Here is a 1153433-nt window from a genome sequence, read left to right on the forward strand (position 1 = left end):
TGTAAATGCTGTGCTATTTCTTATGATTAAACTCAACTGTACATAAAAATGTAGTTTTAGATATAAATAATTTTAAGGTGGCTTAAGATAAAAATAAAAAATTTTAGATTAGCTTAAGAATTAATTAAAAAAAAAGACTTTTGATGATTGTTTTGGTCATGAAAATATGCAAAGGAAGCGAAGTCCTAGAAGATTGTATTTTCCAATCCCAGTTTTCTAGAGCCAATCCATGAAATTAATGAAAAATCATGACAATGATGAAAAATTAATCATAAAATTAATGGAAAAGGTCAAATGTTTCAAGTTTATCTTAGTTCATTTAAATATATAGTCTAGTTTTCTTCAGACCTATTAAAAAATTTATTGTGATTTTCTGATTGTAACAGTCTTATGTTTTTAGTAGAAAATTTGGGATAATGCAGAAAGTTATGGAGAAGACAAATTTAAATTATTTCTAATTTCACCTGTTTCCTGCCCCTCAATAATCTCTTAACATTGTGATATTTTCTATAATATAAGCATACACGAAGGTGTGTGTGTGTGTGGGGGGTGTGTGTGTGTGTGTGTGTGTGTGTGTGTGTGTTCTGGACTAGGTTAATTAGGAGACAGGAAAATTATTCTTCTAGTTACTATTCTTTTATATTTGGTAATGGTGTAGCTTAGTAAGAAGAGGACAGTATTTAAACTGAGCAATGAATTGCTTAACCTCTGAGCTGTTTCACCTATTTTTCAATTCCAGTTCCTTTGTTCATTGGCATGTAACCTTGGGAAAATTTATTTACCATCAAAAACATCTGTTTCTTGATCTATAAAATGGGGACAATAATACCTATTGCATATATAGGAGGATTAAACGAGATAACCTATGTAAAATAAGTAAAAATATTTTACTGGGGAAAAATAAATAGGGATAATGAATAGCTGTAGGAGTTGGTTGGGATAGAGTGGGTCAACATGCATGACATCTCAGAGGAGGTCTTGAAGATGAGAAGGGAATTGCCATGGGAAGGGAAGGGGGGACAGGGTATTCCAGACAAAAGACACAGCAGGTTCAAAGGCCCAAGACAGGAAAGAGCTTGATGTGTTTGAGAAACCAAGCTTAGACAAGTGAGGCTCCAGCACAGAGACAGAGAGACAGAGGTTGGTGATATAAGTAGGGTTGATTTCATGCAGGGCTTAATAGCCATGGTGAGGAGTTTTCATTTTATTCTAAATGCAATGGAAATTCATTTCAGCATATAAGTCTTATATTATTTATATTCTATTTTTTTAAAATGAGGAATGGATTGGAGTGAAGAAAAATATGGATATGGCTAAGGCTGTGGAACTAGTCCAAGTAAGAGAAGGCAGTTTTCTTGACTAGGTCAGTGGCAATGAAGACAGAGAATGAGATGGATTTGAGTTACATTATGTAGTAGAATTAATAGGACTTTCTATTAGAGCTATACAGTGTGGGTGTAAGACAAAAAGAGAAATCAAGGATAGCATCCTGTGTTTCTGGCTGAAAAGTCATTTCAATGAATGATGATATCAGATATCATTAACTACTTACGGAGAAGGGGTTAGGGGTGTTCCACCTCTGAGAGTACTATATGGCACACATTAAGCTTGAGATAGCCTGTGGCTGGTTGGGTAAGAGTTTGGAGTTCCTAGTACAGGGAGCATGGGCTGGAGATGTACGTTTAGGAGTCATCAGGATAAAAGTGGAATGTAAAGCCTGGGAACTGATTTAAATTGTATGTGAAAAGGGAGAGAATGTGGAGGGAAAGAAAAGGAAGGAAACTAACTGGAAGGGACAAAATGGCTCCAGAAATGCAGCTGCTGCCCATTCCATTATCTCTCAGAGCCCTGCAGGGAGAAAGAGCTCTTGAAATTAATCCTGCTGTCTCTTTCCTGGGTTAATTTGGCGGAGAAGGGAGGAGACAGTAGAGACATACATGAAAGCCTTAAATAGAAGCAGCTGCTGACTCTTCTGGGTAGTAATTTGATGACTATTTATTTAGCTTCAGTGGAACAATTTTGTTGAGTAGATGAAACAGTATAAAATATTTTATGTTGACATGTATATACCTGTAAGTCTCACCAATATGCTTTTTAAAAAAAAAAAAAAATGGATGGGTAGATTTAGAAAGCAATCTTTTCAGGTAGAACTGAGATCATTTGAGGGTTTAGTGAACTTGGATACTATATATGCTTAGTTTGAGATTCTCAAGTACTATGAACCTATTAGTGATGAATAATCATTTCTATTAGTGCCTTATATATTGTTATTAAACAAAGTAAAATTATATTCACAGTTTACATATCTTATATTTGTGGTGGTGATTTTTGGTTGGTATTTTCCAGAAAGCAATGATTTAATAAGCCAATGATAGCTTAAAATGGTTATCTTATGAACTAAGAAACTTTTCTTCCTTCTCCTTACTCAGCCCATAAACTTGGGAACTTTTGTTTTTTCATTCTTATTTTTTTTCCCTAAGGAATGAAAAAGATGAGAATCTAAAGCATCCCTGTTATGGTCAGCACTGAGGTTACTAAGTTAAAAAACAAGTTCAGCGAGTTTTAAAGAAAAGACCTGTTAGTTAAGAAGAAAGCAAATATTTTCATTAGTGCTGAGTGGGAAGGAGAAAGTTTCATGTGACACACCAGTGTTCCATCATTTCTCACCTGAAGCACTTTTAACTCAGAGAAGAGGGAAAGAACAAAGTAATGAATTTGAAATGAGGAGGCATTTGAGTTCACATCAGCAAAATATATTTTTTCTCACAAAATGCAGAAAGTAGAGATGATACTATTTTGTTCAGCACTTCTGTACTTTTTTCATGTAAAATATAAATTCAGGTAGTTATTTTGGATGTGGTTTTGATTATGGTGGAACCATTGAATATAATAACTAAAAAGAAGATGTTGAATGTAGTAAGGAAGAGTCAGAAAGGAAGTACATTCTTGTAGCCAGATCTGTTGTGGGTATGTGGCAGAGAGCAAATCTTTTCATCTCCTGAACATCACCTCTTACCTAGATGGCACCCCTGAAGGCTGTATTTACCTCCTGGAAGAGATGTGATGTCTGGACATGTTGGAACAGAAATAAGGCATTTGGGATGAACTTCTAGAGTAGAAAGGAATTTCAGCAGTTTTTCTGGTCCCCAGGGAACTCATCTTGAAGAGGGAGGAGTAAAGGAGTTCAATTTTAGACCTGTGAAAGTAATTATTGGTGAGGAGAGATGATTTCTTCTAGTTGTGGTACCTCCAAATAAAGGCAAAGGAAGCTTGTCCCAGGAAACTACAGGAAGAACTCATATCAAAAGTTTGTAATGGTAAAGTATAGGAAAAAACTGGGAGATCAAATACCCTGATCATGAACCTATTATAAGAACTGTTACCCTGACTGGAAGAGAAGTTCCTTATCTCTATACATACACATCCTTCTTTCTCATCAATGGAGAGGGAATGGAAACATCTGTGGGGAGAAAGGGGGAGCCATGACAGTGAAATGAAGTAATGGTTTGGCTAATTGCCAGGAGTCCAAGAGTGAAAATGGAAGTCGAGTTCCTATACTGGCACCTGTGTCTGTAGAATAAAGCACTAATAATGCCCAGAGTCTGAGTGAGGTAAGCTGGGGCCTTGCTGGAGGAATGGGAGTGTATAAAAGCTTACAGTTCAAAAAAAAAAAAAAAAGAATGTAATTCTATTATTCCTTCCCTCCTGCAATCATATTCTCTCATGTTGGTGAAAACTGTGCCAGCCCATATTCCATTCAGAGGTTATATTAGGTTGTATTAAACATATTTAATGTCATTATGGTACAAGCACTGACCAATTAGAATGGATATATTTGCCAAAAGCTTGAAAGAGATACTGGAGAGCATTTGCTGCTCCAGCATTAATGCTTCATTTTCTAGATATTGTGAAGGTTTGGGGAGAGGTGACAGTGTGGAGAGGGAGGCAAGAGAACTGAGAGAAGCAGCTATTTACCAACTAGTTCATTCAATATTCTAATGATCAGCATGGCCACATCAATGCTTGCCAGAAGAATATAAGCTCTGATGAAATTAGAAACTGTTCCCAAATGTTCCTTCTTGAAAACTTAGGTCAGTGTTGTGCTGCATATTTTTTATATTTTAGTTCAGTCATTGTATCAGAGCATGCTTCCTTGATAATTCATCAAGCATTTGCTTTCTGTGCCAGTTTGAATGTATTGTGTCCCCCAAATGCCATTATCTTTGATGTAGTCTTGTGGGGCAGACTCTTTGGTGCTGATTAGATTTGTTTGGAATGTGCCCCACCGAGCTGTGGGTGATGACTCTGATGAGATAGTCCCATGGAGGCGTGGCCCCACCCATTCAGGATGGGCCTTGATCAGTGGAGCCATATAAATGAGCTGACTTAAAGAGAAGGAACTCAGTGCAGCTGTGAGTGATGTTTTGAAGAGGAGCAAGCTTGCTAGAGAGGAACGTCCTGGGAGAAAGCCATTTGGAAACCAGAACTTTGGAGCAGACGCCAGCCACGTGCCTTCCCAGCTAACAGAGGTTTTCTGGAAGCCATTGGCCATCCTCCAGTGAAGGTACCGATTACTTATGTGTTACCTTGGACACTTTATGGCCTTAACACTGTAACTGTGTAGCCAAATAAATCCCCTTTTTATAAAAGCCAATCCATCTCTGGTGTTTTACATTCTGCAGCATTAGCAAACTAGAACACTTTCCTAAACATTAATTTTGTTGGTAGAAAATATTTTGGAACTACTTCTTTGGAAATTTTCTTTACTCCTTGGATCTATAGTCAAAACTGAATCATTATAAAATGGCTTTTATAGATCAAAATCAAGCTCTCATGAGTGTACTGAAATAACATTTTAATGTGTGTGTATATATATATAGACAATTGAAATTTATCAGGACCATTATACATAAAGCCTGGAATACTTGTAAAAAGTAATCAAGATAGTAAATAAGCTCTGCTGATCATAAATTATAAAAAATTAGTAATGCAAACAACTGATTATTATTATTATTATTTGCCATTGATGTGAAGAGGAAGAAGAAATAAAATTGGATGCACAGGTTCCTGAGTTGAACCTCATTTACGGTTCCTGTCAGCATGTCCAGAATGAGTAGATGTCCTGACCACCTGAAATAGGGCATGCACACTAAGTTGTTTTCCAGCACCGAAGTGGAGTTCATTCCAACCCTCCTACCAGCCCCCTGGTGACCAAGGGCCATATTTTTCAGGGGCAGCAAGGGTTTGTGAACACAGGAAACAAGACTGACTCTTCTAGTCCAATTGAGTGGTCCAAAGCTTCCTTGGTTACTAAAGGAAGGGAAACAATTACTGAGGAATTGGAGAATTTTCTTTTCTTTAGAATCATAAGCAAAATTTAGTCCTCTCTCTTGAGGGTTCTTCCCTAGATATGGAAGGATTATTTAAAAAGAAAAAAACTTTCACTAATTTTATGTATATATACACACATACACATACAAATAATCCTCCCTAGATATAGAAGCATTATTTGAAAAAACTTTAATTAATTTTATGTATGTATACATACATACACATACATATATATGTATGTATTTTTTACGTTGTAGCTGTCCCACCCCCCAGAAGGTCTGTATTCATGAGAGTTGAGTGCCTCCTCCTTTTTAAGGTAATAATATTGAGTGCCCAGGTTTGGATAACCAATGAATGACGTGAGTGCAAAACTATCTTTCAGCATCCGCTTGCTTGCTTTTCTCAGTTATAACCAATCCATTAACTCTCCTTTCCAATTCCTCTTTCTTCTTTATTTCCATCTCCTCTCCTGTTCTCTCCACCTCTCCCACCCCTTACCTCCCTCCCTTCCGGGCCTGTCTCCTCTCCCTCCTACCCTTCCTTTCTCTCTGCTCTAACTCCAGTCATACAATACTTTCTTAATCCTTTCCCTCCCCTTTTAATGGTTTCAGCCCATAGAATAGAGCACAATGTTGGAAATTTTTCTGGGAGAGTTTGTGTGGAGAAAGGAGCTCAGGGTGTATAAGAAAGGTTTAATGGTGTGGATAATATAAAAAGATTTAAAATATTAAAATAGATTTTCTATAGTTAAGATCATTAAAAATTTATATATATGCATATATATATATATATATATATATATATATATATATAGTACAGATTAAACTAAATATGCCTTAATGCTGCTAACCAAAATAAGTGAACACTCATGATTTGTTTTACCATTTTTTCATTAAGGAAATTTCTCAAATGGAGGATAGTTACAGCAAAAGCCTAATTAGTTGCTAACAGACCATACTCTTCTGTTCTGATGCATTAATAATTTCTTTTGTGTTGAAATTGTCATTTTCATCAGGGTATGTTAAATGTTTCTTCTGCAGTATTCAGGTGGAGGAATGGGGAATGTATCTGTAAAGAATAAGCAAGCTATTTGAAATCAGTTTGATATGTCTAGCCCAATTCATTGCAGTTTTATTAACAGCATTACAAAAATTTCTAAAACATCTGGCACTACTGTTTGTTTTAGCAGAAAACATGTCTTTTGAAAATCACATTTTCCCGCAGTCTATTCAATTGAGATGCCCAAGAGTACTTGTACTAAGCTATAATTGATTACTGATGTACTAATTATTTTGTGATGACTGTCAAGTCATAAAAATCATTTGATTGTATATTTTTTTACCCAGTAAATGAAAGACGAGTTTAAATACACCATGATTTATGGGCTTGAGTTCTGAATTAAGAGAGAAATTATCAGGTACCAGTTAGCATAGATTTATAAAGTAAAATTGTTCCTAAGATGAATGTTCGATGTACAAAAAAATTACTGGGCTAAGTGTGAATGTGGAAACATAATACAGTTGAACATTTGAATCACAACCACCTTCAAACTCAAAAGACCCAAGAAGAAGAAAGAGAGCAAATTCAACACTTAAAATTTAACCCAGAAAAGACATGAATATTTGATATGGAACACTGGGACCATTTCTAAAGTTTTCTCACAGACACAACAAGTTGGTGTCAGGTTTTTTTTGTTTTTGTTATTTTTTTTTTGCCAAAAGTAACATGCAAAATTAATATGGTCACTCTAACTTTGAACTTTAAAAATTATGATGTGATTTGTCATTACCAAAACAATGAACTATTGGTTCAATTCTATTGATAGCATTGACTATTATAGGCACTTAGTGATGTTTACATTTTTTTTTAAAAGGATATTGGGCCATGAATATTTTTCTTTTAAAAATTGCTATGGGTAACGATTTTTGTCAGAACTACAAACAATTTTAAATAAGTGATCTGATTGCTGAGAGTTGGAACTATCATATTAAATTTAAAGCAGTTAACAGAATATTAGGGCTGAAGAGTTCTTTCTTATCCCTCCTAAGTGACTCTACATTTCCTTGCTCAGGGAAAAGCTGGAATTAGAACCTCAGTTATCTCCTCCCCAGTTTGTTGGTTAGTTTACTCACTATATAGGTTTAAAGTATCTCAAATACAAAATTAGAATTGGAAATACTATGATCTGCTAAAAGTAAAATTCCCTTCAAATATTCTCTCTGAGTCTTTTTTCAAAAGACTTTCATGACAGGAAGCCATTTGTCATACAACCTTTACTATCCAGAACATAGATAAGTAAACACACACACACTCTTTAAATTAAATCCTTTTGCAAAATCAGGCATCACAAAATCCTTACACTGAAGCTCATGAACATTTCTAGACTCTCTGTAGACTCTATTTCCTCTAATGTTGAGTTCCAGTCTATCATCTTGATTCTCCTGATTTTCTATCCTCAGTAGATTTGAGGATCTATTTCTTTGCTTTTGATAGGACAGAGAGCAGGGGACAGGGTAGGGGAGAGCTATTTAGCTTGTAGGAAGCGCACTATGACCATCACAAAATAACAAAAAATCTAGCAAAAACCACCCTGACGGAAGAAACAGGAAGTTATATTATAAATTCATTCAGTAGAGAAGCTAGTAACCTGCTTACTCCATCAACTGTGAAATCAACACTGAAAAGAAAGTTTAATACATTCTCTGTTAAAACTCAGGCAAGTTTGGGAGGGGGAGGGGTGATTAAAAAAACAAACAAACCAAACAATGCACAAAAACCATGCTGAGTCCCACAGGTCCATATAGGAAAGGGCAGAAGAAGGTGCCCCAGCTCTAGGGGTTGAGCTACAATGCCTGAAGGGTCCGGGCAGACCCAGAAGTGCTTCTGGCAGATTTTAATATCCAAGGAGGTCCAGCTGTTTGTGTGTGTTGGAGGGTGGTCATGGTTGTAGGGGCTGATGATGCACAATATCAACAAACTTCGAAGTTGATGAGATTGTAACACTGTGGTATACAAGAGTCCATTCTCAACAAGCTGCAGCAAAGTAAGAAAGCAACTGAAATACAGGGCATAAGATCTAGTCTCCCAAGGAGAAACTAGGAAAAACAGTATTGAGGCCTAGCCAAGCTGCAGGGATTTGAGGAAAGATTTCTGATTCTAAATAGGTTTTTAAATTGGAATATTAGGCAGGGAAAGCAGAGGCAGGAGTCCAGTTATTAGTGCTGGGCCAACAGAGTAGGGCTGATAGGGACAGGGTGCAAACTGGAGGATGAAGAGTTCTAGGATTCCCTGGCAGCAAGTAGGCTGTCCTTGCCATTATCCCTTCTGTGCTGGTTTGTACCCCAGGAAAGACTATGTTCTTTTAATCCAATCTTGTGGGAGTAGACATATTGTGGGTAGGACCTTCTGATTAGGTTGTTTCCATGGAGATGTGAACCTGCCCATTCAAGGTGGGTCTTAATCAACAGAAATGTCCCGGGAGAAACAGAGTACCAAAAGCAGCTAAACCATGTAATCCAGAGTTGCCCCTGGGAGAAGCTAAGAGAGACAGAAGCCCAGAGACATCTTGGAGAAAGCCGTTTTGAAACCAGAATCCAGGAGAAGGACTAGCAGACTTCACCATGTACCTCCCCATGTGACAAAGGAACCCTGGATGCAATCGGCCTTTCTTCAGAGAAAGATGGAGATGACTTAATTTAGACATTTTCATGGCCTTAGAGCTGTGAATTTGCAAGCTACTAAATCCCCATTGTTAAAAGCCAACCCATTTCTGGTATATTGCATTTTGGCAGCTTTAGCAAACCGAAACACCATCTGCAATGTCAGGGCTCTTTCAGGACCAAAGCAGGGATGAACCTGCAGAGAAGATGCATCAGAAGCTTAGCAAGTGACTGCTAAGGAAGAAAGGGGCTAGTATCACTATCTTTGATGAGGCAGGGACAGAGATAATCACTTTCTAAAATTTTTTTAAATGACTCATATTAATAAGAAGCATAGCAATGTTTTTCTTTTGGTAGAATAATGACAATGTTAGTATTGCTAAGGTGACATTTTGTTTAGTACCATAAAAGATTAAATTACTCAAATATTGCCTTTTATAATAATGATTCAATTAGCAGCTATATACTGACCATCTATTGGGTTCTCATTATTGTTCTGGAGAGAGAGAGAGAGAAGGAGAGAGAGAGAGAGAGAGAGAGAGAGGAGAATGAATATATTTCTTTTACTCAAGGACTTTAAAATCTGACTCATAAAACACATACAATACAATGTTTACCTTGTCCACCATTGTATATTCAGCACTTAGACTAAATTCTATAAGAACTTGGAGGATATGATATTTCATGTTCTTGTTGCAGAAATGGCCTGATAGACTAGGAAAAGCTTAGGCTGAACCTTGATGGATTTCTAGGAGATGCCTGGGAAGAGGAAGAAGAAAGAACATTCCAGAAAAGGAGAATAACATAAGCTAAATGATGTGCATTGTCCTGACTGATTTCTGACCCCCAGTAGTAGAATAATTCTGAGGTGGAACTGCTACTCTCTCATCTGTATGCCTATGCCTGCTTTAAATTTTGGGTTCAGTTCTATTCCTGGTTAGGAAAATCAAGGAGTCTTAGATTAGTATCTCATATGACAGTTTTTAGCCACATTCTTTGCTAATTTTGTATGAATTTGATGCTCTGATTCTAGCATCCAGACTGAAACTTTTGAAATCCTGGCAATGGAGAGGGGAGGAGAGTGGGGTTCAAAACAACTCACCGTTAGTGAAGTACTACTGACCGCAGCAGTCCTGAAAAGCACCCTGGAAAGAAGGAAGAGAAACCTGATAGGATGTCAGTACAACGGTAGGAAAAGCAGTCATGGGAAGACAGAGAACAACATTTTGTTACATTTTGTTTTATAATTACTTTTACTTTTTCCCAGGCATCTAAGCCACTGGGGAAACTTTTTTTTTTAAAAGAAGGAATCTGTTGGGGAAAGGCAGCATTTGGCCACTGACAGCCCTAGAAATCCTCCTCCCTCCCTATTCCCTTCCTTTTTACTGCTTCTGACATTTGTGAAACTCCTCTTAAGCCCGGTGAAGATGGGCTTTTTATGAGATCTTTAGCCTTGCCAAAGTAAGAGTAATGTTTATTATGTATTTTTCTCTCTTAGTTAAATCTCCTTCTAGAATCTTCCAAATACTCTTGCAAATAGAGTGTATTTCCCTGGGTGTGCTGCTTTACTCTATGTGTCTGTGTCACAGGAGCTGCTAGAGTGAGTCTGACCAGATACCCTGTGGGATAGTGCTGGGGAGTGCTGAGCTGGGAGGGTCCTGGGGATGGACTAAACTGGGAAAGATGGTCAATAAACACAATGAGGAGAAAAATAGAGCTTGAAGTTAGGGAAATCACCTAGTGTCAACTCTAAAGCTCAAAATGAGGATGGAAAAGAAGGACAAATAACAAAAACTGAGGCAGAGAAACTGGCAGTTGAATAATATCAGATGTCAAGACTGGCTGCAAAAATGCTACAGAACAAATGCAAGACTGTGGTGGAATGCTTATTTTTCTTCAAGTTTGTGATGGAATGTAGAAATGAGAAGAGTGGTTTAAAGTAGATATGGTTTATACAGGCTTTGATAATAAACATCAAAACTTCCAAATGAATGACCCTTGACTCGGGTGGGGCCCCCGTAGCCCCATTTTTCTGTATTTTTGCTCTTCACATTATGTAGCTCCCAAGTCCTTTAAAATGGTTTAGCATTTCTCTATAGTGATTGGTATTTCTCAAAGTATGTCAGTTGAATATTAGTTCTATGCACTGTTAATAAATGTCTCTCTCTCCCTCTATCTCATACACATACACCCACAGATTACTTGATCAAATATACTGAAGAAGTGCTGAGTTATACAAAGTAAAAGAAAATTTCCTCCTGTAAGAGTTCTTGGAATAGCTAAAATGCTGATGAGATTGCAAACCCTCTAGAAGTTAAATATAAGTTAGTATTTCCTAAACGCATTTGCCCATAGAACACTCAAAAGATCAGTGTTCCACGGAATATTCTTTGCTAAATATTGCCCAATAATGACTCTTTACTGGTCTCCCCTGACTCCAGACCATCCTACATACTGCTATCAGAATTGGCTTCCTAATGTTCACACAACCATTTATTTCTAGGCACTGTGTTCAGTGTTTTTAGCTACTGTCAGACTCTGGAGCCAGAATATCCAGTATGAAATTTTGGCTCTGTCTCTGACTAGCTACATGACCTGTCTCAGTTTTCTCTTCTGCAAATGGGTTGTTTTGAGGATTAAATTATTAATACTTGTATAGCATTCATAGTAGTTTCTGGAATAGAACAAGCACTATAAAAGTATTTGTCAAATTAAAAAAATAAACATGCATCAGAATTTCTCTTAGGGAGGGAATTGTGTGAAAACTGAGAACTCCTGGACATGGTCTAGAGGAAGACTGTAAAGCAAAAAAAAGTCACACATGGGAAGTTACCAGGCATTTGGAGTTAAGGTGTAAACAGTGAGAGAGAACAGAGAAAGGGGACAGTCAACATGGAGACCACAAAGAAAGGCTAATGGGAAGAAATATGTAGTACTACAGCAGCCAGAGAATGATTTCCATGTTTTTTTTTTGTTGTTGGTGGTTGTGTTTTTTGTTTTGTTTTGTTTTGTTTTGAGTTGAGTTGTAAGCAGTGCTGTTACAAAGATCCCTTAAAATTCCCTGACACTTCAGTCAAAGGCAGCTAGAAACACAGTATCATGCTGTCAATACTCTGAGATGGAAGTAATCTTTCCCTAAGTCTGTCTCCCTTCAGAGAAAAGAATAGCATGCATATGATGACAAAATGATCTATAAACAGATGTAAATCAGAATTGTAGATGTATTCTCTCTTCTTTCCCCATCCCAAGAATTCTCACAGAGATTACAAGGGGAAAATATGTTTACCCACAACTTGTGGGAAGGATGCTCAGCCTATTCTATTTAAACCTCTGAGGAGAGTGTGACCACTGCTAAATTTAGGTCATTCACATATTATCTAATACTCGTGATCATTTTAGGAGTTAGGTATACAGGTCAGGAAACTGAGGCTTATGGAGATGAGGTCATTTGCTCACGATCACATTACTAGCAAGTGACAAAGCCAGCATTCAAATCCAGGTCTGACTTCAAAACTCCTGCTTTCGGTCATTATGTTATTTTCTGCTCATGTCAATATCCATTGTTGGCTGCCATTGTTTCTGAATAAAGGGCAAACTGCTCAGTCTAGCTCTTAAGACCATATTTCATCTGCAAACCACAGACTTTTCTAACCTTAACAGTTACAATTCTTGAAATTATGGTCTGGAGGAATTCCCTGGGAACTGCAGTTCTGTTTTGTTCTTGAAGCTTGCTTTTCTAGGGATCAGAGTTCATGTCTGTGGATCAGCCTTCCAGTCTGGGTCTCGGCAAAGAGGGTCTTTCCTTGTCTGCATGAATCTTTTCATGTTTTCTGGTTCCCAACTCTTGTGCCATGGAGTTCTGTGTCTTTGCCAGGACACCTGCCTGTTACTCTTTGCTGGGCCTCTCTGATGCTGTCATCTGTCTTCCTGCTGAGATTTCCACCTAGTGCTTGCCAACACATTCTCTTCATACTTGGTTCCGCTCGACTGCCTGAATTTACATTGCCTTTTGATGGGTCTTCACTCAAGTTCCAGTCACACCCTAATTGATTGGTCTAGTTTTTAGACTCTGGCCATCCGTGCACGCTCCCATAACAGAATGAGACACGTTTGTGAAACCTTGGGTGGGTAGCAAACGTGACAAGTTCATGGGATAGTTGGGAAGACTGACCTGAATAGAGTGAAGGTTGTGGAGGAGAGGGGGAAGGGGAAATGATTTATAATTTCATTTGTGTACTTGCATGTTGGTGACAGTAAAAGGAAGACAAGATTGAGAAAAAGAGTAAATTTAAGTAGCATAAGGTTTCAGCTGCTATATTCTCAGTTTTTATGTCTGATCTGAGGAATGGCTGCTGGGATCTAGTTAATTAAGCCAACACACTGTCAGCCTTATTGCCCAAGCTAACTACTGCCACTTTTTAGGCCACTTGCCCAAAGTGAGAAGAAGCTCCTCTCCACATGGACAGAGTTAGAAAGACTCTTTTCGGTGTTAAGGTGACAATGCTAGGGGGCTAGAGTGACCATGACTCATAAAACACCATCATACAGAATGCACACGAGAAAAAACCATGTATTTGAATTCCTACCATTCATTTTGGAAAATGTGTGCTAAGTTTCCTAAATCAGACATATTACAGACCAAGTCCTTTGTCTAGTTAGTTACAGTGAATAATATTTCTGATAAAGTCAGGAAATGTATTGAAATAATAGAGATGCTTGTAAGTTATTAAACTGTATGAGTGACATATGTATGCTGTGTCTCTGACATATTTCTTCCCTTATTACTGTGAATAGTAATCAGTTAATATTGCTTTCTGTGAAAGCAAACTGGTAATACAAAGATACTAGGACATATTGCAGTGGTTAGAAATGATAGTTATTTGCCATGAAGATAAAAGCAATGCCATTGCTAAAAGATATCCAGGTCCCTAAATTTCAATCATTTGTGCATTCACACTACTAGAAATGAAAAGTCATGGCATCTCTAGTTTACCTTACATAGTTATGGCTGATAGTCACGTACATAAATAATAACATAGGAATAGAAAGTCTAAATTTCAATGATAAAGTTTTCATAAAGGTTTCATTATTATAAAAATCACAATTGTGTTTGTTACATAAAATAGTTGGTTTATGCTTGGTAGGCTGAAGACTCTTGTGAAGTGAGTTTGCTTTAGCTAACTAAATATAATTTTAAAAATTAAATGTTTTATCTAGTTTATATAAGTAGATGTTTTATTTAGCACAGTGTTAGAGCAATCTGAGAGTTTCAACATAGCAAAGGAATTGAAGGGGCAGCAGATGAAGACAAATGCCTAATATTCTGGTAACTATTTGTTTATCTTTCCCCTACTTGTCGTATTGTGGGCATGTCAAGAAGCTGATGCAGTGTATAATGGAATAATTCCTCAGGGACCTTTCTAAGAAAAGTAGGGTTTGGCAGCTGTTTATAAATGGAGACTGTACTCTTTTCTTTTCTTTGCAGTTTGTTTCAAAGAACTGTAAACTAAGACTTCTTATAAAGGGAAAAGTTTTGTAAGTTTCGCTTTCTTAAGAGAGAGTATGCTAATGAGGTTAAATGATCTTTGAGAGTCAAAATTATGTCCTAGCATAATTCTGAGTTTGTAGTAAGAATTCAATAAATATTTATTGAATAGGGTTGGATTGTTGTACTAAAATCAGCTGGTGAAATGAGTCCAAATCTCTGAACTATGGATGAGGGCTGGGTTTGAATAAATTTTAAGAGGAAAGACTTCCAGAGGTTTGCATGAGGGAAATCCTTTAATCAATAGGATGGTGTGGTGTACAGATGCAAATATGGGTGCATAATGTAAACTTATTGCATGGATTGGAAATAATGTGATCTGAATTTCCTTAGGGTCCTTCCTATTGCCTGCAGGTTCCTGCTTCAGGGGTTCTATCAGCAAACAGGTGTTGCCACAAAATATGTTGGCAGGGAGTTAGGTTGTTTTAGTGGTGAATAGGAGAGAGGATGGTAGCATCAGTCCCTTTCTCTATCCCTTATAATTCAAAGAAAAATCTGACTGTGTGCAGTATCTGCCCTCTTCTAGTTGGCCATGTGCTTCCGGGAGGGCAGGCTCTATGCACAGGGAATGTATCCTGACTGATTTAAACCAGATGTGGAGCTCCGTACTCCTTGCTAATAGCTGATTCATACATGGGTATGTGATGAGTCCAGTCAATGAATCATATGGGGATAGTCTGCTGCAAAACTCCTGGGAGAGTTTCCTTGCTCCCAAGAGGCCCACAGGAAGACGTGGTTTCTTCCTTTCCTGGATGTAGTACTAACTGGATGTGAGGCCTGGATTTTCACAGCCATCTTGTGATCATTAGGGGAGCTAGTCCAAGAACACTAGCTGATACATTGTGGATGTCAGAAGAGTAAGGGAGAAGAAGAACTGAATCTTTGATATCATTACTGAGTGAACGAATCACTATTTTTGGACTTATGTGAAACAGTACGCTTACTTATTTTACCTATTGCTGTGGCACTTTGAGTTGAATTTTCTAGTTTTCGTATGTTTGCCATATTTAGCAAATTAAAATATAGTTTAATTTGAATTTAAGATAATGAATAATTTTTTTTGTTAATTTCTTTTTTTTTATTAAATTCAGTTTTATTGAAATACATTCACACACCATACAATCATCCATGATATATAATCCACTGTCCACAGTATGATAACATAGTTATGTGTTCATCACCACAATCTGTCTCTGAACATTTTCCTTACATCAGAAAGAACCAGAACAAGAATAAAAAATAAAAGTGAAAAAAAACACCCAAATCATCCCCCCATCCCACCCCATTTGTCCTTTAGTTTTTATCCCCATTCCTCCACTCATCCATACACTAGATAAAGGGGGTGTGATCCACAAGGTCTTCACAATCACACTGTCACCCCTTGTAATCTACATTATTATATAATTGTCTAATGAATAATTTTTAGTATAAGTATGTTCAATGAGATATATGTTCCATGCAATATTTGGGATATGCTTATACCTAAAAAATCACTCGTTTATCTGAAATTCAAATTTAACCATGCTTCCTGTATTTTACCTGGCAACCCTAAGCTTGCGGTTGACAGCAAGTGATGAAAGACTTTTCTCAGGCACTATTTGGTAAAAAGGGAAAGTAGATCTGCTTAGTTGATTGTCCAAAAATAGTTTGCATATACATATTTGCAATGCAACGTCATAGTCTCAAGAACGATAAAAAATAACTAGATTATTTTTCTTTCTGAAGCTTATCAATGAATTCCCATTCAGAATTGAAATTTTCTTGTAATGCAGATTAGCAATGGAAAAAGTCAGACTCACCTTAGTTAGAATCTTTGCTTCTTTACTTACTCACTGCATGGCTCTGGACAAATTAACTATTTGAATCTCAGTATATCACTGTGCAATTATAAGGAATTAATAAAATACATTATGTAAAGCACTTACTATGTCAGGCAAGTATTACTTGCTTAGTATATATCAAGTCGCTTTCTTGACTGATCATGAAGGATTGTCCTAGGTATAATGGTAAGTGTCCTAACTAAGAAACAATAGAATCTCATTCATCCAACTGAACTCCTGTTTTTTCCCTACCCATCCATGCTCTGTGCAGAATTAATGGAAAAAGATATGGACAAATGAGGTGACTTGTGGAGTGAGGAACTTGTATAAACTTACTGAATAGCTAAGGATTTTCTACTAACTCTGGGACTGACGCAAATGAGATTGCTCAGTAAATGCTAGCTATTATTATTATTGACGTTATTGTTATTGTTATTATTATCATCATCATCTGAACAGAAAATGATATGCCTTTCCTTAGAGGGCAGGGACCCATCTTGTTCTTAGGATTTTCAACATCTGGCACAGTGGATGCCACACTGTTGGGAATTGAATTAGTATCCCAGAAAAATGTATTCTTAATCTTAATCTGTTCCTGTGGGTGTGAACCTGTCATAAATAGGACCTTTTGAAGATGTTATTTTTAGTTAAGGTGTGGCCAGTTGAATCAGTTTGGGCTTTAATCTAGATAATTGGAGTCCTTTATAAGCAGAAAAAAATTCAGACACACAGGAAAAAGCGATGGAAAGAAGCCAGAAGTCAATGGAACCTGGAGGAGAAAAGAGAAAAACCATGTGCATTTCCATGTGACAGAAAAGTCAAGGAAGCCCAAAGATTGCCAGCATGCCAGGAGATACTAACTTGGGGAGGAAGCAATCCTTCTTGCCTCTGAAACTGTAGCCAATAAATTCCTGTTGTTAAGCCAACCCATATTATGGTATTTGTTTTAGAAGCTAGAAAATAGTTTTTGGTATTGAAAAGTGGGGTGCTACTATTGCAAATGCCTAAAAAATGTGGAAAAGACTTTGGAATTGGATAATGGGTAGAGGCTGGAAGAATTGTGAGGTGCCTGATAGAAAAAAAACTAGATTTCTTTGAAGAGACTGTTGGTAGAAAAATGGGAATTAAAAATACTTCCGATGAGGCCTTAGAAGGAAATGATGAATGTGTTTTTGGAAACTAGATGAAAGGCGATCTTGTTATAAAGTGAGAGGGAACTTGGTGAAATTCTGTTCTGATGTAAAATGGTAGGCAGAACTTCTAAGCAATGATCTGGGATATTTAACTGAGGAGAATTCCAAACTAAGTATAGAAGGTACAGCTTTGTTTCTTCTTGCAGATTATAGCACAATGTGAGAGGAAAGGGATAAGCTGAGAATTAGACTCCTATGCACATAGAAACTAGAATTTGATGATTTGGAAAATTCTAGCCTATTGACGTAGTATGCTCTGACACTCAGGGACTTCCCTGAGCTTCTGGGAAGTGAGCCTTCAGAGATCATGGTTCTGTGCAAAGGTTTAGCTGAATACCTTCTGCTAAGAAGAACAGATGTATAATTCATGGATCCAGTCAGCCATTACAGTGGAAGTCAGGACTGGAAATGCAGCTATCCAAGAAAAATCTGTGGAAAGTCCTTCTGTTTTATGGTTTGGACTCCCATGTACTGCACAAAAGCCAACAAGTTTTTTTTTGCAAAATATCTATGAACAAAGAAGCACTGCCATCCTAGACTGAAAGAGACAGAGAAAGGATGAAATGAAAAAAGAATGAGTTCCAGGGCAGAAACATGGAAGCAGAGGTCTGGGTCAAAAAGATCTCCTCAGGCAAAGAGTGGGCTCACACACATGTGTGGAAATGGCAGGTCTGCTTCTGGGCTTGAGGGGGTGGCCTTGTGCTCTGATATTCAGAAAGAATGCCGCTATTCCAATGCTCGGAGAGGATGGGGCCTGGGCACCAGCATTCTCTGAGAGCCTGGCAGCCATCCGGATGCTTAGAGAGGGTGTGGCCTTCATCCCAGGGTTCCTTTGGGGAAAGCATGGCCATTGCATAAGTGTTTGGAAGGGGTGGGGCAGCTGCTCCATGAGGCTTGAAGGACAAAGCATCAATCCACAGATGACTCTCAGAACTTGAGATCTAATGGAGTTTTCCCCATTGGGTTTTGGATTTGTTTGGGACACAAGTCAATTTCTCCCTTCCAATTTCTCCCATCTGGAATAGAAATTTTTATCCTATGCCTGTCCCACCATTGTATATTGGAAACAGGTAACTTATTTTGTAGCTTTCACAGGTCCATCAGAAAGGAATTTTGCCCCAGGATGCACCATACTCATAACTGATTTTGATGAGACTTTGTACTGAGCATTGTTATGAAAATGACTAAGGCTTCTGGGATTTCACATATGGGAAGAGTATATATTTTGCGGGTCCAGAGGATGGACTGTTGAGGATTGATTATGTACCCTGGAACAACATGTTCTTAATATTAATCCATTCCTGTTGATGTGCACCTATTATAAATAGGAACTTTGTTATTTTTAGTTAAGATGTGGGCTTTAATCTGGATTACTGGAGTCCTTTATAAGCTGAATGAAATTCAGACAAATAAAGAAAAACCCATGGAAAGAAGCGAGGAGTTAACAGGACCCAGAGGAGAAAGTAGACATCACCTTGTATTGCCACGTGACAAAAAAGCCAAGGAACGAGGACCACCAGCAGCCAGTCCCAGAGTACCACAATTTCTGGGAGAAAGCAGAGCCTTGCTGAAGTCTCAGTTTTGCACTTCTTGCTTAAAACAGTGAACCAATGAATTCTCATTGTTTAAGACAGCCTATTATGTGGTATTTTCAGCAGTCAGGAAACTAAGACACCCATATTCAAAAGGTATGTAATGAATATATGTTCCAAAGAATTGGCTTCCTGCCTCATGGGCAATGAATAGACCACACAGTCTTTCTAATGTTTTACTCCACATTCAAATTATCATGCCCATATCATACCTATTTTGTGTTCCCAAAAGTTGTCACAGAGAAAAATACAGAGCACACAGAATGACAGCTATGAAGTCAGGTCTTCCTGTGATTTTGTATTCCTGGAGAAAAGAATTCGTGAGAGTGAATGGCAGCTGCTCCCATGGAGTTGAAGGGCTGTCAGATGGGAAAGGTGCGTGCTCATGCTATGGACTCTGAAGGGCAGAACTAGGGAAAGGGGTTGAAGTTAAAGGGAGGTATAGTCAGGCTTAAATAATCAAAACAGCCAGTACTGCAATGCCTTAAATGTGATGAGGTCACTGCTGAAAGGGTTGACTCACAGATTCTGATGACAATGTATCAGCAATATGATAGCAGCAATGCAGCTATATTTTCCTCTTAACTTGTAAAATGGGATTTTAATCCCAATTCCTCATCTCATAGGTGAGGGGTTTGATCCAGCTAAACCGAAGAGACTGCTCTGCTAGTTTTCAGGCAGCTGTAAAGAGCTAGACGTAGTTTTTAAATTTTCCTTCAGATTAGAGCTTTGAAAAATCCTGATGCCTAGGCCCTACCTGCAGAGATTCTGATTCAGTTGGTGTGGGGTGCAGAGTGAGCATTAGGATTGTTTTCTAAGTTCCCCAAGTGATTCTAACGTGCAGCAATGTTGAGAACCACTGAGCTAGAGTGCTAGTTTGAGAGTCATGATTCTGGATTCTAGTTTGGAATCTGATTAACTAAAGATGTAATATTGAGCAATTACATTAGCTTCTCTTGGTCTCATATTCCTTATTTATTAAAAAGAGGGAGACATACATACTTCTAAGTTACCTTTCTCTAAGTATTGCTATCCCTCAAAGGTTTATGAATTGAGAAAGGGGCAGCTGACTGCCTCCTAGAAATATAAGAGGATCTCTGTTCAGAGGCATGGGTAGGGTCGGGGTGGGGGAGGGTGGTGGTATTATTTGCACACTGTAGATTTTTTTTTTTTTTGGTCAGTTTTAGTGGCAGTTATAGTTCCCCCTAAATGTAGGAATGTGAGGAAAGTGGCACCAACAGCACTCAGACAGCCGGTTGTTTCAGAGATCCTCTGCTTAAACAGGCTTATCCTCCAATTTGAGAAGAAACTCATAGACAATAAAAGAAAGTGGGTTTCGTCCCTCTTTCCCATGATTCCAGAAATGTGTTGTTGCCAAAATTGGAGTCATCTGATGGATGACCGAACCTTTTTCCTGGTGTTATTTGTGGATGGCTATACTTGTTTATACTCTTTTCGGCTTGCTTCCTTACATACTACTTAATGTCTTAGCTTACGAAGAACTTTCCTAGTCTAACAGCACACTCAGGTTCTCTTTTAGTCATAACTTTACTTCTACCCAACAGACATGCTATCTCATTGACACTCTGGTCATGCATCAAGTGACCTTGGACAGACTATGACAGATCAGGACTCCAATTTTCTTTTTTCCCCAAGGAAATTTAAAAAGAACTTCCATTTATAGGTTTTCTCAAAATGATGTTTGTATTTCAGGTAATTCTTATTTATTGGTGAAGTTTTATATGCCACATGATATACAAAAATAATCATAGAAATGTGGGATATTATGAAAGAGAAAACTTCAAAATTTTATATGGAGAACATGATGCAGTGATTTTATTTTAAGTGAGTTACTTCTTACTTTCAAAAGGGGAGATAATTTCCAAAGGATGGTCTCCTATTATTATTTTAACACTTAGCAAATTTCTAGTTTAAAACAGTGCCGTTTTCAAAGACCCACTAGTATGTACACACTTCAAGATAAATAACCTGGCTAAAACAATCTTATTTGGAGAAACTGTGAAAACTTTGGATTATTTGTGCAAGAGTTAAAAATGTTCTTTCTTCCACTTCTGGATGTCAGATTTGGACACCACTACTCTTTGATGCTTGTGCAAATACTATTAGTGCACTATGGATATGGGAAAGAACTGTTTTTATAAATCAGGGAGCGGAACAAAGCAATAAGTATCATAGAGCACAATGTCAGTGACAAATCACAGGAGGTGGTTCCACAAAGGTCGTGAAAACTAGTTCCTCATTGCAGGAATTGGGCTGGGCCACTCCTTCACCCCCCTTCTCAAACACAAATATTTTCATATAATAAAAGCCTGTTTCCCTATGGTTATAACCCAGCCTCCCCTCCTCCGACACCACCATTTTAAAGGGGTTTACTGCGCAGACTTTTCCAAGGTTCCTAGGCTGTACCTCTTTCTGGACCGTGTCTTGTGGAGGTGAGGCGTCGCTTTGGGGGCTCATGCCGGTAAGGGGACAAGAAACACCCGCTAGGACCCAACCCAGGCGGCCAGCGTCGGAGCATGCGCTGAGAGTTTGTGCAGCTGGCCCCGGCTGCCGGCTGGCGACGCTGCCTCGTCCGGACTTGGCGAGGACTTGGGAGGGACAGCCGCGTTGGGAAGTGGCTTAGCGGAGACTTTCCAGCAACCGCTGCCCGGGACTCTTTCCCTCCCACCCCTCGTCCCCCTTTTCCCAGGAGGCGGCGACGGCGGCGGCGGGGGTAGAGGAAGAGAAGGAAGCCTCCAGCTTGAGCCAGTGCAGCCCGTTGGCTCTCTGGGAGGAGCGTCCCTGCCCCGATAAGCCCCCGCCGTGCGTCCCCGACCGTCCCCCGGCGGGAGTTGGGCACCCAGCCCAGCCCCGAGGGTGAGTGGCCCAGCGTCTCCCGTCCTGCTTGCCCGCTGTCCCGCCAGCCCGCCGGCGGCTGCCCTCCGCGCTGTGTGCTAAACTACTTAAAGGCTGGCTTCGGAGCTCCCCGCCGCGGGCGCTTCCCCCCTGCGCCCTGCCGGGGGCGCGCGGACGCAGCGGCTGGGCCGGCAGTCGCGCTGGGCTTTGTGCTCCGCGGGCTGCTGGGACGCGGGGTCTCGGCCACGGCCGGGGGCCGGGGGTGGGGGGGAGTGTGTGTGAATGAGTAACTCCGCGTCTGCACAGCTGCACCGGCCCTAATTCCCCGGCGCCCCCTCCCCGCCTCCCGCCCCAGGCTAATCCATCATTCTGGGGCCGAGAACTTTAATTTCTCACGTTCTCCTAAAGAAACCCAAGTCGCCGGGCGGAATCCCAGCTCGGCGCTGCGTCCCCGCGGGTCCCCTGTGTTCACACCCTGGCTGCGGGACGGGGTGGGGGAGGCGGGGTTTGGGGGCCCGGGAACTGTCCTATTGAGAAGGGCACTGGCGTTCTCGGACTCGCCGGCGGCGCCTGTGACGTCTCCGGGGCGGGGAGGGGGAGCAGTCTGGTTTCTAACCTTTGGGACAGTTCCGAGCAGAGCTGTCCCCGAGGACGGGCGTAGATTGAGGGAGGTTTTCAAGAGCGTCCCATCAGAATGCAGAGGGCATTGCCGCGTGTCCCCTGAGAACGGGAGTTCACTGTGTGCCTTTATTCATCCGGGGGAGCCGATCTTTTCTCTTCCCAGCAGGTGTTATCTGGGGCCAGTTTGGAACTTTGGAGAGTTTAGGTTACTATTTTGGCTTTAACAAATGAGTTTTGATGAAGAGATGTCTCAAATGAACTAGACAGCGGACCCTCTGGACTCAGCTGAGGGCTGGCACAGGAGGAGGGATGGGCTGGGGGTGAGGAGCGAGGTGGTAAGAGGCCCCGTGTTTTCCCCCGCCCCCTGCAGATCGCTCCTGCTTTGCCGGTAGGGATAGGATGTGGTGAAAGAATGGGGCTTCTCCCTCCCGGGGCTCACAATGGCCAGAGAAGATTCCGTGAAGTGCCTGCGTTGTCTGCTCTACGCGCTCAATTTGCTGTTTTGGGTAAGTCAAACAGTTACACCGCACCAACAGGTGGGAACGGCTGGATCCGTTTTTCTTCAGTCGCCAGATAATGAGCCAGAGGGCATGGCTAAGTATTAATTAATTACATGGGATCACCTCTACTGTTTTTCAGAGGACTAAATTTTGACCTTGTTAAAATGCCTTTGATCTAGATCAAGTTCCATTTGTAATTAGAAAAAAGAAATCCACTGCTGGATGCTGGTGGTAGTAAAATTAGACTTGAATTAATCTAGGGATATAAATAAATGCACGTGCTAGTGTTTAATGATAAAATTATGACATACTGCTTAGGGAAACGCTTGTTTTCAGGAATTTCAGATAACCGTGCAAGCCAGAAATTGTTTCCATACGTCACCCTAGCCTGTAAAATCTGATTGGGGCAAGCAGTCTTAAAATGTTTTTGTAGGGATTCATACCCAAATATCCTGTCAGAAGACTGAGTAGATTTTTTTTTTTTTTAGCGTTCCATACAGTCTGAAAAGGTGGTTTTCATGTAACTATTACCAAGTTAGAAAAGTTTAAGGAATTTTCTGTATGCTTTTGGAAAATCTCATAACCATTTAAGGACATAAAATACATAAAATTTAACAAGCTCATGGAAATCTTTATGCCCTATGAGCTAGTGACTTTTTATGCTTTGTGCCCAGGTATAAATTTTCGTAAACTGCTATTAATAATTGCATTAATATTTATAAAATTTATGAAAAAAATATAAAAAGTAAAACTTTGAAAGTTGCTTCAGGAAGCTGTCATACTTGAATGTGTAAATTTTTCGGCCATTTTTTGCCTTTTATTAATAATTCTTATTCTGATTTTTCCATTAGGAATTTTGATGAGTAATTTATTTGGTTGGCTGAATGGCATTGGCCAGCTTTTTTTCAGATGGCTATTACATGTGGTCTTTTGAGGATGACACTTTGGTTGAGCTTCTCCTTGTGCATGGCACCATGTTAGAGTGGTTTCACTAAGCCTTCCTTCAGGGAGTAAGCTGAAAGATATGTACAACCTCAGAATTTTTTCTCAATGTGAAAATTCACCATTTGGAAATGTAAAATCACTACGTATTCTTATTGTAATTTTTATTTCTTAAAAGGTACATTTTTAAGTGGATCATTAAATTACCTGCTTAACTGTAAGGTTATTTTGAACTCTGTTTCTTTGAAATGTGTAACAAATATCACTCCTATTTCTGGTTTATCACTTTTTCTACATTACATGTTCGAATTGTAGAATCATTACATTTTACAAATGAAAATGACTTTAAAGATGACCTATTTGAACTTTCTTACTTTGTGGATGAGGAAACTAAATGAAATAGCCTAATTAACAACTCCAGGAATAGAAGTCAGCTTTCTTGCCCCTAGACTTGTAGCCTTACCGAGTTTCATGTCTTGGAATTACTAAGATATTTTTGGTCAACAGAGAATAATGCTTTGGAACATTTCTTAATAATCTCTGTTATGTTGGGGGTGGGGACTCCAAATTGTTTAACACAGTATTGCTCTTCTGAGAAATGAAATTTACTTAACACCTACTCCTTAAAACCCTCCAGGGCCCTTTGCATCCCCAGAGAATTTAAAGTCCTCTATCTTTGCTGTTATCCTGTATCCTGTATTTCATTGTGTGTCTATGTTCCATTACTCATTTATTTTAATTGCTTCTCCCTCTTCCCAGTCCTCTCCTCTGAATATTACCTGTCCTCCGACAAAGTAATCCATGTAAATAGCCTACTATGTATCCCTCTGTATTTTACCTTGTTTCATAAAAAGATATATTTATTCATCCCTGTCCATATATATCCATTCATAAACATGTACAGTCCACATTTTTGTTAAATTGCTTTTGTCATTTGGGTTAGCTTTCCGGGAGTGGGATTACTATGTCAAAGGTAGATAATGACAACAATAATAATAGCAGCAACCACATAGCTAAATTATATAGTTTTTTTTTACGTTTGCCAGGCACTTTTAGTTTCCTGTTCTTTTCCTCTTTTTAAGAAGTTTTTGTGAGGATTAAATGAGTTAATATATGCAAAGCGCTGAGAAGAATGGCACAAAATAAGGGCTATCTGTGTAGTCGTAGATACAGTGATGATGACAATGCTCAGGTAGATTACCAGGAGGTGGATCTCAGAGTCCAAGGAATCGTTGTAGTAGAAATAGTAGTAATTGTCATTGTAATGGTTAATACTGGTATTACTACTACCACTACTACAACTCTGTTGACCCCCAATCTTGTCCTGGAAATCTATACCCTAAAAGTAAAAGCACCAATACATCCCATTATGTGTACATAGATATCTGTTGCCAACTTTTGGTGTTATGACACATTTTAATTTTTGCCAATCTGAAGGGTTTAGAGTGTTATCACATTGTTACTTTATTTTGTACCTCCCTCATTATCAGTGAGCATAAGCATCATTTTGTATGTATATATATACACATTTCGGTTTGCCCTATTGTTTGCTTTCATATATGATTTTTGTTGCTATACAATAGGTAAATTTTTCTTTATATAGTTTAAATACATCCTATTCTTCTTTTAAAGCACCTGCATTTCTTCTCTTGGTTAAGGTTTCATTTTCCATATGGACTTTAAGATTATTTTTATAATCAAATGTATCTATTGGGATTTTTATTGGAATTATATGGAAAGCATTTGGTAATTTTGAGAAAATTGGCATTATTCCTTCAAAATTAAAGCAATGTTTGCAGATCCTGTATTTGCTGATTTGGAAGTGCTTTTTAGCCTTGTGCTATGTACATTCCTGAGCTCCCTTGTACTACCCTCTCATCTAGTTCTCATGATATAAAATAGCCTTTTTTTAAACTCCTGTTTTATAGGTAAAGCAATTGGTACCAAGAGAAGTTCAATACCTTGTTAGTAAGTAGCAGACAGAGCAGAGATTCAAAGTCCAGTTTTTATTTTCCTCCAAATGCTGTAGAAACATTTATTTGTGGCAGAAGATTTACTACAAACATTTATTTGTAGCAGAGAAGTAATATAAACATCCCCAGTAGGAAGGAATTAGCTGTGCAACTTCTCTATAACAGTGCTTCTCAAACCTTGATGTGCGTAGTAAACACCTGGGCATCTTGTTAACATGCAGATTCTGATTCAGTTAGGTCTACCTTGGGGCGTAAGAATCTGCATTTTGATAATGCTCCTCCATGAGTAATTTTCAGATCACTATCCCCTTCAGATTGGCTGATGCTGCCGGTTCAAGTGCCACACCTCGAGGAGCAAGGCTTTACTATTTGCTTTTGGTTCTCATTGGAATTCGAAGTGGAACAAACGAGTGTGGCATATGAATCCCACTTTCCAAACCAGACTTCACATCCTGGATATGGAGGGAGATTGTTCTTCCCTCTGGTTTTATAAGATTGAAAAACCTGCCCACATTACCAGAGGCCCACATTACCTCTGGGGTGAAAAGCTACAGCCTTTTTCTCACCACTTAGCATATTAAATAGGCTTATTTCTGTCTTTCTACTGTATTAATACCCTTTTTCATTTGTATGCCACAAAGATTTTAAGGAAAAGAAAAGTAATTCTTAATTGGAAAAGCACTGAGAACCCATGGTATTTTGCTTTGCTATTCTAGAAGTTGAAAATCAAACCAAGTGATTTTTTTTTTAAAGTAAATAGTACATCTTAAATATGTAATTTTTTTAAATGTGAAGCATAGACATGTCTAAGAGAAAATCCACAGCACATTCAAGATCACAAGTGCACCATTTTCTCTTCATTGCTGTGGGTCAAGGCGTCTAGAGTTGTCGTCTGTGGAGTTACGAAGAAGCATGATCCTGGTCCAGTTGTTATGTGCTGGCAGTAAGATGGTGGGCCTTCAGCATTTGTCATGAGCGTTGTGGGTTTGTGATGGGAGAGGGTCACAGGACACAGTGCATGAGGGTAAACTGCCCCTAGAGCTCTTTTGAGACTGATGTGTCCTCAGTGGAGTGAGGAAATGTGTTCTCTTTACTTCAAAGTGTGCAAACTTGTACTACTTAAGTGGTGTTTAGTTTCCTAGGCTTCTCAAGCAAATCCCATTAAATTGTTCTGCTTAAATAATGAGAATTTATTTACTCATGGTTTTGAGGTTGGGAAAATGTTCAAATCAAGGCATCGTCAAGGAGATGCTTTCTCCCTGAAGACTGTGGCCTTCTGGGATTGGCTGCTGGTGATCCTTGGTTTCTCTGTCACATGACAAGGCACATGGCAGCATCTCCTGGTCTCTTCATTCTCTTCTAGGTTTCCTTTCAGCTTCTTGCCTCCTGTGGTTTTTCTCTCTGTCTGAATTTCAAAGTACTCCAGTAATAGGATTATGACCCATTCTGTTTGAGGTGGGACACGCCTTAACTGAAGTAGTCTTATCTAAAGGTCCTACTTACAATGGGTTCACACCCACAGGAATGGATTATATTTTTTAGGGTGCATACAGCTTCAAAACACCACAGATGCATGCCATTTGAATCAATGAAAGCTCTCTATCTTATGTGGCTTTAATATATTAGTGTTCTTCATTCTTAGGTGGTAATTTTCTGCAATTACAAATACGGAAAAGGGTTCTCTTTGAAAATTTTTGAAATTCGTGAATATCTCTATTCGTGTGTATCTCTATTATTTTCTAAAAGTATAATAGTTTTTAAAGGTATAATTTGTTAACACTTAACATTAATCAAATGTATGTATCTCTATTATTTTCTAAAAGTATAACTCCCATTTCTCACCATTGGATAAGAGCCCTTCCTTTTCACTTACTGTTACTAAAGATAGTAGCAATAGGAAGGAACTACCCTGATTAACTATGAAAAGAAATATAACCTGAAAAGTAGACCAGAAATCTAGTTCACACTTTTGGGGGATATGTAAAGCAGATGAAACAGCAATGGGTTCAGTGTGCTGCTATTTTATTTTTTTCCTCTGGCCACTTGTAGTGAACATAGGTGTTTGACCCACACAGACCCTAAAGAGCTAGATACCAGAATTCTTGGCAAGTGGAAGTTTGTATTCCATGGCATTTATATAGTCATATAAAAATGCTACTTTTTAAATTGATAAATGTAAATTGATAAAATGTAGAACTCTACATTATGAATGGAATACAATTTTCTTTATCCCAAAGGAATAGTGGAGAGTCCTCCAACAAATGTTTGCACTCTTTAAAAATAACTGCATTCTAAGGGAAATTTTGATGTCACCATCAAGACCTGATTTTTAACCATGATAAATTCCTTTAGTCTCAGGAGCAGAGCTGATGTACTTTTTTTATCAGTGGAGGGAAGACTTGAGCCACTATATGTTTCTTAAGGAATGTTTTTTGAGAAGTCCATGGAGGATTCTTTGGAGCACATCCTTTCTTTAGACTGGAACAGTAGGCTTCTCACTTCTCTGTCCTCACTCAGAGAATAATCACAAGCTGGGGTGTTGGGGAAGTGAAAGTTATTGAATTAGAATGCACAGAAACTGTGGTGTAGAATATGACATTTTACCATTCTTTATCTGTAGGGTCTGTAGGATGATCATATAACTTATCATGGAAAACAGGACAATGTTTAGAGTGAAGTGAAAGGGATGTTTTTACTAATAATTACTCCAAGACATCTGAGGCTTAAAGTGAGACTGTCCTGGTCAGACCAGGATGTGTGGCCACCCTATCTATGAGGCAACATGATTATCTATGAAAACTGTCAAAACAGCTAATGAGTTAGTTCCAGGGTGCTATTGATTTATTCAGCTCTAATTAATAGCTGTTCACACCTAAATGATACTCACAGGTAATCTCTAGACCTCATTTCAGCCTTCATTTACACTGCCTGTTCTTTCACAGCATTAGCAAATAGTGGTGTTATCTGTTTTCTCTGTTTTCTCTAATGTCTACTGCCCATCCCTTAGTGGAAGTGAAGCTGGTAATGCACCAGGGACATGAAGCAGAACCTTTACTAGGCAAATTTTACATTGGGCTGCCAGCTTCCAAAGAAGCAAGAATCCATCTTACCTTTCATTTCAATAGATCAGTTTAAATCTTGCTTTGTTTTGTATTTTAAACAAGAAATGGAATTTCAAAAGCTCTTACTACAATGTCTCCATTTAAAGATTTGGAAGTTTGAATTACTTGTCCAAATTCTCTTTGTGAAAATAGAACTGTAACTAAGATCCAGCTCTCTCTTCTATGTTCTGCTTTTGCTAACAGATTTGACATAAAAAGGAAAGTTCAGGTAAATGCTTTTAGACATCTGTCATCCCTGAGCAGAAATTATTTGTGACCCTGTTACCTTATGTGAGTGTATATTATGTATGTTAGACTTTTGAAGAATTAAAAAACTTGGTTTTTGATTGTGTTCATACTATTTTGTAGAAACTATAGGTATACATTTCATAGTAAATTTAGGGAATTTGCATACACATACAACTCTGATTTAGGGGATACTTTGATTCAAGACTTGATTTTGCATTATTAGACTCAAACAAAACTAGAATATGGCCCCCAGACAGCATCCCATATTTCTAAATATTTATTGAGGACTAGCATTTTCTAAGTGTTTTGAAAGATAGAATGAAGCAAATTTCCTGCTAAGTAGTATATTGAATATATATTAAATATATTTCTGTAAAATAATACTTGTGTTATTTTTTGTAAATAGTTTCTTGAACTTAAAGTAATATTTTAATATTGGAGTAAAATTTAAGGACTGAGAGCCTAGTTACTTATGATAACTACAATGTTCCTAAAAATTTAGTCATCATGAGTCACAGTTGAAGAATTATTTTAGTAACTAATTTGGAAAATTAGCAGAAAATATCCTTATTTGTAGGGAATCCTGAATTGCTCATGTAAGTTGGGCTTCTAGATTTAATAATGGCAGGATTAGTTATTAAAGTGACTTAGTCTCATTCTAGTTTAGTTTTTGGCTAAAGGTATACACTATATTTGTTATTACCGTAATCATTTTCTCAATCCCAGGGAGTAAAACCACTCTTTGCAAAAGATACTATTCTCAGATATTTAATACTGCTGGAATTAATGCCATAAGAAAAAGCAGTTTGTTCTCAGAGTTGCTTGTTTATGGTAAGATACGACTTCATGTTGATATTATTTATTTTGATTAATATTCTGTGCCCAGCTGTGATACTTGGGTATACTCCTGTGGGGAAACAACAACAACAAAAACCAGAAGAGCAGAGTAGAATCTAAAATTTGTAGTTAAAGGACTTTGGAGAGATATTAGCCAGCTACTGAACTGATACATAAATCTTTGATCTTATCATTTAGAAGGCACCTCTCTACTGGAACCCTTCCAATGATAGAAAGCTAAAATCTTGTTAAAGCTTTTCCTGATTTTGTTAAAGCTCTCTAATAGCTTATCTAGTAAGTGGAAATCATGTTCCCTTAATTTGATTATTCTTCCATTCATTCATTTCATTTGTTTTAAGTCCCACTACCTGGCCAGGTGCTATGCTGTGTGATGGGGATATAGAGATGAGTAAGCAATGGTCTGTGTCCTCTAGTGGGGTGATATGAGTGGGTAGAAATAGGAAACAATATGATGACTGTTGTGTGAGAGCTGTTTAAAGGGCATTGGAAAGGGAGGGAGTCTGTGGGTAAAGAAGGAGTAGGAAAATGTCTTTACAATATAGCTAATGTTTGAACTGGATAAGTCGAGATTGCTTGACTGACACAGGTTGGAAAGCTGGGGCAGGATGGCATCCCAGGCAGAGAGAGCCATATGAGTGAAGACAGGGATGCACTGGGAGAGCTGCGTGATGCATTTTGGAGAAGTGCAAGAGTTGGTTGTGGTCTCAGTACAGAATGTGTGTGCTAAGGATTTAACAGGATACAGGGTTGAAGAGGTAGGTTAAAGGGTAACTGAAAGCAGCCTTGTGTGCCCTGCTAAAGAGTTTAAATTTTATTATTTAGGAGGGAGTTGAAGGAAGAGGGAGTGAGAATTGGGCAGGAGTGATAAAGAGAAGCTATCATAATTTATCTGATCTATAAGCAGAATCCCTTGATCTGTTTTACAAAGCTAATTGAAGTGTGAGTTCGAGGTGGAATCTGTGTGATGGTGATTTCTCTTATAAGGTGACTGGAAGTGCCTGTCAGGAGAGGATGAGGGCCTGAACTAGCCAGGAGTGGCAGGAAAGGGGGAGGAATTCACCAGAGACACATTACAGGAACCATTGGTTAGGGCTTAAAAATTAGATGTAGGGCTGAGGAAGAGGGAGAGTTTCGGCTGCCTGCCAGCTTGCAGATCATGTGACTTAGGGGTTGATTATGCCATTTACTGAGATAGGAAAAACAGTGTGAGGGAGATACACAGGCTTTGAGGAGAGTGGAGATAAGTTCAGTTTTAGAGATGTTGATACTAAGAATGAGCATGGTGGTTCAGTAGGTAGCTGCATAACAGAGCTTGATCCCTTTTCTGTTTGGTAGACCTTCAAATATCTAAAGATGCCATTTCTGAACTGATTTAGGAGTAGTGCAGTCTCTACTGACTGAGAAAGTTTAGGAGAAAGCCCTTAGGTCAAACTTTGAACTCTATTGTAAACAATAGACTATAGTTAATAATACAATTATAAAAGTGTTCTTTCGTGAACTGTAACACATGTACTGCACTAATGCAAGGTGTTAATAATAGGGTGGTATATGGGAACTCTGGATTTTATGCATGGTTTTTCTGTAAACCTACAACTTCTCTAATTAAAAAAAAAAAAGGAAAAAAGTGACCTGCAACAATAATACATAAATCATATGACTGTTTTTTAATCATATAAGTCCTCTATGAAGTAGGAATTGCTGTTATAACATTATGTAGGTGAGGAAACTGAAGTTAGGAAAGATTAAATGGCACACCCAAAGTCAAATAGCCAAAAAGAAGCAGAGCTGGTGTTCAAACCTGGGTTCCCTTTGTCATCATGATCAAGACCATGCCCCTTAAAATGATCTCTAAGTCTCTGTGTGATCTGGGCCCTGCTTGCCTTTCCATTCTCATCACATGCCACTTTCCCTTCCTTGAACATGTCGTGCTGCCTTCCACCTGTTCAATCTGGCCAGTGAAATAGTTCAGACAACGACAGACTTTTCTTCACACCCCTCCTTTTTTTCCTTTTTTTTTTTTTTTTTTAACAGAAATGCTGCATGCTGTGAAAATTAGGCACCTCACTGTCTGTGGAGCATATGATATTCGTTTCTAAACTGGGAGGCAATTAGTGACCAAGCCTGGAACACCAAAGCCCTACTGCCCAGATTTGAATCCTGGCTCTGCCACTTAGTGTCTGTGGAACCTTGAACAGTTTACTTCACCTTTATGTGCTTCATGGCACTTTTCACAATCTGTAATTACCTTGTTTATATATTTATTGCCTGTTTCCTCCAATTGGCTCCACAAAGGCTGCGATCTTGTCTCTCTTATTCATTGTTGAGTCTTTGAGTCTAGTCCAAAGCAGATAGTGGGTGTTGAGTAAATATTTATGAATTCACTAGTTGATTTTCCAAGCAGGTAGCCATACGGACCTGTGCTAGAGGTCACAGAGCTCTAATTGTTGGGCTTACCCTGGAGCCTTTATCCAGAAAGCATGTTTCATGGCCACTGCTTGAGTTAGTATGGATTCATTCCTATCTTGTATATTCTTTATGTCAGTATTTAAAGCTAAATCTGTAGCACATAATGGTTTGTTACGATTGCAACATTATTAAAATCAGGGTGAGTTTCACCTAGTGTTTAAGAAGGTAAGTATAAGGTACATTTTAGAAAGGTTTTCATCAAAATAAAAAGACCTTCAGAATTTAGGGATTAACCTTCAGCTTTCTGAAAAGCTTCCCAGGAAGACTCATTTTCAACATATACTAGATTATTGCTTTTTAAAAATTTTTGAATTATGGATAATTTTACATATATACTAAAGTAAAAAGCACGGTATAATTACTCCTCAATCACCTATGACCTAGTTTCAGCAATTATCAGTATACCTGCCACTTCCTGCCTAACACCCATCATGATTATTTTTTTAAACCATATCCCAGTCATCAATATAATTCATTTATAATTACTTTGGTATATATTGCTAAAAGATAAAAACTCTTTAAAAAAAATAACCTTAATATTATCATATCTAAAATAGTAAACTGTGATTTCTTAATATTTTCAAATGTCCTGTCAGAGTTAAAATTTCCCCAGTTTCTCATAAATGTCTCTGCAATTGGTTTGTTCAAATCAGTCCAAACCAGGTCAAAATATTTTATTAGGCTATTCTTAAATCTCTTTAAACTACAATAGTTTCTCCTTTCCTATTTTTTTTCCTGATGACAATTTTTTTTATTGAAGAAACAAAATAATTTGCCCATATTCTGTATTTTGCTGATTACATCCCCATGGTGATATTTAACAAGTTTAAATCAACTCCCAGTATTTCTTTTAAACTGATAGTTAGAGCTGGAGGCTTGATCAGATTCAGATTTGAAATTTTCGCGGAAATACTCCATAGTTATTTCTTTGTACTTCCAATTGCATCACACTGGTGACACATTATGTCTGGTTGTCCTTTTTGTAATATTAAGATTGATCAGCCAGTTCCAATATTGTCATGCTGATCCCTCATTCAGGCTGGTCCTCAACAGGCTTTCACCTAAGGCAGTGATTCTCTACCCTGACTTCACATTAGAACATCTGTGGGGCCTTTACAAATTCCTGATGCCCAGGCTCCATCTCCAACAAATGATCTATGGTATACCTGGGCTCAGTATTTCTTTTTTAAAGAGCCCCTAGATGACCCTCTGTTATGGACAGAATTGAGACCCACTAACCAGATAATTTTGGCAGCCACTGGGGACTTTTGCCTAGAGATGAAGTAGGGTTATTAAATGATGATACTATTAAATGAAATTCTTTTATAAAATCTTTCTCTCGTTAAGTCTTTGATTCTCTCTTTGGTTTATTTAGAAAAGGTAGGATAATGACTTGGATAGTTTAAATGCAGGAAAACTACTGGACTAATTTCCTGAATAATGTGTTGAGTATCCAACATCTTATAAAGTTGATGAATGAGTTTTGTTTAAGTATTAGTGTGAGTTCATGGATTTTATCATATTTGATACATTTTATACTATTGCAGTAATTATTATTACTATTTTGATGTTCATACTATTGCAGTAATTATTATTATTATTATTATTATTATTATTATTTTGATGTTCAAATTGTTCAATCTTTAGCCAGCAGAAGCCCTTTCTAGTTAGCTCCTTTGACTTTTTGACAACTTCAGTAGTGTTTGATTGCTTCCTTGCTTTCGAGTATGACAACATGTTCTAGCCTCACCTTATGCATTTGATAATTTCTTTGCTCTGTGGCTCCCTCATCTTGGGCACTTCCTGTCCTGAACCTGGAACCAGCCATATAATAGTTTGGCTTTTCTGAATCCTATTTTATTGCATTCTATTTAGTGGCTATGACATGACTACAAAACAGAATGGTAGATACTGATTTATAGTAATAGTAAATTTTAAGAGGTGGTAAATGGTACTTAGGAAAAAGTGTAAAGATTACATAATGAAAATCATTACGTTTTTTTTTATCATTAATGCTGCAGTGAATGTTGCATAAATCCTTGGTAACCAGTTTATATATATATTTTTCTTCACAGTTAATGTCCATCAGTGTGTTGGCAGTTTCTGCTTGGATGAGGGACTACCTGAATAATGTTCTGACTTTAACTGCAGAAACAAGGTGGGCTTTATAATTAATGATTAATTCCCTTCATCAGGTTTCCTCAGAGGCTGGCTTTTAAGTAACTTTGCCCTCAGCTGTTTAGGTGCTGGAGCATACCATTCCATGATCATTTGGAAAGTTTTTCGTGTACCTTTCTTGCAGAAGCTTGCATTTTTAACATTCTGTTAAGGTGTGCCACTGGTCCTAGGAGGAATCAGTGGAAGAATATTTATATGGTCATTTCTGATTATTGGTAACGCCAGGTACCTGCCGTCTTGGCTATCAGTTATGCCATATTTGTCCATAAAGGACAGTGTGTTTCTCCTACTTTTTCCTGAAAAAATCACCATCAACTTCTTACTTTCTTACCCCTGAGCTAATATTAGAAAGCCAAACTCCACAATGCCGTTTTCTTCTCACATTTCAAGGGTTGATCAATTAGCATTACTAGCAGCAAATTACAGTTGTAAGAGAGAAGGTTTACACGTGGGGTCCCACATCAGAGAGGAGGGATATTCCTCCTAGCTGGGAAATCGCAAAGGGTCACTTGTGGTTTACTCAGGCTAAGACTTTAGAGTTAATAATAGAAACACTTCTTATTAAGGACCCCTATCTTATGTTCTAAAAGAGTTGGAATAGGAATGCTAGCATGAAAAAAAATTAAGCAAGCAAATTTAAAAAACCAAATAGCACAGTAATTTTGGAAATAGCAATACAGTTACCAGCTCTGAAGCTTGGTGATCTTTTATTAGTAAAAATCACTATTTTTTCTTGTGCTATGTCTTGAACATACTTTGGTTTTGTTTTAATTATAATATGATATTTTCTTTTCAGGGTAGAGGAAGCTGTCATCTTGACTTACTTTCCTGTGGTTCATCCGGTCATGATTGCTGTTTGCTGTTTCCTTATCATTGTGGGGATGTTGGGATATTGTGGCACGGTGAAAAGAAATTTGTTGCTTCTTGCATGGGTATGGTGTTTATATCTTCCCTTTATTATGGCTCAAATGACCAACCAGTAATGCATTATTTTGTTAATCAGCCCACAAAATTACAGCTTCAGGATCTGTGATAGTACGCTAATCTGTTGTAATTGTTCAGCATCCTGTGAGAAAGGAAGCATTCTTTTCATGAAAGATGATTTCAGTACTATGATATGGAAATGTGTGCATTATTTAATCACTGCAGTCTGGCTATGTGTTAAGATTTCCGTTTGTAAGTATGAGCTCTTTTGTGTCTCATGGACTTTATGACCGCTTAAAAGACCCCTGAGTACTAGAATTGAGAAGTCACAATGGGACTTTCCTTCTTTCTTTCTTTTTTTAAACAAACTTTATAAACATATGGAAATTCAGGTGATGAGGTAGCAGACATAGATTATAATCCTGGCACTGCGTTTCCACAGTTTAGTGGACATAAGTGAATCTTAGTTTCTATAATCTTAGTATTTTTTTTTTTTTTTCTGTTTTTTAGTTCTGAAAGAGTTGGACCAGCTTTCTTCTTAAATTCCCTTCAGAACTTAAATTCTGATTCTACAATCAGAATAAAATTCAAATTGACTTTTAATTTAAAAATTGATAAACTATTTAATATTAAGAACATGAGTTAATTAAAAATAAAACTTTTATAGAGGTTTTTAGAAGTGCATTGATTGTATAAACTATTGCGTGCTAATGGCAACGCATAGGGAGGCTGCTAACATGCAGACACATAAAACTCCTGAAAAATGAATCACTAAATACATTCCTTTCTTTGAAGTAGTTCTCTTGTACGTATTAATTTTATGTAGGGAACTTAAAAAAGAATTCAGTGGTATGCTGGTAAGCTGGGTCTCTGGGGAGGAAAAAGCATTTGAGGATTTCCGATGTGATGTCACTGATTGCAAAGTTGGGAAGAGATGAGCACAGATCTGCTCTCAGGAACCAGATACCACATACCAGTGCTTTCTGGCTCACACCCTCACACCACAAGCCAATTAAAACATGATCTTAGTGTGAGGCTGAATTAAAGTTTTGAATTTAACAGGAATAACCTTTTCTTGATATATTACATGGCTTCTTGGAAGATAACTCTTCAGGTCTATGCTTATAAAATAGTAAATGTTATAGAAAATAATCCATGCTCACTACCTTTTTCTCTTCCCAGTGTAAAGTATGAAGGAGAATGGTAGAAGTGTTTGGAATCTAATTGTGCAATTTAAGACACTGGGACAATAATTGAAATAACAAGTTCATGTACTCTATATGGAACTTCTATAATTTGAGAGAAGAATAATGTATTTAAAATTTTAAAAAATTTGCAGGCTCCTTTTAAAAAATTACAATCTTATGATGTCCAATTTACACCACCAATTTATGTGTGGCTGCTATTCTTCTCCCTCCTCCCAACTTGTACCAATCTGGATGGACCCTGGGCTCCCTGGGGGCAGAGGGGTGGGACTAATATTTCATGGAACCCTGAAGGCTTTTAGGAAGACATTTTGAAAACCATGTATGTATTCTTTTTGACTATTTAAATGCCAAGTTGAGAAGTAAAGCAATTTGTTCTGCTCCTTGAGGCAGTATAAATCATAGAGACCTGTGAATGAGAGTCTAGTTTATGATCCTGGGAAGACCCTTATGATATAAAGGTGACATGAAGTACTGAGGTTCTGAAGGCCACTAACTTGCTCATGCATTAATTCTTCAAACACTTAGCGAGCACATATGCACTGCTAGTTTTTGATATGCAGCCCTTTCCACCGTTTTCTGATAAGACCTGTAATTTGGGTTACATGGAGTGCTGTGAGGCCAGAGAGGAGGAGCTCCTAGCTTAGACCCCCAGGATTTAGCACCTGCCTCTGGGAGGATGCTGAGCATAGATTGACACCGCCTTTTCTGATCTCTCCCTTTGATTGTTACAACTACTCGTTTTCATAAAACAGCTCTTTATTCAATGGTGTTCTGGGGGTCCATGTCTGCCATCTACATCTGGATTGCTCCTTCCTATTGGTCATCTGTGACAGGGCATTTCCCATTCCAATTTATCTGCCTCCCTTCTCATGGCAAGTTTGTAGACCTTATGAGTCTAGACCCAGCACAACTTCCCCATTGCTATAGAATAATCTGTGGCCTCAACTCCCGATTATCTATGACAACCAGTATTTGTCTGGTCTGCTTCTCAGGCTTTTAAACAGTTGCCAAGTCCTGTAGGTTCTGATTCTACAGTCTTGGGAAGCTGTGCCTTCTTTGCTATTCTTGCTTGGAATGCCAAAGTTTAGGCTCTCCTGATGTCTTGCTCAGACAGGTGTAGAGCCCCCTGACTAATCTTCCTGCCTCCATTGACTCCCTCCAGTTCACCCAAAACCAATGCTATTTGGTTAATTTAATGCAACCATGATCACTTTACTCCTCTGTTCTAAGACCTTGAATGATGACTTATTGGGAAATGAAGTTTTTATGGGCACCTCAACTTTGTATCAAGCCCTACTGTCATAAATCCTTGGTCCGCCTTTTTTTTTTTTTTTAAAGTCTTCATACCTACTTCATTATTCTCTGCTCAGTTGTATTTTATGATCCTTGAACAAGTTTTTCTTGCCCCTTCCCTGCTTTTATTCTTGTTAGCCCTCAGCTAGCAATTTCTTCTTGATTCTTTTTTTTTACTACTACTAGCCCATCAAGACTTGTCTGAAATGCTACCACCTGAAAAAACAGTGATGATAAAAATAGTTAACATTTCTCAGGTGCTTACTGTGTGCCAGAAACTGTTCTAAGAGCTTTACATTAATTAACCAATTTTACCCTCTCCACAATTCTGATAAGTAGGCTCTATTATTATTCCCATAATACAGATGAGGAAATGAGGCAAGGAGAGATTAGGGACTAACCTACGTTTGCATAGCTGGTAAACCAAGGATCTGAAATTCAGACTATGATAGTCCCGTTCCAGACAACATTTTTGTAACAACTTCACTATTTTGCCTCTATAATTGCTGCCTTTTCCCTAAGTGCCTATAGATGTCTTGGCTTGTATGAAACATTGCACATATGATCTTTCATTTTAAGCCTGACAACAATCCTCTGAGATAGATAATTATAAGTGAGGCTCTGAGAGGTTCATTAACTTGTCCAAGATCACTCAGCAATAAGGGGTAGAGCTTGGATTCAGACCTCAGTGTTTCTGCCAAGCCCATGCTCCTTGAGCCTTTACCAGTGTCTCTAACAGACTCTTCTTAAACTTTGAATCCCATCATACTGCCCTTATTATAAATTTTCTCCTTTTATAATCAACCCAAGCTACCAGACTGTAAATAATGCGATAAAATGAATCATTTACCTTGCTCGTTGCATTAATACATTTTATTCAATTGAATAAAGGACAGGAAATTGGAGCAGTGAGAGGAGGAGTGATCATCAAGTCTAGCTGAGGATGGTTCTTGGAAGGCATCGAAGAGAGTAAGATTTTAAAGGAGGAGGCTGGCTGTTAGATAGGTTTAGATAAAAAGGCAATGGCTTATTAAAGGGAGGGAAACTAATGCAAAATGTGACATGCTGTTAGATCTTCAGCAAATATTTGCAAGGCAACTTGTATGGCTTTTTTCCATTGTGCCTTTTATCCTGATTTTTAATTAGGAAGTTCCTTACTTCTCTTTTGGATGTAAATATTTAAACAAGAAGAATGCATTCAATCCTATTTCTTTATTTCCCTGTACTCAAGTCTTGTTTTACTTTCAAAACCTGTAAACCGGATTAGCATGAGGAAGCTGTATATATATGTATAAGTATATATATACATTTTAAGACAATCATATCTCTGAGAGCCTCCATGTCTCTTGACCTATTACCAAAAAGAAGAGCTTGCAGCTAAGCCCTGTTACTGTTCAAGCAAAAGTCAAAATGCCAGTATTCACCATGCTGGTCAAGAAAAAGTGAGAGAATCTGAAAACATCTTTCTACCCCATCCCATCTCTACCCTCAAAAATTTGCAAGCTGAGAGGCTACCTTTTGGAAAACATTTCTAGTGAACCATGGTCATGAATTTGACCCTTCTGTTATCTGATAGATGCAAGTCTTTAAAACACCCTAATTTAGGGTTCCCAAGTAAAATACAAGATGCCCAATTACATTCAAATTTCAGATAAATAATGAATAATGTTTTATATAAGTATGTTCTATGCAACGTTTAGGACATACTTTACTAAAACATTATTTGTTGTTTATCTGAAATTCAGATTTAATTGGGCATCCTGTATTTTTTGTTTGCTAAATCTGGCAACCCTACTTCAATTAGTAAGTAAATGTGAAACTGTTATGGAAAAGAAACTTTAATATATTTATTTTGAGGAGATTAAGAAGAATTAATTTTAATTCTATTAAGAAACAAGCTAAAAATATTTAGGAAATAAAACTTGAATTTGCCATGACTTTCAAAGTAATTTCAGTAGCAGAACTTTCTTCTCTCTTTAAAAGAGAAATTGAAGCTAAACAGAAAATTTTTTAGCCTTAGATGGTTATTTTCAAAGGCTTTTAGCTGTAGACTAAATGAAATTCATTTGTTATTGCAATTCTACCTTGCTCTTAAGACCAGCATTAGGGAAACAGTGCCAGCTCAGGGGGAATGTAAACAGATTGAACAGACATGTTTGCACTGTCGGCAGCAGCTGAATGTCACCATCAGGAGATCATCATTTGTCAGATTGTGATGCTGATACATGCGCAACTGCCTGCAAACCACAAGTAGTCAAGTGCTAGTCAGAAGCTAAGTTGGAAGCACCTGTCCATGTTTAAGATCAGTACGTTACATTTAAAGGGAAAGATTTTCTTTTCAATTCTATTCTTTCAGAGAATTTGCATATGGCTATTGATTGTGTGTAAGCATTTTTAAAGCTGTCTTAAGATATTGAGTGATTGGACCAGATAAAAAAAATGATTTTTTAATGGAAATCAAGTAAATGCTTATGGCCATTGAGAAATTTCCCCTTCTTAGTGTTTTGCTTCTTAAAATCATAACACAAAGCCAGAATATATTTAAATAGTAATTAACTTTTTACAGACTCTGTACTTAAGGTCTGCTCTTATGTAGTTATAAATATTTATACTTTATAGCTAGTCATAAGTCATTAAGTTAAAATTCAGCTAAGTTTAATATCTTTATTATTTTCTGTTTTTTTTGTTTATAGTCTAGAAATTTAATTTCTAAATTGAGATCCATCATATCATTTGCCACGTGTTCAGCATCCATCCACAGTGTTTCACCATTGTTTTCTCAGAAAATAATTTTAGCGACTATATGTAGTTAAGCTTATTTTACAGATGAGGTAAAGTAGTATGTCCAAAGCCGTGTAATTCATTTTCTTCATTAGGGTTCAAATGCAGGCTATGCTCAAAGCCCATACATATTTCACTACACCATACTACTATTATAATATATTTAAGTAATTCTTGGTGTTATTTCCGTAAGACCTAAATATGTTTTATTTATTACTTTGAGGCATTCGGTAGTCAACTTTTAAAATTATAATCTTTTAGTAACCTTGTTATAAAAGAAACTTCAAAAATTCTACCATATTTGTCATTCTTTCTTAAAAATTTTATCAGGCATTATACTGTCAAAGAAGCAAGGAGCTTTTCCTTCCTTCCTTTCTCCCTTCTTGTCTTTCTGTTCCCTTTTTCTTTCCTTTTTCTCCTTAAACATTTATTGAGTACTCTGTCAGTGATAAGACACTTGAAATGCAAAGAAGAAAGGGGAGAGTAGACGGAAAATAACAAAGTAAAATAGAGAATTAAAGTTATAATAAATTACTCTGTGGGAACACAGAATAAGGAGTGATTGGACACTTCCATAGGTTTCAACGGTGCGTATTCATTTGAACTGGATATTGAAAATGTGAAAGATTTCAGGTGGAGAGTGGAGGGAAGGGGATTCAGAGTAGCATGGAGAGTGTATGCAGAGACACAGAGAGATGAGGGACATGGCAAGTTTAGACAAAGCATAGAAGTTCAGTGTGGCTGTGGTGCTGGGTGCCCAGTGGAGGAGGATGAAGTGGAACCCGTTGGGAATTTCTTCCTGTGCAAGTCTGATAATATCCCCTGGGCTGTGGAGAGGCAGTGAATGTTTCAAATGTGGGATGAAGTGATGATTAACTTTTAAGGCTGGAATCACTGGGAGGCCCAGTTAGTGATTGCACTATAATGTTCAGAAGCCCATGATGGAGTCTGAACTAAGACATCGGAGGCCGGAGCAGAGGGCTGAATTCAGTAGACCTTGTTGACGTAGAATTAAGTATAAATATTTGTAGATGATAGTACTGTTTCTATTACTTGGCATCAGGGAGTGAGGTACTATTCCACATGCATTTGTACATTTTTCATATAATAGAATATTCCTTCAATAGATACATTTTATTTTTATGTGTAAAATTGCATTCTTTAAAAGCTATAGTTTTAAACTTAGTTGCTAAATTCATTAAATCTCAAACAGAGAAAACTAAATAAGACCAGCATTTTGATGTAGAGGTTCTGTTTGCACGTCTAGTTTTTGTGTGTGCTAGAATTCATAACAGAGTTCAGTGACCGCTTCTGTTTCTTAGTGATGTTGGTTTGACTGCACATAAGCTTTTTATTAAAGATGTCTTTAAAAGTAAATGCTGTGTCAGAGCTTATGGTCCGGAACAGTGGTGTGATATTCATAGCCTTAGGGCTGAGGCTTTGTGACAGGTAGTTTGGGTGCTCACTAGACTTTTTGCTTACTTCAGGATTTGGAGTATGAACGGTTCAAGTTTTTGTATTTATCTTTTTGTAATCAATTAGGTATACAATATCATAGTTAGCATTTAGGCTCTGTTATTTTTTTTTCTCAATGTGTACATCTGAGATAACTTTAGCTAAATATAAGCCATACAAATCGATCCATTGATTGGGCAAGCGTCCTTATTATGGGTAAAGTTCAAAGCCAGATGCTCCTCTGGCAGCACATGCTGTTGAAAGGGCTGCCTGAGCCGTGAATGCTCCTCCCCAGTCCAGCAAGTGCTGCCTTGAGGTGAATTCAGCATTTGTGTGGTGTTCTCACCCTTTCATCTGTTTCCATGTTGTTTGTCTTTTTCCTTTGGCAAGCGAAAAAATAGCAGACATTCATTTAAAATTACATAGCTGTCTAGATGATTCAGGAAGTGTCCCTAATTGTATAGAGAGTTAAAGCAAGAGAAAGACAAAGACACTTAAAAGATGAGAGAATTAAGTCATTTATACCAATGAGGAAACTTGCTTTCAGATAAACTTTTTAGAAAAATGATGTTTAATGTTTATTTTATGTGAGATGTCTGACGAAACTGAAAGCTAAATAACAGATTATGAATTAGTAACCTTTTTTCATGAAATTCCATAAATTAAAAAAATTACTTTTTCAAAATTGTGATCCACATATCTTTCCTCTATTTCAGATAAAGGATGATAACAAGGTCCTGGTTACAAGCTCAGATTAAGATGAATCTTCTCAGATGGCAGAAACAATAATTTATATTTTATTTAAAATATATAAATACTATAGATGTACCATTAGTATTTCCATTAAGTAGTAAATTTGAGTTATTCTAAAATAAGTGGTTCTTCTTGAATTTTCTTTAGTTAACCATTATTTTAGTTCTAAAGTTTTAACATTTGGAAATTACACGTATCCTCAAAATGATTACAATATAAAGACGATTTAGAAACATTGTCTTTAAGATGACATGAATTTTATTAGATGATTAAATTATTAATTGTTTCAGTATCTCTTCTATTAAACAAGCATTTTAAATATTTTAAAATTTCAGGTTCTGCATAACTAAGTTGAAGACAGACTAATTTTTAATGAGAAGTTAACGAGACAATGAGAGGTTTGCTTTTTGTAATTAAAATATTTTAATTCTAAAATTTTTCCTTCGAATTCTTTTAAACTACCTTTAATAACACAAAGGGAAAATAGCCTTGTTCTACTGAGAACGTTTAATAAAAAGAACATCAGGAAGTGTTGCTGAGCTGAGATCTAATGGGGGAAGGCAAAGGGCAGGTGGGTGGGAAATAGAGGCAGGGATAAAGCAATGGCAGATGGAAAGTCACTTGCTTGGGAAGCAAGGCACTTCTGAAGAACTGAAAGGCTAGTGGAGGGAGCAATTGCAATAAGACTGGGAAGTTTAGGGTGTGTTTGGAGAAGGGCATGCTGATGTCATAGGATGGATGTGTGCCAGAGATGGCGGGCCTAGAGTTGGGCTGTGTGAGCTGAGACCGGTGATGGAGGAGGCTCTTGAATGCTGTGCTCTGCAGTTTGAAGTTTTGTGAGCTGAAATATGACATGATTGGATCTATCTTTTGCTATATAGCCCTGCTGGCAGTGTCTATTGTTGGTGGCTTCTGAGCCTTTTACTTACTTACCTGGGAGAAAATAGCTACTGGCTCTTGTCACTCCTGGCTAAGGGGGCTTCACATTTACAGAACTGTTTTTAATGATACAGAAGAGAGAATGACTTTTATACTAACAATGTGCCTTTACTGATGAACGAATAAAGGTGGGGAAGACCAATTAAATGTGTATCTGAAAGAAATTAAATTTTTTTTCAGATGTACATTATTAATAAAATTGTGTTTAGATGTCTTAAGTTCATATTTGATAGCAAAAGTATAGTCAGCAGCTTTACTAGACACAAGGAAACTTGGTGCCGAGCTAAAGTGTCACTAGGGAGACAAACCAGTTACCAGGACCCTTGTTAAAGGATTGAGACAGCAGTTCTTCGAAATTCTGCAGCAATTTTCCAGCTTCAAGGAAAGAAAAGTTCCATAAATAAATGACTAGTATCAGAGGATTGTGGTAGAACTGCTTTACTTGTTTGAGAACAATTTTTTCAAGCATGTTAGAAGCAAAATGTTATCTATAGATAATGGATATGCTCCTTTCAAATCATCAAGATCTGTTTATAAAAGGCAGTCTTCAAGGATCTCTAATTTTCAATATTATTGTAGTTCAAGTATTTGTTATAGCTAAAATGCATTTTGTTGAAATTGTTTTTAAATCATGCTATTTATTTCAAACTGATCATTCTATATATCATACTGAATCACTGATGTGAGAATTTAATGATTTTAACATTTTTCACACATGGCTTTCTTTCCTTGAACCTTGAGCATGCTTGTGAATCAGGTGGTAACACATTTCAAAAATAGTAGTGTCCTTATACTTTCCTTTTTAAGGAAGGACATATAATTTTGGTTCTGGAAGAAACAGTGTTTTTGCTTCAGTAGATTTATCAAACACACACACACACGCACACACACACCTCTTTACTTGTAACAGATATTTCTGTGTGGATTTATAAAATTTAAAGGGAACATTTTTCCTTTAATACTCTTTTTATAACAAAAAGATTTGTGGTTATTTTGGAGAATATACAAAAAAGTTAAAGTGCATATTTTGACTCTGAAAATAAAGGTAAAACAATTAAAAGAATGTGATTTGAAAGAAAGGGCTTTCACAGACATCAGAATTATAGATAGGTTCAAAATTATTGGCAGATATTTAAGTATGAGTTCTCTTTCTGCTTGATCAAACACCATCTTTTTAAATTTCCAGCTTCCCAACCTATTGTCTTATAAAAGTGTTATAAAGGTAACTGTGATAATGAACTCATGTCCTTGTATTTGGGAGGGATGTGACCACATTTGGTTGGGTCTGTGTGGGAGGCATGAGCTGCGCAGAATGGAGTCTGATATTATTTTGGCAGTGTGTTCAAGGTATGTCTAAGACTCTTTGCTACTTAAACCTTCATGTTTGGGTTTGGGTAATGAAGCCCCTTGTCTTATGTTCTGAGGAATGGCCCAATAATATGCAGAGACAACCTCTTCAGAGACCTCTAACACCCTCTAAATCTTTTGAGATGGAGCTGAACACGCAGACTTGAGCTGACCCAGCTTACAAAACAACAGAAGCTGTGTACACAGTGACCTCTCCAGCGTGTCTGGCTATTTTATTGCCTTGGCCTTAATGCTTTACTTCTCTCGATATAGATCATTTACACTTGGAACATGTAGCCCTCAGCTAGTCCCTTGGATCCTGGAATAATACATTTCTCTGTCAAGCAGTTTAAATAACACATTAAGTAAAAACCTACTAAGCTGAACTTCACCAACATCTTTGATGAAAAAATTAGTTAAGCAATCACCAGTTAAAATAAATTGAAACAGGGAGTTTTTAAGATAATGTGTTCTTTAAATTATTAGAAATATTTGTGCATAACTGTGAACAAAGGATCATAGATTCCCAATGTTTCCTTACCTTAGTTTGAATTTCTACATGTACTCACGTGTTACAAGACCTTTTTCTTCAAAGACTGGTCTGTTTCCAGCATTTTTCTAAATTAGGCTTTTATTCCCAAGTACAAAATTTAAAAGAAAGCATATTTATTATTGCCTTTTCTTTGATAAATTTGTAGGCAGACATTGATTATGGTGAATGATTGACCTTTAAAAAGTACCAAGCCTGTGTCTGCTATTACACCTTTTTGAGAATAGCGTAAAACAGAAGCTCTGTGTGTGTGTGTGTGTGTGTGTGTGTGTATGTGTGTGTGTTAAGCAGCATGTACTCTTGTACTGTTAGTATTTTAGCCCTAGTGGATTCTCAACAGAATATCGGCTGTTCCATTATCTTGTACAAATATTTGGCACTGGAATTCCCTTATTTACTAACTATAAGTAATAAAATATTTTTAAACCTCCAATCACTGGGAAAGGAAAAATAAACAACTGACATAGAGATACTTAGGACTGAAAGCTTGCAGAGTTTAGCATTTGACAGGATAGAGACTGGAGTTTATCATTTATCATTTAGTGAACAGAGGCCTTTAATCAAAACTTTTGTTTATTAAAGTGTTTTATGTAGCATAAAACATAGCATGTAGATAGAAGTCCAAAGGCCCTCTGTATTTAAAATAATAAAATGTCTAGGAAAATGTATTATATTTTGAAATAGTGTTTACTTTGGGGTAGGTGAATCCCTCTAATTTTCCAGGATGAGAAAATCCGAATTTTCTGTTTTCAAATCATGTTGAACATTACTTATGAAAAAAGAAAAACTGAGTTTTCAGGTATAAATTAAGAGAGAAGTAGGTTAAAATAAATTTTATATTGTTCATAATTTTTAGTTTTCTCTTAATGAAATAAATTCTAACTGAATGTTTTCTGTGTTACTTGATTGCCTGCCTGCACAAAGAAACTTAAGCACAACTGTTAAGGAAAACGTGAAAAATTCATTTTTATATAAAAATTCTTTTCCAATTGGCATTTGTATAGGAAAGCAGTTTGGAAAATAACTGCCTTGTCTATTAGTCTTTGTGGTGAGTTGCACATAGGTTTTTTAATTTCCTCTCTCCATAAACCTAGAAAGAATGACAATGTTGTTTTACATTTATAAAATATATTTTCTCTAAAAATGCTCTTAGTTATTGAAAGTATTTCCTCCCACATTTCACAAATGCTTACTAAATTTGATACCCTCCAAACAGTGTATGCTCAACAAATTGATAGTCTTTTTATTAGGACAGATATCTTTTTTTCCCCAGTAGACTGAAATTTAAAAACAAATCTCTTTCTCCAAAAGTGAAATATTAAAAATCATTAGAAATGTTTTCCACAAATGCCAATACCTTATGTTTAGAAATTTTATTAATGTCAATTATTAACATTGGAGAAGTAAAAGATATAAAAAGAAAGAAATCATTTTCATTTATTAGTGCTGTTATAAAAGTTCAATTTAATGAAAGTTAAAGCACTGTCTGGCTAACATAGCCAGACATTATAAAAATTGTAAAATTTGAAAAAGAACAAAAGTTACTTTTACTATTGGAAACAAGATGGTCTCTTTGAAGTAATTTAAGTTCAAAACTAAAAAAAGAGAAGATGGAATTCTTGTCTATTATAATTTGGCATGGATTTTGACATGGCAATTAAAGCAGCATTTGTGCCTTAACTGGTCATAGCAGGTGGAAGGAAAAAAGAATTTTTTTTTTCTGCCAGCCTTAAAATTTTGATGTATTGGTAGTCTTTTTTTCTCAACTGGAACTCTGATTATTATAGTCAACAGACGGAACATAGGGATTTAGGTAGGTTTTTTCCTCCCTATTTCAAAGACAGGAAGGATTTTGTACGTGCATGCATGTGAGTTCTGTGTCCAGAAGATGGGATCTGTGGATGATGGATCATGATGTATTCTTAACAAGAATAACAGAAACAATAGTAGCTATATTACTAAGATAACTCATGCTGTGTGCCAGAGACTATTTTATGTGCTTTATATGTATCAACTAATTAAACCCTGCCAACTATACTATGAGGTGGGCGCTATTGCTATCTTTATTTTATCAATGAGGACACTGAGGCATGGGGAGATTAAGGGATTTGTCCAGCTATTAAGTGGTAGAGCTGGGATGTGAATCCAGGAAGCCTGGTTCCAGAGCCTGTGCTCTGAAAACATAGTGCTCCATCACCTCTCAATATTGATGAAGTGTGCCTTGCTCTATTTTCTCTTTTTTAAAAATAGAGATACTATTACTTTGTAATATTTTTTGAGGAGTAAATGATATGTTTGTAAATTTCTATCCGAGCGAGTGATTTGTGGGTAGATATGTATATATACCTTTAAGTATACTTGATATTTTATATCCATTTTATCTACGTTTCTATGCTTGGTATTTTATATACTCAATACTTGATTATGCACCTGCACATAGATGCCTCATCAGGAAATAAATTAAATACAAGTCTTCCTCATTGAATAAAATTGCTGGTAAGAAAGACTGCTCAGCTCCGTAACTTGGTGACCAAAGTGAACTATTGTGGAAAATAATCAACTCACACTGATTAAAGCCAATTCTAGGTATGGCTTTACTGATCAGTACTGTGGGAGAGACCCACATTTCCATGCAGGAAAGAGGTAAAAGAGGCTTATGCATGAGATCTATAAATTACATGTATATACCCTTTTTATATTTTGTTACAGCATTCTTATTTTGAGCTACCGAAGGTGCCTTTAGCAAAAGGAGAAAGGCAATTAACTATTTAGAAAGTTTCCGATTGCTACGCATCTTCTTAGCTTAAATGACCCTGAAATATAATTGGACTACTTATAATTTTCAGCTTTATCAAATTATTTTTCTATATAAAAGATTTAAAATCCTCCAACTACTAAGTTATTTTCCTTTGGTGTCAAGGTTTCAGGGGGGGCTATTGTTTATTTTTATTTTGTTTTATCAGAGTGTTTCATAAACATAATTTAAGGAGTTAATGTAGTTCTTAAAGGCTTATTATAAAAAATTTTTAAAAAAGTAAAAAAAGTAAAAACCAACAGTCCTTCACCTCTACCTGTTTCCCAATCCCAGGAGGCAACCACTTTGAATTTTGTTTTCCTGGTTCCTTTGATATTTACTTCCATATCTCTAAGAATTACATGTCTATGTAACTCTCTTTATTCTTTTAGTTTTAGGCATTGACTTCCCTTTACAGAAGATGAGTAGCCACCCTCCTCCCCTGGCAGCACCCCTGATACACACACACATACTTCCCATCTTGCTTCAACACAAACATACCATAATTTTGGTCCTGTCATTCGTCGGTGTTTACATGATTATGACTATGTAATTGCTATTCACGGCTGGGCCAGGTACAGTACTGGCTTTACTTTTTCTGGAAACTCAGAATTAGTAATTCTCGTTTGTTTAATTTTCTATGTATTTATTTCTAATTCATCTCTAAACTGGCTCTGGTGTAAGTTTCCTCTATGTATTTAAATACATTGGGCATTCTATTGATGATCTTTTTTTGGAAGAAATCTCTTTCAGAATCTTCTAGACCTACCCATTCTAGGCCTGCTAAAGATATTGCCCCCGGGGGATATCCCTTCACTACCATTCCATTTCCTCTCACTTGTGTTGGATACTCTGTTTCCTGGATTCCAAGCCATTGTTTTTCTCCATTTATTCTCTCATTTTAGGGACCACATCTTCTGGTAGCTTCCTGAAAAAGCATAGATGGGACATACATTTTTAAACAACTGCATGCCTGAAAATGACTTTGTATATTCTTACATGGTAATTTTGATGACTGTAGAATCATAGGTTGGAAACCATTTTTCCTCCAGATTTTGAAGGCAGAATTCCACTGTCCTTGAGTTTCCAATGTTATGTTGAGAAATCCAGTGCTATTTTCAGTGGTTTGAGTTTTGAACCTTTGTAGGAAAGGTATGTAAATTTGAACTTCAGTTACCTGTTTCAGGTATTGTACTTTATCCTCTGCTGTACCTAGTGTCCTCCAGTCCTGAAACTCTTTAGTTTAGTGTCTCCAAAGATAAAACTTGGACCCTCTATATTGGTGGGGGTGGAGTAGTTACCCAGCTGCATAGTGTGGGGAGGGGACCTGAAGGTCTAGCTTCTTAAACAGATTTTCAGTGATTCCCCCTTTTTAGCCCCACCTTCATTCACTTCCAGAGGTATCCAGAGTTGCCAGTTTCTGAGCCTTGGGGAGTGGGTGTTAGAGGGACACTGGGATGTGAAACAAGTTGTTTCCCAGCTTTCCCTACTACTGACTTAGCAGTCACCCTATGGAGGACTGCTGAGTTATTTGCTACTCTTCCATCTGCTTTGCACCTTCCAAAATGTTCTTGCTGTTCTCTTCTTTTCCTTTTTCTCATGGGTTTATGCTTTAAAAATATCCCTTCACTGTTGTGAAGTTTAAAGAGGGAGAAGGATAAGTGCATGTGTTTAATCCACTTTCTTTAAAGGGGTGGTGATGTCAGGGAACCAGATCATTTTTATAAATAAACATTTCTTTAAAAAATGGACCTCTCTGGGGTTTTGCTATTTGTTCTCTACACATAAAATGAGGTGAAATAACCTGTAACTGCAGGGTATGATCCCCTTAGTTTCTAGTGGGGCATGCATTTACCCTCAAGTCACCAACAGCTTAAATAGGAAGGTGGGATTTCATGCCTTTCCCTTCTTCCTCAATTACTTCCAGTGGACAAAGTGACCAGTAATCTATGACATTCTTGGCCCAATTTTAGTTATTTTCAAATAAAAGACCAATTGGTTGTTGTCATTTCAAAAAGAAGTTGGGTTCCCCACCCTCCACATCCTTTCTGCTTTAGTTTCCTAATAAAGGTATTTTGAAAAATGCCAGCTGTATTCTCACTGGGCAGGTATTTCACCAAACATTTAACAGATAGCACGTGGGATTAGATGTCCTTTAGCAGGGGTGACATTGATGGTCTCAGGAGGATGAACAATTTTACTCACCGTCATCCTCTGTTGTAAATACTTCTTGTTCAGGTAACATGTATTGGTATCTACAAGTGCAAAGCAGTATGTTAATTATTAAAAACCTAGTGATACTTTCTGTCTTCATGGAGTTTACATTCTAATAGATAATATAATACAGTTAATAATGGTTACTGATTCAGTGCTTACAAAGCTACAGTGCTATGCTTTTAGCACTTCACCTGCAAGACTTAGTGGTTTGCCCAGGGACATCAGGTTGGTAGGGAAGGAGCTGGAATCTGAAGCCATGTCTATTTTATTTCAAAGTCCATATTCTCCCATTTGTATAGCTTAAAAAAAGTCAATAGAGCATTTCCACACTTGTTTTATCTTATCTTTTCAACAACTCATTTTTAAAAAAATTTTTTTATTGTAGAATATAACATTTATACATAAAAGTGATAACTTTCCAAGTGCAATTTAACAAGCAGTTAGAGAGCAAATTTCAAAGAATATTATAGGCTGCAGTTCCACATTTTCAGTTATTTCCTTAATGTGAAATATAACATATATACAAAAAGGTAATATCTTTCAAAGTATGATTTAACAAGTAGTTATATAGGAAATTTCCAAAGTTGTTATGAGTTTAGATACCATACTTTCTGTTATTTCCTTATTGTGAAATATAAAATATATACAAAAAGGTGATAGATTTCAAATTACAATATAACAAGGAGCTATAGAACAAATTTCAAAGGATGCTATGTATTAAAGTTCTACCATTTCGATTCTTTCCTTCTAGTTATTCTAATACCCTAGGAACTAAGAAAAAGAAAATTTTATAAAAATTCAATATTCATAATCCTTTTTAAGTTCCTTCTTGTCTATTGCTATCCCTTCCTTTAGTTTAATCACTGTCCGGTCTTTAGAGATGTCTAGGCAGGGACCACCGTAACTTGTTCATGTTGAAAAGGGGTGTCAACTTTTTGAGGAAAGGGGACACATCTCGTTGATGTTCTCGAAGAAGCTATTGCCTCTGAGTTTTGGGACGTAGCTGGCATAGGAGTTCTCTGAAGGATTTAAGTTTCTGAAGAATAAACTTAGTGAGTGAAACTTTATTATAGAGTCTCAGATAGGGATCTGAGTATTCTTTAAGGTTTTCGGGACTACTGTTGACTTTGGCTTATCATATTGTGTCATTTGACATATCTAGGTAAAGCTAGCATAGGAGTAACCTCCAGGACAGCCTCTTAACTCTATTTGAAATCTTTTAGCCCCTGAAACCTTATTTTGTTGCCTTTCTTTTCCCAATTTTGGTCAGAAAGGCACTCTCAATTCCTTGATGCCAGGGCCAGACTCATTTTTGGAATCCATGTCCCACATCACCAGGAAGACTGAAAGATGATTATTTCCAGCTAGAGAGGTTGGGTGAAAAACACTAATTAATTAATTTTGATGGTGTTTCCTATTATCTCTGTTCCTTACTTGATGCAGTTTTTTTCATTATCATATGTTTAGGATATAAAATATATTTGTAGAACACAAAATTTTATTAGAGTACCGGAACTTAGCTATTTTAAGACTGTATCAAATAATATTTAACACTAATAAAATAGTTTATAGTGCAAATAATTACATTCAGAATTTCTTCTATAAACACACATTTTCCCATTCTTCTTTTGGTTAAAGTGTTTAATTGATAATAGGTGAAGAGAGATGAGGAGTGTCTGCTTATTGTTCTTTTTATTTAATTATATAAAGTGTCTTAAATGGTTAAAGACCGTGGATTATCATAGGATGAGCCACAAAAATACACATAGCAAAACATAATATTTTAAACAATTAATTTGTAGGCAGAAATTAAGGAGAGTTGAATGTTAACAAGAAGCTCAGGGTTCAAATTAGTCAGAAAAACCCAAGGAAGTTCTGGAATTGGTCTTTTTAATGGGTAAACTGATCATTAATTCCACCGACATTTACTGAATACCTGCTGTGTGACAGGTACTGCTAAGTACTGGGGGTGCAATAATGTTTAAGAACAAGATTCCTGTCAGCCAGAACTGGCAGTTAAAGGGAGCACCGTGACTTGTTGCTAAAGCAGCCAAGTGGTTAAAAAAGCCAAAACCTCTGAGGCCTGAAATAGAGCAGATGGGGACATCCTGATACATGGAGGGAAGGAGAAAAATAAAATTGTAAAGAACAAGAGGTGAAATACTGGAAAAAAATAATGAGGCACAAACTGTGGCAGATTACAGGGAATGAAGGTCATGCACATAAGGGAAAGAAGAGTCAATATATTTCACAGACTAGAACAGAATAGCATTTGTATAATGGTTTATGTTTTCCAGAACACTTTCATGTGTATCAAATCAATCTTGACAACAATTGTAAAGAAAGCTTTTAAAAAAATCTTCATTATACAGATCAACAAACTGAAGCCAGGGCAGTTAAATGATTTACCAAAGATCACAAAGTGTTTATCCAAGCTGTGTTTGAACTTAAATTTTCTGACTCCAAATTCAGAGCTCTCCCCACCATTCTAGAAGGAAAGCACACGAGCAGAAGAGTGGGGTGAGTTTCTCTATACTAGTACAGTACATCTTATCAAACCATGTGGGGGTGTGTGTAAGAAGCACGAAAGACACATGTTGACACCACCAAGGGATTTATCAGAGTTTCTTTTAGATCTGGTAACACCTCAGAAGAGCAGCTAGATGTCGACCTGCAAGCTGAATTTTTATTTGCAACATCTAAAAATTACCTATTCCTAGAGAATGATGGAGGCTGAGAACCTGTCTAGGGGTCCAACTACCAGGCATATCTGGCCTTCTGAGCCCCCAAGTGTCTGTTCACTACTGATATATATATATATATATATATATATATATATATATAGTCAGAGAATTTGTAGGTTTAGAAAAATCATGCATCAAATACAGGGTTCCCATGTACCACCCCATTATTAATAGTTTGCATTGGTGAGGTACATTTATTACAATGATGAAAGCACATTTTTATAATTGTACTATTAACTATAGTCCATAGTGTGCCTTAGGATTCACTGTTGTGCAGTTCCATGAATTCTTTTTCAAAAAATTTTATTCTAGTCTCATATATGTATGTGTGTATATATATATATATATATATATATATATAAACCTAAAATTTCCCCTTTAGCCACATTCAAATATATATTTCAGTGCTGTTAACCATGTTCACAATTTGTGCTATCATCACCACCATCCATTACCAAAACTTTCCCATCGTCCCAAATAGAAACTCTACCTTTTAACTCTAATTCCCTATTCCCTACACCCACCCAGTCCCCTGGTAACCTATATTCTAGATTCTGACTCTATGAGTTTGCTTATTCTACATCAGTGAGATCAGTGAGATCATACAATATTTGTCTTTTTGTGTCTGGTTTATTTCACTCAACATGTTTTCTTCAGGGTTCATCCATGTTGTCGCATATATCAGAGTTCATTCCTTTTTACAGCTGAATAATATTCCATTGTGTCAGTTGGGATTTAAAAAGATATAAAATCAGTCCAGAACAACTTCACTACATGGTCATCCCCAAGGCCAAGTCAGGGAATCTCCTATTCTCTTTCTACCAACAGTCCACATATATATCATCCAAGTCCATGTTTTCCTTTAGAGATATCTTTTCAGGGTTACTTCAGGTTTCATTGTAACCTGACAACAATTTTGAAAAGAATTTAGGTTAGGGGTCTGTGACTGTAAAGGTAACCCACATTTTTCTCCTGAGTGTCACTGTCTCCTAGGGTCATTTCTGATCTTATCAAAGATAAGAAAAGTGATCTAGCTTATAGTTACAGATCTTTGCTTTCTTTAAACATAAGATGCAGTTTTAATATTATTTATGTCAAGAAATCTTTTAAGTAGAGCATCAAAGAGAGTTTGTAGAAAAATTGATGTGGAGTACTATATTCACAAAATTTCTTCTAATTATCATGTCAAGGCTGAAATCTTTAAAATGAGGCCTAGAAATAATAATATTTGGACATCAGATCTGGATTGAAGCTGACCATGAATATTATGTGTGCCAAAAATAAAAGTAACTTATAGATGGGATCCACTTAAGAAGATACTACTTTATCTTTTGAGCCAAGTATTATTGTTAAGCCATGTTATTTTCTAAGAGATTATGCAGTTATAAATTCTTTATTTTTATGTGAAAGAAGCAAATGAAAACTACCAGCAGTAATTTGTGTTTTTAAATCATAAGGGATATACCATGGAAGTAGTAGAAAATCAGCCCAATTTCATATATTTTCTGTCCTCTTCCTGCCTTTTGTTTTTTTTGTAAAAATTGTAAGCAAAGAAACCCAAAGCTCAAGTCCTGATGACTAAATCAGTCCACTTTTTTTCCATTTTCCTGGTGCCATTCTAGTTCAGCAATCTTTTATTTAGGCACCCTGATCACACATGCTTTTTTACAGGTTGTTTTTCACAACGCAGCCAGAATTATGTTTTTATATTGTGCATCAGATCATCTTATCTGCCAATGGATTTCCATTACGCTTAGAATAAAATCCTAAATCCTTCCCATGGCCTACAAGCCCTTGCGTGATATGGCCCCCATACCTCTCAGTGTCATCTACCTGTACCCTCTCTACCATCCCACCCGCTTCTGTGCTTCAGCTACCACTGGAGTTCTTAACTAGCTTGCCTGTAATAAATCAACATTACACTTGATATTTCTCTTCCTGGATTGCTTTTCCACAAATCTGAATGGGACTGTCTCCTCCTTGCCATTACTGACTCATTTTAAATAATGCTTCTGCTCTGAGGCCTTTCCTGACCACCCAGTCACTTCCTATCATATCACTTTGCTTTGTTTCCATTCATTTCTTCATGTAACAGGTATTTATTGAGCACCCCGTATGTGATGAAGAGCACAATAGTGTACCTGTCCTATGGAGCTTGTATTCCAGTGAAGAGAGAATGGATACTTATCACTGCCTGCCCTAAACTCTGAAAGCACATCCTAAATGGAGTGGAAGATTCCTGAAAGCAGGGACATTGTTTTTTAACTGCTAGAATTAGTGAGGAGAACTTTCAGAGAGCCCATTATTTCTCACATTTTTACTACTTGGCATCAATAACTGGGGAGGTGGCAAAGGCATAGCATATAGAGCAGTGCCGCAGTAATCTGATGCTCCAAAATTTACTATTCACATTTTTGAGCAAATCGTATTGCTTCCTTTTTGCAAATTGGATGATGTGAGGTGAAGAAGTTCAATGCTCTGCCTACAAGCAGATTGTAACTCATCATTCTAGGCATTCTTGCCTTCTTTGCATTCTTAGAAAACATACAATATAGAGGAAAATTTCAACTACTAATCACTTTAAAATATATAGTAAGTTCTTATTATGTGGAATGCACTTAGGATATATAAGTCCTATACATTTCAAAATGATCTTTAATAAATTAATGGCTAAATTGCTTACTAATAATAAAGCACTATCCATTTTTTTGTTAGTAATATTATAATTTCCATTTCCATCCCAGGTCTACATTTCTAATAGTTTAATAAACATTTCTATATTTATCAAATAAAACATACCTAAAATGAATTTCTTCATCTTCCCACAGGACTAATCTCTATTCTCAATTTCTCTTTTTTGGTCAAATGCATTTTTCTCCTGAGTTCCTAGATCCAATCCATCAAAATGACTTACTTGTTTTTCTTTTGTTTTATCTCTTGAACCACTACTTTCCCACCTATTTGCAAGGCCACCACCTAGGTTCAAGTCCTGTCCACTTTGCTGCCTCCTAAGGGAGCTCCTGCCCCCTCTGGCATTTTCCTTTCAGTTCATTTAGAACTCTATCATTATTTAATCTGCCCAAGTGTTTGTTTTTCATATCTTTCCCCTATTATGGAAATTTCAAAAGATGCTACCTTGTTGCTTATATGATAGATTTAAAGTTCATTAGTTTATTATTTCAAGTTTGTCATAATTTGGCTGCAATCTGTGTTTCAAATTTGATCTCTTTCATAACCATTCTGCTCCAAAAAGATCTTCATGGATCTATTTCCTGCTCCATGAACATTTATTTTACTTCCAGCACACTTGTTCATGTTTTTTCCATTTTCTTAGAATTCTCCCTTCTTTTCTCTGTTCAAATCTTTCTCATCTTTTGGAGCTCTTTACAAATCTCTGACTATTTCCTGGAAATCCTCTGAATTTTTGTCTTCATTTCTGTTTTCGACAGTGTGTGTAACCTTATGTTATTTCATTACTTATGTATGCCTTATCAGGATTTCTTATTCTCTTTTATATATCCTAAGTGCATTCCACATAATAAGAACTTACGATATATTTTAAAATGATTAGTAGTTGAAATTTTCCTCTATATTGTATGTTTTCTAAGAATGCAAAGAAGGCAAGAATGCCTAGAATGATGAGTTACAATCTGCTTGTAGGCAGAGCATTGAACTTCTTCACCTCACATCATCCAATTTGCATGAAATTAGATCTGGTTTCTCACCCACCCTTTGGAGAACTTGATTAGTTTATCAAACTTTAACATGCAATTTCCAATTTAACCTAATCAACGTATTGGCATTCATAAAAGATTTGTATGAGATGATCTATAAACAGTAACCCACTTAGGTGAGTATTGTATGCTGTCTGCACATGTCTCTAGATTTACTGGAAATTTCCCCATCTGCTCCTGAGGGAGCTTCATGAAGATGTGCCTCTGCTTTCTTTTTCATTAGGTAAATATAACACTGAAGAATATGTAGCTTGTGTCTGATGACCATCTTTTACCTTGATCTGTGCTAACAGTGTAATTTTCTATTCTTTTACAGTACTTTGGAAGTTTACTTGTCATTTTCTGTGTAGAACTGGCTTGCGGTGTTTGGACATATGAGCAGGAAATTATGGTGAGTTCAAAATAGGACCTAATCACAATCTAAAAAAATATCCAGTTCAGCCTTTTAAATCCATTGTGGAGTAATTTAGGCAACAGTTATTAATTTGAATGTTTATGCTACATGTTAACAATGAATATCCCCAATACTTCTGATAAATAACCTTTTCTTTTCTGTTTTTATTCTACCTAAATCACATTTCAAACCATTGTATGTAATATTTATGTCATATACTGTATGATACATCCCTGTAATTCTACAGATTGCTTAAACATGTAGATAGTGTAAAGCATGTAATAGAGTAAAAATAATAGGTGTTTTAAAATAAATTTTACCAACTACTGAGTGTATAGTAGAAAGATTCACATTTGCAGCAGGATTTGTTTAATAACAATTCTCAAAAAGTTACATGACAGCACATAAAATGCTGACTGCAGCAGAAAATCCATGAGTAGGAAGCATGCATCTCCTGTTTGCAACAAGCTGAACTGTCTCCCACTTTAGGAAGTGTGTTTGAAGAGTTGCTGTGTGTATACTCCACTCTAGACTCATTCTCACAGTTTAAGACTTGGCTACTTGAAAACAGCTCTTCATTCTTTTTTTTCTCTTTTATTTTAGCAATTGAAACTTTGGGAACAACTTTTATAGGTGTTTAGAAGGAATGAAGATAAGAGGATAAGAGTTTCTTAATCTTGAGATTTTACCAGTCTTGTTTGGGTTAGCACTTGCACTTCACCATTGTGTGCACCTGATATCATTTCTGTTTTTTATGTTTGCTAATTTCACTGGTGAAAATTGACGCATTTATCACCCATGAGGTCAAACATCTTTGTAAGATTGTAAATGCTGGCTATTTTCGTGGAGGTGGGGCAGATTTTCCCAGTGTAAACAGCATTGGAATACTTTTGTTTCAGTAGGATAGCATTTTTTTTAAACATGTGGTCCTTGGACCAACTACATCAAGAGTCACCCAGGATGAGTCTTAAAAATGTGCATTACAGGGCTCCAGCCAAGATCTGCTAAATCAGAATGGAGGGATATTAATGTAAAGGAGGAAGGGGTAGAGACTGTGCATTTGCATTTGTGACAAGTTCCCCAGATGATTATTAGACACTTTAAAATTTGAGAACTATTAAGAGAAAGTGATTGTTTTGTATTGGTTTCAGAGAGAAGAGAGGCATTTTGGCAGTTGTGTAATAAAATTGAAGTTGCATCTAGTACTGATTCATTTATTAAAAGATTCTTTGGTGAATCTCCTACTCTACTGTGAGACTGTTTTGAATGCTAAATGATAATTACAGACTAATGGATAATCTGCATACTCCAATTTACATGTAAACGATTCTTAGTACCTCCTGACATCTGAGCCCCACTACATGACAACTTTCAGTGATAAGAATTTATGATTTTTTTCTCTATTAAAAAAATGAAAAGTCAATAGGTTCTAACTAGTTTAATATGAAATTAAGACCTTTCTTCAAAACTAAATTTCTCATTAAAATAGAAATTTTACTGATGTCTTTGAGATCATATTTCCACTTCATTCCTAGAAACCTTATATGTTTAGGGGAATGAAGAAGCAGTTGGTTTAGGAACACAATTTCTATATGTTTTATTGGCAAATTTTCTCATTACTGTTTCTTTTCCAAATAATATGTTTATGTCATTGAAGCAATAGAAAATAAATTTCATAATTAATTCTTGATTCCCTTACCTCAGCTTTGATTATTTTCTTTTTGGTAATTAAAAGAAATAATTCTTTGTTTCCTGAAATGAGCTTGCTTTTGGTGAATTTTTAAAATGGATTGTTTAGTGTATATGTAATAAATCTCTTAATTTATAAGAAGTTTAACATGAATTAGGATGTTTGAAAGGAAATGTTTTGATTCTAATATAATTCTAAGAAACATAAGACTGAGAGGAATTTATACTTTTTTTAGACACTTTCTTCTTTTCTGTTAAGGGGTGATCTGCAAATATCTTCTTAGTATACCAGAGGTACTAAATGGATGCATACTACCATTTCAGTTGTGAGCATACATCACTGTTTTGTCTGTGTAAATCCTTTCCATTATGTCACCAGGATAGAGCACGGGTTGTTTAAAAGTGAAATGTAGAAATAGTCCTTTAGAAAAAAAAAGATTTTTTATTGCTTTTACACTAACAGCAGTGTGAATAAAAAGTGCAATTAAAGTTTATTATCTGCCAAATTTTGCAGAACCCAGACTTTACATAGAATGGGCTTTGTGCTTTTAGCTGTTTCATGTAAGAAACCAGTAAATGTATGTTCTGCTTTATGGCCAGATCCCAGTATTTTGTGCCAGAGCCTCAATGGTCTCCTTGTTTCTTGCCCTGTTTGGTCTCAGATCAGTTGTGGTTACAATGAAGAAACAACCTATATTTTATTTTAGAAAGTAAACTAAAAAAAAAAGAAACTTTTAATAACAAAATCAAGAGATTTGAAATCAAGCATTCAGTTTCCCCTCTATTTCTGTTGTTGTCTTTACATGTTCACCTCCTATTCTTTATTCCTTCACTAGATAAAATCTGTCAATAATATTATTTCAGATTAAAATTACTACAGAATTTATTTTATTTCCATTTATTTTATGCCCAAAAGGATATGAGATACCAATAATTTATAGTGAGTGACCTGAATTTTGGTTAATTCCACAAACTTTGTTAAAGTAATATGAACACAGTGTATATCCAGTCAGTTCATAATTTGGGAAACAAAATGGTGGGACCGAGTTTAGGTATTTTCTATTGTATTGTATGTTTCCAAGTCATAAAAAAGAAAATGAGCAGAGGAAAAAAGTAAAGAATTTCTGTGGTCAGGCATTTTAAAACTACTTCTATTGATATTCCTATCTTTGTATAAGAACTGAAAACAGTCATAATCTTGAGTTCTATTGGGGACCTCTGTAGTCACCTCTCTCCTTCCTCTTTTTTTTCCAGTTGATCTTTACTTTATTTATTGAGTGCCAAGTTTACTTCATTAGGTCAGGTCCTTATTATTCCATGCAGCAGATGGAACCTGTATGTCCAGGTTTTCAAGAGTTGCTTTAATAGCATATGAATGGTGAGCCTAGGATTTGGTACCTCAATTTGTCCTGTCCCCGTAGATAAAGCACTGTGTGATATGCTAACCAGATTTGTGGCCAACTGCTGTGTTGCCTACCTGATAGTTTGTCCTGATTATATAATTTCTTAATGAATGTGGTGCTAGGTGACTTAAGAATAGAAGCATAAAAACTCTTCAATTTGAGAACTGGCTCTTTCTAAAATTCTAGCATACCTCCTAAATCCAATTTTTGGAAAGATATTTACAAAATTATTCCAGAATGAGTTCAGCATCAGCTGAGCTCTTTCCCTTCTTAATTTCTCTCCTTTTATTTTAGTACCCATTGTCTACAGTCACTAAAGAACAACAACTTCATAGCATTATGAAATCACATCAAAGGCCTTTTCTTGGCAAGTATCATTTGTTACGAGTAGTTCTTCAGGTGTATCTGTAGGATATATAGGTATCTACTTGTTTTATAATTTTCTTGAGCTTGATATTAGCATTACAATGATTTCTCATTATTTGGCTTAGTACAAAGTACATCCTCATTTAGTGTAACTTTACATGCAGAGACTGTTCAGTAAGTATTTAGTAACACTGAGCATGGTTTAAGTCACAAACAAATATAGATTTAAAATAGTATTTGGCAATTACGATACAGTCCAAGAATATGTGTTTGTGTGTGAGTGTGTTTGCGTGTGAGTGTATGTGTGTGTGTGTTAAAGTTGTTGATATTTTGTTTTGTATTTCCAGGTTCCAGTACAGTGGTCGGATATGGTCACTTTGAAAGCCAGAATGACAAATTATGGCTTACCTAGATACCGGTGGCTTACTCATGCTTGGAATTTTTTTCAGAGAGAGGTAAGTGCTACGGTTTCTGAGGTAGAGAGTATTTAAAGTGGCATACTTTTAAAATAAATGTCTAAAGCTTTGGCTTTGGCAGTTTTCTCTGTGCTGAAAAGTTCAGTCTATGATTCTATTACCACAGGTGCAATCTTTATTGAAAAATACATCAAATAGCATCAAGCCCTATTTTTCTTCCTAAGTTTATAGTTTCCCTTTCATTTCACATGGTTCATTTACATCTCAGAATTTTTTGAAAGCCATTTGGGTAAACTGCTGTGAAGTTTCCTTTTTACAGGACGTACTTAATAAATATCCAAGTTTTTTTGATAGATAATATTCATGACTTTTAGAGCTATCTTTAATTAAAAAATCATTGTAATTTTTTTTAATGACGGTTCTTATTTGAGAATTAGGAGCCAGTTTACTATTAATGGCATGTAATTTCTAGTCAAAAAGATCTTGGTTCAAATTCTGGTTCTACTGCTTTCTGTTAAGTGAGCTTCTATAATTTACTTAGTCTCTCTCAGCCTCGGTTTCCTCATCTGTAAAATTAGGTTAGTAATAGTTCCTACTTCTTTGGGTTGTTGAGAAGATTAAATGAGATCTCAAATTTGATCTTATTTAAATTGTGATTATTAACACTAACATTACAAAGAATAGGCACATTTAGCTTTTTCTTACTTAACTACCATATAGCACAGCAACTATTTTCTCAAATGGGGACTATCTTTAGATGTTTAAAAACGGGTGACTTGAACTTAATCATTGGTATGGCAGCCTCTGCTCCTAAGCAGTGGATGGGGTGACATTCCTAGATGACCAAGTATATCAGTTTCCTTTATTTTCTCTTAGAGCTAGACCACAAAGCATTTAAGAATCAGTACACTGGACAACAGATATCCAGCTCTCTGCTCAGCTATTCTGTTTTAAATATGGGCAGAGGTTCAAGTCCAGGACAATCTCCAAATCTGGCTCTTTGTGTCGTGGTTGTTGAGATGGTGAAAATTATCACTGTAACACAGATTTCCTGTTTATTTCAATGCTTCCTGACTTTGTTTGTTTACTGTGCATTTGTACTAAAAACAACATGAAGAGAAAATCAGTAAAGCATTAGGGAATTTATATTAAGCTGCATTCGGCTACTGCCCTGTGTAGGAGGCCCTGAGCTGTTTATTTTCTCTGATAATGCAAGTTAAAATACAAAATGATACTTTTTTTTTTTAAAATGGGGGCTCCATTTAGATGAACAATGTTCAAATACCACACCTGATAGAACACTTATTTTTAGATTTGTCACATGATCGGTTCACACCTTAGAACTAATTCACTCAAAAGTAAGCGGTAAGACCTCTTGGCTTCCTGGAAAAGTTTTTAAAACCACTCTTCCAAAATTGTGACGTTCTTGAGATCAAAACGACCTTGTCCAGCAGGCCCCAGTTTTCCTGACTCCTGATTAAGCGCTGTTCTATGCATTACTCAACATCGTGGACTCTTGCTTAAGCCCTGGTGATGTTTATTTTTACTTTTAAAAAAACAAACTTTTAAAAAACCTTTCTTTTAAACAAGGAAAAAGGTAAAGGTAAATATGTAAAGAAAAAGTATTTAGTAAATTATTAAAATAAAAAAAATGCTTCGGCACGGAATGTGATATGCTTCCGTTATTAGGGAAAGTCACTTACATGGAATGCCTCATTTCCTGACTAGGCCACATAAATGGGCTGTTCCCTTGTGTATGGATTTGTAGTCTTCCAAGAACTTTCCTTCTGTCATCAACATAGAAAGAACACGTATCATTAGGAAATGAGAGAAGTTGGTTTTCTCTAAGTGCAGTGTTTTCAACAAACTGACTCAAATGTAGTTGTTTTATGATTTTTCACATAAAGTCTTTTTACTACCTAAGTTTTCGTGGATACTCAATGAAGTATGTAAAATATATATGATGCCAAATTGTATTTTTTTTAAATTGGTGATGCTTATGGTATAGTCATAGCTTTTAGAACAAGTATTTTTTAAAAAAGGAAATACTAAAAATTGATAAGAAAATTCATCAGAAAATTCTATTATTGTTCAGAGCTTTCAGTAATTCATCATTTATAATACTTTTAAGATGATTTTTTTTCTTTTTTATTAAAATAAATATTTAGGAAAATGAAAAAATGCTGAATAATTCATAGGATTTTCCTCATTTTGTTTTGGTTGACAAGTTCAGAATTGCCCAAAGTTGATTTTAGTTAAATTTTGAAATGACAGTGGGTTGTGATACCTTGTGATACAGTTAATCCTAAAGACAGATCTGTTGAACTGCATGATTTTCAGAGCCAGTCCCTCTTGGCAGAGTTCTACTCAGTGAATGCCCATATTCCTTGCTTTTGACTATCTGGAGGGGTACTAACCCTCTCATCAAGGGCAGAAAATTGTTCATTATAGTTAATTGTTCAGAATCTAATATACATATGCCCTTAACCAGTATTTCTAAACACTGACCAGAGAGACTTTTTCCTAATTCTTGGTGAAATGAGAAGCAAACAGAATAAAACATAATCCAGTTTTTCTTAAATACAACTTTATTCAAGCTAAAGGCACATTATTTCTTATGATGAGATTATGGTGATAAAATATGGTAGTTTATTTTAAGAATCTTACTTGGCTGAATAAAAATTAGTTAGCCAAACCTATGTTTTATATTTCATATTTTTTGAAATTTTACCTGTTAATGAATCCAAGTTTCTGGTAATCTTTATGATGTGGGCTCTGGTGAACAAATCTTCCTACAGAGACTATGGATAATTTCAATATAATATTTGAATGTATTGAGTAATTAAACAAGTAACTAGGAGTTATGCAAGGAGATTGATCAATTTCTCTTTAGTGGCTAGAGATTTAATGATAAAGCTATGATTGCATCTATTTGTTTTGTTAGTCTGTATGTTAAATCTCTTGCTATGTGGTCACTTGTACAGGTTCCTACACTTAGGAAGTAAAATTAGTCTTGCCTTATCTGTTTTTATGTGTTATGGGCATTATTGTTCAGAATTGTTCTGTTATGGAGTGGTCAGTCATGGGGTTCGTTTACCATTTTCTATCATCAGCATGGAATGTACACATATCATTAGGTGATGACAGAAGTAGGTAGCTCTGTGTATAAAAAACGTAAAAAACCTAACCTTTGAATCTCCAGAAGAAAATATTTTTGCCATGTCTGAGCCTGACCAGGCATTCTTTTGCAGTTTAAGTGCTGCGGAGTGGTGTATTTCACCGACTGGTTGGAAATGACTGAGATGGACTGGCCCCCAGATTCCTGCTGTGTTAGGGAATTCCCAGGATGTTCTAAACAGGCCAACCAGGAAGATCTCAGTGACCTTTATCAAGAGGTAAGGCCATCTGGAGTTAAGTTGTCATGAATAAAAGTTTCTTATAATAACTTTTAAGTAAAGAATCAAGAAAAATGCCAATGAAATTTTCCTTTTCCACAAAGGCCCTTAAAATTATTCTCTAATGTGTGACAAAACAGGATAAAGCTAAAACCCAATATAAAAATTGGAACACTAATCACATTTTAGCAAAGGAAAGTGGGGAAGACAAGGTTTTAGAAGTGAATAGCTTACTAATTGGATTTTAAACTCTATTGTCTAGAACCAAACCCTACTGCCACTTCCTAAGGATCCTTTGAAAACAGACACATTCAGAATATGTAACTAAACATGGGTATTTAGGAAGGCAGGATTTAGAAGTCCTGGGCAGAGATATTTTAGGCCTCCACAGCGCTTCAAAGGTAGATGGGAAAAAAAATCCTACTCTCCAGAGAAAATGCTGTCGTGCTACTCACCAGTTCCCCCTGCTGGCTAATGGTTAGCGATGTTAGTCTTTCAGTGGGCACATTTTTAAAAGAAGTTTTGTACTCATTTGGATTAAAATCAGAAGTCAAGTACCCAAGAAACTTGCATATTTGTGTTTTCTGGATCATAATCATTAGTATTCCTTTGTTAGCAGAAGTTTCCCTATTTCTTTATCTTAGTGGTAATTTTCAAACTTTTTTAGCAGTAAAATCCTACCTTCAGTATGTCCAGTATGTAGCCAGTAGAAGCATTAAGCTATTTTAATTGAAATTAAATTAAATTAAATTAAAATTTTAGCTTCTCAGATGCACAAGCCACATTTCAGTTGCTCAAAAGCTACTTATTAGTGGCTCCTGTAACGGAGAGTGCAGATACAGAACATTTCCATCATCACAGGAAGTTTTATTGAGCAGTGCTGATGTAGAATGGAAGTTCAAAATTTAAATCAGATAGAGAGGATGCTTCTGATATTATTCCCCCAAAACATCTCCAGTGAAATAGCTGGGTCCCACAAAGCACTGTTGAAAATCTCTGCCTTAACATTAAGTTAAGAACTTATACTATTCATAGTAAAACTCATGTGTATAGTGTGGTCATAGAGAACTTAAACTTTGAAACAAAGCCAGGATTTATAAAATACACATTTTTATATAGTTCAAGATAGTTATCTTGGAAGTTGTACATTTTTCCTCCAAAGTATGTTATTGTTCAAACCATCTTTTGGACTGTCTTCCAAAGTCAATTGTAGAGATGTAAAAAAAAATCAGTTTCATTAATTTATAGAGCAAATTAATTTTAACATGAAAAAGAAAGCTATCTTACCTACACAAATTATCTGTCTTACTCTTGTTTAAGATGTAACTTTTGGCTGTTAAATTTCAGCTCAAAGGACAAGAATATGCCATATTTAAGGATATTCAAAATAAAGAGCTTTAGGCTCCAGGAGCATGCCTCAAAGAAGAGTACCAAAATATTTTTCAGAATTATTGAAACAACTGAATAATTCAGGTTGTTTATTTTAAAAGGTAGCATAATACTTTTAGTTGTGCCTGACACTGCTTGGAAGCATTGTGTTTAGATGTTATCATTTTAAACATAGTATGTTTAGAAACATATGGTTTAGAATGAAAAGGATGGATAAGGTATAGATTATTGAACAAAGGATTTTTGGGTCAGTGATTTTTGGTTCCTCAGTGATTATGCTACATCTTTTCTTCTGAGTGAAAGCTGAACATTGCCTTGTGTCTCTAGTAGGGATGGTCAACACAAATAAAACACAGTCCTGTTCACACTTCTGTGTGAAGGATATTTAGAAGTTATTTGGGTAAGACTTCATTGCATAAGACAGAAAGCAGTACTTAATATTTCTAAGATAGTATTAAATGTAAACATACTCATGAATATTAAAACATAATTGGCCATTAGGTGTTGAAGGACAGATAATGCAGTATAGATGTAAGTGAAGACATGTGAGTTGAAACCTGTCAGCTTTCCTAGTATGAATTTAATCCATTTGTTGATCCTTGGTAGTAGCAAGTCAATATGGGAAACTACCAGGCTACAACACCAGAGTCTAATACTTTCTTCTTGTTTTAGTGATTAATACTGATCATATGATTATATTGATCACAGTGTTGAACATGAAAATGGTAAAACATGAGCACTTTACCAGATCTTCCCACAAAGTCTGAATATGGTTGAATTTTACTTTTTTTTAAATAGTTGTAAAGTGTTCAATTTAACATTTAACATAACTTTCTTATAAAAATGCAATTCTTTTTTTACTAATTTGTCTTAGATCATCTTCAGCTTGTAAAGTTTCTGATTCACTAAATAGCCCTTTATAATGAGATGCTTTGTTTTCAGAATGTTTCTGATTACTTGTTCGTGAATTTTAAGATTGAAAGAAGTCACACTATTGTTCATATGAAAATCGATGGCTTGGGTTATTTTAAGTTTTCCATATTTACATCAAAATACCTTCCAAAATCAAGCTGGCATTGCCACTTACAGGATGTTCTTTAGACATAAATTTCCAGTTGAGATGGAGTTTCATTATATCAAAGTAATCTGTTTTTGCATTTTACAATTAATAACAGATGCTGGTATTGGTAATGATATAGTGCATAATTATATGCATAGTTGATTTACAAATGTGGATCATTTACTAGCTTCATGGCACAAGTACAATTAAATGCATAATTAAAAATAAGACTCAATTCCACATTGCCCTGGAGAACATGTCTCCTAATTGCAGTGGTTCCAAAGATTATCCACTAGGAAGATGAGAAGTCTAGAAGACAAGATGAGTAAGAAACAGCTAAAGGTATTTGGTATGTTATTCTGAAATAGAGAAAACTAAGGGGAGGTATTTTAGATGTCTCCAAATATTTGAAAGTTCATAATTCAGAACAAGGACTAGACTTATCCTTTGTTGCTTCAAGGGCCAGAAATTACAGGAAGGAAATTTGGAATCAACAGAAGGAAGACCTTGCTTATCAAAATCTGTCCAATTGTGAGACAGGTTATCTTGTAAAATAGTGAGTGTCTCATCACTAAAATATTAAAGTCAAGGTCAGCTAACCATGTCATTGGTGGTGTAGAATGGAGTTTTAAATTAAAAATGAATCTGGACTAGATGAACTTCAAGGCCTCTTTTATCTTTCATATTCTGTAAGCTCAGAGATAAGAACTGGCTTTCTTCCTGCAATCTTTCTTTAGTAGTCTGAAATCAAGGAAATAAATCATTCTCTACCATCTGGTGGCCAGCATGGTCCCTGAACCAATAATATTTTATGACACATTTTGAAACCTGTGACAAATGATAGAGGAGAAATACAGTAACAATTGCACATTCAAGAAGAATTCCCATTAGAGATGTGGTTAGACTTGACACACAGCTCCTTAAAATATCCATAATAAGTTGCACACTTGTATGAAAGTATAGGTTTAAAAGTCATACCTAAAATATCTCTGACCATCAGTCAGATTTGTTCTATCACATTCATTCATTCAAAATGTTTTCTGAGTGTCTGCTGGTTCCAGGCTCTGTTCTAAATAGTAGGGATACATTGGAGAACATTGCAGACAACAATCTCTCCTCTCATATATATATAACTTATATTCTAGTCAGGGATTGCAAACATGCAATAAGAAAACAGGAAACAAAACAATAGAAAATAATTTCTGGTGGTGGTAAGTACATTGAAGACTCTGAACTAGGTAATATGCTAGAGAATGGTTTTGTTGGAAGGGATGTACTTAATATAGGATGGTTAGGAATATCCTCTTTTAAGAGGTGACATTTGAGCTGAGACCAATTGATGAGAAGGAGCCAGCCATGCAAAGATCTGGGGAAGAATGTTCTTGGCCCAGGGAACTGCAAGCGCAAAAAGGCCCACCCTCAGGTTGCCAGGGTCAGAGATTACTGACTGCCTGCTACAGTGCTCTTCATTGGAATTGCCCACATAACCACACTCTCTAAATACTAGATTCTGTGGCTCGGCCTCAGCAGAACAGCAGACATAGAGTTTAATTTGATAAACTACAGGTCTCTTCCTTAACTCATGGTGTTTTATGTCAGTTACTAAAGTGCTTTGTCTAGATTTGATCAGGAAAAGGAAAGACAGAAAGAACAATTAAAAATAAGCAATTAAGAAAAGACAGAAAGAACAATTAAAAAGAGAAGAAGTCTTTATAGAGCAGGGACTCCCAGCCTTTCCAAAATGGTTTTCCAAATCTTATATGCATTTTTCAATGAATAAGAAGCATAGCTTCCTGGGAATCCATGTCTAAAAGTATGAAGAACTACAGCTTGGAGGATAGTCACAGTGCTCACCATCTCAGATGGGAAATGAAGCTTAAACAACTCCTCAAGGGGACTAAGATGCCATTCTGTTTCGCTGCATGCTGCCTCAAGAAAAGTAAAGTGGAAGGAAACAGGTTTACTACAGGTCCCACTTCAAATGTACCAACTCAAAAAGTAAAATGTACCTCCCAAGACACATTTTTTTGTTTTGTGTTTAGAGGAAAGACTGCTGTTAAAATATATTGACTCTTTCTCAGGAAAAAAGTAGTATTTCCAGAGGTACATGTTAGGGCTGGATGGGTTGTGTTCTCCATGCAGCTGTTTGCCTCTGGGACACTTTTCCTTTAGACCCTGGATCTTGTATGTTGTATGTGTTGGGTTCGAATTTCAAATGCTCTCAATAATTTCTTTTGTAACAGGAAATTTTGCACAAAGCCATTTATGCTTCTTTAGATGTTTGCTTATTCTCCTTACACCAGAAAACAGCTACAAATAAAGGAGGTAGGGAAGGTGTGGATGTGAGAGTGCTGACTTTTCTCTCTTGAGTCTTGGCATGCAGGACAGAGAACCCTGCTGAGATGGGAATAAGTGTTTCTCTAGTGCTCACAGGAGGTAATAGGCTTGCAGGGATGCTTGTCCAAGTAGAAGGGTAGAGGCAGCTCATGGTGCTTCTGTGGGAGCAGACTCTTTGAGATTTTTATCCTCTTAATTGTGTGTTTTCTGATATTTGAACTGAGAGCCAGAAATTCATACTTTCCATTCTTACCCACGTTGGTGGTCCTGCCCTCACTCGTCTCCTTTTTTAACTTTGTGGCCCTTGACAAATGGCGTTTGTCTTATAAACTGTGTACATTCTTTTCTGGGCACTATCTCAGCCCTCAAAACATTTTTTAACATTCCTCTCCTGTTAACGTATTTGACCAGTCAGAAAGGTGATTCGATATATGTGTATTTGTTTTGACTAATAGAGGCAACTTTTATTTTGTAAGTTTCACGTTTAACATTCTATACCAATAAATGATATTTCCTCAGCACTTCTGAATCGGAGGTGGAGTCATTATAAAGTGTTGTGGGTACAGAAGGCCATGGTGGGGAGTAAGAGTGTGGCCTTCTAGCAAGCTGAAGATTTTCTTCATATCTCTTCTCTACTAAGTTATAGATAGAGGGTTGATTCTTTTTCTCCATGGTAACCCTATTCTTAGGTTAATCATGGGATTCTTCTAAATTGCCACCTCCTCCCAAAACAAAACAGAGCAGAACTAGGGGCAGGTGTTTAAGAGATGGCTAAGGCAGTAAGTGAGAAATAAAAAGCTCAGGCCCTGGGCCAAGTGTTGACCAGTTGCACCAATGTGAAGTAGTTCAAATCTGCGTAGAACTGAGCCACATTAGTGGCTGGAATAAAAATTAGGGAGTAAGACCATCTTGAAGCGTGCACAGGAGAGAACCTGAGTTGAATAGGTGATCCTTAATTAATTGCCATTGTTTTTATGATTGAGGTAAGTAATGGGAGCACATCACAGTAGTAACTCACTGGGGCTTCCTAAAAACTCTGATGAATTTTAAAGGATAAGTAGTGTCAGGCAGGGGCAGAAAATATTTTGGTGGCATGGGACTGTAAAGGGTATTTGGAAAAGAAGCACTGGTGCAAAGTTAGAGCAGGAAGCAAGAGAGTAGAGTTGGAGCATGAGGTGTGGGGAGAGGGATGTTGACAGGGCTGGACCAGGAAGGGGCTGGATTACAAAGGGCCTTGTATGTCTTGCTAAGGCACTAGGATTCATAGTGAAGTCTGTGAGTAGTTGCCGAATAAAGAGTCAAACATGTTCACAAATTTGAGGCATTATTATGAAGGGAAGGCTTTCATAGTTATATAACATACCTTATTAGGAAAGGTAGGCATGGGATTCTGATATAAATCTGGCAAAAATTAATAATGAAATCTCTATTCTCAGATAAACACACATTAAAGCCTCCTGCCCAGATAGTAAACGCCAGATAGCTTTCAGGCTCAGTGTTTATTTAGATGGAATATCCCCAAGAAGTTCCATTCTCAGGGTCCTTTTATTTAGTCAAAGACACTCCCTCTTGCCTCCCTGATTACTTCATTATCTCCTCAGCAACTTGTGGTTAGATCAGGTTGACTCTGACTTGGGGTGATGTCTGTTTTACCAGTCAAAGCCCTGCAGGAATAGTTTGGGCTTTCATCTTCAGGATTGTCTTGATCTAATCAGTCCTTGAACTACTCTGCCAGTTTTGCTTTGGGTATACAAGTGTGGTCTTTTCTTTCACTTTCTTTCATTTGCCTGTAGAATTTACCAATGTGAAAGCCATTAGAATATTTTGATCTGAAAAATTACCTCGGAAAGAAATAATTTTAGATTTGTGCTTAAAAATAATTACATTGGTAGTTGATAATGAGTTGAGGTGGGAGATCAAGGTAAGGATAGGGTCCTGAGGCAGGAAAATCAGGTGGGAAACTAGCACGTAATTCACATAAATGATTCTAAGGACTAGAATTCAGGCTGTGGCACTGAGGATGGAGAGAAGGGAATGAATGTGAAAGAGGTTAGGATCGACAAGACTAGGTGATGAATTCACTATGATGAGTGGGTGACATGGAACCAGCTTGACAGGGCTTTGACTTGGGCCCTGGATAGATGGAGAAGTTGTTTATTGAGGGGAGAGGTTGGCTATGATTAGTTCAGTTTTGGAATTGCTGAGATGAAGGTACTTGTCAGGCACTCTATGTGCAAAAGCCCAGTAGACAGTAGGGAACTCGGGAGACAGAACTCAACGGTCTGAGTTTTTAGCTGATTTTGTGAGGATTCATTAGAGACAGGGCTAATCCCAAATTATTTAAGGATCACCTATTCAAGCTCAGAGAACAGATATGGCTTGGATAAAGTAGGTGCTTATTACTGTTTTCCAGACTAGGCAGCTGGTCCAAACTGCCAGGAAGCTCTGCTACAGAAGTTCATCTAGGGGCCCAGGATGGTGAGGCACCTTGGTCTTTTTTATACTTGTCTTCCATAGTTGATCCTGTTTGTATCCAGTTCCAGCCAGTGATGGGAAGGAGTGAGGAGGAGCACATCCAGGGCTTTAAGGCCTACACTTATCACCTCCACCCGTAGTCCATTGGTGAGGACTTACATGGTTTTTACTTAGCTTCAAGGGAGACCAAAAATGTAGTCTCTGGCTGGGAGGCTATGTTCTCATATACAAGGTTATTACAGTGGATGAAGGGGAGAATGGATGGGAGTGGGGGAGGGAATAGTTTACAAAGGTGTCATCGGTGTATATGTGGCAAATGAAGGCAGCCAAGGACAGACGTCTGGAGAATGCCAACACTTAAGGAGAGAGGATGAGACACCATATTCGAGGCAGAGATGAAAGGGAAAGGGGTGTGTTGGGATTTAAGGGAGGAGAGATTTTTAGGAATGAGGTTTCCATGGTGAGGTGGCACCGTTCCAATGCTAAGAAGATTCTGAAGCCAGAATCTGGATTCAAACCTTGGATCTGCTCCTTTACCAGCTGTGTGTCTTTGGGAAAGTTTTTAACTTCTCTGTGCTTCAATTTTCTCATCTGTAAAATGGGAATAACCAGAGTGCCATCTCATAGAATTGTTTGCAGAGTTAAATGAATTACCATACATAGTCTTCAGAACAGAGTCTGTTTGCAGCTTCAATACTGCAGTAATATCTGAGAGTGAAAGAACATCACAATTGAAAACTCCACATAGGGTTTTTTAAATAAGATTGTGTGTGTGTATGTGTGTGTGTGTGTAATATTTGAGCAAGTATTTTACATGAATTACCTCATTTAAACCCTAACAGAGTCCGATGAAGACAAGACTGTATCACTGTCTCCATTTTACAGATGATAAAAGGGAGGCACAAAAGCCTAAGGGACTTGCCCAATATCACAGAGCTAGTCAGTGGCTTAGCTCAGATCTACTGGATTCCAAAGCCCATACTTTTGTACATTAAAATTTTGAGATGTCATATGGTAAGAAGCTGTGTATTTGTAGAATTTTTTCACTTCTAAACTTTAATTTCATTATCAAAATGAGAGGATAATAGTACCTATCTCATTGTAGTACACAAAGATAAACTGAGGTACTACCTGAGAAACCCTTAGCATACTACCTGGCACATATTGAACACAAATCTTCAGTGAACTGTATTTGCTAACGATAATAATGGCAATAATAACAGTAATTTATTAAGGCATTTAATAAAGTAAATAGGAAAATTAGTGATCTATAATTGGATTTTTAGATTAGCTAAATTGCCACTTATTTTACTTGTGATGACAGGAAAGTATGCATCTTCCAGTTTGGGGGATTGGGTTCTGTTTCTCACTCTGCTTTTTTTTTTTTAGTTTTATCACTTTTCCTTTTCAACTTCCTGTAGACAAACTTTTAGGGTGGGCAAATCTAATTCTGTTCAGGCAGGGAGGCAAAGCCTACTACTGCTGGAATGGGACTTGCAAGGAGAGCGGCACCTTCTGGGTTGTCTAACTACCTTCTGTTCGTAACCACATTTTCTGGTAAAAGTTGAAAATGTGCAGTAAGTACAGTCTTTTAAATTTTGACACTCTGCCTATCTAATGGGTATATTGTGAGGATTAAATGAGAAATAAGAACTTGTCATATGGTAAAAGATAAGATGTTTTCTTTTGAATTTCCTAGATATGGCTTTAGTTAATTTCACTCTTAAGAGAACAGAAAGTCTTGTAGTGAATTTTATTGCTTGCTTTTTTTTTTTTTTTAAGAAAGTGTTTGTTTCCTCCAGAGAGAACTTTTATCATTGAAGAATATTTGGTCTAACCCAGTTTAAAGCTTATGAATTCAGAAACTGCTATGATTCCATTTGTTTCTAGAAGACATAGGACTGAAGATTATATATTTGTACCTGATAATTGATGCAGCCATTTCAAACTAGAAAGTCAGGTTTATTATAAAAAAAAAAAAAAAACTCAGAAAAATTGTTAAAAGTATCAATAATGGCATGTATTAGTACCTAGGTTTTATTTGTACTTTTTAAGTACATTAAAAGGCTGCTTAAGGTTTGCTGTGGCCTATGAATATTTTGTACTAAAAAACCAGGAGTGTTCTTCCAATTTTAGAAACCCCTTTTTGGAAATAGATCAGAGAGTAATTTCAAGTGTATAATTTCCTCCAGTGAAATAAGGCATCCTGACATACCTTCAAATTGATTCTCAGAAATGTAGGGGTTGGTGCTCTTTCTCTGATAGAAGTGGAGTTATTATTTACAGTAAGAGTTGACCAGAATTTTAATATTGTAACAAGTAAAGTAGGTTAGCCATCATGTCTTATTTGTAACTTTGAATTATCTCAGGTTATTAACATAGGGCTAACATAGCTTTCTTTCAGGTGGAAAACATTCAAGTAAAATCAACTCAGAGTATTTTATTTTAAGAAAAGCAATTCAATTCTTTCCCATTTAGATGAAAACACTCCTTGTGAAATGGAATATAGATTTGAACTCTAACATTTCTGTTTTCTTCTTTGACTCATTCAACAGAAATGTTTGTTTATACAACTAAATGTCTAGGAAGAGTACAATAGATTATATACACACTCATTTATATTTTTTTCTTCTTTAGAACTGGTGTCTTACTTTTCAGCAAAAGTGTCCAAGTTTACACTGAAAAGTGTAAACCTTATGCGTGATTACTTGACTGGCTCAAAATAAGCTAAGACCCTGTGCTCAGATTGAATAACTTTAATAAAGATGATGCAGAATGGACAGTAAACCTGGAGCTATTTCTATGAAGAATTTAGGAAGTGGCTGAGGGGAACAATTATCTTATATACGGAAAGATGGAGAAACACTTGGAGAACAATGATCTTATATAAGGAAACATGGAGAAATACTGTCTCAAGAAAAGGAACATTCTTTTGGAAATTTAATCCTTAAATTTAAATACTTGCTTGATGCCCGATAAGCTGCAAGTTTCTATAATGCCTTCTGAGTCATCGAAGAAATATTAAATTGTATGCCATATAGAGACTTTTATACATTTATTTATATATTTACACCCTGTATCTATTTTTAATAAAGGATTTAATGTAGCATGCAACAAAAAGATACAATGAATTGATAATAAAATATAAATAGAAAATAGAATTGGGAAGTTAGGGTCAAGGGAAAGAATAAGCAGACATGTTTACTATGAAGGTAAACGAGCAATGAGGTTGCTATAGTTGAAATTCTTATGTATCTCTGAGCTCTCTGACAGCCCAGGTGAAAACAGGGTCAAGATCATCTGCATAATTCTAATGTTTGGACAGCAAACATTAGAATTAAATTTTTAAACAAAGAAAAAGTCTAAAAATTTCTTTCAGGTGCGATTTTATACCTAGAACTCTACATTATATAGGGCAGTATCTTCATTATTGTTTTTAAAGGAACTGAGTTCTCAAATTTCATATAGCAATTTCTTATGCTGATCCTCAATTTATATCATTAGAATCCACCTCAGTGGAGAACAATATGCAATGTCAATAGGTAAATATATTCCAAGTTGGTACATTTTGTTGATCTCATTTGATGCCTGGATGTAATTTAATGTACCTAGGTTGTCAATCAATTTCATTTCTTTGAAGTAATCTGTAGATAAAACCAACAAATTGAGGAGCCTAACTAGGATCTTTGGTTTGAATAAACAATCCCACCCATGTCTACACAGAGATAATCTTCGGGGCACAGTAGTCTGGAAGGAGACCAGGCCCCAAGTACGTTTCATACTAATACAAATCCTGTGTCCTCTCTTCTGGCAGACCCAAAAAGCTTTCACTGAGATCCAGACCCATTCATAGTAGCCTTGATTGCTACTTCATTATATTTGCTAGTTTTATATAGTTATAAATCAGTGTTTCAAAGAAACATTGAAAAAATATCAGAATCCAGCAAAAGATCATCAGGATGATGAAGTGCCTGTATTTGGGAAGATTGAAAGAACTAGGGATATTTAGCCTAGAGAAGAGAATGGTTAAAGGGAAAGTGATGCCACTTTGGAAATGACTCTCTACTGTATAGAAAAGGGATTGGACTGAAAGGAGAACTAGAACCAGTGCATCCTTGTTAAGGAGGCAAGTTCCAAAACAGAAATGCTTGTTAAGAATTAGTATTGTTCAGGCATGGACAGGGCTGCCTAATGAGGCAGAAGCTCCTCTCATAGAAGTCCTTTTTCTTGGATGGCTTTTTTTTCCCTGTCAGTGGACCATACGTCCTTGTTTCCTTGCATGTCTTATAATTTTTTGTTAAGAACTGGGCATTTCAAATAATATAAGTGGAAACTCTGTGTATTAGAATCTCCCCTCTACCCAAAGATTGTTGTTATTGTTACTAGTTTATTTGTTTAGTGACTTTTCTGATCTAATTCTGTAACATCTAAATTCTTTGTCACATGTGGCCACTGAAGACTGTGCTCATTTAGCTTAGTGATCACCTAACGATTGAACCCAGAGAGCCTTAGATGCCTGGAACCAATAAGAATCCCAAGAGGCACTGTGTGTGTGTGTTGGGGCACACCTCAGCACTCAGCCAGGCAGCTGACATTGCCTTAGCCTTCACTTCCTGCTTGTACAGAACGTCAAGGTTGGCCAGAGGTGAGATCTTAGGGCCGTCTCAGGTCTTTCCTGAGCATGTGCACAGCCCTAGGTGTGAGCACAGCCCTACATATATGTTTGAACTTCTAGATTCCCAATTATTTGTCAGAGCTTTGCCAAGCCCCCTGTATTAGCTTCCTAGGGCTGCTATAACTAAGTACCTGTAACTTAGTGGCTTAAAATAGTAGAAATTTATTGTCTTACAGTTCTGGAGGCTAAATATCCAAAATAAAGCTATCAGCAGTGCTACACTTCCTAAGAAACCTATAGGGGAGAATCTGTCCTTACCTCTTCCACCTTCTGGTGTTTGCCAACAATCCTTGGTGTTTCTTAGCCTGTAGATGCATCACTTAAATCTGTGCCTCTGTTGTTTCATGGCTTTTTCCCTTTGTCTCTCCTCCTCTTATAAGGTATGGTAAAATTATGTACCCCAGTTATATTGAATTATGTACCCCAACATAGACATGTTCTTAGTCTTAATTTGTATTCTAGTGGGTGTGAACCCATTATAAAATGACCTCTTGAAGATGTTATTTTTAGTTAAGGCATGCCCAAGTGAATGAGGGTGGACCTTAACCCTTATTACTGGAAGCTTTATAAAGAAAAGATACAAGAGGCCTGGAGTTAAAGAAGGCCACACAGGCAGAAGCTGAAAGTCAGTGGAAACTGGAAGAGCTGTCATAAGGAGAGAGAGCTCACCGTTAATGGGAGACAGAGATGTAAGCCAAGGAAACTCCAGGATTGCAGCAATCCAGCACCACAGTGCTACTGATTTGGGAAAGAAAGCATTGCCTTGCAACACCTTGATTTTGGACTTGTAGCTTTCCAAACCATGAGCCAATAAATTCCTGTTGTTTAAGTGAGTCCATTGTGTAGTATTTGTCATAGCAGTCTGGCAACTAAGATATAAAGACACTACTCATATTGAATTAGGGACCTTCCTAATTTAGTATGACCTATTATAATTGAATAATGTCTTCATAGACCTTATTCCCAAATAAGATTACATTCAAAGGTGGGGGAAGTGGTTGGAACTTCAACATCTTTTTAGGCGACACAATTCAACTCATGATACCCCTATGGACATCTCATACCCCAGCTTTTCCTTATAAGATTTTAGGATAGCCTATTGTTTGCAACTGTTATCTACTGCCTAAGGCAGTCTTGGTGTTCAATTGCCTCTGATTGCTTTCAACAAACACTCTAGGGTAAAAGTCTATTTGTACAGGTAGAGCTCCAAGTCAGGTTGACTGAAGACAGCCTCACAAGCGTGGTCATCCAGGGAACCACTAGAATTGTCAAATAATGACATTCTCTGGCATTGAGCTTTGAGGGAGCTCCAAACCCATTCTGACCCTGTGGGGGCTGCCTCTGCCTCTTCTGGTGGCTTCCAGGCTTGTGGTTTTCATCATGATTATGGGCTGTTGGTTTTCAAGGCTACCTTGTAGCTGTGGATGAGAAATGGGAACAGCGCAAAATAAATGCCCCAAAACTCACTGTTCTTACTAAGATTCAGACACTTTTCTTGAATAAATACTACTCATATTGCTGCAGGCCTTTAGTTAACCTCCGGTGTTCTGAAAATGTTGATTCTGATGATATTTGCCAGTACTTAATGCTTCTATGAGGAGAGAATTTTCAGAGGTCCTACACCACCATTTTTGCTGATGTCATGCTGGAAGGGCTTTTCAGTCATGTTTGTAAAAGATGAAAAGTTGAACTGAGTGACTTTCAAGCTCTGCTCCCACTCTAGTGCATTCAATATTAACTAGTATATCTCATGCTTATATCATCCCTAATGATATAATTTACTTTACCTTTTAATGAATCTGATTATTTAAAATGAAATTAAAACAGAGTTTATGCAGTGCCAAAATATGAAACACAATAGACTAGTAACTTAGTTATCAATTTCTACTTTGTTTTATTTGCAGATTTAAAAAAGAAATAGTGCATTTCCTTCACAGTTTTTCAGCTTAGAATGAATTAGACTATAAGGGTGGAAGATCTTAGATGAATAAGAAGAAATATATAGATAAAGTTTAAGCCCCAGAGACTACTGACAGGATAAAAATCTTATGACAGTTGTCGTATAGAATTTCACAGGGTTGGATCATCAGCATATACATTTCTTGAATGGTTTACCTTTAATTATAAAATTTATTGTACTTATTATTATTATAATATATGCCCTTGCTATTTCTTTATTCATTAAATAATCTATAATGAGAATATAGGCAAGGAATCAACTAAACATAATCCGAGGCCTTTTTATATAAATTTCAGATATGTGGATGTGGTGCCACATTACGTGACAAGGTATTAAATGAAGTAACCATATAAATTAATTTTCCAAATGTCTGAAGCTAAAGATTTTTAACTTAATTCTTTTTGAGTTGACTCCAAACTAGGCTAAATAATTCTCTGCTTAATCAGGAAGCTAATGATCTAATGTCTCAGTGGCAAATAATTATCCTGGATAGTTTCTTCACTGTCTTGAGAAACAGTGATGCCACCTTGGCTCTTGGGGGAAAGGACAGTCATACCAATATTCAGTGGTAACACAATACTGTGCTTTTGGTGCTTTCATACTCTTTTTTTCTTTTTTTTTCTTTTTTTTTTACTTTGTGTCGGGTTTCTTTCACTTAGCCTAATATTTTTTAAAAATTATTATTATTATTACTTTTTAATTAGAGAAGTTGTAGGTTTACAGAAAAGTCATATAAAAACACAATGTTCCCATATACCCACCTATTGTTGACACTTTACATTAGTGTGGTACCTTTGTTACAATTGATGAAAGAATATTGAAATAATACCATTAACTATAGTCCATAGTTTACATTAGGTGTATTTTCCCCCAGATACCATTCTGTTATTAACACCTTGTATTTGTGCCATTCATTTGCTGTAATTCATGAAAGAATATTCTTATACTTGTACTATTAACCCCAGTCTGTTGTTCAGAAAAGGGTTCACTGTTTTTTACAGTCCCATATTTTATCTTTTAACTTTCCTTCTAGTAACATACACAACCCCAAACTTCCCCTTTCAACCACATTCATATCTGTAATTTAGAGCTATTAATTACACTCTCAATAATGTGCTACCATCACCACTATCCTTTTCCAAACCTCTACAAATTAAACATCAGTTGACCAGGTTACCTATGTTTATAGATTCTAACTCTATGAGATTGCTTATTATAATTTGTACATATCAGTGAGGTCACACAATATGTGTCCTTTTGTGTCTGACTTATTTCACTTGGCATAATATTCTCAAGATTCTTCCATGTTGTCATATGCATCAGGATTCCATTTCATTTTACAGCTGAATAATATTCCATCATATGTATGTACCACATTTTATCCATTCATTAATTGAGGGACACGTGGTTGCTTCCATCTTTTGGCAATTATGAATAATGCTGCTAGGAACATCAGTATGCAAATATCTGTTCAAGCCCCTGCTTTCAAGTCTCTTGGGTATGTAACTAGTAGCGGGATTGCTGGGTCAAAAGGTAATTCTATGTTCACCTTCCTATGGAACTGTCTTCCACAGCAGCTGCACTGTTTTATATTCCCACCAGCAGTGAAAGAATGTTCCTGTTTCTCAGCGTCTCCTCTCCAACACTTGTAATTTTCTGTTTCTTTTTTTTTTTTCAGTAGTAGCCATTTTGGTGGGTGTGCAATGATATCTCACTGTGGTTTTGATTTCAATTTCCCTAATAGCTAATGATGTTGAGCATCTTTTTCACCTGCTTTTTAGCCATTTGTATGTCCTCTTTGGAGAAATGTCTATGCAAATATTTTGCCCATTTTTTAATTGGGTTGTTTGTCTTTTTATTGAGTTGTGGGATTTCTTATTTACTCTGGAGGATAAACCCTTGTCAGATATGTGGTTTCCAAATATTCTTTCCCATTGAGTAGGTTGTCTTTTCACTTTCATGACAAAGTCTTTGATGCACTATATTTTTTAATTTTGAAGAGGTCCCATTTATCTATTTTATATTTGATTCTTTTTTCTTGATTTCCTGCTCAGCATGCTCATTACTACTATATAGAAACATTACTGATTTTTGATCTTTTACCCCACCACTTTGCTGAATTTATTAGCTCTAGTACCTTTGTTGTTGAGTTTTTGGGACTTTCTGTATATAGAATTGTGTCACCTGCAAATACGCAGGGTTTTAACTCTTCCTTTCCAATTTGGATCCCTTTTATTTCTTTTTCTTGCCTTATTGCTCTGAAATTCCAGTACAGTATTGCATAACAGTGGTGATATTGGGCATCCTTGTCTTGTTCCAGATCTTAGAGCTAAAGCTGTCACCACTGTGTATGATGTTAGCTGTGGGTTTTTCATATATGCCCTATATCATGTTGAGGAAGATTCCTGCGATTCCTATTTTTCTGAGTGCTTTTATCAAGAAATGATGCTGAACTTAGTCAAATACCTTTCTTGAATCAGTAGAGATAATCATGTGGCTTTTCCCCTTCATTTTGTTGATGTGATGTATTGTATTATTCAATTTTCTTATATTGAGCCACCCTTACATACTTGGGATAAAATCCACTTGATCATGATGTGCTGTTGGATTCTATTTGCAAGTATTTTGTTGATGATGTTTGCATCTATATTCATAAGAAAAATTGGTCTATAATTTTCTTTTCTTGTAGTATCTTTTTTTGGCTTTGGAATGGGGGTAATGTTGGCCGTATAGAATGAATTAGGTATTTTTCTTTTTTCTCCAATTTTTTGTAAGAGTGTGAGCAGAATTGGTATTAATTCTTCTTAGAATGATTGGTAGAATTCACCTGTGAAGCCGTCTGGTCCTGAGCTTTACTTTGTTGGGTGATTTTTGATGATTGATGCCATCTCTTTGCTAGTATTTGGTCTGTTGAGTTCTTCTGTTTCTTGTAGAGTAAGCATAGGTTGTTTGTGTATTTCTAGGAATTTGTCCATTTCATCTAGGTTATCTAATTTATTTGCCTACAGTTGTTCATAGTATCCTCTCATGATTCTGTATTAATATCCTCCTCATTTCTGATTTTATTTATTTTCATCTACTCTCTTTTTGATCTTTGTCAGCCTAGCTAAGTGTTTGTTAATTTTAATGATCTTTTCATAGAACCAACTTTTGGTTTTTTAATTCTCTCCTTTATTTTTTATTCTCGATTTCATTTATCTCTGCTCTAATCTTCGTTATTTCTTTCCTTCTGCTTTCTTTGGGGTTAATTTGCTATTCTTTTTCTAATTCTTCCTGGTGTGCAGTTAGGTCTTTGATTTTAGCTCTTTCTTCTTTTTTTTTTTTAAATTCAGTTTTATTGAGATTGTTCACATACCATACAGTCATTCAAAGTGTACAATCAGTTGTTCATGGTAACATTATATAGTTGTGCATTCATTACTGCAATTAATTTTTTTTCCAATTTTTAGAACATTTTCATTACTCCAGAAAAGAAATAAAAATAAAACAGAAAACTCAAATCCTCCCATACTCCTAACCACCGCCCATCATTATTGACTCATAGTGTTGGTATAATACATTGTTACCGTTGATGAAAGAATGTCAAAATACTATTAGCTGTAGTACATAGTTTGCAATTTGTATATATTTTTCCCTATTTACCCCTCTATTATTAACTTCTAGGTATAGTGTCATTCATTGGTTCTAATTCATGAAAGAGATTTCTGATATTTGTACAGTTAATCACAGACATTGTCCACCACAAGATTCACTGTTTTATGCATTCCCATCTTTTAACCTCCAACTTTCCTTCTGGTGACATATGTGACTCTAAGCTTCCCCTTTCCACCACATTTGTACAACATTCAGCACTGTTAGTTATTCTCACAATAATGTGCTACCGTTACCTCTGTCCATTTCCAAACACTTAAGTTCAATGTAGCTAAACATTCTCCTCATAAAAAGCAACCACCTTCCATTCTTTAGCCTCATTCTATATCCTGGTAATCTATATTTCATATCTATGAGTTTACATATTATAATTAGTTCATATCAGTGAGACAATACAATATTTGCCCCTTGTGTCTGACTCATTTCACTCATTATAATGCCCTCAAGTTTTCTTCATTGACCCATTTTTTTTTAAAGATGGTTTTGTTCACCCACCATACTTTCCATCCTAAGTAAACAATCAGTGGTTCCCTGCGTAATCACGTATTTATGCATTCACCACCATCATCACTATCTATGTAAGAACATTTCCATTTTTTCCACAAAGAGAGTCAAAGAAGGTAGAGAGACAAAAGAGAAAGAAAAAGAAAAAAAAAAAAAAGATGACAGCTAAAAAGCAACAAAAGGAAAGGCAGAATTAAAATAAAGTTAATAAAAGAGTCAGACAACATTGCCAATGCCAAGAGTCACACACCCCTCCCTTATATCCCCCTCTCACAGGCATCCAGCTTTGGTACATTGTCCCTGTCACATCAAAGGAAGCATAATACAATGTTTCTGCCAACTATAGTCTCTAGTCTCTAGTTTGCATTGATTGTATTTTTTCCCCACTACCACCCCATTTTTAACACCTTGCAAGGTTGACATTCATTTGTTCTCCCTCATGTAAAAACATATAAACATATTTGTACAGGTGAGCACAATTGTTGAGCACTCTAGATTTCACTAAGCCCCAGTCTTTATTTTCCCTTTTTCATTCTCATGTCCACATGCCCCTAACCTTCCTCTTTCAACCATATTCACAGTCATCTTTGTTCAGTGTACTTACATTGTTGTGCTACCATCACCCAAAATTGTGTTCCAAACCTCTCACTCCTGTCTTTCCTATTGGTCTGTAGTCCTCCCTTTAGTATTTCCTGTAGAGCAGGTATCTTGTTCACAAACTCTGCCATTGTTTGTCAGACAATATTTTGAACTCCTTCATATTTGAAGGACAGCTTTGCTGGATATAGGATTCTTGACTGGTGGTTTTTCTCTTTCAGTATCTTAAATATATCACACTGCTTCCTTCTTGCCTTCATGGTTTCTACTGAGAAATCTGCACATAGTCTTATCAGGCTTCCTTTGCATGTGATGGATCACTTTTCTCTTGCTGCTTTCAGGATTCTCTCTTTGTCATTTGATAATCTGATTATTAAGGTCTATTCAGATCTCTTCTGCTTGGGGTATGCTGTGCTTCTTGGATCTGTAATTTTATGTATTTCATAAGATATGGGGAATTCTCAGTGACTGTTTCCTCTTTTATTGCTTCTGCCCTCTTTCCCTTCTCTTCTCTTCTGGGATACCCATGACATGTACATTCATGCACTCCATGTTGTCATTCAGTTCTCTGAGCTGTTGCTCATATTTTTCCATTCTTTTCCCTGTTTTTTTTTTTGTGTGTAGGATTTCAGGTGTCTTGTTCTCCTGTTCCTGAATGTTTTCTTCTGCCTCTTGAGATCTGCTGTTGTATGTCTCCATTGTGTTTTTCATCTCTTATGTTGTACCTTTCATTTCCATAGATTCTACCAGTTGTTTTTTCAAACTTTCGATTTCTACCTTCTGTTTGCTCAGTGTTTTCTTTATATCCTTCAACTCTTTTGCCATATCTTCCCTAAACTTGACTTGATTTTTGAATTGATTTAATATATTTATTTCAAAATCTTTAATTGGTTGTTTCATTAAAGTGAAACAGTATCTCAACTGTATCTCATTTGAGGTGTAAGTTTGTTCCTTTGGGCCATATCTTCATTTTTCCTAGTGTGATTTGTAGTTTTCTGTTGTCTAAGCATCTGGTTTCCTTGATTACCCAAGTCAGATTTTCCCAGGCCAGAACGGGCTCAGCTCTCAGAAGGGGCCTATATTCAGTATCAGGTTTCCCTGAGGGTGTGTCAGAAGATTGACAGACTTTCCTGTGGGACCTTTAGCCACTGTGCTTTTCCTAATCTGCCCAGTAGGTGGTGCCTGTTAGCTGGTCACTCCCAAGTGGTGTAAAGCGGTGTGGTCTAAGTCTCACTTTAAGTTGTTTCTGTTTTGACTGTTTCCCCCCAGGCCCTGGGGTCTGAGTTCTGAAGGGAAGGAAAACACTAAAGCTGGACCCTTCTCCTTCCTCTTAGGGAAGATACACCCCCTAGGGACTTATCTTCTGCACTTGAATTACTCCTTTGTCTCTCTAACTCTGTTAACTCCACCCCTGTCTGTGTCAAAGTGCTGGGAAATGAAAATTGTGGGGGCTTTCTCCACTAAGCCACTCAGGTTGAGAGAGAGAAAAAGGGAAGAAAAGCCCCTTTTCAGAGCTAATCCATGGCTCCCCAGTTTTACCCATCCGCCAGAGATAGCACCTGGTCTTCTGGTCTCCCCTTCCTGGGACACAGGCATTTTCTGACTCTCTAAGGTTAGCTGTCTCTAAAAGTCTCTGTATTTTTTTTTAAATTAAATTTAACATTTTTTTCCATCAGCCCCATCTCCTCTCCACTGGGAGTGACCTCAGGGTACTTTGCTGCTTGTTAGGGGTTTGTCTGTGTTTGTAGCTTGTTTCAGCAGTCCACATTTGTTAATTAAAACCCCCATGGAGCTAGGCTGAGCTATATTCTCTTGCTCTGGAAATGCTGCTTTCTCCCATAGTGAAGTCTTGCAGCTCAGCCTGCCATGGGGGCGGGGGCTCCTGGCATGGTTCTGCAGTTTTTACTTACAACTTTTATGCTGTCATCTCAGCCATTCCCCCCAATCCAGGTTGGTGTACAATGTGTGGACAGTCATGGTTGTCACCCAGCAGTTGTTCCAGATTATTTACTGGTTGTTCCTGTTTGTTCTTTATTTGCTCCAGGGTACTAACTAAATTCCAAACCTCTCTATGCTGCCATCTTGCCCCTCCCCACAAAACCCCTTTCTTCTTTTTTAATGTAAGCATTTAGTGCTATAAATCTCTGTTTCAGAACTGCCCATGTTACATCCCATTACTTTTGATATGTTTTGTTCTCATTTTCATTTGTCTCAAGATATATACTGATTTCCCTTGCAATTTCTTCTTTGACCCACTGATTGTTTAATAGAGTGTTATTTAAAATGCATATATTTGTGGATTTTCCAGTTCTCCACCTGTTATCAATTTCCAACTTCATTCCATTATGGTCAGAGATTGATAAATCTTTATCAATTTATTGAGACTTGTTTTGTGACCCAACAGGTGATCTATCCTGGAGAATGATCCATATGCACTTGAGAAGAATGTATATCCTCTGTTTTGTACATCTGGGGTGTGGTGTTCTGTATATGTATATTAGGCCTAGTTCATTTATCATGTTATTCAAGTTCTGTGTTTCCTTATTGTTCTTCTGTCTAGATGTTCTGTCTGTTGATAACGGTGTATTGAAGTCTTCAACTATGATTGTAGAGACATTTATTTCTCCCTTTAGTTTTTTCACGTATTTTGGGGCCCATGGTTACGTGCATAAATATGATTGTTATTTCTTCTTGGTGGATTGACCCTTTTATTTATAGTGTTCTTCTTTCTCTCTTATAACAGCTTTTGATTTAGTCTATTTTGTTCAATAGTAGCTGTTCCAGTTTGCTAATGCTGCTATAATGCAAAATACCAGAAATCGATAGGCTATTATAAAGGGTGTTTATTTGGTTACAAATTTACAGTCTGAGGGTCATAAAAATGTCCAAATTAAGGCATCGACATGAGTATACCTTCACGAAAGGAAGGCATATGGTGTCCGGAAAACCTCTGTTAGCTGGAAAGGCTTGTGGCTGGATCTTCTGATTCTGGGTTGTATTCCAGCTGTTCTCTCAGCTCCTGTGCATTCTTCAAAATGTTGCTTTTGGGGCATTTTGTCCTCTCCTAGATTCTCCAGAGCAAACACTGGGTTAGCATCTCCAAAGTGTCAGCAAAAGTCTGCTTTCAGCGGCCATCTCCAAAATGTCTCTCTTAGCTGCTCTGAGGTCCTTCTGTCTGTGATCTCTTTTATAGGACTCTATTGATTTAATCAAGAATCACCCTGAATGAGCAGGGTCCATATCTCCATGAAAATAATCCCTTTAAACATTTGCTCACAGTTGATTGAGTCACATCTCCATGGAAACAATCAAAGGATTCCAACCTTATCAACACTAATACATCTGCCCCCACAAGATTGCGTTAAAGAACATGGCATTTTGGAGGACATAATACATCGAAATTGGCACCGTAGCTACCCAAGTTCTTTTTTGGTTACTATTTGCTTGGAATATCTTTTTCCATCCTTTCCCTTTCAACCTATTTATGTCTTTGGGTCTAAGTTGAGTCTCCTGTAAATAACATATTGTTGGATCATGCTATTTTATCCATTCTGCCAAACTGTGTCTTTTGATTGGGGAATTTAATCCATTAACATTCATTGTTATTACTGTAAAGGCAGTAATTCATCCATTTTGTCCATTAGTTTTCATATGTTATTTTTTTGGTCTCTCTTTTCCTTTATTGCACCTTCCTTTTCTGTGTGGTTGCTCTTTTGTGATGTATATGACTGATCCTTTCTTGTTTCTGTTTCTGTATATTTTTAAAATGCTTTCTTTGTGGTTACTCTGGAGTGTATATTATGCAACCTACATCTATAACCTACTAATTTAAAAAGATAGCAACTTAGCTTCAGTAGCATACATGTTCTCTGCTCCCATATCCCTATGTTTCCCCTCCTTATATTGTTTTGTCCCACTTTACCACTGTTTATCTTGCATGTCTGTTATCAGGAAATATGCCTTTTTCCTGCTCAATTGCATCCTGATTCTTATATTAATTAAAGAGTAGAATTATATATTGAGGATACAGTGCTATTAGTTTTGCTTTACCCATTTAGTTACCCTTACTAGCGATCGTCAGTTCTTCACACTACTCCAAACCACTTTCTCCTGTACTTTCCTTTCAACCTGCAGAATTCACTCTAGTAATTCCTGGAGGACAGGTTTCTTATTGATGAAATCTCTCAGTTTCTGTTTATTTGTGAATATTTTAAACTTTCCCTCATTTTTGAAGGACAGTTTTGTAGGGTAAAGATTTTTTGGCTGGCAGTTTTTCTCCTTCAGTACCTTAAATGTATCATACCACTACCGTCTCACCTCCATGGTTTCTGATGAGAAATTGGCACTTAGTCTTATTGAGGATGCCTTATTTGTGATGAAGTGCTTTTCTCTGTCTGCTTCCAGGATTCTCTCTTTATCTTTGGTATTTGATATTCTGATTAGTATGTGTCTTGGAGTAGGTCTATTAGGATTTATTCTGTTTGGAGTAGGTTGTGCTTCTTGGACACCTTTCATAAGGTTGGGAAATTTTGTGCCATTATTTCCTCATATTTTCTTTCTACCTCTTTTCCCTTCTCTTCTCTTCCTCGGACACCTATGATGCATATGTTTGTGTACTTCATACTGTCTCTCAAATCCCTGAGACACTACTCAATTTTTTTATCCTTTTCTCTGTTCTTTGACTGTATGATTTTAATTGTTCTGTCTTCTAATTCACTGATTCTTTCTTCTGCCTATACAAATCTGCTGTTGTATGCCCTAGTATATTTTTAATCTCTACCATGTGCCTTTTATCACACAATTTCTGTTATGTTTTTTATTACTTTCAAATTCTTCTTCATGCTCACACGTTGTTTTCTTAGTGTCCTTTATCTCTTTGTGCATATTTTCCTTCAACTCCTTGAATTGATTTAGGAGATTTGTTTGAACATTTTTGATAATTGTTCCAACTTCTGAGTCTCCTCTGAAGCTTTAGTTTTTTTCCCTTGGCAGAGCCATATCTTCCTGTTTTTTGGTATCGCTTGTAATTTTTGCTGATAATGTCTAGGCATCTGATTATCTTGATGAGTTAACTCTAAAGGTCCATTTCTCCCTCTTGTCTAAGGTTTTATTGATGTCTTTGCCAATCTTTTGCTGTTAATTTTCATTACATAGTGCATTAAGGAAAGAGAGTGTCTATGACTAGTTGTACATGACTTTATTTCTTGAGCATAATGCCTTTAGTTGAGTACTCAAAATCTAAGAATTAAGCCTTGTTTATTTCTTCCCTCTGCTCCCCCAATATAGAGCACAAATTATCAGTTCATTCAGTACTATGGTTTCCCTTGGTTTAGGTAAGTTTTATGGAATCTAGAGAGGAAAACAAGTGGCAGTTATTTAAATAATTATGAATTTCTTTTTGTTCAAGTAGCTGCCTGTGTACGATAAGCACTGAGTCACTTTTATCCCAAACTCAGAATAAAAGAGCTTAGACAAATCTTAGTTCTGTTGTTTGAAGATAATTATCCATGGGTCTTTCACATTTTCGTATGTCTTGTGAGCAAAGCAGAGGCACTAGGTGCCTTTGTTCCAGACTATCTTTTAAAGGATGTTTGTTTAACAAACAAGTCTTGGAAGATAGAAACAGTGTCTTCCTTCAGAGAAAAGGGTAAGTTTTCTCTTTGTACCTTCTATATAGAGAATGTCTCTCTCCAGGGCAAAGGGAAAGCATGCTTACTGCCCTTCATAAAAGATTTGGGTTGCCTAAGATTGGAGTTTCTCTTCCATAATACAACCCACTGCATTTGCAAGCATCGTCTTTCCTTTGTGCTGCCCTGTGGGAATTCTGCCAGCATCCAGGAAACTGTAGCAGGCTCATTTGTTTGCAAGTAGGGTAAAATCTCAGAATTTTCAAAGTTCTTGAAAATTGGTATATTTATAAATATATTTCCTAGATTTTCACACTAATTTAGCATTAACTTCCCTTTGGAGGAGTGAATTATCATTTTGTTGCTGTAGTTTCACTAGAGACAAGGCAGGTAGCATGTGCTTTGCTCACCTGAGAAGGTGACTTATGACAATTATTAGTCATACTTTACTAATTTTTCTTTGCTGTTTGCTCCATTTCCCCCATCCCCTTTTCTCTTGGTCCTGATTTTCTTTCTCTTACTGTCTTTTCTGTCTCCTCTCCTCTTCCAGAATTCTCTTCTGTATCTGCCATAGGCACTCCTTAGCCTTTTGCATTTAAATCACAAACAAAAAAAAAACTTGATAATTGTTCTTAAGTCATATATTTCTAGTATTGTAGGAGAGCTAATGATACCTTTTAAACCCTTAACTGGTAGAACTAGAAGTTGGAGTCATGCCAATAATTCCCCCATGTTTATTTCTGCTAAAAGTAGTGGACAGACATGTGTGCATGGGGGGCATGAGTGGGGAGGGATTGGTGGTATAGGTTGATTTCCACCCACTAGTCCTGTCCTTAGGGAAAAGACTCTGATCAAATGAGCCATAACCAAACAGTGATGACAAGTAATAATAATAATAATAACTTTGTTTTTGACAATTTTGGAGCAGTCTAGATCAGGGGACAGCAATCCATGACCTGTGGGTGAAATCTAGCTTACTCCCTACTTTTGTACATGAAGTTTTATTGGAACATAGCCAGATCCATTCATTTACATATTGTCTATGACTGCTTTCATGTTGCAGTGGCAGAGATGAGTAGTTGCAAAAGAAATTTTAAGTTAAAAAAAAAAAAGCTTAAAATATTAATATGTGGCTCTTTACAGAAAATGTTTGCTGAACCCTGGTCTAGATATTGCGTTGTTCTTTCCCAGTGGTTCTCAGTTTCAAGTTGTTGGGAAGAGAAGAAGGAAAAGGCCCATTAGAATCACATGGGCAGCCTTTTAAAAAGCTAGGCACCTTTGTCTCCCTTCCAGCTTCTCATATTTTCCTGTTGAGTATTTGATTCCATTAACTGATATAGATTGTTTATTTGCACTATGTATAGTTTTTGACGTGAAGTGATATTGACTGTGTTATTTGGTTTACAGGGCTGTGGGAAGAAAATGTATTCATTTTTGAGAGGAACCAAACAACTGCAGGTGCTAAGGTTCCTGGGAATCTCCATTGGAGTGACACAAATCCTGGCCATGATTCTCACTATTACTCTGCTCTGGGCTCTCTATTATGACAGAAGGGAGCCAGGGACAGACCAAATGATGTCCTTGAAGAATGACACCTCTCAGCACTTGTCATGTCACTCAGTAGAGCTGTTAAAACCTAGCCTGTCTAGGATCTTTGAACACACATCCATGGCCAACAGCTTTAATACACACTTTGAGATGGAGGAATTATGAAGAATGTCAAAGAAGGAAACCAGAAACTTGTTTTACTGGACTTGTGAATTTTTGAGCACATACTTATCTGTTTCGGAAATGTATAGAAATAAAAGTGTCCCGTAAAGGAATGCCTAAGCATATGATTTTCTACCCTTTAAAATGAAGAGGGAAAGGTTTCATATTATGAGTTACCACCTGGACATACAGTTGATACCTTTTATCATGTTGAGGGCAATCTAATACCACTTTATATCTTGCATAAGATTTTTACGGAGCATAGTTATGCTTTGAGGTGGCATGGTTTCACCAGCATTTCTACATCCATGTAAATTGGACATGCTGTGGTGTGATTGGAACTGCAGTAAATTTTGATTTACTTCCACAAGCTTGTTAATATATGTGAAGTACAAATTAACTGCTAACAGTACTAATGATTTTTATTATATTCTTTTGAGGGTAAATGGTTTCTATATTAAAAAACTCTGAAGATTGGTGACTACCTAAATGTTGCTTTTGCCACTTGAAAGAGCAAACTCATACATTGTCTTAAACTGATCAGGGATCTATATGTATATGAGCCTGTGTTGTCTGTATAATTTAGTAGATTTCATTCGGATAAATGTTAAGAGTAACAATTGTGGAAAACATAAATTTGTCTGTATAGCACCATAATTTTTAGCCCTTCCTGACATTAGAGCTTTAAAATTCTGTGGGGTTTATATTATTTACATAACTGTTAATTTAAATACTTAACCACTAATTTTGAAAAATTACCAGTGTGATAAATACATTATTCAGAATGTAGTCTGGACTCTAGGAAGTATCAACAAGAAAGTTTCCACGTAACTTAGTTCATTCTGTAAAGACTTGGATGCTATTTTTTCCTAAACTAAGACCCTTTTTGACACTGAATGATTTTTAAAGGAGCTTATCTTTGCCTTTCCCAGGCAAGAAGTAACACTCTTCAAGTCTGAATTTCACAGAATAATGTTCCTTTTCTCCAGTAAAATGATGTGAGACCCATTAAAATAAGTGTTTTTGCTTTATTTCACTGATTAAGATTCTTTAGTGAATTACAGATTATGAAATTTTTACAAGATTTAAAATATATTTATTTGAAATGGGAAAAGTGCATTTTACTGTATTTTGTGTATTAGGTTTATTTCTCAGAATATTGAAAGATAAAACAAGTGTCAATAAATATTTTCTAGAGAGTAATAGTTTGTGTCTAATTTTTATACATTACACTTTTCACCACTTAAGGAGATTAGCATGGGGAGAAAACTATAAGAAGAAATGATTCAATAAAATATTAATATCTATTTCCAAACTCTGGAACTAATCTATGAGAGTATATGTCTTCACTGAGAAAAGATACCCACTTATTTTTCAAGTCTGTGTTTGAACTAAATGATAAATAACATAATTGTTTAATATAATATAAAAATCTGCCCACTTATGTCAATTTATCTTCTCCGGTGTTTTCATATTCCAATTTTTATAGCTATTATTAATTTTTAAAAGACAGTGGGTCTAAGGAATACAATTTTGAAAGTACCTGCCAGACTTCAATCTTCTGTGGATTTAAATGAACATTGAATAAATTGCTTGCTCAATCAGAACCAAAAGCATCCTTTTTATAATTTCCTCAACTCCCTAACACCTTATCATTTTACCTAAAATACCAACCTAATTGAGACAGCTATTACTCTTATTTGAATTATTTGGATAATGGTCAGTTTCTCGTTTGATGTGTCTCACAGTCCCAGAAAGAACAAGTATATATTGTGTTAAGCTTGGTTAAAAAAAGGATCCTCAAATTATAAAATAAAAGTTGATGGCTGCAGTTTTACGCTTCAGATATTTTGATATGTTACCTGATTTAGTACTTTCTGGAATAGTCAACATAGATTTAGACAGTGACATTATATATAACACCCTTGGCTTAATGGTAATAAATGACATTTATAGCAGTGGTCCACAAAGGCCTCTTATGGTAGCCGTGCACCTGGAATAATAAAACTGTGAGGAACTTTAAAATGTGTACTTAATGAAGTAGAGCTGAGGGAGTTCACTGTTTGAGTATACTGCAAATAAAATTAACTGTTTCTCTGGGAATTTGTAAAAGCTTTCGCTTTAAAAATCACCATTTTTTTTTTTTGAAGTAGAAATTCAAGAGGATTATTTCTGCATCGGTTAACCGTCAATCATAAGTGCCTTGGAGATTCAGGGATGGCAATAAGATATGCATAGCTTGTCTCCAAACACTATAAAATCTGGGTGGGTTTTATAGTGGGGGCTAACCACAGCTAAATAAATGCAGGCCTGTGCAGTGAGTTGGACCATTAGGAATCAGACGAGGAGAGTAGACTCAAGGCTGCTACAGTGAGAGGATGGCCTTCGAGCTGGGTCAGGAAGGATGAGTAGAACTTAGCTCATGGAAGACATCTCACGAGCAACTCCTCGGAAATTAAAACTGTGTACTTTATCATTGGGGCATGGCCCGTGGTTCAGTGTTGCTAAACAAAACATGGATTGATTGAAGAGATATTTTGGGAATGGAAAGGTGTGAAATTTTGGATTTTAGGCTTCATTCTGTAGGGTCAATGGAAGTCAGGTTCCTGTTACATAACTTCCGTGGGTGGGACATCATTTACAAAGTAGTCTAGGTAAATAGTTCACTCCGGAGTTGTAGGGTATTGGTGACTTTGGAGGGAAATTGGCTGGATTAGTATTCTGTGGTCCAGGAGAGACAAAATGATCCTCACCAGGACAATGGAAGTAAAACAAAAACAAAAACAAATGCAAAAGCTAAACAGTGTGTAAAACAGATTGCATACAACAGGGCACATCCACAAAAATTGGCAGCAGATTGACCTTGAGGTGTGTGGTACACGAAATAAAAGAACTACAATGTCTAGATTTTATACCTGGTAAAACAGCAATGGCATTAACCTAGACAGAAGGCTCTGGAGGAGGAATGGTTGTGTGGGAGGGTAATTAATTTGGTTTGGGACATACTGAGCTGGAGATGCCTGTAGGACATGCAGATGGAGATATCTACAGGCAGCTGTAAATTTCAGTCAGGAGCTCTGGAGAGTTCACTGCCGTGCCTAAGAATTTTTATGCATTGCTTTCCAATCTCAGGAAGCCTGACAGAAAATGGGCACAGAACCAAATCTTATATGAGGAGAATCTTAAGCAGGATGCTATGAGAGGTTCCTTTTGTCTAAACTCCCACTCCTGCAGATGAACCAAAGGAGGTAAAAATGAGAAATGAATACAAAACTGAATCTTACGTGGTAAAAGGAGTTGCCCCCCTTAAAAAACAAACAAACAAACAAACACTGGCAACTGCAATGTTGCTTCACCCAAGCCTCCTTCCTAATCAACCTGTGGTTTCTAAGTGGATTCATATTTCCTATAAACTGAACTCTTTTTTCTTTACATCCAAGCATATCCTAGAAATATGTGTGGGAGAATCTTTGATGTCATCTTAAAAGCTCATTTATTTTCTATTATAACACAAGAATGATTGCAATAATTTTTTTTTTCTCATGCATTCATGGGGGCCTATTGTGTGCTGCGAAAACAGTGCTAGGTGTTTTCTCTGCCCTTCATAATTCTTTTGCTATCGGTAGGCATCACTGTTCCTATTTTACAGATGGGGAGGAGGGACTCAGAGACTGAGTAAATTTATTTACATGGTAAGTTGGCAGCATCTATGTTCCTCCCTCTCCATTTTGTGACATGCATCTCCTTCAGCCTGTGGTGAATCTCAGACACTTCGTTATATAGGAAAAGTAAATTATTAAGCAATATCCTCCAGGCCACATTGGTCTCCAAACTCTGTTACTTCCCCTTTCAAAATGGCTCTTTTTCTATCTCATTTCATTCTTCTTACTATTTCCCCAGAATAAGTCCAAAATATCTAATGCTTTGATTAAAGCCATAAATTGCTCTCTCTCTCTCCTCTCCACCTCGTCTTCTCCCATTGATCCATCTTGCACACATATGACCATATGTTAGAAACAAGCATTATACCTTAAAAACACTCACCCGGTTGTGGAGGGGAAAAGAATTTATTCATGATCTTGCAAGAACTGACACAGCCAGACACACGGCAGGCGTGCCAAAAAAAGAAAATGGTGATAGTTATATCCTACCCTGTTTCCCCATTGGCTGGGTACTCCAGAGGTTACAGCCTATCCGAGAGAGCTAACTAGCCCGCCTTTGAGATTTTGAATTGTACGGCCTATCAGAGAGTTAACTAGTTTAAATTTCCCCCTGAGAGTTCCCACCTTTGATTATACCACGTATCCCTTTACATTCCAGTAACCCTGGTTATTTTTCCCATATAAGGAGCTGGCGCTGATTCTAGGCTTTACACCATGGCTTTCTCTCTCTCCTTCCCTTTACCACGGAGTCTGTTTAAGCCAGTTCTGCTGCCATTTTCCCTGCTGATATTCTTGGTTAGGATGGTTTCAATGAGTCTCTGAACTAACCCCTGGGTACACAGGATAATGTAAGACCCAACTGCTGTGAACACTCCAGCTAAAATGATAAGGGAAGTTAAAACAGACGTTGCAATTTCTTTCCATTTCCCGCCCATGAGTGGGTTGTAACCAGTGGAGCAGTCGGAACTGACCAGCTCTCCAATTGCCCGGGGCATGGACTGATCCCACTGAATCCCCAGGCTTCAGCGATTCCTTCCCCAGTGGGGGAGGGGAAACAAGGCAGGGGAATGCTTATCCCAGGTTTTAGTTTCTAAAGATTCTGGGATTTTAAATTTTATGGGATAAAAACTGGTCTCCTTTCCCTGCAGCCAGCACATGGCATAGTCAGATTCCTCCTTGGAAAAAAGTTTCTTTTCCTTAACATAATGCACGAAGTTGGCACAGAGCAACCCTTATCTGTCCCGTATTTTGACCAGAACACATCCTGCAGCAAAATGCTTTCTTTTGTCTAAATGTAACAACAATATTTAATCATTTTTCTTTTATCTTTTCCCTTTGTCTGATCACTTTTGGCCCAATGTTTCAACATGTTCCCCAATGGACTATTTAGAGGAATGTTCCTGGGGAACCCTACGGGTACCCCCTTCCCTTTATTCCTAGCCAGCTGACTGCCTCTATTCTCCATTCTGAGTCTTGCCTGCGCATCTTTCCCTCAGGATCAGCTTCAGGCTCATCAGAATATCCCCATTCTGAGTCTTGTCTGAGCATCTTTCCCTCATCAGAATGTTCCAACCACCAAGGTAATATTTAACAGTCCTTTTTTTTCTTACCTTGGTCTATGCACAGAGTTACCTGGTTGTTAGGAAGTGTGTTTTTCCTTCCCCTTTTCTTGTCCACAGTTGGCAGACCTAAGCATCTGATCATGGGTCTCACCAGCAGTCAGAGGCGGGCCCCCAGCCATGGAGTCTGAGACCACTCAAACAGTGGGGCGTGCCTTCCCTTCTTCTGTCCCAGGGGTCCCCCTCAATCCTTCAGATCCCGGACGAGCCCCCAAGTTGTTAGAAACAAGCATTATACCTTAAAAACATTCACCCAGTTGTGGAAGAGAAAATAATTTATCCATGATCTTGCAAGGACTGACACAGCCAGACACACGGCAGGTGTGCTAAAAAAAGAAAATGGCGATAGTTATATCCTACCCCAGATAGGCAGGTCCCTCCCCTGTTTCCCCATTGGCTGGGTACTCCAGAGGTTACAGCCCATCCAAGAGAGCTAACTAGCCTGCCTTTGAGAGTTTGAATTGTACAGCCTATCAGAGAGAGTTAACTAGTTTAAATTTCCCCCTGAGAGTTCCCGCCTTTGATTATACCCCATATCCCTTTACATTCCAGTGACCTTGGTTATTTTTCCCATATAAGGAGCTGGTGCTGATTCTAGGCTTGTGTCATGGCTTTCTCTCTCTCCTTCCCTTTACTACGGAGCCTGTTTAAGCCAGTTCTGCTGCCATTTTCCCTATTCCATGTTGCCTTTATGTGAAAGCTAAACTTAACGCTTTCTTATACATACACACACAGACAAATCAATTTCTTTAATCAATTTTATTGAAACATAATATATATACAGAATAAATGCACCCATTTTAAGTGTACTTTTCAATCAGTTTTGGTAATTATGTATATTTGTGTAACTATCACCACAGTCAAGTTATGTGTGGTGGTTTGAAACTGTATGTAATCCATTCCTGTAGGTGTGGACACTTTGTTAAGTAGGATCTTTTGCTGAGGCTACTTAAGGTATGACTTACTTCATTCAGAATTGGTCTTAATCTTCTTACTGGAGTCCTTTATAAATGGGATGAATACAGAGAGAGAGAGAGAGAGGGAACGCCATGGAAACAGGAAGCTGAAAGCAATGAAACCCAGAAGAGAAGGGAGAGATCAGCAGATGTCACAATTTGGACATTTTTCTCAGCCTCAAAACTGTGACGTATAGATTCCCAACCCATTTCATGGTATATCTGCTTTAAGCTGCCTAGGAAACTAAAACAATATAGAACATTTCTATCACCCCAAAATACTCTCTCATGCCCTTCTCTGTAAGTCCCACAACCTCTATTATTGACCCCAGGCAACACTGGTTTGCTAAATGTCTCAAATTAATATTTGTAAAACACAATTTTTATGATGTTACTTTCTTACTCAAACACTTCTAGGGATTCCCTGTTTAAAGTAAGACAGAGCTTCCTAATCTGTTGGTGTGCATGCATGTCATGGCTCTCACGGAAAATGTCATTTGTATGGCATATTGGGGTAAATGAAGGTCAGAGGTGGCTGAACATCTTGGGCTTTACCTGGCCACCTTGAGGATGACAGGGAAGCAATAGCTTAGTGCACACGTTTGGCTGCTTGTTAGAGACCCCCAAATAAAAGTGCATTAAATAAAATAGAAGCTAATTTATATTTTACAATATATGCATATATATGAGTAGCCCAAGATATGGCTGCCCAAGGGTCTGAGAGACCTAGGATCCTTCTTTCTTGCTATTCTGCCATTCTCTGCTGTTGCTCTAGTCCACCTGGTCCCAAAGGGCTCATTTCTATATCCACATTTCAGGTAGCAAGATGGAGAAAGGAGAAAGTTGAAAGGGAGAGCATGCCTCTTCCCTTTAAGGATATACCTGGAAGTTGCACACATCCTTCCATTCACATCTCAGCTGTAAGAGAGCCTGGGAAATACAATCTTTGTTCAGAACACCCATGTATCCAGTTAAAACAGGTAGTTCTATGACCACAGAAGGAGGGGAAAATGGATACTGGTGTCAACTAGCAGTCTCTGCCACATTCCTCTATACCTGCAGAATAAAATCTTCCACTTGAACCTATTTTCCAAACCAATTCTGAATACTCTCCCATGTGTTACTCTATACCAGCCAAACATGGGCCAAACATGGTCCACTCATCCTGGGTAGCCTAAGCCTCCTTGATTTTGCTCATGTACCCTTATTTCCACACAATCAGCTTGTACTCAACCATTAAGTCCTAGGTCTTGAGCCATCTCTTACCTGAAGATTCTCCTGACCACTCCAGCCCACAGCAATTATTCCTACACTGAGCTAAGCCTTTAGTTGTTGCCATGATATCTAGTTTGGTACTTGTATTTCTACTTTACAATATTATTTTTCATTTATATTATTTCCTTTTTCTTTGCGTGTCTGATCTTAAGAACAAATATTATCTATTTTGTATCGCACTCAGCAGTTTGCATAGACCTAGGCAGTGTTACTTATGTATCAGTTACATATCTATTCACTATGTGTATGAATTAATGAATACATGAATTATGAGTCTGTCAAATGGATCAAAAGCCATTGTCCAATATGATCCCAAGAAAGAGAACTTACTTTAATGGAGATCATCTGTTTTCCTTGACTAGGATAGAGGACACTGGGTTATCATGGGCTAAGTACCCATTAAGCTATAAATGGATGTAGATTGGATCAGCAGAATGTGTTAAGAGCCCAGTCAAGTCTTACAAATGTCTGAATGAACAATCAAATTATACTTGTGGTCAAATAATTTAATAGTGCCTTATAAAATGCCTTTACTTCTAATACCAAATTCTTTAACTTTTAAATCTACACTTGTTTAACTGTGAGTGTACAGAGTAAAAGCCAGAGAATTGGAGCAGATGACCTTCAACCTTGCAATTTCTAGATAATTCAAGAAAATTACTTTTTAAAAATCTGTCGCCTCAAAGTCTTCTGTGCTGAATGCATTAAACACTGTGTTTCACGTACTCATCTTATAAGCCCAATGAGGTCAGTTTCAAAATAATAAATTACTAATTGTAGCAATATTAAGGAATGTACTCCAAGTTACATAGCAAGTAAGTGATATTTCTTGGATTTTAACCAAGTTTCTCTAAATTCAAACTCCACACTCTGAACCACTTCACTAGAGGTTACTTTATTAACAGATTTCCTCAATTAAATTATCCTTAATTTCTTGGTCATGGTATGTTGTTATTTTAATATATTGCTGCATTTTGATGACTAGTATTTTGTTAATAATTTTATGTGTATATTCAAAAGAAATATTTATTTTTGTGCATGCATGTGTGCATGAATAAATTTATCCTTGATAGATATTGTTTAACTATAAGCTAGATTCTGTTAATATAGTTTTTATTTTATTCTAAGAATTCAGAAGGTATACATCCTGTCTTAAATTCTATAAGATAAAATACTCTTGTATCTTTCTCTTTCTAATTATTAGCATTAAGAATGGCATATAGGACTTCTGCTTCAGTCCAAGATGGAACAAAAGGGATCAGATGCACCCTCCTGCCTGAAACAACCATAAAAAGACAAAATATTTGAAACAACAGTTTTTAAGATTCTGGACACCAGGTAATAAATGACTGTGATCTCTGAGACAGGAAACATATATAGTGAGCTCTATTATCTCCCCAGCTTATTGCCTTGATAGAGCTTCCTGGCTGTAGTAGTGGAATCTGCACATCTCCATAAGTTGAAGAGGTGGAACTAAGAATGCAGAAAAACCATGAAAGTTGGAGTGTGGAGGGCACAGTCATGAAGACGACTTGACAGATCTGGAGAGTATCCCCTTGAGCACTCAGGAGAGTATTGATCCACACATCCAAAAGGATTAGAGGAAACAGTTCCTGGTTCTCACACAAGGCTGGGACTGTTCTTATCATCCGGACTGGAAAAACCTTATAATTAATGGGGTATTGGGTAAAGTACTCAGAAGGGTCTTGCCACAGTGGTGGGGAATAATTACCCCTACCTAAACATGACTCTTTTGGAATTTTAAAAATCATAAAAGCAAGACCCTAAATTATCATACTGTTTCGAAGAATTTAGTTGCATCCCAGAACAAAGAAATACAGAAATATGAAGCATGCAACAAGGGAAAATTCACAATGTCTGAAATCTAATCAAAGATGACCAGGCATGCTAAAAAGCAGGAAACTATGGCCTGTAATGAGGAGAAAATCATCAATTGAAACAAAACAAAGTTGTTAAAATTAGCAGGCAAAGATATTAAAACAGTAATTATAGCAGCATTCTATACGTTATAAAAGTTAAGTTGAGACTTTATACCCAAAGCACAAACAACAACAACAAAAATAGATAAATGGGATCTCATCAAAATTAAAAACTTTTGTGCCTCAAAGGGCTTTATCATCAAAGTAAAATGACAACCTGCACAATGTGAGAAAATATTTTGGAAACCACATAACTGATAAGGGTTTAATAACCAGAAAATATAAAGAAATCCTTCAACTCAAAAACAAAAAGACAAACAACCCAATTTAAAAATGGGCAAAAGACTTGAAAAGACATTTCTCCAGAGAAGATACACAAATGACCAAAGAGCACATGAAAAGATACTCAACATGGTTAGCCATCAGGGAAACTCAAATCAAAACCACAATGAGTTACCATTTCATACCTACTAGAATGGCTATACTATTCAAAATATGGAAAATTACCTCTGTTGGAGAGGATATGGAGAAAAAGGAACACTCATTTCTCACTGGTGGGAATGTAATATGATACAGCTGCTGTGAAAGACAGTCTGACAGTTTTGTTTTTTTTTTTTTTAAATAAGTATGGAATTGCTATATGAACCAGCAACCCCACTTCTAGGTATATACCCCAAAGAATTGAAAGCAGGAGCTCAAAAAGATACCTGCACACTGGTGCTCATAAAGGCATTGTTCACAATTGTCAAAAGATGGAAGTACCCCAAGTGTTCATCAGCTAATGAATGGATAAACAAAATGTGGTATATACATACAATGGAATATTATTCAAACATAAACAGGAATGAAGTTCTGATACATGCACCAACATGGATGAACCCTAAAGACGTCATTGTGAATGAAATAAGCCAGACACAAAAGGACAAATATTGTATGATCTCACTGATTTGAAATAATTAGAATAAGCAAACTCATAGAGTTAGAATCTAGAATATAGGTTCCCAGGGGATGGAGTGGAGGTAGAGAATAGGGAATTAATGGTTAAAATGTATAGTTTTTGTTTTGGGTCACAGTAAAGTTTTGGTAATGGAAGGTGGTGATGGGAACACAGTGTTGTGAATGTAATTAACAACACTGAATTACATATATGAATGTGGTTGCAAGGAGAAATTTTAGGGTGTATATAAGGTGCTAGAATAAAATAAAAAAAAATCCATGGACATGCACAACAAAAACTGCGAACCCTAGTTTAAACCATAGACTATAGTTAGTATTGCAGTTATAAAAATCTGCTCTCATAAATTGTAACAAATGTACCACAGCAATGCAAGGTGTTAATTATAGAGTGGTATATGGTAGAGATGAAAACTGCAATATCTTACAAGATATGTACTGGATAGAATTAACAGCAGATTAGCCATTGCAAAATAAAAGACTAATGAACTTTAACACACAGCAATATAAATTATACAGAAGGAAATCAGATACAGAAAAGCTAAATTAAAACAATGGAAAAAAAAACCCCATATAAGTGAGGTGTGACAACTTCAAGCAGTCTAATAAACATGTAATTGAAGTCCTTCAGGGAGAGGGGCAGAAGAAAAGATTTGAAGAAATAATGTTAGAAAAATTTCCAGGTTTGATTGAAAATATAAGACTCATATCCAAGAATATCAAAGGACCCCAACCACAATAAATATGAAGAAAACTACAATATAATCAAACACAATATAATCAATTTGCTTAAAACCAATGAAAAATAGAAAATCTTAAAAGCAGTCAGAAGAAAAAAGTGTTTTTTCCTACAGAGGAACAAACATAAGATGGCAACCAATTTCTTGTCAAAGCAGTTTATCTGCTGTGAGAGTGGAATATCATTCAGGTATGAAAAGAAAAAGACATTGTCAAACGTGAATTGTCTATCTTTCAAAATTAAAATAAGGACTTTTTCAGATGTACAAAAGTTGAAAAAATTCATCACCAGCAGCCCACACTATCAGAAATGTTAAAGTCTATTCTTAAGGCAAAAGGAAAATGATATATGGAAATATGGAGCTACAAAAAGGAATGAAGAGCACTTAAAATGATAACTGCATGAGTAAATATATAAAACTTTTTTTCTTATTATGCCAGGCAAGAAAAAGAAATAAAAGTCATCCAGAATGTCTTCATTTCCAGACACCAGGTGTTTATATAGAAAATCCAACAGAATCTACAAAAGTGCTACTAGAACTAAGAAGTGAATTTAGCAAGGATAGAAAGTACAAGGTCAATATGCAGCCCTTCTCCTATGTCTCAGGGATTCCCTTCCCCTCCAATCTGCAGCATCTCCACTATGCTATCAGGACGTATTTCTTCTTATTCTTAAAAGAAGTTTTAAAAAAATAGACCTACAAATAATGGCCTTTGATTGATTCAATAGGAAAGACAGAAAACATGTTACTGAGTGGGACAGGAGAAAGTTTCCTCTGTTTTATAATTCATTGTTCATGTTTTTGTCAGAGGGCAGGATCCTGTAGCTACGAGAGTTAAAAGAAAAAAAAAGATGCATTTTCCAGAATACAAAATTATAAAATTGGATTAAATATGTACAAATTTAACCACCCTGGTGTTGCTAAGTTCTCTACACATGCATAGCTTAAAAAATCTATTTCCCTCTGGAAAGCTATACTCTGACAAAACTTGGAAAAGAAAATTACTATGGTGAAGGTACAATGTACTATTACTCACCCTGAGGTTCAATAGGAATCACTATGACAATCAGATGTCTAATGATGGTTCCCAGTTCCCTTTTATTCTCTTCTAGTTTTCCTTAGAATTCATATTTATTTATTTTCTCTTGTCAAGTAAGAGGCCAATTCAATTAAATTTAATAAGATCCATTGAGCATCTCCCATGTAATATAAGTTGGGCTGGACACTCTGAAGATCAGGCATTCCCTGCCTCAAGGAATTTGCAGTTTAATTGGGGCACTGGACGAATGGACATGGAATAGTAAAGTAGTGCCTGGTACAGTTTCTGGCACCCTGGAGGTACTCATTAAAGTGTGAATTGAATTAAACAACAGTGAAAAATGGTTTAAGGCTAAATGCAAAAGAGAGCAGTACAGACAGAAGATTTCAGAGAAAGCAAAGCTGCAAAGCAGGCTAAAGTTCTGACATGGATGATGGAAAGATTGTACTTGAGATGGAGCAGATTTTGAAAAGAAAATATGAAAATACAATTTCAGATTATGGTAATTATAAACAAATCAAATAGGTATGCATTAGCATAATGACTGTCTATTGTAGGTTGGAGACTGGTCTGACAGAAGAAGGTAAGATAAAAGCGTATAGGTAGGTTGGGATTAGATAATGGAGAGCCTTATAAGAATTTGGGACTTCATTCTGAGGAGATGGAGAACCCTACATAGGCTTTTATTAGCAGAGACATGTTTTATGAAATCTACATGTTATAGCTTGCAGGATAGGCTGAAAGGAAGATATTCTGATGCCAAGGAGCACTGAATGTAGAAAAGTCAGAAATGAATAAGGCAACCCAAAGTATTAAAATTGCCATGTGGTTGAGAAGGAACTAAAAATGAGGGAAATTAGAAAACAATGGGATTTTCAGATTATGAACATGAATGAAGAGGAAATAAAATTTGACTCCATGATTTAAGAGTCAAAGACTCAGTAGAATATAGACCCTGTGGCTGAAGAGGAAATCAGAAGTCAAACAGGTTGAAAGATTTTGTTTTGGATTTGAGTTTGAGATTATTGTGGAAAAGTCCTGATGGTACAGTTTCTGAGAGGTTCAAATTAGAGATGGATATTTTCACAGAGGTGAATTTAGATGGTTGAAAAAAACTGGCTCATCTTTTGTCAACTCTGCAGGACCCCTGCCCCTTTACTTATTCCTCCATGCTTCATAGGAGAGAAGCCTGGAAGTAATTCCTCAGAAGTTCTTTCCTGTGTATTTTCAGGATAGATTATTCCAATGAGAAGCACTTGTATGAGGTTTAGAAGGCTCAGGCCCCACTTTTTTTCTGTGGTAGCTGTACTCCAGCAGCTGAGATCATTGATGGCCATGCTTTTGGGAGCTCTCACTTCTAGATTTCCTGATGTCTTCTACTTTTGCTTTCTCCTGCCCTGAGATTGTGGAAGCTTCTAATTCCCTTTACTAAATCCTTTCTATTTAAAATTCCTAGATTAGAGTCCACTTTGCTTATGAATCCTGAGACAAAAACAAATTCAGTTTGAAAGAAGATCTAAGCTGGCAGCATAGAGAGGAGTGGAAGCTTGTTAGTCCCCCTGGAACAACTAATAAACAACCAGGAACAACCAGTAAATAATCCAGAATAACAGTGGGGGCACAACATGACCATCCACTCATATACCAACATGAATTGGGAGGAATGCCTGAGATCACAGCATAAAATCTGTAAGTAAAAACTGTGGACACAAGCCGGGAGCCCCCCCCCCCCCCATGGCCTGAGGTGCAAAGCCTCATGGTGCTAGTGAGCAGCCTTCTTCAAGTAAGTAAATACAGCTCAGCTGAGCTCCAACTGGGGCTTTAATCAACAAACATGGACTGCATGATACAAGCTATGAATCCCCAACAAGCAGACAGAGGCTTTGGGTGACGACTGACCTTGGAGAGCTGGAGGGTGGCTGTGGAATGGCCCTGAAGGGGGCTTTCTGTCCCTGTTTCAGCTCAGTGCAGAAAGCCTCAGCCATTTTCAGTTCCAAGCGCTCTGACCCAGACAAGGGTGGAGATAGCACAGGCAGAGAGAGACCATTCAAATGCTAATAACTTCTCCTTAGGAGGTCTGTCTTCCCTAATAGGAAAGAGGTGGGGCCCAGCTCTACTACCTGCCTTCCATTCAGAACCAGACCCCAGAGCCCGGGGAAAAACAGCCACAGGCCACACTTCCTTACACCACTCTGGAGTTACAGGCTGGCAGGTAACTCATAGGGTGTACCAATTTTCTAAGACATATCCTCAGGGAAACTTGGTAGTGAATAGTTCTTCCTTATGGGGACAGAGACCATTTTGGTCTGGGAAAACCTGATTGGGGTAACCAAGGAAACCGTGCCTAGACAACAGAAAACTACAACCTACACCAAGAAAAATGAAGTTATGGCCCAGTCAAAGGAACAAACTTACACTTCAACTGAGATACAAGAATTTAAACAACTAATACTAAGTCAATTCAAAAAGTTTAGGAAAGATATGATGAAAGAGATGAACCATGTAATGAAAACACTGGGCGTACATAAGGTAGAAATTGAAAGTTCAAAAAGAACAACTGGCAGAATCTATGGAAATGAAAGGCACAACACAAAAGATGAAAGACACAATGGAAACATACAATAGCAGATCTCAAGATGCAGAAGAAAACACTCAGGAACTGGAGACCAAGGAGAAGAGAAGGGAAAAGGGACAGAAGCAATAATAGAGGAAGTAATCAATGAAAATTCCCATCTTTTATAAAAGACATAAAATTACAGATCCAAGAAGTGCAGCATACCCCAAACAGAATAGATCTGAATAGGCCTATGCCAAGATACTTAATAATCTGATTATCAAATGTCAAATGTCAAAGATAAAGAGAGAACCCTGAAAGCAGCAAGAGAAAAGCAATCTATCACATACAAAGGAAGCTTGATAATACTGTGTGGATTTCTCAGTAGAAACCATGGTGGCAAGAAGGAAGTGGTGTGATATATTTAAGATACTGAAAGAGAAAACCACCAACCAAGAATCCTATATCCAGCAAAACTATCCTTCAAATATGAGGGAGAGCGTAAAATATTCTCTGACAAACTGACAATGACAGTTTGTGAACAAGATACCTGCTCTACAGGAAACACTAAAGGAAGTACTGCAGACAGAAAGGAAAAGACAGGAGTGAGAGGTTTGGAAAACAATTTTGGGTGATGGTAGCACAGCAATGTAAGTAGACTGAGCAAAGATGACTGTGAGTATGGTTGAAAGAGGAAGGTTGGGACCATGTGGCACACCAGAACAAAAGACGAAGGGTAAAGACTGGGACTGTGTAACTCAGGGAAACCTAGGGTGCTCAACGACTGTAATAAAAGGTACAAATGTGTCTTTACATGAGAGGTAGAACAAACAAATGTCAACATTGCAAAGTGTTAAAAATAGGGTGGGATTGTGGGGAAAATACAATCAATACAAACTAGAAACTATAATTAATGGAAACATTGTATTATGCTTCCTTTAACGTAAGAAAGGCAATATACCAAAGCTAAATGCATATGGGGCCGGGGGAATAGGGGAAGGGTATGGTACTCCTGGCTTTGGTGATGTTGTCTGACTATTCTACTTTAGATTAATGCTATCGTTCCTTTTGTTGCTTTCTAGCTGTCATTTTTTTGTTTTTTTTTTCTATCTTTTCTTTTTCTTTCATCTCTCTGCCTTCTTTGACTTCCTCCTTCTTTGTGGAAGAAATGGAGATGTCCTTATATAGATAGTGGTGATGGTGGTGAACACATAAATATGTGACTATACAGGGAACCAACGATTGTTTTCTTAGGATAGAATGTATGGTGTGTAAAAAAAAAACATCTTAAAAGAAATGGGTTGATGAAGAAAACTTGAGGGCACTATATTGACTGAAATAAGACAGACACATAAAGGCAAATATTGCAGGGTCTCACGGATATGAACTATTTATAATATGTAAACTCATAGACATGAAATATAAATTACCAGGATATAGAATGAGGCTAAAGAATGGGGAGTGGTTGCTTATTATAAGCAGAATGCTCAACTATGGTGAACTTAAATGTTTGGAAATGGACAGGGGTGATGGTAGCACATTGTGAGAATAACTAACAGTGCTGAAAGGTGTATGAAGGAGGTGGAAGGTGTAAGCTCAGAGTCATGCATGTCACCAGAAGGAAAGTTGGAGGTTAAAAGATGGGAATGTATAAAACAGTGAAACTTGTGGTGGACAATGTTCATGATTAACTATACAAATTTTAGAAATCTCTCTCACAAACTGGAACAAATGTACGGCACTATAACTAGAAGTTAATAATAGAGAGGAGTATAGGGAAAAAATATATACCTATTGCAAACAATATACTATAGTTAGTAATATTTTGACATTCTTTCACCAACAGTAACATATGTATGATACCAAAACTATGAATGACTAGTGGAGGGGGTGGGTTGGTTAGGGGTATGGGAGGATTTGAGTTTCCTTTCTTTGTCTTTATTTCTTTTCTGGAGTAATGAAAATGTTCTAAAAATTCAAAAAAAAAAAATAATTGTGGTGATGGATACACAGCTGTATGATGGTACCAGGGCAACTAATTGTACACTTTGGATCTTTGGTTAGTTGTATGGTATGTGAACTATCTCATTAAAAATATATATATATATGTTAAAAAATATATTAAAAAACAAATTCCATGTAAAACAATGACTAATGACTGAGATTCAGGCTCTTATGTGTGTGTATGTGTGTGTGTGTGTGTGTGTGTGTGTGTTGGAGAAGAAATAGAACCAGTGAAATCCAAACAGAAGGAATGGTCAGAAAATTAAAAAGAAAATGAGTACACCAAGCAATAGAAGCAAAATGAGGGAAAATATGTGAGGAGGGAGACGGTTTTTATCAGGTAAATGGACAAAAGAAGGAAAAGGAGACTGCATGCTGAGAAAAACACACAGTGTTTGTCAAGGTGAAGGACAACTTGTGGGAATTCAGTTTCAGCACAGTGGGTCCCCACACATTTAATACTGGTCCAATTAGCATGATGTTATCAAAATAGTGGATCAACATAATGTTTGGTGGGTGGGATGGTAAAATGATCAAGATTCCTAGATTAGGCTATAACAGCCAGTCAGACAGTTGACAAACCACAGAGACTCTACAGTACTGTCCCTGCCACATAAAAGAAAATTGCTTCTATGGTCTTTACAAATTGATCTAGAGAAAAAGAATTTTCTAATTTGTTAGTGACATACTATGTTTCCAGTAGGAGAACACAAGTTTTTATTAGAGAGGTTGTAGGTTTACAGAAAAATCATGAAGAAAGACAATCTCCATATATCCATCTCTTCCTACAGTTTTGGATTAGTGTGGTACCTTTGTTGCAATTGATGAAACAATATTATTATAATTATAATGAACTATAGTCCACAGTTTATGTGCAGTCCTATGGATTAAATTTTTTTTATCTCCAGTATCTTATATATAGCCTAAATGTTCTTTAACCACATTCAAATATATAATATATATAATTCAGTGTTATTAATTGCATTCACGTTTTTTGCTACATTACCACCATCCAAAGTTTTTCCAACACCCCAAGCAGAAACTCTATACCAATTAGCATTAAGTCCCCATTCCCTGCTCCAACCCCAGCTCCCACTAACTTGTATTCTCGTTTCTTATTTGCTTATTTTAATTATTTCATATCTGTGAGGTCATACAATATTTGTCCTTCTGTGTCTGACTTATTTCACTCAGCATAATGCCTTCAAGGCTCGTCCATGTGGTCACATGTATCACAACTTCATACTTTTTTACAGCTGAATATTTCATTATATTTATATACTACGTTTTGTTTATCCATTCATTGGTTGACGGACATGGGTTATGTTTTGGTTTGAAAAAGCTGACAATATGCAATATATCAGAAATGGACTGGCTTTTAACAATGGGAATTTATTAGCTTACAAATTTACAGTTCTAAGGCTGTGAAAATGCCTCAATTAGGGCATCAACAGGACGATACTTTCTCTGAACACAGGCTGCCGTCATCTGGGTCACTTCTGTCGTAGGGGAAGACACGTGGCTGGCATCTGCTCATCCTTCTCTTGGGTTTCATTGCTTTCAGCTTCTGGCTTCCATGGCTTCCTCTGTGTTTTCTGTTGGTCCTCTCTCAGATATTCCAGGGTTTTTCTCTACTATTCTTTTAATTTCATCTCTTGGCTTCAGTATCTGTTTTATCCTGTTATAAAGTACCCCAGTGAGAAGATTAAGACCCACCTTGAATGTGGTGGGTCACATTTCAATTGAAATAACCTACTCAAAAAGTCCTACCTACAATAGGTCTACCCCACAGGAATGGATTCAAACTACCACATTACTTCCATCTTTTGGCATTTGTGAATAGCCTTTATGAACATCAGTGCACAAATAACTGTTTGAGCACCTGATTTCAATTCTTTTGAGTATGTATCTAAAAGTGGGATTGCTGGGTCATATGGTACTTCTATACTTAAACTTTGTGAGGAACTGCCGAGCTATTTTCACAGTGGCTGCACCACAATACATTCTAATGAACAATGAACGTGCATTCCTATTATTCCACAGTTATTTTCCGCTTTTAGAAGAATAGTCATCCTAGTGAGTGTGAAATGATAACTCATTGTGATTTTGATTTGCATTCCCTATCTTTTAAGAATCTTTTCATATACTTTTTGGTCATTTGCATATCTTCCTGGAGAAATGTCTACTCAAACTTTTTGCTCATTTTTAAATTGGGTTACTTCGTTTTTTGTTGTTGAGTTGTAAGATTTCTTTATATAGTCTGGAAATTAAATGCTTATCAGAATTGTGGTTTCCAGATATTTTCTCCTATTCTCTAGTTGTCTTTTTACTTTCATGATGAAGTCCTTGGATGCACAAAAGTTTTTAATTCTGATGTGGTCTATTTATCTGTTTTGTCTTTTGATGCTCTTGCTTTGATGAATAGTCTAAGAAACCGTTGCCTAATATAAGGTCCTGAAGATGATTCCTATGTTTTCTTCTAGGGGTTTTATAGTTTTGGTTCTTATATATAGGTCTTTGATCCATTTTGAGTTAATTTTTGGTATATAGTATGAGGTAGGGGTCCATCATCATTCTTTTGCCTATGGATGTTCATTTTCCCAGCACCATTTGTTGAAGAGAATGTTCTTTGCCCATTGAGTGGACTTGATAAAAATCAATTGGCCATAGGCTTTCTAAATTATCTATATTTGTTCTGGGATACCATATTCAATTAGGTAATACTGATGATTTCTGTGGGTCAATCTAGTGTGATTACTGCTTTGATCCCACTTCTATTTTGGCAACCTCCACCTCCCACTGTCCCTTAAGATTGTGAATCAGGTTGCCCATTTCAGTAGTAGCATCTTTCAACATCATCACTGGCCTGAAGCACACTGAGCATTTCTAGGCTGTTGAGCTTCTCTTCACCAATGTATTTCTGAAAGTTCAAGTAAAGGGAGGGTTCTCTGTACTCTCTTGGGACAGAGTTAGTGGATAGACAAGTGGTTCTATGATAAATTCACTTCACAGTCCACGTTTCCTTAAGTCTTTGAATTCCTTCATTTACAATATATGAAAGCTATTCCAGCATTTCAACATCGTTTAGTTTGCATACTTACATATGTAGAAAAATATTAAAACATGACTTAACAATATAACATATGAATTTCAGGAGGAGATTGAAAACTGGGGCACTTCACCTGTAACTGTAATTCTTCATTTCTTAAAAATATTAGAAATATCTGGAACAAGGAAAAATATGAACATTTGTTAGATCTTAGTGGTGTAAACACAGGTGTTTGTTTATTGTATCTACTTTTCAATATTTTCAAAATACTTCATATTATTTTAAAAACCTTAAACAATTGAGATGAAGCTACCAGTTATAACTAAATATAAGTGGACAGATCACATTCCAAACTATTTGCTGAAGTTCAAAGAAATGATTTTAAAACTAAAGCCACTAAAAACAATTGATTAAAAAAATTGACTTCTAGGAATTCAAAGATAAAAAGGGGTGCATTACTGAAATTCTGCAATTTTTTTTTAATGAAGAGATGCTAATTCTGCATATTGCTTTGACTAGTTAGGTGAGTTAATCATGTCACCATGATAGCTTTATTCATTCATTCCTGGAGACAGCAGCTTCCGTGCCAGATGCCTGTCTGGTGCCATAGCTATCTCAATATCAAACTACAAGCAATATTATTTTGTTAATAGACTTTTCATTTTAAGGTAGTTCTCAAAGCATGTGTTTTATGTGAGAATGTCACCTTTAATTTGATCATCTGCTTAAAATTGACTATGATGATTAGTATTGTTCTTTTTGATGATTTCAATAGACAGAAATAGAGTAGAAATGGATGAAAATGCTATCTAACCTGACTCTCATCCTACAGATATTCCCTGAGATTTTCTGTGTCTTTAATGCAGATCAAAGAGGTCATACCACGAATTTTTAAAGAGGAGAAAGAACAAGCTCTTAATAATTAGAAAAATGAAATATAAGATATGTGCCTTAGAATACAATGTGCTGCGGTCATACAATATGTGAGCAACTTGAAGAGACATATCCAGGGTTGTCTTAGTAAACGTATTCTATTCTGTACCCGAACCACTGATCTCTGTCCACTTTTTCCCATCAACATACCAATAGCAGAGTGAGTAGATAGACAGGGAAAGGCTGTGTGATAACTTAGAAGCGCTTCTTGCATGCTTTATTCTATTTAACTTTCCATCCATGTGTGAAGTGGGCAGACAGAGGTGCAGAAACCGAGGCTCAAAAAGCTGACCTGTAACTGTGTACTCTTGTTCTTGGCCTTACAATTTCAGGCAGATTGGAGAGGGTTTAAAGTAACAGCCCCTAGTGTTTTAGCACTGACCTCTAGGGGTCAAACTTCATTATCAGAAATACAAATCAAGGTGGGTAGTGCTTTGACTAAAATATCTGAAGGTAAACGATGTTACCCACACATGTATTCAAGCTACAAGATCTCATTTCTGTGTGGAGAAAAGATAATATCAATTTCAGTCTCTCCAAATCACTTTTACCAGATCTGATTTTCTTCTCTTAGAAGTAAAGCAAAACAAACAGGGAAAAAACATATTGTACATAATTACATAGCATTTTCTGTTTCTATTATGCTGCTTTATTACTTATCTATTACTTCCTTGTATTTACCTGTGATGTTTAATTTAATGTGTCAACTTGGCTAGTTATGGTATACCATTGTTCGATCAAGCACTGGCCTGCTTATTACTGTGAGGGTATTTAACAGATGTTTGTATCTATGATCAACAAAGGAGGTTACTCTCAGCAATGTGGGGAGTCTCCCTACCCAATCAGTTGGAGGTCTTAAAAGCCAGAAGTGAGGATGTCAGAGGTTAGAAGAATTTCTGCTTCAACTTCAACGTTGGCTCTTGCTGGAATTTGCAACCAGCTGACTTCCCCTGGGGAATTTGGACTAAGGACTTCAGCATCACATTTATCAGTTTCCAGCCTGTGTGTCCTGCCCTGCCGAGTTTGGACTTGCCAGACCCCACAGTCGCATGAGCCAATTCTTTATATTAGAACCCTATTACATTACCTATAAATTTAGTGGCTTTAACCAACAAGCACTTTCAGATGCAGTTTCTGAAAGACACTTAGCTTGGGTGGTTCTGGCTCAGGGTCATTAACGAAGTCGCAGGCAAGATGTTGGATGAGGCTGCAGTCATGTGGAGGGCTGACGGGCTGAACAATTTCCTAGGCTGTTCCCTCACTGACTGGTGTGTTGATGCTGGCTGTTGGCCAAAGCTCTGCTTCTTTTCACATGGGCCACCTCGCTATATGGCAGCAAGCTTATCCCAGAGCAAGTGGTCCAAAACAGCGGGAGAAAGAGCAAGAGGGAGAACCTAAGGTGGAAGCTGAAGTATTTCATAACTGAGTCTTAAAGTGACATCCCATCACTACTGCCGGATTCAAATCATTAGAAGTGAGTCACTAAGTTCGGCCCACACTCAAGAGGAGGGGAATTAAGCTCCACCTCTTGAATGCAGGAGTATTGAAGAATTTGGGGGTATATCTTTAAAATCATCACAATATCTCACCCAAATTCTTAGCTTCTGTAGGAGAAAGCACATAAAACAGATTTGCTCATTTTCAGCTGGTTTGCATACTGATAAAACTGATAAAAGCCCCCCTGCTGTTTCTCTTCCTTCAATCCTTCACCTATAATTTCTTCCATTTTCTTTTCTGCCCCCAGCTCCTCTGTTCACCTTAGAATGTTAGCAGGCCCCAAGATGCCCTGGGTCTCTTCTTTATCTATGTTCTCACCTTACTACCTTCACTCAATCCTATGGCTTTATATATCATCTCTATTCTCATAATTCTTACATCTCTATCTGCAGCACTAACCTTTCCTTGGAGTTCCAGTTCCATATATTCAGCTGCCTCCATGACCTCTCCACATGGATCACGTGATTTTATAATATGCCATGGCTAAAAGAGAACTCTTAAGTCCCATTGCTTCTCCCCCAGTCTTCTTAGTAAATCAACCTAGTTGTTTAAACTCTCTCTTATATCCCACGTCTGATCTCTCAGCAAGTCATGTCCGTACATCTTTCCTGAATCCTATCTGAATCTACCAACCTTTCTCTACCGTCCACTTCAACCTACCTCCTATTTCTCACCTGGACCCCTTCAGTAGCTTCCCAACAGGTCTCCTTATTTTTCCTCTGTCTCTATAAATATTCCCCATATTGCAGCTATTGGGTGTTTTCAAAATGAAATCAACTCACGTCAGTCCTCCATTTAAACACTTTAATGGCTCTCTATCTCACTTAGAATAATAAACACCAAGTCTTGGCTTTGACTTAGAGTATATTACATAATGTTGTCCTTCTTACTTCCCAGTCAAGTTGGTCTTTACCCAGCCTGTGCTTACCTCAGGGCCTTTGAAGGACGTTCCCTTTGCCTGGGAGGCTACCCTTCTCTCTGAGAGCTAGTTCCCTCTATCGGGGATGTCAGCTAAACAGCTCCTCTTCAGAGAAACCTCCTCTGACCACTCCTCTGAAATGGCCACCCAGGCACTTTCCATCACATTATCTTGCTTTAATTTGCCACATACCGCTTATCACAGTATGACATTTTTCTTGTTCAATAGTGGACACCTAGTCTATTTTTTTCACTGCTCCCTCCCTGTGGCCTAGGACAGTGTCTGCCCTATAGCAGACTCTTTTATGAATAATTGTTGAATGAATTAATGAATGAGGAGAAAAATGTTTCCTTATGTACAAAAAAGGGTTAAAGATTCCAAAAGGATAGACACAATTTTAGTACAATATTTGAGCTCCTATAGGTCCAAACATGATACTTGGGTATATTAATACAAACTGTGCATGTGCATATCTGTGTCTGTGTGCAAGATTTTGCATGTGCAGATAATATGTGTGTCTGGTCTGAATATATGTACGTGTGTCTCTGTGAGTGTGCCTGTGTGTGTATTTGGTATGTGTTTGTGAATACAGGGTCACTCTGATTGATGGGGAGATTAGGCAGAATAGACAGGTCCCTTAAGAATACTAAGGGACCACAAATATCTTCAATTTTAATATTTCTCTAGAGATTCATTAAGATTTAGTGGTCTCTTTTCCATTGTGAATATCTTGGGAGTTGTATCAGTCATCTGATGCAGTGGTATCTTTCTGTGAGTTATTAAAATTAGATTGTTTTCCTTTTAGCACTTGCTAATATCATCCAGAGATAAGAAATGAGTGGAAAGTTCTCAGAAAAGGAAACCTGGGAAAATGTGGGTCACTGGTAGATAGGTTGCTGGTAGAAGTGACGTCTCCTGGATTATTTCCCTTGATCATAAAGATTTCCCCTCATACACTGGGTTGGGCAACACTGGGAATGAGAGGAGAGTACAGAGAAGAAAGTTAGAGGAAACCAATGAAAAAAGTCACTTGTCCCCAAATTTTCTGGATATCATACACACCTGGTATGGTTTGGTGCTTCAGGTGTTTGCAGATGCTCTGTAGAGCTAGAATCATTCCTCCTTTTATTCAGAACAGGGAGAAGTACATATTTGTTCCCAGTAGTCAAAATTACCCCTCAGTGAACACAAGTAGGGGACATCAAGGGAGAACATTCAATGACTATTTCATGCCCTGTGACATATAACCATGCACGGAAGCTTTCAGAGAGGAGCCTGCATGTGCCACAGAGAAGGTGGCCCTCCACCCATCCATGACCTCTTCCCTCTCATGCCCTCCAATTCTGTGCCCTCCCTTTCACAGACTTCCTTCCTGATACTCTGTCTTTCCTGCAACTTCGTCGTTTCCTCCCCCATTAGACCTTTCTTACCAAGATTTGAAAATGCCATATTATCTCTCATTAAATTAAGAAAAAAAAATACACCTCCTTTTATCTCATCTGCTCCTTTGAGACTTCATCTTTGAGCTGTACTTCTAGCCAAGCAGCTCAAGATCTTCTCCACTCATCGTCTCTAATCCAGTGTGGATTTTGTGCCCATGCCATCACATCATCTGCTTTTGCCCAGTTAAACAATGACCATTCTGGTGCCAAATCCCTCAGATATGTTCAGTTCATACCTTACTAGACATTTCAGCAGCATTCAAAGCACTGACCTTTACCTTCTTGGAACTCACCCAACCCTCTCCTGACCATCCTCCTGCCTCTCTGGCTACTCTTTCTGACTTCTTTGCAACTTCTCTTGGATTATTCTAGGGATCCTTCTCTTCTCATTCTCTATTTCTTCCATTCCCTTGGATTTAAATACCTCTCCTATGCTGCTGGTACTCAAATGGATAACTCTTCAATCCTCTACTGTGTTGTGCAATCCTATATCTAACTGCCTTTTTAAAGAGGAGACGGGAGTGCCTGAGATAGTTAAGCTCTCAAGCTTTGGAGTCAGTGTCAAAAACCTGGTTTTGATGCCAATCTGAAACTTACTTTCCATATAACACCATGTAAGTTATGTCTGACATATATGCACCTCATTTCTTTATTTATAAATCAGACAAGCTAGTGGTATATACTTTATAGAGATTTTGTGATGATAAATGAATTAGTACAATGTAAAGCCCTAAAAACTGTACCTGCCAAAGGGTAAGCATTTAAGTATTTACTAATTCTTCTTATTGCTATTATTTGACTCCTCCACTTGGATGCTTCACGAGAGTGTCAAAAGCAGAATTCCTGTTCATCTCAACAAATGACACTTTATTCCACTCAGCTACTTAAATCAGAAACTGGCAACTTTCCTAGATATCTCTCACTCTGTTTCCACTCATTACCAAATCTATTCAACTTCACCTCCAAAATGTCCCTTCAATCATCTCTCTCTGTTAGCCCCCCTAGACCAGCTGTCCCTTGTCTCTCACTTAAGTCGCTGTAATGGTTTCCTAACTGATCTCCCTGCTTCCTCCTCTGACCTTTTTCCAACTCATTCTTCAGCAACTAGAGAGATCTTTTAAAAGTATAAATTACACCATGTCATTCTTCTGCTGGAAATTCTTCCTGGTTTCCCACTATACTGAGGACAGTCCAAAATCCTTTTGCTTAGCAATAAGTCCATCTAGGTCTTCTACGCCATGCATTCTCCAGTCTTCAGCCACTCCTCCTCTCACTCACTGGCTCAACCGCACAATGCCTTCCAACAGTTTTTCAAATATTGCAAGAATTCTCTATCTTGTTGATTACAATTTTGTCTCTAGTGTTGGCCTGGAATGTTTTTCACCTTATTTGGCTAATTCTTACTTCTCCTTTGGGCCCTAGGATATCACTTTCTCAAAGAAAACTTCTCTAAACCATGAAACTTAGAACCCTTCTGTTTATTCCTTCGGTAGTGCCCTATTATTTTCCATTATGGCACTTACCACAATTTGCAGTTATATATTATTTGTGTGTTCAATTGCTCAATGATAATCCTTCCAACTAGATGCAAACTCTTTTAATGGCAGTATCAGATCTGCTTTGTTCATCATTGTATTTCAAGTATCCAGCAAAGGATCTGGCACATATAAGGTGTGTAATAAATATTTGTTGAATTAATAAAGTGAATGAATGAGATATGGCTGATATAAATATGTTAATCATTTCAGTGATGAAAACCCAATTAGTTCTATAATTTAAACATAGCAAGTCATAAGATGTTCTTACAGTTTATGCTTTTAAGTGACAAAATCCAGAATTGTATGTGTACACAGTTTTAATACTATTTCATTTTATTGGCAAGAAAATAAGCTACCATGTCAGCGTGGGAAGTGTATGTGTTTTGCAGTCAGACTTGTTTTAATCCTATTTTGATCATTTACCAGTGGCATGACCTTGCTTTACTTCCTTAGGCATCGATTCCCTTGCCTGGAAAATAGTAGTCTTAATGGCAGTTCTGCAAGGTTATTGCAGAGAATTGAAAGGAATGGCTCATATTAGTTGATTAATGAATAAATGTTAGCTGTCAATTTCATTGAAAGACCTTTATTTTGGCACTTAGACTGTGAAAGGGAAAGGAGTAGGAATCACAAATGACAAGCTGTTGATTTCTCTAAAATGTCCAGAAAAATTTGACCAGAAATTCCTATAAAGGCCTGAAATAATGGTAATTGGAGGGAAAAATTAGAACAAATGAATTTTACTGAAATAAGCAGATTGATTATTTACACTTCCCAGGGTAAATATATGAGTTGCTCCCTAGGCCTGAAATGCTATTTATTTGGCTGTGTCTCTCTCCAGGTCCATTTCTTCCTCCATGTCTCGATTTAAATGTCTTTTTCCTAGAGGCTTTTCTTTCAGTACCATGTAAGCACATACACACACACACATCTCTCCCTGTGCACACACACACACACACACACACACACACACTTTATTGCCAACCCAAGCACTCTCTAGATTTTTTTACTAGACCACATCTCACTCCGAAAGTACTTTGCTTAATTATACTTCCAACTATTTTTGGCCCAAGTCAACAAGCAGACTATCAATACCAATGAAGGAAAGTAAGGTCTTGCTGTTGTTTCATCCCTAGCACAATGCCTGGAATGTAAAATGTGCTTACAAAGAAAATGAATGAAAAAATTGGCTACTTACATAGCCTGGATTTCATTTTACCTCTTTCGAGTACAAGTTCAGTCATGGCTGAAATATAATGCAAGAGTCATTCCTTGATAACACCTCTTCATTGTTATAAAATCTCTTAAAATTTACAGGCAGGCTTTACACTGTCTACTGAGAGAAATTAAAACAACTTTCTTGAATTGCATTTCACACTGCTTACTATTCAGGATGCACTGCCTCCTTCCTTTCAGTGTGTCTCCAGTTCTCAGCATAGTGTCATAAACTAGGATTGACATTGGCTGGGGGAGGTGGGCACATGCATGCTTCTATCATCTTATAAATTACACTGCCTGAAGAAAGTGGCACAGTCACCTGGAAAGCAGGGAGAATTGGGCTGAAGCTCATAGATGCATTTGAGACTGGGAAATTCAAAGTGCTTGTGTCCTCTTTAATTTCATCATGATGAAACAGAACAGTTTGCCTTTGACAATTTACTATCAGATAAACCTTAAAGTTAAAAAAAAACTTTGTCTAAGAAACTCAGAATTAAAAATTTTTTAAACTATACTTCTGTACTTCAAAAGCAACTTAAAAAGGCACAGATTCTCAATATATTTCTAAGTTAGCAATGAGTTTCTCTTTTTCATGTGTGCACTCTAAATTACTGCTATCTTATTTCTTCACTATACTAGTTTATGCAGATTAAGGCATTCTAAAGCATTTACACTTTTGAAGAAAAATAATGCTGTTTGGCAATCCTAAAAAATGCCACTTTTGATTGTTTCTTTTAGGAACATTGATTTAAAAGCCTAGATATTGCTACGTTATAATTTTCTATAATCAGCAAAGGACAAAAACAGAAGATTTTAATGATTACTGGAAAGAAAAAATTCTTTTCCACACTTCATTAAAATCCTATTTTCATCAGGTGGTAAAATAACTGGAACTCCACATTCTGCCTCTCTTAATGTGTGCGTGTGTGTGTGTGTGTGTGTGTGTGTGTGTCTATGTCTATGTGTTCACCACTCCCCCTAACCTTTTTTCCTCCTGAGTTTTATCTGAGACATGAGGAAGATTTAATAACAACACATATACATAAATTATGTGGTTGACCTATGATTAAAAATAGAAATGTATATAAGAAATTTCCTAAGACCTGACATTTTTATTTTATTACTTTACATATTTTTATTACGGGGAAGGCACTGGATACTTAAGTTAACTTGTTTGGCGTCCTTTAAATTGTGAAGAATCATTTTTTGAGGCTATGCTTTTATGATTATGATACATTATGATACATTTTGATCTCAGTTATGAAAATAAATGAAGAAATACCTCTAATTAAAAATCAATAGTCATCCTAAAGTTCGTTTAAATTTATATTTGACTACAGTTCAAGATAATTAAAGACACATTTTAAATCAGTAATGGAGACACTCAGACACATAAACCAGGGCACTGATATCCTCACTTTTTGACTTATGTCCCTAATCTTATTCTAAGTTGAGTTTATTGTAAAATTCACTTTAGCATTCAGTCTAAATTTAAGTTAAGGTGGTTATTATAATTTGAGGACACAGGTGATGGGGAGAATGTCTTGAATTAATTTCAGGTAATCCTACAAAATGATAATCTGTATCTGGTATTAAGTAATTGCAGAAAAATCTTACTAAATTCTCAGAATCTTTGCCAATGAACCGAATTCTCAGTAAGATAGCCAAAGAAACAAACATGATGTTGTGTTCATCTGGTCTTCCAAATTCTGTGTCTTTCAAATATATCAGACCCCCATTCCTCCAATCACTCACTGTTCCATTTCTCACATTAGCCCTGAACATTAGGCTATTCCACACTTGGATGAATAAATGCATTTCAGTTTAGAGCTAGTGAGGCTGCCTCCTTTTCAATCTGTAGTTTGATTTTATGTTAAGATTTATTTGCTGTATATTCCTACTTTGTAAAAAACCGAAACGAAATTCTTTATCTTTCTGTAAAACAATTCAATTCATTACAATAAGAAACATAAATTTCATTATTTCATCGAGGCAAATTTTTAGAATTTATCATCACCTTTAATAGGAATTGGTAATGATAAACAATACATAATATTAATTTTCCATGTAAAATTAATCATAATTGCATCTTAATTTTTCAAGTATCAGAACTTTTGGCCCCAACATGTATACTTATGATGAATAACACATTTACCTTTTGTGAAGCTGGAAAGATTGAAGTGGATGGTAAAGAGAAAATATTAATAGGCCAGTGTTATTTTGGAACATAAAACAAGCAGCGATGAAAATCAAAGAGGTTTACGGCAAGTAGTTATATCCCAAGTACCATTTTAAAAGGTATGTTAAATTTTCTACAGTTCTACATAAATCAAATGTCTGTGTTTACATTTTTATTGAGGCTTTCTATTTTATTAGGGTTGAATAAAAAATATCAATGATGATGGAAAATTTTTTGAACTCCTTGTAAGGATGGAAAAATCCAAGATTATTTTTATTGTATCATTAATTTGGGATATTGCACTCTGCAGTTATTTTTCCTATCTGAATCTGTCTGCATCATATTTTACATTTGATATTAAATGCCAATAGGCACTTTACTGTCGTCCCCTGAAATTTTTGCCTGCAAGAATTTGAAGATACAAAAGATAATGAAGAATGGGAATTGTGGTTATTGACATTAATTCCAAAATATTTCTGTTCAGTTTTTATCAGCCCCCAGGACTTGAACTGTGGGCCAGTTAGATGCTGCAAGCTATAATGTCAACCCTGATTAATACACTTGAAAATTTTGGCAGGCCTTTTTCAAAAAGGGGAGCAAGTAGAGATAGTAGATACTCCAACACATAATTCTCTTCATTACTGGAAAACTGACTCCTTCTATATACTGTACTGATAGGAACTTGTTTGGAAAGGCTTTGTCAGTCAGAATAGCAATATATTTCCCAGCTCTCTTCCATTTTTCCATTTTCAAAAGTCAATTGGAAGTAGCTGTTAGTGGCACACTTTTAAAAATAAAAAATTATTAGACCAAAAAAATTGGGAAGAAAGATTGATCATCTTTGATAATGGCATTGCAGCCAATAGAGCATAGATAGAACCAAGCTCCCCCCTCCAGACTCACCCCAATTTTTTAAATTTCTGTTTTTCTTAAAAGAAGAAAAAGCACCCACAGTTCTACAAAATAGAGCTCTATCACAGAAACACATGATTTGATTTAAAAATTTACATTATCTAAACTAGAAAATCTAGACCCATCATTTTTCAGTGTTAAAGTTTTCTCAACAGATATGTAGCTACTTAAAAAAAACTGATGAATTGATACATGTAAAGGGGTTAGCACAGTGCCAGGTGTATAGCTAGGGCCCAATAAATGTTGGTTATTATTGTTGTTGTTCCTATCATTGTTATCATTTTATGGTTCTTATCAACATTTAATACTCACTATGAATCTATCAAAGAAAGAAACTGTATATTAAAAAGGAAGCATTAGTATTTACTTCTGTAGTTTGTAAGTTGGTTTCTTATCAGGTTGTCTGGGAATAAAACTAATATCCAGATTGAGTATTACGTATGATTGTGATGTGAGTGACATTTTTGCTTTTGAAAGTTTTAAATCCAGTGCCTCTGACTGGAAAATTTAATAGATTCACCTACCAAGGCAAAGATACATGTTTCGACTCTTTGAACTCCACTTTCCATTTCTCAATACCAGTTCCTTATTCTGCTCTTTCAGGGTTCTGCTCTCTGTGGTATAAGGAGCCTAGCACATATATGATGAATTTATTGTGCTTGATTGCTAAAAAATGATATCCTTTGGTGTTGTAATTTATGACTCTAACAGAGGAATTAATTTGATCTATATCAAACCCACCAAGACTGGATTGTCAATTATATTCAAAGCCCAGGGATGTGTCTCCACCCCTTGGCAGCCTTTGCCAACCCCGGACCGCAGTCTTCCAGGGTTCCTCCAAATCTCTCTCTGCATCTTTGGTACACAGCCCTCAGTGTCCTTCCTCAGTCCAGCCGTATGCTTTGCAACTGACATGCAACATTTGGGCTCACCCTTTTGGTAAGTGCCTCTGATTACAGGTTTACCTTTCTTTCTAGACTTTACTGCTTTGTTGTCCCATTCTCTCAAATATTTCAGTGGGGTTAATCAGATGAGCTACTCTGAGCTGTGGTGTTAGGATTCACAGCAGCATTGTAGGACAGCCATCTTGCAAAACTATTTAACAGTGTTCTTCCCATTCTCCAAAACTGTGGCAGGAAAGATAAGAGTGGATATTTGGGGGGAAATGCTAGCTTTTTTCCATGCTCAAATAATAAACCTGAAGTTTTGTCTCCTTTTTGCTTTGTTATTATCTGCTGAAGAAATGTCTTCAGGGGCTTAAAGTAGAAAAATGCCTGTCAATATGACAAAAAGGAGAATACCTAAAGAATAAGAGTATGAATAGCAGTGTGAGGTGGAGAATACTTTGACCTATTTTCAACTATATGACCCCTTGAGGAGAACTTGATCTGGATTCTCAGTCTCTACTTCTCTAGAGCCTATTACAGTGTCTGGCCCATACTATGTACTCAACAAATTGAGTTATGTGTAGAATGAATGACAGTTCTCTAATGGAATTCCATAGAAATCCAGGGGAAAATAATGATTAAGAAAAGCTGAAGAATAATCTGCTAAAAGAATGACTAGTGCTTGAAGAGAAAAGAGGTAAAATGCAATGGGGGGTACTAACAAGCAATGGATTAGAAGGTAAAATAAGGATCTAATATATTTTTAACAATAAACTTTTTGCAATATGTATATTTTATAATTGTCTTAAATAATCTTTCTATTAACAAACAATAATTTCTTATAAAAAATAAACTCTTTTGGAAATGTTTTATTCTCCTAAGTATAACCACTGAGGTAGCTACAATTTAAACTGATATATATATATATATATATATATAGTGCCTAAAATCATGTTGATGTCTATAAAATGTTGAAGAAGTTTACATAATGAAGACCAATAACAATTCTTGTACCTGTGAGTTAATAAAACAAACACCTGAATAATGCTCTAGGGCAGAGGAGATGTCTTTCTTATGAAACTCTGAGGACTCATCTGTTTGATGTCAGGAACCCTTATTTTTTTCTTTTCAGCAATGTTGCTGGCAGACGTTGATATAACTCCCTAGGGGCTATTTTCAAGCACATTTTGTGACTAAGTTGAAGGAATCGTTAGGTATGTTGAACCTTTTTAATGCAGAATTGGCACCTCAATAAATCAAAGGCAATGAAGGCAAACAATTAACAAGAAAAAAATAGAGGCTATCTGCCAAGAGGATCATATATATCACTAGTTAACATCACTCTGTGTATTAAAAGGCTTACTTTGCCTCTTTCCTTCTTCTAATAATCTCTTACATTTCCTAGCTTTTGTTCTCTCTAGGATATTGAGGAGAAGCCATTAGTATGTGCATATTTCTAAAATGTATATATATATATATATGTGTGTGTATATATAAATAAACACATATATTTATATATAATATATATAAATATGTGTATATATAATATATAAATATGTATATATATATAAATAAATATACACACAAACATAGCTAGAAAAATAAATCACCCTATTTTCCTAGACAGAAAAGAGCATTTGTTTAAGAATTTAATTGAAATCTATGAAAGCTTTTACTTCAGAGATTCTCTTTGTTTAAGGCAGAGTGACCATTAAGAAGTACAGGGCTCAGGGATGGACCCTTACTTCTCCCTGTACCACACTGTGCATGAGACAAGCTGCATGTAGACTAATAAATTGTGAGCCACACAACACAAAGAGCACTCTATTTGAAAGTAGCACTTACTAAAAACAACTGATTTCAGTAATGCTACTTCAAAAAAAAAGACCAATGAAACCTCGCAGTGCATTTACATTAAATTAAATTTAGTTAGTATCTAAAGAGTTTTAGTTGCCAAGATAGTTCCAAAAAATGACCATTTAAAGAGGTAGCCTCTTTTGTCTTTAAATACTACTAATTGTTAAAGCCTTGACCTAAATTCATATTTTCAGAAGGAAGCTACTGTCTCCACCAGTTTAAACTAGTTTTAAGTGTTACTCATGTTCTCTGAGTTTGTATGTTACAGGTGCTCTGAAATATCTATTATGATTGTGGCACTTTCTTGATGCTAAAGTTCTTGCTCTTGTATTTTGGAAAGGAAGGAAGTCTAAGAAAAAAGGACAGCATACAGCCAATCATTTTGTCCTGTTCAAGCATGCACATGTTTTATTTAATTATTCTCCAAAGGTCTATTTTTTCCCAGCATAATGCTATCCTTTGAAATAAGATATATGAATTTCAAACAAAATTGTCAGAAACAATGACCTTGGTTACTCCATATGGTACACAGAAATAATTACATTTCACTTACAATACATATGCACTTAACAGAGTCATCAATAGTCATTCACCACCAACACAGTATATTTTTAAATCACCTAAAACACCAAAAAGATTTTTTTTTCAAAATTCTAAAGAAATTAATAGTTTTGGATAAATGATAAGCTGAAAGAGGAGGCAGAATTGTCAATTCAAAATCTAACTGCATTTTCTTTTATGTAATATTAAGAACATGAAAATAAAACTTCTCATTGGAAATCAAAATACCTAAGTATTCCTGCATTGTGGTTTCCTTAGCCTACTTTTTAAAAAACTTTTTGATAAATGCCGTCAAAGAAGTTTCACTATGCATTTGCTCTAGAAGCATAAAGTGACATGAGGCAGGTGTTAATAATTGTTAATATTCACACTGCTGGAAGATTAGTAACTTTTAAAAAGACATACTAGGAATAAAGCCAGTTCTTCCCAAGGGATAGATGAGTTTATCTTGCTTTCGCTCAGCAGATGTTTATCGAGCATCTACTGTGTGCACAGCACTGTTCTAGAAGCTATTCTAGAAGTGGGAAGCAAGGAGAAATCTGGCTTTGTTTCAAAATGGTTTGATTAATTCTTTTTTCATGATAAGCATTTTAAAATCTCTATAATAGAGGGGTAATTATTAACTTTTCGTGTACAGAAGCTAAACTTTATTATTTCTTATAGAGGTGGCTTGGAATGAACAAGACTTTTCATTTGACATTAAACTTTTTACACTGTCACGTGCAGACATGTCTGCTGATGTATTTTTAAAGGTGAAAAGGTATACAGACTTTTCACTCAAATGCACATAGAGATCCACTTTGCATCATCAAAATCCTGACTTCCTGATTCAGTAGAGAAATTGCTCCTTGCAACATATAGGAACCTTTCTGAGATAAATTTGTTCTGCCTTCTGAATGGTGTAGAAAGCATGCTTTCATCAAGTATTGCTACATAAAGCACTCCAGTTTATTTCTGCATTTCAATTCACATTAGTTATTCTCAAAATGTATTCAAGATCTAAAGCAAAATAAATAATACATCAAGTAAATTCTGGGATCATTGATCCTGTGATATTAGTCCCAGCCAACTCTTTTCATGAAACATCTAGTGATATGTCCACTGGGCTTTTCCATATCAGCAAAGAGGTTAGAGATAATTCATAGATGTCAACTCCTTTTTTTTTTTCTTAATTTTTGACAAGGAGATTGATGACAATAGTCTACTTACAGGATTATTTGTTCTGAAATACAAAAGTAGGAAAGTCATTTGAACTACAAAAGGTTTATCCAGATGATGAGGATAAACCCAATAGAAAGGTGTTATAGAAATACAGGAACAGATGATGCACTGTGTCATGGGAATACAGTGGACCAAAGGATATTACTGAAAAACATTTATGGCACAATAGATTTTGTTTAAAAAGTTACCTAAAATCTGGCCACACCAGAAGTTTTTCTATGAATGTGGCTCTTATTGTATCTATGAAGATCTGGAAAGAACAACAACAAAAAAATCCTGATTCCTGATACAACAGGTATACAATGAATTATTGCAGTTGTAACAGTATCTAGGTACAAGGTGAAACAATAATTAATACTGAACTATCTGAACACTCTAGCTTTACTAATGAGCATCCCCGTGAGAAATACTGCAGTTCTAAAAGGAGTTTATTTGCACAGCCCACCATGGAACATGAACAGTCAGCTTGTTGTAAGTGCACAGAAATCCCTTCTTTCTACAGTTATAGTTTATCATGCCTATTCTGAAGACAACATAAGGAAACTGAGATCACTGCTCCAAAGAATTCTAGCATGCATTATGATGGTATTTCCTTCAGTCAATACAAATGTGTTGTATGAGTTACTTTTTTTTAATACATGTAATAATCTTCATCATGGCCATTGTTCATGGTTTTAACAGGAAAAATTTATCAAAATGTTTTCCATATTTTTCTCTTTTGCATTCAACTGGAACATTATGTTCAAAGATTTATTTTATTAAAAAAGAGTTCTGATCATAAGAAGCATCAATAGGTGGCATTTCATTGTGCTCATTCACAAAGTCAAAGGGCCACAGAATATTCCACTGTATAACAGGTCAAACCCTGTCTAGAAATGCCATTCGGTGGTCTTATTGACATCCTCAAGTTGGGAGCTATGTTTTTGTTTCACTACCAACCTTCTTGCATTGCCAATTTAATCTGCAAAAGTCTTTATTGTTTCTTCTTTCTTCCTTATTAGGATTCTTTTCACAGCCAGGGCTCAAATTCTCTTAGACTTTGTTCCAATTGTCTTACAAAGCAGACACTCGGACGATATTTCCTCCTGAGTACTCAGGAGATTCCGGCCTATCATCTCCTTCTGGTGTGGTTACTGGAGGTGTTGGGATGCTTATTATTGCTGTAGTCACATAAGGTTGTTCACAGTTTAGTTTAACACACTCTTCCATTTTGGCATTTAAGCTGGATCGGCTGATGAGAAAAAAAAACAGATTTAAGAAAGTAAGTGGTTTATTAAAAAATTTTGTTTCGTACAACTCACTCAATTATACATGTCTTCATGTTTATAAGTAATATTTTAAAAGTCTACTATTTTAAAAAATATAAGAACAATGGCCATGAATTTAAAAAAAATCAAAAAAAAAGAAACAAAAAACACTCCAAACAGTATACATTAAGGTAAACATCAGTTAGGTCATTAACATCGAATAGATGTCTAAAAGACAATTGATTTGTTCAATCAGTGTTCTTCAAACAAAGTGTATTTTATGCAAATGCAAGAAAAGGGATCATGTAAGTGTTGTAAACCGGGATTGAATCAAGTAGAGTTTTCTTTAAGACAGAACCTCTGAGAGGTTTGAGAAAACATTATGAAATGGACACAATATGGAGATTGCTCAATTCCTTTGACCACATAATCTTTTTATTATCTTGTCTTTTCAGTGACTCCTGCTCTACAGGATATCTGTAAAACTCTCAGATGAATGATAGCCACATATTAAGAACTTAAAACAGTTAGCTATTACTATCTTTTTTTTTTAAAGCTTTATTAATCAAAAAATTAAAAAACAAAGAAAAAAAATTTCAAACAAAACAAAACAAAGGAATATGAAAAACAAATAACCTAAAATAGCTATATTGCTTCCAACATGTTCCTACCATACTGCAAGAAAATTAAAAAACCATAGTCATTCCTGAGAATTCCCATAACATTAAGATTGCCCTCCATAACTTATCTGTTCTTACTAGATTAGCTGTTACTATCTAATACTTCAAGGTTTTCCCAACTGGTATTCTTGAACAAGTTTTATACTCCATGTGGGAAGATGGGGAAAAAAGGGAAAGGGCAAAGAGGGTATAAACAGGATGATTTAAATTTAAATTAACCCACTTTGATTTTCATAGAAAAGTTAATTCAAATGTTTGTGTCCTAAGATTGCCTTTCTAAACAGTTCTCCATTTTCTCCTGTTTTTTGCAACAGATGTAAACAACTCAGAGACAGCATATCTTAGAGACAGACATCTTCCATGGCTCCAAATTTTAATATTCTGGTCCCAGAGACATCTTCTCTATGTAAATCAGTGGAGCCTGAATTCTGAATCTCATCCAGGTTTCCATCAAAGATTGTTGAATGTCAACAAAAAATTAGGACTGTATTAATGTGTTGTTAATCTAAAAATATAAGCTATTTCATTTGAAGAAAAAGATAAAATTATTTGGCAGAGATTGATCTTTTTAATGACTTGCATATGTTTGTGATAATAAAACAAATAGTAAATAAAGAAAGTGAAAAAATAAATATAACATATTCATTTATGTTGTCCATTAACTTCCCAGAGATGAATAGTTTTAGCATTTCACTCACGTTTTTTTTTTTTTTTTTTTTTTTTTTATTAGATTGATTTTGTGTTTGATGTGACCAAAAAATCCTTTACGGACAAAATTGAATATTGATTCAAGAGATTTGTGAAGGCATAGTTTTAATTTTCAGTGTTACAATGAATGCGCTGATATATTTTAAGTGCTGTTGAATCATTTTCAATCATATCAACACCCACTTTATCTTTTACTGGTGTTGATTATGATTTCAAGCTGGCTGAGTTTAAATAAGGGACTCTTGAGTATATAGGTCCTTGGTCAAATAAGCAAATGATGTGTAGTAGAAAAGATAGAAACACGTTAGTGTGTGCCTGACCATTTTGTTTCCTTTCTAGTCTTTTAATATTGAGACAACTGCTTCTTTTTACCCTTAATAAATGAATCAGTAGATTTGTTTTCCTACTTGTTACAGTTTCAGTTTTGTCTCATTCTAAACTCTAGGAGCTACAATTTAGATGGCACAGAGATAGCAGAAGGAAGGATGCAGGAGCCAGTATGGGTGTGTGTGTACACAACACAGATTAATTTCAAACAGGTACCTGTTAGACAGTGGTGTTCTCTCCACACACCTGATCTGAATTGTACTGAGTTCTTGCACACTGCCTCGGTGGCTCCCTGATACGTTAGCATTTGGGATGCGGAAAGTTTCTTTGTGTCGTCGTGAACAGCAAGTGCTGGTGATTCCTTGTTGTGAGGAGAGCGAGGGACTGTGACTTGAAGGACGATTGACAGTTGCAACTTCCATGCAGCTTTCTTCAAAGACTTGCTCATCCACAAACTCATGATTCTGTTCCATATTTGTAAGAATATGTGAGGAAAGCACAGAAACAGGTTTTGTTTTTTTTTTTTTTGCAATAAAAAAGGAAATGCATACTTTCATTTTTAAAACTTAATTCTGCCACATGCAGTTAGATTCTATCCAGTGGGTAACTAATACCATTTTCATAAAGATCAGAAGATCAAAGCTGTTTCTTTTTGGCATTTGTGTGAATGTAAAATCTCTCCAGTTAGATCTCAAGACAGATACACTCAGGCTGATTTAGTACCCATTTATAGATGAACTTTTTCTTGAAATATCATTTTTTTAATTTAAAAATAAAATCTAGACAGTAAAAATTAAAACAAATGTCCTTAGTTGGATTGTCTGTTACATATTAGCCCATATCTTCAAGTGGAATTGAAAACATTATTTACTAGAAAATGAGATATCTAAGACACTTCCCATTTCTTTAGTTCTCCTCTTAAATCCCCAGCATATAGAAAAATATGATTTATCACTAAGTAAGTAAAATATATTTATCTGCAAAATGTGGTACTTTATCTTTGACCTGGAAGGAGTTAGCACTGAACTTTTGTGGCCTTATTTCTTATCTCTGTGATACATCCATGGCTGTAAGCATAATCTCTGCCGGCATTCAGAGTTTTTTCACTCAACATCCCTGAATTCCAAGCCAGAAACAAACAGTGATCATCATTTCATAGGCCATGTTTTATTATATATAGCAGTCTAAATATGCTTTCAGCATATTTATAAAGAAATATCTCTTAAAATGCCTATGCAAGAATTTTAACTAAGAAATATAAAGGAAACATTTTTGGTCTCAACTATTCAAGAATGACTTCCATCTACTACTTTTTCTTTGTGTTGGAGGGTATCATCCAATAATAGAGGGCTCTATACACACTGAATTCCACTTAACCAACTTTCCTAAAATATTAGTAAAATAACTGAAGAAATTCCCTGGCTAATAAGAATCCTTGTTTTAGGTAATCTCTTTGCCATTTACTTGCAGAGAAAAGCATTTTGAAATATATGAAATATCACATTCTACTGTTCAAAGTGAAGAGAATAATATAATCAGATAAGAGAATTTCATGTTGCATATTAAATTTTAGAGAAGGAATATAGAGCACAAAGGATTCACAATCTGTTTTTTTCCTCTTACAATGGACATTCACAATATAATAGGTTATAATATATGAGATTCTAGTATCTCTCATCAGGGATTGGAAGTGAAGAAGTCATTCTGTTACCAGTCACCATAATATTTTTATAGGTAGCTTAATTTAAACTTTATAAATTTGTGTTAAATAAATTTCTAATTAAAAAAAAAAAAAACCCTACATGGTAAAATAGGGGAGAGAAGGCTTGTTTGGAGAAAAAAGCCCTAAATGGTAAAAATAGTGAAAAAAGAAAAATAAAAGGAAAAAAATAGGGATAAAAGCATTCTGTTATTAGATTTAATTTTGAAATACTTTATGTTATAGACACAATAATAAAATAAATATAAAATAATAAATAATAAACATCTTTATTTAAAAACACAAACATAGCATGTAACTACCCTGTTTAAAACCCTTAAATAATTTTCCATTCATCATGAAATAAAGACCAACTTCCTTCACGTGGCCTTTGAGGCCTGGAATTACCTGGCCAATGCCTTTCTCTTGGCCTTCTTTTGCACCATGCTACTTGATACTCTCTCCTTCTGGTCAAATCTTTCACTTCCTTATAGGCCAATTCTTGCTCTCCTCTGGTGCTTCTATCACCCAGGCTTCTCCATTTCTTTGCCTAACAAATTCCTAGTTATCCTTTAGTTCTCAAGTTCCCCAGGAAGCCTTGCTTGATCCTGTATTCTCATGTCTCCACCACCTTTGACCCACCCTACTGTGGACCCATCGCTCCTTCCACTGCTCACTGCCCTTCTCCAGTAACATCAGGGCTTTGTCCCATACTTGGGGGCTTGGTGGGGGAAGAGGATAACCCTGACTTCACAGTGCATCCCAGGTCTAGCTCACTGTCTGGCACATAGTAGGCAAGTAATACATATTTGTCGAATACCTCATTTGTTGAATGACTCTGTAGGTAAATGAATAACTGGATGGACAATAGAGTGGAATTGAGAATGCAAATACGCATCTTTGGTGAGTGAGTGAGCCCACCTGATTCAAATATGCTTAAAGTCTTTGTTCTGCTCTGTAGTCAGAACTGTGACCCCTGTTGAACAACTAGCTGAGAATGGGTGCCTTTGCTGACAAGGAGGTCTGAGAGTTTATAAGTGGAGAAACGCAAACTCAGTCTTCATCCTTGAGGAACATACAAGTTCGTTTTTGATATGAGAACAGATACATTTTTATTATCTATCTCTATTCATCACAGCTGGATAAGAAATGTTTATGTTCAGATGTTCTCTAGCTTTTTGTTAATGCTATTCATAGTCTCTTTATCCAGATGTCAGGAACATTTGAACTACATTATTTTTTTCTGTTTAATCAGAATTTTAAGAATCGGGGAAAATGATATCGTAGAGGACTTGCAGTCAGCTATTGGAAGACAACTTTCCATTGCATTTGACTGATATCTTAGAATAGAGTTTCAAAAACCACTCAGAATAATAACACCCTAAATAAGTATCTAAAATACTTTCCAAGTTGAAATGTCACTGCAGTCTTTCAAAGTAATTTCAAATATTGTTTTTTTTTTTTCCAGTACATTTTTTCCAGTGATGAAAGTGAAATCACACTTGGAAGCATTAAGTATTCATAAAAGCAAATGGGATCACTGTCATACTACGGGGTAGGCAGTCATGCAGTTTCCTTACCGTGGTTTTTTCCAGGCAGTGAAGCAGGTGGTGGTGCTGAGTTTCAAAGCTGGAGCCAGATTTGCTAACAAAGGCCTGCTCGTCCTCCGAGGACTGTCAATACAAAGACAGAGGTGCTTTCTATTTCATTGGCAAACAATGGGAACTTCAGCTATACATTGTCATAGAGAGATCTGGCCTATTTTCTGAGATTACATGGCAGCATCTTATTTTAACCAAAAAGAGACAAATGTGCAGTTGTTTTTAAGTTTGATGATTAGCCTCTAAAATTTGGCCACATTAGTGGCCTGGTCTTTCAGACATGCCTCCCTGAATTGAACATTTAAATCTTTTATTATCTTTTATTCATTCAACTACCTTTGTAAACCTCAGAGCGTTATCATTGGATAATGAAATTTATTTATTTATTTAATAATGAAATTTATTCCTAAATTTATTTAGGAATCCTAAATACTAAAAGAAAGTTTTGAGGTAGAAGTAAAGTTTCTCAAATTGTGTTTCATCCAGTGAACCTTTTAATTCTGAGAGGTATTCCCTCTCCATTAAGCAGTAAAACAAAGCATCATGTTTCCACTCCTGCCTTCCACCCCCACCCCAACCCCATCCTGCCTCCCCGCAAAAGAACTTTAAGGAACGGAAGTACTTTTGAAATAAAAAAGAAATAAGTATTTGTGTTCCTGGAAATGTGTTAACCTTTTCCATGTTAACATGAGGCAATGCAGAAATATGGCCTGATAATGAATGAGAATCATGACTTTACTGTCAATACATCATTGCCCAGTTTCTAACCTGCTAGAGCCAATTGGAATATACACGATGAAATTATTTAAAAATGACACTTTTGTTGTTCCAGTAGCTATTTTCACAATTACTCACAATGAAATTAAATAGCTAAGTAGAACTAAATCAGTATTCCATCAAGAAATTGAACATTTACAAAACTGAAGTGCTTGACGGTACCTGTAGCTGATTGCTGAGTAAACCATTCCGTTTGCTTTGCATGTAAGCATTTGCACTTCCACTTTTGGCTGCCCGGATCCTAGCAAGTCTAGCTTTCTATAGGAGAAGAAAAAGCATTGTCTCATTAATATTTACATATTGCTTTTTTAAAACAGCTAACACAATCTTGTGTAAATCTTAAAGTTAGTGTACACATTTTAAAAAGTACGTTAGCGTCTCACATGTAACTACTGAAAATTAACTTTTCCGTACTTTGAGTAACTTATTTTCATTAGCATTTGTCAGTAAAATCACCTAACTACCTTAGAGTTAGTTGAATTATGCATTTAAGAATTTTAATTAAATCTTTACAGTAAGATCAAGTTATTTCCTTATTGCTTCTGTCAATTGTGTTAAGAGAAATTGATTGGTATTTTTGTACATATTCACTTACTCCCATCTGAGTAACCTAATGAAATGAAGATCAGTAGCCTAGCAAGCCGGCTGCTAATTACTCCCTTTCATTTAAATTAATGTTCTTTTTAAAAAATAGTAACAAAGTTCTCAGAACCAATTTTTTTTTTAAATAACTTATCATTTAGCTATACCTGCACCTTCTAATGTAAAATTTTATTTTTGCAATTATCCTGCTAGATTGGCCAAGGTAGACTTCACACTGAGCAATATGGGCTCACTACAAAAATCCCTAAATTTATCCACTTTGACTATATATATATAGGTTCACACAATAGCATGTTCATCTGATCTCTCCTTCTCTCTGGAATTTGCTGAAATGAAGAACATAGTTTTAGCCTATCCAAAGAGATTTAAAGCATTATTATTATCATTTAAAGCATTTTTACATATAGAGAATGCCCTTCAATTTAGAGTTTAGGGTGATAGCTTTAACTGGTCAGTTACAGTGAAATTGCCAAAGTGATATTACTGAGTAAACTGAGTCTTTAGCCAGACTTTTGCTATTCCATTCCACTTTATAACTGCTGTTGTATATTGGCCTTCGCCTGTTATGGAAGGAGTTTGGTCTTCACTTTCCTGGAAAGGATTTTTTTGGCAACCATCTTGTTTGTATGATATATCTCTAGTGAGTGTGTATATACAAATAACCGGATGGCTTAGATAAGAGCTTTCTTGTAAACTTACCCTACAAATCCTCCTTCTCTTTTCCTTTCTAAAGAACTCAGATAAATACCAATTTCAGTCTCTAGCCCTGGAATGTTCTTCTCAAATAATATTTTAAAAAAATTATCAACATGTTAAAACTGGAAAATGAATACAAGCTGTGCCAGTTTGAAGCTGTTACAGACTCCAGAAGAGCCATGATTTTTTAATCCAATTTCATTGGGTGGAAACTTTTGATTGAATGTTTCCATGGAGATGGAACCCCACCCAATCAGGGTGGGTCTTAATTAGATCACTGAAGTCCTTTAAGAGAGCTCACAGAGAGAAGGAGCTCAGAAAAGCTGAGAGAGACATTTTGGAGAGAAGCTAAGAGCCAACACAGACCCAGACGCTTGCAGATGCAGACAGAAGGATGTTTGGAAATGCTAAGCTAAGATTCTGCCTTGGAGAAGCTAAGAGAGGACTCCCAGACTCTTAGAGAGAAATGCCCCAGGAGAACCAAGCAGAGAGCTGAGAGAAGCTAAGAGAGACAGAAGCCCAGAGACATTTTGGAGAAAGCCATTTTGAAATGCAGCCAGGGAGCAAACAAGCAGATACCAGCCACATGGCTTCCCAGCAGACAGAGGTGTTCCGGATGCCAATGGCCTTCCTTGTTGATGCCTTAATTTGGATACTTTTATGGCCTTAAAACTGTAAATTTTTAACCTAAGAAATCCCCTTTATAAAAGCCAATCCATTTCTGGTATTTTGCATAACAGCAGCATTAGCAAACCAGAATGCATGCATGTGACAAACATTTAATAGTAGAAAAGTACATGCAACATACGTATAATCTTTCTAGACCTGGAGCTCCCCTACTCCTATGCCTTAGGACCAACCACTGGTAAGATTTCTAGGGAATCCTGCCAGAAATCATCTAGGTATACATAAGCAAATATAAATATATATTCATGTGTATATACATGCCTATTTTTAACCCAGCTGGGAGAATACTCTTCACACTCTTCTGCAATTAGCTCTTTTCATTTGATAAATATCATATCTTCCATATCCTACAAGTATGGATCCACCTCAGTTGCTTACAGATGCATTTATACCAGTATATGGATGAAGCATCATTTGTTTAGCCAGCCAACTACCAATTAAAATGTATTTTGTTTTAGCGTCTTTGCTACTACAAGCAATGCTGCCTGCTTGGAACATCATGGCTAACTCACCTGCAAGATAAATTTTTGGAAGCAGAATTATTCAAGGACCAAAGTATATGTGTGTTTTGCTTTGTTTTGTTTTGTTTTTTCATTTTGACACATTTTTACCAAATTTCCTTCCAAAGTTATCATAACAAGATGCCCTTCCACCCATGGCATTTAAGATGGCAGGGAGATGTTCAAAGCTCTCAAAATAGCATCAAGGTACCATCTGGCTTCAACTCAGCTCTTCACCCTTCCTCCCTAAGTTTATTCTTCTGCTTGCTATTTCTAAGTTAAAAGGAATCTTTGCCCAAGGGTTATATTTGTAAATGATGGGAAAGATAGACAACATTCACTTGAGAATACTACAGAATGAAGTTGGAGGTAAAATATTTTTAGTTTCAAAGGCTATGTTGCAGAGCTTGGATTTCAGGCCAGACTCAATAAAACAATGATAAGTGACTATAACACTTGGAAATGACATTGCATTGACCTAATAATTCTAACTTACATATACATGTATTTCCAGAAAGGGGTTTTTGTTGAAATTACAGTCCTAAAGTCTCTTTGGTCTCCTGGAACATTCATTGCTCTTTCTTTTCTTTTCATTTTTTTTTCAATGACTGCACATAATTATATTACCTATATCATAGTTCTTAGTCTCAACTATGTCATTCTCCAAGCATTTAGCAGCAGTAGCACTGGGAAACATTACTTTCTTTAATTAAAAAGGTATATCTATTAACCAAAAATATGGTCCAGTAAAGGAAAATGATATATATTTCTCATAATTAAAAGCCTACAGATTGTGGTAGTCACTGCTATAGAAATAGTTCTAAGCTTAGGAAAAGAGAAGCAGTTATTTTAGAGTCAGAAGAATAGCCATTTTTGCTCAGTCATGTACTATATTAGCAAAAGAACCTTCCATCTCAATTTCAATCATGACTTTTCTTTCCATTTATTATAATAGTATGTGAGTTAATTGGTTTAATTGGACCTGTGGGGCACCACACAAAATATCTGTGGAATGCTTTCAAGATCTGTGATTACAAGTTTGGTTCCAGCAGGTAATCGAGGAAAATTATTTTACAAAGATATTTTAGAAAATTACTGTACTCCTGAACCACTCAGTGTGACAAGCTTGGCAATTCTGGCTGTGCAATTGGAAGGTGAAAAGAAAACCATCTACTGGTAAAAGGAAATGTACTCCTTTCCATGGGCCCCTACCCACCGGAAAATATAACTTCTTAGTATGGCAAAGAATCTGCAAATATTATGGAAATTAGAATTAGGTTTTAGTAAATACTTTACCAATGCAGGGAGGCTTCCAAAGATTTAACTGATTAAAAGGTCTATATTGTCAGGATAAAAACAAAACATAGCATTGAAATTATGGTTGATTCTCTTTATTTGCAGTAGTTATGTTCTCTAAAGTTGTAAACTCTGCATTAGTGAATACTGAACCATTGCCCCTGGGGGAAATATAGGATGAGTTTCCTTCAAGCCTTGGGTCACAGCCTTTCCTCAATGATCAATATATAACCTTGTTTTATGTATGTTTCTATTTAAAGACACCTTATATTTTTCCATACAGTAATTCTCCAGGAAGTTCTTTGTTTTACCAGCCTTTTAAAGACTGTCCGTATTTAATCCCATCTGCAAACGCACCATTGCCTTCAAAACATTTTAGAGCCATATTTAAGCAAAGCCTCTGAACTTAAATTTAGTCAATTTTAATCATAAATTGCAGTGGGGGGGCAGGAAATTGGAACTCATTAAATAACATGTTGATTCATTAACACTGACCTCACAACCAGCATTACTTATCAAAGTTGAGCCAATGTGTATTTTCTCCATAAGGCACATCAAAATCTTCTTGCACCAAGAAACACTAGACAACACTTTAGCAATACTCTTGGGGGTCATTTTGAATAGCAAAATCACCAACAAAAAGCACAAAAATAAGAAAAACATGGCATTAACTACCCTTGTTTATAGGATGGTAGCTAAAACAAGGCAGAGCACCACCTTATTCAACTTTGGCGGGGAATGTATGCAACTGGTGATTCAAATTTTGGAGTGACTCAATTTTTTTTGTGGTTTGTGCATGTCCATGTGTGACTGCAAAAGCATCACAAGTATTGGTTTTGGGATTACAAATTAATTTTAGGTAGTAAGAGAATTTACATATATAGAATCCATAAATATTGAATATCAACTGTATCTTCAGATTATTTCTCTGTCTTGAGAAATACTGATGGTGTTTGGGGAAGTCTGTTATCTTCTAAGCACATTCTTCCTTTGCATCCCAACTTCATAAATTCATATTTCCTAATCTTCTGAACTTAGCATTGTTTTTCAAAGTTGGTTCTACGAGGCTAGTGTTATGGGTAAAACCCAAACTAACCAATTCAAATTAATAGTAACTAATTCTATGGTCAAGATAAGTTTGAGAAATGTTGAGAGGTTAAACAGGTTTCTTTGCTGCTGGATTCCTCACAGCATTTCATATGCAGATGTTCACTGTGAAGATAAAAAGGGTATAGAGCATGTAATTTTTCTCAAATGAATTTGCCATTTTTATTTTGAAGCATTCAGAGGCTAGTATGCAATGGAACACAAAAGGTTTTAGCAAGGTAGGTTTTTTTTTTTTTTTTTTTTTTTTTAGCAACACAAAACTGCATTATATAAACTTTACAATATATTCTCTAGACTTGAGAACAGAAGCTGGGGGGGCCAATCAAAGAATGATCTTTAACCAAATACTATTGAGATAGTGATTTCCTTCAATGTGTGTCCATCTTCTAAATGAAGTATGGAGTAGATTGAGGGGCTGTTTTGTTACCATATCCCAAAATATTTTCAACACTTTTGAAAATTAAAGATTCTTGGGCAGTCTTAAAAGTGAGATAGAGAAGACCCCATTTCTTTATAAATATCAGCCCCCCATATTCCCTGTGGCATTTTTTCTGGAAATTTTTATCAGCTTTTACAAATTTAAGTTTATGGAGTTCTTCCATTTGCTAAGGAAAATAGCTTCTTGAGAAATGAGACAAGTTAGTTCCAAACATTATACTAAACAGAAAAATCGTGTCAGTGGGAGATGGTACAAAGATTCTCAGCTACAGAGTTTGGTTGATTCTGGAGATGGCAGGGCTGGGCAGAAACAGTGCTGGAAACTGAGGCAGTAGAAGGCAGTATGCAACGAGAGGGCAAGAGGAGTCTAAGTGGAGAGGAGGTGAGAACTGAAAGAGGATGTAGGAGGGTACCAGAGACAAATCCATGCTTCCCAATATTGATTTCTCCTGGTCCTAGAAATGTCCACCATATTCTATAGTGGAGGACACTGCCAACATCAACAAGACTTTGCCATTTGTGCTCTTCTTTCACTCATTATACAAATATTAAGTACCTATTTTATGCCAGGCACTGAGCTTAGTACAGTGGAGGAGAGAGATAATATAGTATAATATATGCTAATAGATTCTGCATAATGTGGGAGAAGAGAATAAGGAAGTACTAATATTGCCTGTACTAATCAGAAAAATTGTCACAGAAGGGGTAATATTTAAGCTTATTCTCAAACACTGAGTAGGAGTTTGCCAGTTGGTTACACTGGGTAGTTTGGGGATGGAGTGGAGACTTAAGAGCAGAGGTAAGTAATTCAAAAAGGTTGAAACAAAGCATAGATTTCAAGAAGCACGTAATCACCCCATTCCTATATATGTTGATAATATGGGTTTATTAAAACATAAATAAATGAAAAACTAGGTTGTCCACAGTGGTTTGGGGTAGGGACTGGTAATTTTCTTTTAAAATAGCAAATAATCTAACAGACATCATGTTCAAGCTCTAGTAAAGACTTACTTTTTGCCTTTTTATTGTTCTATAATGCTATAAAAAGAACCTTTTTTGAACATTGCTGAATGTACTAGGCAATGGTTCTCACAGTGTAGTTCCCAAACCAGTAGTATTTGCATCACTCGGGAACTTGCTAGAAATGCACATTCTTAGGCTTTAATACAAACCTACTGAATCAGAATCTCTGGGGTAGAGAGCAGCAATATGTGTTTTAATAAGTTCTCTAGATGATTCAGTTGAATCAAGTTAGGGAACCACCATAAGAGGATGTGAAAAGACAGACTGAATATTAGTAACATCTTTCTGGGTCAATGAAAAAAATCTTTATGTAAAAAGTAAAAAAATTTACTCACACTCTATATTGGCTTATTGATTCTAAACTTCTCACTGCATTTAGAATTATATTCAGGAAAATTCTTATGGAATCTAGTAATGCCAAGGTTTTCCTGACTTGCAAGTTGATTGTGAAGATAGAATGGGTGGTTGTTGTTGCTATTTGTCTTATTAAATTACTATTACTATCTATCAAGCTAATTACTTACAGAGTAGCCTTGTGAGTATACAGATGATTACATGGTGTGACTTGTATTTTGCAGCAGGCTCCCCACTTCAAAACATCACTCCTACCACCTTTCATTGTACTACTTGAAATTTGTTTTGGTAAATGCATTCTACTCAGTAAAGCATCATTAAATGAGTGAATAAAAAATCTATTAAAATGCAATTAACAATGTGGAGTGGGGGAGAGGTATCAGTTTAACCCTATATTCACCCACATCCCAGTGTTTAAGATTTTGTCAAATATTGATAGGAATGTGTTGGGTTAGAGAAGGAAAGCAGGATGAGCACCTGCTATGGGGAAGAGCCTAGAAGAAGGAAAGTATCCCTGAGAGTAATAATGGGAATGTTATCAAAGGCATATTTTGTATATTGTATATTTCATGTTTTTGCTTGAGCCTGGAGCTGGCAATGGTTTAAAATATCTAGTTTAAAAAGCCATTTTTTAATATGACTGATATTTCTACAGAATGGGCTTGTTAGTGTGACAGAATTAGCTGGTTATTTTTGCACAACTTCGATATGTGTTAAATCTCCCAGTCCCAGATACATCTAAACAATCTTAGACTAACTGATGTTGATTCTGTTTTTTAAAAAATTCCCCTGGGAAGGAAAATAGGAAATATACTTTGGTAACTTATTTAGTTTCATCTTCACTGTTTTTTCTTAGATGCTTATGTTCAACTTTTGATCATAGACTATATTTTACAACAGGTTATTACATTCAGTTTTACTAAGCACACTTTTCAAGTGGTCATGATATGCAAAATATATTACATTATGGCAGAAATTTAGAAAATAACAGATGTTTTAAAGACAACAAAAAGCATTGCAAGATATATTTTGCAATTTAGTGTACTTTTACAACATCTCATTTATTTAGTTTTGCATTCTAAATTTATTTAGGCAAAAAAGCTTCTAAAATATCCTAAGATTGTCTATAATGATTTGTTTGCTATAAATGATAAGAGTTTGAAAAAAATACAGATATTTTTGGGATAAGTTTAGTTAACAATCAGATTTGTACTTATTGTTTTCAAATAGGTAGCTTAGAAATTCTAGAACAGAGATGGATGGGAGGTGGAAACTAAGCATTTTTTGTAGGATTTCTGTTATTTTAAACAATGTAAGTGTGTGTCCAATAGAAGGACTGTAGCTTGTGCACAGTTGTGGTACATGAGTGCCCAGGCTGGGGGGCCAGCCATGGCTGAAATCCTTCCAGCTCTATTTGCTCAGTTGTGTGCCCTGTTTGAGACTGTGACTGCCCAGAGGTGCAGTATTCTAACCCTCCTTGATTGTTGGATTTTCAGTTCTATGTAATCATTTTAACTAGACTATTGTGACTATTCTGTACAATAACTAAAGACTAAGTATTCATCCAAAGGTGGAGGTTCTGTAAAGCAAACAGCTACAAAGCTCTGACAACCAGCGTTCTCTGGACAATACACGGCATTACAATATAATATATGAGCTGTAAAAAAGTCAATGTTCACATATCTGAACAACTGTGCACTTAAAAGAATTACTTTATGAAATGTTATAGTTTACTAAAGAGGCTGCTATAGGTCAAAAAGATATTTAAAATCCTGTACTGGAATTACCTACAAAGCCAGTTATGAACTGCACAAAAATATGACATGATGATAGTGATTTAAAGTGGTGGGTTCTCTGGCTGATGCACTCAAATGACCAGTTCCTGGGACACCAGAGATTCAAAGAGAGTTTATTGAGAATCTGTCTCCCTGAACTGCATGAACTCTGATAGTTTATAGTATCAAAAGATGGGCAGGTTTTAGGCTAATGAGTACAATGGCTCTAGATGACAGAGATGATCTAATTATTGCACATGCACAGATTGATTACATGCTTAGTCACAGAACATATGTAAGAAAATGGTGGCTTTAATAGGATAATAGTCATGATTTTTAGTATTATAATGAGGTATAGGCCACTTACAGTTAACGGTTAAGCTACTGCACATGTCAGGTGGGCCAATTTTGTTTAGATCCAACTATGTCTAGCAAGATAGTTTAGGAATTGGAATGGGTTAGTTCCGGGCTGACTGAACTTCCTTCATTAATAAACATTAGGGGCTGTCTTTTGTGATCATAAGTCTCTAATGATGGAAGACAGGATTGGAGGTACAAATGGGGGCCAGCCACAAAGTTTTTATAGTCACAAGATAAAGGCTATATGGTTATACAATCATTATCAACGATCAAGGCAGCTAGGTTACAGTTCAGTAATTTCATGTATTTCTCTCTGGCTAGTCTACTACACAAGAAAGTAAAAAGAAATATTTATATAATGATTCAGTAATCATGATCATTTATTAAATCCTAACTTCTAGGTTACAGTGATAGTTTATAGTTATACCATATTACCTAGTTGAGTGCCATTTCTAGGAATGGTTTGAGGATTTTTTTTTTTTTTAAAGAATCTAGGCTTCTGATAGCATAAGAAGGTGGTGTAAGATGCTTCAGGGTACCATTCAACCACAAAATTTTTGAACAGCTGGTAAAAACGGGCAGAGCAATCTTCCTCAAAACTTCTGGAAATAGTTCAAGGGTTATAGTAATTGGATGGGAGCTGAATAAAGAAAATGCAGCTTTAAAAATGGTAGGAGAAGCTTGTGGTGCCCTTGTTGGCTCTTCTCCCAATCCCTCTGGACATGGTATGGGACCAGCCTGCACTCCCACTGTGCATTCTCAGCCATGTTCCAGTGGGAGCAGAGTAACCCCTAAGTGGATACTAGGGTGCCTGCCTATCAGTGACAGTCTATCAGGTGACAGCCAGAAAGAATGAGCCAGGAAACATTTCTGTCTCACCTTCCCAGAATTTGCCCTGCAGGCAAAAACAGCTTGTTGACAGGTAAAGCAATTAAACTGTCAAAGTGGCCTGGAGCAAAGTATTACCTGCTTTAAGAAAAACAATAGAACAACCTGGGCAGGGGAAAGTCTATTTAACTGGAGTAGAAGGAGCCTTGGAATCCTGTAAGTGGATGAATTCCTAAGGCTACAAGTATGCACAAGGCCAGGACAGGAAGCAGGCTCAGAAAAGACAGAGAGGACTCTGTATTTCCCTTTCACCTTGGGCTGATCTTCTTGATAGGAGGACCAGACTCTGAAGGAGAGCACCAGCCAATACAGAACCAATTTGCAAAGACTGAAAAGTCTTTTTGCATTGGTTTGTTTCTCTTATCTCTGGGCATTCAAGAGAATTTCTGTCATATCACTAGCTGGTTAGGAACAAAATCTCAGAGATAACAATCTAAAATATTAAAATTTATAGTGTGTGACAAAAATTACAAGACCACACCAAAAAAAAAAAAAAAAAAGAAAGAAAGAAAGAAAGAAAAAAAGTAAAGAAAGAAACAAGAAATAATGGTCTGTAAAGAAAGAAACAAGAAATAATGGTCTGTCCAAAAGAGCAAGACAAAAATCCAGAAATCAAAATGAAGACAAGATGTTGGAAATATCAGACAAAGATTTTAAACAATGATACTCATATACTCAAGGAGATAAAGGAAAACACAGAGAAAGAATTAAAGGATATCAGAAAAACAATGAATGAACTTTTTGAGATTCTCAAAAGGGATAGAATTTTTAAAGAAAGGAAACAAACAGACATCCTAGAGGTGAAGAACACAGTAACTGAAAAGAAAAACTTCCTAGAGGGCTTCAATAGCAGATTGGAGTATGCAGAAGAAAGAATCAATGATGTTGAAGAGAAGACAGTTGAAATGATTCAGGTTGAGGAGCAGAAAGCAAAAAAAAAAAAAAAAAAATATACAGACCCTAAGAAATCTTTTGGACACCATCAAGCACATAAACATACACATTATGGGAGTCTCAGAAGGAGAAAGAGAAAGGAGCAGAAAGAATATTCAAAGAAATAATGACAGAAAGAAAATCTTGAAAAAGAACAAAGTCAGAGGGCTCACACTTTCTGAGATGAAAGCTCATTAAAAAGCCACAATGGTAAAAATGGCATGTGTTGGCACAAGGATAGAAATATTGGCCAATGGAATAAAATTGAAAGTTCAGAAACAGACTGGTGCATCTACTGCCAATTGATTTTTGACAAGTTTACGCATTCACTCAATGGGCAAAGAATAGTCTCTTCAACAAATGGTGCTGGATATCCATATGCAAAAGAATGAAAGAGGACCTGTATCTCACATCATATCAAAAAATTTACTCAAAAGTAATCAAGACCTAAATATAAGAACCAGGGCTATAAAACTCCTGGAAGAAAATGTAGGGAAGCATTTTCAGGATCTTGTGTTAGCCAACAATTTCTTAGACTTTACAGCCAAAACATAAGGAACAAAATAAAAAAATAGATAAATGAGATTTTGTCAAAATTAAAGACTTTTGTTTACCAAAGGACTTGATCATGAAAGTGCAAAGACAACCTACTCAATGGGAGAAAATACTCAGACACCAAATATCCAATAAGGGTTTAATATTCAGAATAAATAAATCCTACAACTCAACAATAAAAAGACAAACAACCTGTTCCAGTTTGCTAATGCTGCCATTTGCAAAACACCAGAAATGGATCTGCTTTTATAAAGGGGGTTTATTTGGTTACACAGTTATAATCTTAAGGCCATAAATTGTCCAAGGTAAGTCATCAACAATCCGGTACCTTCACTGGAGGATGGCCAATGGTGTCCGGAAAACCTCTGTTAGCTGGGAAGGCACGTGGCTGGCATCTGCTTGCCCCAGGTTGCATTTCAAAATGACTTTCTCCAAAATGTCAGTGTCAGCTTCCAAAAGCCGTCTTCAAAATGTCTCTCTCTGCTGCAGCTAGTGTGCTCCTTCTGTCTGAGCTTATATAGTGATCCAGTAAACTAATCAAGGCCCACACTGAAAGGGCAGGGCCACACCTCCAAGGAAATTATCTAATCAGAGTCATCACCTGCATTTGGGGGGTCATATCTCCATGGAAACACTCAATCAAAGAATTACAACCTAATCAACACTAATACTTCTGCCCACACAAGATTGCATCAAAGACAGTGGCATTTTGGAGGACATAATACATTCAAACTGGCACACAACCCAATTAAAAAATGGCCAAAAACTTGAATAGACATTTCTCCAAACAGAAAATTACAAGTTTTGGAGAGGATGTGGAGAAATAGGAACACTCATTCATTGCTGGTGGGAACATACAATGGTACAACTGCTTTAGAAGACAGTTTGGCAGCTTCTCAAAAAAGCTAAGTATAAAATTACCATATGACCTGTCAATCCCACTACTAGATGTATACCCAAAAGAACTGAAAGTAGGAACTCAAACAGATATTTACATACTGATGTTCATAGCAGCATTGTTCACAATTGCCCAAAGATGGAAGTGACCCAAGTGTCCATCAAACAATGAATGGATAAACAAAATGTGATATATACATACAATGGAATATTATTTAGCCATAAAAAAGGAATGAAGATCTCATACATGTGACAACAAGGACATTATGTAGAGTGAAATAAAACAGAAGCAAAAGGACAAATTTTGTATGATCTCATTATAAGAAATAGTTCAAGAAGGCAAACTCATAGAGTTAGAATCTAGAATATTGGTTACCAAGGGCTGGGTTGAGGGTAGAGAATGGAGAGTTAATGCTTAATTTGTAAAGAATTTCTATTTAAGTTGATTGTAAAGTTTTGGAAATGATTGGTGGTGATGATGGCACATTATTGCATATGTAATTAACAGCACTGAGTTATATTTGTGAACATGGTTAAAGGAGGAACTTTTAGGTTGTAATATGTTCCTAAATGTTCCAGTTTGCTAAAGCTGCCATTATGCAAAATACCAGAAATGGTTTGGCTTTTATAAAAGGGGTTTATTTGGTTACAAATTAAGAGTTCTGTGGCCATAGAAGTGTCCAAACTTAGGCATCAACAAGAGGATATCTTCACTGAAGAAAGGCCAATGGCATTTGGAACTCCTCTGTTAGCTGTGAAAGCATGTGGCTGGCGTCTGCTCATTCTTTGCTCCTGGGTTCTGGTTTCAAAATGGCTTTCTACAAAATGTCTCTGAGCTTGACTCTCTTAGCTTCTTCAGCTCCTGTGCATCTAAGCATCTGGAGGTCCTCTCTTATCTTCTCTGGAGCAAATTCTGGAATAACGTCTCCAAACATCTCCAAGCATCTGGGTTTGTGTCAGCTCTTAGCTTCTCTTAAAAGACTCCAGTGACCTGATCAAGATCCACCCTGAATGGGCAGGGCAACACTTACATGGAAATGATCTAGTCAAAAGATCTCTCCCACAGTTGCGTGACTCACATCTCCATGGAAACACTCATTCAAAAGTCACACCCTAATCAAGACTAATAAGCCTGGACCCACAGTATTGCATTAAAGAACATGGATTTTCTGGGGGACATAATATATCCAAACTGGCATACTAGAATAAAAATCAAAAGACAAAGGAGTGCAAAGAAAAAAGAAAAGAAAAAAGAAATAGTGGCAGAATTTCTCAAATTTAGCAAAAGACCTGAATATGAACCCAAAACATGATAAATTCAAAGAGAACCATGCCCAGAAACATAGTAACCAAACTGTTCTATGCCAAGGACAAGAAAGGAGTCCTGAAAGCTGCAAGGGAAAAGCAAGAAGACATATATATATAAGGAAATCCCAACATGATTTAATGCTGATTTCCCATCAGAAACCATGGAAGCAAGGAGGCAGTGGGACAAAATATTGAAAGTGCTGAAAGGAAACAATTGTCAACCTAGTATTTTATATCTGGTGAGACTTTCTTTCAAAAATGAAGGAGAGTGGCAGGCAGTGGGCGACTGAAGAGCCATTGGAGATATCTGTTTGTGAGGCAGAGGTGTCTACAAAACTATGAATGATACAAGAACTTTACTCAAAATTAAAGAGTATCCTGATAATGAAGTAAAGAAAAACCAAATACTAACTCTGGAAGACTGGCAAGAAAAGTGGGTGAGCTGCAACATTGCATTTCATCAAGAACAAGGACATCACTTACTAAAGAAGCATTTGGATACTTTTCTTAATAGCAAGAGTGGACACAGGATATTTTTTCCTCTTTGTGGAAAAGAAGTTGAGATGAGATGGTTTGCAGACCTGAGACACAGCGTAGCTGGTGTGGAGATCAGTGAACTTGGGATTCGAGAATTTTTTACAGAGCAGAATCTTCCTTACTCAGAAGAACCAATTGCTGAAATTCCTGGAGTCAAAGTATTTAAGAGTTTTTCAGAGAACATTTCATTGTACTGTTACAGCATTTTTGATCTTTCCAGAGTAAATATTGGCAAATTTGACAGGATTTGGGATAGAGGAGCCTTAGTTGCTATTAATCCAGGTGATTGAGAACACTATGTTGATAGAATGTTGTCACTAACAAGAAAAGGGTTCCACTACCTCGCATCTGTTGTTCCTTATGATCCAGTTAAACATGCAGGCCCACCATCTGATATTCCAGACACTGAAATTAACAGATTGTTTGGCACAAAATGTGATATTAATTGCCTTGAGAAGGTTGATGCTTTTGAAGAACCACATAAAAGTTGGGGAATTGACTACATATTTGAAAAGTTGTATCTATTTACAGACAAAATCTAGCACATCAACTTGTTTTTGAGCAACTGGAAGATTATGCTGAGGCATGAAAATATAATGAATAACTCAAAAAATCATTCACAATCACATCACAGATCTTTGTTAAAAAATGCATATAACTTTTTAGAGACAAGCACATTCTAAAATGTTAAAGTGACTACCTTTGGAGAGGAGAGTGTAATTAGGCGTTAAAGTAGACTCTCTTTTTTACTTACAGATTGTAAAAATTTTTACCATCAGCATGTATTACTTGTATAATTAACATTTCAAAGATAAGGGCAATGCATAACAAAGAAATATAAGAGATGTAGAAAAATTGACATTGAGTATAATACTTTAATAAGGTGCAAGATAAAAAGAAAGTAATCTAAGAAGATATATAAAATAATAATTTTACTATAAACACCCCTCATGGACCCCATTTCACATTTTGTCTCCTTATATAATAATTTTATATGTAAGAGAAACAAATTTAAAAGTTTAGTTAAATGCACTAACTTATATGGAACCAAGTGTTTTTCCTAAATTGTAAAAACTTCACAAATTTTAAAACTAAGTTTTTTTCCTGAGTTTGGAAGTTTTTGTTTCCTCTAGGTTGATCTTGTTTAAATGATAGACTTACAAGACATACAGTGAATCCAGATTCATGAATTTTCATTACGAAAGTTTAGATTAGAATCTGTTTTTCATTAATGCTCATTTTATTGAATCAAATATTCCCCTCTACCTGCACTACCTAATATCTAAAAGGTTTAGATTGTTTAGCTCATGTTAAAAACATGGTGTATTTTATTAAAAATAAGTTATTTGTGAAAAAAAATGAAGAAAAGTGTAATTCAATCCCAAATTAAAAAAAAAAAAAAAAGCTGAGGGACTTCATCACTACTAGACCTGCTCTACAAGCAATGCTAATGGAAGTTCTTCAGTCTGAAAGGAAAAGACACTAAACAGTGGATCAAAGCAGCATAAAGAAATAAAAACTTCCAGAAAAGGTAACCATATGGGTAATTATAAATGTCAGTAACTATTGTATTGGTTTTTTGTTTTTTGTTTTTTTCTCTCTTGGTGTTAATTCCACTTTTTGCTTTGTACTGATTCTAAAAAAAAAGAAAAAAAAATCAATTGTATAAAAAGTAATTATAAATCTATGGTTTTGGACACAATATATACAGATATAATTTGTAATAAGTACAACAGAAAGGTTGGGGGAACAAACAGTCTATATATATACATATATATATATATTTGATTGCAGCTAAGTTGGTATCAAATCAAACATGATTGTTATAAATTTATGATGTTAAATTTTAGCCCCATGGTAGCCACAAAAAATAAAAGAAAATTATAAACAGAAAGAAACAGGAAGGAACTAAAAATGGTGCAATACAAAAATCAAATAAATGTGCCAGTAGGCATTAATGGAAGAATTGAGTGGCAAAAAAACATATAAGACTTGCAAAGACAAAATGGCAAAATAGCAGAAGAAAATCCTGCATTACCAGTAGTTACTTTAAATGTAAATGGACTAAAATCTCTAGTCCAAAGGCAGAGATTGGCAGAATACATAAAAATGTATAATTATATGCTATTTATAAGAGACTCACCTTAAATTAAAAGAAACAAAGAGGTGGAAAGTGAAAGGATGGAAAAATGCATATCACGCAAATAGTAACCAGAAGAAAGCAGGGTAGCTGTATCAGATGAAATAGACTTTAAGTCAAAATTTGTTACAAGGGACAAATAAGGTCACTATATAATGATACAGGGGTCAATTCAACAAGAAAACACAACCATTATAAATATATATGTATCTAATGGTAGAGCTTCAAAATATATAAAGTAAAGATTGATGTATTTGAAGGGAAAAATAGATGCTTCTACATTAATAGCAGGAGACACCAATATACCACTTTCAGTAGTGGATAAAACATCTAGACAGAAGATTAATAAGAAAATAGAAGACTTGAAAAATATTATAAACCAACTAGAACTAACAGACATATATAGAACACTTTGCCCAACAGCAGCAGAAAACATATTCTTCTCTAGTTCACATGGATCATTACCTAGGAGAGACCTTATGCTAGGTCACAAAACAAGTCTCAATAAATTAAAAAATATTGAAATCACACAATGTATCTTCTCTGGCCACAATGGAGTGAAGCTAGAAATTTGTATCAGAGGGAGAACTAGAAAATCCACAAATATGTGGAAATTAAACCCCCTCTTAAACAACCAATGGGTCAAAGAGGAAATCACAAGGGAAATTAGGGAATATCTTTAGGCAAAAGAAAATGAAAATATAACATAGAAAACTTTTTGGATAGGGAAATTTTTAGCTCTAAATGCGTACATTGAAAAAGAAGAAAGAACTGAAATCAGAGACCTAACTTCAGAACTGAAGGAGCTATAAAAAGATGAACAAACTAAACCCGAAGTGAGTAGAAGGAAGGACTGTAAAAGGGGGCTGTATTTGGTCACAAAGTTACCAGAACAGGGGGTAAATGAAATAGAGAATTAAAAAGCAATAGAAAGAAACAGTGAAAACAAAAGATGGTTCTTGGATAACATGAATAAAACCAACAAACCTTTACCTAGAATGACAAAGAAAAAAAGGAGAGAAGATGTGAATAACTAAATAAAAAATGAAACGGGGTATTATTACCAATTCCATAGAATAAAAAGGATTATAAGAGGATACTATGAACAGTGGTACACCAACAAATTAGATAGCCTGGATGAAATGGATAAATTCCTAGAAACACACGAACTACCTACCTTGACTCAAGAAGAAATAGAAGATCTCAATAGACCAATAATAAGTAGCGATATTGAGTTAGTAAATAAAAACCTCCTAACAGAGAGAAGCCCAGTTCCAGACTGCTTTACTGAGTAAGTTTTATCAAACATTCCTAGAAGAATTAAGACCAATCCTGCTCAGACTCTTCTGAACAATAGAAAAGGTGGGAACACTTCTTAACTTATCCTATGAGGCCAACATCATACTCATACCAAAGTCAAATAAAGATACCACAATAAAGAAAAATACAGACTAATTTCCTTATGAATATATATGCAAAAATGCTCAAAAAATACTAGCAAATCAAATCCAACAGGACATTAAAAGAAGCATACACCATGATCAAGTGGGGTTTATCTCAGGTATTCAAGGATGGTTAACAAAACAATCAATTAATGTAATACACCACATTAATAGAATGAAGGAAAAAAAACCATGTGATCATCTCAATTGACTCAGAAAAAGGCATTTGACAAAATCCAGCAGCCCTTCTTGATAAAAACAACTAGAAAACTAGGAATAGAAGCAAAGTTCTTCAACACAATAAGGGGCATATATGAAAAACCCACAGATAACATCATATTCAATAGTGAAAGGCTTAAAGCTCTCCCTCTAAGTTCAGGAACAACTCAAGGATACCTACTGTCACCACTGTTATTCAACATTGTATTGGAAGTTCTAATGTGAGCAATTAGGCAAAAAAGAAATAAAAGGTATCCAAATTAGAAAGGAAGAAGTAAAACTTTCCTTCTTTGCAGATTACATGATCCTATATATAGCAAATCCTGAAAATTCCAAAAAAATTTTCTAGAGGTAATAAACAAATCAGCAAATAAGTGGTGTATAAGGTCCACAGGTAAAAATCAGTGTTTCAATACACTGCTAATGAACAATCAGAAGAAGAATTCAAGAAAAAATTCCATTTACAATAGCAACTATAAGAATCAAATATCTAGGAATAAATTTAACCAAGGACTTAAAGGGCTTGTATGTGAAAACTAGAAAACACTGCTAAAAGAAATCAAAGTCCTAAATAAATTGAAATGCATTCGTATTCATAAATTATAAGAATAGATATTGTTAAGATGTCAATTCTACCCAAAGTGATTTACAGATTGAATACAATCTCAAACAAAATTCCCAAAGCTTTTGGTACAGAAGTGGAAAAATCAACCATCAAATTTGTATGGAAAGATAAGGGGCCCCACATAGCCAAAATCATATTGAAAAAGAAGAGCGTTACAGGACTCACTTTCCCCAATTTTTATACTTATTACAAAGTGACAGTAATCAGAACAGCATGGTACTGGTGCAAGGACAGAAACATAGACCAATGGAATAGATTAGCTCAGAAATAAACCCTCAGGTATCAAGTGGATACAATGGGTAAAGAATAGTTTCTTCAACAATGTCACAGTGAAACCTGGCTATCCATATGCAAAACAATGAAGGTGGATCTAACTCACGCCATCTACAAAAATTAACTCAAAATGGAACACAGTCCTAAATATAAGGACCAAACATACAACTACTAGAAGAAAACATTGAGAAGTGTCTTCAGGATCTTGTGTTAGGCAACGACTTCCTAGAGTTTATACCAAAAGCACAAGCAATAAAGGACAAAACAGATAAGTGGGACTTCATCAAAATAAAAACTTTTGTGCATCCAAGGACTTCATTATGAAAGTAAAAACACAATCTACATAATGGTAGAAAATATTTGGAAACCAAATATCTGATAAAGGTTTAATAGCCAGAATACATACAAAAATCCTACAACAACAAAGACAAGCAACCCACTTAAAACACTGGCAAAAGTCTTAAGCAGACCTATCTCCAAAGAAGATACACAAATGACCAAAAAGCACATGATAAAATGCTCAACACCATTAGCTATTAAGGAATGCAAATCAAAACCATAACACGATACCATTTCATAGCCACTAGAAAGGCTATTATTTAAAAACGGAAAATATCAACTGTTGGAATGGTTGTGGACATACAGGAACATACATTCATCTTTTATTTTGGGAATTTATAGTACTGCAGCCGCTGTGGAAAACAGTTTGGCGATTTCTCGATAGTTAAGTATAGAATTACCTTCACTTCTAGATATATACTCAAAAGAATTGAAAGCAGGAACTCGAAAAGATGTCTGCATGTCAGTGCTCAGAACGGCATTATTCACAATTGCCAAAAGATGGAAGCCCCCAAGTGTCCATCAACTAATGAACAGATAAACAAAATGTGGTATATACATACAAGGAAATATCATTCAGTTCTAAAAAGGAATGACATTTTGATACAATCAACAGCATGGGATAAACCCTGAAGAAATCATGCTGAGTGAAATAAGCCAGACAGAAAAAAACAAATTTTGCATGATCTCATTGATAGGCATTAATTAGCATAAGCAAATTCATAGAATCAGAAACTAGAATACAGGTTGCCAAGTGCTGAAGTGGGGGTTGGGAATGTGGTGTTAATGCTTAATTGGGGTAAAGTTTCTGTTTAGGATAATGGAAAAACTCTGGTAATGGATGGAGGTGAAGGTAGTACAACATTGTGAATGCAATTAACAGCAGTGAATTATACATTTGAATGTAATTGAAAGGGGAAATTTTAGGGTTTACGCATGTTATTAGAATAAAAATAAAAGGAACCAAAACATAATACCATATAATACAGTGAACCCTCACATAAATTATGGACTAGAGTTAATAGTAAAATTATAATAATATTATTTTATGAATTGTAACAAAGGCTCTACTTTAAGGCAAAGTGTTAATAATAGGGAAATCTGCATGTGTGGAGGGTAAATGGGAACTCTGTATTTTCTGCATGATTTTTCTGTAAACCGGTAACTTCTCTAATAGAAGAAAAAGGAATTCATCTTTAAAGGACAAAGATGTAGTGACCATGAAGACTACTGGGAATATTGCCTCATAAACTTTAGAAAACTACAATAAAGATTTCCAAAATTAGATCTAAGGAACAAGTGCCTTGCTTCTCAAGGTGGTTATTTTGACAAAGAATGGGGAAGGAAAGTGTGCTAATAAATCGTGTGTGTTTCAGAGAGTCAGCCTGTCATAATGTGTAAATGTGTGAACCTAGGAGCCAGACTGGCTTGGCTGAACAATAGTTTTTCTACTTGGGGCTATGTAGGCTTATAATTGCTCAATTTCTGATTATCTTAGGATTCACATTCATAAAATGGGAGTAATAATGGTAACTAATTCCTTGAGCTGTTGTGAAGAATATATGAATTATTTTGGAAAATGTTAGATCAATGTCTGGAACATAGTAAGCTATGATTAAGTATTAAATATTGTCAATATTATGCATCAGGCTCTATTCTTGAGGAATTAATATAGACATATATTTGCATTTAATCTTAGTCTTTACTGTGAGGTAGGTATTCTTTTCCCCATTTTACAGATGTTTGTTTTAATTAACTGGTTAGAGTTCAGAGAAACAGTGGATTCCTGGGCCAGGAGTAAAATTCAGCTACAAACAATCTGACTTCTCCTACTTCCTGTGTCACCTATGTAAAATATCTGAGACACATTTTAGCGCCCTCCAACAGTCCTCATTGACTAGAAACACCTTGACCCCTGATGGACATAGGCAAAATAAATCAGATCTAGAAACATGATTCTAATGAAACTTGCCAAGAATCTATTTTTGATTTTACTACTGTTATTAGTGCTGTTCACCAAATGTTTCTCACTTTATGCTTCTGGCCACATAGTAGGATTCCCCCCTTTGAAGTCAGACCTGGCCATATGACCTCCTTAGTCTAATGCAACTGAGATCAAAATGACTTGGGCCACTTTCAGGAGGAAGCTTCAATGTCCTTCTACCACAACTTGAATGAGGGCAGAAGTAGGTTTAGAAGATGGAGCGTCTATCACAGGAACAGTAATGGACCTATAGCATGATTAGGAAATATTCCTTGTTGTTTTAGGCCACTGAGAATTTAAGACATATTTTTGCTGTAGTATACTCACTTTGTTCTGACTGATATAACTACCAACTAAAGCAGAATCACTAAAGTAGGTATTGTCAGAAAGGGGTTGTGCAGAGTTGAATACATACCTTTTGGGCCCTCCGTTTGTCTGCTCGTTGATTTTGGTGGTAGATCCGACTGAAGTTGGACACGATCACTGGTACAGGTAGAGCAATGACCAAGACCCCACTCAGTGAACAGATGGAACCAAAAATCTTCCCAGCTATGGTTTTTGGTACCATGTCACCATACCTGGCACAGAGAGAAAAAAATATATATATTATTCTAAGTCACAGAAAGATATTTCTACCTGTTAACAATAATTTCTTTTCTTTTCTTTCTTTCTTTTTTTTGCTTTAAGTTAACTAATTTTTTGAACATATCTATTTACCTTTATGACAACAATATACACGACTTCAAATTTTAATAAGTCAGACATTACAATGATCTGAATATAAAAATTATCTTTCAACCTTGCAGAAATTAACATTTAGAAATCCCTTTGATTGGAAAATATTTTAAGCCACATGGCACAGTATAGCTCTTCAATATGTACTTTACATGACCTGGCATGGCTCTTCATATTTATTTACTAGTCATTATTTCCATGCTGTATTTAATAGTCTAGCTAACACACTCCCATGTAATTTTTTTAAACACTGGATTGGTTACAAAATTTAAGTAGAGAAAGTAGTACATCACATTTCTCTCACCAGAATAAAATCACTTATAAAATAAACTTATCAATGTCCCATTTACCTGCACTTATGAAATCCAATGGCCACTTCTCCATGATAATCTTAATCTTTCATTTGCATTTGACTGATTGACTGCTCTCTCCTTGAAACACTTTCTGCTCTTGACTTCAGTACAGTGTTGGCAAATTCCCTTAATGGTTCTCCTACCTCATTGGCTATTTCTTGTCCACCTTTTCTGTCTTCTTTGACCTTATCTGATTTCTAAATTTTGGAGTAATTTAGGGCTCAGTCTTGAGTCCTTTTATCTTCTCCATGTAAAAACTCTCCTTAGGTGATTTCATCCAATCCCATAGCTTTAAATTATTTGTAACCTGCAGATTTCCTAATTGATATTGGCAGCTCTGATGTCTTTTTTGAAAATCAGACTCATATCTCCAATGGTCTGGTCTAATTATCCCTATACTTGGATATTTAAGAGCCAATTAAAACTTAAATTAGCCAAAATGGAGTTCTTTTTTCCTTAGCCTCCTCTGCCCCCCACCAAATGTATTTTTCCCACAGTGTGCCACCTCCAATTAAATTGAACTAAAAACCACCCCGTTACTCATATCAAAAATCAAAGTTTCACCCTACTCTCCAGTCATCCCATCTCTTGGCTAGTCTTGTCTCTGACCAAATTATATCCTACATGGGTCTCTTTCCTCTATCTTCATTCTACCACAATACTCCAAGTCATCATCTTCTCTTGCCAGAGCCAAGCATATAACTTCTTACCCGAACTCTCTTTTCCACATCTACTTCTCTACCATTCATGCCACACAGAAGTCTGAGTCATTGTTTTAAAAACAGAGATCAGGCAGTCACTACCTTGCCAAAATCCTTTAATGGCCTTGAAACTAAAATAAACCCCAAACCCTCATTTTTGCCTAGAAAGGCTTACATCATTTATTTCCTACCTATATTTCACACAACCTCTGCCAAACTCTTGGTCCTCTGGCCTCAATGGCCATCCTTCCTGTTCTTGCATCTGTTGAGCACACTTCCCCCATATCATCACTATTCAGGTTGTGTTGTCTCCTTTTCTGGCCACATTAACAACTGTGGTCTTATTTTCTCCCCCAGTCATTCTCTGTAACATTATTCCATTTGAACACATTCTCATGGTGCTAATTAACCTGTGAAATTATCGTATTTGTTTATTTTTTGACTCATAAAGTATGGCCAACATTAGAATCTAGATGGACCTGTTCTATTTTGTGTCTCACTAGCACAAAGTACAGTCTTAACACATATATACTGAATAAACATTTTCTCTTCTTTACTGATCAAGAGTTCTTCTAAGAGTTCATTCCTGGTGGGGCTTGAGGGAGGAAGAGGTCTTTCGATAACAATACTGCAGAAGTTACCCAGTAGTCGTATAGCTCCAACTACTCGCTGCTCATCTTAGGTCTCTGGGGTGCTCAATGTTCTGAGGATTTAGCCCATAGAAACAGGACTCAGAGGAGCTCAGGTATTGGAATCCAGATTTAAGGAGAGTTAGAAGAACAACTTGAGGCTACATTATGTCTTGAGGGGTGGCCTAGGAAATGAGAACTCTAATATTGTGCTCATGGGAAAATATACACATCTCAACATGGAGAGGGAAGTTGCAGATGAATTGACCAAGGAAAGGGCAGTGAGAGTGACGGGAGACAGGATATACAGATGAGTGTACAGTTGGTGGCCCCATTCCAGGCCCCGGTCTTTTTTTAAGTGCCCAGTTACTCATTATTTGTAGTGTTTGTGAGTGGTCAGCACTTTAGCCAATTCACTGTAATTAAAATTCCTACAATGTTTGGCACCAGAATTACACTATTAATTTAAACTTAAAAAAATAATATCACAAAAATTGGAATGCACTTCCACATGAAACAGGGCCTCTTTCTGTAGTTTTCCCCACCCGGGAAGCCTAAATCATAGTCTGAAGATTATGTCAGTGAGGAAATAGTCAAAGCTAATGCATCTTAAAAGAAACTGAAAAAGGCTTGAGGACTATCTTACTATAGGGATATGTCAGTAGGTTTGGAAGATCAGTTCCTTTTTATACAATGATTAATGCACATGGGCCAATTTCTGTATCTGCCAGAGCTCACATTGAGTGCACAGCCATATTTAATAAATATCTTCTTTTCCTTTACAATCCAGTAGGTACTGGAGAAGGTTAACACACACACACACACACAACACAAACACATAGAGGGGATTTGATTTTATGCCATGAGATAAAGGAGATGACAGACACATGTAGTTAGTTTAATGTCAGAAAGCTATGCCAATCTGCATAAAATAAAATTATGTTAATTTTTCACCTCCACTGTATTAGTTTTATAATCCAAAATTCCTTCACACTTGAGAAAGCATAGCTAAGGCCTGAGGTGACTGTGGACAATACTACAATGATTATGGTAGGGAGAGGAAGAGGCAAAGAGGTGCTCCTTGCTGGGGGCATGGCCAGAGAGAGTGTTTCCATGTTCCAGCAAATTTGGATGGTCCCCAAGGCTCTGCTGTTATGCAGAGAGATCAGAAGGAGATGGTGAGAGAATACAAGGGGGGCAGGTCAGCCAGGGGTGCTAAGGTTCTCCAGGTTGCTCCTGTGATTAGGCTGAGTCCTTGACTGATTCCTGATGAGCATCAGCCACCTCTTTCCACATCCCTTGCTCCTGTATATCTTCCCCTTTTGGCTTTCCTTCCTGCTCTGTCTTTTTTAAGATCAGGCATCTGCTGATATTTGCAATATCTTAAGCACATTTCAGTGGTTTGAATATGTTGGAGAATAAGGAAAAATACACAGTGTGATTTGTATCTGGTCTTACATTATCCATTTTCATGTCATTTCTCATTTAAGGGTGGCCTTGAGAAATGGAAATGGAAATTTTATCTGCAAACTTGGAATTGGGCACAAAACCTGCTGGGGATGGGAAATATCTCTCTAGTAAAACCAGCTGCTTTTCTTTGTTTAACAAAGGATCTTTCCCTAGTATTCAAACTCATAGCAAGAAGTAAAATCACATTATATACCTCAGTAATCCAATCTCTTTGAAACTAACTCAGTGGAGGAAAACCGCAGAATATAAAGCTTTATAATGAGAAGTGACATTATAAATAGTGGCTAAATTATCATTTAAAGTTTAACTATTGCCTACAATACTGCCATCTTTTAATTATTATTTCTATCATAGCAGATTTGTTTTGTTTACTTGCTGGTATTTTATTCTTTATATTTCATATAAAAATATACCTCAATTTTTCTAACTCCTTATTCTTAAATTGATGCTAAGCCAAATAGTATTATATATTCCATTCTTTCTGTTTTTCTTCAGAATTTAATACAATGTCTGCAGTCTTCAAAAATCCGTTTCCCCAAAAGAGTTACACTACAACATTGCAGAGATGTGGTTTTATTTTCATACCGAGAGTCTTCTATATTTAATGAGATCGTTTAAAAGACAACATAGACCTTGTAAGGTCAAATAAAATAAATGCTGAATTCTTAAAAAGTAAAAGAAAACAGAGGAGAGTATAGAATAATATGAGAGAACAGCTATCATACTAGTTTTACATACTAGACATGAGCAGATGAGATTTGAGTGAAAGGAAGCTTTGCTTTTCCCCGCAATTTCTTCTTTTTACTTCCCCCCACTTCTCCTAAGTTTTCCCTTTTTCCCTCACATTCACCGTGTTGTCAGTGGAGCCACTCCATTTTCCTTCTGCTCCTTATTCACCCTGGACATCTGCCAAACCTTACTTGCTCCCCTTTCTCCTCACATTGGTTAAACAGGTATAATATGGAGGTGCCATTCACATAAAAGTGTTAATTCTAAATTGGCACAATTGCCTGAAAATGCTTGCTTAAGCTTCACCAGAGCAAGCCCCAATATCGAGGGCTTGACTTATAAAGTAGGAGGTTCCTAAGTTCACACAGCATATGTTGTATCCATGATAATCCATCCATATCTCACATCATCATCACTTACTGTACAATCCTCAGCACTCTCCATTTTAAACAATTCTCATGACCCAAAACACCACGTAGTTCTTTTCAGCCCTTAATTATTTGACCCTTGTATTTTTGTGGTACTAGTATGGTATTCCTATTAATTATGGTTCCTTGTATGCGAAAGGTAGATTTTCCCCATATACCATTCTCTTGTCAACTCTCTGTACCAGTGTCATACCTTAGAAGTATATCATGCAAGCACCTGTCTACATTTATAGTGCTGATCTGTGGGATGCATGCCTTTAAACAACCCCTTCCAATTCTATTTGCCTTCTACACAGCTCTGATACTTATAATCCCATTAACAAACAATCTTCATCCCTGTCCATTCCTATACCTTTGAATTCAACATCATTAACATATATGAACATATTAGATTATCATTCCCTCTCACCGGCTTCTATCACTAGGTCCCCAATATTCTACATTATAAGACATTGATTTTACATTGTTCAGGGAGTTCATAGAAGTGGTAACATACAATATCTCTCCTTTTGTGTCTGACTTATTTCGCTCAACATTATATCTTCAAGGTTCATCCATGTTGCCATATGTTTCAGGACCTCGTTCCTTCTTACTGCTGCATAGTATTCCATCATATGTATATACTACATTTTGTTTACCCACTTGTCTGTTGAAGTACACTTTGAAAGTTATCATCTTTTTGTATATATGTTATATTTCACAATAAGGAAATACCTGAAACTATGGCGTTGTAACCCAACATTTTTGGAAATTTCCTATATAACGACTTGTGAAATCACACTTTGAAAGATACTACCTTTTTTGTATATATGTTATATTTCACAATGGGGAAATAACTGAAACTGTGGAACTGTAACCCGTAACATTTTTTGAAATTTGCTTTCTAACTACTTGTTAAATTACACTTGGAAAGTTATCATTTCTATGTATATGTGTTATATTGTACAATTAAATATATGGCAAAAAATACTTGCTTAAAATTACATCTTTTGCCATATGTTAAAGATCACATTGGGTAGAAGACCAATTCCTCAGAAAAGATTCAACTTTTGGTTCTTGAAGATTTGAATCTACAATATTATCCAAAAGTTTCATGCAAAATTTTGAAGTCTGGCATGCGCTCTGTTTAATCAATGCCCAAACTGTAGTTAAACTGGTAAATTCAGACAAACAACTGGAATGTGTGTGTGTGTGTGTATGTGTGGGTGAATTCTCAACCAATTCCCAATTTATTAAATAAAACTAGAATGGGTTGGAAAGCATGAATAATTTTTAAATGTAATGTATTGTAAACCAAATTTTATTAATATCTACTTAGCTTTTCCCTACTTGACATTTCTCAGAAATCATATGGCTAGAATGTGACTGTCTTTAGATTTCAAATGGAGAAATACTTCCTTGAATTTTCTTACACAGTCTTTGAACAAATCCTATTAGCTTCCCAGCCTTATTAAACAGTTTCTATTTTTGATTCTGTTTAAATTTGAAAAGTGTAAATGTAGGCTCATTTGATAAAAGAGAAATGTTATATAAGGCAAACCTCACCAGCTAAGCCATGATTTTCCACTTATGAAGCTATTTCCCATGGATGCTAAGAGAGAAAACAAAAAAACATATATTTTATCAATAATCATGAAGGTAGAAGAGATATCTGTACAACAGGAAGGAAATGCTGATTTAAAAATAAACCTTGATGCTTAATGTAACTCAATCTCTTTCTCTTTTTTTTCCTTTTCACAATGAAAAGTTTTAAATTGCTAGGTATAAGGAATAGAGTGAATGGATCCTGAGCAGCTGCCTAGAATTTCAGAAGCATCCTGCCCATTGGACAGGGCAGGTGCTGGTTCAGTAAGTACTTTATTTCAATGATTATAATAGTTATAAAACAAAACAATAAAACAAAAAAAAACTTAATATGGGACATTACTCAGTATTGAGAGGTGTAGGCATTTGAAAAATAGCTACCCTTAAAAACAGTTAGATGAAAGTAAGTAGATGTATAAAAGATCCTGGTGAAAGTCCCTAGCTGATTGTGTATGTGTGTGTGTAGGGGGCATACACATGTATTTTAACTATTGAAGTTGTGTTTAAATTTTTCTCTTAGGCCTAAGCACTAGCCAGAGAGGTCCAAGGAACAGTATCTTCTGACATGCAATCTTGGGTCACTTCTCAAGAAATAATTTTACCTTTTAGGGTCTTGGAACTATGTTACTCATGGATTTCTTGCCACTGGCTTAGTATTCTGGAAAGATCACAATTTGATGGAGAATTTTTATAGTAGCTGCAATGTTTGCAAATAGCAAATGGACTTTTTTTTGAATGTTTCTATATAACACCTGCTTGTGGTGCAGAACTTGCTTGACAGAGGCACCCTGGAATTACTTTGGCAATAGAAAGATTTCTCTTTGACATTAAAATCATTATTTGCCTAACAAGATGCCTTGATTTTGTCTCCACGGTTCTATCTTGCCTGTAGGACCAACCACTGTCCTATAGTAGCCTTGTTGGAAAACTTGAGAATTCATTTGGTCTCTCTCACATGCATACTTATTTAAAGTTTCTGTGTTCTTTCCTGTCTCTTTTAATCTAAGCCAAATTATGAGCTACAGTTCTTTTGAAAGTGTAGAGGTATTATTTTTCCCATTTTTCATGACTTTAATAATCTTAGCATCTACTAGATGACAGGGGAAGCCAGAGTCTTCCCTACTCAAATGAGAGGCCCTTAGCCAGGGCTCCAAGGACTCTTAGTGAAGATGGTTCAGAGAACTCCACGACAGTATATGTTTCCATATAAATTTTTCAGAATTTTTTTTCTGTAAAAAGAGTTTTCACAGATTTTATTAAATTATCAATGAATTTGAAAATTATAATTTTTATATTTAAGGTAATATTAATGTCATATATTGTCAATGCATATAGTCTGAACAAATTGCACAAAGGAAGGGCTATAAAAACATCACCATTCCTTAACTTAACAAATGCAGAAATACCAAGTAGCCACTAGGGGGCATAAAAACCTAAATGAAAGTTTAGGAAACAATTCAGGATCCTTCTCCTTTTCACAAAATGAGAAGGGGGAAAGTGTTTCCAGTAAATTGCCTGCATAGATTCCTTATCTTTGCCTTCACACATTCAATATTTAGGATATATTTTGGGTATCTTATTCCTCTGGAAACAGTTGAACAGGAAACAAAATCTCACCAATTTTGTAGATTGCCTATGCTCAATGTGTTTCCAAAAAGATGCAAAACAATTCTGACAGCATGTTGCGATTCTTTCAGAAAAATAACTAATTTCCTGTAATGTGAGATCTCACTAAAGCATAATTTTAAACACAAAGCCCTTTAACCATATCCCTTAGTGTATAAATTGAAGGGAAATTAGAGGATTGGATTTGTTTATAGAAAGGAGAGGTAACTAGGGAAGGCCTAAGATGCTTTTAGCACATCTAGTGACATTTATACAATCAGTTCTCATCATTAGATTTCAATAGGGCTTACTGACTATGTCTTTTAGCTTGTGCCTTTAAAAAAAAAACAAATTCTTTCTGTCTGCTATTATTTTCTCATGTGTTTAGCTTTTTATATAATAGAATGAGGGCTTTAACAGTTATAAATGCAATATTTGATTGTGACCTAAGAGCCTAATAAAATGTTTTGCCTAAATGAATACACCAGAGAAAGTCTTTATATTATAGTCTCTTTTAAAGAAAGTTTTCTTATTTTCAAATTCTGCTTTTCAGAGTCCATGTTTCTAACACTCATTTTAGTCTTCATTTTTAAACAGTTATGCAAATATATGGACAATTGATTATTGTGAGTCACACATTGAAAAAGCACTGTTGTCCCAGCTGTGGGACCACCGGAAATATTTTCCTCTCTCCTGCTTGGTTTCCTAGTCTTGGTTGCCTGGGTGTCTTTTCACCCTCACAGATCTTTCAGTCTGAGTATGTCATTTCCCTGTACAAAAGCCTTCATTGTCTCTCCATCACCTGCAGGAAAAAGCCCTAGCTCCTTAGCATGATATACACATCTCTTCATGAACTGACCATCTTATACTGCACTGCTTACCTATACATACCCTATGTTCTAATGGAACAAATAACTTTCTATTACTGGAATATATTATGTCCTTGCATTCCTCCATGCCTTTGTGTATGTGCTTCTGTCTAGAATATTCCCCTTTCCACTCCCGCTGCATAAATCCTCTGGGTGAACTACTAATTTCCATTGATTCAGCTCAAGCATCAGGTTTTTTTTTTGAAGAATTTCATGACTATTTTATCTCTATCTGATAACAAGAATGTTCTCCTTCTTCTATGCTTCCATGCCCCTTGCAACTAATAGAATGCCATCCGTTTCTTACAGGTTTATCTTCTCCCAGTACATTGTGAAGTCCACGAGGTCAAGGATCATGTCATCATTAGAGACCCAAGACTAGCACGGACTTGTCCAGTGCTGAGCAAATAGTTGGAACTCTATAAATGTTTATTGCTTAAATAAATCCTCCAGGGAGAGCCCTGATGATAAACTATAAATATGGGAAGGAGCAAAGGGGTATACATGTCTACTCTCTTCTATTTCTCTTAACCAGTCTTCCTATTACTTCTCCAGACCCAGCACCATCTCATCTCCTCATTTTTGCTCATCTCCATTTTGTTTCTTCAGTAGAGAATAAATTCCTCTCTGGAAAATTCAAAGAAATGCCCAGAATAACCTGCTTCTACATTATCAATGAATCTTTGTTCTTATACACAGATAAATCACTGTTAACCTAAATGATTCTAAATGAAAAGAGAGATGGGGAGAGACTCAATGCTTTTCCAGTTCTTATCTGTTTTTGGGTGCTTAATACACCTGTATCTGGCCAGAATTTTGAAATACAAATTCCCCCAAATTTGACAGAATGTACAATATTCAACTGACCAAAAATCTGAATGAATAACTACTCCTTGTTTTATCAATGTCACATATCATTTTGGGAAATGGCTGTGTCCTCCACATACCCCTCTGTTCTCCGTGCTGCTAATCTTTGAACACTAACAACTCCGAAAATCCCATCACTTGGCATCCATTTTTCTTAGCAAGATCCTCTCTGGTAAGACCTGGGACTCACTGGAAGCAGTATGCTTCAATTCCATCTGAAGAAAATTTGTCCATCAAGTAAACCAAGGTCCTAGCATATACCTGGTGATTTTGGCCTTGGGCTGATGGCACTGGCTTTCACAGGAGGCCTATTTAAGTTTTGCCTCCCGAAGGGTTTCATCTTCAACACTGTCAGAGCTGGTATCACACTGGGGCTTTCTTCAGTTACCTGCTGCTGTTGCTTCCGTCTCTTCCTGTCCTTTGAAAAGAAGCTCTGTTCCATGGAGCGCCCCATTGTGCATGGTTCCAAGTCACTGCTGCTGTCCTGCAGGCTCTCACCCGAGGAGACAAATCCCTATGCCATTTAACAGTTCTGCTCATAAATTGGTTTTCTTACAACCAGCCACCTCTCTCACTTGCTGACACCAGTGAAATTGTTCATTGCTTGTGATCTATTCAAAGACATATATGTGCTTTTGCCATGGGAAGAAGAAGGAGCTGGTGTCCAGGGTTATGCCTGCAGTGCCAGCCTTAGAGGATACTGTCAGGCACCTTAAAAGCAAGAAGTAGAGATATTTATTGTGAATATTTTCATTTTTTCTCACCTGAGTTTACACAGTTTAAAACCCATGAGCTAGGAGAGGCCTCAGGACACTTTAAAAATGACTTATTTTTTGACTGTACTTTTAAAATTACTTATGGATTATCCAATAATAACCTAACACTTTTTTTTTTTGCATCCAATTCTGCCCAGGAAGGCCCAATAACTTTGCCACCTATGATCTGCTTCTTAAGTAATATAGAAAAGACATCACAAAACTCTACTGCACCAGAGACAGAAACTTGACTCTGTTGGGGCAGAGAAGTAGGCTCTGTCTTGGCAGAGCAGCGTCTGACTAAGACGATGGTGCTGCAAGGGCAAGTTGTGTCACTCTTGGCAAATGCGGTCATGTTCACACTACTCCTATTCCTAATACCTGAAGTAATCTAACAGCAATTCCATGAAAGACCTAGAGCCCCTCACTCAGCCGATGGCCCCAGATCAGTCCTGCGTCCCTCGTGTCCTGTGGTAGAGACTTGGGTTGTTTGGAGTTCAGCACCACGGAGCAGTTTCCACTGGTTATACATCCAGTCTCCTGCCTGCCTTGCTCCTTCCTCATCTACGCATCACTCTGCCTAGTCACTGACCAGGGATTTCTTCCCTGCTAAAAATCCCCAAATTCTTGAAACATAAATAATTTAATATGATTAGGCTTCATGTAAATAGTCACAGCTGTTTAAATACAAAAATAGGGAGATTAGAGAAGCTGTGATTTAACCTTCCAAAGACAGCCAGACATTTCTGCTAAAATTCTAGTCTTCAGTACAACCTAGAAAGTTTCCATAGTCTTAAACAAACTGTATTTGAAAAGAATCCAAGTGTCTGTATTTACCTTAGAGATGATTTAGAACAATTTTATTCTGATCAATGTAAGACGAAGTTATCTCCTAAAACTAAATGAAGATAGTATATTCATTTTATGTACATAGATTATTTTGCTTCTTGTAGGAGGTTAAAGCATTGATAGAATGGTTATTCTTTCTATTAACCGTGTAAATTAGGGTTTATTCAGAAAAATAGAAATGGAGTCTTTGATAAATTCATGGCTTTACTTTTATGGTTTTAATTAGTCAGATTTCTGTATGAAAATGCTGATTATACTTAGGACAAAACAAAAAAATGAAAAAAAAAAAGTCTACCTCCTTAAAAAATAAACCAACTAAAAAGAATCTTCTGTCAAAAAAACTTACTTTACCCATGTTTTGCTTCAAGGAGAAAGAGGAAACAAATGATATGAAAATAAGTTGACACTAAAAATTACGTGAACTATCTGTAGTGAACTATCACAAGCAAATCATCCTTCCTACCTTAAGGACTAAGGGAAAGTTGGACCTTCTTGCAGGGCAAACTTGAGGTTTTTCAAAGACGTGCTTTTCAATCCAATGTAAATTGAAAATGAGTGAAAACCCCCAAAATATTAGTTTCGACAGAGTAAGAAAAAAATGCCACACATGAAGCAACATTACAAAGATGTCAAATTAGATATGATGATTGTAAAGTTTTCTACTGGTATGAAATGGGCATAATGTGTCACAAAAGACGGTCTCTGGGACTTCCAAGCCATGTGGGGACAAAGTGCTTACAAGAGGCTCTTAATTAGAATAAATCATTTCAGAGTTGTATCCTTCAGATCACTGAAAATGCTACTTAGCACTAAATTACAATCATATTTTAAGGACAGGTGAGTAGATGTAAAACCAAGTTGCCTTTGAAAATGAATGTGATTCCACAATTAGTCCAGTTGCTCATGAGCCTTTTTGTTGCAGGAGTTTTTGCTTTTGTTGTTGCTTTTAATTATAGTAATAAAAATAGAAAGTCAATAGCTTAACATTCCAGAGTTTGGCTGTTAGTTATAAATTTAAACGAAGAAAAAATTCTTATGTTCACAGGAAATACAAGATTGTCGATGAAGGTTTTGGCAATAAAATAAAATATATGATGTGTGGTTTAAATTAAAAAAAGAAAAACTACAGCAATTCCATTATAGATGACATTAACATGAATAGCTAGAATATTCTTTTCTTGATGCTTCTACTGTAGATGATGGTTTATATTAATGGTTTATTTAGAGTTGTAGGGTGAAGCCTTTGGGGACTTCACCTCACAGTCTTGTGCCTTTACCTCTGACAGCAGGCACCATGTGCTCAATTGGTGGTAGATTTTCACAGTGTGTAAAGGAAGCTTAAACTTGAAACAACACAAATACATAATGTGAAATATTTGCTAGTGCCCGCAAAAATACAAATAAAATTGTCTGCTGAGAAAAAAGACTGACATTAATGAACTTCCACAAATAAAAAAGGAAAAATAAATTTAAAGCAAATGATAAAAGCTTAAAGTAAATATTCCTTTTAAATACATATTTCTTCCATCTCTTCTCTCACCTTTCCTTCCTCAAAAATTTATCTAGTTCCTATGGTGAGTTGGGCACTGTGATAGTGGCAATAAATTGAATAATTGGTTCACTTTTTTCAAAGCTTCTCAAAGCTAAGGAAGAAAGTTAGAGTAATAAACAAACAATTGAACTCTCATTATCTTGGATTTCTATTTTTTTTCCCTACCACCTCAAAGATGCTTTAGGTTGTTATCTGAATTTCTGGCTCTGTTTGGTGGAACTTCTAGAACTTCTACTGGACACAACTGTTAATTATGTCATTTACACTTCCTGCTACTCACCCCAAGTAGGAATGCCCCAATGGCTTACTCTCTTTAAGCTTAAGCAAATCTCCCTTTTTCATTCTCAATTATCTCTGAACTGTTTTTTAAACGAATTGCAAATAATGTCACTAGGTTGCTTATGTTGTTCCTAATATATTCATTTAGAGCAGTTTTTCTAAAAAGGGCAAGATGTTAAATGTTTTAGCTTTGCAGGTCATACTGTTTCTGTGTCAAGGACTCAGCTCCCTCTTATAGCTCAAAAGCAGCCACAGACAATTCAGATACAAATGAGGGTGATAGTAATCCAATAAAAATTTATTTGTGGACATGAGATTTGAATTTCACATAATCGTGCATGTCATGAATTATTATTATTCTTTTGTATTTTCCCAAACCATTTAGTGAAAACTCCACATAGCAGTACATGATAGGTTGAGGGCTGGATTTAACTTGCTGGCCATTGTTTTCCAACCCCTGTTTTAGAGGGGCTATTCTTTGAGGAATCAATTCACTTTGGGAAGGTTAAGGGTTAGTTTTCTTCAGTAGCATTTGTAATCATTTGCCAATATGTTGCTATGTTGCTTGAGCACCATTAAACATATTTCTTCCAACATTTCATGATTTCTTGACTTTAGGAGATGCACCTTCTGGGGAAAGAGAGTTGTCACCTCTGTATCCTGGCCCATCTGACCCTTTCTGGTTACTGCCCTCTCCACTGTACTGGATGCCTCCTGCATACGCTTATAGTAGATAAAAGGGAGAATGAGCTTATTGTCCTGGTTGCTAGCTACCATTTATGAAGAATTGGGGTGATGGAAAGAAGGGAAGACAAGGAGAAGCTAGTATGTCCCAAACACTGTGCTAAGTGTGGGAAGACAGAGATTAAAGCTGCAGTCCTGGCTCTTAGTGACTTCGAAAAGGGAGAAGCCAACATTGGAAGTAAATATTAAGTGCAATAACTACTATAATAGAGATGATCATGATACTCTTTGTGAATTGAGAGTACTTGGAAAATGCTTCTAAGAGGAGGCAAGATTTGAACTGAATCTAGAAGAATAAAAAGGAGTTAGCCAGGCAATAAATTTCACAATTAGGAATCATTAATTGTGCCTAATAATTTTTGACTTTGCTAAAATACAAGTATTCCTGAGAGTGGTAACTCATTAAGCCTTTGAACTCATGTGCAACTCTTTGGGATTGAGTTTATCTACCAAACTGCTTCTGGAAGATGGTTTTAAATGGGTAGAGAGGTTGGAGAGAAATCACATCCAAAGAAGGCAGAAGGACCCAGAAATGAAGTGTGGGTGCTGAAACCCAGGCTTGGACTACTTAAAAGTTTTACCCAGGGATGCTTGTGCCTAGAAAACGCTTTTTTTTTTTTTTTTTTTTTTTTTTTTCCCGTGAACTGACTTTTAAAAGGGTGTTTGTTTGTCTAGCAAGAATGAATGGAGCCAGCCATTCTGCCTTAGAGACCCTGTATTGATCTTCACAGACAAATCAGTAAATAGGACTTGACTGCTACACAATGGAGGATTAATTCTCCCTTCCTCATTAGCCTGCAGTGGGCATGTCAATATACATTTATGAAACCTCCCTCTGTGCTGCAAAGAAGGCATGGAACCTAGTAAACAAATTAATGTAGGGAAGTCAAAAAGGGAATGTGACAAAAAATGTTTTTTTCTTAAGTTAAACTCTATTACATGAAGTCAGAAAAGAACAAAATTTTATGTAGCTTCCTAACTTTATTCATGTTTTTACTATTTACAAATGGTAGGATGATGGAACAAAATGTGAAAAAAAAAAGTTTTTTTATTTCTTATTTATAGTGAGGTTCTTTGTTAAAACATCCCAAAAGACTATGGAAAATTTGAAGTAAGAGTGACCCTAGGTAATTACGAGCTTTTAGTAGCCTAGAAACATGACCCTTGAGTAGAATTTTGCTAGATTACTATGTCAGTGGAAGAGTAAGAAAGTTCTGTTAGCTAATTATCTGAGTGAGTGCGAACAAATTTCACAGTTCTAAAAAATGATGTGATTGTTTTCTTAATTCAATGGATCAGGTACAGATAAAAGTTTAGCTCTCTAATTTGTAGTAAATGATAGATGTTAAATGAATCTGCAGGTGGTTCTCAGGAAAGAGAGAGGGTAGAGAACCCACATGGAAAGCTACAATATCAAGCCAGAAAATATTTTGGCTCCTTATGAAGACTCATCACTGTATACCTACTGAAGTACAAGACCATGGATGCTGGACAGTGGTGGTATATACTAATTTTAAGCTCTAAGATCTTTTTCATGAAACATGCAATGTGCTCTTTTAACCACCTCCCAGTTTTCCTACTCAAAAATAAAAGCAATCTTGCAGTAACTCTAAGGTCCTAGTAATTCTAGGTTCCTTCCATAATAAGTGACTTTGAGAATAAAGTTACTGAGGTTGTTTTAGAGCTGTCTCCACATCTTTGTATGTAGAACATCCACCCTTCACAAGGTAGCAGCAATATCACACTCTCAGGGAGTAATGGGTGCAGTTAAGAAGAGCTGCCAGCAGTTAAGGTTGTTAACTAGAAGCAACAGGTGAGTGGTGCAGTATTTTTCTCATCTTTCACAAATTGAGTATTTGAAGTTTGTATAGTTTTAGTGGGGTGGAACCACTTCTGAACAATTTCTTATTTTATATGGTTACAATTTCTCTGTTGTTTTTTTTTCCCCCAAAATTAATGGTAAAATAAAGAAAGCAAATGAAAAGGAATGTTGGGGACAAAAGAAACAATCTTATTGTAAACACCCTGCCAAATCTCTGCCATGTGCAAGCAAAGAGACAGGAGTCCTCCACAGTAAGTGCCTCTACCAGCTCAAAGCCTCTTTAATCAGCCAGTTTTCATCAGTAAAAGCTGGGTTCTCTCCAATGCGCCAAAAAGGGAATGCTGAAGGAAAGCCAGAGAAACGAGCAAGAGCTATAAATTTGGTCTGTACTATCTTTAGGCTGTAAGTTTTTGATTCCCAATTATCAATTTCTGGTATCCCAATATGCCTTTAACTATCTCAAGAGCTATTTAAAATACTGACTAGTTTTTCATGCTTTAAATTTTATTTAATTCACTTGAAAAGTATATATGACACTCTGTTCTCTAATTAAAAATGGATGGATGTTGTGTCATCACAACAAGAAACAAAGGATGTCTCAATTTCCAAAGGTTAGAAATGGTTACTATAATGAGATTTTTCACTTTTATGTTCTATTTCATTGCTGTGGTCACCTCAGGAGAAGGTAGAAGCTGTAAATATGAAATGTGAGCAAACAGAATGATACAGAAAAAACAGACAAAATGTATCTAAATCTTGCTACTTGCTTTTGACTACAAATTAATATAAAGTTGTTGGGAACAAGAACTCAAAGATCAGAAATAACAACTGATAAGCTGTATCAATGTGATTCATTGTTGCTATGGATAAATCCTGAAGTACAATGTTTCTTCATGTTGTGTTGTACTACAAACAAATTTATAATTACAGATGAACACTTTTTATATATTACTTGCATTGCTTTCTATAACCAGCAAATGTGTTAACTTACACAATCAGATAAAAATAATAATTAGTTTCTTTTTTTCAAAACTTAGTTATCATCTAAAAAAAGTTTTATCTAATCAACTTAAATAGCTGGTAGATTAAAATTCTCAGTAATTGAACATATTGGCACCATTCTCAATGGAAGTATGTAGGAAGGAAATAACCTTTTCAGGAAGGAAATGAATAAAAAACAAGAGAGCTTTTTTTAAGGAAACTGAAGGCAGCGTAATTCTGTAGGACTTAGAATTATATAGCAAATGTTTGATTTATTTGTATTAATTCAATATCTATTATCATTAGAAATTAAACAATAATAAATGTGCTCCAGAGAGCACTGTCTAAGATATACTGTCCTCTAGCTATGAACAAAAGCTATTTTATCAGTCATTAGGTCTCTAGGAATAAGCTATTGCAAAGAGGAAGATGCTTGTCATCAAGCCAGTACTATTACTGGGATTGTTTGTATTTGCTATGCCTGGATTTGCTTCTGTTATTGCATGCAAACCAAACCAAACCAAAACAAGAAATGGTACCTCACCACAGTCTAGACCTTCCAAATTCTTACCCTCATGTATAAGACGAGGCAGCTCATCTAACTAACACCATTATAGCACCAACCGCCAATGACAATGAGTCCTGCAAGTCCCAGCTGTCACTTTAGTCCTTTTTAGGTAAAATATGATGTGACTAAATTTCATGTTAGCCAGAGATAAAATAATAACTTGAATCAGGCTTTTACCTGGGGGCGCTTGTCACTATCCATGTCTATCTCTATGGCACATTGGCCCATCCTTGCATCTTGCAGAGATTTTACTCAAAAACAGCCAATTGTTACTGATTGCCAAGCACTAGAATTTTATGCTCCTTGCTACTGTTTCCCGGTGATGCCAATTTACTTGAAGTAATGGGACTGTGAGTTATTTTACTTTAATCTTGGCAAGACTTGAAGTTGGAAGACCTGTGGTCAAGCTCAGCGCTGTCGCTCACTAGCCATGTGACCTTGAGTAAATAATCTAAGTTTTCTGAGACTCTTTCCTTATTGGTAATATGTGGGGATAAGAATATGCACTCTTTCTACTTCCCAGTTTGTGATTAAGGTTATTAATCCAAACTGTAAAGTCTTATCTGGAGAGACGGATTCTTTGTCCTTGGAAGTTTTGTTGGTGCATGGAGACTGAGTCTACACTCCAGGGAGCTTCTCTCACGAAGAGAAAAGCTTCAGTGCTGCTGGAGAGTTTTAGTCTACCCTGGATAAACAATAAATAATTGTTATTTGGCACTGTGCTGAGAACTTTATATGTGAAAACATATTTATAAAAACGTCACTATTATTATATTATATATATTATTATATTATATATTATATAATAGACACTATTATTATCTTTATTTTATAGGTAAGAGAAAGGAAGCTTGGAGTGGCTAAGTGCCTGTAGGGATGACCAGAGAAAGGCTAGGTGGCCCTGGCCAAACATTTTTAAGGGCACATACATTTAGACTTTCAACGCTATTTATACATGAGGCTGTGCATACATTGTGTTTGTTCCTCAGCAGCAGAGTTGGAATCTGAACCTAAACATTCTGGACCCTGTAGATGAAAGGAAAGTCTTTCAAGAAGCAAACTGGGATAGATTCTGAATCTATTCAAGATATTTAGGATCAGGCATCACTCCAGGGATCTGTAGCTGGTTTTTGAACTTCCAGTTTAAGGTTACTGTTTCTTTTCATTTCCTTTTATTTTTAAAATCACATAAAATTATTTTCTTTAGTGGAAATGTTTTATACTTTTCATAATCTCCTTTTGTTTGCTCTCCTTATCTAACATTCTTTTATTCATTTATATTCTTCTTAGGCACTGAAGATAAGTTAAAAATACATTTTATAAATCCAAAATTAAAGGAAAAACCACACAAGTGAAGTTTTTAAAAATTTAATGGCTCCTCAGATACAAGTACAAATTAGACCACCCATGCCAAAAATAAATAGGTTTCTTATCTCAGTCTTTTTGGGGTACATGTTGACAAAGAGTAGAGCAAGAAGCACTACTTCAGCCAGATCATATCAGCTTCTTTTAAGCTTTTAAATTGGGAGGAAGCATATGCTCTTAGAATGTCTTAATTTTCCTTAAAAAACACTGTCTTTGTTATGCAATAAACTCTGTTACTGACCACTTAAGCTCGTGTATTTTGACTTGTTCATCCATTGACTTGCCTGATTAAAATAGGTATCCAAATAAACTAAACCGTGATCCTAACTATAACTATGGGATTGGAGAGCTCTCCCATTAAAATGATCCACAGTAAAAAGTGACCTCACGCCGACAAATCACTTACGGATTGCTTTTGCTCAAAAACTAAACCCCCAAGAAATATAATCAGAATATTTTCTGAACTAAATCTGAACAGCACTTCTATCAAACACAAAACACAAAAAATAAAGTCTACTTACTCCCCCAAAATACAAAGAATTTATGTCAAATCCTCATTGAATCAGAGAAGCTATTTCCTTATGCAATCTCACATAGGGAGCTCTACGGGTTCTTTTTCCTGGCATGTCACCCTCCACAGCCTATATGGCTGTAGTTGTTTTCATAAGAGAATTCAATTTCTTTTAATGTGGGCCTTTGGTACTTCTAAATTAAATTTGGAAAAGGACATCTTCATAACTACCAGATGTTCAAATGATTCATTGCAAAACAATGTTGAATTCATTGCTTTGCCTATACTTTCTGTTTTAATGAACAAATAATAAATTTTATATATAAAAGTATATGGAATATAAACTTAGATCTAAATATGCATGCCCAATAATGATGAAATCAGTATCTTTGAATCTTTGATCTAATGCTAAAATCAGTGTTTTGATGACAATTCACAACTTTATTTCTATTTAATCATTTGTAAATTTTATAAAAATTTATAAATATGTAAAGTTTATAACATGCTATATAATATACATTAAGTTTTATATAAATGAATACAAATTCAGTTTTATATATAAATATATATAAATTCATACACATATATATATCTCTTAATGACAAATGAGAGGGTTTAGTTCTAAATTTTCTCATTGTAGAAATGTAGTTTAGGGAACTATACTTGTGTATTTATTTCACCAGATAAATAATAACACAGAAGTAAAAACATACATGAGAAATAGTGTAAATGGGGTAAAAATGTGTCCCCAGATACACAGGAATATGTTAGGCAGACCTAACTGATTAACATAAAAGTTTTTAAAAATCAGATATTATCTGTAAGTTTTGTCTCAGCGGAAAAAATGTACACTAGCTCTAATTTGGTAAAAGCATAAGATATCAATATTAAAATATTTCTGGCTTTCATGAGCTTTTTGAGAGTGGCTTGGTATGCCTGTTTGGATGTATTATGTCCCCCAAAATGCCATGTTCTTTGGTGCAATCTTGTGGGTGCAGATGTATTAATGTTGATTAGGTTGTAAACTTTTGATTGAGAGTTTCCACGGAGATGTGACCCACCAACTGTTAGTGACACCTTTGATTAGGGTGTGACCTCTTGATTGAATGTTTCCATGGAAATGTGGCCCTGCCCATTTGGCGTGGGTCTTTGATTTAATCACTGGAGTCCTTTATAAGAGCTCAGACAGAAGGAGCTTGCAGCTTCAGCTTAGAGAGACATATTGGAGAGCACCATTTTGAAATGCAACTTAGGAGCAAGCAGATGCCAGCCACGTGCCTTCCCAGCTAATGAGGTTTTCCAGACACTATTGGGGTTCTTCAGTGAAGGTACCCTATTGTTGCTGCCTTTCTTTGGACATTTGCATGGCCATAAGACTGTAAGTTTATAACCAAATAAACCCCTTTATAAAAGCTAATCCATTTCCAGTATTTTGCATAATGGCAGCATTAACAAACTAGAACACTTGGGTAAGAATGAATGCTCTACCAGACCTGAGGGCAAATCCTATCCCTGCCATCTAATAGCACCGTGAATTATATAACCTTTATGGGGCTCCGTTTTCTCACCTGTAAAACTGATCCCCAAACCTCAGTTTGTTAATTTTCTTGATATGATCTAAGTATGAATCTTAGGATGACTCCTTAGGCCAAGATGGTCCCACGCTATGAGAGTGAATAAGTAAAATTTGCCTTTGGTGTGGGTGCTAGGCCATATGTCCTCAGAACTGGGGACTGGGACAGGAGAAAATGGGGGAAAAAAGTGCAAAATCAACCCAAAGAACCATGAAGATAGTTGACTTTTGTGGCAGATTGCATTATGTACCCCAGAAAAACATGTTCTTAGACTTAATCCATTCCTGTGGGTGTGAGCTCATTGTAAATAGGACCTTTCGAGGATATTATTTTTAGTTAACGTGTGGCCAAATGAATCAGGGTAGGTCTTAAACCTATTACTGGATATCTAATACAGAGAAAGCCATGGGGAGGAGCGACAAGCCAGAAGTAGAAGAGAAAAGAGAAGACATCACCATGTAATGGGAAAGCCAGAGTACTACTGACCCTGGAAGCAGTAAGCCTTCTAGCCAAAGATAGACTTGGACTTCTGATCTCTGAAACCATGAACCAATAACTTCCCATTGTTTAAACCAAAACCAGTTTGTGGTATTTGTGATAGTAGCCAAACAAAACTAAGACAACCTTGTTTATGATAGCCCCTGTCCTCAAAAGAGGCTGAAGATTTTAATGTCCCCCAGGCTAAAATGTTTGCAATTGTATTTTCACAGAATTAACTTTTTCTTTCTATTTCAGTAGTGATGCAGGGGAGAAATATCACTGCACCTAATTACCTCCTCCCTGATCATATTTGAATATTTAATAGCTCAGTCAAAGGCAAAGCAATTATAAATGTCTGCAAATAAAAGTAAGTCCTTATTCCTGGTGTGCAAGCATATGTATCTGCCTCTGTTAGCAGTTAGAATAGAAGTTGGAAAAGAGACTTGGGAACTATTTGTCACCCTTGATTATTCTCACAATGTACTGAAATCAGGTATCTTTGTCACATTATAATATGATTCATTACTATAGGAGTTGGATATAGTGTAATCAGGTAGACAGCAACTACAAACAGTTGATAAAGATGGTATCTGGGCTAGCTTCATAGAAACATGAGCTGCACAGTTGCACAGAACCCTGCACTCACAAAGCCCTGCATTTGCTTTACTGCTCTGCCATTGCTGTCTTGAAATTCTTAATTTTTACTTTGACCTTGTATTTTGTAAGTGAAGTCTGGTGGGACAATGGAGTGTGTACATAAGCAGAGGAGATACATGCAGTGTGCTTCTTGGCCATTCTTTAACACCCCATTCACATATAGCACTCATGATGTTCCATGAACACAGAATTCTGGTGGGCCCATGATGCATGAATGTTCAGCAAGACTCAAAGAGAGTACAAGGTAAGTGTGTTACATTTACACCTTAGTAAGTGTGGGGAGGGAGTTGGTGTTGTGTGTTGGGGGAGTTGTGGGTACTGAGAGACCAAAGGCCATACTTCCTTTCAAATCAGAATTTTCTTCAAACATAGAAAGAAAAGACATTCTAAGAAACACAAAAACCAAGGAACCCCATCACAGCCTTTCTTATGCCTGTTACTCCCCACTATTAGCTAACCACTTTTGCTAAAAATAATGACATAGTAGGAAAGGCAAAGATAGAGCAACTAATAGATCCTTTTATTTTTAGTCCTTCCCTGCTCAAGAAGAAGCCAAAGGTAGAAAATGTGGGTAGAGCATGAGCATATCAAGAAGTGAAATAAAAACAACTGAATTAGTTTTATGAAGTTCTGATAAGAACAAAGTATATATGCATGTACAAGCAACAAAATATGAAGAAGGCTGTTGGACTTCTGGGATTTTACAAGCCAATAGAGCTACTTGGCTGTGAGCTTGTGTTATCCTTCAAGAAAAGGAAAGGGAAACTTCGAGGGTAACTTGAGGCACTGGGGTTGCGACTATCTCTCCAGGCCCAGAGCGTGGAGGTCCAAGGGCCAGGGCCATGGCCATTTTGGTTCCAAGGACCAAGGCCTTGGGCCCAAAAGCACAGCCACTGTTTGGGCTGAAAGCCCTGAAATCTGATGGAATTTGCCCTGCTGGACTTAAAACTTGTAATATATTGCTCAGTGATCTTTTTTTTTTTCTTCTTTGAATGGGTATGCCTATCCTATGCCTGTCCCACCATTGTATTTGGGAAGCAGATAGCTTGTTTTCTAGGTTTTATAGGTCCACAGAAGGAAAGGGAGCCTTCTCCAGGATGGACCTTACCCAGAGTCTCACCAAAACCTGATTCAGAAGATTCAGATGATGCAATTTGGGAATTGTTGAGCTGCTGATGCTTAGATGAGATTTCGGACTTGGAGTTGATGCTGGGATGGGTTAATATTTTGGAGATGTTGAGATGGGATGAATGTATTGTGCACATGGGAAAGACATGAATTTTAGGGGGCTGGAGGGCAAATTGCTACATGTTGAATGGTGTCCACAGAAAATATATGCTTAAGTCCTAACCCCCAGTACTGGTAAATGTGACCTTATTTAGATATAGGGTCTTTGAAGATGTAATTAAGTTAAGATGAAATCATACTGAATTAAGGTGTGCCCTCCTCCAGTATAACTGATTTCCTTATAAGAAGAGGAGGAGAGAGACACACACAGAAATTGAGAGAATACCATGTGAAGATAGAGACACCTAGAGGGAAGACAGTATCTGAAGATGCTGGAAGAGACAGGAGTTAGGCTGCCTCAAGCGAAGAGACACCTGGGCTGCAAGACGCAATGGAGGAATTTTCCCTAGAGCCTTGTATAGTTACCAAGTCTGCTCAAGCAAATACCTTGAAATGTGCTGGCTTAAACAATGGGAATTTATTAGTTTAGAGTTTTGAGGCCAAAAGTGTCATCAAGGTGATGCTGGCGAACCTTGGTCCTCTGTTGCATGGCAAGGCACATGGTGGCATCTCCTGGTTTCTCCTTTCTCTTCCAAGTTCTGTTGATTTCAGCTTCTGGCTGCTTCCCCTGTGGCTTTGTCTTTCTCTGTCTGTATTTCATTCTGCTTATGGAGGACTCCAGTCATAGGATTCAACCCATTCTGATTGAGGTGGGACACAGCTTAACTGAAGTAACCTCATCAGAAGTCCTACTTAGGAGGGGTGCACACACACAGGAATTTAAGAATATGTTTTTCTAGGGTACATACAGCTTCAAACCTACCACAAGCCTTACGAGAGACCACGCCCTGTCAAATCCTTGATTTCATACTTATTGTATCCAGAACTGTGACAGAATAAATTTCTATTATTTTAAGCCACCAAGTTTGTGTTAATTTGTTATGGCAGTCCTAGGAAATTAATACAGAGTTCCTTCCATTATTTTACCTATCCTGATAGTGTGACAGAATCCCAGACATAGCCAAATACTGTTTCTGCTAGAACAGAAACTGTTTGCCTTTGATAAATTCACATCTAATAATGCACATTTTTTTTTATTCTAAAGGAAAGTATTAATACGCAATATTAAATATTCCTTAAAAAGAGGTTTAAATTTTATTCCACATGTTCATTCATTTTGAAGGAATTATTCTTTATATTACTTAGTTTATTTAAAATGGGAAAATTACAATAATACTTGCTATCACTTATCAAGCATCTGCTGGGTCTTATATACATTATTTTCCAATCCATACACAATACAGTGGGGACAACGAAACCTAGAAAAATTAAGTAACTCACGCAAAGTCGCTCAAATCAAAGGGTAAGAAAGAATTTCAACCCAGAGCTGTTGACTACAAATAGCAGGAATTTTACCAATTTTGTTGAAATTAACATATATAAAATTTTAAATATGGGCATTTAAACATGGCTTATGTTATGTCCTTGTTGTTTTGTGTTTCTTTTCTTACTATCTATGGAATAATTATGGCTTGTCATTGAAATCAACAATCTGGTCAATAGCTTTTAAATGTCCCTTGAACAGAAACCTTGGTACATAAATACTCAGGGACTGTGAATTTTCTCATTCAGCAGAAATAGCCTTTCTATAAGAGAGACTGGGAGCCTCCCTACACAGCCCTGCAGCCCAGAACTGCCCTGGGGGGATCGCACTCACCTGTGACATAGCACAGTGATCCCTCAACAGAGGACCTGGGGGTGCACGGCCTGGAAGAGGGACCCACTTGCAAGTCCCAGGGGCCATACGTCAATATCAAGGACTTGTGGGTCAGTGGCAGAGACAAACTGTGGCAGGACTGAACTGAAGGATTAGACTATTGCAGCAGCTTTAAAACTCCAGGAACACCAGGGAGATTTGATTGTTAGAACCGCTCCCCCTCCCTGACCGCCCAGACACACGCCCCATATATAGGGCGGGCAACACCAAATACACACACAAGCTTGGTACACCAACTGGACCCCACAAGACTCACTCACCCACTCATTAGAAAGGCAAAGTGGGGGGGACTGGCTTGAGGGGAACAGGTGGCTCGTGGACGCCACCTGCTGGTTAGTTAGAGAAAGTGTACTCCATGAAGCTGTAGATCTGACAAATTAGAGATGAGGATTTCAATTGGTCTACAAATCCTAAAAGAACCCTATCAAGTTAAGCAAATGCCAAGAGGCCAAAAACAACAGAAAATTTTAAAGTATATGAAAATACCAGATGATATGGATAACCCAAGCCCAAGCACCCAAATCAAAAGATCAGAGGAGACACAGTATCTGGAGCAACTAATCAAAAAACTAAAGATGAATGATGAGACCATGGCACGGGATATAAAGGACATGAAGAAGAGCATGGCACAGGATATAAAGGTCATCAAGAAGACCATAGAAGAGCATAAAGAAGACATTGCAAGACTAAATAAAAAAAATAGATGATTTTATGGAAATTAAAGAAACTGTTGACCAAATTAAAAAGATTCTGGATACTCATAGTACAAGACTAGAGGAAGTTGAACAACGAATCAGTGACCTGGAAGGTGACAGAACGGAAAATGAAAGCACAAAAGAAAGAATGGGGAAAAAAATTGAAAAAATCGAAATGGACCTCAGGGATATGATACATGAATATAAAATGTCCAAATATAAGACTCATTGGTGTTCCAGAAGGGGAAGAAAAGGGTAAAGGTCTAGGAAGAGTATTCAAAGAAATTGTTGGGGAAAACTTCCCAAATCTTCTAAACACCATAAATGCACAAATCATAAATGCCCAGCAAACTCCAAATACAATAAATCCAATAAACCCACTCCAAGACATATTCTGAGCACACTGTCAAATACGGAAGAGAAGGAGCAAGTTCTGAAAGCAGCAAGAGAAAAGCAATTCACCACATACACAGGAAACAGCATAAGTCTAAGTAGTGACTACTCAGCAGCCACCATGGAATTGAGAAGGCAGTGGCACGACATATTTCAAATTCTGAGTGAGAAAAGCTTCCAACCAAGGATACTTTATCCAGCAAAGTTCTCCTTCAAATTTGAGGGAGAGCTTAAATTTTTCACAGACAAACAAATGCTGAGAGAATTTGCTAAAAAGAGACCTGCCCCACTTCAGATACTAAGAGACCTGCCCCACTTCAGATACTAAAGGGAGCCCTACAGACAGAGAAACAGAGAAAGGAGAAGAGACTTGGAGAAAGGTTCAGTACTAAAGAGATTCGGTATGGGTACATTAAAGAATATTAAGAGAGAGAGGGGAAAAATATATATGACAAACATAAACCAAAGGATAAGATGACTGATTCAAGAAATGCCTTCATGGTTATAATGTTGAATACAAATGGATTAAACTCCCCAATTAAAAGATATAGATTCGCAGAATGGATAAAAAAAAAATGAACCATCAATATGTTGCATACAAGAGACTCATCTTAGACACAGGGACACAAAGAAATTGAAAGTGAAAGGATGGAAAAAAGTATTTCATGCAAGCTACAGCCAAAAGAAAGCAGGTGTAGCAATATTAATCTCAGATAAAGTAGACTTTAAATGCAGGGATGTTTTGAGAGACAAAGAAGGCCACTACATACTAATAAAAGGGGTAATTCAACAGGAAGAAATAACAATCATAAATGTTTATGCACCCAATCAAGCTGCCACAAAATAAATGAGAGAAACACTGGCAAAACTAAAGGAAGCAATTGATGTTTCCAGAATAATTGTGGGAGACTTCAACACACCACTCTCTCCTATAGATAGATCAACCAGACAGAAGAACAATAAGGAAATTGAAAACCTAAACAATCTAATAAATGAATTGGATTTAACAGACATATATAGAACATTACATCCCAAATCACCAGGATACACATTCTTCTCTAGTGTTCACGGAACTTTCTCCAGAATAGATCATATGCTGGGACATAAAACAAGGCTCAATAAATTTAAAAAGATTGAAATTATTCAAAGCACATTCTCTGACCACAATGGAATATAATTAGAAGTCAATAACCATCAGAGACTTAGAAAATTCACAAATACCTGGAGGTTAAACAACACACTCCTAAACAATCAGTGAGTTAAAGAAGAAATAGGAAGGGAAATTGCTAAATATATAGAGACAAATGAAAATGAGAACACAACATACCAAAACCTATGGGATGCAGCAAAAGCAGTACTGAGGGGGAAATTTATAGCACTAAACACATATATTAAAAAGGAAGAAAGAGCCAAAATCAAAGAACTAATGGATCAACTGAAGAAGCTAGAAAATGAACAGCAAACCAATCCTAAACCAAGTAGAAGAAAAGAAATAACAAGGATTAAAGCAGAAATAAATGACATAGAGAACAAAAAAACAATAGAGAGGATAAATAACACCAAAAGTTGTTTCTTTGAGAAGATTAACAAGATTGACAATCCCCTAGCTAGAGTGACAAAATCAAAAAGAGAGAAGACCCATATAAACAAAATAATGATTGAGAAAGGTGACATTACTGCAGATCCCGAAGAAATTTAAAAAATTATAAGAGGATACTATGAACTACTGTATGGCAACAAACTGGATAATGTAGAGGAAATGGACAATTTCCTGGAAACATATGAACAACCTAGACTGACCAGAGAAGAAACAGAAGACCTCAACCAACCCATCACAAGCAAAGAGATCCCATCAGTCATCAAAAAGCTTCCCACAAATAAATGCCCAGAGCCAGATGGCTTCACAGGGCAATTCTACCAAACTTTCCAAAAAGAACTGACAACAATCTTACTTAAGCTCTTTCAAAACATTGAAGAAAATGGAACACTACCTAACTCATTTTATGAAGCTAACATCAATCTAATACCAAAACCAGGCAAAGATGCTACAAAAAAGGAAAACTACTGGCCAATCTCCCTAATGAATATAGATGCAAAAATCCTCAACAAAATACTTGCAAATCGAATCAAAAGACACATTAAAAAAAATCATACACTATGACCAAGTGGGTTTCATTCCAGTCATGCAAGGATGGTTCAACATAAGAAATTCAATCAATGTATTACAACACATTAATAAATCAAAAGGAAAAAATCAAATGATCATCTCAATAGATGCTGAAAAAGCATTTGACAAAATCCAACATCCCTTTTTGATAAAAACACTTCAAAAGGTAGGAATTGAAGGAAACTTCCTCAATATGATAAAGAGCATATATGAAAAATCCACAGCCAGCATAGTACTCAATGGTGAGAGACTGAAAGCCTTCCCTCTAAGATCAGGAACAAGACAAGGATGCCCGCTGTCACCACTGTTATTCAACATTGTGCTGGAAGGGCTAGCCAGGGCAATCTGGCAAGACGAAGAAATAAAAGGCATCCAAATTGGAAAGGAAGAAGTAAAACTGTCATTGTTTGCAGATGATATGATCTTATATCTGGAAAACCCCAAGAAATCGATGATACAGCTACTAGAGCTAATAAACAAATTTAGCAAAGTAGCGGGATACAAGATTAATGCACATAAGTAAGTAATGTTTCTATATGCTAGAAATGAATTAATTGAAGAGACACTCAAGAGAAAGATACCATTTTCAATAGCAACTGAAAACATGAAGTACCTAGGAATAAACTTAACCAAAGATGTAAAAGACCTATACAAAGAAAACTACATAACTCTACTAAAAGAAATAGAAGGGGACCTTAAAAGATGGAAAAATATTCCATGTTCATGGGTAGGAAGGCTAAATGTCATTAAGATGTCAATTCTACCCAAACTCATCTACAGATTCAGTGCAATCCCAATCAAAATTCTAACAACCTACTTTGCAGACTTGGAAAAGCTAGTTACCAAATTTATTTGGAAAGGGAAGATGCCTCGAATTGCTAAAGACACTCTAAAAAAGAAAAACAAAGTGGAGGACTTACACTCCCTGACTTTGAAGCTTATTATAAAGCCACAGCTGTCAAAACAGCATGGTACTGGCACAAAGATAGACATATAGATCAATGGAATCGAATTGAGAATTTGGAGATAGACCCCCAGATCTATGGCTGACTGATCTTTGATAAGGCCCCCAAAGTCACTGAACTGGGTCATAATGGTCTTTTCAACAAATGGGGCTGGGAGAGTTGGATATCCATATCCAAAGGAATGAAAGAGGACCCCTACCTCACACCCTACACAAAAATTAACTCAAAATGGACCAAACATCTCAATATAAAAGAAACTACCATAAAACTTCTAGAAGATAATGTAGGAAAACATCTTCAAGACCTTGTATTAGGCGGCCACTTCCTAGACTTTACACCCAAAGCACAAGCAACAAAAGAAAAAATAGATAAATGGGAACTCCTCAAGCTTAGAACTTTTGGTACCTCAAAGGAATTTGTCAAAAAGGTGAAGAGGCAGCCAACTCAATGGGAAAAAATTTTTGGAAACCATGTATCTGACAAAAGACTGATATCTTACATATATAAAGAAATCCTACAACTCAATGACAATAGTACAGACAGCCCAATTATAAAATGGGCAAAAGATATGAAAAGAGAGTTCTCTAAAGAGGAAATACAAATGGCCAAGAAACACATGAACATAGCTATTAGAGAGATGCAAATTAAGACCACAATGAGATACCATCTCACACCAATTAGAATGGCTGCCATTAAACAAACAGGAAACTACAAATGCTGGAGGGGATGTGGAGAAATTAGAACTCTTATTCATTGTTGGCGGGACTGTATAATGGTTCAGCCACTCTGGAAGTCAGTCTGGCAGTTCCTTAGAAAACTAGATATAGAGTTACCATTTGATCCAGCGATTGCACTTCTCGGTATATACCCAGAAGATTGGAAAGCAGTGACATGAACAGATATCTGCATGCCAATGTTCATAGCAGCATTATTCACAATTGCCAAGAGATGGAAACAACTCAAATGTCCTTCAACAGATGAGTGGATAAATAAAATGTGGTATATACACACGATGGAATACTACACGGCAGTAAAAAGGAACGATGTTGTGAAACATATGACAACATGGATGAACCTTGAAGACATAATGCACAAAAAGATAAATATTATATGCTGCCACTAATGTGAACTTTGAAAAATGTAAAACAAATGGTTTATAATGTAGAATGTAGGGGAACTAGCGATAGAGCGCAATTAAGGAAGGGGGAACAATAATCCAAGAAGAACAGATAAGCTATCATGGGTAAATTTAATGTTCTGGGAATGCCCAGGAATGACTATGGTCTGTTCATTTCTGATGGGTATAGTAGGAACAAGTTCACAGAAATGTTGCTATATTAGGTTACTTTCTTGGGGTAGAGTAGGAACATGTTGGAAGTAAAGTAGTTATCTTAGGTTAGTTGTCTCTTTCTTACTCCCTTGTTATGGCCTCTTTGAAATGTTCTTTTATTGTATGTTTTTTTAAATTTTTTTTATCTTTTTTATTTTTCATACAGTTGATTTTAAAAAAAGAGAGATATACGAAAAACAACTCAGATGACCAGAGCTTTACAATTTAAGAATTGCTTTTGTATTTTAAACTGAATTTCAACAATTTAGAAGATTTACTTAAGCCTCCGGAAAAAATATCCTGGAAATTTGACTATCTTGAATAATGCATCATCCAAAAATAAACCAGAATTTATAATGAAATTCTGATATTTTAGAAATGTATCTAAAAATTGCTTCTTGACTATGTTATGGTTGATTACACTGATACTGATTTTTGTTCTTCTTGAATAAACAGAAGTTATGAAAGGTAATATTCTTTATCTAGACTTTCCCACTTAGGATTTTATTAGAAGGAAAATAGCCAGGACTAGATGATATTTGCATGATAGCCATTATTATGTGAGGTAAAATGAATATAAATTTAGCAAACTTCCTGGCATACAGTAAAATCTCAATAAATGTTAGCTAATGATATTATTGCTATGGGTCCTAGAAAGATGCCAGGGAAACAATCAGAAATGTGGATGATTTCCTAAAATGAACATAGCGTTTTGTCAAGTGTTTCCTGAGACATTCGATCACGCTAGGCTGCTGGAGAAATAAAGCAGCTATATGTAGCTACAAAATGGAATTAGGTTCACATCTGGCTTCATGCCAGCCATGTCAGAGCCTTGCCGATTACGGTGGAAGTTTGATCTGACCTGCTGATGAGACACTGCTGACACCACAGTGTGGCCAGTGCTGCCTGCAATGTATCAGCAGTTTTCCTCTTGTAAGCACCACACACCTCTAATAAATAACCAATTTCTCACTCTGGAGATGCATTTTCTTTCCTCCTCTTCTTGAACTTAGGGTCCCAAAGGCTCTACGGCTGTTTGATAACTATTTTTCCGAATGTTAGAGCAGATGAATGGGCTCACACTATATTCCATATGTAGGTATCTAAAAGGAGAAATTGGCAGCCAAACACTCTGCCTACATAGCTATATTGCTTCCTATTATTATGACTATAAAGGGTGAAAAAAATCAGTTCAATATCCAGCCATTCAGCCAAAAGGCTATATATCCCAGCTCCCTTTGCATCTAAGTATGGCTATATTATAAAGTTCTGACCTGTGAGAAATAAGCAGAAATGTTAGGAAGAACTTTGGGGAGCTCTCCGAAAAAGTGTAAGGAAGCACCCTTACTTTTCCCCTTTCTACCATCTACAGCCTGGGACATGAGTATAGTAACTGGAACACTAGCAGCCCTCCTCAGCCATGAAGACAAAGGACTTACCCTAAGGATGGGGTAATAGTGAGCTGGAAGGAGCTTGGGTTCCTGAACAAATTTGTGAAGTCACCATACAATTCTTTTACTTGCTACCTTATTCTCTTTCTAAGTGAGAGCCAAATATACTTCTATCTCACCTAAGCTACACCCAAAATTAATCTTGGTACAGATCATAATGAAATTTGTGGAAGGTTTCTTTTTAACCTTACATTTATTAGCTATTGTCTTCCCCTTCATAATTCTACAGGGACCTATGTACATTTGAATTCAACAAATATTCATCTAACAAATAAATCTTAACCATCTAAGGATAACTTTTTGCTACATCAAGAAAACTGAAAAACTTGATTGAAACATTTGTTTTCTTCATTAAGGATCTTGCCAAGCTGATTAAAATTGTTGTCTCACTTTTAACATAATCAATTTTTCTATTTTTTAAGTGTTCAAAATTTTGCATGATGAGAGGGACATCATATAATAATCATAATAATGTGTTAATTATTATGATTTATGTCATGGTTATAAGATCATATCTATATCATGTCAAATGGAATATTCACTTAAAACTAAGAAAAAAAATGAGAGCTAACCTATTCATTATGTCATAGTCTCAAATGGTAGCTGTAAATTAAAATGTGGCTTTGGAAATTGAAAAAGCTATCATTCAATTTGGGATACGGTCCCATATATGCTTTAATAAGGTATGGAACTACCAGGGGAGCAGAGTTAGTGTGGATACAGATAATTCCACAAGTTTTCATTCTGTTTTTTAAATAAGTGAAATTGGCCATGTGCAACCTCTTCCTTTCTACTGGCTGGTCATTTGCAGTATGTACAATGTGATCAAAATAGTTCCATTTAAAAAAGCAACTCTTTCACCACTTATAATATTCATATATTTTACTGTCACAGTTCTCTCCTTTCCTATAGAGATTAACTTCCTGATGCTTGTCTGATCTAAATTTTCTTTACCAATCCATGGCATTTGCCACTGTTCTCAATATCCCTGAAGCTCTCTTCACTCAGCTTGATGACTTTTCCTGGTCTGGCCCTTCTCTCTACTTAGTGTCTGCTCCTCATCTCCTTCACTGGTGTCTTTTCTTCTACCATGTCTGAAATATTGTATTTCTGCTTGAGCTCTCTCCCTTTCTCACTTTCATATGTATGCCAAGCAGCACCTTTTTTCTGATGACTCATAATCTTATATTCTGTTTCAGCATTGTATTTATAATTTTTTTTTTTTTTAATCCACAGATCTAAGATGGAACTCATCCACCTGAAATGTCAAGCTGCTGTCTCCTCCTCTTTCTCCAACGGAATTTTCTCATTCGGGTGGTGGCATTACCATTTCCCTTCTTTCTCTCTCTTTGCCTTGGAAAACTCATTCTTCCTTTAAGATTAATTTAATGTCCCACCTCCACTGGGAAATGTTCCTGAACCATCTTAGGGATTCTTTCTTTCTACTTTCTTACTCTTTGTTTCTGTAACACCCAATGTCATACATCTGTGTAGTATTTTCACCCTATATTGTTATTAATAACTTAATTATATAACATCCTCATCACCTGTTAGTTCCCTTTAAGCACGGCCTCTGATTTGCTTATCTCGGGGTCTTAGGGCCTAGCACAGTGACTAATACAATTTGGGAGCTCAAGAAATGTTTCTTTGAATAAATGAATGAATGTTTCCTCAACCCTTTGCATATTAAGCGGTAATTTATATCTGTTTTTCATTGGTCTTACCTCATTTTCATTTTCTTACCTTGAATCATCTCTTATTTCAAGTAGCTCTTCTGTTTTCATAAATTAAATTCCTATTTTTAACATTTTTTACCATAAAAGAAATACCTAAGTATGTAGAAAGTAATTCCACAAAAATCATAATAGTATTTTCTTATTTCTCCATCTTATGAACCCAAAGAAGTCCACTGTTTTCTTTGTGCTGAGGGAGAAACATGTCAGAACCAAATACCAAGCTCCTTTTATAGGTGATTGCAATTGGAAACCTGGTCTACCTACTGAGTCTGACATTAAGATTTTCTCTAAAGTCTAATCAGTTAATGATACAACCTGATACCAGCGGGTACTAACTAAATATTTGTTGAATGATTTTTATGCCTGAATGATTTCATATGTTATTTCTAGTTGAGACAGTGTGAGAACTAGCTCATAAATCATAGTAATCATGAGTGGCTAACATTTACTGAGAGCATAATGTGTGCCAGGTTCTGCTTCTAACCGTTTTATATATATCATGGCATTTGACCCTGTAACAACCTTATAAGGTAGCTATATTATTATTTTCATTTAAATAATTTGGAACCTGATTCAGAGAGAGGTTTAGTAACTTATCTGAAATCTTATCCCTAGCAAGGAACAGAGCTGAAATTTGAACCCTGGTAGTCTGGCTCCTGCCTGCATGTTCATAACTGCTCTGCAAAAGACAAGGGGACTTCAAATAATTCTAATAATAAGAGTTCATTTAGGCTTTCCTAAAATGTAAGGGTTATGGGCAACATAAATAATCATTCTTTGACATTTTTTTCAGGATATAAATATCAAGCTATTTGAAAAAACATGGTCACATTTGGATAAACTACAAATAAAGGCTCTTTATAATTTTCTAAAATGTCCAGATATTTTATTTGAGAACAGTTGATAAATGATAAAAATAATTCTTCATTAGTTTAGTAAAAAATTAAAGTGTCTAACATTTCCAAGAGTCATCCAGTGTGTGGAGGAATGCTTGCTCTGATATACCACCCATGGGCATACAAATTGGAGAGCCATTGGCAGTAAGTAGAGAGGATGAAGATAGGATGCATATAACTTTTCAACTCAGCATTTCCACTTACAGATATACACCCTAAAATCTCTAGCTTATATAAACCATGAGAAATGTGGAAGATTTCCTGAGTTATTGTTTATAATAAAGAATAATAGAAACATTTAAATGACAATCAATGAATAAATTGTAGTATATTCATGCAACATACACTCTTCAGTAATTATGATTTAACTAGAATCACATATAGCAATAAAGATCTCAAGATAATAATGATGCATGAGAAAGCATGTTGCAGAACATGTACCATGTATATGATATACCAATATACTTTATATGATATATGTGAAATTTGAAAACATGCAAAATTATTGTTCATGGTTACAGATATAAGTACTGATACTATAAAAACATGCATGTGGATGATAAATACTGATTTCAGGTAACTCAAAACCTCTGAGGAGGAAGGAGGGGTAATATAATTAGAGTGGGGTCAAAGGAGATATCTTATTTGAAATGCTTTTTTCTTTAAAAATGTCATGAAGCAAATATGGAAAATGGTTAAGATGTGATAACATCGATTGATAGATACACAGGTATTCATGTGTCAGTATCTTTAAAAAAATAATTCTTCAATCTTAGGGCCCCGTTAAATATATTTTATGGTTAGTAGAAGGCTACTTCCATTTTAACTGTATTTCATGGCTTTGCAAATTGTTCTTGCGATTATCCTGTTATTAGATCTTCAGCTTCTACCTTTCACTCTCTTCCTGTTGGTCCATTGGGATAAACCTACTGCTTCCTTATTCTTTTGCATTTTACTTGCTCTCAGTTTTTATGAAACCTCTCTGAAGGATAATCTGTATATCACCACATGCATGACTTTCATATTAGAGTTTATGGTAAAAATTTATATCCTGCAAAAACTGTTAAAACCTGTTTAGCATATCAGCTAGGGACTCTTTATTATGAGGTATCTTGCTGTTCTTTTAAAATATCCTTGAACTCTACTTTAGCTTCTAAAACAAATAATTATAATAAAATATTCCTCACACACCCAGATATCAATCTAAAAGGAAATTACTTTATACATCTAGGCAGAAAAATATTAACATTTTAGAAGTTAGCATTTGAGACATCAACACTGGAAATATGCTTAGTTAAGTAATGCAAAAATTATCGGTTGCGGTATAAAAAGTTATTCTCTGATTACTTTACCTCATAGTAATCTCATTTGAAAGGAGAAAGTACATAAACCATAACTGTAATTAGAATGCAAACTCACTCATTTATCAGTGCTTAGGGAAGATTGATCTCCCCAACACACTCTCTTCCTGGGTGAAAGATTTTAAAACTCTCTGATTCAGCAGTTTAAAAGTGGGGTAAAATAGAATGTTCTCAAGATACATTTTTAAAAAAGGTAATGTCATTATTTGCAAATGTATATAGCTCTAGGTTTTTCAAATATTTAAGTAACTGTATTTGCTTGATAATCTATAACCATTTTATTTACTGATGAGGCAATAAAAGGTAGAGTTGAGGTTCAGCCCATAGCACTTTGTAACATGACCAAGTTTAATATGGAAATATGCCCCCAGAGGTCACAGTATGCTTCCAGCAAAGGTATACTTATTGGGTGGGGTCTTTACAGGCCCTTCCCAATTAGTGGCGGGAATGGCTAAATTAAATTTAGTCCTGGGACTCTTGCAAAAATGCTAATTTAGCCTTCTGTTCAGCCATTTCTTTTTTCCTGCTGAAAAACAAATAGGACATTTTAATTTACTGAAATGATTTCCTTTTACCCATTCAATACCAGCAAAAAAAAAAAAAAAAAAAAAAAGGTTGTCATGAAACCGATATAGAAAGTGACATCATATTGGTTTGTACAGGAAAAATAAAACCAGATTTTTCTAAAAATAAATTACTGTCTCAGTCAGGTAGCTTTATGCAATAGAAATGTTGCCTGGGATAATGACATTTCTGGCTGGTTGCCTTGTTTGATGCTCCCAGAAGTGGTTTCCATTGAGACTATGAAATAAGAAGACTCATGTAATATGGAACTTGAGTCAGTCGTGCCCCTTGTATGAGGATTAGTTGACTCTTTGATTTATTTTGGCATTTCATTTTACACCTCTTTTTGAAATCAGCTCACGGCAGTGTGGTCAATCAACCTCCATCTAAAAACTATTCAGCATAGTTCTACTTTGAGACACTTTACATGTATTCTCATTAGTTTTATATCATCACACTTTACTAAAAAATAAATTAATCAAGGGCTTTAAAGACAAAGGGGATGAAGTGCCATGCTCTGTGGATAAGCAGAGGAAAGCAAAATGCATTTCTATTATCACTGTCATCATTGTCACAAAATATTATATATTTTAGGTTCACTTTGCACCTGCCATTTTCTGCTTTTCCTTCAATATACTCTCACTTGAAAGCATCTTTACATGTGAGAATTATTAAAAACATACAAATTTAAATCTAGCCTAATGCCTGCCCTACTTAAAAAGCAGCAGATTGTATGGTAGACTACCAGCTTATGTGATAATTCACTGGGACTCTCTCACAAAATGTGTGTGATGTAAAGTGGGAAATCTCATAGTCTCATCAACAGAGATAATAATAAACATTAAACATTAAATTTAACATAGTTCCCATTGTCAAATAATCCCATCTATTTTATATATATATATATATATATATATATATATATATATATATATACACACACATACATATATATATACACATATACATACATAATTTTTTTTTTTTCCTGCTGGGAGAAACATACTTTTTCTAAATATGGTTGTTTCTGAAAATGAAATTGGACCAATAAGCCAGAAAACTTCTGGGATATATGTGGTTTGAACTGGTCTATTTATTTTCTGTTTCAATTGTTTTCATAAACAAATTGGAGCTTCATCTGTTCAGCATTATGGATTACTCCATAATAGGATAAGAACCAAATCCCTGAGAAACCTGCAAACTTTTGAGCCAAACAAGAATCTAGCTATCAATCTAGTTTACAATAAATGCTAACATGTGGGGTGGAGAACAAAAGTGTTATAGAAATTCAGTGGGAGGATATCAGGTTTAAACTGGATCTGGAAGGTTAGGTAAGGCTGAGAGAGGTGATAAGGATATGAAATGTAGACATGTTCAAGTCTTAATCTGTGCTCATGTGGGTGTGAACCCATTTGTAACCAGGACCTTTGAAGATGTTATTATGAATTAAGGTGTGTACTCATTTGTGAATAGGACCTTTGCCAATCCTATTTAAATGATATCAAATTGAATCAGGCTGGGCCTTAATCCATATAAATGGAGGCCTTGTAAGGCAGCGGTAATTCAGACAAATCAGAAGAATCCCAAAAGTCAGCAGAAGGCAGAGAGAACAATAGCCATGCATCAGAGGACTGCCATAAACTGAACACTAATGACTTTAGAGAAAGCATGGCCTTGCTGATGTTCTGATATCGGACTTCTAGCCTCCAAAACTGTGGGCCAATTAATTCCTGTTGTTTAAGACATCCTGTGTGTGGTATTTGTCATAGCAGTTCTGGAAAACTGAGGCACCTATTGCAGTCTGGAGGAAAATCTTGAGCAAAAGTGGAGAACATGGGTGGATTGGTGTAATTATACAGTCAGGTGGTAGGTTTGGGGAATAGTGAGGCTCTATTTTAGAGAGATTTCATTAATTGGAACATCAAGTTACATAACTTCTAAGTATGACCAAGGCTGAGGATGAACTTCACAGTAGTGAATTAGCCAGCACAGAGCAAGAGCGAAAATTGCAGAGCTCTGTATGTATCATCATGGTGGACAGTATTATCAGTACAAAATGGAAATGTGGTGATCCTTCTGGCTTGTTTTAGATTTAATCTTCTACATCTCATAATTAAAGGTGGTATAACATTATTATAGGAAAAGTATTGATAGTTCCACTAGAACAAGTTCACTGGGCTTGTCACTATATATGACCTGGCTCACATAGCAAGGGGTAATTGCCTTCCAACTTTGGTCTGTATCTAGCCCTTTCCAATGGAAGAAAGGAGAGCTAAGTCATATTTAATTATTTATGGATTGTGCCCAGCTTAAATAAATCCAGCTCCAGACTGTGTGGTCTATATATACGTGACCATACTATGTGAAGACTACCTGTGAGGACTGTATTTAGGAAAGGTGCCCAATATGAAGGATTGTTTCCTAAAATATCAGGCTGGAGTGGGTTGCACCACCAAAGTGTAGAGATGAGACAAGATGATAGGAAACAGAACCAAAGTTTATCTGTAGGAAATAGCCAATTATTGCACCAACCTGGAGGGGTTGGGCAAAAATGGGCCTGGAAAAGGAGACATTGACATGGGTTGCCAAGAATTGGTTCTAAGTCCAATTCCTAGAAAATAGACAGAAATGACCAGTTTTTGTCTATTTTCAAATGTTTACATTTTTTGTCTACTTTTTGGACTTTCCATTGCCATATTGATAATTCCTTTTTTCAGTATAGTATAAAGAAAGAGACAGATGGACTGGAGAGTTAGATAGCAATGGTCCTCTGGCTGCAACTTACCAGCTGTGTAACCTTAACCTCACTCACTGGGTCTCAGTTTTTTTCTTCTATTACATGGAAATGATGATTTTTACTTTTTCTTTTTTTTTAAATGATGCTGAACCAAGATAACACATCAAAAAATAGCTAGTACAGAGCTGTGTAATGTCATAAAGAAATTATATTTGGTGTGTCATCAACTTGCCTAACCTAGTGACAAGTTCCCCTTTTGTGCATATACCCTAGCTTGCCCTACCCTGGGTGTAACCCTGACCAGCAAGGCCTGCATCTCTATATAGCTTGGCTGATAAGAAGCTGCCCTCAGCTACTCCAAATGGCCCCTACTGCTTCTGCTTTGCAGATCTTACAGTTTGAAATGTCCAATCTCTAGAATTTGTGGAAAAGTCCTAACCCACTCCTCTGGGTCACAATAAAGGCAAGAGTGTGGAATCCATATGTGCTTCCTGCCCCAACCTGTCCACAGACCCTTGCAGCCCTAGGTAGTTCCAGTGACCCTGTAACCTACTCCAGGGCCTTTGATCTAACAAAGCTGTCTGTTCGTGCACTTAGCTGGTTGACTATCTGTGCTTGCCCCTCATCACCCAAAGAACTTCCCCTTAACATCCGAAACAAGCTGGATACTTATTGGAAGGCATTTTCTCTCCTTTTCTTTCTTCTCTTCTCCCAATCCTACTTTATCTCTCCTTCTCTGTATTCTTCCTTTGTTCACCTCCTTTCTCTCATTCTTTATTCTTTATCTAAAAATATTCTGACCACTTTCCACTTGTCAAGTCCAGTGTTTGGCACAGAGGATAAATTGGTGGTCTGAGGGGGGAAATGATCCCTGCCCTCATCAGCTTGCTCTTTAATAGGCAGAAGAACATTAATCAAAGTAAGACATAAATGAACGTGAAAGATTGCAACTGTTAGGTATAAAGCTGAAGTACATGGTGCTATAAGACTGAATAATAAGTTGTGTTAATCTATTTTTCCTTTTAGACTTTCTTTAAACATAAAAATAGATGAATATGCTGGAGAAGAACGCAGAAAATTAATAGGGAAAACAGTTTAAGGGTTGTTGGATTGGGCTTGAAAATGTATGAATGTTGGTACTTATTTTGAGATTCTTGGAATCTGGAAGTTAAGAAACATCATAACCTAACATATTTCTATTTCATATTTCTATTTTATACTCCTTTTGTCTACTTTTTTTTATGAGTAGTTGTTTTAGTAGACTGTCATAGGTTTAGTCTTCCTTTGAGTAAAAGAATAGGAATTCTTTGTTCCTTTGGTAAAAAATATTTGAAGTTCAAAACAGTGGGTTGCCCAGAAACTCTAAGTTTAATTGTGTTACAATCACTCGATAGAAAATACAGCTTGTTTCCTCATAGGCAATTCATCAAAAAGAATAGAGCTGAGGCAGCTGCATGGTATGGAATCCCCCAGGGGGGCTGAAACCTCTCCTTTGCCCTGTGGCTTGGGGAGAAGAGAGAACTCAAAGTCTCCATCTGCCTAAGAACTTGTGTTGTCAAGAGACAGAAGTTAGCAGTCCCAAACAGCAAGACACTCTCTTATTGGATAATAATTCTCCTCTTGTTAATTGTAGAAAGGATGGGTTCATTTTAGGGACCTTGGAGACTGGGACAAGATTAATTTGTTATTAAAGGACCGTGCCTGGGAAGCATGTTTTTCTCCCCTGCCCTTTCTTCCAAGGATGGGTTATTTCGGTCCTGGTGGTGTGTTTATGTCACATAAACATAATCTAGGTTAACATATTTTCTTTCATTATAGTAAGTGACTATTTTATGGACAAATCTGGGAAGATTAAAATAAAGACAGCTACCAAAATATGTAATGGAGAATTTGGAGTTAACTAATCTACAAAACACCATAGTCAAGGACCATGGTTTTGGAAGTCACCCTTTGTACAGATTATTTGGCTATAGTGATCTTTGTTACGCTAGATTGACCTTCATGTAATATACCATATGATCAACACATTATTTCTGCTCCCACTACCCATCACCAACCAAACAAAAACCCTCTCTTGACCCATTTCCCTTGCCAACCACTTCCTCATTTCTTTCCTTCCCCTTACAGCAACTTCCCTCAAAAGACTAGTAGTCCTCACTTGGTCTCCTTTCATTCTCTCTCGATCCCATTCCAATCAGACATTCTTCACCCAAACTGCTCTTTTGAAGGTCTTCTAAGTTCTAAATCTGAATGAGTTTTGCTAGATCTGTATGAATGGAACCACTGCCAGCCCAGACTAAAATGGAGAGAAAGGGGACAGATGGAAGGAAAAATTACTTCAAAGGCAGAACCATGGAAGGTGAGATCTGGAGGGAAGCCGTCTTCTCATGCAAAGACAGCAGACACACCCTTGTATGTGGAAAGGGTGTCCCAGAGCTTGCAGAGGGCAGGACTTCCGTCCCTTTGTTCATGAAGACTGCTGCTGCCACAGTCTTGAGAGAGGGTGGAGCACATTCCCCAGAGATCAGGGAGAGTCTGGCCACCACCCCACTGTTCTGAGGGGGTTGAGTCTATGCCTGAAGATTGTGCAGATTCCAGCTGCCACCACAGTGCTCAAGGAAGTTGGGGCCTAGAATTTGACCATCACCTCAATGCTTAGAGATGTTGGAGTCTTCACCCCAGGGTTTGGGAAGAGCAGGGCCGGTGCACAAGCCCTTGGAAAGGGTGGGGCTGCTTCTATTATCAAGTCCTGAGGAAAAACTATCATTCTATAGCTGACTCTCAGACCTTGAAATCTAAGGGAGTATGCCCTGCAGGTTTTCAGAACTGTTTGTTACCTGTGACCCTTGTTTTCCTTCCAGTTTTTCTCTACAGCAATGGGAACATTTTATTCTGCGACTGTTCCTCCTCTGTATATTGGAAACAGATAACTTGTTCTAAGTTTCACAAGTATACATCTGGTGGAGAATTTTGCCTTAAGACAGACCACACCTGTAATTGATTTTTATGAGACTATGTACATACAGGCTATGAGACTATGTATATACAGAAGCTGAGAAAGAAAGCAACAGACAGAGAAGCCAGAAGCTGAGAGCAACAGAACCAGAACAGAAGGGAGAAACCAGCAGATCTGGCATGTGCCTTGCCATGTGACAGAGGAGTCCTGGACTGCCAGCAGCCTGTTTCCAGAGTCCAAGTATTGTCTTGATGATGCCTTGATTTGGACATTTTCATAGCTTCAGAAATGTACGTTTGTAAATTAATAAATCCTCATTGTAAAAGCCAATCCATTTCTGGTACATTACATTTTGGCAACTTTAGCAAACTAAAATGCTTGGCTTTCACTGGCTTCTCCTTGTCAGTCTCCATTGCTTGTTCCTTGCATTTCTTCAACCCCTTTTGCACTGGAGTGACTCAGGGCTAAGAACCAACACCACTTCTCTTTCTATTCATACTCATCCCCATATTGATCATATCCACTCACTGGCTTTGTAACATTTGTACTGTGATGATGCCCAAATTTGTATTTCCTGGCTAGACCTCTTACTTGGATTCCAGACTCACATATTCAACTGCCTATTTGTCACCTCCTCTTGATAGCTAATTGGCATCTCAAAATCAACATGCCCAAAACCCTGCTCCTAATCCTCCCCTCCAATTCTGTTTCTCCCTGTAGCTCCAGTTTAAAGTTAACACCGCCCCTCAAGTTGCTCAGGCCTAAAATCTCAGCATCTTCCTATACTTCCTTTTCTTATACCCACTTATACCCACTGTTCAGTCTGTCAGAAAACCTTGTCAGCTCACTTTCAAAATACACGTACTGCCCAATTTCTTTCTCCCTTTACTCTGCCACCATCTTTTCTTTCTTCAGTTATTATAATAGACTCCTGACTCGTCTCCTGGCTTCTGCTTTTGCCCCTCACAGCCCAATTTTAACACAGTAGCCAGAAGGATCCTATCAAAGCAGAAGTTAGAAAGCCCTCCAAAGGCTTAAAACCCTCCAAAGGCTTCAAGTCTCACTGTGGGAAAACAAGGCTTTGCAGTGGTCCATAAGGCCACACACTGTTCACTCCCCAGTTAACTTCCTGACCTCATTCCATATCAGTTACATTCATTGACCTCCTTTCTCATGCCTTGGGGCCTTTGCATTTGCCTGGAATTCTCTTCCCCCTACATATCCAAGGCTCAGCTCCATCACCCCCACGCCCCACCCCCCACACTTCCTTTACAGTTTTACCTTAAATTCATCTTCTCTGCTGGATTTTCCTATTCACATAATTTAGCATTTTAACTTCCATCCCTCGCTCCGATACTCCCTAGCCTCTTTCCTGACTTGTTTTACTCTATACCCTACATCAACCTTTAATGCACTACATATTACACTTAGTTGTTTTGCCTATAATTTACTTTGCCCCCTGCCACAAGAATATAAACTCACTGAGGGAAAAGCATTTTGTCTGTTTTATCCACTGCTATATTCCCAAGGCTTAGAACAGTGCTTAGCACACAGAAGGTAGGTCAATAAATATCTCAATTAGATGAACATGACTGTGCCAGTTTGAATATATTGTGTCCCCCAAACACTATTATCTTTGATGTAATCTTGTGTGGGTAGACCTTATCAGTGTTGATTAGATTGTAACTCTTTGAGTGTTTCTTTGGAATGTGCCCCACCCAGCTGTGGGTGATGACTCTGATTGGATAATTTCCATGGAGGTGTTGCTCCGCCCTTTCGGGGTGGGTCTAAGTTGATCAGTGGAGCCATATAAATGAGCTGACATAACAGAAGGAACTCAGTGCAGCTGTGAGTGATATTTTGAAGAGGAGCTACAGCCAAGAGGGACACTTTGAAGAATGCACTGGAACTGAGAGAGGAGCTTCAGCTTACAGAGACATTTTGGAGACGGGCTTTGAATGCAGACTTTTGCTCTGGAGAAGCTAAGAGAGGATGAAATCCCCAAGAGCAACTGAGAGTGACATTTTGGAGAGAAGCTGAAGCCTAGACAGGAATGTCCTGCGAGAAAGCCATTTTGAAACCAGAACTTTGGAGCAGACGCCAGCCATGTGCCTTCCCAGCTGACAGAGGTTTTCCGGACACCATTAGCCATCCTCCAGTGAAGGTACCCGATTACTGATGTGTTACCTTGGACACTTTATGGCCTTAAGACTGTAACTGTGTAACCAAATAAACCCCCTTTTATAAAAGCCAGTCCATCTCTGGTATTTTGCATTCTGGCATCATTAACAAACTAGAACAATGACTGTCAGAAATAAATAAAAGTTCTTACTTGTAACTCTAAAACGCATCCCTATTCTGCTTGATGTGCTTCTACTTTGCTATCTGCTTCTGTTGCACCATTCCTGTATGTTGGCCTTTACCTGGGTGGGTGGGCAAGGATGTTGGTGTCAGAGATGCAGTCATGCAAACAGGATTACATGTCTGGCTGGGGCTGTAGCTCACCAAGTCTGTGCAAGCACATGATTCTACCACTACTCAGTGATACCTGGAAACCACTAAATTCTGAGCATACCTTTCTAGGAGTTGTGGGTTTTCCTTTATTTAGAAGAAATATGGCATAAAAGGCCAATGGAACCATATTTGTGGGTCTAAATGCTTTTATTAAACCACTTAATAAAGTAAATTTAAAGAACATTCTTTAAAAGTTGTTTTTCTGAATACCTTACACTTGCATTGTATATCAGCTCTTCATGGACAAGTGCAATGGCATATAATAAACTGAATGCCAGTCATTGAAAATAAATAATATTTTCATTTTCTGATAAGAATTATTATTGAAAAAGAAATACTTTCTAATACCAGCATCACATACAAAGATTTGTGCTGTAATTTACAAAGTTGATTTGTAACTTTGTTTATTTGACTGGAACTTCTACATGCCCCTCTGCAGATGGTTAAAAACGCTTAAGAGATGGGAACTAGTAAATGTTCTTTAAGCTTCTCTACTTTATAACATTGCTCCAGAGGATCAAGAGTCCTATTGCTTAGTGAAAGGATGCTATGAGAATTAATGGATACTATTCCTAAGACAGCAAGTTATTTAAGTTCTTACTGTCATTTTATCTGCCTCTTCGGTAGGCATGATGACCTCTCTCAGAAAGAAGAGAAAAACATCAAAATGTAAAATGAACTTGACTTACACAAATTCCATGCAACAAAGAAACACATTATTGCACAGTTTGGATACATTATCCAAGTATTTCTAGAAAGCATAGTGATGAATTTTGACTAAGCTTTCATATAAATAATAATTACCAAACCAGAATATTGGTACAAAAATAAAAGACAACTTCCATCATAAATTTTATGATTTGGGGGTTATCATGCATTTTCAAGTAAATGTTAAGTCAAAAGTATATAGATGGTGAGTTTAGACTCACACCCTTTATAAACAAAAACATAGCAAATTATTAATACAGACTATTGAGCTGGAAACATTTCAGTTCAAAGACATTAAACTCCTATTTCAATGTATGAACCTAAGGCATAAAACTTTTAAAAAAGAAAAATTAAAATTTAATGCAGTATTATTCACTGTGGTTCAAAGTTGGTGACAAGCAAAAAGAACATAATGGTTCCTGGTTTCTGTATTGTGCTTACTGAATAGTTTTTATGCTGTGTCCTGTTGTGGTGGTTTGAAGCTACATACTCTGGAAAAATGTGTTCTTAAACTTAATCTGTTCCTATGGGTATGAACCCTTGCAAATAGGACCTTCTGATGAGGTTACTTCAGTAAGGTGTAGCCCAGGATGAGTCTTACTTAATCCCATCACTGAAGGCCTCATAGAGAAGGTCACACAGAGAGAAAAAGTCAGAGGGAGCAGCCAGAAGCTGAAAGTCAAGGGAACCTGGAAGTGAAGGGAGAGGCCGGGAGAGGCCTCCATGCACACTGCCATGTGACACAGGAGCCAAGGACCAAGATCACAGGCAGCCAGCTCCCAGAATGCCAGTCTTCTGGAAGAAAACATCTCCATGATGACACCTTGATTTGATCTTCCACTAGCTGAAAACCATGAGCCAACAAATTCCCATGGTTTGAGCCAACCCATTGCATGATATTTGCTTTAGCAATAAGGAAACTAAAACTCCTTTGTTGCATTTTTCTTGTCCAGAAAGAGAAAAAGTGGTATTGCAAGTGAATACCTGAATTGGTCCTACTAGTGTGTATTTTTCATTTCATGGCCTCATTTCCTGTAATACTCTAATACAATGATACTATGTGGTTATTAAAACCATGATGAGGTTCTCTAGAGCATCTGGAGGAATGATAAAGCAGAGGCAACACCAATTGGAAGAGAGGACTGAGTATGCAGAGTCTGCTTTGGAATCCATCACTAAGTAGTTATCCCATCTGCATAAAAAACTTTTTTCTTTTTCCCCAGAGCCTGGTTGGTATAGATGAGATAAAACTTCCCTTCCTCATGTTCAATCATACAAAAGATTTTTTTTTTGAGAACACCAGGAAAAAGAGACAAAAATCTATTTTCAGAGTGGTACAGGTATCTCTATTTTTGTAATTAAAAGCAGACCCAAGTCATGTTCTTTTAACATATTTTATTTGTGTGTTATGATATAGAATAAAAATGGACTCTTGAAATAAAGACCACAGATAACAGATAAAAGAAGAGATTTTTCTCCCAGCCCAGCAGACAAGACTATAGTACTCTACACAAACAAGTCAGAGGTATCTTCATTTGTCTTGCAGAGTCCAAAGAAGGTGAGGACAATGAATAACTCATGATTATATGCAGAGCCTCCAGTCCTGGGAAGACTGTGTATAGAGCAGTGTTCAGTAAAGTATGGCCTGTACAGTTTGCAAGCTAAGAATGTGTTTAAAGTTTTAAATGACTAAAAAAAAAATCAAAGGAAGAATAAAATTTCATGGCATGTGAAAATGATAGGAAATTCACATTTTGGTGTCCATAAATAAAGTTTCATGGGCAGTAGGTTCCGTTCATTCCTTTTTGTTTTGTCTGTGGCTACTTTTGCACTACAACAGCAGAGCCAAGTAGTTAGTTGAGGCAAAGAATTCTATGCCTACAAAGCTGAAAATATTTATTATCTCTTCCTTTATGGTAAAAGAGTAGTTTTCACAATGCTTCCCAAAAATCGATATTTAGGTCATTTGCAATTTTTTATATTAGATATAAACTCGGTGAGAAATATTTTGTACATAGCATCGTTTTAGTTTTGCAGCCCTAGCTTTTTAAGAAGGCCACATTCACCCATGGGTTTGACTGAAGCTGCTAGTCAGGAATGCAGGAAGTTTACTTAGGAATACCAGGAGGAAGCTGCATAGTCTGAACTAGACCCTGAATGTTTTACATACTTCACATAGTTGCAATATTGAATTTACCTATTCCTATTTTACTAAAAAGTATGATTAAATAGCTGAACTTCAATAAAAAAAGAGACACTTTTCAAAGACAGTTCTGCTTAAAAAGGCATATTTCAATCCTTAGTTCAGGATTGTCTATTTACGTGACACTAATCTTATGAAAACACTTTGATTAGAATATAGCTTATTATGATTTATCATTTAATCTCAATTTAGAATCCAGGTATTCTTAGGTGAGCCTCCAGAAATACAAACATGTTCAATGTAAAGATTCTCTTGGCTATGTTCCTCAGGGGCTGATGTGTTGACCTTTGCTAGAGAGAAAGTTCTATAAGTGCTTTTTGCTTAGTGTAACAGGAATTGGGGGAGGAGTAGTTAACAATTTAAGTCTCTTGAATATGCTCTCTGAGTTCTGAAAATTCTTGCTTCTTTTCTCTCTAATGGTCTTAGAGGAAAGGCAGAAATAGATTTTAACAGAACAACCCTGCTACCAGAGGGGGCAAGGGAGAAAGAGGTTCTCTTCCCTCAGCACAGTATCACTTTCCACATTTTCTTATTAGGAGAGAATTGTTAACTAATTGCTTGTTCAGAATGTTCCTCAGAAACTGCTTTTTCACAGAACTTCCTCCTTTATGTAGAACAAAGTTTATTTTTTAATCGAGATTTAAATAAAGCTGTGGGGTAGAAATTTAACTGCTTTGGTGACAGCAGATATTGAATTTATACTGCCATGATGAATGAAACAGATTCCACAGTTTTAGAGCAGGTGCTGACTGCACGGTGCCATCTGAAACCATCATATCACCATCCTAGTGCAGGACTGCTTTGCTTGCATTGTCAGATGGAGGCCCCTATGGATCTAATTCGATGAGAAGGGAATGTTTGTGAGAACCTGCACAGACTCATGCATCAGTGTATATATTAACTTTGACAGGCCTAATGACCCTAGAGAATCTTTAGAGCCTACATGATCTTAGTGCTTAGGTAACTGTCCAATTTATAATAACCAAATCAGTAAGAGTGATAATCCCAGCAGTGCAGGGAGGGAGGGACACACACAGAGACTCCGATTTCATCTATGTTGCTACCTCTGGGCCTTGCTGTAAACTGCTTCTGAATCCCAGTTAAGGTCTACACAGAGGATGTAAATTCCTGAGTGATTTAAAGTTGACTTGTATTGAGAAATTCTCTGTCTTTCTAAAAGGAAAGGTGGTAGGGATAAGATGGAAAATATTGACCCTTCTGCTATAGTTATCATCATCTAAGAATTAAATACATGTACTCTCATATATTTCCAGGAGTGCTTCCAGTAATGTTTCCATTTGACACATATTTGTCTTGAAAATAACTTCTACTTATTTGTAGTTGCTTAAGCTATAAGGCCTAAGGCAATGAAATGCAGTGTGCTAACTTGAACTTCATGAGACATATTTTAGCAAAGATGAACTTGCTATATCTGAAGGCCTCAGGTGTTAGGCTACTCCACACTAGCATGCACACAGAGTTCAATCCTTTGTACAGAATTAGATCTTGTCATGATAGAGGCTTTCTAGTTAATCAGCAGTATCCCTTTTGCTTTCAGGTGATGATGAAGTATTCCATTTTCTTATTACAACTATTTTACTAAATAAAGGCTCTATTTGGAGATGGCCTCTATTATCCCAATAGCTGAAGTAGAAAGACAGAGCATTATCTAAAAAAAAAAAAAGAACAAGACTGTTCCAATGGAATCATCTGTTTACTCCATTGTTCCTACCACGACTCCATCCACATTTAAATGCTAAGACCTGAAGTCCTTTGAATCTCTTAAATGGTATTTTCATTTCTAATTTCTTTTACTCTTCATTCCAGTTTGCTAATGCTGCCATAATGCAAAACACCAGAAATGGAATGACTTTTATAAAGGGGTTTATTTGGTTACAAGGTTACAGGCTGAAGGCCATGAGAATGTCCAAATGAAGGCATCAACACAAGTATATCTTCACCGATGGAAGGCCAATGGCATCTGGAAAACCTGTTAGCTGTGAAGGCATGTGGTTGGCATCTGCTGATCCCAGGTTGTGTTCCAGATCCAGTCTCAGCTCTTGTGCATTCTTCAAAGTGTCCCTGTTGCCTGCAGCATCTCCTTCTGTCTGTGAACACTTTCATAGGGCTCCCATGATTCAATTAAGACCCACTCTGAATGGGTTGGATAACACTTCCATGGAAATTATCCAATCAAAGGTCTCACCCAGTTGATTGAGTCACATCACCATGGAAACACTCAATCAAAGGATTCCAATCTGATCAAAACTAATACATCTGCCCCCACAAGATTGCATTAAAGAACATGGCGTTTTGGGGAACATGATACATCCAAACTGGTACACTCTTAAAACAAAAATAAAAGAGATTTAACTCTTTCAATTACTCAGAGTTTATAGGGGATTCTCATCTTTTATTTTTCTAAAGTTTCTGTATTATAATTTGCTTTAGTTACAACTATGCTAATCTGATCTAGTCATTGATTGCAGAGCTATCCTGAAATTTCCATGCTCCTTAAGCATCTTTTCTCTCTGAGTATGGCATTTCCAAATTTTGTTATACATATTCAAATTTACATACATTAAATACCGGTTATAATATTATACAAACACTGTAATTAAACAATTATTCACTTCGCCAAATTTCTCAGAAACTTTGTATCATATAGGGTTTCTAGGACACCTATTACGTGTATACGTTCTCTTGTTGATTTATTTAAGAAATGTGAACCAGTAAGTCAATAACACAGACTGGAGTATATTCTCTACCTCAATTTGCAATGTTAAGAAAATGAATCCACAAATGTAGGACTTCTTCATTAATTCATCACATATGCATTGAGTGGCAGGCACTATCCTGGATACATCCTATAAAATGTTACTCAAATTGCTATGAGGAGGGAGTGATTTCTTCAGTTATCCTCTCTGCTTTCAGGGCTAGTTAACTCAGAATTTTATTGGATTTTTTAGGTAAAATTTTCAATCATACTCAGTGTTTGTGGCAGATCAGTATTTGCTTTTCCCGTCAGACTCCAAAGAAGTTCAATTTTGGGAAGGTTCTTTCCCAAAGAAGTTCAGTTTTGCTCAGGCATTGGCTAGTATTATTCTCAGAAAAAGTGGACTCCAACCAGTGTTTCATAAAATAAGCCAAAATATTGTGTAAGTCAGTCATGGCAATCCCATTTATCTTTTCTAATGATTGGTTTAGGGATGGTTAAGCTAAGCAGTTTTGGCCAACAGGGTCCATGAGGAATCTGCTGCAAGTCCTTGACACATGGGAAGACTGCCCAATCTTTACTCATCTGGAAGTCCTTACGCAAGATAGGAAGCTTATAGCTGCTGTAATCATCTTAAAACCCTGAGTAGTGCTATCAGCAACACACCAAATGTGGAAGAGCAGAAAAGTGGAACAAACATGACTTTTAATGGACATTATTAAGCAGCTGAGTTAACCATGGAACTGCCTAACTCTGGAGTTCTTGTTAAGAAAGACAATAAATGACTTTCTTCCTTAAAATATTTTTAGTTGGGCATGGTGTTACAGATAACTAAAAAATATTAACTGATATTTGTTGCAACCATGCTCCCTATCCAAATAATCCCAAGTCATTGCTTAATTTCTGCCATCTTTTCTCAATTTTAGCTGTACAATGTTGCCGTAAAAGAAAGAGTGCTGCGTCTTTCATTAATCATTAAAATGACTGAATTAAAGTGTCTGATCAGTAGGACCTGTTTTATATTATTAGTGGAAAGCTGGAGAGTAGTTTTTGGCTAGGACAATGGAGTTTTTCCACTTTTGCATATATATATATAGGTGTCTTATGGGAAAAAAAAAACAAACAGCAAGCCATAGGAATCTTAACACATTTTAGATTATATTTCGATTCCCAGCCCTGGCTTTTAATCCACTCTGTAATCTATTAGTTAGGAAATGTGACCATTACTGAAAATGTATCTAAAAAGATTGCTAATTTTTAAGTGTCCTGATAATATAACTTATTATTTCAGCAACACATATATTATTTCTATCATATTTATTAATGTTATATTTTATTTCTCTACACATATCTGGAGAAAATAATTGATGCAATGAAAACAACCTTAGCTCAGAGAAGACATACAGAATCTCACAGAATTTTGTGTTCCTTAACTTAGAAAAAAAAATGAGGGGATGTTACTACTGCATGATGAAATGAATTGTTTGAAGTTATAATAACTTATGTTATAGCAGAGTTTGAGATTAAGGTTTTGAAATTAAGACAATAAACCACAAATAAGGTTACTTTATATTCATTGCATTATGTAGGATTTTATTATTTGCTTTTAAACACTATCTTTTTAATTGTACTATCATCTACTTAAGGTTTAACTATGCCTCTTTGGGAGCTTCATTTAATTATCTCCAAGTCAGTATTAGCTGCTTAGTTAGGCTAATTATGTTATCATGAAATGGAAATATACTTTCATATGGACATTTAGCATAGGATATTTCCATGTCTGGTATTTTAAAAATTCTCAATTTCTGATATTAAAACCAGCATTCTTTGTACTCCAATTTTTTTCTTAGCTATTTTGCTGATAAAAAGGCTTCTTGACATTCAGCAATGAAAATGTGAATAGTTATGACCAAGGGATAAAGGGAAATTATGACGCCCCAAACTCATTTATGTACATATGATCATTTGATAAAAATTGAGTAGAAAGAACTTTGTTTGGAACTATCTATTAAAATCATAATGCCTATTCCTTCATTTTACAGAGATGGATATAGATTTTATTTATTTGTTATTGAGCCATTTCAAATATTTCTGGGAGAAATATCACAAGATGTCAGTGCCAGTAAAGAATTGTGCTTACAAAGTAAATGTATTTGGTTAGAGCATCATCATCCTGCATTTCCCCTTCATACTCTCCATTCTGACTACCAAAATCTTTCTCACTGACAATAACATATTCTAGAAGCTTATAGATGAAATGGATTTTATATCTATGCCACTACTACCCTCCCACCCCTATTTCAGTGAGGAAGAAATACAGACACTAAGAAATCTAAGTCTCCTCAATTTTTTAGTAGCAGCAGAGTTCCTGGAAGTCCTGATTTCAGTCCACCACTCTGAAATGAACATTCCTGGGCAGTCTCAACTCTTTAGGGGCCATGCATCCTCTCAGAATGCCAGTTTGAAATAAGTCACCTTTGGAGAACTGCTTGCTCATAGAGCACGAGAGGCACTGTGCATGAGGTTGTCCAGAAGCTAAAAATAACCTCAGCCCTTGGATGTGGATTATAAGATTTCACCCTAAAGCACTAACCAGCATGATCTTACTGATAGTCCAACACCTACACCAATGAGTATATTATGTGTTAGCATATGAGCTAGGGGCCTCAAAACCATAGGTAACCTACTCTTTTCTATCTAGCATTTGGGTGTAAATTAAATAGCTCTAGATGATTTGTGAGTGCCTTAAATCTAAATTGTTGAAAAACATACTAATCACTATTCACTACAAATGTATTGCTTTGTTTTTTTATTCAAAAGGTATTTGAGTGCAGCTCTGTGTCAGGCAGTGCTTTTAAATATCAGGGTTTTCACAGAAGGAGCTTATATACTATATGAGGTCAGACTGAAATAAATTCATACATAATGTGATAAAAGGCAGCAATAAGGACTTTGTAAATGAAGGAGAGTGAGTAGTTAGAGAGTTGGTGAGTGGGGGGATGACAGGGTAGCCATAGATGGCCTCTCTAATAACATTTGATCAAAGACCTCATTCATGTGATCCTAGCCTGCACTGTTTTGCCTTGTGATTCATTCAAGAAATATCTGTTATGTTCCCTATGTTGTAAGGTCCAGTGCCTGGTATACCAGGATGAAATAGTAACAAGTTGTTGCCCTCATGGGGCTCATAGTCTAGTATCCAAGATGTAACCTGTGTATGTAGTAATAACTGGAAACACAAGGCAAATGGTGAAAAGCACAGGAGAGAAATATTGGTAAAGAGCCAGGGAGTTCAGAAGATGCAGTGAAAATGAAGAGAATAGGATTATGTATTAGTAGCATGTATAATTCTTCCCAGTCAGATAGTAAGGAGGCAAGGAATATACATTTTCCCTCTTTGTATTGCAATATCCCAGCACAGTGCCTTCTCTCTTTATGCCATATTTGGACTATAAAAGTTTGTTGTTGTAGATGAAGACTATTCTTTGGCATTGTTTCTTCTTTTAGTACTGTTCTCTTTAACTTGTCCTGTAGGAGACAACTATTCTCATCAAAATTAATTATGTCTAAAACCAAAAGAAGCTTCCCCCCAAAATTAACTGTCTTACTGATGTCTACACAAGTGTAAACCTTCTCTGACTTCTTCCTCTGCCTTATTCCATCAGCACCATATTATGAAGAGGAGACTTTATTCCTGTTGGCAACAAATGCAGGTAGGAGGGGCACATGCTCAATGTATGTTTAAAGGAGCAAATCAATAATTGAAAGGAGCCCTTTCTGTGCACTGAATTTACATTATTTAATTCAGTTATGAAAAAAGGGTTTTTCATGACTATAGGTAACAGAGAAATGGAGAAACTTTTAAGTTTAAAAAGAAGCTTTTAAAAGTAATGTACAGTTTGGAATCTGTGGTTATTATTATGGAGCAATAGAACTCACTCCTAGTGCTTGGTTAGGCAGCTGTTTTTAGCAGGTAAAAAAAAATAATAATTAAAAAAGTTAAAATAACTATGTGCATAAGCATGCTGTCTGCATTTAAATAGATGCAGGGTTGTCTTCTTTTGTGATTCTTTTCAAATCCCACGTGTCTCATTTTAAATGGAGTCATTTGGCTCTCTCTGTCAGTCAAAAGATTAAACCATTTTAATTTTCTGAGGGAAGAAACCTCCAAAGCCACATACTAGTTTTTAATCCTACCCTAATATAAGCTGAATTCTCCAAAATGCCTGCCTCTGAGGTAAACAGAATCCATTAAAACATAGTTATTAAGCCCTGTGAACAGAAAACAATATTAGAAGCCTAAAAATGATAGCTCTGGGGCAATGAAACTCATTGAAGTAGAGTTTAGAAGCAAGAACAGAAAAGGGAGAGTGATCCTTTAGTTTATAAAAAAGATTATGATGAAAAATATAACTAATTAGCATTTTCATTGTTTCTTTCGATAAAAATTTCCAGAAACTTTACAGGGCAAGCAGGGTGATAAAAAGAAGCCTCAGGGTAGGCTACCAGATGGAATAATGTATATCTGATGAAAATATATACAAATATGGAAACTTAACTTTTTATGCAAGCTGTGTAACTGCCTAATCGTGTTGTCTGGACATATTCTGTACCACATTTAATGCTTTCCAAGAAAGTAATCTTTAAAAGCAATATACATTTTTTAAGAAAGTATCATTGCCTTACAAGTATAACTCTGAAGTCAAGTACAATTGAGTCAAGTTTCAGAAGTTATTTTGGGAACTAAAACACACACACACACACACACAAACACACACCCCCAAACTGGTCTTCTGTATTCACAATATTCCCTTGTTGAGAGGGTATAGAAATAGAGCTCTAGGGAATAAAAACCATGCATGCATTTTTATAGTACCAAGTGTCATGAAAATCAATAATTGAAAGGAGCCCTTTCTGTGCATTGAATTTACATTATTTTAGCTGCCGGTATAAATGTAAGCGACGTTCTTGCTAAGGTCAGATCCCCCTAACCATCTTAGAGTTAAATTCAAGAATCAAAATGAAGTTTAAATATAACTCATGCTAATACAATGCATGTGTTCTGTTCAGATAAGACTTATTTTCAATAAATGAAGTGAAGGATCAGTCTCAGTTTCAATTCATTAAAGCCATCTATTGCAATGACAATTCAACAAAATGGCCCACAAATGCATGATTATGTTCCCAGTAAAGGATATAGTTGGACACCTGATTCAACTATATGGACTACTGTGCCGGTTTGAATGTATTGTGTCCCCCAAATGCCATTATCTTTGTGGTCTTGTGGGACAGACGCTTTGGTGCTGGTTAGGTTTGCATGGAGATATGCCCCACCCAGATGTGGGAGGTGACTGTGGTGGGATACTCCCATGGAGGTGTGGCCCCACCCATTCGAGGTGGGCCTTGATCAGTGGAGCCATATAAAACATGCTGACTCAAAGAGACTGAACGCAGTGCAGCTGTGAGTGACGTTTTGAAGAAGAGCAAGCTTGCTAGAGAGGAATGTCCTGGGAGAAAGCCATTTTGAAACCAGAACTTTGGAGCAGATGCCAGCCATGTGCCTTCCCAGCTAACAGAGGTTTTCCGGACGCCATTTGCCATCCTCCAGTGAAGGTACTTGATTACTGATGTGTTGCCTTGGACACTTTATGGCCTTAAGACTGTAACTGTATAGCCAAATAAACCCCCTTTTTATAAAAGCCAGTCCATCTCTGGTGTTTTGCATTCTGCAGCATTAGCAAACTAAAACAACTACTGATCAGTTTCATGAATCCTAAAATTACACTTGTTACACATATTCTTACTGCCTACATATGAGCTTGAATCCCCTTTTAACACACAAGCCTATGTTAGTCAACTTGGGAATTGAAGAACTCATTCATATTATAATCTTTTCCCACAGAAGTCTTTGGAGTATCTTAGCATTTTGGAAGCAAATCTGACAGTATTAACACCATATATAACCCAAATAGATGATCATCCAAAGACTGATACACCTCATCTAATTTGAATTCTTGATAGTCTCCTGAAGTTGGATTTCTTATCTGATGTCTCCTGGATATTCAGATTTCTGTAATTCAAAGTTAATGTTTAGATCAGCATTAGATCTTTTATATATCCTTGAGTTCTTATAGCCAATTACAGGTGGTCATGGAAACTCATCTCAGCAGCAGACACCTCTTTCCTTAGCTATTTTACAAACACTAACTGGATATGGAGACTTGGGTCACATAGGTGGTCTGTTCTTCATCCTATTTTCATTGCTCTTCACTGGTTCTCATAGTTTTCCAGCTTATTGGCTTCCTCTTCCCTGGAACCCTGGTTCCTTCCAAGGTGATTACCTACTCACAGACTCTCTGATGTCAGTCATGAGAATGTTTCATATTTCTATTTACTCACAGATGTCCTCCTGGTAGCACTAACTCTTTTGCCATTAAATATCAATCTTTTAAAAAAATTTCCATCAAGCTCTCAACCTGTGATTCCTGCCTTCATTTCTGGAATTCATTCTTTGTTCATAAATCCTGACAACTTTGTGACTGTCAAGGTTTCCAAGATAAAAGAGCAGTTTTAAATTACTGTGATCATACACTTGCTTGATTTTTCTGCAGTGATTACCCCTTGGATTAATAAATGTTCATTCAGTCAGGACCCAACCTTACCAGTTATCATTTCATGATTTCAGGCTTCTGCCCTTCAACAAAATAACGAATCTGATTACTTCAGATAAGTCCTTTAAAAGAAGGTAAGTTTCTTATTTCTTACGAAGATTGTAGCAACCCAGACTCCTCTCCTTTCTATCCTGCATCATCAAATGGTTGGAATTGTGAACATCTTAGTTGTATTTTGAAACAATGAGAGAAACAAGGGGAGGAAAAGTTATAAGAAAACTAGAAAATAAGCCTGATTACCATGGCAAATATATGTATAGTTTTTCCTAGGGGAGATGTAAATCATTGATCAGTATTTTTGCTCACTTCTTAACTCATCTTTGATAACTTTAAAGTATATCTATTTTAAAATGAATCAGATTAGAATATTTAATATATTATTAAAGAAATACTAGTTTGTGGCCAATATGGAATTCTTACCTGCTAAAATGAATGAATATAATGTTAAGTTAGAGGGAGAAAATAGAAGGTAACTCTACAACCTAGGAAGACTAACAATCCATACAATTCAAAGATACCCCAGAACTAAAGTCTTTGCAGTTAAATTCAATGGTGCAGACCAGAGCACAGTGGTAATAAGTGATGCCTAAACTGCAATTAAACTTAGTGAAATGCATCCAAAATAGGCTTTCAGATAACGATAAAATTCAATTTAATTGCAAAAACAAAAAGGAAGCATTTAAAGCAAGGCTCCACAAAAAAAATCAAAGAAAATTCTTTCAGCATTGGCAAGAGAAAAGCAGCTGGCCAAAACAATTCAATACAACAGCAATTTACTGAGCATCTATAAATGCTAGGCTGTTTTAGGTGCTGAGACTAGAAAACTGAGTAAGAAGACACTATACTCAGCTTATAAACTAGTCAGGGGGACAAATAGCTATATAGCCCATTATCATACTGTGATAAATGAATTAGCAAAGTGTTATGAGATCACAATAATCTCTAAGGTCATTCTCATTCCTGACATCTACATCTCTAGCTGTGTGCACATAGGCCTGAGATGGAAATAGGTAGGTGGCAGATGGGAAGTCTCTCTACAATTCATTCTTTTACATATTCTAGAGACTCAGGCATATGCTGCACATAAGCATGCATTCACCATTGAAAAACAGTAGAAAGTCAATAGAGACACATGAAGTTAAAAATCCAAGGAGTTAGCAAACTGCAGTAATGTGAATAGAGCTGAGCAATTTGTATCGATTCTGATAGATGTGAAAGTTGCAGGATTTGACGAGCAACATGAAAGAAAAGTGATAGGGAAAGTAAGTAAAATTACTTAAAAAAAGAAAAAGCTGCAGGTAAGTGAATTGTGCTTTTATTTGCTTTATTTTATGTTCTTCTGTTCCTATTTTTTTTTCTTTTTTGGTATGTTGAAAGCTATTCAAGGCTGCAATAATACAAAAATTTAGTAAACAGTAATCATAAGAATTCTGTGAAAATCAAGGAATTGCTTTTAAAATTGTGTACACTAACAGTATCTTTGTTTTAAAATCAATTTATGTATTATAAAGGCATACTTTACTATTTACCCTTTTGAAGCCACTCCTCCACCACCTGGTGGAATATAAGTAAAATGGAGTGATATCAAGTTTATGGGCCTTAGGGCATTGCAGTCCCATATGTTTGACCAAAAACTAGGAGAAGATTTTGAATCTCTGAAGATCCAGGATAATAAGTCAATAAATTACATTGAGAATGTGGCTGTATCTTTAAATAGGGATATTAAAATTTAATAACTGGAGGTATTAAGGTATTTATCTGAAAACATTCAACTAAGAAAATTCTCAGACTCATAGAATATAACCGTATCTACTAATGGCCTATCCCTCAATAAATTCTATATAGAATTTAACATACCTGTTCCGGTTTGCTAGTGCTGCAGTTATGCAAAATACCTGAAATGGATTGGCTTTTATAAAGGGGGTTTATTTGGTTACAAAGTTAGTCTTAAGGCCATAAAAGTGTCCAAGCTAAGGCATCAACAATAGGGTACCTTCACTGAAGAACACTGTTGGCGCCCGGAAAACCTCTGTTAGCTGGGAAGGCACAAGCATGTGGCTGGCGTCTGCTCCAGGGTTCTGGTTTCAAAAGGGCTTTCTCCCAGGACGTTCCTTTCTGGGCATCCAGGGGTGTTCTCTTAGTTTCTCCCAGGCAAGCTCTAGGCTAGCAAAAGTCCACCTTCAACGGCTGTCTCCAAAATGTCTCTCTTGACTTCAGCGCCAAGTTCCTTCTGTCTGAGCAATTATAGGTCTCTAGTGATTTAATTAAAACTCACACTGAATGGGGGGGGCACACCTCCATGGAAATAATCTAATCAAAGGTACTACCCAGAGTTGGGTGGGTCACACCTCCATGGAAACAACCTAATCCAAAGACTCCAACCTAATCAACATTAATATATCTGCCCCACAAGATTGCATTAAAGAACATGGCATTTTGGGGGACATAGTACATCCACACCAGCACAATACCTAAACACATACTCATATATATATTCATTTCTTCTTCCATCAACTTACATTTTTGTACCCATATCAGAACCTCAGGTTATAAAGACAAGGGTTTTCAATCTAGTGTCTCACAGGTAAAGAGTTAGGTAAAGATATAAGAAAAGAAAATTACAGACCAATGTCCCTAGTGATTAGAGATGCAAAAATTCTCAACAAAATACTACCAAACCAAATCCAAAAGCACATTAAAAGACCTATGCACCATAGGGTTTATCCCAGCTATGCAAGAGTGGTTCGACATAAGACTATCAATTAATATAATACACTGCACTAATAGAATAAGGAAAAAAAACCAAATGATCATCTCAAGTGATGCAGAAAAGGCAGCTGATGAAACCCAGCACTGCTTCTTAATAAAATTACTTTAAAAACTCAGAATTGAAGCAAATTTCCTCAGTACAATAAATATAGATAAGATGTCGATTCTACCCAAAACATTCAACTCCAATCAAAATTCCCACAGCCTTCTTTGAAGAAATGGAAAAACCAACCATCAAATTTATAGGGAAGAGTAAGGGGCTGTGAATAGCTGAAGCCACCTTGAAAAAGGAAAATGAAGTGGAAGGACTCACAATTACCCATCTTAAAACTTATTACAAAGCCACAGTAATCAAACAACATGGTAGTAGTACAAGAACAGACATGTAAACCAATGGAATCAAACTGAGAGTTCAGGAATACACCATCACAGCTATGATTTTTGACAAGGGTGCCAAGTGTACTACTCAATTGGGAAAGAATAGTCTTTTCAACAAATGGTGCTAGATAAACTGGATGGCCATATGAAAAAGAATGAAGGTGGACCCCTACCTCACACAACATACAAAAATCAACTCAAAATTAATCACATACCTAAACATAAGAACCAAAACTATACAACCCCTAGAAGAAAACAGGGACGTATTTTCAGAACCTTGTGTTAGGCAATGATTTCTTAGAAATTACATCCAAAGCATGAAAAATAGATAGATGGGACTCATAAAAATTAAACAAACAAACTTTTGTGCATCAAAGGACTTTATCGTGAAAGTAAAATGATAACCTACACAATGGGAGAAAATATTTGGAAACCACATATCTGATTCAGGTTTAATATCCAGAATATATAAAGAAACTATACAACTCAACAACAAAAACACAAACAACCCAGTTAAAAAATGGGCATAAGACTTTTCTCCAAAGAAGATATACAAATGATGAAAAAGCACATGAAAATATGCTTAACATTATTAGCCATTAGGGAAATGCAAATCAAAACCACAATTTCATACTCACTAGAATGATTTCTATTAAAAAAAATAGGAAATTACAAGTGCTGGAGAGGATGTGGAGAAATAGGAACACTCATTCAATATTGGTGGGAATGTAAAATGATGCAGCCACTGTAAAAGCCAGTTTGACAATTCATGGGAAAGTTAGGTATAAGAGAACAGGTATAGATTAGCTTTGAATCAGATGAGAGACTGCTCTTTGTAGATAGGAAGAAGGAAGTTGAAAGTCAAGAGAAGGTCTACATACAGATAAATTTTCATTTGGGGGGCCAGAAGTTGGGAAGATTTTAGCAAATTATTTTGGAGAATGGGAAGGAGAATCAACTGAATCTTGAAATCACAGCTGTGTGATTATTTTTTCTGTCCATGCTCAGTGGAATTGAAATGGAGAAGGAACATGTTACAACAATCCAGGTTTCAGGGTTTTAAGGAAAGCAATCAGCTCAAAGGGTGTAAAATGCTGCCAACATAATGGTAGAAAGGGTGCAAGATTGGACCTAATTTGGATAGGAGTAAAAGTGAGGCTTTGATGGGACCTTAGAGAAAAGGGTGAATCAAAGGACTGGAGAAATTGAAGAGGTCAAGGCAGAGGTTTAGAAAGGAGAGTGAGATAGCTAGAGAGATGGATGGTTTTGATTAGAGATTAACAAATGCGAATTTCAGGTATTTCCAACTGATAAAGTCCAAGTAGAGGATATGTTAGTGAATGTCTGTAGAAGAGTAGAAGAAATGGCTGTTGGAAACCAGGAAGTCAACCTGTTTTGAGGTTAAAATATTGAATGGTTCAGAGGATGGATATCAAAGTCCTCTGGAATAACAGTAAGTCTTGGTTTATAGAGGGAGATGTCCCAAGCCAAAGGGGTAGCGCTGAGATGGAACAATGTTCATGGTTGAATGCCGTAGTTGTCTGGTAGGGGTTTTGGTTGATATTGTACAGTGAATCAGAATGTTGATTTAATGCAAGAAATATTTCTTGAATGGCTCCTGTGCCTAGATCTGTGGCATGCTTTGGCATTTGTGGCAGATTCCATGTCCAGCACACTTGGTAAATTAAAATCAAAAGGAAACTATCCCTATCACATTAAAAATGAATAAATGTGCACACGCAAACATATAAAGAAGTGTAGGAAGTTAGAATGGGGGAAGTATATGTAATTGGAAGATAGATGAAAGTCTGGACATAATTATAGTATTGCACGGGGATTAGCAATCTTTCAGAAGTGACAAAGCAATGTTCTATAAACAACCCTTCTAGAAAGTCAGGCCATAGGGAAGCTACTGGGAGGATAGGGGGGGTAGCTTGTTTTCTTGTGAATTTTTAATTACACAAGGGGGTACACTGAAGATTCTGCAAAGCACCATTGGTAACTTTTGACAGGGTCAAGAATGAGACTGTAGGTAGCAACAAACCAAAGGGTCTACAACAGGTTGCAAACTCACTTCTTCTCTATCTTTAGAAGGGTGTCAATATCTGATTTAGTATTATCCAATGATTGATAAATAATATTAAAAATAACAATTAGCAAAAAATATGAATGGTAAGTATTAGTACATATTTAACAGCTTTATATTTGACTCTCAGGATTGACCTGGAAAATGAAACCTGGGGAACTTCCTATTATGAAAAATAATACACTGATCTGAGTGGAAGAGTGTGTTGGAGAAATTTTTAAGGCAAAATTTAATATTATCTGTGACTTTCTAATCTCAAGGGCACTATGGCCCTGCTGAAAGCCTTATATATTATGGACATATCTTTATTTTTAAAGGGCATAGAGTCATCTTTTAGAACAGATTCCATTAGGACTGGGTGTGAAATTTTCCCTTTCCTTTTATTACTGTTGCTATTATTACATGTGTCAGCGTATGTGAATTCAATGCTGTAAAATGTACCAGGTTGATCACTATTGAAAAAGCAGACTCATATGAGCTTCAGAAAGGGTTAGAGCTTAAAGGTTTCTCTCAGCTTCTTCCTACTGCCTCAGACTTCACAATTCATGGAAACCATGAGTAAAATAGCTTTTCTTCTGGAAGCTGTTATTTTTATGTTCTACAACTAGAGAGGCTCAGGGTTTGGGAAAAATTACATTTTTTCTTTTTCTTTTCAAATTGGGGCAAGCAATTGCAGACAGCCTTCCAGTGGGATATTCTTGGGGGCAAGTCTGGTAGCAGATACATAATTAAATATCATCTGTTTTCTAATATCCAGAGCACCTAGTCAGCAAATGGTAGAAAAAATTTTACTTTATTCATTATTTCTCATCTAGTTCTATGAATTTATTTAAATTCCATCAGTGATAATATTGCAGTATATTAAAAACATTGTAGGATTACTTCAGAAGACAATAAATTTAAGATCTGTATCACTGTATGATAATTTGGGTGATCTTGGAGAAAGGCATGGATGAAATTTAAGAGATTTATGTGTACCCTATATAGACTTCTATTCAGACAATTTGTTAATGCTCTGTTCTAGTTTGCTAATGCTGCTGGAATGCAAAACACCAGAAATGGACTGGCTTTTATAAAAGGGTGTTTACTTGGTTACACAGTTAGAGTCTTAAGGCCACAAGGTGTCCGAGGTAACACATCAGCAATCGGGTACTTTCACTGGAGGATGGCCAATGGTGTCCAGGAAACCTCTGTTAGCTGAGAAGGCACGTGGCTGGCATCTGCTCCGAAGTTCTGGTTTCAAAATGGCTTTCTCCCAGGACGTTCCTCTCTAGGCTGCAGTTCCTCAAAAATGTCACTCTTAGTTGCACTTGGGATATTTGTCCTCTCTCAGCTTCTCTGGAGCAAGAGTCTGCCTTCAACAGCCATCTTCAAACTGTCTCTCATCTGCAGCTCATGTGCCTTCTTCAAAGTGTCCCTCTTGGCTGTAGCTCCTCTTCAAAACATCACTCACAGCTGCACTGAGTTCCCTCTGCCCGTCCACTCATTTATATGGCTCCACTGATCAAGGCCCACCCTGAATGGGTGGGGCCAAGCCTCCATGCAAATATCTCATCAGAGTTATCACCTACAGTTGGGTGGGGTGCATTTCCATGCAAATCTAATCAGCACCAAAATGTCTGCCCCACAAGACTGAGTCAAAAAATATGGCTTTTTCTGGGGGATGTAATACATTCAAACTGGCACATGCTCAAACCTCAGTTTCACACATATGAGATAATAAGGCTAGTATATCATTATGTTTTTTCTTCTAGAAAAACAAAAGCTAACTTTGTTTATTAAATCCTATTTACTTGGTTCTTGTGAGATTCATTTTGAAGTCTTGATATTTTACAATTTTCCTACCTTTCCTAAAAAGAATGAGGTTTAACAATCCATTTAAACATAAAATTGGAAAGAATGGACTGTTAAAGCTCATCCCTGAGAAGAGCTGTTGTGAAACAATCATTTGTAAAACACTTTTAAAAGGCAATGATCAAATTTTGCAACGTCTTAGATAACAAAAAATGCCAATGTAGTGAAAGATAAAAATGAAGTGATTTGGTAGCTCTATCATCATAAATATCAATGCACTATAATTTTAATGTTGCTGAAATTGGCACTAGGGTATTATTGATTTTCTGTATCTAATGGTTTCCTGCAAATATCTTCTATAAAAGTGCATTATATGTCTTCTTAATAATCTTTTCTTGAGTCATATACCATCAAATCCTGCAGAGTTCTATTCATTCAGCAGTAAAAGTTAAAGTCATTAAACATATTTCTATTAAAATTTTATTAGACTTGAACTAATATCCTGAAACTGGTGCAATGTAATTTTACTATTCAACCAACCATCTTGATTGATTCATGTGAAGAAATGTTTTAACAATCAGAAAAACTTTCTGAAAGGACGATTAGAATTTATGATAATTTTATTTTTTGACATTTTAAAAATGTAGGGACAATTATTTTAATGGCCTGTTGTTGTAATGACTTTCCTTTCTCAAGGACCCCTTCCTCTTTTTTCCCCGGTGCTTTTCACTTAGACAATAAGGATAATCTCAGCACATGGCCTATGTGAAATATTAATTTTGTTCAATTCCCAGCTGCTTTACATCTTGTCATAGAAGAATTACTGCATCACATATTATTAGAAAGATGTAAGATAGTTACTGAACTTCGTGTGTGAATATTTTCAAGAAAGAAAATCCACTCATTTTGATAATCTAGGCACACTGGTTAAATGTAACACCATATCCCATAAAAATTTATCCTTAACACCTTTATCTGGTAAACCATTATTGGAGAGTGCTTCAGTGAATTTTGATTTTATTTAGGATTCACCACACATATTTTAATGTGTGCATGTTTCTACTGGGTCACACAGATATAGTAACAAACCTTTTAGTAGCTGAAATATTTACAAGTACTTTTTGGTTTTGCTTCTATGTGGGACTAATCAGTATACAATGAGTTTGCTTTGGTATTATATGCCATGTTTACCTTCTCACACCTGAGAAGAGAAACTGTGTTTCTTGTGAGGAAAAGAAGCTGAGGTTGGAGTAGAGGGATGTGTTTGGCCCAGTTGTCTCTTCACTACCTTTTCATTTCCACTTTCTCCTTTGTTGAAGCTCAACAAGAGACAAGTTTGGGCACATTCATGTCTGCTGAGTTGAGACAGAAACTGGATTATTAAAAAGGAGATTAGATATCGTTGTTTGAACAACTCCAGTATTTCAAGACAGGAAGAGAATCTTGGGGTATTTTTCATGCTCTCCAAGTTTTTTAAGACCACCCTTAAGACTATGGGGCTAGAAGCTCGTTAATCTCATCTGGTCTGGTGTTTCTTGGATTCTTATGACATACACTCATTAATTGGACCCAGAATGCACCTTCTTAGATTTTTATATACATATAGAGTTCCTTTTTTTCTCTGTTTACTGTAATTAATTGGAGATGCAGATAAGATAGAGACAAGGTGGACTGCTTTGAAGTTGTAAGCAAAAACCTGTTTTTATGTATGTGCAGATGTAGTTTTCTGGAGAGACCTCAAGTTTTTATTAGAATCCTAAATGTCTCCTCCCCTCCCTCAAAGTTGAGATTCACTACAAATAGACCATATGGCTCTCACTAACAACCATTCTCAGTTTTTCTTACTACACCTGAAATGAGAAAAGAAAGCCTTTGACCTTTGCTTTATGAAGAGTCCTATCCCACCAGGGGAAAAAGAGACTGAGCTTAAAATTAGTCTGCTTCTCTTTGCCTATGAAGCAGGTTGTTCAAGTTCACCTTGTGATACATTTTCTCCTTGTGAAGAACTTACATTTGCCTAATGTACAAAGTCTTCTCTTTCTTTTTCTGTCTCTCTCTCCTCCCACCCTTTCCTCAGTTGCTCCCCTCTCTCCCTCTGTGTAGCAAAAAGGAATGAATTAAAGAATTGAGATTTATTGAATAAATTTGTTCCTAACTTTCATTACTCTTAATTTCTTAAGTATTTAAGTTCACACCCTCCCTCCCCACCTCTCCTTGAATTACCTAGAGAACTGCATATGAGTGGGAAGGTGGTGTAAAAATTAAATACGAAGCTTCCAAGAGTGAATTAAGGTATCACTTATATTCTGTGGCCTTGTTCTATCAGAACTGTGTTTTTTCCCTACTAGACTGTATATTCTTAAGTAAAATAACTGCATCTTTTATATTAGTATCTTCAGATACTGGTTGCATACCTGGCACATAGTAGGTAAGAAAACTGAAGGACTACGTTCCTCATTCCTTAGTACTAGATATTTGCTGTTTATTACAAGCAAAATTATTCAGATAACAAATGGAAAAATCATCCATAAGCACACACACTCAATCAAGTATAAATCCGTAGTTGCTCCATTAGTAATTACAGATAATATTTCAAATGTAGTCCATATTTTTGCAAATAATATACTAAATATCTTGTTCTCTTTGCAAACTGTGGTGATTATGTTCATTGTTGATCTTCAATACCATCGATACAAAGTTTTTTAAACTTCAAACATTTTCTCCCCAAAATGGCATTCTTAGAATTATGGCTAACCATTAGCCAGATGGTTCCAAGATTAAAAATATTGTGTCATTAAATGCTGGGCTGGCATGTTGCAGTCACATGTGAATAATTGTCAAAACTGCTTGAAGTTTCAAAACAAGATGCTTTCAACTTTCTGAGAGACTTGTACACAATAATAGTTTTCTTAATATTTCTGTCCTCCTCCCTAAAGTATTTTCTGGTTGGTTTGAAATTTTACTTGTCAAATCAAGAACATAATATTTAGTGTTTAAGTTATTTGCAAAAATATGGACCACATTTGAAATATTATCTGTAATTACTAATGGAGCAACTACGGATTTATACTTGATTGAGTGTGCGTGCTTATGGATGATTTTCCCATTTGTTATTTGAATAATTTTGCTTGTAATAAACAGAGACAACCGTGGAAAGATTCAATCTCATCTGATCATTGCAGAACTATTTGAAGAAAAAGAGATGGGTTGTGTGAGTCAATTATCATAAAGAGAATGGAAAGTAAATGACTCCAGCAATTTCTTTTAGATTAGTAAAAGCAACACAGAAAATCTCCCTACTTCCTCCTTAACTAATTTTATGTTGGCTTTATTGCTAGCAAGTTCTCAGGCATACACAACACCTTTTCTTCAGTACCCTGAAGGAATAAAAGCTGTTGACAATATTTGGAAGAAAATAAAGGACTTGAGTCTGTTTTTGTGCTCTACAGGCATGCAACTCAGTAAAATAAAACTAGTTAATGAGGAATTAGCTCAGTTTAAGATAATGAAAATTGCATTGATACATCAAGTTAAGTTGTACATGTAAAACAAATTGAGCTTGAGTATTGCCTAGGAGAGAGGTAGCTACGTCACATTCACCTTAAATAGCTGGTGTATTTTTATATGCGGAACTGTAGAAAGACACAAATACTCATCAAAAATCTAATTTCCCAGGGTTTGTGTCTAAAAAACACATAAATTCAGATTATTTCAACAGATACTCAATAGTTGGTTTTATTATGAAGATTCAGAAAGGTTATTTCCCTCCACATCATCAGCTACCTCAGATCCTCTAGCTTGCACTATCACCTGAATGGACAAAAGTAGTTAGTTTTATGAGTTGGAGTGACACTGCCATCTACACAAAATGTAACCCTACTAGAAGGATTATCAGCATTTTGCATCCCTGGGTTTTAAAATCTGGTTAATTAAATCACGGACTCATGGATCTTATAAAATAAAAGCATTAAGCCAGAGCAATTTATAAGTAAATATAACACTGAATATCTCTGGAGACAGATAGCCTTATATTTTATTTTTCAGGGTTGGGACTTGGGGAATTGGTAAATACTCTGCTATTATTTGGTTTGAAAGTCATGACAGAGTTTACCTGACTCCAAAAATCTCTTCTACAAATTTCCCTAAGTTAGATTAATTGCCATACCACTAATATAATAGCCAAGGTGTCTGGAAAGCTACAGCTTATTTCAAGTAAGAAAACCAGGGGTTCATAAGAACTGTTATTCCTCAACCCTGGCACATGGTGATTGTGCTTTTGCTTAAAAAATCTACAGGGACAAAGAACTTACCATCCCACAATAGGGGCAGCAACATCCAGTGCCAAGATATTATCTTTTAAATAATTATTGTCTTTGAAATTTTGATGCCATATAGCTTCTACCTTCCTTTTTCTCATTCATTCTTTCCCCTGCCTTCTTCCATCAGTCCATCCCTCCCTCCCTCCCTCCATCCTTCCCTTCCTTCTTACCTTCCTTCCTATTCAGTAAGTTATTAAAATTTTGCCATGGGTGTAGCAGAGTATTAAATTCAAAATATAAAGATACAAATATGAATTAGTCTGGTGAAGATTATAAGGCATATGTATAATGACTATATTCAAAGTTGTTGATGGTATGTTTAATGAAGTAAATAAATAAGTGGATGTGATGGATAAGCAAAAGTAATTGTTTCTGAAGCAGAAGACTTCATGATGGTAAGAGGACTGAACAATGAACAACAACAACAACAACAGCAACATCTTAGAAACTAATGGTTACAGTAGAAATTGTGTAAAATTAAGAAACTGAAATTAAGCACCCCGGATTGAAAATATGTGTGTGAGTGTTGGTGTACTTGTACGCTTGCACATGAGTTCTTGTATTAGAATCGGGGTTTGATGTTGGAGGGAAGGTCACATCAAAGGTCATGGGGACATTAAGGCATTAACTCACATACTTAGAATCTGTTCTCCTATGCAAATACCCCAGAAATATAATTGGATCACTGATAACAAGTGCATTAAACTATTCTAAAAGTTTGTATTGTAGTATATAATAGCAGGGAAGCTAATTTATAACCACTGAAAGAATGGGGAAGCAGCTGAACTTGATGGTTAAGAGATTTTGCCAGGTGTGTGTTTTCATCATAATCTATATCTTGGCCATGGTAGCCTGGAATTTTATCCATGACATAGTATTAAGTGAGAAGTATGTGCCATATTACAGAAAACCATGTATGTACTTTTAATCATATATGTATGTAAAAACATTTGTAAGAGCATAGACAAAAATGGGAAGATATAAATACAGTAGTTACATCAGGTAGAAGAAATTAGAACAGAATGATGGAGGTAAATTATTAAATTTTGTTCTTTATACATTGTATTTTTTTTATTGTGGAATATAACATATTTACATAGAAGTGATAGCTTTCCAAGTGCAATTTAACAAGTAGTTAGAAAGAAAATTTCTAAGAATGTTGTGGGTTACAGTTTCACAGTTTCAGTTATTTCCTTATTGTGAAATATAACATATATGCAAAAAGGTGATAACTTTCAAAGTGCAATTCAACAAGCAGTTATATAGGAAATTTCAAAGAATGTTGTTTCACTACTATAGTTTCAGTTATTTCCTTATTGTGAAATATAACATGTATACAAAAAGGTGATAACTTTCAAGACAGAATTTAACAAAGGGTTATACATTGTATTTTTATACTTATATCCAGCTGATTTTACTTTTATTATTCAAAAATTTAGCATATTAAAAGTGAAAAAAATTTGCAGTTCTTAAAGTTTTCTTTATCATAGATTAGCCAAATCATTGAAGGACTGCCACTGCATGGTCATCTTTTAAGTCCCAGTATTTCATAAAATTAAAAAAAAAAGTTTAAAGATCAAACAAGTGTTGAGGACATAAAATCACTTTATGAAAATTCACTGTATTATTTTTATTTTGCTTTTTTTGTTGCCGAATGGTGAAATTTTATTATAAACTGACCTCATTAGTAACCTCTCCTTTGTGTTAATCTGGTGACTCAATGTGGAGTCAAAGTGGATTCCAGTAGTTAAAAAAGAAATGTGATCATTTCTCTAAGAGAAGTACTTGGAAAGTGCTCCAGGAAATCAGAAGAGAAGGAAATTAAATTACTTCCAACTTACCATCTACCATAACATGTTACAAAAACTGGTCTAGAGGCAACTGCTCTTTCACAGGTGATTTATTAGTAAAATAGTTCTAGTTCTATACCTGGACTGTCATTTTTATAAACAAACAAAGTGGGGCATCTGTTAAAACTTCTTCCCAGCCTGCAGGCAGATCAGTTTATTGTTGGCAGTCATTTAGTGAGTTAGAACTCTTTCAAAGCATTGAAGAAAAGGTGTCAGAAATCGGCTCAGGTACAAATCTTTATTCCACCCTTACTTTCTGGTTTTGCACCTCTTTATGTGGTTCTTTTATTTTGGTGGATGATTTAGTGCATGAAGTGCATTTTATTTCAATGGTGGTGTTATTTCAAATAAGAAAGATTAAGAGAATTTGAAGGACAGTTTCATTTTCATTTAGGAGCAAAAGAAAATGAAGTATAAATTTAATTTCTATTTGATAGGTAAGCTCAGTTTGCCTCCCCTCACGCATCATAAATAGCACACAAATTTTGTTTTCTTTGTAAAGCATGGCTATTACAGGAACAAGAAATAGTGAAAGCCATCATAGAGGATAGTGCTGTATAGAATGGAGTTTAATCAGATTATTGAAGCATTGTTTATTTGGGATATCTGCTGGGATATCGTTATAGCTTAGTTATATAGAACTGTCTGATAATCAAATGCTAATTGCTGCAAGGATTTTTCTCTGATTATAAACAACAATATTTTCAATGCTCTGAGACATTTAGAAGAAGACTACAATGCTCATTCAATTACAATTTACATGAAGTCTATGGAGTGTCTACCAACGTCCTCTATGGCCAACACTATGTAATAACACACAGATAAACATTATATAGACACTGCCCTAACAAGCTTAAAGTCCAGTAGTAGACTGTGTTGTCATTAAGGAATCCTTCATTATGTTGTTTCATTTTTTTCAGGTATCTGTTTAGTGTAATGATTTGACGTGTCATCCACTGAAAGCTTGGGTAGATCTCAAAGATCTGCTTCTCTCCTTTATTCTTTTACTGCTCTGTATTAATCCCTCTAAGCTTGTGTAGTCTGTGGTCATAAGTATCATTACTAACAATACAAGAGAAAAATTTTGTGCTTTTAAAAAAATAGCAGCTAAAGTGCTTCTTTGCTACAAATTTTTAGGTAAAGATAGATTTTTGTCTCAGCTTCCAGGAGCAATGCATTTTGGGGATTCAAAAGAGTCAGCCCTCTGCACCACTCACCCCCAACTTTGTTAATTAGGTTCAGATATTTTGAGCCCTCTCATCTTTAGAAAATAAAGATTAAAAAGCCTCATCTAAACATTATTTGAGAAAGTTTCCTATATAAGATAGAATTTAGACAATGATACACATTAACTTGCCCCCACTCCCAATTTCTTGAAAGAGGCTTGGTAGATGCTTGCTTTTCAATTGCTGGGGAAAAAAGGGAAAAATATAGGGATATATTTTTAGAAATAAATCCTGAAAACAAATCCAAGAGCATCTTAGTCCCTGATTGGAAACTACAGAGTATGCTACAACACAAGATAATCTTAAAAATCTTAAATGACTGTATACTGATATCATTGATGCTTTTATATGCAAGCAAACCTCAGTTGACATCATAATGATCTGTAAATTTGCATATTTGCATATAATGGCTTTCAAGGCCATGCTGGCTGCCCTATCCTAAACAATAATAATGGCTCAGTTTATGTTTTTATAGCAAATTAAGGCTAAAAAAAAACAACATAAAAGTTATTTCTATTGAAATCCAACCAACTGGAAATAAATAGGAGGTCTTAATATATAGGGAAATGAATGATCTGTTCTAAATCAAAGATTCCTTTTCACATTTACTTTTGTTTTATTTAGGAAAAAGACATTTCCTTGATTAGGAAACTTTATTCACAAGATCGGTCATTATTTCCCTTTTAAAAATTAACAAAAAGGGATGAATGGATTTTAGTCAGAAAACTAAGTGTACAATGGTCACTGCTTTTAGTTGGAAGAAACATCTGAGAACCGATAATAAGAATCAAGACTTGGTTTCCTCTTGGACATCAGATACCAAGTTTAAAAAAATCTGAACGATCTATTTAAAGGTACCAGCATGTCTTTCCCATGTGTTGCAGTAGAAGGAAAGTGTCTATAACAGTTTATTATGTTTCTTGGAACATATCAGGCATGACCACCCATAATATCCCATCCATAGCAACCAACTGGATCTCTGGGGCTGAGGGGACAGAGGGTGAGATTTTCTCTATTGGACTCTGCAGCAACTAGCAAATCTGAAAATAATCTTTCATGCTATATTTGCCTGATGGAAATTAGTTTTCTGTTTAAGTATATATGACTCATTGGTTTGACATACAAGGACAGCTGCAAATTCACTTACTACTTTCTCCTCATGGTATGCAATCAACAGTACAACATCTTAATCAAAGAAAATTTCAGAGTAGCAATGTAAATGTATTAGCCATCCATGCATTTGCCAGTTATTTTCCACCACTGTACATACAGAATTTAAATATGTCACACAATTCCACATGTAAATACTCCATTCCAGGTGTTATCTCTGATATGGCCATGTTTGCTGAATTAAGGTCTCTGATTTAGATAGACCACACTGTTGTATTATTTGCAGCAGTGATTGTGAGTCAAAGTCAAGGTCAATAAGGAGTTTGGAAGAGGTAGCTCTTCCCTATCAGCTCTATCAAGACACATGGTAGCCAGGATCCTTTCATCCTAGAGGTAGAGCCCAAAGCCATACTGTCTACATATTTTTTTTTGCACAGATGAAGACATGCCAGCAACAGAGACAAACCATGAAGTCTCCCAAACTTGAATGATCATTTCTCTCTGCTTCCTTTCCTCCCTTGGTGCCATATTTGCTTCTGTCTCTTTCTACCTGCTATCCCTGAATTTTAGGCATCCAGGACCTTCCTGTTTTCCAAATCTCTAATGCCTGCAGACATCACTCATTCAGTTAGTCAGATATTGAGGATTATTTCATACAAGACAGAAAGGTTCCTATCCCTGTATATTCTTTTCCTCTTTTACAGATGTTTAAGGATGAAGGAAGAGTTCAATTTTGTTTGTTGTATTTCCTTAGTGCTCAATACAGACCTTCTGCCTCAGCCCTGTCCCACAATGTCTAAAGGGGTGCTTCCTAATTGTTGAATGAATGTGTAAGTGTGTAAGGAGCACACCTTCAGTTAAAGTATTTTAGTAACTTGTAATGGGGTATTTTAATATAAGTCAATAAGATAATTATGATGATTGAGAGTTTGACTACTGGGGCAAAGGAAGAAGCATTCTTTGGCATGTGGAGGCTAAGGGCCTGTTATGTGATCCCTGCTTGTTTGGTAATAAAAGAATCAGGATCTTTTCCCTTTAAGGTTTGAATATCAGAGCGTATAATGGGGCTGATAATGTGGATAATGACCTGGTGTTCACATAAAATCATGGAAACAACCAAGATTGAAAATAAACACCATAAAACTGACTGAGTGAAGGGAGACACAAAAAATCTGATTTGGTAATTTTAAATAATTCTAATATCAATTACATGTTTCATTTGCTTACTCTTCAGGCCTAAATCCCATGGCAACTAGTAGACATTATGTGTGTCATAAGTACTTGCCAGTTTAATTTCGGTTGATTAAAACAATAAAATAATCCATCATCTTTCACGTTTTTGGGGCTCATTCTGTACAGTGGTCTGCATCTAACACAAGGATTGTTCTAGATGTAGGAGATATAGCTGGAACAAGACTCAGGCCCAGTTCCTTGCTTGCTTGGAGCTTACAGCTGTCACTAAAAATAACTCTTCCTCTCAGAAAAAAAATTTTTACCTCTTTTCTAAAATATCTTGAACCCATGTGCAGTTTTCTTCATATCAGCCTGATTAGGTATACTGATCAAATTCTGGTGGAAATTGTGATTAGGCACAAGTTTAGCCAGTATCCCAGGGGTGTTAGCTTCTCTTAATTCCATAACAACAGGCTTAAGCATCAATACTAGCAAAATCCTTCAGATGTGTTTTATTGGTTAAAAGAAAACCCAAGTAAATAAGTCTGCATAAATTTTTCACCACTATTGAAAACTAGCCACAAGGCAAAACACAAGCCTAAAGAACATAAATTAGGAGTATAATCTTCCTATTTACCGGGAGCCAGCTATTGACTCAAATGGAGGCTGATACCATAATAGGAGAGAAAAATTGATATATGTGTTTGTCAATGTCTTTTTACACATCTGCTCAAACTATTCTTTTCCTTTTCAGACAGGAGCCTATCCAATTTTCTAAATTGGCCTTTGTATATTAGAAATGAACAATCTTTCCAGATTTAATGGTAAGAATGAATGGACCTGACCTCCATGTCTATGCATTATCCGTTCCATTAAAAATACCTCCTCTTATCACACGCCTATAGCTCTTTATTTCTCCTAAACAAAAAACTGCCAGAAAACAGACTGATTTTTCTTTTTTCCCTATTTGAGAGTGTTCTTTTAAAGAGCTATTTTCTCCCACCTGTTTGGCAAAAAGAAGTTATCTTGGGATGTGAGTTTGCCGCATCTGCATGTGTGGCCCAGAGGCCTTGTACAGCCTCAGCTGGATAGGTCCCTTGGAAAGGGAAATAGCTAACATATCACATTTTATGATGAGGCTGCCAGATTGTTGTTCCCCTTTATACACCTCCTAGTCGTTCTGCATGAGGGACTCCCTAGGGTGAATGGGAGAGATAAATGAGGTGTTAAGGGGAATCATAATTCTGCACAAGGTGGAAGGATAAAGGAAAAGTGAAAAATATTCCTTCTTAGCCACAGGATAAGTCATATTAATTAGTCTGCGCATGACACAACTCCACAAGTGGAATTGAAATTTATGAAAAGATGAGGTGTATCCATAAAATGGATACACCTCATAGATAAATATCACTTGAATGCTACACTTCACAGCTTTCCACATTGTATAAAATTACTTCACAATTCATGACCTTATTAAAACCTGTAATAGACACACTTGGATATGAATTCTAAATGCTTAATCTCAAAATGCTCTCTGTGTTTAAAAATATAATGAAAGATCCATTTCTACCATTTCAGATTTAGATATTTGCTTTACAGTGACAAATTATGAAAGGAAATAGTCTTCTCTGGTTCATTTGGTAAAATATCCATGTGTCAAGTGTAGTCCACAGTAATGTAAAGAGGCAGTAGTGTGCATAATCTAAAAAGCAAGAGCTTTTATTTGACTACAGAATATATCCTCAATAATTTTATTCATGTCCACCTTCTAAATTTTTTTTGGCTTAGGATATGAACAAAATTTGTATTTAAAAGTATTCTCCAACAGATAACAGGGAAAACCAGGCCAGTCAGGGAAAGAGATACAATGTGAGTATGGAACTCCACTTAGGGTTAAATATATAATATTCCATAAAAGGATAATCCATGAATAAATACAGAAGAGTTGATAGAATTTGAAAAGTTTTGCCCATTTATTAAAATACTCCTGTACCTGAAAAAGCATAAACTATATATAGCTTTAAACTGATGGTAAAATTAGGAAAGTTTGTGGTTTGAGTATATGCAATCAAGTAACAGACTTTTTCTTTATCTTGATCTATATAATTAGATTAGATCAGATAGATGAGATAGATAGGTAGGTAGCTACATAGACAGATAGGTAGGTAGGTAGATAGATAGATAATCTCAGTTATGATGTCAGACAAATAATTGTGCTTGTATATCACACTTTTTATAACTAGAATGTAGATAATTATGAAAATTAAAGAAACATTTTCTTCCCCCCTTTTCTTTCTTCCCAAACCTCCATTAGTTTTTTTTTTTTTATTAAATTCAGTTTTATTGAAATACATTCACACACCATACAATCATCCATGATATACAATCCACTGTCCACAGTATGATAACATAGTTATGCGTTCATCACCACAATCTATCTCTGAACATTTTCCTTACATCAGAAAGAACCAGAACAAGAATAAAAAATAAAAGTGAAAAAAAAACACCCAAATCATCCCCCCATCCCACCCCATTTGTCTTTTAGTTTTTATCCCCATTCCTCCACTCATCCATACACTAGATAAAGGGGGTGTGATCCACAAGGTCTTCACAATCACACTGTCACCCCTTGTAATCTACATTATTATATAATTGTCTTCAGGAGTCCAGACTGCTGGGTTAGAGTTTGGTAGTTTCAGGTATTTACTTCTAGCTATTCCAATACATTAAAGCCTAAGAGGTGTAATCTACATAGTGCATAAGAATGTCCACCACAGTGACCTCTTGACTCCATTTGGAATCTCTCAGCCACTGAAACTATTTCGTCTCATTTTGCGTCCCCCTTTTGGTCAAGAAGATACTCTCAGTCCCACGATGCCGGGTCCACATTCATCCCCGGGAGTCATATTCTGCGTTCCCAGGGAGATTTACACCCCTGGGAGTCGGGTCCCACGTAGGGGGGAGGGCAGCGAGTTCACCTGTCGAGATGGCTCAGTTAGAGAGAGAGAGGGCTCAAGCCTCCCTTAGTTTTTAAAGATGCTTTAATGAATGTCTGTGAGAAAGCTAGTAAGTCATGAACCATCTCAAATCTAATTTTAAATTGACACTGTTCATACGCACTTTTCTAGAAATATTTGAGCACGAGCATTTGCTAAAGAGCTCATGTTCTATTCAGATATGTGTTCCTTCTTAAAATATTGGATATAAACCATTTGATCAACAAACTAGCATTGTATTTCTTTAAGATATGCCTATATCAGCAATGTTTCTCTACTGTGATGAAAGGAGTAATCACTACAGTATAATAACTATCTTTTTTTTTTCCCCCAAGGAGTAATTAGGAACGCAACCCTGAATAAGTAACGGTGTATAAATTACTGCCGACATCCCAAGGATCCAGTAGCTCACATATTCTTCTTTTCGAAAGTTTTTCTTTGATTATTATGCCTGATTTATGCTATCAAATAAAGGATTCATTCCTTTTTTTATATCTGATGCTGACTGTATTGGAATAAAGTAATTGAAGTGTATTGACTTCCTGGGGTTAAAAGTAGTTTAAAATTTTTATAAAATATTCTCCTTCTAGAAAAAATTCAAACTTTTCCCTACATAAATATGAAAATGGATTCTCACTTGTGAATTCACAGAGAAATTTTCACCAAGTCAACTTTTACAAATATGGTTGGGAAAGACATTAATTGTTTTTAGTATTTCTTTTGTTAATTCATTTAAAGTATTTTTGAATAGGTTCTACATACACATAACACCACATTCAAAAAGAACTAAAGTATATATAATCATAAATGAATATTTCTATTTTATTTTCTTTCCCAATAACCATTGTGACTAATTTTTGTGTATCCTTCTAAGGATAGTTTATTCCTACACAAGATTATATGAATGTATATGTGTGTATCCATATCCATATATATATCTAAATTATATCCATATATCTATATGTATCTCCCACTACTTGTATACTACACACACAATTGTGCACTTTGCTGTTTCACTGGACATTATATCAACAAACTTTGTGCTGTCTTAACCATTGCATAGTACTCTATTGTGTGTAACCTTTTAAACATACATTATATACAATATATAAAATCTATCTAATAATTCAATAACCCAGTCCCTTATTGTGTTAAACATTTAGGTGGTTTCTAATCTTTTCTGACTGTAACTACTGAAATAAATATCCTCATGCATAAGTTATTTCACAAATGACCAATATGTCTGCAGAAAGCATACCTAGAATTAGTATTGCTGAGTCAAAAAATCTGTGAATTATAAATGAGGACTGATATTTCCAATTTGCTCTCCATAGACATGGCACCATTGAACTTGTCAACCAACAAAGGAAACAGGGTCTGTTACTCCTCACATTCATAAAAGGTGTTGAAGGCTGAAAGTACTATTTCTCTCCAGTTATACTCGTGCTTAATTAAATATGAATATGATATTTGACATTCTGTAAAAAAATGCTATTTTTCTCACTGACAATATAAAATATTCTGCATTCTTTGAGACATCCAAGATTTAAAGAAAGAAGCAAGGGTAACTTGCTATTAAAACTAACTGAAGAGCTGTGTGAGAGATTTCAACCACTCCTGCCTTTACTGTAATAGAACAATAAAACTTAATGGAAAAGGGCATTATCATAATTACTGCTAATAATCATTTATTAAGCACTAACAATATTTGATGCACTGTAGAGAGAACACAGAGTTGGACATGGTCTGAATGAATTTAGGCCACAATTTAAATTCGGGTAGAGAGAATACTCACAAAAACACACCTTCAGTTTTCCCTGTAGGGAAACAAGCCTGCTGCTTGTTAACTTCTCAAGCAAAGTTAAGGTCTCCCTTCTCCATCCTCCCATTGTGCTCTGTTTATGTTGTACCCCTTCTCACTGTGCATTGTGCTTATCCACAGATTGCTCAGCAAACCCTCTGGACTGTGAGTCCTTGAGGTCAGGGACTCAAGACTATGTGCATGCTCAGTATTTGGCATAACTTCTGTCATGTGATAGGTGTTTATTGTTTGTGTTTATTAACAAATGGATGCTGAACAACATCTGTTTTTATCCCCACAATAAACCTATGATATAAATAATATTGTTCCTCCTTTATAAATGAGCTAACTGACATATATAAAGGATAACTTGTGATAGGTTATATAGCAAGTTAGTTGCAGAGGCAGGATGTGTGTCCTTAAAACCTTCTGACACCCAACCCAAGCTCTGGTAGAAAGTTCTCCCTGTCTCTGTCTCTGTCTCTCTCTGTCTCTGTCTGTCTCTGTCTCTGTCTTTCTCCCTCTCTCTCTGTGTGTGTGTGTGTGTGTCTGTGTCTGTCTTCTTTTGTCTCTCTGTTGCTCTCTGTCTTCAATGAAAAGAATTTTAGTTTTGACTACATTATATCCAACAATAAAAATTGACTTTTGAAAAATACAGTTTACAATGATTTTGTAGTATTACTAAGAAATACAAGTTAAATTATAAGAAACACAGTGGCTATATATAAGAAGTGCTGCTTGACTTGGTTATATGGGTGAGCTATGTTTTTGGTTTGCTGTAGTGGATTGTATAGTACACACACACACATATAAAATCACTACTTTCAGGCCTACCAATCTATGTGGACTTTTGTTTTAGTCATTTAAAAATGCTTAAGGAAAATATCAAATTTGAAACTTAAAATCAAACAGAAGTCATTAATAAACACTAGAGACACAGAGTTAACACAGTGCCACAGTTCCTTCCCTCTCATATTGCAATGCTTTTCATTTTTGTGCCCTATAAATTCCTCTCTGCTTAAGCCTGCTCGCCTGTGCTACTGGGCTGTCTCTGCTCCTTTCAGGGCCCCTCTTCTTTCTCTCTTCATCTTGCTATGACTGTGCTCTTGCTTTTTACCTTCTTGCCTGTTTTCTCACATTCTTCTCTGTTTTGATGTCCTTTTATTAATATATACATTGTAATGTATGCATGAAATATTCCTTCATTTTATTCTCCTTTCTTTACACCACTACTCTGCATTCATTTTTACCCCTATCTCCATGGCTCCCTGCAGTTTGAGCTCTTATTTCTGTTAATAATTTTCTTAGGTCCTCTTCTGTCTTCCTTTCTTGACCTGCACTATACAAACTCATGCATCCCAAACTGTGATTATCTTCACCTTTACTAATTCATTCTTTTAATCATAAATGTTTATTGTGCCCCATACTGTGTGCTGCCAGGCTTTTCTGTCTCTCTTCACAGGAACAAAACATTAGACAGAAATACAATTTTGACTGAATTTGTTTAAGGGAGAATAAAAAGAGATTTTTATCATATTGCTTGATGGAAGTATGAAATCATTTTTCTACTTATTCAATCAATTAAAAAAAACTACCTGGCATTGCTAAAATTACTTGACTTAGACATGCATATACCAAAGAACCATATCTTTAGTGATACGCATACTTTAATCTACAAATTTGTATAGAAATAAAAGTTACAGCTTCTGGTCATTGCTACCACTAATGTTGTTAAAATTTGTGAGTAAATTCCCAAGTTAAGTCAGCATAAAACTATAAATACCTTATAGTAGACACACACATACAGAGTTGAATGTTAAAACAAGTGAAAATTTACAACTAATCAATCTAACAAATATTTAGTGAAGTAAATTTACAGTATTGTACTGAAAAGTAATTAGGCATAAATGGCAAGCCATTCATGTAAATGAAAATAATTTGCCTTTTTTTCCACAGCCAAATTTGTCAGCAACCTCTAGCCTTCTCAACATGTAAAGAAACAAGAAGAGCTTTATTTTCAGTATGCTAAAAAACTATTTAAGTGGATTACTTTCCTAATGCTGCACTAATGTGTTTGTAAAGGGAAAGAAGCAGGTGAGAGGAATCTTGGAGTGTAGGATACATGGAAGACAAGCAGTTTGATTAGCTGTAAAATAAAAAAGACAGAATGAAATCCATGGGTTGTCATGGAAGAGAAGTATAGGCAGGGATAGCTTTTGGTGGTCTCCCCCCAATTTTCCTAAAATCCATGGGAGTTGTGATTTAATTCTCTGAGCTGGGTTCAAGGACGGACAGACAGCCTAAATTTGGTACAGTGAAAGTGAACTCTATACTTTGGAGATTGATATGTGTGTTTCAATGTAATGCAAATTATGATCATAGGCCCTTGTATTCAGAGATTTTCTATCAATGGAGGTAGTCACTATACACATGGATAGAACTGAATAGATAAGCTTACATCATACTGGAAGAAAATTGAGTCCTGGTAGTATAGAAAATAAATACCTCGAGATGTTTCAGGTGAAATAAATACTTCTCAACTTAATATAATTTTCAGTGAGCTTCTTGTCATTTAGGCCAAATTGTGCAAGACACTGCATATCTGAGAAATGGGTCTTAAATTTTAAGGGAAAAATGGCTCACTGAGTTGTCTTTCCGTAAATTCAAATACTTTTGAGTAAATAAAATCAAGAGGGAAGTTCCAAAAACCAAAGTGAGCTTTATATTTTGATTAGAAGGAAATGGACTTTTCTTATTGTTGCCTTTCTAACATATACAGTTTATGCTAATTCAGTGTCAAATCTCTTTGCCAGGAGGAAAACACAATTATTTCATTCTTTCCTCACTGGTGTGATAGGGGTAAATTCTCTTGCATTTGGCTTTAAATAGCTTCTTCATTTAGAAACTGATCTTGATGTTTATTTTTCTTCCTTTTTTTTTTTTTCATAATTCTTTGTTAAATTCCATCTTGTCTGTTGCTACTCCTTCCTGTAGTTTAATCACTTAATTATTCTTCCTTTTCTTCAGTAAAATGGAAGCCACGAGAACATTAATATAATCCTGAAGTGAGAAAGGCCTTTCACTGTATGTTGACATGAAAAAAACTGCAATAAGAAGTATGGTGAGAGATCTGAGTACATACAAAACATGTAAATATGAGAGTTCAGACAGAAAATAAATCGCAATAAGTAAAGCTGAAAGACCAATATCTAATTTAAAATAAATTACAATAAATATTATTAATAGAAAAATTAATTTAAAAGCTATGTCTTTGGGCATGATTACATCTAGGAGTTGTGACAAGTCTCAGGTGCTGGGGGATGGGAAAGGAGCAGTGTGGAGGTGGGGAACTAGGAAGGAGGCAGGACAATGCTATAGAAGGTTGTTGTGGAGGTGAATTTTTTTCCAATTTACCTCTTTTGCTCATTCAGAAACAGTCACTTACTGAGCTGTGTTAAATAGGTCATGTATGGTTGTGCGAAGAAAACTTTGGGGCAGATTGTCATGTGTAATGTCAGAGTTGCAAAATAATTTAAGTAGAACTCAGTTTAATTTCTTAGGGCCACATTTTTATCCTTCTGAAGTGAAGTGACCTCATGGGCCAGATCTGCACAACAAATAAAAAAAAACAATAGTTGTAACCTGGTGGTGGATCCATATATGGTGGGTAAATTTTCTCACTTATTTTGAGAGGTTTTCCAGTTCTTCCTTAAAAATAGGGAAAATAAGCTTGTTCGGTGTCCACTGAGTTTAAGGCCTTATCCAAATGACTGTTAAGCTGTCTTGCCATTGGGCACTTAACTTTATATTAGTAAGTCATTTATTGCATGGCCGGCTGAGAGGCAAGCTTTTATAGCATGGGGCCTAGGAGTATGGTAATGTTCAACCTCTTCATTTAGTTGTGAGGACTGGAACTATTTTGCAACTCATATCTGTTTTACTAAACCAATTTCCTGAGTCATTTAACAAGACGTAACAAATGCCCTCCGAATGCAGATCATTACAGTAGGTGCAGAGAAAGACTAAATGAAGATACAGGGCATTAAAAAAAGTCTACACAGAAGCAGGAGAGAACAAAAAAATAAGTAGACACCACCTATAATATAATAAACAATTGTGGATCCTTTCAACAAATATTCATTGTCTATTATGTTCCAGATACCATGTGGACAACTCTGTATACAAATGTGATCAAAGAGAGAGTTCTTATGAACTCTGATTATAGCCTGTACACTCAGGCAGGACCAAATCTCAGCCAGCAACTATGTCACATATAAGGATTTAGAAGAATTAATAGAAGTTATTTTGTTTCCAGGATTTATTAGAAAAAGGAATAAATATTAGATTCACAAATAACTTCTGTAGAAAGCTTTGAACTTAAATAAGCAAAAATGTTCTTAATTAATTTCAAAGATAAGGTGTGGCTTCTGATAGTAATGAGCATTTATCAGTTAACAGAGCCTAAAGCCATCCTGAAATTATTAAGTGACTTTTTGTGATCAACACATCTCTATAATTTTGGGAAAGACAAGAATTTCCTGCCTGCAAGATACATTTAATCTAGTTGAAGAGACAAGATCTGATGTTATTATCTTGACCAGAAACAAAACCTTTGCTCGTGATCTCTTTGCTTTGATATATTTTATGCTGGTATTACTCAGTATTATAGAAATTAAATATGGCCATTTCTTGGTACTTTGTTCTTTTCTAAGGGTATGAAAATTGTTTTTAAATCATTTAGCCTAGCAGTATCCTTAGTAAAGTGAGCATGTCTATCATTTATAGTATCCTACTTTTCTAGAGTTGTCAGCTTTTATTTGGGAGTATAGTCTGACTGGAATCCATGGGCCTCAGGAATGTATCTGAGTTCTAATATGTAGCTTAAAAGTTTTCTGGTAGAGTTCAAAATAGGAATGTCCCTGAGATAGAAGGCTCTTTGTGTATGATGGTCATCTGACAATCCAATCATATTCTCCTTTGTCCTATATAATGTTCTGTTATTGTTGTTCTAGCCTTTAAATATTACTCCAAATTCTCAAACTTGGGAGGTTGTGTCCCTGTAGAGATTTCATTTAATTTCTTATGATCTAGTCTATAAATTAGCTAAGCTTTACACATAGCTCACTTAAAAATATATATATGTATATACATGTATATATAAGCATATTTTATGTATATATAAGCATATATATATATATATATACTTTAACTAAGTTCATTTTAAGATGGTTTTTGGTCAGGTAGCATGAGGTAATAAGCCTGGGTCACTCATATTTTCCTAATAATATGCCCTGAAGGCAGCTAATAATAATAATGGTACATAAAATTAATAGTATTATATTAACATTTTAATATGAAATAAAAATAATTTTAATTATAGGATGACTTGAATTTCCATAACTGAAAAATGAATATGTCATATAAACAGTTTCTTTTTTGGTAGTAGGCAGCAATTAATTTCCTGGTTCTCTCATAGTTAAAATACTTTAACTTCTGTAAGGCATTCTTATACAATTAATTATTTTTCAGCGCTGTTGTTTACATACTACACAAAATGGGAAGTATATTTAAAATAAATTTTCAAAAAAGTCATCACGATCCTTATTTATCAGTTGTTGAAGCAATGATTAGTCTTTGGAAGGACTCTGGCTTCTAATACATTGAAATGATTTCTTCAAAGTATGAAAAATGTGAATCATTTATTTTCCTAAAATCCCTTGTAGACATTTAAAGTGAAAAACTATATACTTTAAGATTTGAAACCCATTGCTTTGATCAAATCATATACACCTGTGGCAACAGAGCTTCTTTTTTGCAATTCGGAATTGTTTATTTCTAGATTAATCATTACGAGAAATACATGAAAGTTTTCAGTATTGTATGATAAAGTTAACTTTACAAATTTGAGTATTTCTTATTCCATGTCTACATTCAGAAACTATAACCTATCATCTGAAACCTACATTCTATTCTTAATTAAGTTAATGTCACTCATGAGATTAAGACTGCATTTTCCAAGGCTAATATTCTTAGTTCCTTTCTTAGGCACAAAGATACACTAATGTTTGGAATGCTGAATGACTGTAGAACACAGTATCATATTCTGTAAAAGATTTCAGAATATTCTACTCTGAAATTTCATTCAGAATTTTTTTTTTCACACTTAGTACGCACAGAATTCTGTGAAGTTGCACCTGGAAAGATTTTTGTGATGAATCCCATGGATTAACATGTTCTGGAAGCAGGAAGAGTGCCCTAAATATAAGTTATTATAGAGTTGGAAAATTTATTACACAAAATTCAGATAAAGATTATGGAAAAAAAATGTTGTTTTGGTAGCATAAAAATTGTTCAAGTCCTACTCATTTTGTTTTTTAGCTGTAAAATCTTTGCAAAATACTTAACCTGATTGAGACCAAGTTTTTCCATTTGCAATATCGCTTCATGAGAGATAGTAATAAATGTATGTGAAAATGCATTGTAAACTCTAAGTAGCTTATAAATGTTCATTCTTATTATAAAACATTATTTCTGACCTAAAGAGTTAAAATATCTAACAGAAGAGACAGAGAGAAAGAGAGAGAGAGAGGATCCTAAATAATTATACTGCATCATCTTTCTTTCTCAAGGTATTTAATTAAATCCACATAGATTATTTTATTTAATGAAAAATCATTGTGCACGTTGAATGTAATGAGGACAGATTTGGATGTGGATGCTTCTTTGAGAACAAGATTTATACCTTGATCCTGACATGTATTTGTGATACAAATAGGAAAAGAGTAAAAAGATCGGACAATAGTTAGCTCCCATGAGCATATGGAAACAAATAAAGCATTTTAAAAAGGTGATCTCAACAGCAAACATTCATAGATATTTTAATTAGATTCTGATTGAATGAAATTTTTGTTATATGAACTTCAACTAAGCACCAATATCCCAGCAACCACAAGGACAAGGAAGTTCTGAGAGCTCTAATCTTGTTAGGTAATGACAATGCCTGGTTTTTCAGGCTACATGTTAGTAGGTGGATATGAGAATTCTGTGCTTTTCTTTCCTTTGTTTCATTATCGTTTATGCTTCATAACACAGAAATGGGTTATTCTTTCCAGGAAGTTTTTATAACTGGATTATTAAGTATCAAATGTGAAAAAAAAAATTGGAATGCTATGAAAAGTTTTAATAAGATTCTTACTTTAAAAAGAATATCCAGTGTTTCAGTGCACGATTTTGTGACGTACTAATGTCATTAGTAGTGTCTGTATGATATTGCATGGATATAAAGCACTGATGCTTTGAAGTTTTATCCATTAGCCCACTCCATCTGGGGAACATTTCTCCTGGGCTGCTTTTCCAAGTCCACATGAGGAAGTCCAATTAAAGTCAGTGGGAGCTAGGCACCCAGAGGGAAAGAGAGGCAGCTACTTGGAAAAAAATGTCCGTTATCAATGTGAGGTCACAGAGTAGTTTGGTCTCTAAAAGCACGTCTGGTAACGGGAAAGCTTTGCTGGGAAGGTTTTTGCCTGCCAGTCTCCAGGGAATCAAGAGGGCGTGGGGCTTTTTGGAGCAGCCACTCCAGAAAGGCCATGACGTTTTATTTTCCCCATGTGTTCTACTTGGGTTCAACATAATAGAATTAGCTGGGAGCTGCCAAGATGACAGCCCCTGAATGAGCTGATGCCAGATCTCCAGAGTCCAGGTAATTGGATCTCTTGGGTTAACTAAGCAACAGGCCTAAACCAAAGCTCTAAGGACTTCAATCCAGATTCAATTTTAATTCTCTGGATAATTAGATATCCCAGGTTGGTTGCAGTAATAGCATACCTCAGCTAGCTCTCTTTTTCTTATCTCCATTCTACAATCTTCCCATGAGAAATGCATCCCATATAAGCAAAAAATTCAAATCATGTCACCAACATGGTCCCCAGCAAGGTGTCTACAATGGCTGGGCAGTATCTTTCAGAGCAAGAAGCCCAATGAGCGATTGACACCAAAAGCTGTTAGTAACCAATTCACAAATGAACAAATGTGAAACTTTTCCTTTTATAAGATATCTTAAAGGAATCTGCCTTAGAACATTAGCCTGTTCTCTATGGAAATATGCATTTGCACAAATATAAATCATTTAAATACATGGAAACATATAATGTTGATAAATAGAATTTACAATGCTTCTTATGTTTATGATGTAGTTTCATGCAACACAGCCATTTAAAGAAAGGGTTCAAGAAGCCTATTGACATTTACTTTTTTTCTTACCATTTATTTAATAAACCCGAACATAACATTCACATTAACATCAAACACACGTAAAATATGAAATTGCTGGAGAGGAATGATGACATATTTTAGTACATTGATGGTGGTGCCAACATTTCATTTAGGATATTTATATGTGTCATCTAAAAGGGACAATAAATTTCAGTGAAAGCTCAATATATTACAAGACTTTTCATCAACACTCTCCACAGGGTAGGCTAAAACCACAGAGAGAAGGAAGAAATACTGCTGAGTAATCAATCTTTGAAAGCATTCAACATTATTAAAAAAGCTACATTTAAGATATCCATAAGTCTTAAGAAATGAATGTGTCGGAAGTGGTGTGAGGCATATGTGTAGATGTGAGAGTTATATGGAACATTTACCTCTCCTTTTATTTTTCAGCATTAAGATTATTAAGTAAACAAAAATATTAAAAAAAAAAAGTTGCATATGAGTGATTGCGAGGGCTTTGACACAAACCCACTGCAGGAAGGTAGAAAAATCCCTTTGTGTGAAGCTTGTGTTAGTTTCCAGCCACTGCACTTGCTAACTGGCAGAGAATAAATCCCCACACATCCCCAACACATAACAAGCCAAGGCCAATAAACTTGTCAGTTCTAAGGATGGGTAAGCTGAGTTAGATAAATTCATCTGTTAGCGAAGATTGGAATGTGGTTTTGCTTATATTTCCCCTATCCTAAGTTTGAATTGACCTTATGTGTTTAATAGCTCAGAATGATAAACAAAGTATTCATATGAACATATCAAAAATCATTATGCCCAGGCTGTAGTAAGTAACCAACAGTGATGGGAAGAGTGGAGGGAAACACTGCTTTTATCCCCAGGGGATGGAGTGGCTCTGCTCCCTGCCCGAGCTGCGAGTACCGTATTTTAAAATTAAGGGACAGAGGTCCATGGTTGTGCACCTCCTATCTTTTGGAAAGAATAATTTTACTCACAATAAAAGATCAGGAGTACTGTTTTTTTAAGCTTTGTTCTCTGGTATTAAAAAAAAAATGTATCATACTGAAAGGAGAAATTTCCTAAGATCCCACTGTAAAAGAAGTCCTCCTGATTCAGTGCTGTTCCAGAGTCATTCTTTTTCACTTTCATTTGCTCTGTGAATAAAGGCAGAGAAAATTATAGAATTTTCTATTTTCTATTGCTGAAAAGGAGAACTCTTCCCCAAAGCAATGTCATCAAAGCTGAGGTAGTATCTCTTTCTCCAGGCTTTATTCAGTAATACCATAGTGTGTGGACGCCAGCATGTGAAGTTCTTTCAGGTCTGTGTATATATGTGGCACCAAAGGAAAATCAATCTATAAAATTTGAAAAAACTCTGGGAAAATGTGCTTTGATGCACTCTAAGGAGAATATCATTAAAGAGGAATTTGGCAAACCGACAACCTGTATATCTTCTTGTTTTTCATTTTTATAGGTCTCTCCTCACATACACACATGCACACACAACAAGCCCCTCTCTTTCAGTGATAGTATGACTTTAAATTCTTAATGTTTTAATGGTCTCTTTCATTCCCATACAAGCCCAAAATCTTTATTAAGCACCTGCTGGGTGCAGGTATTGTTTTTGTTTCCAGAGAAAACTTTCCATCTTGAAGTAGAGATGGAAGGATTTTCCAAGGCCTTCAGTATGTAAGTATGTAAGTACTGTTTACAAATGGGATCTATTGTTATCAAAATCTAAGGGAGGAAATTATTTGTCAACCAACTGAGAGCTATACATATAGCATCTCTTACCCTCTCTTGAGGGATATGATACTCTGTCTAAGGGACTGCTTTAGGATCCACATGAAATGTAATCCTTGAGAGAATAAATTTTGAAAGTTGGTAAAGCAAATATATAGTTACAGTTAGGCAGAGAATCCAATTCCTTTCCCAAATGGCAGAGGGAAATCTCCTTTTTGCAAATTCATTTCCTACTACTGGCCTCGTCTCCAGAGGTGCATTTGGAAGTTATCTTAAACTTACAATACCAAACACAACTGTCTGTGTGGGCTTGTGGTTCCATGTATTTTTCAGATAGTCAGATCTGAAATGCTGATCAAGAAGAGTCCATGTTTGAGAAATTTTGCAACTCTGCATACTTTGTTTTAGACTTCAAAGAGGCAGTCAAATGGGAGAGAGAAAAAACAGTTCATGATCACTTAGGAAAGTTCTTCTTTACCATCACACCTTTAAGAAATTCTGAGGGAAGATCTTAATCCAAAATTACCCATCAAACTTCTTACTCTGACCTTGACCTTACTGCAGCTACTTTATTTCCCCTCTACCATAAGCTAATATCATCTAAGATCTCAATTTCAATTCACTTGTTTCTGATCTGTCTTTACAGTTTCCTGAATCAGTTGTGCTTGTGGGTTTCTCAGAACGGTTTCCTCCAGCATCTGTTTCTTTTTGTTTTACTTTAGCTTTGAGGCAGGGATTCTGTTGGAGGTTCTTTATTCTCAAATTCTCAGCCAAAACCAGATAGGAGCTAATCTCTTAGAAACAAGGTCCTAGAATTCTGTGATGGTTATCACAATCTCCAGACTATTGAAGGGGAATGAACTCTTAAATCATCTAAAAATATTTGAAGAACTTACTTCCCAAATCTGACTTAGTAAAAATTCACCATGGAAGGATTTCTTCTTCACTTATATAGTGATTGAATCTAGTTATTCTACTTGTTCATATACAAAATGGGCACTGGCATGGTTTGAAAAATTGTGGGCTCAGTAAGGATTATATAAAAAATGGATAGATATATAATCTTCTCTGTTTTTACTACACAAGTTTGTCTAATGCTGATGTCCAATCAAAGAATTACATTACAGTTTCTAACTCTTTAATGGATGATAGGCTTGATATAGTTGAGAAAATGTACATTTTCTAAAGGAAAAAAAATGGGAATAAGAACAATACCCCTCAAATCCATTTTCAGTTTTGAATCTGGTTACTAATTGGCAGGCCAGAGATTTGTATCATCCACATATTTCAGACTCAAAGAAATTTTGGATTTAACCAGTAAACAAGAAGCAGAGTAGCCACCTGAATTTAGATCTTCAGACGTAATGCCTACACTCTTTTTACTATCCTCACTAGTTTCTTATTTAATTCTACTATTCTTTATAGTCTGTGAAAAAAAAATTCTACATTCCAGGTTAAGGAGAGTCAATTTGAGAACTCCTGAGACTTATCAAAATTTAGCAAATTTATTGGCACTTATTATGTGTTTTGAAACACAATGACCCCAAGTCAAGTCCAATTACCCACTTAGTCTAGACTGCATGTTCTTCAGTGGCAGACACCACTGCTTACTCATCTTGGGTTCAGAGTGGAGCACAGCACTGGCACAACGCAGGTAAACAATGAATGCCTCTTGAATTAAATTTATTTGGTGGACCTCGAGTCTGGATGAGGTGCCTTCTCTCTCCAGTTTTTCTACATAATGGAGTCATACAGTTGGAATTTATATATGCCAGTTTTCCTGCTCATATTCGTCTACATCCCTAAGTGTAAAGTATTTGGTTGTCGATTTGTGAGAGGAGGGTGTAGAGGAATAGTGTAAAAGAGTTAGAGAGCTATGAGAGAGATTATTTGGTAGATTAAAGAGGAGTAAGTTGCTAATTTAGGTATCTTGCAAAAATGCTTATTCTTCAATATTTTTTAACCTAAATGGTGTTAGTAGTTTATGCTACAGATCTTCACTGGCAGCCCTTCAGTGCATACTTCCATGTCATTGAAGTATTTTGCTTTGACTCATCTGGTTCTATTATTCTATAAGCAAAGCCTCATTATGTGGGAACTCAATCTCTCCATAGTAGAAAAAGTACAGCTTCATTTGGTAAAAAGGAGTATACTGGCAAACAAAGTAAAAAAAATTCTAGTTAATCACAAATTTTAACCACTATTTAGTTGACGTGTGCCTGCTGTGCTAATTGTTTCATTACTTAATTACGCAAAAAATAATAGCATCCTCAGCAAACATAGCCAATGAAGCATTATTAAAATACAAAGAAACATGCTCTAGACTCTTTAGTACCAACATAAATATTTCATAATGAGGAACAGCACTTATTATATAATAGTAATGAGGATTTTGCTGCTAGCATGAATTCTTCCTTTGTGCAAACCTCCGCAATGCTCTTAGGCACCATGAGATCTGCTGTCTGTGGTTATAGTCATAAATCTTGCCTTGACTTATACCTCACAATGTATGTTCTTCTATGAAATTGTTATATATTCATTCTCTAACACATTATTTCTAATCACTGTGTATTTGTTACATAGAAGAGTAAATGAAAAAGCAAATGAATAAATGAGTGAATAAATAAACCCATCAATCTGAGAAACAGTTGTGGAATCAGAAGTGAGTCTCAGGAATCTCTTTATTCAGAACCAAGATAGTACCCTCTAGAGCAGGAAGACCAGAGCCATGTCCTAACACTCAGCAATAGCTGCTGTGGCCCAAGGATTGATTTGTAAATAAACCTTCCAAGCTCTGGGCAAGAAATGGAGCATTGTCATTTGAAGTCCTCCTATTCCATTACTTTAAATATTTTTGAAGTTCTTTAAGAAGGGTTTTGGAGAGTTTAATATTCATCCAAGAAATCCAATTTTATTATTTTTTTACTTTTTCTCAAACTCAAAACCAGTGTTTTGTCCCTACAGTTATCCTCACTATATGTATCTCTTAAATTTAGATGTTTTAAAAATGTAAAGTTATATTTGAGGGTTAAATATTTGCAATCTCTGAAGATATTTCAAATAAAGTTTTTACAACTCTGAATATAATTGAGAAAGACGACTCCTCCAATATCATGGGAGATACAAGCATCCTTGGACAAATACATGGTGTTCCAGGGTGACTATTCTGAAGGAGGCAACACTCATATAGTTACATAATCTCTGTTTTATTTTCAATCTTTCACATTTAAAAAAAAAACCATCTTACTCTTTCCCTTATACTTACTAATGTTTGTCTAGTTCTTGCCATGTTCTCAGCATTTTACTGAGAACAAGATAGAGAGAAGAAAATGAAGACTGTCTCTGCACTCAAATGTTATATGCACCAATAACATAATTGACAGCCATAGCCAATATTTAGTTCTCCCAATGGGTCTCAAGAGGGAACACTAAGTTGATTCCTATCCTAGCCAATGGAATGTGCAGTATTTTTATTTCATTCATTGATTTATTCATTAGTTTAGTCAGTCAGATTTTGAATATTTATATATATTTATGAGTGACCTACTACCTAACAGGCACCTTACAAGGCACCAGGGCTTCAGCTGTGAACAAGACAGACAAGCTAGTAAAAGAAGTATTGTAAGTATAGTGTAATATGAATGTTACATAATATTATGTAACGTATTATAAAATATAAATATGTAACATAAATGTAAGTATTATGCCTGTTTTCAGAAGGAAAATTAGATTCTCACCAGCAGGCCGATCTAATCTGGTTCAAGGCACTGGAAAAGTCCTTGCTGATAAAATGTTTAGTACCCATAGATTTGAAGGATCAGTAGGAATCACATGAGTGACAAGAATATTCCAGAAAAGAGAACAGCATAATAGCAGTAGAGAATGAGGAAGAGGAGGTAAGAGACAGGACTGCAGCAATTTCAAGGTTGCTGACACCTAGAAAATGAGGTGGGGGAGTAACCTGAGGTGAGGATGGAGTGGGGAGTAGGGCAGAGCCATGGGGGCCTCGTCATGACTTTGGAATTTACCCTAAGGCTATGGGACTTTATTACAGGGTTTTAGGTCTGAAGATAACATAGTCAGTTTTGTAATTTTAAAATTTCAATTTGGAGAATAAAAAGGAGGCAGGTGAGAGAAAATGTGAGGGGTCTATTGGGAGTTACTGTAGGTGTCAGATGAGAAATGCTGGTTACCGTAGATATACAGAGAACTGGGTATCTCTCAGAGCTAACTGGATAGGCTGTGACAAATGAGTCGAGGGAGGTCACAGTATAGCTCCTATGGTTTAGAATGGAGTATCGAGTGTATGGTAGTACCAGTTCTTGTGCTGGGTACATGGTGATTGGAGCTGTTCAGTGTTGGACCTATTAAATTTGAAATGCATTTGAAACATTTGAGTGGAGATGCCAACTAAGCTATTGTTAAGAGTCCCTGGAATTGTCAATTAATACTATCTAATCCTGCTATAGAATTTCTCAATTAAAACTATGCTTTCTCCTTTAAAACTATGAATTAAAGTTTATTGTAAGAAGGCATTATAATAAGTATCATTATCCGTAAATATTTGTTGCTTGTTGAATATCCCCGTTTTATCAATTAAACAACTGAGTTTCAAAGAGTTGAAGTCTGTTTCTTGTCTAATGTTGGGATACAAACTTAGAATTTATAACTCCAAATTTTATCTCTACTGATTAGAACAATATCACATGGTCTAAAATGAGATGATTCCACAAATGCCTAAACGATCATGGTGATGTTAGATAGTATTCAGTACTTCTGCCCTTATTGTCATGACTGTATCTTTCATGTACTCCACAAATTCGGTTTTCCTTATACTCAAATAGCTTCAAAATACTTGCGAGATCCTCAGATTTGAGATTCCTGTCTAATTTTAAACTTGATTTATTTTCTAACCATAAAGTCCTTGTCTGCTTTCTGATTCATAAGTTTTCTTAACTGTAATACAAAAGCTGTCATACTGTAAGAAGCATGAGTTACTACCAAGTTTTCTCATTTATATACCATGTGATGGAGTCAGAGTAGCAAAATGGTTGAGAGCATGAACCACAGAACTGGATTTTCTGGGCTCCAAACTTGGGTCCACAGTTTGCAAATAATTTTGACAAAGTACCTAAACTTGCTTAACTCCAGCTTTCTCATCGATAAAATGAGAAATATAACATTTTTTCATGTTTTTTGAGGGGAAAACTACATGACATAATCCTAATAAACATGTGCTTACTAAAGGTGGGCTCTCATAACTACCTGCATAGACCAGCATTGACTGTACTTTATTGTCATAGGAAAGGCATGTCTTTTTCTTCCAAATGCCTATAACTCCTTCTTCAACATCTACTGCGTGCAGCTTTAGGCTTGGTTTCCCATCCCTACAAATACGCTGGAGGTTCAGGTTGTGCCTCAATATTGTGGTCCATCTTCAAAAGTGATTTTCTCCACATTGAAAAATAGCATTCCCAAATGGACCAATCTCTTTGGATCTACTTGCCAAGTTTACCTAAACAGAAACATTATACCCAGTTGTATTGTTCTTCTTTAATCAACCCAATGAAAGGACAACCAGCAGGGAACAAACTGACTATTAATTTCTAAAAGAAAGAGAGGCAAACTGAGCCCTATCTTCTCTCTATTCCCCCTTCCCCTGAGAAGGAAAAGAAGCATTTCTCTCAATAAATGAAATGATAAAAATTTAGGGTTTTAAAATGTGATTTATGACAGGTTATCAAGTCTGTAACTGTCCTTTTAGCAATGGAATTCTTTTTCCTACAGCTTGACCAACAGGGTAGGATCTACTGTAGGTTTTAAAGCCTCTCCCTATGCCAATGTTGGGGATTCACCCTAATGCGTTGTTCAGTCCTGGGAGATTCTTTGTCTCTGCAAAGAGATTCCAGACAGCTACCAAGATAGCCTGTCTGATACTGAGTCCTTCTATGACTTGGAGGTTGCCGAGCAGGATCTTTAATCCTTCTTCATGAAATCTTGGGCAAGCTGCCTAACCTTTCCATTCTCATTTCCTCACTTGTGAAACGGTAAATAACAGCTCATGATGTTGCAAGCACGTGTGTGGTATATAAAGGACAACCCATAAATCATGGCTATCTTTATTCTCTTGTAAATTCAACGAATAAAATGAAACAGACATGGTGTGGGAGACATTGTCTATATATATATATGTATATATATATATATATATTTTTTTCCTCATAGTGAAAGGGAAAGATTTCCACATACCATTCATAAAAGACACATTCAGAATGTTCTTCTCATTCTTCAAATAACTCTGGAGAGAGCCATTTTCTTGTACTGTATGTTGTATACTTCACCGTTCCAAAGAAAGTAGTAACTGTAATTTACAGGTTGTTGTCTCTAGCTTTAAAAATTCATTTCCTTTAACTACTTTCAATTCCTTAGAAGCAAGGTGTATACAACTGCAAGACAGGATTATTTATTTTCTAGAAGTATGCCCTTGTTTCCCACTCTTCAGCGTGTGTGCATACATACTGCTGAAATTACTTCCTAATGATAGCAAATTGCAGAATTATGAGATATTCTGTACCATCTTTTTTTTTTTTTAGAAATATAAAATTGTGAGAGTTTAATAGCAAATGCTGCAGTATGAATACAATTTACTGGAATTGCTCTTCTCTAATCATATAGAAACCATGTTATGTCCCAGAAAGGTTATAAAAATATATAGAAATCCATTTATCCTCCAAGGAAATTGAGGTCTTAGTTAGAGTAATGACAAGAACCTGAAATCGAGTTGGGAGGCCTGACATCACAAATTGAGACAGTATCCTAATGATTTCATTTTGTGAAGCCACAACATACTGAATACATGAAAAAAATGAGGACAATGCTTACCACATGGGATACCTTTCATTTTAATCTTGCTCTGCTATTCTTTAGTAAGAACTTTTCAAAATGGAGTTTGTGTATATGTATAATGAAGAGTTTATAATCACTATTTCTGGGTTAAATTGAAAGCAATGAACTCTTTGTAATTGGTACTCTTATTATGAGCTGATAAAATAAATTAAGCATATGTGAAATTACTTTTCCATATTTTCTATTTATAGATAGAAAAACCAATCTGTTCAATGGAATATACAGTGTAAATAGTCATTCTTTCTCAATACCCTCCAGAACCCTAACTTCATAAAATAGTTAAGTATGCTGTTTTAGAAGGCAGTGCACCAAGTAGAATATTCAATTTTATTTCCCACCACAGGAAAGCTCTAATATTGATTTCTCTACATATCTTCCTAAAAAGTGAAAAATGCTTATATCAGGCTTGTGTTTTTAATATGGTATCTTGCATTGCATTATTTTAAGAAGTGTAATGAGTTTCAATAACTTTAGATAGGATTTTTATTTTTATAAATCACTGGGCCTCAATTTGAAATGCTGTAATTATCTGAATGCTGGGCTACTATCATGTAGTGTATTCAAGAAAAGAGGTAATGTTTTAATTCTAAACAAATACAATGGCATCTCAGAAAAGGAGTTAGATAGATAATGACCCAGCAGATAAAGATTATAAGAATATTATTTAAACTTGCAAAAGTAGTATTTTATGATATCCTAAGTTTGATTTAATGCCATCGGAGTGAAAGAGTACCATAATATTACTTTGATAAAATTTTCAGATGTCCTTCAAGTTAATAGGTGTTCATTTCCCTTTATATAAACAGCTTTGGAAGCAGTTGTTAGCAATACATCTAATCTCTTTTAAACTGCAGTTTCTTAAGGCTGATGTGATCACTAAACCAAAGATTTTCTAATTTACAGATTTTGTTAACAGATGCAGTTAGCACTATTCTCATAACATTAAGAGGCACATATACCTAATTTCAATTTCTCCCTTAAAAGATTGTTGCAGTCTGCTTCTGGCAAGAATAATTTTCATATTAAGACAACAACAAATGAAAATGCAAAACTTTAACCTAGATATTTTTAAAATCATTGGATTTATCCTAGAAAACCATATAGTGAAAAGTTTAGGACTTAAAAGCTTTTAAGTAAGATACCACAAGTCTCTCATTCTTCCAACAGTTTGGGAAGTCCTTCATGATATACACAATAGGAAGAAATTTTACTGGTATTCTATGGATACTTTTATTTACTATGTTTTCCTAATAGTTCTTTTATAAAAATATTTCTAACAAGTTGTTATGAAATAAAGTTATTTTAGTGTAACAGCTTCCCTACAATTCAAGCTTGCAGGAACAGATTTGGTTGAATCACAAAAGGATATTTCTATAACTAAAGCAATGGAAATTGACATCTAAAATTTACAACGCAGATTGTCTCACATTTCTTTAAGATATTACAGTGTCTTGATCATTTCGCAAAACTAAATGAATCTGAATTGGCCCCAAGGTAACTGCCTCAGTGTCTTTGGAGCCAGTGCTGCTTGGTTTGTCTGCCACATCATGATGAAAGTGTCTTTGTAATTGCCTATCTAGATATGGTTCAGTGCTAAACACTGCAAGGCACCCGGTTTACTGTCTTTCAAGAGCTGACCTTACCCATTAATGAGAGAAATGCCAAGTTTGTATGCTCATTTTCTCTTTCCTAAATCTCAGCCCTGGGACTTCTTTTCTTTGGGGCACTCGCCCCAGGACTTTCATTATGACCTCTATACTGATGACTCCCAAATTTATAACTCCAGTCTCAACTTCTCTCCTGAACTCCAGATTCATATATCCAACTGCTTACTTAACAGCTCCATTTAGATGGTTTACTGGCATCTCCACTTTTATATGTTCAAAACCAAACTTTTAATTTCTACTCACCTCTTCCACCCCATCTCCTACCACAGTCATTCCCACTGCAGGAAATTAACAATTTCATCCTTCCAGTTGTTTAAACTAAAATCTTTGGAATAATCCCTTAGTCACTTTCTCTTACATATCACAGACAATTCAGTGACTTCCAAATACATCCAGAATGTTATCATGTCTAACTACTCTATCACGTCAAAGTAAGCCAATTTGGCACTCACCTGTACTATTCCAACAGACTTCATCTAATCTTGCAGCTTCCACCTTGACCTGTCGCATTCTGTGCAGCAGGCAGAGCGGTTTGTTTGAAATCTAAGTCTAATCAGTCAATTCACACAGCACTCATATCCCACACTTCATTTCCCTTGTACCCCACTCCCCAGTTCATCCTGCTCTCCCTCATCTCAGCCCAGCAGCCCCCCCTGCCCCAACCCCACTCCCAGCTTTCCTTCTGATTCTCAAATAGGGGAGCAGTTTCTCTGCTGGGGCCATTGAACCTATTCTTTCAACTTTGAAAACCCTTCCCTCTTACATGTGCACGGTTCTTTCTTTCAGTTCCTTTAATTACTGAAATAATACCTTATCAGAGAACTTTTTATTCCATAAATCTCTGCATCACTCGCTTCCTTACCCTGCTCATTTTTTTCATTTCATTTGTCATATTATTTATTCATTTATTTATTGTCTTTATCCCCTGACAACAATGTAAGACCCTGAGATTAGTGACTTTCTTTTGTTTGTTTTTCTGCTGTGGTTTCATCAGCATGTAAGAATAGTACCTGGAGAAAAGTAGGAACACAATCAAAATGTATAGAATTAATTCAGAAGAGCTGCATGAAATATTGAAGTAGAGATTGTGGTAAATATGGATTTAATTATGGAAGCTTTCTTGGGTGCTACTCATTTATGTGGTGGCTAGAAATGGGAACTTGAGCTTAAGGAATATGCTCTATTTATAGCCTCTGGAATTCCTAGGCACATATGGGAAATTTTTTTCTCCTTAGGGACATGGCTAGTTTTTATTTCATTAACATATTCTTATATATGACGGATATATATCAAAGAAACTATCACTCCTAGTCCCTTTAGTTACAATCTGCACATGCACCTCATCTCAAATCATGACTTTTTCACCAGGAGAAGCAATCATTAAAAATGTAGAATGACCTTAGAGGCAATTTCCTGCTTCTAAGGAGAGTCAGTCGGTTGGTGGCATGTAGCTAATTTTGCTCCATGGTCTGATAATGTACACATTGCCTTGATCCTTGGACTTTGGAATGTCTATACGGTTTTCCCACTGCACCTGTGTGATGCAGTAACCATACCTGAGATTGTCCTCTAAATGACCCACCTGATTGCTCAGAAAGCCATCTGGATTTGGTTTGTTTGATTTTGCACCTTTAACATTCTATTCATTGTGTGGGCTCACCAGAAGAGATTGATTTGAAAACTCTGTCTTAGTTATTTGGCTCTTTGTTTATTTCTTTATAATATATCAATGTCTTATAATCTGTTTTTTCTCTGTCCCTGTTCCATATCCTTTCACATTCTCTGGTCATCAGTTCTTCTTAATTTACACACACACACACACACACACACACACACACACACACACACACACACACGTAATTCCTAATTATATATATATCATGGTGTTATATTTCCTCAGAGCCAAAGGTTCCAGGAACCAGCATGTACATTTTCTATATCAAATTTTCTGACCTAATAGCTTTTTTTTTTCAGTTTTATTGAGAAATATTCATCCATGGTGTACAATCAACTTTTCACAGTACCATCATATAATTGTGCATTCATCACCCCAGTCTATTTTTTGAACATTTTCCTTATACCAGAAAAAGTGAAAATAAGAAAAAAAAAAATAAAAGTAAAAAAGAACACCTAAATCATTCCCTCACCCACCCTATTTTTCATTTAGTTTTTGTCCCCATTTTTCTACTCATCCATCATACACTGGATAAAGGGAGTGTGATCCACAGGTTTTCACAATCATACTGTCACTCTTTGTAAGCTACATGGCTATACAATCGTCCTCAAAAGTAAAGGCTACCGGGTTGGAGTTTGACAGTTTCAGGTATTTACTTCTAGCTATTCCAGTGCATTAAAACCTAAAGAGGGTTATCTATATAGTGCATAAGAATGCCCACCAGGGTGACCTCTTGATTCCATTTGGAATCTCTCAGTCAGTGAAACTTTATTTTCTTTAATTTTGAATCCCCTTTTTGTCTAACCTAGTAGTTTTTCCTTTATCTCTCAAATTACTATTTACTGCAGCTTAATTGAATTCTTAAACTTGGGTTCCTCAAGGCCTTCCCAGCAAAGGTAATGGCAACAGCGTTAGTTATAATGTTTGCGAATACATCAGTGGTTTCCTCACCTATTTATAATAATGTAAAAGGTGGTTTTTAATGTTATATACATTCTATTATAAATTAATCTGCATGGTAATTATATACAATTCTGTAAGAAAGAAAATCTTTGATTAAATTGTTTGGGTCACTGCTATAATCTTCTTACCTTAAACTGTAGTATAGACCAAAACATGTCACTGTAATTCAATATAAGGAGCAAGCTCATCAAAAGGTTTATAAATTTTCCTGCTGGAAAGACTTTGACAAGTGAATCTGATTAATTCTTCTAGTGCTGAAATAAACTATAGTGGGCATGGTGGATTGAAGTATGTCCCCCACAAGGACATGTCAAGTCCTAAACCCTGGTCCTGAGGGTGTGAACTCATTTATAAATGGAAGCTTTGAAGATCCTAGATGAGGCCCAACTGAAACAGGGTGGGCCTTAATCCATTATTATTGGAGTTTTTATAAGTAAAGGAAATTTGGACATGGAAGTAGGAGCCACAGGAGGAGACTAAGGGAGACAGATTGCCAGCAAGCCACCACCAGAATGCCATAGACTTTGGAGGAAGAATGGCCTGTTGATATCTTGATTTGGACTTTTCCTTCCAAAATGTGAGCCAATAACTTCCAGGTCTTTAATCCAACCAGTCTGTGGTATTTCATAGCAGCTCTGACAAACAAAGACTGGGTAACATTTTAAAAAGAAGTTTATGTGAAAAATTGCACATAAATTAATATTTTTAAAGGAATAACATAATTGTTGACTTCTTTGGATGAATCATATGGTAACCTTTTAAATCAAACATATTTATTAAAATAAACATTTCTCATTTATATGTTTTAAAAATAATCATATTTAAAGTAGGGTATTATATGTTCATTTGTCTGCTTCTTCAACTAGATGAAATCTCCTAGAAAGAGTAACTCACCCCTCTCGGTGTTTCTGTGACAAGACCAATACTGGAAACATGGCATGTGTTTAGTAAGGGTTTGTGGAAATAACAAATTCATTTTCCAGTTCCATACAGCTTCCTGTTGACTAAGTGCTCACTTGAAGTTACTTGCCTTGTGGTTTACAGTGAAAATCATATTATACACAAATGGAAGTCGATATTATTTAGATAAAATATTAAACCAACTCAACATGACCAAGACTTGTGTGACTTGTGTGAGGGCATATCTTAGTACTGGAAGGGAACTTAGGGGCTCATGAGAAAATAGGCATGAAGGAGTTCTTTCTTAAGCATATATTTCTTTAGAGTACTCACTTTTCAAAGCATATTTACTCTGAGCTTCATTTGAACTTCCAAGTAACATAATGAATTGGATAGGGCAGAAAGTATTATCTCACTTTTTAAAATGGGAAGAAAATCCTGTAAAGAGAAGGATAATGATTTGCCAAGGTTACATACAGTGAATCAATTTTTAAATCTTGGGTAGAATTCTATCTTAATATACAGTACAGAATACTGTAATGCTTATTTTCTAAATAAGCTCCAATAATCCAGAAGAGATTTGTGTCATGAATTATGAACTGATTTATAGATGTGTCATTTTTTATAATTATTAGTGGAATCAACTATGTTGATTTATTATGGTACTTATACTACAACTACCCATCCTTGTCCTGATGCAAAACTCACCAACCTCTGGAATCAACTTGATTAGTACCATCCAACTATGGTAATTCCCTTTACACATATTTCATTAGAATAATACATACAAATATACAGTACAACAACTGGCATTAACTTTTATGAATCCTTATTATACCTTAAATGATTACTTGATACTTGAGAAAAGAAGCCATGACTTCTTTTTATACATATTCTCTACTATAATGTTTAGTGGCAATGTGGGTTTTCAATAAATATTTTTATTGAATATCTAGAACATTAACTTACTACTCTTACAGTCTTATTTTCTCTGTATAAACAACAATGGACCAGGAAAATTTACAAACTATTTAAGAAAAAATAAAACAGAAAATGGAAGAAAAGTAAATGATTGCATAGTAATGCAGACCACACATTCTTAATAGTCACATTAAGTCTAAAAAAAAAGCCATAGCAAATATAAACATTGTTAAGTCATTGTAAATAGATTCTTGTTTTAGATTGTAAAATGCTCCCAAATTTAAAGTGTACCATTGTGTTTTTATATGTTCTTACTTATCTATCTACATTTAATATTATATCCTCCCAAAGCAATTTTATAAAGAAGTTTAAAATTTTTCAGTTTGCAAATTTAGGACAAAATATTGAGGATTTATCATGATCAATGATAATAAACTGCTAGTCTGGAATCACCTGTGGTAGATTGAATAATGTCCCTTACAATGACATGTTCAAGTCCTAACCTCTGGTGCTTGGAAGACCCTATTTAGATGAGACCATACTGAATCGGCGTGGGCCTTACTGTGGCTTGACCAGAGCCCTTATAAGCAAAGGAAATTTGGCACTGAGTTTCAAGCCACAGGATGAGACAGAAAGAAATAGGCTGCCGTGTGACAGAGGCAGAGACTGACTGCCAACAAGCCATCACCAGAACCCTACAGACTTCAGAGAAGGCACTGCAGGCTGATATCTTAATTTTTTACTTCTGGCCTCCAAATTGTGAACCAATAAACTCCTGCTGTTGAAGCCAACCAGTTTGTAATCTTGTTATAAGGGTCTTGTCAAACTAAGACATCGACAATGAATCCAAGATTTTCTTACATGTGTTCTTTATTTTTTTCTGACATATCCCTAATTCCCTCAACTTTCTTATAGGAAAGTTGTTTTTATGAAATTTTCATTCAGATTTCACAGTTTAAAAAGTTGAGATACAATTCTGAATGTGCTTTATTCTAATAATCTTTTGAATTTCCAGGCAATTATTATTGCATTTTAGACAAGTAAAATTTTTCTTCCGCATATATAGTATGAATATATATATATATAGTATGAATTAATGGAACCTTGCCTTGGGACTATTCTATTTGAATTAAATAAATTACTATCTCTCAGATAAGAAAAGAGGAGGACAAGCAACTAATTGAAATAATTGATACTGTATATGGAGCACTACAACATGAGTTGAAACCTGTAATAAAGATCTAAATATATTCTCATTTTACATTTGAATTAAAGTTATGTGATAGTAGATAATATTTTGTAAGACAGAAAAAGCTAGGAATGTGAAAATTGGAATGAAGACTACAAATAATGTCTTTAATGAGATAATTAACATTTTTTCATTAACGGCAGTTGCCATGGTTTTCTATTTTACTATGTTTTTAATTTTTTTTCTGCCAATTACTTAATCTGCCTCATTGGTTATAAGTGATGCAGGATACTAAATTACTTGATCTTAGACATCACTTATGAGGGCTTCTCTTGGGTAGATTTTATGGAAGCTATATATTATGGTTAGATGCTAACACCATTAAACATGGGAAGAGTTTCATTCTATTTCATACCTGGAAATTAATAACACAGTAGACAAAACTTCAATTATATTCTCTGAGATATACATTAGTGAGTGATTTTCTCAGATGTGAACTTCTGAGTAAAATTTGAGTTGACTAAGTGCCCATTAACTGACGAGTGGATAAATAAAATGGAGTATATATATGCAATAGACTATTAATTAGCCATAAAAAGGAACAAAATCCTGATACATGCAACAATGTAGATGAACCTAGAAGACACCATGTTGAGTGAAATTAGCTAGAAGCTAAAGGACAGATATTGTATGATCTCACTGTTATGAAACAATTAGAAAAAGAAAACTCATAAATTAGAATGTAGAATATAGGTTATCAGGGGAAAGAATGAGGATATGGAATGGTAAGTTATGGCCTTGGTAATGGATGGTTGTGATGGTAGCAGAACATTGTGAAGGAAATTAACAGCACTGGAAAAAATATGTATGTATGAATGTGATTAAAGGGGGGAAATGTTAGATTGTATAAATAGTAATAGAATAAAACTTAAAAGAAAAAAAAATCCATGGACATACAGTACATGGTGAACCATAAGTTAAACCATGTACTTTAGTTAATAGTACAGTTATAAAAATGTGCTCTCAACAATTGTAACAAATGTTTCACACCACTGCAGTGTTGGTAGTCGGGTGGTATAAGGGAATCCTATGCATGATTGTTCTGTAAACCCACAACTTCTCTAATAAAAAACAAACTTGTATTGACTCTTTTACAATATAATCCAAACTTTTTTCCAAAAATATGATTCTCTATTTGCTCCATTTATCATTAAACATATTATTAGCAATTTCATAATCTATTTTTAAAATTTTAACTCTTTTGTTAATGATTAATGCAGCATTAACTGTTTAGTTGTAATATTATTGAATATAAGTAAGTAATGAAAATATGTCCTAAATATGAGTCTCCCCATAGAAAGCGATAGGTTAGTTTAGTTGTTTTTGTCTCTGAAATGTTGCTAAAAAATTCAGGAAAGCTGTACCATATTAAAATGTTCAATGTTTAGAAAGATCCATGAACATACTTATCCAGGGACTGAAAAAACATTGATACTCCTGTTCAATTGTTTCCAGGCTTAGTTAGAATGTGACTTAACATAGCTAAGGGAGGAATATATATGGATGTCTATTTCTTGCTATCAAATTTACATTCTGGAAGCTTAATTGAATTTTCCTTTAGAAGCTAAAATTAGGGCCTCAATGAACCTCCCATCTTCCGTTTTCTCTTCACCAATATCTACACATCACTGCAGGGTTATTTTCCTCATTCGTTGCCAGACCGATATTTGTGTCAACCAACATTTCCAAATTTATTTTTAACCTAATGTAAAGCTTATGTTTTAGGCATATTGCCTGTACTGATCCTTGAACATTCCTTGTGTTTTGCTCCCTCCATAATTTAGCCCTTGCTCTTCCACAAGCTTAATACCTCTTTCCCTCCACTCTGAATACTGACATTTCTGTAATTCTTCAGGAGTCAGGTAAATTCTTACCTACTCCACAAAGCCTCTGTAACGCCTCCCTCAAAACATCTTAATTTAACAATTTTAATCCTGTATTCCATACAATGTTTTTAATTCAAGCAATATTACTGAATAACTCGCATATGCAAGGCCATGCACTAAGTTCTGTAAGGCCCTTGTACTCAAAATGTCTCTGAGAGCCAACAGCATGGCTGAAAATGATCATGTTATTTCCTTAGGGATCCTGATTAAACCTACCGAGCCTGAATTGGATCTCCTTCAAGTTAACAAGATCCTTAGGTGATTAAATTGAAGAAACACTACTTGGGAGGGTACCACCATAAGCAGATCATTGTACATGCTCTCGTCTGGGTCACCAAATAGTAGCAGAGCTTTCAATGATCAAGGCAGAGTAAAAGCAAGGGTTATGAGAGAAGTGAAAACAATATCTGGGGGCTGGGAGAATCTTAAAGGCAGTACCATTAATAATAAATACGAGTTGTTTGCTGACTTTAGTGTATGAACTTGGCCCAAAGATTGGCATTTAACAAACCTTGTTTTCAATCCCTATAGGGGTCATGTTATTTAGTTTTTAGTATCCTTATTTCACTGTGAAAAAAAATTAGTATTCAGAAAGGTTAAATGCTAGCCAGCTAGTGTTTGGGACAGAATTAAAACCTATGTTTATTTTCTGTTTTTTGACCTTTTTGATACTTTCTTCCTAAACTTTCATTTGTATCCTTAACCCATATATTAATTTTTCCACTGACTATGTGTTCTTTCTCCCAAACTTGACTGCAAAGACTGAAAACAGCAGCTCTGCTTTATGCTCCTTTGATTCTCCTACAGAACTGATTGAAAGACACTCAATAAATATTTCTTTGATATCTGAAAATTAACATTTCTCCAAAGGAAGGAAAACATATTTGTTTTGAATTTTGGTAGTATGGGGCACATGCTTGTTTGGTTTAGCCACAAAAGTCTAGATATAAAGGAAATGTGTATGTGTGTGCGTGTGTATGTGTAAGGTAAAGGAATAGTTATTTCAAAACTTGGTAGAATATAGTAATGATGTTAGTTTAAGTGTTCCATAATTCTGTTATAATTCCTTGAATATGGTGGCAAGTTGCCTGTTAACAGAAAGGTTATGACTATTTATAAAATAATTCTGCATGGAGTTTTAATTATTACTTACTTATTTAATAATCCCTTCATAAATAATCTTTAGGTAAAAACTCTCATTCACTGGTCCCATAGAAAACATAGGGTCTCTTTTGAAGTAGCACCAGGCTCTTTCTTTTTTAAAAAAGAATCCTATACATGCTAACACATTTGTCATCATGCATTTCTGAATGTTGAAGTTGTCTTAATAATTAAACCAGTCTCTTAGAGAGAGAGAGGTTTAACATATGTTGAGTTCCTTTAAAACACACTCAGATACATCCTTTCTAGGTTGTTTAAATCTGATATAACATGGAAATGAACTATTTGCTTAGTATAGGATTATGTATTTTAGAAAAAGTAGCATTTTATTTTTTATGTAATCTAGTATAAAGTGTATATGGTCTATTGTAAGACTTTCCACCATTATTTGGTCAGGGCACAATTAATTAATGAAAAAAGGAGGCTTTGAAGAACAAGTCTAGTTTCACTCAAAAAAAAATACATCCTTAATTTTTTATATAGTTGAATGTCCTTTTTCGCCAGATATATTAAGGATGGCTGGACTCTTTCAACAAAGATGAACAAAAGAAGAAGGATCCCCATTCATACCATCTCTTAGACTTTCTGCCTTCATCATTCAATTGCAGTTATAAATTGAGGTATTGAGATTTACTCCTTTAATCTTCTTGCAGTAAGCCATCCAAAGTTTTCTATTTTCCTCTTTTTATGCCATCTCAGAATGAGTATTTTTCTATTACCCACCATCTACCTGTTGTGAATTATTTTTATTTTGGTGACAATAAAGTGTATCAACCTTGTTTTTTGTTAGAAAAAACAGCCTAACATTTAATATCACCAGTAATTGATAAAGAATATTTTATAATAAAGAGCAGATCTTAAAAGTGAAAAGAATGTAATGGAAAGCTGAGTTAATTGTTCATATTGTTTAAATTTGCCCCCATAATAACTAAAATATTTATCAGACTTCAGAGTGCATTGGCCTGTATTTGAGAACCTCTGGGTTAAATAATAAAAGTCAGTGCATAGACCCCAGAATGCAGTATAGACTAGGCACTTCATCTTTCAATGGGCTTAATACAAGTGCAAATGGAAAATTATGGGGTGGCAGAACGGAAGAGAGGTCCAAGAAAACATGATACCTCAGGAGCATTTTAAAAATCACCTTGCTATTTTTCTGAAGATGAGTCTGGATTTGTCCAGGATCCAGACCTTTGCAAACCAGGATTTTTACTTGCCCAATACCATCCAACTTATTTGGATCAAGATATTAAGATTTAGCATGCCAATTCTCCCTCCTCTTCTCAGTGGAGAGGGGTAGCCTACTTCTTAAAATCATGGATTTTTTCCAAATTATTTGACAATAAATTGATGAAAATTTACTTTGTTTTCCCAATAAATCAAAAAACTTTTGTATAAGGACATATCAGGGAAAATGTCTGGTAGGAAACTTTTTTTGTATTAAATAACAAACAACAATAATATCATATTTAGTTTCTATGGACTTAGTTTTGTTCCTTCACTTATTTGAAATATATTAACCAAACTTCTATTACATGCCAGGTGCTATGCTAGAAATCTAGCATTTAAAAGATAAATACAGTTCCTGCCCTTAATGTTTACTCTGAACTCTGAATTACATTTTTTCATGGACTAAATGAATTATAAGTGAATTAAAATGGTTTAGTGCTCCTTAAGAGTAAAAGTTTTTTTTTTTTTTTTTTTTCCCAGTTAGAATTCTGACAATTTTTCATGAGAGAATGAGTGGCAACACTAAAATGAGTAACTCATGATAGCATGTTGCAAAAATTACTTAATGGAGATTATTTATTTTTCATAATTAATAGACATTTCTGTATTTATTGTAAAATTATTCTCAAGAACCTCAACATTTGAGGTAATATAAAATAACTTTTTCATGCACTTGGACAGAAAGTATTTACTTTTAAGACATTAGAAGAAGGACACTGGCATTGTCTAAATATTAGTTTTGTGGATAAAGCAACTACTTGAATATTTTTATTTTTCAAAACAAACCCTTTTCAGCCTTCTCTTTCCCCACATAATACCTTGAATAGGGCTGGTATGAGCTGTGCTTTCTTATTTCTGCTTCACAAATTCATAATTTGAGGTCCAATTTTCAAAAAGATTGTCATGACAATAGAAAAATAAAATTAGGGCTGCACTAATGCTCTTTAAGGAACCGTATCATGTGACCATATTCTGCTTGTTTAGTTTCTGTTACCATTGTTACAAATTCTATTTCAAGCCTGTAAATGTTATTTTCTAAGTTTGCATTCACAAAAGTACTCTTTATATTAGTGACTGGTTTTCTGGTTTCTTAAATTCATGCATAAACAGCTAGCTACTACATTTTGACTAATCACATGGTATTTAGGAAGTTACGAATCTCGAACATTATGTTTTAAAGCTTATAAAAGATGTTTATCCTTATGAAATATCCATATATCCTCAGAGGGAAGGCCAGGTAATATTAGAGAAAAGAGTTTAATCACGTTTCCATTTCTAATGTAAGTTACCAATTTCATTCTTCAGTCGACAAACATTTAAGATAAGCCAACATATGAGGTATAGATTAGTGGAGAACTTCCAAATTTTCCTAGGAAGGAAAAGTAAACAAATAATGACTTTCAGCTTCTATGATTCTTTAGTTAAATCTTCATAGAAGTTCTAATGTGAGAACACAGGACATCAACAGTAAATAATTCAAATGTTTGTTTGGACTGAGTTCTCTAGACTGAAATACAGCAAAACGTTTCTGACTGAAGTTATTTTAAATTAAATTAAACTGTAACTGAAAAGGCCTTTCTTAGTTCTGTGATAATTAAAGAAAATATACAGTAGGAAGGAGACAATAAAAGCTTACATTTTTTTCTAAAATAACTTTTGCTTGTGAAAGTCTTTAAAAAGCATTAAATGTTAATTATATTAATGATTAAAAAATCTATAATAAAAAGACATTTTTGTAATTAAGGACAATAAAGTTAATGTAGCTGTAATTCAGTTTAGAGACTCAGTAAGAAACTATCTCTTTTGAAGAGGCATTGGTTTAGGAAGAAGATAATTGGATTGATGGTCACGGGGGTAGAGAGTTTAGGTGATGTACACATTATCTACAGATTTTTTAAGCTCTTGTGAACACAGAATTCAAATAAAAAATTTATATGTAGGTATGGAATTATGTATTATAAGAGTGTCACTTGTCTTGTTTGACTCATATTTAGATTCCAGTCTCAAGTTAAATGGGTGGATAAATTGGCTTAAATCAGTTTCACTACAAAAATCTGGAACACACATTCATTACAATTTAATTATAAGGCATCATGCCATAGCACAAAGTTTGGCAAAGAACTGTTATTCATTCAGGATGGTATTCAGAAGAACTTAATTACTAGAAGCATCTTATTATTCCTGTTTCATGTATAACACACTCAGGTCAAAGCCTAAGGACATTATGAGAGTGAAACCCTGGGATAACTCATGTGGCATGGCTGAAATTTGCATGCATGTATCTTGTCTTCTGGACATGACGTTTATGTGTTTCTGCTGGGGTTGATACACAATGATTAATGTGATTACTTCGGTTAGTTAATCTATATTTTCTATGACAATGACCTCCACATTCAATTGTATGTGCAAATATGGCTGCCATGCTTTGGAGTGTTTTGAGATCAAGCAAACAGGGTGGAACTACAAACAGGGCAGAAGGGCAAAAAGATGATGAGGCACTTGAATCTGAAGGATGCTCAAGTGTGAGCCTTCTTGAAAAGCATGTTACATTATAACTATTGTGCATTCACACACACACACACACACACCACTGAAACAAGGTTTCAAAAAACCCTTAACTTTTATTTACCCTAATGAAATGAGACGCAAGATGCATTCTATTTTCTCTTCTATTCTCTTTCACTAAAAATATTACTGCTCTTTAATAAGGTTGATTGCAAATGTTTTGAAATGGATAGAGGTGATGGTAGCACATTACTTTAAGTATAATTTACAGCACTGATTATGGTTGAAAGGGGAAGTTTAGGGTCATGTATGTCCCTGGAAGGAAAGCTAGAGGATAAAACATGGGACTGTATAACACAGTGAACCGTATTGTCAATGAGACTGTGGTTAATTGTACAAATAAAGAATGTTCTTATACGAACTAGAACAAACGTATGTCACTATTTCAAGGTGTCAATAATAGGGTAATATATGGGAAAAATATAACTAATGCAAACTGTAGATGACAGTTAACAGTAATACTGTAATATTATTTTATCAATTGTAAAACAAGGTACTATACCAATACTAAGGGTCGATAATAGGGAGGTATAAGGGGTATGGGATTTTTCTTTTTTGGAGCAATGAGAATGTTGACATATTGATTGTGGTGATGAATGCACAACTCTATGATTACACTGAAAGTCACTGATTGTACACTTTGGATGGATTGAATGGTGTGTGAATAAAACTGTTTAAAAAATACTGCTGCTGTATTCATGAATGGATCATGATCTGTATCTTGGAAAAGACTAGCTGGATTTAATGAGGGGTTCTTAATATGGAATACATAGATGAGTTTCAAGAGCTTGTTAATGCCATGAAATTATCTGAGAAGATAATCCATTTCCATCAGATTCCCAAATGGATTCAGGATATATCCTCAAGATAGTAAAAGCAAAAATATAGAGCTGCTTACAGTTTGAATGTATATGTGTAGTATACTAACATCTTTGTATGTTATCTCATTTAACCCTCATAATAGCCTTCTTAGGTTGGTACAAATCTTATCCCATATTTCTAGTTTTTCCAGTTTAGGAAATTGATGCTCGATGGTGGAAAGTTATTTTTCTTTAGATCACTCAGTAAGTGGCAAGTGGAGTTTTGATACAGGCAGAGGCTAGAACTTGTGTTTTTAAGCCTGTGAAACTCAGCCAACTCTCATTCTCTCTTTTCTTTCTCTTCTATTCCCCCCACCCCCAATTTATGGTTGGACTTACTCTGCCATGTACTAAGAATATAAAAGAAACTAAAACAGCCCTGATATTCTTCAATGTGTAGTACAGGATAAATAGAAGAAAGCAATGCTGAGATATTTCAGAACCATGAGAAGAATCAGAAAAACAGAAATATACATAAGTTTTCCATGAAATTAAGGCAACTCCTTCCTTAGCCAAGAAATCTTTAATGTCTCATGATAGAGCAAGAAACTGCTAGATTTTGACAGGTTCAAAATTTGTAATGCAGGAGTCTGTCACACCTTGCCCATGTTAAAATTCTTGATATTAGGTGCACTGCAATTGGGTCACCCTGGAGGGAGATGTCCTTCCTTGAAAGTTTACATGCTAGCTCTGGGTCTTTATTTTCAGATGAAATTCTGGTTATGTGGCCCATACTGAGATTTGCACAGTCACTGGTAGTATCTTTTATGGAAAAAGGCTCAGGTGGTGTGAGGCTAGAATTCTTTATAATGAAAACAATTTTAGCAAAGGTTAGCTTCTCCAGATCTGAGTGTAGGTCATGAAATTTGCATTGTGCCTGCCAACTTCTATGACAATGTGTATAATAAAGATTCAGAATTACAGCAAAACAGAGAACTCTTTATTCAGTGTCACTCAATGTTAAAATGCTTATTATGATAGGTGATGGAATTCAACCTATCAGGCTAAAAGCTTACTCCATTTCACATAAATTTCAATAGAAACATATTTACAATAGATGGTTGCTAACGGCAGTTTTAATTTTTAGGAACATGTAGAACGTAGGTGAAGAATCTCATAGTAATTGATTCAAATTAATGTTATGTGCTAAAATGTTTAGTGTGATTTTAAACTTTAAGGCTTAAACAAATGTCAAACTCATGTAGAAATTGAGTCAATATGAAACAACTGGTTTCAATGACTCTGTAATTCTTCTTCAGGAATTGTCTTTACAGCCAGCTATAAACCAGATGGAAAATATGTCTACTCAATTTATAATCTCTATAAGTTTGTCTAATTTTGATCCCCCAATTTATACACCAGATATTGCTTACTTGATATTTGATTGTTTCTGAAAATTAATTCATCCTTTGTAAAGAAAACTTACCATCATTTCAAAATATCTTACAAGCTCTGAGGCAATTCCGAAGGAAAGTTCCAGAAACATTGTCACCAAAACTAGCATTTCTGGAGAAAATATGCAGCCTCAAAAATGATTGCTTTGAAGCAGTTGTTAGGATGTATAAGTTTTGATTGTGTTGTTAAAATTTCTACCACAGCAGCATTACACTTCAACTACAACAATAACTAAAGGAAAAAAACAAAAACAAAAACTTTCACATCCATTGAGACATATACCCCATGCTGCTGTAATATGCCTTCTTAGCATAGTTGATTTACCTTGTCAAAGAGGGTCTAAATATCCTATGGTTCCCCAAGTCAACTTCTATCATACTATTCAAAGGAACTATTCAAACATAGATTTGGATGAGGCTGTACCATTTCAGAGATTGGGATATTTTCTGGTCCCTTGGTTTTCCCCATATCAGTGGTGTTGCTTCTCTCATCCCATGGATTTTTCTGGATATCTCAAGTTTATTATGGGAAAAATATTATTATAATTGGTTTTCCTTCTTAAACATGTCCTTCCCATTCTTTTCATTCTCAATAAATATCTCCAGTTATTGAAACCAGAAACCTGAGATTATTCCTTTTTAAACAACACAACTATGAATCATCACAATTTACCTACAAAATAAATCTCAAATCCAGCAATTTCTTTTCATGCTTATTGCTATGATCCTACTTCAATTTATTCCATCACTTTTCCCTTAACCTATTTCTCCTTTTCTACTTCCCTTTTAGCAACCATTGTTTATACAGAAGTTAAAGATACCCTCTTAACAGGTTAATAGAAGCAAGAGATACCTTACAATGATCCCTTCAACTGCAGTCTATTTCACTTAGAATAAAATCTAAACTTTTTGCCACCCAATATGGTCTTGAATGATTCCCACCTCCCCTCTACCCTCACTCCCTTTCCTTCCCTTGTTTTTCTCTCCAACCTTATCTCATTCCTTGCTTTCTGAGCATGACTGGCACTGGTCCTCGCTCAGTTCTTGGAACAAGCAAAGCTTTTTCTCATTCCCCTGAATGTGCTCTACTCATTGGTTGTGTTGAAATTCTCACTCTTCACATTTGCTGAAATGTCACCTTCTTGGACATTCTTCATCACTCTGTTTAAATTATGTTCCCCTAGGTTTCCATTTATCTTGTTTTATTTTCTTCCTAGCATTTGCTAGATTTTTTTTTTTAATCTAGCTCCCAACACTAGAAAATAAATTACATGAGGACAAGTGTCATATCCTCTTTATCCAATTTTATCATCACATAATCAAAATAGAATCTGGCACATTTTAAGAACAAAAATACATTTCATTTTCTCTTATCTAAATTATTGTAAAGGCTAACTGTTCCCCTGTTCCTGGTGCCTTTGTTGCCTCCCAATCCTTTTTCTGTTACCAGAATAATCTCCATAAAACCCACTAGAGCATGCCATTACTTTGGTTTCCCCGAACTATTTGTTTCCCCTAACGTGTAGAATAAAGTCAGAGGTACTTAGATGAGGTTGGCATCCAAGCTACCCTAAAATTGCACAGACTTACCTCCACTGTATTATACCACTTTTACAATCATGCACCCCATGTTCTAGCCATATTAATCTACTCAACTGACTTGCTATCAAATATAATTGTATTTCAGATATGTCTCACCATTGGCCCTAAAAGTGTGTTTATGTCAACTCAGTGAAAAACTCAACCTACCCAATCAACATAGGACTAAACTCCAGGATGTAAGAACTCCCTGAACTTCTCTAGTAGGTGCAATTCTATCCAATTTAACATTGCTAAACATCATGTAGCTTCAAGGCATAGGATTTAGCTATGAGGGTGAGAAATGTTTCCTTTAGAACAGGAGCTCATATAGTTTGACACAGTTTCAGATCATGACATTGAACTATAATACTAGGAGACCAAACCCTGAAGAAGCAATTTTTGCTACATTTTACTCTCTTCTATTTTCTACTACAATAGCAGGAATGTTAAGATGGTGATTTATAGAAGACTGAATTATGGTAAGCAGGATTTACAAGAGAATTGCTAAAGAAAACAGCATAAAATAAAGTGAAGACCTGGGCCACTGGGAGAAAACAGCAGTTCTTTGGATCATTCTGACACCTGTCAGTCTGACATGGAGTCTTCGTTAATCAAGAGATAAGGAGAGCTAGAACAATTATCAGCTTCCAGGGTATGGATGGAAGACAGTAGGCATATTCTCTTGGATGGGAATTCCTTTTATGTTATTTTTTTGTCCCTTAAAAAAGCAATGCCTTGAGCTTCCTCGTGAATATTATCTTCTGAGACTAATCTAGGGAAAGCTTTATACATAAGAAGATTTTAGAATTAGGTCATTTGGCCTACAGAAACTGAACCACTTTCAGTGGGATTTACAAAGTGTCTGCCAACCCAAATTTTGTTCTTAAATGGTTTTGGAGACAGGATCCAGCAAAACCTATCAGTGGCAATGCCACTGTTTAGACAGATGATTCTGGTAAGTCCTCCTTGTGTTCACAGTTTTCTGTGACAAACAAATATTTCCATGAAGCATTATGGTGTAGTTGAAAGAACCAGAATATGAGTCAGGGTTATGAGTTCTCATCTTGTTATTGCAACTATAACAAGATGAGATCTTGGTTAAAAAGCCCCAAAGACTCAATTTCTCCAACTATGGATGAAGGCTGATGTACGTTATCTTACATGTCCCTTCTTACTTTAAATTCTTTGAATCTATGATAATGCATTTCAATTGTTAGCATGTATTTGAAAAGTTCATGGTATAACACAGAAAGCCTGGTATGTATCAAGCTTTTCCACTAAGTTTTCCCCTACACAAATTTCTTGGAAATTTCTTTGAAGTCTTTTGTTCTATCTTAAAATTATGCAAAATGTGCGCTTTGCTCTATAAAGGATCCTTGTTCATTTTAATACAAAAATGATATTTTACAGTACTGAACATTAGAAAAAATATCAATACAAAAACATGTGCACTGTACTTGTGATGTTGAATATCTCCTAGCACACAGCACTTAAGTAAATGAAGTTTTAATCCAATGCTCACTGCATTTTAATTAGGTTTAGCTAGGGAACATATAAATATAAGTGGGGAAGATGGGTGCTTGGGGAGGGAATGTTGGGTGGTGAAATACAGAAGATTGCTGACAAAGGAATGGCATAAAACAGCCAAGTTCTACAACTGCAAAGAAAGTGAGGTGAGGTAGGTTTTTAGTTCTATAGACTTTATTGTTGCTGGAGGGGAGTTGAGGCCATATCAAACAAACTTCAAAAAAATTCTCCACTGGAGCTCTTTCTGCCAAGGGTTTAAAACATTGAGCTTTGAGGTTAATCTTTTTTAAGTTGATCAACCAAGGTTAAAAATGCTTTGTTGGAGAGTAGTGTATCTAAAAACAGCTTTAAAGTAAAAATACATTTCATTGTTTCCTCAAAACTATCTCTAGGGTTCTGGCAAAAAAAAAAAAAAGTTAATATGTAAATATAAACATATTGGGATATGAAATGTGGTATTAAACTTTGGTTAGTATCTTTGTAGGGAAGTATGATCTGTCTTTTAGGAATTTTACCAATCAAGAAAATACAGAGAGGACTGTAATTTTACTTCTGAAAATGACAGCAAATCTCATAAGGTAAGCGAAGGAAAAATAGGTCCCAGAATTTCCTCCCTACATTGAAGATGAGTTACAGGATGGCATAATGTGAGGAACAATTCAAGGAATAGAGATTTGTTGATTCTGGGGGTAAAAAAAAACAAAAGCTGAATTAATAACTGTCTTTAATTGTGTAACTAGTTACAATCATCTCTTGAAGCTTTAGTTATTGATCTGTGTGCAGGCAGGCAGTTAAGCTAAATGACTTTTACTCAGTTTCTGTAGTACGCTGTCTCCATGAAGCACAGTGTAATAGCTGGTAGATTTACCCTACTCCACGATAATCCCAGAGGAAAAAAGAATTTAAATTAAGCTAAGCATCCAGTTTGCTACTGGATGAAGTACTACTGAATACCTCTCTCAACTTCTGTGCACTTTGTGTCTTTCCTGGATTCATATACACACTATTCTCTAATGCAATTCATTTGGAATAAATTTGATTTTGAAATTTAATTTTATAAAAGGATTTATGAAACAAGGTCTGGGGATAAAATGCAACCCAATTTCAACTAATAAATAGAAATTCAATTATTCTAACATCTTTCTTCAATGGGCTAAATAGGTAACTGGATGAGAACCATGTTATAGTACTCATGAGTTTATCAAGTTATTCTGGTTTGCTAAAGCTGCTGGAATGCAGTATACCAAAGACGGGTTGGCTTTTTATAATGGGAATTTATTAGTTTACAAATTTACAATTCTAAGGACATGATAGTGTTCAAATTAAGGCATCAAGAGGAAGAAATCTTATCTGAGGAAAGACAGCTAGCATTTCGGATCCCTCTGTCACATGGGAAGGCAATGGTGATGTGTGCTGATATCCCAGCTTCTGGTTTCAAAATGGCTCTCTCAGCTCCTGTGGGTCTGCTTTGCTTCTCCCGGGGGCAAACTTTGGCTTACTTATCTTAGCTTCTCTGAGCTCTCTCCAAAATGTCTTTTCCTTTTATCCTTCATAGAGGATTTCAGCAAGGGGATTAAGACGCACCTTGAATGGGTGGGGTCACATCTCCATGGAAACCACCTCATCAAAAGTTCCCACTCACAATAGGTCTGCCCCAACAAAATTGGATTCAAGGAACATGGCTTTTCTGGGTACATAAAAGATTGAAACCAGCACACAAGTTTCTTAGTATACTGAGAAATTGTAAGGCTTAATACCCAGATATCAGTAAGTATACAATAAGAACTGTCCCAATTTTTTAGAACTAACCTCCACAAATGAAATGCACATTTCTTTCACTTGCAGTTTACCACTGTATTATAGATGCATGAGGTCTTAGTGTGTGCATACAGTGAATAGTTTAAACACTCTATGCAAATGAATATTGAATATATATATAATAAAATATAAAAGGGGAAATTATTTTTAAACTAATGTGGAAGAGCTTGCAAAACAAATATGCATGGCTCATATGGAATATGGTAAAATAAGTGGATATTTTACCTTTCAATATATTCCTTCATAATTTATTTAGAACCTTAGTAGTATACCTTCCATATTACTTTCTTCACTGCTGAATGATTCTTAACTACTTTATATAATGGGAACCACTGCTTTACATAAAATGAAAGTGTTGTGAGGAGACAGAACTATGGAACCAAATTGCACCATTAGCTCTTTATGTCATGAACTGTAAGTTTAAGGGTTTGGACATAGGAGATTTGGAAGATGGGATATGGTGTTTATTCTGATATAGTTGCTTGTTTGAATTCAGCCTGGGATGTTTATCAGCCCTCTATATACAAATTCTGGGACAAATTAGCAATGGTGCAATGCTCTCTATCAACTCATTAGTAGTAAGCAATTCATAGAAGTGATATCTTGAAGTAAAGGGAGCTATTGGGTAAATGTTCTATAAGGTGGATTAGGAAGCTGTGAGAACCAAGTCCCTGCATTCATTGTAGATGAGGTACATTTCAAAATTGTAATTAAACACATTTTTTTCTGAGAACAGAAAATTTAACAGAGGTATTATTCCTGAGTAATTCCCATGGAGTCTAAACACCTTGGGCCAAAGATTTCTTCCTACAAAACATCCTTTTGTCTTCTGACCTCTGTTATTGGTTTTCCCAGAGAAGCACAGGCAAGAGGCTATGATGATACCAAGGTTTTGTAACCTTTGATGATATTTTAAAAAATCATTAAAAGGAAAACTTAAAAGGTCATTTCATCAGGAGACTCACCTTGGAACTAAGACCATTTTTCACTTTATTGTGTGGAACAGAAAATGAAATATTTTATATTGGTATCTCTTGGGTTTTAGTCTCTGTATTGTTATTCTTTTCTTATAGTCCTTCAACTCAATCATGGCTTGCTGGTCATATATTATAGTTTTAAGAACAATTCTCTTCACTCTCCCTTTTGTATCCCTCACATCATTCTAACCAAATAAAAATCACACAACCTGCTCACATCCTTTATAGAAAAATTTCCTTTCTATGGGGACCTATACTCCTGAAAACATAGGGCACAAAATCAGAAATCTTGCATGGTTGGGCCAAAAGCAGTCTGTGAAGTGCTGCAAATTACCTTGAAAGGTCATGTTCAATTCCCTGAATTCTCTGCAAGGTTCAGTTTCTTAATACAAAGTTTTGAATTTATAACAAATGTGTTTGTGGATTCACATTTTGGATAAGTCCAAAAGGATGTGATGACAAATGATACGTGCAATACTGAAAAAAAAAAATCTACAAGTATGAGATGGATATCTACAACTCTACTGGAGTTTATTAAATAAGAAAGCATAGAGGATCCCAGATATCAGTCATCAACGTAGTCTTGTCTGTTACTAACTTTTACTTAATGGCACAGTTCAGTACTTGAAGAGGGATCATATAGGCTGTAGGACCTTGTCTTCAGTAGGCAATTATCCTCTCCTAGCAACAGAAGTAAAACATAGGTGATTCGTGATTTCTTTGAAATAGGTGGATGGGCATTTTCAGAATTGATGTGGGAAATGGCTTTTAGTAGATGTGAGGTTGGAGTTGTTCTAAGCCCATGGCTGAGTGGGTGAAGAGAATAAAAGGGCAGGCTGCATTCAGAATCCTGAAAGCACATGTTTATCTGCATAAACTAGCAATAAAAACAAGGTAAGCAGATGAGCAGCATCATGCTAATGTTCCCCTTCAGTAAGAAGACAATGCATTTTTTAAAGAGAGAATCCAGCGTCTTAAAAAATGATGTAACAGTGTAATGACTATTCTAAGCTATGAAAGTAATTAGTTTCTTCATGAATAGTAATTGCATAGTATATGCATTCTGTGTTTATTTCAGGGCAGGTGACAGATTTGCATCCTCCAGAGCCTTGCCTCACAAGCGTAGACCACAGAATTGCACAGCATTTCATGAAAGCTTGTTGGAAATTCAGAATCTCAGGCCCCGAATCAGATTGAAATCAGAATTTTTATTTTATTAAGATTCCCTGGGTGATTCACTTGCCCATTAATGTGTGATAAGTATGGGTCCAGGAGACTCATACTTCATTTTGGAATGGGTGTGATTAAATCCACCTGCCCTGAACAAACCCTCAGTTCTGATATGGTGCATACATTTCAGTTATTGAAGAGGGATCTAGTTTTAATTCTTAAAATGTTTCAAAGATGATTACTTAATTCTCAAGGGAGCTGAAGAATTATGGCCAGTTCAACTAATAGACATTACAGAGGTCCACCTCATCTGCTGTTTCATCCTTTCCTAAGCTACAAGCTAAGGGCAATATAGTCAAACATTTTCTGTGATTTTGCTCATATGGCATCGAGTATTTGGGTTTTTGTACACTGCATATATAATAATATATAAAGAAGCACTCGGCATATAGTAAATACTCAAATAGATATTAATTATTTGTGGGGTAATTGCTACACTCTTTCAAAACTTGTAAAATAGCATCATATGTTTATAGACTCAGTATTTCTGCTTGTGCAAGCAGGATGAGGCTTAATAAGTCCAAAGTGGCTGACTTTCATGCTGTTCTCTTCATCTAGAGTTAAGGGGTACATGGAAGTACGGCCACTTCATGGGTGTGCTTAGAATGGCCCTACCCTTGATTTAATGCTCAGATGTCACTAGCTTGAAATTTTTAACAATCTTTGTACAAGGGGCCCTGAATTTTCATTTGGCAAATTATGTAGTCGGACTTGCATGGAAGGCATCTCGCAATATGCAGAGCAAGCTCCCTAAACTCCCACCAGGAATTCTGTCCTTAAGTTCTCTCATTGCAAACATTTCAGCTGGGAACATTCTTCAGAAATGGCTTTTGCATTACAAAATCAGCTGTATCTTCAAGTTTCAAAATTTCAAAAAACCCAAATGCAATCATCTTTGTAGCACAGCAGTTAAAAGAAAACGGTAATATCAGGATATCCAGACTATATGCATTAGCCTTCCCCAATGTTAGTTTGTCCACATCAGAGGATCAGCTTCTGGAAAAGTATCAATAACTCTGATCACCAAGAGATATTTAGCAAGTTCCCAAGGCTACTCCAAAATAGTGTGAGCAGTTTTGTCAGGGTTGATTTAACCCTCTCCCTTCTCAACAATGAAGTGAGCAATGTGGGCTAATGATTCCAGTCAATCTATGCTCAAAGATATAGGGGGAATGTAAGTTTTTATGTGAATAATATGATCTTAGTCTTCCTCAGCTTAATAGGCAATGCATATTATCAAAGTCCTCAAGACAGAGTATAATTGTATTCTTAACAGTACAGGAAAAAACATATCCAGAATATTATGAACTGTTCTGCGCGACCAATATAATACTGTGGGAGATGATTAACCTGCTGAAGACCAGTCATATCCTAAGCTAAATAGGGAAATAATCCCAGTCAGATTGTTTTGTGTTACAGACAACTGGATGAATTAATGAGTCATTAGCGGGCACATCATCTAACTGGTCAGTGACTATTTTTTTTTTTTTTTTTTTGAAGAAGGCAATTAAATCATGAAAGCCAACATGACCTTTTGAAAGTCTGTCAGATTGACTGTGCTACATCAGCCTCCGGTCTAAACTGAAGGAATTTTTCAACTTGAAGTTTTTGGAGGAGCTGGTGGCCATAATTAACTTGAAGAATCAGGGATTACTAGTCTTTCTAATGCTGTGGTTGGGTGTATAAGGCCCAGGAAACATGCAACTATGTAGGGTTCAGACTAAATGACAGATGACTGTGGGAAATCCAAGCAGCTGAAGTGGGAAGGTAAAGGAAAAAAAAAGACTTCAAAGATTCTACTAGAGCTTAGCATTGGACATGTGGAAGCAAAAAGTAGGACACATGCTAATCTGTGTGCTGCCATCAGAGGTAGTTTCTAGTGGTCTGTGGATTAGGCAGGAATACTTGGAGGAAGGGGCCATTACCAAGGCACCCTGCAAACAGGTGGTGACACCATTAGAAATCTTTCTACATCCTTGAAAATGGAAGGAATGCCTGGATAATTTTAGCTCTGCTTGGATTCCTGTTGCCTTGGACTTTCATTTGTGTTTACATCTAATGCAAGATTATTGATTCTAAGAGCCTATGAAAATTCTGTAAATTTAAAACAAATGAGTCAAAGTGATCAAGAGGCTGGTGCCCTCATCACTTTATCATCCTGCATTCTATGCTAGTTTGATTTTTAATTCATAATTTTCCATATTTCCATAAGGCTATCTTTTATCTTGATGCTGGACTACATTTTATTATGGTACATGATTCATTTAAAATATCTTGAATATTTGTACATATATGAAGAGTAATTTTTCTGAAGTGTAGACCTCATCATGTCATCTTCAATGACTTTTTACTTCCTACAGAAAATCCCACAAATTCCTTGGACTGGCACTGAATGCACTCTGGTCTAGGCTTAATCTTTATTTAAATCTTATTTGTTACTACTTTTTTTTTTTTTTTTTTTTCAGATTACTATGCTATAACCAAATAAAGCTACTACCCTTTTCCTGTTAGGACCACTATTGTCTTAATGCCCATGGCCTTGTTTCTGCTGTTCCCTTTGTCTGAAATGTTCTTCTGCCACCTTGTCTATTCCTATATGTCCACTAAGAGCCTCTGGGTAGCCTTAACTATTTACTCATCCAGGAAAGAGCAGGGTGGCACCCCACCTTTTTTGAAATCTTATTATCTGTATCCCTTTTCTGATATTTATCATGTTTAACTTGTATTTTGGTTATATGCATGTTTTATTTATCAAATTAGTAATAATGTGTATTTATTTATTTTGTATACACTTAAAAGTCTATCATAATGCCTTCAGCATAGGAGTCACTCATTAAGTATTTGATGAATTAGAGAATGATAAAATAAATATAATGAATGAATATTTAGATGGGGATGCAGGGTAAATAGGACTATGAATTATAAAAGAGTGGATAGAAGCAGAATTAAAATAGTGAGTTTGCAGGTTTCTTGCACTACAGATGCTTTCAATGCATTTTAAATACAGAAATATTTTCAACTGTCCTTAAAATTGCATCCTTAAGATTGCTGTCAGTGGAAATAGCAGAGTAGGAATTCTGAAAATCCTTTTCTCCTTAAAAGCAATGATAACAATGACAAAACTTGTCAAAATCAACTTTTTGGAAAAGGACTGCCCCAACCTGGAAGTATTTATATAATTTTAAAAATGCTGAATATCTGTAGGAAAAATGAGTTTTATGATTTTTTAACTTGACTTATTTGCATTTCCTTCTCTCCAGCTCCATGGGAAACTTAAAAACCAAAAGTAGTCTGGTAATCACTAGTGGAAGTAAAACAGCTCCTCCACAGCTCTGTTCCCATATAATTGTCAATATTTGATCTGGTTGGCAGTTACCTGGAAAACCCAATTTGCAGGACTTGTCTTTATTTGACCTTCTTCAGAACTCACCCAGTGTGAACAGCTTTTTCCCCAGGGATGTTTTTCAAAACCAATCAGTGGCAATTGTTTAACATTGCAGCTGCCTGGGGTGGTGATACTAGTTTGGGCAAACAACAAGCTGGTCAAAAACCTAAAAAGTAAAAACTGCAGAATGAGACATCCAGAGAGAGATTTTATAAGTTTGGACATATTTCTGGGACTCTAGAAGGCCATGAACATGCATAGGGCTATGCATATTCCCAGGGCTATGTATATGCCCAGGGAAAAACTGAAAAGGCCCTAAGCTCTCACCATTGGTTGACTGTGATGCTCTGCACAAGCAAAGGGAAAGCTAAGGCAGAGTGGTAAATGGTCTGCCTGATCATCGTAAGTATGCCACAAAACACAGAAAGAGCCTTTGGCAAAGACCAGGGGACTTATTGGGGCCAGGCATTTAAGGCAATCTCCCCCAGGCATATACCCAAGAGTACTGAAAACATGTTAATGCAAAAATGTGTATATGAATGTTCATAGAGGCATTCTTTATAATAGCCCAAGGTGGATACAACCCAAACATCCACCAATTGATGAATGGATAGAGAAATATGGTATAGCCAAACAATGGAGTATTACTCTACCATAAAAAATAATGATGTACTGATATATGGAAAAACATATATGGACCTTGAAGACACTATCCTATGTCAAAGAAGTTAGATACAAAGGGACACATATGATATGATTCCTTTTACATGAAATGTCAGAATAGGCAATTCCATAGAGATGAAAAGTAGATTAGTAGTTGCCAGGGGCTTGGGAGAGGACAGAATGGGGAGAAACTGTTAGTGATATGGGGTTTCTTTTTGAAGTTAGAAGATATTCTGGACTTAGATAGTGGTGAAGGTTGTGCAACTTTGTGAATATTCCCAAACCCACTGAACGGTAAACTTTAAAAGGGTGAATTTCATGGTATGTGAACTATATCTCAATTTAAAAATCTACTATACGATGAAAGACATAAAGTTAAAAATACAACAGCATATTGTGAAATATTTGCCATATATAAAATAAACAAAGGATTAATATCTAGACTATAGAAAGAATTACAAATCAAAAGGTAAAAAATAGAAAGGAAGGAGCAAATGATAGAGGCAGATGATCCACAGTTGAAAAGTTGTTCAACCTCACTAATAGGCAAGAAAATACAAAATAAATAATCACTGTATTTTGCTCATTTAATTAGACAAATATTTAAGATGGTGAGAATGTGAGGAAATAGGTATTCTCATAGTTGGTTGCTGGGAGTGTAATTTGATACAACCCTTTTGAATGGCAATTTGGCAATACCCATCAACATTTAAAAGTGTCACCTTTGTCCTAACCATTCCAGTCGGAGGAATTAATCCTACAAAAATACCCACACAAAAGCCCAAAGAAGGCATATTCTAGAATGTTTATTGCTGCCTTATTTGTTATATATAAAAAAAGGGAACACACTAAGTGCTCAACAATAGGAGAATAAACGGTAGATAAGGCATTTATGGAATACTGTACCACAGTAAAAAGAGTGATTTAGACCAAGGTTTCTCAACCTCAGATCTTTTGACATTTTGTTGGGTCATCTTGTGCCTTGTAGGATATTCAGCAGGGTCCTCCTAGATGCCAGTAGCAACCTCTGAGTTGTGACAATCAAATGTCTCCAGACATTACCAAATGCTGTTTGGGGGTTGGGGAAGGCAAAATTGTCCCCAGTTGGGAACTACTGGTGTCAACCTATATGTACTAATGTGGAGAGATCTTAAAAAGATGTATTATTAAATAGAAATAAAAACAAGATGCAGAATAATGAAAAAATGCATTAGTGTTCATTTCAAAGATAGTTTGCAGTTGAGATCAGGAAATTACAATCAGATAGAGTAGGAATAATCTGCAACATAATTTTCTTTTATGAATAATAGGTAGTAATATTCTACTCATAGCAAAGGTGTGCTAGAATGATTAAGAGGTCACTTTTTTTCTTTTTATAATTTTTCGATGAAAGATGATGCATCATAAAAAGATATTTTTCTGGTTACATTCTGTATTTAACACAGCACTGAAAAATATTCAGCCTGTTTTCCACAATGATTAAAGCATAATTATATAAATAAAAATAAATCAAACTTCTGCATATTCAAGACAAGAGAATGCAAGGAGCACCTGTTTCCACTTTAATTGCTAGTGAGAACTCTGAATCTAAATTGGATTCTCTAAAAGGAGACACCACCTTAGTTTAAAAATACCAAGGCAAAAAGATAGGAAAGATAGGGCTCTCTTATGAAGGCATCACTTACAGAATTATAGCAATTGCTAACACTCAATGTATTAAATATACCAGGCCCTTCACTGCCTATCTTAAATTTTACTTAATTTCCACATGATACTATCAGGTAAGGTGCATGGTATCTTTCCCGTTTTATAGCTAAGGGAAAAGGAAACTGAAGTTTAATAAGTTCCAAGACACACAGGTAATAAGTGATGAGTCTAGAGCTTGCATCTGGGCCTGTTTAATTACAAAACTCATATACTACGCCACCATCCCATTAAATTTAAAACCACAAAAAAATTCTTAATTTTAAGAACCAGTGTGGGGCAAAACATCTGACTTGGATTGCATTTCTTATTACATAGAGCTATTACATATTTACCAATAGAGATAAAAATCACTGTGTTGAGCATCTTAATAATATGACTTCACATGACAGGGACCGATAGAAACTGTCAACACTGGAATCTGTGGTGTATCTGGAAGAAGACCATGATACAATGTCTTGTTATCCAAAGAGAAAGGGGAAGAGAGCAAAGACAGAGGAGCTTAACGAGTGTGTAGTCAAGATTTGAACCCAGCTTACCTCACTGCTGAGTCCTGTTCATCTATAGCACAATACTGCTTCTCAAAATACTGCAAAACACTGTAGTATATATCAAACATAGGGCTCGGCTCAGCGCTGGCCCCAGACCCTTACTATATACTGCACGGTTGTAGGACTCAGGACTGTCTCTGCCCAGTGCTCAGAAAAGCTGAAAGCCCGAGTCCTGATACCATCTGTGCCACACACATGCAGCCCACGTGGGAGGTCTGAGGTATTCTTCCTTAGATGAAAGCACCTGCCACAGATTCCTTCTAGGCTGAGGAGATGCAAAAGGTTCCTCCACATTTATTACCATATTTGGACTTCATAGCAATCCATGAAATAGTTAGCCAGGTTCTATTATAATTTACTTTTATACATGAAGATATAAGGATTCAGAGAATTTAAGTAACTTCTATTAGGTCATATGTCAGTAAGTGTGAAAACACAGGCATTTAAATTCCATATGTAGTGTTCTTTCCATATGTCCACATCAATATATAGTGTTCATACCAGGCTCTATCTGGTATGAATCACAGAATTTTTCCAGGAAATTTTGTGCTATATTAAAATATTTCTGTCTTGTTTAATAATAATTCAATCTCTCCTATAATTTGCATTGAGTTCCTTCTTCTTTTGCCTCAGGAGTAGAAGGGAATATTTCAATAGATTTCTAAGAGCAATATTTACTCTCACAAACTGCTTTCATATATGAATCTCAATTTATACTTTCTCTGCTTTATTTCAATAATTCCTTTAAAATGCTTCCATAGAAACAACTGGAGAAGAAAATGATGAGCTATGTAACATCTCAGTGAATGTTGTTCTGAATTTTGGACATTCATTCCTCAAGAGATTTGAGGCAGCTGTTTTTTGAAGGCAGAATAAATTTCTAAAGGGGATTCTATTCACATTTCTCTTGAATGTTTTGGGTTAAAGTCATATACTCTATAATTTTAACAAAAAATTCCAAAGACTATAAAACATTCTAGTTTTATTATTGTAGCTAAAAGGTACAGCTCTGTTACCTGTATAAGCCCATGTCTTTGTTCACCATCTCAAATTCCTAATGTCAAGGTTGGGTTACAGACACATTGGAAACCACATAGTTCTGCCCAGGCATAGTGGACAGATGATTATCGGAAGCTCATGCAGCTAGAGTGTGATAACAGAGAGGAGAACAACAATAAAACATACACTGAAACAGATGGATTAATCCCAACACTGGAAAGTTTGCCATGCTTAGATGATCACTGAAGCCCAATATTTTTCCATACTAACACTTTTAACACCCATGGATTCTCTACAACGAGGAAATATGATAAACATAAAGGATGTTGAAATGTTTGCTTATCACTATTTACATGACTTTATTATTTACATCTGTACCACAAAAGCTTGAAGTGGAGGCAATAATTCGGTAAGTAGGTATGGGGCTCTGCAGCTTTTGTTCAGTGTGTAGGAAAGAGCAATAACTAATGCTGTCTGTTGCTTTAAGGCCTAAATTATATGGTCTTATCTTCAATGGACAATTTTATATTAAGATTTCTCTTATCCAACTCTTCAGGCTGATCAGATTGTGAACATCACTGAATGGAATCTGTATTAGCCCCACACGTGCGCAGGGGGGCCTATAAATTAGCTAAATGAGAAGGGGTTATGTATTCCAAGGGATACTGTTCAACATTGGTGAGAATTTTTGATGCTTTTGGTAATGGGCTATTGCAGGGACTTGTTTTGTGGGGAAAGATGGAAGAATTGTTCAGGGTGGGTTTGAAGTATTAAAGAAATACTGCAATGCAGAAGTCTTGAATTATATGTTGCTAGCTTAATATGGTATATGCTGTATAATATAACATAGTTAGGCTTCTTTAGCTGTCACCTGCTTCTTCTATAAAGAAGTAAACCCTAAGCAGGAAGGGTAAATCTCTATTCCTTGTCCACATATTAGCTCTTTTTATTGATACCCAATATCTGCAATCATTGTCATATATGGTAGGGTAGGCTGTGTCTTAGAAACCCCTTTAACCAGCACTAAACGTTTACTTATGGCATTCTACTTTGTATGCTCCTCCTTAATTTTCCCCACCTTTGGGATTCAGTTCAAATTATATCTCCTTTGGACACATCCCACTGGTTACACTTGGTGAATGACTTCTCTGCTTCCCCTCAGTATTTTTTCCAGAGTTGCTACTGCAGTATCAGCCACATAAGTGAATGCTATGATGCAAACATCATTTTAACATGCTGGGCACAAGTATGAGTAAATGCAACATAGTCTCTATGCTGAAAGGATTTATGATATTATAACTCTTATTCATACATTTGATTTACCCACTAGAATAGAATATAAACTCCAGTAAGGTAGACACTATTTCATTTATCTTTATATTCTAAGGTTCTAACACAAGGGTTTACACTGAAAAAAAAATGCTTAAAGTACTTATTGATTGAAGATACGACACTGAAACTTAGATCTGATTTATCAAAGATTAATCCTCATGAAAATATACAAATACAAAAACCTAAATATAATTGGACTAAAATTAAAGACTTAAACATAATGCATAATGCAGTAATTACATTTTCTCCATAAAAATTACACATGACTCACTGATTCATTCATTCCTTTTTGGATTCATTCATTTGTTCATTTAGCAAAATTCTTTGAGCTAATAAATAAATCACATTAAGGTATTTTCTATTCTTGAATATTTTCCTAAAATTTAAAAATTACATATAAAGTTATTTCGAAATAGAGACAACAGCAAATTCATAATCAGTTGTCCTAAATCTCAAATAAATGATGGCAAATGCTATCTTACCATAAGCAATGATGCTTGTCTGGTAATTGTATGTATCACTGTTAACCTCCCTCTATTTTGAAAAATCAATTTGCAATTTACTTTCACAGTCTTCTGGTTTTCTTATGAATGAACACTTAGTAGATTATCTGAAATTAAAAGCTAATGAAGTTGGATCCATTTGGAATTGTTGGCATTTAAACATACCTAATACTCTGTCTACGGAAGTTGGATTTCAGTAGGAGTCATTCCCATGAGATCTATTTGAATATTTTACATATCTAAGAACTCTAAAAAAGTGGTGGGGCTGTGTTTAATTTTATGTGTTCCAAATTTTGAACTTGAAAGATAACTGAATTATTAAAAAATTAACATTTGGATGTATTTCTTTATGGTGTCTGTCTGCTCAGTGAATACAGAGGTAGAGTGGCACTGGATTATTGACGTTTAACTGCATCTGTAAATATGCACTGTGTAAACTTCTAAAAAAAGGCTCTACCCTCTGGCACAAAGCTCTCCTTCTATGATTACCTAATATGGATTTTTGTAAAGTGAAAAAATCCAGTTTCAATAGATTAAAGATGAAAACCATATAACTACCTCATTAGATGCAGGAAAAAAAATGACAAATTCAAAATCCATTCATGACAAAAACTCTTAGCAATTCATAGAAAGGGATTTCCTCAACTTAAAAAAGGGCATTTACAAAAAACCTAGAGCTTGCATTACACTTAATTGTGAAAGAATAAAGGCATTTCTCTTATGATTAGAAAGGAGAAAGGATGGTTGCTCTGACCACTTCTATTCACTGTAAGGGAAGTCAGTACAATAAGGCAGGAAAAAAAAAGCATACAGATGGGAAATGAAGAAAGAAAATTGTCTCTATTCATGTGAATTGTGATTGTGTACATAGAAAATGTAAAAAAAGTACCTAAAAGCTACCAGAACTAATAAATGAGGTTATCAAGCTGGCAGGATGCAAGGTCAATATACGAAATTTAATTTCTATATGGTAGCCATGAATAATTGGAAATTTTAAATGTACCATTTAAAATAGCATTGAAAACATGAAACATGTAGGTGTAAATATAGCAAAATTAAAAGATTTTCATGCTAAAAACTACAGTGATAAAAGAAATCAAAGAAAACCTAAATAAATGGAGAGATATACCGAGTTAAAGAATTGGAAGACACATTGTTAAAATGTCAATTCTCCCCAAACTTGTCTAGAGATTCAGTGTAATCTCAATTAATAGCTCAGTAGAATGTTTTTGTAGAAATAAATAAGTTTATTCCAAAATATATTTGGGTGGACAAAGAATCCAGAATAGCCAACTAATTTAAAGAAGAGCCAAGTTGAAGGATCCAATGTCTGATTTCAAATGCAATGAAAATACAGCGACCAAGACAGTGTGGTGTTATCAAAAGCACAGATACATATATCAATCGAATCAAATAAAGGTTTCAGAAATAGATCCAGGTATATATGGTCAATTAATTGTACAAAGGTGAAAAGGTAATTTAATTAAGAAATTACAATCTTTTCAACAAATGGTGCTGGAAAAGTTGGACATCTGAAAAACAATCCTCAATCCATACCTCACACCATATTCAAAAATTAATTCAAATTTAGAATCAGAGTCCTAAATGCAAAATCTAAAACTATAAAACTTGTAGAACAAAACATAGGGAAACTCTTCATAACCTTGGGTTAGGCAGAAATTTCATAAATCTCTAAAAGCAAGATCCTTAGTCGAAAAAAACTTAATTGGTGTTTGTAAAACTTAAAACTTCTGCTCTTTAAAAATTTTGGTTAAGAAAATGAAAAGGTAAAAATATTTACAGAACAATAAAGAAATTGTATCCAGTACTGACAACACTACTACACCTAAGTTAAGCGATTATTCATACTGAAATATGAACAGGCTCAATGTAACTATCTGCAAAAACAGTTACACAACAGAATATTGTCTTTTTTCAGGAAATGATTTCAAAAGAGCATTGTTTTGCACATTATTTGCCAACAAAGTACAGGGAGATGACCCTTAATATGATATAGATTAATCACATATATATTAATCATCATATATTTCCCGCAAACCTATTTGCAATATAAAGGAGAGCTACATAAATCACATTTCTTCACTGTAGGAAATGGTAATCTAACAATAAAAATATGGGGCTGCTACCTAAGTGCATTAAAATTATTTGTCCATGAGATATTTCCATAATTCAATGATGAAAAGAACTTCCTCTTAGGATTAGAGCTAGTACTCCCACTATTGTTCCAGATTTCTTAAATTATAAAATGATTAATATTCAACCTAAGGGAAAAAGGAGAGATTAACTTTTTCTCAAGGGAAAAGCTCAATTTAGATAGTTGCTGAAGGACAAGGGAAAAAAAAAGCCTTTTACCTGCAGAACTAGCAGTGCAATGCAATGCTTTGGGGATTGAGGCATTCACTCCTGGAGGAAAATGCCAATACTGTTCAGAAAAGGCTAAATGTTTTCGTGGAAGCAGTTTTTAGCATCTGCAAACAACTCTCCTACTCCAAACCCAGACAAGCCTTTTGATTTAGAATTCCCTAGGGACAGAAGGCTGCTGATTCCATACCTAAGTCAGAGGTCCTGGCAATTTAGCACAGGTTGTCTTTGAAGAAAACAAATCAGCTCAAGAAAGAAGAATGGCCAGGGTCTGAATTTTCTGAAATATAAAAGTATTTGCACTTCCAAAATGGAATTCTTCAGCATCAAAATTAAAAATAACTCCCAAATGATTAGATTTGGAGACACTGTCCAAGGATCTTTAGTCTAGAAATCATTTATCTTACTTTCCCAAAAGATGATTCCCAGGTCTTCTTTGTCAGACATAGTGCAACTAGAATTGCAAAGCCCTTTAAGGTCCAGTATGTTCTGCAAGCCCCAAGGATGTCTGACTCCAGTGAGAACTAGTAAGTGGATGTGGAAGATCTTGGGAACCAGTCTTCCTAGCCTTTTAAGTTCCACCAAAGCACTCTAATTAGGGTGATGTAGAGCTTCATTAAGGGAAACTAAACAATGTTTGTGTTCCTCCATACGTAATGGCTACCAATTTATCAGTTGACTTTCCCACTCAGTATGTCTTTTGGGCTATTTTTATTCTTGAGTCTTAGCTGATTAGAAATCTTATTACATCCATGAAATCTATCTTCCTTTATTTAAACTAGACATGTCAAACATTAAACCCATTTCTTCTCCCCACAAATCTCTCTCAATACTATATTTTCTATTTTAGTTAAGGGCATACCATCACTTTATTTGGGCTAGAACCCTTTGACTCCTCCATGATTCTTATCAATACCCCTCCTTGCCTCCTCTGCATCTAATCAGGCATCAAGTGCTCTTATTTCTACCTTTCAAGTGTCTTTTGTCATATTTCTTTCCAATTCTACTGCCACCATTCTAGTTCAGGTCCTTATCATCTTTCCTGTGGATTACTGCAATAACCTAACTGATCTCCCTTATTTCAGTATCTCCTTCACTTTCTACATAGAATAGTTATTAAGTGTAAGAGTGCCAGAAATAGACTGTCTGGGTTTGAACATCAGTCTGGTTTAAGTTACTTACCCTCTCTATTTCTCAGTATTCTGAGTTTCTTGTGAGGTTAATTTAGAGTACTCAGTACAGTGCCTGACATGTACAATTGCTACACAGATGTTAACTATGATCATTTACCTCCCTCTCAGTTCTTATCACAATGTAATATAATCATCTGTGCACCTGTTTTCTCCTTCTAAAGAGTCCATGAATTTGTTTGGGGCAGACACTGGATCTTACTGGTTTTTGAGTACCCAGCAACTACATAGGATTAGCATAGCATGGCAAACATAGTGGGATGCAATAAACACTCATTGCATAGTATTATATTGATTTTATTTACAGATTATCTGAGATTAGTCTTTTCAATCCTGATACTCCTAATAAGATTTGTTTGGAAAAAGTATAAACTTTGAAGTCAAAATCTGGCACTGGCATTTTAGACAACTGGTGGGACCTTATTCAGATTCAGAACCTTTCTGATCCTCCTTCCTTTACCTGCAAACTTGGCCTAGCAATCTCTTTGACATAGCATGACAATTCCTATGACATGGCTTTTTGCAGTTCTTAGTATTGGAAAATGTTAGTTTCTCCCTTAACATTCAACCCCCTACTGGTGGGCAGCAATTCAAAGGTAGTGGCGGCAATGGTCACTGGAGCATCTGAGCAGAGGGACAGCACTTAGATGATGTGTGAGAAAACGTCCCTGTCTCCCTCCTACCCCAGGCACTCCTGGGGGAATAACTGGGTTGAGGGGCCAGATTGCAGGCAAAAGGCTTGGTTTCCTTCTAATTAAGTGGGTGAGGAATCAGAGAACAAACATTTGCTCTCTGTCGTGCCACATTTGTACTTAGAGTGAGAGTAAGGGTCTGGATCTACCTTTTGCTTATTTATGCATTTGTATATACTCCAGTGTCCTTCTCTTTTGGGAATCAATAGAATCTATTGCTATAGAACATCTTTAATAAGGTCCCTGCTAAAAGGATCTCACATTGCTAAAATTGTTTGGATGCGTTTTTTTCTTACCTGGTCATTGGCAAATAGGTTTGTAGCAAGGATGTGAAGTTTCTATAACAATCAACAGCTTTGGTCTGATATTAATAACAGTGGGAAGTGAAAGGGTGTTTATAATTGAAAAGATTCTTTATATTTTCTTCCAATATATAAATGGACACTGCTTGAAGGTCTCATCTGGTAGGGGAATTTACTTAGCTGCTTGCTTGTGCATTTTAAAATCAATTATTTTGGTGAGTCAATCAGGACTTTATTCTATTCCAAATCAAGTATTACCTAGGAACAACAAAAAGATAAATTAGTGTGTGATTGTATCAGTTATTGTGTTTGGAATCTTATTTGTGATCCAATGCCTGCTCTGGGGAGGAATATTTGATAGTTAGGGGCTTTTTGTACGTTTCATCTCAGTGCTTAGCTAAACCAAAGAAGATTTTCACAGAATGCATTCAAAACAACTTTGTATTTGTTCTTATGTAGTCGATTTGGTTTTGTTGGTATTTGAAGTGTTCTATGAACATTTTAACAATGACTGTGATTGCTTATAATATTTGACATTTCTCAGACAATATTAACAACAGTTATCTTGCTATTCTTGCAGTAAATATGAGCATCAAAAGTGTTTACCAGGATCATGTTGTGACCACTAGATATTGCCTTTGACTTTTAAAGTTCTTAAATAGCTCCATAAAATACATTTATAAAAATCAATACCAATGAAGTAATTTTGAGCAGCACTATGAGTCTGTAATGACTGTGCATTTTCATTCTCTTCAGGTCAAAATGAACAAATTTTTACTAGAACAAAATTGTCTAGTCTTCACAACTTGTACAAACGTTTTCAGCTGGATGAAATGTGTAATAAAGATATTTGTGAATAAAGGCTGGGGTTATGCATAAAAGTGCATGATTTTACAAAAGTATTTTTTTTACCTTTGCAAGAAATTTCATCCATTTTTTCCAAAATTGTGTATCTAATTATGACTATCACAGAGTAATTGAGCATTCCGATCCATTTGCTTCTTTTTAAGAAGAAGGCGGTGACTCTGTCATTGCAGGATTTGGTTTTGTCAGAGCTGTTGCACATAGCTGGATCGTGTGCTTGGTGACTAAACACCACTGACAGCACAATCACTTTAGCAGCTGCTTCATTAAATGCTCTGGACTATACTCACGGCTATTAAACTAAAATTGGGTGGCTAAGGTATTCTGAACAGCAATTTTAAATTAAAACTTTTTTCATTAAATTTTAATCAGTGCCTAAAATCTCATGAATTATTATTTATTAAATCTTGCAGGCACCAGTTGTTATTATATGAAACCATTGGCACTTAGTGTATATATTTTGGCTTAATGAAATGGGCTGTCATTTTGCAATGCCTATTCACTTTAAAGCCAAGGTCAATAAATTACATGTTAATAATAATGGCTAAGATTTATTGAACTTCACACACATGCAGTGGCCCTGGGGTTTTACTGGCATTCTCATTTATTCTTCTTTTGTGAGACACTGGTCCCTGAGAGAAGACTGAGGGAAGGACAGGTACAGAAACTTGCCCAAGATCATATAACTAATAGGTAGCAGAGGGAAACTGAATAAAGACTGAATACGTTTTTATTGACTGAGAGCTCTTTAACCACAAGTTAAAATTATAAGAATGAGTTTGGTTATGGTCTATTTTAAGCAAGGCAGTTAGGTGAATCTATTTCTTCAAATTATGGGTTATATCAATTCTTTATTTTTTCTATGGTGCTTTTCAGAGTGCTTTCCACTGTATTATTTTATTTATCCTAACACAATCTTGTGAGGTATAAAGGTGTGCTAGTATCATTCTTTTCTACATGTGGAAAGGTTAAACACCTGCCTGATGCTGCAGATCCTAGAACTAGAACCCATTTTCTAACTTCAAGAGTAGGTAGGGCACTTTCTATTTTCGTTTCTTAGGCTTCTCCAGAAAATACCATGAAATGGGTGGGCTTAAACAATGGGACTTTATTAGCTTACAATTTTGAGGCCAGGAGAATGTTCAAATCAAGGCATGTTCTAAGGAGACACTTTCTCCCCAAGACTGTGGCATTCTGGGAATGGCTGCTGGTGACCTTTGGTCCTTAATTTATCGCCTGGTTCTGCACAAGGTGGCATCTCTTGGTCTCTTCCTTCTCTTCTGGGTTCCATTTCAACTTTTTGCTTCCTGTGGCTCTCTCTCTCTCTGTCTGAATTTCAGTTCCTCATAAAGAACCCCAGTAATGGCATTAAGACCCATCCTGATTGAAGTGGGACACACCTTTACAATAAACCCATCAAGAGGTCCAACTTACAATGGGTTTACACCCACAGGAATGGATCAACTTTAAGAACATGTTTTTCTGAGGTACATACAGTTCCAAACCATCACACTTTCTATTGAGTCACACTGACTCTCTCTGCAGGCAATGCATTCTTCTTTTTTTAAGACTAATCATTTTCTTACACTTTATTTTTTATTGAGGTGAAATCACATAACATAAAATTGACCATTTTAAAGTGAATAATTCAGTGGCATTTAGTCCATTCACAATGTTGTACAACCACACCTCTATCTAGTTCCAAAACATTCCATCACCCCAAAACCCTGTACTCATTAAACAGTTACACCCCATTCTTCCCCACCCCATGAAAAGCACCAATCTGCTCTCTGTCTCTATAGATTTACCTATTCTGGATATTTCATATAAATGGAATCAAACAGTATGTGACCTTTTGTGTCTGGCTTCTTTCACATAGCATTATGTTTTCAAAGTTCATCCAGGTTGTAGAATATATGTGAACTTCATTCTTTCTTATGGCTGAATAGTATTCCATTGTATTTACATACCACAAGTTTGTTTATCCGTTTACCTGCTCATGGACACTTACATTGTTTCCACCTTCTGGAAATTGTGATAGTGCTGCTATGAACATTTGTGTACAAGTATTTGTTTGAGTACCTGCTTTAGATATAGTCTGGTATATATTCAGGAGTGGAATTAGTGGGTCATATGGTATTTCTATATTTACCTTTTTGGGGAATTGCCAAACCGTTTTCCACAGCAGCTAAACAATTTTACATTCCCACCAGGAATACACAAGGGTTCCAATTTCTCCACATCCTTGCCCACACTCAACACTTGTTATTTTCCTTTTTATTATACACACACACAAATACAAACACACACAGAGATTTGTATATTTGATTATAGCCATTCTAGCCGGTGCGAAGTGGTATCTCATTGTGGTTTTGATTTGCATCTCCGTAATGACTAAGGATGTTGAGCATCTTTTCATGTGCTCTTGGCCATTTGTATATCTTCTCTGGAGAAATGCCTATTCAAGTCCTTTGTCCATTTTTAAATTTGTTGTTTGTCTTTTTGCTGTTGACTTGTAGATTAATTCTTTTAAAGCTAAAATAAAAGAAAGTTCTACCTGCCAGTACCTAAATATATTTTAGAGCCTATAAGCAGTAAGCTAAAATTCAGACCTATACATAGGAATACATAAAAAGCCTGAAGAAATCAAATACAATGAAGTTGATACATTTAAAAAGTTAGAATCAATGGCTGTAGGATCTCACAAGTGTCTTGTCGTCTCATTTTGGTGGGGATGAATAACATTTGAAGCACTTTCTTTGTCTCAGGTCCTATGCTTAGCATTCCGAGGAATGCCTGCCATGACCCAATGGGCCAGGTCCAGTTATTACCCCCATTTTGCAGATGAAGAAACTCCAGGCCTGATACATAGTTCGTCCAAAGCCAGCCGATGACAAGTGGGTAGACCAGGATTTCCACCAAGGCGGCCTGATTCCAGACTACTCTGATGCTACAAATGAGGAGCTAGAATGGGAGTATTTGCCTGGTTTCTTCCTGGATGGGGTAATTATGAATGACTTTTTAAACATCAGCTTTATTGAGGTCTAATATATGTACAGTAAAATTCACCAATTTTAAGTGCACCATTAGATGTGTCTTGAGGCCAACACATTCTTTTGCTAACTATGATATTTAGGGAACAATGAATCAAGCTGTGTAAAAGTACATTTCAATTTTGCTACATGCTATTTTAACCCCAAATCTCCAATTATCTCATAAGCAGTCACCAAATTTGGAAAGGAATGCTTCATTGGAAATCCTAGTTATGTAAGTGGAAAGTTGAGGCTTAACTTTACTGAAAGACATTGAATGGGTGGTAGCATATAATGGGGAAACAACTACTCATTTTTGTCTCATCCAAAGAAAATTTGTGGAAAATCAAGATGAAGCAAATAACGGTAAGAAAATAATCAATCCAGAATAGGTTTAAAGAAACACCCAGAATAGGTTTCCTAGCAGCCCAAGAAAAAAATATTCACCTGCCTACAAGGAAAAAAAAATAAAGACAGCATTTTAGAACTTTTCCTGACACAGAGACATATTGAAAAAAATTCTCTTAACAAGTCCTTATAACAAGATTATTGTTAAGGTTATCTTAGAGAAAGACCTGCATAATAACTTCAAATGAAACTAGATGATAATGGCATAACTCCAAAGTAAAAGGCTGCAAAAAATTCTATAAAAGACCAAACAAATACAGTCCACATATATAATTTTCTGATGGCCTTGGATCAAACAAGGGTAAAATTAGAATACTCAGATCTCAAACACTTTAGAGCCAGTCATTTTTAGGTGTCAGATGAAAGCTGTGATTGCAACTTCTCCCTCCAAAACACAGACACAAACTTACAATTACAATTTAAAAATTTGGTGTTAAACTGAAGATCCAGTGGCATTCCTCACTCCCAGAAGCTCATCACTCACACCCAGAATCCTGCTAATAAAGGACAGGAGGCTCTTAATGTCCCATTAATACAATTTGCCACAGCCAGGCTTTTGTTAAGGAGTAATAGCAAGGAACTGAAGCCTGCAATCTGTGATAAAACTTGCATTTTTTGTGTCTGATCAAGATGAGATACTTTTGCTCTGATAATCCACTGTGAAATGGGTGGAGTTAAGGGTCTTTTTGAAAATTAAGGGCATGAATTTTAGAGGTTTGTCTCTGCCAAGAAGTGATATAAAATGGCAATAATAATAATATTAACAGAAATGCTAACTAGCATTTATTAAGTATTTATATATTCCTATTCAGGTTCTCATGCTACTTTACGAAATGAGTATATCATTATTCCTATTTTACATGTGAGTAAACTGAGGCATAGTGCAGTTAAGTAACTTGCCCAAAATCTGACTCCAGATATGACACTCTAATAATCAATAGAATTCACTGAAAGGAAGATTTAAGTTCTCCACTTAAAAAAAAATTGGCATTATTTTTCTTAGATAATATATTATTTAAAAACAAATCAAAGTATAAAAGACAAACTTTTTATATTTAAAATGGATGCGTTTAAAAAAAAGTAAAGATCATAAAATTAATTTTAGTGCCTGCAGCCTTGTCCTAGCATTTAAGGATTTTAGGCTGAGTGAGCTGGAAAACACTCCAGTAGTGACTCTACTCATTTAGAGTAAATGGTTGTCAAATGTTTTTGATCCTAAGGTTTTAAAAAAAAATCTATAACCTCATACCACAGAGTAGTCTACCATATACTTCAAAATATTTATATTAGATTACATTTTCGTGAGAGAGTGGTAAAATTAAATTTTAAAGACAAAATTTCTACCCTTGGACCTTGATGCACACCCATCATTTACTTTGGATATTTATTTCGCACCATGAATTTATCATGTTCCAGTACATACTTACAATCCTATTAACCATTATTTATGTTAACTTAAATTCTAGCTTTAGAAAGTAAGATTTTCTACCTATTGCATGACTGAGTTCTGCTTTGTAAAAATAAACATTGATTACACACGTGTGCTAGCTCCTAATCTTATGGTTAAATAATATTAGTCAGCTTTGACCTGTGTCCTCAGAAGAATGCTTCTGGGATGGTGTATGAGAAGGTGTTTTTTGATTAATGTTTTATTGCCTAGCTTTATGACAACACACATTTCAAAGGTAGAGAATAATTTTAGTGTTTTAATCTTAGCACAAGAGATAATACTCTGACACCCTAAGACATTGCTACATAAAGCATTATTGAATAAAATGCAGTCAGACAGACAAGTGGCTAATTATGTCCCCAAACCTAAAGAAATCCGATAAGGCAAATTTAAAAATACGCATTAGGCAACAGCATAAATTAATTCAGTCCTCTTCCTGTTCCTGTCTACTTTACTCTTCCTTCCTCCACCCCCTTTTAAAGTTTTCATTGTAATTGTTGAACTGATGTAGTTTTCTCCACAAGCTTGTGTTCCTTTAGCCCACAGATGTCAGGAGGAGGTGGGAGTGAATGCAGCTGTGTAACAGAATCAAGTTCCATCCTCCCCGATAAATAGTGGGGTAAATAGTGCTCTGTTCTGCTGTCTATAAGCGGCTTCCTAGAATTTAAATTCACAAGATTATGGGTGGCAAACTGGGTGGTCTCTAAGACTCTGATCCTAGATTCTAGTTTGGGGACCACTCAGGAAAAACATGCTCCTCACTGTTTCTACGAAGTCTTGAGATATTTTAGAACTAAACTGGCCCCTGTGGGCTTCTGCTCCTAGCAGTGAAGTCCAGTCTCTTGCCAGATTGCTTCTTCTGTCTGAACCACTCAATTTGATCATGCTTGATATATATCTATTTATTTTACATAATTCCCTCCATCCACTATTATTCCTTGCTGCAATAAAAGCCAAAGATTACTACTGTATATGCCTCACTAAGGGACAAAATATCATTCATAACATTATTATGCTGGTATTTAGTATTACAGGATGTGAGTTACAATGAGATAGGGACTTTTAAATTACCTTCAACTTACCTGTTAGAATATAAATAGAAACAATAGGAAAAGCACTTAAAACCAGTATGCCATTGATTCCTCGCTTTTACTTGGATAAAAGTCCCATGAAATATAGCGCAAATTTTTATTACATAAGGACCACATAATCATGTCCTACAAATTAGAGCTGTATAAACATTTGGCTGAGGAGAGGAGGGCATATGTTAAAATGAACACTTGTAGTTCTGTTATTTACTGGACGAATACAGTGTCCTTTCTCTGACTGACCTTTCAGTGTTCATGAATAAACATGGGCATAAACATATTTTGAAAGCATATGCAAAATGCACTTGGTTTCTAAATATAGGTCCCAGCCTTTCTGGGATCTTAGAGACTACCAAGATATCTTTAATGTTGTCTATAGATTTGGATTTGTGGATGCTATTAAATTACTTTTCCTAACATTTGAAACACTAAAAAATTAAAAAAAAAACAGCACATGAATCAATGCAATAGCACACAGTGGGAGGTGTAGCACAGACCATATATACTATTATAAAGTCAGTAATACTTTCTGAAAATGGGAATTTGTGATGCTAGGAGCTTTTAAAAACTGAAAGGGGTTGTTTTTCATCATTATATGGGGAAAGCAGAATGACTGATGTTTCAAAAGATGTGTTGAAAGAGAAAGGTCATCTCATCTCTGATTCACTTGATCTTTTTTTTTTTTTCTGAAAGACATATCTGTTAGGAAATCTATTCACCTGGAAAAAAAAATCCTGTAAGTCATTAGGAGATGCATTCCCCTGTCACTTATAACCATATGAATAAACCATTCTTGTTGATTGAGAAACAGTTCAAGAATAGTATATCACTGCCTTCAGGCAAACATTTTGAAAAATTATGACACCATTCAAGAAATGAGTATTCTTGGTGTCTGTTTGGCTGGATTAGAAATGGAATTTGGGGAAGATTTTTGAATCTCTGACTCAATATGTTTCTCTGCTGGATTTGGTGCATTTTGAAGAAACATTACTGGCCTGAATTAGAGAACCTGAAAGCTTTATGGAAAAACATAACATGCGCATCACTAGTCTTTTAGAACATGTTTAACTGAAATTGCAAAAAAAATGATACCAATATACATGAGCATCCTGCTTGCCTTCCTGGCTAATTTTTACAGCTTTCAGGCATCATTTTTCTAAGTGCTTGATTCTTTTAAATTCTTTAAATATATATATTCAGAGAGTATTTACTTCTTCTCCTCCTAAGAAAAAAAAACTAACAAAAAAAATCCATGTTTTGATTTCAAATAGAAGTTTAAAATTAATTTAGTAGTGTGGTATAATATTGAATCTACTGCAAAAATCAAGGAAATAATTCATATAGTTATTTTGAGACCTTTTTAGGAAGTTGTGCTTTATCTTTTAATGAAAACAAAGTGTTACTTCACCATGATCAAGATCTTTAAGACACTTGAAAAGCAAGGGTAGTCCTGGTCTAAATGAAACCATTCAAACAGGGTTATGAATGCGTCTTTGGCAGAGATTTATAACATCTATTTAAAATGCTACCATAGTAGGAAATGAGAAGAAGAAAAATCCTCTGAAAGTCAGGAAACCACTGCAAAAGCTGTGCAACACCTTAAAAATGAAGTGTTACAAATCACTAATAATAAATCTTTGGCTATTTGACAATTAGTTTAAAAAATGCACAACAGTTATTCAGACAGATACAGTGTAGAAAAGGGTGAATTAATTGTTTCAAAGTGACAACTTATGGTAATTTTGATAATAACACCCTGTCTTACAACTTTAATTATTAAAAAAAAAAAAAGTTTGGTGCACATTAAGTGTGACTGAAGATCTCTTTGTTTTCCTTTGGCAAGACCAGTGTTTACCAAAAAAAAAAAAAAAAGTTGATGAGTAGTTCAGAATTTAAATAAAGAAAATGAGAATTGAGAAGCCCTCAGTTTAAAAGAAAAAAGTAAAATAAGGGATGAACATTACTAGTTTAACTTAAGAGCATACAGGTGTGATTTTCATTGAATGAAGGTACAGTGTCATTACTTTGTAACTGCCTGGCCTTTTGTATGTGTGAGAGTGTTTATAGCTATTGCCTGTTTTATGTTGTATGATATCCAAGATCTTTAGGAATCAGATCACGTAATCCTTATGCAGGAGAAAAAAAAAACTCAGACGGAAATCAAGGAGGGTGGCCTTTAGCATTTTCTTGAGAAAGGATTGTGGAAGTGAGTTCAGAACTTATAGATGGAGGAACATTGAGACATACGACTATTGAAGGAACATTCTTAAAAAGCTGCCTATCCTCCAGAGTGAAACCTGAGAATTTTTTCTCATGAATTGGGATTCAATGAATAGCCAGTTCGTAGACACCTGGAAAGATCATCTAATTTACTAGAGTTGAACATTTAGGGCATTAGGATTCATTACCATTGCCGTCAGATACTACTTTCAGTCTGGGTCCCTCCCTTGGACAGCTGAGCACTGAGATTGTCTCACTGACCATGTTTTGTCCTTAGTCCCCTGTCCAGGTTCCTGAGTCCCTGCCCTGCTTCCTGGAGTTCACTCTTTACCTGCTCATACCCATGGACTAGTCCTACACTTGTTCCCTTGGTGCTTAATGTGTCACCTCTGACCTCCTTAATATACGGTACAAACCACTTCTCTTTCTGTTTACCTGAATTTCATACTGGCTTCCTTTACACAGCCCTGATCCAATACTTTTCTCTGCACTCTTTCCTCCATTTATTCCCTCTGCCCAGAGAGAGAATTCACAACCTTCTCCTCTTCCATATGTTTTAATTTAAGAATTTCGAATCAAACCTTTGTTACCTAGGATGACTTTCTTTACCTCCATTATCACTTATTGTTGCCCCTTTCTCTGCCTACATTCTTTTACCCATGCTTCCTTAAGACTCTCTAGAGGGACAGATACTGGTTCGCTGAGGTGAATTACATTCTAATGTAATGTTTAGCAGCACGGCTTTACTTCTGTCCCAAAACTCTTCATATGCACAAAAAAATAAACGTAAGTAATATTATTTATTACACTTGGGGATTCACAAGAAGGGAAGGCACATTTAAATGTGTACCAGGAACTGTGAAGTACATAAGTAGTTTGAAAAATCCCTGCTTAATCTAGACAATTCTCATATAACCCCACCCTCAAGGGAGTATTCATTTCTAGGTGGGAAAAAAAAAAAAATCAGTACTCTTATCCAAATATATAAAAAAAAATCCTGTCTCACTACGGTTTTATTCTTTATCATTGCATTTATTTTTCATTTCAATGCCAGTCATGAGAATTATTGTTATTCTTTCTTACAAGCCCAATACAATTGAACTTTTTCAGCTTTTTTTTTTTAATCCACTGCTTCATCTACCATCCAAAGTATGTGTGTGTATATGTGCAGGTGGGTGTGCATTTGCACAATCTCCTGCAGAATGTCACTGTGCTGGATTGTATATATTATGTCCCCCAGAAAAAAGCCATGTTCTTTGGTGCAATCTTGTGGGGGCAGACATATTAGTGTTAAATTGGAATCTTTGGATTAGGTTGTGTCCATGGAGATGTGACCCACCCAACTGTAGGTGATAACTCTGATTAGATAATTTCCATGGAGGCGTGGCCCTTCCCATTCAGCGTGGGCCTTGATTAGTTCACTGGAGCTTTATAAAAGCTCAGACAGAAGGAGCTCACACCAGCTGTAGCTGAGACAGACATTTTGAAGGCAGCCCTTGGAAGCTGATGTAGACATTTTGGAGAAAGCCATTTTGAAACACAACCTGGGAGCAAGCAGACACCAGCCATGTGCTCTCCCAGCTAATAGAGGTTTCCTGGACATCATTGGCCATCCTCCAGTGAGGGTACCCGATTGTTGATGTGTTACCTTGGACACTTTATGGCCTTTAGACTGTAACTGTGTAACCAAATAAACCCCCTTTTATAAAAGCCAATCCATTTTTGGTGTTTTGCATTCTAGTGGCATTAGGTAACCAGAACAGTCACACAGAGAGGTTTTGAAGAAAGTGGGTCCATATATTTAGTATTAGTACTAGGAATTAGGTATGCCAAGAATTACGCTATGTTTCTGTGACAGTTCAGGGGGAACTGGAGTAAATCCTGCTCACATGAGGATGTTCTGCAGGCAGCTAATTCCTAACTGGGTCCCTTTATATTGATCCCAATGTTCTTGTTTCAAACACTAACATGTACAGTTTTTTTTTTCACAATAGTCTAGAATAGCACTAAACATTAATTCCATTTTAGCTCAGTGAATGCGCTTCCTCTTACTGTTAAGAGAGTCAGTATGGAAAATTACAACATGAGTCACTTAAGAAGTAACAGCAGGGACACCAGCAAGGAAACTTTAAACTGTTCTGAAAGAGTCACATAAACGTAAGTCTAAAAATGATCAGAAAAAGCCATGACTAGACATAATCAATAAATAACCCAGATCTAGGGACAGTTTCGGAAAATGGATCTGAATGGACAGCTAAACTGTCTATCCAAAAGGGCAGCATATGTACTATGAGGTAATTTAAAATGTAACTTATGCACCCGAGGAGGGTAAAAAGCTTATTTATATTGTTAAAGCATGCACTCCATATGTCTCTGTCAGCCGTGCATTCCAGATATTTACTTAAATTCCTGAGAATTTCTCAAGGGAATAAAAATTGGTATGATTAACACCCTCTGAAATTCCACTGGATGTATTAGCTAGTTCCTTTTCCATACTGAAACAACACTGTTGAATCCTGTGACCTCCCTGATGTCTTGTGTTTCACATCTTCCCAGCTGAATCCTTCAGACATGGGTTGGATGATTGATTACATTTTTGTGTGGTTCTTTTTCCTTCCTCAAATTTTAATGTTTTATCTTTTCATAGTTTCTTATTTTTGCAAAATTATTTTTTATTGGAATACAGCAGATTGAGTATATATGTGTTTGGATACAAATTTTGAAAAATAATTTAAAGTGAAGAACAACAAGAATTAGAGAAAATCTTGGTAAACACGGAGTGGTTTCTGTTGTGGTCAGCATACTGGTCAGAGTAGGGATGTGAAGTAATGGAAAAGTCTACCCTATATTCCTTATTAATGTTTTCTACTGTGACTGAGTTCTCATCAATTATCATCATGATTATAAATGTCTACTGAATATTAACTGTGAGTAATACACTATGCTAGGACTATAGGTTACACTGCAGTTATACAATATTCTTTTCTGCCCCCCGGGAGCTTAAAGTGGAATTTAGTAAAGAAGATAGGCACACATAACATACACACACACACTGCAGTGAAAGCCAAATAGGATGAAAGACTACTAAGTGTTGAAAGGTAAGGACACTTTAGGAAGCCATTTTAAAAGTCCTGTGGATTATATAAGAGTTTAAAGTGAGCATGAACCAGAAGGAAAGGAAATACATGATATGAAAGATAAAACACTTAGATTGTTTCCCTGCTGGGCTAGGATTGGGGCCAAGGATAAGATAAAGTTGACCAAGAGATGAAGAGATGGCTTCAGGGGGAAAAGCTTTGCTTATTTATTTATATTTTTAAGATTTTCCAAAGATGTGCTGGCACGTTGAGTTAAGCCTTGTCCTCGGGAGTGGATAAGATCTCCGAGGACAAAGATGTAAAGAAAAAAATGAGATCAAATGTTGCTATCTTGAGGGAAAAGCCTGCTTTTTGGAACAAAACGATGGAGAAATAAGCGCAAAAGACAGAGGACAAGTAGCCAGTGTGTTTGGAAGAGACCCAAGAAGCGGCAACGTGACAGAATCCAAGGAGTGGGAGGAGTGGAGAGTAGCCAATAACTCAAAATGCAGTGGAGGTGAGGGAAAGCACAGGCTAATTGATGAGCAGAGGGTCACTCCTGTCCTTCAAATAAAACCAGGGCAGAATTTGAATGAAGACTATTAAGAATGAGGAGGTAATGGTATGATGGCAAAAAAAAAAGAGAGAAAATTATAGATTTGCTAGAAAGGAAAAATATAGAATAGGAGCTAGTCAGACGAGGGTCAAGTGATTTTTTTTTCTTTTTTTAGATGAAGAGGTGTGTGGCTATTTGAAGGGCAATGGGGAGGGAATGACTGCCATTGATGCAGAATTGGGACTAGGAGAGATCACGGGCCAAGGTTTTGAAAAATCTAATGGGAAAATTAAGGACCAATTACATTTCATTTTCTAAATGAAAAGGATATATATATATATCACTTTAATACATAATAATCTTTAAATATTAACAGGATTGAGGGCATTCTTTTTCTTTATAGTTTGATAAATTCTTAAAAATCTTCCAATTTTTGGATTACAGGCAAATATCTTCCTGCTTGTTGATCTGGCTGAATCCTATTTGAGCAGAATACAAAGGCTATATAAATGGCATTTTTCTTCTGTAAGGAAAAACATAGGCCGAGAGCTGCTTCTCTCCAAACAGAGAGAAGCTCAATCGTTGCTATTCTGTTCATTATTGTTACATTTTATTCCTCCTTTACAATCTAATTAGGTCTGCAGCAGAATTTACTTTTCACTTTTCAGGGAGAGATACAACATTCTAAAATAAGATTGGATAAGGATGTTCTGTCCTAGTATATTCAGAAATTCAATTCTATAATGTAGTACCTACTGGGTACAAGACACTGTGCTAAAGAATGTCTTTCAATATAAAACTTTACTAAACTCAGAAACTAAATATTTCTCATAAGGGTTATATAGGCAGGGGAGAAACAAATCATTAATTTGCTTTTAGAAACAGAGACATTCAACTGGTTTTAAAAACTATAATCTGTTGACACTGGTCACACTTAGTAAATGTATTCAGGATAGAATGGGTAAGCTTAGAGAACTCTGCCTAGCTAGGTATCCTTCATTACTACATCTAGTATAATTTAATCTTGAGTTTTCACAATTTTGCTTTCAAATTCCACTTTAGCAGAATTAGAGTATGTATTTTACTGTAGATCACTAAATAATTTTGGAAATAGGTGCCACATATGAATTCTTGGAGTTGAAAGAAAATGGAGAAATTATTTGGTCCAGTCTTCTACTGAATTCAGGAATCCATGTTTAACTATCCTTACAAGAGGGTCGTTTGGACTTCCTTTGCTCATAAAGATAGAGATCTCACTACCTTTTTGAGTTGATCACTGTGTCATAATAAAGAAAAAAGCCAACATACCAGTTACTAAAGTTATTTTTCAGTCTGTTGCACATTATGAAGTAGAAAGTGTAAGATACTAGTTTGTCTGACTAAAAATTGGCTTCTTGTGATATAAAAGAAAAGCATGTCTTTCTTATCAACAGAATGCTAGTTATAGGAAAAGGTAAAATGTAAATGTGTTCAAGAATCAAAAGAGAATATTAGAGATTTGGAACAGGGGCAGATGTTTGTAAGCAACACAAGACTGTCTGAATAATTATCACTTAGTGGATGCAGTGCCCTGGTTCTGCTAAATGGGTCTGTTGGTTCCAGGTTTCAGGCCTACTTTGTTGATGGTTTGCTTCTGGAGCAGAAGGGATGGGGGCAGAGGAAGGAAAGGAGGAGGGGGAAGTGGACAAGTGGAGGAGTAGGAGAGGGAGAAGGGGGAGGGAGAGTTTCACTTAACTTCTGTACTATCCCATACTCTTCTTTTCCTTCTCCTTTAAGGTTTAAATGCCTTGCCATACTGTGAATGGGGTTATTCTCTACTGATACCCAAACTCGTACGTTAATAGTACAACTGATTAATATCTGTTTGCAGTGGAATGGAGACTGCAGGATTTTCATGCATGAGTATAACCAAGGGACTCTCATGTATCTGAGGCTTAGTCCTCAACCACAAACTTCTCAGTGACCAAAATGGAATTAGGATATCCAGCCTTAGACCTCTAAGGCATCCCCAGATTCTGCCAGTGTATTCCACTAGCTCCACTCTGCCATTCTCTCAATTCTTACCCTTCCTTTGGCTGTAGCATACATGGCAAAAAGGAAAATTGCTGAATTTTTTACTATACCCTTACTATAGTCTATTTCTGGTTTATTGTGATTAAAATAAATGCTCTTTATTTAATTCTAAGTTAAATTAGAAATACATGGATTCTGTATGTCTTTAGAAAAGCATCTTTATTCAAATGCTCTTTTTTAAGTGGGTCTCTAGGAGTAGTTCTCATTTTATAAGAGGAAAAATGTAGACTGTATACACGTTACTTCTTGTGTCTTGTGTGATACTTTCACCTTGTGGAGGAGAGTAAGTGATTAAAAAGCAATCGTTGGCTAATGATAGACTTATGAAGCAACAGTAAGTGTTAAGGTTTAATGTACTAGATTAGCATTTTTAATAGCAGAATAAAATGAACTAAAATGTATATTTTGTGTTTCATGCTTTGCAATAGGATTTTTTTAATGAATAAAAACTTAGTCACACTGATTTTCCTTAAAAATACTCGTAAGTTTTTCTTCTCAGTCCAGAAAAGCATTATTGGTTTCATGTCAACACAGGACGAAATGGCAGGCAAGTAGCTCTTCATTCTTATCCCTGTAGCCATGAGGAAGTCATTTAACAGAATTGTAGAAATGGTGTATGCTCCAGGAAAGACATATTTTGAAATTGGTACATTAATATGAAGTTATAGATGAAAAAAACTTGTATAAATCAAAAGAGAAAAATCAAAATGACCTGTCCATACTATTTTTGCTCTTTTCTATCTTCTCACCCTTTTCATTTAGTTCTTAAAACATGAAATTGATAATTTAAAATCTCTCAATGTGAAAACCTTAAAAACTAATTATTGTACATTTATATATTCTTGGTAAGGACCTTGGGACCTACATCCTTTTTTAATAGTTAAACCATTACATGATGAGCATAATAGTCTTTATCAGGCTTTAATCATCAATGGATTCTTCTTACCTTCTGCCATTGACCTAAGGTTGGAGTATAAGGTTTCTTAAAACAATGAGGAAATTGGGCTTAGAAGAAAATTCTTCATTCACTTATACAAGTAAGAAAAAAAAAAGCTACTGAATTTTGGCGAGAGTGTGGTGTCTGGGTGTCTTTTACATTCTGCTAGAGGTAAGTTTAAATTTATAAAAAAAAAAAAAAAGAAAAGAAAAAGAAAAAAGAAAGCCAATTTAGTAATGTGAATAAAGAACTTCAAAAATGTTCATGCTCGGAAGCTGCAATTCCATAGAATCTAGCTCAAGGAAATGATTAAAGGAAATCGAAGGCACATACAAGTTGTTCCTTGTAACATTATGTATAAATACAAAATATCGGAAGTCACCTAAATGTTTAACTGTAGGGTAAGGGCTAAATAAATTTGTAGGATGGAATATTGTGCAGCAATTAAAACTTTATATTGGAAAATGTTTTTGTTTAAAACATTAAAAAAGAAAGAAATTTTCCAAAATATTTAATTTCAGGTGGTAGGATTATTGGTGATATTTACTGATTCATTCTAATTTTCTTATTTATCCAACTTTGCTATTCTGAACATTATTAGTTTTCTACCTACAACGTAGATGTATATACCACATAGATAACTCTTGGGAAAGTGATGAGGAAAGAATATACCGAAACATTAGATGGTGAGACTAGCATGAACATTGGCTTTCCTTTATAACTTCCTCTATTTTTCACAATATGCATGATGCTTTCACAATCAGCCATAATATACAGTTGTGAGAGAATTAAGATAAAAATCTTGGTAGACACCATGATCCAAGTTTTTAGCAGAGCAATTTGTATTTATATATACATATATAAAGGAAAATAAACTAAGAAACGAGAAAAATGAAGTATACAATCTGGGAATTTGAAGGAACTTTAGGCATGAGATTGTCAAATTCATTTATTTTAGAAATGAGGAAGCTGAGTTGCAGAGATGGAAAGAGTTTTTCCAAGAAATGTGAGTTTGAGTGTGCTTCACCACACAACATAACCAGAATAACCCAGCTTGCTTCTGGTCCAACCAAGCACAGCCGAATGAGAGAGTCAGAGCTGAATAAGAACATACATTCTTGAATTGTTATTAAGTCCACAAACCTTAAACCAGCCACTTAAGCAAACTGTTTTTGAATATTGTACAGCCAGGAGTACAGACTTTGGGTAGCAAGTGTCATATTTAGGGAGACACTGCATGAGGAGCTTTATTTCTATCTGTCTGTCTGTCTATCTATCTAATCTATCTATATCTCACAGAATCCAAATCTCTAAGGCTTAGCTTAGTTTATAAATAAGGAAATTTTAGACACTTCAAAGAAAACAAGTTAAGAAAAATAGCTACTGAAAACTATAATATATAGTCACCCCAAAATCAAACTGTAGAAATTTTTTTGTTGAAGTTGCATTTTTTTGTTGCTGTTGTTAAAGTTGCAAAAGCCAATTGAAAAGAGAGAAGAAAAGTCAGCTTGGAAAAGTGGTATTTAGCCCTGGCTGCAGATTTGAATTACATGGAAAGCTTTAGAAATCTCAGTGTCCTAGCTGCATCCCAGTCCAGTAAAAACAATGTCTGAGAGTAGTACTCAGGCATGGCTATTTTTAATTGCCCCCAGGTGATTTCAAACTGCAGCCAAGCTTGAGAAACATCCATCTAAAAGTTTATGGTTAATTTATTTTAGTTTCTTGATACTTTGTCCATTGCAATAGCTTCTTACTAAATTTCAGTTTCTCTCTCTATTTTAAATTCATGGATCCTTTTTCAGATACAGTATCCAAAGACATTATTGGGCCCATTTACTGCTATTTTTGCTTTCTTTTGCACCTTCTCAAATACTGTCATTGCTATTTCTGTCTTTCATTTTTATTTACAAATATAATATGTGAAATTTGACAGTTGGCAAGTTTTTTTTTACATTACACTTGAAAGTGATGAGTTTAAGCTACCATGGTCAGTTTACACCTAGAATCAACTCATTTAAGACGCTATTAAAAGAGTCCTTTAGTTTTTTAAACTGAAAATATTTAACTGCATTATAAACAACTCTCAGCAATGTCATTTTTGCTCACATTCTAGTTTAAATTGTATGATGGAAAAATATAAATATGTCCTCTGCCTATGTAGTGAAGGAACAAGGAAAAGCCAGACACCTTATGCTTTACATTTTCCTAGGATTAATTTAATTTAATTTAATTTAATTTGTTCTCATTCTAAAATGATTTCAGTTTAGTCTTTTTTTAAGTGTTTAATATTAGCCGAGGTACAAAAGGCAGAGATTTAGTATGTCATTAAAATGACCTACAGGTATTTTTAAGCCAAAATTTAAGTTCTTTAAAGATGAGAATGGTATGCAGATAAGCTAAGACAGGATTTGTCAAAGGATTCAATATTTTCTTTTCTTGTTTTAAATTCAGAATAACTTCTCAACTGTAATTTATCAAAGTGGGTTATTGTAGAATTGATGTATTGCTCAATTTCCAGTATCTTGCTTGAATACATATTAAAGTTTTAGGACCCTGTGACTGTATCTGGCATTCTTTCTGACAGAGATATTCACACTTGCAGGCTACTTGTGTTTACCAAACTCTCAAATTGGTAGCATCAAATAATCTTTATTCAAGAATGATATTTCCCTCCAAATGCCAACTGAATATGCATTTCCTAACCTCTTTACTTTCATTTGTTATGAAACAAGTCTTTAGGTGAACTATTAGGAGAAGCAGCTTAAGGTTACTTAAATAGAGGGCAGTAGCTGTCAAATAAGCTCAAGGGGGAAAAATGCAAGTGGGAGAAGAGTTGTTTACTAGAAGCTTCATTTCTTTTTGCAGTCTTAAGGGAACTTCAGACAGGCTATTTTTATTTCTTTAAATTTCTTAAATTTTCTTTAATTTTTTTCCTCTTGCATTTCTGGTAGGGAGTTTAAAAGTTTAGTCAAATCATATTTGCTGCTAGTTTCCAACGTGCATTTTACAACTGCATCTGAAGTCTGATTTATAATGTGCAATCTAAAATTAAAAAGGGCGAAAGTGTAGCATTGCAACACAAATGACATAATTATTTTGCTTCTGTGTGCAAAGTTAAGTGCTGCAGGGGATGAAGATATTCAAATCTTGCTGCTTTATCAGGATTTTTAAAGACAGAATTTAAAGAACTATAATGGAGGAAAAAAAAAACTCATAATATTCCAAATAGGTAGTGTGGTCTTATTTTGAGGCTCTCATAATCTGAAAAAGATTCTTACAGTGTAAATGGCAAGCGATATCTCAACAAACCCAAAAAGCATTTCAGGTTAACATCTAAATGTTTCATAAAGGAAGTGTTATAGTTCTAAAAAGGAAAAGATCATGGGGATTTTTGAGTGTTTGTGTTTGTGTATGTGTGTGTGCATAATTACTAATTTATGTCTACTTAGTTCTCATTTCAAACTATTTTATTAGCTTGGTTATGTAGATTATGTTCACACTTTCCCAAACTGGCAAACTTTAATAAATCATCACAGTCTATCACAGTGAGTAAGGCAACACATTGCCTGATGAGTGCATAAGGCATTTCTATAAGTAAGAAACCATATAAAAATCATATTAGTAGAAACCATAAAATTCTAAATTTTTTTTTCAAACAGTGCTAACATAGAATGAATTGCCTTTTGAATCCACTCTAACTTAATACCGAAATCTATACACCTACACATCTACTATCACACTAATATAGGAACATATTTTTGAACATGTAAGCTTTGCACATTTTTTAATAACCAGTGGACTGTATTTTACTTGAAAAAAAATAGTCACTGTTCTGGTGGGACTAATCAAACACTAGCTCCATCTTGGGCTTCTGCCTAAGTCTATGTAGTAAAAAGTAGGAAAATCATTTTTATTTAGCTAGTTGATACACAGATGAAAGTAAATCACATAAACAACACAAATAAGGAATTGGTCACAAAGATAAAGCTGGAGAAATCGCAGTTAGAAGGTGTTTTAGTTTACCAGCAGCTAAAATAAATACCATACAATGGGTTGGCTTAACAACAGGAATTTATTGGCAATCCTTGGGGTTCCTTGGCTTTTCTGTCACATGACAATGCACATGGTGTGTCTTCCCCTTTCTCTTCTGGGTTCTGTAAAATTCCAGCTTCTGGCTGCTCTCCATGGCTTCTTTTATTGTGTCCAGTTTCCTTTCGTTATAAGGACTTCAACCATATTAAATTAAGGTTCACTCTCATTCCATTTTGGCACACCTTAACTAACAGCATCTTTAAAGGTCCTGTTTACAAATGGGTTCACACCCACAGGACTAGGGGTTGGCACCTGAACATACCTTTTGTGGGGGCATGACTCAATCCACAACAGGAAACTAAGCATTTCTGTTTAATATGGTTCCTCTTTCCATCACTATTCCCTAGTTCTGCTACTCTAATCTGGTTTTTGAGACTAGAGATTAAATAATAGTGAAATGGAATTATAGAAAAGAAAGAGGAAAATATTCTAGGTGATGAATGCAACCAGGAAATCCACACAATTGGCATTTTCAAGACTTTGAGGAAGACTAAACTAGTTGATCATATGGTTGGCAAATCCTGGGCTATTTTTAATAGTATATTGTTAATAGTATAAATGGATTTACTTAGCCAGAAGTTTAGGTTGTTATACTGTGGAATATGGTTTACAGAGAAAGAATTAGTAGTTTTTAAAGAGGAGAAAGATGTTGAACATGTGAGGGACCCTGTGATGGTTTGAAGCTATATGAACCCAGAAAAGATCAAGTTCTTTTAAGCTCCTTTCCTGTGAGTGCGGACTTGTCGTGGGTAGGTTATTTTAGTTGAGGAATCCCTCAATGTAGGTCTTAATCCTCTTACTGGAGTCCTTTATAAGAGGATAAAAGACAGAAGACAGAAATAAAGCCCCAGAGTCACTAAGACAGGACACACAGGAATAGGAAGCCACTGAAGTCAGAAACTGAAGCAGTGAAACCCAATAGATAAGTAGCTGCTGGCCCTGTGCAATGCCATGTGACAGAGGAGTCCAAATACTGTCTGATGATGCCTTGATTTGGACATTCTCAGGCTTCAGAACTGTAAACTTGTAAGTTAATAAATCACCACTGTGAAAGCCAACCCGTTTCTGGTATACTGCATTTCATCAGCCTTAGCAAACTAAAACAGACCCTAAGGAATAGTTTCTTGCCATGATGCTTTATTTAAAATAAAATCCTACGTTATTTCCTGGACATGTTTTTCTAGGGAGGAGGGAGAGAGTCATGGAAAGCCCACCTGTACTCAATCCAAAAGCTAATTCCAAGAAGATCTAGGCTTTCTTCTGCCATTTTCTTTCTTTCTCTCCCTTCCTTCCACTAACTCAAACTAAATAACTGCTTAAAGAACCAAGGCCAGATTGGAACAAGCTTCCCTCCATATTACTTTTTCTAAATTCAGTTTTAATTGATTCACTTAAACCTAATAATGTTTTGTCTCTATCTTGTTCTCTCTTTTATTCACATTTCAGCTTCTCTCTTTAAATCAGAACTTTAAATCTAGATATATTCATTAGTCACACACACAAAAAAAGGCTAACTACAGTGAATGCTGAACAAGGAAGAGATGTTTGGGGGCACGTATTCCATATATCAAACCAGATCATAAATATCAAGACATAAGCAGCAGTGAGGAACTCCTAAGATCTGTTGGTAAAACTAATAGGTGGGATGAAGGCTGTGGGCTGGAGGAAATGGTGGATATTACAGTCACACAAATGGTAAATATGTAGAGGTATGAGCAGTGTGGTGAAGTTGCTAGAAAAGACAAAGTTGTATTTCTATCACAGTGGCACTTTTATTTTTAAAACTTTTTTAACATTACCAACATAAGTCATATAAAAAATACAAACTGTATATACCACTTTGAATATTAACCACAAAAAGAAAGGGCACAATTAGTTTTAAGAACAGGGCTGATGCTGTTCTAGTTGTGAAGAAAATACTACTTGATGGTTGGAATTTTAAGAAATCTGAAGATGAAGGTCACATTATGAGAAACTATAAAAGAAATAAAACTATACTTAAAAAGTAAGGAGGACAGTATGTAAAGGACATGAAGAAGACCTTAGAAAAGCATAAAGAAGAAACTGCAAGAGTAAATAAAAAAACAGATGATCTTATGGAAATAAAAGAAACTGTTGACCAAATTAAACAGATTCTGCATACTCATAGTACAAGATTAGAGGAAGCTGAACAGCAAATCAGTGACCTAGAGGATGACAGAATGGAAAACAAAAGAATAAAAGAATGGGGAAAAAATCAAAAAATCAAAATGGACCTCAGGGATATGATAGATAATATAAAATGTCCAAATATAAGACTCATTGGTGTCCCAGTAGGGGAAGAGAAGGGTAAAGTTCTAGGAAGATTATTCAAAGAAATTGTTGGGGAAAACTTCCCAAATCTTCTAAACACCATAAATACACAAAGCATAAATGCCCAGCAGACTCCAAATAGAATAAATCCAAATAAACCCACTCTGAGATATATTCTTATCAAACTGTAAAATACTGAAGAGAAGGAGCAAGTTCTGAAAGCAGCAAGAGAAAAGCAATTCACCACATACAAAGAAAACAACATAAGACTAAGTAGTGACTACTCAGCAGCCACCATGGAGGTGAGAAGGCAGTGGCATGACATATTCAAAATTCTGAGAGAGAAAAACTGCCAACCAAGAATTCTTTATCCAGCAAAGCTCTCCTTTAAATTTGAGGGAGAGCTTAAATTTTTCACAGACAAACAAATTCTGAGAGAATTTGCTAACAAGAGACCTGCCCTACTTGAAATACTAAAGGAAGCCCTGCTGACAGAGAAACAAAGATATGGAGAAAGGTTCAGTACTAAAGAGATTCAGTATGGGTACGTTAAAGGACATTAAGAGATAGAGGGAAAAATATATCTGACAAAACATAAACCAAAGGATAAGATGGCTGATTCAAGAAATGCTTTCACAGTAACAACATTGAATGTAAAATGGATTAAACTCCCCAATCAAAAGATATATATTGGCAGAATGGATAAAAAAATGAACCATCAATATTCTGCATACAAGAGACTCATCTTAGACACAGGGACACAAAGAAATTGAAAGTGAAAGGATGGAAAAAAATATTTCATGCAAGCTACAGCCAAAAGAAAGCAGGAGTAGCAATTAATCTCAGACAAAATAGACCTTAAATGCAAGGATGTTATGAGAGACAAAGAAGGCCACTACATACTAATAAAAGGGGCAATTCAATAAGAAGAATTAACAATCATAAATGTGTATGGACCCAATCAAGGTGCTACAAAATACATGAGACAAACACTGGCAAAAATAAAGGAAGCAATTGATGTTTCCACAATAATTGTGGAAGACTTCAACACATCACTCTCTCCTATAGATAGATCAACCAGACAGAAGACCAATAAGGAAATTGAAAACCTAAACAATCTGATAAATGAATTGGATTTAACAGACATATATATAAAATTACATCCCACTTCACCAGGATACACATTTTTCTTCAGTGCTCACGGAACTTTCTCCAGAATAGAGCTATGCTGGAACATAAAACAAGCCTCAATAAATTTTAAAAAATTGAAATTGTTCAAAGCACATTCTCTAACCACAATGGAATACAATTAGAAGTCAATAACCATCAGAGACTTAGAAAATTCACAAATACCTGGAGTTTAAACAACACACTCCTAAACAATCAGTGGGTTAAAGAAGAAATAGCAAGAGAAATTGCTAAATATATAGAGACAAATGAAAATGAGAACACAACATACCAAAACCTATAGGATGCAGCAAAAGCAGTACTGAGGGGGAAATTTATAGCAGTAAACACATACATTAAAAAGGAAGAAAGAGCTAAAATCGAAGAACTAATGGATCAACTGAAGAAGCTAAAAAATGAACAGCAAACCAATCCTAAACCAAGTAGAAGAAAAGAAATAAGAAGAATTAAAGCAGAAATAAATGACATAGAGAACAAAAAACAATAGAGAGAACAAATAACAGCAAAAGTTGGTTCTTTGATAAGATCAACAAGATTGACAAGCCCCTAGCTAGACTGACAAAATCAAAAAGAGAGAAGGCCCATATAAACAAAATAATGAATGAGAAAGGTGACATTACTGCAGATCCCAAAGAAATTTAAAAAATTATAAGAGGATACTACGAACAACTGTATGCCAACAAACTGGATAACACAGAGGAAATGGACAATTTCCTGGAAATATATGAACAACCTAGACTGACCAGAGAAGAAATAGAAGACCTCAGCAAACCAATCACAAGCAAAGAGATCCAATCAGTTATCAAAAAGCTTCCAACAAATAAATGCCCAGGGCTAGATGGCTTCACAGGGGAATTCTACCAAACTTTCCAAAAAGAACTGACACCAATCTTACTTAAACTCTTTCAAAACATTGAAGAAAATGGACACTACCTAACTCATTTTATGAAGCTAACATCAATCTAATACTAAAACCAGGTAAAGATGCTACAAAAAAGTAAAACTACAGGCCTATCTCCCTAATGAATATACATGCAAAAATTCCCAACAAAATACTTGCAAATCGAATCCAAAGACACATAGAAAAGATCATACACCATGACCAACTGGGGTTCATTCCAGTCATGCAAGGATGATTCAACATAAGAAAATCAATCAGTGTATTACAACACATTAACAAATCAAAAGAGAAAAATCAAATGATCATCTCAATAGATGCTGAAAAAGCATTCGACAAAACCCAACATCGCTTTTTGGATCCTACTTCAAAAGGTAGGAATTGAAGGAAACTTCCTCAATATGATAAATAGCATATATGAAAAACCCACAACCAGCATAGTACTCAACGGTGAGAGACTGAAAGCCTTCCAAGATCAGGAACAAGACAAGGATGCCCGCTGTCACCACTGTTATTCAACATTGTGCTGGAAGTGCTAGCCAGGGCAATCCAGCAAGACAAAGAAATAAAAGGCATCCAAATTGGAAAGGAAGAAGTAAAACTGTCATTGTTTGCAGATGATATGATCTTATATCTGGAAAACCCTGAGAAATCAACAATACAGCTACTAGAGCTAATAAATTTAGCAAGGTAGTGGGATACAAGATTAATGCACATAAGTCAATAATGTTTATATATGCTAGAAATGAACTGAGTGAAGAGACACTCAAGAAAAAGATAACATTTTCAATAGCAACTAAAAAAATCAAGTACCTGGGAATAAACTTAACCAAAGATGTAAAAGACCTATACAAAGAAAACTACATAACTCTACTAAAAGAAATAGAAGGGGACCTTAAAAGATGGAAAAATATTCCATGTTCATGGGTAGGAAGGCTAAATGTCATTAAGATGTCAATTCTACCCAAACTCATCTACAGATCATTGCAATTACAATCAAAATTCCAACAACATACTTTGCAGACTTGGAAAAGCTAGTTATCAAATTTATTTGGAAAGAGAAGATGCCTCAAATTGCTAAAAACACTCTAAAAAAGAAAAATGAATTGGGAGGACTTACACTCCCTGACTTTGAAGCTTATTATAAGGCTACAGTTGTCAAAACAGCATGGTACTGGCACAAAGGTAGACACAATGGTCAATGGAATCTAACTGAGAATTAGGAGATAGATCCCCAGATCTATGGCCAACTGATCTTCGATAAGGCCCCCAAAGCCACTGAACTGGGACATAACAGTCTTTTCAACAAATGGAGCTGGGGAGAGTTGGATATCCATATCCAAAAGAATGAAAGATGACCTCTACCTCACACGCTGCATAAAAATTAACTCAAAGTGGATCAAAGATCTCAATATAAAAGACAGTACCATTAAACTCCTAGAAGATAATGTAGGGAAACATGTTCAAGACCTTGTATTAGGCAGTCACTTCCTAGACTTTACACCCAAAGGTCTAGCAACAAAAGAAAAAATAGATAAATGGGAACTCCTCAAGCTTAGAAGTTTCTGTACCTCAAAGGAATTTGTCAAAAAGGTGAAGAGGCAGCCAACTCAATGGGAAAAAATTGTTGGAAACCATGTATCTGATAAAAGACTGATATCTTGCATATATAAAGAAATCCTACAACTCAATGACAATAGTACAGACAGCCCAAGTATAAAATGGGCAAAAGATATGAAAAGACAGTTCTCTGAAGAGGAAATACAGATGGCCAAGAAACACATGAAAAAATGTTCAGCTTCACTAGCTATTAGAGAGATGCAAATTAAGACCACAATGAGATACCATCTCACACCAATAGAATGGCTGCCATTAAACAAACAGGAAACTACAAATGCTGGAGAGGATGTGGAGAAATTGAAACTCTTATTCATTGTTGGCAGGACTGTATAATGGTTCAGCCACTCTGGAAGTCAGTCTGGCACTTCCTTAGAAAACTAGACATAGTGTTATACCCTTCGATCCAGCAATTGCACTTCTCGGTATATACCCGGAAGATCTGAAAGCAGTGACGCAAACAGGTATCTGCACGCCAGTGTTCATAGAAGCATTATTCACAATTGCCAAGAGATGGAAACAACCCAAATGTCCTTCAACAGGTGAGTGGATATATAAAAAATGTGGTATATACACACAATGGAATACTACACGGCCATAACAAGGAACGAAGTCGTGAAACATATGACAATATGGATGAACCTTGAAGACATAATGCTGAGCGAAATAAGCCAGGCACAAAAAGAGAAATATTATATGCTACCACTAATGTGAACATTGAAAAATGTAAAATCAACGGTTTATAATGTAGAATGTAGCAGAACCAGCAATAGAGAGCAATTAAGGAAGGGGGAATGATAACTCAGCAAGAACAGATAAGCTATCATGGGTAAGTTTAATGTTCTGGGAATGCCCAGGAATGACTATGGTCTGTTAATTTCTGATGGGTATGGTGGGAACAAGTTCGCAGAAATGTTGCTATATTAGGTTATTTTCTTGGGGTAGAGTAGGAACTTGTTGGAAGTAAAATAGTTATCTTAGGTTAGTTGTCTTTTCCTTATTCCCTTATTATGGTTTGTTTGAAATGTTTTTTTTTTATCGTATGTTTTTTTATTTTTTTTGATATAGTTGATTTAAAAAAAAAAGTTAATTAAAAAAATGAAAAAAATATGCAGAGCCCCCTTGAGGAGCTGGTGGAGAATGCAGGGATGTTGGGCTCCCCCACCTCGATGGTTGCTAATGTGCTCACAGACATAGGGGACTGGCGGTTTGATGGGCTGAGCCCTCTACCACAGGACTTGCCCTTGGGAAGACTGTTGCTGCAAAGGAGAGGCTAGGCCTCCCTATAATTGTGCCTAAAAGCCTCCTCCCGAATGCCTCTTTGTTGCTCAGATGTGGCCCTCTCTCTCTAGCTAAGCCAACTTGGCAGGTGAAATCACTGCCCTCCCCCTTACGTGGGATCTGACATCCAGGGGAGTGAATCTCCCCGGCAACATGGAATATGACTCCCGGGGAGGAATCTAGACCTGGCATCCAAACGCAGGATGGAGAACATCTTCTTGACAGAAAGGGGGATGTGAAAGGAAATGAAATAAGCTTCAGTGGCAGAGAGATTCCAAAAAGAGCTGAGAGGTCACCCTGGTGGGCACTCTTAATGCACAATATAGACAACCCTTTTTAGTTTCTAATGAATTGGAATAGCTAGCAGTAAATAGCTGAAACTATCAAACTACAACCCAGAACCCTTGAATCTTGAAGACTATTGTATAAAAATATAGCTTATGAGGGGTGACAATGTGATTGGGAAAGCCAGACAGACCACACTCTGCTTTGTCTAGTTTATGGATGGATGAGTTGAAAAATGGGGGAAGAAAAAAAAACAGAAAAAGAAAAAGGCACCCAGTGTTCTTTTTTTACTTTAATTGTTCTTTTTCATTTTCATTTTTATTATATTATTTTTGTGTGTGTGGTAATGAAGATGTCAAAAATTAATTTTGGTGATGAATGCACAACTATGTAATGGTACTATAAACAACTGAATGTATGCTTTGTTTTTTATGACTGCATGGTATGTGAATATATCTCAATAAAAATGAATAAAAAAAAAAAGTAAGGGAATGGTTGAATCCTTAACTGAGAAGCATCCTTGGCTTGAAAGGCAATATGTTTTTTATACATGGATATGATATCCAATTGCTAACATCCAAACATCAAACTTATTTATATTATGCATATATTCTGATATGTTTTAATAAACACAAATTATTTATAAAATTTTAAGAGGTAGGAGGCACATCAATTAAAACAAGTATTTACACAGAAAAGAAGACTGACACATCTCAAATATCCTAATAGAGATAGTACTTGGAGTATTTCAGTTATCTTTTTTCAACCATCATTAGCATTTGTCAAATAAAGATCAACTCTCATGTGAAAGGTCCCTTGTCTCCATTACAGCTCAATCAACCTGTCACTCTTGTGCTCCTGTGCAGGCTGCAATACAAATACAAATCAACCTCAACTGTCCTCTACTTCAGAATCTCAATTTATAAGCAGAGTTTACAAAATCATGTTAGAGAGATATTATACAGTCTTTTATTGGAAAGATAATTTAAGTGGAAAATGTTTGTTTGTTTGTTTTCTATTCTGCAAACCAGATTTTCTCTAAGAAACACCTGCTAGATATATAATTGGGAAACATAAGGTAATTTTCCTTTGTGACTATTTTGCATTTATTGATTCAAAGTCAGTTTTGTTTTTTAAAGTATTGATTGTATTTGTTATTGGTGTTGTAGGGAGCTGTGGTGGGGGGGGCAAGGAGGTAGGCAGACAGATTTGTAAATATGCAGGAGGCTAAAGGTTTCTTTACACCTATCTGCATTCCTAATTTTGACTTACTCCTCACTCCCAAAAGTGAGATAAATATTTTGGGGCATTAAGTTTTATTCATAAATAAGGAATCAGGAAATAAATCAGAAAATAATTAGATAAATAATTTTTAAAGACAGCAATTAATAATTAATAGAGATCAAGAATATAGTACTGCAGAGTATTTTGCTTCTCTTATCATTAATCAAGAAAGTCTAGAATTAGACCATAAACTTATTTGTAAAGATTTTTTAGTAACACTGTGGTTAAAGAAAATACCAATTAAACAATGTGGTCACCTCCAAAACGGCTAATTATAGAAGGCACAGTATAGGTAAATTTCAAAATAAAGGTACTTATTGTTGCAAACTTAAGCCTGGATTAACTAGAAATCAGAAGTATTCCCAGAGTTAATATTTTACTTTTTATTCTTTCATTGCTTGCTTACCCTTTCCATCTGCTGGTGGTGATAGTGAGAAATAGGACTACTAGAAGTAAAAGATGCTTTTACTCATTCAGCAAAAATTATTGAGCATCTATCCTAGGAAGCATCAAGAGAAACAAAAATAAGAAAGATAGACATGTCCTGGTTCTTGTGGAGTTAACAATCTAAAGGTGATTGATTAAGCCCTAAAGTCCTCAAAGTAGATGAATAATCAATTCCAAAATACCAAATAATTAATAATGATCCCTATCATCTGCATCATAGCAAACACTTATATTGCAGTTACTTAATTCACTAATTATATCCTCACAATAACCCTGTGAGGTAGGTACTCTTATCACCTCAATTTTATTGATAAGGGAACTGAGACACAGAGGGGTTTATTAACTTGCTTAAGGTAATATAATTCGAGAAACAGTAGAGACCAGGCAGCCTGGTCCCAGAATCGACGTGCTGGCCTACCTAACTTGGGGTGTTCTAATCCTGACTGTTAATGATATCTTAAGGCAGTATTTCTGTGAGATTGGAACATTTGCCACCTGTCTTCAATAACTTTTTGGGGAGTCCTAGGGTTTGATTTTAATAAAATCTTTGCCCTCAAGCAAGGTTCAAATGTACTTTGAAGGAAAAATGTAACCCTTAATCTGTCATTGCTTTAGAGCCATTTCAATTATTTGAAGTTCAAGAAGAAATTTTTTCTCCATTTGTCTTTTATCCTAACAATGGGAATGCACATTTTGCTAAGTATAAATAGGAATCACTGGAACATGCTCAGTCTCATTAGAAATCCAGTAGCTCTAGAGGCAAATGATTTTTAATTTATCACAAAATACTTATGGAACTTTTGACCTGAGAATCTTAGTTTAAGATACAGCAGTTCATGTAACCCCACTGAATTTACTATAATATTAATCTTGAGGGTTGGAAAAGGGTTAATTTGCTGCCTGCCTCAAAGTCATTAAACCTAGTTCCTCCATTTTCTTTGAGAAGAGGCTTATGTAAATGCGACAAGGTATTTTTTGCAACTCTTTAAATTGGAAGCTGATCTATGTCAACCATTTTCTCTTGTATGCCTATTACGAAGAACTTACATAGGGAAGGGCTAAATTAACCCTTTAAGCATGTATTGGTTAAATTCAAAAACATTACATGCATCATTGATGCAAAGTATATACTTGGAGAGAGAAAAATAAAAAGAATCCAGTGCTAACCCCGTTTGATGCTACAGATTGTGATCCTCTCTCCACACATCTAATTTTAATCTCTAAGCCTTGGTTGTCTTACTGGGATGATGGCACCTATGATGCTGATGTGCAAGATTTAAAATCTCTATCCAGTTTTGCAGGCAAAAATAGAAATCAAAATGAAAATATTATACTGCATAATTATCAGGTCAGGAAGAAACTACAAGCTATACTTTATATTGGGAGGAGAGAAGCATTTGCTTACTTGAGATATTTGTGTTTCTCTGAAAACACATATAAAGACAAGTGTTTGCAAAATTTTGTGGGATGTTCTCACCTTGATAAATGAAATTCTGAAAATGCTCTACCACATTGCTTTTTGGAATAGAGACCTGCAACTCAAGGTTTGTAGTAAGTCTACCTGAAAGAAAATCAACTCTGAGTTCTAAATTATGAAAAAATTATTTTACTCTCAGATCCTGGACTATTTTTCAGATAACAGATATGTGCATTTCAAAACAATGAATACACCTGAAGCAGTCATTTGTATCAAATGGAAGGAAATGATGTAAGATATATAAACTGAATATCATTTTTATTGAAATTTTGAATTACTAGGAAATTATATTAAGTATGTTCAATTGCATATGGCTGTCCACAGACTAGGTAGCTCGAGCAGAGACAGTAATATTTATTATAGAGGTTTTTAAAGGAGAGCATTCAAATTCCCATGCAAAAGCACAGCAATCATTTCAATTGCTGAGGAGATAATAAAAGGTTGTTTCAAATGATCTTTGAACACAGATAAGCCCAACAGGAGCACGAGGATTCTTTCATGAGTTTTTATTTTCCTTCAGTGAAATGAGTCTGATAATAGATGTTAGGGAAAACAATTTCCATTTCTAAAAATGTAAGACAGTTTCATAAACAAAATGCATGATGTTTTTCAATGCACTTATTAATAAAGCATAATCATAAACTTCAAGAGTGGGCAAGTGACTTAACCTATTTCTGTAAATACATTCAAATTTCTTCATATAAAGCTGTCCATGAAAATCATATGTGAAAAAAAGATGAATAACTTAAACATTATGAAGAAGCAATGTCTTAACAACAACAAACTATAATGAAAATAAGATTTGGAGAAAAATATATATAGACATGCTGTCTGTTCTGTCATGTTTGATTTCTCTGAGCCTCAGTGACTAATAAAAGTAGTAACACAAACTCTTGCTAAAATGGTGAAACCTGTTTTAAAAATGTATTATTATTTAGATTATTTTATCTCAAGTAATTTGGAATGGTGAGGAAAGCAATGTCCCTTTTCCCAAATACATCTTCCCCTTTCCCCCAATCCATGTACAACTCTGCTTTTTCCAGAAGGAATTATGCAAATTGCAAAGTGGCATGCTCTGAGTCAACCTACTTCTGTCCCAGAAGTTCCCGGGGGCCCTTCTTGCCCATGACAGTCATCAGCTGTCCCTTGAAGAGAGTTGTGTGGTATGAGAGTTCTCAATATTAAGTCCTTGAAAGTTTGGATTGGTGAATGGGAAGCCTCAGGGATTACAGAATAATTGTGCAATCCTTGTTTTATATTTCAGGAAAACTGGCTAATTATTCTCATCTTGACAGAACTTCTGAAACTTGAAACATTTGTCAACAATTCAGATTTTGATTCCTATGTCTAGAACAGTAGTAGAGTCTTGAAAATCCTTTCTCAGGCCTTCTGCAAGGATATGAAATTATATTCTTATCATTAAAGAATATTTCAGGAGCAGAATTCTCAATGCTCTCTTTCTCCTGACCTTATGTGTAGACACTTCATTTTAGATCATGGAGTCTCAGGAACACGTGTTCTTATCCAGAGAATGGTCAGAATGATTCTTATATAAAGAATTCCTCAAATCAACTGTGTTTGCACTTAATGGATCCTTGTTAGGTTTTTCACAGAAAACCTGTTAACATAACCAAATTACTGACTGATAATTTTATCTAATAGATAAATAGCTGATAAGTTCTTGCCATCATTCCCTTTACTGCTGATGCAGTAGGAGGCTGCTACAGTCCTTGAAAGACTATTTTTTTTTTTCCTAACAGTCTCATTCCTTCTTTTCCATCATGGGTGGAAATATATAAGTTATACAATGCAGTGCTGCCTTTGAAACTATTCCATACTTCCTGTTTAAATTCATATTAGCACAAATAAAGTCAGACGTGAGAAATTTGTTTTTAGAAATTGAAACGATTTAACATTCATGGGACTCCCATAGCTTTCAAGCTGGAAAGCACCACAAAGAGTATTGAGTACAATCTCCCTTCATAGATATGGACCTTGAGGTCCACAGCCGTGAGGTTCCTTGCCCAAGGCCATAGAAGTAGTGGCAGAGATCTCTTCATGTCCACTTCAGGTCTTTCTGCTCCCCCTTCTAATGCAATGCCAGTAAATGTAGAAGAGTCACATGAAAACAATTTTATTTCTCCATGTTCTGCAGGACCTATTCCTAACATAGGGTCCTACTTAACAAAGAGAAATATAATATTGAATTTACTGGAACTTAAGTATGAGTGAATACAATTTCTGAAAATGAGAAAGCCTCCCCTATAAGAATCAACATACGTTATTCTACAGGAGCAGGCATGTTCATCAAATATGTTAAGAATGATGAAAAATACAGTGTCTTTTGTAAGTAAATAGGAAGCTGAGGAGGATACATTTCATAAGGAGGATTCTAAAGGACAAACATTAAAATATCCATCAAAATCATTTGGTGCTCTCATTAAATTGCAAATTCTTCAACCTCGAATCAGAATACTGAATCAGAATTTTCAGCAGTAGGAACATGAGTTGTATATATTTAAAAATAAATCCTAGGTGATTATTAGGTACAGAAAAATTGACAATCAGATGTTTGAGGCTTTTATAACTATGTAAGTACTAATGGAGATCATTCTTGATATGTTCATATTTTATTAAAAAAATTTGTTCCCTTGATGTTATATACTTTTCATAGAACGCAAATAAAACATCCTAAACTAACATTTTCAACCTACAATAATTATATGCTGACATCCCCAAAGAGTTAAATTTATTCTGAGATTAGGTCTAATTCTATTATATTCTATCATAAGGAATTATATTACAGAAGAGTTTATGTTTATATTCTTGCTGAGTAACATCTTTATTAATCAAATGGCTCTAATCTATTGAAGTAAACTCTTGGTAACCAGTCATTAATTCATGGATAACTACTGTGGTTTTATCCAGGGAATCCTTTGACTGATGAACTCTGTCAAAATGTGGATGGGAAAGCCCAGATCTGCAATATGGTGTTCTGCAGAAGAAGAAGATCATGCTGCTGCCTCAAGCTGCTTGTAAAACCAACTATATCCATAGCATCAGTTTCACAAGGAATCATTAAGAATAGCAAAAATTGCAATGATATAGCATGCATTAAATTATATATTTGCTTTATTGCTATCCATGGATTTTAGCTTAACTATCTCTTTTGATCTTTTTCAGTAATCCTGTGCTTTAATGGATGAAAAAATGGAGGCTTTCAAAAAGTTATTTGTCCCAATTTATTGGTATATTGAATAGAGAACTGAACTTTCGTCATTCATTAATTCATTTTTTCTGCTGGGATATACTTAAAGTAAAGAAAAAAACACTCTTTGTCCTTAAGGAGTTTCAAGTAGAAACAAAGATATGTAAACAGACTGTTTCAATGTAGCTTTGTAAATGTTCTGGCAGGTAAATACAGGCCTGCAGAGGTGCTTATAGTAGAGACATCTAACTCACATGTTGGACATTCAGGAAGATTCCAGGATGGAGACCTCTATGTGGACAAATGAAGGAGGAATAGGAATTAACCAGGTAAAGAAGGCGGAAAGATGGGGGTTCCAGTTTCTGCAAAGGCTGGGGATGTATGAATGTGCCTGGAGTATTTTGAAACACTATAGAGAGCTCAGTTTGGCTTGAATATAGAGGAAGAAGAAAACATAGGATGAATCATTAATGGTTTTGTACATCATGATAAGGAATTTGGACTTCATCCTGTTAGTGTTTGCAAGAGTTTGAAGATACAACATTTGTGTTTTAGAATGATCTCTATATGTGGGGAGAATGGATTGGAAGAAGCAGAAGTGAAGGCAGTGTGACTAGTTAGAACCTTAAAGATTTGCTAACCCAAATTGACAAGAGGGACAGTGGAGTTGCAGACAATCCAACAGGCTTAACATATAGAAAGGTAGTAAAATTGAAAGGACTTAATGATTGATGTGGTTGATAGGGAGTGCAGAATGGTATCTTATATGCTAGGCAATTAAGTGAAGGGTGGCACAATCTGAGAAGGGAAACATAGGAGGAGGGGTTTTTATGGGTTAAAGAAAAGCCCTTTATAACTTCAACATTTTTCTTCTAAATTGTTCTTTAATAGAGTGAATATTCTTTGTACTAATGGAAAGGGGGCACATATTCAATTATATTTCTAAGGGTGAGCTGGCTGTAACATGCCATAGCATTCTTCAAAAAGCTCTTGATAGAGCTCATGCAGCTAGGCAGGCACTCTTATTTCTTTCTCATCATGCCTTGTTTCCTCACAGAATTTTCAACTTCAAGAGACAACCTTTCCTTCAATTACTAGGGGAAATAATTATATGGAGTTTTCCTTTAATGGATATGTCATGATTCTAGTTTAGAAGAAACATTTGTAATATTGGTATCCCCAATTACGGTAAGCAATAAATGGCTTGATTAGAGTCTAAGATAGAACAAGAATACACAAATCTCATATTGCATGACATTTCAAATTCAAAATTGCTTGCATTGCAGATAGGCTAAAGGTTTTCCTGAATATTATAGCTTCTGAATGCCTTTTGACAAGACATTTATCTCATAGGATCTATTGAAGGCAAATAGTATCTTTCATTATTTGTAGTAATCTGACATATTTACTTTTGTACACCAAAGATTCATTTCTGATTATGTCTGTATTTGCTCAATACTGATCTTTAGTGCCAAGCACTTTAACTGGTAGTATGTATGTTTACTAGCGTATCTGAATTTTATTTTATGGAATTAAACACAAATTTGTAGCATATTTTTCTATGTTTCAAATGATGGCAAATACTTAACCTCTAAGATACTATTTCATTTTTAAATAACACTGTCTGTCATTTAAAAGTGTATGATCAACTTGTATAAGTCTATTTTTTATAAAAATTGAGATATAATTACTTGAAAAAACATCCTTTTTTGCTCCTCCCAACCCTATTTCTCTACATCACAACAAAGTTCTTAAAGAAGGAATCTATCTCATCACGAACTCCTGACCACCTCAAATTCATGCTCTAATGTACCACTGAATGGCTTTTAAATCTATCAATCAAATAATCTCCTTGCCAATTTCAGTGAATACTTTTTAGTCCTCTTCCTTGACTCCTCTTTGAAGCTGATACCATGAGCTCATTCTTGAAATTTTCTTAATACCATGTCATCATGTTTTATTCTGTTTCCTTTTTTAATTTTCTCTCTCAATCACTTTTGTTGGTTTCTTTTTTGCTGTTTCCCTAAATCATGGTGTCCCTTTCACTCAAAATACTCTCTGAGCAAACATGGCCACATGAATATTTTCAACTGCTACTTCTGTTCCAATAACTGCTAAAGGATGTCTGCAGCCATGACCAATAAGTAAAAAAGGCTTGACTTCCTCATAGGTACCTTGAATTTGTCCAAATAAAGAAACTGGTCATCCCTCTCCTTTCCTCATAAACCTATTTCTACTTCTTCATGCTCCATCTACGTTAGAAATACTGCCATCTCCTTAGGCACTCAAAAATAGTATGGCTTTGTGGTTTAAATTCCTCTCTTTTTTCCCTCCATGCTTATCCTAATGCATAGTAACGTAAAATATTTTATTTAGAGTACATATATTTTCTTCCCAATTTAAATTTTTGACAACTAACATGTTAACCAGGAAAAATATAACAAAGATAAAAAAATTAAAAAAGAAAATATGGACTTAACTAGGTACAAAATGATAACAGGGTAGCTTCTAGAGTAGGTCTTATCTTTAAGGGTGATGGCTAGTATTCAGCCCTGAGTCTCTGCTCTTCCACTTTCTACCTGCATGATCTTGAGAAAGTTCTCAAACCTGCCCATGCCTTTGTGCTCTGATCTATAAAACAGGAATTCCTGACTACTCTTCAAAAATAGTGCTGAGCACTTGGGATTGTTTGGAAGGTCAAATATGGCATGGTGTGTATGTGCACAGTGCCTGCCAAATAGAAAGTACTCAGTTAAATCTAGCTAGTAGTAGTAGTAGTAGTAGTAGTGTGGTTATTACCATGAAATTGGATTTAAAAATTATTAGAAAACACATAATTTTGCTTATGGTAGCAGCAGATTATCACTTCATCAAAGAATAAACGGTTGTACTTAGAGCTAATCATATTCTCATAAAATGTGATTCAAAATTCTGAGAGATGTATTCACATTTCTGATTTTTTAGCCAGTAGTTTATTTCTACATGTCAGTAATGAAAAAAAAAATGTGCTCACTCTGTGAACTCTTGCTATATCACTTACTAATCATTCACCTAGTCAGATAATTTATAAACCAAAATGCCTTGGTGTGATTTTCTGGACTACCTACCTCCACTTAAAATATTGTGCCCTGTGGAATATAATGATGTCCTAGATATTTGAGTTTACTTCCTACCAGACTAGGTTGAGTCTGCATAGGCAAAGGGAGTAGATAATTCAAGGGAACAGACAACTGTAAAAAAAGTACAGGAATTTAAGGCCTAAATTATCCTGCCTCTAAAGGACAAATTCATCAGCTCATCACTTGAAAAGCTCAGACAACAGCTGACTCAATCTGTTTCACCATAGGACACAGACCATTATTTTCAATGGAAAGTATCATTCAAGGAAAGATATTATAAGAAACCATGTGGTAAATTAGTTGTTCAAACATAGCCTACAGATCTCATATAGCACTTCCTAGAATCCTGAGTTATGCATAGATAGATAAAATTAATGTAATACTGAACTGGAAACAACATGGTATGTCCTCCATCTCCATTTCTGGAGGTGAAAAGTAAGGGTGAATATAAGTCTGCGTGTGGGAGGAATAGATCTTTAGAGCTGCTTGTGTCATCAAGAATGCTATAATTTAAGGGTGTTATGGTTGTCCCTCTCTGTGTCATCGTGTACCTATGATTGCAATGCCTCTCCTTTTGTGATTCATCAGGGCCATTTATATTCTCTTCCTTGCAGAGTTTTCTAGTTACTTTATTATTTAAGCCTGACATAAAATCTTATCTTAAAAGAATCAGGTCATAATTTGTTGAAGGTATATCTCTTTGTTAATAAGTTCCAAACTATATGAAAATATAATGAAACATGGCATGAAAACTTGGATAATAATAGTCTAAAGGTCCCTGGAAAATTGAAAGAATATAAAAATGTTAATAATTAAGACTTCATTGGTAAACAATAGTAAAATTTAAGAGGTCTATATTGTAATTTTCTCAGAAAGGTGGCTGAAAGTTAGCCAATTAGGACAACTGGGTATATTCAGGAGTTTGGTATTTGAAAACCACAATACAATAACTGTTTTTTTTAAATTGCTTGTTATTTCTTCAGTGCCTCTACAATGACCAGACAAACTATGATTAGACTAAGTGTTCTGCATTAAATTTAATGCAAAAGAGAGTTACTGAGCATTCATTAAGTGTTAACATTCTGTTAGCTGGATTTCAAGAATAATAGAAGACAAAGTTATGAAAGTTCTGAAATTCTCAAGGAGCTAAGAGTGTACTTAGCTCCCTGAGAGAGAGAAATGTAAAACAGTTTAAAACACACATATAATTTAGTGTGAAAATTCTTGCCATGAATAACAAGTACATTAATAGTCACAGAAAAAGGAAAAATACAGGTGTTGAGAAGTTAGGGAGTACTTCTTGGCAAAAGTGGTCCTTGACTTTATACCAAAAGGGGAAAATGAAAGGATATTTCAAGTGGGGCCAACAGCATGATTAAGACAGGGAAGCAAAACCAATATATTACTTATGCAAGTTGTTTTACACCATCATTTTGTATAGGATTAAAAAAAAAATCAATATAAAATATTTTTAAAAGAACCACAAAAAGTATCCTGGAAAATGAATTTCACTGATAAGAGCAAATGATGTGCTATCATAGAAAGGAAAAATTAAAGACTAGCAGTCAGCCTTTAAAGTTCAGAAATATAATCCTGGATTGAAAAATTAACAAGTTGAGAAGTTAAAATTAACACACCTGTTGATTTAAAAACATGCACGGTAACACTAGCTAAATATTAATGAATAATATTGAAACATTTTCCGTTGGGATGAAGATAATAGAGAGACAGATCTCTATGCAAGGTAACTCTGCTTCATGTGTTGTTAATATGCCACAAATTCCTTCCTGTGGTTTATATTTCATGTTACAGGTATATTTCATTATACAGGTAAATCTGTTTTATTAATATTTTAAGTCTAGGTTGTTTGCTGGCGCATATTTTTTTCAGGTAATACTGTTTCAATGTGAATGTGTGCAATAAATCCTCTCACTTCAAAAATCCGTGTTAGTAGCAAATCCTCATTCTTCATCCCAATAAAGTAAAATGTCCTATTGAATAAAGCACTATAGTCACATATCTGATGAGATCTTAAGGAAACTGCCAGAAAAAGTCTTTGAAAGAGTGATAAAGAGAAGCAAATTCCTGGCTAGTGATCTATCCATTCTGAAGGGGAAATCCTTAAATGTTGAAACAGTGTCCACACATTCCAGCATGTCTGGTCTCTCTGAGCAGACTTTTCAGGTACTCCTTGAGGGAAGGCTCCTTGTTGAGTTCTGTTCTCTTCTTTCTATCTGTACAAACAGAGTAGCTGGCTCACCTTTGATCTGGTCAAAAAATCAGAGGTTCTCTGTATGTGAACTCTTGGACACCTAGAAGAACTGTGGTTTAACTGCTTTCTTCCTGAGATTCAGTTAACACTTGAGGCAAAGATTATTTATTCATTGTGATGAATATTCTTACTCTATGGCTCACCAGGAGAATTTATTCATTTTACTGTTCTCTATATGCTTTACTTTGGTGGCATTGAGGGATGAGAGGGCAACAAATAATGTTGGAGGCATTTTTGATACTACTTTTCACTTAATATTGAGCTCTTTGAAATCATATACAAGATGATGATATAAAGAGTTTACATAAGTAATCAATGTTCAAATGTAACTTAATTGAGTGTATAATTCAAGTTTGGATGTTTGGCAAGGGACATGCAGGGAAGACGGTGGAGTAGGGAGCTCCAGGACACAGTCCTTCCACCAAAACAACTATTAAACAGGTAGGAATTGTCTGAACAACTATTTTGAAACTCCAGAGGCCAGAAGAACACTGTATAGCACCCAGGGAAGAACAGGATGAAGAGGCTGATAAATTATGGTAAAGAACTGTAAATTGCAGTTTTTGCATGGTAGTTACTAGTGCCCATCCCCCACTCTTGTGGCAGGCTGCTATGGGGTCCAGTCTCTGGCTAGCTGCTGAGGACAGAATGGGACATAAAACCCTCTTCCCCATGAATAGGAGTAGGCATGGCTGATTGTTGATCATAACTTTTGATTAGCTGGGTCCAGCTCTGGGTTTCTGCCCTCAGACACCCAGGGCAGTTTCAACCTGCTCTGGACAAAGGCAGCTGAAGCCATTGTTTGAGTGGAGATTAAAGATGCAGTGCTTCCCCGGGCTACAGGAGAGTTAGCTGAAGGGCTGCATTTGCCGGGCAGGCCAGGAAGCTCAGCTTTGGGAAGCCAACAGAGCAGTTTTTGGCACTCTTCCTGACTGCTTCCACAAGGCACTTTGGAATGAGTCTATGCCCTGTTTGTGGCCCATGGCCCTGTTTTGGCTGGGAAAGACTGACTTGGGAAACTCCTCCCCGGCTGACACTCCTTCCAGAATTTGCTCTCCAGGCAAAAGCAGCACGAGACAATGAAATGTGTATGAAAAACTATAGAGATGGACAGTCTGGAACAAAGACCTGCTGCTTCAAATACATGGAAGAGGGAGGTTTTCCCATGGGAAACAGATGGGACAGGAAACTCCTCTAAAAAGGAGAACTACTCTATAACTAAGAAGCAAAAGCACAGGACAAGAAAGAATCCCAGAAAGACAGGAAAAACCCTGCCTATTGAAATTGCATTTGGCAGACCTTCCTGATAGTAGGGCTGAAGCTCAAGACAATCTCTGTCTTATCACCAGTTGGTTACAAAATCAACAAACAAACATCCCAGGGAGTGCCTCCCAGAGTTAACTTTGTAAAATATTAAAATGTACAGTATGCAACAAAAGAGTGCAAGACAAACAAAGAAACAGGAAATGATGGCCCATCCAAAAGAAGAGGATAAAAATATAGAAATTGCCAATGAAGATGAGAATGTGGACATACCAAACAAAGTCTTTAAAAAAAAAATGATCTTAAAAATGCTCAAGGAGATGAAGGAAAGTACAGAGAAAGAATTAAGGATATCAGGAAAACAATGAATGAACAATAAGTGGGTCTAAGTAAAGAGACAGAAATTTGAAAAATGAGCCAAACAGAACTAGTGGAGTTGAAGACCACAGTAGCTGAAGTGAAAAATGTCCAGGAGTGTTTCAAGAGCAGACTGGAGCTGAAAGAAGAAAGAATCAGTGAACTTGAAGACAAGACACTTGAAATGAGTCAGGTTGAGGAGCAGAAAGAAAAAAGAATTATTAGAAGTGAAAATAGCCTAAGACAGGTATGGGACACCATCAATCACACAAATATATGCATTATGGGAGTCCAAGAAGGAGAAGAAAGAGAGAAAGGGGCAGAAGGAACAGTCAAAAATAATGACTGAGAACTTCCCAAATTTAGCAAAAGACATGAGTATGCACATCAAAGAAGCTCAGAAAATACCAAACAGTATAAACATGAAGAAAAATACACCCTGTCATATACTGATTACACTATCAAATGCAAAGGACAAGGAGAAAGTTCTGAAAGATGCAAGAGAAAAGCAATGTGTTGCATACAAAGGAGTCCTAATTAGACTGAGTGCTAACTTCTCATCAGAAACTATGGAGGCAAGAAGGCAGTGGGCTGAAATACTTACAGTGCTGAAGGAAAACAACTGCCAGCCAAGAATTTTATTTCTGGTGAAACTCTTCAAAAATGAAGGAGAGATTAAGACATTCTCAGATAAACAAAAGCTGAGTGAGTTCATCACCAGTAGACCTTCCTCCAAGCAATGCTAAAGGGAGTTCTTCAGACAGAAAAAAAAAAAAAAAACCACAAGACAGAAGTTCTAAGCAGCATAAAGGAATAAAAACCTTTGGTAAAGGTAACCATTTGAGAAATTACAAATTCCAGTTTTATTGTATTGTACTGATTTGATTGTAACTTCATTTCTTACTTCCTATATGTGCTAAAATTCAAATGCATAAGAAATAATGATAATCTTGTTTTTTGACATATAAAGCACAAAGATATAAATGGTAACAATTACAAAAAATATGGTGGATGGAGAGATGTTAGGTTGGTATCAAACCAAATATAATTATTATATATTTAGAATAAAGAATGTTTAATTTTAACCCCATGATAATCACAAGGGAAATACATGAAAAATATATGGGATAGAAATGAGAAGGCAGTCACTGAGGTACAACACAAGAAAACAAATAAATATAAAAATAGGTTTCAACAGAAGTGAAGGACAAAAAAGGTCTATGAATAAAGTCTAAATGACAAAATAGCAGAAGAAAGTCCTGTATTATCAGTAGTGATTTTTAATGTCAAATTAATGTCAAAAGGCAGAGATTGGCAAAATGAATAAAAAGTATGATCCAAATATATGCTATCTACAAGAAACTCACCTGAAAGTCAAAGATACAAGTAGATTGAGGGTAAAAGGATTGGAAAAATATAAACTATGCAAGTAGTAACAGAAGAGAGCTAGGTGACTATAGCAATATTGGGTAAAAGAGATGTTAAATCAAAAAGCAGTTATGAGGGACAAAGATTGTCATTACATACTGATAAAGGGGACAACTCAAAGGAAAATGTGTCAATTATAAATATATATGCACCTCAGCAGAGCCCCCAAAATATATGAAGAAAATACTGACAGATTTGAATTCTGTATTAATAGTAAGAGAGTTTAACACACTGCTCTCCATAATGGATAGAACATCTAGTCAGAATATCAATAAGGAAGTACAGGACTTGAATGATACACTAAAACAAGTAGACCTAACAGACATATATAGAAGACTGCACCCACTCAAAACAGAATACACATTCTTCTCTAGTGAACATGAATCATTCTCCAAGATAGACAATATATTGGATCACAAAATAAGTGAATAAATTAAAAAATATTGAAATCATACAATGAGTATTTTTTAACCACAGCAGAATGAAGCTAGAATCAATAACAAATGGAGAAAGGGAAAATTCACAAATATGTGAATCTCTTAAAAACCATCTTTTAAAAACCAATGGGTTAAAGAGGAAAATAGAAGTGAAATTAGGAAATATCTTGAGGCAAATGAAAATGACAATACAACATACCAAAAATTATGGGATGCAGCAAAGGCTGTAGTGCTACTGTTTACATTAAAAAAAAGAAGAAAGACTTCAATTCAGAGACCTAACCTCAAAACTGGAAAAGCTAGAAAAAGAAGAGCAAACTAAACCCCATGTGAGCAGAAGGATGGAAATAACAAAAGATTAAAGCAGAGATAAGTGAAATAGAAAAAAAAGCAATAAAGAGAACACAATTAAAAGCTGGCTCTTTGAAAAGATCAATAAAATTGACAAATCTTTAGCTAGACTGATGAAGAAAAAAAGAGAGGATACAAATAAAAATAAGAAAACTACTGCCCATTGCAATAGAAAAGACTATGTGCGGATACCATGAACAACTGTATGCCAATAAATTATATAACCTTGATGAAATGGACAAATTCTTAGGAGCACACAAACTACTGACATTGACTCAAGAAGAAATAGAAGAACTCAACAAAATTATTACTAGTAAAAATATTGAATCAGTAATCAAAGATTTCCCAACATTGAAAAGCCCAGGACCAGATGGCTTCACAGGGAAATTATACCAAATATTCCAAGAAGATTTGACTCCAATTCTGCTCAAACTCTTCCAAAAAATTGTAGAGTAGGGAACACTCCATAACACATTCTATAAGGCCAATGTCACCCTCATACCAAAGCTGGATAAAGATACCACAAGAAAAGAAAACTACAGACCAATACCTCTTATGAATATAGATGCAAAAATCCTCAACAAAATACTAGCCAAACAAATCCAATAGCATCTTGAAAGAATTATACACCATTATAAAGTGGGATTTATCCCTGGTATGCAAGGTTGGTTCAACATAAGAAAAATAATTAATATAATGCACCATATTGACAGAAAGAAGGAAAAAGTACATGATCATCTCAATCAATGAAGAAAAGGTATCTGACGGAACACAAGACCCTTTTTTGATTAAAACACTTTTAAAACTAGGAATAGAAGGAAAACTTCCTCCACATGATAAAGGGCATACATGAAAAGCCCACAGCTAACATTCTACTTAATAGTGAAAGACTGAAAGCTTTCCCTCTGAGATCAGGAACAAGACAAGGATGCCCATGTCACCACTGTTATTCGACATTGTGCAAGTAGTTATTGCCAGAGCAGTTAGGCAAGAACAAAGAAATAAAAGGCATCCAAGTTGGAAAAGAAGTAGTAAAACTTTCCCTTTTTTTGCAGATGATATGATCCTATAGACAAAATATTGAAAAATCCACAACAAAGCTTCTAGAGCTCATACGAATTCAGCAAAGTGGTGGGGTACAAGATCAGTACCCAAAAATCAGTAGTGTTTCTATACCAAAGCAATGAACAATCAGAAGAAGGAATGAAGAAAAATATTGCACTCACAGTAGCATCTAAAATAATCAAATATCTAGGAATAAATCTAACCAAGCACGCAAAGGACTTGTACACAGAAAATTACAAAGCACTGCTAAAGGAAATTTAAAAAGATCCTCCAAAATGGAAGGACGCTTCATGTTTATGGATTGGAAGACTAAATATTTTTAAGGCATCAGTAATACCAAGGAAAATTTATATATTCAATGTAGTATCAATCAAAATTCCAACAACCTTCTTTGCAGAAAGGGAAAAGCCAATCATCAAATTTATATGGAAGGTAAAGGTGTCCTGAATAGCTAATGCCATCTTAAAGAAGAAAAATGAAGTTGGAGGATTCACACTTTCTGATCTTAAAACGTATTACAAAGCAACAGTAATCATAAGAGCATGGTACTGGCGCAAGGACAGACATATAGAATAATGAAATAGAATTGAGAACTCAGAAATCAGTTCTCATATTTATGGCCAATTGTTTTTTGACAAGGTGGAAAAGACCTCTCAATATGGAAAGAATAGTCTCTTCAACAAATGATGCTGGGAAAACTGGATCTCCATACCCTCATCATGTACTAAAATGAACTCAAAATGTACCAAAGACCTACATATAAGAGCTAGTACTATCAAATACCTAGTAGAAAATGTAGGGGAGCATATTCAGGACCTTGTGTGAGTCAATGGTTTCTTAGACTTTACCCCCCTAGCACATGCAACAAAATAAAAAATAGAGAAATGGGAACTCATCAAAATTAAAACTTTATTCCTCAAAGGACATTACCATGTAAATAAAAGGACAACCTACACAATGGGAGAAAATATTGGGAAACCACATATCTGATAAAGGATTGATAACCAATATATATAATGAAATCTTTCAACTTAACAATAAAAAGACAAACAACCCAATTTAAAAAATGGGGAAAATCTTGAACAGAAATCTCACCAAAGAAGATATACAAATGGCCAGAAGCACATGAAAAGATATTCAACATCATCAGCCATCAGAGAAATGCAAATCAAAACCGCAATGAAATATCATTTCACACCCATTAGAATGGGTACTATTAAAAAAAAAAAAGGAAAACAACAAGTGCTGGAGAGGATATGGAGAAACAGGAAACTCATCATTTGCTAGTGTCAATGTAAAATGGTGCAGCCACTGTGGAAGACAGTTTGGTGCTTCCTCAGAAAGCTAAGTATAGAACTACCAAATGACCTGGGAATCCCACTACTAGGTATATAACCAAAAGAAATGAAAGCAAGGACTTAAACATATATTTGAACGCCAATGTTCATAATGGCATTATTCACAGTTGTGAAAAGATGGAAGCAACCCAACTGTTCTTCAACTGACTCATGGATAAATAAAATGTGATGTCGATAAGAGAATATTATTCAGCCATGTAAAGGAATGAAATCCTGGTAAGTGTGACATATGGATGAACCTTGAAGACATCACATTGAATGAAATAAACAAGACATAAAAGGACAAATATCATTTGATATTACTGATTTGAAACAATTTGAAATAGCGAACTCAGAGAGTCAGAATCTAGAATACTGTTTACTGAGGAGGGAATGGGGTGGAGTAGGGAATGGGGAGTTAATGCTAAAAATATGCAGAGTTTCTGTTTGGGATGATGTAAAAGTTTTGGTAAGGGGTGGTGGTGATGATAGCACAACATTGCAAACACAATTAACAGCACTGAAATATAAATCTTGAATATGATTAAAAGGGGAAATGTTAGATTATACATATGGTAACAGAATAAAAATTTAAAAAATCCATGGAACTACACTACACAAACAGTGAAACCTAAGTTAAAATATGGACTTTATTGAATAGTACAATTATAAAAACATGCTATCATCAATTATAACAAATCTTCCACACCAATCCAAGGTGTTGTTGGTGGGGTGGTATATGGGAATCCTGTGTTCTATGCATGATTGTTGTGTAAACCTACAAATTCTGTAATAAAGAAAAAAAGGGAATTCAAGTTTGCCTTTGATTCAAAATTTGCCAAGGTGCCAGTGTTTTCTAATGTTGTTCTTTTCAATTTTAAACTCTCCCTTGTTTTAAACTCTTAAATTATGATTTTTAATGCAAAAAAATAGTATATTTAATGCATTTCAAGCTGTTTTCTTTGAATCATTTTTGTTCATGAGCTAAAAAAAAAGCTTTGAATTTTGTTTATGGGTTTACTTATTTCATGACTATCAACTGTACTAAAGCCAGTAAATTTTCTGGCAGATCTCTTCATATTCAGGGATATTGAGCAGCTTAATTGGAAACTTAAGCTGACTTAAATGTTCCCTGAAATGACTGTCATTATCTTCACATTTGATTTACATTGCTTACCTATTTAAATATGCCTTTAAATTGCATTTCTTTGGAACCACACAAAGTCTCCTTTACACCAAGATTTTAATCCCTACAGTTATATGAAACTAAATCCTGAATAATCAGTTGAATTTTGTAGAGAATTCACTGTCCTGAATTTGTAAGAATTTAACTTGACAATTTGATTTCCATGGAGTTGGAAGGCTTTGCCAATAATTGTTACTTTCTACTTGGAAAATACAAAACAGAAAACAAAACTGAATATATCCAAATTCTCCTCGCTTTCCCCAAACTGAATATGATCATCAATATTGTGACTTATTCACTATTCCCACCCCCCAAACTGAACTCCTCTTCTAGTTTACAGTTTGTAAAAATTAGTCTAGGAGTAAGAGAGGGTATCAACAGCCACTAGGGGTCAGCAGACACCAGGAATATGAGGCACTGTTGCCCCTAAGAGGGAATCAGAAAATAAAGGACCCACAGATTTCTGGGTGGAGTATAGAGCAACATTGTTCCCTAGCACATACTTAAATTACATTCAGACTCCAGTGAAAACAGAGTACCACACAGCTGAGTGTGGGATCAATCAGGAATTTAAAGATTCTAGATACCTCACTCTTAGATCCACTGCTTTTGAGTATGGGAATGGAAGAAGGGGATTAGGAGAAATTGAGAAAACTGACAACTGCAAGGATAGGTGGAATCTGTTATAAATGAAAAGCGGCACCTAGCTAGGTTTCATTTCTGTGGCTAACTTCACAGATCCATGAAGCCTTCTTTCTCCAGTCCAGTGTTTCTCAATGTGTGGCCCCCAGACAGGAAACATCATCACCTCCTGGGAATCTGTTAGAAACACAAATTCTTGGGCTTCACCCCAGAACTACTAAATAAGACATTCTTGGTGTGGATCCTAGCAATCTCTGTTTAAAAAGCACATCTGGTGATTCTGATGCAAGTTGATGACTGAGAATCACTGTTCTAACCTGTATGATGTGAAGCTGACCAAGAGTGGAAGGAAGGGCACTATTGTATTTACTCTAAGAGAGTTAATTGAGTTAATTTTCTTAATTACTACATGAGTGACTGCCTCTTGCGTCCTATGGCTCCCTTTTAACATCTGGAGCATACATTTGGCCCAATCTTATATTTGAATTCTTTTCCAGCTCAACAGGAATGTAGGCTAACCCTGATAACAAAACTCTAGTAATTCCCATGAGAAGCACATTAAATGCATAAGCCCATGAGGGCAAGAGTTGTGTACCAAGGTCAATAAATTACAGGATGAGATGATTCCCAGAAGACCACCAAGCTTTTGCCTGAGCAATCTGCAAAACAAACATTTTCTCGGGGGAGAAGGAAGTTAGCAATGCCCAGGGTGAAAACCTGAACTCACACCAGTATCTGATCAGGGTATAAAGAGTTGCTAGAAATCTCCTTTTATCCTGTACGTAATCCCAGTTCATCTCAAAAATCTCCCTTCAGCCAATAAATATTATGAGAAATGTTTTAGCTTGCTGAGTGATTTAATCTATGTGTTCACAGAATGGCCTAAAATCATCCTCATAAATGCAGGTCTTTCTTCCATGTACAGAGGGTCTGGGATGATATTTTATCAATCTTACTGACAGCTTTCACAGTAAGAAAGAGCATACTGAATACCCAGTGTATTCGATATATTGTAACTGGTAATCCATGTTAGATGGACAAAGTCAAGGGCCCGACAACTTCATTGTAAAAATGAAGTAGTGCTTCAAAAAAACATTGAGACAAAGGCTGAGGTGTTCAAAGGAGTGGTAAATGGCAGCAAAAGGGAGTATGAATTTGTAAAAAGCATGAATTTTAGAAATCTTTTCTCAAAATTAGTTATTTTCTACATCCACCTAATAAACTCAATGCCCATTCTCTTAAAACAATAGAAAGTAACCTTTGTGAATTCTTTTGGTGCAGTACAATTGAAATTTAAATACACTATAATCTCAATATTATTCACATATATGAATTATAAGAAACCATTCAATTCTAGGATTTGCATATGCATATATGACACTTTTATTTCTTTTGGGAGTACTCATCTATTAAAATCTGTTTCCTCATAGCTAGTCATTATATTTCCCATTTCGTTTCTTATAACCCCTGTCAAACTGGGCTGTCATGATCCTTGAAAAATGTAGAATAGAATTGCATAGTAACGGAGTGCTAGTATTCTCTCTCCTGGTGATTTGATGACCACCAGGAAGTGCTATAAATCCAGGCTTCATGAGGACAAGGGTTTGTTTCTTTCATCTTCATTTCTTCCGCACCTTAGCACAGTAAGTGCCTGGCACATCATAACCATTCATTAGATGAATGAATGACTGGGTATACAGATTACAAGCTGCAGCTCTCATCATTGCTCTACTTTATAGAGTAGACACAGTTTGATAGGAAGAAAAGTAAGAATGCATTAGCAAACCCAAACCTCTTATAGTTTAGCTAATGAGGAATCATGTGGCTTCTACAATATTATTCTCTGATAACTTTTTTAAAAGTTTGAAAGCTAACTTTCAGTGAAGCAAGTGTGACAGCATGTATTTTGGGACATGGGAAAAATTTGATGAATTCTATCCAGTGAAAACTCCGGCTTACAAGTACAATGTTATCACTGGGATCTAATACAATTTCAAATTTTCTTCATTCATTTTGCATTATTCAACTTTATATCTGCAATGCCTAGTACAGTGCCTGGCACAAAGTAGGTGCACAATAAATGTTGATGGATGAATGGGTAAATATATATGAGCAAATAAAGGGAACTTGTGAAACATGTAGCCTTATGTTAAACTTTTCATTACTGGGGGCCCTTACAAACCTGGTTTTAATAACTAGCAATGGTTTATAATTGTACAGCAATTTATGTAAGCAGAAATTTCTTACATGCCTAAAGATGTTGGAAATCATTTTTTCTTAAATTTTAAAAATATTTCCAAGTAACTGTTCTACTCCCTTTCTTTATTAGAGTCTATTTCTTGAACATAATATCAAGATAAACTATATCAGAGTCCCTGCAAGTTTATTAAAAATTCTGAATGAATAGAAAATAAACTTATGAAGTTTTATTGTACTGGAATACTGATTGGCATTTTTCATTCTTTGGTTCTCTGCAGCAAATAATTGTGAATTCTCCTTATTCTTTACACCTCTTTAGATGTGGGCTCCCAACATAACACAATTCTCTCCTCAGAGTTTGTCTACTGCTGATCATTGTCCCCCAGTTTAATCTTTCAAAACGAGATATTTCCATTTGAGAACTGCTATTTCAAGGTTGCTTTCCCAACTCCATTCACATTTATTTGAATGGAAAAGTCCATATGAAAATGACTTATTACTTTGCCTCTTTCCTTAGAATTTTTTCTCTCCAAACTGATAGGAAGATTCCACAAACATAAAGGCAAATTGTTCTTATTCTAGAGGCAGGGAGTTATGAAGGCATGTTTTATCCTGAAATGGCTCCCTGGAGATCTTGAAGAGCATGTGTGAATACAAACAGTGTGAGTCTCCTGTGGTTGCCTCCAAAGTGCTTGGTTGCAAAACCATTTCCTATTTCTTAACATGAAATGGAAGCAAGCACCGTTTGGAAAATCTGCAGATACATTGGACAATGTGATCTGACATACTGAAATTAATTCTGCATTTTATATTTTGGTCACACTTTGTAGGCTTCTTTATTTTAGGAAAAATATGAAATTGTGTGAAAAGGCAACTCTAACCATTTTATTCTGATGACTAGGCTAGGAGATAATAATCTCTGGTCAGGTTTTGACATGCTGTTGAATCTTTTGTTACCTCAATTTATTCATTTGTAAGATGGGAATAATAACCAAATTCAATTCATACCTCACCAAACCATCTTGATAATACAATATATGTTGCTTTTTAGGGACACTTAAACTTTAACAAAGACAAGAAAATTAACTCTAATTTGAAAAGGAAAAAAAAGGAAGGGATAATAGAGCAAGCCAAACCTGTGAGTTTTGGTGATGGGAGTGAGAAGATGGGTGCTGAGCAAACCTCAAATCCTTCTACACAGTCAGCTTCTAATTCCTGTTATGTGTTAGTGATCAGGCCCCTAGAGAATGCTAAGTTATCTGTGCTTTGATCAATTCTTCACAGCATCTTTTATCTTTAAGATTTTATTATAATCATTTTTGATATTGCCATTCTTATTCCATTTTTCCCAATACCATTAAAAAAACTGGCAATCCAAAAAATGATGACACTTATAATTGCTTAGTTGTTAAGGAAAGAATTCTCCCTGAAATAAAGCATTTCCTAAAAAAGCATCCTGAGAAGATGATATTTCCACTACTTCATAGAGTACTTGTTCAGGCAACTCCCATTAGTGCTAATGGGAGCTAATCGGTGAGAGAATAAACACCTTATAACACATTACATTTAAAACTCAGCATGAATTGAAAAACAGCTATTTTACTCAGTTAGCAGGATGGATGCTTTTGGAGTAAAGGGAAAACCTACTGCTGAGTTCACAATTCCTCTAGGTATAAAGAAAAGAAATTATTTTAAATGTTATTTATATCTGTAACCCACTATAGTGCTCTCACTATAATTTGCAGCAACGCTAATAAGTAATAACAGATGGATCTATAACCTTGTTAATCAATGCACCAACACTGGTTGTGCAAAGACTGAAGTTTGGCAGGAGAATTATTTCTCATAATTCCATGTATAATACTTGGTACTTTACTTTCAATAATAATTGTTTTGATTCCAGTGCTTATGGAAAATCATTCTCTTCTCCATCCTGTACTCCTCTCTCTGCTTTCTCTTACTTTCTCCTTCCATTTAACTTTTCTGTATAATTTGCCTTTGTCCATCCTAGAAAACGTCTGTAAGTCATGATTACTGATTTACAGAGAAGAAAGGGATGTTTTATTAAATCTGATGACAGGATAGGGGTCCCCTTTAAAATAGAACTCTTTATAATTTCCCACGTTGCTCAATTAAAACATGGTTTGTATATGCCTCCTTTCAGAGTCTCCATGTCTAAAGCTGATGTGCTACTTCTGCTTTCACATCAAAGGGTCAACCCTTGTTTCTCTGGCTTCTGACATCTTAATGGATGTCAGATATCAACCTTATTAAAATTCAGTTCCTGCAACAGAGTGCTTCTTTTGAGTCAAAAGTCTAGTAAAAATATTGCATCTAAATGAGTCATCCAAATACACAACCAAACAAAAACAAATAAATCACTGAAAGCAAATTTTACCACAGAGTCAAGGAGCTAGACCATCCTTGGACCGTTCCTCTAAGGTGCTTCCCTAGCCAGGTTTTCTGGCCCAGCCCTTTCCACAGTCCACCTCAGCAACGGTAGCCATGGAACTTGTACCCGTAATAGTCCACTGTTTCTTCCCCCATTCATTGCAAGGTAACTCTTCCATACAACATCTCTTTTGTCAGACTCTGGTAAGATGACTGAATCTGATAAGTTACTTTCTAAGGGAAAGCAACACAAGTCCCTTTTCTTTCATTTTTTAAAATTAATTAATTCAACACATATTTAAAGAGCAGGCACTGTGAAGGTACTGTTCTGGTAACTTCCTTGCCCACTGAGAGCTTTTCAGAAGTAAGACCTTCCCTGGATTGGTTCGGAAGAATCCACCTGTTTGGGGATTTGGGGCTGGCCTGGAGGGCAAAGACAGGCTGGAGAGGAAGCCATTTTTGAGGAGGTAGGGCTTTCAGATTTTTAAGTCTGAAAAGTGATACCATTTAAACTAAGGAAGAATCCTACATTACTGCCTAGTGGTAGAAGAAGGAGGAGAAGGACATGGGTTCAAACAGTGCTTGTTATTAATTCACTTAGTCAGAAATATGATTATCTAACTCCTCCCTCCCTTCTCCTTTACTCAACACCATCAGTTTCACTCTGTCACAAAATAAGCTAGGCCAGGGAGTTCCACAGAAGTGGGAGAAATTGCCTATTTTGAATGATTTTCCAGGAACGCCTCCTAGGGCTCCTGCAGTGATTCTTGAGTATGCACATGAATGTGTGCCGTCTTGCAAAAGCTACCCACACTTCCTTCATGCAGTTATTTGGTGCACAGGGTTACCGGCTAGAGAACGCTTTATAGAATCGGGAAAACTGGAAGACTCTTTCAAGGCCATGTAGTCAACACAGCTGCTTCAATAAAGAGATGAGGAAGCCGTGTCCCCAGGATTTTAGGTCTCTTGGCTACTGTCACACAACATATTTGTAACAGAGTCTGAATCCAGTGCTCTGAAATGCTGCTGCTTTTTCCATTTTGAAAAGAGCTGAATCTAGAAATCTCTAGGACACATAAAGGTGACACATACTTAATATATTACTCAAGTCACAAGTCAGTGTTAATGTACCATCAATCATGTGATGACATTCTATATTACTGATGATACAAAGAACATCCAGGAAGCAGCAGTCTTTTTTTGCACTTAAAATTAAACAAAGAAGAAAAGTGTAATTCTTAGTTGCCTAGAGTTATTTTAAGTAAAGCTCTTTTTTAAGATGAGTGAATAATTTATCCATGTTCTCAGACTGACTGTGAAATCCATATCACCCCTAGATGTGTAGGACTCTTCAATAGCAACAACAGAGAAAAAAAGCAGAGACAACAGAATTTAATAGCTTCAATGGGACTGCAACAACTCCCATCACGAGTCTTTGCTTGTCATTTTGGCAGAGCAACAGGGGTCATCAAGATTATTTCACAGTAACAACCAAAAGGAAAATGGAGGCTCAGGGATATCATGAACCACAAAACCCCACTCTCCTAGAAAGTGAAATCAGAGACAGTACTTCTTCAGGTAAAGTTAGAGGAGCATGGAGTAGGATTACAGTCACTGAAATCCCACTAAAGTTCTTGATGGAAGCGAAGCCCAAGGAATTTAGGTCAAGTAACTCCAAGACCGGCTAAATTTGATTCATTCACAATTTGCTTCTCTATTTTTGACCTTCTATGACTCATTTTAATTTAAAAGAAAGAAGACATATTTAAAATATACAATTAACTACAGAAAGATCAGATGGATTTCTCATAATTCCACATATAATACTTGGTACTTTACTTTCAATAATAATTGTTTTGATTCCAGTGCCAGTGCTTGTGATTTATAATTACCAAAGAATGTTATAAGATGGCTGTTAGCATTTCTGCTTTTGATAACAGAATCCAAATCTCATGGGAAGAACAAAATAGAGGAGAAAAATAGGAAAAAAATGAATATTTTATCTTTACTGGGAATCTATAATATGAGAGTACAATTTTTTTAAGTCAGAATATCTGTATTTGAGATTACATTATAGACAGCGTGAAGTACATACTACATAGATAATAATGTGTAAAATAAATAATTTCTCTCATGTGCTAAAGATAACTTAAAATCTGTATTATGTTTTGCATTCCTAACCATGTGGACAATTATTTTATAAGTGCTTGGTGGATTATTTATTGTCCAATAGATTATTAACTCAAATCTCTAACCTATAATTTGGATACAGCTGGGGCACACTTGTTAGAAGAGATGGTTTCCAGAAGACAAAGGAATTTAAAAGAAAAGCACCTGTACCTGTATAGCTCTGCATCTGCATTAATGAAACTACTAAGTTTTGAGATCTTGGGGAAGATCACTTAAATGTGTTGAATCTTGGACTTCTAACTTCAAAAAAAGTAGTTAAATCTTTCCTCACTTAATTCACAGGGTTATTAAGAGGACCTTGTGAAATAATGGGTAGGAATCACTTTGAAAATTGAACATAACATGATTTTTCTCACATTATTAAGTATTTTTCTTCTCTGAAATTAAAGGAAAGAACAGCATTCTGTGGATGTCCCTGTTCCACCCATCTCTTCCTTCCTACCCAGTATACACTGCACATTAACAAGGATAGAAACTGTGTACAATCAACACATATTGAGACCCACTAATAAATTTGATTTTCAAAAGCTGAGAATGGCATTACTTTCCTGAAATGTTGAATCCTATTGAGAGTCAGAGACAGAGTTCAGATAGCAGCCATTTGATACTTATCTTATCAAAATATTGGTAAGAAAATTAAACTTTTATATATATTGTGGAGAAGTTATTTTCTACTTTTTGTATTTTTTCAGTTAAATTTCTCCAGCAAATTTCATTTTGGACTGTCATTTTTTTGTTCCTCATCTAAGCATATTTCTTCGTATATGGTCACTGAGAGTCAAAAAGCTAACCCTGGATTCTGAAATCAATCCCTTTGAACTCTAATGGCTTGCTATTAGAAGGAAGATTTAGTTCAAATTTGATTTTTGGGGGGTAACAACCATTGTTGTATGAGAGGTTAGGAACATGTTCTTCATTTATTTTCAGAATGTTTTCCTGTAACAACAAGTAATTTTTTTCAAACTGCTTCAACACCAATAGCTTCAATCTTGTTTTCAAAGTTCTGCTTGCCAAACTCTAGATTTCATTTCCTAGTGTATCTGTCCCATGATGGCTGACCTGTTAATTTCAACAAAAGGAGCAAAGAGATGCCACATAGGTTAAACCTGTACTTTAAATCACATCGATAAGAAAAATTAAAAGTGGAAAATATATTTGTTTGGGGCTAATTTATCACAGAAATTGTTGCGATTCTTTCCCTTTGTTATTTCACTGCTGACTTGGGATACAGTTCATCTTAAAGGGTAAAGCTTTGCAGAATCAGAACAGGAAGTCTTACACATTTAATTTACATAATGAAAAATCTTTCCTCAGATATTTAATCCCATTTCTTTGTTTCTGTAACACCTGTAAAACATATCTTAATACTCAAATGTTTAAATAATTCCATATCAGTTTAGGCTCTCCAGTCTTTTCTGTGGGGCCTGGTTTAACTTCAGTGGGGCAGATAAGTAAGGAGAATATCTGCCTCGCTCTTCAATTGTACTGTCTAAGTCTCAGTGCCTGTCTACTGCAGTGACGGTCACTTAGAAATGCAGAGATCGAAGGGTGGGAAATAGAAGTAATTTCTGCACACAGTGACAGCATGAATCAATCTACTTTCACAAAGCATTTTTCCTTTGAAGGAAGTGTTTTTTTGGCTTAGAATCTAAATATTTACACCTACGGTCATATTCAGTTGGACACATAAGGGAGGAAAAGAGGAAAAGGAGTTTATAGAAATATGAAAATATTTCTAAAGTTTTTAGTACCATGGAGGAACTATAGTATTGAATATTGTCAGACACTTTTTAAAAGTAGGAGTTATTTCCATTTTTTGATATTCAGACTTGCTCTTACCTCCAATTTGACTTAAAGGAATTTTCCACAGACTTAGACCTAGTAACTCTTATCATCTCTATTACTTGACTTCCAAAAAAACCAGATGATTTTGAACTTGAATTTTGCTTAATGAATTAGATTTTTCAGTCACCAAAGGATTAAGAAAAGAGCAAAATATCTTGAGAATGAGTTTGCAGGAAAATGAGTAATTATTACCAAAGACAGTAAATTCAGGAAAGCAAAATTTGCCCTGAGAAGTTGATCCTGGCAATGTTGAATTATTGCTGCAGATGAACCATCTCACAGATTTTGAAGGATCAACCAAATGCAAGGCCAAGGTCAAGAGAACTCTGCTAACTTTCAGTTGATTTTAATCCTTTGTGATTCAATAGTGATTTTTATGAATGGTTATGAATTTCAAATCCTTTCCTTAGATAAATTTCAATTAGAAATAAAACAAATTGATTTTAATGGATATAATACTTTTATAATCCCATCATAGGGAAAAAAATCTTAAAGCACAGATCTAAATTAAATGACAGTCTTGCTTACAAGGTGTAGAAGACATAGTTGTTTCTCAAATTGAATGCAAACACGAGCCATTCCTAGGAATTTCTGTTAATCCTCCCAGCAGAATATTCTTGCTTTCCTGTTTCCTAGTGCTCCTAACCTATGATAATATCCCTTTTAAGAAGTTTATTTTCCACAATATAATCATGCCTCAATCACTTTATTCATAGACAGTTCAGAGAGGAATAAGCATTTCCATATGAATTCTAACAATTTTAGTTGTCAAAACAATTCAAACTGGTCATCAGTATTTGCTTTCTCAGGAGTAGAGTAGTTGTCAAAACCCACAATTCAAACTGGTCATCAATATTTGCTTTCTCAGGAGTAGAGTGTTCATCACCTCCAGACCCCTTCTATATCAGTTTTTCAGATACGGTGGTTAGAATGGTGGTCCATTCTGACTACACACACAGTCAAAAGGCTAGTAGATGATGACAACTTTGAAGGAGACAATAATTGCCTAAAATGCAGGTTCTTATCAGAAATAAATAAGAGGCAGTTTCCAACAATACGTATAATTCGGAATGTAGCTGGGCTGAATAGAAATCTCTATCTGCCTTTGAAAATTAGACATTTGGGTGTGTAATGCAACCCTGGCTCAAAAGAAAGATAAAAGTGACAGAGTTTGAGAATCATTTGGGGATTAAGATAAAGATATATCCTATATATATAAGACAACAGTCTTGTGTTTTCAAAGCTCGTGGATTTATATATAATTTCTACCACAGGACAGTGCTACACGGTAGAAAACACAGGTCTTGGGAATCTAAACATCTTAATTAAATTCTTAAAATACTTTATGATAAATTCGCTAGTTAAGTAGCTGAACAAACTACTTCACCTGAGATAGCCTTGTTTTGAACCACATTTTTCTCATCTGTCAAATGGGATATGACAGAGAAGTGATGGAGGCAATAATTTTAAAATACAAGGTTTTGCAGTCTCTCCTCCTCCAATCTCCTAAGAAGGAAATTGTTCTTTGTTTATATTTCTAACATAGGGTTTTGTGGAACTGAAAAGTATGTAATTAGGGGACAAATGGAGAAGTCAAAGGAGGCTTGCTCTATCTGAGAAAAATGAAGAAACTCTGAAGCTGCAGTGAGGAAAGGGCCTGAGAATTTGCTAGAGATGGGAGTGGATAGAAAGGAGCAAAATCAGAGGAAGTGAAGACGGGAGAAGATACAGCTTCGATTTTGAGATCTTTTATGACACATCTGATGGAACCTGTATCTATACTCTCCAAGAAAACTTTAGCAGATGTTTATAATATTTCTCAACACTTTTGAAGACAGATTGTGAGTGTATGTGTGCATGTGTATGTGTTACCTTTTTTCTGATGCAAAACTATCAAGCTTGACATTTTTCAAGAACAATTATGGTCAAAACAGCACAGTTAACAGGGATAGTCTCTAATTTGTTGGACCACTGTATCAGTTAGAATTATTTATTACATTTCCTGATGCACAGTCAGAGAGTAATAGCTATTTTCTACATCTTAATGTGAGGAGTTGTTGTAAGAGATATGATTTCAATATTAGCCATGCCTCCCAAACCATGACATGTGCTTAGGCTTCCAAATTGCATCAGATGCTATCCACAGCACACTGGCATAAAATCTATCTTTATTATTTTAGGAATGAAAGCTTTCCACTGGCTCCCTGAAGGACCAGATACTGACAGGACACGTTTCACAATAAAAGCGAAAGCTGAAGTGAACTGAACAGAATATGGAGGAATGGGTGGGACATTTCAACTAGAGCTCCTTTCGTTTTAGGTCTCATTGACTTAATGTTGTTTCTGTCCTAGAAGTTGAGAGACTTATAAGGGTAATTTTCTTATCTTACTTGCATCTATGCAGGATCAATATATTAGAAATCCTGTACTATGTGGGGAGAAATCAGATGAGTCCACTTATTTTAAAACTAATTTGCCCTAAGAGGAGAACATGATAATTAGTCAAGTAAATAGTGTTGTGTTATGACCATTTTTTTCCAAAGCCAGTCATAAAACTGATTTTAAAACACTTAGAAGGTTTTGAAACTTGCAAATCAAATGAAATTACCCAATGTATAGGCAGTGCTTACTGCAAGGACTCTGAAACTAATCCAATATATTGATATTATTGTTGGACAGCTGACCATCTTTGATTTATTGTCTTTCAAACACCAAGGAATGAGTCCTGAGGATCTGAAGTTTCAAGTTTTATTTCTCACTCATCAATTCACCAAGTCATATTAAGCAAACACTTGACCCTTGTGCCTGATACCAAAGCATTTTTAAGTATTTAATAAAATAGGTCATAGAAACATCACATTAAACCAATAAATGACTATAATATGATATACGCATTTATGGTAAACATTCAAAAGTTTATAATGGTGTGTTTCTTAATCATAAAGTTGCTGAATAGAAGAACAAATATGAAAGTTTCTAAAATACATTCAAATGATTCCCCTGGATGCCTGAGAATTATTATACAAATCTACGCATGTACGTATAATTTTGATGAATAATAACATAATATGGTCTGTTTCTCTTTTCTACTGACTGGAAGAGTCCCCACTCCCTGCTTATGTAAACCACTGAGGCTAAGAACTTCCTGCTCTCAGATCATCTGGTACCTCCAGTTATGTGGCCAAAGACAGTTGGAAAGTAAGCTGACCAAGGCGTCTCCTGGTGGCAGCCAAGTGAAGGGCCTTAAGTGCATAGAGCATGCAAGCCTCATGCATGAGCTCAAAAATTCCTCCTCCAGGCTGAGAATTCTGAAATATGGACTCTTACACTCTCTGATCTTTCCATCTTTCATTAGGTACTGTGTAGCTACTTTTAGTGTGGCCTTTGCAAAGGTAGAGGATGCTCTCCACACTCTGGTTTATATGAGAATGCCTCTCTTTCATAAAGAAACCCCAGTGGGTGTTCTGATGATTAGCCAGAGCTGGGAATAATGAATAGAATAGTCTATAGCACTGGCACTCAAAAGAGGTTCCCTCCCCATCATTTAATTTGAGATAAGGACAGAAATTGGGAGCAGAGGTTTAAAAGCTTCTACAGAAATCTAATAAGTAATTTTATGATTTTTGAATCTAGCAACAAATTGAATTTTATATGTCTTTTATCTTATTTTCTTAGTAATTTTTTCACTATATTTTAGAAATCATTGGGAGGGGTTTAAAATGAAAAGAGAACATGCTGGGGTGGGGAAGAGGATAACTAAGCAACTTTATTCTAATGTCCCTGAATCTTTTTTTTTAATGAAGAGAATAAAATAATGTCCAATGAATTAAAGGGAAAATAAATGAGAATAGTTGAGTCAGTTCAAAACCATCAAGTCAGTAAGTTAACCAGTTTTGTCTTACAGAATATTTTTGAGTTATGTGGATAGGAACAAAACAGCTCACTTATTTAAATCAATGAAAATTGTTTTCATTTTTTTTTTTTTTTTAGTGAAATAGAGATATCCTATTCAAGGAAATCAGTCAATATAATCAGTATATTATTTTGACTGATTTGATTGTTATTTTGATTAACTTAGCTATCTAGTGGTTGAGAGTTGCCCATGTCAAAGGCTGTCCTCCTAGGAGCCAGCTTCTTTGGGCACAACTTCTCTTGGAGTTAACCTGCCCTGAGACGCATGCAAAATTTGAACATGACTCTTTGCATGAATATTTATCTAAGCCTTTGGCATTATCCACATGTCTGAGGCTCTAATTAAGAAAAATTGTAATGTCACTCCTAAATTTTGACATGTTTTAAAAACACAGTCAAAGCTAGTATGTCAACAAGATATGACAAAAACTTGCTATATATGGGTCCTCTCAAACCAGCTGGAGAATATTTAAGTAATTATATTGGGGTATGAATATTAAAGCCTATGTGAAAAATATATGATACATATACAGATATACCAAAGTCTATATACTATATCAAAATAGGGCAGTTCAGGGAGACAGCCCCAAAATACTTTGGCAACTCTATATCATAAGGTTAGCTTAAGTAGTGTTTTACTTGTTATATAAATCCTCCTGCTGAAAATTTTAACAAGTGCATTTTATTTCATTTGATCTCTTAGCTGTTTCATTTTGTAACTCCTATCCTATTGGGTTCATAATAGTGGAGGTTTGTCCTTCTTATAGAAGAAAAATATCTTCACAAAAGAAGCAAGCCCCTGCCTTTCCTTATTTTTGGCCCTTCCTCATCTCTACAGTGTCACACATCATTTATTTGTGATATTAAGACTTCAGAGATAGCAGGGCTGCCTAGCTGTTCTAGATGTTAAGACTTAACAGCCAAGAGGTTGTTTTTGTGCCTTCATGGATGGGCTCCATTTTGTGTATTTCTAGAGTTACGTGCTCAGAAATGACATGGGGTATACCAGTGAGTGCTACTAAGAGCTTCATTTTCCAATATTTCTTCCATGGCTTTGCTACCCTGTGCTTACTGTTGGTTCACTGATATGCTCAGACAAGCTCCCTGCTTTCCTAAAAAAAAAAAAAGCATTGAAAAAATTGATAGATCTGAAAGAAATCAGGAACTGATCATAATCCCCTAAACCCTCTGCAGAGGTGAAATTGTTTCCATGAAGTTGGAGGCATCTGGCAACCAAGTCCAATGGGCTACTGTATACTTCCCTGAACTCTCAAGGCAAATATGCAAGTCAACTGAAACACATAGAGATGCTATAATTTAGCTGTTTATAAAAGAGTATAAAGATAAAGCTACATGTACATGTAGTGTCTATCTATCTATCTATCTATCTATTTATCTATCTATCCTATCAATTGTCTATCTATCTACTTTTTGGATATAATCTTCCTTTTCTGTCTTTGCCTATTATGTATAGTATATATGCATGTATTTACCTGCCTGGATTATATATAATTGATATATATTACTTATAATCAATATCTATTTTGTAATTAATATATTATAGAATTATGTTCTGTTTCAAAAATAATTTAAATAGATGACTAGCTTAACAAGTGGCCATGCAACACAGGGTTTCCTAGCATGTGAAGTAAATAAAAGACAAAAGTTAGTGGGCTGTGTTTTCTTTTCAATTCTTATGCAGCTGTTCCATCCAAACACACAAAGACAAAATGAAACCATCCACATTGTGGACCACACTGAAGGATCTTCCAGGGACTATGGACTATCTCCAGCTGTATCCCTTTATTTGCTATGGATAGCCTATTCATTTATAACCTATTCTCAGCCACAAATGACATCAGGTACAGTTTGTTTTTAAAATGGTTGCCTCATCTCTTAAAAGCATTAATATTAACTAGTTGTTGCTGTTGAATTATGAGAACAAGTAATTTAAATAGTCTTATTAAGATCCTAGACATTGGGGAAATACCTATTGTAAATGCTATTTTGTGAGAAGGGTATTAGAGCACGGCAATAGGAGTCAAATTTTCAATACCTGCTTTGCAATTAGGTATGATTTACCCTTCTCTGTTTCAGTTTCTTCCCTTGCAACACAAAGATGCTGAGGTAAGTGAACTCTCTGCTACCTTCCAGCTAGAAAATAAACTTTATAAGAAATAAATGACATGTTCTTATCTAAATATTTGCACAAAATGTCTATTAAATAAGTGTCTGTAGGGCAGTCTACCAGTATTTTTGCCGCAGATATCAGAAACTTTCATGGAACTGTATAAGGGAAATAATGTTAAACCATTTATGACTGAATGTGTATAAATTAGCAGAAATAAACTTGCATTTTTGAACTATGTATGTCAGATGACAAAAGCACACAGAACATGTATGTTGTTATGGGTGAGAGGGAATAATGACTGAAGTGCATCATGCTTTAGGCATAGCAGAATGAAGTTATCTGAAGAATATAGAACAACCCATAATTCTCAAGATTATGATAACAGTAAGTTTTTCTTGGGTTTCATCCACTTTCCCTTTTATTTATTGAGATGTGTATTTCAGCTATATTTGTAGCAATTTTGACTCTTTCAAACCAAAGACTATACATAAAAAACAATCTTGCCAGAATGATAGAATGACTTTTCAAAATACGCTCTTCTTTTAACCATTACACTGTTCCTTTTAAAGAATATTCAATATCAAAAATTAAAAATTATTTATCACTCTACTTGATGTAGCTTGTGGACTATTTCCTATAAACATTAAATAGTCCTTTATAGTGGACAGAATGAAAGACATTTCTAAATATAAACAGCTTTTTTAATTATAAATAGATACAGATTTGCCAAAAAGTTACAAAGATAGAATAGAAAGTTCCTGTATACCTCTCACATAGTAATGTAGGTACATTACTACAACTGAGGGACCAACTTTGTTTTATTATTTACTATCTAAAGTCTACACTTTATTCATATTTCACAAGTTTTCCCTAATGTTCTTTTTCTGTTCCAGGATCCCACCTTAGCTACTACATTAAGTTGAGTTGTCATGTCCCCTTAGGCTTCTCTATATAGTGGTAGCTTTACAGACTTGCCTTGTTTAGATGACTTTGATAGTTTTGAGTACTGATCAGGTATGTTACAGAATGTCCCTCAATTAAAGGTTGTCTGATGTTTCTCTTAAGGTTAAACTGGGGTTATGGGTTTCGAGGAAGAAGACCACAGAGGTAATGTACCATTCTTATCTCAGCATACAATGTGGAAACTTATCAACATGACTTATCTTTGATGATGTTAATTGTCATCACATGGCTGAGGCAGTGTTTGTCACTACTGTGAAGTTATTTTTCTCCTTTTCCATATTCTACTCTCTGGAAGCAAGTCCCACCTCCTTGAATGGGAAGTATCTACATAAATTATTTGTGATTCTTCTGTACAGAATTGTATAAGAGTCATTTTTAATATGCATTTTCTGTAGTATCAAAAAATGATGTCAAATAAAGGTAAGATTTAAAAATAACCTTTGAGGTTTGGACTATATGGTAGTACATCAGAGAGTTGGAGAATTTTTCTTGTCCTTATCATTCCATATCTATGGCTAGGATAACAGTCAATTCTTTAAATTGTTCACATTCAAAAGGAGACTATTACTCATTATGCATCACTTATTATTTAACTAGGGTTATATAACTGATATGCAAGCTATTGAACTTCCCTTTCTCATGGTGTCTACAGTCCCACAAAAAGAGGTCTGTGTAAACATCTATTCATCAAAATGGAGAGGACCATGGAAAGATATGGACAAGACGATGCAAGAGAGTAAAGTGAGATGTTGTAGCTCTCCTTATCCAATTAATATGACCTATGCTACTTTGAAATAAAACCATCATATTTAATAGTTATCTGAGATTAAACATATACATGTCTTGGTTTATGAAAATTATTTTCAAATATTGATAATGGACTCAAGATAGTTCTCCTACATGTCATATTATTAAGAACAATATTAATATTTTTAAGGACCTTTGTAGATAGAGCTACATGCAGAGGATTTAATCTATTTCTTTAAACATAACCCTTATAATGGGATGTATAATTACTGAAATAAATAACTAGCCAGAAATCTTGTGTCAAGTGCCAGATAATAGTATAGAAGATGCTATGGAGAATTTATGGAGAGAACACTCTCTAATGTCTATGATGATCTTAAAGGCTTCACAGAGGAAATACAATGTGAGCTGGGCCTTGAAGGCATTGCAGGTTTGACTAAAAGTGAGAATGTGCACAGTGTCTAGAGATCAGAGGTAGAATTTTTGGTTGGATAGGTTATCATGTGATAGAGATGTCAGAAGAATGACTGAAAAGGTAGGAAGTAGAGCAGACTTTGGAAGTCCTTGAATTTGAGGTGAAAGAATTCGTAAATGGGTTAACACTGAAGGTTTTATAGATGTGCAGTGGTTTATTCAAATAATGAATTGACATTAACCTTTTCCTACGTTAAAATAAAGAAAACTTATTGATGAAACTATTAAACACACAGAAGAGAAGAGAGTAAATTGTCAACTTTCAGCTAGAGAACTACTATAAACATTTACTTTATATCCTTCCAGAGGAGTGTGTGTGTTTTGTGCATGTTTACATATGCATTCATTCTTTTTAACATATTAAGATAAAATATTTAATATCTTATCCTAGTTCTTCATTTTATATTACCCTGTGAGCACTTTCCTGTGATATAATGATTCATTTTTCAGTGTTAATTTGTCTTAGATATGGCTTATGTAAACAGAATATAGTTTTTTAATTTGATATTTTATTCCATTTAAGGTTATTTTCATAAATGATATACATTCCTTTACTTTTCATCATGGTTTTCCTATTATTTTATGCTTCTTTTCTCTATCATTCACCCTCTAAATTTTAGTTATCTAGATTATCTTTTGTTTCTATAGTGATTTGGTAGTAATTTATTGATTTTTTATTTCACCTACTGGTGCACTTCATTTTTTTTTTTCTTTTTTTAGTACTTGATCCTGATATCCTCAAATTATATCTGTCACAACTGGCTTTGTGATACATGGACTTTTGTTAAAAAAATACAGGGTTTTAGACCCAATATATTATAACAATTTTAATGTTATGTCATCAATTTAATTAGGATAATAACTTAACTGTTTAAGCTTAGGTTAAACTGATTTTGGGGTCCAATAACCTACAACTTGTCTATATGTCAGTTTGTTTGATTTATTGCTCTGTAGTCATATTACATGTTTACATGTATTAATGTTTAACATATTTTAAAAAATAACATGGATTTTTTTAATGTAAAATAAATGACAATGCATTGAAATCATAGAGAAAATTTCAGTTATAATATAATGGACATTGGCATAATCACTGTAAAGATCTGGCAAGAGTCACCTTTCTCCTCGATTTACTTCAGGTTTTAAAAAAAATAGGAATATAAAATTTAAAACATGACTCATTCCCCAAATCCACTGTATCGAGATGTGTGACATGCCTATTAGACAATGAAATGGCACTCAGAGTGGAATTTGAAGCTGGAGGCCTGAAAGTATGGATGATATTTAAAGCGATGAGGCAGGAAAACATCACCCAGATAATAAGAGTAGATTCAAAAGACAGGAGATTCATGGTCAGAAAACTGCAGAATTATATCATTTCTTAAAGAGGGGAAGAGGAACCAATAAATTAAGCTAAAGAAGTCATCAGTCAAATAGGAAAAAAAACAGAAAGTGTGGTGGTATGGAAGCCAAACATACAACATCTCTTATAAAGGAGGTGGTAATGAACTGTAACAAATGGAGCTGAAATATCAAATGAGATGAAGTCTGAGAATTGACCACTAGAGTCAGCAACACTGTTGTGACTAGAGAACCAGAAAAGTGAACTTTCAATAGAAGCGTGGGCTTGAAAGCCTGGCTGTGAAATTAAAGAGAATTCGGAGGAGTTTTTCTAAAAATGGTGGTAGCTGGAAAGAGATATTTGATCAAGGGAGATTTTTATCTAAGATAGAGAGTATTTCAAAATGTTTGTATGCTGATGAGAATGATCAGTTGCCCCAGGAAAAATATGGAATAATTGCAAGAGCAAGGTCTTTGAACACATGAGAAGGGATAGGAGATAGCCTTAAGATGCTGCTTTTCAATAGCATGGGGGACAGTTTATTTGTTTAAACAGGAGTAAAGAGAAATGTGTGGGTAAAGGTGAAGGCAGGTAGGTAGATTTGGTGTTGGAAGAATCAGAAAGTTTTCATTTGATAATTTTTTAAAAAAGGATATAAAAATAAGATAATCAACTAAGAGGAATGGGGAGGGAATGCTTGGGGTTTGAGAATAGAAAATATAAAATAGTTAACACAGAGTATAGCAATGTGAATTCACTGGGGAAGTCCAGTAGGATTTCTGGGCAGTGCTGAACCACAAACCTGTGGCCATACATTTAACATCATTCAGCACAAGTGTTGGTTTTCTCCAACCATGTTCTACTGCCCAGATGCAGACTAGCAGTAGGAGGAAAGCTGGAGTTAACCAGCTGAGGTTTGACAGATAACTTTGATGAGGGAGGAAAACAGGCAAAGAATATGAAGAAGTATGCAAGGGAGTAATAATTATAATGATGAGCCTTGTAACCAGAGCTATGTAAAAGGGCAGCGAGTAAGGTTAGTGGAGTGCAGTAAAAAATTGGTAGTGTCAATCAATTACGTATCCGTGGTTAGAATCTGGCTAATAGAGGAAGTGACATGGAGAGATAATAAGTGGTTGTCAGAGAACGGAATATTTGAAATTGAGATTTTGGAGATGTTGTCTATAATGCTTGGTATTGAACATTACTTGAGAAGAGATGCATGAAGTTAATGGAAAACCCAACTCCTTAGAAGGGTTGACCAAGGATCTGAATGTTAGAGAGAAGTTCTTCATAGACTCACCGAGAATGATGACAGAGCAGGGTTGGTATTAAGTTTCAATAAATGATGTTCTGGGGAGTAAAGACGATGGTAGATCTCCACTACAAAGAAAGATGGTGGATATAATAAATAGAATCCATATGCTTTGGATAAGTGTTTCAGAAGAGGAAAGAATGGGCTTCTTATAGAAGTCGAAATAATTGGGGATGTACGGCATGATGGCTTTAGTCCTGATCATCTCTTAGGAGAATATGAATAGCCTTCTTTTTGAAGCTAGTCTCTGGCATTTTGTAATGGTGAAGCCAGTAGTGTTGGTCATATTGGGAGGACAATAAGTGAGCTCCCTAAGTATGACTGTGGACTGTGCTCAGTTCAAGGAGATGGGTGGTTTGTTTAAACTGAATTTCAACTTGAGTTGAACAATAGAAAGCCTACTCACAAGGAAATGACTGCACTTATTAAAACTGACTATGAAATAACCCTGATGGCAGGATGTCTTTTCTCATATTTGGGGTCAGTCATCTATTTATATAGGAAAGGCACTTTTGCTGCTAACTTGATTTGCTCTTTGGGATTTTACTGACACAGTTGAAATTTAGCCAAGGTAATAGAGCATTTTGAATTCAACTGGAAGAAAAGCAGTTGGAGTGCTGCCAAGAAAAGCTTTCTAGAAGAGAACAGGGTGGAGGTAAAATGGCCCAAGTACATCTGAAATCCTGGCATCATCTACATTCCAATAATTCAGAATACTCAGTTTCATTGCTGAATAAGTTACTAGGAGAACATTTCACCTAAGCTCAAACTGAGACACTGTGTAATCTCAAAACCTCAATACTGAAACTTTGGGAACCTAAGACAGTGGCAAGAAAGGAGACAGAAAGCATGCCCTGGACTTAGTTTTCAAATAGGTCAATGTGCCCCAGTTAAGCGATTACTATGCAAATCTGCTGTACAGGAAACAAATTAAGGAAACATATTAGACAACAAATTTACCCAAATAATTTTTAGGAGACAAACATCAATTCATAACATCCACCTTTCCAGCATTAAATTATGTACTAATTGCTAGTAGAAAACATAATTTTTGGAAGCAATCAGCTATAGATGTTTATAAACATGTTTGTCAAACTGGAGGGCCCCCAAATCCCATAGCTTCACTGTCTCATGTGCTCATATGTTAATGCATTGCAGTGAGACAGTGAAGCAGAGAACAGTAATCAAATTGGAGCAGTGGTTGTATTTACGTATTGCCAGGAAAGAGCTGACTCCAATATGGAAGTAAAAAAAAATTATAATACTATAGCTATGGTTACATAGAAGAGAAAAATAATTACAGAGATTTTATAACATATTTGTGTTTCATCTACGTGTTACGGGTGATCTCTGTCAGATTAGCCAATTTCTACGAAATGTCTTGAAGGTGCTAGCTAGTCTGAGTATATCGAATACAATAAAAGATACCGAATTTCTTTCTCAATTTAGTTTTATTTAAATGACACATAATACCCTGCATGACCAAGAATTAACATTTTTTTCCTAAATTGTATATTTAATTAGATTGATCCAAAAGTCTCATTGCTAAGAGACTTTCTAAAATGTGTCCATTTGCCTTTTATAATTAATCACCTTAAAAACCTCTTCTACATATGTAACAAGTTCCTTTCCTTCCCAATCTAACCTCTAAGTCGATTATTCTTCACAGTTAGCAAAAACTGAAAATTTAATTTGATATTGCAATTGAGAGCCTAAATTCTGTAACTACTGTTACTTTAGAAGAAGCTTTTCTGATCCAATTTGAAGAGCAGTGTTTGTATAAACTACTGTGAAAATCATTCTTCCTTCCCTGAGGGTCTGAAAGTATTGGAACAATGTTTATCTTTGTAGTTGAAAAGTAATAAAATTACAAAGAAAAGTAAGTATATGTGAATTGTTGTAATACTCTATTGTGTAGCACAATAACAAAAATCACAAGTATATTTTAAAAACATTTAGTTTATCACTTTCCACAATTAGGTCACAGGAACTCTTTGTGTTCAAGAAGGACGGAGAAACATGTCTGCTCAACAAATTTGTCTGCACCTTAAGATCTATTACCCTATTTCAGACCGATATGCATACATTTATCAGCTTATCTATGTAGTAAATATTTCCTTATAATTCCTGTGAGTGTGCCTGTCTAAATAAAGATGAATTAGTTTTGATCTTTATTTAACCAAGGGTCCAATGTGGAAGAAAGACACATATACATGTAATCGCAAAACAATGCAGAGTGTAATAAATGCTGTGTTAGAAGCTCAAGCAAAGAAGTACGGGAACACAAAGAAAGATGTGACCAGGGGAAGATTACAAATGCTTTTGGGAGGATGTGGCAACTGGGTTGGACCCTGAAAATCACAGAGATTTTTAAAATTCCAATAGCTTATATTTATTACAAAGGTGATACAAGACACTGGTTTGAGATGGCTGATTGAATATCTTCCTCTCAAAATTATTTGAAGTGGCAGAAAAATTTAAAAATAAGTCTGTAGAAGGATTGCTATAATTTCTTTCTATTGGGTTAGCCAATTTCTTCCCAATTTCTGTTAGGGTTGGGAGGCTGTGCCGTCGAAAGAAACAGAACTGTGAGCGGTTTCTGGAAGTTATTATGCAAGTGGAAACATACTGACTCTAAAATCCATCAGAGTTGAGGAACCTACAACTTCACACAGCAGAAAGACGTTGAGTTCCCCTGTAAAAATCTAAGTAATCCAAGTTCACAGGTAAGGAGTGGGGAGGAGAAGGGAAAAGACCATGGGTTGTTATGAATTATTAATTAGAATGAGGTGGAACACTGAACTAGTCTATTACAAAGGCAAAGTAATTGCATATAGAAAAGTATGAAGTCTGGCTACTAAAAAACATAAATTCAAAAGAATAATCTATAAATATGCCAGAAAAATATAAGGGAAGCTTTCTATAATTGTGGGGTTGAAAAATAACCAAATTATTCACCAAAAAGTGTTAAATAAATTATATTCTAGGCTATAAAATGGGCTTTTATAAAGCATGTGGTTGTATAATTTTAAGTTAAAATATTACCATATGAATAACACAATGTGTGATATGAAAAATACATAGAATACATGCATATATATATTCTTTGCATGTATGTTAACAGAAAAAATTCTATAAGAATACATAATAAACTATAAATAGCAATTACCAGAAAGGTCAGTAGTAGAATTGAAAGAAAAGGGGATGGCAGTGGCAGTGAAGAAAGAGATTATACCTGCATGTTTGCATTAAAATGTGCAAAAATTTATTTACTTTGTAATGATAATTACATGCAAAGTATTTTGTAATGACAGTTGGAATAGTTGAAAAAACACATAGATGTATAAAGAGGAAATAGAAACCTATGATACATTCCCACAGTTCTGAAAGAGAAGCAGTTATCTGGATAGATAAAATATGAACAAAAACAATTTCTGGTTAAGAAAACTTTGGGTATTCAAGGAAAAGAAAGATCTTCCTGAGTTTTACCTTTCTGCATGCATTTCTTACCAATCTTCTGTTAAATTCGCACATCACTTGCTGTAACTCTTTCTCGGGCCCCATTCCATATATAGCAATGAAGCATGCCTAGCAACATCGTTAGAGGTACAGAGGACCTCAAGTCAGGGGTCCTCAGGTGTTTGGCAGTTTTAGCGATGCCCTTGAGTTGAGTCCAACTAATATAGAAAAAGAAGTCATAAGCACATGACCCTTGAAATATTGTCACTGATTGCATGGAATGAGGTCCCATAATGACCACTATTCTCTGCTCGCAATATGTTTTATAGATGTTTTTAGTAAAGTTGATTTAATTTCGCTTAGTTCACGTGTTCTTGCTAACTGAATAATTTCCCTCAGTTCCCAGAAGATCATAAAATAGAGAATCTATTATATAATACGTAACACTATACATTAGGGAAAATAAACTGACAGCTCATTGTGCAGATCTGATAAAGTACATCATAATTACTCAATGAATCTGATGCACTTCATTATTCTATCACAAGTATTATTGCTATGAAAGTTAAAATGATCCATTGTTGTTGTAACTGAAATTAAAGTCAAACATTTTATGTGCTCTCAGATATAGGAAAGATGCATTACCTTCTTCTCAAAATTAATTCTGGATGCTTATTTGGTGGTTCAGCTTATTGTCCAGCTAATGAATGAAATAGAAATGGAAGGAATGGAAAAATTCAGCGTCCCCATTGTGGAAAAGAGAGATCTGTCTAGCCTAATATCATTGGTACTTAAAAATAAGGAATAACAATTATAAATTTAGATAAATATTTTTTCTATAATGGATAATTATCATAACTTGACATTTAAGAATTAAATTAAATCTTTCCCCCAACGCTAATTTTTTTTTTCCTAGTCAGTTCATTGGTTTATTGTACACCTGATCTACTAAAAAAGAAATAAATTCACAAAATACCAGGCTGCTTTTTGTCAAATTTCTCAAACTCATGCAATATATTTCCTTTGATGGTACACGGGGTGCTTAGCCCTATATTTGAATATAAGGAGACAACCTGGGGAAAGTTTAATGAGATAATTTTTTCCCCAAAGCCATGTAAATTTTATAGTTGGGATTTATTCCAAACTTTTTGATTTAAGATCCATTTCTCTGACATTCTGCCAATTTTTCTGAAATGCACAATCAATATTGATTAACTGAATTTTGAATTGATTCAGAAAGAGAAGGTAATGTCTGGTGAATTGTACATAAAAATTCCTAAAAGAGAATATGTAGATTACCCTCATATGTCAGAAGGTAGGGGGCATGATGTGTTGAGAATGCACTGGGCCAAGATAAAAGGCAGTGATTTCCCTTCTCCTGCTGGGAAGGCTTTAGAAATTGTGAGAAACCCCATGCTTATTGGAGTTGATGATCAGTTTTCAAGGGAAAAGGAAGGATGTAGAACAGCAAGCAAACATGCCTGGCCGGCAAGGGTAGTGGAAAAACACATAAACACAGTTAGGTTACAATGAAGTTATTCACATGGGAAGATTGAAAGCATTTCCGAAAGAGAATTAGGATAGTCCCAGTTTGCCTTACCGAGGTAATACAGGTCAAATGGGCATTTATGTTGGCTTTTTTTTTTTCATTCATTCATTTAGGAAATAATAATTGCATGAATCAATGTCATTACACTATGCATGCAGTCTTTGCTTGCATTAGTGAGTAAAAAAAAATGTATGATGTTAATGTTGGAGAGTTATGTGAAGGGTACAGAGACATGTGTGAGTTAATTCAAGCCTTGCAAAGGCATAAATTCACCAAGTGTGTGGCTACCTGGGGAAAAGGCAAGGCCTTCCTGCCAGACACTTAATTGTGCACTCAGAATTGTAAGCAGGAATTTTGAATTTATTTCACTTCCACCAGTTTCTATTATGCTGATTTAAGACTATATATTCATAGTATTCTGAATACAAGTTAGTGCCCTGAAATAAAATAAGAACATTCCCAGAAAGTAAGGAAAGAATTCAGAAACTAATTAAAATTCCAAAGGCCCAATGGAGGTAAGTTCTTGGTACTCTTTATGACTCAGGCTCAGAATCTAAAATTCTCAGTTTCCATTCTGAGGCTCTAAACTTAAATTTGCACAGAACAGCAAACAAACATTTGGGGAAGGAATTAGGGATCACAGACTCTAGGATTTTACTTTCTCCCATCCAACACACTGACAGTAACACTGACTAATCATAGGTAGAAGTTATTTAGCCTAAGACATAGTTCAAGATGAATTATAATACCTCACTAATTCAGAGTGATTGAAAGACACCAAGTCTGAATCAGGAATAAACAAAGATTAAATTTTCAAAAAAGAATATAAGTTACAAGTAACATCGAACTGTGTATGTTTGGTCTTTAAAGACAGATATAGTGTACAACAGCTTTGCTCCCCCAATGCTGAATACACTCCCAAGAAAGTGAACCTTATTAATTATTCCTTAGAATAACTTAGCATCCTAAGCTAGTTAACCCAAGAAATGTGTTGACAAGAAAAGTATCACTTGCTAGTATTTTAACTTTCATAGAATGTGCATTAGTATTTACTAGTACTAGTATTATCAGAATAATTAAAAGCTAAGCTAAAGTTGTCAAAATAAATGAATAAAGTATATACTAAGATAAAATATCCGTGACTTTTATTATATTTGTTCACATACTTGGTAATTTGCAAAATCCAGCAATTGTGTCCCTCTCATTAGTATGAATTAACAAGCCTCCATGGTAATAGCTGTTATGATGGTAATTATGGAAAATGAAATTACATTACTAAACAAATGAAAATTATGCTCATATTTACTGCTGCCTGAAGACTAAATGTCAAAGAAAAAGCAATGAAGGATAGATTTTAAAAGCTAGCATGGAATCAAAACAAAAACTTATAAAAGCAATTTAATAGTTGCAAGTTTTATTTTGCTATCAAGCTTTCCTCAATTCCTGTTAACTTATTATTATTACCACATTTCTTTAGTTCTCTCTCACTGATCTTTTTGAGAAATTAGCAGACTGTCTACTTTCTGTTTCTGAAAAAAAAAAGTGATTTTAAAAAGTTTTCTTTTAAATTTCCCACACTTTTTCATATTTCCATCCTCTTGATTCAATTCCTCTTGCCCAGTGGAAATAATACAGTCACAAGATACTTTACCACAACTTAAATGGGATAGGCTCAATTTAAAGGACTTTCCACAGGGAAAAATAATAATAAATTCTTCCAGGTAGTGACCTTCTATAAGTATTTCAGTGCCCTTCTTTTAATAAACTATCCAACATTATTGATGAGTCGGGGTATAAAGATCATGCATTGGCCACTTTTGAGAAATAAAATTTGAAGTCAAGTTTGATGCCATGTAATTGTATATTCTAATTTCAGTGTTTAGCCCAGAAGGTAATATTTGGGTACAGTTTGGATTATAATTCATTTTTAAATGACTCTATCACTAGCACCACAATTAATTATGCACTTAAAATAAGCCAAAATCTCTGTTGGGGATGGAATAAACAAAGATGATTAGAGCCTGAACACTGTCCTGCAAGGCTGACAGTAAAGTAGGGGTGGACAGATCTTTATAAAATGGATTATAATAATCCATGATTAATAGGGTAACTTTGCTTTGCTCTCTGAGAGTTGAAGAAGGGATTATGGAGAACTGCCAATTCAGCTGAGTCTTATGTAGAGATTTCTACCTGAGAGAGAGCATCACACATGTGAGGCATTGCAAATATCTTAGCATGACTATAGCTCAGTGTGTGTACTAAGTCATGATGGGAATGAGCCTGGAAAACATGCCAATGGTCAAATTATGAAAAATCCCATGTGAGTGCAGTAATCACATATCCTAGTGTGCCCAGGAGAGTTCCAGCTTATGCTTATTGCCATGAGTGTTATTAATTAACAGGGCCTCATTTCACTCTCAAAGGTGAGAAAAACGCTATATCTGCTCTATGCAGAAGCTGTAGTAAGGATTTGATTGTTATCCTATTTGTAGTAGGAAGCAAAATTCTGGTTCCTATAAAGAGACAGAAATGAACATATCATAGCATTGCTCTTTTATAAATTTGTGGACTAGTGGAAGAAATAAGACATGCATACAATAGTTTAAGAGGAGATGGGAAATATTTTGGTCCATAGAAAATATATTGCAGTTCCAGGGAAACCATTTATCTCCCCTGGAAGAATCAGGGAAGGCTCTAGGGGAGGTCTGGCATTTGAGGTGACCTTGAATGAGAGTTAGGGTTTGGACTTACATAAGGTAACTTCTTAATCTACTTGGTTACTTATTATAAATGACTAAAAATCAGTATGGAATTAGGAAACACAAAATAAATTGTATCTTTAAAGCTTTAAGAGCTTAAAATAAATATTAAATGAGACTAAAGCTACAGTTTACATCACAGTATTCTTAATTAGACAGTCAGATTTTTGAAATCCATATATACTCAAGTCCCCTTCTAATTCAAGACTTAGAAAAGTGCAGCTGTGCAGGCAGGGGAAATAAATTAGCATAAATGACTAGGTTTATGATTCTCCCAACCATGCTAGCAAAGAGGGGAGAACCAGATGGTAACAAACCTTCTGAACTGTGTATCTGTTGCAAGATTTACAAGTTTTCTATCTTCCCCAGAGAAATCAGAGTTGTCCTCCACTCCTGAAAATATCCCTGAGTGATAAATTATTTTTTCAGAGTCCAGTTGATACACTGATTTGTAAAAATTTTCCAAGTTTATTGATGGTTTGTAGCACCTTGTCTCTATCTAAGCCTTGCCAGTTTAGTGGAGAGAGTATTTGACATTCCTCAGCTTTGCATGAAGCTGTATGTTCTAAGTCCATTTATGCACACAGCCTGTATTAAAAAGGTATTTCTTGGCACTATCAAATTAGATGAATTGGAGACCTCTTTTCTCTCCTCATCTGTATGGTTCCTCAACACACTCTCTGCATTTTGCATCTTTGATTGCTTCAGTTTTGGCACAATCTGGCAATGAATAATACAAAGTCAGAATAAGGACAAAAGGACAGGTTTGCCTAAGTAATGAAGAAGAGAAGTGTTATCAAAATTGGTAAAATATAAGAAATCCTTGTATTATTTAGTAATTCCATAAAACTAGCACTTTACAGAGGATTGCTTTATTTTATTCATGAAGCCAATGATAAATTTACCACATTTTAGAGACATAGAACCTGAGATTCACAACTAAGTGATTTGCCTAAGGTCATAATGCAGCTCTATCAAATTGGGAATTTAGAACAAAAAGAATCTGAATATTCATGACTTTCATTTACTCTTTTTGGTCCATTAGGGATGATTCTTAGTATTGTCATTATAACTCAGGCTGGATAATCTTTTTTTCTCCATTTTTTAGCAGTGCTCGAAATTGAACGACTTACATGACAATCATGACAAAGCACAATAGAGTGACTCATTTCTAAAGGCAAGGAGAGGATGCAAAGAAATCAGATTTAGCCTTCCTCTTCCTTCCAAAGACCACTTTACATATATTATCCCATTGATCTTTCAATATCTCTATCTTGGATTGAGTAGCTAAGGTAATTCCCTTAGCTAAAGCCCAATGAGATTAAGTGATTCATTCAGGGTCATACCGTAAGTCCTTGGTTAAGAAGTGTTTGTGCATTTTGTTCTAATATTGAACCTTGTGTGCCCAACTGGGGTAAATGAATTCAGATCTTGAATAGTGCTTACTCAAGCCCTTTTCTAAAAAGCCTAAGTGAAACCTAATACAGAGGACCACAGCAGAAAATAATTTCACTTCTAAACAAAAGACCAAGGACAAAAAGGGCAAATGGAGGCTGATTATGAAAAGTCCCAGGGAAAACCACAAATGGAGGTCCAGAACAAAAGCAGAAAAAGTTGAAAGTGGAAGCTGAGACCATGAGGAGTGAGTTGCGAATTTGCGTGTGAAAACAATTCCCTATCATTATGATCTCACTTTTTCATGGACTAGAAGTGGATAAAACTCTGGGAGATCATTGGGTCCTGAGAGACAATTGCTTTTTGGTAACTAAATAGCTGATGACAGGGGGCAGTGGGATGTTAAACCTCTCATTTCAGAAAACTTGGCCTTTCCTCCAATTTATTGATAGATTATTCTGTTATGCTCTGCTACATGTGCATATGTGTACATATTCATACAAACCACACACAAACAAGCCCGTATAAAAATGATTTTCACAGAACATAGTTGGGAGAAAAAGACTGTCATAAAGACCTTCTTGCTTCAGTGTAATAGAATAGATTTCCCAGTCTGCATTGCAACCAGGCTTGGTCCTGTAACTAGCTCCCACCAATGGAATATGTACAGATTGTTTACTAAGCAGGTGTGCCTTTTCCATTTTCTTATTAGCTACCTAAATGCAGATGATTCTGGGGCATTGGTGATGGTGGAGTCAAAAGATGAATGGAACTTCGGTTACTCAATCACCATAAGAAAGCCACCTACCTTGACATGTGAGTTCTAAATAAACTTCTGTTATGTTTAGACATTGAAAACCTGGAGAGTATTTGTAGTGGCAGCCAGGGTTATCTTAACTAATGCATGCAGCCGTTCTTCCATTTTTTAAGAAGGATGCTCCGAATTCCAAATTTTAAATTGGCATTAAGTTGCTAGCAAATGAAGGAAAATCATTTGCTAGCAAATGAAGGAAAATCATTTGCTAGCAACTTAATGCCAATTAAAAAATTAACTGTATCATTAGTTTAGCTAATCACATAACTAATATAATAATTTTTTTCCTTCACGTTAGAGAATGTCACAAAATCTAGTTACTATCACACTTCTACACACAGTCTATTCATCTGTCAACATTAAATATTCTTTATTGTTTTCAGAAGCAACATTGAGCACCCATGCTGTTTCCATCCCCCCACCTTCTCCTTTTTCCCATTCCTTTATTTCACTCATTCTCATGACTTCTGGAGGTCAGGGGCTACTTCCTCTTTATTTCTCTATCTCATTCAAGGAATACTTATTAAATGAAAATACCTTACTATTCTCACACATGTATGTACAGAGTTCTTTTCTCTCCTCCTCAGATTACTAAAATTCAATATTCTTTTAATACCATGTACTCAGGTAACTCATATTAGGCCTAAATGACTGACAAAAACATTTGAAGAAGGATTTTTCTTCCATGATGTAATTATTTTATTCCTAAATTTTATGACTGTTATTACTTATTCATTATAAAGTACTATTGTTAATATATTCATTGTGAAAGTGTACTCACCAAATTAATGAGAACAACCATTATTTCTGAAGAAATACTTTCTCCATGCAAATATTATGATCTTTAATAATTATGATAATTTGTAATTTATATTCAGGGCTTACCTGATAAAATCATTATATATCTTAACATTAACTTTGATTGCATAAATATTACATTAACTGCAATCACATAAGAGTTTTAGAAACACTACTTTAAATAAATATGAAAGTAACAGATCAGGCTTGAGTGCAAAGATCCCAACTATTATAAGAATAGATTTTATTTTGCTTCAAAAGTTTTGTTTTGTCTATTGGAAAGCATCCTTTAACTTCTGATGGCTTTGTTCATGAAATTACATTTGTATGTAAAAGAGAATTCAGGAAAAAATATGTTAGCTTTCTACTGCTGCTGTAACAAATAACCACAAATTTAGTGACTTCAAACAACATGGATTTGTGATCTCACTATTCTGTATGTCAGAAGTCCAAGGGGGAGTGGCTGGTTCCTCTGCTAGTGGTTTCACAAAGCTGAACTCAATGTGTCAATCAACCTGGGCTCTATGTGGAGATTCTAGGGGACAATCTATTTCCGGGCTCATTCAAGTTGTTGACAGAATTCAGTTCCTGGTGGTTGCAGGTCTAAGAGCTCTGTTTTCTTGCTAGCTATCAGCTGACAGCCACTCTCAGCAACTCAAGACCCCCTGTATTTGTTGCCACATTGCCTTTTCCATTTCCAAATCAGTGACAGCATGTCCAGTCCTCCTCCTGTTCAGCTCTCACTATCTTCCCTTTCTGTGGCATCTCTTCTTCCATCCAGGGAAATTTGTGAGCTTTTAGATTGGGCACACCAGCATAGTTCAAGATAATCTCCCTATTTTAAAGTCCCTAATCTTATTTGTATCTACAAAATCCTTTAAAGTAATATATGCATGTTCCAGGGAGTAGGGGGTGAACAACTTTGAGGAGGCATTATTTTCCCTGTTGCAAAATGTTGTTGCATAGCAACAAATTGTTTCAATCTCTTCCACTTATTTTACTTACACTCCCCATTTTTTTTTTACCTATATAGCAAACATAATGAAATCTCAATTCTAACAATATTTTCAACATCATACCCAAATGTTTATAAGATAAATGGAATCAATATAACTTCACATAACTTCATTACAGTAGATGGTTTAGTATTTTGAACAGTTTTAGGAAAAAACTAATGAATTAAAGTGAAGTGAAGAATTACGGCATTTTTTCAGGTAATTCAAAGGGGAAAATTATAGGACCTTATTGAGTTAACATTTTATCCGTTGATACTTGAGCCATTTGTTTTGACAGTTTTTTCATTATAAAATAAATTTTTAAATAAATTTGAAGATTTACTTCAATGCCTCAATTAATTTTTTAAATATAATTTATTTTTAGAGCAGTTTTAGTATGCAGAAAACTTGTGTAAGGAGTACAGAGATTTCCTATACTTTCCCTCCACTCAATAGTTTCCCCTAACATTGGCATCTTGCTTTACTGTGGCACATTTGTAATACTGATAAACCAATATTGATACATTATTATTGATTGAAGTCCATAGTTTACATTAGAGGTCACTCCTTGTATTGTACTGTTCTATGAGATTGACAAATGCACAATGTCATTTTTCCACCATTACAGTATCATACAGAATAGTTTCCTTCCCTAAAAATGCCGTGTGCTTTACCTGTTTATCCCTCTTCACTCCCACTTCAAGCCCATGCTAACCACTGGTCTTTCTACTGTCTATGTGGTTTGTCTTTTCCAGAATGTCAAATAGTTGGAATCATACAGTATGCAGCCTTTTCACAGTGGCTTCTTTCACTTAGAATATGAATTAAGATTGTTCCATGTCTTTTTGTGGCTTGAGAGCTTAATTTTTTTTTATAGTGGAATAATATCCCATTGTATGGCTGTGTCACATTTTGTTTATCTAGTCACATATTGAAGGAAATCTTGGTTGCTTCCAATTTTTGGCATTTATGAATAAAGCTGCTATGAACATTCAAGAACAGATTTTTGTGTGGACATCGGTTTTCAATTCATTTGGATAAATACCCAGAAGAGTGATTGCTGGATAGTATGGTGAGCCTGCATTTAGCTTTCTAAGAAGCTGCCAAACTATCTTCAAACATGGCTCTGCTATTTTGCACTCCCACCAGCAATGAATAAAAGAGTAACTATTGTTTCACATTCTCGCCAACATTTGATGTTGTCAGTGTTTTGGATATTAGCCATTAAAATATGTATGTACTGGCATCTCATTTTAATTTGCAGTTCCCTAATGAAATATGATGTTAGGCATCAATTTGTATTTTAAAAATTTCATAATGAAAATTATTGTTACCTGGTACTATGTGGTCAGTCAATTTTCTCTTGCTGGGAAAGTGCTTCAAAATGGAGACAGCAGTACAGATTTGCCTTAGAAAAAATGTTATAGCAGAATAATAAATCCTAATCATGAGATAACATATGTAAAAGGTCTAATACAATGCTACATAAGTGCTATTTCCTGTTCATTTTTAGAAAATTTCCCAGACCTCATGTTCATCTTTATTAGAGACATGGTCACAGGCATCTATTTAATAAAATCTTTCATCAAGCACTGCATACCCCTGAGCATATGGAGACTACAGAACACACTACTTACAAATGACTGAAAGAATGGCCCAGAGATTAGAACTGTGTAGGGGATGCAGGGAACAAAATGCATGCTTGAGATTTTATGAAGACACATAGCATATGCTAACATAACATTTTTTAAATGTGCTATTTTAGCAACACATCAAGGTTTCAAAGAACAAAAGTTGTATAGTATAAGATGAATACTGGTTATGAAATGCAAGCAGCTTTACATCTACATGCACTCATGAAATTAAAATCTAATGATCTACATATTATCTAATAATAATATATATCTGATGTATATCAATAAAATACAGATAAAAATGGTTAAACTTGACAATAACAGTATAATCATAATAGTCTCCCTTTATTGAAATATGTTCTAAATACCAGACCTATTAATCTTTTTAAATCTGCATAACAGATATAAAAGATGAATATTGGTCTGCTTATTTTGTACATGGAGAGGTTCAGATAAATTAATTTATCTAAGGTCATATAGGTCATATATATTATAAGTGAAGGAAAATATATTTAACCCAAATCTTGTTTGTTTTTTTTTTTAACCTTTCTGCTCTACTGCTTCTTTTATAAATCAGACAATAAGGAATGATTTTGCTGACACTTCAAAGCTTACTGATATTAATTATAATTTGAACCTCAGCTATGGATAATATTTGTGACCAACAGTTACAGAAATAGTTACAGAAGATGAATCTGACTGAACAATTGTACTGAGAATAACATTTTCTTTATTTTCTCCAAAAAGGATACTGACTATATCATTAATAAAGGTTAACTTACCTCAGTTTTAACTATGATTGTGCCTCATGCAATGCAGATAACTACATGAAAAAAATCATTAAATGTAAAATTGTGTATAAACCCAATGTTGATAAATGGAATTGTGTATTTAATATACAACAGGGTGGAGGAGATAAGACGGCGGCATAGAGAGGAGTGGAAGACTGTTAGTCCCCCCCCTGGAACAATCCATAAATGACCAAAAAACTAGTAAATAACCTGGAATAACTGCAGGGAGACAAACGTGACTGTCCACTCATCATCCACCACCCTGAATTGGGAGGAATGCCCAAGATTGAAGCATAAAATCTGTAAGTAAAACTACGGACCCATGCTGAGAGCTGAGAACCAAGAGCCCCTCCCTCACGGAAGCCTCATGGTGCTAGAGAGCAGCACTCTCTCAGCCCAGCTCCAAATGGGGTTTTAATGCTAACTGCTCAATACAGACAGCGAATCCTCAACAAGCAGACAGAAGCTTCTGGTGACAGTTGACCTAGGGAGAGTCGGGAGACATATCTGTCTCAGGACAGGGAGCCCAGAGGATCGGGTGCTATCTCTGGCTAACAGGTGAACCTGGGAGCTTTTCTGTCCCTTTCTCTCTCTGTGGAGAAAACCTTAGCCATTTTCAGCCTGCAGGGCTTTGCAGTAAAGACAGCCTCAGTCTTTTTAAAATCAAAACACTTTGATCAGCAGAGTCAGAGAAACAAAGAACTTACTGATATGCAGGTGACCTCTCTGGAGGGGGCATAGCTTCCCAAGAGGAAAGGGAGGGGCCCAGCTCTACTGCCTGCCTTTCCGGAACCAGACCCCAAAGCCTGGGGGAGGAGAGCCACAGGCCACATCCTCTTACACCAGCCAGTGACAGGCTGACAGGTACACCTGCCAGGCAGAAAGGCATAGGTGTATCAATCCTCTAAGAAAAACCATCAGGGATGCCAGATACTGAATATTTCCTTCTTCTATGACCTAAGCCTGTTCTCATCTGGGAAAACCTGATTGGGGTGGCCTAGGAGGTCAGATGCCTAGACAACAGAAAGCTACAACCTACACTAAGAAAAACGAAGCTATGGCCCAGTCAAAGGAACAAACATACACTTCAACTGAGATACAGGAATTTAAGCAACTAATGCTAAATCAATTCAAAAAGTTTAGAGAATATTTCACAAAAGAGATAGAGGCTGTAAAGAAAACACTGGGCATACATAAGGCAGAATTCGAGAGTTCAAAAAAACAACTAGTAGAATCTATGGAAATGAAAGGCACAACACAAGAGATGAAAGACACAATGGAAACATACAACAGCAGATCTCAAGGGGCAGAAGAAAACACTCAAGAACTGGAGAACAAAACACCTGAAAGCCTACACGCAAAGGAGCAGATGAAGAAAAGAATGAAAAAATACAAGCAACGTATCTGGGAACTTAAGGATGAAACAAAGTACAAAAATGTACGTATCACTGGTGTCCCAAAAGGAGAAGAGAAGGCAAAAGGGGCAGAGGCAATAATAGAGGAAATAATCAATGAAAATTCCCATCTCTTATGAAAGCCATAAAATTACAGATCTAAGAAGCACAACATACTTCAAACAGAATAGATCTGAATAGGCCTACACCAAGACACTTAATAATCAGATTATCAAATGTCAAAGACAAAGAGAGAATCCTGAAAGCAGCAAGAAAAAAGCAATCCATCATGTACAAAGGAAGCTTAATAAGACTATGTGCAGATCTCTCAGCAGACACCATGAAGGCAAGAAGGAAGTGGTGTGATATATTTAAGATACTGAAAGAGAAAAACCGCCAACCAAGAATCCTATATCCAGCAAAGTTGTCCTTTAAATACAAGGGAGAGCTCAAAATATTTTCCGTCAAACAGACAATGAGAGACTTTGTGATCAAGACATCCACCCTACAGGAAATACTAAAGGGAGCACTACAGAGTGATAGGAGAAGACAGGAAAGCGTGGTTTGGAACACAATTTTGGGAGATGGTAGCACAGCAATGTAAGTACACTGAACAAAGATATGAATATGGTTGGGAGAGGAAGGTGGGGAGCATGTGAGACTCCAGAAGAAAGGAGGAAAGATAAAGAATGGGACTGTGTAACTTGGTGAAATCTAGAGTGTTCAGCAATTGTGATAAAATGTACAAATATGTTCTTTTACTAGGGAGAACAAGCAAATGTTAACCTTGCAAGGTGTTAAAAATGGGGAGGCATTGGGGAGGGATGCAATCAATATAAACTAGAGACTGTAACTAACAGAATCATTGTAGTATGCTTCCTTTAAGCATAATTGGCCCAGTCAAAGGAACAAACGTATACTTCAACTGAGATACAGGAATTTAAACAAAGGTGATATACCGAGGTAAATGCAGATAAGAGGGGGGGAAAGGGAAGGCATGTTAGACACTTGACATTGGTGGTGTTGTCTGACTCTTTACTCTACTTTGATTTAAGGTTATTTTACCTTTTGCTATTTCCTAGCTGTCATTTTTTTTCCTCTTTCTTTTGCCTCTCTACCTTCTTTGACTCTCTCTCCTGCCTTGTGGAAGAAATGTAGATGCCCTGATATAGATAGTGGTGAAGGTGGTGAACACATAAATATGTGACCATACAGAGAACCATTGATTGTTTACTTAGGATGGAATGTATGGTGTGTGAACAAAACCATCTTGAAAAAAAATGAGTTGATGACAAAACCTCAAGGGCAATATACTGCGTGAAATAAGCCAGACACATAAGGACAAATATTGCAGGTCTCACTGATAAGAACTAATTATAATATGTAAACTGATAGACATGAAATACAAGGTACCAAAGTACAGGACAAGGCTTAAGAATGGGGAGCTGTTGCTTGGTATGAGCAGAATGTTCAACTAGGATGAACTTAAATGTTTGGAAATGAACAGAGGTGTCGGTAGCAAGATGTGAGAATAACTAACAGTGCTGAATGGTGCATGAATGAGGTAGAAAGGGGAAGCTCAGAGTCATATATGTCACCAGAAGGAAATCTGGAGGTCAAAAGATGGGAATCTATAAAACTGAATCCTATGGTGGGCAATGTCCATGATTAACTGTTCAAATATTAGAAAACTCTTCCATGAACCAGAACAAATGTATGACAGTACAATTAGAAGTTAATAATAGAGGGGCATATAGGGAAGAAATATATACCTATTGCAAACTATATACTACAGTTAGTAGTGTTTCAACATTTTTTCATAAACAGTAACAAATGTACTATACCAACACTATGAATCAACAATTGAAGAGGGTTGGTTAGGGATATGGGAGGATTTGAGTTTCCTTTTCTTCTTTTATTTATTTTTTTCTTTTTTCATCTTTCACTTTATTTCTTGTCTGGAGTAATGACAAGTTTCTAAAAATTGAACAAAAATTAAGTGTGGTGATGGATGCACAGCTGTATGAGGTACCAGGGGCAACTGATTGTACACTTTGGATCTTTGGATAATTGTATGGTATCTCAACAATCCCAATAAAAATTAAAAAGAAAATATATATATATACACACAATGGGGTCACTTTAATAAAAATAATTGTACAATCAATCATTTGTAAAATGAACATCCAATTCATAGTTTACTATTGTTTTATGGATAGAAACTGACATGCTTTAAGTCAAATTATTTCACTAGAACAAGTGGTTTCCTTTGGAGCAAATGAGATATAGGCAACGAAGTATAATGCTGATTTCATACTTCTAAGAACAAACTCAGGACCTCCACAGTTTTTTGTTCATATCCACAAGCACGTGCACACATTAAACATATATACTGGAGACTTTTTAATTAAAAAATCTTAAAGCAATTTTTCATGTTCTAAGTCATGTTTAAATTAGTTGCTATAGAAGGACCGCATTGCAAAATCTTTCCATTCATTAAATGGTCTTATTCTTGGCTCCTGAATCTCTGAAGTGTTTGAGTCTACATGTTGCATTTTCATGTATGTGGATATGTTAGTGTTGCTCAACAGAGAAGTTCCTGTCTTCTGTCAAATTAAATTCAGACTATTTACATTAAAGGAGTTCAGTTGATTGACCCCCATGTGACCAACTTACAACACTGAAAGAGTCATGCACTGTATATGCAAACTGTGACGTAAGTCCTTTTTGGATATGAATAGTATAAAGATCTTCATTTTGACCCTCAGTTTCATCTCCAGCGTTCTCATACCTCTAGCCCTAACCTACACTGCTTCTTCCTTTGACGGACTCAGCTTTGGAACACCATCATGGTCTCTTTCTGGGATTCTGCTGGGAGAAAAAAGTCAAGCTGAACTGAGAAACAATAAATCTTTTGAGAAATTGGTGCAATATTTGTATAATTATGTAGATTCCTGAACTATTAATTAAAAAAACACTCATGTATTTCTTTGGATACATGTATTATAATAAGCATCTCAATATAACCCTGAAAATTATTTGAAGTGTCAAATAAAAGAAAAAAATTAATCTTCTAGTGATCTTTCTTTGTAATAAAACATTCAGTACTTAAAATAGAAAAGGAAAGGCCTTTGATTTGAGGGGATTCACATATTCACTTATTTAAGAATATTAATTGAAATTTTGAGGATCAAAATATAAATCATATGCAGATATTACCCCCCAGGATATTAGATACGGATAGAAGAGAAGAGAGCATAGAACAAAAAGTGCTAAGTACCTGAAGAGAGGTATAATTCAAGTGCTATGATGCTGATTATTATTATCTCCCTGTGCCAAGCCCACTCTTCAGTGCTCTGTTTTACCGTGCTGGAGCTGGTTTCTCTTGGCCAACTGGCTCCCTGTTAGTTTTCTCCAATCAACAGATTAGTTGGCTGCATGAGAGAGAAGACATATGCCTCTTTACAGTTTTCCTTCCTGCTCCTGTTAACATCACCCTAGCAATGGCTCGTTACCTTCTCAGCATGAATTAGTTCTATTTTTCATTTTCCCTCTCATTCTCCAATACAAATACAAGCTCCAGCCAGTGGGATGACTCATTCTCAGTGTTCCAAGCCCCACTTCTGTGGGGGCCTTCTCTGAGTTCCAGAAGCGTCCCCTCCTAAACGTTTGGGCCCCAGCTCCATAGAGACCTTTCCCTCAGCTTCTTGTTTTTAATATTTTCAACCTCTTCTTTCTGTTCCCCCAGTCCTAGGGCGGCTAGCTCCTTCCCGCAATTACTATCTCTTCATAACCTCAGTGCTCCCCCCTTACCTTTTCTCCCTCCAGTCCCTGTTTAAATATTTTCTTATGTTAAATTCTGTCTTAAAACAATTGGTGTGGTTTTCGATTTTCTGACTGGATGCTAACTGACAGAGCTACGAAAGTCAGAGAAAAGAATAATCCCTTCAAGATGGAGAGAGCAGGGAAGGCTTCACAACGAACACGCATTTCCACTGGGTTAGGAACAATAACCTGCTATGAGGTAAGGATGAAGGTCGGGAAAAGGGAAGAGGAAGCTGAGGAGGCAGCAAAGACATGGGGACAAAGAGTAGGTCAATCATGTTGAAGCAAGGGTAAACGAACAGGATTATTGAGAACAAATCAGAACCATTAGTCTTTTTTTGGTGTGCAAAAATGCAAAGTAATACTTTGAAACCTTTGATCCTCTGAAAGTGAAGAATATTTTTAAATGTTACAAATCAAAAATGCTATTTTAAGTGAGAGTGAACTTCCTGACTTCAATAACCCATCTAGAATACACATTCAATTGCAACACACTATATTTGTTACAATTAAAATAAACCACGACTTATAAATACATAAAACTAACTTTATATGATTGGGTGCCAGAATGCATATCTAAACGTACTTATAAATACTTATATTAGAGATATAAATTATAATTGGCAATCCATAAGTATCTTGGGCTTAGTGGGACATTTATTTGTGGGGGGGGCTTGTAGCTTGTACATTAGCAATTTTTATAGTAACTTGAGATGACTGGACCATGACTTCTGCTTCACAACCAATTTCATGTACTTTTGATGTTTTCTCGTATTTTTGACAGATACAAAGCATTCTTCGCCCTCTGGGGTTTTAGTCTGGAGAGGTAAGAAAAGGAGCGGGTCATTGGTCATGAACAAAAGCTTCAATCCTACCAAGTTTTGAATGTGAAAATCAGATTTTAATTTACATTATTTAGATTTGCAACATTTTTTTCCCAGGAATTTACTTATAATGTACTCATATGAGTATGATATAGATAAAAAACAAAAAAACAAACAAAACAAAACAAAACAAAAAAACCTTTGTATCAATTGCCTAATTCTAACATGTGTCCCACTGACTTCAATAGAAGCAATATGTGTGCATCCAAGGTTAGAATTTGTGAACATTATTGTTAATGAATTTACATTTAAAAGCTCATTAGTGGGTTTAAATTGTCAGTGATAACACATTGATTGTGGCCTGTGTGTTTTGTTAGAATGGTGGCATAGTTTAAATCAAATGGTCTTCAAAATAATTTCTGAAGTATACTAGTTTTAATTTATAAGACCTTTGGATAAATATTATAAATCACCTTATTGGTTCCTTTTTTTTTAAAAAAAGAAAGGTAGAAGGGAACTTAACTGCTTATTTATACACTAAATGAAATTTTTGTCTTGATGCATTCTGCTATATTTATATGTGAAAAATTAAAAAACAAACCAAACAACAAAGGATTAGCAATTAAAGGGGGGGGATCCTAATAGCTATTACTATTTAAAATAGAAGAAAATTTTTCCATGGCCTTATATTCATCTACTTAGATTGTTTGTATCTATCTAGAGCAAAATAACTGCTTGATTCAGTTAAGTTTTTGAAATAGCAGTGTTGCAGTAAAATAAGTCAGTCTAATAATTTATTTTTAAAAACGGAATATCTGAGTCTATAAAAATATTAAATTCTATACTCTTATATTGATAAAACCTAAATCCATATCATAAGAGGCAAAGAGAAAAAGCTAAATGAACTAAGATAATTTAAAATTAAGCTTTTTTGTGTGTGAGAAGTAAAATAGTGATATAATGTCACTATTAATTGCTTGTATTGGTTGGCCTCAAAGACCTGCAAGATTAAAACATTTCGGATGTGCTTTTGTCAAACACTTCAAAATGTGTGTGCATAGTTATTAGAATCTGTGAGCCACTCAGGTTAATAGGTTAGGATACACAAATTTGGTTTTCATCAGAAAATTGCTCCATTCTTCATTCACTTTATCTATTACGTCACCTTTCAAAGGCATCTCCAAACCATAACTCTTGCTTTGTCTAGACAGATACTATGCTCTCTGCCTTTAGAAAAGGGAGAAAAAAAAAACTTCACTAATTTGTTATAATTGATCCTAACATGCATGCATCCTCTACAAATAACCTTATCAACATTCAGAAAAGATTACCTAGATGAACTTGTCTACATATTGCTCCTTATAATGAGCCTCCACAAGACTAATGACTTATTAGTGCCATAGGCAATGAATGATTAATTAGTTGATTCTAAAGTGAATTGTTAAGAGTATAATTGCTACCTTTTCCTCATTTCTGAAGGTTACAGGAAGTTAATGTGACGCTAATATAGCCCAATAGATTCAGTGAAATTTTTTGTTTACTAACACCTTTTTGAAAATGATTTGGAGAACCTGACCATAGCATATATTAAGAGTTTGGATGCTTATATTTAATTCATGCTTAATATTTAATATATGCAATAAAATAAGCACACACATATTCAAAATAAGCATATATGTATGTTCACAAATAATTTCTTACTTACCATCCTATCATATTGTTCTTTTTAAGTCTATATGATTTCATTAATACTATTGCCAAATTTCAATATAGACAAATTTTGCACTTGCATTGTGTTTTTGAAATGCATTAATTCTTCTTTATTCTTTTATAGTTTGGTGAGTTCTCTGCTCTTAAAAGTGAACTGAATCATGGGATTGTTGATCTTCTTAAACACAATCAACTCTCAATTATTCAATGTCAATGAAGGGAGGCATTTTATGAATAATTAATACTAGTTGGTATTGCACACATCTGGGTTAGGGCAAAGGCAATTTATCTCAGGTTGTTCCAATCATCTCAATGAAAAAGTAGCATAGCAGGAGAAATTCCATTTTGCCAGTTTGAGAAGGGGTGACTTATCACAAAAAAACAAATGTGCTGGCCTAGAATCCTAATCAATAAGTGATATAAATGCTCTCAATGATGAACAGCTGTATATTAGCCTGGAATTTTCATTTACCTCTAATTTAATATGTCCTAGTACATTCTGCTTACTGAAATATGCAAGGTAGTTGTTATTGTCCCAATATTAAAGTTGAAAAAACAGTCTCAAAGGCTTTGAAAATAACTCATTACCCCACCAGTAACACAGAATTTGAATCCACATCTCTCTGCAGTTAAGAAAATGAGATAGCAGTAATTTACTGTATTCAAATAATGTAGGTAATATTCTTGAGATGTGTATAATCCATCAAGGAAGAAAAGAAATATTATTAAAAAGTGTACCCCATTATGCACTGCATAAGTTACACAGGGATTTTTAAATTCATTAATTAATTTACTCATTCAATGAATATCTTTTGAATTCCTACTATGGGCCAGGTGCTGAAGATAAATAGTACACAAACTAGTTTATATCCTCAAGAAGATCACTATCTTTGGGGAAGGGACAGGAAAAATGCAAATAAATAATTACATGTATAACAATGTTCTATGGTGATGAGTTTCTTTGGGGGAAAGAAAGCATTGTGAGAAGCCTCTATGTGGATAAATAAGGAAAGATGTGGAATGGTCTCCTTGATAAGGTGATCTTTTGAACAGAGACATGCAGGATGGGGGAGTGTGACTTAGAACTTCTTAGATGAGGAAAAATGCTCCAGGGGAAGGAACAGTAAAGCTTTGGTTTGTAGTGTTCTTGACATGTTCAAGAAATAGCAAGGAGATTAGGGTGCCTGGTAAGGCTTGTGCAAGGGAGTCAGTGGTTGACAGGGGCTCCAAAAAGTTTGTGTGTGCATGGATATGTGTGTGTGTGTATGCATGTTGGGGGAGGAGTGTGAAACCATGTGAGGCTTAACAGGCTTTTAGGATTTCAGTTTTACTCTGTAAAGGGAAGCCATTGCTGGGTTGGAGCACCGGGGTGACCTAGGTTTTCAAAGACTCCCTGGCTTGTGTGTGGAAAATTAATATAGGGGAGGCAAAGGCTGCAGAGCAAGCATTGGTTAGGATGATGTGCCAGTTTGAAACTGCTATGTACCTCAGAAAAGCCATGCTCTTTTAATCCAATGTCGTGGGTGCAGACTTACTGTGGGTGGGATCTTTTGGTTAGGTTGTTTCCATGGAGATGTGACTTGCCTAACTGTGGGTGGGACCTTTTGATTAAGTTATTTGTATTAAGATGTGACCCTGCCCATTCAAGGTAGGTCTTAATCAGTTTACTGGAGTCCTTAAGAGAGCTCAGGGAAGAGAGAGAGAGTTCAGAGCTGACACAAACCCAGTTGCTTGGAGATGCAGACAAAAAGACATTTGGAGATGACTAAGCTAAGAGGTGAAGCCCAGAGTTTGCCCCAGAGAAGCTAAGTGAGAACCCACTGGAAATAGAAGCTGGAAGCAACACAACCTGAGAGCAAAGGACCAGCAGATGCCAGCCACATGTCGTCTCAGCTGATACAGGAGTTCTGGATGCCATTGACTTTTCTTCAGTGAAGGTATCCTCTTGTTGATGCCTTAGTTTGGACACTTTTATGGCCTTAGAACTGTAGATTTGTAACCTAATATATCTTCTTTATAAAATCCAATCCATTTCTCATATATTGCATTCCAGCAACTCTAGCAAACTGGAACAGATGCCTAAATTTGTAATTTGTGAAAGGTATGCCTGGCATCTTAAAATGTTCTAGAAATCAATGTATTAAAAGCTACAGTAGTTAAATAATTTCAAAATGTGGAAATAATTTACTACTCAAAAGGCAGAGAATGTTTAAGATCTATAGAAGCTGATTAAAAGATACGATGTCAAATACCCACCTACCTCTAGCCACACTTAGGAAAAACTGTTATCTAGTAAAAATATATAAATTTATTAATTATTATATAAGGTCAATTGAGATGAAGTGATTTGAGGACTTATAGCTAGGTTGGACTTGAATTTACCTCTTTAAGCCCCTTAAGCAATGCTCCTTCCTCCATATTTGAGCAGAGACATACAGGATGGGGGACTGAGACTTAGAACTTATGCACTGACAAGATTCTATGCGGCAGTGTGTGAAGTGAATTTGAAGACAGAATACCTGGGTTCAAAATTTGACTCTACCACTTACTAGTTGGTGATCTTGGGCAAGTCATTGAAAATTCTGGTTTCAGATTCCTCTTTAAAATGAAGCTAATAATAGCACCAACTTTAAAGAGCTTATGAAGCATGAACTTTAATACATGTAGAATGCTTAGAATAGTATCTGGTTACCATCAAGTTATTTCACCGACAATGGATCTTTGGAGTTAACAAAGACTCAAGACCTCTCAGCTGAAGCATTAGTACAAGTGGCATTTACCAGAGGATTTTAGCATCATTGGAAAGGACAAAGGCTAAAGTTCAAATATGAAAGCAGGAGAACTGATAGTGGAGGAAGGAGTCAGCTTATTGCAACATTCAAGGTTTTATGACTATCCAGATGCCTCAATGGAGGAGCAAAAGTATTCTCACCACAACAGCTGTCCCACAGCCTTTGCCATTAGGCAAGTGCTCGAGTTAGAAGAATCAAAGCTTATCTTAAATGGTGTCAAAACATAGCATCCTATGTTTTGTATACCATATGGAAGGAATTGTGGGAATTATTTCCTCAATAAGAGGCAAAATTCATTTTAAGTATATGGATATAAGGTGGCAAATTTTACAAATGGGAATTGTTTTTTGCATTGCATCAGAGTAAACAACATAAAACTAATACCATTGCAACAACTTATTACTATGTTAGCACATATCCACTATGCCATGGACAAATATCCAAGCAAACAAAAAATAAGATGTCATTTGATTGCTAATAAGCCATACAATCCTTCTGGTATATTGCAAAAAGAAACAAAATTTTGGATCTTTGTGGAGCTTGCAAATTGAAGTGACAATTCAACCTTGGATAAGAGGTTAATTTTGAATACCTATCTCTGGATAACATACTATTTTAATGTATTTTTTAAAATACACTTTTCATTTTAGAACAGTTTTAGATTTTCAGAAAAATTACAAAGATAATACAAAGTGTTCTCATATTCCTCATACCTTATTTCCCCTATTATTAACATCTTACATCATATGGTACATTTGTTATGCTTAGTGAACCAAAATTGATATTTTAACTAAGCACATTCTTTTTCAGATTTCCTTAGTTTTTAACCTAATGTCTTTTTTTCTCTTCTAGGATGAGAGCCACATTATATTTAGTAGTCATTTATTCTGCATCTTCTCTTGGCTGTGACAGTTACCATAATATTGTTACATTATAAAAGTTATTAAATGTAAAGTCAAAATTTTAATTGCTGTGTTCCTAATGCTAATTAAGAAACTTCTTTGCAGAAACAGCACTTTCAGGTTTTGCCAGTTTATGTCACATGCATATTCACAAATAAATGTTGCTTCTAATGTTTTAATCAGTTCAAGTCCCTGGGAATAGTGAGACTGGGGGCAAAGCACAATCTGTTCACCACTACTTTTTTCAAAAGGTACAGTTGAAGAAAAAGATAAATCACAGAAGGTAACTTCCAATCTGAAGAGTCTGTATTTGGAGGAGGATAAAAGTGGATTCATCTGTTTTGCCTTGGTGACAACATTGGTGGATGCCATAATGTTGGCAGAAAAGGTATTTAAAGACATTTTAGAAGATATCTTTAGAACAAACTATCTATAGCTCAGAGAACATGATTTTACTCATCCTTTGGATCAACTGTTTACGTAATTACAGAATCTTGGAAACAATTAAAATAAGCATTTTTGAAACTTGAGACATTTGTGTTTTTCCACATTGATTTTGACTTTGGTTTCTTTTTAAGGCCATCAGTGAAAGGCACTAGAGCAATCATATTGGAAGTTATAATTTAATTATTAAAAAATTACTTGTTCAAAATCAAACTCACTTTTTTTCTTTTCACTTATTATGAATAAGTACCATGTTGTAGCCAGAGAGCAGAATGAATGGGAGAATTAAAGTCCTAGCTACCTTTTCTTTAAATCATCTCTCTATCAACCTCTCTGAGGATTAAACCTTCAAAATCTATCAGCTCATTTTTTAATGCTATAAAAAATAGTCCCCTTCCTCTGTAACATAGCAGCATAAGACATCGTTCTTGTTTGGAGAATAAGAAAAGATTAAACAACCATTTCTGACTGGATATGTCAGCTCCTCTGATAACATAAATTTAACTGATGACAAAAACAAAACTTTCTAATAGAATGTAAAACTACGGAGCTCAGCAAAGGCCCTGATATCCATAATAATGGATAATACGTTCAAAAAGAAGAAAAAGTAACAGCTAATTCCTTTTACAGATATGACTGTTTTTGTTTCTCAATAGAACACCAACTAAAATCTTGTAAATATGCCCTAGTTTGCATGGTAGATAATAAAGAAACAAAACTCTAAAGTTCATTAAAATAATCAAAATAGCAAAATGGACCCTCAATACCTCTTACCTCTAATGAGAACAAGTTTGTCATTAAATTAATCAAAATATAGCTTATTCAAAATGAACTTTCCAACTATTCGATATTTACCTTCAGTGAGTTTATGTTTATGAAATGCTCCAATGAAAAATCAACTTAAGTATATTTTGTAATATTGCCAAGTTATGTCAAAATGCTTTTCCTATACATCGCTTAATTATGATTAGTATTAAACGCAAGTAACAAAAAAATTAAAATCAGAGTGGCTTAAATAACACAAAAATGTATTTCTTTTTTCACACGAAAGTCTATAAATAGGAGATACAGTTCTAGTAGGAGCCCCATGATGTCAACAATCCAGACACATGATATCTTGGTCCTCCATGATATGAAGTTCTCCTCATGTTCCATGAATGACTGTTGTAGTGTTAGTCACCAGATCTGCATTCCAGCCAGCAGGGTTGGGCAAGCCCCCATCTATAATGGAAATTTCCTGTAAGGTGTAGACTCATGACTTTTACTAACATCCCTTTGGCCAGAACTTCATCTCTTGGCCACACCCAACTGTGAAGAAGGCTGAAAAATGTAGTCTTCATTCCATGTGGCCATACGTCCAGCTGAAAATTGGTGACAGTATTATTATGATGAAGGGGAGGACAGATATTGAGGATAACCAGAAGTTTCTGTCACATATGTTAGTACAGAAAAATCAACAGATGTCCTCATTCTTCACAAATTGGTACAGAATTATGAATCTTATTCATAAACATTTTATTATTGTATCCAATATCTCCATCCTGCTCTCCTTTTTGACTCTTTGCTCTCAAAGGAAAACTCTCTAGTCTCCTAGAATGTTTAATATAATGGATTATAAGATGAAGAATATGATCAATGATGATGTGTGTTTTTTCTAAGTGCTGTCAAATAACCAGTTGGGATAAATGTTTAACTGTACTGATTAAATCAACTGGTTTATTTCTCATTATATAGACACAGTCTATGAAATTTAGTCAGAAATACCATCCTTAGTTCCTTTGTGTTTATGTCTACTTTGGAAAATGAACAAAGAAAATGGTTATTATGATTCTTATACCAATTAAAGATTTAAGTAAATAAGAGAAAAATTAGAGGATCCTGAAAATTCTACTGTGGAATGGACAGTTTGGCAACAACTAAGAAATCTGTCTGTTCTGTAAATTATTGTTTTTGTATATTTATGTTACCCTAAATGTAAATTTTATATTTAAAGCTTGTTTTCTAACAAATGAATTAAGGAATTGTTAAATTTATTTACTCTATTAAAACCATTTAAAAGTTTTAAATATTTTCCAGGTTACCAAATTAACCAGTACATTTTGGTTTCAGTGTGTTTCATAGACTAAAACAGAAATACATTTTTGCATGTTTGAATAGTTTTATGAATTATGGTCTCACAAAGCCTTTTCTGTTATCTTTCACTGAGTTTCTATACTCTCTCTGTTTTTGCTGTATGCTATTTCAAATTATTTTTGGAAAAAGATACAGTACAAATGCACAAACCCAAGAAAGTATCTAATCTGTATGCAATCAATGACCATAGAACAAAAATGAGTTAATTGGCCCATAAGTGGAATCTATGATCTTGACATCATTTAGTGTGGTGCGCTAACCCAATTAACCAGCCACTGCCCTCCTCTATCTGCTTCTTCTGGTCAGGGGTTTTATTTATCTGCATGTACCCAGCATCTAGCACACTTCTTAGCAGACAGATTGAACTAAATATATTTTAAATAGAACTAAAATCCAAAATATTCACTTTTTTAAAGATCTCTCTTTATAGATTTCCTCTTACCATAAAAGTTTTAGTAGAAAAAAACAAATTTTAAAAATACCTTATACTTTTAAAAGAGAAGACAAGATTGCCAGTTTTTTTTTAGAGTTTTCCAAATCAATAATCAGTTCACTATTGGAAGCAAATTAACATGGAAATTACTTTTTAAGTGCTTTGATTAATCTTTAAGAATTAATACATTAAAATCATTTATGTATTTACTTCTTTGATAAGAATATATATGTCAATTTCAATTGTGCTTTTTTCATACAAGGTCAAATGCTGGGTTAGATGGAATAAGGGGCAAGTAGCATCCAGACACTTATATTGGGTCAAATTAGACAGGAGTAAGCAGGCCAAGCCTATAACCCTTTATAACCCTACTGGTCTCCAGCAGTAACTTTCTCTTATTTACCTGTTGTATAGATTCTGAGAATAGAATTTTTGCCAATATACCATCTATTCATAGACTATTCTAGACTATTCTAGTATCTATCTGCATTTAGAGGCCGAGGGGTAACCGTAGAGACTAAGCTCACCTAGGCCCCTTAACAAAGGACCCTTGAAACTTTGATTTTTGATTGACATGATAAAATTAGATTTTAGAAAAACAAAAATATGTTTTTGTGTTATTTGATTACAACCACAGAGTTTCTGTATATTTTCTAAATGTTACTACACAAGAACGTAGCTGTAGTATGACAGTAAAATGAAGGGAAAGAAATCATTGAGTTCTTCAGTATTATTTGCAGCTGACTGCTCTAGCTCAACAGACTCAAGTTCTGCTTTTCTTTTCTTTTTTTTTTTTTTTAACACTCTGCCCTGAGATTTGTTTTTGAAGATTCCTAAAATAAGTATCAAGGCAGAGAAGGAGAGGAAGGAGACATCTATTATTTCAAAAGGCTCCATAGTGTTATCTCTGGCTAGCTCATGATAGTCTTCATCTGACATGTTTTTACTGAGTTGTAAAAGTAAAATCTCTTTTAATGATATTATTCAATAGTAGTTAACAAAGGAGTTGTTTTATAAACTGTGAGAATCAATTTATGGCTTAAATGCTGCCTCATCATTTTTACTATTTTTTAAATTGGGTAAAATGCTATCTTTAACAAAAGAAAACATTAACGAGGGTTTGGTCTCTTTATTAAAAAGCAAAAGGGCCCTATATATTTTGTAATGGGACAATGGTTTCTTGATGTCTTATCTACTATCCAGATGCTAGAAATATTTACCCACCTACTCATCTGCTAAAAAAGAGCATATCAATATTCATGAGTGATCCAGAATTCTACAGCAGAAGCGGCATTCATCACAGTCTTACCACAGGTACAATATGTGCATCTGTTTATTATAATCATATTTGGAAACTCGGCCTTTGGCTGAACTCAAACTTTAGTAACACTCTGCAGAGCTTTCTGTAATTTATAGAACCACCCCCTAATCCTTAATTCAAACATGTATACTAATATTTTTCTAATTTTAATGACAATTGTATCACATGGTCTTTAGTATGGCAGGCTGCCTAGAAACTGTTTCAGTAAATTATACACCAAGATGATCTACTCTTTGGATTGTCTCCAGAACAAAGACTATGATGTATAATTAAAACCAACTAACAATTAACTGCCATCAAATATAACAAGAGGGACAAGCATTGTAAATTTAGTTATTTACAATAAGAAGCAATATAAAGGCTTTTTTTTTCAATGAATAATAAAATAAAATAAAAATAGATTCATATCCTTGAGGTTATCAAGTTTATGTAAAATAATCATGAAACAAAAGAAAGCTAACATGTTCCACGTATCACTTTGTTAAAATAATAATGTTAGCATAATAAGGAACTGTCTAAGAACTCAAAAATTATTCTATTTATCACATGTTTTGAACTAAGGAATTATTTTAAAAGACATAGTAACATTACTTTGGCATCATTATTAGTTATGTAAGTGTGAGGGTGTTGAATGAGCCAAAATTATGTTTTTGTACACTATAATATATTTGCACATACCAAAAAGAGTTACTTAATTACCGTGATGTAGCTTTTATATTTAACACCCACTTGAGGATCAGATCTTGAAGATCTGAACTAACAAGTTTCTTTCATTATTTATTCTTATGTAACCTTAGTGAAAGACACAGGGAAGCATCTATCTAATTATGACTGTTTTAGAAGGATAGAAGAAAGGAGCAAAAGATTTTTCAAGGCTTTTTACATATGGATGCAGAGGCGGATTTGCTGTGAAGCTTATGAAGCTGCAGGGCCCCTGGCTTGCAAAGGTCCTTTCAAGGCCCTGAACTTAACTTTATATTCATTATTTTGTATTCTATTACTTAATGAGGACTCCCCCAAGTTGTAAAAGACTCAAGCTTCATAAAAAGTGTGAGCCTACCAATGTGAATGTAGGAACATCTGGATGCCTTCCTAGTTTGAAATAGCTGGGGCCCTAGGATGAAAAGGGACTCAATCCAGGGAACAAATTATAGGGGATCCTGAGAACCTATGAGTAGAACTGTAGGTGAGTTTTCATCATCTGCAGAAATAAATGATGAAAAGGAGCAAAAGACCAAGTATAGAAGGGTAGAAGAAGGAAGGGAAGGTAGCTGGAGAAATGGAAGAGAGTATGAGGAGGGAGGAAGGTAGAGAGAACAGAAGGCTTGAAAGATTATGTTAAAAAGAATTTGTCTCAGAAAATGGCCAACAAGGAGCACATACATGTAACACCATTTTCTCCATGTTCTCTTGGAGCAATTTAGAAGTTAATTTTGCAACTCAAGTTTTAAAATGTAAACTGAAATATTAGCATGGGTTATTATTATTATTATACCGCATGTGGCAATTAATGCCAGCTTTAAATGTCATTTAATTTTTATTTCATAGATAAAGCATGATTTGGTGAAAAACACATAATATGCTTTCAATACATGAACTTCTTCTTTCTGTCTTTCTCTTTGAATTTTACCCATTTTGGAATTGCTAAGTGGATAAAGTGCAGTAGATTACATTTACTTTAACAAGATGTTAAAATGGATGTTTTAGCCTAGACCCCAAGGAAATAAGATAATGGAAGAGTAAGATGTGAAGCTAATGAAGCTGCAGGGCCCCTGGCTTGCAAAGGTCCCTTTCAAGGCCCTGAACTTAACTTTATATTCATTGTTTTCAAAGTAGATAAAAACTGAAAAAATCACTTTCCCCTCACCAACTTCAAGCATAAACTTGAGAGAGTAGATATGAGGAGACTGATTTGCAGAGAAGATTTCCTGGACAGAGTTGTACTGTGAGCCCTACTACCCCTACCAAGGCAGCAGGGAGCGTGTCTCCCACTTTATCCCATGTCAGGAGAGATGACAGTCAATGAGATCTCTTGGAAAACCTTTATATGTGTCTTCTGTAGTTGGAGAATTCAAGAATTAGAGTCTGATACCCACCCATTCGGGCTCAAAACTCAATAAGTGCTTTCGTGCTAGAGTGTTCAGCTGCTATGTTGCAATTAGCTTCTATGCCCATGGTTTGTTCAAGAAAAGGAACATTTCACAGGGCCACCTAAAGGGGCAGTGGGACCTCAGCAGAACAAGGTTGGAAGTGGACTGGTAAATTCCTAGGAGCTGCTGGAGCTGTAGGCAACCAACTGGAATAGAGAAACTTTCATCCGGACCAAGAGAACATTAGCTGACAGAAATTTAAGTGGCCTGTGAGAGAGGAATCAGCTTAAATACCTGCCAGGCCCAGGGAAGAGAAGCCATCATTATCAGTCAAGTAAGAATGCTGCCCTTCCACGCTCTTTCCTCTCCTTTCTCCATTCTTTTTAAACCCTGGTGGTGTTGGAAATCTCAGTTAAAAGATGGTGGAAGAGGGGGTGAAAGCTTGGGATCAGGGATGGAGAGAAGAAAGGCCCTTGGGAAGGCAAAGTAAATAAATAAATAAATAAATAAATAAATAAATAAATAAATAAATAAATAAATTAAATACACTTAAATCAGGATTTTGATTGTTATGTGGGACTGAGTTTCCTTTTTAAACGGAAGTAGAAACGTTAGGGGCTTCCCACCTTTCATCCCTGGGCTGGAGAACTCCTTTCACTGAGTACATATTAAAAGAGCAGTAGGACAAAATAAACAAAGTTGCTCTATGGTTACATCTTATTTGTCTTGTTTATTCAACTGCTTACAAACACTATGCTTTTTATATATTGTTTCACTGTGGATATGCTTTGTTTCATTGATTAGACGAAACCGTTTTGCAGCATCTGTTCCTCCAAAACTTTAACTTAGTTGAGACATTTTTCTTTTAGTCACCTAAAGTAAATATTTAATGGGAAATTAAATTTTAAAAGTGAATATTTTTAAATATATGAAGCACCCAGAGCAATTAAAAGGAAATGCAGGTTCTTGCAGAGAAAAAGTTGGAATTCTACAAACAAAAGAGTAGTCAGTAAAGGCTATGTGATTTTCTGAGAAGGCATATACCAATTTTATATTTTGGGTGTCTATGCTTGTCTGCAATTCTCAGACTGGAAACATTTTAGAAAAAATGTTGAGTTTAGAAAATAATGCAAGTAGATTTTGGTTTTAATTATATTTTTCACTATTTCAAATACTTTTCAGGTGTTTTACAAAATTATAAATATTTTCTTACTAACATGACAAAAATAAAAGAGGCATCTTGAAAGAGCAGAGGACATTTATTTAAGTGTCACTTGTTGCCACTGCATTGGCAAATGTGCAGTTTTTAGACTGGCATGGAAGAAATATGATAATTAAGAGCATTGCTCAAGAAGCTGAGTCACAACTCTTTTTTTTCTGTATGCAGTTATTCTCTCCTAAAATGTACAAAACCTTAAGGGACCTGTCAAATAAATATTTCTAAAGATCAGTCAATACCTGAAGCATTGTCATCCATCATTGCTGAACAAGTTCCTTTTATACAGTAATCACATAAATCGAGTTAAAAGAGATTATAATTCTTTAAGACACACCTCTTGGTCCTTGGGAAGGTCATTACTGCACTGTGAGTCTGTTCCTCAAGATGACATATGTCAAAATATAAAGACTGGTGCAACTAAGAAAGAAAGAACACGAGCCTTTAAGAGATTCTGGAGTAAGCAATCTTACTTAAAAACTGAAAATACCCAAAACATTGCTTTAGGGTTTAAGCTAACACTTGATGAATTTTTATGAAGCTTAGTGAATCTAGGATTGTAATTTTTATACGAAAAGAACAAATTCTAGCCAGCAGTCAAATACAAGATTAGGCCTTTATTTGCGGTATAACAGAATGAAAAGTGAACACAAAGTCGTATTATTTGTTCACAGACTTTGACATTATAAATAGAATATTCTCAGTAATGATACTTAAAGCCAAAAAATATAAAGTTTATTTATGAAATGAGACAAAATATCAGGTTATTTAATTTGTCTAAATTCTGCTTTTCCTTTGGAAAGTTGGATAATTTAAATACAGTTTTAGTTTTGTTGTTTGTTGGATTGTTTTGTTTTGTTTTTTTCCAACTGAACTAACTCTGTATACTTAAAGTTTTTTAACATCTTGTCCAGTCAGTGTTTCTTTGGAAGAATTCCGAAGAAGTGCAAACATCTGGACATTTCTAATATCAGAAATGGTGATGATCCCCATGGATTTTGCAAGAATGCGTAGTATCAAGTTAAGTGGCTCCCTAAAACACACTGTACTTAAGTCACTTCTCTGATAGGAGAAAAAAGAATAAGCACTATTAAAATAGTGATGGAAATGCAACACGCCTATGGGAAAACAACATTTACTTATGTTAAATTAAAGACAATTGGTGAATATATTGGGTCAATAGAGAGGTTATAACTATCTTTGCCCTTCATTGCTGGAGTTTGATGAACCACAAAATAATCAATACCTTCCTATCTCTGGTCAGTAGTGTTGTTCCAAATAAATCCTTCTTAACTTACACTCAAATTTAGTAACGTGATTATAAGGGAACAGCCTGAGCATGCTGAATCTTTGGAATTTACAAAACACACATACAAAGCATACCTTTATGAAAATACAAATATGATCCAGTATTTATTTAAGTGTTGTATTTTTTTGCATCTACTACTATTGCAGTTTTTGAGCCTCTAATCTGTGCTTGGTACCCTGTGTTGGGTGGAGGCGGTATAAAAATTGACCGGATATGGATTTTGTGCTCAAGACACTGAGTCATTTAATAGGAGAGATAAGATGAAGACAAAGTACCATAGCAAAAAAGAAATATGTGATATATGATTAGATCAGATAAGTACACTTGAAGTACAGAAGAAGCAGGGATGGCTTCCAAGTGGGTACAGTTTGAAATGTGTTGATGACAGAATGTCAGACAGGTCTTGAAGTTAAGTAGGATTTGCTTTTAGGGAAGTCTGTGTTGGGCGTGGAACAGAGGCAGAGGGCATTGGAGAAAACTGTAAGGCAGCGTTTAGGCAAAGAGAAAAATATGAGCAAAAGTTCCATATTACACATAAGAATTTCCATGATGCAAATAGTTAGTTTAAATTGACTTTAAGTTTTTGATAAATACAGGCTATATGTTTTAATATCTTTTGTGTCAATCCCCCAAACAGCATAAAATGTCTTTTTGTAGTGATGTTAAAAATAAGGTAAATACATATATGGTTTTCTCCTTTATTTTGGATCTTTATATATAAAATAAAATTATGGACTAATATAAATTATTCATTATTTGCTTTTTAAAATTAAGTCATAATTTATTTACAATGACATACACTAACATATTGTTGAGCACTCATTGATTTTGGAAGTCTGTAGAACTGGCTTTGTAAAATTTCTCTTATCAGACAATCCATTTAAATACAGCTCAGTATATAACGAGGTTTTCTTCCCCTTGCTTCAGCTGAATATTTAGCAGTATAGAAACTTGACAGGTTAGGCAATTAGAATGTAATTTATGATACAAGGCTCTTGTGGATGAACTGCTTCTTGCCCATAATTTTGAATGTAAGTCAAATCACAGATTTCTTATGCTAGCCCAAAAGAAAAAATTTCCTGTGAACTGAATAGTAACATATATTAATAATTGTATTTATATCTTCAAGTGATCATGATGGAAAATACTGTCTAGTGCAATTCATTTAACAACTTTAGTAGTGATAAAACAAAACAGAAAAACTTTATACATTGGTCAGCCTAACCCTCCTGGACAACTTTTATTTCCCTTGGGTATACATTAATATGTTCAGGTTTCCACAGTGCTTTTAGTATATTGCTGTAATTTTCTTTATTAAATGCTCATTTTTATAGCCCTTGGGAGCTACTGTGCCTTAGAATATGCCTATCTCAATGAAAGTGTTGCTTGATACTTAAAAAATGTTGGTAAGTAGATTTCTTTTTGAAATACTATTAAATAAGGACCAGTATGGCAAATCGCTAAAATTATTAAGACCGGTTGCTTTCTCTACTCTTGTTTAGTTAACTTATTCCTCTAAATTGCTTTTCTGTTTTGAATTTGTACCCTTTCGTGGCAGAGGCTGCTACGTGTCCTCTAATATCCATACTCCTCTTCTTCCACAATAATAAAATGTGGGAGTGTTACCTGAGTAAATATATCCATTTATAGTAAAGCTACTTTCCAAGGCTTTTTTTTTTTTTTTTTTTTTGTGCTAAGTGTGAACATGTCATCAATTTTAGTCTACAAAAAGTGTATTCGGAAATGTCCTGTGCCAGCTGCTAGTGCTCCTCCTTTTGCCACTTTTCCCATTCTCCCATCCTCTGTACTGGTGCCTGGATCTTCAACGTGATGGCTGGAGCTACATCTGCCATTTTGAAACTTGAAAGCAAGGGCTACACCCAAGGATGCCCAAGTGGAGAACTGGAATATGCTTGGGTTTCTGAAGACTTTGTGGAATAGAGACACACTTACCTCCTGACTTTTGTATGATTGAAATAGTTTGTCTTTTAAAAGTCTATTAATTCAATAATAACTTAAATGAACAGGTGAATGAAACCTTAACCAACACAGTTTGTTAACTCTTATCTTTCATATCTAACAGAGCTCCATTTTTAAGCATTCTGAGGACTCACCTCCCCCAGAAGATGTTCCAAGGCTAAGCAATACCACTTTCATGCCCTTATGAATATTTCATTTTCCAGTTGTGGCCATACAGACCCTCCAAAGGGTTTGTAAAGGCAAGATGATCTCTTAAAACATACAACACATACAAAAGACCTTGAGAGTTTGTTGGCAGTTAATAACAACTCAATTAAAGACCTCATTATAGCATTGGGTGCTCTTATATGCTTATTATTTTATCTCTAAATGTTAGCAGTATCCTTTACTTCACTTTTCAGTCTAGTTAACAAAGAGAATGATTAATCAGTATTTTTACATTTTACACATAGCACTTAGCAGAGAAAGGATATTATTACAGACTCAGATATATGACAGTTCTTACAAATTGTCTTTATTTTAAAAACAACCTAGGAAAATTCAAATGCCGTCATCATCATCGTTAAGCCAGATTAATATCTTTTCATGGGGGCTGAATATAAGAGAAGAATTCTATTCACCTCAACAATTCATTGTGATAGGTATTACAGGATGTCATTACAAATTATCCTCCCTTGAGGTGGTTAGCATCTTACAGGGAAGACAAGAAAAAAAATAATTATAACACAAAGCAGAAAAGGATACACACCACAAAGTACAATAGAGAATTGTAGAAGAGAAAGTTCAGGGAGAACAGGGATTTTAAAAAGCTTTAGGAAGCAGGTGGCAGTGGTACATAATATAACTCCCCGTCATCTTAAAATATGTGACCTCATCTGACACTAAAGGCCTCACTAGACCAAGGGTGACACACAGAAAGTAATCAGAGATTGGTTCACATCTACCAAGTAAGTATAAAGCTTAAAGCTCCAAATCCTCCAACCTCAGAATCTATCAAGGCAACTTCAGGGAGAATATGCCAGGTTAAAGGACAGCTTTTGCCCAAAGACATCTCTGAATTAGACAGATCCCTCTACCTCCTCTTATTAAACTACTTCTTCAAACAATCAAAGGTTGATTTCAGCAACCTTTGTTAATAATCCATCTTCCTTTTATTAATTCCAAAGCTAGCTCTATATTGACCTGTTCTTTATTCAGTTCTGCCTGTTTCTTGTGTTAACCCAATCCCCTTCTGCCAGTAGTCACATGCCTACTGTCTGTTTCAGATATACAGCCTGTTAACAATATGGTACATGAACATTTTACTTCTTCAGAGCCTGAGAAATTCATATACTTCCTGCTGCCTTAAAGATAGAATATTTTTGAGACCTTGCTTTTGCCTTAGTTTGGGCAGACACCGACCCTCAGGTATGGGAATAGACTATTTTGAACTTTTATCTGCATTATTCTTTCCAGTAATCCACCTCTCAATCTTGGCCTCAGCCAAAATAAGTGAATGACATTCCATGAGTGGCTGTGAAAGTCAGGAATAAGACTCTTTACAGAAGATCTACCCATGACAAATAAAAAATTGTAACTTTCTACATTTTCTTTTCCTTTATAGGGATGGAGAAAAGCTAATAACATTAAAATGCATTAGGGTGATCAGCCATTATGCGAATGCACAATCTGCATAGTTCTGGGTCAGTAACATCACAGCCCCAACTTTCCCATTGAAGGGCACACAGAGACCTGGGCAAATTGGTTTGGCAGGTTTGTTTCTCATTTCACAGTGTAAAGCAGGTCTCATCTAAGAGCCAGATCATATTGAATTGGATTTTAAATGTTGTCATTCCATCCTTCTTTAAAATATCCAAGAGGGGTTTCTAAAACTTTTGTTTGTTTGATGGAATGGCTGACTTCATTAATTAATTTAAAAAAAAATACTTTGCTTAAAAACTACCCAAATAATCTGCTTGTAGGATACGCTTAAACATAAGCTTTTATAGACCAGAAACACAAAATATTTCCAGGTTAGTATGGCTAGGGAGAAAAAAAAATTAAAATTAACATGTTTCAAAGATTTGATTATATTTCCAAAGCATCTACTTATTTCAGTAGCTTTATTACTACTAATGCACGATTTCAGGGGAGTAAAGAGAAGCTGAATTTAAATAACTGCTTGTGGCAGCACAGCACCAATTATACTCTCCATGGGTATTTATGTCCTCTGGTGATCAACCAGCAGTAGGAAGTAAAATTGACAACACACTGGTGCAATCACAATTATGGGTCAGACTTCAAGAAGCCTGTTTAAATGGTGCCATTAGGTCCTACTTGAAATACTGATTGACATATATTTTCAGACATATTATCCATTTTAATATGCAATGATACAATTTCTCATAAGGATGCATTCATCTAAAGCATGGATAAATAAAGCAGCATGCCATGCACACACATTTCTGCAGATTTTAAATTGCATCAAAATATACCCCCAACATTATTTTCGATTAAAAGTATCACTTTGATTCTACAGCAGGGCTATTTAATAGGGAATTTGAATCTTTTCAGAATTGTTTAAATGGGCTTTTCCTTAGGGCATTAATGTATTTTTAAAGTAAATAAAAACTGTGTCCATGAGGTATCATGTGCTTGCCTAAACTGACCCTTGCCTTATCTAATTTTGTCTTTTATGTAAGTCCTACCTAAATATACATTTTTCAGGTGATTTCTCTCTCCACTACTATCACACCACCTCTGTAATGCTTTACAAATATTTCCCTTTTAGTCACATAGTTTCACATGATATAAATGCCTCATTTAAACTATTTCATTTTAAACATGATATAATAATATACATAGAAAAGGACACATGTAATGCATATTAGATTATAGGGCATAATAATACAATATCCACCAAAAACCCATCTAGAAATTAATGCTACTTGAAGCTGCTTGATCTTGCCTTCTGAATCCCATTTTCAGTCTTCCCCACTGGAAGAAACAGCAACACTAAGCTTTGTTGTTCTTATCATCTTATTGCTTTCAAATACAGGTTTTTATCCACATGTACAATTCCTTAAACAAGATATTGTCCAATTTTTTCTTAATTCTGAACTTTCTAAAAATATTCCATATGTGGTCAAATGACACGTTTTAATTTATTTATGCTTTTGCTATTTCTAATACTAATTCATGTTGAGTAATTAGTTGTAAGTCAGAAGTTTTACTGTTTACTTAACATTCCATTGCATAAATATATTGTGATTTATTTACCCATTAGATATTTGAGATGTTTCTAGTTTAAAGCTATTTTGGACTAAACTGCAATTATCTCTTTTGGTCATGTCTCCTGATACAAATATGTGAGTTTCCATAAAATAAAGATGTAGGATAAGATTTCTGGGTGGTAGCATATGTGCATGCACAACTCTGCAAGATAATGTCAAACTGCTTCCAAACATGGTGATACCAATTTCCACTCCTGTTCTAGTTTGCTGATGCTGACAGAATGCAAAACACCAGAGATGGATTGGCTTTTATAAAAGGGGGTTTATTTGGTTACAAAGTTACAGTCATAAGGCCATAAAGTGTCCAAGGTAACACATCAGCAATCAGGTACCTTAACTGGAGGATGGCCAATGGCATATGGAAAACCTCTGTTAGCTGGGAAGGCATGTGGCTGGCATCTGTTACAAAGTTCTGGTTTCAAAATGGCTTTATCCCAGGACATTCCTCTCTAGGCTGCAGTTCCTCAAAAATGTCAGTCTTTTTTGCACTTGGGGTGTTTATCCTCTCTCAGCTTCTCTGGAGCAAGAGTCTACTTTCAACTGCCATCTTCAAACTGTCTCTCATCTGCAGCTACTCTCTCAGTGTCTGTGCATTCTTCAAAGTGTCCCTCTTGGCTGTAGCAAGCTTGCTCCTTCTGTCTGAGGTTATATAGTGCTCCAGTAAACTAATCAAGGCCCATGTTGAATGGGCAGGACCACACCTCCATAGAAATTATCCAATGAAAGATCTTGCCCTCAATTGAGTGATCACATCTCCATGGAAACATCCAATCAGAAGTCTCCAACCCAATCAATACCAATATGTTTCCTGCCCACACAAGACTGCATCAAAGATAATGGCATTTGGGGGGACATAATACATCCAAACCAGCGCAACTCCCATGAGCATATACGAGTTTCTATCATTCCACATCTGCACTAACAATTTGCATTGTCAAATTTCTTAATCCTTGCAAATCCAGTTAGTGTGAAATGTTGTCCAGTTTAGGTCTTGTACCAGTTTGTATATATTATGTCCCCCAGAAAAAGCCATGTTCTTTGATGCAATCTTGTGGGGGCAGACATATTAGTGGGGATTAAGTTGGAAAGTTTGGATTAGGTTGTTTCCATGGAAATGCACCCCACCATCTGTGGGTGATGACTCTAATTGGATAGTTTCCATGGAGGGATGGCCCCACCCATTCAGCATGGGCCTTGATTAGTTCACTGGAGCACTATATAACCTCAGACTGAAGGAGTGAGCTTGCTACAGCCAAGAGAGACACTTTGGAGAATGCACAGAAGCTGAGAGAGTTGCTGCAGATGAGAGACAGTTTGAAGACAGCTGTTGAAAGCAGACTCTTGCTCCAGAGAAGCTAAGAGAGGACAAAACACCCCAAGAGCAACTGAGAGTGACATTTTGAAAAGGAGCTGTGGCCTAGAGAGGATTGTCCTAGGAGAAAGCCATTTTGAAACCAGAACTTCGGAGCAGATGCCAGCCATGTGCCTTTCCAGCTAACAGAGGTTTTCCAGACGCCACTGGCCACCCTCCAGTGAAGGTACCCAATTGCTGATGTGCTATCTTGGACACTTTATGGCCTTAAGACTGTAACTGTGTAACCAAATAAACCCTCTTTATAAAAGCCAATCCATTTCTGGTGTTTTGCATTACAGCAGCATTAGCAAACTAGAACAGATCTTAATTTTTCTTTTTCTTAGAATTGATAATATTGATCATCTTGTAATAGGTTTCTGGTGTTTTTGTATATGTTTCTCTGTGAAAAGGAAATGTATGCTTAGTCCTTTTTCAATGTTTCTATTAGGTTTTCTGTTTTTTTGTTTTTTTTTTTTTTTTTGTGCATATTTTTAAGACTTCCCTACGAAATCATTTCTACTTCTTCACATGTGTTTCTTCTCCCTATTAAGCATTAAGTTTCTTAAGGGTAAGGATTGTGTCTTTATTGTTATATTCCTAATGACCTGTATCATGATTCAATAATTACTTAGTTCTTTCTTTTGCAGATAGTAGTGTGGTCCTTTTGCTAAAATTTCTTATAAGAGCATCAAGGAAAAGTTGGAAATATTGATCACTACTCTACAGTATGCTTATAGAATGAAGGAGTAGAGAAGAGTTGTGGGAAAGGTACAGAAGCTTCAAGATGAGAACTGTCTGCTCAGCATTTTGGGGAATTTTGCCCAAGTTTCCCTATTTTTTAGTGCATACAAACCTCTCCATCATCACCCTCATTCCCTTTTCATCATCCACTAACTCTTGATTTGGACTTTTTTCTAACCTCAAAACCATGTACAAATAAATTACCATTGTTTAAGCCAAACCATTTCATGGTATTTTCTTGAGCAGTCAAGGAAACTAAAACAATACCTTAATTAAAAAATATTTTATTGCTAAAAAATACTAACCATCAACTGAGCCTTCAGTGAGTCATAGTCTTTTTGCTGGTGGAGGGTCTTGCTTCGATGTTGATGGTTGCTAACTGATCAGGGTGGTGGTTGCTGAAGGTTGGGGTGGCTGTGGAAACTTTTTCAAATAAGACAGCATCAGTTGATTTCTTCCTTTCAGGAAACATTTCTCTAGCATGCAATGCTGCTTGAAAGCATGTTATCCACAGATGAATTTCTTTCCCACTGGAGTCAATTCTCTCAAACTCGACCTCTTCATAAAATAGTTGATGAACAACTAAATTTATGTCATATTCTAAATCATTTGTTGTCATTTCCACAACATTTACAACATCTTCACAAGGAGGAGATTCTATCTCAAGAAACCACTTTCTTTGCTAATCCATAAAAACAACTAATCATCCATCCAAGTTTTACCATTAGATTGCGGCAATTCAGTTACATCATCAGGCTCCACTTCTAGTTCTCTTGTTATTTCCACCACATCTGTGGTTACTTCCACCACAGTAGTCATGAACTCCTCAAAGCCATCCATGAGTGTTGGAATCGCCTTCTTCCAAACTCCTATTAATGTTGATATTTGACCTCTTCCCATCATACTTTTAAATAGCAAATGCTTTCCAGAAAGTTTCCAATTGACTTTGCCCATATCCATCAGAGAAGTCAATATCTATGGCAGCTCTGGCCTTGCAAAATATATTTATTAAATAATTACTCCTTGGTCTATGGGCTACAAAATGGATGTCATGTTAGCAGATATGAAAGGAACATTAATCTTATTGAACATCTCCATCAGAGCTCTTGGGTGACAAGGTGCATTGTCAACAAACAGTAATATTTTGAACCATTTTTTCTGAGCAGTAGGTCTCAACAGTGGGCTTAAGATATTCAGTGAACCATGTTATAACAGATGTGCTATCATTCAGGCTTTGTTGTTCCATTTATGGAGCACTGGCAAAGTAGACACAGCATAATTTTTAAGATCTTTAGTATTCTTGGCACAGCAAAGGAGCACTGACTTCAACTTACAGTCACCAGCTGCATTAGTCTCTAGCAGGAGAGTTAACCTGTCCTTTGAAGCACTGAAGCCACGCACTGACATTTCGTCTCTAGCTATGAAAGTTCTAGATGGCATCTTCTTCCAATACAAGGTTGTTTCATCTACACTGAAAATCTGTTGTTTTAGTGTCACCACCTTCATCAATTATCTTAGCTAGATATTCTGGATAGCTTGCTGTATCTTCTAGATGAGTACTAGCTGCTTCATCTTGCACTTTTATGTTAAGGAGATGACTTTTTTTCCTTAAACCACTTGAACCAACATCTGTTGGCTTCGAACTTTTGTTCTGCAGCTTCCTCACCTCTCTCAGCCTTAACAGAATTGAAGAGTTAGAACCTTGCTTTGGATTTGGTTTTGGCTTAAGGGAAGGCTGTGGGTGTTTAGGTCTTCTATCCAGACCACTAAACTTCCTCCAAATCAGCAGTAAGCCTGTTTCATTTTCTTATCATTCATGTATTCTGGAGTAGCTCTTTTAATTTCCTTCAAAAATTTTTCCTTTGCATTCACAACTTGGCTATCTGTTTGGCACGAGAGGACTAGATCTTGGGCTATCTCAGCTTTTGATATCCCTTCCTCATTAAGCTTTATAATTTCTAGATTTTTATATAAGTGAGAGACGTGAGAATCTTCTATTCACTTGGACACTTGGGGCTATTAACTGGCCTAATTTCAATATTGTTGTGTCTCAGGGAATAGGAAGGCCTAAGGAGAGGGAGAGAGACAGGGGAATGCCAGTTGGAGTAATCAGAACAAAAACATCTATCAATTAAGTTTGCTTATACAGGTGTGGCTCGTGATGCCCCAAAACAATTTAAAAAGTAATATCAAAATATCATTGATCACCCATTCACCAAATATAATGATAATGAAACTTTGAAATATTGGGAGAATTACCATAATGTGACCCAGAGACAAAAAGTGACCACCAGATGTTAGAAAAACAGTGCCAATAGACTTGCTTGATGCAGGGTTGCCACAGACCTTTAAGTTGTGAAAAATGCAATATCTGAAAGGTGCAATGAAACAAGGTATGCTCGTGGAACTGCAGCAATGACATGAGAGACTTAGCTGCTTTATCAGGAGTTTTGCACCATATGCTAATTACTAATGCTGAAAATGGAGAGTAATATTCTTTCCTGACCTATCTATATTAGTTTTATGTAAATAATTCTTTCACCCAATCACTCCAAGTCCCTTTGTGGATATTACCACTTTTGCAATTTCCTAGGGAATGCTTAAAATATAGACTAGAGATAAACAAGTATGATACAAAAATCACTTTATAACTTAGGTTTTAAATGATGCCATATTTCTTTGTCCATTTTGGGCTGCATTCCAAACATCTCAACTATTTATGTGCCATGGACTCCTTTGGTATTGTGGTGAAGAGTATGGTTTCCTTCTCTGAATAGGGTTTTAAAATCCATAAAATAAAATGCACAGGATTACAGATTACAGATACCAATAATACTGAATTTCAGTTACACATTTCCTAAAAACCAAAATTGTGACATGCTTCTTTATCAACAAATTATACAACAATATCTACAATTGGGTCTAATAACTAACTAGATCACAAAGTAATGATGGGTTTACATGATATTTTGAAATATTTGCAATGATCATAATACAGTAGGATACTATGACTTTGTAGTCTAGTGGTATTACTGTGTAGGTTGCTTATAATCATGATCAAAGGGAATGGTAATTATTACTGAGAAGGTGGGGAAACTGAAGTTGTACTTTTGTTTCCACTTAAGTTCATAGACTACAGAATACTACTATCTCCATTTTTTCTGAGTATATGATCCAGGCCAGATTGCCCTCTGGTCCAGGATGACAGTAGACAGAGTCATTCAGGTGTCCCTTCCAGGGTTCAGGGTCTCAGGACACTCTAGAAAAGTCTAGGTTTTGAGCCTAGTTTAATAAGGAGGCTTCTTTGCTTACAAAGACATTCCAGAGTGACACAATGACTCTCTGTCCTCCATTTTCTCTATGGCGTCTAGGGGTAGTGTTAGACAAAGTTACCACTTAACATGTTTACAGAAATTCTCCTTGTTTATGCCAGAATTATCATTTAGGAAAGGTAATCTTTGCTGCTTTCTGAAAATTACAGTATCCACAGTATTATTACAAACCTCAGATATTCCTTCAACAGCCCTTAGGATAGAATGGAGCATGGCATCTAGTACGTTTTTAAATACATAAAATATATAAAATGCCACCACTTCAAGGTTAATGCTGCTTTTGATAAGGGTGTGAATGAGTGAATAATACTAAATGAAATGAAAGCATTTCCACTTCTACTGGAATTTCTGTATATGCAACATGGAAAAATAAATTCATAGACTCTGCTTCCTTCAGCAAGTTGAATGATCCATCAGGAATAGAGGGAGAAGTCTTTTAGTGGATGTGAAATTTCTGTGAAAGTTATTTATTTAGGGCATATTATTATTACTTTTATTTCTTTTTGGAGGCTTATGGCTTAACTTGTGTAACTGTATCAATTGCAATGAATGCCTGTATTTCAAAAGTAGAGAAAAACAAAAGAAATTCACTAATCAAGTAGAACTAATTTTCTATTAGAGTTATTAATCTTTATTTTGCATACTGAATATGTCTGATATAATTATATGTATAAATTATATGCAGTTTACATGATATATAATTCATACACACATGGGAGCTAATAACAATAGCAGAATGATCTACAAATATGTAAATCATTTGTACTATATGTGAATTTATTCTTATGCTAAATGTTTTAGATGTGATGCATTAGTTACACAAATATAAACTGTCTTGATGGGAATATAGGATTTTGCTGGTCTGTGTTTAATACACAGAATATTAAAATATATGCAAAGAGACTGAATTTATTTCTAGCAAAGTGGTAATTTTAATCAGGATACTTGTTAACATTTAGCTGCAATTGTTGATTTATCTTAATGATCTAACATTCTATACTTTCAAATGATAGGGGAAAATTGGACAGATTTCTTAGAACTTACTGGATATGTGCTTAATTTTTTAAAAGTCTGACAAGATACTTGGGTTCAATCAACATGCTAGATGCCCAAAATAAGCCATGTTGATCATGTCTGTTTTCCTATCATTACTGATTCTATTTATAGGATGTTAAAAGTCTTTAATTTTTTTTTTTTGCAAATACACATAAATGGACCAAAAACAAAAATTCATAAAAGGAGAAACAGAATTAGTAAATAAACAGTGAAATAATGTAAAATGAAATTAAATTGTAAATTATTTAAAAATAATTTTAGATACTTTTGAAATACAATGTAATCTTGTACAAATACTTAAACAGTAAGATATACAATTAACCATTCTACCAAAATAAAACTACCATCACTACTTTCCGGATTTTTTATTATTGAATATTTTATATGGGTGTTTTTATAATTAATATACAGTTTTGAATAAATTTTCTACTTGTTAGGTAAAACCTGCAGCTCCATTTTCATATTATTTGAAATAAAACTTCAGCTAAAGTACAGTCTGGGTAGTGGGGTGAAGGTGTGATTTCAGTATTTCATCAACTGACACTTCCAGAAATATCAGGCATAGTAATGGTGATGCTGTCCAATTACAGAAATAGTCTTCCCACAGGACCCACAGTCTGCAGTGGGAGGGGAAGTGCTCAGACACCACACTGTCCTTAGACCTCTTGTTTAGGTGTGGAGACAGACAGGAGCAGGACAAAACCTAGGAGAGCTCACCCATCCTCAAGATGCTATTGATCCTGATACAAGGAAGGCACAGGAAGCTTGTGGCTCTATGGACTTGAGTTGTATTGGATATATGTTTGTGACATTCTGTGTCTGTGTGTCTGCTTGCCTGTTTCTCTCTTTTATTACCCTCATCTCTTGTACTTCCTTCAGTTTTCCTGATATTCTATTTAAAAAATTTTTCATTCTCTCCTTTCTTGTGCTTTGGTGCTTAGTTGTACCCACAAGAATAATTTAGCTTAGTTTCTGATATTGAGAGCTAAATTGTTGCTTGCCATAATATTAAGGGTATCTTTCTTTTCTTCCTTTGCTTAAAGAACATCCCTTATCTGTAGTAAGAGCTATAGGACTATTTGGCAAGAAAGCCAAATCTGCTGAAATTTAGTTTATGGAATGTGGGTGCCAGACTTAGGTGGGAGCCAGCCTGGATCACTAGAGCACTTCTGCACTATGCTTCTCACACTGGCTTCCAATAGCTTAGGATATTGATTTTACAATTTATGGCTTTCAAAGCCATTTGCAGCCTTGATCCTTCTTATAGTTCCAATTTCCTTATGTCAGTCATGACCACTGAAATTGTTCTGCGGCAGCATGTTTCCCTCGTAGCTCTGATTTGTTAACAGTTTAATTCATTTAAATTGGCATTGAAAGTTAACATTGATTTTTCTTTTTAATTTCTAACATTCCTCAAGTTTTAGTCCCGTGTATTCTGGGCTTATAATACAGATGTTTAGAAGGACAGCTTTGTTAGTAGTGGTATTTTACACATTCCCCTTGTATTGTTCCACTTATATAACTGACTCAGATAATTTGGTGAGTTATCCAAAATAGGGTAAAGAGAATAAATACGGAGCCAGGAGGGAAAGTTGCCTGGGATTTCTCACTATTCAGAAATTTTTCTCATTCCCTTTGTTTTCATTATGATGTTCTGTCTGTGTCTGGAATCCCTGAGTCTACAGACTTTCTGATTCAACCTCTGTGGAAAGTAAATCTTTGGTCCTCTTTCCAGCAGTCTGATAGCTGAAATAGGCACAGAAGATAGGCTAGCTGACTGATTTCTATATTAACTTCCACACAATTCTCCTCACTTCACCCTTCCACCTCCAGAGGAATTTGGTTCCTGTAATTCTTTAGTTTTTCTAGGGTTCTGAAGCATGAGTTATCTTATATTCTCTTGGTTCCCATCTCCTGCTGGCTTAGGTTTCATCATTTTCTGGTCTGCTGGGTCAGTTACCAAACACCTATTGGCTCCTGCCCTTCCAAAAGTTCCATGGTATCTTTCATTATTTCTTCTCCTATTTTCTTTGACCTTCTTGACTTCAGGCTTTCTTTTATTTATGTTACTCCAACTTTGGTGGCACTTCAGGATGGAGTGGAGCTAAACATCTCTCTTCAATTATACAAAAGCATCTTAAAGAGATATGTGGTTGGAAGAAGATGTTGGCATAGAGAGGAGTGGAAGCTAGTTTGTCCCCCTGGAACAACTAATAAACAACCAGGAACAACTAGTAAATAATCCGGAATAAGTGCTGGGGGACAAATGTGACTGTCCACATATCATACACCAACTTGGATTGGGAGGAATGCCCAAGATCACAGCATAAAATCTGTAGGTAAAAACTGCTGACCTGAGCTGAAAGCCCCTCCCCCACAGCAGCCTGAACTGCAAAACCTCGCAGTACTAGAGAGCAGCACTCTCTGAATAAGTGAATATACCTCAGCCCAGCTCCAACTTAGGTTTTAATTAACAAATGCTGACTGCTCAATACAAGCTATGAATCCCCAATAGGCAGACAGAGGCTTTTGGTGATGACTGACCTTGGACAGCTGGAGGACCTCTCTGGGAGGGAGGGGGAGCCCAGAGGACCAGGTGCCTTCTCTGGCCAATGGATGAAACTGAGGGTGGCCATGGACTGGCCCTGAAAGGAGGCTTTCTGTCCCTTTTATGGCTCAGTTGAGAAAGCCTCAGCTATTTTCAGTTCCAGAGCTCTGGCCCAGACAAGGGTGGAGATAGAAGAGTCAGAGATACTATTCGAATGCAAATGATATCTCCCCACAGGTGTATCTTTCCTAAGAGGAAAGAGGTGATGCCAAGCTCTACTACTTGCCTTCCATCCGAACCAGACCCCAGAGCCTGGGGGAAAACAGCCACGGGCCACACCTCCTTACACCAGTCTGGAGTGACTGGCTGGCAGGTGCCATCTGCTGGGCAGAAAAGCACAGTGGCTTGAGGCCTCACAGGATGTATCAGTCTTCTAAGACACACCCTCAGGGAGATGTGATACTATTGCATCCTTCTGAAACCTGAGCCTGTTCTGGTCTGGGAAAACATGATTGGGGTAACCAAGGAAACCAGATGCCTAGACAACAGGAAACTGCAACTTACACTAAGAAAAACAAAGTTATGGCCCAGTCAAAGGAACAAACTTACACTTCAACTGAGATACAGGAATTGAAACAACTAATGCTAAATCAATTCACAAAGTTTAGGGAAGATATGGCAAAAGAGATGAAGTGTATAATGAAAACACTGGGTGTACATAAGGTAGAAATTGAAAGTTCAAAAAAACAACTGGCAGAATCTATGGAAATGAAAGGCACAACACAAGAGATGAAAGACACAATGGAGACATACAACAGCAGATCTCAAGAGGCAGAAGAAAACACTCAGGAACTTAAGAACAAGATACCTGAAATCTTACACACGAAAGAACAGATAGAGAAAAGAATGGTAAAATATGAGCCATGTTTCAGGGAAGTGAATGACAACATGAAATGCAGAAATGTACATATCATGGGTGTCCGAGAAGGAGAAGAGAAAGGAAAAGGGGCAGAAGCAATAATAGAGGAAATAATCAATGAAAATTTCCCATCTCTTATGAAAGACATAAAATTACAGATCCAAGAAGTGCAGTGTACCCCAAACAGAATAGATCTGAATAGGCCTATGCCAAGACACTTAATAATCAGATTATCAAATGTCAAAGATAGAATCCTGAAAGCAGCAAGAAAAAAGTGACCCATCACATACAAAGGAAACTTGATAAGACTATATGCAGATTTCTCAATAGAAGCCATGGAGGCAAGAAGGAAGTGGGATGATATATTTAAGATACTGAAAGAGAAAAACCACCAACCAAGAATCCTATATCCAGCAAAACTCTCCTTCAAATATGAGGGAGAGCTTAAAATATTCTCTGACAAACAAGGACAGAGTTTGTGAACAAGATACCTGCTCTACAGCAAACACTAAAGGGAGCACTACAGACAGAAAGGAAAAGACAGGAGTAAGACGTTTGGACACAATTTTGGGTGATGGTAACACAGCAATGTAAGTACACTGAACAAAGATGACTGTAAGTATGGTCAAAACAGGAAAGGTAGGGGCATGTGGGACATCAGAAGGAAAGAAGAAAGATAAAGACTAGACTGTATAACTCAGTAAAACCTAGGGTGCTCAACGATTGTGATAAAAGGTTCAAACATGTTTTCACATGAGGGAAAACAAATGAATGTCAGCCTTGCAAGGCGTTAAAAATAGGGTGGGATTGGGGGAAAAACACAATCAATGCAAACTAAAGACTATAATTAACAGAAAAAATCATCTAGTGCTCATTTTTCATATAATTTGTGCCCCAGAAACATACCACAAAAGTTGTGGGTACAGTGTCCAAATATATTATATACAGTTTTCGTCATCAAATAGCTTATATATAAAAGCCTGTCACAAATTATAACATACATATGTATATATATATATTACATTAACTTTTTGGTGAATCAAATGTAATAGATGAGATCTGTTCATTAATTCAATTAAGCATCAAAAAATTTACTGAATGCCTTCTTTATGCTAGCTGCTGGCAATATAGCAGTGAACACCATTAACAAGGTCCTTTCATGTAGCTTCTTTGTAAGAGAGATGGAAAATAGAAAAACAAAGAAACATGTAATATGTCACGTGGTAATAAATGCTAGGAAGAATAATAAAACATGATAAGTGGTCTGCAAGTTACTGTTTTAGAAAGAATAGTCAGGATTTTCCTTTTCTTTTTTCCCTTGACAAATATTTCTCTAATGCCAACCCCATGAATAGTACACATCCCCTGTTGATAGAGAATCCAGGAGAGGAAGGGCTTTTGTGCAACATCTCAAACTTGTCTTTCTGTCTAAGGTGTGAAAAGGAAATCAGCAACTGTTTCCCTCTTTTCCGCTTTTTGAAAAACTATAGTAATATGTCAGTGTCCAATTATCTGGAGAAGAATAGCCACTGTCTAATTCCATTCTTACACTGTGATGTTTCATGCTGCCTTGGAGTCAGCTCCTTCTCAGCTTTATTTGAGATGACAAAGGAGATTTTCCTGCTCCAAAATAATAAATTCTGGGCATGTTGAGATTTGATATTTAAGTGAGAGTACTATAAATTGAGGAAATTCTGTCCAGACTATAGTCTCAATAATTTCATCAATATAATGCTAAACTTACCAGTTATTGTAACAAGAAGTTAATGACTACAAAAATTATGTTAAATGAAAGATAATTTCCTAGCTTATCTAAAATTAAAATTAAAAGCATCAACATTGATAATAGTTTACATAGTGTTTATTAAATTGCAAAAATCTGTTTTTACATTTTTTTCTGGATTATTTCCCAATTTATTTTTCTTCCATTGAAAGGAAAACATACATAAGATAAATAATACATACACAAACACAATGCATGTAGGCCTAGGTCTTAGAAATTGTGTGTGTAATATATAATTCCATTTCCCATTGTAAGAAACGAAGATCTACAGTATGTCTGTAGCTTTTTAAACACTAAAACTTTGACAAATGTGAAAAATAAATTGAGGGGTCACAGATATGGCAAATTCCATCTCTTAGCTGGAAGCTCTATGAGACCTTTGTATTACAACATTCAATATGTTATATAAAAATAAAAAAAAAATGAAAGCACTTAAAGCAGAAAAAGTAGCAAAGGCATGATAAGCAAATTTAAAAGGGATATTGAAAACGACTTTTTCAATCTCATAAAAAAAAAACCTTTTGTTCATTGAAATAAGTTCCATCCTTGTTGCTTATGGGGTGGAGTTGATGGTTGATGTTTTTCCTCATATGTAATGAAACAGACTCCAAATCCGAGTAAAAGAAAATAGATATAAAGCCTTTATGGTAGCATAGAAAATAATTCCACAATTGGTGACAGCAAGAATACAGAAGACAACTTGCCCACCTCTCTAAAATCTTAGGATAGCTTTTAGTCCTTTCTAAATGTAGAAGTAAAATTTAAGCATTAGATGATGATAAAAGTATTCAAAAGGAAATAGATTCATAACAGACACATTAGCATGGCCTTTGTCCTCACTTGTCTTTCCCTCATTTCCTATCTCCAAATGAGTATTGCCTTCTCATTTCTAAAGCTAATCTCTCTAGCTGTTAAGCGAAGCTTTCTTTTCCTGTGTCTTCCAGGACGTTGCTCCTCATTTTTATGTGTCTTTTATTTATCTTTACATTCATAGTTTTGATCACCTTTGCTTTAGTTTCCTAGGCGGCTCAAGCACTACCATGAAATACGTCGGGTTGAACAATGGAAATTTATTCATTCATGGTTTAAGGCTGAAATAAAGTCCAAATCAGGGGATCATCAAGGTGATGCTTTCTTCCCAAAGACTGGTGTTCTGGGGCTGGCTGCTGGTTGATTCTTGGTCTTTAGTTTGTCACATGGCAGGGCACATGGTGGCATCTGCTGGTCTTTCCTTTCTCTTCCCAGATTCTGATGACATTCATCTTGTAGCTGCTTCCTCTGGCCTTCTCTCTTTCCGTCTGAATTTCACTGTTTATAAAGGACTCCAATAATGGAATTAAGACCCATCCTGATTGTTCTGGGCCACACTTCATCAAAAGTTCCTACTTACAACGGGTTCGCACCCACAGGAAAGGATTAGATTTAAGAACATGTTTTTCTGGGGAACATACAGCTTCAAACCACCACAACTTCTCTTTTACTCTTCATATTTTCAAATTTCTCTATGCTAAAATAAATATTAAAAAGTAAAACAATGCTAACAAAATAATGTCTGGATTTTTCATTCCATTCAGATACCTGCTCTTAGACATTACTCCCTCTCCTATCAAACATGTGAAAAGAATATCATACACTTGGTGGGTCTAATTCTTCACATTGTATTGTTAATCAGTCCAAAATAATCAATATTTCATTTTATTATTTGACAGAAATTTCTTTCTTCTAGGTTACCAGTATGCTTTTAATTTTTAAGGTTTGAAGTGCTGCCCTATTGAAAGCATCTTTAATATTTTCAACTACTGTTTCTTTATTCAACTCTTTAAACTATTGGTTACTTTGACACTGCACACTCCGGATTTTCCTCTTCTCACTTGGATGAATCATCTCAGTCGCCAGTGCTGCATTTCCTATTTCAATCTGTATCTAAATGCAGATAATTTTAAGACTCCTTCACCAGTCTTACTTTCTAACTTTCTAATTCTCTCTTTAGACAATCTGAGATATTTCTACTGTTTTACCTATCACTTCTATGCAAATAACTCACAGATCTATATATCTAGCTCTAACCTTTTAAAAAGCCAAGGATCCAGATTCACATTCCAGTTTTTTGTTGAGCATTTCCTCATGATTGTCATTCTGCCATCTCAAACTCAACATGTGAAAACTAAATCATCATGTTTCAATTTTTGTGTGTTTCTCTCCTCACCATCCCCCTGCTGAAAGCCACCAACCTTTCAGGACTCTGTGTAAATGCCACATGCTTCTTAAAGTTTCTGATAGTGTCATTAGAAAAAAAAAAAAAAAAAAGGTTAGTGAAAGTTTTAAAAATGCAATCCTTAATAAATGAAATATAAAGCCTTCAGATCACAAGATTCTACACCACAGTGGTTCAGGACCTAAGCTAAGAAGTCAAGAAGTTCTGGATTTGAATCCCAGCCTATGCTTCTTAGTAACTTTGTGAACTTTCTCAAGTCACCTAACCTTGCCAAGCGCTGGTTTCCTTACCTGTACAATGAAAATATTAACAGTACCTAATTTATAAGGTCATGAATAATAAATGACACAATTAAGCATAAGCAATTTATCACTTGTTAGAACATAAATACTCAAAAAGTTCTAGCAATAATTATTATTAAAAATAAAATAATTTTAGTATAGTATAGTATAGTACAATCTAGAATAGCATAGTATAGTGTATGGTACAAAATTGCAGTTTGAGCTGGAGATATGATGAGCATCATTAGAGCAGCAGGAAGATAATAAGGAGACAGGCAACTTCCTTTATGAATACTTCTTAGCAGTAGCCTAACACTCACTGTTCAAAGCATAGCTGCAAGGGAGCCTGTGAAATGTGTCTTTCAGTGGGGTGCAAGGCTTTTGTAAAGAAGGTGAGGAGAAAAGAGAATAACTGTTTGGATAAGCAAAGTATGTTCTCTAACACAGGGCTATTGAATTATCAAGTTTAGCAATATTAACCAATTAGAGTTAATTACATCAGATGTGGCTTAATTAAAACAATTTATCCAGTGATTATCTCAAGTGGTAAAGTATTTATAGATAAGTTTAGAAAGACACTTGGTGAAATATGACAAGAGTCTGAATTCAAACTTCCCTAGATTCCTGTTTAGAACCAATCAGAGTACTACATGGAGTGTAAAGCTGAGGCTGTGTAGAATTGGGAATGTATGTGAATGTGAAGAAACAACAACAATTTATCCTTTAAAAGTAAAAAGAAAAGACTTTGGCTTATAGATTTGTAAGAGTTTCCCAGACACCATATTTCAGGCACCTATAATACATCACAAAAAGTTTATTTTAGCAACCAGAAAGACCTATTTTCCCCATATAATTCTAAAACTATGATTGTTATAAATTACCACAGAGATAAGAAAATTAAATCTGATTTCAAATTATTATAAATCCCCGAATATTACCAACTTGCAGATCTTAAGATTTTTTTAAATGATATTCAATCATTAATTGAAAAACAATGTATTTTTACTGTCTCCTAGAACTTGGCAGTATATGTCAAAAATTTCAAATGATACCTTTGTCAAAAGGGAAGAATTATTTTCATTTACAAATTCTTTGTAATCTCTATCATGTTGTTGTTTCCTGTATTGCAGATATCTGCAGATCTTAGTTATTAAAGAGCCTTCATTACTGTGGAAGAACAATTTAGCGTATGTACTGACCTAATTACAATTAATATTCAAATTATTCATTTAATCACCACATGAAAGCTGATCTTTATGGTCCAAGAATAATTTATTCTACCTCATGGCAACCTTATCAGTTTAAATATTAATGACTGCCTTATAAGTAAAATTCTTCATAACTGAGCACAGAGCCTTAAGTTTTGGGCAGGTATCGGCACTCATCACCATCCCACAGCTACCGTGTAACAATGGCTTGCATAATCTTTCTATATTTGAGTATTCTGATTATTTCTCATTTCAGATGAGTATTTATTCAAATCAAATAGAAAATTCATGCTGAGAATTATCAGAATAAACATTTTAGGGATCTCTGAAAAAAACACCAGAATATATTTTTAAAAAGTTTGTCGAAATTCCTCTCTCCTACAAAGCAATTATTTTTGAAAATAACAAAATATACTTTGAGGTTATAGTTTCATTTTAAGGCATAATAATTTCTTTGTAGTTAAATAAATTTAATTATTTACTTCCTTTGTGACTTTATCTGCTTATCCTTTTCCTTGTTTTTTGCAGTTCACCAACTCACTAAATGTAAAAGTATTTCAAAACCAAACAAAGAAATCTACCATTTCATTTCTGTGAGTTAATAGAAAGCCAGAGATTTGGATGTTTGATAATAAAACCCATTTTAAAAATATCAGGCTAACTTACAAATATATATTTTTATTATACAAGAAAGCTGACATTTTTATAAACATCCTGTATATTTACCACCTTAACATCATTGCTATGTACATATGTATGATCAATATTCTACTTGAGTACACAGCTTGGTCAAATTTTAATAGAGATAACAATGATCTACTAAATTTGCAAATAAAATGGAAATATTTCTCTCTTTTTTAGTCTGGAAGTATGTTCTGTATTTGAAACGAAAAGACAAAGGAATCTGTGGCATGTATTCATATTTTTCTAATAAACACACACCAACATATCAGTGTATTAAAAGGATACATTTTCAACTTCTTGGAGAAAAAGTTACGAGTTATTGCTTTTCCTTTGTTTCTAGTTGATGAAATTGTATCCATGAAGCCTTACAACACACCTGCAACACTACAACCTTGAATTTTAAGTTGCTATTGCCTGTAGTCAAGTGTGAGTCATGAATTTCAATACATTTGTTTCAATTGTTCCCTACAGCAAAGATGCAGAAAATACTTATTTCCCTGGATAGTATCCAATTCAAATGAATTTTATCATATGAACCAAAGAAAAAACTCTAAGGTACTATCCTTCCTATAAAAATGCATAACAAGGGAGAAAATATTAATGGTTTAGTACATTATTAAATTAGAGAGGACTAATTTTCCTTCTATTTTATTTGATTATAATTATAAAATCTCCAGCACAGTTATTCTTTCAGCTTGTTGAAGAAAGAGATAAAAGAGCCTGTCTCTCAAGTCTGATAGAAAACATTATAGCCTGAGGCCAGTACAAGAAATTGTTATAGAGTTAGAGGTATGAAGTGTTTGTAGGGCTTTTTCCCAATTCATTTTTTTTCCTTACAGTGACATTATTCAAAAATGCTTATTATGCACATCTCACCCTGATCATCTGATATTTTAAATTTTGTTTAAATTTCTTTATTGTTTATCCTAAATAAGGAAAGTAAGTTTTATATCATGATTCATTATTTAAGTTGAAGATAAATTAATTTCCACTTTTTCCAAGGACCTCTGACATAAAGAAAAGATGAAGATAGTAGCAGGACTTGATTCCAGTCACAGCCTTACAGTAAGGTGAAAATGCTACTTCCTTGACAAGTTTTGTAATCAAAATTTGGCAGTAATTATTATTGATATTGATAGGGTAGCTTGTAAGACTAAGTGATCTTTTATGGATGATGTAAGGTCAATTTAAATGCATGATATAAGTAAAAATTTATGGGTGATAAAAGGGCAATTGAAAAGTGCCATATAGCATACGACAATACCATATTTTTATGTTTGTAGTATGCTTTAACTCGTGCAAATGTTTTGGGACCTATTTATCATTTTGTCTAGCTTTAAAGACAATCCTTAGAATAGGAAAATAAAAAAGAAAAATTAAATAAAGACAATCCTTAAAGCTAGCATGGAGACTATAAATGTAATTTGCTTCATAAAGTCTATTTCTTTTTATTTTTGCTCCAGATTGTTTTTGACTTAGATGAATGAAAGATGAGCAGAACTCTATTTTTATTATTTATACTGCTATATTGTTGCTATTCATAAGAAAGGCATAGAATCCACTCTGAGCATTTTGAAGGGAAAAGCAGGAGCAGGTGATAGATAAATTGAGAGACTTGTGATCAGTATGTTGAAAAATAAAGCAATTCATCAGTTTTGACTCCAATTTGTGTGTCTTACAATAATTGTAGATACTCTTTCTCATCTCACCTTACAAGTAATGGGTCCAAATGGGCAATATCCATGAAATATTGCTGAATTATTCAGGTGGCCCTGTATTACACCAATTTACTCAACTCTTGAGTTCAGTGCCTTACCAAGACCTACTGCCTTAGACAGTAAACAATTTTGTGTGATTCTTTTTTTGCTCTATATCTTAAAACTAAATTTTAGTGCAAAATGTTAATAATAATATATATGTAATATATATAATATATGTAATATATATAATTTATATAATAATAACAATAACATAACATTACTGCAAAATGTTAATAATAAGGAAAACTGTGTGTGAGAGAAGGAGGTATATGGGAACTTTGTATATACTGCAAAAGTTGCTCTGTAAACCTAAAACTGCTCCAACAAATTTTTTTAAATTAAATTTTAGTGCTTTGCTATTCAGAATGCCACTCAAAGCTACTTAGTATATACTAAGCTAGTTAGCATATAGTAAGCTACTTAGTATACAGTAAACTAGTAGTATATAGAAAGAGCACTTCTATACAAAGTCAAGCTATTGCACTGCTCTCATGCATTTGGCACTTAAACCTTCATAAGGTGATGCTAGGCCATCAGGAGAAATATGCTGGAGTTGGGGAATAAATCCAACTACTTCTTAAAAATGTCCTGTGGTAATGGCTACCTTATTTACCACTTTAGTTATAATATGAGGGTCAGCCCTGCTGTTTTGCATTAGGAAATGTTGAGGATCAATTTCCATTTGTGATGCTCAAACACAGTAAATATCCTAAATGGTTTAGATATTTCTTCCATTTACTTTCATTGTTTGAAATGTTCAGTTTCTATTTTATTGGGTAGTGTTGTCCTCTAACATCAGTCAACACAAATCTCTTTTGGAAAGCAATAGGGTTTAATGGATATTTTGAAAGGGGGAGTTGGGTTTAAGTTAGTGAGATTATGGATAAAAAAGATATTACTCAACTTTCTTTTCTTCCCCCTATATACACATTTGTAGATGTACAATATAGTGGGAGAAAAACCTTAATAAGAATGAGGACAGGTCAAGTATAAAATATTAATTGATTGGGAGGTATCCTGGTCAGAATAGATAGGGTAGGCTGGTTAGTTCCACATTCTCAACTTGACCAATTTGTTAAAAAATAAACATTTATTTAATTAACACATATTTGCAAGTGCCTTACTAAGGCAAGTACTATATAGATACTGGAATTACAATAGTGAAGAAAACAAAGAGTTGTTCTTTCAGGAGTTTGCACTCCAATGATAGCCAAAAATTGTTGGCTCTGTGTATTGATTAAGTTGGTTTACATAACAGGCCCTAAAGCAACTCCATCAGATAGGTACTATACATACAGATGAAGAAACAGAGATATTGGAAGGTTAGGTGACTTGCCTGAGGTCATGCAATTTGGGAATGGAGGCACTGAGATTTGAAACCAGTTAATTTCTTCCAAGGTTCTGTGCACCCAACCATGTCCATCTGTGGTCTCGTGGAAGCTTTAAAATGGAAAATGTTTACAAAGCAACTACTCTCCAAAAACTGGTACATCATTTTCTGATGGAACTGAGAAACATTTTTTAGGGTTGGTTGTATTCACCTTTGGAACTTGCTGCACTTCCCATCCTCCCATAACTGTGATAATTGTCAGTACATGATTTAAGGCACAGGGATTTGGTTTTGTAGGGACTTGGTCCTATTCTGTTTCCACTGTCTTTATTTATAACCAATTTAATTGAATAGTTTACTCTTGCAGATGAGAATGTGAATGCTGTCTAAATATGTGGGCTGCTTAGTCAGATGTGTGCTAAGAGTAATATTCAGCAGTGTTATATAGCCACAACATTGCACAATTTATAAGTGGGCACACTAAATTTTTTATTACTTACTATAATGCTATACTACCATATAATTGTTAACAGAAGGACGCTTGGAAGAGATATCCCTTACATAGATTCTACTTATAGCTCCACCATGTTCTGTTCCTGACATTGGTGCCAGTCACATTAGCTCTAAACCTCAGAATCCACTTCTGAAACAGAGAGGTACTAATGGCTTTGCTCCATAGTAAGAGAATTGGTGTGAAGGTCTCATATGGAAAACGTAAATAAAAAGACTTTGACATTTTATAAATCTACTCAAATTTTAAATTGTGGCAAGCATTATGCAAGACAGTTATAAAGGTTCTTATTTAAGGGAAGAGGAAATGAAATGATGAGTAGAAGAATCAAATGCATATCAGTCACTCAAAAAATGTTAATTTTCTCTACCTTTTCCTCTGATACATATACACTAGAATATATTCCTATGCATTTATGTGCCACTTTATTAGTCAAAGTAAAGAAAATAGGAATATAAGTACCTCTTGTTTTTCAAGGGCATAATGTTTAAAAATCAATTAACTTCTTTTTCTTTCTTTAACATAGGACTTTCAAATAAAAATATCTGAAGGGATCAGGACTTCTTATAGAGACAATTAAAGGAGAGCAAAATGTGCAAGGTTCAATTTTGGCATCCAAAACCAAGCCCTTAAGAGTCAAAAATGAAGACCTTGAGATGAGCTTATGTTTGAGATCATACCTTTGCAAACACTGGGATATGTAGAGAAGCTAATGACCTTCACCTCCTCCCTTCCTTCCCTAGAGACATTAAATGAAGGCTATCTGTGCTTAGGTGGGAAATGGTGTCTAGGAGATGTTAGACAAGTAGAGGAAACAGCAAGGGCAGAGAACACTCTTGCTTCTGCTCCTCATTTAAGACCAGCAGAATCACACCAGATGACCTTCCGTGCACCCCTGATGCCCTCACATGAACTTGGCTGAGCAGAATGACCAGGAAGAGGGAGACCTGAGGTTCCTATGTGGCGTCCCAAGCTCCCACCCAGAAGTTGCAACCAGAAAATTTGCTGGAAGAAGTTACCAAAGAGAGATGGGAAGAGGCGGCGTTTGTAGAAAGGGCTGTGCACCACCCAAGCTGGACTGAAAAGGATGCACACACAGTAACTCCGCAGAGGGCCATGGTGAAGTGAGTGCTAGGGTGTTGCTGGGGAAGTCACTGACAAGCCCTCGCCTCGCCCCCTTTCTTTGTGTGCAGTTGTTTCAATATGTCTCCATTCTGCAGCAGCGCAAGGGGAAATGGTCTGACCTTACCTTGAACCCCAAACCCGGAGCAAGGGGTTCAAGCTGCTTCTCACGGGTGAGGATTCTTAATGGCAGGAGGCCCCTCCCCTGGGGTGTATAAATAAACCCCTTGCCCTCTGGCAGCACAGGTTTGCCTCTTCTCTGAGCAGGAGGAGCTGCCGTCCACTGACCCTGACCTGAGCAGCTGACCTCCCTGGGGGACTGGCCACAATGGGATCTCTTCCCTGCTCTTTTGGATCCTTTTTAAACAGCAGTCATTTGCTGTAAGTCTATCCTGTGCCTGAGCCTGGGTTCCCTTGATGAACCTTGTAGCAACTCGTTCCACAATCATGGCGGGACAGAAGTAAGGAGCATTAGACCACATCACAAGTTACATGACTACAGACTTCAACTGAGAGTGACGACAGGACTGGCAGCAGCTGGTTGGATAAAGAATATTACTCCAAAGTCCTAGGAGCCGAGGACTCATGCCAGGGATCCTGAGTCTCCTGCCACTTGGGGACCAGAAAGCTGGCTCCCCACTCCACTATACCCAGTCATTAGCTTAGGGAAGTGAAGAAGGGTTTAAGCACTGTTAAGTCATTAGATTACATATTACCCAGTGCCACTTTGATTCACATACCACAAACCACCAGCAGAATCACAAGCTACATGCTTACCTCTCACAGGCTACCTCCTAATCATGGTTTGATCCATTCTTTCATGGTGTACCCAAGTCTCAGCATTGCTTCCACACCTAAATCTGGGGTTGTTCTCTGGCCCTTTGCAGGCTCCAGGGGTTAGTCACGGCTGGAAGGCTCCACATTCTAGCCATCCTTGCTATCAGTGCCCTCCTAACCACCCTTGCCTATATTTTGACAGATGAACTTCATTTGGATTTTTCTTTCTGAGACTTTATTAACTGTTCACCATACTTTGTAGCCCCTTCCTTCACTACTACTTGTGGAATTTAGCCTCATGCTGATTCCCAGGTCCATGGCTGGAGCTGCTGTCCCCCGGTCACTTAGTGACAGTATAACATCAAGCAAATTATATAACTTTCTTGACCCGTTTCCCTTATTTCTAAAATGGAGATAATAATAACAATAGTAGTAGTTGTAGTCAGCATTAACTGAAGTAATAGATGATATAAAATACGTTTGTTCTTTTAATTTAGTTGTTTATTTGTTATTGGTTAGATGTTTTTTTTTGTGATTTTTACCATTGATGATCCCTACACTTTCTAAATGAATGCCATTCCTTTTCTAACATTTTCCATTAATGAATATTGCTCTATTATTGCAGCTTATTGCAAAATTTCTCATTACTCAATATCAAAAAAGTACTGGAAAGAATATTTGAAGTTCACTCTAATATTTTCTAATTGAGAGTAGAATTCAGTATCCTGTCTAATATGGTCAGTTTTCAGAGGAATGATGTTATCTTGTCATCATTAGTCTCCTCATGACATAGACCTTGAGGACAGTGATCATGAGGTGATAGTAAATTAAAGTCTTAGAGAGATTAAATAACTTGACTGTGAGTGAGGCAGACAGACAGTAAAGGGCTCAAATTTCTGGACATTCATTATTTGAATGCCAAGTCAAAAAAAAAATACTAGGCATTACCAAATGTAAATGATTCTAGATCTGTAATGCTAATATTTCACACATATATTTTCTATGTGCAGATAATTTGGAGATATTTTTAAAAGAATCTTTTCCTCTAATTACACAATTCATATTCCAGTGAGGCCAAAAATAAGTTGCTGCTATTTGTACATCTGCTATAGTGAATTATTTTTATTTTAGGATCAACATCTAATAAATAATTAATGATATCTTGAGTTTGAGGACAGGTAGATGGCAAATACAATAAATTAAGTTTTCAGCTCATTCTAAAACTAAATCCCATTAGTGGTTAAAAGTACTAATGGGAAAGAAGAAATGTAGTCTTTCCTATGATAATAAAATGTGGTAACCTACTCTAAAATTTCCTTATATGGTATTAGATGACTTTGAAAAGACAATTTCACTTATTTAAAATGTATATAATAATTGTGGAGAGTATGCCTATAATTTGGTGTAACACCAGATTATATGGAATTTTTATTATTACTTTTACAATATCTAATGCTTTATCATTTTTCTTTCTTCCACTCACACACACACATACACATTAACACATTTTTCTTTTTTCTTATTTAAGTTAATGTAATGTATATGGGAGTTATAAGTTCTATGACTAACACACCCTCTGGCTTAATCATGAGATATTGTTAAGAACATTAATTCAATCCATAAATGAAGACTGGGATACATTTTACCTACATTACATATTATGTAAATTCATATATAAGTTACATACATAATATTGTAACAAAAGGATTGAGTTACCACGACATCCATCCCTTTCTCTTCTCCCTTGTCTACTATGATAGTTTCCCTCCCATACCTCTTCTGGATCAGTTATTAATTCTTATAGAATTATAAATACTATGCTTTGGAAAGAAAATTAAGTCACTTAGTCCCTTCTTAATTTCTCTTTACCATTATCTCTGGAAGCTTGTGGAGAAAAAAACAAACAGAAAAACATATCCTCTAGTTTAAAAGTTTATGAAAACTTGGATGAGGAACTGTGGGAGGAGGACAGTTAGCAAGGGAAGAAATATTCTTTGCATGTTAAGCTAGAAAAAAAATCTTATTAAGTTAGATAAAAGAAATGAAATGTAGGACGTAAAATTTTACAATCTGAATAAAATACAAAGTTGACATTAGCTCACTTAGAGGAGAGATAAATAGGCAGGGCACACACAATGCACATATGTTAAAGTGCTTGATAGTAGAGTGGAAAAGTAAGTGGCAGCCAGTGGGAATAAACATCCCAGATGCATGACTAGCTGGCTAAATAACAGTGCACAACCCAGTTGTGGTGGTTGTGGTGAATGGTGCTGTGTGAGATCTGTTTTATTAATTTGTTAAGTCCATGAGCGTTTCTTAGGACAAGGGGCACCATGTGCACCACTTTTCATATGCAAGTATGGAAGAAATTTTAATCTTACTATCATTCAAAGGAAGACAATTTCAGATGCTATGTCACTCTAGAAAACTATGCCTACCACAAAGTAAATAAAACAATGAAGTGAGTTTTTACTACATTCCTCCCACATCAGAGATAAATTACAAGCCATTAATCTCAACCAATGATCCAACATGCCAAGTGTTAACACATATTTATGCTACCAATAGGAATTACAACTTCAGTTTTCTCATTTTTCCTTTCTTCATAAACTAGAAGATAGATTTTTAGCCTTTTATCTTAATAACACTGATAGTCATATCATGCAGTTTGTTTGGTAGTTTTCAATTGAACAGACTCCTTTCAGATTTATAATTATTTAAATTAGGAAAACACTCACAATTGGTCTACCTTGGAAGACAGGAGACATCTGTGCTGTTCTATTTCACTCTACTTCATGGCCACAGCCCAGGGATGTTAATTTGTTTTTTGACTTCTGTAATATCCCATGGAACTTTTCTGGGGAAATATCTTATGCATCTGGCAAATAAAAACAGAAACGGAACTCGGACTTGAGCAACCAGTTCCTTACTACTGAAATAGAGCATGGACTTATAATGATTCCTCTAACAACATTAGTGCCGTTACACTCTCCCGTATACTTTTGTTAAGGATTTCTGGCACTGGAGATCTAAGAATGAACACACAGGACATACTTAGTGCTAGAAAGCTATGCATCCACTAAAGACATTTACAATTCCAGCATGAAATTATATGTAGCACTTAACCATGAACAGAATTTAAATATGCCACTCATGGACAAAATCATGAAATCCATTTTACTTTCAAATGCACGTTATTACAAAATTATATTCTGCAAATAACTAAACCTATTTCGTTACAGAGGTATGACAAAGATGAAGTGCTGAGCTTCACAAATGAGAGGATCCATTTCATCTATGTTTTGTGAATTACTCATGCTTGACATTTGAAGAATTTATACTAATAAAATGCATAATGGGTCAAAACTTAATAAGTTTTCAATTTAATTTTCAAATATAGAGACTCAAAGTGGGGGGAGTGTTACCTTGAAGAAGAGGGGCACTGTGTGTGTGTGTGTCTGTGTGTGTCTGTGTATCTATGTATCTTTTTATCGCTCAGGGGCCATGTTGCCTAAATAAGTTCTAATATGGAAACGAGGGATTTCATGTCAGCTGTGTCCTGCTTCCAGTCAAGGATCAATGAATAATAAGCCGGAAGCTGGGCTTCTATTCTGTGCAATCTCATTATGACAGGTTTCTAGGAAATCAATCTGTCTGCTGTTTATTGCACATTTCTCAGATAGATCACATTGAAATTCAGCCTTAAAGTTCAGCTTTCATTCCACAGAAAACAGCAACAGTGGAACCAATTCACTGTTAAACATACAAATATGTAAATAAAATCATAGCATGTAAATAGGCTTGTTGTTGTTGCCATGGCCTTTTAAATCTCTGTAAAAGAATGTAATTTTCTAAAAATATCCCATGAAAATGAAGTTTCCAGTTAGAAATGGCTTGCATTTTTTTCGAAAGGGAATACTCCAGGTATAAATTTGGGAGGTTTTGGGCAAGTTAACAGTAGAAAGAACCATTACTACAATACTATCTGGGGGAATGCACAGGTCTGCAACATAGATAAAATAATGACATGAAGAAGAACACCCCTTATGACGAAATTCAGATGATGCCATCCTCACTTCCTGATCTGCTTTAGAGAAAACCACATTACAGCAGAGGGCCTCCACTTATTTACTTTAAACTTGCAAATCAATTACTAATTTTCTTTCTCTTAGTCCTCTATCTGTGAAATGACGATGTAAGAATGAATTAGCTAAAGTACATAGTTAATACTTCTGAGGGATTTAAATGGGAAAAAAGAGAGAACAGTTTTAATAGATAAATCTGTTTTCAACACTTATATGGAATTGAAAATTTTCACATCCCATTTACTAAACCAGCTGCAAGCATTCTCTCAGAGATCATTTAGCTTACAATACACTTGTTCTTTAACAGAGGCTCAAAACTTCCAGAGCCTACCTTGATGAATGCAAGTTTGTGTATCTATATAAGTGTCATATATATATGATTGTCATCTATCAACACTAATGTTAGCAGTGAACTTCATTAAGTTGCCATTAAAAATTCTCAGTAAAGCCTGATTTTTCACTGCAAAAATACTACAAAAGTACCTTTAAGGATTTATGTTCCAGATGGTGGGACCATATGGGAGCTAACTTTCATTTTTCTAATGGTTTCTTGCTACATTTACATGTATTAGGCATCAACACCCACTTCTAGTTATGATTGTTTTCATTGCTGCTTGAGTGCTTAGTACAATATGTTGTGTATAGGTTATTATGAATATGATCTCAGATGACAAAAAGGAGTAAATAGGCTGCACATTTCACAGGGCTAATAACAGAATGCACAAGAATAAAACGACCTCTGTCGACAATTTTCAGATGTGAGATCAGTATCATTTCTGCCTAACCTGACACTATATGGCATGAACTGTGTACGCCAAACAGGTTGGGTCTGCCACTCCATTCCCTTGTGAACGTAGACTTGCAGATGGTCCTGATGAAACTTGATTTTCTTGAGGGGCTGCATTTACTGAACACCTGATGGCTTCCAAATGCACCAGAAATTAAACTGCTGCATTTTCTAGTAGATTGACAGAAGTGAGAATGAAATAGGATAAACAGCAACTTCTACAGCATTTTAGCCTTCTCTTATGGCACTGATCTTATGGTTGGTTTTGTGAATCAAGGAGTTGATGGTTAAGCAAGTCTCTTTCATTCTACATATCAAGACCAAAGTTTGACTTATTTTCAATCAAAATATCTCCCAGCGGTAATGTAATTCTTAATCTTCAATCCCATGTATCTCAACTATATCATTATCATCAAAGTGTGATAGACTTCCGTTTACCATACAGTGCTAGGATTAACAATGGCCCTTCAAAGATGTCCATGTCCTAATCTTCAGAACCTCTACAAATACTCTCTTACATTTTCCTGGATTATCCAGGTGGAGGCAAAGAGGTCAAAGTCAGACTAAGGAGCTGGGATGACTGAAGCAGAGGCTGGAATAATGCAATTTGAAGATGGAGAAGGGTCTACAAGCCAAGGAATGTAGATGGCTTCTAGAAGGTGGAAAAGACAAGGAAACAGCTTTTCTTCCCCTCAAGCCTCCAGAAGGTTTGTAGCCCTGTTAGATACCTTGATTTTAGCCAAACATCTGACCCCAAGAACTGTGAGACAGTAATTCTGTGCTGTTTTAAGCACTAAGTTTCAGGTAATTTGTTACAGCAGATATAGAAAGCTAACATATGTATCATTAGTGTCTGTGGACTCGCATGTGGTTTTCACAGGATCCTCAATTTATTAATGAGGGAAGATAAAGGGATGTTGCTGGAGCAATGACCTTGAGAAGGTGAGAACAGCCTGGATTTGGGGCACAAGTGGAAAGATCATCTTCAGCTATGTACAGATCTCTAATCGCTTAGTTTCTTGATCTTTAATGATACAAATATCATTAGCTGTGCTATGACTGGTTTCCAACCTCTCTTAGTTTTCTTCCCAACCCTTTGAGCAATGTTATCTTCTATCTTTTCCTAGGTTTCTTTCCTCTGTCTTTCAATGATCCTATTTCAGTGATCCTATCAAAAGATTGCTTCTCTTTCCCCCTTGGACCTCTCAATACTCAGTCTTACCCTCTTTTAATTATTTGCAGAGAAATCTTTATGGATTATCTACTTAAAATAAAAGTCCCCTAGAGCAGTCATGTTTTTGACGTGCAGGAGATATCCAGCAAAGAGGGAGAACGTGCTACTGGCACTAGTAGTTGAGGTCAACATGACTACTAAACATTTTATAATGCACAGAACAGTTCCTCACCACAAAAATGATACAACCAAAATATTAATAGTGCTTCTCTTGGCTGTTGAGAAAACCTGTTCTAGAAGGTACATCCTTCTTTAACTAATTTTATCATGCTCCTTTCCCTCTAAGTCAAGATTCATGAAAGTATAGTCTCCACCCATATTTTCTAGTCTCTTTATTTCCCATTTACTCCGCCCATATTTTCTACTCTCTTTACTTCCCATTCTCTATACTACAGCAAGCTGGTTTCCATTGCTAAATCCCTATGCTCTCCTTGGGATAACTCTTTCAAACCCATGACTTTAAATTCCACAAAGATACAAGTGATGCTCACATCTTTATATTTAGCCAATTCTACCTCCAAAGTTTCAGAAAGGTTTAAGAGATTGCTGGGCATCTCCACTTCATTGTTTCAAACCCCTTAAATTGAACATACACAAACTAAACTCATTGGTTTATCACTGAAACATGCTCTTCCCCCTGCATTTGCCAAATTCTTTCTTTCTAAAGTATTGAAGTCCTGGCTTTTTTGTTTTTCTCTTTCTGCTCCATTATTGCACCCATTCACATGCCTGGCAAATATGCCTGCTCTTTAAAATTCAGTTCAAGTTTCTTCATAGAAACCTCTCCTGATACCTCCAACTTCTAAGGGCTGTATTGGATGCTCTCCCTCAGTACTCATTCTCAATGGTTCTGAAACATCCTCTGATACATCATTTACACAGCTTTCCATGTGGTATTAACTCTTAATTACACAGAAATGAAAGTTTATGAAATTGGAGAGCATTTGCTGATAAGTACCCACGATGGGTATCACTTGCGTGCTTTGGTCAGATTCTTATATCATAATGTCCTCACATAGTAACAGTGGACCATGGATCTCATTTTATGTATAGTGTAGGCATGTATGTATATGAATACAAATATATATAATATACATACACACACACGTTTATACATGCACACACAATTTCCCTCTAAGTGGCATTTTATTTCTGTCTGTAGTTGTGTGTGTGTGTGTTTTTTTCAAATCAGTTTACTATTCTTTCATTTGTATTATATATAGATACTTCAAAATACATATCTGTTCACATAACACCTCAGCTTAAACATCTTCCAGGACTTTCCATTCCCCACAGAAGAGCACAAATTCCTTTGTTAGAATTCAAAACCTTTTATAATGTCGCCACATTCTAAATTATTTGCCACTCATTCCATTCATCCTCAGACCTGTTCCAGCTGAAGATTTTGACACAACCACAGTGGACTTTCCAGACTTCCTTTAAAATATGACAGGAACTTTCATGCTCTACTGTCTCTGTCTTTTCTCTCCAAAATGCTGGGATAAAACCTTACTTCCATAAAATACTCTTCCCTGGCTAACTGTAAGAGGCAGAATTCTAAAATGTCCCCCATAATATTTGTTCCATGGCAAAGGTGATTGCGTTATATTACATGGCAAGAAGGAAACTGCTGTTATAATTATTATTACTAATGAGATGAGTAAATACAGATTATCTGTGGGGACCTAACCTAATCACATGAGACCTATAAAAGCTAAGTATTTTCTCTAGCTGGTAGCAGAAGGAGAAGTCAGAGAGATTTGGAGCATGAGGATTCCTATGCCGTTGCTGGCTTTGAAGATGGAGGTATTCACATGAGAAGGAATGCCAGTGACTTTTAGGAGCAGAGAGTGGCTCCCTGGCTCATAGTCAGCAGGAAACCATGACCTCAAACCTGTAGGCATCAAGAACTGGATTCTGCCAATAACCTGAATGAGTTTAGAAGCAGATTCTTTGTTAGAGCTTCTGGATAAGAGCCCAACTTGCTTGATGTCTTGGTTTCAGCCTTGTGAAACCCAGAGCAGAGAGCCCAATCAAGCCCACTAGAACTTTTGACCTAGAGAACTGAACAATAATAAACGAGTGTTATTTTACTCTGCTAATTTTGGGATAAATGTAATGCAGAAACAAAACACTAAAAAAAAATGAAAACCTAATACATGAAGCAGGCCTCAATTCTCACTCCATCTCAACAAATGAAACTCTTTTTCCTATTCTATAGTTCAAACAGCTATCATGATTTTTATATGCATCTGCTTCTTCAACCACTAACTTCTAAGTTAGGTATTATGCATTATTCAAATAGTATCTCAGGAATAAATAAACAAATGAGTTAAACCACATGATAAATAATTAGTCATACTATTGGTTTGACTCTCTGGAAATGAATGCGTTGTAACCTTCACCAGTCAAATCAAGCTTTTCTGACTAGTTTGCAAGGATGGACTCAGTCAGAGGTGGGACCCCTGACATTGCAATTTGATATAGTAGTATAGTTTAATTGACAGCTAGGGGAAAATCAGGCTCTTTTGTGGCTTGTATGGGATGGTTCAGTACATGTTTTTCTTGAAAGAAAAAGGTCCAAGTGCAAAAGAAAGAAATAAGAAATACTGGCCATATCCAATATATTCAGTCAGAGTATTCTACCACAATACACATTTATCAATTCTTATCCTTCAAAACAGACATGCATTGTGCTTTTGTATCCAAAGTTTTCCTTTATATGGTAAAAAGCTCAACCCACGACCAGAAGTCCTTTTCTAGTTCCAGATATGATCTAGACAATCAGCAATGTCACCTTCAATATCTGATAAGCCAAGATATAAATGGTAAAAGATGTGGCAATCTAAGGTGGCTCCTTTGTTCATTTCTGCAAATCAAATACTGTGGCTGTTAGTAAAATTAAATCTATAATCTACAATCCAAAAGCAGAGAGACTGAAAACTGAATGATTTTGGTTTAACTATACAGATTAGGCACTTGATTTTAAAAGAATGCATCTTTCTTTTTAGATTAAGTAATATCAAAATAGCTAGGGAAAGAATTAGAAACAGTGACCTAAATTTATAGAAGACTGCTTAACACAAAATATTACTTATAATACTTTGTAACAAAAAGTAATTTACAAAAGAAAAATGAAAGTTTAATGGGAGGGAAGGAAAGTACTTTAAGATATTTAATTATCATATTTTCTAGACTATATCATTAAAATTAAAAAAGAATGACACAAATTCCACTGAGTCTGAAAGGATAAAATGTGTGTGCCAAAGTATAAAATCAAGTCACGATTTATCTTGGCCTGTAAAGGAAAAACATTACATTAAATATGTGGATGTTAGAACAAACTAGTAAAATAAATATTACCTTCAACAAACTTTACAGGACTTCACAATAGAATAAATAATCTTATGTTGTGCCAGCCATCAGATTGTGTGATTTTATTTGTTACTGCAACATGGCATGGCCTAGCTTGACATACAAATGGTAAGGAAGTCAGTTAGGGTGAATAGATATATGGAAAGCAGAATTAGAGCAGAGCAAAAAAGACTAGTGGTCTCAGGTTTTGTTTTTATATTTAATACTTGAATACTTCAATGAAAGTATGAAAATCAATTACAGTGGTATGGTTTTATCTGTTCTTAACTGAAAGTTTGTTTTTTCACCTCTTGTACCTGTTGGCAGTTATATTCTTCCTCTATTTCTTTTCATAGAAAGGACCTGTAAGATCTATGGTAAAACAGATTATTACCACTTAATGAGGGGTAAAGTAACAAGGTATATGACTATTTTAGCCAGTGAGGCAAAGGGCTTGGAGCAGAGAATATATGTGATTTCAGTTTATATATTGGTATATTTTTAAAAGTATGTTGGAGGTTAGATAATAGTGCTATTCTATTAAAAGAACATTATTAGACATAGATTCCTTTCTGGCTAGAGACCCAGTACAGTTATGTTTTTGCTGTTTATGCTCTTTAAAATGTTCACTGTTACCTGAAACTTTATTCTCGATGAGGCACAATTGAATGAATCTCAGAATCTAGGTTTTGTACAAAACAGTGGTAAGAATTCATGTTGGACTTTTCTCTTTCAAAAGGACAATACTCCAATTGTATCAATTTTTTTTTTTCCATTTTTGGAGACCTTGCTTGTAAGATTCCACTTCAGATATCAAAATTTACGTATCTGTAGAAGGTGTTAACTTTCTAGACCATTGCATACCAAAAAATATACTTTTTTCTCATATGTTTTTGGGGAAGATACTTTGAAGTATGCTAAGGAAGTAACACTAATGAAATTATTCGTACAGGGAGTATCAACACTAAAAATCTGTTAGTACCTTTTTCTTATGTATTCCATGGCGCTGTGAGAAGAATTTAATCTTATAATTTTATCTCTGCTACTTCCTATATCTAAATGCCTTAATTTCCATCCAAACTGACAAAATAATTTTATTTTCATTATTTATAAAGAGGAATGGATGTAAGGATCCAACTTTCTTGAGCATATTTTTAAATATCTTAAATTTACTAAGCATAACCACTGAGTTAGATCTGCAGTGGAAAACTACAAGTACAAGAGTGGGAAGATTATGATTTTAGAAAGGTGACAAAAGCAGAATTAAGTGGGGGCAGAAATTTGAGAAATCTTTTTTTAAACAAAAATAACAGAATTTCCATTAATCTACATGCATATTTATAGTCTTTTAAAAAAACATCCTGCACCTCTTAGAAAACCCTGACAGTTAGTAAAAATCTCTGTCAATTATATAACATCAAATAGCAGCTCAAATATTTAGCAGCCTCCCCCAAAGTACACACATGGTGAAAAATAACATGAATGAAAAAGAAACTAAAAAACCAATATAGCCATGTAGGTTTGAACAGGGCATTGATGTAAGATCCACGTGTCTTAAAAATTAAACAGGACTGGGAGGGAGTGAAATATCTGAAGCACCAATTGTATCTGGCCGCTTGAAGACACAGTAATGATGGTATAAATATTTTCTTTATTGGGGAAAAAAAAGTAATTATACTTTGCTCTAGGAACATAGTGAAAAGTGCCTGTTCTTGTGGATATATTCCACAAAGAGGACAGAATTGGAGTGGCTTCAGTGGCAGACGAGAAGCCACCAAGGTCAATTAGTTGCTATCCTATCAATAGGTATGAATCATTTAGCTTCTGGGGACTGTCACAGGAACCTCTTTAAGCTGCCTGCTTGGGGCAGAAAGCACCATCAACACCGCAGCTACAAACAAGGAAGCCTTTAGAAAGCGTATTGTTTCATGTGAATTTTGCCTTCCAGTGACATTGCATTGTGGGGTGACGGCAGAATAAAAAGTCAAACACTAGGTGGAATAATAAAGCATGAAAGAAGGAACACATTTTTCCTTTTCTCCAAGTAATACATTAAAGCAGCAAAAATGGCCCCCTTAATTATCTGGGGAAGGTATTAATTTTTTCTAATGGTCTAGAAGAAAAAGAATTACTTTTCTTGGTGAATTTGTAAAGGAGAGTCTCAAATATCTTAAATCATTTTGTCTTGTATGTATTTCCTTTTGTTTAGATTGTAAGAAAGTGGTCAGGGGCAGGATGAAACCTCAAATTAGTGTGACTGCTTCTAGTTTCTCTTTATCTAGCAAAATAAAATCAGCATCAGTATGCAAATGCACCTAATAATTCCACAAGCTTTTTTAAGACTTTTTTGTAAAGTACCTCCCTACACTTCTTTAAGGTGAATAATTGTTTCCATGGTTTACACTCTAGATTGTGGTTTCAAATGCTAAAAAAGAAAAAAACAAAACAAAACAAAAAAACACAACAATCACATACAAACAACAACAACAAATGGTCTTGGTGATAAAATGAATTCTCTTAAGCCTCTTATTAACCTGAGGATGCCTTTGGGGGCTGAGAATTAAACTGGAATGATGAAAGAGGAGACACAATGCATGAAGAGATATTTGCAACCAGCATGTAGGAAAGTGGAAAAAGAACCACTAGACATCTGACCTTGGGCATATGTCCAACTTCAGTTTTCTAAACGGTAATATGAGGTAATCATTTATACCTATAATATTGTTGCTTGAATTAAGTTACATTACAGATTTGAAAGCTCCTAAAGAGTGCCTGGTCTATAGCATGCATTTAATAAAATTCTCTAAGGGTAACTCAATCAAGTTTATACAGAGATAATGTTATGGTTAGTTATAGAGGAAATCGGTGGCTTAAGACACACCTAAGAAAAGAATTTCTCTTTTTCTAAGTCTGGACAAGTAAAACATTTCCTTCTACTTGGAAGCATTTGTATTTCAGCCTAGATTAAATTCTAAAATGGGAATCATTAGGAGAAAGAAACAAAAGAAACGAGGCACTGGGAAAAAAAAGTCAAAGATGCAGCCCCAGTTTACTAATTACTCTGTTTCCTTGTTCTTTTCTCTTTGATATTTTGGAGGAAAAGAAAAATGTTTTTATTCTGGCGTTTACTTTGGGAAGAAGAGGATTACTGTACCATGAGTTCACAGAGTTGAAGATGATAATATGGCATTCAACTAATAAATACTAAAATTAATAGGGAAATAAATTCTGAGGCACAAGGAGAAAAAATAAGGCACAGAGAGAAATCTACTTGAATTGGAGTCTGCTCACATAACTGGTAGATATTTATTATTTAATCATTTATGAGACAAATATTTATTTACTGTGTGCTTAAAATATGACAGGAACTTATGTTTTAAGAACTGCAGAAACTGCACTAACAAGACAGACAAAAATCCTTGCTTTCATGGAGCTTACATTCTGGGGAAGATGTGAAACGAACAGCACACAAAATGATTACGAAAATGATTTTTAAAAAAACACAAAGCACTAGAAAGCCATAAAAGCTACGGAAAAAAAACGTAAATTGAGGAAATGATATGCGGAGTGCTATGCTGGGGGTAGGGGTAGCCACTGAAATTTTAAGGTTTTCAAGAAAAGGCTCACTAACAAAGTATAATTGAGTAAAGACTCAAGGAGGTGAAGGAAATAGCTGTGGATATAATTGGGGGAAGATCATTCTCCACAGAGGGAACACATAAGAACAAAAAAAGAAGCAGCACCCTAAGGCAGGAAGGCACCTTCTATTTTGGGAGAGCAGCGAGGAGGAGGCAAGTATAAACAGAGAACAGGGAATGAGGGATGAGGTGGCCAAAGTAGAAGTGGTGGAGGTAACCAAAGCCATATTTTGTAGGGAATTGTAGTCACTCTAAGAATTTGGGCTTTTATTCTGGAGGAGAGTAAGAGCCATCAGCAAGTTCTAAGGGACATGCTCTGACTTCCATTTTAATCAGTTCATTTCAGCCACTTTGTTGTAGAAAGACAGCAAGAAACAAGTCAGGAAGTAGTAGTAGTAGAAGCAGCAGCAGCAGCAGTAGTAGTAGTAGTAGTAGTAGTAGTAGTAGTAGTAGTAGTAGAAGTAGTAGTAGTAGTGATAATTTTCTGTATACAGACAGAAGGAAAATTCAACAGGATTTGCTGATGAGTCAAATGTGAGACTGTGAGAGAGGAGTCAAGGATGATGTGGATATGCAGGGAAAATTCACCATTTATTTTCTTGATTTAAGGTTAACAACTGGATACTTCTCAAGTAATTCTGCCATAAATTTTCATCTTCCCAATCTGGGGTTCTCTTTTTATGTTCCCATAGCTCCTATCATGTAAGACTCAAAATCTTCCTTTAACCACCACCCTAACTAGATTTTTTTCTCCTCTTGAAAACATCCATTTTCATGTTCTCAGGGCTTATTATAGGAGTTGACACACAGTGTGTGGTTTTGGTGGGCACAGAGTGGGAGCTACTTGTATTCATTTTGGCTGTCTAGGGTCCATCACATTCTAGATTTAAGAACTCTCTCACCTAATGAATTTTGGTGGATAACAGACTGTTTCATTTAAAAAGGGTAATAAATATTAAGTATTTGCTTCTCCAGCCTTCCATATTTTTTGGACATAGATTGTGATCTAGGGTCTTCCTTGTAGAGATATCCACAAAGAACACAGCCTGGTGTGTTGGTACACAAGATGCAGTGAAAATTAGCATTTCCTTCTCTCTCTTGTGAAAGATGCACCTTATCAGGTTAGTTCTGAGGCATGGCTTTCAGTATTTTTCTTGGCAGATTAACTAGGTCCATGCCTGTTTCTCCAACCCACAAAACTATTCCATGAATTACCCAATATCTTTTCATAAACTCCCTTTCTGTGTAAATAAGCCATGGTTGGCTTTTATTTACTTTGAATAGAGAACCCTTACTGATTTAGTACTCAATTAATAAATAAAAGAATGAATATGGAAACCCACTCTTAAAAATGTATATACACCTCGCCATGAGGTGGAACAGAAGTTATATCTTCATATTTATCAACTGCAAAATGTGGAGGAGCATTACTGAAAGGGAAGAACACAGGTCAGGTGGGATTTAATAAGAAGCAGATGAGAGATAAGAGAAATGGTTTCTGATTTTTGGGTCACTGACAATTTGAGATTGGATAAACAGTACTGCAATAAGCGAAAGCACAGACTTTTTTCCCATGAAATTTTAATGCTATCAAATGCTTCGGCATCTTCTCTCTTTGAAAACACTTTGTATAGTTTACAATAACACATTCTAAGAGGTGAAACAGTATACTAAAGCTAGTCTTGACTGTGCAGCTTTACACGTTATTAACGTAACTATGATTTCAAATTTGTAGTTGATACAATAATTGGTTTCATATAATAAAATTGCATTTACTTGTGATATTCCAAGAGAGAAAATAATTCAGGAAAATAGAAATAAATAGTTGAATTTCTTGAGGTGTTATATTGATATAAATATATTCATATTCTAAAAACTCAATGATTAGTGAAAATGAATTAATTTTTGAAATGTTAATCAATGCTAAATAATTAAGATAAACCAAAAAATAAATTTTTGAGAGCTGAACAGATTATTAAAGATCATACAAAACTAATGCCATTATATTTATAGCAATGGGTTAGGAGTAGTAGAGAAATTAAGTAAATTGTCCAAAGTCAGCCATCTAGTAATTAATTCTCAGAGGTGTGTTCTTTCATTAAATCAGTCATTTCAAAGAAGAAAGTATCATACCACTTTTTCTTCAAATGGAACCTTATAGTCAAACTGAAGCATGTGGAATAGATAAAAGCAGAGAGGAAGAGGAAGATATTGAAGAGCTTACAGCCCTTCTCCGTGAGGAGCACAGTTTGAAAGGTTCTGCGCTGTATCACATATGCCTTTCAGTATCAACGTGCACTAATAGGAAATGATAATTCCCTCTATATATTTGTGGGCCTCATGCTAAGCGCTTTCATATATATTATTTCCCTCGATCTTTCCACCAACTTATGCAATGGGTATTTATTATTAGCTCAATTTTACAGGTCAAGAAATTGAGAAGTAGAGGGGTTAAGTAACTTGCCCAAGGAAATAGAGATGAGAAAGAGCCAGGACTTCCAGAGCTGTTTGACACAAAAGCCTATGCTCAGCAGTCCTTGAATTTTAAAACTTCACATCGTTTAATAGACTTTGTTTCCTTATGTTCTGTTTTAAATTCACATATTACTTCCTCTTTTAGTCTGTAAATATCAGCTCCCAATCAGAAAGGAAACTATCAAATAAAAAATATTTTTTCAGGAAAATATTTTATTGATTTCTGTTTGTCATTTGAATAATCACAAACTTAGATACCGTGCAAACAATTTACACATCAGGAAGAATACTAAAGAGTAATATCTTGACTCATCAATACATGCAGGCTTGGCACTCTGACTTGATAACTGGAAAACTCTTCTAAGTTACTGAAATTTCTATAATTTTCAGTGACATCTAAGAGGAGCACATCAAAACTGATACATTCTGGGGTATCAGTTATGATAGTACCAGAATGGCCAATAGATTTCATCTCTCTGGGCCAATGCAGATTGACTGGTAGTGATTTGTTGTGTCATGACTGATTACCAAGTGTGATGGGGACATGGAATGGGAGGCGGCATCACAAGAGCCATGTGTTTACCTATAGTATGCATGAGACCTTCTAATGCCACTCACTGAGCTTGACAGTCTATAGCAAAAATTGAGTCATTATTTAGCAATGTGTTTGTACCTTGTAATTTGAAGTGTTTGAAATAATTTGTATAGTGTGTAATGTATAGTACTGTGCCTGATATAATATATATTCAATTAGTGATGGCTATTATTATTTTTATTATTTATAAGAAACATCTAAATAAACCACAAGGCTCTAATGGTTTCTTACTTCTTCTGCACAGAATTATATAGCAAAAGTATTGTCATTTTGTCCACAAAGGAGTTGTTCCAAAATTATTTTTTTCCTCCTGTACAAACCAATCAATTACTAGAAGACACAATGTGTCACATACTCTAGAACAGTATTGATTTGTTACTGGGTAGTGCAACAAGTCAAAACTAAGGCATTCCACCTCAAACCCGAAGTGGGCCCTGTCTGTGGAAAAGTTCGGCTGGAGCCACAGGCAGGCAGGCAGTAAAAGAAGGGAAAATTCTTGGTTTGAAGAAGAGAGAGATGACAGGAGAGCAGAGAGATGAAAAGAGAGAGATAGTAGAGAAGGGAGGAGAGTGAGAATAAGAGTGGGAATAAGGGTGGGAATTATAGATGACTGCTTTTCACTTCAGTCCAAGGAACTCCACCACTCCTTGGGGCATGGCCCAGTGGATGGATGGCAGGTTAACAATCTCACCAATGGGTAAATCCACTGTCCTCCTTAGGGAAGGGCTGAATCAGAGAGGTGCTAGAAACATTCAAATTAATATTGTTCTGTCCTAGGCAGAAGTCTCATTTCCATTATGGAAATGTGAGATAAGGGAAATAGGCTCTGTTCCTAATAAGGCACATAAAAAACTACTTTTCATAGTTATGCCAAGCCAAATTGTATTATCTTTGTCTTGTTTTCCTAGTACCTCTAAATGTGATCATAAGTATGGACTTTAGAATGTACACTGCAGGGGAATACAGAGTTCCAGTTTGCATTCTCAGGTAGTTGTTTAGTGCCCTTCCCATATCACAAAAGGCTGAAACTGGCACTTTGCTGTTATAGATTCAGATTTGGGATTGGTTAAGCAAGTTCTAGTGTTACGTACTTTGACATCCCAGGTAGCCAGGCACTGCAGGCAAATTATAGAGTGAGTGGCAGGGATAGCTGGGGGATTTTTGTTGTCATTATTATTGTTTTGGGGAGAGGGCTCACTTTATTTGAAACTCTCAGTAATGATTTTCTTTTCGTGATGGTTTAGAAATTATGTTTTTGTGTCTATTAATATTAATTAATCTAAGTATTTGCATCTAATCCTATCACAACGCATTAAACACTTTTGGCTTTAAATTAGGACGGATTTTTCGAGTATTATAAATGTTTAGATCCTAATAAATCACTGTGTTATAAAAACAAACAAATTAAACAAACTAGGAACATATTGCCTTTTCCTACCAAGAACCTAAACTCTCTTTAAGTGGTTTCAATTCTTATCTCATCTGCTGAGGGAAAAGCCAGTAAAGCAAAGAAGGTAGGTATGGAGTTGTCTGAAGACAAAGTCTTTTAAAAGGACACATTTATATTTCCTTGTGTGATAGTTTGTCTGTTTAGGTATGAGGTAGCTGCTTAAGTCCATATGACTGAGACTGACTTACTAATATAAGTTTAAGTTAACTTCAAAGTACAAGTAGGGAGATGACACTACTTTGAAACTGAAATTTTCTTCCATTTGCGTAACCAATTATTATATGATATGAAATGATCAACTAATTCAAGTGGATTCACATAAAAAATCAAGGTGTACTTTGTCAAATTTGTCAATGCAATTTAGAACATGTGTCAAAACTAATGATTCATAAATCAAGGTGGTGACATGTCTTAAAATAATTAGCAAAAAATGAACATGAAAAATAGAATCATTGAATTTATTTCTTATCTGGCAAAAAGTAGGTGCTTAGAACCAAAAAATAAAAAATAAATAAAAAAAAATAAAACAGTGTTACAAATACAATTAGATCCATAGGAAAATCTTAAAAAATTTAAGATGGAAATGCTACTTTTGTTAATTGGAAGAATTAAATGTTATATTGGATTGTAAGATCGGAGAGGTGAAGAGGTCTTAGACACTAGCAATTCATATTTACTTTTGTTAGGAGGGTTTGAGCTGCAGGTAATAATACTTGACAAACAGTAGCTCAAGCAATAAAAATTATTATTCTTACGATACAACACATTCATAAGAAAGGAGGTGCAGGTTTATCCAGAAGCTTAAAAATGTAAACCCTGTGAGTCATTTCTTCTGTGATTCTTGTGGCCTACTTTTCATTGTGGCAAGATGGTTACCAGAGCTCTAAGCATCACATCCTCACACATCAATGTCCAAAATTAGGGGAAAAAAAAAAACAAAAAATAACTGGGCTTCTTTAAATAGAAGTTTCTATTTTTTTGCAGAGTAGAAAATTAAAACCTCAATAGACATTTCTTCAAATCCCATTGACCAGAACTAGGTTACATGGCCTTCCTTGCCTTTAGGGAGACTAGGAAAGTGAGCCTTAAGACAGATGGGCTCTCAGAAAGGAAGCTGGTGGCAGGGTCTCCTATGTAGGCAACGAGCCATGTCTGCCAGCGGTTTGGTAGGGGAGTTAAGACTGTAGGCTTTGGGGCCAAACTTCCCAGGTTCAACTTCTGGCTCATCCATTTCTAATCTGTGTGATCTTTAGTAATCATTGAATCCCTTGGTAGGTCCATTTTCTTATCTATAAAATGGAGATAATAATGGTGTCTCCTTCAATTAATGAGCTATTTTTATTAAGAAATATTTGGTTACAATTTATATAGTAAAGCATTGTTTGATTCACTTTGTACCGAAACTTTTAATTTCTTTAAGTGATTCTTTAGAGATTTAGAATCAGCCATACTGATTTTTCAGAAATGCAAAATGCCATGTTAGAATGGTGAATGAAATTATATTTACTGCATCTTAATGGTTTCTATAAGTTATTAATAACTGTTAGACTCAAGACAAACTCAAATGTATTTGTTCTGCCATTCCTTCTTACTCCACGCAAGAGAAATAATACAGAGCCAACTGACTTAATCTCCACTTGACATGAGTATAAGGAAAGTATGCACCCACAAAGTATCCCAACCCTCTAACCACCTGATATAGGGATGTGTACATGCATACATATGCAATATTATTCAATAATATGCAATATTGCAAATCTTCCTTTAAAGTTGGAAACATTATATGCCAACACTGCAACAAATAGAGAATAATTCAAGTAGATTCAAGTAGAGAGATTACCTTGACAGGTAAAAGGATCAACTGTGAGATGTTACAAAGAAGCGTAAAATCTGTCTCTGCCCTTAAGATGCATATGCTCTAAATGAAGAGTCAACATTAAAATACATCTAAATCAATGTAGTGCCAAACTCTATTGCACTGACTTGGGTTAAGAGAAGTTTTGAGGAGGCAGGAATTAGTCTGAACTGGAAGCACTATACAGGATTCAGGAGCTCATGGAGCTCAAACAGTTCCTCAGATGGTCAAGATAAAAAAGCAAAGACCCAGGACATGATTAAGGATGGGTTGGTGCATTGGGTGGATGAAGACATGTGCATTGACTAGATGAAGATATGAAGACAGCATAGAATACTGGTTTTAAAGAATAACGGATTAAACAAATATATACTTAGTTTCTACCATGTGCCAAGCCAGTGTTAGGTGACAAAATTGCAGAATTCAGAAAGAGTCCCTGTTCTGAAGCAACTAGACTGAATAACTATGGAGAGAGTGTATAGGGCTGGAGAAGAGAAAGGAAATAGAACCTTTTATACAGATTAGTGAATAGGTCCCATTCTTGATTATTTAATAATTATGAATCAAGTACCCCAAAATAATTATACAACCTAAGTATTAAGTTCATATACATTTCCTTAATATACAATAAAATATAATAATCATGTCAAAATATTCTGAAAAAGCTTAATAGTAAAACCAGAGTGAGAATTGCTGATATGCTTTGTGTTACCTTCAGTAAGATATCTATTATATTTATAATATGGATGATGATATTGACAATTAACATTTACTTTGCATTCACCATTTGCTATGAACTCTTAAACATGTTTTAAATTTATTAACTCATTTTAACATCACAAGAATTTTACAAAGTAAGAACTCCAGTATTTTCAATAGATCAATAAGGAAACAGAGACCCAGCAATGTTATGTAAGTTGCCTAAGATGAGAGAACTAGTTACCGGTAGAATCAAGATATGAATAGTCTGGTTCCAGAGCCAGTCCTGTTAGTCACTGTTCTGTATTTGACCTATGAAAATTCAAATGAACAAAGAGCCCAAGTATTCAATCTTTTCCAATTTCTACATAGTTCACCCTGAAATTTTAGAGGAATATAAATAGCAGAATATTATATTCTACAATAATGGCTTTTTTGTTTAATAAATGTATTTTAAAATTTCACATTTCTACTAAGATGTTTTATAACTATGACTATAATTTGTGTCCAAATTCATGTCTCCAAGGTGAGTATGTATTAAAGCATAATGCAGTTTTTTGCCTTTACTTGGTGATATCAAGGAAAGAGAATCAATTTTACTGTAAATACACTGTGTGAAGAAAGATGTTCAACATCAATGCTCTACTCACTCAGCCTGACATTTCTTTGTGAAGTGGACAGAAAATTAAATTTCCTCAAATTAGAAGAGAAAATCACTCACCATGAAAAATAACATGTTCAATGACAGTTGAGGCTATGCTTCCACTGGGGTATGTGTGAATTTTACCACAGGAGTTTCATTGATGTTAATGGGAATTATGCAGTTTCTTTTCTTTATGTGCTGTGAATCATTACACCTTAACAACCTCAAAATACCAAACTTTTCCTTGCACTTTATCTTAGTTTTATGGTATGACATAAGTATTTGTTGGGAAAGTTGAAGTCAATTTCATTAAGTAACTTTAGTTCTAATTTTTAAAGTCATTCCTGCCTCCACTATCTCCTTGCCCAATATTCTGATATTCTAAATGTTAACTCTTTTGAACTGAGTTTTAAATAAACACTTAAAATTGGAGCATATTTATTTTTTCAGTCTCCAGCTTTAATCAGCAAACATTTTGCGAGGCCTACTTGGTGCAGTGCACCCTGCTTGGGTCTGTAGGAATTCAAAAGACAAATCAGATGTAGATGTTTACTTTAAGGATCTACTGGTTGGGTACAGAAGATGAAAAAAGGAAATGACAAGTCTGGGCAGTAAGTAGAAAATCATCTTTATGAAAATTAGTAAAAGGGGACTCATACCTAGAGTAAAAAGAACCAAAGATTCTAGGTCTAATAAGTTTGGTGGCCTGAATTTCAATTTCAACTTGTCCTCTGGTAGGAGGATTTAGATGGCCCTTGTGAAGTGAATGAGTTTCAATAGCAGTCAAAAGAATAAGGAAGCACAATGTTAACTAGAAATAATCCATATAAAGCACCTAATATGTCTGCCTCGCATGTGGTAGGCACTTAGTGAATATTAATTGCCTTGGGAGTTCAGGAGAAAGGAGAAATATCTCTGAAGGAGGGATCAAGTAAACTGCATTAAGGGATCATAGGATTAGGGTATGAAGATATGAAAGAGAGAAATTTGAGGCCAAAGAAGCAGCATGAACAAAGACTAAAGACAGGAAAGCAAGTGAACTTTGAGACCAGATCTTGAAAGGGAGATAAAACACTCTCATTGGGTTTTTGAAAATGGGTGGGGCCTTTCTGGCTGTCACAGCGACTGAAGGGTGGTATTGGCATTTGCTGCCCTTATGCTAAAGATGTCAATAATTCTGTAACTCAGTGCCACACACCAAAATACTGTGCCTCCCTAAATGCCAAGAGCATGCCAGTTGTTGAAAAAACTGAAGTATATAGCTGTGACAGATTGAGTTGTGTACCCTACAAAATGTTCTTAATCTAAATCCACATTCCTGTGGGTGTGAACCCATTGTAAATAGAACCTTTTGAAGACGTCACTTTTGGTTAAGATATGGCCCAAATGAATGAGGGTGGGACTTAATCTGGATTGCTGGAGGCCTTACAAAGAGAACCAGGAAGTCATAGAAGCTGGGAAGGAGAGGATGTCACCATGTGACAGAAGGCCAAGGTAACCCAAGTATCAGCAGCAGCCAGCACCAGAATATTACAGACTCTGGGAGATACATTGTCTTGCTGACACCTTGATTTGGACTTCTCCTAATCTCAAAACAGTCAGCCAGTAAATCATCATTGTTTAAGTATTTGTATGGTATTTGTCATATACTCTGCATAATGATTTGCCTTCCCTGCACACACTGTTTCTTTCAAAACTGCTATCTGTGGACTTACAGAATGACTTTTGACCATCTAGATATTCCACACTGCATTGTTCTGATGAAAGAACTCACTTCACAGCTAAAGAAATGTGGCAGTGGGCTTATACCCATGAAATTCACTGGTTTTACCATGTTCCCCATCATCCTGAAATAGCTGGATTGATGGAATGGCAGAAGACCCAATTACGGTGCCAACTGGGTAGCAAAGCCTTGCAGGGCTGGGGCAATGTTCTCCAGGAGGCTGAATGTGCTCTAAATCAGCATCCAATCTACTATGCTGTTTCTCCCACAGCCAGGATTCACAAGTCCATGAATCAAGGGGTGGAAATGGGAGTGACACCACTCACTATTTAACTCCTAATGATTCACTACAAAAATGTTTGCTTCCTGTCCGCACCACCTGATGCTCTGCTGTCCTAGAGGTCTTAATTCCAAAGGGAGGAATGCTTCCACCAGGAGACACAATGGTGAATCCACTGAACTGGAAGTGAAGACTGCCACCCAACCACTTTGGGCTCCTTGTATCTCTGACTCAACAGACAAAGAAAGGAGTTACTGGTTTGGGTGATTGATCCTGATTATAAAGAGAAAATAGAACTTTATTTTCTATTTTGGAGGTAAAGAAGAGTTTGCCTGGAATACAGGAGATCCCTCAGAGTGTCTCTTAGTATTACCATGCCCTGTGATGAAAATCAATGGAAAACTGCAATAATTCAATCCAGGTAGGACTACCAATGGCCCAGAACCTTCAGGAATGAAGGTTTGGGTCACCCCACCAGGTAAAGAACCATGGCTAGCTGTAGTGCTTGCTGAGGGGAAAGAGAATTATGTGACGGGTAGTAGAAGAAGGTAGTTATAAATACCAGCTACAACTATGTGACTAATTGCAGAAATAAGGACTGCAATGGTTACAAGTATTTCTTCCTAATTTTGTTATGAATATTTTTGTGTCTATATACATAAAAATATGTTTCTTTTCCTCTTTTATCCCCTTATCATATAACAAAAGTTGAAAGAACTTTAAGTCATAGTATTTAAGTTACAGGATATTGATGATAAAACTGAGTATCACCCAGGGACTTGCATCATCTTCAGGGGAGAGGGCTAGTTTGTTTTAAGTTATACATAGAACAATTGAATTTTGTTAGGTGAAAGTATGACTATGCTATTGTCTTTATTTGGAGATTATGTTTTAAGGAGATGTATATCTGTGCCAAGTTGAGAAGTTGTGGACTGTGATTGTTAAGTTCATATGTGGTCTTGTTTAAGTTATGGTGTCCAGTTGTTTGGGCAAGCAAGCTCTAGACTGATTGACTGTTAACTATGAGGGTATTTCTTATGTGGATTTGCATGCTCAGTAAGTTTATTGCATCTATGGCTAATTGCATCTACAGTCAATAAAGGTGACTGCCCTGAGCAATGAGAAGGAGTTTTCTTATCCAATCAGTTGGAGGTCTTAAAGTGAGAACTGAGGATTTCAAAAGTCAGATAGAATTTCTGCCTCTTCATTCTGCTGGCTCCTCCTAGAAGCCAAAGGCGAAAACAACTTCACCTTCATCAAAGTCTCCAGCTTGGGGCCTGCCAGATTTCAGAATCACGTTTTTTGAAGATTCATCTTGCAGTCTGCTCTAAAGAATTTGAATTTGCCATTCACCATGATAAATGAGCCAATTCCTACAATCCCTATAATCTCTCTCTCTTTCTCATATATATCTCAGTTCTGTTTTTCTGGAAAACCCTGACTAATACAACAGGTTTTGAAAGGATGTAGGGAGAAATAAAGTTGGAAAAACAGGCTCCAATATCACAACAGGATATCAAATGCCATGCAAATAAGTGTGGCTTTATTTAGCAAGCAATAGAGAGTCTTTGAAAGTTTGGAAATGATATGCTTCAAGATAATGAATTTGATATTCCTAGGCAAGGTGGTTGACTTGGGGAAAACTGGCAATGGGGAGATCAGTCATGCAGGGTTCATAGGCAGTGAGAATGAACAGAAGGGAAATGATGGCAATAGAAAGCAGAAGAGAACCTCTCCAATATCTTTTTTTACTCTTATTCTTTTCTTGGTAGGAAGACTAATTTTTTTTAAGATTGTTAACCAAACTTTCAATTTTTTCTAAGTGCTTACAACCTGAAAATGGGGAGAAAATCCTATCTAATCTTTCAAAGTCAGAACATCCTCCACTACTCTACTCTTTATTCTGTCACAATAACGTTGCCTTGAGGGACATAGTGGGAAAGCAAGCATCAGAACTGCAATTTCAGCAGCACAGCTCTCCCTGAATAGCTGCAAAAATTAAGTGCACGAAGCTGCTGCTCTGGGGCTACACCTGAGGTAGTCTGTCAATACTGACACTGCTCCAGTTCTTCATGACCAAAAGCCACTGGCCCAGAAATACTTGGAAGTGATAGAGTGTGTGAAACACCCACATGCATGCACACACACACCTTCATACCTGCACACATGTGCTCGCACACTCTTGTGTCCTCTTTCTTCCAACAAAATTAAGCAATGCAATTACTGATACTAACCACATTATAGAACTTAAATTTTTTCTTTTAATTTATTTTTAACTAAAATTTCAAATAGTTTAAGACAAATTCTTCCACCCTGAATTTGCCTTAAAGCAAGGGCTGGAAATGACAGACATACGTGGCCAATTACCCTGGTAAGCTTCATACAAAGGGCATTCATGGCAATGTAGAGTGGGTTGTTGGATCCAGTCAAAAACCCATTTTGCGCTATTGAAAATGTTCTTGTGCAATTTCTCAGATGGGTGTCTATAAAAATTGTTTTATGTGCTATGTTAAACACACCCAGCAATTAATTGCTCTCCAACTATGTAAAACATGATGTTCAATAGGTTAATTATACATTGCTTTAAACAGGATTTGCTATTTTCTTTTTCCACTCTGTCGACTTGGAGGTTCCCACTTACACTTGCATGCCACTTTCTATTTTAGGGAATTCTGTAAAGCCTCTACTTACTATTTTTCTTCTCAATTAAAGAAGGGTTCTCTACTTCAGGCATTGCAAACTCAAACCCCCAAATTTAAGGTAGTAGGATGCAGGGCGGTTATGGTAAAGTAGGCAGAGCATGCCTCACTGAAGACATTCACATTCAATGTTCTTAAAAATCATGAGGATGGACACACCAAACATATGTGCTGGCTGCATTTTACCGATGGATTGATCCCCGGCCACAAAGCTTCCTTCAATACTTTCTTAAAGGGTGGTTCCACATAGGGTTGCCCATGGGGAGATTGTCTTTGTTGGTTAAGAATTAAGTAGTGTCCCCTAATATCCTTAATATGGAAGCTTCTGAACTTCCTCTATGGAAAAGAATTGTGGTGATGTGTTCTCTAAATAGGAAGGAAGCATATACCAGTGTCCCTGGTGCTTTTGAATAAGAACAGGGCTTTGCTTTTATTTCTGGGCTATTGGTTAACCAAAGGGAAAAGGTAAAGGCTGGAGACCAGAGAGACCTTTCTTGGATATCAACTGGCTGTCAGCTTGCTGGTTGTTTACAGTAGGCCCACAACAATAGTACAGGTGTCAGAAAGAAATTTGCAGTCATGAACCGAGTATGGTAGCCATAAATCTTGAGCATATATATTATTTTCTGACTACAACTGATGACAAACTTATTCCCTGAAGCCCAATGATACTTCCCTAATTAATTTTAGTTCCATAACCAGCCATTTGTTAAACTCACTCAGCAATTAATTGTTGTCTAAATAGGTATAGAGGAATCTTCTACAGGTTAATTACATGTTGTTTAAAAAGAGAATTTTCATTGACCAATTTTTCACTGGGTTGTCTGTTAGATACCCTTTATTTTTACAAGTCATTTATTATTTTATAGACTACTAAAAAGCTTAAACTCATTATTTATATAATGGAAAAGTAAACAACGCCCACCCTGTCATTCTTTCCCAGTGTACAAGTCAGGGTTCTCCAAAGAACAGAACCAATAGGATAGATAAAGATGTAAGGCCATCAACTGATTGAATGAATCCCACCTACATTATCCAGGAAATAATCTCTTCTACTTAAAGTCAACTTATTGTAGATGTTAATCATATCTAAAAATACCTTCACAGCAACATCTAGACTAGTGTTTGACGAAACAATTGTGTACCATAAAATTAGTCATCACTTCCAGCTTTAAAAATTATCTCTGAGTTTGGTAAAGGAGTTTCAAAATCAAAGAACTACTTCCTGAAGAGTCAAATGAATAGGATTGTGCCTACATGATGCTGTAACAAATAAAGGGAATATATATATTTAAGTCCTACTATGTATTAAGTATTCATACAACTCTCACAAATTTCACACTAATTTAATTCTCCTAACTACCTTTACTTGCATTTAATAGTAAAGATGAGCAAACTGTATAACAAAGAAGTTAAATAACTTGCATAATCTCACACAACTAGAAAATAGAAGAGACAGAATTCAAATACAGGTCCCTCTGGTTCTACAGAACATTTCTCAATTTCAAATTATCTATAAAATTTTCCATTTCTGAAGCCAGACAATTTGTTTAATTTACTTTGTCTTCCATGAAATTGCCAGATTTAATGGAATGCAATGTGAGATGCTCTTGTGCTGCTTTATTTTCATGTAGCCATTTGAAATCCAAAATAATAGCAATAAGGTTCTGACTACTGCTCACTCAATTTAGGGATTATTACAGATCAAAAAAAGGTAACTTCCTCCATATTGGGCATTTTTGGTTAATTGTTTATTAAAATAATAGCCCTTGAGTTTAAAAAGATTGCACTGCAAGGATAGAATCAGAATAGATATCTTCAGAGAAGGAAAATCCCAGAACAACATAAATCAGAAATATATACAAGCTTACTAGGATCATAGAAACATTGGGATGCAGAAAACTTACAAGCTCATTTAAGGAGGTGGCATATACGAGCAAATTTCAAAGTGTCAAAAGTTCAGGTAGGGGGCTATTTTAAAATAAGAAGCACTAGTAGTGCGTCTCTAAGTGAGGTATGACTGGAAATAAATGAGATACAGAAGTTCTAAATATACAGTTTGGGCCAGTGAGGCTTTTTTTAAAACAATTTGTTAGTATCTCATTATCTTCTTTCATTTCCTCAGGCAATTTCTGTACAGCAAAGTGAATTCAATCATTTACAGATATCTCAAGAAAACCATGCTTTCTTTCTAGATGAAGACATTGAAATAGATTTGTATCTGTTTTAAAATTGTTCATCATTCCTCATCTGAAAATGCTAGCCATCTGTTTTAATTTTGTAAAGTCTCATATAAAAAGCAAAGGTAAAACTGTATTTTATTCCTCTTCCCTCCCCAGAACATGAATATAAAATCAGATATTTGTTTTCAACAATTCCTTAAGGAGGGTTAACTAAGGTCATAGAACTAGTTTAAGAATTTCTTTTTTCTACACCGAGTTCTGATAAATATAATTCTATAATAAAAGTGAGCATAATTCAAGGAGTCCTCAAATGGAATTATAATTAGGTATGGGTTATTATATAATATATCAAATGGAACTCCTCATTATCTAACACTCAGTACATCTACAGGAGATTGAAAAGCAATGTTTCATAATGATGAAGGCATCACTATAAAATCCTCTGTTGTCTTCTGAATCTTCAAAGACTGAATTATATTTAAAATATTTTGAATTATGAATGTTGTTTATGGCCTTTTAGCTCCTGGTTTAAGTAGAAATTCCAAGAAGTAAATAAAAATACCTCCAAATGCACATATACAACATGCCTTTTTGGCAATGCATCACACAAGAAACATGAAAGAGGTTACTATTTCAGAACAAAGTAAATTTAAATCTTACCAAGTCTGTATTTCTCTTAAGTAGCTACTGTATAGTGACTATATGAAGAACCAATGATGAAGTAAATATTTATGGCATAATATCAGGCTGTGGGAAATACATATCTACATATACACCAAGAGTACACGTTCTGAAGTGAAGGCCTTGTCATTTCAGTTTACTGCTGTATCCAGACCTAGCATCATGACTACTCAGAACAGGGATTCAGTTGATAATTTTAATTTAATGTTGATGAATAGATGTTTGAACAACTGATGCTGGGCAATGGGAATTCAAGTATTTCTGAGTTTTATTAATATACTTCTGAACAGCCAAGACTCATCTGTGTTTGGGATTCAATAATTACTCCTAACATAAATATTTTGATTAATTATTGCAAATCAAATACAACACCAGATGAAGATCCTTTAACATAGAAACAACTACAATCCAATTCTAATCAGCAGGCTCTAGATCTTGAAAACAAACAAATAATCCATTTCAATTAATCCCTCAAAAATGTTGTCTGAAATATATACCTGAAGCATAGTATATCCAAAGTCCCAATGAAAGTAAATTCAAAGTTGAATCTATTTCAAAACTTAATGACTGCTTTCTTAATAAAGGGTTGAGCCTCTGCGCTCAATATTTCACATACAGAGCAAAAGTGCTTCAGGCATGAATCTTCCACTGTTGACTCTCTTGAACTAAGATCCAGCCATGCTGAACAAGATTTAAGAATCTAGAATATGGTTCTATGAAAAGGAAGTTTAATAAATATTTGTGAATTGAGTAATGCAGGAATATTATGGAAAAGACTAAAACAATATAAGCTATCATTTCTCAACCACATATAAATGAATTGAAAATGAACAGAAACAAGCTATGAGTCAGACTGAATGAACACATTAAATCTGATTTTTAATGCCACAAGAATCAAGGCAGGCAGGGTGATAACCTGGCAAATCACTTACCCTCCCTACAATATATATATTTTTAATGTATACCTTTATGATTTTAAATCATTTTAGATTTAAGTAAAGTGTAGGAGTTCTTGTAATGTACATCATATGGTTTTATTATTATTTATTATAATGCCTATCATACCTTCCAGAAAGTATAAATCTGTATCTATACCTATATCTATCAATATATACATAATGTACTATAAATAGTGTATCTAAATAGTACATCATTATAAATATATGAATAAATCTATTATAAATAGATGCATCTTTGGAAAGCATCATTTAAATTTACCTATATGAAATAATTCCATTTAAGGCCAAATAAAGTGAGTGCATTGTTAACTTTCAAGTGGATACACTAAGAGCCTTTCCAATGAGTATAAAATAATCCAAGAGTGTATCATGAAATTGTTTCATCACTATGGCCTGATAACATCTGCACTGAATTTCTCTCAATTACTCCCATTACCTATGATGTAAGTTACTGGGGACTAAATTAAGCACTTGGCTATACGCTGCCACAAATCCAAAGTTGCTTCCTGAAGAAACTGCTGAGACATCTATGGGCACCTTTGGTTGGAGGTGCTGGTCCTTGGTAAAGTCTTAGAAGTTTCACAGTAGCTTGCTAAACATGATAGCTGCCCATCTGATTTCAAAAGCATATGACTTAACTTCTACAGGCAAAATGAAAGCCAAACTTCCAGGCTTTCAACATGTAGCACAGCCCAACATATCTGCTTTTCAAACTCTAATTTTTCAGGTCAGAGGAAGGATTTTTAGGAGCATTATCTAAGAGACATGCATTCCCATAGGCACTCCAAAATTTACTACTCAATAACATTGGATCGCATTTGTTTAGCCATTCAAACTTTAATAGAAAGAGTTGTTTTCTAAAGTGATGCCTTCAGTTTCTTTTCAATTTTTACTATGATTTAAAAAAAAAAAAGTTTCAGACCTAGAACTACATCTGTTATATATTTTAGTATCCCATATGGAAATAGGTAAACACATCACTATATTGTTCAGTATCATACATGTATATACATAATACAAGTTTAATTAATTTTATCCTAGTTGCTTGAAAATGATCTCTAGGGGATTAATACATAATTACATTTTCAAAGTAACTTCTGTTCTTGATATTTCCTTTTATCCTGTAACGCTTTGCCTAATTCAGATAGCATCTGGAATCTTCTATGCTCACTGTTTCAAATAGTAGCTAACATAACTGAACAAAAAAAAAAAACAACTTAAGATTTAGCTAAAAGATAAATGTATTTGTAAAAACTGGAAGAATGCATAGTGAGTTGTTCCTTTCAATCTCAGGGCAAAATTCCATAGGCTGGAAAGCCCCTCAGATGACCTGGGTCTCTCTAAAATCAAGTTTCATTAGGCATGTGGACTAAGAGCAGCTCAGTTTTCCTTAGCCTAGAAGAGTAGAGAAAAAGTGAAATGTCCCATGAAAACTGCACAAAGAGCCAGCAGGCCTAATATGTCCTTGGAATGAGGATGAGGAGGCTGCAGTGGCAACCTGCAAGGACCAGTGACCACAGACCAGCCTAGAAGGACATGTCTCAGTGGCTGTCAGCAGGGATAGCTGATGACATTGAGGCCAGATGGACCCCCACCTGGCATTTCGTAAGTACAGTCCTGGAGGACAGTCAGTTAGGGCTGATTGAGATTGAGTTTCTGCAACCTGCTGGAACTGGGGCCCAGAATACAAATTAAGTTTCATTAGAGAAAAATACAGAAAACTGTGTTGCCTGCATGCTTGAACATCTGAGCTTATGCACTGAGCTTTCTCTCTGCTACAAGTCTATAAATGACATATAGGATAACTCTTATTAATCAAATATGACACCTTAATTATTTTATTTACATAATATAATCATTTTATTTGCCTACTATTCCTTATTTCCTAACTATTTAAACTTCTGTATCATAATTATTTTGTTTACAGATTATCTTTCATTCCTTAATCATGGCATATATTAAAGTCTTTTGTGAGAATATGTATCTACTCCATCATGCATTTCCCTTTTTTTTCCTTTTACTAAAATTGTCAACAAGGGTGATGGCTAGTGTTTTTACTAGAATGAATATATATCTTTTTATATAAGACAGTAACTACAATTTATCAACCTCAAAAGCAAACTAAAATTTATTGTTTTCCCTTCTCTTACTGTTTGCGTGTCTATTTTGGTTTCAAGCACTGTAATTCTCAAGTTTGTAGTCCTGTTGTAATTGAGCAGGGTCAGTGTTTTGACCTTCACACTCTAATTTTAGAGCAATTCTTAAATCTCCATCTGGTTAGACCAGGTAGCACATTAGGCTATATAAATTCTGGGCAATAATTTTCGTCAATATGGTGCACCATGCCTTACGAGTGCAGTAAACTCTGCTGGGCACCTTAGGGAACACATCCATTATCAAAATACTCAAACTGACTAAATTCACTGGAATGGGAAACTGGGACAGGGCATAGAAGGTAGGTGCCCCTGAGGCTAGCTATACACGTGTACATTGGTTTCACACGCCAGGAGGAATTATAGTTCAGATTAGTGGATTAAACTTCATTTCAATTATGGTTATTTTTCTTACTATTGTTGTTCATGTCCAATCTAACTAAGGTTTTATTGATTCTAAATTGTATGAATGCATAATTAATTTTATAATAAGATTCTTCCTTTGTTATAAGCACCATACATTATGATTTATAACATTCTTTACAAAATCTGATTATCTTATTCCATAATTAGTCATTTTTAAACTTTAAGAAACATTGGCTTTATAAAAAAATATAAAGACGGTAACTAGTATAAAATTTATTTTTTCAATATTCTGTATATGAATTTTTAAATTTGCAAGACAAATTATTCATGTTCCCCCTCTACATGTAGAAGTAAATAGTATTCTCAATCAAATAAGTCACATTCCTTTTATAAAAAGTCTACCAGTCCTGTGAGTCTTGGATAGAAGACAGTGTGTCCTCTGACATCTGCTAACAGACAATGATCACAGAGTGGTGCAGGTGGGAAATGCTATTTCAGGGTAACAGCTCACACCTGGAAAGGTCTATTTTTTCTCTAGGATCTTTTTACACAGCAGTGAAAATAAGCTAATTAGGTCAAAGCATCACATTGGGGCCCATGAGCTATGACAGTCTCTCGGTTGTATACTCACAAGACGCCACTGTCCAAAGGCAAACAAGCATTAAACTCCGATGAACTCTTGATTTAGCCACATCTCCTTTCCGTACAGCTGCTACTGTGCTTCATTGAACTTGAATTCATGCAATGTTCACAGGGAGAAAATTGATATACAGGGAAGAAGGGGAAGTAAGAAAGGACAGGAAAGAGAAACAAGGGAGAAATTGGCTTCTCTGGAACCATAGCCTCTGCTCAGATCTGAGTATCTTGAGGCTCTGCTTGGAGGGAGGGTGTTCACAGACAAAGGTCATGAGTTCCATTCTCCAGCTGCCTTGGGCATCTATGAATCCCCACACGGAAGCAACCAGAGATAAGAAAACTGCAGACATGGGCACATCTGCTTTTATTCCTTTGATAATTTCACCCTTAACACTAAAGGGAAAAAAAAGTTAAAAAGAAAACCAACAAAACCACCATCTTTCCCCCATAGACATCTCTCATGGTTAGTCAAACTCTCCCAGAAGGATTTGCCTCACAAGGGCCTTTAGTTTACAGATTGGGTTATCTGAAATAGTAAGACATCAAACATTTTGGATCCATTTCTACTTGTATCACCATTGCTTCTTAATTCAGTGAAGCAAGTTTGACTTTGACTTGTTGAGGTTTGCAGTGGTTTGGAATTGGATGCAACCCAGAAAATCATGTTTGTAAAGCTAATCGTTCCTTTAGGTATAAACCTATTGTACGTAGGTTTTCATGAGGTTAGTTCAGTTAAGGCGTGGACCAGGATGGGTCTTATCTTCGATTGGGTCCTTTATAAATGGGATAGAGAGAGAGAGAGCAAGAATGAATGCCACAGAAGCAAGATGCTGAAAGCTATGAAACCCAGAAGAGAAGGGAGAGACCAGTAGACACCACCGTGTGCTTTGACACGTTGGTAGAGGAATCCAGGATCTCTGGTATCCAGTCTTCAGGAAGGAAGCAACATCTTGATGATGCCTTGATTTGGACATTTTCATGGCCTCAAAACTATAAGCTTGTAAGCTAATAAATTCCCATTGTTAAAAGCCAACCCATTTCTTGATACATTGTTTTCAGCAGCCTATCGAACTAAAACAGATTTCGGTACCAGAAGAATGGGGTCCTGCTCTTGCAAATACCAAAAAAATGTGGAAAAGCTTTATAAATGGATAATGAGCACAGGAGGGAAGAATTGTGAGGTATTTGATAGAAAAGGCCTAAATTGTTTTAAAGAGACTAAAATATGGATGCTAAAGGTACTTCCAATGAGGCCTTAGACAGAAATGATGAATGTGTCACTGTAAATTGGGAGAAAGGTGACCCTTGTTTTGAAGTGGTAAGAACTTGGCAAATTTGTATCCTAATGTCAGGTGGAAGGCAGAATTTGAAAGTGATGAGCTTGGATATTTAGCTGAGGGGATTACCACACTAAATGTAGAAAGTAAAGCCTGGCTTTTCCTTGCAGCTTATAGCAAAATGCAAGAGGAAAGGGATAAGCTGAGAACTGAACTCTGGGGCACAAAGAAACCAGAAATTGATGGTTTGGAAAATTCTGAGCTTCTGAAAAATGAGTCCTGACAGAATAGTGCTCCATGTAAGGCTTTAACTGAACATGGAACCAGTCAGCCATTTCAGTACCAGTCAGGACTGGAGATGTAGTTATCCAGAAAGAATCTGCGGAAAGTTCTTTTGTATGATGGTTTGGACCCCGTGGTTATTACATGTGAAGCCAACAAGTTTTTTGTGAGACCTGTATGAGCGGAACCACTACCAGCCTGGACTAAAAGGGACAAAGAAGGGACAAATTGAAGGAAAAATGACTTCAAAGGCAGAACCATGGAAGCTGAGGTCTGGACTGAAGACATCTTCTCTGCTCAAAAAAGAAAGTCCATTCCCCACCTCAGGGGTTGCTTATGTGCCCACAGACATAGGGGACTGGTGGTTTGAAGGGCTGAGCCCTCTACTATGGGACATGTCCTTGGCAAGACTGCTGCAAAGGAGAGGCTAGGCCTGCCTATAATTGTGCCTAAGAGCCTCCTCCCAAATGCCTCTTTGTTGCTCAGATGTGGCCCTCTCTCTCTAGCTAAGCCAACTTGCCAGGAGAAATCACTGCCCTCCCCCCTACATGGGATCTGACACCCAGGGGAGTGAATCCCCCTTACAATGTGGAATATGACTCCCAGCAAGTAATCTAGACCCAGCATCGTGGGATGGAGAACATCTTCTTGACCAAAAGGGGAATGTGAAAGGAAATGAAATAAGCTTCAGTGGCAGAGAGATTCCAAAAGGAGCTGAGAGGTCACTCTGGAGGGCACTCTTATGCATAATATAGACAACCCTTTTTAGGTTCTAATGAATTGGAATAGCTAGCAGTAAATACCTGAAACTATCAACTGCAACCCAGAACCCCTGAATCTTGAAGACGATTGTATAAAAATGTAGCTTATGAGGGATGACAACGTGATTGGGAAAGCCATTGTCCAGTGTAGAAGAATAGGGGCGAAAAAAAAGGAAAAGCCCAACCATGTGTGTGGAAAGGGTAAGTGTGTCCCAGGGCTTAGAGGGTGGAACTTCCACCCCATTGCTCAGGAAGAGTGTTACCTCCCCAGTTTTCTCAGATGTCTGGGGAATTGAGGAGAGCTTGGCCACCACCCCGATGTTTGGTGAGGGTGGAGCCTAAAGTCTGGCCACCGCCACCATGATGCTTGATGAAAGTGGAAACTTTACGCCTGTATTCAGGGAGAACAACAGCCCAGTATTGGGTGAGAGCACAGCCATTGCACAAGCACTTGCAAAGTGTGGGAATGCTGCTCCATTAGGCCCAGAGGAGGAAACATCATTCCATAGATGACTCTCAGACCTTAAAATCTAATGGAGCATCATGCCCTGCTGGGTTTTGGAACTGTTTGGGACCTTTGATCCCCGTTTTCCTTCCAATTTCTCCCTATGGAAATGGGAATGTTTATCCTAGGGCTCTCCCTCCTTTGTATATTGGAAGCAGATAGCTTGCTCTTTAGACTTTCACAGGTTCACAGACTGAAGGGAATTGTGCCCTAGGATAGACTACACCTATAATCTCTTTTGATGAGACTTTGTATTAAACATTGCTTCTGAAATGACTTAAGGTTTTGGGGATATTGTGATGGAATGAACATATTTTGCATATGGAAAGAACAAGTCTTTGGTGGAGGGTAGTGATTTGGAACCCTGTACTCCAGAGAATCACATTCTTAAAGCTAATCCATTCCAGTAGGTGTAAACCTATTGTAAGTAGGTTTTCATGATGTTACATCAGTTAAGGAGTGGCCCAGTATGGATCTTAATCTTATTATTGGAGTCCTTTATGAATGGGATGAATAAAGAGAGGGAGAGAAAGCCCGTAGAAGCAAGAAGCTGAAAGCAATGAAACCCGGAAAAGAAGGGAGAGACCAACAAACCCTGCCATGTGCCTTCCATGTGACAGAGGAGTCCAGGATCTCTGGCAGCTGATCTTCAGGGGGAAAGAATAGTCTTGATGATGCCTTTATTTGGACATTTTCATGGCCTCAAAACTGTAAGCTTGTAAGCTAATAGATTCCCACTGTTTAAAAGTCAACCCTTTTCTTGATATATTGCTTTCAGCAGTCTAGCAAATTAAAATGAAGTTCATTAACAAATATTTTCTGGCTATCAACACTTTTACATATCATTCTGGGAACTCACATTTTTCATTCATTTAACAGATGGTTATTTATCATTTATAACACACATTGAGCAAAATGTAGGGAGATGCAAAGATTTAAGATACCCCCAACCCTCAATAGTAAATGAATAATATGACACATATTTAAATGTATTTAGTGCAAGTTTAAAAATGCATTTATTTTTAAAATATTAAGAAAAATTAGCATGATTTTGAATTAGAAAAAGAATCACAATTCCATCACCCTAACACTTCATTTCTTTCATGTTTCTTTACATGTCTTGTCTATTTAAGTAGTGTCTATATGTTTTAAGCTTGTTGTTGAACTATAAGTACTATTACATATTTTGTCATGTTCTTAATACTGAGCTTTATTTTGATGGCTGCAAAATATAATCATTCAACAATTGTTGACTATTAGATTTTTTTGTCACTAATATATAATGTACAACAATAATATATTTCTTCTGTCAACAAATTCATTGAATACTCCTTTACTAAGCGTCACCTACATGCCAGGCAATAGCACTGATTGTTAGGGAGACGATATGTTTTCTACATTAAGAGGTGATAGTCTAAATGAAAGACAAAGTCATAAAGAAAGGACTAAATTGCACTCAGATGTGTGCTCACAGACTTGCTGAGAGATTGAAAAATATTCCATTGATTTTCTTGAAGTCAAAAATGGCCAGGTAATAGTCGTATGATATGGTTCAGCTTAACATGTGCTACAGAACTGCTGATGATAAGCAACATGGAGGGCTTCAGAGAAGAGGTAATATGTGAGTAGAATTTTGAAGGAAGGATTGTATTTCATTCAGCACACAGGTAGGGGAGAGCAGTGGTGTTCTGCCTCTTACCTATGCCAATACAGCTAAGGGACATCACAGCTTCACAATACTAACAATGACCCATCATTGCAGTCATGCTCAACGAGGATGATCAGCACCTATGGTGGGGGGATGTGAACATCTCTAAGAAGAGAGGGACAAATGCAGTTTGAAAAGCCTCTAGATGATACTGATTATTACTTCCTTCTCATCCTCCCCAAATACCATTCCCGCTATCTCTAAAAAGTCACAACTAGAGATAAAAGACCTTCCCATTCTTTGCGATTAAAACAGGGAGGAGGAGATGGAGAGTGGAAGAAGAAGAAGCTGGAAACACAGATAGGATCCAAATTGTGAGAGGCCATGAAAGTCAGATTAAGGAGTTTAGGTTTGTCTTGCAATTGATGGGCAACAATGATTAGTTTTGAAATAGAGCAGTGAAATGATTATATTTGACAATCAGAATGGTAGGTTTGAGTAATGTAGAGGACAGAATGACAAGGAAGGGACGGCAAATAAGAAGAATAAACTTGCAAAGGAGAGACAATGAGTGTCCAAGTTAAGGCAACTGCAGGGGGATTTTCCATTTTAAAAAACTACTTTATGAAATTACTTTCTAAAAATGGGGTGTGTGTGTGTGTGTGTGTGCATGTGTATTTAACATTAGTGTGTGAATAGTATCCCATTTTACTGCAGGGTCTCCAAAACTGAGCATTATCTATACCAAGCTAACCAAATAAATATACACTGACAGGATGCTTTCAAGAAGCCCAATAGTCCCAACATACATATACTCTTTCCATCATACCTGAAAACACCACATGCAATTCTGGGCTATCCTTACATAAAATGCACTAGGATATGTCTCCTGAAGAGAGCAACCAGGTTGGATACAAGTAATGAAAATCTTATCATATGAGAACTTCTTGAAAAAATGGTGATATTTATATTGGGGTACAAAATACTAGAGGAACGAGTAATGACTGTTTTCTAATATTTAGAGGTTTGTGATAATGAAAATATTAATGTTTTAATTGATTCAGAAGACAGATCTTAAAATGAAAGGGTCTAAATTTAAAGGGGCTAAATGTAGATTCAATCTGAGATTTTTTAGGAATTAGAAATAATCAATGATGCTATTACAGGAAGTAATAATCCTCCTACCACCGCACATATCCAGCCTCTCAAGAGCAGCAGGGAATGGAGGACTGTGTGTTTGTGTGTGGGTGTGAGGGGGGGAGGGGGAGAGGAAGAAAGAGAGAGGGAGAGGGAGAGGGAGGGGGAGTAAGAAGCAAGGAAAGGGAGAGGGAGGGAGGGGAAGAGGGAGAGAAGATGTAAATGCATATAAAGGATGGTTAAAGTCAGAGGTCTTTGACGTGTGTCAGCAGATTCAATTCAAGTGTGGTGTCAGATAATGTCAAAGCACAAGTCCTAGCTATTCATAATAAATATAAAACCGAGGGTTATGGGCAACAAAAAAATAATGATGAGGCTGAGTAACCTAAGTTCTGTATGATTCAGATCATTTCTCATCTGAGCAGAGGAATGAAACATGACTAGTTCCCTGAACTCTGAAGAAGCAGAAGCTATATGTATCTTGCACTCACACCCAACTTAATGCAATCCACTGACTCGACTCTCAACCAGCTTGCCATACCTAACCTCCTTGGTGCTTACAGAGAATACTTTTCTGTCCTTAACTAATTGAATTCCCTGCAGTAACTGAAACTGACCACTCCCTCCTTGAAATTGGTTTTCCTGGCCCTTTAAGACTAAGTGTTTTCCCACTTTCTCCACTCATAAGCTCAGCTGAAGGCATGGGACACATTTGTTTTGTTTATTTCTATGTACCTACAGCTCAGCAGTACCTAATACAGAGTAAGTTCTCCTCGTCACTCTTCTTTGATAGATCCTTCACCTTATCCTAGCCTTTAAATACAGATGTTCCTTAGGATTCTTTATCTGTTACTGATTTTTTACGAAGTTGATATATTTCCTCATACTAAATCAAAAATTCCCATGTTTAAATAGATCCCTGATCTCATCAAGAAAGTCTTTATTAGATGTCAAACTTACGTTGCAGATACTAGCTTCCCAACTTTCTGATTTTTGCCTGAAAGCTTGTATTTTATCATTGGCAACAAATACTGTCAGTGGTTTTCCTTGAAGTCTAACAGGCTGATTTTATTCAATTTTGATGTGTCTGACAAATACTCAAATCAGTCAGTTTGTCTGTCTGTTGTTCTTTCAGGGAAAAATGCTGTTTCATGAAAAAAAAAAAAACCAGCTACTTCAGCTCACAACTGAGCAATTTACACTAGTATTTCTTTTTTTTCTGTTGTTTTGTTTTGTTCCCCTTCCCACCCCTCTACCCACCCATCCCCCACCCCCCCACCCCCAGACAACGTGTATAGAGCACAAGTACTTTATGCATACTTCCCCCTCGGTCACAAGATTATTAAAAAGATGGGAACCAAGGGTCACAATTTAATAAAATTAATAAGTTACTGCTTTGCCAAAGACATTGTAAGTGAACTGGCTCTCCTCTTCTGCAAATGACAACCACAATGACTATAAATACAGAATGGTGCTAATGTTTTGTTTACTGCTAACCTGCCAAGAGTTTTATCCTCCACTGCTTTTGCACCATCAGTGAAAAGATCAACACAGTGGAAAAATGAAAAATCACACCTTAATAATATTATGAAAATATATTTGACCTTGTGTATCACCTGAAACATCTGGAGACCCCAGGGGTCTGTAGAACCCACCTTGAATTTGGCTCTTCTATGGAAACCTAATATTCAGATTTCCAACACTGAACTCATTTCCTTCCATCTATGACTTAGGCTCTCTCCTTTTGCCATCTCATCAGTAGATACCACCATCCACTTACTGCCTTAAGGCTGAAACCTGATATCATCTTCAATTACCTGCTTTTTTTCTCACACCACAATATGTCTAGTTGTGACAACATAAAAGTTATTAATGTGGATTGCCAGGCCTTTCCCCTCCTCCATACCAGTAAAGTGGATTCTGGATTGGGTCACTCAGTCTCTTCTGTTTTCCACTAGGAGTGCCCATACTTTCCAGTCTTGTTCTTCAGCTTTTATGATGGAGAATCGTGAGGAATGCAGAATAACAGTGAAAGAAGTAAAACCGAGTATTTTAAATAAATAGTTCAGGTTCTGTGTATCTTACACAAAGTTCAGAATTAAAGGAAATAAACTGAGAAAGTTTTTAATTAATTTTGAGTTTGTTTTCTTTTGATTGAAAAGCCATTATCACTGCTCTCACCTAGTTGAGAAAACATTATCTCTCAGCTAGATTAATTCAATAACTGTCTAAGTGTTATGGACTGCAACCAGTCTTGCCTCCCTCCTACAGCCAGAGTTACATTTACTTACCCTTCTTTAGCAGCTCTCCATTGCCTCAGGATAAAGCCCAAATACCTCAGCATGGCTTAAGGCCTTCTAACACGACCTAAAGTAATTAACTCTTCAGTCCTTTGTCATTTATCACACCTACATCAAACTTTGTAATACAGTCAAATAAAATCTCAGTTTCTTAAATATGATCTCTCTCTCCAGAGTCTTAATCAATTACATATGCTGTCCCCTCTGAGTGGAACATTCTTTTCTCCTGCTACTCATTTCCTTTACCTGCTTTCCTTCACACTATGATTTTGCCTTTCGCAAAACTTCATCATCTTCCAGTTCTGGGTTAGGTGTCCTGCATCTGTGCTTCCATAAACATCTGTGCTTCTTTTATCATAGCATTTATTATGCCGTATTGAAAACGATTGTTCCCTTGTATGTGGTCCCTGTTAGCTCTTTAGCACCATGACAAGTTTTGTTAGTAGTCATCTCACAATGAAATAAGGTAGTTACTAGATGACTTGGTTTTAGAAAATTAATTGCTAGGTAGATGTTTAAAGAATGGGCTGACAGCCATTTTATAAAATCTCAAGTTTATTATGACAAATGTATTTTGTTTTACTGCCCTATGTTCAGACATTTATAATTTTCAAATTGAAAACTATGGCTTTGAGAATTTAATAGGAGTTGTTTTGTATTCGTACTATATCCATTCTAAAAACTTCAAATGAGATGTAAACCAATCAGAATACCCAAGGCAGATTTACCGTACAACATAGCCCATTCATATACAAAATGGATACAGGCAATTTTATGAACATACAGAAGGATACCATTGCTACCAAAATAAAGTCTTGAAAGAGACTAAAAGGAAAGAAAGATCGAGATAAGACTCTTTCCCAATGATTAGTTAACTGTGGTTATCTCTATTGAGAAAAGAGTTGCAACAGCAATAGAGTGAAAAATCATCTAAGTAGCAAACTGTACAAGAATCCTATTTTGTTTTATGTTTTAAACATCATTAATATTTTTATACTAGAGTTAACAAATTCCTTGATATAAAGTATTTTATGAACATGGGTAAACATCTCTTCATATATTTTTTGCAGTCTTAGATTTCTACACTTGTTTCCCGTGCTTAAAAAAATGCACATTTGCTGTCAGCTTTTAATAGTCCATTCACAACTCACCATACTTGATACCAGAGCTTTGGTATTGTTACACTGGTGGTTGAAATGCTGATAAACCCTGCTAAGCCTTTCTCATTGGTGGATGGTGCAGGTCTGAAAAGCTTTCTCATGTGGAGAGTGTTTAGTCCAAGATTCATGCTAAATTTCATCAAGATGTCCGAATCAGCTGAATTATGCTCGAGTGGTGCAATGCTGCTTCATGGGGCATACTGCCTGAACAATAGCAAAGGATGGAGAAAAGAGCAGGGAAAATGAGCTATTTTCTGTGTTCCACAAAACTGGGGTCCTTATATGTCATTTAAAATTGACAGGTGCTGGTTTATGGTCAAAAATCAAAAAAGTAAAATTACACCAATGACATTAAACAAATTGTTAAAAAGGCACCATAGAATTAAATCAGGAGAGCTGCACAGTTCTATATCAAAGCCAACTTTAGGAGCTTAAAGCACCAATCTGGTTTTCTTCTGTATCCAGCAGGTGCACTTGGCAATGAAGACATTTCCCTTGGGGATTTTTCCACTGACCGGAAGTAGTACTATAAATGGGAGAGAGAATTGCAAATAAGGAGTAGAAATCCCCTTAAAATATTTTCTAAAGAGCAATGAATTTTAAGGTGCCAGGGGATATTCTTAAAATATTTTATTTTAACTTTGTTATTTAATTTTCAAGAGCCAAACCAAGCAATAAATCTCTTCACTATCCCGGCAACTGAAAAATGTAAATCATTTTCCAAAGTTAGATGACTTTTTTGGAACATGGAGAAATTCTTAATTCATTCTTCCATTTGTTCTCTATTAATTGGAACCCCCTTTAGTAGAGACATAGACTTATGAAAATTAAGTTTGGATATCATTTTCTATCTTTGGGAGTTTAAAATTTTAAAAATGTATTTTAGTTTAAGGAAACATTATATATCAGAAATAGGGTTTATTTTTATTTTATTTCTTATTTCCACTTAGTGAAGCATTGGAACTGCATGAAAATTTGATCATAAGCTCTTCCCAATTCAGACCTGAAAGACATATTCTAATTCATTTTCTTAAATGTGATCAATTATTGGTACACCTTTAAGATAATTTTTATATACACAGAGAACTTAACAAGTGCTATTTTTAGGACATACTTCTAAAACAAAATTAGCAAGTTCTAAAAAATAGAGGACAAGATTGTGGAAAGAATGTAGGGGAGAAAGGAAAGTGGAAGAAAACTGCTGAGATATAGGAAGGATTTTTTTTTTTTTTTAAGGTGTAGCAGTTGAAGTGATTGGAAGGTCATTTGCTTACTCCCTGCAAGCCAGGTAGAGACTTATATAGAGAATGGAAATAGTGCCAGGATTAATGTAATTATGGTGCATCTATGGAAAGAATAAGACTACTTTAGTGAATGGTGCAGTCTAGAATCAGAGCATGTGAGTTTGTAGCACAGCCACAGCATGTTGAGTGGCAATGGGAGAATTTCAATCAAATTGGTGAAAAGTGAAAAAAAGTGAAAACCCTGCAACAGTTTCAAAAGAGGGGTATGAAGGAAAATTTCAGTACAACACTAGCTCAATGTTCAGCAGTGGTAGCTACACATTAAATAGGTTGATGTTGGCAGGAGGATCATAAGGAGGGCAGTACTCATGTTTATTTCAACTATTTTATCAATGTATACCATATTCCTTAACATAATTCCTCAAAATTAATTCCTCAAGTTTTGTTCAACTGGATTGAATGAAAGTTGAAAAACATTACCTCAAGCAAGCATCACATATCTGAGGCTTTCTTTGGCAGTGGTATATAAAAGTGTGTGTGCGTGTGTGTGTGTGTGTGTGTGTGCATGTGTGTGTGTGTGTTAAACTATATACTCCTTCCAATCTCCCTTTGCTTGGTGGCAAAACATTCTGTGAAACAGGAATGGGTAGGGCAGGCTGTATTTCTAGTAATATAAATGGAAGGAGTGACCCAAGAAATTGTGGTTTATTGCTCTATTTTTCACTATATTATATGCTAAGTTAATACCTGTTACATGAATACAAACATAGAAGAGAAGACCATAAGGAAGAGGAAAAAGAATATCCAAATACGCAATACAAAGAAAACTAATTACGTACACCTTGGAAAAAGAGCAGGGAGAGAGAAAGGATTCTGAAGTTTCACTATAAAAATGGAATCAATTTGTTCCCCCTTTTAGTAAACTCTCCCTTGAAATATTTCTTCAGGCCAAATCTATGATAGCTGCAGATATTAACTGTGGAAATAAACTAGCAAAATGCATGTCACACTAAAATACAAATACAGTTTTCTCTGCCTTAAAGCTGTGGGGAAAAATGTACTTCACTAATTTGCCTTTAGATTAAGGGGTATATTAAACTTGACTTCAAATCTTGTGTCAAGTAAGCTGGCAATTTATTTGTAACTTCATTTACTTTTATGCCTCCTATTATATCTCTAGCAGTTAGCTTCAAATTTCATACATTGGGCTGATTTGTGGACTCCACTTATAAAGTGGAAAATGAGGTGAAATTCAGTTTGCAGGAAGCATTGCTTATTAAGCCACAGATCTATTTCAAGGGACACTAAGAAACTGTAGGAGCTACAGATCACATACGTCTTTCTTCCTCTGGAATCTGTCCTTGGCCTCCTGATTGATTTAATATCATCATCTTAATTATTTGCTGCAAATTGTACCTAACAAACAATTAGATAGTATATTAGCTCTTTCCATAGAAGTCTTATGCTGAACCAGATTCTTTACGTACCTTATTTCATTTAGTCTTAATTCAGTTCAGCCAAGGAATGGATATTATTTGCATTTCGGAGTTGGTAGTCTTAGAGGCATTATTAATGTGTCCAAGATCATGGACCTAACTGTAGGAATATGGGGACTTCAATCTCAGTGATCTGATTCCAAGGCTTCTGTTTGTCACCAAGCTGCCCATCCATCTGATAGTCAACTTTATGTTGAAATAGATATAATCTTTGTCATCAATATTAATACAAGCAATAAGAGTTTGTCAATGACATTATTATAGCCAGGATTTAGAGAATTTTACATGGTAATCAGCCATTTGCTGGGTGGCCTATAGGATAACCTACATGTTTAATATTTTTATCAAGTGAGAAGAATTAGGGAGAGCACCTTAAAATTAAACCTAATGTGAAATAAGTCAGTTTACTTTTAGAGATTGTGAGAATTTATATAAACAAAATGGCCATATCTTATTTTGTTTAACTTGGTTAAAATGTTTTCATAGAAAATAAAGACGAAAACCTCTAAAAGAAGCAGTTTTGTTCTGAAAGAAATCCAAATTTTAAAATTTCACCAGTGTACACCAGAAAAGGTTTAGTAAACAAGGCAATAAAATGTATCATTTTATTACAAGAACCAGTAATGCAGTATGAGTGTAATGGATTCTTCCAGAGAGGAAGTATTTCTTGCCTGTCCTACAGGGTAAAGGAAGACAAGTTAGTCCAGTTTCGTCAGTGCTCTATTTTAAATTCTTATATTCAGACCTCACAGAGACTCTGTAGGCAATGCTGTGGGAGAAAAATAAACCCACGTATCAAGCAAGTTCACACCTATGCTCTTATTTTCTAAGGTAAGTTGAAGGTTTGGCCTGATAATTTATTTCTGATCTCTCCAAAGTACACCCCACTCTCAGTTTCTTGCATGAAGTCTAATACAAAAGAAAAACCTTTTGGATAGTATTTAATTGATAAATAAATCTTACTCCCCTATCATACTTTTCAGTGTCATGCTCCAAGTCAGGAAAAAGGGCAAGTGCTACTTGAAGATGAGGCAGTGAGATTGACAGGGAGAATTTCATAATATGGAAAGGTAAAGTAAGTGAATACACTTCTGGTCTATGGAAGGTAGGTGGGGCAAAGAAGAAGAGAAGAGTTCAGAACCAAGGTCCTGGCTCTCATTTGGAATTCACACAATGAGGCGGTAAAAATTGACCAGGTAAGTTTGGGAAAGCCCTAAAATAGAAGGTTTACCACTTTCTTCTCAAGGTATAATCCATTATGATCACAAACTGATGAGAGAAGTCCGTATTCAGCAAGACTCTCATGCTACACGGCAGCAGTTTAGAATATATGATGGAAGTATCAATGCAGAAAGAGGGATAGAAGAGACTGCTCTCTTGCAAACATGGAGCATCCCAAGAAGAAGGAAATAGCAGTGTGGTGAATTTACTCTGAGACACAACTTTGACACCTAGGGTAGAAGAAATTCCTTAAACTCTGCAGGCTCCCCATGGAAACAGGGAAAAAGTTGAGTTGAGGGCTAGAGGGTGCCACAGAATTACTTTTACAGAGAATGGAATCACTGCATTGCCAAAGAGGTGGGCTCAGGAGCCCAAGGTTGGTAGTACCCAAGAGAGAAGAGGTAGAGTCCAGAAAACCGGGTTAGAGGGATGGGAACAACATGGTTCTCACCAGTGGATGGTTCAGCACCCCAGGCTGTTAGCAGAGAACATACAAGAAGGAAGCAGGGTCAATTATGCCTCAGCAGACATCAATGTCAGATGGCCACAGAGAGGTGAGAGCAACTACGGCACATGAGGGTGAGTCCAGCATGAACCCAGAAGATAGCCCAAGGAAAAGATACCCTTCCCAATCTCATGATGATAACTGCCTTGGTGAAGGAGAAAGAAAAGGGGGAAACGGCCCGAAGAGGAATTTGTATTTGAATTAATCACATCTTTTCTTCAGATTCTTTTGAACTGGAACAACAAAAAAACAAAAACAAAAAGCTCTAAACAAAAAAGTGTGAGAACTCTATGTTCATTTTTTACCATCCAGAATGGTAAAGCTCATGAGGATGTTTGTAGCACTCATAGAAAATAAAGAGGGCACAGATTTTGACACATGTATGTTAAAGTGTGTAATATTTCAACCTTGATGAGAGGATCCACCCCTTCACTTAGCATTTCATGGACTTCGTGATTTTCCTAAAGATTTTATAAGGAAGATGTATCGAATATCTTTCTATCCTTCTGCCATCCTGCTGGATCCCACACTGACATAGCCATGCAACGTGGTGATGATGCCTTAATCTGAATGTTTTCTCAGTCACAAACCTGTAAGCTAATACATTTCCATTGTTCAAGCTGAACCATTTCATGGTATTTACATTAAGCAGCCCAGGAAACTAAAACAGTGCCTTTCTGATTTAATGAGATATGCTAGTTATCTGAATCTGGACTCATGAAATTCCTGGGAAACTGCTCTTTCAAGAGGCTTCATCACCTGGGCTCCTCCTTTCTCCTTCCCCTCCTATCAATATCTATTTTCATTAATTCTGACAATGATGCAGGGGTCCCTGTTTATAAGTTCCTTGTTTCTCTCTGTTTTGTAGTTTTTAAACTCTGAGTAGATGTAAAAAGAAGACCAATATTTAAGTCCTGCTCATAAAAATGTCTTTTTTATGGTGTAATATCAATTGTTAATAATTATAGATAATTTTCCTATGCTAGGCCCTAAGTAAAGGCTTTGTATAAATTAATCTTACATAGTTCTCATAACAACACTAATGCAGATCTCTTGGTCATAATTTTTTAAAAGGAATCTGAGGCTTAGAGAGATTGGGAAATTGCCTAAGATCAAACTGTAAGGAACTGGCAAAGCCAGGACTCAAACTCAGAGGCTGTAGTTTTAACCATTATGCAAAACTGGATGGCTACTCAGTTTTTCTGGTAGAATAAATTTTGGTTCTCCACCCAGTGTCCAGTTACTAGCAGAACAGGGAGGAAACAAAGTATCTTTCTACATTTTTTTTCCTGGCAGTGAAGGGCAGTGAGGAAGAAGTTTATTTAGGCCAGCATTTTTTATTTTTCTTAATCTGGTTTCAAAAGCCTGGGAAGTAGTGGAAATAATCAGATTCCGACTATAGGGTTGTTGTCATCAGTTTTTGACGGTGTTTGGGTTTTTATCATTTTCTGTGTCCTCACTCATTTGGGCTACTAGCCACTGAGATTTTATATGTCTCCCACCCCCACATTGTCAGTTGAGGTTCTCCAGTTCTGGACCCAATTTGGATGGACTTCAAGAGAGGCTTCATATTGGATCCTTCTGCTTAGCAAATTGGGTTAAAGGGAGATTCCTTTGTACGTATGGATTCCTGTAACACATTGCCAAGATAAAGGAGATTGACTATGTTCTAAATTTATTTAAATTTCATGTACATCCCTTACAAATAAAGCATTTTCTTTGACCAATCATTTTAATTCTGTGCCTTAAAAATACAGAAGCAATGGGAAATTCATCTGTTTCCCTTTAGTAATGCATAGCAGATGGGAATTTGAAGCTTTTAAAGATGCAAGAGAATAATGCTGCCCCTCCCTAGCAGTAGACCTTTTATTTCAGGATAGACAGTGATCCAGGTTTAAAAATGACTTGTGGTTGATATATATAGGAAGTACAATATGTTCCAATTTCACAACAGGAACAGTACTCTTTTGGAAGAAAATATAAATGCAGGGATTCACTCATATTCAATTATATAGTTTTTAAAAGGCTGAGGGATTCAGTGGTGCGGTGATAGATTACTTCACCAACAGAAAATTTGGGGAAGGGCTATCTGACTGAATATTCAGCAGAGACCAAGTGCCAGTTTAACCAAACAAGTGGTTTTTTTGTTTTTGTTGAATTTTATACCTATTTGAAAAAACATAAGGCTTTATTTTAGCGATGGTTAGCATACTAAGGCAAGGGATCAGTTTGATGGAACAGTTTAGTGAAGAAAAAAAAAAAAAGAATAAAACCAGCTCTAGGGAGGTGAGGGCGAGGGGCGAAATGGCATCCTGCAAGTGAGCTTCAGATGCTCTAAGCTGTTTCTTTAACACAAATGCTTCTCCTGACTTAATCAATAAAATGGTGAGTGGGGGTCAATCATCTGGGCAGCGGTTCTTTAGCCTGGATTAGTATAATCATCACCTGGCAATTAATCAAAAAATAATCACGCCAGGACCCCACCCCAGATCAATTTCATAAGAATCTCTGCACGAGAGGCTTCTGAGGCATAGATATCTCAAAAAGCCTCCTTTCTCCAGGGCGGTTCTATCAGTCATTTGAGTTGACATCTATTGGTGTACTGGATACCTGTATGTACAGTTCAAGGTGAACCCAGATAGTGGAAAGAAGACTGTCCTTGAAATACATTTTTTTTTTTTAAATCACAAAACAATTTCTTAAGTTTTCTTGCTTATCAGGTTGGGAAGATAATGCATGATGCTTCAAAATCCCCAAACTCTCCATTTTGTGAAATCATAACGTATGGGCCCCTTTCTGATTATCGCAAAGAAGAGTGTAACTGCTCTGAAAAGCAGACATTCTTGATTATATCTAGATAAATGCTTGCTGAGAACTTGGCATTAAGATGATAAAGTTAAGCTTCTACTCTCTCTTAATAGGATTTAGGAAGAAATGGAGAGATTAACATCACAACTGAGGTAGAAAGTAGAATTGACCTTTAGTATTAAATGAAGGACAATCTAAAAAAAGTTGTTCTATCTTAAATGAGTAAAATGCTTCATGATACAACCAAAATATTTTTTCTCGGATCAGCGTTTACTAAGTGGCTGTTTAGTGATTTCTTTTAAGTGAATATTTTATCAGATTTCTGAAATTTATAAAGGGTCATTTAAAAAGTCTAGAATGCCCAGAGTTACATCTACACAACAGGGCTTAGACACCTGGTTCAAAGAAATTAAATTTATATCCATCATAAGCCAGATCCTTTTCTCTCTTTGAACTCTTGGTTCTGTTTTGTGCTGCTCCCACTGACACTATAAATTAAAGGCTAAAATGGTGAGTTTCTATGGTGCTTCCCATAATGATGCATTCTTAGCTGAGCTTAGGTAAGAAATTTGAATGTTTCAAAAAATCAGACTGCTTTCTTTCCTGCCTCAGGGACCAAACCAGCACAACACAGATTATATATCATTCCAAAAAATTTATACTTGCTTACAGTATTAGATTTTGTTTTAGCCTTTTATTTCTCCTCAACAGATTTTTCACAGCCACAATACTGGAGGCTGTTTCTGAAAACTGCTAATTTTTAAAAATAGACCAGTGAACCAAATTAGCAGGATGACTGAGGGAGAACTTTATTAGGGAGTGAACAGCCAGCCGTAAGGTCTCAATAAATCTTTTCAGTCATCTGAAAAATGAAAAGCTTGGAGGGAAGAGGGGGTGGGGCATGATTAGCTCAGCTTATTCTAACCACCAAGCAAAGCAAATGTACAATTTTGTATAAGGCCCTTTGAAGTTTTATTTCCACAGACTTAAACTTTTTCTTGGGTACCACCATTTTCTGTGATAATACAGGTTTAGAAATGAGACGTCCTATCTATTTAAGGAGATTTATTTTAAAATACTTACCAGGCCTGCTCCAAACTTTCCCTCACCAGCCAACTTTCTACATACATGTAACATAGATAATTCATTAAATTATAATTTTTAAAAATGTATCTGTTTTTCCTGCTTTTCCATGTGTACCTCCAAGGCAGGGCTTATGTCTTTCCTTTGTGCCTGTCACACACTAGGTACTTGATAAACGTTCACTCAACTGAAATAAGGATGGCATTTTTCTTTGAATGAGTAATTTTTGTTTTGTTTTGTTTTGTTTTAATGTAGCTGACTTTAATAGACTGTGAGATTTTCAAGAGCCAAGACTGGTGTGGCACACAGTAGGCACTCACTAACTGTTTGTTGAATTGAACTGATTATTTCTTATGAAATTCTATCACTGGGTGTTAGGCCAGCTTTTATGGAAAACATTTATGGAATGCAGAGAAAGAAAATTACAGGGAGACCAATCTTATCTGAAATATCAAGGAACATTCCCAGATATCAATGAAGTGACATCTGAGCCATAATCTTAAAAATGAGTAGGTAAGGGTTGTGGGGGGAGAGTGTTGACTTGTGGTAGCTGCAAGAGTATGTGCGAAGTCTCTGAGGTAGATAAGCAGTTGGCACTTTAGAGAAACCAAGGAAAGCCACCGTTTCCATCACACAAGTGGGGCAGAAAAGCTTTAAGCAAAAGTAATAATATTTGCCATCCCAAAATCTCTCTTTCTGTCACGTGAAAAACAGAGAACCATAAGAGAAGATATGGACAGGCTATAAAGGACACTATTGAAGCAGTCTAAGCAAGAGTAGATGGTGGATTGTACTAGTATGTGATGATGTGAAAATGTGGTGAAGTAGAGTGACTGAAAGATATTTAGAAGCAAAATCTACAAGATTTGGATTAAGGATGAAAGAAACAAATACGTCCAGAATTTGTGGATTTTTGGCATTTGTGAACAGGTGTATAGTAGTCCCTTTCACCAAGCAATGGAACACTGGCAGAAGGTAGGTGTGCAATATTGAGTGATGTGTTTGCAGGGCTTCTGAACATCTGAGTGGAGATATTAGCTGACATACTCTTCTGGAGGTCAGGAAAGGGCTGAGCTGGTGATACAACCCAGAATCACTGGTATGAATGGCTGGTTCTGAGCTAAAGTCATTCACTGGGTAAGTTGGATGGGATGGAATATAGGATAGGAAGTGAAGGAAGCCTTAGACTCAGCCTGAAAGATCCCAATATTTAGCAGATAAGCAGAGGAGAATGAACAAGCAAAGTACCTTAAGAATGTGGGTGAAAAGAGGAAGGAGGAAAGCAAAAAATATACGCTAGTATGGAAACAGCAACAACAATGACAACAAAAACAGTGTTGCACAAATAAAAGAGTGGTCAAGTAAGCAGAAGATCCAAAAAATAGTATTTAATAACAAAGAGATAAAGAGAAGATGGTGCAGATGCAGGTGGGGTATAGGTCTGATATCAAGACTTTGAGAAAGTTGCTATTGAATAGCCATATTACTATTTATTTCTCTGTCTTTCATAGCAAATCAAAAGCTTTTATAAGAAAGAGGGTTGTTATCATTTTGTTGTTTTCTTGTTTAGGTGAGGTTATCTACAGAAAATGAGGGGAGAAATAGGAAAGTTGGAAGTTTGCATAGAATAGAGCAGGGTGGAAATAATCTTTTCACAGGGTAAGAGAGATAAAACTTAGTAGGATTACATGGTGTGCTGGTTTGGATATAATATGTCTCCCCAAAAGCCATATTCTTTAATGAAATCTTGTGGGGGCAGATTCATCAATCTTTCATAATCTTTTTGATTAGGGTGTGACCTCTTACTTGAATATTTCCATGAAATTTGGCCCCACTCACTAAGGATAGGGCCTGATTAGTTTACTGGAGTCCCTTAAAGGGAGCTCACACAGACAGCAGAGAGATGAAAATGCCCCGAGACATGTTAAGCCTTGAAGCCATGAGACCCAGATGCTTGCTGATGCTTGGAAATGCTTGGAGATGCAGACAAAAGGATGTCTGGAGATGCTAAGCTAAGAGATGAAGCCCAGAGTTTGCCCTGGATAAGCTAAGAGATACAGAAGGCCAGAGACATTTTGGAGAATGCCATTTGAAATGCAACTAGGAAGCAAAGGAACAGTAGATGCCAGCCACATGCCTTCCCGGCTGACAGAGGTGTTCCGGACGCCATCGGCCACTCTTCAGTAAAGGTATCCTCTTGTTGATGCTTTAGTTTGGACACTTTTATGGCCTTAGAACTGTAAATTTGTAAGCAAATAAACCACCTTTATAAAAGCCAATCCATTTCTGGTATTTTGATTAACGGCAGCATTAGCAAATCAGAGCGCATGGCGATGTTAATGATCTAGCATAACTTATTTATAGTGGTCCTGGTTTGCTCTACACTGTTATATTGTCTCCAGCTGAGCTCAGCTGCACAGATGCAGGCCAGAGGAAGGAGATAGTTGTCTGCATCTGGGGTTGACCATTTTCCTGACTGGAAGGTCAAAGACAGCAGGGAAAGGGAATCTGGGGTATTGACATAAACTTATTGACATGATGAGCCACACACTCTAAGCTCGTTAAGAAGGGAGATGAAGACAGAAGAAAAGCATGGGGGCCTTGAGGGTTGGTGAGGGTGGTGGCGGCTAATGAATAAGGGGAGGCCTATGATGATAGCGGTATCAAGGCACTTGAGGTCAGGATGAAGTGGGAGAATGATCACATGGAGGATGCTTCAACAATCAAGCTGATGAACAGGAGAAGCCAATGATAGTGGCATCAAGGAATTAGAGGTGACAATGAAGTGGAAAAATGATCATATGATGGTACTTCACAAATAAGTTTATGCTCCCAAACTAGGATTCTTAAATTACTGAATTTTGAGGGTAACAAGATTTGGGAGGAAAAGTATAGAATGTGGCTGTGAAACTGATGGCCTTAAGAGTAGCACAGAAGTTTATGAGATGAGGAGGCCAAGAAACTGAAATATCAGGCCCTACTAACTAGCATATCCCAAGAGTCATCTAGTGAGCATGCACCATGATCATGGTAGGAACTGGGTTGCAGAGGAAGACAGGAATAAATGTACCAAATAAATGTTAATTAAACGATCCACACTAACAAAATAGTTAAATGGGAGTAACAGGAATTGGAAAACTGGTAATTATTTTGTGACTGTTGGTTTGAAATTTCCTGGAGCAAATGTAAATGGATTTTGGTCTAGGTGAAAAATAGAATAATCCATTTAAACTATTTTCAAATATAATGTCAGCTTTTATTTTTGCTTCTAAAGCCATATTTTCCAAATAAAGTTTTAGAGTGAGTCTTTTTGTTATTACTACTTTTAAAGCACAGCACAATTAGACAGTTTTCAACGTGAAATAAAAAACATCAATAGTGATAAAGGGTGAAGAAGATTTCCATAAACAGAGCATTTTATTCTGTTGTTTTTTTCTGTTTCTGCTAGCAGAAGAGAATTATAACCTCCTCAACAGATTTAGCACAAGAGGAAAAAAATTGAACTTCAGTCTAATAGATTAACTTACTGTACATGTTCTGAAAAAAAAAAGGAAATTGCTTTAGGAAATATCTGAAACATAATAAATCAGTTTAAGGAATAAAACAGTACCATATATCATAATGCCAAAAACCATCCGGAAAACATTGATTCATCTGAGCCTTCCAAAGAAAAAAAATTCCCAGCTAACCAATGTTAATCACCTAAAATGAAGCATTTACTTAAAATATTCAGATAGGAAGTGCCAACTTGAATTTTTCTTTGCTAATCAACTAGGAGATTGTGTGTATGTGTGTGTGTGTGTGTTTATTATAAACAGTGGTAAAATCTGTTTCAGAATTTCAAAGATATTTTGCAGGAACAGAGTTCAAATTGCTACTCAAATATAACACAGAATGCAGAATCTGTATGGTTATTGAAATGTGGTATAATGAATAGTCTGAAATTATTTTTCTCTCTGTATGTGCATGTATATGTATGTATGTGGATGTGGATATACATATTTTGGATAATGGAACAATATTATATATCAAAGAAATTTCAAAAATTAATGACACATTTTTCTTTAATAATAAGTTAGCCCAGTAGAAATTATGGTTTACTTAGTGATGTATGACTCAGGTATTATCAGTTACTTTCCAGTTATAAAAAAATTTATAAAAATGAAAATTAATGTTTGATGCTCTATCATATCCTAACCATAACCCTCCCCAAATTTTAAAAGTTTTATTATGCTGAAATAAAAATTTACAATTTCTGTTAATTAGCCACTGTCAATTTCATCAATGCTATGAATGATGAATTTCTTTTAAATATCCTACTTCTCTTACATAAACCTTCTTTATAATTATTGTATGGCAAGGGTGGTGCTAGTAGTTAGTTTATACTCTACCCGTACTGTATCAACCTTCTACTGCAAGCAATTATCATGATTTTTTAGTGTTTGGGATTTCAATAGAAGTAACCAAATGTGGGTAATTCGCATCAACCATGTGAAAGCAGAACACATAATCTGGTGTGAAGGCATACTGGCAAAGCTTCCATTGAAGTCGAAGATTTCAAAGGACTGCTTCTTCAGTGTGGATAGAAGAATTTTTAAATGGAAATATTAGTAGGTTGAGTTAGTATTCCAGGACAACATTTTGCCAGAATTTAAAGCTGATGGAGTTTCCAGAAGAAAACTAATGGCTCTCAAACAATTTTTGGTGAAATTCTGGAATATATTTCAAACAATTCAGCTTCAATGAATGCATAGCCTTAGTGAAGGCTAGCAATATAAAAGGCTTGATGACCACACAGACTAAAAAGGTATTTTCAGGTTTTTAGGAGAAAAACAGAAGCTATTAAAAAGGAAACTATATAGGAAATCAAGAGTAGTGATGCCATGCATATAAGTAAGTAAATATGAAAAAGGTTTAAGCAAAGAGGAAATAATGGAAGTGAGTTCAAACAAAGAAGTAAAGCCTTGGTAACTGACTAACTGAAAACAGTGGGATACTAGAGCTCTCTCTGCAACACATACGAAAAGGAAACGGCATAACAAGTCTTAAACAACATGAGACCAGGCGTGAGAATATCCAATCGTAAGACAAATATTATTGATTTCCAAGAGAGACCTACTGTTAAAACAAAACTCATGCCAATTCAGTACTTCCCAATTTAGTTTTTTTCTGTCTGTTGCTTTTTAATGTGTAACTTCTCAGGGATACAATTATAAAGTTTAGCCTCAATGGGATTAAATTATTGTGAATCAATCTGTTTTTCTTTATCACATAATTGAACAATCCTAGTGAAGCATTCTTGTAAGATCCTTTTGGAAAAGGTAGAATATTAAAAAAATAAAATGTAGTATGTTATTGTTTGAAGTAAATATACATTAATCCAGGTTTATCTCCTGACCATCTCGCTGCCGACTTGTGCTCATCTACCTCTTGAAAGATGCAGTTAGTTACATCAGTTGCACAAATCCTGTTCAGGTAACTTGAGAGGGAACAGGTAAAATCAGAAAAGCAAGGATTCATAAGTCCCAAATATTTATACATCCTCTCTTCCTTACTATTTCCAGAATATTGGGAAGAGCACTATATTTCCACCCCTCAATTTCTTCATCTGTAAAATAGTAAGTAATATAGCCTGTACAATACATTATACTCAAGAAGGTTCTGTGAAAAATCTGAAGTAGAAAACAAATATGATGTATTATTTTTCTTGCTAGTATTTTCATATGCTTACAGGATCTTTTTTTCTATATTTACCTTTTTTTTTTTCACCCATGCACATAGTCACACTCAAAGTGTGTATTTGTATCTGAGGTCCCCTGGGATTGAGCTATCACTACTTATATCTAATTAATTCATCCTCCTAACTTGATAGATAACTGCAGTTAAGACAGAAATCTTTCTCTTTTCAACTTAACTTTTAAACATGCCTGAATTTGAACTGAACAGAATGTAGTACAAATTTAATGTAATTAATATTTAGGTCTAAGGTAAAGTTCTTGAAAAAAAGTGATACCAAGAAGACAACTTAAGCTGAGTACCATATAGCTAGATATCAGAGAAAGAGAGAAAGAGTGGTTCCATGGGAAACATCTCAATAGTCTTCAGGGGTAATGGACAATTGAGAATTTTAATTAAAAGTAGCATTTATAGTAGCATAGTAAAACATGAAATGCACAGGGATAAATTTATCAAAATATACTCAAGATCTTTACATTGAAAAATACACAATATTGCTGCGAAAACTAAAGAATACATAAATACACATAGAAATATACCATGTTCATGGATGAAAGAACACAACATTGTTAAGAAGGACATATTTTCCAAATTGACAGATTTAATGCAATCTCAATCAACATCCCAGTAGGAATATTTGTAGAAAATGAAAGAATGATTCTAAAATTTTATGGAATTACAAAGGCTATTATAATAGCCAAGAATTTGAAATAAGAAGAGCATAGTTGGAGTAATTACATTACATTATTTAATATAATGATACAGTTTATAAGAGAGTACGATATTAGTTTAACGAGAGGCATATATATCAATGGAATAGACCCATACGTATTTAAGTCACTCGATTTCAACAAAAGGCAAAAGCAAGTTAATGAGGAAAGAATGGTCTTTTCAACAAACAAACAGTGTTGGAACAACTGGATATACACATGAAACAAACAAATAAAATACAACTAATGAACCTTGAGTCTTTATTTCACTCCATATAAAAATAATGTGAAATACACTATAAACCTAAACATAAGAGCCTAATGCATAAAACTAAGGAGAATATATTAGTAAATATTTGACTTTGGATTAAGCAAATATTTCTAAGGCAGGACAAAAATAAAAATCTTAAAAAAATGATAAATTAGGGTTCATCAAAATTTTAAAATTCTACTCTTAGAAAGACAGCGTTAAGAAGATGAAAAGGCAAGCCACAGACCGGGAGAAAATATTTGTGGTATATGTATTGATTAAAGAGTTTGCATCTAGAATATATAAAGAACTCTTATGGGAATTATAAGAATAATTATAAGAATGACTGGAGAGGTGGGGCAAGATGGTGGAGTGGTGAGGAGCAGAATTTTGTCTCTCCCCTAGAGCAGCTGGCAATTACCCAAGAACTATATGAAACAGTGTTTTCGGGGTCTCCAGTAACCAGTCACACATTGGACACAAGTTTGGAATTGGAGGAAAAGCTGAGATCGCAGCGAACATTGCTTCAGTCAGCCACGCCCCCGACAGGATCAGAGTCACCAGGAGAACTAAAGGCTCCACACCTCCTTACACTGGTGGGGGAGCTGCGGGCTGGCCAGCGCCACCTGCTGGACAGGAGAGGAAAAGCACCAATTCTAAAGGCCTCATAGGAGGGTCTCATTCTCAGGAAAACTCCATACCCACCCACTGAGACCTGGGCCTCACTAGACTGGGAAAATCTGACGAGGGTCAACCATATCTGAGGAGACCCAATCACAAAAAGGTTACATAGAGGCAGAGCAAGAAACAGAAAAAACAAGAGGGGAAAAATTCTGATCAACTAAATAGAACCTAAGTTAGAGGTCTAGAATAAGCTGAACTGAATAACAGAGGCCAGAAAACAAAGCCAACCAACAAGAAAACCACTAGGTAAAAGACAGAAAACAAGCTCCAAAATAAACTAATCAAGAGAATCAGATGCCTAGACAACTTAAGATAACAAGCCATACCAGGAAACACGAAAACATGGACCAGCCAAAGGAACAAACTAATAGCTCAGCTGAGACACAGGAGTGGAGGCAACTAATGCTAAATAAATTTGATGAAATGAAGGAAGATATAGCAAAAGAGCTGAAGGATATAAAGAAGACACTGGCTGACCATAAAGAAGAATTCATAAACTTAAAAAAACAAATGGCAGAACTCATGGGAATGAAGGCCACAATGGAGGAGATGAAAAACACAATGAAGGGACACAACAGTAGATTTGAACAGGCAGAAGAAAGGATCAGTGAACTGGAAGACAGGTCATTCGAATTCATACACACAAAAGAACAGATGGTGAAAAAAATGGAAAAATATGAGCAGGGTCTTAGGGAGCTGAGTGACAACATGAAACGCACAAATATACGTGTTATGGGTATCCCAGAAGGAGAAGAGAGGGGAAAAGGGGCAGAAAGAGTAATAGCAGACATATTCACTGAAAATTTCCCAACTCTTATAAAAGCCAGAAAATTAGAGATTCAAGAAGTACAACGTACCCCAAATAGAATAGATCCCAATAGACCTACTCCAAGACACTTACTGGTCAGATTGTCCAATGTCAAAGACAAAGAGAGGATTCTGAAAGCAGCAAGAGAAAAGCAATCCATCACATACAAGGGAAAGTCAATAAGACTATGTACAGATTTCTCTGCAGAAACCATGGAGGCAAGAAGACAGTGGCATGATATATTTAAGATACTGAAAGAGAAAAACTGCCAACCAAGAATTCTATACCCAGCAAAACTTTCCTTCAAAAATGAGGGAGAGATTAAAACATTTTCAGACAAACAGACACTGAGAGAGTTTGTGAATAAGAGACCAGCACTACAAGAAATACTAAAGGGAGCGCTACAGGCTGATAGGAAAAGACAGGAGAGAGAAAGTTGGAGAAGAGTGCAGAAATGAAGATTATCAGGAAAGGTAAAAGGAGAGGAAAAAATAAGATATGACATATAAATTCCAAAAAACAAAATGGTAGTAGAAAGTACTGCCCTTACAGTAATAACACTAAATGTAAATGGATTAAACTCCCCAATAAAAAGACACAGACTGGCAGAATGGATTAAAAAACAGGACCCATCTATATGCTGTCTACAAGAAACTCACTTTAGACACAAGGACAAACATAGACTGAAAGTGAAAGGTTGGAAAAAGATATTTCATGCAAACAACAACCAGAAAAAAGCGGGAGTAGCTATATTAATATCAGACAAGTTAGACTTCAAAAGCGAAACAATTAAAAGAGACAAAGAAGGACACTATATATTAATAAAAGGGTCAATTCATCAAGAAAACATAACAGTCATAAATATTTATGCACCAAACCAGAATGCCCCAAAATTCATGAGGCAAACACTGCGATCACTGAAAGGAGAAATAGATACCTCTACAATAATAGTTGGAGACTTCAATACACCACTCTCACCAATGGATAGAACATCTAGACAGAGGATCACTAAAGAAACAGAGATGTTGAATTGTATGATAAATGAACTAGACTTGACAGACATTTATAGAACACTACATCCAACAACAGCAGGATACACTTTTTTCTCAAGTGCTCATGGAACATTCTCTAGGATAGACCACATGTTGGGTCACAAAGCAAGTCTCAACAAATTTAAAAATATTGATATTATACAAAACACTTTCTCAGACCAGAATGGAATGAAGTTGGAAATAAATAAAAGGCAGAAGGTCATAAAATTCACAAACATATGGAGGCTAAACAACACCCTCTTAGAAAACCAGTGGGTAAAGGAAGAAATTACAAGAGAAATTAGTAAATACCTCGAGGCAAATGACAATGAAAACACAACTTATCAAAACTTATGGGATGCAGCAAAGGTGGTGCTGAGAGGGAAATTTATTGCCCTAAATGCATATATTAAAAGAGAAGAGAGAGCAAAAATTGAAGAGTTAACTGCTCACCTGGAGGAATTAGAGAAAGAACAGCAAACTAACCCCAAAGCAAGCAGAAGGGAAGAAATAACAAAGATTAGAGCAGAAATAAATGCAATTGAGAACAGGAAAACAATAGAGAGAATCAACAAAACCAGAAGTTGGTTCTTTGAGAAAATCAATAAAATCGATGGACCGCTGGCTAGGCTAACAAAAAAAAAGAGAGAGCAGATGCAAATAAATGCAATCAGAAATGGGAAAGGAAATATAACTACCGACCCTGCAGAAATTAAGGAGATAATGAGAAGATACTATGAGCAACTATATGGTAATAAACTAGACAACTTAGATGAAATGGACAACTTCCTAGAAAAGCATAAACAACCAACATTAACTCAAGAAGAAATAGATGACCTCAACAAACCAATCACAAGTAAAGAGATTGAGTCAGTCATCAAAAAGCTCCCAAAAAGGAAAAGCCCAGGACCAGATGGTTTCACATGTGAATTCTACCAAGCATTCAAGAACAAGAAAAAGCTACCTAACTTTTTCTATGAAGCCATCATCACCCTAATACCAAAACCAGGCAAAGATACTACAAAAAAAGAAAATTATAGACCAATTTCTTTAATGAATATAGACGCAAAAATCCTCAACAAAATACTCACAAATCGAATCCAGCAGCACATTAAAAGAATTATACACCACGACCAGGTGGGATTTATTCCAGGTATGCAAGGCTGGTTCAACACAAGAAAATCAATTAATGTAATACACCACATCAATAAATCAAAGCAGAAGAACCACATGATCATCTCGATTGATGCAGAAAAGGCATTTGACAAAATTCAACATCCTTTCCTGATGAAAACACTTCAAAGGATAGGAATAGAAGGGAACTTTTTTAATATGATAAAGGCAATATATAAAAAACCCACAGCTAACATCACACTCAATGGGGAGAGACTGAAAGCTTTTCCTCTAAGATCAGGAACAAGACAGGGATGCCCACTATCACCATTGCTATTCAACGGTGTGCTGGAAGTTCTAGCTAGAGCAATTAGGCAAGAAAAGGAAATAAAAGGCATCCAAATTGGAGAGGAAGAAGTAAAATTTTCACTGTTTGCAGATGACATGATTCTATACGCAGGAAATTCAGAAAAATCTACCAAAAAGCTATTAGAGCTAATCAATGAATAGAGCAAAGTGACAGGCTACAAGATCAACATGCAAAAATCTGTAGTGTTCCTATACACAAGCAATGTGCAACAAGAGGAGGAAATCAAGAAAAAAATCCCATTTACAATAGCAACCAAAAGAATCAAGTATTTAGGAATAAACTTAACCAAGGACACAAAAGACCTTTACATAGAAAACTATAAGAAACTGCAAAAAGAAATTGAACAAGACCTGAAAAAATGGAAGAACAGACCATGTTCATGGATTGGAAGACTAAATATAGTTAAGACGGCAATTTTACCTAAACTGATTTACAGATTCAATGCAATACCAATTCAAATCCTAACAACTTACTTTACAGAAATAGAAAAACCAATAACTAAATTTATTTGGAAGGGTAAGGTGCCCCAAATAGCCAAAAATGTCTTGAGAAAGAGGAGTGAAGTGGGAGGTCTCACACTACCTGACTTTGAAGCATATTACAAAGCTACAGTGCTCAAAACAGCATGGTACTGGCATAAGGACAGATATACTGATCAATGGAATCGAATTGAGTGTTCAGAAGTAGACCCTCACATCTATGGACAACGGATCTTTGATAAGGCAGTGAAGCCGAAGCAACTGGGAAAGAGCAGCCTGTTCAATAAATGGTGCTTGGAGAACTGGATATCCATTTCCAAAAGAATGAAAGAGGATATCCATCTCACACCTTATACCAAAATTAACTCAAAGTGGATCAAAGACCTAAACATTAGCACCAAGACCATAAAACTCTTAGAAGAAAATGTAGGGCAATATCTTAAATATCTTGTTTAAGGAGATGGTTTCTTAGACCTCACACCCAAGGCACGAGCAACCAAAGAACAAATAGACAAATGGGATCTCCTCAAAATTAAACACTTTTGTACATCAAAGGACTTTGTCAGAAAAGTAAAAAGGCAACCTACACAATGGGAGATGATATTTGGAAACCACATATCAGATAAGGGTTTAATATTCCGAATATATAAAGGAATCCTGCATCTCAATAACAGAAAGACAAACAATCCAATTAAAAAATGGGCAAAAGACATGAGCAGACATTTTTCTGAAGAGGAAATACAAATGGCTCAAAAGCATATGAAAAAATGCTCAACTTCACTGGCTATTAAGGAAATGCAAATCAAAACCACAATGAGATATCATCTCACACCTACCAGAATGGCCATTATCCAAAAAACAGAAAATGACAAGTGCTAGAGAGGATGTGGAGAAAGAGGAACACTTATTCATTGTTGGTGGGAATGCAGAATGGTGCAACCACTCTGGAAGACAGTATGGAGGTTCCTCAGGAAGCTAAATATAGATTTGCCATATGACCCAGCTATTCCATTGCTGGGTATATACTCAGAGGAACTGAAACTTAAGACACAAACAGACATTTGTAAACCAATGTTTATTGCAGCATTATTCACAATTGCCAAGAGATGGAAACAGCCCAAATGTCCATCAAAGGACAAGTGGATAAACAAACTGTGGTATATACACATGATGGAATATTATGCAGCTGGAAGACAGAACAAAGACATGGATCATGTAATAATGTGGATGAACCTTGAGGACATTATGTTGAGTGAAGTTAGCCAGAAACAAAAGGACAGATTCTGTATGGTCTCACTAATATGAACAGACATTAATGAACAAACTTTGGGAGTTAAAAGCTGACAACACAGGCGACCAGGAGATAGAAAGAGGGCAGAGATCAGCCATTTGATGCTGAAGTACTACAGAATGTTTAGGATTGATTGCATAGATCCAGAAATAGACAGGATAATACTGTGTGATGGTAGCATGGTATTGTAAGTACACTGAACAAAGATGTCTGTGAGTAAAGCTGAAAGAGGTGGGATAGGAGAATGTATGACACCAGAGGTAAAGATAGATGATACAAGACTGGGACTGTATAACGTGGCAAAAACTGGAGTGGCCAATGACTGTTACTAAATATACAAATATAAAAATGTTTTTGCATGTGGGAAAGCAAATGAATGTCAACCATGTAGAAATTTGAAAAAGGGATGGTATTCAGGAAAAAACATAATCAAAGCAAACTGGAGTCTATGGTCAACAGTAACATTGTAATATACCTCCATTAAATGTAACAAAGGCAATATGCCAATGCTAAATGTATATGAGAAGGGGATATAGGGGAGTAATATGGGATTCTTGGTAGTGGTGTTATTTGCTGTCCTTAGTAGTATATTGTATTGTATGACATGTTATTTTTCTTTTTATCATTTTTTCTTATTGCTAAAAAAAAAAAACAAAAAACAAAAAAAAACAATTTTTCTTGTAGTAATAAGTATGTTCAAATGCTGACTGTGGTGATAAGTGTACAACTTTATGATGATACCATGAACAACTGATTGTACACTGTGGATAAATGTATGGTATGTGAATATAACTCTATAAAATTGTAGGAAAAAATATATATAGGAGTAAAAGTGTTGGAGAAAACATAGTGAGAGGGATGATGCCTCACCAATATGGACTAACTACAATGTGTAAACTCAGAATTGAATCTTAGAACATAGCCTAACGTGGACACAATAATTGTAATAGTCCCTAGATTGTAAGCTCTTACAGCAGTTAACTCTATCCCTGAAGTGTAAGGCCTATCTCTAAACTTTGAGATGCTGATCCCCTAGCATATGTTGTCACAAACATTGGGACTGGCGGTTTGATGTGCTGAGCCCTCGAGCATCGGACTTGCCCTTATGAAGCTCATTACCACAAAGGAGAGTCTAAACTTGTATGTAATGGTGCCTAAGAGTCTCCCCCTGAGTACCTCTTTGTTGCTCAGATGTGGCCCTCTCTCTCTCTAACTGAGCCATCTCGACAGGTGAACTCGCTGCCCTCCCCCCTACGTGGGACCCGACTCCCAGGGGTGTAAATCTCCCTGGCAACGCAGAGTATGATTCCCAGGGATGAATGTGGACCCGGCATCGTGGGACTGAGAGTATCTTCTTGACCAAAAGGGGGATGCAAAATAAGATGAAATAGTTTCAGTGGCTGAGAGATTCCAAATGGAGTCGAGAGGTCACTCTGGTGGACATTCTTATGCACTATATAGATAACACCTCTTAGGCTTTAATGTATTGGAATAGCTAGAAGTAAATACCTGAAACTACCAAACTCCAACCCAGCAGTCTGGACTCCTGAAGACAATTATATAATAATGTAGATTACAGGGGGTGACAGTGTGATTGTGAAGACCTTGTGGATCACACCCCCTTTATCTAGTGTATGGATGAGTGGAGGAATGGGGATAAAAACTAAAGGACAAATGGGGTGGGATGGGGGGATGATTTGGGTGTTTTTTTTCACTTTTATTTTTTATTCTTGTTCTGGTTCTTTCTGATGTAAGGAAAATGTTCAGAGACAGATTGTGGTGATGAACACATAACTATGTTATCATACTGTGGACAGTGTGTGAATGTATTTCAATAAAACTGAATTTAATAAAAAAAAAAGAAATTTAAAAAAAAAAATAAATAAATAAAAGAATGACTGGAAGCCAAGCAACCAGTCAAATTAATGGGCAAAGTATTTGAACCCATACTTCAAAAAGTACATGAAAACATGTGCAAAATGACTACTCAATAGAGAAATGAAAATTAAAAGCAAAATGAAACACAACTATGCAACCACTAGCACAGTTTAAATTATGAAAGTTGACAAAAAAAAGTTTGGGCAAGGATGTTATAGCAACTGAAATACTCATAAAATTGCTAGTAAAAATGCATAATTGGACAAACACTTTGGAAAGCAGTTTGGTAGTTTCATAAAAGTTAAGCATACACAACCCAGCAATTCCAATCCTATATATTTTCCAAAGAGAAATGAAAATATATATTCACACAAAATGAGTTTACAGATATTCACAGCAGTTTATTACTGATAGCCAAACAGCTACTGACTAGCGAATGGATTAAACAAATTGTGGTATATCCATACAATGGAAATGAACTACTGACAAATAACAACACTGTGTCAGTTTGGATATACTGTGTCCCCCAAAAAGCCATATTCTTTAATGCAATCTTGTGGGGGCAGACTGATTAGTCTGTTGATTAGGGTGGAAACATTTGATTAAATTATTTCCATGGAGATGTGGACTCCACCCATTCAGGGTGGACCTTAATTGCATCACTGGAGTCCTATAAGAGACACAGACAGAAGGGGCTCAGAGCAGCTGAGAGAGACTTTTGGAGAGATGCTTGGGAGCTGACACTAGAGATGCTTGGAGTTGCAGACAGAAGGAAATTTGGAGATACTAAGTAATAGATGAAACACAGAATTTTCTCTGGAGAAGTTCAGATGGCAGCCACAAGCCTTCCCAGCTGACAGAGGTGTTCCAGATACCATCAACCATCCTTCAGTGACAGTATCCTTTTGTTGATGCTTTAGGTTGGAAACTTTTATGGCCTTAGGACTGTAAATTTGTAACTTAATAAGTCCCCTTTATAAAAGCCAATCCATTTCTGGTATTTTGCATAATTGCAGCATTAGCAAATCAGAATAAACACAGATGAACCTCAACAACATTATGCTAAATCAAAGAAGCCAACCACAAACGACTACATACTGTCTGATTCCATTCATATAAAATTCTAGAAAAGGCAAAACTATAATGATAGAAAGTTGATCAGTGGTAAACTAGGTTTGGGGTTGGTGGAAGGAGCACAAGAGACCTTACGTGACACATTCTCTCTATTGTGACTGTGATGGTTATAGGACTGTTTACATTTGTCAAAACTCAGCACATTTTGCACATAAAATTAGTGAATTTTGTTGCATGTAAGTTATACATTAAGGAATCTACAGGCAGTGTTGGGAACTAGCACAGGATAATTAATTCTAAAGTTTGGCTTTCAGCCACCGAAGCACACCATGACAGGCATTCGTGTAAAACGTGTTAGACTGAAAATGAGGGAAATTATATTTATTGAGTATCAAGTGTATGCCAATACTGTACTATTTGTGCTATAATAACATTTTTAATTGTCCCTTTTGGCTTGTGTAATTGTGTTTTTTCACTTTTATATGTAATGGTACACAGAGAAAATAATTATATTTGTATCTTCTGATGGGGTAAGTGGGCAAGACTTCTCAAACTGCTGGTGGCTTGTGGGCTGTAGCCATGTCAGGTACCATGTGGACTTGTTCAAGGGCTTAGACATTCCTACTTCAGCCCATCAGTACACATTACCACCACACACTGGTTAGACAACTATTGTTTAATCATAATATTTCATGGATTGTTCTAGGCTTGTTGCCCTTGCCCTTCAGTAATCATAATTAACCCATGAATTAGGTATTATTTTGTACCAACTTGCAAATGAAGAGGTTAAATACCTTATCTACATACTTTACCAAGAATGGGGCCAGTGCTATAAATCCAACTTGGATCTCTCTGACTCAAGTGCCCCATTCCACCATGCCACACTCTCTCTCAACAGCTGACTGTCTTCCAAATTGGAGTACGTCAGGTATTTCAGCATGGTCTTAATTGAACCATGTAGTAATAATTCTCAGAAGAACATCAAAAGGGGGCATATGAGTTTGCTCTGGGCTGGACTCTCTGTCTCTCTCCTTCTTAGGGAACATGTACCAAGAACCTCTAGATATATTACTATTGTCTCCCTTTTCTAATATCTTTTTCTAATACTTTTCTAATACTCGAGTGTTTGTTCTTTGGCCATGTGATTTTAAAAATCCACATACTGCAAATTGAAGGTGGTGTGTTTGTTAGACAGTAGTTTTCAAACACATACTAGGGAACTGTTTGGGAACATGAACCCATATAATCACGTCAAGGATAAGAAGTCAGCAGCCTGTATTTAACTCTGTTCCTTGATGGAAAAGAACATCAAAGATTGTTCACAAATGACTCATGACGGACAGTCACATCTTCAGTTGAACAGTAATAACACCCTATTACAACTTTTTCTAAAACATCATTTGGATCTTGCTGTTCTTGCTTTTTTTTGTTTTGTATTCGCACCTTTCCTCAGATTATGTCCTTGACAATCCTTCTGCCTTTACTATATTGTCTGCCTAGGTGTTTTCATCATCCTTCATGTCTTTAATAATATGGAAACGTGGTGACATGGTAGTGACTTGAAAATCTTTACCTCTAGCTCAGATCTCTCTCCTGGGCTACGGACAGATATGTTTGAATGTTTATTGGATAGTTGCCCTTGTATGAACCTTTGAAACTCCAAACCCAAATCAACCACAATTTGATCTCATCAGTTGTCTATTTTGTCTTCCTGCTCTATGACTATTACTACATTTGTTCTTCCTTCATTCCTTAAATTGCTTAGTTATGTTACTCTTCACTGAGTCTCCCAGGCTACAAACTGAGCATTCATTCCCACTGTGCCAGTTTGAATGTATTGTGTCCTCCAAACACCATTATCTTTGATGTAGTCTTGTGGGGCAGATGGTTTGGTGCCGATTGGATTTGCTTGGAATGTGCCCCACCCAGCTGTGGGTGATGACTCTGATGAGATATTCCCATGGAGGCATGGACCCACCCATTCAGGGTGGGTCTTGATCAGTGGAGCCATATAAATGAGCTGACTCAAAGAGAAGGAACTCAGTGCAGCTGTGAGTGATGTTTTGAAGAGGAGCAAGCTTGCTAGAGAGGAACGTCCTGGGAGAAAGCCATTTTGAAACCAGAACTTTGGAGCAGACGCCAGCCACATGCCTTCCCAGCTAACAGAGGTTTCTTGGACACCATTGGCCATCCTCCAGTGAAGGTACCCGATTACTGATGTGTTACCTTGGACACTTTATGGCCTTAAGACTGTAACTGTGTAGCCAAATAAACCCCCTTTTTATAAAAGCCAATCCATCTCTGGTGTTTTGCATTCTGCAGCATTAGCAAACTAGAACACCCATTCCTTGGTTTCCTTCCCATCTCATCAATCATCAATTTCTTAGGATTATACCCATACAAATCTCTTGCCTTAGACGTTTTCTCTCCATTTCTGTAGCTACTGAATTAGATCAGGCCCCCATTTCTTAAACAAGTGAACCTTGTTAATTCTTTCCCTATATACCCATACAAATCTCTTGTCTTAGACGTTTTCTCTCCATTTCTGTAGCTACTGAATTAGATCAGGCCCCCATTTCTTAAACAAGTGAACCTTGTTAATTCTTTCCCTATAACCCTTCTTTGGCTTCACAGCAGCTACACAACCAAGGACCTACCTAATCAAGGGCAGACTCTTTAGTATGGCCTCTGCATCTCTTCTGTCTTACCTGGCACCGCTTACATGTACCTACAGTGCCTTTCAGTAATATCAAATTATTTAAAATTCTTAGTATACCTGAAGAGGTTCCACATACCTGTGACTCTATAGTCCAGGAATGCCTTATTACTTACCCATGCCTCTTTACTTAATTGGCGAACTGTGCCTCCCCACAAAGGCAGCTCAAATGTCATCATGTTGTAGTATTGTGTGGTAACAACAAATACTTACATGGTGCTTATTATTGCCAGGCACTGATAAATTGCTTTATGTGCATTATAATTTAATCCTCATAGTATCCTTCTGTTGTTGGTATTATTTTCTCCATTTTACAGATGAAAATATGGAGACACAGAAAAGGCAAGTACTTTATCCAAGTGCACACAGCTGGTATGCACTGGAGCCAGAATTCAAACCCCAGTGGTGTGCATCCAAAGTCCACGTGCTCAACAACACAACATGCCCTTCTCTCCGTCTGCATAGTCTGTTATTGCATTCATCAAGCAAGATTACACCTTTTAAGTTTTTTTATGATTACACTGTGATCTCTTTGAAAAAAAAAATCATATTTCTAATTTATCTCTATATCCTTACTCCCTAATACAGTGTTGGCACCCACTAGAGCTGAAAAACTTTGAGTTGAACTTTATTTGCCTTCCAGTTCAACAATAATCAATGATGGATTTTCTACATTTTGTTGCATGCACATCTATGCTGTGAGATGCTCCAAAAAAGCAAGTGAGTTTGAGAATTAATCTCTCCTATATCATCCTCTTGGAGTTTCACAATGCACACTAATATAGTAAGGGTTCTATGAAGACCTGTCATAAGGAAACTAGTTTAATTTAAATTAAGAATTCCCCAAATATATTTGAACTTCCACATCTCATCCCTATCCTTACTCCACCCCTATGAATAGGTATTATATTTTGCAGAACTACCATTTTGAAGACTGTGCTCTGGGAAATTCTGATTTAAAGGATAAAGTCAGAATCCCTTAGTCTGACATTCAAAAGCTATCATACCCTGACTATAAGCTAATTTTATAATCTTTCCACTCTCCACAGGTACACTTCATATATCCATATTCAGGTCTCATTTAAAACAATCATTTTACATTTTTATCTTTCTGCCTTAGCTCTGGGCATTTCTTGCATTTCTTGAGCCTAGAATGAATCTCCAGCCCTGCTTCCATCCTTTATTGCTTAGTTCAGTCCCTACCTTTGGATTAATGTGCACCTCAGCCAGCGCCGTGAAGTGATCTCCTATGAATTCCTTCAGCAATTAATGTCAGAGCAATTGACTTTGCTATTAATTAGGCAGTGCTTTGTGACATATCCCAATTGTTGACTAGAAAGTTTATATTTTTAGCATATATACATATATATATATTGTTTTTCCAAAGTTTCTGAACTCTTTGACCTATACCTGAATTCTCACCCTGCCAATGTCAGCGCATTTCATAAGCAGGCACATAATAAATGGTTGATCATTGTTGCTGCTTCTAAGCCAGAGGAGGGGATATGCTAAATTCATAAGCTTTATTGCATATCAATCTCGTGAAGGAGTGTGCCAGTTTGAATGTATTGTGTCCCCCAAACGCCATTATCTTTGATGTAGTCTTGTGGGGCAGACATTTTGGTACTGATTAGATTTGCTTGGAATGTCCCCCACCCAGCTGTGGGTGATGACTCTGATGGCATATTCCCATGGAGGCATGGCCCCACCCATTCAGGGTGGGCCTTGATCAGTGGAGCCATATAAATGAGCTGACTCAAAGAGAAGGAACTCAGTGCAGCTGTGAGTGACATTCTGAAGAGGAGCAAGCTTGCTAGAGAGGAACATCCTGGGAGAATGCCATTTTGAAACTAGAACTTTGGAGCAGACGCCAGCCACGTGCCTTCCCAGCTAACAGAGGTTTTCCGGACGCCATTGGCCATCCTCCAGTGAAGGTACCCGATTACTGATGTGTTACCTTGGACACTTTATGGCCTTAAGACTGTAACTGTGTAGCCAAATAAACCCCCTTTTTATAAAAGCCAATCCATCTCTGGTGTTTTGCATTCTGCAGCATTAGCAAACTAGAACAAGGAGGATTTCAAATGATGTGTTGGGAGGAGGGCTTATATCTTTTATGTTGTAGAAGTTAGGTTGGTGTTGAGATCCCTAGAAGAAATAATGCATATTTTAAAGAAGCCACCTCATTTTTTACTTGAAATAATAATCTGTTTGACAAGGGAACAGAACTGTATTCAAGAAGTAAAAGTAAATTGAATTGATTAAATTTAACTATTGATGCACCATCATTACTTCATTGAATATCTTATACTTCTCCCATCCCACTGGGGAGAAAAATAAATTACATTAAAATATTTTGTCTGTGTTTCGAATTGCATTCTAAAGTAGTTTCTTTCTACCTCCTTCCCAAGACAAATGTACCTACCCAAAAGCACATAACTGAAAAATGAGAGCTACAAACAAATGAATTTTCCTTTGTTTTCATCACTAACTAATAACCACCACACTATGACAGAAACCAATAAACATTCAAAGCAATTTATAGTCTCAGAGGCATATGATATTTCCCCAGGAGCTTTCTTGATGTCTAAACTGCTAACATGAAATGTATTGAATACTCCTACCTCCATTCTACATTTAATATCTGTCATGATTCTGCCTTTAGAAAGACAAATTAGTCATGATGACAAGTAGTTCAGTAAGTACCTGACAAAATCAGAAGACATTAAAAAAAAATCTGTTCTCTTAATTTTCATTTTGAGGTGACATTTATTGCTATGTCAGATAAAACCTTATAACTCTGTGCATGTGAGTGATATACCTTAGGGATTATTTACTCATTTTTACTTAAAACATTGATGTAAATACACATGGAAATGGGTCACTTTTTAAATCTCACTTAAAAATTATGCTGTGCTTTCAGTGAGTCTTCAGAACAAGATACCATATTTTAGTAAAATGTGTTTTCCATAACTTTCTCTTGCTTCTAAACCTTAGTCATATAGGCATCAATCCACCTGGAAATTCCCAACTATCAGTCACTCTTAAAGAACAGTCAGAAGCAGACTTTAGGGACTCACTGGATTCACCAGGTTAGCTATCAGCAGTGACAGGCTTTGTAAAGTTGGCACATGGTAAATGTTAGCTTTAAAATTGAAAATAACAAGTGATGGACTGCACTGACTTGAACACAATCTTTATTATTTGCTTTGACTTTTAAAATACTATAATGATAATGGATAATTTTATTTCTGATTCATTTAAAGAATGTAGATCTTTGCTTTCTTAAATTTATGAAAAGTGGATGGAGGCATTAAAACACAAACCTGGCAATTCTTCCCTATCAACCTGTTCATTGCAAATAAACATCCAAATTTTGTTAAGTTCATTGCCAAAAGAGGTTTCTTTATAGCCTAATATGAGTTTGGGGTGAATGAATTCATCTGCATATAATAATAATGCAGTAATAATGAAGTGCACAATTTCATCTACAGTTTTTATTAATATGACTGGCATTTATTTGCTCCATCAATATTTCTGGAAAGAAAAAGGAAACGAGAGAAGGAGGAAGGAAAGAAGAGAGGGGAGATACAAGAGAGAAAATCTCCATGAAGGGCTCTGAAAAAAATCAATGTTAATAAAAAGGAAACCCAGAATTCTCTTCTCATATCACATATGTAAAAAATGAATCTAAGGAACCTTGAAAACATCATGTTGCATGAGATAAGCAAGACACAAGACACAAAAGGACAAACATTGTATGATTTCTCTTATATGAAATACTTAGAATAGGCAAATTTATAGTTGCAGAAAGCAGAATAGTGGTTACCAAGGGTCAGGAGGAAGGAGTAGTTATTGTTTAATATGTACAAGTTTCTATTTGGAATGATGAAAATGTTCTGGAAATGGTTAGTGGCAAAGATTGCACAATGTTATCTATGTACTTAAAGACACAGTACTGTACAATTAAAGATGCTTAAAATGATTTTTTTTAAAATTCAGTACAAGTTTATTGAACCCCCTTTAAGTACCTGACCCAGTGTTGCCTCCAGAGATATAAAATATATCTGCCCTCAATCATAGCGCTTACAATTGGGGTAGAGGTGGGGAAGCAGATGGTTGATGAATTTACATACAAATAAACATTGCAGGTTAGTGATTAAAAGAATAGTCTATTTTTTAATTCTTCCCCAAATTGCCTCAGACTCCAACAGATGTACTTTAAAATCCAGCTTTCAGTGTAACTCTTGTTCTATGTGTGTGTGTGTTTTTTTATATTTGTAACTTTTGATTTGGAATCTAATAAATTAATAAGCAGTATTAGATTTTTTAAGAGCACTTCAGATTTACCATATTAATTTTCAGCTTATTAAATTTTTAAGACATATTAAGCATTTGGAGAAATTTTGTTAATCCAACAGTTAGCTATTTTAAAAAATCAAATCTACTAACTTTTAAAAATTTTTTTTTAGTATTTTATTTATTATTGAGATTGTTCATTTACCATACAACTATCCAAATATCCAAAGTGTACAATCAGTTGCCCCTGGTACCATCATACAACTTAGCATCCATCACCACAATTAAATTTTTTTTTCAATTTTTAGAGCATTTTCATTACTCCAGAAAAGAAATAAAGACAAAAAAAAAAAAGGAAACTCCAGTCCTCCCACACCCCTAACCACTCCCCCTCTATTATTGATTCATAGTTTTGGTATAGCACATTTGTTACTGTTGATGAAAGAATGTTAAAATACTACTAACTGTAGTATATAGTTTGCAATAGGTATATATTTTTTCCCTATAGGCCTATTATTAACTTCTAGTTATAGTGTCATGCATTTGTTCTAGTTCATGAGAGGGATTTCTAATATTTGTATAGTTAATCGCAGACACTGAACCACAAGATTCACTGTTGTATACATTCCCATCTTTTAACCTCCAACTTTCCTTCTGGTGACATACGTGACTCTGAGCTTCCCCTTTCCACCACATTCACGCACCATTCAGCACTATTAGTTATTCTCGCAACATCTACCATCACCCCTGTCCATTTCCAAACATTTAAGTTCAACTTAGTTGAACATTCTGCTCATAATAAGCAACTGCTCCCCATTCTTTAGCCTCACTCTATATCCTGGTAACTTATATTTCATGTCTATGAGTTTACATATTATAATTAGTTCACATCAGTGAGACCCTGCAATATTTGTCCTTATGTGTCTGTTTCACTTCATTCAATATAATGCCCTCAAGGTTTCTTTATCAATCCATTTTTTTTAAGATGGTTTTGTTCAAACACCAAACATTCCATTGTAAGGAAACAATTGATGGTTCCCTGTATAGTCACATATTTATGTATTCAGTACCATCGCCACTATCTATATAAGGACACTTCCACTTCTTCCACGAAGGAGGAAGAGTCAAAGAAGGTAGAGAGAAAAAAGAAAAAGGAAAAGGAAAGAGAAAGAAAAAAAAAACATGACAACCAGAAAGCAACACAAGGAAAGATAGCATTAAACTAAAGTAGAATAAAGAGTCAGACAACGTCACCAATGCCAGGAGTCCATACCCTTCCCCTATGACCCGCCCCACCATACACATTTAGCTTTGGTATATTGCCTTTGTTATATTAAAGGAAGCACAATACAATGTCTCCATTACTTATATTCTCTAGTTTGCACTGATGTATTTCCCCCCAATCCCACCCTATTTTTTAATACCTAACACCTTGCAATGTTGACATTCATTTGTTCTCCCTCACTTAAAAATATTTGTATCTTTTATTACAGACATTGAGCACCCTAGGTTTCCCTGAGTTACACAGTCTCAGTCTTTATCCTTCCTCTCATTCTGGTGTCCCACATGGTCCTAACCTTTCTCTTTCAACCATACTCACATTCATCTTTATTCAGTGTACTTACATTGCTGTGCTACTATCTCCCAAAATTGTTTTCCAAAACTCTCACTTGTGTCTTTTACTTTCTGTCTGCAGTGCTTCCTTTAGTGTTTCCTGTAGAGCAGGTATCTTGTTCACAGGTTCTGTCATTGTCTGTTTGTCAGAGAATATTTTAAACTCTCCCTCATATTTGAAGGACAGTTTTGCCAGATATAGGATTCTTGGTTTGTGGTTTTTCTCTTTTAGTATCTTAACTATATCACCCCACTTCCTTCTTGCCTCCATGGTTTCTATTGGGAAATCTGCACATAGTTTTGTCAAGCTTCCTTTGTACGTGATAGATTGCTTTTCTCTTGCTGCTTTCAGTATTCTCTATCTTTGATGTTTGATAATCTGATTATTAAGTGTCTTGGCATAGGCCTATTCAGATCTATTCTGTTTGGGGTATGCTGCACTTCTTGGATAGTAATTTTATGCCTTTTATAAGAGATGGGAAATTTTCATTGATTATTTCCTCTATTATTGCTTCTGCCCCTTTTCCCTTCTCTTCTCCTCTGGGACACCAATGACACATACATTCCTGCATTTTGCTTTGTTCTTAAGTTACCAGAGATGTTGCTCATATTTTCCCATTAATTTCTCTGTTCTTTTGTGTTTAGGCTTTCAGGTGCTTTGTTCTCCAGTTCCTGAGTGTTTTCTTCTGCCTCTTGTGATCTGCTGTTGTATGTTTCCATTGTGTCTTTCATCTCTTGTGTTGTTCCTTTCATTTCCATAGATTTTGCCAGTTGGTTTTTTAACTCTCAATTTCTGCCTTATGTACACCCAGTGTTTTCATTATGCACTTCAACTCTTTTGCCATATCTTCCCTAAACTTTTTGAACTGGTTTAGTATTAGTTTTTTCAATTCCTGTATCTCAGTTGAAGTGTAAGTTTGTTCCTTTGGGCCATAACTTCATTTTTCTTAGTGTAGGTTGTAGTTTTCTGTTGTCTAGGCATCTGATTTCCTTGGTTACCCCAGTCAGGTTTTCCCAGACCAGAACAGGCTCAGGTCGCAGAAGGAGGCAATAGTATCACATCTCCCTGAGGGTATGTCTTAGAAGATTGGTACATCCTGTGAGGCCTCAAGTCACTATGCTTTTCTGCCCAGGAGGTGGCGCCTGTCAGCCTCTAGCTACAGACTGGTGTAAGAAGTTGTGACCTGTAGCTGTTTTCCCCCAGGCTCTGGGGGTCTGGTTCTGAATGGAAGGCAGGTAGTAGCGCTTGGCACCACCTTCTTCCTCTTAGGGAAAATACACTCCCCAGGGAGAGGTCATGTACAATTGAATAGTATCTCCACCTGTGCTATCTCCACCCTTGTCTTGGTCAGAGTGCTGGGAACTGAAAATGGCTGAGGCTTTCTCCACTGAGCTGTAAAAGGGACAGAAAGCCCTCTTCAGGGCTAGTCCGCGGCCACCCTCTAGCTCTCCAAGGTCAGTCGTCACCAAAAGCCTCTGTCTGCTTGTTGGGGATTTGTATCTTGTATTGAGCAGTCCACACTTGTTAATTAAAACTACAGTTGGAGCTCAGCTGAGCTATATTCACTTGCTTTGAGAGAGCTGCTCTCTAGCACCATGAGGCTTTGCAGTTTGGGCCATGGGGGGTGGGGGCTCCCAGCTTGGATCCACAGTTTTTACTTACAGGTTTTATGCTGTGATCTCAGACATTCCTCCCTATTCAGGTTGGTGTATGAGGAGTGGACAGTCCACCCCCGCAGTTATACCAGATTATTTACTAGTTCTTCCTGATTGTTTATTAGTTGTTCCAGGGGGACAAACTAGCTTCCACTCTTCTCTATGCCACCATCTTCTTCCATCTTTAAAATGATTTTTACACTATATACATTTACAATATAACACTTTTAAAGAAAGAATCTAAGGGAGGCTAAAAGTAACAAAAGTTATTACTCAAAGAGCTGTGTATAGAGCTCAGTACTCCTGAATCAGACAGACAAGAAACAAGTGCTTTGTCTGACTTCATGTATTGGCATACTCTTTTATCTGTATTTCACAAATTCTATGGAGTTTTTTTTTCATTTTCATTGCTTTACACTGTTGCCTCATCTTTTAAACAGGTCTAGAAAGTCCAAAAAATTATTATTTTTTAAAGTAAGAGATGTGACATTCGAAAGATGTCATAAATGTATTTAGTAAATATGGTATTCTACCAGTCATGCTGAAAAGGTTAGAAAAATGACATGAACTAATAAAACCCATGGCAATAATGAGAGAATTGGATGCCATACAATATCTTAAAATCCTCCTCAGGGTTCATTACTGTACCATATTGATCATGACACTTTTAGTAAATTGAGGAATGATTCACTCCTGGCTGACAGCTATGCACAGGTACAGTTAAGAGTTACCTCTGAATCCCTGAAGTGAACTTGTCAGAAAATAAAGCAACGTGTCCTTATTAGAAAAACAGAAAGGTCTAAAATTTACAGTTTTTTGTCTTAATATATTAAAGTTGCATGCATGCTCTCTGCTTAACTATTAGTTTTCAAGCATGGTCCGAATATGCTTTCCAGAAAAAAATCATCTTTGTATTTTCACAGTAATATTTTATTTATTTATTTATTTATTTTATCCTGGAAATATAGGCTTTATTCTAAACTTTAGCTGCAATGAAGTGGGAAAAAAAAAACAAAACACCCTTAGAGATTCTTTCTCAAGATCTTGGTATTTTTATTTGTATTTAGAACAAAAATTAAATGTCTAGTTCATAATACAGAAAATAGCTATGGCTTGTTCTTGGACAAAACTGTTTTTAAAATATCACTTGGCATTTGAAATGTGTCTATATATAAATATATAAATGTATTTTTTTCCAAAGGTGATATGCTCTTTATTTATTTAAATTTAATTTATGACTAAAATTCCACATATGAAATTGTTTTCAATCATATGTCTCACATTTTTAAAGATGGAGAATTGCATTCCATAATGGTAACCAGACAATTTGGGTAACTTGCTAAATCAATTTGTGGCTGTCATCTCTTGGAGAATCTTTTTAGTTGGCAGACTGAAGTGCCCTTCACACATCCATGATCACAAATTATCTCTCTCCTGAATTCTGGTTTGAGATTGAGATAATATAGCTCAGTTTGGGCTGATCTCTGGAAGGGAGAGTTCGTAAACTCTTGGGAGCTTTGGCTCAGCCATCTCGTTATGTGGTTAATGAATGAGAGAAAGTCAGTTGGCACAAAGAGAACCATGGGAAGTGAAAGAAGAGGCAGGGATGAGGGAAGGATGCACACCATTCTCTAAGGTCACTTTCCATTTCCTTCATGGAATCTTGCCATTCTGCACTCCCTGCATTCTTTGAGACACCTGCAATTTATATTTAATCAAAGTTACCCATTTTTCTTTGGTGTTGCTTTTTTACTTAAACTCTCTCAAGTTGGTTTTGGTTTCTTGTAAATAGAGTCTTACTGGGGACCCAGACACCTCAATGTGTGTTTGGGGGTGGGTGGGTAGGGGGGGAGTGTGTATGAAAGGAGACTAGTGATAGATTAGCCACCTCCCAATCCCCTCCAAATTTGAATGCTAGAAATAAGGTTTTGCTGGAATGGGAAAAACTACTGGCTATTCAGACTAGCAAATAATGGGCAATGATCAGACTGAGCCAGTCAATCAGAGACAGTACCACCAGCAGTCAATGGAAAAATTCTAGAATGGCAGAATATTTAATCAGCGAGGTTTTGAAGATAGTTGGTTCATGAGAAGGGAAGAGTGGGAGAGAAGACAATCTGAAAGTGTCTTAGCAGGGAGCTTATCATGGTGACTGAGGTCTAGGGAAAATGCAATGTTTAAATTATGGGCTTTCCTGAGGTAATTTATGGTTATAAATGTAGGAACTTTGACAAGGGCAGTTAAGACAGAGTCCAGCTACTAAAAGTGGATTAAAAAATGGGGTCTTGGATGCAGAAAACAATTTAAGAATTCAAGTATTGTAACCCAGTGATTCTCAATCAGCAATGATTTTGCCTTCCTGGGGACATCTGGCAATATACAGACATGATTTTAGTTGTCACACCTGTGGGAGAGGTGATGTTACTGGCATTTAGTGGGCTTTTAAAGGCTAGGGATAGTTCAAATATCCTGAAATGCATGGGGCAGGCCCCCCACAACAATGAATATTCTGACCCAAAATGTCAATAGTGCCAAGGTTGAGAAATCCTATATAACCAACACATAAGCTCAAAGTGGAATCTTTAGATATCTCATATTGAGTCTCCAGACTCCAGATTCAGAATCCTTTTGGTTTTTGCCTATTGATACAAACCGATTTCAGAACATGAATATGGGCTGGTGCAGAGAGGAGCTTATCCTTGATTGGGTGAAGATCCATTTTCTAACAGGCACATTCAGTAGCTATAGTAATTTATTATTTTTCTTACCATATTCCCAGACTACATATGTATTACCCAATATAGCTGGGCCACCACAGCCTCAGAAGCTTGTCATAAATGTTGTTGTTGAAGGCTTGAAACAATTTCGTGATGACTCACTAAGCCAAAATACAGAATAAGAATCGTGACCTGTTTAATCATATGCCATCACAGAAAAACTAAGCTGGGAGGACCATATTATATTATAATAAGAATACTACTGTAAAATCAAAAAGTTTATAACAATTCTAATTTAATTCCTAGTAACATAAAAAGTCAATATAAACTGAAAGAAGAAATCTATCTAATTTTACTTTTAAGAGGAAACACAGGAAAATTTTGACATACTAGTACAGCAGTGTTTCATCTACCTTTCTGGGCAATATGCCTCAGAAAGTGCAGCTATTTATATTGTCCAAAGATTCTGAATAAACAAGCACTCTTCCACACACTCACCTAAATACAGGAACTTGGGAAAACTGTTTGACCTACTCTCCATGAAACATCATAAGAACACTCCTATCTTTGACTCCAACATTCACTGCACTAGTTTCCCACTGCTGTTGTAATAATTGGCCACAAATGCAGTGTCATAAAACAAAACAAATGTAATGTCTTACAGTCTGAAGCACAGATGTTCAAAATGGTGTCGTTGTCTACATTCCTTTCTGGAGGCTCTAGAGAAAAAACTTTATTCTTTCCTTTTCCAGGTTCTACAGGTACCCTCATTTCTTGGCTCAATGCTCCTTTTTATCTTCAAAACCAGCAATGGCCAGTCAAGTCTTTCTCAGGATTCCATCTTCTAATTCTGATACCTCTGCCTTTTTCTTCCCTATTTTAGAACCCTGTGATTTCATTGGGTTTACAAGGATAATCCAGGTAATCTACTTATTTTAAGGTCAGCCTATTAGCGACCCTCACTCCACTTGCAATTTTAATTCTACCTTATTTTGTAGCATAACTTATTTATAGGTTCCAGGGATTAGAATGTGGACATCTTTCAGAGGCCATTGTTCAGCCTACAACACTCACTAAAGGGATATTTTACAAATAGATAAGAACAGCTTGTTAAACTATGCCAGTCTCAGAATCTAGCTTTGTCATTTGAAAGGAAATAATTTCATTAGATCTTTAAGCAAAGAGAGTATGCAAGATCTTGATGCTTCAGAAGAGTTCCATGAATCTTGTCAATGATTAATTTCTGAGTATAGTCTACCCTGTGAACTGTACAAATAAAACAAAACTATTACAATTTAAGAATGAAGAAATCTCACAAGAACATTACCCTATCAAATAACTATTATCTTCATTATTATAAAATAATAGATGATTTCTAATTTTTAAACTTTTGGTATGTCACAAAAATCCTCCTCACACTATAGCTCCTCACCCCTAAAAATGCAATTCTCTATCAGATATTTTTTAAAGGGTAAAAGTATGCCTCCTTCTTACATTGGGAACAAAATAAAAGCAAGTGAGATAGAGGAGTGGGTAAAAACTGAAAATGCTGTCTAGGTGATTGTGCTGGTTTGAATGTATTGTGTCTCCCAAACACCATTATCCTTGATGTAATCTTGTGCGGGCAGACATTATCAGTTTTGATTAGATTTCCTTCAGTGTTTCTTTGGAGATGCGCCCCACCCAGCTGCGGGTGATGACTCTGATTGGCTATTTCCATGGAGGCATGGCCCCACCAATTTAGGGTGGGCCTTGATCAGTGGAGCCATATAAATGAGCTGAAGGGCAGAGGGAACTCAGTGCAGCTGTGAGTGATGTTCTGAAGAGGAGCTACAGACAAGAGGGACACTTTGAAGAAAGCACAGGAGCTGCAGATGAGGGAAAGTTTGAGGACGGCCGTTAAAAGCACTCTTGCTCTGGAGAAGCTGAGAGAGGACAAATACCCCAAGTGCAACTAACAGTAACATTTTTGAGGAACTGCAGCCTAGAGAGGAATGTCCTGGGAGAAAGCCATTAAGAAACCAGAACTTGGAGCAGACGCCAGCCACATGCCTTCCCCGCCAACAGAGGTTTTCCGGACACCATTGGCCATCCTCCAGTGAAGGTACCCGATTGTTGATGTGTTGCCTTGGACACTTTATGGCCTTAAGACTGTAACTGTGTAAACAAATAAACCCCTTTTATAACAGCCAATCCATCTCTGGTGTTTTGCATTCTGGCAGCATTAGCAAACTAGAACAGTGATCCTTTCTGTTGGTGGAAATCAAAGATGGCATTTCAAAGAAACTGACAAACTCAAAATGACTGATGTCAATAATAAAATTGTTGGTTGTCTACAGACGGAAATTACTTCAATGGAAGAAGTATACTTTAGCTTTAGTTTCATTTATCAACTTGGTAGGAAGGCTAGCTTTTAGAGGGTACAGAAAATCACATAACAAGTAAAATGACATAAAAGTATATCAATATTGATTTTCTTAAGGATACCAAGGATCTTCCCATCATACCAATTCTATACTGACAATTTCATTTGCAGAATATCACAAATACTGATGTAGATAATTATGCCTTTGAATATCAAAAGAGATAACATACTCAACTTATTCTTTCTAAGAAGTCAAGGAAATAAGCAATGTATTTTAAAAACTTACATCGTAAAATAGTAACAATACTTACTATAAGGAAAAAAAAATAGCACTTCAAAGGGTTTTCCTCTACTTACCCAAAAAACCTAAGATATTCTAGAAAACACACATTAAAAACAAGCAAACAAATCTTTTCTGAGATTACAAATAGGCATGAATGTAAATCACAATGTAAAAATATAAAAACACTAGAAAGATATGCCACATGTTATAAATAACTGTCAACTAAGCTGTGATATTTGTTATTGAAAATAAATGCACTATATCTTATCTATCCTTTTATACACATTTTCCTGGTCTGACCAAATGCATTCTGAGGTCCTGGAAAGTTAAGAAGAAGCTTTATATTTCTTCTATCCTACAGGATACTCAATAGTTATTTGATGTTAGGCAACATGGTTTTTTGTTTTTGAATCCTGCAGAACTGAATAGTGACATCATTTGATATTATAATAAAAGATTAAATGTGAGAGAGCTCTAATACAAAAAATTTTTTACTTCAAATCCATTGTTAACTAAGTTAGCTATAGTCTATATTTCACGTTATGGTTCTCACCCTTAGTTATTTATAACACTGGCCCAATTAAGTACTCTTGACTTAGAGGAATGAGTCCCACCACTCAAAAATAACATTATCCCTGCCGGGATCACAGCTCAGGCAGCTGCTAGAAAACCCCTTTTCAACAGGAAGACCTCTTTGGCCAGAGGATGGAGGCTCTGTGTGTGGCTCAATTTAGAACCTAATGGGAAGTGCAGACTTGGATGTCTCAATGACAGAGAGGCATGTGACTCCAAGATGTTGGATCCTAGTAGGAAAACTGGAGCCTGGTTTGAAAACTACTTCCTTGTTAAAAATCGAAGAAGATGGCAGCATAGAAAGGAGTGGAAGTTAGTTAGTCCCCCCCAGAGAAATTAATAAAAAACTAGGAACAACTAGTAAATGATCTGGAATAATTGCTGGGGTACAAGCTTGACTGTCCACACATCATGCACCAACCTGTATTGGAAGGAATGCCTGAGATCATAGCATGGAATCTGTGAGTAGAAACTACAGACCTGAGCTGGGAGACCACTCACCCATGACAGCCTGAACTGCAAAGCCTCACTGTGATAGAGAGCAGCACTCTCTGAACAAGCGAATATACCTCAGTTCAGCTCCAGTTGGAGTTTTAATTGGCAAAAGTGGACTGCTCAGTGCTAGCTGCAAATCCCCAACAAGCAGACAGAGGCATTTACTGACAACTGACCTTGAAGAGCCGGGGGACTTCTCTGTCCCAGAAGGGGGAGCCCAGAGGACCGTGTGCTATCTCTGGCCAACGGGTGAAACTAGGGGCTGTGGACTGGCTCTGAAAGGGGGCTTTCTGTCCCTTTTCCTCTCTCTCAACCTGAGCCACTCAGTGGAGAAAGCCTCAGCCATTTTTCAGTTTGCAGCTCTCTGTAGTGGAGAAAGCCTCAGCCATTTTCAGTTTGCAGCACTGTGACCCAGACAAGGCTGTAGATAGCAGAGTCAGAGAGACAAAGAACCTATTTAAATGCAAATGAAAACTCCCTAGGGGGTGTATCTTCCCTAAGAGGAAAGAGGTGATGCGAGCTCTACTACTTGCCTTCCACTCAGAACCAGACCCCAGAGCCTGGGGGAAAATAGCCAAAACAGAAAATAGGGAGGCTACACCTCCTTACACCAGTCAGGAGCCACAGGCTGACAGGTGCCACCTGCTGGGCAGGTTATGAAAAGCACAGCAGCTTGAGATCTTACAGGGTGTGTCAATCTTCTAAGACACACCATCAGGGGAACCTGATACTGAATATTTCCTCCTTCTGGGATATGAGCCCATTCTGGTCTGAGAAAACCTGTTTGGGGTAACCAAGGAAACCAGATGCCTAGCCAACAGAAAACTACAACCTACACTAACAAAAACAAAGTTATGGCCCAGTCAAAGAAACAAACTTACACTTCAACTGAGATACAGGAATTGAAACAACTATTGCTAAATCAATTCAAAAAGTTTAGGGAAGATATGGCAAAAGAGATGAGGGCTATAAAGAAAACACTGGGTATACATCAGGTAGAAATCGAAAGTTCAAAAAACAACTGGCAAAATCTATGGAAATGAAAGGCACAACACAAGAGATAAGCAACACAATGGAGACATACTACATCAGCTCTCAAGAGGTCGAAGAAAACACTCAGGAACTGGAGAACAAGACACCTGAGGTGCATGAATATACATGTCATGGGTGTCCCAGAAGGAGAAGAGAAGGGAAAAGGGACAGAAGCAATAGAGGAAATAATCAATGAAAATTTCCCATCTCTTATGAAAAGACATAAAATTATGGATCCAAGAAGTGCAGTGTACACCAAGCAGAATAGATCTGAATAGACCTATGCCAAGATACTTAATAATCAGATTATCAAACACCAACGACAAAGAGAGAATCCTGAAAACAGCAAGAGAAAAGCGATCCATCACATTTAAAGGAAGGTTGATAAGACTATGTGTGGATTTCTCAGCAGAAACCATAGATGCAAGAAGGAAGTGGTGTGATATATTTAAGATACTAAAAGAGAAAGACTGCCATCCAGCAAAACTGTCCTTCAAATATGAGGGAGAGCTTAAAATATTCTCTGACAAACAATGACAGAGTTTGTGAGCAAGATACCTGCTCTACAGGAAATACGAAAGGGAGCACTACAGACAGATAGGAAAAGACAGGAGTGAGAGGTTTGGAACACAATTTTGGGTGATGGTAGCACAGCAATGTAAGTACACCGAACAAAGATGACTGAGTAGGTTGAAAGCAGAAAGTTAGGAGCATGTGGGACACCAGAAGGAAAGAGAAAAGATAGACTGGGACTGTATAATTCAGTGAAACTTAGTGTTCAACAATTGTGATAAAATGTACAAATATGTTTTTTCACAAGGGAGAACAAATAACTGTCAACCTTGCAAGGCATTAAAAATAGGGAGGTATTGGGGGAAAAATAGAATCAATGCAAACTAGAGACTGTAATTAACAGAAACATTGTATTATGCTTCCTTTAATGTAACAAAGGCAACATACCAAAGCTAAATGCATATAAGAGGGGGACATAAGGGGAGAGTATGGGACTCTTGGCATTAGTAATGTTGTCTGACTCTTTATTCTACTTTAATGCTATTTTTCCTTTTGTTGCTTCCTAGCTATCATGTTTGTTTGTTTTTCTTCTCTTTCTTTTTCTTTTTCTTTTGTCTCTCTACCTTCTTTGACTCTTCCTCCTGCTTTGTGGAAGAAATGGAGATGTCCTTATATAGATAGTGGTGATGGTGGTGAATACATAAATACATGACTATACAGGGGACCATCGATGGTTTACTTAGGATGGAATGTATGGTGTGTGAACAAAACCATCTTAGAAAATGGGTTGATGAAGAAACCTTGAGGGCACTATATTGAGTGAAATAAATCAGACACATAAGGACAAATATTGCAGGGTCTCACTCATAGGAACTAATTATAATATGTAAGCTCATAGACATGAAATATAAGTTACCAGGATATAGAACGAGGCTAAAGAATGGGGAGTGGTTGCTTATTATGAGAAAAATGTTCAACTTAAACGTTTAGAAATGGAGAGATGGCAATAGTACATTGTAAGAATACAATGACCACAGACTGTCCTTAGCTCCTCTACCTTTTATTCATACTGACCTCCTGAATCTAACAGGCAAAGAACTGGACAGAGTAAGAGCCAAGGATTTACCAATGTGCTCCCACATTTATTCCAGGCCTTTTCTCACAAAATCTTCAGTCCTTGCTTGGACGCTCTCAATTCAAAATCAGTCAACAGCTGCCCATTGATCTTGCTGAAGTTTATCTGAATAAAGGTGACTTCTTAATCACTTTAACAATATTATATAAATGGTTTTTAAGAGTGATCTTTGCTCCTGCATCAGAAAGATTGGTGTACTTGTTAAAATGTATATCCTCAGTCTTCATAACCTACTGAATTAGAATCTAGGTGTGTTGGAGTTAAGAATCTGCATTCTAAAAAGAAGTTCTGAGAGTAATTCTTATGCACATTAAAGTTTGAGAGTTAGTGGAAAATACAGTAATGGCATAATTATCTAAATATTTACTTCATTCACTGATTCCATAAACACTAATTTAGCACTTTCCAAGTGCCAGGTACTGATAGACAATGAGGGTATAAAGATGGTTTGAGAAGAACATATTACATTCCAGTAGGGGAAGACAGATGAGCCAATAGATGATTGAAGCAGAGTATGAAGATAAGCACAGGATCTTCTAAGCACATGGAAGAGCTGTCCCATTCAGTTCTGGTGATCCAGGGAAGACACTGACAGTGGTGGACTTTGATAATGTGCTTTATTGGAGTGTCAGCTGGTAATATGCTTTTGCTGTTTATTCTACTCTCTAAATATTCATGAAATATTTTTAAAATTTTCCAATAATTCCAAAGTGCACCTCCTTCTTCTACAATCCTATTGCATTGAGACAATGAAAATGGCATAACTGCTGATATAATTATTGTGTTCAGATATAACTTTTGCAAATAATTCAACACAAAACAGTCATGTTGAGCTCAACAAAGTCAAAATGTTCTGACCACTATTTTGTTGCTGCTTAGAGAGGCACAATAAAATGTTCTGGGATAACATAATTTAGTTTTTGATGTTTCCAAGACACCTTCTTATTATAAAGTTTTAATTTATAATTGACTATGGATAAATATAAATATAAGACAAGAAGTTTAAGGTTTATATCAGATTACCAAGTTAGAGGACATCTGATGTTTATTTTGAAAAGAGTAAGGTAAAAAGTAAGTTTTCTCAAATGCAAAAGGAAAGCCCATGGGCAATTATTTAAACAATATCTGTTGGACCTTTAATATAGTTTAAGCACCGTGAGTACATCATAGACTCTGCTCACAGATTCCGCAGGGTTTCCAGGGAGACAAAGCAGTAAACGGTATATGTAATAAATTGTGATAGATGCCAAAATAGTTACCACTGAATTAATTATGCTGTTTTCATTTAATTATTAAAATGTATTGCTCTTCTACTACATAGTATGTATGATTACCGACACGAGGGGTATATAACACGAATAAAGTTCTTGTATCAAGCAGGCTGGATGAGACAAAGACAAGAATACTACACTTCAACTTAAAGGAAGGTAAGTGTCAAGAGAAAACACAAGCAAAGAGCTTGAAAGAGGGCAAGATTGACTTTAGCTGGAGGGATAAGTAAAGGTTTCATGGAGAGGCTAGAACTGAGACTGTCTTAGAACTGACATTTATTAACAGTAATGCTAATAACAATTTCTTCTAATTCTATCACTTAATGAACACCTTCTATTGGCCAGGCACTCTTCTAGGTGCTGAGCTAATAAGTTCTCATACAATAATTCTACATTTAAGCCAGCTATTACCATAGACGTTTTAACAGTGAAGAAACTTCTGTTCAGAAAGGTTAATCAAGTTTCCGAAGGTCACACAGCATTACTGCAAAGCCAGAATGCCAAGTCAGGTCTCTTTAATACAAAAGCCCATATATTTTTTTGCAACATTGCTCTGCAACCCTGTTCTAAAATCTGAACTAAAACACAGCCGAGTCTGTGGAAATAAAGATAGATGAGTATTTCTTCAGCTACTTTGAGTTGTAATATATCAAGAGAATCGGATGTAAAGCACAGATTCTCTCCCTAGAAAACAAATATATAAACACATTGGCTTATAATTTTCAATATTACCCATGAATCTGAGATGAGAAACTGATGAAAATTATGGATTCTCATATGCCCAAATTATTGTCTATAAATTGAGGGTCTTCACTGGCCTTCTCAGATCATGGGGATCCCTTCATTTAAGGATCTGATTTCCTGAGGAGGAAGGTATATCAGAGCATAGAGAGCAAACTGGAAAAAGACGATTCATTTGGTTTCTTTGCAAACTCAGACCTTTAATCTCCCATAATTTGGCTTTTCTCCATTTCCACTACCACTGAGACTCAGCGTCTACCATTCAGTCTATTCTAACAGTTTCCTTAATGTCTACTTGCCAACAACTATTCCTCCACACTGTCTTAAGAATAGTTTTCTTAAAAAAAGTCTGTCACTCCATGATTTAAAAACATGTTTGCTCATTTGTTGCACTAATACATGTTAAAATTACTGAACTTACTATTATTAGCAAGGTATTGGCAATTCCACCCTCCAAAAGGTGGATCCAAACCACAATTCTGCCTATTACCTTTATTTTGTAAACAAAACAAAACAACAACAAAAACACCTCCTTTTTATTACCTTCACTGTATTCCTTTTCATTTGTTTATTTTCTTATTATCCCCACCCCCCCACTTTTTTTTTTTTTTTTTTTTGGTAAAGTACTACTCATCTGTCTAGAGCTATTATCTTCTTGGTGAAGCCTCCACCAGCTTCCCATTCACTCCCACTTTGTACTCCCATAACACTTTGACCAGATATCTCTTACAGTTATATTTTACAGAAATGAATGATTAACATAAATATATTCTGCAGAGGTGCAAGGCTAAGGCTCCTTGTTCTTTGTGTCCCAGTTACGGAGCACAGTGCTTAGTACACAGTAGCTGTTCAGTAAATGTTTGATAAAGCGAATGAGTGGATGGATAATCATAGAAGAGGAGGTGCTCCATATCATTTCAAGGACGCCTCTCAATGTAATTTTCTTCCAGTTTGCATTTACAAAATTTATTAGTGCTCATTTTCAATTATATATTTTATCAAAGCAATGGTCACAATTAATATATATGTATATATATACACACATATATAACACAGGATATATGTTATATACTATACAATCTTACACAGTGTGTGTGTGTATATATACACACACACACATACACAGACACATATATAAAACCTAGTACTGCTATGCATTTAGAAAATGACCAACTTTACAACCAGCTGGTTTAGATATAATTAGCCAAAACATATTTGGCAGGCAAGAGAACAATATATATCAAAATATTTAAAAACTGTGCAAACTCTTGAAACCAGCAATTCAAGTTTTAGGAATTTGATCACAGTAACTTTTTTTTTTAATTACTGAACTGTAACCACATTTACTATAGCAACCATATTTTTAAGTAGGTAGAGTTAAGACATCTGAAACATCTAATTAGTATGATAATATAGAATAATATTTAATCATATGGGGAAAATATTTAACATATAGTTTTTAGTGAAGCATGGGTTACAAAACAATATAGACACAAGGAATAACATACACTTAATACAGACCTTGTCAAGGGTAGGAAGACATGTGAAAGGAGACAACATTGAAAAATGTATTAGAAAAAGAAAAAAATGAAAGAAATCTTTAAAATTTAAATACATCAAGTGATTAAAAATTCTAAGTGTCATGTATCATTTACATGGTTGATAAAATCATTTACATGTTTGACAATAAAATCAACTTAAGACCATTTAAAATAGATAATATTTGCAAGGATCTACAGAATTATTACCATGAAGATTTCTACTACATTAAAAATCCTTAGAGAAATATAGGTCATATCTCTGATCTCAAATGAATAATTCAAAAAAAGAAAAATTGAAGGGCAAAAGAGCCATTTTATTCTATGCTATATATCATATTTTACAAAAATAGGATTTTAATGTTAAAATATACCTAACACCTTACAAATGGAGGTACTATGGGTGAGCATTTAGGAATTATCATGATATGTAATAAGTATAGAGAAGAGTTCAAAGCAGCCCCCAAGTCTGCTACAATATGTTTCTTTATATGTCATAAAGCAAATCATATCTTCTACTGGGAAAAGATTTAAAATTGGTGTTTCTTTTCCCAACCGTGCACTGACAATAAAATCATTTATATGCCTGTATGTATATGACCACCAATATTTCATATGCTAAAAATTATCTTAAATATATTTGATACCTTAATGAGAATAGGCCTCACAGCTCATGACGGTAGTTGACAAAAATTATTATCAATAGATGATAAATGTTGATTATATGAGAGCCTTCAGTTAATTTTAAATTATTAATAAAATACAATTGTACCATTTTATTTCTTTTGCTCTTTCTTGTCCATTCAATAATTTAGAATAAAGAATTATTAGTACTCTGCTAGATACATTAGTGTCTAAGATGCCTTCCTGGATCACAAATTTCAGCTGGTCACCATGGCAAAAGAAAACAATCATATATATTAAAAGAAATTACCTAAATTTAGAAAAGAAGGAAATTACTTACATGTGGAGGAAGGGACAGGTTAAAAAAATTTAGGTGACTTGAACTTTAAGATTTGAATAAGGCAGAGTTGATGGAGAAGAAAACCAATAACCAAAAGGAGCAGCAAGAGTAGACACTTAGGAGGTGGAAAGGCGGGCTTGGTTGGAAAGGGTGACGAGTTCTTTGCATCTGCTTTAGTGTTGACCCTAAGAACTACAGCAGATAATGTTTGGAAGGAAAAATGGGCAAATGGGAACAGGGCACACACTAAAGAATTTTCATTTCATCCTGTATAATGAAGAGACTCAGAATGTTTTTATTTGTTTGTTTGCTTATAAGAATCTTACATGGGTGGATGGATGGGTTAGTGGTTGGTTGGTTGAGTAGGGAACATAAGCAATAGAAATTTTGATAGGATAACCAGCAGCAACACAGAAGATGAACTGATAAATAGTATTACAATAATCACTATTAATATCAATCAAATGCTTAGTTATCAATGTGTGTTTTTAAAATTCTTGTCTGTTTAGAATATAGTGAGGATTTTGGCAATCATATGCATTGACAAGGTTATTTGAAAAAGCTACTAAGATATCCTCAATGTGATGTCTTTTTCTACCAATAAATTTCCTTCTTTTAAAGGAAGGTTTTCAAAGTCAGTTTAGGAATAATCCAGCTGCCTCAAATACTGAAATTGGTGCCGACTTCATCCTTAATGACACTTCCCTAATTTAAAAGCATTTTTAAAAATGATGCAATCTATATTTCTTACATTCTTTCCTATCACCCTGGCTTATTCAAAGTTTATTCATGCAAAGCTAAGAAGTTTTTTTTTTTTTTTAAAAAAAAAGAGGCAATAGCTGTGCAAGCACTTTATACTTATTTGAAATCCCTAAAAATTCCAAATTGCTAAGATATTATGATTATTTAAATAAACACACCTAATGTAGAAATGCTAAAATACAACCTGAATATGTACATTCTGTTGCTTTCATTGGACTTTTGGTCTCAATCACCAAATAAACAGATTGGCAAAAGTTATGATTTAGGTGTTATTAGCACATTTTAAAGAAATTGAGCAGTACCATTAAACTAAGCAAGATGTAAGAACCATCTAAGATACTAACTTTGAGAGCTTTAAAGTCCATAACTTTGCCAGAACCACTATACTGGCAAAGATACACATCTTTACTACTCCTATCTCTCTACTCTCTATTTTGTAGTTGTGACCAAAAGACCTAAAATACACCAGTGGAATAAGTGAGAGAAGCAATAACCACTGTGGAGTGGAGAATCTATCAAAAATACGTAGTCATATCTACCAGGGACTGTAGGTAATATATTTGGGTATGTTTCACATCTTGTTACAATCAGATTTTCTAATTTGGTAAGTGAGCTTAATGAGAAGATTCCAAACTGAATTTGAATTTTGCTTAGCTTAACTATTAAATTGGTGACTCTGATATTGACTGGTATAGTCTCTCTCACCCTACACAGAATTCTGGTAATATTCCTTCATTTATTACACAAGGGATGTGACATCTACAACAATATAGGGCCTACGTTCTCTGGATCACATAGATAAACTAAAAACAAACAAACAAACAAAAATATATTAATAAACAATGTGGGAACAACTTAGGAAGATTAACTTAAGGAAAATTGAAAATAAATGTGAATAGCTTTATTTCCAAAAGCCTAGAGGAACATGCTAGATACCGATAAAATAAGATAGTAAAGTCATTTAGCAAGGTTCAAGCCACTCAATAAAATATCAACAACAACAAAACACAACACTGGTGTCCGTTGCATAAGATGCTCATGCTGCTCTTTGATATGCAGAGCATGAACCTGGCGGGGTCTTCCTTTTTGCCATTGGTCTCGCTAGGATGAATAGTTCACATTCGTGAAACACAAGAATCATTATTTAGGGTATTATCTTTAACCCCCTCCCCCCATACACACACATGCGCACACAAACACAGTTTAAGTTAAACTCAAGAGAACTAAATAACTTAATCCTCTACTTCATTGAGTTAGCAATAAGTCACACCATTTTCTGATGTTAACATGAACTCATAAATAATAATCAATTTATCCAGAGAAAAATAGGAATTTAGTCAGTTGGCTAATATTCTATTGAAAAAAAATCATAAAGTCTTATTGTTAATTTTAAAATGTGACTATTCTATCCACTCCAAAAGAATAAATTAATTGGCACTGTTCCATACTAAGTCAGTAACATTTAAGTGCCATTGACACATTGATAAGGTAAGTGCCATCAAAACTTAACATAAAACAAACTTCTTGGTCCTGTATATAAATCAGGAAACTATTACCTGAGGAACAACAGTTGATTCTGTGAGACTTTACAGAGTTGTATGTACATGATATCATCAACAGTCTGGAGAAAACCAAATGATCTTATGATTAATTTGACTAATAAAGGGTGTACATTCAGGAAAGAGTCAATACTGGGTTTGACATTGATCAACTTGCTATGTACATGGATCAAATTAAACAAATAATTACCAGAATGTGGTCACATCACACTGTGGACCTATACCTAGTAACCTTACTTTATTTGGAGGTTCAGCTATAAAATGTGAGTAATATATTAACCCCCAAAAAAGGTTAACCTCCTGGGATCTGCTCAATTGGCAGTTCTAAGTGATCATATCATAAAAGGTAGCCTTAAGTGAAATAGGAAGTTTACCTACAGGGAGAGAACAAAATTTGAATGACTGCAGTGAGAAAAGGAAAAAATTATAATTTCTATGTCACTGGAAAAATTACTTCTTCAATGCTTCAAGCCAATATTAATCTTCCTCCTACAAAAATGAAACAGAGTTGAAGAGTTGAAATAATTCAACTATTTAACATTCACTTACATCAAGTTTTTCCAGATTTGAAATTAAATACTAGAATAGTTACTGAAAAATCCTCCAAATACGCTTACTATGTTCAGTATGACAGAGTAACTATAGAACATGTAGTAATCTTTTAGGGCTTACCATACATTTAAGATTTTTTAAAGACACTGTCTATATTCTTGTAAAAATAATGTCATTCCCACTGATGAGAAAAATTAGAAATCTTCAGAAATAAACCTCTGGGTAGCTGAACATCCAGCATATTTAGGTTTGGAGAATAATCATAAGTGAGAGGTTTCAATGACAGGGAATCTAAACTTGGTATCATTTACTTAAATAGCATAGAGTAGCATATTTCTGACAAATAGCCAGAGAACTTCTATCTCCTTTCAGAGAAGTTAAAAAAAATTCCTTTTCTACTCCTTCGACCAAAGGCAGGTAAAAGCACTATTAATAAACTTTAAAAATATGTGAATAGTCATTTGATTTAGGTGGTTTAAGTGGTTAGCTTCTTGACAGCAGAAAGGTCAAATGGATAATCTCTAAAAGTCCCTTTCATTTCTGATTGTTTTTTTCCTAACATAAATTCTTTATGGCATATACTTAGAATTACCATTTATGTCCAGAAAAAGATAATACATCATCTACCTTTGTTCATTTATCACATTTTCTCTCTTATGAAGTCCTATATTTTTTGAAGTAGTTAAAATTACTTTCCTTTTAAAAATTTCACTATTTGAATATTATGGTGAATTTTAGGTCTTTGGATTTTGAGACATAATAAAACTTAAGAAATTTTTCACAGAATAAGTTTCAAAAGTTAAAAATAGAAAGTAATGGGTCTTATGTTGCTTGATGACATTATCTGGAGAGGTTTAAGAAAGAACATAAGAAAACCATCATATGAAACAATTTGTAAATAACCTAAGCACCGAAATGAAGCAATCAAACTGAAATTTCTAAATCTTACATCTTCATACATTTCCATAATCAAATATCACAGAATTCATGGTGATTAAATATGCTGTAGTTTATCAAGGATACATTGATCTATGATAAAGAGGGAAAAATGGTACATACAACATTGTAAACTTCAAGTAAAACCTTTCAACTGTAAACACACATTACATCTGCTAGACAGAAATGAGAAGTCAATGCATTTCTAGATGATACTTAGTAATTCTCTCTTCAAAGATACCTAAGATTGAGAGTCAAAGGTGAAGAATTTTGAATAGTTTTTCAATGATAATTGGATAGAAAAAACTAATACTCATGGATGCTATCTATGAACCTGGTACTGTGCTATGCAATTTATATATTGTATCTGATTATTTCTCCCAAGTTTGACAGTTTTAAATACTATTATTCACACACAAACACAAAGAGAAAGAGACAGAGAGAAACTAAGGCTCATAGAAATTAAATATTTTGCCAAGGTTACACAGGTTAAACGTGAGTTACAAATGAACTCAGGTCCATCCACTTTAAAGGTCTGGATATTTCAGACAGTTTTGAAAACAAAGGAAGGGAAATTGAGGCTATCAAAATTTACCCCATTAACTTGCATTTTCCACAGTGTAACATCCTCATCACATTGATTAGAGAAAGGTTAAAGAAATGTACTAAGATAATAATTATATGTGTTATTTTATATGATAAATAATATTTAATTCTAGCCAGTAGCTCAGGGATTTCTGATTGATAAATAGTTTAAGATTAATAAAGTGATCCTAAATTCTCTGCTATTGGAAATTGTCACTTTTAGCATCCTAAAACACTCATATCTGTGCCTACTTATAACACAAATACTGCAGAACTGCTTATGCTGTTTCTGGTGGAACCCTCCAACTGGAATAGCAAAGGAACCAATCCATTCAGGAAATGCGTATGGAAGTAGTTCTGCTTTGCTAATGCTGCCATTATGCAAAATACCAGAAATGGATTGGCTTTTATAAACGGGGTTTATTAGGTTACAAATTTACAGTTCAAAGGCCATAGAAGTGTCCAAACTAAGGTATACACAAGAGGATAATGTCCCTGAGGAAAGACCAATGGCATCCGAACACCTCTGTTAGCTGGTAAGGCACATGGTTGTTGTCTGCTGGTTCTTTGCTCCTGGGTTCTGGTTTCAAAGTGGCTTTCTCCAAAATGTCTCTGGCATTCTGTCTTTGCTCCTCTCTCTCAGCTCCTATGCATCCTTGCTTCTTTCTCCCAGAGTGTTTCTCTCTAAGCATCTGGGGACCTATCTTAGCTTCTCCAGGGCAAACTCTGGGCTTCATCTCTTAGCTTAGCATCTCCAAATGTCCTTCTGTCCGCATCCCCAAGCATCTCCCAAAATCAGCAAGCGTCTGGATTTGTGTCAGCTCATAGCTTCTCTCTTAAATACTACAGTGAACTAATCAAGACCCACCCTGAATGCGCAGGGTCACATCTCTGTGGAAATAATTTAATCAAAGGTATCACCCACAGTTGGGTGAGTCACATCTCCATAGAAACAATCAAAATGTTCCACCCAACAAGATTGGGTTAAACGTTCATGCCTCTTCTGGGGTCCATAACTGTTTCAAACTGGCACAGAAGTCATTAAAGCAGGCTTTGTTTAGAGAAATTTTTTTTTTATATAAAAGGGTCTAGAAAATCAGCAACTATAAGGTCAAAATCACTCATAAAAGAATAATAAACACTTCAATATTACTTTCAAAAAATTGTTTGCTATTACCAAGCATTTGACATTAGTGATTGTCAGTATGACTTCAGACAATTGGATGAGAAGGGAAAAAAGAACTTCTCTTCTTATCCATATAACTTTTAAAATTGAATTTCCAGGGGATGATGAATGATATATATTTCATATATATATATATATATATACACATATATATGTAACTGAACAAATAAAGTTTATGATAAAAGTTATACCTATTTATTGAAGAATAAAAAGAAGAAAACAGGAAAATCACAATTTTCTCTTTGGGCTACATTATTTAGTAATGATAAACATAAAAATATTTTAATACAACTTTTGAAAGGAAATACAGTACGGGGATTGAATTGAATATTATCCAGTTCTACTTTGCAAGAAGTGTGCAACCTTGACTCAGTTACCTACGATTTTTATTCTTGGATTCCTTATCTGTAAAATAAGGATAATAATCATACTTCCCTTATAGGATAACTGTGAGGATCAATTACATAATATTTAAAAGTGCAGCTCACAATCACTGGCATGTGGTAATTTCTCCATACCTGATGAAAATCATTACCATCAGAATCATCCTCATTGTAAACAACATAAAAAAATTCATCTCTATAAATAAGAACTATGTCATTTTTGAAATTCTGTGTCTTATTCATTTTTATATGCCACTTTGTATTGAGTACATCTTATATTTGTGAAGTCAAGTATAAAAAAGTATAATATCTTAAATATTTAGTTTGAGAAATTACCAACATGTGCCTGTATTCCCTTCATTAGCTAATGTAATCTAAAGATTCCAAGAAAAATATTATCACTTTCATCCATTTATCCAATAAGAACAATGAACATGAATTTATGGTGAGATAAAATGTCCAAACCTGCTTCTCTCCTTAATAACTGACAAGGGGATATCTCATGTTTCCATTTCATTAACTGGAACTTTAGAAATGCCCAGGGCTCTATAAAAAGGTTTAAAATTTCTTCAATACTCCCTGATAGGCTTTAATTGGTCTTTTTTGTATAACTGTATTCACACATAAATCTATATTACCCAGTCTTTATGCTTCTAATTGTCACAAACCTAAAATAATGAAACGTTACAAGTTAAATACAACAAAACTGTAAAATCAATAAAAATAAGATTAATGTCATGTGAATTAAATTGACAATATATTTTAACCTAAAGAATGATTCTGAAATGAAATAATTTTTAACAAATTGAAAATGTAAGCAACTGCTAAACTGCAGATCTTTTAAATCCAGTAAGTCCAATCTACCTAAAGTGCTGTGTAAAGACCATTTTCCCCTAACTGGACAATGTAAAAGCTTCTTCCTACTGTGTAGGTTAAAATCACTTGGCCTGCATTTGGTGAAAATTCATCCTTTATTTACTGTCTACTTCTGTTCTTTTCTCAATAATCCTAGACAATTAAAGTAGGACAACTTGGTATCAAACTGTTTATATATACAAATACAAAAACAGGAATAAAATCTAGCATTATATTATATATATATATATAAAATCATTTAGATAATGTACAAAAGCACTATATTAATTTCTTTTAGATTATCAAAATTAAAAGCCCCCAATTATTGCTCTTTCCAAGACAGAATTATTAAAGAGAATATACAAATCCTTGAGAATATTCCCATGAATGCCCATATGCATAACTTGGTTCTGGTTCGTCTATACTGGTTTGTATGGCAGAAACTTCACCAGGTTGTGGTTCTTGTTCTCAGTTTGCACACCACAGATTTAAAGTTTTTAAAATGTCCTATTTCTGAGCTCCATGGTTTGGAAGACTGACTCTGGTTTCCTTTTGCTCCCCTGCTGAAACTACGAACTGGATGTACTCACACCCCTGATACCCCCATCTTTAATTCCAGCCCAGGTCAGAGCCTCAGGCCTCTAGATTGCTGAGAAGCAGAGATTTATACATGTATTCATTCATTCAGCATTCATTTATCAGCATCTACTTTGTACAGTATCCCATGCCAGGTGCTGGAGAGAGGGCTACAGATCAGGCAGATACTGCTATGCAAAATATCTCCTACTAAACTTTAATTTGTACCAGCAGTTACAACTCAAAAAGCTCTACACAGTTAAATGTAAAATTTGGCATTTATTCACTTATATAACAATACATTGCTGGGGGTATGGCTTAATTTCTGAGCACATTTTTTATATCACCAATTATTTAAAATAGATACTGGAAGTTTTAAACCTCTTTTTTTTTCAAGAAAAATATTAGTAAACACTAAAACTGGAAACCACTCAAAGAACAAAACTACTATATCAAAATTTTAAAAATCTAAACACATTATAAATAATCTACTTCTATGGAAAACAGACAACCAGTCAATTAAGACAATTATATCAGTGTTTTGGCTTACAAATTTCTTATAAATTGCTAGAATATATAAATATATGGTGATGAGTGATATTCAATTAGAATGAAGATCCTTATATACTGTAAAATTCTCATAAGAGTTAGCAATACTAATATATATTATATGTTAGTATTATAATTAATAATCTATCAGCAACAGCATTCTAACAAAAAGGGATAGGGCACTAATCTAGTATAGATTTATTTTTGTGGCATAAAATTGAAGCTAAAAGAAGTTTCACTGCTTACTTAAAAAATAAAATCTGTATTGATTAAGAAAAAAAAAGTTAGAAAATATTTATTCTAACCTTCTGGTGATCAACGTTTCCCTATCTCTCTGTCATTCACAAAGGACATTTTGAAGAATTGTTTTCCTAATCAATTTATAAAGTGCAGTTTCATGCTGCTTTCTTAATAGCTTCCATAATGAGAAAACACAGTTGCATAACTATAAAGAAAACCATGTGCTTCAAAATTTAGTGTGAAAGTCCCTATTTGTTTTTTGACGTGGGATATAAGCGAAAATACAATACATGTAATACACAAATGAATGAAAACATAAATACTCTCATTAAATTATTTTTAAGAATAAGACAATTAAAATTTTTTGCCATTTTTTGGCAACTGATTAGAAGTTCCTGTCTTCAAGGAGTTTACATTTTAATGAGAGATCATAGATGATAACAAATAAATAGATGGTATGTTAGACAGTGATAAGTACCCAGAAGAAAAATAAGGCCAGAAAGTGGTGACGGGAAGGTGATTTAAGGCAACTTTACCAGAAAAATTAAATTGAATAAAGAACTGAAATTGGTGATAGTAGAAACACCCTTTGATTATAGCTGTACTTTGAAGTTAATGTTCATTGAAATAATACTAAGCAGAAAATAATTCCTCAATATTCCTTTCCTTCTAGAAAATGTCTGAAAAGTTGTTTTAATATAAAGAATATTATGGCAATATAGAACGGCAAAGAGTGAGCAAATGTTTCATAAAACATTGTTTTTTGTGCAACTGTTAGCATTTGTCAATATAAAACAAGTGTAAATAGTTTTTATTTTTTTTAGATTTAAAAACTAAAAAAGGCTTGATCCTATTAAAAACTGTGAATTCCAAAATATAGGAATGGATGTTTAATTCTAACTTCTTTGGCTTTTAATAAGTATGGCTAATTCATCAACAAAGAATATTCAAACGATATTTACTTGTTGGCAGGCCCTCTGCATGCACCTGTTCAGTTTCACCTTCTGAGGTTCTCAGTTGGCCCTGAAATACTTGTTGACTTCAATGGTAATTCTTTTCCTTGAAGAGCCACTGATTATACTGATAATAGAAATGGGTTGAAAAGAGAACCTATTACCCTGTGACGCATCAATTATACACAACTACATAAAACAGGACATTTAAAATGAACCTTACAAATGGATGTGGTAATGTGAATGTAACTAATACTACTGAATTGTACACTTTAAAGTAGCTAAAATGGGAAAATTTAAGTTGTATATTTGTTGTTACAATAAAAAGTTTAAAAATAATACAAAAATAAATGATTTTATTCTTGAGAAATGCTTCCCCATTTCCTGAAATATTTTGATGTCTTCCTCCATGTTGAAGTCAGAGTTCGACTCCTAAGGTAAACAATGCCCAAATTCTTCCCACTTTTTTTCTTCTTCCGCCAAACCTAAATTTTAAAAGCTGTTGGGTTCTAACAGATGTCTGAGGCTAGACAGAAACATAAGCCTTTCACGGAATCCTTAGGATCTGTGTGCTCGGTCTTAGAATACAAAGAAGGCTAGATGGAGTTAGTATCATCAAGTGGTCACTGCATTCATTTACAGTTGTGACCAAAAAAATAGCTTTAGGAATAGGAGACAGGAACAGGAAATAAGAAACAAGTACATAGGCCAACTGAGCTCTAAATTGTAAAGAATAGGAGAACCATATGAAAATACTAGTGTATGACAGATAACCCTCTCTCTCTGTGTGTGTGTGTGTGTGTGTGTGTATAATATCTCAAGAACACTTTTGTATTTTTACATTTTCTTTGCTCCAAACCTTTAATATTGGCTATGACTAGGCATAGTTCATATTTCAGTTCTTTATAGAACATAAATAACTCTCTAAATGAAAGCAGCATGTCCTTTGGAACTGTGATCTCCTTCTCCATAAAGTATAGGCTTTGATTCCTATTAATAACCAAGAGTTTGGAAAAGATGAGTAACCTTTACTTCTATACCAAACTAGAAGTCAAATTTTGCCCTTTTCTGGATCCATTTATGTATATACTAAGTTCCCTTCTGTTGGTGGTAAATATGATTATTATGACTCGGATGTGTGAAAAGTTGGAAAACTCATCCATTCTACCAACATTTATTAAGCACCAAATTTTTTTTTGCCAGGCACTCACTTAGGCATGGGATATTCAGAGATACAGAGGGCATTGGGCTCTATATTCAAGAAATTCATAATCTAGTAAAGACCAAAAACATAATAGTTTAAAATATTAGGAGTCATGCTTTAAGGTAGTTTTATACAAACGGCTTTGCTTACACAGAGGAAAGAGTGACTAAACAGTCTGAAAAGGTGTAAAAAACTGCTAATTGTTCCTCAACATTCAATCTTCATTCTACGATAACAGAGTTTTAGCTGGGCATAAGACCACTGTATTTGTCAGGGTCTCTAGAGAAACAGAACAAACAGGAGATATCTATAAATATTATGAGATTTTTATAAAAATTGTCTTACTTAACTGTAGGGATAGGCAAGTTCAAACTCTTAGGGCAGGCAGCAAATCCAATGAAGATTTCTGATGAATTCCCCTGGAGAAGCTGTCTGGCTGAAACAGAGGTGGAGATTTTCTCATCTGACTGCTGAAATGACCATTTCTCTCTTTACAGCCTTCCACTAATTAGATGAGACCTCTCTCATTGTTGAAAGCAATATCCTCAGTTGACTGTAGCTATAATCAGCAGTAGATTCAATCAGGCTACTGATGATTCAAGTCCTCAAAATATCCTCGCAGTATCAATCAGACCAGTGCTTGCCTGGCCAAACAACTGGAAACCACAAACTGTCCAAGCTCACCCATGAACTCAACCATCACAACCACCTTGCTTAAGAATACACTTCAAGCCTCCTTTGCATCTAGGCATGGCCATGTGATTAAGTTCTGATCAGCTGAATATGAGTGGCCAATGATATGAACCAATTCTGGGTTTTGCCTTCAGAAAGGCTGGGAGTGTGATTTCTACTCTCCTTTATGACATCCTGAAGGCTTAGTCATGGTAACAACTAAAACAAGGTACCTCAACTCCAGAGTGGAAGATACATGTTGAAGATGGTAGAGCTTGTTACTGACACTGGGCTGCCCACAACCTTAGACTCTCTGTGAGATAAGAGATACTTTTCTGTTTCATTTAATCCACTATATTTTGGGTCCCTTTCTTAACATTCTCTTTTCCTATACCTTAACTAAAATGGAACATTTCATAGTAGGAAGATTAATACCATTAACAATATAAAGCAACCAAACCATTCATAAGTATGATCTGTGGGATCAGAAGCCTCTGCTGTGGTTCAAATGATCTTTCCATCAGTGACTTAAATTCTCCCATGTAATATCTTTTGAGCATGGCAAAGGTCTTGAAGACAAACTGAATTCAGCATTGGTAGTAATATAATTTTTATAACTTCTTCTTATACATCATTTCACTGAATGGTTCTTTTAGAATCTAAACATATTTAAGGCAAATAAATTGGCAAGGAGTCCCTTAGCTAGTTACCTATATCTCATCTAATATTTTCCCTACAGGAAAATCAAAGTTCTAGAAAGATTCTTTGTGGGCTGTGCAAAAGACATTCAGATCAAGTAATATAGTGGATGTAGTTATAAAGGTATGATTGTTCCAAGTGGTATGTAATATCCTGTGTTTTGATGACCATAGCCCCACAAAAATTCATTTTAAAACTACAGAACATATTATTTGGGCATAGGAGCTTACAGCATATGCTGACAGCATGTGCCACTGGTGGTGGGTAGAAAGTAGTTTGTGCTGATGGACCTAGTGGTAACTCATACTGTAACATGATTTAAATATTGACTTCTTTTGCCTCTGTTTATACTTACTCTTAGGAAAGTCATAAATTTATATAAATCTGAGAGGACAAAATGGGATATATATAAGCCTTGTTACATTTGCAATGTATAATTTAATCAGATTTCCCCTCCTCTCCTCTTCAGGTAATGCAAATAAGTCTCATCTCACTAACACAGCCTTCCTCACATATAAGCAAACGTATCGCTAAGATGATTAGGAGTCTGAGATGAAGGGGACAGTGTACTTTGCCTTCTTAATAACTAAATTTTACTTACTACTGCCAAAGAATATTCTTTTAACTAACTCTTACATTGTTATTTTTTTCTTCTGAGTTAAGATATAAAGGTATAACACTATACATGCATTTGTATAGTCAAATGTTGCTTCCATATTTTTGCATAATCAACATAGTCAAGTTCCGTTGCTCATTCTGCCGTCATATTTCAAAAGATGGGTGATTTTTGACTAAGCTTTAGAGCATATTAGTGCTAAACTTGGTGAGCACACTATGTGGTTTCTCATGCTATGAAATGCCCCAGTCCCCAACAGTTTAAATAATTATTATTTGCTACCTAAAAAGAATGAAAAAAATAAAAGCTTAATTTTAATGTTATTTCCGGATTCTGATCATTAGCTTAGAGTATCAAGAGGGAAGACATTAACAGGAAATAAATAATAGATGAAAAGACATTTTTGTTTCAAAGTGAAATTTTAGTCCTTACGTGTAGCAGTAAGGACTTAAAAATAATTACCAAGACATTACATTTGTCTTTGAATTCTAATAATGGTAAACATTATCATTTATTTGGGTCAAAGATGTATTATAATTTTTCTAAGATGCTTAGAATGTTTTCCTACCTGAATTTTTCTAGTAGAATATCAAAATTTACCTTGTACTTGTTCAGAACACAGAAATTTATACTATATAAAATTACTTTTATCCTTGTTCTCTTAAATGCCAGCATCGATATGTGACAAATTAAGACCTTAATCTCTTATTCAGACTTTAGGCAATGAGAAGACTATGTGAGAGAGAGTGGAGAAAATTAGATATTTTTAGATTCTAAAAACTTCCCCTACTTTCCAGAATTAAAAAGGAGAGGAAAACATTTTCTCCTTACTGGCATATGCTTCATAATCAGCTACTTGTTCTTCAAACTCAGGAAAAATAAAAATGTGCCCAGAATGACAAGTTGATAGGATTCTAGATAGAATATAAAATAAAGTGAAAAAAAAAATCAAATAAAACTACCAACTATGCTCTTTTCTAAAAATAAAAAATATATATACATTTGACTTTTGAGTTTTGTCATTATTTAGATGGGTTAATTATAAGCCTAATGAGAGAATGTTAGTTTGTTCCTTCCTTTTCTTAAAATTGAGTGTTTTGTCATATTTAAATATGAAGTGATTTTACATACCTAAAAATACTTTCTACCAGAAATAAAATTTCAATCTAATAAAACCTTATACATCATAGAAACCATGTGATTATAATTTTTACATCTTTTGTTTCTTCATTTTTTTTTTTTTTTTTTTTTTTTTTTTTGACTTTCAGGCAAGAAAGTTTTATTCGAGCAGCAGGGTGGGGGTTGGAAAGGAAAGTGCCATCAGCATGGCGGGGGTCTGAAGTAAAGCTTCAGCCCCCATATTTTTATCTATACTCTTGGTGATATTTTGGAGGGTTATCTCTGAAGTCAATAGAACCTTCCTCAGGTATACGTGAAATTGTAAACATTTCTATGTATTATTCTACTTCACTAACTTACTACTTATTTTTCCGTGTAGCACAAAAATGACTTTCTTTCATTAGGCGCAATGTATCAAATTTAAAAGATAACGAAGTTTGGTTCCATGACTTGTATAGGATTGGATCTCACCTTTGGATCCTTGTTGACAAGGCCTGTCTGTACCCCTTGTACTCCGCACTGGCAATTCTGGGACCCAACAGTGGATCTTTCTCCCAGGATCTGAAGAAGTGTTGGGAGTTACAGCCCCATGACTTTATAGAAGGACTCATCACCATGGTAACCATGCATGGGTTAGAATTCTCCCTGGACAAGCTACTGCGTGGAAAACGAAGGAAATAATGTGAAATGCTAGGGTCATTTATGCCCTAAGGACAATATACCAAAGGCATCTACATCCTAGCCCACAAGCTCCAAAAAACACAAATGATGATGCATAATGGAAAGATTTTTCTTTACTAGCCTCTTGCAATCCACTGGACTGGCTTTCTTCTTTTAAGATACATGACATCCAGGGTCCTACAACAACTGACCATTTCCATTACCTCTCAACAGATGGTTCATTTGGTTTTGCAGGAAAAACACCAAGAATCAGTGAGAAACTATTTCTTAGACCCTACTTTGTCCCATGCAGGCAGTTCATGGTCACCTCTGATTTCTTCAGTGGTAATGATATTCATCTTGAACAAAGGGGAGGACAGATAATACTGAACTTTATCTGAATCACTCTGAGTTCTTGGAAACCAAGGGTCCAGAAATCTTCCCATCCTTTTGTGTTCTTAAAAATGACTAACCATAAAGGACTACCCTGCTCTCCCATTTTCCCCTCACTTTCTCAGTGGCTCAGATAAGATCCATCTCCATCCTTCTTCATGACTCCCATAAGATTTGTGGATGACTTCCTTGTTGTCCTAGCTCTATAAAATCCCAGGTTCCCTTACTTTTCTAATAGCTGTTCCCCATTAATCCATATTTCCCTGTTTGCACTAGCTTTAAAATCTTCTCTTAAAAATAAAAAGATAATGAAGTATTTAACAGAATGTAACCACAAATAAATCTCCCATGTCTTATTTTATTGTCTATTATAATATTATCAATAAAACTTGAAGCCTCTTCCTTAAAGAAAAAATATTACAGTATATAATTACTTTTCACAAAATAAGACTTGTATTATACAAAATATTTTGTTACCTGGATTCTTCATTTAGCAATATATTGTGGGAGGTTTTCTTTTTCTCTTTAAATCGTCTGTGAAAAATATCTTGATGTCTTCTATGGTTTAACAACTCCTTAAGACATCATTATGTAAATTTAAAATAATGTGACTAATTTTTACTATTTTTGGCTAGTTGTCAATGCTCTTGAGACGAATAGATCTAAAATACTATTAATAACATAAATTTGTATGAATTTTTAAACTGTGCATCCTTGGCCATACTGTAACTACTAACTCAATTTGCATTTGGGGAAATAACTTACATCTATCTTTTCCAGAATTTACTATATTTTGGGGTCAAGATTTATGTCAGAATTAGTCAACATATAATTAATAACTGGATAATTTCCTTACAAAAGTATTTAATATGTTCTATCATTATTAAGTTTTTAGCTCTAAAAGTTGCTGATGGTAACTACAAAAAGGAGTAAGGTCCTTTAAATACTGTATATCTGATGGTGAATTAGGTTTGAAAATCTACTATTTAACACTTTTAATTTCCATGTATTGTCTTTGATTTTTGCCATTTTCTAAAATCATACTATTTAGGAATTTGTTTTGCATCAGAAGGTAATGCAGGTTCCTACATCATCTACACACTGCTTGACCTGGAGACCCTACTCAGGTACAAACACAATGCTTTTCAAACAGGAAGAGGAAAGACATGGATGAATGCACAAAGATACTGTCATTCTACAACAAACAGGTGGTCACATAAATACAGTGCACATTGATTCTGTTTCTGGTATTATTAATAATGATGTTGGTATAGCAATTCTGGCAAGGTTTTACAATACTCCCACATAAAACATTTATTAATATCAATGTCCTTTGCTTTATGCAGTAGGTATTTCTGAAAGTTATCTACAATTTTAAGTACCATATGGGATTGTTATATATTTATTTTCTTATAAATCACATTTTTACATACTAGATATATGTATTTATTGTAGGTTTTGGATAAGTCAATATCTTGCAACCACTAAAAAAAAAAATGATGTATAAATTAATACAGGATAAGTATGCTGTGGTAACAAACAACCCCCAAAGCTCAGCATCTTAAAACTGAGAGATGTATACCTCATTGACCTAAAGTATATTTGGGCCACAATACTCCAGGACAGCTATTCTACATGTGGTTGCCTCAGTGATCCAAGCTGACTTGACACTATAGTGCTACTATCTCAACACAAGTCTTTCAGTTTGTCACAGTAGGGGCAAAGAGTGGATCAGGATAAAAATGCAGAGGTATTTCCTTGCCTTTGCCAAGAAACCATGCATATCTCTCAAATCACATTTCATATAAGCAGAACATGATAAGATCTGACAAATTCAGGATGTTTGGAAAGTTTAATTTCATGTGCACTCAATAAGGAGGGAGAAGAAACAAAATTTGGGGAAGAAATAGCATTGGATTTGACACAGGGTTGACCCCGATTTTTCAATATTTACAAATATTGGATACTGGGCATTCACTATGCTTTAACCATCACTGAATAAGATATTCTAATTAGATTGTATTTCTCTTCAAAAGATTGCCAGGCCACAGACTAAAACAGGCTTAGGGTTGGGGAGGAGAAAGGGGTATTGTAAGAATGCCTTTAAGAAAGGCACATTTGAAATTACTCTGTCAATCACCACAGAGTTTGTGTATATATTACTTTATTGAAATAAACCACATTTAACATATTTTCCAAAGCAGTATAGTAAAGGGCAAGGAAGCTAAGATCATGGAATTTAAACTGAAATTGATCAGATGTGACCTTAAAACATGACACAGTATCTAATTTTTCTATCCCACCAACCAAATAATAGTAATAATAATAATTCAGCATTTATTACTATGTTTCTGACACATATTATTACATATGGATGAGTATTTTCTTCAGTGGCTGCATGCCAATAACCAAAAGAGTATCAGTGGTATTTTCAAACCCATCTTAACTACATAATCAAGTTTGGAAATTCCATGGTATATAAAAAATATACTGTCTTAACTCTCCTGAGCTATGCTAGGTTATCAGAATAATTTTATTCCAATTCTAAGGGTTAACTGGAAGAAAAAGCACATTAAACATTCCTCATATCAAAAATTTACATGAGTAGAGATGTGCCTGCTTTAGATAACTATTAAAATTTTCTGGCCACTTATTTCACTTTTATTGTATTTTCAGTTACAAATGAGTTCTCTTAAACATGCATATAAATTTCCAGCACGGATTAAAGTAGAAGACATGAGCCATTTGCTACTGAGAAAAGTAATACTACAACTAAGATTTTATCATCCTCTCAGTCCCTAGAACAGTTCCAGTATATGAGATTCTAAATTTTTAAAAAGTAAGGGTCCTAAACAAAAGAGAAAATTATTCAAGGAAACTTTCTAAATTTCTTGCCACCATCTTGAGATTCTGGCATTTTTGAGCTGTTACTTAACAATGACCTTTTAAATTTATGTTGAAAGCAGAAATTATGCATAAAAATTTACATGGTGAGATAATTCAATAAAGAATCAGATTTTTGTGAACCTATTTTGTGAATTTTCTGTAATTACTGTATTCAGTTATGCATTCACTTAAAATCCTATGCATTAATGTGTCATTGGAGAAAATACAGTGGTTTCTAAGGGAATTTGGTAGCTTATTCCTAATTTCCACAAATTTTAAATTGCACTTGGAAAGTTATCACCTCTATGTATATATATTATATTCTACAATAAAAAATATGATTTAAAGCAAAACAACAACAACAACAAAAAAAAAAAATGGGAAAAAAACTTCCAATTCAATTGGTATTATTTTGATCAATAAAATCAGTAAGGGGAGATCTGCAAACTTCATGATACCTGGTTTAAAGTTTGTGTTCATATGACATTGTCAAAATTTGTTTCTATTAAAAGAAAGAAATATAATACTTATGATATATTTCTGCCACTTTAATAAGCCATATTTTATGCTCAAAATATTAATCATGACATCTGACAAATACAAGGTAAATTTTAAATATCACTTATGTAAACATTTTAAAATTATAGATGTTAATGTTCAAATTATATATGTATCAGTATGTATATTTTGAATAAAGGGGAAGGAAAATTAAACTAACTTTTTTTTTTTTGCCTTAAATGTCAGGCTTAGGTGTTTTCCTCTGTTGCCATTAATTCACTAAGTATTTATAAGGTACCTCTGCTAAAAGTATATAGTATAATTGAAACAAGGATAAGCAAACACAAAGTTACAACCCAATAATTTAATTGTTTTAACGGGGATTACATTGCATTTGCAGTGTGAATTTAGGAAAAGGAATACCCAAACTGGTTGACTGCCTCATGGAAGGCTTTTTTGGGGAATATCATCTGATATAAAATCTGAAGGAAAATCAGAGGTGTTCTGGGTGGATAGATTGGGAAAGAGTATTCCATGCAGAAAGTACAGCATGTGCAAAGTCATGGAAATAAAATACAACACAGTAGGTCCTTCACCTATATATTGGAATTTACATTTAAAATGAAATCTATATTTTATATTTCTTTGTTCTGACTAATAATATTCAGATAGAGGCAAGTCAGTATTATTACCTTCAGTTTTAGGGCAACAAATTAACTTTCATAGAAGCTAAGTTAGCTTTCTCAAAACCACAGCTGCTGTATGCCTGAGCCAGAATTGGAAACTATTTTTTTTTTTTAGATTTCAATTTCAGCACTTTTTTCAATACCACATCTAACACTAAATAAATTATTGAACTCTGATTTGAAAGCATCCTAACTTCAATTTCAGTTAAAATATTAAGAAGATACTGTTGGAACAGAGGACATACACTAAAACGCCTATCTCCCATGTGAACAAAAACAAACACACTTGGGCTTTAGATTCTGCCTATTCAATATCAAAACAGCTGAGCAAAAATGAAAAATCTAATGGAGTCATCTGAATGCTAAACAAGACATGATAAATATAGAAATATTTTTTAAATGCAGTATGGTTGAATTTTTAATTGCTGACATTTTAACATCTAGTTGAAATAAAATTGATGGAGCTTGCTATATTTTTATGACTCTAGAAAGGTAGAATAAACTAATGGATTGAAATAAAAAGAGTCAATGTATAGTGGTTAAAGCTAAATATGATGATTCAGTTCAATATTTCAAAAGAGGTAGGTACTTTCAGGTCTAGGGATTTTAATAGAATGCAACTATGTTAGAGATGAAAATAAAAGAAGTGAAAATCTCTTTTTAAAAAATACCAATGGAGGATATCAAAAATGAGCAACTGAATATACTCAACATTTTTCAATAATTTACACTGCTAATAATGCAAAGAAAACCTGACATTCATTCCTTAAAAGTTGCCAAATGATTCTTGCAAGGATTGCCAATTTGTTAATTGGGTTTTTGGCTCACAGCAAATGTACCATTTTTGATCCCCTCCTCACAGCATCCTTCTTATGATAACTGGAATTCATCTAAATTTAAAGTAATTTCAAGGAGAGAGAGCAGAAGATGGATAAAAAGTCACTGGGAATTTTGTTTGGCACTCTTTAATAATTTCTTGTTTGAGAGACAAGAAAGAGATATTGAACTCAAATGCACTTCTAGTAGAAATGTATCAAGGGTGTGGTAGTAGGTCTTTTTTAAATGGGACTGGATGTTAAAAACCAGCTTTGTTTTAACTCCAATATACAACTCAGATTTCAATAAGAAATGCTCATTATTACAACTAATTTTCCTACAGGAAAATCTTTCCCTTAAAGTCCCACATATCCTATTTTGATTAAATTCGTATGATTTGTTTCTTTTTGTAATCATGCTGACCTTCATTGGGTCAGAAAGGGGTTATTTTATAAAATTAAGAAATAATTTCATGATCATTACAACACCCACACAAACAGACTTAATTCATTTATAAACTTGAGCTTCATCAGGAAAACACTAAGTTAAAAGGCTTTCAAATGCCAGAGTATGGTTCATTAGCTTTAACCGTAATAATATGATGACAATTCATGTAATAGATTAGAGAACCATATCTTTTTATCTACATAAAAATAATGCAGCCTCTGATTAAATTAGGATTTGATAGTTCAGTTATTAAGCCTTCATATAAATTCATGCAGTATATTGAAAAGGCATATTTCCATTTTTATAGTACTTTTAAACTAACAAGGTATAGGACTGAACATCAATTCTTTAATTCAAAAAGTCTGCATGGTATGTAATAAGTATTATGCCACCTAGCATTTATGCATAGGAAATTAAAAGGAATCTAAAGTTCAGAATATATTCTGGCTAGAAATGGCATGGGCACAAAAAACCTTCAGTTAATAAACTTCTTAATAAATTTATATTTTTAATTGTGCTTTTGTGAAAAAATGTTATTATTCCTTCAAAAATATATTTTTAACTGGAAACAAACAATATCTACACAAATCCTAAATTCATCTATCTAAGCGACTTTAGAGATTTTTCTTTAGTGGTTTTGGAATATTCATTAAACAACAAATACATACATACATGTTTACATACATACATGCATACATAATCAAACGCATGTATTGAGCACCTAATATGCTGCTAGTACTATGCTACCTGCTGGGAATAATATGAGTGGCTTCTCTTTTAAAGGAGCCTAGGATGCATTGTGAGACATCATTACAAAGCAGCAATAAGTTCTTTTACCAGGAAGGGGCAGAGGCTTTGTAAACACCTCAAAGAGCTTGTGTCTTGGCCAGGATAGACAGTGGTTTGGGAAAGCTCACCAGACAAATAAACAAAAAATATGAGACATACATCTTAAGGGATTATTAAAATATTGCAGTTGGGTGAAGACGGAGAAGCACACTTAGCAGAAGCAATACACTGTCTAAAGATACAGAAATATCAAAGAAAATATCCTTGGGAAAAGGAAAGTGATTCAGTAAGGTGGAACATGTCTTAGAGGCTGGAACAAAAGGAAGGGTTATTCTGAGAAAGGTCTTGAGTTGCCTATTAAAGATTCTGAATTTTATCTGAAAAGCAATGGGAAATCTTTAAAGAAAGTCTCTTAATTAAGATTAAACACATATTTTAAGAAGCTTCATTTGGTGGCAATTTGGAAGATGAAATTGAGGTAGAACAAGGCAAACAGAGGGTCCTATTAAAGATACTTGGAATGATTCAACTAAAGAAACAACTAAAAATCGTCATAGAAAATATAATTAATTTACCTAATCCTAGCTCAAATCTACCTTTCTTTTTCAGAACTGAACTGGATTGTAGAAGGGAGTAGGTCAATTAAGAACAATCATAAAATGCCCATTTAAAAAATAATATATTTCATAGTCTGTCAAATTACATAGATTTTTGTTCCCTTTAAACTTTTGTTTCAATATTTACTTGAATATCTACTGTCGGGCAAACATTACAGTAGGCATTAGGATAAAAAAATACAAAGGTTAAAGACTTACATAGTAATTATTTAGGTAAGTGCCAAAAATAACATTTAATGAGAATATGAGTAATGTTAAATAGACAAGCTTCTATTTAGGCTAAATAAAATAAGCAAAACTCATTGGAAAATGGCATTTTAGGCAAACTTTTGAAACACTTTCAATCTACCCTTTCTAAAAAATTTCCCTAATAACATAACCAACTTTTATTAGCATAACTTTAAAAAATATAAATAAACTAATAGAGTCAAATATTTCAATTGTTTCTATTTCTGGGATTATTAATTAGCCATACAAATATTAAATTACTGCCTGCATTTAATTTTCAAGTGATTTCAAGTTTCTGAAAAATTCATAATGGAGATAGAAAAACTTCGAAGTTGTTTGACTTGAATGATACTGTCTTAATACTTCAAAAGTAGTAGGAAAACTTGTGAGCAAATATCCGATAGTATTTAAAAGAGCTTACACTTGATACCAATGCAAAAAAAGACTTTTTAAGGAGAAATTCAGCCAAAAAAATTGTTTCAATAAATAAACATTCTAATTTCATCTTGGCCTACTACGTGGTCTATCCATGGATCTAAATGTTCATATTATGAAGACATTAGATGGTTTAGAGCTTTAAGTATTTATATTCATGACCACTTTCTTCCCTGTGTAGAAAAATCTGTTGACCATATTCTCTAAGTATGGAAGGTCCCTCCTTCCAGAGAACAAGTACAACAGGAAAACAAGTTCATTATTCTCAAAAATGAAGAGCAAGTCAAAGCCAAATCAACTGAGGAGGAAGTTCGGTGTCCTTTCCTATTTGCATATGAATTACTTCTTTTAAAAGAGTTTCGACTTTCTAATGTGAGATGATGAGTGTGCATTGGTATTAGGTTGAAAGGGTCCCAACAGAAACAAGAGAGGCCTAGAAGAAGGTTCCGCACTACTAGGAAAATGTAGATATAATAATATACAGCATATATACAGTACTACTGCTGTAAAATAAGATTTTTGAGTGTGGCATTCCCTAATTACAGTCCTGTCAGTGAAAAAGTTCAAGCTGTAGTATTCTTCCACCTTCTTTGTGGGAGAAAAATGAAATAAATTGATGCTATATTCAAAAATCAAATGTGTAATTAGAGGAAAGCAAAAATAAGATGAGAAAATGCCAGAATAGAAAAAAATTTCTATAAAAACCAAGTACATTGTGTCTAGAATTTATTAATGAATTAGACTGGAAGGATGGAAGTCCCGAAGCATTGGTAACTAATGAAAATTCAGATAGGATTCAGGTCACTTACAGCTATTATCTTCCAGAGATTATCCTAGTGAAAAATAAAGGATCCCTGAAGTGAAATAAAGTGAAGGGCACCAATCTGAAATAAAACTTTCTAACAGATAACTCAATTCACAGAGTTCTAACTGAAGACCAGAAGTCCAGGTTCATAAAGACTTGTAGTTGAAAGTCTGGTGGCAGCTATTCCATTTCGGGGACTTAGCACAGAGCTTTTATCCTGGAATATCATCTCACAGTGTTAAATTTAACAGTTCTATTCCTCTATGGAAAAAGAAACCTAACAAGAAACAAAGAAATGTAACAGTAAAATGAAAAGTCAAATTTCTATTCAGTTTTGACTATTCAGGCAAATGTTCTAGAATTATAATTCAATAACAACAACAAAAAAGGGATAGAAAGAACATTTTCAAATAAATGGGCTCACAACTTACTAAGACAGGTTTTTCTTTGTAAAAAAAGAAAAGACTGGAAGTTGAAATTTTGTTATTTTTTTCTGTATCTAAAAACTAAGAGGGTGTTTTCATCTTAAAGAGGAAAAAGAATGTAGCATTTTAGTTCCCAGAAGCTCTGAAGTAAATTCTTTTGCAAAGAGGAAAACAATAAATACAGATTAAAAAATAAACTTTTATTCAGTGACAATACCATTAAATTTCTGAAAAAATGTTCAAGAGAATTCCACATATTTTTTCCTTTCCAGATCAATTTTTTTTCTAGCAATTCTTAACTTATCAGAGAAGTGTGCAGGTAAGGAAAATGGGGTTTAAAGAGAAGGCAGTTTAAATACCTTGGAAACTGAAAAAATTTTAACAAAAGAGATACTTCAAAAAGTAAACGGTAAATTACTCTCATAAAGTATTATAAAATTGTCCTAAAACTCAAGAAATTTTCTGGAACACAGCTCTTACTTTTTGTTATACAATACAAGAACCTCTTTGAGGCGAGAGCAAAGTAAAAAAACATGCTGAATGTGGGCACTTTTCCTGAACAGCATTTCCTAAAGACGGTGTTCCAGCGCACTTTCCTACTCTGATTGTGGAGAAAAGTCAATCCTGTTGCTGTTCTCATGCAGATTTTTCTGGAGCAAGGAACAAAGAGCTAAAACTAAAATATTGGAATCACTAATCTGCCACCTGTTTTCAGGACAACCATTATTAAATGAAGTACTTGGTTTAAGTTAGCCATTCCTTCACTCATTCATTCTATGAATTTTTACTACTTTCTACTTGCATTATTCTAAGTAGGAGAGAGAGAAAACTGGTAATACACATGCCTTGTTTCCAAAGAGCCCACATTCTATGGGGGAAATGTGCAAACAGAAGCATTATGATATTATTGTGCATACAATATTTAATATATGCATAAAGATACAATATTGAAATAATAAAGCTCTATATTTAGGTCTTGCTAATTCTCTCCCTTCATGAGATCTATGAAGCTGGCTAAAGTTGAGATTCACCCATTAATATTTAAGTGTATGGCATATTTATTTTCCTTCAGATAAAAAGTGGTTCATGGAATCTTGTAATTCGTTTGCCAAGAAAAATCCAGAGGAAGATGCCCCAAATTAGGAAACCTGTCAATTCCAGTTTTTCACAAGGGTTTTCTGCCTATGCACTGGTTTAGAAAGTCTAAAAGTTCTTCCAACACAAGAAATGCATTAGCTGTCCTACAGCTTGTTTTTTTATCTATAGGCCTTTCCAACCCTGGAAACTGCTAGGAGATTAGTACCCACATAGTATGTGAGCATAGCTAATTTTAAGGCAGTGCCACTACAGTAAATTAGACTAAACAAAATATTTCTTCTTCCTCTCTGTGGGGTCAGTACCTCTGATGTATGTGTATCGTACCGCTCTGTTGAACTCTGGAAGGGTCACATGACTTGCTTTGGCCAATGAAAGGTGTGGGTAGGTGACATGATTCTCTACCAAACAGAAGATTTAAAATGTAGACTATGTTTTGGCATGCTCACTTTCCCATCAGCCACGAGACAAACATGTCCCAGATAAGAGCTGCTCCATCAGCAGGAGCCCCAGAATGAACATAGTAGGAAGTAGAGCTGCAGCAGGCTCTTGGGAGACTTGTGACACCAGGGAGAAATAAACCTTTGTTGGGAGAGTTTGAGGTTGTTTGTTCCACAGAATGAACTAGCCTATTTGAAGTAATATAATCACTCACCTTCAGCATTGTCAACTTCCCAGCTCTTTTCCTTATAAAAAAGTGAAAGAAGAGTCTTTCTAAAATAGGAGGTACTTGTTACCTTTTCCTATTTGGGGTTTTTGAATAATCTCCTGTTCAGTGTATGAATAGTGTCATTTATAAACACACACTGTAGTGCCTGGAACCCAGCTCTGTTCCTTTTCAGCTACGTGATCTTGGGCAAGACTTACTCTTCTATACCACATACAACTTTAATGTAAAAGGAAAATAATAATCCTTTATCCCTCACTGGCTGTTGTGGGGGTTAAATGAGTTAGCACAGGTAAAACACTTAAAGTTTAAGCATCTGGCATACAGCAGTGCAACAAATATTATTTACTATTACTATTTGATTTGAAAATCATTTACTGAGATGTCTATACTTTCCATAGGTAATACATGTAATTTTGCTTCCTTCTCAACTCAGTTCTAATCCATTAGAAAATCCTATTGACTCTATGTTCGAAATGGATCCAGAATCCAAATACTTCCTACCTTCCACTGCTACCACCTGTACTGAGCAACAATCACCTCTTACCTGGATTATCACAAGACCCTCCTCACCAGTCTCTCTGCTTCTGCCATGTCTCACTATGGACTTTTCTCCACATAGCAGCCAGAGTGATTTTTTTAAAAATATAAGTCAGATGATATCAACTCTTGGCTCAAAACACTGCAGTAGCTTCCCGTTTTTCTTGGAGTATAAACAGAGTCCTCACAAAAGCAAATAACACCCTCCATGATTTGCTCCAGGCCACCACCTCCTGTCCCTCTCCAATCTCATCTCCTAATACTCCCCTTTCTCACTCCATTCCAGGCACACTGGCCTCCTTCAGCACACCAGGGAATGAGCTTTCAGGCTTTTGCTCTAGCTCTTTCCTCTGTCTGGAATCTTCTTCCTTTTATATCCCCACTGTTGAGTCTCTGACCTCCTTCAAGGCTTTGCCCAAGCATCACTGTCTCATAAAGGTCTATAAAGATCATACGTTTTAAAAATTGTAACTCTCCTTTGTCCCCAGGCACCCCTTCCCCCCACAAACCTGTGGCCCTCATGACTCACCTTAATGTTATCTACATTTTCTCTTTCATTTGTACCATAGCACTTATCACCTTCTAACACACTATGCAATTTGTTTGTCATACATGTTTATAATTATTATCTTTATCCAACTCAAAAATGTAAGCTTCATGAGGGCAGGGTCCTTTAGCTTTATAAATTGATTAAATGTAATTAGAGAAGAACCTGGCACATGGTAGGAGTTAGATATTGTTGGCTGAATGAATGAACCAAGTATGTGAAAGTTTCCTTTCCAGAAAAAAAACCTTTATTTAGCAGTTGACTATGCCATCATGGAAAGCCAACTTCAAAGAAACCATGCCTATTAACAGAGAAAGTGCTAAAAGGTAAGTGCAGCCCAAGTGATGAGGTATAGAGACAGAGGGAGGTATTTCATATTCATGCAGATTCTACATTTGGATTTAGGAAGGTCAGTTATTTCAGGCTAATATGGAAATCATGCCCTCAGAAGCCCTGAGACTGTAGCACTGTTTAGATCTGTACTTTAATATTTAATTTCATATATTTGCTGAAGGAACCTGATTACTAATTGCAACCAGTGAAGCATATACTTTAGAAGATTGAACCCTGCAAGCTGTTGTTTTTTGAAGACTAATATAGTACTGTGTTTTTTTTTTAATATAAAAAAGTCATTGGTGTGACATCTTTTTAACTTCAGAGAGCTGAAAATAAAGTAAGACAAAATATGAAAAATAACTAATTAGCCACATGCTTTGCAATTTTTTTTTCAGGGCCAGCAACAAAGCTGATTGGTGCACTTTTTGATACTTTGAGTTAATTCTAATGAAATATTAATCAGAAATTATTATGCTTTTCAAAACTCCCTTCTCTTTTAACCAATTTACTTCTACCCAAAGATATTGCCCATTCTCAAACTCTCACTCATATACATTTGTCAAAGAAGAAGGATAAAAGGTAACAAAACCAACACCAATTATCATTGCTACCACATCATACCCAGGAGTGACCAATCAGTAGCTCCCACCTATTCTGGGAAATGAGCTTGCTGCAGACTATCAGAAGGTATAAACTTTTAAGAACAACGAATAACAGAAATCTGATGTAACAGAAAATGCAGAACTGAAACATAGTGGTTCAATTTCTCCTCAATTTCTTCTTTAATTTATTTCTATCCATCATCATCCACCAAAACTTTCTGCCTCTATGCAGGCATACATCAGAGATATTTCAGCTTCAGTTTTAGACCACTGCAATAAAGCAAATATCACAATAAAGCAAGTCACATGAATTTTTTGGTTTTCCAGTGCATATAATGCTATATGCAGTCTATTAAATGTGCAATAGCATTATGTCATAAATAAAAACAACCAAAGTAGCTTAATTAAAGAACATTTCATTGCAAAAAATGCTAACCATCATCTGAGTCTTTCACAAGTCATAATTATTTTCCTGCTGAAGGGTCTGGCCTCAGTGATAATGGTTGCTCACTGATCAGGGTGCTGGCTACTAAAGGTTGGGGTGATTCTGGAAATTTCTTCAAAGAAAATAACAATGAAGTCAGCCATATCAATGACTCTTCTTTTCATGAAAGATTTCTCTGTATCATGTGATGCTATTTGATAAAATTTTATAAACCACAGAACTTCTTTCAAGATTGGGGTCTATCCTCGCAAACCCTGCCACTGCTTTATCAACTAAGTTTATGTCCTAAATACTTCAATGCCATTTAAAAATGTTTACAGCATCTTCACCAGAAGATTCCATCTCCAGAAACTTTCTTTGCTCATCCATATGAAGCAACTCCTCATCCGTTCAAGTATTATCATGAGATTGCAGCAATTGAGTCCCATCTGCAGGCTCCACTTCTAACTTGCCATTTCCACCATAACTGCACCATAACTGCAGTTACTTCCTCCAATGGAGTCTTGAACCCCTCAAAGTTATCCATGAGGGTTGGAATAAACTTCTTCCAAACTCCTGTTAACATGGATATTTTGACCTCTCCATGAATCACGAATGCTCTTAATGTCATTTAGAATAAAGAATTCTTTCCAGAAGGTTTTCAACTGACTTTTCCCAGATCCATCAAGAGACTCAATATCTATGGCAGCTATAGCTTATGAAATGTATTTCTTAAATAATAAGACCTGAAAGTCAAAATTACTCCTTGATCCATGGACAGAAGAATAGATGTTAGGTTAGCAGGCATGAAAACAACATTAATCTTGCTGTACGTCTCCACCTGAGCTCTTGGATGACCAGGTTCATGTTCAATGAGCAGTCATATTTTGAAAGGAATCTTTTTTTATGAGTAGTAAGTCTCAACAACAGGCTTAAAATATTCAGTCAATGATATTGTAAACAGATGCACTGTCATCCAGGCTTTGCTGTTCCATTTATAGGGCACAGGCAGAGTAGATTTAACATAATTCTTAAGGCCCATAGGATTTTTGAATGGCAAAGGAGCATTAGCTTCAACATAAAGTCACCAGCTGTATTAATTCCTAACAAGAGAGTCAGCCTTTCCTTTAAAGCTTTGAAACCAGGCACTGACTTCTCCTTTCTAACTATGAAAGTCACAGATGACATCTTCCAATATAAGTCTGTTCCAACCACACCAAAAATCTATTGTTTAGTGTTGCCACCTACATCAGTTATCTTAGCTAGATCTTCTGGATAACCTGCTGCAGCTTCTCCATCAGTACTTACTGCTTCCCCTTGCACTTTTATGTTATAGAGATGGCTTCTTTGCTTCAACCTCCTGAACCTACCTCTGCCAGCTTTAAACTTTTCTTCTGCACCTTCTTCACCTCTCTCAGCCTTCATAGAATTGAAGAGAGTCAGGACCTTGCTTTGGATTAGGCTTTGGCTTAAGGGATTGTTGTGCCTGGTTTGATCTTCTACCTGGACCACTAAAACTTTCTCCTTTTCAGCAATAAGGCTGTTTCAGTTTTTGCATCATTCATATGTTTGCTAGAGTAGCACTTTCAATTTCCTTCAAGAACTTTTCCTTTGCATTCACAACTTGGCTAACTGTTTGGAACAAAAGGCCCAGCTTTCAGCCTATCTCGGCTTTCCACATGCTTTCCTCACTAAGCTTAATCATTTCTAGCTTTTAATTTAACGCAATAGACATGCCATTCTTCCTTCACTTAAACACTTAGAGAACACTGTAGGGTGAGTAACTGGCCTAATTTCAGAATCACTGTGTCCAGGGAACAGGGAGGCCCACGGAGAGGAAGAGAGATGGGGGAACACCCAATCTGCGGAAGAGTCAGAATACACACAACATTTATCAGTTAAGTTCACCATCTTATATGGGCATGGTTCGTGGCAGCCTGAAACAATTACAATAGTAACATTAAAGATACACAGATCACCATAACAAAAAATAATAATGAAAAAATTTGGTATATTGCGAGAATTACCAAAATGTGACACAGAGACAAAGGGTGCACATACTGTTGGAAAAACTGCACTAATAGACTTGCTTGACACAGGATTGCCAGAAACCTTCAATCTATAAAAAATGCAATATCCGTGAAGCACAATAAAGTGAAGCACAATAAAACAAGTATATCTGTATAATCCTCTTTCTTTTTCAACTTTAAAATTCTTTATGGATGCCAATGATTATTCCAAGAAATTTGGCTTATAGCCAAATTTCCTATAAACATCTCATATTCTCAACCAAACTGATAAAATAAAAGGAGAATTAGTAAAAATGAATGCCCTCTGAAAATTTAAATACAATGCACAGAAAGCTTATGCATTTTGAGGGAGATTAAATCTGTATATTTCATTAGACATAAAAATGCCATCAAATATTTTTCCCTTACAATCAGATTTCCATTAGCAGAGAAAATGCATTTTAGAATGAAAATGATGATTAGTCATTTCTGTGTTTACTAAGAAACACTTTAAAAGATTTTTTTGAATTTATACCAAGGATACGTGAATTTGTTTCTTTCAAGGTAACAGTATGTCTTCCAAACAAAAATATCTCAACCGTCCAGAAACAACTTGAAACCCAAAAAACTTACCATAAAAAATATAACTATCTCTGGATTTTCAAGAAGAATCTGAAGAATTAAATAAATTGAAATATTAAACTTCAAGGAATTTTCAACCTCTCCTTTCTGGAAATTTCTTTCAATGGAGCCTGTGAGACATAAAAGCCGAATGTGAATTGCTTTGGATCAAATGAACCTTGACACAGTTGTATAATCTGAGACCAATCTCAGAAGGAAGATGAGCAGGCTGTTCAGCTACTTAGACTTGACACTCCTGGTTATGGCTTGCCTGGCTGAATTAGTATCAAATAAAACAGCTGTTCCAGACCTTTTTACACTCTAGGAACAAAGATCCCAATGAACTTAAACTTTTAAAGCTGATATTTGTCAGGGTGGGTACAGCCATTCCCTAGTCACCTTGATAGGACAATGAAAGAGAAAGATTAAGCTGTTAAAAGATGTGCCTTTGTCCCTACTTGTCCCTCTGGAAAATGATTATGGAGTTAGTTGGTCACTATATTTTGAAATGAATTGATGGTCCTCTGGTTTTCTTCTGAGAAGCAAATCCAAAGCTATTTAGTAATTAGAATAGCACTCCTAAAATTTTGCAAGAAAAAAACTTTTTTTTTTTTTCAAAGAGCTTATAAACATAGAACAGAGATTCTCATTGGATAGAGGTCCTATTAAAGTCATCTTTGGAGTTTTTCAGTCTATGCATCTCCAGAAATTCCCCATGCAGGCACTACCTACTCTATACCGACTTTAATAACAATTATAAAACTTCAGTGTTCTAGTGGTAAGATACTGCAATGACACAAGTATCATGGGGAAAAGAACACCATTCTCAAAAGTATCTCCCTGCTCTAACCATAGAGGGAGCTATTCAGACCCCCTTGTCTTCTATAAATAAAGAAAAGCAGCCATTACATTCAATCAGAATAGAACACGCAAACCACAGCTGCCTTTACCTTTGTGGCTCACCTCAGGGCTCTGCCTCTCGTAAAGCCGCAGGAAACAATCTTGGCAGAGTGGCATCAGACAGACCTGGGTTTAAATCCTAAACTCTGCTGTATACACTTTAACCTTAAACAAATGTTCTAGTTTGCTAATGCTGCCAGAATGCAAAACAACAGAGATGGATTAGCTTTTATAATAGAGGGTTTATTTGGTTACACAGTTACAGTCTTAAAAAGGCTACAAAGAGTCCAAGGTAACACATCAACAATCAGGTACCTTCATTGGAGGATGGCCAATGACGTCCGGAAAACCTCCGTTAGCTGGGAAGACATGTGGTGGCATCTGCTTGCTCCCGGGTTGTGTTTCAAAATGGTATTCTCCAAAATGTCTGCATTAGCTTCCAATGGCTGTCTTCAAATTGTCTGTCTCAGCTACAGCTACTCCCTCAGCTTCTGTGCATTCTTCAGAGTCCCTCTTGGCTGTAGCAAGTTTGCTCCTTCTGTCTGAGCTTATACAGTGCTCTAGTAAACTAATTAAGGCCCATGCTGAATGGGCAGGGCCACACCTCCATGGAAATTATCTATCAGAGGTCACACCCTAACCAAAGGTGTCACTCACAGTCAGGTGGGTCACATCTCCATGGAAACAACCTAATCCCAATATCCCACAGGATTGGATTAAAGAATATGGCTTTTTCTGGGGGACATAATACATTCAGACTGGCACAACAAATTACTTCACCTCTATGAGCCCCAGTTTCATCATCTTTAGCGTGAGTATGGTCATCGCCTTATAGATTTGCTGTAAGACTAAAGAGATAATGCATTATAAATACATAGCACTATGATTGGCACATAACATGTACTCCTTAACTGTTAGCCCTTAAAAATTTCCTTTAGAAATTTTAAGAATACCTTGTGGTTATAAAGCACATATTCAATTTTTAAAGTGCTTCCACGTGTATTATATCATCCATTTCTTAGTTGAAAGAAAGGAAAAAAGAAAGAAAAGGAAAAGATCAGGTTAACAACTTTTATCCCCACTTAACATCTTAATAGGCGAGGAAACAAGGCAAAGAGATTGGCAATTTGTCCCAGGTCATACAGTAATTCAAAGATTTTAAAAATAACGTAGTTCAATCCATTCTTTTAACAAACAAATAGACAAAGGTCCTGAGAAATTCAAGTGAGAAAAATAGGAAGCAAACTGGTCTGTGTTTTGTAGGACAGTTGTCTTCCTAATGTACCCCACATTGGGTTCCAGTGGGGGAGCAAGAGTAGCAAGAGCTATTTATATAGAGGATCTGCCCTACCAAAAGTGTGGGAGAAAAAATTATTCACATGATTCTGGTTAAATCAGGAACTTCTCCCCAGATCACAAATGCTGCTTACTTTTCACGTCCACTTCCATGGCTGTATTAAGACATTAAGTAGCCCAAAGAACTGATAAGAGGATTATCTGAATACCCTCCCCTCCCCCAACAAAAACACCTTTTGTAATTCAACATAACAGAACAGGCTTCTAAGAAGACCAACAGAGGAATAGCTTGATCCTTGGTGACAGTGTTAACACTTCTTCCGAAATTTTAAATCTAAAATTTACTTTTTAAAAAGCTTTCTTTGACTGCTTTGCTGGTGATCTAATAACACACCTGAACGAACAACTGGATAATTCAGAAGTGCCCACACAGTTGTCCTTAGCTCCTGAACACAGGACCCAGCCCCTTCTCTAATCGTTCATTAGTAAGACTCACCCTTTGTTCTGTTTATACATTCTGCCTCTGTTTCCATAGAGATAAGGATGCCCAGTTGTTTCAATCCCATGGTCATAGACATATTGATGAACTTGCTAGAACATTGAAACAGGATTTTAAAAGATTATATCCTGAAGGCATAAAGTTGTATGGGTGCACCCAGATACTGTGTATGATTACAGCAATTGCATTGCAAATCCTTGGTAGCAATGTCTACTTTCAGAACAGCAAGTGACCAAGACAGCTTTGAAAGTTTGGTTTCAGTGCAGAAAAATTACTTGAGAAGGAATATAAAGGTCATTTAGATGGTAGATACATTTAATAGATCATCATCCCATTGTTTCACTCTCAAATTTTAGAGGAATTTAAATAAAAATTTCCATGATTCTTAGCCTAATATTCTTCATACCATATTACCTTGCTTGTGCTTAATCATCACAAAGCAATGATTTCTCATTCATCAAAATAAAGCTTATTTTTCCAAAGGACTATGTATTGCACCACCATGCTATTAGTTAACCTGAATCATCTACTTGAATTCACCATTGTCTAAAATCACTTATGAGTAAACTCCCTCTTTTAGAGATCACCTTCTTTCTCAATCTGAATAATTTAAATGAATTTGGAAATAATAGTTTCAAACTTCTGCTTAATATTTTTCTTTCATTCATATTTATTTTCCTTAATACAAATTCTTACATTTTATTTTCCAATTATATTTACAAGTTTTTTAAATACATGTAAGATTCTTCATCTAAACAATCTGTCTCTCCCACTTGTAGAAATCTATATTACTACTACTCTAGAGCTTCTAATTAGAATATGTGCATCCTGTTTCAAAAATTTCATTTATCTTCTCTTGTAAGTACATTTTCCACTTCTTCTTTTTCTGTAGCCTTAACCATGAATGTCAAAAAGTATTAAATAATTGCACGACTGATAGCCCAGTATTTTTCTCATCTATGAATTCATTTTCCACAGGCCCAGCACTTCAGCCTTTAGCTTAGTTAGGAGAAGGCAGAATTTTTCAGGGTATTTACTAAAACCTCTGCTGCAATAAATGCAAATACCTACCTGCATTTCCTGTCTTTCTGACTAGGGACTGAAAAGAGGAATTGGAGTTCTACTAATAGACCGGCCTTCAGCCTATACCTTGTCACCGCCTTCTAGTCTTCTCAATACTTTAGGTCCTGACCCAGTGAGAACTTCTGGAACACTACTGCCTGGCACAATCGCTGGGTTTCATTCTTCTGCCTAGCCTTGAACTCTTGATGTCCACAACCCAAAGTGACTCCATGGTTCAATATACATCTCAAAAGCAGGCTTTGCCAGTTAGTGGCCTTGAGTTAGTTAGATAGCTTCCTCCTTCCTCCCTCCCTCCATCCTTCCCTCCCTATCTCTCTCCCTCCCTCCTTCCCTCCCTCCCTTCCTTCCTAAAAGCAGAAACAAGCAGATAATAACAGCTGCTGTGAACTCTCCTTGGCTTTGTCTTAACATAACCATCTTGTTACAACTTTAAATTCCTCTTTTAAACATTTGTTTACAATATCAATTTTATATTCTTTAAATAGTATATACCTTTTCTATTTTGCTTCTTAAAAACAATCTTCCCTGTCATCTCTCAGCTTATTCTATCTATATAGTACACCTCCAAGTCAGTGAATGGTGTTTGCTTTGGAAGTTGCCCTACTCCCCTTCCCACTGCTATCACCCTGAGTAACTAGTATCAAAAATACATCCTTTTACTAAACCAGGCTCCCTTCTGGAAAATACCTAGCACAGTGTTGTTGATAGTACATTGAACAATGATGAGCTAACTGCCAGGGAACTTGGCAATATGAATTACAAAGCTGACTTCAGGGTTAAAATTGTAAAGCAGACACACTGTGGTTGAGATTACCAAGTATGACAGTTAGACAAGTCCATGGGTAGAAATTTGGCATCTGAGATTCTTCAACATTATATTTACTGAGAACATATGCCAGGCACTATTCTAGGCACTTTGGATACATCAGTAAACAAAACAGACAAAGGTGCAGGATTCATTAGCATGGCAGTAAAGAAACTTGAAAGTGTTGAGGCAGTTGGCCAAGTGAGAATCAGGGAAAAAATGTTCCAGGGAGAGGTCATGGCCAGTGCAAAGGTTCCTAGTGGGTTCAGGAATAAGAAAAACAGTGAGAAGGCCAGTGAGGCTGGAACAGAGTGAGAGGAACAGCCGGAGAAGACACATCAGAGGGATAGAAAGATAAGGAGTACGGAATAAGTTGGGAGAAGACCATGTAAGGCCAAGACGGCTATGTGTAAAATGGAAAGCCATTGCAGGATTCTAAGTAGAGAACAATCACCAAACTTAGTTTTTGACTCTGGCTGCTGTAGTGGGACAAGGGTTGAAGCAGAGACCTGGTTAGGAAACTGAGGCAATAATGCAGGTGAGAGATGACAGTAGCTTTAACAACTGTGGTAGTAGTGAGGAGTGGTTGCTCTCTTGATATATTTTGAACATGGTATGTGAGAAAAGGCTTAAAATCAAGGATAACTCCAAGATGTTTCACCTGGAAATTGGAAGGATGGAGTTTCAATCAACTGATGTAGTGAAGATATGAAGAGAGGAGGTCTTCTGGAAAAGATCAGAAGTTAAGTCTGGGGCATGTGTAGTTTGAGAAGTTTATTAGACATCCAGGGATTTACATTGGAGGCACCTTAAAAGACAAATCTCTCTCCTCTCTCCTTTTTCTCCATCTTCTTTCACAGTTATTTTCCTTCCAGTCTCTCAATAATCTCCTAAGGAAATATTCTGTTTGGACCTGTCTGGTTCTGTTTGCCCTCAGACCAACCTTTAGTTGTATTTCAATAGAAAAATAGAAAATACATTGTCTAATGCCTGAAGATAAAATATATTTCATTGTTGAACTTATTCTAGCTGGAAGCTACAATATATAGTCTATGTCATAGGACAACAGACTTCTGGGAACCTTAGACAGACTTATTTTTAGTTGAGGATTCTAAAGCTCACGGAAGATAAATGACTTTCAAGGATCAACCATCTAGTTATACAGAGTTAGAGCTAGAACTCAAGGCTTCTTCAAGTTATTAGAGCATGCTGCCTTTGCTGATTTCCTGCTTTTGTTATTATTCATATGCTGCAGCTTTCACATTTTATTTGCATATTTTTATTGGTAATATTATTCTACACCAGACTCTTAGCATAGGGTCACCCCTTTCCTAGCCTTGAAAACAAAACTCTTTCTTCTCCTTCCTTTCCAAATTAAATGTCTTTTGAGACCTTCAGTTAACTTCAATATAAATAGAACTATGGATTTTGAAACATCAAGCTATTAAATGATTTACACCAATAAGATGGTCTGGGATTTAACTGGAGAAAATGTATTTTTTTAATTTTTAAACATATTTAAATGAAGAGAGCTGAGCTATATAGAAATGATGGCATTACAATAGTTGCAAAAATATATTTATGGAGAGGACGCTGGTTTAACACAATTTAGAAATATTTTTCTAAAGATTTTTCAGGAGCACTTTCTTCTTTAATAGGCTCCATTATAATTTCTTACTGAAATGTTTGGGATCAAATGAGAACAAATGAAAGATTAAATCCCACCCAGATAGGAAATATTGAATAGCTTTATTTATAACCTTCTATAGTTATATAAAGTGGAAAATTATTGATATCATTATAATTGTTTTAGCTTACCTTCTATACCTTCTTGAGGAAATCCTCACAAAGCCACAGTATGTATTGGATCCACAAAGAAGATATTAGATTCATTAAGAGTTGTAAGCCTTTCTATCCAGGTCTGACAGTATTGAAATAGTCTCAACTTCTTTTGAGTAATTAAATAGTCAACTGTTCAATAATCTTTAAATAGAATTAGAACTCACTTTGGAACTTCCTTTCAATCATGTTCTCTCATTACATTAATGAGCCAAATAGGGATTAATGGCAATTATAGCAAATCAGTATGTGAAATTGGTGAAGCTTGTTAAGCACTTTTACTTTTTCCTTTTTTTTTTTTTTTTTTTTTTTTGCTTTTCAACCTGTGATCACGAGTTGCTTCTTTTCATGCTTAACATGCAACTCATTCAACATGGGGGCTGTTGCTCATTCTTCTCACCTGCCCTAAACACCTCAAATCCCAGCTTTCTTTCCTCAAATCAATGGCTTTAACAAATTGTCTTCCAAGCAGAAAAAAAGTGATTTATTGAAAATTTAATGCAGATTATCTACTGAGAAATTAATTTATGCCTTGTTTCTAAGCTGTCTTGTCAGGAAAAAAAAGAGAGGAAATTGTCCCATCTCCAAGGATGCAACAAGAGTTTGTTCTTAAGGACTGAGGTATACATATACTGAGGAAATAGGAAACTGATATTTTTGTTTGTTTTCCAGAGCTAGAAAAGAGAATTTGGGGCTAAAGTTAAGGGCAACTCATTAAGCAGCCCTGGTTTAAAGGTTTACAAGCAATTATGAATCAATTTTCTTTCCTTTCATATATTACATTAATAACTTTACTTGTAAAATACAGAATGTGCAATGTTATGGAGGGAAGAGGAGTGTCTTCGTTGGCAGGAAATTCAGGAAAATATTTTTATAGTGTATAAAAGCTGTATTAGTTTCCCATATGCTAAAACAAATACCATACAATAGGCTGAGTTAACAACAGATATTTATTGGCTAATGGTATCAGAGACTAGAAGGTTTGCTAGCCAGCAATTTTTGGGGTTTCTTGGCTTTCTGTTCATACAGCAATGCACATGGTGGCATCTATCATTTCTTTTCTGGGTTCCATTCATTCTCAGCTTCTGTCTGCTTCCCATGGCTTCCCTTTTGTGTCAAATTTCCTTTGCTTATAAGGACTTCAGTCATATTGGATTAACACCCACCTTCATTCAGTTTGGGCACATCTTTCCTAATGACTTCTTCATAGGTCCTATTTACAAATGGGTTCACACCCACAGGACCAGGGGTTTGGACCTGAACATGCCTTTTGTGGGGGGTATGGATTCAATCCCCAACAAAAACCTTTCCCACTCAAACTTGCTATTTATAAGGTAGGCTTAAGACAGAATTCAGTGTGCTCCCACTGTGGGAAGCCTTGAATCACATAACCTGACCTATTCCAGTTTGAAAAATGCCACTACTACAATCACCTCAAACAACACCAAGAGAAGGATTAAGTACTAAGGATCAGTGATGCCACCTGTGACTTATGAAGGTCTCTCCTTCTCTCTCTCTTTCTTTACACATTTTGAGTTATGTCACAGAATAGCCCTACTGTTGTAGATAATAATAGCTTACAATGTATCTGCTATATACACAATGCAGTGTCAAGCAGTGTAGCTGGCAGAAAATTAAATCCTTAACCTCTATTTATGAAGACAAAAGTTACCTACAAGAAATAACCAAAGATCAATGTAAGAGAGCATATTATCAAATACTTTGCTGAAGAGTACAGTCTGTCATCTATTGGTTAGAGACCTCAGGCAAGGCCTACCCCTATAGAAGCTGGACTTGAAGGTAGCCTTTGCTACCTTTGGATTAATGAAGAGGACTTGTGTGGGGCATTTCAGTCAAAGTAAATTTAAGTATAGTATCCATATATTTGGGATACTGCTGGATGCTGAGCTGGTAAAAACACCAGGTTTATGATGGGGGGAAGGATGAAATAAGGTTGGTTAAGCAAAATAAAAGCTTAAGTTCGAAGCATTACAGCACAAAAATGAAAAAAAAAAAAAAAAAAAAAAAAACAACAAAAATAAAACTAAACAAAAAACCACCACCAACAAAGCAAAACCCTGTCTCTGCTTGATTTTGCTATGTGTGATGAAGGAGGAAAAGAGACACATTCCTAACTTCAAGTAGTATCCTAATACCTACTTTGACAGGAATTTTCAAGGCCACCACCATCAGTCCTAATACATCTCAGTCTTATCACCTGTTGCACACACCTTGCCAATTCCTACATAAAAAGCTTGGCTTTTATTGTCAATATTTCCATCACATGAAATATTCTGTTCCCTGTGTCGTTTTTCCAGATTATACCCAGTCATAAGTTCTGGTTTACATCTCCTCACCTCCAAGATAAGCATCAGAATCAACTCTACCTATACTATACTTAACTTTCAATTTTTTAAACTCCACAGTAATTTTTCTAAACTTACTGAAGACAAGTATCATATTTGCTGCCTATATTTATTGAATACTTGTCCTATCTGCCTTATTTGACTCTGAGACACTGGAGGGTGGGGAATAAAATTATCTTATTTTTTAATCTCTTGCCATGCTTGGGATATTTGTTGCAATAATAGTAGATGATTAAATGTATACAAAAATGAATGAATTAATAAATGATTGAATAGATATCAGATTCTCACAGAGGAAAGCATTCTCTAGGAAAATTAAATTACTGCTAGGAAAGGGGGAGAGGGAAAATCACTGAAGAATACTAGTATAAAGCAGGGAAACATATTGTAATGGAAATGACGTTGATTTATAAAAACCTGGGTCTGAATCTTGGCTCCTCCAATTAACAACTGTGTAGCTTGTTCTTCAGTTTCATCATTTTAAAAATTGGATAATAATAATACTTAACTTTCATCATTGTGAGAGTTAGGGACTAAATACCAACCGTAATTTCTGGTAAAAGTTGCTTAATAAATGTTAGCTATTTTGATAATTTTTAAGCAGTGCAGTTAGGAAAGGAATAAATTAGGGAAAGAATGAACCTGGAAAAAAAGTGGAAAGGTATTATGAAAGGTCCAAAAGAAGCTGGTGAAGTACAAAGCACAGGACAATAAAGAGCTTACTATGGGGGCAGGGATTCGAGGGGAGATTACTAAATAGTACTGAAAGACCCAGCTCAGTCTGAAAACCTAACTTACTTTGTAATGACATCTATCCACATGGCCATGTAATTATTTCAAGCATTGTTATTTATCCTGGGAATAATAAGAAAAGGGAATGACTGGATTCACATGGCGGTTGGGATTAGTTTGCAGGGCATGGCCAAAAGAAAAGGCAGAGAGAGAATGAGAGCATTAGTAGAATTTCTGTGAAATGTTAGATCCTTGATCCTTGCTGAATCAGATATATATATATATATAAGGCAAGCCCAGGAATTGCTGATAGCAAGGGAGAACAAAGAAATGGCAATCAAAATTATTTTCCTGCTTTAATTTTACTGTGTTAGTTCTGGACTTTAGCAATACTTATGCTTCCCCAAATTCCACATTTGGTTCTACTCTAACAGTGAACCAAACTGGGGGTCTTTACTCTGATAAACCATGTTTTCAATTGACATGGCAACATGATTTAAATTTTACGATTATGCCATTTATTATCCATTGGATGATATACTACTGTAGGACCTGTGGTCATTCAAAATATCTATCTATACCCTAAAATTCCTATTAAAATGTCTTTAAATTTTATGTTTATAAAGAAAGAGGGTAAAGCTTGCTATTACCATTAAAGTAGCTACACTGGCAGCAATGTAATTGCAGTTTATATGATGTTAAAGGCATACCTAGAGGAACACACATTATTTCATGACTTCGTAAAAGATGTTATAGCTATATAATCACCAGAGAAGTCATCCTTCTGCTCAGGGAGTGGATAACATCTCAGTAGTTTTCCACTGGATAATCAGTCATATGGATTTGGCATAAAGAATCAGGTGACCTCCCTAAGTTCAAGGTTAACACATAAGAATCACAGGATTCATACTCCCACTGAGATTGGATTGTCCTTTCTGATAACTTTTCCTCATTTAAATGAGTTATGTGATATCCTAGGAGCTCTGGCCTCTAAACTACAACACTCTAATTGCTCCCTACTATAAGAATTGAGGGAAAACAAATATTCACAAAAATACATTCAAAGTTCTCCATGTACCTAGATACAAATTAATTATGTAAACTTTCTCAGGTGATACAGCTATTATAATTTGTAAGAATTTTTCATGAAGGATTTAAAAATACTATCCAGTGAAAGTCCCTTAGAAATGGTAAGCAATAATAAAAATTGATGAAGATGATGGATTACACTGCATGAATTTCTTAGAAGACACATGTATGATAGTGAACTTCAATAAAATAGTGTGGGAGATATCACTCCTTGGTTGTTTGGACTGATACAGTTTAAAAAGAATGATTAAATTTATGAGGATATTGACTTCAGGATTTTTTTTCATCTCATTTAAGAAAATATTTCTTAGCGCTGGCCATTTGAACATAATTTTTGGATACTTATCAAAGCTATAGAATACGATAGTCTTTACAATGAATCTCATTATAAAATATGTTAGGAGTTTACTTTAGAAAACTTCTAATAAATGTTACTAAAGCAAATGAATAAACAACCCCATAAATCACATTTGCCTATATCAAGTAACATTCTCCCAATCATATGGTTCTGTATGTGTGTTTATGCAATGTATGTCTTATGCAATGGACCCCAAGATTATCTGAAATAAACTTCAGTGAATGGCTGAATTTTATCCTTCTGTTAAAATTGAGGCTCCAGCACTTCTAAATCAACTAATATAGATAGATAGATAGATAGACAGATAGATAGATAGATGTATTTTAAATTTAAGACTTCTAAGTTAGTTTTTAAAAAAGAATATATATAATTTGCAACCTCATCACTAATCTTATCAGAAAAGTCTTTAAGTATTGGGAAGCTGTCACATTCACTGTGGTGGCTGTAACAGACTTGCTTCATTCATTTTTGAAAAATATCTGCCAATTACTTACATCTGAATAATGATAGTTTGCATGTCAGTTGTTCTTTCAAGAAAAAATGGTATTGCATGTAGAAACGTCTAGTTCAGTTAGCCACGCGACCAAGTACAGAAGGGTTTCTTCTTGAGACAACCAGCATACCTTAGTTAAAAGCAGAAGTGCTTTGTGCATATATCCAATTTCATCACACAAAATATTAAATTATTAAAAATCCAAAAGGTTGAGATTTATTAAATTAGTAACTTTTACTACTTCCACATTCTTAAGTGAAACATTTGTTTGTATGTGTGGGGGATGTGAAAAATATGACAAATTGGATTCACTGACTTCATCTTTGCTGAAGCCTTTTACCCACTATTGCTTTTGCATAATCGGTGCAAATATCAGAACAGTGAAAAAGGCAAGTCATGTCTTAATAACATAGTTTGGCCTTTGGATTACCTGAAAAGTATTTCAGGAACCTCCAGGGTTTGGCAGATCACGATTTCAGCACCCCTGAATTAGCTTAAAACCTTTTCTTGAGCTCTAGACCTATTTCTTCAATGGTCTACCAGAAACCCTACAGGCACTGCCAACTCAAGAATCTTAATTGATTATTGGTCACATTTCCTCTCCTTTCCCAAGGTGCTCATCGCTCATTTTCTGTCTTTCATTTCAAGTCAGAAACCTAGCAGTCATTTTGATTTTTATTTCTCCTGAGCATCTATGTCTAATTAGTCTCCAAGTCCATTCTTCTACTCCTTCCTGTCCAAATCTAGCAAGACCGAGTTATTTCAAGCCTTCAGCACCTCAAAAAAATGCCTATAGTTTCTTTACCTCAACTCCCTCTCCTCCTATTCATCTTCCATTCTCCTACTAGAGTTAATTGTTAAAAAAGAAAATCTAGATGATGGCATAGTTATGAGCAGATGCTCTATGTGACACAGTACTCCCCTCAATTCCTTCCTCTGTCACTTCCCAGCTAAGTGACTATTCCTCAGGCTCTCTGTGCTATGTTGTGTGCCTTTATAAAACAGATTTTTTTATAAAATTATTTTTCATATATGGCTGAAAAGATAAAGTGAGATCATTCTTATAGTGTTATCTATATGAATTTATAGTAAGTGTTATCACATAGTCTGGCATCTAACAAGTTATTAATAAATTTTAACTTCTATTATTTTGTGAACCCCATCCTTAAATTTCTCTGCAATTTATTGTGAGCAGTAGTAGATATCTTTCTCCCTCCTACACTCTGATTTCCCTGAAGTGAAAGGCATTAATTTAAGCTTCATTTTATTTACAGGGCATAGCAGAGTATCTGAAACATAATCGGTGCTTAATAATTACTGGTTAATAAATGCAACACTTTCTCTTAATTATATACAAATGTAAATTTACTTTTTTTTTGCATTTTTCAGTCACATGTCTCGATTCTTCAACATCCTACTAATTACTGAATGATTTATATTATATTAGGTTGACACATATAAACTGAATCATATACAAGGATTATCCTGCTATCATATTCTCCCCAAGTTGGAAAAATCCCTAAGCCAATTTTTAAAACACATTTTTTCTAAAGAAACATTAAGAGTAAAAGTCTTAAGCTGTCCATGAGTGGACTTGAGGAATGTGGGGACAGAGTATCTATTGCTTTCTTCAGAGTCTCAAAAGAGGTTTGTGACCCAGACAAGGTTAATAACCACTTTTATAGAAGATGACAGAGAATATAGCACCAGGGGTTGGCAGGGTCTATGACAGACTGGCAAGGATATATTTTCCATCAGAGAAACCTTTGGAACTTGTCAAATCACATAATGAAGGCAAGTGTCTACTAGGTCTACACTTATCCGAACTTTGAAAATAAATTATATGTAGCTCATGATCCTGAGCCCAAGTACCTGACCTCTGAACCAAGAGCCAATAAATAAAATCATTAAATCACAGTGCCAATGTTACTGCATTCTTCTTTCCAGTGTCCACTGAGTTTGTTGCCAACACTGCTGGGTGCTTAGACAGAGCCTGTAATGATCATAACCTTGTATTTTGTGTTTTCTGCATATGTGCGGTCTCTTGGATTTTTGAGGCGATCCATTGTAAATTGATGAATAGATTTCAAATGGCATACATATAATACTGACTATATAACATATAAATAATATGTATTATAAATATACAATATGAAAGATAGCATATCAGGTAAAATATAAGCTATGAAATGTAATAATAAAATACAGTTTACATAATATATAATGCATGATACATAATATGTAACAATGCTTTCTAAAATATATGGTTTCTCTAGAATAAACAGAATAATTTGCATCTTTAATGTAGTTAGCAATTCTTCAAGATCTTTTATAAGAACTATGATTCTACGAAATTCATTGCTATCAATAATAAAAATGGTATTTATATTTCCATAAGTACAGTTAAATGTCTTTACAACAGCATTCAACAAGGATATGCTAGTTTCATTAGGATTTTTCTTCAGACTCATTTTTGTGTTGTGTCTGTAAAAGATTTCATATTTCAATGCATCTAGTGGACATGAAAGTATATCACTTAAATCAGTATTTGTCAAACTAGAAGTATAATTGGAACCACGATTTAGGACTTGGGTAATTGATTTTATCTGATTAAAAGGTATCCAGCAACAGGCTATCATGTGAATAGAGATATGTCCTTAGGCTGAAAGTTTGACTAAGGAGCTGAGATAGAAATAACATGGATGTATTATATGCATAAACATTCTGAAATCAAATGCCCTGATTAAAAATTCACAGGGTTGCCTCTAAATTTGCTATTACTGAAATAATCATTATCAACTCTTCCATCTTTATTATCTGTTCTTGTCTGCTTCATAAAAATTAGAAAATTAAATGCAAAAGCATTCCATTAGTGCAATGTTAAAGCTGTAAATTTAAAAACAAATCAGAGAATATGGAAGTTAAGATCCTCTTAGTAACATTAACTTGTCCAAAATTGATTATATATAATTCCTGGATTGCTGGTTAGTGTTCTAACTGTACACTTTATTATAAGGCATAAGAAATGTAGGGAAATTAATGTTGCAATGAAAACTCTAACTTTTCACTTTCTTGAGTTATGAAGGTTTAAATTTGCAATCCTAACACTTTATTACCATGGGATTTTGCAATTTAATAAAATAAACTGGTTCAAAATGTGAACTATGCTCACTCAATTAAAAATGATGCCTGTTTTCTTGAATGGAACACTTATAGCACCTGAATTTAAAGACAACAGAAAAAAACTTTAATAATTGTTATAAATGCTGATAAAGTATATGGGTCACAACATAAAATATTATTAAATATGGCTGAAAAATCTATAAAATGTATTTATGTCATTACAATAAAATTCTTACCCATTAATAATATACAAAGACAAATTTTAAAAGTATATACATATACACATATCAAATATAATTAATTCAATTACTATTCATTGCAAAGGCACTAGAAGGAATGTGAATAATAAATATCACTAATATTTTATTGTTTTTATGATGTCTACAATAGACTATAGATCAAAAGGAATAAAAGATAACAAAAACAACAACAAAGATAAAGAATAGTAAAATTTGGGCCCCAAGGGAAATCGAGACTCTGTTTTGTTCACAAATACATAAGAAGTATCTAGAATAGTGTCTGGACATAATAGCTACTCAAAAAAATGTTTGTTGTGTGAATTAACTTGATGGTGTATTCAAAATATGTAAGTTCAATCCAATTTATTGTTAGTAAGGTTCTCTGAGAAAGGTTTGGCAGCAGAGAAAATATGAGTAAACTAGATTTACTCAGACTACTAGACCAGAGACTACTCCAGGGAAAAAGAAAAAATCTCAAATCAAGTGTGTCTACAATAGGAATGTGTCCACAGACAGTCTAGAGGGGCACTCTTAGTCATTTTTTTTTCTTGTATTTACTTCTCTGGGTTAAATAAGAAAAAAAGTTGTATTAATTCCACAAACACATTGTTAAAATGCAATTCCTGGGAAAGTGTTAAGTGTGTGTGTGTGTAGTAGCTTAGATAAGATGGTGGTCGTGGTGATCTTAGGCTTTCCTCACTACTCCAGATGATCATCTAATTGGGCACTAGGAACAAGTCTTCTTAGGTGGATAAAGTAGAACAAAAGTAAAATTCATTGGAGGATTGAGAGGGAAGCTATGACTAGTAATCCAATTTCCCATAAAGAGATAAGAGGTCTCCCATAAATCATGAATTGTTAACAGAATGTAACGGTACCTATCCTGCAGTGTGGGTTAACTGGAATTATTTTGGGGAACTTGTCCCACAGATATATATGTAAACATATTCATTCGCAATTAAATAAATATTTATTAAGTATTTAACATAGGATTATGGGCTCTATAGCCAGATAACATATGTTCAAATACTGCTCTGCTGCCAGTGGTATCCTGTTGAGTGGTACAACCCCTGCTTCTAAGGTCATTATAGCAACCTATAGGAATTAAGTAGCAAAAGTAAAACAAATATATACAAACCTATAAATGTACAATCTTATATTTCTAGAAAGCAGAGACATGAAAAACCCCTAAATATAACTTTGACAATGGCTAAAGCAGCCTCTCCTAAGATGCATCAGGATAGGACCTGGGGTGACAGCTTTCCTTTTGGTCTTTCATTTGTTAGAAAGAATGCTGGATTTTGGAAGATGCATTTACTCACACTGCTGTGTGCTATGTTTCAATCAGGCCTCCTGGAGAACAGAGTACGCCTGCTACCCTGATCTCTGTTTATGTCAGCAGAACTATTTCTCAGCTACCTTAGTATGTATGTAAGTAGTTAGTACTCTACTCCTGACTCAGCTCTCTGCTAAGAAGACCTGGCTTTTGCCAAGATGGACACTATCTTTCTCAAAGCACATGTGCTCACTATGTTGGTTGATTCTAAATAACAATCATGAAAGGCTTTAGTAATGTGATGAGGAATGGCTTTTTAAAGTTCTCTCCATGAGAGACCTACAAGGGAAGTTAGTGTCCCCAGAAGTCATGCCTCTCTAGCCCTCTTAGGGAAGAGAACTTCAGCCAAATTCATCTATAACAATAACTTTATTCTGTTAAATGGTGATGTGTGGGACATCTAAGAGAAATCTCCACCATATTTGAAATCAAGGAGGTAGCATTGTAGTGTGTTCAATAACCCCCTATTTGTCTCAGCTAGCAAGTGTAACTTTTGGTGTCAACCATGAATGCTTCCTTCTTGAGGTTACCCAGTTCCTCAATGCAGTTGTCACTGAGTCTGCATATACACCTAACTGGAATCACCACATATAGAGGTTAAGAAGCTGTGTTAGAATAAGGCCACTTTTGATCATAACTGTATGTACACAGCTCCAAACCTTCTCTGAGTACCTGTGTGTACAAGGTCTAGCAATCCTGATTATGGGTGTAATAACTATTTACTAGAATGCAAAAGCACTTGGAAAATTCTCAAATCAAGAGCTTCTACAGTTCTTTGAAAGCAAGTTAACATTTTTGAACTTAAACCATCTTAGAAACAAATTATCCAAAAGAGTGAGAAGATTTAGGCTTAATTGTTAGTGAAAATGTTACACTATAGCTTTAATCAAAAGAGCTCTGGAACACTGAAGGCCAGCAAACACATCTCACTCAATTAGATTCACCTTCTCCAATGGGAAGGACCATAAGCTCCTAGACGGCAAGGACTATGGGGAAAGTAACCTCACATATCCTCCTCCTTTCCAGAGCAGAGCACAAAATAGCATTATAATGTAATAAGGAAATGACAGCTATTATTAATAATTCTGTTCCTGACTGTCAGTGGAATAGCTAATAAAACTTCCTCTCACATTTCTCACAAAGACACTGTGCTAGATTACCTAAGAGTGAGACCAAGACTCCAGTAAGCAGGAACAGTATAAAGGAATTGAGAGAGAAAAGGGGGGTGGGGGGGAGAAAAGAAGGAAGAGGAGGAGGAGGGGGAGGAGGATATATAGAGAAAAGCAGAAAATTTTAAAGAAACTGCTTAATTTCAACATATATATGTGTATGTATGTATATATATATATATATATATTTGTCATTTAGGAAGGTGAAATTTCATTTTACTATTCATTTAAAATTTATTTTTATTTCTATTAAGTATAGCAAAGTATAGAATGAGATACCATAATCTGTTCTGGGTTTACAGGCTTAAAGGTCATACCTTGATACTTGTCAAGATGAGCATTAATAACTAGCATTTTTAAATATAAACAAATAGAAAAGAAAAAAAAAAAACAGTAACTCACACTCAAGTTTTCCCTCAGGACAAAAGACTCAACATTTCTTTCCTTATAAGAACTTCTTTCATTGACTGTGCTGACCACTTTGGGCCACCAAAATGCAATGTATTTGTTGTATTTACTGCCCGATTAGATTTATACTAGCTGTGAGCTTTTTAAGAGCAAGGATGTTTCTTATTCACCTATGTGTCCCAAGAATTCAGCAGAGTGCCATGTAAGAGATAGACATTTTGAATTTATTTATGGGATTATATTGAAGTCACATTTCTGTAAAAACTGCCTTATTAAATAATCCAAAATAAGTTCCTCTCAGAGATCAGAGATATGAAAAAACTCCATTTACTTATTTTTAATAAACAAAATAAAAAGAGGTATAATTTTGTTTTTCTTCAGTGCCAAGAAGTTAAATGCCAAAAGTTTGTCTTAAATAAATGTTTACCCTTATCGTAAATAATCTAGCATGAGTAATCTGGTGTTATTCCATCACTACCTACCTATCCTGTTTCTTCCCTTGTGTCTGTGCTATTACAATATTATGTTGTTATAAACGGCCTCAAGTCTATTTTGGAAGGAAGTGGGAAATTAAATTATGTAAAATATGCAATATGAGGCTAAATATGAAGTTGCTGTTTTAAAGCTGTTCTCTTCAGTTTTCTTTCTTTGTTCTCTTGATAATGTTTCCTGCATTTCAGTAGAACCCTAAGTAACTGTGCCCTCATTACTGTAATATCTGTTCTTATAGACTTGATCTTGTCTGATTCAGTTCTGAGTAGGCGGTATAGTCTGTTCTCCGTAATTTGTTTTCTAATGTATATCCACTTACATGTCATATTAGCTATTCCTTTTTTCTTAAACCCTGACTAAAATAAGCTACCTTTCAAAGTAATAACACAGTCTAGTCAAACCCTTTCTAAGCAAGCTATGTACACTTTAGTTGATATAATTAAGGCAATAGGAAATAAGATCTCCTTCTTAACTATCGTGAACTACGGAATTTAGGAGACCTTTATCTAGATTTAGATTTAGGATTAACCGTGATGCCTTGGAAAAGTTGTTTGCTTCTTTAGGGCTAGGTTATCTCAAAAGTTCTTTCCGACTCTAAAACTCTTATGGATCTATCAGTGATGCCTAAAATTACAGTTGCAGTGCTAACCTTTGTATGGTAATAAGCATACATACTCATTTGCATGTACACATGCATATATTTATACATTTCTTTCTATAATAAAAAGCAACCCTGATTATCACATGAAAACAGTACTCCATTCAGATTAATAGAAACTTTTAAAAAGTCAAACCATAGAATTCATTATGTGTGAATTTTGAGGTAATCTAGCCCTGGTATCATACATGTATTTGGTATAAACCTCTTAATTTAATTTAATGAATTGTCAACCTCATATTACTTTTGGTTTAAAATAACACAGCTGAAAATAAAGCTTTCAATAATCACAAAATTTACCAGCCTAGTATCCATTAGAGACGATAGTCTGGTTCTACTTTATCTATCTTAGCTATAATTGAAGATTTCCTGTGCCTCAGAAAAGCAGCCCATTTACCTTTCAGACAAATTTCACTGTTGAGATATACTGCAGATTCATTCCTACTCTCACTGTTATTTGCTACCTGAAAAACCTACTCGACCATTCTGTGACATACCAAATGCCATGTTTTTCAAGGTCTAACCCCAAGGTCCACCTCTTCTGTGAAGCATTATCTGGCTATCCAGCTCAAAATGATACAACCATTTTCCTAACTTTTGCAATTCCTAAAAGTCCACATTTAACTTTTAATTTAACGTCTAATAATACATCAACTCTGGCATAGAAGAGCTAGTTCATCCATAAGCATTCTCCTTGGCACACTTTTGGATATTTCTCAGCCTCTATGAATGGGAGTGGATCACTAGTCTTGGCCAGTGGAATGTGGGCAAATATGATTTTCACCTCTTTGAGGCCTGAACCTTAAACCTTTTTTCAATCTTTCATGCACTCTCCTTCTTTGTACTTTTCCATTTGCAAACAAGAGCTACAAGATTCTGGGGGATGGCAGAGGTCCTAGTTGGAAAGAGCTTGGGTGACTCCATGACTGTATGGAACAGAGATACCCCTTCATCCCAAAATACCACATTGTATGATAGTCTTGATATTCATGGTTTATTCTTTATTTTCCTCATGGATCATAAAAGAATGGGGATATAGCTCATAAAATCCTGGGAATAATAATTCTCTATATAACTACCACAGTTTTTTGATAACATTCATTCTACACTATATATTCATAACAGAAAATGCATATTGTCTTCAAACTGCACATTACTCTTCACTATATGATCACATTATTCATACTAGATTCCAAATATTTAATTATTTTATACATTTATATGCTACTCAATTATTGTGCCAATGATTTCTCCCCACAATTAAACAAAATGAAACAAAAAAACTAATACTTGCTTAGTATTCACTATGAAAGAGAATGGCAATGTCCATATTTTCTTCATTGATTGTCACTCTCTATTTCCAATTGGTGTTGTAATATGTGATATAAAGCCAGAAATCGCAGAAGACAATCTCTAGGAGAGCATAAACACATTCTCAAGTCACTGAAATAATATGCAGTTGGTATATGAATGATTTCATGAATCATTTATCAGCGGAGATAGAAATAGAAATTATTTACCTCAGAAGTCTATCTTTGTTACAGTCCCCTGCAAATACATTCAATATTTGAAACTTTGCTTTGATGGAGGGAACCAGCAGTAATTGAGTGGTTTTTCTGTGCCAGCTGCTTTACATACATCATTGTATATCCCCTCATATGAATCTGTGAAGTAGTTATTTTTATTCCCATTTCAGAGATGAAATATTTTAATGAAGAACTCAGCTCATAAACAGCAGAGGCCTGATTGGAACCCATATCTGCTTTTCCTTCATGCTTCTCTCTAGCACCTACTTCCATCACTCATCCATGCATTTTTTCATGACATCTTGTTTTAAATACTTTCCTTCACTATTCGAAATATCAACACTACTCAAATAGTTATTACTTAATGAGTCACCACTATATTATGCTAGACATAATAAAGATTTTAAGAAATCACGTCACATAGATTTTTTTAACCAAAGAAGTTACATTGGAAGGCAGTCACTTTCATTACATGATCCTTTCTATACCTTTCTCCATTCCTCTTCCCTGTAAATTCTAGCTTTCAATTTTCTGTCATTGGATTATATTGCTCATTATCTTTATTGATGCAACCACTTCCTGACTTTGCAATTAACTCTCTCTTGTTTCTCAACTATTTTAGCCCCTGCCTCATTGTCACTCTTTCCACTCCTGATTTAATTATTGAAAAGTTCAATACATACATATATGATTTTTCCTAAAAGTTGGCCTCTTAATTCCTTTACTCCTTTCCTCTGAAGATCTTGTTCCCCGCCTTATCTCAACCATTCAACTCCATGGTCATTCCCAGACATAGTCATTACCAGTAATGCTCATACTTCCATAATCTCAGTTTTATGCATTCAATTCTCTGACCACCACTTTCTCTTTCCAGCCTACATGCTCTAGTTTCCCAACTCTGGCAATCACTTGACTCCACTGGAACCTTCAATCGATGTGATCCTACATGCTTTTCAATGGCTCTCAATCCTTGGTGCCCTTTTCTTCCCCTTTAACCACCTTAAATTCCATATCAAATAATTGTAATTATTCCCTTGCCTGTACATTCAACCCTCTTCACTAGGCAAAATTACAACACTGGTGAAATCTAACTCCCTGCCTCCTCTGTAACTGCACCTGGGTAACTGAACATGTCTGGAAATCAATGTACAATAACCCTGAATGATCTCACTTTAAATTCAATTTCACAAACTATCAGAGGACTTCTAAATTTGCCCAACAATTTAATTTTCCTGGTCTGTGATTTTCTCTACTATCCCAGACAACTATTTCACACTTTTTCCTTTCTTCTTAAACTTATAATACCTCCAACCTAATACTCACTTTCAGCTGATGACTTTGCTTCTTTCTCCACTGAGAAAATTAAAGCAACCACAGGGAAACCCTCACAGCCACATATATCTACCCACAACAGAACTCACAAACTGCTATATTGCATGTTTCTAGAGAAAAATGATATTTCTTTCTCTCTAAAGCTTTCCTTTCACTAAGTACAGTTTTCTAATCACCTATTCAAGAACTTCACCTTGGAATTTATCCCTTTATCTTCTCCATTGTTTTTCCTTATATCATAGAGATGATCACCACCAGAGAAAAGAAGAGCTGTTTTTCTCCTATCTTAAAAAAAATCCTTCTTCAAACTCCATTTCCCTCCCCATCTTTAGTCCTGATTATCTTCTCCCTTTGCTACAAAATATCTTGAAAGATTTGACTATACTCAGTAACACCAATTCTATCCCTTCTATTCTTAATTGTCTCTGTTTTATTTTTATTTTTTATTTTCCTTGCTGCTCAAGTAAGTTCCATGAAATGGGTTGGGTTAAACAATGGGAATTTATTAGTCCATGGTTTTGAGGTCAAATCAAGGCATCATCAAATTGATGCTTTCTCCCCAAAGAATGTGCTGTTTTGCAGCTGGCTGCCAACAATCCTTGGTCCTTAGCATGTTTGTCATATGGCAAGGCACATGGTGGCATCTCCTAGTGTCTCCCTTCTCTTCTGAGTTCCACAGCATTTCAGCTCCTGGCTGCTCCCTGTGGCTCTGTCTCTCTCTCCCTGAATTTTATTCTGTTTATAAAGTACTCCAGTATTAGGATTAAGACCCATCCTGGGTCACACCTTAACTGAAGTAACCTCATCATAAGATTCTACTTACAATGAGTTCACACTCACAGGAATGGATTAAGTTTAAGAACATGTTTTTCTGGGGTACATACTGTTTCAAATCACCACATCCTCTATCTTAGTTTATCAGGCTCTGTGCTGGTTTGAATGTATTGTGTCCCCCAAATGCCATTATCTTTGTGGTCTTGGGAGAAAGACATTTTGGTGCTGGTTGGATTTGCTTGGAATGTGCCCCACCCAGCTGTGTGTAATGATTCTGATGAGATGTTCCCATGGAGACGTGGCCCCGCCCATTCAGGGTGGGCCTTGATCCGTGGAGCTATATAAATGAGCTGACTTGTGGGGGGTGGGGACTGAGTGCAGCTGTGAGTGACGTTCTGAAGAGGAGCAAGCTTGCTAGAGAGGAATGTCCTGGGAGAAAGCCATTTTGAAACCAGAACTTTGGAGCAGACGCCAGCCACGTGCCTTCCCAGCTAACAGAGGTTTTCCGGACACCATTGGCCATCCTCCAGTGAAGGTACCCGATTACTGATTTGTTACCTTGGACACTTTATGGCCTTAAGACTGTAACTGTATAGCCAAATAAACCCCCGTTTTATAAAAGCCTATCCATCTCTGGTGTTTTGCATTCTGCAGCATTAGCAAACTAGGACAGGCTGCTATGACAAATATCACACAATGGATTGGCTTAAACAATGGGAATTTGCTCACAGTTTTGAGACTAGGAGACATCCAAAACTGAGGGGTCAACAAGGTGATGCTTTCCTCCCAGAGGATGTAACACTCTAATGCTTGCTGCCCACAATCTTTGGGGTTCTTAGCCTTGTATCCTTGACTCTGATCACATGGCTCTATCTTCTAGTTTCTCTTCTGGTTCTGTTGACTCCCTGTTCCTCCAGTGGCTTTCTTTCTCTGTTTGAATTTCTTCTGCTTATAAAGGATGCCAGTAATCCAGTAATCCACCCTTATTCAGCTGATCACACCGTAACCAAAATAACATCTTCAAGATTTCTATGTACAATGGATCCACACACAGAAATGCAGATTAGATTAAGAACATGTCTAAACTGAAGTATATAATCCAATCCTACACACCCTCCAATCAGGATATCCCCCTGATCGTTATACCACAATTATTCCTGTCAAAATCACCAATGAACTCCACAATGCTAAATCCAATGGTCACTTTTTAGTTCTTATTTTACTTGGCCTATCAGCATCAAGTATATAGTCTTTGATATATTCACTTAGCTTCCAGAACACCACACTCTTGGTTTACTCCTAACTACGTATCATTCCACCTGTCTCCTTTGCTGGTTTCTACTCCTCTTCCAGCCTTAATGTCAGGGTTCCATAGAGCTCAGTCCTTTATCCTCTTCTCTTCTTTTTCCACATCTACACCCCTGTTACCTCAATCAGTATATGACTTCTAAAACAGTTCTAAGTCCATGTCACATGAATTTATATTTCTTGCCAAGAGATTCTTCTGAACTCCACATTCATGTATCCAACTACTATCCTGAAAGATCCATTAAAATGTTAATAGATGTCCCCAATTTAACATGCCCTAAACTGAACTTCTCATTTATCCTGTCCCTTCAAGCATACTCTGTTCAGTCTTTCTCATTTTTCACACATGTGGATGGCAACTGCATTCTTTCTGTTGCTCAGTCAAAAATCTTGGCTTTTCCAAAATTTTGGTTTCATTCTAAATTTTTCTCTTCTCTCACTCCCTATATCAATTTTGGGGGGAAATTGTGTTGTTATACCTTAAAATATATCTAGAATCTAACCACTTCTCAAAACGTCTATTGTTAATACCCTGACACCAAGCCACCATAATCACTCACTCAGATTTCTAGAATAGCCTCTTAAGCGATTTTACTGGATCCGTCCATGTGCAAACTATTTTCAACACAACGGCCAGAATGATCTTTGTAAAATCTAAGTCAAATCAGGTCTCTGCTCTACTCAAAATCCAATAATATTTCCTTGTCTCCAAGTAAAACTCAAGTCTCTACAAGCACCAATGAGGCACTACTGCAACCACAGGATTAGGCTCCACTTCCTTTCTGACCTAAAATAACCCCTCATTCCCCTTCCTCCAGCCAACTGACGTTCTTACCATTCAGTGAACACACTCAGTATGTTGCGCTGCTATTAGAATATTGTCTCCCCAAATATATGATTGGTTAGTTCCCTGAACTCCTTCAAGTCTTTGTTCAGTTGCCACCTTTTCAATGACTCCAACTCTGACCATCTAACTAAAAAATGCAATCTGACCCTCTTACCCTTTCCTCTCATCTAGATTTTCAATAGCACATATTACTTTCAACCATCTAAATAATTTGTGTGTGTGTGTGTATGTGTGTATGTGTGCACATGTTTTCCCTAATGTAATCCTGGTGCTTAGAACAATTCATGACACCTAGTAGGGACTCAATAAATAGTTGTATAAATTAATGAAACATGTTTGGTTGAACCTACACCTTACACAACACACAAACAGACACACATACCTACACGTACACATACACACACAAAGGGCCTAGAGAGAATTGGAAATTTGTCCTTGATAACTGAAACATAATGATTATCTATATCTACAGGATAACTAGTGATTTTGTACATCAGATGATATGCTCTCAAAATTACGATGGACCTTAAAGTAACATAATTCAATAACGCATATGATGTTTATATTTCTTCATGTTTTCCCATATTAATTTTCTATTCTATGCTTGAATACTTCAGTAATGGGGGACTTTTCACATGGTTTGCAATGAGAAAATTGAAACTCAAGGCTATTGATTGTTGCCTAAGGTTACAGAACAATTAGGAAAATAGCAGCACTAGAATTAGAATGTAGGTTTCTTGCCTACTAGACTAGTGACCTTCACCATACCCAACTCTGTATATAAAATCTTCAATGACGTTAAATATGTCTACTGAATGATACAAATGACTAATTTATTAACTGAAAAATTAAAAAAAGTATTTAAACAAAGTCAATTTATAAACATTATCAAATTTTGTATATGTAGACAAACAAAATTGAAGAATACTCATTTTTAAATTGAAATAAATAATTTTTTGAGTTTTCTCATGATAAAGCAATGAGGTTGATAAAATTGTATTACCAAGAGATTCTGGAGTTAAATAAAGGGAAGATTCACCCATGGATTTGCAGCTGGCTGAAGCCTCTCTGATCTTCTGAGAGTGAGTTTTATATGAGGTCCCTATCATAAGAAATCTGAGGTACGGGATTCCATGGGTAACTCTGAAATGACATTATATCATGCTCTAAGACAACCACCTTCATGTTAGAAAGATGAAGACAAGAATAAAAGCAAGAGAAGAAATAATTTAGATAAAATAAAGCCCTTAAGAATGTCCCTCTCAAAATAACTCAAAGGCTGACTATATCACTTAGAAAAGTCACTGTAATTTCTACTACTAAGAGAGTAGAAATTTAACTTATGCTTAGATATAATACAGACAAAACCCCAAAACTATGCCTGAATCATGAAAGCTTTCATATATTAACTGTTTTGGACTTCTGTCCAGTGTATCACACTATGGAACAAATGAATGCAGATAATAAAGAAAATGATAAGATTACGAAATACTCATAATCAGGATACCTAAAGACTGCTTGGCAATCAAGAATAACAAACTTGAGTGTCTGATATCATGAAACTTTCCAAAGTTCTAAAGATCTTCATATCAGAGCTTTCTGTGCAAAGATGTTATATTTAATGGATGAAAGGACAATTTTTATTACTCTGAGACTCTGAAGTGTAAAACAGCTTGAGAGTTTTGATTCTCCATGTAGGCATATCATGTTCAAATAGACTTTATTATGTGCAATTAAACAAAACTTTTAAAACTGAAAAAAAGCACTGTGTCTTAGAATCGTTTCTCAGGAGCAAGTTCTTGATGCTGTTTCAGGAAATACAAAAACTTTATTTTCAAAGCAATAAATGCACATCTTTAAAATTTTTGTAAAGTAATTATCATTGGTCCCTTTTCCTCCAAAAGACCTTCTATACTTGTGCCCTTTTTTGTGTATATATATATATGTTATATACATATGTGTGTTTATATATACTTATATGCTGTGCTGGTTTGGCTGAAAAAGCCATATTCTTTAATGCAATCTTGTAGGGGCAAATGTATTAGTGTTGATTAGGTTGGAATCTTTTGATTGTTTCCATGGAGATGTGACTCAATCAACTGTGGGTGAAACATTCCATTAAATTATTTCCATGGAGATATGGCCTCCACCCATTCAGGAAGAGCCTTGATTTAATCACTGGAGTCTTATAAAAAAGCTACAAACAGAAGGAGCTCAGAGCAACTAAGAGACATTTTGGAGATGGCCATTGGAAGCAGACTTTTCCTAGCCCAGAGTTTGCCTGGGAGAAACTAAGAGAACACCCCAGATGCTTAGAGAGAAATGTCCTGGGAGAAAGCCATTTTGAAACCAGAACCCCAGAGCAGACACCAGCCACATGCCTTCCCAGCTGACAGAGGTTTTCCGGACTCCATTGGCTGTTCTTAAGTGAAGATACCCTATTGTTGATGTCTTTGGACACTTTTATGGCCTTAGGACTGTAACTTTGTAACCAAATAAACTCCCTTTATAAAAGCCAATCCATTTCTGGTATTTTGCATAACATCAGTGTTAGCAAAACGAAATATATGCAGATATACCTATTAGTTTCTTAGGTCTAGAAAGTTCAAGTTATAGAGATATGACTTTAGAATGGCAAGAGAACTAACTGGTAATCTATTCCAAACTCCTGATTTTACCAATGGAGGAACAGAAGTGAAAGAAGAACTTAGGTCTCCTGATACTCCCCATTCTTTCCAGTATTCCACACTGCTTCACTTTATACACTGAGATGATAGACCCTCTCTAAATAAATAGTCTTTGCCAGTTCCTGATGTTTTATGTTATATACCCATTACTCTTGATGATTTTGCTTGAATAGGAGATTAATTAAGACTTCAACTACGACTGCAGAAATTGCTACCTGCATGCCTGGAAATTCATTCACAATATCCTTCATGTTTTATATTACCTATTTTCAAAGGTGTAATAAATAAAAGAAACTGCAGTTGGTTTGCCAAATGAAGAAAAATTATATTACTTGTTCTTATTTTATGGTTAGTCTTGATTCAAAACTAAGTAATATGCCATTTGGGTGGTATGGGTCACACTCTCTAGTGTGGTAAACATATATATATGTGGAAGAAATCTATTGTTACTTTATTTTCCTTGTCATTTAAGTTCCATGAAGAAAAAAACAGTAGTCCAAACCAATGCTAACTGTATTTTTTGCATAATCAATCTTCCCATTTCAGGTTGGAACAAAGAATTTTCAGTTCCTATATTGAAGTTGTAAACAAATCTTTGCCGGTGAGAAAATTATTTCTTAAACCAGTGATTTGATTTGTTTGTTTTGTTTGTTTCTCATTTTAATGTTCATTAGAGTTACCTAGAGATCCTTTAAAAAATACAGATCTGGCTCCATCTTCAATTCCCCCCACTCACCACTACTTACTTGGATACTTTACAAGCATTCTAGCTGATAATTATGCACTGGGTATACAGTTAGCAGAAATTTTCCTCATCCTGTCTGCCTTCTACCACTAATAAAACTGATTCTTTCAGAAAGATACTCAGTTGGCATAGACCTGGAATAACTCGTATCTGCATGGAAAAGATTTTATTGGCTTAATCAAAACTTAGAATCCAAATAATTTATAGGATAATTTATCCATTTCTAAAATGAATATTATTTCCACTAAGTATACATATATAGAAGCTTTGCCCGTAAAATGCAGAAAACAGAATACTTAGCATATGTGGAGCCTACCTTAAAAAAACAATGGATTTGTAGGGAAGAGGTTATGTATACATACACAAGGAAGAATATGTCAAAGCACCTGGAAAGGGCCCAACCTAAAATATAACTGACTGCAAAAACAGGAAGCGGCACTTTCATCTTGGATGATAATATGGACAATGTGGGGAAAATATGAAGGTAAGGAGATAGGAATTGGGAAAGTAGGGTGATCATTAACAGAATTACAGACCCACAGGTTTGGAAATTTCTACAGACATTCTTCAGTTCCCCACCCAACTTGTCCTTATATTCTACAATATTCTTGACCAGGGGTTTGATGTCTCTGACTGAGTAACTTCTATGACAAATGAATGAAATGGGAAATTAAATATATATATATATAGTAACAGTGTTTATCTCACTTTAGATAATAAAGGGTAAGGAAAATATAGTTAGAATGCATTGTTTTTAGGTTTTGCACTAAGATAATTATTACTTCTTAATAGGTACTAGTTGTGATATTGCTTTTTTGTGCTTCATTGGGTTGGATTAAACATTTGAGTCAAATAGGAAAAACCATGATTAAAATGAATGAAGCAATTAAACTGCGTTTCTAGTATAGTGACTTTGGGGAAATTGTACTATTAAATGGCAGTCCCCATACTACTGCTGCCAGGAAAGGGACAGAAGAAGTAAATTTAAAAAAAGTCCTAGACAAACCCTTGTCTGCTACCATTGCAATTTATGTGCCTTTTATCGGGGTGGAAATCTCGAGGTGCAACTCTACTCTCCCAGTCTTACCCCTCTCAATGCAGGAAGGGATATAACTTGAGAGGGACTCACACAATCAAGCCGTAGTCTTCAAGCAGCCATCTCCACTTCTGGTATTTGCCACATCAATCATGAAGAATGGATTCCTGAACCATGAACTTATCGGACTTTGGAGGAAGGAGTAGAGGAAAAGGGAAAAGCTAGTCTGTCTTTATTTATTGCAATATGTTCTTAAATGCTTACTCCTAAAGAGTTTATGTACTATATAAACACTCATGATGATTGGACCATGTTAGGTAAGGGGAGAGATATAAATAAACAGTTTCTGCTGTAATTGGTCAGAGCCTGTAATTGGTTAGAGCCCAGCACACGGTTAGAATTTTAAAATGAAGTGAGATTATACAGACTCCTCTGACTCTACTGGAAAGCAAGTGACCACAATTCAACCTTTGACACACCTCTCTCCATCAGCTGTGGGGCCGAGACTCCTCGGACAAATACCAGATTCTGGCTTCACTGTGTGGCTTTACTGAGAATCACTGAGTGGTTTCTCTGTAGGCTCTTAGAAGGTAATTTTTACTACTGACCTTGATTTAACTTATGTCCTGCTAGTGAGAAACAATTATCTCTCTAGTTGAGGACATATAAATTACTGTGGACACATGGGGTACCTACCCGCAAAAAATGAGAATGATCAGAAGAACAAGGCAACTAATTTTATAGTCATAAGATGAAAATAATTGAAAAATTCATTATATTGAAAAGACATTGGTGTCCCTCTAACACCATCAAGTAGTATTAGTTCTAGCCTCTATAATATGTAGAATAAGTATAATGACATCCATTTCAAAGATTTCAAAATTTCTATATTTATGCCTAAATATTCTATTATCTGGGCTAAACAGCCATAGCTATTTTAATCCCTCTCCAGGCTTATGTGACATGGATTTAAGTTTCCTTGTTTCTTCTGAGCAGTCAGGTTTATCTATGTTCCTCTTAAAGAGCTGTCCACTGCAACATAAAACCCAAATAAAAGTGGCTTAAAATGTTAAGCATATATATTACCTCAAGAACATAGTTTCTTTCTACCTTTGTACTGTAACACCAAAATTATGTTTATAATTAATTCACATAAAACAAAAATGATTAGATTTACTTGACATTTTAAAATATTTTGTTTTTCAAACTTACTAACATGTTGTTAGATCTAAAATACCAAAAGATACTTTGGATACTATTTTTGAAGCATATCCTCATAGATGATCTACAATTATATGAAATATAGAGGAATTTTAATGACAATAGTTTATTTTGATTAATTTAAGTAGCCAATTCTACACTGAAATAAGGACAGAAGTGTTTGTTAAGGATGGAATTGGCTAGTTAAACTATCTGGGCTGTTCAAACTAAACAAATAAGTGCAATATAATCAGTTAAATGTCATGGAGCCAAAACGCATGCAATCACTGCATTCCATTCTGGAAAAATTACATTAAAATTATTTCCACAGAATTTTAAATGCTTTTTCTTTCCCTTCAAAATATGCCATTGTTTTAAAGCTCCTAAAATACTTTATTAGGAACAGTGTTTTATGCTTTCAGTGAGGTTGGGATTGCTTTTCCACAAATGGGGTTGAATTTCTAAGAATCTGTCTACGTTTACCATCTAATTCTTCTGGTGATTGACAGCAATCATTGCAAGATGGCTTGATCTGAGCATAAGGAGAAATTAAATAGCCCTTCATGGTACAAAGCCAAGCAGTGAGGACTCATTTGAACATAATCACATCAACTAATCTGTAGCTATAATTACCCATGGTTATTATAGGCCTTTTACACTCTGAAAACAAACAATATTTCATCTGATTCTTGTAGTAAACCTATGATGTAGTTAAGGAATGAATTATTAACCCCTTTTTACAGATAATGTAATCCTGCATAGCTCAGTTTTCTTAACAGACCAGGATAAGTGATACATTGAATCAGATCAGAAGCAGGTCACTCTGCTTCCCATCCCCATGCTCTTCCAATGATAAACAATCCTGTATAGGGTGCTTGTCATGAAGATAAGGTCTATAGATTAAAAAAGATACTGAAGACTGTTCACAATAGTTCTGGATGGGTACATTGATCTCCATGATTATAAACAGTATGTAAGATGAAAGGATTCTGGATTCTGAATGGGTTAGATAATTTGTCATTATTATCTTGGCTAAGTTTCTGTTGGCTTAATTTCAAAAAGACTTGTCGATTCTCTTTTCACGTATTATAAAATGATTTATGTAAATCTTTATATAAACTGTCAAATGTTTAGGGTCTATAAGCTAAAGTAGGTCAGTGATTAATACCCCCCCACCATTTTTTTTTTGGCAAAAAAAAGAAAAAAAAAAGAGGAGGGAAGAGAAATTTTAAGCAAGCAAGTAACCTTGAGCTTTTATAATTTGTTTCCCTTTTATACTACTCTACATGTGGTCATCTAGAGCAGGTTTCTGTCCCAAGGTTTATGAAAGACTCCTTTAAAGGAAGCTCCAAACTGGGATGCCAGAGTATTAAACATTCAGTGAAGCATTTAAGGAAAAGCAAAGGGATATAAAGGCTTCAGTAGTCATTCATTTATACTGGAAACACTACTTGATTAAATGAAAAGCTCACTGCATTTGGGTTCTTACATTTAAAAAAAGAACTTTGCAAGAAATGTCAGCTTACCTCTACGTACTTTTTCTTACTTGAATAATTAGTCGTCTCAAACTCTTTTAGTAAATGTATCATTGATTTTTAAAACATGAGTAAAAATGTATGTGGTGTATTGCCTTATGCCTTACATTTGGCAATGATGAAAAAGTCAACTGTGAAGTGCTGCAACAGAAACTGATACTTGGATTAAAATTTAAGAACATTTAAAGCTGATTCCACAAGTAGTAGGTATTTGCCTTTCTCTGGTATTTTAAAGTGAAATTTTATTTTATTATTATTTTTTTTAATTTAGTGGAAGAGAAAAAGGACTGCTTCTGGATGTTAACTTGCTTGATTTACATTCTACTAATACCATAGCAGTAATAATATTATCAACCTGAATTTTATTGGGGGTGGGTGGGAGTAGTGGTATTTAAAACGTTAAACACAACAGGAAGTTCTTAAACTGGAGGTAGATGATGGGGCTAAGAAATTGAAAGTGAAGTAGGAGAATGATACACACAAAAAATTTGAAAATGAAAAATGAAAAACAAAAAGGGGCTAAGGCTAGAGAGAATGGGATAAAATTAAGATATCTCAAAATCTTAAGATTTTGTCCTTAAAGTATAGCCAAGGCATGAGGGTGATTTTAGAGAGTTCTTTGGATGCTTTCACTTCCTTCACTTGGACCACAAGATAATTTATTATGTTGATGCTTTCCCTTAATATGACAAATTCTCATATGTTGTTCTAGAAGATAAATTATATATAAATATAGTTACTACTTTATAATCATTGTTAATTTCATTGATTACTTGTGGGAATTTGAAAGCTAAAACAAAACTAAAACATCTGATTATTTTTGTGTATGTGGTTTATGCCAGTTAAATCTACCTTTCTTATCCCTCCTTTTCTTCTTTTTTCTTTTATTTGTTATTGAAAAAGCACTTCTGGGATCTGAGGACAAGGATGAAATGATTTTGAAAGTTACCAAGGTAGAAGAGTATGGCCATTGAAAATACACAGGATAAATTTTTAAAAAGGGATAAAGAAAAAAAGGAAAAGTAAAGGAACTTTTTCTTGATCCTCTTCAATTAAAAACTGAAATAATAAATAATGACCAAATTATATTTTAAAATTATTAATTTGCATGAAAGTTATTATCTATTTCTAATAATAAAAGTGAGGAAGTTCAGTGATAAAAATGATTAAACTATAAATTGGTAAAATATTATCTCTTCAAATATTACATGCTGGTAAGCTCTAATTGTATATCCATTAAAACAAAAAAATTGTTTCAAAATCAGACAAAATGATTTAGAAAGAACAAAAATGTCACATAATACAATGTCCTGATAAAAGGTTATTTGTCACTTTATTCTGATTTTAATCTTCAGATCACTTTGACACCTGCTCTATTTCTCATTTCATTTTCAGTTGGATGTGTACACAGATTGTACATAAACAGTATTGACATTTTATAACCTAGTTTTACAATCCTTTAGATGCTGAAAGCATCAAGCTTTATTTAGAAATAGAAGCAAAAAAAATGAAATAGCCAAATATCTACATATATTAATTGCTCTGCACCTGCATGATTGTTCTATGATTTTTCATATTTTAAAATGTTAAGTGTCCATCAACTTTGATATATGAATGCACAAACACAGTCTCTTGTAAGGTCTTTTTCTTATTTTAGCAACTTTCCTGTTTGAGTTTGACCAACAACAACAAAAAATCTATGTTGAGAATAGTAATGTTAATTAATGCTTACTAATTTATTTTTATGTGTTAGCCATTTTTCTGAGAATTTAATATAAATTAACTTAGTTTTCCTTTTTTTCTTCTTCACAGTATCCTTCTGGAGTAGTTATTTTATTACCCACATTTCACAGGTAAAGAAACTGACACACAGAAAGTTTAAGCAATTTGCCCAAGGTTCACATACCTGGTGAGTAGGGAACTGGGCTTTCAATCCAAGCAGTTTTGCCTTAGAGATTGGTTTTTCATTCAACTGTACACTTCTCTGTAGTGAACATTCTCTTAATAGAGCATTGTAATGATAATCTACTGATGGAAAATAAATTACAATTTATGTTACTTTTAACGTCAAGAATAATTAAACAATAAGGGTTACAAACAAATTTGCAGCACAATCAGCAAGCATTTTCCACATTTGTCTAAATACAGAAATTCAATGGACTCTTAAATCTCTTAATTGTATGGATAAAAGCAGAAAGAACTTCCTTCACTGCCTAGATAGAATCACTTGTCTAGAACCTAAAGTGGCCAGTTTAAAGAAACTTTGAAATAATTTTTCCCATCATTGTAAATTTTGGAGTTCAAAGCAGTTCATTCATGTCCAAAACGGACTTGGGAAAGCAGAAGGGACATTTCAGAAAAGATGTAATGACAAAAAAGATACATCCACATTAGTGGACTAAAATCCTCCATTTTCTACTGGGAAAGCAGCAATACAATCCTTTAAAATTTATTATAGTTCTAATTTTGTAAAGCAGAATCCCAATAAACTCTTGGGAGATTTAACTTAACTTTGAAATGACAAGGAAAATCCATATTAAGGTTCTTGGTCAGAAACCATGCATGGGTATAGATATATACTAAACTAGTTATATTTTCATCATCTTTCGGTTTCATCTTACCATCTGATATTATTTCATTTCCATGACAGTAGACTGCAGTAGCTGCCCATTAGCTAAATCAAGGGAATTTATAATTGAATTAAGGAAGGACAAATAAGTAACCAATTGAACAATTTATGGAGAGATATTTTTATGGCATTTCCCAGATGACTCTAGTGAGAAAAACATGATGTGTTAAAAAGCACTGAAAGATGAGTTTCACAAATCTCAAGTACATCTTTAAAATATCGTCTATCAACACATAACTTACATGATAAAAAAACATATAACTAAACTATTTTTGAAAGTATATTTAGAATCTTAATACTCAAGGAAAAACAGGGACTGCAGTATGCCTATGCTTCTTATAGATAACCTCAGAAAATTATCTTCCTATTTTGAAGCTAAGAAACAAATATGAAAATGAAAACTAGCAATCCACAGAAAAGAAATTCACCATTTCTTGATAGCCTTTTTTTCCTGTCTTTCTTTGGTTTGAGATACATTTTATGTGCTCATTCATTCATTCATTCATTCACTCATAAAATAAAATTAATAGGGACCAAAGGTGGGGTTCTCTGCCTGATGAGCATAACGGCTAATCCATGACACTGGGGTTTCAAAAAGAGAGAGTTTGTTGCTAAGCAAAGCAAGGAGAACAGATGACCTATTGGTCTAAAGTCTGTCTCCCTGAGTCTAAGAAGTTTAGGTTTTTTATGGATTCAAACAAGGAGCCCCACAATAATGAGTCAGACCCTCAGCTTTGCAATTTACTAGCTGTAAAGCAGTAAGCAAGCTACTTTATATCTATCAGGTTCCTCACCTATAACATGAGAATAATAATAGTATCTACTCCAATAGAGTTGTTCTAAAAATTAAATAAGATAATGCACAAAGCCTAGCACATAATTAATATTCAATAAATACTAACTTTGATGACTATAATTATGCATCCATTTATCAAATATTTCTTAAAAACCCACTGAAAGAAAGGCAATAACTTGATAAAAAGGAGTAAAAACCTAATAATAAATTTGGCTACCTAAGTGTTTAGGAATCTTTTTATACCTTTTTATACTTCCTGATAGCTGTACAGTATTCTATGGACCTAAACAGTGGGAACTCTATGAAATGACTGAGTTATTGAAAGTTACAACTCCAGGTCCAGGTGGGAACGATGTGATATTGCCTCATGAAACAAAAATTAAAACAAAAGGGCTATAGCAGGCAAAATAATAATAGGAAATAAATGGGCCAAATTAAGATATAGATCTTGGTAGGCAATTATGTGCTACAGATTTTGGTAGATGCTCAAGGAAATCGGGGACAACACCAAATCTGCAGATATATGGGCACAGTTGTTCTGGCATATTCTCAAACTGGACCACAGAAGAAAGGGCTCTGTGAGAAGTGTCTCATTTTATGTAACAGATATTTTCACATATTTTTATATGTAACTCAATTTAAAAAGAAATTCCAAAAATTTTCAAATGAACTGGAACATTTTGTTTGTTTTTAAAAGAAATCTATGTTTAAAACTTTAAGACAACTTCTGCAGTGAAAGTGATCATCTCTGTAACATATTTCTTTTAAATATCTGACTATTTTCCATTCTGTCATAATGAAACAGTGTTGAATAAATACAAGGAAGCTATAAAGGTGTCAAACAGGATAGTATGTGCCTCATATTAAATTGATTATTTCCTATAACTTTATTAATTCATAAATTTCTTTAGTTGCTGGAATTTGGGATTATGTTCTAGCAAACAAAGTTTTGTCCATAGCCTTGTTTACAATTATCTCTCCTGTTTACAATTAGGGAGAATAACTCTTGATGCATGAGGAGGAGATAGAATTCTAAACACTAACTAGCCTACATTAGGAATGTTTTAGATAAAAGCAGAGATGAAAATATTTACAAACATAGTCTGAATTTAGGGATCCTTAAGGTTTCCTCCTAGGATTGTGTGTGAAAATTTGGGATGGGACATCTACATCTCAAAGGTTTACTGTAGCTCCTTTGGAACACAGGCTGCAATCTCTGCAGACCTCATGCTAATAGGTCACCATGGATAGCCATATTCAAATTCACATCCTTAATTCTAGAATATAAGCTGCCAGAAAAGTCTTAGACTCCATTTTTCTTTATCTTTTGTTCTTTTGAGTCTAAACTTAAGTAAAGTAGCAAGTCTTACAGATTCCATATTTTATAAGAAGTATAAAAGAGACTTATTATCAACAAAAAGTAACGTTTTGGAATATGAAAAATATTTTTTCTTTATGTCACTTAACATAGTTATAATTAAATATTTATTAATATCAGTATTCAATTTTTTATTCTCCCCCTCAACTAGATATTAAGATAGCAGATCATTTTGTTTCTGTTACCACCCTACACCTATTAATTACATGGTTCAATACTGTTCTAGTTTGCTAATGCTGCTGTTAAGCAAAAAACTAGAAATTGATTGGCTTTTATAAAAGGGGTTTATTTGGTTACAAAGTTACAGTCTTAAGGCCATAAAATGTCCAAGGTAAGGCATCAACAATGGGTACCTTCACTGGAGAAAGGCCATTGGCATCCAGAAAATCTCTGTTAGCTGGGAAGGCATGTGGCTGGCATCTGCTTGCTCCTAGATTGTGTTTCAAAATGGCATTCTCCAAAATGTCAGTGTCAGCTTCTAATGGTTGTCTTCAAAATGTGTCTCTCAGCTGCAGCTACTCTCTCAGCTCCTGTGTGTTCTTCAAAGTGACCCTCTTGGCTGTGTCAAGCTTTCTCCTTCTGTCTGAGTTTATACAGTGCACTAGTAAACTAATCAAGGCCCATGCTGAATGGGTAGGGCCACACCTCCATGGAAGTTATCTAACCAGAGTTATCACGTACAGCTGGGTGGGTTGCATCTCCATGGAAACACTCAATAAAAGAATTGCAATCTAATCAACACTAATACATCTGCCCACACAGGATTGCATTAAAGAATATGGCTTTTTCTGGGGACATATTATACACACACACACACACACATACATATACACAAACTGGTACAAAAATCTCGCTTTCATTCATTCAACAAATGTTAACTGAATGCCTATTAGGCTCCAGGCACTGTTAATGCAGCAGGATATACTCCTGTAATCAAAGCCAAGCTGCTGCCTTCTTGTAGCTTACATTCCCTGGGCAAGGCAGAAGATAAAATATAAGCTCAAAACACGTGTTTGTAGAATATGTGAAAGAAATTTATTTAATCCATTACTTTATATCCTGATTGAATATGTTTAAAAATTATCTCTACAAATTTCTTGAAGAGTTCTCCAAATTTTCCATTTTGATGACAAAATAAAATATAGATTCCCTTCAATCAAATAGTTGACCAATTATTCTTGATTTTACTTCCATATCTATAAATATGCATGGACATTTATGCACATTATTACTGCAATTGAAAAAGTCACTTAAAACAATATTAAATGTGAATATTATATGTAATGACTTTTCCTTTTGACTTTGTGGAATTAAGTCAGAAATGTCTGCTTTGTTTTTGTTGATCAGATGTCAAATGAAAAAATACATATTTTAGTCTCATGAGCTAAGGAAACATTTATTAATGAACTGAATTTTAAAAGGCTGCATTCACTTTATCAGTGTGCTATTTCCAGGCAGCCCAAAAGGAAAGAAAGCAACATCTGTGCACAGGTGTCTTCTGTGTCAGTCCTTCCCAATTAAGTAAGTGCATATTTAATACATAAATAACAGCCATATATTTACTGGATATAAATATTAATATTCATATACAAATAATATTTAACAATCTATTAATTTAGTAAGAAAATAGGATGTGTCCAGAAATGCTTTCATTTATAAGTTTTTATGTGAACCCAACCGTGTTATTTATCAAACTTCTGTCTTTAAAGAGATCAGTTTGTACAATTAAGAAAAACTTTGAAAACCACTCATAGTTGGACTATTTCATTCATAGTTGACTATTATTCTCCTGCTTTTCCGTTGGTGTCAGCTTATTCTCCTGCAGTCAGTACTGAACTCCTTCATGACCCAAGGAAGGCTGCATATCGCTGCACTTGTCAAGCTACTGCATTAATATCAATCTCCAATGATCTCATGTCAAATTGATACTATTATTTTCAAATGGTTGATTCTATTTTTAAATGCAACAAGTTTTTCTTCCAGGTAGTTATTTTTACCTACTGATGAAAGCCATTATTTTGACCTATGACCTTGTTTCCAGAACTGTTTTTTATTACAAATTAGAAAATTACATTTTAATAAAGGATTATTTTTAGTAATATGTAGAATTTAGTTTTAAATTCTCAATTTAATGGCACTAGATTAAAAAGCCAACTATTCATTGATCCAACACCCAAAAAGTCATCTATTTATTGGAACAAATTTTTATCAAAAGACAAAGCTGTTATAAATCATGCTATTAGCTTTATGAATTTTTTATTTAAAATACTTTAAACTTTAATGTATGATTATAGATGTCAATGCTCTCAGGCCAAAAAAAAAAAAAAAAAAGCCATAGACAAGGGAAAGGAGTTGAATTTTATCCTAATTCTATCACTGACCGGATGTGCTACCTTATGTGAGGCATTTAATATCTTTAGGTCTCAGTTTCCCCACAACAAAAAAAAAAAGAATCTAGACCTATTCAATGATGAATTTCCTTGTATTTCTAAAATTTGTAAGTCTATTAAATAAAAGGAGCTTGTATTTGAAATAAAATGTGTTATAAACCAGAGAATATACCCCATTGATTTCAGTTATGCTGTCTTTTAAAAATTGTTTGCCACTGCAGTACTGTACTTAGATTTATTTCACCTGATAAATAAAATTTACTTCAGAATAATAATTTTAAGTTATTACTATTTCTTACTTTGTTTTCAGATTTCGGCTGTGAATTACCTTTCTATTGCTTCAGGTTACTCTCCAGAAAAGCTGGTGGCAAAATCCTTCATGTAATTCCCTCAGGGGAAAATAAAAGTAAAGGTGAAAGGCTGTTTTGCCATATGTTAGCATATCTTATAGAGATGTTATTAGTAATAAAAATTAACTAATGGCAAAATGGCGATTTTAGATTGTTTTTCACACAGGTCCACAATAAAAACTGAAGTTGGTTCTCAAGAAGATTAAGATTTCTCTAACTTGCCAAGTTATGTTGAGAAATTTAAGAATGACCAAATGAATGATATAAGGGTAATTACTCATAGCCATCATCATCATCAACTTCCTCCTCTCATATCTAGCTTCCTTTTCAGTTAATCATTACTTTGCAGCTATTCCAGATATTTTATATCTTCTCTTGAGGACCTTACAGTAACTTCATACAACTGATTTAAGCCCCAAGACCTTAATGGTGTGGATTAAGTATTCTACCAGCCTGCTTGTTTCCTTCCTTTTTATTATCCAAATCGCCTTATATCCACTTCTTAATCTCTTAGTCCATATTCACATCTTCCTTCAGTTCAAAAGATATTCTTATAGTGTTTTTAGTATTCATTTGTTCAAAGTCAACATTGTCATTCATAGTTCTGAAAACATCTCACAAAAAGCATATTTCACAAACCCAAAATGAAAACATAAAACTCCACAATGTTTGTATTACTTGACAAATTACATTTGTTTTTCACTTTGTTTTAAATTTTATTTTTTGTTCATTTTTAGTGTATAGCCAGCGTACATTTCAGGGACCACATTTACTTTAATTCATCTGCACAATCATCTCCATGTTTTTGCAGTTGTCTTTTGACTGCACTGATAACAAGGAAAAGAAAAATGGTTGTTAGATTCGAATTTGAATATTTGAGGAGAAAAGTGACCAGAAAACAAATATAGTCAATGTACATTTTTTGAAATGCACACACACAAACATATGAATAAAATATAGGCTGATCTCTCTACGTAGCATGAAAACAACCATGTACTAATACACCAGCATCTGTCCTCTTCAGCCCATCCTCTCTTCTGTGAAAAGAGGCACCTTTAAAATTTGAAATTGTGCCCATACCATTATCTTGATTTAAGCCACTAACATCACCTAGTGTCTAAACACACAAACCAAATATCCAAAAAACACATAAATTCTTCACTAAGGCACAACAAAGCCTTCAGAATCTGAATACAGTTTTCCTCTTCCGATATGACTTCCTTCTATATATACACTTCTCCAGCCGCAGAGAGCCACTTGTCATTCCCTAAGTATACATATCATTTAATGTCTCTGAATCTTTGAACTGCCTCTCCTCTCTACTTTTAATATCCTGATGCACTTTTTTGTGGATATTTTCGTGGCAGTTTTCTACTCATTTTCATTACTATAAATACCATCTCTTCTGAGATTCTGCCTTGTACTTGGGATCTATTTTATGTATCTTAACATCTCCAGAATGCTATAGTCTGTAATAAATGCTTGTTATATAAGTGATTAACCGTGACAGGGATTAAAGAAGACAGACATCCAAAATTTGGTTTCTTCTTTCAAAGGCTTAATAGTGAAATATGGAGTTAACTAGAACATAAGACAGTAAACGTGAAGGAAGGGTTTAGAAAAGTAAAAAAAATAAAAAATAAAAAAGGAAGGAAACACGTGTTGATTGTATTCATATTCTCTTCCAGACACAATGCAATGTACTTTTGCACATATAATCTCTATTTCTGATATTTTTAATATAAAGTTTAAAACACATTATTACGGTTTCTAATAGAATATAAACAACAAACAATATTAAAATACAAAAGAAAAAGTGGGAAATAAAATGTTCAATAAACAAAGCTTAATAATAACTAGAACTTTAAGACCTTAATAAACCTATATTTAAAATCATAAATTTTCCAACAAACAAATGGTCAGAAGATGTACACAGAAAAATCATAGATAGAAATACAACTATGTAATAATTATTCAAATGTTTAGTATCACTAATAATCAGAGAATTGAAATTAAACAGTGAACTACCATTTCTGCATGTAGTAAATCTTCATTATCACACAGTGTTGTGATTGTTAATTTATTTTTGGATATTCCATGCTAAATTAAATTAGTGGAGGACTGAGACTGTGTTCTTCACTGACGTATACATAGTGCTTACCTAGCAAAATCTACAAACATCTCGCAAACAAGCAAGCAAGCAAGCAAGCAAATACATGAGTGGAAATGAGAGCACTTAACACTGATAAAAGTCTTGTGGAATGGGCTCTCTGAGGCACTGTACTTGTTAGGCCTGGACATGGATCCACTGAGCATAACTTCATTCATTCGTAAAGTATATATTTTGTTGTAGGTATAAGACATGCCCAAGTTAGAAGTAGAGAAACCACCTTTCTCACCCCAACTCCCATCTTCAGTTAGTCACTCAATCCCATGGCTTTTACTTTCTAAACGTATCTCTCTCTGTTACCACATCTTCACTCTCATTTTTTTTCCTTTTTGGACATTGCAATAAACTCAATTTTAATTGGCTTTTTTTGCTTTCAATTTCAACTTATTTCAATCAATTTTCCAAAGTGCAGTCACTTTGTTACTTCTTGACTTGAAATTCCCCAGTGATCCTCTGTTTCTGATGTGATACAATAAAAAGTTCTTTAGCAGAGTGGAAAAGACTTTCCTTAATTTGCTGCCTTCATGACTCTGCCTTTGTTGCCTGATAAGCTTGATTCACACTGAATGCCTCGGCATTCCTTACACATACCATCTCAGTTTCTAGGTTTTGCATCTGCTAATCCTGGGCGTTCTTTATAATCTTGAACACATGGCAGAGTCAAATTCATTCTACCAGGCCAATCTATACCATTTCTTCTGTGAATCTTTCCTTAACTCTCCTCTGCAGATAGGATCACTCTTTCCTTTGAAACACCCCTGTACCTTCTACATATATCTATAACTACACTTATTTTACAAGATTACATATCTGTCTTCCTTACTCAACTAATGTGGATCTCTAGTGCCTCACATTTCAAAAATTTCTCAGTATTTGTTATTACTCAAGTGGTACCAACTGAAGAAGGATCCTGAGTTGGGAAAGAATCTCAGATAGACTGTATAGGCTTAAACTAATCTATGTGCTTTAATATTTAATGCTGATAAATTAAAATCTGTATATCAAAAAAGTGCTCCATGGCTTTAAACACAATATGATACTAACCAGAATTTAAAGCTAGAAACATGAAATATAATGTAGATTATATGGCTTTCCCTACCTCAAAAGGAGGGCAAAAAAGGTTTATATAGTAATGGAATAAAAAATATAATCACAATAAATCATATCTTCAGTATTGACTTGGCTATATATCTTGAGTATATTTTTGAAATGATTCTGAAAAAAAGTTTGGAACAATTTTGTGGTTCAATGGCTTAAAGCAAGATGATGTAAAAACATGGCACATTTGGGATGAATTGGCTATTATGTTCCTTATTCTCATCTACCTTTAGAAGCAGAGAAATAATTTGCTTCTGTGTAATTGCCCTCTATTATCCTATTTCATAGCAGATATTTTAAAAAAACTTATTTACCTTAAGAAGAAATTTAAATGCCCAGAACTATGTGTAATGTTAATATGAAAGCCTATTGTAAGGCATGCAGTATATGTAGTAGAATAGTGAATAATGAATTCAAAATCTGTGTCTTATTTTTGGCTTGAATATTTGTTTAAAAAGTGTTATTTAGTACAATGTATTGCTATTCTACAATTTATCCTTTAAAATAAAAATAGTTCCATTGCTTCTCCCTTGTTAACTCCACAGTGATTTTGGAGGGAAGCCCTGAGTTTACATTTAGAAACTTGGAAGAAATAATAAAAACAGAATAGCAAACATAGGGTTGTTTCAGGAAGAAAGGTATTAGAGTCATCTCTATTAACCAGTATAAAGGAAAGGAACTATGGCTCAGAACATATAAAACTAAATGCTCTGGTGCTCCCATGTAACACAGAAGGACAGAGGTAAAGAATAGTAAAAAGGAAATGTAAGCTAATCTGTTGAACAGTGGTGATTGTACTAGCACAGAATTGTCTCTAAATTTTAGGCGAGTAATTCACAATATGAATAATCTTTACAAACTTTGAAAATTACCATGTACCAACATAGGGCTATTTTCTTTATTTTACAGACTTCTATTACTTTATATCACTGGTGTTCTATTGGTTTACTTATATTAAGTTTAAGGCATTGTCCCAAAAAGGAATACAAATTTGCTCCCAAGAAAAAGCTGTCTTTTTTGGGTCCAAACCAATAGGCAACTATGTATTTCAAGATATTGGCAATGCCAAATAAGCAGTATGCTTTGTCTTCAGAGCAATGGAACAAAACAGAGAGCCTGGAAATAGGCCCAAATAAATATCAAATGATTTTTAATAAGGGACCAAAGGCAGTTCAATGGAAAAAGCATAGTCTTTTCAACAAATGATGTTAGAACAACTGGGCATCCACATGGGAAAAAAAAAAGAAATCTATAAATAAACCTCATACCTCTCACAAAAATCAACACAACATAAGCCATACATCTAAATGTAAAATGCAAAAATATAAAACTTCTAGAAAATGACATAGGAGAAGACTTAGATGATTTTGAATTTGGCAACAACTTTTTAGACAAAACACCAAAGGTATATTCCATGAAAGAAAAAAGCAATAAATTGATCAAACTTCATTAAAATTTACAAGTTCTGCTCTTTGAAAGGCATCGTTAAAAGAATGAAAACACAAGCCTCAGATTAGAAGAAAATACTTTGAAACACATATCTGATAAAGAATTTGTATCCAATGTACATAAAGAACTCTTAAAACTCTACAACAAGAAAATAAACCACCCATTTAAAAAATGGGCAAAAGAACACCTTACTGAAGAACATAAACAAAGGGCAATAGTATATGAAAAGATCCTCAACATCATATGTCATTAGGGAATTACAAATTAAAACACCAATGAGATACCACCACATTCCTATTATAATGGCTAAAATTAAAAATACAACACCAAATGCTGGTGAAGATGCAGAGCAACAAGGACTCTCATTCATTCCTGGTGGGAATGAAAAAAAATGGTACAGCTACTTTGGAAGACAGTTTGGCAGACTTACAAAGCTAAACAAGTTTTTACCAAATGATCCACCAAACATGCTCCTATGTTCAACCCAAATAAGTTGAAATTGTGTAATACAAACATCTATACATGAATGTTTATGCTAACTTTATTCATAATTGTCAAATTTGGAAGTAACCAAGATGCCCTTCAATACCTGAATGGATAAACAAACTGTACTACATCCATACAATGAAGTATTATTCAGTGACCATGAGCTATCAGGCAACAAAAAGGCATGGAAGAAACTTAAATGCATATTGCTAAGAGAAAAAAAAAGTCAATCTGAAAAGGCTACATACTGTATGATTCCAACTATATAATGTTCTGGAAAAGGTGAAACTATAAAACAGTCAAAAGATGAGTGGTTGCATGAGGGAGAGGGTGTGGGGGAGGGATGACTAGATAGAGCACATGGGGTGTATGATAATGTAATGATGCATACATGATAATATTCATTTTTCAAAACTCATGGAATGGTACAACAGGAAGTATGAACCCTAATGTAAAGTATTCACTTTAGTTAATAATAATGTATCAATATTGGTTCACCTATTGTAACACATGTACCACATTAAAGCAAGATGTTAATAACAGGGAGTAGAACAAAGGGATATATGGGAACTCTGTACTTTCTGTGCAATTCTTCTGTAAATCTAAAGCTGCTATAAAAACAAAGTCAGTTAAATAGAAAAAATCTATATATTGCATAAACATAAGATGTGATTGATGCTACAATTAAATTTAAATTGTTATAAACATATTAATTAATTTAGCACAAGTTTGTCATCAGACTGACCTTAATCAATGAGAATGATATTGGTCTTTCATATGAAATTTGTGCAATAGTTTAACATTATTTCTGAAGGGTATGGGGATCATTATCCAGACAATGATATAATTGAATTTTGTATGAAATCATTCCAACATTTTGTCCTATGGCACCATTATGTAATTTGTGTTTATACTTTACTATCTTTAGTCAACTCAACACCTACTCTGGGATCTTAGGTTTACTTATTTTGTTTTCTTCTGTAGATTCTATTTCTAGACCTGACACTAATTTTACGTGTGTGAACTTGATTAAGTCACTTAGATTTTACAAATCTCTACAATAAAGTAGGAACACTGAACTAAGATTCTCTTTAAAATTCTTTCCTACTCTAACACTCAGTAACTCTCTCACATCCTTCATCACAGCCCTCACACCTTAGAGTACAAGGTGGCAGATACACAGAAGATGCTTAATGAATGTTTGTTTAATTAATGTATCAATTTTAATATTTAATCCCATCTAGGCTGACTTCATGAGGATTGCGTATCTTAAAGTTTTTCACAAAACTAGTGGTTGGAACATCTCAGAATTCTCTTCAGCTGAATGATTTGAAATCATTGGCTTTATACTCTCCCCATAAAACTGTGGGTTTTTACAGCTTTATAGACAGTAATGAGTACACTTAATTACACATGCACAGTAGCAATAATCTCCAAAGACAGTTTAATTTCTGAAGCCATGTACTGTAATCTCAGCCAAATCATAGATTCACACAAATCAAATTGGGAAGAAGTCTAAAGATGAAAAGCAATTTGTTTCACTTTGCAATACTTAAATGAATCTTTAAATCTTTGGTAATTTGTACTTTTAAGTCATATGAGAACCAAATATTGTAAATTGGGTATTTTTCATTAGGGTGAGAAGCTCTTGGTAAAAGATAAGTAATTCACAGTAGGCACAGTTGAATGGAGAAAGAAAGAATAATGCACTCCTTTTTTCAGAGAAGAATGCAATTACAATTAAGAGCACTAACTTGCTATGTGTTAGATAAGTGTAACATTATACATTTTGGTTGAAATGTCTTAGAGGGTAATGAAACATTAAACAATATAAAAAATTTAATTTGTAATTACTGTATCTCTTAGAGAATTCGATGCCATGTTTTTATGTGTTTTTCTCCTGACATTTGACATTATTTACAAAAACAGATCAAAATAAAGTATTCCTAACAATTTCTTGCAGAAGTCTGACATACATAATACTTCTGTCCAGTAAAACATTTAATATATAAATGTCTTCTGTAAATGACTCACAATAGGGTGTCATCTGATTTTTTTTTTTTGAAACCCGAGTATCAAGCACAATAATTTAATACAATAAAAAGCTATAATACACCACTTATTTGCCAAATGAAAAGCTCTCCAATTAGGCATTTTGGGTATACCCTGTTTTAAAGGTTTGTCCTTCAAAGTGGCCAGGCTAAGCAGACAATATGTTGATGCAATTTTGAATATACCCTAATAAAAATGCAGAACTAAAATTTACCTTAATAACTTTGGCTGAGGCCCATTAGGAAGAAGAAAATCTTTATAGCAAATTTCACATGTAGAAACAGGAAATTCATACAGATGGGATGCAAAAAGCTTCAAAAGTATAGCAGAAACAAGTATTTCAAAAATGAGTTTTGTTTTAAAATGTGAGCTAGAGGTAGTTATGAAAAACATTAGGGGAAATTGGAAAGACCTTGTTAAAATAATTGCGCTTACAGAAGTAGTGATAAGAATGTAAATCTGAAAATTGCCTTTGCATCACATAGCAAGCTAAATAATCCAAGAAGTGGAATCATTTTCCTCCAAAGCAAAATTGGAATTTTAATAGGTGCAAAGAAAAGTGGTATAGAAGCACTATACCAGAAGTACCTGGATTTACATCTCTCTCTTTCTTTTTTTTCTGTGACATGTTACGGCAGATATAAAAGAATGTGGTTTTATCTTTGAGTTTCTAAAACTGCAGATGAATGCTAAATTTTAATTTTATTTAATAAGCTATTATGACTTTATTAACTACAAATATATTTCAATGTTTTGGAGTAAAAAAACTAACATTTCCAACTTTTCCCCATTTGAACTCCATAAACACATTCTGATGTATTCATGCATTTACTTTTGTGTACTCTCCTTTTTCATGCTTCAAGGTATGCCTCCTCCCTTTGATACCTGGAATTTTGATGCATCTACAAAAATTTGGCTTTGGTTACGAACTGATTGAATAACATTCATTCTTCACCAGCTTGTAATGGATACATTTCTTAGTCTGACAACATACAATTGATAGGACAGCTAGGTACACCAACAATACTGTTACGGTTAGCTAATGCTGCCGTTATGCAAAATACCAGAAATGGATTGGCCTTTATAAAGGGGGTTTATTTGGTTACAATTTTAGAGTTCTAAGGCCATAAAAGTGTCCAAACTAAGGCATCAATAAGAGGATACCTTTACGGAAGAAATGGCTGATGGTGTCCGGACCACCTCTTTCAGCTGAGAAGGCATGTGGCTGGTGGTTCTGCTGTTCATTTGCTCCCAGGTTGCGTTTCAAAGTGGCTTTCTCCAAAATGTCTCCAGTCTCTCTTAGCTTCTTCAGCTTCTGTGCATCTAAGCATCAGGGTCCTCCCTTACCTGCTCCGGAGAAAACTCTGAGCTAGCGTCTCTTAGCTTAGCATCTCCAAACATCCTTCTGTTTGCATCTCTAAGCATCTCTAAGCACCAGCAAGCATCTCTTGGGGCATTTTTGTCATCTCTGCTCTCTGTTTGAGCTCCATTTAAAGGACTCCAGAGATCTAATCATGACCCACTTTGAATGGGTGGGGTCAGATCTCCCTGGTAACATCCAATCAAGAAGCACACCCTAATCAAAAGGATTAATAACTCTTCTCCCACAAGATTGCATTAAAGAATATGGCTTTTCAGGGGGACATAATATATCCAAACCGGCACAAATACTATCTGTGACAAAACTGGGAAAAGAAGTAACAACAAAAAAAAACATGAGCAAGGCTCTGTGATATCTGTTAGGCTTCTCTAGATTTATGAAATTTAACATAAGCATTAAGTGTTTTCAAAGGAGTTAGGTGAAAAGCACTCAAGAAGAACAGATGCAGAGGATAATTGAGAAAAATGGGAAAGGCTCATGCAGTCTCTAGATTTAAGAAATTTAATATAAGCATTAAGTGTTTTCAAGGAGTTAGGTGAAAAGCACTCAGGAAGGACAGATGCAGAGGATAACTGATGAGAAAACTGGGAAAGGCTCATGCAATCAAGAGCACATCCACCATGCAGTAAGAAGTGAAAGATTAGTAGTTTGAGAGGGTTCAGGTAGGAGGGCAGAATTCTGGACACTCCAGGAAAATCATTTTGTTATAATTTTTCCCTGATTGTTCCAGGAGATAATTTTAGAAGATTCTATATGACAAACTTAGTCTGTATCAAACCCCAGTAGGAACTTAATCAGAATATTTTGGTCACCATACTGGGTGAGTGCCACCATTCTCTTCTGATTAATACTTTACCAGAAAGCACTATCGATGCTAAGATTTTTTCAAACATTAATATACTTTCTTACTCTTTAATCATGAAGTAGTCTACTCATTTTTATAGTTGGTTTTCTTCATCTCATATATTATTGATTTTGCAGTCCCAAATCTATTTTTCCTGAATTATTTTTTGAAACCATCTAATTCTCAATATATTGAAGAAAGCTTCAGAAATCTATGGCAAATATGTTAAATTTGCACTCTTTGATAACCTATCAATCTTCTAGAACTCAACATTGTCACCTAGAGCCTAGAATAACTGACAAAATTCCCCTAGGAAAAAAGTCACATTTGATATACAATTTTTTTAATGCATGGCCTTGACTCACATATTAATTTTCTTCAAATATGAGAGATCAAAAGTACATCTATGCTATGGTCACTTTTCAGTAATGCATCACTTCTTGGCAATCTAGAATGTTCTGTCAAAATTGTATATTAATGACAAGAATTCTGTCTTGCTTTTTGCACTCCCACGCAAACCATTTAACACCAAAAATTAATAACTGATAAAAAATTCTTGCCATTTTAAAAAGTGCAATGATGTGACTTCATAATAAAGTAAACTTATCTGTGCTGCACTTTGAGAATCCATGTTTTTGAAGACTGTCATTGCCCCAACATTGTCTCTTCCTTGATTTTTACTTTTAGAAAAAGGAATCTTACCTAGGGATATGTATTAGCAATATCTCTATCCACATTTATTCCCCTTAGATATGAAAGCTTCAGTAACAACATTTAAGTTACAGCTTGGAGAGAGCATCATGAAAGTCAGGACTACAGAATCTTTTGGTCATAGGGGTCCTTATCTGTGACTCTCTACTTATATTTGCTGTTTCTCAGTCTGCTACATATTGATGTAGGATATTGATAGTTCTAAAAGACACTTAATAAGATGAAGATTTTTCAGAGTCTAGAGGATAAAAAGATAGTTTCAAGTAATGAATCAATGTTTTTATACGAGCATTATATCATAACTTAAATCATATCACATATTAGATATTGCAAACTTATTCTAAAATGTTTAACTCCAAAACTGTGCAGTGTTGCTTGTGATACTAAAAATCTAAGAACTATTGTCTTGGATGAAAATGCTAGTTTTATTCATTCATTCTATCTTTTAATTGCTTTTGAAATGTAATTGTTAAGTAATCACTGACAGAATCATTTAGTCTAGAAAATTCACCCATAGGATTTTAGTGTAAAGTTGTGGGCAGGTAATTACATATGTGAACTAGTAAGAAATAAAGGGAACTAAAAATATTATGCTATATATTGTAATTGCCATTTAAAATGCCATCAAATTCATAAGTTATTACTGGATCATCAAGTTCAAAAATACCTTTTCTTCAAGAGTAACAAACAATATGTGAAAAATATAAATATTAAATAAACAAAAGTCATTAGTTCAGTAAAAACTAAAGATCCATGGATACCAAAGAACCATAATTTATTGCATGAATTTCCTTTGATTTAAAGATGACTGGTGTCAAAAATTTATATCATGATTGGATCTCAGCAATTTACTTACTCCCAAGTTCAGCATGTAAATAAGTCTTAAAAATCTGAAATTTCTTTTAAAAAGTGCTCCATAAAAAAGCATGAGCACTCAATGTTTCACTACTTTCTTTTCCCTAAATTCTCAACAATGGTTTATGTCCATTAAATTTCCAACACGCTGAGCTAGGAGGCATATTTCAGAGTGACTGAAGATGTGGGGGTTTCAGGGACTGTTTCAATTTCCTTGGCTGCTCAAGCAAATTCCATGCAGTGGGTCAGCTTAAACAATGGTAATTTATTAGCTCACGATTTTGAGGCTAAAACAAAGTCCAATCAAGGCATCATCAAGGTGATGCTTTCTTCCCATTGACTGGTGTTCTGGGGCTGGCTGATGGTTGATTCTTGGTCTTTGGTTTGTCACATGGCAAGGCACATGAAGGCATCTGCTGGTCTCTCCTTTCTGTTAACATTCATCTTCTAGCTGCTCCCTCTGGCCTTCTCTCTTTCTGTCCGAATTTCATTCCGTTTATATAGGACTCCCTTACTAGGAGTATGACCCATCTGGATTGAGGTGGGCTACACCTTAACTGAAGTAACCTAATCAAAATGTTTTACCCACAATGGGTTCACACCCACAGGAATGGATTAAGTTTAAGAACATGTTTTTCTGATACACATAGTTTCAAACCAGCACAGGGACTATCCCAGAAGAGGGGCACTGGAATTTGTCAAATATTTATATGCAATAAATATGTTATTTTCTAGATCTAGCAAAGTAATTGATATTGACATTCATTGGGGAAGTCAAAACCTTTAGCTGTTGCTCTGCTTCTGAGTGTCCCACTATGCTGTTGAAAACTCAGGTATCACAAGTTTGCATTGTTTCTTGGTCTCCCTGAGTCACCATAAAAATATTCTATAATTGTTTAAACTGCCAGAGATTCTGAGAAGCATCTGCTGCTACATATAACATGGGCTTTTCAGATCTAAGTATGATAACTGTGAACTCAAAGACTGTTTCTTGAGACTGTACCATGTTCCACAAAAAAATTCTGTGTCTGCTTAAACTCTTCCTTTATGGGTGGGAGTCAGGCCTGTGTCCATGTGGTGGTGGTGGGGAAGGCAGGAGGCAGCAGAAGCCCAAATAAAATACTGAGTAAGGTTCAGTTCTTTCAAACTTATGTAACTAAAATAAATCATATTAATAGATGTTTTTTCTCCCTTTACAAAGCAATTTAAGTTTCACTAAGTTTTAACTGATTGGTAAATTGATAAGTTGCTTCAATATATCTTTCAATAATTTTATTTCCCATACCCTTTACTGATCATGAGTGTGTATGTGTGGGTGTGGGTGTGAGTGTTTTCCTTTGAAAAAGTCTCAGTGATTATGATGTAGGCACTCGCTCTGAGTTTTCAGCAAAGAAGATAAGTAGAAGCCCATAATAAGGAGCCTCCAATGTACCTAACAAGGAAATGTAATTTTAACACATCCAACTTTTAAAAATAACATTTCATTACTTTTTCATATTTTGCATGGATTTCTCCACTTATATTCTATGTTACAGATTATTATGGATTTCAAGTCACATAATATATATTTTGGCAATTGGTTACAAGTATCTACTATTTTTCACTGTAATGTTTGTAGACGACAAAATCGTAATTATTCAGGCATCCTTTCAACTGTTTATAGATCTCCCAGATCCATGGCTTATCATGGCCCTGACACAATAGTTGTATGAACTACCAATCAAGCCTCTATAGGTCAGTTTCCTTATGTGAAAAATGGGAATTATAGTTTCTTCTTTATGGTACTTGAGAGGGTAATCAAATAAAATATATGAAATGTTAAGGAAGTCCTAAGCACTAATTTGATTATTCATCTATTCTCTCATACTGTCCATAAATTATCCATCTTACTAATTAGCCTTTTAACCCAGGAGTTAGTCAGAAAAAAAAAAAAAAAAAGAAATGGTCCACATGGCCTTTGCTCTCCTTAACAATTCATTTGGCCTTAAGTAATCAAATAGCAAAAAATGTATTTGGAAAATATGTAAACATATTTTCCACACTGCCCATTTTCTGCTTTCACAAAAATAATTTTTAAAATATAAGAAATAAGTTCACTGTATCTTAATAGTTACCTGTCCCCCTGCATTTTGCTTATTTTTCCAGCATATGGGGCTCTATTTGAAGTAATTGGAAGCTCCGACTGTGCTGTATCGTATTTATACACAAGAAATGAAAATGTCCCTACGGAGCTTTAAAATAGAGGCTTAAATTCCCAGGATTAATTATTCAACTTCCTGGACAGCAACGTGTAAACTGTTGGTTTATGTGTTAGAGTAGAATATCATAGGTTCTAAAAATATTGCATGTTTCCAAAGAGGGACACTGCTCTTCAATTTTACAAAAAATCCCCTGGAGACATCTTGAGCAAAGTTTTCTAAAGAACAAAGCTTAGGCTCCACTAGCAGAAAAGGCAGTGACACACCTAGAAGCAATTTGGAAACCATGACCAGGCAGCCTGAGGCATTCAACAAACACCCAGCTGCTACCACTTCAGACTCTTCCTACACCTGTCTGCCGGGTCTCTTAATTACCAGTGAAAGGAAAAGAGGGTGGGACAGAATATGCAGTTTGAGTTAGATCAATTATAACTATGCTGTCTACATTTAGAAGTGTTACAATGCACTTTTAAACCTTTAATAATTACATTTCTTAACACACACAAAAAAAACATTGAACAACAAATATTTTCCCTTCCAATGACACTAACAGACCATTAGTTATTTTTCATGTATACATTTATATATATAAACACCAGAAATAGTCTATATTAAGATAATAAGATGAACAACTGGGCCCTATTAATCTATTTGTTTAAGATAAACTTCCTAGTCAGTATTAAGAGAAGCTAAATTTCTATTCCTCAGGCATATATACCTATGTATCCTTCCATCCAACCCTTGTGCCGAACTAAATAAAGGAAATTTACAATGAAATTTTCAAGCGATCAGAAAGAAAAATGGAAATGTATAACTAAACAGATAGTTTTGGCATGGGTGCAGGGTTGGTTAATAAAGTTCCAAATGGCTCAACAATAGTCAGTGGGGACTCACTACCGTTTATTTATTCATCCACGTGCATCCACTTATCCAAATTTATTTTGTGGATATTATTTCTTGCATTATTAATACCTATATGGTTGACAGTATATTTTCTGTACTTCTGACCACGGCAATCCTTCTCCATGCTCACTGCTCACTCATTCAAGACTAAGCTAGAAATATCATTGTCAGTGTTAGCAGTAACCAATATTTGGGAAAATTGGTGAAGAATGTGATTCTTTGTAGCTGGAGACATGGATGTTTGTTGCCACAGCCATGTATCTTCATGCTTGGAAATTTTTAAAGATCTAAAACTGAATCAAATATCCATCCCAATTATCTTCTACACAATCATTTTCTAGCAACATAAACTTAGCACAGGTACTTTAAAACTCTGGGTCACCTTCTTCATCTGAAAGATGTGTATAAATCAGTACCTGTTGCATACAAATCTAAGAATATAAGGAAATAATCTATTCAGAATAGTTTCTGAAATATTTTAAGTGTTCAAAATTATTTAGTTCTTGTCATTATTACAAAAGACAGTTTAGAAACTTCAACTCATTTCCAACTCTTTCCCTCCTTAAATTAATGTTATTCAACTTCCTATTCTATCCCCATTGCCTCTATAATTAATTAAAACACCATCATTGCCATGGAAAATGCTGGCAAATGTTTAAGACATTCATATTGTCATATTTATATTGTTCTTGTGTCTCATTTCTTTTTCTCTAAAGCAAAGGCCACCTGAATAATCATTTACAAAACAAAATCCAGCAAAAAGTCTCCTTTAAAATGTGCATTGTTATTAAGCCACCACTTTGCTTCTTGAGGCTTCCATCAAAAATTCTGGATTTGTCATGAAAAATTACCAAAGAGCACAGCTTTATTAATAAGAAGACATGGCATAATAATAAAGAGGAAGCTGTACATGGTACAAAAGTGAAAACACAATGGGTCTAAGGTATCCACAACCAAAGACAATATAAGCAGCCATGTATGATTTACAATTTATAAATTTAAAGACATAAAATTTAAGCAATACATACATATAACATATTACTTTCCACAATATACATCAGCATTTCCTTAATCAGATTATTAAAGTATAATTAATTTACTTGTCATTCTATTGTATGAAATAAAGTCACATACACTCAATCCTCTGATTTTGCCATTCTGAGTCTGCATGATATAAAGTCAGATGTTACTGTGGGCTTTTTGCCAATAATAGTTGACAAGTGTCAATTACCTTTGTACAAGAAAAATTTTTCTGTTAAACAAAAACATAGAGGACAATAAATCAAGTTAAATTGTTCTTCATTGACTTCAGGAACAGTAAATAACATGTCGTGAGCTGCTTACTGAGATGTGATTACAAGTTCTATGAATGTTTGTTGCTAGTATTATAAAATGTATGTAATATTAAACACTTTAGGCTAATACACATGATTTAGTTTCTGATAAATAATTTACTTTTTATTTACACATTTAAACATTTCTTAACTCTAAAATTAGCACTGCAAGTTCCTAATATTCTTTCTTGCTGTCACTCTCTTTTTCTTCCTGAGTCCATCTCCTTGCCTTTTCCCAGAAATACTTTGGCAAACCAGATAAAAAGCACAGCCTTTGCCCTCTAGGAACCTATAGTCTAATGAGAGATTTATAAATAAAACGTGAGTATAGTGATGTGTCGTGAGTGCTACCATAGGAAGATGTTCCCTGACTTCTGTCAACATGAAGGAAAAGTACTCAACCCAGTAAGCAACTTGTAGGCAGTCAGAAAGGAATTACAGAAGAGGAAACAGTTGAAATGAGATTTGAAGAAAGAGTAGAAATCCATAAAACATATAAAAGTTTAAAGAGTCAGAGGAAGAAGGGACAGCTTGTACAAAGACAAACAATTTGAGATAATTTGACCTATGGCAATGAATTCTCCACGGCTGGCAAAACTTAAAAGTTTGGATTTTACTGTATATAGAGAGTTGTTACTGAACAGTTTTAAAGTAGGGATTGAGAAAATCAGAGAATGGAGTGGAGGGACTGGGTGATTCTGAAAGTAAGAGACCAATCAATAACATCACCTCTTGTGGCTGATTTCAGGATTAATTAGCTCATATTTGTACAGTACAAACAGAGATTGACACATAAAGAGCTCTGTAAGAATGAATAAATAAATACTTATGTCTTAATTATTCACTAGAGAAATTGTTATTCTTAGTCATGCTACTTTTTCAGTCATCTAGAGATGCATCCTGTTACAGATGGAATATTATGTAGATCTTTTCTAGACACTCTTATTTTTAATATGGTGCCTCACTGTTGATCTCTGCTGTACCAACCCTGTCCTTCTACAAAGGTCTTCTGGTTTATATTTCCCTAGAGAGTAAACCTCTCATCTTTTGCCAGCATCAAAGAGTAGTAGCTGCTTGGATGCAGAGATTGAGACACAGGGATCAAGAATTCTAACTATTCCCTAAAAAGACCTTTAATTCATTCCCCACTCATTTCTTCCAAAGTACCAGGTGCTTCCACTTGTTGAGCCTTTCTTGTTCTCTTGTGGCCCTCACTGACTTGTTTGGTGTTGGTGCTCCCTGTAGAAGGCACTTAGTTCTTAGCTTTATCTTATCTACTGAATCAGTTACCACTCACACATGCATTTCCCTTCTCTTAAAAAGTCAGGGATATCATTCACCAGCTGTCATCTCCAATTCTAGTCTTCTTTTCTTTGTAGGCTTATAGGTTTCAAAATTCACTTGCTTTCAGTTTGATGAGGTCTCAGTAAGGAACAGAGATAAATGTGCTGAAGTTACCTCCTTAAACTAGCACTGCTTATTTGCTTTATAAGGGTAAGGAAACTGTCTCAGAGAGGTTAAGTAGCTTGTCATTTACACAGATGATAAATGGCCAAGCACAGAATTAATTCTAGATGTATGCAATTCAGGCCATTTTCTCCTACCCCACACTTCTTTGAACAATGCAAATATGACTACTTAATGAGAAAACCAAAATGATTATATCTAAAATATGTTTCTGTAATCAGTAACAATTAAAAACACAAACACTTCAATAAGCAAATGATACAGGCCGATATAATTTGATGCAATTATTTGTGATAATGAACAACAAAGACCATGCCTATGCCCATTGAAACCTGAGTTCTGCAATTTTATCTCTACTTGGATTTCACTTACTGTTAAAAAAATTATCGTAAAATCCTGCCAAGCCCTCAAAAGACAAACCAAGCAAGCTCCCGTGCTGATAGCAGTAAGAATAGTAATGTATCATCTCAGCATGGCACTGCTTGGAACTATTTCAGTAAACAGGATAAAGCTATGTTAGACTAGAAGAACCGGTGCCCTCTTCTCACCTCTACAGGAGCCATACAGTGATTATGACAAGCATGGGCAGAAACCTACCTTTATAATCATTAAAGGTTTTGCATCATTTGAAGCTAGACTATGGATAAGGATAAGAGAGAACTTTTTTTCCTCTTTAATAAAGCCCTTCAGCAAGTGGTGTTACAGAAAAAAGTACAAGAAGGAGTTCATCACAGAGTTTGATAGTCACATTTCAGCCTCTTCAATGTGGAATTGATAATTGTCCACATAAACAACTCCAATATATCTGTTTACATGTTCTCATGAAAAAGGCTTGCATCATAAAATTCTAAAACCCACAAGTTTTAGCTCTTCTGTCACATCTCAGTGCACTTAATATCCTTCTCCCATATTATTTACGACTTCACAAAGAAAGTAGTTATTTCCCATTATCTGTTCAATAAATAAGTAGAGGAACGCATGCTGCAGAGATATAATTTGTTAATGAAATAGCCCAGAGAATCTTCACGGTTTCCAGTCCCAGAAGCTTGAGCAGCATCTATATTAAAGCTTCCCTCAGTTCTAAAGAGTAACTTCAATTTTAACACATTGCTATGTTCCACTCAGATGGAGGAGGCATGCTTTCTGAGTAGATTATGCAGCATGAGTAATGCAGGCTGCAATATAACATATATCTGACTACAGAAGCACGTCTAAACACTTTCCTCTTCTTGTTCAACATTTTTCTATTACTGGGAAGACTGTCTCATTTCAGAAATGGTAGATGTAGGACTTTCAGTTTGGGGAACTATTTTCAATAAGAAGACAAAGGAAATCTCACTTAATGTTGTTTTTACCAAAAATCACAGTATTAAGAATATACTACGTTCAAGAAATAACATTGTTAATTCAAGTTACAGGGAACCTATAATTTAGGCAGAAGATAGGTAGATATATCACTATTTCCATATTTTTATTATTTTATCACTTTGTACAAAAACAGCAAAAAAGTTTTCACATGCCATCTACTAAAAACATTCACATTATCATGATAAATTTCTTCCTTGAAAGAAGAAATGAATAGGAGGCAAAGTCTAGTTATATATTGCATACTTCCCTTATTTGCTGTGAAGGTTTTATTTTCCCTGTAATAAAGAAATGAAACTACACCAAGGGAGATATGCCTATTTACCTGATGGCATCAGATTTTGAGAAAAAAAAAAAAAAAAAAAAGTACGTAGAATTGGAAAGAAACACATTTATCTAAGGCATAAAAACCTATTTCTAATCTTAAATACAGCATGGCTTTTAAAAGTAAACCTATGACTAAACTTTGACTTTAATGAAAATCTGAAAGACCAAAATACTGCTTAGGTTTGAATATGCTTCTTTTTCAGTTTTTAAAGTACAGGAACAATATTTATGACAGACTACAGTGCAAAACTCTGGGACTATTCAGTACATACATGCTCTTACTAATTTTGGTACTGAATATGGTTTACAAATCAATAATATTACTTTGGACTTTTTGTAATATTTAATTTAATATGTAGTAAGTAATGTTTAAAACCCTGAAATAATTTACAGCCAATTATATAAGAAATGCATATTTACCTACTTTATTTTAACAGAAGAAAATCTACATTTAAGCAGTTCTGAAAAGATGTGTTTATTTCCAGTGGCTATAATGATAACCATTAACTTAAATACTGTTTTCACTAAGACTTTCATCAAGGGCGGTAATTAATATTTCTGGATAGTAGGTTATTTCAAAGAAATGTTTTGTAATATTTTACCAGACTCATTTTGAAATTCAACTAGTAATGAAACAAATGATTTTGTATAGAATGGCAGATGTATTACATTATTTTATGTTCTTTAGAGAGTTCCTAAGTTAAATTCAGAACACTGAGAGTTAAACATGATTAATTTCTCTTACTTTAATTAACAAGAATTTTTAAATTGTTATTTACAAAATTCTCTTTCATGTACTATCTATCTTAGCTATCTAGAAATACCAGGTGCCGTAAAATTTAGGAGTCTTAGTATTAAGGTTGAAATGCCTGAGAGACATTCCAAATCCAGGAATCACCTGGATCTACTCTAGCTGTGCACTTATGTGGGGGGGAACATTTAGGCTTTTGATTGTTAACAATTGGTAATTGCCACTCACATATGATTTGTGACTCAATATTTTATCCATGGCCGTGAAATTTCACTTTCTATTCACTTTTATTAATCTGAAAGTTATTCCATGACCATTCAGTATCGGGGAAGCTAAAGTGCTAACCTACCAATCAAAAGAGTGTTGTAAATATTCTCCATTTCTCTGTTTTATCCTCTTCCTAAATTTATCTGTCTCATTTCCCCTGTGTCTAGTTACCCCTGATGATTTTTTTTTTTTTCATCCCACAACACCTTTTTATGTGATTGCAAGTAAAAATATTTGAGTTGAAAGAGAGAAGAAATACACAGAACGTATAGAGGTCAATATTTGGAAGTTCTATACCCACATAAACATGGAATTTTGGGGGGAGTTTCTGGAGGAATCTGGCAATTATTCATTAATTAAAGTACGGTATATTTTTATTGAAATATACATGATTTTTAGAATGGTAAGAAGAAATAAAAGTTATCTTAAATACTACTTATATCAACAGTGTAACAAGAGTAGTTTTTGTAATACTACAATTTATTTTCACTTCACTGTCTTAAATTTTGTTCTTTATTTATTATTACTGATTTCTGATTTCCCTTAATTTTTTAAGAAAATTAAGGTATATTCAATTCACCAATTGTCATATATTTTCTATAAGCACAGCAACATGCAGAGCTCGAAACAATGACTAAACCACTATTGAAAAAATTAATTCTTAACAAAAATATCATGGCTGTGAAAAGAACACAGCTGACTACCAATAAATTAGAGTGAGGTATGGTCATGAAACTTCTACATATATGATGTCTAAGAGACATTTTATGGGGGTGCTGGCATTGATGATAGACCACAAAACAACAGAGGATTTCAAACACTAAGGGAACACAAAATTATTGGTGAAAGAACTAGCAAGAGAAAGTCATAAATGCAGGAAATAATAGTTACCCCTTAATGTGGGCCTTTATGCTAGCCACTTTCCTTGTGTCACCTCATCAAGTCCTCACACAACTTTATCATTAAGGAACTTTTAACCACATTTTAAGATTAGTTCCATCTAATAGTTGTTAAGAACCTTCCCAAAGATCAAATACAGGTAAGCTAAAATATTCTCATCAAGTAGACTGCCATCGAGTACTAAAGTGTTCTCGTCCTTAAAAGCATTCAAATTCAGAATTTTAAGATGCTACTCACCAGATCAAGTTTAAGTTAGCAATAACAAAGTTTATTACAAAGAGTTTATAAATCCTGTAATTCTATAAGAAATCTCCAAGAAAACCTACACTTGTCTCAGGACAGTCTGATAGGACAATAGTGGAATTTAACAATAGAAAGATGAGAAATATTTTTGAAGGTTGAGGTTGTTAGGGTGAGGAATCTGTAGACGCTGCAAAGGCACTGAGGATTTAGGAAAAGCCAAGTAGAACTCTGCTTTGAGAAAAATGAGCTCATGGTTGAGATAAAGGAGACTCAAGTGGGAAGCAAAGAAGAGGTAAGGCTTTCCCATTGCTTCATAAAGATTAAAAGGAAAAAAAAAAGTCTTAACTGTGTCTGGGTTGGAGATACATCTCAATTTATTTCATTGTGAGTTGCCTAGTTTTTTACTTTACCTTATTTCTAGTCATCTCTTCCTGAAGTCTTCAAGGTAAGATAAAATGAGTCATAGCAATTAGCAAGAGCCACAACAAAAAAAAGATGGAAAAATATGAATTTATGTCTAGCTTAACTTGGACACATTTTCAACTGAATAGTATGAACCTACAGCCTCATAATTTTCATGCTCTTGAAAAAGACACTTGTAAAATTATTTCTTGCTACTTTTCCAAGCCCTGGTTCAGAAAATTACTACCCTTTTGATGTGAAGGCTGATGTAACTAATTATAGCTAGGAAGACACAATTCCTCCTTTAATAATAAAGAAATAGCAATCTTTCACCTAGAATATAACACAGTGTCTGGATTTGGAGCATGAAAGATTAAATCAGTAAGCTTTGAAATTCTATTATATTCTGAGAGACAATGTCTCCAAGGACAATAATATTGACAATAGAAGGAGTTTTCTTGAAGAGCTTTTCAACCCGTTAGCAGACTGTGTGGTGCAGTGAAAAGAATACTGGGCTGAAGACGAGGAAAAATGCATTCCTATTTAGGCTGTCTTGACAATCAGCTGAATACTTGGGTCAAATTAGTTCACTTCTCTAGATTGATAATAATTTGAAGAGTGGTTTCAACTGCCAATTCAGTATGGAGGGAGGAAAGGAAGGATGGAAAAAGAGGGATAGAGAGAGAGAGAGAGAGGACAGGAAAGAGGGAGGGAAAAAGAGATGGATAGATGAAGAGACAAGATGGAAAAGGAGAGGGACAGGGACAGTGAGAGGAATCCAATTTTATATATCAGTGGCTCTCAACCTCAACTTGCAACAGAATAAGCTGGAGCTCATGTTAAAACACAGAATGATGAGTCCACCCCGAGTTTTTGATGCAGTATGTCTGTGGTGAGGCATGTGAATGTCCATTTCTAACTAGTTCCCAGATAAGGCTGATGCTGCTGGTCTGGGACAACACCTTGATCATCACTGTTACAGGTCTCCAACTATATGGAGACATAGCAAGAAATTCAGGTGTAAATTTGGTTTGTTCTCTAATGTTATTAAGAAAATTATCTCAATAGCCAATTTCTGAAATCAGTTACCCTTTAAGTGCTGTATTCTTTTATTTCAAAACATTGAACTTTTCCTACATACATATTTTTACAGTCTTTATTACTTATATTTGATTAAATAAATGTACTTTACAGAGGTGAAAAAAAAAGCTTAAGGGAGCAGTATAAATATACACTTATGACATAGTGACAGGCTGGCTCAGGAGTTCATACGATAAACCAGGCATTCTCATTCATAGTTAGTACTTACCAAGTATAATGTGGTCTGGTTGCTTCAGAATACATTTTGACACTAGGTATCAGAAATTTTATTAGCATGACAGCTGTAGGTATCAATGCAACTACAATTAATTACAACAGTAATTAAGCACTTACTCTGTGCCAGCACTTGGCTAAGTGTTCTACATGTGTTATGATATTTAATTCTCCCAACAGCCCTAAGAGCCAGGAAAGGATCCCACTGTGCTTTTTATTGGTCAGATCTTTTTTTTTTTTCCCCAACTCTTATTCACTTGTGCAGTCATTATTTTAAAAGAGACATTGGCAAACAGAAGAAAGATTTATGAATATATATTCTGAGTGAGAGTAGAGAGGAACATTCTCCTTTTAACCCATCATAGGACAGTCAGGAAGGCAGGAAGTGAACTTATTTTCTGCTGCTCTGAATCAATATACTTAAAAATCATTCTAAATATTGGGATGTCCAAAGAAAGGGTTTTTCCCCTAATCCTGCTGAAATCTCTTGAAGATGTTATTTAATTTAAGATGTAACCTAACTGAATGAAGTTGTATCTTAATCCAGACTACTGGAGTTCTTTATAAGCAGAAGAAATTCCAACATAGGAGAGAATGTCACAGGGAGGAGGTAGCCAGAAGCTGGAAGACACAAGGCAATGGAACCCAGAAGAGAGAACATATTCAAGATGTCCAAATTTATGATTCATTCTGATAAACTGGCCCTGGTCCCAGGACAGTTACAGGTTAAAAGGCATTCCAGATAAGATGACTGATAAAATTCCTAGTTGAGAACTGCGCCTTTAAACACAGTTTGTATGTAAGTCCTAACAAATAGTAAGTTATATTGCCTGACAGAAAGGAAATTAATAAGTTGTTCTTATATCAACCTTTTAGATTCAAAAATTTGAATCATACCGAAAACCTTTTAAGTTCCCTTTGCAATATTGGGTTTAGTGTATTATTATTTAATATTACTTAGAGTACATAGCATATTTAATAATTCACTTCTATTACAGTAACCATGTAGTTAGATAAGTTGTTAAAGACCTGGTTTGAATTTTTAGGGAGTCTTCATTAGTTATATTGATTACTGTGGAAAATTTGAGTAGGCCAATAATTATCTGTATCATATATATATATATATAATATGTATATGTTTGTTGGTATACGATTATACATACATACATCTTATACAAATAGATATGTATATATGTATATTTTTGTCTAGCAACATAAAACCATTCATTTGTCTGTAGCTTGGTATTCCAATTTCTAGCAAGTAAACTAAAGCTATATTTAGACATGGAAAACATACTGTAGGAATATTGAAATTAAACACATAATTCTAGCAAACATGTCTTTTGGTCAAAAGTAGTCATCTTGTTATCTGTTTCAGTTCTCCAATTTCTCTAACTCAAATAGGCATTACGGGGTGTAGTGGATTGAATTATATACACCAGTTAACATTTTCATGGTCTTGGTCCATATTCCCGTGGGTGCAAACCCATTGAAAATAAGATCCCTTGAAGATGTGACCTAACTGAATGAAGTTGTATCTTAATCCAGACTACTGGAGTTCCTTATAAGCAGAAGAAATTCCAACATAGGAGAGAATGTCACAGGGAGGAGGTAGCCAGAAGCTGGAAGTCAGAAGGCAATGGAACCCAGAAGAGAGAGGAGAGACACTGTCCTGTAATAGGGAAGCCAAGGAGCCCAAGGGTCGCCAGGCAGCCAGAAAGAACACTACCTACCTGGGAAGAAAGCAAGCCTTCTAGTCAATGTCTTGATTTGGACTTCTGGTCTCTGAAACTGTGAGCCAATAAATCCTCTTTGTTTTAGGCAATCCATATGTGATATTTATCATAGCAGCCTGGAAAACCAAGGCACAGGGACTATGCAGATAATAATGGCAGCAAATATTTTTTTCAATTTTGCTAATTAATTAATAAATTTTAGGTTACATTCCATTTGTATTCTTTGTTTAAATCTTATACAAATGCTAACTGTAAATGCATAACTCAAGCAAATTTTTTGAAGTTGAAAAAGCTCAAATACTATAGTCAGCAAAAATGACACAGGAATCATATTTTATCCTTCTGAAGAAACCAAGCTGCCAAGGAATTGGCAAAGGAGGTGGCAATTTTCATGGTATTTAGTTATAAAGAAAGTAGATAATTACAGGGTTTATTAAATTGGCAAAAAGAATTCTAACATTTAAGATAAACAAAAAACCTATAGAGCCTTTTAAAGCTTTTGGATAGAGATATAACAATAAATAAGTAGATCTTTGGTAACGTGGCAGGAGATTCGCCTGATATCAATATTCGCCTGATAACTAATTCCGTTTCTTTTCTCTACTGAGGAGCTAATGCCAGTGGTTGTAGCATTTTTCTGTTTACTATTCAGAAGCAAGTGCTGTTATCTGCTAAGCAGATATTTCCAGGATCTTGCCTAAAAGTGAAAGAGTGGCATGAATTACACAAAGTGGGAATGATTATAATAATATCTACCTCACAGGCTTGTGATGAGGATTAAGTGAGTTAATTTATGTAAAGCACTTAAAACAGCATTTGGTGCATAGTTAATATTATAGATGTCTTAGTTACTGATTGTCTCATGCAATTGGCAAGACAGCCAAATAGTTTGTTTTTATATGCAATTCATCACGTCAAATGGAGGCATTCTTTAGATTCTTATTGGGATATTCAGGGCTGCATTATGATATTTATGGACCCTAAGAACTTTCATCTTTGTGGGCCCCTTCCTCCATTAAAACAAAATTAAAACTTGCATTTTACAACAGTGTTGTATAAATACATTAATATTGATATTAAGACACTTTTCTTCAACCTGAAGTTAATTCTTTCCTTTTTATTTTAAAAGAAAGTAAGCCATTTTTTGTGGGTCCCTAAAATTAATGTGGGCCATTGACACTGTGCCTGCTGTAACCAAAGGAGATGTTGTCCCTGTGGAAATCAAAACATTAGTGAACTGGGAGTATAGAGGGAGCCCAGTCATTAAACTTCTAGATGATAATAAAGACTCTCACTGTGACTGTAATTGGTTTATGTTTTGTTAAATTTATGATAATATTTTACAACATGTCAGTTACTATAAAATTAAAATCAAAAAAAGAAAATACAATTTTAGCATATGTTCACCATTCAGTGTTTATTTTTCCCTCTGAGCAATACCCATGTTCACTATATATTTTAAAGACAAACAATATGCTTCAGATAATTTTGAAATGAAAACAACATATACCAGTATCCTTAAATAGCAATCCAAATTCTGTTAGTTTATTCTCTAAGTCCTTCTGCCAAGTCAACAATCAGAATGCAAATCTGGTACTCAAGGATAACATATGGATTTATGATCTGTTTTCATGGACATAACATTTAGTTCTCTATTTGTTATAAGGAGTTCAACTTGTGTGTGTTTTTGTTTGTTTGCTTGTTTGTTTGTTTGTTTGTTTGTTTTAATGCTTTCTTTACTACCTGCTCATATTTTCTGGACACAAGATAATGGGATTAAAAATTACACATATCTTAGTAAAACGAATGAATCCATTTTAAGTTGCCAATCTAGTGAAGTGAATATTTTCCAAATTGTTCCAAAAAAGAGTCTGTCCCTTACCAGATGTTTTGGTTTGCTACAACTGACAAAATGCAATGTACCAGAAATGGACTGGCTTTTAATAATAGAGATTTGTTAGCTTACAAGTTTACAATTCTAAGTTTACAATTCTAAGGCTATGAAGTGTCTCTGAAGACTGGTTAACAGAAAGCTTGGGCTCCTCTGTCAGATATCAAGGCACATGGTGAAAGTCTGCTGGTCCTTCTCTCCTGGGTTTCATTACTTCCAGCTTCTGACTTCAGTGGCCTCCTCTCTCAGCTTCTGTGGGTGTGTCCTTGTCTCTCAGCTTCTCTGGGGCTTTTGCCATGATCTTCTCTGTGTTTTCTGTGTGTTCTTTATCCACTTATAAAAGACTCCAGTAAAAGGATTAAGATCCACCCTGGGGCACTCCTCAACTGAAATAATCTAATGAAAAAGTCCCATCCATAATAGGTCTACACCCACTGGGACGGATTAGCTGATCTTTTCAGAACAGGATCATTTCTGGAGTATACACAACTTCAAACTACCACACCAAGCATATTTTTTATTGCTTCCTGTGTTACTGTCCTATTCAATAGGACCAATTCCTTTATACTGTGATCTTTCTTATGCTAACTTTGCTACACAGGGTAGATATCCTTGATCTATTTTGTATTTTAAATTTCAGGGCTCTGTATATCACAGAAATGTAGTTATAGTATGTGCCAAAATAATACTCGATTTTTACATAAGGCAAGAAAATCATTCTAATTGAGCATTAATATTCTAAAGAAAACCTTACTATTGAAACCTAAATCTTTCATCTTTCTCTCAGGAACACCTGGATCAGCTGCCTTGCAGGTATGCATGGCAATACTTAGGCTGGTAAACAAGAGTTTCTCATGGAAACTACCAAGAAATCTTTTAAAAAATAGCTAGCATAAGGACTTTGCCCATTTTCTTTCCCTTTCTTCTTCCTATAGTATGGAACATGGATGTCATAGTTGGAGTTCAATTAACCATCTTGACCATAAGAGGGAAGCCATGTTTTAAATTTGGCAGAGAACTTGATAAAAGGAACCTAGTCTCTGATGAAGAAAATGCCCAACCAACCCTGTAATGTTGACTTCATTTTTTTAAGAAAGAAAGAAACTTGTCTCTTATTTAAGCCATTTTTAGTTTGGATTTTTTTCTTACACATAGCTGATTCTAATTCTAAACTTACGTAGAGGTGATGCTAGAAAATGAATGAATATAATTACAGAAGCAAGACAGTCAAAACCTAAGATTTCCAGGAAAGCTTTAAGATACAAGTCTTATGAAACACACACACACACACTCACACACACACATGCAAACAAACACACACACACAGAATGGTGACAGCCTGATAGGTCTGACAGTGTCACGCCTTATTGAGCTTTTATCTCACTGATATGACTCATATATCTATATTTGTGAATGGCATTTGCCTGACTGTTCCTTTCTTTTATCAGACAGTAAGAAGTGTTACTAAGAAAACAAGACAAAACAGAATAAAATAATAGTAACAGTAAGGCTAAAGGATATATCGTGCATTAACCAGGGATCTATACTTGAAGCTTTTACTTGCACTGGTGACTCAGCAAGAGCCAACAGTCATAGAAGATACAGCTTAGTATGCTCAATTATTATTAACTTGTATTAGCAATATAAAAATGGATCTTAATAATCTATGTAGTTTTCCAAGGACGGGTTATGAAAGAAGCATTTCTAACTTTGCTCTCACAAGTACTGGGTTGAATTTATCACCAGAAGTGAAAAAAAAAATTTTTAAATCAATGTCCTCATCTCAGAAAACTTTTTGCAACTGGTTCTCAACACAATTTTTAGACACTATTATCAGCAACACAAGAAACCTATGGCTGTGTAAGAAAGTACTCTCAATCATCCATCATCCAAATCACATGGATTACTCCACTGAATGTCACAACTGGTCAATATGTAAATACTTAGGCTGAAAAATATAAGCAGCTAGAAAACTTTAGTAAGTTACCTGGTGTATTTCGTATGTCTGGTTGTAACTGTGAAGAAATCATTTATTTTTGTTAGCAATATCTCCATAGCATAGCAACATGGTTGGAATATTCTGGTTAAATGGTTTCCCATTTTGGTCAGTCCAGTTTTGCAATGAAATTACAAAGGAAGAGGATGCCCCTTGTAGAGGGCCCTGATATCTATGCACAGAGGATCTTTCACATGCATGCCTAAGTAATATCTAAATTATGCATATTTTAAAATACAGTACTTTACTAGGCACACAGTTAAAATACACTAACTAAAACTGCTCTATCCAATACTGTAGCTACTAGTTACATGGCATTCAAATTTAAAATAATTAATTAAATAATATTAAAAATTCAGTTCCTTAGTTACACCAGCCACATTTTAAGTGCACTCAATAGCCACACAAGCCTAGTGGCTACCATACTGAATAGCACAGATATAGAACACTGCTGTCATGACAGATGATTCTGCTGTATAGTGCTGAGCTAGATTTTCATGCATTAACACACTTTGAAAGAGTATAAATTTAAAAACACAAAGTTAATGTTTAAAATGACCTTTACTGAATAGAATATACTTATAAAACATGAAAGAAAAACTTCTTCAAAATATTTCAGCTAGAGGACAAGAAGCTGGAGAGTCCATGAGAAATGATAACTAATCATAGAACAGGCATGAGTATAAATGTTTAAAAAATAGTTTCTGAAAAATAAGGTTGATGCAGGGAAGTTATTTTAAAATAATATGATTTAAAAGAGGCATCATGGAAATACAGTTGTCAAGTCAGAGCTTTCAACTAATAAAAAGAGCAACGGAATCATATCTCCTTGCCACATCAAAATTGCAATTCTTAAAAACCGATAGCTTAAAAATTCCTAGAAAATAACTGCTAAATGGATCAAAGGCTTAGTGTTTCAGTACTCTAATTGTGCATTCTTGGCTCTTTTTATTGATGTCTCACATTCAGGTTTGGCTCTGGTTTCTTCCACTCTAGCCAACAGATCTGAAGACTGATCTAAATGTTTCATCATTCTTCAATTCTTTCAGTATTGGAAAACTGTGTTTTAAAGTAACTCTGCATAATACAGTACTGCATGTAAAGTATTCTTACAAACTTATATAATGAGCACCACCAAGATAGTTAGAATGGCTATAAAGAATTCATTGTTAGATGATTTTACTATGGCTTAAAAGTGTGTGTTTTTCAAATAAATGATCAGTATCCCATATGATCATATTATAGGCACATATTGAGTTCTGTTCTTTTAAAATGAGGGATAATGTGAAACTAATTATTAGCGCTATGTCCTTCTCAGGCAATTTATTTGAAATAGGAAATTCATTCTAAAAGATGAATTTGAAATAAGAGATGTTCTCTCTCCATGGTCCTAGAAATTAAACTTAATGAGATCCAGCACTGTGAGTTTGACTTTCTGAAAATTTGTGGGACAAAAGTCACAACTAGAAAAATGACCTTAAGAACTTCAGCTGGAAGAATATGGTGCACAAGAGACAGCATTTCCAGAGTTTTAAGAAATGTCAATGTCAAATGCAACACATAAATTTCTTTTATACTGTACATGAATGCAACCCTGACCCTGCCAAAAGGAGACAAAGTGGGTATATAAATAGTCCAGCACTAGAAGCAGATATGCTAACCTTTTCAATGTGTGAAAAACAAAATCAAACTTTAGTGCTAGGCATTAGAAATGTGTTCAAATTGTTTTAGGTTATTCTTCATTATTCAGCGTTTACTTAAGAAATACCCATAAATCCTTCCTGTGGGGCTCTAGCCCAACAACTGTCTGTGTCACCTTTCTTGGAGCAAAGTTTATATCCACTCTAAATGTTGGGAGTGTCACTGTATAGGATTCAAGAGCAGGGACTCCAGAGTCAGACTGCCTGCTTTTGAATCCCAGCTTTACTACCTTTGGACTAAGAATTTGCATTACTTCATCTGCAAAATAATGATAAAAATTGCACTTAAATTATAAAGTAATTGTAAGTCATAAATTAGAGAACTGTCTAAAATTCATATCACAATCACTAGTTCCTTTTAAGCATTAAATACACAATACAATACTTAACATTTGTACCAGTGCTAAAACATCTGACTTACCCCTTGCTTTTTTTTCTTCCCCCAATGTGGAATGCTCTTCTCCTTCTCCTTCTCCACTCCTCTTAACTGGCTCAAACTTATCCTTAAATATTTCATTTAGGACTCACTAATGATCAGCAAGCCTTTCTTGAGCTTCTCATCTAGATTAGATGCCCCTCCCAGAGGCTCCCATAATTCCCTCACAGAACTTTATTTCTGCACTCTTGCACTGTATTTAGAATTATCTTTGGCATGTGTGTCAGACTACTCTATAGCATAAGGCTTCAAGGCAGAAACTATGCCTCATTAATCTCTGTATCCTCTACACTGAGCAAGAGCCTAGCCCAGAGTAGGCACTAAAATATTTGCTGAATAAATGAAAGAACATCATCTTGATATTTTCTAAGAGCTACTGAAACAGAACATTATAATTTCTTGCAGCCGAAGCTGAACCAAACTGATGTTTTATTGAGTTTGCATTCTTGGCATGAATATGAATTCCTAGTTCTACATATTGAAAATCATTATCTCCAAGTCAGTTAATTCCCTTTACAAATAAAATACTGCATATTTTCATCAAAACCAACATAAAAATCAGCAAAAGAATGTAGTAAATACCCAGAGTATTAAAACAAATGAATTTAGATACAGCTCCTGTCCTCTGAGAGTTTATAATATAGGGGAGAGTACAAGCTAAATAAACAGTTACCTTGCAAATACATTTTGTATGTATATATGTAATAAACGTTTATAGCTAGAAATGTAGAAAATTTAAACGTAAAATTACAGTTCAAATTGTTTACCTAAAAACATTTTTTTCTTGAAAATATTCATCACATTAATGATGTTTTAAAATTATTTTATTATTAGAATGACTTTTAATCAGGTCCTAATTAACGTTCCGTAAACTCTGCAACCATTCTAAGATTGTTGCCATAACCTAGATATGTGTTCTCTCTAAATATTGTTATGTGAACATGTCTGTATAAATATGGATTTTGTAATCATGTCTTTTAATTTTTAATGGCACTAATAATAATTAGATACAGCAATTTTATAAATGAGAGACAATGTAATAGTTACCTCCAGTAGAAAAAATATTAGAATTGCTAAAAATATTGTTTGTCCATTTATCAAGAGTAAGCTGACATCATTTCCAGACTTAATCTGTCCATTATTGCTGACATGACATACCAATAAGCAAGTGAGATAAGAGTCTACAACTCTCTTCTACTTGTATTCTGCAGTCATAACACAATCAATTCTCCCTACTATAATGAATGTATATTTTATCCACTCATGTATTATTTCAATGATACTTGGATGATAACTTCAAACAGAAGATGTTAGAAAACATTCTGGAGGATATTTCTGCCCTCTGCAACAAGATAAAATAAAAAAAACTAAACTCCACCATCTACCCACCTTTTCACTAAACTGTTTTAGAATGGCTGTGTTGAAAACCGTTTTTCATCTTGAGTGACTTCAATTAGGAGTCTTAAACTTTGCAAATCACAAACCAACACATGCCTAGAATACTTGATCACAACAGTCTTTGTAAATACACTTCAAGAGCAAGAAATTTAGTTTTGCAATAGCTGGTCCTGACACATTTTGAACCATGGCTTTTCTCTAGCACTTCTCTCTCCAGATTGACAGTTTACATTACTAGTACTAATTATTTGACACATATAAATACTTTCTGAATGTATGTGCTTCTGTGGATAACACACACCACTCTGGAGACAAACTGATCTAACATCAACCCTTTCTGAGTCACATGCTCTTTACCTAAACACGTATGATGTAGAACCACATATAATAAGAAATAACGTATGCAAAGCAGAACTAAATACACTTCCTTACCCAGGGTAATTTTTTGTTAAGTGAGAATGGGGGCAGAGGTGGGGGTGGGAGTGGTGATTGCCATTTCCTCCCTTAGAATGAACTTGCTCAATTAAGGAGGAACAGGAAAGCTGCATGTAGCTGACCCCTTTCCTCTATGCATCCCACTTGTCTTAATAGCCTTATCCTTGGGTGAGATCCTTCTGGGGAGTGAAGGGAAAAATCATCAGAGACCTGAATAAACCTCAGCCTGTGGTCAAACAGAACAGGAATAGCCCATGGGTGCGAGGAAAATTCAATTAGAATTTGAAATATACGTTTTCCTTCTCTTCTCCTTCCCCTATTGAATTTTAAATATCTGGTTTCACTGGATAGATTCTTTCGGAGATAATGACCTAGATAAACAACTCCATTGATGAGGATACTCCTTTATAGATTTTTCCAGAAGAATATTGCCTATTGTGTTCTCTATTTCATTTTTATAATACAATTAAATCGACTCATGAAGAAGTTTGAGCCATGTAACTAGGTAACACTCAACACATTTTTATTAGCTCATAGAAGGAAATGTAACAAGGATTTAAAAATCTGGTGGTATTTATCCTCAAGGAGTAAACAGTTTAAGGAAGAAGAAGAAAGAAAAGCTCTTACAGCATTTCAAGTTTAAAAAAAAAAAAAGACCTGCTATTTTACCACAAGATCAGTAGGAGTCAATGCACATAGGCTCTACTCAGAGATGCACAGAGTTGGTGTCACGGTAGACTAGGATCCCACTGTGTTCTCTTCCAGTCAGATCAACTTCAGAAAATTTGAAATCAAGGCAAAGAGGGGGTCCAGAAATCATTTAGCATGGCAACATTTTGAGTGACTTAGGAAAGTTGACCATAGCAAAGTAAAGCCTAAGGATGGACATGGTAACTCTCCTCAAGTATGGCCCTGCACAGGATGTGAAAAAGAAAATTCTGTTTAACCTCATAAAACCTAACTGGGATAAATGGGTGATAGGGGACGGAGCTCAATTAAGAAAATAAAAATAAAAATAAAAATTTGAGCTGTGCCTCAAAGAAGCAGGATGCCTTACTTCCATTTACTCAGAATATTCAAATAGCTCATAGAAGGCAATGTAAATACCGAATGTCACAGACTTTCAATGGATGGGAGCTTGAACTAGGTGGCCTACAAGTAAACTTGTAATTTCAAAATTCTATGATTATATGAAATGAAAAACTACAACAATTAAAGAATCTCCCCAAAATGTCTACATTGGTAAAACATGTCACTGACTTATGTAAGCAACATGGAATATGATGAACCTAAACAACCAAGATGAAATCATAAGGGATTTGGATATCATTGCAAATGAATAAAACTTAAATAGGACAAAGGAATAGGAGCACCAAAAAATGTTTAAATCAATAGATTTCTTTTCTTGGAAAAGTGGCATTCAAAATATGGGTAGAACACTTAGCATACTTAAAGACTCATGTAAGATATTTCAGTGTAAGTATCTGTAAAACAACAGATCCATATGTGACCACATATTATATTCTCAATGGTAATACTGAATTATTTATCAACTTAGATTTTGCACTGTTAAAAACTATGAGGGAATTGGAGGATCTTCAGCAATTTAAAACAAAAACATATACCAATTATTTATGTATATAAAAAATTATGAAAAAGTAGGCAATGAAATCAGTTCAAAAGGTAGTTTACATGTATCCTAACCATAGTCTCCCGTGTTCAAATGTCCTTGCAATTCCGTATGCTATACACGCTCTAACTTCACTACAACAATTGGCAGCTGACTTTTGTTCTTTCCAACTCAAGCAAGTAATCACTCATTTAGAGCACTGAAAAGTTCCTCACAAATTTTATATCATACAAACACAAATATATATTTTAACTGCATCCAGGTTCTGTAGGATCTGCCGGGGTGGAAGAGTCAGTATTTAAAGTCATCATTCTTTGGATTAAAACCCCAGCACATTACTCAACCTCTCATACTTCAATCTTCTTTTCATAGTGCCAATAATATAGCCTGGCACAAGGGAATAGTCAGTAAATTGAGTTAAATGAAGTCTGGATTCTATCTTTACTTCCTAAGTGTTGTATGTGACCGTGCATTTGTTTTTCTGTCTTTCTGGGCATCATATTTGTTTCTCTTAAACAACAGCATTCAGGTATGTTCAACCTTCTGCAATACCTAATACACATCAATTTCATAGTTTATTATCATCTTATTAAGCTTAAGATGATAATAGCAGATAATTATAGAGAGCAGTATTACAGTGAGGCAAAGTATTATCATATCATTCATTGCAAAATATTTCAGGGGCTTAAATATTAAGACCATAAAACAAGGTTCAAATATTTAATCCAATCTTTGGTATATATTTTACTGCTAGAATTACATTTCTCCAACTTCTTAAATCTGAGTCGGTTTTTAATGCATTCAGAAAATAATTTTAATTTATTCTTTCATTCGTTCTGTGAATATTTACTGAGCATTTATGAAGTGCAAAACTCATAAGAGGAGTAAAAATATAAATGTGAGAATCAATATAATTTATAAATAAAAGTATAATTGTGTTACAATAAATCCTTTCAAATAAATTCATGCCAGGATTTATTTAGATTCAGAAAGTGGCAAATGATTCCAGATTTTTGTTCAGTCAGTCAACATTCAACAGACATTTGAGTGCCAAGTGAATCTACTCACTATGCCCAGAATATGCCGTGTAGTTTTCTGTCACTGAGACTTCACTTCTGCTAGGTAAGGGAACTCTGCACTACTCCCCCACCTATGGCTGCCATCACTAATTGGTCATGTCACCCATTACTAGTGACCGTAGACACACCTCAGAATCGCCATCAGTCACACCAGGAAGCATCCAAACTCTGATTGGAGTTGGTATACAAGAAAAAAAAAATATATATATATATATATATATGTATATATTCTCATCTATGTGTAGCACTTAATATATGGGATATTGAGTAATGTGCTAGGTAGAGACAACATTCTATGTCTAATAGTTTCGCTTTAGATTTGGAAATATTCTCCATATGGCCATTTCTTATCTGTTTGTCTATAAAAGTCAAGAGCATAATATTTCTTGATGACAAAAATCTGGAAATTATGGTCTATTCTTGGAAGAACGGTCTGGAATGGATAGGTATAGCTATGAGCCAACAACACGGAGATGAGTGAAGAATTTCTTTCAAGGTTAGACAAAATTAATATGGACTTTGAAAACAGTTCTACAGAAGAATCAATCAGCATATCAAAAAAGTGTTAAACTCCCTCTAGAACTTTATTTTATGTATAATTTTTAAACTTAATTTGAGATAAAGGTCCTAACAACTTTGCTTCTACGGAAATTTAATTTTTGAATATAGATACTGGTGTGTGAGAGGATGTGCAGGTGAGAGAGACTTAGCTAGAAAATATTGTGAATGACAGGTGTTCCTAAAACTGAACAGACCTTTAACTCTACAGTAAAAAGAAAAAAAAAAAAATTTACTCAATATCTATGATCTAAAAAAGCAATATTCTGGGCATTGTTAGAAAAGCTGTGGAGAAGATTTCATCTAAAGTCTAAAGTTCTTTGAAAACAGAACTTTTGACACCAGGCATTTTGAGACACTATAACACAACAAGACTTAAAGTATAGAGTTAGAGAGCCATGTATTTTTTCCTTATTTTGTTTCTACAGATAATACAAATAAACACAAATACAATGTGAGCTTAGAAACAATGTATTAAAAATAAATTGTATGCGTAGCTCTTGAATAAAACAGATCCCTCCAAATCAACTAAAATAAAAGTGTCTAGGAATCACAGACCCAAACAAAATACATCTTGGATTAAAACTTTGAAAACCATTTTGGTTTTTTCAATATTCAGATTTAAATAGCAGGTCAGCACTTCCCAGCATGGTGGGTTTGGTGTCTGGCTGATGGTTTTGCTTGGCCTGAAGTGTGGAGAAATGACAGCAGCTGCTCTTTGAAGACCCACTGATCCTTTCTTCAGAACGGTCAGAGGACTTGTTTATTTTGTGGCTCAAAGCTCAAATATTTGATATAGGCATAAGGATTCCGACTGGGATACCCGATCAGGGACATGGCATTGAGTACATGATGTATACATAATTTTTAATATTATTCCAGAATAAGAACTTAATATATCAAAATTCAGAATTGCTACTCAGAACATGTTCCGTTCTTATTTAAACTTAAAGAGTTTGCTTGATTTTTTTTTTTTATGTTAGCCCTAACTGTTTGAACTTAAACATGTTTTTAGTGCAGTGGTTTTATTTTTATTTTATCTCTTCCATTTTACTGAGTATATTTAGCTCATTTTAATTTATTTCTCTTGCCAATAGGAGTCAAAAGTGGCAAAGCAAAGGGGACAGTCCATGTGCTGCATGAAAACCACATAACACTGCTAATGTGCATGGAGCAGTGCCTGCCATAGAGCAGGGGCCCACTAAATGTAGACCCTTTACATTGCTCCATATAAAAGTCTGATTACCTTCTTACAAATCTCTCTCTCTCTCAGAATCTTTCCTACCTCTCTGACTCTAGGATAAACCTGCCTCATCCCTCATCTGACTAACCTCACTTCAAATCAAGATTCTGAAATCTTTATCCAGGCCACCTCCCTTATCTTAACATTAAGGAGGATCTGGGTTTACATAAGATTATATTCATCAGGACTTTTATGATTTGATGATTACATTAGCTATGAGTTTCCTCTTTTTGCCAGGGCTGATGTTCAAACACCCTGTAACCACAGTTAATCAGACAGCATCCTCCAAGGAAGGGTTGAGTTTCAATTCCTGGTCAAATCTTCAGTCAGCCTTTCACAAAACAGCTCTCTTTGTTCTTGGACTTCACGGTGAAAGCTTTATTGCATAATCCGCATTATTTACCAGGGAAGAACAAGGTGTCATTTTGGACAGACTAGTAGCCCTGAAATGCCAATTTAAAATCTCAGCGTTAAATCAGCCATTCAATGAATCTGTACATAAAACTTCCTTTATGCTCAATTATAATCTGATAATTCACCAGTAATATATGATCTATCATTATATCCTCCACAGTTAAATCCCCAGCATGTGATAAAAAGTACCCTCTTTGGAAAGTAAATCCTTCCAAATTAACTTTCCGTTTATAGAGAAGAAAAAACGAGAGAGAAGAAATCTTTACCCTAATGAAAGTTCTAGTCTAGTATCATTTAGACTGCCCTCACCCTTGTTGCTGATTTTCTTTTCATAAGCTGCTCCTGTCCTCAGAAACTGCAGTGTAAAATTCCATGTTCTTTATTTCATTACGATAAACTGGTCAGTTATCTTGTGCCTGCACAAAGGAAAGCTTAGCACACCTATCCCTGACAGTGTTAGTAAATCAGTAACTTGGAAAACGCACAATCCTAAATTCCCAAAGGGAAGCAGTTGTGTTTTCTCTATTCCAGTTGTTTCCCAGAACATTAGAATTCATATTTACTATCCCTTAATTCTTATTACTTAACACAAAACAGGATAGGGCTTTCACTAATAATTCATTGATTACCTATACTCAAGACAATTAAAGCATTTCTACCTATATTCAATAACTAATGCTGAAAACTAGCATTCTGGCTACTCTCTCTAGATCATAATTTTACACTTTTTTTTTAACCTCCTTTCAAAATTCCAGCTGAGGCCAATAAAATTCCAGGATGATAATGCACATGCATTTGTCCAGATGAGTTGATTCTCAAAATTTGTTATGAGAGGTAAAAATGCAGTTATTACGGGCCCTACTTCAAGAGACTATTTATATTTTTTATGTGGATGCCAAGAATTTGCATTTTTAATAAGCATTCCAGATAATTCTAATTCTAGTGGTTCTCAGTCCGCACTAAGAAACATTACTCTAAATTTGCTAAACTCTATATCTGAATCTCATCATTATTTGGAAGTTATACATTGCGATCACTTCTAAAAATATTTCCTATGAAAATACCTTCTTATTCTTGTAATTTAATATTAATTTATAAAAGTTTATAGGTGACATGGACAAATAAAAAATAATTCTAAATATTTTGTGAAACTACTGGTGAAAACACTGCCCATTATGTAGATAAATAACCTCTTTGTAAAGAGTCACATGACATTTCTTTTTAGACCATACTCTTCTAATAAAACTCTTCATGAAGTCATATACTTTCTTTTCTTGGATAGATAGCTGCCAGGAAATTCAGAGCTGATTTTATTTTCAGTAAAGCTTCATTTAACATAATTTTTTTTCTTCATCATTTTCCCTTCATACTTATTACTTATTTATTTAATCTTTTTGGTTTATTTGACAGCAAATTATTTTGAATCCTGTTTGAAAACTGGCAGAGTAAAAATAAAATAATGGATTAAGTGTACAATTTCAAAATAAGTTTGCCAAAGTAATAGCAGTTTTATAATGAACTAATTAACTATTGAATTTCTAACAACAAAAAAAGGTTTTGTATGGTGACTCAAAATTCCAGTTTACGAATAGGTAATGTCTCCTGTTTTAAGGTATGTCTTCAATTAAAAACTTTTCAACAATAATTTCATGCTTAATTCTCTACAGGTGTGACATACCAGAGACTTTCTCTTATGTAGGTGAAATAGGAAATATATTTAATTATGACAACAACAATAACAATCCATCATAGAGAACCTATGTGCGAGGTATTGTTCTAAGTACTTTATATATTTACATTTAATTTACATAAAAAACTATGAGTTAGGTATCATTAACCCATTTTTACAGATGCAGAATCTCAGACAGAAGTTAAGGAACTTAACCAAGGTCATTTACTGAGAGCTGACATACTGAGGAACTGGTATTTAAATCCAAGAAGTCTCTTCTCTATTACCCTACATATATAATTGATTGACTCATCAAAGGATTAGCGTAGGTGGAAAGAGTTTATTTTTAAATAACTTCTGGTAAAGTTTTTATGTGGAACAATATAAAGAAACAAAGGCCCCATATGTAACCAGAGAGATCTCTTTTAACAGAAGTTCTACAGGTTAATGAATAAAATTTTTAAAAATACAGAAAAGGACAGAATCAAATATAAAACAGACCTTCCCATCTCCCACTTGCCCTAATCTTCATAAGAGTATTAACATTAAAAGTTTATCTTATGTCCTTCAAGCAAAATAAGGAGATGTTAGGGTATGTATATGTCAGCATGTGCACATGTGGATAATATTTAAATACCAAAACATTTTATATTGATATTTATGTGTGCTTGCATTTCATAAATGTATATTTGAGTATACATTATACATCCATTTTGATAATATCTGAAACAATATGCACAGGGCAAGAAACTGGGCACCAAATAATGTGGGAAGTAGTGAGGAGGCAGAAGTAAAAGGGATGTGAGTGTGCTGTGATTTATTTTTACCCTGCCCCAACTTCCTACTTTATTAAGAATTTGGCTTTAAGTTGTATATTTCAGGATATATTGAAAACATTTGCTACCTGACTGAAAAATGCTTTCCTTTAATTTTTTTTTTAAATAAAGTAATGTTAAATTTCATTCAGATGACTATGAAGGCATTTAGACTCTTTAATGAAAATAAACAGTCCTTTGCAAATAAATAGGCACTTTACTTATCACTACCCTAGGACTATGACAACCCTGAAAAAAGTGCCCTACTTTCATAGAGAAGAGTTTTAAAGCTATTTTCTAGATTACTTTATTTTTCCTTTATTAGAATGTTTACTATATTACCTTCTGTTATTGTTATATCAGAGCCATATAATTTTTAAAGCCAAATGCAGAGATGCTCTTTCAAACAAACAAGCAAACAGGTCAGTATGTGTATAATCCAAGAATACACATGCTTTCAAAACAACTGTCTTTTATAGCAAACAAGAAGAAAACTGCAAGCCTATCCATGAAGGACTGGATAATATTTGTTTTATTTTCCATAACTGAGAATTTCCTGAAATGGAAGTAATTTGCTTTGGACATTTACTCTTATTTCTTGCTTCACAGTGATGTAGCCCCTTCTGAATGCCTATTAACACATTTTTTTTTTTTATGGCTACAACAATGTTCTGATGAATTGGAAAATATAAATGGAGAGAACACAAGTACTTTCTTGATTGTACCTTTTTACAAAAAGCTAATAACATTTCATAAAATACTATAAAATATCAGAAAACCAACTTAATGTCAACATCAACCCTCTTCCTTAATTTCACAAGAATAAATAAACCAAAGCTTTGTGAGGTATTTTAAGGTTTGGTGTTTTTCAGATTATTGGTTTTGATATGGTGAGCCATCAATTACCCATATTCAAACACACAGTTGAAATGAATAAAACATTTCACATTCTAAAAATATAAATGGCGTGTTTATTAGACAAAATCTTTTCAGTTTGAAAACTAAGAAGAATCAGAACACAAATTCTGGAGTTTAACAAATGCTAGTTATCTTTGCCACACATTTATTTCTTATCTTAAAAAGATTAATGTAAAAGCAGTAACAATAGAAATATAATTATTAATTTCTTCATATTAAGCACATGCCTCACAAAAATCACTTTGTTTTTGGTTAGTGGGAGAGTCAATTGATGCAATAAATTTGGAAAAATTTGACATTATGCTCCAGAGTTGAACATTCATACCTATGACCCAGCAATTTCACTCAAAGATATATGTATAGGAGAATCATTTGCACGTGTCAAAAATGTTCATATCAATGTGCTTCAAAAACTTGAACCAACCTAAATGTCATCATCAGGAGAATCGTGGAATAAATGGTGGTACATTCATATAACAGAATGGAAAATTATATAGAAGCCCAAATAAATGAATTATACATCATGGCAATAACATGATGAACTACAGTGATATAATATCATGTGCAAGAGCACAAAAGATTGCATGCAGCATGATACCCTTTAACAAAATGTTTAAAAACTCCCAATTAAAAAATATATTTTTAAGAGTAATAAATACAGTATAAAGATGATGGTTAACTCTGACAGAGAGAGAAAGCTGAATGAGATTGAAAGAGGAAGTGCATATGGTTAGATGTAGGTTATTAACAGTTTCTTAGCTTTATTTTGAATGGTGGGCTTGTGAGTATATTACATTATGACAATTACTAACTAAATAAATACAATGATGAAGAGGGTTATGTTTGGATGAATGATAGAAGTGTGTCAGAAAATGGTTCATGGTTAACAAATTCTATGCACCTGTGATTAAACCAAAACAATGTGTCATGGTAGGCTTAGCCCTTTTAAATACATGCTATTGAAATATAAAGTCTTCTTTTATAATTTATCAATTTAGATCCTTCTTGAAAATTCCTCCTAAAGTATTAGATGTTTCTGCTGATAACCAAATTTTTCAGAATATTAACTTTCAAAAAATTAAAGGGGGCTGCCCTTGGCCCTGCCCTAATAAAGATTGCATGGTAAAATGTTTCATGGCCCCATCTTCCACAGAAGCATTGAACAACTGGAAGAAACATCTTTCTCAAAGCCCCAGAAAATAGTTAAAGGACTGCAATAACAGGGTGAGAGCCAAATCAAGAAAAGGCTAGTTAAAAGCTGTAGGATTGTGTGGCACCCTGGCTGGCCCATTCCCCACCTGTCACTGGCTTGGCATGAATCTGGCCTGCATCCCAGTACAGATCCCAGGTCCTGGCTCTGGAGGGAGCAGAGTAACCCTCACGCATATAATGGGAGCATTTATGTCTGGCCCATACGTCTGGTGTTGAACTGAAGGACTCACCATCTGTTCCAGTTTGCTGATGCTGTCATTTACGCAAAATACCAGAAATGGATTGGCTTTAATAAAGGGAGTTTATTTGGTTAAAAATTTAAAGTCTGAGGGCATGAAAATGTCCAAATTAAGGCATCAACATGAGGATACCTTCACTGAAGAACAGCTGATGGCGTCCAGAACACCTCTGTTAGCTTGGAAGGCATGCGGCTAGCATGTGCTCTTCCTTTGCTCCCAGGTTGTGTTTCAAAATGGCTTCCTCCAAAATGTCTCTGGGCTTGTCTCTTAGCTTCTTCAACTTCTGTGCATCTAAGCATCAGGGGTCATCTCTTAGCTTCTCTGGAGCAAACTCTGGGCTAGCATCTCAAAATATTAGCAAGTATCTGGGCCTAAGGCTCTTTCTAAAGGACTACAGTAAACTAATCAAGACTCACCCTGAGTGTGGAGACAAATCTGCATGGAGACAGTCAACCAAGAGGTCACACCCTAATCAAAAAGATTACTCAATCTGACCCCACAAGATTGCATTAAAGAACATGGCTTTTTCGGGGGACATAATATGTACAAACTGGCACACCATCCTAGAACTTGCCTGCATGTAGAAGGCTGTTAACAGAGCTCTCCTACAGAATGCTGTGGGGATGCAGTCCAGTGTGGCCTGGAGAAAAAGATTACTGGCTGTAGAACATACAGTACAATGTCCAAGATGGTAATAAAACCTTTCCTAGGGGAGAGGGGACATGTGGAACCATGTAAATGGGGGAATTCCTAGGGCCACATGGGCATAGCCAAGACAAGACACATGCATAAAAAGGATCAGGGGGGCCCCTTCATTTTGGCCTGAGGCTATTTTCTAAACTAATTGTATGGATAATCCCTGAAGAAGACCACTTGCTTAGGTCAATCTGCAAAGTCTTGGAAAGGTGTTTTCTTATCCCCCCTTCTTTTTTTTTGGGGGGGGGTTAGGTCCTGGGATTCAAGGAAAGCTCTGTCATATCACCTTAACACAAGCAGAATAAAAGCTTAAGGAACAGATGCCTCAGATTCTAAATTCCAGTGACAACATATTGAAATATAAAAATGTCCAGGTTTCCACAAAAGGTTACAAAACATATAAAGACACAGGTAGCAATGGTCCAGGCAAAAGGGAATATTAAAACATCAGAAACCATCAGTGAGGAGGACCAGACCTGAGACATACAAGACAAAGACTTTTTTTTTTTTTTTTAAAAGGTCCTAAATATGCTGAAATAGCTAAAGGAAAACATGGACAAAGAATCAAAGGAAATAAGGAAAAGGATAGATGAATACAAAGAGAATATCAACAGGACGATGGAAATTATGAAAAGGAACTAAACAGAGCTGAACAACACAGTAACAGAAATGTATACTCACTTACAGGGTTCAACAGCAGATTAGAGCTAGAAGAAGAAAGAATCAGAGAACTTGAATGTAAAACAATTGAGATTATTCAGTTTGAGGAGCAGAAAGAAGAAAGAAGAAAGAAATGTGGACAGAGCCTAAGGAAGCTGTGGATCACTATCAAGCACACCACTATATGCTTTGAAAGAATCCCAGAAGGAAATGAAAAACAGAAAGGGGAAGCAAGAATATTCAAAGAAACAATGGCTGGAAACTTCTCAAATTTAAGGAAAGACATGAATATACACATCTTAGATGCTCAACAAACTCCAAACATGATAAACCCACTTAGACTCACACTGTGGCATGTTATAATCAAACTCCTGAGAGGAGCAACATATCATGTACAATGGTGGTTCAATAAGATTAAGTGCCAATTTCTCATCAGGAACCATGGAAGCAAGAAGGCAGTGAGATGATATTTAAAGTGCTGTAAGGAAAAATTTGCCAACCAAGAATTCTATATCCAGCAAAAGTGCCTTTCCAAAATGAGGAAGCAAGTAAGACATTCCCAGATTAACAAAAGCAGAGGGAGTTTCTCATCACTAGACTGGCCCTACAAGAGCTGCTAAAGACATTTCTGCAGGATGAAAAAAAAGGGCAACTGACAATAGAATGAAGCCACATGAAGAGATAATCTCCAGTGTGGGCAATAATGTGTAAATATGAACACCAGAAGTATTGTATTTTTGGGTTGTAACTCCACTTTTTACAGTATCTAAAAGGTAAATGCATAAAATCTAATAATAAATCAATGGTTTGAGGGTCATCATGTATAAATATGTAATTTGTGAGAAGAACTACATAAAGGTGGAGGGATGGAGGGGCATTGGAACATAGTTTATATATGTTATTGAATTTTTAAAAGTGTTTCAAAGCAAACAAGATTTTTATAGATTTAGTAAATTAAATTTAAGATCCATGGTAGCTACAAAGAAAATATTAGAGATTATGCAACCCCATAGAGACAGAAGTTAAGTTGAGGTTGCCAGAGGTGTGCACAAGGGTATTGGAGAATTAATGCATATAATAGGTACAGAGGTTCTGTTTGGAGAGATGGGAAAGTTTTGGTAATGGAAGGTGGTGAAAGCACCACAATATTGTGAATGTGATTCATCTCATTGAATGGTATGCTTTGGAGTAATTGAGATGGGAAAGTTAATGTTGTACATGTGTCAACAATTAAAATAAGAAAGAAAATAAAGAGCAACTAAAGAGACAATGACAGTTAAAGGCAATAAATGATCCTGGATGGGATATCAAGGGAAGAGAAAAGGCATAAAAGAGATATTATTGGGACATACAGAAAAACTGGAATAAATGCTGTAAGCTTTATATCAATGTTAAATTTTTTGAACTTCATAAGTCCACTTAAGGTGGTTACATAAGCGAATATCCTTTATCTTATGAAATGTACATGGGAGTGTTGTGTTCAAGAAGCACAATGTATTCAACCTACACTTGTGTTTAGAAGATGGAGTTTTAGATAGATGATATGTAGATAAGTAGATAGATAGATAGATGATAGTTAAGACAGATCAACAGAATGATAGAATGATAAGGCATGTGTAGCAAAATGTTAAAATAGATGGATCTGGATATCTGGGGTAGTAGGTATGTTGTACTTCTCTGTATGGGGTTTGTACTGTTTTAGTAAGTGTCTGGTAAGTTTGAAAAAATTGCAAAATTAAAAAGGTAAAGAAAAAATTCAAGGGAATTAAAGAGTTGTTTCACCCTTGTAATTCTGGAGATTAAATGCCATTTTATGTGTTTTTCAAAGTAGAAATGGTACTATTTAAATAAGCTTGAAAATAATATCTAAAATATATATTCCATATTATGCTGTTTAATCCTAGAATGTATTTAAATCTACTTTCATTTTAACCTAACATGTATTTGCATTTAATGAAGCAAACACTACATTATTTTTGGAGCAAATTTTGAACATATCTGGTCTTCCAACCTTTGAATTTCAGTTCTCTAGACTACAACAAGCCAAACAAATGATTTAACACTGATTTCATAGCCTGCTTTCAAAACTGTTGATAAAAGAACCAACAAAATGGTGACTCTGGATGACTCTCGAAAATTCAGAGTTGAAACCTCCAATCCAATAACGTATTCTCTTATTTCAAAAACATTAGCAGGGAAGAATAATAAAATAAGACTTATTACATGAATTTACTTATTTGTCTTATTAATTCATCGTCCCCTATTAGAGGAAAAAAATACCTATATAGGTGTGTGTATGTGTGAATATACTTATTATGGAGCTATTACTAGAGGTTTAATCATATTATGGGGAAACTCCACAATCATTGAAGAATATTTTTCAGTTCTGTTTGTAATATTTTGTTTAATTATAGACTATAGATAGTCAGTTGAGAAAGAAATATGAAAAAAAGCCTTCCACTGTATTTTGTTGTAAAGTGTAATATGCTTTACATTATATTTATAATATATCAAAGATCAAAAGATATATATCAAACGATCCCCCAGCAATTTAGCTTAGGCTTTTGCACTAACTAGCTCTGTAATTTTATGTAAGCTTCATGACTGCACTCTACCTTAGTTTCTTCAAGTATAAATTGATATGTATCTAAATATGATTTCTAAGGAATGCTTCAAGTAAAAATTTCATGATTTTAAGATCTTCAGACTGAAACAAAGTTAAAACTTAGAGTGAGTCCACAGGGCACATTCTTTTCTGACCTAATAAACTGCCTAAAGTGGATTATTGAATTAATTTAATTTAAGAAGAAACAAATGCATGTGTTTATTTTCCATTTCAAAAATACTACATTTGGTATTTGACTGGAAACTTTTTCATAATTCCTAAAGTTTTATCTAAAACTATGTGCACAAGGATTTTCTTTTTCCAAAACACATTAAAATGATATAGTATTAGCAGCCTCTTAGTTTCTACAGCATGATGAAAAGAAATCAGTTCCCCAATTCAAGATAGACAAATAAGAGTAATTATGAGAGTGTAACTGCCATTATGAACTACATCACATGTAGATAGCAGAGAATATGAAAACTTTGTGATGGTCCTCATGAATCCTAGCTAGGTTCATCAGGAACCAAGCCTCTAGCTAGAGCTTGGTAGGATGCAGAATAACTTAGAAGACAGATGTTTTGATGGAAACAGCAAGCCAAAGTGAGATGCCACAATAAATTTTCTTAGTTTCAGGAATTGTTTTTACTATTTGTTCATCCGGGAAACCTACACATTTAAAAAAAAAAAATTCTGATATTAATCCAGTTCTTCCAATCCCAAATTCTCTCCAATTATCCATTCACAATTATGTGAATCAGCATGGTGATTCTTCCCAAAGCACTATGTATCCGTGATACGCATTGTCTCAATTTAATTTGGGTTGAAAAATACAAATTCTATGGCAGTATTCACACATTCAAGACATGTAAACCATCTTCATTTCAAACACACAAAAATAGCAAAACACCTGGAGAGAATATGTATGTACCTACTGCACAGTGAGGAAAAAAGAACCAAAATACTTTAAATAGAATCCCGAGCATACATGATATTCTTGAACACTAATATTAGAATTGGCAGCTCTAAGTCTGAAAATCACATTCAATATAAGTAATCATCCTCAGTCATTTCCCAAATGGTTCCATATCCAGTGAACAACAGCGTTTTTCTTTTCAACTAGAATCATTTTTTCATATGAATTAATTTTATTTTAGTCAGTTTCAGAATGTAGGAAAAACTTAATCAGGAATTCTTATAAAATATTCCATTTGTTTGGAAAATCTCATGAATAATTAGATATAAAATATAATCTAAGGCAAGTATAACGAACCTAAGAAAGAATGAATATTTATACCTGGTAAAAAATGAATTTTAAAGTGACCATTTAAAAAATTCTTAAAATGCTTCAGAGCTGGTTCTCCTTTTAACAAAGAGATCTCATCCTGTCCCAATGATGCTCAAAATTCTCCAATGTCTCTCCATCACTTCTGGAGTGAAACCAAAAGTCTGTGGTCTACAGTATCCTACATCATCTCATCCCAAATGTCTTTCAGATACCACTCACTATCAAACTTCATTCCTTTTGTTTCAGTCACAGTGGCCCTAGGTGGAATGCACCAAGACTGCTCCCACCAGAGGTTTTTGTACTTCTTTTCTCTCTTCCTCCAAAGCTCTTCTTCCAGATAATCATAGGAATCGCTCTATCCCTTCAGTTAGTGATCTATTCAAATGTCAGCCCTTTGGGAAGACTTGTCTGTTTTCCCATCAAAATAGCACCCTCCTTACCCTGATTTATTTATCTTGTTCAAAGCACCTATCACTAGCTTGCCTCATATTGTATATTTAGGTGTTTATTTTCTATCTCTTTCACTAGAATGCATGATTCTTAAGGGCAGGATTTTGGAAGTTATGTTCACTACTGAGGTGAATTAGTGGCAGTAAGTGATCAACAAGAACCTGTTAAATTGAATTGAACTCTGTGAGACACATTTTGATTCAGTGAGAATATATGCTACCAGTATGATTTTGGGTTTCCAAAAGCACTCTGACAGTCTCAAAAGTGACAAAAATTAGGAAGATGGAAGAGTTAATCCCACATAAGAACAAAAAAACAAGACCTCTTATTTTTAAAACAAATCCTTCTCATCCTATTTGACACTGTCTCAACTGTCACCCTACTCTTTCAATGTCTTTTCTTTCCACATTATTAATTTCTGTTGTCATTCCCTACTCCCCCTCTCACTTTTTATGATTCAGATCTTCTTCACATAACAGACTTGTCAAAAATCCCAAGGCAAAATGAATGTGCCATGCCAGGATATGTAACTACATGCCTGTTTACATTTTGATCATCTACCTTTAAATCACTCAGAATGTGAATTTCTTCCTGAGAGAGACTGTATCTATCTCATATGTCATTTACAGATGATCGTTCACTATTTTAAATAATGCTATTTTGCATATAAATAAGTGGGCATAGATTTTAAAAAGCGCCAACTTTTGTTTACTGGGTAGAGACAGAAATACACCTTTCTAGTGATGAAATGTCATCAAAGTATCTTTTTAATTCATAGGCTCATTAGGCTGTTCATATTTAGTTGGAGTATTAAGCCTGAATAAAGAAAGTTGATTCACTTACATGTAAGAGGTGTCTCCACATGCTTCCCAGAGGCATCTGGAATTTACTCAGTCTTCATGAGAAAGTAAACTGATTAAAAACATAGCTATGACAGCCATTGATTCTAACCTTTGCAAAAAAAAATTAGCTACAGATGAAAGCGTGGAAAAGTCTCATAGCCCTCCAAATACAAAGAAGAACAATAAAATAGGTGGCTTGTAGTATATGCAAAGACAAGATGTTCAAATAATAAGTGTAAAATTTTTTAACATTGATTTAAGCAAAATTATTTGCTTCAATTAATAGAGTATTGCTAACACTGCTATGGCACAGCCCTGTTGCTAAGGAGGAGCCCTCCATGGTGTACATGGTGTATCTCACACCATGAAACAACACAATGATATATTTTCTTCTACATTTTTGAGCACTGACCTAGGCAGCAAAGCCCCAAAAGCCTTTCAATCTTGTAGGGATACAAGGAGAAAAACCATAAATTATGTGTGTATATATATATGTGTGTATATATATATATGTGTATATATATATATGAACATATACTAATTTCAAGTGTAATTTGAGCTATAGATGATGTAGGCTTGGGAGGCTGAGAGGCTTCATGGAGAAGGTCAATATACAGGCTGGTTCTCACAGGAGAAACTAAAGGGCAGAGCATTCAAATGGAATCTATTGAAGCAAAGAGTACTGCAAATGTGCACAGATATGAAGAGATGGTGTTTCACCCCTGGGTCCTTTTTCAATACCAGGCCTTATCCCACATGGTCAAAACTAGCTGTTAAAGCTGGTGAGCAAACAATGCTTTAAATATACATAAACGCTCAGAAAAACTTGTAAGATATAAGGAGATGGTGGGGAAGGAAAGGAGAATGAAGTCATTATTACAGCTCTAATGAAATATAATACTTCCTTTTCAGTGAATGCTCTTTTCACCATCCTTGTTCTTTCAGTGAAACTGTACAGTGTTAAAGGCTCACAGGCCAATTCTTTTTAGGTAGCAGCTAATATACAGGTAATTCAGGCAAAATAATTAATTTTCTTCTCCATCAGGCAAGATAAAATACCATCAAGTACTTTGCCCCCAAATGGCCTAACAGTTCACTGGGAAAGAGCAAAAGATTGTGCTATTATCAACTGGGCACTGTCTTTGTAAATCCCCAGTGCTGTGTTTAATAAATGCAAAGTCAGCAGTGATACTGAGCAATGTGGAGAAAGCAAGTCACAGAGAGTAGAACAGGGGAGAAATGCATTGAATTGATGGAATGAAGAATGAATTTATTCTTTCTCTTAACCCCATAGTATAAGCTGCAATTCCCAAATAGTTATTATAACACTATAAGCTGCAATTCCCAAATAGTTATTATAACACATTTGTTGATAGTATTTTAAGGTCTTCAGAACAGAATGAATATTAAAAATGACATTCCTCAAAATGTTACTGTTATTTAATTGTGTGGCCATGGGTGAGCCACAAAAGTCTTGCATGTCTAAAATGATGGATTTTAAGTACATAGGAGTTAAGTTTCCCTCCATCGGGAATTTAGAGATTAGCGAATAAGAAATTTGAACTTCAGTAGCTCATTTTCAAAGATGATTAAAATTCAGATGAAAGTTTTCATGAATACAAAATACATATAATTAAAAGTAACTACGCAAATAAAATAAGGCAAAGTGAACCAATAGTTTAAAGGGGAAACCTGAAAGAAAAAACAATAGCATAACAGACCCACTGAAAACTAGAAAATGGTCCTTCTCTGGTGCGTGGCACTGAGATGACACATACTATCTTTTCCTGTCTGACCTCTGTCTTGCCAGCAATTAGATGCTAAAGTTGTAGATGCTGTTCAAATACACACATTTAAAAAATACTTATGCCAAGTTAAATTGTATCTCTAATTCAAATGACAGCTAAAACAGAATGAAAATCCTTAAGATTTAATTACCTGTAATGTTAAAAAAAGAATCACAAGTTTCTACTGTCCTTTAAAAACTCTTTTTCAACTCACATCAATTATCATGCTCTATAAAGAACTTTTAAAGATATGTTGTAGTATGCCAAAATCAAAACGGATGTCATCCATAGTATCATATCTCATCATTAGATATAAATTTTGGTATTTCCAACAGTATAAAAATTTGTTAGATTAACACTTGAGCAATATTTACGTACAGATGCTGGCAAAGGCAAAAATAATTCCATCCATATTCAGTAATAGCTTGGTAAGCCAAAGTCTATACATAAACAATTCTGCATGATATACTTTCAACATTTCTCCAAGCTATGTAATCAGAGCAGTGACAGATAGCAGGAAGATGCTATTTTTAAAAGTTATGTTTCTTTTAGACAAATATATGTCTATACATTTATATTTATTATAAATTCCTTTTGAATTATGCCTTACAAAAAAAAAAAAAAAGGAACTTCCCTGATGCACTGTTAGGGAAATAATTAAAATTTACTTTGCTTGTTTGTTTCTTAACATAGTAAGTCACCAAACCTCTTAAAACTGAAATATTATAGAACTAGTTTTACGGGTTCTTATATATAGAAAACAACAATAAGTTTTCTGGGAAATATGGTAATTTCACATTTTTCTCTGATGAATGTAGACTATAAATGAATTTTTGTTTTCTCAGATTTGTTCAGAAATCATAATATGATTTATGTAGTTAAAATCAAAAAGTGTCATTCCAAGCATGAAGTTTACAGAAATGTCATGTAGTAGCTGTCTTTCTTATATTGAAAACTTTAATGAAATAACTTTGTTTTAAAGTTAAAGAAGTTTTATAGATCACAAAAATGACACTCCTCAAGTTCTTAAGTTTTATGTTATGACTGAAACAATCTCTGTTTTTAAAGGAGGGTCCAAATGGTCCATAATCCTGACCAAGAACGCAAATATTGCATAATATCCTTAAATTATTTAATCTGCCACCTACTACCACTTCTAACTCACAAACCATGAGCTTGAGACACAAGGAGTACACTGAAGCTGCAACATGTTGAATATATTTTTACAACGTAGTTTTGGATTATTTGTGAACATCTGCAAATTTCCTAAATTTGCCAACGTTTAAATAATGCCATCTGAATGAAAAATAACAACTGGGCATTATTTTCCAAAGGTCTTTAGGACAAAAGAAGGTTACCAGGTTCCTTTTCTCCCAAGACAGTTTCAGGCAGTAATTAGTTTATATCATGAAAAGGGGGTAGGAGGAATAAAAGGGTAATAAAGACCCATGCAGGTCAATTACAAAGCTCAGAAATTAAGAACTGAATAGAGGTACAGATATACATGGCCATCAAATTTAAACAATGACTTTAAAAAAACTCTTTCTGACTCTTGTCACTTTGCTTTATTTTTTAAAATGTGCTTTTGATGTTTCCTACTTTAATTAATGAAAATGGCATAGCCTTAAAACTATATTTTAAAGCATTCATTTTAGCAGAAAATTAAATGATTACTTATATAATATGCATGGTCAACTTACAGTCTAATGATACACATGATATTTCAAAGAGCACAAGATAATCAGATGAATATACAGTAGTTCTAAGATAGACTCAGTTCTTCAGACAAAACACACACACACACACACACACACACACACAACTGAATATTATCTAAAATGGTCTAAGAGGCAGCAGATGATTCTGCCAATTCTGAACGACAAAGCTCTTGGTTATTTCTTCTCATGTATAGAATGCTTATAAGAGCTGGAAGTTTTGATAACCACTGCAATTCAATTTTCACTTCTATTATTATTTATGAACCTAGTTACATTAAAAATAATAGCCACATAAAAGGAACTCATAAAAATCTTGGTCATTGATCACACACAGTTTGATATTAGCTCCAACTTTTGCATATTTTTCAGAAAGTTTATACCTTATAACTTATCCCATAAAATGTAAAAAATAAAATCAGACCATGAATTTTATTGAATATGTTCTACTCTTGAATAAAACTGTTGAGTCACAATGCAAACAAAGATTAGACACTAAAATGACAGGACTTTAAGAAAATCTATATTTCTCTAGGAAATTAAAATATGCTCTAAATACATTTTGTTGAGAAACTGAGGACATTTCCCTAAGAACTTTTGCTATATTATAAAGCATCTGCTTTGTTAAATGTCCATACATATTTTCTGGAAAATGGGCTGTATTTTGATTGCATTAACATTTTTACATCCTAAAAGTATGACTATAGTGTTTCATTGGGATCATTAATTAGCTTAGATAGCTGAAATTTAAATTTCTCAACTTCGTGGTCTATGGTAACTCCCATTTTGTTTTCAAGTTCTCAGAAAGTGTGTATTTAATTCTTTTAATCCACTTACATACGGAACAGGTGAACTAAATCCACTGCACTGATTTTATTCAGGTATTATGAATCAGTTTCTTAAATTGCTTCAAAAAGTAGATAAAAGAAATTTACTTATGTAATAAAAATGGTCATCAAGAGTTAACAGTCCTCATGGGAAAGCAGAAGGGGCTTAAGGAGGCACAGAGCCCACCAGCCTGCAGTATGGTGGCCACGTGGACACCTCCTGACTGTTCTCCACTTGGCTGGTGCTGGGCCTTTCCTGACAGCTTTGTCAAGGGTCCTTGTGGGGGAAAGTGTCGGGTGGTTTGGGTTTTATTTTATCTTAATAAAATAGACGTGTTATATTGCAAAAAAAAAAAAAAAAAAAAAAAGAGTTAACATTCCTTAATGTCTTTACTAAAACCCAAAATAATTTTCAAGATAAAATAAAAATTTCAGTCTTTCCAGGAAAATAAATTCAAGCGATCCTAGCTTCTCATGTCTGGAGTAGAACTTCTAGCCAAATATAGTTACCATATTAGCAGCATTCATTATAATAATAATAATACCCATATTCAATCATACAGACAGTATATGCCATTAAAAATACACAGTCATATATAACAAATTTAAAATCAATATAATTACTTTTAATTTTTCTTCCATTATTTCCTCTTAATGTGGCATACTCTCATCACATTCATGTTGTACTTCTACTGTGAAGTCATAACAGTGTTCTGCAATATTCAATTGTCCTTAACAATGATTACAAGTGGCAAAAAGAAAAAAAAAATCCTCTCTGGTAAAGAATGAGCACATAAACTGCTGAGATATTTTGCATCCTCTTCATATTCTATCATAAAATTACCAAAACGATAAAAAAATGATAAACAGTAAAATATGGATTTTTCACTAATTCATTTTTGAAAATGCACCATGCAGGTTTTCAAAATATATGTAAGAGACAAAATCAAAATCACATCATTGTATTTCACTTTACCGTAATTTAAAATTAATTTAGTCCCCAGTTCTTCAAATATAAAATATTCCAATACTTGGCCATATAAAATCATGAGAAATTCTGTTCAACACAATACGTTAAATAAAATTAGGGTGACTTTAACCACATTGTCATGTAAAGAAACCAACTAAATTAGCTTGAAACACAAAACTTAAAAAGCAGTCTTGGGAATAACTTTTTTCTTACAGCCATTACCAAACCCTTACTGAACTGATTACCCATGCAAGAAAAGTTGCATAGAGCTGAAGAAAAGGCATTAAAATCACTCCCTGGCTTATCTAAGAACTCATAAAAATAAAAGGCTTTAACCATTTTATTTTATTAGATTCTCTAACACGTAAAAATGCTGCTACTTTCCTGCAGTTTGATTACCATTATTAATCATTTGCCTTTCCTTTTTTTTCCTGCCATCTGAAAGTCTTGATTCCAGCCTAAAATTCTAGTTTAAAAAATACATTCATTTAGGATATGTCCCCTTGGTTGCAAAACATTATAACCCCCAAAATAAAAGAATGCACAAAACAATTCTAGAGGGAAATTATGATCCAAAGTTCTATAATACCACCAGCCATTGGTGACCATCAATCCCACGAGGTACTGTTGTAGCTTCTTCTAGTATTTAAGGGATATTGGTCAATTGCCTGATGGACTATGTAGTTTCCTAAAATGAGGATGGCAGTCATTTGCTTCTTATTTCAAATGATTAACCTTGAGTCTTACCATGACGCAAATATCATTCCGCTAGATTTTGTTGAGTTGACCAATTTCAGTCCCAATGTTCTAAAACCCTGCAGAACCTATCAGCCATAAAAATGCATATATGAATATGTGCTATATATTACAAAATCCTTTGAGAATGACATCTACAATCTATGTTTCATAACATTGTAAAATAAGAATTATGGTCCTTAGAGGAAAAAGACATCCCTTAGGTATTCAAATGAAAATAACATTTCAAATATACATGGAAATTTTTCATTTGAACACACTGCAGCACTTTCTATATAATTCAATAGACAGTGTGCATATTCATATCTTTCTCTGGGCACAAATTTTGTATTTTTCATTGTCACTCTGTTTTATGTATTTATACGTATGATATTTTAAACATTCTTTTCCTATATGCAGGAATTCTGAAATTTCTTTATTTATGACTTTTAGGCATCAACACTCAACATTTACCAGAAACTCCTTAAGTACTTCAATCTCTGATCATACCCATTTCACTGAGGGAAACAGTTCTTCAAACCATTCAGATAATGCTTTCCTAAACACATTCAAGAAGAAGAAAAATACTTTCCCGTTAATTATCAGACATCCCTAATGTGTTCACGATCTCCTTCACCCATACCCAACCTCCATCTCATTTCCCTTGTTGGCACCTACCCTAGTGTTGTCATGGTGACGATGGTGTACCAGAAGGCAGCAGGGATGCTGGTGAACTTACTGGCCGAAGACCCCTTCTCTGCGTAAAACATAACCGTAGCGAAAATGATGATAGCCATGGTGAGCGAAAAGAGCAAGAAGCCCAATTCTGAGGCACAACTCTTCAGTGTGTACCCCAGGATGCGCAGGCCTTGCGAGTGGCGGGAAAACTTAAAGATCCGGAAGACCCGGAAGACTCGCAGTGTGACAAAGGCTCCACTGACATCCTCATTGTCCGTCATCACCAGCCCAATGTAATAAGGCAGGATGGCCACCACGTCGATTATACTCATGACGCTACGCACAAAACGGTAACGACTAGGTGCTGCAGCCAGGCGAAGCAAGTACTCAACTGTGAAGATCATGACGCAGGCTGTATCCAAACAGAAAAAGGCCACCGCATACCGCTCGCCACAGGGCAGTTCTTTAATGTGACCCGGGCTAGACCCACATGGCACTGTTTCTACCACATTGGCGATGACTGAGACAGCAATGAAGAACCCAGTAACATAGTAGAACACCAGGGCCATTGTGCTGGTGTGGGGGTTCTCAAATGCCCGCCAGACCCTCTGCCGAGCCGTCATAGTCGGCAGGGCACTCTCTCCTGCGTTGTCAGTATCAGCATCGTCCTGCAGCCGCTCGGCGTTCTCCCTCCTGCGGTCCTTGTACTCCTCATAACAGCAGTCGCCAATAATTTCCGGGATGAGGCCAAAGAAGGCCAATTCTTCATCATAAGCAGAGATGCACTCATGGCGGGGATAGTGAAGCTTCCCAGTGCGGTAGAAATTCAGGATGTGACGGAAGATGTCTGGGTCACGGTCAAAAAAATACTGCTGAGTCTCTGGATGGTAGAAAAAGTCCCTCTCAGAGCTGCCCAGAAGAGTGTCTGGATAACGTTCCAGGGTGTCCTGCCATGTTTGGAAACGGGTGCCACTTACATTCAGCACAATTAGAGCATCTTGAGTCCTTTTCCTCTCCTGCCTCGGGGGAGCTGGCATGGGCCCGGAGGCCACAGGCATCCACCCAATGGCTGCTGCCCTTGCAAAGGGCAGCCATGCTGCCACACCAGCTGCCATGGTTCCTTGGCGTGGAGGCTAGGAGAGGGCAACCAAGCTTCTACAGTGGGTCAAAGTAGCTACAGGCACTCACTGTCTCCAACCAAACAAAACACTGCTGAGAAATGTGGTCCAGAGGTATCACTCTTATTCCAAGATAGGACTCCTGGTGAAGTCACAGTTCTCAGAAGAGCAACTATCTCTCAAAGACAGGTATTTAGGAGTAACAGCAGCAAAGATACAATGTCCTAACAATCACCACCGACAGAACCTTACCAAACCTCTTCCCGCAACTGGACCCAGCCACCCCTGGCATAAATAAGCACACAAGTGACTTTAGATGCAGCAGTTTCTTCAAACAGGTGTCTCTGATTTCTCCCTGGACACAATCTTGATTATCAGAGGTCAGAATGTGTCGTGTAGGAGAGAGGAAAAGACGAAGGACAGTCACCCGGTGATATTTTTTTGATGAACTAGGAAACCCTCCTATCTTCCCCTTTCGATCCTTTAACACATCCCTTTCCAAGTGCCCCTTCCCGCCAAAGGAGTCTCAAAAAGACGACCTGTTGTAGCTTCCGAGATGCGGTCACAGCCGCTGCCCCAGGTCTTTCTTTGGGAGTCCGGTCACCGCCTCTATCCCTCTGGCCGTATTTGCTGAGAAGTAGGTGATGTGCGGCGGACACAGTGGGGGCGTTAATATAGATCCTCCTCCCCCACGTCTATAAGCACCCCCCTGTGTCTGCCAGAAGCGTTTGCCCAGTCGCCCCTTCACTCTCTTTTCAAGTTCAGCTCAGGTGCAGTGTGACAGTTACAGAGCCCAGGAGCTGGCAGCCGCCGCCAGCGCGGCGGCAGCAGCATCTGCCTCGGCGCCAAACGCGCCTCGCCGGCGGTACGTACCTGGCAAAGTGCGCGCCGGGGCTGAGTTGCATAGAGACTTTCTCCTCGCCGTGCACCCGGAATGGGAAAAGGAGAGAAAGCAGTTCCCGAGCAGCTGAATTCGATCCGCCAAGGGAGCATAAATAAAGCTCAAGCGAGCTCTTCTTCCCCTTCCCCCATCCCTCTGTGCTCCCTCCTCCTTTTCACCTTCCAAGCCAGGCGCAGGCGAACCAAGCAGCAGCAGCAACAAGTTCAAAAGGTGCGGGGGAGGCGAGAATAGAGGGGACACGCTCCGGCCAACTTACTGTGCGGCCGCTGTCGCCAGGGCTCGGGAGGCACGGCGCGGGGCGGCGGGGCAACCGGGCTGCCGGGCGGCCAGGCGTTCGGCGGCAGCGGCGGCGCGGCGGGGCCGGGGCCGGGGCGGGCACCGGTTGTCTCCCGAGCGCTGAGGCAGGAGGCGCTCGGCTGCGCGGGGGCGCGGAAGGGCTGTTCGCTGTTTCCCCGCCAGTGGGTGGTCCTGCATCTCCCCGGGCTCCCCGCGCCGCGCTGCTCGTGCGATCAATAAATAAGGGGGAAATAAATAAATAACCGTGCGCACGCCCCGCCACGCAGGTTATGAAAGGCGTCTCCTGCCTTTCCCTCTGCTTGACCTTTCTCCGCCCCCGTCCCTTCGGGCTCTTCTCGCTCCACCCCAGCCACCCACCAACCCGGCGCAAAATGTCACCGAGGGAGAGCGTTCAGGTGGATCAGCCGGGGGAGGAGAGTGAGCCTCGGGTGAACAAAGGGAAGCTTCACGCGTTCGGCTGCGGTGGTTTCGTGGTGGAGAGCAGGAAGGGGACCGGTGACTTGCATCTGCCTCCTGGGTACTGGTTTCAGGCGAGCGTGGGAAAAAAAGGGGAAAGAGGATTAAAAGGGAGAAACTGGGAAGGAGGGTGAGCGGAGCGGAACGCTCAGGAGTTGGTTGTCTTCTGAGGGCGACTCGGTGGCAAGACCTGCAAAGCCTCGCGGCGGAATTTTTAAGTGCTTTTCCGTTTTTCTTTTTCTTTTTATTTATTTTATAAACCAAAGCTTAGCAATGCAGGGATTAATACGTAATCTCTCCAACTTGTCGAAAAGTCAGGCCGTCTTCTCCGTCTGGATTTTGCCACAACTCCTTTTAGCGTCCTTTGCGAATGACATGAGCAATTTAGAACCCTTTCCTAAATGTCAGCGTCAAGGGGCGTGCGTTTGTGTGAGTGTGCGTCCGCTTCAGCCTCTCTCGCATTTCTTCCTAAATCTAAAATGGTTAAAGATGATCGTGTGAGGGGTAAGTAATGCGGAGAGAGACAGGGAAATGGTCGCGGGCAACCGTTTTGTTTTTCCCTGCACCCCGCCCCGCAGTCATTAGGAATCTTCCTTAAAATCAAACGTAACATTTATAACCGCTAGATGGCGGAAATGGCGAGAAGTTAAATCTACACTGAAGGTTTGGAGGCTTTAGAAAGGTGAAGGATCAAAATTAACTGACCCAAAAGAGAATTGGATCATATATACATCTCCAAATCCCCTGCTCTTCACCTACATTTTAGTGTTTATAGGATATATGCTACTTAGACTGTAGTTTGCATTTTGCTGGATATGGGATGGAACGTGGAGAACTTCCTTCTGAAATGCCTTTAAAAATAAAATCTAGATTACTGAATAATAATAATACACAACAATAAGCAAGATTCTTGGAAACAGTGAGACTTTATCCGTGTTGATTAAGGAGAGAAGCCGAATTTCTCCCTGAAAATTATTACCTTTCCTGGGCTTGGCTTGGGTGCCCTGTTTGTAAAATGGCCTGTGAGGGACAGTACGGAAATGGACTTTCAAGCCTTGGAGATCATAGGCATGATGTATCAACCTTAGAAATCTGAACTTGGATACCCCAAGAAAATATAGGAGCTAAAAAATAGAGTATGTAGATAATTACTGGAGGAAAGGGGAAAAAACTTATTTTGTGCAAGATTTTCTGTGGAGATGGAAAGGTGGCTTTTTGTCTGTTTGCTTGCTTGCTTATGAGTGTAGGGATTTAGGGACCCCTATGCTAGTGGTTAATGAAGTCAGAACTAATGTACCATCTAAGTTTGAGGGCACTGAACTGAAACACCTGCTATTTATCTGTAGTAACATGAGGTAGAAGATGCTTATTAATAAATTTGTTCAGCCTGCACACCTGAAAAGAAACGTGAAGTGATAGAAAATTTAAAGGAGGGGTCTACTTACCAAGTAATATAATAAAATTAACCCCTTCCAAATCCAGAGTATAACAGAGACCTTTGACTGTCTGATTTTATAGTGGGCTGAGTAGGACATTCAGAGAATGGAGAATCATGAATATTCAGTTGATGCTAATACTCATAAGCCATCTTGTAGAGAAGGGACAAGTGACCTAAATAGAGTTCTTAAAACTTCCATCAAGGAGACTGAATACTTACAAACATAAAAGTAGTAGCTTAACTCCACAAAAAGAGCCATATGAAAAGAAGACAAAATTTACAGTGTTTAAAACTGTATTATGATATTCCCACCTCCCACCCTCCACTATCTTCGTGGTATAGTGGAAAGAATGTGGGATTAGGAGTTAAACACATCTAGTTCAAATTTCAATCTAAGAAAATAATTACTAGCTTTGTGTCATTTGGAAAATTGCTTAACTTTTTATGATCAGTAATGATAGGTAATAAAACTTATCTTTCCAGGCCTATTGTAAGGGCTAAACAGTGGAATACACATGAATACCAATATAGTACTTGGCATGTGGTAGGTGATCAATATTATTTACTTTAATGCATGATGAAAATGTAATTCATTATATCTAGCTAGGATTTAAATTTCCCTCAAATACTTTTGTGGATTTATTCTTGACTGTGAAACCAGAACTTCCCTTGTCCTGACGTGCACTTGACTCTGGTATTTTAATATTCATTCATGCTTTGAAATGCTCTGTGAAAACGTATATATGTATATACAAAATCCAGCAGAGCACTGTATGTGCTCCATTGATTTATCTGTTTATCCCTCCACCAACACAGCACTTTCTTGATTTCTGTAGCTGTATAGGCAAGCCTTAACATCATGTAGAGTAATTCCTTCCACTTTATTCATCTTTTTCCTAATTGTTTTAAGTATTATAGATCCTTGCCTTTCCATATAAATTTTAGAACAATCATGTCTATGTCTACAAAAATAATTACTGGGATTACAATAGGCATTTCATTAAACCTATTGATCAATTTGAGGAAAATTGTTATGCTTACTGTATTTGTCTTTCAATCCATGTACAGGGTATGTCTCTCCATTTATTAGGCCTTCTTTGATTTCTTTCCTCAGTGTTTTTTAATTTTAATGATGCAGATCCTGTATGTTTTGTTAGATTTATACTTAAGTATTTCATTTTCATTAAAGCAATCATGAATGGTATTTTGTGTGTGTGTGTGTGTTTTAATTTCGGTTTCCATATGTACATTCTTAGTATTGTTAGCATATGTTAGTTTCTCTTGTATCCTGTGACTTTGTTGAGCTCCTTTAATAGTTTTAGTAGGGTGTCTTTTTTTGGTAGGATCTTTAGAATTTTCTATGTTGACAATCATGTAATCTGCAATTAGCATCAGTTTTATTTCTTCCTATGCATCTGTATGCCTTTTATTTACAGTTATTTTAATGCATTGTAATCATAGCACTACCCTTTTCAAGTCTTCCATCTTTTTCAGAAATCAGTCTTTGGCAGTGAATATACAGCCCTTCAGGATTTGTTTCCTCTATCCTTTATACTTCAACTCATGCAATTGCCTTAGCATTAGCCTACTTCACAGTCTTTTTCAATAATTTTTATTCTGCAGAATTTGGCATGTTTTATCTTGATTCTGGGCCTTCATACGTGATTTTTTCCCTTCCCATAGTTATCAAGTACTCAACTTAATGGCCACATCTTCCAGGAACCCTTGGCTTACTTTTTCAAAATTGTGTCCAACTCTTGTGCTCCATCAGAGACTATCATAGCATAGATGAGATTTGTGTGTTTCCTTCTGTTTCTTAGCCATTAGACTATGACCTCTTTCAAAGTAGGCACTGCTCTCTTATCTCCAGTATCTGCCATTGTACTTAACACATAGTACAAGCACAGTAAATGTTTGTTGAATGAGTGAATGAATTATCTAATTAAATAGTTAACATGTAGGGTTTTTCCCCCCATCATAGATTATTATTGTAACTCTCCAAAAGATTCACAGAGAAACAAGCTGATTTCCTATCAAGATGCATAATGGAAAAAAATTACCTTCACAATGAAAAGCGCTGTAAGAAGTGTGTAAACTGTGTAGCACTGTAAAAAGTGCTTTCTCAGTATGCTTACAATTGATTACAATTGATTCTCTTAAAGTCCTTGTGAGTTGGGTATTATTATTTTTATTTTTCCCAAATGAAAATGAAGCTCAAGGAGGTTAAAATGATTTCACAAGATTATATTGTACAACTAAGTGGCAGAAGCTGACTCAGTCACAGGTCTTTCTTCCCTAAATTACATATTCTTTTAGCTGTATACACACACCAGCAGCTCCAATAGTAAAATCACTTTGCCAATTAGTTGTTGTTGTTACTTTTAGTACTGGTGATGAATTGGACAGATATGTTCATACTCTCCTTCTGCTCCCCCACCGCACCCCTCTGTGCTGTCTAACCAGAAAAGAAAAAGAATCATGGAGAATGGGAGCATTACATTTGTTCAGCCCATACTTTAACCAGTTATGCTAACTGCCCAGAGCAATTAACTACTTTTAATATGTAGATGATACATTTCACATAAAACAAACTTACCTTATATAACTACATTTTTAAATCCACTACCCAGCTTCCCAGGCATCTCTTTCTGAAGGTCTATGTTAGGTTACTGTAACATAGTATCATACTTCTCAGAAAAATTCATCACCTGAATTAAGAAAGAATTTCAAACAAATGCAAAAAGAGCAAAACCTTTAGTCAGTACTTGAAATTATGTGTATTAAATATAGATTAATGTCTGGCAGCTTCCATTATTTTCTATCAAAATTATCTTAAAACAATGCAATATAAAAATATATTGCTAAATATTAAGGTCAAAGTAACATTTTGACCTTAAAATATTTTATCACAAATTGCAAAATTTTCACAAATTTTGTTTCTGTAGAAAAACATATAGTTTATTTTTATTCACTTTCTGGGTTCTATATTATTTTTGAGTTTGGAGAAAGTGCTTTCTTCAAAGGTGACTTGGGTTTTTTATTTTTTATTATTTCATTGGAAGGTGTACATATCTTTTTATGCCCTTGTTCCTGGAGAAATAAAATCTGACATATTAGTAAGATAAGGGAGCATGTGAAAGTCACATGCTAGTTATGTGCTTAAAACATACTTGAGATTCAACTATCCCACAGTATCCCTAGAATATAGTGATCAAGAAAAGGACAATGACCCTATGGCACTGAAATATCTTTCTTTGGACCACTATTAAAAAGACAAGTTGGAAAACTGAGCTAAACTCTTTTTTTAAAATGTCTTCAATAATATTGTCAAAGTCTTTTTCAAAGTCCTCCTCAAAGGATCTTCCTCTTTTCAGGTTTCAGACCTTAAATACCTCCTGTTAAAAATAACCCATTTTCAGGACTTTATTCCTATGACATAGAGAATCTTAAATGCATTTTATATAATGAAGTGGACTTGTCTCTCTAGGTTCCCATGATGCTGTCCCAAGACTCTGTCAAATTCTGTGTAATTGGAATTCTTATGCTAACACATTTTCTAATTAGATGTAAGACATTTAACCATCATGTTACAGCTTCAATTCTGCCTTGTGGGATGGCTGTCACTATGAAGGAACATAGTGATTGTTTTCATATAAAGAATATTTTTGTTTTTAAAATATCCACGGTCTCATGAATGATGGCACACGTGTTGATATGACCTAATAAAGCTGGAGACAAATAGAGGGGAAAAATCAGCTTTTTAAATAATAGAGTGTTATTATTGATGGCTTACAATGTGCAAGGCAACAGATCAGGCATTATCATAACCCAATTTATTCAAGAGTATCCTGCCCTCAGGAAGCTTGGCATCTGGGATTTTAAAAAAAAAAAAAGAGCTTGAAAATCTCTTTTAAACCAAAGTAAACTTGCTGATAGGTTTCATTTCAGAACCTTCTCCCTGACTGTTTTATGCTCAGAAGTCAGTTTAGTTCTTAGAGATGGAAAAAAAGAAGATAAGACAGAAAATGAAATTTGCTTCTTGGACTCATTATTGTATTTATAACGTTGGGATTAATTGCTATGGACTACTTCCAGTGCTGTAAACTGAGAGTTGTGATTACAAACAAGAAAGAAGTAGAAAGGGTTCTGAAGAGACAGAAGCTTTATGTTTCTAAAACTAGAAAAAAGCAAATTTTTGCATATGGTACTAACATTGACAAAGAAGATAAATTACATCCAAATAGTTTATGGTAGCTGAGAACCATGAAGAAATCTTGTAAGGTTTTCATCATTTAATAAGCCACACTTCTGTGAGAAAATTGGCAATTAATTTGCTTGCTTACCTTCTTTTAAACTGTTTGATATGCTCTAGCAAGCCATTTTGATAAACTGAGTATATTTACTTCATTATCATTATACAAAGTTACAGGGTTGGCTTTAATAAATCACTCAAAATAGAGTTTAAAGAAAAACAGAACAATACAATACTTTAAAAATATTTGATTAGTAGCAGATCCCTGTATTACCTCACTTTTAGAAATTGATATTATGTAAATCTAGTTTGTTTACAACTTACCCTGCATTGGATTTTAATTTTAAATAAGAAAATTCTTTAATATAAGGTTATTAAATATGTATTTGCATTGCAGCTGTTCAAGTCCCTCAGGTAAATATTTTGAGAAAGCTTATTAAAGTTTGTTCTACTTATTTTTGTTTAAATTCTTATTTTTCCCCCTGTGTGAAACCTTTTGGGGACAGAACTCCCATGACTTTCAAAAAAGAGTTCTGTGCATTTGGATTTAGGGGGAGCAACAAGATTGTAATGCTTATTAAGTAATTGCCTTTGATATTCTTTATATGTGTCTACTTTTCAATATTTTGTTTAAACATGAATTGTACTCTGAATAAAGAAATGTGGAAAGTTCAACTTTTGTGTCCTAGGAAAATATTTAATAGTAAAAAGATGGCATAAACAATTACATATATTTTTAAAGCATCTTTAAAACATTTAACAATATATAAACATATTTACATCCTCTAAAATATGAAAATAGGGAAGTTTGGACAAAGTATGATGTGTGTATAAGACACTGGAGAGTAAGTAGCTATTGCAGGCCTGGAAAAATAATGTGCTAAGTTAGAAGAGAAAGTGGCTAGAAAAGAAATTCTAATGCTAATCCTATTCCTTGTGTCTATATAGCTGTAACTAATTTAAAGAGAAAAATAAAAGTATGCTTTATTTCTTTAAATCTATGTGCAGGAGAAATCTGAAGAAGAGACTGACAGAAAGAAACAAGTAAGGAGGCTACTCCAAATAATGGGGGCAATAAAAAATAGTAAATGAAGAATAGATGGAATATAATTTGGGAGAAAATATTTAATGTGTATGACTGTTCAAATATTCATCTTAGAAGGCTAAGGAGAGAAAGATAGGTGACTTAGATTCTGATCCTAGTGACTGCTAGAATGATGTTAAGAAAGAGGGGAGTAAAGGGAAACATAATTGAGGGAAGGAAGATGCTACATTCTGTACTGGCATGTTAAGAGAGAGTCTGCTGCAAGCTTTATATGCCAGATAAAGAATGGTTTGATGGAAGACCTGGGTTTATAGTTCTAGATCTTCCAGAAATTGTTTTGATATAAAACAAACTTTAGCCATTAGTATTCTGTTCTAGACCCCCAACTTCACTTCTAGCTCTCTTAGATGCAATGAATTAATCTTGAAAGGGAAAATAAAACAAAACTAAACTTTGAGAACCAGGTAGACAAACGTACCACACTAATGGAAGATATTAATAATAGGGAGGGTATATGGGAACTTCGTATTTTCTGCACGATCTTACCATAAACCTACAACTTCTCTAATTAAAAAAAAAAAAAGAACCAGTTAGAGATCAAGAGTGCAAAGCATTTTCCTAGTATTCTATTTTTTTAGTAGCTTCCTAATAGAGGAATATATTCTCATCAAAATAACCAGTGGGCTATTTAAAGAATATAAAAATATGTGAAACTGTCTTACATTCATATATTAGAACCACAGCACATAGAAGCAAATATATAGCTTTTTAAAATTATATATATTAAACAAACTTACAGAAGATTTATGAATATAGGGTAAAACCATTTTATTTCTGAATCATATGAAACTTAATTCCTGGCATAATACCCCAACATCTTCAAATATATTAGTGTGCATTTTCTTACAAACAATGACAAATAAGCACAATAAAACCTTAAACATGTGTATATTGACGTCAGTATTTTAATTCTCAGACCAATAGAAGTTTATCCCATTTGCCCAGTAATACCCTTTATAACAAACAGATCCAGTTCAAAAATCACACATTGCATTTAGTTGTCATGTCTCTCAATCTGGAACAGTACCAGAGTCTTCCCTTGACTTGCATGATCTTAAGTATTACCAGCCAATTATATGGTAGGTTGTTCCTTAATTTGGGTTTCCGTGATGTTTCTTCACAACTTAATTTTGATGTGCTTCTTTAGCGAGAATATCACATAAGTGATGCGGCATTCCTATTGTATCTTAGGTAGCACACAATTTCAGTTTGTTGCATTAGAGATAATGACCATTCTGATCACATGAAATTAAGGTGGTAACTGCTCAACTTCTCTACTATAAAGTTAACCTTTTTCCCTTTGGAATAAAATAATATTTTGTGTGGTGGAAATTTGAAACTATATAAACATCTGTTCCTCATCAAGCTTTGTATGTATGTGTGTATGTATGTGTGTATGTATGTATTTCCATCAACATTGACCCATGATTTCCTGTTTGATCAATGGATTATAAATCATTACTATTATTGTTTATTTTGATGCTCAAATAGCCCCAGATTTGATCAGTAGGAGAGCTTTCAAGCTGGCTTCTGTATCCTTTTGACATGCTCTTCAAATTCTCTAAGTTGTTACTTAATTGCTGACATAAGTTTTTCCAGGCTCATCTGTTATTCCCTATCCCAGACAAGGAGTCGGCCATTTCTCCAAAGTGCCCTGTTTCCTTCTTCCTTCTTGTGGAGAATGTTATTTAAAGACTAAGAACTGGTTGTTAGCTCAGGGGAGCAAACTAAAGAATACACACACGCACACACTCACACACACACACACACATTTATCTATTATGAAAACCATGAATTTACCCAGAGACTTCCAAGCCAACAGTTTTGTTTTCTACCTGTCCATGATTGTAATGTTCTTCTTTGACAGTAAGATTCCTGCCTTTCATTATACTAAATGTTTACTAACTGACTGATTCTTCTTTATGCAGCCAACCACCCATTGTTGCCCTGTCCTTCTCCTCATACTCAGACTCCAATACTCTCCACTGCTACCACTGTCCCTTCCTAGTGTAGGCATCCACCTCACCTTGCCCCAGGATCCAAAATCCTGCCTTGGGTTTCCCTGTGTTTGGATGTTCTCCTCATCCCACTAGAGTCTGACACAACATTCTGAGTCACCTCCCCATGAATGCCTTTCCCAGCCTACTTAGGTTTGGATATGCCATTCTGCTCTGCCCCTACCCTGTGGCATCCCTCCTAACCACCTCCTTTGTAGCACCACATCTCAAAATAACTCCTCTCCAACCTACACATGGGCCCATATTTTGCTCAGCTATACTTACTGTTAGAACTGAATTGTTCAGTAAGGGAAAGGGATAGGGAAAGGGATGAGCTATACACCCTTTTTTCACTTAAGTAGAAAAAGTACTAGATGGCACATTATTTAATTTTTCAACAAACTTTTCCTAAGTGCTTATTATTTTCCAAGTTTCATGTCAAGGATACTCAGATGCAATGTGGGAGAAAAGGCTAGCAACTCTTCTCAAAAGTAGGAAATACTATGAGCTGGTTAAGCATGGGAATGCTAAAGACCAGCAGCTAACTCTCCAGGAATCAGAAGTAGAATTCTTACAAGATTACCCCTTTGTGCAGAAAAGAGTTAAAAGAGCAGGCCTCAGACTGCTCTCCTTAGAAGGTCCTGCTTGAAAAGTTGTTCCTTGGTTGGCATCTGGGACCTTGGCTCCCAGTAAATAAATTACTGATGAGGGTGGTTCACTGTGTCTAGATGGTTTGTGCAAACAATATGGTTTATGCTGAACACCTGCTTTCCTTCTGGGAGTCTGAAATCTTATTACGTGTTAGACAGAAGACGCCTGCATGACCAGTGCACAGCTAGGCCTCTAATGAATTTCCCCAGACAAAAACCTCACACATCCGTTGCTGCATTTCATTACTAGGGGAACAGGGTACACTTTGTGACACCTCATGTGGGGAAGAGCATAAAAAAGCCTATACATGGATTCCTCCAGACACTGCCAGTGCCTTTTGCCCTTGTGATCAGGCTTTATTGCTGTAATAAATCTTAGTGGTGAATACATTTAAATGCTGAGTCCCATGAGTCCTTCTAGGAAATCTCCCAAAGTGCAGGTGGTCTTAGAAACATCCAACACATCTGCTGTACTGACTTATCATTTTTTTTCATTTTTATTGAGATATATTCACATACCATGCAGTCATACAAAGCGTACATTCAGTTGTTCATGGTATCATTATATAGTTGTGCATTCATCACCAAAATTAATTTTTGAGCATTTTCATTACCACACACACAAAAATAATAAGAATAAAAAGTAAAGTGAAAAAGAACAATTAAAGTAAAAAAGAATACTGGGTACCTTTTTTGTTTTTTTTTTGCCCCCATTTCTCTACTCGTCCATCCATACACCGGACAAAGGGGAATGTGGTCCATAAGGCTTTCGCAATCACATTGTCACCCCTCATAAGCTACAGTTTTATACAATCATCTTCAAGATTCATGGGTTCTGGGTTGTAGTTTGATAGTTTCAGGTATTTACTGCTAGCTGTTCTGATTCATTAGAACCTAAAAAGGGGTGTCTATATTGTGTGTAAGAGTGCCCACCAGAGTGACCTCTTGGTTCCTTTTGGAATCTCTCTGCCTCAGAAGCTTATTTCATTTCCTTTCACATCCCCCTTTTGGTCAAGAAGATGTTCTCCATCCCACAATGCCAGGTCTAGATTCCTCCCTGGGAGTTATATTCCACGTTGCCAGGGAGATTTACACCCCTGGGTGTCAGATCCCACGTAGGAGGGAGGGCAGTGATTTCACCTGCCAAGTTGGCTTAGCTAGAGAGAGAGGGCCACATCTGAGCAACAAAGAGGCATTCAGGAGGAGGCTCTTAGGCACAATTATAGGGAGGCCTACCCTCTCCTTAGCAGCAACAGTCTTGCCAAGGGCAAGTCCCATGGTAGAGGGCTCAGCCCATCAAACCACCAGTCCCCTATGTCTGTGAGCACATCAGCAACCATCGAGGTGGGGAAGCCCAACATCCCTGCATTCTCCACCAGCTCCTCAAGGTGGCTCTGCATATTTTTTTCATTGTTTTTTTTTTTTTAATTAACTTTTTTTTAAAAAATTAACTATCAAAAAAATTTTTAAAAACATACAATAAAAAAACATTTCAAACAAACCATAACATCACAAGTAAGAAAAAGACAACTAGCCTAAAATAACTACTTTACTTCCAACATGTTCCTACTCTACCCCAAGAAAATAACCTAATATAGCAACATTTCTTTGAATTTGTTCCTATCACACCCATCAGAAATTAACAAACCATAGTCATTCCTGGGCACTCCCAGAACGTTAAATTTACCGGCGATAGCTTATCTGTCCTGAACTGACTTTCAAAAGCTAAGTTAAATTTTGACAAGTGAAGATGGCATTAAGGGCATTTCTGGGCAGAAGATACAGCACAAGTAAAAACATGGAAGTGAGAATCAGCACAATGTTGGGGGAGATCCCCAACTAATTCATTATTTCTGAATCATTAAGTTTAAGGAAGGCAATGGCTGAAGATATAATCAGAAGTCCAATGTCAGGGGTTCTGGTCATGAACATGGAAGTGTCCACAGTGAGGAACAAGTAAAATTTAGTGATTCAGTGAGTATCTGGGACAGAGAAAAAACAATAGAATTTTATTATTATTTGCACTTTTGCACAAAATTATTTGTGGTACTATTAGTAAATTATTAATTGTCTGAACAATTATTATTCAATTATGTATTTAATATTTCACCTTTTCAAAAGCAGAATCACATTGAAGTTCTCTTCCATTTGATAGTTCCTTGCAAAAGACTATGGCACAGTTTTCCCCTATTCATAAATTCTGATTAATATCAGAAGAGGTGATAAATTTGGCATTCTTTTCTGATAAATATCGGAAGAGGTGATAAATTTGGCATTCTTTACTCAGTGATATCATTTTATTTTATATATTTTAGGGTGTTTATCTGTCACTTTAAGAATCACATTCTATTTTTAAAAATGTCATGTATATACAAAATGAAATTTATCACTTATGTATTATTTGCAATATGAAACACTGCATCAACAATTTATAATCCAGTGTTTGTGAAGTATAGCATCTGTATGGATGAAGCCATTAAGCATTTATTTTTGGTAAACAAGACTGTTTATTTTCATTCTTTACCAATTTGGGAAAAGATCTCAAGAGCAATGGATTAGAACTAAATCTATATGTGGTGGGTTTTTATTGTTGCTATTTTATAATTTCAAGAACTTCCCATAGAAGATGATTTCAAAGTGAAACATTAAGAACTTTGCAATTTAACATTGACCATGCAAAGTTTCTACTTTTAAAACATAAATCTTGTCTTTTGACAAATTTTAAGGCATTTAATCTATCTAGATAATTCTTTATATAAATGAAAGTACAAATATTCTTGTAGTAGGGTGTGCTAGTTTGTATATATTATGTCCCCCAGAAAAAGCCATATTCTTTGGTGCAGTCTTGTGGGGACAGACATATTAGTGTTGATTAGATTGGAATTCTTTGATTGAGTATTTCCATGGAGATGTGACTTAATCAACTGTGAGTGAAACATTTGATTAGATAATTTTCATGTAAGTGTTACCCCACCCATTCAGGGTGGGTGTTAATTGGATCAGTGGAGCTGTATAAAGGAGTTCACAGATAGAGGACCTCAGAGCAACTGAGAGTGACATTTTGGAGGAGCTGCAGCTTACAGAGACATTTTGGAGAACACAACCCAGGAGCAAGCAGACACCAAGAGAGGAATGTCATTGGAGAAAGCAATTTTGAAACCAGAACTCCATAGCAGATGCCAGCCACGTGCCTTCCAAGCTAACAGAGGTTTTCCGGACGCCAATGGCCATCCTTCAGTGAAGGTACCCATTGTTGATGCCTTACCTTGGACACTTTATGGCCTTAAGACTGTAACTGTGTAACCAAATAAACCCCCTTTATAAAAGCCAATTCATTTCTGGTATTTTGCGTAATGGTGGCATTTGCAAACCAGAACATAGGATTTTATATTATTTCATAAATATTTCATTTTGTCCCAAATAGCATTTCCCTAAATAGAACAATTTTTGGATTTCAAAATATTTTGATCACTGTATCTCCTCTGAAATTAAGTTTTATTGAGCCTAATGATTACAAAGGACACTAATCAATGAATAATTTGTTGTTTGAAGAATGTATTTGAATATATTTATGGGAGACTTTTAATATTCATCACAGATAAATTTATATTACAGGAATATAATATTGGATGATAAGCTTATATTCAGTGACATTTTACTCAATAATTTTTCTCACACTGATTTTTTATGCGCTTTTGCCTATTAAGTGAATGTGCCTCCCTTGGCAATCAAGCTCGGAAAGGATTTTGCATTGCAATGCAGAGTAAATAATAAACCAGCTTTCATAGTTACAGACGATCCCCAAAGTCTTATGTCTTGATGGAGGATATATGCTTTGTTTCAAGTCAGGAAAATGTAAAAACATGGCTGAACCTTTGAATTGTTGGAGTGATAATTCTTGCAAAGACCTTAACATAGCGGATAAAATGTTAAGAAAGATAAAATCTACTTTGCTACCTACATTATGAAGAAATCAGAAGAATATTTCCTTTGGGAGGATAATAGTACATTTTAAATGAAAATTATTATAAGTACCATATGATATTTGAAAGACATATCAAAATATGTATCTGGATATTTCAATCATTACCATATCTCAGGTACTAGTAAAATATTAAATGAACAAATAGAGACAACTAAAGCAAAAACTAAAGCAAAAGCAAACTCAGCATTATGTTGAGGGAGAACATAAATAATGTTTATTTGAAATGAAATGAATTGAATATAAAATAAATGTGTGATATTTTCAGATTCTTAGTTTTACTTTTAAAATTACAATTTCTTTGTTAAATTTTATATATACTAACATTTTCATGGTAGCCTTCAGACAATTTCATTTTGTGAAAAAATTTTTATTGCATTTTAAGAGATTTTATTTTTAGAGCAGTTTTAGATTTACCAAAAATTATGCAGAGAAAGTACAGAGAATTCCCCTTTACCACCTCAACTGCAGTGCCCCAGTTTCATCTGTTTAGTAAAATATACATTTATCACAATTAATGAACCAATATTGATCCATTATTGCTAACTAAAGTGCATATTTTACATATGGGTTCACTCTGTGCTTTACAGTTCTACAGATTTTTTAAAATGCATAATGTCATGTATACACCATTGTAGAATTACACAGAATAGTTTCACTGCACTAAAAATCCCCTGTGCTCCACCTATTCATCTCCCCCCACCCCCAACTCTGGAAACTACTCTTCGTTTTATAGTCGGTATAGTTTTCTCTTTTCCAGAATGTCATATAGTTTGAATCGTAAAGTATGTGGCCTTTTTAGACTGACTTTTTTCACTTAGCAATGTACATTTAAGGTTCCTTCATGTCTTTTCATAATTTAGAGGCTCATTTCTTTTTCTTGCTGATTAATATTGCATTGTATGGATGTTTGTGTACGCATTCACATACTGAAGGACATCATGTTTGCTTCTGATTTTTGGAAATGTGAATAAAACTTCTTTGAACCTTCATCTGCAGGTTTTGTGTGGAGATGTTTTCAAATCTTTTGGGTAAATACCTAGGAGCACAATTACTAGAATGTATTGTAAGCCTATGTTTAACTTTGTTAAGAAGCTGCCAAACTGTCTTCCAAGTGGCTGTACTATTTTGCATTCCCACCAGCAGTGAAGATTACCTGCTGCTCCACACTCTTGCTAGTCATTTGGTATTGTCAGTGCTTTGGATCGTAGCCATTCTAATAGATGTGTAGTGGTTTCTCATTGTTTTAATATGCAATTCACTTACGACGTATTATGTTAAGCATCTTTTCATATGCTTATTTACATCCTTATATCTTCTTTGTTGAAGTATCTGTTCTGATCTTTGGCCCATTTTAGAAAAATCTGGTTATTTGCTTTCTTATTGTTGAGTTTCAAGGGTTTTTTATATATTTGGATTCAAGTTCTTTGTCAGGTAATATGTTTTGCAGTATTTTCTCTTAGTCTGAGCCTTATTTTTTCATTTTCTTAACAATGTCCTATTCAAAGCAAAAGTTTTTTATTTTAAAGAAGTCCAACTTACTAATTTTTACTTAAATGTATTGTGCTTTTGGTGTTGTATAAAGTCATCCCAAAATCCAGCATTATATTTTCTCCTCTCATATCTTTTAGAAGTTTTATAGTTTCACATTTTACATATTGATCTATGATGTATTTTGAGTTCATTTTTGTGAGAGTTGTAATGTCTTTGTTTAGAATCATTTATTTTCTTGTAGATGCTCAGTTGTTCCAGCACTATTTGTTGAAAAGAATATACTTTCTTCATTGGATTGCCTTTACTCCCTTCTCAAAGATAAATTGACTATATTTGTTTGGGTCAATTTCTGGGCTCAATTCTGTTCCATTGATCTATTTGTTCTCTTTTTTGAATGAAATTTTATTGATATATACTCACATACCATACAGTCATCCAAAGTGTACAGTTGTTCACAGTATCATCACACCATTGTGCATTTATCACCACAATCAATTTTTAGAACGTTTTCATTACTCTGATGCGGTCGCAGTTGATTCGTTTGGGGGAGGGTGGCGGCCGGTTGCTAAATCCTAGGCTCCCAGGATTGCTCCGAGGGTACCGGCGGCGGGGGCTCTTTCCCGGAGGCGAAGGCGAGGCGGGGGACTTGGCCAGGTCCCCGGCGGGAGGCGTGCAAGTATGGAGGGCGGCGAGAAAGGAACAGGCGGGACACGTTTCTTTTAGGATGATGAAAACCAAGAGAGAGTTTATTAGGGGAGAGTACAAGTTTATATCGGGCATTTAGAGGGCGGGGTAGCTGCAAGGGTTAAAGGCTTGGATTGGTTCTGAGAGGGCGCGGAGGTTGATTGAAAAGGGGCGAGAGTTGCTCCCGTAACGGTGTCCGGCAACAATGTATGCACACCGGTGGTGATGGGAGTTGCGCTGGCAACGGGGAGTGTCCGGGCAAGATAAGGGGGTGGGGAAAAGGCGGTTCCCTCCGGCAAGCCTCTCCTAACATTTGGTATATTTTGGGTGAGGAAATGGGGCCTGCCTCCGGCCTCACTTTCCCAGGCCCGGGGGGCTGTAGAGGGCGCACTCACCCGTACCCACTACCCTCCCCAGGGGTGGATCCGGTCCCCCAGCCCAGGCCCGCCAAGTTAAAGCGCGTAATCAGTGTCCCGCACTCTGACAAATAAAACTAAAAATAAGAATAAAAAGAAAAAGAAAAGAAAAAAGAATATCCAAAGCATCTCATACTCCTTTTCCCCCCTATTATTCATTTACTTTTTGTCCCTCTTTTTTTCTACTCATCTGTCAATACACTGGCTAAAGGGAGTGTGAGCCACAGTGTTCTCACAATCACACAGTCATACCATATAAGCTATATAGTTATATGAGCATCTGCAAGAATCAAGGGTACTGGATTGCAGTTCAACAGTTTGAGGTATTTCCTTCTAGCTACTCTAGTATACTGAAAAACCAAAAGGGATATCTATATAATACCTAAGAATAACCTCTGGAATGACCTCTCAACTCCATTTGAGATCTCTCAGCCACTGAAACTTTATTTTGTTTAATTTCTCTTCCTCATTTTGGTCAGGAAGTCTTTCTAAATCCCATGATGCCGGGTCCAGGCTCATCCCCAGGAGTCATGTCCCACATTGCCAGGGAGATTTACACCCCTGGGAGTCATGTCCCACGTAGGGGAAGGAGGACAGTGAGTTTACCTGCTGAGTGGGCTTAGAGAAAGATGGGCCACATCTGAGCAACAAAAGAGGCTTTCTGGGGGTGATTCTTATGCACAATTGTAAGTAGGCTTAGCTTCTCCTTTGCAGTAACAAGCTTCATAAGGGCAAGCCCCAAATATCAAGGACTTGGCCTACTACAATGGTAATCCCCAATGCTTGTGAGAATATCAGGAATTCCCCAGGTGGGGAGGTTTAATGTTTCCACATTTCTCCACAGTCTCAAGGGGGGGTCTGCTGATACTCCCCACTCTCTGCCCAAATTACTCCAGGATGTATCAGGGTTTCACTCTAAGCTGTTCAAACCAACCAACCATCTGTTCAAGGTTCCATGTAATTATGGTAATCAAGTTTCCATGTAATTATGGTGTTTGAATAAACTGACCATACAAGTTAAATTATATAGCATGCTATAGAGAGTATAGATTTTGCACCAAATAAACATCTCTTCCTTTGGTCTCACACAGAAGTTGAGGTTTTAAAACACAGTCACTATCATCCTTTATCGTTTAATCTGGTTTACCTTAATTCATATCAAGTCCATTTCATTCATACCTCTAATTGAAGTCTGACCCCTTTTTCAGCTTCTTTAACATTTGCTGTATGGGGTAATGCTGACATTCATGTCTGCTGAACTCTGGCTCTGAGTCTCAGGTGTCACAAAGATACCTGAAGTTACAGTGCTGTTATGTACAACAGCTCAGCATCTCAGAATTTAGAGACAAACATTACAACTCGTGAATAGATGTGACTGGTGTAAGAGCTTACAATCTAGGAACTTTTACCTTAAGCCTTCCCCTGATAACCTATGCTCTCAGATTCAATTCTCAGAGTTTGCACATTGTAGATAGTCCATATTAGTGAGGCATTATAATGTTCATCTTTTCTATTCTGGCTTATTTCACTCAACATACTGTCCTCAAGGTCCATTCACCTAGGTGTAAACCTCACAACTTTATTTCTTCTTACCATCACTCAGTATTCCATTGTATGTATACCACAGTTCACCATTCTGTTTATCAGTTGATACAGCCTTCAGCCACCACCATCCATTGTGAATCATGGGTATGGCTGCCATAAACACCTGTGTGCAACATCCAATTATGTTCCTGCTCTCAGTTCTTCCAAGTACATATCCAATAATGGGGTTGCAGGACCCATAGATAGCCTGCTGTGGGACCACCACACTGCCCTCCAGCTGGGCTGTGCCATTCTACTTCCCTACCAATAGGGAATAGGTACATCCCTCTCTCCACATTTTCTCCAGCACTTATAGCCCTCTCTTTATTTTTTAAACAGTTTTATTCACACAACATAGAATCCACCCTAAGTAAACAATGATTCCAAGTATTGTCACATAATTATGCATTTACCACCACAATCTATATGAGGACATTTCCATCTCTTCCCTAAAGAAAGAGGGAAAGGAGAAAAGAAATGAAGAATAAAAATACAAAAGACAGAAGAAAAAGAAAAAGAAAATACAATGAAAAGGTCAGACAACATCACCACAACTGAGAATCCCATATCACTCCCTTACATCCCCCACTTAGAGACATTAGGCTTTGGTATATTGACTTTGTCACAGTTAATGTAAGCATCTTACAATGTTATTGGTAACTATAGACTCTAGTTTGAATTGTTATATTTTTCCCCTATATCATCTAATTTTCAACACCTTAAAACGTTGACATTCATTTGTTCTCCCTCATTTAAAAATGTATATGTTATTTTATTTGTACATTTAATCACCGTCATTGACCACACAGGTTTCACAAATTTATGCAGTCTGAGTCTTTATCTTTTATCTTTTCTTCTGGTATCATACATGCCCTTAGCCTTCCTCTTTCAACTGTACTTGCATTCATCTTTGTTCAGAGTACTTACAATGTTGTGTTACCATCACACACTGTTATGCTATCCATTCCATTTCTGTATCTATACGCTCAATCTTGTTAAATCTTCTGTACTCCTTCAGCATCAAATGCCCGATGTCTAACCGCTCTCTGTCTTCTGATAACCTGTGTTCTCAACTCTCAAATTTTGCTTATCACTGTTAGTCCATATTAGTGAGACCATACAGTATCTGCCCTTTTGTTTCTGGCTAATTGAACTCAGCGTAATGTCTACTATCTACCATTTGGTCTTTTGGATATTATATGTCATATCTTACTTTATTTTTATTTTTTTCCTCTCTCTCTTTACCCTTACTGATAGTCTTCATTTCCACACTCTTCTCCAAACCTCTCTTTCTCCTGTCTTTTCTGATCTGCCTGTAGCACTCCCTTTAGAATTTCTTGTAGAGCAGGTATATTGTTCATAAACACATTCAGTGTCTGTTTTTCTGAAAATATTTTAGACTCTCCCTCAGTTTTGAAGGAAAGTATTGCTGGGTATAGAATTATCAGTTGGCAGTATTTCTCTTTCAGTATCTTAAATATACCATACCATTGCCTTTTTGCCTCCATGGTTTCTACTGAGAAATCTGCACATAGTTTTATTAAGCTTCCTCCGTATGTTATGGATTGCTTCCCTCTAGGTGTTTTCAGAATTCTCTCTTTGTCTTTGACATTTGATAATCTGATTAAGTAACTTGGAGTTGGTCTACTTGGATCTATTCTGTTTGGGGTATGCTGCACTTCTTTGATCTGTATTTTATGTCTTTCTTAACAGATGGGAAATGTTCAGTGATTATTTCCTCCATTATTCTTTCTTCCTCTTTTCCCTTCTCTTCTCCTTCTGGGACACCTATGGCAAGTATATTCATGTGATTCATCTTGCCATTCATTTCCCTAAGACACTGCTCATATTTTTCCATTCTTTTCCCTATCTGTTCTTTTGTGTCTAGGATTACAGATGTCCTGTTCTCCAGTTCATGAATCCTTTCTTCTGCCTCTTCAAATCTGTTGTTGTATGTCTCCAATGTCTCCATTGCGTTTTTCATCTCTTCAATTGTGCCTTTCATTACCATAAGTTCTGCCAATTGTTTTTTGAAACTTTCAAGTTCTTCCTTATGTTTGCCCAATGTCTTCTTTATATCCTTCATTTCTTTTGCCATATCTTCTCTCAACTCATTGATTTGATTTTTGAATTGATTTAGGAGCTTTGTTTAATTAATAATTAGTTGTTTTGATTCCTGTATCTCAGTTGTAGTGCAAGTTTGTTCCTTTGACTGGACCATATCTTCACTCTTCCTAGTGTGATCTGTAATTTTCTGTTGTCTAGGTATCTGGTTTCCTTTATTACCTCAATCACATTTTCCCAGACCAGATGAGCCCAGGTCTCAGGAGGAGGCTGTATTCAGTATCAGTTTTCCCTGAGGGTGAAACCCAGAATATTGTCAGACTTTCCTGTGAGGCCTCTAGATTCTGTGCTTTTCCTATCTGCCTAGCAGGTGGCACTTGTCAGCCTGAAGCTCCCCACCAGCATAAAGAGGTGCATTGTATTTGCTTCTCAGTGGACCCTGTCCAGGCCAGAGACCGAGGGTGTCAGCAGCCAAGCTTAAGCTATTTCTGTTTTCATTTTTTTCCCCCAGATCCTGGGGTCTGACTTATCTGAAGGAGGGCCACCACTTGAGCTGGGGCCTACCCCCTCCTTTCCTTAGGGGAGATAAGCCCTTTAGGGAATTGTCTCCTACACTTGAGTTTTTCCTTTGACTCTATCTTAACTCTTCCCTTGCCTGGGTCAGTGCTGACAACTGAAAATTTCTGAGGCTTTCTCTAAGGAGCTACTTAGAACAAGAGAGAGAAAAAAAGGTGAAAAAGCAATAAGTCCCCTTTTCAGAGCCAGTCTCCAGTCCTTCAGTTCACCAGGCAAGAACTGTAGTTGGTACTCAGTTCTGTGTGCCTCTTTCTTTTGGACATGGTCCTTTTCCAGTATTTTGAGCTCAGAGGACTCCAAAAGCCTCTGTTTTTATTTATTTATGTATGTTTTTCCTGTCAGCCTGGCCTCCTCTCTGGGTTCCTTTCCTGCTTGTTCCGGGTTTATCTCTGCTCCTAGCATGTATTCAGTAGTTAAATTTGTTAACTAAAACCAAAATTTGAGCTTGGTTGAGTTACATTCCCTTGCTCCCAGCAGGAACTACTTCTTTCTCCCATAGTGAAGTTTTGCACCTCAGCTTGCCGTGCTCATGGGGGAGGGGTGCCAGCTCCACAGTTTGGGAAGCTTTACTTACAGTTCTTTGCTTACAGTTCTATGTTCCAATCTCAGCTGTTCCTCCCATTCCAGACTGGTTTACAGTGTTGTCTGATCATGGATGTCCTCCCATCAGTTGTTCCAGACCATTTTCTAGTTGCTCCAGACTATTTACTAGTTGCTCCAGGAGAATAACTACATTCTACATCTCCCTATGCTGCCATCTTGCCCTGCCTCCTATTTGTCTATTCTTTCACCAATATTCCAGTGTCTTGATCATTTTGGCTTTATAGTAAGGCTTGAAGTCATGTACTATAAGCCCACTGTCTTCCTTCTTCTTTAGTACAGTGTTGACTAATCTGGGTCCTTTGCTTTTCTATGTAAACTTTAGTGTCAGTTGTCAATATTCTCAAAATTACTTCATGAGATTTTTATTGGTATTATGTTGTACCTACAATCAAGTTTAGAAGAATTGGCATCTTAATATTATTGAGTCTTCTTATCCATAAACATAGAATATTTCTCTATTTCTTTAGATATTGTTTGATTTTTTTAATCAGAGTTTTATAGTTTTCCTCATAGAGAGCTTATACATATTTTGTTAGATATATTCCTATGTATTTTTTTTTTTTTTGGTGCTAATGTAAATGCTGCTGTGTTCTTACTTTAAAATTCCAGTTGTTCATTGTTGGTGTTTAGGAAAATGATTGACTTTTGTATATTGACCTGTATCTTACAACCTTGTCATAATTGATTTTTATTTCCAGGATTTTTTTTTGGAGGATTCTTTGGGATATTCTATGTAGATAGTCATACAGTCTGTGAAAAAAGACAGTTTTCTTTTGTCCTTCCCAATATGTGTACCTTTTATTTGTTTTTCATCAGAAATGAAAAAAAAAAAAAAAAAAAAAAACAGCAATCTACTCACTTCTCTGCTAAATTTTTTTTGAAGAGCTCCCTATTATAAGGTGTATAAAGTGAAACCCTAATATGGGCCCGGTTCATTTTTTGCGATTCATACACCCACCTCCCCTCCCAACCTGAAAACTGCCACCAGCACACAAATAATGTAATATAGCCATATCAGAATACTTGAAATTTCTAGGATATTGTTTCTTATTTCTTTCCATGTGCTGTGGCTGTTTCCCCTGATGCCATTTCTCCCCTTTTCTATCTGGCAAATTCTTACTCAAACAAATCCTGTTGTTTGAAGATTTTTGTTAAAACCTAAGTTGTATGCTTCCTCCTCATTATTCCCATATAACCTTAAAGTTTATAATAGTATTTATCATGTTTTAAATTCTGCAAGGATGGAATGGTATTTAATTTATCTTTGCATCTCACATGACAGACAGTAGAAGTGCTGTCTATTGACCCTAAATGCCATGCTTTTTAATGTTACATTCCTTGCTGTGTCGATAAAATAAAGCATGAAAAGCATTTATCAAATAACTAATAAATTAAAGCAAGCTAAGTTACAAATAGGTAATAAAACACTGTCTTAAAAGAACTTTGACTCTTTCCATCATTTTAGAGGCATGTTTATAGGCATGGATCTTGAGAGATTGAAAAATTGACTGAGGGACCTAAATGGCACTATTAGAATAGTTTACCACTCTAAGTTTAAAGCAAACATTGCTGATCAGTATATTTCTACTACATAATTAGCCATATTCCTTGGAACTGGAATTAAGGATGTTGAATGGTGATGCCATACATTTCTGAATTCATTCAACTTTGCACACCTCTCTTTCCTCAAAACTCTGGTAGCAGTACTCTCATCCATGAATATAACGTGTTAGTGGATTGGCTGTTATAGTAAAATAAATGTATTTTAAGAAGGTAAAATATGATTTGACTTCAAGCCACAAACTGCAAAATGTCTAGTCTCTGCATAGATCTATTCTTTTGTCAATTTCAATTTATAAAGCATACTCATCATTGAATTTTTGTGTCAAGGCAAATTCTTATCATCTTTAGAAAAATTACATTAAGCTGTTGAGCCTGATCATCTATATAGTCAATAGAGATGTGTTCAGCTACATGAGATTTTATACATATTTGAGTAAAATCAAAATGCTGCTGACAATACGCAACAACCCAAACTGCAATGTCAGAGCTTGAAAAATTGAATGAATAAATACTATACTGAGTCATAAATGTAGATATTAAAAATCTATGTTGAGAAAACCTTGATTATTTCTCAACTTACCAAAAGTTTTTCAACTGGACAAATAGAGCAGATTATAAGCCATCCAGTCCAACAAGGTCACTTTTATTATGTGTAACACTCAGCAGGGCACCACAGATAAATGATCCAAGTAACACATTAAAGGGTGGCAGTAGCCAGCACCATATAGTATGTGGCTCTCACTTTCATGGAGTGAAAAATTGTATTCACCCTGCCTTAGCTCCTAAATCATTTTCTGGTGGAGTATTGGTAAAACTGGCCTGATTTTTTACTTTTACAAAAATGTGCAAACACTTTTAGTAAGAGAAAACGTAATCATTAAAAAATGCTATGAGGCTTTTAACTTGATGGAAATAAAGTAAAAGTTAGTGTTTTCTAAAGAAATTAATAATTATATGGCTTGTCTAGTCTAGACTATATTTCTGTAGTTACTGCTTAATTATTAATTCAATGCTTATGGTCCCAGCAAAGGAAGTAATTTCCAGAAACCAAAGAAAGGAGGGGCAAACATTTGATTGTGCCTCAAATTTAAGCTTACATTTTTGATAGAATTTCTTTAAAATCTTTATAAATCCCAGGGAAAATATATTCCAGGATGGACAGAATATCATCACACATCATTTGTAGAGTCGAAAGAACTTCTGTATTTCTTGTCATTTCCAACCAGATAATTCAGATCTGAAACACAGCAGAGGACATGAATAATTTGAACAGAGGATGCCTTCTAAATATACATTTAAAAATCAGCGAATTTATTTCCAGGGGAAATATGAAAGCAGGAATGCCGATATATTGAGGACATGGGTTTTCCCCACCTCTAAGTGTGGGCTTCCATTACAAGGCATCTTATAGTTTGCGAGGTAGAGAGAAGAGTTGCTTGAAAATGGGACTGGAGGAATAACAGCTGGAAGGCTGGCTGAAGAGTCCATACCACAGGATGGGAAAGCATGTGATATATTTGGGAATGATTAGAGTTGACTTCATTTAAGATTTTATGGATTGCATTCTTGTATGCAAAACATGTCCCCTCAAACCTTTTTAATCAAATTAATTAAAGTTGAATTTAATTGATAAACATCCCCACTTATGTGTATATTTTGATGAGTAATCACAATCAAAATACAGAATACTTGCATCACCCAAAAAATATCCCAGAACTCCTTCCCAGTTAACCCAAACCCTGCAATCAATGCCAGGAAATCACTGATCTGCCTTTTCTTTTTCACTATAAATTACATTTCTTTTTTTCTAGAATTTCATATAAAAGCAACCATGGGTATGTGCATGATCTCCCTTCTGTCCTTCAGCATTAACTCTTTCTAAAAAATTTCTCCATGTTGTTGCATGTATCAGTAGTAGTTCATTCTTTCTTATTGTGGGGTCACATTCAATTGTGTGAATATTTGTCAATATGTTGATTGATTCACCTGTTGATGGACATTTGTGTTTCCTAATTTGGGAGTATTTTGAATAAAATGCCCTGTGAACATTTATGCACAAGTGTTTGTGGTACATAATTTTCATTTTTCTTGGTGAATACCTAGGACAAGAATTGCTAGGCTGTATTAAAAATGTGTTTAAATATTTACTAAAATGCCAAAAATGTTTTGCAAAGTGCTTGTATAATTTTATATTCTCCTAGTTCTAGATGTTCTGCATCCTCACCAACACTTGGTATTGCCAGTGTTTTCATTTTAAGCTACTTTAATGCATATGCAATGGTATGTAATTGTGGATTTAATTTTCAATTCCTTGGTGACAATTGATGTTGAATATTTTCATGTACATTTTTTTCTTGTATATGCCTTTGTGGTAAAGTGTCATTTGCCTATTTTGTATTGGATTGTTTTACTTATTATTGAGTTGAAATATTTTTTAAAAAATATATTCTTCCTACAGATTTAGCATTTGGATTATCTTCTCCTGGTCCATTAATTGCTTCTTCATTTTCTTTGCAAACACTTTTGAATAGTATATATATTTCAATTTACCAATTATTTTTCATTTTCTAACAAATCTTTGCCCATCTCAAAACCTTGTAGATTTTTGGCCTATATTTTCTTCTAACATTTTATTTAATTTTTAGCTTTAGTTTAGGTCTATGACTCATTTTGAGTGAATTTATATGTATAGCAAGTCATAAAGGTAAAAGTTCATGTTTTTCCATTTGGATATCTAGTTGTTCCAGAGCCATTTATTGAAAAAAAAATCCCCATTGAAGCACCTTGGTAACTGTTGAAAATTAATTGACTATATATATGTGGGTTATTTCTGGATTCCATGTTCTGTTCCATTCATATATAAGTCGTCTGATGTCAACACTATACATTTTCATTACAGTATTAGCTTTATGATAAGCAGATGTATAAGTTTCAAAAGCAGGTAATATAGGTCATCCAACTGTGTTCTTATTTTCAAATTGTTTTGTCCATATTAGCTTCTTTGCATTTCCATGTGCATTTCAGGATAACCTTACTGATTTCTATAGAAAAAGCTTGCAGAAGTTTTGATTGCAATTGCAATGGATTTATAAATCAATTGGGAACAACTATCAGTTTGTTGTGGCTGAACATAATATAGTTCTCCATTTATTTATTTCTGCTATAATTTATTTAAAATAATTTAATTTATTTATTTCATTAATTTCTCTCAGCAGCATTTTGTAACTTAAAGTGATTTTTTTGAGTGTATACCTAAATAATTTATATTTTTGAAAGCTGCTATTTTTATTTCAATTTCCAATTGTTCTTTGCTAATTAATATAATTACAATTGAGTTTTTATTGACCTTGTACCATGTAAGCTTGCTACATTGACTTATTCATTCTAGAAATGTTTTTAGCTTTATTTATCTATTTATTTGTGTATTTATTTATTTGTTTATTTATTTATTTATTTTAGGATTTTCTATGTGTCCATTCATGTTGTCTGCATATGAATATGATTTTTTTTTTCCAGTTTGTAAGACTTTTATTATCTTTTTTTCCTTAATACACTGGTTTGGATCTCCATTATAATGCTGAATTGAGGTGATAAGAATGGACATTCTTGCTTTGTTTATTTTAGATGAAAAACATTGTCTTTCAATCATATGTACGCTCTCAGTAGGATACTTTTCCTACATGACTGTTACCAGGTTGAGGAAATTCCCTTTTATACCCAATATGCTAAGAGATTTTCTCATGAATGGATATTGCATTTTGTAAAATGATTTTCTTGTATCTTTTGAAATGATAATATGATTTTTCTTCTTAATCTGACAATATGGTGAAATACACTGTTCCACTTTTGAATGTTAAAAGAACTTGCTACTCCAAAATACATTGTGTCACACTTTACTTTCCTTTTTATATAATACTGGATTAGATTTCCTAATATTTTATAAAATATTTATGCATCCACAATCATAACATATATTGGTCCGTAGTGTTCTTTTCTTGCAATAACCTGTCTGGTTTGGCTTTGCTATCAGGCTAATGCTGACCTCAAAAATGAGGTTGGGATTAGTTTGTCTTTCTCTGCCAAAATTTGTATCCTTATTATTTCTTCCTTAAATGTTTGGTCTAGTTCACCACTGAAGCCTTCTTGGTATGTAATTTTCTTTATGGGAAGGCGTTTAATTACAAATTCATTTTTAAATAGATCTAGGGCTATTTTTGTTTTGTATCGAGGGAGTTTTGGTTCTATGATAGTATGTGTCTTTATGTCATCAGAGTTGGAAAATTTATAGGCATAAATTTGTTCATAGTATTTTTCATTCAATACCAGTAAGATCTCTGTTGATCATCACGCTTTCATTCATGACATTGAAATTTGGGTCTTTTTATCTTGCTAATTCTAGCCAGAAATTTATATATTTTGTGTGTTTTTTCAAGGAACCAAGGTTTTATTGATTTTCTATTGTTTGTTCATTTGTTTTTCATTGGATTCTGCTCTTATTGTTTTCCTCCTTTTGCTTATGTGGAGTTTAATTTGCTTTTAAAAAATATTCTTAAAGCAGATGCTGAGATTAATTTGTTAATCTTGTTTCAGGCATTTCCTTATATTTTATTAAAGCTGTACATTTCCCTGTTAAGACTGCCTTAGCTTTAGGTGCAAAATTTAATTTTATTTATTAACTTTTCAATTTCATTTAGATCAAATAATTTCTAAATTTCTTCTTTGACCCATTGGCTACTCTACAATCAACTTTCTGTTGTTTATGTGCTAATTTATTCCTTTTTGGTCAGAGAATATACACGGCATAATTAGAATCCTTAAAATTTTATTGTGATTTATTTTATTCTCCAGAATACATATTATCTCAGTGAATGTTCTATATATATTCTTCTGTGGTTGAGGAAGTATATTATGAATATCAGTCAGGACAAGTTGTTTGATAGTTTTGTTCAATCTTCTGTATCCTTAATGATTTTATAAATAATTGTTCTAACCATGACTGAGAAAAGAGTGGTGAAACTCAAATTATAATTTTGATTTTGTTTATTTCTATTAGTTATCTCTATTTTTGCTTATGTATTTTGAAGTTCATTTCTCAGGTTCATATACACTTAAGGTTATAATGTCTTCTTGGTCCGTTGATCCCTTTGCCCTTATGAAACATCACTGTTTATTCCTGATACAACATTTTTTTTTTGTTCTGATGGCTAGTTTACTTGATATCAGTATAGCCATTTCAGCTTTTCATGTTGGTGTTTGCATAGCACATATTTTTTTCTTTTTTAAAATTTAACCTACTTGTGTATTTATATTGAAAGTGCTTTTGTTGTAGAGGCATTAATTTGGGTTTGCTTTTTTTTATGCAGTTATAAAATCTCTGGCTTTTAATTGCAGTGTTCAGATTATTACATTTAATGTAATTTTCAATGTGGGTGGGTATAAACATACAAAATTTTTATTTAAGTTTTTCCTATCTAGCCTTTTTCCTGTTAATCTCTTTTCCCAACTTATTTTTCATGAATTCAGCATTTTCATATTTAATTTTAATTCTACTGTTGCTTTATCATGTATTTTATTTTTATTTTGAATATTACATTTTATTCTCACAATCAGTGTATTAGCTACATCTTTTTAGGTTGCTGTTTTAGATTTAAAAGTATATCTTTATCATCATGCTATGGATTGAATAGTGTCTTCCGAAAAGATTTATTCAAGTCCTAAACCCTGGTCCTGTGAACATGACAGTATTTGAAAATAGGATCTTTGAAGAAGTAATGAGTTAAAATGAGGTCAGCCTGGACTGGGGTGGGCCCTAATCCAAAATGGCTGATGTGGTTACAAGAATAAATTTGAGCACAGACAGACAGACAGATAGAGAAAATGGTCATATGATGTAGGCAGAGGTTGAATTATACCACAGATCAAAGAACAGCATAGATTTTCAGCAAGCCACCACTAGAACCCTACAGAATTCAGGGGAAGCATGACCCTGCTGTCACCTTGATTTGGACTTCTAGCCTCCTAAACTGTGAGATAATATATTCTGGTTATTTTAAGCCACCCAGTTTGTGATATTTTGTTATGACAGCACTAGAAAACTGAGATACACAATGCACCTTGAAATATTATATCACTTGTCATATACCATAAGAAACTTCAACACTGTAGTATAATTTTTATCCTCCTGTTTTTATGCAATTGTGTCACATATTTTATTTTTACTATGTTATCTAATCCATAATGCATAAATATTATTTTTGCTTTAAACCATCAATTACATCTAAAGAAATTAAAAATAAGGGACAAATATTTTTGTTTACCCTGATATTTATCTTTTTTAGCAGTTTTCATTCCTTTGGTCTCCATCTGGTATCATTTTCATTGCAACTGAAGTATTTCCTCTAACATTGCTTGTAGTGCATGTCCATTGATGCTACATTATTTTCAGCTTTTGTTTGTTTGAAAAGGATTTTCTTTATCTTCCTTTTGAAGTATATTTTCATTGTATATACAGTTCTAAGTTGCCAGATTTTCTTACTTTCAGTACTTTAAAGATGTTGTTCCACTGTCTTTTGGCTTGCATAGTTTGACCAAGATATTTTTTATTTTTCTTATATATATGTGATCCATTGTATGTAATGATTCTTTTTTATATCTCGCTTCTTCAAGAATTTTTATCATTTATTTTAACATAATTTTGCCATGCTGCGTGTGTGTGTTTCTGTGTTTCTCGTTCTCCTTGTGGCTTTGTGAGCTTCTTGGGTCTGTGGGGTCATGTTTTTATCACATTTAGAAAAAAAAGTTGGCTATCATATCTTGAAATATTGTTCCACCACCCTTTCTTGGACTCAATGTACATGTATGATAGACCACTTGATATTGGGGCATGGGTCCCTAAGTTTCTGCTCCATATTTTTCAGTCTTCTTTTTTCACTCTGCTTCATTTTGGATAGATTATATTGCTATGTCTTCAATATTACTGATAATTTTTTTCTCAGTGTCAGATATGTTATTACTTCTATCCAGTACAATATTCAATTAAAATATTTTTTATGTAAAAGTCTTCTTAGGCATTTCTTATGTTTTCCATTTATTCCCTTCATAAGTTCATAATTTTATTTAAATACTTGGACATAATTATAAAAGCCTTTCTAACATCTTTGCTAGTAACATTTCAGGGCCTATTTCTATTGACTGATTTTTCTTCAGGTTATTGGTCACATTTTCTTCCTTCTTTGCTTTTGATTGGATGCTATATGTTGTGAACATTGCATAGTTGAGTGTCTAGATTTTGTTTTCTCTCTTTAAAGAGTATGATATTTTACTTGTAGGCAGTTAAATGACTTGCAGATCAGCTTAATTCCTTTGAGTCCTGTGTTTAATCATCATTAGTACATGGCTAGAGAGCCTTTATCCAGGAAAAGTTCAGCACAACCACTAAATTGTGTCTCTGCTCTCTCCACTGAATGCCCTGGGAGTTAACCACAGATGTTGATGATAATGCTGGTAGTGAAGTGGGAAAAATAAGGTACTTTTGTTAGTCTTATATTGCTGCATAAAAAATTAGCACTATTTTAGTGCTTAAAACAATACCCATTTATTAAAGAACAGTTTTGTAAGTTAGAAATTTTGTATGCTGTGGTTGGGTTCTCTACCCAGGGCATCAGAAGGCTGAAATCAAGTTGTTAACTATGCTGAGTTTTTATCTGAATGCTCTGGGGGGAGAGGGGAAATGCACTTCCAACCTTATCCTTATTGTTGGTAGAATTCAGTTCCTTGTAGATGTAGGACTGAGCTCCCCATTTTCTTGCAGACTATGAGTGGGTGCTGGTTTCAGTTCCTATAGGCCACCCACATTCCTTATCATGAAATTCTCTCCATCTTCAGGCCAACAATAGTGCATGAAATCCTTCTTTTGCTTCAAATCTCTGAATTCCTTTTCTGTTACAAGCTGGAGAAAATGCTTTGCTTTTGAAGGGCTCACCTTATTATGTCAGACCCACCAAATAGTCTCCCTTTCTTAAAGTTAGCTGTGCCATATAACATAAGATAATGACAAGAATGAAATCCATCATGTTCACAGTTTGATGGATTACACATGCAGTGTTCACCAGGGGTTGGGGAGTTTTGTAGTCCATCTCATTTATTCTGCTTACCACAGTACTGAAGAGTGAAAGTTTCAGTTTTTACTTAGGAATAAAAAGCTATTCCATGAGGAATGAATATGGTGTGTGTGTGTGGTTTATGTGTGCATGTGTGTTTGTGTGTGTGCATGTGTGTGTGTGTGTGTGTTTGTATCTCTTTTGAAGCAGCAGAGAATGATGTTGTCACAGCCCAAGAGGGCCATGCCAGTCCAGAGGCCAAAGAAGACAACAAGCATTTTCTGATACATGAACCTTTATTCAGGGCTTACTTACAGGGTGAGAAGTCATGGAGAGATCACGACAACTCTCTCAGACCAGGCAGGCATTGCATTCACAGGAAAGATGACCAAGCAATGCAAAAAGGGCAGACAACCTTTTATAAGGGTTTAAGACAAAGGCCCTCCTAAGGGTGGGGGGAGCATAGATGCAGGAACAGATTACTTTGACCTGGGGGGGTGGTACAGGAAGGACTAGAATAGCACTTAAACAATTACATTTTGCTCTTTTTGTGAGACTAAGAGCCCCTCACTTCCTGCCTGCTTCCCATAAAATTATATTTGAAGGTCAATTTACCCTTTTTCCCTTTACTGGCTTAGAAAGACAATAGGTTAAACATTTAGCTGCCTAAGTCATGCAGACTGCTGTGCACCAAAGATCTGCAGGCATGTTTTGCTCAGGCCATGGGTTGCCACAGATGTTGACACTCATGTAGCTAATTTGGCTATTCTAGGATTTATCTTTCTTAAGAGTACTTAGAAACGAAAACAGATTGGATTTATGAAATGTCTTAAATGTCAGGCAGGGAAATCTGGCCTTGTAATTGTCAATAAGAGGTTCAAGAACAGGAGAAAAGTATGACAAAAGAGTTGTTTTAGGAATATTAGTCTGGAGAGAGGATAAATTGAAGGAAGAGAAATCTAAAGCCTCAGAGATGAGCCAGCATGTTTTGACTTTTAGTTAATTCACTAGCATTCAATGAGCAAAGGAAGTTTTGCATGTTTTCCTTAGCATGTAAAATATTGCAGCTTCAGGGATATAGACAGACAGGCAGGCAGACAGATAGATACACAGATATACACACACATACAAACAAATACATGTAAGTACCAAGGCAAAGTTCTAAATGACTGTATAAATGGTAAAACTCTATGGTGGTACTTAGTAGTATGTTTCTTTCTTGTTGTGTGTACTGAAATGTTTCCATGTAGAGCTGTAATATATATCATTGAGGAAGTTACCTAGTCTCTCTGATTAAAAACTTCCCTCACCTGTTTAATAGGCTTAAATGTTAACTAAATTTCTCCATCTGTTTTTAAAAAATCTGTTTGTTCTACAGCTCTAGTGACCATATTACTTCATATCTTTATTTACTCTTACAAATGTTCACTGACCATATGCTACATGGTAAACAGTGTTCTATGTAGTGGGATTACAGCAGTAAAAAAATAAAGCCTTTACATAAAACTTGTAGTCTACTATGGTTAGACAATGATATTGAAATATTAAATATATAACATTAAAAGTAGTGATAAGTGGTAAATAAATGAAGCAAGAATGAGAGAGAAAGAGAGCAAGTGAGAGGGAGAAAAGACAGCAGGAGAGAAAGAGAGCGCTTTTAGATTTTAGCTAGGAATGTCAGGGAAGGCCTCTCCTGTGATGTGACATTTGAGCAGAGAGCTTCAAGAGGTAAAAGATTGGATCATGTGGATATTTGGAAAGAGCATTCCAGGCCAAGAAAACAGAAAATTCTAACAAGATAATAGAAATTCCAAGGTCCTGAAACAGGATCCTGATTAGGAATTTTTGAGCAAAATCAAGGAAACCAGTATGCTTAGAACAGATTGAGAAAGGATGATAGTGTCAGGACATAAGGACAGAGAAGTAGACTGGAACCAGATCAGACAGGGTGTTGATGCCCAGTTCAGTTTTTTATAAGTTTTCTTTCTCTTGAAGTTACTATTGATAATACAAACCCCTGGCAAATTCTGAGCTTTAGTTTGAGAAGTTTGGCTTTTGCATTATTGAATGAGATATCTTCATCAGCTTGCCCCCCCATCTCTCTCTCCATCGCTCTCTCTCCCGCTTATAGCATCAGTTTCATGCAGTTTAATGCTCTGCAATCTATGCAGTTTAATGCTCTGATTTAATGTACTACTGTAACTGTCTCAAAATTCTTAATAATTATATCTTTGAACTGTATATTTTAAGTGAATTCCAGTGGAACAATGGAGCATGTGCATGAGCAGAGGAGATATGCAAATGAAAGGAAAAAGTTTAATATTTTAGTGCCTTTTCCTGTGTTTTCATTTTGCACTGGACCCTGCAAATTATGTAGCTGGCCTTGCTCACTTTGTTTCTGAGGTCAGCACAGAAGCCAACCTGTGCCAACCACAAATTAAGGTAAAACCTGATTCTATTAAGGTATGGGAATTCTGTCTATTTGTCAGCTATAGACATATATAACTTAGGAGCTGAAAAGAAACTTAGGCATTATGTAGTGCAAGTCACTCTTTTTTAAATGCAATTTTATAGAGATATATTCACACACTGTATAATCATCCAAAGTATATAATCAGTTGTTCACCGTATCATCATATAGTTGTGCATTCATTACCACAATCAATTTTTTGAACATTTTCATTACTCTGAAAACTAAAACTAAAACTAAAACTAAAACTAAAAATAAAAATAAAAATAAAAAAGAACATCCAAAACATCCATACTCCTCTCCCATCTATTATTCATTTACTTTTTGTCCCCCTTTTTTCTACTCGTCTGTCCGTATACTGGATAAAGGGAGGGAGTATGAACCACAAGGTTTTCACAATCACACGGTCATACCATATAAGCTATATAGTTACACGATCGTCTTCAAGAATCAAAGGTACTGGATTGCAGTTCAACAGTTTCAGGTATTTCTTTCTAGCTATTCTACTACACTAAAAACTAAAAAGGGGTATCTATATAATGCTTAAGAATAACCTCCAGAATGACCTTTCAACTCTATTTGAGATCTCTCAGCCACTGAAACTTTATTTTGTTTAATTTCTTTTCTCCTCTTTGGTCAGGAAGGCTTTCTCAATACCTTGATGCCAAGTCCAGGATCATCCCTGGGAGTAATGTCCCACATTGCCAGGGAGATTTACACCCCTGGGAGTCATGTCCCATGTAGGGGGGAGGGCAGTGAATTCACCTGCTGAGTGGGCTTACAGAGAGACAGGCCACCTCTGAGCAACAAAAAAGGTTCTCTGGACGTGTCACTCAGGCATAATTATAAGTAGGTTTGGCCTCTCCTTTGCACTAACAAGCTTCATAAGGCAAGCCCCAAGATCAAGGACTTGGCCTACTGCTATGGTTGTCCTCAGTGCTTGTGAGAATATCAGGAATTCCCCAGGTGGGGAAGTTTAATGTTTCTACATATTTCCCCAGTCCCTCAAGGGGGCTTTGCAATATTTTTTATTCTCTGCCCAAATTACTCTGGATGTATCAGGGTTTAATGCTAACCTGTCAAGTCACTTTTTTAAATTAAGAACATTAGACACAGAAATGATCAGTGATTCTAAAAAGGCCACAAAGCTAATCAGAGAGAAGTCTCAGGATAAAACCTAGGATTTCTGGTTTCTGCTTCAGAGCTCTTTTAACAAAACCTTCTAATATGCATACACACTATACAGATTATTCTACTATGGTGTCATTTGAATGATCCTTGGTATTCTCCAAAAGGGCTATTCATCATCCTGAGGGCAGGAATTACAACAAAAAGAGCATAGTTCCAAGAATGGAGATAAATGCCATCTGCCAAAAGACCAAGGGTATTATCTTATAGTTTTTTTTTTTCTTTCTTGGAAGCCAACATGTATGGGTCATTCATTTCAATGAATGATGTGTAAGGAATTTTCAATAATATTTTGATGAGTCTACAGTATGATCTGGGGTCTATTCTAGATGACAGAAATACAAAGATGAATTGTGAAAAGATAATTAAATACATAGTTCCTTGAATATGTCTTCCTGATTCATTATTTGATGCCTTCTCTTGGAATGCCCTACTCTAGAATACCATGCTCCTTTCTAGTGCCTCCTCTTCTGAGAGGCTTCCTTAACCCCAGTACCTAGCTGGATGAAGTTTAGAATTACACACATTCTGTCCCTTCTCTGCCTCACCCCACCTCTGTTACAACAATTAAAATATCATGTTGTATACTGCTATGTAAAAATGTGTCATTTGCACTAGTCTTTGAATATTGGGAGGTGATATTTACATTTTCTTATTCAAACTTGTATCATCATCGAAGCACAACCAAACTTGAGCTCCGTAATTATCACATAGTAGGTACTGAAGAAACAGGTATTGAATGAATTAATCGATGTTGAAAAAATATTAATATGCTTTTACCTTAATAGATACTGGGACTTAATGATTAATTTGGGGAAAGTGTTTTCCAAAATCCATTTGAATTGTATCAATTATGTAATAATAATAAACTCTGAATATTTATTCGCTTGAATCGTGTTTCTTCTTCTTCCACGTTCAATTATGAATAAATTTTATACATATGTAAATTAAATTAATAGAATCAGGTTTTACCTTAATTTGTGGTTGAAATATTTCTAACATGCCTTTCTTAAAGAATCATTGAGGATCAACATGGTGACATAAATAGCTCCTAAAAACTTCTTTCCAGAGAGTCAGTGAAAAAAGGGACTATTCTGAATGGTTTGAAACTCTGGATGATGCCAAATTGAAGAAAGACAAGAAATATCAGGTAGGAATCTTCTGACCCACACCAGCCAGTCCTCTCCCCTCCACCTCACTTGGGCTCAGTGTGAGAAAGACGCAGAATCAGCAGATAGGAATCTGTCCAACACGGACACAGATTTTAAAGTCTCTCACAGTAGTGAGACATCCCCCCACTGTTTGAAGACCTGGTGGATAGGGGAAGATATTTCAAGACTCAGGTAAGTGAGGGACAAAGAGTCTGAGAAAACATGGACAGAGACTGTTTCCAGCCCTGGGTCTGAAAACCCTTCCCCCAACATCAAGGGAAGCAGCAGCTAGTGGCCATTTCCTTACCTTTGGGAAGGCTGGAGTACTGGGTCAGAAGAGGGATTACTCTTCCACAGTTGTAGCCCCACATCAAGCCAGATTTTGGCTGGCAAAATAGGGCACAGGAATATCACAGCTTCAGCTCACCAGTATAGATGCAGCCTGTGCTTGGAGGCAAAGAAGCTTCTGAGGAAAACAAACCCAGTTCTTGCTGACTGGAAGAAAACTGAGCACCACTGGAAGCCAGAAGATTTGTATTACCACACATAGTGAACCTGCTGGGGTGCCCAGTTCCTACCTCCCATCCCTGTGGCAGGCCATGGTGGGTGCCTGAATTGGAGGGAAGGCTGGGGGGCAGAGCCAATCTGACAACTGGCCAGTGAGAGAAACAAAGAAATAAAGAGATCAAAGAAAACCAACAAGAAAACCCAAGGAAAAAGAGAGAAAACAGCCTCCAGAATAAACTAATCAAGAAAATCAGTTGCCTAGAGAGCAAAAATCATGAGCCACACCAGGAAACATGAAGATATGGCCTAGTCAAAGGAACAAACTAACGCCTCAACTGAGATTCAAGAGTTGAAACAACTAATAAAGATTTTCAAACAAATTTTCTAAATCAAGTCAATGATCAAAGGAACAAACTAACACCTCAACTAAGGTGAAATATGTTCAAACAAATTTTCTAAACAAATCAATGAGTTGAAAGAAAATGTGACAAAAGAGATGAAGGATATAAAGAAGACACTGTGTGGCCATAAGGAAGAATTCATAAGCTTGAAAAAACAAATGGCAGAATGTATGGGAATGAAAGGCACAATAGAGGGGATTTGAAAAACACAATGGAGACGTACAACAGCAGACTTGGAGAGGCAGAAGAAAGGATTACTGAACTAGAGGACAGGACATCTGAAATCCTATGCACAAAAGAAGATAGGGAAAAAAATGGAAAAAATATGAGCAGGGTCTCAGGGAACTGAATGACAACATGAAGCACACAAACATATATGTTATAGGTGCCCAAGAAGGAGAAGAGAAGGGAAAGGGGGCAGAAAGAATAATAGAGGAAATAATCAATGAAAATTTCCCAAATCTTATGAAAGACATAAAATTACAGGTCCAAGAAGTGCAGCATATTCCAAACAGAATTGATCAAAATAGACCTACTCCAAGACACTTACTAATCAGATTGTCGAATGTCGAAGACAAAGAGAGAATTCTCAAAGCAGCAAGAGAAAAGCAATCTATCCCATACAAGGGAAGCTCAGTAAGACTTAGTGTGGATTTCTCAGTAGAAATCATGGAGGCAAGAAGGCAGTGGTATGATATATTCAAAATACTGAAAGAGAAAAACTGCCAACCAAGAATACTATAACCGGCAAAACTGTCCTTCAAAACTGAGGGAGAGTTTAAAATAATTACAGATAAACAGACACTGAAAGAGTTCATGAACAGGAGACCTCCTCTATAAGAAATACTAAAGGGAGTGCTACAGTCATATAGGAAAAGATAGGAGAGAGGTTTTTAGAAAAGTGTAGAAACAAAGATACCAGGAGATGGAAAGAGGATAAAGATTGGGCATTTGATGCTGAAGAAGTACACAATGTTTAATAGGATTGATTGTATATCCAGAAATGCATAGCACAATACTGAGTGATGGTAGCACAATATTGTAAGTATGTTGAACAAAGATGACTGTGATTACAGTTGAAAGAGGAAGGTTAGGGGCATGTAGGACACAAGCAGGAAAGACAGAGATAAAGACTTAGTGAAGTATAAATAAGTGAAACCTAGTAGTGGTCAATGATTGTGATTAAATGTACAAATATTAGAATGTTTTTACATGAGGTAGAACAAATGAATATCAATTTTGCAAGGGGTTGAAAATGAGATGGTGTGTCAGTTTGTATATATTATGTCCCTCAGAAAAAGCCATATTCTTCAATGCATTCTTGTAGGGGCAGACATATTAGTGTTGACTAAGTTGGAACCTTTGGATTAGGTTGTGTCCACGAGAGTTGACCCACCCAACTGTACGTGATAATTCTGATTAGATAATTCCCATGGAGGCATGGCCCCACCATTCAGTGTGGGCCTTGATTAGTTTACTAGAGCGCTATATAAGCTTAGACAGAAGCAGCGAGCTTGCTACAGCTAAGAGGAACACTTTGAAGAATGCACAGGAGCTGAGAGAGGAGCTGCAGATGAGAGACAGTTTGAAGATGGCTATTGAAAGCAGACTTTTGCTCCAGAGAACCTAAGAGAGGAAAAAGTGCCTGAAGAGCAACATTTTGGAGAATGCCATTTTGAAATGCAACCTGGGAGCAAGCAGATGCCAACCACGTGCCTTCCCAGCTAACAGAGATTCCCGGATGCCAATGGCCTTTTTCCTGTGAAGGAACCCTTTGTTGATGCCTTACCTTGGACACTTTATGGCCTTAAGACTGTAACTTTGTAACCAAATAAAACCCCTTTATAAAAGCCAAGTCATTTCTGGTGTTTTGCAAAAAGGCAGCATCAGCAAACCGGAACAGATAGTATTGGGGAAAAAATAGAATCAATGCAAACTAGAGTCTATAGTTAACAGTAACATTGTAATATCTTCCATTAATTGTAACAAAGGTAATATACCAAAGCTAAATGTCTATAAGAGGGGGATATAAGGGAGGGGTATGGGATTCTTGGCTTTGCTGCTGTTGTCTGACTTTTTATTATATTTTATTATAATTTTGTTGTTGCTGTTGCTTTTTGGTTTTCATTTTTTCCTTTATTGTTCTTTTTTTCTTTTTTCTTTTTCCTTTTTTTTCACCTCTTCCTCCTTCTTTGAGGAAGAAATGGAAGTGTCCTCATATAGATAGTGGTGGTGAACACATACTTATGTGATTATACAGGGAACCATTGATTGTTTACTTAGGAGGAAAGGTATGGCGTGTGAATAAAACTGTCTAAAAAATAAACAGAGGGATACAGGTTCTGGAGAAAATATGGAGAGAAGGATGTACCTAATCACTGCTGGTGGGGAAGCAGAATGGTACAGCCCATCTGGAGGGCAGTGTAGTGGTTCCACAGGAAGTTAGGCATGGGGTTGCCATATGGTCCTGCAACTCAGTTATTGGGTATATACTTGGAAGAGCTGAAAAGAAGGACATGAATGGACATTTGCACAGTGGGGTTTATGGTAGCAGTATTTATGATTCACAGTGGATGGAGGTGGCCTAAGGGTACACTGATGAAAGGAATGGCAAACTTCAGTGTATACATACAATGAAATATTGAGCTGCTACAAGAAGGAATGAAGTTTTGAGCTATGCAACGAGGTGACTGGACATTGAAGACAGTATGTTGAGTGAAATAAACTGGAAATGAAAAGACAAACATTATAATGCCTCACTATTATGGATTGACTATAATGTGTAAACTCTGAGAATTGAATCTGAAAGCATAGGTTATCAGGGGATTATAGGGGTTCCTGGATTGTAAGCTTTTGCAGCAGTTTCATCTGTTCCTGAGTTGTAATTGGCTACTTCTAGATTCAGGTCTTTTTGTATGACCTGGTCAGTCCCTGGAACTTTGGGTATCTGCGTGGCACCTAAGACTCGGAGCTGGAGTCTGGCAGCTATGAATGTCAGCATTACCCCATATGGCAAATGTTAAAAAGTCTGAAAAAGAGATCACACTTCAATTAGAGGTATGAATGAAATGGACTTGATTGGGACTGGGGTAAATCAGAGTAAAAGATAAAGGAATATTTTGACGGTGTTTTGAAACATCAACTTCTGTGTGAGATCAAGGGAAGGGATGTTTAACAGGTGCAGGATCTATATTTTTTTAGCACACTATATAATTTGACTTGTATAGCCAGTTTGTTCAAACACCATAATTACATGGAGCTTTGAGCAGGGAGTAAGATCTGGTTGGTTTGTGGTTAGTGTGAAGGCCGGATACATTCCAGAGTAATTTGGGCAGAGAATAGAAGAATATTTGCAAGACTCCCTTGAGGTACTGGGGGAAAATGTGGAATTATTAAACTTCCCCACTTGGGGAATTACTGATGTTCTCACAAGCATTGTGAACTGCCAGTTTAGATGGCCGAGCCCTCAATCTTGGGGCTTTCAATTATGAAGCCTGTTCCTCCAAAGGAGAGGCTAAGCCGGCTTATAATTGTGCCTAAGGGTCCCCCTCAGAGAACCTCTTTTGTTGGTCAGATGTGGCCACTCTCTCTAAGCCAATTCTGCAGCTGAACTCACTGCCCTCCCCACTACGTGGACATGACCTGGGGTGTGGATCTCCCTGGCAACACAGGACATGATTCCTGGTAATGAGCTTGACCCTGGCATCATGGGTTTGGGAAAGCCTTCTTGGACCAAAAGGGAAAAGAGAAATGAAAAAAAAAAGTTTTAGTGGCTGAGAGATTTCAAATAGAGTTGAGAGGTCATTCTGAAGGTTATTCTTATGTATTATATAGCTATCGCTTTTTAGTTTTTAGTGTACTGGAATAGCGAGAAGGAAATGCCTGAAACTGTCAACTGCAACCCAGTAGCCTTGATTCTTAAAGATGACTATATAACTATATAGCTTACATGGTGTGACTTTGTGATTGTGAAAGCCTTGTGGCTCATACTCCCTTTATCCAGTGTATTGACAGATGAGTAGAAAAATGAGGACAAAAGTAAATGAATAATAGGGAGGGATGACGGGTATGAGATGTTTTGGGTGCTCTTTTTTAATTTAATTTTTATTCTTATTCTTTTTTGTATGTGGTAATGAAAATGTTCAAAAATTGATTGTGGTGATGAATGCCCAACTATATAATGGTACTGTGAACAACTGATTGTACACTGTGGATGATTTTATGGTTTGTGAATATATCTCAATAAAATTGTATTTAAAAAAAGAATCATTGATAGTGCAGAATCTACCTTTTGTACAATACAACACAAATATAGTGAATTGCCTATATTTAGTTTAGTTAGCTGGGATTTAAATAACATGAAGTTAAACCTGAGTAGAGATACCAGGAAAGAAGATGAAGTAGAAATGTGGAAACATATTTAAAGAAAGAAATGGTAGGAGTGATTGATAGATTAGCTGAAGCAAATAGATTAATGAGGCAGGAAAGAGACTACTGTCTAATCTCAGCAATCATTAGAAAGAAGTTTCTTAAAAGAAAATTAAAGAATAAGAAAGGGATGCATAACTTGGGGAAGAAGGCAAAAGTTGATTTAGGGACATGTTTATTTTGAAAGAGCAACATCATATAGGACTTAGTATATGTAAGTTTGCATAGCCATTGAGAGGGCACGGAGGTAAATGTGATGTCATAGAAAACTCAGTAAAAATTAAATAGAAAGAAGTAGCAGGTTCTTGAAGAAATAACTAAAGTGAGAGAAAGGCCAAGAAGCTGATACCCTGCAAGGCAGAGATAGAGGAAAGTATAGAAGTATATTTAGAGGTTGGAAAATGAGAAGATACTAATAAAAGAACTGAGTTATAGTTTATCATTTCCAAGCTAAATTATTCCATTATCAGAAACTATGAGGAGTCCTCATATTAGAAATGAAGTCAAAAAAAGAGCTTAAGAAACATTTTTAACTTACTTTATTGGGTATTTCTATCATACATAAGTAACAAAATGGTAAAATGTGGTTAGTATTTAGGTTGCCATATAATTTTAGCATTTGCTAACTGTGGTGGCTTGGAGCTATATATACCCCCAGAAAAATGTTCTTAAATTGAATCCCTTCCTATGGGTTTGAATGCATTGTAAGTAGGGCCTTTTGATGAGGTTACTTCAGTTAAGGTGTGACCTACTTCAGTCAGGGTGGGTCTTAATCCTATTGCTGGAATCCTTTATAAGTGAAATGAAATTCAAAGAGACAGAGAGAAAGCCATGGGAAGCAAGAAGTTGAAAGTCAGTGGAACCCAGAAGAAAATGGAGAGGTTAAGAGAGACTGACAGTGCATTGCCATGTGACAGAGGAGCCAAAGACCAAGAATAACTGGCAACCAGCCCCAGAAGCCAGTCTTTGGGAAGAAAGCATTGCCTAGATGATGCACTTATTTGGACTTTCTCTTAGCCTAAAAACTGTGAACTAATAAACCATTGCTTAACCCAACCCATTTCACGGTATTTGCCTGAGCAGCCAGGAAATTAAAGAACTAACTATGAAAAATGTAGGACAGTCAGATAGAGATGGGCAGATTGTAATCCCACATTTACTTTTGCTTCTTCCAGAAAACCCAGTAAGACAATAGTAAAGAGATACATTTGCTAAGACATAGTTTCACAAGGTCAGGAGAACAGGAAAAGAGACCTGAGCAGAAATACAGCACAAAATTACTTAGTGTTTCTGTTGTAAGTGAATTTTAAGCCAGCAATGGGGAATGCCAAATAGGAAGCAAATTTGTACTGCACATCACCCAAAACTTTCAGGCATCATCACTATCAGGTATCTCTGAAAATGGGAGGGATTTGAAATAAGGAGAAGTCCCTTAGGTGTGTTTCACAAGCAGTCAAATCCTCAGATTTGACTCACCACAACTCACCACAGCTGGGTCACTTCCCCTCCCAGACTCCAAGACAGGAGCAGAGCAGATAAAACAGGAAGGCTTCTGGAATGGAGCACACAAAGCATAGGTTAGGATGGTTTACTGCGCTAAAAAATAGGCGGCACTTAGGAAATGCATGCATTTGACAGTTGCTCTCTCATTTCCTCCAGTAGACTGCTGGTTTCCTGACAGCTGGGCTTCCTTCCACTGTTCATTCATGTGATTGGAAAAGTCTATAGGGAGTTTGACCTACACGAGGAAAGACTTAAAGAATCTGACATTTGTTACAAAGAAACGACATAACTATGTGAAACTCACAGTCAGCCAGCCCCACTCACAGGTTCAGGGCATCTAAATAGATTCTTAGTCCTCATAGGTGTTATGATTTGAACTGGATCTCCCCAAAAGGTCGATTCAAGTCCTAATCCCGTTTTATGACTGTGATCCTATTTGGAAATAGGATCTTTGAAGATATTATTGATTAAAATGAGGTCAAACTGGATTAGGATGGTCCCTAACCCATTATGACTAGTGTCCTTCCATGGAGAGGAAACGTGAACACAGACAGAGAAAGAGAAGACAGTGATGTAATGAAGGCAGAGATTGAGTTATGCCACAAACCAAAGAATTCCATGTATTTCCAGGAAGGCACCACCAGATCCCTGTAGACTTGGTAGAAAGCATAATCCTGTCAACCCCTTGATTTGGATTTGTAGCTTCCAGAACTGTAAGATAACATTTTCTGCTGCTTTGAGCCACCCAGTTTGTAGTACTTGGTTACAGTAGCCCTAGGAAACTAGGATAATAAGTAAATATTAATAAACATAAGGATTACCAGATATCAAATGAAACTTCTAACCTACAAATAAGACAACCACCACCAACAACAACAAAAAGTGAAAACTTCAATAGGTAACAAGAGACTTTTTCGGGAAAATCAAAAGGAACTATCATCATTAACCTCAAAGAAGCAAGAAATGTACACTCATAACTGTGCAGTGAGAATGGCACTATATATGTATGTAAAATGGTGCATTCCCAGATTCCCAAAAGGGATCTCAGAAATTAAAACCATGACAGTAACCCTTGATTAAAAAGTTGGAAAATATAATTGAAGAAATTTCCAGAAAAGAACAGAAAAGACAATGAGATGGAAAGTAGGGAGAAATTATAGGAAAACTAGAGGGCCAATCCAGGCAGTTACAGTTAATAAATCAAGAGCTGTAAAGATTTCTCTTTACATTAGATAGGAGGATATGGTCAATGAAATAGTAAAAGAAAGAAAAAAAAATCTTGAAACTAAAGGGCATTAGTTTCTAAACAGAAGGACCTACACAGTGCCCCAAAAAGTCGATGTAACAAACTCAGGAAAACATATTATTGCAAAATTTCAGAATATAGGGAATAAAGAGAAAATTATACAGAAATTTCCAGAAAGAAATTTCCAGAAAGAAAGAGGGAAGTGTACACATACATACACACATCAGTTCTCAATCAACTGTGCTTTCAAACTTTTCAACAGCAACACTAGAAGTTAGAAGATAAGAAAGAAAATCCCTTACAAATTTAGGGATAATTATTTCCAATAGAATTCTCTTTCTGCCATGTGCTGGGGTAGGATATTTAAAGTAGGAGAAATTCAAGATCCCCCAAAATTCACCTTCCACATACATATTCTAAGAAAGCTATTGGTAACGTCTTTCTCCAAAACTAGGGAGCAAAATACAAAGGAGGAAGACATAGGATACAGAATCTAAAAAACCCAAATCTAATAGGGACAATGAGAATACTTGCAGTGTGGAAAAAGGAGATCCCAGATTGTCCACTGTGCACCAGGAGTACATGACACAGAGACCTGCATCAAGTCAGAAGGTCCCAGGGGAGGCTGCCCCAAGGAGATGAAATTCACAGAATTCAGATGCATCTACATGTCTGGATAGGTTATTTTTAAATTAGCATCGAGTTTGGGATTAGAATAACATCAATGCAAAGAAAACTGAACAAAAAGCAACAAAATGATAGTTTTAACTCTAGGGCAAATGACTTTTACAGCAAAAGAAGGTAAAAATAATCTGAGGGCTCAGCTATAAATAGGTTTACATAGGATTTTTAATGTGAACTTTTAATACAAATGTAGCCAAATTATAATGTAACTATATTGAATGGTTGAGAGGATGAGAATGATACTTGTGTGGTACAGCTAGGTAAGTAGAAATAGGTGTTCTCATCTTCCAAAAGATATAAATATATAACAACCAAAGAAAACAACTGTCCTAGCATTAATTATGGGGGAATGTTATTTACTTCAGTTCACTTATGTATTATGGAAATATGCTCGACAAAGAAACATCTTTTCTAAAAATGCATTTAAAATGTTTTACATCAGGTACACAAGAGATCTTGTGTAGGCCTTCATATTATTTAACGTTTTTTCCCATTCTTTCTTGCTTACTTTTCTTTTTTTGTCCTAAAATAGGTCTTATTTTCAGACTATGAAATTGACAAATTATTTGAAAAACATGGAAATGTTTAAGAAGGAAATAAGGTGTACCCCAAATTTTTATCAGATTTTTGTTTATATCCAGTATCAAACATTGTAGTGTATTTTCCCCTTTTCGATGTGTGTATTTGTGTGTGTAAAATTTGATCGAGGCATACATTTTATCTTTTATTCCATTTTGTACATAACTCTACATAATGAAAATCACCCCATGTCATGCTTTGTTTAAAAAATTATGAAAAATATACTAGTTTTTAATTACAAACGTACTTCATGTTCATAGCAAACTATTAAAACTAAAAAATAATTGCAAAAAATGAGGATTCAAATTGTCTTGCCCTGGATCCCTTCTTTTTAGAGAAAACCACCACCAGCACCACTACTAACAACAAACTTCTTTGAAATGTTTTCTCTGTATATTGAGTCATTTTTTTTCTTTTTCATGGACTAAATATTTTTTAAAAAACAAAATCTGTTAGCAGTTCATAAGCACACTAGTTATGCACAACTATAAGCCTAGGTAGTCATGACTGACTAGGGATTTGCTAATAATAATCTGGGTATGCTACTAGACAAGCAACCTGTGGCATGAAGGGGTACTATATTTGAATAATAACAATTCACAATTTGACTTCCAACTTTTCCCCATTTAAAAGGAAAATGTAGGGAAAAATGTGCAAATATAAAAATAAAAATATCTAGCATTTATTGCCACTCACCTTGTACCAAATGCTATTCTAAGCATTTTGTAATATTTAGATTATTTAATCCTCTCAGTAGTCCCATGAGGTGGGTACTGTTAATATCCCCAATTTTTCTGATGGGGAAACTGGCTCCAGACCTGGCTCCAGACACAGTCAGCAAACTGAGGAACAAGGATTGAAACTCTGCAGGCTGGCTCCAGTGTCACATATGACACCAATGGTAGAGACATAAAATTTATTCTTGAATTACATGCACACAGAGTGTTTACTAAATAAATACTTGATTCCAAAGTAGTTATTACATTTTATCTGCTTCCACTAGTGTTTTAGTTCCCATTTCCCAACATCCTAATCAACAATTTGTATTGTCAAACTGTTTAGCTATGCTCATTATAATTTTCATTTTCCTGATTACTTATGAGATTGGGCATGGTTTCGCATGTTTATTATTTGTTTATGATTTTTCATCAGGAAATTTTGTCATGTCTTTTCTCATTTTCTAATAGAGAGCATTTATCATTTCTTATTGATTAAAAAACAAAGAATCTCAGTGCAGCAGTTGAGTTTTAATTGAAAAATAAAATAACGTACATAGAAAGAGGTGTGTAAGATGTGGAGATCATAAGTGTACAGTTTTTGGTGAATTTATACTTATGTATTCTTCCAGGAAGCCACCACCCATATTAAGACATACAACATTTATTTCCCACCAGAGGTTTACTTGTGACATTTCCCAGCATTTTAGTTTGGAGTCCCCGGAAATCCACACAAGTCAAAAAATGAAGAAAGTCAATTTGGGTAGAGAGAGAAGTTGAACTGCTTTAGAGTCACTGCTAGGTTTCAGCCAATCCTTCCAGGAAGCTCCAGACCTAGGCTGGTGCTTATGAGTTTCTCTGGGTGCATACTGCCACCAGGGAGAGGATGTGACCTTGAGAAATACAATTCTCTTCAACTGAAGCCAGTTAGTGTTAATGGACTCAATCAAGAGCCATCAGCTTCCAAGATCCCAGCAACTGGATTATTAGTGGCTCAGTCTCAAAGGTAAAATCTGGGTAACATATACCAGAGCAACCACTACAGTTCATCCCTTGTACTACTTTTGTTCATTTTGTATAATATGTTTTAGGGACATTCCATGGTTCTAGCTGGTCATCTTTCTTGGTGATATGTATAAGAGAAAGCCTATGGTTACTCCTATGTAAGCCTCACCTAGATATGCCAAATAATAACACTATGATGAACTCAAGTCAACTGTAGTCCCGAAAACCTTAAAGTATATCTGAGAGTCTATAAAGGTTTCACTCACTAAGTTTATTCTTCAGAAACTTAAATTCTTCAGAGAACTTCTACTCTAGCTAAGTCCCCAAACCCAGAGGCAATAGCCTCTTCAAGAACATCAACTAGATGTGTCCCTTTTTCTCATAAAGTTGACATCCCTTTTTAACATGAACAAGTTAGGGTGGTCCCTGCCTAGACATCCCTGAAGATTGGGAAAGTGATTAAACTAGAGGAAGGGGTAGCAACAAACAAGATAGAATTTAACAAAAGATTATGAATACTGAATCTTTATATGATTTTCTGTTTCTTGGTTGCCGGGGTGGTGGAATGGCTGGAGGGGAGGATTGAGGTGGTGGATCTGTAACACTTGGCATCCTTTGATGTTTGTTCTGTGGCTGGTTGTTTAATTGTGATTTGGGGTCTATCACCTTTTTGTATTTATGTTATATTTCACAACAGGGAAATAAATGAAACTATGGTACTGTAACTCATAACAACTTTAGAAATTTCCTATATCACTACTTATTAAATCATACTTGGAAAGTTACCTTTTTGTATGTATGTTGTATTTCACAGTGAAGAGGTGGCTGAAACTGAGGAACTGTGGCCTGTGATAGTCTTTGAGGTTTGCTCTCTAACTGCTTGTTTGAGTTGAACTTGGAGGGTTGTCACTTCTATGTATGTATGTTATAATCTACAATTAAAAAAATATGATTAAAAACAGAGAGAAAGCCTAGTGTGATCCAACCTGCTATAGCTGGTCTTAAGGCCACAAGTGAACCTGTCATTTCTAACCCCTACTGTGCATTCTAAATTTCTCTTACTCTTGGCTGGCATCCAGGGCCAGGCCTAAGATGAAGCACAAGAGGAGCCTAGGGTGCAAAATGTCAGAAGGTACTCATACTCACAGTAGTGAAAGTGACCAGAAAGTGAATGATCCTTAAATTTTACATTTGGTGCTCCTCATCTGCTTCACCATAATCCTGTCCTTGCTGGCAACTATGTAGATCCAGTTGGCTTACCTGCTGGTGCAACCTGATCCTTATTCCTGAGCTATCTGTATCCTTTGCAGGATGTCACTGCATTTGCCCATCTACCATAAAAAAATGTTCTAGGAAAGACCAAGAGACACCTCACTGGACCACTAAGATGTCAAAAGATGTCTCTCTCTTCCTTGTATAACAGCAGCCTTATCTTCTTCTGATCATGAGGGTAACTTTCCTTTGCTAGGATGGTAATTGCTTTCCTTGCCTGCTGGTTTCTTGACATAAAGGGCTTAAAATAAGTGGGTAGCAACCTTAAAGTTTAATTGAACTTTTTAATTGGACTTTCCCTGTCTTCTGCTGGAAGATTATCCTCTGGGAACCAGGGCTTATGAACACAGAGATTCCAGAGTTTTAAGAATGGGAAGCACAAATTCTCCAGTGGGTTATGAATGATGATAAAAATAACCACTGTGGTTATCATCCATGGCTTCTAATTTTATATATACTACCCCTTATGGACACAGCAAACCAAGAGCTTCTGGGATATGTGGTCATATCCCTTTTGGTCATGTGCCTCCTAACCCCATTTGTTGTAAAGTGTTTCCTTGTTCCAAGGCAATGTCATACTGGATCTATGCTTTGCAAGCCCTTACCTTTTCATACAGAAAAGGCAAAACTATATCCAAAGTATGTATTAATCCCATTCAAAATTTAAAATTAATTGTTGACCTTTCCAGGGTGGAAGGAATATAATGTAATCAATGTCACCAAGTGGCTGATTTGTTTCCTCTAGATAGGATACCATAGCAGGGCTTACTGTGGGTCTTTGGAGCTGGCAAGTCAGATGTGTAGCAACGGAAGTAGTGAGAGTAGATTTGTTAAGAGGAATTATGCAGTTGGTTCCTTTCATATCTTCCATCCTTGTCATTATGAATGTTTTTTTTTTTTTTTTTTTTTAATCATCATTTTATTGAGATATATTCACATACCACGCAGTCATACAAAACAAATTGTACTTTCGATTGTTTACAGTACCATTACATAGTTGTACATTCATCACCCAAATCAATCCCTGACACCTTCATCAGCACACACACAAAAATAACAAGAACAATAATTAGAGTGAAAAAGAGCAATTGAAGTAAAAAAGAACACTAGGTACCTTTGTCTGTTTGTTTGCTTCCCCTACTTTTCTACACATTCATCCATAAACTAGACAAAGTGGAGTTTGGTCCTTATGGCATTCCCAATCCCACTGTCACCCCTCATAAGCTACATTTTTATACAACTGTCTTCGAGATTCATGGGTTCTGGGTTGTAGTTTAATAGTTTCAGGTATCCACCACCAGCTACCCCAATTCTTTAGAACCTAAAAAAGGTTGTCTAAAGTGTGCGTAAGAGTGCCCACCAGAGTGATCTCTCGGCTCGTTTTGGAATCTCTCTGCCACTGAAGCTTATTTCATTTCCTTTCATATCCCCCTTTTGGTCAAGAAGATGTTCTCCATCCCACGATGCCGGGTCTACATTCCTCCCCGGGAGTCATATTCCACGTTGCCAGGGAGATTCACTTCCCTGGGTGTCTGATCCCACGTAGGGGGGAGGGCAGTGATTTCACCTTTCAAGTTGGCTTAGCCAGAGAGAGAGTGCCACATCTGAGCAACAAAGAGGCATTCAGGAGGAGACTCTTAGGCACAAATACAGGGAGGCCTAGCCTCTCCCCCGCAGCAACCGTCCTCCCAAGGGCAAAACTTATGGTAGAGGGCTCAACCCATCAAACCACCAGTCCCCCATGTCTGTGGTCATGCCAGCAACCATGGAGGCGGGGCAGGCGAACACCCCTGCATTCTCCACAGGCTCCTCAAGGGGGCACTACATCGTTTTTTTTTTGTTTTTTTTTTTTCCTTGTTTGGCTTTTTTCTTTTTTTTTTTTTTTTTTAACTTTCCCTTCTTTTTTCAAATCAACTGTATGAAAAAAAAAGTTAAAAAGAAAACAAACATACAATAAAAGAACATTTCAAAGAGACCATAGCAAGGGAGTAAGAAAAAGACAACTAACCTAAGATAACTGCTTAACTTCCAACATGTTCCTACTTTACCCCAAGAAAGTTACATACTATAGCAACATTTCAGTGAACTTGTTCCTACTACATCCATCAGAAATTAACAGACCATAGTCATTTCTGGGCATCCCCAGAACGTTAAATAGCTTATCTGTTCTTCTTGGATTATTGTTCCCCCTTCCTTAATTGCTCTCTACTGCTAGTTCCCCTACATTCTACATTATAAACCATTTGTTTTACATTTTTCAGAGTTCACATTAGTGGTAGCATATAATATTTCTCTTTTTGTGCCTGGCTTATTTCGCTCAGCATTATGTCTTCAAGGTTCATCCATGTTGTCATATGTTTCACCAGATCGTTCCTTCTTACTGCCGCGTAGTATTCCATCGTGTGTATATACCACATTTTATTTATCCACTCATCTGTTGATGGACATTTGGGTTGTTTCCATCTCTTGGCAATTGTGAATAATGCTGCTATGAACATTGGTGTGCAGATATCTGTTCGTGTCACTGCTTTCCGATCTTCCGGGTATATCCCGAGAAGTGCAATCGCTGGATCGAATGGTAGCTCTATCTCTAGTTTTCTAAGGAACTGCCAGACTGACTTCCAGAGTGGCTGAACCATTATACAGTCCCACCAACAATGAATAAGAGTTCCAATTTCTCCACATCCCCTCCAGCATTTGTAGTTTCCTGTTTGTTTAATGGCAGCCATTCTAACCGGTGTTAGATGGTATCTCATTGTGGTCTTAATTTGCATCTCTCTAATAGCTAGTGAAGCTGAACATTTTTTCATGTGTTTCTTGGCCATTTGTATTTCCTCTTCAGAGAACTGTCTTTTCATATCTTTTGCCCATTTTATAATTGGGCTGTCTGTACTATTGTCATTGAGTTGTAGGATTTCTTTGTATATGCAAGATATCAGTCTTTTGTCAGATACATGGTTTCCAAAAATTTTTTCCCATTGAGTTGGCTGCCTCTTTACCTTTTTGAGAAATTCCTTTGAGGTGCAGAAACTTCTAAGCTTGAGGAGTTCCCATTTATCTATTTTCTCTTTTGTTGCTTGTGCTTTAGGTGTAAAGTCTAGGAAGTGGCCTCCTAATACAAGGTCTTGAAGATGTTTTCCTACATTATCTTCTAGGAGTTTAATGGTACTTTCTTTTATATTGAGATCTTTGGTCCATTTTGAGTTAATTTTTGTGTAGGGGGTGAGGTAGGGGTCCTCTTTCATTCTTTTGGATATGGATATCCAACTCTCCCAGCCCCATTTGTTGAAAAGACCATTATGGCTCAGTTCGGTGACTTTGGGGGCCTTATCAAAGATCAGTCGGCCATAGATCTGAGGGTCTATCTCTGAATTCTCAATTCGATTCCATTGATCTATATGTCTATCTTTGTGCCAGTACCATGCTGTTTTGGCAACTGTGGCTTTATAATAAGCTTCAAAGTCAGGGAGTGTAAGTCCTCCCACTTCGTTTTTCTTTTTTAAAGTGTCTTTAGCAATTCGAGGCATCTTCCCTTTCCAAATAAATTTGATAACTAGCTTTTCCAAGTCTGCAAAGTAGGTTGTTGGAATTTTGATTGGGATTGCATTGAATCTGTAGATGAGTTTGGGTAGAATTGACATCTTAATGACATTTAGCCTTCCTATCCATGAACATGGAATATTTTTCCATCTTTTAAGGTCCCCTTCTATTTCTTTTAGTAGAGTTATGTAGTTTTCTTTGTATAGGTCTTTTACATCTTTGGTTAAGTTTATTCCTAGGTACTTGATTTTTTTAGTTGCTATTGAAAATGGTATCTTTTTCTTGAGTGTCTCTTCAGTTTGTTCATTTCTAGCATATAGAAACATTACTGACTTATGTGCATTAATCTTGTATCCCGCTACTTTGCTAAATTTGTTTATTAGCTCTAGTAGGTGTATCGTTGATTTCTCAGGGTTTTCTAGATATAAGATCATATCATCTGCAAACAATGACAGTTTTACTTCTTCTTTTCCAATTTGGATGCCTTTTATTTCTTTGTCTTGCCGGATTGCCCTGGCTAGCACTTCCAGCACAATGTTGAATAACAGTGGTGACAGCGGGCATCCTTGTCTTGTTCCTGATCTTAGAGGGAAGGCTTTCAGTCTCTCACCATTGAGTACTATGCTGGCTGTGGGTTTTTCATATATGCTCTTTATCATGTTGAGGAAGTTTCCTTCAATTCCTACCTTTTGAAGTGTTTTTATCAAAAACGGATGTTGGATTTTGTCAAATGCTTTTTCAGCATCTATTGAGATGATCAATTGATTTTTCCCTTTCGAGTTTTTAATGTGTTGTAATACATTGATTGTTTTTCTTATGTTGAACCATCCTTGCATGCCTGGAATGAACCCCACTTGGTCATGGTGTATGATTTTTTTAATGTGTCTTTGGATTCGATTTGCAAGTATTTTGTTGAGGATTTTTGCATCTATATTCATTAGGGAGATTGGCCGGTAGTTTTCCTTTTTTGTAGCATCTTTGCCTGGTTTTGGTATTAGATTGATGTTAGCTTCATAAAATGAGTTAGGTAGTGTTCCATTTTTTTCAATGTTTTGAAAGAGTTTGAGTAAGATTGGTGTCAGTTCTTTCTGGAAAGTTTGGTAGAATTCCCCTGTGAAGCCATCTGGCCCTGAGCATTTATTTGTGGGAAGATTTTTGATGACTGATTGGATCTCTTTGCTTGTGATGGGTTGGTTGAGGTCTTCTATTTCTTCTCTGGTCAGTCTAGGTTGTTCATATGTTTCCAGGAAATTGTCCATTTCTTCTACATTATCCAGTTTGTTGCCATACAGTTGTTCATAATATCCTCTTATAATTTTTTTAATTTCTTCAGGATCTGCAGTTATGTCACCTTTTTCATTCATTATTTTGTTTATATGGGTCTTCTCTCTTTTTGATTTTGTCAGTCTAGCTAGGGGCTTGTCAATCTTGTTGATCTTCTCAAAGAACCAACTTTTGGTGATATTTATCCTTTCTATTGTTTTTTTGTTCTCTATGTCATTTATTTCTGCTTTAATCCTTGTTATTTCTTTTCTTGTACTTGGTTTAGAATTGGTTTGCTGTTCATTTTCTAGCTTCTTCAGTTGATCCATTAGTTCTTTGATTTTGGCTCTTTCTTCCTTTTTAATATATGCGTTTAGTGCTATAAATTTCCCCCTTAGCACTGCTTTTGCTGCATCCCATAGGTTTTGGTATGTTGTGTTCTCATTTTCATTCGTCTCTATATATTTAGCAATTTCTCTTGCTATTTCTTCTTTAACCCACTGATTGTTTAGGAGTATGTTGTTTAACCTCCAGGTATTTGTGAATTTTCTAAGTCTCTGATGGTTATTGACTTCTAATTGTATTCCATTGTGGTCAGAGAATGTGCTTTGAATAATTTCAATCTTTTTAAATTTATTGAGGCTTGTTTTATGTCCCAGCATATGATCTATTCTGGAGAAAGTTCCGTGAGCACTAGAAAAGTATGTGTATCCTGGTGATTTGGGATGTAATGTCCTGTAGATGTCTGTTAAATCTAATTCATTTATCAGATTGTTTAGGTTTTCAATTTCCTTATTGGTCTTCTGTCTGGTTGATCTATCTATAGGAGAGAGTGATGTGTTGAAGTCTCCCACAATTATTGTGGAAACATCAATTGCTTCCTTTAGTTTTGCCAATGTTTCTCTCATGTATTTTGTGGCACCTTGATTGGGTGCATAGACATTTACGATTGTTATTTCTTCTTGCTGAATTGCCCCTTTTATTAGTATGTAGTGGCCTTCTTTGTCTCTCAAAACATCCCTGCATTTGAAGTCTATTTTATCTGAGATTAATATTGCTACACCTGCTTTCTTTTGGCTGTAGCTTGCATGAAATATTTTTTTCCATCCTTTCACTTTCAGTTTCTTTGTGTCCCTGTGTCTAAGATGAGTCTCTTGTATGCAACATATTGATGGTTCATTTTTTTTGATCCATTCTGCGAATCTATATCTTTTAATTGGGGAGTTTAATCCATTTACATTCAACGTTAAAACCGTGAAGGCATTTCTTGAATCGGCCATCTTATCCTTTGGATTATGTTTGCCATATTTTTCCCTCTCTCTATTAATATCCTTTATTGTACCCATACCGAATCTCTTTAGTACTGAACCTTTCTCCAAGTCTCTCTGTCCTGTCTTTGTTTCTCTGTCTGTAGGGCTCCCTTTAGTATCTCCAGTAGGGCAGGTCTCTTGTTAGCAAATTCTCTCAGCATTTCTTTGTCTGTGAAAAATTTAAGCTCTCCCTCAAATTTGAAGGAGAGCTTTGCTGGATAAAGTATTCTTGGCTGGAAATTCCTCTCACTCAGAATTTTAAATATATCGTGCCACTGCCTTCTCGCCTCCATGGTGGCTGCTGAGTAGTCACTACTTAGTCTTATGCTGTTTCCTTTGTATGTGGTGAATTGCTTTTCTCTTGCTGCTTTCAGAACTTGCTCCTTCTCTTCTATGTTTGACAGTGTGATCAGTATATGTCTCGGAGTGGGTTTTTTTGGATTTATTCTATTTGGAGTTCGCTGAGCATTTATGATTTGTGTATTTATGTTGTTTAGAAGATTTGGGAAGTTTTCCCCAACAATTTCTTTGAATACTCTTCCTAGACCTTTACCCTTTTCTTCCCCTTCTGGGACACCAATGAGTCTTATATTCGGACGTTTCATATTATCTATCATATCCCTGAGGTCCATTTCGAGTTTTTCAATTTTTTTCCCCATTCTTTCTTTTATGTTTTCATTTTCCATTCTTTCATCTTCCAGGTCACTGATTCGTTGTTCAACTTCCTCTAGTCTTGTACTATGAGTGTCCAGAATCTTTTTAATTTGGTCAACAGTTTCTTTAATTTCCATAAGATCATCCATTTTTTTATTTAGTCTTGCAATGTTTTCTTTATGCTCTTCTAGGGTCTTCTTGATTTCCTTCATATCCCGTACTAGGGTCTCATTGTTCATCTTTAGTTCTTTGAGTAGCTGCTCTAGGTGTGTCTCTTCTGGTCTTTTGATTTGGGTGCTTGGGCTTGGGTTATCCATATCGTCTGGTTTTTTCATATGCTTTATAATTTTCTGTTGTTTTTGGCCTCGTGGCATTTGCTGACCTTGATAGGGTTCTTTTAGGGTTTGTAGACCAGTTGAAGTCCTTATCTCTAATTTATCAGATCTACAGCTTCGTGGAGTACACTTTCTCTAACTAACCAGCAGGTGGCGTCCACGAGCCACCTGTTCTCCACAAGCCAGATCTCCCCTGCTTAGCCTTTTTGGTGAGTGGGGGAGTGAGTCTTGTGGGGCCCAATTGGTGTCCCAAGCTTGCGTGTGTAGTTGGTGTTGCCTGCCCTGTATGTGGGGCGTGTTTCTGGGCAGTCAGGGAGGGGGGGTGGCCCTAACAATCAAATCTCCCTGATGATCCTAGAGTTTTAAAGCTACTGCAATAGCCTAATCCTTCAGTTCAGTCCTGCCACAGTTTGTCTCTGCCACTGACCCACAAGTCTTTGGTATTGGCGTATGGCTCCTGAGACTTGCAAGTGGGCCCCTCTTCCAGGCTGTGCACCCCGGGTCCTCTGTTGAGGGATGACTGTGCTATGTCGCAGGTGAGTGCCGTCCCCCCAGGGCAGTTCTGGGCTGCTGGGCTGTGTTGGGAGGCTCCCAGTCTGCTCAAATGATGGCTGAATGGGGCTCTGTTAATTCACACTGCTCCCCCTTCCCAGCTCTGGGACATTCAGCTGAGGTTGCAGGGAAGGCTAATGTCCACGCCCAGTTTTGTGGTGTGTGCCTGTTATTTGATGCACTTCCGTCACACTGGGTTGTCTGGGGCAGCTCTGGGCTATGGGGCTGGCGATGGGCAGGAGTGTTTCCTGTCCACCAGGATGGTGGCTGTGAGCGGACACCCCCCTTTTCTTGGGAAGTTGTGTTGTTTAGTGAATTTTCTCAGCCACTGGATTATTGCCTTTTGTCTCAGAGCTCTCTTAGTTCTGCTCTTGACTTGACGTGCCCAAATTTCAATTCTTTGAAGCTTTCTGTATTGAGCTTCTTAGAGTAATTGTTTTAGAAAAAGCAAAAAGGATTTAAAAAAAAAAAAAAAAAAAAAAACATAAAAGGGCCCTCCTCAGAGATCTAATGGGTTATTGAAATGCTAAGAGACAAAGCAACCAGGGCCATTAAGGAAAGGTCCACAGGGCAGAGAGATCAGCCTTGCTTCGGGATTTGCATATGCGCCTCAAGGCCTGATCTCCGCCCTTCCCCTTTCTGTGTTCACCAGAACTCCAAAAATCCTCTGCTTTTATTTTGGAGTTTTTCGTGTTTTTTTTTTCTATGCCTGTCTCCTCTCTGCTGGGCTGGCTGCTCTCAGAGTCTCTGGTGTCTGGCCTCAGTCTATCTATGGTTGGAGTTTGAATCAGTAGAATGAGTTTCCGGTAAGAGCAGCCACTGCAATTCTCCCTTCTCCTTCCTGGAGCTGACAGCCCCTCCTCCCCCGGTACTGAGCCTGGCAGGGAGGGGCGCGGGTCCCCTGGCCGCAAAAACTTACAGATTTCGCTGATCTCAGCAGTTCCACGTTTTCATGAGTGTTGTATGAAGTATGCCCAAAGACAGATTGCTCTGTGGTGTCCAGTCCATGCAGTTCCTGGCTTTTTACCTACTTTCCTGGAGGAGTAACTAAAACATACAGCTCATGAATGTTTTTTGAATCTATCGTGTTTACTGTGAGGTGGTCAATGACAGAGGCTGGCTGATGAATTAATTTTCTCTTCCTGGTTGTCTAGTGCCCATCTGTAGTGAATAGTCTTTATCACAGGTTAATAAACAATGCAAAGAACTTCACATGTTGTGTCCACTTCAGTATGCATTTAACATACCTATTCCCTGGATCTTCTTTTCCCTGGTCTTCCAATTTTTCTCTTTTCTGGCTCCAGATCAACCAGCCAAGCCATTTGACATCACATGTATCTTTATATATATCTGTCTTCAGCCACTGTACAAAGTTTGGTTGACTAGATATGCCATTTGAAGCTATCTTCTTTGAAAGAATTCACCTTAATACTATATTTCAGTGGGGCTGAAATAGAGCACTGCACCACTTTTAGCCTACATGCCTACACCAAGCCAACCCTTTGTTGAACAAAGCTTGCCCTCTTCCTCCTCTGTCATATGGTGATATGAGACCCCACCTGACCCAATATGGCCATAAGTGAAAGGTGAGGGAGAGACACCAGTTCAACAATGGTAAATGATACAGGGATATACTTGTACCATTTCTTTTTCTTCTGTTACTGTTTTTATCTTATCTCAGCTGAACTGCATTCATCTTACATAAGGTGATTACTAGACCTCCCAATCTTATGATTTGGTGGATCTGACAGACCCAGCTCATGATGGGTGATCTGAATGCATGAGCATTTCCTGTCCGATGGCCAGGAGTTCCATTCTTGTCAGGCTCCAGTGGAACATTAAGGGTTGTTCATAAAATTGTGTATAATTTTCTATGGTAGGTGGCATCAACTTGCTCCAGAACCATAGGGGTCTATGTTATGATTGCCTTAGTGAGGACTGATATGAAGTCCACATAGTGTCTTTCACCATCATTCATGCTCTAATATCATAGAATCTGCTGAATTATATGAAATAATGTGCAGGGTCACTTGTACCATAGCCTGGACCTGCTCTGGGTTTTACAAAAGCGCTTCCAGTTCTTAGTGATCGGAGGTGGAAAAAATGCAATAATTTTGTATGTGGAGGGGATGTCCTAGACTACTCGATCCCTAAAATCTTCACTTATGTGCCAGGGTCCCCAGATTTGTATAGGGCTTATGTCCCACACGTGAAGCCACGATTCTTACCAAAGCCTCCAATATAATTTGCCACTCCTTACTCATACTGTCTTATTAAAATGACATAATTAATATATTGGGATGTTGTATAATCTATAGATCATCCAAAAAGTCCAAGCCGCTTTGGCCAATTTGATGACGAAAGGGCAAGAACATAAATGTGTGCAGTTGCCTTATGCATGAGAATATAAACTGTTTCTGATCCTCCTCTCTGACAGGGATGGAAAAGAATAAATTTGTGAGATCCCAAATTTTTGAAATCACAAAGACTGCTATGTACCTGAAGCTTAGTTAATCTATTTGAGCTCAGAATTCATAACTGTCATGGCAGTTGTAATGGGAGTACTAATTAGTGAAGCTTGCAGTGGCCAATGTCATCTTCAGCATCCTTCCGTTTATTACAGGGGAAGTCTAATGAATTACATGGGGATATTCTAGGAGCTCTACCCCTTTAAAGAGTTTAGGAGTGACTCTAATATGTGCCATTCCCTCTGGGAATGTTTTTTATTTACTCTCTTAGATTGTGGTGGGGGCATGGCAATATAAAGGGCTTCTATTTTGGCCTTCCTAACCATAATGAATGTTAATTCATAGCCGAGACACCAATGTGGGGGTTCCAGCAACTACCAAGTATGTCTATCCCAAATATATATTTTCACTAACCACTTGGTGGGTTCGTTGACCCATTGAAAACTGGAAATAACCAATACATGTACTACTTAACCTCCGTACATACACCCCACTCAAACAAGAAGGTCATAGCTACACATATCCCCCAACAGAAAGGCAAAAGGCAGTGATGAAGCATCAAGTCCCCAATTACCAATGCTAACTGTGGAAGTTTAAAGTTGAATGGAGCCCAGAAGATCTTGTTCTTAAAGCTAATCTATTCCTGTGGGTGTAAGCCTATTTTAGATGGGACATTTTGATTACATTATTTCAGTTGAGGCATGCCCCAGGTGGGGCCTTAATCCTCTTACTGGAATCCTTTGTAAGAGGATGAAATTCAGAGAAACACACAAAGAGAAAGACACAAAAGCTCAGAGAGAAAGCTACAGAAACTGAGAGGAAGCCACTGAAGCCAGAAGCTGGAAGCAAAAACAAACAAACAGAAAACAAAACAAAACAAAAAAACAACAGAAGAGAAGGGAGAGACCAGAAGATGCCACCCTGTGCCTTCCCATCTGTCAAGAGGAGTCCAGGATTGCCAACAACCAATCTTCAGGGAGAAAGCATTGTCTGATGATGCCTTGATCTGAACATTTTTCCTCAGCCTCAAAGCTATAAACTTGTAAGATAATAAATCCCTGTTGTAAAAGCCAACCCATTTCTGATATATTGCATTTTGGCAGCTTTAGCAAACCGAAATACTAACTGAGACCCTCTCTCCAAAAGTCCTTCGTATGTTCCCCAGCATATGGCTACCTGAGCAAACCATATGTAGGTCCTTTAGGAGAATGAATGGGGAAATCATCTCTGTAAGCAATTATTCAGGTCATGTAGGATTTTTCCTTCTGAAGGCCTGGCATATCCTTTAGTCAATGGGATCAGAGTCTGAAAACAGGCTCAAGTCCATAAACTTGGCAAAGGATGATAGCTTTTATTGAGATTATCCTTTGTTTTTATTTTTTGGTTTTGTTTTGCATGTAATTGGAAAAAAGAAACTCATTGGCTGTCCAATTTTCTTGACCCTAGAGATGCTATGTTCTATTAATCACATCCATACCTCTTTGTAATAAAGCCTTAAGGCTTCTGCTACAACCTTGTCTCATGTTAGAATAATTATAACCCTACTTGCTTCTGAATATTAAAAGCTTCAACTTTTCCACTTGGCCTCATTCATTTGTGGTGGTAGTGGGGTGCAGTGCAATCTCTGTTGTTATCAGTAAGCCTAATTCTATAACAGCATCTACTACCATCCTCCCTGGCATGCTGGGGACAACCATGAACCACCACTGAGGTTTAAAGTGATAATAGTGCCTCTTTCAAACACATTCCTCACCATTTTGGTAAAGGGGATGCCTTCCAGTTCTTTCTTCAGAACATAGGTAGCTAGGGAATTTTGTGGCCATAGGCAGTATATCTACTCTAACATGTCTTCTTCCCTGAGCTTTTTGATCCTTTCTTCTAGCATCTGGAATAGGCATTTCTATTTTTAACTTAATGTGGGACATTTTCTCTATGCTTTCAAGAGCCATCCTAACAACATAATAGTATTGTTTCCTGCTATATCCTGTGTCACAAGAGAGTGAGCTTATATTAATAACCTCTCCCTTATCCAGTCTCATGTTTCAGTGCCCTTGATCAGGACACTCAATCTCCCAATTCATATATACCATCTGGTATAGAACGACTGGTGTTCCTGAAACTCTTTTGGAGTGTACAATCTGTTTCCTACCTTAGTAGTTCTTAGTAGTCTCAGAACTTCCCAAGGAATGTTGGGACTTGACCTTAGTAATTGGCAGTTTGCCATGAGGGGAGATGTAGGTTGATCCTGAAGGTACATATGTTGCCTTGAAAGAAAAACTTCTGTAACAGTAGAGCGGGCTACTTCCGTGGGCCCAAAGAAAGTTCAGTAAAGTCCGGTGTTTCAAAGCTTTTGAGTACATCAATCTAGATGCCCCATGTGAAGACTCAGTGTTCCACTCTTTCCCAACCCTCATTTTGCTTAGCAAACTTGGGGCAAAGGGGAGGAGACCAATAATTCAACACTCCTTGGAACTTTGCTACTCCTATAACTAAGTTCTGAGCCTATTCATTAGATTCATCTGGCCTTTTCCCCCTGGAACTCTGCTTTTCTTTATAACTAAGTCCTGAGCTTCTTCCTTAGATTCTTTTTCTCTCTAGCTATAGAAGAAAAGTGTGCTGCCAAGGAGGCCCTCTGCCTTTCACACTTCCTTCTGGTGATTAATCACCTTCTGTTTTTTATTATCTTTCTCCAGTGCATCAGAGGTACTCAGCAAGATCTATCATTGAATCATTCTTATAATTTGTACTTCCAAGGAATCTCTAAAAGTCCTAAGATATTGTACCTGTCAGTGCATGTATATTTCATCATGGTTCACTGCTGGTAAAATTTAACAGTTGCACTGCAAAAGCATGCAACTGGTGGGATCTTCTTTTGTACCTGGCTGGCAAGTCGTTCAGTTCACAAATCCCATTTTAGAGTTTCCTTTCTTGGACCACTCCTGGTTTATGGTAGCTACCTTGGGAAGTAGACTATGATGCATAGATATGCATGCTGAAAATTTATTTGAGAGAGACTCAGGTTCAACACCTGTGTAAGAATGAAGGAAGCAAGACTGGACAGAGGGAAGAATAGAACTGGATGTATATTGCACCAAAGTTCTCAATCTATCCTTTCAAATTTGTTGAGGCTTGTTTTATGGTCTAGCATAAATTCTATTTTGGTAAATGTTCCATGTGCATTTCTCTAAAATGCAAATTATGGAATTGTTGGGGTAACTGTTTTATAAAAACCATTGGGGGTAAGTTCATTTAATAGTTTTGCTCAGATCTTGAATATACTTCTTCACTTTCTTGTCTGCTTGTCTGTCAGTTACCAAGAGAAGTGCAATTAGATTTTTAAATATGACTTTAAATTTCCTTATCTTCCCTTGTTTTCTGAATTTTTGCTAATACATTTTGAAGCTCTGTTTTTATTGGGTACAAATAAACTTATGATTTTCTTTTGAATATACCTTTTATCATTTAAAAATGGCCACCTAGTTGTACAGTATTCCTTAAAGTCTTCTCTGTCTAGTATTAGTTTAATTCCAGAGATGTTCAGAGAAGGTATTTTGTTGATAATGCCATCCTTTTATTATTGCATGGTATATCTTTTTTTCTAACCTTTAACTTTTGACATATCTGTGTCCTAGGAATTAAAGTATGCTTTTGTAAACATCAGATAGTTGTGTGTAGTTTTCTTTCCAGTCTCTGTATCATAAATTTTTATTGGAGCCTTTAGACTAGTTAGATATTTTTATCCAGTTAGATAGATATTTTTCAACATTCTGTAATTATAATTTACAGATAGTAAAATTCACCAATTTTAAACATACAATTTGATGAGTTCGGGCAAATGTATATTTATGTAGACACCAGTACAATCATGATTTAGAAGATTTCTGACACCCCTCCAAGTTTCCCTGTGACCTTGTATTGACAATTCCTTCCCTCCACCCAGCACCTGTCAACCAACCATTTGATTTCTGCCATAATAGTTTTATTTTTCCTAGAAGTTCATATAAATGAAGCCGCACAGTATTTAGTCTTTTGTGTCTGTCTTCTTTAACTTAGAATAATGTTTTTTCAGATTCATCCATCACGTTCCTTTTTATTGCTGTGTAGTGTTCCATAGTATACATATATCACAATTTGTTTATCTATTTACCAGTTGATGGGCATTTGGCATTCCCAGGTCTTGGCTATTATGAATAAAGCTGCTGTGAACATTTATGTACATGTCTTTGTACGGAAGTACGTTATTTCTCTTTGGGAAATATCTTAGGGTGAGATTGCTGGTCTTATGGAAAGTATAAATTTAACTTTATTTTTTTTTAAAAAGTCAAATTCTTTATCTGAAGTGGCTGTACCATTTTTTTTCAGCCTTAACAACAATTTATGAGTGTTGTAGTTGCTCCATATCTTCAGTTTGACATTGTCAGTCCTTTTAATTTTAACCATTTTAGTGGAATGTAATGGTCTTTCATTGTTATTTTTAAACCCATCCCATGTTTTTGTTGTTAAATATATTGAAACATAAATTATATTCAGTAAATTCAAATTTTAAAATGTAAAGTTGTATTCATTTTGACACATGTATACAATGACGTAACCCATCACACTCAAGATATAAATATTTCCTATTTTTTTGCTAAAGCTGCCAGAATGCAATATACCAGAAATAGGTTGGCTTTTACAATGGGGATTTATTAGTTTACAAATTTACAGTTCTAAGGCCATGAAAATATCTCAAGTAAGGCATCAATAGGACGATACCTTTTCTGAAGAAAGGCTAATGGCATCTGGGGTTCCTCTGTCACCTGGAAAGGCACATGGGAGCATCTGCTGATCCTTTTCTCTTGGGTTTCATTGCTTTCAGATCTGGCTCTTTCAGTTTCTGTGGGTCCTTGCTTCCTTCTTCCAAGACTTTTCTCTCCAAGCTCTCTGGGTGTTTCTCTCTTTGTGCTCTCTCTCTCTAGCTGTTTCTCTCTGAGCTCTCTCTGGCTATTTCTCTCTCTTTTTAATTAAAAAAAAATTTTTTTTTTAGTTTCCAAGAATTTGGGGACAGTGTTTTAAAACTGCCACAGAAAAAAATTTTTAAAATTTTTAACGGAGTAATATGATCTCAGTTAAATTTTAGAAGGATCATTCTAGTTTCTCTATGAAAGTGAAGGAGGGCAAGAGTTAGAAGGTAGGAGATGATGATAGCTTGAACTAGGGAAATAGCCTGAAAGTGGTGATGAGGAGGTAGGTTTAAAATATATTTGGAAAGTAAGGCTTTCCTTATAAAGGACTCCAGTATAGGATTAAGACCACTTTTAACTAGATGGGTCACATCTCAATTGAAACAACCTAATCATAAAACATCGCACCCACAATAGTTCTACATATATAGGAATGGATGAAAAGAACATGGCCTTTTCTAAGGTATATAACAGCTTCAAAACAGCACATCCATTGAAATACTTCATCAATGACTTTATGTTTTGTCCATAATTTCTAATATTTTATTTAAAATTTTAATGATAGTTATTTTAAAGTCCTTATCCTCTAACTCTGACATTTGGATCATCTGAAGTTATTTTTCTATCATCTGATATTTCTCATGATTATTGATTATAATTTTACTGCCTCTTTGAATGTCTTCTAATATTTAATTATGTTCCAGATATCAAATATAACAATATATAAACTTAGTATATATACTAAGGGTATACCATATCCTCTGTTAAGTGGATAAGGAGAAGCTGGTATCTCTAATCCAATTAGAAAGTAAGCTGGATTGGGGCTGAGTTGTAGTTTTATTTAGATTCTATCTCATGTTCATCACAAATTTTTTGAAACTGGGTACTATTGTGTTTCCTGCAAGCTCTTCCTTTTGGGGGGCCTTCTGAGAACCAGGTGAAAGCAGAGATTTGACTATCTTTCCAGTCCAATCCCCCAGGCTCACCTGCCATGTATACACTCAAAATGTTCTATGGTTTAACACGGCTGTACACTGGAACTCCTTAGAGTACTTCCTGCTCTTTAGTAATGCCACTATCATTAGTGGCTTCTCTTTCTCCCGTAGAAATCTTCTGCCTAGACCAATCTTGATTTTCTGTCACATTTCTAGACTGGGTAATTGTCCTCAGGGAACAAAACTACCAGCAATCTCAGCTCACCTAGGCAGGGATATTACTTCTCTGGAATTTTAATTCCTCTGATCATTTTTGCTTCTTCAGCTTTTCATTGTCTTTACTTTAAAGACTTTTAAAAACTTTATCCTTTAGTTGCCCTACTTTTTGCATGGGGAATGATGGCCTATCAAAAAGATTACAGAACACCTGGAAGCAGATTTATTTTTGAGTGTTCTTCATACATTCTGGATACAAGCCACTTTGATGATTCTTGTGCATCTCTTTACATGCTTTATGTCCTACCCATTTGTGAATGTTAATTTCCTGTGTCAACTCGGCTAAGTTATGGTGTCCAGATGTTTAGTAAAGAGAGCACTGCACTGACTGTTATAGTGAGAGTATTTTGTTGACAGATTTAATCCTTGAGATACTTGATTGCATCTATAGCTGATTACATCCACAATCAAGAAAGGAGGTTGCCTTCAGCAATAAGAGGAGTGTCCTCATCCAATCAGTAGGGGATCTTAAAAGAAGAACTGAGGATTTCAGCAATAAGAAAGATTTCTACATTTACTTTAGCCAGCCAGCTTCTCTTGGGGAATTCAATTTCACCTTCATCAAGTGTCAAATTTGTGGTCTGCCCTCAAGAGTTTGGAATTGTCAATCCCCATAGTCACATAAGCCAGTTCCTATAATAAATCTCTTAATATTTATGTGTGTGTGTGTGTGTGTGTGTGTGTGTGTGTGTGTGTGTGTGTGTTAATTCTGTTTCTCTGGAGAATCCTGACTAATTCATCCTATTCCAGCCACTGTTGTGGCATCCAGTTCTGCACAGGCTTTACCCAGCTTAAGGTGGATGTAATCTGACAACACCTCTCTTCACCTAAACCTTCACCTTCTGCTCTGATATATATATATATATATTATTTTCTTTTTAATTTTTATTGGGATTGTTCAGATACCATACAATTATCCAAAGATCCAAAGTGTACAATCACTTACCCTCATACAGCTGTGCATTCATCACCACACTTAATTTTTGTTCAATTTTTATAACCTTTTCATTACTTCAGACAAGAAATAAAGTGAAAGATGAAAAAAAGAAAAAAAAAAAGGAAAGGAAACTCAAATCCTCCCATATCCCTAACCAACCCCCCTTAATTGTTGACTCCATAGTGTTGGTATAGAACATTTGTTACTGTTTATGAAAGAATGTTGAAATACTACTATCTGTAGTATATAGTTTGCAATAGGTATATATTTCTTCCCTATATGCAGCTCTATTATAAACTTCTAGTTGTATTGTCATACATTTGTTCTGGTTCATGGAAGCGATTTCTAGTATTTGTACAGTTGATCATGGACATTGCCCACCATAGGATTCAGTTTTATACATTCCCATTTTTTGACCTCCAACTTTCCTTCTGGTGACATATATGACTCTGAGCTTCCCCTTTCCACCTCATTCACACACCATTCGGCACTGTTAGTTATTCTCACATCTTGCTACCAACACCTCTGTTCATTTCCAAACACTGAAGTTCATCCTAGTTGAACATTCTGCTCATACTAAGCAACCGCTCCCCATTCTTACGCCTCGTCCTTATATTTTAGTATCTCATATTTCATGTCTGTGAGTTTACATATTATAATTAGTTCTTATCAGTGAGACTGTGCAATATTTGTCCTTATGTGTCTGGCTTATTTCACTCAGTATATTGCCCTTGAGGTTTTGTCATCAACCCATTTTTTTTTTTAAGATGGTTTTGTTCACACCCCATACATTCCATCCTAAGTGAACAATCGATGGTTCTCTGTATGGTCACATATTTATGTGTTCACCCCCTTCACCACTATCTATATAAGGGCATCTACATTTCTTCCACAAGGCAGGAAGGAGAGAGGCAAAAGAAAGATGAAAAAAAATGACACCTAGGAAGTAACAAAAGGAAAAGTAATCTTAAATCAGAGTCAGACAACACTACCAATGTCAAGAGTCTAACATGCCTCCCCTATTCCCCCCTCTTATCTGCATTTACCTTGGTATATCACCTTTGTTACATTAAAGGAAGCATAATACAATGATTCTGCTTAGTTACAGTCTCTAGTTTACATTGATTGCATCCCTCCCCCAATGCCTCCCCATTTTTAACACCTTGCAAGGTTCACATTTGCTTGGTCTCCCTCGTAAAATAACATATTTGTACATTTTATCACAATTGTTGAACATTCTAGATTTCACCAAGTTACACAGTCCCATTCTTTATCTTTCTTCCTTTCTTCTGGTGTCTCACATGCTCCCAACCTTCCTCTCTCAACCGTATTCATAGTTATCTTTGTTCAGTGTACTTATGTTGCTGTGCTACCATCGCCCAAAATTGTGTTCCAAACCACACACTCCTGTCTTCTCCTATCACTCTGTAGTACTCCCTTTAGTATTTCCTGTAGAGCGGGTGTCTTGTTCACAAAGTCTCTCATTGTCTGTTTGTCAGAAAATATTTTGAGCTCTCCCTCATATTTGAAGGACAGCTTTGCTGAATATAGGATTCCTGGTTGGCAATTTTTCTCTTTTGGTATCTTAAATATATCACACCACTTCCTCTTGCCTCCATGGTTTCTGCTGAGAGATCCGCACATAGTCTTATTAAGCTTCCTTTGTATGTGATGGATCACTTTTCTCTTGCTGCTTTCAGGATTCTCTCTTTGTCTTTGACATTTGATAATCTGATTATTAAGTGTCTTGGTGTAGGCCTATTCAGATCTATTCTGTTTGGGGTACGCTGCACTTCTTGGATCTGTGATTTTATGTCTTTCTTAAGAGATGGGAAATTTTCATTGATTATTTCCTCTATTATTGCCTCTGCCCCTTTTCCCTTCTCTTCTCCTGCTGGGACACCAATGATATGTACATTCTTGTAATTTGTTTCATCCTTAAATTCCCGGAGACGTTGCTCATATTTTTTCATTCTTTTCTCCATCTGCTCCTTTGCATGTAGGCTTTCAAGTGTTTTATTCTCCAGTTCTTTTCTTCTGCCTCTTGAGATCTGCTATTGTATGTTTCCATTGTGTCTTTCATCTCTTGTGTTTTGCGTTTCATTTCCATAGATTCTACTAGTTGTTTTTTTGAACTTTTGATTTCTGCCTTATGTATGCAGTATTTTCTTTACAGCCTCTATCTCTTTTGTGAAATATTCTCTAAACTTTTTGAATTGATTTAGCATTAGTTCTTTAAATTCCTGTATCTCAGTTGAAGTGTACGTTTGTTCCTTTGACTGGGCCATAGGTTCGTTTTTCTTAGTGTAGGTTGTAGTTTTCTGTTGTCTAGGCATCTGACCTCCTAGGCCACCCCAGTCAGGTTTTCCCAGATGAGAACAGGCTCCAGTCACAGAAGGAGGAAATATTCAGTACATGGTCTCCCTGATGGTTTTCCTTAGAGGATTGATACACCTGTGCTTGTCTGCCTGGCAGGTGCACCTGTCAGCCTGTCACCGGCCGGTGTAAGAGGGTGTGGCCTGTGGCTCTCCTCCCCCAGGCTTTGGGGTCTGGTTCCGGAAAGGCAGGTAGTGGAGCTGGGTCCCTCCCTTTCCTCTTGGGAAGCTATGCCCCCTCCAGAGAGGTCACCTGCTTATCAATAAGTTCTTTGTTTCTCTGACTCTGCTGATCAAAGTGTTTTGATTTTAAAATGGCTGAGGCTCTCTTTACTGCAAAGTGCTGCAGGCTGAAAACAGCTGAGGTTTTCTCCACAGAGAGAGAAAGGGACAGAAAAGCTCCCAGGTTCACCCGTCAGCCAGAGATAGCACCCAATCCTCTGGGCTCCCTGTCCTGAGACAGATATGCCCCCTGACTCTCCCAAGGTCAGTTGTCACCAAAAGCCTCTGTCTGCCTGTTGAGGATTCACTATCTGTATTGAGTAGTTAACATTAAAACCCCAGTTGGAGCTGGGCTGAGAGAGTGCTGCTCTCTAGTACCGCGAGGCTTCCGTGAGGGAGGGGCTCTCGGCTCTCGGCTCTCAGCGCGGGTCCACAGTTTTGCTTACAGATTTTATGCTGCAATCTTGGGCATTCCTCCCAATTCAGGTTGGTGGATGATGAGTGGACAGTCATGTTTGTCTCCCTGCAGTTATTCCAGGTTATTTACTAGTTTTTTGGTCATTTATGAATTGTTCCGGGGGGGACTAACAGTCTTCCACTCCTCTCTATGCCGCCATTTTAGCTCCTCCTGATATACTTTTGATTCCATGAAACCTGCTTGACACTCACACATGAACAGTATGGAAATGCAGGGGAGTTAGAAAACATTGTGACCAATGGGGAACAGATGAGAGTGGCTAAATATACCCTATGTTTGGCTTTCTTTCCTTTCCTCTTTCACTTTCTTAAATCCTCATCCCTATCCACTGAGATCATTGCTCAAATAATTTACCTGAAGAAAGGCCATTGTTTTAGGCCCCAGTTTCAGAAAGATAGTGCACCTTCCTAATCACAAACATATGATAGCTCTCCATTCATTTAATTCTACTTGAATGTCTTTTGATAAATATTTTAAGTTCCAAATAAAATCTTATAATATTTTGATTTATTCCTAAACAGTTTACATTTTATTTCTATTGTTAAATTCTATTTATTTTTAAATGACATGAACACATCATAATTTTAAACAGATAAATAAAATAAAAATGAATATATTCTTTTTCTGGTATTAAGTAAAATCTGAACTAAAATGAAAAAAATGAAGAGAAATGAGAAAGTGGGAATATAGATGCAATAAGGAAGTAAATTTTAAAATGCTTTATTTATTCCACTTTATTTATTACATAATCATTTATAAAATTTGGTCTACAGCATAGTTAAAATTGTTAGAACATTTGTATATTATTGTCAATCATAATTTCCTAATTACCTTTTGACCTTTCAAAAACCTTCAACTCAGATATATAGTGAACAATGTTACATTTTGAGAGCAAATCAGAATACAAATTTAGTGGAGAATAAATATTTAAATAGATCTACGTGTCCTCTCAAGTAATCTTCTAAATTCTAAATATAGGATGAATACATTGCAAATAATAAAAATGCCAAAAATTCAACAAGAAATATAAAAGAGAAGCACAAATAAAAACTGTCAAGCTGACTAACTCTAGAATCAGTAAAGTTAATTAAAAATGCGGAGAACGAAAGTGAATGATTTTCAGTTAGGTTTACAGGAAGAAGAAATGCCAAGAAAGAATACAGATATAAAATGTGGAACTGAAGAAACTGAAATGAATTGAACTCCATGTTGTGTTTATTTTCTCAATCAAGGAGAATGATCCTTAAAGTGTATAAGTTAAGAAAATATTGGTTGGAGGAAATGGAATGCATGATGATCACTGAGGCTATAGAAAGGAAACATCTACCTTCTCTAAATGTGTTCTGGCTTAGAAAAATGCATTCTAGGGTAGAGATGACATAAAGGAACTTCTCTTAGTAACTTCTGTGATACTTTGTAGAGGAAGAAACTTTGCAGAAGATGAACAAAGATATGCAAACATCATTCCTATTTTTAAAAGGTAAACAACATAGATAATATAGCCTATAAACCATATGTTTGACAACAATTCAGGAGAAAAAAACGAGAGAACAAGAATGAACAATGGTTTGAATAGTCTCCAGGTGTTTGCATGTTTGTTTAGAAACATATCATGCTAGTTATTTTGTCTACTGTGTTCCTTCACTGGTTAGTCAAGGACATCATAAAATTCTAGGGGATTTGAATTTCAGCAAAGCATGACTAATTCTTTTCTGCTATCCATGTGAATAAAATAAAATACTGTATTAAAATTCTGGTAGCAATAGTGCCTGGTTGAGTTATAACCAATTGAATGCTGTGTTCAATATTTTATTGCTCAATAGAACTAAATCAAGAGGGTTGTCACTATTATGATGTTGAAAGATTCCATTCTATGTTCTGTCATGTTGAAACCATTTCAGTCGTTTGGAATATATTATACAAAACATGTTGATCACATTTCATTTTAAATAAAAAGTTGTGAAATAATTATCATCAGAAAGGGTTTTTGTAGGTTAGAAGGATGTATTGGAACTAAGGAAATAAAATATAACAAACAAGTAAAGGTATAGAAATTTGATTAAAGATTGTCAGTATTCTTCAACAGATTCTGAAGATGTGTCATAATAATCATGTAAAAATACTTACTATTTTAGGTGATCACAGGATAATGTAATAGTCACAAAAGTCAACTCTGATTATTTGTGGTAGTTAAAATATACACATTGAATTCCGAGTACTGTGTTTTTAAGAAGTATATGAACACATGGTGATAGAGAATTAAGGAATACAAGATAATATAAAGTGTTTTCTTTAACTTATTTTGAAATACTTTCAATCTTCCAGGACAGTTACAAAAATAATAAAAACTTTTATACAATAATCTCCAACATATCCCTACCCCCCACACCAGATACGGAAATCCACCAATTTTAACATTTTGCCAAATTTGCTGTATTGTTCTATCTATCTATCTATCTATCTATCTATCTATCTATCTATCTATCTATTAATCCATTTTCTGAACACTTGATTGTAGATTGTGTGCATCATGTTCCTTTCATACTTAACACATTTCCTAAGAACAAGGATATTCACTTATGTATTCATTTTAAGTATAGTTATCAAGTTCAAGAAATTTAACATTTATATAAAGCATACAGTCTATACTCCAAGTTTTCATATGTCTCAAATAGTGTCCCTTTGAGCTTTTTCTCCTCCCTTACTAGACACCAGCCATGATCATGTATTGCATTTAATTGTCATTACCTTTTTAGTTGCTCTTTCTTTCCTTCTTTAAAAACTGTGGACACATATATATACAACATATATTTACCCATCTCAACCACTCCCAAGCATACCATTCAGTGGGTCAGTGGGATTAATCACATCCACAATATTGTTATACCCTCACAACTTTCCATTACTAAAACTTTTTCATCTCCTCAAATAGAAATCCTATACCCATTAAGCATTAACTTACCCTGTTCCCCTCCTGGAAATCTGTACTCTAATTTCTGTCTCTATAATCTTTCTTATTCTTTGATATTTTCTTTATAGATACCATGGAGCTTAAATTTAACATCCTAAATCTAGAACAATCTTGTTTGCTTTGATACCAAATTAACTTATATAGTATATACAAACCATGTTATTTAAACCATCTGTCTTCCCACCTTTCTGTAGTTCTTGTCATAAATTACATGTTTTTCTTTTATGAGCTCAAAACCATCAACTTATCATTGCATTTTATGTATTTGCAATTTAGATACTGCTGGAAATAAAGATCAGTGTTAAAAAACAAAAATACAATGGTACAGGCATTTGTATTTACCAATTTTATTACTCTCACTGGAGAGCTTTATTTCTTTGTGTGGCTTTGATCTGTTGTCTGCTGTTCTTTCTTTTCAACCTGAAGAACTCTCTTTAATATCTCTTATAGGGCCTGTCTAGTGGTGATGAACTCTCTCAGCTTTTGTGTATCTGAGAATGTTTTAACCCCTCCCTTATTTCTGAAAGACAGTTTTGCCAATTATAGAATTCTTGGTTGGCAATTTTTTTGCTTTCAGCATGCTAAATATGTTATCCCACAGCCTTTTTTCTCCATTTTTCTGATGAAAAATCTTATTGAGGCTCCCTTTATGTGACATATCACTTCTCTCTTGAGGCTTTCAGAGGCCTCCCTTTTTCTTTGGCACTCAACAGTGTGATTGTAAATTATCATGGCATGTTTACTTGGGTTTACCCTGTTTGACATTCTGTGACCATCTTGTCTGTGAACATTCATGTCTTTCATTAAATTTGGGAAGTTTTCAGCCATTATTTATTTGAATATTCACTCTATCCTTGTGATAACTTAGAGTTGTGTACCTCAAAAAAAAAAAAATAACAAGACATGCTCTTCATTTTAATCCATTCTTGTTGGTATGAACCCATTGTATACAGGACCTTTTGATAAAGTTGTTTCAGTTAAGGTATGATAAAAATGACTCAAGATGGTTCTCAATCCTGTAACTGGAGGCTTCGCCACAGAAAGAGGAAGACATGGGTAGCAACCAGAATCTAGAAATCAACAGAACCCAGAAGAGAAAGGGGAAGATGCTGCCACAAGCATTGCCATATGATGATAAATCCAAGGAACCCCAAATATCGCTGGCAAAAAGATATGACTATAGAAGGAAGTAAGCCTTCTGGTCGCTGAAACACTGAGTCTATAAGTCCCCATTTATATGGCCATTCCACAGTATGGTATTTCTTTTAACAGCTAGGAAATTAAAACGGTCCCTTTTCTTTTTTCTCCTTCTGGGATTCTCACAATGTTTATGTTGGTATGTTTGATGGTGTCCCACAGTTTCCTCAAGCTCTGTTCACTTTTCTACATTTTTCCAATTTTCTGCTTCTCAGACAGAATGATTTCAATAGTTTTATATTCAAATTATCTGAATTCTTTTCTTCTGCCAGCTCCAATATGCAAGTTTAACTTCTCTAGGAAATTTTAAATTTCTGTTACTGTGGTCTTCAGCTCTATTTTGTCCCTTTTCATAATTTCAATCTGTCTATTAATATTCTCATTATATTCATCTATCATTTTCCTGATTTCCTTTAGTTCTCTGTCCATGTTTTCCTTTAGCTCTTTGAGCATATTTTGGACCATTTTTAAAAAGGCTTTTCTGGTCTGTCTCAGATCTGGTCCTCTTCACTGATGCTTTCTAATGCTTTAAAATTGTCCTTTGCCTGGACCGTTGCTTCTTGTTTCTTTGTATCATTTGTAAGCTTTTATTGAAACCTGGACATTTTGATATTTTAATGTATTATTGCTGGAATTTAAAAACCAGTTCTTTTTTCTAGGCCTCAAAGTCATTTTCTAGGAAAATGGTGCCATTCCCTATTTTCCTAAGCTTTTGAATGTTTCATGATTTATGTAGTATTTTTTTCTATGCCTTTTTCCTCCTATATATTTAGGGTGAATACTGTTTGCTGGGCTTCAATGACTTCCTTCTTTTAACATTTTAAGTAATTTTTTGTACCCCATATATTTTTCTAGCATATTCCTCTGAATTATATAATTTTGGGTCCACCAAAGCATTAATGAATCAAATAAATCTTATCAAAGTTAGATAATCCCACCAAAAGATATTCTCCCATTATACAAATATCCAATACAGGCTTGGACTTAATCTATTATTGTTCTATTGTGTTGTATCTTTCTTGTGTCTTTCCTTAGAATCTGAAATATTTTTCTTGGGCATGTGTCTGTAAAACAATTTATGGTATAACTTTGGACCTTGAAACTCTACCAGTATTTGTTTGCAATAAAAAGAAAAGTCTCTCACCTTTCAGTGGGTGAATTCACAATTTCAGTTTTAGAAATTGAAAGCCACAATCAGAGCATCTCTAATTGAAAAATCCAGTCATATGAAATCACATGTTGGGAGTCACTTTTGTGTTTGTGGAAAAGCCAAATAGATTTAGGCTTAGTCCCTCATGGGTCCCTGAAGTCTGTTCAAATAATATCAAGAAGCAGAATTCATGGTTGTTGATTCTGCTTTGCCTACTTAGGGCCACCACTAACAATTTTAGTCTAGACTCTGATCAGTGTTCAGTTTCACAATAAGAATTCAGAGCCTTGCTATTTAAAAGCAGTAATTCATGTCCCACCCATTAATGCCTTTTTATTGGTATTTTATTTTCCAAAATTCAATCTTTGTTTGTTTCTCAATGTTCCCAGCCAATTCATGAGATGAAAGATAGTGTCGGAGAGAAGGCATTAAATAATACTTCCCTTTCCCTGCCTAAATTTTGAAACAACTGGGTGAAAAGACAAAAGAATCAAGTAGATATAGCACAAAATAACTAGGGAGAACATAGCTTATGTATAAAAATAATAGTTTTCTTGTACTGCACCCAGAATTAGGCACCTCAGTCCATCTAGTCACTGGCTGTCCTCAGTAAGCACAGGCCTCCCACTTGAACACTCCCCTCTCCCCCCAAAACACTGCATGGAGGAGAAGGCTGGAATGTCTGTTTGCTGAGGAAGACTGGCTTTCAAAGTAGGGAGGGAGGAAGGAACTGAATTACTCATGTGGTTGCTTATTTGAAATTCACCCATACAATTAATGATCCCTCCTCCCCAAAACAGGAGGGGACAGAAAGTTATAGAGAGATGCAAAATGTTACTCTAGTGGATGCACATATTGATGAGGAGGGGAGGCATTTGTCTCCCTACAACGACTGTTTCAAACCTAGTTCCATGCTCTTTCCAGTAAAAGATACAGCCTTCAAAGGGTATAATTCTTTTAGGACTAATATCAGTCCTACTGTTATCTTTTACATTTTACTTTCCTTATTTAATGATATTTCTTATAGAATTTTCCCTATCTCTAAATCACTTATGCATTTCATTTTATTTTTAATTTATTCAATTTTGGTGTCAAATATTACCACATTATGATATACCATATTATAATTGTCTTCATCATTCATCAACTCAATTATTTTGGTTGTTTCCAAATTTTCTTAATCATAATAACCTATAGATAGTCAAACATTATTCTATATATGATATTTATATATATTCAAACATTGTTCTATATATGATCTCTAGGGCAAAATCTAATAAAAATGGGCACATATTTTTTCTCATTTTAATGATTTACTCAGAATGTACATATAAGAGAGATTAGCATAACACAAATATGTTGTATATACCTTGTCAACTATTTCTAGTATATATTACTAGTATTAGTGTATAATAGCACCAGCAGCATGTGAATATACCATTATGTATAAATTTATATAGGTACAGCTGTATCTACCATAAATTAGATGTCTTATATACTCATATTTTTCAAGTAGCCTGAAAGGATTTTATAGGTAATTATGATATAGTATTATTTAAATCATCAGGAGAATTTTATAAAAATATGATTATCTTTCTATTTGCTACAATAAAAGCTGATAATAAAAGTTGAAAGAAGGGGAAAAAAAACTTAATGAAGGCATGCTACATTATTTGTGGTTTTCAGTACAACAACAAAAAAAAAGACAAATAATTCATTGTAGCCAAGGGGTTTGAAGAGAATAGAATTTTGCAAATACTTTGGAGAAAAGGGAGCAGAAGATATAAGAAAGGCACATTACTAAATAAAGAGTGGTAAGTTAATGATGATTCTGCGGGTTCTGAGCTATCGAGCTCATTTAAAAAAAATTCATACTGAAAAGAAATAAGGGAAGGGAATGCTTTGGGTTATTTAGCAATAATAGTGCATATTTTTAAAAAATTGTATATTAAATGTAAAGAAAATATTGGGAATATCTCTTTTACAGAAGAAATGAGAGTTAAATAAAAATATTAATAATTAGTCATGTTTCTCTCTCTCTCTGGCTTTAAATAATTTGTGAATTGATAGTTGTATCTCTCATCTCCTCATATTTTGGCTCTTGATTTTAATCTGTGTTTCTAAGAATTTATCTGTCTGTATGCCCAAAGCTCACTTTGTTGTTTCTTTTCGATATTGATTTCTGCCTCTCTGAGTTGGAGATGCAACTGTTCTCCCAGACAAATGACTTCCTAATGAAAATTTCACCTCATAGGCAGCCTTGTGGCTAACTCTGTTATAAAAAATTACCACTGATGTTCTCTTTTCTCAGATAACCTGTGTCTGCCCAGCTCTGGAGCTATCTTCAAGCAGCAGTTAAAGGCAAATAGAATAGTAAACTCTCTAGAAATATGACATGATCTATAAGTAAACAAAATGATCTTGATCTAGTAATTTCTTTACAGTAATCTTATTTGTTTGCAAGAGCCCTACATTTTATAAAGTAAGTGCCATCTCTGTAAGAGATTCAGTCTATTTTCCACTCAAGATTTACAGTTAAAGCAAAATAAAACCTTGCCTGAGGAAAAGGTGAACTAGCCATACTCTCCTCAGCTGATATTCTCAGGTTCACAGAATAAATTCTTTTATCTCTCCCTCAACTCCCCAGTGAAATGATCATTACCTGCTTTAACATACATTATTACTACCAAGGTTTCCTACATATTTTATAGAATTTTGAGTTTCGATGTGATCCATATTTTTATTATAAAATGTGTCAGGCAAACTTTAATTTATGGCCATTCACAATTGCTCTCCCTCACCACCCCAATAAGTGCTCAGTAGTGTTTTCCTTTGCCCCAATGGCTCCTAGGCCGTTTTTACGTATACCACAATAAAGAAAGATAAGCAAGCTTAGTGAAACCAGAAAGGCCACAAGGATTTACACTACAAAGAACAGATTGTTTGGCCAATGTTAGCTACAGGAAAAGGGAAGAAATTTTCTAGATGACCTAATGTAGGTTATGTTCTGGGGGATAACTTGGGAGGGGTGTGGGGGGGGGGTTGCTAGAAGAGGAAAGGACTGAAACTTCAGGTGCTATTGTTGTACGGTCTAGAGTTTAAGACAGAGTTGAAGAATGAAGCTTGTAAAGCAGTGTGACGTTCAAGATGTAATCCCCTGTTGGCTTTTTTTTCCCGAAAGACAGGCCGCAACAAAATTTACTTTTAAATTATTTTGTATAAAAAATATTTCTTTCAATTGGTACTGAGATTAGAAAGCCCACCTAGCTGCTTGATTTTATATTAACACTTATTAGCCCCTGAGTGTCTACTATGTAGCAAAATATTTAAATACACCACCTCTAATCCTTACAAAAAAAGGAATGCGTTGATATTCCCTAGATCAACATACCTGAAGCAACTTGCCCATGTTAACCTAGAAATTAAATGCCAGAGTGGGAGTTTGAACTTGGATTAATTTGATAGTAACAACTGAGTCCTTTCTAGATTGCACCATGCAGTTCTTAAAACTGCTTCAAAGAAGTTTCGGAAGCAGTTGGCGTTGTTAAGCATGTTGTCAAGTTCACCTTTACTAGACAGAGGTGACTCAGCTACTAGTTTGTGTAAGTGTTGGCTGCTGTCACAGTTGCATTCTTAGAATTGCCCTCAGGGTATGATAGCCACCTTGCTTCAAAGTAGGACAACTCTGTGGACATTAATGAGAAATAATTCTGCATGGCAGGAAACTGAGTCTGGACTTTACTTGTATGCACATCTTTGCAAGCCAGTTCATCTCTCCTACCCTATTTCCTCACTCTGTTAAATGTTTCACATGAGAATAGTAACTTACTATGTCACTCTCACAAGAATCTCCCCATCCAGGATCCAACCTTTTAGGGAATGTGATATAAGACAAGGCTGTAGTAACTAGCTAAATTGCAATATATTCAAAGTCAGGATAGGTAAACATATAATATAATGGTTAAAAAAACAAAACAAAACCAGCTGTCTTTGATCTATAGTTAAATGCACATCGTACCAGAGAAATGATAGTTGAAAAGATAATAATCTGGAAAAAATACTTGTCAAGATCTAAATATAATGAATAAAATCAAATGCATTAGTTTTAGCATAGATAAACCTCAGCAGTTTTTGCCAAAGTATATAATGTGGTCCAAAGTTTCATAGGTTTTTATATGTTAGGACTATTTTTGGTTACAAGTGACAGAACCTCAGTTCAAATGAGTTTAGCCCCAAAGAAAATTCATTGGCTTTTGTAGCTGTGAAATTCAAGGGTAAATTTGACTGCAGACAAGGTTTGACCTAGGAGTCTCAGTTGCTTACTATCTCCATCCCTTGATTTTATTTGGCTTTATTCAACACTTATGTGGTCAGCCTCTGTAAAGGTAACTTTTCTTTCCTTATGTCCAGGAAAGGTTCTAATGGCCTTCCCTAGATCATTTACTAGTCTTGGAATAACTATACCCCAGAGTATATGGTACTCTCAGCGAACGGCCTGGGTAGTGTGTACACCAGTGTGTTGGGCAGAGGAGGAGAGGAGGATATAAGATTGATAGCACTTCTATGACCATGCAGATTAGGGAGCAGTTCCCAGTGAAGTCATGAGAAGGTAGATGTAAATGTAAATTAGGCAGACAAAAAATACTTCTATAATAATCTAATAGTGATGCTGTTAGTGGAACATGAAGAAAATGTAATGAGGTCCAATATGTTTGGGACATGCTAGATTAATCAAATTGGAATGCATTTCTTATTGCAGGACTATTCAGGCTCTTAAAATACTAGTGGAAAATTTGAATTTCCAAGACAGGCATATATCATGCATTATTTTCCTAAACTCACTTGACCCTAGAACCCAGTTTCTATGAAATATGTTATGGAATCCAAACAGGCTTGGGTTCAAAAACAGATGCCTCTACTGGTTATCTATGTAACTTTGGGCTCTGGTTTCTTCATCCATGAAATTGGAATAACTAAATATATTTATCAAGTGTATTATGAGGATTCCAGAACAGACATTAAAGATACTTAGCTGTATAAATTTGTTGTGATTGGGCAAAAAAATTATCAATTTAGAGATCCTTAAATGCTTCACCTAAGTATTAAATTGTTTTCTTAAAATGGGATTCAAGGTTTTTAAAAAGCTTTTTTTAACAAGATGATGAGAGATGAGTTTGGGTTTTATGAGGACTAATCTATGAGTGAGACATAGTTTAGATTGGATTTGGGGTGACAAGAAAGAAAGAAGCTGGAGCTATGGAGGACAGTTGAGAGGTTATGATATAAATTGTGACTTAATGGGTACCCGAACCAAGAGGATGTTAAGGCAGTAATGTACCACTATTAAAAGCAAACATAAAAGTGGTTAGAAGACTTTCAGAATGATTCAATTCAGCAGTTTACAATGAGAATTTTATTTTTCAAATAGTATTTTTAATTGAATAATGACAGCTGCTAAAACTTGTGTAAGACAACCTCTTTACCCTAGGTTAATAAAGTAATATACTGTGAAATACAATGTTTCAGAAGTAAAATCATTAAAATATATATACAATTACTCATTCTGTACGGTCCACACTTCTGCTAAAAGAATATAATGAAAAATAGTGATTTTGCTTCATTTGGTGGCCATTTAGAAATAGCCCTATTTTAGTATATGTCTTAGATAAAATTCCATATGCTATAATGATCATACTTGAGGCAATATTGTGAAATTAAGGAGATCATCTCTTTTCAGATATTTTAGCAAAGTAATAACCATACAAAAAGTAAAGTTTCCTCAAATATATAAATGCATTTTTAGGATTAAGGGCAGAAAATAAGAAAAGAGAAACTGAATTTATTATTTGGAAAACATTGTCATTGATTTGTTTAAAGGGTTTTAAAGAGATGTAATTTTAATTGTATTGGGATCATCAGCATTTGCTATAAATTATAATAGAACTAAATTAAGAAAAATCCCACATGTTGATGAATTGATGACTTATTTTAAACAGTAATTAAGTAAATAACTTAAGGTCATTCATAAGGAAGGATGAAAAATAGTAACAACAAAAACTGAATTATCAAACACAAGTTTTTTTTTAATTACCACTCTCTTCAGTGAGATATGGTTGGTTTCAAAAAAAGAGGTGGGAGGGGAAGACTTTAGCTAACTTAAGCAAAGAAAGGGAATGTCACAGAATTGAAGAAAATATTTAAAAACAAAGGCTTCAGAATGGGCATAAAACTGTGTGTTTTTTTTAGTTTGTGAAACTCTAGTATTAATGTGGCTCAGCTTTCAAGTCTCATTTGCTGTACCTTTGTGCATTTTATAAGTGAGAGGTAATGAAATTGACCCAACTTGGGTCAGATGCTAACCTTAATTCAATCAGTAGTACCAAGAGTCAGGATCATTTCACAGAGGGATCTATCTGCCCTTCTCACAGAAGAGGTACTAGACAGATGACTACTACATTTGTTGAATCAAATAAATTATATAGATTAAATGCAATTTGATTTATGAACAAAGTTAGCAGAGAAAAAATATACCTAAATATGTTATCCTTGAAAAGATCCTGAGGTTTCAATTCCCGTCTCTTGCTAGGGAAATTTAATAGGTTAATATATTTACCTTGGAATCACTGAAAAACCTCTACTTGGAAAAGGGAACAAGGTGCAGAATCTCTATATAGATGTCCAGTGAAAATGGGCGGTCAGGGTTCTCCAGGGAAACAGACTGACAGGCAATACCAGTCAGTATTAAGAGATTTTTTTAAAAAATTGTCTCACATGACTGTGGAGTGGTACAGGGTCAAATTCCATAGGGCGGGCTACAAGCTGAGAAATCCAATTAAGGTTTTTAATGAATTTCCCAGGAGAAGCTGGCTGCCTGAGGTAGAGATGGAAATTCTTTCTTCTGACTGCTGAAATCATCACTTCTCCTTTTAAATCTTCAACTGATTGGACACTACTTCTCTCATTGTTGAAGGCAATCTCCTTAGTTGATTGTAGATGTAATCAGCCAGAGATGCAATCAACTTACTGACGACTGCAGTCATGAAATGTCCTCACAGTAACAATCAGGCCAGTGTTTGCTTGACCAAACAACTAGGTACCAAAACCTGGCTAAGTTGACACATAACTTAGCCATCACAGGCAGGATGCCACTGACATTCCCATTTGCTTTTGTTCTCCCCTTTCCATTTATTATGGCCACTGAGGTTCCTCTACAGAGATACATATCACTGCAGAATACTGTCTGAAAATAACTAGTCTAGTAAAAAAGAGCGTAGGATTTTGAAACAAAGGATGAACATTTAATAAAATCCTGACCCTGGCACACAATTACTATAAGACAGGTCAAATAGCTTAAATTCTCCAAGCCATCATTCCTTCAGCTGAAAATTGTGGTAATGCCTGTGCCATCTAACTCACAAAGTTGCTGTTTCAAATGAGGTAAGTCACCGATATTCAACTCTACAATGCTATACACTTTTTTTACTGATATCATAATTGGGTTCTATTTCCTCACCTTCTAAAGGAAAATATAGGTCACCAGTACCTTATAGAACATCCCAGTCCTCCATTGGCTATGTGTTCAATGAGTTCACCAGCCTTTCCCTTTTAAATAATTATGTGTCTTCCAAGGATATATTTGTCAGTAACTACCCATCTCCCAACAAAACACCAGCCATTCAACTATTTTGACATTGCGTACTTTACTCCAAACATACTAGTGGTCATTTATCTTCTTCTGTGGTCTTAGAACAGTGGGAAGAGACAGTTTGAGCAGTGAGAAAGCTATTTGCTGCTGAGTTATGGATTTGTTTGTACCCCAGGTGCTGGTGGATGGTTTGTGGAGATACAGAGTGGCACCTAGGATAATTGGACACTGAAGAGACAAAGGTACACACTCTAGAGTGATTTTAAGGCATAAAATGAGGGACAAGCAAAAAGTGCTACAGTTGAGCCATACATTTTCACTCTACTTTGGATGCTAGTACTCTGACCATGTATTTTAAGCTCAGTGTTCTTTTTCTTTTTTTTTTCTAATTCAGTTGTATGAAAGCTATTCTTCTCAAAGACTAAAACTTTCCCAGACTAATAATATCTGCTTAGATTTGAAACCACTAGATCCCTGGCATATGTGGCTGGAATCCTCTATTTTTCAAGTTATATCATGTCTGTTAATACAAAGGTCATAATGTAGATTTTTTTATACTTAGAATCAGCAGGAGAATGTGGGACTATTCTTTGCAGATCTTGGCGCCATCAGCAAATAAATTAAAATAAACTGGAGGCTTGAAATAGAAATATTCCTCTTTCCAAGTGTTTCATTTAGAGAATGACAGCCTGTTTTCCTCAGCATATCATGGATAATTCTGCATATGAATGAATTTCAATATAGAAATGGCCCAGCAAATGAAATACAAAAAAATCTTTAAATTTTCAGTCTTCAGTAATAAAAAATAAAAAAATAAAGTCATGATACTTTTCCATTCAAAGTATGGAGGGAAAAAGAAAACTGAAACATAGTTATATAAAGATTTAAAGTTTTATGACAATTTGTGACAGCAAATGGTGAGCTAAATTCTCTCTATAAGAGAATGTCGTATTTCCTTAGGGCAATTTATCATTTATCTTATAAGGATATTTTTCACACAATTTGGCTATTAGCAATAGAAATCAGACCAGTTTTCTGTTTACAGTCCTAAGTAAAAAGGTATATTTCCAAAATGCCTGGACCCAAATATTGTCACCTGGAAATGCTTTGGTTAGGCTCTCAACTGAGCCTGGAAGGGCTTGAACCAAGCATCCAAATAACTTGTCAATATCTTAGAAAATCTTGTCAATGAAAACCCATTACTATTTTAAAAATAGAATGCAGTGATATAGCATATTAAATGAATTTCAATTCAGGATCTTTATATATATATATCTTCCACTGTGTCACTCCTATAATTGACCCAGCAGTTACAGTGTTTTGGTCCATGTGTATCCCTAGTAGCTATATGTCAGAGCAGAGTTTACTACTCTTCCCCACCTAAAAAGAATAAGGAGCTTAGCTGAATCTCTGTCTTGGGTCAGGAAAAGACTGGGAGGAGTCTTCTGTATCTTGTCACTGCCTAGAATAAAAAGATGTCTTCAGGATTAGCATCCTTTCAGAGAACATTTTGAAAGCTCACACTGGAAATGTCATGGTGAATTTATTATCAAGACAATAATAATCATGATAAAATAATAGTAGAATTATCTGAACAAATTGTGCCAGTAAAATTCATGAGCTTATGTGAAATTTGTGGCAAAGTTTGGGTACACACATGTGATGGATTGAATTGTATACCCCAGTTTGGACATGTTCTTGGTAGGGATGCTGGTGGGTGTGGACCCATTGTAAAAAAGCATTTCTTGAAGATGTCACTTCAGTTAAGGTGTGGCCCAACTGAATCAGGTTCAGCTTAAATCTGGATTACTGGAGACCTTTATAAACTGAATGGGATTCAGACATAGAAAGTGATAGCCATGGTAAGATGCGGAAGTCAATGGTGCCTGGAAGAGAAAAAAGACATCTCCATGTACATTGCCATGTGACAGAGAAATCAAGGACCAGGGATCTCTAGCAACCATACCAAGAATTCCACAGGCATTGGGAAGAAAGCATCACCTTGCTGACACCTCAGATTTGGACTTCTCCTAGCTTCAAAACAATGAGTCAATAAATCCCCATTGTTTAAGCCAATCCATTGTGTGGTATTTGTTTTAGTAGCTGGGGAACTGAGGAATAGCTCATAAAACCTATTTCCTTTTCCTGATCCCAATTAAATGGCTTTCTATCCCTTTTGCTTATAGTAGGTGCTTAATATGACTGTGTCCTGGTAATGAAATGTGAGTAGAAGTTATGTGTGACATCTGGCATGAGGTAATTAAGAGCTGCTTCACAATCTCTCCTTGTTTCCCTGTTTTGTTTACTGGCTATTGTCACAGTGAATATGAAGCTATTTATTGGTGATGGTAGATCTTCTACCATGTCTTTGAATGTCTTCATGAATTAGAACCTTTTTCCTACCCCTGCTGACCATGTTGACTTTGACCTGCGTGAACAATAAACATTTAAACTGTCAATCATCCAAGTTTTGAGGGTTATTACACAGGTAACATTACTAACCCTAATCAGTACATACTCAAAAAATAAAATGATAATAAAAAGTATTCAAAAGTAATTTTAATACCAAAGTAAGTGAATATGTTTCGCTTTATTTCATTTTAATACAATTGAAATGAAAATGTAAATTGATGTTTTTGTTCTTCTATTAAGTATATGTGAATGTATAAAGCATGGAAAAATAAATACCTGTAAGTATATATACATACATGCATGTATATACATATACACATTTACTTTTATATATATATGTCTAAGCATGTGTGTTTACGTGTGTGTGTGTGTGTATGTATAGGTAGGAACTAGTAAACACTGGGAACTTACTATTACACTGTTTATTTTATAAACTATCAGAATTCTACCAGGAAAAGGAAGAAACTTACAAGTATTGCTAATCTCAACTATATGTGAAACATTGAAAGGGGATCCAACATTAATCAACATTGGTTGTCACAAACAGGGACAACATAGAAAAAATGTTTAAGTATTATGATCCAAGTGTTGCCTTAGACAGTGTCTTTAAGAAGGAGAACTGATAGGACAGACACAAGTCCTCATCTCCTAGGAGACAATTTTTTTAAATACTATTATCATAAAATATTAATGAAGCATGCATAAATTTTTAATATTGCTAGCAGAAAAGGTCAACATATCAGTGGTTGTATAACCATAGGTTGCTTATATTTAATGTATTAAACAGTAAACAAAGTAAAAAATACAGATATATTTCCATATAGAAAAAAGTCAGTGGATAGTAATAAATTCATTTATAACTGCATGTTATTTTTTCCAAGTAAAAATAATTCCGAGAGTACTCCCATTATTGGCAATGAGCAGTGAAATACAAAGATGACTAGACTGGGGCATTGACTGTGGTAGGTGTGAACTATGATGTTTGCACCTAATCTTTAAACTCTCTCATTATCACTCTTTTGCTTTCTTTGCCTGTCTCTCTACCTAGGTCAGAAATAGAGGATTATAATAGGCTACTGAATTAGATATCGATCTCTACTCTTTATACAGATAAATGCTAATTGTATTTCACTCCATAGAGAGATGATAGTTTTGTTTGATGGGAGAGTCAACCTCAATAGTAGTTTATACAGTCATGTAAATTTCTTATATAATTTAGATTTTTCATGCTTCAACACAGCATTACACTTAACTTGAGTTTCTATAAACATAATCATAAAATGTAAAATCTTTTAAGAAGGGGAGAGATGATATGGTTTCAATTGATTAATATATCATGTTTCTTTTATGTAAATTTAAAAGGATATATGATAATCTTACTGCATGGCTAAAAAAGTATATAACCTTTTGTTATGAGAGAAAAATATTTTCCAGGTGCTCAATTATAGAATGCATTATTTATATTTTTATGTAAAGGACATAAGGCACATACCTAGGTAGTTCTCCTCACCATTTATTTTATTGAGTTGCCTAAGTAAGACTTGTAATTCAGAAAATATCAGGATGTTAAAATAATATGGTTCAAGTATAAAGAAATAAAATGGAATACAAGTTAGGAAAAGGTTAGACAATATTTGCTTATCACTTTTTCTTACTTTTATCAAGTACTGATTGTTTAAATTAGATTTTTGTCAAGAGCTACATATAGCAAACTCAAAAAGGATATCTTGGTTAATACCGATTGTGCGATTTTTGTATATTATTTTATATATACACACACACATACACATTTAAATAATATTGAGCCATACTTATACATTGTTATTTTAAATATACCATAATGAGTATTTTCCACATGATTAACTATTATTCTAAAATGTGATATTTAATTTGCCTAGAACATTATTACATGGATACACTAAAATAATTAAGCCATAATATATGTGTTGAACTTTTATGTTGTTTTATTTCTCTGGCTATTATAAATATTGTAGCAATGAAAACTTCTGTAATTAATTTGTTTATGTGTATTTAACTATTTAGCAAAATGTTTTCAGAGTGGAATTACAGGGACAACGTATATTTACCTTTGAAAATTTCTTTGTGTACATTACTGAATTGCTGAACAGAAAAGTTGAACAATTTTACATTCTTGTGAGCATGCACGAGAGTACCCATTTTACCATGCAGGAATACATAATATATTTCTTGTAAGTACCATTTTGTTACTATTTTATTTTCTTTCATTAATAGTAAAATTATATACTGATAATAAGTTAATTACCTTTTATAGTTCTTATTTGTGAATTGTATATTTCCTTTGGCCATTTTTCTAATTTATGGAAAACCTTTGCATTTTAAGTGATGTTGGTATGCAGCTTTTGTTAGTCTTATCATTTTATTATTTTTATTGTCCGTGTTATACCAAATTAATATCATGGATATGGGAGTTTTCCACTTTTTCCCTACATTCTGAGACATTTCTTGGATCATAGAAATCATTTTGAACAATTCTACAAGAACTTCCTTATAAACTGTATAGATTTTCATCATTTTTGGACTTAATTTTTAAAAATTTTTCCTTAAGGATTCCATATTTATTGATCCAGTAAAATTTTTCTTATTCCATTATTTTTGTAATTCATAATTTCTTAAAAGATCATGTTTTTTATAAATACATAAAATTTATTAATATAGAATTATATTAAATATTCTCAAATATTTTATAGCTTCTCTAAATTTCTTTTATCCATGTTTTAAAAATTCCTAATGCTGCATATTTTTGTAGTTTTTTAAAATGGTGGTTGCCCGCGGGTTTTCTATAAGGCTGTTTGTTGTTGTTGTTTAAGGAATGAAGCTAGTCCTGTCAGTAGTCATTTATGTTTACTTCATTAAGTTCAGAGACTGTGGCTCATAAAGTATCAGCTCTGAGGACTTTGGGTATAGTTTTTGCGTTTTAAAAATAAGTTTTTGTATTTGAAAGAAAGTGTTTTGTTTTAAGGGTAAAATTTTGGTACATTCATTTAAATACTGTGCTGGTTTCAATCTATTATGTCCTCCACAAATGCCATGTACTTTAATGATATCTTCTGAGGGCAGACTTATTAGTCTTTTGATTAGGGTGAAACCTTTTGACTGAGTGCTTCCAGGAGATATGACTCACCCAACTGTGGGTCAGACATTTGATTAAATTATTTCCATGGAGGTGTGGTTCCCACCCATTCAGGGTGGGTCTTGATTAGTTCACTGAAGTATTTAAGAGAGATGCTAAGAGCCAGCACAGACCCAGATGCATGCTGACACTTACTAACTCTGAAGAGTGCTTGGAGTTGCAGACAGAAGGACATTTGGAGATGCTAAGTTAAGAGACGAAGCCCAGAGTTTGCCCCAGAGAAGCTAAGAGAGACCCAGAGACATTTTGGAGAACATCATTTTGAAACACAACCCAAGAGCAAAGGACCAGCAGACCCCAGCCACATGCATTCCCAGCTGACACAGGTGTTTCAGACACCACTGGCCACTCTTCAGTGAAGGTATCCTCTTGTTAATACCTTAGTTTCGACACTTTTATGACTGTAGAACTTTAAATTTGTAGCCAAATAAACCCCCTTTACAAAAGCCAATCCATTTCTGTTATTTTGCCTAATGGTAGCATTAGCAAACTGGAACAGACACTGACACTTGGATATGCTTGAAGATCCAGACAGAAGGATGTCTTGAGATATAAGCTAAGAGAAGAAGCCCAGAGTTGCCCCAGAGAAGCTAAGACAGGAGTCACAGATGTTTAGAGAGAAATGCCCCAGAGAGAGCTGAGAGAAGCTAAGAGATACAGAAGGTCAGAGAAATTTTGGAGAAAGACATTTTGAAATGCAACCCAGGAACAAAGGACTAGCAGACACCAGCCACATGCCTTCCCAGCTGAAAGGGGTGTTCCGGATACCAATGGCCTTCCTACAGTGAAGGTATCCTCTTGTTAATGTCTTAGTTTGGACACTTATGGCTTTAGGACTGTTAATTTGTGACTTAATAAATACTCATTATAAAAGCCAATTCACTTCTGTTATTTTGCATAACGGCAGCTTTAGCAAACCAGAACAGATTTTGGTACCAGGAACGGTGTGCTGCTGAGTTTGCAAATATCAAACATGTTGGAATAACTTTTTAAATGGAAAAGGCCTAGATTGCTTTGAAAAGACTGTTGGTAGAAATATGGACTCTAAAGTCACTTCCATTGAGGCCATATACAGAGATGATGAATGTGTCATTGCCAACTGGAAGAAAGGCAATCCTTGTTTTAAAATGGCAGAGAATTTGGCAAAATTGAGTCCTGGTGTTCGATGGAAGAAAGAATTTGAAAGTGATGAGCTGGGATACTTAACTGAAGAGATCTCCAAACAAAAAGTGGAAAATGCAGCCTGGCTTCTCTTTGCAGCTTATAGTAAAATGTGACAGGAAAGAGATAAGCTGAGAACTGAACTCTTAGGTACAAAGAAACTAGAAATTGATAGTCTGGAAAATTCTTGGCCTCCAGAAAGTGAGACCCCAGAGGACAGTGTATCACATGAGGATTTAATGAAACCTGGAATAGCCAGTCATTTCAGTACAAGCCAGAATTGGAGATGGAATTAACCAGAGAGGATTTGTGGAAAGTCCTGTTGTCTGATGGTTTTGAACCCTGTATGCTGCATACCAAGCCAAAAAATTTTTTGTGAGATATGTATTGTGCCAGTTTGAATGTATTGTGTCCCCCAAACGCCATTATCTTTGATGTAGTCTTGTGGGGCAGACGTTTTGGGTTTTGGTGCTGATTAGATTTGCTTGGGATGTGCCTTACCCAGCTGTGGGTGATGACTCTGATGAGATATTCCCATGGAGGCATGGGCCCACCCATTCAGGGTGGGACTTGATCAGTGGAGCCATATAAATGAGCTGACTCAAAGAGAAGGAACTCAGTGCAGCTGTGAGTGATGTTTTGAAGAGGAGCAAGCTTGCTAGAGAGGAACATCCTGGGAGAAAGCCATTTTGAAACCAGAACTTTGGAGCAGACGCCAGCCACGTGCCTTCCCAGCTAACAGAAGTTTTATGGACGCCGTTGGCCATCCCCCAGTGAAGGTACCTGATTACTGATGTGTTACCTTGGACACTTTATGGCCTTAAGACTGTAACTGTGTAGCCAAATAAACCCCCTTTTTATAAAAGCCAATCCATCTCTGGTGTTTTGCATTCTGCAGCATTAGCAAACTAGAACATGCATAAATGGAACCATTGCCTGTCTGGACTAAAAGGGACAAAAAAGAGACAAATTGAAGGAGAGAAGGCTTCAAAGGCAGAACCATGGAAGATAAAGTCGGAAGCCAGAAACCTCAGGCCAGGAGAGGGGACCTACCCATTCATGTGGAAAGGATGAGTTTGCCCTGGAGGCATAGGGCAGGCCTTCTGCCTTGATGCTCAGGAAGAGTGCTGCCACCCTAAGCATTAGCAAGGGTACAGCACATTCCCCAGAGATTGTGGACAGCCTGGCCTCCAACCCACTGTTCTGAGAGTGGAGAGCCTTTGCCCCAGAGATGCGGAGTCTGGGTGGCAACCCAATGCTTAAGAGGATGAGGCCAACAAGAAGGTGGTCTCCCCAATTGGTGGCTATGTTCAGGGAATCACCCCAGTGTTTGGAGAGAAAATGACTGCTGTGTAAGCCTTGGGAAGGGTAGAACTCCTGCTCTCTCAAGATCTGAGGACAAAATGTCATTCTACAAATGATTCTCAGATTTTGAAATGTAATAAAGTATGCCCTGAAGTTCTTCGCAACTGTTTCAGTACTGTGACCCCCATTTTCCTTCCAATTTCTCCTTATGGCAAAGGGAATGTTTATCCTATGACTATCTCTCCTTTGTATATTGGAAGCAGATAACTTGTTCTAAGTTTCACAGCCAGAGGGGAATTTTGCCTAGGACAAACCAGGCCTGTTACTGAATTTTTTTTCTTGTAATTTTATTGAGATATGGTGAGATACCATACAGTCATTCAAAGCGTACAATCAGTTGTTCACAGTATCATCAGATAATTGTGCATTCATCACCATGGTCAATTTTTGATCATTTTCATTAATCCACAAAATAATACAAATAAAAATAAGAATAGAAATAAAAGTAAAAAAGACTACACAAAACAACCCATCTCCTCCATCCTCCCCATTACTCCTTTACTTTTTTGTTCCCATTTTTTTGTTCATTTTTCTATACACTGGATAAAGGGAGTGTGAGCCACAAGATTTTCTACAACCTCACATCACACCATATAAGCTACATAGTTATACAGCCATCTTCAAGAAACAAGGCTACTGGGTTGCAGTTCAACAGTTTCAGGTATTTTCTTCTAGCTGTTCTAATACACTAAAAACTAAAAAGGGATATGTATGTAATGCATAATAATAACCTCCTGAATGACCTCTTGGCTCCATTTGAAATCTCTCTGCCCCTGTTACTTTACTTTGTTTCATTTCTTTCCCTCTTTTGGTCAAGAAGGCATACTCAAACCATGATACTGGGTCCAGACTCATCCCTCAGAATCATGTTCCATGCTGCCAGGGAGATTTACAACCCTGGCGGTAATGTCCTACATAGGTCGGAGGGCAGCATGTCCACCTGCCAAGTTGGCTTAGCAAGAGAGCAACAAAAGAGGTTCTCTGGGAGTGACTCTTAGATGCAATTATGGGTAGCCTTAGCATCTCCTTTGCAGCAATAGGCTTCATTAGGGCAAGCCCCAAGATTGAGGGCTTGGCCTACTAAATTGATAGACCCCAATGTTTGCGAGAATATAAAGAATTCCCCAGGTGGGCAAATTTAATATTTCCAAATTTCCTTCCAGTCCCTCAAGGGGGCTTTGCAAATACTTATTTATCCTCTGCCCAAATTACTCAGGATGTATCAGGGCTTCACACTAAGCTGTATAAACAAACCAGATCTCACTCCCTATTCAGTGTAACTATGGTGTTTGAATAAACTGACCTACAAGTTAAATTATACAGCATGCTACAGAAATTAAAGATTTTCCACCAAATAAACATCTCTGAAGTTTTAAAATACAGTCAATATCATCCTCTACCCTTTAGTCAGATTTACCTTAGTCCTAACCAAGGCCATTTTGTTCATATCTCTAATTGAATTCTGATCCCTTTTTCAGCTGCTTTAACATTTTCTGTATGGGATATTGCTGACATTCATAGCTACTGAACTCTAGCTCTGAGTCTCAGGTGTCATCTAGATATCTGAAGTTCCAGGGACTGGCCAGGTTATACAGAAGAGCTCAGCATCTCAGAATCTAGAAATAACCATTGCAACTTATGAACAGATGTGACTGCTATAAGAGCTTAGGATTTAGGAACCATTACAATAAGCCTTCCACTGATAACCTATTCTCTCAGATTCAATTTTAAGAGTTTGCCCGTTATAGTTAGTCCATATTAGTGAGGCTTTATAATGTCTGTCTTTTCATTTATGGCTTATTTCACAGAACCCACTGTCCTCAAGTTCCATTTACTTAGTTTTGTATCTCACAACTTCATTTCTTCTTGCGTCCGCTCAATAGTCCATTGTATGCATACACCACAGTTCACCATTCTATTTATCAGTTGATGTACCATTAGGCCACCTCCATCCATTGTGAATCATGAATACTGCTGCCATAAATACCAGTGTGCAAATGTCCATTCATTTCCCTGCCTTCAGTTCTTCCAAGTATATCCCCAATAATGGGGTTGCAGGACCATATGGCAACCCCATACTTAACTTCCTGTGGAGCCACCACACTGTCCTCCAGATGGGCTGCACCATTCTGCTTCCCCACCAGCAGTGATTAGTTGCATCCTTCTCTCCACATTTTCTCCAACTCTTATACCCCTCTGTTTATTTTTTAAACATTCAATCCTAAGTAAACAATCTGTGGTTCCTGATATAATCACATAGTTATTCGTTTACCAGCACAATCTATATGTGGACATTTCCATTTCTTCCACAGAAAAAGAATAAGAGGAGAAAAAAGACAAAAGAAAAAAAGAAAAGAAAATGATGAATAAAAATATAAAAGAAAAAATAAAAGAAAATAAAATGCATTAAAAAGTTCAGACAGCACAACCACCACCAAGAATCCCATACCCTTCCCTTATAACTTCCTCTTATAGACATTTAGTTTTGGTTTATTGCCTTTGTTACAATTAGTGGAGGCATATTACAATGTTACTGTTAACTATAGACTCTAGTTTGCATTGATTGTATTTTCCCCTAATATCATCCCATTCTCAGCATCTTGCAAAGTTGACATTTATTTGTTCTCTCTCATATAATAACATCCCTATATTTGTACATTTAATCACCACCATTGACCTCTATAATTATCACTAAGTTATACTGTCCTAGTCTTTATCTTCTATCTTTCCTTCTGGCATCATACATGACCCTAGCCTTCCTTTTGATAAGAATTTTTACTTATCTATATTGTCATGAAATGAAACTATTTTAGCATTTGGAAAGAACATGTCTTTTTAGTGTCCAGGGGGTGGAATATTCTGGATTGAATCTATTATGTCCCCCACAAATACCATGTTCTTTAATGCAATCTTGTGGGGGCAGACTTATTAGCCTTTTGATTAGGGTGGAACTTTATGATTGAGAGTTTCCATGGAGATGTGACTCACCCAACTGTGGGTGAGAACTTTGATTAAATTATTTCCATGGAGTTATGGACCCCACCCATTCAGGGTGGGTCTTGATTAGTTCACTGGAATACTTAAGAGAGCTCAAGAATCAACACAGATGCTGATACATGGAGACACTAGAAGATGCACACAGGATGTTTGGAGATGCTAAGCTAAGAGCTGAAGTCCAGAGTTTATCCTGGAGATGCCAAGAGAAAATTCACAGATGCTTATAGACAAACACCCCAGGAGAACCAAGCAGAGAGCTTAGAGAAGCTAAGAGAGACAGAAGGTCAGAGAAGTTTTGGAGAAAGACATTTTGAAACACAACCCAGGAGCAAAGAACTAGTAGACACCAGCCACATGCTTTCCCAGCTGAAAGAGGTCTTCTGAACACCACTGGCCTTCCTTCAGTGAAGGTATCCTCTAACTGATGCCTTGGTTTAGACACTTTTATGGCCTTAAGATTGTAAATTTGTAACCTAATAAATCCCCTTTTTAAGAGCCAATCCATTTCTGGTATATTGCATAATGGCAGCTCTAGCAAATTGGAACAGATTTTTCAGTATTTTATTCCTATATTATGTGTGTGCTTATGCGTATTTACTACTTCATCTATCAGTATTTTGAGTGGTTTCTTTTGGTCCATGTAATCAAGACTCATATATTCAGAAACACTCATCTTCAATCTTGTTTAAATATTTTTGCCTTGACTTCATATTTACCTATTACCACTTACATGTTCTATTTACATTTGCTTAAATATTTTTCAGCATCTATTTATTATAAATCTGTTATAAATTAATGGTTTTTTGTTTATGTGTTTTCTAAGTCTATCATTTTTTAATTCTTAAAGTCTAAGTATTATAAAATTTGTATTCAGTATCATTAAATGCTCAATTTAATAGTTTAATTATTTATGGTGTTATTAAAACTGATGGTTGTTTATTTATTTCTAATATTGTTTTTTGTTTACTTCCTTATAGAAATCTAAGACTGCCATGATTTTTTTCTTCATGAACAACCTGATTGTTTTCCCTGCCAGTAAGGCCTTGGGCATTTTTCTTTATCTTTGTAATTCAGCACTTTTGGTAGGATGTATCCATATGAATCTTCTATCAGTTCTTCCTGAAACACATTGAACTCCTTTAAATAGCGTATATTACTTGTTTCCCTTTCATTCCCCCTTTTAAAAAATATATAATAAAATTTATTGATTGTAGTTTGCTTTTGTTTATTTGTTAATTACTATTTTCTTCCTGAGAAAGATCTGTAATTCTTTACTTGGAAATTTGTTTTGTTATCTGTCCTCCCTGACATACTTTATTTTAGTTTATTTTTGTTTTGTTTTATTTTCCTCTGTATGCTGGAGAAATACAAAAATTTGTTTTCCCTGGAATTGATTAAACTGAATGCTGATTCCAGTAAAATTTCTGTTTTTAATGTTCTCCGATGTGAAATGTAGTGCATATAAAATAGGACAATGTGTGTGTGCGTTTTTGCTTTTAAAGAATAGCTGTACTCTAGCTAACACGTTATTCTGTATCACAATATTAGCTTAGTTGAAAGAACATTGTCCAATTTTATGCTGATTCAGAAATTGAATCTTGTTGTTAGCCACAGTCATTAAGGGAGGAGAAACATGTTTCTTTTTTGTAACTGTCATTGCCCATAATAGGGTTTCCCTTTTAAGAGAGGTTATTTTCTCTTTAAAGTTCCTATGAAGATTCGACAAAAGTCAAAACATTCAGATTTAAGATTAAATTCCAAACTATTGTCAATTTCTTTGGCAGAATTACCGTTTTGTGGAACTGACATGAGAATCAATCTGTAATTAATATAAACTGGTACCAATGCTACAGATCTTTATTGCTAGCAAGATGTCATAAAAGACTGGAATCTGTCTTGCCTTCTCTTTCCTTAGTAGCAGTACAAACTTATACCCTGGATTGTTTCTTTTCCCTAGCACTCCGAGATACACAATGGGGACATTATGCAAGGATTCCAGGGCCTAAACAGCAAATCACATTGCTTAAAGAAAGTCACCATGCTGCCCCTCCAGCAGAGTATCCAAAATGGGTGAGGTGCACAAAATCATAATGAAAGTCCAATAAAAGATCTGATAGACAGTTAGGCTCTTTCCTGGGTTATTAACAATTAATATGATAAAACCATGTAGTCAGCATTGAGGATATTATTTTATGCTATGGCAACAGGGCAGGCATCTAACACATTTGCAATATGCAGCTTAATTTAACTGATTGGTAAAAATTAGGCAATGCAATAATTCAGCCCTAAATTTTATAATATGAAATTGAATTTCGTTTATCAGAAACTGTGTTCCCGTTACTCTTATTTTGGAAACATCAAAATACAGTATGTGTAAAGGTAAATTGATAACCTGATCTATGGGACATCTAGCATAACCCATAGATGTTCCTATTTAATCAAAGGCTATGACTCTTATACCAATATATGGTGACAATTTCTTACATTGCTTATAGCTATTTTCTCATAAAAGAAAAATTCAAAAGAATTGCAGTCTAATAGTTATACCTAAACATTTCTAACACTTATGCAATAAAGGAGATGAAGATTTGCAGAATAGCCTTTATGGGGAAAAAATTACAGCATTTTGAAGGCATACCAAACAATTTAAAGTGTTGATATTTTTAGGGAAAGGGTTAATTCTCTTGACACTTCTTCGAGTAACCCATTTTAATAGATTCTTGGGGTATTTGTGCCTGAATATTTAAGAGTTAAATAATTTGAGATCATATAAACTTTGGGTCATTAAATAAAAGTTGATTTTACAAATGTGTTTAATAGTTTATAGTTTAAAAATTACAATTAGATGCTTTGTGTGTAAAGTTTTAGGTTAATAATTTTAGACCCTAGTCATCAATGGAAAGTTTTACTTCCCAAATACTTTTCTCCAAATGTATTGTATTACATATATATATATATATATATTAAAAATTGTATTTAGTGTATTTTACTAATTCTATTGCATTTACATTAATATAGTGTAAACAAATATATTCTATTAATTATACATACACATTCATATAAAATATATAATTAATATGTTAGTAATATCCCAGCCAAAAAAATATATTATTTAATCCAGTTTATTTTCTTCCAAGTTGCACATAAAACATTTACATTAATAAAATATCCTTTGGCTTTGAATTCTACTTGCTGATATTTGCTGCCTATTTAATAAATGGTCCATAAATGCTTGAAGAAAAAAATGTGAGGCATTAATAGTCACCTTGTAAGGAGGCAAGTCTTCCAGATTCTTAGGCATGAAGTAAATAGCACTGAGTTCAACCATTCTTAATCTTATTGATGTGTTTAGTGAAGAAAGCGTTCTCAAAAGGAATCTTGGGGTAGCGTGGTTGTAATACTGGGGGTATAGTTGCTTACTGTTAGCCTTCTTCATTCAATGATCCCAGCTATTCCATTATATTTCCTTAAACTCAAGGAAGCAAATATTGATAGTTAAAATAAATTTAAAGGTGATGTCACCTTTAATAATATTGAAAACTTTTTTATTATAAATGTATGAAAAGGCTAATTTAAAAATGAACAATTACACTGATGCCATGACTAATAATCCTGAATTTAGTTATCAAATATATTTTTCTATCCTCACCTGATATTGCTACATTGAAGAATAAATAATTTTTAGATGTATGAAGGTCACCTAAAGAACAAAGATGTTTTGTAGAAGATGCTACAGACCTATATTACAATGGCTTCCAAGGACCATCTAAAAGCATAAAAACTGTTGAAGTTTTGATAGGAGCACATGAGTACATTTTGCACAAATGTATTTTGCACAAAATTTATGTAAAATGTTTTCTCTGACATTTCTTAGATGTATCTTGGGGGGGAAACACCCAATTTTCATTATGGCCAAACTTTATTTTCTATTCTCTATTTCTCTATTTTATAACATGTACATTAGAGCAGAAAATCACCATATCTGTAGAGAAGAGAATAACATATCACCTCTGTGTAAGAGGTTGTTCTGGTTTGCTACTGCTGCCATTATGCAAAATACCAGAAATGGATTGGCTTTTATAAAGGGGTTTATTTTATAAAGGGGTTTATTTGTTTATTACAAATTTACAGTCTGAAGGCCATGAAAATGTCCAAATGAAGGCATCAACACAAGATACCTTCACCAAAGGAAGGCCAATGGCGTCCGGAAAACCTCTGTTAGCTGAGAAGGCATGTGGCTGGTGTCTGCTGATCTGGGTTGTTTTCCAGCTCCACTGTCAGCTCCTGTGTGTTCTTCGAAGTGTCTCTCTTGGCTGCAGCACCTCCTTCTGTCTGTGAGCATTTTTATAGGACTCCAGTGATTTAATTAAGACCCACTGTGAATGGGTGGGGTAACACCTCCATGGAAATTATCCAAGCAAAGGTCTCACCCACAGTTGCTTGAGTCACAACGCCATTCAAACACTCAATCAAAGGAATTCAACCTAGTCAACACTAATATGTCTGCCTCCACAAGACTGCATCAAAGAACATGGTGTTTTGGGGGACATAATACATCCAAACCAGCACAGGGGTACACTGAGATTATACTTTGTAGTGAGAATTCTAGATATTTATTGAGTGACATTATCTTCATTGTCATTATCTTAAATAACATTAAGACAATTTTCTCTTTTTGCCAAAAAAAAAATTCATTACAGAAAAATAATTTTTGCCATCTTATATTCTATAATTTGTTTTACATTTCAAGTGTACTTTAAATGATATAAATTTAAATTGAAGATAATTCTTCTCTTCAATCACAATCTCTTAAACTTATATAAAATATATTATAAAACAATTTAAAATATGATTTCTGAAAGATATCCAGATTACAGTGACATAAATATTATAGAAAAGATGCATAATATAAAGAGATGAAATATATATGTTGTCTCCCCCCCCCCCCCCAAAGTATCTCGGAAACTAGAGTAATGGATCTAATAGTAAATCTAACAGGAGTGGTTTTATAGATTGTGAAATTGAGGTCCAACAGTGTCAAGACAGAAGGTCACAGAACAAATCAATGGATCAGAAAGGACAGGAACTTGGAAATTTCTCTTGTTCTCATTATTAATCAATGAAACATGTTGAAAAATGAGGTTAAAAGCTGACAGCTTTCTGATGAATTAAGATTTTATATTCTGGCCATGTAATACTTCTGTCTTTTTAAAAAATTTGGCAGTTTTTCAAGATGATGTGTTTATATTTAGCTTCTATTTGACAATTTTCCAATTTCCTCAATTGTTTAAAATAGTCTTAGGTTCATGGATATCTTTGAGTTCAGTTTATTATTCATATGAAAAGAAAAAAAATACAGAGCGAATTACCATGAAGCAGGTTAACAGGCCAATAAGGAGAGCTCGATACCATATTTGTTGCAAATTTAGGTGGGATTATTGGCATTATATGTTTGAAAGAGAAACAAATTATTTCATGACAAATAATCAGATATTTTTATTTAAGCTAGAAAATAATGTTGAATATTTTAGCTAACAGAGAGAGATTATGTGTGTTTATGTAAACTTCTCCATGTTCATGTGTTTGGTTTGTAAATTTTATTTTTCTAGTACACTTATAAAATATTAACTTCTGAGACTGTAGAACAAGGGAAGTAACTGAAGCCACAGCTCTCCTTTCAGAGATGTTTCTACTTCTGAATGGTGTGTTGGGTCTCTGTCCTGAAGTTCTGGACACCGTAAGGAAAGGATTAACTTCCTGCCTGGTTGCTCTTCAGTGAAGCCCACCTTGATACAATGAGAACATCCTAATTGAAAATCAGAATGTCACTGGACTTCTTAAAACTGGATCCAATACTGGATCATAGAAGACAGTGAATTAATGACTTTAAAGCCCTGAAGATATATAATTTTCAATCATGCAGAATAAATTGCTAAGGAGTAAAATTGACAAAATATACTAAACAAATTCAACTTAACATATTATTTTAGAAATACACTAATAATCTGAAGACAAACTTGGTTTGCACTAAAAATGGAACCCAAAGTACAGAGAGAAGGAAAAAAAAAAAAAAAAAACAGATGGATTCTGTTTAATGCCAACTGTTGTCCACAAGATATTAAGGAATGGATGTTTTATTTCTTTGCAAAGCTTTTTAAGAGATACACAATAAAATAAGAAAGGTTTCCCAAACAAGAAAAATGTTTCCTGAAGTACCAGTTTATGCAATGTATTTAGAATGGTGTTATATTTTAAGCAGGCTGATCTGGGCAGAGATGTGATCAGATCTGTGGCCTTGCCCTGAGGGATATACTGGATGGAAAATTAGGGGGTATCAAACGCTAGAACAAAAGAATGATTGGAAACTTCTAGGTGCTATCATCACCCTTTATTCCCTCACCAGCATGGAGGAGGGTGCCTAAGTCTCTCCGTGTTAGCAGATTGACTCTGCTTTTTCTCTTCTATGTCATATCCTTGCAAGAACAGGTTTTAGCTGGAAGGCAGTGGAATTCACGCCTTTGGCTGTGCTTCTCAGTTGAATCAGGACTCTAGTATTCAACAGCACATTGTTCCAGAGAAGTTGCAGAGAGAGAAATCTATACTTGCCTAATTCGTTCAAGTAAGAAGATATGATGCGAACATGCAAATAATTAAAATACCTTATGTCTCTTTTTCCTGTTTTTTAAGGAAGCTACTGGAAAATGTGCATCCATGAAACAGATCACCAAAGGAGAATAATGGAAGGAATTTCCAGTGTGGTCAGCTGTATAGCTCACATTAGAGTGGGAAGATAGAAAACTTGGTAAGGATGATCTCCAGGGGGAAAATGAATCAACACAATATGAGCCTGGTTCTTTGGAACAACTATTGTGCTTTGACAGCTGTGAGTATATTTAAAAAGAAAAAATAGCTTCAGAGACATAGATAACCAAAATGACTAATAATTCCAGAGAAAAAGTTTTACAAGAATGGGAACTTAATCATGGTGTATTACATAGTCAATAGTAATGTAACCATCCAGCAATTTCAACATAGCTCTTGATAAAATGAGTAGGCTAAAAGATTTGGGATATAGCATAGAATAGAAGATTCAAAAGCACTAAATCACTTATAACAGGGTATCAACAAATACCATATTAAATTGATAAATATAGAAAAAGTCTGTTAGCATATTATTTAGAATGCAGAGATTAAGGGCAGAAGAAATACCCAAAGGTTTTGAAAGTTGCTGATTATAGAAAGTGGGACTAGGTGGCAGTGAAGTGTGGGGAAGACGATTACTATTTTTCATATGTCTTTTTTTTATGATATTTACATAACTATGATTGCCTTTTTAAAGTTCTTTGAACATGCTAGCCAACTTTATGCTTTCTAAATATCTTTTAATTGAATTTTCTTTACTAAAAATTGAAAACTTTACAAAAATGTTATCTTGAAATATTTATGGTTCCTAACATTATCTTTTAACAGTTGATTTTTTAAAATATATTCTTCTTTTATTTAAAAAGCAACATTATTTTAAAAAGCAGATCTTTTTAATTAATCTTCTATATGTTTTAGAATTCATTTATTTCATATTGCTTTCTTATACATCCTATCCTAATAACACAGTTATTAATCTTCAGGTTTGATAGTTCAGATCCTCTTGTCTGGATTTTACAGATAGGAAGTAGAGCCTCTAAAATAATTTGCCTAGGGTGACCTTTTCTTAACTGGTGCAAAGAGTAGAGTCTGATTCTCCTTACTTGTAGTTTAGTGGGTTCATATATATATATATATATATATATATATACACACACACACACACACACACACACACACACACACACACACACATACACACACACATTTCTGTTAAGATTTTGGATATTAGTTTAATGTGTTTTCTAAATGAGGATATATTTCACTGAAAATGTCTATATACAGTGTTATGTCTCCATTATGGAAGTACTTGCATGATATGATATGTCAAGACAGGTGACAAAATTTACCCACTTATAATTCTTATTTAAATTGTCAAAAACACTGGGGCTTTTGAGTGGATCTAATCAAGTTTAATGAATTCATAATTACAGTTTATATCAATTTTCAACTGCTGACAATGTAATATATTTCTTTCTAACACTGAGTTATGGGAATAATATGTTTTACAGCAAGTTAGAAAACAAAAGAAAAAGATGTTTCCCAGTAGAGATTTGCGTTGTGTACAAGGATAGATCTCCTTCTTCCTGTGGTGTTAAAATCAAGAATGTTCTGGACACCAGTGAGATGTGATCTCAAACATCCTCAGCAGCTCCTAGGATTCAGAGGAGTGTAGGATAAAGTGGCCTTAACAAAAGACAATTTAGGCTCCCTCTTAGTGTCTTGGATTATGCATCCAATTAGTCACATTCCTTTGGTTCAAAGATGATTAGAACTGATAAATTATGAGGTGCAGAGCTAATGGCCACTGCAAATGTTTAATGTACGAATGAAAGTGATATTTGATTTCTTTTGCAGAAAAGTCAGACCGAGGACAGAAAGAGAAGGCGTAATAAGTAGATTTAGTTGATCTCTCTCTGTTGTGAGTTGCCAATCTAATTTTTGTTTGCCTCCTGAGAAAATGGTTTTCTGACCACAGAAAAGATGATTTTGTAAAAAAAAAATACACTATTTAAACAGATGACTTAAACATAAATATAAATGACAAAAGAAAGATCATATAGATACAATTCAGGCATGGTTGTGGAATTAATTACCAAATTGTCTTCACTATTAGGGGAATCTCTTCTATCTTGCCCTGTCCAGATCTCTTCTTTTTCTTTATTCTGACAAATGTGCAAATTCTCTTCTAATAAATCAAATCAGTTCGCCTTTTACCTGGTAAATCCTTGGATGAGGGGTGCTATCATATTGCAAGATATTCTGTCTTTTTGCAGTTGTTCAAGTTTCAGATATTAATATGCAGAAATGTTATCAACTAATATTTGAGTAGCTTTGGCTTTCTGGTTTTTATTGTTGTTGAGATTTTGGAGGTGCTGGAGGTATGAGCCCTAGTTTACTTGTAAATATTTCCAGTAATACCTTCCCTTCTACTGAGATGGGTCATTCTGAGGGTTATTTTTCTCAAATCGTATATTTCATTGTTAATCTCTCCAATGCTTTCATGAATGTCCTTTCAAATGGCAGTAGCTGTAAGTAAAAATGATGGGGTTTAGTTGTTTAGCCATTTCATCACTTTTATATATTTGTTGCATACATGTGAGGAAAAGTTAGTGACATAACATTTAAATGCTTTCTCAAATATTTTACAATGTGAGCCTTTTTACTAGTCAGCTCTTCCATACATCTATTGTGAGAACTTCAATAATGAATTCAGACAATGCTTCATAAAATCATGGTTCAACAAATATCTGAACATTGATTGTATGCTTGATTGAATGCTTGGGTTTGAACTAAGTAGTCAAATGGGGCAATGGACAATAAATAAATAAATAAACTAATAGATAAGAAAATTCTGATTAGTAATAAGTATTTCAATTATGATTCTGAGGAAATACAAGATCCTGAAACACACTCTAAATTATTAGTAAAAGAATGTTTATTTCTAGTAGCACTGTGGTAAGCAAATTATAATTCCTTTATTAACTGGCCTCATTTATATGTTAGAGTACTAAATAGATATTTTACTTTAGCAGACATTGCTATTTATTAGAAAAAGGATGAGCTTTGGAATCAGATAAACCTGGGTTGAAATCCCTTCATTCCCTTTTGACCTTGGGCCATTTAGTGGTCTAACATTACCTTCAAAATATGGTTAATAGTGATCTCAGGTGCAGTCAGGTGAAATGACTTCTTTGAAGCCAAGCACTGACAAGTAAATGCCATCTACTAGCTCTCTATATGTACCTGTATTTCCAAAGGAAGAGAGGCTACACAAATCTTCAACCCAAAGGAAAAGGGATTCTAGTGTCAAGTCATGGGAGGTAATGCAACAATATAGTTATTTGAACTAAGTCTGTATACCAGGAGAATGTGAATTACACATTTTTATTTATTTATTTATTTATTTTTTATGAGGGAAATAATCTTTAAGGAAACCCTTGTCTTCAGAGTGTGACAGTGTTTGCCAAGTAGAAACAGCTTGTTCTCTTAATCATGGTTGTAAGATTTGAAGTTGTCAGGACACTGCTAAAACTCCCATTGCAGAGTCCTTGACTTCACTCTCCAGGGATAAATCAAGCATCAGTCATGCAGTTAATATTCATTTTTTCCTTCTGGAAGACATGGTGCACTCTAGGAAGGGATTTTTAGGGAAACAGAAAGTGGTTTGCTGATGCATCACCATACTTGCTGATCTTCTGCTGGGTTAATTGTTGCACTGGATCTGATGTGGGTCAGTTACTCCGTCCACATTCCTTCTTTGATGATTTTTTTTAAATACATCATGACAAAAATGCCACAACAAACCAATCATCCCATCCAACATCCTACTTGCACTGACAGGGATTTTCTGCTTAGATCCTTACTCTCGCCTGTTTATCCAGACCCAGCCTAGCTCCCTGATACGAGGTAGATGAATTTGACATCTTTGAGTCTTAATAGGCTCTTAACCTTTCCATTTCTGGCAATGCAGTATCAAGACTCAGTGAGGCATTTTTGGTTACTTTGAGGTATCTTTGAACATTGCAAGAGCAGCAAAAAAAAAACTGATAATCTAACTCATTTTTACTTTTGTGTGTCTCTGTGTGGCTTTTTAAACAACAGTTTGTTTAACTTAATAGTAAAACTTTCTAAAATGTTGTTATCCTTAATTTCCTGTGAACTTTACTTTATTCTCTGAGCTGTTTTTCAAAAGCCTGGTCAGATAAACACACATTAATTGCCACCTGGGGCAATATAAAAGGGATATAGAGAAATAAGGAGCATGAATATATCCTTCTTAATGCATCAAATTCTTAATTAGGGAGGGGGTGGACTATAATACATGACAATTTATAAAATGTTAAATGTGTTTTTAAAACTCTGATCTTTCCAAATATTTGTATTCATAGAAAATAATTCGGATATTTTATTTATCAAAATATATACTCAAATAAGTATGGCTATAAATAAGTTACATTTTTATAGGAAAGACAGAATTGTGACTTAAATATTCTTACTCAATATTTTTTATTTGAAAGAGAGACCTTCATTTTTATATTTTGCTATTTGTGTTTTGCAGACTTACTTTGTAACTATGGTATCTCTGAGCAGATTAATTACAATGTTTTACAAATGGTCCATTCCATAGTAATGTTATTGGTACAACAACATTTCCATCTGGTACTTTCAGTAAGAAAACCCTTGAAGATCATCAAAAGAACTGTCTTTTTATGTTATTCCATAACTAGTTTGACTAGCACGGAATTCCATTCTATGTAGAATGAAGAATGAAATTACTACTGAATTAGCATCTGAGATTTATCAATAGAATGAAGACAAAAGTGTTCTTTACTCTTGAGAAAATACTTCATCAGTGAAAAGGACTTTTCAGGATAACTCAGATAACTCATGTGAAGCCTTTCACTCTCAGAGTTGTGGAGTGATAGGATGTTGTTCTTCTTTGGAGATTTTCTGTTGAATGGAAGAAAGAATTGCATTTGTTGCCTTATAGCTTGGTTTGGTTTAAAATTAATATTTATTTAAATTTAATCTCAAAATTAAAGAAATGAGAAAATTATTTTCATAGTGCAATTTGCTGAATATCAAATATCTTTTCTAGAATAGAAAATGGAAATGGAGAAAACAATTCTCTTTACAACAGAATCAGAAAGAATTAAATAGTAAGAATAAATTAAGCAAAGGACCTGCAAGACTTGTACACTGAAATCTACAGAACCTCACTGAAAGATATTAAAGCAGACCTAAGCAAATAGAAACTCATCCTATATTCATGCTTGGGAATAATTGACATACATATAAAAGAATGTTCTCATCTGTGAGAAAGGTATATGTGAATTATATTGTTTGTTCAAAGATATGTACAGCTTGCTCTCATATGTTCAGAGGACAGAGCAATAGATGATGGATGATAGATAGGGAGGGAGGATGCAGTGCATTCCCTATTAAAATTCTAGCTGCTTTTTTTTTTTTTGGCAGAATTTGACAAATTCATTCATTTTATTTTCATAAAATTCATATGGAAATGAAAGGGACACAGAATCACCACAACTTTAAAAAAAAAATATTTGGAGGATTCACAATTCCTAATTTCCAAAACTTACTCTAGCTATAGTAATCAATACATTATGATACTGGCATAAGGCTAGGAATATAGAAAAATAGAGTAAAATTGAGAGTCCAGAAATACTTTCTCACATTTACAGTCAATTGATTGTCAACAAAGGTGCCAAGAAAATTATATAGGGAAAGGGTAGTCTTTTCAACAAATGTTGTTGGGACAAATGGATAGATATCTGTAAAAGAATGAACTCAGAGACCTTCCTCACACCAAACTTGAAAAATTAACTCGAAATGGATCATATATCTAAATACAAGAGTTAAAACTATAAAATTTAGTACATGCATTAGACAAAGCTTCTTAGATATGACACCAAAAGCACAAGTGACTAAAGAAAAAATGGATTAATTGGACTTCATTAAAATTAAAATTTTTCCACTTCCGAGGTTATCATCAAGAGAGTGAAAAAGAATGGGATAAAATATAAAATATTTGCTAGTCATATATGTGATTAAAGAATTGTATCTAGAATATGCAAAGGACTCTTTTTTAAACATCTTTATTGAGATATAATTCATGTTGCATAAAATTCACCTTTTTTAGTTTCATACAAACTCTCCCCCATCCCATCTTCCCCCATCTCCTGATAATCTAGAAATTATTTTCTATCTCTGCAAATTTGCTTTTTCTAGTCATCTCTTATAAATAACGATACGATACAATATTTGTTCTTATGTGACTTGCTTATTTCACTGAGCATTATTTTTCAATGTTCTTTCATATTGCAGCATGTCTCATAAGTTCATTATTTCTTAAGGCTGAATAATGTTCCATTGTGTATATATACTACATTTTATTTATTCATTTATTTGTAGATGGACACTGGTTGTTTCCACCTTTTGGCTGTTGTGAATAATGCTGCTATAAATGTTGGTGTACAAGTATCTATCTGAGGCACTGTTTTCACTTTCTTTGGATATATACCTAGAAGTGGAATTGCTAACTCATTTGGTAATTCTATATTTAACCTTTTGCGGAACTTTTATATTGTTTTCCAGAGTGTTTGCACCATTTTTCGTACACGCTAACAATGCACTAGAGTTCTAATTTCTCTGTATCTTCTCCAACATTTCTTATTTTTCCATTTTTTTTAATTAATAGCATCCTTGTAGCTGATTTGTATGGTATGCAAATTATCTCAATAAAGTGGTTATATTTTTAAAATGCATGTGCCCTTATGAAACTTACATTTTCATCACTTTACAGTCAATAAACTAACAAATACAAAATATAAAAGGTAAAGATGAGTGCCAGGAGTAACAAAAACATAAGGAAAATATAAAAAGGATACAGGAAAATGCAAAAGGATAGAAATTAACAAGAAGGACTATAATTCATGCAAAGGAAAAAGTAGTTAGGCTGGTCATCTCAGAGAAGGTGATTTTTTAACAGACTCCTAAATGAAGTAAAGAAATAAGTCATACAGTATAAAAGGGGAGAGGGTGGGTGGTACTTCCCAGACAAAAAAATAATATGGAAGTGCCATTTTCTGAAATGCTGAAGACTACATTAGAGAGTAGCAGGTTTGGATAGATGGGAAAATCAAGAGTTGGTTTTTGCCTGATTATATCATTAAAGTCTAATGTATTCAAACTTCTTAACATTTTTCCAGTTTATTGGTTTAATGATTTTAGTTAACATTTATATAGTTCTTGCTATTTCCAGGCATTGTTTTATGAATGTCAAATATATTAGTTAGTTCATCATAACACCTTAAGAGGTAAGACATATTATTAGTTTGAAACATAATATGATAGCCGCTTCACATGGTTTAGTCTTATTATCTCTCTTTTCATAGATAAGGAGATTTGGGAACAGAAAGATTAAGTAAATTGTATAGCACATCTAAAAGCAGTGGGGCTGAGGAAAAAACTCAGTCTGTCTCAAAAAGCTGAGTTTATCTAAGACTTTATATTGGTATCCCATTGACATTTTATTTCACATTTTCTGATTCCTAATGATGTTCAGCATATTTCAGTGTTTATTGACTCTTTGGACTTACTTTTTTATAATTTCATATACAAATTGTTTTTTACATTCCTATTAATGTGTGGAATTTCTTGTTTCTTTCTTCAAATTCACTTGCATATATTTGATTTACATGCTCCTCAGTTCATACGAATACTACCATTTTAATTCATGCAAAGCCATGATCCTGTTTTATTTTGTTTTATTTCCTATGTTATCCATGGTAATCTCTCCCAATTTCATCCCTTACCCTAAACCACAAATAGTGTTTGAAATAATGATGATGATGATGATGATGGTGATGATGATAATAGCAAACATAATATAGAACTAACCATTTGTCAGACACTGTTCTAAGAACATAGTATATGTTAGCCCATTTAACCCTTACAGAAACCTTATAAGGTCGATACTGTTAGTTACCATTTTACAAATTAAAAACTTAGGCAAAAATGCTTGCCAACATCACACAACTGATAACTGATGAACAAGGTTTTGTAAGCAAGATGTTTTCTTCCACATAATTTGACCCCAGAACCCATGCCCTTAAATTTTTTCACATAAAATATGTAGAGATTGACTGTAAGTGCTGTTACAGGAAGATACCATGCTCCTGCTCCTCATTTTTGCAACTGGTCATGAAGCAAAGTTGGTATTCATAACTTCAATTCTCTGCTCTGGTATTAGGTAACTTCTGCTGCATAAGAAATCACCCCAAAACTTAGTCATTTCAAAAGCAGCCATTTATTTAGCTTAATCCTCTGTGAGTTGAGAATTTGTGTCGGGCTGGCTGTTATAGGCTAGTCACAGCTAGGTCAGCTGGTCTCTTCTCGGTATGGTCTCTCATTCCTCAACAGGGTGGCCTGGGCTTGTTTGCCTGGTGACTAGTTAGAATTAAACAAAAGAGGAGGAGTTTTTCTTTTGTTTGTCTTTGTTTTTTTTAAATTGCATGCATTTTATATGAAAAAATCAGTAGTGTTTCTCTACACTGGTAATGAACTATAGGAGGAGGTAATCCAGAAAAATTTCATTCACAATGGCAACTGGGAGAATCAAGTATCTAGGAATGGACTTAGCCAAGGATGTAAAGGACAGAAAACTACAAAGTATTGCTAGAAGCAATCAAGGAGAACATGGATGAATGGGGGTGGGGTGGAGGTGGGGGCATTCTGTGTTCATGGATCAGAACTAGATGTAGTTAAGATGTCAATCCTAACCCGGGATATTTATAGATGGAATGCAATTCCAATCAAAATTCCAGCAACCTTCTTTGCAGTAACGGAAAGGCAGATCACCAAATTTATAGCAAAGCAGCATGGTGCTGGCCCAAGGACAGGCACAGAGACAGGCGGAATTGAATTGAGAACTCAGAGGGTCACCCTCACATTTATAGCCAATGGATTTACGACAAGGGGGTAAAGACCAGTTGATTGGGAAGGAATGGTCTCTAACAAATGCTGCTTGGAAAACTAGATCTCCATTTGCATAAAAGAAGAATGAAGCCCCCTACCTCACTCCTTATACAATGGACAGAATACCTAAGAGCCAGAACTGTCAGACTCCTGAAGGAAACGTGGCAGGTGTCTTCAGGACCTTGTGTTGGGCAGTGGTATCTTAGATTTTGTACTCAGAGCACAAACAGCAAAAGAAAAAAAAAATAGATAAATGGGACCTCATCAAAATTGAAAACTTTTTGTCTCAAAGAACTTTATTATGAAAGTAAAATGAGAACTTCTACAATAGGAGAAGGTATTTGGAGGCCACACATCCAATAAGGGTTTGATGCCTTAAATATATAAAGCAATCCTTTAGCTTAACAACAAAAAGACAACAACACAATTAACTAATCGAGGGGCAACTTGAAGGGACAACTCTCCAAAGATATGCTAATGGCCAGAAGGCACATGAGAGGTTGCACAGCATCACTAACCTGCAGGGAATTGCAAATCAAAACCACAATGAGATGCTGTTTCACACCCATTGGTGGAATGGCTGCTATAGAAAGAACAGAAAATGATTAAGTGTTGGAGAGGATGCAGAAAAGTAGGAACATTCATTTGTTGCTGGTGGCAATGTAGAGTGGTGCAGCTGCTGTGGAGGAGAGTTTGACAGTTCCTCAGAGAGCTGGGTCTAGTTACCATATGGCCTGGCAATTGCACTGCTAGGTATATGTTCTACAAGTTGAGGGCAGGGAATCAAACAGATATTGGCTTACTGATGTTCACAGCAGCATTGTTCATGGTTGCCAGGGTCTGGGGGCAACCCAAGTATCCATTGACTGATGGATGGATAAATATAATATGGTGTATCTGTATGATGGAATATTATTCAGCTACAAAAAGGAACGAAGTCTAGATATATGTGACAACATGGATGAAACTTGAAGATATTATGTTGAGTAAAATGAGCCAAACACAAAAGGACAAATGTTGCATGAACTTAGTGATAGGAATCAGTTAGAATGGGCAAACTCAAGAGTCAGAATCTAGAATATAGGTTACCATGGATAGGGTAGGGACAGAGAATGATCAGCAAAGGTTTAAAATGTACAGGGTTCCTAGTTGGAATGATAGAAATATTTTGGTAATGGATGGTGGTGTTGGTAGCACAACATTGTGAATGTAATTAACAGTGCTGAAATACATGTATAAAAGTGATTAAATGGGGAAAATGTTAGGTTGTATATATGGTCTTGGAATAAAAATTAAATATGAAAATCCACAGAACTGTACTGCAGAGTGAACCCTAAGTTAAATCATGAACTATAGTTGGTGGTGTGATTACAAGGTTGTGCTTTCATCAATTGTAACATGTTACACACCAATGCAAGGTGTTAATAAAAGGGTGGTATATGGAAAAAAAAATTGCCTGAGGCCTAACCTTGGAACTGGCACGTTACCAATTATGCTGCATTCTATTGGCCAAAGGAATCAGAGTAACAGACGCTCTTGATGGGAGAGGTATAAAGTCATATCAAACAGATTAAGAGTAAGAGTGCAGGCTACCTATGGAATCTACTACAATTATCCAAATTCAATTTACTCTTTATTGACAGTCAACACAGAATACTTTACTTTTAAGAGGACCTGAAGCTTTATTTTCTTTATTAAGTTGTAGGCGATTCTTTAACTTTTATGGGTTGAATTTTGTCTCTGGAAAGACAGTACAAGTTCCAGCCCCTGGTCTTGTGAAAGTGACCTTATTTGGAAATAAGGTTTTTGAAGATGTTATTAGTTAAGATGAGGCAAAACTGATCTAGTGGTAGCAACAACTCCTACCGGCATTCCTGGATAGCAGAGACCAGACATTAAATGACTTGCAAACCTGCTGATGCTCTCTGCCTCAGGATGTTTCTCAATACTTTATAGAAAAGGGTGTTTTATGGGACCTCTGGTAGAATATGGTTGGAGAGTGGATAAGAAGTTCCTATCTGATACATAAACTCCAAATGTCTTAGGTCCCTATTTGAATTCCTTTTGTTATTTTTGTATCAGGCAGAGTCAATCAAAGAAACTGAAAGTACACTAAGTACAATGTTTAATACAGATTAACTGAATGCATGGAATCTATTAAATACATGATGGAAAATCAGAATCCTAATCATAAGTAATGAGGAAAACACAGCTTCTTGCTATTGCTGCTACCTTCCATAGGGTTCGACAGACAAAGAGAGGAGGCTGTTTTACTTGAGCCTCAGGAGAACAGAGTCCATCAGAGGAAGTTGAAGCCACAACAGACCTGACTGGTGAGAGCTGGTGCAACTGACAAGAGTCACTCAGAGGCTGGAGCAGATAATGAAAGAGCTAAATATCCCGGCTTTTTCCTTTCTCTCATGTTCTGAACTGCCTCCAGTTCCTTTCATTGACTGAACCAAGTTGCCAGCTAACTTGAAGAAGATGCAACCTGTGGGGCTTATCCCTGCTGCAATACTGAGCAAAGAAGGTAAAAGGTAAGGAAAAGATCTGAACTCAAAAAGGCAAAGTAATGGCATATTATACCAAGTATTCTGGTTATCGATTACTAAGTGAAAAACCACCTTAAAACTTAGTGGCTTAAAACTATGACAATACTTATTTTGCTCATGACTCTCCAATATGGGCAGGGCTCTGCTCTACTTTGTGTCAACTGGGGTCATTTTAAATCATTTAACATTTTGTTCATTTTCATATCTTGTGCTTGGTACTGGCTATCAGCTGGAACTCAGGTAAGACTGTGGCTCAAACAACTCTATCTTTCCTCCCCATGAGACTGCTGAGCATACTCACTATATAGTGGTTTGGTTCTAGGGGAAAATATCCTATGAATATTACATGCATACTGTTGTTTCTGACATAATCACTGCCTTGTCTGGATTTTGAAGGGAAATATCATAAACCCACACTTCTCATTGGAGGAGTATGTCAAAATCACATCATACGAAAAGCATGCAAAATAGAGTATAATGGTTGGGGCATATTTAGAAAGCATATCCAAGAAACTCTGGAAATTCCACTTAATTTTAGTTCAGGCCACTGACTGAGTCTAGATATAAGCCAATAAGCATAACTCATCCAGATTTTTGAACTCAAAATCTCTAGTGCACCCACATTGATAAATTTAGTTTTCTGATCCATGACTTTAGAATACATTCTCACATATTTTTTCAGGTTGTTTTCAATATAAATTAGCAAAATCTTGAAATTTGGGTGTTTACATTTTTGAGCCTGAATTTATATTGTTCCTCTGGCTTACACTGAGATCTTACTCTCAAAGCCTTGAGGGTGTTTGGAGATGAGGCATGAAAAAAACTTACCTCTCCTTAAATTCACAGACCATTTTCTTTTCACATATGAGACTGATCAAGGCTATGAATTCAGCTGATTTTCTGAGGTGGTTAACTGTAGATAAAATGTTACAGCTATGATTGATTTTTTTTCTATAATCAGAAAAAAGTTTAATTTCTCTGGTTGACTTTATATGGGAATTTTGGACTTCAAGTTTATAATCCATTTTCTTTAAAATATTTAGCATGGTTAGAAACAACCAGACCACTGGGACTTTCTTGGAATAATCATCATTATATATTGTTCTATGACAGTGGCCTGCTGGTTCTTCAAAGTTTTGTCTTCGACAAGCTTTTCATTCCATGTGATCAAAGGAGAGGGATTGTGGGGTGGAAGAGATTCAGACTTTAAAAAACAGTGAGTACCATTATTATTATTTATAATGCCATTATATTATTACATTATAATTATTATTTCTTATTAGTGTTATTTTAAATGAAACAGACAGGAATATATTAGTGAATTTTGAGCACGAGAGTAACATGATCTGATTTAATTTCTAATAGAATCCTTCCGGATGCTCTGCTAAGAGTAGATTGTTGGAATAATGATAAAGGCAAGGAAGCCAGTAAAGAATCTATTGGAATGAACCACTTGACAGATACTGCTGGCTTATACCAAGCTGAGGTAGAGATGGACATATTTTTGAAGTTAGAAACACCAGGATTTGTGAGTAATTGCTGGTAAGGTATGAAAAAAAGAGAGGAGCCAGCTGAAAGGATAATGTTACCATTACCGATATGGGGAAGACTGAATGAGGAATAGGCTGGGAAATGGAGGGTGTGGTATCAGGAGTTACATGTTAGACATGCTGAGTTTGAATATCTAATAGGCATTCAAATTTAGATGTCAAAGAAGTGATTAGATGTTTCAGTCTAGAATTCAGAGAAAACTTTGGGGTGGATATAAAATTTTAAAAGTTGACAGCATACAGATGCTTTGTAGCTCCTAGTATGAGAAAAATTAATTGAAAGATGGAACAATGTGGGCTGTGAGGTAAAAATAAAATCAGGAGACATTCTATGATATCCAGGAATATAAGAAAGAAAGTCTTGCCAGGAGAAGGGAGTATTCAAAGTGTCAGTCTGCACCTAGGACAAATACGATGAGGGCTGAGAAATGACCATTGAGATAACAACATGGGGCTCATAGGTGATGTTGATAGGAGTAGTTTTCTTGGAGTAGTAGGAAGGAAAGCCTGATTCTATCAAGATCAGGAGAGACATGCAAATTGTGCACAAAGACACCATTTGCAGAGTTTGTCTTTAATGGAGATCAGAGATGTTGAAGGCATTTTTTCATCTTTGTAAACTATATTTCTACTTTATAAAGGATAAATTTATTCCCTACTATGAAAGATGGAGTTATTAGCACCACAACCCCTCTCCAATTTATCCTCCCTACAATTTCTGATTTTTTAAAATATATTTTTACCTGGTCAGCTTTTGTAACATGTTTTTTTTTCTAGCCTGCAACCACACCATTGTTTCAAAATTCTAGTTACATATGTATATAAATTCAATATACACCACCTGTACTTCTAAATGTCTTCTTTTGGTTAGCTAAATTTCAATTAGTAGGTTTTATTTTTTTCAAAAAGGCTCATGAATACAGTCTTCTCTGAGGTCTTCGTATTTGAGAATATCTTCCTTTTGCTTTTGTACTTGAACGGAAGCCAGACTGAATACAACTTTCTTTGTAAAAATATTTTCTGCAGTAATTTTAAAATTTTGCTGTACTGTCTTCTGGTTTCATGAAGATGTCTGAGACCAGCCTAATTTTTCCTTTGCAGGCGGCTTTCTTTTTCTACCAAGATGATTGAAGTATACATTAAAAAATTTTTAACCTTTTTAACATCCAGAATACAACTCAAAGCTGATTTTTATCCTTTAATTCATTTTTAAATAATAAGCATTTTTAATCTATTGATGCAATTTTTCAATGCAGGGCCATTTTGCTGTGTCATTTCTCTGAATACATTTTTCAAGTTTCAGTTGATGCATTCTTCATTTTAGGATCCTTCTGTTGGATCATCAGTCTCTTTGTACCTATTATCTGATTTTCATCACTTTAACCTCTTTGTGCTTTTCCTGAGAATTTAAAGTGACAGTCTAAATTTCAGCAATAACTTCTTCCTTGCTGTTTCTATTTTATTTTATTAGTTAAGCTATTGATTTGTTCCAGTTTATAACATGTTTCCTTTGTTCTGAAATGTCTTTTTCCATCATGATGGATCTACTAAACAAACACCGTGTGTGTGTGTGTGTGTGTGTGTAAGTGTAATTTTTAATACCAAAGTGATTTTCTAAGGGGGTTTGAATTATATATATATTTTTACTTTTTACCAATTTGTATTTCCTAATTTTTTTTTTCACTGTCTTTTTCCATTTTTCTTTACTAAAAAGAAAAAAATTTGAGAAGGAACTAGTTGAGTAATCATTTGAACAAGTCACTAGAATTTATCTCCTTTTGTACTAGTCTGGGTCTTATTCCACTATATTAGGTTCTTATCTGACAGTATACATATAAGCTTTAAGTCATACAAAGTGCATAAATTCCAGGAATTACACTGTTTCTCAAATTTTCTCATTGTAGTCTGTTAAAAATAGCTAGGTAGACTATCAGATCTTCTTTTCAATAGGTTACTCTCTCTGAGACAGGAATATTCAGTGGTATATCAGTCTAAGCTTCTCCTTCTTTTCTTGGCTTGAACTTGATATTCTTTTCTGAAGCAAAATAATTACAAGCCATGGACAATAAATTTAAATGACCATCCTTTAAGCTTTGGTATTTCCTTACATATTCTGACAAACTATTAATTTATATCTCTAGTAACCTTCTGAAGCCATTGCAATGCTGCATCTGTTAAGGCTACTTCAAGGATATATGGATGGGAAAGTACATGTGGGGAGGCAGAATGAACACTCGACAGCAGAGGCAGATTAACCAAGAAGCCAGAGAAGCTTACACTTTAGAACCTCTAGTCCTCTGGAGAAAAATTTCTATTGTAAGAGCAGGAGCTCTTGTAACATGTTTCCCCTGTCATATCTTCTTTTCAGAATTTTTAATGGAAGATATTTTATCCTCAATCACTATGTCTTGACTCCTGGAAAAAGCAAACACAAATCCTCCCTGGAGGAAAGTATCCCCAATTTAGACTAACATCAATTAGTTTCTTGCTTTGAAAGATAGGCTTATGGTTCTGTACCAAGTGTTTTGGATTTTAATGCTATTACAGCATGTTTACATACATAAATACTATGAAAATTTGGGGTCTATTATGGAGGAATGTGTATATGATACAGACCTTGTCAGAATTAGGCATGGAACACTTCGAATTTCTGGAAGTGGACTTCCAAATTTCAGCAAGATCCTTATTTGCACAGAGAATAATAGTGAAAATAATTTCCTTATCAAAATCCTTTTATTTTTTTTTGAAAGTTTCAGCATAATGTGCTCACACCTAGGTATGGATTTGAGGCTTTATTTCCAGAACTTAGCTCTCTTATTGATATTTGCCCCAAGGTGAAACAGTGGTTTGTATTTAATGAACAGATTGTTTTATGTTATGTTTTTGCGTGTCTTATTGTTTTGGTAGTACCTCTTTCCCTCCCATGAGTACAGCAATATTTTCTGAAGTATTTGTTTCTGACCAAAAGGGAGATGCAAAATGAAACAGAATGAAACTTCAGTGGCTGAGAGATTCCAAATGGAGTCGAGAGGTCACTCTGGTGGACATTCTAATGCACTATATAGATAACCCTTTTTAGGTTTTAATGTACTGAAATAGCTAGAAGTAAATACCTGAAACTATCAAACTGCATCCCAGTAGCCTTGACTCTTGAAGACAACTGTATGACAATGTAGCTTACAAGGGGTGACAGTGTGATTGTGAAAACCTTGTGGATCACCCTCCCTTCATCCAGTGTGTGGATGGATGAGTAGAAAGATGGGGACAAAAACTAAATGAAAATAGGGTGGGAGGGGGGAGATGATTTGGGTGTTCTTTTTTACTTCTATTTTTTATTCTTATTTTAATTTTTTCTGGTGTAAGACAAATGTTCAAAAAATAGGTTGGGGTGATGAATGCACAACTATATGATGGCACTGTGAACAGTTGGTTGTACACCATGGATGATTGTATGATATATGAATATATCTAATAAAACTGAATTCAAAAAAAGTATTTGTGTAGTAATTCTGGGCTAATCACACTGTAGCAGGAGATTCCTTTTCTTTATATTACTTTTGGAGTCAGAAGTCACAATAGCACTTAATATGTAGCAAATATATTTAAATGTACATTTCTAAATAGATGTAGAATTATTAAGCAACTGTGTTCTATATCTGGAATAACAGAAGCCTAATCATGCTTTTGATTCTCTTAGCTATGTCTCTTTCCATTAGTCTTCACTTCACCTGTTAATTTTATTTGGCAATTATTTCCAAGTGTATTAATTTTTTTCTCTGTCTTATTTACACTCAACATTTAGCCTTACTAATTTCTTTGCTCACCTTTATTTCTGAAACCTAATTCTTTCTCTTGGATTAAATGTTCTTCTACCAGAAGCCTATGCATACTCTAGAAATTCTTCTAGTAAGAATTTATGGGTAATAAATTCTGAGAATTTTCATGATTGAAATGTCTTTATGTCAGTCTAATGCTTGCTTATGTACAGAATCTGTTACTTCTCTTTTGAAAATGTTGCTCATTGTTTCCTGGATTTTATTGTTGTTGATAAGAAGTCTGATATGAAGCCAATTCTGGTTTATTATATATCTAATATGTATTGTCTGAAAGTTTTTACAATGTTTTGTCTGTTGATGCTCTCAATTTCACTACAACAATCATTCATTGTTGATTTTTTTTTTTATATGGTTTATCGCTTTCCTCAGTTTTGGAGTATTCTTCTTTTTTATCTCTTTGAAGAAGGCCTCTCCTCCATTCTCTTTTTTCTCCTTCATTCTCCATTTTCTATTTATCTTATCTTTCTTTTCACATTTCTCTCTATCCATTCCTTTTTACTGCTTTCTGGGAAAATTACATGGCCAGATCTTATAGAAAAATAATATGGTCTTTAGCTCTGTTTTAAAATAAATCCAACATAGCTACCATTTTAAAAAATTCAATAAATTTAGTCTATTTTTTCATTGAAGAATTACCTCTTTCATCTTGATGAAAATAGTGCTTATGCTTAATTTAAAATATTATTCGTTTCAGAACCCAACAGTTCATTTATATGCCCAATAGTTAAAGTTCTGAGTAGGTATTTATTAAAAAGCAAACTTTAGCTAAGTCCCTGGAGAGGCAAAATAAATGCATGTATGCTTTAGTTTCTACCCATCCTTGGGGAGACAGAGGCAAATAAAATATGATGAAACAATGTGATGCAAGGCAGGGAGATGCTGACCCAGAGTCAGAAAAGAAGTTCCAAACTGAAACTTTGGGATTATAAGGTAGATGAGTTACTTTAACTCTTTCCTCATGTGGGAATTTTATAATATTTTATGCAGTTGTAATTACTTTGGTTTGTTGAGTTTACTATAAGATTTATGTCATTGACTTTCCTCAAATGTTTGTTTTCTCAATTGTGCCTTCTTCTTTGTATTTGATTTTCAGTTAGATATTCGTCTGTGTCTGAACAGTTGGTTTGGAGGATGATACAGTTTACTAAGACTCATACCTTGGCCCATCACTTCAGAGAGAAGGGAGGTGTAAGGGCTGAGGAGAGGCAGGACGTACAAGTAACTCTGGGTTAGATATTCCTATTCCTCCTAGAAATTACCAGCCACTTGAGACTCTATCCTAGCTAATTATTTATAAGTGCATTTTGTGCTAAAGGAAAATGATTCCAGATGGAAGCTTGGTGATGCAGGAAGGAATGGAGAGAGCAGAAATGAGAATATTTGGGAAAATGAAAACATTATGATTATTTTTAAAAGCAAAATATATATTATGATATGTGAGTTTTAATGCAAATAAAGAATTAAAAGCTATGATAATATTGGCACAAAGTTGGGGGCAGTAGTAAATGGACTGTTATAGGGGTCTAATATTGTTTGAGAAGTGGTAAAGTACTTATTTAAGATAGACCATAATATTGTGTATTTTAATCTCTATATTACAAGCTAACCACTAAAAGAAGAAAAAAGATATGACTAAAATGTGAATAGAGATGAGAAAAACAAATATTTAATGATGATTTATTATTCAAAGGAAGATTAGACAAGATTAGAGAAATAAATAAAAAACAACCTCTAAACAAGAAAAGGATGCTGACTGTCCCCACTGTTATTCAACATTGTACCGGGAGTTATTGCCAGAGCAATTAAGCAAAATAGAAATAAAAGACACCCAAGTTGGAAAGGAAGTAGTAAAAGTTTCCCTGTTTGCAGATGACATGATCCTATACAAAGAAAAGTCAGCAAAATTTACAATAAAGCTCCTAGGGCTAATAAACAAATTCAGCAAAGTGGCAGGGTACAAGATCCACACCCTCAAATCATTAGTGTTTCTCTACACAAGGAATGAACAATCAGAAGAAGAAATCAAGAAAAGAATTCCATTCACAATAACAGTTAAATGAATCAAATATCTAGGAATAAATCTAACCAAGGATGTAAAGGATGGCACACAGAAAACTACAAAATATTGCTAAGGGAAATCAAAGAAGAGGTAAATAAATGGAAGGACATCCCATGTTCATGGATTGGAAGACTAAATATTGTTAAGATGTCAGTACTATCCAAAGCAATTTATAGATTCAAAACAATCTTCATGAATAATCCAACAGTCAGAGGCTGGTCTGCCAGGGTCTTTGTTATTTACCGAGGGCCACTTTGCATGCTATACAGTCAGCACTTGTGTTCCACCCTGGAGCTCTGTGGACTTGGGTCCTTGTGACTGGATGTCGGTGGGGTTGTAACTCACTCCTGTGAGTGGCTCTATTGTCTACCTCTGCAGCAGGAAGTACCCAGGCTGTACTAACTCTGGGTGACTCTTAAATTGTGCAGGACCAAGTGATGGGCAGAGGCCTGGACTTTCAGGTCTGGGTCCTAGATCTCCTACCATCTTTTGCTGTTTTTTTGTTTGTTTGTTTGTTTTTCTTCAATTCAGCATTTGTGGATTTGTTCTCCAGTCTCTATCACAGGCAAGTGAGATTTGTCCTTTTATTAGCTGTTTCTGAGGGGGGATTTTTTTCCAGGGGATGTCTTACATCACCATGCTGATAACATCACCTGGGAATCTCCCCTGAGCTTTTTATTTCAATCTACAACATGGGTCACCATCAGCTCAGGGTCAGGTACCCAGTATGGTTTCAGTTAACAATGGCTGGGATGAGAGTTATTTTTGGACAGCTAATGGGGAATTAAAATTTAAGATTCCAAGGTATATATTTGACAAAATAATATATAGTATATTGTTCCTAATCTGACACCAGCATTTCTTAAGGAAGTGCCTTGGAATATCTGAATCAGAATATTCTGTGGTTCTTGTTAACGACATACATTAAAGGGTTCCACTTAAGCTTTATTTTATCTGGACTTCTTTGGTTAGAGCTGGAAAACATGTATTTTTACAATTTCTCCAGTAAAATTTAAACTAAAGCATAATGAGATTTTGGTATCCAGGTGGATATTTATACTTAAGCAGTCCAAGAGAACTCACTGTTTTATAATCATGTTGCCCTGAGACTGAAAAAAGTAGCATGTAACTCTAACCTGGTTTTAAAAGGCAGGTTCTGATCCCTGATGCAGATTAGTAAGTTTATAAAACTTGGAATTAGTAAGGAAAGATGTTACTATGGTTGACTAGCCTAAAGATACAAAGGAAAAGCTACATAGAAACAGCCACCTTTTTTACCTTAACGTTACTATGTTATAAATATTAGGTAATAGAGGAAAGAGCAATAATAGCTGAGAGATTTTTTTCATTCTTCTGGTCATTCCTCCTCCCAAGAAGAAGCAAAATGTGAAAGAAGATGCAAAAATAATTTTCCCAATAGCCCCCACATGGCAGAAATTTCCATCATAATGACCTATAGATTTTGAGAAGAAAATGATCCATAACAAAATTTTCCAATATGTCTACCTGGATAGTTTATGGTTTGGAAACCTTTAAACTTTCTTTCACTGAGCTACATTTAAACATTACTTTGGGGGCATATAGAGGAATATATTATATAAGAAAGAACCTAAGGAATTTGATGTACTATTTATTAAAAGCATGTCGGTGAGGACATTGCTCATTGTATTATATTTTCTTCTCTTGAAGAAGATCCATGGGGAAATTTCACTTTGATCTAAATTTAAAAAATAATTATATCTCTCCTGAGCAACCTCAGACTGTATTTTTCTAAAATGTAACTAATCTTTCCTGCCTGGAAACATATTCCTCCTCTTGTCTCTTTAATCTGGAGAATGGTGCAATCAACCAAATATTTGATGCCACTTGGTTTCTTATCCTTCTTCATGCTCCACACACAATCAATCACTGTATTTTCCATTTCCTACCTCTTTAATAGCTGTCTGTTCCCACTGCAATTACCCTACTGCCTGGATTACTACAACTGCATTTCAATGTGTGTCATTGCCTCCAGTCTTGTGCTACTCCAGTTCACACATTTCAGAAACTTTCTGATAATATTTAGACAACAGATTGAAATTGAATATATATGCATTTGTGCCACAGATTGGACTGTAAGCACTGAGAAGGTAAGTATGATGTCATGGACACTGTGGATTGCTGGAAGCTATATTTACCCCAGAAAAGATCATGTATTTAAAGCTAATCTATTCCTGTACGTGGGACCTTTTGATTAGGTTATTTCAGTTGATGCATACCCCAGGTGGGTCTTAATCCTTTTAGTGGAGTCTTATAAGAGATGAAATTCAGAGAACTACACAGAGAAGCTCAGAGAGAAAAGCCAGAGAAGCTGAGAGAGGACACACAGAAAACAGAGAGAAACCACAGAAACAGAGAGGAAGCCACTGAAGCCAGAAGCTGAAAGCAACGAAACCTGGGAGAGAAGGACCAGCAGACATCACCGTGTGTCTGGCCATGTGACAGATCAGCTGAAGATCACTGGTAGCCTGTCTTAGGGGAGAAAGCATCACCTGTTGTTGCCTTGATTTGGACATTTTCATGGCCTGAGAATGGTAAACTTGTATGTTTTAAATCCCCATTGTAAATGCCAACCCATTTCAGGTATATTGCATTTCAGCAACTTGAGCTAGCTAAAACAGACAACATGATTAGTATCATTATTTTTCCTTCTGTATGTTAGACATTTGCAAATGCATACTAATTTTTATGTCAACTCTGACAATGGCATAAACTCCCATGGATTATTTAAAGTAATAACATTTCCCTGGATTTACCATAGTTTTCCTAATTTTGAACTTTAGCCCTAATGTCTTCATTTAGTCAATTCCTCCTCTTCTATGTATTTAAAGTCCAAATTATTTTTAGAATTAGGCAGGTTATTCATAAATAATATGAACATTAATTTAAAAGAGAGACTTTGGCTGGCAGACAACCTGCAATGTCCTTGCGGAAAACCAGTTCCCTGGAAATCACATTTGGAGAATTCATCTTGTTCAGTGCATGTCTGTGAAGTTCTATGCCTTTTTATTCCTGTAGCATCAATGATAGCATGCTTCAGTCCAACTCCACTCTTTACTCAAAGGTATTATTACATCTCACCATAGAATGCTATTTTATTTCATGCTTCGCATGCTCAATGGTTTTGACCTTTTAAGCAGTGTTAATAAATGTCATAACTCTCTTTGACCTCATCATCTTTAAGAGACACTTCTAAAAGCACTGCTGAGAGGCATAATATTAAAAAAAATTAATTGCTGCAGATCAGCCTAAATGAATGTGAAAAAGTATTGAAAAATAGTTTTTAAATCCTGTTACCCAGAATCTCTGTGTTATTGGAAGGTATTTTGGGGGCTAGTATGAGGGACAAAGGAGCAGATAATTGGTTGGATGGATATTCCTTCTTCTCTTGGGTTGCTGCTTCATCCATAGCATTCCACTTTTGGAGATCTGTGGTGCAAGGTTAAAATATTTTTAAAATGACTGTAGGATTTCAGATCTATATAAATTTTAGTGTTTTAGGCATTTTCATCATTATCTGTTCCTGCTTTTCCTTAGAAATGTTACATTCATATACCCAAATTGATCACCACAGCCTTTATTATTTTCTTATCCTACTGAGATCACCTTGAAAGTTTGCCAATATTTAAGTTGATCTGGACTGGGCCTCAATTTTAGTCGAGGTTTTAGCAGGATTAATCACTACATTTGAAAATGTATTATTCATCTACTTGTAGAAGGGAATTCATTTTAAAAATGGATTATTCATGTGTCACCAGTTTTGCATATACTGAATAGAATTGCACAACATTAAAGCAAAGTAACAGTGTAAAATATTAAATACACAAGAGTTTTTAAAGAAGACATAAAAATGAAAATTTTAGAACAACTCTAAATTCAATGTGTATCAGATCTATCTAGAACTGAGAGTGCTATAAATTACACGTTAAATACTTCTGATTCACTTAATCAGGAAAACTTCAAGAAGCAAATATCTCAGTATAATTTGCACTAGAGAACATTTGTTACCAAGCAGCTGGCAAAATATGTAAAGAAGATTATTCTCATTAAGGCTTTAAAATCTGCATTTTTAAGACCATTAAATGAAGTTAATCTTAATTTGCATGATGCTACTAATCCATTATCTGTTTTAGAAGGTAAAACACAAGTCTAATGTTTCCTAGATGAACCAGAACATTCACAGAATGATGAAAAGAATACCAGCCCACTGAGTATAAAATTAGATTGCTGAATGACTGTGGCTGGCTGGGATTCTGAGGTCATGATGACTCTTCCTTATGCTAAGCAGATGAAATGTCAGAATAAAATCATAGCCTGGCTTTAGTTATGAATATTAAATTAGGTGAGATAAAAAACCTTTTGAAGTGTCTTGTACAATGATTAAAGTTTGTATCTCCTTATTCTTATCCAGGGGACCGGAAATCTTTTCATACACCAGGAAGACAACTTGCTAGCTAAGCTGAATTTAAATGAGTTTGTACTCACCCTACGGGACCAGTGAGGCATCATGTCAGTGCAGTTAGTTTACAATTGTTAGCAGGCTACTTGATGCACATCTTGTTTTACTTTCATTGTTAATGTTGTAAGTGAGAGAAAGTAACTCATACAAGAGCCAATGCATCATTTTGTACATAATTAACCACAATTTTATTTCTTCTTCCATAACTTCCCCAATTGGCAGAACCCATTGAAGTTGGGAGCAGGGGGTGGAGAATGGATCAAATATTGATGAAGGGTGAATTCAAATGTGCCATATGTTTGGGAAACTTAAAATAAAAATTTAAGCTGAAATTTGGATGAGGGAAGGGGAAGAAATTACTGTGACATCTTGACATTTTTCATACTTGACTGTGTTATAGCCTAACTCCATAAACTGAGGAATGTCAGAAAGGAAGCAGTTAAATGTGTTCTTGGTTTTCAGTTTCTCTATCTTTTTTCTTATTGTAAAGATAGGAATGATGACTTCAAAGCTCATTTTGTATAAGAAGTGGGTCCTAAATCTAATAATTACTTTTAAGCATAGAACTCTTAAAACATTGATTCATAAATTCCTGGTCTACTTCATTCATTGTAGCTCAGTGATATCATCTATTGCCCAGTTTCTGAAATTTGGTATATTAACACTTTGAGTGGTAAGGAAATTTGATTTAAATTTTTTCCTTTATGTCACAGTATTGGGATAGATGAATCTTTGCAGAACTAAAAACTTCAGAGCTCAGAGCAGGAACTGCACCCTTCACATTTTTTTCTTCCATTAAGCTTTTCCTGGAAGAAAGTGAAAATCCAGGGTCTTCACTTACATAGCTTTCTAGATCTCTCTCAATTCTCTGTCTCTCATACCCTCTCTGTCTTTCCCTAACAGCCATCATCTTCCATACCTTTAATCAGATGAAAAAAATATATTTCAACTTATAAATATGCACACATGGCTTAAAACATTTTAAAAAGATTGTATCAAAATTATGAGACACCAGCATTGCCTAGTTCTGAGATAATGAATTTGTTCATTAAATACTCTAGGGTTCTATTTACATGTTTAGATTTACATTATATAACAGTAGGTAAAATGTGTTCTGGGCTCTGCATTAATTTTTATATTAATAGAATATGAATCATGGTTCCCAAATTCATTTTTATATACCCAAATATATCTTCCTAATTAGTTTTAATAATTTTCTTCTATGAAATTTTAAATGTATCTTTGGATATTCCCCTCCAGTCAATTTTATTAAAGGACTGCTTCTCTTTTAAGGAGCTTGATTCCATGTATCATCTTCTGAAGGCCTTTCTTAGAATTTTATTAGGTGCCTAGATTTCAATTAAGTGTAGTCCAATGTGCTGTTTTAAATGTGAGAAAGATTAATGTAACCAACAGTTTGAAAATAGTATTTGATGGGACCAAATTCTTGAAGGAACATAAAAAACCATAGTACTGCTTTAAAATGTTAGGTAATAATATTTCTTTAAGTTAAGCTAGGTTATATTTTAGAGACAAAAGCAAAGGAATAGAGAACAATGGATGGAAAACTCTAACCAAAAAATAATCTTCATTTTCTAGAATGTTAGTTTCTACAACCTGGTTGTACAATAGAATCATCAAGGGTAGTTTTTAATAATAAAGATATCTAGTTCACAACATTCTGGAAATGGAATCTCTAGGAATCTGTTTTTTTCTAAGAAATTTCATCAATGGTAGTTACACAGTGATTCTGTCAAGAAAAAATAGACCAGGAATTTATGTATCACTGTTTAAGAGTTTTTGTTTAAAGGTAATTATTAGATTTAGGACTCACTTCTTATATGTAATCAGCTTTGAAGTCATCATTCCTATCTTTACAATAAGAAAAAACATAGAGAAACTGAAAACCAGGGACTTTCCAGGACCCATCAGAGCACTGAATTTGCAGCGCAAACTGCCACTCTGAAATCTGTAGAAACTGGTGCATCCGGAGAGATAAAGCCACTATGATCTGCTTACCTGGAACAAAAGATGCAGAGGCCATAAACCCACAAGAACACGTAAATGACAATTTTGGTGAATTGCTCAGTGTGTGCTAGAATGAGAGGGAGAAAGTCCTGGAGTCCACAAACTCAGGGTTCTCCAGTGCCTCTTGTGGACTTTGCCTGTAGGAACTCCACCAGTTTCTCATAGTGAGGGCCCGAGAAAGATGCTCTCATGGCTCTGGCAAGGAGAAGAGAAAAGTAATCATTATGAAATATGCCCTGATCCTTCTCCATAATAAAGGAATACTCTCAAGGGGAAATTATTTTGCCAGACAACAATTTTGAGACCTACTATAACCCCCTCACCCCTTCAGCCTTCTTAATTCACCTAAGTGGGGAGAAAACAGCCAACAGGAGTCAGGAACTCTGTAGCCACATAAGAAAGTTAGGAGGCAGTAGGAAAAAATTTTATACCGTTGGAGAAATAATTGTGAAGGTCACAGCTCCATAACAAAGTCTCACTAAAAGAGTGAGAATTAATTGGAAGATTAGAGTGGGCTTCCCCTCCCCACACTCTGTTAGCACACCAGAGGGAAATAAAAAAAGAAAAAAGAATGAAAAAACTATAAGAGAATACCCAAAATTATACCCCAAGGTATAAAATGTGTTTAATTGGAAGACCATAAGGAGAATAAAGAATGGAACAGAAGAAATATTTGAAGTAATAATTACCAAGAACTTTCCAAAATCAATGTCAGACACCAAAGCCATAGATCCATGAATATTAAAAAAAATGCCAAGCAGAACAAATACTAATAAAAAATATCTGCACATAAGCATATTATATTCAAACTGCAGAAAATCAAAGGTAAAGGTAAAATCCTTAAATAATCCAGAAGAAAGAAATTGCCTTAGCTGTAGAGGAAAAAGGAAATAAGAAAACAAAAAGAAAGAGTAGAGCAAGGGAAATATTTTTAAAAAATGTGTAAGGATAAATATATCTACATGTTTAAATAATTAAAAAAAAAAAAAAAAAAAACCCATAGAATTCCATATCCAGTGGAATTAGTCTTCAAAAGTGAAGTACTGAAATAAAGAGCTCCTCAGACAAACAAAAAGTGAGGAAATTTATTGTCAGCAGATCTACCTTGCAAAAAATCTTAAAAGAAGTTCTAAAGGCAGAAAAAAAATGTTAGTCAGAATACTGGCTCTACATACAGAAAGAGTGTCAGAGGATTAAATGAAGGTAAGATAAAATCTTTACATTTTCTTATTCTTAATTGAGATAAAAGATAACTCCTTATTAAAGTAATAATAGTAACAATGTTTTAGGGATTAAATAATATAGATAAGTGAAATCAATAAAAACAATATCAAAAGGATGAAAGGGAAGAATTGGGAATAACTCTCCTATAGCATATCTGTCCCAATAAAAATGTCTACTGGGAACTCTTTAGTGTAAGCTTTTTTTAAAACAGAATAATTGGTGTGCTTAGAAAGGAGATAGAATGGATTCATATTAAGTGCTCAATTAAAACCAGAAAAGAAGATAAAGAGTGGAGAAAGACACAAAGAACAAATTCAATGAGTAAACAGTCACAATCATGCAACGATGTCAATAATCACTTGAAATGTGAATAGTGTAAATATACGAGTTAAAAGACAGGGATAGTCAGAGGAGATAAGGAAACATGATCCAACTATTTAGTGTCTAAAAGAAAACCATTTTACTTATAAAGACTCAGATATTGTGCTGGTTTGAAACTATTATAGACCCCAGAAACACCATGATCTTTTAATCCAGTCTTATTGGGTGGAATCTTTTGATTCAGTGTCTCCATGGAGATATGACTCACCCAACTGTGGATGACACCTTTGATTAAATTATTTCCATGGAGGTGTGGACCCCGACCATTGAGGGTGATCTTGATTAGTTCAAGAGCCGACACAGACGCTGATGCTTAGAGATGCTTGGAAATGCATACAGAAGGATGTTTGGAGATGCTAAGCCAATAGATGAAGCCCAGAATTTGCCCAGGAGAAGCTAAAAGAGGACTCCCAGATGCTTAGAGAGAAATGCCCCAGGAGGACCAAGCAGTGTGTTGAGAGAAGCTAAGAGAAATTGAATGCCAGAGACATTTTGGAGAAAGCCATTTTGGAATACAACCTGGGAGCAAAGGACCAGAAGACACCAGCCATGTGCCTTCCCCGCTAACAGAGGTATTCTGGACACCATCGGCCGTTCTTCAGTAAAGGTGTCCTCTTGTTGATACCTTAGTTTGGACACTTTTATGGCCTTAGAACTTAGGTTATTTGTAACCTAATGAATCCCCTTTATAAAAGCCAATCCACTTCTGCTCTTTTGCATAGTGGCAGCTCTAGCAAACTGGAACAGATATAATGATAGCAAAAGAATAAAGAAAGATACACTATGCTACAACTAACCAAAAGAAACCTGGAATAATTATATTAATTTCAGACAAAGAAGACTTCTGAATGAAGAAGATTATCAGAGGTAAAATAAGGCATCAAACAATGCTAAAGAGTTCAATTCTCCAAGAAGATAAAAATCCTAAATTTAAGTGGTAGCTTGAATTATGTATCCTGACAAAAGACATGTTCTTGATATCAATCGGCATTCCTGTGGGTGCAAAGCTATTTGGAAAAAGGACCCTTTTATCATATATTGTCAATTAAGGGGTGGGCTCATTTGTTAATGAGATATTCTTATAATTGAGAATTTTCATCCCCAAGATTGACTTTAGCATTCATATTCTAAACTCTTGTTTAACAGATAACAAGTCTGAAGACACAATGGGTAAAATGGCCTGCCAGTATAAATAAAGCTATCAACAGAGTCTGGATTACAATACAGATCTCTGGGCTCTCAATTCTGTGATCTTTTCACCTGACAATATTATTCTTTTTTTCCCTCTTCACCTTCTTTGCTATTCTCTTGGCCCTAAGAATAAATTAGGATAATTCCTCCAGGCGTGTTCCTGTGAATAGTCTAGAATAAAATTAGAATAATCTACAAATATGTATCTTTATAAAAATGTCATAGCACTGGAGGATGTTTTGAAATAATGCTTTGAAATGTTTAGAAATTAATTTTTTCAAATATTTAATGTTTTCAAATGAAAAGGTGAATAATTCAGTTTTGATGGTATCTTGCAATACATGTCTGATATTTTTATTTTTGAAATATTATAAGTGATATCAGCCAGAGATGGCCTATAATTAGCACCTGTACTAGCCTAATAGATGGTAATGGCTCATTTGTAAGTTTTATAACCTAAGGGTTTAATATTTCACTGCAAAGATTCTAATAAGCTTTGATACGAGAAAAAAACTAATGAGGAATCAGGTGACTTTTTATAGATTATTGAGTAAATAGCACCCATTTAAAACAGAACACATTTCAGTACCAGGAGATTATATAAATGTTAAAAAGACCTCTCACTTTTTTTTTTTCAATTAACTACTTGGAATTCATTCACATTTATAGTTTCTTATCAATTTTCTGGTTGTTAAGAGACTGTAATTGTGTATTGCAAAAGGTTGTTGAACACATTTCCTTAATAGAAAGCCTACTGAGATCATTTAAGTTCCATTTCCTTATCAGTGTCTCCATTTCTTTTTGATTCACACTCCTTATAACAAACTTCTCATAGAAAACAATTAATAGGTGAATCAAAATATTGTTTTTATATTTAGCATCTTATAAAATTTTTATTTAATTTTTGAATAAACTAATTTTCTAATTACTTAGTCTAACTGATTTTTTATATATGTAGCATGTAATTACACTATTTATTAAATATGGAATATTTTTCAAGCACTTTTACTCTAGGACACTTGGAATATTTTCTTGCCTTCCTGTTAGAATCATGTCAAGCTAGTCCCATGTTATGAAATGTCCCCCATTACAAAGCTCTTCAAAATATCCCTCTGACTACAGCATTTTGACCTACCTACCTCTGTATGCCTCAGACCATTCTGTAGAATCAACTTCTCCAAAGTGAGGAGCATGCCTTCTCTGACAACCCTTTCGTATCTTCTTTGAAACAACCGATATATAGCAGTGCATGAAATGGTGGTGGAATATTCCCTTTGATTTCAACTGATTCCAATAATAAGCAAAGAAAATGATGTTTACTGAGAAATTATACAGACACGAAACACTAGCAGAAACCAGTCTTTCAGAAGACCAGGGTGAGCAACCGTGCGGTTGCTGATTTTTGTTTACTGGAAGGAAATAAAAGCTAAAGGAACTGACTCATAAGAAAAATGCCTGAGAGCATGAGTGACATTGTTCCCTCTCTTACAGAGGGCACTTTCAACTGCAGAAGTAAGACTAAAATGAAATATGAAAATTAAAAATAAAAACTGAAATACAAAATTTGAAAATGTTGAAATATATTAAATAAAAACAGCTAGAAGAGGAAATGTGGATAAAAGTAGGAGTCTATGTAAATTTGTTTTTTAGCTGTAGGTCAACAAAAATCACTTAACAATGAAGCCACACACACACACACACTCACACACTCACACACACACCTCCCACAAACAAAATTACATGCAAATATCATCACTAAGAAAAATATTTAATCAAAATATAATCTAAGCATTTTGGCTTTAGTTCCAATATAAGCTCAGAATTCTTCACGTTGGTCTTACAAGAAAGAAAATGTTGAACAAACTGAAAATCAGTGATGTAGCTTGGACTTATCAGAGATTTGAGGTCACAGGACAAACTGAAATTTCTATATCTGGAGACACAGGTGAGTATAGAGAAACACAGTCAAGATTAGCTTATTGGAGCAGAAGCTGCATGAGTCAAACACTGGTGGGGCATTTAAATGGTGATTTGATGAATTTTGAAAGCTGAATGTGGACTAACAAGAATGAGAATTCTTAGAGAGCACAGTCTTATGGGAGACTTTGGGGGCTTTACCTCCAGGTAGATCCAAGAAAAGTAAACTTTTATTTTTGACAAGGGTAGGGGAAGATTAATCATTTTGAAATACCCTCAGTGCATTCTCCATAATAAAGTCCTCCACTCTAGTGAAAAAAGATTTACCAGAGACTTTATACACACGTGCGTCTCTTTGCTGTATAAGAGCTTTGTAATGGGGGACATTTAGTAACATGCGACTAGCTTGAAGTAACAATAGATGAGAACTTACCAAAATTAATGACAGGCAGCAAACCTCAGATCCAGGAAGCTCAGACAACACCATCCAAGATAAATATCAAAAAATCTATATGTAGGTATATCATATTCAAACTGCAGAATACAAAAAGGAAGTTTATAGCATTAAATGCATATTGTAAAAATGAAGATAGAGCTAAAATAAAAAATTTAGGCTTACACTTTAGGAAGCTAGTAAAAGGATGAACAATTTAATCCTCAAAGAAGCAGAAGCAGCAGCATAATAAGAATTAGAGCAGCAATAAGTTGAAAACAGGAAAATAATAGAGAAAATGAACAAACTAAAAATTGCCACCTCAAAAAATCAATAAAAATTGATAAATGTCTAAGTAGCCCAAGCTAGAAAATAAGAGAGAAACAAATTACTAATAACAGAAATGAAAGAGGACCATCACTACTGATTCCTTGTATATATTAAAAGGATAATAATAGAATACAATGGATAGATCCATGTCTACAAGTTTGATAACTTGTATGAAATAAAACAATTCCTTGAAAGGCTAAACTACTAAAACACGTACAAGGAGAAACTGAGGATCTGACTCTATAGCAAATATCTACTTAAAAATTGAAACAATAACCTTCCAAAAAATAAAGTATCAGGCCAGATGATTTCAATGGTGAATTCTGCCAAAATTGAAGGGAGAAATATTACCAATTCTTTAACAATATTTTCCAGAAAGTACAGGCATAAAACTTTGCATCACATAGAATAAACTTCAATGTATGCAAATTAAAAGAAACCAAATAAACATTTAAGAAATCAGGATATGCCAAGTAGGAATGCAGGCTGTGACAAAAATTTTTACTGTATTATAAATGTATGAACAAACTTCACTAAAGACTGTAGGTAGGAAATATGCTGACCTAAGCAAGTTGGGAAATGAGTGGAGACTATAAGACTAAAGGCAGAAGAAAGTTCATACAAGCACTGAATGCGAATTGAGAAAAGTGTTTTCCATAGGGGCATGGTTGACAATTTTAATACGGTACCACATGTATATTGGAGTGAGAATTTACAGATAAGCAAAAGGGGTAAGCTAAAATGAATCATGTGATAATGGACATTGTTCTAGTTTGCTAATGCTGCAGAATGCAAAACACCAGAGATGGATAGGCTTTTATAAAACGGGGGTTTATTTGGCTACACAGTTACAGTCTTAAGGCCATAAAGTGTCCAAGGTAACACATCAGTAATCGGGTACCTTCACTGGAGGATGGCCGATGGCGTCCGGAAAACCTCTGTTAGCTGGGAAGGCACGTGGCTGGCGTCTGCTCCAAAGTTCTGGTTTCAAAATGGCTTTCTCCCAGGACGTTCCTCTCTAGCAAGCTTGCTCCTCTTCAAAATGTCACTCACAGCTGCACTGAGTTCCATCTCTGAGTCAGCATATTTATATGGCTCCACTGATCAAGGCCCACCCTGAATGGGTGGGGCCACACCTCCATGGGAGTATCCCACCAGAGTCACCACCCACAGCTGAGTGGAGCACATCTCCATGCAAACAACCTAATTCAAACGTTCCGACTTAATCCCCACTATTCTGTCTGCCCCACAAGATTGCATCAAAGAATATGGCTTTTTCTGGGGGACATAATACATTCAAACCGGCACAGACATATAAATATAAACTCATGTTTAGCTTAATATGAGTAGATAGTTTCATGTATAAATATTTCTAGATATATGTATACATACAGTTTAATATATACACATATGTTTCTTTGCTGTGTAAGTTGAGAGGGCCAAGAAACAATGATCCTCCAGTACCAACAGGCATACTGAGCACCTGTATTTTGGTTTTTACAACCATTCTGCAATAAAAGGAACCAAGTCTTAGAGAAATGGCTCATTCCAGGACAAGGGTAATATTTTACTTTTCCTGAATGCTGAAGCAAATACCATGCAATGGGTTGGCTTAAACAATGGGAATTTATTGGCTCATGGTTTTGAAGCTAGGAGAAATACAAAATCAAGGTGTCATCAAGGCAATGTTTTCTCCCAGAAGACTATGGCATTCTGGGGCTAGCTGCTGGAGATTCTTGATCCTTGGCTTTTCTGTCGTATGATAATGCATATGAGGCCTCTTCTGGCTTTCCCCTTCTCTTCCATGTTCCACTGATATTTAGCCTCTCACTGCTCCCTCTCACTTTGTTCTCTCTGTCTAACTTTCACATGTCATATAAAAGACTCCAGTAATCTGAATTAAAGCCCAATCTGATGTATTTGGGCCATACATTAACTGAAGTAACAATTTGAAGAGATCTTGTTTATGATGGTCCCTCACCCCTGAGAATGCATTAAGTTTAAGAACATGTTTTTCTGCAGTACGTAACTCTAAGCCACCACAGGCAAGAAATAAAAATTTAAAAAAATGATCCCTAACCATCTTGTAGTGCCAGAAATTAAGGAGGTGCTAAAAACAAATAAACAAACAAATATACTCAAACTCTACATTGATTGGTGTATGTCAAAGGGACACAGGAGCCAATTGAAAGAATTCTTAATGGCCAGAGCTGAAACAATTTAAGCAACAAAATCAGTAAGTAGTATTGGATTGTATCCTAAAGTATAACAAACATCCCTGAGTTATCAACATATAAAAATGATTTAATAAATAAACGGAGAGAAGAGACAACTTCCATTGCAGAAGAATTTTAAATAATTTATATAGGTTCTCCATCCTCAAACATGGGGGATATAAATCCCCACTCCTTAAGTTTTGGCTGTGTTTAGTAACTTGTTATTTAAATGGACCAAAATGGTTCTATATTGTTTACTTCTTCACAGTGCTTGCACCATTAGCCCAAAGCCCCAAAGTACCAAAAGTCAGTATAAATATAGAGACTGCCTCCTTTGTATATCCTGCAAAACTGCATCCAACATCTGCTAGCCATATTAGATAGGACAAATCCTGGGCTATAAAACACACCAAGCCACTGCTGCTCTTTGAAGCTGTCTGACCCAGAGACTCTCCATCTTGCTGTTGAGCAACATCATCTAGGCACAGAAACCCCTGTTTTATATTCCTTAAATAATACTGTAAAATGTTTGGGCTTAAACAATGGGAACATATTCCCTCATGGTTTTGAGGCCAAAAAAAGTATCCAAATCAAGGCATCATCAAGGCAATGCTTTCTTCCCAAAGACTGGCACTCTTGGACTGACTGCCAGTGGTCCTTAGCTCCTCTGTCACATGGCAAGGCACACAGCAGTGTCTGCTGCTGTTACATGGCAAGGGACATGGCAGCGTATGCTTGTCTCTCCCTTCTGGTCCAGGTTTTGTTGATTTCAGCTTCTTGCTTCCATGCTTTCCCTCTGTCTGATTTTCATTCTCTTATATAGGACTACATATATAGGACTGAAGTAGCCTCAACATAAGGTCCTACTGACAACAGGTTCACACTCAGGAATGGATTCACTTTAAGAACATGTCTTTCTGGATATGTACAGCTTCAAACCACCACAACCCCCTTCTCCAATTCCTTCATCCCATTCAATACTCCCCTGCCATTTTTGGGTGGAGGCCTAGCACTGCTGCTTCTGGAATTTCTCCTGCTATAGGCACTTCTCTTCCCAATTTACCTTTTGTCCAAGCACTGCCCAAATAAAACTTGTTGGGTACTACTACCGTCTCATGGTCTGCCTTTTCCTTGATCAGCTCCAAAATCCTCTAATTCACCACATGACTTCTTGTCAAAGAGTACAGTATTGAAAAGGGGTAAACAGTAACTTTAGGAAATCTGACAAATGCCACCTCAGCCAGGTGTCAAGGTGAATCCTAACTGTGACAAATAATATTTATAATATGTACCTGTTCCGGTTTGGATGTATTATGTCCACCAAAATGCCATGTTCTTTGATGCAGTCTTGGGGCAGATGTATTAGTGTCAATTGGTCGGAACCTTTGGATTAGGTTGTTTCCATGGAGATGTGACCCACCCAGCTGTAGGTGGTAACTCTGATAAAATAATTTCCATGGAGGCCCATTCAGCATGGGCCGTGATTAGTTTACTAGAGCCCTGTATAAGAGCTCAGACAGAAGGAGCTTATTGTTGCAACTTACAGAGACATTTTGAAGACAGCCATTGAAAGCAGAGTTTTGCTAATGCTTTGGAGGTACTAGCCAAGCGTTTGCCCCAAGAAGCTGACACAGAGACATTTTAGAGAACACCATTTTGGAACACAACCTGGGAGCAAGCAGACACCAACCATGTGCCCTCCCAGCTAACAGAGGTTTTCCAGATGCCAATGGCCTTTCTCCAGTGAAGGTATTCTATTGTAGATGCCTTACCTTGGACACGTTATGGTCTGAAGACTTTAACTGTGTAGCCAACTACACAATCCATTTCTGGTATTTTGCATTCTGGCAGCATTAGTAAACCGGAACAGTATCCTTGATATGACATGACGAAAATGGCATTTTAACTCTGTGGGTCTTTCTCTTGGAAATCTATAACACTAATTCAGTCTTGGTAATTGTTGTTAGTCAGACAAACACCAATAAATATATCCTCCAAAAATCCCTGACCAGTACTTCACAAACATATCAAGGTCATCAAAAACAAAGAAAGTCTGAAATACTTGCACAGCCAAGAGGAACCAAAGAAGACAAGATGACTAAATGTAAAATGGTGACCTGGATGAAATTCTTGTGCAGAAAAAGGATGTTATGTGATATCTAAGGAAGCCAAAAAAATTATGGACTTAATGTATAACTATGGGTTCATTAATTGTAGCATGTTTATCATATATAAGATGTTTTTAATAGAGGGAATATATGGGAACTCTGTCTTATCTTCTCATTTTTCCTTTACATCTAAAACTGTTCTAAAAAAATAACATCTATTTACAAAAAATGTAATCCAAAAATATTTGGGTGATAATAAAGGAAGAAATAAATAGAAACATGCTCTATTTGTCATATCATAAGTCAATCAAAACAGTCCAGGATTTGGATTTTTATGTGTATTATGTGAATTAAAGATATGTGAGGAAACCAAATAATTAAAAAATGCAAACCTTCCATATTCTGAAGTGAAATATATATACAACAATTATAAAAGCAGGCCTGATTGAAATATTTTAAAGAGTAAATACAGCAACATAGCATTAAAATGATAGCAGTAAGACAAAATGTTTGTCATATCAATACATGTGACTGGAATGAATTCATATTTTTAATGAGAAGGCTCCTAAATAAATTTTTATGGTTTCTAAAAATGGACACAACTAAAATCAGATGGCTTAAATCATTTGAAAATAAACTTAATGGCAAAAATACCAGAAAGATGCAGAAGAATCTTGATCATTCAGACACATATGTGTGTGTACATATATATTTAAATATCTTTTCCTGAAAACATACATTTTACATCTCTTATGACATATTCACCAGAGGGGGGAAAATTTAAAGACACCTCATATTGCATCCCAAAGAAATCCACAATGTATTCCAAATATGTAGAGAAAAAATTGCCCTAGAAGTTGATTGATAATGATTTTTAAATCCCTTTTAAATAAAGTTTTCCCAAACTGACTTCAGAAGGGATAGAAAATTCTATATATCTAACAAATTCCAACAGAGGGGCAACCTCCAAAATACTTGACCAGTACTCCTCAAAATGAGGACCACTACTTCTCAGTTGCCATAGAACAAATAATTTTGGCAAAGTTCTACTACCCATAAGTGACCAGGTCTAAACAGTTTTTTAGTTCATGCGTATGAAATAATATTAATATACAGAAAACTAAAAGAAACACCATGCAGTCCTCAATGAGCTTAACAAATAGAACATTGCTGACGTCTTTGAAGCCCTTTTATATTTTTTCTGAGAGGTAGAGGACCAGATAGAAATAGTGATTCCTACATGAGGATTTGGGAATTTTGCATGGAGAAATATGGGAGACATAGTTTTATGTCCCTGTGTTAGGATGTCAGCAACAGTAGATTTCAGTGAGCTCCAGGAGCCCACATAAAGAGGTCATGGTTGTAGTCACTATTGGAGGCCAAACTGTTTTTTGTTGAAATAGAAAATCTGCTTGGACAGATATGTGATGCTAGCCTGCCTTTTGCAATTTAACTTTATGGGCAACTTCCAGGGAAGTATGGGCTGTTGAGTTGTCCTAAAGTAAAGGTAAATTACCTAGGGATGCAGCTGTAGCTTCCTGTCTAACATTTTGGCAACTGATGGAGGCCAGATCACACAATAAAGACAATAGCTCAATTTGGAAAATCTAAGGGCATTTGGGTAGCATGTGGTCTCTCTTGAGAAATGCAACCCGTGCTTTAGTTTTCCAAAGCTGCTACGACAAATGCCACACGACAGATAGGCTTAAATAACAGAAATTTATTGGCTCATCGTTTCAGAGACTGGAAGGCTTGCTTCCTCCCAGGGTCACTAGTGTTCTGACTGGCTGGAGATTGTTAGGTTTCTTGGCTTTTCCATCACATGACAATATCTTCTTCTTTCTCTATTGTATCCTGTTGACTTCCAACTTCTGGGTTCTCTCCGTGGCTTTCTCTCTTTATTTGTGAATTTCTTCTGCTTGTGAAGGACTCCAGTAATCTGGATTAAGACCCAATCTCATTCAGTTGAACCACACTTTAATGACAAATAGCATTTTTAAGAGATCCAATTTACAGTGGGTTCCCACTTACAGGGATGTAGATTAAGATCAAGAGCATGTCTAAATTTGGGGTACATAACTCGAGCCATCACAGTGCCCTTGTGGATTTAGAATTTGCTAGTGCAAACATGGGAGGAAAATTTGGTTTGTAGGTGGCAGTATTTAGGGTCTTCTAGTGGCTGACTGTGGTTGAATTGTTGAAGAGCCCAGATAAGTGTGCATGTGACTTCATGGCCAAAAAATAGCCCAGTAAGTGTCACATTGCACGGTTGAATATAACCAGTGGACTACAGTGTCCCAAACTCATGATATAATCTAGAGTACACTTAACCAGGATATGATAGCCAGAAAGTCAAACAGTGGCATCTGTGTGGTATGGATGCTGTAACCTTGAGAAAAAGTGGTGAGAGGATACTGACTAGTATAGGCATAGTGTAGACTAGTTAGTGACCCTATTCCAGAGCTAAAGTTTAGGAGGCTCTTCAATGCTTAAAGCAGGATACTTCTAGCTTGGATCATTTTTAGTTTCTCTTTTCCACTTTCTGTCATCCACATTTGATGATGTGGGTCCTGGAGCAATGATCTCTACATCTGGCATAAGATAATCATTGGCATTTTAAATAAAATATCCTTTATAGTTTGAAATCTTTGGAAAGCTTGCTGTTTAGACAAATCATTGTCATCACTGTGCCAGTATATCTCTAGTGGTTACATGAAGTGCATTCAATAGTGAGGGACTCATAACTTATGATTTGCCCTCTGTCCAGCCTCCATTCCAAACAGACCCTAATATGTGAGGAGTCACCTACTCGCATAAAAAAGCAATGAAAGTATTTTGAGTGCATTTTGATAAAAGGTGGTGGGATTAAAAGGCCAGGAATTTTTCATAACGAGAACCACTGTTAAGAGAGAGATCAATCTGTAAGAACTGTCTATTATATTGTAATTTTAATAAGGTTTATTTAAATAGGCCATTATAGTGTTCTGTAAGACTAGCAGCCTGAAGCCAATAAAGGAGGTGTAAGTGCCATTGAACACCTTGTTCAAAAAGCCCAGTGTTATGCAATTTGCAAAGAGAAATGTGTAACTTGGTTGTTATCAAAAATGTTTGGGACTCTGAAAGGGATAAGCAGTATTTTGAGAAGGCTGTGAATAGCAGTCTCGGTGATGATATAATTCTGATATGAGTAAGTAAGATGCCTGTACAGGTATCTACCATAATTCAAGCATAGTTAATAGTCTCTTTAGAATGGAACAGTGGCTGTGAAAAGTTCATTTGCCATAGGCTGAGCTTCCCGGAGAGTAGCATCTTAGTGACTATGTGGTCACTGTTGTATTTTTCAACGTAAGGTGCATTGTCAGTTACTAAGTTAGCAATGAAGGAGGAAGGTGACGTTATTTGTTTTTCCAGGAATGTAAGGGAGATCCAATATTAGAAAATCTAATGATATCATTCAATGAATAATATTATTCAAAGAACATAAGATTCTCTCCATAAATACTGAAGAAGCATTTGCTAAAATACAATAGGGAAAGATGTATTATTCTTTATTATATAAATATGTATATTTTACTCTATGAACCATTACTACCCCTAATGGGAAGACACTAGAACAATTCTCTTTAAAGTCAAAATTAAGTTTAAAACACTTAAAACACAATTATTATTTAAAATTGTCTTGTAATTAGAAAATTTAAAGTATTAAGGATTATAAAATTTGGAAAATGGGGTTTATATTTTTCATTATTTGATGATGATTGATTGGGAAATCCAAGCTAGTCATCTAAAAATTTTTCAGAAACAAGAATTTATTTCTGTAGACTAAGTAAATATATATATATGTATATATGCGTTTATACTCACACATGCATGAATATTTTTATATATAATATATATAAATATATCTAGTATGCATACTTTAATAAATATATATATTTTTATATGTTCAAGCAACCACCAATTAAGTGACATAATGCAAAATCACACATTTACTTTAACATAAACTCATATATTACTCAAAGTAAATACTTTAAGAAATGTGTAAGATTCAATTTAAAATACTAAAATGACATTCTGCTGAAAAACACAATAAAAAATTGTCCTAGTAGGTATATAGAGAACACTCCATTTAACAACAGCAGAAACAATGTTTTTCAAGCAACCATGACCATTCACCAAGATAGGCCATATCCTGAGCCATAAAACAAACCTTAACATATTAAAAAGAATTTAAATCATATTGAGTGCATTTCTTCATAACGGACTGGAACTAGGAACAAATAAAATACAACAGGAAATTCTATAAACACACAAAAATTAATAATGCCTCAAAAATGTTCTCAAAAATATCTAACTACAAAAATTCAACCAAGATAAAATAGACAATCTGAGAGCCCTATGACCATCAAAGAAACTGAATTCATAATTTAAAAACTATTTCAAGAAGAAACCTCCAGACTGCTTCACTGGTGAATTCTATCAAAAATTTTAAAAACTAGATGCTATTTACACATTGCTTTCCAGAAACTAGAAGAGAAGGGGCATTACCTAACTTATTTTATGGGGACAGTGTTACTCTAATACCAAAACCAAACAAAGATAGTACAAAAGAAAAAAAAAAGAAAGAAAAAAAAATCAATAAAGATAGAAAGAAAATGAAATGCTAGTTTCTCTCATATTAAGACAAAAAAAAAAAAAAAAAAAAAAAAAAAAACCTCAAAAAGTATAAGTAACCTGAATCCAACAGTGTATGAAAAGAATTGTACCACATGACCAATTAGAGATTATTCCAGGGATGCAAGACTGGTTCAATTTGAAAACAAACATTGATCCACCGTATCAAAAAAAATAAAGAAGAATGATTGTATGATCATGTCATTGGTGCAGCAAAAGAAATAATTTGACAAAATCTATCACCCAGTCATGTTAACAACTCTCAGCAAGTTTAGGAATAGAGGGATCTTATCTGAACCTAGTAAAAAGCATCTATACAAACCCTATGGATAACATCATAGTTGGTACACACCTAGCAGAACATACACAGATCTATATGCTGAAAATTACAAAATGCTGATGAAAGAAATTGAAGAAAAATAAACCAAGCCATCCAATTAGAAAATGGACAAAGGATATGAGCAGACATTTCACCAAAGAAGATCTACAGATCCAGATCAATACATAAAAAGACATTCACTATCATTAACTATTGGGGAAATGCATACTAAAATCACAATGAGATATCAGCTCACGCTTATCAGAACAAATGAAATATAAAATAGGGACAACCACACATTCTAGTGAGGTGGCAGAGAAACTGGAACACTCATACATTTCTAGTGGTAATGTAAAATAATGGAAACCTGTCTGGCAGTTTATTAAAAATGAAAACAAAGAAATGAAGCTACTTAGTAATTGCACTCCTGGGCATTTATTCCAGAGAAATGAAAATTTGTGTTCACAAAAATCCTGTGCATGACTGTTTATAGCATCTTTATATAATAGCCAAATGTTGGAATCACTCCAGATGTCCTTCAACAGGTGAATGACTGAACAAACTGTGGTAAATACACCATGGAATACCACTGAGCAACAAAAAGGAAAATATTGATACATGAAACTGCATGGATGAAATTCCAGGAAATTATGTTGAATGGAGAAAGACTCCCAAGAAGTTATATACTGTATGATTCCATGCATATAACATTTTTGATATGCCAACATTTTAGAATGAATGGTAGATTAGTGGTTGCAGAGGCTAGATAGATGGGAGGGCTGGTGGGAGCAAGGTGGGTAACATGAGGATATCAGGAGGATTGCCAGTATTAGACCTGCTCAATAACTTAACGCTAGTGGTGAAGTCACAAATCTACACAAGTGACAAAATTGTATAGAATTTAACATATGCACACACACACACATGCACAACCTAATGCACAAAAAAATTGGGGAAATCTGAACAAGATCCATGGATTTTAAAGTCAATATTCTGGTTGTGATATTATACTATGGTTTGCAGAAACTACCATTGGGCGAAACTGGGTAAGTGTGCAAGGGATCCCTCTGAATTGTTTCTCACAATCGCATGTGACTCTACAATTATCTCTAGTAAAACAACTCAAAAAACATAAAAGACAAAATATAATATCCTGCTACCCAAACTATGTAAACAAATGGAACAACATGCCATGTTCTTTGAGAACCACTTATCTTGAAGATTGCAAGTTTCCCTAAGTTTATATATAAATTTCTTATGGCCCAATAAAATACCAGAAACAATATCTTGGCATTAGAACATTAAAAAAAATTCTATATAAAAAAGTCAAACCAGTAAATACACCAAAAAAAGAAGAGAAATTATCTGTGCAGATATAAAATTGATTCCACAGCTACAATATGTTAAGAAGTGTATGCATAGATGGACAGAATAGAAAGTCCAGGAATAAAACCAAATATACATTGAATTTAATGTGTTACTATATCAGTGGCATTTCAAATCAACATGGAAAATTTATTCAATAACTGGCATTGGGACAACTGGCTTGTCATTGTGAAAAAGCAAAGTTGAATCTCTTCTGTCTTAGTTTCCCAAAGCTACTAGGCCAAATACCACATGACAGTTTGACTTGAACAATGGGAATTTATTGCCTCTGATTCAGAAGCTAGAAGGCTTGCTTCATCCTGGGGTCAGTTGAGATCTGGCTGGTCGACAATCCTTGGGTTCTTTGGCTTTTCTATCACATGGCTATGTCCTTTCCTTTCTCTTCTCAGTTCTGTTGACTGGCTTCTGGCTCCTCCCCATGGCTTTCTCTCTTTATGTCTGAGTTTCTTCTGCTTTTAAAGGACTCCAGTAATCCAGATTAAGACTCACCCTTGTTCAGTTGTTCTTCAATTTAGCTAAAAATAACTTCTTCAGGAGGTACTATTGACAATGAGTTCACTCCCACAGGAATGTGAATTAAGTTTAAGAACATGTCTAAATTGATGTACATATATTTAGCTGTCACACCTTCTTCTACACTTCAAAAATTCTAAATGGATCCAAAATTTAAATCTGAGCAATGAAATCACAGACATTCCAAAAACTATGGGATACTTTTCTCATCATGTTGAAGTGGATAAGTATGATACAATAACTAGATATCATGAAAATAAAATTGTTAACTTTGAATATATTTCAAATATCTGCATGAAAAAAGTCATAAACTAAAATGACAAGTAGAGAAATGGAAAAATATTTGCAACTTATACCACATATAGAGGACTAAATTCTATAATTCATAAATAAATAGGAAAAATCATTATGCTATATCCATTTATAGAACACAAAAGAAAGAATATGAGCAGTCAGTTCAATTCAACATCAATACAAATAGCTTTCAAATATATAAAACATTTAATCTCACTCATAATAAAAAATTAATATTAATATAATAGATGCCATTTTTTAGTTTAGACAACAGCAAATTTTGGTAACATACTTTTAGAGGGGGTGAAAGTAGACCCTGTCTTACTTTGCTGTTTCAGAATTCAACTAAAATGCAGTTAGAAATATTTAGCAAAATTAAGAATTCACATATTCACTGACTCAGCAAATGATAAACTATGTAAATATGATACAGATTTACATATGTGTATACATATACCTATACATGCAGGTGTTCAAAGGAATATAGAAGCTGAAAATATAATTATGTGAAAAATTTCAAGGTACATTGCTAATTGAATAAAGCTATGTACAGAATATTACATATAGTGGGCTATCTTTGGGTGTATAATTGTATACATTCATACAAATGTATAAGAAAATATGCCAATACATGCCTAAGATATCTTTGATAGTATCTCTGAAAGCATTCAGAAGGTCTGGCAATGGTGATAGCCTCAGGGGTAAATAATGATTAACTCAAGTGGAAGTCAGGTGGAGGCTTATTTTTCCATACAGTATCATGTATATGTATTACCAATGAAAAAAATTGATAAAATGTAATTAAATATAAAAAGAATTAGAAATTTTTAATTGCTATCACTAGTACTTTATCTCCTTTGCATCAAAATAAATTATTAATGCTTTAATTTGTTTTTTCTCTTGCTAAATACAGAATATATCTTAGAGGATCTTGCCCTAATTGTATTCCAGGAGAAATACATCTTTAAACTACCTTTTACCCATTTGTTCTTTTCCTATTTCCATGACCGTGGATTTAAATTTCACATAATTATGTAGTTCTGTCTTTAGATGGGCTATTTTTGTTCTTTTTTATATACTCTATAAACATGTAGAAATATAGCTGGAATTATTTCCAAAAGTAACATTGTGACTTTCTTGACTCAATTACCATTTGAACTTACTTTTCTGCGAACATTCCTATTTATTATCATTAGTAAATATCAATTTCTTGAAGCTTATTATTTTAACAAAATAATTTCTTTTGCCTCATCCCCCATTTATATTTAGGAAATCCTCAATGCCTCGGATGTCTTTAATTAATCCCTCATTATATAGAGAGCATTGCTAATTTCTTTATCCTTATTTGATTCATTTGGAATGGCATCACTAGCCTTTTTTATGTGACTTCTTTGTAACTTACTATTCATCTAAAAAGTCAAGATTGTATGTAGTTATCTGCTCAACAGTAAAGAAACAATTTATTTTTTCTATTGGAAGTTTTCTTTTTTAACTGTTTCCTTACTAGCTGGAGGAAGACTTAATTATATAGGCATAATAACCATTCACAATTTTTAGAAAAATTTGGTGGAGCTATTTTCAAAGTAATGATTGTTCTTTAATTTCTTCCTCTTTTTTATGGCTGCCACCTTCATTTTATGTTCATTCCTACTACTTCTCAAGCTGCCTTTCATATTTTGCATTTTCTACATATTTACCTTAAAGTAGGTGATTTCTTTAACATTCTTTTTACTTCTACTAGTTAATGAAAAGTTTGTCTTTTCTATTATTAAAAATATTTCTTTCCTTTAATCTATAATCTACTTCCTTTCTCTATTAATAATTTTAATTTCAACAATTTTAGGATGCAGAGCTATGCTTGAATGAAAATGAATACTGAAATTAGACAAAGGCATCAGTTGCCTGTCTTGAAATTTTTATGGTATTACAATCAAGATAAAGTCTAAACTTTATTTCAAAAAAATACACCTTGATGGTGACTAAAATATTGGTAATATTCAGAAAATAACTTTAAGAACACTGGCAGAGACAATGTGATGTGTTTTCTACACCATGTTCTTTTCTTGGGCAAGTAAGATGATCATAATTTACAACATCCTTTATAGTTAGCTTGGAGAATAAGTTTGTGTGCTCTAGTGATATAAGCCAATTACAGCCCTGACTTTTAAAACCATCTGACACATTTTTTCATCTTTCTTCCCCTCCCAGAATGACCTCAACATACATGTGTTTCAGATGATGTAGCTACAGGAAGAGAGGAGCCTGCATCTCTAAATAGCTATTTGGAGAAGACCTGCCCTGGAGAATCACCGGACTCCACTGGAATATAATATGTTTCAGAAATAAACCTTCTTGTATTCAACTACTAAGATGTTTACATAGCTAATTACAACAGTTTTAATTACTCTGATTAATGCAAAGATAAAGTAAATATTTTATACAATTTTTCTTAAGTTAAAACAACATGTAAGTACTGATATTTTAATATACATTAATCTTGAGACAGCTGTTTCAAGATGCCCCTTGCAACCATTTCTTACATGAAGGTATGATTCATTTGTTTGAAGGACCATCTCAATATATCTTGGGCTATCACCATCCCACAGAAAAGCAGTACATCCACACTAGTAAGACCTGATAAAAAATACTACTTCTGTAATGGCCTTCCTGGAAGGGACTTGAAATATAGGTCCAGATTCACTGTGGGACAAAATGACACAGCATGACATGTTGAGGGAACTACACAAGCAAAGATAAAAAGATGAATACTTGGAGACAATAAAGGAACTACACTTCATCAACACATTTCTCCAGGAAAGTCCTGGGAAGAAAATTTAGATTAATAGATTATAGGCACTTCATGGAGGACCTTGAGTATTTGAATATGGAATGAAAATTAGTAGACAGTGGGAAATCAAAATATTTTTGGACAAGGTGGTGTTATGATAGCTGTGCTTTGGAAAATTAATTTGTCAATTGAATTGATTGCATAAGGAGAGGGTAAAATGTTGAGACAGAGTGGGATGTTATTGCAATTATTTAGGCAAGAATTAATGAGGAAACTGGAAATTAAATAATGAATTAATGTAATATTGAGGAAATAAAATTCATAGTGTTTGATAACTGAGTGTCTGTTGAAGGCATTAGATATAAAAAGTGAAAGAGTATCAAACTTTTTTCCTTAAAAAAATCAAGTAGTTTGGAGAGAAAATATTCTGAGTACACTTCTTAATATACTGACTTCCATAAAGATGAATTAAAATCTATCTTAGATACAATAAAAAAAAATTCCCAGTACAGTTCATGCATTAAATGTTTTAAAAAGATGATCACTATAACAATAAAATAGCTAAATTTTATTGTTTGCTGTGCTATATTACTGTGTCATGTGCTTATTATGTATTATGAAAATCGACATGCTAAATTTACATGAATATGACAGAGATGATACTATGTATTTGACAAGCCTAATTTTATTTTCTTCTTTCTGGGTATATAGGAAGTCTACATTTTTTAGCTGCTTTGGCATTTAGATGAGAGCAGTTTTCTGTACTCCTTATTACCCATGGTGTTCTTGGAGGAAATGTATACAAGATAGTGACACTATAGATCAAAAGTTGTAAGAGAACCCTGATTAATATGTCAGAGTGAGGTGCTTCAGGGAAGCAGTAGGATCTTGTGGCACCCTGGTGGCCCCCTCCCCCATTTCCTCACCAGCTGGGTGCAGAGCCAGATCAGCCTCACAGTGTGGATCCCTGGTCCCAATTCCAGACAGAGCAGAGTAACTATTGTGCAAATTCTTATGGTTGGCCCAATCAGCCTGGTGGTGGTCCAAGGGCCTCATGGTCCCAAAACTTTCCCTGCATTTAGAAGGTGGACTGCTGAGCTCTCTTACAGAATGCTGTGGGAGAACAGTAAAGTCATGCTGCCTGAAACAAACACTGCAGTATCCAGGAGCATGAGGAAACTGCTCCCTAGGGAAGAGGGGCTATTCATTTCCATATAAATGCCCAGTACAAGAAACATCACAGAAAGGATCAGGGAGGCCCTTATGCTTTGACCTAGAGTTATTCTCCAAACTTATTATAAGCCCTGAAAGAGAGCACTCACACAGATCCATCTGCAAGGACTGGGAAAAGTGTTCTTTTTTTCCTTCTCTCTCTCTCTCTCTCTCTCTCTCTCTCTCTCTCTCTCTCTCTCTCTACCCTTTAGCTCTTGGCATTCAAGGAAAATTCTGTCATAATACCAGCTAATATAAACTTAAGGAACAGTTGCATCTGAATCTAAGTACCAGCGTTGACACACTAAAGTATCAAAATGTCCAGGTTTCAACAAAAGGTTGTAAAACATACAAAGAAACAGGAAGTGATGGTCCAGACAAAGGAGAAGATTAAAACATTAAAAACCAACAATGAAGATGATCAGACCTGAGACATACCAGGCAACAAGTTTAGAGATGGAAATTATGACAAGCAACCAAACAGGGCTGAAAATGATGGTAACAGAAGTTAAAAATTCCCCAGAAGGATTCAACAGCAGGTTGGAACTGGCAGAAGAAACAATCAGTGAACTTGAGGATAAGACAATTGAAATCATTGAGTCTGAGAAGAAGAAATTGAAGAAAGAATAAAAGTGAACAGAGCCTGAAGAATCACACTGAGAGAGGCTTGCCCATACCTGCTCATGGGTGTTGCAAAATTTCCTCAGTATCAGTGACTGTTGTGCAATCATCATTCTTTCCCTTTCTGAGGGAGAATATTTATCCTTATTATCCTGTATCATTTCCCCAATTGTCTGAGGTCTATGTGAAGATGGAAGTGGAGAGAATACTGTTAATCCTCTATTTTGGATGTTTATTAGTGTTCTGGTTTGGTAATGCTGCCATTTTGCAAAACATCAGAAATGGATTGGCTTTTATAAAGGGGGTTCATTTGGTTACAAAGTTATAGTCTTAAGACATAATAGCGTCCAAGGTAAGGCATCAACAATAGGGTACCTTTTTGCAGAAAGGCCACTGGCATCCAGAAAACCTCTGTTAGCTAGGAAGGCATGTGGCTGGCATCTGCTTGCTCCCAGACTGCATTTCAAAATGGCATTCTCCAAAATGTCATCTTTCAATGGCCATCTTCAAAACGTCTGTCTCAGCTACAGCTCTTCCTAAATGTCACTCTCAGTTGCTCTGAGATCCTTCTGTCTGTGAATTCCTTTATACGATTCCAGTGATCTATTTAACACCCACCCTGAATGGGCAGAGTAACACCTCCATGGAAATTATCCAATCAAAGTTCTTGCCCCACAGTTGATTGAGTCACGTCTCCATGGACTCACTCAATCAACAGGTTCCAACATATTCAAAACTAATATGTCTGCCCTCACAAGATTGCATCAAAGATAACAGCATTTGGGGGGACATAATACATCCCAACTAGCACAGGTAGGCATCATACTTAGATCTGGTGGAGAAGACTTCATGCCAAACAGAGATCTTGGAAACTGACTTGGATGCTGTGATAAGACTTTTCGTTGTGCTAATTGGTAAGGGGGTGAGTATGTTCTGTGGAGAGAACGAAGCAGACGTTTGGTGACATAAAGGGCATACAGTGGCAAGAACAATACTGGGTTCTCAAAATCCAACATTTTACACTTCATAAGCATGTAGGAAATAAAATATTCCAAACATATGTTGAAGTTATGTTAGACCCATATATTGAAGAGATATGGGCAGGGACTGATGTATTTCCAGACCTGACCATAAATCTCTTGTGCAGTACTCTTTACTTTTCTCTCCTTTCCACAGTGACCTTGCAGAGCTTGTGTTTTAAATGCCAATATAACGAGGAGTAAGTAGGTAAATTCCTAAATCACCTCTGGCATGAGAAAGTTCAAGGAAAACTGAGTGATCACCATGGAACTTTGACAGAACTTAATGTTAATCATACTAGTGATTGATATTTGGGGGTTTGTTACCACAACATAGAATTACATATCTTCACAAATACAGTGATATCATTTCCATTTTATCAGTGTTGAATTCCTTAGGAAACTGTTCTTTAATTTCTTTAATTTCAGGGCACTAATACTTTTTATCTGGATATATCTGTGTGTTATTATATTGAAAAACTTGCAGAGTCAATATTATCGAAGCTAATAGCTCCATTAAGTGAATGATCACTTTACTTTTAATTCTGGAATAAGCTGTCTTTTCAAATCAAATCTTAGAATTTAAATCTAAATTTTTTCATTGCCTGATAAAAGTCAACCCTTTTGCATTTTGTTGTTGCTGTGTTAATAACTGATGTCAGTGTAGTCCACCAGATGTACTCTTTTTTTCCAAAAAAAACTACCTGCTTGCATTGATTGACTGTTCAACTATTCACTGCTTTTAGAAGAAAATAGAGTAACAAAATGTAACATTAGATCTCTATAATTTTATTTTAATAGACAAGAAAGAATACCCTACCAATGAACTGAAGTCATGTAAATAGTGTCTTTTGTTTTTGTTAGCACTTAGAAAGAGGTTCTGTATCAAAAGCATGGTTTATCTCTATATACTGTATTGACAATAATAAAAGCAGCAAGTAGTGGCTGAATACTTACTAAATGACAGCATTTCTTATGACTATAAGCTAAACATATTTGTATTGTTATATTTAATCATTAGAAAAAATCATTACAGTAATTAAAATTATTCAAATTTTAAGGATCTGAAAGTGATGTCTGGCAAAGTTAAGATGGCAGAGTTGGCAAGGAAAGCAGAGGGCATTCATTTCGACTGTTGCAGCCCAATAAATGGTTATTGTTAAGAAGCTGGGTTTTAATTATGGTGAATTTGATTTGATTCTCTTTCCTCTGGGAAGGAAATGTGTTTTCAAAACTGAAGCAAAATTACACATTATTATTGTCATTTTTCACCATCTGTATTCCAACAAAGTCTGTATTATCTATTACAAACATGTCATTTTTCCTGTTTCACATTAATATGAACATGTTGATATAAACACACACCCATAGACACAAACACACAAATGCAATCACACACATTTCTCTTGGAATACAGCTGCAAATATGCATGTTGAGAGTTGCACTATTTATGTGTGTAAGTATATATTATATTTCTCTCTTCTTATAAGGTAGTGTCTAAATATTTTGTCTTCCTCCCACAGGCAGAGCTAAATCTGAAGAGCAAACTATTTTTGCTTATGAAAATGACTTGGTGACGGTGTTGGTGTGGGATGGGAATTTACAAGGGAAACGGAAAAGCATAAATATTTACAAGGTACCTTATTGTATCCCAGGCACTCTATTTGTGTTAAATTCAAAATACCTAAATTAGACAGGATTTAATATACACATTTAAATGAAGGAAGGGAGACAAAAATTAATTTCTTCAGCTTTGCACAATTGATAAATGATTAATTGAGATTCGAACCTACTTTTTTCTAAGTGAGACACCAAATTGATCTTACTTAGATAGAAAGATGACACTGGGACAAAGCCATCTGCAGGAAGACTAGCTTATTTAAAATGGTTACAGAAATTATTTAGGAATCATTTAAATAAGAAAGGGTCAAAACTACCATAATATACTTTCTTGTCCTTATTACCATCTCTCATTTTTGTAGTCTGAAATTTAAATAAAAGGAATACTTATTAGCTATTGGTACATTCAATTCCATGGCAAAATTTACCTTTGTAAGCATCATAGAAAGTATGATATATTGTACAGATTTTATTTTGTTTGGAAGGATACTGAGGCATATGACTGGTTATAGTAGTCTTTATCCCCTGCAATCACTAATCTACAACAGGAAAGTGATTGATTATGTGACTAATTTTCTAATTCATTGGTCTAGGTTCCTTTAAGCATTACCAACTAAAACATTACTACTAGGTAAATTATTGGTGTGTGACTTTAATGAGAATATTATATATAGTATACTCAATTCAAACATCAGATCATTTCGAAGAAATTATTTTTAAAAATTGCTCAACCACCAATTGAAATTCATCACTGATTTTTCCTTTTAGAATCTCAAATGATATCACAGACACATGCATCTATTAGATGGACTAATACTTAAAAAATATTTTGGTATCTGTATCTGTGGCACCTAAAATATGCTCAGCAATACAAATATGAGATTTTTAAAGGGATAAATATTTAGATAGATTATAAATATAATCATTCTATTAACACTGAATAATAGCATAAATAAAAGAAAAAGCACAAGGACTTTGTTGTTTTGAGAAAATTTTAATGAAAAGTTGATACATTTATGACAAAATAAGCAAAAATTTAACTATCTCATAATACATACCATGGTTTTATCTATGAAACAAACTTTTTTAAATGTTGGTAAGCTTTCACTTGAAAGTAAGCCCCCAAGATTTTGTCTAGATTATTACACCCAAGCCTGAATGAGGCAGTGATATGATAATTTACAAGGAAGTGCTGTATGTCTCTTCTTTTATAAGCAATGTAAAGTGCACTCTTTACCTTCCTGAGACCAAAGATGACAGTGTCAAAACTTTCAGTTTAACCAAAAACTGCAAATATAAAATTGTTTGTCAAAAAAATCTGAAAAACAAAAAAGCCCACTATCTTACAGATTTTATTTATATTATTTCAAATAAATTATAGATTGCATAGATTTTACTAAAATTATCTAAAATTATAAGAGGCATACTTAACTGTGGGAAAGGAAATCTATACATTGTAATATGTGTCTTGGCTTTCCTTGAGTGTTATTTTATTTTCTATTTAAAGTGACTATGTCTAAAAATCAGATTTCTACATATGAGATGATAATTGGAAAGTTTTATTATTTTACAGAAGTAAAGTTATCTGTCTTAGTTTGCCAGGGCTACCGCGACAAATGCCACATATTGGGCAGCTTAACAAGAGGAATGTATTGTCTCACAGTGTTCTGGTTTGCTAAAGCTTCTCTGAAGAAAGGCCGATGGCATCCAGGGTTTCTCTGTCACATAGGAAGGCACATGGCAATGTCTGCTGGTCCTTCTCTCCTGGGTCCTCATTTTGGTGGCTCTCCTCAGATGTAAAAGCTCTCGAGCTCTCTGGCTTTTACTGTCTTTTATCTTCTTCACAAAGTACTCTAGTAAAGGATTAAGGCCCACCTTGAATGGGCTGGGTCACATCTCAATTGAAACAGCCTAACCAAAAAGTCCCACCCACAATAGGTCTGCCTGCACAGGATTGGATTAAAAGATCATGGTCTTTTTGGGGTACAGATTCAAACCAGCACACTCAGTTTCAAAGGCAAAATGTTTAAAACAGAGGTAATGGCAAGGCCATGTTTTTTCCTGAAGTCTGTAAGGTTCTGGGTGGCTTGCCACAAAACTTTGGGCTTCATTAACAAGCGTCTCTGCCTCTGTAACATGGTGAGCTCTCTCTCCTTGTGTCTGCTCATCCAGTTTCTGCTGACTTGACTTTGGCTTCTTACTGAGGTTTCTCTGACTGAATGCATTGGACTCTCTTCTCTTTTTAACGCCTCTGGTAATACGATTTAAGACCCATGATGCTTCAATTTGGCCACACCTTAACTAAGAATAACGTCTTCAGAAGTCCTATTTATAGAGGCATTCACACCCACAAGAATGTAGATTAAGATTTGGACATGTTTTTTGTGGGGTACAGGACTCAATGCCTAACATTATCTATTAAATTATTTAAAAGTTAAGCATGCTATTAGAATACACAAGTATTACAATAGAGATGGAAGATGGCTTGAGATAATGTTTTACATTAACATAAAGTTTAGATTCAACAAAAAATATTGAAAAACTATATTGATCTTATTCAATATTGAAAAAATATTGAAAAACTACATTGATGCCTATAAAGCAGTGATTATCCTTCTACGAATTGCTTCTATGAAATACCTCTATTTATCTTAAAAGGCATTGCCCACAAAATTATTTGCAATTGTTGTATAAGAGCAAATATCAATGTTCCAGTTTGCTAATGGTGCTATTATGCAAAACACCAGAAAAGGACTGGCTTTTATAAAGGGGGTTTATTTGGTTACAAAGTTACAGTCTTAAGGCCATAATAGTGTCCATGCTAAGACGTCAACAATAGGGTACATTCACTGAAGAATGGCCAGTGGTGTCCGGAAAACCTCTGTTAGCTGGGAAAGCACGTGTCTGGCATCTGATGATCCTGGGTTGTATTCCAGCTCATCTCTCAGCTCCTGTGCATTCTTGGTTCCTTCTCCCAGGTCCTTTCCAAAGGCTTACATGGCAGTGTTCTGGGCTTAGCTTATTGGGACAAACTTTAGGCAAGTATCTCCAAAGCATCAGCAAAAGTCTGCTGTCAATGGCCATCTCCAAAATGCCTCTCAGCTGCTCTCCCAAATATCACTTTCAGCTGCTTTTAGCTCCCTCTGTCCATGAACTCCTTTATAGGACTCCAGTGATTTAATGAGACCCACCCTGAATGGGCGGGGTAACATATCCATGGAAATTATCCAATCAAAGTTCTTGCTCACAGTTGATTGAGTCATATCTTCACAGAAACACTCAATCAATAGGTTCCAACCTAATCAACACTAATACATCTGCCCCCACAAGATTGCATCAAAGAACGTGGAGTTTTCGGGGACATAATACATCCAAACTGGCACAATCAGAGAATTATGTAATTGTTAGGAAAAAATGGCCTAAATAAAGTAAAAGTGGTGACTGTGTGAATAATTCTATAGGAGCCAACCCTATATTAATCAAATTTTGTAGTGATAGTGCTGCATAACAAACAACCCTGAAACTCAATGGTTTTTAGCAACTAACATTTATTAATTACTCATAGACCTATACCTTTTTTGGCTACTTCTTTACTTAGCGTTACTGAATTTGCTGGAATTAACTCTGATAGAGTCAGTCAAAATTGGATCCAAGCTGAAGGTCAGGACTGAGTCTGTCCCACATGTCTCTCATTCTGGGTCACAGCCTAAAGGAGCAACTCTTATCTGGGTTCATGAAAGAGGGAAGAATGCAAGAGGGGTGAACAAAAACTTGCAAGGTCTATGAGAGAAATAATCACACAGCACATTAGCTCAAGAGACCTCTGTGCTCTCGCATCAGGAATTCATTAGAGACATTCCTACCCCAGGTTCTTTCAGGTTACAAATTTATCAAATTTTCTCCACTACTATATAGGCTTAAATTTTTCAGTCTACAATAACAGCCTAATTTCTGACCATAATGTATCGCCGATGCAGTGCCATATACTTTAAGTTTTGTTCTAACATCCCGCATCTAATAACAATTTCTGTATTAATCTGGTTTTGTAATAATTTGTCATGTAGTTTAATCCTCATATTCTGTGGTTGACAACACATTGCATTTATTTCTTGCTTCAGTATCTAGTGGTCTGCTGTGGTTCTTCAGAGTTCTGCTTGTCTTATTTCTGCAAATTTTGCTGGCCTTGGATGTAGGATACAAGCTGGGTTCAGGACTGTTCCACATGTGTCATCACTTTGGCAACCAGGATCAGGGAGCATCTCTCATCTGAGACATGTTGCTCTCATAGTGGAAGGCAGAAAAACAAGACTGGTATGTGGAAACACACCATCTCTGACAACTGACTCAGTAGTAGCAAATTCCTTTCTTCTTGTACTCCACTGGTCAAGAAAAGTTATCTGTCTGCTAGGGAAGTCCTGGAAATGCTCAGCAGCTATCTCCCAGCCCTTGTCTAACCCCATCCTTTACCTTGGAGGCAGATGTTTCAATATATTTGCATTCCACAGTCCAGGGAGATATTAGATCGCCTAGAATGGCCTGACCATACCTGGAACCCCAAACTGGGAACAAACAACCCTAGCTGCTTATCAGGGTGGGAACTCTGACCAAGGGTAGTTTGCTATATGCATTTTGCTCAGTGGCAGGATCCTTTCCTTCTGCAGGCAGAACAGGTATTCCTCCTCTCCGATGCAAAGTGGGGGATATGGAGCCGTCATCCACTCACCCTAACGCATGCAGTTGTCCTTCCCGAAGAACCAGACATGATGGGATCTCCTCCTCTGCTCTTCTGGATGCTTTATGCCATGTAAATCATAAAGCAGTCATTTGCTGAAAGTCTATTGTGCCTGAGACTGTGTTCCCAGGACATACTGTATAGCAACTTGCTCCACACTGGCCAAGGCAAAAGTCAGTGGAAAAGTAGATTTTTCCCACACATTAAACCAAGGCAAAAGTGGAGAAGAGAGTAAGAACCATGAGTAATAATACAGTCTATACACTGAATAAACTAGATACATACCCTTGCATTTTTCATGTCCTTACCGTTAGTCTACTTTATATGAACGATCAGTACTATTGCAAATTATGTCACTAAACTGGAGTTAAACCATTACCTATTTCTTCATTTCATCTGTTTTATAAAATGAATGCTAGAATCTTGACAAAGAATATCACTTTTAAATAAATAGTTTTCTATATCTATGTAATAGAACAATGCAAAAAGCTTTGTGTTTCTGAAACTAAAGACTGGGGAGAATATTATTAAATGAGAATTATAATTAAAGTGATAAAAATTTTAAAAGTATGACAATGCCTAAATCATGTGTTTCTGATGATATTGTTTGTTGTGCTAATTAGTTTCTCTAACAAAATAAAATTAGCAAGATAAAAGTATTTTCAACTCTCCAAAGGGTAGTAATAGCAAAAGGTTTGTGGATTTTTGTTTAAATTATCAAGGTACACATAAGTCACTGAAAAATGAAATTGTCTTTGAGTATGTGCTCAACCATTCTGTCTATAATTTCATTGCCGGAGAAAAACGCGTGTAATAAATGTGATTCCTAAACTTCAACTTTTGCAAACATCTAACAATGCTAAGAATAAGAATGATTCTGTAATAATTATTTACATGAGATGTATTATTTCTAAAATTCTTTGAATATAATAGGTTTTTGATTGTTTTACATTAACATTTTGTTAAAGTATGTCATAAACTCCATTTGATTTGTATATTAGAAATTAAAATCTTTGTTCGAAAGAGCTGATACGCAACATTAGCAAACACAATAGTGATGGACACTATAAATGTCTTTTAAACATATGCCACTCTCAAGAGTTTTTAAATTATATTAGTTATATTTATATCTATTAGCTTAGGAGAAAAAACAATGGTCTTCCAAAATGTCTCCTTCTGTCTGGGCCTATGGTTAGATTCTATTTCTTGCTTTCCTGGGCATGAGGTGGGTCTGCAAGTGATTATCAATGGAATGTGAGCAGAAATGATTTGTTCCATTTCTGGATTTAGTCCTTACTCTTTCCACTGATAGAATAGCTTGAAGCCACAGTGAGCCAGCTTTGACCAATGAGACAGTAGTAATGTTTTATGAGATGAGACTGCAACCTAACGGAAGAAACTCGAGTCTGAAGAGTCAGGTAGAGCAGAGTTGTTTTGTAAACATGGACTGTTCACCTAGAACTAATACATGAAAGTGAAATAAACTTCTTTGTTATTTAAAACACTGCATTATGGGGTTTTTACATAAACACCACTAATGAAACTGTCGTCTCTAATTCTAATGTGGTGATGTGATTTAGCAACAAATCATAGTAATTCTAATAGCACATTTTTGTATGGCACACACTTAGAAAGAAGTTAGAACAGAATCTTCTTTTCAAATGCAGACTCTTACTCCTTTCACTTCCCCATCACATGGGTTAGCCAGTAATACATTTTAGATAAGGAAAAAGAGGGATACCAGTTTACATTATTTTGCAAAAAACCACATGAAATAAATACACCCAAAATGAAAATATACCACTATTAATTATGTATGCATGTATATATAAACATTGATATTCTCATTTAAAATTAAAACGGCTTATAAAATTTTTATTTTCACCTTAATTTTTAAAGTTTATTTTTTCAAGAAAAAGCATCTAAATAGAAAGTAGTAGAAAATTCATCAGAAAACAAATGATATTAAGAATCGTATTTGAAAACATTTATAACCATTCTGACAACTCTTGTGGGTAAGAAATATACACAATTAAAAATTTCACTATTTTATGTTTTAATTATTTGTCTTGAAATGTAATAAAATAATGTATCATTTGCTTACATAATAATAATCAGTTAATCCCCAAGAAGATAATTGTTAAATCTGATACGATATAATCTATGTTTTTCATGAGAAGATTTCTAATCTCCAGTTTAAGCCCAGAATGGTATTTTAGAGTAGCAGGGTGATAAACACTGACATAAAACATAAGGATGAATACATGTTTCTGCACAAAACACATTTGAGATACATTGGAACTTTTTATTTAAATATTGACAATCACTTTAATATATAATTCTGATGCTTCCATTACTTTTCCAATTCAGCCATATAAAAAAAAAGGAAAATTAATTCTTAATGCAGTTGCAATTATAATTTTGGCTCTCCCAAGAGCAGTTACTGAGAAAATGAGTTAGATGCAGTAATTTATTTAGCAGATGATCTCAGGAAGTACAAGTGACGAAGTGGGGAAAGTGCAACAAAAAGAAGCCTATAAGAAATATATTAATGTGCCAGTTACTACTGATGGTAACTGAGGCTCAGTCTTGCTGGAGCTTGTGATCCTCTGAGAAACATCATGAACATGTCCCAGAATTGGCTAACCAGAGGGCAGGTAGGCTGTAGCATTTATTTACTAACTCTTAACTGCAATTGGTTGGAGGTTGCTCCCAGGAGTGGTAACTACACCATGATAAAGGGCTGCATCTGCTGGTAGGGTATAAACTTCTCTGGTGCTGGAGAAAGCCCTCAGGCAGGGAAGAGAGATGCAGGGGCTTGAGGTAAGAAGCAATTAGTGTATTGGGAACTCTGTACCTACAGATAGACTCAGGTGGCCCAGGGCAGATGTATTGGTCCACTAAGCATCTGCCACACTCTAACTACATATCTATTATACTGCATTTGTTCATCCACTCATCCAATATTGATGGGGCACCTATTATTTGGAAAAATCTGTTTTAAAGGCTTGGAAAATAGCAGTCAACAAAACAAAATCCTCACCTTTGTGGGAGGATTTGTGGGGGAAGTAGACATAAAAGAAAAAGAGCAAATAATTGAATGATAAAACCAAATGATGTAGATAGCAAAATTATCTACATTTCCCCCCAAAACAACTGGAAGTGACAAGCAGCTGTTTTTTGGTTCATTCAAAGTAAGAGTTTTGTCCTGGAGGGACCTGCAAACAATGAAATGGATTGCCACTTGAATTAAGTAGTTGAAGTTTTATGTGTCAAGAATAATGTAGAATGATTAGTGGTTTATATGAAATGTTCAATTAAATGATAATTTTTTGAGAGATTGAGAGTGATGCATTTTATTTCTTTTGATTCTTCATTTAATCTGCAAGCATTCTTAGCATATTTAAAAATAAAGAATAATATTTGAAATATTTCATATTGCAGAATAACAAACTTTATTTGAATTACAATGAAATTCCTTTTCTTTCGGGAATGTCTCATAAACTATGTGTACAGAGCATATAAGTTCACTTACTATTGAATTCCCCAGCCAAAGCATAATACCTACATGTAAAATACACTAAGTGAATATTGTGGAATGAATTATTAAAAACATTACATCCTCTGTCTGAAGTGTATATGCAAGGAATTATTTTAAGCATTAATTTAAATATCTTGAAACTATCATTATAAATAATGAGAATTTTAGTTTCCATGTTTATTTGTTACCAAGAAATCTTTGCATACTTTTTCTCTGGCAAATATTTAAATTTTGAAACTAAGATAGCCACAGAGTATTGAGTAGTTTAAAGAGAAGAGAATTAAAGGAACTCTGATTGTGCTAAAAATTAATTGAGAGTGTTGTGCGGGTTTGGATATATTATTTCCCTCAGAGAAGCCATATTCTTTAATGCAATCTTGTGGGGACAGACCCATTACTCTGTTGATTAGGGCGTAACTCTGATTAAATTATTTCCATGTAAATATGGCCCCACCCATCAGGGGTGGGTCTTGATTAGATCACTGAAGTACCTGGAGAGACTAAGAGCTCTTGAGGTAATAAGAGCTGACTGAGACACTGACACTTGGAGATGCTTAGAGATGCTTGGAGATGCAGACAGAAGGATGTTTGGAGATGCTAAGCTAAGAGATTAAGCCCAGTTTGCCCCTGAGAAGCTAAGAGAGGACCCCTAGAGGCTTAGAAACACCCTGGGAGAAAGAAGCAAGGATGCAAGGAGCTTAGAGAGAGGAGCTGAAGCACAACCCAAGACCAGCAGACACCAGCCAGGTGCCTTTCCAGCTGACAGAGGTGTTCTGGATCCATTGGCTGTTCTTCAGTGAGGGTATCCTCTTGTTGATGTCTTAGTTTGAATACTTTTACGGCTTTAGAACTGTAAACTATAACCTAATAAGCCCCCTTTTATAAAAGCCTATCTGTTTCTGGTATTTTGCATAATGGCAGCATTAGCAAAGTCATGTTACATTGGTTGTTTTACTTTGAATCAAGAAAACAATATTGAAAAATCAGATTCTAAGTGAATAGTGAAGTAGAGTACTTTTCGTCCATGGGTAACTTTAATAGAACAAAGGTGCCATTTGTTATGTGAATAGACTCCCCTGTCTGGTTTCTTTTTCTTTGCAATATATGATGCTGATTGCTTTAAATAAACATTTAAAACCACTGATGAGGCACCTAACAGTGTAGCACTAACCAGTAAAACTTCAGGCATTCCAAAGAAATTTCCAAAATTACCAAATATTTAAAAAAAGATTTCAGGTTTTTGTTAAATATCAGAGAATATGATAAATTTTGAATCAAGCTATTATACTTTGGTAATTTCAAGTAATGGTTATTTATAATATTTATTTCAAAATTATAAGATGATTTCAGAAACAAACTTAAAGCAATATAATGACCACATTTCAGGAATATTTTCCATTAGGCAACCATGTAATTTTACAAATAATCCTTGTCAGTTCAAATTTTTAGATTTGTATACAATTTTTATGTGTTTTCCTAAAATTTATCTTTATATAGTTATATTATATGGTGCATTATAATAGAGAAATAATGTATAATTAGAGATTACCTTGAATTTCTTAATCTGCACTCACACTTAGATGTTCTTCCTTAGGTTCAATTAAGATGACTTTAGTGAGCATATGGATTTGTTTTAATGATTTGAGATTCTAAGAATAGCTTTCCTTCTGATGGCATTCTCACTCTAGTTTCCTAAAGCAGAGGCCTGGGAGCAAGTCAGAAGTTATAATACATAAAAGGGTAGTACTATGTTATAGGGTAAAGATGGCTTGTTCATTTCATAAGTATTGTGATGAATATGAGAAACAGTGCATTGTGAATAAAATGACCAATTCTAAATATGTGTGATGATATTCACTGGGAATACATTAATACTTACTTTCCTGTCTAAGAAATACTCTCAATTGAGCTTGAAAGCAGTCAGTTCTCAAGAAAGTAAAAATACCTTTATAACCATTTCCAAATATCTAATTATTTTAAAAATGTTTTCACATTTTGCTTAGATAATATCTGCAACAGTGATATAAAATGATGTTTTGATTACAATGAGAAAGTCAGTATTTGTGATCCAGCCATTATATTCCTACTTGAATGTGTGGATTTATTTATTTATTTATTTATTTATTTATTTATTTATTTATTTTTCATTTAACATGTGCTTGATAAGTGAATAGTCACCAGCACTGTGTCAAGTACTGAGGTCATGGAATAAACAAGCAAACAAACAGACAAGCAAAAACAATTATTGCCTTCTAATAGTTAATAACCTACTGTTAAAAACAATTTACTGAGATGGAAGAAGACGGCAGCATGGAGAGGAGTAGAAGTTAGTTAATTCCCCACCCCCCCAGAGCAAATAAACAACCAGGAACAACTAGTAAATGATCTGGAAAAACTGCTGGGGGACAACCATGACTGTCCACACATCATGCACCAACTTGGATTGGGAGGAATGCCTGAGATCACAGTGTGAAATCTGTGAGTAGAAACTACAAACCTGAGCTGGGATCTCTCTCCCCCATAGCAGCCCGAACTGCAAAGCCTTGCTGTGATAGAGAGCAGAATGCTCTGAACAAGTGAATATACCTCAGTCCAGCTCCAACTGAGGTTTTAATTAACAAATGGGGGAAAACAATCAAACCAGAAAACAACTTAAGCTGAGAATTAAAGGGACCACACCTCCTTACACCAGTTGGGAGCAACAGACTGATAAGCACCACCTGCTGGGCAGAATAGGAAAAGCACAGCATCTTGAGACATCACAGAGTGTGTCAATCTTCTAAGACACACCTTCAGGGAAACCTGGTGCTGGATATTTCCTCCTTTTGGGACCTGAGCCAGTTCTGGTATGGGAAAACCTAATTAGGGTAATCAAGGAAACCAGTTGCCTAGACAACAGAAAAATACAACCTATACTAACAAAAACAAAGGTATGGCCCAGTCAAAGGAACAAACTTACAACTCAGCTGAGATACAGGGATTGAAACAACTAATGCTAGATCAATTCAAAAAGTTTAGGGAAGATATGGCAAAAGAGATGAAGCATATAATGAAAACTCTGGGCATACATAAAATAGAAATTGAAAGTTCGAAAAAAAAAAAAACTGGCAGAATCTATGGAAATGAAAGGCACAACACAAGGGATGAAAGACACAATGGAGACATACAACAGCAGATCTCAAGAGGCAGAAGAAATCACTCAGGAACTGGAAAACAAGACACCTGAAATCCTACACACAAAAGAACAGATAGGGAAAAGAATGGTAAAATATGAGCAATGTCTCAGGGAATTGAATGACAACATGAAATGCTTGAATATACATGTCATGGGTGTCCGAGAAGGAGAAGAGAATGGAAAAGGGGCAGTAGCAATAATAAAGGAAATAACCAATGACAATTTCCCCTCTCTTATAAAAGACATGAAATGATAGGTCCAAGAAACACAGCTTATCCCAAACAGAATAGATTTAAATAGGCTTATGCCAAGACACTTAATAATCAGATTATCAAATGTCAAAGACAAAGAGAGAATCCTGAAAGTAGAAAGAGAAAAGCAATCCATAACATGCAAAGGAAGCTTGATAATACTATGTGCTGATTTCTCAGCAGAAACCATGGACACAAGAAGGAAGTGGTTTGATATATTTATGATACTGAAAGAGAAAAACCACCAACCAGGAATCCTATATCCAGCAAAACTGTCCTTCAAATACGAGAGAGAGTTTAAAATATTCTCTGACAAACAGACAATGACAGTTTGTGAACAAGAAACCTACTCTACAGGAAATCCTAAAGGGAGCACTACAGACAGATAGGAAAAGACAGTAGTGAGAGGTTTTGGACACAATTTTGGGTGATGGTAGCATAGCAATGTAAGTACACTGAACAAAGATGACTGTGAGTATGGTTAAAATAGGAAGGTTAGAAGCATGTGGGGCACCAGAACGAAAGAGAAAGATGAAGACTGGGGCTGTATAACTCAGTGAAACCTAGAGTGCTCAACAATTGTGATAAAACGTACAAATATTGTTTTTTCATGAGGGAGAACAAATGAATGTCAACTTTGCACAGTGTTAAAAATAGGGATTTTTGGGGAGAAAAATACAATCAATTCAAACTAGAGACTATAATTAACAGAATAATTGTATTATGCTTCCTTTAACGTAACAAAGGCAACATATCAAAGCTAAATGCATATAAAAGGGGGACATAAGGGAGGGGTATGGGACTCTTGGCATTGGTGATGTTGTCTGACTCTTTATTCAAATTTAGTTTAATGCTGTCTTTCCTTTTGTTGCTTCCCAGCTATCATTTTTTTTCTCTTCTTTTTCTTTTTCTTTCTTCTCTCTACCTTCTTTGACTCTTCCTTCTGCTTTCTGGAAGAAATAGAGATGTCCTTATATAGATAGTGTGATGGTGGTGAGTACATAACTACATGACTATACAAGGAACCATCAATTGTTTACTTAGGAAGGAATGTATGGTGTGTGAACACAACTGTCTTAAAAAAATGGGTTGATGAAGAACTCTTGAGTGCACTATATTGAGTGAAATAAGCCAGACACATAAGGACAAATATTGCAGGGTCTCACTGATATGAACTAATTATAATACATAAATTCATAGACATGAAATGTAAGTTACTAGGATATAGAATGAGGCTAAAGAATGGGGAGTGGTTGTTTATTATGAGCAGAATTTCAACTTAAATGTTTAGAAATGGACAGAGATGGTGACAGCACATTGTAAGAATAACTAACACTGATGAATGGTGTGTGAATGTAGTGGAAAGAGGAAGCTCAGTGTCACGTATGTCACCAGAAGGAAAGTTGGAGGTTAAAAGATGGGAATGCATAAAACAGTGAACCTTGTGGTGGGGAACGTCCATGGTTAACTGTACAAATATTAGAAATCTCTTTCATGAACCAGATCAAATGTATGACACTATAACTAGAAGTTAATAAGAGAGAGGCATATAGGGAAAAATATACCTATTGTCAACTATATACTACAGTTAGTAGTATTTTAATATTCTTTCATCAACAGTAACAAATGTACTATACCAATACTATGAGTCAACAATGGAGGGGGGATGGTTAGGGGTATGGAAGGATTTGAGTTTCCTTTTTTTGTCTTTATTTCTTTTCTGGAATAATGAAAACATTCTAAAAATTGAAAAAAAAATTAATTGTGCTGTTGGATGCACAGCTGTATAATGGTACCAGGGGCAACTGATTGTACATTTTGAATCTTTGGATAATTATATGGCATGTGAACAATCTCATAAAAAAATAATTTACCTGGGTATAGCTACCATGGCTTTAAATCATATTTTGTGTTATTGGGTACTTGGTAGGTAATAAATTATTTGATTCTGAGATGAAGAGAAGGTAACTGTTAGGAGTGTTTCCTTCTTCCACCTCTTCTTTATTTTTCATTTTCCTTTGCTTTTCTTTTTTTCTCTTCCCTTCTCTATTATTTTTTTCTTTCTGTTGTCTTTCTTTTATTACTTTCTTTCCTTCCTTTTTCTCTTCCTCTCTCCCTCTCTTCTTCCCTCCCTCTCTTCCTTTCTTTGTGTAATTCTCTTCTATTGTAGTTGGGTATAAACAAATAAGAATAATCTACCATTTTTCTCTTTTTGTCATGACCTACTCTTTTCAACTTCACTATCTTTTGTTTTGCCACCTTTCCCATTGATGTATCTTCTGCTAAGGACAAACAGATAATGGGCTAGGGAGAGATTAGGCCTCAGTTTTTCATCTATTGTGGCAGTTTTTTGTTTTAGTTTTTTTTTTCACTTATGGTTCTAAAATATCATTGGGGTAACTCAATGGTGAATATATGGCTTTTTATAACTTGCAGTTTCCCAGGGAGAAGAAGTACTCTTCTTCAACACCAATGGCCTCACATGTACTCTGAAACATAGATGGATAGATTAGATAGATAGATAGATAGATAGATAGATAGATAGATAGATTGATGATAGTTGTTTACTTGCTTGTATACACACGTGGAATAGGGAATAAAAGGTGACAAACTTAGACTGTAAATTCCTTTCTGCCATATGTAGCATTGTGCTCTAAAGACACATGTGGAAACTACATCAAAGACAGTAAATTGCTCACAAACTGCTATGAATCATTGAAAGTGTATGATGCTGTGAGGGGGATAAAACAGTACCAAAATTTCTGTAGTTTCCTCCCACTGAGAAGTGGAGTATATTCTCCCTGACCTTGAATCTGGGCTGGCCTAAGATGGCTTTGACCAACAGAAGTAAAACTTAGTGCTTTGGGTTTAAGAAGGCTATCAGTTTTATCTTAACGTTTTGGAGCCTTAAGCCACCATGGAAGCCCTCTAACTATCTTGCCAGTGAGATCATTTGGAAAGTCCTTAAAACACCATGGAGAAGAAGACAGGTCCAGCTGAGCCTAGCATTCAGCCCTCCCCACCCAAGGTGCCAGATATATGAGTGAAGCATCTTGAACCATCCAGATCAGTCCAGGCTCCAGCTCTACACAATTTAGTGACCATGACTGAAACCATATTGAACAGAAGGATCTCCAAATGAGCTCTGTTCAAATTTATGATTCATAAAACAGTGAGAGATGGTAAAATGGTTGTGGTTTTAAGCCAGTAATTATTCAGTAGTTTGTTTCATATCAACAGATAAAAGGAGCATTCCCTATGGTCTTAAAAAAATCTACATTAGTCTTATTCTGCCCATACCATCTTCACATTTCCATGTTATTAATAAAGTTGTCATATCAATATTTTAAATTTTAATCCTGATTGTGATTTGGACTGTATATGAGAACTGGAAAAAAGGTGAGGGAATTGCACTGAAAGAGTTCTCCCACCAATAGATTTTCTGTTGCTATTCCACTGTTTTTGGTCTTAGAGAGAACAAGGCTAAAACAGGAGTGTAACTATATAAATAAGAAATCTCTCTTAGAATAAGGGGTAGAGAGCTACCAAACTGATGCTAAATATCTGCAGACAGACTCTTCTTTGACATGAGTCCAAACTATGATTTAGAGCATGCATTGCTGTTTTTAACTCTTCTACTTAGACCTGTGGGTTATTCAAAGCAGACCCTGGAGAAGCCATTCTGTATTCCAGGCAGCTGTCCCTGAGTCTCAACACACTTCCTCTTTTTCAGCGGCTCTCAGCTCTGCAATACAGTTTCAAATCATGCTTCAGTTGTCCTTTGGAGCATTTTTTTTTTCTGTCTAGTCTGCTTGTTTTAAAGGCCTTCCTGAGCTTTTGAAAAGATGAGAGGACATATTAGAGCCAATTATTTTCAAAAGAATTCAAAAGAAAAACAATAATAGGAACTGAGAAGTTGGATGCAGAATATCTTTGCGACTTGCTTAGAATAGGTCAAAACATTTGAGATGTCTTGGTGTCAGTTGTTCAAAATGGGTTTAATAACATGTAGTCTTCTAGTCTGCATACACATAAAATTCTCTTGATGTAGTTGCACTGCCCTGGGAAAACAGCACCAAAATAAGACACACTGTACATATCTGCATTATCTGTTACGTTATACTGGTGTATTACTGACACGTAACAATAAAGGATTTCTCCCCTCAAAAGTGTGACTAAATACAACAGCATTTCAAAAGTATCTTCTCTATGTGACCAATAATTTGAGAACATATGGAAGGATTAGTTGGTTGAATTGGTTCATGATTATGTGAAAACCAGAATTTGAAATGTCACTAAATATTGCCTTGCCCAGTTTTCAGAAAAAATTAAAATACCTGAGAAAATATGAAAAAGTAAAGAAAGTTTCAGCCCCAGATGGAAAGGCTGGCAGCCAATGTATCATTCAGATCTTAGGTGATTTTCTGTTATCTATTCGTTTGATGAAATATATAGCAAGAAATAAAGAAACGCTATTACAATTTGAGATAATGCCTTCTAGCTAGGGCTATTGTCAATTCCCACTTGAAACAATGATCCTTAAGCAGGAACATTCCTAGTATGTTGCAGGAATAGGAAAGTGTATAATTGAAATACTTCCCAAGATACAGAAAGAAATAGAAAGTTATAAAACAACTGAAAACTGTGATCATTGTTAAGATTTACCGGGTCCCTGAAGAAACTGGCACCAACCAAAGCATGGATAAGACCCCAAATAAAATGAAAGATGTCAAGAAGATGATGGCAATTTCCATCCAATCCTAGAAAAAAAAAAAAAACAAAACATCTTCCCAGACTAAAAAGAGGAACAATCTATTCCTTTCTCTACCCAAAAAATACATTCGCATATCTTACAGGAGCAGCTACTTTTTTTTTTTTCAGTAGTGTTTCATACCCTGTGACTATAATAGGTGCCCTAGCTCTCATTTGCTCCCACTGCCAGCCCTGATGTGGACATCCAGTGACCTGTACTATCTCTGTGGGTAAGTCTATGGTGGGGAAGGGCAGGGACTGATGCAGCTGAAACGGTGGCATGTTAGGGATTGCAGTGGCTCATTTACTGTCCCTGAAAAGGAAGGGGCTGCCGTCTATCTCAAATATTTCAGAAATATATTTTGACAAAAAGAAACCCATTTAATTTCAGTAGACTCATGTTAGATAAATGAGCTTTAAACAACAGAGTTGAACACACATATTTCACAATCCAGATTAACTTCTGCTTCAATTAAAAGAACAGAAATATGGGGAGCATGTGAGACACCAGAAGAAAGGAGGAAAGATAAAGAATGGGACTGTGTAACTTGGTGAAATCTAGAGTATTCAACAATTGTGATAAAATGTACAAATATGTTCTTTTACGAGGGAGAACAAGCAAATGTCAACCTTGCAAGGTGTTAAAAATAGGGAGGCATTGGGGGAGGGATGCAATCAACATAAACTAGAGACTGTTAACTAATAGAATCATTGTATTATGCTTCCTTTAATGTAACAAAGGTGATATACCAAGGTAAATGCAGGTAAGAGGAGGGGATAGGGGAGGCATGTTAGACACTTGACATTGGTGGTATTGTCTGATTCTTTACTCTACTTTGATTTAAGGTTATTTTTCCTTTTGCTGCTTCCTAGCTGTCATTTTTTTTTTCCTCTTTCTTTTGCCTCTCTACCTTCTTTGACTCTCCCTCCTGCTTGTGGTAGAAATGTAGATGCCCTTATATAGAGAGTGGTGAAGGTGGTGAACACATAAATATATGACCATACAGAGAATCATCAATTATTTACTTAGGATAGAATGTATGGTGAGTGAACAAAACCATATTAAAAAAAAAAAAAAAAACGGTTGATGACAAAACCTCGAGGGCAATATACTGAGTGAAATAAGCCAGACACATAAGGACAATTATTGCAGGGTCCCACTGATAGGAACTAATTATAATATGTAAACTCATAGACATGAAATATAAGGTACCAAGATATAGGACGAGGCTTAAGAATGGGGAGTGGTTGCTTAGTATGAGCCGAATTTTCGACTAGGATGAACTTAAATGTTTGGAAATGAATAGACATGTCGGTAGCAAGATGTGAGAACAACTAACAGTGCCGAATGGTGTGTGAATGAGGTGGAAAGGGGAAGCTCAAAGTCATATATGTCACCAGAAGGAAAGTTGGAGGTCAAAAGATGAGAGTGTATAAAACTGAATCCTATGGTGGGCAATGTCCATGATCAACTGTACAAATACTAGAAATCGCTTCCATGAACCAGAACAAATGTATGACAATACAATTAGAAGTTAATAATAGAGGGGCATATAGGGAAGAAATATATACCTATTGCAAACTATATACTACAGTTAGTAGTATTTCAACATTCTTTCATAAACAGTAACAAATGTACTATACCAACACTACGAGTCAACAATTGAGGGGGTTTGGTTAGGGATAGGGGATGATTCAAGTTTCCTTTTCCTTTTTTCTTTTTTCATCTTTCACTTTATTTCTTGTCTGGAGTAATGAAAAGATTCTAAAAATCAAACAAAAATTAAGTGTGGTGATGGATGCACAGCTGTATGAGGCTACCCAGGGGCAACTGATTGTACACTTTGGATCTTTGGATAATTGTATGGTATCTGAACAATCCCAATAAAAATTAAAAAGAAAAAAAAGAAACAGCAGCTACTAAAGTAACAAAATAAGAGACAATCAGGCATTGTATGTCTCCTGATGTAAGAACACACCACCAACTAAAAAAGTCTGACTTGATGAAGTCTCCAGATCAGTGTTACTCCAAGTGTAAATCATAGGCCAGCAACATCAGCACCGTTTGGAAGCTTGTTAAAAATGCATGATCTTAGGCCCCACCTCAAATCTACCACATCAGATTCTTTGTGGGGGTGAGACTCAGGAAGCTGTGTTTGAAAAGCTGTCAGTGATTCTTATGTACACTAATGTCTGAACAGTACTGTTCTATATCCAATAACAATTCTAACAAAATACAGAGAACAGAGGAGTACATAAAATACACTGTTGTGATGCAATTAGCAAAAAAAAAAAAAAAAACAGAAATATTGTGCACATTCTGTTTATGTCAAAACCTAAGCCAAGCTGGATCTCTCTCCATTTAAGGGTTAAGAAACAAAGAACAACTGAATTTTGTAGTAAAACCAATGGAAAAAAAGCAACATCAATTGTGAAATTGCAATGAAGATAAATAAGAAAAATATAATTATGTATTGTCAAAAATACAAGAAAATACTGAACATAAAAATAGATGAAAGTTGAGATCATAACACAATAGATTAAAATGTACGTGGTAAAAAGGAATCACTGAACGAGAGAGAGAGAGAACAAGCACTCCCCATTTTACTACAAATTAATACTAATGATCTTACATTATTTTACACCCATTATTCCCTCAACCTCCCACCTCAGATATCATTTCTTAATAGTATCTGCTTCATTCCATGCCACTCACATAGACACTTTCCTATTCCTGCAACATACTACGAATGTTCCTGCTTAAAGATCACTGTTTCAAATGGGAAAATATATAACAGAAAAATAATTCAGTGTTACTTCACAGAAATCTTTTTCTTTACTTTACATATAACTGGTTACAAATCAAATGAAAACTAACAAACACAACACTATAAAGTGAACAAAGATTAGGTACACATCACAAAAGATGGAATATAAATAGCAATAAACATGTACAAATGAACTGCTGATGGCATGGTGTAATTGATATATTCTTTTTTAAAGCAATTTTATTGAGATATATTCACATACCAGATAATCATTCAAAGTGTACAATCAATTGTTCACAGTATCATCGTATAGTTGTGCATTCATCACCACCATCAATTTTTAAACATTTTCAATCCAAAAATAAATAAATAAAAACAACAATAAAAACAAAAACAGAAAAGAACACCCAAAACATCCCATACCCCTTATCCACCCCTATTGTTTGTTTATTTTTTGTCTTTATTTTCTTACTCATCTGTCCATCCACTGGATAAGGGGAGTGTCAGCTGCAAGGTTTTCACAATTATACAGTCATACTATAAACGCTGTTTAATTATACAATCATTTTCAAGAATCAAGGCTAGTGGATTACAGTTCAACAGTTTCAGGTATTTCCTTATTCCAATACACTAAAAACTAAAAAGAGGTATCTATATAATGCATAAGAATAACCTCCATAATGACCTCTCAATGCTTTTTTGAAATCTCTCAGCCGCTGAAACTTTGTTTCATTTCTCTTCTCCCTTTTGGTCCAAGGCGGCTTTCTCAATCCCAAGATGCCAGGGTCAGGCTTATCCCCAGGAGCCATGTCCCACATTGTCAGGGAGATTTACACCCCTGGGAGTCATGTTTCATGTCTTCAGTAAGTTTACCTGCAGAGTCAGTTTAGAGAGAGAGGCCACATCTGAGCAACAAAAGAGGTTCTCTAGGGATGACACTTAGGCATAATTATATGTTTAACTTCTCCTTTGCAGTGATTAGTTTCATAAGGGCAAACCCCAAGATTGAAGGCTTGGCCTATTAAATTGGTAGTCCCCAGTGCTCGCGAGAATATCAGGAATTACTCAGGTAGGAAAGTTTAATATTTCCACATTTTCCCACAGTCTCTCAAGGGGGCTTTTCAAATACTTTTTATTCTCTGCCCAAATTACTCTGGGATGTATCAGGGCATCACACTAACCTGTACAAACCAACAGGATCTCACTCCCTATTCCATATAATTACGATATTTGAATAAACTGACCATACAAGTCAAATTAGATAGCATGCTACAGAGGATATAAATTTTGCACCAAATAAACATCTCTTTCTTTGGTCTCACACAGAAGTTGAAGTTTAAAAACACAGTCAATATTGACCTTTACCTTTAGTCTGATTTGCCTTAGTCCTAACCAAATCAGCTTCATTCATATCTCTAATTGAAGTCTGATTTCTTTTTCAGCTTTGTTTTTTAACAGTTGCTGCATGGGGTATCATAGCTGCAGAACTCTAGCTCTGAGTCTTAGGTGTCACACAGATACCTGAAGTTCTAGCAAATGGCCAGGTTGTACAAAAAGAGCTCAGCATCTCAGAATTTAGAAATAACCATAAAAACTCAGGAATAGATGTGTTTGCTGTAAGAGCTTACAATCTAGAAACCTTTACAATAAGCCTTCCTATGATAACCTATGTTCTCAAATTCAATTCTTGAAGTTTGCACATTTTATTTAGTCCATATTAATGAGGCATTATAGTATTTGTCTTTTCGTTTCTGGCTTATTTCACTCAACATAGTGTCCTCAGTGTTCATTCACCTAGCTGAATGCCTCAATTGGTACATCCTTGAGGGCTCTTTTACACTTAATATCAAGAGCCTTAAAACATTAATTCCCTTTTTAAAATAATTACACTCAAGGGATATATGCTAATGAAATAAAAAGCTACAATTGCAAAGATTTTCATGCATGTATTTTTATCACACTGTTGTTCATTTCAATACAACATTGAAGAGCTAAATTAATTAAGTTTAAATAAATTGTGATATAAAGTATATTTTGCAGCCACTCAAAATAATGTTTGATAGATATTAAATAGTCTACAACAGGAAATATGAAAATTTAGCATGTATATTTATATATATATATTTACGTGTATATGGGTGTGAATATGTGTGTGCATGTGTGTGCTTGTTTGTGTATCTTTTGCTGTATTGTACCTATTGTCTAATACAAATATCAGTGGGTTTCATAATTTTATAGCCAACATTTTATTAATTAATCTGTGTTGTTTCCTGTTTAAATTGTTGCATCAGAAACATTGTATGGGTGGTTCTGGGCTTTAGTTAAAACTAAAAGGAGAGAAGTGACAACATGACAATAGAGTTAAAAAAAAAAGAGTCCTCACCCAGGTTAGTAGATTTATTTATTTGTAATCTTATGGAGATGTTATATAAGAGGATTTAGAAACTTTAGAAAAATAGAACCCATTAAAAAATATGTATAACCTATTATTCTTACAAGCATTTACATTTTTTAAGTAAATGTTAGCATTATCCGCAGTTTTTAGATGATGAAACTAAGGGGTGCAGAGGTTGCATGGCTTGCCCAATGTCATGCACTCACTTATTATTTAAAAATAGATATTGAGCCCCTAGTGATGTACCTGGTATTGTTCTATCTGCTATTTTGAATATTTGCTTCCTCATAGATTTTTATTTGTTCTCTTACAAAGTAATCGATCTAACTCGCCACTGAAAAGGAGCCCAGAATGCATATATTTTTAATTAATTTAATAAAGATCTAAATTTTCTGGTGGAAATATTTCTCTTCCATGTATCAGTTTGTTGGTGACCACCTGGCCCACACTGTAGCCAAAAAACTGCCAAACAAATATAACCCTTCCACTTGGTAATAGGAAACACTTTCCAGGTCACCACCTTCCACATTAGGTTTCATCTTGGCATTAATTTTAATGAAATAATAATGTACTTGGCACCAGAATATCATTTGCCATCCAAGGAACTCCAAGTATGTAACAAACATTAATTAAGTAGCACAATAGCTCTGTAAGAGAAAACATCATTATCACCATTCTGGAATTGAATAGATTGCTGAATAGAGAAAATAATAACGAGAAAACCATTTTGGACTAATCAAAAAGGAGTAGGATGCCAACTTGAATACTTTCAGGTCATTACTTTACTCAAAGAGAAATATGGTTGGGGAATGGGTGGAGACTGATCAAAATAGAAGAAGACCCAAATCCTGAAACTGTGGTGAAATATTTCACTTTTTTACTAGTTTAGTATATGAATACACCATGCTAATTAACTTAATTGAGGTGAATTATGATATATTTGCTTATGAAATATAGCACATCCTTAATATGATATATGGAGCAAAATATAAATTGTCCTCAAAGGAGGTCACATACCTATAAATGAAAAATATGATCTTGAAGTTTTTATGCCAATAAAAATTTCCTTTGTCTTATGAGGCTCTTAGTAACTAAATAAGAACCCCTTTTATCATTTTACATTTGGCAAGGTATCATTTACTTCATCGGTAGTATCCCAAGTTCATTGAAAGTCCTTATCTGAAATAGAGTCAAAAGCAGATATTTAATGATTTGTCATCTGCACTGCCTAGGAGGATTTATAATGAAGTGTCTCGTTCTGTTTATCATGCAGCTTTGCTGTAGTTAACATAATCGAATTTTAGTAATTGCTGGGTTTGGTGCACTTCCTCTATAAAGAGAATTTACACATTTTGCTGATTTGAAATTGGTAACACTTTTCAAAGGTAAAGCTCTGCAGAAGCATCAGAGTTAAGAGGCATGTATTTTGCTGAAGTAATATATTACATATGTATTCCAAACAGTTCTGGTAAGTTGGTGAGAAACATTGTGTTTGTATGAAAGATGGTCTTAGAATTATTTCTATCCTTTTTAAGAATAAGTACTTGAAAAGTGCTGAATGGAGATGAGATTGTTCATTATGTTGTGGAATATGTAGAGGGTGTTTTAATACATTTCCATGTTTGGATTATGTTATCCATTAAAAAATAGTCTCAGTTATTTTGATTGCCTTTTCAAGAATAATTGACAGTTGTAAGCTCTATTAATTTAATAGTTCTTTGGAATGTCCATGTGTGCTTAGTCATAAAGTAATAAAGTTACGATCATTCTATTACATACTGATTTAAATAGTTCAGTGGAAATTTTAAACTGTTCAATATGAGTCAATCCAATCTTCCAAAAGGAAAACTGTTAATGTTGTGAAGTCTTGCTTTTAAAAACAGAAAAGCAAATTGATTTTTCTGAAAAGTGAAATGATGTAAAATAAATCTTGAAAATACTTTTTGTGGAAATCTTTTACCTGAAATTTTTCCTTGCCTATATTCATTCTTATTTTCTTATCAATAATTTAGCCAAAGCATTGTATATATAAATATTTTATTTTAGACTATTACCTCAGATTTATAAATATGAGTTTTGTGAAAAGGAAACTAATAAAGGGGAATTAATCCATTTTCTTGTTTAAAATATTAATAATGTAGTAATTGATTTTTATTAAGCACTAAGCCTTTATCAGGCATATGGCAAATGCTTTACAATGTATGTTCATTTAATGCTCACAGAATTCTGTGAGGTAGGCACTGTACTACATTTATCTTCTATATTTATATGCATATATTTGGGGAAAAGGCACAAAGTGGAAAGGTAATTTGCCCAAAGCTAAGTGTAAGTGGCAGACCTGTTTCCAACACAATACTGGATTGTTTTTTGCTAAGAAAGTGGAGTCCATGAGTATTTCAGTCATGTAAGGAGTAGGATAAAGGAGCATGACTAGTTCAAGCTTCCAGTAAAGTGATTCTGAACTGTGCAAATGCGGCTTTCATTGTCAATATTTGATGAGGAAATCTTTGGTCTAAACTTTAAGAGACAAGTTTCTATATATGAAAGGGGTTGATGAATTTGGAAGAAGCATAATTTTGGCATTTTTTTATTAGCATTGTATTTTCCAATGTTTTGTATATACAATTAAGCCAAAACTCTGTTCTCAGGAGGAAATGCTTTACAGATTTAGAATGCAAATATATGTGAGTATATATTTATTATATGCATGCATATCATGTATTTATTATGTATACTTATACAGAGAGAGATTAAGCTGCTATCTTAAGCTTTGACTTATAAATTAAATTAAATGACCAATTTTCTATAAGCAGACCTATTTAAATTGATCACTGTGATCTCATGTCTTTAGAATAACTATAACTGATTATGACTAAATATTGTCAAAACAGTATTCTGTAGAACTCGAGCTAAAATAATTCTAGACTGCCTACAGTAAGTTTAAATTATATGGCATCTGAGTTTCTGGGTATAATTACAATAGTCAATATCTATATAGATATTTATGAAACTTGCAGGAAAATTCTAAAGCATTTGAAAATAGTATCAAAAGCTTCCACAGAACATTACAGCATAAGATTAAAAACAAAGAGGCAATATCTGCAGCAATCTGGGCGGTTTATTTACTTGCCTGTGTTGGGGAAGAAAGGAGTGTATTATGGCAGACTTACCTTGCTGAGATTGGTGCCCCAAACTGGCTTTTTCTGCTTGCAACAGAATCTCGTAACCGTTGCACTTACCATCATACACACAGTGTTTTCTGATTAGCACCAAAAGTTACTTTTCTCGTGCTAAACTTTTCTTTCCTTTTCTTTTTTTCTTTCTTTCTTTCTTTTTTTTTTTTTTCCTAAAGATTCTTTCTTGGGAAAATATATTTTGCAAGTAGTATCTACAAGTTTGAGAAAAGTAGAATGGGCCAACATTTATTGGGAAAAACCTGAACTGCACAAAGCACAATGTTGCTTGGCAATGCAGTTTCCTTAATTTAACTGTGATATGAAAGCTACTGTTAGAAATAATTAGTATTTTTCAACTTTATTTGAAATGGTAAGAAGATAGTCTTGATAAAACATCTTGGTACTAAATTTTAATTTCTACTGTTTATGTGACCAGCAGATAAAGTAGCTTTTTAAAAATGTAATCATGGTTTTGCTTTAACTTTTGCAGTATACAACCATTAATCAGGAGAGTAACCTAAAAAAAAAAAAATACTGATTTAATCAATACATCAGTAGAGTTCTTTCCCGATTTACTTCAGAACTTCAGAAATCATGTTTTACAGGTGCTTCCCCAAATAAATAACACTTCTGTGAAATGCTTCCCAAAATTAATGATAATAATAAGAACAAGTGAAACAAGATAAAGAAAGGAGGAGAGCAGAAAGAACACAACATATATGATAAACCTATTTGACGGATTATTTCAGTTCTCTTTTACCAATGAGGACCTAGGGGTCCAGAGAAACTACATAACTTCCCCCAAGTCACACAGGTACTAGAACTGGGATTTGAACCCTGGCACCAGAATCTATTCTTATCCATGATGCTATAACACCTCTCTATGACTTTGGAAAATGCTGTTTCCCCAACACCTTATCTTTGTTATTCTGGAACTCTGTTTTGTACATAAGACTCTACTGACCAAGGAATGTAATATTGTTTTGATTTATTTTTTCAGTTATGGTGATAGGATTGCACTGATGCATCCATGAGGAGGTATAAGATAGCTTACTAACTTACTTGTGTGTGTTCCATGGCCTTGACTGTTCCTATATGTTGTGTTTTGTCAAATAACCCACTATTTATGAAATAAACAACATAGGATACACTTGATTTTAGAATGAAGCAGTGTGTCTTCAGTTCTGATCTCTGAGGATTTTCTAAAATTGGTATAGGGTCTCTAAGTTTAAAAAAAAAAAAATGTTTCAGGTATATGGCTGGTCAGTGGCAAGGGTTGAATACTAGAAATCTTGGAAGAGACTAAATATTTTTCATCCAATTTACTGGTACCTTCTATTTCCAAGATTTATGTTTCCATATAACATGTTGCCAAGGGTTATATTCACTTCAGTGAATCTAACAGTGGACAGGTAGAAGCTTTGGTTCTTATTTTCATACTTCTTCAAAGGATGGAGAGATCTGAATGCTGGTCCTGAATAACGCCATGTTTTTGAGATACTGGAGGTTCTCTTGCCTGCATCTACTCTGTCTTGGGCTGCCAAACGCTTAGGGTAATTCCACTGTTGCTATTGTTTGGCCCTTGAAAGCAGCCCCTCTTCCTCAAGGGGAAATCGTTCTGAGCCCTAACTGGTCTCCTTTCAGCAGAAGTGATTATACGATGGACTGCTCCTTTCTGTTGCCATACCTCGTAGTCTCTCTCACTCACACAGTGCTCTCCTGCTTCCAGGCTCTTCTCTGTAATGATGAAGCAGAGCTGGCTATTCCAAAGGAAACTAGGACTTCAGAGTTGGAAAGCCTGTCTCTCAGTTTCTTGTACTTGCTTGTTCCAAGTACAGCATCATTCTATGTGTGTGAGAGAGCTAAGGGGCTGCTCTCTGCCTAAGCATGTATCTTGGAAAAGATACAATAAAAAATGTTCCATTCAATAACCTTTTAGCAATTAACTATTGCCACTTATGAAAAAGAAGGAACTGATTTTACTTATAAGGAAACTAAGTAGTTTCTTTAATTATTGAGGATCCTTTGACAGAAAGAAAGAAAATTTAGATTTAGAAAACAGTAACGGTTCATTGGCTTGCATGGCAAAGCTATTAGCCATCCACCAAAATCTTTTTTCCTTTTTTTCCCAAGGCATACAGTTGAACTACTTTTCCTGGCCTCCATTCCCATTACATGTGGTCAACAAACTAAGTTGTAATGAAAGTACTATGAATGAAAAAAGTGACATGTGCTACTTCCAAGACAGACCCTTAAAATTCTCCATGCACACTCCTTTATTCTCTTTCCCTTCTCTTGTCTAGGATGGCAATGAACAGCAGGATCTTGGAAACCATGTGTTGAAGATGAAGATGCTACTATTAGTCTGCGTCTCCAAATGTCTGCTTGGAGCAGAGAACCCTACCCCATACTTCCACCTCTGACCACACCATACACAAAACTAACCTAGAACACCAGACCAGACTCTTAAATAAGGGAAAAATACTGAGACTTTTGTTCAAATTTTTATTTTTTGTATCTATTTGTTAATAACAATTTGGCCTGCCCTAACTAATACAGAATCTGTCTGAGGTCTCATTTTAAGTTCATAAAACATATTATATTATAGGTAAACACTCCTTGTAGTCTATTAATATGATCTGCTTTCTCCTAGATCAATTAAACATCATCGATAAGATAAAAAACTTAATCCACTATATATTTATTTTGTTTTAGAACTAATAATATTTTAAACATATATATAAATGCAACCTATAAGAGGTAGTAATATGAATATTAAGCCTAGAAAATATGTTTATATTTTAATGGAGAGTTCTTTTAAAGTATTGCTTTTAAACTAAAGTGCCCTACTATTCTTAATCATATATTTCATACATTTGAAATCCAGTTCTTATAATACTTCTCTCTAACCCTTAAAATAATCACTCCAAATGATAAAACCCTAATTTGGACCTGAAATTTTAACTTTCATATTTCAACACATTCTATATAAGGATGCTAGACTTGAGTGCTTTCTTCTGAAATGCAGTTCAAAATTTTTCACATAAAATTTTGAACAATTTAAAACTGTAAAACCTATTAGGAAGCCATATTACTTTGCATTATCAAAACATCTTTGTACCTAATTTGAAAATTATTAATAATGGTCAAGATTCTAAAAAATTTCCCAAGATGTTCTGGAGGAATTCTGACTTACCAAGCTGCATATGTTATGCCATGGATATCCAAGGTTAAGGTCTCTGGTAACCTTTGATCTAGAGCTTTCTGTCTGAAGGAATTCTTTTGGTTTCCACTGTATAAGCTGAAGCAAATTGCTTCATATTGCATTACTTAATTTTTGTATAGATGGGCAAAAATAAAAAAAAAAAAGTTTGGAAAAAATGTTTTACATCAAATTATGCAAGCAATCTGGAGAAGAAAAGAAAAAAAAATTCACAAAAAATCTTGCTTTGGCTAGTCACAATTAAAATACTAAACTACCCAGAGGAACATTCTATCAAGGAAGACCTTATTTAAGGCTCAGTTTCAGGAAACACAAGAGTTTATGCATCACTTAGCTTTAAATAGAATAAAAGATTGGAAACAGGCCTTCATATGAAGTAAAATTCATTGTTTCTCTTATGTCAGTAATTATTTGTTTCTTTAATGTGTCCCATTGTGATTCATCTAAGCCAACTTTAATGGCATCCAAACAAGTCAGCAATTAATTCCTCTCATATTTTGAACTGAGGTTAGAGTCAAAATGTTCTTTGTGCCTGTGGATTCTTCCACAGAATCCTGAGGTTTGTTTTGTTTTTGATTTTTGTTTTTTGTTTTCTTCAGAAAAGGTAGCCATGGAAATTTCAGAAGTGATAAGACAGGATGAGTTCCCAAATTTATGAAATCAAGCATCCATTATCAACTCTATGCCAAAAACTCTGAGTCAAGGACTATATCAATTTGAAACTGCTCCCCAAACTTCAAAAATTATATATGCACAAACACATTCATGCATAAATACATACACACAACCAAAAATGCTTAGACATAAATAGTAAACTGCTATTATCAAATAGTTAAAATCAATTACTTTTGAGAATTTTAACTTAAGCCTTCTTTTGTGCTAAAAATAAAGAGTAGTGGAACTATGGTATAATGTTTGATTATTTGCTTCAGGAAAAGAATAAAGATATGGGGAGATTTTGTGTACATACTATTCGTTGACCAGTGCCATTAAAACTATGTGAATCAGCTGTGTTCTTGTAAGCAGCACAGAGATTTTACTTCCAGACTAGGCACAAGTCTTTATCTCTTCCCCACTACCTGCTCTCAATTTAATTCCTTTGACTTAGCAGGAAATATATTTATATTAAATATATAACAGAAATAAAAGGGGAAATAGGTAAGACAACAGAAATTGATTTAAAAAAAAATAAGAACTTTCTAGAAGACAGAAAAAAATGAAATCATATTGGGGAAAAAAAAAATACAAACCAAAAAAGGCACAAAATAGGACTAATGCATAGGTGAGAACAGGTTTTTCCATAGAAGGCACTGAAAAACTACAAGTTAAGAAACTACTAAGGGTGAGCTATGGCAAGATCATATGAACAAATTAATTAAAGAATTACTTGAGAAATAGGTTATCCAGTCAGGCCTATAGGAGTGGCTAGATTTTTAAGTTTGCCTCTAGACAAACTCCTAAACTCAAAGCAGTGGGGGCATCTTTCATGGTTATTGGGGTCAGAGAGAAATAGTGCATCAAAGCTTAATACAGGTATGGCTTTTTCACAGTGAGTTTGTAGGGGTTATGGGTGGAGAGTAGAAAAGTCAACTCCACTTAGGGTGAAATACACTATAATGTTCATACCCCAAGTAAAGCCATTCTCAACTTGGTCATTATAAGGGTCTCTATCTAATTCCCTCTCCCTCATCCTGAAGGAAAACTGGTTTGTCATCAACAACATGTTTTAAAGCAATTTGGAAGTATTAGTAAAAGAAAGTATGTATATGTACTTTGATCAAACATTCATACTTCTGATAATCTACTCCTCATAAATACTTGTTTGTTTGCACAGATATATATGTACATGGTTATTAGTTTAACTTTTTTATAATGGAGGAAATGGAAAAAGCCCAAATGTTTATCAATTTGATACTAATAAACAAATTACAATATATGCACACAAACTAATACCATGTTGTCATTAAAAATCTTGCATGGGAATGGAAATCAGGATAGTGGTCACCTCTGGGAAGAATAATTGACAGAAAAGAATAGAAGGCACTTTCTGATGTAATAAAATATTCTGTATCTTGATTGCAGTGTTGGTTACATGGGTATTGTTTTGGTGTATTACAACTGCCCGAATGCAATATACCAGAAAAGGGCTGGCTTTTACAATGTGGATTTATTAGCTTGCAAATTTGCAGCTCTAAGTACATGAAAATGTCCAAATTAAGGCATTAAGATAACTTCTCTGAAAAAAGGCTGCTTGTATCCAAGGTTCTGCTGCCAGATAGCAAGGCACCTGGCCAAAGTCTGCTGGTCCTTTGCTCACAGGTTTCCTTGCTTTCAGCTCCTGGTTCCAGTGGCCTCCTCTCTGAGCTTCTTTGAGTCCTTTCTTAGCAACTCCGGGGCTTTTTTCTCTGTCTCCTCTGGGGGCTTTTTCTCTGAGCTCATTCCAAACTGCTAAGTTCTCTCAAATTGTTTTGCCTTTTGTCCCCACTTAAAGAACTCCAGTAAAGGATTAAGACCCACCTTGTATTGAGTGGGTCATGTCTCAGTTGAAACAACCTAATCAAAAAGTCCCACCCACAGTAGGTCTCTGCCCATAGGAATGGATTAAAAGAACATGACCTTTTCTGGGGTACATAATAGCTTCAAACCAGCACGGGTATTATATTAGTTAGGGTTCTCTATGGAAAAAGAATCAACAAGTGATATCTATAAGGATAAGATTTATAAAAGTGTCTCACGCAACTGTGGGTATGCACGAGACCAAATTCTGTATGGCAGGCAGCAGACTGGCAATTCCAATGAAGATGTTTGATGAACTCCTCAGGCAGCAAACTGGCATCTCCGGTGAATGTGTTCGATGAACTCCTCAGAAAACGCTTCGCTGGTCTGCCAAAGAAGAAGTGAAGGTCCTCTGTCTGTCTCACTTAGAAGTCTTCAACTGATTGGATTAAATCCAGCTGATTGCATTCTCTCATTCTGGAAGACACGACCTTTGTTGATGTAATCAGTCACAGCTGCAGCCAATTGACTGATGATTTAATAAACCAGCTTTCTGTGTCCTTGCAGTAATGGTTAGGCCAGTGCTTGCTTGACCAGACACCTGGGTACCATCACCTGGCCAAGTTGACACATGAACCTAACCATCACAGGTACATACATTTGTCAAAGGTCACTGAACTATATACTTATGATCTGTGAATTTTATTGTAATTTTATCGCACTTAAAATAAAATATGGTGAAACAATAATTACTGATATGAAAGTTCTTCACTTTTGTTAGAAAAAAGGGAAGTTTCAGAGCAACAATGCTTATAAAATAATACAATTTATAAAACTATATATTATAGAATATATAATATGCTATATCATATTGTATCATATATGATATAAACTATATACTATAATTTATAGTATATTATTAACTATAATTTATATGTTATGTATATAATTCTACACATAGAAAGCCATGCATATATATACATATATGTGGACTGTGGCTATGTTTTCAATCCATACTGAATTCATACTGTTGTTGTCAAGAGTTTATATCTCAGAGGGGAGTAAAACTGTGGAGGAATAGAAGGAAAACCTTTACTTTTTTGATAGATACACTTCATTACAGTTTGAAATTCTCACCAGAGTTTATTTATTAGGTATTTTTCAAAATAAACAACCAATACCACCACAGGTGAACTGAAGAGAAGTGTTGAAATAGAGCTGTCTTCACATCACAGATTATAAACCCTCCAAGTTAGGATGTGCCTTCCTTTACAAAATGAAAACCCACTGCTATTCATTTATAAATATGGTAGGAAAAAAGAGACATAAAGGATACCTCCATTCACAGGCAGTGTTCTGGGAAATGAGCATAAACCACAGCAGGAACAGATATGCAGGAGGAGTTACATAGGTGATATAAAACCTGAAGATTGAGACTTGAATGCTGAGTACAGCAGATCCCAGAAATCTCTTGAGCTCTTTTCACTGTACTTGAAACTTGACCCTCTGATTCACCCCAATTACAAGGCCATGTACACACTTCTATTACTGTGCTTTGCACATCACTGTCAGTTACACTATTATTGAGCAGCAAAGAGAAGGAAGTGACCCCAACACTCAAAGCTAACAGAGAAGCCAACATGAGTTTGAGATGGATTAGGAAATACAAACAGAATATTTGGTGGCAAAATAATTTGTAGATTTTTAGACTGTACTAGAAAAAGGAATGCTTCCCATGGGTAAGTATGAGGAACCAGCAACCTAACTATGAGGTAACAAGGGAGGCAGGGCTAACTTGCTTATTTGGATTTGGACACCTCAGAGTGATTAATCACTGCCTCTTAAAGTTGTCTGCTCATTGGAATCACCTGCAAGATTTAAAAGACATGCTGATGACTAGATCCCATTCCCAGAGAGTGTAGTTTAATTGGTCTGGGTTGTGGTCTGGGCATCAGGACTTTTCAAGGCTCCCAGGTGATCCTAATGTGCAGCAAAGTTTAGGAACCAATAATTAATCATTCTCAGATTGAGAAATACTGAAGTGGTATCCTTCATTTGGCTAAAGCCAATAGAACAGAGCTCAGCTACATAAAGTAAACTACAGGTTGTTTGGAAGTGTTCGATGTATTTCAGATTTCTGAATAGAAGCCACTTCTTAGATAAATAACTCACTATATTAATGGTTACAAAGTTGAGAGTAAGGAACCATCTTTTCATGCTGCTTAACTAAAAAGTACGAGCTTTTCTAAAATGGCCAAATTCCCTAAGATGAATGAGCATCTACCACTTCCTCTCTATCGCCTAATTTTCCTCACTCTACTTAGCCCCTCTTGTATTATTGACTCTGTATTATCTACTGTGGCACAAAGATACATGACAAGGACATGAATTGAAACAGAGAATGTGGGTTTTTAGGCTAAATTTCCAGATATGCCAGCCTGGATCCCATATCATGATTGTTCTAGTTCGCTAGTGCTGCCTTTTCACAAAACACCAGAAATGGATCGGCTTTTATAAAGGGGGTTTATTTGGTTACAAAGTTACAGTCTTAAGGCCATGAAGTGTCCAGGGTAAGTCATCAACAATCAGGTACCTTCACTGGAGGATGGCCAATGGCATCTGGAAAACCTCTGTTAGCTGGGAAGGCATGTGGTTGGCGTCTGTTCCAGAGTTCTGGTTTCAAAATGGCTTTCTCCCAGGACATTTTCCCTAGGCTTCAGCTCCTCAAAAACGTCACTCTTAGTTGCTCTTGGGGTGTTTGTCCTCTCTTAGCTTCTCTGGAGCAAAAGTCGGCTTTCAAAGTCCATCTCCAAAATGTCTCTGTAAGCTGAAGCTCCTCTCTCAGCTCCTGTGCATTCTTCAAAGTGTCCCTCTTGACTGTAGCAAGCTTGCTCCTTCTGCTGGGCTTATACAGTGCTCTAGTAAACTAATCAAGGCCCACACTGAATGGACAGGGCCACAACTCCATGGAAATTATCCAGTCATTCCAACTTCATCAACACTAATATGTCTGCCCCCACAAGAGTGCATCAAAGAACATGGCTTTCTGGGGGACATAATATATACAAATCAGTACAGTGATGAATCTATGCAAATGGAAGAGAAGAAAAGGAAGAGAAGCTGAACATTCCTTTGATAAGGTCACACTCATACCAACCTCCAAATATGAGGGATCTCTGAGCGTCTATTTGCAGGGTTCCAAATGATGGTTGGGCCTTTTCCCCATAACCATTGTTGAGAAACAACCCTCCATCCCTGGGGACAAAGGTCTCTAAATGCTTTCTACCACATTAGGGACTGATTCCAGTTACGAAGCCAGAATGATGCCTACTCTTGTCCGTTCTTCAGCCAAAATGGTTGAGTGCCCAGTCCAGTGATTTATACCCATGATTGTAGGACTCAGCTCACAGTGGTATAGATAATCTTATTGCGTCAAAGCCAAATGCAGATAAGCTGATTATCGTGAAGAGTCTGAGGGAAGACAAATTGGAAAGCAGCTCACTAAACATCTTTTATTATCAACAAATGTGCACAGCAGCTGTTTGTAATCACCAATCACAACAGCAGATAAACAGAAAAGGGAAAAAAATTTTGCAGATGCACCCAAATTCCAAATCCTGGCACCTAACTGAATTTAGTACAGAGCATCAGCATGAATTCAAGTATGTGTGATCACAGTAATCATGAGAAGTACTAAATCAAACATTTCATGATTTATCCAAACTACCAAAAACACTATATTCAATGCACCACAAGATCTACCAAGTTTTTTAGGTTCATACTTCCAAAGAGTCATCACATAGACACATGCACAAACACACACAATTATTCATCCTTCCCAGCAACCTACTGTATTACAGTATTATCTAGCAATGATTAAATTATATAAATTAAAGTGTGAATACAAGTTACTGACAAGAACTTTCATTAAAATTGGTGTAACAACATACCAATGCAAGCAATTTTGTAAAGCAATTTTAATTTACACATGCACACACACCTATGTGTATTACATAGATATAGATGTAGATATAGATATATTCAATCAGAAAATGTAACATCCAGCATTTATGAAACTTATCAATAGGCCAATCTCATGTAGTTTATTATGCAATTAGGAGAGGCTAAACACAAGGGAAATTAAGTACAATTAAAGTAGCATATTATGTCTATGGCAGTGAATATTATAGGATATCAAAGGAGGAAGTTCACACATTTTATTGGAAAGCTTCAGGAAAAGTCTTATGGAGATTGTGGACATGAAATGTTTCATGACAGGTGATTTAGATTTGGACAGATGGAGATGAAATGAGAGATAAGGTGAAATTTGTAATTTGTAGGGAGATGGAATAATATAAGCAGGCACTAAAACAAGAGTATATAGTAAGAGGGCAAGATACATATTCATAACTCAATTTGTAAGAATTAAAGTCAAGGTACCAAAACATTCTGTCAGAAGACTTGCCTTGTGGGGTTCATTTTTGGTGGTGATGACCTCAGCAGTATGTGCTAGATCTTGGGGTCCTCATATGAAGACTGGTGAAGGGAAGTGTTACAGACATTGTTGCCTTAGGTAGAAAAATAGGCAATGGGAGTAAGAGACTGGTGGATTAGCAGTTTACCTCATTACCTTCCAGTGCAAGTTAGCTCTGCCCCTCTTGCCTCCTCATTCAGGCTCACCCCAGGGTCAAGGTCTGTGCCTCCCCTCCTAACTGTGTGGTTCTCTATATTAAAAAGGCTGTTAACTGCCCCTTCTGATGCCCTGGGGTGATTGGAGTGTGTGACTGCACATTCCTCTACAGGGATGTGTCTAGGCATAAATTGATGAGAGGAAAATATAATTTTCTCTATGCTCAGGTGGATTTAATTGAGCTTGTTCCCAAGGAGTATTTTAGTTTGGATTTCACTGCGAATAGTAATAAAAATAAATTACACTATGGGCTGCCAAGGAATAAAGATGCAAGTTGAGGAAGGAGAATCAAGAAGGCAGGTTATGAACAAACACTCTTATACAGCAATGGATGATATGTTTCTTACTTGCAAGTTGCTTACTATCAAGAGCTCATAATTCAGAGGAAACATTAAGCATAATTCAAATGCTTTTGATGTTACGTTTAAGAACTCTGCCTAGCCTTAGGTCAACAACATTTATCTTATTTTCTTTTCCTAAATGTTTCATTGTTTTACATTTTAGTCTGTGATCCATTTTGAGTTAATTTTTAAATCAAAGTGGGTTTTTTTTTTTGCCTATCGATGTTCAGTTTCTTCTGCACCATTCCTTGAAAGGCTATCCTTTCTCCATTGAATTGCTTTTGCCCCTTTGTCAAAATTCAGTCGGGCATATTTTTGGGGTCTATTTCTGAACCTTCTATTATTCTGTTCCACTGATCTATATGTCTATACCTCTGATAGTGTCACACTGTCTTGTTAACTGTAGCTAGGTTGTAAGTGTTTATGTCAGGTAGGGTGATTACTCCCATTTTCTTCTTTCTTTTAAATATAGTTTTAACTATTCTTTGGCCTGTAACTTCCAACATAAATTTTAGAATAAACTTGTCTATGTCTACAAAAATGTTGCTGATCCAATCCATGAACACAGTATGTCTCCCCATTTATTTAGATCTTTGAGTTCTTTCATCATTGAGTGAAAAAAGCCAATCCTCAAAGGTTATATACTGTATAATTCCATTCATATAACATTCTTGAATCAAAAAAATATATACAGAAAATGGACGATAGATTAATGTTTGCCAGGTGTTAGATAGGGAACGGTGGGATGTTATAAAAGGTTATAAAAATTATAAAAAAAGCAACATGAGGGCTCCTTATTGTGATGGAATTCTCCTCCATTTTGACTGTTATGGTGTATATATGAACTGACACATGTGCTAAAATTGCACAGAAGTAATTATACCCACATAACTCCAAGTAAATCTGGGGCCGTCTGAATAAGAATGGTGGATTGTACAGATATCAATATCCTGGTTGTGATATTGTACTACAATTTTGCAAAATGTTACCATTTGGTTAAACTTGGTAAAGGGCACATGGGATACTTCTGTATTATTTCTTATTACTGCATGTAAATCTAAAATTATCTCCAAATAAAAAATCTAATCAAAATAAAATTGAAATGCAATATACTGAGTACTAAGATAAAAGGAAGCATGTGTTGCATGTGGGGTAATTAGCTATATAATCTGGACTGGTAAACTAAGGAGATTGAATAGGAATTAGCCAGTTATAAAGTAGGGTTAAACCATCCAGGTCTAGAGATCAGTTTATATTTCTGAGCCTTGTAAGTACTTTGGAATGTTCTCCAGGCAAGAAGAAAGAGATTCTACTGGATAGGAAATTAGTGGCCAAATCTTTAAGGGATATGTGATGCCATTAAAGTTTAGGAAGCCATTAAAAACCCGAATCTAGAGATATTAAAAATGATCTAATGGCAGTGTAGTGAATGTTATGCATGAGGGTAAAACTAGAGGCCTGAATAACAGACATGGTTGCAAAAATTCATGTGAATTCAAAGCATAGTGCCTGTCCCAAAATAGGAAGCCAGCAAATATTATGTAAACAAAGGCAGTGTTAGTAGAGATGGTAAGGATGGGATGAATGGCCATGAATTCCCATCGGATATGGGTGGTGTGGTTGGCAGAATAATCAGTATGACTCCCAGAATTCTTGGGAAAATTCAGGAAGAGATGACTCTGGCGTTACAGGTATAGGTCTTTCATATACGTTTAATTGTACCATTTGTTTACATATAAACACAAATAGGTGTTAGGTCATAGCTCCCTCTTCTTTTTCTTTCTCTATTCTTTAATAAGAAGTTGTAAACCACCTTGTGTTAGGAAAACTTGAATGGATGGCAAAGATTGCTAGTGAACAAGGGGCTTGATAAGAAATGTCAGTTGTTTTCAGTTCCAAACTGTGTCAAGTCCTTTAAAATTAGCACATACTTTTATTTCACTTGGGGAATAATTGTACACTGCATTTTTGTGTTTCAAGTATTTAAATAATATGTTCATACTGGAAATCAGAAGTGTAATGTTCACTTGAACTACATAAGCAGTGACCCTCAATAATTTGCAAAATCTATGAAGGATGCCAAATAGGTTATAGAAACTCTAATTTTAACTACAAGATGATATATTGTATTTCTTTTATGATACCCCTGCAGAGGTGAAAATGGAAATTATTGACTCTGGGAACCTAGACTACAGGCTGTTAATCATTGCATTGCTATTAATTGATTTCTTTAGGAGTGAGGAGATCCTAGGACACCACTTACTAGATCTTTCTCCCACACATAACACAGTGATTTTAAAACCACTTATAGAGCAGTTTTAAGAGTGAAATATTTAGTTTTCATAGCAGAGGTTCCTTTGTACAAACTAGTAATAACCAATCATTTCAAACTATACTATAATAGGTTGACTTGGAATGAAAGAGGCTTGAATTTTTCTTCTTTTCTCCTTGTCTACCTTATCATGAATAAATAATTTGAGACTATGCATTCAAATATTCAGTTTGGTCATCTTTCAGGTGTGTGCAGAAACCTCAGGCCTTTCATTATTTTAAAATATCATCCGAGGATCTCACTAATTTGTCAAAAAGATAGCACCCAAAATTTCTAGAAGTTAAAAGCCTCAATTTTATTTCTTCCTCTTTTTTTTTTTTTTTTTTTTTTTTTTTTTTTTGAGACATCATAACTGGCTATGGAAAGCACAAGTTAAAATACTTTAAAAAAACTAATTTTGAAGAAAAAATTTATAATGACTTAAAATACTAGAAAGCCTATGCAGAAATGAACATATATACGGATGTATTTAAACAATGGCTATATATCTACCCTAACTACACAAAATTGGGAGAGTATTATACAACATATTAGAAAGTTTGATTGATTGATCATTTTGCCCTTTTTCTTAATAGACTATTACAGTAGTAGGCAAAGGAAGAAAAGAAGTGCCCAGCTAATCGATCTTTATCACACTGGAAAGGTCAAAATAGAATTGTACATTACTACTGTCAGAAATATATAAAGCATTAACATTTCCATACCATATTCTCATCACAAAGATTCTAATGGGAACTGAAAAAGATACAATATTCGTCTATTATCATGACCAAAATAGCTATTAAATTGGAAATGGAAAGGCATAAATCTAGTCTCAGGAGATGTGCTGACTGGAAGAAAATACTCTGAATTCATTGCTTTTCTTTTACAGTATTTTAAGTTCTCACAGAAGGCATCTTGTAAGCACTCAGATATTTTTTCCACAAGAAAAATAAAGAATGGCATATGCATACTCATGACTTCAAAATGACATCTCTATTAGAAATAGGCCTAGGCATAAAGAAAAAACTAATAATAGATATAATAAATAATGTTATTCAACATTAAAATAATAAACATAGTAATTAAGAATGGCAATTAGGAATTACATTTTGAATCTTGTTAAATGAACGACGTGTAGGAAAATGAGAAACATAAACAAATGTAAAGAGTCTATGAATAACTTCATGTTTAAAAGATAAGACACTCTTATACAATCCTTGTAATCCTGCTAGCTATGTAATTGTATTATTCACAAAGAATTGTGAAAATACAGCATTTCCTATCTAATTTTATAATAATAACACAATAGAAACTTTATAGCTTACTATGTATAGTGTGTGGTGCTTCATGTGCAATTTTTAAAATATCATACCATGTGCAGGAGTTGTCCATATACACACATACCCAAACACACAGCAAATCTGTCATTCCATTAATATTTCATACACCGAACAGGAGAACTCTAAGCTTAATAGAACATATTTTTTGAGAGATATGAATTCTAAGAAGCATTGAAAATCCGAGGCTCTTTTTTGCTTCGAAAACCTGTGTGTCTTTTCTACCTCCTGGCAGTTCAGCTTAAGTGATAAACCTCTTGGCGAAATTCCTGCCTCTGAGGATACTTGGTAATGATACTTGAACTCAAGGCATCACTGTTATTTTAAAATCCCCTAACTTGAGGAAAGAAAACATTAGTTATATTAAACTCAGCATAATTTTTGAAGACAGTATTTATGAGAACAATAACTTCAAGTACAGTTTCTATTTTGAAAAAAATGTTATATTATAAACCTGGTATCAAAATTCAAATGCAAATCCATAAATATTCAAGCGCCTATTATGTGTGGCACACTTTGTTATGAAATATATTCCTAATATGTAACAGAACATTCTCCCAAGGAGTTTTTAACCCTATATGGACCTAATAAGAGCTAAAATACCATAAGTACTACAAAAGACATGCAAAACGCTGTGAGGAACATTAGAGAAAATAAGAAATCCTATGAGGAAAATATCAGAAAAGTTTTCATGGAGAAAGTGGATAGGGCTTAACAAGTAAAAATGTCAGAGGAGGTGGATACCAAAAATGAAATAAGAAGGGGAGAGAAAAGAGAAAGAGTGGAAGAGGAAGAAGGAGTGGGAAAGAGATGGAGAAAGAAATGGAGGAAGAGATAGAAAGAAGGGCAGAGAAAAATAAGGAAATGGCTCATAATCAGATCCATAACTAAATAGTTTGAACACCTGAGGAGGTACTGTGAGATGAAGGATGAAAAGTATGATGAGTTATATTGTGAATAGCCTGGATATGAAACTAAATGAGTAGGAGTTCACTTGATGGGAAAGGAGAAAACTTGAGCCTATTCAAATAAAGGTATGAATAAGGAAGATTAATATTAGTAATTGAATGCAGAATGAATTGTGTGAGGAACTTTTCCAACCCATTTCTTTTTCAAAAGCTTTCATGTGGATTAAAAAATAATCCTCCCATGCAGGAAGGCTGACCCTCAGATTTGCACCCCCCCATTTAACTCTAACATGCACCTTACATGTCAACTGTAATGGACTTATTTGGAGCTGGACAGTGTGCTTGACCTCCAAAGGGAAGCAAAAAAATAAATTCTCAGTACATGAAAACATAAAATATAGAGATGATTAAACCAGTTTGAAGACTATTGTAATTCTCTAATCATGTGAGAATGAAGGCATGAAATAGGACAGGGAGTTGGTAGTAAAACAGAGTTGGATTTAAAAACAGAAGGATAAAAGAAAAATCAAAGTTGATTCCAAGGTTTTGATTATGAAGGACTTAAAAGAATGGAGAAAAACTCAGTGGAATATAAATATTAAGAGAAAGCAGATTGAAAGTAGAGGGTCTTGGTGTTTGTGAATACATTAAATTTTGACTGTGAATGAAAGACTGAGGTAAATTAGTAAAATTAAGTTACAGTCATGAGATGGAATCTCTGGAAAGTAATTGCTAGAAGTGAAGTTTTGCAATTATGTACAATGTAGAAATGATTAGACAAAGAAAAAGTGATATCACTTAGAATATAGAGACTCTAAAGAGAAGAAAAATTGAGGGATTTATCATTTGGAAAGCATTCATTTAAATGAAAGAAGATTGGCAAAATAAACAGATAATTCAGAGTAGAGAACAAAGATATTTAGAGCAACAATGCTGATTCAAAGGACATTGCTGATGATGAAGATGAAAACATTATAATGAACATTGAGCTTGTACTATATTAGATATTGTGCCAGTTGCTTTGAATGCTTTTCATATTTACCCCCCAGAATATGTCTAAGACATCTATATTATCTTCCCTCTCTCTCTCTCTCTCTCTCTCTCTCTCTCTCAACATGAGGAAAGTGACACACAGAGAGGTTAAAGGAAGGGGAAATCTCAGGATTCAAAAAAGGTAATTTGGGGACTCAAAGTGTGTATTGGAAGAGAAACTGATGGGTCACAAGATGTTCTGGTTTTCTAAAGCTACTGGAAATGCCACATACCAGAAATGGATTGGCTTTTCCAAAGGAGGTTTATTAGTTTACAAATTTACAGTTCTAAGGCCATGAAAGTGTACCAATTAAGGCATAAATAGACCAATAGCATCTCTGGATAAAGGCCCATGGCATCTGGGGTTCCTCTGTCAACTGGAAAGGCACATGGCTGGAGTCTGCTGGGCCTCTCCTGGGGTTAACTTTTCATTTCTATTGCTTTCTCCAAAATGTCTCTGGGCTTCTGTCTTAGCTTCTCCCTCTCAGTTCCTGTTTGTGCCTGCTTGTTCTCCCAGGGTGTTTCTCTCTAAGAGTCTGAGGGTACTCTCTTAGCTTCTCCAGGACAAACTCTGGGCTTCATCTCTTAGCTTAGCATCTCCAAATGTCTTTCTGTCTGCATCTCCAAGCTTCTGGGTCTGTGTTGTCTATGAGATCTCTCTCTCTCTCTCTCTCTCTCTCTCCCTGAGCTCTCTTAAGGACTCCGTTACACTAATTAAGACCCTCCTTGAATGGGTAGGGTCACATCTCCATGGAAACAACCTATTCAAAAGATCCCACTCAAAATAGGTCTGCCCCACAAGATTGTATTAAAAGAACATGGCTTTTGAGGGGTACATAATGTATCCAAACCAGCACACAAGGTTTGCATATTTCCCATTCAATTAGGTGCATTCTACTGATGTCCAAAATAGCTGCTAAAACTCATGTTCTGTAGCACTGTTTGAGAGTAATTTTTCCTTTGCATTCTGTCAAAGCTTGATATTGTCATTTGGTTTTTTATTTTCAATTTTGTTCATCTCATGGGTGAGCTGGGTTATCTTGTTATTTTTTTAGAATTATGTTTTAAGTAATAAATCTGATGATGTTACTTTCCTATTTATTATAATTAAGTAATACTGTATTGCTTCCAGGATTAAAATAAAAGAAAGAAACCCAAACAAACACACAAAAAATGTTTCTACCTGGTCCCAGTTGCCTTCTTTTCAATTCACAATGCAAGATATTATAAACATATATAACTTTCCCATTTCCCAAGGAGGTTATGTCCTTCTCATTTCCATGTCCTTATATACTTGTCTTTTTTCACAGTACAACTAGTCTTGAGGACTTTTGGGGGAAGATTAAATAAGGAAATAACTGTAAAATATTCAATTTTCAGTCTCATAATTTGTGGGAGTGTTCAAAAACTGAATTTAATGATTATTCTCTGCCTTTGATTTTTGCTTCAGATGTCAAATTCACTTTTACTATTCAGCTTTCAAAGACATTTAGTCTCTGCTCTGACAAAATTTTAAATATAGCCCTATTACTAAAATTATTATAGTTTTTGCAATACGTTGTTTATATCTGTATTTACTCATAACCTGTGAGTAACTACCTAACCAATCTTTTTTTTTTTTTTAATTGTTAATACCAGTGACAAATAAAGTGCTGTAACTTAGTAGGAACTAAACATCTACCTTATATTTTAAAAAATGAGTCAGATGTGCTATAATTATATCTACTGTGGCTATTTTTCCTAAAAAATATGGGTGTGGCCTTATAAGAGGAAAGAATTATTTAAATGCTCTCATTGTAAAGTGAGAATGATGGAAAAAAGAATGTTCTTCATCTTTAAAAAGTTCTTTTTCATTCTCACCTTCTCCTTACCTCTTCAGAAAGATGCTCTCAGCTCTTGACAATGGCATGTACTTAAATCATAAGCCTGGGACATGTGGAAATAAAGTCTGTGAAATATCAGTTCTCCTGTTTTCCCACTTGCAACCAGGCTAACAGTCATTGACTCTACTGGTTGCTAGTAGTAGCTTCTGCATAAAATAGTGTTCTTTGACTATACCAGAGGTTTCTTTGTCCATAAAAAATAACTCAGGCCCTACTTGAGTCAGCATATCAGTATCATCATCAGATAGAGTCCAGACTCAGAATCCTAATCCAAATCATTAAGCACAGGAAGCACTCAGAACTCCAAACTGGATTAAGTGTCTTGGATTTCAGATTTTGTAAATTAGTAACTGGAAACAGAGTCAGCAACAAGGATGCAAAGTCATGAACAGGAAATGGAGTATCATGTTTTTAAAACAGAGTAACCAAATACATTCTCATTCTGTTCTTTCTACTTCTTGTTTTAGAATGTCCCTACAAGGTATCTGAATCACACTGAAATATGATGTAATGTATAACACAGGTCTTTGCTGTATTTACACTCTTACGGAGTTAAAGACTATTATCCTGGAAATTGAGCCTGGATGTGACTCTTGAGAATAATGCAATGGGAGTTCCCTGGCTAAAACCAATGGTGGATGAGGGAATAACCTTAAGGTGGAAAAAATCACAATCTTCATATTCACTGATTGAAACAAGTTAGAACCAAAATGACTGGAACAAATGAAGGTCAAAGGAGCAGATCAGTAGTAGAAAAAATGGTGTCTTAGCAACAAAAACCACTTGCCTGTACCTGATGCTGTGTTTTACACCCTCCAGTCTTGTCTGAGAGATTATTCCCTAGATCAACTTGAGTCTTTCTAAAATGCCAAAAGGAAGTAGCATACAAAGAAAGAAGTCCTAAGTTTATCTCCCTTTCCTTACAGGAGCTATGTATACAAGTAGAACTGTTTTGGCTTATTACACTATTAGCAGTATTAAGATTCAATTGACTTTATTAGCTAATTCTTTTTCTCTTAGTTGAGTATGCCTTCTTGTCATCAAAAGAAGCAAAAAAATAAAGTTTTAAAAATCAATTTGTCAATCTCTTTTTTGAAATGCATGGAGTTTGGATCATAGGATATGTGGAGACACGGAAGGTCCCTTGGCTTAACAAACTATAGAGCAGGGCCTTCCCAAGCTCCAGATGTCTGAAGGTGGGCACTGGGCTAGGAAAAGGCTAAAAGCTTTGCATGTCTGAAGGTGGACTGCAATTTAGATAAGGGAATAGTCTCTGGGCTCCTTCTGTGCTCCTGTCTCCCACTCCCGCTGTTTCCCGTCTAGCCCCAAAGAAATTGTCCCTTGAGATTAAGGATATGTAAATACACCTTATGGCTTTAGAAAAAATGTACCCTCCCTGAAATACCTGGAAACAGTCACGTAGGAAACTACCTTGTATGCTATAAAAACCTGCAGAAATGAGTAGAATAAAACTTTCTTTTGCAGGAACACAGAGGACAGAGTGGGCTCCCTTCTTTCACAAGGATACATCTAAAAAGTTTTGAGAAATGTGGTGAAGTGTGAGATTGCTTTACTGCAGGACTCAGCATACCTTGCAATATGTGAATATGCATTTTGAGTCTCTGAAAGTAGGAATAGGAAGCATAGGTTGTCAGCACTGATCTCAGAAACATATCTTCTCAGCAAATCTTCTAGGTTAGCATTCTGAAGAACATATACTGGGAAATAGGGCATTATAAGGTATTAAGGAGTAAAGTATGTCATACGTTCTTGGAACCACTTATTTAATGAGAGTAAGAGTCAGATACGAAAGAAAACAAATAGTGGAAGGCAGTTAGATTTTTGGTGAAGCCTGAGCCAATGCTCTTAGTGCTTTTCCATGTATTGGTAGATCCCCATTATTATCTACCTTCCTAAATTTTTATTGTCAATGCTGATGATTACAAAAGAGAATAGAGTAATAGAGATATTAAAGCTAAATTTCAGGCTGTTCTTCACATCACTAACAAAAACTTCTGCCATATATATTTAAATTCCATTTTAAACCATAAAGCTAGACAAAGATGCTCTGATTCCTCACATAGAGTTAATCTCTAAAATTACACCAGGTAGTTAATATCTCTTTGGTATATTAAGTAGCTCAAACACCTTACAGATGTCTAGGATGTACTTACAACTTCCCAGCTTTGAAGAAATATAGTGATTTTAAGATGTCAGTGTCATGTTTATCTTGAAAGGCATTCTAAGATAATTAAACATTAGGGTCAAAAATACTGCACCATCTTTGGTAATTCCATAAAAATTAAAGTTGTCAGTATTGGTTTTTTAGTAACCTAACTTTACTTTGAGTGAATTTTTGGATTCTCACTTCACACTGAGGTAGCCAGAGACAGGGAAATAGAGGACATATGCTTTATTAAGAAATGTTAATTTTTATGGAATAATAAAATGTAATGCCTGTCCAAGTTTTGGGTTTCAAGATAATAGAGTAAAGGTATTTCTTCCCACAATTTCTCTAAAAATAACCTTACCAAAAGTAACAAGGATGTCAAGAAGTGCACTTTCAGTGAAAGTAGCAGAAATCTACAAACCTTAACCAGAGGATTTGAATATAGGAGTCTGAAGAATATATGATAAGTGACTTAGCAAAAAGGAAGTCGTACCTAATTGCCTTCAAGTAGGCTGTGTGTGTGTGTGGAGGAAGAGTGCTAATGGAAAATCCCTGCAGGATGTGACATTTCAGATACTGTGGGGGTTTGGGTTAATGATACAAATTCAGGGGGACTGGTTGAAATTTGGGTAAAAAACAGAGCAGTCTGTGTATTAGTCACCTAGATCTTCTACCCAATGCACAACCAGGAAATTTGTTCTCTGGGTAAGGTTATTCTCTCTCCTCAGGAACCTCAGGCACAATCGTAGTTAAGGGAGAGGTGCTATTCTGAAAATAGGGGCAATAATTTCAAGTTTGCCTTTCAAAGAATGTAAATGTCCAGTCTTTTTAGTCTACACAAATCTAGAACAATAGCAGCCAAATTTATACCATCCAGGCAGGAGACATGACTGCCCTACAGTAAATTCAAAGCACACAGAGTTGCAAATCAATTTTTAGTGCCTCATTTGTAAATATAAATGGGCTGCCAACATTTCAGGATGAGAGATAGAGTCAAAGCAAATGAGTAGAAAAAAAACTGAGATAAAGAAGAAAAGTTTTAAGAATATAAAAATGTTAAGTAATATCTTCAGAGAAATTGGTCAAGATAATGCAACTGTCATATAATTCTTAAAATCAATCAGAAAAAGAAAAGAGGTCTTGTGAATTTTAAATACAATAGCTGTAAAATAGTAAAGTAATTAGAAGAAAAATCAAATCTATCACTCAGGGCAAAGAAAGGAAAACAATTGATGTTCTGTAGGTGAGAAAAAAGGAACATTAGGAGAGAAATTAAAAAAGTCCAAAATCTGGCTAACAGAATGTCAACAACAAAAAAGAGAAATGAGAAAATAAAGGAAAGGAAATTCTCAAAGCAATTATTAACAGACAAGCAAACAAAAACTCCTCAGAAATAAAGGGCATATATTTCCACTGTGAAAGGGTCCACCAACTGCTCAGAACTGGCAATGAAAATTAGACCCTTATTAAACATAGTATCATGAAATTTTAGAGCAAAGAAATTAAGGAGAAGGTCCTAAGATATTCAAAAGAAAAAAAAAGTAAAATACAAAGGATGACAAATCAGAATGATACAAGCTTCTCAAATGCAATAACAGAAGAAAGGAAAATATGGAACATTTTCAAAATTCTGAGGAAAAAATGTATTCACAAACTAAAATTATTTATCCAGTTAAATTATCAAATGTGTATCTCTTTAATCAAATTATCAAACATATACTATATCAAAACAAAAGTATTTTTAGACTTGGAGAGTACTGAAAATTTGACTCTCCTATGTGCCTTTTTCAGGAAGCTATCTGAGGATGGTTTCTATAAATACAAGGGACTAAATGAAGAAACAAGAATAATTGGGCCCAGGGAAGGGGAGACCTGACACAGAAGAGAGACTAAGAAAATGTCCAAGAAAGTAGCAAAAGGGACCCATTCAACACATTCAACAGACAGGTAACAGTTGTATAGGAGTCCAAAAGTACACACAGATTATATTTTAATGGGAGATCAGATGTTTCCAGTAGGCATTTGTTCAGAAAAATAAACTGTTGAAAACTAGAAGGAAAGATTGACCATATAGAAAATGTTATAATGAGGCATGTTACAATGCTTTTGGAGTGTGTGTGAAAATGTATCCAGAAATTCAAAGAAAACCAAATCAAATTCGGGTGGGGGCAATTTTTAACTCCAGTTCAAAAAAGAAGAAGAAAGAAATGTAAGCAGGGTATATTTTTTTGGCTAAGAAGTGAAAAATATTTGAAAAGTCATGGAAATACAAAATGTTTTTAAGCAAAAATTGAGACACAAGAAGTTTACAGGTAATCCGTAAATCAATTAAACAAGATATAGCAGTATATTATATTATTTATGCTTGTAGTAATAATTACCAAACAAGTAGTTGAAAAGCTAATGTGTTTGCCTTTGCCTTTGAAGTGCAGGACAGGCCATGAAGACAGAAGGACCAAGGTTTTGCTTTTGTTTTTGTTTTAAATAAGCATTTCAGCAATAGTTGACTTTTGCACCAATGCATCTAAAAATTTTGTTAAAAATAAATATTAATTTTTAATGTGATACAACTAATATTTCTGACTGTTGAAAATATGTTCCATAGGAGGGACATTAACTAACGCCTTACTTGGTGTTTTCCACTCTTTTCTGGTGAAAATGTTTATAAGTGAAATTGCTTTCACTATGACAATTTTCCCAATATCAATTCTAAATTACCTTTTTCCCCTTCATTTTAGGGCTTCAATTTCTTCCTTCCAGCACACATAGTAAATTAATTGGAATCTTCTTAAAAATCATTATGATGCTCTAATTAAGATTACCCTTTCAAATCAAATTATGTTGAAAATAAAATGATTTTTGAGGTCTAATTTAACTCTCGTTAATGACAATTAGGAACCTAATTTTTCTAATGATCAGCCTGAGTCAATGGGCCATGGATAGTAATGAGTACCTAACATTTTTTTTGAGTACAAGCATACCTCATTTTACTACATTTCACTTTACTGTGCCTAACAGATATTGTGTTTTGTACAAACTGAAGGTTTATTGCAACCCTGTGTTGAACAAATCTGTTGGCAACATTTTTTCCAACAGCATGTGCTTACTTCATGTCTCTGTGACACATTTTGGTATTTTTCACAATATTTCAAACTTTTTTCATTACTATTATATCTGTTATGCTGATCTGTGATCAGTGATCTTTGATGTTACTACTGTAATTGTTTGGGGCACCACAAACTGTATCCATATAAGACAGTGAACTTAATAAATGTGTGTTCTAGCTGCTCCACCAACTGTCCATTCTCCATCTCTCTTTTTCTTCTTGGGCCTCCCTATTATCTGAGATACAACAATATTGCAATTAGGCCAATTAATAACCTTACAATGACCTCTAGGTGTTCAAGTGAAAGGAAGAGTCCCACATCTTTTACTTTAAATCAAAAGCTAGAAGTGATTCAGCTTAGTGAGAAAGTCATGTTGAAAGCTGAGACAGACCAAAAGCTAGGCCTTTTGTACCAAACAGTTAACCAACATGTGAATGCAAAGGGAAAGTTCTTGAAGGAGATTAAAAGTGGTACCACAGTGAATACAAGAATGATAAGAAAGTGAAACAGGCTTATTGCTGATAGGGAAAAACTTTAGGGGTCTGGATAGAATATCAAACCAGTCACAACATTCCCTTAAGCCAAAGCTGAATCCAGAGCAAGGTTCTAACTCTCTTCAATTCTATGAAGGCTGAGAGAAGTGAGGAAGCTGCAGAAGAAAAGTTTGAAGCTAGCAGAAATTGGTTCACGAGGTTGATGGAAAGAAGCCGTCTCCATAATATAAAAGTGTCAAGTGAAGCAGCAAGTGCTGATACAGAAGCTGAAACAAGTTATCCACATCTGTCTAAGCAAACTGATGAAAGTGGCTACACTAAACAACAGATTTTCAATGTAGACCAAACAGCCTTCTATTGGAAGATGACCTCTAGGACTTTGATAGCTAGAGAGGAGAACTCAATGCTTGGCTTCAAATCTTCAAAGGACAAGCTCACTCTCTACATTAGGGGATAATGCATCTGGTGATTAAGTTGCAGCCAATGCTCATTGACTATTCAGAAAATTCTAGAGCCCTTAAGAATTATACTAAATTTACTCTGCCTGTGCTCTAAAAATGGAACAACCAAGCTTGGATGACAGCTCATCTGTTTACAACATGGTTTACTGAATATTTTAATCCCACTGTTGAGACCTACTGCTCAGAAAAAAAGAAGCCTTTCAACATATTACTGCTCATTGACAATGCACTTGGTCACCCAAAAGATCTAATGGAGACAGCGCTGGGAGCGCACTGGCAGCGGCGGTGTTGGCGGCTACTGTTTGGGGGGCGGGGAACCTCGGCTGAGGCTTTAGTGGTGGCTTAGGCACCGGCAACTGGCGGCGGCGGCTGCTGGTGCAGCTAGGCGCGTGGCCAGCTCTTGAGTTCGGAACAGAACGCTGGGCGTCGCGGGCCCCGCCCGGAAAGTTTGCCGTGGGGCCGCGACCTCTTGGCCAGCGCGGCCCGGCATGAAGCGGCTCTGAGGAGCTGCCGCCGCCGCCGCCGCCTGAGGAGGAGCCGCAGCAGCCCGGGCCACGCCGATGACTACTGCAAACTGTGGCGCCCACGACGAGCTCGACTTCAAACTCGTCTTTGGCAAGGACGGGGCGCCGGTGCCGCTGCCCTTGGGCCCGCGGCCTGCAGTTACTCCTCCAGGAAAGTAGGTAGAAAGCCAGGAACTGCGTGGACTGGACACCACAGAGCAATCTGACTTTGGGCATACTTCATACAACACTCATGAAAACGTGGAACTGCTGAGATCAGCGAAATCTGTAAGTTTTTGTGGCCAGGGGACCCGCGCCCCTCCCTGCCAGGCTCAGTCCTGGGGGAGGAGGGGCTGTCAGCTCCAGGAAGGAGAAGGGAGAACTGCAGTGGCTGCTCTCATCGGAAACTCATTCTGCTGATCCAAACTCCAACCATAGATAGACAGAGACCAGACACCAGAGAATCTGAGAGCAGCCAGCCCAGCAGAGAGGAGACAGGCATAGAAAAAAAACAACATGAAAAACTCCAAAATAAAAGTGGAGGATTTTTGGAGTTCTGGTGAACATAGAAGGGGGAAGGGCAGAGCTCAGGCCGGAGCTCAGGCCCTGAGGCGCATATGCAAATCCCTAAGAAAAGCTGATCTCTCTGCCCTGTGGACCTTTCCTTAATGACCCTGGTTGCTTTGTCTCTTAGCATTTCAATAACCCATTAGATCTCTGAGGAGGGCCCTTTTTTTTTTTTTAATCCTTTTTTCTTTTTCTAAAACAATTACTCTAAGAAGCCCAATACAGAAAGCCTCAAAGACTTGCAATTTGGGCAGGTCAAGTCAAGAGCAGAACGAGGAGAGCTCTGAGACAAAACGCAATAATCCAGTGGCTGAGAAAATTCACTAAACACCACAACTTCCCAAGAAAAGGGGGGTGTCCGCTCACAGCCATCATCCTGGTGGACAGGAAACACTCCTGCCCATCGCCAGCCCCATAGCCCAGAACTGCCCCAGACAACCCAGTGTGATGGAAGTGCTTCAAATAACAGGCACACACCACAAAACTGGGCATGGACATTAGCCTTTCCTGCAACCTCAGCTGATTGTCCCAGAGTTGGGAAGGTAAAGCAGTGTGAATTAACAAAGCCCCATTCAGCCATCATTTCAGCAGACTGGGAGCCTCCCTACACAGCCCAGCAGCCCAGAGCTGCCCTGGGGGGACGGCACTCACCTGTGACATAGCACAGTCATCCCTCAACAGAGGACCCGGGGTGCACGGCCTGGAAGAGGGGCCCACTTGCAAGTCTCAGGAGCCATACGCCAATACCAAGGACTTGTGGGTCAGTGGCAGAGACAAACTGTGACAGGACTGAACTGAAGGATTAGACTATTGCAGCAGCTTTAAAACTCTAGGATCACCAGGGAGATTTGATTGTTAGAGCCACCCCCCCCCGACTGCCCAGAAACACGCCCCATACACAGGGCAGGCAACACCAACTACACACGCAAGCTTGATACACCAATTGGACCCCACAAGACTCCACTCCCCCACTCACCAAAAAGGCTAAGCAGGGGAGAACTGGCTTGTGGAGAACAGGTGGCTCGTGGACGCCACCTGCTGGTTAGTTAGAGAAAGTGTACTCCACGAAGCTGTAGATCTGATAAATTAGAGATAAGGACTTCAATTGGTCTACAAATCCTAAAAGAACCCTATCAAGTTCAGCAAATGCCACGAGGCCAAAAACAACAGAAAATTATAAAGCATATGAAAAAACCAGACGATATGGATAACCCAAGCCCAAGCACCCAAATCAAAAGATCAGAAGAGACACAGCACCTAGAGCAGCTACTCAAAGAACTAAAGATGAACAATGAGACCATAGTACGGGAGACAAAGGAAATCAAGAAGACCCTAGAAGAGCATAAAGAAGACATTGCAAGACTAAATAAAAAAATGGATGATCTTATGGAAATTAAAGAAACTGTTGACCAAATTAAAAAGATTCTGGACACTCATAGTACAAGACTAGAGGAAGTTGAACAACGAATCAGTGACCTGGAAGATGACAGAATGGAAAATGAAAGCATAAAAGAAAGAATGGGGAAAAAAATTGAAAAAATCGAAATGGACCTCAGGGATATGATAGATAATATGAAAAGTCCAAATATAAGACTCATTGGTGTCCCAGAAGGGGAAGAAAAGGGTAAAGGTCTAGGAAGAGTATTCAAAGAAATTGTTGGGGAAAACTTCCCAAATCTTCTAAACAACATAAATACACAAATCATAAATGCTCAGCGAACCCCAAATAGAATAAATCCAAATAAACCCACTCTGAGTCATATTCTGATCACACTGTCAAACACAGAAGAGAAGGAGCAAGTTCTGAAAGCAGCAAGAGAAAAGCAATTCACCACATACAAAGGAAACAGCATAAGACTAAGTAGTGACTACTCAGCAGCCACCATGGAGGTGAGAAGGCAGTGGCACGATATATTTAAAATTCTGAGTGAGAAAAATTTCCAGCCAAGAATACTTTATCCAGCAAAGCTCTCTTTCAAATTTGAGGGAGAGCTTAAATTTTTCACAGACAAACAAATGCTGAGAGAATTTGCTAACAAGAGACCTGCCCTACTGGAGATACTAAAGGGAGCCCTACAGACAGAGAAACAAAGAAAGGACAGAGAGACTTGGAGAAAGGTTCAGTACTAAAGAGATTCGGTATGGGTACAATAAAGGATATTAATAGACAGAGGGGAAAAACATGACAAACATAAACCAAAGGATAAGATGGCTGATTCAAGAAATGCCTTCACGGTTGTAACGTTGAATGTAAATGGATTAAACTCCCCAATTAAAAGATATAGATTCGCAGAATGGATCAAAAAAAATGAACCATCAATATTTTGCATACAAGAGACTCATCTTAGACACAGGGACACAAAGAAACTGAAAGTGAAAGGATGGAAAAAAATATTTCATGCAAGCTACAGCCAAAAGAAAGCAGGTGTAGCAATATTAATCTCAGATAAAATAGACTTCAAATGCAGGGATGTTTTGAGAGACAAAGAAGGCCACTACATACTAATAAAAGGGGCAATTCAGCAAGAAGAAATAACAATTGTAAATGTTTATGCACCCAATCAAGGTGCCACAAAATACATGAGAGAAACACTGGCAAAACTAAAGGAGGCAATTGATGTTTCCACAATAATTGTGGGAGACTTCAACACATCACTCTCTCCTATAGATAGATCAACCAGACAGAAGACCAATAAGGAAATTGAAAACCTAAACAATCTGATAAATGAATTAGATTTAACAGACATATACAGGACATTACATCCCAAATCACCAGGATACACATACTTTTCTAGTGCTCACGGAACTTTCTCCAGAATAGATCATATGCTGGGACATAAAACAAGCCTCAATAAATTTAAAAAGATTGAAATTATTCAAAGCACATTCTCTGACCACAATGGAATACAATTAGAAGTCAATAACCATCAGAGACTTAGAAAATTCACAAATACCTGGAGGTTAAACAACACACTCCTAAACAATCAGTGGGTTAAAGAAGAAATAGCAAGAGAAATTGCTAAATATATAGAGACGAATGAAAATGAGAACACAACATACCAAAACCTATGGGATGCAGCAAAAGCAGTGTTAAGGGGGAAATTTATAGCACTAAACGCATATATTAAAAAGGAAGAAAGAGCCAAGATCTAATGGAGATGCATAATGATACCAATGTTGCTTTCATGAGTTCACATTTAAGAACATCCACTCTGCAGCCAACGGATGGTGGAAGAATTTCAACTTTCAAGTCTTATTATTTAAGAAATACATTTTGTAAGGCTATAGCTGCCATACATTGTAATTCCTCTGATGGATCTGGGCAAAGGAAATGGAAAACCTCAAAAGGATTGAATATTCTACATGCTATTAAGAACACTCATGATTCATGGGAGGAGGTCAAAATATTAACAGCTTGAAAGAAGATTCTAACAATCCTGAATGAATTTAAGGGGTTTAAGATTTCAGCAAAGGACATAACTGCAGATACGGTGGAAATAGCAAGAGAACTAGAATTAGAAGTGAAGCCTGAAGATGTGACTGAATTGCTGCAATCTCATGGTGAAACTTGAATGATGAAGAGCTGCTTCTAATGGATGAACAAGAAAGTGGTTTCTTGAGCTGGAATCTACTCCTAGTGAAGTTGCTGGGAACATTGTTGAAATGACAACAGAGGATTTAGACTATTACATAAACTTAGTTGGTAAAGCAGCAGCAGGGTTCAAGAGGATTGATTCCAATTTTGAAAGAAGTACGACTGTGGGGATGCATGCTACAGAACGTTTTTGTGAAAGGAAGAATCAACCCTTGTGGCAAAATTCACTGTTATCTTATTTTAAGAAATTGCCACAGTCACCTCAAACCTCAGCAACCACCAACCTGATCAGTCAGCAGCCATCAACATCAAGGTAAGACTCTCCACAAGCAAAAAAAGATTACAACTTGCTAAAGGCTTAAATGATAGTTACCATTTTTCAGCAGTAAAGTTTTTTAAAGTATGTACATTGTTTTTTGGAATAGTGCTACTGCACACTTAATAGACTCTAGTATAGCATAAATAGAACTTTTAAATGCACAGTGAAACCAAAAACTTTATCTGACTTGCTTTATTGCAATATTTGCTTTATTGGGTGGATGGATGGGGGGTCCTGAACTGAACCCACGATGTCTCCAAAGTATACAAATACAGAAATACTGTATTTCTGTCTCACTGTAACTTCAAACATACAAACTGAGTTGATGATTCATTGAAAATCTACAATAAAGTTAAGTTTTAAAAAACTGCTCTTATAGAAAGCCTTTTAAATGTATGATAATTCACTCTGGGTCTAAATGAAATCATGTAAGGAAAGATCATTATTAGAATTGCATTTGTATTTCTACTTTGGACAACTAAACATTACCCAAGTAGGAAGCTGGAACCAAATTTGCATATTTTTCATATTAATAAATTATATAAATTATATAATATATAGTAATAGAATATTGCTTTGCATATAATATAATATTAATTAGCGTATTAAAGGATTATTGCATTCCTTGCATTTTGGCTATTAAAGATAATCCTACTATTAAGTATGCTATCATTTATCAAAAAAAAATTATGCTGTTTGAGATCTGTGTCCCACCTCAAAGTATAACAGAAAGATGATAAGTCAGAAAACTCAGCATGTATACCAAAGAGCATAATATCGGCATGCACAGTTGAGGCTACTCCAAGGTAATTAACATGTCAAAAGTGAATCCCTAAACTAACATCTCATTTTATGTAGAGATCCCTTCTTTTGACTGTTAAATGTTTCTTTTAATTTAATACATTTTATCAATTAGATATAACAATTTAGTAGTGAACACTTGGATTTCACTATAGGACAATTCTCATGGATTTTCAGATTACTATTTGTTAGGTTGAATAGAACAGGTTTTTTTGTTTTTTGTTTTTAACACAATAGTCTCTATGTAAAAATTGTTAGATCCTAGGAGAATACCCAGTCAGATAATTAGGTTAAGTAAATGAATTCCTTACTCAATAATTAAGGAATTGGTTTCAGACACATTTTACACTTGGTGCAAAATTTATAAGAAAAGTTTATAAACAATTTGGGTAGCATAGCAGCTGACAGACCAAGACAACTTACAGAGAATTTTTTTAAGTCATATAGATACATATATATCCATACATAAATTGAGGCATGCAAATATTTACCAATTTAACTTAAAATAATTAAAATTAAAACCTGATGAGAGTAGGATCTGATACACCTGAAATATGAGTCTGCTTAAATTTTATTTAAAAATATCACAATACACATATAGATATCAATAGAATATAAATATGCATAAATAATTCCGAAACAGTCAATCATAAAACAAACACCCACCTCAGCAGTAAAGGGATAACAAACCTCACTATCATGCTGCATGCATTTTATTTCAAATTATTGAAATAAAAGCAATTTCAAATTATTCCAAGACCCATAGGAACTAATTAATTAATATCAGGGGCTTCTGTGATGTTTGTGGCAATTCTTATCACTTCAAATAAGATATCTAGGCACTTATATTTGGTTTTATAAATGCATATGTAAACTTTTCTTAAACTCTGAAAGTAACATGTATCCTCCTTTTCAATATTTCCTTGTTTAGTTTCATCCATACTCAAGGTTGCTAAATTCTAACAAGCTACAGAACAAAGTAATTGGCACTCTGCCATAACAGATGGAAATAAAGTGTACAGAGAAGGTAGGTTATCAAACACCAATAGCTGAAGTCTGAAGTTAACACAGGAATCATCTTAAACCTAGCAACTATAAATCAAGGAAAGTGATAAAAATGATACCCCCTTTATGTCATTGCTTATATACTTCTGCAATTTGTAAACTAATTTAATAGGGTTATTTTTCATATTCTGTCCAACTGTAATGAAGAGGAGGGGAACATCTTCCTGATTAAAACAAGAAAATCAAATACAACCTCTTTTTAACAAAGCATAGTCAGATAAAAGGAAGTGTGAAGTCAAGATGATTATCCAGATAATTTGTTGATATTTTCTTTTCAATGGAAATTGACAAGAAAACCTGTGTAATTCATGCTCTTATATGGGTTCTCTGCAGTTCAGCTGGGTCAAGGTGAGGCTTTAGAAAGTGAATTTTAAACTGCACATAAATGTCAGTATGACTAACAGATGATTTGTTCTTTCCTTGAAAAACTCTTCACTTTTTGCTTCTAAAAAAATTGTGTAACTAACACAGTTCTCTGCTGGGGCTCACTGCTCCAGCACTGGCTGTCATCTCACTGCTGGAAGATGCCAGTTTAGCTGCCTGAAAGGATGAATTCAGTACCTTCGTTTGTCTTTCTGGCACATCAATCACCATGACTCAGAAAACAGGAGATATGAAAAATCACAGAAAACAATACGATAGCAAATTGACATACATTGGCTTTGTTACACTCTGTCCTACACTGAACATTTCCCTCTGAAATTAAATATTAATTTTCTGTAGATGGGAAATTGCAAAATAAAAATGCCTTGGATTATCTTTCCATGACTAGATATGGGATTTATTCATAGTTTCAATTCATGTGGTTTGTAAAGTTTCTGCAAACTGAATAATAAAGGGAAATGTTAATGTTCTGGTTGGTAATGCTGCCATTATGCAAAATACCAGAAACGGATTGGCTTTTACAAAGGGGGTTTATTTGGCTACAAAGTTACAGTCTTAAGACCATAAAAGTGTCCAAGTAAAGGCATCAACAACAGGATAACTTCACAGAAGAATGGCTGATGGCATGTGGAACAAATCTGTTGTCTGGGAAGGCATGTGACTGGTGTCTTCTTCCTTTGCTCCCAGGTTGTGTTTCAAAACGGCTTTCTCCCAGGATGTTTCTCTCTAGGAATCTGGGGGTATTCTCTTAGTTTCTCTCACGCAAGCTCTGGAGTAGCTAAAGTCTACTCACAATGGCTGTCTTCAAAATGTCTCTCTTGTCTGAAGCTCTCTCCAAAATGTCACCCTTAGCTGTCCTGATGGCCTTCTGTCTGTGAACAGTTTAATAGGACTCCAGTGATTCAATTAAGACCCACCCTGAGTGGGTGGGGTAACACCTCCATGAAAATTATCCAATCAAAGTTCTTGCCTGCAGTTCATTGAGCCACAACTCCATGGAAACACTCAATGAAAGGATTCCAACCTAATCAACACTAATATGTCTGTTCCCACAAGATTGCATCAAAGAACATGGAATTTTTGGGGACATAATACATCGAAACCAGCACAATTAATAATAGGAAGGATCTGAGCATGTAATATATCACACTTACATTGTTCCTTTCAGACAAAGGACCTGTTGTTGTGGATTGTGTCAAGATGGAGATGGCAGGATCCTGATAGAAAGTCTGACTGTACCCAGACACACAAGAGCTTGAGATCAATGATATCATCACACTGATAAGATTGGTTGTTGTATAATCTTCTGCTGCCAAACAAACTTTGACACTCCTTGGAGAAGGAAACTAGGGAGATGCTGCAAGGAAGAAGAAAGAAAAACTTGTATAGTGAATTTCTATAAAAGAGAGAGAAAAAAACACCCCAAACTTGACATTTACTGTATTGAAAATCTTACCAGATCTATGTTTGTGAGATGTGCATAAACAATGATTTATTTTTCTTGTAGTTCAAAATCCCATTGCACAGCTACTAAAAATTACTATACCTTAAATGCAAGGGAAGTCTCTGATACACCTAGTGGTATCTGCCAGCCCTCGCCTAATCACCCCCACCACCTTTCCTATTATGTACGGATGTTTTAGTAGGTTTCCATACACAGTCTCAGGGAGATGTTAGGTCTAAGAGAATGGTCTGACCAAACCTTGGACCAAAAATTCTGAATGAGCAGCTCCAGCTGCTTATCAGAGCAGGAATTCTCAATGGCAGGGAGCCCTGCTACTGCTCCCTGGTCTGGCCCCTGAGTGGTATAAATACAACACCCTCAGGCAGCACAGATTTGTCTCTCCTCTCCTTAGTGAAATGGAACATGTGGAGCTTCCGTCTACTAACACTGACCTGAGCACTTGGCTTTTTCAGCGGACAGGGCACGTTGGGCTCTCTTTCCTTGCTCTTCTGGACCCTTTGTGCTGTTGAGTTATAAAGCAGTCATTTGTTGAAAGTTTTTATTGTGCCTGAGCCTATGTTCCCATGACGCACCATATGGTAACTTGCTCCATGTTAAAAGCACCATGTGTTGTGTGTTAATTTAATTAAATTAAATTTAATTAAGTTAAATTTAAAAATTCTCAAAATAATGTAATTATAGCCCATATGGGCTGATGGACATGCCCAATGCCATCGAGCAAACCATTAATATCAACTTCCTATTCCTTATCCCTGCTCTGCTCTGCTGTATCACATGCTTGTCCATTCTCATGTGAGACTGAGGGAATGTCTAACATGATGTCATATGACCTGATACTATTGGAAATATGGAAATATGTATTTTTAACATATTGGTGAAAATCCTATATTTAATTTTATCTGAACGTCTGGTGCCAGATACACTTGAAGTTTCTCCAAAGCACACAGAAAGGAGTTCTTTATCAATCATGATACTCCTATTCTCAACTTAATGATCTTGATTATATGAAGTGTTTGTGTGAAGAAGATAAAAAGACCACCATTTCAAAACAATACAGTAGGGAATTGTGGTGATAAATAGCTTTTCAAAGGCATGATGACAGATGTCATTAAAAGGCACAAGCTGTTAATCTAGAGTCTCATATGTGCTTTGTTCTTGATTTCTAAATTTATCCCAGGTTGTTTTCAGAACTTAAAACATAGGCATAGAAAGCTGGTGATTATAGAAACTATTTGAAGTTTCACAATCAGACAGCTGGGCCAGAGATGACAGAAGATGATGCTGAGTTTTATGAAGCAAACGCAAAATAGTAACTGGGGATTGTTTTGGCAAGTGGTGCTGGAAACCATCAGAGACTTATTGCAGGTGTCAAAAAGCATTTAGTTAGAGGCCTTTTTCAGAGCCAATGTATCAATTTCTCTTTTGGCTCTAGGTGAAAAAGCTACAAATTATTTGAGAAATATAGACAGGAATAAAATTTTAGTTAAAAAAAAAAAAAAGTCCAAAAAAGCATAAGTGAGTATTGAAAGAACAAGTCACAATTTCTAAGAGCATAATAAGATCATCAGCACTGAGACTGTCTCCAGGATATTAGTTTCCTCTATCTCACAGCTATTCCCTCTCAATCTCCTTTGTTGAAATATTCTCCCTCCTTATAATCTCTGATTATTATAGTTCCACTGGGCTCATTCTTGGGGGCTTCTCTTCTTACCTACACTCACTTCCTTGGTAATAGCATCTAATACCATGACTTTAAATATATTATGATGATCCTGACTTTACATCTCAACTCTTGATTATTCCAAAAATTATATCACTATCCTCAAGACTGTAATATCCAATTACCTATTCGTCATCTTCACTGAGATATTTAAAAGGCATCTAAAATGCTGTGTACTTAAAAATAGAACTCTTGATTTTCCATTCCAAAACTTGCTTTTCTCCCACTTTCTCATCTTAGTAAGTAGGAACTCATCCTTTCGTTGCTGTTACCAACTTTGGAATCCCCTTGATTTCTCTATCTACTACCCCACATCTAATTTTAACAAACTTATCAACTCTTCCTTCAAAATGTATGCAGACTTTGACCATTTAAAAATATCTCCACAGATAATACCCCAATCTAAGCCAACATCATTTCTCACTTAAACCACTATTATCTTTAATCACCTCCTACCTCTTCATAAATCTTTCTCTGATAAAGATTATAGTCATAAAGAATCCATAGAGACAATTTTTTTTTGACTCAGGACATCTCCTTCTTTTACCCAAAATCCTCTGGAAGCTTTTCATCATGTTTAAAACAAAGTTAAAACCCTTTCCTGTTGCCTGATTGGCCCTATATGATTTGGCTCCTTGCTATGTTCCTGAAATTATCTTCTGCTTATGCTCAATGATTAGAAGACAGTGGACTCCTTGCTGTTTATCATAAATCTGTTTCAGGGACTTTGCTTTTGATGTTTCCTCCAACTGGAATATTCTTCCTCCAGAGATTTGCATCACTGGCTCCCAAACCATTCAAATTTACATTCAAATGTTATGGCCTAGACATTAGCTGGGAAGATGGCAGCATAGAAAGAAGTGGAAGACTTAGTCTCCCCCAGAACAATTCATAAATGAACAAAAAACCAGTAAATAACCTGGAATGGTAGTGGGGAGACAAACGTGACAGTACACTCAACATCCACTGACATGAATTGGGAGGAATGCCCGAGATCACAGCATAAAATCTGTAAGTAAAATTGCGGACCGGCGCTGATAGCTGAGAACCTAGAGCCGAGAGCCCCCCCCTCACGGAAGCCACGCCGTGCACTTTCTCAGCTCAGCTCCAAGTGAGGTTTTAATAATAACTGCTCAATACAGACAGTGAATGCTCAAAAAGCAGACAGAGGTTTTTGGTGACAACTGACCTTGGGAGAATCGGGGGAAATATTCTGTCTCTCGCTCTCTCTCTCTGTGGAGAAAACCTCAGCTGCTCTCAGCCCACAAGGCGTTGCAGTAAAGACAGCCTCACACATTCTGCAATCTGAAACGAGCTGAGAGTCCCGCAGCACAGCCAAGCAGCCCAGGGCTTCCCTAGAGGGACGGTGCACACTGATGACGTAGCATGGCATCCCCCTCGGCTGAGGGAGGATCATGGCTGGGAGGGGGGATCCGCTCAGAGTACCCAGGGGAGCTACGCCAAGTCTGGTGGTTTGTGGGACACTGAGAGAGAGCTGCCCTTCCTCCCTGGCCACCCATGCGCGTGCCCCACATTCAGGGCGGGTGACTACAGCGGCGCGCCCAGGCTGAGTTCTCCAACTGAACACACAAGAATCATTTTCCCACACTCTGTGGGAAAAAAGGTTAAGAACTGACTGGAGGGATATAGGTGGCTCACAGATGCCATCTGCTGGTTAGTTAGAGAAAGTGTACGTCACCAAACTGTGTCTCTGAAAAATTAGATTGATATCCTTTTTTTTTTGATACAACTTGAAAGAACCCTATCAAGCAAAACAAATGCCAAGAGGCCAAAAACAACAGAAAATCTTAATGCATATAATAAAACCAGATGATATGGAGAATCCAGCTCCAAACACACAAATCAAGATTTCGAGAGAAACGTTATACCTTGCAAAATTAATTAAAGAACTACAATCGAACGAAAACATGGCAAAGGATTTAAAAGACATCAAGAGGACCATGGCCCAGGGTATAAGTGCCATAAAAAAGACCCTAGAAGAGCATAAAGAAGACATTGCAAGAGTAAATAAAAAAATAGAAGATCTTATGGAAATTAAAGAAACTGTTGTCCAAATTAAAAAGACTCTGGATATTCACAATACAAGACTAGAGGAAGCTGAACAACATCTCAGTGTCCTAGAAATCCACAGAACAGAAAATGAAAGAACAAAAGAAAGAACAGAGAAAAAAATTGAAAAAATCGCAATGGATCTCAGGGATACGATAGATAAAATAAAACATCCAAACTTAAGACTCATTGGTATCCCAGAAGGGGAAGAGAACGGTAAAGGTCTAGAAAGAGTATTCAAAGAAATTGTTGGGGAAAACTTCCCCAACCTTCTATACAATATAAACACGCAAAGCATAAATGCCCAGCGAACTCCAAATAGAATAAATCCAAATAAACCCACCCTAAGACATATTCTGATCAGACTGTCAAATACTGAAGAGAAGGAGCAAGTTCTGAAAGCAGCAAGAGAAAAGCAATTCACCACATACAAAGGAAACAATATAAGACTAAGTAGTGACTACTCAGTGGCCACTATGGAGGCGAGAAGGCAATGGCATGACATATTTAAAATTCTGAGAGAGAAAAATTTCCAGCCAAGAATACTTTATCCAGCAAAACTCTCCTTCAAATATGAGGGAGAGCTTAAATTTTTCACAGACAAACAAATGATGAGAGACTTTGCCAAATGTCATGGCCTAGTCACCCTTTCTGAAACAGTGCTTTAGTTACTCCCTATCTTCTTATCATACTTTATTTTTCTTTAGTGTATATATATTGTTACCTGCCATTTCATTATGAATCTATATGTTTTAATTTATTCATTATCTCACTTCTATGCTTGAATGCAAACTCCAGTATGGAAGAGCCTTTGCCTGTCTTGTTATCTCCAGTGCCTAAAACAGTGCCTGGCACAGAATAGCACTCAATAAATATTACATGAAATAATAATGAATAAATTTATCTTTTCATTATGTAATATTAATTTCAAATTATTCCACTGTTTTTCATTTGGTTAGAGTAATTAAAGCTTAGCATATTCAAATATACCAGACCCTTGAAGAAAACATTAAAATCTCACTGTATCCCCCCTAGTACCATGCAGAATATACTTATGGTCTAGGGTTTCTCTCTTGAATTGAATGTGGCTCTGTTCTATTAATATAAATGTCTGTTGTCTGTTAGTAACATCTTCTCTTAAACCATTGCATGATTATATTGGAACTCCATTTTTAATTACATTTATTTCCCACAGTTTGTTGTGGGGATTAACAGACTTCTAATTGGATCTCAAACATCATCTCATCAAGCAAAATGATGTGGATGAAATCTTCAACTTTTGTCCAAAATGCACACCACACCAACCCTGTTCTCTGATTTAGATGAAATCTCTCCCTCTGTCTAACAGAGTGGAACAAACTCCCAACTGGATCACACCTCTCATTAGGTCAGAAACAAACAGTGTATGCCCCTCTAAGATACACTTCAAGAAGCAGGGAATTAAATTATTATTGGCATAATGCTTTAATTTAATTAGATTGATGACATCTATTAACACTTATCAATTAAAATACCCTTCTTGGCCCCTCAAGCCAAGTTGTACAAAGCTCTCTCAAATTCATCGCATAGTCTAAACAACATCTTATTCAAATCTAAATCAAAGAAGTCTGTCTGACACTTTCCATTTTAAAAGGAAAGATTATGTATGCCATTCTACAGAAATTTCCTCATATATAAGTCCATTTTGCAAGATGAAATAATCAGAAATAAATATTTGTTATGTTTTTCTCATTTCCAGACCTTTATACATGCTTTGCCTTGAATGTTTTCATGGCTCCTTCAAGAGAATAATTCCTCTCAATCCTTAAGTACTCCATTCAAACTCCATATCCTTAAGGAAGTTTGCTCTGATAAACAAGCATGGTCATATCTTCCTGGTATATAATCTAATGGCAAATCTTCCTTTGTCTCCATGACACACATCAAATTGTAATTAAATAATGACAAATAAACTTGTTGTATAATGATTTTTCCCCTGATTGAGTGTAAGTTCCATGAGGTGGGCCCTGTCTTCATTCTACTATAATGAATTGCATAGAGATGATCAACAGACACTTATTTACTGACTTAAGGAACTCTCCAACATTCAGATGAAGCAAAAGAACAACAACAACAAAAAAACCCAACAACAAACAAACAAAAAACTAGGCATTTGAGTCACAGAGAATATATATATATATATATATATATATATATATATATATATATATATATATATATAGCAATGGCTACTTTTAAATTACTGAGAATGCTAACGTCATGAGAAATGAGACCAGCGGGCATGTGAAACAATTTCAAAAACAAACATTCAGGAACTTCACTTGAGAAACAGATTGACTCACCACTCCCTAAAACCTAGTATCAAAAGTTTAAAATTCTTCCTAAAATGGTCAAATGCAATAGGTAATTTATCCATTCCATATGTCTTTATTCTGGAAGAAGTCCTGCTGATAACCTCCTCTCTTCCACTACAGTTATTTCTTGGTTGTTTTTGTGTAGTTAGAATAGTAAATAACTATATTAATCATCTTAATTTGCTTAAACTCCATTTTTTACTCAGGAAACTATAATGAAGAAACCAAAAGCAACTGAGGCAGGCTGACAAACCAACAATCCTTTGTGATGCTAATTAAGATCCCTGCCTCCATGGGAAAGGAGAAACTATAATAAATTCATACTGACACCTGAAAGCCTCCTTATCTTCACCAGATAAACCCATTCCTGCATAAACACTTTGGCAATTGGCAAACAGTCCTTGCCAATTTATGGCCCATGACACAAAGGGCATCCTGCCCTGGACAACTCACATAGCTCACATCCTCTTTGCTTCCCCCTTCTCATCCCTCCATATCCTTTCTTTGTTCTAAGTAACTATACAAACTGTCTCTCCACCACTTTTCTTTGAGCAGTAACTTTCTTTCAGTCCTGCTTCCATGCATGTTACTTAGCTCAATAAACTTATTCTGCACCTTGATTTTCAAAGTCTGTTTTCAACTTATCATTTTGTATGCCCACTGCCTAGCTGTCACCTTTGGACTACCCTTCTTCATTATTTTATCTGTTCCCTTTTTTTTTGTTTTTTTCAGGCTGCTATGATAAATACCACACACAATGGGTTGGCTTAAACAACAGGAATTTATTGTGTCACAGTTTCAGAAGGCTACAAAGCTGGCGTCCTCTCAGAGTTGGTAGCACTCTGGTGCTGGATTGCTGGGTTCCTTGCCTTGAATCCCTGCCTCACACCATATGGCAATGTCCCCTCTTTCCTCACTTCTATGACTTACTGGTTCTTTTTACAAAACTCCAGTAATCCAGATTAAGACCCACCCTCTTCAGTTGGGCCATACCCTAACTAAAAATAACATCTCCAATAGGTCCTATTTACAATGAGTTCATACCCATTGTGTGAAGATTAAGATTGACTGAACTCAGTCTTCCACATTCCTTCACCTCAATCTTGTATCAGACTGTGGGTTTCTTGGATCCCAGATCTATCAATTTTATGACTTATTATTTCCAAAAGATATAACGAAACTCCAGAAAGATGCTTGAGAGATAATATTTTTGGATATTTTGCACATCTCAAATTGTCTTTTGTCCATGTGCACACCTGCATGATAGGTTGGTTGTAGAAATTTGTGTTGTAAATAGTTTTTCCTCAGAATTTGGAAGGCATTCCACCATATAAGGCCATGGATGGGGATATATTTGCTGTGAATTTATAAGAGGCAATCTGGGGGCTTAACTGCAGCTTTCATTGCTCTCAAAAATTCCTCCTGATTTTCAACTCCACTTCTACTTCTAATCACCCTCAGACCTGTTGGTTATAATGTTTGGTTTTTCTGGGCTTCCAAGACCTGCACAGTACAAAATTAGAGATTAGGCTTTTGCAGATGTCTCTGAAAGTTCATAGGCTTCTTATCTCTCTGCATTACTACTAAGTCTACTACCACTTATTTTTTCACACACATTCCAATAAATTTTGGATAATTTTGGATTATTTCCTGTCATTTTTTCTCTCATTCTCCTTGTAACTTTAAACTTATGTATACCTTTGCTATTATTTTAGTAGAGTTTTGTAATAGAATATTCACTCTGCCATGTTTATTGGATGGAAATTCATTTTATTCAGTCTTGAAATCAAACATAATTTTACTTCTATAATAATTTTCATATTACAGGTGAGAGGACTAAGAATTAAAAAAGATTAACTAAATGTGTGCATGGTAACATGATTAGTCAGTGTTAGGCCAGAATTAGGGTAGGAATTCAAATCTAAATCTGTTTGACACTTGTACTTATGATTATCTGCAATTTTATATTGCCTCTACTTATTTGGGAACCCGTATCACTTTGTGAGGTTCTTAGAGGATTAAAAATGAATCCTGAAGATGACTGTATAAAAATGTAGCTTATGAGGGGTTACAATGTGATTGGGAAAGTCATATGGACCACACTCCCCTTTGTCCAGTGTATGGATGGATGAGTAGAAAAATGGGAGCAGGAAAAAACCAAAAAGGCACCCAGTATTCTTTTCTACTTTGATTGTTATTTTTCACTTTAATTTTTATTCTTATTATTTTTGTGTGTATGGTAATGAAAATGTTCAAAAATTAATTTTGGTGATGAACACATAAATATAATGGTACTGTGAACCACTGAATGTACTCTTTGTATGACTGCATGGTATGTGAATATATCTCAATACAATTGAATTTAAAAAAAAAAAAATAGGGAGCTCAGAGAAGCTCAGAGAGAGACATTTTGGAGAAAGCCACTGAAACCAGGAGCTAAACCAGGAAAGAAAAATCAGCAGAGCCAGCCATGTGCCTTCCCATGCGACACAGGAAACCTGGATGCTATCGGCCTTTCTTCAGAAAAGGTATCATCCTGTTGATGCCTTAACTGGGACAGTCTCATGGCCTAAGAACTATAAATTTGTGAACTAATACACCCCCATTGTATAAGTCAATCCATTTCTCGAATATTGTATTCTGGCAGCTTTAGCAAACTGAAACATCACCATACCATGTATTATTGGTTATCGTTTTTGAATTTTCTCTAACTGTTCCATTGCATTATTTCTCAAAACAGTGCTCTGAATGCATAATTTGTATCCTGACTTAATTCTGAAGCACTTATAATTGCATCAATTTGCCAGTTATATCAGTACCTATGAAAATTGTGAATACGGCTGTTCTCTCATGATGTAGTTCTGATCTCAATACAATTTTCTTAATTTGGAAAAAAAATGAATAATGTAAACATATTCTATGTTTCGTATCTTTAAAATCCTGTTATTCAGTTGTAAAATAAGGAAATGTGGTTATAGCTGTATTGTCACCTTAGAAGAGCTTTCCAAAGTTGATTGTTTCCCCCCAAGTTGACTGTTTCTTCCTGTGGCCCTGGAGGTATTACAGCGAGGGGAGTAAGGAAAGCAGAATGTGTGCGGCTCTTCTAGTTTTACAGATGAGCTGTCACTGGGTTGGCCTAAATGGACCTGGCAATAAATTTCAAAAAGGATTTGGTATTATCTCTCTTCCTGACCCCTCTCTTTAAAGGGTAAAATATTAATATTCAGAATGGCAAAGAAGAATTATTGTAATAAATCTAATGTATGCAAGCTTAAAGAAAAAACACACCTCAGTGAAAACATTGGGAAAAAACTTGTACCTGGTTTTGTTCACTTCATCCTTCCTGTCTGTGTTATGTTGATGGAGATGGTTATTTCATTCTTTAGTTACTGTTTTATTTTCTCCTTTGTATCTGAAGTACCTTTAATTTATTTAATATCTGCTGTTTCGAGCTCTGCCATTTCTGGATTAACTGTTAGCTATTAGTATTTATGTGTATCAGGAGTGTGCACACTGTTTAGTATGCTTTACCTGCAGTAAACTGATCTCCAAAGATTTCATTTTGAAAATGTTCCCCTCCTTAATTTTTACATTCCTTACTGTTTTACTAAATATTAAGTGTTCTTCGTTTGGGGGCTCATGTGTGTGGGAGGGGTACAGAAGTAAAAAGAATCTGTCATCAAGTCAGAAAGTTTGTTTTAAACTCAGAGAACAAATGTGCCTTAATTAATTTTTTTTTCATTTAGATTTCAAACGATAGGATTAGCATTTTAATACATGGCATTGGAGATCTGCTTATCTTAAATAGCCTATTGATCACTTGGCAAAACAAACCAGTGAACAATAAAAAAAAAATCCTGTTAGATTTTTTCAGAAATAATGATTAGATCTTGTAGAATGATGTACTTAATTCTTTTGAGATAACCTAATTATTGGATGCAAAACGTGATTTATTTGGTTTATTAAGTATGTTCACGTTTTTTCTTATATCTGAAGTACAACCAATGTACCAGCCTCCAAACACTCATTCTGCATCCACTCTGACAATTATAGCAGTTCCGATAGCTGCAGGGGAAGATGTTAATCTGAGGCTTGTGTAATAGACAATTGCCTTTCCCCAGGCATATATACTGTGAGGTTTTGTTTGGAGGTCAGATTTTTGTTTTCACATTGTTTTGCCTGAAACTTTCCTCTTGGGTAAATAGTAGGGCAGTTTTAAATGGCATGCTTCAGCTGTGTGTGTTTTAGAAAGAGGTTAGGATTTTTCTCAGGATTGTTTGCCAAAAGGGCTGAGTATAAGGTAAGAGCTTAAAGTTTTACCTCTGGTTCAACATCTTCAATGTCCTTACCACCCTCTCTTCTTGCTGAGACTATGGTATGGTATCTCAGAGATGAAAAGTCATTAGATAGCTCTGTCCATTCTGAGGCTTAACACTGATGCTGATAACCATTTCCCATGTTTCCTATCTCGCTGTCATGGTGTCTGCATGAGATATATTTTGGTTATCCCTCCAGATATGCTTTCACCCTTCTCCACCATGCTCCATACACTGGGAGGCTGATCTCTATGGATTTTACCAGTAGGATCCTTCGTGCTCTTGTTAGAACAAACAATAAAGAGCACTGGTAAAAAGACCAAAAGAAGGGAGAGAATAAGCTTAGTCCTGTTGCCCTTCCTGTAGGGTGTTCTTCAAAAACTTCCTTGACAGCTCTCTCCATGGGTTTTTCTAATGACTTCCTCTGCCTACCCCTTGGGCTTCAGTGTATAGTTAATGAATATTGCTAGTCCTGAGATACTCCACTACTCTTTGTGGACTCTTTATTTGGTTTCTTGCTCACACATTTGTAAAATAGTATATTTATTAAATTCTCCTGCAGTTAGTTTGAAGGTCTTACTGGAAACTTGAATGACACATTGCTCAAGGTTAGGGAAGTCATGGGGACCAGTGAAAGACAAGTCCTCTGCCTGCCAGCTTTAAAGGACCATTTCCAACCACAGCTTCTCCCTGGAAGAACACTAGACCCAGAAGCAAGATCATTTTCATACACATAACAAACATAAACTAAACTTAAAGAAGTATAGATGAGAAACAAAGAGATTAGAATACTGTTTGGTGACACATATGTCTTGACAGGAGACCTGAAGATGATGAGGGAGCATTTGGCAGAGGCAACTCAAGCAGACAAGCTGGCTGAAGGAATGGGCATGGTATATGTTTGGTAAATGCCACTAAATAAATAAGCTGATATTTGAAGGTGGTTAGAAGATTCCTAGTACAGATATTGTAGTTTCTCTTACTGTTCGCAATGCTGTGTTGTGTTACTTGGTTCAGGCAGTGTTTGCCCAATATCTTCATTGTAAAAACATTATTCTCCCATCTCCCATGTGACTATTAAATAGTCTATGGAGAAACTTTGTGACTATGAAAATATCCTGATCCTTAATACAATTTTGCTCAATTTTCAGCATTACCAATGATTCTTGCCGGAATCTATTAAATTTTATCAGTTGCAGATACATATGTTTTCCAATTCCAGCATGTCACCTGTACTTAATAGCTGGATATCTCATATAAAGATCTCCAGCCACATATACTTTTTTTTGAGTATCACTATGAACTTATGGGTTCTTTTTTTCTATTCAAAAGAGTATTCTTTCTGATGCCATTTTCTGAAGTGTGGCCAGTGGGAAGATCTTTCAGCTGGCTGTTGTGTCCTTTGACCTTGCCTAAATCTTTCTTTAAACTCTTCTTTGATTCCTAGCACAAAAAAATATTCTAGGCTTATCTTGCGCTTTGCCTACTATAGGCCAGATATCAGCCAATTTTTAAAAAGGAAATTATTTAGAAACCAATATCTATGTTCTAATTGTGCTCCTGGCTGTTTGGATTTTACTGCTTCTGGGCCCTTTCAATGGACAGAGTTAATAAACATTCATTTTAAGTAATGAATTATTAATGTTTCACAACTTCAAATAAAATAGCAAATGGCTTTCCTTTTGTACCTCCCTTTCTCCATGATAATAACCCTGAGACACATGTCAATATATTTACTCATTTAGAACATGTAAATTATCTCCTTAATTGCTAGCAATACTAGTGCTAACAACAAACCTAATAAATAAAGTTCAATTATTTCTTTGTCAGGTTTTTGTCCTTGGAATGTATTTAGCTAATCCTTTATAATTAGTTTCAATGTTCTAAAAGTACTCAACCAAGTTATTTTTCACATGTGGTTATGTATTAAATTTGACATACAATTAGGCTGATTTGTCTGTCTTTTTTATTCCACTTTATTCTGTGCTTCCTTTGTATTTAACTTCTAAAGACATTAGCATGGTGCAAGATTTAAAATTATATATATATATATATATATATATATATATATATATGTATATATATATATATATATATGTATATATATATGTATGTATATGTATATATGAATGTATATAAAGTATTATCAGTAAAGTCTCACTCCCAATTCTATTCCATTTATACTCACCCCTGTAGATAATCATTCATCCTTTCTTTCTTGTTATTTTTCTCTTCCTAGCAATTTTTTTTTATAAAATATATTTTTATGTTAAAATATGGACACACATGCATAAAACTTTCTTCAGCTTTCTTTTCTTCACCCAACATTATATCCTATAAGTGGTACATATATGTTCATAAAGATCCTCATTAATTTTATGGCTGTAGTGAACCACATTGTTTGGATATACCATATTTTATTCAATGTCTCTCCCATAGATGGGCATTTAGGGTGTTTATAATATTTTAATATTGTTAATTATTTAAAATTAGTTTGAAGTTTTATTTCTCTGTGGATTTGGCAATTTATTACAGAACGAGCAGGGGAAGAGATCCCATCCTGGCTGGTCTGTGGAGGCGAACTGCTTGGGTCAGTGTCAGTGGATCCCAGCTCTGCATGCTCCTTTTTGCGTCGGAGAGGAGAGACAAATTTGTGCTATCCGAAGGCAGGTTATTGGTACAACCCAGGGGGAAGGGACTCTGCCACTGAGATATCCCATCCTAATTAATAGCTGGAACCACTTGTCCTTAGTTTTGGACTCAAGGTATGGTCAGGCTTTTCATTAGACCTATCATCTTTCCTGGGCTGCAGAATGGAAACTACTGAAACGCCTGTGCACAATAGAAAAGGAGGCAAGGGTAGCGACGGCTAAGAGATGGCCACTAGGTGTGTCCCTGACATCCTCAGCAGAGAACACTTATGATAAAGTGTATGCCAACAATTTATATAACTGAGATGAAATGATAAAATTCCTAGAAACATACAAATTACCAATACTGATTCAAGAAGAAATAGAAAACAGGAATCATCTTATAATAAGTAAAGAGACTGATTCGGTAGTCAAAAACTTTCAACAAAGAAAATCCCAGGGCAAGATTCACCTTCACTGGTGAATTATTTTAAATGTTTGGAGAAGAATTATCACTAATCCTTCTAAAACTCTTACAAAAATTTGAAGAGGAGGGATCACTTCTTCATTTATTCTGAGGCCAGTCTGTCCCTGATATCAAAACCAGACAGAGACATCGCAAGAAAAATACCAGACAATTATCACTTAAGAATATAGATGCAAAAATCTTCAACAATAGGGGACAAGATTTAATCCACATCAGAGAGGTTTTCCTTGACATGATAAAGGGCATTTTTTAAAAACCTAAAGCTAACATCATACTCAATTATGAAAGGTTGAAAAATGTCCTCCCTAAAATCAGGAACAAGACAAGGATGTCTACTCTCACCTTTTCTATTAAACAATGGATTAGAAGTCCTAGCCGGGAAAGTGAGGCAAGAAAAATAAATAAAAGGCATCCAAATTGGAAAGGAACTAAAACTTATTTACAAAATACACGATCCTTATATAAAATTATAAAGATTTAATGAAATTATGCTAATAAACAAATTAAGTTGTAGACTACAAAATCAACATGTTAAATTCACTTGTGTTTCTAAACACTACCAGTGAACAGTCTGAAAGTGATATTAAGAAAACAATTCTATTTAGAATACATCAAAAATAATAAAATGCCTAGAAATAAATTTAACCAAGGAGATATAAGATGTGTACACTGAAAATTATAAAAGAATATTAGAAATAAATTAAAGAAGACATAATCATTTGGCAAGACATACCATGACCATGGAGTGGAAGACTTAATATTGTTAAAATGCCAATATTCCCCCAGTTGATCCACAAATTTAATGCAATCCCTATCAAAGTTCCAACTGCCTTCTGGAACATGAACAAGCTGATTCTAAAATTTATAGGGATTTGTAAGAGACACTGAATAGCCAAATAGTCTTGTAAAAGAACGAAGTTTGATTATTCACACTTTCTGATTCACAAGCTTATTACAAAGCAACACTAATCAAAACAGAATGGTACTGGTATAGGGATCAGGATAATAGAATTGAGAGTCAGAAAAATCCATATATCTATGGTCAGTGGAGTTTCAACAAGGTTTCTAAGACCACTCAATTGGGATAATGCAGTCTTTTCAACAATGATAATGGTACAGCTATGTGTACTTGAAAAAGCATGAATTTGGATGCTTAACTCCACCTACAAATATTAACTCAAAATGTATCAAAGACCTAAAGGTAAAACTTAAAACTATGGAACTTATTGAAGAAAGCATAAGAGTAAACCTTTATATCTTGGACTTGGCAATGGGTTCTTAGTATGACACCAAAAATATGAAGAATGAAAGAAAATAGATGAATTGTATTTCATAGAAATTGTAAACTTTTGTGCATCAAAAGACATTATCAAGTAACTGGAAAGACAAAGAAGGAATGGAAGAACATATTTGTTAATCATCTATCAGTTAAGGGTCTAAATAACTTTTATCACGCAACAACAAAAAGGCAACAAACCAATTAGAATTAGGCAAAGACTTGAATAGAACTTTGACCAAAAAGGACACACAAATGACCAACAAGTACATAAAAAGATGCTCAAAATCATTCATCACTAGGGAAATGCAAATCAAAGTCATAATGAAATACCTCTTCAAATACACTAGGATGACAATAATAATACAGAAAATAAGTGTTGGGAAGCATATGCTGTTGTGAATATAAAATGGCACAGCTGCTGTGGAAACTGCTTTTTGGCAGTTCCTCAAAAAGTTAAACATAGAATTACCATAAGACCCAGCAATTCCACTCCTAGATACATACCCAAGAGAACTGAAAACAGATGTTTGAATAAAAGTTTTTACATTCAATTTCCAAAGCAGCATTATTCACACTAGCCCCAAAGTGGAAACAAACCAAATGCCCACCAGCTGATAAATGGTAAGCAAAATGCATTATATCCATACAATGCAAAATAATCCATCCATAAAAAAAAATAGTGTACTAACGAATACATGCTACAATGTGGATAAACATTGACAACATTATGCCTTGTGAAAGAAGCCAGAGGGAAAAGGCCACATAAAGTGTGATTCTATTCATATGAAATATACGTAACAGGCAAACCCATAGAGATAGAACGCAGGTTAGAGGCGACCAAGGGCATGAGTGGGAAACTGGGAGTGACTGCTTAATGGGTAAGAGATTTCTTTTGGAGACGAAATATTCTGTAATTGATTATTGGTAATGATTGTACCACACTGTGAATGTACACAAAATCACTGGATTGTCCACTTCAAACTTGTTAAAAAAATGTTGAATTTATCCTATGTGAGCTTTACCTCAATTTATTAAAAAAGACAGACAAAATAATCAATGTAAAGATTTTTATTTTGTGTTGTCTACAATAAAATACAGGCATATATGGCTGTAAATTTCTGATTTCCTTTTCACATAATATTAAGTTATTATTTCCTGTAATGATCTTTGAGGATGTGTGCATGAATTTAAAGGTGGGCTTACAATTTAAATATATATAAATCATATTGAAGAAGGGGCACTTCCCAAATATGGGTCCATTGCTCTACATGGCTAATAGAAGTCACATCGAACCCAGCTGAAGAGGAAAAGATGGTTTAATTTAGGCCTGTGGAAAGCAGGGGACGTTTTCCAAAATCTGCTTCCCCAAAGTGCTTCTCCAATTCAGTTTTATCCCTATGTTCAGAGATAAAGAGAGATAATCCTTTCAGTCAGCATGTAACAAGAGTGATAGACAAAAGGCCCATCTATCTGGGAGGTTTGGGGCAGTCTCCCAGTGATTCTTTAATTGGCTAAACCCATTAGAGACAAAGGGAGTCAATTTAGGTATTTCCCGTTTCCCTGTTTCCTTCATGCCCCAAGTGGCAAAGTGCAAACTTTACGTTTACATATCATGTAACAGATTTGGAGAACTTCAGTAATTTAGTTATTTTCCATTTTCCTGTTTTCTTCAGAAGCTAGGAGACAAGGTGCAAACTTTACATTTACATATGTTTGCAGACTTAAATTTACAAATTGCTCCTTTGTGAGAACAAAAGCCTCCACTACAGCCGGCTTTCAGCTTTGAAGGTTGCCTTTTACAATTTTCTGTTTGCTTACAGTTTTAAAATTATATTTAGGAAGTTACTGTCACAATATTACTTGTAGATTTTCAAAGTTGGGTCAGGTGAAATCCAGATGAGATGAGTTCAATTTCATAAATCTTTTGTGATAATGTCAACTATCATATGGTACATGCATGTTTTGTAAAAAACGTGTCTTCTGGATTACAGTAGAATGCGTCATTCATGCTATTAAATTCTCATGGTAAGAGACATCTTGTCATCATATCCATGCTAACCATGTCAATCTCGTTTCTGAACAAATCTTAGCCAGTTTAATTTTTAATCACCTTTGGTAGTCTATTGCCCCACTAATTACAGGCAAATTTGGGGAAGTGGCCTTAAAATTAGTGACCCTAACCTTCCTATGCCTTTTCTTCTTTAAGAACACTAGATTTAAAATAACTGGTTATGTGACTTGCCTAAAAGGAATATTAATTCAGAATACTCAGATACATGGATTAGTTTGGAAATGACAGTGTTTACTATTTAAAAATATGGTGACTCACTGATCCAAACATTTTACATTCTGTTCAGGTATGACAAGCTAATGTATTTATTTTTCAAAAATAATTTTCTGTCTTATTTAGGAAAACTTTGTTATTAATGAAATATTTCTTTTACTGGTAAGTTTTCATTTTAAACTTTTGTTTCTATATTTATTTTATTTTGATTAGAGCATATAAATGATCAATATTTTTTTTATTTGTCATTCTCTGAGGTTATATTTGTTATCTAAAATAGGATCAATTGTGGCTTATTTTCCTTAGATGCAGAACATGCATGCTTATGCTGTGTGAAAATGTGGAATATTTGAAGGTGGTTTACTAAGTAATGCCACTTCCTCACCTGAGTTTTGAACCAATTGAAAACTAAGAATAAACAATCAACAGATGGAAGAAAAATATTAAATTTATTAATATTAGAGACTAGATGGAAGACAAATTATTTAAAACCAATAATTTACCTTCTAACCCTTTCACTGCAACATAGACCATAGAACAACCCATTGGAGGGTAATTTCAAAATTGAAAGCAGATAAACTCATCCTGAGGGAGGACAGAAAAGGGCATCAAGGCTGTGGTCCCTGTCTTCTATTCAGCTTCAAAAGAGTTAACGCAGATCTGCAAGCTTCAACCGCAGATGTGATGGAGCCAAAATTTCCCCTGAATCTCCCAAGCCTCCCGAAACCATAAAATATTGTAAAATCATTGGCCCAAAGCAAACATTTAGTTAATGACAAAAAGCATGGGGTCACAAAGATTGTTAAACATCTGCCATAGACAAATTTTGGGTGCATGATGGCAAGCCACAAGTCCTGATATCTATCTCCTTCTAGAACAAAGAAGACAACTAGTTAATGCAAATCATTGTTAATACAAATCTTGTAAGGCCCTAGTGTTCAAGGCTACTATGGAAACCTGCCACCAGCAAAATTTTCCTCTATAACAAGCCAACCCACTTCCACTCAGTGCATGCTTCTCCCTGACCATGCCCACACTCTCTCTTTAGCATGTCTTCTTTCTCTTTTTCTTTAATAAATTTTGCTACTTAATTCCTACTGGCCCCTCTTGTCTCTGAATTCTTTCCATGGCAGGAGTCCTGAACCTGGAATGGTATTCTGCCTGGCACTGCTGCCAGCAGGGCACTGGTTACAATCCGTGCCCTTGTCTTCAGCAGTTCCAAGTAAATAGTGAAGACATCTTAATATGGATATCGTGATAAATCCTAACATTTTGTTCAGCTTCTCAAACTGATGAGAATTCTTCAAAACAAAAATCTAGATTTTAAAAATCCAATAAATATTAAATTTGGTACATTATCTTTATTTATGTCATATATCTATCCACTTATTTATCTCCTCTTTTTGTTCACATTTTGAAATAACATGTGAAATGCATAATGAAACCTTGTCATTAAAAAATCAAAAGGATGGATAAATTAACATTCCCTATGCTAGGTATTCAAACTCACTCTTCTGTCTCAAGAGATAACCATGGTTAATTTGATGCCTAAACTTCTAGATCCTTTTTGCACATGTGTGTATTCACATACATATATATTCATGCATAGAAATATGTATTTTTGTTTGGTGTTTGTTTCATATGAATTGGATCAGTTGTATACATTTCTTTTCTACCTTAGTTTTAAACTTAACATTTTCATTTAAATATTCAGTGGTTTATGGGTGAGACAAGGCATAATTTCCTTCATGCAGTTTTTCCACAATATAAGACCTCAGGCAGAGAAGGAAAAAGCTATGTGGGTTCAGCAATGACTTCTTCCCAGTGTGTCCAAAGCAGAATAATTGTAGAATTAGCAATTTTAGCTGCAGGCTGTATTTCCTCTTAGGAACACAAACTTTCTTGTCAATGTGATGAGATCAGCATTAGTAGTGTTTACCATTGTTATTTGCCATCCTCTGGCCTTTGGTTAATGGCATCAGCAGCCATTTTTAAATATAATTATTTCCTTTTTCTTTAAATTTCCCTTTTCTTTTTTTTAAGTGCCAATGCATAATCTTCTTTAATTGTTTTTTATTACAGTAAGAGGAACTTTACTTTTAATGCATAGAATTTGAAGAAAAAAATTTATATAAGCTTTTAAAAGAGGCCCTTTTTGACAATTATTAATACAAATGTGAAATAAGACCCTTCAACAAATACCAATTTCATTAACAGTTTACATACAGCAATAATTTATTCTGAAATGTTTATTTAGGTTCTGTTGAGACATGACTCATGTCTCATTAGTAAAAGAGCAGCCATCTCACCTCAAATACCAAAATAAACAACAAATTACAGCATAGTAAAAATTCTACCTAATTTCAGATAAAATCTAGCTCAGGTAAAATAGTTTCATTCAATGTTTTACACTTACACAGATACTTTTTGAGCACAACATAGTGTAAGTGTTACACTGTAGCTGTCTATATGCACATCATGTGACCACAGAACTGTTAATCATTACTTTTGAAATTGAGCCATCAGTTTCATTCATGCAGTAAAGCAAAGCAGCCTGGACAAACCTGTTCATTGTAAATTTACCTTTTCTTAATCCTTTTCCTTAGTACTAAGTGCAATTGCCCCTTTTTCCAGTTATATTTTTATTATTTTTCTTTTACAATTATAGTTATCACTCTTTCCCAATGTGATCCTTTGAGATTTTCAACAATAACTACAACCACAACAAAAAAACCATGAGGGAAGAAATAAATTCAAAATTTCAATTGCTTACTTTTCCATTGTATATTGTATTCACTTTTGTTCTTACTATATTTGGCATTCTCTGAACAGGATTGAGGTTAAATAGCTGACCTTTCTTCTCTCCATCAGAAATAAGAGATATACTATTGTGTGTGGTGGAGAAGAACAGCAAATATGAAGTTTAACCAACAAAACAAAATTCATAAACTTATGATTTTGTGAGAAAAATATGCATACAGGATAAAAATTTAAAATCTAGTAGAATGATGTAAAATAAAATAAAATTGAAATCTGATCTCTCTTTTTGGTCTTCCATTCTAAGTACTTATGGACAATGACTTTTTAGGTTTACTTGTGTATACTTCCAGAAAGTTTCTGAACATACACATTCACATACATACTTCTTTCATGCATCTGTTTTTCTAATGTATATAAATATTAATCTACTAAAATGAAATTTGCTCTTTTTACTTATTGTTCTAGTTTCCTAAAGCTGCGAGTATGCAAAATACCAGGAATGGACTGGCTTTTATAAAGGGGATTTATTAGGTTTCAAAGTTACAATTCTAAGGCTGTAAAAGTGTCCCAACTAAGGCATCAACAAGAGGATACCTTCATTAAAGGAAGGCCGATGGCGTCCCGAGCACCTCTGTTAGCAGGGAAGACGTGGTCGGCAGTTGCTGGTCCTTTGCTCTTGGGTTGTGTTTCAAAATGGTTTTCTCCAAAATGTCATTGGGCTTTGTCTCTCTTAGCTTCTGTCTCTCAGCTTCTGTGTATCTTCGCTTGTTCTCCCAGGCATTTCTCTCAAAGCATCTGGGAGACCTCTCTTAGCTTCTCCAGGGCAAACTCTGGGCTTCATCTTAGCTTAGCATCTCCAAACGTCTTTCTGTCTGCATCTCCAAGTGTCTCCAAGCTTCAGCGTCTGTGTGGATTCTTGAGCTCTCCTAAGTACTCCAGTGAACCCCTGAATGAGTGGGGTCCACACCTCCATGGAAATAATTTAATCAAAGGTCTCACCCATCGTTGGATGAGGCACATCTCCATGGAAACACTTAATCAAAAGGTTCCACCCAACAAGATTGGATTTAAAGGTCATGACTCTTCAAACTTTTCATTATAATTAGTAAATAGCATCATATTCCAGGGGACAATGATAATTCATTTAACAAGTTACTATTTATTTTAGGCCACTTACTGTTTTGCTATTAAAAGCAATTGGGTCCATACAAACTTTAGTAGAATTAGTAATAATTCACACTTCACAAGTTTATCAGTACTTCCTCTGCATATGCAACATTTTTAGTCCTTAACTTTTTGTATGTTTGTTATTTCCTATTTCCTTTTAGTAGATGGCTTTGTTTGATTGTTTTCAAATTATGAAAGAGAAGAGAAAACATTAACCTCCTCTTTAATGCTCATGCTTCACATTGAGTGGACACTGCTCTACCTCTATTTATTGCTTTGAAACAAGAGATTTTAGATAGCAATGCCATGTCTGTATCATGATTATTTTGCAGTGCTATAGCAGAGTTCTTTATAAGGTATTATAATGATCTGCTTCTATTTGTGAAATTATGTTTTACTGGAAATTAATTCCTGACTTTCAATGTAAATATTCTTATTAAGAAAATGGAAAAAGTCATTTTAGGAAATTTTTGTCATTTCAGAAAATTGTCATTACAACTCTTCTCAATCATTCCACATTATACTGAATTTAAAATCAAAAGAATCTTCAAATTTCATCAGATATTATCAAATTCTTCTTATGGTGGTGTACAATCACCTAGGTCCTTGTGTCTCCCTTCTCCTTCTGTTACTTGCTCTGGAATTTTGCATCCCCTCATGGCATGTTTCATCTGTCTGACCCTCAGCATGAGCTCATGTACTACCCCGACCTACTGTCTTTGCCCTTTTCCTTTCCCCTCAGAAGAGACCACTATTTTGATCATAGTGACTATGATAATTTTTACATAGTGAAATTTTTTTATTGGAGATTTACGATTTACTAGGGTTTTATTACAAACACTGTAGTGTTTATTTCCTATCCCTAATTTACATAGGAGGAAATATAGGTTTAATGAGATTGAATAACTTAGTCCAGTGTCAAGACACCTCTCTTTTAACCACAAATTCCAAACCACTAATGACCAGCACTAAGAGTTGGTGGCAGAACAGATCCTATAACCCTCATTTGAATCCCTTGAAACAACACATAGACAACTGTGGCATTTTGTGAAGATTCTTGGTTTCTGTTTAGATATCAAGAATCTTTTCATAGTTTTTGCCCCATGTGACCATCGTAAATTGTCTCATCAACAGCAATGAAACTCATCCCACATATAGACCCTGTATCAGGAAGGTCAGTATCCATTCTTGCCTGATGAGCTGTTTTTTGGGAAAATGTAACTTATGAAGTGGTTTGTTTTGTTCCTGAAATATGATAACTTTTGGGTTTATGTACAAATGTAAATTAAATGTATATATAGTTATATATGGATACATATGTATTTATGCCACATAAATATCAATAAACTGATCGATAGCTATAGACATAGACATAGATAGTATAGGACAGTGGTTTACAGCATAGTTTCTGAATCAGGCTACCAAGTTTTGGACATGAGCTTGTGACATTTCTCTTTATTTGTAAATTTATTTGATATCACATCTGAAGCAGAGTCTAAAGGTAAGGAACAAAACAACACAAAACATAAAAGCATCCTTTGAAGGCTAATCACTTGGATTCACAGCCGTACTTCTTGACAGAAGTGTCATCTTGGATACCTTGTTTAACTTTGTTTCTAACTCTCCTAATACGTAAAGTGGGAATGGAATTCCCTTCACCTCATATAGTTATTGTGAGGAATAAATAAGAGAGTATCTTATAACAGCATGTGTTACATTATTGGAACTGTATAAATTGTAGAGGGCTTAGTTATTACTCTCACTCAATTTCTTGAGAACATAAGAGGCAGATAGGGCTACTAATCACTGAGGGTTCCTTTGGGTGAGCATATGGCTCTAAAAAAACATGGATTGCTACCTCCATTAGAGGTGTTTTCTCTCCGCTTCAATATGAACGGGTATTCAAAGGCTTTTAAAGTCCTTTGCACAGGGTAACCCTAAAATTAGGGAACAAGGCAGCTACTTATAAAACAAAACAAAATGGAAAGTATACGTATAAAATCAGTTGAAAATTCAAGATTAAGCATCAGCAGAAATGGCTGCATGAATGACAAATCATGTATAAAGTATTATTTATTCAAATTAGTAGAGCCAAATATTAAAGAAAGAAGAAGGATTTATGGCTAACTCCTGTATTAATTAGTGTGGCTTTGAAAATTATGGTCAGCCCACCTTCTGAAATGTGATAACTTATGGAAGTAGTCATATGGAATTGAAGTTGGACCCACAGAGAAGTTATTGCCATAAATAAATCTTGTCTTTTATGAATGTTATGATCAGAAATGCCCTAAGACATGGTGTTAGTTTTGACTGAACACCATGGGGTCACAGCAAATTACTATTGACAGGAACTCATTGTAAACTGTAGTAACTCTTTAGATCATTTTTCCAATGTGATCAAATCAAGATATATTTTTAAAATTTACATAATCACAGCCTGGAAATTTTAAAGATATGTTATAATTTTATAAATAAATAACATATCTAATAACTACAGTTCAACACATTTATTATTTTCCCACTACTGGAATTTTTTAATATAACTTTATTAAAATTTTATACCAGGTAAAATTGATCTAAAATAATTAAATTTTGGAATAGTGCTGATGTCAGCTCTTTTATATTTTATTGCTTTTAGAACTAACACAATGTAGGCAAACTCGTAACACATCAACACATTATCATTGTAAAGGCACATAGCCAAAAAAATAAAGAAGCATACATGAAAAGTAAAAGCCCCGCCTTCATTTCCCAATCTTTCAATACCCTAGAAGCAACAATGGTGAAAATTTGATATGGATATTCAGAATATTTTTATGCATTTACATATGTAAGTTTACATGCATGTGTAGTCATAAACATACATAGTTGTTTTTAACACAAATGGGATGAAATATACATATGCATAATTTTGCAACTCACTATTTTATTTTATTTTTTTTAAATCTCTTTTCCTGGGACATTATTTTAGATCTCTTAGCTCTTGGTAATTATGTTTAATAGTTTTATAATTTTCTTTTGCATGAATGTAGCATTGTTTATTTATGTATTATATTTACTATTTGTATTTCATATTTATATCATTAGTAATATGTGGTCATAATAAACAAAGGTGCAGGGAACATTCACATAATGAAAAAGATTTTTCATTTTTGGGAGGAATAGATATTACAGATAAAATGATATGAACACTTAAAAACATTAACAGACATTGTCAAATAATTCTCTTAAGTGAGTTTACTTCAGGCTGCTGTTAACATCATGAGAGACACCAATATCTCTCTAATACTGATAGTATTGAATATCAAGCCTTAGGTTTTTAATAACCAAATAGGTGGAAAATTGTGATTTTTTTATTCTAATTTTCTTTAAAATTTACTGGTGTGTTTAAGTATCTTCTTATGTTTGGTCAAACACTATAGCTTGTTCTTTTTCATCAATTGCTTGTATTTGTCCTTTGCTCATTACTCTATAATTATTTTTCTCTAATATTTTAGGCAACCTTTATATATTAATATTTTGCCTTCTAGGTATATACCCTATTACTCTACAATGCTGCTTATCTATTAAATGTGTTTATAATGTTTCTAATACAGATCTACATTTTGGGGGGGAATATCTGTTGTCTTCCCTTGATAGCATCTGCATTTCTTTTTATCAAATTCCCTAACCAAAATCAGTTGAGTGGCAGGAGTTCTGCAAGAAATAAGTTATCTCAGGGAATACTTTCACAAAGAAATTGCATATTAGTGAGTGGTATTATAATTCTTGGGACTTCAGTACTATATCAAAGCCATATATACAGCTAGGAAGCACCTGCACACTTAAGGCTGTGTTGTCCCCACTGATTCAGGCACTGTCATTTAATTAGAGGTCTATGCAAGTCTCATATCTGCTCTGCTTCATCATTTTAGTATATTGATAAGCATATGATTTTTGCATAGGTGAGTTGCTTCTCATTTAAACACTTCTCAGTGTTTGACAGATCTACAATCAAACCACATTAAGAAAATTTAACTTAGCGTATTTTTTATTAGAGGTATCAATTTACAAAAGATTAAATAATAATTTTCAGCTTAAATGTATTCATGCTCCTGGGTAATTATTCATACAGTGTGACAACACTAAGTCAGTCCATCAGAAGGAAAATAAAATTGAAACCAGTAATGGTAAATAAACAAAAGTTGCTGTTAATACGTATGTATCTTTAATTTAGTGTGTTGCTAATGTTTACTTGGTATTCTCAAGGGAAAATATTAACTATATGTTTTAGTTCTTGGCAAATGGAGGAAGTGAACTTAAATCTAGGTTATCTTATTCAAGACCTGAGCATTTTATTTGTTTGCTTTATTTTCCCACTGTGTAAAAAAAAAGCCAGGTTAAAGACACCTTCATGAAATTATGAAATAATTTGAACATTGATTTAAACTGAAAAATCTCAAAAAAAGCAGATCTTCCAAATATTGCCACCTGTAACATCAGTGTGAGATTCTGTGAGGGATTTGGAAGCATCTGCCACATTCAGAGACATTCTTAATGAATTTCAGTAATTGGAAAAGTATAACTTTCTTGCATAGAGTGACTATATTTGCTACAATTTCATTTTTCAAATGTAAATGGAACTGATCAGTAAAAATAATTTGTTGCATGAAGTTTTGATTTTTAAAACTATGGGAGTTCTGGCATTTGTATTTACTTTGACAAACCAGGTGGCCATGTGGTATTGGGCTTTTAATAATCTTAATAAGCACTCAAGCACATTTTTCCCCTTAATATTGCCTTTCAACCAACAATTCCTCACTTTTATTTGAAGCTATTTTATTGCCAAAAGAGGTATTAAAATCTAACTCGGCATACCTTTTTAACAAGATTGTTTTCCAGTGGTACTAGAATGATAATTTTTTCATTGATTATGGATGATTTAATAAAGAATGAATAACTGTAGACATACATGCTCAATAGTAAATTTGGCATTCACTGAAATATGTTGAAGAGATGCCGTGTCAAAAATAATGTGTTGGAAATGACACCTCTCTAGGGCATTGCTTAACAATATACTGAAAGTTCACAGCACTTATTGCAATTACCACAGTGATTGTACCTTTAAATTTGTCTTCACTTATAAATCTTCGGGCAATTAACTATAACAATGGCAACATATTTTCACCTATCATACATTTCCATGTTTTTCAAAGCTATTATTAAATTCAAGTGGCTTACAATGAAAAATATATGGTGCATAAATTTTCTACTGAGACTAGAAAGAACAATAAATGGACATATTAATATCATGTAATGCAAAAGAGAGAGATAATTAAAGCACAAAAACAGTGATTAATTTTAATTACACTTTCATTTTATTTAATGTTCATTTATTGCACCATACTTTCTCTCTTGACATTCTATAGTACCAAAAAAAGGTTTCATTGAAAAGTTTTCCCAATATTAATACTAGATACAAAATAATATTGTGGTCTTGGTTTACTGAATTGTCACTATATCATTTTCTCTGTTACCTGAAAATATTTTCCCAAATTCCGTTCCTTACATAATGACTAAATAACTCAGAGGCTTTCCTTGTGGTTGATACCTTACCAGTGTGAGTGAAATGACTGGCCAGAGTGAGACACAGTCTGAGGTCAGATAGAAGAGCATGGTCCAAACATTAATTTAAACCATAACTTGAATTCCTTTTTTTGCTACTGTATAACCCATGGAGCTGACTCAAAAAAAGAAGAGATATATTTTGTCCCTCAAGATTGAGTTAAAATAAATTAGCAACTCAGATAAACATATAAGAAACATTAAAAGCATTCCACATGTTAAACTGAGTAAAAATTTACTGCATATAAAGAAAATATTGTTATAAATTTTCATTGGGAAAGTGGCTATCTATTCAGACTTCCCAACAAACATTTTATAATAGTGTTCAGATTCATCTCTTTCTCTGTTAATAACATACTTTACCTAAGGAGGGAGAGAGGCATATCTGAGGATTGGCATGCATATAATTATGTTGCAAACATGGGACAGAATGCAAAGCCCCTAGCACCTTTTGTTAAAAATACTCTGGATAATGTTTTAAAAATGCTCAAAAAGAAAAATAAAAACAAACACAGGTGAAAAATGCAAATTCACATAGCACTTGGCATGACAGAAAGTATGTGTGTGTGTGTGTGTGTGTGTGTGTGTGTGTGTGTGTGTGCGCGAGAGAGAGAAAGAGAGAAAATTAGGTGATTCAATTTAATACGTCTATGCACACGGTTGAAGTTATATTTGAGAAGTTTTGAAGAGTCTACATAAGTTTTATTGCTTTTTCTTGATTGCCTTCAGTACACATAGTAAGAAAATGCACTGTGCTCTTCTAATTAACAGTGTGCTGCAAAGTGGTGTAAAACTTTGTTCAACTTTTCCAATAGCTAAAAGGTCAGTGGTATAAAATGGAATCTGGCCAGTTGTTGGCTAATGAAGCATCTCACTACTACACATAAATTAATACAATTCACATAAGAAAGGATGAAAATTCAGAACACTATCAAAATGGAAGACTCATAGTCAACCAACTGCTAAAATTTCCGAGGAAATTCCACTAATTATAAGTTTGACAGACAGACCTTTTGAGGTCTTGAATTGTCAGTTATGCAAACAATAGAGAAAACACGAACAAGTCAAGGGACAACAGAAGACCCAAAATGATAAAATATTGAAGTTCCTTAAGCCCTTTTCAGTCAATCCCCCACCTCCTCTGCTCCCAGTCATCCAGTGATCTGCTTGATCTCAGTATAGAGTTGCCTATTATAGAATTGCATATGTACTCTTTCATGTCTGCACTATTCTACTCAGTATAAAGTTTTGAGGTTGATCCATGTTTTTTCATGTTAATAATATGTTCCTTTTATGACTAAGTATTGCTCTATTGTAAGGTTTGATTTCTCATTCAAATGTCATTGGATGTTTGAATTCTTTCTAGTTACCAACTTTTGTGAGTAAAGCTGCTATGCACATCATGTACAAGTCTTTCTGTGGACGTTTTCATTTTCCTTGTGTTAATACCAAGGCTTGAAATTTCTAGATTAGTTGATGAGAGTATGTTTAAGTTTATGAAAAACTGCCAAACTGTTTTCTAGAGTTATTAGGCTGTTTTGTATTTTTCACTAGCAATGTGTCAGTCTTCCAGGTGCTCCACATCCTTGCCAGCACTTGAAAGTTTTAGTCTTTTCATTATAGCCTTTCTCATGGGCATGAAGTAGTATCCATTATTTTTGTTAATTTGTGTTCCCTTGATTGTTAATTGTTTTAAGCATCTTTTTACATATTTATCAAACTTTTGTATATCTTCTTTGAGAAGTTACTTTTCAAATCTTTTATACATTTTCATTTTTTTCTTAATGAGTTTTAAGTATTTTGTATATTTTTAACACAAGTTCCTTAACATAGAAATATGTATAGATATAGATATATGTGAATACAGTCAATCATATAATATACATGTGTATATATATTTATGTACAGGTTATATGTGTATATATACACACATAGATAATCCTCCTCATTCATAGATTCTGTATTTGCAAACTTTCCTACCTGCTCTAATGTATTTGTAATCCCAAAATCAAAACTTGTAGTGCTTTCACATTCATTTGTGGACATGTGCAATATGGTGTAAAATTTTAGTTGCCTGAAGTGCATGTTCAATCAGGAGGACACTGCTTTCTTGTTTCAACTCTCCTGTTGTAACTTTGTATCCTTTTAGTGGTATATTTAGTGACATGTTTTTCACATTTTTGTCCTTCTTATTGGTGATTTTGCTATTTAAAGTGGCCTCCAAGTTTGCTGCTGAAGTACTGTAGTGTTCCTAAGCACCAGAAGGCTATGATATGCCACATGGTGAAAATATATGTTAGATAAGGTTCTTTGAGGCATGAATTATAGTGTTGTTTTCTGTGAGTTCAATGTTAATGAATCAATAACATATATTAAATAAGGTGTCTTTAAATGGAAATATATATAAAACAAATTTATATATTGCTTGGTTGATGAAAATGTTGAGACCAAAGTTTCGTAGGAACCTAAACCTTTATTTCCCCTAGGAATAGCAATGTTTCAAAATGCTAATTTGTTTTTTGTGGTGACTTTATAGAACATAACTACCATGAATAGCATGAGCAATAGGAATCACCTGTATATATACAGCCTGTGTCATTTTCTTAATAGTGCCTTTAGAAGAACAAAAGATTTTAGTATTGATGTGAACCAATTTATCATTATTTTTTCCTTTTATAAGTCATTCATTTGGTGAACTATCTAAGAAAAGTAACCTTAGGAAACCTCAATCTTATGAAGATTTTCTTCTAGAATTTTTATAGTTTTAACTTACCATAAGCTATTTAATACATTTAATCATATTTTTTTAAATATGGTTGTGGTAACTGTCAATGTTCATTCATTTCTGAATGGATATCCAGGATATCTAGGATCTAGCATATCCAAAACAATTTTGCAAAGATGAACACAGATTGAGAACTTATATTATGTATGCTCTGTGAAGCTTGGAATTATAGAAAATATACCCACTTTATCCTTATTTCCTGAAGAATATTTTCTCTGGCTTATTATTATTATTATTATTATTATTATTATTATTATTACTATTGTTTTACCACTGTTTTCCTCATTTCATTGGTGAGCAAATTGTGGCATAAGGAGGTTAGTATCTTTTCCCATGGTGATACAACTTCATGAATGAGAGAATTTGGAGGCAAGTTCCAAAACACTGGCTGCAGAGCCTCTGCCCTTCACCAGTGGCTACAGGGGTTTGAGAATTAAAGGGACCATGCCTCTTTACACCAATGGAAAGCTGCAGTCTGACAAGCACCACCTGCTGGACAGGATTGGAAAAGCACAGTCTAGAGGCCTCACAGGGAAGTCTGACAAATTTCTGGGTCTCACCTTCAGGGAAACATGATACTGATTCACCTTCTCCCTGAGACCCAGGCACATCTGGCCTGGGAAAAACTGATTGGGATAATCAAGGAAACCAGATTCCTAGACAGCAAAAAATTATGTCACATTAGGAAAAATGAAAACATGGCCCAGTCAAAGGAGCAAACTTACAATTCAAATGAGATACAGGAGTTGAAACAACTAATTAGAGATCTTCAAACAAATATGCTAAACTAACTCAAAATTCAAACCAATGAGTTGAGGGAAGATATGGCAAAACAGATGAAGGATATAAAGAAGATATCAGGCGAACATAAGGAAGAACTCGAAAGTTTGAAAAAACAATTGGCAGAATTTATGGGAATGAATGGCACAGTGCAAGAGATGAAAAACATAATGGAGACATACAACAACAGATGTGAAGAGACAGAAGAAAGGATTCATGAACTGGAGGACAGTCCATCTGAAATCCTACACACAAAAGAACAGATGGGGAAAAGATTGGAAAAATATGAGCAGGGGCTCAGGGAACTGAATGACAATATGAAGCACATGAATATATGGGTCATGGGTGTCCCAGAAGGAGAAGAGAAGGAAACTGGGGCAGAAACAATAATGGAGGAGGGAATCACTCAAAATTTCCCATCTCTTATGAAAGACATAAAATAAGAGATCCAAGAAATGTGGTATACCCCAAAAAGAATAGATCTAAATAGACCTACTCCAAGACACTTAATAATCAGATTATCAAATGTCAAAGACAAAGAGAGAATTCTGAAAGCAGTAAGAGAAAAGCAATCCATCACATATAAAGGAAGCTCAATAAGACTATGTGAGGATTTCTCAGTAGAAACCATGGAGGTGAAATGGCAGTTGTATGATACATTTAAGATACTGAAGGAGAAAAATTGCCAGCCAAGAATTCTATATCTGGCAAAATTGTCCTTCAAAAAATGAGGGAGTATTTAAAATATTCTCAGACAAACAAACACCGAGAGAGTTTTTAATAAGATACCTGCTCTACAAGCAATACTAAAGGGAGCACTACAGGCAGATAGGAAAAGACAGGAGAGAGAGGTGTGGAACACAATACTGGGTGATGGTATCACAATATTGTAAGTACACTGAACAAAGATGACTGTGACCATGGTTGAAAGAGGAAGGTTAGGGGCATATAGGAAATGAGAAGGAATGAAAGAAGATAAGACTGGGACAGTATAACTTAGTGAAACCTAGAGCAGTCAATGATTGTGATTAAAGGTACAAACATCAGAATGTTTTTACATGAGGGAGAAAAGATGAATGTGAACTTTGTAAGGTGTTGAAAATGGGACGATATTGGGGAAAATATGAGCAATGCAAACTAGAGTCTATTGTTAACAGTAAGATTGTAATATGCTTCCATTAATTGTAACAAAGGAAATATACCAAAGTTAAAATAAAAGGGGGATATGGGAGGGGTATGGGATTCTTGGCATTGATGTTGTTGTCTGACTTTTTTATTATATTTTATTTTAATTTTATTTTTTCTTTTGTTGCTTTTTAGTTGTCATTTTTTTTTTCTTTTTCTTTTTTGTCTCTTCCTCTTTCTTTGTGGAAGAAATTGAAAAGTCCTTATATAGATAGTGATGGTGAATGCATAACTATTTGATTATTCAGGGAACTATTGATTGTTTACTAAGGATAGAATGTATGTTGGTGAGTAAAGCCATCTAAAAAATAAACAGAGGGATACATGTTCCAGAGAAAATGTGGAGAAAGGGATGTACCTAATTGCCATTGCTGGGGAAGTAGAATGGTGCAGCCCATCTGGAGGGCAGTGTGGTGGTTCCACAGGAAGCTAGGCATGGGATTGCCATATGGTCCTGCAACTCGGTTATTGAGTATATACCTGGAAGAACTGAACAGAGTGACATGAATGGACATTTGCATAGTGGAGTTTTTGGTGTCAGTATTCATGATTTGCTATGGTGGAGGTGGCCTAAGGGTACATCAACTGATGAACAGAGTGGTGAACTGTGGTATATACATATAATGGAGTATTGAGCTGCTACAAGAAGGAGTGGAATTGTGAGGTGAATGGACATTGAAGACAGTATGCTGAGTGAAATTAACCAGAAATGAAAACATGATAATGCCTCACTACTATGGACTAACTATAATGTGCAAACTCTGAGAATTGAGTCTGAAAGCATAGGTTATCAGGGGAAGGCTTACTGTAAAGTTTACTTGCTTGTAAACTCTTAACAGCAGTTAGATTTATTTCTGACTCGTAATGGCTATTTCTAAATTCTGGGATGTTGAGCTCTTTGTGTATAACCTGGTTGGTCCCTGGAACTTTGGGAATCTGTGTGACACCTGAGACTCAGAGCAAGAGTCCAGCAGCTATGAATGTCAGCATTACCCTATACAGAAAATGTTAAAGTTTCTGAAAAAAGAGATCAGATTTCAATCAGAGATATAAGTGAAATGGACTTGGCTAAGATTAAAGTAAATCAGACTAAAGGGTAAAGGATGATATTGACAGTGTTTTTCAATCTTCAACTTCTGTGTGAGACCAGAAGAGATGTTTATTAGGTGCAAAATGTATATTTTTTGTAGTACACTATATAATTTAACTTGTTTGGTCAGTTTATTCAGACAACCTAATTACATGGAACATTGAGTAGGGAGTGAAATCTGGTTGGTTTGTACAGGCTAGTGTGAAGCCCCAATACATCCCAGAGTAATTTGGGCAGAGAATAGAAATGTATTTGCAGGGCCTCCTTGGGGGACAGGGGGAAAGTGTGGAAGTGTTGAATTTCCCCACCTGGGGAATTAATGATGTTTTCACAAGCATTGGGGACTACCAACTTGGAATACCAGGCGCTTGATTTGGGGCTTGCCCTTTGAGGTTTGTTGTTGTGAGGGAGAGGCTAAGCCTAATTGAAATTGTGCTTGGAGTCACCTCCGGAGAGCCTCTTTTGTTGTTCAGATGTGGCCTCTTTCTCTGGGCCAACGCTATAGATAAACTCACTGCCCTCCCCTCTACATAGGAAATGACTCCCAGGGTTGTAAAAATCTCTGGCAAAGTGGAACATGACTCATGGAGATGAGCCTGGTCCCAGCATCAAGGGATTGAGAAAGCCTTCTTGGACCAAAAGGGGAAAGAGAAATGTAACAAAGTAGAGTTTCAGTGGCAGAGAGATCTTGAGTGGAGTCAAGAGGTCATTCTGGAGGTTATTCTTAAGCATTATATAGATATCCCTTTTTAGTTTTTAGTGTATTAGAATAGGTAGAAGGACATGCCTGAAACTGATAAACTGCCTTGATTCTTGAAGATTATTGTATAACTGTATGGCTTACACTGTATGACTGTGTGATTGTGAAAAGTTTAGTGGCTCCCAATCCTTCTTTCCAGTGTAGGGACAGATGAATGGAAGAAAGAGGACAAAAGGTAAATGAATGATAGGGAGGGATGGAAAATGTGGGATGTTTTGTGTGTTCTTTTTTACTTTAACTTTTATTCTTATTCTTTTTTGTGTGTGGTAATGAAGAAGTTCAAAGGTTGATTGTGGTGATGAATGCACAACTGTATGATGACACTGTGAACAGCTTTTGTACACCATGGATGATTGTATGGTGTGAGTGTATCTCAGTAAAATTGAGTTAAGAAAAAATAAAACAAGTTACACAAAGAGTGAAACCTAATGTAAACTACAGACTATGGTTAATAAAACAATTATAATAATATTGGTTTGAAAATTGTAACAAAGTTACCACACTAATGCAAAATGTTAAAAATAGAGAAAACTGCATGTGTAGCAGAAATATATAGGAACTCTGTACTTTCTACATGATTTTTATGTATACCTACCACTGCTCTAACAAAAAAAACTAGGGAAAAAATTATAAAAAATAGCACAAGTTGCAAAATTAGATGCTTAGGATGATCAGATGTATATCTCACCTCCCCATAAAAACTCCCACAATAACAGTGATACTCCAAGGCTATGTAATTATGCTTTCATATATGCATAAATATATTATGATAAAAACAATATGTTAACATTACTTCCTTCAAGAGGAATCAAGGTGACATGACTGAACTTTTCCTCTATGTAGTTATTTTTATTACTTTTTTATTTACAAGGATATTTATTTTATATTTAAAGAATAGTGATAAAAATGAAAGATTATCATGAGTAGGGGAAGGTGGTTTATTTTTAAATTACATCACACACAGGTTCATGAGAAAAATATTTATCATATTAAAGCTTAAAGAAATGTTTACTTTTAGTTGGTTTCCAGCCATACTTTCTCAAGGTTGAACACTAAAACACTGCTTACATATCCATAGTTACGTTAATGATGATCTTCCAAATAGTCCATCTTAGGTTATTTGCTGTCCTGAAATTAGGGGTTATAAATTGGTTTCCCAGTTGAAAATACAGCATTTTCTTCTTCTCTTCTCTGTTAAAGTTATTTATTGATTTACTGGCATTTCATTTTGAGTTCATATAGACAAATAAATTGTGTTTTATCTCTAACTGACTAGACAAATGTCAAAATACAAATATTCATTGATCATTTAAAGGCTGCCATGGAATAAATGCAGGTTTTTGTATTTTCATTTTTATTTTTTTGCATTAAATTAGACATGAGTTTAGTTGGTATTAGGAAGAAAAATCCAAGGGAACACATTAGTTTCTTCTCATTCTTATTACATAGTTTTAATTTTGTGGAATTCCAGTTGTGTGCAAATTTGCTCTATGATACTCAAAATATGATGCACAAACTAGTAGTTTGTTTGCAGGTCCTAATATACCATGGCCAATAGGTTGAGAATACCATACTGAAAGATGTATATAAGTAGAAGTACACAATTAGATACCAAAACATGCACTTTTTTGATTTATTGGTTTTCAAAAACATTTACTATATGAAGAGATTGATTTAAAATTTAAACATTGATGACTTTGAGTAAGTGTCTTTTGTCTTTGAACATTCTCACGAAGAATATAAATTTTAATTAAGTCAATAAATTCTTATCTCTTGATATGAATAATATTAATAAAGTATTACAGAAGTATGTGATTACTAACCATCTAGAATACGTCATGTATTAAATTTATAAAAGTATACATTGAAAAAAAGATCTTGCATATAAATTTGTAATGTTGAGAGTTGATAATATAAAAAAATACCTGAATTTATATTAATGCTTTAAAATTCTTGGCCAAAATTTTATGACTGAACAAGAGGATGTAAAAATGGCAGAATTGAGCTGTATCACAGCATCATTTTTTTCTAACTTCCAAATACATCATCATTATGAATAAAATCCTTAAAAATGGCTGCTAAACATAAAAAGCATATGATTCTGGACCTGACAAAAAGTGCCAAGAGTAATGGCAGTCAAGATTATTGAAGCTTATAAACCCAGGAGTCATAGGCTGAGTAAATAACAGTCTTTAAATTCTTTATATTAAGCCTCAAATCTGAAGAAAGAAATTGGAGGCTATATCCTTATTTTATACCTATTATGATTGGTGAATTCTATGAGGTTTTCTCACAGGAAAAGGGTGGAACAGCTTAAGGTGCATTACATTTTTGTTGGTGAATATTTCCTCCCTTTACTATAAGAGAATTATGCACATCTTCTGGTTGGTATTTGAATTACCTCCCTGTGGTGGAATGTATATTGCACTAAGCACCAGTAGGCCAGTTCCAAACAGCTTTGTGTAGCATTGCGTTAGTCTGCTAATTCTGTCTAATTGAAATATGAATTTCAAGTTACAAAAGGTGTAGTAACTATCCACTTATGAGCTAGGTAATAGTTTTAATACATTTATTCATTCTTTCATTCAACAAACATTTACTGAGCACCTATAGTGAGCCAAGTTCTATGGTATGTATAGAGGACACAGAGAACACAGATTGAGGACATTTAACATCTTTATAGAAACAGAAGCAAAGCCAGGTTTTCTAACAAACTTTGCACAGTGCTTCGCCCAAGCTTTCTCCTTTACCTGTCACGCTACAGAAATGTGGCCGAAACACAAAGTATCTAGCTATCTAACAGTAATGAGGCAGGGAAAACAAGCAATATGAATATGGTGAGAACATGGTCAAGACATGTCAAAGAGCATAGAAAAAGTCTTGACAAGTCTTCCCAACAGGGAAAAAAAAATAGTGAAAAGAAATGGAATGCAAACTATGCAAACTATAACATGTAAATTTACAACAGTGTCATATCAAGTACAACGTAAACTAGTTTGTATTAAGTTGAGCTTGAAGGAAATTTCCCAACAAAAGCTTTGAGAAACCAGAAACAAGATGGGATGAAAATGTAGCTTGTAGATATAAAAGAACCATATTAAGGACCAAAATAATCTTTGACTATATAAGAAAATAAATTCAAAATATGAAGAAACAAAGTGGACAAGTTAGAAACAACCTTATTATGTAGACTTGTATGATCCTCCATCTTATATTATAGGGAAAAGTTACATGAAGTCCAGTTTGAGATGGAATTATTTTAGTCATCATGGGGAGGGTGGTGGTAATGTGCATAAAGGGGATCCAATCAGTACAGCCTCTAACTCCTCTCTAACAACATTAAATGCTTGAAAACATTGCAACAATGGCTGAAAAGCTATGAAGTATGGAAAGGATAACATAACAAAAAATATACTCAATTTAGATGTTTTTCAAATACAAAACATACACTAATAGGACTGTTAAATGTGGAAGAATTCAAAGATGGCCACACATATGAACTCTGCTTGATAAGTCCACTTGAAATCAAAAGTCTAATCCAATTAAGAAATAAACTATGTAAATAATTACGAAAAAAGCCTTAGTATCGGAATCTACTTAAAATAGAGTTAATATAAATGTTCATCTAAGAGACTGAAAATATTATAAATTATTACAATGTTAAAATAATATTATCAATGAAAATTTAAAAATGTACAGAAAGACAACTTAGGAGTGTTCTGGTTTGCTAATGCTGCCAGAATGCCAAATACCAGAAATGGATTGACTTTTATAAAGGGGTTTATTTGGTTACAAGTTTGCAGTTCTGCAGCCATAAGAGTGTCCAAACCAAGGCATAAACATGAGTATACCTTCACTGGAGAATGGCCATTGGTATCTGGAAAATCTCTGTAAGCTTGGAAGGCACATGGCTGGTGCCTGCTTGCCCCCAGGTTGTGTTTCAATATGGCGTTTTCCAAAATGTCATTGTCGGCTTTTAAAGGCCATCTTCTCAAAATGTCTCTCTTGGCTGCAGCAGCACTGAGCTCCTTCTGTCTGAGCTTTTATAGGGATCTGTTAAGCTAATCAAGACCGAGGCTGAATGGCTAGGGCCACACCGCCAAAGAAATAATCTAATCAAAGGTATTACCCACAGTTGGGTGGGTCACGTCTCCGTGGAAACAACCTAACCCAAAGGTTCCAACCCAATCAACATTAATATGTTTGCCCCCACAAGACTGCATTAAAGAACATGGTGTTTCGGGGGACATAATACATCCAAACTGGCACAAGGAGTTTGAATCCTAATAACTTAGTAAAATGATGATTCTAAAATTAAAATGGAGTTAAAATTACATGAGGATTCAAGCTTTCATATGTTCCTTAATTCCTTTATTCTCCTTAGAATATCTTTTTGAGATCAACATGCTTTGTAGTGAATACCTATTATCTGGAATATCTACAAGCTCTTTAATTTTACTTCAGTTTATTTTCTGATGTTAAAGGCTAATCAATTTCTTTAAATAAAGCATAGGGATGTTGAGCTATTTTAACAAAAATGTTTATGTATTGATATATATTGATATATTCATGATTTGACCAATATATATGTAAAGATTATACCAGGGATGCCAGGGATGTTGCTTTATAAAAATTGTTGATTAAATATTAGTAGATTGAATCCAACATTGTTTAAAAATAAATATACATCATGAACAAATGAGATTTATTGAAGGTAACAAATGAGATTTATTGAAGGTTTGCAAGGCTGACTCAATATTCAAAAATCAAATAATGTAATCCACCACATTAGCAGGATAAAGAAGAAAATGCATAAACTCATAGCACTTGATGCAATGGCCAAAACTGGAAAAATCTGAGCGACAAGATTATATATATATAAATATAAATAAATGATTAAGTAAAAAAATGAAAACAGAAAAGTCTCCCATACAGATGAATTCCAAATGATGTTTGTATATATGTCTCCCTCAAGGTGCTGGAGCAGAACTCCCCATTCCTTAAATGTAGGCCACACATAATGACTTTCTTCCAAAGAGTATAGGGGGAAAGGGGGGAAGAAGAGTAACCTAACAGTGGAGAAACCTGACAGTCAGGTGACCAAGGTCAACATTAACAGGGGTAAGTAATATTGATAATATGTACCTTTGATAAAATGTAATGAAAATGCCACCTTATCTCTGTGGTCTTCTTCCCCAAAATACAGAAACCCCATCTAATATGAGAAAAATATCAGACAAAGCCCAATTGGGGGACATTCTACAAAATACCTGGTCAGTACTCCTCAAAACTGTCAAGGCATCAAAACCCAGGAAAGTCTGGGAAACTGTCACAGTGCAATGTGTCCTGGATGGGATTCTGTGGATTAGAAAAGGACATTAAGCAATAATTAAGGAAATCCGATTAAGGTATGGACTTTAGTTAATAAAATGTGTTGATATTGGTTCATTAAATGTAAATGTACCATAGTAATGTAAGATATTAATAGGAGAGTGAGTGTGACATATATGGGAAATATTTGTACTCTTTTATCAATTTTTCTGTAAATCAAAAAATTTTAAAAATAAAGTCTATTTCACTGAATTTTCTGATGGTTACAGCTGGGTGCTGCATTTGGGGGAACATTTACTTCTCCCCTATTGTTTTGTCAAGAGCATTTAAGTTTTACATAAAAACAATAAAATGCTTAAAAAAAATAAAACATGACTCAACTTTAGAAATTATAGATAATTTCATGGTAGTATGTCCAGATATTCTTCTGTCTCTTTCTTACATTCTATCATTTATTTCCTTTGTTTAAACTTTATATTACTGTTACTTATCCATCACTATGCACTGACAAATCTTTTTGGATAAATGTATGATGTATTAATCAGATAAGTGCATTATTTCTTTGTCTCAATAATGAAATCTTTATTGAGGACTTTTTTCTATACTTCTGTGTCTCTACCTTGTGAACATTTATGGTGAGAATGCCAAAAAATAGACAAAAGAAAAGAAAATTCTAGCCCTTCATGTGAAGAACCTACCAGACTTCACCTCATTACACATCTATCTAACCAGTTTAATCTACTATGCTTCCTTCATTAAAACTTTCTTATCTAAGGTAGACAAATGAGATTGATTAAGAATTTCTCTACAATATAATATAGTGTGTTTATAATATATATATACACACACACACACACAAACATACCTATATATACACACACACATACACACACACACTGGAATTTCTTTGGTTTCAGAAAACTCAGAAATTGCATGTGGTTACATTAACATATTCTCTTTAATTTTTTTTCTTCCAAGCTAATCCAGCTGGTTAACTTATAATTTAACTTTAAAATTTCTATTTTCTCTTTATACTATGAATCTGTAGACAGAGATCTGAATGTTTAGAGGATACTCTATTTAGTTAAGATTATTGCGATAACTTTAATTCTGTACATTATCAGGTATTTTAAAAATTGTGCAGGTATTGTATTTGTCTGATTATTAGTCTGGAGTATTAGAAATGCTAAGCCCTTTCTAAGATAGGGTATTTCTACCAGTATACAACTGATACTTAAAGTAATGCTACTTTTACAAGTTTAAGAAAGCAAGATTGTGTAATATCGATAGATTAACAAGATAAGGTCTCTGTGAAGGGCTGTCTTCCCTTAAGAATTTTCAGTGCCTAAAATCATGCAGTCTGCTTGTGAAAAGACACAGTTGTTGTTTACATTTATAGTAAAAAAAATGACTCAAGTATCACAATTTTTTAACCGAGGCATGATGTATAAAAATTAGAGAACATAAATGTATGCATCAGCAGAGTGGCCTGCTGACATGGATCTAACCTAGAAAGCAAAAATACTGTTAAAAATGCTCTTTTTTCTCCTCTTCTTTTTCTCTTTTAAATATGAACTCATAGAATTTATAACTTACATAGTGAAACACACGCATCTTTCAATTGCTAATAGTTTCTATTCTACTTGTATATATACAGAGATATATAGAATTATTGAATCTTTTGGATTAAAACAGTAATTCAGAGCAAACAACTCCCAATGTAGCATCTTTCACCACTTCACTAAAATACCTATGGCTACATAGAAAATGATGGAAACTCAATTCTAAAAATAAGAAAAACACAATTACATAATGTCAGAATCTTGTATTATACTCTCACATGCAAAAGCCAAGGGATTTTATTGTGAAGACTTACCAGGCTTCCCACTTCCCATCATTACATACTATGCTGTCTTCTTACTTCTTTCAAAATCCATCTCTCTCTCTCTCTCTCTCTCTCTCTCTCCTCCCCCTCCCCCCATCACAGAGAGGTGCCTGGGAAATGGTAGAGGATGCTTTAAATTTTTCTCATAGCCTGTCCACTGACTCAAAGAATCAGTCTTACTGACGTGGAAACTGAGCAGATCTATTTTGTCTATTTGCTGATTCTTTTTCTTCCGAAGTTTTTACCTTTCCATTATCTACCATTTTTCAAATGCATTCAGAAACAGTGATTTAAAGGAGAGAGAGAAAGGAGTGGAAGGTAAGAGAAAGTGTGTGTGTGTGAGAGAGAGAGAGAGAAACAGGGTAGGGTTGGGTTGAGGGCGATGGCACTCAAATGTTGAAAAGCACAGCCTCACAAATGAAGCACTACAAAGAAGTGGTGGAGACAAGAACAACCTCGATAATACTACATGCTTATTTTAACAGTTCTTTCCTCATTTCAGAACTAAATGTAATTAGATAGCAGGTTCACAAGAGGATGCTGCCTCAGTAGACGAGAGTCATGCAAGGTAAGAATTTGAGAGAAGTTATGGATTGCACTTGAAGTTCTAGATGATAAACTGTCCTTCATGTGTAAGCCAAAAAGGAAAATATGCACATGGATAGAGAACAAAATGAGTAACACCACCACCAACAACAACAACTAACATTTACTGCACATTACTCAATTCTAGGCACTGTTTAAGGACTTTGCACATACTATATTTTTAAATTATCTAGATAACTAAGAAGCAGATACTAATGGTAACCATATTTTATAGATCAGGAAACAAAGATACAAAATATTAAAGTAACAGGCCATGGTCAGCAGCTGTTAAACAGTAGTATTTGTGGTTCTAACATTATACATGGAGGCTCCAATCTGTTGAAGAAACACTGAATTGCCCAGTCCTGAATTAATGATACAAGGTGTGATTTAGAAAAATATATACACTGAATAAAATTTAAATTGAAATATTTATTAGGAATTATACTACAGAGCAATGTAATATTTAAATATGAATTGTAATCTAACTGTGAGTATTGTGAAACTTTGCTTCATCCTTTCATTTTCTTTTTGGAAATATAGGATCCTATGTTCAATTCAATAACATTTCACTTAAAATTATTCTAAGAAATCATCTGAATCTTTACAACCCTAGGTCTTAATTTATTTCATTGCTAAATAAGGAAATGTTAATGAACCTTCTTTACATCCTCTGAAAGTTATCTAACTTGAAACCCAAGAATGCCATAACCTTTCTGGAAGTGTTTCTAAGTGATTAAGCTATAACAAGTAATTCAATCAAATGAGCTCATTTTGTTTTCAATGAAGTTATTACTCTCCTTAGAATAGTTATTTTTTGAGTACTGTTCTTTAAGTATCTAAATATATTTCTTCCAATTTGATAAATAATCTTTTGCAAAAATTAAACACTATCTCTTTATTTACTACTTAATCTTTCCTTCCCCACAAATACATCAATAAACAACCCTTTTGGTAACTTTCCAGCATTCAGACACTGGTAGAGTAATTTCAGAGAAAAACAATCATTCCATGTTGTTATTATTTTAAGTAAAAGTAATAGAACATTTTTACAGTGATGTGAAGGATCATCAAGGTTTCTACTTTCTTTTGTATTATGGAAAGGTTATAATGAAAATTCTAGCCAGAGGAAAAATAACTGGAAGGCAACTGAGGTATCAATGAGTTTACCTGTTTCCTATTTGAATTTTGTGAAGAACTGAATGAAGGAAGAAAAGCATGCATTGAATAAAAAGAAAAAAAAAAAGTAGCGAGATAGATGAGAAAATGTAGGGGAGGGAGAAAGAAGTGAAATATTGGAGTATTTGAAAGTCATATATATATACAATCAATGATAATTTACTTAATTCACAAGCTTTCTCTGTGAAGGAGATGATTTATAATTTAGGAGAAGAATTTGAACAAATTTTTGAGTTAGACTGGAGCTTGGGACTTTAGAACATAAATAATACTTCCTACATATAATCATATGGAAACTGATACAGTCTGATACACTCAGATTCCTCAGCTTTTTACTTTTAAGAGGAAAAGGATTGGGGGTATATTTTTCAAAAAAGAGCACTGATAACTGAAAAAAAAAATCTGATGGCCTTTTCAATCATTCAGAAGAACTGAATTTCCTAGCACTTTTGCACAAAGAGAAATGTCCTTGAATTGTACATTATGACAATAGTTAGCTCAGTGGGTTTGATGACGCAAGTTTGGGTCATAGCAAAAAGCAGCAATTTTACTTTCTCTACATATTTTCTATATATAAATACCAATGTACTTAATTGAATTATTAATAATTGTTGTCAACTATAAAGATAAATCCATCTAAAATGGTAATATTGATGATTAAATATCAGAATAAAGCCATATGGCTTCTTGAAAACAAGAAGGGGGGAGTTTTGTGGAATAAAAAGAGAAAGATTTCCAAAAGAAAGTCCTCAAAATCTAATAGGAAAGCAAAGATGAAAAGAAAATTAAGCACGCTTTTTAAAAAAATGTAAACAAATATCTATTTTTTTGGATAACATTTAAGAGATAAAGCTAGTATGGAAGAAAACTGAAAACCAAAAAATTCATTCAGTATAACAGAAGTCAAAGAAGAAAACAGAAGGAAGCACAAAAGAAAAATTTTAAATATATAATATAGAATAAAATATTACAAACATTTCCCCAAAATCAGCAATAATAATAAAATTGAAATGGATTAAGCATTCCTTAATAAGCAAAGCTCCTTTTGGACTAAAAAAAAAAAAACCCTTTCTTAGAAACCAGTAGATGAAACACATAAAAATGAATACAGATAACTGACAAGCAAATAAACTAGAATTATGAATTATTTTAAATTTTAAACAATGAATGATAAAAGGTGCAGTTCTGATACTGGTAAAACAGCTTTTATCATTTTAACCATCTTGCAGATAACAATTATAAATTCTGACAATAGGATCCACTATTATTTTAAATGACTACTCAAAAAAACTTACTCTTCAGAGAAAAAATAAGGGCATATAGAGTATCTACAAGGTATCATCCATAATGGTCAGTATAAAATAAAAATTATGAAATCTATGAAGAAAGAGTAAAATGAATCCCATAATCAAGAGAAGAAGAAGTCAATTAAAAATAATGAACATATGAGGAAAATCCCCTGAACTACTCATCCGCAATTGTGATATTTTAAATGTTTAAGTTGATTCCAAAGGGAATTAATGAAATATTTCAAACTAAAGATAGTGTAGAGGAAATTTTAGAGCTCTAAAGTTAACTTTCTTTAGGATTTCAGATTAAAAGAACAGGTAAACTATCAATAAAAAGAAAGAGAGACAGACTAATATTAGATTGCTCACTAACAGAATGAACCAGAATGCAGTGAAATAATATTTTCAAATTTCTGGATGGAAAAGATTGTTTACCTAGATATCTTTATACCATTTCAAATGTAACAGCAAATTAAAAAATGCCCTTTGCAGGCAATAAAATCTCAAATTTTACAGCAAAAGCAAGCCTTGTGAAAATTTTACTTGTTCAGTTGTTTCACTGACAAGAAAATAGAATGATATTTAAATGTTATAAGCGAAAGTAAAGAAAAAAGGCAAATAATAAATTTATAGACAATCTAAAATATCTCAGTAAATAGAAATTTCTTGTTTTAATAGCACTGCTGTAATGATTCATGTTATATATACTTCATTTTAGATCAAATTAAACAATGTGCTTCATCCATTTGACAATATTATTGGTGATATATGCACTATTCTAACAGTGCAGTAGTAAGGAATACATAGTAGATTACTACTCTCAGGGTAGGCTTCATAGAGAAAGTGAATTTTGAGTAAAGACTTAAAAGTGGTGATGGAATTAGTCCTATAGCTATCTGTGGGGAAACAGTCACTAAGAGCTAGTCCAAGTACACTAAGTTGGCAGTGTGCTTGGCAGGTATGTAAAGTGGCCAACATGGCTGAGGGAATCATTCAGGGAGGAAAGGGAAGGAGGTGAGAGGGAGAAAATCTTCTAAGGCCTTATAGACAAATTTAATAATGTGATGACTTTAGTTTTCCCCTTTGTAAAACAGGAAACCATTGTAAAGTTTTGATCAGATAAATATGATGTGACATACTTTAAATGGATTTTCTATTCTCAAGCTGCTTTATAGAAAATAGACTACAGTACAAGTGAGTGTGTAACCAGTAATTTTGGATCAGAAAAGGGTATGGAAAACAGAGAAGGTGAGAAATTGATCCTGTTTAAGACCAAGAGGGCAGTCAATCATGGCTTCAATATTGTTGCCTGAGCAAATGGAAGGAAACATTTGCCATAATCAGAAATGGAGGATTTCAGGTAGGGCATATCTGGAGTGGAAAGTAAAACAAGTTCAGTTATTAGATATGTTAAGTTTGACATGTCTACTAAACACCCAAGGAGAGATGTGAATGGGCTCTTGGTACACAAGTCTGGAATTCAAAAGAAAGATATGGGCTGGAAATATAAATTTAGCATTCTATTTAGTGTAAATGCAGTGTTTAAAACCATGGGACTGGAAGTGCTCCCCAAGGGATTATATGTAGATTGAGATGAGGACTTAAGACTGATCCCCCAAGTATTCCAGATTCAAGAGGGTAGTAAGAAAAGGAGAATGCAAATGAATTGAGAAGAAGTAATATGTGATTTAGAAGGAATATTAAGCAAGTATGAATTTCTGAAATCCAAGAGAAGAAATCATATCACACAGAAAGGACTGCTAAACTATGACAATAGCTATTGACAGGTCAGAATGATACTTAACATTGGATTTAGCAGTGGAAATCATCAATCACCTTGAAAAATGCCATTTTAGTGGAGAATCAGAGAAAAGTACTAAATAGGAGGACACAAGTTGGAGTAAGTATAGGCAACTCCTTCAAATGAGTTTTGCAGGAGCAACTGAGACATAGCTGGTGGAAAAAGTGAGGACAAGAACAGTACTTTATTGTCACTGCTGCTGTTGTTGAACAAAATTTAATCTACTTTTTTACTTAAAACAACAGAAATGTATTCTTGCACAGTTCTGGAGGGCAGATGTCTGAAGTCAAGTTTGTGCAACCTCCAAAAGCCCTGAGGGAGAAGCCTCCCTGCCTCTTCAAGCTTCTGGTGGCTGCCAGCAGTCCTTGGCTTGAGGCTGCATCGCTCCAGCCCCTGCCTCTGTCTTCATATGGCCTTCCCCTCTATTTCTCATTTTTCTGTAAAGACTAGTAGTTGGAATTATGGCCTACCCTAAATTCAGAATGATTTTATCATCCTTAGTTACATTTTATCATCCTTAATTATATCTATGAAGACCATATTTCCAAATAAGGTCATGTTCTAAAATTCCATATGGATATGATTTATTAGGAAACAGTATTCAGCCAGCAAAGAGGGTGTGGAGTAATTTCCTGCAGACCCCTCGCCCAGAAGTCCCACCAATTAGGTGTGAGACCCTGGACAAGAGACATTCTCTTTCATCTCAGTAACATAGCAGACCTGGCCCAGAGATAGGGATGCTGATAAAATACAGTACACTTGGCCAAGCCTGAATTTCAGATGAACAACAAATAACTCTTTAGCACAAGGATGTGTCAAATATTGCATGGGATACGCTTATACGAAAAAAGGCGCTATTCATTAAGAACAGTACTTTTTTAAAGAAGAACAGTGTGCTCATGGAAATGATCAAATAAAAAGGAAAAACAAGTGTAAATTGAGGAGAAAATGTGGAGAATTTCAAGAACAATATTTTAAACAGACATGGGGATTGTCTACACTTTAAATAAAAAAAAAAAACTAATTTAATAGTGAAATCATGAAAATAACCATTAGAAGAGATAATCATATCAGAGTAAGGAGGGAATGGTTAAGATGCAAGTGTTCTAATTCATTATAGAACATCAAAAATACTCTCACAAACTAATAAGTTAGTAAGTAAAGTCAAGGGATATAAAGACAGAAATAATGGTAAACATCAGAAGAACTAAAATCAGAAACATGTAGCACCAGTTACATTTAGAAAAGGGCAAGATGAATGCTTGTATTTTGAATGTTATACTCTTTTGAGCCATCTGGAAATTATTACTATGAGTCTTCATCATCACTATATCAGAAAAGAACCTATTTCTTTAAAGTAATAAATTATGGTCCATTTTCTGTATGGAATATAATGATGGAATTATATAGAATAACATATACATATATAAATAAATATACATATATACACACAGACACATGTCTGTGAAAAAAATCTAGCTGCAGAAAAATATGTATTCAATTCTAAATATATATTTTTCAGCATAGGATTGAATTGGAGGGGAGGGGTATAGAAACTTCTTGTAGGTTGGACTTTTTAAAAACCATGAACAAGAACCACTCTTATAATAATCATATTTTTAACTGTGGTAGGTTGAATTATGTACCCTAGAAAATAAAAACATGTTCTTAATCTTAATCCATTCCTGTGGGTGTCAACCCATTATCAATAGGAACTTTGGAAGATGTTATTTTTAGTTAAGGTTTTGCCCACTTGAATGAGATTGGGTCTCTATCCTCTTAGTGGAGGCTTTATGAAAAGAAGACCACATGGAGGAGCAGAAAATGGAAGTCAATAGAACTGGTAGATAAAGGAGAACATGTCACCATGTGCATTGCTATGTGACAGAAAAGCCAAGGGTCCAAGGATTGCCTGCAGCCAGCACCATCAGATCACCACAGTCTTCTGGGGGAAAGCATCACCTTGCTGACACCTTGATTTTGGAATTCTCCTAGCCTCAAAACCATGAGCCAATAATTCCCATTGTTTAAGCTATCCCACTGTGTTGTACTTGACTTAGCAGCCATTGAGGGATTACAGTTTTCAAGAAACAATTATAAGGGTTTGGAAAACTTAGACATTAACTAATAAGGATTAAGAACCTAATAAGAATTCTAGAAGTCAGGGGTTTCTGAGAAATACATGAATAAAAGTGTAAGGATATATGCCATTTGGAAGGATAAAAAGTTTTCTGCTTTTAATGCTAGAATAAAGTCATGGGGCCCCCAATAACTTACATTACTTTGAGCACTTATTGTGATATCAATTACTAACCATTGGGGAATGAACACATACCTTTTATTTATTTAGAATTTCTAAGGAGATAAGAAAAGTAGGCAAAATCTTGCCTTTCCACATTCACTCCTAATGCAGTATATGCTATAACCTTGAATCCCTACATACTAATTATGAGAATAGCCTGGATCATTTGACAGGGTGATCAAATGTGTGCAAATTTTGTTAGTTCTCTAAATAATGAAAGCATCTTACATTCTCATTTATCCTTGAATAACAGATATGGACAATGTAGTATTATGTCTTCTGTCTTGCAAGACTTTAGAAACAGCATTTTAACTTCGATTATGTAAACAAATATTTATCGATTTCTTTAGTTTATTTACATATTTATGGAGTGGGGAAGAAGGGGATGTGATTTAGGCTTTATAGCTGAATCAGATTCTTTCTTCTTAAATTCAAATGTCCCAGGAGACACCTGACCATGAATCTAATAATAACGAAATAAAATATATATGTTTAAGAATAACTGAAGGCTTTAAACTTGAAATAACAGAATTGCTTCCCAGGGCAGGGAGAACTGAAAGCAAAGTGGAGGAACTTCTGATATATCAGTCAGCAGGTTGCAAATGTGAATCTCTATTTCATGAAATCCTTTCATTGTTTGTTCATTGCAATTTTTTTAGTCTTCATTTTCTATTCATTTAGTCCTATTTTTATGTGTTTTATATGTTTTCAAATGATTTCAATATTTGTTATGTACTGGTTCTAACAAATAAAACTGAGATAACCTTAAGAATCTGGCCTTAATAATGATGTAAACATAATTGATACACTTCACAGAGGAAATAGCTTGCAACTATCTGCTTTGCCATTGTGATTCTTTCATTCCAGACAATTCAGCATATGTATATTGATGGCCTACAATGTTCAAGGAACAATTACAGTGGTTTGGAGTATATCAGTAACAAAAAAATACAAAAATCACTTTCCAGGAAAATGACTCTGAAGAAATAATGACCTCTGATAGAAACTGATTGGAGAAGAGAAATCCGTACTTGCTCTTATCTCACTCCAGAGCTTTTAATATTCTTAGAAAACTCATGTTATTATTAACTTGTATATCAAAATGCAAATCCAGATGGAAATTATGACCTGCATGCTGGGATTGCAGAGTCCCAGGCTGTATTGGGAATTAGAGACCTGACAGATGATAGATGGTGACAGCATTGTTTCACTTAATAAAGTAGCTATTGTAGCTTAAAAGGAGGAAAATGACAAGGGGAACTAAGTACTTTTGCCTTTGGAAGAAGAAAAGCTTTGCAACATTAAACCCAGGAAAACTGAACTCACCACTTGTTTCTGAACTTCATTAATTTCTTCCATGAAAATCTCTCTCTGTCAAGCAGCTTGATAGACACTTTAGGGAAATGCCTTACTTCCTAATACTGGAGTGAACATCCATATTGTTTTGAAGCTCCAATGGTGTTTCATCTTCACAGAAATGCTAAGGAGATCACCAAGGCTCCGGAGGAGCCAGTGAGAAGTTGTTACAATGGCATATGGTGAACGGGAAATATTTTTTCCCCATGGGGCAATTTTTCTTTATTAATTTGATTCTGAGAAGACAAACACATAGAAAATGGAAATGCGACTGCTGAGAATTTTCATCCAGAGATGTTTATTCTTGAGTAAAACAAAGAGCAGCTTTTTGAAAAAAAAATTTTTCCAGGTGAACATCTCCTGCAGATTGATCCTAAGGCTTAATAGCATAGACTTTAACTAAAATCAAAAGACTAGAGAAAAGGTCACAATAAAAATGTATCTACTAAAATCCATATGCCTAAAAGCAGTCAAATCCTTTTCCAGCCCCAATCTCAAAGCTTTGTTTAATCCCAATTAATATCTATTATTATATGAAGAAAACAGGAAAACACACATGTGAATTACCCAAGACTCTTTCTTTTGGAAAAATTCAAAATTCAGCACTTCTTCACTGTTTTAATATTAAAATCTGGACTTTGATTAACAGAAAATTGTTTTTCAAATAAGAACATTTAAGGAATAAAAAATACTTGAAAATGAATATTTCATTAGTATTCATTCTTTTTACTTTGAAAACTATTAGAAAAAGGGGTTTTAGTTTTGATGTGTAGCCAATTAAATTGGTTTGGTATTTTAATATGGTTCACTTGTTGTATTTTACTTTGCCTTCTCATTTTCTTGATGTTTTGCCTTTGAGACGACTGTATTTCCTTTTAAATCACAGGTATTTATTTTCAGCCTCATTTTTCCCTCATCGTTTCTTACATCTGTGTGGTGGGTGGAACTGGCTCTATATCAGTTCCAACCCTTTAATGATAGGGATCACAGAGTAAAAAACATAGCCTAGGATGCCAAAGGCAATGTGGAGGAGGCAGAAAATGAGGACAAAGTCTGTTGCTGGCCTAATACTTTGCCTTAAATACATAGCATGGTGTTCCTGGTGTTATTTTTCTTCTAGGGTTAAAAAGAGAATTTAGAAAGTCTGTGTTACCAGTTGTCTTTTATTGTCTTGATTTAAGCTCATACATAGAATAGGATAAAATAAAGCATTAGTCACATCTGATTTTAAATGTGAACACAGAGATTAAATAAAAGAATGAGTTAGAATTTTACAAATGAGGAAATAAAAGAGAAAATTGTTTTTATATTTTTAAGTGTTACCAATATTTTTTCCCAAATGTTCTTTGAGATATAACTGGCAGCAAGACTAATCAAGGATTTAGTTCCTTGGCTATACACACAAGGGAAACATAAATCATTAATTGCAGAATTACAATCACAAAGTTATTTGCATCCAATCTTTCTTCTGCTTTCATGCTTGTTTGTTTTTTAAATCAGAATAAACGTACAACTAATCACACTATTGACCCATAAATGTGGGGCTTAAAAATTAAGCAGATTTAACATGGGATTAAATATGTTATTTGCAAATATTTCTTCTTTTATATCTTTTTTCCTTAGGATTTTATTATTAACAAATTTAAAAAGTATATGAGGGATTTCCATTTTCAGTTTTGATGTGGAAAGAACTTGGAAGTTATTACTTCTACCCTCACAACAAGGAAAAGCTGTACAACTGAAAATCAATGACTTCTTGAACATGTCAGAGATATGAGATTGCAGGGAAATCCATTCTCAAAGCTGGTATCTGCTTATTTGGAGAAGAAGGTATACAGATTTTAGCTATGATTCTCTTCTGAAGCTCATCTGAAATATTCCAACTAAAATACCACATTCTGGGCCATAAAATACATCTTAGAATAGAAATCATATAAAGTGTGTTCTCAGACCAAAATGGCAATAAACCAGGAATGAATAATAGAAACACAGTTGTAAAATCTCCAGATAATTAGAAATTAAATAACACGCTTATAAATAACACTTGGGTCAAAGAAGTCTATCAAAAATTTAAAAATATTTGGAAGTAAATGGAATTTAAAATACAAATTTATCAAAATTTAAGGAAGAAATTATGCCAATTTCCCCCAATCTCATCTAGAAATTAGAAGTAGAAGGAACACATTTTAACTCATTCTGTGATGCCAACATTACCCTATTACCCAAAAGGGGAGAAAGGAAAACTAAAGACTAATATCTCTAATGAACATAAAGACAACGATTTTGAACAAAATATTAGCAAATTGAATCCAGCAATGTATTAAAAAATATACACTTTAATCAAATTGGATTTATTTCAAGTATGCAAGGATGTTCCAACATTTAAAAATCAATAAATTGTACTTTGCTATATGAACAGTCTAAATAAAAATCATATGATCATATTAAATTGATGCAGGAAAAGCATTTGAAATCCCCCCTGCCCAAATAAAATCAGCAAGAAACCTACATAATTCATCCAAGGTAAAAACTCTCATAAAATTAGGAATAGACGGAAACTTTCTCTACTTGGTAAAGAGGATCTATAAAAACCAGCACCTAATATAATACTTAACGGTGAGAAAATGGGTGCTTCATTTCCAAGTTGGAGAAGAAGGCAAGAATGGGATGGACTTTCTCACTACTCCCATTCAGCATTGTACTGGAAGTCCTAGCTAGTGCAATAAGACAAGAAAATAAAGAAAATAAATGTGTACAGATAGGAAAGGAAGAACTAAAACTGTCTCTATTTAGAAATGACATGATTTTCTATATGGAAAAGTTCCCAAAGTACCAATAAAAAACCTCCTGAAAGTAATAAACAATTATGGGCATGTTGCAGGATAAAGAATTGATATAAAAATTAAATTTATTTCCTATATATCATCAATGAACGCTTGAAATTTGGAATTGGTAAAATAATACCTTAATAATAATACCAAAAATTGAAATACATAGTTATAAATGTAACAGAACTTCTAGAGGAACTATATGAGGAAAACCAGAAAATACTGAAAAAAAAAAATCGATGAAGATTTAAATAAAGGGAAAGATATTCTGTGTTCATGGATTGGAAGACTTACCATTGTCAAAATGTGAATTTTTCTCAACTTGGTCTATGGTTTCAATGCAATTCCAGACAAAATGTCAGCAGTCTATTTTGTAGATATTTACCAACTGATTCTAAAGTTTATGCAGCAAGGGAAAGACCTTAAATAGAAAACACAATACTGAAGGTGAAAAACAAAGATGACTCACATTACCTAATTTCAAGACTTACTATATGGCTACAGCAAATGAGATGTTATGGCATTGATAAAATAATAGATGAAAGCTATGGGGAGGACACTAGAATTATCCATGAAATCAATTAAAAGTGCCAGAAATACAACCACACAAGTATAGTGAAGTGATATTTCACAAAGGAGCAAAGACAATTCAATGGAGAAAAGATAGTCTTTTCAAGAAATGGTGCTGGAACAATTGAACTTCCATAGGCCAAAAAATCAACTGAGACACAGACCACACACATTACATTAAACTATTCAAAATGAATATTTGATAATTATGCATTTTACATTTAGGTCTAAGATTCATGAAAAAGAAAGGCAGGAAAGGATCTACCTGAATTTGCATTAGGTGATGAGTTTTTTTAATATAACACCAATAGCATAAATTCTGAAAGAAAAAAAGTTTGACGTTATTAAAATTATAAATTTCTGCTCTATGGAAGGCACTTTTGAAAAGAATGAAAAGACAAGCCACAAACTAGGAGAAATTATTTGTAAAACACGTGTCTGATTAATGACTTACATTCAAAATATGCAAAGAACTTTGAAAATTCAACAATAAGGAAGCAACCCAATCAAAAAGTAGGTTCAAGATGTGGACAGACATCTCACCAAAGAGGATATACTGATAACAATTAAGCATACTAAAGATGCTCAACATCATTTATCCTTAAGGAATTGAAAATTGGGCAGTAATTAGATACCATTATACATGCATTAGAATGGGTAAAACATGAACAATACCAAATGCTGGCAAGGAGGAGGACACAGAGCAATGGGAACTCATTTTTGCTGGTGGGAATGCAAAATAGTGCATCTACTTTGGAAGACAGTTTGGCAGTCTTACAAAGTAAAGATAAGCTTACCATGCAATCCAGCTATTACTTTTCTTGGTATTTACACAGTTAATTAAAAAAAAGTATTATTTGTACTTGTACATGAATGTTTATAATGGTTTTATTCCTAATTGCTCCAAATTGGAAGCAGCCAAGATGTCCTTCAATTTACGGTTTAACAGACCAACTGTAGTAAATATACAATGAAATATTAATCATCAATAAAAAGAAATGAGTTATCAAACCATGAAAAGATATTGCTTAAACTTAAATGCATATTACTAAGCAAAAGATACCAGTTTAAAAAAGGAGTATATACTTTTGGTTCCACTCATATTATGTTTTGTTAAAGGCTGTGATGGCTAATTTTGTATCAGCGTGGCTAAGCTTGTCAAGGTACCCAATTGTTTGGTTAAACAGTAGTCTAGTTGTTGCTGTGAAGATATTTTTTTAGATGTGATTAACATCTGCAATCAATTGGTTTAAAGTAAAGGCGATTACCCTACATAATGTGGTGAACCTTATGTAATCATTTGAAGGGCTTAAGAACAAAACTGAAGGTTTTCAGACAAGAAGAAATTCTGCCTCATGACTGTGCAGGGAAGTCCCACTTGAGTTTCCAGCCTGCTGGCCTGCCCTACAGTTTTCAGACTTACCAACCCCATAATCAATTCCTTAAAATGAATCTATCTCTATCTCTATCTCTATCTCTATCTCTATCTCTATCTCTATCTCTATCTCTATATATCTGTAGACTTACGTATCCTATGGGTTGTTTCACTTGAGAACGCTTACTGAAACAAAGGCCAAACTCTAAAGATAGCCCAAAGATGAGCAATTGTTAGGGATTGTTATGGGGATGGTTGGATAGCTTAAGCATAGGATATTTTTAGTGCAATGAAATTATTCTGTGTAAAACTATAATGGTGTATACAAGACAATAAGCATTTGCAAAAAGCGTAGAAATTTACAGCAAAAAGAGTAAACTTTAATGTTAGCAAATAAAAAAATAGATATAAAGAATCTTAGTATGGAAAGCAGAATGTCAAAAGAATATAAATTATTACAAAAGTATGATGCAACCTCCTACACAGGGTGGGGCACAATTTGTTGAAATATGCTACTTGGGAAATGAGTGGAGTGTGTAAAACTAAAAGCCAAAGGAACTATACATAAGCATGGTCCTCTAGTTGTCAAAATGATTTCCATAGAGGTTTAGGTTAACAATCTGATACCACTTACATGATGTGCCAGTTTGGATGTATTATGTCCCCCCAAAAAGTCATGTTCTGCAATGTAATCTTGTGTGAGCAGATTTATTAGCCTTTTGATTAGGGTGGAAACTTTTGATTGAGTGTTTCCATGGAGATGTGACTCACCCAACTGTGGGTGCTAATTTTGATTAGATTATTTCCATGGAAGTGTGGGCCTGCCCAATCATTGGTGGGTCTTGATTAGCTCAATGGAGTAATTAAGAGAGAAGCTAAGATCCACCACAGACCCAGATGACACTTAGAGGTGGTTGAAGATGCAGACAGAAGGATGTTTGGAGATGTTAAGTTAAGAGATGAACCCCAGAGTTTGCCCTGGAGAAGCTAAGAGAGACCCAGAGACATTTTTGAGAATGCTATTTTTAAACACAACCTAGCAGCAAAGGAACAGCAGATGCCAGCCACATGCCTTCCCAGCTGACAGAGGTGCTCCAAATGCCATCGGCTGTTCTTCAGTAAAGGTATCCTCTTGTTGATGCCTTAGTTTGGATACTTTTATGGCCTAAGATCTCTACATTTGTAACCAAATAACCCCACTTTATAAAAGCCAATCCATTTCTGGTATTTTGCTTAATGGCAGCATTAGCAAACCAGAACACACAAATACTGGAATTGAACATCTAAGTACATTGTCAGAGCCACGTTTCTCACTGTTGTAGTGGGAAGTTACAGGTAAGTAATAGGAGGAAGCTAGAATGATCATTCTATTAATGTACTAGAGCTAGAGATATGAGTATGAATTCATATTCAGTTTAAAACTTAAAATGATTACATATATGAATATTTGTGGATATGTATATATCTTCATAGGTCAACATACACATATATATCTCCTTGCTAAATCAGCTGCGAGACTCCGGAAGCAACGATATGCCAGTAGAAGAGAGCACACCTAGCAACAGATCTTGTTTTCTAACACCAGGGCTCCTTGGAGAAGTGAATGATTCTAGGAACAGGCAGGAAATAAACAAGAGTAGCCAGGAGTATCATGTAGTGCTGGAAAGTACAGAAGTGCTCAAAACAAATAAACAACAAAAAACAACGATGTAGCTGTGTCAATGAGACACAGGAGACATCTTAAAGAGCTTTCTATGGCCAAAGCTGAAACAATTTGAACAACAAAATAAAGTTGTACTGGATGATAACCCAAAGTTTAAAATAGTCATGAGTCCAGAAGTTCTGGAGTGGCATCAGCAACATGGTAACACAAGCCATCCCTGAAAGAGTCTCCCTTCAGAATCAACTAATAAAAGGACAAATCTCACTTGCTTGGAACTCTGGAGGATGATAGAGAGTGAAGGACTCCACAAAGGCTGAATCAAAGAAAGAGAAAAATAATCTCCAAGATCAGGTAGGAAATTCCCATCCTGGACCCACCAATCCAGACCCTTTCCCCTCACTTGTTTCTATGCAGCTTGGGTGTTGTGCAGAGGCTACAACCATGAATGCAGACTATAGAGCCAATCACAGAAGCACGTTAGAACCCCACACATACACAGGCACAGGAAACCAGGTCCACAGAGATGCAGGGCAGAACACAAGCCACTGAGCTGTGCCACATACAGAAAAGATCCCAGTGGAAGAGACTGTGGTAGAATTGTTGGCAAGAGTCACACATGCTCAATTCAGTCTCTGTTGAACTACCTGTATGCAAAACAGGCCTTTCTGGATTGACTCCATCTGTGTCCCCAGAGCAGGATAGTTTAGTGAGAAGAAACCAGAGGCAGAAAAACTTCAGAGTAAAAAAAAAAGGGGGAGGGAGACTGAACTTCTATAAGAAAAGATGGGTCCCATGGGTGAAAAGTGTAAGGAAAGGGAGAACTATGAGGGAGAAAATTTAAACAAATCATAGGAGCTGAGGAGTAAATTCAGCACAGTAATAAACAGAAGAGACATGATTCCTGTAGAAAGAGCAGTGGAAAGGAACCTTTCTCCTGGAAGTGAAACAATTGCACAAAAAACACAATATAAAAAAATTGTAGTGCATATCCAGGGCAAGAATCAGTTGAGGAAGAGTATCTGAACAGTTAAGCACATGCTATTTTAAATGTCCAGAATAAGTTGGACCAAGCATCAAAGAAGAGCCTTAATACAAAGCTAATCAACAACAAATCCCTATTCCAGAGCTAGACAATGACCTTTAGAGTTAACACATCAAAATAATCAGATGCCAAGATATAAGCAAAAAATTACATATTAAGAAATAGGAGCATATGGCTCAGCTGAGGGAACAAATTAAAACTTCAGAGAAGACACAGAATTTGGAAAAAGTAATCAAAGAAATTTAAGCAAGTTGCCCAAATCAATTCAAGGAGATGAAGAAAAATATGGATTTACAGCTAAAAGATATTAAGAAGAAAATGTGTGATCATAATGAAGAGTGTTGAAAGTTTAAAAAGAAATGCAACAGAAATTATAAGGATGAAAGTTACAATAATGGAGATTAAAAATACACTAGAAGCATACAACAGCAGATTTGAACAGGCAGAAGAATCAGTGAACTAGAAAGCAGGACAATCAAAATCATGCAGTCAAAAGAACAGATAGAGAAAAGATTAGAAGAAATTGAGCAGTGCCTGAGGGATTTTAATGACAGCATGAAGGGAGAGACCAGCTGATATTACCATGTGCCCTGTCATGTGACAGAGGAGTTCACGATAGCCGCAGGTGGTCTTTGGGGAGAAAGCATTGCCTGATGATGATGCCTTGATTTGGACACATTTCTCATCCTCAAAACTGTAAGTTTGTAAGCTAATAAGTTCCCATTGTTAAAATCCAACCCATTTACTGTATCTGTTTTCGGAAACCTAATAAACTAGAACAGTGCCCCATCAAACATAGAGAATTAACTCATCTGTGTATTCAGCAGATCATTCTTATACTCTGTCTTGCCCCCTTCTACAGGTGGTACAGTGTTTAATACAACCAGTGGAGCCACTGAACAAGGGCCAAATACCACACCTCCTTACTGTAAAATGGCTAACATTGTTAAATATTATGTGGTGTGTGATTCTATGTCTGTAGATCAGGTGTTCTGAAATCCTGAATATACTGGTGCTGCCTGAAGTCCTAAGGCAAAGAAATGTAAGCTCTTATAATATATATATTTCATGCTTCATTTATAATGAGAATGTGGGAATGAAGCAATATCCCTTACACAACAGAAAGAACTCGATACAATTAACTTGCCATTAAGTGTCATTCCCAGAGATGGCAATAGCCATATTGATCTTGGTAAATGGGAGTCCCATGCCATTGGGCTCTTGCCTAATCTCTTTCTCTGTCACTGTGGATGCTTCATTTATGAAAATGGATGGTGCTTAAAAAGTATTTCACTAGCTAGCATCAACTAACACAACTTGGTCAGTTTAACAGCTTATGATAGAAAGTTTCATAGGCATAGTTCTTTGTTGATCCATGTTCAAATATTCAAGCATTCCATCTCTACTGGTGCCCAATGATATTCCAGGATCTATTTCTCAACAGACACATAATTTACTGCTGCAGTTGGCATGGCCTTGCTCCAGAATTTCAGGAGCCTTCATTGAGATCCTCCTACACAGGCTTGCCATAATCTCCACATTGCAACTTTTTTCATCACTGATACCTCCAAAGTCATAGGAGCTGACAGATTGTAGTCCAAGTGGCATAATGATTGCATCTAAGCCGAGACCTTGCCTGGAGAGCATTCCTATTCTGGGACTTTTCTGAGACAGAAATATTCCCTATTCCTTGGCAAATGGTATCAGAGTAGAATTTCTCCGTATGGAAAGTATTGTCTCCAGAATGCAAAATTTAGCAAGAATTGTGCATTCTTCTTTCTAACAGCAAATATAAGATAAATAAATTCATCATTTACTTTGGAAGTGAAGTTCCTTGATCATTGGATCACTACAAACATTACCAAAGTGGCAGGTTTCTAAATATTCATAGGTTTTATGGCCTGCTGTTTGGAGAACATGTTTCATACTAATGCCTTCAGCAAGCTGGCATATTGTATCAATGGACTAAATCAATCTGATGATCTATGGCATATGTCCAGACCGTCTGAATTTCTTCAGACAATATTATGATTAGATGTGGAACACAATTGTAAATTTATGTTGAATATTGTTCCACATGAATGCAAACTTTTTCTGATCTTATTTCCTGATTGGAGTAGAGGGTAACATATTCACCGAATCAATGACCTTTTGCTATGTACTGAGGCTGTATTAATATACTACAGCTTTGATCAGAACTACTACTTAGTTGAGCTTTAATAGTCTACAGTCATTCACTTGTTTTTCTAATGGCCAGACTGATGAATTAAAAGGAGACATGAGGGCCTCCATGAGCCGGCGGGGCCCGGTCACGAGCATGGCCGCAGGGGCTTCCGGAGTCACTACCGCGCGGCCGCACACCCTCGCCACCTCTCGGAGCCACTGACTCTGGTAAAGGAAGAAAGTGTCAGGGCACTGAATTCTGTGTGCATCGGGCAGCAAACCCACTGCTCCGTAACAATTTGGCATCCCAGGCAGGACCATCTGAAGACTGTCTGCCCGAGGTTCTGCGGCCCTGGTGACCCTCAGTGGGGCCACCTGGACGAGTTTCTGGAGACTCGCCAATCGGGGTCCTCACGGCTCCAGACTGGAGCTTCAAACCCTTTGGAGCTTCCTGCTATTTGGAGGGAAAAAACGATACTGGGAACAGAAGTCTTATGGTTGCAAGGTGTAAAACTGTGGATTCATCATTCCAGAGAGAAGCTATCATACCTACCAGCTGCAGAGAATATCCTTGGCCAGCCTGCCAGAACCAGACGGCCTGCCAGCCCGCCAGCCTGCCAGAATCAGCAATCTTCATGGACAAAAAGGGTCAGCAGGCCCAAGACAGCCAAACACCACATGGGCCTGGAAACCACTGAAAACTTCTCATCTCCAGAATACTCTTGTGAACCCATAACTGATCTCAAATTACTCTTTAAGAGAAGGAAGTTCTAAGATAAGTAATGCCTGATTCCTGGCCCCTGTTGCACATTACCTCTTGTGTGCCTGCCTCCTCCTAGCATTTTATCTACTAATGACCCTTTGCTTACTAAGGGAAAGCCTCAACCATTTTTCTGCAGAGGACTCTGAAATCCATCACTGTGCCTTTCTGGTCTTCTGGACGGATTTAACCGTTCTCTCTGTACTCACTAAGGATAGAAAATGTCACTTCTTTCTATAATTTCTATGTTTATGTCCATTCATGTTCCCACCTCTGGTTCAATGGGGAATTGGGAAGCTAATTCTTTAGTAAAGTTATCCCCGGTGGCCTGCACTAGGACTGCTGGGTATGTCATCCAAATCCTTCTACCAAGCCCAAGTTGTTTTTGGCCCTCTCAGTAAGTAACCTTTCTCAGGTTCCCAAGATGGTTCCTCAAGAGGGTCTCCAAGACCTAAAATTTGAGCTTCCCATAGGGGAGATCTGCTTATGAGCAACGCCTTTCCCTGCTTTAACCTCACCCCCCAAGCATCTTCTGTTATTGGACCAATGCATGAAATCCTCTTTCTAAACTCCTCCCTTCAGAGTCCACCAAATCAGAAAAAAATCCACATACAGCCTGGGTCTTAGCAGACAACTACAATCAAATAATATGCAATCATACCATCAACGGATGCCTGAGTAATTCAGCAGTTTGTCTTTTCCTGCACAGCAATGCTAACCAGTCCACAGTATTAGATGGGGTTGTGTATGCTGCATATAATATTTTAAGCCCTGAGAGAAAACAGGTATGGGCCATGCATACCAACCCCTAGTAAAGCGAGCAGAATGAAAGCAATTTTGTAAAAATTATTCCGCTCAAAGAAATGGGGAACTTCACAGGTTCTGCAGGTGGACTCATCCTTACCAGGTTGGTCCTCTGTCAACCCGCTGTCATGATCCCAACACAACTCTAGATGGCCCAGAAATATCTCAACAAATTATGAAGTTAAAAAATTCTCTCAGTGGGAAACCTTATGTGCCCCCAAAGGCTATGTGTTTATCTGTGGAAACCCCAAAAGTGAAATGCCCTATTACAAATGTGAAAATAATTGTATAACCCAAGCAAAAATGTTTAATTGTTTAAATAACATATGGATGGGAGGCCGATGTACTTTAGGGTATTTAAAACCTGACATATCTATTTACAAGCCCATGAACCACACTAGAGATAAAAGTGCCCTGGAAATGAGAGGAGCAGGTATTGGGCTCACCTTTGGGCTCTTAGCTCCTCGGGGAGGCTTCACCTACCATGAAACTGTCTTAAAAAACCTAACAGCTACAGTGGAGGAACTGGCAGATGCTGCCACAGAAGCTTTAAAAGCCACCCAAAGATCTGTAAACATGCAGGCAAATGTGGTCATGGGCAATTGCTTAGCCTTGGATTACCGTCTAGCTGAACAAAGAGGAATTTGTGTAGTGGCCAATACATCCTGTTGTACATGGGTTAATACCTCAGGTCAGGTAGAACAAAATGCGCAAAAATGTAATACAAGCAAGCCTCATGGCTACATGGGATTGACAGCCCTTCTGCAGATACTATCTAGGAATTCATAAAAACTCATCTCACTAATGTAACATGGTAGTATTCACTTATCGGCTCTCTAATCATCATCCTCCTTCTCTTACTTGGGCCTATATTTCTTTTTCTGTTTTATTTTGTTTTATTTTATATTATTATTTTTTTTTTTTTTGAGGGCGGCATATTTCTCAACTTGCTTTTTAGGTTTATTTCTCAGAGACTCAAAGCTTCCAGTCTATTTCTGTGCCAACTGAGCCCCAGGACTCAAGGATATCAGCCCCTCCAGGAGCAACAACCAGGAACGCGGGAATACATTCCACTACAGTTGGAGCAGTTCCATCCCTCAACCCCTGATCAATGACCTTAATCAGCTTGAAGCAGCCAGAGTGGTCAGTCCCAATTCCCTCAAGAGGGACCAATATCAAAACTTCCCTTTTTCTTTCCCTTACCACAAACGGCCTGAAACAGCCAAGAACCAGCTTAGACCAGCCTGAAAAACTCCCCAGCCAGGAGCATGCACACTTGCTCCCAATTATAACCTTAACTAACCTTTCTTCAAGAAACACCCCCCCCCCCACACACACACATACACAGAGCATGCCTAAGATGCCATTGTATTAATGTGCGGCATTGTGTCTAGTGTGTAAAACATCTGTGCATGCTCCCTGCCATCACACCTGTGCCTTTTCCTCACCCATCCAAACCACATGAAAAGCCTACTTAACCCCCACGTCAAGGAGATAGATTTGAGTTTACCTCTTGTCTCCTTGCTGGTCGACTTTGCAATAAAACTCTTTTCTCAAAAAAAAAAAAAAAAAAAAAAAAAGATATAAACTCCTTTCCTGTGTTCTTTCAATTTTTAACATAAATTCCTGTCAGATTGCTGAGACATCATGCTCTTTAAAACATTCTTATTTATATAATCATTCATATAATTTTATTTCTTTCATTTATATTATTCATATTATTCTTCACTAATCACTTAAAGTACATCAACCCATCACCCATCTAAGAATTAGACATAATTAATAATTTATATAGGCCTATTTATTTCCCCCATTCTGTTTTCCTTTCTCCAAAGGGAACAAATATTTTCAGTGTTATAGTTTTCATCCTCTTCAATTTGTCTCTACCTTTTATTTTTATTTGGTTTTTACAGTCTTTCTGATTTGCTATCCTGGCCATGGGAATGAGAGAAAATTCAGAGACTCCCACTTGGCTTTCTTTATTGTGATAATTCTTACCACACAGACCAGAGAACCAATATGAAAGCTACACCAACTGCCATATATTTCAATTCCAGTTATACATTTGGTGACCAGGGTAATGACCATTGGGCAGGTCAGTGGACCCAACGAACCCAAAAGGCAGGACTTTAGTAAGAACTCCATTTATTTCTGCAGCTTATATACCTTGACTCTAATGGGTGGAGCATGATGACATTTCTGATCTACAGGTATCAGTGCCAATTCAGACTCTGTGTTGAGCAGTTTTTGGAATACCTTGGTATTCATGCTGTGTAGTTACTCAGAGATGTGGCTGTAGATCCCTTTTAGGATGAGAGATATTGTTACAATATACATTTGTGGAGTTTTGCAGGATACTTTCCCTGGGGATACCACCACATTTTCAGCCAATGGACTCCTGATGTGAAATAGCTCAGGTACAGAATCGGGATAGTTAATATGACTTTTATTAAAATGACCACCTTCAGGTTCTTGTTCATGCATTCTTGCTATCTTTTGATACTGTCTATGTATTAAGCAATACTGTTTTTGGTGGCTCATCTATTTTGACCCCTGGGAAGATACGGTCTATTAAATTTCTCTCTACAACTCTATATGGGCTAGACACCCTGACATTGCTGGTTATAACAATGTATTCCTTTTATTCTGGCTTCTGTCACTTCACTTAACTATTCCAAGATTCATTCACGTTGTTATCAGGATTAGCAGTTAATATACCCTTGAGGAGTATCCCACTGCTCAGATACATCACAATTTGTATATCCATTCACCAGTTAATGGATATTGCAGTTGTTTATAGTTTTTTACTATTAAAGATAAAGCTACTATAAACCCTATTATGCAAGCTTCTATGTGGATATATACTTTCAGTTCTGTGAAGTAAATACATAAGACTGGAATGATTGGATCATATGATAAGCATATGGTTAATTTTGTAAGAAACTGCAAAACATTTTTCAAAGCTCCAATTTTACACTCACATCTATAGTGTATGGAATTTCTAGTTGCTCTAAATCCTCCCCAATACTTGATTTGGCCACCCTTCTAATTTTATACATGTTAATATTTATGCAATGGTAGCTTATTAAGGTTTTGTCATTTTCCTAATAACTAATGGTTATTATCTTTTCACGTGTTTACTATGCCATCTAGATTTCTTCTTTAATAAAATGAATTTTTAAATCTTTGACTCATGTTTCAAATTGAATTGTTTTAAAAATTATTTATACTTGGGTATTCTTTATATATTCTGTATAAAAGTACCCCATATATATAAATAAATTAAATTGCAAATATTTTCTCCCAGTCTGTGCCTGTTTTCTTTCTCTTAAAAGTGTCTCTGAACAAGCAGGAGTTCTTCATTTTGATGTAGTTCATTTTATTAATTTTATGGATCATGCTTCTGGTGTTGTAACTAATAAATACTTGCTTAACACAAGGTAAAAAATATTTCCTACAATGTTTTCATCAGAAATTTTATGATAAAATGTTTTGTTTTAGGTCTATTGTCCACTTCAAGTTAAGATTTCTGTTTGGTATAAGGTATAGTCTAAGGATTTTTTTGCAAATATGGTTATGCTTCTGTTCCAGCACCACTTGTTGAAAATATTGTCTTTTCTCCATAGAATTACCCTGGGGACATGGGTTAAGAATTTAAGTGAATATATAGGTGTGGATCTATTTCTAGATCCTTTCTTTCAGGCATCGACCTATGTTATTGTCTAAAAGACAATATCATATTGTCTTAATTACTTTACCTTTGTAATATGTCTTGAAATAAGGCAATATATGTTCTCCAATATGTTCTTTTTAAAAAAAATGGTTTTGTCTAGTCAAGCCCTTTGCATTTATCTATACCCTTTTGAATCACATTGTCAATTTCCAAAAAAAGAAAAAAAAAAAATCCTGCTGAGGTTTTTTTTGGATTGTATTGCATGTTTAGATCAACTTGGGGAGAATTGCCATCTTAAAAATATTAAGACTTTCGAATCATTAACATGGAAAATCTCTCTATTTAATTTCTCTCAATAATATATTATTGCTATCAATGTGCAGGTCTCGTGTAACTTTGGTAGTTTTTTTTTTTTTCTTTTTTTTGCTATTTTAAATGATATTGCAATATTTTACTTTATTTTTAATTGTTCAAAATTCATTAAAATATATTTAATTTCTGTGTATTGCAGTTGTAGTTTTCTTATAATGTTATCAGACAAATGCTGTTCTCATGGCACAACTTGACAAGTATTGTCTTCTCTTCAATTCTGAGATATTTTGTGTACAATTAGTATTATTTCTTTAGTAATTCATTGGTAGAACTCAACAATGAACCCTTATGTGCTGGCAGTTTTCTTTGAGGAAATATTTTTAACTAAAAATTCATTTTCTTTAATGGATATAGGGATGTTAAGGTCATCTATTGTTTCTTGTGTAAGTTTTGGTACTCTGTGTTCTTCAGTTTGTCTTTTTGATCTAATTTGGTGAATTTTAAGGATAAATAAATTTGTTCTTAATCTAACTTAATTATCTTTTTCATATGTGTAGAACATGTAGTGATGTTTCCATCTCATTCCTGCTATTGGTAATTTGTGTCTTTCTTTTTTTCCCTCAGTCTTATTAGATGTATATTATATTTAGTTACTTTTCAAAATACTGCATTTTGGTTTTATTGACTTCTTTTATTGACGCTCTCTTCTAAAAATCTTCTATCTTAATTACTTCCTTTATTCTGCTTATTTTGTTTTTAAGTTGCTTTTATTTTGCTATTTGCTAGGTCATGGATTTAAGACCTTTGTTTTTCTAATATAGAAATGATTATGCTTATAGATACGCCTTTTTGTCCTGCTTACATCATGAAAAGAATTATGATCTCAGTTGTATTAATTTTGATTTCTTCTTTGGTCCATGGATTTTTTTACAAATGTGTTGTTTAGTTTCCATGATATTTGGGAATTTTCTGTATATCTCTATTATTGTTATTTAAATTAAACAAATTGTGGCCAGAAGACATCGTTTGACCTGAATTCTTTTTACAATTATTGAGACTTGTTTTGTGGCCCAGCATATGGTCTTTGTGGGAACCCATGTCATATTCCCTTGAGAAAGAATGTTTATCTTGCTGTTGTTGGGGTTAGTGTTCTTTAAATGTCAATTAAGTCAAGTTGGTCAATAGGGCTATTAAAGTCTTACAGACACACTAATTTTCTGTCTAATTTCTCTATAAATTTTTAATAGAAGATTGTTGAACTCTGACTATATTTTTAGATTTGTCTATTTCTCCTCTCAATTTTATTAGTATTTCACATATTTTGAAGTTCTGTTATTCCATGTATAATCATTTAGAATTGTTATGTCCTCATAATGAATTGACTGCTTTATCTCTGATATGACCCTCTATGCCTTTCATAGTTTTCAGTACTCTGCAATCTACTTTCCTAACAGTTGAGACACTCCAGCTTTCTTTGCATTAATGTTAGTATGTTCTCATTTTCATTTACCTTACTTTCAACTGATTTGTATCTAGATATTTAAAATTCATTAATTGCAGATAGCATTAAGTGTTGCATGTTTTCATACTCCAATCTGTTAATCTCCACCTGTTAATCAGGGTGTTTAGAGCATTCATACATAATATTATCGATAGTGTGTTGTAATTTGCATCTTTTTGTTTGTAATTTATATCTTTCCATTTGTTTCCTATTTCTTCTGTCTGTCATTTATTCCTCTCTTTCTGTTTTTCTGTGTTCTTTGGTATTAATTGAGTACATCATTTTATCCTCTTTATAGGCATATTATGTATGATTGTGTATATATACATATATATTATATATATATAAAGTGGGTTTAGGGTTCATAGCAAACATCTTTAACTTATTCTGGGCTGTCTTCAAGTAATATCAAACTACTTCACTTATAGTATAATAAATTAACAGTATTTATCCATCATTTCCCACTCCTGATCTTTGTGCATTGTTGTACACTTTTACTTCTGTATATGCTATGAATCACACAATAAATTATGTTTAATTTTACTTTAAATATTCATTTATGTTTTAAAGAGTTAAAAATTAGAATAAAGTATTATATATTTACCCACAAATTTACCATTTCTGATACTTTTTTTTCATTTCTTTGGGCAAATCAAGGTTTCCATCTGGTATTATTTTTCCTCTGTTAGAAGGATTTCCTTTAATGTTTCTATTAATACAGTTACACTGGTGATGAATACTTTTAGCTTTTGTACATCTAATAAACTTGTTATTTGCCTTTGATTTTGAAAGATATTTTAGGTAGGTACAGAATTACAAGTGAACAGTTTGTTTTTCTTTCAGTACATTAAAGAATATTGCTACACTGTCACTATTTCTTGGCTTAAATGATTTCCAATTTGTATTCTGCCATTATTCTTTCATTTGTTCATTGGCATATTAAGTTCACTTTTCCTGGCAGTTTCTAATTTTTTTCTATTTATCATTGGTTTTAATCAATTTAATTTTGATTGCTTTGGTGTACTTTTCTTTTTGTTTATTGTGCATAGCGTTTGTTGAGCTTTTGAATTGGTGGGTTTATACTTTTCATAACATTTGGAAGTTTTTATTCATATTTCTTCAAATATATTTTTTTCACCCTTACTCTCTCTTTTTTCCTTTGGAGACACCAATCACATATATATCATAACATTTGAAAGTGTCTCACATCTTGCTGAGGCTCTGTTCATTTTAATTCTTTTTTTATTTCTCTTTCAAGCTTTCCTTTTACATAGTTTCTATTATGTCTTTCATTCTTACTACTTTTTTTTCTGCAGTATCTAATCTGCTGTTAATCCCATCCAGTTCATTTTTTAAAATACCAGACAGTATAGTGTTTATTTCTAAAAGTTTGTGTTTTTTGATCTTTATTTTATCATTCTTATCTTTACTTTCCAAATGTTTCCCTCATTACTGTAAACTGGAATATAATTATGATTATAGGACTAACATTGATGCTTTTGCTATTCTTATTTAGACATTTATCCTTTGCATCAAATTTGGGTCATTTTATAATAATTTCTTTTTGTTCTCATTATGGGTTTGGTGGATTGGAGCTATGTACCCCAGAAAAACATGTTCTTAAACTTAATCCCTTCCTGTGGATATGCAACCATTGTAAGTAGGATCTTTGATGAAATTGCTTCAGTTAAGATGTGGCCCAACCCAATTAAGATTGATTTTTTCATACTATTTCTAGAGTCCTTTATAATCAGATTGAGTTCCAACAGATAGAATCACAGGAAGCAAGAAGCTGAAGATCAATGGAACCAGAAGAGAAGAGTGAGGCCAAGACAGTCTACCATGTGCATTGCCATATGACAGAGGAGCCCAGAACCAAGGATCACCTGCAGCCAGTCCCAGAATGCCAATCTTTAGGAAGAAAGAATTGCCTTGATTTAGGCTTTATCCTAGCCTGAAAACCATGAACAGATAAATTCCCATTGTTTAAGCCAACCCATTGAATGGTATTCACTTGAGCAGGCAAGAAAACTAAAACAATGGGTCAAAATTTCTTTATTTTTTGCACGCCTCGTAATTTTTTACTGGATGCCAGACTTCATGAATTTTACAGTTTACGTGCCAGATATTCATATAAATCTAAATAAATATTGAGGGTTTTTTTCCTAATATGCATTTAAGTTATTTAGAAACAGTTTCATTCTTTCAATGTTGCTTTTAAGCTTTATAGATGGGACCAAGTAGCCTTTATTCCAAGTCTAATTTTGCCCCATTTTTGAGGCAAAACACTTCTTTTTTTCTGTTTTGATTTTCTATTTAACCCAAGGATTATTATTATTATTATTTTTTACTTTTTATTTTGAAATAAATTCAAACTTACAGGACAGTTGCAAAAATAATACAAACCCCATACACAGAACTCCAGCCTACCCAACCCCCTCCCACCGATACCTGGATCTACCAACTTTAATATTTTGTCACTTTACCATTTCTTTCTTTCCCTCCCTTCCTCCCTCCCACCTTCCCTATCTATCATACATCTTCTGAACACATGAGAGCAAGTTGCACACATCTTTGAACAAATAATATAATTCACATATACATTTCCTATGAACAAGAATATTCATTTATGTAATCACATTAAGCGTAGTTAATAAGTTCAAGAAATTTAACATTGATGTAAAGCTTACATTCTATATTTCATTTTTTTCTTATGTCCCAATCGTATCCTTTCAAGCCTTTTCTCATCTATTCTTAGATCTCATCCAAGATCATCTATGGCATTTAATTGTCATTGTTTATTTAGACTGTTTTCTTTTTCAATTGTGGAAACCTATATACAGCATAAATCTTCCCATTCCAACCCCTCCCAAGCATTCCATTAAGTGGGATGAATCACATTCACAATGTTGCAATGCCATTAACTTCCTACCGTCCATTACTAGAAATTTCCCTTCACCCCAAACAGAAACCCTACACTCATTTCTTATTAACTCCCCATTGCCCCTTACCCCACTTCTCAGAAACCATAATCTACTTTTCATCTCTATGATCATATTCTCTGATACTTCCTTTGTGTTTACCGTGGGGCTTAAATTTAACATCCTAAATCTATAACAATCTTGTTTTCTTTGATACCAACTTAACTTCAATAGGACACATAAACTATGTTCCTATACTCCTCTATACTCCCACCTTTATGTAGTTCTTGTCAAAAATTACATATTATACAGTGAGTCCAAAACCACTGATTTATCATTATACTTTATGTATTTTAGATCCTGTAGGAAGTAAATAGTAGAATTACAAATCAAAAATACAGTAGTATTGGTATTTATATTTACCATGTGATCTTTACTGGAAATCTTTATTTCTTCATGTGGTTTCAGTCAATTGTTTAGTGTCCCTTCCTTTCAGCCTGCACAATTCCCTTCAGCATTTCTTATAGGACTGATCTACTGGTGATGAAGTCCTTAGCTTTTGATTATACAGGAATGTTTTCATCTCCCCCTCATTTTTAACCTCCAGGTGTTTGTGAATTTTCCAAGTCTCTGATGGTTATTGACTTCTAATTGTATTCCATTGCGGTCAGAGAATGTGCTTTGGATAATTTCAATTATTTTTAAATTTATTGAGGCTTGTTTTATGTCTCAGCATATGGTTTATTCTTGAGAAAGTTCCATGATCACTAGAGAAGAATGTGAATCCTGGTGATTTGGGATGTAATGTTCTATATATGTCTGTTAAATCCAATTCGTTCATCAGATTGTTTAGGCTATCAGTTTCCTTATTGATCTTCTGTCTGGTTGATCCATCATAGGAGAGATTGAAGTGTTGAAGCCTCCCACAATCACCATGGAACAATCCATTGCTTCCTTTATTTTTGCAGATATATTTTTCCCCTCTCTCTCTTATTGTCCTTTAATGAACCAATATTGAATCTCTTTAGTACTGAACCTTTCCCTATCTCTCTCTCTCTCTCTCTCTCTCTCTCTCTCTCTCTCTCTCCTTTCTTTGTTTCTCTGTTGGTAGGGCTCCCTTTAGTATCTGAAGTAGGGCAGATCTTGGATTAGCAAAATCTCTGAGAATTTGTTTGTCTGTGAAGAATTTAAGCTTTCCCTCAAATTTGAAGAAGAGCTTTGCTAGATAAAGTATTCTTGGTTGGAAATTTTTCTCTCTCAGAATTTTAAATATGTCATGCCACTGCTTTCTCACGTCCATGGTGGCCACTGAGTAGTCACTACTTAGTCTTATGTTGTTTCCTTTGTATGTGGTGAGTTCTTTTTCTCTTTCTGCTTTCAGAACTTGCACCTTCTTTTCAGTATTTGACAGTCTGATCAGAATATATCTTGGAGTGGGTTTATTTGGATCTATTCTGTTTGGATTTCACTGGGCATTTATGCTTTGTGTATTTATATTGTGTAGAAGGTTTGGGAAGTTTTCCCCAACAATTTCTTTGAATACTCTTTCTAGACCTTTATCCTTCTCTTCCCCTTCTGGGACACCAATGAGTCTTATATTTGGATGTTTTATGTTACCTATCATATCCCTGTGGTCCATTTAGATTTTTTCTATTTTTTTCCCCGTTCTTTATTTTGTTCTTTCATTTTCCATTCTGTGGTCCTCAAGGTCGCTGATTCATTGTTCACCTTCCTCTAGTCTTGTACGGTGAGTATCCAGACTCTTTTTAATTTGGTCAACAGTTTCTTTTATTTCCATAAGATCATCTATTTTTTTATTTACTCTTGCAATTTCTTCTTTATGCTCTTCTAGGGTCTTCTTCATGTCTTTTATATCCTGTGCCATGCTCTTCTTCATGTCCTTTATATCCTGTGCTTTGCTCTCATTGTTTGTCTTTAGTTCTTTGATTAATTGCTCCAAGTACTGTGTCTCCTCTGATCTTCTGATTTGGGTGTTTGGGTTTGGGTTATCCATATCATCTGTTTTTTTCACATGCTTTAAAATTTTCTCCTGTTTTTGGCCCTTGGCATTTGCTTTGCTTGATAGGGTTCTTCTAGGATATGTAGGATTATTCACAGACTTATCTCTAATTTGTCAGATCTACAGCTTGGTGACATACACTTTCTCTAACTAACCAGCAGATGGCATCTGCAAGTCACCTATTCCCCTCAAGTCAGTTCTCCCCAACTTTATCTTCATGGTGTGTGGGGGTCTGATTCTTGTGGGGGCCAACTGGTGCACCAACTTTGGGTATGCTGTTGGTGCTGTCCACCCTGCATATAGGGCACGTGTCTGAGTGGTTAGGGAGGGAGGGCAGCTTTAATAATCAAACCTCCCAGGTGCTCCTGGAGATTTAAGGCTGTTGCAAGAGTCTAAACCTTCACTTCAGTCTCCCCACAAATTGTCTCTGCTGCTGACCCACAAGTCCTTGGTACTGGCATATGATCCTTGGGATTTCCAAGTGGTTCCCTCTTCCAAGCCATGGAGAGAAGGTTGTGCTACATCACAAGTGCATGCTGTCCCTCAAGGGAAGTTCTGGGCCGCCAGGCCACGTAGGGGCAGTCCCAGCCTGCTGTAAGGATGGCTGTATGGGGCATGTTAATTCCCCACTTTTCACACATCTCCACCTTCCCAACTGCAGGACAATTAGCTGTGGGTACGTGAAAGGCTATTGTCCATGCCCAATATTGCTGTGTGTGTGTGTGTTGCTGGAAATACTTCCTGTCACACTAGGTTTTTTGGCACGGCTCTGGGCTGTGGCGCTTGCACCAGGCAGGAGCATTCCCTACCCGCAGGGAAGATGGCTGCAAGGGGCATGGTTTTTCCCCTTTTGGCTCACCTCTGCCTTTCTCGCTCCAAGACAATTAGCAGCGGGTGCATGAAAGGCTATCTTCCATGCCAGATATTGAGGTGTTCACACAGCCTGTTCCTGCCTCACTTCACTGTGCAGTTCTCACTGCCATATCTGCAGCTGCTTTTGGGTTTTTTAAAAAAGAACTAGTCTGTCTCCAAATGACAATCCATGGTTTCCCCATGCCACAACATTGCTGAGGGACATTCAGCAGATTTACTCACTCATTTCAGATTACATACTCCCAGTTTCACCAAGTGCATGGTCCCTGTGGATTTAGCAGACCTTGTCCAACTGGTGCATTGCTGGAACTGGTGGTTCTGGGTCACTTTATAGCTTTTATTGAGTATTTTTCATGGAGGTATCTTTTTGCTCTGTCTCTCCTAGCCGCCATCTTAGGTTCTCGAGGCAATACGCTTTTAAGTCCTCTTCTCAATACTCCATTAATTAGGAGGTTTTCCACTGTGGCTGGTGGAAAGAAAAATTATTGTCAGTTCTATTTGAGTTCTTGTTAATGTTTATTCTGCTCTTTTTGGGTGGTTCATTCCCCTGCCTCAAGTAGTTTCCTCACATTCAGGCACTAATCAATACTTAGCTGAATATTGAAAGGCGAATCTGTGCAGATCTGCAGAACTCTCTCCTCTGTGATATTCCTCCTGTGAACTCATGCCATTTTGGTCTCTCTGGACCCAAAACTGTCTCCTTATCTCAAGAGGGAGACCATAACATTCCATATGGGCTCCCTCTTCCTGTATTGTATCCCCAAAACTGTCTCCGAGCAATATGCTGCAGCAATCCTGGGGAGCACATTTCCTTTTTCTCTTCTAAGACTGATTGTTTTGCGTTTATTGATGTCTGGTGCTTTCAGGCTGTTGTTTTATATATTTTACCTTTTTGTTTGCATTTTTTAGTTTTTTCAGGAAGGAGGCAAAATCTTACATCTGTAATTCATCTATGCCAAAAGTGAATTCTTGATCATTACTTTCTTTCGGGCTTCTTAGAAGCTAACCTGACATAGATTTTGCCCCACCACATGGAGTCCTTTCTAGAATGTTAAATTCTGTATCCTAAGAGAGAATTCAAATTAAATAAAATTTAATTTTCTAGACTTATGTTTGGGTTCCTTTAATGGAGCATTCTCAAAATTCAGTGCCATTGTTACTCCCTCAGCTCTGCCAATACATGTTAGCTAAGTCTTGCAGATACTATGGGGTATAGCCTCTGTCCTTCTTATGAGACACGGTATATCTCCAGCTGACATATGCTGTAGCTTAACCTTGGTTTAAGACATGATAGCCTGGAATGGAGGCAAGGAAACATTCTCAGAAGGACACCTATCCCTTGTGGAACACCTGTTACCATATTGTCTTCTGGCATGGGGTTGAATGAGTCCTATTTCTTAATAGAAGCAATGGACAACTTTTTGCAGGCTTAGAAATTTCAGAGAATTTGGGGGAATCAAAGTCCTTGAACATTCACCCTGATGTTCCCATTTCATTGGTCATGACATTAGGTTATTCTAAGGTCCTGATTTTGGCCTAGTACATTGGCCTTGGCTGCACATTCAACCGTCTTTGAAATTTAGGCACTGTAATAAGTATGGTGCTTAATCTTCAGACTTTTCTGTTCTTCCACTATAGGAAATGAGGCTACTTTTTAAAATATCAAAGAATCTCTCTGGTACTTTCACTTTGTTTTCAATTTTTATTTGCTCTTTGTTTTTCATTTTCCACCCACAGGGGTTCAATACAACTTAGTATTGAAGTAAGTACAATAACTTACCTTGTATTTATCATTTTCCCCATACATTTCATACCCCTGAACCATCATACTGGTCAATGTATTCCCCTTCAATGACAAGCCATTGCAGCTTAACATCAGTAAGCTAAAAACAAAAATCAACCACCAAATTGTGCCAGATGCCATCTCTGAACCATCTATTAACAGGAATGATATCCTCCTTAACACTTAGGAGAGGAGAAAAGTGATCTAGTCCCCAAACACTATCTTACCACCTCCCTTTTTGGGACTACTTCTGATACCAGCTGTTGCAGGTTGGAGATATTTCTCTAATAACCTCTGACAGTCCAATAGGATGATATGAAGTAAAGACTGCTATTGTTAAGGGAGAGTTTCTTCAGGTGGTAATGGCTTGTATCACTAACTTGCTCGGGTATTACCTCAATCTGAAATAATGATATGTACCCTTACCTGTTGTCACCTTGCTCAGTCATTGCCTGGGGCCACAGAGAGAATAGTATGCCCATAGCTTGAAATTTGAGGTCAAACTTAAGGGAGGTAACAGCTTGAGAATGTCAACTAATTACATTCTTTGAAGCAGGCAGTGAGTCCTTTCTCAAAGGGGAATCTAGAAGCCCATCTCTATGCCTGATGCATTTCCACCATAAATAATTTTACTACAAAGATTCTTTTGCATGTTTTCTGGTGCACAAATTCAAGAGTCTCTCTTGAGTATATGACTAAGTGTAGTAATACTGTATTGCATAAGAGAATGTCATATTATTCTCTAGAATGTTTTTACCATTATCAATGAACACCCCAGTGTTCGGCTTTCCACTGTTGTAGGTCATTGCTATTACTTGCTGATTGCCCAGACTTCTGAATTATTGCTAAACTATGGCAATAAACTGGAATTACATTTTGACTCTAATTTTTATTTCTTTTACTACTAGTGTGGTTAAGCATCTTTTCAATCATTCAATGTTAATTAGGCATAATTGTTTTAGTGTGCTTCCCTTTATTGCACCTCACAGGTACTGTGTTCTTCTACAAATTGAAGATTTGTGGCCATCCTGCAGTGAGCAAGTCTATCAGTGCCATTTTTCCAACACGTGCTCACTTCATGTCTCCATGTACATTTTGGTAAGTCTAACAAAATTTCAAACTTTTTCATTATTATTATATATGTCATGGTGACTTTTGTTATCTGATCTTTGATGTCACTATTGTAATGGTTTTGGGGTGCAATGAACCGTGCCCATATCAGATGGCAAATTTAATCAATAAATATCTGGGTTCTGACTGCTCCACCAATTGGCCATTCCCCATCTCTCTCCCTCTCCTCAGGCCACTCTATTCCCTGAGACACAACAATACTGAAATTAGGCCAATTAATAATGCTATAATTGGCCCTAAGTGTTCAAGTGAAAGCAAAAGTTGCACATTTTTCACTTTAAATCAAAAGCTAGCATGGTCAGCATTTATTAAGTATCTTTAAATTAGGGTATATAGATTGTTTTTTGGACATAATGCTATTGCAAAATTAATAGACTACAGTAGAGTGTAAACATAATTTTTATATGCACTGGGAAACCAAAAAATTCATGTGACTTGCTTTATTGTGATATTTGCTTTATTGTGGTGGTCTGGAACTGTACCTGCAATATCTCTGAAGTATGCTTGTATTTCAGAAATCACTCCTAAAATATTTTGTTCTTTTGTTGTAAATATTTTAAAATTTAATTTAGCAGTTCTTTATATATTCTAGATATCAATCCATTTATTTAAGTTCAAGTTAATATGTTAATTTAATATTTATTTAATATTATTTATTCTCATTTCCTGCGTTTTTATATGTGACTATTTATTATTTTGTTTTGTTTTCATATTCCATCTTTCTATAAATTTAGAAGATATACACTTTGCTTTTTTTAATAAATTAATCCATGAAATTTTTTTCATAATATTAAAATATTTAAAATTACTCAATATCTCAAGCTCTTTACAAAAGAATACAAAGATTTTTAAAATGTATTCCTAATCATTCCTCTGACTTATAAAATAACACTGTCCAAATATTAGCTCTATCCTTTCTTATCCCACACAAATTACATATGATTATTGTTGCTTTGTTTTATACATAATTTGAATTCAGATTTTATTGAATCTTTTCATATGATTAAGATTTCATTGCTCACTATTACTTCTTGCATCTCAAATATTCCTTTCGAGATGTTTCCATTAGCATTATTCTGTAGTATGTCCTATTAAAAGTTATTCTGATGAAAGTCTTCTAGTGATAAAACCTGTCAGTTTTGTTCACCTGAGAATAGCATTTGTTTTACTTCTGACTTGAAAACAGTTTTGGTTAATTTTAAGCTAACTGAAATCTCTCAACATGATCTTCTGACTTTCAATCTAATACTGAGAATTATATTATCAGCCTACTGGTCTTTATTTGGTAGGTCATCTGTCCTTAATTGTTGAATGCTGAAAAATTGTTTTCCTTAGTTTCTGAATTTTTAAGCAATTAAGTGTTGTTAATATTAATGATAATTATTTAACTACAAATTATTAGTACTGGGAAATTCTTAGCCATTATATCTTCAGTTCTCTTCTTCATAGTCACTATTTTCTCTCTCTGGGCTTCTGATTGTATGTATGTTGATTTTTCTTCTATCTTCTTTGTTACTTAGCCTCTCTTTCATACTTGCAGTCTCTTTGTCTCTTATTGCTGCATTCTGAGTAATTATTGCACTTGTGTTTAATTTGCTGTTCAAAACATATATGGTGGTTTAAATTTGTAATTTTATGCACATATGAATAAACAAAAATAATTATACTTCATTATTATTTTATGTCCATTATCTGGAATAAAATTAAAAATGTATAAAATATGTAAAGCATGAAAATATAAACTTTAATTAACTGAAGTCACTGACAATTGAAAAAGAGTTGCAGAAAAACTTATTATGAACTTCTTAGGATTATAAGACAAGGCCTCAATTCATCTATTGTAATTATGTAAAATAATTTAAAAGAAAGGGAATAGTGGTGAAGATATGGGAGTTTCAGGAGGGGAACAGAAATTCTAAAGAAACATATGGTAATTCAGAAATAAAAAAAATCAATTGGATGAGTTTAGCAACATATTGAACACAGCAGAAGAAATGATCAGTTTAACAAAATGAAATGAAGTTCTAAGAGGAGGGGAGTGAGATGATGCAATAACAATTATATTGAAAAATAATGACCTTTTATTTTCTACTTTTGATTGAAATTATCAACTGAAAGATATGTAAGTAGAATATATCTAAAGGAACAAATGCAAAGTAAGACATCCAAGCATACTGTACTCAACTTTCTGACAGCCAAAGTTAAAGACAACAAGAAACTTAAAAGTATCCAGAGGAAAAACACCCGTTACATACAGGGAAATGATAAATGATGATAACAACTGACTTTTCACTAGAAACAACAGAAGCTGGCATTAAATGCAATTTAAGCTTTAAAGTGCCAAAAGAAAAAAAAAATTAATAGAATTAATTGAAAATTGTTTATATTCAGTAAAAGCATCCCTCAAAACTATGTTTTGTTCATCAAAATATCTCATGAATATAGCAAATAGGAAGCAGGAAGATATAGACTGGGAGAAAATATTAGATAGGCAAAAAAGGAAATTGTATTGTGAATATACAATCAATTCTTATAAATCTACAAATAAAAACCAAGTAATCCCCAAATGGGCACACATCTTAAACAGACATTTCATAAAGAAAGATATAAAAATGGCCATTAAGCAGAGAAAATGATGCACAACATTAGTTATCAGAGAAATTCAAAATTAAACCACAGTAAGATACCACTATATTCCCCTCAGGATGGCTAAAATTAAAAAGAGACAGTACAAAGTGTTTTCAAGGATATGGAGCCATTGGAACTGTGAAACCTTACTGGTGGGAGTATAAAAAAGGCACCCCTTTGTAAGTTGGCAGTTTCAAGTTTAACTATTCCTCTATCCTGTGATCCATCAAATTCATTCCTAGGTACTTGCCAAATGAAAATGAAAACAAATGCCCCACCCCCCAAAAAAAAGCCTTGTGTAAGAACTTCATAGCACCATTATTCTTATTAACCCCAGACTAGAAACAACCAAAATGTCCATCAACAAGAGCATGGAAGAACAAGTTGTGGTCTATACATAAAATGGAATACTACTTAGCAAAAACAATGATTGAAATCTTATAGGAAATCAAATGAATGAATTTCAAAAATATTTTACTGAAGCACTCTATACATTTGAAATTCCAAAATAGGCAAAACTAATCTATTATGAAATGAATCAGAATTGTGGTTGCTTCTGGGGAGTAGGTATTGACCATAAAGGGTAACAAGCAAACTGTCTGAGATAACAGAATGATTCTATACATTGATTGGTGTGTCATTTACATATTTTGTTTCTCTGGAGTAGAGTAGTTATTGTCTAAAAGTTTTCTCTCTTCCTACATTGCTCCTTTTCTGGTCCTTTTGCTAGAGAGAAGGCAGGCATTTTTGTTTGTTTGTTTGCTCCTGTTGGGTTTCTGGGTTGCTCTGGAGAGTAAGTCTGCTGTATATGAGGCAAAAAGAAAACCCAGGGAACTCACCATCATGTTGTTCCATAGGTTTCAAAGTCCCTAGCTGGTATGCTTTCTTTATCTACTTTTCAGTGTCCATTGTTTAGTTTATACATAACATCTTAGGTTTTTATTTGCACTTGGGGGAGGAATAGGGAAAAGTGTTTCTACTTCTTATTCTGGAAGCATATGTCTGTAACCTAATATTTTAACATGGCTATTTAACGTTATATTTTTTCTAATACACTTTTTTTTAACCTATTTTCTCCAAGTAAACTGATTGAAAAGATTTAGCTTCCTTCCTAAATCATCCTTTCCTATCACCCTTGTTACAATTGTGTAGTATTTTTATTTCTTAAATATTTCTCTGCATGACATACACACAGAGAAGTGTATCTACATGAATTAAATGTCAACATCTAAATGGATTTCAGCAAAGTGGATACACCAGCAATCAAATCTAGAGACAGAAGATTAACCAGCACCCAAAAGGCCTCCTCATGCATCTTCTGCCCTGAAAGTAAACCCTACCCTGACTACTTGAAGCCTGGTATATAAATTTTGCCTTGAACTTTATATAAAGCGGAATCATGCAGCAGGTTATTTTTGATGTTTGAGTTTTTTCATTAAAAATTATGTTTCTGAGTTTCAGTTATGGTGTTGGACATAGTTTTAATTCATTAATTCTCATTGCTTTTTAGTATCCTACCACAGGAATCATCACATATTTTTAATCATGCTACTGTTGCTGGACATTTGGATTGCTTTCACTTTGAGGATATTAAAATAGTGCTACTGTCAATCTTCTTGTAAATGTTCACAGGCATTTCTGCTGGCTATATATTTTGGGGAAGAGTCACTGGGACATAGTTTATGCAGAGTTTATACCATAGTAGAGGCTAACAATTTTCCAGTGCTGTATGAGAGTTCACATTGCTCCTTACACTTGCAAACCTTGACATTGTCTTTCTTTTTTATTGTAACTCATCTGGGGGATGCTTACCATGACACATTTTGGTTTTAATGCAGTGTTGCTGTTTCTTAAGGACTAATATAGTGCAAATTACTTTATTTTTAAAATAATGCATTACTTATAGCTACTTATTACAATTTATCAACATATTTTACTGATAACTTTCACAACTACTACTACTTGTTTGGCATTTCTTTTAGTTTTCTTATTCCTTCATCACGAATGGCATCTTTTAGGGAGACTTCATAAATGGTAACTTCTGGTTTGTATATCTTAAAATGCTTTATTTTATGTTCACACTTGATTTGTAGTTTAACTAGGCTTTTTACATTGCCAGTAATATGAAAACAATATTATAGAGCTTTTTGGCATTTATTAATGATAGTGATGATGATAATGATGATGATGGTAAATGGATTTAATGCATTTTTATTTTGTTTAGTGCCACTACACTCTCTAATATCTGATGTCATACCCCACCCACAACTCATTCTAAAAAATTTCCTATACATGTTTCTACTTTGTGTATCACATTTGTTCTATTTGCCCTTCTCTTTCCTACTGAAAATTATATTGGATTTATATGGAGACCCCAATTCTATACTCAGTGTTTTTTACTCCATTTATATCAATTTCCTATTGGATGATAGTTTTCATAGGATCTTTTCCAGAATTCCAGACTCATATAGCCAATAACTGATTGTCTATTTGAACCTTTACTCAGATGTCTGATTTTCTACCTAAAACTAAACATCTTATCCCCTCCTCCTAATTCTCAGGTAGTTTTATCTAACTCATTTAATGGAAATGTATTCCTGTGTCTGTTCATATCAAAAATCTTTGAGTTGTTTTGAGTCTTTTTTCCTCTCACACCCCAGGTCCAACACATAGGTAAATTCTATCAAGACTCTCTTCAAAAAAAGTCCAGAATCAAATCAATTCTAAGCACTTCCACCACTTCAAAAAAATTTGCCTGGAATACCGCACTAAATTCCTAGTAGGTATCTCTGCTTTCATTATGAAATATTCCTTTTTACCTCTGATAATATTCTTCGATGTGAAATATGCTATGCATATCAACATAGCCACTCTCACATTCATTTGGCTATTGTTTGTACGGTGCTTCTCTTTTTCATAGACTTTCTTTATAGAGCAGTTTTAGATGCTTTATTCCTTAAGTCCTCTCTGGACAATGCTTAAGATACAAAGACAAGTTTGCAATAACTTGGTCCACTATAGTTGATTTGCAATCTATTTATTCTTGTCTTGTGGTTTGTGTTGGTTTTCCATTGCTGCCACAATGTATGTCTACAACATGGCACCTTAAAACAATACAAGTTTATTTGCTCATAGTTCTGGAAGTTTGATGTCCAGGTTGGATCGACTGGTTTCTCAGCTCTGGGCTTCACAATGTCAAAATCCAGGTGTGGGCTGGCCTGGCACTTATCAGGAGACTCTGGGAAGAATCCACTTCTTAGCTCCTTCATATTGTTGACAGAATCCAGTTCTTTCAGATTTTAGAACTGAGATCCTCATTTTCTGGCTCGTTATCACCTGAAGGCTGCATTTAGTGCCTAGAGGCCTGTTTCTAGTTACTGAACATGGACTTTTGCATATCAGAATAGTAGTGGTGCATCAAATCCCTCTTATGCTTGGAACTTTCTGATTTTCCTTCTGCTACGTTCAATTCTGCTTCCAGCTGGAGAAAGTTCTCTATTTTTAAGGGCTTTTGTGATTAGATTATTCCCACCAGGATAATCTAGGATACACCTTTTTAAGTATATCTGAAGATTTCCTTTTGCCATGGAATGTAACATTCACAGGTTCCAGGAGAATCTTTGGGAGACCATTCTTCATACCACATGATTTATTTGGTTTTGACTGGCCATTTTGTAAACAATCCCAGTTCCATCCTTGAAATTCTTTGGTATCCTCCAATGGACACTATTCAGTTATACTGACAATGTTCATTAAGGCATATATTTTCTCCAATCTAGCAGTCAATCATTACATATGGAAAGCTCCATTAGGAATACATTTCCATAGCTTTAAAATAGTCATTTAGTCTATTTTGTTAGACTTCTTTTATATCTGAGCAGTGCATTTGAAAATTCAGCATTAATAATTATGTAGCTAACTTCTTCTTTATATACGAAAACAAAATGTTTTTTCATTGATTTTAGATCTCATGCAATATTCTTATAAAAGCCTTTTTCTCACCTACCATGTTTCAGTTTACACCTAATCAGCTCTAATAACACTTTATATTTGTATATTGCTTTATAGTTCACAGGTGCTTAAAATACACAACCTAATTCAATCTTTGTGATGTAAATGGTTGCCATTTTAGGGTAAAGACTATCAGAGGTTCAGATAACTTAAATCTTACCTAAAATCATGTGGATTTTCAGAAGCAGAGCTGAAGCATCAACTTATGTTTCATTATGCCAAGTTCATTCATCTTTCCATCAACCCACAGATGCAATAAATGCTTTGCTCCTCTTTTCGTTTAAGCAGAATCTCTATTTTTCACAAAACACTTTCATGTATCATATTTTATGAAATCTCTAATGTTCTGTATATATCTTATACTTTCAAATAGGTCATATAATGTATGCTTACTTTTTATTTTATTTTATGAAAATGCTAGCATTTTATCTCCATTCTCTTTTCTAAAATTACATATGCACTATTTGTTTATCTTGCAATCACGATGAAATCTGGTACATTTCCTCACCAAAAAGTTTCTTGAAAAACTGGAAACAGTCTTTTATCAACTCAGTTTGATAGCTATCTATTGAAAACCTAGTACTATGTTAAGTCATATGCTAAATGCTGGGAGAATCAAAGATGAGGATGATATGATCACTGCCAACAAAATTGAGCTATTAAATTTTCAAGGAACAGGTAATCATAATTCTACCCCAAACTTTCCAAATAATAGAAAAAAATGAACAGTAACCATTGCCTTCTATTAGGCTAACCTAACTTAGAAAACAGAATTCAACCAAAAAAATCTTAAGTATGATTACAGGCCAATTTTTCTCAAGAATTATTGATGCAAAAATCCTAAGCAAAATAATAGCAAAACAGATGTATACCAAGTTTAATACATGACTCTGCTAAGTTGATAATAGGAATACAAGGGTGCTTTAAACTAACAAAATCAACCACAAAAAAATTTACTACGTAACAAGGATTCCTCTTCTTCCACATTCCAATAACAATTCCCTCACTTCCTTCTGAACCCTTACCAGCAGTGTTCTTCGAGCCCAGACTTCTGCTAACAAGTCTGTTCAATGCAATTTAAACCTCTTCCATCATGTTCCTTGGCATTTTTTCAGATTCTGCCCTCTGCATCGTTCCAAAACACTCCCATATCTTAGGTTTTTGTTACAGCAGCACCCTATTATCTAGTACCAAAATCTGCATTAGTGCTCTATTGTTGCCTAACAAATTACCACAAATGTAGTTGCTTAAAACAACACACACATGTCATCATACAGTTTCTGAGGGTCAGGGGTCCACTTACAGCTGAGCTGGGTCCTCTGTTTCAAGTCTCACAAGTCTGAATCAAGGTGTCACTTAAGCTGAGTCTTAGTTTTCTGGCTGCTATCACAAATGCCACACAGAGGGCTGGCTTAACAGTGGGGAATGTATTGGCTAAGAGTTCAGAGGATAGAAGGCTTGCTTCTTGGCTGATGGCAATGCTTGAGTTCCTGATCTTTTCTGTCGCATAGAAATATCCCCTCTTTTCTCTCTGGTTCTGTTGACTTTCATCTTCCGGCTCCTCCAAGAGGCTTTCTCGGTATAAGTCCTGCAGTAATAGGATTAAGATCCATTCTGATTCAGTTGGCCGCCTTAACTAAAACTAACATTTTCAAAAGTTCTATTTGCAATGAACTCAAACACAGGAATGAGATTAAGACTAAGAACATGATTTTTCCTGGGATTCATAATCTAACCTACCACACGCTGTCTTCGCACATCTGGTGGCTTGACTAGGTAAGAATCAACTTCCAAAGTCACTCAGTTTGTTGGCAGAATTCATTTCTTTGTGGTTGTAAGACTTAGGGCCTCAGTTTCTTGCTGGCTCTTTTCAGAGGCCACAAGTTACTAAAGCACTGTTCATTTTTCCCCCCTTTCCTCAATTTTAATAATTGATATGTCTTCTATTTTCCTGACTTTCTTTTGCCATTTCCAATCTGTTGGTAAGCCAATCTAGTGAATTTTTATTTCCTGTTACTATAACTTTCACTTTTAAAATTTCCTTTTGGTCATTTCCATTTCTCTGCTGAAATTTCCTAACTCTTCACTCATTAAGATTCTGGTTTTTTTTTTTTAACAAAATATTTGGAATTCTTAGAATATATTTATAATACATTAGAATCTTTTTTATGCTAAGTCCACCATCATATTGTTCATTTTTGGCTCATGTTCTGTTATTTGTTTATTTTCTAGATTATGGATTTTTTTTCTGTTTCTTCATAAAACTATTAATTTTTTATGGAATACTAGGTGTTTTGGATAATACTTTGTATTATGTCAGTTTTGTTCTTTTCTCATAAAGAGTGTTGATTCTTATTTTAGCAGGTAATTCAAATACTGAATGATCACTTTGAACTTGTGTAGTTTTGCCTTTATGCTTTGTTAATCTGGATCGCCAGAAAGCGCAAAGTGTTTCCCTTGCTGGGCTCAAATCTCCTGTTAATTTTGTCAGGGCTTAGTTTTAGGCCTTGTTGGGACATGTCTGGGTCACGGTGATTGTTCCTAAAGTATGGCCTATTTGGTTTCTCAGCCAGGAGATAGGGCTATTAAGAAGATTAAAGGAAATCTTTTTTTCCTGGCACCAAATTCTGTTTTCTACATCCTTAGCTCGGTTGGACAATTGTGCTCTCCTTGGATTCTATTTCTCTGTGCCACAACTGGGAAATTGCTTCATGTCATAAAATTGTATGTTTGTGATGCTCACATATTAGTGTCCATTCTTTCAGGGATTGGAGTCTTGTATGCCTATTTGCAGTGTCCATTTTTTGAAAACTGTTTTCCTATACATTTTGTACATGTTATAATTATTTATGGTTGAATAGCAGTGATATGCCAGTTTTTGCTTCATTGTTAAAAGCCAATTCTTGGTCATCTGTTACAGATATTTTTTGACTCACTTAATAAATTATTACTATTTTCAGCTATGATGGTACCATCACTATAAATAAAGGTGAAAACTTAAACAATTATTATTAGTATATTATTATTGTCATTAATTTTATGTCACAGCACATAGGAAATCACAGTAAATTAGTAAAGATTTTTTCTTTTAATCCTGGTAAAAGACGTGGTTTTTCTAAGCAAAGGTCTGACAATCTGCTCACATGAACTGCTTCTTGAAACTATCCCAAACCTTAGAGCCCAGAGAGAAAATTGAATTAAATGACAATAAATTGGTGATTATCTGCTGAATTGCTATGTTAAAGAGGTCAGTGAGTAAACATCTAGTATTATGAAAAGAGTTTGTGTCTCATTAACAATGTACTCCCTAAGAAGGGGCTTGATACATCCTATATTATCGTAATTCTTGCATTTTCCTTCTACATAAATTATGCAGACACACTAAAAGTCTCAATCATGCTAAATATGTTTCAAGCATATACTTTGCAGAAAATGCAGAAAATTTAATTACTGGATATTTAGAACCAATATTAAGGTACATAATTCTGCCCACAATTACATAAGCTCAATCTTACAAGACTGAGAGAATGGTCCTATTAAATAAAAAGGCTTTTCAGTCATCATTAAATGAAGATAAGACAGGACTTTTTGGTTCTGACCAAAGACTTGCTAATGCCCAACTAAGCTGACAATGCATTGTCAAGATCTGCTTTGCTTCTTTTTAATGAATCCTTGAGTCAACCTACTAATATTTCATTTTACCATTTACTGATCAGTTGGTGTGTACACTAATTCGAAATATGCTCAACTACCAGGAATTTTATGAAAGGATACAGAGAATATTTCAGTAGTTTCACAAGTTGCCTTGTGATATTTACTTGACCATGAGAGCCAGCTTAACACCATGTCTTGTATTGTACAAAAAGAATAGCTTATATTTGTATAGCTTTCTGTCACTTAAAAAGTCTTGTCACATACTGATAAACTTGACTTCACATTAACCCTGAGGGTAAGTTGGTAAAGTATAATTTTCCCTTTTTAGAAAAGAAAATGAGATTAAGAGACTTGTACCAAGTCTTATGGTTGGTAGAATTCATAGGTAACAATTTTGAATCCAAATGTAACGTCCTTCCTTTCTACTATACTGCCTCTTCTTTACTGTAGCAAATATTCCCTTGGATAGAGATAGGACATAATCCCACTGCTGCTCATGTTTATATGCTATTTAACTTTATTGTAGCAGGTAAGAGCTTCCAGTCTTTTCTGTTTATTCAAAGTTCTACTTGAATACACACTTATGGGTCTACCCTGGTGCATGACAGAGAAGAATGCTTATAGCCTTACATTTATTTGATGCAATCTTTGAAAATTGCTCTGGCTGAAAAATGTAATATAAATGCAAAATTGTATTAGTATTATTGTGTAAATAGTCAATAGTTAATAAATATTTTAAACATTTTTCTCCCTCATGAGGCAGTTATTATTCAGTCTATAAGATACTTAAATAGCAGCTATTCCACCTGGCTTCCTATTGCACAGAAAAGCCCTGCATATCCAAATAAATGTGGTATATTAGGAATTGTAACCCTGGTTTAGGGAACTCAAAAGAAAGTGGGATTCTATTAACTTTCACTTCCATAGTGAGAAGCCAGTGATGATATGATCAGAGGGTTGGCTTTATATAGATCCTTTTCATTTCTTTAGAATAAAAAAAAATAAGTTGTAAATAGAATAATGACATTAATGTTTACATGACTAAAAAGAGGAGCATCCCCCAAATATGGACACTTCAGAGTATTTGGGAAAAAATAAAATTTTTCATTATTATCTAATTTAAATTACCAGGGCTGATAAGTAGAATCTCTGTTACTGTGACTATCATGGAACTTGAAAATGATAAAATTGCATTTCCTCTAAAAAATAGTATGTAGCAGATATTCTACTTATTTTATTTCCCTATTCATGAACTTTTATAATGCCTCCCTTAGATTACACAACATAACTTAACTCTGAATATTTATATAGCCAATTATTTGGAAGGGAGGAGTAGAGAATTTTGCTACTTACTACCATCATGGCATTGAGCAAGTTATTTAAACACTCTGATCATCAGTTTATTGATCTGTATTAAAGAGAAAATAGACCAACATATAAGGATTAAAAAATGTGTACTGAAATATCTGAATAGACAGTAGACATTATAATGTTTGCCACTACTGACTAGTTTTGTGATATTTGAAAAACAAGAAACAGGACAATGTTTTCTGTTTAAATTATTCTAACTATTCAATGTAAGTTGAAATACCACTTGCCTCTTTTCTAATTCACACAAATGAAAAAATGCAGATAATGGCTTCTTGCCCAAAACCTTCACTTTAGTTCACCTGGGAATTCACAACCTTAATATGAAAATAAACAGTAAAAACTATTTTTAACTCTTTGAAAGAATATTGTTTTGATACAATGAATAAATCAGGTATTTTCCTTACCTGCTACCTACAAGTACTTTAGTACTCATACAAATGCTCTGGAGAATATGTAACACACACAAACACACATGCATGCACACACACAGACACACTCTGAAGGTTACTTTCAGAGTAGCTATAATCTCATGGGGGTATTATCTGATGAATGTAGAAGTTATTTTCTTATCAAGTGATGGAGAATAAACAAGAGCCTTCTGACAGTTAAGAATTAACAAAGGACAGAGCAAAGTTGGAAAGTCATGTATGATGCCTAGAGTCAACAATATTATGGATAATATCACATCTTTTGTATGTTGTCTCATGTTCCCTAGTGGTGTTTTGTCCAGCAGAAAAAAACAAACAAATTACAGGATACATTCCATATCCACTAATACCTACTTACCCTCACATGTGGGAAAATCCCTGTTTGTACTTCAGTCTACTCTAACTTTATGTAGCACACAAATTAAACTCATTCTTTATTTTATATCTTAAAACTTTTTCATATATGAGAGATTATTTTAAGATGAGTTCACTTAAATAGAGTGGTTGCAATATTTAGTAGCCCTTTTCAAGTAATTCCTTCATAATATGTCCATGATTGCCCAGAGTTGAAAAGAAATCAACAGAGTGAACGGCCTAAATAAAAAAGCCAGGACTATAAAATTCCCAGAAGAAAACATAGTGAAGCATCTTCAAGACCTTGTGTTAATCAATGGTTTCTTAGACTTTAGAACCAAAGCACAAATGGCAAAATGAAAAACAGATAAATTGGACCTTATCAGAATTAAAAACTTCTCTGCCTCAAAGGACTTTATGATTAAAGTAAAATGACAACCTACACGATGGGAGAAAACATTTAGAAACCACATATCCAATAAAGGGTTAATATCTTTAATATATAAATAAATCCTTGAACTTACCAACAAAAATACAAACAACCCGATCAAAAAATTGGCAAAAGACTTCGAAAGAAATATCTAAAGATATAAAAATAGCCACAAAGCACATGGAAAAATGTTCAACATTATTCCCCACTAGGGAAATGCAAATCAAAACCACAGTGAGACACAAATTCACACCCGTTAGAATGGATGCTTTTAAAAGAAAAATAGAAAATTACAAGTGTTGAAGAGGATGCAGAAAAATAGGAACACTCATTTACTGCTCATGGCAATGTACAATGTTGCAGTCACTGTGGAAGACAGTTTGGTGGTTCCTCAGCAAGTTAAGTACAGAATTACCATATGACCTGACAATCTCACTACTAGGTATATACCCAAAAAATTGAAAGCAGAGACTTGAACAGATATTTGCACAAGGATTTTCATAGTAAGATTATTTCCAATTGCCAAAATATGGAAGCAACCTAAATTTCCATCAAATGATAAATGGATGAACAAAATAGGGTGTGTATATATATAAATATAATGGATTATTATTCAGCCATAAAAAAGGGACAAAGTCCTGATACGTGCGGCAACATGGATGAATTTGAAGACATTATGGTGAGTGATGAAAGGGAAAAATATTGTGTGATCTCACTGTTATGAAATAACTAGAAATAATTAGTCTAAGCAAACTCATAGAGTCACAATCTAGAATATAGGTTACTAGGGTCTGGATTGGGGGTAGAGAATGGGAAGTTAATGATTAATTTGTACAGAATTTAGGTTGATTGTAAAGTTTCCAAATGGATGGCAGCGACAGTAATACATTATTGTGAATGTAATTAACTGCACTTAATTATATATGTGAATGTGGTTAAAAGGGGAAATTTTAGGTCATATATTTATTACTAGAATAAAAATAAAATATGAAACCTAAAACTGTATAACACAGTGAACCCTATTGTAAATGATGGAGTATAGTTAATAATACAAGTATAGAAATGTTCTTTCATGAATTATAACAAATGTACTACACTAAAACAAGGTGTTAATATAGTGTAGTATACGGGGAAAATATACCCAAGGCAAACTATGGACTACAGTTAACAGTACAATATTCATAGTCTTGCATCAGTTTTAACAAAGGTACCACACTAATACAGTGTCAACAATATGTGGGTATATGGGATCACTGTATTTTTACATGATTTTTCTGTCAACTTATAAATTCTCTAATTAAAAGAAATTTTTTAAAATGTAAATCCCTGACTTCATTCCTGCCTCAATCTAACTTCTCTCTGCAGAGGAGCCATGTATGTGTGTGGATGAAAGATATTCTTAAATAGAAATAAAATATATGTTTTCTTCCATGAAGTGATACTTTGCTGAAAACAGCAAATACAGATTTACTTCATGCATTTTAACAGTTGAATAGCAAGCCATAACATCGTGATAATGCAGTTCATTTATCCATTAAATCTTTTCACCAGCTTTCTCTTATGAGAATGCTGCAACATTTTAATGAATAATTCTGCAAATATGCAAGATCTGCTTTCTAAAAATTGTAAGAATTGCTGCTACGTTGCTCTCCACTGATATTGTGACAATTTTTACTTTAAATATAAGCTAACATTTGCTATTACCACAATTTTTCTTTATCTAATCTGATGGATGAAAATTGTATTTCACTGATGCTTTAGCATAACATGATTATTAATTAAGCTGGGCATCTTTTGCTGTGCTTCTCATTTTTATTCACTTTTAATTTCCTATTTGCATACTATGTCTCAATTTCTTTGAGGTTTTTGTTTTTTATTATTAAATCATAGTAGTATTTTATAAATTATTAATATTAATCTTTGACTATATTTATCAAAATTATTTTCCTCAATTAGCTGATTTAAATTCATTAATGATATATTTTGCCATATGGAAGCCAAATTTCATACAGTAAAATCTATCAATCAATTCATTAAACTTCACTCGATTTGTTGTCATCTTTAAAAAGGACTTCTCTCCAAATTTTGACCAGCATTTGTCTACATATGTTTAAAGTCACTTTTACTTTTAGTTATAAAATATTTAAATTCTTAATATGGGCACCAAGAAATAACAACCACTAACATTTTCTTCCAAATCAGAAAAATAACAGCAAGTTTTAGGTTAAAAGCTTCAATTTTCTCTTAACCCAACCTGACTCAACTTTGAGTTATGATTATATCATAATCCCATTTTATTAATTTAGAAATAAATTAATTTTAATGTGGAACCCAGGAACCACATTTCTATTTCTTGATGTATTAGAAAATATGAGATATGTCTGGAAATATATATTGAACACCTATTGTAGGTCAGGTACTCTTCTTGATGCTAGTAATAGAGCAGAGAACAAAACAAAGTGTTAACACCAGAGTCCTTAGATGATAGTGTGTGTGTGTGTGTGTGTGTGTGTGTGTGTGTGTGTGTGTTGAGGGGAAAGGTATAACAAACCCATAAGCAAATAGCCAAATGAACATATACTTTACCAGGTGTGATAAATTCTAAGAAGAAAAGTAAGACAAAGTAAGACAGGAGAATTAGGGGACAGAAAATGGCTGGAAGTGATAAAGTTTCTCTCTCTCTCTCTCTCTCTTTTCTCTCTCTGATTGGGTGGAATTTCTACAGTTATACATAAATTTAGGGAGTGAGTGATGCAATTACCTACTGCAATAGAGTTACAGGCATGTGAAGTAGCAAGTTCAAATGTCCTATGTTTGGAAATATGATGGTTAAAATAATCCAGAGACAATCCAGGTTGATAGAGGCAGATGAAAATAAGGCATTGTCAAAAGTTAATCACTGGATCTACAGGAAACAAAGATAACTATGAATTGGCTTAAGAAGCTATATGGCATACATAAGATCTAGACCCAGTGGAATGCAGACAGTGGTTTTTGTCTGACAAAATATGTTAGCTTTGTCAAAGACATGTAGGCATCAGATGGTAAATGAGGGCTCATTGTACAAACCAGTAAGGGGTCTTCTTTCAAAGAAGATGTAAAAGATGTAAAAGACTACCAAAGGCCACATTTGGCATCAGTCTACTGAACTGTATATAGATTAGCAATCATAGCATGGTGTTTCTCTTCAGTGGATTTCCTACCAGCATTCTATAAGGCACCAATCAGATGCATGAGATGAAATCCACCTCTGGCAATTGCAGGAGCTGTCTTGGCTTAAAACTCTTATTTTAAACTTCCATATGCATACTTTTCAAGCCTCTGCAGAGGACATGTTCAGTGGCAAGAGTCACAACAAGGCACTGCCCTCAGAAATTCCCAAATCATTGTGTCAATATCAGTTATTTTAGTTCATGTATGGTTCTTCCCATCTCAGATAACATTTACCACTCAAGGGTGATGTTTTTTTATATCCCTATTATTTTATTTTATTTGCATTTTTTTATTGTGCTTGTTCACATAACATACAATTATCCATAGATCCAAAGCATACAATCAACTGTCCCCAGTACCATCATATAGCTGTGCATCCATCACTACAATTGAATTTTTTTTCAATTTTTAGAACATTTTCATTACTCCAAAGAAGAAATAAAGACAAAAAAGGAAACTCAAATCCTCCATATCCCTAACCACCTCTCCTCCATTGTTGACTCATAGTATTGGTATAGAATATTTGTTACTGTTGATGAAAGAATGTTAAAATACTACTAGCTGTAGTATAGAGTTTGCAATAGGTATATTTTTTCCCTATATAAGCTTCTATTATTAACTTCTAGTTATAGTGTTATACATTTGTTCTGGTTCATGAAAGAGACTTCTAATATTTGTACAGTTAATCATGGACATTGCCCACCACAAGGTTCACTGTTTTATACATTCCCATCTTTTAACCTCCAACTTTCCTTCTGGTGACATATGTGACTCTGAGCTTACCCTTTCCACCACCTTCACAGACCATTCAGCACTGTTAGTCATTCTCACAACATGCTACCATCACCTCTGTCTACTTCCAAACATTTAAGTGCATTTAGTTGAACATTATACTCATAAGCAACCGCTCCCCATTCTTTAGTTTGTTCTATACCCTGGTAACTTATATTTCATGTCCATGAGTTTACATATAAACAGTTCATATCAGTGGGACCCTGCAATATTTGTCCTTATGTGTCTGACTTATTTTACTCAATATAGTGCCCTTAACGATTCTTCATCAACCCATTTTTTTATAAGACAGTTTTGTTCACACACCATACATTCTGTCCTAAGTAAACAATCGATGGTTCCCTGTATAGTTACATATTTATATATTCACCACCCCCACCACTATCTATATGAGGACATCTCCAGTTCTTCCACAAAGCAGAAGGAAGAGTCAAAGAATGTAGGGAAGCAAAAGAAAAAGAAGAAAGAGGAAAAGAAATGACAGCTAGGAAGCAACAAAAGGAAAGATAACATTAACGTAAAGTAGAATAGTCAGACAACATCACCAATGCCAAAGGTCCCATACCCCTCCCTTATGCCCCCCTCATATGCATTTAGCCTTGGTATATTGCCTTTGTTATATTAAAGGAAGCATAATACAATGTTTCTGTTAATTATAGTCTCTAGTTTACATTGATTATATTTTTCCCCCAAAACCTCCCTATTTTTAACACCTTGCAAGGTTGACATTCATTTGTTCTCCCCCATGAAAAAAAATATTTGTACATTTTATCATAACTGTTGAACTCTCTAGGTTTTACTGAGTTATACAGTCCCGGTCTTTATCTTTCCTCTTTCCTTCTTGTGTCCCACATGCTCCTAACCTTCCTGTTTCAACCATATTCACAGTTATCTTAGTTCAGTGTACTTACATTGCTGTGCTACCATCACCCAAAATTGTTTTCCAAACATCTCCCCCCTGTTTTTTCTATCTGTCTGTAGTGCTCCCTTTAGTATTTCCTGTAGAGCAGGTATCATGTTCACAAACTCTCTCATTGTCTGTTTGTCAGAGAATATTTTGAACTCTCCCTCATATTTGAAGGACAGTCTTGCCAAATATAGTATTCTTGGTGGGCAGTTTTTCTCTTTCAGTATCTTAAATATATCACACCACTTCCTTCTTGCCTCCATGGTTTCTGCTGAGAAATCTGCATGTAGTTTTATCAAGCTTCCTTTGTATGTGATGGATCACTTTTCTCTTGCTGCTGTCAGGATTCTCTCTTTGTTTTTGATGTTTGATAATTTGATTATAAAGTGTCTTGCTGTAGGCCAATTCAGATTCATTCTGTTTGGGATATGCTGTGCTTCTTGGTTCTGTAATTGTATGTCTTTCATAATAGATGGGAAATTTTCATTGATTATTTCCTCTATTATTGCTTCTGTCCCTTTTCCCTTCTCTTCTCCTTCTGGGACATCCATGACATGTACATTCCTGCATTTCATGTTGTTATTCAATTCCCTGAGATGTTGCTCATATTTTTCCATTGTTTTCCCTATCTGTTCTTTTGTGTATAAGCTTTCAGGTGTTTTGTTCTCCAGTTCCTGAGTGTTTTCTTCTGCTTCTTGAGATCTGATGTTGTATGTCTCCATTGTCTCTTTCATCTCTTGTGTTGTGCCTTTCATTTCCACAGATTCTGCCAGTTGTTTTTTCAAACTTTCAATTTCTGCCTCATGTATGCCCAGTGTTTTCTTTATAGCCTTCATCTCTTTTGCTATATCTTCCCTAAACTTCTTGAATTGATTTAGCATTAGTTTTTTCAATTCCTGTATCTCAGTTGAAGTGTAAGTTTGTTCCTTTGACTGGGCCATAATTTCGTTTTTCTTAGTGTAGGTTGTAGTTTTCTGTTGTCTAGACATCTGGTTTCCTTGGTTACCTCAATCAGGTTTTCCCAGACCAGAACAGGCTCAGGTGTCAGAAGGAAGAAATATTTAGTATCTCATTTCCCTGAGGGTGTGTCTTAGAGGATTGACACACCCTGTGAGGCCTCAAGCTGCTATGCTTTTCTGCCCAGCAGGTGGCACCTGTCAGCCTGTCACTCCAGACTGGTGTAAGGAGGTGTGATCCATAGCTGTTTCCCCCAGGCTCTGGGGTCTGGTTCTGAATGGAAGATGGATATTAGATCTGGGAACCACCTCTTTTCTCTTAGGGAAGATATGACCCCTGGAGAGTTTTCATTTGCATATAAACAGGTTTTCTGTCTCTCTGACACTGCTATCTCCACCACTTGGCTGAGGCTTTCTCTATTGCAAAGCACTGTGAGCTGAAAATGGTTGAGACATTCTCCATTGAACCGCTCAGGTTGAGAGAGAGAAAAAGGGATAGAAAGCCCCTTTTCAGGGTCAGTCCATGGCCCCCAGTTTCACCTGTTGGCCAGATATAGTACCCAGTCCTCTGGGATCCCCCTCCTGAGACAGAGAAGTCCCGTGGCTCTTCAATGTGAGTCATCACTAAAAGCCTCTGTCTGCTTATTGGGGATTTGCAGCTTGCATTGATCAGTCCATGTGTGCTAATTCAAACCCCAGTTGGAGCTGGACTGAGGTGTATTCACTTGTTCAGAGAGTGCTGCTCTCTATCATAGCCAGGCTTCACAGTTTGGGCTGCTATGGGGGAGGGGGCTCCTGGCTTGGGTCCCCAGTTTCTATTCACAGATTCCACATTTCAGTCTCAGGCATTCCTCCCAATCCAGGTTGGTTCACAGTGTATGGACTATCATGCTTGTACCCCAGCAGTTATTCCAGATCATTCACTAGTTGTTCCTGGTTGTCTATTAGTTGCTCTGGGGGAATTAAGTAACTTCCACTCCTCTATGCCACCATCTTCTTCCATCTCAAGGATAATTTTTAATAAAAGCAATCTTGCTTAGTTACTTTGCTGAAAATATTTTCCCTATAATGTCAGCAAAAGAATAGAGCTGGGCAGTTATCTGAAGGTCAAATTCTCATAGAAAATAAGAAGTAGCTTTGCTAACCCTTTACTTACAGCTTCCCTGTAAATATTACAGCACCTGATGATAAATTGTTCCAAGTAGAAGACAAGAGCCAGTGCCAACAAATTGATTCAGGACTATGTATGGAATGTGTGAACAGCAGCACGGAGCTGAGAAATCAGAAAAATAATGGAAAACGGATAGTGTCAAGATGGTATTGGGCCTTACAGACATCATAAGAGTTTGATTTTGACTTTAAAGTGTAAGAAGATGACAGTAAGCCTGAAGAAAAGTATGAGCTAATGTTTGCTATATTCAAAAGAAGAAGACTGTCATGAGGTTAAACGTGACAAAAACACAAAACATGCCAACTGTATTTTGCTTTCACATGAATTATCAGGTGCTAAAATATCTTCATAGTCTTTTCTTGTTTTTCAATGCATGTCTTTAGCTTTTATGTCACACCTATTGTATGTTCATGTTTTGGCTGTAGGCACCTAAGATTGGTTTTAAGGATTAAAAAATCACAAGATTTTTTGTTTTTTTTTTTAAGTGTTTTTTAATGTGATAAACTTATTAATCTAATGAGTATAGCAAAAACTTACCAGTCTTCTGATGTTTGCTTCCATGCAGATCCATGTTGCCAGTAACATTGTTCTCTCTTTCTTGAGATCATCTCATTTTTGTAATAATTTTGAATCTCTGTGGGGAACATCAACATCCACTAGAATTTGGATTTTTCCAGACACTTTTTCTAGAGTCACAGGCTCAGTGAGCACTTCAAAGCTGCCACAGATGACAGTCGTACCAAATATATTGCTAGAGAATAACAGTGATCACTGACATCTTACTCTTTTTTATAACATTTGTCTGGACTGCTTTTCTAATGCCACATAACTGAAGTTTTATTTCAACCACCCAGATTGAATGTCAAATTCTGAATAATTATGGCAGGTTAACATCATCAACAAATAAGTCATAAAATGTCTAATCACTTAGACATAAATAGAAGATAAGATACTCCTAAAAAGCTTAATAACAAGCAAAAGTGGCCTTCATATCTGGCCATGACAGAAGCAAATTGCCTCATTGTCTTAAGCAACCATAATATATGAACAAACACTTTTCAGTCACTGGACATCAGGCTGTGAACTTTGAGAGAAGGTAACTCATGATGTTAGTCCAAAGTTTGCTCAGCCTTTCTGTCTGGGGCACATTCCTAGCCCCCATGGAATTAGAAGAGAGTATAGGCTAGGGAATCCAAAATATGCTGTAAGTAATTAAAACCATCTGTGGCAGTCTCACTGGGAAGGGCAGGCAAAAATCAATATTCAGAGCTGCTGAAGAACTGGAGTTTGTGGGATAGCATGCTAAAAGCAGAGAGCTGTTCATCTTGAGAACAGAGTTGAAACCCTAGAAATGCCATGACAAAAGACGAACAAAGGGGTAAGAAATAAATAAAAAGAGACTCAGGACCTGTGGGATGTTACCACATGATCCAAAATAGATTTAACAGAAGTTGCAGAATGGGATAGGAGAGAAAAAATTTCAAACTACAGTTTTGAGAAGTTATGTGAAATCCAAATAAGGTAAATTAACGGAATGTCAAACTGTTGAAAACATTAAGAAAGGAAAAAAAAAAATCTTAAAATCTGCCGGAGAAAAAAGAAATGTAGACAGAGGTGGTAGAAATAATACATATAATTACTCATTTTTATTATAAACGAAGAGGCCAGCAGATAATGGAATGCTATGTTTAAATTGATGAAAGAAATAAAACAACTCAGATAACTGCATCTAGCTGAAAAATTCTTTGAGAAATCCATGTGATTTTAGCAGAAAAGCAAGAAAATAGCTGAAATGTTCAATGATATGCAAATATTAATCCTCAAACTGCACATAAATTTACATCAGGAGCTAATGAGAGAATGAACTTATTTACCCAAGTTGAGCTGCTTAGTGATCACAGATTTTTTAAAAATCACTAAACTATTCAAAGAATATAAAAATCACATTTTAGAAGAGATATATACATTTTTATATGCATGAGTCATCTTTGAAATTTCTGGGGGTTCCTTCCGATAGAATGAGTATCTTAGATATTTCACAATGTTTCCCTATTACAGTTTATGATCAAGAAAAACTGAAGGACCTGGAAGTGTATTAAATCTCCCAAAATAAACATATGCATATTATTTTGTTTCTGGGGCTATGAATTGTAGGTATTTCTGATACTGCACCAAACTTTAGGTAATATTGGATTGACATGAGTCTATATACATGCATTATTTTTCACAGAACTGCTTGATACAAACTTAAGAAACTACCCACAACCCTGTATCATATGGGCATCAAGATTATAAATGATGGAGTCAGATTATAATCACCCCCCCTTGACACAGATACACACTGAGATGAGTACAGTGTATAAAAATACTCTATTTAAATTTCCTGAAATTGGTAAAGGCTTTCTGTTAGGGTTCTGCAGCTATTTAACTCTTGTAAACTTATTTTGAATCTACTAAAGTTGATATTCTACTAGTTACATAATTCACCACTCTAGTTATATAAGAAAGAATGTAGATTAATCATATTTGAAAAATCATGTGATGAATTTAATAGTAAATCTGAATCTCCTTTATAGAATACCCCCTCTCATTTTACAGCTCACAGCTTGATTTTGGCAGAATCATGACTCCCAGTGGATTGCGTATTATCTGACATCAAATAGCAGGGAAGATCCTGAAATCACCCTTGATCAAGGTCAGAAGAGGAAGTTTCCCTATAATCAATTAGAGCTCTAAAATAATAAAATATTTCAATAAGATGATGTCTAATAATATTAAAATAAGTAAAAAGAAATACACAAACTTTAAAGTAAAAAGATGCTGGGCATGGAGAGTTACTCTATCTAATGAAAAGTGGATATTTCTATTTTTACCAAGATAGAATGTGAACAATATGGGGAGATTTTTCTCCCAGAACAACTGACAAGTATCTAAGCATTCAAAGAACAGAATTGATTATTTGAAGTTTAGGCATATTAAAATTACACAAAGAACAGAATCCTGATTGCATATATTCAAGGATATTAAAATAAGGGAGAAGATCTATCAGGAAATCTTTGAATGCTTTTATGTTCCCTATGGAGTCACTTGTTTTTTTCTTACTCATAGCAAGGGCCCTGTTCTGTGAGACAAAATACCTCTGTGAATGGAGTGAAAAAAAAGCATCCATCATGCAGGAGAGGACAAGAATTATTAACAGTATGTGGTCTCATTCTAGGCGTATAAATCATTTGTTCACATACAACTTGGTACAAGTATTAGCAACAAATAGCCTTATGCCAATGTTCTTCAATAGATAGGTGTATTTCCTTTGTCTTTTTCCTATACAAAAAGAGGGTGTCCTAGTTTGCTAATGCTGCAGAATGCAAAACACCAGAGATGGACTGGCTTTTATAAAAAGGGGGTTTATTTGGCTATACAGTTACAGTCTTAAGGCCATAAAGTGTCCAAGGTAACACATCAGTAATCAGGTACCTTCACTGGAGGATGACAAATGGTGTCCGGAAAACCTCTGTTAGCTGGGAAGGCACGTGGTTGGCATCTGCTCCAAAGTTCTGGTTTCAAAATGGCTTTCTCCCAGGACATTCCTCTCTAGCAAGCTTGCTCTTCTTCAAAACATCACTCACAGCTGCACTCCATTCAGTCTCTTTGAGTCAGCATGTTTTATATGGCTCCACTGATCAAGGCCCACCCTGAATGGGTGGGGTCACGCCTCCATGGGAGTATCCCACCAAAGTCACCACCCACAGCTGGGTGGGGCACATTCCAAGCAAATCTAACCAGCACCAAAATGTCTGTCCCACAAGACCACAAAGATAATGGCATTTGGGGGACACAATACATTCAAACCGGCACAGAGGGCCATCATTTTTTTTGAGCATAGTTTATTGTTACCATATTATACAGAAACAAAACAATAATAACAAACATTATGAGCTTTTACTATGTGCCATGTCTATGTCTAGTGTTCAGTACTTGACTTATATTATCACATTCCTCCATCCAACAAAGCTGTGAGGCAAATATTTTTACTTTAAACTGAAAAAGAGTTTTAGTCACTTGTCTAAAGTCACAAAGTTAGTAAATGCTGGAAACAGGACTTGAACTCATGCAGAATGAATCCCAAAGTCTGCCTTTAAATTAAAGGGCTATGCTATATATGAATATATAGATTATTTGGTTGAACAATTTTTCATGAATTAATACTTCCCTGCAAAGCATGTAAAAAACAAACTGTATCAGTAGGAATTAGGTTTTACTGCACTCGAGAGTAAGCTGAAATTAATGGTGACTTATACAATTCTCCCTCTTGTAAAAGATGATTTATAGTCACTGCGGGGATGGTGTGTTGTCTCTGCATTGTCTAGACCCTAGTGATTCCAGTCTTCCCTTTTATCGTTTCTAGATTCTTGTCCTTGTCCTCACTGATTATGATGGTCAAATGTCAGCCAGCTATTACTTCCATATTGAATGGAGGAGAGTGAGAAAAGGGACATTCCTCTTCCTTTTCTGGCTTAGAAGTTGTAATATCATTTACCTTCACATCTTAATGGCCACAAATTAATCAATCGCCTTCCCACATTTATCTAATAGGAAGGGTGGAAAATGTAGCCTTTATTCAGGGCAGCCCCTGGCAAATATTAAAGGGTCTAATAGTGTAGAAGGAGATAAGAGATATTAGGAGACAAAATTATATTTCATCACTAACACATGAACACACAAATGAATAAACAAACACAAGCCAAAACACCCTAACTTTCAGTCTCCATACTAAAAGGTATATATAAAATAGCATTGTATTTTTAATTAAAGAAACTCTATAAAATAATTTTATAAAAAGTGTAAAACTAAACTGAATTTTTAAGTAAATAAACTACTTGTTTCATTTTCATAAAGTATATAGGAAGCATATGTATTTCCTTGTCCCTTGAAAAGGAAAGTAAAATAATAGAGCTAAACAAAGAATATAAAAAAGGAAGAAAATCTTTCACAAAATAGTGTTCAGTATGAACCAGTTTCACACTGCCACAGGTTGGGGGCACCAAAATTAGTTGTTGAGGTGGAGCTTGAGTTGTAAGATGTTTCTTTTAAAGAGATAAATACCATAGAAGGGATGGAAGAAGAATTGGGAAGAGAATGAAGTCAAGTTATTATGCAAATCAATCAAAGCTTTGGCCAACTCAGCAGGGGATTTGTAACAAGTGCAGTTTGGCAGTTTTCTTGTGTTGGTCTCAAATAGCAAGGCCTTTCTGGCCCACCTAACTTGTTCTCTAGTTGTGGGTTGCCCTGGAAAGGCTTGAGCTGGGCAAGGCCACTATTCAGTAAAGGATTGACCTTGCCCAAAGAAAGGTTTGTCCTCTTGTCCCACATTTCTAGAAGGTGTCCTGCTTGATAAAAGTGTCTTTGTTACCTGGGGCTTTGTCCTATGCTGATAGTTTATGTTAATGAAGTGATTCATGGTGGGCGCCTTGGACCACATGGTTGCAGCTTGACCTCTTGAGTGGCTGGCAACTGAAGTCAGCCACATAGATGGTTAGCCATGTCTAAATGGCTACACCCAATAAATTCCTTGGACACCAGGACTTAGGCAAGTCTCTCTGATTGGCAATGCTCATGCATATTGTCACAGGTAATTGTCGGGAGAAGTAAGTGAGATCTATACTCTCCACTGGGAGAGAAAAACAGGAAACTACACACCTGGTTTCTCCTAAACCCTGCTCCATGTGCTGATTTTGATCTATATCCTTTCATTCTGATAAACTGAAACTATGAGTATAATAAACTTTCCTGAGTTCTATGAGTCCTTCTAGCAAACTATTGAACCTGAAGGGACAACCCAAACTTGAAGCCATTCTTGCAGCTGAGGTGAACATTGGTTTATCTGACATCTGGAACAGCAAGTGTTTCCTAAGGGGATGCAGTTTGCACATTTTTGTGTCTACTACATAGAAGTTGTGGAATTAATGAAATAATTTAAATGTTGGAGCAGAAACATCTACAGAAAGAGCAAAACCACCAAGGATGGAAATATTTGAAGTGCTTCCAAGAAGTTAAAATAAGAAAGGGAAAATTGAAAGAATCATTTGGGGTCAACTGTGTCTATAAAATATGCTGATCTGGAGAAATTTGAGGAAATACAAAGGTGTTTTATGGTAGATATTTTTGGATCCAATATCCAATTTAATGTGGTATTAATCAGTGCTGATTAATATGCACTGTTCTCCCCAAATATGCACTGTTCTCCGCATTTCCTTCTCTAGCTCCTTGATGGCTAGACCATATGACTAATTCTGACTAATCATTTGTGAGCTGGATTATTATCTGCCACTTTCAGGCTGGAGCAATAAATTGCTTATGCCAGACCCTTCAGAGCTCTTTTTCTTCCCTTTAGCTGAGTAATCAGCAGCATATGTGATAGTGATTACCCAATTATTCTGGGTATCTGAAAGACAATGATGAGTAAAGCCTCCTGCAGACTCATGATAGATAAATACACCACTTAGATTAGGTGTTTTTTTAATTACATCAGCATAGCTTAGTCCATGTTGACTGACACTTTCATGTTTCCTTTAGTAAAAGAACCCTAACTTTTTGTTTGGCACATTCCCATAATTTTACCCAAAAGCTTATGCTCATGTATGTCTCTTTTAAGCAGCATGCACTTAAGAAAAATCTAGTCTGATATATGTCTAAATCAAATCCAATCTGATATGAGTATTAATTTTATGAAGCCAATCAGCTCAGTGCTAAATAGTCAACAGAGTACAGAATTTCAGTCAACCAGTGATTACATTCATGCCCAAGAATGTTTTTGAGAGGAGGTGGAATGGGTTTTGACACAGCCTATGTATATAAAACATATTACAGCTACTGAATAGCACATAAAGTTTGAAATCCAAAACAGTCCATTTAGCTTTCTTCCTAGATACTCAGGTAACATTGTCAAAAAGGGAGGTTGAAGTTACTGGCTGATATGAGAAATTAATCCTGGATGGGGATCTACTGTGAGCCAACAAGTTGCTCCATTTCTACCAAATCTGTCATCCCAAACCTGTTAGCTGAGTTCTGAGAAGCAAGATACAAGAAGGTGTCATGTGGATTCCTACATGTATATTGTCCATACTATTCACTTGTCATGTGAGGTATCTTCTGAGCTTTCATATTGTCTTCAGATATTATTTATAACATGTATTACACAAGTTTATCATGCTTATATCTTCTTCCGAAGCAGACAGCCATTTATAAGCTGGAACTCCAACAGGTATATTTCTAAATTGTCCTGTGTCATATAACACATCACCTAGTGATGTATTAGAAACAATTTAGCTTTGGACATCAACATTTTTTCTGTTTCTGCCTGTGACCTGTAGGTCTCTAATCATATTAATGAACTTGTAGATAAAAATGCTTTCCCCAGATGCCCTAATGAACAAAGAGGGAGAAACAAATGTTAAATCATGTATCTAATCTCAATAATATATCAATAAAGCATGAATTTCCTTTATCAGTGTAATCAGATGATCACTATGTCTAAATGTTCATCATTATGGGAAAACTTGTTTTTAGTCCTCATTTTATAACTGACTTGGATGTACTTGGGAAAGTTACTTAGATTCTTTGAACCTTAGTTTTGCAACTGAAGGTGTGATAAAATAATACTTTAAGCATTTTCTTAATAAGATACCACCTTATTTGTTACTCAGAATGCAGCAAAGAATAATTATATTATTACCTTTACTTTAAAGACAGAAAAAAACCCTTAAGGATTGAGTATCTTGCTGACAAAAAGTGAGGAAAATAGGATTTGAATTCAAAACTTTAGGAATAATAAATTCATGCCATTCCAAATAACCACATCTAAATATTAAATTTATTTAGTCATTAAATGAAATTGTTTTATTGAATGAAATCATCTATAGGTGTAAATATGACATGGATTGGAAAATTGAGAAAGGGACACTATTTAAGCATTAAAGCAGAAAACAAATTTACTAATTTCTCTCTCTTTGAGGTTAGGCTAAGTCTAAACTTATGTGTTTTAATACTACAAATAGTATACTTGCATAAAAAATATATATATATATATGAAAAATCTGTTATTTTGATATGGGCGATTTTGAAGAAACTAATGTAACTTATAGCTAACTTATAATTCAACACTTCCCTTATTTTCAATTATTTGAAATGAGGCAAGTATTAAAAAGATCATCAGAAGAAAAAAATAATTGGGACTTAAAATAAGCATTAGTGTAACTATTTTTGTTCAGGGTGAATTTCTGTGTTCCAAAACCTTGCATTATAAGACAACCACAATTATCATCCAACTTGATATTGTGTACTAGAGAATTGCTGACATTTGAAGATAGTAAAACAGCAGAATCTATGTCTTCCATTAGTTCCATCATATTTTTTTTTACATGTAGTTTTGTTTTCTCAACATACAACTGCCTTTCATCTTCAGTATGTGAATATCTGAAACACATTCTACAATTTTAGAAAGTAAAACTTTAACCTATTTGTGTAGCATAGCTAACATAATTTAGTGCAAACCCAATAATCAATCATTATGCATTTAAACAATCAACTACTAGGTTCACCTTCTTTAGTTAGTACATCTTACCTTGTGTAAATATGATCCCATCAATGGCCCCATTTAAAAGTCATATAAGTCTTTTGTGTTAGTACAATCCTCCTTCTACAAATGAAGAACCAGAGGTCTTAGGAAATTAAGTGATTTTTACAAGGACAAACATCTAATCAAGATTTTCATTAACGGCCAATCCAGATATATTCCCACTATACAGATAGTAATGTCTCCTTTTACAGAACATTTCTATTTTTCAGTTTTATTATGGAAATTTTACTACTTTTAATGTCACAAAATTTTACTAAATACATCTTATTTCATTGTGGGCTGTAGTTTATGTAAAAGTCACTGTAATCCAGAATAACAGTAGAATATACATTAGTTAAGAAGATGAATGTGTTGAAGTCAGACAGAAATAAGATTGAATTCTAATTGTATAGTTGTATAGATAACTGTATAGTTACCTTATCTACCTGTCTTCTACATATTAGTAATTGTATATATGCCACATTGCTGCTGTGAAGATTAAATGAAATAATGCATAGGGGAACTTCTGCAAAGTCTAATTCCTAATATTGGGTTAATAAAAGTTTTAAATATTTTTGTTTTTGTTACATAATTATATTGTATTTTATCTTATTTGATATTTAAGAAACTTGTAACATAATCTGTAGTTTGGATAATATACAGCAATTGATTTTTTTTTTTTACTACAAAATGACCTTAAAAATCTTTGCTTTTAAGAAACAATAAATTTGTCAAGCAGCAAGGACACAGAGAGAAGGGAATGCTCTGAGAAAATAAATAAACATTTTAATGCAGTTAAGCTTCATAAGGCATTTGATATTATGATAACAATTGCTGAGGTATTGAGAAACAGAGAAGAGCTTTCAATAGCCTCACAGAACTGGGGAGACAGAAATTGGAATTTAGGGATTAGAGTCCCTGTAAACACAACAGTCTTTCAAGTTGAATACCAAGATGCTACATACTGTTATTAATACAGAACCAGAAATAACAAAAACCCTCACAAGGAATGTAGCTTAGCTTGAAATCTGCTCAGTAATTGAATAGATTAAAGTAGTTTACCTTCACTGAATGTCAGAAGCAAAAACTAATTCTCTGAGAAAGAAGAAAATATTACCCATCATCTATGTTAACTCTATGATATTTCATCAAAATATCCATCACTCACTAAACAATAATCAGAAATAAAAAAAGATGAAATAGCAATATTAGGAGGAAAAAAAGAGACAATATAAACCTACACATACAAATGTAAATAAAGAATGTATCAGACACAATTCTTAATGTAGGTATGATTAGCATGTTTCAGAAATTGAGTGAAAGATAAAACTATGAAGCATGGGAAAATATAGGAAAGAATGAAATAGACATTTTAGGGAAAAAAGTATTACAGTTGAACAAAAATATGACTGGGATTTGTAATATCCGATTGAAAAACCAAGAAGAAAATGTATGAATTGGAGTGTAATTCATATATATTTCTTTCCAGACTTAAGCATGAAGAAAACAAAAGCATATAACAGACATACAGGACACATTGAAAATATCTTACATAATAGTAACTGGAGTCTCAAAAGGAAAAATAAAAGAGAGAATAGAGAAAAATAAATATTTGAGGAGATAATGGCTGAGATTTTCCCAAACTTCTAAATTGTCCCAGGAAAAATTCAAGCAATCATCTGGACCAAAAGCAGGACAAATATAAGTGATACCAAATTTCAGAATACTAATAAAAATAGAATATCTTAAAAGTAAAAGAAAATTAAAAGAACTACTACCGTCAAAAGAGTAAAAATAAAACTGGAGTAAGCCATAAAATAATTGGACATCTTAAAAGTTATGAAAAAATTATTATTCAATCTAGTATTCAATCTAGCAAATATCCTCCAAATTGAAAGTGTTATAACAATTTATTTTTACCAAAAAAATCAAAACAGAGAATTTGTCTAAAGTAAAACCACACTAAAGAAAATACTAAGAGAACTCTTCAACAGGAGGAAAATATACTAAATAGAAAGTATTTATGTGCACATCTAAGAATTTATAGCAAGCCTAAATTTTCATTTTACATCACATTAATCATAATAAATAAAAGTAAAAACTGTTCAGCTAAAATGGAGACATGGTGTCACAGCCAAGAGGGCCATGCCAGTCCAGAAGCCAAAGAACTTTTATTCAGGGCTTATTTACAGCGTGAGAAGTCGTAGAGAGATCATGATGGCTCTCTCAGTCTGGGCAAGCATCGCGTTCACAGGGAAGATGACCTAGCGATGCAAAAAGGGCGGAAAGCCTTTTATAAGGGTTTAAGACAAAGGCCTTGCTAAGGGTGTGGGGAGCATAGATGCAGGAATAGGTCACTTTGACCTGGGGAGTGGTGCAGAAAGGACTAGAATAGCACTTGAACAATTACATTTTGCTCTTTTTGTGAGACTAAGAGCCTCTCACTTCCTGCCTGCTTGCATAAAGTTAGATTTTAACATCAATTTACCCTTTTTCTCTTTACTGGCTTAGAAAGACAGTAGGTTAAACATTTAGCTGCGTAGGTCATGCAGACTGCTGTGCACCAAAGGTCTGCCGGCCTGTTTTGCTCAGGCCATGGGTTGCCACACATGGTAAAACATATGTTGATATTGTGGTATTTTAAAGCTTCTCTCTCAGTAACTGAGAGAACAAGAAGACAAATGATCCATACAGTTATAGAAGATTTGAACAACACAGTTAACAAATAAAACATGATTTACATATATCTTGATAGTTTATATTATATATTTTTATATAATTCATTGTATGCATATAGAATACATATGTAATGTAATATTATACGTGTATATAACCAATACTATTCAATATTCCACCCAACAATGGCAAAACACAAATTATTTTTAGATTCAATAAAAATTAATTAAAATCCTCCAAATACTGTCATTAAGCAAGTCAACAAATTTCTCTGGGTTGATGCTGTGCCAAGTGCATTTTCTTAAAGACAGAAATAAAAATATAAGAGGTTGTGAAGAAAAACTGCAACAGTAATTAGATAAGCAAACATAAACAAATACTGACATATACAATTTAGTAATACCATATTGAATACATATGTTAATTAATGTATATGGTGATTAAAATCTCTATTAATATCTTAGAATTAATATCGCTAAGTATTATCAAAAAAGGGACAAAAGTCAAGAATGTATATTAATTGTATTGTTTTGTAATTGTATTGTAATTAGAAAGTCAAGAATGTATTTTGTAATTTCTAGGATAAGCATAGAAACAATAGTAAAATATAATTAATAGTAATTTAAAGAAGGATAAAAAGTAATAACTTTTTAAAAAAATGATGACTCCAAAAGAGAGCAAGAAATGAAGAGAAATAATATTAAATAGGTGGGTCAAACTGAAAGCAAATGGTGAGATGGATATATATGGCACATAACAGTACACATATACTCAAATATAACATGCATGCACTTAAGTATACATAAACCAAATAGAAAACAATGATTCTTAGGCACGATTTAAAAAAAAAGAAAATCTCTAAACAAAACATAACCATACATATACCTATGACTCATGAACTTTAAATATAAGGAGAAAAATATGTTGCAAACAAAAGATTTGAAAAAGAAATATCAAATGCCCAATTATAATATCAAATTTAAACACATAAAAATGCTAGTTAATAGAAAAAAACTATATAATAATATTATATAAAACTAAAATTATCAAGATCTAATTAACATATAGAAAACTTTAAACCTTATAACCACAGAACACACGTCTTTTACAAATGTATGTGAGATACTTATCAAAATTGTCCTGTTGGGACATACGGCAAGCCTCAAATTATTTAAAAGATTGGAATAATTTCAAAAGATTTGTAAACAGTTGGATTAACAATATCAATAATAAAGAGTGAATTAAGCAATACCAACTCTTTACAAACATCCACTCTCTATGTAAGCCATGTGTCAAAGATGATATCCCACTAGAATAATCATAGCTTAATTTTAAAAATCATACAAAATATCGGAACTTTTAATGCAGTTAAAACAGAGTTTAGAGATAAATTTCATAGCCTATAAATCTAGATATTAAAAATAAGAAAGGCTAAAAGTCAACACCTCAGCTTCCAACTGAAGAAATTTGAGAAACAGCAAATCAACCTTAGGAAAAAAAAAAGGCATAATAAAAATAAGAGCAGAATTCGTTAACATAAAATCACACAATTAATACAATTATCAAAACCAAAGTGTTGCTTCTTTAAATGGATTAATAATATTGACAAACCCTTACCATAATTGTTCTAACGTATAAGAAAGAAAACACCAAACCACCAATGTCAAGATAGGAAAAAATTACTTAACTACAGATTCTGTAAATTATTAAAGGTAATAAGAATACTTTATGAAAATTATTTAGGAAATAAATTTGACAAGCTACAATAATATGGACAAAATCTTGCATACATAATTAAACAAACTAACAAAAAATTGTTCTATGTGGATTGAAGAAAGTGAATCCATTGCTGGAAAAACACATTCACACACACAAACACACACATACAAACAAACACAAACTCCCCATAAACAAATCCATGGCTTTTTTGAAGAATTCTTGTAAACATTTAAGGAAGAAACAAAATACAACTCTTACATAACTCATCCAGCAAACAAAAAGAGGCATTAATTCCTAGCTTGTTTTATGAGTTTAGTTTTATGCCAAAGCCTGATGAAGACATAATGATAAAGGAAAATTATAACCATTTGTTCTAATGAACAGAGATGTAATGATCCCAAACAAAATATTTTTAACTAAAATCCAATAATATAAAAAAGGAATAGTGCATGATACCAAGTCAGATTTGCTCCAGGAATTCAAGCTTTGGTTTTAACAACCAAACATAACAAATTTAATTCCCCCCCTTAATGGAGGAAAAAGAAAAATGACATATAGCTTTCTTAATAGTTGTAGAACCAGTTTTTATAAAAGTTTTACACTCATTTGAAATTTTTAAAATAATAATAAATTAGGAGTAAAAGGATCTTTCTTAATAATATGTTTAACAAGAAAGCTTTCTCCCTGAGAATGAGAATAGTACAAGCATGTCCACTGTTGCAATCTCATTGCCACATTTCCTGAAAGACCTAAGCAGTGGAATGAGGTAATAAAAAGGCATAAATATGTAAATTTGGAGAAAACAAAACAACTTTCATTATATGTAAATGATTGTATATACAGGAAATCCAAAAGACTCCCCAGAGAAATTACTAGAAAAAATAGCAAGGCCACTGGATATAAAATAAATATACAATTTAACTACATTTTAATTTGTTAATCTCTAACCAATATAAAATATTTTAAAAATATTATATGCATTGGCCACCAAACACCTTAGAATAAATCTAACAAAAGATCTTCAGAAAACAAACATAAAAACATTACACATAATTAAAACTCCAGAGTATTGCTGAGAGCAATTAATAATGATTTTAATAGGGGAGTACAGCCTCTTCAGAACTTGAAGATGAAATGAGGTAAAAATGACACATTTTCTGAAATTTATCTATAGATTCAATGTAATTTTAATAAAAATTCCAGCAGCTTGTTTTTGCATGTGTTAGTGTGTAAACATTGATAAGCTGATTCCAGCACATCTATGGGAACGTCAAAGGGTGGCAACTAGCAGAAGCAATATTGAAGTAGAGCAAAACTAAAGGACTTAAGTAACCAGATATTAAGACTCACCATACACATAAAATAAACAAGAAAATAGGGTGGGGTTGGTGCAATGATAATTTAATTTACCACTGGAACAGTATTATATTGTTCAAAAAATGGCCTGATGTTGAGACTCCATATACCAGAAATAAAAGGAAAAATGCCATGGATTGTAGAAATAAATATGAATAATAAAACAATACATCTTTTAGAAGAAAACACTGAAGAATATATTTATGACTTTGAGGTAAGCAAAGATGTCTTAAACAATTCAGAAAATCTGCATTCCGAAAAGGAAAAATGGTAAATTAGATTTTATTAATATTACTCATTTTTTTTTGTGTAGCAGAAGCCACCTTTAAGAGAGTGAAAATGTGTATCAATAGAAATTATTTGTGTGACCTATATACTGAACACGATTTGTATACACAGTAGTGAACAACCTTCTCAAACTAATAAGCAGAAGACAACCCAATAGAAAAATGGGCAAAATACTTGAAAGGCACTTTATAAAAATATTACTCTATATAATCTATAAATAGGTATTCAACATCACTGGCAATCATGAAATTGCAATTAAAACCATAATCAATACCACAGCTTACCATCAGATCTGCTAAACTGGAAAAGAAAGACAATACTAAGTGTTGACTTCAAAACAGACCATCCAGATCTCTAATATACAGGTTGTGTTTGTTTTGATTGTTGCAAACATTATGGTACTTACTTTACTTACTGTAGCTAAATACATGCACATATGTAATGTGTGCAACTTGCATGAAAAAGAATGAAGAAGGTTCATCCCCTGCTCCCAAAACTGTGAACTTGTTTTGGTAGTGCTTGCACCTTTGTCATGGTGAAAAGTTGTTCTTAGGAAATGTGATAAAATGTTTATTTAAAACTTGTTTTTTGAACATGCTGTTTTTGAGAAAGTTAAAAAGTGGAAAACGTTTTTACTTTGAAATGTATGTAATATAAACAAAATGCTGGTATTAAAAAATAAAAATAATAATAAAAAAAAAACTCTGGGGATGTGATACTAAGGGTCTATTTCATAAGGCCTGGCTCCCTAATCCCCAGTCCCTTAGTAAAATTAAAATTTTGGCCTGCCCAGGCAAACTATTACTGACCACAGAGCTCCAAATATTTATATTCTGCAGATGGTGACATGCAAATCGTGACACAATCTCAGTGTCCTTTTCAGGTCAGAGGAAGAAAATCTTCCTATTAATGGTGTGCTCCTAATGCCCTTTGTCCTCCTCTTTAGTTCATTTCCTCAGCTGGTTGAAGGAAAATATATGTAAATGTTGCACTAAAACAACTGTGTGTTTGCCATCAGTGACATCTCTCCATATTGCCCGGCCTTTGGTTCCTGAACCTAAGCCAGTCATGGCAAGTAGTATCGACAGACAGAAAGTTAGGACAGAAAATGTGGCTAAAATAATAAAACTTGAAATGTCCATCAGAAGACAACCAATGCGGCCCTAGTTCTATAACTCTTACATGTGGATTAAAGGATGATGGTGATGGGCCTCTGGAAGCCACAGCAATGATTTTAAAGGGAAGGTCTAAAGTAAAAGGAATCCAAGAAGTCTTGGAAACCAGAGCATACGTTGGGGCAGATCTACAAAATGTAAAGAAAGGATTTTGGAAAACCAGAAGCTCCATGGTTCCCACTTAATATTTAAAGGAAGAAGACACTGGCTTTGTAGCAGGCCAAGAGCTAGTAACATAGAGATGAAAGATATAATAAAAAAATTAAAAACAATAGCCATGCCTAAAAATAATTCAGTTTCTTGAGCTCAGTAATCAGGGAATGAAAACATTGATGGCCTTGGCTTTATAAAAGAACAAAACATGAAAAACCATAATATCAGCTATTGTTAATACCAATTGGAAACCAATTTTGAAAGACTGAATGGATATAAAAATCACACTCAAAAAGGAAAATGGATTTATTTGTAGAAAGAACAGAACAAATTAAGAGATATTAATGTGATCTGTATTACCAACAGAACAAACTAAAATATGCAGCAATATAGCTGCTATAGAAAAAACTGAGCAATTAGGAGATGCCTTGAAAATGATTGTGGTAATGGCACAGGATAAATATTATGCTTTTAAAATTAAATATAAAAAGGGAAATGTTTTTTTGTACATGTTTACATACACTCACACATAGTCATTATTTGCTCTTTAACTGAATAATGATAGTCTGTCATTGATAGAGATCACCTCTGTGTACATTGAGGATAAAATGAATAAAGATGAAGTTTAAAAATCCAACAAGAACTCTCACCAAATCTAGGGGAAAACAATATTGTTTAAGTATAGTCGACATATTCTCAGGAGTGGAGCTGTTGTATTTAGTGTTTAAGGATTATATAGAATCCACTTCAAAGGAATTAATTATTTGGAGATTATCATATGAAGTTCCCCTATCACTGAGTCAGATCCAGAGATTTATTTCACAGCTGAAGTAGTTCAGAATTGAGCTAAAAAAAAATGATATCATGTGGAATGTGCATGTACTCTCTAACCCTACAATAGGAAACAGAGAAAAGTGAAAAAAGACTATTAAGATATAAAGAGAGGGTGTATGTGTGCAACTGAAAGAGCAAGTGAATGAGTGAGCTTGTGTGTGCAGGGGAGGGGACTGGACTTTTTGTCTGTGACTGCCCTCACTTCTTATCCCTGCTCCTGCAGTGGCTGCTCCCTGGGTCATATGAAATGAGCAATAAGAAGGTAGGGAGAAGCTGACAAACAGGTTCATCATAATGCACCCAAGTGAAAACACAGGGACCACGTCAAAGACAGCTTTCACAGTTTGGCATGTTTGGCAGTACCATCATTCCAAGAAGAGAAGGCACCCTGGGCTCAAATCCTGGCCAAAATCACAGAGTATATCCAATTTATGCAAAGGAAAAACCACACACCCACAAAATACTAACGGGCTCAAGCAGCAGAATGCTCTTCTGGAGCAGCAAGTTGGTGCACGAAGATGGACATGGTGGACTTTGAGTGCCCCACTGGGAACCAACTATTCCTCCTCAGACAACAGCCTCTACACCAACTGAATGGGCAGCACCAGTTCTGCCTTCGACGGGGCTTTGGACTCCAGCTCAGAGTCAGAACACAAAGAGCCCCAAAGCAGGAAGAAACTCTGGATGGAAGCCAGCTAAGCTAAGCAGGCCTCTGTTATCTCATTCTCCTTTCAGTGCACTGTTAGAACCTTCAAAACCAATTAAGAGACTCTCTCTCTCTTTCTCTCTCTCATTTTTACTTCAAGCTTTTGGACAACATCTCTTACTTTCCTCTCACATTTCCATTTTCTTTTTTTTTTGTTTTTAATGTTTTCCCTTCAAAGATGCCCTGCCTAATCAGGAACTTTTAAAACAAAGCACCCCAAAACTTGTCAGCTTTTTCTGTGGAGGTCAGAGAGCCGGAACCTGTGAATTGCTCTACTTTAAGAAGATAACCAGTTTGGAGTAATCAGAATTATCCTCCCATTTCCCCTTTTAAGGATATATTTTTAAAAATGCTATTTATCACTTCTACTGAAAAATAAATCCTTGATGATGTTTGTGGTAAAAAAGGAAAGCAGGGAGAGATTTGCAGGCAGAGTCTTTGGTATGTTTTGCCACCGTCTCTCTCAGCCACTGTCTTAGCCTTCCTCACCAGCCTTGTGGAGACAGCGTGACACCATTGTGGTGGGTATGGGAGGCAGTAGCTGAAGCATCAGCAACCAGGGAATTTAAGGCGTGTTTTTTGGGGAGATGAGACAAGGAAGGAGGACTGGGTGGGGTAGAGGTTTTGTACTGAGGACCAGTGGTGATGGTTTGATACTTATTTTCTGCTACTGAAATTTGAATCTGAGTAAATTGTCCCTATTTCTGATAATGTCAGTATTGCAAAGTGACATTCATAAAGTAATATCAAATATTCCTTTCTTTCCATTTGTATTTCTAAGAAATAGAGCTAACTGATTTTGTATGTAAATTCCAAGAGTGATTTACCTGGTACTAAACCCACACACTAGTGTGGACCCTTTTCCCCCTTGCCAACTTCCTTTCCTCTATCCTGGAACCTGTCTCTTATTATGTGATCCCGCCCTGATTCTGACTGCAGTTAGCAGATCCCAACAAACTGTATGTATTTAGGTCTCGTTTCTTTGTCCTTTTCCTTTTTCATTCCTGATATTTGCTCATTTCTCATGTATACTCTGTAAGCTTAGACAATGTTCTATTCCATGGAAATAAAAATATGTTGCACATACTGCTGAAGAATTGTCTTACAAGTTAAGGATTTCCTCTTTATTATAAGATGTAAATGAAAACTTACTTTATTCTTCTGGAAAAAATAAAACCAGGTATAAAGAGAAAAAACAACTTCAAAGGAAATAAGTGAAATTGATGTAAGTACTGCCAGATATCAATTGAAAACATTTAATAATGTAAAATTTAACTTCTCCGATACAGATGGCTATTTCTCCTTGAATTACTCCAACTAAAAGGGTAAAAGAATTAAGTCCTCTTTATAAAAATAAATTACAGATTTCCATTTACAGACTGCAAATGAAAACTTATTTTATTCTTCTGGAAAAAAATAAAGCCAGGTATAAAGAAAAAAAATAACGTCAAAGGAAATAAGTGGGAAATTGATATAAGTACTGCCAGATATCAATTGGAAAAATTTAATAATGTAAAACTTAACTTCTCCTATAGAGATGGCTATTTCTCCTTTAATTACTCCAACTAAAAGGGTAAAAGAATTAAGTCCACTTTATAAAAATAAATTACAGATTAAAGGACAAAATTTATATGAGATTCCTGGGGAAATGATAGCCAGAACAGTTCACGTACAAGTTGACTAACAGTAGAAAAAATTAATTTATACAAGAAAATATCTTACATTGTTTTCTAGACAAGTTATGTAATGGAGAGTAGAGTATTAATACTGAAGCCATTTTTCTCTGTCATAAGAACACTTTATGGAAAGATTTGATTTATGCATCCAATTAGCAAGTCCCTCATTTACATTTTGCTCAACACATCATAATATTCAACTCCTTTTTCTACTTTAAAGCCAAGAATTTTTATGATATTTATTACGTCTCTTCTAACAAGACTTCATCCAGTGTACAAATAGTGCCATTGTGTCCTCCATCCTTATTTCTTTATTTAAAATACAGGCTTTAATATTTGCTCAGCCATTGCCAATTCTAATGTATCTAGGGGTGCCACTACTACTGTTGAACTTATTGTATGTCAGTGACATTGTGTTTATCCAGTTCTTGGTCCCATGCACGATGGGTTATGCAACCAGTGTCTAAAACTTGTGGAGTGAGTTGCTATACCTTGTGTCAAGGGAACAAAGCCTCAAGCACAGCAACTGCTTGTTCCCTGCTTTGGGTTCAAGGTAGGTCAAGTCCCCATGATCTGTCTAAGGGAAACATATAGAAATATCTGCACACAATAGAAAAGGAGGGGGTGGCAGGAGAGGGCTGGGGAGATGGACACCAGGCAGGACTGTGACTTCCCTAGCAGTTCTGTAGACAATCTATATCAAATCAATAGAATAATATATTTAGGTGAATTAGAGATCATGGGAAACCTAAACTATTTTCGTGCATCACCTACAGGGAGAAATAGGAAACAGAAGATAAGGCAAAATAAGATATTGGCTTAAATAGTGTGAACTATACAAAAATTAAGCAGAAATTTGGACAAGCAAAACTATTGGAACTTTATTGCTCAAATCCAAAACCAATTAAATGCAATGCTAAACTTTAATGATTAGAGCACCTTTTAGGATACAAGATTTTGCAGTTTAGAAAGTAATGGGTCAGTGTTGGGACATAAAATAAAACTGATGGAAGCCCCCAGACTTCAATGAGGAGAAAGGGATTTGCCTGGATGGGCAGGGTCAGGATTAGGATTAAAAAACTTTAATGATAACCAGTTATCAGGACTGGAATGAGGAAAATTTGTGGAAATAGATAAAATTTAGGTGAGGACCAAATAAAGGTTCATCAATTATATATTAAGAATGGCTTTAGGATTATCATAGCAACAGCTGGTTTGATTGGAATAGGTTAGCTAAAACTGATCAAGTAATAAGTAAAACTATGTTTTAATTTCCCAGCTTTACTGGCACATGATTTTGAGGCTAGAAGAAGTACAATATCAAGGTGTCAGCAAGGTGTCTGTTTCAGCTTTGTCCATGAAGACTCAGACATTTCAGGGCTGGCTGCTGGCCATCCTTGGGTCCTTGGCTTTTCTGACACATGACAGTGTATATGACCCATCTTCTCCTTTCCCTCCCAGGTTCTGTTGTTTTCCAGCTTCTGGCTACTCCCTGTCGCTTCCTCTATGCCTAAATTTCATCCTAATTATGAAGGACTCTGGTAATTCAGATTAAAGCCACAGTTGGGCCACACCTTAACTGGAGTAGCATCTTGAAGGGATATTATTTATAATAGGTCCACACGTATCAGAATGTAGATCAAGACCAAGAATATGTCCAAACTGGTGTACACAATTCAATCCCTCATGAACTATTTCATTTTTTAACATGACTCACAAAAATATTAAAGATCAAGATGAAAATCATGAAAGAGTTATAACTAAGGCCTTTAGTAGACTGTATGGTCAATAAATACAAGCTTACTTGACAAAGAGATGGACAGAATTCATCAAAACCATGGTAGGACAAGGAGAGATGTAATTCAAATATAAGTGTTCCTAATTGGACTAGGGTCAGAGAATTGGTAAGAAATAGCTGTGATTCAGTAGGAAATTGCCAAAAAATGTACAGAACTAAGAATTGGAGTGGTATAAAAATGAGCATACACATCCATGCCTATAGGTACCATGTTGAATATAATGATATTAACTTCTGGAGTGAAAATGACTTGCAGTTCATTATGGATGATGTTTCAGTTTGCTAAGGTACTGGAATGCAATATACCAGAAACAGGTTGACTTGTAAAATGGGGATTGATTAACTTACAATTTACAGTTCTTAGGCTGTAAAAATGTCCAACTCAAGACATCAACAGGATGATACCTGGTCTCTGAAGACAGGCTGCCAGCATCTGGGGCTCCTCTGTGACATGAGAAGGCACATGGCTAGAGTCTGCTGGTTCTTCTTTCCTGGGTTTCATTGCTTCCAGCTTCTGGCTTCAGTGGCCTCTTCTCTCAGTTTCTATGAATGTGTCCTTGTCTCTCAGATTCCCTGGGACTTGTCTGAGCTCTCTGGGCTTTTTCTGCATGTCCTTTATACTCTTATAAAGGACTCCAGTAAGGGGATTAAGACTCACCTTGACTGGGGTGGATCACATCTCAATTGAAATAACCTAACCACAAATTCCCACCTACAATAGGTCTACAGCCACAGGAATGGATTAAAAGAACATAACCTTTTCTACCACAGATTACTATACTCAAGTAATAATTAGATTAAACTAAATGAGGATAGTTATGTAACAACTGATACCAATTATGACTATCTAATTTTAGAAATACACCTCAACAGGTATAGATATTATGGATTTTGAAAATTGTGATACATGTTAGAAGAATATTAACTGTGGAACTTTGAAATTAGAACTATATAATTTTAGGAAGCATGTTGGTTATTGCACTAAAAGGTAAATGTTACCAGAAGAAAGCAAACCTACTTTAGCTCACATGTACAGTTCACTAAAGAATATTTAGAAAGAACTTGGGTACCACCTATCACCTTTATAAAACTTGAAGCTGTTTATTTATTTAACAAATAACAAAACCAAATTTAGCCTGGTGAACTTGAGAGGATTTAGCATAATCAATTTAGGAAAAACAGTAATAAAATGTACCCTTAATTATATGGGCAATATGAATTTAATTAGAACTTGAGCTAAGCTTGTCAAAATTACATAATTCAAGCAATCTAGAAACATACTTTTAAAATAAAAAAATACCATGAACATTATGGTACACGCTCACAGACTCTACAAACCATAAAGGACTTATAGGCAAAATTTTTATAAAGCACTGGAGTTATATAGTGTCTGTATACAATACATTTTTGGGTCCATGAAAACCCAGAAAATGAAATACTATGAACATTAACTACAGTAAACTTATGCAAAAGGAATTTACCACTCCCAAAACATTAATAAAGACACTAAGACTTTTTAATAGAGAGCAAGAAATGGAACAATGGGTGACAATGTACGAATAAAGACAATAAGGATAAGACTTTGTAAGGGTGAGCTGTGAAGCTTGTAATTTGTGTATACATTTCTAAAGAATTCTTTATTCTTGTCACTCTTAATATAAACTTGCATTGACAAGTGAGTCCGTATTACTCATTTTCATTCTACTCTGCCAAACTGCAAGCATATTATTCTTAAGAAATGTTATAAGTATGTTTATGCAAAACTTGTTTTGAACATGTTTGGAGAAAATTTAAAAAGTGAAAATCATGTTTTACCTTAAAAGTGAGTAATACAGGCCTTTGAAAGAAAGCTTGGAATAGCACTAGTAAAGATCTAAGCTTGAGTCCTGGCTGCTGAAACCCTCAACCCCAAAGCAAAAGGTATAGCATTAAAGTCCAGCCAGCCATATTGTCATTGGTCAGAATTCATGGAGCATCCCTGCATCTCTCAGAAGAATGCTGAATAAAGTTTCCTTCAGACTGAGGCTGCAGACCATGAGGATACTTTGACCTCTTGGTTCAGATCAGGGGAAGAATATCTTGCAAAGAGAGGTCTCTCTGCAATGGCCCAGGCTGTGATAGACTGACCATTTCTGCAAGGTAGCTGTCCATACAGTCTTTGTCCTTCCCAGTAGCTCATACTCTGCTTATATGGATGTAGAAAAATATATGAAAATGTGGCACTTAGTAAATGTATCTGTGTGTGTGCATGTGTGTGTGTGTCTGATATTGGCTTTTTTTTTTTTTTTTGTATTTCCCACCCTTAACCCCCCCAACTCTGTGGGTATAATTTTTAACCTGAAGTTAATACTAAGGACTCAGCAATTTTACTCCTAGCTATTTGCTCAATATGAATGCCCACATATTGACTAAAATATGTTAAAAGCAGCAATATTCCTATTAGCCAAATTTGGGAACAATCCAAATGCCCATCAATAGAAGAATCAATAAGTAAATCGTGGTATAATCCATACTATGGAACATTATATAGCAATGCAAATGAACAAATTAAAACTATTTTTTGTGATCGAATCTCACAAAAATAATGTTGAGTGAAAAAAAGCCAGATAGAAGTGTTTATAATGTATGATTTCTATTCTAGAAAGTTCAAAACTAAGCAAAAGTAATCTATAGTGTTAGAAGTCAGAATATTGATTACCTTTGGGGTGGTTAGCAACTGGAGGAGGACAAGAGGAGGTGTTGGTTGTGTTCTGTTTCTTGATCTTTGTGTGAGCAAATGGTTCCCTTCCCTATGCAAAAAATTCAAGAATTTCTACTTTTATGATACGTAGGCATGCATATACACAGATAACTTCAATAAAGAATTTGTCTAATAAATACTCACTGATATAAACCATTAGAGCAATTGGGTATTGAAGAGAACCAAAGTTTATCTTTGGGATAGCTATAACTTCCAATTTTTGATTATTAATGACAAATTGTCAACTAATTAATCAATGAAACCTCAGTTGCTCTTTATATAGGCAAATTTCAACCCATATTGCTTTTCAATAATTTTAAATGAATTATTTGTTATTCCCTTTATTTTTTCATCACTGGCTATAAATTCCATTAAGGGGATGGCTGAGTCTCTTTAAAAATCAATGTCTAGTAGAATACTTAGTGAAGAGTAGATATTCCAAAACATTTGTTAACTTACAGCCTGATATGGTGCTAATTATTTTCTGTGAAGAGATTAACACAAAATAATGTCAGGCATTTGTAACTATCAAATGAGCATTGAAGATCAGGGATTAAAATCTAATTTGGGAACTAAGAAAAGGTTTCATAAAAGAAATAATACTGACTGGGTGTTGAGTAGATAGCATCAAAATTGAACTTTCTATTTTCAATAATCTTATATGAATATTTAATTAATATTTAATCTCTCTGCATTTATCTTTTCTGATCAGGAGTTTACTGTGCAGTTTTCTTTAATCCCAGTGAAGAAGGCCTTATTTTCCCAGGCCTTTATTTTCACTTAACAGCAAGTTATTTTCACTTAACAGGAAAGTAACTACCTTCTGTATTAGATTTTTATAAAAGTACTTATTTTACTTGCACAATATAAAAATATAACATTTTCTTAGTGTAGTATGGTTATAATTGAGCTTAGAGCCCAAAATACAACTTCTGAATTTTCTTCTATTCTGTCCTCCTGATCATATTTCTTTGATATGACCTTTTCCTCCTAATAAACTACTGAAAACTGTCTTCTCAATCTATCCGAAATCTAGGATATGATGTTCTAAGTCATTTCCAAGGCTGGATTCTTTTCATAAATACTGATTCAGAATTGCTTTAGAACAAAACATTGTTTAATTTTTTTCTAAATTATTTTACACTCAAAGTATAGTATTTTGCTAAATAACACAACTTTAAAAACTCATTTTTCATTTGTAGTATTTTTTCCACATGTAAAGCTTTTTATTTTCTTGAGTTATAGTAAATGAGGAAACTCAAGAATAAACAATATTTTGAATTCTCCTTGTTTCTCATTCACAACTTGTATTCTGAATTTCAGAGTTTACTGTTCTGGAAACCCCATCACTTCTATTACTTACAACTTTGACAAGCTCTCTTTAGTTTTTTTAATCAGTGATCAACAACAAAGAATTACTTCTAGACACTACCCATATTTAAACTCTTTCCAAATTTAATAGCTCATAACAGCTTGCTACCTGTGGCCTTTTATATCCTTACTTTCCAAAGGAAATGAATCCAGATTCAGGGCTGATGCAACAGTGCTGAAGTGCAGACAAAAGGAAGTAAGGCCTACCAATAAATGCAATCAAGGAGTAATTATGAAAGCATCTTTTATATATCCTAATTTATTTTAGAAAAGCAAATGAAAAAACATCAGTAAAAATATACATTACATATTTTACATATGTGTTATGATATATAAGAGTGTTATCGGCAAGTGAAAATACTATTTTATTATGTCCATTATTCTAAATGCCTTATTAATATGTCCAAATACTCTAATTTGCAATTTTGCTAGGCCTTCAGAGAGGGCCCCTTTAACCACTGTACTAGATCCAGTTTATGCACCACTCCATATGTGCTTCATCCCATCTGCTCCGGGGCCATAAGCTACTCATCTTTTTTATTGGATGAAACTGTCCCAGCCCAGGTTTACATGATGTCTGGAGTCATAGATCTCCACGGTGTTGGCTTTATCTCTTAAACCTGCTGATTCTCTCAGCTTTATTTTGCATCAAGGACTGGGTTCTGGCTTGATCTTGATGACACACTCTGCAACTTCAGATTTGGGAGCCAATTTGTTCCAACTGGGTATATATTTCTTGAAGTTGTAGCTTTCAATAGAAATTACATGGTGGGGCTGGGTTAACACAACCCAGAAGTGCACAGGGAATAAAGTTTTTGAGGCAGACGTGAATAGAAAGATGGAGGGTATAGTAGGGAGCTATTTGATGAAATATTCTCATTTTATGTCTTAAGAACCACTAATAATCCATAGTGGTTCCATATAGCCTCTACAGACAAATCCCATGTGTCTGAGAAACCAGGTGTGTTTATTTGAAAATCTGTGGCAATCTCTGTAACACTCTTCCCTGAATTTGCTTTCCTTCCTTTTCTTCCTCACTTCCCCCATATTTCCCTCACACAAGATTCCCCGAAGTTGCATCCAGTAACAGAAGATGCTACAGGCTTGTCTTGTGTATTTTCTGCCCCAGTCTTAGAATCACCTAATTCTCATTGCTAAAAGGAGCTCTCATTCCTTTTACCAGAGAATAGTACTAAAACCAAGATATGGGCACTAGATGCATTCGTTGCTACTGAGGTGTTCTTTTTCTGTGCCCTTTCAGCTGATAGAGCAAGGAAATAGATGTGTGTTTGATAACTGGTGTAAATACGCATATCTATAAATATTTTTATGTTTAACCATCTGTATATATATATATATTAAACTAAACATGAGTCATACCACTGCCTCCAACTTTAATTCATTACCACAAGGATCATCTAATCTCGTCCCCTTACTTATCTGTAGCCACCCACTTCAACAGTGAGAAACCTTTCACTATCTGACATCCCATTTACTTTATTGTTCAGTTACATTATGTGTGTATAGCGGTTTCAACATTAACATAGCGGTTTCAGAATTGTTCACCAGTACCCCAGTAGGAAGCAAGCATATCATAGAAGAGTGCAGTGTTTATATACAGTTTCTTTTTTCATTTGGCTTTCAGGTTCCAGTCATTTCCAAAGTTACTTAGATCAACATCTTTTCCCCCACTCCCCTGAGTGAGGTCATTTCATACATTCATAATATTTTTCCATTTTAATACCATTGTCTGCATTCCATCCTAGGAATCCCCAAGACCCCTAAAATGACTTTTTAAAATTTGCATATATTTAGGTTCACAGTTTGTGCTACAGGGATCTATTGGTTTTGACAAACATTTACTTGGGTGATAATCATTACAGTATCATAAAGAATAGTTTCATCACCCTAAAATCTCACCTGTTCAACCCTCCCTTAACCCATCACCCTCCAAACCACTGACAACCTCTGATTTTTTATCTCTATAATTTTGCTTTTTCCAGAATGTTATATAGCCAGAATTCTACAGTATGTAGCCTTTTTAGACTGCCTTTTCTACTTAGGAATATGCAATTAAGATTCTTCCATATCTTTTAATGGCTTTGACACCTCATGATTTTTTCTGGATGAATAATACCCCATTGTTTGAGAGAACCATAGTTTGTCCATTCACCTACTGAAGGACATCTTGATTACTTCCAGTTTTTGGTGATTATGAATAAAACTTCTATAGATATTTATGTACAAGTTTTTCTGTGGACATAAATTTTCAATTCATTTGGGCTAATACCTATGTGTGCAATTGCAGTAACATGTGGTAAGATGAATATTAGCTTTGCAAAAAAATGGCCAAATCGTCTTCCAAAGTGCTTGTACCATTTTGCATTCCTCCTAGCAATGAATGCGTGTTCTTGTTCCTGTGCATCCTTGGCAACATTTAGTATTGTCAGTTTTTTTTTGGATTTTAGTCATTCTAATAGGGTGTAGTAATATCTCATTGTTGTTTTAATTTGAAAATACCTAATGACATTTGTTATTGAGCATCTTTTCATATATTTGCCATTGCTTGTCTTCTTTAGTGAGCTATCTGTTCAGATCATTCGTCCATTTGTAATTGAGTTGCTTGTTTTCTCTCTGTTTGAACTGAGTGAATTCTATTGATCTATTTTCAAGTTAACTGTTATCTTCTCTGTTAAATCCAGTTGTTCTTAATTTAATTTAATTGTATTTTTCAGTTCTATAAATGCCATTTGACAAATTTATACCTCGTTTTCCTTTGCTGGCATTTTCAATTTTTTCATTTGTTTCAAGAGAATTTGTAAATGATTGTTGAAGCATTTTTATAATACCTCTTTTAAAATCTTTGTGAGATAATCTCAACATCAAATCCATGTTGGTGTAGGCATCACTTGATTGCTTTTTCTCATTCAATATGTGATTTTCCTGAGTCTTAGCACGATGGGTAATTTTCAATTTTATCCTGGATATGTAATCTATTATGTTAGGTGACTCTGGGCACTCTACATTTACTTATTTTTATTTTAGCAGACCACTACCCTGTTTAGATTTAGCATGCAGGTCCTGGACTAGTTCTGTGGGCCATGGTTCCATTAATTTTTGTTAATTTTCAGAAACATTGTGGGTTATTTTCCTGTGCTAGATTTATCTGGTGCCACTGTAGCACAAGCAGGTTTCTGCTGCTGCTCCTGAGGGTTGCCTATTGGTAGGGAGGACAGTCTCAGGTATATGGGGACCAAGAGACTTTCTGAGTGGAGCACGTGTTGTGTGACATCCTCCTTGCTGGTGACTTCAGACTACTTCAATGTCTCCCAGTAGAGAAAAAGAGCTCCAGGCCTGTGGGGAGCAAAAGAGCTTCCCAGTATGAGCCACGTGTTCTGACAGGCACCTCTTGCCATTGCTGCTCAGATGCCCTGGGATCTCTCAGTGGAGGAGGGAAGTCTAGTAGACAGTACTTCCCCTGGCTGTTTATTGTTAGTAGGGTTTTCTACTGGTCAGTGTTGCATCCTGGGGATTGTCAGAGGGACTCCTGTTCAATAATGGGTAGGGAGGAGCCTTCTTTTGCTAGTCTGGTCTGTGTTACCTTTTTCTCTTGGGTGCAGATACATATAGTGTCCTGTTGTTTCTTCAGTACTGGAGGTCCCAAACCAGTTTGCCTTTCTCTTATCATCTTTCAAAGTTCTCCTTTGGTTGCATCTTGAATTATTTCCAGGGTTCATAGTTGTATTTAGTGGGGAAAAGCAGGGAGAAACTAGTCTATTTCATTTTGTTTAAACCTCTGATCAGAGTTGGGATATTAACTTTTGAAAAAAATCTCAGCATACCACAATCCAGCGCTTTCACTTCCTGATATTTATTCAAGAAAATGAAAACAAAAATGTGAACAAACATGTTCAAAACTGATTTACCCATAATAAACAAAAACTGAAAACTGCTGAAAGACATTCTATATGAAAAAGAGATAAACATACTTGTATATTTGCAAATTGGAATACTAATAAGAAATAAAAAGAATAGCATATTGATATTCAAAAACAAGGATGAATTTCAAAAACATGCTGAGTGAAAAATTGGTACGTAAAAGAATGCATACTGTATGATTCTATTACTAAGAAGTTCTGGGAAAAGTAAAACTGATAAATGATAGAAAAAAATCAAAAGTTGTCATGTCTGGGGTGACTTTGAAGGAGCAAGAAAGAACTTTAATAGGTGATGTCCCAGTTTTGCATCTTGTAAAGTGGGTTTTCCAGGTGCATGCCTTTGCCAAAATTTATGCAAGTAAAATATATGCATTTCATTTTATGTAAATTTTACCTTAAAAGTTTGGAAATATTAAACTTTTATTAAGAATATGCATGATTAGTAAGAGGAAAGTATACTAATATCTGTAACAACTTTTATGAATACATAAAATTAAGGCAAATTGATGGATGAGCAGAGCAATGGAAAGATGGAAGGATATGTATTAAAATAAGTTTAAATATTTTAAATGTAGAAGCTAAGTAGTGGGTGTTAAAGTGTTCAGTGTAAAATTCCTAAAATTCTTGCAACACTTCTGTATGTTTGCAAATTTTAATAATAAAATATTGAAGAGTAACAAAATCTGCTTACCTTTGACATACACTGAAATCTCCTATTGTCTTTATTTGGATAACTAACTCACTGTTATATAGATTTTTTATTATCTGTTTCCGTCTCTCATGGTAGGGCGTCCTGTAACTATCCTGGCTATTTGGAGGAAAGAACATTGTCTAACGAAATGTGGCATCCACACAAGCATCATCCTCAATAAGCAGGTGTCTATATGATACACTCTATCTTGCACTATTAAACATTTCCTTGATTTCAGCTCTCTGAATGTATGCAGCTTAACTATATCACACTCAGACTGGTAAACTTTTAACCACAACTTCCTGAATGAAATGCTTTAACTCAAGATATTAATATTACTTCCCATTTTAACACAGTGGAGGACAGATGGGAGGAATTAGGGACCATAGAGAAGTAATCACATCACATCATGTGGAAAAACACTAACACCATATTATGATCATGCTAAGTCTACTCTTGAGCAACTTTGTGTTGATCATACATTTGTTCTCAAAATTGACACTTTTAACATATATTTATATTAATAATTGTAACTAAGTCAAAAAGAACACTAAAATAATTTCAATTTTTAAAAATGGAAACTACTCCTTCTAGCTGGAAAATATATTATGATTTATCCAACAGAAATTATTCAAACTTTTATTAACTCAGTGCCAATTTTATCTTAGAAAATATATTGAAGCATCTTCCTATTTTATTTGGTAAGAAATACTATTGAAAAGTTGATTTGTGTGCATACTTTTTCTCCATATGTCAACCTCTGCATTATGAAGTGTTCTATTAAAACATTGATGAATAATAAGAAACAGGAACCATTTGTACAATATTTAAAATGTGGGGATTGCATTTCTATGTGTTTTGGTGACTTTTCAATAGCTACCATTACTGGCACTAGAAAAATATTTAGCATCACTCAGTTGTAGCTCTAACAACTATTATACTATTCTGCAGCAATCTTTTTTCTAAAACATGAAGAAGAAAAAGGTTATTAAAACATGTATTATAGGAATAACATTTTTAATCTCAAAACTACTTACTACCCTTCTGCTTTTGCAATAACCTCTGCATTTCACATATTTATAAATCTGAAATGAAGGAATTTTCTTCTGGTAAAAACCAAATTCTCCATTTGCAAGCAATATCTTAGTGTTTTATTATAGTTTTTAAAATCAAGAAACTTGCTGATCCCCAAATCTGTACTGTTTTGAGAAGTATAAATGATGTGTTTAGTATATATTATATCTAATTTCAATCTCTTGTTTTAAAATGGGTTATTAAATGATCCTGCAGAAGTAAAATACAATTGATGTTTTATTGGAATTTTATCAAAAATTAAAAAAATAAATCTGGTAATAGTTATAGACCAACATGTAAGCAATTAAGAGATTTATGAATCCATTGAAAGTCCTAAGTATGAAATCGTTTATATGTTGATGAAGCTTACTAATGTTTTGGAACAATCAAACTGACAGTCATATTACTTAAAGGAAACTACTTGCTTAATACTAAACAGACTTCCTGGTATCATTAATTCTTAATCACTTGTAGTGAAAACTTTAAGTATTTTTAGTCACTAAAAATATACCAGAATATATTCCACTGTTTTAGGTACTATATATATGGCTCAATCCATGGATTAATTTCTGAAACACTGCCATCTTGTGGTATTCCTTGGAGAGCATCTAAGAGTCATTTATTATATGAACTGGAGAGAACAAAAATCGCCCTCTAATGATAGTAAACCTAGACCCAAGTGAATATCATGGAAACCTAGAGAAGGACAAATTACTTTTATCTTTTTAATTGTGAAATATATACTTTGTGTTCATCTAGGTAAGGAGTTCTAAGGGATATCTCAGAAGCAGAAAAGATAGTGCATCCCATTTGCCTAAATACATCTCTTGATAGGAAACAATTCAAGCATAATTTTGATGAAATACTAAGTAATATTCTCTATGCAGAGAAAACCCTCTATTTTGTCTCAGTTCATTTCATTTCAATACAATAAATACTTATTGAGGAATTTTTATATAACCAGTAAACATTACTTGGCAAAGAAACATTGGGACAGTGGCTACTCTTTGATATCATTTTGGCTCTTGATGGAGTTGGATACTATTTGCATTATAGGGCTATCAAGTTCCAGAGGTTGTATTCTTATTCTGACACAGTTGATTTGTTTGATAATCCAGGATCATTTAAATTGCCCTTATTAAATTCTCTCTTTAACCCACAACAGCAATGAAACCAAAACTCAAGAGGATCCTGGGGTTCTAGATGAAAAGATAACAGAAATATTTATAAAATTAACGGGAACAATATGTCAGATAACCTACAAAATGATAAGAGAACCCATTTAGCTCCATAAAGAATATCAGGTATCAAGAATACCATTTTATTTGCAGCATGCTGTTTATGTAATACTAACTTACCATAATAGATGCAAACTCTTGAGTGAGGATACTGAATTCCTTTTGGGGGAAATAATGGTTGCTTAAGTCTTGTAAACGTGTGTTTGTATTATGCAGGAAATGGAAAGGAGCCAATTGTTTTTGCTTTTCTCTGTATCCCTGTCTAGCAATTTCTTTCCATTGATCAGCTTTGATATTAGGAATAAAAAAGATACATAATTGAACATTAAAGGAATTACATGTATTTTGGATAAGGTGAGAAAACAAAGCTGTTCTGGTTTGCTAATGTTGCCTTTTGGCAAAATACCAGAAATGGATTGGCTTTTATAAAGGGGGTTTATTTGGCTATGAAGTTATAGTTTGAAGGCCATAAAATGTACAAGGTAAGGCATCAACCATAGGGTACCTTTACTAGAGAAAGGCCATTGGCATTAGGAAAACCTCTGTTAGCTGGGAAGGCACGTGGCTGGTGTCTGCTTGCTCCCAGGTTGCATTTCAAAATGGCACTCTCCAAAACGTTGCTCTTGGGGCATTTTGAGCTCCCTTAGCTGCAACTCCTCTTCAAAATGTCACTCTCAGTTGCTCTGAGGTCCTTCTGTCTGCGAATTCCTTTATACAATTCCAGTAATCCAATTAACACCCACCCTAAATGGGCAGGATAATACTTCCATGGAAATTATCCAATCAAACATTTCACTCACAGTTGATTGAGTCACATCTCCATGGAAACACTCAATCAAAGATTCCAACCTTATCAACACTAATACTTCTGCCCCCACAAAATTGCATCAAAGATAATGGCATTTTGGGAGACATAATACATCCAAACTGGCACAGATACATAATTAAATAAAAAAGGAAGTATATGTATTTTGGAGATGGTGAGAAAACAAAGCATAAAGGGAAGTTTGATTATTTACCTTCTCAAATCCAAGTTAATATAAGTTTGTGGATAACGCAGAGTGGTGGGGCAGTGGTGTGATTGTGGAAAGTTGAAAAGCAGTGTAATTCAATTCCTTTTAAAAACTCAAGCTCAGGCTAAAAGATTGAAGAATTTTCAAGAGGAAGTGAGTGGAGACTTACTATCTGTAGCTACAAAAGACACATAGAAAATCAATATAAAGAAAAATGTAGCTTATTGTCAATTTCATTTTATCATCAAAAGTTGGCTATTGAGTTTGTATACCATGTTATCTAGGTTGACTCCAAATTAAGCCCAACTGTTTCTAAAAAAGCACAGGATAAATATTTTTCACTGTAGAAGATTGGGAGAAGGATATTCAACATTATTTGAAGACAACTTCAAAATCTTCATAGAATTTTTTGGCAAAATCACCATCTCCAAATTTAAAATGTGCTATGGAGAGGGAGGGCAAGATGGCAGAGTGGTGAGGTGCAGAATTTCGTCTCTCCCCTAGAGCAGCTGGCAATTACCCAAGAACTATATGAAACAGTGTTTTTTGGGTCTCCAGGAACCAGTCACACATCGGATGCAAGTTTGGAATTGGAGGAAAAGCTGAGATCACAGTGAAAATTGTAAGCTCCCCAGACCAGGGGTCTGGCACCCCTCCCCACTCAGATCTCACAGACTGTCTTGCTGCTGGCTCCTTGAAAGGGGAAAAAAAAAAACAAAAAACAGCAATCTGCTGAGGGCAGGAAGAGGGGCTCAACCCAGCCTCAACTGCAGAATTAATTAACAAATTAATTAACTAATTTTGGGAGCTGGGAGTGCTAAAGAAGGGCTGGGCTCCAAGAAGTGGGGGCACGTAAAAGCAGGCACCCATTCCCAGACTCCAAAAAAGCCATTTTTTTCCCCTACATTTTGTCCCTTCTGGCTTCTCACTGATCCCTTATCTTTTTGTATTTCAATAGCCCCCAGCAGGGGTGGAACTGAAGCTGCTGGAGAGTAATTATCAGACAATAGTCCAAAGCATATCTTTAAATGGTCTATTCTGACACTGACAAAACTTCCAGGCTGGGGAAAGACTTTTAAAAGGGACTCTTTTTTTTTTCTTTTCTATTTTTTTTTTTAATCTAAAAGTAACATATGTGGTTATTTTCTATAGGAAAGCCCAGGTTGAGGGACTAGGCTAGGCTTGGGGGGAGACAGAGTACCCACAGTGTCTTTGGTCTTTGAGTTCCGTATTCACTACTAAAGGTCTCCACCCCCGTCTTTAATTGGCAACTCAGTCTGACCAAGGAATGTACCTGGAGATGCCCCAAAGAGGAGAGGGGAGAAAGGAATAGTACCCCTGAGAGACAATTGGAGTTCTGAGGATTGGAAGAGTGGAGGGAGGTCCAGCTCAACTGGCAGTCCTCTTTTGGGAACTCAGACCCCAGGGGCTGGAATTCAGATTCCAGCTTCAGTCAGCTATGCCCCCGACAGGATCAGAGTCACCAGGAGAACTAAAGTCTCCATACCTCCTGTGATGGTTGGGTTCATGTGTCAACTTGGCTAGGTGGCCCAGCTGTCTGGTCAAGCGGGCACTGGCCTGATGATTTCTGTGAGGATATTTGAAGCTGGTTAATAAACCAACGGGCTGGTTTGTTGGATCATCAGTCAATTGACTGCAGCTGACTGATGACTCATCAAGGGGCATGCTTCCACAATAAGAGAATGCAATTGGCTGGATTTGGTCTGGGTGATCAGCTGGTTTGTTGGATCATCAGTCAATTGACTGCAGCTGACTGATGACTCATCAAGGGGCGTGCCTTCCACAATGAGAGAATGCAATTGGCTGCATTTGGTCTGGGTGATCAGTTGGAGGCTTATAAGCTGGATGGTTAGAGAACCTTTACTTCTTCTTCGGCTGCTCAGTGAAGCATTTCCTGGGGAGCTCTTTGAAGTTGCCAGTTTGTTTCCTGAGGAGTTCATCGAGCACGTTCGTCGAAGATCCCAGTTCATTTCCTGGGGAGCTCGTCAAAGTTGCCAGTTCGTTTCCTGAGGAATTCGCTGAAGTTGTCGGTTCATTTCCTGAGGAGTTCATCGGACATCTTCCTTGGAGTTGACAGTTTGTTGACAGCTCTGCAGAATTTGGACTCGTGCATACCCACAGTTGCGTGAGTCACTTTTACAATTTGATAATCAGAGACATCTCTCATTGATTCTGTTTCCCAAGAGAACCCTAACTAATACACCTCCTTACACTGGTGGGGGAGCTGTGGGCTGGCAAGCACCACCTGCTGGACAGGAGAGGAAAAGCACCAATTCTAAAGGCCTCATAGGAGGGTCTCATTCTCAGGAAAACTCCATACCCTCCAAATGAGACCTGGGCCTCACTAGACTGGGAAAATATGACTAGGGTCGACCATATCTGAGGAGACCCACTCACAAAAAGGTTACATAGAGGCAGAGCAAGCAACAGAAAAAACAAGAGAGGAGAAATTCTGATCAACTAAATAGAACCTAAGTTAGAGGTCTAGAATAAGTTGAACTGAATAACAGAGGCCAGAGAACAAAGCCAACCAACAAGAAAACCACTAGGTAAAAGATAGAAAACAAGCTCCAAAATAAACTAATCAAGAAAATCAGATGCCTAGACAACTTAAGATAACAAGCCATACCAGGAAACATGAAAATATGGACCAGCCAAAGGAACAAACTAATAGCTCAGCTGAGATACAGGAGTTGAGGCAACTAATGCTAAATAAATTCAATGAATTGAAGTAAGATATAGCAAAACAGCTGAAGGATATAAAGAAGACACTAGCTGACCATAAAGAAGAATTCATAGACTTAAAAAAACAAATGGCAGAACTCATGGGAATGAAGGCCACAATGGAGGAGATGAAAAACACAATGGAGGGACACAACAGTAGATTTGAACAGGCAGAAGAAAGGATCAGTGAAATGGAAGACAGGTCACTTGAATTCATACACACAAAAGAACAGATGATGAAAAAAATGGAAAAATGTGAGCAGGGTCTTAGGGAGCTGAGTGACAACATGAAACACACAAATATATGTGTTATGGGTATCCCAGAAGGAGAAGAGAGGGGAAAAGGGGCAGAAAGAGTAAAAGAAGACATATTCACTGAAAATTTCCCAACTCTTATAAAAGACAGAAAATTAGAGATTCAAGAAGTACAACGTACCCCAAATAGAATAGATCCCAATAGACCTACTCCAAGACACTTACTGGTCAGATTGTCCAATGTCAAAGAGAAAGAGAGGATTCTGAAAGCAGCAAGAGAAAAGCGATCCATCACATACAAGGGAAGGTCGATAAGACTATCGGATTTCTCTGCAGAAACCATGGAGGCAAGAAGACAGTGGCATGATATATTTAAGATACTGAAAGAGAAAAACTGCCGACCAAGAATTCTATATCCAAAGTCACCATCTCCTTTTGATTCCGTAACTTCTGACATGTTGATTCAAATGATCAATCATATAACTTTATGGTTATATGGTAAAGATACATTTATCATATAAATATGAAAGTATTATGAAAATTTAGCTTAGGGGAAGAGAAGTTGCATGGTCTTTTGCACTAAAAGGATGCGTAGACATTTTAAAGGCACCATGAGCAACTGATAATTGCAAACATAAGAACAAGGTCTGTAAACACTTTTAAAGATATGCTTAGACTTTGGAAACTGAAGCCAAAGGAAGCATTTTCAATGTGGTACCAAAGCTAAGTAAAATGCCCTTTAGCTTTGAGAACTGAAGTAGTTTTCACACAATAATAAGAAAACACCTTATGAGGCAACTTTGCCCTTGTACTCAATCTACCCTTTTATTTTCTGTAGTGGAAATTAATGTGAGTGCTAACAATGAACTTAGCCTTGTAAGAAGTTCTCTTCATATCTTTGCCAACTGTTTTGTATTTCTCAGCATCGAGTCCAACAAATTCAATTGCTTTTATTTTTCACTATGAAACATTAACAATAGAGAAACCTCAGTATTTTCCTTCTGGATTGTATCTCTGACTATGAGACATAATCAGGAACATTATTGCCGTTCCTTTTCATGTCTTCAAGGGCTGAATTGGAAAATAATCAATTTTAAAGGATGAAGCAGAGGAATTATTTTGAATAAATACCAATGTTGATATAACAAGAAACTAAAAAGATTTATTTTCACGAGTGATGAAACCTCAATAAATGCTCAGTATTAATATTTTAGTTCAAGATAGTGTTTGAAGATAATCCATAATGTAAACAAAAATCCCATTTTATAGCTAGAAAATCAAGTATATGATTAGAAATGAAAAATGAAAAAGAAGTGTCAGAAATATGTCTCAATTAAAAACATCAAATTCTTTTTAAAATAGAAAATAAAACTGATATGCATGTGGCATTATATATATAAAATATATACAAAACATTTAATTATGTTATAGAGTTGTGTACCATAGGGGCATATTGAACCTGAAAAATTGTCTGTATTCATTTTATGAATATCAACATATATCAACTTATAAAATATAAAATTGATATGACTATATGAAAATATAACAGGTTAAGAGTTAAATGACCTATGTTTCTAGAAAACATGCAATTAAAAATTTTTAAATTTCTTTAATGTAATATATATATATTTCACTATGTAGAGATTTTTATACATAGGTTGCCATCACTTCTTAAAGCAATTTCCTTTCTAAAGGCACATTTCATAGAACAGAAGTGATCTGAACACAAAACCATGAAGAAAACCATATGTTTTTTTCTAAAGTCAAAGCAGAAACTCCAGTGTACTCTTAGGTTACTTAGATTTTATAGATCATTCTTTCAGACAGGATAGAAAAGAATTGCTGAAACCTGTCCTTATCACTTGTTACTGTTTTCCCAATAGTGAAAGAGAAGGAATTCTAGAATTAACCTTCCTTTGGAATAAGATTTGTTTATCCATGTCATATAATTCTAGGAAGAACACTTTGAAACCTGAAGGAGTTAATATTTCAGACTGGAGGTACTATTTATAAATTCATATAGTGTGTTTTACATGTCAGGTGTCCGGCATTCAAGGAGAAATATGTCTGGGTGTTAAACTAAATAGCAATTGGAATCTGACCAGAGTTCTCAATGTATTTCTTCCTGAGTCAGAGAAAAAGAATTGCATTCAAATGGTTGACATCAATTATTTTTCTATAAACACTGCTGAACTACAGAGAATTTGAACAAATCTTGATTTTACTATTTGTAGCTAATTTTTTGTGATTGGGTTTAGACATGTGGAGTCACAAATATTTAGTGTAGCAACTGTTGTTTCCTCACCACACTTGTATGCAAGTGCTGAATAGAAAATGGATATGGATAAAAAAATGTAGACAAAGTTAATTGGGAGACTGAAATTTTTTTAACTCATATGATTCCCCAAGGCTTTAATGATTTATAATGAGATTTTTCATATATCACATCCCTTTACTAGGGTCTGGGATGTAAAGGAAAGTAAAGGAAAGTGGGTATCGAGACATGGGACTGAGTTTTTATCTATGTACTTTCACATTTATCTATGCTTGGTTGTTTTAAAGGAAAATATATCAATATGCATGAAAAATGTGCAGCTTTCTAGATACCATCTTACTTTGTATAAAGTCAAGCTTGTCTTATAATAAGGTGAAGAGGAGGGATATAATCACTACTAAGTTGCAAAATTAAGTAATGCATAATTTTGAAAATTTATTCTTATCAGAGAATTTGCATGTTAACAGAAAACTCATGTAGAATATACAGAGTTCTTATACTACCACCCCCCTCCATTTTCCCTGTTTTAACACCTTGCATTAGTTTGGTAACTTTGTTACAACTGATGAAACATTATTTTTATAATTGTACTATTAACTATAATCCATGGTTTACATTAGGAATCACTGTTTGTGTTTTATGGAACTATGGGTTTTTAAAAAATTTTTTATTCTGACAACTTATGTACAATCTAAGATTTCCTTTTAATCACATTTAAGTATATAATTCAATAGTGTTAATTAAATTCACAATGTTGTGCTACTATCACCACTATGCATTACCAAAACTTTTCCATCCCCAAACAGAAATTCTGTACCATTAAGCCTAAACTCCCTATTCCCTACTCACCCTGGCCCCTGGTAAACTATATTCTAGTTTCTGACTCTAGGAATTTGCTTATTCTAATTATTTCATATCAACAGCATTGCTAAAATATTGCATTTCTGTTGTTTATCCTGTTTATGTATAGCCTTTTCTCTTGTCAGCACAGTAATCTTAAATGAATTGCAAAGTGTCTGAAAATGAGCCCATTCTTTAAATCAGAAGAAGCACATTTAAAGTTAGATGATAACACAACAGATGAGATTAAAATGGAAAAACCTGTGAGGTGATCAGAAATAAAAAGAGAGTTAGATGAGATGATGAATTTATTGTTTGAAATTACTCAATAATTTCAAACAATAATGGCATAATTTGCATTGGAGAAATCTGAATCAGTAGTGTTGAAGTCAAAACTGTGAAAATTCTTAGAATACATAGGTAAATTAAAATAAGTAAGTTGAAATAAGAAAAAAAAGATGAAAATAGGAATTATAATACTTGAAAATAGGGAACAATATGAATGTTATACATTAAACTTTAATTTTGCCCTTTCAAAAGCTTCTTTGAATCTCCATTTCCTGTCTCTTGTCAATATCCTGGACTTATTCTACACTGTCCATGTTCAAAAATAAGAACAATATCTTTCTAGTAATTGTCTTACTTTGCTATGAAAATGAGGCCTCTTCATTCTAAATATTCACTTCTATATAATAGTCAATGCTTTCTCCCTTACTTCATCTGAGACTTCATTTGTAGCCAGATGTACCAGCACTAGGAAGTAAGACACTCCTTATTTTCCACTCCTCTTCCCTTCTTTTTGTGCTCCTTCCTCCTCCTCCAGAGAAAAAGCAAGTGAAAGGAGACTAGAGAAAAGAGACTGAATTTTCTTTTTTTTGTTTTTCTTCCTGTTATGCATTCCAATTTTCACTCTCAAACGGAAAACAAGTGTGTTTTATTCTGGAGGCTCTGGAAGAGCTTCCCCAGTGGAAATTTCCTGATATGGAAAACACCCCTGGTTGTGACTTCTTCCTAAACACACCCCTCTAGATCTCACTTTCCTTGGTCTATGCCATAGCCTCTTGCTGTGAGGGGACATTGATTGGTGACCAGCCATGCTGCATGGGACATTGTCAAGAGAGCTCAAGCTCAGCTACTTTCTGTAGCATCCAAATAGTCTGTGGAATAGTCATATTCCCTTGCCATGCCAAGGAGAAGGCAGGCTGCTGTATACTTGTTGCCTTCTCCAGCCTTGTCCCCTTCTCCATCTTCTATGTTACTCAGTTTCCCAGGAATATGTTAGGCTGTCTTCAGAATTTTCTTAAGACCCTTAGCAACCATGTCAACCTTGAAGTGGCCCTATGGATACGATGCCTTAAATTTTCTGGGCATCCCCAAAATCCATAAACGATTTCCATGGAGTCCTCATCACTTAGCTTTGAAAGGAAACATTCATTCTTGTAAGGGAAGGAGTAGGGAAAGAAAGGAAAGAGAAAAAAAAGAAAAGAAAAGAAAGAATAATACTTCCAACCATATTTAGCATTCCTACTTCAATGTTTGACGTTGAATCTAACTAGTAAGCTCAAATATTTTGAGGGCTTATTAATGTCTGCTACTTGTTGGCTGGTACAGAATTTTTCTCACTGTATTAGCACCTCAAATTCCTTTGATATTTCCCAGTTTAAAATGTATACTCGATGAGAATTGAGAGGCGGGGCAAGATGGCAGACTGGTGAGCTGTATGTTTTAGTTACTCCTCCAGGAAAGTAGGTAGAAAGCCAGAAACTGCGTGGACTGGACACCACAGAGCAATCTGACTTTGGGCATACTTCATACAACACTCATGAAAATGTGGAACTGCTGAGATCAGCGAAATCTGTAAGTTTTTGCAGCCAGGGGACCCGCGCCCCTCCCTGCCAGGCTCAGTCCCGTGGGAGGAGGGGCTGTCAGCTCCGGGAAGGAGAAGGGAGAACTGCAGTGGCAGCCCTTATCGGAAACACATTCTACTGATCCAAACTCCAACCATAGATAGACTGAGACCAGACACCAGAGAATCTGAGAGCAGCCAGCCCAGCAGAGAGGAGACAGGCATAGAAAAAAAACAACACGAAAAACTCCAAAATAAAAGCGGAGGATTTTTGGAGTTCTGGTGAACATAGAAAGGGCAAGGGCCCTGAGGCGCATATGCAAATCCCAAAGAAAAGCTGATCTCTCTGCCCTGTGGACCTTTCCTTAATGGCCCTGGTTGCTTTGTCTCTTAGCATTTCAATAACCCATTAGATTTCTGAGGAGGGCCCGTTTTTTGTTGTTGTTGTTGTTGTTGTTTTTTTTAATCCTTTTTTCTTTTTCTAAAACAATTACTCTAAGAAGCCCAATACAGAAAGCTTCAAAGACTTGCTATTTGGGCAGGTCAAGTCAAGAGCAGAACTAGGAGAGCTCTGAGACAAAACGAAATAATCCAGTGGCTGAGAAAATTCACTAAACACCACAACTTCCCAAGAAAAGGGGGGTGTCCGCTCACAGCCATCATCCTGGTGGACAGGAAACACTCCTGCCCATCGCCAGCCCCATAGCCCAAAACTGCCCCAGACAACCCAGTGTGACGGAAGTGCTTCAAATAACAGGCACACACCACAAAACTGGGCGTGGACATTAGCCTTCCCTGCAACCTCAGCTGATTGTCCCAGAGTTGGGAAGGTAGAGCAGTGTGAATTAACAAAGCCCCATTCAGCCATCATTTCAGCAGACTGGGAGCCTCCCTACACAGCCCAGCAGCCCAGAGCTGCCCTGGGGGGACGGCACTCACCTGTGACATAGCACAGTCATCCCTCAACAGAGGACCCGGGGTGCACGGCCTGGAAGAGGGGCCCACTTGCAAGTATCAGGAGCCATACGCCAATACCAAGGACTTGTGGGTCAGTGGCAGAGACAAACTATGGCAGGACTGAACTGAAGGATTAGACTATTGCAGCAGCTTTAAAACTCTAGGATCACCAGGGAGATTTGATTGTTAGAGCCACCCCCCCTCCCTGACTGCCCAGAAACACACCCCATATACAGGGCAGGCAACACCAACTACACACGCAATCTTGGTACACCAACTGGACCCCACAAGACTCACTCCCCCACTCACCAAAAAGGCTAAGCAGGGGAGAACTGGCTTGTGGAGAACAGGTGGCTCGTGGATGCCACCTGCTGGTTAGTTAGAGAAAGTGTACTCCACGAAGCTGTAGATCTGATAAATTAGAGATAAGGACTTCAATTGGTCTACAAATCCTAAAAGAACCCTATCAAGTTCAGCGAATGCCCCGAGGCCAAAAACAACAGAAAATTATAAAGCATATGAAAAAACCAGACGATATGGATAACCCAAGCCCAAGCACCCAAATCAAAAGACCAGAAGAGACACAACACCTAGAGCAACTACTCAAAGAACTAAAGATGAACAATGAGACCATAGTACGGGAGATAAAGGAAATCAAGAAGACCCTAGAAGAGCATAAAGAAGACATTGCAAGACTAAATAAAAAAATGGATGATCTTATGGAAATTAAAGAAACTGTTGACCAAATTAAAAAGATTCTGGACACTCATAGTACAAGACTAGAGGAAGTTGAACAACGAATCAGTGACCTGGAAAATGACAGAATGGAAAATGAAAGCATAAAAGAAAGAATGGGGAAAAAAATTGAAAAAATCGAAATGGACCTCAGGGATATGATAGATAATATGAAACGTCCAAATATAAGACTCATTGGTGTCCCAGAAGGGGAAGAAAAGGGTAAAGATCTAGGAAGAGTATTCAAAGAAATTGTTGGGGAAAACTTCCCAAATCTTCTAAACAACATAAATACACAAATCATAAATGCTCTGCGAACTCCAAATAGAATAAATCCAAATAAACCCACTCCGAGACATATACTGATCATACTATCAAACACAGAAGAGAAGGAGCAAGTTCTGAAAGCAGGAAGAGAAAAGCAATTCACCACATACAAAGGAAACAGCATAAGACTAAGTAGTGACTACTCAGCAGCCACCATGGAGGCGAGAAGGCAGTGGCACGATATATTTAAAATTCTGAGTGAGAAAAATTTCCAGCCAAGAATACTTTATCCAGCAAAGCTCTCCTTCAAATTTGAGGGAGAGCTTAAATTTTTCACAGACAAACAAATGCTGAGAGAATTTGCTAACAAGGGACCTGCCCTACTGGAGATACTAAAGGGAGCCCTACAGATAGAGAAACAAAGAAAGGACAGAGAGACTTGGAGAAAGGTTCAGTACTAAAGAGATTCGGTATGGGTACAATAAAGGATATTAATAGACAGAGGGGAAAAATATGACAAACATAAACCAAAGGATAAGATGGCTGATTCAACAAATGCCTTCACGGTTATAACGTTGAATGTAAATGGATTAAACTCCCCAATTAAAAGATATAGATTCACAGAATGGATCAAAAAAAAATGAACCATCAATATGCTGCATACAAGAGACTCATCTTAGACACAGGGACACAAAGAAACTGAAAGTGAAAGGATGGAAAAAAATATTTCATGCAAGCTACAGCCAAAAGAAAGCAGGTGTAGCAATATTAATCTCAGATAAAATAGACTTCAAATGCAGGGATGTTTTGAGAGACAAAGAAGGCCACTACGTACTAATAAAAGGGGCAATTCAGCAAGAAGAAATAACAATTGTAAATGTCTATGCAGCCAACCAAGGTGCCAAAAAATACATGAGAGAAACACTGGCAAAACTAAAGGAAGCAATTGATGTTTCCACAATAATTGTGGGAGACTTCAACACATCACTCTCTCCTATAGATAGATCAACCAGACAGAAGACCAATAAGGAAATTGAAAACCTAAACAATCTGATAAATGAATTAGATTTAACAGACATATACAGGACATTACATCCCAAATCACCAGGATACACATACTTTTCTAGTGCTCATGGAACTTTCTCCAGAATAGATCATATGCTGGGACATAAAGCAAGCCTCAATAAATTTAAAAAGATTGAAATTATTCAAAGCACATTCTCTGACCACAATGGAATACAATTAGAAGTCAATAACCATCAGAGACTTAGAAAATTCACAAATACCTGGAGGTTAAACAACTCACTCCTAAACAATCAGTGGGTTAAAGAAGAAATAGCAAGAGAAATTGCTAAATATATAGAGATGAATGAAAATGAGAACACAACATACCAAAACCTATGGGATGCAGCAAAAGCAGTGCTAAGGGGGAAATTTATAGCACTAAATGCATATATTAAAAAGGAAGAAAGAGCCAAAATCAAAGAACTAATGGATCAACTGATGAAGCTAGAAAATGAACAGCAAACCAATCCTAAACCAAGTACAAGAAAAGAAATAACAAGGATTAAAGCAGAAATAAATGACATAGAGAACAAAAAAACAATAGAGAGGATAAATATCACCAAAAGTTGGTTCTTTGAGAAGATCAACAAGATTGACAAGCCCCTAGCTAGACTGACAAAATCAAAAAGAGAGAAGACCCATATAAACAAAATAATGAATGAAAAAGGTGACATAACTGCAGATCCTGAAGAAATTAAAAAAATTATAAGAGGATACTGTGAACAACTGTATGGCAACAAACTGGATAATGTAGAGGAAATGGACAATTTCCTGGAAACATATGAACAACCTAGACTGACCAGAGAAGAAATAGAAGACCTCAACCAACCCATCACAAGCAAAGAGATCTAATCAGTCATCAAAAATCTTCCCACAAATAAACGCCCAGGGCCAGATGGCTTCACAGGGGAATTCTACCAAACTTTCCAGAAAGAACTGATACCAATCTTACTCAAACTCTTTCAAAACACTGAAGAAAATGGAACACTACCTAACTCATTTTATGAAGCTAACATCAATCTAATACCAAAACCAGGCAAAGATGTTACAAAAAGGAAAACTACGGGCCAATCTCCCTAATGAATATAGATGCAAAAATCCTCAACAAAATACTTGCAAATCGAATCCAAAGACACATTAAAAAAATCATACACCATGACCAAGTGGGGTTTATTCCAGGCATGCAAGGATAATTCAATATAAGAAAATCAATCAATGTATTACAACATATTAACAAGTCAAAAGGGAAAAATCAATTGATCATCTCAATAGATGCTGAAAAAGCATTTGACAAAATCCAACATCCGTTTTTGATAAAAACACTTCAAAAGGTAGGAATTGAAGGAAACTTCCTCAACATGATAAAGAGCATATATGAAAAACCCACAGCCGGCATAGTACTCAATGGTGAGAGACTGAAAGCCTTCCCTCTAAGATCAGGAACAAGACAAGGATGCCCGCTATCACCACTGTTATTCAACATTGTGCTGGAAGTGCTAGCCAGGGCAATCCGGCAAGACAAAGAAATAAAAGGCATCCAAATTGGAAAAGAAGAAGTAAAACTGTCATTGTTTGCAGATGATATGATCTTATATCTAGAAAACCCTGAGAAATCGACGATACAGCTACTAGAGCTAATAAACAAATTTAGCAAAGTAGCGGGATACAAGGTTAATGCACATAAGTCAGTAATGTTTCTATATGCTAGAAATGAGCAAACTGAAGAGACACTCAAGAAACAGATACCATTTTCAATAGCAACTAAAAAAATCAAGTACCTAGGAATAAACTTAACCAAAGATGTAAAAGACCTATACAAAGAAAACTACATAACTCTACTAAAAGAAATAGAAGGGGACCTTAAAAGATGGAAAAATATTCCATGTTCATGGATAGGAAGACTAAATGTCATTAAGATGTCAATTCTACCCAAACTCATCTACAGATTCAATGCAATCCCAATCAAAATTCCAACAACCTACTTTGCAGACTTGGAAAAGCTAGTTATCAAATTTATTTGGAAAGGGAAGATGCCTCAAATTGCTAAAGACACTCTAAAAAAGAAAAACGAAGTGGGAGGACTTATACTCCCTGACTTTGAAGCTTATTATAAAGGCACAGTTGCCAAAACAGCATGGTACTGGCACAAAGATAGACATATAGATCAATGGAATCAAATTGAGAATTCGGAGATAAACCCTCAGATCTATGGCCGACTGATCTTTGATAAGGCCCCCAAAGTCACTGAACTGAGTCATAATGGTCTTTTCAACAAATGGAGCTGGGATAGTTGGATATCCATATCCAAAAGAATGAAAGAGGACCCCTACCTCACCCCCTACACAAAAATTAACTCAAAATGGACCAAAGATCTCAATATAAAAGAAAGTACCATAAAACTCCTAGAAGATAATGTAGGAAAACATCTTCAAGACCTGGTATTAGGCGGCCACTTCCTAGACTTTACACCCAAAGCACAAGCAACAAAAGAGAAAATAGATAAATGGGAACTCCTCAAGCTTAGAAGTTTCTGCACCTCAAAGGAATTTCTCCAAAAGGTAAAGAGGCAGCCAACTCAATGGGAAAAAATTTTTGGAAACCATGTATCTGACAAAAGACTGATATCTTGCATATATAAAGAAATCCTACAACTCAATGACAATAGTACAGTCGGCCCAATTATAAAATGGGCAAAAGATATGAAAAGACAGTTCTCTGAAGAGGAAATACAAATGGCCAAGAAACACATGAAAAAATGTTCAGCTTCACTAGCTATTAGAGAGATGCAAATTAAGACCACAATGAGATACCATCTAACACCAGTTAGAATGGCTGCCATTAAACAAACAGGAAACTACAAATGCTGGAGGGGATGTGGAGAAATTGGAACTCTTATTCACTGTTTGTGGGACTGTATAATGGTTCAGCCACTCTGGAAGTCAGTCTGGCAGTTCCTTAGAAAACTAGATATAGAGTTACCATTCGATCCAGCGATTGCACTTCTCGGTATATACCCGGAAGATCGGAAAGCAGTGACACGAACAGATATCTGCACGCCAATGTTCATAGCAGCATTATTCACAATTGCCAAAAGATGGAAACAACCCAAATGTCCTTCAACAGATGAGTGGATAAATAAAATGTGGTATATACACACGATGGAATACTACGCGGCAGTAAGAAGGAACGATCTCCTGAAACATATGACAACATGGATGAACCTTGAAGACATAATGCTAAGCGAAATAAGCCAGGCACAAAAAGAGAAATATTATATGCTACCACTAATGTGAACTTTGAAAAATGTAAAACAAATGGCTTATAATGTAGAATGTAGGGGAACTAGCAATAGAGAGCAATTAAGGAAGGGGGAACAATAATCCAAGAAGAACAGATAAGCTATTTAACATTCTGGGGATGCCCAGGAATGACTATGGTCTGTTAATTTCTGATGGATATAGTAGGAGCAAGTTCACAGAAATGTTGCTATATTAGGTAACTTTCTTGGGTGAAGTAGGAACATGTTGGAAGTTAAGCAGTTATCTTAGGTTAGTTGTCTTTTTCTTACTCCCTTGTTATGGTCTCTTTGAAATGTTCTTTTATGGTATGTTTGTTTTCTTTTTAACTTTTTTTTTTCATACAGTTGATTTAAAAAAGAAGGGAAAGAAAAAAAAAAAAAAAAACAAGGAAAAAAAAAAGATGCAGTGCCCCCTTGAGGAGCCTTTGGAGAATGCAGGGGTATTCGCCTACCCCACCTCCATGGTTGCTAACATGACCACAGACATAGGGGACTGGTGGTTTGATGGGTTGAGCCCTCTACCACAGGTTTTGCCCTTGGGAGGACGGTTGCTGCAAAGGAGAGGCTAGGCCTCCCTATGGTTGTGCCTAAGAGCCTCCTCCCGAATGCCTCTTTGCTGCTCAGATGTGGCCCTGTCTCTCTAGCTAAGCCAACTTGAAAGGTGAAATCACTGCCCTCCCCCCTACGTGGGATCAGACACCCAGGGGAGTGAATCTCCCTGGCAACGTGGAATATGACTCCCAGGGAGGAAGGTAGACCTGGCATCGTGGGACGGAGAACATCTTCTTGACCAAAAGGGGGATGTGAAAGGAAATGAAATAAGCTTCAGTGGCAGAGAGAATCCAAAAGGAGCCGAGAGGTCACTCTGGTGGGCACTCTTACACACACTTTAGACAACCCTTTTTAGGTTCTAAAGAATTGGGGTAGCTGGTGGTGGATACCTGAAACTATCAAACTACAACCCAGAACCCATGAATCTCAAAGACAGTTGTATAAAAATGTAGCTTATGAGGGGTGACAATGGGATTGGGAAAGCCATAAGGACCACACTCCACTTTGTCTAGTTTATGTATGGATGAGTAGAAAAATAGGGGAAGGAAACAAACAGACAAAGGTACCCAGTGCTCTTTTTTACTTCAATTGCTCTTTTTCACTCTAATTATTATTCTTGTTATTTTTGTGTGTGTGCTAATGAAGGTGTCAGGGATTGATTTGGGTGATGAATGTACAACTATGTAATGGTACTGTGAACAATCGAAAGTATGATTTGTTTTGTATGACTGCATGGTATATGAATATATCTCAATAAAATGAAGATAAAAAAAAAAAAAAAAAAAAAAAAAGACATAATGCTGAGCAAAATAAGCCAGGCATAAAAAGAGAGATATTGTATGTTACCACTAATGTGAATTCTGTGAAAAATATACAATGTTTTATAATGTAGAATGTAGGGCACCTAGAGATACCAATTAGTGGAGGGGGAGTGATAATCTAATAAGAACAGATAAACTATGGAGGGTAATCTCAATGTTATGGGAATGCTCAGGAATGATTATGGTTTGTAAACTTTCTTGGATATAGTAAGATCAGGTTGGAAGCAATAGAGTTATTTTAGGTTTTTTTTTTCTCTTATTCCTTTGTTTTCTTAGGGGTTGTTAATTTTCTTGGGGTATGGTAGGAACATGTTGGAAGCAATGTAGTTATTTTAGATTATTTGTTTTTCTTACTCCTCTGTTTGGACATGGTTTATTAATTTTCTTGGGGTATGGTTGGAACATATTGGAAGCAAAGTAGTTATTTTAGGTTATTTGTTTTCCTTAATCCATTGCTTTGTTTGAAATGTTGTGGGGTTTTTTTGGTTGTTGTTTGCTTGTTTGTTTTTAATTTTTTGATAAACAAAGTTAAAAAATTGAAAAAAAAATCAGTAGAAAAATGGGAGTAAAAACTAAATGACAAATAGGGTGGGATGGGGGGATGGTTTGGGTATTCTCTTTTCACTTTTATTTTTATTCTTATTCTGATTCTTTCTGATGTAAGGAAAATGTTCAGAAATAGATTGTGGTGATGAACGCATAACTATATGATCATACTGTGAACAGTTGATTGTATACCATGGATGACTGTATGGTTTGTGAATATATTTCAATAAAACTGAATTAAAAAAAAATAAATAAACAAAGTGCATGAGAATCAAAAAAAAAAAAATGTATACTCACACCACACACACACACGCATATAGACACACACAGCGTTTCATGCAACTTCACAAAAAATTCCTTAGAAGACATTTTTTTATTCCATTTTTACAAGGAGAAAAATAAAGCCCAGAAGAGTTGTGTTTTGCCAAGGCTATAAAGTTCGTAAGTCTGAAGGCAAGTCTTCCAAATTTACGTCCTCTATCATTTGCCATTGTCATTACCCCTCCTCTAGACAAACTAGTTATAAATTTGACTCATGAAATTTAAAGCACTTAGTTTTTTCTTCATCATTGAACACTGAACTTACATGATGCTAAGATGAGTATTCTGTGACTTAGGCCATGGCTGAAAACATCATTTTCTATAGATTCTGAATAAAAACAAAAGCAATATATACCCATGCTTAATAAAGAAGAGATTTGAAGCAGTTATATTATGCAAGAAAAGTGTCATTGATCCAATTCATTAATGAATTTGACCAACAAGTTTCAAAGAAATGGATATACATATGCATATACATGCACACGAATAACTATGTATTATATATAATTATTTTGTCAATATTACTTTAAAACTGATATTTTACTGATAGTTATTTATGTCAACAGCCACATTTGGGAATACTGAATTTACTCTAATTTAAAAATGCACCCATCACTTAAAAAAAATCAGTCTGTCATTCAAGACTAGACCCTTTTTCTGCCAGCTAGACATGTCACACCCAATTAATTACATTTAAAGGGAATCACAGATATATTTACTAAGTTAATGTTACAACTAGTAACTCCACTATGTGTTGTAAATTCTCAAATAACTGATACAACTTATTTAGTACCATGCCGAAATTCAGTTTTATTTTGTATGACTTTTAATGTGTAGCACTTAGAATTTGTATTACTCTGTCACGTCTTTGTAGATCTTTCTCAGCATGAAGCTTTATTTAAGAGACTGCATATAGCTACACTTTCTAGGAGCTAAAGAATCCATTAGATATTAGATAAATAAACCTTTGAAAGAAATATCTATGTTCTAGTAGGAAAAAAAATCAAATAAGCTCTGTTTTCTCTGGTCATCCATATGCTTTGTTTTGTTTTATTTTCCTAAAGGAAAAGATTAGTTAGCCAAATATCATTCAACTATTTATCCATCAATTACATAAATTTATTTTTGTTTCTTATGCTTTAGAAAAAAAATTCAAATATAAATATTCATCTGGTAATTCTGGTCTGATCTGTTTCTGAACTAGATGCCAAAACGGGAATCTTCCTTCTGCCTTACCTCTTACTCTCCTCCCAGATTTCCCAGCTGACAATGGCAACCTGGCCTTTATCTCATAAACAGTAAGATATCAAAGGTTTCATTGAAGAAAATCAGAATATTGTGAAGGGACAATTTTAGTGAAATTGGTAATCATTAAAGTGATGAATTTTTGGAAGTCAGTGTGTGTGTGCATATGTGCACGTGTGTCTTGGGAAATGCAGTGGAAGTGCTCGAAATGCTAATGAAATTCACCTGCTTCCTGCTTTTCTAGAGAATGCATCTGAAACAAGGAGGCCATTTAAATTCTTTGACCTTCTCACCCCACAATCCTGTATTTTTCAGAACATTTTTTATTTAACTACCATCCCTGGAGCTAGAAGACTGCCAAAAAGTACAGTCTTTCTGGCTCACAGACCTAGGATATTCTCCAAACATAAAATGTAATGCAAGTTATTTACTGTAAATATAAAGATATTGAAACTCCATTCACTTCAAAACAATTTGAAGTCCAGTGTATTTGAAGGTAAGCATCACAGTTTCAGCTGTAGCTATCAGCTGGCTGAAATGGATACAGTTGTAATGAGGAGTTCACAAATAGTTGATTCTTGCATTTTCTATTTGCCTTCAACAGTGTCTAGTCAACAGAGGCTTCTCTTGTGGTGGAAAAGTTAATCATTTGAATTTATTAAATGTCCAGATAAGCACATCATTATCATAAGTCCCCCATGAAATTGAAAGAGTATTTATTTTATGTAGTAAAGGTAGAGCAAAACATCTTTATGACTTTTACAAAATAATTGAGAATGAATATATAGATACTGTATTTCTGGGAGCCATGTTTTATGCCTGTTTACTGCTGAAGTGAAGGATAAGACATAAGTAAATGAGGTTATTTCTAGATTATTGTAATACATTGCTCCTTAGGAGTCCCAGTGACTAAAGAGATTAATCACCAAAAAAGCAACTAAACTTATAATTTAAATCATTTTTCTTGCTGCTTTATTTCTTTGTTCATTATAACACTCTAGGTGCTAGTGGCAGAACATCCAACAAAACCAGCTAGAGCAATAACAGAAATTCATTTTCTTGTTTGCCTGAGAAATTTAGAAGTAATACTTGTTCAGGCAGGAGAGTGTTTGCTCAAATAATGTGCTTGAGTTCAATTAGCTTCACTATAGATGCTAAATAATAGCCTCCATTTTACATCCCTCTGTACAACCAATAGAAACAATTGGAAGTTTCTTTTATTTCTGTAGGTTCTCATAAGTACCTTTGGAGAAACTTAGGTCACACGTCCTTCTGAAATGTTACAGAGGAACACAAGAGGCTGGTTGGCGCAGGCCTGTTTTACTGTCCCACCTATGGAGCCCCCTTTCAGGAACTATGTGGACTGAAAGTGGAAAAAATGTAGATGTAGATCAACAAGTGAAAACTGGATACATTCATCATAAGAAGGGGTTGTGTACTGGGGGTAGAAAAACTAAATGTACAGCAATACCAAAAAAAAAAAAAAATTGTTATTCAGAACCCAAACTTTTTGGCTGGCCATATCCATATACACCATTCCATATATAAACTCAGTTTTTAATTCCCCCAAAAGAAAATATTATAGTGTTATCTAGTCATAACATCCAGTTTTGAATACAGGACCTTTTGGTGATAGCCTGTAAGTCCTCAATGTCTACAATTTATAGCTAATCATATACTTATGCAGCTGCAATATGTAACAAGCAACAACAAAGAAGAAGAAGAAAATGATAAGTTGCTGATTTGGGAGAGAAGATGGGAAACATTGCATTGTTGTAATTGATTCATAGCACACCCATCGTAAAATATAGGAGGGAAGGGACTCCCTATACTGTCAATGAACTAAGTGTTTTGTATTGTTTTGTTTTAGATCACCTGGAATTCCCTATTTGTGCTCTTTGAGAATACTTTCCTTGTCTATCATGTAAACATCTGAGATAAACATGCAAAAAGCCTTCTATTCTGCAGGTTACAATCAGTAGCAGCCAGCCTCTTGCAAGCATGTTTTAGACAGGCAGGAAGGGAATCAGGTTTTGTTACTCCAGATATTTTACAGACAAGACTAAAAAATAGCACTTCCTGAAACTTTTGTCAAAAACATAACTTAAAATTTTTGATTTCCTATCTAAGAGCCAGAATGTAAAGAACAGGGATGTTCTCATTCCTTTTCTCACAGTAGGAAAAAAGCTAAAAAACTGAAAGCAACCTGCTTTTCTTAGATTCTTCAGAGAACTGAGGTCACAGAACAAACCACCATCCTGAAAATTGGAAAGACAGGCAGATACAGAAAATCACAGCTTACCGAGAGCAAAACCTTTGCTAGAGACAGCACTGGATAGGAATTGTTAAGAGAGTAATTGTCCAATTGCTGGACACTTGACTTGGGATAGCTTGAAAGCTAAAAAGTTCTGAAGACCCAGGCTTATGGAGTTCCCATATTTCCATGAGTTTTACCTCCAGGGCACTCACCAGGTCCCCACTGTGAAAATTTGAGGAAATAGCCCCTCATGCTTCCAACAGGAGGAAGGTCAAAGTAACCATTTTGAAACATGACCAGAGTTTCTGTTCTCAAAAAATGCCTGTCAATAAAATTAGCAACAGACACCAAACCACAGATCCAAGAACCTCAAAGAACACCAAGTAGTATATATACCAAAAAACCTACAAACTCAGCATATCATATTCAAACTGTAGAAAATCAAAGGTAATAGAAAATTTAAAGGGAAAAAAAAAAACAAAGAAAGAGGAAAAAGTGTAAGAATTATATTAGACTTCTATTCAGAAACAATGCAAACAAAAAATGGATAACCTGAATAGAAATTCAATCAATAATTAATACCTTTGCAATACAGAAAGCACCAAGCCAAAATATGTTCTACTTGGTGAATTCTACTGAATATTTAAAGAAGAAATTATACCAAATTCTCTACAACCTTTTGTAGAAAATAGAAGCAGAGAGAACTCTCATAACTCATCTTATGTGGCAAGCATTACCCTAATACCAAAAAAAAAAAAAAAAAATTACTAAGAAAATTATAGACCAATATTCAATATTTCTGGTGAACATAGATGCAGAAATCTTCAAAACAATATTAGCAAATTGAATCCAACAATGTGTAAAAGTAAACACACAACATAACAGAGTGGGATTTACTGCAGGTAGGCAAGGCTTGTGCAGTATTCAAAAATCAATTAAGGCTGCTGCTGCCGCCACTGCTGATGGAGGTTTGGAGGAGGAGTTGAGAGTTCAGTGTAGGAGCAGGACTGAGAACACAAGGTACCTCTGGCCTAAGCCTAGCTGGACGGGATCTTAGAGCTTCCCTTTCTCAGTGTGGCTCAAAGGTGACCCACCATGTCCTCCTCCTTTCCTTGACCTCCTCCTCCTTCCCACATCAATGGAGCTGCAAGATGCTACAGCTCTGATTCCCCTTCTCCTGACCCTGTCTCTGAGAGGGGGAATGAGCACTTGCCCACTTGCTGGAGGAGATGGCCCTGGATTACAAGCTCCGCTGGCAAAACCATGAGCTTCAGCCAACAGCAGTAGCCACCATGGAGGGTCACCAACATGGGGTCCCTGCTGATCACTCCACAAGAGAATGAGTCCCTCTTCACCTTCCTTGGCAAGAAATGTGTGGTTAATATGATTGTGACACTGGGAGGACTTGGTGGAAGTTTTTACCAGATTATGGCATCTGTGAGCACCCTATTTCAGGTGACTGATATCACTGCTTTGCAAATTATAATAACTCAAGATAAATCTCTTATTTACCTGCTCCAACCAGGAAAGCACAAGTTGTGTGTAAACACTGGAATGGAAGATGATTGGTATGGCCTTATACCTGTTGGACAGCCTTGCATTCAGGTTACCAAAACAGGCCTAAAGTGGAACCTCACCTAGTGGTCCAGATGGTGGCGTAGAGAGGTGAGGAATTTAGTTAGTCCCTTGGAGCAATTAATAAACAACCAGAACAACTAGTAAATAATCTGGAACAACTTCTGGGGAACAACTGTGACTGTCCACACATTGTACACCAACCTGGATTGGATGGAATGACTGAGATGCAGCATAAAAGCCATAAGTGAAAACTGCAGAACTGCCCTGGAAGCCCCTACCCCTCACAGCAGGCTGAGCTGCAAGACCTCATTGTGGGAGAAGGCAGCATTCCAGGAGCAAGCAAATTTAGTTCAGTCTAGCTCCAACTGGGGTTTTAATTAACAAATGTGGACTGCTGAATATAAGCTACAAACATAGACAAACCCCTTACAAGCAGCAAAGTACCCTGAGGTCACTCCCAGTGGAGAGGAGGTGGACTGAAGGGAAAAAAAATTAATTAAAAAAAAGGAAAAATGCAGAGAATTTTAAAGAAAACAGACCTTAGAGAGCCAGAAAATGCCTATCCCCCAAGAAGAGGGCCCAGAAGACCAGGTGCTCTCTCTGAGAAACAGGTAAAACTGGGGATGGGGGTGGGGGGGCTGGACTGGCTCTGAAAGGGGCTTTCTTTCCCTTTTCTCCCTCTCAACTTGAGTAGCTCAGCGGAGAGAGACTCAGCCATTTTCACTTCACAGTGCTCTCACCCAGACAAGGTTGGAGTTAGAGTCAGAGAGACAAAGGAGTAATTCAAATACAGAAGATAGCTCCCTAGGGGGTGTATCTTCCCTAAGAGGAAGGAGGTAGGGCCCAGCTCTAGTGCCAGCCCTCCCTTCAGAACTCAGACCCAGGGGCCTGGGGGAAAACAGTTAAAACAGAAACAACCTAAGCAGAGAATTAAAGAGGCCACACATCCTTAAACCAGGCAGGAGAGACAGGCTGACAGGCACCACCTGCTGGGCAGGTTAGGCAAAGCACAGTGGCTGGAGACCTCACAGGAAAGTCTATCAATCTTCTGACATGCCCTCAGGGAAATCTGACACTGAATATAGCCCCATTCTGAGACCTGAACCTGTCTGGTCTGGGAAAATCTGACTGAGGTAACCAAGGAAACCAAATGCCTAGACAAGAGAAAACTACAAGTTCCACTATGGAAATGAAGATATGGCTCAGTCAAAGGGACAGACTTACACCTCAATTAAGACATAGTTGAGATACTGTTTTTACTTTAATGAAACAATCAAAGATTTTCAAATAAATATGCTAAATCAATTCAAAAACTAAGTCAACAAGTTTAGGGAAGATATGGCAAAAAAGATGAAGGATATAAAGAAAACATTGGGCAAACATAAGGTAGAAATAGAAAGTTTGAAAAAACAACTGGCAGAAACTACAGAAATGAAAGGCACAACACAAGAGATGAAAAACACAATGGAGGCATACAACAGCAGATCTCAAAAGGCAGAAGAAAACACTCAGGAATTGGAGAAAAAGACACTTGAAATCCTACACACAAAAGAACAGATAGGGAAAAGAATGGAAAAATATGAGCAATGTCTCAGGGAATTGAATGACAACACAAAATGCAAAAACATACATGTCATGGGTATCCCAGAAGGAGAAGAGAAGGGAAAGGGGGCAGAAGGAATAATAGAGGAAATAATCAATGAAAATTTCCCATCTCTTATGAAAGACATAAAATTACAGATCCAGGAAGTGCAGCATACTCCAAACAGAATAGATCTGAATAGATCTACGCCAAGACATTTAATAATCAGATTATCAAACGTCAAAGACTGAGAGAGGATCCTGAAAGCAGCAAGAGAAAAGTGACCCATCACATAGAAAGGAAGCTTGATAATACTGTGTGGATTTCTCAGTAGAAACCATGGAGGCAAGAAGGAAGTGGTTTGATATATTTAAGATACTGAAGGAGAAAAAACACCAACCAAGAATCCTGTATCCAGAAAAACTGTCCTTCAAATATGAGGGAGAGTTTAAAATATTCCCTGGTGTGCCAGTTTGAATGTATTATGTCCCCCAGAAAAAGCCATATTCTTTGATGCAATCTTGTGGGGCAGACATAATAGTGGGGATTAAGTTGGTTGCATGGAGATGCACCCCACCCAACTGTGGACGATAACTGATGGGATATTTCTGTGGAGGCATGGCCCCACCCATTCGGGGTGGGCCTTGATCAGTGGAGCCATATAAATGAGCTGGCTCAAGGAGAGGAAACTCAGTGCAGCTTTTGAAGAGGAGCAAGCTTGCTAGAGAGGAATGTCCTGGGAGAAAGCCATTTTGAAACCAGAACTTTGGAGCAGATGCCAGCCACGTGCCTTCCCAGCTAACAGAGGTTTTCTGGATGCCATTTGCCATCCTCCAGTGAAGGTACCTGATTACTGATGTGTTACCTTGGACACTTTATGGCCTTAAGACTGTAACTGTGTAGCCAAATAAACCCCCTTTTTATAAAAGCCAATCCATCTCTGGTGTTTTGCATTCTGCAGCATTAGCAAACTAAAACACCTGGCAAACAGACAATGTGAACAAGACACTTGCTCTACAGGAATACTAAAGGGAACACTGCAGACCAATAGGAAAAGACAGGAGTGAGAGGTTTGGGACACAATTTTGGGTGATGGTAGCACAGCAATGTAAGTACACTGAACAAAGATGACTGTGAGTATGGTTGAAAGAGGAAGTTTAGCAGCATGTGGGACACCAGAAGGAAAGAGGAAAGATAAAGACTGGGACTGTTTAACTCAGTAAAAAATAGAGTGCTCAACAATTGTGATAAATTATACAAATATGTTTTTACATGAGGGAGAACAAATGAATGTCAACCCTGCAAGGTGTTAAAAATGGGATGGGATTGGGGAAAAAATACAATCAGTGCAAACTGGGGACTATAGCTAACAGAAACATTGTATTATACTTCCTTTAAAGTAACAAAGACAATATACCAGAGCTAAATGCCTATCAGAGGGGGATATAAAGGAAGGGTATGGGATTCTTGGCATTGGTGATGCTGTCTGACTCTTTTACTGTACTTTAATTTAATTCTATCTTTCCTTTTGTTGCTTTTTAGCTGTCATTTTTTTTCATTCTTTTGCCTTTTCTTTTGTATCTCTACCTTCTTTGACTCTTCCTCCTTCTTTGTGGAAGAAATGGAGATGTCCTTATATAGATAGTGGTGATGGTGGTGACTGCATAAATACATGATTATATGGGGAACTGATTGTTCATTTAGGATGGACTGTATAGTAGGTGAGCAAACTGTCTTAAGAAAAAAATGTGTTGATGAAGAAGACCTTGAGGGCACTATACTGAGTGAAATAAGTCAGACACAAAAGAAAAAATATTGTATGGTCTCACTGATATGAACTAATTATAATATGTAAACTCAGAGGCATGAAATATAAGTTACCAGGACATAGAACGAGGCTAGAAACTCATAGACATGAAATATAAGTTACCAGGACATAGAATGAGCAGTTGCTTGTTATGAGCAGAATGTTTAACTAGGTTGAACTTAAGTTCTTGGAAATGGACAGAGGTGATGGTAGCATGTTATTGTGAGAATAACTAACAGTGCTGAATGCTATGTGAATGTGGTGGAAAGGTAAAACTTAGAGTCATGTATGTCACCAGAAGGAAAGTTGGAAGTTAAAACATGGGAATGTGTAAAACAGTGACTCTTGTGGTGGACAATGTCTGAGATTAACAGTACAAATATTAGAAATCTCTTTCATGAACTAGAACAAATGTATGACACTATAACTAGCAGTTAATAATAGAGGGGTATATAGGGAAAATATATGTATTACAAACTATGTACTGCAGTTAGTACTATTTTAACATTCTTTCATCAACAGCAAGAAATATACTATACCAATACTATGAGTCAATAATGGTGGGAGTTGGTTAGGGTTATGGGAAGATTTGGGTTTTCTTTTTTCTGTTTTTTAATTTTTTTTCTGGAGTAATGAAAATGCTCAAAAAATTGAAAAAAAAATAATTGTGGTGATGGATGCACAGCTGTGTGATGGTACTGTGGACAATTGATTGCACACTTCGGATGATTGTATGGTATGTGAACAATCTCAATAAAATTGAATTTAAAATAAAATCAGTTAATGAAACCATCATATCAGTAGGCTAAAGGAAGAAAAATCATATGATCATATCAATAGATGTAGAAAATGCTATTTACAAAATCCAATGCACATTCAGATAAAAAAAAATCCCTCAGCAAACTAGGAATTGTAATTTCAATTTGATATTCCTCAAATTGATAAAGAGCACCACAAAAATCCTGAGCTGGTATCACAGAAACTAGATGATTTCCCTAAGAATCTGAACAAGACAAGAATGTCTCCTCTCACCACTTCTATTCAACAATGTAGTGGTAGTCCTAGTTAATGCATTAAGACAAGAAAAGGAAAAAATATATATACATATTGATAATGGAGGAATAAAACTGTCTGTGTTAGTAACAATATGATTGTCTTTGTAGAAAATCACAAAGGATTGACAGAAATTTCTTGGACCTAATAAGCAATCATAATAAAGTTGTAGTATACAAGGTTATTATAGAGAATTCAATTGCTTTCTTATATCCCAGCAATGAACAAGTAAAATATATAAGTAGAAACACACCATTAATGGTACCATAAAAAGATATGCTAATGTATATATCTACTAAAATATATACAATAACTATATGAGGAAAATTCCAAAACCCTGAAGAAAGAAATTAAAGAAGAGCTAAATAAATAGATTGGAAGACTCAATTTTATTAAGCCAATTTTTCCCAACTTGAGCAATAGATTTAACACAATTTCATTCAAAATTGTAACAATTTACTGTGTGGATATCAACAAACTAAAGTTTTTATGGAAAAGCAAAAATCCAGAATAGCCAACACAACATTGAAGTGGAAGAACAAAATCAAAAGAATGACACTACCTGTGCCAGTTTGAAACATTTATGTATCCCAGGAAAGACTGTGTTCTTTTAATCCACTCTTGTGAGTGCAGACTTAATTGTGGGTGGGATCTTTTGATTAGGTTGTTTCCATGGAGATGTGACCCCACCCATTCAAGGTGTGTTAATGAGTCTACTGGCATCCTTTTTGAGAGGATAAGAGGCAGAGACATTTTGGAGAATTAAAAGGCAGAGAGAGAAAACTTAGAGAGGGAAAAGCCCAGAGACATTTTGGAGACAGCTTTTGAAACCAGAGCTGACACAGACCCAGACATTTGCTAAGCTAAGAGATGAAGCCCAAAATTTACCCCAGAGAAGCTACATGAGAACCCACAGATGCTTAAGGAGAAAGCCACTGGAATCAGAAGCTGAAAGCAGTGCAACCCAGGAACAAAGGACAAGCAGACACCAGCTACATGTCTTTCCAGCTAACAGAGGTATTCTGGACTCCATTGACCTTTCATCAGTGAAGGTATCCTCTTGTTGATGCCTTAGTTTGAACACTTTTATGGCCTTAGAACTGTAAATTTTCAGTCTAATAAATACCCTTTATAACAGCCAATCCATTTCTGGTATTTTGCATTCTGGCAGCTTAGCAAACTGGACCACCACCCAATTTCAAGACTTAATAAAAAGCTACAGAGATTAAAACAGTGTGGTATTGATCAAATAGGCAAATTGATCAATGAATTGGAATAGAGAGTCCACAAGACGCTCATACAAATGTCTGTGACAAAGGAGCAAAGACAATTCAATGGAGGAAGAAGAGTCTACCCAACAAAGAGTGCTAAAACAACTGGATAGTCACATGCAAATAAATGATCCTAGACAACAGCTTTAACTCAAAGTGGATAAGACATAAATGTAAAACATTAAGGATAAAACTTCCAGAAGAAAACAGGAGAACATATGGGTGACTTTGGGTTTGGCAGTACTTTTTAGATACAGCACCAAAAGCATGATATATGAAAAAATATAGAAAAGTTGACTTCGTGAAAATTAAAAATTTCTGCTCTGCAAAGGACGGTTAAGAGAATGGAGAATCAAGCCACAAAGTAGAGAAAATATTTTCAAAACACATATCTTATAAAAGACTTATATCCAGTATATATAAAGGACTCAAAGCTCAACAATAAGAAAAGCCTGGTTACAAAATGGATGAAAGTCCTGGACAGCTAATCAAAGAAGATATATGGATGACAAATATGCATATGAAAAGATGCTCAATATCAAAAGGCATAGAAACAAGAGACCCGTACATACCGCTTAGAATGGCTAAAATCCCAAGCATTGACTTCATCAGATGCTCTTAAGATAATGTAGCAATAGGAGCCCTCATTCATAGCTGTTGGGAATGCAAAATGATACAATCACTTTGAAAGAAAGACTGGCAGTTTCTTACAAATATCAACTTACCATAGAATTCATCAATCACATTCCTAGGTATTTACCCAAATAAGTTGAAAACTTGTGTCCATGCAAAAACCTGAACTCAAAATTTTATAGTGGCTTTATTCATATTTGCCCAAAATTGGAAGCAACCAAGATAACTTGTAATAATTGAATGGTTAAACAAACTATGGTTCATCGATACAATGGAGTATTATTGAGCCATAAAAAGAAATGAGCTAACAAGCTTTGAAATGGCATGAGGAAACTTAAATGTATGTTTGTTAAGTGAAAGAAGCCAGTCTGAAAAGGCTACATACAGTATGATTCTAACTGTATGACATTATGGGAAGTGCAAAAATATAGCAAGTAAAAAAGATCAGTGGTTGTCAGGAGGAGGGGAAGGGGAAATATGTGGAGGAAAGGGAGGACATTTTTAGGGCAGTCAAATTATTCTGAATAATAGTGTAATGGAGGATACATGATATTATGCATTTGTTAAAGCCAATAGAACTGAACAACAGAATGAACCCTCAAGTAAACTATGGACTTTAGTTAATAATACTATATCAATATGTGTTCATTGGTTATGACAAATGAACTACACTAATGTGAAATGTATGTGGGGCTGGGGTGGAGGGAGATGAGGCATATGGGAACTCTCTGTACTTTCTGCATAATTTTTTCTGTAAATTTAAAACTGCTTTAAAAATAAAATTTAGAAGAAATCTTTGATCAGTTTCCGTATCTATTTGTTTTCATTGAAATCCAAGGTCTATTAACCAATGCCAGAGATCTTGTCCACTTATTCTCCTTGAATCCAATTTCCTGCCTAAAAGTGCTCTCTGTAATGAACAACGTTCTGTGCTCTATTTATCGGGTTTCAGGTTATGATTTCCATTTTGACCACTGGCTCCTTCTTGGCCTCTACATAAATTTTACCCTCTATCTCAGGACATTCAAAACAACACATCGTGGGGGTATGTGGAAGTACAGCTAGTCTGTTACATGTATTTAGGCTGTATTTCTACTACAAAGTTAGGAAGAGATCTTATGAGTTGAGTCATGTTAAATGAACCTGAAAAAATATGCCTTCTTTCATATAATGATCATAACTTGGCTTTTACTAAAATTAGCTTGTTTCCCAGGAGTTGTCTTCTCTGACCCTGCCAGTTCCAGATTAGTTGAATCAATGCCATCTTGGATTTCAGGAACAAAGAAGAAATGGCCTCATCTTCTTTTATCATCTTATGTTTTATGAAAAATATTTTCTTCATCCTGGTCCTCCAGAAAAAAAATAATTTGATATAAATAATGTCATAACATTTTATTGTGGAGGTTCAAGTTGAAAACATGAGAATAAAGGAAAAGAGAAACAAGACAAAGGAAGACACCTCTTCTCCAACCACCCCCACTATTTTATTAAGTGGACTCTATTTCATTCTTATATAAGAATCTTTAAAAACCCCAAGTCTTTCTAAATCAACTTATAGAAAATTCATTTTCTTTTATTTATAATTTATTTTAATTATCATTTATTTTGAGTATTTCCTTAAAGTCTATATTTAACATGTCACTTTGTTTTTAATGGTTGTAATGATAAGAAGGAACAGTCCACTTCTAGAAAGTATATTTTACTACTAAGCTATCAAAAATATGGAGTCTAGAAGATGTTCTGGAGTGATCATTTATTTCATTCTTGACTTGCTTATCATCAGATTGTCCTTTCTCTCTCCCCTGCTGCCTTGCAATCCTTTAAAGCTTCTACTCCTCCTCTTTCTTCTGCTGATTGGGGAAGCTGCACAATTTTGTGCTGATAGTTTTTCAATTCATCACAGTCTCAAATTAAACTCCAAGACAGTTTTTTTAATTTGAGAATACTAACTGCCTCTTAAAGCTTGGGTTCTGTGTGATATTATGTTTATAGATCCTTGTTTTATTTGACTTACCAAGGCCTTATGATTACTTATTTGTATTATTCCAACTTTTGTGAAGCTTATTGAACTAGATTAGGTTATACATGATAGTTTTTTTTTAGTGTTTATTTATCACATCGATGGAAATGAGTTGAAAGAATTGAGACATTTGAAGTGTAGAATTGATGGGACAAGCCAACAGAGCATATAGGTGAGTGGAATAAAGAAATTATTAGCTTATTCATAGGCAATGGCAGTTTGTGCAATGTACACATACATATATAAACAAATACATATACAAAGGACTATTCCATCATTCCAACTCTTACTCCTAATCTATGCAAGTTTAATTATTATAGTCTTGAGTAATATTCTTATATCTGTTAATTATATTCCATAATATCACTCTGAGTTATTAGTATCTTCAAATCATTGAAATGTGATTAATACTGCAGATGTTTCTTAGAAAATTACATTATTAAATTTAACAAAAAATCATATTCAGATATATTGAGGGACAATATTAAACCTTTAAATTAACATGTATAAGCAACAGGGTGATGTCATCCACATAGCAACATAAAGAGCTACAGAAAAATTTTCTCCAGAGATTAAATAAAAAAAAGGACAATTCTGAATTGTTGAAACTGGAGGAGGATATAGACTGGAAAAGTACCCTGCAAATGCCGAATTGAAGAAAGAGAAGAAGTATCAGGTAGGAATCTTCTATCCTGGACCAGCCAGTCCTCTCCCCTCCCCCTAACTTGGTCTTACTGTGGGAAAGGCACAGAATCATCAGACAGGACCTTTCCACCATGGACGCTGACTATAAAATCTCTTACAGCAGTGAGACATACCCCCACCATTTGAAGACCTGTGGGATAGGGGAGGACATCTCAAGGCCCAGGTAAATGAGGGACAAAGAGAATGAGAAAATGTGGACAGAGACTGTGTTTCCAGCCCTGGGTCTAAAAGCCCTTTCCCCATCCTTGAGAAAGCAGCAGCCAGTGGCTGTTTCCATGCCTTGGGGATGGCTGTGTTCTGGGTCAGCTGAGGGAGTACATTGCCACAGGTGGAGCCCCACATTGACCTGGATTTTGGCTGGCAAAATGAGGGCATAGGAATCCCACAGTTTCAATTCATCTGTGTAGATGCAGCCTGTGCTTAGAGGTAAAGCCCTCCTTAGGATGATTAAGTTACTGAATAGTGCCATTTGCTGGACAGTCCAGAAGGTTCAAGGGGACTAAAACACTTTTGAAAAGATGCTACAGACCCTTTTTTAAGACCAAAGGAGCTGGTCTACATACCCTGTATGGAAACCCAGCCCTATTGGGCTGTGAAATACAGACGACCCAACTGAAAACACAGGGCTCTAAAACAAACCCTGGTCTTGCTGGCTGGTGGAAAGACAAGCACCGATAGAAGCCAGAAGATTTGTATTACCACACACAGTGAACTTGCTGGGGTGTCCAGTTCCTAACTCCCATCCCTATGGCAGGCCATGGTGGGTGCCTGATTTGGGGAAAACTGGGGGGCATAGCCAATCTGATAACAGGCCAGTTGAGAAGCAAGGAAAATATAGAGATCAAAGATAATCAACAAGGAAGCCCTAGGTAAAAGAGAGAAAACCACATCCAGAATAAACTAATCAAGAAAATCGTATGTCTGGACAGCAAAAAATCACTAGCCACACCAGGAAACATAAAGATATGGCCCAATCAAAGGAAGCAATTAAGACTTCAACTGAGATTCATGAGTTGAAACAACTAAAGATGTTCAAATAAATCTTCTAAATCAAATCAATGAGTTGAAAGAAAATGTGACAAAAGAGATGAATGCTGTAAAGAAGACACTGGATGACCATAAGGAAGAATTTGTAAACTTGAAAAAACAAATGGCAGAACTTATGGAAATGAGAGGCACAATAAAAGGGATGAAAAACACAATGGAGACATACAACAGCAGACTTGGATAAGCAGAAGAAAGGATCAGTGAACTAGAAGAAAGTGCCTCTGTCTTCACACAAAAGAACAGAAAGGGAAAAGAATGGAAAAATATGAGTAGGGTCTCAGGGAACTGAATGACAATATGAAGTGCACATCTATACATGTTATAGGTATTCCAGAAAAAGGAGAAGAGAAAGGGGCAGAAAGAATAATAGAGGAAATAATCAATGAACATTTCCCATCTTTTATGAAAGACATAAGATTGCAGGTCCAAGAAGTGCAGTGTACCCCAAACAGAATTGATCCAAATAGACCTGCTCCAAGACACTTACTAATCAGACTGTCAAATGTCAAAAACAAAGGGAGAATTCTGAAAGCAGCAAGAGAATAGCAATCCATTACATACAAGGAAAGCTAGAAAAGACTAAGTGTGGATCTCTCAGCAGAAACCATGGATGTGAGAAGACAGTGGTATGATATATGTAAGATACTGAAACAGAAAAGTTGCCAACCAAGTACCCTATATCCAGCAAACAGTCCTTCAAAAATGAGGGAAAGTTTAAAATACTTACAGAGAAACAGACACTGAGAATGTTCATGAATAGGAAACCTCCTTTGTAAGAAGTGCTAAAGGGAGGGTAACAGACAGATAGGAAAAGACAGGAGAGAGAGGTTCGGAGAAGAGTGTATAAATGAAGATAACTGGATATAGAAAGAGGGTGGAAATTGGGCATTTGATGCTAAAGGAGTATAGAATGTTCAAGAGGACTGATTTTATAGATCCAGAAATGGATAGCACAATATTGCGTGATGGTAGTACAATATTGTAAGCATACTGAACAAAGATGACTTTGAGTACAGTTGAAAGAGGAAGGTTTTGGGTAGGTATGACACCAGAAGTAAAGATGGAAAATAAAGACTGGGACTGTATAACTCAGTGAAACCTGGAATGGTCAATGATTGTGATTAAATGTACAAATATGAGGGAGAACAAATGGATGTCAACTTTGCAAGGTATTAAAAATGGGGTGGTATTGGGGAAAAATACAATCAATGCAAACTAGAGTCTGTAGTTAATAGTAACATTGTAATATGCTTCCATTATTTGTAGCAAAGGCAATATACCAAAGCTAAATGTCTATAAGAGGGGAAGATAAGGGTGGGGTTTGGGATTCTTGGTGTTGATGTTTTATTTATCTTGGTGTTTACCTTTTTATTTTATTTTATTTTTTCTTTTATTATTGTCATAATTTTTTTCTTTTCCTTTTCTTCATTTTTCTTTTTTCTTTTTTGTCCTCTTCCTCTTTCTTTGTGGGAGAAATGGAAATTTCCTCATATAGATTATGGTGGTGAATGCATAACTATATGATTATACTGGGAATGGTGTTTTGAAACTTCAACTTCCATGTGAGACCAAAGAAAGAGGTGTTTATTTGGTGCTGAATCTGTACTTTCTATAGCACACTATATAATTGAACTTGTATGGTCAGTTTATTCAAACACCGTAATTATATGGAACTTTGAATAGGGAGTGAGATCTGGTTGGTTTGTACATGTTAGTGTGAAGCCCTGATACATCCCAGAGTAATGTGAGCAGAAAGTAAAAATGTATTTGCAAAGCCCCCTTGAGGGACTGGGAAAAATTGTGGAAATATTAAACTTCCCCACTGGGGAATTCCTGATATTCTCACAAGCATTGGGGGTACCAGTTTAGAAGGCTGAGCCCTCAGTCTTGGGGCTTGCCCTTATGAAGCTTGTTATTGCAAAGGAAAAGCCAAGCCTACTTATAATGGTGTCTAAGAGTCATCCCAAGAGAACTTTTGTTGCTCAGATGTGGCCTCTCTCTAAGCCAACACTGCAGGTATAATCACTCCCTTCCCCCCACTATGTGGTACATGACCCCCAGGAGTGTAAATCTCCCTGGAAATGTGGGACATGACTCCAGGGATAAACTTGAACCCAGCATCAAGGGATTAAGAGAGACTTCCTGACCAAAAAGGGGAAAATAAATGAAACAAAATAAAGTTTCAGTGCCTGAGATATTTGAAATGGAGTCAAGAGGACATTCTGGAGGTTTTTCTTATCTATTATATAGATATCCATTTTTAGTTTTTAGTGTATTGAAATAGCTAGAAGGAAATACCAGAAACTGTTTTACTGCAACCCAGTAGCCTTGATTCTTGAAAACAAGTGTATAACTATATAGCTTACACTGTGTGACCACGTTATTGTGAAAATCTTGTGGCTCACACTCCCTTAATCCAGTATGAACAGATGAATAGCAAAATGGGGACAAAAGGTAAATGAATAATAGGGAGGGATGGGGGAATAGGAAGTTTTGGGTGTTCTTTTATACTTTAATTTTTATTCTCATTCTTTTTTTTTGCAGTAATGAAAATGTACAAAAATTAATTTGGTAATTGCACAACTATATAATGATTGTACACTTTCGATGTTTGTATGGTGTGAATATATCTAAAAAACTTGAATAAAAATATCTAGAAGCAAGATGTATGATTTTCATTTCTAAATATTTAAAGTTTTAAAAATTTCTCAATTCTACATAAGGCATATACATTGTTTATTCATTTTCTTTGCAATTGATTTCCCCCCAAATTTTTTAAAGTTCATTATTGCTGTGATAAGGGAAGGTGTGGTGATTTATACATTTATAGTTATATAGTTCTGTGTATCTTTGTTTCTTCCTCTCCAATAAATCTTCCTCTATCTGGATAATCACTTATTTGACTTTCCATAACTACTAGAAAAATTATTAATTGATAAAAATGGTAGTGATGGGAGTAAGTGTTAAAGACGACAGCTCCAGCTGACCTCCTAGCTGACAGTGTCAACAACCAGTCATGTGGATTGGCTAACTAGGACATCCAGCCCAATACAAACCTCAAATGACTGCAACCAGATCTGACTGTAATCATATGAAAGAACCTAGGTGTAAATTGCCCAGATGAACTCAGTCAGACTAAAAAGGGGAGAGAAAATAATACATTTTTATTTTAAGCAGCTTGTTGAGTTGGGATTGTTTCTTCAGCAATATTAACAAAAGAGCTTAGTTTTCTAAGGATTTTTATAAAATACTGCCACAAAATCCTCGGAGATCATCAGCTTATTTCTTTATTGTACTTCTGATGGTGCTTTATTGTTTCAGAAGTGTAGAAAATCAAATTATCCTTACAGTTATGGAATCAATAATATTGACAATGATGTACTTTCAATGTTATTTTAGTCTATTATTACTTTGTTTAGAATTTTCATTTTATAGTTAGATTTCTGATTTTCTGTGTATGCTCTTATAGCTGAATTTCTCTCGTGAATTTTATGTCAATTTCTTAACAAAAATTGAATATTATTCTTGAGGAATTTCTTTGACAAGATCTGAGTGTACTATATCTTTGTCAGGCCCAATGCCATTAATAGATTCTTTACAAAAAATATTTACTCACTCTTAACGAGACCTCTTTAAGAGACCTGCATTAGTCACACACACACAATTACACAGGGTTTTGTCTTAAACACACCAACACATTGGTATGTAATACACATACTCAGACTTTAATCCAATTGATTTGTTCAAAGTTTAGTGGTTAGATTCTGTAGTTTGTGTTTCAAAAACTCAAAGAATAACACTCCCTGTGTTAGGAGAAAGAGAAGTTCATTTATGATCAAATTCTATATCTACTACCTCAAAGAAATGCCTTCACTTCTTCTCCATGGTGGTCTGACTCATTTTGTTAGAGTGAAGATAATCAATATAAAGGGCTCCCTTTAATTTCATAATAATGAATTTTAAAACATACAGATTAGCATATTTAGTGGGCCATAGTCATTTCCTCAGGGCAGGCATGTAGTATATTGATTTAACCCAGATTGTTAGGAAAACAAAGTGAGAGAGGAGTAGAGGAGTTGAGGTTATATGCAAAAAGACATAATGCTTGACCAGATTTTTAAACAAGGTAAAGAAGAAAGTATGAAGATTTGATGAACAGTAAAAAAGTAATAGAATCAATGAAAATAAGTCTAGGTGGGAAGTTAAAATATATTGGAACTGGATAGCATGAAGAGGAATCTGGAAAGACAGCATATAGTGGTCTGAAAGTCAGATAACTAAAATTGAGATTATATATGAGTTGTGATTATTGGTAATGATAGGTAGAAGGATATGATCATGAAAGTAGGTACTTAAGGTGTAGGAGGAAAGGTCTTTGGAGGATATGAGTTCAAAGAATGAAACTATTAAAATTCATATTTACTTATTCTTACTTTTCAAGAATAACACATAATGTGGTGACTCTTTATCTTTTTTTAAAGTACTGTCTGTTGGTTCTTAAAACGGCTTTTGGGTCTTTATTTTTGAAAAAAAAAATAAAGTGATTAGAAATCAGAAAATAGTTTTGCATAGGAAAGTTCACCTACATTAAAGGTGCTTACTCTCTTTCATCCAGATTTGGGTGGTTACACATTTTATTCTTAGCTCAAAATGAGGAGCACTCTGGGGACTGTGGGATCTCAAGAAGAAAATTGCCTGTATAAAATGGATACCCTTAAAATGGGAAAAATCTGGGTACTTTCTTAAAAAAAAAATCACACTCTGTTTTCCAAGCTGGAGCAAATATCAGCATTTTTAAAATAGGGAAGAGTTGTGATATGGAATAAATGATAATTTGTAAGAATAGTTCCAAGTCTTGCACAATCTCAGTGTCCAAGTATAGTTTGGCCAATGTTTCTGAAGCATTTAACACAAAATATTCTGCATCTGATAGTGCCAGAACCATAGAGCTATATGTTAGAAGTACAAACATTCTGGGCCATACATATCTTTGAGATTAATGACATGAAATGAAAATTAAAAAAATAAAGGAGATAATATAAACTATCCAACTGTAGTAATTTAAATGGTAGAAAGGAATATGATTATAGACTCATTGAGATATGTTTTGAGGAATGTTGAAGGAACACAATTTTGATGACGGGTTGAAGGAACAGCAATAGAACAAAGAGAACTGTTTATGAAATCCTGGAAAGCTAGTGGTTGTTGATTTACAAAATCCAACAACCTAAATCAAATAATACAGAATCTGAGATATAATAGGGGGGCTTTTGAATAAATCATGAAAATATTTAGTGAATTTGATGCACAAATAAATTTCAACCTTTAAAAAATGATCAGAAATTACTGAACTCATCAGTCATGAAATATAGTCCTTATAAAGAAGTTTCTTTTTAATTGTAAAGGGACCTAGATAAATAAAAGGGAGAATACTATGCTTAAAACTTTGTTGTTCAAAAGTGACATGATTAGTGGCTTCATTTGAGATGTTTCTCCAGGAATTGTGAGAGAATTTCAAAAGAGAGTTGAGGAATTCCTTTTATTGTTAATTTAATAGATTTGAAGATAGCCCTACTTTTAACAAAGCTAAGCCAAGCTCATTTGTTGTTTACTCTCTCTCTCTCTAAAAGCAGATTTTGTCATTCAGTGTCTGAAAAGATCTTTAAGGACAGGTCACTTTTTCAAGGTGACAGAGCAATAGTAATATCTCCAAGTTCATAGAACAAGATGTACAAATAAGAGAAGATACCTTGAAAATTTTCCAAAATTTGAAAGAGAGTTGGAAGAGAGGAAGCCCAGTCAAGTGCGATACAACTTTAATTGAGATAGGAAACTAAATGCCAAAAAAAAAAAAAAAAAAAAATTAATTAGGATGACTGCACACAAAAAATTAAATTGAATTTACTGTGAATATTTTCTATGATCCACTTGGTGAATTTATGTTTTGTGGGAACTTAAACTTATATAATTTGTGGAACAACTTTAGGTAAATAAAGTTACATTATGAAAATAAAACATATGGTAAGGGATATTTATTTAGACAGAGGAAATAGATCACAAAAACCACAAATATCAAAAAGCTGATGCATACTACAAACAAAATGAAACGAGAAAAATAAAATCTTAATAGTAATTCACTATGTGACAAATTATGGTATTTTTTCTACATTTTTGTCTCCATATTCTCTGATCATCTTTTATGTAACAGTATTTTATAATATTAGTTTCTATTGAGAGAATAGAAACCCTATTCTGTCTTCTCTCTATTTGGTTGATCAAATTTGTTTTTTTATTATCAATATTTTAAAAAATTTTATTCATTTTCAAAATTTGTAGTTGTTAATGTGCTCGTGACTACCACTTCTGGTCATGATGGAGTAACAAGATTTACTCTCCTGCCTTAAAAAACAAAGAAAAATAGAAAGAAATATGAAACAAGAATTTTCAGACACTGCAAAATAAGTAGTACAGGACAGTAATACATAAGAGAAGGAAAACTAATGAGGTTACCCACAGAATACACCCAGTATGTTTCTTGGAGAGAATGTGTAGGCCACAGCAAAAGAGGTTTCCTGTGTTGTGGTGACAGAGTTCAGGGTTTGGAAAGACCAAGATGACAAGAATTCACAAGGCAGAGGACAGAAGAGAAGAGATCTACACAGAGCACTCTGCTTCAGTCTTTTGCTGGATACTAAGCAGTGAACACATGAAGGAGCTATCCAAGGGTAAGGAAAGTACTCCCACAATCAGCAGGAAAAAAATAACCAGAGCTACCAGGGCTGCAAATAGCCAGAGTAGAAAAACCTACTAACATACTTACAAATTTTGTAAAGTGCAGAGAAGCATGTTGCCTCAGGCAGAGTGTTCAACTTAGACCTAGAATAAGGCTATATTTGTCCCTAGGATTTTGAGTATAACAAAGCGTAAAAGAACGCCTTGAAAGGATCAAACCGTTTTCATGTTTTCATGTAACTTAACTGCATCACAGAAAATGCTTAAAAAAAAAATAAAAAGAAGAAAGAAAGAAACTCCTTTCTTCTCAAAAAGCAAAAACAAAAACAAAAAATCCAGTGGCCAACTATGTAAAGTTCAAAATGTGTGGTGTCCAGTTACAAACATGTAAAGATGCAGATAAATAATCCATTATGAGAAGACAAATTGGTAAATAGAACTAGACCTAGAAATGATATAGATGATGAAATTCTTATACAAAGAAATGAGGGTGTTGAAGGAATAGCAACAGAACAAAGAGAATTATTTATTACATGAATGTCCCAAATATCCTTCATGGCAAATATTTAAGCCAACTGTTATATGCAGGCAATGGAATACTACTTAGCAATAAATATAAAGTCCAAAAACATACATTGACATAGATTAATTTGCAAATACATTATTCATGGTAACAGACGACAGACCCAAAAGGCTGGATTCTGTATGATTATATGGGTGTGTTTGTGTGTTTTTGTTACAGTTCTGGAAAAGGCAAAAGTAAAGGAACCAGAAAGAAATCAGTTGTTTCCATGGATTAAGGGGGAGGGAAGAACGGACTACAATGCAACTTCAGGGAACTTTTTTGTTGTCATGGAAATGTTTTGTATATTTTTGTAGTGTATACATGACTGTATGTTCTTGTGAAAACTCATGTAACTGTAAGCTTTAGTATCTTAATTTTAAAATATGTAAATTATATCTCCGTAAAGTTATTTTTAAAATTAAAATTGCAAGTCTCAGTCTAGGAGAAAATGTTTTCTAAACTTATGTATATTCTCCAAAGGTCTGTAGCAGAATATATATTAATATTGCTATACAACTCAATACTCAGAATGTAAATAACACAATTACAAAAGGATATATGATTTAAATGGACACTTCAAATGATACATCATAATCAAAAGTGGTTTATTACTGTTGAGCAAGTTTGTTTAATACTCTAAATCATCAATGTAACTGGCACTTTAATAGAAAATGAGAAAAAAATCATATGCTCTCAAAACTTACAGAAAAAGCATTCACAATTTTCAACTAACTAGCAATTAGGTAATGAAAGAAAAACATGATACATTGGAAATATTTACAAAACATAAGAAAAAAGCCTGATATTAATTGGTGAAATATTTAAAATATTCCCCCTGATATTGAGAATTGGAAAAAGATTACTGTTATCATCCTATTATTTAACAATGTATTGAATATCCTAGCCCATATAAATAGATAAGAAAAATAAAGTGCACACAGATTGCCAAAAAAAGAAAAAAAAATAGTTATAATTTAAAGACAACACACTTCCATACATGATAATCTAAAATAATCCACAGATGAAGTATTAGAAATAATAGTGAATTTAGCACATTCACTAAACTCGAGATTAGTATGAAAATACAATTGTCTTTCTATATAACAGCCAAAACATGCAGAAGAGAGATACCGTTTTCAATGTCTTAAAAAAAAAATCAAGTATATATGGACTGAATGTAAGGAAATATATATAAGATTTTTTCATTAAAAGATATATGACATTGATGAATTAAATTAGAAAGAATAAGTGGATGGATATGACAGACTTATGGATTGAAATAGTAATGTAATCCTGTCAATTATCACCAATTAAATCTATTTATTTAATACAACCTAATCAAAATTCCACCAGTTTTTTTTTTTTTTTTTTTTTTAAGAAATTGACGAGGCATTTGTAAAATTCATCTGGAAATGTCAATGGCCAAAAATAGCTGAGGTGATTTGAAAGAAAGAATACTATTGGAGGAATTATATTACCAGATACCAAGCCTAGAACTATAATATGTTTATAAGAATAGAACAGAACAGTCAGGAAAGAAATACACATGTTCAAAATCATCTGATTCATGACAAAAGCAATGTATCAGGACAGTGGAAGAAAGTTTTTTTTATTAAGATGCTGGGCCAATTGGGTAAACCAATGAGATAAAAATGAATCTTGACCTCTATACTAGTCACCCTACATACCATTTTTACTTTATAGAAAATATATTTTAAAAAACCTTCTAAGAATGAATCTTGACCTTTATATTATTCACATTACATACTACTCAAACTTTATAAAAAATAAATTCTAGATAGATGTCAGATCTAAATATAAAATGTAAAACAATAAAACATTTGCAGGTTAACCTCGAATAGTAATGGATAGCTTACATAGGATGCAAATAGAGATAAACATTTAAAAATGGACTGAAATAAATTAAATTTAAGAATTTATGTTTATCACATAACAGCACTGAGAGTGAAATGCAAGCCACAGTGGGAAAGAAGATATTTTTAATAATATATCCAACGTAAGACCAGTACCCATAATATGTTTTTAAAACTCCCTCAAATCAATGTCAAAGAGAAATTCCAATAGAAAATGGGCAAAAATTTATCTTCAAAAAGCCTTTAACATAAGAGGATATCAACATGGCCAAGTAATATGAAAAGATGATTAGCTTTATATAATCATCAAAAATGCGAGTTAAAACTCCATGATGATATCACTACACACCCATCAGAATGGCTAAAATAGAAAAAAGTAAATTCCAGACATTGCTGACAATATGACCACCCAAATTCTCATCCACTAGTGGTGGGAATATAAATATTTTAGATGACTGTTGGTCAATTTCTATGAAAAACAAACATACAAATACTGTATAATTTAGAAATTCCACTCCAGGATTAGGCTGAAAAGAAATGTCAACATAAAAATAGAAGAATCTGGTAAAATAGTAAAATCATCATAGCAGCACTTCTTGAAATAACCAAAAAGGCTATTAACAATAGAACAGAAAATAAATTGTACCATGTTCACATAATAGAATATATACAGCAAATGAATGAAAGATTCATTCACTATGTGCAGCAATAGAGTTGAATCTTATAAATATAATGTTGATAAAAAGAAGCCAGACGCAAGAGTTTATCTTATGTATCCATTTACATGAAGGGCAAATATCAGGCAAAACTAATTTATATTGCCAGAAGTCAGCATACTGGTTATCCTTGTTGATTTTAGTGATGGAATAAGCATTCAAGAAAGTGGGGCTTCTTGAATGATAGTAATATTCTGTTTCATAAAGCATATGCTGATTAAATGAGTGTGTTCAGTGTGCTGTGCAAATTCATCTCTTCCTTCTTCTAAGAGACAATGTATGCAGTATAGAAGAAAATAAAAATGTTTAGATTTTTTAATGAGCATCCGGTTTTCAGGCATATTATCTAGCATTAATTAGTTGAACTGTGGTTTGACTATTTGCTAATCCTTTGGGATATCAGCTCTGATTGTCTTCTAATGTAATTCAGCTCTTTCTCGGGGTGATCACTACTTTGATTTGTGGCTCGATATTCACAGATGAATATCAGGAACAGATTTAAAACTCTCAATTAATTATCAACATTGTTCAAGTATCTAGGAATAAATTGCTTTCTCTGTTAAAAGGGTTGCTTCCAGAAAATACATTTAAATGTAGTTGCATCATAAACAAAACAAAATTAAAATGGATATGAAGTACTATGCTTAGGCATTGAGCCACTTACTGGCCAGTTATGTATCATCACTATATTTAAAATTATTACAATTTTTAACAAAGTATCATCGTAGATAATTAAAAAGCAATTACACAAATCCAGATAAGAAAAATTAAAGAGCTATGGCATATATTATGTGAAAAGATCCTTCTGTTTTATACTAGGTATGCAGTATTTGCAGGGAAAAATACATTCCAGTATCATCCTTTGTTATTTTCTGAAGTGCTCCTAGAAATTGATTGATTTTGGGCATCCAATTAATTTAATAAATAAAAAAAATTGAGAGACATACTGCTGTGGTAAGGAAATTTCCTATGCATAAACCTATTAATTTGAGTTATGGAGTAATGGACTTTATTTGGGTTCAAAGGCAAATCAATGTCATACAGAATAGGGTAATAAAATTGTGCCCCATGAAGATCTTCCTGAATATTGCCCAATCATGGATTATTTGGCAGATTTCCTAGAGTTTTCTTGCAGAATATAACCTTAGAATTTATTACTAAAATTCTCATAAGTGCATTTAATGTACATGTTGCCAATAAACTAGAAAACTGTAATAACTTTTTATTATCCTGATATTCGGAAGCCAGTTGCTACATGCTCCAGTAACTCAATATGTTTAACAGAAATGAGTTGAATTTCTTAGAAACCTAAATTATTCACTTCAAGAAAATTCACTAAAAACCTATATTACTATTTTATAGTATGACATAGAAAGGATCAGATTCTGTAGATTTTAGAAAGAAAAATAGGGGGTAAAATACCCTGGAAAGAGTCAATATTTGGGGCTGAGAAAATTTCTGAATATCTTCACCTCTGAGAAAGTCCAGTGTAGTTCTCATAGTCTGGTCTGAGAAGTTTGAATCAGAAATAGTGTTTCCCAAGACACTGAGTGGTCTGAAACTGAGAGGCATAATAAACGAAGAGTTGAATGGGTGGACTGAAGTTGTTAATCTAAAGCACATAATTCAATTGACATAAAATATTGGTCCATGTGAGGTGGATATTCAGAGCTTGAATCTAATTCCAAAATATATGGGACAGGAAGATTCACACACATTAAAAAATATCAAGCAGCATATAGAGAAAGGACATCAAAAATAAAAATGTTAAAGAATTTTGGAAAGGCCTAGTACAGATAATCCTTGGCTATAAATGATTTTTTTTCACCCTTAAACTTCCGATAAGAAATTAGACATTAGCATCAGAGACAAGTTCTGTTTATTTTTATTATGTTTAGTAAATTATCTTGCATCTCAACTAATCAGTAGTATAAGATCAGTAATCACCAAAGAAAGTTTAATTGTCTTCATGAAATTTTAGATATAAGCATTCTGATGGAAAGCCCCAACTGTCCTTATAGTGATGGTTCCAATGCCCAGAGTATACACACATGCCAAGCAACATAACCTTCAGCCCTATAAGAATGGTGTTTACAAAATTTACTATATATGATACATATTACATTATTATAACTACTCTGGAAAATATTAAATGTGTGTATATAATAGATGAGATATTTTCAGATTCTCTTGGTGGAAAATATATTTCATTTTTCACAACCTGCTTATCAGTGAAATGATTTCAAAATTATACAGGGAAAGGGGTAGCAAGATGGGTTTATCAGTAAGAAAAAGCTGGAGAAATAGATTAAGCTTTTTAGAAAAGGCTTAATTTTTTCATTGAACTCAAAAATTATAATCCATCTTTAACATAAAAATGGGCTGAGCCAGAATACCCTGAAGAGTTCAAAAAGAAATGCATGCTTTGAAAGGAAAAATAGAGAAAGTTTGATTCAATACAAGTTTAATGAATATTTTGCAGTTATCCCTAATGAAGAAGACATGGATTAAGATTAGGCTAGAACTTCCTAGGAGAGTCATATAAATTTCAAAGAGAAGAATGAGAAAAATCCTTACAAGAGGATTATCTGAGTTGGACTCTCCTTCTAAATCAAATACATAGGCTAGTTTTCAAATTCTTCCAAACAACCAGACACCGAGAAGGAAATATGGAATTGTAATACCAAAACTGAAGGGAAAATGAGACCCAGAGTGTAAAGGAACAAGGAAAATGCTTGCCCCAAGGGCAGTTGTTCTAGATGGTGAGGTGGGGGTGGGGGAACTGAACTTTCCTTTCAGTTGCTACTACAGGCTACATGGAGAAGTATTCAAATTCCAGGGAATAAGGAGACACAAGGAGAGGGAGAAAGATGGAGGGACAGCTGGTCAGTCCACACACAACTTTCTTCAATTAAGTTTGTCATCTTACAAGGACATGGTTTGTGGGTGTCCCGAACAATTGTCATCGTAACTCAGATGTATCACAGATCACCATAACAGATATAAAAATATGAAAAAGTTTGAAATATTACAACAATTGTCAAAATGTGACACACAGACACAAAGTGAACACATGCTGTTGGAAAAATGGTCCGATACTTCTTTGAGGAAGGGTTGCCACAAACTCTTGATTTGTATAAAACAAACTGTGAAGCACAATAAAGCAAGGTGCAATAAAGTAAGGTATGCCTCTATAGGTATTTGATTGGGAGAATTCAATGGCTATATTTTGTGTACCTCTATTGCCATACCATTACAAGGACTACCACTAGAAATAGTGTTAATAGTGCCTGTACATATAATTGGATTAGAGAACCAATTCCAGAAAATACAAAACCAATTCAAAAAACTAATCTTTAATACTCTGTTCCAAAATCTGTATCAGTAAGGGTTCACTTCAGAAGAAGCAAAATCACTAGGAGATATATATTAAAAGGTTGATTTCAGGCAATTGACATATGCCATTTTGGGTGCTGTCTAAGCAAGTCTGAAATCCATAGGGCAAGCCATCAGGATGAATAGGATAGAAGTTTTTAGCAGGAGCTGAAGCTGCTATCAATAGGTAGAGTTTATTTTTCAGGAAATCTGTTCTGTCTTCAGAGTTTTGCCTTTTCTGGAATGCTGTATCAACCAGAATCATATAGTATACAGCCTTTTTGGATTGGCATCTTTCACCGAGCAATATGCATTGTAAGATTTAACCCATGTCTTTGTATGGCTTCATAGTTCATTTCTTTTTCTTATGAATAGAATTCTATCATATCAATGTACCAAAGTTTTGTTGTTTTTTTTTTTTTTTAATCTATTGTTCTATTGAAGGATGCCTTTACTGCTTTCATTTTTGAGTGATTATGAATAAAACTGGTATAAACATTCATGTGCTGGTTTTTGTGTGGTCATAATTTTTCAAATCAGTAGGAATATGATCACTGGGTCATATTGTAGGAAAATGTTTAGTTTGTAAAAACTATTAAACTGTCTTCCAAAGTGGCTGTAATATTTGCCTTTCCTACTAGCAAGCTAATATTTGGCATTGCTACTAGCAATAAATGAGAGTTTGTGTTGTTCTGCACCCTTGCCAGTAATTGGTATTATAACTTTTTGGATTTTAGCCATTCTGATAGGTGTGGAGCCAAGTTATTTTTGAACACAGTAACTTTACTATACCCACCCCAGGGACACACACAAAAAAACTATAATTAGAAAATGTACTTTTCACAGTGGTTTGTTTTAGCAACTTCAGAAACTACTTTTTCAGCATTTTATAATTGATCATCTAAATATATTGTGGATAATTAGAGACATATTTCCAATGTTAGAATAGGAAGTTATTCATACAGAAAGAAGAAAGCTAGAATGAACCTTGCTGATTTGTATTATACAATTGAAAGTGTGAGTATTCACACTTATAAGTAGATATATAGAAATAAATATACATACATGTAAATGTATAGGAACATTTAGAAATATATATTTTTAGCTTTGTCCATTCAGAGACAAGGAGCAATAGCACCGTGGTAACAATAAGCACAACTGATGGCCAGAGCTGTTTCTAATACCATTCTCCACTAAAATGAACCAAGGCTACAAATGGTTGACATCGTGACTGCAGAAATGAACTAAGAAGAGGATCCTGGAACATCTTGTTGTAGCAGAATGTTAAGAGAATACTCAAAGAATGGTGTGAACTTGCAAAGGATACAGGTGCCAGTTTGAAGGGGCACCTATATCTTATCCACAAGACATGTCTATATATCTAGATTATATATCTAGATTATCTAGGCATTTATATATGTCTAGACATATAGGCAAAGTTTAACATTTGGAAAATCTGGATAAAGAGCCTATGGAAATTTTTGTACTGATTTTAGTATTTTCCTTCTGTCTAAATTTATTTTAAAAAAACTGAATATGATCAATTTAATGTGTTTATTGAAGAAGAATTTTGGGGAGAAATCACTATTTTTCATATTTCCAAAGTATATACATTTTTTTATGACTTTAGAATTCAATAATTTTGCAGACATTTTAGCTAGAATAAACATTATTTTATATTTGTACTTTTAATTTCACTTAATTAACTTTAGATTACTTTAATGTGTTTACAATTTGCAATAGGGATTAAATGTTACACAATCTCTATTACTAAATGATTTCTAAGAATAAAAATAGGAAAAATGCATAGATTTTCTGGTTGTGCTGTTTGTTTATGTGTTTATATATGTTTTTCCTTAACAAAACAAACAAAAACTTCTTTTTGTACTAATTTCCTTTAAAACCAGCTTTGAAAGCGGTAATACATTTTTCTCTGTATACTTGTTTCTGTTTCATTATATGTCACAACTGAGCATACGTATATATTTCATTTATTTGCTATTTTATATTGCATTAATATTTCTCCCAAGCAAGCTCAAGTTTTATAGAATTTTTATGTGATCCCCAGAATTTTTCTGCATGTACTTTATACATTGCTTTCTCTGAATAGCTCAGTGGTGAGCCAATAAAATAAATCCAAATAAATGTTGGTGACAATGAGAATGTTTAGAGCTACAAAGGGAGTCCATAATATAGTGAATTTAAATGTGGTTATAGAACACTCACCTTATTTACTTCTAGCAATCCTACTGGAATTAAATAAATATACATTAAAGTTGTCAAGAATTATCAACAGTGCCCATGTTAAGAAGACTCAGTCACTGAATTTAAGTGATAACCAGAGGAAGCTTTCATAACACTTGCATCAGTACAATGAGTTCAATCTACATAAGAGATAAAAAAGATGCTTGGAAATTGAACCATGGAAAGCTATTAAGAGGAACATATTGATTTATTTATACTGAGGGAAATTCACAGTAAGATTTCTACTAAGAAATCTTGGACTCAATATATACATCATTATAGGTAATTGAAAACACAAAAAAATCAAAACTTGAAAACCTTCATTGAATGTTCTAATATTAAGCAATAGATGAAAATGAAACATTTGGTTTTTTATTATGTGATAATATCAGTTAATCTTTTCTTCAATTTCATTCTTTATTGTATAATTTTTAAGGGCAATAAACAAGCCTTACTCACTTTGAAATCATCGTGGTGGCACAGCACAGTGTCTAAAACATCACTATTTTCCAATAAATGAAGAACTGAAATGAACTGAACATCTATTGCCAAACACATTTTAAAGATAGACTTTAGTAATTGTTTTCCTGTTTATAAGCATAATAGGACAATGGATCAGAGCTTGGAATCTGGAACTGGGATGCCTGTGTTCAAATCTCTGCCTATATTATCTGAAACAAATAAACCTCTCCGTGTCCTAGTTTTCCACAATGTAAAATGGGAAGGATTAAGTAAATTAATGTATACAAAACACTTAGAGCTTGACCTTATACATATTAATCACTATATGACTATTTTAGCAAGTATAATAATAAAAAACCCATGCCGAGTACAGACTTTGAACCAGGCACTTTACTGAGTGCCTGGCATATTTTCTCCTATTTAATCCTCACAACAGGTGTATGAAGTTTTAACAGTCATCTCCTTTTTATAGCTGGATCAATTGAGGTATAGAGATATTAAAAATTTTTCTCCTCACAGACTGTAAATGACAGAGCCAGGACTTGATCCCAGATATACAACTTTAAAACAGCATGCTTACACATTATGATATACATTCTTACATGTCTAGACCATGAATGCTGGATACAGAAAAGGACTTGATTTTATTCAACAGGTAAACAACTTAGAAGATATGAAAATCGCGAAGAAGGGAAGAAAAATCACTCTTAATTCCGCCATTGGTAATATTCTAATACATTTTCTTCCAGATTTGCCATAAGCATAAACAGCACATTTTTTTTTTTCTTTTGATTGGGTATACTCTGTTAAGCTGATGGATGATGTTTACAAAAACAACCCCTTTAGTATGTATTCGTTTGTCAGGAAGGCCAGACTAATAACAGCCACAGACCGTTTAGAAACTTCTTTAATATGGAAGAAGAATCAGGTTTCAGTTCCTCTTTCTTAGAATCCCTGAGTCGTGTTTGAGAGCACTTGGCCTTTCCCTGAAAATGGAGTTGAGACATGTACAAATCTGTCTGACGCTCTGGAATTCTCCCCAAACAGTCCTATACCAAAGGAAAGAGAACAGAGGGTACTTAACGGGAATTCAAGAAGACAAGGACCAGCTAATTAGAAGGGCATAAGTGCCAGAGGGAACGGTGGTTCTGCTACAGAGAGTGGCTGGATTGGTCTTTTCTCAACCCAGCTTCCCCACTCCTCCCTGTAGAATGTGGTTTCCCAGGAAGATAAGGGTGGTACAAGTAAGTGAATGAACAATCACTAGAGGGGCCTTTTTCACAAAAGCTGGTAAATGATGTAAATTCAGCTTTTCTGGTAACCAGAGGGGAAAGATCCAGCACTGAGGCTGGCACTTTTATAGGTTGCAGAGTCACAGGCATAGCCTGTGGTAACCAGATGATAGAAGCCAAAGGGTACAGGAATGACAAAGAAAGAGAGTACTGCATCCCACGGCAGGAAATCAACAGAGTAGCAGGCAGCTTCCGGAACCACTCCTGGGAGCTTCTGTGCTGGGAACTCCCAGAGAGAATATATAGGGGAAAATTCACTCGAAATAATGTGTTTCTTGCTGAACAAGCCAGTGGGGATTAAGTTTATTGAGATTTTGGAATGCTACTGTAAATATGGCATATTTGTATTTGGGCTAGTGCAATGTAAAACACAAATATATAAGATTTATATACATCTAGAAATGTGTTGTAATATAAAACCTAGTTTTAGTGCCTTAAGGAAATATTTTTAAGAAAGGAGTGTTTTCTCATATCACTAAGTAGTCTTCAAAATATGTTTAAACAATTGCAAAATATTTCATAACAGCACTAATTTAATCCATTTCAACTATCTCTAAGTGTAATCAGTGACAGTGTTGTTCAGGTGAACTAGATTAACTAGAACCAATAATTAATTTTTAGATCATATATAAGCTAAATCAAACTGTGAAAGAGATTCTCATAATAATTCTTTCTTAGAGAGCAGAAACTATTTTTTCAGCAGTACTCACTCTCACTTTCTTTGTTGTTAGCTGATAAATGTAAAATAAGAGAACAAATGCATGATTTTATGGTTTGTGGTATAGAAATAAAAGTTTCATGAGTTTTGATTAAAAACTGGCTATTAAGAGAAACTAATTTGAGTTCTGTTTTTTTTTCTTTTAGCTTTTTTTCTCAAAAATAAAATAAATAAATACAATTGAAAAATATAAACCTTAAGAAATATAGCTACACAAAAAGAGAAGCACTGCAAGTAGTGGATTTTTAAATAAAATATCTGTCCCCTTGTTCCTGACTGCATACGAACAAGCTAAGAGCTAATTTCACAACTGAAATATCTAAGATAATTATTTTTGACTCACTATTGGGGAATGACTAAGTTGGATTAAGCACTGTTAAAGCACTGCCCATCAAATCTTAAAAGCAATAATCAGGAAGATCTAGCTCTTTCCAAGTAACTTAACTGCATTCAAGAACTAAGCTCAAGAATATTTTTAGGAATATAAAAATGCCCAGCATGTAACAATGTGAAATTTACAGTAATAGAAATACTGTAATAAAAATACTAAGCATGGAAAAAGTAGTAAAATACAATCCATAATGAGATGAATCAATCAATTAAAACAGACCCAGAACTGACATAGATATTAAATTTAGCAGACAAGCACATTAACAAGGTTATTTTATGTGCCTTCCATATGGTTCAAAAGTTAGAGAATTGTATGGAAGATATATATAAAAAAAGGACTTCTGGAAATGAAGACTAATGTGTGTGATGGAAAATATAATGAATGGGATTAATAGGGGATTGGATATTTTGAAAGAAAAGATTAGTGAACTTTACGACATAGCATAGAAACTATTCAAAAAAACAGAAAAGAGGGGCGGGTGGAAAACTGGACGTTGCTGAATTGTGAAACAATTCAATAAGGTTGATATTCATGCATTAGAGAAAGGAGGCAGTTACAAAAACTTTATTGTAAAAAGGTAGTGTCAAAATATTTTTCAAAATTGAAGAAAATTAATAACTCACAGATCCAGGAATCCTCATGAACCCCAAGCACAGGAAACCCCTGAGTAGAGAGAAAATATCCATTTTATAAAGAAAAGCAAAGATATGTATAAAAACAGAATTCTTGTAGGAAACAAGGCAAGAGCAAAGACGATAGGTCAAAGTATATAAAGTATGTAAAGAAAAAAAATCTGTCAATGTAGGAATGTAGACTCAGCAAAGATATCTTTCAGAAAGAAATGCAAAATACTATAAAATACTTTTTCAGACATAGAAAAACTGAAATAATTAATCATCGTCTGAGCTGTGTTACAATAGATGTGAAAGGAAGTTCTTTAAGCAGAAATAAAATGCCAGGTAGAAATACGGATTGCAAGGTCTGGTGTGCCGGTAGCTAGCCATTGGTTTAGAGGGTTCCCCACAATTTCAGATTTTGTCAGCCACCCAGCCAGCTCTGTCTCTCTTACCTTAAGTCTCATACTCACAGGTCCAACCTGCAGATAGATATCTTTGATACCCAGCACCACAAAATTAATAACATATGTTAATTTGCTTGGTAGATTATACAGCAACAATCCAACCATTCACCCAGATTTTGGCTTGAGGTATCTCTATCAACTATTATCCATTACCTTTGTATTATTCTGTTTCTGCTAATTTGGGCTTAAGCTTTCCACCATCATTCAAATCCATGTGTCTTTTCTTATATTTATATATATTTTTATATCTTTCAGTTATTTTTAGGGATTTGGGGCAAGAGGAAGAAGCTATAGTTCCATCTGCTACCCTGATTCAATTTTCACCTTCAGTTTCCACCTGTAGCACTACAATATATGCCATACTTCCTTACCATCCACTTCTCACATATTCCAGCTATCTTATTCTTCTCTTAAAACAAAACAACACAACAAACAAACAAAAACTATGGTTTTCCTTTGGAGGGATAAGACCTCTCTTTACAAACACTTAATGGTAAGCATCTAGTAACTGATTATAAAACATTGTTTTTTTTTCACAATAGCATCTAACTTATTGCCTGCTCTTAGCATGTTTGCTCTTTTAGATATGTTGCTTTATTTTGAAATGAGGCTTTCAACAATATTATGGGGTAAAAGTCATTTCTGTATGACATTCAAAATTATAGTAAAGATTAATATTATTAAAATTAAATTGATATGCTTATGAGCTTTGGAGGACATACTCATTTTCATAACAAGGAAATGAATTTAGTCATATAAATATAATTAATTGAATTCCTTACTGTTCCAAATTAATTATTAATTAAAATATCTGTGCATTAGTAGCCACAAATGTCACTGAAAGAATGGCATTTAGACTGTTTTGGAAAAGGGGAAATGTGCCACATTTAGTTATTTTTTAGTTGTTGCTCTCTATTCTTTCTATGTTTATTCATCTATAAAATTCCAGAACAGCTTTCATATCTAGTATTATGCTCCCACAGTGGGTAGAAGTTCAACCAACTCATAGATTACATTTGTAAAGCACTTAAAGCTCAGCTGGTATAATTTACAGGGTTCTACACTATAGTTTCTCTCTTTATGTGTATAGCATAGAACGTAGTTACCAGAGAGACTTAATAATGATGTGATTTTTAACAGCACAAGAATCTAACAATGGCATTGCAAACAATTATATGATTAAACTAATCCAAGTCTGGCAAATTATCAAACAAACAATAAATAAATAGAGAGTAACTGCACTATTACTAACAGAATTATTACTTTATTAATGACCTTGAATACATGATCACAACAACCTGAATATATAATTAAAATTTTTTTATTAAGGTTATTAAAATCTTCAATAGTGTATTAATCATTTGCCCTGCTGAAGATACTAGTAAGTCAGAGTATGTACATTTTGGGAAGTATCTTCCCCAAATCCCATGGGTGAAATAATTAGAATTTTAATGAACTAGAATTTCTATTGGGTTCTCAAATCATAGGAGATTTCAAGCAGAATATCCTCTGGGGTTTGTCCTGCTAGTTTATTTATTCATTATGACAGTTACTGAATCATAGAAGTTTTGCTTTTCCATGAGGAAAACTGTCACTATTACTTGATTTTTGTATGGGATTAAGTATGTCCATCTATCTTGGACAGATGCATGGTTCTGCTATAAAAGACAGGTGGCAATCATAGGTGCCTTTTAATTATCTTCTAATGTGTTGTCATTTAGGCCTTTAGGAAATCAAATATATTTATTAAAAAAATAAGGTTTATAAGCAGTGATTTTGAGAGTTTATTGATACCAAATCCCCACTTGCCCAGTAGAAACAACCAGGCTATTATTTAGCTCAAGCAAGGTTGAATAAGCTCAGCAGGGTGCTTGCTTGCAAACTAAAATAACACCATGTTTCCCGTGCTACTCTATGAGAAGAGGACGCTTATAACATTTTAAAACTGAGGTGTAGTTAAAGTGAATTTGAACATCAGCTTACATTGGTAAGTATATATTTCTACTTATCAAAATAAGTGAATTTTTACTATGTAAACTAAAAAGTACTCATTAAATTTTGTCTTTGGCATGTCATATATATATATGCAGTCCATATAAAATGTGAATAATATAATCACATCACTGTTTTGATTATGTCAGGAAACGACTAGTTGATCATCTTCCTGCAATTTTCTTCTTAAATTAACTATATGTTTTTCAATAAGATAAGTTGACAGGAAACAGCACATTGACTTAAAATAGAGATGTGCTTTCTTAATAGAAAAGTTAAATGAAGGATGGGTCCCAAGGAAATAAAAAAAAACTGGAGAAAAATAAAATTTTGTGAAGTCTAATGGGAAAAATTACCAAGCCATAAAAGTAAGTACTGGTGAAATATCATGAAAATACAAACAATTCATTTTGCTTGACAAACATCTTAAAGTAGCAGTTGATAGTGTCCAAGACTGTAAGTCCTTCTGTGTATTTACTCATTTTAGTGAAAACATGTTATTCCCATGGAAACTAATAGCAGTTCAGTTACTTTTCAATATCACTCTGTGAATAAAGACTAAAGGAACAAAAGAATTTTCTAAAATGCTTTCAGAACTTTTATGGAAAAGAGTTGGAAGGGATGATAATCTAACACCACTTAGACTAACTAAAATGCATTTCTTTATTAGTAGTTAAAGGAAGATAGAAAATAGTAACTGATTTGAATATGAAATGGAATCCCTTGCAGCTTTTTTGAAATGTTTGTCAATGCTTCAGAGTTAACTCTTCCCAATAAACCATCTACTTATAATTGACTTGAATGTCATAGCCAGAACTTATACCAAACTGATGTAATAAGTGAAAGGATTTATGTGATCTGTTTGCTGAAATATTGTACCTAATATTTATTAAACAATTCACCTTTTAATAGTTGCACATCTTATTTTAATTGATCATTGTGCTGGTTTAGATGTATTATGTCCCCCAAAATGCCATGTTCTTTGATGCAACCTTGTGGGGGCAGGTGTATTAGTGTTGATTAGGTTGGAACCTATTGATGGAGTGTTTCCATGGAGATGTGACTCAATCAACTATGGGCAAGAACTTTGATGGGATAATTTCCATGGAGGTGTTACCTCACGCATTCAGGGTGGGTCTTAATTGAAATTGGAGTACTATAAAAAGACTTCACAGACAGAAGGAGCTCAGAGCAACTAAGGGTGACATTTTGGAGGAGCTGCAGCTGAGGGACACATTTTTGAAGACAGCTGTTGAAAGCTGACACTGACGTTTTGGAGAGCACCATTTTGACACACAACCTGGGAACAAGCAGACTCCAGCCATGTGCCTCCCCAGTTAACAGAGGCTTTCAGAATGCCAACGGCTTTTTTCAGTGAAGCATTAGCAAACCAGAACAATCACATAACTGCAACTTTTTATTTAGAAAATAAATAGTACAGTACTATGAAACCACCATTTGCCAAATAATGTGGAACTGTGCATTGTTCTCTTCTTTTAACTGTGTGCTACCAAGCACATTTGAATTTTGTCAGCTGGCCCAATCTTAATCAGGATGACAATAAGATAGTTTAGTTGCTATATTCAAATGAAATGAATTACTGGGTAATGAATTACCTTATCAGTTGATATCAATTTTCAAAATCAGGACACTATTTTGGTAACAGCCATGATTTTAGTTTGTGAGAGCAGTGGAAATTTGTTTCCTTTAACTGTTGAGTCCATGTTCATACCATACAAATTGAGCACATGGAGAACTGTCAGCCACTGTATAAAATTATTTGAACATCATAGTCTTGGATGATTAAAGATGGGAAGGGTAATGAAGACAAGACAAGGGAAGAACAGACTTGGTGGTTAGCTTACCAATAAATTCACATTCTACCACACACAGTCAGAGGTAAAACTTTTGAAGGAGACCTTTGAGTTCTATTAGCCAGAGTTTTCCAGATACGCTTATAATTGCAACACCCGAAGAGGGTTTTCTTTTGTTTGTATATTTGTGTTTTTTTGTTGTTGTTGCTGTTTTTTTTTTTGTTTGTTTTTGTGAAAAGGGATTGTGGTGTGTCCCACCCATAGATACCCAGAGATTATGGATCAGTATATATATGGCAGGCTCTGAAAACCTATATTTTAACATCTCCTCAAGTATCCTTGTGACTATCTAGGTTTGGAACCAAATTATTAGGTCCACTCTTTACCAGTTAGGACTTATAGATGCTTTCGTTCATCTTATAGATGGGTTTGATATTTAGAATATGGTAGATTTCTCTTCTTTTCTTTTCTTTTTTTTTTTTTTTGGTGGTAAACAAGAGTTTTTATTTTAAATTAAAGAAAGATACATTGCACGGTTGAATTTGCATAGTGATAATAAATCTTAAAGCAGGCAAGTAGTAGTTTTGAGAAATCTGATGCAGAGCCTAAGGTTTTGTTAAGCAGTTGCGTTTATGACTAGAGTATCTGAAATAATTTGTGTTTTGCTTTGTTTTTTTTTTTTGTTTTCTTTTTTTGTTTTTCTTTTATCTTCATTTTATTGAGATATATTCACATACCATGCAGTCATACAAAACAAATCGCACATTCGATTGTTCACAGTACCATTACATAGTTGTACATTCATCACCTAAATCAATCCCTGACACCTTCATTAGCACACACACAAAAATAACAAGAATAATAATTAAAGTGAAAAAGAGCAATTGAAGTAAAAAAGAACACTGGGTACCTTTGTCTGTTTGTTTCCTTCCCCTATTTTTCTACTCATCCATCCATAAACTAGACAAAGTGGAGTGTGGTCCTTAAGGCTTTCCCAATCCCATTGTCACCCCTCATAAGCTACATTTTTATACAACTGTCTTCGAGATTCACGGGTTCTGGGTTGTAGTTTGATAGTTTCAGGTATCCACCACCAGCTACCCCAATTCTTTAGAACCTAAAAAGGATTGTCTAAAGTATGTGTAAGAGTGCCCACCAGAGTGACCTCTCGGCTCCTTTTGGAAACTCTCTGCCACTGAAGCTTATTTAATTTCCTTTCACATCCCCTTTTGGTCCAGAAGATGTTCTCCATCCCACGATGCCAGGTCTACATTCCTCCCCGGGAGTCATATTCCACGTTGCCAGGGAGATTCACTCCCCTGGGTGTCTGATCCCACATAGAGGGGAGGGCAGTGATTTCACCTTTCAAGTTGGCTTAGCTAGAGAGAGAGGGCCACATCTGAGCAACAAAGAGGCATTCGGGAGGAGGCTCTTAGGCACAATTATAGGGAGGCCTAGCCTCTCCTTTGCAGCAACTGTCTTCCCAAGGGTAAAACCTATGGTAGAGGGCTCAACCCATCAAACCACCAGTCCCCTATGTCTGTGGTCATGTTAGCAACCATGGAGGTGGGGTAGGCGAATACCCCTGCATTCTCCACAGGCTCCTCAAGGGGGCACTACATATTTTTTTCCTTGGTTTTCTTTTTTTTTTTTCTTTCCCTTCTTTTTTAAATCAACTGTATGAAAAAAAAAGTTAAAAAGAAAACAAACATACAATAAAAGAACATTTCAAAGAGACCATAACAAGGGAGTAAGAAAAAGACAACTAACCTAGGATAACTGCTTAACTCCCAACATGTTCCTACTTTACCCCAAGAAAGTTACCTAATATAGCAACATTTCTGTGAACTTGTTCCTACTATATCCATCAGAAATTAACAGACCATAGTCATTCCTGGGCATCCCCAGAAAGTTAAATAGCTTATCTGTTCTTCTTGGATTATTGTTCCCCCTTCCGTAATTGCTCTCTATTGCTAGTTCCCCTACATTCTACATTATAAACCATTTGTTTTACATTTTTCAAAGTTCACATTAGTGGTAGCATGTAATATTTCTCTTTTTGTGCCTGGCTTATTTCGCTCAGCATTATGTCTTCAAGGTTCATCCATGTTGTCATATGTTTCACGAGATCGTTCCTTCTTACTGCCATGTAGTATTCCATCGTGTGTATATACCACATTTTATTTATCCACTCATCTGTTGAAGGACATTTGGGTTGTTTCCATCTCTTGGCAATTGTGAATAATGCTGCTATGAACATTGGTGTGCAGATATCTGTTCGTGTCACTGCTTTCCGATCTTCCGGGTATATACCGAGAAGTGCAATTGCTGGATCGAATGGTAACTCTATTTCTAGTTTTCTAAGGAACTGCCAGACTGACTTCCAGAGTGGCTGAACCATTATACAGTCCCACCAACAATGAATAAGAGTTCCAATTTCTCCACATCCCCTCTAGCATTTGTAGTTTCCTGTTTGTTTAATGGCAGCCATTCTAATTGGTGTTAGATGGTATCTCATTGTGGTCTTAATTCGCATCTCTCTAATAGCTAGTGAAGCTGAACATTTTTTCATGTGTTTCTTGGCCATTTGTATTTCCTCTTCAGAGAACTGTCTTTTCATATCTTTTGCCCATTTTATAATTGGGCTGTCTGTACTATTGTCATTGAGTTGTAGGATTTCTTTATATATGCAAGATATCAGTCTTTTGTCAGATACATGGTTTCCAAAAATTTTTTCCCATTGAGTTGGCTGCCTCTTTACCTTTTGGAGAAATTCCTTTGAGGTGCAGAAACTTCTAAGCTTGAGGAGTTCCCATTTATCTATTTTTTCTTTTGTTGCTTGTGCTTTGGGTGTAAAGTCTAGGAAGTGGCCGCCTAATACAAGGTCTTGAAGATGTTTTCCTACATTATCTTCTAGGAGTTTTATGGTACTTTCTTTTATATTGAGATCTTTGGTCCATTTTGAGTTAATTTTTGTGTAGGGGGTGAGGTAGGGGTCCTCTTTCATTCTTTTGGATATGGATATCCAACTCTCCCAGCCCCATTTGTTGAAAAGACCATTATGACTCAGTTCAGTGACTTTAGGGGCCTTATCAAAGATCAGTCGGCCATAGATCTGAGGGTCTATCTCTGAATTCTCAATTCGATTCCATTGATCTATATGTCTATCTTTGTGCCAGTACCATGCTGTTTTGGCAACTGTGGCTTTATAATAAGCTTCAAAGTCAGGGAGTGTAAGTCCTCCCACTTCGTTTTTCTTTTTTAGAGTGTCTTTAGCAATTCAAGGCATCTTCCCTTTCCAAATAAATTTGATAACTAGCTTTTCCAAGTCTGCAAAGTAGGTTGTTGGAATTTTGATTGGGATTGCATTGAATCTGTAGATGAGTTTGGGTAGAATTGACATCTTAATGACATTTAGTCTTCCTATCCATGAACATGGAATATTTTTCCATCTTTTAAGGTCCCCTTCTATTTCTGTTAGTAGAGTTATGTAGTTTTCTTTGTATAGGTCTTTTACATCTTTGGTTAAGTTTATTCCTAGGTACTTGATTTTTTCAGTTGCTATTGAAAATGGTATCTTTTTCTTGAGTGTCTCTTCAGTTTGTTCATTTCAAGCATATAGAAACATTACTGACTTATGTGCATTAATCTTGTATCCCGCTACTTTGCTAAATTTGTTTATTAGCTCTAGTAGGTGTATCGTTGATTTCTCAGGGTTTTCTAGATATAAGATCATATCATCTGCAAACAATGACAGTTTTACTTCTTCTTTTCCAATTTGGATGCCTTTTATTTCTTTGTCTTGCCGGATTGCCCTGGCTAGCACTTCCTGCACAATGTTGAATAACAGTGGTGACAGTGGGCATCCTTGTCTTGTTCCTGATCTTAGAGGGAAGGCTTTCAGTCTCTCACCATTGAGTAGTATGCTGGCTGTGGGTTTTTCATATATGCTCTTTATCATGTTGAGGAAGTTTCCTTCAATTCCTACCTTTTGAAGTGTTTTTATCAAAAACGGATGTTGGATTTTGTCAAATGCTTTTTCAGCATCTATTGAGATGATCAATTGATTTTTCCCTTTTGACTTGTTAATGTGTTGTAATACATTGATTGATTTTCTTATGTTGAACCATCCTTGCATGCCTGGAATGAACCCCACTTGGTCATGGTGTATGATTTTTTAATGTGTCTTTGGATTCGATTTGCAAGTATTTTGTTGAGGATTTTTGCATCTATATTCATTAGGGAGATTGGCCGGTAGTTTTCCTTTTTTGTTGCATCTTTGCCTGGTTTTGGTATTAGATTGATGTTAGCTTCATAAAATGAATTAGGTAGTGTTCCATTTTCTTCAATGTTTTGAAAGAGTTTGAGTAAGATTGGTGTCAGTTCTTTCTGGAAAGTTTGGTAGAATTCCCCTGTGAAGCCATCTGGCCCTGGGCATTTATTTGTGGGAAGATTTCTGATGACTGATTGGATCTCTTTGCTTGTGATGGGTTGGTTGAGGTCTTCTATTTCTTCTCTGGTCAGTCTAGGTTGTTCATATGTTTCCAGGAAATTGTCCATTTCTTCTACATTATCCAGTTTGTTGCCATACAGTTGTTCATAGTATCCTCTTATAATTTTTTTAATTTCTTCAGGATCTGCAGTTATGTCACCTTTTGCATTCATTATTTTGTTTATATGGGTCTTCTCTCTTTTTGATTTTGTCAGTCTAGCTAGGGGCTTGTCAATCCTTTTGATCTTCTCAAAGAACCAATGTTTGGTGATATTTATCCTGTCTATTGTTTTTTTGTTCTCTATGTCATTTATTTCTGCTTTAATCCTTGTTATTTCTTTTCTTCTACTTGGTTTAGGATTGGTTTGCTGTTCATTTTCTAGCTTCTTCAGTTGATCCATTAGTTCTTTGATTTTGGCTCTTTCTTCCTTTTTAATATATGCGTTTAGTGCTATAAACTTCCCCCTTAGCACTGCTTTTGCTGCATCCCATAGGTTTTGGTATGTTGTGTTCTCATTTTCATTCATCTCGATATATTTAGCAATTTCTCTTGCTATTTCTTCTTTAACCCACTGATTGTTTAGGAGTGTGTTGTTTAACCTCCAGGTATTTGTGAATTTTCTAAGTCTCTGATGGTTATTGACTTCTAATTGTATTCCATTGTGGTCAGAGAATGTGCTTTGAATAATTTCAATCTTTTTGAATTTATTGAGGCTTGTTTTATGTCCCAGCATATGATCTATTCTGGAGAAAGTTCCATGAGCACTAGAAAAATATGTGTATCCTGGTGATTTGGGATGTAATGTCCTGTATATGTCTGTTAAATCTAATTCATTTATCAGATTGTTTAGGTTTTCAATTTCCTTATTGTTCTTCTGTTTGGTTGATCTATCTATAGGAGAGAGTGATGTGTTGAAGTCTCCCACAATTAATGTGGAAACATCAATTCCTTCCTTAATTTTGCCAGTGTTTCTCTCATGTATTTTGTGGCACCTTGATTGGGTGCATAGACATTTACGATTGTTATTTCTTCTTGTTGAATTGCCCCTTTTATTAGTATGTAGTGGCCTTCTTTGTCTCTCTAAACATCCCTGGATTTAAAGTCTATTTTATCTGAGATTAATATTGCTACACCTGCTTTCTTTTGGCTGTAGCTTGCATGAAATATTTTTTTCCATCCTTTCACTTTCAGTTTCTTTTTGTCCCTGTGTGTAAGATGAGTCTCTTGTATGCAACATATTGATGGTTCATTTTTTTTGATCTATTCTGCGAATCTATATCTTTTAATTGGGGAGTTTAATCCATTTACATTCAACGTTATAACCGTGAAGGCATTTCTTGAATCAGCCATCTTATCCTTTGGTTTATGTTTGTCATATTCTTCCCCTCTGTCTATTAATATCCTTTATTGTACCCATACCGAATCTCTTTAGTACTGAACCTTTCTCCAAGTCTCTCTGTCCTTTCTTTGTTTCTCTGTCTGTACGGCTCCCTTTAGTATCTCCAGTAGGGCAGGTCTCTTGTTAGCAAATTCTCTCAGCATTTGTTTGTCTGTGAAAAATTTAAGCTCTCCCTCAAATTTGAAGGAGAGCTTTGCTGGATAAAGTATTCTTGGCTGGAAATTTTTCTCACTCAGAATTTTAAATATATCGTGCCACTGCCTTCTCGCCTCCATGGTGGCTGCTGAGTAGTCACTACTTAGTCTTATGCTGTTTCCTTTGTATGTGGTGAATTGCTTTTCTCTTGCTGCTTTCAGAACTTGCTCCTTCTCTTCCATGTTTGACAGTGTGATCAGAATATGTCTCGGAGTGAGTTTATTTGATTTATTCTATTTGGAGTTCGCTGAGCATTTATGATTTGTGTATTTATGTTGTTTAGAAGATTTGGGAAGTTTTCCCCAACAATTTCTTTGAATACTCTTCCTAGACCTTTACCCTTTTCTTCCCCTTCTGGAACACCAATGAGTCTTATATTTGGATGTTTTATATTATCTATCATATCCCTGAGGTCCATTTCGATTTTTTCAATTTTTTTCCCCATTCTTTCTTTTATGCTTTCATTTTCCATTCTGTCATCTTCCAGGTCACTGATTCGTTGTTCAACTTCCTCTAATCTTGTACTATGAGTGTCCAGAATCTTTTTAATTTGGTCAACAGTTTCTTTAATTTCCATAAGATCATCCATTTTTTTATTTAGTCTTGCAATGTCTTCTTTATGCTCTTCTAGGGTCTTCTTGATATCCTTTGTATCCCGTACTATGGTCTCATTGTTCATCTTTAGTTCTTTGAGTAGCTGCTCTATGTGCCGTGTCTCTTCTGATCTTTTGATTTGGGTGCTTGTGCTTGGGTTATCCATATCATCTGGTTTTTTCATATGCTTTATAATTTTCTGTTGTTTTTGGCCTCTTGGCATTTGCTGAACTTGATAGGGTTCTTTTAGGATTTGTAGACCAATTGAAGTCCTTATCTCTAATTTATCAGATCTACAGCTTCATGGAGTACACTTTCTCTAACTAACCAACAGGTGGCATCCATGAGCCACCTGTTCTCCACAAGCCAGTTCTCCCCTGCTTAGCCTTTTTGGTGATTGGGGGAGTGAGTCTTGTGGGGTCCAATTGGTGTACCAAGCTTGCGTGTGTAGTTGGTGTTGCCTGCCCTGTATATGGGGCATGTTTCTGGGCCGTCAGGGAGGGGGGTGGCTCTAACAATCAAATCTCCCTGGTGATGCCAGAGTTTTAAAGCTGCTGCAATAGTCTAATCCTTCAGTTCAGTCCTGCCACAGTTTTTCTCTGCCACTGACCCACAAGTCCTTGGTATTGGCGTATGGCTCCTGAGACTTGCAAGTGGACCCCTCTTCCAGGCCGTGCACCCCGGGTCCTCTGTTGAGGGATGACTGTGCTATGTCACAGGTGAGTGCCGTCCCCCCAGGGCAGTTCTGGGCTGCTGGGCTGTGTAGGGAGGCTTCCAGTCTGCTGAAATGATGTCTGAATGGGGCTTTGTTAATTCACACTGCTCCACCTTCCCAACTCTGGGACAATCAGCTGAGGTTGCAGGGAAGGCTAATGTCCATACCCAGTTTTGTGGTGTGTGCCTGTTATTTGAAGCACTTCTGTCACACTGGGTTGTCTGGGGCAGCTCTGGGCTATGGGGCTGGTGATGGGCAGGAGTGTTTCCTGTCCACCAGAATGATGGCTGTGAGTGGACCCCCCCCCTTTTCTTGGGAAGTTGTGGTGTTTAGTGAATTTTCTCAACCACTGGATTATTGCCTTTTGTCTCAGAGCTCTCTTAGTTCTGCTCTTGTCTTGACCTGCCCAAATTGCAAGTCTTTGAAGCTTTCTGTGTTGGGCTTCTTAGAGCAATTGTTTTAGAAAAAGAAAAAAGGATTAAAAAAAAAGGGCCCTCCTCAGAGATCTAATGGGTTATTGAAATGCTAAGAGACAAAGCAATTAGGGCCATTAAAGAAAGGTCCACAGGGCAGAGAGATCAGCTTTTCTTCGGGATTTGCATATGAGCCTCAGGGCCTGAGCTCTGCCCTTCCCCTTTCTATGTTCACCAGAACTCCAAAAATCCTCCGCTTTTATTTTGGAGTTTTTTGTGTTGTTTTTTTCTATGCCTGTCTCCTCTCTGCTGGGCTGGCTGCTCTCAGATTCTCTGGTGTCTGGTCTCAGTCTATCTATGGTTGGAGTTTGGATCAGTAAAATGAGTTTCTGATAAGGGCTGCCACTGCAGTTCTCCCTTCTCCTTCCCGGAGCTGACAGCCCCTCCTCCCCCGGGACTGAGCCTGGCAGGGAGGGGCGCGGGTCCCCTGGCCGCAAAAACTTACAGATTTCGCTGATCTCAGCAGTTCCACGTTTTCATGAGTGTTGTATGAAGTATGCCCAAAGTCAGATTGCTCTGTGGTGTCCAGTCCACGCAGTTCCTGGCTTTCTACCTACTTTCCTGGAGGAGTAACTAAAACATACAGCTCACCAGTCCGCCATCTTGCCCCGCCTCCTAGATTTCTTTTCTCATTTGACAAAAATTATCCTGCAGCATGGTAGACCAGTATAATTATAGCATCAGGGGGAGAAAGGATGACTGTTTAATTTTATAAAGACACGTAAATAAACACGTGTGTGCAGCTCCATTCAATTAATATGTACTTTCAAAAGGCTTTTTGCAATGCTCACATGTGTTTGATTTGAAATTTGTGACTGGATAAAAGAAGAGAGAAAAATTTGGACTTGTTCTAGTTTGTTAATGCTGCTGGAATGTAAAACACCAGAGACAGATTGACTTTTATAAAAAGGGGTTTATTGGTTACACAGTTACAGTCTTAAGGCCATAAAGTGTCCAAGATAACACATCAGCAATCAGATACCTTCACTGGAGGATGGCCAATGGTGTCCAGAAAACTTCTGTTAGCTGGGATTGCATGTAGCTGGCATCTGCTCCAAAGTTCTGGTTTCAAAATGGCTTTCTCCCAGGATGTTCCTCTCTAGGCTGCAGTTCCTCAAAAATGTCACTCTTAGTTGCATGTGGGGTACTTGTCCTCTCTTAGCTTCTCCAGAGCAGGAGTGTGCTTTCAACGGCTATCTTCAAACTGTCTCTCACCTGCAGCTCTTGTGCTTTCTTCAAAGTGTCCCTCTTGGGTATAGCTCCATTTCAAAATGTCACTCACAGCTGCACTGAGTTCCTTCTGTTTGTCAGCTCATTTATATGGCTCCACTGATCAAGGCCCACCCTGAATGGGTGGGTCCACACCTCCATGGAAATTATCTCATCAGAGTTATCACCTACAGTAGGGTGGGGTACATTTTCATGCAAACAACCTAATCCAAACATTCCAACTTAATCCCCACTAATATGTCTGCCCCACAAGATTGCATCAAAGAATATGGCTTTTTCTGGGGACATAATACATTCAAACCAGCACAGGACTATATCCAAAAAGCATAGTACATTGGCAGACATTAACTCTTACTTTTGTTATTCATTTTTAATAGATTAATTTAACAAACATGTTATATAGCATTTACTATGTGCCAAACACTTTGCAAATATTGACTAGTTTAATCCTCAAAATAACCCTATAATTTAAGTGCTGTTTTTATTCCTGTTTTACAGATGAGGAAATTGAGAAACACAGATATGTTATTAAAGTGTATTTCTTAGGTCACACAGCTTATACATATTAGAATCAGGAAGGGTTTATCTCAGGCACTGTATGGCTCCTGTATCTATGGGTTTAATAATTATGCTATATTGATACATCTAACCTCAAAATTTATATGGGGCAGCTGTACAACATTGCAATGATTAATATAAATGTAATTTGGTATGTCTAAATCATTTATACTATAACATAAAACTAGATGATTTTATTCAACTTGATAAGGATTTATCTCTCTCTCACACACACACAAACACACACCCACGCATACACACACATCTATCTTATATCCTTATATGCTGTTTTTTTTAACTGTGTTTTCAGGGAGTGAATCTTTACTATGGAAAATCTGTTCTTTCTTTTGAATCTGATTCTGTTTCACCTCTTGGTCTTTTCTATCTTAGGCCACATACTCATAGCTGTCTTAACGTTTTCCCCAGCATCCCATGTCTGATTTTGACTGAGCCCTTTACTGATGACCATCTCATGATCATGAGAAAGAATGTATAAATGCATTCAAGATATTAGAGCTTCATTTCTTCCACTGGAAAAGAAGCATGAATTTATTCAATCCCTTGAAAGCCAGAGATACTGTGTGCTTATGGAACAGAAGGAAGAAAATACTCTGGGCCTTTATTAGATGTAGACACAGGAAGTCCCACGTACTAAGATTAGTGTTCTCCTGCATCCTGCATGATGGCAGAAAAGAGAAAATTTTTATGAGTAATAAATAACATGATAATATTTAACCCACGTGGTATACAACTAATGATTTTCTGCAGTTGCTCTTGTTATTACTTCATGCAAGCTTTCATATTCCTAATCTATCTATCTATCCACCCTTGAACCAGATTTATATGACCTGCCACTGACACAACACAACTCCCTGAAGGAGAAAAGAAGCATCTAACAACCTGGCCGCTTGACATTTCCCCATCTTTTACACAGGGATCAGTAAATGGTTTGGGGCTTTCTTATAGAATTTTTTTAACACTTTTGTATTAATTTACAGCAAAAGTTTCAGATATTTTTAAGGTATATATCCTTAAGAACTGACACCAGCATGATGTCTGCTTGTTGTGTGCATATCTTCTCTCATAATCAGAATTATTGAACACTAAAAGAAAAAGAAAAGAGAGGCATAGCTAGGGAATAAAAGAAGTGAATGGTGTAATGTAGAAACACATACCTTGTCTCTCTGATAACCCCTTTGTTCTTTGACTTTATTGTTCTTTTTCAGAATGAGACTATATGGTTTTCTGGAGTAAATACTAAATTTGCTAACCCTTAATTTATGGATAATTTTTCTTCCTGTCCTCTAAATTGGAATCTAAATACTATTCTTTATAAATATTTGTGTGCATGTTTTGGTATGAGAGGATGTCAAACATTTACATTATTTTAGTTAGGATCCACTGTAGACAAGTGTCATCCCCTAAGAGAAGGATGAAGGGGGACTGCTGGCATCGCTAACCCAGGATCTCAGAGTATTGATGGGCAGTTTGTGGATCTCGTCAATTGCACTTTGCCTGCTGCTTCTGTGGGCCCAAACTGAGCACTTCCTCCTAGAAACTTAATAAATCAGTAATAATAGCTACATTTCTTGGATAATAGAGAACAGTAGAGTCTTACTTGTTCTGACAGTTCTTGGATGTATATCAAACACTGGGGTGACCCTGGGTCAAATGATATTTCCCTATCTTGTTTCAGACTTCCGGGGCTGGACTGTAGGCTTCCAAATGGATAATCAATCTAAGACAACCTGATATACAGAATAAGCAGTTGAGCATATTACTCCAAATTCAAATTCCCTCATGGAAGGAAACCAATTTAAGAGAAAGTGGCTTGCCCTACCCAAATTCACAAGACATCTCTCCCCACCCCTAATTCCTCTCCAAATCCATTCTTATCAAGGCCTCCCATTGTGGGTGTTTCTGAAGTGCAAATGTGAGTCGATTACTTCTCTGCTTAAATTCCTTTGAGTCACCCCACAGCCTTTTGATAAAGTTCCCATTCTTTGGCATATAATACTTTATGTGATCTGAGGTGATTTCTTAACAGCACTGTCATTGTGTTCTACCCTGTAGCTGGCTCAAACAACTGGGAAATTTCTGAAAGCCTTACTTTATTTTTCTTTCCCATTTTTTTCCACATGCTGATTTTCTGACTTGACTAAGCTGTCACCACCATTGTCAATCCTCCCCACAGTTTAAACTGTGAGAGGAGTAACAGCAATTTAAACTGAGATAGCATATGGTATGCCATTATGGACTGGGCTGAGAAAATAGAATGCTGCAAAATACATTTTCCATAATTCATCCTAAGAAGGAATCACATAGCTATTATTTATTTGAAATCTTCTGACTTCTGAGTTAATGTGGCTTTACTGTTCTATGAAGAGATAGCCAAAGTTCAAGTCATTAACTCCTATAAGTTAAAAAAATTCATGAAACGATAAAAGATAATTCTTATTTTGCTAGATTTCTATTATTTAAATTTTGTCTCCTGTGATTACATACTGAACACAATCTTTAAATTGTTAATTGGAACTATGGTTACTAGGAATAGGTGTATATTTTACTAAGGCCAAGATAAACATAGGATTATTTATATAATATATAAAAAAATCTAAGCATAAAACATAATAGTTGAAATGCTTGAGTGTTTCCTAATCTCACTCTGTGCAATAATATATTAACTAAAAGTAATCTTAATTTTCATTCAGGTATACCCAACATGATCTCTAACAGGCCTCACTTGTTTAGCAATCTATTAAAAGAAAAAATAACTTTTATTTTCTTAAATAGTAATTCATAGCTTTCATTAATTCAAATGGACCTTCCTTTTTAGAGAAGGAAGAAAAATATTGTTTTCATATCACAATGATAGGCTAAGGTATTGGGGAAAGAGACAATTGACCCATGAATAGTCAGGGACATGCAGCTAGTTGTGTCGATGAATATAAGAAAGGTTCCTGGTTACCATATGTACTCGGGACTGAAAAATTAAAAAAAAATCAGTATCCCATATACTGGCATAAGAAATAGATAGACTGTCTTATCAGAAACCAACCCAGGAGAGAAACACTGTCATGAAAGCCTGTATTAAAAATTAAGAAGTATGTATTGAACTGTCCTGAGAACATGCATGCTGAAAGTACTCCCATTTAGCATGTCTCCTGATTCTGATCATAGCTTTGCTTTACTTATGTTACAAGGCATTGTTATATTTTACACACTCATTCAAAATGGTGGCTTCTGTTATTTTTAGAACAGAACTTTTTAAAACTTAGATTTATAAAAGCTAAGTAACAGAGATATAAAATGATGAATAGCCTAAGAAAACAGAAAGAAATTCATTGGAAAATAAAATGAGCTGGTGGGACCCATAAATCAACAATGTAAATGGAGATGCGTTTCAAATTACAATCACCAATATCTATATTCCATACAGAACATACTCTATGTGGTTCAGCAACTATGACTGTGATGACCTCATTTTCTGTAGGAGACTCTCATTTTAATTCATGTTGTTTTGTATGTTTGTTAAGTGTCAATGATATAAATTCTACACTTGAATCACCATGGGAAGAGTGTCTGCTATTGTTTCCATTTGTTGTGGTTAATTTACTAGAAAAGAGCTCACCCCTCAGGGTGTGTCATGAATTATACCTATTTTCTAATGTCCAAGGTTTGAAAGAATACACAAACAAAAATAATTTAGAAACTGACAAATAGTGCCCAGATATTCTCTCTGTAATAGTGTCAACTTAATTTACTCTCTTATTTCTCTGTGCTGTAAACTGTAGTTTTTCCCTAGGATAGAAATTTCTGTATTTTCCCCTTGAAAAAACAGAGCACTTTCTAAGACAATATATGCACTGATTATTAAAAATAAAACAAATATTAATTAAGGAACCCTTATTTTGTATTCTCAAGTCACATAATCAAAAGAGGAATAGAAAATAAAACACTTTTAATCAACACAAGTGTCTTCGGGATAGTCAGAAAGAGGTGATGGAGACTGAAGCCCCAGGAACTCTCCATTTTAGAGTCAATTCTCTAGTCGGACCCCGTGGACCACGACAAGGATATTCTTTATGAAACCCACAGGGTTTGAAAGGTCCTGCTTCCTGCCATGGCAATCTTGAACTCTAGGGGTCCTTCAAGGCAGCTATAGAGTCTGCGGGTGAATTTGAAATGAAAGAATTTTATCTATGTTGAAGTCATAGAGGAAGTAGAGGTAAGAACCATGACTTCGGGAGGAAAACTGCAAGAAAATTCATCTTCCTGCTTTGCAGTTCATCTGAGTTCAGTGAATCAATCAGTTGTTCTGGGAGGAGCGTTTTGGTCAGGATTGGTCCAATCGGAGGGTCAGGGAATGCTGACTCTGCCCGTCGGACCCTCCAATCGGCTGGCGAGTGGGAAACAGACTGGGGGAGTGTGCCATGAAAATCTGAGAGCAGTAGATAGCAAGCTAGTAATTACTTTATAATAGTTAAATCAGGAATGTAAAGTAGACAATTATTTGGGAGAATTAATTTGGAGTCAGGAATTTTGAATGAAATGAGAGAAAATGTTCCAAAATATGCATACATAAAAATTAGATAAAAATGTTTTTAAAAATCTAGAATAACATTCAGAAATGAATGATAGCTATATTAACCTGTTGGGAAGATAGCTTCTGTTAGATAGGTTGCAAACCCTGTCTCTGCCACTAACTAGGAGGGCTAGGATGACACTTACTTCCCTTAGTTGCAAAACAGGAAAAATGAAGGACTATTGCAAAGGTTAAATAACAAAAATAATGTAGAAACATTCCTCCAACCGTGGCACATAGTAAGTATATAGATATCTGTTGAATCCAAATGTGCAAAATAAAGGTGTGGGGGGAATATGTAATTATCCAGATGATTGAATCCAAAACAAAAAATTAACAATGCTTGCATCAATTTTAGTATCTGCAAATGTCAGTTTAAAGTTATATTGCTGCTGAAGTATTTAGCTAGAACCGGAATTTTACATTTCCCTTTGTATACATTTTTATTGTTAGGACTATGTTGAGTGATTCATGAAAGATGAAGAAATTCAATATTACAAATTCATGTAACACCTGTTTCAAGTGTTTAAAATGTGTCAGTTTTTTACTGTTAACATATCTAGCCATATCTCCAATCACTTATTTGCAGTCATCCTTTCAGGATAAACATCAGAGTAATAGTAATAATATTGCTTTTTATAAGAATATAAATAGAATGCAAATTTTTCATATAAGAAAAAGGGGACTTTTTTGGAAAAAAAAAAAAAGCATAGTAGGAATAAACCAAATATATCAATGAAATGGATCATTAACAAAATCATGGGTGAGACTAGGGTGAATGGACAATGATGTGTGTAGAGTTCTTCTGAGAATGCCTTTATATTGTTATGCCTTCTACATTTTGTTAATTTATTTTATATTTAAAAAAGAAAATTAAGACATAAGGATTGAAAAAAAGCCCTAATATTTAATACACATAGAAAAACAAGAAATATAAACTTACATATAATTGATAAGCATATGGAAGGAAAAAAAATAATCCAAGTGTCTTTTAAATATGATACTCTTGAGAACCTCAGTTAAATATATTCTAAGGACAACAAGAACTGAAAGAAAATATTGGTATTTATTTATTAGTTTTGTCTTTGGTATTAAAATTGGAGTAATATCAACAAAACAATTTTTGTACATTATTGAGCTTAGCAAGTAGGTTTGTGCTTGACGAAATACGGTTTCTAGCTGTGGGAAAAATAATAGCATATGCTTCTGATGTGCTGCACTAAAGCACAGCATCATTTAGTTAGTATCCCTGTTAAAAATGTTTTAACGTAAATGTAATAATGAAAAAACAATCATATTAGCCCTAATTGAGATTCATCTGCAAAGCAACTAGTCTTGACTTTTCAAACATATTAATGTTATGAAAGTAAAAAAACTGAGGAACTATCTGGAATAAATAAAGGAGACAAAAGAGACATGACTAATGCAATGCATGATCCTGGTTTGGATGCTGGTTTAATTTACAGAAGTTTGAATCTGAACTATAGACTAAGTACTAATAGGAGGACATGATTAAATTTCCAGAGGGATATTGTGGTTGTAAGACTGTCATGATTCTTCAGACATACACACTGAGGTATTTAGGGATGTGTCCAAATACCAACAGCTGACTGTCACGTGATTCAGCTTGAGTGTGTTGTATGTGTGTGTGTGTTTGTGTTGTGTTTGTGTGTGAGACAGAGAGAGAAAGAGGGTAATGTAAATAATTGGTGAATCTAGACAAAAGGTACATATTTAAATTGTTTTAAATACAAAACTGGGTAAGATTACTCTTTGTACTTGCATTGAGTCTGTTTATTTTCCTAGATTTATCACTTCTATGGCAATATTTCAGCAATGAAGGAGTCTAGGTAACTAACTCTAAACAAAGTTTACACAAAAATTTGAGATGCCTCTTGAACATTCTAATGTAAATAACATAGGAAAACTATAGGAAAAATGTTAAATCATTGAAACAGAGGGGCCTCCTTTGTTTTAGAATTTTCATTGAACTGTTAAGAAAAGAATTCCTCTGAAATACCTGTTGCAGTATAAATGAACAACTGAAACATCATCTGAAATAGGTAAAGAGAAGTTTAAAACCTTAATTTATCAAGATAAAGACACCATCTTGCTTGTGACATTCAAGGGAAAAGACACAAAGAAGAGTCTAGGATTGTGCATTTCAAAAATTAGATATATTTTTGTCTCTAAACTATTACAAAGGGGAGATTAAAGTGTACCTTGAGGTGAAAATCCCACCCTTCTTGGAGAAGAAATTAGACCAATAAATTTGCTTTTTCTTTCTCCTATTCCTGTGAATTTCTACTTCATTTTCCATGCATTTCATACTCATTCACTATTCCAGCAAGTGACAAAGAGAAACATAAAAGTAGAATATGTTATAGTGCAATTTACATTTTATAACAGATCGCCCTTAACAGCTACAATAGCGAAATATTGAAATGAGGATGTTTGAAAGTAGATGGAAATGACAAACAAGGGAAATTGATTTGTGCCATTTGCAAGAGAGGTGCTTCTCTTTAGCTGCAACCAAAATTGCTTCATAGCTTCTGGATGGAATCTAGAAAATCTGATATAGACATCTAACCTATTTAATTTATTATAGATAGTCTTCAGGTATATGGCTATGCTGGCCTTTCAGAAAGATGGAGGTATAGAGCAAGACCCTTCTCCTAGATAGAATGGGGCTAATGAGTTTTCATGCAGGGGAGTATTACAAAACATCTCCAACACATTAACATTATCAAAATAAGTAAACTCTGTTCTGAGTGAAGGTGTGGAAATGTCTCCATAGGATTTCCTAGCATTTTGTGGGTGTGTATTTGATCTTATCCTTTATACATTCTTTATTTCAGTTCAGTTTCACAAAGTGAAAGGAGTGGTCTAATTCAAATAGCAGAATATACATTAAACATAAATGTAGTAAATGACTTCATCAATTAAACCTTTTCTATGAAGATGAACATAAATAACACCTAACAGTAAAGTGCATTAAATGTGTGCAACATTAATGGGTCTTTTTTCCCTATAACAGCTTAAGGGATACTCAATATTCACTGAATATTCATAGCTAATAGTGTGAACCTACCTTCAGGTGTGCCTGACACTGTCAAACTTTATACCTGCTCCCAGTGTCCCATCCAATTAACATCCCCTCTAATTCTCAAACTGTGCAAGTATGGTCAATAGCTTTTAAGATTACCCTACTAATAGGCTACTCTCTAATATTCCCATGCATTTAACAAGAATGATATCTGTTTCATTCCCAACTCTTTATGGTAGTTACACTTACTGTAATCATATTTTTGAATTAAGGAATATATAAACTGATTAAATAGAGTTCTTATTTCAACAGAAACTAGGATGAATATTTGATAGATTTAATAATAATTTGCTAAAAATTTACTATTCAATTAAGTAGGGGTGAGAAAACTATAAAATTTATTGAATTTAAAATATTGAGATGGTATCTACATTTACATAAGATGGTTTTCCTGAGTTTTTCTATTTTACATTTACAATATTTAAGGCATGGATATTTATTAGTTGCTTTTTAAACAGAATTTTTAAGTTTAAATAACTAGCTTCTCATTAGAGGCAATTGCTCTATTCAAAATTTCTAACATGTTTAGCAAACTTTGAAATTATTAAATATAAACACCAGTTTAAATTAATACAAATAGCAAGGTATATCCTGGTTCTTTTTCTTTATTTCAATTACCATTCTTCAATAAAAATATAATCTTTATGTTTTTCCTTCTTCTAGCAAAAATACTTTTTTAACACCTTTCTCCCTTATAAGTCTGTAAGTATTGAAAGTCCCTGGGTCTGTTGCACTCTTTCTTCTGCTAAGGTTTTATTTGGGAGTGTTTTCATGACATAGCATTTTTATTCTGCATGAATGTGCTTGGCTCTTGCTAGCTATTCAGTGTCAATTTCTTAGCGTGGAAGAAAGATTGGCTTCTAGTTCCACACATCTTGGCTTATAGAAGAAAAAATATTGCCAGTCATACTTTATTTGCACCTCTTGTCATTTTTCAATAAGAAGTGTTATACTCCTAAGTAGAAAACAAAAAAACAAAAACAAAACTTTTCCCCGTTAAATATTTCTAATTAGGGGATATATAGTTCACTTACGAAATGCAGCCTATAATGGACAGATTTCTGACACAAATTGTTTCTAATACATTTGAAATATCAAACTTGATTTTCCTATATAAATTATAAAATGTTTCAGAAAACAAATTGCTGTTTTGAAGAAAGTGAATCAGTGATTTCCCCACAGTTGTGCAAGGTTGCAAGAAATAGTTAAAAAGAACAAATTAGTAATGAGAGTTATATACAGTTGTACCATGAAGCAATCAGGAATGTGCTCAGCTGCAAGTAATAGAAAACCTAACCTTCGTGACTGAAATATATAGGATTGTATTTACCTCACTAACAAGAAGCTGGAGGAGGTAGTTGCTGGTATAAGATCACTGTTCAATGATACCGTTAGAGACCAAGGCTCTTTCTTGTTTTTAGTTGCTTCTGAAGACTGTTTGTTGTGACTTCATGGTCACAAGATGCTTTTATAGTTCCATTCCCTATATGCCATATTAAGGAAAGAAAAATTGAGAGTCAAAATGATAACCTCAGCTGCAGCTGTATGTTTTCGTTGGGAAAGAAATCTTTCCTCAGAACTTCTCACAGATTTTTGTTTACATGTCTTTGGTCAAAATTGGGCCATGAGTCCAAACTTAGATAAAAAGGGAAACTGAGAAATAGTTTACTTATCTTATCAGCTTCCAGGTAGGGGAAAAAAAAAAAAACCTAAGGAGAAAAAGGAGTTGAAATTGGTGTTTTGTAAGCAAACCTAGAGGATATGCCACACAAAGGCTTGACCTCCAAGCAAGAAGGATAAAAAAAAATCATCTGTTCCAAACTATGAACATAGTATTTACTATCTTAATGACACTCATTAAAAAGCACCAAAGAAAGACTAAACTAGAAAGAATTCACAGTGCCAATGAAGTGTCATTTTCTTGTTTTGAATATAAATGCCAGCAGAACAGGTAAATGGGAGGCATCCAGCACATCTTGGATAAATGAAAGAATAAATACATCTGTAAAAAACATCTAATAGTATGTAACTATTAGGGGATACAGATGTTGCTGAACAGAGGAGTATTTCTTAACTTTAGGTTCACTCCTTCATTTATTCATTAATTCAAAAAAGATTTTATAGTAGCTAATATGTAAAACTTATTTTGTTAGGTGTTGGGAGAGAGGAACAAAAATATACTGAATCTAGTTTCAGCCCAAAAGTCATGTATTTTTCAAATGCACTAAAAATAAAGAGACTTCTTAAATAAAATCTAAACCTCATTCAAAGTATTGAATATAAAATCAAAATTTAAAATATAGACATAAACAAGTTTATTCATGACAGAAAGAAAAATGAGAATATGGGAGTTTGGAGGGAAATATTACTCATGAAGTAGGGGGTCAGGAAAAACTTCATGGAAATGGTGACCACCAGATTGTTTCAGAACAGTTAATAGAAGTGTGTGTCCCTTGCTCTGTGATCAAGAAAAATTGACAACTCTATTCATTCTTAGCAGTAGATACTGTGGCTGTGATTTTATATTGCTTTAAATTCCAAAGACATGAAGAGAGGCTAAGGGAATCAGAATTTATGGAGTGAGATTGTAGAGAGCAAGAATGTGTTTGTTCACTTAAATGAATCGCCTCTCCCAAAAGAGCTTACATGGCTAACAGTTTTAACAATGAAAGAGTAAACATAATGCAGAGCTGTAAAGATTAAAAGCCATAAGTAGTGATAATAGATTGCTAATTGGAACATAGAAGATAAGAGGTGAGATTTAGTATTTGGTTCAGGATTATCAAAATTTTAGGAGCTGTATCAGGGGACTATTTGCCTGGCTTCAGCAGGAGCGCGCCTGAACGGAGTCAGACAGAATGAGCATTTGAACTAGGTCCATGTGAAAACAGATGCTATAGGAAGCAAATCACTATTAAAATGAGAAATATTTCTGGTTTTCTATTCTGGAGATCAGCTCTAGCTTTCAACATTTTTCATGAAAACCATTGTTTATAATTATTATTCTCCTAAATGTTTGCATGCACATCCAATTTGTATAAATCAAAAATTATCCTCCACTGATTTACAACCTCTTTAAGCTCTGAAATCTATAAATCCATGTTTGTTCTTTCTAAAGCATTTTATCTTTATTGTACGTCTTTCTTAAGTCCAATTTTCCACAGGCTTATTTTTCTTTTATTCAATCACCAAATATTTATTCAGCACATATTATGGGTCGGGCACAGATTTAAGTATTGACTTCATGCTCATTTGCCATCCTGTTCATTTTATTTCCAGTCAGTGACTAATTAGGAAGATTCTGTAATACCATACACAGAAGGTAGTAAAAGTCATAAGTGACAACTGTGGAAATGGAAAGAATACAGAAAGAGACACAAGGAGGATTTAGCAGTTGATGAGTTGGCAGGCTAAAGGGAAAATAGACGGCGAGACTAGACCCTGTCCGTGTGGAGATGTATATATTGGAATATTTATCTAGTTTATCTTTGTATTTTCCTACCCTTTTTTTTTATCCCACTTGTACACCATAAATTACTCTTTACTCTTTCCTCCAGCCTATATACTACAACAGGAAAAATGAATTATTCAAATAACTCATTTCTTTATTGAAATATGTAATCCACTTATATAAAACTGACATCATTCAACTGTACATGAAGTTCTTTTACTAATGGAGCCAACTGTTAACAGTTTTTCTCTGCATATAAGAAAATGTGGAATAAAAAGAAGTGTAATTGATTTAGAACAGCCATTTGATTGAAGTGAAAAGTGATGCTTCACAGAGTGATATGTAATTGAAGCTTCTTCAACTGCATGCAGTATATAGTCTTCTTAAAATGACAATGCTGCTGCTGATGTATTTTAAGGAAGTTTTGAGACATCTGGTTCTCATGAATCAATGATACCACCTTTATCTATAGAGAACAGTAAGCATCAATAAATGCAAATTATATTTTCTTCATCAAACTTGAGTTTCTTATTTCAGTATTTAAATTTACATTAAACATGACTTTCCCATTTTTGAGATAATTTCTGCAAAAAAGGATTATTGGAAAAGAGAAGTGTTTCCAAAATATTACAAAAATCATTGTAGCAAGAACGATCAGGCAGCTCTCAATCTATTTCCTGCACATAATTCAAGTATACCTTACCTCTAGTTTACGTACTGTTACTTAACATGTTTCTTACTGACCATGCCAACTGGTGGTGTGGACACTTCAGTAAGCTCAATGTGGCATGGCACAACTGGCTGGTAAACCAAGGGACCAGGAGCAATAGCAACCACCTAAGACTGGAAGCAGTTAGCTCTCTCTGGATGTTTGGGTCAAAGAGAATTTGTTTATTCAGCATGTGCTCTGCATGTTGAAATTAGAAAGTAATTATCAGTAACCCTATGCTTGACGAGAATCAGAAAAAAAGAGACAGCAGATTGCTGGCCATCTTACAGATCTGACCACATGTTAAAGTACAAACGGTTTTAGTGCACATATGTTCCATTAATGACTAGAACAGACCATGGCAGAAGAGATTAATGTCATGCACATATGAATAATGCTGCTTAATGTAATATTAACAACTGCTAAACTTGCTATTCTTAAATAAATTACAAAACATGAAAATATACTGTAAAACACTATGCAGACACTTACTATTACTATGACATAAAGCTCAAGTACATTAATTTAAGATCATGGCTGTTCCAGTTTGCTAATGCTGCTGGAATGCAAAATACCAGAGACGGACTGGCTTTTATAAAAGAGGGGTTATTTAGTTACACAGTTACAGTCTTAAGGCCATAAAGTGTCCAAGGTAACACGTCAACAATCTGGTACCTTCACTGGAGGATGGCCAATGGTGTCTGGAAAACCTCTGGTAGCTGGGATCATGGCTGGCATCTGCTCCAGAGTTCTGGTTTCAAAATGGCTTTACCCAGAACATTCTTCTCTAGGCTGCAGCTTCTCTCCAAATTGTCACTTTCAGTTGCTCTTGGGGCATTTGTCCTCCTTTAGCTTCTCTGGAGCAAAAGTCTGCTTTCAAAGGCTGCCTCTAAAATGTCTCTGTAAACTGCAGCTCCTCTCTCAGCTCCTGTGTGTTCTTCAAAGTGTCCCTCTTGGCTGTAGCAAGCTTGCTCCTTCTGTCTGAGCTTATATAGTGCTCTCGTAAACTAATCAAGGCCCAAGATAAATGGGCAGGGGCACACCTTCATGGAAATTATCTAATCAGAGTTATCACCTGCAGTTGGGTGGGTCACATCTTCATGGAGACACTCAATCAAAGATTTACAGTCTAATCAACACTAATACATCTGCCCACACAGGATTGCATAAAAGATAATGGCATTTTGGGGGACATAATACATTCAAACTGACACAATAGCTCATATCTCACAAGGGAATTTAAAGTCTCATACTCATTTTTATTTTTAATGATTATATATATATATATATATATATTTTTTTTTTTTTTAACTTTTTAAATTTCGACACTGAGTTTGAATATGATCTCCAGAAGATATAATGCAAGATTAAAACTCTGGTGAATTTAAATGTGCCTCCTACCCTTTACTTTTCAACATAATCATTGGTGCATGCTGTGTTTCTGCTTTTTACAAGGACAATCAATCTTATACTTTTCAATGTGTCTATTTCCCACATTACTGACTTCTGCAGCAGTAAACTCACACTTTATATTAATAGAAAATTCACTTACACTGTAAACAAAGAGCTGTTGAGAAGGAAATCATACAAACAGGTATACGGCTTCTCTGCACAGACGGTATTTGCATTTCATTGAATCAGCTCTTGTCATGCAACAGCTGCATTTTAGTTATGGTATAAGATAAACATTCTCATTACATTAGCAAGGAATATCATTTTTCCTAGTCTTTAATTAAATGATTAGTGATGCACTATTACAGTCTAACTGCCATAAGCCACAAACATAGACTTTATCAAAGTTAATGCAATGATACATTCCCATGGATAGAGAACATACAGTAAAACTATTTTTATACTGCCAATTAATAACAATCCTAGACTAACTATACTAGTTTGGGTATAAATTCAGTAATTGTGAACACACTTGGAAGCCCTGTCCCTTTTAGTTCTTCGTTATCAATAGATGCCTTCTCCGTATATTTTTTTAGACCAGTTATCTAGAAGCTCAGATTTTATTAAATATCTTTAATAGGATGTCCGAAACAGCTGAGTGCTTTCTACTTAAAGTGAATAGCCACTAAAATTCATTTTTTAAAAGGGCTTTTAAAAAATTTTTAATTTTCAAAACAAAACTTTGAGGTAGATTCTAATATGAATTTTATTTCACAAAACTGGAATCCAAGGTTCTCTCAGCAGTCCTATAACTATCCATTCATTCAATAATTCACTAAAAGGACTCACAGGTGTCAGTATAAAATTATACTCAGGGCTAGAAATTATTACAGCAAAGGATATAGTGCAGGAGAGCCATGGTAAAGATACACACAGGTGAAGGCTAGAGAGCTGAAAAGCAAGCTTTCTCGTCCTCCCTCAGTAGGGAAAACATGGATACTTTTTTCTCTCTAGCAGCAAAACTGCAGGGACATTGTGTGAGATGACCTTGCCCAGGAAATTTAGCTTTAGCCAGCCATGGTGTGATCATTAAACCAGGCACCAAGTTCACATAACGAGCACTAATGTCTTACTTTAAAAATGCTAATAACCAGTTTATACTGACCCACTGCTTTAGGTATGTGGAAAAACATCATCACTAAGTCACTATGTGAACATTCCATTGGTTTATTTTTCAGAGTTTGATAGAAGGCCATCACCATGGCTACTGAGATAAGCAAGAACTCGGTAATTACTAACAGACCTGCTGTGTTAACTCTTTCCACTCAAGGGCACAGAATGGTTGGGGAATTCACCTAAAGTTACACAGCAAGTAAATATCAGAGCCATGTTACACATACAAAATGCTTGGCTCCAATCTCATAATTACTAAATAATGGTTCCTCTCTAATATCATATAGCCATGAATTAGGAAGCATAATTTCAAGAATTATTCAGATGCTCATTGATGCCATCAAGGACCCTGGCACTTCCCATTTTCTATCCTGCCACTCTCAGTATGCCAGAGTTACTTTTGTCATGGCCACAAAAAGATTGTAGCTGCTACAACATCGTGTCTGAATTCAGTAAAACCCAATAGCAGTAAGGGAAGGGCTGTACCTTCCTGTGACTCTGTCCCTCTTGTTATCCTTTTTTTTCCCTTAAGTTTCTTAACTTAAAAAAAAAAAAAAAAATTTCCTTTAAGTTAAGAAACTCACTGTGGTAGCTTGAATTATGTACCACCCCCCTCCAGAAAAAAACAACAACAACACATATTCTTAATCTCATTTCTGTGGGTGTGAAACCATTGTGAATAGGACCTTGTGAAGATGTTATTTTTAGTTAAGGTGTGGCCAACTGAATCAGGATAGGTCTTAATCCTCTCATGGAGGACTTACAGAAAAGGGCCACAGGAAGGAGCCAGAAGCTAGAAGTGAATGGAACCCAAAAGAGAAAGAAGAAAATATCACCAAGTGAGGAAGCAAGACTTCTAGGCTCTGAAACCATGAGTCAATTAATTCTTGTCATTAAGCCAACCCATTGTGTAATATTTGTCACAGCACAAAGGAAACTAAGACCCTCTGCATCATGTTTTCTCTTACAATTCATTCTAAAAACTGGATAACTTTAGTCATTGTTAATGGGGTAGGGGCTACAATGATGAGTTCAGAGTAAACACAATTCACCTGTGTCTGGGCTCGTCTTTATTGAGCATATTTTCTATCTGAACTAAACAATGATCTAGTATGATTTTAATTAAACTATGATTCTAGAATAAATCTAGTGGAATGGCAGATTGGGAAGGAGAATGACTATTTGTTGAGAACCCATTATGGCTGTATCAAACCCTTATCTGACTAACTTCACATAATCAAACATACTTAGAATTTTGGGTAGTCAACTACTTAAATAAATTGAACTTGCCAGGTATTGAATCAAACCACATGCAAAGGATTTTCATAAAATGGCTCATTAGAGATTACCAAATTCAGTTTCCAGTGCTTTCTTCCTTAAAATTGCATCTTCCTGACCTTATTTTCACGTATTTCAGATTCCGACTAAACTGAACTTTTCCCACGAGCCCAGGGAAATTATAATATTCCATGAAAGTGGTACTAAAGTAGTTCCAGTTGCATGTTTCCAACATTTTAAACACTAAGGTCCTCTTTTATTATTCTTTCCCTTCACACTATTCAATGAAATCCATGTTTTAAAAATGTTTTAAGTCAAGTAATTCAATCGTATTTACATAGAATTAGTCACAAACCAAGTAAATACACACAAGTAAATATATACTGCTAACGTTAACCTACCTTTTATATACATTGCGGATAATTAATGGAACAAAATTCTCAGGTTTGGAAGCATGCTTTGCTCCTTTAGGCCCCTTCTACTTAGTACATATACGGCAATGGACAGGTTACTGTATCTATGTACATCTTGATTGCCTTGTATAAAATACAAATAAAAATGAGCTCCCTGCTTGAAAGCTAGAGATGAAACAGAATGACCTTTTCATCTACTGAATTCAAATATAATTTTTAAATCTTATTTAACTTATGTATTGTTTTGATAGCATTCATTCCATTTGAATCTTCTTTTTGAGTTTTTCAATCTATGTAATTTAAAAAAAAAGTTTCCTGGCATCTCTTTTGACACTATATATACCCATATAACTTCTTACATTGTTTCAATTCATTCTTTTATATATTTTAAAAACAAGTCAATGGTTTTCAAATTTACATCTCCAGATTCTAAACCTTTTTTCTGAGCTCAGGAATTACATATTTAACTATCTCCTTGAGCTCCATGCTCAAATGTTTAATAAGCATCTCAAACTTACGCTTAAAACAGCACTTACGGTCCCCCCCCCCACCACCACCACAAAGCAGTTCTCCAGGACTTCCCTTTCTCAATAAATGGAACAAATCCATTCGTTTCATAAATTGGAATTCTAACAGTCCCCCTTAACTCCTCTCACCATCATCACAGATATCCAAAAATTCATTTAGTGCAGTGAGACTGAACATAGGAACAATCATCTAAAGATTATGAAGGTCTAATAATGATTTTTTTTTTTTTTTCAGTTAGTAAGTAGCCTCTTCCTAAATCTGCAGATAAGTTTCTACCTGGGATTTTAATCCATAAGATGCAGGGTTTTCAAGGATTCAGAATCCTTTCTATTTCCATATTTAAGACTAAATTTGAGACTCATCCCTCCTTATTTTTGGCCTTCTCATTAAATTAGAAAACTAAGTTAATTAGATTTATCAACTTTATTCAAGACCCACCTTTATCATGTATAACTGGAATTAAAACAGGTGTTATCCCCATTACCTTTTATTTTGGCATGGCCTTTGCATTCTTCAATAAAAGACCCAACCAATAAACTGACCTGAGTGATAGCTTTTTAGTATTTTTGCAGATAAGCCATTAGCTTAGAAATACATATTCTCAGGAGCAATGTCAATCAATTACTAATAATTCAAGAGATTTTGAATTACTTCAAGAAAAAATTATAATTTTCACAGCACATCTTTGTTACCTCACTTTATGATGTTACCAAAAATAACCACCTTATCTAAAGTAATTTCCCACTTGCTATCTTTTGTCTCTATATAAATAAATTATGATATTATTATAGTGTCTTGAGAAAAGGTGAAAGTCAGGTGCCAGCAATTTATACATTGGCCATTTACAGTGAATCCCATTATGTAATATATTTAATTATTTCATTATAATCCAATTCTTACAGTAACAGAGAATTGTTTTTAATGAGTTTTGAGGTGTCACAGTTTTGAAATACTCATCATTCCATTGCAATTAATAACTGGTGTGATTTAAAGGAAAAATAAAACTAACCATTTTCTTAATAGAGAAATAGGTCTATAAAGTGGAAGAAATAATTGGGCTTCCACCTTTCACGAAAAAATCCCTGAGGACTTCAAACAGCCAACTTCTATTTGATTTCTTCAATTGCCTTTTTCCTTAAGGATCTTAAACAAAGTCTGTTGTAAACATTGCTATTTCAGGGTCATTGGTTCAAATTTCTAAATAGAAACAGTTTCAATAAATAAAATCTTACAAAATGTTGAAAACAAGAGAGAAAAAAAGAAACAAAAAATAGAGGAAAATATCTTCATATTGTATTCCACATATGAAGTAAGACAATAAGCTCTGGATGATTAAACTAAAATTCAGAGGTATGGCAGAAGGAGTTATATACCCCTGGGGGGAGGGGGGAGAACCTGCTCTTAATCTTTCACACTCCTGTAATAGGTATGAAGTATTTTAAATAAGACCTTTTAAAGATGTTATTTTTAGTTAGGATGCAGCCAACTGCCTCAGGATGGGTTTTAATCCCATTAATGGAGGATTTATAAAGAGAAAACCTTGGGGAGGAATAAGAAGCTGGAAATCAATGCAACCGGGAAGAGAGAGGAGAGGACATTTCCATATGACGGGAAACCCAAGGAAAACTAGGATTGCTGGCCAGCCAGAAGGCCACTGACCACAGAAGGAAAACAGTCTTCCAGCCAATGTCTTCATTTGGACTTCTGGCCTCTGAAACCATGATCCAATAGATTCCTGCTGTTTAAGCCAATCAGTTGAATTTGTCATAGCAGTCAGAAAGCTAAGACCGGAAGCCATAACCAAAATAAAACGAGATGCAAAGTTGGAATTCATTAGATTATTTTGATATTTAAATCATTGCCTACTATGACATTAACATTTTGAAGAGACTTCCTTAGGAAAAAAATGGACACACCTCTGAATTTATATTATGAATTGAGTTTATCTTATATTTGGCCACACACTAGGAAGCATAGAAATGTAGTACTAGATGAGGAACATTCAGTAATTTCAAGGACTTTACAAAATTTCTTAGAAAATAAAAGCAAGACTTTGGAATCATCTTTAATAATGGACAGTTTATAAATATATACACCTGGGTGAGTAGTATATGTATTGTTGACCCTCATCTGCACACACCAAATCCCTCAAGCAACAACTGGCAAATCTAACAATACCTATCTGTTAGACAATTCTTATTATCTTTGTCTTTGATTCATTTCAGTGGTTCTTTATTTCCAATTGCTAAATTATGTATGGTATCTAATTGCTTGTGTGTCATTTTAACCCAGGTTTCATGGGTTTATACTGTTTTCTGCTTTACCATTTACTCATTCGTACAGCATGTATCATTTACTAAATGCCAACTAGTTCTGGATGTTGCACGGGACCTGGAAAAGCACTAGTGAATAGCATAGCACTTCCTAGCCTTAAGAAGTCCAAATCTAATGGATGAGAAGGGGGAGTAGACTAATGATGATGATACAATGCTTAAGTGCTAAATAGAAAGTATAGGCTCAGATAAAGTATAAATAACTCCTGCCTGAGGCATTTAAGAAAGTTTTCATGTAAACTGAATCAAGTCAGAAACAAGAACACAGGTTACCAGAGGCCAGGGTGGGGTAGGGATTTGGGAGTTAATATTTATTTGATACAGAGTTTCTGTTTGGGACAATAGAAAAATTTTGGTAATGGATGATAGTGATGATAGTACAACACTGCGAATGTAATTAACACCATTGAATTATATATTTTAATGCAGTTAAAAGGGAAATTTTGTGCCATATATATATAAATAGAATAAAAATTTTAAAAAAAGCAAAGACTGTATCATAAAGCAGTGAACCTTATTGTAAACTACGGGATATATTTAATAGTATAACTATAGCACTATTGTTTCATCAATTTTAATAGGAACCACACATAGGCAAAGTGTTAATAATAGGGAATACTGGGTGTGTGAAGGGGAATATATGGAAACTATTTTCTGCATGACGTCTCTATAAACCTACAACTTCTACAATAAGAAAAGTAACCAATTAAGAATCAGAAAATGGAGATTTCGCTTTCCAGATGAGAGTATGATTGTGTGGGGGTGGCAACAGTGGGGTATGGGGCAATGGTAGGTGTGGGAATGAAGAGAGCACATCCAAGAAATAGGAGAATATTCCAGGTAGAGAGAACAGTACACAAAATCTGGCATGTCTGGGGAGCAGAAAGGAATTTGGTCTGGATGGAGAATAGAACACAGATATGATAGCTTGAGTCATGAGGCTGAGAAGGAAGAGTAGGCAAACTTTATGGACCTTGGAAGCTCTTTGGCTCCAAATCTTAGTGTCACCCAAAAGAACACAGAGATACAGCCTACAAAATGATGTTTCCACATCAGAGTTTCTTTTATTTCTTTCAGATTCTTGTAAGATTAAAGAACACATGAACCAAGAGATGGGTAAAAAAAATCATTTTTTTTAAAGTTCCTCAATTTATTTTTGGTTATTTTAGGAATTTAATTAATGTATTAATTGCAACTGCCATTCTGTTCCTACATTTTTGTTCTTAAAAAATACCATTTTATCAAAACTAGATATTCTAGATTTATGTAAAATGAAGACTTAAATGCAAAACAAAGCAGTTATAAAACCATTTTTAAAAGCCAAAGTAAAATTTATATTATGGAAATTCTTCTACTAAAGCTTACTATTATTGTTCTTGTTGTTGTTGAATTGGAATATTCTGGTCAATTGGGTTTCCTTCTTGATTTCCAGATGCCTAATTCTAACATATTTGTTAGAACAGGTGCCAAGTCTGTATGATGTGGATACTGTAATTGTCTGTAGTTTTGGAAAATATCACCTAAAAGTTCTGTATTAAGTCATATGAATCCATACAACAAATTTTTTTTTGAGCAAATTGCATGTACCAATGTTGTAAGGCACTGAGAATACAGACAGCAATAGTATGGTGTCTGCTGAGTAGGATAGGCACACACAGAATCATTTTAATACAGTGAAGTATGTCCATAAGAACCTGTTCAATCATATTATTTCATGAATTATTTTCCATTACTTTATCTCTTCAGTAACCTTTCTTTTTCTGTCATGTCCCCTACATTTGTATTCTTGTTTATCTTTTGTCTTCCAGTAATGTAGCTATGAGAAGTTTTGCAGTGTATTTAAAAACTGGAAGAGTGTCATCTCTGCATAATGAAAATGGAATAAAAATAAACTGCAGAAGGGGAAAATTACAGCAAATAATTCCTTAAATCTGAAACATTATAGAAGGCATGTTACAGACATAGGGGAGGAATCATCCTCAACTACTACAGATGCACTTTTTATTTGGTCTCTTCTTTTTCTCAGTGACCACTCTCTATTGATGACATGATGTGTCATCTTTGATATTGAAGATCTAACTGTTACACATAGAAGTAATAGAGATACCTGTTTCCCTTCCAATGCTCTTACTCACCAAACTGGACAAAAAGTTGAGCTCTTCTAGTGTCTAAAAAAATTAGAATTATGTCAAATCTATCTCACTTTTAAAAAAATGATTTTTCTGAAGTTTATGGGTCCATGCAGAGAAATGGTATTGAACAGGATGCAACTCTGAGTTTATCCTCATTAAACACCTCTCTTCTTGTGCTCTCTTTAAGTTCCTCCAGCCACAGGGTCTGTTTTTCCCAACACCCTTCCTTATTGAAAGACTCAGTTTTCTCTTGTCTTCCCTCCCTCTTTTGATATTAGTTTATTCCTCAAAATATTGTTAGGAAACAAAACAGAATGGGCACAGTAATGTAGTAAAAAGTACATATAGTGGAAAAGATGCCATTTAATTGAAAGCTTTGCAACATATAATGATGAAGTAATTCAACATCTATTCCAGATAGAGCCATAGGGAAGCAGTCTTCATGAACACTTTGTATATAATTTCTAAGATGGCCAAACATCAACTTTTTAATTTTTATTGGGATTGTTCAGGTACCATACAATTATCCAAAGATCCAAAGTGTACAATCACTTGCCCCTGGGTACCCTCATACAGCTGTGCATCCATCACCACACTTAATTTTTGTTCAATTTTTAGAAACTTTTCATTACTCCAGACAAGAAATAAAGTGAAAGATGAAAAACGAAAAAAGAAAAGGAAACTTGAATCCTTCCCTATCCCTAACCAACCCCCCTCAATTGTTGACTCGTAGTGTTGGTATAGTACATTTGTTACTGTTTATGAAAGAATGTTGAAATACTACTAACTGTAGTATATAGTTTGCAACAGGTATATAATTCTTCCCTATATGCTCCTCTATTATTAACTTCTAATTGTATTGTCATACATTTGTTCTGGTTCATGGAAGCGATTTTTAGTATTTGTACAGTTGATCATGGACATTGCCCACCATAGGATTCAGTTTTATACATTCCCATCTTTTGACCTCCAGCTTTCCTTCTGGTGACATATATGACTCTGAGCTTCCCCTTTCCACCTCATTCACACACCATTCAGCACTGTTAGTTATTCTCACATCTTGCTACCGACACCTCTGTTCATTTCCAAACATTTAAGTTCATCCTAGTTGAACATTCTGTTCATACTAAGCAACTGCTCCCCATTCTTAAGCCTCGTCCTATATCTTGGTACCTTATATTTCATGTCTGAGTTTACATATTATAATTAGTTCCTATCAGTGAGACCCTGCAATAATTGTCCTTACGTGTCTGGGTTATTTCACTCAGTTATATTGCCCTCGAGGTTTTGTCATCAACCCATTTTTTTTTAATATAGTTTTGTTCACTCACCATACATTCCATCCTAAGTAAATAATTGATGGTTCTCTGTATGGTCATATATTTATGTGTTCACCACCTTCACCACTATCTATATAAGGACATCTACATTTCTTCCACGAGGCAGGAGGGAGAGTCAAAGAAGGTAGAGAGGCAAAAGAAAGAGGAAAAAAAATGACAGCTAGGAAGCAGCAAAAGGAAAAATAACCTTAAATCAAAGTAGAGTAATGATTAGACAATACCACCAATGTCAAGTTTCTAACATGCCTCCCCTATCTCCCCCTCTTATCTGTATTAACCTTGGTATATCACCTTTGTTACATTAAAGGAAGCATAATACAATGATTCTATTAGTTACAGTCTCTAGTTTATGTTGATTGCATCCCTCCCCTAATACCTCCCCATTTTTAACACCTTGCAAGGTTGACATTTGCTTGTTCTCCCTCGTAAAAGAACATATTTGTACATTTTATCACAATTGTTGAACACTCGAGATTTCACCAAGTTACAGTCCCAGTCTTTATCTTTCCTCCTTTCTTCTGGTGTCTCACATGCTCCCAACCTTCCTCTCTCAACCATATTCATAGTTATCTTTATTCAGTGTACTTACATTGTTGTGCTACCATCTCCCAAAATAGTGTTCCAAACCACGCACTCCTGTCTTCTATCCTCTGTAGTGCTCCCTTTAGTATTTCCTGTAGGGCAGGTGTCATGTTCTCAAAGTCTCTCATTGTCTGTTTGTCAGAAAATATTTTGAGCTCTCCCTCATATTTGAAGGACAGCTTTGCTGGATATAGGATTCTTGGTTGGTGGTTTTTCTCTTTCAGTATCTTAAATATATCACACCACTTCCTTCTTGCCTCCATGGTTTCTGCTGAGAGATCCACACATAGTCTTATTAAGCTTCCTTTGTATGTAATGGATCACTTTTCTCTTGCTGCTTTCAGGATTCTTTCTTTGTCTTTGACATTTGATAATCTGATTATTAAGTGTCTTGGTGTAGGCCTATTCAGATCTCTTCTGTTTGGAGTACACTGCGCTTCTTGGATCTGTAATTTTATGTCTTTCGTAAGAGATGGGAAATTTTCATTAATTATTTCCTCTATTATTGCTTCTGCCCCTTTTCCCTTCTCTTCTCCTTCTCGGACACCAATGATATGTACATTATTGTACTTTGTTTCATCCTTAAGTTCTCAGAGACGTTGCTCATATTTTTTCATTCTTTTTTCCATCTGCTCCTTTGCATCTAGGCTTTCGGGTGTTTTGTTCTCCAGTTCCTGAGTGTTTTCTTCTGCCTCTGGAGATCTGCTGTTGTATGTTTCCATTGTGCCTTTTGTCTCTTGTGTTGTGTCTTTCATTTCCATAGATTCTACTAGTTGTTTTTTGGAACTTTCGATTTCTGCCTTATGTATGCCCAGTGTTTTCTTTACAGCCTCTCTCTTTTGCAATATCTTCTCTAAACTTTTTGAATTGATTTAGCATTAGTTGTTTAAATTCCTGTATCTCAGTTGAAGTGTACATTTGTTCTTCTGACTGGGCCATAACTTTGTTTTTCTTAGTGTAGGTTGTAATTTTCTGTTGTCCAGGCATGGTTTCCTTGGTTATCTAAATCAGGTTTTCCCAGACCAGAACAGGCTCAGGTCCCAGAGGGAAGAAATATTCAGTATCTGGTTTCCCTGAGGGTGTGTCTTAGAAAATTGCTGCACCCTGTGATGCCTCAGGTCACTGTGCTTTTCTGCCCAGCAGGTGGCGCCTGTTAGCCTATAATTCTTGACTGGTGTGAAGAGGTATGGCTGTGTTCCCCCAGGCTCTGGGGTCTTGTTTGGAATGGAAAGGGCCCCATCCTTTTCCTCTTAGAGAAGACAGACCCCCTAGGAGGAGGTCATTAGCATTTCAATGGTCTCTCTCTCTGCTTGTGCTGTCTCCACCCTTCTCTGAGGCACAGCCGTGGAAACTGAAAATGACTGGGGCTTTCTCTACAGAGCCAAAAAGAAACAGATAGTCCCCTTCAGACCTAGTCCAAGGTGCCCCTCTGGCTCTCCAAGGTCAGTCATCACCCAAAGCCTCTGTCTGTTTTTTGGGGATTCGTACCTGTAGCGAGCAGTTCACACTCACTACTTAAAACCCCAGTTGGAGCTCAGCTGAGCTATATTCGCTTGCTGGGAGAGCTTCTCTCTGGCACCACAAGACTTTGCAGCTCAGGCTATGGGGGAGGGGGTCTTGTGACTTGGATCCGCAGGTTTTACTTACAGATTTTATGCTGTGATCTCAGGCATTCCTCCGAATTCAGGTTGGTGTATGATGAGTGGATGGTCTCGTTTGTCCCCCTGCAGTTATTCTGGATTATTTATTAGTTGTTTCTGTTTTTTTTTTAGTTGTTCCAGGGGGACTACTTAGCTTCCACTCCTCTCTATGCCGCCATCTTGCCCAAGCCCTCTCTCATTCATTTTAATAGCTACATAATGTTCCATTCTGTGAGTGTAATATCATACACAAGTTTTAATTAGTACCCTTTTGGCAGTTAGAACATTTAGTCACCACTTCTGCATGAAACTTGAGTGCCAGATTTTTTATTTGTTTGTATCCATGAAGAACTCACAAATCACCTTTTCCATAAAGTTATTCCCTTCTTATATTAATTGATGCTCTCCATACTCCTATATCTCAAAGAGCCTATCCAGAAGTTGTGATAAAACCAATATTTAATCATATAATTCTTTCAAATAAATCTTATATTAATTTTACAAACAACTTTTCAGTTAAATTAAAAGTGAATTAGCTCCATTTTCTGAACAAGGCAACCAAGGCATTACCTGGTTAAATTACATATTGAAATTCAAAAAGCTATTAGAGCAGAATGGGGGAAGAATAAAGATTACTCGATTCACAAACCAGTGTTCTTTCAGTTAGGAAACATTCATCCAACTGAAAGAATCTAGAAAGATTACTGTATTCATGGGTGGTAGGTCATTCAAAGTCCTTGCAACATGGGGCAACTCTCTTGGCACTAGAAATGAACATGCTGAGTCCTTACCGGGACAGATGGATTTGATAACAGCAATACTGCATAAAGGCTTTTATTAATAGCCCTTATTTTTAGCCCAGCATATGGTATTCATGTATAAATGTTTAATTGTTTCAGAAATTTACTAAGTATTTTATCTCTTATAATATCCTGTTGGAAAAAATTCCACTTTAATTATATATTGCTCTATAAAAGATCACAATGGTATAGTGACCTCTGTATGTCACAGATGAAAGAAGAGTGCTAGTTTCTATGTCAGTCTTAGTTTTCCTTTTCCTATTATAGAAATCATGGCTTTTACTATAACAGGAGGCAGTAGAAAGAAAATTAAATCTGTAAATTAGATCAATAGGATAGACTTAAAATTTGTTTATCTATAACCAATATGAACATAAAATATGTTCTTTCAATATTAGGTACTTCCTTTCCTTTCGGTAAGCCTAATGAATTGGCAAAGTCACCTACATTTTAGATATCATTTATCATCATGATTTTTATGGAAACTTGACATGATATCCCCGTTTCAAATTACCATTATATCCCATGAAGTAAAACAAAACAAAACAAAACAAAAAACAGAAAAAAAAAGACAAACAAAAAACCATCCAGATTATGAAGAAGATAATAATTATTAAATCTGATTTAAAATGAGGTTTAAGCAGTTACAGATAATCAATCATTAGACACTTTGTATCTTATCTCAGCTTTTAAAAAAATCCTTTTTGGAATGACTTTTAGGCTGTTTTCCCAAGCAAATTAATATACAGAATGACCTAGATGTTATTTTTAAATACATCAAAAGAGAATATTATTCAGTGAGCTGGTTTCTAATTCTAGTTCTTCCACTAATTAGCTATGTAATCTTTTATAAGTCCCTTTTGCTCTTTTATGTAATTTGGGAGTTGAAATAGATGATTCTAGGGCATTCCATCTTCACAATTCTACAAATATATGAACCTAAATGTAATTGCATCTATTAATATCCAGAAAGAAAAGCTTTACATTTGAAACATGTTTAGCAATGCTATTTGTAAATGTCAGACTTCATACAAGTCAAAGATTTCCTTGTATAAATTACAAATTTATATTAAATTTATTATAAATTAAATTGTATAAATTACAAATAACTCCAAAAATGTTTTTCTTGTAAATTGCTATATATGAATAAATGAACAAATCTTTATTGTATTCCTTGCTGAATTTTAGCAAATGTTCTATGAATATCCCCTACATAATAATTAACCAAATAAAGAAACAGAACATTACCAACACCAGAAAATCCTGCCTTAAACTGACTTATAGTCATTTATCTCCAGGGAAACCCCATAACAATAGGCTGAAAAACAAATTCCCATTAAATATATTTAAAAATGCAGAATAAGGAAGGAAAATCTGAAATCCCTTTCTCCTGAGACACTAAATATTAGAATAGATTAACAATCATATTTAAGAAGACGGAAAGTTGTGATGTTAGATATTTCAGTTACGCACGGTTTATATTAAGGTCATGAAATCAATTCAGCAACTGATATTAGAATATGTTTATATTTAAAACACAATATAATAAAAAGAAGACAGAACAAGGACAAATATTGGAAATATATGAAATTTAGACAGATAAATAAAAAAATAAAAACCTATTGTAGTTATGAGGAGTTGACCACAAGGTCGGTATGGTCTATGATTCCTGGGTGCAAAGAAAAACAATTATGCATTGAAAGCTAAAAATAGGGAAATATGCCTTATAGAATTTCAATAATTTTAAGCTAAGGCTATACCTACCTGAAGAATTTAAAAATATACAGTTGTATGTTTGGGGGAAGGGAGGGAGAGTTAACAATGTGTATGGAAATAGGGGTTTATAAAGTTGCATTTAATTTGTCTTTCATGTCATTATACAACGATGCAAGTCAAAGCAAACTGAGCGAAACTCGATCTAGTTTCAAATAGATCCTACGTATAAGGAGAGAATGTGCTGGGCCAGTCAGTGTTCTGGTGTGCTTGATTATATTTCTCCTTATAAATTAATACATTTTCTTTCTGGAATTATTTATCTATTTGATGAAGCTTCAAGCCTCACCACCATCAACTTCAGGACATTAGCAACTAAAGATGGTTGATTACCCTTGGCTCATGTTGCTATCACAAGATAAGTGCTACGTGGTTGGACAATTCTCTCTTCCTATCTGGTTTTTCAAAATCCCCTCTAAAATGCCTCAAATTTACATTCAGTCTCTGATTCTAAAAACTGGAAAGTGAAAGAGGAAGAAAATGAAGACTTTAAAAGCAGAAAAACATTACAAAATGCTATTTTTTTTTAAATTCATTTTATTGAGATATATTCACATACCATGCAGTCATACAAAACAAATCATACATTCGATTGTTCACAGAACCATTACATGGTTGTGCATTCATCACCAAAATCAATCCCTGATGCGTTCATTACCACACACATAAAAATAACAAGAATAATAATTAAAGTGAAAAAGAGCAATTAAAGTAAAAAAGAACACTGGGTGTCTTGGTTGGTTGGTTGGTTGGTTGGTTGGTTTTTTTCCTTCCCCCATTTTTCTACTCATCCATCCGTAAACTAGACGAAGGGGAGTGTGGTCCATATGGCTTTCCCAATCACATTGTCACCCCTCATAAGTTACATTTTTATACAATCGTTTTCAAGATTCACGGGTTCTGGGTTGTAGTTTGATAGTTTCAGGTATCTACCGCCAGCTACCCCAATTCATTAGAGTCTAAAAAGGGTTGTCTATATTGTGCGTAAGAGTGCCCACCAGAGTGACCTCTCTGCTCCTTTTGGAATCTCTCTGCCACAAAGGGCTATTTTTAAATGAAGACATACATCTAATACTATGTTGATATTTTTGGTATGAATGATATTTTAAATTAAAACGAATGTTAGACAAGCAAAAGCATAAGAAAAAAGTCATAGGGAAATGAATGTCTTCTTGGGGTACAAAATTAAAGAGGAGAAATGCATCTAAGGTTAAGATGCTGGCACAATATGATAGTGAAAGTAAAAATAATTTAATTGGACATAAAGAAAGAAGAAAACCAGTTAAGGAACTGAAAAAGAGTTGCTGTGTTATATTGGGATTATCAAAAATTTCTTTTTAATTCCTAATCATCGGTGCTATAAGATAATAATTTAGTGTAATAACTAGTGTAATAACTAGCATAATAACTAGCTAGTGTAATAACTAGCAATAAATACCTTCTGAGTTTTTAAAACAATTAGTATCTGGAAAAGTGGTCTGTTTTTACCTTAGGTCAGTTTTTACCTTAGGTCAGTAAGTTTTTTATAATGAAGGGATTTTTTTCCCCCTAAGCCTGCCTTCCTTCCAAGTTCTGAGATCTTTGACTGTCCCTCTACACCTTCAATCCTTAAAGAATATTTTTGGATAACTTAATAGTTAGAGACTACTGGGTGCTTCATCATGGCTTTAATTTTATAGAGTAAATCAGAAACTGCTCATTAGCATTTTAATTGTGGTATACATTGGAGCTCAGTTGTTTAAAGAAAGTTTCAGTTAATCATAAAAATAATCAGCAATTCCTTTCCACAAACAAGAATTGAGTGCCTGCTATTACTGCCAAATATTATGCTAGTCACAGAGATGGAGTGGGGTATTGGGGGGTAGCTCTGTCCAAAATAAAAAAAAATGCATTTAAAGGATTACTCACAATCTAGTGACATATATATACAAACACATACACACACATATAAGTACACACAGTTTACACAAATAATCCTAAAATAATTAATTTAAATGTATCATACGATACAAAACCCTATAAATATATAGAATCAGAGGTAAAATGAAGAAAATTATCTTTTTTAACTTTATATTTAGTGCATTTACCTAGGTTTGGGGGAACTTTGATAAAATTATTATTATCTTATACAATGATCCTATTCTATTCCATAGGTTTTCCTTTAAACTGCTGATTCTAATTAAATTTTTGAAGTGAATTCAAAAAATTGCATACTTTATTCAATTTGTCTGATTAAGTAGTTAATCAACTGCCACATTTATCTATAGAAAATGCAGATTTGAAATACTATTTGAAGACATCATTGGCTTAGATCTATGCTGTGAATTGGGTATCACTATTCATGTTCACAAAAGCTCATGTAAGAGAAGTTAATATTGATACGATTTTTCTTTTTGTGTTAATGGTATGTAGTAGATTTATTTCTTTACAGAACAAAATTGAACTACCTGAATTATCTATAATTGATAAATGTAATAAGTAGAATATTTCAATAAATACTAAACATAATATATAAAGAAATCATACAATCACATATACATGAATTTCAGTGCACTCCCAAAGCTAATGGAATAACAATATATTCACATATTCAAATGCATATATTAAAAAAGGGGAAAAAAAACAAATGGCATTCAGCTAATCAATTGCAGAATGACACAAAAGGAGAAAGGTGATGATGAAGAAGAAAGAGTCTGATATTTTTAAGTGAAAAGAAATAATGCTTTCTTACCTAATATTCCAATACAATAAAGGAATTAAATTCCACAAAACAGGCTATCAGCCCAAAGCTTGAATGGGAGAGTAATTACAGTGCTATGTTCACTTTTCTATATGCTCATCATTGCATCAGCCTTTCTTTATAAGTCTTTACTTCATGAGTTTGCATCTAAACTGTAGAAATATTTTATGTTCAGAAACTTATCATTAACATGCAGTTTTGAAAGAAGATTGCAGAGCAATGTGAGACACTACGTGTATTGAACCAACTCTAGGTCAGGAGGGCAGAAGACTGGGGTTGCAGTATTGCAACTGGTGCTTATTAACTGTGTGAAAGTAGGTAAGTATTACCCTAACCATTCTGAGTGGCAGTTTTACCATATAGACATAGGCATAATAATATTCCTGCCTCAATCACTTGTGGTGACTATTAAAAATAAAATGAAATGATTGTATGTGAAATGGCACCTTATAATACAAAACGCTTTACATAGGTTTTTCCTAGTAGCCTAAAGTAATTGTTTTCCTCTCATTCATACACATTTAAAAAATCTACAGTAGTCCTTTGGCAAAATTAATTTTAATTTAAACAGCAAAATAGTAAATTTTATTTATTCTGTGAGTACCAGCATTAGAAAGAATAATTAGTAAAAAATCTTCAATTATTCCAGGCATATTTATTCCAGGCATATTCCTGTCTCAGGAGAACAAGACCTGTTCCAGGGAAATACTTTCTGTTATCCATATGTTTTGTTTTTTTTTTTTTTAATTTTTTTTTATTGAGATTGTTCAGATACCCCACAACTATCCAAAGATCCAAAGTGTACAATCAATTGCCCACGGCACCACCATACAGCTGTGCATCCATCAACACAATTATTTTTTTTCAATTTTTAGAACATTTTCACTACTCCAGAAAAGAAACAAAGGCCAAAAAAAAAAAAGGAAACTCACATCCTCCCATACCCCTAACCATGCACCCCCTTCCATTATTGATTCATAGTTTTGGTATAGTACATTTGTTATTACTGTTGATGAAAGAATGTTAAAATATTACTAACTGTAGTATGTAGTTTGCAATAGGTATATATTTTTTTCCTATATGCCTCTCTATTATTAACCTCTAGTTATAGTGACATACATTTGTTCTAGTTTGTGAGAGAGATTTCTGATATTTGTATAGTTAATCATGGACATTGTCCACCACAAGATTCACTGTTTTATACATTCCCATCTTTTAACCTCCAGCTTTCCTTCTGGTGACATACGTGACTCTGAACTTACCCTTTCCAACACCTTTACACACCTTTTATCACTGTTAGTTATTCTCGTTACATGCTACCATCACCCCGTCCATTTCCAATTATTTAAGTTCACCCTAGTTGAACATTCTGCTCATAAAAAGCAACCGATCCCCATTCTTTAGCCTCATTCTGTATCCTGGTAACTTATATTTCATGTCTATGAGTTTACATATTATAATTAGTTCATATCAGTGAGACCCTGCAATATTTGCCTTTATGTGTCTGTCTTATTTCACTCAATATAGTGCCCCCAAGGTTTCTTCATCAACCCATTTCTTTTAAGATGGTTTTGTTCAAACACTATACATTCCATCCTAAGTAAACAATCGTTGGTTCCCCCTATAGTCACGTATTTATGTATTGAACACCATTGCCACTCTCTATATAAGGACATTTCTTCCACAAAGATGGAGGAAGGGTCAAAGAAGGCAGAGAGGCAAAAGAAAAAGTCAAGAGAAAGAGAGAAAAACAAACAAACAAAAAACCTTGATAGCTAGAAGGTGACAAAAGGAAAGATAGCATTAACCTGAAGCAGAATAGAGTCAGACAACATCACCAATGCCTGGAGTCCATACCCTTCCCCTATTCTCCACCCCCCCATATGCATTTAGCATTGGTATATTGCTTTTGTTACATTAAAGGAAGCATAATACAATGTTTCTGTTAATTCTAGCTGCTAGTGTGCATTGATTGTATTTTCCCTCCAATCCCACCCTATTTTTAAAACCTTGCATTGTTGACATTCATTTGTTCTACCTCATGTAAAAACATATTTGTACCTTTTATTACAATTGTTGAGCATCCTAGGTTTCCCTGAGTTACACAGTCTCAGTCTTTATCGTTCGCCTTTTGTTCTGGTGTCCCACATGATCCCAGCCTTCCTCTTTCAACCATATTCACAGTCATCTTTGTTCAGTGTACTTACATTGCTGTGCTACTATCTCCCAAAATTGTTTTCCAAACCTTTCACCCCTGTCTTTTCCTTTCTGTCTGCAGTGCTTCCTTTAGTGTTTCCTGTAGAACAGGTTTCTTGTTCACAAACTCGGTCATTGTCTGTTTGTCAGAGAATATTTTAAGCTTTCCCTCGTATCTGAAGGATAGTTTTGCTGGATATAGGATTCTTGGTTGATGATTTTTTTCTTTCAGTATCTTAAATATATCACCCCACTTCCTTCTTGCCTCCATGGTTTCTACTGAGAAATCCACACATAGTCTTATCAAGCTTCCTTTGTATGTGATAGAACTTTTCTCTCTTGCTGCTTTCAGGATTCTATCTTTGATGTTTGATAATCTGATTATTAAGTGTCTTGGCATAGGCCTATTCAGATCTATTCTGTTTGGGGTACACTGCACTTCTTGGATCTGTAATTTTATGTCTTTCATAAGAGATGGGAAATTTTCATTGATTATTTCCTCTATTATTTCTTCTGCCCCTTTTCCATTCTCTTCTCCTTCTGGGACACCAATGACACATAAATTCTTGCTTTTTGTTTTGTCTTTAAGTTCCTGGAGACATTGCTCGTATTTTTCCATTCTTTTCTCTATCTCTTCTTTTGTGTGTAGGCTTTCAGATGCCTTTTTCTCCAGTTCCTGAGTGTTTTCTTCTGTCTCTTGAGATCTGCTGTTGTATGTTTCCAGTGTGTCTTTCATCTCTTGTGTTGTGTCTTTCATTTCCATAGATTCTGCCAGTTGGTTTTTTGAACTTTCAATTTCTACCTTATGTACGTTCTGTGTTTTCATTAGATGGTTCATCTCTTTTGCCATATCTTCCCTAAACTTCTCAAATTTACTTATTAGTTGTTTCAATTCCTGCATCACAGCTGAAGTGCAAGTTTGTTCCCCTGACCAGGCCATAACCTCATTTTTCTTGGTGTAGGTTGTAGTTTTCTGTTGTCTAGGCATGGTTTCCTTGGCCTCCCCTGACCAGAATGGGCTAAGGTCCCAGAAGGAAGAAATATTCAGTATCCAGTTTCCCTGAAGGTGTGTCTTAGAAAATTGGTACACCCTCTGATGCCTCCGGTCACTGTGCTTTTCTGCCCAGCAGGTGGTGCCTGTTAGCCTATAATTCTTGACTGGTGTAAGTTCTGAATGAAAGGCAGGTAGGAGAGCTGGGCCCCACCCGTTTCCTCCTAGAGAAGATAGATGCCCTAGGGGGAGGTCATTAGCATTTCAATGGTCTCTCTCTGCCTGTGCTATACCCTTGTCTGGGTCACAGAACTAGGAACTGAAAATGGCTGAGGCTTTCTCCACTGAGTCAAAAAAGGAACAGAGCCAGTCTGAGGCTACCCTCCATCTCTCCAAGGTCAGTAGTCACTCAAAGCCTCTGTCTACTTGTTGGGGATTTGTACCTCGTAGTGAGCAGTTCACACTCGCTAATTAAAACCCCAGTTGGAGCTCAGCTGAGCTATATTTGCTTGCTGGGAGAAAGCTTCTCTCTGGCACCACAAGGCTTTGTAGCTCGGGCTGTGGGAGAGGTGTCTCCTGATTTGGATCCACAGTTTCTACTTACAGATTTTATGCTGTGATCTCGGGCATTTCTCCCAATTCAGGTTGGTGTATGATGAGTGGACAGTCACTTTTGTCCCCCTGCAGTTATTCCAGAATATTTACTAGTTGTTTCTGTTTTTTTTCAGTTGTTCCAGGGGGACTACTTAGCTTCTATTCCTCTCTATGCTGCTATCTTAGATCCCTGTATGTTTTATTTCCTTCCATCCTTAAGACCTTTACTCAAATATCAACTTCTCTGTGAGGTCTTAAAATTCTGTTTAGAGGCATCCCATAAATTTTCATTTTTATTTTCATTTCTGTTCAATTCAAAATGCTTTTGAATTGCTCTTTTAATTTGTTCCTGATTATTAGGAAGTTGGTTATTTAGCTTCCAAATATTTAGGGATTTTCCTGAGATCACTGTGTTATTATTATTAATTTAATTCCAGTGTGGTCAGAGAACACACTTTGTATGATCTGAGTCTCTAAATTGTTTGAGATTTGTTTTATGGCTCAGAATATGGTCTTTCTTAGTAAATGTTCCATGTGTACTGGAAAATATTATGTATTTTCATGAAGCAAACACTGATATAACTACCAAAAGAAATATACAAATCAAGATCATAGCAAGAGATGTCAATACCTTTCATTAATAAATGACAAATGATGTAGGGAGAATATCAAGAAAGCAAACTTGATTATCAACCAACTTTTTCCTAATTGACATTTATAGACTACTACACCCAACCAAAATAGAATGCACATTTTTCCAACAAAATTTATAATCCTCTAGCACATTGATCAGAAAAAAAAAGTTTGATAATAATAGCACAAATAGGGGGTAATATACCTGTGTAAGATTTGTATAGTATATATCAAATGGTGTAATTTCACTTGAAGGCAGGCTGCAATAAGTTAAAGATGTATGCTATAAAGCTTTAAACGACAAATTGACACGGGAAAACTTTTGGAGTTGATGGATATGCCATTGTATTGATGGTGATGGCTTCAAAGGTATACACACACACACACACATATATATATATGTGTATATATATATATACACGTTAAAATTTATCAAATTGTGCAATTTAATTATGTGCTGTTTATTATGTGTTGTAATACTTTAGTAAAGTTATTTTTTAAAGCGTCCACTTCTTAGAAACTTTTTATGTGAATACTTCTTGTTTTAAAATATAGATATTTTCACTTCAAATAAGATAATTTCCTGTACTTAGTCCCAAAGGCCTTTAGAAAGAGACTATCATGCTGTTATCACATTTTGAATTTACAAACTATCATGCATTACACTAAAAGAAAATGGAACACAAAAAGTTGATTTTCCTCTCCATTCATCAGAAAAGAAATTTGGAAGCTTGTACTGCAGAAAATCCTTTAGCAAGTGAGACTGCATTTGCCAGTAGAATTATTTGCATTAATTATTTCTTCAAAGAGAAATCTGTCAAATAGCATGCTGGTTTGGATGTATTATGTCCTCCAAAATGCCATGTTCTATAATGAGATCTTGTGAGGCAGATGTATTAGTGTTGATTAGTTTGGAACTTATTGATTGAGTATTTCCATGAAGATGTGACTCAATCAACTATGGTCAAGACCTTTGATTGTATAATTTCCATGGAAGTATTACCCCACCCATTCAGGGTGGGTCTTGATTAAATCACTGGAGTCATATAAAAGAGGTGACAAACAGAAGGAACTCAGAGCAGCTTAGAGAGACATTTTGGAGACAGCCATTGAAAGCAGACTTTTGCTAGTCTAGAGTGTCTTGAAGAAACTAAGAAAACATGCCCAGATGCCTAGACAGAAACATCCTGAGAGAAAGCCATTTTGAAACCAGAACCCCTGAGCAGACATCAGTCATGTGCCTGTGCCTTCCCAGATGACAGAGCTTTTCTGGACACCACTGGCCATCTTTCAGTGAAGGTACCCTATTTTTGATGGCTGACCTTGGACACTTTATGGCCTTAAGACTGTAACTTTGTAACCAGATAAACCCCCTTTATAAAAGCCGATCCATTTTGGGTACTTTGCCAAATGGCAGCATTAGCAAACCGGAACAAATAGCTACTACCACCAAATCAATATACAATCACACATCACTCAATCAATAAACATATATACTTATATATACATACATACTTATATATAATGTATGCATGTAGGGTATATATGTATGTACGTATTTGTGAATGTAAATATTTTGTTTTCATTCCTATACCTCTGCATATGTATCTATTCAGGAGATTAAAGAGATGGGTACTGAGATGATTGACACAGGCCTATCCCATCTCTCCTCTCAGCAGACTGAGAAGAAATGGACTCTAGTGGCTATAGTGGCTGCTGTAAGGCTCTCTCAGCTCCCACTGCAGAAAAAAAAGACACTCCTGCCTGCAGCTGTTTTGAGTGTTGCCCAGTGATGGCTTACAGCTGAGGCCCTTTCCAAGCACTACTCTCAGCCTAAGGAAGCCACCTTGCCCAAGGTTATTCCACCAGGGGCAGCCCACATCAGATGACCTGGTAATGTGACAATACAGGACACCTTACCTCAGTTAGGGATTCCTCAGCTTCAGACCTTATCGTGGGATCCTGTGAGGTGGCTGTTACAACTATATTGCAGCTCAGCCTCTTCCTTTAATCCTCTGTGCTCTCCTCACCACTAACAGGTGTTATACTGAGATTACTCCCCTGTAAACCTCCTGCACAGGAATTTCCAGTTCACAGTATGAAAAATGCTCAGATTCAGTTGTCATCAGTTGTGTCTAATATGCTTTAAAGTAACCATTAGGCTTTTAATTGCAATGATTATAATTTTAATTAATAAAATATATTTTAATTCTACCTTAACATTTTCCATAATTACTTATTTTTTCTTAAATTTTCTATTTCCACATGTACTTGACAACATATAGATTTCTGGGATGTGCAAGAACTGTAAATTATACCAAAAAAGAGATGGAGACCAGTCTGTGAAGATTCACTCTTTCTCCCTTTCTTTTTAAAAGAAAATTTTCCCCTTAATCCATCATTTAAATGTGATTTTAGCCCTTCTAGTTTTCTGGTTTTGTATGGTAGTATCAGTCATAACACCCCAAATTTTGCTTTCACAAGACCTTGTACTGCCTGTTTAAAAATAAGATTCTAGGTGCCTGTTTCCTGATGTCTTAAGAAAGCTGGGGTTCCAATGCACAATGACAATCTGGGCAATGTCTTTCTATCTCTCACCCCATCCCCTCCCTCCAAGTTTCCTTACTTTTTAAGGACCCTATAAAATTAATGTTTGCTATATTGTATCCAATACTTACCAGAGTTTGTTATAAAAGAGTACTGAGATATTACACAAAAGCCAAAAACTTTAACAAAAATAGATTTGTTAAGACTAACAATTTTTTAAGATGAAAATGACAAAAGATGCTTAATGGCTACAGTGCTAAAGAGATTGATAACAGCACATTTTTACCTGTGAATAAACATTTACAAGAACAATATTAATTTTAAAAATATGTATCCTTCAGTAAAGACAATGTCTTCAACTATTCTTATTTTGATTTTTTTGCAGATATATTCTTTTTTAAAGATAATTATATTTGTTATGTTTTTGTACTTTCAGATTTTTAAATAATTCAGCTCTTAATAACAATTAAATTATGTTTAATTGATTCAGCTGTTTTAGTCTCTCTCATTCCTTCCTTCAAATATATTATCAGAATTGTAATTACTGGGTCAAAGTGCATGAACTTCATTGACAGGTTGGAATAATTAGTGTCGGTATTTGTGGTTTTGTACTGTGGCTGACCTGACTTTGAATTTAAGCTTTGTCAACAGCTGTGTGGACACAGACTTTCTAGTCCTCAGTTTGAAAATTTATAAAATCGGAGTATTAATAGAACCTATGTAATAGAATTATTGTGGAGATTATATGACATAATTTAAGTAAATATTTAGCAGGGTAATAATTTTATCATTTAGCAGGGTAATAATTTTATTCACCAAGAGAATTTTATCCATTCTCTTGGTGAATTGAAACAGGATTGGTTGTGATAAAGTTATAATATGATTTTATAGTGATAATTTTTAAGATGCTAATTTTCAAAACTTATTTAGAGGGAACTTAATTAGTTATTTCCACATACACTTATAAATTATATCCCCAGAATTCTGCCATTAATTTTAAAGATTTCAACCTTACATATTTTCTATTTTGAATTACAGTTGAATATTTCATCTATTTTCCTTTGTTTATGGATGTCATTATTATTCAACTTCTTTCTACTAGTAAATCTGCTTTCATCAAATTTAAAGAAGTGTAGGAAATACATCGAATACTTGAAGCAGAAGCATTCATTCGCTTTCTGATAATCTTCCTAGAAAATCAGATTTTTAATTCCAACATGAAACAGTGACCTGAAAATGTTCTCTAGTCCAGCAGTGAGAAATAGTTGATTCCTTTAACATATTTGAGCTATTCATCACTTCATGCATTTATTCATGCAGATTCATTATTGTAATTCTTCTATTTGAAAAACAATTAGGTTACATATATAAAAATTAAAACAACTCCATTTAATAATGCCAAGGAGGTCACACATATCAAACAATGGCAGAGGTTCATCATGAAGCTTTTTGAGTGATGGGGGCAATATGTTACTAATGATGCCAGTGACACAGGGGAAAGAAATTAGCTAGACTTAGCCAAAGCAGCTGATTAAAAGACATGAATTAATAGATGTGACGAATGCCTTTAATACCTGAGAGAATTAAAGGATGTGATTATATAAATGATTGACTTGTTATCGGCCATAAGCATTAATGATCTCTAAATTGTGGGCAAAGGTCAAAAGGTACCATTTAGTTTGATTTATTTTATTAACCAAAAGAATTTGTGCTTTATAAAGCTCTCCCTATCTGACATTACTCTTGTGAAATTTTATACAAATATAACACATGTGAAAATTAAAACCTCCTTAAACACACATTCCTCCAGGTTCTTGTCCTCTGCATGTTTCTGCCACAAGAAGCAGGCCTAATTTTTCACCTTAAAACCACCTAAAAATTATGCAATTAAACAAAATGATATATCACCAATATTATGCCCAAAATCCTACCAAATAAAGATTTATAATTGAGAGTAGAGGTCCTTTATTCTCATGGTTTGAGAATTTTCCAAATACAGATGAAATTTTATGTTTGGAAATTTTCATTAACTTTTGTGATGGTTAGGTTCATGGGTCAACTTGCCCAAGTGATGGTGTTAAGTTGTTTGGTTAAGCAAGCATTGGCCCAATTGTTGCTATAAGGATATTTTGTGAACTTAAATCATCAGGAAGGTGATGGCATCTATGGCTGACTACAACTACAATCAACTGAGGAAACTGCCTTCAACAATGAGAGAAGTGTTATCCAATCAATTGAGGGCTTTAAAAGGAGAGGAGATGATTTCAGCAGTCAAAAGAGAGAATTTCCATCTCTATGTCAGCCAAGCAGCTTCTCTTGGGGAATTCATTGAAAACTTTCATCAGAGTTCCCAACGTGCAGCCTGTCCTATGGAATTTGAATTTGTGCATCCCCATAGTCACGTGAGACATTTTTAATAAAAATCTCATAATACATACAGATATCTCCTGTCAGTTCTGTTTCCCTAGAGATCCCTGAATAATACTACTTTAATCTGCAGTTTACATGGATAGCAATCTATGTAACTAAAAAATGCTACACAGGTAAATGTTGCACAGATGCAATCATGTAGCAGGCAAAAATTTTAGTAGACAAATTCTCTCTTTATCACGGAGTTCCTTCATTATTTACAGCAGTAGATTCCAAGAAGCTATACTTATAATGAACAATCTGTCTAAAATTGCTCTTGCAAGTAGTAGTAGCTCTATTTTGAAAAGGTTATCTGAAAATTTGGAAAAAGCACTAAAATACAGTCAGTTATTATGGGTTGGTCTTTGGAGATACAAGAAGTGTACAGTACAGTTATTGTGTGCTGACAACAGAGAGAGAAAGTTTTAGAGAAAGGACTAGAAGTACAACCTCAGAAAGCAGCAGAAGTGAAACCTATTCCTGGTGGTTCTTTAGCTATAGAACCTTCATTAGGACCATCTGCATTCCACACATGGATTCTATGAATATCTGTACATGTAAGAAAGTCTTTCCAATCTTCTTCTCCCCTTTTCTTCCTTCCTTCCTCTCTCCCTCCCTTCCTTCCATTTTCCCTTCCCTCCTTAAGTTGAGTTGGTTACTATAACTTGAAATAAAATAATCTTTGATTAAAACCAGCCACTATTAAGATTATGTGTGTGTTGTGCATTTTCAAAGCTCAATAATTTACAAATATAAAGCAGATACATTAGTATATAAATAGTAATTGGAGATGTATCTCGAGTCTATGCTTTGATTGAAATTCCATATTATATAACGCATAGGCATTCACAATTAGCTAGAGCAACTTGAGAGCTATAGAATAGAGTAATAAGCAATAATAGTATTACAACATTTGAAAATATGAAAAGAAATGAGAATCTATCATTTACTGAATAAATGCTATATGCCAGGCACTATGCTAGGCACTTTGTTAATTTTAGTTTTTTAAAACTTCACATTAGCACTATTTGTAAGTATCATTTCCACATTTCTAATGGGATTAATGTGATTAACTACATTAAAATAGGAACTTGCATTCATCAATAAGCACCTCAAAGAAATTTAAAAGATAAATCTCAAATTTGGAGAAGATATTTAAAAATATATCGAAATAAAGAGTCAAGGAAAACTTGCACACATACACAAAGATGAATCCATAGTTACAATACATTTTTAGATTTGCTACTGCATGTTATAAAACCATGTATTAAAGATAACACGTGATCGACATAAAATACAGAATAGAGGCAACTGGAGAGATGGGGAAGGGAACCACAGCACAGAGGTCATTGTAAGTTACTAGTAACACTGTCATTTTGTTTTTGATGTTGGATTCCTTGGTATTTCTCGTCTAGTTAAGAAAAATAATGGAGTGGGTGAATAAATGAGAGATGAGTACATGCAAATAAATAGAAATATATAGCAGTAAAGATTCCACCCCCATAAAAAAGGAGAAACTTTACCTTACTAAAGATCACCCAGCTGGAAACATAGTTTTCTTTGCATTATTCTCTAGTATAACAGAGAAACTGCTTCAAAATGACTGTGAATGCATTGCATACTTCCAATTGCTTTTGCTACTGGAATTGATTTTGGATGAGACAAAAATTGAAATTTAATGTTTGACTAGAGGGATTTTTGTTTGCTTGTTTGTTTACTTAAATCTATGGTTCTTTGGAACTCTGCCTTCTCTCTTCCATGTGATTTTATTGATCACTATAATTATTGAATACTCTCACTTTCTGTTGAAGTTTCCTCAGATTTCCTAAAATCCACTCACTTTCCTCTCTTCTCTTTTCAATCTCTTGTTTGAAACACAATTACCTTTTTCATCTGATCATTCATTTCATACTACTCTTTTACTGTCTCACCATTTTTCTTCTTGGTTTTGCTCTCTCCATTTTATATTTTCAATTTACCTATTCTTCTCATTGCACATTCTTTTTAAGACACAGCTATAGGTGAACATGAATAAAATAGTATACATCTTGGAAGTAAATGAAGCCTTCTCATATGATTGCCGCTAGAGTTCTCGAGAGTGAATATAAGAAATGCGATTCCATTTCAGAGACAGTAGAGATGCTTCATGTCTTACCAGTGGCCATGACCCTTTTTTAAGTTACTAGACTCATAATCCTTATCCTGATTTTTAATTTGATTGTTCTCCATCACAGTGTTTGAATTGTATTATATCCTCTCATTCTTCAAGAAAGACTAATGTCCATTGAGTTTATCTGTCTAACATGGGGTAAAACAGCTTTATTTCAGATGCTCCAAAGTCAAACATCCTTAGATAATTTAAGTTCAATACATTGCATTGTAAAGTGGGGGTATAAAAATATATTTTGTGAAGAAAAGAAGCTCACAGTCTAGTCATGGAAATAGAGATATAATCACAAAATATAACTGTTAGTTTAAAATATTTTAAAATAAATGTTTAAGCACACACAGCATAGTGATTTGTTTAATGAAATCTGAGGTGTAAGCAAAAACAGAATAACAAGGACAGGGAAAAAATGCTAAAGTTGTTATAAAAGAATGCATAAATATATATGGTCATCCAGTCAACATATGTGGTACATTATAATCCCATTAATGTAAAAATATTTAAAATTTTATAAAATTATTATGATTTTTTTTTTGTTTAAAACTCAGTTAAGCAAATCTGAAGAGGGAATAAAGAAAACAATTCCATTTGCAATATCAAAAGAAGAATAAAATATCTAGGAATACATTTAGCTAATGATGTAAAAGACTTGTACATGGAAAACTACAAATAATTTTTGAAATAAATGAAAAATTGCCTAAATGGAAAGATATTCCATGCTCAAGTATATCAATATTACCAAAAGCCTTTTACAGATTCAATGCAATCCTAATGAAAATCCAATCAGCCTTCTTTGTAGAAATGAAAAAAAAAAAAAATCATCAAATTCATATGGAAGGGCAAAAGGTCACAAATAGCTATAGCAGTTTTAAAATAGAAGAGCGAAATAGTAGCACTCACACTTCCTGATTTCAAAACTTATTACAAAGCTACAGTAATCATAACAGCATTGAACTGGTACAAGGTCAGACACATAGATCAATGGAATAGAATTGAGAGTCCAGAAATAAAACCTCACATCTATGGCCACTTATGATAGATCATTTGATATTATCTTACAGACTGTGACAGGTTGCATAATGGAATCCAAGGATGTCCACATCTTAATCCCTGGAATGTGAACATTTTCCTAAATGAAAAATGGAGTTTTGCAGATATTAAATTAAGGATTTTAAATTGGGAATATTATATTGGATTATCCAGATGGGCCCAACCTAACCAAAATGGTCCTTATAAGAGGTAGATAGGCAGGTCAAAGTCAGAGAAGGAAATGAGACTATGGAATCAGAGGTGTGTGTGTGTGTGTGTGTGTGTGTGTGTGTGTGTAAGTGTGTGTGTGTGTGAGAGAGAGAGAGAGAGAGAGAGATTGACATTTATCTGGAACTTGAAATTTAGGTATATAACAGCTGAGCCTCAAAACTCCCAAGAAGATCATTTTTTTTTTTTTTTGCATTTTCTTTGAGTATCAGAGAGATGGAGACAAAAGCTTAATTAAGGTTTACATATGCTCTGAGTTACATCAAGTTTTCTTAGGTTAACTAAAAATGAAAGGAAAATTCATCTAAGGGCTAATTTCCCTGTGCTCTCAGAGTTCAAGTTCAAAAGTTCTATGGACTAATTTCATTATGGGGTAGAAGTAGAAATGGAAAATAATGAATAAAAATAGGGATACCATTAAAAATATGAAAATACAGCACAGATACTCCACTGTCAGAAGGAAACAGGTATTTTTATGAATATGCAAAGAATGTCTGATGAACAGAACCAAGTTATTTATTCTCCATATGACTTGAGTATGTTTATTCCAGGGTTGATAATTATTTCTATTTTAAAAGTTTCTGTCTAGGTTCTTTATTTTACTTCAGCCTTCATGCACAACCTAACGATGAATTTAACATAACTAGTTTGCACTTATCGATCAGAATATATAAAGCTGAAACCATCTTAATTGAATAACTAGACCACATCTAATTTTTATATTCATGTATAATGAAAACAGGGAATAAAATGACATTTTTGTGCCTGATCCAATTCTTAGTAATTGGTTAATTGTTTACTATGTGGTAAAAATGACTCATCTTGCCACTTTATGGACAGGTAGGTTTGAAGTTGGAGGATTTACTAATTCCAAACAGCATATTGTGGGTTATTAACTCTACTGTCTTCTGAGGTATTTAAGGACCACCCTCTACTGAATTCTTAAAGAAGTAATTTTCAGTTAAGGGTTCTTAGGGGAACTGCAGCAGCTATTGAACCACCTAAAATAGCATACAAAGAAAAATAGAAACAATTGAAGTCTCAGGTCCCAGTTTGGGATAAAAATCACAGGTAACATACATCAAAAAATTAATCTGAAGTTCTCCTACAGTTCTAATCCTTTCAAGCAGATTGTACAAGTTACTGACGCTTTCTAATCCTTCTACTGATTAGCAAAAACAAGGTTTTTTTTTTTTGAAAACAATGTTTGAATCTTAATATAATGAATTAACATGGTGCTCCCATTCATATGTGACCATTTGCTCACTAGTAAAACTATAGTAAGCTACTCTTCTACCCTGAGAAATGTATGGAAGTTTATATTAACCCCCAAACATTAACCTGTGCATTTGATTGGTATTTAGCTTGTCACCCTAACTCATTAATAGGCTGTTACTGGCATTCAATATCATTACTTTTTCTTTCCCTTGGTGTTCTGGCCTGCAGAGGCTGGCTTGGCAGGAAGGCCAAAGAAGACACCAGGAACTGAACACAACATAAACGTTATTATGGGAACTTACTTACAGGAGTGAAGCAGGGAGTCAGTCAAGCTGCTCTGAGGGCGGCTAGTTCAGAGTTCACTGTGAAAGCACTCTGCAATTAGGTGGGAATTAGCAGGGCCAGTTATAGAGGCCCAAAACAAAGACATTCCAGAGCAGGAGGAAACAGTTACATGAAGAGGGGGTGGGGGTTTACAGGGGAAAGATTAGCTGTTCTCAGCGTGTCAGATAACACCTCCAGGACTCCAGAGAGGAGCCAGGCACAAGGCACAGGCTGACATCCTACAAAGAGGAGAGCCTGGTGCCTAGCTTATAGTGGCCATCTGCACACTCCTCCCTCCTTAGGGAGGTGAGCTTAAACTTAGCTGACCTAGGTCACACAGGCTGCTGTGCGCTTTTTGAATTTCACAGTGTCAGAGAGAGAGGCCTGGGCCTTGTGCTCCCACACTTGGAGAAAGGGAAAAGAAAATAGAATCTTAATAATGTTCAAATAATTAATAAATAATTTAAATTACACCACAATAAGTTAAATTAGTTGAGTAAGAAGCTAAATCAATAGTATTTCCTGTGGATTTTTCCCTGTCTTTTCCAAGTGACCTTATACAAAATTAAGTTAATTACTCTGAGAAAAATTTTCTTGCTTTATTTTCCTTGACTTATAAGATTTGGGGAAATTTTCAAAAGAAACTAATATGAAATTCTAAATTTAAAATTGGTGCAAAAGCTCACAAATTGTTGTATATCCTTATGTTCTTTAGGCTGGGTGATTGAGCACTTGCTATAAATAAATTGATCCCAATCATACCATCCAGAATGGTGTCAGAATAAGCATAGCTTGTGATAGTCGCATTTCAAGATTTGAATATTCACCATATTGCCAGTTACTTCCTTTTACTTAAGTAGTGGAGGGAACTTATTCTTTGTATGCCTCCTCCATTCAAGAGCTATCGTCTTTAATACATTTCAAGCCTAATGGTACAATAAAAAATTGAATGAAAACATCAGAATTTTAAGGTAGAATATTTCATCTAAACTGTTGTGTATCTCTCACTGGCTTCTCTGATCTCTTTGGAACACTAGAAATTGGCTGTAAAGGCCCAGGCATTTAATTCATTATATATTCCAAAGGCAGTACTTTAAAATAATTGATCTCCCAGCATCTTTGTTTTATATGTCAAATGACTCAACTTATTTTTCCAACAATTCTATCTGGATTCAAATTATATTTCTTAACTGACACATGCTTTGAAATATGCAGTTTACTTTACAATATTTCCACATAGGTAGTATGATATAATGTACTTGTTAAAGTTATACACTTGAATTACTCAGTTTCCATAATCAGGAATTTATATCTGAGAAGTGATTAGCTAGAATTCCGAGATTGCTTACAATATTTAACTTTATATCTGATCAACATCAGAGAATTTTGATTAGAACAAGAGCTGTTAGAATTTTGCTTGCTTTCTTTGTTAAATAAGGAGTTCAAGGATGTAGATTTTCTAATATATCTTTGAGACAGTGCTTGTCTTGCCTTTGCAAAAACTGGGGCATAATATCTTAAACCATTTAGTTTGTACTCTTAGACATAGCCAAGCTTGTGCCTTAAGGTCCTGAGTTATCTTGAATTGGAAGATTTTGGTTGCCTGAAACCAAGGATAAGGTTAACTAAGCCTGCCTCCAACATATGGTCTTATGACTTCAAATAAATTATTCATGAAAAATATGGTCAGAACTGTTAAACAAGCAGTTGGAACATCATTCAGCTTACAGAACAATTTGAATAATTGCTTTTTTATGCTTGCTTGATAATCAATGTTTAGACATCTGTTAAATTCAATCTAATTAGGCCTGCTTTTATTTCAACCCGGTAGCTAGATTTTTGGGTGGTGGCTGACCTTTGCCAATAGCTGAAGATTAACTTACCTATCCAAAAGTATTTACTAGCTGTGCGTGAAAAGTCAATACAGGTCACTTTGCAACAATATTAATCTGTTGTATGCAATGTTCAAAATGTCAGATTGGTCATTTTGGGGTCTCCTGTCTTTCTATTGCAGTTTTTTGCTCCGAAAGACCCTTAGTCATATTTTTAAGGCCTAAAGACCTCCTAACATCTGCTATGTAGTCAATGACATTTTCTCTCTCATGGGAAACAAATAAATTTAAAATACTGTGACCATTAAGATAGCCACCAAGTTATATAAGCCTTTTCCTAGGTAAGGTTTACATTGTTGCAACAAATACAATTTATAAAATGTAATATTCCTATGAGAAAGCTGCCCCAAAATTGTACCACACTGCTCTATTTTTTCATTAAAAATGATCCATCCATTCTATCCAGCTCATATGATGAAATAATGTTATGAAGATATGAATGGACTTCAGAATGATCAATCATTTCTTTAATAAAAGGGAATAATACCCCCCACAGTTCAATTTCAAGCAGAACCCTGAGACTTTCTCCATATACCTAAATAAAATTTTGGATATTTGAAGAGGCAATGTAGAAAATATTTGAAGGCAGATAATTTTTTGAATAGAAGAAGAGAGAGATTTTTAAAAATACCAATATTTCTTGATATTCTGAAATTTCTATGCCATTATTTTAAGGAAACAAAAGGGTCACTTTTGTTTTTATTTTTAAGGCTATGCTATATTAATAGTCCTTTATAAAAAACCATGAGAATATATACGGGGGGTTATTTAGTGTACTTCATAGTTCAAAATTTCCAAAAGACAAATTAGTGCATTGCAAACTTTGAGGACAGGTGAGGCTTAGGATGACTGTACAAGGTTTGCTGGTTTGTGCAGTCAAAATCTTAAAATAAAAAGATAACCAAAGTATTCATGCATTACAGAGCACTAGTGATGTACTTTTAAAGTGTAAGCACTTGACAAAAAAGGTAATACAATCTAAATGTTATAATCCTGTTACTTTTAACCCTAGTAGCAAATGATGAGAGAAATTCACTTTAATAGGCTTGAGCCACCCCACATCATGTGCAATTTATCTTTCTTTCAGTAGAAATGTCAAGGCAAGGTTTTGGGTGGCCAGTAGTCCATGCACTTAATGAATTCTTATTGACTTCAAAACTAGCCACTTAATTGAAAGAATTCCGTGGTCCATTTATATATATTTAATGTGTATATAATATATACAATGTGAATAGTTATATATTAAATAATATTTAACATTATATTACATATAATGTATATAAATTTAATATCGATATGTTAAATAATATTTAGTGTTATTGTTAAATATCCATGATACCATTCTAGTATCTAAAACTGGGACAAATACCAAAGAACACCAGAGGACATTGGACAAACAATTGTATTGTATTCATGTGTTAGAATATTACTATTCAATGATAAAGAATAAACTCATGTTAAACAATTTGGATGAATAACGAAAATATATTGTTGAGGGAAAAAATCCAGATTTTAAAGGTTACATCCTATATGATTCCATTTATATTGAGTTTGAGGTATTAAAAAAATGACACCAAGGGGTCAAGAGAGAATTTTCTATATTTATTGAACTATTCTATAGCTTATTAAAGGTGCTGGTTACATGTTTCTCAACTTGTTGAATTGTATATTTAAGATCTGTGCATTTAACACATATAAATGTATGTCGATTCAAATTAGTGATTTAAAAAATTGCAGACTTTGTCTTTGATCTGGGTGGTTGAAAGCTTGCCTTCCAGTTACCTGAAGTGTGAGAGGGTTTACTGATTCTGATATTTCATGCAACATAACTATTTTCCAAGGATGCACCAGCCAGATATTTACCCTTTCAGCTTATCTGTGGAATATCAATGATGCTATGACTGAATGAAGACTCATGGAGATAGTTGTCATAGAGTCTGCCCTAGGATGGTAAAACTCCATTAGGAGACTAGGGACTGATTCCTTACTAGAACCACGATTAGAAAGTACAGTCATTCCAGAAAGAGATAAAGGGAGACTTGCTCAGGAAAACCATTATTGCTCTGCTTAAATGGCTCATCTTTCTGATTCAAAGGCAGGAACTACTAAAAGTAAGTAGCCCTAGCCACCTATTATTTTGATCCCTCTAATCCCTTGGCACCTAGGCTGTCTCCTAGAAGGGGTGTGTGTCCTTTTGTTGGTGATTGTGATATTGCTGTTGTATGAAAGCCAGAACCTGGCTGGACTCAGTGCACAGTTCAAGGATATACTCATTGTAATAGAACTGATAAAGTGAATTTTTTTGCATGTTAATTCATAGAAGATTCTGGGACTTTAAGAATGCTGGACATCAGTTTTTTGGAATTTTAATATGGGATAAATTTTTGCAGATAATCCACAGTAGGATAAAATTCATATTCAAAATTTAAGTATTTCTACAATGATTTTTTTATAATTTGAGGTATCCTAATATTTTCATTTATTTCCATTGCTCAATTGTTGAGGACAAAACATTCATTGAAAGTGGAATCAAGTGTAAACTTTTGACCTGGGTACATTATGGGCTTTTGGGGGCAAAGTCCACACTGTCCACCAATGGTCTATGTAGGAGAGGTGGTTGGTATTAATGAGTGGTCCCATGAAGGAAGATCATAGATTTAATATTTATTTGTAATTTTAAGAACTCAATGAACAGATATCCAGGGGGAATGTTTAGCGCCCTGCTTCCCTTGTTTTTTCAAAGAAAGACTTTTCCATTAATACTTGTGTTACCCTGTCCTTTCATTCTTTTGCTTTATACTGGAAATAGATGAGTCACCTAATTGGGTGACAGTTCCCAGTTGAGTGTTCTAAAGACAAGTTATTATTTATGGTTTTATTTTCCTAGGTGGCTTGAAGCAGATACCATGAAATGGGTTTGTTTTAAACCATGAGAATTTATTAGCTGACAGTTTGAGGATTTGAGAATGTCCAAATCAAGGCCATGCTTTCTTCCCAAAGACTAGCTACTGGTGATCATTGGTCCCTCAGCCACATAGCAAGGCACACGGAGGTATCTGCTGTTCTAGCAGCTTTTGTTACTTTCAGCTTCTTGCTTCCACATCTTCCTCTTTCTCTCCCTGTATTCATTCTGTTTATAAAGGACTCCAGTAAGAGGACTAAGACCCATCCAGAATGAGATGGGTCTCACCTTAACTGAAGTAGCCTCATCAAAAGATCCTACTTGTAATAGGTTCTCATCCACAGGAATGGATTAGCTCTAAGAACAGGATTTTCTGGGATACATACAGTTCCAAACCATTGCATCTATCTTGGCTTCTTTCTACTTGTACTGGAATGAGGCAATAGTCTACGTAAGAGGGCTTGCTATGGAGATCCAAATTTTCCCCTAGGGATGGTACTTATCAGATTCATTTGCTACATTAAATCAGTTTTCCAGTGCCAGCATTACCAGATATAACATTGAAGAGCTTATTTTCATTTGCTTATGGTTCTTATATTGGAAAGAGGTAAAAGAATTTTGTTTATTAATTCTCTCAGACCATACAAACAAGAAATGTTAGCATTAAATTTCTATCTCAAATGAAGATTGAGACTGTGTTTACTTTATCAGTGCAATGATCTTACACCTAATTCATTTTCTGTTCTTTTCCAATCAGTTGTTTACAAGTTTCTCTCTTCTACTAGACTTTAAGTTTCTTGAGGGCAGAGCTAAGCCTTGATCTTGTTTGATATGTCCCTACTACCTGGTACAATACTATGTATGTATTATAGAAAATCAATAAATATTCTAATTGACTTGCATATAATTTGATTTGAATTGCATTGCTCAGTTTTAATAATCAGAGAGATGATCATTTCCTTAGGATTTTATTTAGTAGATTGTGTTATTCAAACTAAGCAGCTTGATAGCGTCCTTTTGGTTATGAATTATTTGTTTTACTTAAATACAAAACTATTTAAAATTCTTGAAAAAACAGGCTACAAGCAGGCTGAAAATAGTTCTATTCACAGTTTTTTTTTTCCTTTTAAACTTTATAGTGCACATTCTGTTAAATAAAGGCAAAAGAAACACCACTTTAATTTTTTCCCGTCAGTCTGTTTGCATGTTGTTCTAGTTTGCTAATGCTGCGGGAATGCAAAACACCAGAAATGGATTGGCTTTTATAAAAGGGGGTTTATTTGGTTACACAGTTACAGTCTTAAGGCCATGAAGTGTCCCAGATAAGGCATCAACAATCGGGTACCTTCACTGGAGGATGGCCATTGGTGTCTGTAAAACCTCGGTTAGCTGGGAAGGCACATGGCTGGCATCTGCTCCAAGTTCTAGTTTCAAAATGGCTTTCTCCCAGGATGTTCCTCTCTAGGCTTCAACTCCTCAAAAATGTCACTCTTAGTTGCTCTTGGGGCATTTGTCCTCTCTTGGCTTCTCCGGAGCAAAAGTCTGCTTTCAAAGGCTGTCTCCAAAATGTCTCTGTAAACTGAAGTTCCTCTCTCAGTTCCAGTGCGTTCTCCAAAGTGTCCCTCTTGGCTGTAGCAGGCTGGCTCCTTCTGTCTGAGCTTATATACTGCTCCAGTAATCAAGGCCCATGCTGAATGGGTGGGGCCACGCCTCCATGGAAATGATCTGATCAGAGTTATCACCTACAGTTGGGTGGGGCACATCTCCATGGAAACACTCAAAGGATTCTAATCTAATCAGCACTAAAACATCTACCCCACAAGATTGCATCAAAGAACATGGCTTTTTCTGGGGGACATAATACATTCAAACCGGCACACATGTGTAGAGGTATCTGAGGAAAATATAATTTTTTATTTGTATGTTGCATTTTCTATTTGTATTTTCTCAATAACTGAATGTTCTTGAATTAATTGGGCTACATTTTTTCCTTCTCCTGTAGGAAAATTGGGTAGAAGATATTTGAGTTTGTAGAGCACAGTCCATAGTATTTCTGAGGTTTTCTTTCCTATTTTATTTCAGCTAATCCTAGCTAAGCTTTTAGCACCTTCCAAGGCTCAAAAGCTAAGGCTAATGTTATGTTTAGTCTGTTCTTCTCCAGAGGAATGATTTTTGAATGAAGGGACAGAAACACTCTCCCTCATCCCCTTCTCTCTCAGTAATATCTATTTAACAAACCAAGAATTTTGTGATTCTCAATCAGCCAATCAAAATGGATGGCATTCTGAATTCCAAATGAAATCTTTTAGGTAGATGCCAAGTGCATAGATCCTGCTTTTAGCAGTAAAATACAATCCAGTTTCTGTACCGTGCATTTTGTATTCTTCTCTGTAACTAGAGCTTTTGAGTTTACCCTTCAAATAACAAACAGACTGAAAAGTGCAACTGTGCTTTTCTGCTTACTTCCAATGTGAGATGAATAGTAATATTTCACTCCCTTCAAACAGTGTGAAAAATTGGCCATTGAAAACTGAGTATGTTGGTGCTGCACTCTCTGGGTCCAATGCTTCATTCATCCTTTCCCTGCTTTAAATTGAATTTCAACTCGCTGGGGAAAAAAATGGGAAAAAAGATTCAGGGAAAAGCAATAAAATGTGTATAGAACATAAATATAAATCTGCCTTCTTTCATTCTGATACAAAATATCAGAAATCAGCTCGTTTTTTTTTTTTTTGTTTTTTTTTTTCTTGCAGTTAAGCATTTGTGGGGAAGTTCAAAAATAAGATTGCATTTTTTGTTTACAAATTAGAATATCTTGCTGGTTAAAATATATGTATGTAAAATTGGGTTTAATTTCTCAGAATTGTATGGGAAGCAATTTTCAAAAATACTGAGAAAATAAAATATGCTAGGTCATTAAAAATTTATTTTTCTGAAGCATATAGATGAATATTTGGATGTTATATGATCGTATGACCTCTTAGCTGAACATTTTTCACTAGTCACACATTCCAAATGTGTTTTCTTCATGAGGCTTCCATACTAGTATACTCTCTGGTTTTCCTTCTACTTCTCTGGCTTCTACTTTTGTGTGAACCTTAGAGACTGCATGTCCTTGGCCTATCAAATAGATGTTGGTGTTCCAATGGTTTTTACCCATGTCTTCAAATAGTCTCACTCTAAATACTTTTGAGGCATTTGAAACCCTTCACTGCCTTTACTTACCAACTGTGCCTGTCTTGTGACTTCCACATTACGTAGACTTGTCTCTCATATAAACAACTGCTATTGGACACCTCCACTTGAATGTATCACATTAACTTCATCCAAAACCAAATTCATCGGCTTGCTTCTGTGTGCCTTCTCAATGAATGTACTAAATGCCCACTTAAGAATCCTGGGCACAATCATGTATTCTCTGTTATTCTCCCTCTTCTTCACTCCTTTTCCTACATCAAAACACAGATGCTGCTGATCCTATTTTCTTTTTATCTGTTGCTGTTCTTAAGTCTCTTTACTATTCACAATCCCCACCCAAGTCATCATCATCATTAATTTTATGATAGATCTCTCCACCTCCATTTTGCCTATGGTATTCAGCCATTTTTCACACTACAGAATGGTATTTCTAAAGTGCAAGCATGGTTATGTAACTCCTCATCTTAATACTCTCTGTTGCCTCCCCATTGCTACTGGACTAAATTTCAAACACCCATATGGCCCTTGTTGCCTCTCTAGTTTCTTTTCTCAACCATCTGACTACTGTGCTCTGACTACATTTGAAGTTTACCTGCTTCTGTTTCTTGAAACTTCATCTTAACAGGTGATACTACAATCAACATTCAACCATTTCCTATCCATCCTTCATATCTCAAATTAGGCATATCATCTTCAAAATGCTCTTCATGATCTCTCCCACCAGACTTGTTACCGCTCCTGTAAGCTCCCACAGACTACTTTCCTATTGCATCATTTATCACATAATAATTGACTATCTTCCTTGAATAACTGGAATGTTCATTGCCTGAGGAACTAGTATATCTTGTTTACTGTTGTGTCTATGTTAAGTGAATGAATGGGTTTTTTTTTTCAAAATGTAATATGCCGGAGAAGGGTAACTATTTTATTCAGCAGAATGAAAGAGATGGGTATACTTTCCCCTGAACTTGCTAGTATGATTCAGAAAGCACTGGGAATCTTCATCTTCCTCCTTACAGGCATAGCAAGAGGAAGCAAGAGCTTGGATGGATTTGGCTTCAGCCTTGCTGAAAAACACTACATCCTAACCATGATAAGGTAGTGCAGAGCTGTTAAATCCACTTTGCCATGCAGCCTGGGAGAAAGAGTTTTGCTGATAGTCACCAAGGGTTGATAAAGTGATTGCGTCCCCAAAGTTTGGATATTAGTTAAACTCCAAGGGACTAAGGCTGAATGATCACCAGTCTGTAATGTTACTGGGGTGCAGGGAGGAACTGAGTTGAAATTTGGGGACCATGATCCAAAGCTGCTAAACATCTAAAAGAAAAACGCCCTCTTCCTCTGACTAAGCATACTATTCATTCAGAAGTATTTGTGGAAGCCTAATGAGTGCCAGAGAATGCTAGATGCTGAAGATCTAAAGATAAATAATATGCAGCCACTCCCCAAAGAACTTATAATGTAGCAGAGCGGACATAAATGAATAATGACAATATAATCTGATATGGTCACAATCTTAGTGCAATAATATCAATATATACAAGTTATGGCACTAGAATAAGAAACCAACTCTGAGGCATCAGAGGAAGATTGATAAGGAAGAAACTGGTTTTGGATTTTGAATGAGGAGATTGCAAAGCATGAAAGATAAGATAGGGCATTGTACGCAAAGGGAACACATGTATAGTTTTAAAACAGAATGCTGACTTTATGGAGTGATAAAGGACTCTTATTGCCTATTTTCCCTGACTCAAAAACAAGAGTGTTTTCTCAGTGAACATTCACATGGATGTTTGTATTTTAGGAAAAAAGTCTCCATCTTCTCCCTGGTGTGAAGATAGTGCTCTGTGGATATTTGTGGCAAGCCACTATTCATACTCTAGAGAGTTTTAGAAGAGTTTTATTCTAGTGAAACTGTATCTCTACATATTCTTGAGTTAATGACTTTAGAGTAATAGCATATTAGATCCAGAAGAGACCATAGATCATTAAGTTACAGAAAAAACAATTACATCTCCTTTCATTTGCTAACTCCATTTAGTGACTTCCTATAGCCATGGGTTGTTGAGTCCAAGATACTATCCAGTCTCAGAAGAAATTGATTATAAGTCATCCAACTGCTCATTCAGCAATATTTGAAGCTTTGGTCTTTAAGCTAGTTGCTCACTTGGATGCTTGGGTACAACAATTGGGGGAGGAGCATAGGCAAAAAGCCCTGTCATTTTGAAGTTCTTTTAGAGGAAATGATTGAGTAAAAGCCAGAAAAACTGAGTACTTGACTTCACCTATATAAAAATCTAGAAAATGTAAACCAATATATAGTGCTAAATAGCATGTCAATGGTTGCCTGTGATTAAAGTGGAAGAGTATTAGCCTCAACTTAGACACCAACTTCATGAGGACTGAACAACTGTCAGGCTGTTCCTTGAAGCTTTGAAGCCAGGCACTGACTTCTCTCTAGCTACGAAAGTCCTAGATGGCAGCTTCTTCCAATAGAAGACAGTTTCATCTACATTGTAAATCTATTATTTGATACAACCACCAAATCTATTATTTGGTATAATCTTAGCTAGATCTTCTGGGTAACTTGCTACATCTTCTCCATCAGCACTTGCAGCACCTTGCACTCTTATGTGATAGAGACGGTGCCTTTCCTTAAACCTCATGAACCAACCCCTGCTATTTTCAAATTATTCCTCAGCTTCCTCACCTCTCTGTCTTCAGAGAATTAAAAAGAGTTATGGTCTTCCTCTGGGTTGGGCTTTGGCTTAAGGGAATCTTGTGGCTGGTTTGATCTTCTATCTAAACCACTAAAACTTTCTCCATATCAGCAAGAGGGCGGTTGTGCTTTATCGTTTGTGTATTCAGTAGAGTAGCAATTTTAATTTCCTTTAAGAACTTTTCCTTTGCATTCACAACTCAGCTAACTGTTTTGTGCAAGAAACCAAGAAATCTAGCTTTTGTCCTGTCTTGGCATCTGACATGCCTTCCTCACTAAGCTTAAAAATTTCTAGCTTTTGATTTAAAGTGAGAGACATGTTCCTCTTCTTTCACTTGAACATTTAGAGGCCATTGTAGGGTTCTTAATTGGCCTAATTTCAATATCATTTGTCTCAGGGAATAGAGAGACCTGAGGAGGACAAAGATGGGGGGCTGGCTAGTCAGTGAAGCAGTCAGAACATATAACATCAATCAATTAAATTTGCTTTCTAATATGGGCACTGTTACAGCTCCCCAAAACAATTAAATTACTAAAAACATCAAAGATTACTGATCACAGATCACCATCACAGGTATTATCATAGTTAAAAAGTTTGAAAGAAACAGAAAATAAAATTGGATATAAGATGTCAAAACAAAAGTCTTTGTTCAAATAGCTCTTTGTCATTCCACGGGATAGAGTGTGAGTTGATATTTTCTTAGAATTTTATTCTATGCCTCCCAAATCAAATAGCTGAAAATTGAGAGCAATCAGGCATTAGAGAAGTAGTCAGCTGGCAAATGATTGGCATAAAAGAGATTTTGTTTTGCTTTGTTGCTCTGAAATCATTTCATCATTTGGATAACAGTAAATATAGATGAGAATAATGAAAACACAAATGCCCCAGTCCTCACAGAAATTCATGTCCAACTATAATACAAAATATCACTTAGGGGTTTAAAATCAAAGTTTTTCTCAAGTCTACGGATATTGATTTATTGAATGGACATAGATAAGGAAACATTATTCTGTATTGAGCTGTTTCAATATTTGTTTCTAACTCAAAGGGTGCATTAACTAAACATGTAGTAATTTAATAGTAGTTGATTGCTACAAGTGTTCTTGATATGAATGACAACCTCTCTTTAACTAGAAAGACTAATTTGAAGTAGACCGTGGGAAAATTAAAGATATTCTATACTTTTATTGTCTCTTTCTATGTTTGGTATACATGGAACTTAACCTTGACCTCATTCATGCCAACTTTCATCATGCTTTCCAAACCCACATCTAGTGTGTTGAAGAAAAAATTTTCTTTATGTTGTTACTTAAAATTTATTTATATTACATGGCATCTTTATATTTTTCATTTACTTTTAAGCTATATTATAGATTAACTGGAAAGTATACTCACTTATTCTTCCCTTTCTCCCAGGTCCCCCTCTATCCTGACACCCTTCCAATATTTAGATGAATTATGACACAAAGATAATTTAAAATGAAATTTAATTAGAAAATATGTAAAAGTGGATTGAAAAGTTGTTTCATCTGAATAAAAAGTGAATGTAAAAGAGACAAGAGAAAATGGGTAGGCAAAGATAAGAAAAAAGGCAATAGAATGAAAAGCTTTAAAGACTAGGTTGAAGAGAACAGGATGGAGGATTTAGGCAGATTACTGGTAAGCAGAACTGTTTTTGAATAAGACCTTTGGCTGGATAATCAGAGTATATAAAAAATGTGGTAACTACAGAAATTAAAATTCTAAAAACGCATGAAAATATATAAAACCTGCTTTAAAAATGCAATTACCAAAGGTTAATTAAATACATTTGAAAATATGAAAAAATCTCTTGTAATTAGGCTTAATCTTTGCAGGCTATTCTAATATCATTCATAAAGATACCACAATCAAAGTAAGGCAACAGTGGAGTAAGCATAGGGAATTAAAAACAGCACTAAATTTTAGAAAGTGTGAACCAAGAATTTTACATGCAAACACTAATTAAAATATCAAGGCTACATAAGAAAATATTTTCTTTTCTTTTTTTAATTCTTTTTTTTAATTCATTTTTATGAAGATATAGTCACGTACCATGCAGCCATACAAAGCGTACGTTCAATTGTTCACAGCATCATTATATAGTTGTGTGTTCATCACCAAAATTAATTTTTGAACATTTTCATTACCACACACACAAAAATAAGAATAAAAATTAAAGTGAAAGAAAGAACAATTAAAGTAAAAAAGAACACTGGGTGTCTTTTTTTGTTTGTTTTGTTTTGTTTTGTTTCCCGCATTTTTCTACTCATTCATCCATACACTAGACAAAGGGGAGTGTGGTCCATATGGCTTTCCCAATCACATTGCCATCCCTCACAAGCTACATTTTTATACAATCGTCTTCAAGATTCAAGGGTTCTGGGTTGTTGTTTGATAGTTTCAGGTATTTACTGCTAGCTATTCCAATTCATTAGAACCTAAAAAGGGTTGTCTATATTGTGTGCAAGAGTGCCCTCCAGAGTGACCTCTCAGTTCCTTTTGGAATCTCTTAGCCACTGAAACTTATTTCACTTCCTTTGCATCCTCCTTTTGGTCAAGATGTTCTCCATCCAGAGATGCCAGGTTTAGTTTCCTCCCTGGGAGTCATATTCCATATTGCCAGGGAGATTCACTCCCCTGGGTGTCAGATCCCACATAGCGGGGAGGGCAGTGATTTCACCTTTCAAGTTGGCTTAGCTAGAGAGAGAGGGCCACATCTGAGCAACAAAGAGGCATTCAGGAGGAGGCGCTTAGGCAGAATTATAGGCAGACCTAGCCTCTCCTTTGCAGCAACAGTTTTGCCAAGGGCAAGTCCTGTGGTAGACGGTTCAGCCCATCAAAACACCAGTCCCCTATGTCTGTGAGCACATCAGCAACCCTCGAGGTGGGGAAGCCCAACATCCCTGAATTCTCCACCAGTTCCTCAAGGGGGCTCTGCATATTTTTTTCATTGTTTTTTCATTTTTAACTGACTCTTTTTTTAAAAATTAACTATATCAAAAAAAAAAAAAATAAAAAAATAACAGCAAAAAAAATTTCAAACAAACATAACATAACAAGGGAGTAAGAAAAAGACAACTAACTTAAAACATTTTCAACATGCAAGAATTTTGAGAATTCTGTACCTATCAGCCCTTCATGAGAAATCTACTATATTAGGGGTCAGAAAATACTTTCCTGTAAATGGAAAATCTTCAGCAAAAGGACAGATGGTGAACATCTTAAAAGGTATGAATGAATGTACCAAGAAGACAAAGATGGGGAAGATATTGGAAGATTAATGTACAAATGGCAGATATTATGCTAAAGTAGAAACAATACAACTGAAACAATGGGAAAGGAAGAAATAAAAGGGAAAATATCACAAGAGTATTTGTTGTATAGGCAATACATAAATGTTAAAGGATACCCCAAACAACTGATAAATAAGATAGTAAAAAGGAAAATAAGAAAATTGGACCAAGTACATAAAAAAGCATAAATATGAAGGCATCCAAGAAAACAAACAGACAAATCTATAATTTTTAAAGAGCAAGGAACAGGCATCTCAATAAGAAGCATAGGAAGTATAACAAAATACAAATGATTATAAAATATTTAAGTCAAAACCAAACCTATCATTAATAACAAGCATACATATGAAAAACTTACCTATTAAAAGAAAATATTTTCAATATGCCTCGCAAAACAAAACACAACTAAATGCTTTCTAAGAGACATATGGAAGTAATTCAGAATGTCTAAAAATAATGGGAAGGTGAAGAAAATATTAAGTAAGTAGTAAGTACAGAGTAGCAGAAATGGTGATAACTGAGTACAACATCACAAGCATTAGCCATATCAAAGAAATATGTCTAATCCTAAAACCTACAACATTCAATAGAGATATAGACTTATGAATATATATTCAGCAAAGAACACAACAGTTACCTTTATGAAGTGAAAAGTGTAGGGATTTCAAGAAGACTAGATGGAAAGTATATTAGGAAACATCAATATAGCTCTTTTAGTACAAAACAGATTGAGTGGATAAAAATAAGTGGAGATATAAGATTTAAACAAAATAATAAATAGGGTAAATGTTATAGATTTATGGATATATACTCATTGCAATACCATATTATATGCAATCTTTTCAACTGTTCATGGTGCAGTCACAAGTTAACTATTCATTAGTTTACACTGAAAATACTGAATTCCATAAAATACAAATATCACAAACAACACTCTAAGAACAACAAAATAAAACAATTTACTAATAAAACAGAGACCTATAAATATGGAAATTTTAAGTTTCTTGTAGTAATCAACTCCTGAGCAAAAGGAACAATATGAACTGAAATTTAAAAGAAAAATCAATGGATAAATTACATATTGGAATCAATGGGTTACATTTAAAGTAGAGATCAGAGGAAACACTTTGCACTAAACACTATCAATAACAAAAGAACACAAATAAATTTCCAGCCTAACCTAGGAAAAAGAAAAATAAAATAAATCAAAAGAAAGCACAAGGGAGGAAATAATTCTTAAAGCTGAATATACTGAGGAAGGAATTAGAAAATAGCTTTAATGAATTCATAAAGTTTACGTTCTTTTAAGATAACAAGACAACTAATTTGTTCAAGAAAAGGGAAAGTATAAACATATAAAATGAATGAGGAGGAAATAACCATTAAGAAAATCAAGGTAAAAATATATAAACATAGATATGTTAGACAGATGCATACTTTAAAGAGCTCCATCCAATAAATTTGGGCATTGATAACTTCCTTTGGAAATACAGATTACAAAAATTATTGACCCAATTAGAGTTAGAAAGCCTAAGCAGACTGTATTAGTTAGGGTTCTTCAGAGAAATGGAACCAACAGGAGATAGATATACCTTTATTAAAGTAGTTGGCTTGTGTGACAATGGGGACTGGCAAGTCCAAACTCTGTAGGACAGGACATAAGCTGAAAACTGTGATAAAATTAAACTGAAGCCCTCAGTCAAATTCCCCAGGGGAAGTTGACTGGCTGTCAATTCTGGCAAGAACCAGTGCTGTAGACGGGTCTGAATTTCTTTTCTGACCTTAGAAATTCTCAGCTCTGGCTTTAAGACTTCCAGTTGACTAGATGAGGTAACTTCACACATTGCTGAGGGCAATCTACTTTGCTGATCACAGACAGAAACAACTGATTATAGACACAAAGCCCATCTCAAACTACCCTCACACTAATAAGTAGGTCAGTGCTTGACCAAACAACTGGACACCATAACCTAGCCAGGATCATACAAGAAATTAACCATCACATAGACCAATTTCCATTGAAGAAACAGAGAAATTTATTAAGGAACTATTCCACATATAAAGCACCAGGCCCAGATGGTGTCACAAGAATACTTTAACAAACTTTCTATGATCAGATAGTCCATATTTTCTGTAAATTATTCCAGATAATACATAGAAAAATATTCATGAAAACAGAAGTAAAATTCTAAACAAAATTTTAAGTCTCCAACACTGCATAAGAAACTAATACACCTTGATCAAGTGGTGTTTATTACAAGAATGGAAAGTGGGTTCAATATTAGGAAATATCTTAAGTATCATGTGCAATAGCAATATGTTTAAGAAAAAATGCACAACTATCTCCATAGTTGCTGAAAATCCTTTGACAAAATTCACCTACTCATGATAAAAACACAAGATAAAAAATTGAAGGATTCTTTCTTACATGAATCCTAAAGTCAATCTCTCAGTCATTGGGGAAATACTAAAAACATTTCCACTAAGATTAGGAACAAAGTAAAGATGTTCACTATCTCAGCTATTCGTCAATATTGTACTAGTAGTATAGTCAGGGAAATTAAACCAAAGAGAACATGCATGCACACATATAGGTGAAGAAAAAAAAATAAAATGAATAAAACTGTTCATTGAAGTAGGTATGTATTAAATCAACATGAAAATCAATACACACAAACAAAATAGAAGACATAAAGGTAGATGAAAACACTCTTACAATACCAAAAAGATTAACTTTTTGTGAACATAATTAACAGCACTGAATTATATATTCAAGTGTGGTTAACCATGGGAAATCTTAGGTTCTTACTAGGATAAAATAGAAAACATAGGACCATAGTTAACATATGAATTGTAATAAAATGTACCCCACTAACGCAAGGTGTTAACAGGGCAATATATGGGAACTCTGCATTTTATGCACAATTTTTCTGTAGACCTACAGCTTCTCTAATAAAACTATGATAATAACTTTAAGGATAAAATTAATAAGAAATGTATAAAATCTAACTCAGAAATTTAAAAATGCTCCTGTAAGACCAAAAAATAATAGGATTGAACAAATAGAGACATCACTGTTCTTGGACAAGGCAACTCAACATAATAAAGATAATAATTTTCTCTAAATTAATTTATAAGTTCAATCCCACCCCAATACAAGTCAATTGGCTATTTTCTGGAGTTAAACAAGTTGATTCTAGAGTCTATATGGTAAAACCAAACTTTCAAGAATAGCTAGGGAAATAATGAAAAAAAAATATTGGAATGAGGACTAGGTTCTAGACATTAAAATTCACAGTAGTCTCTATACTGAAAGCAGTGAGATACTAGCACATGATAGACAAACAGACAAGTTCATAAATAAACCCAACTATATATGTAACTTAGTATATGACAAAGATTGTATCTCAAGTCACATGGGTTAAAGATGGACTTTTAAAATAAATGGTTCTGAGACAGCTGATAGTCCTTTGAAAACAGAAAAAAATAGCTCGCCCCATCCTCAGAAATAATCCCCAAATGAATTATGGATCTAAAAATACAAAGAAACTCATGAAGGTACTACAAACACATTTGGGTTAATCACTCTTTAACAAAACTGCAGGGGTAACTTTTCTAACATGACTCAAAATCCTGAGGCAATAAAATAAGATTTACTTTGACTTTATAAGCACTAAAACAGTGCATGAAAAAAAAAAAAAACATAAACAAAGTCAAATAACAACATACAAAATGGGGGAAAATATTGAAAATATACCTCAAATAAAAACCAATAATATATTATATATTTATATACATATATATCACATATTAGGGATATTAGCTAAGAGACAGAGAGAGAGAGAGAGAGAGAGAGAGGGAAAAGAGGGAGCAAGGATTCAAAATCCAATAAAAAAGTACATATTTTTAACTTTGCATTTTAATTTTCTTGGCTTTTGGTGGGGAAACAGTGAATGCTGGTAAAGCATTTTGGCCACATAAGTCCATGTTTCCAATGTGAAACAAAAAGGTAAATTAATTTGGTTAAAAACTATTTTTTTTTTGCAGTGAAATAAACCCACTTAACTATAGCAATGCCAATTACAAATTATATTCATTTAAGGAAGAAGTCAGTGGTGATTTCAAAGGACAGAAGGCAACTAGATGCATTACTTGAGAACACTGGTGTGAATTTAACATAGATAACCAAAATGTCTGTGTGTGAGGAAGGAGGTTAAAAGTTTAATGTTTACATCTGATAGCTTTTATATAAGTATGTGTCATATGTAACTTCTAACAGATAGCTATATCAATTATGAATGTATTGTCAGGTGAATAGGGGTTCAATTATTTTGGCCAGGATCAATTTTAGGCAAAACTTAGAATACAGAGTGACTTTTTGATTTCCTACAAATTCCCTCAATCCAGTGAGTGGAATCTCACTCTTTCTTCCTGACTCCTTAATCCCTATCATAATAGCTCTTCATACACACTAAGTATTACTTGACCAGTCATGGCTTACAGTGCCAGCCCTTTGAAGAGTATTTGAATTTTTTTAACATATTTGAAGTGTGAATGGCATGGTCAGTTGTCAGAGGGTCAATATGAAGGCCATCAGACAATTCCAGAATTCTTGAAACCATGTTATGCCATACCATTACTCTGAGTATAGTTACCTGTGTACATTTAGTTTAACCTACAGCATTGTAATGCAAATTGATTGCCTTATCTCTCAACCTACATGAAGTGATCAGTTTCTAAGTAATATTATCTTTCCTCTCACCACCTGTGCTTTAATTTCTTAAAAAATCCTAATTTTCTCTACTTGTAGCTATTTATTTAGATTATAAAATATCCACTTACCCCTTCCTAATGAAAATGAATTTAGACAAATTTGACAAATTTCTCAAGTTCCACACCATTATTGAAATAAATTGGCATAGAAAGTTGAAGAATACAATTTGCTTCCTAATAAGCCCTTTCATGTAAATTGCCCCAATCACTCTGTCTGGCTAATTTTGTCAGCTGCAGGGAAGATAATCTCTAAAATCACACTGTAATAATGGCATTTAAAGCAAGATTTTATCAAATGCTAAAATAAAGAAAAGACTATCATTTTCCCTTCTTTATATTATATATAATTTTGGTTATTGAAATTATGTAGGAGTGACAAGTTTGCTTTAAAAAGAACCACACCTACTTCTGATTCCATAAAATTTGTTTAAATTACCATAATTAAGAATAAATGACTATATATAAGTTCAACAGAAGTGATCTATTTTTTTTTTCTCCTGACAAGCTTGTACTCATTTAACTGCTTATTCTCAGAATGAAGGCAAACTTACACAAGTTTGAAACTCCCCCAGAGATCAGTACCATTACGGGGTTAATCTTGGAAATGGCATATGTAAGTAACTAAAGTTCATTTTTTCTTTTGATTAAGAACAGTTTTTTTATAGTTTTTTATTCTCTAGCTTATTAAGATAAACAGTCGGTATTTTTTAATTTAGTGGAGTGGAGGACACTCTTCTGGGAGATTTCATTGTTGTCTGTATAAATGTAGGTGTGTGCATATAAAGAACAAGAAAAATGACTTTTGTATAGTATGGTACACTGGCAAGAGCAGTGAGACTTATTTTATCATTCCTCAGTTTGAGTCTGAAAATTGTTACTAACTGTATGATTTTGAGGTTCTTTTTCTTATTCTAAAAAATAGTCATAATAACATCTACCTCACAAAATTATTGTAAGAAGAAAGTAAAGAGTGAAATGTTGTTACTGAGCAATGGGCTCACTCCTGATGCACACAGAAGCCAATACCCTGACAGCAGGATTTTGAGAAAAGAGAGCGTTTTATTGCAAGGAGATAGGAGATAAACAAATCTGTTTCCCTGATATGTTTTATAGGATAGGAACAAAGGGAGGATTAAAAATATGAATAGCCTTAAAAGTATACTATCAGGCTATGGAAAATGTACTACAATTGTTCAATTTGTTCCAAGCATAATCCAGGAAAACTTTTCCATAGCTCTCAAGGACATTTTTTTTAATCTACTGGAACTTTTGGAATTTGGCAATTGGATTTTATTTAATTACCCTTATCCTAAGGCTATAAATATGCTTTAATAATGATTTGTTTCCTGCAGCTACTGTCTGTGATGGCCCAGGGCCCAGGGCCCTGCCCCATCTTCCATTACTGAGATACACGCAGCTGCCTACATGATCAGGCAATAAGCCCCTCCCTTCAGGGGAGAAAGCATTAAAACTTCCCTCCCCTAATCACTGTTAGTATGCAAATCTTGGGAGACCTTGTAACCAAATCTTGGGAGATCCTGTTGTAACCATATCTGTGAGAAACTCTGGGTTGTCACAAACTTTTATACGCAACTCACATTGGTACTCCTCTCTCTCCCTCTTTGTGGAATGGTAGAACACTGACTTCACTCTCCCAAACTTCTAGCATCAGGAAAAATCATCTCCTGTTTTGTAAGTCCCTAATTAAACTCACGGGTAGCTTTCTCCATGCCAGGCATGTTCTTTGGTCTTGGGGCTAATCTGGGTTGGAACATATCCCAAAGGTATTATTAGAAAAAATAATTCCAAATTGGGACAGCAACCAAGGAATCCACCCCATAGGATAAATCATGCAAAACATGACTTAATTCATACCATTTTGCTTGTGCTTATCACCACCAATACCCAGGAACAATGGAAAGAACTCATTCCAAACTAAACCTACACCTCCCCATCTTCCTGAATCCAGCTCTTCTCCCATAGCTGCCTTAACTAGTTCATCTATTCTAAATGAGAGGCTTACATTTTTTAGCTTTAAGCAAGACATATAAAGGTTGAGTCATCAAAGAAAAAATAGGAATCTAATTTCCACAATATCTTGTATATTAGTTAGGATTCTCTAGGGAAACAGAACCAACAAGAGATATCTGTAAATATAAGATTCTATAAAAGTGTCTTACATAACTATGAGGACTCACAAGTACAAATTCCCTAGGGCAGGATGCACAAGTCCAATTCCATAGCTCAGGCAGCAAATTGGCTACTCTGATGAAGGTGTTCAATGAACTCCTCAGGGAATGCTTCTCTGGCTAGCCAAAGAAGAAGTGACGGTTCTCTCTCTTTCTCCCTTAAAAATCTTTGACTGATTGGATTAAATCCAGCTGATTGAATTCTCTTATTGAGGAAGACATCCTTTGTTATGTAATCAGTCACAAGTGCAGCCAGTTGACTGATGATTTAATAAACCAGACTTCTGGTTTATTAACCAGCCACAAATGTCCTTGCAGTAATGGTTAGGCCAGTGCTTGCTTGACCAGACACCTGGACACCATCACCTGGCCAAGTAGACACATGAACCTAGCGATCACATCTTGCAAGGCCAAAATTGTTTTTCTAATTGGCAGCTTTGGTCTTGGGAGGAGGGAAAGCTATATTGCCTTGGATTCAGTCAAGGTTTAGGAGGAATCCCTGGAGAACAGGGATAGGTGAGACAGAAAGAATCTGGCTAAATGTCTTGGAATAGTATTCAAAACAGGGTGGAGAAATTAAAGAGATAAGGTGGTTCTAGTATTTATTACAGCCCTTATATCTTCATTTCTAATTGTTTTCAATTATGAGATCTAGTTCACCCAAAGATGTGCCTTGGAAAATTGGAAAAGTCTTTGCCACTTCCTGGGGAAGCCCTAGCAACTGTATTGAAAGGCACTTTGCTTTCTTAGAGGTCAACGAGCATAAGCGGATTGCTGCTGTTTTGGGGAAGTTTCAGGCTTTCATTTCTATTGCCCAGGTTGTTTACAGTAATTACAAGTACCACTGTTCTGAATCCTGATACCTAGAGGGTTTATTGGGGCTTATTTAGCTGCTGTTTTAGCTTGGGAGGATTTTTTTTTCTGAGTTTTTTTCTGAGCCTGTTATAATATTTATCCATGGACTCATCAATTTTTGCGTACATTGTTGGATGTTTCTTCAATTGAGAATTTGGAGAAAAATTTCAGTTATGATATTAAGAAGTTCTTTAGCTACTTTAAATACTTTAGTAGCTTTTCAGTTTGGAAAGTTACTTAAGGGATTTTTTTTTCCAATTAGTTTTGTTTATCCAGATTTCAGCAAGACCTTTATCAGCAGTTTTGTAATTTATTGGTAATGGTTTGAGTATCCAGGCTCATGAATCTGAATGACAAGATTGAATTCTGCAAAACCCACTGAGTTTTTAGTACAATTTGGGAAATTTTCTCACTTTCAGAAGGAGAGTTGGGCTTAGCTAGGATATAGAAGAGGAGAACAGGAGGAGTTAAAGAGTGTTAGAAGTATGTGTTTAATTTCTGGGACTCCATGAATATTAATATATGCTTATTTGTCTTTAAGCAATTTGAATAGAGCTCTTTTAAGAATTTTTTTGTCAATTTGATATTACCATCCTGAGGTAGAAAACATATATATAATAATAATATTGTATAATTATAATAATATATATATTTATATAACATATATATTAGACAGACATAAATTGAAAGCTTATAGTTTAAATTAAAAATCTTTAGCCATGAGTCAGACACAAAAAAACTAAAAAAAAACTTACTAGTTTAAACCATAATTGTGAACTTTTTCTGTAAATTCTTATTTTGTTACAAACACATAAAAGATTGAAAATATAGGATTTTTGCCCCATTTCTCTTCCCTTTTACAGTATAAATTTAATTATAGGATAGTATTATAATTTAAAGATTCATTTTCAGACTGGTGTTCCTAATTTATTTTGGGGCCAGAATGTGTTCCAAATTTTTTTTTCTTCCTTTTCATTGGCTCATACATGGGTGTCCCGGCCTGCGGGACGATCAACGGAGGCTCCAAATCCTGTGAGGGAGGAATGGTATGGGACAAGAGACGCGAAGAACGACAGCAAGACAGGTTTCTGATCAAGCTGCAAAACTTTATTGAAGAGGCAGTGTATATATGCCCTGGAGGGAGAGGGGGTGGCTAATAAGGACAGGTAGCGGTCTGGGATTGGTGATTGCTGTTGCTAGGGTGGATGGCCAATGGGCGGCTACTGTTTAGGCGCGAACTAGCTACTGCTTAGGCGGGAACTACTGTTACTTCCTTGAAGAAGGCTAATTATAGTTTAAGCTGTTCTTGCATCAGCCCTGGCGGCCATGTTGCATGTTACCGGTATTGCTGAAGGTGAATATTATATATGCTACCTTAATTGTCCCCAACATCTCCTCCCTTTGTTTTTCAAAAGGATGGAGGAAGAATGCTGATTGAGCATTCCTTTGGCATTAACCTGCTGGGGGAAATAGAGGCCTCATTCCCCAAGTTGTTTGTGGCTCTGTTTTTCTGGGGAGGGGATGTTTTGCAGAGCAAACCCCTATGCTAATGAGGCATACTTCTCAAGGAGCTCAAAACGGCCTTTGATTGTTTTGGCCCTCCTTTGCAGTGCTTTGCCTCGCACCCAGCGGTACCAATCATAGCATAAGCTAGAAGCATACTTTTGAGTTATATGCTGCTCCCGTAGGAGGGGGATTCTTACCCGTCAGGGTTGGTAGCATTCAAGCAGTCTGGATTTACGCCTTGGTCAGCGAGGTGGAGCTGGTGATAATGCACTTGAATAGGTTTGCCTAGGGCAGAATCAATTTGGTCCTTTACTAGCTGTATTATTCTTCTTATGGCCCAAGGAGCAAAAGATATTATTAGGATTAGGGTTATCAAGGGGCCTAATATAGGGAGGAGGTAAGGGAGGACTCCATTGAATCCCCAGGAGGGGCCTCATTGGGCTTCCCGCTCACGTTTGCGGTTTGCAATTCCTTCTCTAAGCTTGGTCATGGAATCTTTAACTATTCCAGAATAATTAGTGTAAAAGCAACATTCCTCACCTAATGCTGCACAAAGCCCTCCTTGCTTAAGGAAAAGTAGATCTAAGCCTCTCCTGTTTTGGAGAACAACTTCTGATAGAGATGTAAGGGATTTTTCAAGATGGGTGATAGAGGTTTCAATACGGGCTAAGTCTTCATCTATTGCAGCTCTCAGGCTGGAGAAGCCTTGGTTGTGGAGGATAATAGAGGCGGTTCCGGTGCCTAGGCCAGCAATACCTAAAAGAGAGGCAATAGTGACAGCCGTGATAATTTCTCTTTTGTTTCTTAGCATGGTTGGAGATTGCTCGTTCCAGTGTTGATAAAGGTTCTCTTCTTTATGAAAGAGGACATGTGGTAATACAGTTACTAAGACGCACATTTCACCTGTTTCAGTGAGGGCTTTTGCTGATACGCAAGGAGTAAGCCCCGTGGAAGAGCACAGCCATCTTGCCCCTATTGGGGGAATATAGAATTTACCTTGCGATGGAAAGGACGACTGTGCACAGACCTTTTTTAAGGAGGGGGAAACGTTACCAATACAATGCCCAGAGTGAATAACGGATTGCATGGTGAGGCCGATTTTTGTTGTATTCCAAGGACATTGGGGAGGATTGTCTTCGTCAGAAATATTAAATGTGGTATTAAGGGCTACAGCATCATAAAAAGGGGGATTAACAGAGAAACATAGCCAGCAACTGCGAGTAAGGTTAGGCTGGGAGGAGTTTAGAGAAAGAAAAGTAGCTTGGAGCACTGGCCAGAGTGGGTTATTGGCCAGTTCGAATGCTACGGGAGAATTTGAAGGTGGTAATGTTGAAATGGGAGTAAAAGAAGTAGTTAAATGAGTTTTGTTTGGCATAGCGGGAGGCAGGGGCATAGGTATGCGAGAAGGGATAGCTGGAGGCAGGGGAGCGAGCACCACATTTGGTCCTATGGCGGATGGTTTTTGCTGTACTGCTTCTTTTTTTATTAGAATAAGAGATCCCGGGTCGGATCCTGCTAAATAGATTCGGAAGCCCCAAGTTCGACCCATGAGCCAAGAGGTATCAGTAGGGTCTAGTACGGTGAGCATAAATTTTTTTGGACAGAGGTACCTATTGTACCAGCGGTTGCCTGGGTTTTGGCAAGTATATGGGACCTCTGTAAGATTTAGAAATTTGTCAGGGGCATAGGGTTTCCAGCTAGTGGCCAGTGTTTCACACCCCCAGTATGCACAATAGTACTCATAGGGGGAATTGCAGTATGGTTTTCCAGGATTTGAGGATGGGCACATGTAATAATTCTGTGTATTAAGGCTGCCAGGATAACCAACAGGTTTTGGATTAGGAGGGGGAAACAGATCAGTGGCATTAAAAACAAAAGAGGGGCGTCCTGCAGTGGTATTGCAAAGAATTATTTTGGAATCTTCCCATCGCGCAAGGGTCCATTTCCAAGGCTGGTGGGGGTTGGAATTGCCAAAGGTGGCACGCACACTTTGCAGGAGAAAATATAAGGTGGCAACTTTAAATGGCAGTAGGCTTAACAAAGCCATACTAATAGAGGCTATTGGTTCTTTCTATTAAGGGAAGCAAGCTAGCAGAGTGATACACCCTACGACGCACAAATATGTTATAGCAAGCAGGATTTTTTCTAACAGGTTCCAATCTTTTGGGACAACGGTTGCTAATCCGGCTGCAAACAGCAAGGCCAAAAAACCAATTAGTAAAAGCCAATAGTAATTCAAGTGGTAATTCATGTGATTAGTGATGGAATAAACCTGTAAGCAGGACTTCTTTCCACTTCCGGTTGTGTGCGGGCTGGTCGTCTCCGGATGGGTTATAGCAGGAGTTATTGATGCGCTGGAAGAGAGAAGAAAGATATTTTTCTCAGGTAGAGGCTTCTACCCTGGAAAGGTTATCATTAAGAGGAGGGGAGGGAAGTGTCTCAGGGGTTTGTTTTGGCAATGAGGAATTAATATGTTTCATTAGCCTTTGTGGAAGCCAGCGAAGACCTTCCCTCTTTTGGTCATATATGCAAGCAGAGCCTTGTCCCCAAATAATCACGGGGTCAGGCTCATTCCATTCTGATGTTAAGGGGTCACGCCACATAACAGTAGCTTGTTGCATCTGTGTTTGGGGATGCCAATGTCTGTCGGCTGCAGATTGCCCTTTATCATCCAGAGTTAGGAAGTTAAGAACAAAAAGAGCATGATGTAAAAGGTCTCGGGGACGTTGTTTTGTGAGTTTGAGAGTGCTTTCGGCTAGGTGACACAAAGCATTTTTTAGGGTGCGATGTGTTCGTTCTACTATTCCCTGGCCCTGGGGGTTATATGGTATTCCCGTAATATGCTTAATTTGTAATTGCTGACAAAAGGTTTGAAAATTTTTGCCAGTATATCCAGGCCCATTGTCTGTTTTAATGAGTTTAGGCTGGCCTAAAATGGTGAAACAATGCAGCAAGTGAGAAATAACATGTTTTGAAGCTTCTCCTATTTGCAAACTAGCTTGAATAAATCCACTATATGTGTCAACACAAACATGAATATATTTGAGTTGCCCAAAGCTGGCAAAGTGGGTGACATCCATTTGCCAGATTTCATTTGGGATAAGCCCTTTTGGGTTAACTCCCAAATGAGGGACTGGCAGTTGGGTTACACAGTTTTTGCAGGCTTTAACAATTTCCCTTGCTTGTTCCCTTGTAATATTCAATTTTAGGTGGAGGGTGTTTGCATTTAGGTGGTGTTGGGCATGGGCTTGGGAAGCTAAGGTTAGAGAATTAGAAAGATTGGGACATATTAATTGGGTGGCAGCATCTCCTAGCGCATTGCCTTCCGCAAGAGGACCTGGTAGATTTTGGTGGGCATGGAGGTGTTCTATGAAGAAAGGGAGCTGTCGTTTGAGAATTAATTTTTGTAGCTTTGAGAATAAGGGGACTGCATTGGTGGACAGTTTGATAAATGGAGTTGTTTCTAATAGCGGTATGGACTGAGCTATATATGCACTATCAGTGTATAAATTAAAAGGTTGGTTTTGAAGGTGGGAAAAAACCTGCAGGACTGCATAGAGCTCGACAAGTTGAGCTGAGGTATAGGGAGAGTGCACGGAAAATGCTTGACCCTGGATGACGTATGCTGCGGTCCCATTTGCTGAACCATCAGTAAAGACTAAGGTAGCAGAGTCTATGGGTTTTGCTTTAGTGATTTTTGGGAAGGTGAATTGATGGATTTTGGTGAACTGAATTAATGGATCGCTTGGGTAATGATTATCAATATCGCCTAGGAGTGAAGAGCATGCGATAGCCTATTCATCGTCGGTTTGAAAAAGCCAATGGATTTGATCTTGGGTGTATGGGACGATAAGGGAATCAGGGTCTTTTCCAAACAATTGGCGACTAGTTTGTCGGCCTTTAGTTATGAGGGCAGCTATAAGAGAAATATACGGTGAGAGCACCTTTGTTGGAGTAGCTGGGAGATGAACCCAGAGTAGTGGGTGGCCTCGCCCGTTTGGTTGTTTTAAATTGGATTGCCAGAATATGCCTGTAGGCGTGTGGGTTGTAGCAAGAATTATAAAAATTAAGGGTTGGTGGTAATTTATTTGATAGCAAGTTTGATTTTGGATAGTTTGGTTTACGATGGTAAGTGCCTGCATTGCCTCTGGAGTTACGCTTCGGGGAGAGGAGGGGTTTGCGTCTCCTTTTAAGATATTATTGAGTGGCATAAGAGCTTCAGTGGGTAGCTTTAGGTAGGGGCGAAGCCATTGAATGTCCCCTAAAAGTTTTTGGAAGTCATTTAACGTTAGTAGATGGGAGGTTCGCAGTTGAATGCGGGGTGTTAAAACTTTCTGGTGCCAAAGCTCGAACCCTAGATAAGAAAAGGGGTCTGAAGTTTGTACTTTGTTAGGGGCTATTTGAAGACCTTTTGCTGTTAAATTTTTAAGAAGGTCTTGAAAACAAGAATGTAGGTTGGACATGTCCTGACTCGCTAACAGGATATCATCCATGTAATGGAGAATGTAGATCTGTGGCCATAGTTGTCTGACAGGGTTAACGGCATCAGCAACAAATTTTTGGCATAAAGTTGGACTATTGGCCATGCCTTGTGGCAAGACTCTCCATTGAAATCGGGGCATAGGGCCTTGAAAATTGATTTGAGGAACACTAAAGGCAAAATGTTGCCTGTCTTCCGGGTGAAGAGGTATGGAGAAAAAACAATCTTTTAAATCTATGACTATTTTATGAAAATTAATAGGGATAGCAACTGGTGAAGGGAGGCCAGGTTGCAGTGCTCCCATGGGCAACATTGCTTTGTTTACAGCTCATAAATCTTGCAGCAGCCTCCATTTGCCTGATTTCTTTTTTATAACAAAAATAGGAGTGTTCCAAGGGGACTGAGTAGGTTCAATATGTCCGGCATTAAGTTGTTCCTGTACTAACTCTATAGCCGCTAAGGTTTTTTTCCTGAGTTAGGGGCCATTGATCAACCCATACTGGTTCTATGGATTTCCAAGAGATTTTTTCAGCATGGGGTACAGGGATGTCAACAGCCATCAGGCTAAATTTCGGGGGAGCCCAAGTCCTGTTCTACCTGTATTAGGTGTTATAGAGATGGGCAGTTTTATTTCTTGATTAGCTTTGCCTAGGCCTTTGCCAGGGAGAAAATTCATTTTTAGCATTTGAGCAGTAACTGTATCACTAGGGCTGCACATAAAAACTTTCATTTGAGCTAAGATATCTCTGCCCCATAGATTGACGGGGAGATGGGGGATAACATATGGTATAACTGTACCAGTGTTTCCTTCCTCATCCTTCCATTTAAGGGTTTGTGAACTCTGTAGGGGATTTGTGGTTTCGCCTATTCCTTGTAAGTGGGTGGCAGCGGCCGTGAGAGGCCAGGATTTAGGCCAGTGATTTGAGGATATAATTGTGGCGTCAGCCCCTGTGTTTAAAATTCCTTCAAATGGTTTACCATTTAACTTTAATCGTAAGATGGGCCGATTATGGGATATTGGTTGTGCCCAAAAAATATCGGAGGATCCAGGGGCCTCTGTAGGGCGCTGGAGTTTTTTGAAGTTTGAGTTGATATGCTGAATGGGGAGTATTATAAGTTGGGCTATTTGAGAGCCAGAAGGAATAGGGATAATATTGTTTGAGGTGGCTGCAATTATTTGTATTTCACCTTTAAAGTCATTATCTAGCACACCTGGGGTGATTTGAATCCTGTGAAGGGCGGTACTGGCTCTTCCTAAGATGAGGCCAAAGGTATTTGGGGGCAGTGGTCCATAAACTCCCATTGGTATGAGGAGAGGACTGTTTTCTGGGGTTAATATTGATTTGGAGGTGGTACAGAGGTCCATCCCTGCGCTTCCTGCTGTTGCTCTCCGTAAGTCTGCGACACGGCAGCATGGTTTATGGTGGGGAGAGCTGGTATTGTGACTGAGGATGGTCGAACAAACCGTACTGCCCCTGGGTTCATTCTGGTTGGGGCCTGGGGCCGGCCCCATTGGGAGTTTCCCTGGGGCTTAGGCTTAAGGGGTTGGCCATTAATGTCTGCGTTAGAGTGGCATTCAGATGCCCAATGGAACCCCTTTTTACAGTGGGGACAAATAGAGGGTGGCAATGGGGGTTTTTTAGAAATGGGTGAAGAGGTACTGGTTCTTGGCACGGGGCAATTTTTTGAAAAATGGCCAGGTTGCTTACAGTTATAGCATGTTGGAGGCTTAGTTTGTGCTGCAAAGTTTTGAAGGGCCGCGCCAATGGCTATTCCAAGAGTTTGAGTGGGCCCGATGCCAGAACAGAGTTTTATGTAATTATTAAGATTGGTATTGCGAAAGGGGCGGATTGCTGCCTGGCAGGCAGCGTTGGCATTTTCATAGGCCAGGTGTTTAATGAAATCACTCTCGCTTTCACTGGCCCCAAATAGACGCTCAGCCATGTTTTGTAGGCGGCTGAGGAAATCGGTATATGGTTCATCGGGTCCCTGTCTTAATTTAGCGAGAGAGGCAGTGGCCGCACCCTTTTGTGGAAGTTTCTTCCATGCTCTAAGCGCGGCCGTTTGTATTTGTGCTAGGAGGCCTGGGGGGAATTGAGCTTGTTTGTCATTTTGATGGTAGGGGCTTTGACCTAAAAATTTATTTAATATCCATTTTTTAGAGGTGGCTTTACGGGCATTACGGGTGGCATACTTTTTACAGTGCTCTTCATAATTGGATTTCCATAACAGGAAATCGCCGCTGGACAAGGCAGCTCTGGCTAATTGGGACCAATCGTTAGGAGTGAGTTCTTTTTCACTGAGACTCTCTATAGGGTGAGCGTGAAGGGGGCGGTAGCGCCATAATTACTCACTGCCTTTTTAAATTTTTCTAAATATTTTAAACTGAGTTTTTTATATTTAACTGTTGAGGTAGTGCTAGCTTCTTCCTGCTCTTCTTCATTAGAACTAGGGGGATTTGATTGTTTCTCTTCCTCGCTTTCGCTACTAGAATCACCATTTTGGGAGCTGGCGGCGCCATTTTGGGTTTGACTACGTGTAACTGGAAAGGCGTAGGTGTGGTGAGCGCAATGGGGACGTGATGAGGGGGCGTTTTCTGGAAGCACAAGGGCTGCAACGCTTTGAGTTGCCGACCGCAGGTCGGCGGGCAAATTGGCGGCTCGCAGCCGCTCTTGATTAAAAGTTTCTCTAAAGTTATAGGCATGTAGCCGGAGGTTTTCTGTGGCCTCTTCCAAAATGTGAAACTGAGGTAAGGACATGACTGGATAAAAATGAGAATATGGTTTTGGAAAATCGGGTGCATAAGGGGGTGGCCGAAACAGAGGAAGGGAGTTGATCTCCAAAGAGGGAGAGATTTTAGCCTCTGGTTCCTCCAAAGGGGGAGAAATTTTAGCCTCTGGTTCGATATTGTGCTGATCGGGCGATAGACTAGCTTGACTGGTTGGGGTATTTGGCCTATCCCTGTTGGGGTTTTTGTTTAGGGGGTTTTCAGGTATGTTAATAATTACTGAGCTGCATGCTGAAGCGGGACGAGAGTGCTCTCTTAAAGCTTCCTCTCCTTTTTTGCAGAGGTTTTGAATGTCTGGAGCTAAAGAATGGACTCAGGATTTCATTAATTAGATTCCAATAAGAAAAGGCAGTAACCGGGACCTTTTCAGGACCAAAGGTCCGGGAATAATCTTTTAAACAGTCGCCGACTCTTAGCCAGCGTTGGTGGTCTATAGTACCTTCTTGAGGGAACCAAGGGCAGGTTTTTAACAAAAAATCAAAAAAGCGCCTGAGATCTTTTTTCTTAACTCTAGTTCCTCGTGCCTTGAGCGATTGTTTGACCTGACTAATATATAATTCATGTTGGGAGATTGCTTGTCCCATGTTGGGAATGGGGGCTTACCTTTTGTTGCTTTCTTTTCTTCTTTCCGTTTCTTCCTTTCGCTGGCACTGATCGACTGGTGAACGGATCTGTCTCGCGAGCGCGCTTCCTCGCAGCGATCCCGGGTGCGGTGAGTGTGAGAGGCCTCTCTCCTTGAGTGCGGCGTTCCGTCTCTCACAGAACTCCAAGCCCCATGTTGGGCACCAGTTTGTCCCGGCCTGCGGGACGATCAACGGAGGCTCCAAATCCTGTGAGGGAGGAATGGTATGGGACAAGAGATGCGAAGAACGACAGCAAGACAGGTTTCTGATCAAGCTGCAAAACTTTATTGAAGAGGCAGTGTATATATGCCCTGGAGGGAGAGGGGGTGGCTAATAAGGACAGGTAGCAGTCTGGGATTGGTGATTGCTGTTGCTAGGGTGGATGGCCAATGGGTGGCTACTGTTTAGGCTCAAACTAGCTACTGCTTAGGCGGGAACTACTGTTACTTCCTTGAAGAAGGCTAATTATAGTTTAAGCTGTTCTTGCATCAGCCCTGGCGGCCATGTTGCATGTTACTGGTATCGCTGAAGGTGAATATTATATATGCTACCTTAATTGTCCCCAACACATGGGTATTGACTAATTTTTTAAGATATATCCTAAAGGAGTGCAGTCAGGTATACTCTTAACATAGTTACAATTTCTTACGAAAATATTCCAGTTTAGGTACTTTCCAGATTTTCCAACACGAGGAACCCCGTGGTTACATTCTCTTATATTTTCCTTAATCTTTGAACTCTAATCCAATGAAATTTTTCCTGCCCCCAGATGGGGATTCTTAATCAAAAAGGCAGGACTTATCCAAACAGGTTGGACTCTAACCTACAAAGGCTGTCCCCTGCTCTGAGAAGGAGACTCTAACCTCAAAGGGCAGGACTTATCCAGAAGGATGGGACTCTAACCCACAAGCCTAACAGAAAAGAACAGGACTGGAAAATAGGCATTCATACAGACTTTCTCACCCATAAGACTTCTGTTTCCAGAAATATTTCTTTCCTCAAAATTGAAAATAGTGCCAAAGGACCTGAGGTGTTGGAGAAGAGTGGACCCCAATTGTTGACCCCTAGACAAACCAATCTAGTTGGCCACTTAGGGTCAGTGATTGGGGATGGAGTAGCCTAAACCACCCCGCTGGGGATGCAGTACCTCAGGCAGATGTCCTGAGAGCATGATGTCCTATCTGGGTCACCTAATTGTTCCTGAACAATGGGCTGGCTGCCTGATGTGCAAAGAAGCCAATTCTATGACAGCAAGATTTTGAGAAAGGAAAGAGTTTCATTACAAGGTCAACTGACAAGGAGACAGGAGGTAAACTCAAATCTTTCTCTCCAATCTGGGCATTAAGGGAGTTTCATGGGATGGGAACAAAGGGAGATGGGGACAGTGATTGGGGATTTACCTTGGTATATTTTGATTGCTTATTCACAGGATTGTTTTGCATATGGTAGAAATATGCCAGCAGGCTGCATATTATATCTTCATTTTGAGATTTCTCACATTGTATTTACTTTCAACAACTCATTCCTGTAACTTTGGCTCAGGTTATATGACCTGCAGCTAAACAAACTCAGAAGAAAAGGTTATAGAACAGAGGATGGCTTCATAAACCAGTTTTTCCTGTCTATGCTTTCAATGCTTTTGTTTTCTTTTAACTGCAGAATGCTGTAATATATTAAGAAATGTATTGTTATCTGGACCATATCTAATGTTTTACTCAAATATAATATCCTTTAAAATAGAATATGATCTGGTTTTCAGTCTCAGTTCTGTTACTAATTAGCATCTCATCAGGGCTTAGTCTTTTTCAAATGTAAAATATCTTGAGAAAGTATTAGTTTTATTAAAACTGAACAAGGTAGATGGAGTATCAAGAAGAATCAAAATCAGGATAAGAATTTAGGTCCTACCTGCCCTCCTTTCATCATTTCAGTCCACTTTTATCTTCTTGGGTGTCATGAAAGATTTCTTAAATGAAAACATTTCAAAACATGAAAACATAAGGATCCTTATGGCTTTATTCTCTTATGATTAGAAAATTTTGTGTAAAGCTCCGGTGTGGAAAACTGAACACCCACACGTAAGTTTCACAAAGGCAAATACAGAGATAGTACTACTTTCAACCAAATAATATAAAACATAAATTCAGTGCTTCACTCCCATGGCTTGTTAGATTTCTATTCATACAGATGATATCTGCATACATCTCCTGATATGTTAATATTTTTTTATCAATAGCAACGGGACAAAGCTGACCAGAATGGATCTGGCATATTCTGCTGGCAAGAATATCAAGAGAGGCAGACAGGAGTTGAAAAGTCACTCTTTAGTTTCCTATGCCAGAATATCCTTCTTCATTGGTAGAATTAGAAAACCTTGATAGTAAACACCTTGCTAATTAGAAAATATTCTAAGTTCCACCACGTAGACTTTTGTTCCCTAGTGATTTTTCCAGAACTTAACAGTGCAATTTATAGGATGGGAGTAAGCACTAAATTAAATTATAATGTGTCTTGACTGTGCTAATTATAGCTGCTTTCTGATCCCAAATAATGTTGTGGTGGTGAAGAGGCTTGTTAGGAGAGGAGTGATTTGGGAATCACTGATTCCCAAAATGGTGCAAAATGTGCAAGTCAGGTGTGGTCACACCTTTCATGGATGTTGCTAAAATTTGTGGATTGTCTTCCTTTATCCAGCAACAGACCATTAAATATATACACATATATATGAGAATAAATGTGTATATACTATTTATTGATATAATTATGCATGTATATGTATATATGAGAATACATGCATATGTTATTTATTTATATAATCATACTATATATTAATAAATGCAAATTAGATAAAATACTATGTATTATATTATGTAATACATCATATATGATCATATATAATACATACTATAATATCAGATATTCTGTTTTATATTATATTTTGCTTTATATATAAACTAATGTTTTATATACATCTATAATTATTTGTACATATAATTATATATTTTTATATATTGTGTAAGGAAAACACATATTACACATAATATGCAATTTACATTATATATTATATTTACATTATACTCATATTGCACATCACATATACCATATCACATATACCCAAATATTACATATGCTATATTATATACCATAAACCATGTATCGCTTACAACCTAGAAATAAAAAACTAAGCTGCAAGGCAGTAAAGGCATTTATTTGGTGTCACAGAATTGCAATTCAGGGAGCACAGATTCCGGTAGCATCCTAAATCTTATCTGCCTTGGCATTTCCAGGCAAAGATTTTTAAAAGAAAAAAAGAGGATTATACAAGTTGTTGTCCATGGATATTTGGAGTACTCCACTTATCTTTCAGTTTAGATAGTTAGTGGGAGTTATTTATCTTATGGTTTGTTAATGGTGTCTGGATGTCTTTAGGGTTTTCAGGAACATTGTTACTTGCATCTTTGAATACTATTACAGCTTTTGATACTTGCAAAAGAGTAACCTCCAGAATGACCTCCATTTGAAATTTTTAGCCATAGAAATTCTATTTTGTTTTATTTCTTTCAACATCACGTATCATATATCATTTATATTTTATTCCTTGTTCCTCTCAGATTGGAGATTAGGATATTTCTGTTTAATTTACTTCCTTAATTTATGACTTATTTAGAAGTGGTAGTAGGTAAATTACTAAATTCTGAGCTTCTCAATTTGTAATGTATGTGAAGAAAAGATTTAGCAACTTCTGGCAATCAAATTAAGACAGTGTTTATTTTTAAAGGTACTCACGATTCAACTGAACTATAAAGAAAAACTTGGCTGGTCTTTGTCCTTAGTTCTTGGGGAAGCTCTGGAATTTCCCTAGATAGGAATTTATTATTTTTGTTGTTGTTGTTGTTATTCATGGTGGATCCAGGACCATACCCAATATTTCATATGCTAACAAGATACAGGGAGTGTCCAGCTATGTCTGTATTCTCAGGGTGGGGCCTGCACCACCAGAAAGACCAACCATGTGATCAGAGGGTTGGGGCTTCAAACCACAGCTCATAGGCCCACCTCAGTGATCTCTGGGAGGGGAAAGGCTGCAGATGGAGTTCAACCACATAGACATTGCTTCTGTCAATTATACCTAAGCAATGAAGCCTCATAAAAATTTGGGACACTTGAAACTTCAGAGAGCTTCCATGACTGAGAAAATACATCACTGCTGTGCTGAGAGGGTGATGCATTCTGAGTCCATGGAGAAGCATGGAAGCTTGCTTTCAGCAAGTTCTCTGAGTTCTAGCCAATTATTGAACCTCTGAATTTGTAGCCAGTTGGCCAGAAGTGCAGGTGGCATGGGCCTCCTAATTCATAACTGGTGCCTTTAGGAAAATCTTGCACAGGATTGCCCTTAACCTGTGGGTTCTAGCCTAATTCTGGGTAGTAAGTGTTAGAGTTAGAACTGGATTGAGTCAATGCAGTATTTGCAGATGGTGTCAGAACTGTGCTATAAAAAGTTTCTGATGGAAATTTTTGATATAATCTAACCCATATTCTAAGGTTTTATGAAATCAGAGAGGATGTAACTACTCTCTGTTAGGTGAAAATGACCCTGGCCTCTTCTTACATGTGGTTTTCATGTGGTACTGCTGTAGTTTAGATGGTGTCTCAAATCTGATTATGAATGGCCTACAGAAAGCATTGAAATTAATTATCTAGTGATATCAATGATATCAGGAAGTCTGTCATTAGGCTTTTTCATGAGTGGTAATGCTAAGTAGCACACTATCTTTGGAAAGAGTATGAAGTTCATCTCCATCCATATACAAAAATGAAGATTGCTAGACTTCATGGTGTTTTATGATCAGTATTTTATTTTAAGACAATATGTTGTTTGTAATCTCACTAATATTCTTGACCTCATTACTATAGAATAATGAAGCAGCTTATCCTGAACATGGAGAACAAGTACATGTGAGATATACATTTTTTTTAATCTCCCATTTCATTTTATTACATATATGGCTTTAACATATGTTGGAGTAAACAAAAATACATTAAAATTTAAAAGAAAGTTCAATAACAACAAAAGTGTTAGTCACATCATCTGACACCTGGGCAGACTTCTATTTTTGTTTTAGTTTTTAAAGTTTTCTCTTGCTAACTTTATATCAGTTTGCATAACAGTAATTCAAACAGCTGTCATTTTGAATGATTTTACTTAACATTTTGCCATTACTTCTTTCCCTTTAGTTATAACTTTCATAGTAAACATAATAACCATAATAACATTTGCATTAAAATGGAATGCTAATGCATATATATCATCAGTTTAATGAACCAAACTTAATTAACTGTTTTATACATTATTCTTTTAACTTGTATATATTATTTATAATGGGGCAATGAGCATCTTAAAACATATCACTTTTTCTTCTATTGAACCATTTATTTTGAATATGCTCTTATGAAGAAATTAGAATCAAATGGTATGGCCAATTCTATGGCTTTGAAACATATTGCCAAATTGATTTTCAAATTTATGCTATCAGTATCAATTTATGGATTTACCAACTCAGCTATGAACTTGTCAACATTAGATGCCATAATTTGTAATCATAAAATAATATGTAGCAAATGGTCACTTTTTAGAGTTCAGATCATATTAAGGTATAGATTGTTCATTTAATTATCTTTGTATTTATTTTGTGAGAAGTATTTATCAGTAAAATATCCACATTCGTGTAAAAACAAATGTAAAACAGAAGGTAATAAATGTAGTACCCTTGAAAGAGAAGTTGTTGAATTAAGAGGGTGGAGAAAGGGGGAAAAAGTAGTGAAGAAAATATCATGACAGTTTTAGTGTGGCTTGGAGAGTGCTAAATTTGATAAATTAGAACACTGAAAAGATTCCAAAGGGGCACATTATTGGTGGCAGCATGAGACTCACTTGTTTCTTCCTTACAATTTCTTACTGTTGACATATGCCATATTCAAAGAGCAGGAAGGGTTCCTGATAATTTGATGTCCAGAAAGTTTACCCATGATAAGTATCATGTACTTAACCAACATCAGTCTAGATCTAAACCCATATTACTACTCTTTGTTCTGCATCTCACCACTCTCCCAGTTGGCTATTATGTGTGCCTGACACTTAAAGAACTTTAGAAACGGTGAACTGTAAGGTATGATTTGAAAGTATATATAGCCCAAACTGAATTACCATTTTATTATTTGAAATATCATCTGTTAACTATTCCTTTGGTTAAAGCATTTAAGGTCATAGAATGAAAATGATTCAGGGGAGACAGGGTAAAAAATCAAGTTATTGTCATTTTAAAATGAAGAATTTTTCATTTTATTAAGTCTTTTAAAGAAATGAGCCAAAAAATATGTAGCTTTTGATGCAATAAATGACCAGAATCAGGATAATTTTTCAGAGGACAACTTTGACAGAATGCCTTGATGAGTTCTGGGAGCCCAACTGTAGTAAGGAGATACTGGATGTGAAGGATGACAGGATGCTACTGAATCTAAAATGAGAGATGCAAAAAGGCAACTACAATGGCACATCAGTAACATTACATGTATTAAAAGACTGCTTATAGGTGAATCAAGTGGCTGAAAGACATTGCTATGGATTGAATCATGTGTCCCACAACGATATGTTCAAATCCTAACTCCTGGTCCTGTGGGTGTGAATCCATTTGTAAATAGCATATTAGTTAAGGTGAGGTCAAACTGCAGCAGGATGGGCCTTAATCCAATAGGACTGGAGTCCTTATAAGCAGAGGAAATTTATACACAGGAGCCAGGCAGGGAGAAAAATACTACGTGATGGAGGCAGAAATTGAGCTGTGGATTGCCAGCAAGCCACCACTAGGACACTACACATTTCTGAGAAAGTATCATCTTCTGACACCTTGATGTTGGACTTTCAGCATCCAAAACTGTTTTTAAGCCAACTAGTATGTGGTATTTGTTATAGAAGTCCTGGAAAACTGAAACATGTATATTTAATTATTTATATAAAATGATATAATTGTGTTTGAAAAATCCTTAAAATAAATCTATATATCATGTGTGAAATACATACTACTCTGTTTTCTTCTCCAGATTTCTTGTTTGGCTCTGTACATTTAAGGTCAAGTAAGTTGATCCTTTGCTGATCTCCCATAACCCTGCACAGGCTTCTAAGATAGCATTTGTCATATTTTACCAGTTACATATGCTGCTGCCTCTCATTAGAACTCAGATTCTAGAGGGGAGAGAAAGTTACATATTTGCTTTTGCATTCTTTGCTCATAAATTAATTTCTGAAAAATAGCAGGAAATAAATTATTTTTGTGTATGATAGAAAGCATCTCTAAGTAGTAATGATGGCTTTGATGAGAATGTAGACATTTTAACTTCATTTTAGTTTTCAGTAGGTAGAACCAATTTGGTAAACATTATATTAAAAGCACTCTTTCACATTTTGTTCAATAAAGTACTATATTATTTTATTCTCTATCTTATGCTACAGCTTGGTACTTGACATTGATGAATAGTGGACATAGCCATAAGCCTAAAGAGGAAAAAATATATATGTGTTTAATAGCTACTGGAGATTCTGTATTTCTTCTCAGAATAGATCTTCTGGTCTGTAAGACTAGTCAATGAGAAAAGATCTAACCCAAACCCAAACAGCACTTACCAGACCATAGAGGGTGACTTGGTGCTACAACATTTACTTGCTCTTAAAGAAATGCTCATAATACCTAGAACTCATACAGTGTTATTGAGAAATATTTAAGGAATTTCTAGAGAAGTAATGGTGCTATAAATCAATGAAGTCAGAAGTATGTTTTACTTAGATTTTGATGGGCACTGGGGTAGGAATAACAAACCCAGAAGATGAAATAGAGGGTGCATTTGAAAGCTTTCCTGAAGACTACATTCCAATGTGCTGCTGTAACCAAAATGGCTGACAAAATGGATGGATTCATCACAAATAATGTTACAAACAAAAAAACTTGCATTTAATTCTTATAAACCATGTGCCTGTGCTACTAGAATATTGTGTACAATGAAGTTTTGGTTGCTGTATATCAGGAATAAAAAAAATGGGAATATTCCAGATTAAAAAGCAATACAAGAAGAGTTATTCTGTTTGGGGCAAGGAGAGACCTCTTTATTTATATGCGGTAGTAATACCTTCCTTTAGTATTCAATACAAACTGGAGTAAACAATCATTTTGTGAAAACATACCTAGACTCCAAAGCAAACCAGCAATTTTATTTAAACCAAACATAATTTGAATCATGGACATGTATTTTTGTTTAGTTTTTTGTGAGTGAGTGTGTGTGTGTGTGTGTGTGTGTGTGTGTGTGTGTGTGTGTAGGTGTTTCAGCTGAAGCAGTCAGAGCAAAGTAGAAAAACCATCACTGAGGAACTTCTTATTCTTTGCTGTAGACAATAACAGCTGACTAACTGAAAGCTGGGAAAAGTGAAGAAATATCGGACTAAATTTCATTAGTAACAAGGATAAACACATGTAATAATTCTGTTCAAATTACCAAGGCTAGGAATTCTTAAAGTATTTTCTAGCTTTAAGAAAAAAAAAAAATTAAGACAATTACAAGCACAGCCTGCGATGGAATACTGTGAGCTCTAGAAATACAAAGTTCAATAAACATGCCTTATGTCAAAATTTTCTGTATGCTAGTAGCTCTGTATAATAGAGCTACTTGATGCAGTCATTTTTAACATGAGCTACACAAGCCATCTAGCCTATATATATCTAAATATACTTCTTTTCTTATCAAATCTGTGTGACTATTAGATGAGACAGAGATACTGTGCAATTTGGGAGACTCTGCTCTGAAGTATATTATAGTATATGATGGGAAATTTATATATACAAAAGGTTATAATAAAAATTGGGTCACAATTGTGGTGCAAAATTGTAATATACTGCAGTAGAAAAAAGGACTGGATGATTGCTCTCCTATCATGTGGAAATGTTTCAGAAGTAGATATATTTGAAAATCTGGATGTACAAAGCAAAATAAATTACTTGAAGCAGGGATATATTTGGTGTGTGAAAGAATTAGCTAATAGTTAATTTGGGCATATGTAAGAATAGAGGAAAATAAGATTTAAATATAAGAAGATTTAGTAAAGGAATTCTAAATGATGAATAAATGGAGATGAGCAGACTTTGTGATCTGTGTAATCTCATGCATAATTTATTCATAAAGCCATGAAACAAGTGTACCTTAAACAAAAGGAAGTGGAGGATATAACGTATTGGCAAAACCTGAAATACTGTCTTCCAGAGAAAAAAAATCTATCTTAGGAGATGAAAATTATAGAATTTTATTATTTTGTATTATAAATAGGAAGAAAACACTTTCAAGATATTTTAAATGGGAATTTAATTATGAGCAATTTTTCTCAGAGGATTTACATATTTTAAGGAACCTTTCTGAGATCTGTAGTAACCCTGAAATATTTGAGACTAGGAGGTCATCCAATTTTTGGGTCAATAATGTACAAATAACCCGAATAATGCTGAAGATATTTGAGAATCCATTAGCACATTTGAATCATAGTTATTTCAGGGCAGATTTTATAATAAGGAAAATATAACCTATTTTACTCACAGGTAAAATGTGGAAACAGAATGAAGGATACAGAACTTCTAACCCTGCTGCCTGTTTGAGTAAGGGTTATTCTATTTCACTAAGTATGTGTAATTTTAGATTTATGTATCACAGAAACAATTGGGTAGTTGTTACATGGGAATGTCAAATCATTTGAAACTCTTGAAAATAAACATTAATGGCTAAATATGAAAAAGTAAAAATATATAATCAGTAATTTATATTTTATTTGATATAAGTTTTAAAAATATATAAAACAAGCAAACAAGTGCAAACCATGCTTATTTTCAATGAACAGATCCAAATAATCTAGGGATGGCCCATATATGACTGATAGGAGGTTTTTGCAAAATAATGCTGAATGTTTGATTTGAAAATATTTAACCTATGCTGGAGGTTTTAAATAGTATATCAAAATTGATTATAAAGTACTTGTTTTATTCCAATTTGTTACCATGTTTTATTTGTTTTTGTTTTCTTCTTTGTTTTAAATCTGTTACAGAGAATTCTTTTATGCTAAACCCTTGGTAAGGAGTAGCCATTTCTGCAATGAAGGCTAGCTCTGATCACAGTTAAAGATGAATTGTCTTCACTTCAGTGCAATAATAGGCAATCAGTCACCCACAATTCAGCATTTGTATTTAAATGTTATTTTTTCTAACTTGACTTGTGACACATTGCTAACACAATAGAATGGGACCATAAAGTCTATGATGATTATAATGTTATAATCATTTAGTAAATTATAAAATAGATATATAAAGAGGCTATAAATAGTTCTGAAGTTAATCATGATTGAAAATTTAAAATGTCTCATAAACTAATAAATGGTATAAATTAAAAACCTACAGCTAACATCAGATTTAATGGAGATACTATTCCCCATTATCAGTCACTGTCCCACCCCAGAAAGAGAACTGGTATGGTGAGTGTGTGTGTGTGTGTATGTGTGTAAAGAGAGAAATTTACTGCAAGAAATTACAAATTAGATTAAGCAATTATGGGAGCTGGCAAGGAAAGTCCAAAATCCCTGGGTGAGCCTTGGGAAGTGCAGGTTGGAAACTTGCAAACTCTCAGGCAGAAGCTGTTGCTGCAGCCCAAGGCAGCATTTTTCCTTCAGGCTAGTCTCAGTCTGCTCTGAAGGACTTTCAGTGGATTAGATAAGGACCAAACATATTATCAAGGGCAATCTCCTTTACTGAAAGTCAACTGATTGTAGGTGTTAATCATATGTATAAAATACCTTTAGGGCAACACCTAGATTATAGTGTGATTGAAAAACTGGAGTATACATTGCCAAGTTGACACACAAAAAAACGGACTGTTACACTCTGTAATATCAGGAACAAAGTAAGGATATCCTCTCTCACCACTCTTATTCAACATTGTACTGGAAGTCCTACAAAGTGCAATAAGTCAAGAAAAAATAAACAAAAGGCCTATATATTGGAAAGGAAACAATACAACTGTTTTTATTCATAGTTGACATAATTATGTAGGAATCCTCAAGAATCAAAAGAAAAAAAAACTGCTAGAATGAATAAGTTCATAAAGATCACAAGACACAAGATAAATCACTGTGATTTACACCAGCAATGAACACATAGAATTTGAAATAAAAAATCAATACCATGTCTAATAGCATCCAACAAGTGAAATACTTAGGTATAAATCTAACAAAATATATGCAGGATCTGTATTTAGAAAACTACAAAACACTGATAAAAGACATAAAAAATCTAAATAAATGGAGAGATGTCCCATATTCCTGAAATGGAAGAATCAATATTGCTAAGGTATTTTTTCCCAATTTGAGATATAGAATTAACACAATCCAATCAAAATTCCAGCAAGGATTTTTTGAAGGTTGCTTATAAAATTTATATGGGAAGGCAAAAGAAAATAGGATGGCTGAAACAATTCTGAAAAAGGTGAACAAATTCAGATGACTCACACTATCCAACTTTAAAACTGATTATAAACCTCAGTATTCAGGACTGTGTAGTAATGGTGAAAAGAGAGATGCATAGATCAATGGAATAGAAAGGACAGACTAGAAATAGTTCCATGATAGAAGGCAGATTATGGTGAGAGGATCACACAATATTACAAGTGTATGACATAACCTGACAGAACAGGGTGGGGGTGGAGAAGGTGCTGATCTAGTAACTTCGGAAATTGATATTTTGACTGGAAATTGTAAGACTAGAGACAAAACGAACCATACACAATTATACTGTGCTTGGTAAAGTGTATTATGGGGGTATAGGTTAATGATTCTAAAATTACTATACATGTATACTGGTATTATTATCAAATAAGTAAATGGATGGTGGATGGTGAGATTTCTCTCTGCTGCTGTGGAAGGTCACAGAAACCAAGGATGAAAGCTAGAATTAACCAAGTGAAACTAGATTAGTGTCAGAGACAGCAGAATGAACTCTGGTTTAGCTTAATAGACAGGTGGATAGTCATAGAAATAACTATATATAGATGTGTATACAAGGGTTAGTATGCACACATATATTTCCAAGCTCTCTCTGCAGAGGGGGTACATCATTACCTAGGTTTTGGTCTCCAATTCTACAATAAAAGAAATTGGGGGCTCTATGGGAAAATAACTGCCTTTAAGAATCCATCAGGGAATATACAAAATGAGCCTGGAGCATCTTATAGTGCCAGGAAATAAGAAGTTACTCAAAAAGTGAAAAACAAAACAAAACAATGATAAAAAGATATAAAGGGACACAGGAGCCAAACTGAAAGAAGATGGTACAATTTGAGCAACTAAATTAATATAGTATTGGATTATACCTCAGTATAAAATGCTCATGACTCTTTATTCATATATATAAATATATAAATAAATGTGGTAGGATGGACAAATGTCCAGTCCAGAAGAATTGCAAAGAAATCATGTAGATACTTTCCCTTAAGGAGGAAGGTGCATAACCCACCCTTGCATTTGTGAGCTTTAATTAGTGACTTGTGCATAGAAAATAAAAGCAGGGAGGAGGAATTAAATTTACAGTGGTGAAACCTGGTAAACTTTACCTCAGCCAGTTGAACAAGGTTAACACTGACAGTGATAAATTACATTAATACCATGTACCCTTGATATGATGTGATGAAAATGGTACTTTACCTCTGTGGTCTTCCTCCTAAAAACTCATAACACTACTCTAAACAAGAACAAAACACCAGACAAACCCAAATTGAAAGGCATTCTACAAAATACATGACCAATGCACATCAAATCTATTGTCATCAAAACCAAGAAAAATCTGAGAGACTGTCACAGCTAAGAGGTGTCCAAGGAGATGACGGCAAAATGTAATGTGGTAGCCTGGATGGGAAAACAAACATTTTGGAAAAACATTAGTGAAATCTGAAGAATGTGAACTTTAGTTTCTTTAGCTGTGACAAATATACCGTAATAATATAAGGTGTTAACAACAGAGGAAACGGTGAGGGGCATAAATGACACTATACTATCTTTGCAACATTTTTTGTAAATCCTGAACTATTTTAAAATAAAAAGCTTATTTGAAAAAAATTCTTGATTCCTTGCGTTCCTTCAGCTATTGGTTTACTTTGTTTATATCATTTACAAAAACAATCTCAAAAAGGTTTGCTATCTCCGATTCCTTTTGTTTCTGCCTTTCTTGAACATAATCAACTCGCACTCTCAACAGTCCTCTAAATGATTTTTGGGCAAAGTCACTCATGATTTCAAAGTTCTTGAATCCCTTGTTCGGTTTCAGTCTTTGTCCTACTTATACTCTCAGAAAAATTTGACAGATGATCATTTGCTGCTTTATTTGAGATTTCTTATGTGACCTTTAGCAAATCAAATTAACTGTTCTCAGTCTTTTTGCTGATTTAATTTACCCAGTTGGTGACCTTTGGGCCCCAATTCTAGGTCTCCTGTCTTGCTCCTGGTGCTGTCATACACTTCCAAGGCATTAAGGACTATCTAAGGTGGCAAGTCTCTAATTTATATCTCCAAACTGCTCTGCCTATTTATCACATGAAGATCCCATGAGTTTTTAAATGTTAGGTGTCTTTTTCCTTTCCATAGTCATACCCCACCCCAAACCTGCTATTTCTTCAGCCTTCCCATCTTATTAAATGGCAATGTTAAGTTTATAGTTGCTAAAAACAAGAACTTTCAAGTCATTCTTGACTCATCCCTTCTTCTCATTCCTCACATATAACAGTAAATCCTGTTTTCATATTGTGCCAGCTTGGATATGTTATGTGCTCCCAAAAGCCATGTTTTAATCCAATCTTGTGGTGGAAGGGTTATTTATCTTTTTGATCAGGGTATGACCTCTTGATTGAATGTTTCCATGGAGGTGTTACCCCACCCATTCAGGGCAGGTCTTGGTTATGTTTACTAGAGTCCTTTAAGGGGAGCTCACACACAGAGCAGCTGAGAGTGACTCTTGGAGAGATGCTTGGAGTTGCAAAGAGAAGAACACTGGAATTACTAATCTAAGGATGCATAGGAGCTGAGAAAGGAGCTAAGACACAACCTAGGACAAGCAGACACAAACCATGTGCCTTTCCATCTGATAGAGGTGTTCCCGACACCATCAGCCTTTCTTCAGTAAAGGTATCCTCTTGTTGATACCTCAGTTTGGACACTTTTGTGGCTGTAGGACTGTAAATTTGTTCCCAATTAAACCCCTTTCATAAAAGCCAATCTGTTTTTGGTATTTTGCATAATGGCAGCATTAGCAAACTGGAACAGATTTTGGTACCAGAGAAGTGGGGTTTTGATGAGTTTGCAAATACTGAACATGTTAGAGTGGCTTTTTAAATGGATAAGGGGAAGATTCTGGAAGAACTGTGAGGTGCTTGATAGAAATGGCCTAGATTGCTTTGAAGAGACTGTTGGTAGATATATGGACCCTAAAGATACTTCTGATGAGGCCTTAAACAGAAAGGATGAATGTCATTGCAAACTGGAAGGAAGGCAATCTTGGTTTAAAGTGGCAGAAAATTTGTCAAAATTGATTCCTGGTGTCAGATGGAAGGCAGAATTTGAAAGCAACAACCTGGGATACTTAGCAGGAGAGATCTCCAAACTACATGTGGAAGATATAGCCTGGTTTCTCCCTGCACCTTATAGTATAATGTGAGGGGAAAGAGATAAACTGAGAAATGAACTATTGGGTTCAAAGAAACCAGAAATTGATGGTCTAGAAAATGCTGGACTTTAAGATAAGTGAAACCCTAAAGGCTATAGCCCCATGTGAAGATTTAATGAAACCTGGAACCAGCCAGCCATTTCAGTACAAGCTAGGATTGGAGATGGAATTATCCAGAAAGGATTTATGGAAAGTCCTATTGTCTGATGGTTTTGACCTTTGGAAGCTTCATGCCAAGCCAACAAATTTTGTGCAAGATCTGTACAGATGGAACCACTGCCAGCCTGGACTGGAGTGGATGGAGAAGGAACAAGCTGAAGGATAAATTTCTTCAAAGGCAGAGCCATGGAGGTTGAGGTCTGGAGTCAAGAGGTCTTGAGCTGGGAGAGCAGAGTGGCCTGCATGCATGGAAAAGGTGAGTTTGCCCTGGAGGTCGAGGGTGGGCTGGTAGCTCAAGGCTTCTGTGGGGGAATGAAGCCCTAAAGTTTCTCACTCTACCATCTCGACCCTTGGCCCTCCTTCTTCTATTTTACCCCATTATGCATTCTGCTGTAGCCCCATCAGTGTTCTAAATTCACTATATGTACAAATCATGAGTTTATTTCCTGCCATAACTCTATGTCCCCAATTTTGCTCTTTTTTGTGCCCTTGACTTCCTGATATTTCTACATCCTTCAGATAGTTTGAATTCTGATTCCCTTCTGTCCCTTCAAAAGTAGACTAATCTTCCATCAATTTAACCTGTGCCTTCTTTATGAAAAATGCGTGATTAGTTTCCTAGTTCTGAATTCTGTCTATCAACTTGCTGTTACTAGTGTATTCCTGTCTTATAGCAACTTTTGCATCCTTAAATCTGATTCCATTTGTAACAAGCTTCAACTTCACAAACTCCATTTCATTTTTAGAATTTTAATTGACATCACACAGAAAGTTGTACAACTTTTATTAAAATGTTTATTTAAACTTATAGTTGAATATTCTGCAGAATTTAAGATATGTGCTATTTAAAATATTGTAATATATTTATTTTGTATATAACTTAGGCATCATAAAACCTGTAAACACATTTCTTTTTGATGTTATTAATGTTATAGTTCCATATTTTATCATAAAATGGAAAATAGCAAAGTAGTACTTCACAAAGGAAAATTAATATTACCAACTCAGTTTTCCTCTCAGAAAGTTTTATTTGGTCTCTATTTGAGTATATGTAGGATTTAAAAAATAAGCTTATCTAAGCCTCTAATGATCAAATTCACTTTCTAATTCCTTACACTACATGTGAATAATACCAGTATAAATTATGGATCTTGTCAGGGCTTGATGGAAATGCAGATTTACTAATAGGAACTGCAATAAAATGGTGACTAGTAACAAATATCAAAGAGGTAATTCTCTCCCATCAAAATAAATAAATAAAAATGAAGTCACACAGCTAACAGAATAATGGGATTTGCTACACCAGAAAATAGAATTGTGAATTCTTAAAACTTTGTGAGAGAATCAAAGAAGAGGAGGAAGAAAAAGCTTCCTGATTTATTACCACAAATGAAAATAGGTATACATTGCAACTCTGCTTCTCACATTCACAACACCAAATGTTCCCTTTTATTTAAAATCAAACACTGTTCATAGTGTCAGACAACACTGCACCTGTCACTCTATCTAAAAAAAAAAAGGATGTTTCTAAAGTGGAAGGAAAATGATAAAATATACAAATGTGATTTGTATGAAAATGAGCAGTTTTAAATATGCTAAGACTTATTCTGAAAAGCCACCTCTGAAATGTATCTGAATGATGATATTTAGGCTAAAGGTGTGTGTCTATCTGAGTACACTTCATGATAAGGGTACCATATTACTAGAGCCAATGTTTTTCAAGTCTGAACTTCCCACTACAATTGATAGGTATATATGTATTGGTACTTTTAAATTAAAACTATAAAACTAAGTATACAAACACAATAATTAAAAGAATGAACTATTTCTCTATTGTTCACTAACACTTAACACACATATTAGGGCTATAAAGCTGCACAGTGTTCTCTGGATTTTAAGAAAGGCCTATAGCTATCCAATTCATCTGACCCCAGTGACAGAATTCATTGTTTTTGTCACCACCACACAATTACTACAGTAAAGCAACCCTAAGCCTTAAAGTAGAATTTAGTTATCTTTTTCTAAAAGACCATAAAAACTAATTTTATCACAACCTATATTATTATCTCACTCACCACTGGGATTCCAGGTCCTAATCTCTTGGAATCCATTCATCCCTTAAACTTCTCCAATGTCCCAATCCATATTCCCTTTAGTTTCCTGCTATAACTGAAAACTGATCATTGCCTGATAGCACACTTTCTACCAGAGTTTTTTCAAAGTTGAACAGGCATCTTTCTGTTTATCTGATTCTCTTTTCATACATTTCAGTTAAACTGTCTATAGGTTGGGTAACTGCTGTGTTTGCTCTTCATTGTTATTTCCCTACCCTTTCTCATCCTTCATCGCTCAAACCCCCATCCTTGTGCCAGTCATACACTGCTTCATTCATTAAAGATTTTTCCCCATCTCTCACAGTTTTCATCTTTGTCAAACTGTTGACAACAGTCTTGGTGACTGTGACATCCACATCCATCTGTGATCATAGCTCAGAAATTCTCACCAATAATCTTCATTCAGTTCTGAAATCTCAATATAAAACTTTCCACTCTGAACACAGCTTCATAAGCTGTCTGCCTAACTCTTCTATTTTCCTCATTCCAAGCGTCCATTTACCCCATTGGAAACTCCATTCAAATTATCTAAACAAAGTCTTTTTTTTTCTTCTTACTTTTAATAAGCTTTATTTTACAGACAACTTTTAGATTTAAAGAAAATCTGTGAAGATATTAGAGTTCCCATAAACCCTGCAATGTTTCCCTTATTATTAATATCTTACATTAGTATGGTACTATTGTTAAATCAATATTGGATCATTAATCATATTATTATTACCTTAAAGTCCATACTTTATTTAAATTTCCTTTTTCCATTCCATTATCCCATTTGGGATACTGCATTACAATGAGTTTACATGTCTCCTTAGGCTCTTCTTAGCTGAGAGAGTTCCTCCTACTTTCCCTGCTTTTAATGACCTTGACTATTTTGAGGGACACCAGCCAAGGATATTGTAGGATATCCACCTACAGAAATTTGTCTGCAGTTTTTCTAATGATTAGTCTGGGGTTATGGGTTTTGGGATAGGAAGAACACAAATGTAAAGTACCATTCTCATCACATAGCAAGGGTACACACTATCAACATGACAAATCACTGCTGATGTTGACCTTGATCTCCTGGTAGATGTAGTGTTTACCAGGTTTCTCAATTATAAATATACGCAATTATAAATTATACTTTATAATTTAGGGGAAACCCCATTTCATATTGTACTCTGTGGAATGAAGTCACTGTTTGTAATCCACATCTGTAGAGTGGGAACTTACGTGGGGTGGAGCACCTACAAAAGATTATTTTGGGCTTTAGTCTTACAGACTGCCCATTTGAAAAGTTATTTAAATCTTTTCACCCACCCTTTTTAGTGAGGTTGTTCCACACATTTGTAATACAGTTAGATTGTTTTGTCATAGTCTGCATTTCATCCTGGGATTTTTAAATTTGCATACATTAAAGCTTCCTGTTTGTGCTGTAACATTCTATGGTTTGGATGGAGTATTCCAGAAATGTTAATTAGATCAAGTTGATTAAGTGAGCTATTCAAATCAACTATACCCTAATTGATTTTCTGTCTGCATGCTATATCAATTACAGAGAGATGGTGAAGTCTCCAAATATAATAATGAATATTTATTATATTTGTCTATTTGTCCTTTCAGTTCTATTGTTTTCTGCCTCACAGATATTAAATCTCCGTTGTTAGGTGCATGTACACTTAGGATTGTTATCTTTTTAAAATTTCTTTTTAGAATTGACCCCTTTATCATTACGTAATGCCTTCATTATGCTTAAAAATTCTACATTTTCTGAAGTCTTCCCTATCTCAATTAATACAGCCACTCCAGATTTCTTTTGATTAGTGCTACTGTGGTATATCATTGAAAATCCCTTTACTTTAACCCATCTGATTCTTTATATTGTTTCACATAGATAGTACATGGTTGGTTCTTATTTCTTTCTTTCTTCTCTTACCATTCTTTCCTCTAAGTGGCGTATTTAGATCATTTATGCTCTTAATGTTGACCATATTTGTAACTGATTTCCACTTACCACATTTTTTTGTTTGTATTTATACTTTTCACATTTAAACAGACTATTGATTGAAGTAATATCTACCTTGTTTGTAACTTTCATCCTTTCATTATGTTTGTTCTTTTTTTCTTTTTTCTTCTCTTTTCTGCTTTCTCTGGTTAACTGACCATTTTGCATAGCTCCATTTTATATCCTCTCATAGCACATCAATTTTATTTCAATTTTTAAAAATTTTAACAGTTGCCTTAATATTTTAAACTTATCTAGCATACCCTTAAATAACCTTATAGTAGTTCATGTTCAATGTTAGTATCTTAGATATTCCCAGTTTTTAACTCTCATATTTCACAATATTGCTGATTCAAGTCACTTTTTCATATGCTATAATTACTCAATACATTGCTATTATTATTATTACTTTAAACAAACAGTATTTTTACATGAATTTAGAATAGGACAAAAGTTATTTTACCTTTATTTCTTCTCTGAAGCCCTTTCTTTACACAGATTCAAATTTCTGACATTTTTTCTTCTTCTTGAAGAACTTTTTAACTTTCCTTACAGGGTATTTCTCCTGGTGATTAATTCACTGTTTCCTTCCTTCCTTCCTTCCTTCCTTCCTTCTGTCCCTCCTTTCTTTTTCTTTCTTTCTTTCTTTCTTTCTTTCTTTCTTTCTTTCTTTCAGGTGTATGTGTGCCTCAAAAGTTATCTGTTTTTCCTTCACATTTGAAGGAAAACTTCTCTGGATATAGAATTCTAGATGGGTGGATTTTCTTTCTTTTATTAAATATTTTTGAGTACTTTAAACATTCAACTCCACTGTCATTTTGCTTGCATATTTTCTGATAAGAAACCTGTCATAATTCTTATCTTTCTTTTCCTGTAAGAAAGGTGGTTTTCTGGTTTTACTTTTCTCTGAGTTCTTATATGATTTCCTTTTTTATTTTTATTTTTCTGTAGTTTAACTATTAATTGTCTGTGATGATTTTTGGCATTTATCCTGCTTAGTTGTCTCCAAGATTCCAGCATGTGTGGTCTGTTTACTGTCCTTATTTTTGGGAAAAAATTGGCCATTATACTTGAATATCTATTCTGCTACTTCCTCTCTTCATCATTTATTTCAATTATATATAGGGTCACACCTCAAAATTGTCCCATAATTCTTGGCTATTCTGTTCTGTTTTTTATTCCACTCTTTTTTTCTCTTCATGTTTAGTTTGAGAAGGAACAGAGAGGCTATATATATATATATATATATATGGCATATAAAACCAATATATATATATATATATATATATATATATATATATATATATATATATATATATATGGCATATAAAACCAAAGAACAAAATGGCTGAAGTAAGTACTGCCTTACAGTAGTAACATTGAATGTTAATGGATTAGACCTCCCATTCAAAAGACATGGATTGGTAGAATGGATTTAAAAAAGCATGATCCAACTGTACATTGTTTACAGGAGACTCACCTTAGACCCAAAGTGGAAGGATGGAAAATGATATTCCATATAAATAGTAACAAAAAACAGAGAGTTGGAGTAGCTATACTATTACTGGACAAAATTGACTTTAAGTCAAAACCTGTTACAAGAGGCAAAGAAGGACACTATATATTAATAAAAGAGGCAATCTGCCAAGAAAAAGTAACAATCATAAATACTTATGCACCTAACCATGGTGCCCCAAAATACATGAGGCAAACACTGACAAAACTGAAGGGAGAAATAGACACCTCTGCAGTAATAGTTGGAGGCTTCAATACACAACTCTTATGAATAGAAAATTTAACAGAAGATCAATAAGGAAGTAGAGAATTTGAATCATGTGATAAATGAACTAGATACTGGGCAATTACAGAACTTTGCACACCCAAAGAGGAGAATACACATTCTTCTCAACTGTACATGGATCATTCTTCAGGATAGACTATATGTTGGGTCACAAAACAAGTCTCAATAAATTTAAAAAGACTGAAATTATACAAAGCATCTTTTTTGATCATAAAGAAATGGAAGGGTGAATCAATAGCAGGCAGAGAGCTGGAAGATACATAATTACATGAAAGTTTAACAAGCTACTCTTAGACAATGAGTGGGTCAAATTAAAAATAGCAAAGGAAATCAGTAAATATCTTGAGATGAATGAAATGAGAACACAACATATCAAAACTTACAGGATGCAGCAAAGGCAGTGCTGAGGGGGAAATTTATGCCCTAAATATACAGAAAGTCTCAAAAAATCTACAACAAATCTGCTAGAGATAATAAATGAATTAGGAAAAGTGTTGGGGTACAAGATCAAGATGCAAAAACCAGTACTGTTTCTTACATTAGTAATGAGCTAGCTGACAAGGAAAAATATTCCATTGACAATAGTAACTAAAAGAATCAAATATCTAGGAATAAATTTAACCAAGGTTGTAAAGGACTTGTGCGCAGATAACTGTAAAGCATTTAGCAAAGAATTAAAGAAAGTAAATTAGTGGAAAGACATTCCATTCTCATGGATTTGAAGACTAAAGATCATTAAGACATCAATTCTACCCAATATGATTTACATATTCAGTGCAACCCCAGTCTAAATTCCAACAGCTTACTCTGCGGAAATTGAAATGCCAATTACCAAATTTATTTGGAAGGGCAAGGGGCCCAGAATAGCCAAAACTATCTTGAAAAAGAAGAACAAAGTTGGAGGACTAACTCTTCTTTACTTCAAATTTTGTTACAAAGCTAGTGGTCAAAACAGCATGACACTGCTACATGATTAGATATATAGAACAATGGAATAGAATTGAGAGTTCAGAAATAGACCCTTAGAGTTCAGAAATAGACCCTCACCTCTATGGCCAATTGATTGTTTTTAGTTTTTCTTTTAATTCAGTTTTATTGAGATATCTTCACATATCATATAATCATCCATGGTGTACACCATGATAAAGGGAGTGTGATCCACAAGGCTTTCACAATCACAGTCACTCATTGTAAGCTACATTGTTATACAATTGTCTTCAAGAGTCAAGGCAACTGGGTTGCAGTTTGATAGTTTCAGGTATTTACTTCTAGCTATTCCAGTACATTAAAACCTAAAAAGCATTGTCTATATAGTGCATAAGAATGCCCACCCGAGTGATCTCTCGACTCTATTTGGAATCTTTTGGCCACTGAAACTTTATTTTGTTTCATTTTGTATCCCCCTTTTGGTCAAGAAGATGTTCTCAATCCCATGATTCCAGGTCCAGACCCATCCCTGGGAGTCATATCCTGCATTGCTAGGGAGATCCACACCCCTGGGAGTCAGATCCCACATAGGAGGGAGGGCAGTGAGTCCACCTGCTGAGTTGGGCTAGCTGGAGAGAGAGGGCACATCTGAGCGACAAAGAGGTACTCCAGGGGAGACTCTCAGATGACCAGTTGATTTTTGACAAGGCTACCATGTCCACTCAATTGGGAAAAAATAGTCTCTTCAACAAACTTTGCTAAGAGAACTGGATATCCATATGCAAAAGAATGAAAGAGCCCTATCTCACATCATATACAAAAATTAACTCAAAATGAGTCAAAGACCTAAATATAAGAAGCAGGACAATAAAACTCCTAAAAGAAAATGTAGGGAAGCATCTTCAGGATCTTGTGTTAGGCAATGGTTTTTTAGACTACACACAAAGTGCAAGCAACAAATGAAACAAAATAGGTGATCAAAATTAAAAATCAAAGGAGTTTATCATGAAAGTGAAGAGACAACCTACACAATGAGAGAAAAACATCTGGAAACCACATATCTTATACAGGTTTGGTATCCAGAATATATAACAAATTCATACTATTCAACAATAAAAAACCAAATTAAATAATGGCAAAAGACTTGAATGGACATTTCTCCAAAGAGCATATAAAATGGCTAAAAGGCACATGAAAAGCCACAATAAGATACCATTTCACACCCACTCGAGTGGCTACTAATACAAAAATTGAAAATTACAAGTGTTGGAGAAAATTAGAAGAAATAGGAACACTCATTTATTGCTGGTGGTAATGTACGATAGTGCAGCCACTGTGGAAGACAGTCTGACAGTTCCTCCCAAAGCTAAGTATGGTATTATCATATGACTCAGCAATCTCTCTTTTAGGCATATACCCAAAATAATTGAAAGCAGGAGATCAAACAGATATTTGCACACTGATGTTCAAAGAGGCATTATTCACAATTGCCCAAAGATGGAAGAAACCCAAATGTCTGCCAACTGATGAATGGATAAACAAAATGTGGTATATACATGCAATGGAATATTATTCAGCTGTGGAAAGGAATAAAGTCTTAGTACATGCAATGGCATAGATGAACCTTGAAAACATTATGCTGAGTGAAGCCAGACAGAAAAGGACAAAAATTGTATGACTGCATTGGTATGAACTAATAACAAACTCAGAATTAGAACCTAAATTATAGGTTAGCAAGGGCTGGGTTGGGGTAGAGAATGGGGAATTAATGCTTAATTTGTACAGAATATTTATTTAGTTGGATTGTAAAGTTTTGGAAACGGATGGTGGTGATGGTAGCCCAATAGTGTGAGTGTAATTAACAGCACTGAATTATATATGTGTATGTGGCTAAAGGGGAAACTTTTGGTGGTATATATTTAACTAGAATAAAAATTACAAGATAAAACATAGGAGTGCATAACACAGTGAATCCTATTATAAATGATTGACTATAGTTAGTAGTAGAGGTATTAAAATGTTCTTTCATGAACTATAAGAAACCTACCACACTAATGCAAGGTGTTAATAATAGCATGGTATATGAGCAAAATGTACCTAATGTAAACTGTAGACTATAGTAAATAGTATAGTTTCAATGTTCTTACATCAACTGTAACAAAGATATCACACTAATGCAAAGTGTCAACAATAGGGAGGGTATATGGGAACATTGTATTTTTTACACGATATTTCTGTAAACCAACTTTATAATTAAAAAAATAATAATAATAAGCAGAAAAAAAAGAGAGGGTAAGAAAAAACAGGTTAAAAATGACTTTTGATCCAGTCAGTCTCAATTCTGGTTTAATAGTCATAAATTATGAGAATTTGGGTAAAATAATTAACTTTTCTGTGTTTTCATCCTTATTTGTAGATTGTTACAATTAAACTCACTATAGCACTTAAACACAGTTGTATGCATATCCAAGTTCATCTCCTTTTTCTTTATTAGCAGAATCTTAAGTTTGAGTAGGCAATCATTGTTTTCTCTGAGTTCAAATATTTAGTAAATTTGAAACTCTACTCAGTTTCAGGAAGTTTAATCCTCTTTGGTCTAAAATTGTGGTTCTCAAATTGTGATCCCCAAACCACCAGAATCAGCATCACCTGGAAAACAGATTCTTGGAAATTCTTGGGTACTATTCTCTACCCACTGATTCAAAAACTGATGTTGGTTAGGGCCCAGGGATCATCTCCAAAAGCTGTCAAAAGCCTTTTTTTTTTCAAGCTTCTGCTTTATTTTATTACAAAACAAAAATGACCAATTTTTGATGCTCATTAAATTTGAGAACCACTGGTCTAACCCGACGATGGTAATTCTATTCTCCTTACCAGAAAGTGAGTTAGAAAGAACAACTGACTATAATTCTGGCCACTAAAATAAAAGTGGGAATCTGTTTGGTTGTGGAAACATTGGTTTCTAGGAAATATTTCAAAGCTTCTGAATATTGGCAGTAAAGATTGGATGCAGGAAGCTGCTGGGACCATCTTGTGAGCAGGCAATAGGCTAGCCAACATGCTGAGGAAGGCAAAGCTGAAAGAAAATAAATTGAGATTTTCTTTTTAATATATAATAATAAACCTTTCAATTTATCACCTAGGTTGTCGGTTTTTAAATTAGAGATAATACATTCCATAACTTTAAAGATAATTTGAGTCATGATTTTTTTTTTGGGTTACTTGCATCCAAAACCTTCTAAAATATATATTTCTCTTTTATTTAAAAAATCTAGTAGGAACTGAAAAATTTGCATATAGAAAGCAAAATTAAATTCTTCCAAAAATTCTTAAAATGTCCCTGGACTTAGCATTCAAAAGATTGAATAACTAAGATTAGCTACTGTAGAGCCTGAGTGAACAGTGGGAACTTCTCATTTGAATGGCAAGCTGTTGGACGCTTTTTGCAGCTGGAATGGATTCCAATGAGCATCCTATTGTCCCACAATTTGAGTGGTTTAAATGTTGCTTGCAGGCTTTTTTCTCAAACTTATACGGGACTTCACATCTGCCCACTAAAGATATTTTTTCTTTGACTACTACCTCGTACATTAAATAAATTACATTTTTTAGAAAAAAAAAATCTGTAAGCTAATAACTCCTAGATTTATATTTTTAGCCTTGACCTCCATATTGAGCACCAGAGTCATATATCCCATTACCTGCTCCATATACTTCCTAATTAATATTTCAAAATTGAAACAATGATTTACCCTCCCTACAAATCTGTGCCTTTTCCATTTCAGATATTCTAAACTAAAACTCCCAAACAAAAGCAGTAGGTGACTCTGGTAGCCATTTGGCCAGTGTGAGCACAGATCAGAAGTGTGTGTGTGTGTGTGTGTTTGTGTGTGTGTGTGTGGGTCTGGTGGGACAGGTGGCGGTGACAAAAGCCCCAAGGCACCACTGCCAATCCATGAGCAAAAGAAGCTGGTGGTAACTTCTCCAGGTCTTGTCCTTTAGTTAGCTAATTCTTGGAGACATTCTCTGCACTCATCAGAAATCCAAACAGTTTTAAGTCTGTTGCCTTGATAAAACACACATTTATATTGGCTTGTTTTCCTTCCTTGTCTCCCTCTTCTTACTCCTTCAATCATGTTCAGTGAAATTAGCTCGCCTCAAAAATATGTGAAATCCAAGTCCTTTTCTCAGGCTGTATGTTTTGGGGAGTACAAATGAAGATAATTATCTAGGATTTCTCTTGAACTCTGTATTCAATTCTATCTTCAAAATATATTTCAAATCCAACCATTTCTTGCCACCTGTACTGCTGTTCCAATAAACCAAAAATGTTAATTTCTTGTCTAGACTACAGTGATAGACTCCTAACTAATTTCTTTGCTTCCACTTTTCCCCCTTTGTAACCTCTTTTCACACAGCAGCAGATTGAACATTGCAAATTATATATCAACAAGTCTGTTTTTTAAAGGCCATCCTGTTTTTCTTACCTTCATGCCTGACTTCCTCTTAAAACATTCGTCCCCCTCTCACCATGCCCCAAACATTACTGATCTTTTCTCCTGTCTCCTGAATGTTCTAAGCTTATCCCTGCTGAGGATCTTTATATTAGTTCTAGTATATGCTTCTAAGGCTCTTCCCATCATCATTGGTTTGCTCTCTCCCCATAACTCTGGTCTTTACTTATATAACAAAACCTCAGAGGCTGTTCCTAATCATCCAATTTAAAATACCCCCCACATAACCTCTCTCTAACTTCTCTCCTTTTCCATTTTTTATAGCATTCCTCGTTGGTTGGAATTATATTATTAGTTTACCTTCTTATTGTCATCTTCTTCTACTAGAAAGTAAGTTCCTTGAGGCATAAACTTTTGTCTTTTAACAGAATGAAATGTGTGTAAAATAGCAGACAAAACACACTTTTTTCTTTTAACATATTTTGAACATAGAAAATAGAAAATAATGTTGTATTACAAATATTTCTAAAAATTTATATAAAACATGAAGTTATATGGTAGCAATGAGATGTGCTTACTGGTAACATAGTTAAATATTGTTAAACATCACAACTGAAGATAATACAGATAGTTATAAAATGTATACTTTATTATGAGGCTAACTTTTAATTGATCCCTGGAGGAAATGTGATAATACAGATTCTAGTCATTTAAATTGAGATGATAAGTGTTCAGTGTGGTAAAATCATGAAGTGAGTTAGTTGAGCTTAATGTAAAATCATTTATTGGATGAAAGTAGTACACAAATCGATAGTTGCTCTAGGAAAGAAATACATTCTGCTCAAAAGCACATAAGTGTGTTGTGATAGTTTTACTACATGAACCTTTTAGTCACCTAGAATGTATTTGATTTTATCTTTGTTCTGTAGATCTAAAATATGCTCTGTGATATTGTCATTTAAATTAATCTTGTGAATGATTGATAACTATTGGAAACACAAATGCTCACATACATAATTTAGACAGATGTACATTATATATTCAGTAAACTAAACAAATGAGCAGGGCAAAAATCAATTTATCAATACTAACACTTGTGCAAAAGACCTCTTAAATTAATATTGATGTAACTTTTTAAAAGCCACCAATGTAATCTTTTAGAAAATCACACATTCTGCTTTTCAGTCTATAATCATTACCAAAGAATTATGTATGAAATAGACCCTGCCTTAGTCTCCTATGGCTTCCATAATAAAGTACCACAAATTTGGTGACTTAAAACAACAGAAGTTTATTATCTCATAGGTCTAGAGGCCAGAAGTCCAAAAACAAGTTGTTGACATGGCCATGCTCTCTCTGAAGGCCCTGGAAGAGATTCCTTCTTTGCTTCTTCCCTGACTTCTGGTAGGTGGCCAGCAATCCGTGGTGTTCCTTGGTTTATGGTGGTATAACTCAATCTCTGCTCTGCCACATGGATGTTTTTCTCTCCATCTCTGAATTTGGATCCAAATTTCTCTCCTTTAAGGACAACAGTCATATTGGATTAAGGCCCATCCTAATGCAGATTGGCCTCATTTTCACTAATAACATCTTCAAAGATCTTACTTGCAAATAAGGTCACATTTAGAAAGCCATGGGTTAGGACTTGAATGTGTCCTTTTGGAGGACACAATTCAGTCCATAACACATGGCTTGTAGATACATCATTCCAATCTCTGCCTTCACTTGGCCTTCTTTGCTGATGTCTGCCTATCCCTGTGTTCAACTTTCTCTCTTCTTATAAGGGCAACAGATCCCATATTATTTAACTGATAGTAAAGTCCAAAAAAAAATCATTTTTGGTTAGTACAAATATAGAAGAGTAAGATGACCAAGAATGATGATTTCTGTCTATTTCCTTTGATGGTGTTAATTCCATTCTGGATACATTTATCTTCTAGTGACATTGTAACAAATTACCACACTTTTAGCAGCTTAAAACCAATTTATTAGCTTACCATTCTGTAGGTCAAAAGTCTGAGCACAGTATACCTGGATTCTGTTCAGGGTCTCACAAGGCTGTACTTAAATGCTACAGGCAGCGTCTCGTCTGGAGTTGTATCTTCTAACCTCATTATGGTTGTTGGTGGAGTTCCATTCCTCCAAGGCTGAGGTGTGGTCCCATTATCTTCAAAGCTAGCAGGAGAATTTTCCTTTTGTTGTCTTAGCTCTCTCATGCATTTCATCTCTTGATTTACCCTGTCTCTAATCTCTAAATGAGATTTAAAGAGCCCATTTAAAGGTCAGGCCTGTCTGGATTATCTCTCTTTCTTAAATTCCACTACATCATATAACATAACTTAATCACAGCAGTAAAATCCATATTGCCCCCAGTATCTGGGCTTATGCAGGGACAGTGATCATGGAGGCAGCCCTAGAATTCTGCCTGTTATATTGAGTAATGCAACCAATTCAACACTTTAATCTCCCTTCTTCCATTTTTAAAAGAATAATTAATTCAATTATATTCAAGCCAGATGTTTATTAAAAGTCTGTGCTATATTAGAGACTTTATTAGGATTTGTAGGCTGATATAAATATGTATTAATTCTGCCCTTAAGAAACGTCCATGTTTTGGGGGATTTGTGTGTTTTTATAAGCAAATAAAGAATGTATTATGTGAAATGTAATACAAATGTGCCTCTGCAATGTAAGTATGTAGGAAATATAATATCTTTTTCCTGGACAATTTTAACATTAACTTTATTCCTTTTGCTCACTTAAAATTGTTCTCATATATAATCACTCTGTGTTTTCTAATAAATCAGAATACAGGTAGTAGTTACAATTGCCTCAAGATAACCTCTCGTATACACAAAGAGGGTACTTCATGTCATGAAGATGGTGTACAATTTATTTCTTCTTGATGTTCTAAAATTTGGCAGCTTCAATTTCCATGGACACACCATGGTAATTCCTATATTATTATCATGGTCTTACTGGAATACCCTTCCAGTAAACATTTCACTTTGCCTAATTTTTACTCATTTTATTTCAAGCAATGCTTCAGAGTCATCTTCAGAATTCTTTGTCTAGGTGGTTAAAAATGATTATAAATCATTTCCAGTTCTTCCTATTAAAAACTGGATTCTCTTTCTCTATTCATTGACTCTGGTCTGGACTTGGGATTTTCTTTGACCAAAAGAATGGAGCAAAAGTCAATCTTGTGTGAATTCTGAGCAAGGGCTCAAGGAGTCTTGTATCATCTGCTCTCATTCACTTGCTGCTCTGACATTGTGAAAAAAAATCTAAGCTGGCTAATTTAGTATGAAAGACCACAGGGAAAAAGTTCATCTGAGAGCCACCTAAAGTCATCTAGTATTTTCAGCAGGCTAAATAATTTATCAAAGTTTACAATTGTGTTTAATTAAACAATTTTAATTAATAATGTTAGTGTTAGGAAATACTTTGTTGGCCCGAGTTTAAGATCAACATTGTAATTTTGTGTTGTATTTGTCATAACCTTAGAAAACATATATGAATCAACAAAAATAATTCCTAAACAAAATTTATTGTATGCATAAAGAAGGATTTGGACTCTTGGCTGGTAAATCAGTCAGATTTCTAGAAACAATATTTTAGCAAAGATACAGCAGGTGGTTAAGGACATGAGCAATGAAAATAGCAGACCTTAGTTGGAATCTCTTGGCTCTGATACTAATGCTACGAACTTGGACAAGTTATCTAACCTCTTTTATCTTTAGACTTCTTATCTGTAAAACAGAGGTGCATTAATACCTGACTTACAGAGTTGTTTGGACTATTGAATGTCAGTGCAAGTAAATCTCTGTATTGTTTCCTATTACTAGATGACAAATTACCACGCTCTTAGTGACTGAGCAAAACATTTATCATCTCATGGTTTCTGTAGGTCAGAAGTCTGGAAATGGCTTAGCTAGATTCTCTGAAACAGGTCTCATCAGTCAGGAATCTAGATGTTTGCCAGAGTCTCAACAGAGAAACAACCTCTTGCAACTCCCTCAGTTTGTTGGAAGAATTCCTTGCCTTTTGGCTGCAGGACTGGTGGTTCCAATTTCTTGCTGATGGTCCTATTCAGCTCCTACTGTCTGATGTTCCTTGCCACGTGGCTTCTTAAACACAAATACTAATTTCGTGACAGCCTGCATCTTCAAAGCCAGCATTGGAGAGTGAGTGAGCTTACCAGAAAAATGGAATCTTATATGACATATAATCAAAGAAAAGACAACCCATTGTCACCATGATGAGGTCTGACCAAAATAGGTTTCCATCCAACTTCCATCTCTGCTTAAGTTATGCTTATTTCCAGGAAAATAAAGCAAGCAAATACGTGCAAGAAGCTGTTGAGATCTGCAGTTCCTGCAGCTGTTGCCCCATCGTTCCACAGTGAACCACAAAGTCCCCACCCAGTGAAATAGCAAGAACCCAGCTTGATACTGGCCAAAAGTTCCAGTCTTGTCACAGCCGGGGAAATCCCCTTTCCGGAGCATGTACACTAAGCCCCCAACTCTGACCTTATTTTACCTTTGTACATTATAATTGTATATTCTCCAACTCTGGGCAGGATTTAGATGCCATTTTCTGAACATGTGATGTATGTAGAAGTATGTTCTAGCATGACCAAGGACTGCTTATGCTCTGAACCAATGATGAAACCCCACTGTCCACTCACATCAGTCACCTTCCAATGCATTCCATGACCTTCTATGAAAGAACCACACTCACCTCCCTTCTGGAAGAAGGTGCTTTTTGGACATGAGTCTACCCTTATCCATTCTTTGGCCAGAGAATAAAGTTCTGCTTTGCTTTACCAAATCTGTTTTTGTTCTATTAGTGAAAGTGACACTGGACAGGAGACTTGTTTTGGGGGTCAGACACAAAGAAGGTCAGTAACACCATGCCCTTTGACGTATTCTGTTAGTTAAAAGGTAAATCAAAGGTCACACTCACACTCAAGGGGAGAGAATTGTGTAAGGGCATGAAGACCAGAAGGCAGGAATCTTTGGGGGTCATGTTAGGATATATCCACCAAAAGCCCTTACCATAGTGTGTAGAATACAGTAAATGCAGAAAGAATATTAGCTGATTAACAATTGTTACAAAATCTCTAGAGCATAACAACACAAATTTTACCAAAATAACCATGCATTTATGTCTTCCTCTTGTGTTTTTTGTTGTACATACACATAAAGAAATAATCAATAATTAATTCAAAATATATAATTGACTTGAGCCTCTCATCACTGATCAAATAATCAGCAGCTAATATACTTAAGAGCTTGGGACTTACTCATTCTGCATAAGAAAGAATACAGAATTTGTAGATAGTGCACCCAAACAAATGGGTTTGGTTGGGGCTGCAATCCAATGTTCAATCTAATAAGGTTTACCCTGTTCTATGACTCAAATTGTTATCTCAGATATGAGTTTTTTTTTAAACATTATTTATTAAAAAATCTCTGCTCCATGTGGCAAGGAGGTTATGTTTTGTTTTGCTTTTTGTTTTTTTCCCCAGAATGAGTCCTGAGAGTTTTATCATATTCAGGTTTTGGGACTCTTTATCTGAAAAAGATCTGCATTCAGTGACTTTTTTGACAAGACTGAAAAAACATGCTCCTTTAGCTTCCAATGAAAGGATACCTCTTCTCTGAATTTTGCATGAAAAGCCACTTTCTACCTCTTTTGTGTTTAAGTGAGCAGAGTTTTTGTTATTGCTGCCCTAATTAACCTCTTAATTCATTATTAATACGTTTTCTCATGAATTAAATTCTACATGGGGAAAATATCTTCAGACATTCTACTAGGAAATATAAAAGCCAAATTTCTCTGTGAAATTCATGGCAACAATACAAGGGAAGACTGTGGGTGCTTAAGGAAAATCTAAAAGGCAATCATTTTTCTTCCCAGTTATAGATCCCATTACTACCAACATTAGCAGTGTATAGACATCTGGTACACTCTGGCTATTTCTTGTGTCATCAAATAAAAAGTCCACAGTAGTATACCAGTGGTATCAATGGCATAATTCTGGTTCTCTTTGATGACATAGAGCTTCCATAATGCAAGATGTGTGGGGAAGGCAATGTCAATGTTTCTAGGTCAAATGGAAAAGTATAAAACACAAAAATTTCCTGTGATCTAATATGAATAGCATGCTTATTATAGAAGCATAGCTTACCAACATCTTACTAAACTCAATGATACTATTTTAAAATTGTACTCTTAAATACAAAATTATTAGAAAATAGTGATATGGGCAATTAAATTATTGGTGACTATCCATTGGATGTTTTTCAGAGAGCTGTAGGTAGAACTCAAGAGAGACTGAAAAACAATGCTGTGCAATCATATCATTCTATGCTCAAACACAAATATTTTATAATAAGGCAGATTATTGGATTTCATGAGACATGTATTTGGGAATATAATATGTACACAAGTGCCTTTAAGAATTTCAAAGTCACATGTTAGGAATCTTATTAGAATCATTTTAAAAGATATTTTCTATAATAAAATTAGCTTTATGGAAGGGTTATGATTTAGCACCTATCACTAATTTTTGACTTCAAATAAACTGGCTTTCTGAGACTATAATAAGTTTCCATAAATAAACCAGATATGGTTTAGCATCTCAATTATGAAAATAGAGGAAAAATGAACAAAACACTTTCAAAAAAGAAATGAAAAATATCTCCCAAAGGGAGTCTCTCAAATCCACATATTTTTATGCAATTTTGTGATAGCATAGACTTAATACAATATTTCAGCATAACAATGCTGTAGATTAAATAATTTTGAGCAGGTAACACCATTCCAATAGTCAAATAGCTAGAAAGTGATATCTATGCATGCTTGCTCACAGGAAATCTCACAAATCTTTTTTTTAATTAAATAGATCATATCAAAGTCAACCACAAATAAAAGTTTCAGAAATAAATGTCTTAATACGTTGAAAATAGCTATGTCCTAGGAAAACACACTTGTAACTTTAAAACATGATTTAATTCACAGACATACACACACACACAGAGCACACATTTCTGTAGGGAATTTTCTATATAAAATCTCTACATTTTCTATCTGTTGGGGACTAGGAATAATGATATGCAGAGCTTGAACAGCAACATTAAGCCTTTGCATATGGGTAGAGTAGGTGCATTTTGAAATTTACCAAACCACTCATAACCAGAAATACATGTCACATTTTTGTGGTTAGGATATTTTGGTAAATATTTTGGATATTTGATTAAGTAATTAGGAGAATATTTGGAACAGACAGAATATAGAGAAAACCAAAACATAAACGTGAAACTGGACTTCAACCTTTGAAAAAAAAGGCTTTCTAGAAAGGATGGAAACCCAAGTAAAGCAATGACTCATTTGAACTGGAGCTCAAAGGCAACTGATAATGCAGTATTATCAATTGGGTAATCATTCTGGGCACTGTGAAGATCGCAGCACAATTGTGCTGTTAATGTGACTTACCTCTCCTCTGCATTTTTTCTGCCTTTCCTTCCAATGTCAACTAAATATCTCTGAATATTTCATTCAAATTCTCAAATATTTGAGAGGAGCTTTTAGACATGGTATTCTTATAGTCGCAGGGAATGGTTTGGATTAGCTTCCCTGTAGGTCAGACTCCTGCCCCAGTATATTTTGCAAATCTATTGCAAATTATTCGTAATCCCTCAGTTCCTTAATAGCAGCTCCTACCATTGGCTGGAGCCACTCCTGAGCTTGTAAACAATGTCAGTGTCCCACTTGCTATTGAATTTCTCCAACAATTTCTTTGAATACTCTTCCTAGACCCTTAGCCTTCTCTTCCCCTTCTGGAACACCAATGAGTCTTAAATTTGGACGTTTTATATTATCTATCATATCCCTGAGTTCCATTTTGATTTTTTCAATTTTCTTCCCCATTCTTTCTTTTGTTCTTTCATTTTCTGTTCTGTCATATTCCAGGTCACTGATTCATTGTTCAACTTCCTCTAGTCTTGTGCTATGAGTATCCAGAATCTTTTTAATTTGGTCAACAGTTTCTTTAATTTCCATAAGATCATCTATTTTTTTATTTACTCTTGCAATGTCTTCTTTATGCTCTTCTAGGGTCTTCCTGTGCCATAGTCTGGTCATTCATCTTTAGTTCTTTGATAAATTGCTCCAGGTACTGTGTCTCCTCTGATATTTTGATTCGGGTGCTTGGGCTTGGGTTATCCATATCATCTGGTTTTTCATATGCTTTAAAATTTTCTGTTGTTTTTGGCCTCTTGGCATTTGCTTAACTTGATAGGGTTCTTTTAGGATTTGTAGACTAATTGAAATCCTTATCTCTAATTTGTCAGATCTACAGCTTCATAGAGCACACTTTCTCTAACTAATCAGCAGGTGGCATCTACGAGCCACCTGTTTCCCTCAAGCCAGTTCTCCCCTACTTTGTCTTTGTGGTGAGTGGGGGAGTGAGTCTTGTGGGGTCCAATTGGTGTACCAAGTTTGCATGTGTAGTTAGTGCTGCCTGCCCTGTATATGGGGCATGTGTCTGGGTGGTCAGGGAAGGGGGGCGGCTCTAACAATCAAATCTCCCTGGTGTTCCTGGAGTTTTAAAGCTGCTGCAATAGTCTAATCCTTCAGTTCAGTCCTGCAACAGTTTGTCTTTGCCGCTGACCCACACAAGTCTTTGGTATTGCCATATGGCCCCTGAGACTTGCGAGTGGGTCCCTCTTCCAGGCCGTGCACCCCCAGGTCCTCTGTTGAGGGATGACTGTGCTATGTCACAGGTGAGTGCCATCCCCCCAGGGTGGTTGTGGGCTGCAGAGCTGTGTAGGGAGGCTCCCAGTCTGCTGAAAGGATGGCTGAATGGGGCATGTTAATTCACACTGCTCTGACTTCCCAACTCTGGGACAACCAGCTGAGGGTGCAGGGAAGGCTAATATCCACTCCCGATTTTGTGGTGTGTGCATGTTATTGGAAGCACTTTTGTCACACTGGGTTGTCTGGGGCACCTCTGGGCTCTGGGGCTGGCAAGGGGCAGGAGTGTTCCCTGTCTACCAGGATGATGGCTGTGAGAGGACGCCCCCCTTTTCTTGGGAAGTTGTGGTGTTTAGTGAATTTTCTCAGCCACTGGATTATTGCCTTTTGTCTCAGAGTTCTCTTAGTTCTGCCCTTGTCTTGACCTGCCCAAATTGCAAGTCTTTGAGGCTTTCTGTATTGGGCTTCTTAGAGTAATTGTTTTAGAAAAAGAAAAAAAGATTAAAAAAAAGGGGGGGCCCTCCTTGCAGATCTAATGGGTTATTGAAATGCTAAGAGACCAAGCAATTAGGGCCATTAAGGAAAGGTCCAGAGGGCAGAGAGACTGATTTTTCTTCTGGATTTGCATATAAGCCTCAGGGCCTGAGCTCTGCCCTTCCCCTTTCTATGTTCACCAGAACTCCAAAAAGCCTCCGCTTTTATTTTTGGGTTTTTCTTGCTGTTTTTGCTATCCCTATCTCCACTCTGCTGGGCTGGCTGCTTCTGGATTCTCTGGTGTCTGGTCTCAGTCTATCTATGATTGGAGTTTGGATCAGTGGAATGAGTTTCCACTAAGAGCCGCCGCTGCAGTTCTCCCGTCTTGTTCCCAGCACTGACAGCCCCTCTTCCCACGGGACTGAGCCTGGCAGGGAGCGGTGCGGGTCCCCTGGCTGCAAAAACTTACAGATTTCACTGATCTCAGCAGTTCCACGTTTTCATGAGTGTTGTATGAAGTATGCCCAAAGTCAAATTGCTCTGCAGTGTCCAGTCCATGCAGTTCCTGGCTTTCTACCTACTTCCCTGGAGGAGTAACTAAAACATACAGCTCACCACTCTGCCATCTTGCCCCGCCTCCCACAGGTATCACTATTGAATTTCTATTGTCTTAATAAAGAGGGAGATATCTGGGATTTCCCAAGCAACATAATCATCTGCTGGGTACTTGAGTCTTATAAAATAGATTTATCCTAATATATATTTGATTCCTTCCTCAACAGTATGCCACTTAATACATTGTGGGCTATAATATTTTTCCTTCTTCCAAGTCCTGTACCAGCATTGTATTAGGACAGGCTTCAGGGAGTATTAACACTGAGCCAGTGATTATTTTCATATTAAGAAAAGACTGTCTTTAGCCTTGTAATCTACCTTCCTTGGTCCAGGACCAAGAAATGCTTTGCATAATCTTCTTGGTATATATTATCTAGGTTCTGGTCCTCTTTTTGTGAATGACTCATTTCCTCCCTTGGCAGAGCTTGCACTGCCCTTGTTGAACCACAATTAAATTGAATGCTTTGGCTAGTGGCCAGGAGAGGGGCAGAGAAAGTCTTGGAGTAGAACAAATATAATTTTGCAAGGAATCTACAGACAATTCGGTCAAGGCCTAACATCTTTTGTTTGATGGGAAAAAGGAATGGGATGTTCAGTATTTTCAACTTTATCTATCCAAATACCCCATCCCAAATCTCAGGATCCAGCTCATCCTATGAGGGCCCCAGATTTGGTGTGAACTTGCTGAGGTATTGTGAATTCAGCCTTCTCTGAAATTCTTCTACTCTTATAGTCAAGTGATGTGCCAGGTCTTCACCGAAAGCTACAGAAGATCATGCCCTCTATAAAAGTTGCCCTAGGGGCTTTCTGACTTTTACTTTATGCTTTAAATTGGTAATATGCTAACCTGTGCTTCAAATTCTGTCTTCAGCGTATAAATAGAGTTTAAAAGATAAACCAACTTCTCAGTCCTTATAATTATTTTTTTCCCCATAACTACAAATACCAGAAAAATTACACAATCCAGTGCCGGTAACTTTTCTGTGGTTTCTGCTATGGTACCAAATATGTATGTGGCATATAAGGCTGTCCATAAATAAAATGGACACCCTCACAGCCTCCATCCTTTGTTGCTAGGATGACATGCTCCTATATATATCATTCCTATTTTGTCAGTGAGTGCTCTTGAGGTATTATATCTTGAATAGATTTTTTTTTCTGACATAAATCATGGCATATTAGCTATTTTGCTCTCAGAATTATAGGATATTTCATGCTTGGAGATGTTTCCCTCAAAACCCAGTGACAGACCAGCTATTTTATTTTGAAGGAAACATATTTAGCTCCTGTGTCAAGTAACTTGCATCAAAGTTAGAGACACCACCCAACATCTGAAACAGACAAACAAAAAAGCTGATGTATTTCCTTGCCAAGCAAAAAAGAACTGTACTTGTGAGGCAGTGATTGTCCAGTTGTACAAAAATCTTATGGCAGCTAAAAAGTCTCCCAATGAATTCTGGAAGGAGTAAAATAAGATGGAGAAAAAATTTTTAGAAAACATAAAGAAGAAATAAACCTGTCATTATTACCAGGTGGCACACATGCATGTAAGAAACAGAAAATAATTTATAATCTATTTGAATATACCATGAAAAGGCATTTGAAACCTCAATATTGTAAAGATATATATTCTCCTAAAATTTATCTTTAGAGTCATTGACCATCCAATTAACCTACCAGTTTCTGGGTGTATGTGTGTATACTACTAATAAACAATTTCTTAACTATAGAAGAAATCATAATAGATCAAAAGAGTATTTAAACTAAATGGCAAAGAAAAATTCAGCACATCATGACCTGTGGAGTATAACAAAATGCTATCAAAATTAGTATGTCTATTAACACCATCTATTTTCAAGTTTTGTAAGGCAGATCCTCTCCAGCACAGTAAAAATGGAAATATAAGTGTAAGAATTAGAAAGGAAGAAATCAAATTTCATCACTCAAGATGACATAATTTGCCTACATAGAAAACTAAAATCTGAAAATTGCTAGAATTACTAAGAAAGTTTAACAAGTTGGCTAACTACCCCCCATCTGTCTTCTTTCTCCATGCCTGCCCCTGAGATGTTGAATATTTGGGGAGAAATTTCCCAGTGGGGTGATTTCCCCACCCCTTTAAGTAATTTTCACCAGCCTAATGAGACCCCTCTATATTGTAATGCTGTAATTTTTAATCAGTTGCCTTTCCAAGTCTTTATAATAAATATTAGTTAAAAACTTCACTGTATTTTTTAAACTTACTATACTTAAAGCAGATGTGCCTGCTTCCTAATTCACAGAAAAAAAAGAAAGATGTAATGTATAAGCCACCTTAGCTTTTTATCACATCTCCATCTGTTTTCTTTTAGCCTTATTAAAATTGTATAAATGTATGTCCCCAATTTTAAGGACAATACATTCACATTTTTGTTCTATGCCCCTTTTCTTTAACCTCATCACTTTAAGTTATACCCTCCTGTGGCCATATCTTCAATTTATATCTTTCTATTAGATTACTCATAACAGCATTCACATATGCTCTCCCAGATTTAAAACTAACAAGATAAACATCAATAAAAACTTTTGTCAAACTTCAATCCACCTTTCAAGTACTCCAATACTTTTCCTTTCCTTCAAAATCAAAGTTTTGAAATGAACTTTCTATACTTACTATTTCCATATCCCCACCATCAGCTTCTCAATGCACTAGAATCTGGACTCTACCTCACCACTCCAGCACAGCTTTAATTGCTCAAAATCTGAATTATTTCCATGTCATTAAATTCAATGAACTGCTTTCCTGGTTCTTATCTTTACTGACCTCTCATAAAACTTTTTTTACTTTATTTATTGATCATCTCTTTGTTAGGCAATATATTTGGTTACTGGAATACAATGGTGATCAAATTTATACATCATATTGAAACTTACAGTTTAGAAGGAAAGATATTTATCAAATAATCACCAATATTAAGTTTATCACAGGAAAATTACAGAGTTCATCATGAACATAAAATAGGAGTGACTTAATCTATGAACAGATATCTGGAAAAAAAAAAAAAAAGCTAGGATGAAGAGCAAAGCAAAGAGTGTTCCAGGCAGAGGAAAAGGCTCTGCAATAGCCATGCAGTTGGGAGAAGCAGGGTGAATATGTGGAAACCAAAGGAGACCACTGTGGCTATAGCAAGAGTGAAATGGCATCTGTGGAAAACAGAATAGAACAAATGTAATGAAACCAACAGTCAAACACAAAAGAACACATTCCTAGTTTCGGACTTTAATCTGATTATTAAAGATAATCTACACACTATTATAGAAATATTGTTGATTGTTTTTATTAACCTTCAGTTGAGTAATTTGTGATTGATAATGTGCTGATTGATATATTGAGTGATATATCCTCCTTCTTAGAAACAAGAGCAAAACAGACAATGGCTAAATTCCTCTCTATATGTGAGCCTCATCCCATTCTACTACATTTGCCTAAATGGTAGCCATTTTAGTGAATTTAGAATGTCCTTCTATATCCCCACTCTTTAGTAATGTGATGTGCCCAACAGATAAAACATAATGTTTTATACTTGAATGCTGTATGGGAAATTATGCAATGGATACCTCAAAGAATACTATCAGCCAAACTATCGTAGAAGTAATGGAACAGAAAGATTCTCAGGACAAATTATGATTCTTGAATCACATGGTTTATAAAATAAGTCAAAAGCAAGAAGCAAGAGGAAAGAAGTAGGATAGGATAAAAGTGGGGTGGAAGAGCCACACTACCTAAACCCTGGATTTTACATTATATGTATCTGTATATCTCTGTCACGTAAGTCTTCCCCAAAGATAGTGGTTTATGAGGATTATATCTGAGGTTCGACTCGAGCAAGGGACTAAAGAGAAAGAAGGTTCTAACATATACATACCTGACCTGTCAAAGAGATGCTGGGGCAAATAGTCCTGGCTACAGATATTGGTTTTAGCTTTTTCTTGGATGGAGGCTTTGAGGGGTCAAATAAGAACATAATGGAGTTACCATGAGATGCCCAATTTAGGGATAACAAAACTCGCATCCTGGAAATGCTATAATCATTGCTTAGGACTTGGTCTTCCATTGATTTCTATTTAAAAGTAGCACACATTTATTCCATTATATATTCCATTTATTCCACCTTTATTTTACATGTCTTTAAGACCATTAACTTGTAATATATGTTTAACATGTAAGTTCTACCTATTTATCTCATAAGCTTGTTTATTCATTTTATGTCTTAACAAAGTTTATGAGATATTTCCAATATTTCATAAGCTACCAGCTTATTTTATAATGTTTCTTAACACTTTTTATACATTTCATCAATCCTGTTTATTTTTCTTGTCTTTTGGAGTATATTTAAATATTCTCAAATAATACTGCAAATGTTCATTATATTTAACATAAATTTTATCAAGCTATATTATCTGGTAACTTTTTCCTTCTCTTTTGAGAACTATCAATCTATATGGATTGATCCACAAAGATCTGACTCATTCCTTTATAGGATTTATACTTTTCATCAGGTGATCATTGAGGAGTCAGACTCCTGGCTAAAATCCAATGGGAGTTCTTTCAGGCCTGATTATAAGCAATTAGAAAGGCTTTACTTGGCAGACTTCATGGGGGGAAGCTGCCCTCCCCACATACAACATGGTGCAGTCAGTGAATTGCAATATTAAAAGGGAGTCTCAGTCAAGGATTTAGGCTCCTCTAGCAGACCATACACCTACCTACACATATCTGCATTCAAAAGAAGCAGCTTTCTTCAGGTGCCTTTGCTGAGACCTCCTTATCAGAGCAGAGGGGAGGAGGCCTTCAAAGACACTTTTTCTACTCTGACACGGTGTTTTTCCATGTCTAAACGATCCCTTTCTCCCTTCTTCCAGCACCTGGGTAAATAAAACTGAAGGGAATGTTGTTCACAGATCTCACAGCAATGAGATGCTTCCCCACAGCTGCACTGATCCATTTGACTCTCTCCTGAGACCAGCCCATGGGGAAAAATGGAATAGTGGAGGAGCTGGTACTTTCTCTCTGGGTTAGCCTCTTGCTTATACTAATGCGGTTAGTCATTAAAGGCTTGACCATTATTTCCATTTTGGCTTCTTGTCTTAATTATATACTTTCATACCTGAAAGCTCAGCTGAGCTCTTGACAACCATATTGTATTTAGCTATTCAACTATACATAACCTCTAGACCCACTCACCCTTCCTTCTTTCCTTCCTTCTGCCATTACAGATAAAGTTGCTGTTATCAATAACAATTTTGATTGAATGTTCTGAGAAGTGGTTACCCTGGTTGCACAATCATATATTATAACATCTGTGCCGGTTTGAGTGTATTGTGTCCCCCAAATGCCATTATCTTTGTGGTCTTGTGTGGGGCAAACGTTTTTGGTGCTGATTGGAGTTGCTTGGAATGTGCCCCACCCAGCTGTGGGAGATGATTCTGATGAGATGTTCCCATGGAGGCGTGGCCCCGCCCATTTGGGGTGGGCCTTGATCGGTGGAGCTATATAAATGAGCTGACTCAACCAGAGAAAAAGGAGTGCAGCTGGGAGTGATGTTTTGAAGAGGAGCAAGCTTGCTAGAGAGGAACGTCCTGGGAGAAAGCCATTTTGAGGCCGGAGCTTTGGAGCAGACGCCAGCTGCCTTCCTAGCTAGTAGAAGTTTTCCGGACGCCATTGGCCATCCTCCGGTGAAGGTACCTGATTGCTTGGACACTTTGTGGCCTTAAGACTGTAACTGTGTAGCGAAATAAACCCCCATTTTATAAAAGCCTATCCATCTCTGGTGTTTTGCATTCTGCAGCATTAGCAAACTAGGACAACATCCTAACAAAATCAAGAGTCCTCTGTATCAGAAGCATGCTGCTAACAACTCACAGAATGTCTCACATCGGTACCCCATGCTCCACTTCCCCAAGGAGGAAAGTGATGAGAACAGATGTTTTCATGCATAGCAGCGTTGGTATCACAGAAGGGAACCCCAAAATTATGAAATTGGGAACTTATGTAGGGTGGAATGTACATTCATTCCTTCTCTCCATACTGTTGGAGACAGAGTGATGTTTGTTATGGAATATAAATAAATCTTCTCAGGAGAGGAGAAGCTCTCTGAGTTCACAAGCCCTGGAATGTAACCAAATGGCTGTGGGGAAGATTGTCTATAAATCTCTTAGAAGGTCTTTATATTTAACCTCCAAGGCTTGTTTTTGCTTCAATCATCCTTTAACACAGGTTGTCTGTAATCATTGCTCAGTAAACCCTGAATGTGAAGAAATGTGAAAATATTTATGGAACAATGTTTCCTGACAACTGAAACAGTTAACGTTATGGTTTTTCCCTTTCAATGACATACAGATAAGTAAGAAAATATAGTTTATTTTTGACAAATGAAAAATAAAGCTAGGCATATAATTATCCCTTCAAAATATCAATTACAAAAAAAGATAATTGATAATTAGCATAAGAGTTCTTGAGAGAAATATCATGATACTAGAATGCTGTATGTAGCTAAGCAACCATTCTTGTGTAAAAATGAGAGAATTCAGAAAGATTTTAATGTATGTTTGACCTCAACTGTCTTCTCCAGAAATGCTAGACATAGTAATTACTATGAATATATAAACTTTTTTTTTCAGCTTATACTCTTTATTAATTAGTCTCGCTTGTTGGCAGAGAAAGATGAGGGTGTTATATGCTTCTTATATAGGCTTATAATAAATACAGGGAAGGGCCGTTAATGTAATTTGAAAAATTATATAGCATATAAAAAATAATTTTATAATGGGTAAATGGAAAACATGACTTTTTGTGGTATTACATATAGAGAAATGGTGTGAGACTTTTAATTTTTACAAAGAGCACATAGTTGAAAAATGCATTGTTGAAAGATGAAATAACTCCTATTTTAACTTTCTTGAACTCTTTACTGTCTAAAGCATATACAGTTGTTTAAATATATTTATATCCTGAGAAGGAAATGAAGTACTTTTTGTAGGAATAAGCTGTTATTCTAATAGTAGCTTGTGTGTACTCTATGATAAATTCTAGGATCATATAAAGGAAATATTCAATATTCAATAGTTAGAAGAATCACAAGCCAGTTTTTATTTGATGCTTGAAAACAGTAATCATTAACTCTTTATGGCTTACATTTTTATTATATCCTTTCTTCCTAATAGCAGCTGTGCAGATATATACATGCAAGGGTGTAGGGGTAGCTTCTTCATATACATTTCTGGGAGAGCAGCTTTTCCCCTTGGTATATAAAAAGGACATGATAAATAGGAACCAACATTTTTGCTGCTACTTAGATGGCAAAGAGTTACAAGGCTTATAGAGATAGGGGGACATGGAAGTGAATCAACTACTAGAAATAATTTATGGTAAGATAAAATTCAGATACATTAACTCTAAGGGTTCTTGTCTCTGTGGCTCCAGTATCCTTCCTCTCCAGAGTCAATGACATTCATCACCTAATGGGCACTTATTCATTTACCTCAGGAAAAAGGAGATAAAAGGACCAAGAAAGAAAAAAGTCAATTGAGTTTCTAATCAGATATTTTAAACTTTAATATAAAGAAGAATCAAGAAAGCAAAAGGTGATTACAGAGATCTGTAGTTTTGAGAGAGAAAAGAGTTGCATTATTTCAGTTGAAAGAAACACCTAGCTTTGATAAAACAAAATCCAATACTTGAACAAAAAGAATGTATAGTTTATTCTGTAACCACAGGTGTGGGAGGAAACCACATGTATGTGAGAGTTTTTCTAGTTTAAAAGAGAGCGTCAGTCTGGTCTGTTTGTGCTGGGGGTTGGGGTGGCAGCTTAATGGAGATCTCTCTTCAAGTGTGTATCTGAAAAGGAAACTTTAGCTCCTGTAACCAGAAAACTTAGGGGGTACCAAACTCCCTAAATCAAGGATACCTTTGACTGGATTCAAATGGAGTGGACTAAGGAAGTGAAGGTCTCTTGGCAAAGCCCTACAACCAACATGACAACAGAACCATGGACAGGCAATCACTAAGTAAGCTTCCTAGTAAATGCCTGAGGGCAGCATCCCAGAATTCTGAGCCCCCAACATGGTATAAGGAGAACAGCTAAATATCTTTGTTCTCCTGACTATTGTGGATAAATGGTTGAAAGAGAACCAGAGAACCTATACAAGCTTGAGTTTGGGACAAGGAAAATAAGGATGATGAGGAATCACTGGGATCCAAGAGAGAAGATGTGGAGGCTGAAGGCCATCAGGGATTGTTCTTCTCAACAGAAGCCTAAGTGGACAGATGCTAATATATGAGGACTAGACTTCCCCTCCCTATTGCCAGTCTTGTTCCTGGGGAGATGAAGCAATGAGAAGAGATAGGAAACTTGATGTTCCATTGTTTACAAAATAAACAACAAATCAGAAACCAAACAAACAAATGAAACACATTGGGGAAACAGCTAAATAAACACAGAAGTTAATGGGTATAGCTGTAAGTGGATAGCGTAAGTTCTTGTCTCTTTTATTAATCAGTATGGATTTTCCTGAGTAAATTTACATGTATATGTGTGTGTGTGTGTATACACACACATAAAACCCTGAGTTTCAAAATCATACCTGCTTTAGAGTACTTATTAGATACAACACTTTGGATATTTTTACATATTTGATCTCATTTGATTTTTTTTTTAAATTGTGATTGTTCACATACTACACAATTATCCAAAGATCCAAAGTGTACAATCAATTGCCCCTGGTACGATTATACAGTTGTGCATCCATCACCACAATTAATTTTTGTTCAATTTTTAGAACATTTTCATTACTCCAGAAAAGAAATAAAGACAAAAAAAAAAAAAAAAAAGGGAAACTCAAATCCTCCCATATCCCTAACCAACCCCCCTCAGTTGTTGACTTGTAGTGTTGGTATAGTATGTTTGTTACTGTTTATGAAAGAATGTTGAAATACTACTAACTGTAGTATATAATTTGCAATAGGTATATATTTCTTCCCTATATGCCCCTCTATTATTAACTTCTAGTTGTAGTGTCATACATTTGTTCTGGCTCATGAAAGAGATTTCTAATATTCGTACAGTTAATCTTGGACATTGCCCACCACAAGGTTCACTGTTTTATACATTCCCATCTTTTAACCTCCAACTTTCCTTCTGGCGACACACATGACTCTGAGCTTTCCCTTTCCACCACATTCACGCACCATTCAGCACTGTTAGTTATTCTCACAACATGCTACCATCACCCCTCTTCATTTCCAAACATTTACATTCACCCTAGTGAACTGCTCATAATAAGCAACCGCTCCCCATTCTTTAGCTTCATTGTATATCCTGGTAACTTATATTTCATGCCTATGAGTTTACATATTATAATTAGTTCCTGTCAGTGAGACCCTGCAATATTTGTCCTTATGCATCTGGCTTATTTCACTCAGTATATTGCCCTCAAGTTTTCATCATCAATCCATTTTTTTTTTTAAGACGGTTTTGTTCACACGCCATACATTCCATCCTAAGTAAAGAATCGATGGTTCCCTGTATAGTCACATATTTATGTGTTCACCATCCTCACCACTATTTATATAAGGACACCTACATTTCTTCCACAAAGCAGGAGGAAGAGTCAAAGAAGGTAGAGAGGCAAAAGAAAAAGAAAAAAGAAGGAGAAAAAGAAAAACAAAAACAAACAAAAAAACACAGCATGACAGCTAGGAAGCAACAAAAGGAAAGATAACCCTAGATCAAAGTAGAATAAAGAGTCAGACACCACCACCAATGCCAAGAGTTTCACACTCCTCCCCTATGGCCCCCTCTTATGATCTCGTTTGATTTTGATCTCATCATTTGATTCTGATGAGCAAGGGGGGGGGCAGATATAATTACACTCATCCTACTTAGGCTTTGAGAGGTTAAGAATGTTACTCAATACCCACATCTAATAAATTAGAGATGCAACTGGCTACTGCACTTATAGCACTTTCTGTACAGTGGCATAGAAAGATTTGGTTGCAGCAGCCATTCTACTCCATCAGTCACATTTAATTCATCGTTTACCTTCTAAAAGAGAGACCTGACCTTCCTCCAAATATGGTGCATCTCTTTTCCTTTTATAAATGACATTGCATCTGATTCAGAGCTAAGATTATATACTTTTTTCACTTGCCTTATTTTTTTAAAAAATGACACCTTTCCACTTAAATCTTAATTGTGGGGAAATAGTGGGTATTTTGCCTATTCTTTGTCCATGTTATTCATGTTATGCAGGTTGTTAACACTGATCTCTAAAGTTTCTTGTTTATGCAATTGTTTCCCAAGGGATATTAGGTCCAGCACACATGGAGTCTCTATGTCAGTCAGCCCTAAGCATCAGTCCCTTAGAGACCAGATGTTTACCAAGATACCAAATATTAGTTAAAGGGAAGTGCTAACTTGGTCCAAGCATAATGGAATCAGTGTTCATATTTTATTCAACTTGGTTAATAAGTATGAAGAAACGTATCTGTGCAAGTCACTACGTGATTTTGCAATGGAGAAAAGATGAATAAACCATAATGATGATGATGAAGATAACAGCAGCAGCTAACTTTCAAGAGGGATAAAAATGGGTCAAGTATTAGGCCAAAACTGCACATGCATTGTGCAATTTATATCTCACAATACTCCTATCAGCATTTTACCCTTATCTTCTTATAGGAATTGAGTCTTGAAGCAGTTAATTAGCATGTTCATGTAACACATAGCCTGTTCACACTTAGAGCCAGTATTTGAAATTTGCCTAAATAAAGTCAGACCCCAAGCTCTTAATGGTTAAAAACAAAAACAAAAATATTATAAACTTAGTATCACAAATTACACTTGAAGTTATCCCTTTTTATTTAATTCCAAACGATCTGAATACATGCCTTATGTAATTTATGTCACAGAATTAACTTGATCCTTTGTTAAAAGTGGTAGCTGCTACCTAAAAAAACAAACAAACAAACAAACAAAAAACAATAGCTCAAGCCTGTGATTGCTGCAAAGTTCTTTTATTGTCTAAAGTGAGAAGCAATCCTTGAGTTCATGTAGGTTTCTTTTTATTATATCCCAATTTATGAAAATGCTTTGTAAACTGAGTACACTATCATAACAAGGAAATTGAACTTACAGATTTCACTAATTAAAGATTTGAACAAGATAGAGTACAGAATCAAACACCCTATATTTAACCACGCTACTTTGTAAACTTCCTGCAGTATCAACTGCATTCATGTAAGGGACCATTACAAACCAAAGAGACATTTGTTCCCTGGAGGATTAAGAAAGACCACTAAAAACCTAACAACACTTAACAGAAGGCAACCGATCCTAGACCCGAAAACGGCAAATTAAGAGCCTGTCAGCGTGAGTGATTCAGAACTTCTCAAATCCTTCCACAGTAAGTGAGCGAGCTGTTCTCTGGAGAATCTAAATCTGGAATTATTTTTAGCTCAAAACCGTCACCCAGAATTCTACTCATATGCTGATAGTAAGCCAGCCTG

The 1153433-nt window shown here is 35.4% G+C and overlaps 2 protein-coding genes, 1 long non-coding RNA gene and 2 pseudogenes across 8 annotated transcripts; 4 read left to right on the forward strand and 1 right to left on the reverse strand.

Annotated features, from left to right (window-relative positions):
* Positions 1-21479: 21479 nt before the first annotated feature.
* Positions 21480-91384, forward strand: TSPAN12 (tetraspanin 12). 6 transcript variants are annotated; one of them, XM_037836298.1, is made up of 8 exons: positions 21480-21593; positions 22988-23123; positions 34782-34864; positions 35681-35816; positions 57940-58014; positions 61823-61930; positions 65143-65286; positions 90969-91384. In XM_037836298.1, the coding sequence occupies exons 2-8, from the start codon at positions 23058-23060 to the stop codon at positions 91272-91274; spliced, it is 918 nt and encodes a 305-aa protein (XP_037692226.1). In that variant the 5' UTR covers positions 21480-21593; positions 22988-23057; the 3' UTR covers positions 91275-91384. The 6 variants fall into 6 exon arrangements, with proteins under 6 accessions (XP_037692226.1, XP_037692229.1, XP_037692224.1 ...); XM_037836301.1 differs by lacking the exon at positions 21480-21593 and adding an exon at positions 21599-21622; XM_037836296.1 differs by lacking the exon at positions 21480-21593 and adding an exon at positions 21712-22017.
* Positions 91385-124822: 33438 nt separating this feature from the next.
* KCND2 (potassium voltage-gated channel subfamily D member 2) lies at positions 124823-631261 on the reverse strand. Its single transcript, XM_037836295.1, has 6 exons — positions 629091-631261; positions 154661-154823; positions 133429-133524; positions 132469-132561; positions 129406-129653; positions 124823-127458 (listed from the first exon to the last, which is right to left on the reverse strand). The coding sequence occupies exons 1-6, from the start codon at positions 630203-630205 to the stop codon at positions 127281-127283; spliced, it is 1893 nt and encodes a 630-aa protein (XP_037692223.1). The 5' UTR covers positions 630206-631261; the 3' UTR covers positions 124823-127280.
* LOC119534754 lies at positions 147025-147765 on the forward strand (annotated as a pseudogene).
* Positions 631262-631816: 555 nt separating the features above from the next.
* On the forward strand, positions 631817-776353 carry LOC119534190. Its single transcript, XR_005216977.1, has 5 exons — positions 631817-631923; positions 730569-730679; positions 741761-742056; positions 743185-743287; positions 775237-776353. It is a non-coding gene; the product is annotated as an uncharacterized LOC119534190 (long non-coding RNA).
* A 122471-nt stretch (positions 776354-898824) lies between these two features.
* On the forward strand, positions 898825-950080 carry LOC119535342 (annotated as a pseudogene).
* The last annotated feature ends 203353 nt before the right edge of the window (positions 950081-1153433 follow it).

The sequence above is a fragment of the Choloepus didactylus genome, chromosome 5, assembly GCF_015220235.1.
Source record: "Choloepus didactylus isolate mChoDid1 chromosome 5, mChoDid1.pri, whole genome shotgun sequence".
Classification (NCBI taxonomy): Eukaryota; Metazoa; Chordata; class Mammalia; order Pilosa; family Megalonychidae; genus Choloepus; species Choloepus didactylus.

Bases quoted from the DNA above. Each gene is read 5' to 3' on its own strand.
- TSPAN12 (XM_037836298.1), top strand. From the start codon at position 23,058: ATGGCCAGAGAAGATTCCGTGAAGTGCCTGCGTTGTCTGCTCTACGCG. The intron at 23,124-34,781 runs GTAAGTCAAACA...TTTTCTTCACAG, and splicing joins CGCTCAATTTGCTGTTTTGG to TTAATGTCCATCAGTGTGTT. The intron at 34,865-35,680 runs GTGGGCTTTATA...TTTTCTTTTCAG, and splicing joins ACTTTAACTGCAGAAACAAG to GGTAGAGGAAGCTGTCATCT.
- KCND2 (XM_037836295.1), bottom strand. From the start codon at position 630,205: ATGGCAGCTGGTGTGGCAGCATGGCTGCCCTTTGCAAGGGCAGCAGCC. The intron at 133,525-154,660 runs GTATGTATTCAA...CTTCTCCTATAG, and splicing joins ACAAACGGAGGGCCCAAAAG to AAAGCTAGACTTGCTAGGAT. The intron at 129,654-132,468 runs GTAAGGAAACTG...AATATGGAACAG, and splicing joins ACTGCCTGGAAAAAACCACG to AATCATGAGTTTGTGGATGA.